This window comes from Sciurus carolinensis, chromosome 17 (assembly GCF_902686445.1).
Source record: "Sciurus carolinensis chromosome 17, mSciCar1.2, whole genome shotgun sequence".
Lineage (NCBI taxonomy): Eukaryota > Metazoa > Chordata > Mammalia > Rodentia > Sciuridae > Sciurus > Sciurus carolinensis.
The window spans coordinates 61,029,034-62,144,359 of record NC_062229.1 but is presented as its reverse complement, the minus strand read 5'-3'; the positions used below and the strand labels follow the sequence as shown (position 1 = coordinate 62,144,359).

At 41.4% G+C, this 1,115,326-nt stretch overlaps 3 protein-coding genes across 21 annotated transcripts in view; 1 reads left to right on the top strand and 2 right to left on the bottom strand.

Moving 5' to 3' along the window:
- Window positions 1-208,003, bottom strand: part of Synpr (synaptoporin) — a 331,674-nt gene extending 123,671 nt beyond the window's left edge. Inside the window, exons 1-3 of one of the 2 annotated variants that reach the window (XM_047531768.1) lie at window positions 207,741-208,003; window positions 207,554-207,619; window positions 13,398-13,522 (exon numbers count right to left, since the gene is read on the bottom strand). In XM_047531768.1, the coding sequence (XP_047387724.1) occupies window positions 13,398-13,522; window positions 207,554-207,619; window positions 207,741-207,758 (209 nt within the window). In that variant the 5' untranslated portion in view covers window positions 207,759-208,003. Of the gene's footprint in view, window positions 1-13,397; window positions 13,523-59,583; window positions 59,711-207,553; window positions 207,620-207,740 lie in introns of those variants that run through there. The other variant, XM_047531769.1, reaches the window with a different exon arrangement.
- A 105,301-nt stretch (window positions 208,004-313,304) lies between these two features.
- LOC124968285 (trafficking protein particle complex subunit 4-like) lies at window positions 313,305-313,976 on the bottom strand. The gene is made up of 2 exons (XM_047530546.1): window positions 313,546-313,976; window positions 313,305-313,431 (listed from the first exon to the last, which is right to left on the bottom strand). The coding sequence occupies exons 1-2, from the start codon at window positions 313,974-313,976 to the stop codon at window positions 313,305-313,307; spliced, it is 558 nt and encodes a 185-aa protein (XP_047386502.1).
- A 311,373-nt stretch (window positions 313,977-625,349) lies between these two features.
- Cadps (calcium dependent secretion activator) lies at window positions 625,350-1,113,501 on the top strand. 18 transcript variants are annotated; one of them, XM_047531253.1, is made up of 33 exons: window positions 625,354-626,272; window positions 729,765-729,878; window positions 743,370-743,702; window positions 837,584-837,664; window positions 850,629-850,862; window positions 854,437-854,558; window positions 906,723-906,834; window positions 915,743-915,882; window positions 929,539-929,605; window positions 941,505-941,613; window positions 949,198-949,410; window positions 953,996-954,007; window positions 962,742-962,878; window positions 966,291-966,478; window positions 979,673-979,774; window positions 981,213-981,276; window positions 981,962-982,085; window positions 984,703-984,771; window positions 995,081-995,176; window positions 998,360-998,466; window positions 999,518-999,526; window positions 1,003,800-1,003,820; window positions 1,005,030-1,005,186; window positions 1,005,966-1,006,107; window positions 1,014,340-1,014,486; window positions 1,017,814-1,017,969; window positions 1,022,341-1,022,488; window positions 1,031,707-1,031,781; window positions 1,032,681-1,032,764; window positions 1,065,184-1,065,216; window positions 1,073,022-1,073,129; window positions 1,108,362-1,108,466; window positions 1,112,269-1,113,501. In XM_047531253.1, exons 1-33 carry the CDS (start codon window positions 625,835-625,837, stop codon window positions 1,112,446-1,112,448), a joined length of 4,227 nt encoding a protein of 1,408 aa, XP_047387209.1. In that variant the 5' UTR covers window positions 625,354-625,834; the 3' UTR covers window positions 1,112,449-1,113,501. The 18 variants fall into 18 exon arrangements, with proteins under 18 accessions (XP_047387223.1, XP_047387225.1, XP_047387226.1 ...); XM_047531254.1 differs by lacking the exon at window positions 995,081-995,176 and adding an exon at window positions 985,640-985,657 and having other exon boundaries at window positions 625,356-626,272; XM_047531256.1 differs by lacking the exons at window positions 995,081-995,176; window positions 1,003,800-1,003,820 and adding an exon at window positions 985,640-985,657 and having other exon boundaries at window positions 625,356-626,272.
- Window positions 1,113,502-1,115,326: the final 1,825 nt, after the last annotated feature.

Sequence of the window (1,115,326 nt, the reverse complement as noted above, 5' to 3'; positions counted from 1 at the left end):
GACACAAAGAGAGTTCTAACACCTGTCCCTTTCCGGAAGAGAAGGAAGTAGAGGTGAAGGTTAATGAGACCGTGGAGTGGGCACCTAACCTTTTCAAGGGACATGATATACCACAGAGATAGGGCCTGATGGCTCCTTCTGACATTCACTGTAGCTGACTTCCGGTGTTCTTTTCTAGGCAACTCAAACTCTCTCTTACTCTAGGAGAGGAAGAAAAAAAAAAGCATGACAGATGTAAGAGAGAACTAGAACTCGTTTTTGCAACTTCAGACAAAGTCCTATTTGTGTTCTTCCAGGCATAAAGCCCCCACCCCATCCCCCACCCTTTCTCTGCAGGCTACACACAGTGAGACCAAGAGCTACATAAAGAGCCCACTCAGCACACGCTGATTTAATCTCTGCCGCTTGTCACCTCCCTGTGGGGGCGCGACAGAAACAACAGCCTTGATTACATAACCTAGAGTCATTTCTGATAAGCGCCCGAATCCTGCTCTTTAAAAGCTTGTTCAGATTTTACCTAAATAGAGCCAGCATCAGAGTCAGCCCTGTGAGCTTGGATGAAAGAAACTGGTATCAAGGAATTTCACAGCCTTTTCCCATCTTCTGCTTTTTCTGCAAGAGAGGTGGCTGGGACGCTACCAGGGTTCCTGGCCAAGGTCAAGTTCTATGGTTCTCCTGCATGAGAGGTCTCCTTCTGTTTTAAGAAGTAGTTGAAGCTAGTCTTCTCATGTAGTACATCAGGAAACTGAGGTTTAGACTCGTCTGTGCTGGTCATTGTCCATGTGTTTTCCATATCCCTGGTGGTCCTCTCCTGCCCAGTTCTGCATCTCAGGGGCTTGATCCTGACCCGCTGGCTTTCGGTGACTTGGTGGGTGCACGAGCAAAGGAAAAGCGAACATATTTCTCCCCCTTTCTCTTGCGTCTTTGGGGAGCATCTCTGGCAATGGATACATTTCTTCCCTGGTTTTTCTTTTTTTGGTGCGGGGTGGTACAGGGGATGGAACTCAGGGGCACTTGACCACTGAGTCACATCCCCAGCCCTTATTTTGTATTTTATTTAGAGACAGATTCTCACTGAATTGCTTAGGGCCTCGCTTTTGCTGAGGCTGGCTTTGAACTCGTGATCCTCCTGCCTCAGCCTCCTGAGTCGCCGGGATTATAGGCATGTGCCATTGCGCATGACTCTCTGGTTTCTCTTCTTGCTGGACACCTCTTCTCATCATGGTCCCAGCTTCTGTCAGACGGACTCCATCCTGTGTGTGAACTAATTGGACCAACCCCTATTTGTGCCTCTTGCCAGGGTCAGTCAATTTTTTCTTTTTTTTAGAGCCAGATATTAAAGACTTTCGGCATTATAGGCCAAGAGGCAAAACAGAAGATATTTGATATAAGCTTATGCAGTATTTAACACACAGTTATTTAAAAATGTAAAAACCATTCTGCAAGCTTAATTCCCTATATTCATTTTAAAAATTGAACACCTGGCGTAAGCTCTTTTTCCCTGAAGGAGCTCTGACTGATACAGCCAATGACCTATTTAAAGCCATGTTCTGTACAATGGGGATATTAACCACTTCATAAATCTCCTAGTGTTTTCTGGTCTTCAGGGATGCATGCACAAACATGTCGCAAGGGAATTGCGTGGACCCACCATTCAAGTCCAGCCAGATGGCTGCCTGTTTGTGTGGACTGTCCAGGTTGATGCTGTCGCACAGTGCTGAAAGACCAGGGGATTCCCACAGACCAATGGGAGAAACCAGAAGCTTCAAATATGGAAGATGTTCCCCGTACTGAGCAGAATTTAGGAACCCAACCTCATTGCCAAAAGTGATGGAAAAATCTGGCAAAAGGGACTGGGTTGTAGATGCACCAGAGGCAAGGCAAGGCAGATCATGCAGAGAGAGATCCATCCACGCCTCACCCTCTCCACCGTCCAGCCTGTTCCAGCTACCACTGTGTCTTTCCCAATGACTGCAATGACCTCCTTACTGACCTCCTTGACATCATCCCTGCTTCAGAATCCCTTATGTCTATTTTTATAGCCAGATTTTTTGTAAAAAAATTATTTTTATTTGTTCTAATTAGTTATACATGACAGCAGAGTGTATCTCGATTTATTGTACACAAACGGAGCACAACTCTTCATTTTTCTGGTTGTACATGATGTAGAGTCATACCATTCGTGCGATCATGTAAGTACCCAGGGTAATGAAGTCCATCTCGTTCCACCATCTTTCCCACTCCCTGCCCCCTTCCCTTTCCTCACTCCCCTCTGCCCAATCCAAAGTTCCTCCATTCATCCTACCCCACCCTATTATGGATAAGTATCAGTTTATCAGAGAAAACATTTGGCCTTTGATTTTTGGGGATTAGCTTATTCCGATTAGCATGATATTCTCCAACTCCATCCATTTACCTGCAAATGCAATATATGTTTATTCTACTTTAGGGCTGAGTAATATTCCATTGTGTATATATAACATATTTTCTTTATCCATTCATCTGTTGAAGGCATCTAGGTTGGTTCCATAGCTTAGCTATTGTGAATTGAGCTGCTATAAGTCCTTTGGGTATAGGCTGAAGAGTGGAATAGCTGGGTCAAATGGTGGTTCCATTCCACATTTTCTAAGAAATCCACACACTGCTTTCCAGCGTGGTTGCACCAATTTGTAGTTCCACCAAGAAGCATGAGCAAACCTTTTCCCCCACATCCTCGCCAACACTTATTGTTGTTTGTATTCTTGATCGCTGCCATTCTCATAGCCAGATCTTTTATAAACATAAATGGCAATGGCCCCTCTGCTCAGACCCTCCGATGACTTCCCATTTCAATCAGTGTAAGATCCAAATTTCTCACGTTAGCCTGCAAGACCCTACTGGATCCAGCCTCTGCCTCTATCTTCAACTTTATCTTCTGCCCACCCCCTTCCTCCTTCCAGTCCAGCAAAAGCATGGCTTCCTTGCTGGTTCTCAGCCCTCCCCATGCTGGGAGGTCAGGCCCTGCACGTGTTCTCCACTCTCTCTGGAGAACAACCCCAGAGATCTGGGAAGTGGTCTTTGTCTCTCATTCCTTTCAGGTCTGCACTCAAATGTCATTTTGTCATCCCGGTGCCCTCCAACCAGCTAATCTAAAATAGAGCAACTTCCCCCTTTATGTTTAGCTTTCTTAACTTCCTTTCAAGACTTGGATTAGCACTTGACACTTGGTCTTCGATCCTACTTTCTGGTCTCCTACCTACTTTCTCTTTCATTCCCTCTTCCTCAAGGATGTGTCCACGCTGTTCTCTCTGCTTAGAATATTCTTTTCTCTTTTACCAGGGATGGCTTAAATATCTCCTCCTGAGGGAGGCCCTTCTGGACCATTCGATCAAAATCAAGATCACATGATCCTCTCCATCCCCACCAGCATTTCTCTGCATAATGCTCATTTTCTTATAGAAGTACAACTGTAAAAACAGTAGACATAAAATTTCTATCAGCAGCCAGGCATGGTGGCACATGCCTGTAATCTCTGGTTTGGGAGGCTGAGGCAGGAGGATTGCGAGTTCAAAGCCGGCCTAAGCAAAAGCGAGGCCCTCAGCAACTCAGTGAGACCCTGTCTCTAAATAAAATACAAAATAGGGCTGGGGATGTGGCTCAGTGATCGAGTGCCCTTGAGTTCAATCCCTGGTACCACCCACAAAAAGTATATGTATACATATATACATATTTACTTATATTTCTTATTTCTTTGTTGTCTCCATGAGCAAGAAGCCTATTTGACCAAACAACGCTTATGAGGTACCTATATGTTCAGGGCCTCATACACCATAGGCGATCAATAAGTATTTATTGAGAGAATGAATAAATGATAGAGGGTGAGTTTATGCATAGATCTAAGAAAATGATTGATGAGTCTCCCCAAGATATAGCAGTGGTTGGGGCACGACCCCTATCTCTCTCTGGTTCTTGCCATTTCTGTATACAACACTGGCTTTCTGAGACCAGCGTCCATGCTCTCTGGCTGAGGACTTTCTTGCACTGCAGGCTCATGCTTGGTCTGCATGCCATGCCAGGGTGATAGCACCTGCAAGGTCAGCTCTTGACCAATGCCCAGCAGGAGCAGTTGGCTCAAGACCCCTGTCTGATGCAGTTACTGTTGAAACACGTTGCCCCCAATTTCCCAGAGACTGGTATGGTTGCCTATGCCTACCCAGTTGCCTATGGTAGAAACTTGCCCCCAAATCCATTCTTCACCTACTTCTTCCCTTTCCTGCATCATGTCTCCATTCCTCAGTGCTACTTCCAGGGATCACCTGCACTCAGATCCTTACTACAGTGACAGAGCCACATCAATGTTTACAGAAGTTCAATTCGCAATAGCTAAACTATGGAACCAACCTAGATGTCCTTCAACAGGTAAATGGATAAAGAAACTGTGGTATATATACATGATGGACTATTACTCAGCCATAAAGGATAATTAAATTATGGCATTTGCAGGTAAATGGATGGAACTGGAGACTATCATGCTAAGTGAAACAAGCCAATCCCTGCGAAAGAAAGGCCAAATGTTTTCTCTGATAAGTAGATACTGATCCACAATGGGAGGGAGGTGGTTAGAGAAAAATGGAGGAACTTTGGATTGGGCTGAGGGGGGTGAGAAGGATGGTGGAATGAGGGGGACATTATTAACCTATGCACATGTACGCTTGCATGACCGGTGTGTGACTTGGTACCACGTACAGCCAGAGGAATGAGCAGTTGTGCTCCATTTGTGTACAATGTGTCAAGGTGCATTCTGCTGTCACTTATATCTAATTAGAAGAAATTAAAAAATGGAATAAAATAAAGAAGGTGTTTTGGGGGAAACCCCGAGACATCCATTACATCCAATCCCTCACTCACCACTCTCCTTTTAGAGAACGTTGCAACCAAAGTATGTCCAACCTGGCATTTGTACAGGCTGGGCGGGGCCAAGTGGGATGGGGTACAGATTAATTTGTCTCTCACTAATTTTTTTATCTTCTTCCAGGCTAATGGTCATTGTGCACATGGGTATCATTTTCTGCGATTCCTACAGATCTTCTCTACCAATGATTATTCCTTTCTTCATTGTAAATAATTCTTGTCCTTGGTCTACAGCTGACCTCTGATGTCCGTTCCTTCTGCTGGACTCTGTTAATAATGACAGCAATGAAGCCATTCAGGGACCTCTTGCTACGTGTGAGATGCTCCTTCCGATGGGCTTGCATTATCTGATAATGGGAAAGGTGCCAAACCAGGAGCCAGATCCCATTACTCTTTCCTTTTCACAGTGACGGAGCCCAGGGAGGTGTTGGGCTCAACGTAGCCGACTGCATAACCCTGCGACCAGGCTGGGAGGTTAGGACTTGTTCACCCTCTGGGTGGCTGGGCTTGGCTCTGACACCAGGCAATTGCTCTTGACCTTGTGACCACACTACTTCCACATCTCCTAAACCCTCCGCTCCCTGAAGCCACCAGGTCTCATCTTCCCCTAAACACTGCTCGGGGCATGACATTAAAATGAGATACTGTAGTTTACAAAGTTGCTGTAATTTTAGCTAAAAAGAAGGAAGTTTTTTTTTTTTTTTTTGGTAATGAGAAACAATAACTGAAGGCTTCAATGTAATTGCAAATGAAGCATTTCCTGAATACAAGATATAAAAAAAAAAAAATCGCAGCTCTTAACACTTTTATTTTCCCCAAACTGGCTCTTTGGGTTAAAAAAAAAAAAATTGCTTATCATAATCACTCTTGGCATGGATTCTTCTACGGCTCCCACCCTGACAGAGGTGGCATTGCTACACAATGACCCCGGGTTCCGCAGCCCTCCTGCCGCTAACGTCCACCTGCCCCAGGGTTCCAAAGAGGAGAGGGCTGGGAAGCCCAGAGCAAGGGTCAACTCAGGAGGAAAGGAAAAGCGCCCAACTGAGGATCCCAGTTTGCCTCACCTCAGTCTGGACGCCCCCTCTTTGAACTTCCTGTTCCAGGGATCAGAAGGGTTAGGCTGAGTCTCATTTCTCCCACCTCACTGATTCCAAGTAACCTCCCAAATATCACATTAGTGTCCCTAAGAGTTCTCCATCTGTCACTTCATTCTCCCCTAAGTCTACAAAGAAGAAAAAAAAAAAATAGGACTGATAATAATACCTCATAGAGCATCCTACATAACATTAGAGAGTTCAAAGCAAGTCAATCCATGTGGAGCGATAAAGTAGGTGCAGATGTTAGTGTCTGTGTATAGGCCCTGCCCACTGTAGGAGCTTCTCTGATTCTGGGTAAAATATAACATAAGAAAAGGGTCAGCCAGATGTGTCGGTGCATGTCTGTCATCCCAGAGGCTCCGGAGGCTGAGGCAGGAGGATTGCAGGTTCAAAGCCAGCCTCAGCAACTTAGTAAGGCCCTGAGCAATTTAGCAAGACCCTGTCTCAAAATACAACATAAAAAGGACTGGAGGGCTGGGGAGATAGCTCAGTTGGTAGAGTGCTTGTCTTGCTTGCATAAAGCCCTGGGTTTGATCCCCAGCACCGCAAAAAAAAAAAAAAAGGACTGGAATGTAACTCATCATTTGTCTGTTAATTAACAAGAATAATTATAATAATAATTATAATAATTAGCTTTCTCATTTATTTTTAATTACTCCTACTTGACTATGAAATAAGAATATACTCAAAGAAAACTTTACCAAATGCCGGGCCTTATTTTAAGCATTTTGCATATGTCTCATTTAATATATGTAACAATACTATGAAAGAGGTAATGCTATGTCTGTTCCACAAAGAACAAGTGATTTTTCCTCAATATTACACAGTTAAACTTTTTGTTTTTTTTGCATATGCAATACTTTGTATCATGATTCATAGAGTAAGTAGGGATCTACTTGATTGATTAATTGATTGGCTGATCAATCTATCCATCTTCTTCAATGACAATAAATTTCTCATGCAATGCTAGTGTCTTAGGTTAAACCTCTTGGAAGCAGACCCTGAGATCAGGATTTGAATGCAACTCATTTGGAGAGGATTCGTCTATGAAAACATCAATAGGGTAATAGCCAGGTAAGACAGAACAGGTAAAGAAGATAGTAAGAGACTGTTAGAAACCAGATTTGCACTGTGGATGGAGCCAGCCTGCTGAGTACCTTTGCAAAGGGTACAGAATATGCCTTAAAGCCACCCAAGGACTGAAGAAGTTGGAATACTTAACCTCTGACTCACACTAGTCATTGCATGAGGGCTGCTGTAGGGGACATTAACTTCCCAGGATTTCTGACCTGCTCTGCCTATTGATCAGTCGAGTTTCTGCAATAAAGAAAAACATTTGCCCTGTGTGGTGGTGCAGGCCTGTAATCCCAGTGACTTAGGAGGCTGAGGCAGGAGGATCGTGAGTTCAAAGCCAGCCTCAGCAAAAGTGAGGCCCTAAGCAATTCAGTGAGACTCTGTCTCTAAATAAAATACAAAATAGGGCTGGGGGTGTGGCTCAGTGGTTGAGTGACCCTAACTTTAATCTTTGACACCCCACCCACCCTCCACCACCAAAAAATGGAAAGCATTCAGTGATCATTGGGGCTTGTATTCTTAGGCAGGGATGGGAAGGGGATAGGGCAGATGGATAATAATGGCGAGATCTGTTTAGCCTGCTTGTATAAAATAAAACAAATCAAAATCATGACATATTATATAGTCTTGTATTCTATGCAGAGTGTATTTCATATATCATTTTTCCCCACATTTTTGTTGATGCATTACATTTGTAGATCATGGTGGGATTTGTTGTTATGTATCCATATGTGCACACAACAGAACACTATAATTTGGTCAATATCACTCCCCAGCACTTCCCCCTCTTTCCCCTCCTCCTACCCTGGTCCCTTCCTCTCTTCTACTGATCTTTCTTTGATATTCACATATCTTTAATTTTTAAAAATTCATTTTTATTTTTACAAACTGCATTTTGATTCATTGTACACAAATGGGGTACAGCTTTTCATTTCTATGGTTGTACACAATGTAGATTCACACCATTCATGTAATCATACAGGTACCCAGGGTAATGATGTCTGTCTCATTCTATTATCTTTCCTTCCCCTGTCTCCTCCCCTCCTCTCATTTCCCTCTACACAATCCAAAGTTCAAGAATACAAGCAATAATACATGTTGGCGAGGATGTGGGGAAAAAGGTACACTCACACACTGCTGGTGGGACTGTAGATTGGTGCAGCCACTCTGGAAAGCAGTACGGAGAGTCCTCAGAAAACTTGGAATGGACCCACCATTTGACCCCCTTAACCCAATCCTTGCTTTACACCCAAAGGACTTAAAATCAGCATACTACAGTAACATATCCATATCAATGTTTATAGCCCCTGAATTCACAATAGCTAGATTGTGGAATGAACCTAGATGCCCTTCAACAGATGAATGGATAAAGAAACTGTGGTATATATATATACACAATGGAATATTACTCAGCCGTAAAGAAGAAATGAAATTATGGCATTTGCAGGTAAATGGATGGAGTTAGAGAATATCATGCTAAGTGAAATAAGGCAATCTGGAAAAACCAAAGGCCAAATGTTTTCTCTGACAAGTAGATGATGATATCTTTGAATATTGAGAAGATGATTTTCAATGGCTGCCTAGCATTTCATTCTATGGATGTAGCACAATTTGGTAATGGGTTCTTTGTTTCTAATTTTGTTCCTGTAGCCCCTGAATGTTACATTTCCTTTATTGTTCAATCCTGTGTTAGCACAAAATATGGACCTCCCTTGGGTAGGTTTTCTACGAATACATTAAGTACCTTGAGATGAGAAATGCTACTTCACACTTAGGCTTAATAAAGAAAGTACTCAGAGTACTAAGTCCAGAGCACCCCACTCCCAATTCATCAAGCAATTGCATACCAGTATGCAATTATATACCAATATGCATATTATAGTAGATCTTACAGTAGATGAGATGAGTTAAACTATGTGTTTTAATCACAAACCAAAAGGAAGGCCAGGTGACAAACGTTTTCTCTCTGTAGCAAAATGATACGTTGCTGAGTGGAAATTCTTTCTGATAAAGGTACAAGTCAAACGTACTCATGTGTGGTGGTAGAAAAGGAAATGCACATTTGGGCAGAGTTATCAAATGCAGTGCAGGAGTATTTGGTGAGTTAGCTAGGATTTTTTTCTAACTGACATTATCTTACATCCCAACCTATTTGTCTGATAACCACTTCAGTAGCTTTCTTTGATCTGTCATTTACATAATAACTGTTTTTGTTCAAAGAACTTGGCATTTGAATTTGTTGTCTTCGTCTTTCCAATGAACTGAATAGATGATGCTGAATGCTCTTATTTCTCGGGTTATGAGCAAATCATTGGCACTGGCTTGTGAAGTTTTAGGAGAAATTGACTTTTTTGCCTTACTGAGAATTGAACCCAGGGGCACTTGACCACTGAGCCACATCGCCAGGCCTTTTTATATTTTATTTAGAGATAGGGTCTTGCTGAGTTGCTTAGGGCCTGGTTAATTTGCTGAGGTTGGCTTTGAATTTGTGATCCTCTGGCCTCAGCCTCCCAAGCTCATGGGATTACAGGTGTGTGCCACTGTGCCCAGCTATCCCCAGCCCTTTTAATTTTGAGACAGGGTCTCACTAAATTGCTGAGGCTGGCCTCACACTTGCTATCCTCCTTTCTCAGCCTCCTGAGTTGCTGGGATTGCAAGAGTGCCAGCTCAACAAACAAACAAACAAACAAACAAACAACTTTTTAATGATTCACATCATCGGCAACTTCCTTCAAAATACATGCCTTCACACTGACCTGGGTAAATGCTAGCTAGCTCTTTATTGAGATCTCCCTCAACAAGATATGGCACAACATTAAAAGTATTCATGTGTAAAACTGAAAATTGCAGCCCTAGGAGAACTGAGTCTCTTTGAAATGTTATGTACATGGGTATGATTATCCTATGTGGACATTACGAGGACAAAAGTGCAAGATGTGCCATGGAAGGTTTAATTCTAGATGTTATGAGTCGTATAGACAGGAAAGAGGACTGATAAAAGGTTTCTTTCTTCCAGAACTATGGATTTTAAATTGCTATTAGGAGACCAGGGGTTCCCAGGAGGTATTGCAGAGTCTTCAGGGTAGGGGATCATGGGGATGGGCCATTCTTGTGGCAGAGAAAGAGAGAGGACCAGCCCAGTGATTCAAGCTCACATCCTCTCACTCTCAACCTTGACTGGTTTTTTGGTGGTGGGGAGGTACTGGGGATTGAACTCAGGGCCATTCAAACACTGAGCCACCTCCCCAGCCCTATTTTGTATTTTATTTAGAGACACGGTCTCGCTGAGTTGCTCAGGGCCTCGCTAAGTTGCTGAGGCTGGCTTGGAACTCACGCTCCTCCTGCCTCAGCCTCCTGAGCTGCTGGGATGACAGGCATCTACCACCTCACCCAGCTCCAACCTTGACTTTCTTAGTGACTCATCTCTGTTTGCACACAGAACTCCTAAGCAAGATAATGTTTGAAAGAAACGCTATGCTACTAAAAAACAATGCTTCAGCATCTCTGTTTCGAACCTAAGTTAAAAAAAAAATAAATCTTTCAAATGAGGGGCTGCTGTATTTATAGATGGCAATCAATGTTTTTATTTAATTTCTCCTTGTCCTTCAACCAGCCAACCCTATGACTATGTAGTCCTGGAGAGAAAAATGGAGAAGCCCATGGAAGTTGCTTGAAGAGTCTTTCCAAACTGTACCCCTCAGCTGGGATTGCATGAAGTGAAGACATTACCCTGCTGTCCATGCCCACCCTAGTTCAGGCACTGGTTTCTGATGCAGAGCGTTTTTTTGATTACTTTCTTTCAGATAGAGGAAAAGATTGGGTCTTCAGTGTTCCAATAACTCAGTGTTTAATGATCTGTTTTCTTCAAATATTAAAGTATTGACCTTGGATTTACCTGCTTATCCCTTGATGGGAAATCACCACGCTACTGAGACCTTAAGAATTCTTTTTTTTTTTTTTCTTCTTATACCAGGATTTAACTGAGGGACTCTTAACCACTGAGCCATATCTCCAGTCATTTTCCATATTTTATTTAGAGATAGGATTTTGCTGAGTTGTGTAGGACCTCCCTAAATTGCTGAGGCTGGCTTTGAACTTGGATCCTCCTGCCTCAGCCTCTCCAGTCTCTGGGATTACAGGTGTGCACCTTATGGATTTTTGACTGAGGTTACTAAACATCCCTTGCCTGTCTCCTGCCCATTGCCAATTCTCCACTCTGACCCTAGAGCATGAATGGTATTCAGTGAGCAGGCATCAGCCTGGCCACTGTCCTCCACAAGCCAAAGGGTTCATCTAGAACCTTCAGGAGTGTTTAGCACCCCCTGGCCCATTTCCACCAACACAGCAGAGCTACTATTACCAAGTTGCCAGGGATGACATGCTTAGTATTTCTGAGTTCTACTCTAATTAATTAAAAGTCTACTGGAGCAAGGGTGTCTGCAAATCTTAAAAACAGTCAGAATATTGGTATAAATGTCCCTTCCCAGGGATTCATTACCTATGAATTGAGACTCCTTTGTTTTAGACTAGGAAAAGTTCAATAGACCAATATTTAAGAGACACATTTCATGATATACAAATCCTCTGAGCTATTCAGTGGAAAAAGGAGTTTCTGTGTATTTGGGGAATAGTGTGTTTGTTTTGGTGATTGCAAAATGCGCATTAGAAATGCAAAGTGCTAGCCAGGCCTGGTGGTGCACACCTGTGACCCCAGTGACCAGGGAGGCTGAGGAAGGAGGATTCCAAGTTTGAGGCCAGTCTCAGCAACTTAGTGAGGTCCCAAGCAACTTAGCAAAACCCTGTATCAAAATAAAAAATTTAAAAAAAGGACCGGGAATGTGACTCAGGGGTAAAGCACCTCTGGTTCAATCCTCAGGACCAAAAAAAATTTTTTTAAAGTGCTAAGGGGTATTTCTTAGATTTATTTGATTCCATTTTAAAAGTCTTCCTCCTGGTGACCCTTTCTTTTTCTCTCCTACCTCTCCTCCCTTCCTCCTTTTTCTTCCTTTCTTTCCTTTTAGTAACATTAGATATCTAGAGGTCCGTGAAAATATTCTTGAAAAACACTGGACTTACCTGTTTGCAAAAAAATGTGTTGGTGCCAATATTTACTCTTTTCTGTAACCCTAGAGCCGGTGCCATGGTTGGTACAAAGTGAATATGAGGAAACATTTGTTAATTGAAAGGAACAGGAGAGTATACTAAGACCATGCCAAAATAATGTGTTGAAGGTTGTTTTTGAAAAACACACCCGTAATTTGATGCCAAGTAGATGGGAGTTTCACATAAACCATATTTGCACTGAGTTAATCCACTTTGGCTATATGGATCAGAATCGAAAGACATGAAGTTTGGAACAGACTGTGGTTGGCATCAGGCCATCATTTTATATACAGGACATCAACATAGATAAGGTACTGTCTTTCATGCTGAATTTATAGAGGTTTACAGAGGGTTTTTTTGGGGGGAGGGTACCAGGGATTGAACTTGGGCACTCAACCATTGAGCCACATCCCCAGCCCTATTTTGTACTTTTTTTAGAGACAGGGTCTCACTGAGTTGCTTAGGGCCTTGCTAAGCTGTTGAGGCTGGCTTTGAATGCATGATCCTCCTGCCTCAGCCTCCTGGGCTGCGGAGATTACAGTGTGCACCACCGTGCCTGGCTAAAGAGTTATTTCTAACAATTTAAGTCTATTGACAGAGATCTGACCTCTGGATTAAGACAGGGGGCTCAAACACTGACTCCATTGCTCACTGGCTAAGGGAATATGAACTAATGTATCTCTGCCTCAGTTTCCTCATTACATATGGTGAGAGTACCAGTGCAGTCTTCAAAGGGCCAGTATGCAGATGTAGTGCAATTATACAGGTAAACAGGTTAAACAGAGCGTCCAGCCCATGGAAAAAGTATTCAGCATAATTAAATTCATTCAATAGCAGAATTGCATAGTCAACAGGATATTAAAGGTGACACAAATCTGGAGAGAATTTGGGAAACCTTAAGGATGGAGAAATGGGATGGAGAGGAACCACGGAACAGGGGTAATAATCCTGGGTAATAAGTTGATTTCGTTGGTGGTGTTTTTGGGTTTTGTTTTATTTCTTTTGTTTTGTTTTGGAGGGCAGTCCATTCTGACCGGAAGGTACAACTCATAAAGTCTCCCAGAGTGGGGAGCTGGGTGGACACTCCTTTGGGAATCTCATGGGTGTGAGCAGAATCCTTCCAGTTGACTGGGAAACCCCTGGGAGAATCCCAGGGAAGAAAGAAGGAATCCCAGGAGAAGGAAGAAAACCCTGTTTTTGTGAAGCTCCGAAGTAAAAACCGCCAGGCCCTACCTGAATGGGTAGGCGAACGCTATGTCGATGCTGAGGTTACTTTCCGTCTTGTTGACACAGTCCACACTTAGCCGTAGGCCGCCCGAGTAGCCACCACATGTTGCAAATGCAAAGATTGCAAAAAGCTGTGGAGAAGAGAGAGCAAAGAGAAGGCGCTGTCAGGACGAGGTTGACTTAAATACACAAATTCAAACAAATAAGGTACGTCTGAAATAAAATCACATATAATATGTAAATACTTATAATATAATTTACATATTATATATTTATTTATATACTTTATGTATTTTATTTTTATATATAATATATATTTAAAATATATGATACATGTTATATTATATATTTTGTTATACATTTTTTCATATTGATTTATTTTATATTTTTATATTTCATTTTATATATTTTATTATACATATTTTATATTTACTATTGTTTTATTTTACATATATTTATTTTATACTTACATATATTTTAAAATTTCATTTTATATATTTTATTATACATATTTTATATTTACTATTGTTTTATTTTACATATATTTATTTTTTACTTACATATATTTTTATATTTCATTTTATATATTTTATTGTACATATTTTATATTTACTATTATTTTATTTTACATATATTTATTTTATACTTACATATATTTTTATATATTTTATTAGACATATTTTATATTTACTATTATGTTTTATTTTACATAATTTATATATGCTTACATATATTTTTATATTTTACATATTTAATTATACATATTTTATATATTTTATATTTAATATCTGTATATCTTTCATCATATATGTATTCATTATATGTAATAATTAAAATTTGGAGCTTAGTATCTGGATCAAGGGCAGTTGTGGTCCCTTCCAAAGAGCAACTTCTTGTTTGATTAAGTCTGGGGCTTGAAACCTGCAATGATGGTGGCATCTAAAGAATAATCTGGTGAGCTAGAGAAAAGTTACTTGAAGAATCATTTGGGACCAGGAAGGCGTCCTGTCTGTGTGTGTAAACAGCTGCCATGCCCCAGAGGAAGAGATGTAGTGTTTGACTAGTCAGAGACCTGGAAAGTCATGGGCTAACGGGTTACCAGTGGTTAATGACAACAGTGCATTTTGAAACCTTCACGGGGAATGTTTTGTGGGCTGTGGGCGGGGATGGAGCGCCCACCTGGAAACCCAGCGACTCAGGAAGCAGAGGCAGTTGGATCGGGAGTTCAAAGCCAACCGTAGCAATTTAGCGAGGCTCTGAGCAGCTCAGTGAGACCCTGTCTCAAAATATAAAATAAAAAGGGCTGGGGATGTGGCTCAGCGGTTAAGGGCCCCTGGGTTCAATTCCTGGTACTAAAACAAAACAAAACAAAACAAAAAAAAACAGCTTGATTAAGCTATATAGTAGAGTAGAAAGTAAAATATATTCATATATGCTAGTGAGTGTGAAGCATTTAGAACATAGCCTCCCGGTGCAGTGTTAGCACTCAAGAAATATTAATGAACATTATTATTGTAAATGCTGGGTGCTCTGATAAGTTGTTCCAGGCCAAAACGTAGGAAATTTAGATTTAATTCCTATCCAAATCCATATAACCCACGGCTCTGAGGAGCCAACATCCTAGCAATTCAAAAAACAGATTTTTTTCATAGTGCTTGCTTTCCTGCCTAGCCTACCTAACCCAAGGGTTTGACAAGGCATTCAGAGACTACTCCAGCACACTCCGTGACCTAGGAAGGAAGTGCAGAACACCAGGGTTGAAGGGAGCCTATCTTTATCCCTGTGGTGCAGATTTGCTTATTTTTTCATGGCCAAATGCTTTTAGTATGGGTAGGAATGAGGAATGAGGAGGAAGTGATTTTAATCGTTCAGTACTTAAATCTATATTTCATCATGTAGTACTGGATATCCCAGCCCTTCATGCCACATCAAGGTAGCATTTTTGGAGGGGCATGGTGGCACATATCTGTAATCCCACTGGCTCTGAAGGCTGGGGAAGGAGGATTGCAAGTTCAAATCCAGCCTCAACAAAAGTGAGGCCCTAAGCAACTCAGTGAGACGCTGTCTCTAAATAAAATACAAAATAGGGCTGGGGATGTGGCTCAGTGGTCGAGTGCCCCTGAGTTCAATCCCTGCTATCCCTACCCCCAAAAAATATAGCATTCTTGGTAAAACTCCTTCTAGAAATTAACATGGAATCTGAAGCCCTGGACTACGGCTATAGAGAGAACTCTTTCTGGCTCTAAGTATCCCCATCTGTAAAATAGGGACATTTCATAAACCTCCCTGAATTGCTGAGATAATTAATTTGCTGAGTCTGGCCTCAAACTTGCAATCCTCCTGCCTCAGTCTCCTGAGTCACTAGGATTACAGGCATGCACCACCATGCCTGTAAAAGAGAGGAATGGGCTGGGGAGATAGCTCAGTTGGTAGAGTGCTTGCCTTGCAAGCACAAGGCCCTGGGTTCAATCCCCAGCACTGCCAAAAAAAAAAAAAAAAAAAGGAATATATACTTAAGTGCTGTCCTTTCCCAATTCATGCAGAGATTTGTGTGATATTTGCACAAATAAGAGCCTTCAGTGTGTAACCAGCAGATGTATACAAAGAAGTACATGAGATGGCATTGTCCATTGTGGCTATTTGATGGGCCAAGTATCATGCCCAACACTTAACACACATGATCCTATTTCCTAATGACAACAATCTTGTGAAGTGTGTGTGTGTGTGTGTGTGTGTGTGTGTGTGTGAAGCTTAATATTCCTATATTAAAATATGGCAGGCCAGGGGTGGTGTTGCACGACAATAATTCCAGCACCTCAGGGGTGGCTGAGGCAGGAGGATCGCAAGTTCAAAGCCAGCCTCCGCAACCTGGGGTGGAACTAAGCAACTCAGTGAGACCCTGTCTCTAAATAAAATATAAAAAGAGCTGGGGATGTGGCTCAGTGGTTAAGCACCCCTGGGTTCAATCCCTGGTACCCCCCCCCACAAAAAAAAGAAAAAAAGGGCTGGGGGGGCAGAATAGAATAATTACTTCACAAATCGCATTTTACAAAGTCCTTGGGGGCATTTAAAACATGTCAAGTTCACATTCAAGAGCCTAAAGACGAATCTTGTTCTTTACAGTGCTTAATAGCCGTATAGAAACTACCTTGACTTTACATCTTATATTAAAGTTGTGCGTATACAGCAAGGTCTGCTGTCACGTGATACACTTAAGATGGAATAATTATGTATTTAACTTGTTCAAAGTGTTAGATGCACGGAAAGGAGGCGTCCGATTATTGAAACCATGTACACCATTATTTTCTCTTGTACCCTTTATTGCACTCTGAGAACACAAAGCATTAGACTCCAGGTAAATATGATACCTCTGGTTTTCAGATTGATTAAAGGGAAATCATACTGTGTGACTGACATGAAATTCACACGGTTTTGGTGAGGATTAAGCGGATAATGTCTGTGTAACCCAGGAAGAGTCAGATCCTGCAGAGTGATTAACTTCTCACAGGGATGATGATTCCACATTTGAGAGAGTGAAATCGGCTCCCTCAGAGAATATCAGACGGGTCCTGGTCCTATAATTAGAATCACCAAGGCAAGTGGAAAGACGCAACAAGAGGCTCCCGGGTGGGGTGTGGAGATTCTCTTAGTGTTGCAGAGCCAATATAAAGTGAGAGGAAACTGGGGCTGTCTTCCCACCAATTCCCAGTGCAGTCCCCATCTAGCACCCGAACACTTCACCCCAGGTGACAGAGCAGAGCAGTTCTGGAGTTAGGCAGATTCGAGCTGGAGCCAATTGCTAGACATGGGACACTGGGCAAATTACTCTACTTCTCCTGTAGTGAGAAATGAGGCTCAGGACACTGAAATCTGGAAGCAACACATTATTAGTGGCACCATGGCCCAGAGGGATAAGTCCCAAAGTCTGAGCCCCGAGCACAGCAGGGCTTTTACTTTGATACATAAGTGAGTTTGGGTGCATCAGGGTCAGGGAGTCAGAGCAATCCTGTTGGAGGGTGCATTCTGCATTCCTATGTGGGTGCAAGCTTGTCAAGAGCCCGGGACCCTTAGCTCATGTGGCTTAGGGACTTTCCCTGCATTAAGTCTAGAGGGGGATCGTCTGTCCCCGTTGCTTTGTTTCCTGCTTCTGCTACTGCGGTTGTCTGTAAGGTCCCATTAGCTGCTTCAAGCCTCTATGGTTAGATTCAGTAAGCAGAGCTGCCGGGTGTCAGCGTGCAAAGCCACAGCCTGTCGCCTGACACTGCTAATGTTCCCATCCTGTCCTGCTGCACATCCAACCCCAGTATCCACATCTGCTAAATCAGGGCTGACCCATTGGTTCATTCAGCAGATGCTTAATGGTCTCCTCAACTGGATTCCAGCTGTTGGGGTACAAAAAGTTCAGAGAAAAGACAAAGATGAAGAAGTTTCCTGGTCATCACAGAGCTTAATGCTGCACAGGGGAGAGAGAACCCAAAAGAATAGACAAACAAAATCATTAAAAATTGTGTCTCCTATTTGGAGGGGAAGCTATCCTAGGACGGGAAGAATGCTATATTTAATCTAAGAACTGGAAGATGAAGAAGAAGAAGCCTGCAAAATGAAGGAGAGAGGTGCTCCAGGCTGAGGGGGCAGCTTATGTGACAGTCCTCAGGGAGAAAAAGTGTGACAAGTTCAAGAAGCCCACGGAACACCAACTTGGCAGTTGGATGGTCAGAGAGGTTGAGATGGCATTGTCTACCTCCAGGATTGTCACCCATATGAACTGAGAAAACACATCAGGCTCATAACCCTCAACAAACAGTAAAATATCTTCTCCTGCCGGGGCCCAGTGGTGCACGCCTGTCATCCCGGCAGCTCGGGAGGCTGAGACAGGAGGATCGAGAGTTCAAAGCCAGCCTCAGCAACTTAGCGAGGTCCTAAGCAACTCAGTGAGACCCTGTCTCTAAATAAAATACAAAAAAGGGCTGGGGATGTGGCTCAGTGGTTAAGCACCCCTGGGTTCAATACCTGGTATCACCCCAAAATATATATGCATGTGTATATATGTATATCTTCTCCTTCACCTTTTTTCTTCTTTCTCTTATACCTCTACTACTGTTAATGCAAGTATGGTTATTAGTGTTATACTACTGAAGAAACTGAGACTAGGGAGGAAAATTCACTGGTCCCAGCTCAGCTAACAGCAAAGTTAGAAGGAGCATCCGGGTCTCCAGATTCCCTGAGTCAGTGTCCATTTAGCTCTAGAAATGCAGGAAGAACAATATTTTTCAAGTTGGGTAGAGTGCACTGTCAAATGGTCCAGTTTTCTTGACCCAGAAATGCACCTTGGGTGCTTTTGTGACCTGAGGTTCTCAGTGATTCTCCTGAGCGTCTCACAAGCACGCACCTGCATGTTCACTACCGAGGTGACAGGGGCTTTGTTCTCTTTCCCTCTTCCTTCCCTTCCTCCATATCTCCTTCCCTCCCATCCTTTATCCTTCATTTCTTCCTCCCGTTGTTCCTGTTGTCACTCCTAGTGGGCGGAGAAATTTAGAAGGCAGTGTAAAAAGACAGAGCCTGCCTCAGCTCAACACCTGATGCTGTGACAGACCTTCCATGGCAGCAAGGGGAAGGTTCCTGCCTCTCGCAGGTGCTTGGTTTTACAGCACTAATGTCAATCAGCGAGGCAGAAAGTACCCCCTCCTGGGAAGTGGGAGACATGGGATGACTTTCAGTTACGTAGCCAGGAGGGAATGAAAACTGGAGGTAGGTCCTGTAAAGCTAAAGAAGGAGAAAACTTGAGAGGACGAGTGAGAGAGAGAGGAAGGAGAAAGAGCGAGCTCCATGGGGAGGCTGACTCTGTAATGGTAGCATAAGTTTGGAGGTGAGGTGTCCCCCAAAACTCACGCATGAAACAATGCAAGGAGGTTCAGAGGAGAAATGAGTGGACTGTGAGAGGCTTAACCCAATCAGTGCATGAATCCCTGATGGGATTAACTGAGTGGTGACTGGAGGCAGGTGGGCACTGGGGCGTGGCTTGGGGGCGTGGCTTGGGGGGCGTGGCTTGGGGGCGTGGCTTTGGGGTACATATTTGTCTCTGGAGAGTGGAGTCTTTTTCTGTTTTCTGATCACCATTTGAGCTGCTTCCCTCCACTACACTCTTCCGCCATGATGTTCAGCCTCATCTTGAGCCCAGAGGAATGGAGCCTGCTCTCTATGGACTGAGACCTCTGAAACTGTGAGTCCCCAGATAAGCTTTTCCTCCCCTACAGTTGTTCTGGTGGGGTCCTTTAGTCATGGCGGCCAAAAAGTTGATTAAAACACATGGCTACAGACAACTTGATGAGGGGCATAAACACACAGTGTGGGGTGTGTATATGTCATTTTCTCCAGTTTCTGGGCTCTGCACACCTGTACCCCCCTTTCTAGTAATACAAGTGTGTAGCTCACCCTTACAGACACCGAGGATATAATCTTAGGGGCAAAAGCCCATTTTCCTAACCAAGGGAATTATCAAATCCTTGTGCTCCCAGCTTTCCTTAAGCTCCAGATTCATTCAAAGCATAACCCTCCTTCTCGAGCACATTCAGAGATAATCAGCATCCTAACCACTAGCCCAATCAGCCACCTCCCTCCGGGTCAGGAGACCAAAATAAATCTCCTGCAAAGAGCTCTCATTTCACCACTGTCTTGGGTGATCTATGACTCTGTTCCTAACAACAAAAAAATTACGCTTGAAATGGACAAAAATGAGCCCACAGAGAGTTCCTTTGTTAGCCTGATTAGAAATACATTCAGGTGAAAGAGAACAGAAGCATAGTCCAGAATTTTCTAGCGTAATAGGCACCCATAAACCACAACTGACCATAGCAGGAATGGTCTTTGCCCAGGTAATGACTCCACAGGTTGTTCCCCTGGGAAGAAGGGCAAGCAGCTCCCGCTTTGGAACAAATTGAAGCAAACGAGACATATCAATGAAAGACGCTATTCATCTTTCTGGTTAATTTGCAAGTCAGGGTTGAAAACAATAGGTTGGAGGAGGACAGAAAATAAGGCTGATTAATGGTCCTTGGAGGGATCCTCATTCTGCATTAGGTCAGATCTAGAATACAACCCCATGCAGGAACGATGCCTTGGACATAACAGGCCTGTTATGGTTCGAGGTGAGGTGTCCCCCAAAAGTTCATGTGTGAGACAATGCAGGAAGGTTCAGAGAGAAATGGTTGGGTTGTGAGAGCCTTAATCCAACCAGTGAATGAATCCCTGATGGGATTAACTGAGTGGTGACTGGAGACAGGTGGGTATGGCTGGAGGAGGTGGGCATTGGGGGCGTGGCTTGGGGCGTGGCTTTGGGGTATATATCTGTATCTGGAGAGTGGAGTCTCTCTCTGCTTCCTGATCACCATGTGAGCTGCTTCCCTCCTCCACACTCTTCCGCCATGATATTCAGCCTCACCTCAAGCCCCAAGGAATGGGGCCAGCTGTCTATGGACTGAGACCTCTGAAACTGTGAGCCCCCAAATAAACCTTTACTTCTAAAATTGTTCTTGTCAGGTCTTTTAGTCATAACAACAAAACAAAGAAACAAAACAAAACAAACAAAAACCTGTCTAAACAAGGCCACAGGGAAGGAAGGTGACTGGGAAGTTGGAACCCAGTCGGGATGCTCCCATTTCCAATAAGCTGTGTGTGAGACAACTGGGCCCCAGGGCTACAACCATGATTTATATAGCATTTGCCAATTTCCATAGTGCAAATATTGATTCCCACCAAAGCTGACTCCAGCTACCAGCACGGTGGCTCCAAACCTGGAGTGAGAAGACATCCGCACGATCTTCAGTCCTCCAGCACAACACTGCCACCAAAGGGGTCCCCTGGGACAAGGACCTGCATTTATCTAGGCTTATTTCTAGCACATACGATGATTCCTCCTTGCATTCATTTATTCCCTTAGTTAGTATCCTAGCAGGGGCTGTGGATGACTTTTCTGCATCCTCCAGGGGCCGCCTGCAGCTTCAGGGAAGGCTTCCTCCCTCCTGTGCCTGCGCCCCTGCATCAATCACGTTCTCGAGCAGCAGAAGGGTGCAGAAGAGCAAGGTAGAAGTCCCCGGAAGTTGGTCCCCTGGCCACTTCCAACCTACATTGCCTGGTGGGTGAAGATGTCAGTGTTCTTGGTCTCTGCAGGACCCGGTGGAGGTGGGTCTGACCATTTCTTGGGTGCTGCCCAGGACGACCTGTTCATGCAATCGCTGTGGCTGACCTTCCTCCCCTCCTGCCCCTTCCTCACTATTGTGGGACATTGGGCTTCCTGCATCACCTCCCTACTTCCTGAGCCACAGTTCCTGTCTCCAGATCTGTTTTGGGAAAGGACAATTCAATGCAGTGGCTGAGTGAGCATCCATTACTTCCCTGCCCCATGGAAGTTAGGACTATATTCAGAAAGGCCACCATCCTTCCCTGGCCACCTTATCTCATGCCTTTCTGTTGCTGGCTGGAGTCTCCCAAAGAGCTGAGCTCCTTCCAGCCACAGTACCTTTGTGCTTTCTGTCTCCTTCCCCTGACATCTCCTTCCTCACCTGCTGTGCATGGAAGGCTCCTTCTCGCCCATCCTTCCATTTCCGTTTGAGACAGGAAGTCTCTGCACCACCTAAATGAGGCGACCTCACCCTTCCCTCATTAATCCATTTTGTTTTTTAACATGAACAGACTTTCAAAAAATCTGTATTTATGATATTATTTATTTATTTTCTTTTTGTTTTACCAGTTCCCTGAAAAAAGGCAATACTCTTTTTTTAATTTCTGAATCTCTACCACCTTGAACAATGTTTGGCATGAATCAGGTGCTCTCCCTGAAATTAAATCAATCAATACAATTAAGATTTATCTTTCCCCCGTCTCCAGGGAAATTTCTATCTCTGAACAGGCACTGAAACAGTGCTTTACTATGTTGGCAGTATTTGGAGCAGGTTGGAAAAAAATTATATTTATATATCTACACATACCAGAAAGACAGGATGAAATGTAGTGAGAAATGAGGGTCAGGACACAGAGAAGATGTGGAAGCAAAACTTGATTAGTGGTGCCATGGCCCAGAGGGATAATTCCCAAAGTCTGAGCCCCGAGCACAACAGGGCTTTTACTTTTATATATAAGTGAGTTTGGGTGCATCAGGACCAGGGAGCTGGTGCAATCCTGTTGGAGGGTGCATTCTGCATTCCTATGTGGGTGCAAGCTTGACAACAGCCTAGGGCCTCTTAGATCATACAGCTTAGGGACTTTCCTTGCACTAAGCCTAGAGGGGGATTGCTCTGTCCCCGTTGCTTTGTTTCCTGCTTTGTTGCTGTGGTTGTCTGTAAGGTCCCGGTAGCCGCTGCAAGCCTCTATAGTTAGATTCAGTAAGCAGAGCTGCCAGGTGTGAGCCTGCAAAAGCAGAAGCTCTCAGCTCTTAAACTCTAGTTTCCATTTATCCTACCACACTAGCTGTCTGGAGGAATGGAGAGCTAAATAGAAACCAGGAAAGCAAGCCTGATTTATCCAGGTGAGAGTGAGAAGAGTGTCTCAGGCAGAGAGAGCAGCAAGTCAAAGGCATACTGGAGAGTAGGGAGACAAATTCAGGTTGGGCACTTGGTATAACCGGAGCAAACACTGTATGAAATATGTGAGGTATGCTCTAGTTAGGATCAGAAACTGCACCCCTGGAGCTGGATCCAGCCACATCTCTGTTTCTACATATCATCTATGGCTGCTTTCCTGCTCTGATGGTAGAGCTGAGTGCTTGCAAACCAGGACCCTGTTCCACAAAGACAGATATACCTGCTCTCTGACCCATATGGAAACCGTTTGTCAACGTGAAGAAACCTAGGTCTAACCAGATTAGGATTTCAGCAGGGAAGGAACATGACCCAACAGTTGTGGTGTGCCAAGTCACACTGATTGCAATATAAAGCATGGACTGGAAGAGGGTGTCTAACTCCCCAGCCAACCTGCAAACCCTCTGGCATCAGGACCATGCCTTGGGCATGTTTGCATGTCTCATGCTGGAATATTGCAGGTGGTTCATAACTTTCATCAAACGAATGATGATGGTGATAATAAAATCAGACTGAATATGGTGATGCATGCCTGTAATCCCAGCAACTTGGAAGGCTGAAGCAGTATTGTGAGTTCAAAGCCAGCCTCAGCAACTTAGGGAGGCCGGCAGTAACCTAGCAAGACCTTATCTCAAAATAAAATATTAAAAGGGCTGGGGATGTAGCTCTGTGATTAAGGGCCCCTGGGTTCAATTTCCAGTACCAAAATAATAATAATAATAATAATAATAAAATCAGTACATTATTTGCAATTATCTGTAATGAGTACTTATTTGCAGTAGCTATTAATCCTCTCAACATCTCATTGAAGTAGAAACCTATTCTGTCATTTTTCAGATGAGGAGACTCAGGCCAAACAACATGACCAAATTCACATGCTTTATTAGTAAGTGACATAGTCATGGTTTGAACTCAGATCTGTCTTTCTCAGTAGTCTATATTCCTTCTTCCCTACTATCCTGGGAGTGTGAGGGTGTCTCTCTCAGCTGGAAAACACCATGCAAAGAATAATGCAGAACCATCAATTATGAGCTCTCTGACGAAGCCAACTGAGCTGGAGAGCTAAATGTAAGCTCTGTAAGACAGTCCGGATCGCCCCAATGAATGCCAGTGGAAGTCCATTCCCCTGCCTCAGCCGCCCACGCCTTTATCTGCAGCACCATAGACTCTGAGGGGTGTGGGGAGGGTGTTCTGATGTGAGGAGATGGTGCCAATTATCCTTGACAAGTCCCTCCTCCTAATTGCCAGCCAACCCCAGCTGGGTGTGTTGGTTTTCTCACACACACTCGGCTCCATCTGTCAACAGCTTACAGGTTCTAGAGACCCAAGCCTGCCCCCTGCATGCCCTCAGCAGGGCCTCTCTTGTCCCTCCTCCTTTGGTGGCTTGTCTTGGACTGAAGGGCCATTTGTCCCTATCATGCCTAAAAAGCAGTTCTGGAAACACAGCTGTTTACAGGAGCTGATTACCTCAATAGTAACCCTGAAAAGTGAGAAATAGAAACTGTCAGGATATTTTCCAGTGCAGAAAGATCTTTTGATGAACTGTGGCTCCTCTCAAGCTCCCGGTGCTGCCCAGGAAAGTCTCAGTTGGCTGAAAAACAGCTTTAAAACTTAATCTTCCATTTCTGCTGATTTTTGTCCAATTCTTCCTTTAGTTTTTCTTTTCCTACTGATGATTGGATTTGTTTAAGGAAATGGACCAAGCATCTTCTCAGCCATCAGTGTATGTTTGGTTACTGCATGGGTATATGATAGTTTGACCCAGAAGGTTCTGGTGAACAACCCTGAAAAGATTCAAATGGGCCAGGCGCAATGGCGCATGCCTGTCATCCCAGCTGCTCGGGAGGCTGAGGCAGGAGGATCGAGAGTTCAAAGCCAGCCTCAGCAACTTAGTGAGGCCCTGAGCAACTCAGTGAGACCCTGTTTCTAAATAAAATACAAAAAAGGGCTGGGGATGTGGCTCAGTGGTTGAGTGCACCTGAGTTCAATCCATAGTATCAAAAAAAAAAAAAAAAAAAGGAAAATTCAAATGGAACCTTCATGTGAAAATAAAAATGTCAGGTTGTCCCTGAAAGATGCAGAATTATATTTAGTAGGACATTGAAGACCACACTGTAAAGCTTTCCCCACAACTGTGTTTGTTTCCTTCTCTATGATATGTAAATATCTGTGTTCTTAGTTGATCTCAATAACCTTCCATATTGTCTTGTATTTCATGCTATCAGAAACCAAATAGCTACTTTGTGATTTGCATTATTTTCCCAGCCAAAAATTCACCTTTATGTGTATCTATAATGCACCAATTAAAAAAAAAAAAAAACTATAAGTAAACAGAAGAAAGTCCAGTGGAGTAGAAAAAAGGGAATTGAGAGAGAAAAGGAAAGCGGAAGAACTGAGCCTGAATTGGGAAAAATTATATTTCATGCTATAAAATAACGTCAAAGTGAACCCCAATATTATGTATACCTATAATACACTAATTTACAAAATATATGGCCTTATTAAATTGGAAATTAGCATCGTCAACTGGGGCATCCAGACCAGGCTCTGTGAAAGGGGAACTCCAACTTACATGACAAAAGAAATTCCATTTTCATTTTCTTATACCTGCAGCCTGGGAACTGGGTCAATTAAAGTATTTGGCTATCAGTAACATAAAGTCTGACCTATAAAGACTTAAACAAATAGGAGTTTTTCACACCCCGAAGGAAGTCCAGAGGTAGACAGTTGAGGGTATTAATGATGTTCTGAGGCAACATTATCTGCAACACTTATGTATTTTTGCCTCATGGTCACAAAATGGCTGCTTGTATCCCTGGGTACATTTAGCTGCCTGGGAGACTAGGAAGTGAGTCTTCTATTTTCCTGAGCCCTGTAGGGAAGAGATCTATAGGCAAGGGGTTGAGGGTGGGGAGTGATTGCTGAGTCAGCCATTCTCTGAGGTCTGCCACAGGAACTGAAGGGAGAAAGCAGAAGTAAAGCAAGCGTTCAAGGCAATTTATAAAAGCATGTCATCACACTCAAGCCCACTCAGCATCTAGTGGCTTCTTTTTCCTTAGTGCCAACAGGGTGCCTCATATAAAACCAGCTAAATGTAACTTTTGCCTGTGGATATAAATTTCAATCTGTGCTTGAATTCTACTTTTCCACATAAAATCTGACACGAGTCTTCAAAAATCAAACACGTCTGAAAGAGTAAAAATAATTTAGAAATAACCTTTAGGCCTATGAAAAATATAGTAATAAACACAGAGTCTTTTAGCCAATGGAATATTATACAACGGTTACAAAGAAGGAATAGCAGTGTAGAAAGCCGAGCATTGTTTAAAATCTCTTACAGAACCAAAGGAATAAAATATAAATTGCCAAGTATGACACAGATGTATCGCATTTTTGTAAAAGAAAATATTTGTATAAATACACATCTACATTTTTGCTGACATTGCAAAGATCTAGAGAGAGAACACTGGAGTAATATTATTACCACTGAGGAATGAAACATGGAGACCGAATCTCAGTTTTTAATTATCTTTGTATTATTTTGATTTAATCCAGTGAGCTATGGCTTTTTTAGCTAAAAAATGATTTTCTGAAGATTGCAAATTTAGACAATCTTTAAGTAACTTGAGCAAAGTAAATTCAGATTGTATGTGACTTCTAACTTAAATTACAATAAAAAATTCTTTAAAGTGAAAAAGAAATCTATCTTTTTGGATTATCTTTAATAACTTTAAAAATATATTTAGAGAGACTAGAAGTGGAAGATCGTTTTGGTCTGTTACTTAATAGGATATTATGCAAAGTCATCCTTTAAAATCAAGATAAACATATTCAAAATGCATATGGCTCAAATAGCATGCCAGACCTTGGTTGAGAAAAATGTGCAACTTTTCTTTCATCAGAATGAGTAAAATTACTTTAAGTGAGTCAACTCCAATTCTCTGGTATCTGTTATATGGAATAATAAAATAAAACTGAACAGTGTTCTCCTCAGAGTTGAAAATGTTCTTTGGACACCTGATTAGACAGTCTTGTGAATTAATTTCTTGCCTATAGTGGTAATTTTGAACTTGACATTTTTCCTAGGTATATTTGAGTTCTCTTGTACACTGCTGTGGTTTAGGTGTGGTTTTGGGATGTGCCTCATGGGTTCATGGGTTGGAGGGTGGAACCTTGAAGTGATGGAGCCCAGCTGGAGGTGATTTGGTCACTGGGGACATCAACCTTGGGAGATGTTATAGTAGTTCTTCTGGGACCCTGGTTAGTTTTTGCAAAAGTATTTTCATAAGAAAGTAAAGCTGACTCTCCACTCTCTGGTGACCCATCTGGCCATATGACCTTTCACAGGCACTCCTGACATGATAGAGACATATCCATCATCTCTAACATCATCAAACACTTTTCTCCTTGGTTCCATGCTGATTGTAATCTCAGCTTCCAAAACTATGATATAAATAAACCTTTTTCCTCTACAAAGTTCTAGGTTTTGAGTATTTTGTCATAGCAATGTACAACAGACTAGTACAACTTCCATAGTCATACATAGCATGTTAAAGAAAATCGTTGATGAAAAATATCTTAACTTTATGCTTCTTTTTGATAGGAATGTGAGCAAGAGAAGTATAGTCACTGTTCTGCAGTTTTAAATAATGTGCATTTGAAGGTACTAGCACGATGTATGCCTTGCTAGAAACCAAACTTTCACAATAATGTGGAATGTTTTTTAATTAAAGGTAAATCATAACCTTTAATTTACCCCTCTCTTTATTTTTTAGAGTCTGCCTCAGATTGCCGTATCTAATATTCTCCAAATAGAATGTAAAAATTCGAGTTGGGATTCAACTCTGGTCGAATTCACTGCATTTGGCATGTCTTCTTTGACACTTAAATATTTCATCAGCTAGAGTTGTATTTATACCCATAAAGCAATTTAGAATACCATAGGGTTATTTTTGGAAAAAAATATCGATCCATAATCAATTGGGTACATTCAATTAATATATATATTCACTAGACAGGAAGAGTCATTAAACAGAAAAGTTTCTCTCATCCCCCTCCTTTTTATAAAGTCCAGCTTTACCTTAATGAAAGCACAGGAACCTATTAATAGGAACTGATTTTAGGGTGAGGACTTTTGTGCATGCTTTCTGGCTATCTTAAATAAAATCCAGGGTTTGTCAACTATAGATCATGAATCTAAACACACATCACACTTAAGCTCAAGATCTAAGGAGGCAGCAACCAAGAATCAGACATGGAACCATTGATTGTCAGATAAAAAAGTTTGAAATATGCAAATAATCATGCATGGAGATTTGAGCCCCTTTCTTTCCACCTTCGCCTTCCTGCGAACACCTTATGGTAAATTGCCTCTCTGTACTCTCACTTGAAGACATTCACGGGGTTGTTTTGATCATTCTGATTCTTGACCTGTTCAGACCTCTCAAATATGATACATACTCATCAAATCACCCTCCCTTATTAGGGAACTTATACAGTGTCCCGAAGTGGCTGTCTAGTGGCAAAGTAGCAAACCTTAGGCCAGTAGTTAAAAGGCAGCATGTGATATCACTCATACTAAAAAATACTCCAAATCTCAGAGCAGAAGTCACAGAGGAGCGGTTGAAGGATAGATTCTAAAGTAGTCATTTGCATCTGTATTTATAATAATTGTAAATGTAGTTTCTATTTGAATCCAGCAAGGCACAAGGTGCTTTGCAGATACTATTCCACAGAACTCTCACTACTCTGGGAGGCAGGTGCCGTGTTATCACCATTGAAAAGTTAGATAAGCCATTGCTTAGAGAGGGTTAGCGATTTGTCCCAAGCCGCACAGACAGAGAATGCTGGTCTAAACCCACGAGTTTATAACCATACTAGAAGGAAACACACAAGCCTACTTGGTCACTGTTAGAGGATCCTAGAGAACAAACCCTTAGTTCAAAACTGCCAAGGAAGAGGAAAGATCAATCATTTATCTTTTTTTTTTTTTTTTGGTACCAGGGTTTGATCCCAGGGGTGCTTCACCACTGAGTCACATCCCCAGCCCTTTTTTATATTTTATTTAGAGACAGGGTCTCCCTGAGTTGTTCAAGTCCTTGCTAAGTTGCTGAGGTTGCTTTGAACTCATGATCCTCCTGCCTCAGCCTCCCAAGCTGCTGGGATTACAGGCAGGCACCAGGCCATCTTATCTTGTCTTTAAGAGTGCTATCCATAGGTGACCAAAGGGTGAAGCAAATATTCTCTTTCTAAAACGACACAGCCTAGAATGAAAAAAAAAAAAAAAAAAAAAAATTTTTTTTTTTTTTTTTTTAAATAAAATGTCTCTGTTTTGTAACCTGTTCGGGAATGTGTGTGTGGCCCACCCAATTCATATGTTGAAGCCTTAAACCCCAGTGTTTGAAGATAGAGCTCCTAAGGAAGTAACTGAGGGTCAACGAAGTCCCAGGGGTGGAGCCCTGATTCAACAGGATCCGTGTCCTTAGGAGAAGAGGTCCCAGAGCACTCAGCAGTCTCTTACTCTCCCTGTGAATTCACAGAGCACACAGTGAGATGGCAGCTGCCCACAGGCTAGAAGAGGCTGCTCTGCATGAAACCTACCCTTCCAGCACCTTAGACCTTGGACTTCCCATTGAGATACATTTATGTTTTTAAAGTCACCCAGTCTATGGTATTTCGTTATAGCATCTCTTGCTAACACACAGCCCTAAATGAGCTAATCAACCTAAGCCACAATGTCTGAGATCACAAAAAAGAAATGACAGAATAACATGTCTTTAAAGGAAGAGTTTCACACTGATTTTGAGATATTCTTGGTAAAAAGCAAAAAGAAAAATCCAACCATGAACTTGAGCAAGTTGTTAGGTACAATGGTCAATTTACAAAAAAATATAGGAGAGTAAATGTGTGAAATAACACTAGAGGGATGAAATTAGTAAAACCCAGATCCCGAAATGCTTTCTAGAGGAAGATAACTTGTTCATCAAGTACAACAGCAAACTAAAAAGTGGAGAGAGAGAGAGAGAAAGAAATGGAGAGAACGGGAAGGAGAATTTACAGATGATGAGGTTTTAGGTAACTATTGATCACAACATGCAGATATTTTTTAATCCAGATCTGTGAAGACTATAAGAAAAATCAGGAGAGTAAGACGTTTAGAAATGTGTAAGTATCTGATGATATTGAATTACTGCTAATTTTAAATATGTGACATGACTTTGTGATATTTTTGCTCTAAATATTTTTGAGAGCTGCATACCAGTGTATTCCTGGGAGAAATGATAATATCCCTCCAGAGAGCGTAAGGATGGAGGTATAAAAGATAAAAGGAGCAACTTTGGCTGTGAGTTGATTACTGTTGGAGCTTGACAATGAGACAGTTGAGGCTCATTATACGACTCTGTTTGCTTTTATACGTTTGAAGTTTTCCATCATTAAAAATTTTTGAAAACTGAGATCCTATTATAAAGCAATCTATGGATGAGTGTATACAAATAGACAAAATTAAATAGTTTTTTCCATTTAACAAGTATATAAACAGTTTTCATGTTTTTAAAAGCATATTCAAAAATAATCTTAATCAAAATCTACGATGCAAACACTTTCAAAGTAAGGAAGTCTAAACCTGTTCTATTATTATTATACTGCAAGCATAGAAGGAGCTATGTTCTCTTTTCTTTAACAAAATTTTTCTTTCTTAATCTTTTATTGATTGTTCTAAGGGCCCATTTAGTTCTGCCTCATTATGAGAAAGCAGATTTCCCTCATTATGTTTTAATGAGACGAAAGATCATCCTAGCTTCAAGGGCTATACGTTCCTTGTAAAGGATGCTATTTCCTTGGCCATGAGGAAAATCCCCACCCCTTTCAATAATGTCTATTGATTAAATCCAAGAGGCAATAAAGTATATCAAATTACTTAAGATTTAATAGATTGGTTTTGGTTTCTGAATACTAACGATAAGTGGAATTCATGTAATCATAGCATGATGAACAGAGCCATAAATATGATCCCAGCAACTCCGGCACTGCAGAAGAGAGGGCACCATTGAGTGATCCCTAACAGAAAGACGGAGTGATCGTTTCTGAAAACGATCGTTTCTGACTCCCAAACGAACCTTATCCCACCTTTGACCCCATCTAGGAAGGCTGAACTACTAGCAGACTCACTTGTTCATGCAGACCAAGGACAATGATGCCAAAAATGGAGACATGATTCTTCAAGAAGGAGATGCACAGGACGGAGAAAATGGAAAGATGCGCAAACAGAAGCATGGAGTGCAAAGAGCCCTGAAAATAGTAGTGGCTCAAAAATATGTGTTCCATGAAGATGCAAGATGATTCTTCCTCCAGGAGACAAGCGAGAGGGATTCAATGGAGCTCTAGGGAGTTAAGCTGCATTGGAAAGGAAGGAAATTGAGGGCATCTTAATCTTCTTAGTAAATGAAGAAGTGGAATCAAATAATGAGTACAGGTGAAGGAGGAAATTAGAAATTTGAGGAACTAGGGGAAAAGTTGGAACATGTATTTCATTAAGTAAAAATCCAAATTAAAACTACATTGAGATTGCATCTCACTCCAGTTAGCATGGCAATTATCAAGAATACAAGCAACAATAAATATTGGTGAGGGTGTGGGAAAAGGTTCATTCAGGCATTGCAAATTGGTGCAACCACTATGGAAAGAACTATGGAGATTTCTCAGAAAACCTGGAATGGAACCATCATTTGACTAGCTATCCTACTCCTTAGTCTATACCCAAAGGACTTAAAATCAGCATACTGTAGTGACACAGCCACATCAATGTTTATAGCAGCTCAATTCACAAAATAGCTAAGCTATGGAACCAACCTAGGTGTCCTTCAACAGATGAATGAATAAAGAAAATGTGGTCTATATACACGATGGAATATTACTCAGTCATAAAGAAGAATGACTTTGTGATTTTGCTGGTAAATAGATGGAACTGGAGACTATCATGCTTCGTGAAATAAACCAATCCCCCAAAAAACCAAAGTCCAAATGTTCTCTCTGATATGTGGATGCTAACATACACCAAAGGGTGGGGGAAGGGAAGAATAGAAGTCCACTGGATTAGACAAAGGGGAATGAAGGAAAGGTGGGGGATGAGAATGGGAAAGACAGTGGAATGAATGGGACATCACTTTCCTATGTTCATATATGAACACATGACCAGTGAAACTCCACACCATGTCCAACCACAAGAATGGGATCCTAATTCTAAGTTATACTCTATGTATATGTATGTATAATATGTCAAAATATACTCTACTATCATGAATATTTACAAAGAACAAATTTAAAAAGTAAAAATGAAACAAGAACTACACATAAGACACAATGATATTACATTCCTTTCCTTGCCTATTCAGGAACCCTTTGACATCAAGTTCATCTCTGTCTAAATTTAATGGCTGTAAATTAGTCTTCTCAATGAGGACAAATACACTTAGAGAAAGTCTCCAGTCAGATAGGTGGCAGAAGTAAGCGAAAAAAAAAAAAAAAAAGTGGTTTAAAATATTGGAGGTGTTCTTTGATGAAACTGAATGCAGATCAACCTAAGAGAAGTACTTTGGAGGCTGAATCAATCAAAATATGTCCCTTCCTCATTCTAAAGAGGAGGAAACTCACAAATGTGTATTAAAGTGGAAGGAGGGGTCCAGCTAATGAGGTTCAAAGGAACAATCTAGAAGGATCAGGTAGAACTGGATGTTAGATAGAAAGGCACTCAGCTAAGACTCACACAGGGACAGGAGGCAGAAACAACTAAAATTAGATAAATACGAGTAACGATAATGGAACAACAGTGTTTCTTGGTGCTAGTTCATGCGGAAGTTGGCATAAATGAACTTGGGGGAAAATTTGACAGCAGTTGTCATGGAAAGCCCTGGTAGGATAACAGGAAGAGTAGCTCTGGGCCGATGCTTTGACTCAGTTTACCCTTTAGGAAACTACTTCTAGCTGTGAGCTTTCTCCATGGAAAGTTTCTCCTCTGCACATAGATTTAAAAATTATTCTACAGATTCAGTGGATTCAGCAATCCCTCAGGGATTGCTAATGGACCAACCCAGAGATCCAAGGACTACAGACTAAGAACCATGACTCTTATTCAGAAAAACACTTGCCAGCTGCCTCAGCTGGTGCTGCACTACAGACTCCTCCTCTTAAGATCCACACCTCACGGCCACTTGCTGCTATGTTTTGGGCAACTGCTGTTTCCAGAATACTGTCCAGGTTTTCTATTCTAACCCCCGCATTTAGATCTCTCTCTCTCTCTCTTTTTTTTTTTTTTTCGGTTCCAGGGATTAAACCCAGGGACACTTAACCACTGAGTCACATCCCCAGCCCTTTTTAAAATATTTTATTTAGAGACAGAGTCTCACTGAGTTGCTTAGGGCCTCACTAAGGTCCTGAGGCTGACCTCAAACTTGCAACCCTCCTACTTCAGCCTTCTGAGCGACTGGGATTATAGGGATGTGCCACCACATCCAATTTCCACATTTAGATGTCTAATTCCAAATTTTCTAGTTTTCTCCAGTATTTACCATAGAAGATTTCCTTTGGCATTCATCATAATTCCTTTTACATTATTCCCATGTGCACCAAAATTCCATGTATTAAGAAAACCCAGATCTCCCTATTTTTTGAGTCAGTCTGCTCCTTCGAAGAGAGATAATGTGCATGAAAATCACTTCACTGTGGAAGTAAAGGATAAAATGTTCCATAGTAAAATGAGTGTCTGCATCTTATTTCGTAGGTCACAGGAGAAGTGGCAAAATCCTCCTGGGAAAACTACCGGCATATGTGAGACCCCAGTGACTATGTGTAGCATCGGATTGATTTCTAATGCAATAACCTGGTCTCTGAAGGATGTGGTGAGCAGTAATCCAGGCATGAACTTTCTGTGACAGCCGATCTGTGTGTCTGCAGAATAGAGATGCCAACGGCATGAGTGGAACACAGACTCCACTCATTTCCCCGACGGCTCTGGTTCTGGATGTGCATACTAGCTTGCTTCCGCCTCACAGGAAACCAAAGCAGTGCCCAAGAGGCTGATAGAAAGCATCAAAGCCTTATGGCATTCTGACTTCCTTAGCAGAGATTGGTTGGGAATGCAGATTTTAATGGAATGCACACTGAAGTATGCAAAGAATAATTTTCCAGTCTAATGTTTTCATTTCTTCCTGGTCCTAACAGATGTAACAGGATATTATCATTTAAACATGATAAGTGTCAGCTCATTAGGGAAAAAAAAAATTGTTTGGTTTTTTTTATTACTGGAGATTGAACCCAGGGATAATATACCACTGAGCTACATTCCAGCCCTTTTTATTTTTATTTTGAGACAGAGTCTTGCTAAGTTACCCACACTGGCCTTGAATTTGCGATCCTCCTGCCTCAGCATCCCAAGTCCCTGGAATTACAGGCATGTGTCACCACAGCCAGCTAACATCAGCTCATTTTATATCAATATACAGTTTAGGAAGGGTGTCTTTCCCTGACCTGTGTTATCAGTGGTTGGGAAACTGGTACTACAAGTTCTGGAAATAAAGTAGAATTCAGTGACCTCAATGAGAGGTTACTGGGTATAAACTTACACACAACTCTGAATTCAAGGTTTTATTTGATATCTGGCTCTTCCTGGGGTAGTCTTTTCCCAATGCATTTCATCTGAGTTATGCAGACTTTCTTTCTTAACATAAAAGTGACTGTCTTCTAAGTGCCAGGTGATGGTGTAGGTGGTGTGTGTGAGAAAGGGCAGTGAATATAAATAGCTGCTGCTTGCTCTCTTTGAGCTTAAAGTCTGAAGCAGTAAATGAATAAACAAATATAAAATCATGATAAAGGAATTTAAGGCACAGCACTGCAGAGCTCCTAAGAGGTATTTAATGGAGAAGAGTGATCAGTGGAGTCTTCTTCAGATACAGTGAATAAGAGAGACTTCTTTGAGGAGAGGACTCAGGCCCATAAGACTAAGGAGGAGCTAGCCATGGCAAGAGTTGGAGATGGACAAAGGAAAAATCCAGATGGACCCATTTGGAGTTATTGCTACTACAGTAGGCAAGGAGAATGCTGTGAGATGAGATTTGAGGCAAGACCAAGTAGGTGCTTATGAGGAATCTGGATATGCCACCCAAACCCTGTTATTTATTTAAGACTCATGCAGTAATTATTAATAGTAAGATACTCATAATCAAAGCCAGGCTCAGTGTTTGAGTCAGCTTTGTCACTGCTGTCACCAAAAGACCTGATAAGAACAATTTTGGAGAAGGAAGAGTTTATTTGGTGCTCCTGGTTTTAGAGGTCTCAGTCCATGGTTGGCCAACTCCATTGCTCTGGGATGAGGTAAGGTAGACATCATGGCAGAAGGGTATGGAAAGCAGCCCAGGACATGGGAATTAGGAAACAGAGTGTTCCTCTCTCACCAGGGAGAAATTATGTACCCTCAAGGCACACCCCCATATCCCACCTCCTCCAGCCACACCCCACCTGCCTACAGTGACCAGCCAGTTTATGCATATCAGAGGATTAATGCACTGATTGGATGAAGGCTCCCCTAATGCAATCATTTCACCTCTAAACTCTTTGCATTGTCTCACACATGAGCTTTGGGGGGACACCTCAGAGTTAAACCATAACGTCCTCTTTCTCTTGAACTTCAACCAGACCTTGAAGCATTCAGAGAGACAAATTCAGAGTTTGCCTTCAGGCGAGAATGTTGAGGGACCTCGCTCCTTTTGATCCTCACCTAGTCTCGCCATAGAATCAGGCAGATGCTGGGATAGGATCCAAATCCCTAACCCAATCAGTGGTACATGGGGAGAGGAAGAGAAGAGATGTTTTGACACAGGTCCAGAAATGCGCTAGAACAAAGATGTAAGAAGGTGTCAGACTCGCTCAGACAAATGGGAGAAGCTGCAGCTTTTGACTTTTATCCGTTGATGTGTTTCTGTTCCCTGGGAAGAACTGGCAGACACAGGCCAGAGGGGAGTAGAAGGAGCTGGGTGATGTGGAGCTCCTCTCATAGGAAGCAGATCTGTTTCGTGATTATTATAATGTACTCGTTTCTTAATGCTTCAAGTTCAATGAAACATTGGCAATGAACAACAGACCCATTTACCAAGCACTATGAGAATTTCTGTCCTGGTACCGCATTAGGGCACTGGGTTTAGTGATCGTGTAAAGGCTGGATCTCCTTTGGGGCATCTCCTAGAAATTCCGGGTGCATCTCACTTGAGACATTCCCAGTCTCCACCTGTGGTTGCTCTTTCTGTCCCATCACCAAAGTAAAAACAAACAAAACAACCTGAGATCCAGCCTGCTTTCCTCAGTCTATCTTCGCATACACCAGCTATGCAACTTTGTTGGTGCTGCATTTTGATATTTAGCATGATTGCACACCTTCTCAATTTACCAACTAGTGCTTGGTCCTGGGCCGCCATCATCTCTTGCCCAGAGAGCGTGGGTGGTTCCCCATCAGCTGTACCTGCTTCCAGCCTTGCCCCAGGACATCCAGACTTCACGTTGCTGCAAGGGCTGTCTTTCCGGAATGCAAGTCTACTTGTGACAACTCTCTTTCCCCACTTGTTCCTGTTCAGTGGCTTTTCATTGCTTTCCTCTGCACGGCATGCAAGCACTTCCATTTTCATTCAGCTCCTTGCGTTCCTCTCTAGACTCATCTCTCATTGTCTTGGGTGAACAACTGATGACTTAGGACTCTTCTCCCTCAACAATTGTGGGCACTCTTCCCACACTGTCTAGCCTTCACCAGAAGCACCTTCCCCCATCTTCGTGCTCAGATTTAAAGTGTACAGATGCATTGCTTTAAGATGTTACAGTTTTGATAATTTTTTACAGCAACAATAAAAAAAAAAAAAACTAATACATGCTGGGTGTGGTGGTGCACATCTATAATCCCAGTGGCTTAGGAGACTGAGGCAGGAGGATCACAAGTTCAAGGCTGGCCTCAGCAATTTAGCAAGGCCCTAAGCAACTCAGTGAGACCCTGTCTCCAAATAAAATATTAAAATGGTCTGGGTATGTGGCTTAGTGGTTAAGTGCCCCTGGGTTCAATCCCTGGTACCAAAAAAAAAAAAAAGAAAGAAATTAATATACATTCCTGTTCGTCCTTCCCTCTACCACAGCAAAATTGGTCTCTTTGTTTTTAAGCTTCAACTGGACCCTCTACATGAAATAATTTGCACATCTGCCTCTCCCAATGAAAATATAAGCTCTCAAGGGCATAAACCATACCTCATACATATCTGTGCATGAGCATAGGTCTGGGATGTAGATGGTCGTTCTTTTCTTCATTCATTGGACATATACATTTCACATACTTATGAGCCAGACACTGCTGTGTTCAGTAACTGCTTTGAAAAAACAGAAGAGACACTTTCTGGCTTCAAGAAGCTTATAGTACAATGGAGGAGACAGATGTTGCTTAAATATAGTCATGAAAATAATTTGAGTTTTACTGAAAGACGTTTAAAAGTAGATGAAGGGCAGCCAGGATAGGTATTCTGACAGAGAGAATGACATATGCAAAGGCCGTGTGGGAGGATGGAGCTGGTGTATTTGAGGGACAGAGCTGGAGGAAGCAGTGACATAATGGACATTCATTATGGCTTGGATGTGAGGTGTCCCCCAAAAGCTCATGTGTGACACAATGCAAGAAGGTTCAGAGGAGAAATGACTGGGTTGTGAGAGTCTTAATCCAATCAGTGAATGAATCCCTGATGGGAATAACTGAGTGGTGACTGGAGGCAGGTGGGCGTGGCTGGAGGAGGTGGGCATTGGGGGTGTGGTTTTGGGGGCGTGGCTTGGGGGTATATATCTGTATCTGGAGAGTGGAGTCTCTGCTTCCTGATCATCATGTGAGCTGCTTCCCTCCACCACACTTCTTCTGCCATGATGTTCAGCTTCACCTCGAACCCTGAGGAATGTAGCCAGCTTTCTATGAACTAAGACCTCTGAAGCCATGAGCCCCCAAATAAACTTTTCATCCTCTACAATTGTTCTAGTTGGGTCCTTTCCTCATAGCAGCAAAAAAAACTGACTAAGAAAGCATTATGGGAAGAGATGATCTGAAGAGACAGGCAGGTTAGAAGCTACAGGGTCTTATTAACCTTGAACCGAAGAGCAAAGGAATTTTACTGGAACATGTTATTTAGGGAAGCTGGGTGAGTGAACTTGAACTTAAAAATAATCCTTTGTGGTCCTATATGAAGCATGACTTGGAGGAAGATGTGGGTGGGGGAAGAGTGAAGAACAGTGAGAATTTTTATGGGAGGTGGCAAAGGAGAGAGAGAGAGGTAAGATGGAGAGTAGTGGACAGATTGGGGGATATTTTGGAGAAAAAAAAATTAATGAGGTTTTGTACTGAATTGGATGGTGGTGGGTGAGGAAGATGTCAAGGGTGACTTTGTTGGAGAGGGCATTCAGAATTTTCCTATAACTTGCATCATGGAAAACATTTGGCAGAATTAAGTGATTATAGAATCTGAATAAAAATTAGTGGATCAGGGCTGGGGATATAGCTCAGCTGGTAGAGTGCTTGCCTCGCATGCACAAGGCCCCGGGTTCAATCCCTAGCACCACAAAAATTACTGGATCAGTCAGTTTAAGGACTATATTTCCCTCCTGGCCCCATAAACATTAGACTTTGTGACTAGATAAACCACATAAATCTTGCTTCTTAAAATGAACAGAGAGGTAGATTAGATGAAATTTAATGAAATTTAATAAATTAATAAATTTCATGAAATGAAATTGAATTTGATGGAATAGTTTTTTTTAATCAAATATCTATTTTGCCCTTGTCCAGTCAAAAGAGAACCAAAGAATCCAAAAGAAGACATGATGAACTTGTTGAGTCTCATGGAGGTTAAAATTTGCTGGAGGAGACACTAGTCAAAGTGAATATGGAGATATTTTTAAGATAAATATAATTCCATGGCAAACTACATAGCACTGTCATCATGGGACATCAGGGGACTGAGAGTTGAGACGTCATCATGATTATCATCCTTCACCTTTGCAGAGGGAGAAGAATTTGGTCTGACTGCTGGAGGTGGATCAGAGTTTCAGAGTCAAAAGAGATGGAGACAAACTGTAAAAATAAAGGCGTCAAAGAAATTGTGGAATGTTTGGGGATTTAAAAGTGCCTCATTATGACTGGGCATTCCTATAATCCCAGTGACTTGGGAGGCTGAGGCAGGAGGATCAGGAGTTCAAAGCCAGCCTCAGCAACTTAGCAAGACCCTAAGCAACTCAGTGAGACCCTGGCTCTAAATAAAATACAAAAAAGGTCTGGGGACGTGACTCAGTGGTTAAGTGCCCCTGGGTTCAATCCCCAGTACCCTCCTCCAAAAAGTGCCTCATTTCACTGATGTGTGAAAATCTACAGTGGTGGACAGTGGGAGTAAATCTAGACAGGTAAGTTGGGACCAAATCAGAAAGTGTGGTTTGGCAGAAGATATTGAGCTTGGTGCAATATCTTGGGGCTTGAGGAGTCATGGAAGTTTCTGTGGCAGGAGAGAGAAGAGATGCTTAAGATTAATGGGGAGAAAGTAAGCTGGCTGGTTTGAATGAGATAACCAGGGACGCGGAGATCTAGGAGAAATCTAAGTGGGAGATGGGAAAAGGGTTTTCTATGAAATTGATGGTTTGGGCTACAAAGGAGGTGGAGAGAGAAGAATGGAAAGTATGCAAGGCTTTCATTTAACAGCATGGAAATGTAAAAGATTTACTGATAGGAATGGCTTATAAGGAAAAAGAGGCAATAGCCAGGCCTGATTGGAAGAGGTCTAAACTTGAGGCTGACATGATGAAATGAGTGAATTCTGGAAGTGAGATAAGAAGATCAGACTTGCAGAGATAGATGGTTCAGTAGTTAAAAAAAAAAAAAAAAAAAAAAAAAACTATAAAAAAATAACTATAGTACTTTGCAGTCACTTCTACCAGGAGGTAGAGTCCATTTCTTCAATCTTCAATCTGAGATGTCCATGTGACTTTCTCTGACCCACAGAACATGATATAAATGATATTTTGCAAGTTCTAAGCCTAAGCCCTAAGAGACACTACAGCTCTGTTACTCACTTGGAACTTAGAGGTTGCCATGAATATATATCCAGCTGGTCCATTGGATAATGAGAAATAAGTGTCTCAGTCATTGCCATTTTCTTATTTGACAGATAAGTAACCCTTGGAAAGAAAGCCACTTTATTCATTGGAAAATGATCATAGACCTATGAGTGAATCCAGTCAGGACTAGTAGAACAGCTAAGTTCAAGTTTAATTGCTAGCCCAAAGAATCATGAGTCACACAAATAGTGTGGTTTCAAGCCATTCAATTTTAGGATGGTTTGTTATGCAGTACAAGCTATCTAATACATAAAGTCCAAGACAGAGTATCAAGAAGTAAATAGAGGGCAGTGCCATCAGAGTAAACCACATAAATTCAAGTAGGAATTAATCTTAGTGGATTTTATGAGTGAACTTTATTTTCTCAGTTGTACCTAAAGCATCAGCCAAGAGTAAGGTTAATTATGCAGACTCACACTCGTAAGTCAGAAACTCAGAAAGGCAGTAGAGTCTTCTCTTTTTCTGAACCAAAACTTGCTGAATATTCAGTGTGTTGATGGTACGATCTGAGTTTGGCGGGTCTGTGTAATTTGTTATGCAATCTTCTTCCTCTTTCATAGGTAACACAAATTGGAATTTGCTTTACTGAAGCTTATCCTTCACAAAGTACAGGAGCTCAGTTACTTTCTTAATCTTCGGGGTCTTTTCATTTTTTCCCCCTGTTTTCTAGGTAATAAAGTCAGTTTGTTAGATGTTGAAGCACTTGAAGATCTCTTCAGTCTTATTTTGACCTAATTTATTTTAGCAGATGCAAGAAACATCACCCAAGAGCTCATTAAAAATGAACCTTCTGTGCTTCTTAGCGCTATGCCTATCACAGAGACACGGATGTCCCAGAAAGTTTTAGGGGAAGTGTGATGGATGTCCCAAAAAGTTTTAGGGGAAAAGTGATGGATGTCCCAGAAAGTTTTAGGGTAAAAGCAATGACCTGTTAAGATTTAAAAAATGAAAACAAGTAAAATAGGCCAAGCCCCCAAAATCCAAAGGCCGAATGTTTTCTCTGATAAGTGGATGATGATATATAATGGGGGGTGGCGGAGTGGGGGGAAGAGAAGAATGAAGGAAGTTTGGATGGTATAGAGCAAAATGGGTTGGGAGGGGATGGGGTATGGAAAGATAGCAGAATGAAACAGACAGTATTACCCTATGTATATGTATGATTACACGAATGGTATGAATCTACATCGTGCACAACCATAGAAATGAAAAGTTGCACCCCATTTGTGTACAATGAATCAAAATGCAGTCTGTAAAATTTAAAAAAAATAATTAAAAAAATGGAAATAAGAACCAACTTTGTAAAGATTTCAGTTCATCCAAAGAATAAAAAAAAAAAAAAATTGAAAAGATGTATAGCAATCTAAATTGAACAGAATGCCGTGACTCGTGTAAAAATCATAACTGGGTGGAATTGGAAGTTGGAGTTTCCTCAAAGGGAAAGTACCAAGGACCCCACCAGAGAGCTGAATCTCTTTGTGGGAGAAGAAGAGCGTCAGGGTTCAGCCCCCCAAGCTTGACAAGCCATTCTCAGCCTAGCTGGGAAGAGGCCCACCAGCAGATCCTTGTTAGCAAAGACGGGAGCCTCTGTGGTTTCACCAGCAGTTTTGTTGGTATTATTTGGGTTTGGTTTCCATTTGACATGGGGTGCTCCAACCATTCACAGGACAAAGAACTTCAAGATTTGAGGACAAAGGACTTCAAGACAGGGAACATAACATAAAATCACAAAGACCCATCCAGGGTCCAAAGTAGGCTTGTCAGGAGGATGGAATAAGCAGCAAGACCTCAGGGAAGGACCCAAGCTCATGAATCAGATCTGCTTCTTTCTCATTTGTACAGAGGGTGAGACCAGGGGCCAAGGATTCAGATTGACCTGGTGGTATACCTTCTACCATTCCTTCCTGGTTCTATGACCTTGAACAAATTATTATTTTTTTTAATTTTTAATTTTTTAAAACACTTTTCAGTTGTAGATGGACACAATACATTTAATTTAATATTTATTGTTATGTGGTGCTGAGGATCGAACCCAGTGCCTCACATGGGCCAGGTAGGCGCTGTACCACAGGAACCACAACCCCAAACCCTGAACAAATTATTTTTTTTTAATATTATTTTTTCGATGTTGATGGACCTTTCATTTTTATTCATTTACTTATATGCGGTGCTGAGAATCGAACCCGGTACCTCACACATGCTAGGCGAGCACTCTACCAGTGAACCACAACCCCAGCCAGGAACAGATTGTTAAACTCATCAATCCTTCAGTTTCCTCTTCTGAAAGGAGCAGATTATACCCAACCTCCCAGGCTTCTGTGAGAATTCATTAGTTAAATGTATTAAAAATATTGTGTATTGAACACATTCTCCTCCTTTCCTGACCCACAGTAAGGACGCACCAGAATGGAAGCTATAATTCTTACTCCAATCCCATTCAATATTCTGACCAATTTCTTCCAACGAATTACTCTTCACCTGGCAGCTCAACCCAAGGAGATTTCAAGGTACTGAAGCAACAACCACCAAAAAATGCTCCTGCCGAAAGTGTAAATCCTGACGGGTTGTCAATTATTCATTCAACAAACATCTACTGAGACTTTAATTCCATGCCAAGTACCATGTGGAGAGTGACAGGGTGGCAGAAGGTCTTGATATTCAAAGTCTATTTTGGAATAAATAATTTAATAGGAACAGGATAAAATAGATGACATTTGAAATTGGGAACATTTGAAGATACACCATACACAACTATATGCAAAGGCCAAATAAGAGAACAATGTTTTCCTCTACTTTTAATAAAACTTATTATATGAGTGAATATATAATTTAACTGGTGGATTCAGTAGGGTTGTTTTTTGTTTGTTTTTGGTTTTTGTACCAGAGATTGAACCCAGGGCCTTGTGCTTGTGAGGCAAGCACTCTACCAACTGAGCTATATCTCCAGCCCCTTATATTTTATTTTGAGACAGAGTCTCACTAAGTGACTTAGGGCCTCAATAACTTGCTGAGGCTGGCTTTGAACTCGAGATCCTCCTGCCTCAGCCTCCTGAGCTTCTGGGATTGTAGGTGTGCGCCACCACACCTGGCTTTAGTAAGGTTTGACAGCACCAACTTTCCATGATTACTTCACATGCTAGGGACATAAGCAAATTTTTTTTTTTAATAGAGGAATGAGGGAACAGTGCTTAATTCAACGAATGCAAAGAGTAGGATTTTTAAAAGCATTTCTCCCATGCTTTGAAATTATAAAATGATATTGCTTCCTAAGTCCAGATTCATCTACTCTTCCATGTTCTTCCTTGTGGCTGTAACCAATCTGTCCACGGCAGACAACAGGGTTAACCCAGAAAAAAAAAAAAAAATACAGTTCAGCTTAACTTTGAGAACCTGGAAGAACGAGGCTAAAGAAAGATGCTTTCAGAATCTTACCATCTTAAAAGTGATGATTAGAAGGGAAACAACCCTTCAATCACGCTGTATTATGTAAGAACTAATTTCCTTTTAACTGACAATCTTAAATTATATGTCAGTTGACAAATCGCGGATAAACATCTGCCCTGCCAGAGCTTTGGGGTTACATTCTTTAGAATTCCACCTGCATTACCTCTTTGGATCTTCGTACTGCTTCCAAGGATCGCTGAACCTCCCAGCTGTTTCTTATTGTTTAATGAATTTCATATTCCTAATGCAATCCTGCAGGTGGAGAGGACACTATAGCTGTGTGTAAAAGAAACAAAGACAGGGGACGGGGTTGTGGCTCAGTGGTGGAGTGCTTGCCTAGCATGTGTGAGGCACTGGGTTCGACTCTCAGCACTGCATATAAATAAATGAATAAAATAAAGGTCCATCGACAACTTAAAAACAATTAAAAAAAAAAAGAAAAAGACATGACCAATGATGACAGTATTAAATGTCATTATTTCATTATATAAATAATACTAGTGGCATTCAAAGAAGGTAATGTGAATTTTAACCTTAATCTCATAAGACTGGACAATTAAGGAGGCCATTTAGAGTTTAGGGTGGACACAGCTTGATTGGTGACCCATTGCCATGTGATTGTGCAGGAAGTGGTGGCTTTTTCATTAGGTATCCTATATTTTTTCTCTTTTAATACGTTGGCTCTAATATTTCCATTATTAGAGCATGGTATTGTTTGTGGACTACCAAGGGAAAGAAGAAGGATCTTACATTTCCGAGTTACACATTGGACGCTTAGCTGGTAGAATTCATAGGGATGTGATTTCCATTTTGAGTCGGTAAATATAAAGCTGTTTCAAAATTTGAGTCAGAATGTATTCAAAGAGAGCTTCTTTGGAGTAAATGCTTTAAAAGCCCATTCTAAAACATAAGTTGAGTTCAGAGAATTGTATAATAACCTAACAGGGATTAAAAATATATCTACAGATCTATATATACATATGTTATATATTACCTATATTTCTGTATCTCTATATATTATATATAACCCACTGGAAACTAATACTCTGTGCTTCCTAATTACCATTTGCTCTTATATCTCTTACTCTGATTTCACACCCTGCAACATCACGATTAAAGTGGAAGAAAAATGCTTTCTGTATGTGACCATCTTAAACAATGATTAGAGCTTTGACACGAAGTGACTTCAACAAGTCCCCAAGATGCGGAGTGAAAACATCTCATAGAGGCCTTCGCTGCCCTGGAACCCTCACCTTTTTTTAAATGGGATAATTTTTTTTTTTTTGGTATGTCCAATAATTAGAGGTCTAAAGTCCATATTGACTTTGGAGAGAGGGACCCGAAGCTCTGTCTGTGCGTTCCTGCTCATCAGGGATGAAACTGTGAATTTTAACCTCAATCTCATAAGACTGGACAATTAAGGAGGCCATTCTAGAGTTTAGGGTGGACACAGCTTGATTGGTGGCCTTTTGGAACTGTAGTTTCCTCCATTGATGGAAAACTCACATACAATGAATCTGTTTGCTCCACGGGGTTCCTGTTAGTATCACAATGACTGATGCATGATCGTGTCAAGTGTGAAGGACCCTGAGGCCCGCAGGAGTCGCACATTCTGTGGGGGAGAATGCTGTTTTAGAGCAAGCTTTGAATCCATTCAAATTTCCAAAGAGGGTGACTCTTCATTTGACAGAAAAATTGACAGAGGAGATCCTAAAACTCACGATGAAAAATCACTTGGTATACATTCGATTTTTTTTTTCTGTAGTTTTCCCCTGATAAATTTACCATTTGGATCAATATATTAAAATACAGATTTGAAAGAATGGCCCATCTTCTCTACCTGATTTATATTTCTCCACAGCTCTTACCACTACCAAACATTTTCCAAAGGTGAGGGGTTGTGGCTTGATGGTAGAGCACTTGCCCAGCATGAGAAGACCCTGGGTTCCAGCCCCAGTACAGTGAAACAATTAAACAAATTTATTTATCATCCTGCCACTCAGGACGCTGAGGCAGGAGGACCATGAATTCAAGGCCAGTCTCAGCAATTTAGCAAGGCCAGGAGGATCACCAGTTAGTTCAAAACCAGCCTCAGTAAAAGCAAGGTGCTAAGCAACTCACTGAGACCCTTTCTCTAAATAAAATATAAAAAGGGCTGGGGATACGGCTCAGTGGTTAAGCACCCCTGGGTTCAATCCCCAGTACCAAAAAGAAAAAAGAAAAAAAATTGTTTATCATCCCCCTTTTCTGCCCCAGTGAGTCACTTGTGACACTACTGCATTCCCAGTGCTCAGAGAAGTTACTGGCACTTAGTAGAACGTTAATAAATATTTGTTGAACGAGTAAGTTATAAAATCTATGTGCTAAATTAAACTACATCTCACTTTGAATAAGTTCTAAAATCTATGTGCTAAATTAAAAAATACATCTCAATTCAAAAGTAATCAAAATAGGTTTTTGTTTATAGCAACTAATCTGTAATTTCATGAGTGTCATGATAATATGAGAGTCATGACTTTGTGAAACGTCATCTGTTTAATAACGAATACTTGTGATTTATTGGGAGCACCATATGCCACATACAGAGGCCCTCAGAACAGCGCCTCCCTCCTTCCCTCATTTCACAGGTGGGACAACGGAGGTTCAAAAATATCAAGTATTCAAGAAAAATTATATACACCATTCAAAAGTCACCCAACTAGTGGGGAATGAGAGTACCAATTTGATCTCCAAGTTTGGTTGGATCCAAAGTACACATTCCACAGTGTTAGTTCTTCCAAAGTGGAAGTCAATGCAATGCAAAAATTAGATCCATTTTAACATTCGTCTGATCATAGAAGTTGCCAGAATCAAAATGGTGGCACCTTAGTTAAGTCCTAACTGAAAAATCAATCAATCAATCAATCAATCAATCATCAGGAGGTTGTGGGGGAGGGGATCTCATGCATATCTGCCTGATAATAAGAATTATCCACCAAAGACTCTGCCAGAACCCTGACCTTACCCTAAAATACTTCTGCAAGGATGTCTGCCCAGCAACTGCACAATCTCAAACTTACATCACCCTAGCTATTAATCCCTGTGGCCAAGGGTTGTTCTTTCAAAATATCTTACATAATCCTCTTCATTTTATTCTTAAAAATATCCCTGTGACTCAACCTCTTTGAATATGTTCATAGGTTACTAATGACACACGTGTTCCCATACGGTGATCTGTTACTGCCCTCAAAATATCATTACTTTTGCCAGAAGCAGTCATCCCAGCAGCTCGGGAGGCTGAGGTAGGAGGATCGCAAGTTCAGAGCCAGCCTCAGCAACTTAGTGAGGCCCTAAGCAACTCAGTGAGAACCTGTCTCTAAATAGAATATATTTAAAAAAAAAAAAAAAAAAAAAAAAAGTCTGGGGATGTGGTTCAGTGGTTAAGTGCCCCAGTACCAAAATAAATAAATACACACACACACACACACACACACACAACTATTATTCTTTGAAAAATGTCTTTCCAAGACAGTGGAATGAATCTGACACAACTTTTCTCTGTACATATGTGAATACACCCCAGTGAATCTCAACATTGTGTGCATTGTGTGCAATTAATTTTAAAAAAATAACTATGGGTAAACAGTAGAAAGATCAATAGAGGTAAGGGAACAGGGGGTGAGGGAGGGGAGGGGAGGGGAGGGGAAGGGAAGGTTCTGGGGACTGAATTAGAACAAGATATATTCCATGTTTTTTAAATTATGTCAAAATGAATTCTTTTGTCATGTATAACTAACAAGAACCAACAAAAATAAATAAGTAAATAAATAAATAGAAAGAAGTGTCCAAAGTACCACAGGAGTGTGAAATATAAGATGCCAATAACAGGAAAAAATGGGTGAGGTGGTATATGGAAACTCTGTGCTATTGTCTCAATTTCCCGTGAATCTAAAATGGTTATCGAAATTAATACCTATTAAAAACGCTTATGGGTTTTTGAATGAAATCACCCAAATTATGTGCTGTGCATGGACAAATGTATCACAGTGAGTTCCATTATTATGTATAATGATAATGCACTAATGAAAATATTTTTTAAAAAAAGAATTTCTTTCCCATTGTTATTTAGGTTGACAGTGTGTTTACTGCACCCTTGTTTTGCATAAAGACTTTAGAAAGTGTATTTAATTCTTGTCTGATCACTATTTTTCTTGCTGTTTCAAAACCTTATTAATAAATACCATATTCTGGCATTGGTTGCTGCTATCTGAGAAATCTGATTTTAATTTAAACATAATTTTTAATAAACTCTCCAGGTGATTTAATATAGGTGGTCCAGGGGCCACACTGATTTCAGAGGTAAATAAGAGATCCTGAGTTTTATAGAATCTTCTTCCCAGTACTTCCAGACTCTTCTGTAGAAGGGTTCTTGGCCCCATCTGTAAGGAAGGCTAAGGTCTTCTCCACAGAAGACACATAGAAAAACACCAAAAAATCTGCACCTGTTAAACAGCTGGCCAGTTAGCATCACAGTGGGCTGCAAGTGGGAGCTTAACTTGTTCTAGATCTGCACTTTCTCCAACTTACCCATGCATGCCAACCACCTGGGGAGCATCTACATACAGATTCTGATAATGGATTGGTCTGGGCTGGAACCTGAGGTTCTGCATGGCTAATGAGCTCTCAGTGAGGCAGGGCTGCTGGTACTCAGTCAGTACTCAGCATGGGAAGCTACTGGAGAAGCTGTTTTGCTTAAAGATGCATAAAGGTTGTGCATGCCTGTAATCCCAGCGGCTTGGGAGGCTGGATCAGGAGGATTGTGTGTTCAAAGCCAGTTTCAGCAACTTATCAGTGAGATCACTATTTATTAAAGGACTGGGGATGTGGCTCAGTGGTTAAGCACCCCTGGGTTCAATCCCCAGTACCAAAATAAATAAATAAATAAATAAAAATAAAGATGTGTAAAGGTGGAGGATTAGAACTCCCAGTTCCTACGAGGTTCCATCTTACTTCCGGGAGGAATCCCTGTGATTCTTACCCCAATACACATTAAAATGATCCTCTTTCAACTTTCTACTAAGTATATGAACTGACTGAGGAATGTTTTATATCAGCTTTTCACAGATTAGTAGCATGGGAAAGAGTCCAGAGTTGGGATCAATTACCTGTACACTGCCACTCAGAGTCCCAATGATGAAATGTGTGAGTTTGGATAAGTGGCTCAGAGTCTCTACATCTTATTTTCCTTATCCTAAAATACTTATAGTTATCCCTGATGATGCTGTTAAGAAAGTACAGGCTCTGTGGGGTCTAGAGCATAGTGCCTGCAGTCAGTCACTTTGCATGAATGGTGACTATATTGTCCCATTGAGTTATCTGCATTCCAGTATTCCTGGATTTACTAAAGGAGTTCATGCCTTTCAGATTTTCTGGGCACTAATCCTTTCCTCCTATAATTCTCTCAAAGAGTTTTTATGAGGATTAAATGCATTAATATGCATAAAACACTTGGAACTGTGCCTGTAATATAATTAGTACCCAAGATGGCTTAGCTTCATTTTTAGCACTTACTACAATGATAATTAAATCACCTTTAGGGATTTTGAAATTGAATGGGTCCCCCCTTTAGATTGTCAGCCTCACAAACCTCACTGGGGACTCTGTCAGTTTTAGTCACCTCCATTTCCTAAACCCCAACACAGACTCTGGCACACACACAGTTGCTTTTCAATAAATACAGCGGAACCAGGAATGGTGATGCACACCTGTAATCCCAGGGGCTCAGGAGACTGAGGCAGGAGGATCACAAGTTCGAAGCCAGCCTCAGCAACTTAGCCAGGCCCTAAGCAACTCAGTGAGACCCTGTCTCTAAATAAAAAATAAAAAGGGCTGGGAATGGGGCTCTGTGGTTAAGCACCCCTGGGTTCAATCTCTGGTACTAAAAACAACACAAAACAAAACAAAAATAACCCAGCTGAATGCATAGTGAATGAATGAAAAAAATGAATGAATGAATAAGAAAACATTCTTCACTTTGTGAAGAGTGTGAGAAACCCTTTCTCTGAGTATAGGAGCATGGAAGAGGGAAAATTTCTATCAAGGAACTGGTCTGGAGGGGGAGAGGTAAGGAATGGGGTTTCTGAATGCCTTAGAGGATAAGGAGTTTATAAATACCAGTCAGAGTGAAGAGGTGAACTGAGGGGAAGGAGCCCATGAGATAATGGTCTTGGAGAAAAATATGAGCCAACTGGTCTTTCTGATCAAATGTGTCAGGAGATGCTTTGGTAAATAAAACATGAGAAATCTCTGAATTTCCTGCAGCAAGGGCTAATGAGGAACCCAGGGCAGGCAGAGAGGCTTTCCCTGAGAAACTGTCCTTGGGAGGAGAAAAATCATGATTTGTTAGTCCCCGTCCCCGAGAAGCTTCTGGAATCTTCCAGAGTCTTTTGGAATCTTCCCTTCCAGAGAGGGGAGGGTCCAAGTCATGTATATTCACATATTATCAGCACATGACAGACAGTGGTCAATCTCCTCTACTGACCACAAGACAAATGGGACATGCAAGAGTTCCTGGAGTCGAAAATTCAGATGTGTTCCCTTTGTTGAGTTGTTCTCTGGGAATGGCTTTATTCACATTGCATTTGGTTTTATTACAGTTATTCCTTAGTGATGATATTCCTTCTCTGCAATTTGTAATATGACATAAATCTCCCCCTTGAGAGAGAATGATCCATCAAAACATCTCCAGATTACTTTAGACCCATCCCATAACTACAATCCCCTTCCTGGTAGACGGGGGAAACCATTTCCCGTAACTTCACAGGCTCACTGAGGACACAGGATGAAAACTGATAGGAAAATGGACTTTGATGAGGAAGAGAAGGAAATAATGGCCACGGCCCAAGCCTCCACCCTCTCGGCAGGGCTTTCCTGTATCATTTATGACAGCGACCATTCGTGAGCTCTGCAGAGGCAGCTCATGACTTCCACCTTACCGATGAAGAGACCCAGGTCCAAAGAGGGTGGAGGCATCATCGGAGGCCATGGATACTCTGAAGTCACAGAGCTGGGATTTGGAACTACTTCCTCTCACTGCAAAGTCTGCGCTCCAAGACGATGCACGCAGAGTAAGGTTTGCCTGTTAGGAATTCTGCCACATCAATACATCTGGAGGACCTTTGAAAATGTGCCAAGGGTCTCCACGGTGACCAGTACCTTTCGATAACTCATTTAACAAATTAAGTCTTTGTGTCCAAGTACAGTGTGAACCCCTCTCCTGGGAAAGCCCCGCTGTTGTCCAAACTCAGGAGCATTTGTGATGATCGCCATTGCAAGCCACCACCTGTCATTACTGTGCTTTCCACGTCTCCATGCTTCTAAGATCCATCCCGGAGTGCTGTGTCTCTGCAGCATTTAGGAGGCTGAGACTTGGTTAAATTAACACCCCCAAGATGGTGAGCAAACCAGAGACCTAACCCCAGCACCTATTCATGGCGTGTGCCCCATCTGCACATTGACCCTCCTCCATTAGAAACTTCATCTCGTTTCGGCAGGAAGCACACTAAGCTCTGCTATTGTCTTTGTATGGAATTCACGATGAGACCTCGGGCAAGTCAGATTACCTCTTGGGGCTTATGTTTTCTGGTCTGGGGAAATTAAGTTTCAGTGTCTGGGGTCACCAGCCAAGGCTGGATAATCGAGGGTAACATCAATTTCCTGTTGGGAAGTCAACCTGTAGAGCAGATCCGTTTCACTTAAGAACTTGTGCTCTATCCACTGTACTAGGCAGATCTCTAAGGCTTCTCGTGGCTTTTGCAATGGATCACTTACGTTCCCAAACTACTGGGGAAAATCAGAATATAAATGGACCACACAAAACCCAGTGAGTAAGTGCTGAGTAAGGCGCCATATCTGTGGACCTCCAATGACCCAGCCTCCATCCACAGCTGTCATTTCCTTTATCGTCCAAAAGAGCAAGTTGATACAACCACTCTGGAAAGCAGTATGGGAATTCCTCAAAACAACTAGGAATGGAACCACCATTTGACCCAGTTATCCCACTCCTCCGTATATACCCCAAGGACTTAAAATTGGCATACTATAGTGATGCAGCCACATCGATGTTCATAGCAGCTCAATTCATAATAGCTAAGCCATGGAACCAACGTAGGTGCCCTTCAAAAGAAAAATGAATAAAGAAAGTGTGATATGTATATACAATGGAATATTACTCAGCCATAAATAAGAATGACTTTATGACTTTGGCCAGTAAATGGATGGAACTGGAGACTCTCATGCTAAGTGAAATAAACCAATCCCAAAATACCAAAGTTGAATGTCTTCTCTGATATGCAGATGCTAACACGCAATAATGGGGGGCAGGGGAGAAGAGAAGATCATTGGATTAGACAAAGGGGAATAAAGGGAAGGGAGGGGGATGGGAATAGGAAAGACCGTGGAATGAAGGGGACGTCACTTTCCTATGTTCATATATGAACACACGACCAGTGAAACTCCACACCATGTCCAACCACAAGAATGGGATCCTAATTAGAATAAGATATACTCCATGTTTATATAAAAATGTCAAAATGTACTCTACTGTCATGTGTATCTTAAAAGAACAAATAAAATTTTAAAAAAGAAAAAAAAAAAAAACATACCCACAAAAGAGTCTCAAAAAGAGAAAATATGCTTTAAACATATCTACCTTTTGCCATTACATATTATGATCTTGGAGAAAAATTCTGGGATTTTAATGAGGACACATGAGCCTAGTCCAGGTTAGATCCATTATTAGCTGTAAGAATCTGGACACATAACCATTCTGAATGCCCACCATTTACTCATGTGGTAAAGGGGGTAGCATTTTCATATGAGGCCATATGATTTCTAGAACCCAGTGAGGTCATGTAGGTGACTTGAAGTGGCAAAGCATTATACAAAGGTAAGGGATAACAATTTAAAAATTTAAAGGTGCCATTGTTGTACCAGTGTATTTGGGGAAAGCAACTTAAAACTCCCAAGGTAAACCATGCTGCAAACTATCTGAAAAGATAAAGAGTGGAAATTCGGTGGGAAGCCTTGGTCCAAGCCAACAGTCCTTTACCAAGTTTCTTGCAGGGATTCTCTTTGCAGATGGGGATGATTTGACAATGTCTGCAGGTAATTGTCACAATTTGGGGTGGAGGTTGCTACTGACATCTAGTGGGTAGAGGCCAAGAATGTTGCTAAACACCTAACAGTCTTTAAAACAGCCCCCTGCAGTAATGAGCTAGTTAGGCAAAAAGAAAAAAAGAAAAAAAAATTTTTTTTGATCCCAGGGATTGAACCCAGTGGTGCTTAACTACTTTGCCACATCCCCAACCTATTTTTTAATTTTTAATTTTGAAACAGAATGTCATTGAGTTGCTTAGGGCCTCACTAAGTTGCTGAGGCTGGTTTTGAATTTGTGATCCTCCTCCTCAGCCACTGGGATGACAGGCCTGCGCCACCATTCCCAGCCAAAAATGTTAATAGAGGCCGAGCGTGCCACGCTGTAATTCCCGTGAATCGGAGGCTGAGGCAAGAGGATCATAAGTTCGAGGCCAGCCTCAGCCATTTAGCAAGGTCCTAAACAACTTGGTGAGATCCTGTTTAAAAAAAAGAAAAAGAAAAAAATGCTGGGAATGTAGCTTAGTAGTAAAACCCATTTGAGTTTGATCCCTAGTACCAACACACAGATACACACACACACACACACACACTCACAGACAGACAGACACACACACACACACACACACACACACACACACACACAGTGCTGAGATTGAGAAACCTTGATCTATTGGAAGTTCAATGCCTTCAGAAACTAGTATACATTTTTTATTCCTGTGCCCTTGAATTTAGCACTAGGTTGGCATAAAGAAGGCTCCCAGCATATCAATCTATTTGTTGAATAAGTGGGTGAGTACAAGAACACCTACAGAAAGCCAGACAATGTGAGTTCCAGCTAATTCCGAGTGTCAGGGAAAATCGTAGCTCCTCTAGGCAGCTTCTTGGTTTATACTCCCATCTTTACTTTTCTGTGCTCTCAAAGACTCACTTTCATTCCTCTCCCAACCCGGGGCAAGAAGGAGAACAGCCCATCAAGTCTGAGAAGGCCCAGGAGCGCTAAATAATGTTTATAAGACACAAGCACTGCAAAACCGCTTCCGGCTCCCCACCCTCCAAGCCACTCCATGTCGGTGGACAGTAATGACATCAGTAAATAAGTGGATTCACTCTTGCTCCTTCGCCGAGCTAGAACAGATAAGACCAGAAGCACAGATTTCCTACAAATGTCTTACCAGAACAGTCCAATTACGCCTTTAAGAAGACACTCTGGGCCAAGAAATAGAAACCAAGTTATATGAGAAAATAGAAAAAATGAAAGCTCTTATCTCTCCTACCATCCGGGAGAACAGATATTGTATCTATTTGTTCATTTCTGTATCTCTACCCCTTGCTCAGCTCCGGGCACATGGCAGGCATCTGTATATATTTGTTAAATGAAAGGATAATGGAGTCAATGCAGCGACCCTTCCCTTAGATCTTCTTCCAATTAAAACATTTATTTTAATTTGGGAAATTTATATGAAGCTAATTTGAATGCTATAGGTTTTGAAAGTAATGTTGAGGGTGGACCAGCATGCCACACTATAATCCCAGTGAATCGGAGGCTGAGAGAGGAGGATCATAAGTTCAAGGCCAGCCTCAGCAACTTAGCAAGGCCCTAAGCAACTTGGTGAGACCCTGTATAAAAACAGAAAAAAACAAAACAAAACAACTGGGAATGTAGCTTTAGCAGTAAGCTGGGTTTGATCCCCACAACCAAAAAAAAAAAAAAAAAAAAAAAAATTAATAGTGCTGAGATTGAGAAAACTTGATCTACTGGAAGTTCAATGCATTCAGAATCTAATATATGTATACTTTTTATCTATTTCACTCCCTTAGAAGATTCAAGGCCTGATAAAGAAACTTGAGTTCATCATTGAGGAGTGGATGTCAATATGAGTACCTAAAATACTGGATACACTTTACTGGAAATAAAACTAAGCCTCAATTATCAGTCATATCTTTGTCAGAAAGTCTACACTGTGACAACACCAGGCAATTGGGGAGGATTTTAGGATTCTATAAGCAAGGCCACAGAAGTCACCTGGGGGCTATGAACAGAAACCTTTTATGTCTAACACACCATTTTCCCAAGGGACTGTGATGACATGATTATTCACTTATGTGGGCTCACTGAAGCTCCGCAGGGATGGGGACTGTGCTTGGAATTTCCAGAAACTACAGTGGGTTGTGTTTGGAGTTGCCCCCAAACATTTTTCCATTAGTACTGTTGGCTAGCATCTGTGTTAAGAAACGATCACTGTACTCTATATTAATTATGCAGTTCCATTAGTCTGCAGAGTGGAGAGACAGAGGTGTCTGCAATTTCAACTCACTCCTTTTTCTTTAAACATTTAAAGACACACACCAATGACCAAGAACCTCTTGCACAGGATTTGATACTTTACATGCTGGTTCAAAAAACTCACTGACTCTATGTTCTTATGCATGTAGGTAATGAGATCAACAGTTCTATTTGCATATCTGTCTAGTGTGTCTGACGATAAATTCAACACTAGCTCAACACTCATTATGTTTTTTTTTTAAATTTGTAGTTGTAGATGGACAGCAGGCCTTTATTTTGTCTGTTTATTTTTATGAGGTGCTGAATATCGAACCCAGTTCCTCACACGCACCCAGCCCTCATGATGTCTAAATGCCAGTCACTTTATCCATACTTAATAGATTATTTTTAAGCCACTTAATGTTCAACGTGTTTCAGTACCTATATCAATAACCAAAGAAAGGACAGAAGGAAACAGAAGTCCAATGGGGTACACTCGTGACTGCTATTTATTTGGGATTTGGTTACCTCTCTGAAAAAGGTAGCATCTTCTATCTCTAAACCAAAAAAGAAACAGGATACACTTTTTAAAACTGTGTCTAAGGTTGATTTTTAAAAGTTAGCCTATATTTGATAAATGCTATGGCTCAACACAACATATTTCATTGTGGGAAAAGTTCTCATTTGATGACTCTCAATATATTTAGAATCCTGAGAAATGCTCTTGCAAAAACCAAATCGATTTAAATTTCCTTGTCGGTCATGGCTCCGATGCCACACTTTTTGATTAAATCACTAATTCCGATAGTTTTTTTTTTCAAGAGCAAGAAAACAAAGTAATACAGTATCAATGAGTTATCAAGCTTGCCTCTGGCAAAAAAAAAAGACTATCAACTTGGAAACATTTTATTGTGTAGTGCACTCTGAACTCTTCATTCAACTAGGTGTCTACACCTGTGGTACCTGGAAACCTGTCACTTATTAGACCCAGTGCATCACACCAAGAATCAATACCGTGTTAACCACTCCAGAAGTTGACTCTTGGTTCTCCCAATTTGTAGTGGGTGGTGATTGTTTGGTTGGTTGTTTATTTTTAAGATCTTTCTGGTTTGGGGTAAAATACAACACAGATATCCTGAGCTGGATTCTGTGTTCCAGCAACATTTTTTAATCATTCATCATTTTCTCATAATTGCTTTCTCATGGGAAGGAAAAAATAAAAAATGCAGCATTTCCCAGACTCACCCAGGATTGACTTGCCCCGCCTCCAGTCCTAAAGCTGCAGCTTGAGGAGAAATTTCAAACATATTGATTCTCAGTTAGTAGCATTTTTTTCCTCCATAAGATCCATCTGAATTTTATTGGCTCAAATGGATTTCAGATGGGCGCTCAGTGCTCAGGTGCAAAGGAATGCATCTGAGGCTTGGAATCGCCACTTTAACACGCTTCTCAGATCCCTCATCGGCAGCTGTGGTCATTTCTTAATTACCCAGGTGGTATAGACTCTCTGCGGTATGCTAGGTGAAGCGCCAGCTCGGCCCTTTAGCCATAGAAAGAAAAACCACGGTGGGGATAAAGCCAAGGGAAGTGAGAATTCCAGAAAGTTCTCCACAAGCACCCCAACTCAGTTGGAATCGTCTTTTGTCCTTTGCCTCCACAACAAACCAGACACCCAGAGATATTGATATTTCTCAGCTCTGGTGGCTTCTTTATTTTGACTTTCTGTTCCAATGATTGCAAGTTCAAGGGATGGGTTTATTTTGGTCAATACAAAAAAACCACCTTAATTTAGCCTCTTCTGGGTGTTATTTCTCCCTAGCTGGCTCACTGGCGTTCCATCCACATGGTGGTAACTGCACAAATGGAGTGGAAATAAAGAACACATTCTTCAGATTTAAACACATAATTAGCTTGGAGTCACAAAGGCACAGTGTGAGAAGAAGGAGATTATGTGGTGTCAGAAGAGGAAAAAGTACTCATGCGAATATGGTGTATTATTATACGTCCCTGCAAATCATTCCAGGCTGAGTCTGTTGCAGGTCGGAGTGATGAAGCGAAACCCTGGAACTGCCACTTAGTTTCGAGTCTCATCTGCACCACCAGCGATGCTCAACAGGCTGGCCCTGTTTCCCGGTGCTCATCTATACAATGGGGAGTTAGTGTGATCTCCCACACAGAGTGGTGGAGAAGCCCAAAGGAGATAAGCCATGGAAAATGCTTAGCACAGTGACAGGTATACAGTAGGTACTTATTAAGTGGAAACAACTATGGCATCTTTCATATTGCTAAAAAGAATCAATGACCTCACGGTGAAAACTTTTTCAAAAACCCCTTCTGTATTTCCCCAACGTGGCACAGGATTTTTTTCCTCAGAAGAGATGACAACAGATTTTCTGGGCATAACATTCTAAAGCTTCTAGAAGTGATGCTTTAAAGAACTATGCATGCCGGGCCTGGTGGTGCACCCCTGGCATCCTGGTGGTTGGGGAGGTTGAGGCAGGAGGATCAAGAGTTCAAAGCCAGCCTCAGTCACTCAGTGAGGCCCTAAGCAACTCAGCGAGACCCTGTCTCTAAAAAAATACAAAATAGGGCTAGGGATGTGGCTCAGTGGTTAAGCACTTCTGGGTTCAATACCCAGTACCCCCCCCCAAAAAAAGGGGGGCATATTTGTTCTAACTCATACTAAAATCCTGAGCTCTTTAAGGATCAGATGCCCTGTTGTCTTTCCTGTCATTGGGTCCTGGCATACCCTTACTCTTCTGGAAACTGGCAACCTGGAGGAAAAGATAGGTATTTGCAAGTTGATGACCCCTCAAACTTCATGAATAGATTAATGAATAGCCGGGGAGGATGATCTCTCCATTAACAGCTGATGACTTTACGTACAACCTGTTACAACCGGCTGTGAATGGAGAAAATCACTGGCGCTATTCAGGGACTTTGGAAACTGGGTGTGTGTGCATGGAGGAGAGGACAGAGATGTCCCTGCTGATGAACTCACTGAGCAGTGACCAGCAATAGCTCAAGCATAAGAGCTGTGCTTGGTTTTTCAACAAACTATCTGCAAAGCCACACTTGGTTACAGTTAGGACTTAAGGCTTCCAAGAGTGTTATTAGAACCAAACTGACAGTGGCCAGTGACAAGATAATAGAAAATTTCAGGTGGGCTTGGGGGATTTTGCATTTTTGAGGGTGAGCTGGATTAATCCAAATTTAGTCTATTCGCCAGAATGAGTAGCCTGATTCCAGTGTGGGAAGGGGGTGTGAGTTTCAGAATGCCCCAAAGACAGCAGAACAGAGGGGTCAGTACATTCCTGGAGACACATTTCCATTGCCATGAGCTGCCCTGAGAGGATTTCAAATCAGAGAAATTGCTCTTCTGAAAAAGAATGCATGCCTAAGAGATCTAGGCACGTGTGAATTTCCCACCTTGACTTTCACAATCTCTGAAAAAATTGTCAGATCTTCTCTTGGTTCACATTCAATGGTGCCTTTAATTTTCATTATGAATATATTCTCTAGCTCATTTCACCGAGGAAAGGGCTATGCAGATTTGTTGATTGTGTAACCAAAAGAGAAGATGAAAGCATCCGTTTGTTTCCATTAGCATAATCAGTTAATCATCTTATCATCTCTGTCTGGGATAATTATATTAATAGACTTTCACCCAGACTTTAGAATTAACAACAAAGAATTCAGACCATCTTTTACTCTTTGGAAAAAAAAAAAAAAAAAAAAAAGAAAACAAAAACACACAGCAGTTAACCAGGTAATGCATTATTTAGAAACCATTGCTAGCAAAAGTGACCAGACAGTCACTGTAAACTAGTTTAAATTTGATAATAACAACTTTTCTCCTGATTAGCTTTGGATATGGAAACACCACAGTAAGGGTTGGGCATTTGACAGACGGTGGTACTAAGACACAGTGCAAAGAAACACAAAAGAGATGCAACAACCACTTGGGATCCAGTTTTTCAAGGAAAGCGAGAAATGGACTTTTAGTGATCTGCCTGGTTTTTGCACAAAAATTCATTTTTTTTTTAAAGGTGTGTGTTCCTGGATCTTAAGAGAAACTCATCATCTCATTCATTCTACCTTGCCTAAGACTTTAGGAGATTAGCACACATCTTTCCGGCACAGGATACGATATTTGGTAGCTATTTATGGAGTTTCACACAGTCTCACTGTGACACTGACGAGGAAACTTTAATTAAAATGGCTAGCAGGTTGTAACACAACGAATGCACCCAGGACATGAAACAATCCAAAGGAAGCTTCGCGTAGAATGACATTACATTTTTATAAAGCCAACTCGAAGTTTGCTTAAATAGTTTCCTTACTATGTTGGAAGCAACCTGGCATAGACTTCAACAGCTAATGAAAAACCTCCTACGGTCACAGAACACAGTCACTTTGGTTTAAACATTAAGAATCCGAGAAAGCAAAGTTAAATTAAAAAAAAAAAAAAAAAAAGAGTATCACAAAAGATTTCAAAAATCATATTTGGAAAGAAAAGTCTATAGCCCAAATGGACCCAGGCAGACACACACACACACACACACACACACACACACACACAGCCAACTGTAAATCAAGAGAGAGATAAACTTACCGGAGCAAATATCACCATACACATTTACAAAAGAATTGATAATCCAACTTCCCTCTCCTGAAAGAAAATAGAGGTTGTCTCATACTAAAAATGAAGCTTCTCTGTCCACAGCAGCAGCCGCCACTAGTCCCTCTTTTTTTTTTTTTTTCTTTTTCTTTCTTTCTTTCTTTTTTTTTTTTTTTGGGAAGCCAAGGAAGAGAACAAGAAAATCAATGCGGAGGGAAAGTGAGAGGCTATACCAATCAGGGGGCAGCTCCTGCTTTATTTGCAGAGAGATGGCAAAACGGTCATATTAGTAGACAGTGACAGCCCACGGCCAGCCGAGTGCAGGAACCTGATACTTCCCTCTGGTGAAATGCCGCCTGCTCTGCAGGGAGGTGGTTGCCACCATGGTGAGCTCCCACACTTGGCTCTTGGCTCACAACTGAAGTGCAGGACCAGCTTTGCACGCGCGCTCTGCATCACCAGGAGAGGCACCGGCTCCCCTGCTACTCCCAGAGCCCCCTCCTCCCTCCACCACGGCGCTTCAAAAACAAACTGGAAGATGCAAAGGAGGGAGGATTTTGCACATGGAGGGTGCAGAGGGGAAGCCATGGTTTTATAAAAAAAAAAAAAAAAAAAAAAAAAAAAAAAAATCCTTATGAATAGATTTGCATAGATTAGGTTAATGTGGGTATGTTGGTTAGAAGGGAATTGCCCTCGTTTTTATGGAAATGCACGAGTATTATGCATGATTCCCATTTGGGAAATTCGTACGCTGTCCATAAATAATCATTAAGATGATGGTGTGGAAGATAGGATTTTTAGGCTCTGGTGACTGTGGAAGGGACCCATCACAACTTGGATGGTACTTAAAACCTTCTGCAAAATCTGGACATTAGAAAGATCTGACTGGTTTAAATGTGACTTGGATTCTTTTTTTTTTTTTTCCTTTGCAAAAAAGGAGTTGCGCTTGACTCTTTCCAGGGGTTGCAATTACGGCACCCCCAAGGAAATGTGTTTTGGGGGAATTGGCACCAAATCCACAGAGGCTGACCCACAGGTTGCATACTCTGCTCCCACCGGCAGTCTGAGGACGATTTCCCCAGGTGACTCACATGGCCACACAGGGAAGACACACGTGCATGCTCCCCCACCCCCCAGTTCAGGGCCCCTCTCAGCACGGGTGTCCTGTCCGGTTGACCCAGGTGTCTGTGCCTCCTAGTTAGTGTCCCTGCACTAACTAGTGATGCAGCTGACACTCAGATTTTCAAGAGGTGGTTATCAGTCCAGAATCTGTCCTCAGTCTGTCTTTGTCTCCAGTTTGTCTGTTTTTGTCCCTCTCTGTCTCCCCATCACACACACACACACACACACACACACCTCTCTTTCCGATTCCGCCTTTCTTCCCTCTCCTTCCTATGCACACAGTAATGACTGGGTGGGTGAGGAGGGAGTTCAGGGACCACACCAGCCATCTGATAAAATCATAACAGGAAGTCAGGCAGCTTGGAGTGGAGTCCTGTTTCCATTCACTGGCCCCGTGACTTGCAAAGTCCCTTCAGGCCTCAGTTTGTCCTCTGTAAAATGGGTACACGAGCGCCTCATAGTGCGCTTGGTGGGGAGGATGTGGGGAAGGAATCAAACAAGAGAGTGCTTGCAACCCACTCTACACACGTGCAGACGGGGCTCAGGACCCACAGCTTCCTTTCTCCTCCTCTTCCTGCTGCTTCTTTGTGCAGAAGCCTGCAGAGTCCTTATAACAGTTCAAACACTATATTCTCCGTGGCCCCTTTGTGATTCGGAGGAGAACATCCCCCACCCGACTTGCCCATGGCCAGCTCTCACCTGTTACTAAGGCACCACATTCCAATGAGCCAGTCAAGGGAGGGAATTAAGCAAATGAATAAAGGTGAAGTAGGAAAAAAAAAAAAGAAAGAAAGAAAGAAAGAAAGAAAAAGCCACAGGGCATTTGAATAAGCACTCAGCAAGGATTGGTGGAATAAACAGATGAAAAACTAACCCAAATAATGATGTCTTTACACTAAGGCCACGGCTCCCGGCTCCCGCCAGGTGTTGGATAAGGAACCACACTGGGACAGAGTTTAGGACAGAGTTTAGGAGGAGGCTGTTCCCAGCAGTGAACCCAGAGGAGAGAGCCACACTTCACAGTTCTTCAGACTGGGTAGGAATTCTCATCGGCTTGGAATATGAAGATCCCCATTTCAAGCAAAAGAAAAAAAAATGTCTTTCACACACGAATAGGGAGCATTTCTTGAATATTTTCTGTGCCAGATATTATAGTGTTTTTTGATGTATCAACTTATTGGGTCTCACAAAATTTTAAAAATTACTATTTTCCTTCTAGTTGATAGATGAGGAAACTAAGACCCAAAGAGTTAAGTGGTTTATCTGGAAGAACATAGTTAATAGCTAACAAAGATTTAAACCTAGTAGGAGGCTCTCTAGCTGATGACCACTCAACTCTCGAGGCCTCATGATGACTTTTGCCATTTTATTTATTTAGCATACAGGGTATGACTGATGCACCTATGGATACAGGAACCCTGTGAGAACTCTTTAGCTGTCCCCACTGAGTGGATTCACACCACAGGGACTGGGAACTCCTGGTGTAGACACAGAGTCTACCAGGCCAGCAAGGTCCATGCCCAGGCCCCACTGGGTTCCAGGTGGACTTGGCATGTTACTTAGAGCCAAGAGGAGAGCAGGTGAGCAGCTCCATCTTGGGGTTGCTAGGGATCTGCTCCATGACCCTGGGGGTGTCCCTGAATTTGTTTGCACTTCAGTTTTGCTCAGGTTTACATGGACGGGTTTCAACTGAGTCACCTCTAAAGAGCCTTCAAGGTCAACCTAAACTAGGTGAGGTTCCGAGGCTGAGTCTGATCTTCTGGTTGGGTTAGCCTTTCTGGCCTCCTGTTTTGTTACAGATGAGGCTATCCTATGCTCTAAGTGTCCCCTGCCGCTACCCACCATCACCTGTCACCATGGTGGATCCCAGTAGGTCTCACGGCTTTGTCCTCTGCCCCCATGAATCACTCTCCATATAGAACCCGTATCCATCCCTTTAAAAAGTCACTCAGATCATGTCACTGGACTGAGAAAAACACTTCATTCATTCCATAGGCTTAAAGGAAAATCCAAACTCTTTGGAGCATCTTCAAAGCCTTTGTATTTGGGCTCCATCTACCTTCTTTGTGAGTGTGTGTGTGTGTGTGTGTGTGTGTGTGTACTGGGAATTGAACCCAGGGACACTCAACCACTGAGCCACATCCCCAGCCCTTTTTGTGTTTTATTTAGAGACAGGGTCTCGCTGAGTTGCTTTGTGCTGAGGCTGGCTTTGAACTCGTGATCCTCCTGCCTCAGCCTCTCAGCCGCTGGGATTCCATCTGCCTTCTTGATGTTATCTAATTAATCCCACCTCTTTCCTTACTCCTCAGCCACATGGGCTTTACCTGCCTTTGCTCTGGCTACTCCTTCAGCCTGGAATGCTCTCTCTTCAGGCCTCTCTCCTTTGTCATTCCATCCTTACCTGGACTTTCTGCTTTTGAGAGGGTCTTTCTTTGCTGACCACCTAACTTGGAGTACTGATTGGAGATGGGACAGCATTTTTTTCCCTGTAGTTGTAACAGTTGTCGTTGTGTATGTATCTGTTATAGTTTTATTTCTTTTTCTGTACTTTCCATCACCTTTTTAAAAATTTTTTTAAAAAATCGTTTTAGTTAGTTATACATGACAGTAGGAAGCACTTTGATACATCATATGTAATGGAGTATAATTTCTCATTCTTCTGGTTATACATGATGTAGAATACCACCAGTTGTATAGTTACATATGTACACGGGGTGATAATGTCTGATTTATCCTGCTGTCCTTCCTACCCCAGTATCCCCTCCCCTACCTTCACTCCCCTCTGCCTAAACTAAAGTACCTCTATTCTTCCCTAGCCCCTTCCACTACTTTTTATGTCCCCCCCCCCCTTTTTTTATTTTGGACCTAGGATTGAACCACTGAGCCCCATCCCCAGCCCTTTCTATTTTTCATTCAGAGACAGGGTCTCACTGAGTTGCTTATGGCCTCACTAAATTCCTGAGGCTGGCTTTGAACATGTGATCCTCCTGTCTCAGCCTCCTGAGCAGCTGGATTATAGGCATGTGCCACCACGCCCAGCCCTATTATACTCGTATTTATATAGTTCTCATTTAATTATTATCTCCTTTCTACAAATGCAGGATACATTTATGAGAGTGTCCCCTCAGTCTGGAGTAGAGTACCTGGCACATAGTAGGTGCTCAGGAGGTCTTTGGTGGAGAAATGAGTGAATGATCAAATCAATGAATCAAGTGAGAGTGAGGGCAGCTTCAGGTGGCAGTGAAGAAACCTGTGTTCTTCAGAGGACCTCAGCCTTGATGCTGGGCAGCGGATTCGTGAGCATTAGTGGATGCAAGACTGTGTCAGCCATCTTGTTCAGGGAACATTCTGGAAGGGTTGTTGATTTCAGTGTCCTCCCAAGTGGGGGCCATGTCAAAAATGGCGGCAAGCTCCTTGTGGACCACACAGATCAGTTGTGTGTGGAAGGCTCGGTTTCCTAAGGATGCTCACCTGGGCTCTCACAGAGCGTCTGATATTTGGGTACTTCCCCACACACCTGTCATTACAGAACAAATAGTCCTGTCAGCAAGCCACTTAAGACTGTCTTCACCTCTGAATTTATCAGACAATTCAGACAGTTGGCTACCACTCTAACGGGGAATGGGAACTGACAAAAATAAAGCAATATGCCATTACTGGATGATTCTGGTTTGAAGAATGATATTAGCATTTGTTGCTACTGCCTTAAAAATAACATGTATCCATTATCAGACTGTTAAAAATAGAAGTACAGTGTCTTCTAAACTGAGTATTTATAGAAAGGTTAAGTAGATTAAAATAATCTGTGATTCTCTGAAAAACTCATTAGCAATGCTAATTTCCAATATGGTCAGATCTCCTACTCTGAGCTTTCAATGGAATGTGGCCTTCAGACCCCTTCAAAAGAATTATTGTCCCCCTCTGACTGGAAAATGGCTGGTCTCCCCTTGGGTGGATGTACCTCCCGGTGAATGAGACAGTGCCTTACCCTTATAATTTCTATTTCTAGACATCTGGTCTCTCCAAAGGGTCTTTTTCCAGCCCATCTGCTTCCGGAGAGTTCTAGCTTTCTAAGCACTTAGCAAACACTGAGTGGAAAATTCCAGAGCCACAAGGCTCTCTCCATTGCAGCGGGGGAAGGGAGATAATCAAAGATAAGACTGCTCCGGCCATACTAATAAATGACCAAGGGAGTTAGCTAAGGTTCTTACATTTTGCTCCAAGACCAATTTCAACTCTTTGAAGCTGCAGCAACGAAAGCACTTACATTGAATCCACTTACGGGGCAACCTTGAAACCTTTAATGGTGCCTGCCTTCCACCGACTGAGCACAACTCCTACCAGAGATAAAACGCAGTTTATTCATATTTGAGCAAGGTACATAGCACTGGGTTTCTTATCTTTTATGTCTTTGGTAGGAGAAAATATTTTTCTCCAATGTTCTTTTTTCCTTTTAAATGCCTAATGTGATAAAATAATATCAACATCACTCAGTCCTGTATTAGATCATTAGCTGTCCTCAGTAGAGTTCAAGGCTAGTTAACAGAAGGTTGTAGAAACAAGAGAAGCTAAGAAATACAGGGGATTGAGGGGATTGACCCATTTCCCCCACTCCTCAGTTTATACCCAAAGGATCTAAAATCAGCATACTACAGTAAGGCAGCCATATCAATGTTTATAGCAACTCAACTCACGGTAGCTAAACTATAGAACTGACCGAGGTGCACGTCAACAGATGCATGGATAAAGAAAATGTGGTACATACACACAGTGAAATACTACTCAGTCATAAAGAAGACTAAGTTATACTCCGTGCATGTATAATTTGTCAGAATACATTCTACTGTCATGTATTTCTAAAAAGAACAACAGCAAGAAAGACTGAGGGGAGGCAGGCTTGGAGTGTTAGGGTGGAAAAGGAGTCATGCCTGGGACATAAAAAGGACAAAATGGTTCTTAGAATGGCAGTTCGTAAGTGTTCCAGAACCTTGGGATAACATGTTCTGCAGCTCTGTGTCCTCAGCCCAGGCAGACTTGCCTCCCAGAGAATATCCAAGCAGCGAGCATTTGCTGAATGAGGGTTGGAGAGACTCATGCAGGGCAGAGTGTGCATGGTAAGCAGACCCTCCTGCAGGCACATGGCATGATGGATGGACAGCTCCTCTTTGTCCCTCTACGGCCACTTTCCCATCCACTCCGCCCAGAAGGCTAACCTGAATGGCCCTCAGCAGGGATCTCCCTTTCTCTGAGGCATCCCCTTGGCAGGTAGAGGCTGAGAGGAGACTGAGGTCAGGCCATTTATTCCCTTGGTCCTTCTGGATGGGTCCCTACGTTGACTCCTCTAGCAAAGGCCACATATGAAGTAGCCTTCTCCATATATCTGTCTTGTGTTTCTCCCCTCCCTCCCTTCTTGCTCTCTCTGGTCTTTCAGACCTAGGGTGGTAACAGATCCTGCGGCTTCCTCCTCTCAAAGTACTGCAACAGCATTATCCTTTCTTGCTTTCCTCACACCTTTTCCATCCCTTTTAAAATTCACTGCCTTTAAAAACTCTCCATCACCCCATTTTATTGTGCCAGCTATTTCCTGCCTGGAGCTTCAGTAATGAAAACAAGTGGCTTTGATTTCCAGCTCTGTCCCTTAGCACTTGTGTGGTCCTGTCACATACCCTCACCTGTAAAACGGAAAACTTGCCAATGAGTGCATTTCAAATGCTAAGTGCACAGCAAACGTTTCCACCCAGAACAGTAGCAATCACGTGATCCCCTCGGCCAGCTTCTTTCTTTTCTCCTCTAGAGAGAAGAGCTTGGTTTGTTTGGGGAGAGGAAAGCCAAGGAAAGTCCATGCCCTGATCAGAAAGATCGAAGACCTGCATTTTGGGGCACCTAGAAATATCACTGAGGCAGGGGGCTTAAGGAAAATAAATATTTGCTGGAAATGGTTTTGAGAATTGGCATTTCTGAGTGTTCATTGTGCACCAGTCAAGCTACGCAGCCCAAGGAACAGGACTGTGGTTAGTGGCTTCCTCCTGACCCTGCAGGGAGAGCAGTTCATGGATTCTCAGATATCCATCCACAGGCTGTGGAGCTGACAATAACTCCAGATCTGTTAAGTACTGATTAAACTTATGCTTTCATTCCTGTTTAATTAAGTGTTTTAAGTCAATGGAGGGGCTATGCTTTATTAGAAAGTCCTTACATGGCCCAAAGAGGCTTTGACCCAGAAGAGATGGGAATATGTTTTATATATTTCGGATAAAGCCTACATGGGCCTCATTCATCAACAGGGAAGAACAACTTTCAATCTAGGAGAACTTTGTTAATGTTCAAAAGTTGAAAAAAAAAAAAGTTGGGCAGTTGGACAGTGCCCATTTTTTTGGAGTATATACTTTATTACCCTAAAAATTTCAGTTCTACAAGTCTTTATGGGGTATGTGCTACATGTCAGGTTCAGGCTACATTCTATGGATATGGGAATGAAAAAGATAAAAATACTACCTTTCAAAAGGAACTGAGAATTAAGTAGTAATTTTTGCATTATCTGCACAATCAAGAAACCTCTAGGACCCGTGATGTAAATAATTCTCATTGTATATTTATTGAATGATTGAATAAATAATGTGGACATTCGCATTACTATAATATTTTTCTTTTTTCTCAGTTATTCATGACAGTAGAATGTATTTTGACACATCATATTTACATGGAATGTAACTTCCCATTCTTGTGGTTGGACATGATATGGAGTTTGACTGGTCATGTATTCACATATGAACATGGGAAAGTCACGTCACACAAATGACCACATTATCTCAGGTTTCTATATAATTATGAGCCTAAACTTTACCATCATACTTTTTAAGTTGCAGGCTAGGAATTCTCAAAGATGCTCCAGGGAACATGTGGGAGATGGGAAGGTGGTGCAAGGGATAGAGAAGGAAGTCAGAGATCCATTCCCCTTCTCTGCGTCAATCACCCCATTCCACCACTGTCTCTTTACATCTCAGGTTTGCAAACATGATTTTTTTTTTTTTTTGGTACCAGGGATTGAACCCAGGGGTGCTTAACCACTGAGCCACATCCCCAGTCCTTTTAATATTTTATTTAGAGACAGGGTCTCACTGAGTTGCTTAGGGCCTTGCTAAGTTGCTGAGGCTGGCTTTGAATTCACGATCCTCCTGCCTCAGCCTCCCGAGCCACTGGAATTGCAGATATGGCCACCATGCCCAGCAACATGACTGCTTCTGAATAAAAAGTTTTATATCTCAAATGAAAGACTGTGAAGAACCACTGATCTAATTAAGGGATTTCACAGTTGTAATTAGCTGCCAGGAGCCCTTCTGATACCAATAATGATACCAATCTTTATTTCTGGGTATTAACTGAAGCACTATTCATGCATTCTTTTTATGTGATTATTACTCAAACCTGTGGAATAGGATCTATTGCTGTCTTTGTTTTATGAACCAGGAAGCAAAGGCTTAGTACAGTTTGGTAAATAGCCCAAGTCTATATAGAGAGTATTATTAGAATGAGGATTTCAACTTGGTTTGCATAATAAAGTCCTTATTGCTGAGCCTTGCTGATGTGAGCAAGTAGACCTTACAAAAATTAGGCAGTTGGCTGGGCACAGTGGTGCACATCTCCGGAGGCTGAGGCAGGAGGATCTCGAGTTCAAAGTCAGCCTCAGCAAAAGCAAGGCCCTAAGCAGCTCAGCAAGACCCTGTCTCTAAATAAAATATAAAAAGGGTTGGGGATGTGGCTCAGTGGTTGAGTGTCCCTGGGTTCAGTCCTCATTACCAGTACCAAAAAAAACAAAACAAAACAAAACAAAAAAAACCAGTTGGGCAGTTGGACAGTACCCATTTTTTTGGAGTATATACTTAATAGGAATCAAAAGTGATGATGAACTTCAGGGGCACAGTCTCTGGTGATGACTCTACTGTTCTTGTGTAGGGGATTAAAAATGGTACCACAACACACCTCGGGACAGTCGATTCATTTGACCTGCAATCTTCCATAGGAAACAGTATCACTCTGTACACAGTAGGTGCCAAATAAATCTCTGCCCAGTTATTACAGAAAATAAATGACTTTCCTTATATTCGCATTCATAAGTCTAATCAGAAATAGCAAGGATCTATCTCCATGTTTTCTTCCAATCGCCTTTTGTAATACAGAGTGTGCTATCAGCAAATGGAGGGCTTAGGGATTGAGCTGTTTCTGACATATATTTCTTGAAACCTGGTGTGGAAGCAGAAGATGAAGAGTTGTTGCTATGATTAAGGATTAAGACTTTATATCAGAAGGAATCCCTGAGGTCTGGTTTTTACATGAGTCTTGTTAGCACTGTAATAAGAACAAGAGAAGGAAAACATGGAGACCGTTTTCAATAATCTCACCCAGTATACTGAGAAAATGAATAGTAAATTAGATCAAGAGTTACGTGAATTTTCACTGAGAATTTCTCCAGGAAGGAAAGGTGTCATTGCCGACTGTGTACACCAGTAAGACTTGCATAGGCTTCTTTAAAAAAAAAAAGAAATACATAAAATTGTAAGCATTTATGGGTTACCTGATATTTTTTGATTTTTTTAAATTGTTCCTTTTAGTTATACAGGACAGTAGAGTGCATTCTGACACATCATACATACATGGAGTGTGACTTCCCATTCTTGTGGTTGGACATGGTGTGGAGTTTCACTGGTCGTGTGTTCATATATGAACATGGGAAAGTGACGTCCCATTTATTCCACTGTCTTTCCATTCCCATCCCTCCCTTCCCTTCATTCCCCTTCGTCTAATCCAATGAACCTCTATTCTCCCCCTGCACCCACCCCCATATTGTGCATTAGCAACCACATACCAGAGAGAACATTTTGCCTTTGGTTTTTTGGGACTGGTTTATTTAACTTTTAGCCTGATAAGTCTCCAGCTCCATTTATTTACTGGCAAATGCCATTGTTTCGTTCTTCTTTATGACTGAGTAACATTCCACTGTGTATATATGCCACATTTTCTTTATCCAGGCATCTGTTGAAGGACACCTAGGTTGGTTCCATAGTTTAGCTATTGTGAGTTGAGCTGCTATAAACATTGATGTAGCTGTGTCACTATAGTATGCTGATTTTAAGTCCTTTGAGTATATATCAAGGAGTAGGATGACTGGGTCAAATGGTGGTTCCATTCCAAGTTTTCTGAGAACACTTCATTGTGTGTGTGTGTGTGTGTGTGTGTGTGTGCATGTGCGTGTAAACATATATATATATATAATATTTGCAATATATATATATATACATATATATATATGTGTATATATATATATATATTGCAAAGTGGTTAAACATAACTAGGTTTCCAGAATATCCAGCACATAGTTATCATTTTTTTACATTTTTAAAGCTTCTATTTGTTCTTTTTAGTTATACATGACAGTAGGGTGTATTTTGACATCTTTATACAAACATGGAGGACGACGTATTCTAATCAGGATCCAGTCTTGAGGTTGCACATGATGGTGAGATTCACTGTGGTGTAGTCATATATGAACACAGGAGAGTTATTTGCAAGGCGAAACCTCTTGCATCTGCTCTTTGCATGTTTGACTAGATTCAACCAGAGTCACCATGTTGTCCAATAGGTCTCTTGAACGTCTTCCTCCCTGCTAACGGGGATCATGTACCTTTTGACCAACACCTCCTTGATCCCTCCTCCTTCCCACTGTCCCCAGCCTCTGGTGACCTCCATCCCAATCTCCACCTCTAGGAGATCTACTTTTCGAGATTCCACACGAGTGACATCATGAAGCACTTGCCTCTCTGTGCCTGGCTTATCTCATTGAGCACAAGGTCTTTCAGGTTCACACGTGCCCCCTGGCCTTTCTAACCATCCTTGAAACGGTAATGGTGACGATGGGTCATAGACGTCACATGCAGAGAAGATGTCTGGGGACTGTGGCCACGCAAGTGGACTGCGTTTCCCTCTCTGGCTCCTGCTTGAGGCGAAATGGATGGGAGAATCCAACACTGGCAAAATGGCCTCCTGGATTTGCTCTCCTTCCCAACAAACTGAGGAACAATCCTGTTATACAAACAAGCCTCCAGATCCCAGGTCAAACTGCAGCTCTTAAGAAAATAAGAGGCAGGTGGGAAAGAGGACCCAGGTCCGTTTCTCTCCATGTGGTTTACAGCTTGTAGGATGTACAACAGGGGGCTTCTCCACGGTCCTGAGCCTGGTCCAGAGCCTGGTCCTGTTCTGCCTGGTGACTCCATCTGCGAGCATCGCCTGGGGATTCCGCTTCCAACCCCTTCCCAGCCGCAGTCTGAAGCACGGGCATGGTTAGGATGCCAAGCAGCAAGGGGTTTGAAATGACCAGAGTGCATCCGGGGCAATATTTTAATGGGAGGGCTTAGGAAATCTTTCTAAAAACTCCTCCCTTTGACTGAGCATGTCTTATGCTGGAGGTTCATTTTTGTTGTTGTTCTTTTTAGTTACACATGGCAGTAGAGTGCATTCTGACACATCATACATACATGGAGTGTGACTTCCCATTCTTGTGGTTGGACATGGTGTGGAGTTTCACTGGTCGTGTGTTCATATATGAACATGGGAAAGTGACGTCCCCTTCATTCCACTGTCTTTCCCATTCCCATCTCCTCCCTTCCTTTCATTACCCTTTGTCTCATCCAGTGGACTTCTATTCTTCCCTCCCCGTTATTGTGTGTGAGCGTCTGCATATCAGAGAACATTTGACCTTTCGTTTTTGGGGGGGATTGGCTTATTTCACTTAGCATGATATTTTCCAGATCCACCCATTTACTGGCAAATGCCATAATTTCATCTTTCTTTAAGGCTGAGTAATATTCCATTGTGTACATATATCATATTTTCTTTATCCATTCATCTGTTGAAGCACACCTAGTTTGGTTCCATAGTTTAGCTATTGTGAATTGAGCTGCTATAAACATGGATGTGGCTGTGTCGCTGTAGTATGCTGATTTTAAGTCCTTTGGGAATAAACTGAGCAGTGGGATAATGGGGTCAAATGGTGATCTGGAGGTTCTTTCAAATTGAGTATGGAGTAATCCATGGGCCAAAAATATTTTCTACAATATTATTAACACCCCCCCCCCCCCCAGAAAAATATCTCCTACCTGGTGGATCCTTCCAGTATTCCTAATTTCCATCTCCCTACATCCTTGGATTCAGGGCTATACGGAGAGATGGCATAGCCCCAGCTATCTCAAAGGGCATCTGGATGTCATGAGACAGTCGACTCATGTGAAATAACTTTGAGAACTGAAATTTGCTATGCCATAGAGAGTTACTGCTAATTTCTGTGCTCAGAGTCTCTCTCCATAGACATAAGATGAAACTCCTTTTCTCCAGTAGCTGATTATTTATCACTGCAGGCCTATTTAGAACAGTTCAAAATGCCACGTGCACGCACAGAGAAAAACCCGTTTTCTCCTTCAGCTGTGCATCTATTTTTAAAATAGAATGTTTTACCAATGTCTTCCTTAAAATGTTAGCTCCTTGTTAAACCCTCCCCAAGCCTTTAAAGGATACAAATTAAGAGAGTCAGTCTGAAGAACAGGACATCCAGATATTTCCAGAATGTCACTTGTCTTAACACCGAGAGTAACATTTTCCTCTCCTTTCTTTGAAAGTGTGAAAACAGAAACTCCCTGTAAAGGTTTGTAATGCCACTTGTTCTGACATTAGCTGCAGTCGAAGGAGAGCCGGTCTTAGATTCTGCTCAGGAAAAAGAAAGAAAGAGAGAAAAAGAAATCCGCCCTTCCTGTTGTGATATCACAAAGTCTTGTGATGTGGATGGTGGGGACCAAGACCACACAGCCACCTAGTCTCAAACCTGGCTGCACATCTGCTGGTGGTTTATAAACAATATGAGTGAACAGTTCCAAACCCAGATCGCCTGAGTCCGATGCCAGAGTGGCAGGAGGCAAGTCTAGAAATCTGGGGTTGACCAACTCTCTCTGTTCCCTCTTCCCAGAAGGAATGTTTCAAGGAGTTTCTGCTCAAAGCATGAAACCAGGGACTCTGTTCAGTTTTCATCAATGAGTTCTATATCCAATGAAGGCTTTAAGTGGGAAGGGAAGTTCCATCTCAGGAGAGAGAAGGTGGCCGAGGGACTTGGTGCCAGGATGGAGTGGAAGCATCATGGATGAACTGCCCAGTGTCCTACTCATACCTCTTTCCTGTCTGAGGCCCTCCTCTTTGGGGGAGGACTCTCTCACACACAGAAACCAGAAGAAGAACTTCTATAAGTGGTTGCTACAGAACCCTCATTATCCGTCGCTCCACTCTCTGAGATTTCAGCTTATTTGCCATTGACCATAGTACAAAAATATTAAGTGGAAAGTTTCAGAAACAATTCTTAAGTTTTGATTCTGAGAACTGAGATGAAATCTTGCCCGGGTCCCACTCAGTCCTGCCTGGGATGTGAATCATCCCTTCATCCAGTGTATCCACGTGGTATATGCTACCAGTCGGTTAGTACTCATCTCAGTTACTGGAATGACGGCTGCAGTCTCACAGTACTTGTGTTCAGTTAATCCTGATTTACTTAATAAAGGCCCCCCAATACAAGAGTGGTGACACAAAGGAAGCACCAGAGCACGTGACATGGAAGGATAAATTAACTGTGGCATTATGTGGCAATGCTGCAGATTTTATAAGAAGCAACACACCATATGGAGATTTTGCTCCTATCCACAGTTTCCAACATTCAGGGTCTTTAAACATATTCCCTCCAGATAAGGGGAGACTACTGAATTTACATTCCAAGTTCTTTTCTAAGTACTTCATAGGAATTAACTCACTTAATCTTCCTTAAGATATAACCAAACAAAATTTCAAAATTCAAAGACCAACATAAAAACTCCTTAAGCCATTTCCTGTAATCAGCTTGGATTCTGCTATCTTGCCTTGGTCACCCTTAGCCTTTGCCCTCTGAGTTCAGCCACGCGGCTGCCCTGAGTGCCACCCAGAGGCTTAAGCAAAGCTGTGTTCTGGAAAGTTCCTCCTGAGACGAGAATATAAATGCAAGCAGTTTATTTGAAAGGCAATTCTGGGAAAAGCAGCCGGCACTTGAGACAGGAAAACAGAGGAAGCTGATAAAGGATGCATGATGGGCAGGGGACTGCGGTAGCCCACCAGGCCCGATGTCACTGGGGTGCTCCGGGAGACAGTCTGGGAGACAGGTGAGCATGTGTCAGAGGTGTTACAGGCAGGGGCAGGGAGCTGGTGCATTTATCCTCGAGGTCCCTTCTTTCACTGCTCCTGCAGGGAATTTATTTCCTGCTTTTTCCACTTGAGAGTCTGTAGCCCTCAGAGACCCTTCTCTGCAGGAGGTGGCGGAAGGCCTGTGCTGAGCTGGGAGGGCTGAGAGTCCGGCTCAGTCTCAGCAGCAAGCGTTGTAATGCCTATAGGTGCCTCAGAAAGGTCTGTGTCACAAATGGAAAAGACAGGACAGAAACCATGATTTTCTAAAAATGATGATGGTGATTTTTTTATGAGGACTTCAAGAAAAAGATGGTGTTGGATCTGGCTGTCCTGAGTTCATTTTTTGCCTGTTTTGATTTTAATGGGCTTGGTGCCTGGTGTCACTAATCAGGCTTCTCCTTCCATCGAGGGGCATTGGGAGCCTCTGCCCTTTGCTTACCTTCTTCTCTGCACAGAAGGTTCTTTGCTCCTGTCCTGGATCAACTCTAACTGCATTTTCAAGAGGCCAGGTAAATGGCTGCCAGCATCGTTGGCCATTTTTTCCTTGTCGATCGCCCTGATTTCACTCTCTGCTAGGGCCCGCCCCTCCCCCACCCCTTAAGGCACTAGTTTGCAAGTGGGGTGCGCTCCCTAAGTGTGCACGGACTGGATGGATAGACCTATTCTAAAGAACAGGAATTCACGCCTCTTATTAGTCCTACCTGGTTTAACTCCAGACCCCGGGGCATGCTGTTGCAGAAGGAATACACTTCCTTGCTCATCTTAAAAATCCTCTGGGTTCACATGGCGTTAGTGGCGTTCAGGGGCTTCTTCTGTCCTTCATATCACGGTAAATGCCACCGTTTGATTGAACTGGGGCTCAACTATGTTTTATAAGTGAGGCGGCACAGGTGAGTGGAGAGAGATACTAGGTCAGGGCACGAATGTCATTAAAGAAAGATAAAAAAAGAGAGAGAGAGAGACAATTTTCACTCTGCAAGGCAGAGAGCAACTGTTTCACGAATCACTTTCCATTTTCAGCAGTAAATTCCTATATCTGGCTTGGCTGAAAAGCCTGACTCCCTGTTGGAGATTTGGTATTTGGTTTGTCGACTCCTACACATCCGTCAAAACCCAGCTCACATTTCACACCCTTTGAAGGGAAAAAGCTGATATTAGTGCAACTCTTATTTTCCCAGACAACTTGTGTGGATAAGGGAGTTATTTCCTTTTATGATCTCAGCAACCCGGCAAAGCAGGTATTGGCCCCATTTTCCAGAAAGGAAAACTGAAGCTAAGCAAAAATCTACCTAATAAGTACTGAAATCAAGATTTGAATCCAGGTCTTTCCCAGAGCAAAGTGCCCATACTTTCTATTAGCCCATATTGTACTCCCCCAACATCCTTTATAGATTATATACCTTTTTTTTCTTTTTTGGTACCAGGGATTGAACCCAGGGGTACTTAACCACCGAGCCATATCTTGAGCCCTTTTTTGTATTTTATTTAGAGAGAGGGTCTCGCTGAGTTGCTTAGGGCCTTGGTAAGTTGCTGAGGCTGGCTTTGAACTTGTGATCCTCCTGCCTCAGCCTCCTGAGCCGCTGGGATGACAGGTGTGCACCCACTGAGCCCAGCACCATATACCTTTTTTGAACACCTATGACCTTATCTACTGTCTTATTACAAATCCTCACATAAAACCTGTGAGTTGGGTATTATGAACAAACTTTACGGAGACACATAGGTCTAGGCGGTCCTCTTCTGCCTCTGTCTCCTGACCTTCGGTAGTAGCTGACCTGTCTCAATTATTGCACTTGACAATATTTTATAATTATGTGCTTAGATTTCTGTCTTCTGAATGAGAAGACAGTTTCCTTGAGGACCAGGCTTCTATCAGTGTGTGCACGTTTGTGTTTGTGTGTGTGCGCATGCGTGCGCTTCTTTCACGTAGGGGTGAATGAACGAAAGCCTAGAATGAATGAATGAATGGGCCAACTCACCCCATGCTCCAAAATAAGGTGGGAAAGCCGGGTGTGGGGGTACTCAGCTGTTATTCCAGCGGCTCGGGAGGCTGAGGCAGGAGGATCACAGGTTCAAAGCCAGCCTCAGCAACTCAGTGAGGCCCTAAGCAACTCAGTGAGACCCTGTCTCTAAATAAAATACAAAATAGGGCTGGGGATGTGGCTCAGTGGTCGAGTGTCCCTGAGTACAATCCCTAGTATTCCCTGCCCCCAAACAAAGATGGAAAAATAAGTCAATGCTTTGCAAAAGGCCATGAATTATCTGAAAAAATGAGCCCTTGACAGTGTAAGTTTATGAACTGCTTATTGCCCTGAGCAGAAGAACTCTCAAATATATTTTATTTATCCATCCAGGCCTCTCCTCTGTCTACCTCCTGAACAACCTGGCTCTTGTGTGTCCCTGTGTACAGAACCAGAAAGAGCCAGCCAAAAGACATGCCACCAATCCTTCCAGGCATGGATGGAATGAATCTGGGAATGAATCTTGCTCAGGTGAGATGACTCTTGGCCCATGCTCAGAACACAATTTCTCTTCCTTTGCAAATAATCCTAATAAGTTTGATTGATCTAATTTGATAGATGATTAGACGAAGCCATGTTAAATGAAGCGGACTGTCAGAGGCGGATATACGTAGAGTCTCGTGGGAAGAAGTCAGAGCACAGAAACAATGAGAAGGATATAAATGAGAACTTGAAAGCAAAGCATCCTCAGAATATTTTATATAAGGGCAAAGAAACCCTGCTTTGCTCCACAGGCTCTGAGGATATCACCGCATTATGGCAAAGAACAATACCGTCAAAATCTCTGGAAATGCTTTCTATCAATTCTATTTTAAAACACAAGGATGTGAACAATTTATATTTTTCAAGGCTAATTTCTGTTCAAAACAGTTACGATCTCTTAAAGCAACTAACATTTTGATTCTTAAATAGGCAAAGCTTCAGCAATCAGAAATCATGGCTATTGAGAGAGGATGGTTCCCTAGAGTTTCCTGAGGCTGCAGAAGTGCTACAGCCCAGCGAAGGTGCCAGCCCTACTAATGTGCAGAGAGTGCAGAGCTGCAAAGAATAATTGGGTATCTCACAGCTGAACGCCACTTGAGATCCAAGGCCACTGAATATATCTTAGAGACCTCCCTGGCTTTGGCAATTTGAAGTTCTTTTCATTGTTACCCATCTGCATGCACAACAGAACAGAAAGCTATATTGGTTTATGACATGCAAATTATTGATACTATCCTTTCCACTTAGTGAGTAAGGAAGTTGATGATTTTATATCCACAGCCATACCTTGCCAACGTATAAATTATTTGCATTTTTATATGCTTTCCAGTTCTTGTTCGTATGTATTTTAGTCAACTATTTTGCAGCTGTGACTAACTGGCCCAACCACAGCAGTTTTAGGGGAGGAAAAGTTTATCTGGGTGCTCATGGTTTCAGAGATCTCAGTCCATAGACAGCAGGCTCCATTCCTCAGGGTTCGAGGTGAGGCTGAACATCATGGCAGAAGAGTGTGGTGGAGGGAAGCAGCTCACATGGTGATCAGAAAGCAGAGAGAGACTCCACTCTCCAGATACAAATATATACCCCAAAGCCACGCCCAAGCCACGCCCCAAGCCACGCCCCCAGTGCCCACCTCCTCCAGCCACACCCACCTGCCTCCAGTCACCACTCAGTTAATCCCATCAGGGATTAATGCACTGACTGGGTTAAGGCTCTCACAACCCAGTCATTTCTCCTCTGAACCTTCTTTCATTGCCTCACACATCAGCTTTTGGGGGACACTTATCATCTAAACCACAACACAGCAGGATCACTTACTCACACCCACCCAAACCAGTGAACCATATTAAATGCCTTTTGTTTTAAGCTCTGTGTTTTATGTGGTTTGTTATGCAGTAACTGTTGATACAATATACATGTGTATACTTGACCTAGTCATAGTCATATTGTAAAGCATGCTTCTAGAAGGTATCTGATGTGACATGCAGATATATAATTTACCTAAATGTTCCTCTCCAGCTGCCATCCATTTCCACTGCCTACAGTGACTTAATACATGCAATGATGCATTGGAATGTGCATGTTTTACCAGTCTTCTAAGAACTCTTTCAAATCCTGAGTTTTCTGAAAGTGAAATCAGTGGCTTTGGGCATCTCAGTTTCCTCATCTATGAAGCAGGAATAATGAGATGTTGAGATATTTTTCAAATACTCAATCTGATTTGTGATAATCCAGTGTCAGAATGCAGTGTGCTTATTGCTGCTGGGACTGCAAATTGGTGCAACCACTCTGGAAGGCAGCGTGGAGATTCCTCAGAAAACTTGGAATGGAACCACCATTTGACCCAGCTATCCCACTCCTCGGACAATACCCAAGGACTTAAAATTAGCATACTACAGAGATACAGCCACATCAATGTTCATAGCTGCTCAATTCACAATAGCCAGATTGTGAAACCAACAAATGAATGGATAAAGAAAATGTGGTATCTATACATAATGAAATATTACTCAGCCTTAAAGAAGAATAAAATTATGCCATTTGCCAGTAAATGGATAGATCTGGAGAATATCATGCTAAGTGAAATAAGACAGTCCCAAAGGCTGGATGTTCTCTGATATGCAGATGCTAACACACAATAAGTGAGGGCAGGGAAAAATAAAAGTTCACTGGATTAGACAAAGGGGAATGAGGAGAAGGGAGGGGGATGGGAATGGGAAAGAGTGGAATGAATGGGACGTCACTTTCCCATGTTCATATATGAACACATGACCAGTGAAACTCCACACCATGTCCAACCACAAGAATGGGAAGTCACACTCCATGTATGTATGATGTGCCAGAATGCACACTACCATCATAGATATCTAAAAAGAACAAATAAGATAAAATAAAAAAGAATGCAGTGTAGTTGATTAATAAACGGAAGACAAAATTTAAAGATCGCAGTGATTCATTTAATTCCCAGGTATGAATTTTTTTTAGTTCAAAGATAAGGACAAAAGAAAAAAATAAAGAAAAATGCTGCTGGATCACATCACTAGGGTGGGCCGTGTGTTCTATAGGTGCCACCAATTAATTTAGGAATGAGGTTAAATTTAAATAAGAGGATGATAATAGATGGGGAAAAACAAAACCTGGCACTTCAAGGTAATCATGGATTTACTTAGAGGTAATCAGCTTTCCTTTCTCAAGGGGCAAGGCATTCAAAGAATCATTGTTCTAGAAAAGGTGACTGGTGCTGGACATTGGAAATCACAGCTGGTCACTCTGGTGGAGCTTATAGATTCTCAAGCCACCTATCCAGGAAATGGAGAACTGAATACTGTGATCCAGAAGTGCTGAGATTTCCTGCAGGCAGACTGACCAGGATAAGTCACTGCCTTATCATTTAGCAAGTGGGAGACCAAGACCAAGGAGGGTTAAGGCAGAAGCGCGAATCTGCCCAGGAGGTCCGTCAGTGTCTGAGTTGGGCTGCGAACCCAGGCCTTTGGCTTGACTTACAACCTGGAGAGTTAGCCTGAGAAACCTGCAGAGGCCCTGCTTCCAAGAACTTCCCTCATCTAGTCGATACATACTTCAGATGCTGGGGAAATGATTAATGTGAACACGTCTTTTATTCTTCACTGAGAACATGTCCTGTGAACTGAAACCAAAGTAACTGATTTTCAGACAAGTTGAAATATACCAAGGAATGCTCTGTCTTGTATATCAATACATAGCCCTGTGTTAACTTTCAAAAAAATAAAAATAAAAAGCGGTAAATAAAATCAAGGTAACGGATTCCTTTAAATTTTGTTGTCTCCTTGGGGCTTTGTAATACATTTTCCTTTTTTAATAAAGAACTTGCTACTTGATGTAACTCATCCTTTCTAACAAATGGCATGAGACTCTTTGATCTTCCAAGTTGGAACTTGGAGAGTACATCTTCTATCAGGTGGCTTCCTAAACAAATGCAGGTTTAGAGATAGATATACCCAGGAAGCATGTTCATTTTGGTAGAACTAGAAGGTTTGATGCAGTTTTAGTTATTTGAAAAATTATTTTAAATTAATTTTGAGGTTGAATCCAAAACCCAAAGCAACTTAAGTTATGTATTGAGGCAGAAAGAAAAATTCTAGGCCAAGTCAACTATGTATAGAATCTTAAGCTTCATGTGGCTTAGCAATAAGTCATACCTGTAATAATCACTAAAACCTTGGTATTTGAGAAGACAGGGATTGATTACTTCTATACTTCCAAACACATGACGTTGGCAAATGATTCAGCTTTTCTAAGCCTTAATATCTCCATCCATGTAATGGGGATAGTCAGAGCAAACATTAGTTGAACACTTACTATCTGCCAAGAATTTTTAAGGGATCTTTTTCCATGGTGTCATTTCTGGTTGTAATAACCCCATGATATATGTTATTTTTATCTCCAATTTATAAATGAGGCTATTGAGACTCAGAGAGGTAAAGTAACGTGCCCAAGGTCACACAGGTAATGAAGAATAAAACACAGATTTGAACCTGAATTTCAACTTATTTCACAAATAAAATATTCTCTGCCAAGAGCTTGAGAATGTTCTTGGCTTACAGTGAGAACTCTGAAATGGTACGTCTAGTACTGTTATTGGCAGACGATCACCTTGAGGCACACACCTACGTAAGGAGCCCTCTGCTGGGACCCTGAGATTCACGTCATTGTTTACCTTTAATGATTTAATGGCACAAAGACCCATAATAACAAATTAACCTACGCCCACCTCATCTCCTTTGATTCTCTTTAAAATCAGGTCTATTATTGTCCGGAAAACATAGAAGTCTAAAGAATAAAACTGACTGAATTCCATCCACCATTGAGGTGACTACTCTTTGGGGGAGAGTTTATTCTTCCAGAGTCTTCTCTGGGAAAATGAGTTATCATTTTCCTAAAATCTATATCATCTGTAAATAGGGTTTAATCCTATCTTTCTCTCTGATAATTATATCATGAGCATTTCCCCATCCCATGTACTATTCTGTGAAAACAGGATGGTATGTTTCATTTTACAGATAGACTGGAGAAGGGAGGAGCTGACCCTGCCTCTTCTAAGCGCTCTCCAAGAAAATGGATCTAACGGGACTGGGGATGGGCATATGCGCTGGGGAGAAGGATCTTTGTGTTCAGTGCACAAGGGGGTCTTGCTACCTCTTCTGAAGTTGGTGCCCTCCCTTACTAGATTCAGAGCGGAAGACGACTGTGGTCCCAACACCTTTCTTTTATGTTGTCTCTTCTCATTGGACGGAGAGTAGTGTCACCATGAGATTTGTGTTTGGACTTGTGAAAAATCAGAGCAAAAATTCTCCTGGCTAGGCATAAGGTTCAGTGTAACTTATGAATAGCTCCTCTCTCCCCCAGAGTGTGCCATGATGTCAAAGGGACAAGGAACATTTTGGGGTTTGTTAAGAATGACTGCAAATCAGGCTGGGGTGATAGCTCAGTTGGTAGAGTGTTTTCCTTGCAAGCACAAGGCCCTGAGTTCAATCCCCAGTACTGCAAAAAAAAAAAAAAAAAAAAAAAAAAAAAGACTGCAAATCTATCCAGGGTCCCTTGGATACAAAAATCAGGCAACGTGAGCTTATTTTTAAAAACTGTTGTTAATGTTTCCTTGTTTGAGTCAATGGGACTTGTGGATACGAGGGTTTTCTTACACATAAGAGGTAATAATGAACAAATAATACACCTAACACAATAGGAATAAGGAATGACCATTGAGCCCACACTGTGTGTTTAATGCTCACACATTCTCTTTTAATGTCCCCTTGACTCTCTAAGGTGGGATTGCCCATATTTTGCAAAAGAGGAAATGAATCTGGGAGTCAATCCATGGGGGGAGGATTTCATGAAAGATTTCAATGCCGATTCGCCTGCCTCCAAAACTGTTTCTGATGGGCAAGAGATCAAACTGGATATTTCTCAGAAGACGACAAACCCATGGCCAACAGGTGGATGAGAAAATGCTCAAAATCACCAACCATCAGGGAAATGCAAATCACAACCACAATGAAACAGCACCTCATTCTGGTAAGAATGGTTATTACCATAAAGACCTAAGATAACAAGTGCCAGAAAGGAGGTGGAGAAAGGGAGCCCCTGAATAATGTTGGTGGTGACGTAAATTAGTGCAGCCATTGTGGAAAACAGTGTGGAGCTTCCTCAAAAAATTAAAACAGAACTAGCCTAGGATCCAGCAATCCCACTCCTGGATACATATACAATGAAAATGAAGTCAACATATTGAAGACACATCTCTACTGCTGGGTTCATTGGAGCATTATTCACATCAGCCAAGAAATGGAAACAACCTAAGGGCCCATCAACTGGATAAATGGATAAAAGAAAAGTGGTCCATATCCACCATGAGCCCATATTCAGCCCTGAAAAGAAGGAAATCCTGTCATCTTTGACCACAGGGATGGAACTGGAGATCATTGTTTTAGTCAGCTTTTTAGCTGCTGTGACTCAAAGGCATCACAAGAACAATTGTAGAGTAGGAAAAGTTTATTTGGGGGCTCATGGTTTCAGAGGTCTCAGTCCATAGATAGCAGGCTCCATTCCTCAGGGCTCAAGGTGAGACAGAACATCATGGCGGAAGGGTGTGGTGGAGGGAAGCTGCTCACATGGTGATCAGAAAGCAGAGAGAGACTCCACTCTCCAGATACAAATATATACCCCAAAGCCACATCCCCAATGCTATGCCCCCAATGCCCTCCTCCTCCAGCCACTCCCACCTGCCTCCAAAGCCACGCCCACCTCCTCCAGCCACTCCCACCTGCCTCCAAAGTTTCGCCCACCTCCTCCAGCCACTCCCACCTGCCTCCAAAGCCACGCCCACCTCCTCCAGCCACTCCCACCTGCCTCCAGTTACCACTCAGTTAATCCCATCAGGGATTCATTCACTGATTGGGTTAAGGCTCTCACAACCCAGTCATTTCTCATCTAAACTGGCTTGGGGACACCTCACATCCAAACCATAACACTGTGAATGAAGAGAGGTAAACCAGACACAGAAAAGCAATGCAGCATGTTCCTACTCATCGATAGAAGCCCAGAAAAGTTGATGACCTGGAAGTTGAGAGAACAGTGATTGACAGGGATTATTATACATTAGAGGCGGGGAGGAGTATGTCCGGGAGGGAGGCATGGAGATGGTTGACCTGTGTGTACTATGTCAGAGAGATGGGAGTAAGAAGCTCTGTGCTCTATCACACAATAGTGTGACTATAAATAGCAGTAAGTACTGCCTATTTCAAAAGAATTGAAGAAAAGATTTTGAACGTTTTCCCCATCATAAAATGAAAAACGCTTGAAGAGACAGATGCAGTTAATCTGATTTGAACATTATTCAATTTACACACATGTTGAAACATTACCTGGTACCCATGTAAGGTAGAACATAACATATGATATGTAACATGTATAATTTAAATTTTTTGTCAGTTAAAAAGTGAATTAATAAACATCTCTCTATGTAACACTGCCAACCTGTTTTCTTGGCGCAGTAGGTGATGGTATTTTTTTTTAAAATACCATATCTACTCTAAAATAAGTATAGCTTTAGATTTGCATAAAAGTTTCAAGGATATTTTGACCGTTTATTTACCTTATACCTACTTTCCCCTTTGGTTGACATACTGTGGCACAATGTGGATATGATTACTAACGAAAGTTCAGACCTTATGCTAATTTCCTTAGGGTTTTGTGTGTGAGTGTGTGTGTGTGTGTGTGTGTGTGTGTGCATGTGCGTGTGTGTTTAGTACCAGGGATTGAACCCAGGGGCACTCAACCACTGAGCCACATCCCCAGCCCTTTTTAATATTTTATTTAGAGTCAGGGTCTCACTAAGTGGCTTAGGGCCTCGCCAAGTTGCTGAGGCTGGCTTTGAACTTGGGATCCTTCTGAGCCCCTGAGGTTACAGGCAGATGCCTCCACACCCAGCTAACTTTTTTCAGTTTTTGATCTACTGTCCTTTTTCTGTTCAGAATAAAACCCACAACTCCACATGGCATTTAACTGTCATGTCTCCTTAGACTATTCTAGACTCTGACAATCTCTCGGATTTTCCTTATTTTCAATGACCCTGACGGTCTGAAGTGAACTAGTATTTTATAGAACGACCCTCCATTTGGATTTTTGTGACTTTTTATGGCTCAACAGAGTTTAAAATGATTACTAATAAAAAAAAAAAAAAGAAACCAAACGAAACCCACTCAATACCCATCACCCAGAATTAACCAACATTACGTTTTCTAGATTTACTTCTGAAATTTTTAAATAAAAAAAGTGATGAAATTTCATTTCTCCCCACCCTCCCCATGGAACCCAGGGACACTCCACGACTGAGCTTTGTTCCCAGCCCTTTTATTATTTCATGTTTTACTTTAAGACAGGGTTCTGCTGTGCTACCCAGGTTGGCCTCCAACTTGTGATCCTCCTGCCTCAGCCTCCCGAGCTGCCAGGATTCCAGGCATGTGCCACCACTCCCAGTTAACCCCTTGGTTCTTCAACTCGATGCACCCTAGACATCGCTCATGTTGTTCTCCCAGACAAATCTGTTTTATTGTGTCTGCATGATGGAACAATAAAAAAGGGGAAAAAATTGCATTTCCATTGTAAAAGGAAAAAAGATTCCACTTAAAAAGGAGGAAATGACTGCAATATAGACAGTAATTAAGAAATGTAGTAAGACAAGAGAGGATCGGTATCTTTCCCTCAACTTCTGACACTGGGTGTATCAAGCAGAATTCTAAGATGATCCTCAAGTCTCTGGCCCCTGGATATGCGCACTCTGTCATCCCTTCTCCTTGGAGGTGGACGGGAGCTTGGAAAATAACGGAACAGCTCTCCAGTGATGAGGTCACATTATGCAGCCAAAGGTGGGGGGCTTGCAAAGGTCATTCATACACTTAACCAGTTGATGTGGATCGAAAGGGAGTTTAACTCAGATGAGCCTGATCTGATCACGTGAGCTCTGTGCAAAAGGTTCTAAAGGTCAGAGTGGAAGCAGATGGTACCCTGGAAGAACCAAGCTAACCTGAGCGAACAGCATCACCCACACTGAATGGTGGCAGCCCGCAGGTGCAGAGGGGTTCCGCCTTGCAGCTGGAAGGAACAACCAAATTCTGCTTATGACTAGAGTGCTTGCAAACAAAATAACCCCAAGCTCAGACGAGAGTGCCCCCTTAAGCAGAGCACCCAGGAATCTGGCCCCGGGAAATAAGAAGGGTACTGTGTTTACGTCTTTAAGCATTCTGTAATTTACCATGCAGCAAAAGAAAACAAGCAATCTCAGCAGCTCGGGAGGCTGAGGCAGGAGGATCTCGAGTTCAAAGCCAGCCTCAGCAACTTAGGGAGGCCCTGAGCAACTCAGTGAGACCCTGTCACTAAATAAAAAATAAAAAGGGCTGGGGATGTGGCTCAGTGGTTAAGCACCTCTGGATTCAATCCCTGGTACAAACAAACAAACAAACAAACAAAAAATTAAAGAAAAAATAGGGTTGAAATGTCTCTGTCCCTTTCACGATTTCATTCCTCTCTGGTCATAGACACAAAATCTATCCTGAAGTTGGTGTATTTCATCTTCATGTCATCTACTATTACACACACAGTGTTTCTGTATATTTCAACTTTTAACTAAGTAATATAACACCATCTAAAAATTTAGCCAGACATTCAATTCTGACTTAAGAGATTTATTCATATTCCTGTTAACATGTGTACCTAAATTAATTCAGTACAACTACTGCATTTCATCATATGACTATGTAACACTATAACCAGTGTCTTGTATGTGGCTATATAAGTTGTTTCTAGGGCAATCATTGCTTCAATTAAAAAAAAAAACTCATATTTTTTGCTATTGTTTGTAAGGAAAAAAACAAAAGAGAAAACAAACATACCAGGCAGAAGCTCTTCTGCTTTCTTAACCATAGATGAGTTTGCTTTTTCCAGACTTTTTAAAAATAAACAGAATCAGATATGATGTATTTTTTGGTCCGCATTTTCTCACTTAACATAATGATTTTCAGGATTATTCCATCTTATTGTACATCGGTTCTTTATTTCTTTTTATTCAAAACATGAATATACTACCTTTTGTGTACATGTTCACTTATTATGGACATTGGGTTTGCAGTCTTTTGGCTATTATAATTAAAACTGTGAGTCTTTGTGTGGATGTGATTTTATTTCTCTTATAATAATTTGAATGTTCCTGATTACTAGTAGGATTAATTATGTTGTCAAATTTTATTGCCTACGTGGATGTTTCTCTTATGAATTGCATCAGTATTTTTTGCCCATTTTTCTATTGAGCTATTTATAATTTTTTCTCAAGGATTTATAGGAGTTCTTTATGTATTATGAATACAAACCCTTGGCTTATTATTATATATGTTTGAAATGTCTTTTCCTAGTTGACTATTCTCTTTAAGATATCGTTTCTCACATAAAAGTTTTTAGGAAGAGTAATTTATCATTAAAAAAAGTTTTTTCTTTTTATTTGATATCCCTCAGAGACCTGAAGTCATAGTTTTGTTTTGGGTTTTTTTGCTGTTTTTGTTTGTTTGTTTGTTTGGTACAGTGATTGAATCAAGGGGCAGTTAACTACTTCATTACCTCCCAGTCAAGTTGCTTAGGGTCTTGCTAAGTTGATAAAGCTGGCCTTGAACTTGCAATTCTCCTGTCTCAATCACCTGCTAGGATTACAGGTATATACCTCTGCACAAGGCTTTCCAAATTTTTTAAATCATAGTTTCAGAAGGTCTTTTTATTGTTGCTATTGTGACATTTAGGTCTTCAGTTCTTTTGGAGTCTATTTTTGCAGGAATATAATTCTTTTTCCTAGCAAGTCAATTTTCTTAATTTTAATATCAAATAGTTTGTGGTTTCCCCACTGACTTTCTATGTCAGACAGCAATTCCAATAATATATGCACGAATCTAGTTTTCAGCTCTGTATTCTGGTGCAATTGTGTATTGATTACTGCCAAACTCAAAACAAGCTGTTTTAATTATAATATCCTGGCCTTAAGCCTCAATAGGTTTCAAGGCATTTTCTCCTCTTTTGTCCTCTATTTCAGAATTATCTTGACCTTTCCTAGATTTTGGTCTTTTAAATAAAATTGAGAACAAATTTATCAGAATATCTGAAAAATATTGGTGTACTTTTTATTAGAATTGTATTGATTATGCCAGGTGCAGTGGTGCATGCCTGTAATCTCATTGGTACAGGAGGATCGAGAGTTCAAAGTCAGCCTCAGTAACTTAGCAAGGCCCTAAGCAACTCAGTGAGACCCTGTCTCTAAATAAAATACAAAATGGGGCTGGGGATGTGGCTCAGTGGTTGAGTGCCCCTGAGTTAAATCCCTGGTACAAAAAAAAAAAAAAAAATTAATAAATATATTGATTAATTGGGGGGAATTTTACATCTTCATAACATTGAGTCTTCTCATCCTTGGGCATATTATAGCTTACAATTTTCCTTGTCTTCTTTTTGATGCTTTAACAACATTTTACATTTTTTTTTCCCTATAAGATCTTGAACTTCCCTTGTTAGATTTATTCCTCTGTAGATATGGTCTTAAATTTTACATAAATCACCATAGCTATTTCTCTCTGAAAGTTTTAATGTGAAAAAATTGGAATCTCACCAAAAGGACTACTTACAATAAAGAAATCTACTTCTAGTATGTGAGTTAATGTCCAAAATGCTATTTTTTTCTGTTTTGTGTTAAGAAAAAAGAGCTCATTGTGTTCTCTCCCATGAGAGCCCCAACTAGGTTTCATGGAAAATCACCTTCTAGAATTTGTATTTAAGAGTTGGAATTTTTACAACTTTCCTGATCCACTGGCTGGGAACAACTGCTACTCAACTCCAGATCATATTAATTGGAAATAGGGGCACTGAGGGTGCTAGAAAGATCTTCGAATGGTTTAAGAAAAGCTGACATCCCTCTTTTTTTTTTTTTTTTTGTACTAGGGATTGAACCCAGGGGCACTTAACCACTGAGTCACATCCTCAGCCTGCTTTTATATTTTATTTAGAGACAGAGTCTCACTGAGTAGCTTTAGGGTCTCGCTAAGTTGCTGAGGCTGACTTTGAACTCTCGATCCTCCTGCCTCAGCCTCCCTAGCCACTGGGATTACAGGTGTGTGCCACCGTACCTGGTTTGACTGTCCAAATTATTATACGACTTTTAAATATTGTCAAAAATTAAAATAAACGTTTACTATTATGGGGACCACACTAAACAGGGCTGAGACCTACATGGCAGGAAGACGGCCAGTTTTCAACCTCTGGGAAAGCTCTGTCACCATCAGCTAGCAGTGTAACTGCTCTTTTTCAGACCACACTCCTGTAACCCATCCAGGAGGGCAGGGCTGGCCCACTACGTGTGGAACGAACATCTTTTCTAGCTTTCAGCACCTGCTATCGCAGAGTGTGAGCTTGCAGAGGCATTAATAGTTATCCTACTTAATTTTCATGGTGATAGCATTTTTGAAGCTGAAATCGGACAGCCACCAGCCCAGGTTCCCACAGAGACCCAGAGGCAAGGTCAGGCTTAGAACTCAGGTGGTCCAAATCCATACCCAGCAGGTGCACCATTAGTTACACTGCCTGATTCGTTGGCAGAGCCCGGGGGGAACAGGCTGCGACTCTTCCCAGAAGGGCTCAGATGCGTAAGTTCATTGGACGAACATGTTATTGAGTTACCGCTTCTCTTGGAAGCCCGTGAAAGAACTGTAGAAACGGTGAGAGGCTATCTAGTCCCATAAATGCTGCGCTCTATAAGACAACTAAAAACACACACACACACATCAACTATTATAGCTCTATTAAACTAAACACTCTTAGTGGTGCAGAACATGAGCATCTGGGACCAGGCTTTGCAGATTAGTGAGTAGGAAGATCGTGCATAGCGATTGCATTTTTTGTGTTAGGCATTTTTGAAACATGGTTTGTATATGGGTACGTTTACTGGCTGCTCATAAACACGCTCCTATAAATAGAATGAAATACAACATAACGCCAAGTTCTTACTACAGGCAGCCATGCGAACTCAAAGGCAGTGCTTAGTGATTTAACAGAAGAGGCTCTCGGTACACTTAAGTGCCCATTCACCCAACCGTTTTGACTTTAGATCACGTACAGGATCAGAGGGTTGAATGATTAGAGGAGTCTTGTCTGTAACCTGCTGTCGCTTTCTGGGAGTTAATCTGTGTGGCTTTCATGAATCAGGCAACTTTAATGGGCTTGAAAACCACAAAGATTCATTTCACAACCACCGGCATGTGGTTGGCCAAAGAGCCTTCAGCGATGGAATTTTCCAGTTAATGGAACTGCAAAAAAGCTGTGTTGCAACTTGCTGCAGAGAAAGGGCATTGATATTTTTAATTCCTTAACAACATTGCTTACATATCAAGATTATTACAATTATTACTTATTGATTAGAAAGACCCTTGTAGAATAAAGAATTATTTCTGCTTATAGCTTATGGCATTGGTTTGAAAACCAGTGTCCTATGGGCCAAATCAGGTCCACCAGTTGTTTGAGTAAATTCTTACTGGAACCCAGCCATGTCTATTGTTTACGTGTTGTCTACAGCTGCTTTTATGCTACAATAGCTGAGTTGTAAGTTGTGATCACAACTCTATGACCCACAAAGTCTAGGAATTTTGTCTTGGTTGTTTTTCGTTGCTATAACAGAACACCTGACACAGGATCATTTATTTATCAAGGAAAGAAGTTTGTTTGGTTCACAGTTCTGGATGCTGGAAGTCCAAAATCAGGTGACTGCATCTGGTGAGGGCCTCATGCTACATCAAAACATGGTGGAAAAGTGAAAGGGCAAGCAGAGACAAAAGAAGGGCAGCCTACTTTTTTTTTAACAACCCATTCTTATGTACTAATCCAGTCCTTCCTGCAGGAACTGCATTCATTAATTCCTCCTCACAGCCTGATCACTTCCTAAAGTTCCCACCATCTTTCAGAGCTATTCCATTGGGGACCAAATTTCAGTATGGGTTCCAGAGGGCACAAATCATCTTAAAACTGTAGCACATTTACTATTAGTTCTTTACAGAAAAAAAAAAAAAGGTTTACTACATATGGCCTGTCATATGTCTGTTATATTTTTCTTCTTCTTTAAAACAAACATTTAACGATGTAAAAAAAAAAAAAAATTCCTATTTCACTGAGACAGGATTTGGCTTTGGGGGACCAGAGTTTGCCAATTTCTGGTTTCGGTCATCAAGACAATAAATCAAAATTCTGATTTGTAGCATTTGCCTACTTACCATGGTGTAAATATTCCCACTGTGATAAATGTCAAACTACCAACCTGCAGGGTTGGAAAGAGAAGTGAGGTAGTGTTATCAGAATCAAATGTCCAGGCTGCCTGCCGGTCACTCACAGTGACCAGTTTGGGAGAGAAGAGTTGGTGGGAAGGAATCAGGTTTAGTCAGCCCTGAAGAAGATAGAAGGGCTAGCTCCTCGAAGCTGTATCTTGGGAATGAGGGAACTCAGGAGTGCAAGAAGCTTTATGGGGAGGGAAAAAAAGAATGGAGAGCAGGAAGGCTCCGCTCTGAATGGGGTCTTCATCATCTGGGACTGGGGAGGGGGAGATCTTCTCTTTTTCTTCTCAGGCAGGAACATGGCAGTGAACTTGAATGTCCTGTAGCTAGTTAAGTGAAATCTAGGGAAGGGATGCTCTTCAGAAGAAAGGATGTAGGAAGGAGCAGAAGGTCAATAGGGACAGGGAGCAAGGGACAATTTCACAGGAGTCTGTAGCGGTAGCAAATTATAGTGTTGTCACGGTACAGATACGATACCCATAAATATCCTCGAGGGCATAGATAATAAATAGTAGTCAAATAATTAGAAGTGAGTTTCAAGTGTTTGTGATTTTTCTAATAGAACTTACTCAATTATATGTTCACATAATTTAATTTCTAACTGTTCAACTTGATTAACAACTGGCTTAGAAAATCCTTGAAAATTTAACAATCGGCTATTGCAAGCCAGTAAAAGCTTGCCGCAGCACAATATTGAGTTTAGGAAATTCTGCACCATTTAGAGATAAAAGAGAAGAACAGGCTGCTGTGTAAGTTAGAAAGAGATTATGTTTCCAAAATATACACGTCCACTTGGGAAAGACTTCAGCATAAACATAGTGACTAATTAACATCGGTGTATGGGCAAAGGATATTGTCTGCAATTATAATCTATCTAAGCTGAAAAAGTCACAGTCTATACCAAAAGTTGGCAATCAGACCCACACGTTCACCACCCTTAAGTACATTTTCTTGCAGCTTCAGGAAAAATAGTAATGGGTGCATTTGATCTTGATTGAAAATCTTTAATAGATACCTGTTAAAATCTTTTCATCAGTGAAGGTTGGTTCTGAAAGTTTCTGTGATCAATCTGAACATTCACAATATTTCTGAATTGCAGTAGACAATATTTCTGAAGAGACAGGGATAGGTTGGTTGCAGGCTGATTGACACCCCCCCTGATTGACACCACAGGGAAGGGTCATTTTTCTGTTGAAGTGCATTTACACTTCTTCAAATTCAACAGAGTTGGGACCCAGGGATGGGGAGACACACTCACAGTCCATTAAAACTCTAAAGAGTAAGGAATCCATCAGCTGGGTCTCTATTCTGTGTGGGTTTTAAAAAAAAGACGTTTAATGTTTTATGTTTTTAAGGAAAAAAAAAAAAGAAAGAAACACAAAACTAATTACTGTCAACTGCATTTTAAGTTTTCAGATATCTAGCCAGCAGAAAGCTGTTATTAAATCACTGTAGGCTCTCTTTGCTTTTCTTCCCACATAAGAAGCATGATTTTATTCACAATATTAGCTTCCAAACAGAGGTTGTCAATCAATACACCCAAGTCACTGCCTGAAACAGAAACCACTAAAGGTCTTTGTTTTTATTTCAGATACATATGAAATTTATAGTCTGGGGAATTTTTCTCACTTCTGATTGTCTTTATTTTCTGAATAAGAAAATAAATGGAGAAAGCTCCCTTATTTAATGATACTGCAGCTCCTAGGTTTTAAAAGATCATTTCCATTGTTAACATGCAACTCCTTCATTATCTTTTCAGGGCAGTGCAAACTAGCATCTGGGCAGCGTAGAAAACATAGTTGGAGGGGCATCTTCCTTCCCAGGCCCTCTTGCCCAAGCAGCTACTACCAGTCAACTTCTAGGTAACAACACAGGATAAGACAATAGCTCATGGTAACTAGAACTCAATAAGTCAAAAGTCTCTGTAGTTTTTTCTAAACAAGAAGAGAGAGCTTACAGAATGGGAGAAAATCTTTGCCTCCTGCACCTCAGATAGAGCATTCATCTCCAGGATACATAAAGAACTCAAAAACCTTAACTCCAAAAAGCAAATAACTCAATCAATAAATGGGCAAAGGAAGTGAACAGACACTTCGCAGAAGAAACATGATCGGTCAACAAATATATGAAGAAAATGTTCGACATCTCTAGCAATGAGAAATGCAAATTAAAACTATGCTGAGATTGCATCTCACTACAGTCAGAATGGCAATTAACAAAAATAAAAGTTACAATAAATGTTGGTGAGGATGTGGGGGAAAAGGTGCACTCATACAGTGCTGGTGGGACTGCAAATTGGTGCAGTCACTCTGGAAAGCAGTATGTAGAGTCCTCAGAAAACTTGGAATGGAACCATCATTTGACCCAGCTATCCCACTCTTTGGAATATACCCAAAGGAATTAAAATGAGCATACTAGTGACACAGCCACATCAATGTTTATAGCACCTATTCAGTTTATAATAGTTAAGCTATGGAACCAACCTAGGGAACCATCAACAGATGAATGAATAAAGAAAATATGGTACCTATACACAATGGAATATTACTTAGCCATATGAAAAATGAAATTAAGGCATTTGCCAGTAAATGGGTAGAACTGGGGACTATCATGCTAAGTGAAATAAGCCAACTCCCCAAAGTCAAAGACTGAATATTCTCTCTGATATGTGGATGCTAACACACAATAAGGGGGAAGGGGAATAGAAGTTCATTGGATTAGACAAAGGAGAATGAAGAGAAAGGAGGGAGGGTAATGGGAAAGACAGTGGAATGAATGGAACATCACTTTCCCATGTTCATATGTGAACACACGACCAGTGAAACTCCACACCATGTCCAATCTCAAGAATGGGAAGTCACACTCCATGTACGTTTGATGTGTCAGAATGCACTCTACTGTCATGCATAACTATAAAGAACAAATGAAAAATATGAAATTAAAGAAATAAAGTTCTAGCTTAGCACAACTGTTTACTACAGTGACATCGGAGAGTCCCTTTGTTCCAAGGGTCTTATGATGATGTTTTTCTCCTCATCACCCATGACAACAAAGGGAAATAAAATAGCTTTAGTCTAACTAGCAAAACTTAATTTCCTTTTTTCCTTTTATGTAGCCCAAATAAACCATTACCTAAACCTTCAGGTATTCTCGAGGATTTGTTCTTGATTATTTACTCATTATTTAAATGAACACCAAACAAGATCAAACTTTTACCTGGATGTTCTCATTGGCTCTGTGAGCTTTTGACGGATTGTGACAAGAAGGTAAGAGACTATCATGGTTGATCAAGACACATAGATTCAAAATATGGTGAGTCATGAAATATTATAGAAAATGATATTTTATTATATATAAATTATAGAATATATATAAAATAAATATATTTTAATATATAAATAAATATATTAATATATAAATAAATATATAAAATAAATATATTAAAGAGATATTGAAGGTACACAATACCTTGTTCCATGTTTGCTTTATTATAGGAAATTGTGAATTTGTGGTTTCCAACAGGTGCGCCAACAAATGTCATTTTGTGATCATTATTTAATTTAATCATGAAAAGAATAAAGTACAATAAGTATACTGATTGTCAAATTTTCTATAAAGCTCTAATAGTAATATGATAAAATAAATAGAAAAAGTCCAGTACAGAACTCCAATATTTACATTTCATTGTTTGTATATTGACCCTTGCATTTCTCTGCTATACTATAAGCTCCTCTTGACTCTGTATCCCCTATGCTCAGAACAAAGTCCGTGCTTGGTAAACCTGCATTTGCATAAAAGGATGCATATTCTAAACTTGGGATTATCTACCTAGATCAGTCAGTTCTAGCTTTAGCAGATCCTGCTTCTTAGTATAAAATGTACCCTGGTCTTATGGTTAGATGTGAGGTGTCCCCCAAAAGTTCACATGTGAGCCAGTGCAAGAAGGTTCAGGGGAGAATCAATTGGGTTGTGAGAGCCTTAACCCAATCAGTGCATTAATCCCTGATTGGATTAACTGAGTGGTGACTGGAGGCAGGTGGGTGTGGCTGGAGGAGTAGGGCACTAGGGCGTGGCTTGGAGCGTGGCTTTGGGTATAAATTTGTATCTGGAGAGTGGCATCTCTCTCTGCTTTCTGATCATCATGTGAGCTGCTTCCCTCCACCACACTCTTCTACCATGATGCTCTGCCTCATGAAAAATGGAGCCTGCTGGCTATGGACTAAGACTTCTGAAACTGTGAGCCCCTAAATAAACTTTTTCTCCTCTAAAATTTTTCTTGTCGTGTCTTTTAGTTACAGCAGTGAAAAAGTCGACTAAAACACCTGGCATTTCAAACTTTCATATCCAAACGTCTACTTACTGTCGTTTCCTACACATTCTTCAAAGATCTCCCAATCTCAGCAAGTACAAGACTGAAGACATTGACCTCACTCTTTGGCTGTCCCATGTGATGTACTTCTAATGGTTATTGCAAAAGTTGTCCAAGTCAGGAAAGCTGGAGTCACCCACATTCTATCTCTAACTCGTTATGAAGTTCCACTGATTTTCTTCCTAAATAATTCTGAAATCACTCTACCCCTCTCCATCTCTCCTGTCAATGATCCAGCCGGATGTAGCAACCAGTTCTTGCCTGGACTATTGCAGTAGCCTCCTAATTCACTTTCTTGTGTACTTTTCACTTGCCTACTCCGACCACTGTCAGCACTATATTCAGCAGGGCCTTTCAGAATGTATACCTGACAGGGTGATCACGAGCTTTAAATCCCCTTGACAGCCACCTACAGATTTTAGGAAAGAGATCAAAAGCCTTAACAAGCCTTCGAGACTCTGCAGGCTCTTTCCTGACTTTGCAGTACTTCTGCAGCCTCATCTGGCTCATTCTTAACGTCAAACTCATCAGCTTTACAATTTTTCGAACATACCAGGTTCACTCCATTGCCGGTGTTTTCAGGCATTCTATGTTCTAGAAGGTTCTTCTCTCTTCTAGATTTTTGTTTTTCTGGTTCTTTAGACTTCAACTCCAAAATCACTTCCTCTGGAAGGCTTCCCTGAGTATGTGATGCACTTAGAATATACATTTTTTATTATTGATTTGTAATTATACATTGAGTCACATGGGATCATGTGACTAAGGTCAGCCTTCCCCTTACATAAAACCATTTGCCACACAGACCTGAGCTTACGCCTGGCTTATCCACCATATTCTCCACCATAGCTTCGCATGGGGCTGGGCAGGGTGTATCTGCTCTGTAAATATTTGTTCAGTGACTGAAGGAACAGCTCAGGAGGACATGAACCAACCGAAGGCTGCTGCCCACACCAGTTTGCTCAAGGTCCATCTGAAGCTCACCTCCTACCCCTTTCAGTCTCAGATTTCCCAGACTCTCAGTTCTCCACCCACACGCCCTCCCACCTTTAGATTAGCCATTTCCTGTTCTCTTTTCCAAGAATCTGGCTTGAATATTTCTGACTCAGCTTCCACCCAGCAGCAGTTAGGGTTCTTACTTGAAGCTGACCGTGGCTGATGAAGCAGAAAACAAGTTCATGAAAGGATACAAGTGGCTTACAGAAGTTAAGAGGTTTGGAGAACTGGGCCTAATGCCACATTTCTAGGAATAATGCCCTAGATCATGTTCCTAAGGGAGCCTGATGAGAAGAATGCTGCTGTCCCCTCCTTTGGTACCACCAAATGATCTCCTCCTGTCAATGCCACAGCCTCCTGGACCAGGTACTCACCCCTGCTGTCACTGGCCTCCCCAAAGCTGGGGTTCTGCTGCCCCTCTGCAGGGAGCCAAATGTCATGTTAAGCCTTATTCCTCTGATTACTTATTTCTGAACTGAACCCTGGAGAGTATGTGAACTTATTGGTGAAGCACAGTGACACGGAGATGTCCCAGCTGCAAAGGAGTTTGGAAGTGAGTCTTCAGGCTTTCACTTTGGGGACCCATCATGGAAAAATCCTACGTGCAGAACAGTGTTTAAAAGATACCAGGTGGCCAGAAAACATGATCCACATTCATTCCATAAATCATGACCAGATTTGGCAACCTGCTCAACCTCTCTTTGATGCTAAGCCTCAAGCAATTTGCTTAGCCTATTTTATGTAGACTGACAGCTCAGAAGGACGGTAGCCTGCTATGCCATCTGACCTAGACCAGACCCAGACCCTGAAAGACTTTCAGAACCCATTGCAAACCATGCTAGAAATTTGTTGAGATAGTAGAAAGTGGTAATTTCAGACCACAGAATTCTGGAATCCAATTATCTGAGCTTGTAATGCAAAAACCATCATTTAAATGCATGACAGGTAGATAAGTCATCAGAGGCTAGACAAATTTCATGACTTACTCTTGCAGTACCTAGTTCACATCTGGCGCACAGTGGTCAATCATTATTTGTTGGATGAGTAACTGCCTGAATGAGTGGCTTCTGTATTAACCAGAGGGAACAAGATTAAACTGTTAACGTGCACAACTCTGTGACTTGGAACAACAAAGTTTTCTTTCTTGTTATTATGTGTCCACTAAGGGGTGGCCGGGGCTGCCTTCCATATCACTTCATTCTGGGATGTTGGAGAATGGAGTTTCTGCTATATAGAACATCATGCAGGCGCAGGGAGAGAGAACATGGTGAATCCTGCATGGGCTCTACTTTGGATGGGACCTGTGTCACTTCCACTCATACTTACTTATCAAAGCAGGTTAGATATGCACAAGCCTGGGAGCCTGGAGTTCTGATGTCTAAGACAGAAGAAGATGACTGACACAGCTCCACAAGAAAGGGAGAGTGGGAAAGAAGGGAAGAACCCAAATTCACCTCTCCTCTCCATTCTGGAAATACCCGCAAAAATAGATCCAGAGCCAGGTGCGGTGGCCCACACCTGCAATCCTGGTGGCTCTGGAGGCTGAGGCAGGAGGATCACAGGTTCAAAGCCGACCTCAGCAACTTAGTGAGATCCTAAGCAACTGAGTGAGACCCTGTCTCTAAATAAAATACAAAACAGGGCTGGTGATGTGGCTCAATGGTTAAGCACCCCTGGGCCCAACCTTGGTACCCAAAAAATATTCAGAAATTGTTGCATTAATTTTTGCATGTTAATTAAATTATTGCATTATTAATTTTTGCCTGTTAATTAAAGCATTATTTAGAAATAATGCTTTATGAGCTATCCGGGTACCCCTTAATCAAGTCCAGTTCACACTTAAAATTAACCATCCGCTGCTCACAGAGTGTCTGTGCAGTCTCCAAGCTGACTCCGCCCTCCCTTCCTCTCCATGATGTCTTTCCTAGCTGCTCCCACCAACCTCCTCCAGGATCTCAAGTCCTCCTATCGCACCAAGCCTCTTCTCTACCCCACTAAGCCAGGTGACCCTTGTCTTGTCTCCCTAGGGATGGATCCATCTTCAGCTTCCTTTCTTCTTGTCCCTCATCCATTTCTCAAAGCTTCTACTCTTTCTCAAAGCCCTTTATTCTCTCAACAACACCCACATTATCAAAAGCCATGGCTTTCAAAGCTCATGTTTCTGATGTGGGCTTCAAGAACATAGTTTGGAATTCAGAAAAACTAAACATTGATTTCTGTTGTTCTCTTTGCATTTCCGGCTCTCTCTGAGGTGTTCTGGTGCCTCCAACTGACAGAAAGGAAGCAGAGTCATATTCAAGGATAGGAGAAAAAGCAAAAAAGACAGATGCTTAGATCATGTCGGGCTGTATTACCTTCATTCACTCTGACTCCACTTCCAAGTCAGGGGGTCGGTTCTTCTGGCTGCCTTATTGCTGACTTGGATCCCTGGGCTCTGCTGTCCTGCGCCCACGAAGATGTAAAGAGCCAACCATGGTGAAGTTCTCTTGAACTTCACACTCTTCTCATCGTTCTTAATCCTAATGAACTTTCCACAATTCCTTAGGTATACGAAGCTCTCTGGCTTTAGGATTCCAGGACTTGTACCAGCAGCCCCCTGGTGCGGGCGGCCATCCGTGACTCGTATGGGAACCCAGCAGAGTTCAAGTCATCACCAGGAATATCTGGCCTCGGATAGTCACCGTTGGAGAATGCCTGAGTCACGTGGCATCCTGCGTTAGCTCACTGCTTGAGTTCAAATACAAGCACCGGAGATGCGAGTGACCCGCTCGATCCATATAGCTTGCTTCCCTCCACTCCCCAGACTGTTTTTCTTGAAGAAGCTCCTACTGGTCCCCTGTGATCTATATCACTATCAATAAAGCAAGCACAGGCTCCTTTCTTTGTTAGAGCCAGACCCTTCTGGATGGCTCAATCAGTCATGGCCCTGCTTCAAAAATATTCTTGCCTTTTTGTCTTTATTTCATATATATATACATATATACATATACATATATGTTCTTAGCTTTTATTTCACAGCTAGCCCATCCCCCAATGGGTGCCCTTACCCTCACCCACGTGGGATGTGAACGAGATCCCATGTTCTAAGGCTTTTAACCTTGAACTTGAGGGTTACTTTATTGACGTCCCTGGCTCTCTGGTTGCAGATTACATATTATAGGGCTCTTTACCATCCATACTTGCATGAGCTGATCCCCATAAGTTCCTTATCTATTATCTACCTATCCAACATCTATCATCTATCAGTCTATCTACCCATCATCAATCCTCTATCACCTATCTAACATCTATCTGTCTATCTATCTACCTATCATCTATCTACCTATCTACGCATCCATCCATCCTATTGATTATCAGTTCTGTTTCTCGGAAGAACCCTGATTAATACAGTGACTAAGAAACCACCCAAGTCAAAGTCTTCAGATGTCCAATGCAATTTGGTGGGCACTATATATCACCATACTAAGAAGCCATACTGGTGTTTTATTCAATAGAAATCTGCTCTTAGACCAGGTACAGTGCTGCACACCTGTGATCCCAGCAGCTCTGGAGTCTGAGGCAGGAGGATCACAAGTACAAAGTCAGTCTCAGCAATTTAGCAAGGCCCTAAGCAATATAGTGAGTCTCAAAATAAAAAATAAAAATGGCTGGGGATGTGGCTCAGTGGTTAAGTGCCCCTGGGTTTAATCCCTGTTACAAAAAAAAAAAAAAAAAAAAAAAAAAACCCTTTGTATGTCTTTAGTATCTTTACTGAGGCCTAAGTGGACATTCTTACTTCCTTCAAATGACCATAGATACTTCCATCTTGTCAAAGACAGGATACTGATATAAACATTAGAGGGAGCATTAAAGGGAGAACCTAGCATGTGTATGTGGGAGAAAAATAGACACTTACTCTGGGTTACAGTCCAAATTCTGAGAACCCCCTCTACTCAACCCGCATTTGTCTTGCTCTCAATAAGATTAGAATGTACCTCTGGATCCACTCTTCAAAGGAATCATTTTTTATGGTATATCCGTATTTTTTGTTGTTGTTGTTGTTGTTGTTTCTGAGCAAAGACATCCATCATTGGGGGATTATTTAAGATTGTAAAATATAAAAAAAGGCATTTTACTTGTAGGCTATTAATGCTGATAAATAACAGCATTATTATAACATAACATAAACAACAGCTGATAAATAAGACTTACTGAGCAGTTACTATAGGCCCTATTAAGCACTTTAAACTGAATATTTTATAACAATATATCTCCACTGTGTATAAAGGAGAAAATTGAAGTCATGAGAACTAAATGTCAAACATGGAGCCAAGATGGTATGAACTGAGAGTATGAGCTCAGTGTCCATAGACTATATTGTCCCTTCTTACACAGAAATAAATTATTCCTGTTACTCTCTTTGCAGCCCTTCATTCATTCATTCGAACAGTTGTTGAGAGTTTTCTATAAATTAGGCACCGTGTTCACCACAGAGATGAAGAAGTCAGTTGGACACAGCACCGCTGCTCTGGACCACTCTTGGTCTGTGGTTCAGTGGTTCATACGACTTCAGTCCTAAACTGTTTGTGTGATTTCTCCATGGAAAATCAAGATGCAAGGGAAATAATCTTATGTAAGCATTACTACCAGGTACATGTGTGACCCTGAGTCAGTAAATAAATCATTTAAACTGCCTGTGCTGTGTTACCTGTTAGGTATTTTCAGTCTTCCAATTATAAGTCCCTGGGACTAGGGCAGGTGGACTGAGTGCAAGGTCTCAGGTATTCTGGGAGAGTTCAGAGGCAAGCTAGCATAACTTTGAGTCCCAATTATTCAACATGGTCCCATCTGTGACAACCCAAAGGGCACCAAATCACTTCTATCAGCAGTAAAAATATCTAGACTGGAACTTATGTTCTGATCCTGACTTCTAATTGTCGTGGAGTTCACTGTGGGCCACTAAAGTTAATAGAACACATTTCTGCTATCCAGGAACTCAGGAAGGATGTGAAGAGAAGAGACCCCTTCTATTATTCTAATGAGACCTGTTTGTAAGATTGCTCGGCTCCAAATTCTAAACTCAATACAGTTTTCCTTGGTCTTTCCTACTTTTCAAATCCTTATTTCTTTCTGCCTGAAGGTGTACCTTCCTGGCATAATTCTGACTGTCTTCCTTTTCCCTACTCTGGAAAGAGATACAGAGACAGGTTCTGAGAATCAGAGAATCAGGCTGGGCTCTGACCTCTCTTAATTAGATGACCTTGCAGATACAACCAGCCCTTTTTCAACCTCAGGTTCTGAATTCAAAATGGCGCCACACTGTCTACTAAGTAGGGTTCTTGGAAGACTAAAAATATTACATCGTCCTGCGCCTAGTGAGGAGTAAAAATAAAGCCTCCAGCAGGGTGAAGAGAAGGTCCTGGATCCCTAGCCCATGTTTGTACTGTTATTTTTTCTCTTTCTCACCACAAGACTATAATTTCTCTATAAGTAAAGGAACACATTGCATTAAAATCATAGGGATAGGGATATTGGTCCATTGGTCCTGGAAAAAAACATAGGGTATAATGATGATGATGATGATGATAACAATAAAACGTATGTTCTCAACCTATTGCCTCAACACTTGACCATTACACTGAACTCATTATTGTTTTCTAATATTCATCATTAGTAAGAGAAAACGTGGGTTCTGCAGCCAGACCCCCAGTACCCAGGTCCCAACTCTGCCACATTCTAATAACATGAGCTGGGTCAAAAGTTCAACTTTTCTGGTCCTCTGTTTTCTCTTTATAAAGTGGGAAGAATAAAATAAGGATGTCTAATTCATGGCATCACTGAAGATTTGAGGTGCACTCTGTACCATGTCAAGGATTAAAAGAAATGTTCTCAACCTTTCCATGATTAGGGATATTAAAGAATTTTGAACCTTAAAAAATTGAGAAGTGCTGATCCAGTACTCATCATAAACACCCAATCTGTGCTATTATTTTGAATGCTGTTACAGTCTTGCTGTTGTTATCAGAGTCAGTACAAATCGAAATGTTCTCCAGTAAAGCAGCCCTTGAACCACAGGGAACCAAGTTTTGTGGATTCTATTACTTAATGTTCTTTTCTAATCTATTTGGGCTCTTTTCTCCCCTAGCACAGGCCACCCCATATCTGACACAGAATCTTGCAATAATCTTCTCTATGTTCTCCCTGCTCCCAACCTTGGGAGCAAACCACAAAATACGTGGGTCTTTCTCAAGGATTGATCTGATCATCTCACTGTCTTTTTCAATGTCCTTTATCTGCTTTGCATTGCTCTGAAGATAAAATCCTTTCTTTACCACAGTCCACAGGCCTGCAATATCTGGACCTTATTCATGTCTACATCCCCACACTAAACCTGGCCTCCTCCATCCTTTATGACTCAGTCATCAGGAACCACTTCCACTTCCTTCAAGAAGTACTGCTCCCCATTGTTTGGTATCTGTTCTTGTTTTACCTCTGTACCTTGTACAGCCTTTCTGGCAGCCTGGAGAACATTTCTTCTGTGAAGGGTTCCTTTACCAGTGTTACATGCTTTCTGTGTGTAAGAGCTTCATTTCTTTCTTCAGTGAGACCATTCAACCCGTAGCCTACCATTTCCTGTTGAATTCTCAACACCTTCTCATGGATGACTAAGGGCAGAAATGGAGCCCATCTTGTTCACTGTATGCCAGTCCACTTGTTTTTCAAGTGGGAAAGGGGAGAGGCAGAGATTACCTATACTGGAGTAGCTGAGATTGGGAGCCATTGATATTGATGGAACTATATCCTGTTCCTTTGGAGTGTCACCAGACAGTAGTGTCGATTACTGTGCCCACTCAGTTCTCATGATGGATGACATACAGAAGGTGATTAACAAATACCTGTCGAATAAGTGACTAAATACATGTTCATCTGCATGACTGATAATGAAGAATTGGTACAGTGCCTTTCCTTTCTGTAGATTTTAAAATTCCAATTTCAGAGTCTAGGTTACTCTTTTCTTACTCCTGAGATTTGTATGAAATGTGTTAAATAATTGAAGCACATTCTTTTAAAAACGAAGTGAGAATTTTTTTAAATAGAGTTCCTTCAATATAAAAACTATGATAAATATCTGATTTAAATCTTGATACCTCATATTGTGAATTATATTTGAAAACTAAATGAATTCGATTAAGACATCTTATGAAGAGGGTGTTCAGACAAGTTACTGCAGACCTGAGGTCCCTGTTGTAGATTAAAAGGACGTAATTAAATTATCAGTAAAAAGATAGGTTTATAAAAACTGCAGTCTGTCCCAGGTCTAAGGAAAATCAGAAAAATACGTGTGGACTAACACATTTCAGTGAAACCTTGAGGCAAAGCCTGAAGATAATAGGTTTCCTTTTAAATAAGGGATCCTATCTGCCTCAAAAATCTTTTTTTATTGGTTCTTCTTAGTTATTTTTGATAGTAGGATCCATTTTGATAAAATTTTACAAACATGGAATATATCTTATTCTAATTAGGACGTAACTGTGGATGGGCGTGGCGTGATGGTGGGATTCACTTAGGTATTTCCGTATGTGTACAGAGGAAAATTATGTTAGATGTATTCTACTATCTTTCCTCTTCCTAGCCCCCTCCCTTTCTTTTGTACCCCTTTGTCTAATCTACCGAAACTTTTTTCATGGTTTTCCTCAATACATATGATATGCTTCATGTGAGAATATTATCATTGTTGCCGTTCTTTGTTAAAAAAATCTATTTTACTATAATTCTATTCACTGTAATTTCCTTAGTAACGAGCTGCTCTCTTTTTCTTTTCAAAACTATTAAAATGTCATTCACATTGCATTCTAGATGTGGATCCAGCTATTCCCAATAGCTATTCAAAAACCATAATCACCATAATTACTGTTGACATCTAATTAACATTCAGCATCCTTTCTACAGCATCTACAGCTGGACAAACCATCTATTCCAGGATCAAAGAACTAATGCTCTGTTGCCTTTCCTTCAAAAAATAAAAATAAAAATAAAACAAACTAGGATCCTGAACACCTGGGCTCTGTGTTTCTGTTCTCCCTGTGAATGGTGACTGGAGGTGGGACAGCTACCATGAACACCTTTCTAAATATTGTCCATGGATCAGCAGGACCTGGTGGTAGGGATCCACCTCCGGTTGCAGGAGTGCTGATGGGCATGCCCAGTGTATGTACTCCCAGCTTGCCAAGGCATGGACTTTGGCCGAGGCTGCCTGGTCCTGGCTACCCTTCCATCGCTCACCGTCCTTTCCTTTGTTCTCTCTGCTAGAAGATGCCTCTTGGGTTTCTTCCAGCGTTCCAACTGCACGTTCTCTCCCACCTCCGGGGCTTTGGCGATGCTACTCCTCTGTCTTCTTCTATTAGTGTGATGGTTAGCAGTGTGGACTCTCACACCAGAACCTCGAGATCCATGTGTCCATTCTGCACACCATCAGCAGGATGACCTAGCTTAGCCTCTGGGTACTCATGTTTCCGTGTCTGCTAAATGATAATGTTCTCCAACAATTGTACCCACTTCACGGGTTGCTTGAGAATTAAACCTGTATACGAGTGGACTGTTATTACTTTTATATTTTGTTCTCTTCTGCCAGGGTCTCCTGGTTTTGCATTTGAAGCCTTTTTTTTTTCTTTCTTTCTAGAAAACCTGCTTTATAATTCTAGGATATTTTCTCTAGAAAAGCTTTCTTATCCAAAGGACTTAACTTCAACATGCTACAGTGACACTACAACATCAATTTTTATAGCCATTCAATTCACAATAGCTAAGCTATGGAATGAACCAAGGTGTCCTTCAAAAAATGAATAGAAAAAGAAACTGTGGTAGATATGCACAATGAAGTATTACTGAGCCATAAAGAAAAAGGAATGACTTTATGGCATCTGCCAGCAAACAGATGGATCTGGACAATTGTGCTAAGTGAAATAAGCCAGATCCTCCCTCGCCAAAAAAAAAAAAAAAAAAAAAAAATCAACAACAAGAACAACAAAAAAAACCAAAGGTCAAATATTCTGATATGTGGAAGCTAATCCACAATAATGAGGGGAGGACAAGCAAGAACAGAAATTCAGTAGATTAGACAATGGGTAATGGAGGGAAGGGAAAAGGGATAAGAAAAGGAAAGATGGTGGAATGAATCTGACATAATTTTCCCAGGTACAGATATGAAAACCACACAGTGAATCCCACCTCCTCTACATCCACAAGAATGGGATCCTAACTAGAAAAAGATATATTCCATGCTTGTATAATTATATCAAAATGGTCTGGGCCCAGTGGCGCACACCTGCAAACCCAGAGACTCAGGAAGCAGAGGCAGTAGGAACGTGAGTTCAAAGTCAGCTTCAGCAACTCAGTGAGACCCTGTTTCTAAATAAAATATAAAAAAGGGTTGGGGATGTGGCTCAGTGGTTAAGCCCTGCTGGGTTCAAGCCCTAGTGCCAAAAATAAATAAATGAATGACACACTTAGTTTTGAGATTGGAACTAGAATTCAGATTGGATTTCTATGATTATTTTTCATCTAAAACTTCCTTACCCATCGTATGCCCTCTCCATGGGAGGACTGTCTGCATTTTGTGGGGGAGCACTACTGGTGTTTGGAGGGTAGGATGCTGCTAAAGATCACACAATGCCCAGGGTGGCCTCGCCTCTATCAACAGGAGTGATCCAGCCCCAAATGACAGCAGTGCCTGAGTTGGAGAGCTGGTCTTCCCACTCTCTGCTTCTGAGTCCTTCTTTAACTAAGAGTCCTTCATCTGCAATAGGAGACAGAGTATTGAATACGTGAAATCAAGGATGATTGGCAGGGGCTCTTTGTCTCCAGGGAGCAGTGTGTGTCTCTTAGGATCAGCACCTTGGAGGTGACTTTGTTCTCTAGGTTGGCCATGGCAGATTGGGTAAATCCATTGCTTTCTTATCTCCTAAGTCCCTCACCTCTTAGAAAGACTGAGCCCAGGGTTGGCATACAGGGTGCACCTGCATAACAACTCTAGAGAGTTGGGTAGCAACTCTTTGGAGCACCATAGTCCCCTAAGAATTCCCAAGACCACATTCAAGTTCTGGAAAAAATAAATTGCACACAATATCCAGATTGGCCTCCTTCAGTCAGTGTTTGCCACCAGGAACACAAGTACCAGGTATGTGCCATCTCTTCATGATAGAATAGCCAAGGCTTTTGTTCTGTCATTAACCTGGTCCCATGGTTACTTTTCTGCTCTGGGCTAGACCCAAGATTCTTTTTTTTTTTTTTTGTGGTGCTGGGGATTGAACCCAGGGCCTGTGCTTGCAAGGCAGGCACTCTACCAACTGAGCTATATCCCCAGCCCTTAGACCCAAGATTCTTTAAAAAGTTTAGCTAATGCTATTTAAAACTACACAGACCACCCAGATGAGCCAGCATGTAGATAATGATGTGCCGGTGGTATTCTCTCTCTCTCTCTCTCTCCCACCCCTTGCTCTTTGTCCTTGGGCTGATTCACCTGCCACAGCAGGGGAGGGAGTAAGGCCTGAACACAGAGGGCCTGTGATTGCAGGAGTACTTTCTCACCACCCCTTGATTCGGTTTTACGGTTCTACTCAGCAGTAAACATCAAGACTCAAATCAAACTACCCTAAGATTTCATCTCACCCCAGTTAGAATGGCAATTATCAAGAACACAAGCAACAATAGGTGTTGGCAAGGATGTGGGGAAAAAGGAACACTCATACATTGCTGGTGGGGTTGCAAATTAGTGCAGCCACTCTGGAAAGCAGTATGGAGATTCCTCAGAAAGCTTGGAATGGAACCACCATTTGACCCAGCTATCCCACTCCTTGGCCTATACCCAAAGGACTTAAAATCAGCATACTACAGAGATACAGCCACATCAATGTTCATTGCTGCTCAATTCACCATAGCCAGATTGTGGAACCAACCTAGATGCCCTTCAGTTGATGAATGGATAAAGAAACTGTGGCATATATATACAATGGAATATTACTCCACCATGAAGAATGATAAAATCATGGCATTTGCAGGCAAATGGATGAAATTGGAGAATATCATGCTAAGTGAGATAAGCCAATCTCAAAAAACTAAAGGACGAATGATCTCGCTGATAAGTGGATGAGGACATATAATGGGGGGTGGGAGGGGTTAGCGTTAGGGTTAGGTTTAGGGTTAGGGATAAGGAGGGTGGTAAGAATGGAGGAAGGAAGGACTGTATAGAGGGAAAAGAGGGGTGGGAGGGGTGGGTGGGGAGGGAAAAAAATAATGAATCAAACATCATTGCCCTATGTAAACGTATGATTACACAAATGGTATGCCTTGACTCCATGTACAAATAGAGAAACAACATGTATCCCATTTGTATACAAAAAAAAAAAAAAATCAAGACCATCACCCTCCTTTTCTTCTCATTGCTAATTGACCGTGGCCACCGCCTGCTCCTGACTGAATGGCTCTTGTCAAGCCTTTATTTGATGCCTGGCTGGTCTGTTGAGTGCACATCACCTGCAGGCCCTCATCAGCAAATCCAAGATCTTTTCCGGTGCTTGCTTTGCCATTTCGATTGTAGCTCTTCTCATAGATTTCTTCCTGATACTTTTATGAGACCACACATTCCATCTCTTTACCTCTCTTCCTTTATCCACTTGCCTTAGAGGCTTCGAATGGCTGTAGGTTTTATAAGTCCTCCCCTTCTCAAACTAGGGCCTCTCCTTCGTCTGCATCAAAATTAAATTTTTTTGTGTGCATTATTTTTGGCCCCTGTGCCCCTGCCTTGCTTCAGTTATAAGTGACCCTCCTGCCAATTTTACTTTCCCTCTGGAGGATCTCAGAGGATCTTCCACAGTGGACAGCAAACCATTCAGTCTTTCCATTGCTCTTAAACACACTGACTCTAAGCCTATTAATCAATTAGACCATTGTGCTTCTCCGCTTTTTTTTCTACAGCAGCCTTATTTTAAGAAATTATCCCCCCTCTTTGGTTCAATTCAATAATCTGATTCCTGCCTGTCAAGGTTTTAACATATGTCTATAAATTCTTTGACATTCCCCCCTTCTGAATCATGGAGCCAAATTACCTCCAAGTGTGGGCTGAACTTACTCTCTTCAAATTAATAGAATGACAGTGACTGATCGACCTCCCAGGTTATCTTGAAAAGGCACTTGTGGCTTCCTCCTTGATCTCGCTCAGGAAATCTCTCACTGTGGGAATATTAGCCGCCATGTTGATGGGACATATAAGCAGCCTATGGAGAAAGTCATGTGGTGAAGAAATGAGGGCTTTGCCAATATCTAGCCCTGATATGCCACACATGTGAGGAAACCATCTTGGAATTAGATCATCTGTCTCTTCAGGTGGCTAGCCAACATCTTGACTGTAGTTTTATGGAAAAACCCCTTTCCAGATAAGTGGCCTCAGGACTCCTGCCTGGAAGAAACTGTGTGGGATGATAAATGATTACTATCGTTTTGAGTCTTTAAGTTATGGAGTAATTTGTCATGTAGTAATAGATTGCTGATACAGCATATCTCACTAAGAAGCCGAAAGGGAATGTATTAGTTAGTTATTGCTGTGTAAAAGCCAGCACCAAATCTTAGCACTGTTTTCCTTACACACCTATACGTCATCATGGATGGCTATTGATCTTGGTTAAGTTTGCTCATTCCTTCACAGGACAGGCTGGGAATTGGCTCACTGATGTGGCTTTGCTTCCTGTGACTCTCATTTCCAGCAGGCTGGCTTAGGCATTTTTATTCTCCTGGAAATGGCCTAAGTTCAAACACAGCAAAAATAGGGGAAGTCCTTTAAGGTCCAGGTGAGGAACTGACACACTTTTATTTCTGTCTCATTCAGTTGGCTCAACCGAGTTACATACTTGAACGCAAAGCAAAGAAGCAAAATTACATATGTTAGTGAGAGGGACTTCAAATCATATGACCAAGACTGTGGATGTATAATTTTCCTTCTTGGGAGAGGATAAAGCATTGGCACCATAATCTAGTCACATAATCTAGTCACCACAAGCCAGATCCCCTTTGTCCTCTGCAACAGTCTAAATATCTGTTTATCTCCAAAATTCATATGTTGAACCCTAATCCTCAGTGTGGTAAGATTAGAAGGTGGGGCCATTAGAGAAGCAATTAGGTCAAGAGGGCAGAGACTTCAGCAATGATATTAGTGCCCTTATTTTTTAAAAAGGCCCCCAGAGAGCTGCCTTTCCCTTCCCACTATGTGAGAATGTAAGAGAAGGCGCCATCTTGAAAACTGGGTCCTTATCAGACACCAGATCTGCAGCACCTAGATCTTGGACTTTTCACTCTTTAGAACTATAGAAATAAATTCAGTTGTTTATGAGTTGCTCAGCTTATGATATTTTGTTATAACAGCCCTGATGATCTAAGATATACTCAGTGTTGTAGGCACTGTGACTCAAGCCAATCTAATCAAATGGTCTCTTCCAGGAACTTGAATCCTAAGTTCAAGTCCAACATTGTGCATCTCATTCATTCTGGCCATTGGTTCTGAGGAAACTTTTTCTACATGAGACTAGCAACATATTTTTGCTTCCTAGCCCAAGAAGTATCTTAGTTTTGTGTACTTCTAAACTTGGGTCTCCATCCTTCCTATAAATTCAGTGACTGCCAGGTCCCTTTTCAATAACTATTCTTCTGTTTAAGTTGGTTTGAATCAATTCAATGGTTTTCAGCAGAAGAATCCAAATAGATGCAATATCTCTTCAGATATCTGAAGGCAGCTATGATCAGGTCTCATGCTCCTTGAGCTCAACATCTGCAAACCCCCTCAAACATTCCTCAGGGGTGTGGCTAATTCCTTCCGTCACCTGAATCACATTCTTAAGAAAGTGTACTCTAAAGTGGCAGATTCAATTCAATTCTTCTTGTGTGTTTGAAGCAGAGACTCAACTGGACACATCTCTGTTCAAATGAACCATGCTTTTATTACCAGAACCTAAGATTCCACATGCTTTTACTACAGACTTGTGATCCTAAAACTTACATTTTTAAAAGTACTGTTGCTAAGAAACATCTTGGATACTCTATATATGCGGTCATTTGTCATCTTTTGGAGAGTCCTTCTTGATTTGGGAGTTGACTCATTTGCCAAAAGTCATGTTACCCAAAGCAAGGTGGTCACTCCAGAGCTTTTGAACTCATGTTTTTCTAAGAAATCTTTCATCCCTCCTCATTACCTTACCCTCCTCAGATCAGTGACCAACTTCCCCTTCCTCCAATCATTTCCAAAAAAAATTTAGGGATTCCATTTTTCTCATTAAATCAGGAGTATGTTACACATCCCCAAGAGATTTCTCTGCCTAGCTATTTCAATGACAGGCTCAGTGTCACTTTTTATTTTCTTCAAAAACAATGCTTTGGGGCACAGAGGAATAGGGAATTCATAGTTCTTGAATGTTCTTTTAGGGGCTATTATCACAATTTTTGAGAAAGCTGCCATCTTCTCCATTATTTCAGATGACAAGAGGGTTTATAGAGAAGGTAACTGACTCATTCAATGGCAGGGCGTAGATTGAAACCTGTCTCCCTAATTCCAAGTCTTTCTCCGACACCATTCTAGATGGTCTAGCCTTGACCTGGATTCTGATATCGCAGGACTTCAGAACTAGCAAGGCCTTTGGACTATAATGGATCCTCTGAGTCTAAGAAGGATGGAAGAGGGATTGGGGAGGGAGAAGGAAGCAAATGAATAAGTGATAAGAAGCCAGGCAGGTAGAACGCTGGGCCCCTCCTTTCTATTTAACTGGAGAACGTCCATCTCTCTGTTTTATAGACTAGAGGACCAAGATTTTTAGGAGCTTCAGTGGGTTTTTCTTTAAACTGATAATTTAAATCAATTTTCTCATTTTCTGGATCCATGATGCTGGAGAGAAGCTAGGTGGTCTCCTCCAGGTCTCAGTAAATAATGCCAAGCTACTTGTCCCTCAGTGGGTGTCTCTTCTTCTCTCCGCCTCCTGAAGCCTCCTGGAACTTTCCACCCACCCCAACAGCCACGTTTTTAATGCCAATATCCTTAAGGCTTTATGCTGTTCCCTCTTAGTTTTCTGAGTATTTGAGAAGCCTGAAGTCATAAGCAGAGGGCTCTCGTAGGAACTAAAACAAAACACAGGTACAAAAGATTTAAATTTGACTGTTTTCCTCTTTGTCAGATTTTGAGTATTGATGGACCCTGAGCTGGAGGGCGAACTTGACTCTCCATCACAGATCTTTTCAAACAAAAAGACCTGACAGCCCAGAGACATACCCAGGAGTGTTCTTGACACATGAAGAAAAGGGATGCTGTCAATCTGGGAACTAAAGAGGTTGGCTGAAAGAGCAGTGAATCCTGAACTCATAATTGTTTCTGAAAGGGATACTGATGGAGGGTGTCTTGGGAAGGAGCGATGGAAAATTCTCCCCTCCTTCCTCCCTCCAAGACACAGACTATTGACTTGCTCAGAGTTGATTTTATCATTTTCTTCCTGGGGTTCCAGTTCTTTCAAACTTATGCTGTCACAAAGGGAGTTCTCGAAATTTCGCTTTCAGGCTAACAGCTTTTCCAAGAAGGAAGATCTTGTGGAGCCTTGTGCTGGGCACAGATGAGTCATTGATGTGAAGGACAATTAGAAGGTCCTTTCACAGAGAGGACAGACCAACTCCAGAATTAATTACTGTGAGCTGACGTCATTGAAGAGCCACCCAGTGCCCAGGTATGTTCATCCCTGGGAGGTGAAGAGAGGTAGCTGCTACTCCGTTCAAATGTGTGTGTGTGTGTGTGTGTGTGTGTGTGTGTGTGTGTGTCTGTGTGTGTGTACCTGCATGCACATGCTTAGGATCTGGTTACTACTCCATAGCTGCTAACACAGGCTGCCCAGTGTGGACCCAGAACTGCTTAGAATGCTGGACATATTCTCACTTATCCTCACAAGAGACGAGAAACTGAGGCAAAGAGAGATTAAGGAAAACAAAGAGCTGGACTTGAGATAGATCCAATGTGTCTGTAGATTTTTAATGATTGGAGCTGCAAAAGAGAAGGGAGGCTCATCTTCACAATTAACACAAAGGAAAAAAAAAAGAATTTAAATGTCAGCGAATCACATAAGAAAATAGGAGAAGCCAGGCATCATGGCACACGCCTGTAATCCCAGCAGCTTGGGAGGCTGAGGCAGAAGGATCGTAAGTTCAAAGCCAGCCTCAGCCACTTAGCGAGGCCCTCAGCAATTAAGCAAGACCCTGCCTCTAAATAAAATATTTTCTAAAAAGAGGGTTGGGGGTGTAGCTTAGTGGTTAAGCACACCTGGGTTCTTAAAGCATGACATACATTGAAGATAAGGTTACAGTGATAAAGCTATATATCTTGAACGAGATAACATGTGTGATATAATCTATATGTGCATAGTACTTGGTATTCTTAAATATGTAATAGTTATTATTGCTAGTTATTATTTCACATGTAATGAGGAGACAGCTCTAGCATATGCAAGCTGTGTTACCTTACATAACTTACATAGCCTGAGTCTCTGGATTTTATCAGCTCCATCTAAAAACATGCATAATCGTGGTGCTTACCTCCTAAGGCTGTTGTGTGGTTCAGATAAGGCAATGTGTATAAAGAGTTGGGCACAGAGTCTGGCACACAACCACCACTACATAAACAAAAGCTAGTATTTTGTTATTGTTGTTATTACTGCACATATTTTGCCAGCAGTGCTGAAAATGTGTGCAAACCTTCTGGAAAAACACTAGGATGATCTGCATATAAAAGAATGGTAAAGAAGCTTCTTTTCAAACTTTGTAAAGTTCATTACAAGGGAATATTTTCATAGAAGTAAGAATCAATCCACAAATTGCATTTGGTATTATTATCTCCAGTAACTTTATAGTTTGGACAATGAAGACCAGACTTTAATAACTCTCTCCCTGAATATCACAGACACTGGGACCACAAACTAGGACCTGATATGTTTTGTCCCCTCAAGCACCGAAGTGGTTTGATGATCAGTGTCCAGTCCCTGAAGCAGTTCTGATTTAGGGTTTTAAAGCCTGCTATAGGTAAGAGTATACTGTTTTTCATATGGTAGAACACTTAATAACTGTATCTTGGTGAATGCATCTAGTTATACTGGTGATTTTTATTAGATAAATTGTGCCCTACAAATTGAAAACTTTATCTGGTGCAAATGCTCAGAATTACTTTAGTGGTTAATATTTGCCATTAGTGTGTGTGTGTGTGTGTGTGTGTGTGTGTGTGTGTGTGTAGTGCTGGGTATAAAATCTAGGTCCTCATGCATGCTAGACAAGTGTTCTACCACTGAGCAACATCCCTAGCCCACTTAAAAAATTATTAAAGCATGATTGCTTAAGGAATTTTTGCCTCTTTAAAAATACTTACATCCTCTCCAAACTTTGGTTTTGGAGAAATGAATCTGAACTGAATGAGACTCAGTGTTCCAGCTTTTTAGTTACAGCTTGACTGTGCAGACTGTAGCAATTTAGCATACTTACTGCCCAGGGAAATCTAGGGAGCACTTATTTTTTCCATGGGAAGAATGCTGAGAAATTTCTCTGGTCCAAAAAGGGTAAGAATTGTTTGCTGAAAAGGTAAGAGGTTTTACCATCTTAAAGAAAGAAAGGGGGGAAAAAACTAATTATATTTAGAATTTCATTTAATGCTGTCCTTAGGGACCAAACCAGAAGATCCTCATTGTGAGAGAAACTTTCTGGTTTTTCTAATAATTATCCCTTGGACAGAATCAAGACCAGATTTAATTTGCACCAAACTCTGGGTTATAATGAGTAGGGTTAAAGTTAGATTCCAAAATCATTTTTTTAAAGGAAGAGTGAGCAGAATATAGATTAACAAAAGATATTGTAGGTAGGTACTCCTAGGTTAAGAGAAGTTAAAAGACTTGTTCAAGATCACCTATGTGGGAAGGGGAAAGAGCTAAGATTTTAATTTAGTTTTGTCTATTCTAAAGCTCCTTTGATCACCAAATGTATAATTTGTACATATTCTGTGCTAAAAACTAGGGAATATGTACTGGCTAAAAGAAACAACTCTGTCCTCATAAAGATTATACTTTTACAGGCAAAATAGATATATACCCGCTTAGAAAGTATTGGTAATACATATAAAAGACAAAAAACTAATAACTATAATATGTAAAGAACTTTTATAAACCAATAAGAAAAAAAAGTTCAGTAAACAACTAAATAAACTATGAAAAGTCTCCATCAACAATGAGACAGCAATAAAATACTATTTATTATTTTTTAAGTTAGAAAACATGAAGTTTGGCAAAAGTTTCAAGATAATGTAGAGAAGAAGTCACATCCTAAAATTAATGAGAGGACTAAATGTAAAATGAGTAGTTACATTGAAAACCTATATAATCTATGACCCAATAATTGTGCTTCTAAATCTTTATGCTAGAATAATGCTGTCATGTACACATAAGGAGATGTGTATGAGACTATTTATTTTAGCCTTGTCTATAATACAGAAATAAGAATAGGAAGCAGCCCACGTATTCATCAGTAGGGGAAGGGGTAAAATGTATTTGGATGCATTCAATCCTGTGTAATACCACATGACTTTTTCAATGAGTAGTTTGTATATGTAAAAAATTAACAAATAAACATTCAATGCATATATTTTAGTGCATATATGTTCCAAGTTGCTGAACAGTGCCTTTGGACTGATATCGAGTTAACGATTCCCAACCATGCCATTTAGTTTTACAAGGCCTGGTGCATGCATGGAAAAACATAAAAATGTATAGAAAAATCACAATACAATCACTATGGTGCTTGCCTCTGAGGAAGGAAGGCAGATGGAATTGGCAGCATGAGTCCAGAAAAAACTGGAAATTTACCTGTGATGTTTTAGTACAATTTTCCCAAGAATAATTGGTGCACAAATTACCTGCATACATAAAAATGTAAGAAAATGGAAGCCTAGTTTATCACTACCCTCCAGAAAAGACCATTTTTCCCTTGGGCTGGGTGTTATGGCTGAACCACCAGGCAGCTGAGTTGTAACTGAGTTCCAGAGGTAATAATGATAATACTGCTTTCAATTTGTCAAGCTCTTTGCAGTTTCCAAATTCTTGCCACATACATTATTTCCAGATTCTCACCATCAGTCTTTTTGAAGATGTAGCTTTATTCCTCAGGATATTGCTCAAGTGGACAAAAAAAGAGAACAGATTTCTAAACTTCCACCAACTGGCAAGCACATACACACGGTATTACTGTTCCAAGGGTCATGAGTAGCTTTTATTTTTGAGGTTCATGTAGGTATATGGTCATCCTTCTGATAGATCTAATATGGAATGGAAAATGGTAATTTGAAGGATTTGGGACAATGATATAACCCAAGACTATTTGATTTTTGTCTCTTTAAACAGATAGCAGTCCCAATTCTGAAAAACGTGACTTCTACTGCCTGGAATTAGACCATCCAATATTCCACTCTGAGTTTACTAAGGAGGGTCTTGAAGGAGGAAAGAGGTGTGGTACCATCTGAGACTCTCCCGTCTTCTCTTTTCCACGATAAATTTCTCATGGCACAGATATTAATTATTAATAGTGCATTTTAGTTAGGCAATAGAGTTGCTAGTCCTAATGGAGTTGAGGATTACTTATAGTAAGAGCTCATACCCAGAAATCTCAGATAAAGAGCTCCAAGGAGCATGGTCATTAGGATCCAAAGTGCTAGCTTGAATCAGACACGTCTGAATTATTATTTTTGTGTCTGTTTTTTACTAGCCATGAGACTTTGAGCACATGCAATTACTTCTATTAATCTCCCATTTCTTCTTCTGTGTAATGGGGTTAGGACAGGAGTTAAGACAACAGAATTCCATCCCAATCATCTGGGTTCATATCTTAACCCTGCCCCTCTTCCTATGTGATCATAAACAAGCTACTTATTCTTATTTTGCCTCAGTTTTCTCATCTGTATGAAAGATAATAATTGCAGCCTGCCCTAAAGGGTTGTCGTATTTATACATTTATACTGTGTATATTTATATATTATATAAATATTGTATATTTACATATTTTGTTATATATATTTTATTGTTATATTTCACATACATAAGTACATATAATATAATACTTATAATATGTAAATATATAATATAAAATAAAATAAATATAAAGACAAACTATATATTAAATATAAAATATAGCACAACAGGCTGGGACTGTAGTTCAGTGGCAGAGCACTTGCCTAGCATATGTGAGCCACTGGGTTTGAGCCTTAGCACTGCATAAAAATAAATAAAATAAAGGCATTCCGTCCATCTACAACTACAAAGAAATTTTTAAATAAATGGCATAATATTGTATATGATACATATTAATTCACTATATACACACATTTATGTATATATATGTATATACATACACACATAACATGTGCAGGGACATAAATTCTTAGGCATGTTAGCATTTATTATTTATATCTTTAACTTGGTAAACAGCATACAGTAAATGTGCAATATATGGTAGTGCATGCTAATAGTGCTATTAATAAAAATGACTTTCAGAAAGAGAATTTTTTTAGACTCAAACCAAGGAAAGACTATATGGCTGCATCTGCAAAGAAGTACAAAATTGATACTCAGAGAATGCCCGTTATTTGTCTGGCAGATAAAAAATGTCCTCGGGAAGGCAAAATAAATGTCTACCTGAAACTCAGAGTCACAGAGACAATCGGTGCAAGTTTTACCAACTGCTCATGTCACAGTGAGGCAGATGCTGCAGTGACCGAGGGAGGGTAGGCCCCAGGGAGGGATGAGGAAGGTCAGGCGGGAGATAGGAGCTCTATGAAACCCTCCTCAGACCTGGCCAGAGCTTTGAATAAAGAGAATTCTAGAAAGAGCTATCCCCAAGTGTCTTTCTCCATGAACAGGCCCAAAGTTAATTATTTGGAAGGAGTTGGGTTGCAGTGACTGCAGACTATCTCACTTGAATGATAATTCATGCTTTAATTAAAAAAACATGGAGAACTCATTATGTCCTGGTACTATCCTGAGCTCGGAGTATACAAATAGGAACACAGGAGGTGTGAGTCTCAGCCTCTTGGGACTGACAGATTAAGGAGAAACACACACAGAAAGGACAGGGGATGGGCTGGGGCTATAGCTCAGTTGGTAGAGTGCTTGCCTCATAAGCACAAGGCCCTGGGTTCTAATCCCCAGCACCTACAAAAGGACATGCTATAAATACAGCATGCCATGGAAACATCATGGAACCCAAAGGAATGGAGACCTTTCAAAGGAGGAGCCCTAAGCTGAGGAGCAGGAAGTTGAAGATGAACATTCCAGGCCCTGAACAATGTGGGAGAAGGCCTTGAAGACAAAGGCATTTTTGAGAGACTTAAAGTCACCACCACAACAAAAAGGGCTGAGGACATAGCTCAGTGGTAGGGCACCTTCCTAGCATGTGTAAGGTGTTGGGTTCAATTCTTAGCACCACCCCAAAAATAAATAAATTAATTAAATTAAATTAAAAAAAAATACCTATTGAACTGGACCCAGAGTCTGCCTGGAAACCCGCAAAGGAGTGAGGAACCTGAAGTCAGGGGCATTAAAGCATTTTGTCCAAGTTCACACAGCAGGATGCAGATTCAAGACTTCTGCTCATAAAACTGAGCCAGCTGTGCTTGCTCTCACATGGAACCGAAGCATTGTGTGCCCACAATAATAAATGAGATGCATGTCCTCAGGAAGCAATGGGAGATGACACCACATCCTCTTTCAGGGGTCAGCCCAAACCCTTTCTTTTAGGTGCACAATCTCATTTTTCTCTAACCTTTCAGTTGCTCACATCAAAAGCCATCACACTTGAATTTCACAGTCATTCATCCTTTCCTGCCTTTGATGTATTTAACAGCCACCTGGGTACCATTTGGAGGTTCTATTCTGCTACTCTGATTTGCTAAATGTACCCTCAAGAGAAAGACCCGATGGAAATTCTACCTACTTCTGCTCAATCTTTTGATTAAGATCCACAATTAGGGCTACAAAGCACATTTGTTTATCGTGCTCTTTAGAGGGAGACCAATTTCCCTGCTCCCCATTTGTGGGCAGGGTTAAAAAAAAAATGCTGAGATATCATGTGATTTTTCTCTTCGTGGTGTTGCAACAATATTAAATATCCTGTGGAAAAGGTTGAAGTCATTAAGGCTTGGTCCAATTTAAAGGCTTTTATAGATCCCTAACTGAAGTGAGACAATACTTTCCTGCACAGATCCGGGACTGTGCCTGCCATTAACTCCAAGGATAGTTCTTAATCAGTGACTTCCTCCTATGATCCAAAGACCTTTCATGTTTCCATTAAACACTATACTCACAACGATCCTGCCAGGTTAGAATGACCAGCTCTGTTTTTTACATGAGAACAGCGAAGGAAAGAGAATGGAAGTAACTAGCCAAATAAAAGTTAGAAGAGGCAGAATTTTGACCATGGTTTGAAAGGATGGGAAAACCTATATGTTTGTGTCTGATTGGCATTCCTTTTCCTATTTGGAGAGTTTGCAGCACAGTTGATTTTCCTTTGGGGGGAATCACCCCCACCAAATTCTCAATCCACATGCATCCAGAGGGCCTTTAAGGGGTAATTCTGCACATAACACCCACCTGGCCAGCAAGGAGAGCCCATTCACCAACCACAGTGATTGGTTCAGGAATTGGCATGTAACCCAAGTGAGCCAATCAGGATCAAAGAGTCCAGTCCCGCAGAGTTGGTAGAAGAAACACCCTTCCTGCTTAGACTTCAGCTGGGATGATGTAATCCCAGAGCTACCAACTGCCATCTTGGGCAGAGCCTACTTTGGAATGGAGCCAATCTAACACGTCATTTGGACTGCCCTGGCACCCGCCCCGTTATATTAAGCCCAACAATTCTCTTTCCCCTTTTGATTTTACACATAAGAGAATTTTCGTCGTGTTTTATGCTTAAGGTAGGTTGGGGTTATTTGACTAAAATGGAGCCCAAACTGGAATTCCATTCATTTAATTTCCTATTTCATAAGGTGCTATGCATAAAAGAGGGAGCCCATAAAAGAGATTTTTTTATTCCTAATTTTTCAACAAAGACCGCCACTTATACTCTTGCTGATCATAATCTGATAAAATTAAAAGCCCAGGTGTACCTGCAATTCTAAATTTCCTCTGCAAAGGCTAAAAAGATCTAATTTTAGAGGTCAGCAAGACTGTTTTATTAAAACATCCTAAAAGCCAATTTTCCCTACCCCCCTCTTTTTTCTACCTTTTGGGAAATTATATTGCAGGAGCCAGCATCATCTAATGGCTTTAAGAGTCTCATGTTTCATTTCTGGGCATAAATCTAATAATCCCTGGGACCACATGTGGCTAGTTTCTGCACAGTCACACTTCAGAAAAGTAATTCCAACCTTGACTTGGGTGTAGGAAAAATATTAAATGAAGTTCAGTTCCTAACCCGCAGGGTAGAGGATGCTGTAATATCCCAACAGGTACTTGCTCAGGAATAAACGGCAGGTTCTCCTAGCTGTAGGTCACCTTCCTGGTAAACAGTCCCTAGTTGTCATATCTCCTTCCAGGATTACCTGGGCTAAAGATGGCATCTTGCCTAAAGTCATTCCCTTTTCCTGGAATAACCCACATTCAATGAGTGAACACAGATGCCAAAGTCAAGGTCCCTCCTCACAGCAGGAAACAGCTCTGAACAGGCCTGTGCCATCAAAACTCCCTCCCAGGTCCAGTAGAAGTCTTCTGTGACTAACCTGTGACTACCCTGTGACTACCCTACCTCTTCTTCCTCTGCCAGATTCTGCCTCCCTCTCCTCATTCTTTCTGGGCATTGACCCAAGTTCTCTGAGAAGATTCTTTGGTTTCCTTTGAGGCTTCAGGAGAATACAGAGTTATCCAAGCACATGGGCTTATAGAGATGCAAAAGTTGTCCTTAGAGAGTGGTAAAGTATTCACAGAGGTGGGGGCTGCAGGGACCGGAGGCATCTAGGGTTCACGTGGACAGGCCAGGGGAAAATTCTAAAGATCAAGAGATGTGAAGTCCGTTTCCAATAGAAGCTCACAGATTTTTACTCTCCCTTCTGAATGTAGTGGAATTCCAATATAATTATATAGTAAAACTTTTACATGTATTTAAATAAAATGGAGTGATTAAAAAAATAATATCCAGAAATAAGATAGTAGGATATGGTAAAAATATCAAAGATGGTATAGAAATAGCTAGAGTCTAGGAAACCTTTTCTTCCAGGACTCTGGGCATCATGTGACATCGTTTTGTATGCACAAATGCTACCTGTAAGTGGAAGGCATTGGTTTAGTTTTTTGAAAATTGTATTATGTTTTAAAGGAGAGTTGTGATTTAAAGAGATGGCCTTTCTCTTAAGAGGACTAACCATGCTAAATATCACCTGACCCCAGAGAGGCAAGATTCTTGAGGGATCCCTGGCATTTGTTTTGAAAAATTCCAATTATCTGCTAAGAAAAGCAGAGGCCACTTAGCAAGGACCTCGTTGTTTGGTCTAGGTCTGCCCCCACCTTCCCCACGCCTGAGCCACACCAGCAGCTCACTGAAGTAGACAGTATTAGCTCACCGACAGCAACACCCCATAGCACCCCACCCTGCAGGATGCATGTCCAGCTCCTGCCAGGTTGACTTGAGTTGGTGGCCCAGCTACAGCCCTGAAGGCTGATCTGGTGTCCTTCACCCAGTCCTGAGGCTGATCCAAACACAATGAGTCAGAGTTCAGATTTGCATGTTGGGGAAGAAAGAAAGGAAGGAAGAAAGGAAGTGAATAGAATCCAGCTTCTGCTCTTACTCTCATGGAAGATAATTACAACCAAACAAGAAAATTAAATGTCAAAGTGCCAGACTATATTATAATTAAACAAACACAAAGCAGGTTTCAGGAACATTACGGTCGCCATCTGAACGATTTGAACAAAGCTCGTTAACAAGGCAGGCAGACACCTTGTCATTACTGGAGAACTCGGCACTGCCCCGGGCCTTCCAAGGTGGCGGGTGGCGTCAGAACATGAGGACTCCTGCAGGGTAGGAGTTTATTTCTTTATTTTTGAGGTAAGGCAATAAAGGCTCAGTAGTTCTGAGGTCATTTGGAGCAGGGAGTTCAAATCTCACTGGACCATTTAGCATGCACATTCTCTGTGCTTTTACTTCCTAAAAAATAAGGATTCTTTAACAGATGGCTTTAGTAGTAGGTAAAGCCACCTACCATGGATCCTCATTTACAGTCAGCACTCTGTATATGTAAGCTGTGCATTCTCAAAATAGTTAGCACTGGTCACAGAACCTGAAGGACTATGGGGACCCAGTACATGATGGGCAAGATGAAATCAAGGTGAACGAATGATGTCCAAAATAAAACTCGGCCCTTTCCAGTAAAGTCTTGACAGGTGTTATGGTTTGGATTTGAGGTGTCCCCAAAAGCGCCCGCCTGAGACAATTCAAGAAGGTTCAGAGGAAAAATGATTGGGTTGTGAGAGCCTTAACCCAGTCAGTGAATGAATCCCTGATGGGATTAACTGGTGACTAGAGGCAGGTGGGTGTGGCTGGAGGAGGCGGGCATTGGGGGCGTGGCTTGGGGGCGTGGCTTTTGGTACATATTTGTGTCTGGAGAGTGGAGCCTCTCTCTGCTTCTTGATCACCATGTGAGAGGCTTCCCTCCACCACACTCTTCCGCCATGATGTTCAACCTCACCTCCAGCCCTGAGGAATGGAGCCAGCTATTTATGGACTGAGACCTCTGAAGCCATGAGCCCCCAAATAAACTTTTCCTCCTCTACAATTTTTCTGGTCGGATCCTTTAGTCACAACAGTGACAAAGCTGACTAAAACAACAGATCTAACACTTGGCTTTGACAATCTTTGCAAGCCTTTTAGTTCTGTGAGGTCAGGACCCATATTTGGTTTCTCTCTGAAGCCATTGACAGCCTCTATTGTTAAAAGGGTAGAGAGCATATCCTATCTTTCCCCAGAGTAGGATCAGAGAGATTTTCATCTACTTGTTCGCATACAAATTCTAACCAAGACCCCTAATCTCAGCCACTACATTGTTTGAAGACACTTCCTGAATGATGTTTGGAAAACTTAAATTAGTAGTCACAGGGAAAAAGAGTCAGAGGTGCTGTCAATGTTATGGCCACATTATGAGTTTATGTTTCTTACAGTACAGAAACAAGAGTTACAAAAGAACATTCTAGTTTCCTGAGTAATTTATGTTTTCACAAAAACATGAAGAGAGTCCAAGCCAGTGATTCTCCAATTGTATGACCCATTCTCAGAATAAAAGGTGATACTGAGTGATAAATAATATCAAGTGAGTCAGGCATAGTAGAGCATACCTGTAATCCAAGCAATTCAGGAGGCTAAGGCAGGAAGATCACAAGTTCAAAGCCAGTCTCAGCAACTTAGAGAGGCTCTAAGCAACTCAACGAGACCCTGTCTTTAAATAAAACATAAAAAAGGGCTGGGGATGTGGCTCAGTGGTTAAGTGTCCCTGAGTATAATCCCTGGTACCAAAAATAAAAATGATAATAATAATACTAAATGACTTTGAATAGCACCATTGAAAATGTACTCTCTTTTCAATTATTTTTCAGTATTTCTTATTGTATCAAGGAGTCTCCATCTGGTGCTCACCTATCCTAGTATCCATAACTCTTAGTAACCTCTTAGAAAAGATGGAAGGAAGGAGGGGAAAGCAGAAAAGAGAGAGACAGAGGTAAGGAAGAGTTGTCATTTTCCAGGCACTGTGTACAGTAATTAGGTTTAATTTAATAATTCAATTTTCATCATTGTATTTATTTTCAGTGTTATCTACTTAAAGAAGAATCAAGTGAATATTAAGTAAATTGTACAGAAGGTATCAGTATCATGCAAAAATTGAGCAAGTGATTTTAGATAGCCCAAGTCTATATTCACAGTTGGCGTTTGGCTATACGATTGATTGTATGTGGGAGAGTTGCGGTCAAGGGGTTCTTTCAAATCAGATATTGATACCACTAAGATCTTCTGCTTGAGCCACATCAGTATTTATAGCTGCCCAATTCACAATAGCTAAGATATGGAGTCAACCTAGATGCCCTTCAACAGGTAAATGGATAGAGAAATTGTGGTACATGTACACAGTGGAATATTAATCATAAAGAAGAATAAATTTATGACATTGTTTGGAAAATGGATGAAACTAGAGACTATCATGCCAAGTGAAAATAAGCCAATCCCCCAAATCCAAAGGGCGAATGTTCTCTCTGATATGTGGATGCTAACAAACAATAAAGAGGGGAGGGGAAGAATAGAAGTTCTTTGGATTAGACGAAGGGAAAGGAGGGGGCATGGGAATGGGAAAGACAGTGGAATGAATGGGACATCACTTTTCTATGTTCATATATGAACACACAACCAGTGAAACTCTATATCATGTACAATCACAAGAATGGGAAGTCATCCTCTATGTATGTATGATATGTCAAAATACACTCTACTGTCATGTCTATCTAAAAATAACCAATTTTAAAAAGTGAACTTCTCTTCAGGAAGCTCTTAAGTGAAATCCAGCTTCGACACCCCAACTCTGCTTCCTTGCATAAGTTACTTAACACTTTTAATCCTCAGTCTCTATGTTTTATAAAATAGGATAATAGTAGCATCTAACTCACAGGATTCTTATGGTAGTCTAATAACAAAAATCAATATAAAACATTTAGCACAGACCCATATGCATAGTAGGGACTCTAAACATCTTCTGAAAACACTGATTGAAATACTTAAAAAATAAGAACTTTGCCAAATCCTGGAACATTCCAGTGTTTTAATAAGTGCAATTTCAAGCATCATGAACTAATCTCTTAGTGAGCATATATCATTCACTCCCTTGCTAAGACAAAGTCTAATGGTGGCTGGGGAATTACAGAACTTGTTCCTAAGACTAGATTGGTTGAGATATAGGGAACAGCCCAAACCTATACACCATGATCATGCAAAATATTGTCACAAAGAGTTGGACTTTGGGGAAAGGAGAAAGTTGAGAAATTGCTCTTATTGAATCTCATTAAAGGATGCGGCTTAGAAGTTTAAAAAATGACATTTTTGCAAGATATATACATATATTAGTATGTAATAAATTTCCAGGAATGTTTATTGAGCTATTACTCTGTGCCATACTTTATACCAGGTGCTGAGAATAAAACACAGGTCCTGCCCTCATCGGCTGCAATAAAATGTTCTAGGGCTGTAGCCTGAGTCACACTATCTTCCCTTCCCTCGTTCCCACCAATAATATCATGTACACCATCATCTCCTCTTGAATTTTCTGAATTATGTTTGATGGTAAAACATTATTGTAGAGAGATGTTAGAAACATCATTTAGTATAGTTCTAAATATTTTGAGAGGAAATATCTAAGACAGTCATGTTATAAAACAGTGAGGGAAAAGGGAGGCAAATGGAGATAAGTTTTGTATACTTCACTTAAAATGATAAAATGTCGACACTAGTGAACCTTGATAAATACACACATGTCAGGAGGAACCCATAGGAGACATACAAAGTTATACACTCAAGAGCATTAGAGACAAATCAAAATGGAACTTTAAATGATGTTTAAGCAGGGGCTGGGGTTGGAACTCAGTGGTAGAGCACTTGCCTAGCATGTGTGAGGTTCTGGATTCAATCCTCAGCACCACATAAAAATAAATAAATAAAATAAAAGCATTGTGTCCACCCATGTACATATATATATAAAGAATGGTAGACTTTAGTATATCAATAACCACTAAATGTAAATGGTATAATTATGTTAATGAAAAGGCAGAGGTTAGAAGAATAGATTTTAAAAATCTGACTATATGCTCACCCTAAGAAATTCACTTCAACAATAAAATCATAGGCATGTTGGAAATAAAGGATGAAAAATATTTATCACAAACAATAATCAAAAGATAGGACTAGAAATATTAACATGAGATAATATAAGTTTTCAGAGCAAAGAAAGTTAAGAAGACAGAGAGGCATATTATGCAATGATAAAAGGGTCAACCTAATAGGAAAATCTAGTAGCCCTAAATGTGCATGTACCAGAAAACAGAGCTACAAACTATTTGAAGCAAAGCTCAGGCAAATTGAGAAAAAGATTGACAAATCTATAATATAGTTAGAGACTTTAGTGTCTCCAATATCTTTTTACAGCAACTGACAGAACACTAGAAAGAAATGGACAAAGATATAGAAAAACTCAACTGCACCAAACAGCAGGAGCTAATTGACATTATAGAACCCTCCACCCATCAACACAGAATGTACCTATCTAACAAGTCTTTATGGAACATATACCAAGGGAGGTCATGTCCTGGGCCATAAGAAAAATCTCAGCACATTTAAAATGAAGTCATACAGATACTTTGTGACCTCACATAAGTCAAACTGGAAATCAATTATAGAAATAGCAGGAGAGTTTCCCAAACATGAACAAACAAAAAATCATATATGTGAATGAAAAATGATGAAAAAGGAAATTTCAAGAGACATTTTTAGAAAATACATCAAATTGAATGAAAATGAAAATACAACAGAAGATTTGACTTGAGAATTCTACCAAATATTAAGGAATAGTGAGCATGAATTCCAGAAATCATAAGCATTTTCCCAGAAAATGCAAGGGACCATTTCTTAATTTACTTTATGAAGTTAATACTATCCTAATAACCAAACCAGATGAGTACAAAGAAACTACAGACCATTACCACTCATGAATATGGTTGTAATAATCCTTACCAAAATATTTGCGGATAGATTTCAGTAACAGGTAGTAAGAGTCATTATACCATGGTCAAGACCATGAGCAAGAATTATCCAGGGATACAGATGTGGTTTAATATTTCAAAACCACTCAATACAATCAATAATAACCCACCACATTACTGGGTTGCAAAAAGAATATCAAATAATCATATACTTTGATGCATTAAAATAAGAGACAAAATTCAGTACCTAGTCATTGATTATAAAACTTTCAGATAAATGGGAAGGGGGTTACTACCTTGACAAAGATCATCTTTAAAAAGTCCACAGTTAGCATTGATACTTGACAATGAAAGTCTGAACTCTTTTCCTAATATCAAGAACTAATCGAGGAGGTCCACTCTCACCATTTTTATATAACATGGTATGGAAAGTTACAGCCAGTGCAAATCAGGAAGCTAAATAAATAAATAAATCAAAGACAGAAAGAGAAGTACAAGAAAACAGAAGAAATACTACGGCCCTTGTCTGCAGACATTGTAATTTTCTGGGTAGGAAATCCCAAGGAATCTACAAAAATGCATAAAGAAGTAGGCTCTAAAAAATCACAGAAGAGTCGAATAAGGTCAAGGATGCAAAATATGCATACAAAAATCAATGGTATTTTTATACATTAGTATTGCATGCATGGAGATAAAACTAAAAAGGAAATACTATTTGCTAGTGCTGAAGAAAATGAAGTACTTAATTGTAACTGATAACAGGTATAAAACTTGAATACCGAAACCTAGGATGTGCTGAGGAAAGAAACTCCAACACATGTAAATTAACAGCAAAGTATAGTAAGCCTATCGATTGCATGAGACAACATAGTTAAAAAAAAAAAAAAATCATTTCTCTCTAAACTGATCTGTAGACTTAATACAATTTCTATCCAGATCCCCAGCATGATTTTATATGGAAAGGCAAGAGAACTCGAATAATCAACAACTTTGGAAAACAGAAGAAAGAAGAATAAATCTGATTTCAAGACTTACATCGTCACAAAGACTGTGTGGTCCAGGCACAGGAGTAGACACATAGATAGTGGGACAGAACAGAGAGATCAGAGACTCAAACAAACACATCCAACTGATTTCTTGATGAAGCCACAAAAAGAATTCACCAAAGGAAGGGCAGCATTTTAAACAATGGTTCTAGAGTAACCGTCTCCCACACACAATGAACCTCAAACTCAAAACTATACTTTCTCATTTTATTCTCTACTTCAGGGTATGTCTGTGAAGCTCCATGATGAAGAATTTTCAAGAGTAAAAGAATTTGAAAGTGAATACCCTTCCCACTGTCTGACTTAGTGTTATTCCATGTTAGGACTTTGGACACTTAAAGCCACATTATGAACTATTCTCCTACATAACCGGTAAGCATCCAATCAATTCTAACACTTGTATAATAACACAGATATGATTTATATACAAGAATACATAGTTATTTGTAGAAATATTCCACTATATTGTACCAGCTTTCTTTCTAAATTGTTTGATTTTTATGACCTTATAACAAATTCAACATGGATCAAGTCCAAAAAAAATAAATAAATAAAAATCCTATCTTGAACTCTTTGACCTTGACTTCTGACTTTTTTTTTGGATACCGGGGATTGATCCCAGGGGTACTTAATCACTGAGCCACATTCCCGGTCCTTTATTATATTTTGTTTAAAGACAGGAACTCACTGAGTTGCTTAGAGCCTCACTAAGCTGTTAAGGCTGGTTTTGATCTCATGATCCTCCTACCTCAGCCTCCAAAGCAGCTGGGATTACAGGTTTGTGCTACCACACTGGCCTGATCTTGACTTTCTAAACCAATACAACTTCTTAATGGACCCAATCTGTTTCATGTTTAATGTCCTGGTGATTTAAAAAGATTACCTTGTGCACACTGATTCTTATAAGCCAAGATTCCTATACTCAAATTTCCATTATACTTGTTTTATAAGAAATTCCACTTGGCAGCAAGGGGGAAAGTAATGAAACAGAACATTTTTTATAACGACTCCACAATGTTCTCCTAAGTATAAAAACCATGTAATTAATGTTTTTATTTAATAACATAGATTCCAATTTTCTGGAGCACTGTGTCTTTGTGAAAGGTTTTGTTTTTTTTTTCTTAACTTCTAAAATGTATCGCACTTGATTTACTTCATCGTTTCTGGTTGATTCTTGCCAAAAAAAATTTTTTTTCATCCTTTATTTTATAGTACACTAAAACAAAGACTTTAACTCAAAGTACATGATTTCATTTAAGATGATGTGTCTGCACTGGTTTCCTGGAATCTGCTATTGTCCCAAAGCTATTTCCAGGCTGTCACTTTCACTTAAACCTCATAATTATGCTCATAAAATATGACTTATTTTCTTACCTTAACATGGCTTCTAACACAGTCACAGGTTGCCTTTTAAATCCAGAGTTATAAATTTCATCTGTTTAAGCCTCTGGAGATTAGAGAACCTTTGACTGAGAAACTAGTAATAAGATGCCACATTTGTTGAGATATTTAGTTAGAAAACACTTTTAGAGTTGCTTTCTTTAATTTTTTTGGTACTGGGTATTGAACCCAGGGGTGCTTAACCACTGAGCCACATCCCCAGCCCTTTTTTGTATTTTCTTTAGAGACAGGGTCTCGCTGAGTTGCTCAGGGCCTTGCTAAATTGCTGAGGCTGGCTTTGAACTAGCGATTCTCCTCCCTCCGCCTTCTGATGGCTGGTGTGGGGTTGCTTTTAATTAAGTTGAGCATCTGCCATAAATAAATGCTCTCTGTTAAATCTTTAAGCCAGTTAACAGCAGATGTGTTTCAGGTTCTATCAGCTCCGTGAAGATAATTTTAGGTTTGGATTTTCTATAAACCATTTTGTTGAAAACTTAAAAAATGAAACCATGTCCCCAGCTTATAGACAGCTAAGTTTGTTGTACTTGACAAAATGGGATGTCGAAGGGAAAATTTTAAGGAGGGAAATTAGTCTTCAAGTAGGATTTTGCTAAGAATGCTACATTAAGAATACAATATTAAGCAGAGCAGTGGTAATGCACACCTGTAATCCCAGTGGCTCTGGAGGCTGAGGCAGGAGGATCACAAGTTTGAGGTCAGCCTCAGCAATTTAGTGAGGCCTTAAGGAACCTAGTAAAACCTGTCTCCAAATAAAACATAAAAAGGGATGGGGATGTGGCACAGTGGTTAAGTGACCTTGGTTTGATCTCTGGCAACCCCCCCTCCCCAAAAAAAAAAAGAATACAATACTGATATGACTCTTTATTTAAGCATTTATTATGGGCTAGAAGCTGTTTTACATTCTATAAATATAATTTGTGAAAAACTTAGATATGGTCCTTTGAAAGCTTACATTAAAGAGGGAGAGTCAATAATCAAATAAAGGAAGAAAAAAAAAGATCAGGCAGTGACGAGTACCCTGGCTCAAATAAAAGGGAAAGGAAGGTAAAAGTGATGTAAGCGGTTATTTTAAATAAGATAGTCAAGAAAGATTCCTCTCAAAAGTTGGTACCAGAACTGAAGCCTCATTAGGAGAAAGACCCCACCCTTATATGGTCTGGGAGGAGGTGCAGAGGGGAATAATTTAAATTCCAATTCAATAGTAGGGTTTGCTGGATATTTTCGGAGCTTCTGAATGCACAATATTTACGTAGGAGTCCTTCAATATTCTAAATGCTTACAGGGCTCTTAACACACAAACTCAAAATTCAACCTGATGGTAAGAAAATATAAAATTCTTCCTTGCTCTCTTCAGTGGACCTGAATAATTTCAAACTTTCTGGGAGGTAGAAGACATGCTTTTTCTGTAATACACAAAACCCCAAGAGATCCATCCTGAAGTTTGGCCAGCCTAGAAATTCCCAACCGTGTCCACAAATCATAGACCAAAGGACGGTGGAGTGAAGGGGAAGTCACTTTCCTATGCTCACATATGAACACACAACCAGGGAAACACCACACCATGTCCAACCACAAGACTGGGATCCTCATAAGTTACATTCCATGTATGTCGAGTATGTCAAAATACACGCCACTGTCATGTATAACTAAAAACAAAAAAGTACATACAAAATCCAACACCACAGTGACCAAGTGCCAGAGTTAAAGAGCTCTGCGATTTTTCAGGTGAGCACAAATTCTGCTCTTGGGACCTCTGCAGAGGGGAGATTATGAAGTTGTATTAAAAGAAAAAAGTAAGGACTGCGGATGTAGCTCAGTTGGTAGAGTGCTCGCCTCACGTGCACAGGGCCCTGGGTTCAATCCCCAGCACACATACACAAAAAAGTTGAAAGTATCCAGTAGATTCTTCGTCTGTGCACTAGACAGCTTGTCAATATGTTTTTTTATTTTTTTTTAAATTCATTTAAAGGACGATCAAAAGATTAAAGAAATCCTGGATGGAGGCACAGCAATCTTTCAGAATGTTCTCAAGGGCATGATTTTCTAAATGAAATCTTGCCAAGTATTTTAAAATATCATTGTTCCCATCTTGGGCGAGACTGGGGGAAGGCTCCTTCCTCCAGGCACAAAGCTGCTTCCCCTAGAGAAGCTTTTAGAGGGTAGAGAGGATTAACACGTCCATATCCTGCCGACATGGACAAATTTATCACTTATTTATGTTCCTTCCTCATCTCTCTAGACACTTGCTGATTAGCTGGACTTTCAGAAATCAGAAATAATGTGGGTGCTTGACAAGGACAAAGCCACTCAGTATTTATTTTATGTATATATGTATGTACCCGGATTGAACCCAGGGGTACTTAACCACTGAGCCACCTCCCCAGCCTCTTTTCCTTAAATTTCATTTTAATACCCATCTTACCAAGTTGGTTAGGGTCTCACTAAATTGTAGAGGCTGACTTTGAACCCGCGATCCTCCTGCCTCAGCCTCCCAAGCCGCTGGGAAGACAGGGGTGCACCACCATGATCTGCTCAGATTTTTACATTTTATTCTGTGCTGTCAATGGCAAGAACTAAAAGGTTTCACTCACAACCCTCTTCAAAAAATGGTCATGGGACAAGAAAAGGACAGCAAGGAGAGCTTTTGAGTTTCTGAATCTTTGCGTTCCCTAGGTGAGCAGGAAAATTCTTCCTCAACCCAAATCGAACTCAGAGTTCTATACAGCAATTAAGAGACAAGGAAGGAGTCTCAAAATGCTTTCAAAAGATAAGTACAGTATGGTGCTAGATGACTGCTGATTATTCTAATTACAATCAAATAAAAAAAAAAAATCGCAGCAGGAGAGTCTGGGAGGAGAACCTCCTCAGCACCTTTACCTTCAGCTCCACCTCCACCCTCCATAGGGACACTAAGTAATGCAAAGAGATTAGATCTTAGGGAGCTTGAACTTCAGCCCCAAGTTTCAAAGACTGCTTTGGGGTATTCACTGGGAGAAAAAAACGATCAATGTTGAAATATGTCAAGGAAAGACAAAGAAACATCAACTAGGCTATTTGGCGGTAGGGAATGGTCTCAGCCTCCAGATTGACTGGAAGTTCCTTCTGCACATGCGCATGTTCTCTGAGGTCTGTTTTCCTCCTTCCACTCTTAGCCCACGCCCACCTGCAGGCTGAGCTGGTTGGTCATAGCAAATTGCCTTTAGCCCTGTTGGTAAATCACCGTCTAGGGGCTCTGGAGGCGGGGAGTCTGAGGTCCAGGTGCGGCAGGGTTGGCTCTTCCTGAAGCCTCTCTCCCTGGCTCGGAGGTTATCATCCTCTTTTCTCTCTGCCTGGCCACCCTCCATCCTGGAGGCCTTGATATCTTTTCTTTTCTATGATTCTGTAAACCAAAAGCTCAGTCCTTGTCCCCGATGCCAATTCAATAACAAGCACACAGTTTTGAGAAAAAGGAAAAAAGTTTTATTGCTTTGCTAGCAAAGGAGAAGCACAGGGGACTCCTGTCCCAGAGGCTGTGATTCTTTCCACCAGTAGGGACAGGGGACTTTTAAAGGAGCTCTTCAAAGGCTGCATTCCAGGTGTGCCCCGACAGGGGGTCCCAGGGCCCTGACGGTGTGTTAGCATTCACGTGTTAATTGGGGAGATATTCACTCCCTAGATCCTCTGGCAGACACCTCCTTCCTGTGGAGCACAGAGAGCTCAGGGTAATGTGTTCCCTGCCCCGGGGTTAGGGAGAGGAGGATAAGGAAAACATGTCCCCTTTAAAAATGAGCCTCAGAGCTATATTCAAAAGGTGACGGGGACCACTGTTACAGTTCTACAATCTTTTTAAAAAATTTTGGTCTAATTATATGTGACGGTAGGATTCATTTTGACACAGCGTACAGAAATGAAGTCTAACTTCTCATTCTTCTGGTTGTACCTGATATATGATTACACAACCAGTGTGACTCTACATGACCTAGGGTAATAATGTCCAAATCATTCCACCAGCCTTCCCCCTCTCATGCCCCCTCCCCTCCCTTCACTCCCCTCTGCCTAATCTAAAGTGCCTCTATTCTTCCCTAGCTTCCCCCACACTTATTGTGAATTAGCATTTGCATATCAGAGAAAACATTCAGCCTTTGGTTCTTTGGTATTGGTTTGTTTCACTTAGCGTGACAGTCTCCAGTTCCATCCATTTACCAGCAAATGCCATGATTTCATTCTTCTTTAAAACTGAGTAATATTCCACTGTGTATATATATCACATTTTCTTTATCCATTCATCTGTTGAAGGGCACCTAGGTTGGTCCTTGATATCTTATAAGACACCAGGCAGACATATCAGAGTAGTTTCCTACTCTGAGGACCTCATTTTAACTTATTACCTATTTAAAGAACTTACTTCCAAATACAGTTACATTCTGAGGTACTGGGGGTTAGGAGGTCAGTGTGTGACACACAATTCAGCACAAAACAGAGACCATAAGCATGATTTGTTTTTCCTTGTCTTGAAAATAACAGCAATGTAGGCGTTGATGAACAGATAAAGAAAATGTGGCATATATATGTATTATATATTCTATATATATGACATGCATGCATACATATATACATGTTCACACGTACTCACACATGGGAACATTATTTCGTATTTAAAAAGAAGGAATTCCTGTCACTTGTGACCATGTGGATGAGACCAGAGAACCCTATGCTAAGGGAAAGAAGTCAGGCACAGAAAGAAGAAAACTGAATGCTCTCAAATAATATGTGGAATCTAGAAAGGCTGAAGTGGTAAGGGACAGTACAATGTATTACCAGAGGCTGGGAGTGGTATGGGGAAGGAGGGATCTGGCAGTTGTGGATTGAAGAATTTAAGTTGTCAGATAGATGGGAGGAATCAGTTTAAGATCTATTGCACAATAAAGTCAAGTCAATAGTAATGTGCTGGGTGTGTAGGTACGCCTGTGATCCCAGCAACTTGGGAGGCTGAGGCAGGAGGATCGCAAGTTTGAGGCCAGCCTCAACAATTTAGTTAGGCCCTTAGCCACTTAGCAAGATCCTGTCTCAAAATAGAATATACATATATATATATGTTATATATATATATATAAGGGCTGGGGATGTGGCCCTAATAATAATAATAATAACAATGTATTATGTTTCATAATAACTAATCAATTTCAAATGTCTCACCCTAAAAAAGGTAGGTTATCAAGGTGACACATATGTTAATTAGTGTGATTAAATTATATATTGCATACATATGTTAAAACATCACATTGTATCCCTTAAATGTATATAACTACGATCTGTCAATTAAAAGAAATCTAAATATTTTTTGAAAAAAAAAATACCATTTTTCATGTAAGATGTTCTGCAAAACTGAGCAACGTTCTGGCTCAAGTCTCTTCGATCCTCTGTGAGCAGTCTTCGTGTATCCCCATGATTCTCTCGTCAGATCTTTGCACTATGACTTGACAAAACATGGTATAAGGTAAACAGCTCCCTCCTGCCAAATCTGTCCATAAACAGCTTTGGCCATATTCAAGAACCATTTCCCATTTTACTTCCCTGCGCTCAGCGGGTGACTCTGGGCACTGTCACTGCTGCCTCCTTTTAGAATGATGTCCCCTCCTTTGTGACCATGATTTCATATTCCATAAAACTTCTTGTCCCTTCTCCAATTTTTGCTCCAATTTTTGCTCCGATTTTTGGGGTCTGGGTTCACTCTCCTGGTCTGCTCTTTTCCCACTCATCTTTAAAAATCCTACCATTTGTGTACAATGAATCAAAATAAAATAATAAAAATAAATAAAAGTTCTACCCTTTTATCCAGGCACAGAGTGGCGCACACCTGCAATTCCAGTGGCTGGGGAGGCTGAGGCAGGAGGATGGTGAGTTCAAAGCCAGCCTCAGCAACTCAATGAGGTCCTAAGCAACTCAGCAAGACCCTGTCTCTAAATATAATATAAAAAGGGACTGGGGATGTGGCTCAGTGGTGAAGCACCCCTGGGTTGCACCCCTGGGTTCAGAAATTTTAAAAATCTGCCCTTTTTACAAATTCAACTTTCACCTCTTGCCGGGGTAAAGCTGTGTAAGAATCTAGAATTGCTTCAGAATGTGGGTGTCCTACATGCAGCTTGAACCCCTTCATTCATTTTCTGAGTTCTAACTTGGCATATGCAAAATCCCACTCCTTTGGCCCTCTGACTTTTCCTGTGCTATTTCTTTGCCTGAATGCAAGACACTTAGGCTCAGAGCCTATAATTAGCTCTGGTCACTTGTGAGTGTGTCATACGGGTATTTATGAGTTCCTGCTAGAAAGCCGCTGCTGAGCCAGGCAGAGTCCAGCCACCAAGCCCAGAGAGTCCTTAGCCTGGCAATTGCTCTTGTCCAGGAAAGCCCTTTCTTTGGTGTCTTCCCATAGCCTGTCACTAAACTCTGCAAATCCTCCCTTCTCAACAACCTGGAGGCTCGTCGCTATCTTTTAAAAAATTCCTCAATGTCAAAACCAACATCTTGCTCCTCACTACGTCAATTTTATCACACACAGATTAATGCAGTAAACTCCAAGCTGATCCCACGTCTCTGATCTCCACTGTACTTCAGCCTCATCACCCAATCTCTCTAGAACATCACTTCGACATCAGCCTTTAACTACCGTTATTACCACTGTCACTCCCAGCAAAAATTTGTCAGTGAGGATCCTGGCTCCCTGAAAATTGTCAGTGAGGATCCTGGCTCCCTGAAAATATAAAAAATTATATTTTTTATATTTCTCCCTGAAAAATCAACTTTTCAGAGCTCGGGAGAGAAGAAGAAAAGTGTAGACTTGAATGCCTGCTTTGCCACTTAGGTGCTTAACATCCTCGGGAAAGTCACTCACCCTCTCTGAACCGGTTGCCTCCACTGAAATATGAGCATTAAAATCAGTAACTGACCCCAGAGGACACTGGCACACACTATGACCATCTCCATCAGCTAGTCTACCAGCTAGAATTCATGAAGCACAGTGCCCGGGCACTGTCATTGTTACCTACCAATCAACTTTACATATTAGCTGTGTGATCTTGGGGCAAGTTTCTGGATCATTCTGTGACTTGGTATTTCTGATTTTTGAAATGGAGTGTTGTAGGGTATGAACAGGATAATGCCTGCAAATTAAAGTACCTCGGCACTGGAGTGTACCACACGGTGTACAGGATGGTACCACGTTGCTATCTGCTGTGCTCATTGTAACGTGGATAGACTGTAAAGCTAAGTGTGGTCTAACTTATCTATCCATCTCCTGCTTCCTAAGCTGGATGGATGAGCTGGCAGTTAAGAGAATCCTGTCTTATATTTACTTTGTTTTACTCACAAGAGCATAGAAATCCTTGCTCAAAGGACGAGAACAAGTGATTTGCCAGGTAAGGGTGAGATCTGTCACAGTGCCCACTCCACCCTACCCTTGGAGGGGTGATACAGAAAGGTCCTGAGTGGTCCATCTCCTTTGGTTTATATCATTCTTTCCCTTTGCCCTTAGAACCGAGAAATGATTCGGGTCTAGCCCTACAGTGAGACTGAGAAAGATCAGCTACCTTTTTCTAAGATCATAAATATCACTGTTCTCCTTTCACTCCAAGACAATCAGCATTTGTAATCCCAGGGGCTCGGGAGGCTGAGTCAGGAGGATCACAAGTTCAAAGCCAGCCTCAGTGACGTAGCGAGGCCCTAAGCAACTCAGCGAGACCCTGTCTCTAAATAAAATACAAAATAGGACTGGGGATGTGGCTCAGTGGTGAAGTACCCCTGGGTTCAATCCCTGGTATCAAAAAAAGAAAACCATCATTTTAATGAGAGAAGAATAAAAAAGAAAAAGGAAAAAGAAACCTATGTGGGAAAAAAAAAATTTCCTTTTTTGTATCAAGGAAGTCTTGAAACAATTTAGATTTTCCCTGAATTCAATACATAATCAGAGATTACATATGGGTTAATGAGTACCAGAAGTAAAGCTAATTAAGATTCTGTCTCTTTTGCAGAAACTAAAATGGATGCAGCATAATTCAGTCTTCCAAATCTTTTATCGGTATAATTACTAAATGCAAATATTTATGAATTGTACACTGTTCAGTATCATTTCAATTAGCAAAGAGCTCTGACTGCAAAAAAAAAAAAAAGGTGGGGGGAGGGGAAATCAGGGAACAGAAAAGCTTCCTAGGGATCATCTGTTCACCTTGTTTATGTGAGAAATAATCAGAATAGGAGGTGTGTCCCCATTAAGAGACCCATCACACTGAAGTGGTAGCAAGGGTCAAAACGTGGGCATTGCTTTTTAGCTCCATAGTGAACAAAACAGCATAATGTTGCCATCTAATTACGCTCACAGGCACACGCACATCCTTCGAATATACATATCCTTTGAATCAACACAGGTCCTCTCTCCCCTGGATAAGAGCTTTGCTCAAATTGATCAAAACAGCACCTCACCTCTTTCTTTTCTTTTTCAGGGTCTTTTTGGGGAAATCCATCCTAGTGATCCTTTTGACTGCAGACTGTAAGCCGGACCTCTTGTTTGAACCCTTGAGCTTTATTTCCCCATGTTAAATTTTAATCCACCAAATTTAAAACGAAATTTCTCATATGGACCTGCGCCTAAATGCAGAATGAATCATAGCCAAACTGCCGCAGGGACAGATTCCCTTGGATGGAAGGACAGACTTCCCTACTACCCTCACATCTAGACTCTGGGTCAGGAAGACTCCCCATGGAAACCTCTCTGGTCTTAGAGGGTCTTATAAATTGTCCCAAGCTCTACCTTGCATTTTCCTATGACATTCCGAGGTCTGCACATGACTTTCAAAGCCGAGGTATCATCCGGTGGAACCCCAACCCTCCCTCCGGCACCCTGTGCTTCAGATCACCTCAGCAGCGTGAGAAGCCACAGCCCTCTGCTGGTACATGTTTACTTTGCAGTCAGCTAACCTCTAAATAATTTTCTCCAATTCCTGTTCATAGACTTTCCCCAAAACTTTATGTACATTCAAATAGATCTATTTGAAATATTTTTCAGATTTTTTGTTTGTTTTTGATACTGAGGATTTAACCCATTTAGTGATACACCCCAGTCCCTTTTTAAAATTTATTTTGAGATAGGGTCTCAAATTGCTGAGGCTGGCCTCGAATTTGTGATCCTCCTGCCTCAGCCTCTGGTGTGGCTGAGATTACAGGTATGTCCTACTGATCCAGGCTAAGCAGGATTTTTCAAAAAGAAGCTTGAAATTCTAGTTTGCTTTCTTCCTTCTCTATTCATCTATTGGCTTACCTATCCTAAATTTGGGCTTTCATGAGCTCCCTAACCTAGAAATTATACTATCCACTTATCTCCCTCCTCCCTTTAGAAAGCATCACCAATATTGAAGTAGATTGAGAAGTTCTCTTAATATAAAGCCCAACAGTGGTGCATACAACTCACAGAACAGGGAGATGGACTCGTTTAGATCTCTGCCACCTCACCTTCCTGAAATTTCTAGAACCTTAGCAGTGGTATGTAGTACATTTCTAGACCAATGGTCACACTCTTGGTTAGCATAAATGGAGAGGAGAACAGGAGCTTTGTGTGAGGAAGCTTCTGCAGGTATGAACTCCGATATGACTGGGATGTGTTCTCCTTTGTTCCCTTTTTCCTGTCTTTCCAAATCAGGGCACCTGCATCTTCAGGGATCCCAGTGACAGTAGCAATCCGGCACGGGTGATAAATTCCCTTTTTATACTTAAAAGACTTCTCCTCATTAATATGTACATTAATGTGTAAGTTTCCTAAAGGATGAAGGCAATGAGTCCATTTAGAAGGTTCTAAGAAGAGTCTGGGCAAAAGAAACTAGTATGTGAGAAATAATCAGAAGAGGAGATGGAAGTGGTACCAAAGGTAAGAATGTGGGCATTGTTTTTCAGCTGAACTGAAGGTGTAATAAAATAACGTTTCTGTCTATCTAATTGTACACACCTTTAACTGATACCTACTAATCTGGATTTTCCATAAGGACAAAGACCATCCTGGGCAGGGCTGGCACTGGGCATACCAATTTCACTAATACCTACTAAACTGAACTTTGCAGAAAGCAAAGACTGTCCAATGCAGGGCTGTGTCCTTAGTATCTGGACATCGCCTGGCACCAAGTGGGGTGTATGAACACTTACATGAATAGCTTAGTAAATGGTCACAGAAATATAGAGCTGCACTCCCCACCCCCCACTGAATCCCTACAATAGCCCCATGATTTAGTTATCGTTCTCTATTTTGCAGATGAGGAAAACTGATACCCAGCTTGGAAATTGGGATTGGGTCCTCATTCTCTGGTGTTAAAGATTAAACACCCGAGAAATGCAGAGGCAAGCGTAGAAAGCAAGTCTGATTTAAGAAAGAGAACAGGCAGCAGACTTCTCTGGAGAGAAGACTGGCTCAGAGCTGAGCAACCCCTGGAGCCGGTGTGTCTTGCTTTCCTACAGATCTCAGATTTCCTCCCACTTCTACCCTGCATACTTGCCCAAGGGCAGGACAGAGGAGCCCAGGGGGTCCTCATTAGCAACTCCTTGTGTTGGGAGGAGCAATTCCCTGGAGGTGTTAGCAACCCATGGGGGTTGGGGGGGAGGGAATGCTCTGGAGGTCTTAGCAAACCATTTCCTTTCCTTTGATAATCAGTCCTCAGGAACTTAGCCAGGCCCTAAGCAACTTAGGAGACCCTATCTGTAAATAAAACATTTTTTATAAAGTGTGTGTGGTGGGGGAGGGGGGGCACTCTCCCGGCTGGAGATGTGGCTCAGTGGTTAGCGTCCCTGGGTTCAACCCCGGGTGCCTCCCCGCCCAGAAAAAAAATCTGATAATAATTCCTATTTTTTCCAGCTGCTCCATAAGGCTACCAATTCCTTATTTTGTAAAACAATGCAATGTTATATATACATATATAGAAAAAATAGCAGAACTTTCAAGTAAATTAGCACACACCCCAAACCCCAGCCACCTTCCATAGGTACCGAGCAGCCTGTTATGAGCATCTCACACTAAGCCTGAGAGGAGGTCAGAGGACATCACCCCTGCTGCTCTGGTTGCTTGGTTTTCTTTCTTGTCCTGCTAAGGTCACCCCAAGCTTCCTTCCAGGAATCACAAGTCCTTCTTGCACTCAGCCTTGCAATGTTATTGAAACAGAACCTTATTTCCCCCTGAACAAGGGATGGGCATAGAGCTTAGGGACCCTTGGGGACAGGAAAATCTGTAAGAGCTGGAATGGCAAAAAATATATCCAGCCTTCCCCAGAACACGCCCCCACAAATATATATATCCCCCAACTCTCAAAAGTGGTGAAACTCTCTAGTTTGGAGAATGTGATCAGAATATCTACCTGATTGTGAAAACCATGGTCCCGGAGTTCTGTAACTTGGTAATGGCTCTTAACATATTCATGCGTTTAGTCCACTATTGATTGATTGCTCCTTATGTGCCTGGAAGCCTCCTGGGATTTCAGCAGTGGCTATGCATTTCTGCCTTCATAGAGGTAAGAAAGTAAGTAATCACACACACACACCCCCACTATCAGGTATGATCTTGGATAGCAGTAATTGATATGAACGAAAATGTAAGGGAATATGAACCATAATGGAAATAGGGCCTATTTTATAGGGTAATCGGTAATGCTTCTTAAGGTGATTCAGGGTCAGAATAGAGTGATGGAGACAACAAGTCCCAAGTCCCCAGGAAGCACATGAACTCTGTCCAAGAGGATCAAACCCAGGCAAGGAGGTGGAAAACCACAGTGAGTTTGGAGATAAAACCAGAATCCAGACAATGTTGTGTCTTGTAGGTAAAGACCCCTGGGTTTCAGTTTTAATATAACAGAAAGTCACTAGAGAGTTTAGGAAGATATATTTTGGTTTTGGGGGAAAAAAAAATACTTGTAGCTGGGTGTGGTGGCTCACACCTGCCATCCCAGTGGCCTGGGAGGCTGAGGCAGGAGGATTGCTAGTTCAGAGCCAGCCTCAGCAACTTAGCGAGGCCCTAACTCAATAAGACCCTGTCTCAAAATAAAAGATAAAGGGGCTGAGGATACAGCTCAGTTGGTAAAGTGCTTGCCTCATATGCACAAGGCATATGGTGGGTTCAATCCCCAGCACCACAAAAAACAAATCAAAATAAAAGATAAAAAGGGCTGGGGAGGTGGCTCCATGGTTTAGCACCCATGGGTTCAATCCCTGGTACTAAAAAAAGAAAAAGAAAAAAAAATTATTTCTCAGGACTGCCACGTGTAGAATAGCACTGGGGTAAGGGCAAGAGTGAAACTGTGGCCCATCACAGCAGTGCAGTTAGGATAGGAGGGCTTCTGTGTCTGCAGGCATGTGTAGGACGTAAAAAGCGGTCAGAGTTGGGATATATATTGAAGAGATAATGGAAAGAACTTGCCATGGAATTGGGGCCAAGTGTGGTGGCATAAGCCTATAATCCCAATGGCTTGGGAGGCTGAGGCAGGAGGATCGTGAGTTCAAAGCCAGCCTCAGTCAGCAATGGTGAGGCCCTAAGCAGCTCAGTGGGACCCTGTCTCTAAATAAAATACAAAATAGGGCTGGGGATGTGGCTCAGTGGTCGAGTGCCCCTGAGTTCAATCCCCGGTACCAATTAAAAAAAGGTGACAACAAAATGGGTATGCTAGAGTCTCCAGAAATAATCAGAAATTTTATTTTTTATATTTATAAATTTATTTCATGATTTAAACTTTTAGATTTATAAATTTTATAATTTAATTTTATTTTAAAAGAATAAAAATATTTTTAAATATTCATTTTGAGGTGCCCAGTATATATTTCCAGGGGAATGTCACTCAGCAATTGGATGTAGGCATCTGGATTTTCAGAAGAGGAGAAGAGGCTGTGATCTATGTTAGAAAATCAGCCAAGCCAGCCTATCAATCGGCACTTCACAAATCCCTTGGGGTGCCCAAGTTTGGCTCTTTCTTTCAATTTTTTGTTGAATCTATGTGCTCACTCGTAATTCTCAAAGAAGTTCTCATCTTGTACCCCTTTGCTTTTACCAAACTAAGTTTCTGTTACATGCCACCAAGGACACTTAATGCATTATGGTCCCCATTCTACAAGTAAAGACACCAGCGACGTTCCAAGAGGTTAAGAAACTTGACTAAGACCACGGAGAAAATAGGGGACAGAACTGGGCCTCGAAGTCAGGTCTGTGCGTAAGTGACTCACCCTCCAAAGTCAGAGCATGAAAGTGCTCTGGGCCTGCTTCACAAGAGGGCTTCAAAGGCCTGCAGCTACGAGGTGCTGTTCCCAGTGACCTTACAGTGGCCAGGAAAGCCAGGAGAGAGGCTGGGAGGACTTCAAACAGAAAAGGGGATCTCTCCAGGAGAGCCAGAGGCATCACGCAGCAACAAGGAGTTTAACTTTTCTTTTGGGGGATACATTCTGATGTGACCTGGAGTCTGTATAATGCACAAAGGATTCAGCTCTTGGTGGGGGGGTCTCCTGACAGCAGAGGGGTTGGGTCCACAAGGAGAAGGTATGAAGGAAAAGGTATAAAGATTAAATTCACATCCAGATACTCAGAGGCTAATACATTCTCTAGTTTGGAGAATCTGACCAGATTATCTACATGACACTAAAGACATGGCCCTGTAGATTAGGGTCAGACTCCCATGGAGTCATTACCTGGGAGAGAGGGGCCTTTCTTATTCACTCTCTCCTTCCCCAGAGCCCAGCAAAGTGCCTGGGACTCAGTCGAAGCTTTCATACATGTTTCAAATAAATACGTGGAAAATATCTGAATGTCTTCACAAAAAATAAAAGATTTTTAAATTTTCGTATTATAAAAATTAATTGACCAAATACATTTTATAGGAATTTTAATTTGAAGAATTATAGTTGATTCTGGGTGTGGTGGTGCACATCTGTCATCCCAGCAGCTCAGGAAACTGAGGCAGCAGGATCACAAGTTCAAAGCCAGCCTCAGCTACTTAGCAAGGTCCCAAGCAACTGAGCAAGACTCTATCTCTAAATAAAATACAAAAAAGGGATGTGGCTCTCAGTGGTTAAGCACCCTGGGTTCAATCCCCAGAACCGTCCCCCAACCCCGCCCCCCCAAAAAAAATCACAGAAGGAGAGGTATATTTTAAAGGTCTATATGTTCAATGCTTCTGATAATAAACAGCCTGGGGTACCATCCCTGAGTCACAGACTAGCTATGCCAGCTTGGGAGAATTTCTTAGTTAGAATTCAGTTTCCTTATCTGTAAATGGAGGATACAAATAGAAGCTAACTTTGGGTCTGTTTTGAGGATTAAATGAGATAATTATGTGAAAAATCTAGAATGGTACATGGTACATACTACATAATTATTAAATTTTAGTTTGGATTAATCTCATGGTCCATTCATGTTCCTGAAAAATGTCCTCATTCCTAGGTATTTTTAAAAAATGTTCTCATTATTAATAGAATAACGGCTCCCTAAAGATGGCCATATTCTAGAGAGGCATCGTGGTGCATGCTTGTAATCCCAGCTGCTTGGGAGACTGAGGAAGGAGACTCACAAGTTCAAGGCCAGTTTCAGCAACCTAGAGAGACCCTGTTTCAAAATAAAAAGTGAAAGACTGAGGCTGTAGCTGAGTGATAGAGCCCCAGGGTTCAATTCCCAGTATAGCAAATAAATAAATGAATGAATAAATAAAATAATAAAGTAAAATAAAAAAAATAAAAGCACTAATACATTCTAATCCTTGAAACCTGTGGACACGTCGTTACCTTACATAGCAAAAGGAACTTTGCAGATACAATTAAGCAATGGATCTTGAGATGGGAGAAGATCATGTCTCATCCAGGTGAACCCAATGTTATCACAAAGGACCTTATAAGATAGAAGCCAGAGGTCAGAGCTGGAGAAGGAATTGAGATGGCCATAGCAGAGCCTGGGATAATGCAGGGAAGGGGCCATGAGCTAGGGAGTGAGTAGCCTCCAGAAACTGGAAAAGACACAGCCATGGATCTCCCCTAGAGCCTCCAGAGGGAGCAAGCCCAGTCGGTCATCAATTGATTTTAGGACTCTGGCCTCTAGAACTGTAAAGTAACAAAATTTGCTGTTCTCAGCTGTTAAGTGTATGGTAAATGGTAGCAGCAGCAATACACAATGAATATTCATGAACCATTTCTTGCTTGTTTCCAAGGTGGACCAGGATGAGTCACACCCAATGCCTGCTTTCAAGGAGCTCATGGTTGAATGTGGTGCCCCCTACTGGGGTGGAGGTGTCACAGCACAGGTTTTCTGCAAATGAATCATTCCACAACCTTCCCCTTGGTATGCCTTGCAAGATAAGATTTTCCTGTACCTTAAATAAAACTTTATCTTTTATTATAAGGTTGCAATCAAAGCAGCTCCTGCCATGGAGTGACAAGGTTAGGTCACAAAGTGAGTGGAGATGTCAGGCTGCTCATAAATTGATTCATATCTGAAGCTCCAAGAAGAGTGTTAATTAAATGTAAGCATAATCCCCTTAGATGCTAATTAAAATGCAGATTCTTCAGCACCAGGTAGAGGAACTGAATCTGAATGTCAAGGTTAAGACTCAGGAATCTGCATTATATCAAAATAAAGTCTACTGACATGTATAACTAAAAAGAACCAATAAAATAAAATAAATTACCAAGAAATACAGTAAAAGCAACAAGAAGCAAACAAACAAAAAACCCAAGCAACCAAACAACAACAAAAACATGTTTCCAGGTGATTTTTATATGCACTTAATAGTTAAATGTCAAATAGTTTAATGTCAGTCTGGGATCCTAGGCATCTCCCACCCCCAACCCTCCACCACAGATCCACGCTCTGTAAGAGAGAAGCCAGCAGGCAGAATCTGGGATTCCTGTGACATGGCAGATGGGTTAAAAGGGATCATGGGTTCTGGAATGGAAAGGAGCTCAGTGGGGAAAGGTATAGTCTTTGTGTCTGGAAGGTCTGACGTGGTGGAGAAAAGCTACATGAAAAGACAAGAGCCCCAGTCAGAAAGAGGAACAAGACCCCTGGCTAGCTGTGGTGGAAGAATCTGGCATCACAGAAAAGACCAAAACCCAGCCCAGTGTCAGGACATGGAATGCTCTTCACAAGAGCCAACAAGACACTCCGGGGCACACAGGGAGATTCTCCTGAGGTTGGTAAGAGGAAGTCTCACATGAGAGGGATCCATGCTAGGGGTGGTGTCAGCACAGCAGGCACAGGGCCACAGGGCAGCGAAGACACAGGTCCTAGAACTGCCAAAGGCCAAAAGCCAAATCCAGTTACACAGACCTGAGAAACGAGGGCAACCGAGGCTTAGCACTCCAGCCAAGTCACAAAGACTGGTAGCAACGATGGTTGCCATTTATGGACTGCACCTTATTTCTTAAGTAAAAATCTCTATTCCAAGCACTTTTTTTTTAAACCCGTTACTTCATTTTAATGTCACAACAACTTTCCAGGAGCACAAACATGGTTAGTATTCTCGCCCCTTTGGTACTGAGGATTGAACCCAAGGGCACTTAACTACTGAGCCCCATCCCCAGCCATTTTTAATTTTTATTTAGAGACAGGGTGTCACTGACTTGCTGAGGGCCTCGCTAAGTTGCTGAGGCTGGCTTTGAACTGCAATCCTCCTGCCTCAGCCTCCTGAGTCACTGGGATTAAATTAATAAATGTAAAATAAAAAAATATAAAAACACCACTTGTACCACATATGTCCATTTTTATTAGACAGAGAATCCAGTGCTTAGGATAGGCAAATAGCTCACTCAAATTCACAGGGCTGTGAGGAGGAGGTAAGATCCAAACTCAGATTCTTTGGTTTTAGGACCAGTCTGCTTAACCTCTGCAGTATGACCTCTGGCTTTAACATTACTGACATCCACCAATTCCATTGCCGTGTTTTATTTGCTGTAATCTATTAGGGAAATTCTCTTTTTCACTTCTAAATCTGCTCATGGGTTTGTATCTGAATGTAATTATTATTTATCAGATATGATATAAGTACCTAATAGGTGCCATGAATGTAGACATAGGGACTAGACAGGTGACAGGTCTTTGACTCTCTTGATCTCAGGGGAAAGGAGCAATAACAGAGGCAATTGCAATAGGTCCTTGTGAAGGAGCCCCTCAAAAGACCCCTACCATAATTCAGCTTCTCTCCTAGTCAAGATCTTTGCGAAGTGTCAGCAGGATTTCTGCAGAGAGCTCTCACTGTGGGTTGAGGTTCCTCTTTCCTGTAAAAGCTAGGTCTATCTAAGCCAGGTGTAGTGGGGCACGCCTGTCATCCCAGCAGCTTGGGAGGCTGAGGCAGGAGGATTGTGAGTTCAAAGCCAGTCTCAGCAACTTAGCGAGGCCCTTAGCAACTCAGTGAGACCCTGTCTCTAAATAAAATCCAAAATAGGGCTGGGCATGTGGCTCAGTGGTTGAGAGCCCCTGGGTTCAATCCCTGGTAACCTCCCTCCCCCGCAAAAAGGCTAGGTCTACAATCAAGCTTGTTGCTGTGCTAAAGATACTGTTTTTTCTTGCTTAGAAACCTGTGAAATCTGTCTATCGTAAAATATTGGACAAAGAGTAACTGTTATGTACCCACCCATGGTCATGTAAATCCCCCACTCACCGGGGGATTTCAAAGAATTTCCATACTTGGGATCCAGAGATTCTTAAGCATGACCCCTCTCTACTGCTGCAGCCTAAACAAACCTCCTTATCCCCATAATTCCTCGGGTGTCCAGCCTCATCTGTCCTACATCACTTGGGAGCACAGTGACCTGGGAAGGGCACTGACCCAGTTTCAGGATTCCGGAACGGTGTCCTTGAGCGATCTGTACAGCCTGTCCTTGTTCTTCCCAACTGTAATGGGGACAATGGTAACAGGACCCTCAGAGGGTTTTGTGAGGGTGAAATGAGAAAACACTCACCAAACAGGTAGGATAGGGTGTCTCACACGTGGTGCGTGTTTAATAAGTGCCATGTCATTGTTGGACCCCTGGGACAAAGTGCCAAAGAACACCAGAGACGTAGTCCAAACAGACCGGAGTAGTTGATGCACTGTTGGTGGCTTGTGATCCCAGCGTTTGGTTAAATGAACTCTAAGCCAGCTTTCACGCTGCGCTAGTTGCTAGGGATACAAGGAACGTAGCCATCATCCCTGGGACTGTGGAGCCCATATACTTCCATAAAATAGGGAAGATAAAGACAAAACTAGTGTGGGGGGGGGGAGGGGAGGAGGATAGAGATATGTCCTACTTCCTGAAGCCTGAAGATGTGGCTCCACAGGGCCCACCCTGACCTCCTAGTTGAACTTTTCTGGCAGAATCTACTTGACAATCTCCTGAGGAGATCCTTTTACACTGTACACTGGCTTCACTGGCATGCTATTCCTACCCCAGGACCTTTGGACTTGCTGCCCCACCGCCTGGAACTCCTGCCGGCTTTTCATTTTGCTGGCTGCTTCTTCCTTCTTTCAGGTTAGCTTGGAAAACCAATGGAGGAAGGGCTTCCAAAGTCCCTTTCCATGTTCAAATGCTACAGTTGTGTGGGACAGAAACAAGCTTGTGTGTTCGTCAGCTTTCTGTGACTGTGACCACAATACCTGACTAGAACAAGTTAGAGGAAAAGTTGATTTTGACTTAGAGTTTTAGAGGTCTAGGTCCACGATCCGTTGACTGCATTGCTCTGGGTCTGAAGTCAAGCAGAACATCATGGTGGAAGGGTATGGTGGAGGAAAGCAACTCAGCTCATGACAGCCAGAAAGCAGAAGTGGGGAGCAAGGTGCAGGGACAGAGACAGTCCAAGGCCATGACCCCCGTGACCTGATTCTTCCAACCACATCTCCTCTGCCCATAGCTACCACCTAGTAGCCCACTCAGCTATCAATGGATCGATCCCACAAGTAGATTAATCCACTGATGATGCAGAGCCCTAATCATCGTCTATGAGCCCCACTTGGGACCCCTCAATTAGAGATCATCCTTTCAACACATGAGCTTTGCAGGGAACATTCCAGGTGCAAGTCTTCATGATTAGCTTCTGCTCATCTCTTGACCACGCTTCACATCCTCTGCTCACCGTACTTCAGTTTCACCGGCATACTTTCCACCCCAGGACCTTTGCACTTGCTGGTCCTCAGGCTGGAACTCCTCCTGCAAGGTCTTCAAGGGGCTGGTTTTGTCTTCCTTCTTTCAGGTCAGCTTCGACATCTTCCTCTGCAGAGAGCAGGGTTCATATCCCTGTCTCATAGTTCCTGGAGACACCTGTCTGTCTCACCCTCTTGGCAGTTGCCACTGTCTGAATCGGCCTCATGCACTGATTTAGCTGCTGATTCTCTCTCTCTCCTCCACTTAGAACGTGACCCCTATGAGGGCAGGGGTCTTTGGGTTACTACTCAGTTTCCAGCCCCTAAAACTTGGTCATATAGCAGGTTTTAGGCAAATATTGAATAAATGGAATCCACGAATATCAGATACTCTTTGAACACTATGCTACGTGTGCTGAGATTAATGAAACCAAATGTCACATTTGCATTTAGGAATTTGTCATCTCAGATAATAATCCACAGGGTAATTACCCCACTATCCCCACATTGGAACTCTGTTACCTGAAAGAGTCTCTTTCAACTTTAAAAAGGAGTCTCAACTTTAAATTTCTTCATCTAAGCAAGAGCTGGCCGAAATTTCCTTAAAACAGCAATGAACCAAGAATTCCTTACTTCTTGGAAACCTGGGAGGAAAGCAAAACCCAGCTGAAACCATCCCGCCCGTCGGCGCCCTCCGACCTGATTGGAAAGGCACTCCCGCCCCCTACTGGGCAGAGGCCGCATGGCAACTTGAACTCAAACTGTCAAACCCATTAGGCACGGAGTGTCAAGTGCCCTGTTACCCTGAAACCAGATGAAGTAAGCAGATGAAAAGAGCAAGACCCACAACAAATAAATGAGCAGAGAGCTCGATTTACTGAGATTCACTGGGCAGATGACTCCCAGCTCTGGCTTTGAGACATGGGGCGCATTTCTTCCTGTTAAGACCAGCGAAGATCAAGGATAACGGTTCGCTCTGGGACAGTTGAAGACATGAACAGGATTAAGCGCAGGAAAAAGCATGCAAGAAAGAACCGAGATTAAGAGGCACACGATCAAGAGACAGGATGTGACCTAAATGCAACCTGACTGGGGTCACATTCTTCACTGGGGAAACAAAGGAGGGGAGGCACCTTGACCAGATGTGAAGAGGTCACCGGCTGATGAGTCCTGGTGCGGATCTGTGCTACACACGTGCGCATGCACACACACACACACACACACACACACACACACACAGCTGTAGCAACGCAGTTTTTCTTTCTCCCTCGATCATGATATAACCTGAAGTTTCCATTTGCCAAAAAACACAAACAAACAGGGCTACTCCATTCCTGGACCCCTGCCCCCAGATGGTGTTAGTAATGGGTCCAGGAGAGTGACATGCTGAGATCTGGTGTTGCCAAGGTCCCTTCGGGTCATCTTCTTCTACCTATGCTGATGTGTAAGGAAAAGTCTCCTCCTTTCCTCAGCAGTTAATCATTGCAGGGTGTGTATGTGTGTGTGTAGAAGATTGAACTACACATATTCCTCCCCCCTTAATATTTCGATATACTAAGTATAATTAACAATAAGAACATTTTCATCCTATCACTGAGATTTCATTCCTCAAATGCAGTAGATGGGACACTAAAATGTAAAATCATGATATGCCCATTGTTCTTACTAGTTTCACTATAAAGCAACCACCAAAGACCTGTGTTGTAGAAATATAATGTTGGGCCAGGCTTGGTGGAGCTCGCCTGTAATCCCAGCATGGAGGCTGAGGCAGGAGGATCATGACTTCAAAGTCAGCCTCAACAAAAGTAAGGCGCTAAGCAACTCAGTGAGACCCTGTCTCTAAATAATATACAAAATAGGGCTGGGGATGTGGCTCAGTGGTCAAGTGACCCCGAGTTCACTCCCCACTACCCACCCTCCAAAAAAAAAAATAGAAATATAATGTTGGGATATTAAGAATGGTTTACATTGATGTTTTGATTAGCTTAAGTGTATTTGGACAAACTCCATGGATTATCTGAACTTTTGGCATCTCATAAGAGAAAAACAAAGAAAGCAAAAGGAAACCAAAAGTCAAAAATCAAAATTAAGTCAAAGCAGTTCTCTCATGCTGCTCTGGATGGGTACAGGGAAAGTTCTAGGCTTTCTCCACGTATTGGGCAAAAGCCCCTACCACTCAAAATGAAGTGGAAGCTCCTTCAATTCCCAAGCTAGCAGACAAGATGAAACATGGGTGTAGACTCAAGGGTCATACACTTACAGAAGGAACAGAGGTGGCTGGTGTGCGATTCAGGCCAAGACCAACTCTCATGGTCCAGACTGCACCTGCTTCCTACCAAATGCACAGAGAAAATGCTAGAATTTCAGTGATGAGATAGAAATGCTTTTCAACTATGGTTGCATTTCATTATCGCCAAATCACACCATTGAAAAATTAACCTATGAGTCAGAATAAAAAAAAAGAGTAATCATCAGTTAGGAAGAGAATTCTTTAAGGAGACAGATGATTAGTGGTCATTCAAAACCCTTATGAGCCAGGCACAGCAGTACACGTCTGTAATTCCAGCGACTCAGGAGGCTGAGGCAGGAGGATAGCGAGTTCAAAGCCAGTCACATCAATTTAGGGAGGTCCTAAGCAACTCAGCGAGACCCTGTTTCTAAATAAAAAACAAAAAGAGGGCTGGGGGCGTGGCTCAGTGGTTAAGCATCCCTGGGTTCAAAGATAATTAAAAATTTTAAAAAACCCTAATAATAATAACCACATAGTTGGATGTGGTGGTGCACACCTGGGATCCCACCTTCTCAGGAGGCTGAGGCACAAGGATCTATGGAGCCTAGGAATTTGAGACCACCTGGGCAGCATAGTGAGTCTCCATCTCAATAAACATAACAAAACCAAACCAACACAATCTAAATGAAGTTGAGCACTTTTTATGCCCCAATGGAATGTTAATTATGTCAAAATTTCTCAGTTCTGAGAAGTAAGCACTTCATAGAAACTGAGGTCTGATAGTTTTAGCATAGTATATGGTTGCCTCTAAAAAATTATTCCTGAAATCAAAAGGAAGATCCTTATATCCATATCATTATAAAGTCTCTCAAGACATAAAGCTATTCTATTATCAAGTGCCTTTTGAGAAATAATACAACATTAATAATTTTTTTTTTTAAGACACAACATTTCTGAAGTGATCTCAGTGGGTCCTATTTTGAATGTTTAGGTAAATTGAAAGAATTGCTAAAAAGAAAAGCCGGGTGCAGTGGCACATGCCTATAATCCCAGCCACTGGGAAGGCTGGAGCAGGAGGATCGAGAGTTCAAAGTCAGCCTCAGCAACTCAGTGAGGCCCTAAGCAACTCAGTGAGATCCTGTCTCTAAATAAAATATAAAAAATGGGGCTGGAATGTGGCTCATGATTAAGGGCCCCTGGGTTCAGTCTCTAGTACAAAAAAAAAAAAAAAAAAAAAAAAAAAAGAAAAGAAAAGAAAAAAGAAAGGCAAAGAAATTTAGAATACATTTCATCACACTTTTCATTCATATGATCTCTCATTGCAAGGAATGATTAAATGATAATTTTTAGAAAGCAAAACAATTAAGTTGTACCTGGATAAACATTTATCTACAAAAAGTTAAAAAATTATCATAATCTATGCATTTATATTTATGACTTGGGTACCAGTAACAGGGCCATAGATGTGAAAGTCCCAGACGTGCATTTTAAAAATTGACAGACTTTCAGAGAAACCAGATACTACAAGTGGGATGTTCCCCCTGTTTTTCTGTCATGAATCTGTAGACTAAGGTACCCACCCATGCCACCCAGTAGCAGTGTTCTCAACCTTGTCCTTTGCAGTATCACTGGTCGTAAATCTGGTCTTTAGACTTTCAGCCTGGATTTGGCAGAGGTAGCTGGTCCCCACCTTACTGCATAGTCAGAGCATGTTCAAAAAAATCCTGTTACTGTGTATAAAGCACAGTAAAGACGGGAGTCTGCCTGGGTGATCCGCATCAATGGGCTCCGTGTTAAAGTTTGCTTTTTGTTTTGGGGGAAGTTTTGTTTGTTTATATGTTTGTTTAGAATCGAGTCCTGCTCAAATTTTTTAAATTGGAAATTTTTAAAAAAATTTTCAAATACTTTTAAATGCCAAATATCCAAATGAATTGCCCATCTTTACGAATATGTGCTCAGTTGGGCAAGATTGAGGGACTTTCTAAAAAAAATGTAAATGTCTTCTCTTTCAGGTTGAGTCCAATAAAATGCAGAAGTCACTAAAAAAAAAAAAAAAGAAGCAAGGGACTCTAACTGTGAGATGATTCAAGAGTGGCTCTAAGGATGAAAACCAAATCAATGTGTACGAATAATTTGAATAAAATAGTTTGGGGAGATGCTGTGGAAGACAGAAGAGGCAACATTTCAAAATGAATGCAATGCATTGTTTTATGGTATGAATTTGTCTCTCCAGATTCTCTTCCCAGCTTCCTCTCCCTGCCTGCTGTCCCCAGGGAGAGGCAGGAGGCTGCCTGGGTAGACCAGTAGGTCCCCTGGGGCTCTGGCTTGGTTGGGGATTTGCCAGTACCCACCCAGCAGGCAAGCAGAGGCTGGGAGGGGTTCCCCAGGATTTACAACTACAAGGTCACTTCAACCACACTCAATGCCTCTTTCTGGAAGACTCCCTTCTTCTCCTGAAGGTTCCCTCCCTCTTTCCTTTCTTCCTTCCAGCTTCTGGCAAAGCTTTCCTCCCTGCCTCCCTAAGGGGTGAAGGGGCGGGGGTGAGAACTGTTCTGCTACCACCAACCCCAGGTACCCCAGGTTATGGTTCTATCCCCTTCCCTCCAGCTGAACTCGATGCTCTGGGTGCAGAGAAGCCATATCTTCTGCATAGGCATCGGTTTCCCTTTGGGATTGTAGTGCATTAAGTAACATTAAGTAACTCGATATTGTAAGTAGACATTTAACGATTTCCTCTACATTCCTAAGAGTTGACACATTTCAGTCCACAAACTTTTCTTTTTGAGGGGGCCGTGGGGGACTTTCACATGGGGAAAAAAATAGCAGCACTTGGGGGAAACTTGAACCCAAAGGCTTTCTGACTTGTGAGTTCGAGGATCTGCCTCCTTATTCATCACAAAATTAGGTAAGGCCGAAGGAAGTGCTGCCGACCAGCGGGTCCACTGGAAAAAGGTGTATTTCATTTCAGAAGAGCTGTCCATACTTTTCTTTCTTTTTTAATGCCAGACTTGTTATAATGGGCACATTCTGTTGAACACGAGAAGTTGGGTTATTCTCTTTTATTAAAAGGTCAGGAGGGCACGTTTTCAACGGGGCTAGACAATAGGAAAGAACATTCTTGCTATCCACGGCGTCTTTGAAATTGATTGCAAATGAATGGCCTCTGAGCAGCCCGGGCGGGCGCACAGGGCAGGGCCGCAGCCGCTCTCCTAATGATGTGCATCTGGGAGGCTGCACTCGGGGTTTGGCTACATTTACATCACTATAAACTGCAATTACAGCTCGAGCCGTTTCCGGGAGAGATACAGAGAATACCAATTGCAACAGCAGCTTTCCTGGGTTGGAGTTCTGCCAGGAGTCGCGGTCCCAGACATCTGTAGCACATTAAGCTGTACCCTTGTTATCGCTGCAGGCTGAACAATGGCCCAAAGCTCTGACAACACAAATGGCCAGACCCTCTGAAGTTAGGCAGCCACTGGTGGACCTGGACAAAACAGCTTCTAGGGTAATTTATACCGTAGAAGAAAAGCCAAAAGAGAGCCGAGGGGGGTTTGGATAGTCTGAACTTAACTTCGTGGACTGAGATGGTCTGGAAAAGACCAGTGAATGGCTGTGTTTTTTTCTTTGTTCTGTTTGGTACTTTTTTTTTTTTTTTTTTAAACCAGGGATTGACTCCAAGGGCACTTAACCACGGAGCCACATCCCCAGCCCATTTTTTTGTATTTATTTAGAGACGGGGTCTCACTGTGTTAGTTAAGGCCTCACTCAGTTGCTGAGGCTGGCTTTGAACTCAAGATCCTCCTGTCTCAGCCTCCTAAACTTCTAGGATTACAGGTATGTGCCACTACGGCGAACCGTGCTCTGTTTTATTTATTTATTTAGTTGTAGATGGACATAGCACCTTTATTGTAAAATTTTTATGTGGTGCTGGGGATCAAACCCAGTGCCTCACACATGCCAGGCAAGTGCTCTACCACTGAGCCACAACCCCAGCCTGTGCTTCATTCTTAACAGACTTCAGACCAGTAGGGCAAACAGGGATAGACGCAGTATTTCCTATCCAAGTCCTCACTGCCTGTTCCTCCAGATCGGGACCACAGTCCCTGAGATCAAAGCCCATGGTCATAGCTTCTCTTATCTGATTCTTGGTTTTCACCCAGTCCATTCTACACAGAGCAAGATTTTGTTATCACTTTTGCTGCTGAGACTAAAAGGACCCAACCAGAACAATTTTAGAGGAGGAAAAGTTTACTTGGGGACTCACAGTTTTAGAAGTCTCAGTCCATAGACAGCTGGCTCCATTCCTTGGGACTCGAGGTGAGGCTGAACATCATGGCGGAAGAGTGTGGTGGAGGGAAGCAGCTCACACGGTGATCAGGAAGCAGAAACTCCACTCTCCAGATACAAATATGTACCCCAAAGCCATGCCCCAAAACCATGCCCCCAAACCACGCCCCCAAAGCCACACCCCCTAGTGCCCACCTCCTCCAGCCACACCCACCTGCCTCCAGTCACCACCCTGTTAATCCCATCAGAGATTCATTCACTGATTGGGTTAAGACTCTCACAACCCAATCATTTCTCCTCTGAACCTTCTTGCTTGTCTCACACGTGAATTTTGGGGGACACTCACATCCCAACTACAACAGAGCAGCTAAAGTGATCTTTCATATTGCTACCTAGCTGGGGCCTTCTAGGAAATAGAAGCAATGTGAAGACCCCCTTTTCACACCCCAATTCTTGAGATCAAGACAGATAGATTTCAGACATGCCTGTCAAAGTACCAGAAGGGATAGGAAAGGGGAAAGGGGACACTCTCAAAGGAGAGAATGGGTCCTCTCAGAGAGGAGAGGGACCATGTGCCTCTCCTACACTCCAGTTTTATTGGGGATCCCAAAGAAGTTTCCAAAGAGTTCCACCCAGGTCCACCTCTTGACTTTTGACTGAGTTTTTGACTGAGCTGCCATGGCAAGGGTCTCGATAGCCCATGCTGACCAGTTCTAATTGACTTCTTAATCATAAATTCCTTATTCCAAGCTATCCTAATCTCCCAAAGTTTCAGGATCTGGGCACAAATGTCTCCCCCCTTAGGGTAACTTGGGTTCCTCTTATCAACATTATCTTGGACCTGAATTTCTCCTACAGTAAACAGGTAGCTTGCTGAGGAATGTGACATATCCTGTCCACTGCAGGTCCACTGCTTCTTGGAAGAGAAAGCATGTGGGGATCAGCACCGTGGGCCCATTTATGGAATATATATATATATCTCCAAGAATGATTTTTTTTTACTGTTTTAAATCACATTGACACTACCACCCAAGCACTTTCCTATGGCCCTAAGGCACTGCAATCTGTGACCTCTGTCCTCCTGAACAGAAAAGAAAGTACAGAGAGTTTCAGATTCTCCCCACCCCAAATATAAAACAGTTTCTTCTATTATTAAATTCTGGTCTTGGTGTTATGGTTTGGATGTGAGGTGTCCCCCAAAAGCTTGCATGTGAAATAAAGCAAGAAAGTTTAGAGGTGAAATGATTGGGTTGTGAGGTTTTAACCGCTTTAATCCCCTGATAGGGATCAGCTGGGTGGTGACTGCAGGCAGGTGGGGTGAGGCTGGAGGAGGTGGGTGGTGGGGGGCGCGCCTTTGGGGTTGACCTTTTGTCCTGGTGATAGGAGAGCCCCCTCTCTCTGCTTCTTGGTGCCATATCCTGAGCTGTTTTCTTCCACACCACTCTTCCGCTTTGTTCTTCATCTCAGGCCCAGAGCAATAGAGTCAGCCATCCGTGAACGGAGACCTCTGAAACCAGGAGCCCCAGATAAACTTTTCTCCTCTAAAATTGTTCTTGTCATGTCTTTTGGTCACAGTAACATGTTCAGTCAACAAATATGCTGACTGAAATACTCGGTGTGGTATATTTGTTCCAAGTGATGAACGAACTTTAAACTGATAAATTGACTGAAGTCCTTAGTTGACATTCAGCTTCACACTCTCTTTTATGAGACTGTGGTTTTGATCAATAGATAATGTCATATATCCACCATTACAGCATCATACCGAGTAGGTTAACCATCCCCCAAATCCCTGGTGCTCCACCTATTCAAGTCCTTCCTTCTTCTCCACTAACCCCCGGCAACTACTAATATCTTATCATCTATTGTTTTTTCTAGAATGTCATATATTTGAAATCATATGGTTTGCAATCTTTTTGAACTGGCTTCCTTCACTTAGCAATATGCCTTCAAGATTCCTCCATGACCTCTATACCTTGACCCGCAACCTCTGTGCCCAGGCTGCCCCTTCGTCTTTATTCATATAATGCTCCACTGTATGATTCATATGATGCTCCATGATTTGTTCATCTACTCTACTGTTGAAGGGTCTTTTGGTTTCTTCCAGTTTGATGCAATTATGAATAAAGTTGCCAGAAATACTGGTAGGAGTTCTTGTGTAGACAACTCACTTGAGTAAATAGAAGCATGGTTGCTGCTTTGTAGGGTAGAGTAGGGTTATCTTTGCTGGAAACTGCTGGACTCCCTTACAGAGTGGCTTTACCATTTTGTGTTCCCACCATCAATGAATGACAGCTCCTGTTGCTCCATATCCTCATGAGCATTTGACATGATTAGTGTATCAGTCAGGGTTCTCTAGGGAAACAGAGTCAACAGGAAGTATGATTATAAAAAGGGGATTTATTAGATTGGCTTACATGACCAGAAGCTGAGTAGTCCACCATGGTCATTTGCAGGTTAGAGATCTGCAAGAACCAGTAGCCGTGGAGTCCAGGAGGAAGCCCCAGAACAAGAGGGATCAACAGGGCTACCCTAGTCTGAGACCAAGGCTTCTCGAAACTCCCTGGAGAATCACTGGCAGAGTCCGCTTTGGAAGAGTGAAGAAGCAAGAGTCCGATATCTTCAGAGGATTGAAGCAGTGATCAAGAACCCGTTCAAGAAGAGCCGAGCTTGCATCTGCATCTGCTTTCTTGTTCTTCCAGCTTTTATTCCATCCTATTGGGTGGTGCTGCCCATGCTTAGGAAGGGTCTCTACTTCAGTTTGCTACCCCACATGCCAATCATTTGTAGACACACCCTCACTGACACACCCAAAAGCCTCTTAATTATCAGCATCTCTTAATCCAATCAGGTTGACAAGTCAAATTAACCATTACGATTAGTGTTTGGCAGTTTTAGTCATTCTAATCAGTATGTAGTTCTTTTCCTTGCTTTAATGTTCAGTTCTCTAACAACATAAGATGTTGAATGTATTTTGATATGCTTATTTTCCATCTGCATATCTTTTTGGCTAGGTGTCTTCACAGTTTTTCATTAGTTTATTTTCTTATTGTTGAATTTTAATCATTCTTTATGTATCATGGATCCCAATGCCTGATTGAATATGTTTTACAAATATTTTCTTGTTTTTCATTCCCTTAACAGCAGCTTTAGAGAAGTTTACAATTTTAATGAAGTCTAACTTTTCAAATTTTCACTTTAATGAATTTGTCCTTTTGATGTTGGGTCTAAAAATCATTACCAAATCCAATATCACCTAGATTTCCTCTATGTTGACTTCTAGAAGTATTATAATTTTTTAATGTTAGCTTTAGGTCTTGAGTTAAAGTTTATGCAAAGCATAAGTCATTGACTAGATTCATGTTCTTATATGTAGATATCTGGCTGTTCCAGTACCATCTGCTGAGAAAAAGATATTTTTTGTATCTATTGGATTGTTTTGAGGTTAGATTTTATAATTTTCTTATATTATAAAATCACACATATTCATAATTAACAAGGCATGACTGCAGTTGACATTTGGTGAACATTTCTCAGTCTTTCATTCATGTTATTTGTGTGGTTGTGTATTTGGGATCCTCTAACGCAAGATCCACACTCTTCTTAGTACTACCCTGGTATCATTTCTGGATTCATCCTAAACAAGAAATTCATAATGGTCACCTTTGGGAAATATTATGCGCACTCTTTTCCAATCCAATTTTTTGCTTAACCAAATATTGAAAACATTTTTCCAAGTGGTTTTCCACATTATGTCACTGAATATGATTGCACAATGCATTTAACTAAATTCTAGTGGTCATTTAGATTGTTTTTATATTCATCACTAAATGAGAGAGAATAAAAAGGTATGTAACCTAGATTTGATTGAATCGGGAAAGTGGTCTTAAAAAATGATTAGGAAAGAGGGAAGAAAAACAGAGAGTATGGGTAGAGCACAGTGGCCCAGGAGATAGGATGGAGCTTTGTGTGTTAAGAAAATGTTGGGAGAAATTCTAGTTCTTGGCTTGCAGCAGTTAATGTCTCATGTGTGTAAACTTGCAGAGAGGAGCATTCTGCTTTGACCACCTAGGAATGTAAACGACTGCCCCAAATTGACCTTGTGTTACCAAGGGAACTTGTATAGGGGCCTGGTGGTCTGAACCCCATGGCACATGGTGATTGGGCAAAAAGTTTATAAAATGTATGGTTTTTCCTGCAATAAAGGAGTTTGCAAGCTGCTCACCACAAGCCAACTCCCGGGGTCTGGGTCCTGACTCTGTGGCTCTTACCTGTGCCTGAGCTAGCCTGGCACCCCTACAGGAAAATACCTTGATTAAGCCTACCAAGGTTGTTTCCCAAAGGCATGACCATTCCCAGGACACTGGCTCAATTGAACTCAAGGAACATGGAAACCTCCCAGGCTTCTGTGCATACTGGTTTCCATTGATCTTCCCACCTTGACCCCCGTTGAGGGTCAAGCTCTGTCTCCACAGTACCATGCTTGACTTAAGGGACCATCATCTCTCTCCTGGACTTTATGCCCCAGAATATGACTCTGTGTACCATATGCATTCCTGATGCTATAAAGTACAGGGTGCCTATGAGGGGCTCAGCCCCCATTCTAGAATTATACCTGCTTCCAGTGGTAGGTTTTCTTTTTTTTTGAGGTACTGGGGATCGAACTCAGGGCCTTGTGTTTGCGAGGCAGGCACTCTACCAGCTGAGCTATCTCCCCAGCCCCCCAGTGGTAGGTTTTGCAAGCATCTGTTAGTGGAACTCAGTTCCACAGTGTTATGGTTTGGATGTGAGGAGTCTCCCCAAAGCTCACGTGTGAGACAATGCAAGGTTTGGAAAATAAATGAAATAAATGACTGGGTTGTGTGAGCCTTAACCCAATCAGTGAGTTAATCCCTGATGGGATTAAGGTAGTGGTGACTGGAGGCAGGTGGGTGTGGCTGGAGGAGGTGGGCATGGGGGGCGTGGCTTTAGGGGCGTGACTTTGGGGCGTGGTTTTGGGGTATATATTTATATCTGGAGAGTGGAGTCTCTCTCTGCTTGCTGATCACCATGTGAGCTGCTTCCCTCCACCACACTCTTCTGCCATGATGTTCAGCTTCACCTCAAGCCCCAAGGAGTGGAGCTGGCCTTCTGTGGACTGAGACCTCTGAAACTGTGAGGCCCTGAATAAACGTTTCCTCCTCTACAGTTCTGGTTGGGTCCTTTTAGTCACAGCAGGGAAAAAGCTGAATAAAACACATAGCTAAAAAAAGAAAGAAAGAAAAAAAAAATCTTCATGGTTCTTGATGAAACCAGCACAGATTATTCTAAAATAATAATAATAACCTTGTTTTAACTCTAGGAAGTATTCCAAGCTCCACCACCAGATGTCACTAATTTCTCTACTGTAGACCATCTCTCCATTCTTCCTACCATTTAAAAAATCTCAGTAAAATATTTCAGCTTCTAATAAATTCCCCTTGCATTAAATGAGAACAGAAGCAGCTCCCTGTTTTAATATAAGTGAATACAAAATGAACTTGATAGGAAAGACAAAATTCAGTAGTAGATTTAATTCTGTAACTATCCTTGGTCTAGTGACAACTGAGAATAAGAAGCACATAAGAAATTTCCCCAGGTGGGCTCAGTGGTGCTCTCTGCAATCCCAGGGTCTTGGGAGGCTGAGGCAGGAGGATAGCAAGTTCAGGTCAGCCTCAGCAACTTAAGGAGGCCTTAAGCAACTCAGTGAGACCCTGTCTCTAAATAAAATACAAAATAGGACTGGGGATGTGGCTCAGTGGTTAAACACCCCTCGGTTGATTCCCCAGTACCGGGAAAAAGAAAAAAAAAAAAAAAAAGAAATTTCCTTCCCTGAAGCCTGAACCTTTACTTTTGTACTTTCCTTATCTTCAAATAGAGACTATTTCTCTCAGTTTTTTAGAGGCAGAGTTTGAGCAACTGGGGCCCTGGCAGATGACACCAGGAGGAGGAGGGTGGAGGGGGTAGAAGGCAGTGGGTAGTAAGAATATATTTGTCAAGACCCTAAAGAATCTAACTGTAGACAAGAATTCACCTGATTTGGAATTTTCCTTAATTTGAATTCAGCAAAGAAAAACCAAGAGAAACTCAAGGATTAGGCAGAAGTCTATTTTGTTTTGTCTGATTGATTGAACCAGGGATCCTTAACCACTGAGCCACATCTGCCACGCTTTTTTATATTTATATGGAGACAGGGTCTCACTGAGTTGCTTAGGGCCTCTCTAAGTTGCTGAGGTTGGCTTTGAACTCTCAGTCCTCCTGCCTCAGCCTCCTGAGCCCCTGGGATTACAGGGATCCACCACTGTGCCTGGCGAAGTTGTCTCTCTTTTTCTGAGCTTTTAAGCATCCAGAATCACTGAGGGCCAGTAAGAATTCACTGAAGCTGGGACCTAGCTCTCATCACTATGACTACATAAAGTCAGACTCTGTGAATATCAGGAAGAACAGTGAAAAAGCAGAGACAGAAATGTGGAACCCCAGTGACCTCACTGGAAGTTTTGGATCCAGCTCTACCTTGAGCAGGAATCTGAGCCTAGATTTTAAGTTTCTTTTGCTGTTCTTTCTCTTCCAAAGTGAATTGGAGCAAAGCTTTTGGTGTTCAGAATTAGAAGCCTCCCAGGTAGAGACCTATCCTGGACTCTCATGTTCCAGAAGGAAGACTTAAAGGAAATGGACTAGTTCAGTCCACAAGGACTCACTGAGCTAGAAGGCTGCACTTTCATTAGTCCATTTACTGGAGAAAAGGCTCCCGAGAGTGTAAGAAGCGCTTCTGTGCCCAGAGAGGGTTCCTGAGCTTCCTGACAACACCAGGCACACGGAGCCTTTGTGCAGTGGAAAACAGGAAAACTCTCAGCCCTGCTGGTTCAAGGTCATGCTAAGATATCTGCACCGAAGCCTGCACCCTGGGAATAAGGGGTTTCATGTCCTCCTGTGTACCATCATATTTCAGAATGCTGGGCCATGACATTTACTTTCCTATTTCAATAAGGGGTGGGCGAGACAGGTGCCTGCTTAGCCAAGGAAGGACCTCTGTGTGGACAAAACCCAGAGATGCCTGGTTGTTCATTTCTATCCAAAGAAGCAACCTGGTCTTGATCATAAAAGTCCCAGGTCAGAGGAAGACATCCTTCTCATCTTTGACTTAGCTTCTGTTCTAGACATCCTAGGGACGATCTGGAGACATTCTAGATAAACTTGAGAAAGGGTGGATGTTTTCTAGCAATGGCAAACATGTTCCTATATGATTTATTATCCAGAGATACTCTGCTCAAATGGAAGGGAAGACGATCGAGTGTTCCAGGGGCCTGATGTAAACAGGGAAGTGTTAAGATATGTGGCTTAACTTACTAGTCAATAGGGAGCATTCCCCTCAAGAAATGTATTGCATGACATTCAGAGATTTTTTCTGATGCAGGATATTTTTTGAGTTAGGAATCATCTCTTTCCAGTTTCTCTAATCATGATTCCCCACATCAAGAGGACTTGGACAAAAGCGAGTGGGCTGTTTGGTTAAAGAACTAGCTTTCGGTTCCTGGGTTCAAATACTGGCTACACTACTAAACAGCTGTACCACTTTGGATAAGTGAGCTATATGGACTTCGGTTTCCTCATCTGTAAAACAGGGCTAGACATGGATTGTTGTGGTCATTCAATTGCACTGGAAGTTAAGTGACAAGCTCAGTGATTCATGTATAATAAACTCTTAATTATTACCTTCTATTCTTTTTAAGATTTCAATAACCCTGGATCATGGGATGAGAGCTCTGGAGTCAGTTTTCTGAATAGTCAAAGTCATTCATTAACTTATTTGAATCAGAAGTATATTTTTCCAGGTGTCTTGACAGGAGTTATTTTGCACCATCTAAGAACTTGAGGGCTGCCCCAATTTTAAGAACTGGCATAGCTGAGATAACCTTCAGGTTTGGATCTGACATATAGACTGTACTTAAATCATTCTAATAACAAATAGATTTTGTAGTTCCTATTGAGCCGTGTCTTTGCCTAGTGCTGAGGCCACAACAGTAAATTGTTTTTTGGTACCGGGGATTGAACTCAGTGGTGTTTAACCACTGAGTCACATCTCCAGACCTTTTTTATGTTTTATTTAGAGACAGGGTCTCACCAGGTTACCTAGTGCCTCGCTAAGTTGCTGAGGCTGGCTTTGAACTCACAATCCTCCCGCCTCAGCCTCCCGAGCTGCTAGGATTACAGGTGTGCGCCACTGCTCCTGGCTCATAGCAGTAAATTTGGGAAGACAGTTTCTGGCCTCTCACGGATATAAAAATAAATAAAAGCTAGAAAAAATAAAGCCACAACCCCTGCTCGGTCATACAACACTGGGGTTTAAACAGAAGCCACTAACAAATGAGGCAAGTTTATTTAACCACTGTAGATTTGGGGATCGTCTCTGAGGCACTTGGAGCTGTCAGGTTGCTTGGGGGTCTCAGCAGTTCTCCAAGTCCATGCTTACTTTACAGGAGCAGAGTGCACAGCCTCTACAGCGTCACTACCAAGCCCCGGAGCGCTGCTTTCTTCCAGGACCGCTGGCTACTATTCTTAGTCACCAGCAATTTGGTTTTTATGTTCATTCCCTTGTCCATTTTAAAAACACATGATTGTGAGTCAAAGCCAGAGTGAACAGGCATGTTAGGGGAATTGGCGCTTGGAGCATCCAACCTAGTGATTAAACTCCTAGGTCACGCTGGTGCGTTATGAATTCCTCCTGTTAAATATAGACCAGTTTCATTTGCTATGAAATAGGCTGACTCAGGCCTATCATGCTAAACAGGTCACCTCATTGTGGTGAAATATGCAGCCTGAATGGAAGATTCTGGAAAGCCTCAAAGAGGGAGATGAGGCTCTGAGCTTCCAGAACTCGGGGATAAAGAAAAAAAAAAAGGGTCGGGGTGCGGGGAGAAACTTTGGTATTGCCGATATCATTATTCCCCAGGGTGTGTGATGTACTTTTAAAAAAATCTTAATATTAAGTGTCTTGAATTATATAACTGGTCCTGTGGCAGATTTGAGATTTGTATAATTTTTTGCTGCTTCTTTTCTTTTCTCTTTTGGTACCAAAGATTGAACCCAGGGCGTTTTTAACCACTAAGCCACATCCCCAGCCCTATTTTGTATTTTATTTAGAGACAGGGTCTCACTGAGTTGCTTAGGCCCTCACTAAGTTGCTGAGGCTGGCTTTGAACTCACGATCCTCCTGCCTCAGCCTCCCAAGCAGCTGGGATTACAGGTGTGCACCTCCATGCCCAGTTAGATTTGTATTGTTTCTTAAAAGGAATGTTAAAACCTAGCAATGGGACCACTAAAATCTATTTTAGATTCAGCGTATGTGATCTTCCTCATTTGAACAACATTTCATAATTTATGCCCAATTAATTTGCCCACAATATTTAGTTTGTCCTGCTTTCCCCATCTGTGCCTTTCTGGATCCTTCTCACACCCTGCCTTTCTTAAAGTGAAAGTCCCGGAATATTCCAGGCACACAGACATCCCGATCAATCTTATCTACTAGATTCCTAGATCAAGAAACAGACCACCATTGGAATACTAGAAACCTCTCCCCACTGAAAAACTAGCTCCTATCCTGATTTCTAAGACCACAAGCTATTTTTAAAAATTTATTTTCAATGAATTGAATTGTATACTATAGTCTCCTTTGTATCTGATTTATTGTGTTCAGTATTTCTGTTGGTGTGCGATTCATCTATGTTGTCGGAACTCAGACTTTGTTCCTTCTTATTGTTGTAAGTAATTCATTATATAACCATACCACAATGTATTGGTCATTATGCTAATTATATATAGACATTCGTCTTTTTTTACATAGTCTGTTACGAACATACTTATCAATGTCTATTGTGAAACATACACTTGAGAATAGCAGTGCTTGGACATAATGTATTTATATTAGATTGCTTGATTGATAGGTCATGTGAACCAAAATTCTCTGGAGAGATCACATCTATATCAAAGATCCTGCAGACTGCTGGACCTCGGCTGACTAGGAAGAGACTGAATGTTACAGATCACCAGCCCAAATCACCATGAGCCACCTTGGCCCTTTCAGTAGTCATTTAGCACCCATCTCTGTATGTGACCTAACATCCTTGTGACTACTAGGTGAAACTCTTGGATTATATGGGCCCACTTAGCAGACCTGTAGCTTTCACCAATCCTAAAGCTAAGAATTGCCATCGGATGGCATCTGAAATCTAAGGAAGAGATTTCTGCACTTTGCCATGGCCCACATACCTGATGTGCCCATTGATTCACTGGTAAATGTACTGATTTGTGACTTGCTTTTGTTCTGTGACTGTAAAATTCATGCAACCTCTTTTGCAGTGGAACATGTCATTCAGGTTAACTTGAATCCATGTTCCTAGACCAGGGTTACTCACATTTGGCTCAGAAGAAACTATTATCCTATGAAACAAGTAACTATTTTATATTGATGATGACGATATTTTATATTGATATGATGATGATTATATATACATATAAGTCATCGCATATTACTTGTCATGTTTATATGATACCTCCATATACTACACATAAACATACATACATTTACTCTTGTTAACAGGTACTACTGAACAATTTTAGTTTTCCTTTCCTTCTTTTTTTTTGTACCAGGGATTGAACCCAGGGGCACTTAACCACTGAGCAACATCCCCAGCCCTTTTTTTATTTTTTATTTAGAGACAGGTCTCAACTGAGTTGCTTAGGGTCTGGCTAATTTGCTGAGGCTGGCTCTGAACTTGCAATCCTCCTACCTCAGCCTCCCAAGTCGCTGGGATGACAGGTGTGAGTCATTGTACCCAGCTTACTGAACAGTTTTCTACAGTCATATCAGTTCACCTGCCCACCAATACTATAGAAAAGTTCTTGTTCTGTATCTTGCCATCTCTTGGTATTATTTTCTTCCCCCTTTCTGGTGCTGGAGATCAAATGTAGGACTTTCCTAGGCAAATGCTCTAACCAATGAGCTGTACCCTGAACCCCTCTTTTTCTTTTCAGTTATTCTGGTAGGCAAAGATTTCCCTTTATAGTGTATACATTTATCTTCATTCTCTATTACACATTCTTCATAGTCAGTATTTTCCCTTCTTGATTTGCATTAATGGCTGCAACTTTAACATAGCTAGCAATTAACATAGTCACCACAAAAAGTAAAACAAAAACCTAAAAATAAAGTGTCAGTGATTCATTTCATTTCTATAAGGAATTTAGTCCTCTAATGGATCGAGAAAAGATTACCATTGAAATTGGTAAAAGTCAGGAGTGGGGAAATGAAGCTGATGGTCGCTGAAATTCAAAAGGTCTTCGTATTACACCTCCCACAGCTAGCTTAATGTAAACTCAATTAACAAAGGTACAGGCAGGGCTGGGGTTGGGGGTCAGAGGTACGGCACTTGCCTCACAAGTGTGAGGCACTGGGTTCAATTCTCAGCACTGCATATAAATCAATAAATAAGATAAAGGTATTGTGTCCATCTAGAACTAAAAAAAAAAAAAAAATGATTAAGAAGAGGTCTAAAAGAGTACAAGCCCAGTTCCTCCATGAGTTCCAGAGTTCAATTTTTTTACCATGAATCTGTCTACCTTCTGAAGATCTCAAAGTTGGTGACAACCTTGAATTCCTTTTTTGGTGCCATTTAACAGAGAGAGGAAACAAGAGATGACGGAGAAGATAAGGGTTCCAGGACATCACTGTACCAAGGTAGAAGACCAAGGACAAGAACCCAGCCTTCCAGACAAGATTGGCCCTGCCATGATCTGAAGGAAAGTGCAGTTCCTCTCTGTAGCCCTCTGGAGTCCCTCTTAGTCCATAAGGAAGGTGGACGCCCGTTGGAATCTCAGCCTCATGCCCTTCATTATAAAGGAGACCTTCGCCATGGATGTGGGTGAAGCATTATCATCAATAACTGGTGATGGAGGAATGAAGTAGACCTGCGGACAGGCACTCTGAATCTCACAATCCTAAACGTGTGCTCCAAGAACGAAATCTCAGTGAGGTCCTCTAACGCAGCCTTGTCCGCCATCTCTAGAGGGAGGGTCAGAGCTCACCCTGCAGAGTCAGACCGAGTGTCCAACTTACCACACACACCACCGCTGCTTCAGCGGACCTGCAACATGTCTCTCGACCTTCCTAAGTCTCGTTTTCCTTATTGATAAAGCCGTCATTTCTACTACCAAGAAGTACTGTGGAGATCTAATGAGGGAGTGTGTGTGTGTAGTCATGAGTTAACAACCACTTACTTTTCTTCTCCCTACCTCACCTCCATTCAGGTAGAGACACATGGGGCCATCATTTGCCCTGGGGCTGGAATTCCACAGAAATGGACCAATGAATAAAAACCACACCATTTGGCTGGGCATGGCGGCACCCTCCTGTAATCCCAGTAGCTCTGGAGGCTGAGGCAGGAGGATCCTAAGTTCAAAATCAGCCTCTGCAACTTAGCAAGGCCCTAAGCAACTCGGCAAGACTCCATCTCTAAATAAAATACATGAAAGAGCTGGGGATGTGGCTCAGTGGTTAAGTGCCCCTGGGTTCCATCCCAGGTACCAGGAAAAAAACAAAAAAAGACACCATTGGCACGTGTGTTCTCTTGGCCATAGACGAGTATAGAAACAAAATGAACCTCCCTTTGTAGCCCCAAGTCTGCCAGAGCTCTGGAGTGCGGTGGAAACAGGGCATCCACAACTTCTTTTTTCTTTAGCAGAATGTGAAAGCCAGTTAGGAAGGAGAGCTGTGTGGAGTCTGCGCAGAGTGCACTTGGGGGAACCAAGAGCTCCAGGTCAGAGGTCAGCCGTGTGGACAGTTTCCACTGGAAGCGATTGGGAGGACAGACTTCACCTTCCCCGGCCACCTGAGCTGGGAATCAGTTAGAGAATGGCAGTTTGTCCAGTCTCTGTTTGCAGGTGCATCAAATTTTGGATTAATTGAATTTGCTTTGAGAGTAGGAGGCTAGCTCAGGGACCACCAAATCCAGACAGAGAAATGGCCACCCCCTCCCTTTTGTTGCCAGGTTGAGTCAGACCATCTGGGCTTGACTTAGTTCTCTTTTCCACTGGATTTTTTCTTCTCCCTACCTCATCCCCATTCGGGTAGAGACACGTGGGACCCCCATTTGTCCTGGGGCTGGGATTCCACAGAAATGGACCAATGGATAAAAATGACACTGTTTTGGACAGGCACAATCACACATGCCTATCATCCCAGCAGCTCGGGAGGCTGAGGCAGGAGGATGTCAAGTTCAAAACCAGTCTGGTGGAAAGGAGAAATAGCTGGACAGGGTGAATAGGACTGAATTCTATACCTGGAGGGACTAATACATTTCTGCATCAGACCTTCCCAGAAGTGTGTAGATGATGTTCTGGTTGCTAGGTAGATTGCAGTTCAAATTACTTTAGTGAGGAAACTTATTAAAATTATGTTCCTTGTACACCCCAAGTGAACGATGCTGAGAACTCATACCTATTACACGTGAAAAAAAAAAAAAAGCCTGGTGTGTGTAAATGGTCATTACAATTATCTGCAAGATCTAATTAATATCCTGTCTCTTGTCACCCAAGAATTAAGTTGTAATTACAGTGGTTATTCTGCCATGCTATAAATAACTCCTTCTAAGACTGTACTAGCAGAGATTTTTTTTTTTTTTTTCAGTTTCTAACCTAATACTTTTTGAGTATCAGGATATACAAGCAGAAATCTCACCAGATAGCCTCATCAAAAAAAAAAAAAAAAAAAAATCTGATCTTTTTGCTGGGTGTGGTCACGCACACCTGGAGTCCCAGAGACTTGGGAGGCTGAGGCAGGAGGATCACAAGTTCAAAGCCAGTCTCAGTAACTTAGTGAGGCCCTAAGCAACTCAGTGAGACCCTGTCTCTAAATAAAATATAAAAAGGGCTGGGCATGTGGCTCAGGGATTAGGCCCCACTGTGTTCAATCCCCTGTACCGAAAAAAAAAAAAAATCTGATTTTTATAAAGTGTTCTTCATCATTATCAACTTAAGTTAACGTATCAGATCATATGAGAGGAATATGGGCTGAGAGAACCACAAACTCACAAAAGCAAGTTTTCTGATGTGTTCGTGGGGAGCCATGGGCCTCTCGCTTGTATATTTGTTGTGCTTTCTCCCGAGGTCCATGGAGAAGAGCCAGTCACCCACCACCATCTGGCCAGGCTAATTCTGGGTGGTTGCAGCTGCAGCCCAGTGTCTGGTAATCACAGCTCCAGGTTCTCTCCATACTAAATAGCTAGCTCAAGTTGCTGCCTGGTGAGAACATTCCAATGCAGGCAGTCTCACTTTCCAGCAAGCGATCCAGGTTCTAGGCACCCAAGCTTGCCCCAGTGATTGGCAGCCCCGTGCCAGGTAATTCTGTCTCTCTCCCACTTTTTTTTTTTTTTTTTTTTTTTTTGGTACTAGGGATTGAACCCAGGGGCACTTAACCACTGAGCCACATCCCCAGCCCCCCTTTCTTTTGTATTTTATTTAGAGATTGGGTCTCACTGAATTGCTTAGGGCCTTGATAAATTGCTGAGGCTGCCTTCAAACTCACGATCCTCCTGCCTCAGCCTCCCCAGCTGCTGGGATTACAGGCATGCGCCACTGTGCCCAGATGTCTCTCCTTTTTGAGGTTCATACTCGGCTCTGAGGACCACTCACTTGGATATATCTTTTTAGATGGGCCACTGGAGAAATTCCGTAATTGGCTCCTCTGTTCTGGTTTGCTGTTCCATATCTATCCAATTCCAGATGAATCCTCCAAAAGCTGAGATCATGCCATGTCACCTCACTTGATGTCACAAACTTTTAGTATTTCCTTGTTGGCTACAGGATAAATGCAATTGCCCTGGGTGTGCATGCAAGACCCTCTATCCTCTGGTCCCAGTCTTGGGACTAAGAGTTCAGGCTGAGGGTACTAGTACTGGTTCATAGTTTATGTGTATTATTTCCTTAATATCCTTTCATGGAGTTAGTTCCTTTCTCAGTTTATTCATTTTAAAATGAGATAAATAATAATAACACCGTTACAGGGATTAAGTTAGATCAAGATAACTTGTCTAGTACCTTTGCGCTGAAAAATACCCACTGGATGCAGGTGATAGCTATAATAATTACAATTACTTTTTTGACATTATTTTTCACTGTTGGCCAGTATTCCATATGTAATTACTTACAAAGGAAGTATAAGTGGTTAAACATTAGGGTTTTGCAATAAGATTGAACTTCAATGCTGACTCTGCAATTTACTGTGTGACTTGGGCAAGTTACTTGATCTCTCGGTTCTCAGTAACATAAAGAGAATAGTACTTTTCTCATAGGGATATTGGGAGCAGTCAGTGAGAGAATGCATGTGAAAACCATAATTCTCAGAAGTAAGAGCCCAGTGGCACACACCTGTAATCCCAGAGGCTCAGGAAGCTGAGGCAGGAGGATCCCGAGTTTCAAACCAGCATCAGAAACTTAGTGAGGCCCTCAGTGACTTAGCAAGACTGTCTCTAAATAAAAATACACAAAAGGGCTGGGGATGTGGTTCAGTGCTTAAGTGCCCCTGGGTTCAATCCCTGGTACAAAAAACAAAAATAAATAAAGTAAGAACTCAGGGAAGGGAGGCATTATTATCTGTCCTATTTTGAAGTTAATTTAATGTACTTCAAATGCACCTTCTTTCATTTGTATCTTCTAATATTTTTTCCTGTTCTAGAATTTTCCATCTTGCTTTTCTCTCTTATTGATAACTTTCCAGATCTGACAGTGTTTGAAAATCAAATCAAATACTCCCATGTTTCCTCCTCTGGGAAGCCTTCCATGGTGTCTCAGCAGGACATTTCTTAAAAATAAGTGACTCTGGGACTCTAAAGGGGAACTTTTCCAACCGAACTAAGACATTTTGGCCTATGTATATTCTGTCTCATCAAGGACATGATCAAGTTCCAGGGTGTCATCTTCCTATCACCTCCAGAGAAAGATCTCCAAGGATGCTCATGGAACTCACTTAGATCCACCTGGTTCCTATCTCATTCACCAAATGACCCAGAAGTTTAGGGACTGAAGTTCTGAAATAAAGAAAACAAAGTGAACAGACCACAGGAAAGTGGAATTGCTAACACATTCTTGTCTGCAGCGTTATTGGGGGTCTTTCTTATTTCCTCCGAAGTCAGTTTTGAGAAAGGACTGTTAATGATTCAACAGCTCTCAAATGAGCAAGAAAGAGATGTTAAAAGCTTTACCCTGGCAAAAGGCTGTCACTCAACAGCTAGAGACCTGGTATTCTGACTTCTAGTGATGCACTTAAACTGGTCCTTCCACTCTGAGTCTTTCCAGGACCTTGGAAAAGAGACCTCTTGAGGACTTAACATCTTACCTTCTACTCTTTCCTTTGTAGTGCCAGCTGGCTGGCAGGGGCTCTCACTGGATAATCCCCCAAAGCTTCCCCTGTCCCTTAAAGGGGTTATTAAGTTAGAGAAATGCCCTATGACACAGATAACCCTGAGAGCCTACTATGGAAGCCAGAATTAAAGACAGGTAGTTAGCGTAGATAGTTAATTGGGTCGAATCAAGAAAATAGAAGTTGATTTGGGTCTTGGAAGTTGGAGACTCCTCCTGGGAGCTGGAAATGTTAATGTCCCCAGAGTCCAGCCTATACTTCCCTCCCAAAGGGAGGGAACCAAAAGGTTGTTAATGAAACAACTCCTACTCAGATGGGGAGCTGTTAATTAATGCACCCTGGGGCTCCTTCCTGCCTGGATCACTCCACCTTGGGAGGAAATAAACAAGATAAGGGGAAATGCAGAACAAAAGGAAACTTCAGATATATAAAAGGGGGAACTTCCTCATCCCAGGGATTCAGTCTTTGGGCCCCTTCTCCCTCCCGGGAGAAGTCTGTTGTACTATCCTTTAAATAAAGTTTCTTACTTTCTACTCTACATGTGCCTCTCTGGTGTTAGACATCAACCTTTGAGGAAGTAGAACTGGTCAAGGTAACCGTAACCGGCCGTATCACTATCCTTGACTTTGCAGTCTCTTCCTTGAAAGTTTTACTGTTCCATCGATTTTCCTGCAGATGACATAATTTCATTCTTCTTTATGGCTGAGTAAAACTTCCTTGTGTTTATAGACCACATTATCTTTATCTGTTCATCCATTGATGGACACCTAGGCTGGTTCCACAGCTTGGCTATTGTGAATTGTGCTGCTATCAAACACGGGTATGCGTCTATCACTCTAGTATGATGACTTTAATTCTTGAGGATAAATACCAAGGAGTGGTGTGGCTGGGTCGTGTCATTCTTATGGGAACCTGGACGATTCTTTGCACCTGTTTGCAGTCATCTAGATGATAATGGGGATGGGGAGCCAGTGAGATTGAGTGGAAGGGGCTTTTGCTCAAATCTAAGCTTTGATACTATACAGTAAAGAGATCACAAGGCCTACAGGACTTTCCTGGCATTGTTGTTTGTCTTCGTTGTTGTTGTTGTTGTTGTTTTGCACTTGTAAAACAGGATGGGACCACCTAACTCCCAGAATCATTGACAACATTAGAGACCTAAAACCTCTGTGGAAAAGCTGCCATATATACTTTAAATGAATTTATACTTGTACCAACATTACAGAGACCAGGGGTCAAGTGCACAGATTTGGGGTACCAAGCAGTTTCAAGTCCTGTCTCATTTGCTTCAAACTGTGTGACTGGGGAGAAGTTTTCACCTCTTGGGTCCTCTGCTTCCTGCCCTGTAAAGTGGAAATAACACCACTGTTTTGAAATCCGTGGTGTAATATAATATAAAGCTGCTCCCCTGCCCTTTCTGGTACAGCCATTTTCCTCACCTCCCAACTACTGTCTGTCTGTGAACATCCTAGCTAGCTATTGGTTCATCAGTCAGCTTGCAAATATCCTTCTCCATTATTGGTCCCCTGTTAGCCTGGCAGAATTCAACTGCTTTAGGGTAGCTACCCTGCCATCTTTTCTCATGCTTTTCTCTCCTCCTGACTCACTTCCTTTCTCCTCCTCGCTTTCCACTCTCTCTAGTGCACGCCCTTTCTCTTTCCTTTCTTTTCCTCTCATTTTCTCTCTTACCCTGCAGGGAGACACTCTGTTTGCTTAATAAACCCTCTTATGTGAGTTCCCATGTCCGGAGTGGTTTCTGGGTTCTTGCATATGCATAATGCTATTGGGTGCATCCACAAAGAGAGAGGTCTAGAAAACCTCTAGCAACGTGTTAATCAGTCCTCCTGATGGGTTGAGTGGGTTTTGATGTGTATTTTATTCTGTATTCTTAGAATTATTAACTATGGCTTATTTCATGCTAACTCTATTTCATATTTGCATGACATGAGAATTTATGTAAGGGTGGAAATTTAGAGAATCACAGAATTCTGGATCTGAAAGGGACCATGTTGTCATAACTACCTTTTCCATTTGAAGATGAGGAAAGGGAGATCCAGAAAGGGAAGATTTCTTTTTAAAAATCTTACAAGCAGGCAAGGTGGTACACACCTGTATTACCAGTGACTTGGGAGGCTGAGGCAGGAGGATTGCCAGTTCAAAGCCAGCCTCAGCAACTTAGTGAGGCACTTAGCAACTCAGCAAGACCCTGTCTCTAATAAAACATAAAAAGGGCTGGGGATGTAGCCCAGTGGTTAAGCACCCCTGGGTTCAATCCCTAGTACAAAAACAAACAAATAAACAAACAAATAAATATATCTTACAAGGACTGAACTTGTAAGATGGGTATTTCCACAGTCTCCTAATTCCTACTCAAATTCCTACTCAAGGTCTTTCTTCTATGTTATACTGAGATCAGACAGAGCATTTGATCAAAATTATACATAGAGATGGTGCTCAACATAGGTACTTTAGAACACATCCTGTTTGATGGCAACCCCCGAATTATTTATGTGTGCTTATTCATATGTAAAAATAAATGCCTACATACAAAACTTCAAGTTCAGATTTCATTATTTAGTTTTTATATATAAAATCAGGTTGCAAATTTCTATAGATGCCCCTTTAAGAATTTCCAAGGAGAAGTTGATGAACTGATTCTTCATCACCAGCATCCTTAATATCAGCCAGTGGTTGTCAGGGGCATAGAGAAAACTTCTCAAACTGACAATTGAGAGTCATAAAGTATAATTACACCTCATGCATTTTCATCTTGATGTGTGAAGAGGAAAACTGAAAGCTAACTAAAAGCATAAAAATGTACAGAGATTTTTTTTTTTAAATGACAGTTTGAAAAATACCTTCTCTTGGTTTGTATTCCCTTGCACTTGTAAAGCAGACCAGGTACCCCCACCAAAGAGACCCCCTACCATATTTGTAACATATAAGTTTCTCCAGGGACCCACTCCCCCAAATTAAGCTTCTCTTCTTGTCAGAGAGATGTTTACACAGGATGTCAGCAGCAGAGAGCTAGTTTAAAACACCCTCTTTCTTGTAAATGTCAGACTTGCAGACAAAACTTGGGAAACCTCCGTCTAGCCTAGGAATGTGGGATAAAGAGTAACTGTTGTGGAGCCAGGCATGGTGGTATTCGCCTGTAATTCCAGTGGCTCGGGAGGCTGAGGCAGGAGGCTGGTGAGTTCAAAGTCAGCCTCAGCAACTTAGTGAGGCCCTAAGCAACTCAGTGAGACCCTGTCTCTAAATAAAACATAAAAGGGCTGGAGATGTGGCTCAGTGGTTGAGTGACCCTGAGTTCAATCCCCAGTACCAAAAAAAAAAAAAGTGTAACTGTTGTGTACCCACCCACTGACATGTAAGTACACCACTAATCAAAAAAAATTTCCAGACTCGGCTCAGAGATTTTTAGGCAATAGCAGCTCTGCACCAAAGCAGCTAAACAAACCAGCTGAAAATTCCTCAGGTGTCCAGCCTCTTCTGTCCTCCATCACCTGCACATTTTCAACTATGCACATCTGATTATTGGATGGGTGCATGGAGAGCTTGCACTATGTGATATCTATGTGTATTCTGGTAGCATCAGGTAGCTAAAGGAATCAATCTCAGGGAGTAGTTCATTAGCATACCCCCAACACATTAGAATGAATGTCTTAACCCAGGCACACAAAGCAAACCTTCTGGTCAGAGCCTGTGTCAGGGGTCTTCTTTTTTATTGGGGGGCAGGGAGGGTACTGGGGATTGAGCTCAGGGGCACTTGACCACTGGGTCACATCCCCAGTCCTATTTTGTACTTTATTTACAGACAGGGTCTCACTGAGTTGCTGAGGGCCTCACCATTGCTGAGGCTGGCTTTGAACTCATGATCCTCCTGCCCCAGCCTCCTGAGCTGCTGGGATTACAGGTATGTGCTGCCATTCCCAGCCCATGGGTCTTCTTTCTGATTTCCTTCTGGGAAAGTTGCCCTCCCGGCTTCATGCCATGCGGTTCAGGTAGGGATTCACAGGTAGGGCTGGAACACAGACCCAGGTCTATTCCAGTCAGTGCCCTAGACTGGTTTTCAGATTGGCATTATGTTGGACACATGAATCCATCAGAGCCAATGGAAAAGTATGAATCTTTAGTTGAGACAGGCCAAATCTTAGAACAAATGCCTGAAAAGCATTTCTGAGCTTGAAAGGATTTAGCTATTTCCAAGTAACTACATTGATTCCAAGAACAAAGCTTAATAATATTTATGGAATTAAAAAATCTAGCATTGAGCAAGGTAAGCTTCACAAAATCTGGCATCCAATCAAAGATGACCAAACATGCAAACAGACAAGAAAATACAACCCATGATAAGGCTAAAAATCAATTGAATACCCTACGTAAACGTATGATTACACAAATGGTATGCCTTGACTCTATGTACAAATAGAGAAACAACATGTATCCCATTTGTATACAATTAAAAAAAAATAAAAAAAAAATAAAATAAAATCACTATGTCTCCAAAAAAAAAAAAAAAAAAAAATCAATTGAATAGAACCAAAAGCAACATAGATGTTAGAATTAACAGACCAGGACATTAAGATAGCTATGACTCTTACAGATTTTCAAGAAGTTGAATAGAGACACTTACTTGAAGAAACAAAAATCCAAATTGAACTTCTAGAGATGAAAATTGCAATGTGTAAAATAAAAAAAAAATGTATTTGATAAGATTAATGACAGGATTGAAGAAAAAAGATTCATGAACTTGAAGACATAGTAGTAGATACTATCCAAAGTGAAAGAAAGGATTTTAAAAATAAACAGACCATCAGTGACCTGTGGGACCAATTTATGAGGCTTTAAATTGGAGATTCCAGAGAAGGAAGTGGAGGACAGACAAGAAAACTAAAAAATAATGGTTGAAATTTTGTGAAAACTATTAAATATATAATTTAATGAAAACTTGCCTTAGATGGAAATTACACTATAAATCCATGGAGCCAAGGAATTTTATGATTCCCCAAACATGGTAAACATGAAGAACACCATACCAAAGTACTATACTATACTATACCAACATAGTAAACATGAAGAACACTATACCAAAGTACATCACAGTAAAATTGTTCAAAACATATGATAAAGAAAAAGTACAGGAAGAAAAGATACATTATGTAGAAACAAAAATGAGAACTACAGAAAATTTCTTGTTCGAAGCAATGCTAACAAAAAGTAGTGAAGCCATAACTTCAGAATGCAAAATGCAAAACCACTCACAATCTAGAATTTTATACCCAGTAAAAATGTCCTTCACAAGCAAAGATGGCATAAAGACTTTTGCAGACATTAAAAAGTTGGAAACATTTACCACCAATAGACATGCAGATTAAAAATATTCAGGAAGGGCTGGGGAGATAGCTAAGTTGGTAGAGTGCTTGCCTCATAAGCATAAGGCCCTGGGTTCAATCCCCACACCACACACACAGACACACACACACACAAAATGTTCAGGATAATCTTGAATGGAAGGAAGACGATACTAGATGAAATAGAGATCTATGCATGGGAATGAAGAACACTGAAAATGTGCTCATGATTGATTATGTGTCAATTATATCTCAATAAAGTTGTTTAAAATCAAATATGTGTAGGTAAATAAAATTTGCTAAAAAACACATTCTGCTATATGTTGGTGTTTTTCTATTCTGAAAATACCAACATTAATTAGATAGATCTCTTATCCTAGAATAGCTTACAGCCCACCTACAATGAATGAAACCACAGTGAAAAGTTTTAATCATTAAAAACCAAAGATAGTAAAGTTTCTCTTATCTCTCAACTGAAATGCCAATCAAAATGAGGCATTTGATTTTAGTATTTCTTATGTTTAATTCATTCTTAGACCCTCTTTCTTCTGCTGCTTCAAATTTCTTATTTAAGGTAATCTTAATCTTCCTTTTCATTTTGTCCTTCAAAGTCCTTAACTTTGGATAAAAAAAATCATTCATTATTTTTTCCATAATATAAAAGCAAGATTAGAGGCCATGAACTATATGTTCTTCTCAAACCAGATATCAGATCTCTATTAGTACCAACTGCAATTAGACTAGAGCCAATGTGTTTTTCTCTGAAGTGAACTTCCTAAGTAGGCTTCCTCCTGAGAATCTTATCAACACAGGATTTCTCACTTCATCTCAATGTGTGACCTCTTTTAACAAAACTTAACATATGAGAATCAAAATTTACGGAACTTGTAAATTGAGGGCTGATTATCTGTAATAGCAAAGGGCTCTCACAAGACTTTCTTCAATTTTAATAATAAAAAAGATTATTTGATGGAAGGCAGAGGTGATAGGCTAGCAAAGAAATGGAAGATACCATAGGCCTGCCTGCCTGCTAGTGTTTTAGGAAGCTGCTAATTAAAGGGCAAAAAGGGAGGACACTGGAACATTCCTGAAACTATGATATAAGTGGATGCTAAAATATGCATGTATTAGTACACAATCGTTGGGGAAATGTATTAAAAACAAGGAAATTATTCCACTATGTATATAGACCACATTTTCTTTATCCAATCACCTGTTGAATGAAGGTCACCTAGGTTGGTTCCAAAGCTTGACTATTGTGAATTGAGCTGCTGTGAACATGGATGTGACTGTGTCATGGTAGTATGCTGATTTTTTGAAAATATATATTTTTAGTTGTCGATGGATCTTTATTTTATATATTGCTGAGAACTGAACACAGCGCTTCACACATGCTAGGCAAGTGTTCTACCACTGAGCTACAACCCCAGCCCCTGATGTGCTAATTTTAAGTCCTCTGTGTAATATACCAAGCATTGGGATAACTGGGTCAAAATATGGTTCCATTTCAAGTTTTCAGAGACATCTCCATATTGTTTTCCAGAGTGGTTGAACCAATTTGCAGTCCCACCAGCAATTACTCAGCCTTAAAGAAGAATGAAATGATGGCATTTGTCAAAAAATGGATGGAACTGGAGACTATCATACTAAGTGAAATAAACCAATCCCAAAAAGCAAAGGTCGAATGTTCTCTCTGATATGTGGATGCTAACACACAGTAAGGCAGGAGGTGGGGAATAAAAGTACTTTGGATTCAAAGGGGAATGAAGGGAAGGGAGAGGGATGGGAATAGGAAAGACAGTGGAATGAATGGGACGTCACTTTCCCATGTTCATATATGAACACACGACCAGTGAAACTCCACACCATGTACAACCACAAGAATGGGAAGTTACACTCCATGTATGTATGATATGTCAGAATGCACTCTACCATAATGTATATTTAAAAGAACAAATAAAAAAAATAAAGGAATTAAACTCAGTGCTTTGTTTAAATTTCAGGACCTCTTTTTTTTTCCTAATTTTTTTTTTTTTGTGCTGGGGATTGAACCCAGGGCCTTGTGCATGTGAGGCAAGCACTCTACCAACTGAGCTATATCCCCAGCTGCCCCCCACCGCTCCCACTGACCACTTTTAAAATGACTTTTCATGAAGAAAATGGGTTTCAACAGACAGTTCTTTTGGAAGACTCTCAGTAAGGCTGGTAGGGAACTTAAGATAGGAGGTAAGAACCTTGGAGTGGAAGTCAGACTGCCTGTTCTGAATCCTGGCCTGCTCCTGCAACTTTGTGTGACCCCAGAAGAATCACCATCTAGTTCTCCTTTCCTCATCTGCAGAAGGCAGACAATAGTAATTCTCCTCCTTTGGATGACCATGGAAACTAAGCTGGACGGTGCAATATCCAACATCGGATAAGGCACAAGGTTAAGTTCAAAACTACATAAAGGGAATATATTGAGAATTCTCTCCTGAGATGCTTTTTCAATGAACATTCATCCTACCACAGACTAAGTATTCAATATAGGAAAACTATTATTATTGCTGTCCCAGAAATTCTTCCTTCACTGTGAAGAGTATACATTTTATAATTTAGGAGAACAAGCATAACAAAAATCATGATCATTGAAGAAACAAAAAGCTCCCTCTTTTTCCTAGGTCAACAAATTTGCCTTTCTTGTGTCTAAACCAAGTCAATGTGAAACCCAAGGTCTAAATCACCTGTGTCCCAAGTGCAAAGCCTTTCACTTGCATGTACTATCTCTGAAATTGGGCAAAGAAAATGTAATCCTTTTCCAGGATGAGGAGGAGCTTTGATTTCTTTGCAGTTTGAAGTCATAATTAAGCACATTGAGTTCCCTGCTACTTAGATCTTTATCATTATAATGAACTCTTTGGAAAATTTTAATGGATCATCTCCAAACTGATTTTGTATTATTTTCCAGCACTGGTAAACCTGATAGGTGGGAGTAGGGTATGTATCTGTCAAAGTTCCTAGGAACCAACGGTGGGGTCTTTTGGTGAAAAATTATCAACTGTCAGAAAAGGAAGCAACTTTGTACTTTTTTTGGGGGGAAGAGAAGAATGAAGGAACTTTGGATGGTGTAGAGGAAAATGGGGTGAAAGGGGATGGGGGACAGAAAGATAGTAGAATGAAACAGACAGCATTACCTTATGTATATATATGGTTACATGAATGGTGTGAATCTACATTGTGCACAATCATAGAAATGAAAAGTTGTACCCCATTTGTGTACAATGAATCAAAATGCAGTCTGTAAAAATTAAAAAAAAATTAATTAAAAATAAAAGAAAGGGCTGGGGATATAGCTTGGTTGGTAGAGTAGTTGTTGCAAGCACAAGGCCCTGGGTTCAATCCCCAGCACCACAAAATAAAATAAAATAAAATAAAATAAAATAATAGATAAATAAAATAAAAAGAAAAGAAAAAAGAAGCAACTACTTTGGTCCAGCCTTCCTAGTGATCATGACCGTCTCTTGAATCTTTCAGCAGTGAAGAGCAGGAGATCGCTTTATATTTAAACAGACTGAAAAGAAGCATATTGAGGAATCTCACTGAAGAGAGATGTTTTCTCGCTCCCCTAAAGGCTGGCTCTTCAGCACTGCACCTGAACTCGAGTTGACACCTGAAATCAAGGAGCCTGACATTCACTCAAGAGATGAATGAGACAGCCGTCCTTGCCCCCAGCGATTTGCAAAGGATAAAGAAGTTACCAGTGTGACTCTTACGAAATGCTGTAAAAGAAAAAGATGCTTTGACAAATCAAAGGCTCTGGGGATGATGGAGATGGATCTGAAAATTGTGAGGGGGCGGAGAAACGGCATCTCCACTGGGCCCCGAATCATGTTAGACACTGGCAGATGGAAATGCAGAGACTGCGGCGGAAGGATTATTTTAGTTGCTCCGACTGCAATGGGCAGCACAACCCTTCCGGTTTGCACAGGACTGGGGTTGTCTAGGGCTCAGGATTTTTAGGAGTAGAGTTGGGAAAGCTCATGGTAAAGCCGGATGAGTTGTCATTCTAGAATCGGCTTGAACAGGGTCTGAGACCAGCTAAGAGCTTCTGTGTGGGTAGGTGACCTACATCTCAAATACCTGAATGCTAATTAAAAATAAAGATACCTGCTTGGGCCCTGCTCCTGACTTACTAAATCAGAATTTCTGGTGGTGGGGCCTATGAGTATGTGTTTTAAGCAAATTCTTCAGATTGTAATTAATCACAGTATAGATTAAAAAATAAGGGTCGTGTAAGGAAAAAGGTCTAAACCACATGTATTACATATGCACCACTTAAATAGTCAACACTCTTTCAATTGTTCAGTGTATAAATGATAAACTATTTTTTTCCTATCATTTTTTGTGGGGGGTACTGGGGATTGAACTCAGGGGCACTCGACCACTGAGCCACATCCCCAGCCCTATTTTGTAGTTTATTGAGAGACAGGGTCTCACTGAGTCGCTTAGGGCCTCGCTTTTGCTGAGGCTGGTTTTGAACTCCCGATCCTCCTGCCTCAGCCTCCTAAGCCACTAGGATTACAGGTGTGTGTCACCACACCCAGCCTATCATGTTTTTGAGTATCAACTACTGTGTGACAAATTAACTCCAAAATTAGCTGATTGAAATAACAAACATCTATTATCTTACATAAAATTTGAAGATCTGGAACCCAGGTGGAGAGGAGCTAGATGGTTCCAGCTCAAAGTATCTCCTGAGCATAAGTATCACTGCTAGCTAGGGCTGCAGTTATCCCTGGGCTCAGTGGAGCTGGAGAATGTACTTTCAAAGACATTTCTGTAGTGGTTTGCAGGCCTCACTGCTTCCCTGGCTGAGACCTGGAAACTTCCATTCCCTGCCTCATGGACTGACCATTTGGGCAGACCCATACAAGTGGAATGCAGGGAGGGTCACATAAAGCTGCCAGCAATGTGAATAGCTGGGGGCCACCTTAGATGCTAGCTAATGCATAATGTCATTCCCAAGTTGTACCCATTCTACAGATCTGGAAAATGAGGCTCAGAGATGAAGTAGCTTTCCCCATTGATCTATGGGTAACATGGCAGGACTAGAACAAAAATCAAGGTCTGTCTGATCCTCAAGTTAGGCAAAATGTTTTCACTACTGCCTACTCTTCTTCATAAAAATAATCATTTAAGAAAAAATATTGTATGAATTTCCATTTACTAAGATACTGATTTGCTTCATCAATCAACAATTAAATTGGATATTTAAGATTAAATTTAACATTAATATTGAAATTAATAAAATTAAATAACATAAATTTAACTTCCAGAGAGGTCAATGATTCATTACAAATCCCTTCCTTTTCTTCCAGTGAGACACATGATTTTTAAAATTTGATTGGTGCCTAAGTATATATAATAGTGGGATTCATTACACTATATTTGCTCATAACATAATTTGATCAATCTTATTCCCCATTTTTGGTGTGGTTTCTTTTTAAATGTCTCTGATACTTACAACCTGAGGAAGAAAATGTTGAGTATTTTGTATGAGTTATTCATGATTCTTACGTGTGATATTTTTATACCATAGAATGACAATCGGGAGGCTTCCAGAAAAAAATCCTTTCACAAGAAATGAAAGGTAGTAGCTTGTCCTGCAATTTAGAAAATCAGTTCCCTTGTAGATTATGCAGTTTATCTGACCTGATCTTTATTTTGCTTGTAGCAATTCAGACATTATTATTAAAAGAGGAAAACTACAAGAAAATGGTCAGTGATTTAAAATTTCCTTCACACACACACACACACACACACACACACTCCTTTTTTTTTTTTCCCCTTACCTGACCCTCAAGGTGATTGAAGGTCTCATTGTTTGGGCAGCTGGACTAGAATCAGTGGCCTTTCCTCTCCCCAAGTTCCTAAGTGCTTTCCCCTATAAGGGAACCCACTTACAGGAAAGGATCTGCTAGCAGCTCTTTATGCCACGTTTTGAAATTAACCCAGCTTGCCAGGCATGGTGGCACACACCTGAAATCCCAGGGACTTGGAAGGCTGAGATGGGAGGATCGCAAGTTCAAGGTCAACTTCAACAAATTATCCAGGCCCTAAGCAAAGTAAATAAAATAAAAGAATAAAAAGGGTTGGGGGATGTGGCTCAGTGGTAAAGTGTCCCTGAGTTCAATTGCCAGCACCAAAACATAAAATTAATTAATTAACCCAGCTTTTATTTTTTTCCAAGAAAATTTGCCATTTACATGGTATCACTAACTGTAGAATAACAGGTTTTTTTGGAATAGTTTTGGACTAAGAATATTTGTAAAGGAAAAGCAAAAACAAGCTTTGGAGAATTCATGTGATGTCTCTGAGGAAGATTTAGAGACTTTTTTTTTTTTTTTTTTTTTTAAATAATGGATCAATTTTACAACCCTTGGTACCAATATGGTTTTGGTCTTCAACTACTTGGAATTACCCACTGGGATGGTTTTATTAATTACATTCTCCAGGTAAAACTGAGAGAGACCACTATGTTTTAGGGGAGAAGATCATGTACACCAAACAATGATGTAACTTTTTTTTTTTTTTTTTTTGCGGTACTGGGGATTGAACCCAGGGCCTTGTGCTTACAAGGCAAGCACTTTACTTACAAGCCAACTGAGCTATATCCCCAGCCCTGATGTAACTTTTAAAAAAAAAAAAATCTCTTTGGGCAGAGTCCAAAAGATTATGCTTATGAAGTGATATCTAATAAAAAAAAATTGAATAGGAGAATTGAAATTCACATTTATTGGTTTTCCTTACGACTTAGGTAGCTATCCCCTGCTGAATGCTTACTGAGAATCTGCCTTCTGTCAAGTATTTTCCGTACATGTTTAAATATCCTGGGCGTGATAAATCTATGAGGAAGTATTTGCATTGCAATTTTACAGATGAGATTATTTAACTTGCCCACACCTGGAAGTGGCTGAACTCTCTTGGAAGTGATTCTCTCTGGTCTCCTAGAATCAAATACCCTCTGTAGATACAATGCACTATCGATTTGCAGACCTGCTTATGCACATGGCTCACATACTATTTGATCTCCAAAACCCAGGTGGTGGGTTGAGCAGGTGTGAATATCTTCATTTTAGAAAAGAACACCCGGCCGCTCAGAGGGGGAGGTGGTTTGCCCAGGATCTCCACAGTTAGTAAGAGGCAGAGTCAGGCCCAGACTGAGGTCTTTTGACAAACTCCCTCAGGCCCCCTTTGTCTACACCACACTGCTCGGAAGGGGTCTTTGCAAAATATGGCACTCTGACCACGGAGGTGATGCTAAGAAGTGAAACGTTCATACAAGGACATTTTATTCTCCTTTTTTTTCTGAGTCCAGGATTGCATGGTAGAATATGTCCAAGACCAGTATGTCTACATGAATACATTGTAATTAAAAAAAATATTCGCAATGCCCCCAGGGCATAATGAATGCTTTGTAAATTTAAAGATCTAAATAACCTGTACCTCTTAAAAGAGAAATATTTCAAAGTCAATTATTGTGGCTGGGAACTGAGCTCAGTGGTAGAGGTCAAGTCTAGCATGTCTGAGACCCTGAGTTCAATCCCTCCTATTGAAAAAAAATGAGTATGATACTATTAATTTTTGTTATGACTGCTATCCATTTTATTTGTATTTAAAAATATTTCTAAAGAAATGAACATTTAAATAAAATCTGATAAATTTTACACATTTATTCAATGCAGCCATTGAACTTATTGGTTGTTCTTTTCAATAATGAAAATAAATACACAAGACATTTTAGTAAGACTTCTTTTGCTGAATAGATTATATGCTGAGATAATGTGAAGACCATTGAAATAGATGAATTAGAAGAGAGATCATACTGAACTTGGAATCAGACCCACTAAAGACTTAAGTCATATTTATACAAATTATTTGCCAAGCGGTATTGGACTTAATATTTCCAAAACTCTGTTTCCTAATCTATTTAAAAAAAAAATAACAACCTCATAGGGTGACTAGAGGATTTAGTGCCCTTCATGTATCCCTTGGCATGAATGAAATGCTTTTAAAAGTTTAGTTTTCTTCCTAAACATCTGTCTGAAGGGTAATAGGCATGGATTCCTACTGCGAAACCTAGTTTGTTAGGAAATGCCAGTCTAATTCATTAGGGCAGACAGGGAAACCATGACTCTCCCACAGCAGAAAGAATCTCTTTTATGAACATTTGCATGAGTAGAGGAATAACCTGGAATTTTTAGATGGTTCTAGAAGGAAGAGTAAAATTTCAATTGGGTAGAAAACGATGAAACAGGAAATCTTTACCTACAGGGCATTCTGAGCGGGAAAACCACTCATTCATTCATTCATCTACTCATTCAGGAAATATCCGGGTACCTACAATGGAGCAGGTACAGTTCTAGGTAATGGAATCACGAAGGTGAAGTGTGGTCACAGTCATCCTCATGCAAACTAAATCCCAGTGAGGCTGGTGTTAACATTCGATAGCAACAGTGAAATTAACTCGTTAGACAACAGGTGAGCCCTTGACCTTTCTGGGCTGAAGAAGAAAGATAGGAACCTAATAAAATCCAGAAGGGTCAAGATGTGACAAGAATTAGCATCATAAGCATCTACTGCTAGTCATTGCTAAGCTTCTACAGAGAATTTTCTAGAAGAGTTAAACTCTTCTCATTAAATCATATGAATTCAAGCTCAAACTTGCTCCAAAGGACCTGGGAGAATTGTATAAACTACAACATGAGATGGAATCTCAGTGTAGTTTTAATTTGCATTTCTCAAAGTGCTAGAGATGTTGAACATTTTAAGATATATTTGTTGACCATTCGTATTTCTTCTTCTGTGAAGTGCCTGTTCAGTTCCTTAGCCAATTCTTGATTGAGTTTTTTTTTTTTTTTTTTTTTTTTTTTTTTGGTGTTAAGTTTTTTGAATTCTTTATAGATCTTGGAGATTAAGATTCATATTACAACCTCAGGATAAAAAATCCTTTTACTTTGGTGAAGGAAATATTAATTACTCAGACAATTCAGTTCAAAACAGATTTCTTAAAATAGTGAATTGTAGCATAGGCATTAGACTCAGATTGTAGATAATGCTTTTCATCTATTTCTTCCATGGCAATCTACCAGAAACAAACAAACAAACAAACAAACAAGAGTTCAATTCTTGCAATGGAAGCCTTTTCTAGATTGTTTTTTTGCTTGAGCTATCTCTTAAGTTAGCCAATAACTTAAATTATAATATATAACTCTTAAGTTATAAATGTTTATCTACCTAAGTATAAATAATTAAAAATACCTGCTCAAAATTCACAACACTTACTGAGAGCCCATCTAATATTAGATGACTCAAAAGTCATCTAAAATATTATCTATCCAGAGCTATTATCCCATCTTATCCCAGTAATACTACTGAAAATAAAGGCTATATCTACAAAATATCAAATTAGTGAAAGATGATAAAAGAAGGATTTGCCTCCTCATTTGTCCAAAACTGAGGCTCAGCAAGTAATTTGCTTATTTCCATGACATAAAGGTAGAAGAAAACTTCAAGTCTCTTTATTTTCAAAATCAGTTCTCTTGGCTAAAGCAAATTTCATCACATTTAGTAGAACTATTTCCAACACTCCACATCTTCCTTTGTCAATGTGCTTTGTAGAAAATAGGGTCTATTTTTTTTTTTTTTTGAATATGGTAACATTCCTATCTTTGTTCAGGCTCTCTGGATGCAGAGCTTGCGACAGAAATTCTAATGCACTTGATTACTGGGGAGTGCTCATGAGGTCATGACCAAGGGATGTAGGAGAGAGCCAGTGAAGGAATTAAGCCAGGATATGATTTATATGGTTTCAATCAGAGGCTTGCTTTTGCTTGACCCACTGTGGGCTCTGTAATGTGGGTTGTGCCAGAGTTGGTCCCACCTTGAGGCAAGGGGATGGGCCTTTTGTACACCAGCGTTAGGTTGGTTTAGGCTGGTACTGGCTGTGGGTTTACCTATGGGGCAAGGTGGAAGCCTGTGTCTGTTTTGCCAAAGGTAATTTTCTGGGGAAGAGGCAGAGACTGTTATGTACTAGTAACAGGATCGAGGCAGGACCCCATTGGTCAGGGTCCACTTAAAAAATCATATTAGGAGTTTGGGCTGGGTATGGTGGTGCACGCCTCTAGTCCCAGGCATTGGGGAGGCTGAGGCAGGAGGATCATGAGTTCAAAGCCAGCCTCAGCAACTTAGCGAGGCCCTAAGCAACTCAGTGAGACCCTGTCTCTAAATAAAATATAAAAAATGGCTGGGGATGTGGCTCAGTGGTCAAGTGCCCCTGGGTTCAATCCCTGGTACCAAAAAAAAGAGAGAAAAAGAAAGTAAGTTAGCACCATCAGCAGGTTGACAAAAACCAACACCATACCACATTTATTTTTTAAGCCAAAGCATTTGAGTTGCTAGTTCCATGATGGCACTACCTTAGAAGAAGATGATAGATAGATACACAGATGATAGATAGACCAACAGAAAGACAGATGAAATGTGCCTTCTAGAATTCACACTCAGAACCACAAGCAGTATTCAGAAAGGGGGTCCTGGGTGATACATTTTTTAAAATATGACTTACCAAAGAATAATTTGCAAGGCATCATTTGGAGGTGAGTTTTGTCCCCCCGCCCTGCCCCCTGCATCTTTCTACCCCCATCAACTCTTCTGTGAAGAGCCCTTCTGAAACTGGCAAGGAAACGTGGAACCATTATCGAAAACATATCCGAATCACTCTTGAGCACCCTAAATGAAAACTGTATCCCGAGGCTGCAATCAGGGACACTCATCATCTGCTGCTGATTTTTAATGCCAAGCACCTCTAATGATTAATGAATTCAACGATGCTATGTTCAAAACATGGAAGTGCCTCATCCTGCTGCTCAGGAGATGGCCTCGAGATGAGTGTCCCCAACGTCTGAATGACTTTCATCACCCCTGGAGACACCTCACTTGTAATAGTTTCTCAATTACAGTGATAATACTACCATCACTCACCTATGATTTTTTTCCTTTTGTGTGGGGTACCGGGACTGAACTCAGGGGCACTGGACCACTGAGCCACATCCCCAGTCCTCTTTTGTATTTTATTTAGAGACAGGGTCTCACTGAGTCGTTTGGGGCCTCCCTAAGTTGCTGAGGCTGGCTTTGAACTCGTGATCCTCCTGCCTCAGCCTCCTGAGTTGCTGGGATTATAGGCATGCATCACTTCTGTGAATTTTTGTGATATATCCTTGATTACCAACCACATGGGACCCTGCTTTCTTATCATTTCTGCATTTTCCCATACTTTAAAAAGTTATCTTTATCACTAATGTAGTGACAGTGATCATTTCCTACTCATCCATCACCCCCTGCCCTTAAAGAGTCCCCTATTCTCAATGCTGAGTGGGCTCCATGCCCATCATTCCCCTTCCTCCCACCAACCCAGCTGGATCAAGCTGTAGGTGAGGCCAAGCAGCCACTTTCTCCTCTTCTGAGAATATGAGGCCAGGAAGCCAGTAGTGTGCATTTGAATTGTGAGGTTAGAATCAGGCTTGGGGCAAGTACAGTCCTCCTTAAATACAAAGAAAGGGAGCAAGGTATTTACAGGAAGAATCAGAGAAATGAAGCAAAGACACAAAGAGAAGCAAAAAGAACACAATGAGGGACCAGCTGCATGATGCCAAAAAACCACTCACTGATTTTCCAGTCCCAGATATTTTTTCCCTCTCCTCCTTCAGGAAACCTGACTGAACATTTTGCCTGGTGATGAACCTGACTCCTTCCAAATTATCCTCCTTTATTCTCATAAGTCAGTTTGAATGGGCTCCTGTTCTTGCAACCAAATGATTGCTGATATGCTAAAGGATCAGAATAATTTTATTTTGTTTATTTTTTATTTCTTTGATACTGGGAATTGAACCCAGGGGCACTTATCCACTGAGCCACATCCTCAACCCTTTTTTGTATTTTATTTAGAGGCAGAGTTGCTTAGGGTCTAGCTAAATTGCTGAGGCTGACTTTGAACTTGCAATCCTCCTGCCTCAACTTCTCAAGCCTCTGGGATTACAGGCGTGTGCCACAGTGCCCAGCTTGGGATACATTACCTTAACAGATGTGTTTGAGTTAGGTTTTGCTCTCAGGAGAATCCAGAGCACAATGATGCATAACTGGGCACTGGGTCATCTCCAAAATCCCATTTTTCCTCCAAAATTTTATTAAAAAAAAAAAGAACAATCAATTCCATTATGTACATGAAATTGTACAATCTCAGGTCTTGTTCACCCAGCCAACACACCACTTGTGATGCCATTAATCTGATTATCATTCTCTCATTCCTCCTAAATGTGCCCTTATGCACTAATGGTAATGCTTATGTGGCTGTTGCCAAAATATTTTTTAACTACCTTGTGAATCAGAATAAATACATATCAACATGATTTTGTGCAATCTTGTTGAAATAGTTTCCATTTTCTGAATCACATAATATTGCATGATCTTGGTAGTTTTTAGTCTGCCTCCCAAATAAAATGTCTAGCTGGGCACAGAGGTGCATGTCTGTAATCCCAGTGGTTCAGGAGGCTGAGGCAGGAGGATCACAAGTTCAAAGTCAGCCTCAGCAACTTAGCGAGGCCCCAAGCAACTAGCAAGACTCTGTCTCTAAATAAGATACAAAAAAGGGCTGGGGACGTGGCTCAGTGGTTGAGTGCCCCTGAGTTCAATCCCTGGTACAAAAAAAAAAAAATGTCTATTTTAAAAATTAATATCCATCATTATGAAATATGCTTGTGCTAAAAATTAGTACAAAATATGACAATTACCATCTTCTTGCATACCAGGGCCAAATAGGAAAGCTTATTAGTTTGTTTTATATTTTTATTTTGACACTTAAAATCGACATATGATCATGTGCCGTATAATGGCGCTCCCTTAACTGACAGACTGTGTGTGTGAATGCAACGGTGTTCTCATGAGGTTATAAAAGAGCTGAAACATTCCTACTGCCTAGTGACATCATGGTGAATCACATCACTCACACGGTGATGCTGATGTAAACAGACCTACTGTGCTCCCAGGCAGATCAAGTATAGCACATAAAATTTTGTACAGTCCCTAACACCTGATGAGGGTTATACACGACCGCGCTCCTGGTTTATGCATTTATGGTACTCTGCATTGTTTTAGAGTATACTGCTTTAGGTTATTTGAAAACTACTTTCTGTAAAATAGTGCAGCACGTTACACCAGCAGCAGCCTCATGTGGCTCATGTTTACTGTCTCTTGATTGTATCATTTCCTTTGTGCTTGATTAACCTCACGTGGCCTTGTTCATCATGGCCCCTGAGCATATGAAATTCACCGTTAATATTGCCAGTAACATTCCATACTGAGTGACTGGCCCAGAAACAGAATTAAAAGTAATGGAGGACTACAGAATCAGTGATGGCTACTGCCTGCCCATCAGGAATGTTCCATTCTACCATAGCAATGACCTTGACGGACAAGAAAGGAAGTAATGGACGCTGTTAACAGATCTGCTTCCCAGAAGGTAATGAGACTAAGAAAAGTTCCAAAAGAGCCACATGAATATGGAGAAACTCTGAATCATCTGGATTGAAGACACAGGACACATTTCTTTTAGCACCATGATGATCACAGCCAAAAGTAAAAGGGTTGTTTTTTCTTTTTCTTTTTTCTAGTTCTGGGCGGTTTAAGTGATTCAAAAATTGTTATTCATTCCATAACGTGAAAGAGAGTTGTGAGTCTGTGTGTGCTGATGTGAAGGCAGCTGAAGGATTTTGGGAACTCTAGATAAGCTGATTGTAGAGGAAAATTACTTGCAAGAGCAAATCTTCAGTATGGATGAAACCTGTTAGCGCAACGATGAAATCACTGAGCGATGCGTTTCTTAGAACATATCCCTGCTGGTAAGCGATGTATGACTATATAAATGTATAAAACCCACAAACATATGTAAATACAGAAAATGCATAAAAAATGAAGAATTGGTAAAGTTTGGAAAAACCAGGACCCAATTAAGTTCTAGAAGTTGGCTTTAAAAACTCAGTGCCATCAACACTGCGTGATGTGTGTTAAACTATAAATGCAGAAGTAAATGACCTTTGCCATGAACATTAACTACCACATCATCTCAGGTACTTGCTGAAGTTGAGCACATTCCTCTTGCAGACCAGATGGATGCCTTGCACGGATGGATTGAACACGTGCCCCGTCCAGTATGGTAATCAGTAGCTACTAAAATTTAAATTAATTGACAGTAGATAAAGATTCAGTTCCTCAGTCACACTAGCCCCATTTCAAGTAAGGTCATATGCAACTACTGATCCTGCAGTGCACAGTAAGATATAGGACACTTCCATTGCTGTGGAATATTCTAATGGGTGGCCCTACTGTATAGACAAATATCAGTAAATTCATTTTTTATTGATTCTTTAGGCCACAAGCAACTACACTGCATTTCATTTATTTTTATTTTTTATTCTCTGTTACCAGGGATTAAAACCAGGGTCACTTAAACATGAGCTATATCCCCCCAATTTTTTTTTTTTTTTTTTTAAATTTTGGGTCAGGGTCTTACTAAGTTGCTGAGCCTGGCTTTGAACTTGTGATCTTCCTGCCTTAGCCTACTGAGTCACTGGGATTACAGGTATTACCACACACAGACAAAGCTGCATATTTAAATAGAAGTAATTCTTTGAGATTACATTGATTGGTTGAGAAATTCACTTCTTGTCTGTGTTATGTAACATTCAGAACAATATTACTTATTACTCTGTATTGTTAACATGAGCAACTGCCTCCTGTCTCACTGAGATTTGGGCCCAAGATAGAATGCCTCTATTTTTTATGCTTCCTAGATGTTGAATGAGAAAATGTTCCAATTTATCTAAAGGAAGGTGAAGGAGACCATTGGAATCACTAACTCAGTCATCTCAACCAAGCTGTGGTTAATTTCTGATTACCAAATTTCTCATTCTTCCATTAGAGAAATGGCACCTGAGAATCTGCTGAGTAAGAACTGGGTCAGGTCCTCAGGGATGCAGAGAGGATGCCTCATGGCAGGGTCAGAATGCTGAGGCACCACAGGAATAAGCTTGAGATTGCTAGCCATTGCTAGGATCCAGTGAACTTTGTTTACTCTGCAAATAATGGGCCTCATGATGTTTAACACGTGGGAAATATTTCTGACATTAAACCCTTGCAGGGGCTAGGGATGTAACTCAGTGGCAGAGCGCTTGCCTAGCATACACAAAGCCCTGGGTTTGATCCCTAGCACACCCAATCAATACAGAACAACAATCCTTCCCCCAACAGAAATAACTACAACCAAAAATCTTGTAATAGTAGCAAAAGTTTTATTTTTGTTCTCCCCAGAGAAGTGGAAATATCTGAATGTCTTAGCCCCATGTTACCGTTGAGCAACAACTAGCCAGGATGGAAGCAGCGACCCCTGCAGGTGGAAACCCATGTTTGTTGTGGTTCACACCTGTGCAGCCTTAGTGACTGCCTGCTTCCTGTTTCTTCATGCATCATCTTGCTGGACTCCTGCTGACTAGTTAGTATTCTGGTCCCTCTGTGCATTGGTCAGATGGCCTGGGCATCTTACCAGGTTCTGAGAAGGCAAACTACCAACATGGAAGAAGAAACTGTCTGCCCAAACAAAGCAATGAAACCGAAGAGTTACAAGTTCAAGAATCTTTGCATTTTCACAAGTAAACAGGGATGGAAGAAAGAGAGGCAGGGAAATTACTGACAGAAAAGTCAGGGAGCATGTAATCCCGTTACTTTTTCTAAATTTTATCCATCATTTTCCTGTACAACTTTGGTCCTGCTTTATATAAATAAAATAAGACCAGATAAAATCGAAACTATCCTTTTGTTTCTTGTTTTATTAAGTATATTCATAAGAAAAAAAAAAAACTTCAAAAAAGGTACCTTGACTTTGAACTGCAAAGAGAACTTTAAGAATTTTGCTCTATTTGCCCCCAACAGAATTCACCACCAAAGGAGAATACTAAGTGAATTTAGTCAAACTACCACCTTGGTTGGTTTTGTCTTCGCAGATACTGGTCCTTTATATTGGAAACCCATCTCTGAAACAGGATCAGAACTTTTCTTCCTCTCTTTCTGCTTGACTAAACACATAGCATTTTTTTTTGAAGCTCTCCGGACCTGGGCTCAAATTTCAGTTCTGCTATTATCAACTGAACACACCACTGCTTATTTTACTAAGCTTCAGATTCCTTTGCTAGAAAGAAAGAACATCCTGGTGCATCCATTTGTGAAAGTTATCAGAATCAAAATGGAGTCACTTGAGTCAATCCTAACAAAAACAAATAAATAAAGCCAGAAAGATACAAAGGAGAGGTTCTCATGCACAGTGCGATGACCTGTGTAACCATCACAAGAGACTCTGCAGAACCACAGTCTTGTGGAACCTTACACACACACAGTTCTGCAAGGACATCTGCCCAGTAACTGTCCATTTATCTTCACACTGGCACCATCTTATTATTAATCTTTGTAGCCAAGATTATTGTTTCAAAGTATCTTATGTAATTTTCTTCATTTGCCTTTAAAAACTTCCCCCATCCTCAACCTCCTTGAAATGCTCTTAATTGACTAGGGCATAGACATCTCCCATTACGATGTTCTGCTCTTCCCAAATACATATCATTATCCTCTGGAGAATCTCTGATTGTCATTTAGGTTGACACATTTTAATAGAGTCGTTAGAATTAAATGGTACAGCATATAGAAAATATTTAGCACAGGACCTGGAGCACATTAAATATACAATAGATATTAACAACTGTTATTTCACAGAGAGGCCAAGGTAGCCCAAAATAACCACACACAAAGCAAAGGCAGAGGGTGTATGTAATGTTATCTCAGCTAATACCAAGTGTGGTCAGAATGTGATCCAAGAAAGAGGCAATGGCCGTGGCATCTGGCAGAGGCTGACTTATTTTATTTGACTACTTTTCTTGCTATTTTATTAATAGGGTCCTTTTCATTCAAAAACTAGATCTTCCCGAGATTTCTCTGATGGTACAGTGGCACCTATACATTGTTTTTCTCTCGAAAGATTTATGAAAATTTCAAGTGCCTCAGATCAATTCCCAAAGTAGGTATGGCATAAATTGGTGGGTATCTGTCTCAACCACACATATGCATGAACTGTGATTTCCGAAAGGTATGGAATAGGTACTAAACTTAAGATTATCAGCGAAAGCAAAATAATATATTAGTAAGATAAATAAAATGAATTCATAACAAAATACACAAACAATGGTAAATTTATCTTTTAAAACTATATTATAAAATATTTTGACATTCAAAAATGTATATCTCTTTCTACATAATGAAGGAAAGACAGGATTTGTCTCTTTGTCTGAGTCAGAGGATAACAGCCTAAATAATTTCCCAATGGTAGAGTAGTACACTGACCTAGAAAGTCTAAGGCAGCAGCTTATATAAAAATTCACATGAGCAGAAGCGTGTGTTGGGCAACTTGGCTATAGTTTTATAAATTCATTCTGCTTATTAACATACTTCCAAATCAAAGTCAGAATACAAATAATTGTTATGAAAAAATGTGAAATCTCATTGCAAAATTAAAGACATATAAGTTCATTCAAGACTTATTTCTTTCAATCAAATGGCAATACATTTAATTGATCATCCCTACACTGGAGGGCAACTTGATAATTCTTTCTAATACCTGAAAATGTATAACTTTTGGAGTAAGCAATTCACACCTAGAAATTATCTAAGTAACTATTTATCTTTAAGGAGGACTTTCTTATAAGTCTTAAAAATATTATAAAGTATATTTGAAAACTACCTAAATTAGGGATTAGTTAATTTCTAGAACAGGCATACAGTGTAACAACGCACAGCCACTGGAATTATGAAGAAAGAGACTTTTTCCTAATGGCATGGAAATACAATTTATAATATCCTGAGAAGAGGAAAGCAGTTGACAAAATACACCCATTCTAAGGAGTCATGTAGTACAGGTTGAATTGTCCCCATCTGTACCTGAGGATTCATATTGAAATCCTAACTCCTAGTACCTCAGAACGTGACCTTATCTGGAAGCAAGGTCATGGAGATATAATTAAGATGAGGTCATACTGGAGCTGGATGGGTCCCTAATTTAATAGAACTGGTGTCATATAAAAAGGGAATTCTGGACACACGCACAGAATGCCACGTGAGGAAGGGGGCAGAGATGGAGTGATACGTCATCTCTACATCAAGGCTAAAGATCCTCAGCAAGCCACCAGAAACTAGGGAAAGGCACAAAACAGACCTTTCCTCATGACCCTCAGAATGAATTAACAGTGCCCTGTGGCAGACCTCTAGCCTCCAGAACTGTGAGAGTTGAAGCCAAGTCAGCTTAGGGTACAGTAATGCATTGCTTAAGGGCAGGGACACATTTTCATAAATGCATCATTACTGTGCAAACATTGTAGGGCTTACGTACACAAACTAAGGCAGTTACATTGTCACTTGCAATATAGTCTAATGTAACCAACATCATTACAGTCTATCACCGCACCCACGATCAACTAAGGTGTCCTTAGGTGGTGCAAGATCATACTTTGTTATATGGTAGAGACCTAGCAGATTAATATATCATCTTGGTGGGGAAAAAGGGTATATGTAAACAAAAATGTCCAAAAATATACTTTTTAAAAATATTAAGCTCAGTTGTCTCTTGGATAATTTTTATTTACTAATTTTTGTGATTTTAATTAATAAACATTATGCATAAAATGGTTCTAAATAACATTTCCAAAATGATGACAATCACCAATTCTCAAATGCAATCATACATATACTTGGTATGTTTGGCTGCATGGCAGGCGAGGGAGAGGGGGAGACTGGACACACCTGGCTTGAAATCCTGCCTTGCTATGTCACTTTGGGCACATGTGTGGCATAAGGTCATTGTAAGATCTGAATGAAAGAACATATAGTAGATAACGTGGACGTAGTGCAGCCTGGTACACAGCAAGTGCTCAGTAGTTCGTAGCCCTGATAAAGTACTTCTATTGCTTATGAGCACCTAGTCCTTTTCTAAAATAAAGAAGTTGTCATTGCCTTAAAAGAGCTTCACAAAATCATGGTCACATTGCCAATGACTGCAGGAAGCCTGGGGTTCCAATGATCTAGGACTCCACACTCTGATCTAACCAATCTTTCTTTGCCAACCACACCTGCCAAATTTTACTGTCCCACTCAAATTCATTCCAGTTATGTAGACTTGCTTTTCAGGACCATAGTACGAAGAATATGCTTGTACACATATATGAATGCACACGCATTCACACAAGAGAACATCTACTGCAGGAAAAGAACTGAGATTTTGCAATTTTTCTTTCCAAACTTTGCAGTAAAAAAAATATGTGGGGGGAAAGAAGAAAAATTAGCATATTTTGAATATTTCTTATGTGCCAGCACTCTTTGCAAATGTTATTTCATTTAATGAACATGGTAATTCTCTCTGGCAATTATCATTATTTCTAGTCTTATAAATAGGAAAGAACCAGAGAAATTAAGGGGTTCAAGGTCAGATATCTTGTCAGTAAGGGAGCTGACAGTCAAACATGATATTCTTTCTAGAATCAAGTGGGAATGTAGTGGATAAAGGCAGATGTGTGTGTGTGTGTGTGTGTGTGTGTGTGTTTTCTCTAAAGAAACCATTTATGTATGTATCTGGAGGGAGCAAAGAGAGAAAGAGAAAGAAAGAAAAAACTCTTTGCATTTAAATTTATACACTGTTGCTAGTAAATGTATCCATTCCCCCCAGAATAGCTAGGCTTAATGGCACTATCAATTTCACAAACTTTTTCTTTTCTTTTCTTTTTTAAACCAATAATACACATTAAAAAAAAATTCAAATGCATACCCTGGGTGATTTTTGCTTTTCTTTCAAATGCTTCATAAGTAGAATCTATGCATCTGACAACAAAATTTTTTGCCTAAATTCCAGTTCATGAAACATGAAAATACACCTTCCCTAATTCCTCAAACAACAATAGTGCAGATGGACATTAAAAGAGGACATACTGGGCATGGCTCTCCTATAGGAAAGATTTTCTAGGTCCCTGATATTTAGTTTTCTAGATTCAGGAACTGTCAACATTTACCGAGTCCTCAGATGGGAAATTTTTTACATGCTATTTTATTCCACAACTTTGTGTTATTGATGTTTATCCCCATTTCACAAACACATCTTTAGGGTAAAATCCCTAAAAAATCTTGTGGCCAATCTGCCTATGAACATATTCCAAGTCTGTGACTAAGCACAAACTTCTGTGGCTCCAAATCCAACACATTCTAAATCACAGTGATAACACTACCCAACCAGTCAACCTCTCTTCCAGTGACAATGTCTTTGGAGCACTCCATGCTTCTCTTGGATCACAGGCTCATGTCTTATAATTTTCTAGTATCATTTTTACCTTCTCAGTTCTTTGGACCCCTACTTCTGGAAAGATCCCAGCAGGAGAGCCAACTATCTATCAAGTGCAGACCAAAGCATCAGGTACACTCATTGCAACCAAGCAGCCTCAAGGTAGACCAGATGGATGTGGGAGTATTTCCTGTTGAAGTTACATGGTATGTCTTCTGACACACAAATCCTCCCAACTTACACATCCAAAGAATTGCAGCTCACCAACACACACACACATACACACAGTATGCAGAGAAAATGAGTTTGCTTCCCCATCATCCATGACGGAACCTGTTTAAGCATTTACTAAGAATCCAAAAGGAATTTAAGTGTTCATGATCTCACTAAATATCCAGATCCCTCCTGAATTCTACAGATGTCTTTGTAGGTGTTGTTGTTTAGATGTGAGGTGTCCCCCAAAACTCACATGTGAAACAATGCAAGAAGGTTTGGAGGAGAAATGATTGGGTTGTGAGAGCCTTAACCCATTCAGTGCATTAATCCCTGATAGGATTAACTGAGTGGTGACTGGAAGCAGGTGGGTGTGGCTGGAGGAGGTGGGCATTGGGGCATGGCTTTGGGGGCGTGGCTTTGGGGCGTGGCTTTGGGTATATATCTGTATCTGGAGAGTGGAGTCTCTCTCTGCTTTCTGATCACCATGTGAGCTGCTTCCCTCCACCACACTCTTCCACCATGATGTTCAGCCTCACCTCCAGCCCTGAGGAATGGAGCCAGCCTTCTATGGAGTAAGACCTCTGAAACTGTAAGCCCTAAATAAACCCTTCCTGTTCTACAGTTGTTCTGGTTGGGTCCTTTTAGTCACAGAAATGAAAAAACTGACTAAAACAGTAGGCATGTGTCAACAACACATTTCTGAATTTGAATTTCTTTGTAAATGGATCAGTAAATGAATATTTTTGTTAGAAAGGATGCATAAGGTCAATAACATTTTCTCAGGGAAGAGGAATATTTTTCAGAAGTAAGAAGTTCCCTCAGAAGGTTTCGACCAATCTGGACATTAGGAGGGCATTTAAATTTTGCTTTGTTCTCTGGTTGTATGAGATGGTAGAAAGGGAACTGACTTTGGAATGAGAAGAACTTTTAAAAATTTTTAAATAAATTAATTAAAACAATTTTTTTTTTTTTTTTTTGCTATGTTGGGGATTGAACCCGGGGCCTTGTGCTTATGAGGCAAGCACTCTACCAACTGAGCTATATCCCAAGTCCAAAACAATTTTTTTTAAATGTGGAAGACATTGTTCTAAATATATATAGTATGTATATATATATATATATCATATATATATATACATTATATGCATATGTATATATAAATACTACATATGTATACTTTCCCCCTGATGTTTTCAGTGGTGAAATCATTCAAAACCAAGACTAGGAATAACTGAAAAATCTGTATTAATGGAAGAAAGGAAACAGTGATTAAGTACACAGGGTCTAGCATCCATTTGCCTTGATTCTGATCCTGGTTCTATGCCATACTAGCTGTATGAATTTAGGGAAATGGTTTAATCACTCTGCTTATAAAGGAAGTCATTGTTTAGTCCTTTGTAAGTCATTCAAAACCAAATGAAATAATCTCTCTATGGCATTTAGTAAACTGCTGGTCTCTGTGCATTAGTATTAATATTAATTGAGTATGGTTTAGGATCCTTTCAAAATCAACATTCTCCTGGTAGGAAGATAATAGAAACAAAACCAATGTAACAATAGAATAATAAGCAATCTTTATGTTTGTAAAGTGCTAGAAACTTTAGGAATGTTAATTCTATTTTAAAATATGTCCTTATCTTGAAAAACCTCTTCTTCAGTAACAAGGAGTGGTATTAGGGACCAGACTTTGCTGGATGTTTTACTAATTTCATCTTACATAACCATCACAAGCAACCACAAGTTGTGACTCTTACAATCTTCATTTGATGACTGTGGATTCCCAAGGATTGGAATAATTATGTAATCTGCTCAACAGCCCATGGCTGGACAAAAATACAGAATCCCTGCATAAGACAGATTCTAAACCCATGCTTCTTCAAGCCCCATGGGGTCTTCCATGTTTTTCAATTTTTTTTTTTCTATCAGTCAATTCATCCTTTCTCCTTCCTCAAACAGTTCTATCTCAGGAAGCAAGCTGATCCCTCTTCCCTGAGTAATCTGTTTTCTACCACATTAATAAACATGTGCACACAAAAGTGAATGCAATAATTAGTGTAGTCTTCTAACCTTAATGGCCAGAGCTGAGTTAACCTAGCAACATACCAATAAAGCTGCAGTACATGGGCCTTAAGGGAACACCTTTTCATTCACAAATGGCCTGTCTTATCACTAGACATTATTTCTTTTAGAACATATTTTCACTGATGAACAAGATGGTGTAGATGCTCATCCACAATAAGAGGAGGAAATAGACATACTTTGGATTAGACAGAGTGTAATGAAGGGAAGTGGGGAATGGGAATAGAAAGACAGTGGAATGAATGGGACATCACTTTCCCATGTTCATATATGAATACATGACCGGTGAAATTCCACACCATGTCCAACCACAAGAAAAGGAAGTAATACACCATGTAGGTTTCATACCTCAAAACATATTCTACTGTCATGTATAACTAAAAAAAAATAATAATAAAAAAATTTTTAAAAAGATGGTGTAAATTGGTGGAGCCAAAGTTCTATCCCTTTGAATATCGCCAGTGTGACTCCAGCACACGACCCCTCAATCAGAGAGTATTTCAGGAATGCCGGTCCCCAGATCCCAGAGCTCTATCAACTTCTTGAAAAAATTGAAGGAAACGTAGGTGAACAAGATCATTTCTTCTTCTACCAGCTATGTGGACCTCCCACTGGCCTGCTACACCCTTCATGAAGAACTGTCTCTCCCCCTGCTCCAGTCCAGAGGGGAATTTTTGAATCTCATGACTCTTTTATTCAGCATACAAGTGATAGGACAGCAGAAGGCAACTGACCTAGGAGCAACCAATGCATAGAGTAGTTTTTGACTTATGATATGGTCTGGGGCTGAAAGTTGTATCCAAACTGAAAGAAATGGTTAGCTGGAGCAATCACGGTCCTTCTGTTAGGATATCAGATAAGAATCATGGAAAGAATGAATGGAAAAAAGAAAGGGAATAAATATACTGAGAGGGCAGCAGACCAGTAGCCAAGACACAATAATGGCGCACCTTCTTCATTGCCTTGAACCCCAAGATACAAGGACTGGGTCTGTTTCAGTGCATGCACTTATTTCAGTGACAATTATCCTCCACAGTGGGTACTGGTACAACAGCCCTCTTCCCTCAACAGCACAGTCAACCTATGTGAGTTAATCTCCTCCATATCCAAGACTAGCAGATAAACAATTATTTCAGTGGGAGTTCTTCCTATTCCTCTTCCCATTGGATTCCATGAAGGGGAATTTAAACCCCATCTAAGGTGTTCTCCAAACTCCTTTATTCAATCTTCATTTTCTTTCTTCATCCCCTCACTTCCTTCAGCCAATACTTACTAAGCATCTATTGGGTATTTTGGTGGGATTTGTAACTCCTGGAGAGAGCCCTTCTAGATGCCAGCTTCTGTGTTAGATACTTAGATTGTGCTGATGAATGATCAAATGAGATCCCTGTCCCCACAGAGCATTTAGTGTGGTTGAGAAGCTAGAAGGTAGATGTATCATTCATGAGTGTTCCCTGGGATCCATCAGGAAGTGATCTCATCTGGCAAGACCCCCTTTTTGGTGCTATCCACATGGATACCTGAAGGGAAGAGAGGAGTTCACCAGCTAAGTGTGATTGGGTGAGAAGCAAGAGGGACAGTGTTCTAAGTAGTAGAAATAGCACGTGCAAAAGTCTATCAGACCAGTGAGAAACCATCGTGGGGACCCCCAAAATTCAAGAAATGTGAAACGTGGACAGAGCAAGAAATTGGCCTTTGGTCAGAGAGTTAAAAGGGTGAAGGCAGACCCCCCTCCCATCTTCAGTTTGGATGACTGATTAGTTTCAACTGGAAGCCTTGTTCATTCATGTAGGTTCCAGAGAACAGAGAGTGTGAGGGAGGATGGAGGGTGGAGAGTGGGTGGGAAGAACTTGCCAACTCAGAGAGTAGAGATTGGGTTCCATACTCACCATACCTTCCATCCAGAAACTATCTTATGCTATTCAGAGGTACTTAAGTTGGGGGGGAAAAAGTAATTCTTTATCATCATTATCACCATGATCACATTTTTTTTTTTTTTTTTTTTGCTTTTGGAGGACCTTTAATAGTTCACCATGTGCCTTTACAGACTGGATCTCTTTTAAAATTCCCAGTGCTATAGGGAAGTAGGCAAGGGGTATTCTTTCCAATTTTCAGATGAGGAGACAGGTTCTTGACAGAAAGCTAAGCTACTAAAATGAACTAAAGTGCAAATGCAGCAAAAGTCAAATACATGCCTGCAGAAGATTAAGATTCAACGGAAGCTCGTGGTTCTAAACACATATTCCTGGGATTTTGTTTTTCTATGAATGCATGACTATTTTTCTTCTGGCCTTATAACTGCATCAGGGAGAGATGAGAATCCTCTTGGCCACAGAGAACTAAGGATGATGTCTCTACTTCAGTATGATTCTGGGGGTTCTTCTCTTGTTTCTATCTAGGACAGTCCCAAAGTCATGGAGCACCTGCTTAGTAGGTACCCATTGCTGACCCCATGAGGACCTTCATCTCCACTCTGGAGAATTCAACTGGACACACTGTAACCCTTTCAAGTATAGGCAATTGCCTATGGACTATGATTTGAGGAAGATCAGGAAAATTTTCTCTCCATACTTCTCCATATTTTCTCTTCATACTTCAAGACTCACTGCCTGGATTTTCTCCTTTAGGTTCAACCCTGGCCCTTCTGGAATGTTCTCTAAAATGTGAATATTCCAAGAAGTAGTTCCTTGGAAAGTCACTTGTCCTGTGGTAAAATAAGTCTAGTAGCACCAAGTCTGTCCATCTGGACTACAGAGACTGAGGGGCTCAGAAGAGATGAGCAAGGGTACATACAGCTTTCCTACTCTAGAGACTCTCAAAGGTCTAACTTGCAAGAAGGTAGCCCAAATGTCCCAAATTACCCTCTGATGAATTTCTCCTTCTGCCTTCTTCATCATCACCACAATTGGAAAAAGCATTTTCACTTTTATAATAATGTATTGAGCAGTTATTTATAGCCGAGGAACTGTGTGAGGTACTTTGAAGGGACTAAGTCATTGAACCATTACAGTAATCTTTAAAAGTAGGAAGTATTTTTACCTATATCTTATAGATAAAAAAACTCTAAATTAAACTACATAACCTGCTCAAGGTAGCCACGCTAGTAAAGGATGATTCAAATCCATAGGAAATGTTCCTGGACCCTTCTCTTTTTTTCTGACTTTTGGGACCAAACACCAATTGCCTTAATAAACTCAGAAAAGCATCAAGTGCAGAAGTCACTCACTCGCTGGGGAGTTACTCTCTTATTGCATATCTGTCAATTCAGAGTCCATCGGCACAAGATTTTTGCCACCAATTGACAGGCTAGAAAGTTATCATTAATGTAGCTTTAAATTACATCAGATCATCAATGGCAGATTGCTGCTTATGATTTGAATTTTTATATTAGAATTCCCTGTCTTGCAGGCATGGTGGCGCATGCCTGTAATCCCAGTGGCTCAGGAGGCTGAGGCAGGAGGATCGCAAGTTGAAAGCCAGCCTCAGCAACTTAGCAAGGCCCTAAGAAATTGAGTGAAAACTTGTCTCTAAATAAAATAAAAATTTAAAAAAGAACTGGGGATGGGGATATTGCTCAGCGGTTAACCCACAGATCTGGGTTTAATCCCTGGTGCCAAAAAAAAAAAAAAAAAAAATCCGCCTTGTTTATACTTGGGGGAATAAAAATCTCATGTACACATGTTTTTAACATAAAGTGAAATTAAATTCTTGGCTTTGTAATCAAAATCTCCTGCACATTCTAAAGGAAAATATACTGGTTTTTAATTGAAATTTACTCTACCTTGGTCAATTAATAGCTGACAAAAAAGAAAGTCAAATACACACAATGATGTCTGTTCAACTTGTCTCTATATGCAAACACTCCTTGGCATTTTCAGTAAAGGCCTCAAATATATAACTTAATGGGTGAAAGAAACCGGAAACATGGGATAACATCTTCCTTTTAAAGTTTCTTTGAGGATTAGGGATAAGATAGAGCAAGAGGCTGCCCTGTGGGAGGGAGAAGAAGATTGTAGCTGGTAAGAGAATATAGTTTAGAGTGAGACTGCTTAAATCTTGGCTTTGACATTTCCTCCAGTTTTGTTCCTGATGAGTTGGTTAACAACCTCAAGCCCCATAGTGAAATGTTAAAATCCCACAGATCCAACATGCTGATGTATGGACGGCATCATAATATAGGACTTCATGTGAAGTCTATGTGAGGAAGGTAGCTACTGTCGCCTCTCATGAGAGGTTTAAAAGGGTGGCTATTATTAAACTGCATTTATGATGACATGTTCCACTTTGTTATCACTAACACAAATCATAAGTGTTACCTCTTAAGATCAAGAAAGCAATGTGGTGCTGCTTGGAAAACAGCTCCGAATTTAGGTGTAAGAATAAAGACAAGAGAACTGCTAGTGCTTCCGTTTAAATGAGGTAGGACTGTATCTCCTATACCAGATGCACTGCATCTCTGGATTAGCTGGTCTCCCTGGAGAGTCACAGAGGCAGCAGGGACAGATAGAATGGAAAGGTGAAGTGCAGAAGACATGGCAGAACAGATACAGCAAAATTAAGGTTGGAGCTGGGTGTGGTGGCGTTCACCTGTAATCCCAGCGATTGGGGAGGCTGAGGCAGGAGCATCTTGGGTTCAAAGCCAGCCTCAGGAAAAGTGAGGTGCTAAGCAATTCAGTGAGACCCTGTCTCTAAACAAAATACAAAAGAGGGCTGGGGATGTGGCTCAGTGGTTGAGTGCCCCTGAGTTCAATCCCTGGTACCAAAAAAAAAAAAAAAAAAATTAGAATTGGACATCAAAGAATTGGAGGAATCAGGCAAATTGACCCAAGCAGCTGCTTCTATAATGGCAGAACCTGGAGCTGAAGCACTGTACTGGAAGATGACTGAGGACATCATTTGGGGGAAGGTTAACCCAATTGCACCGAGGTGGTCCTAAACACTGCAGATGTGATAGGTCCTCCACTTTCCATTTCACACGCACCTACGTGTGCAAATCCAGAAGGAAGAAAGACTATGTTAACATAATTACTTAAAAGAAAAAGAAAAGAAAAAAAAAAAAAAAAGACCAAGGGACCACTGGCCAAACATGGATGAAAATAAGAATGATCTGTACAAAACAAGACTGTGTCTTCGTAGATGTTTGGAGTAAATATGAGAAGAGGATAAATTTGATTTTTTAAACCAATTCTGAAATGATGGTGTAAGAGATGTGCAGGCTTTCTTTTATCATTTGGGAACAAATGGAACAGACCATCGGAGTAAGTGCTATGTCCCGAATTTCTGTTTTGACCCAAAGGCTAGTGAAAACTCCCCTGACCTAATTTAAGTGGAGATTAAGGAGGTGGAATTTTTGCCTGGAAGTCTTCAAAATTGGCTAAAGCTTTTCCCCAAGGCTTGACATTTATAGGTTATTAAGACTTTAAATCTACTGGATCCATCAGCCTTCCTAAGGAAAGAACATATACAGAAAGTACATTTTCCCCCGTAAGACCCTAAATCCAGAAGTAAAGGATGCCTTGAGAGGTAATGCCACTTTCTATGGCCAGTCTATAGGAAATGATTTAAAATGTGCATTATCTTTAAGAAGCACTCATGTGCATAACTGTTGGAAGTGAGAGACCTGTGATTCTGCCTGCAAATTCTGTTTTTCTCCAGCTTCACCCATTCTCTCGCCACTGTACACCAAATAACACCCTTTAAAAAAAATCACTTTTTCTTAGTTCATTGGTATACATCTGTGCTTTCCTCTATGCTCATGAAAATTCCACACATAATACACTCATGCAGAAAACCATACTTCATTTTTGCAAAAATCATATTGTACCCTGTATACTAATTAGAATAAATCACTCTCGTGTTGATTCAAAGAATGATTCGTGCTTTTTTCCTATTGAAAATCTTATCAAGTGCAAAAAATAAAATTCATTTTCTCTTATGTAACAATTTTATCAAATATGTATTGACCTCTAGGTCAATGAGTATTAATTTCATTCATTCTTTTTTTTAAAATTTTTTATTTGTTCTAATTTGTTGTACATGATAGTAGAATGCCCTCATACTTTTTGATAGGTCATACATAAAGGGAGTATAATTTCTTATTTTTCTGATTATACATATTGTAGGATCATATCGATCATGAAATCATATATGTATATGAGGTATCATTCATTCTTTTTAATGGCAGTATAATATCTCATGAGGTACATGAGTTATACTTTAATTACTTTTTTGTAATGGATTTACTAGTTGTTTCAAATTCTTTCCAATTACAGATGATGTTGCAGTAAATATCTTTGAACATATTGCTATGGTCTGAACGTTTCTGTCCTCTCCAAAATTCACATCTTGAAACCTAGTCCCCAAAGTGAAGATATTAGGCAGTGTGCCTTTGGTAGGTGATTTGCTTATATGGATGGAGCCCTTGTAAATGAGGTTAGTTCCTTCATAAGGGGTGATGAGACCAGAGTCCTTCACTTCTGCCATGTGAAGATAGCAAGAAGGCGCTATCTATGAACCAGAAAGTGGGCCCTCACCAGATACTGAATATATACCAGCATCTTGATCCCAGATTTTCAGGCATAAGAATTGTAAGAAATAAATTTCTGTAGTTTACCAGCTACTCAGTTTATGGTGGTTACAACAGACCAAGAGCACTAAGACACAAATATCTTCATGTGCACTTTTATTTCTAGCATAAATTCTGAGAAGAAAAGGATGAGGATCCTTTAGACTTCAATCCTTAAAGACTTTGGAGACTACCAGCTTTCAAGCTACTCTCCATTGCTTTGTAAAACTTCCACAAAAGTAGAGAAACAGGAATGTTTTAAAAGTTGTTATGATCAATTGACAACTTTTGCTGATCATTTACTGCTTTGTTGTCACTATGAAAGGAACTGGAGAGGGAAGAAGAGATAAATGGAACACATTTTGTGGCACTAAGAGATTACATTCAGCAGGGGTGCAGTGGCACATGCTTGTAATTCCAGCAGTTTGGGAGGCTGAGGCAGGAGGATTATGAGTTCAAAGCCAGCCTCAGCAACTTAGTGAGGCCCTAAGCAACTCTGTGAGACCCTGTCTCTCAATAAAATACAAAAAGGGGCTGGGGATGTGGCTCAGTGGTTGAGTACCCCTGGATTCAATCCCTGGTACCAAAAAAAAAAAAAAAAAAAAAAAAAAGAAAAGAAAAGAAAAAGAAAAAAGAAAAAAGATTCCATTCCTTTTCCTTTGTCAATAACTCCTGCAGAGAAAGATAGCTCAGAGAAGCTCCTCATGCACACAGTAAATACTGCCTCTCTCTCTATCCACTTCTTTAAACATTCTAAGCCTCTAACATTTTTTCTTTCTTTCCTCTTATGTCTCAGACATGGGTCTTTTAAAATGTAGATCAATCAACTAATTTATCTGACTTTGAAAGTTTTCTTTGTCCATTATTCATGCTTTCTTGCACAAATGAGTCCAATGATGGATTTACAAGAAAAAAAAATCAGAACCAAAACCCCTTCATCTTAGGGCCTTGGAATCCTAGAGAGGAGAAGAGCTGCAAATATTTTAAATGTAGTAACTTCATTTCTATTACCCCTCCCTCCACACACACACACGCACACACACACATACAAGAAAAATACTCTACTGCAGTATGTCTTGGTGTGATAAATTCTCTGAATGAATGAATGAATAAAATGCAATGGAAGCCCAAATAATGGAATCAATCATTCATTTTGGGGTAGAGTTAAGGGGAAGGAGTATATATGAGAGTGATCATCATCGAGAAGTTAACATTTAAGCTGAGGTAAATGACAAAAATTTTTTCCCCTAGATTTGGGGTACGAGGGCATTCCAAACAGTTTGAAAAAGAAATAGCAAGGACACTGAGCTAAAAAAGAGCTTTTGAGTTTTGGAGGGACCTCCAGGTACTGTTCAAGCTAGTGTTTCGTTAATATTAGTGTGATAAGAATTATCCAGGGGTCTTGCTTAAAATATAGATTGATGGGCAATATTTTGATTTGAGGTCCAGAAATCTGTGATTTAAACCAGCTCAACCAGATTGACCCCACTTTGAAATATACCAGTGGAAAGCTGTGTGCTGAGGTGTAGAAGTATGTGAAAGCAGAATATGAAATAACACAGACTAATATTTCAGGTAAGTGACACGTGAGACAGTCAGACATTATGTCAGAAAATGATGTAAGGTCTTTGAACTTTGTTGTGAGAGAGAATAATGTTGATTCCCAAAGCCACTCTTTCACAGAAAAGGGTGATTGAATGGCCAAGTATTAAGTTTCCTAGGCTGCGAGCTTTGCTTGTTTTATTTAATTTGGTTGCAAGTGAAATATTATCAGAGTAGCGAGCTCAGAATCTGTAGTTCAAGCATTCCAAACACTGGATGGATGTCAAACTGATCTATTTGGATATTTTTATTTAGAGCTACAAACAAGGCACATGTGATTATCTTGTAGATCATACATGTCAACAAGCTTCACAGTTGTGTAGCCAAAGCCAGATACGGAGCTAAGGTCTGGGAGCACAGAGCAGGCTCTTACATAATTTCTCAGCTAGTCACTGTTAAGGCCTGTGATTAATGCTACATGACGGGCTTTGAACTTTCTGTTCAGATAGGTTGGCTTGCCTTTCAGAGCTCCCAGCGAGAAGAAATGTGTGACCTGCAGATTTCACTCTGAATAACTGTCATCTCAGCCAACCACACAGACATTGCTCTGTGGCCCCCCATGAGTAACCATTTCTGTGTCTTATTCCTCCATCCGGAGACAAATTGCCATAGGACTCTCAAGGTGGTTTTTTGAAAGAGGATAAAACAGAAGAGGAATATAACTTCCTACAACCCAGTCACAGAAATGCTTCAGAAAGAAGGCTGGTGGCCTCTTCTTGGAAGTACCCAAAGAGCCGCGCAGGAGTGGCCAGAGCAGAGAAGTTGCACCGGGAGGAAAGGGGTCCCCCTCTTTACACCAACATCTTGAGTAGCATAGCACCTGGGTGCCTCTAGCTGGAGTTCCCTGGGAGCAGCCAACCACAGTCCTGACGAGGAGCTGTCCCAGTGCTGACCAACTTTTCCATCTTGGACATGTCCTCCTAGCTGTAACATCTAAGCCCTGAGACCCCCTGTCCTCCCCACACACCTGCAAAGGTCTAAGTGATTCTCTGGTTTCTGCCAAAGCCCCGTGGCAGCTTTGCCCGCTCCCTCCCCATCTTCCCACAGCCCCTGCGCGTTTGCCAGCTGTGAGGTGAGAGGACACTTCCTCAGGCTTTTGCAAGAAACACATCCACATTCCCGCTTCCAGCCACGGCCCCTCGCTCCTGCTTTGCCACCCCAGAACGGCATCGTGGGAGTGGGCAGGACTCAAGTAAGGGTGTTGAAGACCAGGCTTTGAGCAGAACCGAGCAGAGAGCACCGCTCCTGATCTGTCCTCCCCTGACACTTGGTTGCCACCGTCCCCTCCCCGTGCACATACCGCTACTCACCAATTCCAGGGCTCGCAGGAAGGCAAGGGGCTCCTTTAGCGCCCGGAAGGTGCCCGCTGAGGCCAGCTTTGCATGAAGGAGACAAGAGAGAAAGCAGAAGCGTGAGGAAGGGGCTAAGGGCGCGTCTCCGGAGCCGCGGGGTCCCCTGCCATTCCCGCGACAGTCGCCCTGCCCAGTCCCCTCTTACCTGACTCACAGGGTCCATGACTCGCTCTCGCTGCGTCTTCTCACCCACCCCTTCCCTTTTAGGTGAAGTTCTTTCGACGAATATCAGGGTCAGAAGGGTCTGGGGGATCAGCTGGAGGAGCGAGGCCCAGGAGCTGCCAGGCCAGGGCAGGGGACCTGGGAGAGCCGCTGCCCGGCGCCAGCTCGCTGAGCTCGGCTCCCTTCGCTCTGCGCCCCGGAGCCCAGCGCCCCGGGAGGCCAGCTGAGCCAGCCGAGGGGCGGGGAGGGAAGAGCTGGGGCAGGGTACAGGCAACAGGGGAGGGGAGAGAGCCAAGCCACCAGGGGAAGGCTGTCATTGGCCAGCCGCGCGCTCCGAGGGGAGGGCGAGGAGGTGGGCGAGGCAGAACCCGCAGACATTGGTCCAGGCTGAGGCGCGCGCCGCTGCCCTCGGGCTCCGGGGAAACTTTGGCGCTGCCGTCTGGGAAGAGCGGCTGGCTTCCTAGGCGGGGCGGCTGCCGGCTGGAAGACGGCGTTTCCAGGCGGGAGAGAAACCCCACGCCTTCCCCGGGCATGGCTGTGAGTGCTGGTGACTCCTGACCACCAGAGACTCTCCGCTTATTCGCTAGTCCTTCATGGAACGGCTGTCGTGTATCCAGACACTGCCAGGTGTTGGAGTCGCTCGAAAAAACAGAACCTGCATTCCAGGGGGCGCGGGAGAGGGGGAGGAAACGGCAGCGCGGTCTGGACCAAATGCAGCGAGTGAGCACAGGTGCTATGGGCTCCCGGCAGGTGCACCCGCCTCAGCCTGGAGAGGGAACAGGACTGGGAAAGCCCTGCGAGAGGAGAGGGAGGTGGAAACCAATGAAGCTTGAGGTGGGACCCTGTGCCAGGCAGGCGAGCCGCAGGGCCACCTGTGAGATAGGGTGCACATTTGTGTGTGTGCTTTATTTTATTTTTCAAAGACACCGACAGATTTATTTAGGAAAGAAGATACATGTTCAAGGGAGAATTCGGGTTGGAGAGGGGCGGGGGAGGGAGGGAGGGAGGGAGGGAGAGAGAGAGAGAGAGAGAGAGAGAGAGAGAGAGAGAGAGAGAGAGAGAGAGAGAGATATCTTTGAAATACACAAGAGAGAGAGAGGAGGAGAAGTATTTGAAATACGAGAGAGAGAGAGAGAGAGAGAGAGAGAGAGAGAGAGAGAGAGAGGAGGAGAGGTTTTTGAAATAAGAGAGACAGAGACAGAGAGAGGAGAGGTCTTTGAAATACACAAGAGAGAGAGAGGAGGAGAGGTTTTTGAAATAGAGAGAGAGAGAGAGAGAGGGGGGGGGGGAGGAGGAGAGGTCTTTGAAATATGAGAGAGAGAGGGAAAGAGAGAGAGAGGAGAGAGAGCTCTTTGAAATACACAAGAGAGAGAGAGGAGGAGGAGAGGTTTTTGAAATATGAGAGAGAGAGAGGGAAAGAGAGAGAGAGGAGAGAGAGAGGAGAGGTCTTTGAAATACACGAGAGAGAGAGAGAGAGAGAGAGAGAGAGAGAGAGAGAGGAGGAGAGGTCTTTGAAATATGAGTGAGAGAGAGAGAGAGAGAGAGAGAGAGAGAGAGAGAGAGAGAGAGGGAGGGAGAGGGAGGGAGAGAAAAGAAGAAGAGGTCTTTGAAATACACATTCAAAGGGCTGGAGATGTGGCTCAGTGATAGAGCGCTTGCATGGCATGTGTGAGGCCCTGGGTTCGATCCTCAGCACCACATATGAATAAGTGAAATAAAAGATCTATTGACAACTAAAACTATTTAAAAAAAAAAGAAGAAGAAATACACATTCGAGGGAGAATGGGGCCATCTTGAGGGTGAGAAACTTTGGGCACAAAACAAGGAACACATGTTCAAAAGAGAATGCTGGTCACCTCCGGAGGGAGAGACACCCTGTTATGCCCATTTTAGAAGTAGGAAACAGATTAATGAGTCTGAGTTAGCTCAGGTAGAACAGCTCATGGAGGGCTAAACAGGCACTGAAATTCAGGGATCTTTCAAATCCATACAGGTTCTACTGAGATCCTTTACCGAAGATCCGATCCCCAAATGAGGTTCCCTAAAGTAATCCCAAATAGGACTCCAACTCTCCTCTCCAAAATTACTCAGATTCTTTACTTAGAACTTAGTGAACAGTGATTCATGTATTTTCCCTCTTAGTAGTCTAACATGCACGAATATAATAAATGACAAAAAGAACAACAACTGAGTTCTTTCTATGAGCCAGAAACTGTGCCAAAGGCTTTATGAACATTATTTCTTCAAATAGTCACAATGGGATAGTGGTACTATTATTCCCATTTTAGAGATGAGGAAATTGAGGCTTATCAAAGGGAAGCGGACTGCTCAAGATTGTCAGATAGCAGGTAACAAAGATAGAACTGAGTCAGAGGGAGTCAGAAAAGGAAAAGAGGGAGGAAAAGTAGGTATAATGAGGAGGAGAAGAGCTCTTATCCACTACCCTGAGGAGTTATGTCCCTTCCCTTCTCCCTCTGTTTGGACTGGATTCCATGTATGCAGTGGTCTCCCAGCAACACAGTTAGTCCATCTGTTTACTACAAAGGTTTGCCAAAAAGGTTTGGAGTGTGTATGTCTACGTGGGGGTGGGGTGTGTGCGGTTTTAATACTTAGGAGTGGGGGGAAATATGGAAAGGAAGAGTTTGCAGTCTGGGAGGAGAGACAACAGGCCAAAATTGGGTAAGAAAGAGACCTCCCAGTGCAGATGCCCCCTGCCCATGAATTTTGTTCGAGAAAGACTAGCAATCTGGTGAGCAGGAACTCCAACAGGCCAGTTGCACCATCTGCAGTTGGCAGTGTGGTTCCTCCTGATCTTCCTACATGCAGATAGAGTCTAAAACAATTGGAAACCGTTGTTTCCAAAATAAACCATTATGCAACTCCAGGGGGATGTGGGTGGGGGGACTAGCATCATGAAATGTGTGCCCTGCCATTTTATGTTGATGATCATATGGATGAAGTTACTTAACTCCCTTAGGATCTCAGTTTGTTTGTTTTAATCTATAAAATGGAACCAATAATATTGACCTTAGTTAGTTGTTATGCATACTTGATGAAAGTTTGTAGAGAGCATATCTAGAGCGGAATCTGGCACTTCATAATCTCTCAAAGTGTCACTTCTCAACCAGAAGCAAAGATGAGAACTCCAAAGTCCATGTTGGAGTCAAGGTAGATTGTAACACTGTCCTGTCGTTCTCTCTGGTGCCCCTCCCTTAAACAGATCCTTGCCTCTTTGAATCCAGGAGTAGCCTTGGACTCGAGAAGTAATGAGTGTATTTCTGGGGAGAAGTTTTGAGAACCAGTCATCTTGCTTATTTCCTTCTACTATGATGAATATAAAATAATTTCTGCCTGGAGGCTACTCTGGCAGACTGGGTCCTGATACAAATGTACTGAAGAGCAGAGCTGAACCTAAAACTTGGACATGCAGCTGAGCCGGAAGTACATTTGGAGTATAGGAGATATTGAAGTCTTTTATTACAATTATGCAACATAACTCAAGATGATTGACAACACACAGCTGGGGGCGGTGGTGCATGCCTATAATCCCATCAACTCAGGAGGCTGAGGCAGGAGGATCACAAGTTCAAAGCCAACCTCGGCAACTTAGTGAGGCCCTGCCTCAAAATAAAACATAAAAGGGGCTGGGGACGTGGCTTAGGAGTTAATGACCCTGGGTTCAATCCCTGGTACATGAAAAAAAAAAAAAAAAAAAAAAGGGATTCGTCACACACACAGCTAATAAAGTTGCTGAGTCAAAATTCCACCCTAACTCTCTATGACCTCATTGTTCTGGCATCCTAAGACCTTGTCCTTGCTCTTTGTATTAGTCAATTACTGTACAGGGCCTAACATCTCCTGCACAGGTTTAAACATGATAATTATTTTAATGAGTAATATTAGTTGAGTTTCTGCTACACGCTAAACATTTTATAAATTGCTTCATATACTTCATTTAAGCATCATCTCAGTTTCTCCTTTTATGGATCGTAGTATATCCACAACTTGAAAGGCTAAGTCACTTGCATGAGGTCACCTGTGATTTGTGTCTCTTCAAATAGGCAGAGAGATTTATGTGAAGTATTGCCTACCTACATATCACTGGAGTTGAGAACTTGGCACAGATGAAGTGTGATCACCGAGCCTATTCCCCCAGGTCTCTCTTCACACCCAACATTCCTCCTTGCTAATATGGTAACATATTTTTCCAGTTCTCCAAACACCCTGTGAAGGAAGCCAGCATGGTGACGAATGGCTATGTCATAGTTTAGACAACAATTGCACATTGTCAGAGGATGCTTTTCACGTTCCAGAAATGTATGAGTTTCTCACAGCTGCATCACCAAAATAACCCAGAGTTCCACAGCACGTTTGCAGTGTTAAGTATTTTGTAGACTTTGAGGTTAGAACCTCTATATTCAGACCTGGAAACAATGAAAAGTTTCAAAGGCAATCATTTCTCATTGCAAAGAGGGTTAGTCTTGTAGCCAAACTACAAAATTCAAACTACCTTGCACAAAAGGACTTGGATTATTTGAGCAAATTAAATCTCGTTGTTTTTTTTTTTTTTTTTTTCCTCCTGAAAAACTAAGTTGAGAGAAACAAGAGAGATGATTTAAACACTTCTGTAATATTATCATCATGGCTGAGGGTGACCCCTTCTCATTTGCCCAAGATGATGAAAGACAATTTCCTCATTAGTATAGCAAACCCATTGCAGTGATTCAATGACCATTTTAACTTTGGTGGCCTATGTTAACTGTGTAACTTAAGAATTTCCCAAAGTGCTCTTTTGTTTTAGGCCAGGGACTCAAAAGTTATGAAGACTTTCTTTGACATGCCAAGGCCATCCTGAATCTACTACAGTGGATCTCATTCTCAATAGATGGTGATTTGGCTCCTTCCCTCCTTCAGGAGATATTTTGGGCAATGTTTGGAGGCATTTTTGATCGTCACAACTGGAGTCAGGGGGCGTGTGTTGGCATTCAGGTGTTAAAGACCAGTCATGCTGCACAGCATCTTCCAATGCAGGGACAGCTAGCTGTTCATGACAAAGAATTATCTGGAAAACATCCTTAGTACCGAAGTTGGGAAATTCTGGTGCTCATTCAATAAGTAAAGACTGAGTGCCTATTGGGTACTAGTACTGTTCTAGGTCCTGTAAACAGCTCGCCAAGTTCCTGCCTTCACGAAGCTTACTTGGAATGGGAAAAAAATTAGGCCTCAAGATTTAAAGCTCAGTATTGGTTAAATAAGCAAAATTTAAAAATGAAGTTACAAAAGCAATCATTTTTTTTTTTCATCTCAGAGAGGGTTAGTCTTGAAGCCATAGTACAAACACCAAACTACCCTGCTGCCGAAGGACTTCAATTATTCCAGCAAATTAAATCTTGTTCTCAATTTTTAAAACATGCCTGGGTTTCATCTTTCTGTCTCTTGTGAGAAAGAGGAAGAAAGTAATTTAAAAATTTTATCTTTAGCAACTTAATACAGAAGGAAACGCTACTCATGTTAAAAAATCTAAAATATGGGAATAAGTAATAAGTGAAAGTCTGGTCAAAACGTTGTATGTTTGACTGTGCTGGTGCTGCTAATCCAAATGTTCCAAATCTTTCCTTAGGTCAGTGAATGAATGAGTATGAAAGCAAAGACCAATAGCATGTTAGTATACTTATTTGCATGTTTGGTTTATGTAGGGCCAGTGTTACACAGGATGGGGGATGGTGTGGAAATATTTCCCAGAACTCTAATTTCATAGTAAATGTAGCATTTTCTCTCCTGTTGAAGGTCAAATAGAACCATCTTTATCTTTTGATTTTTGCCTTAAGTGGATGTAATATAACATAGAAGGATATGATTGAAAATGAATCACAGTCAGGCACAGTGGCTCACGCCTGTAATCCCTGAGACTCAGGAGGCTGAGGCAGGAGGATCCAGAGTTCAAAGCCAGCCTCAGCAACTTAGTGAGGCCCTAAGCAACTCAGTGAGACCCTGTCTCTAATAAAACATAAAAAACGGCTGGGGATGTAGTTCAGTGGTTAAGTGCGCCCCTGAGTTTAATACCCAGTACCAAAGGGGGGAAAGAAAAAAAAAAAAAAAAAAAGGAATCACAAAATAAAATCCCATAAACTTCCTGTTGGAATTCCTAGCATTTGAAGGGTGGTTCTTAGATTAATCCTAACAGATATAAAAATTCATATTTGAGTGGCCAGTGTAAACTCACATCATAAAATGTTTTTATTATTTCTGTGATTTGAACAAAAGTGATCTGCATAAATTTGTAAATTTGGACAAGCCTGAATACATGCAGATTAGAGGATCAAAACTAGCATCAAACAATTCACCACTGGCCCCAGGGAAGAAGAGTAGTGCTTGTAAGCATGATAACGACACTTTCAATGCATTCAGTATTAAGTAGAAGTTGAAAAGAAAACTTAGTTAATTTCTTCATCATCCTTCTAATTGGGTACCATTTCTCTCACTATGTAGTCAAGAAACCACAGACTCCAAGAAATTAAAAATCTTAGCTAAGGTTTTATGGGAAGTAAATAGCAGAGTCAGGATTTTCCTCCTACTTGCCTAACTTCCCAGGAAAAAGATGATATAGTTTCCATTGCAAATTCGAACATGTCGCAAGCTTCAGGCAAAAATATTTTTTCCTGCTGAAACGTAAGCAAAATTCTTTTTTTTCCTGGGGAAATGAAGGAATGATGGGTAGCATAATTTTCTAGAACTACTATTATTGCATGAATGTTCTAGAACAATTTTAAAAAACCCTCCTCCTTCTCAAGGACTCATTCTAATTATTTTTGTCTTTCATCATTATCTGTCTTTTCCAAAATACCATGTTGATGTGCTGCTTGGATCACTTCTATGGTTTCATAAACTGGAAGAGCACTCATAACACCAGTGCAATTTTTTTTAAAAAATTTAGATTCTTTTTTATTTATTTGTTCTTTCTAGATATACATGACAGTGGAGTGCATCAGTGACATAGTCACATCAATCTTTATAGAGCTCAATTCGCAATAGCCAAGCTATGAAACCAACCTAGGTGCACTTCAATGGATGAATGGATAAGGAAAATGTGCTACACATATCCACCACAATTTTTTTTTTTTTTTCTGCCGGTGCTGGGGATTGAATCCAGGGCCTTATGCTTGCAAGGTAAGCACTCTACCAACTAAGCTATATTCTCAGTCCCTCCACTGCAATTTTTGAATGAGGCAAACAAAGCCCAAAGAATGGAGGCCTCTTGCCTGACATTTTCTTTGGAAAGAAGCTAGCATAAGAAGTACCGACACAAGTTCTGGAATCAGACTGAATGAACTCATCATAACCTAGTTAGTTCTACCACTTCCCAGTTGCATGACCTTGGGTAAGTCACACCTTGTCCTTCAGTTTCCTCGTCCATGAAATAGAGACAACAATTTTACCACCTGCTTTAACTTGTAAGAAGGAACAGATGAGTTCATACACATAAATCACCCAACAGGATATCTGGCACCACGCAAATCAACGTAGACATCCACTAAAAAATCAGGAAATGAGACCAACAGCAATGGTAAGCTCTATGAATTGCTTTTGCATATATAAATATTTTTTCCCTTAAACAAGGGAAGAAATGGTCTCTGATATCACCCCCATGAGTGGTTACCATATGATTGATACTCACAATAAACCATTTAAAGAAATCATTGACTGTCCATACTTCTATCTTTGCAACATTCTCATTTTTCCCACAACCCCCCAATTTTCTTCTTTCTCCTTGAACCCCTAGCCTGTCAGTTGATCTGGGAATTTTCCTTGGAGGTTAATAATAGTGGTTCTTTCAAAACATTATTTTGGGGAACTTTCAGATACACACCTGCTTCCTAAGATTATATAAATACAATAGATTTTTTTTTCCACAAAATACAGTTATTTAAGAAAAATGGCATAGAAATAAAGTAACCCAGTTTTAACAAACACATATTTTTGTCTTTTTTATTAGCATATTATTATTATACATAGTCATTTTGATATGATTACACAAGCATGCAATATAATTTGCTTCACCCAATTCAGTTCCCCATGCTCTCTACACCCCCAGTTCTCTTTCCTCTACTCTACTGTTCTTTCTTCTATTTAATTTTTTTTTAATTAGTGCATTAGAGATGTACATAAAAGTGAAATTTGCTGTGATATATTTATATAGGTACATAGGATAGTTTGGTCAGTTTCATTCCACTCTTCCTCCCTTTTCTGGTCCCTCCTCCCTCACCCTCAATCCCCTGCTTCTCCTCCACTGATCTCTTCTCTTTCGTGGGATTCTTCCCTCCTTTATTTTTTTATTTTGGTCTAAACACAAATAAGCAAAAACGTTTGACCCTTGGTCTGGCTTATTTCACTTAGCAGGATGTTCTTCACTTCTGTCCATCTACTGATGATTGTCAATAGAGCTCTGCCAGAGATTTTATGAGTTCCTTAAAAATAGTTACACTGACATTGGGGAGATAACTCAGTTGGTAGAGTGCTTGCCTTACAAGCACAAGGCCCTGGGTTCGATCCCCAGCACTACACACACACACACAAAAGTAGTTATTCTTGCCAATATTTGCACCCTTCAATATTTTTTTCTTGTTTTTCTATATTTATATGTGAATCAACCATTTATAAATGATGAAGATTGGAAAGATCTAAAGGATTCTACAAAAGCCTCTGATTATAATTGGTATAACTCTAAAGAAAATTACAACAAATGCATAAAGGGTAAAAGTGACATTATAAATTGGATCATCTCCTAATTTATATACATGAAAGCATATAATTCAAATTGTGCTGGATGTGTTCACTTCATTAAATTCATTAGTTTTCACACCTTGTGCTTCAATATGACAAAACAAGATTTCACATCTGCTCCAAAGGAGGTAAGAGAAAACCCTTACCTGGCTCAGTAATTGTAACAACCCATGCACTTATTCTTTCCTAATCTAACCTTTAAGTAAAAAGCAGATTCAAATGATGTGCAATCCAAGACATTAGAAAATGAACTCCTCTGGCACCCTGCAGTCACAGTCTCACCTGTCTCGTTTCTTTGACACAGCTTGATAACCCTGGAGGAGATGCTCCTGAATCCACTCACACAGAAGCATAAACCCAAAACCTAAAATTAGGATTTTACTAAATTATATGCCACCACAGCATTTTACACTGACTTCACAAAGAAATGTCCAGAAGAAAAGTGCAATTACAAAGGTTTTTTTTTTTTTTTTGCCAGAAATAGAAGGCAGGTTAAAATAATAAACACTTGAAAAGAGAAAAAGAAGGATCCAAGGAAGGAAGGTGGATAGGAAGGAAAGAGAAAGACAGAGAGAGGGAAAACAATCTTCTCCCCAAATCATGGTCAGAGGAGATATCATCAACAACATCACGGGAGTTTACGTCTGAACAGAATTTTCTATGGGTCAGGTACCACAGTAAGTGGCTCAGAACACTATGGATAAGTTATTATGAACCCACATTTTTCAAATAGTGGAGCTATTATAAGATAAATTTATAAGATAAATTACTCAAGTCCATACAACTGGAAACCAAGCCAACTTTGAAGCCAGTAGTTCTAGGAAATTTGAATTAAATCTTAAACCTTCCAATAAAACACACATTTCTTCTATCACAGATAGAACCTGGTCATAAGACTTCCTCAGTGGCCAACCCAACAGCCTAATGAATGGGGAGATTGTGGCACACATCTGATATTCTGTGGTTTCAGTCTAATTGCTCATAGTATTTGCCCCATTATATGATCTTAAGAAAAGTCCTGAGTAGAGTTTCAAGATGGCGGCCTAGAGGGCGGCTGCATTTCATGTTGCTCCAGGACGCAGGATTCAAAAGAGGAGATAGTGAGAGACTTGGGACCAACTCAAAGCCGCCGGGTGAGTCTCTCTTGTTGGGGAGGCGTCCCGGATGGGGCTTTAGCCCCGGAACACAGGGAATTTGTGAAGTGGAGTTGCTCGGCGAGACGCCCCTCCCCCCGCTGGAGCGGTAAACACGGACAACTGGGATCATCGTAGAGGAGGCGGCTCAGCACAGCGCTTGGACTTGAAGCAACCACTGGGGCTCCGGGCGGCTGCCTGAGGAGGAGCTGCGTGGCGAACTGTTTAGACTCAGAGTAATCGCTTCTGAACACCGGGGGGCTGCCTGGAGGAAGAGGAGGAGCGCGGCGGGTCGCTTGGTCTAGGAGTGACTGCATCAGAGCCACAGGCGGTTGCCAGAGGAGAAGCTGCGTGGCAAGCTCTTTGGACTCAGAACAACCGCTTCTGAACACCCGGGGGGTTGCCCGGAGGAAGAGGAGAAGCGTGGTGGGTCGCTTGGTCTAGGAGTGGCTGCATCAGAGCCACAGGCAGTTGCCAGAGGAGGAGGCGAGTGGTGAGTTGATTGCACTCAAAGCGACCGCTCCTGAACACCGGTGGCCTGCCTGGAGGAGGAGCGCGGTGGGTCACTTGGTCTCGGAGCCACCGCCCCTGAACACCCGGGGGGCTACCCCGAGGAGGAGGAGGAGGAACAGGGCGGGTCACTTGGGCTTGGAGTGACTGCCTAGGGCTACGGGAGGTTGGCGGGAGGAGGAGACGCGAAGTGAGTTGTTTGGACTCCTAGTGACTGCATCGGAAACCGGGCGGCTGTTCGGAGGAGGAGGTGTGTGGCGGGTCTCTGGGTCTCGGAGCTATTGTATGGGGCTCCAGGTGGCGGCTCAGAGGAGGGGCCACATAGCCAGGCGATTAGGTGCAGAGCAGGGTCCCAGGAGCTAGGTGGCTTCTTGCTGGAAGAGCCGCACAGAGACACGCCTAGGGGCGGAGCGAAGTTTCCAGGACTGCGGGCAGATTCTCAGAGAGGCAGCCTAAGGAGACTCGCCTGCGGAGGGTGAGGCTCCCAGGCCTAGGAGGTAGGACCGGGCCCCTGGGAACATTGCAGAGGAAGACAGCCCAGCCCAGGCAGTAGTTGTAGATTGAGGGGAACCTCTAGGAGGGAAACTGATCAGCAAGACGTCCCCACCGAGTGAGTCTTCCCTACCGGGAGAGGTTTTCCCACAGGGAGGGTTAAACCAGAGACACAGGCACAAACAGGACTTGCCTCAGCCCGCAGCCTAGTTCCCCGTTGGATGACCATGGGTCAACAAGTGGAGACACCTCTGACCACTAGCAGGGAATATACGCCACCTGAGGGTCACCACCCTAGAGAGGCAGCTTCTTCGTGGAGCTCCGCATTATCAACTTCCTCCAAGACTTCAGGCTACTGAAGGATAAGAGCGGATATACTAGCAATCTTCAGGGACATTATAAGTCGATAGAGGAAATCTGCAATATCTTAATGACCCACTGATTCCTGAACAATATGAGAAAACAAGGGAAGAAAATACCCCAAACAAATCTAGATGTTACATCAATAGAATCCAACGACAGCATGGCAGAAGAAATGACAGAAAGGGAGTTCAGAATGTACATAATTAAAATGATTAGGGAAGCAAACAATGAGATGAAAGAGCAAATGCAGGCATTGAATGATGAGATGAAAGAGCAAATGCAGGCATTGAATGATCGCACCAATCGACAGTTAACAGAGCAAATTCAGGAAGCAAAAGATCATTTCAATAAAGAGTTAGAGATATTGAAAAAAAAACAAACAGAAATCCTTGAAATGAAGGAAACAATAAACCAAATTAAGAACTCCATAGAAAGCATAACCAATAGGATAGAACACCTGGAAGACAGAACTTCAGATATTGAAGACAAAATATTTAACCTCGAAAACAAAGTTGAACAGAGAAGATGGTAAGAAATCATGCACAGAATCTGCAAGAACTATGGCATATCATGAAAAGGCCAAATTTGAGAATTATTGGGATTGAGGAAGGCTTAGAGAAACAAACCAAAGGAATGAACAATCTATTCAATGAAATAATATCAGAAAATTTCCCAAATCTGAAGAATGAAATGGAAAATCAAGTTCAAGAGGCTTATAGGACTCCAAATACACAAAATTACAATAGACCCACACCAAGGCACATTATAATGAAAATACCTAACATACAAAATAAAGACAGAATTTTAAAGGCTGTGAGAGAAAAGAACCAAATTATATTCAGGGGGAAACCAATACAGATATCAGCAGATTTTTCAATCCAGACCCTAAAAGCTAGAAGGGCCTGGAACAACATTTTTCAAGCTCTGAAAGAAAATGGATGCCAACCAAGAATCTTATACCCAGCAAAGCTTACCTTCAAATTTGACAATGAAATAAAATCTTTCCATGATAAACAAAAGCTAAAAGAATTTACAAAAAGAAAGCCAGCATTACAGAACATTCTCGGCAAAATATTTCATGAGGAAGAAATAAAAAACAAAGAAGCAAATCAGCAAAGGGAGGAATTATCCTAAAGGAACTGTCAAATAAAGGAGGAACCAAGATGTGTCAAAAAATAAATAAATAAATAAATAAAATTTTAAATATGAACCAAATGACCAGGAATACAAATCATATCTCAATAATAACCCTGAATGTTAATGGTCTGAATTCATCAATCAAAAGACATAGACTGGCAGATTGGATTAAAAAGAAAGATCCAACAATGTGTTGCCTGCAAGAGACTCACCTCATAGAAAGAGATACCCATAGACTAAAGGTGAAAGGATGGGGAAAAACATACCATGCACATGGACTCAGCAAAAAAGCTGGAGTATCCATCCTCATTTCAGATAATGTGGACTTCAAGCCAATGTTAGTCAGAAGGGATAAGGAAGGACATTTCATACTGCTTAAGGGAAGTATAAATCAGCAAGATATAACAATCATAAACATCTATGCCCCAAACAGTGGCTCATCCATGTATGTTAAACAAATCCTTCTCAATTTTAGAAACCAAATAGACCATAACACAATAATACTAGGTGATTTTAACACGCCTCTCTCACCATTGGACAGATCTTCCAAACAAAAATTGAACAAAGAAACCATAGATCTCAATAACACAATCAATCATTTAGACTTAACAGACATTTATAGAATATACCATCCAACCAAGAGCGAATACACTTTCTTCTCAGCAGCACATGGATCCTTCTCTAAAATAGACCATATATTATGCCACAAAGCTAATGTCAGCAAGTACAAGAAGATAGAGACACTACCTTGTATTCTATCAGATCATAATGGATTGAAGTTAGAAATAAATGAAAGAGTAAAAAACAGAAACTACTCCAACACCTGGAGATTAAACAATATGCTATTATATGATGAATGGATAACAAAAGATATTAGGAAGGAAATTAAAAAATTCTTAGAGGTAAATGAGAGCAAAGAAACATCATATCAAAATCTCTGGGACACTATGAAAGCAGTACTTAGAGGAAGATTTATTTCATGGAGCGCATTTAATCAAAGAAGTAAAACTCAAAAAATAAACGACCTAACACTACAGCTCAAAGCCCTAGAAAAAGAAGAACAGACCAACACCAAAAGTAGTAGAAGACAGGAAATAGTCAAACTCAGAGCTGAAATCAACAAAATTGAAACAAAAGAAACAATACAAAAAATTGACAAAATAAATAGTTGGTTCTTCGAAAAAATAAACAAAATTGATAAACCTTTAGCCACACTAACAAAGAGAAGACGAGAGAAAACTCAAATCACTAAAATTCGGAATGAACAAGGAAATATCACAACAGACACGACTGAAATACAAAACATAATTAGAAGCTATTTTGAAAATCTATACTCCAACAAAATAGAAAATTTCAAAGACATCAACAGGTTTCTAGAGACATATGAATTGCCTAAACTGAACGAGGAGGACATACACAATTTAAATAGACCAATTTCAAGTAATGAAATAGAAGAGGTCATCAAAAGCCTACCAACAAAGAAAAGTCCAGGACCAGATGGGTTCTCAGCCGAGTTCTACAAAACTTTTAAAGAAGAGCTCATTCCAATACTTCTCAAAGTATTCCATAAAATAGAAGAGGAGGGAACCCTCCCAAACTCATTCTATGAAGCCAATATTACCCTGATACCTAAACCAGACAGAGACACATCGAGGAAAGAAAATTTCAGACCAATATCCTTAATGAACATCGACGCAAAAATTCTCAACAAAATTTTAGCAAATCGCATACAAAAACATATTAAAAAGATAGTGCACCATGATCAAGTGGGTTTCATCCCAGGGATGCAAGGTTGGTTCAACATCAGGAAATCAATAAATGTAATTCACCATATCAATAGTCTTAAAGTCAAGAATCACATGATTATTTCGATAGATGCAGAAAAAGCATTTGATAAAATACAGCATCCCTTCATGCTCAAAACACTAGAAAAAATAGGGATAGTGGGAACATTCCTTAACATTGTAAAGGCCATCTACACTAAGCCCATGGCTAATATTATTCTAAATGGTGAAAAACTGAAAGCATTCCCTCTAAAAACTGGAACAAGGCAGGGATGCCCTCTTTCACCACTTCTATTCAATATCGTCCTTGAAACTCTAGCCAGAGCAATTAGACAGACCAAAGAAATTAAAGGGATACGCATAGGAAAAGAAGAACTCAAACTATCCCTATTTGCTGATGATATGATTGTATACTTAGAGGAACCAGGAAATTCCACCAGAAAACTGTTAAATCTCATAAGTGAATTCAGTAAAGTAGCGGGATATAAGATCAATGCACATAAATCTAAGGCATTTCTATACATAAGTGATGAATCTTCAGAAAGAGAAATTAGGAAAACTACCCCATTCACAATAGCTTCGAAAAAAATAAAATACTTGGGAATCAATCTCACAAAAGAGGTGAAAGACCTCTACAATGAGAACTACAGAACACTAAAGAAAGAAATTAAAGAAAACCTCAGAAGATGGAAAGATCTCCCATGTTCTTGGATAGGAAGAATTAATATTGTCAAAATGGCCATACTACCAAAAGTGCTATACAGATTCAATGCAATTCCAATTAAAATCCCAATGATGTACCTTACAGAAATAGAGCAAGAACTTATGAAATTCATCTGGAAGAATAAAAAACCCAGAATAGCTAAAGCAATCCTTGGCAGAAAGAGTGAAGCAGGGGGTATTGCAGTACCAGATCTTCAACTCTACTACAAAGCAATAGTAACAAAAACGGCATGGTATTGGTAACAAAATAGAAAGGTGGATCAATGGTACAGAATAGAGGACACGGACACAAACCCAAATAAATACAATTTTCTCATACTAGACAAAGGGGCCAAAAATATGCAATGGAGAAAAGATAGCCTCTTCAACAAATGGTGCTGGGAGAATTGGAAATCCATATGCAACAGAATGAAACTAAACCCATATCTCTCACCATGCACGAAACTAAACTCAAAATGGATTAAGGATCTCGGAATCAAACCAGAGACCTTGCATCTTATAGAAGAAAAAGTAGGTCCAGAGCTTCAACATGTCGGCTTAGGACCAGACTACCTCAACAGGACTCCAATAGCACAAGAAATAAAAGCAAGAATTAATAACTGGAATAGATTCAAACTAAAAAGCTTTCTCTCAGCAAAGGAAACTATCAGCAATGCGAAGAAAGAGCCTACAGAGTGGGAGAAAATCTTTGCCAATCATACTTCAGATAGAGCACTAATCTCCAGAATCTATAAAGAACTCAAAAAACTCTACACCAAGAATGCAAGTAATCCAATCGACAAATGGGCTAAGGAAATGAATAGACACTTCACAGAAGAAGATCTACAAGCAATCAACAAACATATGGAAAAATGTTCAACATCTCTAGTAATAAGAGAAATGCAAATCAAAACCACCCTAAGATTCCATCTCACCCCAATTAGAATGGCGATTATCAAGAATACAAGCAACAACAGGTGTTGGCGAGGATGTGGGGAGAAAGGTACACTCATACATTGCTGGTGGGGCTGCAAATTAGTGCAGCCACTCTGGAAAGCAGTGTGGAGACTCCTTAGAAAACTTGGAATGGAACCACCATTTGACCCAGCTATCCCACTCCTTGGCCTATACCCAAAGGATTTAAAATCAGCATATTACAGAGATACAGCCACATCAATGTTCATAGCTGCTCAATTCACAATAGCCAGATTGTGGAACCAACCTAGATGTCCTTCAATTGATGAATGGATAAAGAAACTGTGGTATATATATACAATGGAATATTACTCTGCCATAAAGAATGATAAAATTATGGCATTTGCAGGCAAATGGATGAAACTGGAGAATATCATGCTAAGTGAGATAAGCCAATCTCAAAAACCCAAAGGAAGAATGATATCGCTGATAAGTGGATGAGGACACATAATGGGGGGTGGGAAGAGTTAGTGTTAGGGTTAGAGTTAGGTTTAGGGAGGGGGGCAAGAATGGAGGAAGGAAGGACTGTATAGAGGGAAAAGAGGGGTGGGAGGGGTGGGGGGGAAGGGAAAAAAATAACAGAATGAATCAAACATTACCCTATGTAAATTTATGATTACACAAATGGTATGCCTTTACGCCATGTACAAATAGAGAAACGACATGTATCCCATTTGTGTACAATAATTAAAAAAAAAGAAAAAAAAGAAAAGAAAAGTCCTCCCTCGCTCCATTTGTAAAATATCTGAAGGATTTCTTCTTTCATCTTAGTTCTATGGAATGTTAAGTATCAATGAAGTGACAGAAAAAAAGTTAATTTGAAAAAGTTAATCACTAATTAACTCTGCTGTTTCCCTAGCCAGGGACCCATGTTGCTCAATGGCAGAATAAGCAATGGTCCATAATTATGAAATCTTTCATCTGGTGAAATGAATGCTGAATTATTTCTTTAGCGTGATCTACAAATTAACCAGGAGAAAAATGGGATTTTCTTCTGAATGACTTTTATCCCTATATTAAGATCAAACCAAAATAATGTTCTTTGGTTTAATGTGTGCGTTATATGTGTTTGTTTATGGAGAAAACATAATCACACGAAATCCCTGGTATCATTGTTTTTTTAACAGTGATTGAACCCAGGGGTGCTTACCACTGAGCCTCATCCCCAACACTTTTTATATTTTATTTAGAGACAGGGCTTCGCTATGTTGGTTGGGGTCTCTCTAAGTTGCTGAGGCTGTCTTTGAATTCGCTATCCTCCTGCCTCAGCCTCCTGAGTTCCTGGAATTACCCCAGTCCCTCTGGTATCTTTCTTACTCTATTTATTTACTATTATTTAAAATTTCCAAAAATGCAGAACTATAAAAGGTAAAAATAAAAGTCCCTGTTCCTTTGCTTTCTAATTTTATTGCCCAGGAATAAATACTTTTCTATATAGAGATATTTATGTGTATATACATGTGCATATATGTGTTTATCTATATGTAAATATGTGTATATATATGCATATCTGATATGTATAACTATCCCACATATTATTCATTTATTAAATACACATATATTCCAAATGGCATATACATGCATTTTACAGAAATGAGGAAATACCTTATAAATTATTATGCAACCTGTTTTTTTTTTCACTTTGCACTTTATCATGGTTATTTTTCCTTATCATTGAATGAAGATCTACTTCATTATTTCAATGATTGCATTGTGTTTTATTATTTAGGTCCACTAAAATTTATTTCACCAATCCTATGTTGTTGAACTTTAGTATTGTAGCTATTTTTCATGTTGCAAATATAGCATCCTGCATATATAGATATTCCCCTGTTCCTATGAGGTTTTGAATGTCATTTCCTAAAAGTAGAATTACTTGTTCAGGTCAAAAAATATGTTTTGATAGCTAACTTTCTACTCTCTTTATTCCCAGTAAATTTCACAAGTGACTACCGGATGCAGAAAAGGTGTTAATATTCAATGTCATATTTTTCATGGAGTAAGGTTCAATTTTTTTTTTTTCAGTATATGGATTTCTTAAGGAATTCATCATGAAAATGTTAGTCTGCTTGTAGTTAAGAACTCCCTTATGGGTACAAGTGATAGGAGGAATAAGTTTTGATGTCCTATCACAGTAACTAATATAGTTTTGTTAATAATAATATATATTTTTAAATAGTCAAGAGAAGATTTTGAGTGTTATATAAAGAAATGATAAATGTTCGAAGTGATAGATATACTCATTACCTCGATCTGAGGTTTACACAATGCATACACACATGGAAACATCATATCTGTACAATTATGTGTCAATTAAAAATTTAAAACAAAATTGAATGCCCTAGTTTTAGCCAGACACATGGCTACACAGATAAAGACCACGTTCCCAACCTTCCTCAGAACACAGGGTCTACCTACTATGCAATACAAAACCAGAACTTACTTATAACTATAAGTTGTACCCACAGAGGGGTTCTGTTTTTACAAAAGAAGGAGGTTGAGTACAAACAGTAACATTTTCATGACAGATTCCATGAATAGGTGTCCTAGAGCCGGTCAGTTCTGACCAGTGGGCTGTGTCTTCTGGGTTATTGTTTTCAAAGAAAAGAGCTCATATTGTCCTGCCCTTCCTCTCCTCCTTCCAGCTGGGAGCAGGAACAGCTTGTGGGGCCTAAGATGACTGTCAGATCAGGATAGAGTCGTCTGACATCTGACCTGGGACAGACCAGTACTTTGTTCATGTCATTATATTTTGGAATTTGTTTGGTGGTTCAAATACTTTATTTTTCTTTCTTTACTTTTTGATATGAGGTTTTTTTTTTTTTTTTTTTTTTTTTTTTTTTTTTTTTTTTTTTTTAATTGCCCAGGCTGGCCTCCAACTCATGGTCCTCCTGTCTTAGCCTCTAGGGTACCTGGGATTACAGGCACATGCCACTGTGCCTGGCTTTAGACTGTACCTTCATATAAACTCCAATACTCCATTTGAATGGCATATACTTCCTGGAGACATTGAGATTTCTACTCCCTTTAGTCATTTGTCTATCAGAACTAGTCACTTTTATCTCCTTCTCTTTATACTTTGAAATTATTTCTTTTACCATTCATAATCCTCTGGTTTTATTACAGGTGTCTTAATTTCGTGTCTATTTTCAAACCTAGAAGCCTTACCTAATGCTTCAAGTTGCCCTTGTTCTATGCTCCCATGGCACCTGTACTTGTATGGAATATTATGTCTAAATTTTCCTTTTTTAAAAAATTTTAAATTTGTTTTAATTAGTTATACATGACAGAATGCACTTTGACACCTCATATATAATTTCTCATTCTTCTGGTTATACATGATGTAGAATACCACTGGTTGTATAATTATATATGTACATGGGGTAATAATGTCGGATTCATTCCACTATCCCTCCTTCCCTTCACCCCCTCCCCTCACTTTCCTCCCCTCTACCTAATCTAAAGTAACTCTATTCTTCCCTAGGCCCCCACTTATTGTGAATTAACATACGCATATCAGAGAAAATATTTGACTTTTGGTCTTTTGGGATTGGCTCATTTCACTTAGCATTATATTCTCCAGTTCCATCCATTTACCAGCAAATGCCATCATTTCATTTTTTCTTTATGGTTGAGTAATATTCACATATATATATCTCCCATTTTTAAATCCATCCATCTGTTGAAGGGTACCTTAGTTGGTTCTATAGTTTAGCTATTGTGAATTGAGCTGCTATAAATATGGATGTGGCTGCATCAATGTAGTATGCTGATTTTAAGTCCTTCGGGTATAAACCGAGAAGTGAGTTAACTGTGTCAAATGGTGGTTCCATTCCAAGTTTTCTGAGGAGTCTCCATACTGCTTTCCATAGTGGTTGCACCAATTTGCAATCCCACCAGCAACGTATGAGTGTACCTTTTTCCCCGAATCCTCACCAGCATTTATTGTTGTTTGTATTCTTGATAATTGCCATTCTGACTGGGGTTTCAGTGTTTATCTTGCCATGATACTGCCCAAGTTCCATATGGGAAGAATCAGTTTGATTTCAGGTAACTATATCTCCAATTCTTGTAAGCAATATGATGCATATAAATGTTCGTTGGATACTGGGTTTGATGGTGCACGCCTGTAAACCCAGTGACTTGGGAGGCTGAAGCAGGAGGATCACAATTTCAAGAACAGCTTCATCAACCTAACGAGGCCCTAAGCAACTCAGTGAGACCCTGTGTCAAAATAAATAATAAAAAGGTCTGGGGATGTTGCTCAGTGGTTAAGAACCCCTGGGTTCAATCCCCAATATGAAAAAAAAAGTTTGTTGTATGACTAGATGATCCCCTTGAAGTTAGAAAATATAGATGATTCCTATTTGCAGCCATTGATTGCTAAGGTCAATATCTGGCACTCCTGGGCAGCCAGTAATTGCAACAAACTCAATTTGATGGAATGGTTTTAGAGGAAACAAGAGGGAGAGGATCGTGTGCTTAGGATAATGCGTTCTGTGCAGGGGCATTGATGGGTATTTTTGGTACAAAATGTCCCTACAAAAAAGCCTATCTGGAAGTATTTCTATGGGCAAGAATTTTAAAATTCCTTTATATGTGAGAAAGGACTGTCAATCATAACAATAAGTGAGCAAGAAAGGAAGGAATGGCAATTATATAAATCCTAAGATGAACCTTGATATCTTTAAAGAAGTTGTGTGAGTCTTAATGTCAACTTGAGTCCCTACACTTACATTTCCTTGGTCAAGTATTTGTGAGAAATATCCATCACTAGTTAATCTCCTTATTTACAAAGTAATCATGTCCTTAGGTTATTAGGAAAGTAGAATTTATGCTTAGATTATAATGAGGGAAATAAATATATGGGGTACCTAAATGTATAAATGGCTCATCATTCATTTGTTACTATTGTTAAAATCATTTTTAAAAGACTTTTTAAAAATGCTTCATGCAGCTAAAATTTCTTAGAAATGGAAAGAAATGCCTGGGATTGACAGAGTGAAGAAAATTCAAAGAGTAATAAGTTTAGAACATTGACTTGGAGTACTAAATAACTTAATTCAATTCTCTCAGGATAAAACAGACACAATATTAGGCTCTCTAAATTTTCAAAATACTCTATATTTTCTATGAATGTGATGTAAGTAGAAACTATTTTTAAAATATTATATTTTCTATGAATATGTTTTTGTAGAAACTAGCTCAACCTAACACATCTTGTATGTATCAAGAATGATTGATTGTCTCCAGGTAGATTAGCTTCTTTCTTTTCTTTTTCTTTATACACTATACATTTGTCTATCACCCAAGGAGATAGGGACTGAGAGCTCATGGGTCCAGTTGTTTGAACTGGTAAAGGGCACTTGGATGGTCCTCTTCTTGAAACACTCTTGTAGACTTTCCTACAAAACAACCTTTTACAAAAGTAGGCTTCCCCAAGTCACTGGTAAGAGAATTGTCCATGTTTATACCAGGAAGTTTGGGAAAACACCAGAGTCTGCTCATGGTGTAAGCCCAGGTAGACTTTAGGTGTTCACATGGTGAGATTCTTATGAGATTGTCTAAAAGGAAAAACATGGCGGCAGGGCTCATGGTGGTTTCACACGTACTTCAGGTTGGTGGCAGGACAAAGCATGCTTTCCCTGTGGAGGAGCAGAGAACTCTTGCTGAAATATCAAAGGCACAAGCACTGAGTCAAAAAGCTCAACTTAAAAAAATAAAAAATCAAAATTTTATTACTAATAGTGATAATAATAAGCAATAGATTGATTGACTCTGATCGTCAATCCACAATGTGAAATGGTTGTATCCTCACTATCACTCTGGGCTCTTCTTTTGCTGTCTATATGTCATGTGATCAATGACTCTACAATCAAAGCTGTCATTGGGGATGTTGGCCCTCGTTCATGACTTGGCCTGCAAAATCAGGAGCTAATGGATGGAACTGCAGACTATCACGCTAAGTGAAATAAGCCAATCCTCAAAACACAAAAGTTGAATGTATTCTCTGATATGCAGATGCTAACGGATGGGGATGTTAGGGAAGAACAGAAGTACTTTGGTTTAGAAAAAAGGGGAATGAAGGGAGGGGAAGGGGAATGGGAATAGGAAAGATAGTGGAATGAATCAGATATAACTATCTTATGTGCCTATATGATTATATGACCAGTGTAACTCCACATCAAGTACAACCAGAAGAATGAGAAGTTATACTCCATCTAAGCATAATATGTCTAAATGCCTTCTACTATCATGTATAATTAATTAGAACAAATCATGTATAGTTAATTAGAACAAATAAAAATGTAAAAAAAAATCTGTGCTCATTTTATTTGTTTACCTGCAGAGAGATTATTCCTTAGGGCAAAATAATGAATATACAAGTGACAGGAATCTAAATATGTGAAAACTTTGCTAAAGTTATTGACCGTTTCAGAATGTTTTTGCTGAAATTGATGACACTGGGCATTGGATGTGTGTGTATGTGTGTGTGTGTGTGTTTGTCCTGTTTCCTTTAATATTTATTCAGTAGGGTAAAATTTTCCCAGGTCCCTGAAAGAAACATCGGTCATAACTTTGGATTATTCTTTTAATTAAAAGGTATATGGTCATTTAAAATCATCTTGATTCTGAAACTTGTAATTCCTGGTCCAGATGAAAATCAACATTGCAAACCGGATTAAGAGTTAAATGTCCCCCAGGCCAGTGAGAAGTGGGACAGGAGGCTGCGTGTGCAGGTCAGAGGTAGAGGGTGGTGTGGTTACCATCTCTCTCTCTCTTTTTTTTTTTTCCCTGCTCTTCCTCTCCCCCTCACCAACATTTCTGACAGAAAGGGAACAGAGGCAAGGTAGCTGGAAAGCTCTTAGTTGGTCAACACTATTGGAAACTCACTTCCTCCCCTTTTTGCCTGTAAGATTTTTTCTTCTTTAGATTCTCCCAACTCCCCTGCTGGGGACTATTCACTGCCCCTCCTTGACTTGAACAAGGTGTTTCTACCTCTACTGGCTTCTTCTGCAGCTGTCCTGGGACTCCTTTCTGTGGAGGCCCTGTTAACACTTCAGGAAAGTCTTAAGGTAACACCTAAAAGAGCCCATGACAACTCCTTATATGTGGCCTCCAGAAAAACTTGATGAATCCTTTTGTTTTAGTCAGCTTTTTTGTCCTTGTGACCAAAATCCTTGATACAGTGTAGAGAAGGGCAAGTTTATTTGGCGTTCAGGGTTTCAGAGGTCTCAGTTCATGGAAGGCTGACTCCATTGCTCTGGGCCTGAGGTGATGCAGAACATCATGGAAGAAGGGTGTGGAGGAGGAAAGCAGCTCAACACATGACAACAAGGACACAGACTGAGCTCTGCTCACCAGGGACAAAATGTAAACCCCAAAGGCACACTCCCAATGACCTGCCTCATCCTGTCATACCCTACCTGCCTAGTTACCATCCATTAATCCACTGATTTGGTCACAGCTCTTACAATCTAACCAATTCATCTCTGAATGTTCTTCTTTCACTGTCTCATTTGTGATCTTTTGGGGATACCACTAACCCAAACCATAACATCTCTTCCCCAACCAACTTTGAGATTCAGTCACCCAAAGCTTCCAACTCTCCTGTGACTTGTATATACTTAGGGAGCCTGGCACGTTTTCAGAAGGAAGGTAAGATATGAACTCGTATTTTCTAACTGCTGGAATACATGTTGAGCTCCATTTTCATATCCATAGGTTTTTAGTGAGCTCAGTCTACTTCCATAGCTTTGTACATCAGTACTCAAAGTACTTCAGGAGAGCCCAGGGCCACCTATGACTTTCAGGTAAACTATTGCCACAAAATCATATTGAAAATTGCCTTTATGGCTTTGTTGGCATAAAGATGAATATAACCCAAGTTGGATTGCATTCATTCTTTTCTCTTGATTTCTTATCTCCATAAGTCTCTAAAGGTATGCAAGAGACTCTGAGCTCTGAGTGGATCTATTGGAGAAGTCTGCCCTTTCTGGGTCTCCATAAATGTTACCAGTAAGTTGAACAAATAAGACTCTTGTGGCTGCTATAACAACACAACTCTATTGTTTTCCTCTTATTAACAGTTTTCTGAACTCCTTCCTACCAGGTGTAAGGCACTAGAATAATAAGTGCAACAGATTCCTGAGGTTTTCAGCATTGGAATAGAATAAGTCACATCAATGAGGTAAAGATGGTAAAATTACTAATAAGACGATAGGACTAAAAAAAGTGATTGGAATGGATTGTGTTGTAACTTCTCCCCTTCTTTTACCGATTAAGGCCCATTTAGGGAACATGGGCACAATTTGGCATGGTGTGGGGTGGTCATGTTTCCCTTACATGTTAATAGGGAGTACTGAAAAGTCCTGTCTGCTTGGATCAGGAGATACCTGATATGAAACTCTGGAGCACCAGTGAATTTTGTCCAGGTTTGCTAGATTCCATTTTATAAGACTTTTTCTTCCATTATATAAAAGGTCTATTAGAGACCCACTGTTCTAGGATGACTGAAGCCAGTGAAGTAAAACATGTTGCTAAATATTGATGAATTCAATTCAAGTCCATTAAGTGGGCACAGGACATGTGTTTCCAAACAAATGGAAAAAACTCATCCATTCAATAATTGTTTATTGAATATCTGCTCAACACAAATAGTGCTTTAGGTATTGGTGTTGCAATAGTGATATCACTAACCCACAAGGACTGTGAATGTATAGGGAATCAACACATCGTGCTGTTTATCCTTCCTAGGATATTAAACATTATGTAAGAATGTTCTAAGAATGTCATTGGGAACCAAGCCACCGCTATTCACTATACCCAAAACACATTTGAATAATGTTTGTGCTTTTCAATGACTCCTGGGTCTTCCTTCTAGGGAAAAATATTTTGGGTCAACAAGTCTGTAACATACCTTGTACTCTCTGAAAATTACACACTTTCTATATTTTTTTGTAAAAAGAACTGGGTTTCATGTTGAATACATAAGCACCACCAATAGACCAGAAAAAAAAAAATACTAGGCCCTAATTGACATTTAGTTCTGGAAACACCATAAAAGTATACATGTACTTCCTCCACATGCTGATAGGGGTTGGTTAAGCTTATAATATAATTCCTCTTGACCCAGAATACTTTTCCTCTTAGAAGCTCAAGAGTTTCACTGCATGCTCAATGGATATGTGTATCTCTATCTGAAATGATTATTTTCAAAACAGCTTGTTAAGTCAAGAGTGACTTTCTGATAAAATATTACTTTGCTTAAATTTAAGAGTCAACTTGATCACTTGTTTGTTAATTTTCCCTATGTCTTTCACAGGTTACAGAACTCTTTAACTTTTCAACTATTCAATTTCAATTTTTCTCAATTTATGAAGTCCTGTTTTTTTTTTTTTTTACACTGAACAAATTCATGCTATAAATAATGAACTATGTGGAAGATTTATGCACATTAATCCCAAGTAGAGACAAAAAACCAGGGTCACTGTAGTGTGGGCTTTGGAGAGAGAAAGACCTGTTCTCATGTCCTAAATGACATGAACTTCGAGTCCATTAATCTCTGTAATTTCAGTTTTCTTGTGGGATTGGGATATATTAATAGCAAGCCTGCTTCCTATGTTTGTTTGAAGATTTGGCAGTGTGAAAAGATGTCCCTGAAATTCTGACACCTACCCCACCAAGTGGGGCTGTGTCCCTTCCTAATTAACCTGGCTCTGTGACTCCTCACCCAGGCAACACGCAGTGTTAGTTTCTGGCTGCTTCTACTTGCTAGCTCCTGGAGTGTTTGTTCTAGGAATCTAGCCATGCAGCGATGGTGAGGAATTGGGAAAGCTCATGGATGAACCAACATGGAAAAAGCTGTAGCTCCTGGCCCTCAGCCATGGCTGAGCGTCCAGATGGCACTAATTTGCCAGCCACGTAAGTGAGATGTCTTGGAAGAAAACCCCGCAGCTCGGGTCAAGCTGCCCCAACTGACACCACATGGAATAGACATGAGCCTTCTCTGTTAATCACTGTCCAGAATCAATGAATTAAATAAAAGACCGTAGCTATTTTTAAGTCACTAGGTTTTAGAATGGTTTATTATGCAGCGATTTTAGTTGAAACAAAGATTAAATGAGATGATAAACATAAAGCGTCTATATAGGATAGAGCAATCTCCTAAAAATTTATTATCTTGGGAAAAAGAATCAAAAAGGACATTCAACTTTGACCTCAATATTTCCAAGACTGTTAGCATTTGAAAGAATCTTAGAGATCATCTAGGTGAGAGTTACAAGTGACTGACAGGTATGATTTTTTTGACTTACGTGTTATTTTTTTTTAATGAACATATATTTTTAAATATAGACACATCTCATGAAAATTTGAACTTCCAGCTTCTCCCCTTAAAAAATATCATCTATCTGGCAATATTCCCACATGCACCCATAAGCTTTGGCTGTGAGAGGGTGGCCTCCTGATTCAAAACACAGTCCCTCAAGTTCACTCCATCTCTAGCCCAACACTTTCAGAGCAGGCCAATTCATTCATATTTCTTACCTGGCCATATGATCAGGCATTTAGCTTTTCAACATCATACTTACCCCAACTTCTTTATCATACAGATAAAAAGATGAAGACCCAGAGCAATGAGAAAGTGCCTTGGATCAGATCTTCTGACTTGGAACCCAACATGCGTACTATCATTGGAGGTCTCTCATGGTGGTCTCTGTAACTCAGGTAGGCAATCCACACTATTTGTAGTGGAGCCAGGGTCGATGCTTCCCTAATGTCTTTGGGTCCACTTGACCCTATGCCTTGGTTGTTTGGCCATGACTTCCAGGCATGGGTGACTGCCTCTATCTTTTATAAAACTCTGGATGGGCTTTGGCTTGTCCTCCATCACACTGGTTGGAGCGCTGGAGACACCCAGTCAACCCAAGTGGACCCACATTCCCACCACTATGTGGCCCAGATAACACCTTGCCTTGTGGCACGTAAGATCTTCTTTCCTATCAGCTTCCTGGAAGGCTCAAGTATCACAGCCTAGAAGTACAGGTGAGTCAATGTCTTGTGGAACAAATTTTGACCAAGGAAAGAAACCACTAGGTAAGTTCTTCAATTTCCTTTCCCTATTACCTTCTTCCCACCTACTGTTCCTAACGGCAAAGATTTCCTTGTCTCTTAAGTCTGGGCACAGTGGTGCACGCCTATAGTCCCAGCAAGTTGGGAGGCTGAAGTAGGAGGATTGCAAGTTCAAGGCCAGCCTCAGCAACTTAGCAAAACCCTGTCTCAAAAAATAAAAAAATAAAAATAAATAAAAACAGGCTGGGAACGTGGCTCAGTGGTTAAGAACCCCTGGGTTCAATCTCTGGAACCAAAAAACCAAACCAAACCAAACCAAAACAAAACAAACAAACAAACAAACAAAAAAACAGAAAAGAGCTTGCAGGACCAAGCAACCAGCTGTGTTTTCTAGTAAGCTCTGTATTTGCTTCCCTACCACCTGTTTCTTCCTCACCTCCTCTTCCCTCCACTCTTCTTGTCCTTGAATTATATATCCCCGTGTGACATTAGCATATAAATTTTGTCCCAGACTTTGCTTTGTAGGAAACTCAAGTTAAGGCACTTTCTCCATAAAATGTTTATGGATATACTTTTCCTCAAGAAACAACTTTTAAAACATCAACATGGTAATGATAAATCCCTGCACTAAGATCAGAAGTCCTGAGTTCTTAATTTCACCTGTTCTACCAACACAATGAATGTAGCAGGTGGTCATTTAAAAAATTGGTCCACAGTTTGCCCATCTAAACAGCAGAAAGGAAGATCATACATCACACCATCCAACGTTTTACATCACAGCATACACAAAATTTATATTCGTACTTTGGCATAACTGGTTCAAGGCTGGAGGTGACAGGCCCCGGCATTCTATCACTACAGGATATGCGGGTGAAGGATTCATATTTTGGCATTCCCACCATTCAATCATCATTTTCTAGAGTGCTATGGCAGGGTTCAAAGGTGAAGATTTTCAAATTTCTTGACAGCAATACATATTAAGAAATTCAGCCAGGTGCAGTGGCACATCCTTGTAATCCCAGCAGCTGGGGAGGCTGAGGCAAGAGGATCGAAAGTCCAAAGCCAGCCTCAGCAACTTAGTGAGGTCCAAAGCAACTTAATGAGACCCTGTCTCAAAATTAAACATAAAAAGGGCTGGGGATGTGATTCAGTGGTTAAGCATCCCTGGGTTCAATCCCTGGTATAAAAAAAGAAAAGAAAGGACAAACTCGCGTTTACCTTGTTAATACAATCACACACCTCTAAAACAGAGTTTTTAATCAAGGGTGATTTTATTCCCAAGAGAACTTTGGCCGATGTCTGGAGAAAGTTTTGTTTGTCACAATGGGGGAGGGGTTATTATTGTCATTTAGTGGGTAAAAATCAGGTAGTGCTGTTGTAACAATGTACCACAAAATGGGCAACTTGAATCACAATAAACGCAATAAAAGTTCAAATCGAATCCGCTGAGCCATATCCCCAGCCCTTTTTTATATTTTATTTAGACAGGGTCTTGATGAGTTGCTTAGGGTCTTGGTAAGTTACTGAGGCTGGCTTTGAACTCACGATCCTCCTGCCTCAGCCTCCTGAGTCGCTGGGATTATGGGTGTGAGGCACCACACCCAGCTAAGGGAACCGTTCTCAGGTGCACATGTAAGTTCTGTTGACTTCTTCAGCCTTCATTAGCTTCATGCAAGATCACATGCTAGGGAATATAACCACGTGTGACTTTGTCTAGTTCTTCAGATCATATATCCTTGTTCTGGTTATCAACACATTTTCAGTAAAGTTTTCTGTAGCTCTGTGGTGAGAAAGTCTCATGGCTAGCTAATAGCGAATTCTGTGAATGTCCACCTTTACAGAAAGATAGTGGGAAGTTTTCTTTAACAGTAACCTTAACAGTTTTCTTTAATTGTAACCTTCTTTGAAATTGAAAAAGAAAACCAGAGGAATTCTCTCTGGCAGCTTGATGCTATACACCCAAATCATTTAAGTCACCTATGTTCATTCTTTATTCTAAAATTATCAAAATAAGTGCTGCATAAATGGAATTTAAATACAATGAGATGGATCATAAACCATGGCATAAAGACAAAGAGGATATTCTATTATGTATTATAAAAGTAAAACATGTTCTTGGATTGAGTGAAATCTTTATAAAATAAAATGGTATAAAATGAAAAGTCTAGGGTTCCAGAGGAAATCACGGTTAGTTGTGTCATCAATATCCTGGGGACATTTAGAACATATAACATTTTTATGTAAATGTAATGAACACTCTTCAAATTGTTCTTCACCTTGTCTTTAATTTAAAATTTATCTTGCAGATCTTTTTTATTAGAGCATATTTACTTGCCTCATTATTTTTAATAGGTACATAATACTCCATGGTTCATGAAGTGAGAGATTATCTCATTTCTCCACCATACGCATGGAAGACATTTAATTGTCTTTACTCAAATTCATTTTATCCGAGGATTCTATTTTCCTGGATGGTCAAAACTTCATCTCTTAAGCCAATCTCAAAAATCCAAAAGACGAATGATCTCACTGATAAGTGGATGATGACACATAATGGGGGGTGGGAGGGGGGCAAGAATGGAGGAAGGAGGGACTGTATAGAGGGAAAAGAGGGGTGGGGGGGAAGGAAAACATAATGGAATGAATCAAATGTAAATGTATGATTACGCAAATGGTATGCTATTACTCCATGTACAAACAGAGAAACAACATGTATCCCATTTGTTTACAATAAAAATAGATTAAAAAAAGAACTTCATCTCTGCCAAGTGAGTTGTTTTTTTTTGTTTTGTTTTGTTTTTTCCTTTTTCCATGGCATTTGTGTGGATTCCATGAAGCTCATGCAGAAGAGAGGGCCAGGGTAAGGGTAGGTAATACATCTTGTCCTTGATGGTTGTCTTTCCATGCAGGTAGATTCTCCACTTTGACCTCAGTCATGATCCATGGAGATTTCTGTTGATCATCCTTGGCTTCTATTCCAGGCCCTATGGATATTCTTTTGTGTGTGTGTGTGTGTGTGTGTGTGTGTGTGTGTGTGTTTGCCAATAAGTTCTATTTTCTTTTTCTGATAGATACAGGAATGTGGATTTTTTTCTGTGTCCTGAGAAATCCATTATTTTTTTCTGAGATTCCCCAGCCAATTTTATTTTAATCATTTATAATACATACCTGTAGGAACATTGCTTCAAACATATATAGATGCTAATTTAATCCAATGAGCTTTCTATTTTTATTAATCAAGTACAGCTATTTCCCATTTTCCCTTTGGTATCAAATGGAAACTTTTATTGGTCCAACAATCTGGATTACAATATATACTACCCGACAATAGAAGAATTGGGATTAGCATTTTATGAAACATGAAGTGTTTAAAAGATTAGTGTAAAAAGTCATCTTAAAAATTATGAGTTGTAGCTGGGCGCAGTGGTGCACGCCTGTAATCTCAGCAACTCAGGAGGTGGAGGCAGGAGGATCGTGAGTTCAAAGTCAGTCTCAGCAATGGTGAGGTGCTAAGCAACTCAGTGAGACCCTGTCTCTAAACAAAGTGCAAAATAGGGCTGGGGATGTGGCTCAGTGGTTGAGTGTTCCTGAGTTCAATCCCTGGTACCAAAAAAAAAAAAAAGTTATGAGTTGTGAATTGGTTAGTTGTTTCAATAGAACCAATTTTGGGCTTGGTAATCCCATTTCTTTTTAGTGTCTACTTTATTAGTTTCCCAGGGCCTTGTGCATACGAGGCAAGCATCCCACTCCTGAGTTACAGCCTCGATCCTCCCGATCTTCTTAATACATCGTCACTCTCAGACACACAGACTTTCTGTGCCAGGCTGCAATTGGGGGAAAATCCTATGTGTTTTCTTACATTCATGACTTTGTTATACCACACAATTAGGACTGCTCCACTCTTTCACCACTGCGTCAGAACATGGGCTACCTTGGGGTCTTGTCATCTTCCATACCTCTAACTAATTGGCAGGTTTTCTTCTTTCTTAGAATCAGCAAAATAATCATAGGCTTTGTTACCCACTCATTTCCACATACCCCTCTCTGGATTCAGCCTCAAATGGAAGGCTCCTTTTGGGGGACACATACATCCTTCCTTTCAGAGTTCTTCCCAACCTTCCAAGTCAAGGATTTTTAACTACAGGAACAGGTAGAGAAGTTTCTCTCATTCATTGTACAAGTTTCCAAATATTTTGTTTATGTCTAGGCTTTTGAACTTCGAAAACCCAACATTCTCTATTCAGTTCTTATTTGCAAATCAACAAAATAAAAGCTGAAATTACAAAGCATTACCTCATTACATGTGTTTATATCATATTTATGATTCCTTAGAGGTCATCATTTATGTTACTTTCATTTATGTTGCTGTTGTTGTTACAAGCTACAGTAAATCTCCTGGCCCACAGAACTTGAGAATTTATGTTAGAATATTGGCAATAAAACTTTTAGCATTAGAATTCCTGTATAAAGAATGTTTGTCAAATATTGATTGATATCACCACTTTTTTTTTTTTTTTTTTTTTCTGTTACTGGGGATTGAACCCAGGGGCACATCCCCAGCCCTTTTTATATTTTATTTAGAGACAGGGTCTCACTGAGTTGCTTAGGGCCTCCTAAGTTGCTGAGGCTGGCTTTGAACTTGCGATCCTCCTGCCTCAGCCTCCTGAGCTGCTGAGATTACAGGTGTGCGCCACCATCTGTAATATGGATATTACCATCTGGATATTACCACCTTTACCTCTAAAAATGTTATACTATCACCATCATGTATAGGAGTACCAATATCTCCATTCTTCATTCACTTTTCTCACATACTTTTCATTTTTTTTTTCAACCCGACAGCTCAAAATATTCTCTCTCGGTTTTCTGATTTCCCCATGTCTTTAATTATAAGAGGATTGAATATATCCTCACAGATGTTCTAGTCTTTTCCATCTTTTGTTCCCTGAACTGCTTATTGAAATGCAAAAGATTGTGTTGAGTAATCCTAAAGTATGTTCAACAGGATTTCTCACCCCCCAATGGCTGATGTTTCTTTATTTCTTTTTGTATGGAGATTCAGATTATATAGAATTTAAGGCAACTTCCTCTCCAGTCTCCACTTCATTGGATGACAATTGAATAACTATTATGTAGGGAGAGGACAAAAACCAAAGTGAGGATGAAAAACTGAGTCACTAACACAGAATTGGTAATTATGCTTCAGCAATATCTTCATATCTCCAAAGTGCAAGCACAGAAATGGCCTTTGCTTCAATGTCCCTGCATCGCATCATGAGAGACAGCTAACACAATCAGTGAGAGTCCCCTGAGCACGTGTAATTATGCAAAGATGCCGATTGCTAATTAGCACAATGGATTTTGGTCTCAATTCAAATGTCGCAGAGTACCCTTTTCACATGTCCTATGTTGTCACTGCCTCAAAGAGTTTCCACTAGAGTAGGTTTGCTCCCAGGAAGAATTCCACAAAGAGAAGCTAAGACAAGATAGGTAAGAACTTTAAAGAAAATAAATGAGGCCCCAGTAACTTCCAACTGCATGATTAATTTTTGTAATCCCCTAATCATGTAACATCTAAAATAGCGGACTTCTGGGGCTGGGAATGTAGCTTAGTTGGTAGAGTGCTTGCCTTGCAAGCACAGGCCTTGGGTTCAATCCCCAGCACCGGAAGTCTGGAGCTGGGTTGTGGCTCAGTGGCACAGCACTCACTTACCACGAGCGAGGCACTGGGTTTGATCCTCAGCACCACATAAAAAAAATTTTAAAAATGAAATAAAGGTATTGTGTCCATCAAAACTAAAAAAACTTTAAAATAAAATAGCTGACTTCTCATTCTTTGAGCCTTTTCCCTGTCCATGTGTTATATTTTCTATTTCATACTTATATTTTACCCCAGTTAGCATATACTCTTCCAGCTAGAAAGCACCTTGAAATTTCGTTAACTCCTGGGCTTCTTGCGACCATGATGCTTCACTTTTCTCTTGAACATAATTGCTACCATGTCCTCACACCATATGATGGGCAGGCAGCCTGCAGGGTCATTATCATCAGTTCATTTTATAAAGGGAGCCTAACACAAGTTAAAAAAAAAAAGCTTATCCAAAGTCAGTGTCTAGTAAGTTGCAGGATCAGCTTTAATAGGTTCTGGAAGACTGATACATTTTGAAAAAAAGAAAAGAAAAGAAAAAAAAAATGAGGGAGATTTTTAATAGGAACTGTGGCATTTCTTGAAACAGACTTTGCTGGAAATATCACTTAATAAGTCTCAATGCCAAGGTTGCCCGTATGTTACTTCCCCTCTGGGCAGTGGGCTGTCCCTTCAACACTCTGACTGTTCTGTTGAAGACCACTTAAAGATTATAAGGGTAGATGAGGCAGTCTGTGTTGCATAATCCAAAAATGGAAATGTGAGGTATGGACTGGATTCCTGATTTCCTGCTCCATGGCCATATTCTCTCCATACCAGAAAAAGCCCTTGATGGACCACTTCCTGGGCTGCCATTTTTTTTTTTCCATACTGGGGATTGAACCCGGGGCACTGAACCACTGAGCCACATCCCCAGCCCTATTTTGTAGTTTATTGAGAGACAGGGTCTCACTGAGTTGCTTAGCACCTTGCTTTTGCTGAGGCTGGCTTTGAACTCGAGATCCTCCTGCCTCAGCCTCCCGAGCCACTGGGATTACAGGCACCTGCCACTGTGCCTGGCTGCCTTTTCTTTTTTGATAAGCTGCCCGCACATGGTCTTCTGACCCTCATCATTCGGGCTGACTTACCCAGAGAGTCTGGAAAATGCCTTTCTCTCAGGAAGCAGAAAGAGAAGACGAGGGATTTGGAAAGGAAGAGTTGGAAGGAGATTTTAGGAACCAGTGATAGTTCAAGTGTTGGCGTTAGCCCTAGGTGATGGAAATATCTTTGGCAATATCTCAAGACAAGAGTTCAGGGAAAGCAAAGTTCTTGAGGTGCATGTCAATTGGGCAAACTTTCAGGGTAGTACCTTGACCAGATCAGCATACTCCACAGGCAACTTCCTGCTTCCTGCTTCCTGCTTCCTGGAGGGTTGAGCTTGATGGTTGAGTCCCTCATTACCTTTACCAGAAGTACATAGAAAATTTCATCCAGTGATTTTAAAACAGGGAGAGAAGCTCTCATGCTACCAAGAGACTTTAGATGAAAAACCCTCCTATACAAATTTAATTCCTTCACTTTGCAAAAACCTACAACTCACAGAGGGAAATTAGCTTGTTCAAGATCACATTGAAAAATAAACTTTTCTGTTCACATTCTCATTTTCAATGAGTACTTAGAAGACTGTTCCAGTCCAACACTCATGATCTATTTAATATCTGAATGTTGCAGAAAATTCAAGTTTCCCCAAGAAGCATTTTTTTCTTTATAATAGCTAACACTTATTGAACTTAGCACAATACCAAAGAGTACGCTAAACTCTTGGCCTGAACTATGTCACTTACCTTTACAATTCCACTGGAAAAATTGTATAAATCCCCATTCTTTTGGTGCAAAAAAAAAAAAAAAGGCTTAAAGATTTTAAATAATTTATCAATTACTAACACAGTCATATGTCACTTAGTGATAGGGATAAGTTCTCAGAAATGCATTGTTAGGGGGTTTTGTTGCTGGACACACATCGTAGAGTACTTACACCAATATGAGATCTATCAGGCTGTTGCTGGCATAATAAAATTTTACAGTAAACTTAAAAAAATAAGTAGCAAATTCTAAAACAGAATAAAAAGTGGCTGGAAATACTGACTCATGTCTGTAATCCTAGCAATTCAGGAGGCTAAGGCAGGAGGATCACAAGTTGGAGGCCAGCCTCAGCAACTTAGGGAGACCCTATCTCAAAATAAAAAATAAAAAGGGTGGGGATGTAGCTCAGTGGTAAAACACCCCTGAGATTGATTCCCAGTACTTCCCCCCCAAAAAAAACAGAAGTTTAGTATAGTAGATACATAAGCCAGTAGCACAGTTGTTCATTATCAAGTGTGATGTACTGTGCTTAATTGCACATGCTATCCTTCTTTGTGAGTGACAGTGCAGTGTGTTTATGTGGCATCATCACAAATGTGTAAAGCACTGCATTATGATGTTATGGCTGCAACAGCACCAGGAGATAGGAATTTTTCAGTTCCATTATAATCTTATGGGACCATCATCAGGTAGGTAGTCTCTTACTGACCCAAATGTTGTTTTGGGTCGCATGATTTTATACGGGATTGTGCCAAAATTTTTAAGATCAAAAGCAGCTCTCACCTCTGATAGACCAAGCATCTTTATACTGCAGGAAATATTCACAGCAAATCAAGTGCCCTGCCTCAGGGGCTTGCAGGTGCTGTTCTTTCTACCTGGAATGGTCTTTCTCCAACTACCCACACAATTTAAACTCTCCTTCCTTCAGATTTCTGCTCAGATGTCACTTTATCATTGAAGACTTTTCTGACCACTTGGTGTAAAAGGCACCCACCCTCTGTGTTCATTCTGTCTTATTTTTGTACATATAATTTATGATCACATATCATGATATATATATTTGTTTCTGTATTTTATCTGTCTAGAAATGTAATCTCTGTGTGTCATAAAATTGAATCTCTTCCCTGTATCTCCAGTACCTAGAAGAGAGTCTGGCACACAGTAAATATTTCTAGAATCAACCCATCCATCCATCAAGCAAGTGCAATTACATCTCTATCATTAGCCTCAGAAGATGTCTATCACAGGAATATCTGGGGGACTCCAGGAAGCCTGATTTAAAGGGTATCTGATCTTGTGAAGAAGTTTAATTTAATAAAAGCATACAAGGGGATATATATTTTTTTCCTTCAAGAACTGACAGTTGGGAGAAGAACATGCAATTCTATTCTCCTCATCTGCCCTTGGGTTCCCTCCCCCCTCCCTGCATAGCTCTGTTTAAGGGTCACTGGGAACACTCACTCTGAGAAATGCAGGAGAAGCATCTCTTTCCCTTTTCTAAGCCAAACACGTATTTGCAGTGGGTAACATTTAGCAATGAGATGTTTTTGACTCCAGCGCTTATCAGTGTTTCAGAAATATGCAGTATAATTAAATTACTGAGAGGCTGTGCTTTAATCAGGAACAAATTTAATGAATATTCAGATGGTTCATTGTCAGTAAATGGAAAGGATGGTCAGAATGTTTTCATTACAGCCTCAAAGACATCCAGAAGAGGGTGCTAATGTTCTTTATTGAAAAATACCATGCACACACAAACACACACACACACACACACACACACACACACACACACTGCTTAAAAAAACTTTCTTATGTAACTGATTCTGTATGTTGTGAACATTAAGAAGAAAAGAGAAACATGAGCATTTCGCAAAGTCAAAATCAATGACTATTTATAGTGATAAGGTTCTTTGAGAAAATTCTAATTCAGTTCTAGACAGGTTAGCTAACAATTAACCAAACTGCAATGAAAAATCATATACTTTTTTTTGGGGGGGGGGACTGAGAATTGAACCCAGGGGTACTTAACCACTGAGCCACATCCCCAGCCCTTTTTATGTTTTATTTTGAAATAGGGTCTCACTAAGTTGTTTATGGCATTGATAAGTTGCTGAGGCTGGCTTTGAATTAGCGATCCTCCTGCCTCAGGCTCCCAAGTCGCTGGGATTACAGGCTTCTGACACCTGATAGATTTTAAAAGAAAAAAACAAAAACTCCTTTCATTTCATTAGCACATTCTTCATTCAAAAGTTTTTCTTTCGAGGGCAAATAAAGATGATTGCCAAGTATTGCTTAATGTCAGTTCAGGAATATGCATAGTTTAGATTCTGTCCATATACTCAAAATAAAAACAGATTTGAAGTCAGATATCTTTTCCAGTTCACACGGTCACTGTTATGGTTTGGATGTGAAGTGTCTCCCAAAATCTCACGTGTGAGACCATGCAAGAAGGTTCAGAGGAGAAATGATTGAGTTGTAAAAGCCTTAACTGAATCTGTGAATTAATCCCCTGATGGGATTAACTGAGTAGTGGCTGCAGGCGGGTGGGTGTGGCTGGAGGATGTGGGCATTGGGGGCGTGGTTTGGGGCGTGGCTTTGGGGTATATATTTGTCTCTGGAGAGTGGAGTCTCTCTCGGCTTCCTGATCACCATGTGAGCTGCTTCCCTCCACCACATTCTTCCACCGTGATTTTCAGCCTCACCTTGAGCCCTGAGGAATGCAGCTTGCGGTCTATGGACTGAGACCTCTGAAACTGTGAGCCCCCAAATAAACTTTTCCTCCTCTACAGTTGTTCTGGTTGGGTCCTTTTAGTTACAGCAGTGAAAAAACTGAATACCACAATCACAAACAGAATTTTGGAAAGGATGAAATGTCTATGAAATAAGCATTTTGACAATCCTTTTCTACTTGTGCTTTGGAGATATGAGTTGAAGACAGTCATGGTGAAAACATCTTTAATTTATGTTTAAAATGTACCCTAATTTCCCTTCCTTCTCCTAAGTTTTCTGAGTTTCTGTCGTCACACTTTAAGCAATTGACAGGTTGACTGTTTCTTTAAAGCAGAGCAATCATGTGAACTGTACATTTTCTGTGGGCAAAATGAATGCAAATAAGAAGAGCTTTCTGTGTCTGCCTAAGTGATTTTACTTGGAATACAAATAAGAAAAGCCATGCAGACAGCAAAAGCTATTTTTACATCCCACTATTAGCTCCTAGGCATAGCAGATTTGAGAGGACATCTGTATTCTAGAAAGCTCAATAGAAGGATGGTCTTAAATCAGGTTCCATCTGTAGAGCATGCAGTGCGGGGGCTCTTGCTGGAAAGGGCCCATGCCTTCCCACGACAGGGGAGTCAGTTGAGTCACTCAAAAAATGTACTTCTTACAAGTGACACTGTCTACCACAAACTAAAATGGGAACACTCAGGCAATTGGAAGAGGTAGAGAGGAGAGTGAGCATAGCTCAGGTCTCTGACCCTGAAGATGCCTGTGCTTGTACCAGGAGCCTCTGCAGCGATCTCCTGCATCCGTGAGCCTGGAGGAGTTATGTCCTTCACCTCACCATGCTCAGATCTGCTCTCTGTCCTCCTCTGTCTGATTGTGCTTTGCAGGAAACTACATTTCCCAGGCTCCCTTGCCTTTTGCTGCTGGATGGTTTTGGCTAATGGAAATCTCTGAAGGAGGCATGGGGAAGAAAACAACTAATAAAGCCAGGATGTCTACATCCTACTCCTACTCCTACTCTGTTTCAGCAGAAGCTGCCATATCTATGGGGCTCTGGTTCCTGCAAGATGGTACCTTAGCTCCTGAATCTTAGTTCCCACTAGATTGACCCACTAGGCAACCTCCCGTCCTGAGCTCAGCTGTGACCCCCTCCTGACTTTCTCACTCTGGTCCTAGGTAAGTAATGACTTCCTTGCTGCTGCTGAATTTGGAGGCCACCCCCAAAATTAGCAGAAATACTACTGAGCAAATAATGCTGCAATTTCCCCCAGAGGTTCCATCACCTGGACAGGCAATTCTCTATATTAGAGTTCTTTGTTTAAAATACTTAACAGGTTCTCTTCCCTGACAGGGACCACCATTTGTGCTAGGAGAATGTTTAGTAAGGACTCACTGCCCCAGTTTAACCTGAATATTTTAGTTCACAGTGTCAATCAGGGTGGGGAGTGGAAAAAAATTTAAAATATTTGGTTAAGTGGATCTTTCTCCACCAGTTTCTATCCTTCTCACTGGACACACAGAAAGAACCACAAGCCAATTCTTGAGGAGTTCATGACAATATAATACTTCAGTCCATCAAACTTTCTTTGTAGGAGTATATCTTTTAATGTCAGGCAGCCTTACAATTTTTTACTTGTCTTTGATATTCTGCAATTTTAATGACAGATTCTTCTAGATAGGAACTCATTTCTAGTCCTGTTTGGGTCTTGGAATGTTCCTTTAATCTTAGAACTGATGAGTTCCCCCCCCCTCTTCTAGAACATTTTCAGCCATTGTCTTCTAACATTAGGTGTCCTACTCTCAATTGAGTCTCTCTTTCTAGCATTTCTCTCAGACGTATATTAGACCCTCTCTTCCTATCTCCCATGTCTTAACTTCTCTGTTACTGTGTTTTAATTTCTCTGTTCCACATTCTAGGATCTATGCTCTGAAATATACATATTTTTCTTCATCTGTATGTGCCTTTTTATTCAACTGGTTAATCTTTTTTGTTTCTGTTTCTGTGAATTAGATTATTATTTTAAGATTTCCAATATATTCTTTTCCATTTCTCAAGTTTGATCAATTAATAGCTTTGGGCTTGATTTATCTTTTATGTTTTACCTCTTAAAACATTTTAGAGATAATTTTAAAGTCTCTTGTAGGTAATCCTATTATTTTTTTCCCTGGTGTGCCAATTCTTCACACTCCATTCCAGTGATTTCCTTTCTTGCAAGGTTTGAGTCTTTGACTAGGAAATCATTGTCAGTTGAGACTGATTTCTTTGCTCTCTGTCCTTCTCTATCTGATTGTGCTTTGCAGGAGACTACATTTCCCAGGCTTCCTTGCCTTCTGTTGCTGTATGGTGTCCTGGGGGTCCTGGGTCCTCTGAGCTATGGAAGTTGTCCCTGTTGGGAGGTTTTGACTTTGATTCTTCTGAGGTTCTATTTCACTCATTTTTCTTAAAAAAAAATGTAAAAATTATTTATTTATTTGTAAATTTTTTACAGACTGCATTTTGATTCATTGTACACAAATGGGGTACATGGTTTTGTTTCTATGGTTGTACACGATGTAGATTTCGCTCATTTTTGTGTCAGTTTTCACGTTGAGTTCTCAGCTAGGGTTTTCTGCTGTACATTGACGATGTGAATTTGGAGTTACTCATGTATTTGGTGGTGGCTTCGCCTGCCCTAGGATTACAATGTTTCCTAACCTCTTCTTTCTTTGGCAGAGTTCTCCCAGTCCCTAGGACTCCTGGCTGTGGCAGTATCTCAGCTCCAGTTCCCTGTATGAATAACAGTTGGGTCCTGGACTACTTTCTCCGCACAGGCAGCCAAACTCCCAAATCCAGCCATTGGGTCCTGTCTCATACATTTATTCTAGGCTCCAGCCTACCTCTCTGCTTTGGGTTTCCTTCCCACTTCTGAAAAGGGGGCCTCTTGGTTTTGGGTTTGAATTCACATTTCTTTTTTTTTTTTAAACAGTATTTTATGAATTCTGATTCTAATGGGAGGGGTCCTTTTCTCTATTTTATTCCCTGTTTTGACCATGTTGAAAGAAAAAAGCACTTGAAAATTATAGAAAGATTTGTCTATAGTGTATAGTGTCTGCAATCTCAGAAACATCTGGAAAGGGATATACATAGAGTCCATTACCGGAAAGAAAAGTATATTACTATTAGATGATCATGAATCCACAAGGAGTTTGTAAAATGCTGCAAAATATTACTTTGATTTCTCATCAGATTATTGATTTGTTTACTTTACATTTGACTGGGAGTAACCACAAACCCCAACTAAAATTAACTTAAAATTAACTGTTGGCTGGGTGCAGTAGTGCACACCTGTAATCCCAGTGACTGGGAGGCTGAGGCAGGAGGATCACGAGTTCAAAGCCAGCCTCAGCAAAAAGTGAGGCCCTAAGTAAGTCAGTGAGACCCTGTCTCTAAATAAAATAGAAAATAGGGCTGGGGATGTGGCTCAGTGGTTGAGTGCCCCTGAGTTCAATTCCTGGTAACCGCCCCCCCCTCAAAAAATATATCTATTTTCTTATCTTACCAAAACTTAAAATAGAGTTATTTCAGAGTCAGTTAACAGTTATCTCATTATCAAATTCACCATGAACTGTTTGGTTTTCTCCTTACAGTTTTAAGTACAGCGGTTTTCCAGGCATGGCAGTTTCAATATCTATCAGGATGTAGGAAAGAAGGGAAGAGAATTTCTTTCTTTCTTAAACCCCCCCTCTTTTTTATTTTTTTTAAAAGCATGAAAGAAAATTCTAGAATTACCAGTGGTCTTACGTGGTATGTATCACATTGGTTAGAAATGTGTCCGTTGCCCATTCTCAAACCAATCACTGACAAGGGAAATAATGAACACACATGGTGAAGATCAGATTAGACTCAGTCTGGGGTAGCTAGCAAATCCAGCCCTCCCTGAAGTACAGGACTGACGAACAGATGACACCATCAAGAATCTGTTACCCTATGTGCTAAGAAACAATAGTGTTTGCCATTGTCAGCTTTCAGTTTCCTCAGAGACAGCACTAAGAATTCAGAACACAGAATAGCCTCCTTCTTCCTCCACTACCATCACTCTTTTCACCTCTGTCCTTTCTAACTCTTGCCCCTGCTAGCACACTCCAAGGATCTTGGAGACCACCATCATTTGTCTCTATTCTGTATGAGCAAAGATGGATTCTGGCAGTTGGAAATCTTTCTGCCTGTGCAAAACCTGGTTATCTTACCATCTTCAGACTGGACCAGCTACAAAATAAATATGGGTCATACCTTTCACTGTCCTGCATATAAACAATTGGATGCAACATATGCATGGGTAAATTTAAAGTCTCCCAGCTAACCTCCCCATGCCTCCCTGCCTCGAGGGCAAGTGGGGTGGTGGCACAGGTGGAAAAGTCATTGGCAGGAGGATGAGAGCCCACATTCAGCCTTCTGAGTGTGGAAAGCTACTTCCCTCCTTGGTACAGCACTGAGGGAGTGAGGGAGACTGGTGTTTATTGAAGCCTTTATCCTGGGAGGCTTATGGTCTTAGTAACTGAGTTAAAGCCAGATGGGCAGGGCTGGCTCTGAGTCCCAAGGCAGGACTTCCTTGGAGATTCTAAAGCACCAAGAAACTGTCATCCTGGCCCTGGGAGAGGCCTGCAAGGTGGCCTTTCCTATCCACATTCACTGATTCCCCCAGGGACTGGTTTCATTTGGGATTCTCAGGATCAGAATTTTCTGACACTAGACAGGCCTACTGGGTAGGAAGATGAGGGCAGCTACCTCTTTTCAAGTTATATTTTCCCTTAAGTCACACCCAAAAGCATTATTCCCAGACCTTGCAATGGAGAAATGTGTCTGTGAGAGATGCATGCATGGAGGTCATTGGGTGGGGAGAATACCGACTCTCAAGTCATGGTGGGATGCTACTAAAATCATGGAGTTACCTGGTGATGTGGTGACCGGGAATGGGTCAGCGTTTCCTCCTGGAACATACTGGAGTCTTGTCAGGCATAGGTTGCATGGTTTGCATGATGAATAATGGAAAATTCTTACTTACAGGAAGGCTTATGGAGATAAATGGCAATGAGTCCAAGATATGGTGGGTCATGGGCCTTTGGACAATGTCTTTGAAAATGATCCTTCTTACTCCACTTGCTGGGTGTGCTGTTTGTTATGGCATTTGGGATAAGGCCCCTGGGGTGAAGTCATTGTCACTTATAAATTGCCTGAGTTACTTTTCCACTCTGGCATATCTCTAGGACTTCATCCCTTCACATCAAAGACCTGTCTCCTCTTTTGTTTCCTTCTAGATTTCAGAGGTCCATATACTAAGAGCATATACTATAAACCACAGGAAAAGTTCTTTTCCCCTTTCCAAGAATGCCTTTAACAGTTTCCAGATGGTGAGGGGTAACATTTGCTCTTTCTCCTATTGTGTAGGCTACGGGGTGAGTATTCAGTTTAAATAGGATGAGTGCTTCTAATATGGCAGGAAGGACGCTATAAGAGTTAAGTTTTACATTATAGTAGATATACCATTTTTATCCTGTTAAGTCAAGAAATTCTTCTATTTCTGGTATTTATTGCTGTGAGTACTATATCTCTAATGTGCTTTATATTTTTTAAAAGCTCAAATATTTCATCCAGACATCAAACAAATAAAGACTCTTCAGGACTAAAAAAAATACTATTAGTTGAATGGACTTAACAGACATCTATAGAATATTTTATCCAGCAACAACTGAATTCACTTTTTTCTCAGTCACACATAGAACCTTCTCTGAAATCGAGCACATTTTAGGACACAAAGCAAGTTTTAGTAAATACAAAACATAGAGATAAATCCTTGCACACTGTCAGATAATGAAGAAATTAGAACTCATAATGACAAAAAATAAAAAAAAAACTATTTTAATATGTGAAGATTAAATAATACACTTAGCATGAGGAATGGGTCATCCAAGAAATCAGAGGAGGAAAAAAAATCCTTAGAAACAAATGAGAACAGGGGGTGGGGGGGAAGGAAAAAAAAATAATCATCATTGCCCTATGTAAACGTATGATTACACAAATGGTATGCCTTGACTCTATGTACAAATAGAGAAACAACATGTATCCCATTTGTATACAATAAAAAAAAAATGAGAACAGAAATACAACATTTCATTGTGAGACAGTCTGAAGGCACTTCTAAGGGAAAAGTTTATAGCACAAACTGCCTTTATTAAAAAGAAGAAAACAAACCAGAAAGGTTCCAATAAACAATCAGACATTATATCTGAAGGCCCTAAAAACAAAAGAAGAAGAAACACATTCTAAAATCAGTAGAATAATTAAGATCAGAAATAATTAAGATCAGATCCCAAATTAATGAAATTAAGAATAGGAACCAATACCCTGAATCAACACAACAGAGTTGGTTTTTTGAAAAAATAAGCAAGATCAATAAACATTTAGGCAAAGTAATAAAAAGAAATAGAGAAAACCCTAAATAACAAAATTAGAAATGTAAAAGGAGACATCACCACAGACATTTCTGGAATTGAGATCATTAGGAACTATTTAGAAAATTTATAATCCATTAAACTGAAACATCTAGAAGATATCGACAAATTTCTAGACACATATAACATACCCAAATTGAACCAAGAAAACCTAAATATACCAACCTAAATGAGATTGAAGCAGCAATTAAAAGAATTCCAATGAAGAAGTGCCCAGGACCATATGGATTCTTAACTGATAACTTTCAGACTTTTAAAGAAGGGCTAATACCAATCTTTCTCTAATTATTCCATTAAATAAAAAGGAGAGAACACAGACAAATTCATTCTATGAAGTCATTAATAACTGATACCAAAACCAGTCAAAGATTCATCAAGGAAAGAAAACCATAGATCAATATCTCTGATGATCATAGATTAAAAAAAATTCTTAATAATAACAAACCACATTAAAATACATATGAAGAACATAGTACACCAAGTTCAAGTGGGTTTTATCCCAGGGTTGCAAGTTTATTTAAACATATTCAAATCAATAAATGTAGTTCATCCCATAAATAGAATTAAGGAAAAAAATTACACAATCATGTTCTCAATAGATGTCAAGAAAAGACATCAACAAAATCCATTCATGTTAGAAACACTGAAGAAACTAGGGATAGCAGGAACTTACTTCAACATTATAAAGGCTATGTATGATAAACCCAAAGCCAACATCATACTGACTGAGAAAAACTGAAAGCATTTTTTCTAAAATCAGGAACAAGACAAGGCTGTCCACTCTCACCACTTCTTTCAATATAGTGCTTGAAACTGGAGACAGAGCAATCAAGCAAGAGAAGGAAAACAAAATGACACAAATAAGAAGGCAAGAAGGCAAATTATCACTAATTGCTGATGACATGGTCCTTTATGAAGAAGACTCAAATAACTCTACCAGCAGCTTTCTAGAGCTGATAAACAAATTCAGCACAGTACCAGGACACAAGATCAACGTACATAAATAAATAGCTTCCTTATATTCCAATAATGCATCTGCTGAGAAAGAAATCAGGAAAACTTTTCTGTTTACAATAATGTGAAAACAAAACAAAAAAAAAACATAAATAAACAAATAAAAACCTTAAGAATCAATCTGACAAGGAGGCGAAAGACTTCTACCAATGACCTTTATAATCAAAACTACATTGAATTTCATCTCACTTTAGTTAGAATGGCAATCATCAAGAATATAAATAAGAATAGATGCTGGTGAAGTTACTGGGGAAAAAGTCCAATCATACATTGTTTTGGGGACTGCAAATTAGTATAACCACTTAGGAAAGTTGGATGGAGATTGCTCAGAAGACCAATAATGGAACCACCATATGAGTCAGCTAACCCAATCTTTGTTATTTATTCAAAAGAATTAAGATTAGCATGCTATAGTGATACCAGCACATCAATATTTATAGAAGTACAACTCAAAATAGCCATGTTATGGAACTAGACCAGGCCTATCAACAGATGAATCGCTAAAGAAAATGTGGTCTGTATACCTAAAGGAGTTTCACTTGATAATAAAGAAGAATGAAATTACGGCATTTGCTGGTACATGGGTGGAATTGGAGAACATCATGCTAAGTGAAATAAGCCAGATTCAGAAAATCAAAAGTCAAGTGTTTTCTCTCATATGCAGAAACTAGAACAAAATAAGAGGAAAAGATGGGGGGGGGTAGTTTCCATGAAAATAGAAGGGACATCAATGGAGTAGAGAAAGGAGACTGATAGGGAGGGAGAAGGGATGGAAAAAGGGAGAAACTTCAGCATGATATGCACCAGACAGGTTCTGCCATGTCCACACGTGAATATACCTGTATGTCTATCTACAAAGCACCAACTAAAAACAAATAAAAGAAGGAAGACCAATAGAGGTGAGGATAGGAGGGGAGGGTGAAGTACTGGGGATTTAAATGGAGCCCTACACTTATGGGTTTGTCAGAATGAACTCCCCTATCTTGCATGACATTAATGCACTAACGGAAACATTTTTAAAAATCCAAACTAACAAAACTCATGAAGTGTGGCGTGAAAAGTTATATAAGAATGAAAGGAATGCAGATCAGACACATCATTCCCTCTCACCTACTACCCCAACCTAACTTACTAAATTTCTTAACCCTCTAGGGACAGGAAGGAAGGAATAAGATTGTCAAGGTCACATGTCCAACTGATAAGCTATGTCCGTCTTGTAAGTCCTGTTATGGATGAAACAGTTACTTGTCAGTGGTAGGACGTGTGTGAGTGTGACAGATTTGACAGTGACAGAGGGGTATGTTACACCCTTTATAGGGGCAGGGTAGGGGTGTGACATCCTCACTGGTGGAAGGATGGGTGCGTGACATGTCTGACGTGGTAGAATATGTACCTGATAGCTGTCATGCTGAAACATTAAGGGGCATAGAATGTGGATTCTGAAGGAACCGAGGGAGAGTGCTAGGTGAGAGTCCCAGCAAAATCATAGGTTGAGTCCATGTCTGTAAAGAAGGTTATGAAACAACTTCTAAACTTCAGGCTCAGTGGACGAGTGGTTTGCACACTTACAGCCTGACTCATGGTCAGCTCCAAAAGAAGATGGAGTTGGTGATGTTTCATTCTCCAAGATGACATTGTTCAATGGGTTTCGGTCAAGCCTAAAAATCTTCCTAACTCCTTTATTATTTTTTAAAAGAGAAAAAAGACTGAAACCTGATCATTAAAAGTGTAAGGCAGCAATGATAATTTTAGAATCCATCTTTTAAAGATTACACATCCTCTTCCAAGATACAATGATACTTAAACACCCCTGCGACTGTTATGGGACGCAACTTAAGAATAGACCAATCACCACTGAGAAGTCCAAATTTGAGAGTCTTTATTAAGCAGGCCGGCTGACTGTCTCACACAATGCCCCAAAAGTGGCTATTGGGAGAACAGCGCCGACCATAGGGTTGTAGGGGTTCTTATACCAAAAATCACATCAATCATAAGTGTCTGTTGCTATGATTAGAAATTACAAACTAACATCATGTGATCATCAACAGAGGGGGAAGTGGGTCAAAATGACCCTACCTAGGTACAAACTAAAGAATGGTTACTAACATCCACACAATCACTGTTCACTTGGTACACTGTTTAGGAGCAGTAGGAATCAAAAGAGAGCAATTCTTCATCACATGAGAATTGTTATTTTGTATTGCTAAACATGCCATGCTAAGTAACTGATGATGGGTACAGAGGTAGGGTGTTCTCATGGGAGAAGCTTATTTCCTACATAACATGGAGTCTCAGAGCAAATGGAGTCTGTCTGGCCTATTACATTCTCATGGAGCCAGATTTGTCAGCCCATCACACTACTTTAAAAATCGATATTAGGAAATAACATCTTCCCTTCCTAGCTATCTGAACTCACACCTTTAGGGCTGTTTTTTGTTTCCATATTCGATCCATATTAAGCATGAATAGCCCCTAAGAATAGTGAAACATGTAACTTCCATGAGGCATTAAAATGAACTGTATGAACTGTATGAATCATAAGAAAACTGTGTTTTCTTATTTTATATCACAGTTAATTTATAGCACAAAGAAAACCTTAAAAATTGAAGCCTCCCTATCTTACAGCTCCCTTTGTGTTGACATGAAGGCTGTCCTTTTTTATTTGTTTATTTCTGTATTTTCTGCTCTGAGTTTTTCATAGTATAAAAATTAGACCAGGACTGGAGATACAGCTCAGTTGGTAGAGTGCTTGCCTCGACACACAAGGCCTTGAGTTCATTCCCAGCACCACAAAAAAAAAAAAAAAATCAGACCAATGAGCTCTAATGAGGTACCTTAGCAACTGGGAGGGGAGGGTGAGAGGCTGAAGGGAATGGAGTGCGGAGAGTGAGGGACAGACCTGCTGAAAGAAAAGTTGGCCCAAACTAATAAGGACTTCTCCTCTATGGGAGGTGGAATTGAATTTTTTTTTAAAAGTGAGTTTCTTTCATTTGGCTGAAATAGATTAACTCCTGGTCAGAATGAAATATCATAGACAGCTTTCTCCCTGTTCCTCCCCATTAGGCACAACTATAAACCCTGGAAAATGTCAGGAGGTAACCAAAGGAGAAAGCTGAAAGGTGGTGAGAAGGTGAGGTGATCCCAGGCCTCAGGACTTTGGGAACCATACAGCAGCAGAGTGCCATGTCCCTTCACCCAACAGAGGAAGATGAGAGCCCAGATGCATTGCTTCCCTTTCCTGATCTTGTGAGAGAAATCAGTTTAGCTTGGCTCATTCTCTCCCTATATCCAAAAGGAATCCCATTGGGAACACCAGGAAAAGTCCACAGGTAAAAACATCCAGGGATGACATTCTCTTCCCTCTTGGCCTGACACTCTCCATCCCTCGCAGAGAATCCTGAGGCCGGGCCTGGGGAAATGCCTTCTAGGCCCAGACAGCACGTGCAAGAACCAGTGGGGGCTTAACCAAGCAGACAAAAACAATACCCAAAAAAGTTCTAAAAATTAAATGGTCATTGAAATCACAACCAAAAAACAGTAGGTCAATTTGAGTATGCTAAACCTGCAGAGGGGATTGCTTGCTCAAATGGGAGATTTAAGTGGGACCCTGCATCTCCTAACCAATCATAATAATCGTGATTATTATAACTGCTAATCATCATAACAATCATATTAATCATAATAGAAAGTTCATAATGTAATTGGAAATGATTCATCATACTAAGAACCAAGAACAAAACACTTTGAGAGAAGACAATCATACCATGCCAACATCCACCAAGAAATAACTCAGATGTTGGAATTACAAGACTTTTAAAGAAGTCATTATAAAAATGCTACTACAGTCCATTCTAAATTATCTTGAAACAAATACAAAACAGAAAAATTGAGCAAGGAAACAAATTTGGTTGTTAAAAATATAAATTATAGAACTCAGAAACATAATAAAACTTAATACTCATGGGTCAGTCTCAGTAGTAGAGTGGAGATTTCTGTTTTAGTCAGTTTTTGCATCACTGTGACAAAAATATCTGACAATAACAACTTGGAGGGTGAAAGTTTATTTTGGCTCAAGGTTTCAGAGGTCTCAGTCCATGTTTGGCCATCTCCATAGCTCTGGGCCTGAGGTAAAGCAGAACATCATGGTGGAAGGGTGTGGAGGAGGAAGACATCTCAGGATGTGGCAACCAGGAAGAAGACAGAGCTCTACTTACCAGGGACAAAATATAAACCTCAAAGGCATGCCCATGACCTACTTCCTCCAGTTCTACCTGTTTACATTTACCTCCCAGTTAATCCGTATCAGTGTATTGATCCACTGATTAGGTAATGACTCTCACAATTGTTTCACCTCTGAAAATTCTTGCACTGTCTCATACATGAGTTTTGGAACACCTTATATCTAAACCATAACAATGGCAAAAGAGAAAAATCAGTAAATTTGAAGACCCAAGAATAGAATTCACGTAATCTGAACAAGAGAGAAAAGAGACTGAGAACAAAAATGAAAAGACCATCAGGGAACTGTGAGATAATAATGATATTTTTGACATCAACATATCAACCCTGTTAAATCATGATCAGATCAATTGACACAGAAAAAGCACTTGACAAAATCCAACACCCATTCATGATAACCATTCTCACAGAGTTAGGATTACAGGGTGATTTTTAAGGAGCTGCTACAAAAAAAAAAAAATAGTTAACCTCATATTTAATAATGACAAATTGAGTGTTTTCATCTTAGTATGGAGAGCAAGGCTAGAATGTCTACTCTCACCACTCTTATTCTGCAGAGAAACAGAAATTCTAGCCACTGCTATAAGCCCGAGAAATAGAAGGCATATGGTTTGGAAGGAAACAAATAAAACTTTTCCTATTGACAGATGATAGGATTATCTACATCAAAACTCTGAAATAACCTGAAAAAATACTCCTAAAGTATAATATGCAAGTTTAGCAAGCTTTCAGGATCTAATATTCATATAAAAATTAATCACATTTTTAAATGTTAACAATAAACATAGATAAACATCTAAAGCACAATCCCACTAAAATCACTCCAAATAGAATAAAATACCTAGATATATCCTTCACAAAATGTAGAAGATGTCTGTGTTAACTATTACAAATATGCTAATGAAAGAAAGATAAGGAGACCTAATTAAATAGAGAGGCATACCATATTCATGGAGAGACTGAACATAGCAAACATGTCAGTTCTCTCCAAACTGATCTACAGGCTTAATGCCATTCCTATCAAAATCTCAGCAAGTTTTTTGTAGATACAAATATTTTAAAAGTTTATGTAGAAAAGCACAGGCTCTAAAATGACTCAAACACTCTTGAATAAAATATGAAGTAGCAGGAATTACTCTTCCCAATGTTAAAGATTACTGTTTGGCTACAGTAATCACAATGGCATAGAATTAACGAAAAGATGGGTATGTCGATTGATGGAACAGAAAAAGAATCCAGATCTAACTCCATACAGAAACACCCAGCTAATTTTTACAAAAGCAAAATAAATAATTAGAGCAAAAACAGTTCAATGGAGAAAGGTTAGCCTTTCAGCAAAGGGAGTCAGGTAAAATTAAATTAAGAAAAAGGGTCCTCGACTTAATATGTTTTATGCAAAAATTAACATAAAGAAACCATGGGCTTAAATCATAAACTATAAGAATTTTGTGGAAAAATAAGGGACAAGCTTTGGGATCTTGTACTAGGTCTAGCGTTCCTAGATTTAACATCAAAACCACAATCATTACGGAAAAAAAATGCTACTTGGGGTTTCATCAAAATTAAAAACTTTTGCTCTGTGAAAAATCCCACAAAGAGCAATTGAAAAGACAAGTTTCAGAAGGCAAAAAAAAAAAAAAAAAGCAAACATTGTATCCAACAATGGATCACAGTGTTCAGAATATAAGAACCTCCCAAAATAAAATTTTAGGAATAGAGGACAAACTAATGGTTGTCAGGGAAACATGAAATGCCCTTGCTGAGCTGGAAATATTCAGGATCTTGACAGTGGTGGTGCTGAAATTTGTTTTTTTTTTTTTTTTTTTTTCTTTTTGATTGTGTAGTTTGGGGACTTTTTTTTTTAATTGTTGAAATTTGTTTTACTTTGATAAAGAGCATCTAACACAGGCGTTAAAGGGTAAAGAACTTAGGATGTACACACACACACATACACACGAATACAAATAAAACTAGGGAAACATAAAGAAGACCTGTAGATTGCATCAAGTTCAGTGTCCTGGTTGTGATGCTTGAGTAGTGTTTTGCAAACTTCCTCCATTGAGGGAGAGCCTAGGTGAAGTGTACCAGGATTTCTGTATTTGCTTTCTTACAATTATATGCAAATCTGTTATTATCTCAAAAAATGTGTAAAAAATGGAACAGCCTCTTATTTTACTGATAACTGAAGTTTGGACTGGGATGTAGCTCAGTGATGGAGTGCTTGCCCAGTATGTATGAGACCCTGGATTTGATTCTCAGCACAGCAACAAAATAATTGATTCTCTGTTTTGTTGTTGTTGTTGTTGTTTCTGGGTTTTTTTGTTTTTTTTTTTTTTGTTTTTTTTTTTGTTGTTGTTTTACTGCATTTAACTATATTCTCTCCTATCAACATGCACAAAGTTGCATCTTTCATGAGAAACAAGCATCAAATTGTCCACTGAGAACATACTGTATTCTGGTAACAAAAACTCTAGTCACAGGAAAGTCGTCATTCAAATGGATATTGAAAGATATACTTATGAAGCCTACGTCCCTCAACTCTAAATGAGAGAAGGAGGCTTTGTAAGCTCCAAAGTATATCTTGGAACTTACAAAGATATACCAGTACCAGAGGGTCAGGATCAGAATTTTCTACACAGCTGGAGTTTATTAGAGACAATTCTTGTTCATTTTCTAAATTGGGGATTGCTATTCTACTATTCTACTATTCTTTTTTAGAATTCAATCCCTTTATTTCCATCTTGGCCTCCAAAAATGGAAGCCGGGGGTTCTCAGTTAGTGTTCCTGCTCTGTGGTTCTGAACCATTCCTCTGCTGAGTTCCCAAAGATCTAGGGGATGGGAAAGGATATAAGCACATTTTGCCACACACCTAAGTTACCTTCTCCAATCTAGCTTTCTTCAGAATAATGTTGATTTATTTATTTTTATTTATTTATTTATTTATTTATTTATTTATTTATTTATTTATTTAGATACTGGGGATTAAACCCAGGTATGCTTTACCCCTGAGTCACATCTCCAGACCTATTTATTTATTTATTTATTTAGAGATGTGACCTAAGATGCTGAGACTGGCCTTGAACTTGTAATCCTCCTGCCTCAGCCTCCCAAGTGGCTGGGATTATAGGCACTATGCACCACTGTGCCTGGTGACACTTGGATCTTTGCTTATCTTCCACCCAGGTCAGTTTCTCAATTATTCCTAAGCTTAGGTAAAGAAGAATGGAGCTGTGGGTAAGTCATATGACTGGAAGGAGAAAAGCAACTGGTAACATTTTGGTAGGCTCTCTCTGCCTCTGCCTAGCAAGCATATCATTTTTACTTAGCTCGCCCGCCCGGTTACTCAGAATGACTCCAAACGTGGTTTATGGAGATGGAATGGACTAAGTGCGGCCTGGAAGACAACTCTTTGCTGGATCCCATAGAATGACTACAATTTGATATTTCTAATCAAGTTCAAGGTGGGTGAAGGTGTACCCAGGCAGAGTGAATGGCATGCTCAGAGATGCCCCATCAATTGCACAGATTCTTTCAGGGATTTAGAATAACCGTTGGAATGTAGTGGTGGCAGTGATGTCAATATGGGATAGGGACAAAGAGAGTCATGGAGTATTGGGTTCTGGTGGCTGGAAACGCAGAATCTTGTGTGCTATGCTAGGGAGCAGGATCCTTATGATGAGGTTGATGGAGAACAAATTGGGTATTTGCAGGTCACCTGTTTTAAAACTTGACAATGAAGCAAAGGCAATTTCAATTTATATCTCTCCATCTGATTTCTAGATTTCCTTCCTAACTCTACTTTAGATTTATGAAAATGCCTGAATTCACAAGACCTTCCCATGAGCTGGAATACTGGTTTTGCAAATTCTCATGGACTGAAGAATCTGCTGGGTTTCCTGTTATCCACGCAGATTCTTGGGCCTCCCTCTCAAAGAGCCTGGTTTAGCTGGTCTTGAGTGAGCTCTGGGAAGCTCGGTTTTTATGAGTTCTGAGGCCCCAGTTCTGTGGACCACCCTTTGAGATGGACTGTGAATGATTAAAATTTAGAGTGAAACTCTCCTTACCTTTTGGCCTATGGACAAAAATCTGAATGCACTTTCAGATGGAATTTAGTTTCTAGTCACCACTAGAGGGTAGCATATCAAAATTTTGAATTTTGAACATTATTTTAATTGTGTGATTTTAAAAAATAAAGGAAGTAGAAAGCTAAAAGGATCTTTATGTGGCATTTTTACAAGTGAAAAATGTCAAAATGAAAAATATTTTTTGGAAAAATGACCTGGGCATGGTGGTGCATACCTGTAATCCCAGCAGCTTGGGAGGCTGAGGCAGGAGGATCATGAATTCAAAGCCAGCCTCAGCAACTTAGCGAGACCCTGAGCAACTCAGCAAGACCCTGTCTCTAAATCAGATATGAAAAGGGCTGGGATTGTGGCTCAGTGGTTAAGCACCCCTGGATTCAATCCTTGAGACCAAAAAGAAAAAAAAAAGAAAGAAAAAAAGTGACTTCCCCTATTTTTCCTAGTCTAATCAAATTTTACCTCATATTAAAATATTTCCTCATTTGCTGATACTTTATCATACTTTGAGGACAGATAGCAATGATAGGATGTTAGAGATAAGTGAGCCCACCTTCTCCATTTCACAGATGAGAGATATGAACTCAGGAAGTCACTAGCTCAAGCATTTATATTTAGTAGCATAAAAGAGACTAGGTCCCAGGTGCCTGACCATGCATTCAATATCATTTCCCATATTCTATCTTATGAAGGGAGATAACTTTGGAGGTGCCTGGAATGGAAGGGAAAAAAAAAAAAAAACCCTACACAATCATATTTTAGTTCTTTTAGCTGTAGTTCCAATAAAAACTAGAGTCTGAAATATTTATTTGAAGCAGTCCTTGAGAACTGTGGGAAGTAACTCTATTTAATGACTTTATAAATCCCTCTACAGATGAAGAACTCCATATCTCTTTTTCTTTTTTCCATTTTATTAGGCCAACTCTGAATTACAATTCTTTTGATTTCTACCCTTTCATCTTGTAGATATTAGCTTGCTTTGAATGGTGGAAAAACAGTCAATGTGTGTTAATCATCTTTCCGTCACTGTGACAAAATACTGGAGAAAATCAGCTTTAAAGGAGGAAAAGTTTGTGTTAGCTTACAGTTTCAGAGGTTTCAGTTCATGGCTGCTTGATCTATAGTGAGGAAGAACATCAGTGCAAAGAGCAGAGGAAGGGTCATACCTCATGGCAACAGGGGAACAAAACACAGAGAAAGGAAGGAGGGTTCAGGGACACCAGTAACCGCTCCATTCAAGGAGCTGGGAGCTTCAGAACAGGAGGGACAAATGATGAAGCCCCCGTCAAAAAATGAAGCCTTCTGGAGAGTCGCTGGTGCAAGCCCACCTTCAAAAGCCAAAGACTCTGGAGTCTTACATCCATCAGTGACGGAAGCAGCAAAAATCCCTCCTACCCAAGAAGAACTGAGTGTACACATGCATCTGAGGGTCCCCTTTCTGCACCTCTGTACCATCTGGGCCCTCCGCTGACTAGATCATGCTTCCCACTCTCCAGAATCATCTTCTCCACTCAGTTCACTGACCCACATGCCACTCATCTCCGGAAACGCCCTCACAGGCACACCCGCAGTGTGCTCTGCCAGTTTTCTGGGTGTCTATCAATTCTGTCGGGTTGACCATCAAGATCAACCATCACATCAAGTAAAGAAAAAATATACAAAGGGGGAAAGAGAACAGCAGGGCAGTCCTGATCTTTCATCTTGTTCAAATAAGGTCCATCCATCAGTCAGTTTACATTTTAAGTGGTCTTGGCTTTGATAAAGAAATCTGGCATGGTGGTGCACACCTGTCATCCCAGCGACTCAGGAGGCTGAGGCAGGAGGATGGAGAGTTCAGAGCCAGGCTCAGCAACTTATGGAGACCTTAAGCAACTCAGCGAGACCCTGTCCCTAAATAAAATATGAAAAGGACTGGGGATGTAGTTCAGTGGTTAAGTGCCCCTGGGTTCAATCCCTGGTACCAAAAGATAAAAAAAAAAAAAAAAAAAAAAATCCGTGCTCTTTCTTCTTTCCTTATTTATTTCCCTTCCTGACAAGAAGCATTTGTTTTGCTGAAAGGCTTTGCAATGGGTAAAGTCATGTGCTTTAAGACATGGTGCTCTCCCCGAAAGCTGCTGAGAGAGAGAGAGAGAGAGAGAGCCTTTTCTTAGAAGAATGCTGACCATTTTGGTACAAATCCAGGAGTTTGGCAGGTCCAACAATGGTATCATCTCTACAACTAGAAGCAATGACATTACTTCTTTATCTTGATAGCAGTAATTTCCTGAAAAGGGTGGCTTAAGAATTTAATTAGGGTATAAGAGGGAGTCACTAAGCAGTAATCCAGCACTTTCTTCTTTTTGATGGGAAACTATGAATCATTTCATGCCCTTTAAATTGTTATCTCGTGAGTCTCCTACTTATATATATAACCTGGATCATGAAACACCAAATTTCCAAGGTACAAACCATTCTCACTGTGATCATAATAAAATTTGCCAAACTCTTAATAAGTGTCAGGCGCTGGATAGGAAGTTTATCCATCAAATCTTATTTCTTTCTCAGAAGGACCTTATGAAGTAGTTGCTATTATTAGCCCTATTTTAAAGATAATGGTACTGAGACTTGGGTGAGATAAGATGTTAACATCAAAAACCGGAGGTGGTTTTTTGAGATTGGCTTATCTCACTTAGCATGATATTCTCCAATTTCATCTATTTGCCTGCAAATGCCATAATTTTTTTATACTTTATGGCTGAGTAATATTCCTTAAGCAGATGATGATACATAATGGGGGGGTGGAAGGGGGGCAAGAATGGAGAAAGGAGGGAATGTATAGAGGGAAAAGAGGGGTGGGAGGGGTGGGGGGGAAGGGGAAAAATAACAGAATGAGTCAAAAACTATTACCCTATGTAAATGTATGATTACACAAATGGTAGGCCTCTACTTCATGTACAAATGGAGAAACAAGATGTATCCCATTTGTTTACAATAAAAAAAAGTAAAAAAAAAAAAAAAAACAAAAAAAAACAAAACTGGGACTGGAGCCGTAGCTCAGTGGGAGAGCACTTGCCTAGCACAAGTGAGGCACCGGGTTTGATCCTCAGCACCACATGAAAAAAGAAATAAATAAAGGTATGATGTCCATCTACGACTAAAAATATATATATTTAACAAAAACAGAGGTGGAAGAATCTTCACTCAAAGTCAAAGTTCAAGTACAATTCTTAACTGATATACAGAGATATGCATGCAGGGAATGCTTATGAGGAAAACCCCATCCAGATCTGAACAGAAGTACAACATGTATCTCTATTCTCTTGAAAGTTGAGGTCATCCAAGCGAGGGGAGAAGAATTACTTATTCTCTATATCTTAGCTCGAGAAATGCAGCCTGCCAAAGCTGAGGGAGGGTTAATGTCGAGGCTAAAATTCAAGCCAGACCTGATTTTCATGCTCTATTTACTATAGCTCAGAATCCTTCCTTCAGAATCTCTCTAAACAGGAAGAATAAATAGCAAATATATTAAAAGGACCAGAATATAGACAAGCGGTGCATATTCACATTAGAAATGAGAGTGTCGTTTCAGAGACATATTAAATCCCTTCTCTGGAGTATCAAGACACAGTGCCTCAGTTCACAGCAGTTTAAGGCTCCATATTTGCAAGATTGACCCTGAGCACCCACTGAAGCATGCAAGAAGCGAAACAGGACCACAGGGAAGAAAGAGGAATGCTGAGATTCCCACTCCTGAGAGGCAGCCCACGAGAGGGCTGGGTTGTACCATGTGGTTCTTCCTGGCACCTGGCATGATTATCTAGGTGGCTCCTGAATACATTTTATGAAGAATTTTTAATAGCTATGTAGTCATGTAATGAGGATTAGAGAAAAAGACCCCTAGCATCTAAAACCAGTGATTTCATGAACATTATTTCTTAGGACAAAATTAAACATTAAGAAATAAGCAAATTTCATTCTGATTTGAACGAAAGCCTCAAGAGAACAAGGCTAATAGTGAAAAACAGGCGTCGACAAAATTTTGAAGATGATCTATGTAAGAGATTGGAGTTTGGGAAATGTCAGTCCCAAAAGAATGAATCACATGCTATTCATATGTATTTATTACTAATTCTGCCCTAGTTGTAGAATCAATATACAGTGATAACTTCAGATTTTAAATTTTTTGTTATTTATTTATTTATTTATTTAGTGGTGCTCAATTTATTTATTTAGTGGTTCAATCTCAATTGAACCCAGGGCCTTGTGCTTTCAAGGCAAGCACTCTACCAACTGAGCTATATCCCCAGCCCTGATAACTTCAGTTTTGGGGTCCAGTTTCTGGTACTGAAATAGACTAACCATTGGACCTTGGGTAAATCATTTCACACTTCTAATCCAAGTAGCTTGGACTATAAATTAAAAGGCGTAGACCAAATCTGGAGTTATCCCAAAGGATCTCAGAATCCACATAGTTGACAAACAACGATAGAACACCAAATTCATATATCTTACCAATAAACAGATGACAACTTTACAAAAGCGCAGAGATGCTGTCCTGACTAATTGATAACTTAATTAATTTGAATTCATGTGAAAGCTCTACTTCATGCAGAGGTAGCTGTATTTGATAGAAGCCCCCCAAGCCCCAAATAATAAAAGTACAATTGCAGTTCATATTTTTTGATAGCGGCAATCCATACAGATTTTGTTTTTGATATCTGTGCAGATATTCCCTGTTAACCCAGTTTGAAGTTCTACACTGTGAGAAAACTGCTAACGTGTGCATCACAGAAAGGTGTCCTGAGAGATCACGAATGGAAACTAATTAGCTCCCCTGCTCCATGAGAATGCTGAGGGGGGAAATACCCTGATTTGAACTTTTTCCTGACCTAGAATATCTGTACACGCAAGGGACCCACTCATTGTAATAGTGTCACATACCCAAGCTGATCTGAAAACGTAGATTTGTGGTCATCTCTTTTTGATGGAAAGTCTATTAATGATAACAAAGGTAATAATGACACTAGTGACTCCCCTTTATTTAGCAGATAATGTATGAGGGGGTGTGTGGACATCAGCTGCTGTGCTCAGTATTTTATATATCTCTCATCTTTTGGTGTCTCTGAAAATAAAGTATGAGTAATTCTAATTTGTAGTTGATGAAACTGAAGGTCAAGAAGGTGAATATTATTAATTATTATCATTTTTGCCCAAGGCCACAAATTCTTAAGTGGTGATTTCAGGGTTCATATTCAGAATTTTTTTGGTCCTGAAATGTCAGCTATTTCTGCATCCTAACTGGAGAACTTAAACAGACACAGGCAGAGTAGAAAGGGTGGTAAGAAGCAAACTCTACTGACTTCAAGCATAAAGGCTCTGAGGTTAAGAGAAATGAGGATGCAATAAATATAAGACCCATAGACAACATCTTAGCTTTGCGTTCCTGGGACCCAAAGAGCTAACAAGAGCAACTTAGAGCAATAAAATTGATCTTGGGTTCATGGTTTCAGAGGTTCAATCTGTGGTTGGTCAACTCCATGGATCCAGATTTGAGGTAAGGCAGGGCACCATGGCAGGAGGGAGTGGCAAAGGAAAGCTGTTCAGTCATGGCAGCCACGAAGGAGGGGGTCGAGGAAGAAGCCAGGGACAAGATATAGTCTCTAAGGGCATTATCCTCCATGACCTACTTCCTCCAACCACACCTACCTGCCTACAGTTACCACCCAGTAGTCCATTCAAATATTAATCCATTAAGTGGATTGGATTAAACTCTGATAATTCATTTTTGCCTCTGCACAGTGCTGCCTTGCCTAACATGAGAGGTTCATAGGAAATATCCCCAGATCCAAATCACAGTCATTGTTTGGATCAGGATCGAAAGTGAGCATCAAGCTTCCACAGCTAAGGTCCAAATCATACCTGTTGGCAATTACTGAAATACTTTTCTCAAAAGTTGAGCTCTTAGCATAATCGCAGGGTTCTGGTGTCCCCATATTGTAAAATTGCTCAGACTTAATATTTTCTCCAGCATCAATAGGTTCTCATCCACAATTTGGCAGTTCAATGGATTAAACAGATCTAGAAAGCCTATGAATGATAGTTTAAATCAAACATTGTAATTATCATATTTTCGTAGTTGTTTACCTATATCAAAGTACCTATAAAATAAGACCAGTGGAAAAGAAATATGGGCAACAACAGTTTACACAGTGGCCAAGACATGACTTTTAAAAAAAAAATAATTAATTTATTTATTTTTATTCAGCTACTTTGCAGGGAAAAGGAAAAAAAAAACTCATGCATTCATTTATTAAAATACCACTTGATAAATTCCTATCACGTGGCGTGGCAGGAGAATGTCACTAACCTATATAGGAATCAGGGTTAGAGAAGCCTCAGGTAGTAATTTAGGTATTTTCCACCACTTGTCATAGAGACTGACTTAATGGAAGACAATGATCAATCCCTGATTTTCCTATTTAACAGCTTGTAGGACCTTGAATAAGCAAAGGAAACTGGCAATGGAAGCTATCTTGAACTCAGTGTCCCTAACAGAAAATGGGTACAGGAACATGTCAAATCAGAATAAAGATCCAAAGCAATGATCCTTTGCCTTTGCTTTTCCTCCCCATTTCCCACAAAAGGATCCCAGAGCTTTGAGAAGCTCATGACACAGCGTCACTTTAAGATGGCAGCCAGCAATTTATATTATCTAGTTTTCTATCAGATGGCCAGGAAGTCAAAGTAGTTTGACTTTTTCCTCTGCAATTCCTGAAGTAGCCACTTGGTGGTGCTAGATAGCTAATTCCATTTTTTTGTTTACATATAAGGAAAAAAAAATCCAGAAATGAGTACATTCTCTACATCAGACTGCCAGGGAATTCTCCCCTCTTTGCTATTTGTAAATATTTGCAGCTTCGTCTTAACTCATAAAGAGTTGGTGGAGCGAGGTGTGGTGCACGCCTGTAATCCTCGCGGTTCTGGAAGCTGAGGCAGGAGGATCAAAAGTTCAAAGCCAGCCTCAGCAACTTAGTCAGACCCTGTCTCAAAATAAAACTAAAAATGGCTAAGCCATAAGTACTGCCTGGGTTCAGTCCCTGGTACCAAAAGAAAAAAACAAAAAACAAAAAAATAAGAAGAAAGAAAAAGGAAACAAACAAAAAAACAAAGTGTTGGAAGGAAGTCTAGAAATCTTGAGAGTGTGGTACATTGAGGAGAAAATAAAGAAGTTGGGAAATTAAAGAGAAAGGCACAGATATCTGGATTGAAGAAGGAAACAAATACACCAAGAAAGTTTCACAAATGTGAGTTGGTTATTAGATTCAGAAATAAATTCAATTAATTCTTTAATTATCAATAATACATTGACCTAGTGGCTTTCCTTCAACTGGTTCATAAAATAAAAATGACCATTCTTTAACAACCCCAAAGCAAGAATGCCATGTTCACTTAGGCCAGCTTCCTGCTCCCAGGCACCACGGAGTCTGCAGAATGACGGATCCAATTGATACCACATTTAGATATCAGTGTCCTCTCCATCCTTGAGCAGAATGGGTTTATCCAGGTGGGGTGGCAGTTCTACATTAAATATCAGGGAGTCCCCACACACCCCATGCCTTCTGCTATCCCGTTCACCAGCTGTCCCTTCTCTCTTGTCCTCCTACAGTGGCCTCCTCCATGACCTCACTTCTTCCTGTCTGCCTCTCTATAACCCACTCAGCATTCCCCTGCCTGTGTAAATTAAATTACACCACTCTCCTCCTGAGAATCCCTCCATGGTTGTTCACTGCATTTAGAATAAAGCCCAAAGTCTTTTCTGTGTCTTACAAGGCCCTACACGATCCGGCCTTGGCCTGCCTGTGGCAGATGCTGATGGCCAACTACCAACTCGCATGTCAATTTTTCCTCCTTTCTTATGAACAGAACCCCCATTGTGTCTGTGGCAGCATGAACTCAGTGGCAGACTCAACTCTCAGAGACCCTTCTGGAGTGAGGAGTAGCCTTTGACCCATTTCTAGCTAATGAAATGTAAGTGGAAGACTTCTGGTAGGGGTCTCCTCTGGGAAAGCTCTTCCCCCCCCCCCCCCCCCCCCCCCCCGTCATTTTAGAAAAGGACAGGCTCAGCATGCCAGGGCTTTTGCCCTTCACCCTTCACCCTTTTTTCTTCCTGCCTTGAACAGGAAGGTGGGACCTGCGGATAGAGCAGTTATTTCGTGACAATGAAGACAAAGCCTGCGTGCTAAATATAGAGAAGCAGAAAGTTCAAGGAAGCTGAGACCCTGATAGCATGAAATGTGATACTGTCTGGATTTTTTTTTTTTCTAATGTGATAAAAATACATCTCTATTTGATTAAGTGACGGTAGTCTGGTTTTTGTTTCAAATTCCCAGAAGGGATCTTATGTAATGTACTCTCTTTCTGATTTTGTCGTCTGCATTTCCCCTCATTCATCCACGTGCTGTGGATGGGCTGGGCTGTATATCCCAGATCCTCTCCTTAAAACTGAAAGGACTTCTTGTGCTTTAGAAATCTTTAATGGGAAGTCTTTAACAGGAAGTCAGTTTTCAGTTTTCTGTGAAGATGGTTAACTGACAGCTCTTAACTCTTAAACTTCTTGGGGGATTATTGTCTCAGGTGAAGAGACCCATCTTCAAAGTAATACTTCCTTTCAGGGCAACCCATGTGTGATCACTGTTTTAGTCAGCCTTTTCCTTGCTGTGACTAATAGATCTGACAAGAACAACCGTGGAGGAGGAAAAGTTTTATTTGGGGGCTCACGGTTTCAAAGGTCTCAGTCCAGGGACAGCAGGCTCCATTTCTCGGGGCTCAAGGTGAGGCAGAACATCAAGGTGGAAGAGTGTGGTGGAGGGAAGCAGCTCACATGGTGATCAGGAAGCAGAGAGACTCCACTCTCCAGATACAAATATATACCCCAAAGCCACGCCCCAAAGCCACGCCCCAAGCCACGCCCCCAAAGCCCACCTCCTCCAGCCACACCCACCTGCCTCCATTACCACTTGGTTAATTCCATCAAAGGAATTAATTCATGGATTGAGTTAAGGCTCTCATAACCCAATCATTTCTCCTCCAAACCTTACATTGTCTCCCACGTGAGCTTTTGGGGGACACCTCATATCCAAACCATAAGGACCACTAAGAGACTGGGATGTACACAGCCCTACCCACTTTCCAAAGGGAATAATCAGGAAGGACTAACTCCATGTCAGAGTCCCCTGAGAGGTTGAATGAGGCCTTTATTAAGGCTGTGTCCTGCTCCAGCTGCTCTTTCTTCCCCAGCCTGCTTCTCTCCCTTCCTTTTCATGCCCTCTCATTTAGAAGATATGCATCTCTAAAGCATTTTCTAATAAGCTTCCTGCCTGCCAATCTCCATCTCAGAGTCTTCTTCTGAGTGAGCCCAGTGGGCGAGGATTGGTGCCAGGATGGTTTGGAAAAAAAAAATCCATGCTAAGATGGGATTCTGGAGCTGGGTCACCCACCAGCCTCAAGGTAAAGAGAATCCCACCACTGTTGGTAAGTGTTACACAGGGAACCTGTTGGCCATATCACTGGACAGAGCAGCGGAAGGGCCAGTAGGAGGCAGAGAAGGTAGCTGGGAGACCGCACTTGCAGTGGTGGGCACCATCTTCCCAGTCTCAGTGCACACTCTGAGTCAATGACACTCATTGATACTGTGTCAACAACACACGGGGAAATACATGGGCTCCCTGCTTCACTCATACCCACGACATACTGGGTTAAATTATGCTTCACATCCCCACCATGGTGGGTTTTGCAGGTTTGCAGTTAGTTTCCCCATGTGGAATTCTCTACCCAGGAACTTCAGTGAAAGTTATGGCTGTAATATGGGAACATCAAAATCCTTATGCCAAGGGACCCCTAGCAAGAAAGAGGATATCCCTATCCTGGTGGGCAGTTCACTCTGCTCCCAGGAAGAGACAGGGCTGTGACGTAGGGGAGACACTGTGTGGTGTCTTCTTGGTGCTCCATTGGTCAGTCAGGTCTCAAGGTCAAGGACAGCAGACATGGCCTGAGGAGCATCAGCATTGGGAGCTCAGACTGCTAAGTCATGCCACTCCATCATCCTTCCCTCCACAGTTTCTTCTGTGTTCTTTATTGTTTAGACAACAGCAAACAAACTTGTTGGCCTGGTCTTCAAGGAACCCCATTGTGTTGTCCCTGATTCTGCCTCTGTGCTATAGACATGCCGGGCAACCTGAGTTTCTTCAACTTTCCACTAACTTCTGGGCCTCCCTTTAAAAATTCAGCTCCTCCTTGATTCTACTTTTTCTGCCTAAGAAATGAGCACTTGGCTCAGCGATACTGATGGAACTTCCCCCACCCCATTTCCCTCTCCAGATACAAATCAGTCTCATCTTCTATCACACTCTTACAATCGAGGATACTCCTTTCTTTTGGTTTTGAACCATAGCTGATTTCCAGGCCTAGCTTCCCTAAAAGACTGTAAACTCTCTGAGGGCAAGGACTATGTCTTATTTACCGAACTAAAGAAAATTAATGTACTCAACAGAAATCTAGGGATCACCTACCACGGCCACAGCACTGTGATAGGTATCAGAGGGTGTGCAGAGACCAGCAAATTCAGGCAAGATTTCTGCTCTCACAGGACTCAGTCTACAGTCTCGCAGAGGAGGGACATGTATATGCAAAAAGCCACAACGGAATGTAGAAAAAGTTAAATGACAAAGAGGGAAAATAAAATTCTCCGGGAATATGGAAAAGGAATCATTTTTTTATTGCTTCAGAGTCTCTGTCTGCATAGACCTATTAGATGGTTGAAGGATATGGAAATGACAATCCCCGAACAGTGTGGCCTGGGACGAGGGAGGGAGGAAGAAGGCAACACATGGACAACATTGATCCTTTCCCAAAACATCCTTTCCCAGTGACAAGACTATCCCTGGGAAAAGGGCAAGCATTGATCCTTTCCCGATAGATCCTTTCTCAGGGACAGTACAAAGGACCCTGGAGGAGGAGATAAGCCAGGGACTCGGACCTCTGGACCCTCTATCCTGGCCCTGTAAAAACACTGCCCAGTAAAAGCAAATTTCTAATTTTTGCAAACTTTTTTCTGAAATACCCCTGTGATTCATTCTGGTCCATGAATGGAAAGGAGGAGACCTGTTGTCTCTTCCAGACTGGATCAGTGAAACCCTCTTATGTAATTCTCGAGCCTCTCTCTCTCCCTTCTGTGAGGAGGGTGGAGCCTGTATGTTGAGATGATGGAGAACCAAGATCCCTGAGTCACTGCATGGAATAGAGTAGCCTGGGAACTTTCCCAATCACAATACGTCCTGTTAATGTCCTCAATGGCTAAGTCACCTCCCAGGGTGTGATCTATAAAAACCCAGATCCCTCCTATCATCAGTTACCATTTTCTATCCAGAAAGTGTCCCCATCCCACTGCCTGGCTCTGCTGCTGAATGAAGGCTCTGGTGCATTTGTGAGGTCTGCAGCCATCTCGGTCATTTTGCGCTTACGATGGCTGTGTTAGGCTCTTCCAGCTCTCAGTGAGTTCAGTTTTGAAAAGGAATGTTTAAAAAGGATATTGAGGGCTGGGGAGATAGCTCAGTTGGTAGAGTGCTTGTCTCGCAAGCACAAGGCCCTGGGTTCAATCCCCAGCACTGCAAAAAAAAAAAAAAAAAAAAAAGGATATTGACTGAAAGTCAGAATTCCCAGGAAAAGTGAAAAACAAGGGTTAGAAGAGAGAGTAAAATGGAGGTCAGAGCCTCTGCCCACACCACAGCAGCTCTCTGGTGAGAAGAGCATTGTGGCCTCCACATCGCATGAGATGCCACCGCTGGTGCCACCCCACCTCCCACCAAGGTTCATCAGATGGCAAACTCCAAACATGGAAGAGATCCCAAGAGTAACCAAAATGGCACCACCATCCAGAGCAGCTTAACCACAAATGTTAGATAAATTGAACAAATAAGATCTACATACTGGGAACTGATACCCCAAATCATCCCAAGCAAACATGCCTAGGGTTCACTCATGTTTTTGAGTTCTTGTCCTTTTGGGGCATAGTAGCATGTACTTCCCAATCACTAGGCATGAGGTGATTCATTCTGGTCCATGAATGGAAAGGAGGAGACCTGTTGTCTCTTCCAGGCTGGATCAGTGAAACCCTCTTATGTAACTCTCGAGCCTCTCTGTCTCCCTTCTGTGAGGAGGGTGGAGCCTGTATGTTGAGATGATGGAGAACCAAGATCCCTGAGTCACTGCATGGAATAGAGTAGCCTGGGAACTTTCCCAGTCACAGCCGATTGAGAGTTGTTTCAAAAATGCATGGGTATGTGTCAAACTGTTGAGTTGTGGGGACTGTTACTGAAGTCTAACTCTAACCCATCCTGCCCTGATAGAACACATGAGAACAATAAGGACTTTCTTGGCACTTATTTTTGAAATGCTTTAGCTCATCCAGATAAAAATAATGTGCCTTTTCTCATTACTGCCCCTTATATACTTCCCATTGGACCTTGAGTTAAAAATTAAAACAGGAGGCAATTTTTAAAAAATGAAAAAAATCATTCTAAAAATTTTAAGTGTATCATTTTATTCAAACTCAAGGTATAACACCAAGTCTTAACTTCCTCTGATCCATCCTTCTAAATTCTTGTGATATTATTCTATTCTTAGGTTCTATCATTTACATTCTCTCTGTCAGAGTTTGGCCAAGCCATGAATCATTTGGAAACTTTGCAGTACACTGTATCATGAGTTGACCTCTTTCATCCAAGGCCTTCCCCAGAGCAGCTCATTGCTCTTCTCCATCAGGAAGAATATGTTGCTTTAAGTCTTCTCCAGAATGGCAGGGTCCTGACACATGACCTGCTGCTAAACATGAAGTTTATATTAAGCAGTGACTGTCTTCATAACGCTTTGCAAGAAACAATCAAGCAGAGTCTTTTCCACAGTGTTAGGGGACAGACGGATGAGGATGGTGGGAACATGAGGTTAAGAGAATAATTTCATAAAATGGACCTCTAGTGCTACCCCCACATTCTTTCATTTTCAAGAAGCAATGTGCCTGCAGCCCTGTCTGGCCTCAGTGGACAGGATATGTCACATTGCTCAGCACGCTACCTGTTCACTGCAGGAGAAACGCAGGTCCGAGATAATGCTGATGAGAGGAACCCAGGTTACCCTGAGGGGGGAGATTTTTTGCCCAGATCCTGAAACTCTGGAGATAAGAGTAGTTCTTTCTAACCATAAAATCTGTAAGAATGTATGGTTGAGAATCCATTTATGGGCTGGGGAGATAGCTCAGTTGGTAGAGTGCTTGCCTCGCAAGCACAAGGTCCTGGGTTCAATTCCTAGCACTACAAAAACAAACTAAAAAAACAAACAAACAAACAAACTAAAAAAAAAACTCCAATTAGAACTGGTCAGCATGGGCCAAGGTGACCTAGAGTTCCCACGAGAATGGGAACTTGAAAGTCCCATGTCACTTGCTGTCAGTCAAAAGTCAAGAGGAGGAGCTATAGGTGAGACTCTCTGGAAACTTCTTTGGAATTCCCAATAAAACTGTAGTTCAGGAGAGGCATCTGGTCCCTCTCCTCTCTGAGAGGACCCAGTCTCTCCTTTGAGAGTGTCCCCTTTCCTTTTTCCTAGCCCTTCAATAAACTCATTCCTGTTCCTCTGAGCGAAATGTCTGAAATCTTTCTGACTTGGTTGTGGAATTGGGATTTGAAGGGGGAATCTTTGTGCTGCCTCAGTTTCTCAGAAGTTCCCAGCTCTCTAACAACAGAAATCTGTAAGTTACTCTTCTGCTGTATTGATGGTGACAAAAACTACCTTCAGCTTGGGTTTCGTGACTGCCAGTGATGTGTGCGGCCCTACGCTCAACGCCCTGAAGACATTTAATTTGGCTATCCCAATGTCCCTACATGGAACAAACTCTCACACCTATTTTACAAGTAGGTAACTGAAGCTTGCCAAAGTGAAGCTGTTCTGAAATGATCCAGCTGGACAGTATTAATGCCAGGGTTCAAACCGGGTTTTGCTGACTGAGCAGCCTATGCATTTAACCACAGAACTCTGCTCACTTGCAACGAAGGAACTAGGACAGTCACAAACAGTGCTGAAAGAGTCTTCCCCTCAGTCAGGTCTGTGTGTCTCCCGACTGCTTATCACTTCACTTAGGGACATATAAGGTCCTACAGCAGATAATTGGGTCAAATATATGTTTCCTATTCTTGACTGGGGAATGTATCCTTACCTCTTATCTATTTTCTTTTCTTTTCTTTCTTTCTTTTTTTTTTTTTTGGTACCAGGAATTGAACCCAGGAGGGCTTAAATACTGAGCCACATCCTCACCTTTTTTATATTTTATTTAGAGACAGGGTCTCACTGAGTTGCTTAGGGCCTCACTAAGTTGCTGAGGCTGGCTTTGATCCTCCTGCCTCAGCATCCCAAGTCACTGGGATTGCAGGCATGGGCCACTGTGGCCATCTTCTTTTCTCTTTCCTATACTACACATAGAACACCACATTTTCTCTTTGTCCTCAAAGATTAGAGCAGAGTTTCCATAACAATTACCAATTCATAGTGAATATAGGCATATCGAGTTGCTATTCAACCCTAAGGTAGTTTTCTTCTTTCCCTAGATGAAATCCCTTTTAATCTCCTTACAGTCTCTCCCTTCAAGGAATCATCCAGCCTTGTGACTTTAGATAGCATCTAAATTGTTGAATTCCCCAATTATATTTCAAGTTTAACCCTTTCCTTGGAATACAAAATTTATTACCTGCTTGACATCCCTCCCCACACTTATCACTGTGATGGGCTGACAGATCTGGCTCCATGAGAATGTTATAGGTCAGACAGACTCCATTTTGCTCTGAGACTCCATGTTATGTAGGAAATAAGCTTCTCCCATGGGAACACCCCACCTCTGTACCCATCATCAGTTACTTAGCATGACATGTTTAGCAATACAAAATGACAATTCTTATGTATTGAAAAATTGCTCTCTTTTGATTCTTATTGCTCCTAAACAATGTACCATGTGAACAGTGATTGTATGGATGTTAGCATCCATTCTTTAGTTTGTACCTAGGTAAGGGTCATTTTGACCCACTTCCCCCTCTGTCGATGATCTCATGATGTTAGTTTATAGTTTCGAATCATAGCAACAGACACTTATGATTGATGTGATTTTTGGTATAAGAACCCCTACAACCCTGAGGTCGGGGCTGTTCTCCCAATAGCCATTTTTTGGGGCATTGTGTGAGACAGTCAGCCGGCCGACTTAATAAAGACTCTCAAATTTGGACTTCTCAGTGGTGATCGGTCTGTTCTTAAGTTGCGCCCCATAACAATCACAAGCATCTCAAACTTGATATTCAAATCCAAATTCTTCATTTCTTCCCTCACTGGGATTGATCTGGGTCTCCCTCACTCTTTCCCACATCCGAGCAGTCAAATTGGAATGCTGGGGCATGGATCAGGGTCTCACGGAGGCAGAGAAACCACACTCCGTATTGGAACATAGTTAACACAACCAGGTTTCAAGTTATTAACTAGGTAATTGAGAAAACCAAAGAAGAGTCAGTGATGGTAGAAGCAGCAATTGAGGGAGTGGCCAGAAGTCCTGAAGGACACAGGACAAGGTCGAGGTTTATTAAAATTCAAAACTTAAAGGACCGAGGCGATAGAGGTGACAGGCAGGTGGCTGGGGTCGGAGCACCAGCTGGTGCTGGCACCTGGGAGAGGAAAGTAACGGGGCTGTTTCTGAGAGGGGTGGATAAACAGCAGACCGGCTTGAACCTCCGCTCTGGGACGGAAGTGCCTCTGTGGGTGTGGAGAGGGCTGGGAGCAGAAAGCCCACCCAGAGCCACCAGAAGGCCAGAGTTCTGCCTCTGTGTCTGGCGTTCCCTATTGGCAGAGTGTAAAAGAGTCACAGCAGGAAAAAACACCTTTGCAGAGTCCCAGACCCAGCAATGCATAGCCAAGGGTACAAGTCTGGACGTCCAACCCAGAGCTGATAACCTAGAAATCAGCACATCCCTTACGAACCACTTAATAACTGCGTTCTCTCTGGTTCTTTATTCTTGTTTGATTCCTGCCTCAAATCCAGCAGAAAGTCCTAATATCACTCTCTCAATATTTATTTATTTATTTATTTACCTTTGCTTTTTTTTTCTTCTTTCCTGCAATAAATTTGAGTCCAAAGCTCTGTTACTTTTAACCTGCACGACAGCAATGTCACCTCACTGGACTTCCTCATGTCACTCCTGTTCTCTTCGAAATCAAGCATGCCTTCAACACATGTTTAATTGAGCACCTGCTATGCTCCAGGCACTGACCCAGGAAAGTGGACCAAATGAAAGGGTCGGCTGGCAGAGCTTCCATTTTAGCCATCTCCTCTTCTGCAAAGCGGCGAGGGAGCTTTTTCAAATATACCTTTTATTTTTATTTTATTTTTTTTTTTCGGTGCTGGGGATTTGAACCCAGGGCCTTGTGCTTGTGAGGCAAGCACTCTACCAGCTGAGCTATATCCCCAGCCCTCAAATATACATTTTAAATGGTCTATCTGTGTGAAACTCTTCGGAGGCTCCTCAGTCCACGTAGGACAGAAGCCACATTCCCCATGTCTGTCCAGACCAGTGGGACCTGAGGTCCTTCTCTCCACACTCAGTGCTGGCTCTCTCCTCCTCTGCACTGAGCACATACTGGCCACCTTTCAGTTTCTGGGGCTTGTGATCTTTTCCTACTCGAAGCCTTCTTCTATGGTGTCTCCTCTGACTAGAAAGACCTTCATGTCACTCTTGGTAAGTGTTCGTGCCACTCTCAGGTCTCTGCCAAAATATCAGTTCCTGTTTCTGACTTCCATCCACAGTAGTCCTCCCTCGCCCATAGAGCTTGTGGGCCAAGAACCCCCATAAATGCTTGAAACCATGGAGAGTCCTGAATTCTCCATACACTCCATGCTGTCTCTTATCTGCCTTCTCATTGTTACAGGGCTAGGCCTTTCTGGGAAACTGAGGCAGGACAAAGACCCGCCCTCCCTTCCAACCCCAATTCTACAACCAACTCAGAAAGATTTCAGACATGTCACTCAGAGTAACAGGAATGAGTTTATTGAAGGGCTAGGAAAAGGGAAAGGGGACACTCTCAAGGGAGAGAGTGGGTCTTCTCAGAGAGGAGAGGGGCCCTATGCTTCTTTTGCATTCTAGTTTTATTGGAATCATGGAGAAGTTGCCAGAGAGTCCCACCCAGGTCCTCCTCTTGACTTTTGACTGACAGCAGGATGACATCAGACTCTCAAATCCCAACTGCCAACTCTAGGTCACCTTGGCCCATGCTGACAGGTACAAGTTGAAACCTATTTTTACAGATTCTATGGACAGGGGCAATTATCCTTATCTCCCTGGGTTCTGGGATCCGGTCTGTGTAAGGGTCACCAAAATTCCCCCTTCAGGCTACTTTGTGTTCTTCTTCTTGACATGTTGGGGCCTGAATTTCTCTTGTAGAAAACAGGTACTTTGCGGAGGAATTGTAGCATGGCCTGTTGACTTAGGCCAGGCAGTGCTGCAGGTAAATGGCTCTTCAAGGACAGAAAGCCTGTGGGGGTCAGCACAGTGGGTCTGGCTTCTAGAATTATTCCCTGAACCTCATATTCACACCACTCACGTCTCTCTGCCCCTGCCACCATGTTTTATGTCCTGAGGCGTCTCTGTGTCACAACTCCAGCACTTTGGGGCCATGAGGAAGCAAAATAAGGATGATGTGAGCCCAGGAGCTGCAGTACGGTAAGAGTCAGTCCAGTAACTGTGGCGGCTGCTAAGTTACCAAGGCGAAGTCGGTGTTTAAATGGTGACTATGCTGGGCAAAGAACGTCTTGCGTCCAGCAGGACGGAGCCAGACAACGCACATTTCACCACTGGTACCCCGTTTGGATGTTGTGACTCGTTTAACTCGGGAACTTTTCATTTAATATTTTCACTTGGCCACGGGAACTGAAATCACAAAAAATAAAAGTAGAGGAAAGAGGTCCTCTGTATGTTCCAGAAGCTGCTTTTCTTATCTGGCTTCATCGCTTCTTTCTCTTCAATTGTTCTTGGAACTTGTGAAACAATATTATTTTGGCGAATCAGTTATGTATCTTTTAAAGAAATGAATCTCGCATTGCGAACAGCATGTGCATAGAGTACGGAGCCCAGTGCTTCATAAATATGTGCAGGATGAATGAATGAATCAAAAGCACCAAGAAGTCAGTTTGATGTTCTTTAAATCAGCAATACCCAAATTTATTTGATATGAACAACTTAGATTCTATTAAAAATGCCAAAAAACCCCAAATAGCCCAATCAATAAATGAATAAAGGAACTAAACAGACATTTCTCAAAAGAAGAAATACAAATGGTCAACAAATATATGAAAAAATAGTCAACATCTCTAGCAATTAGAGAAATGCAAATTAAAACTACACTGAGATTTCACCTCACTCCAGTCAGAATGGCAATTATCAAGAATACAAGAAACAATAAGTGTTGGTGAGGATGTGGGGGAAAAGGTGCACTCATACATTGCTGGTGGGACTGCAAATTGGTATAATCATTATGGGAAGCAATATGGAGATTCCTCAAAAAACTTGGAATGGAATCACCATTTGATCCAGTTACCCCACTCCTCAGTCTGTAAGGGACTTAAAATCAGCATACTACAGAGATGCAGCTGCATCAATGTTTATAATAGCTCCATTCACAATAGCTAAGCTATGCAACCAACCTAGATTCCTACCAACAGATGAATGGATAAAGAAATTGTGGTATATGTACACAATGGAATATTTCTCAGGCATAAAGAAGAGTGACATTTGCTGGTCAATGGATGGATCTGGATCTGGAGACCATCATGAAACCAAAGGTCGAATGTTCTCTCTGATATGTGGATGCTACCCCACCACAAAGTTGGGAGGGGAATAGAAATTCATTAGATTGACAAAGGGAAATAAAGGAAAGGGAGCAGGGATAGGCATAGGAGAGAGAGTGGAATGAATCTGGCATAACTTTCCTATGTACACATATGAATGCACCATACCACAGTGAATCTTGTCATCACCTATATCCACAAGACTGGGGTCCCAATTAGAATAAGATAAAGTCCATGCATATACAAATATATCAAAATAGATTCTACTGTCGTGTGTAACTAAAAGGACAAATAAAAATTAAAATATGTTAGGGAACACAGACTTTCAGTTGAGACAGACTCCCTTGGCCCTGGGTATTGCTCTAGGAAAAACACCTTCCAAGCAGAAGGTACATAGAGTCAAGATGTACTTTCTCAAAGAACCAAGAGTAGAGAAGTTACAGGTAATTTTTATTAGACCCTGAGAGGCATTCCAGGTGAGAAGCAAAGGTAGACTCATAGAGATCGGATTCTAATCCTGACTCTCTTATGTAAAGTGAAGATTGTAATTCTGACATCACAGGATTGTTGAGAGGATATAATGAAATAAATCATCCAGAACCCCTAGTGCTATGTGTATAATAGGACTTCAATAAATATTAGCTTTTGACACTTTCCCCTATTTCCAGTGTCTGTGGATTGGAGGAATAAATTAGCAATATTCTTCCAGAGAATAAAGGAGAAACAGCCCTGCCTCATGGATTACATAACTGGTGGTGGACAGGGTTATCCCTTATTATTTTTCATCTCTAGAATTTGCTTGATCCTCCAATAAATATTAGACCTGGCCCTGCCCTTGGGAATCTTAAAACCAAATAGTAGAAAAACAATAAATTCAAAGGAAATCATCAGAGGGAAAAAAATAGGATACTACTAGGCTATAAGAGTTTTAATAAAGCAGGTATAAGGACTGAAGTCTCTGAGGTTTCTCTTTACAAGAGAGAGTAGGAAACACAGATATATAAGTCTTCTCAGGCAGCCTCAGATACTGAGCAACTTAACAAATGTTTTTGGGGGAGGAGTTTGGGAAATCCACCAGAAATTAAATGAAATTCTGATTTAACCATGTGCCCTTCTAAGATCCCAGTGCATTTTAAGGAGTCTGTCCACATCAATCCCAACTAAAAAAAGATCTAAGCTACTTTCTAAAACCTGACTTCTCAGCAGAGTGCTTCATTATAGACCCTGGGAAACTCAAATGGCAGGCCAATTTTTCTTCTTCCCCCAAATTGAAAACAGCTTGAGCTCTCTAAAATCCTTGTCATCTACCAAGGCAGACGGAAGCTAAAGAAGAGAACAACCTCATAACAAAATAACAGCAGGATTAGCCCGGGGAGAGATAGCTGGGACTTGAAGGGATTCAACAGACCGCTATTTCTGCAAAAGACTGTAACCTTGAGTCTCCTTGCTCTGTCTGCTACCCTTGTGCTAAGGGAGGAAGAAAGATGTGAAGGAAAGGAGGGTATTCTGACACCTTCCCCACCAGCCTCATTTTTGAAAACGAATCTAGTTAGAATCTGGGGAACAGGATGGGCCGTGGCAGCTCAAGTTCATTTATCTCACATGAAGTTCCACCTTCCAGCAAAGCTTGCGTGGAGATGTCCGGGATGAAGGCAGATGGCCCAAAGTGACATTCAACTACAATAAAACACAATAAATCGATGGTTTGTGAGGCTGGGTTCTGCTGAACTTCCTCATTTATTGAGGGGACAGATGGAGGCAGAGAATCAACAACCCAAACAGCCCAAGTGGTCATTTTAATATTGTTTCTGAAGAATGGGTTCCAATGCTCGAAAAATCAGAGTTTCATAGTACGATGTGATTTATGTTATGTGATTAATGTTCAATTTTAAAGGAAATCTGAAACTGCAAGACATTGCAATGCAAAGAAAAAACCATGCCTGGGGTTCTTACCTAAGAGTGCCAACATCTGAAATTACAGGTTCCTTCTAGTATCGGGGGGTCTTTTTCCTCTTTGCATATAGCTCCCTGATAACCCATGGACTTCACAACAGCTTTTGATATTAGAAAGGTGAAAATTTCTATACTAAGAAGATAGCATTAATGGAGAGAGAAAATGTTACAAGTAACCAAATATAAAGAGAAAATCTTAATTTGTTTGCTAATGATCCATTTTTAACATTCAGTTTTTGGCAAGAATAGATCTTGAGCATAGAGGCACTTGAGAATCTACAGAACACTATTCATATTGTTGACGAATGTGGTATCAGTTACCAGTAGATACCAATAGACACACCTGGGTCTCTACAAAGAAGATCGAAAAGATCGAAGTGTAGCAAGACAGAAGGAAAGGAGAAACAGAAGACAAGAAAGTTAGAGAGAAATAGGAAAAAAAGAAAGTAAGAAAAAGAAAGGGAGGAAGGAAGGAAAAAAGAAGAGAGACAGGAAATCAATATCAGCAAGTTACGGTGGTACTCACTTGTAATTCCAGCTACTGAGGAAGCTGAGGAAGGAGGACTGGAAGTTTGAGGCCAGCCTCAGCAACTTAGTGTTATGGTTTGGATGTGAGGTGTACCCCAAAAAGCTCACATGTGAGACAATGCAAGAAGGTTCAGAGGATAAATGATTGGGTTATAGCTTTAATCAGTGAATGAATCCCTGATGGGATTAACTGAGTGGTGACTGGAGACAGGTGGGGTGTGGCTGGAGGAGGTGGGCATTGAGGGCCTGGCTTTGGGGGCGTGGCTTTGGGGTATATATTTGTCTCTGGAGAGTGGAGTCTCTCTGCTTCCTGATCACAATGTGAACTGCTTCCCTCCACCACACTCTTCTACCATGATGTTCAGCCTCACCTCAAGCCCCAAGGAATGGAGCCTGCTGTCTATGGACTGTGACCTCTGAAACTGTGAGCCCCCAAATAAACTTTTCCTCCTCTACAATTGTTCTGGTTGGGTCTCGTTGTTGTGGCAGCAGCGAAAAAGCTAAGACACCTTGTCTCAAAATTAAAAAGGGCTGGAGATGGAGCTCAGTGGTAATGCACCCCTGGGTTCAATTTCTAATACCAAGAAGAGAAAAAGAAAAAGAAAACCTCAATGGACAACACAATTTTTCTTACTGATGGCTGTAAGTGTTTTAGTCTTCCCTTCTCCATTACCTCCCTTGTTGCTCTATTTTCTGAACCATAGTGGTGACAGTGAGAATGACTAAAAATAGAAAGTTGAGAGAATGGAAAATAAGTAAGATTTGTGAGAAAACAGCAGGCAAATCTACTCTGTTTGCTGCAAATGTGACTTAGAGCAAAGGTGAACGATTCTGAGATTGGGTAAAGGCGTTCCATAAAATCACTTGTATCCACCATTTATTTCAGTGAGACATTTCTTCCAGGCCCTGGTTAGTCCTGATTTCCATGAGGATTCTGTCAACTTTCTACCAATGACACACTTCTTGAGGGGAAAAACAAAACAAAACTACTGAAATGAACCTTTTCATGGTTCTCATCTGAATTAAATAAATGTAGTTAACAACTAATCTTGGCCAGGTATATAAGAATTATTCTCATTAATGAGTAAGAGGCACACAGTGAATGAAATCTATTTTAATTACACAAAACTAACAGTCTTAATTTAGTTAAATACTTGGATGGTTTCCACAGGTATATTTATTTGACTGATCTCTTTTAGTAAGCATAATGTCCTTTTATGGGGAAAAATTATTAGTGAATATGGGCTCTATGAAATTTCCTAAACCTTATTTAACTGAAAAATAAAGTCCAGAATGGTGTGGTGGCACATGCCTGTAATCCCAGTGGTTTGGGAGGCCAAGGTAGGAAGATCATAAGTTCAAATCCAGCCTCAGGAACTTAGTGAGGCCCTCAGCAACTCAGTGAGACACTGTCTCTAAATAAAATATAAAAAAGGCTGAGGATGTGGCTCAGTGGTTAAGTTTCCCTGAGTGCAATCCCAAAAAAGAAATTCTAATTTATCCAACAAATATTTATCAAGCACCATCAAGCATAGAGTTTTAGACTGCACTGAATAAGACTAACACCTCATCATGTCTCATAGAGCTTCCAGTTTATAAAAGAGAGACAGGTGTTAAGCAACTAATTACCCAATCAATCATCTGAATTAAATTGTGAAGAATGCTGGCTACAGTTTGGATAGGGTTTGTTTCCTTCAAGGGTTCATGTCCTGAAATTTAATACTCATTGTGAGGTATTAAGACAGTAGAACTTAGTCCAACTCTGGTGTTTAGAGGTGGGGCTATTAGAGGTGATTGGCATTAGACAAGGTTATCAGGGTGGAGTACCAATGATCCATTACTGGTGAGTTTGTAAGAAGAGAAAGACCAGACAGGACACACTCCCTGTCTGTGGCCATGGGATGCCCTACACAGCCAGGGCTTCTGCCAGCATGAAGGCCATGAGTCAGATGTTGGAGTCCAGAACCACAAATTCAAACAAACCTCCATTCTTTATAGATTGCCCAGTCTAGGGTATTTGGGTATGAACAACAGAGAATGGACTAACATCATGCTACTGTGTCCAAGTTTAGAAAGCCATGAGACAGAACCAGCAAGAGACCTGAGGAATCTTCCCTGAGAAAAGATTATGATTGAACCACATGTGGAGGTTAAGAAAAAATGAACTCTGTGAATAAGGCAGAGGGAGAAGAGCTTGCAGGAAGTTTATCTCAAGTCCCTGCAGGGAAAAGAGCAGAAAAAAAAGGAAGGCTGTATGGCCAACAGCAAGGGAGATGCAGTTTGAGGAGGGCCCAAGAAGATGGCAGAGAGTTATGGGACTGTGCAGGGCTTCTTCATGTTTTCAACTGAACAACTGAATTATTCAGAAAAAACATTTAGTACATGAAAATTATCAAAGTCCTGAATATGCAACATGGCTGATGGTAGGATATAAGTACTTATCCTCTTAAAATTTGATTCCCCCAAACTCATCTTCTTTTTTGGTTGGGGGGGAGTGGAACTGGGGATTGAACTCAGGGGCACTGGATCACTGAGCCACATCCCCAGCCCTATTTTCTATTTTATTACAGACAGGGTCTGCAAGAGAGAAACATCAGGTCACATTTAGAGGCAAATCCATCAGGCTCACTTTTGTCTTCTCAACACAGACACTAAAAGCAAGGAGGGCCTGGAATGAGATACTCCAAGCTCCAAAAGGAAACAACTGCCTACCAAGATTTCTATACCTGGGAAAACTGTCTTTCATATTTGATGGGGAAATAAAATTTTTCCATAAAAAGGATAAACTAAAAGAATTCATGACAACCAAGCCAGCACTATGAAGAATTATCAAAGTAAACTGTACACAGAGGAACTCAAAAACAATCTCAAAACTCCCAAATAGATGACTATCAATGGAAGATGAATCATTTATATCAGAATCAAGACAGATCTAAACATAACAAAAAATTAAAATGGTGTTAAACCACAAACACATATCCATACCCACTCTGAATATAAATGGTCTCAACTCCCCAATTAAAAAACATAGATTAGCAGAAGGTATCAAAAAACAATCCAACTATATGCTGTTGTCAAGAGACTCATCTCATAGGCAAAGACACTCACAGGCTGAAGGTAAAAGAATGGAAAAAAATATTGCATTCAAATGGAATCTGTAAACAAGCCAGATTAATTTTCCTTATATCTGACAAAGTTTATTTCAAGCATACACTGATCAAAAGAGACAAAGGCTATTACATCAAGGTATAGGGAACAATCCAACAAGAAGATACAACAATAGTAAATACATATGCCCTAAATGTCAGAATACCCAATTACATTAAAAGATAACCCTGGACATTAAATCCCAGATAGACCCAAATACAATCATACTGGGTACTTTCAACACACCTTTATCCCCAATAGGTCACCGAAGCATAAAATCAATAAAGATATATACAATCTAAATAATACTACAAATCAAATGAACATAATAGACATATACAGAATATTTCACCCCAAACGGTTGAATTTACCTTCTTCTCAGCTCATGGAACCTTTTCTAAAACAGACCTAGTCTAGGTCAAAATGTAAGTCTTGGCAAATACAGAAAAAAAAATTAATATAATCCCATTCATCCTATTGGACCATAATGGAATGAAACTATAAATCAGCAGCAAGGAGAATAGAAATCACATTAGAACATGGAGAGTGAACAAACACCTTTGAATGAAGAATGGATCAAAGAAGAAGTGAGAAAAGAAATCAAGAAATTTTTAGAAATAAATGAAAATGAAGATACAACACATCAAAATCTCTGCAATGATACAAAAGCAGTAATAAAATTCATTGCATTGAGGGTCTACATAAAAAAAAATAGAGATCCCAACTAAATAAACTTATGCTTCATCTCAAGGCCTTAGAAAAATAAACCCCCAAATCAGAAAAGAGAGGAAATAATAAAAATCAAGCCAAAATTCATGAAATAGAAAATTAAAAAAATTAATGCACAGGATCAATGCAACAAAGAGTTGGTTCTTTGAAAAGATAAATATGATTGATAAACCCCTAGCCAAACTAACCAAAAGAAAGAGAAAAGTTCAAAATCAACAAAATTAGAGATGAAAAAGGAAATATCATCATAGGCACTTCTAAAATCCATAGAATCATTGGAAACTATTTTGAAAATTTATGTTCCAATAAACTGAAAACTATAGGAGACATTGACAAATTTCTAAGCACACATGAACTACCAAAATTGAAGCAGGAAGATATAGAAAACCTAAGCAGACCAATATTAAGTAATGAAATCAAAACAGCAATTAAAAGCCTTCCAACAAAGAAAAGCACAGGACCAGATGGAGTCTCAGCTGAGTTCTACCAGACCTTTAAAGAATAACTAGCACCTGTCTTTCTCAAATTATTCCATGAAGTTGAAAGGGAAGGAACACTCCCAAATGCATTCTATGAAGCCAGTACAACCCTGATACCAAAACCAGACAAAGCCAAATCAAGGAAAAAAACTATAAGCCAATATTCCTCATGAACATAGATATAAAAATACTTAATAAAATATTAGCAAAATGCATTCAAAAACACATCAAGAAGATAATACACTATGCCAAAGTGGGCCTTATCATAGGGATGCAAGTTTGGTTCAATATAGGAAAATCACATCCATTCCATTACCCTAAATGTAATTCACCATGTAAACAGAATTAAGTATTTGAACATTATGATGATCTCCATAGATGCAGAAATAGTCTTTGATAAAATCAAGCCCTGCTTTATGTTAAAAATGCTGGAGAAACCAGGGCTAGAAGGAACTTACCTCAACATTATAAAGGCTATATATGACAAACCCAAAGCCAATATCAGATTTCATGCATGAAATAAGTAACAAGACAAGGATGTCCACTCTCACCACTTCTATTCAATAAAGTTCTCAAAACTCTAGCCAGAGCAATCAGGCCATAAAAGGAAATTAAAGTGATACAAATAGGAAAAGAATAAGTCAAACTATCTTTCTTTGCTGATGATATGATAACTATGTCTAGGAGACCAAAAAATACTACCAGAAAACTCCTAGAGCTGCTAAATGAATTTAGCAAAATAGCAGGATGTAACATCAACACACTCAAATCAATAGATTTCTATACTCCCACAGCAATCAGCTGAGAAATTGAAAGACTACTCCCCTTTCCAATATCCTCAAAATTTTAAAAATATCTGAGAATTAATCTAACCTAGGAAGTGAAATCTCTACAATGAAAACTTTAGAATACTGAAGAGAGAAATTGATGAAGACCTCAAAAGATGGAAAAAACTCCCATGTTCTTGGATATGCAAAATTAATATGGTCAAAATGGCCATCTACCAAAAGCAGTATACAGATTCAATGCAATCCACATCAAAATGCTAATGACATTCTTCATGGAACTAGTAAAACCCACTCTTAAATTCATTTGGAAGAATAAGAGACCCAGAAGAGTCAAAGCAATTCTGAATAAGAGAAGCAATGCAGGGAGACATCACAATACCCAATCAGAAACTATACTACAAAGCTATCATAGCCAAAACAGCCTGGTATTGGCATCATAGTAGACATGAAGATGAATGGAATATAATAGAAGACACAGAAATAAATCCACATGCTTACAGGCATCTGATACTTGACAAAGATGCTAAAAATATCTGAGGGAGAAAAGACAGTCTTTTTCACAAACGGTGCTGGGAAATCTGGATATCTGTATGTAGATGAATGAAATTTGATTTCTATCATTCACCCGGCACAAGAGGCAAATATCAAAATGGATCAAAGACTTAGGAATTAGACTAGAAACCTTGCAACTGCTGGAAGAAAACACAGGGTCAACATTCCATTATGTAGGTTCAGGCATTGGCTTCTTCAACAAGACTTCTGAAGCTTAAGAAATAAATCCAAACTTCAATAAGTGGGATGCCATCATACCAAAATGCTTCTGCATCACAAAGGAAACTATTAAGAGAGTGAAGAGAGAGCCTACAGAATGGGGGAAAAAATCTTTACCAACTACACCTCTGACAGGGGATCAATACCCAGAATATATAAAGAACTAAAAAAAATAAAATAAAAATAAGTGCCAGAAACCAAAGAACCCAATCAAAAAATGGGCAAAAGAATTAAACAGAAATTTCTCAAAAAAAGAAACACAAATGGTCAAGAAATATATGACAAATGTTCTGTGCCTCTAGCAATCAGGGAAATGCAAATCCAAAGCACACTAAGATTTCATCTTACTGTAGTCAGAATGACAAATATTAAGAACAGAAATAATAATAAATGCTGGAGAGGGTGTGGAGAAAAAAGGTATACTCTTGTTGGTGGGACTGCAAATTAGGACAAGCACTTTGGAAAGCAGTGCAGAGATTTCTAAAAAAAAAAAAAAAAAAAAAATCTAGGAATGGAACCACCATAAGACCCAGCTATCCCATTCCTCAGTATCTATCTGAAAGAACAAAAATCAGCATGCTAGAGTGATACAGCCACAGTAATGTTTATAGTAACCTAATTTACAGTAGTCAAATTATGGAATCAGCCCAGATGCTTATCGATAAATGAATGGATCGAGAATTTGTGGTATATATACACAATGAAGTTTACTCAACCATGGAGAAGAATGAAATGATGTCATTTGCTGCTAAATGGATGGAATTGGAAAGTGTTGTGCTAAGTGAAATAAGCCAGACTCAGAAAATCAAGGTTCAAATGTTTTCTCTCATATGTGGAAGTTAAGGCAAAGTAAGGGGAAAAAAGTCACTGAAGGAGGGGATCAGATATCATAAAGATATAGGAAAGCTCAGTAGAGTACAGGAAGGAGAATGAGAAGGAGAGAGGAAGAAAGGAAAAGGGAAAGAACTATGGAATAAATCTAACTAATCATCTTATATGCACATATGTATATATGGAAAGTACCAATCAAAAATAAATAAATAGACTGGGCATGGTGGTGCATGCCTGTCATCCAAGTGACTTGGGAGGCTGAGGCAGGAGGATCTCAAGTTCAAAGCCAGCCTTGGCAACTTAGTGAGACTCTGAGCAACCCAGCAAAACCCTGTCTCTAAATAAAATACAAAGAGGGCCGGGGATATAGCTCAGTGGTTAAGCACCCTGGATTCAATCTGTGGTACCAAACATTATAAATAAATACATTAATTAATTAATAACTAATGGATGGAAAGTAAAACTTAGTAGAGGAGGGAAAATGGGGGGTGGGAAGATGGAAAGGGAGGAGAAATGGGGATTGAAATCAAATTTCTTCTATGTATAATTTTTTCAAAAGGAACCCAAATAGTATGCATAATTATAATGCTCTAATTAAAAAAAATGAAAAGAAAAAAAACCCCACAAATGAGTATTATAGTCAGACCTATGGGAAAAATAGCAAACTCAGTCCAAGTAAATAGGTTTCCTTACTGAGACTACTATTCTATGGAATCAATGCCTCTTACTCACCTACTCTGCTAATTTTGTGCTGGCATGGGGATCTAGAAAGACTGGAAACTCATGGTCTCTGAGCTGGTGAGGCTTACGGTCCATGCCACGTGGGTTGTGATCTTCCAAGAGAGAAACAGTCTGCAGGCCTTCCCAAGCTTATGGGTGAACAGAATATTTTTTTCCAGCAGAGCATCTCACAAAACAATACTTGAGAAACGGTCACGAGTCCTATCTGGAAGAGTCCATAATAGGCACCTCTCAAGCGTTCAGATTGAGTTATGTGGAAAAGTACTTTTAAAAATGCCAGAGGAGGCCTTGTTTCCTAGAGGACAAACCAGATGACATATGGTAGGACAGCCTTTGAAATTACACGGAGAAGCAGAGACATGAAGACACCATATGCGCCCAGAGCAGGAAGTGCTGGCTCACTCTGTGCTGAGCTTGATGGCAGCATTGGGGAGATCTCAGAATGAGCATTAGAAAGTCACATTTTCCTGCATCCTGACTCTGGAGATAGACCAGTTCATTTTTCCCAAGTAATTTAAACCTCATGCCAATTACACGATAATTGGATCTGGTGTTGGTGTCTATTTGGATGCAATTTTGAAAGAAAGGCATCACTCCAGGTGTGAGACTAGTTAGAGACATTCATCTCTTCATTCAGAAAACAAATGCATATTTTGGAAGTTGTTGTCTCTGAGTCTGTGTGTGTGCAGGACTGTAAAACTAATGACAGCTTTCTTTTATCCTCTGGCCGTCTCTAAGCCCAGATCCTCTCTGAAGTTCTCACCCAGAAAAACAAATATCAACTTGGCACGATTCAAAAAAACTGAAGACAGTGGTTCCCTGGCTGGGATGAGAGCAATAGAAACAGCTTCTTGGGTTTTATATTATTTTAGGTTCATTAATGTTCATCATTGATGCTGGGATTTGAATAGGAAAGTCTTTCTTTCATTTTTCTTTCCTAAAATGCAGCAGTCAGTAATTAGGAGACTTGCAGATATTGAGAAAAGCAGAGACCAGAAGACAGCTTGTCTTTCATTTGAGTTTTGCAGAGTTTTTCCTCCTGATGAATTACTTTACTTTCAAGAATTCTACTCATGAACCCTCGTGATTCACACTATATTGAGTTACAGGTATTGTGTTGTGATTTTATTTGGAAGGACACTTGTTTCAGCTAAAAGCATAAAAAGAAGCTTTCTGAGTACATACAAGGGACTGGGAATGTTAATTAAATTGTTTAATCTTGTTAGTGACAAATGTTTCCTATGAGTCATCTTCCCTTTGGTGACAAGGCCTTCTTGAGTTAGTTAAGTCGAAGACTAAATCCACCTGTTCTGAGTCCAGATTTCAAATCCACTTTGAGGGGAGCTAGCATCATCAGAAAACATAACGGGAGAAATCAGGATCAGAACACATATATACTGAGTCAGACCACTTACATATACGGCAGGCTGATGCGGGTCTTGCCACATGTCCCTGAGGGAAAGTACTCAATGAAATTTGTTGATTCTCCAACTTTCTTGCCTCATGGAGTGCCCAGTAAATTCTGCACCTTGCTTTTTTATTAATAACCTTGGTTCCAAGAATACAAAATCAAAGTCATTCCTTTACCAAAAAGTGCTTCACATTGGGAATTGGACCTCGAACGTGGATCTGGAAAATTTGAAGCTAGACTTCCTCTCTTCTTGCTGAGAGTTTAGTGCTTCTATTTATGCCTGCATATTGACTTCATCCTGTACTCTTCTGCAGAATAGTTTTCTCTTTCTCCATGAAGTTAGAACAAGACAAGAAGAATCCTAACCCTAATCCCAGGCATAGTCCCAGATCTGTAGGACCAATCATTCCTCACCTCAACCTAATTTGCATCTTCCAGAATAGAGAATCTGATGGGTCCAGCCCAGGCATCTGCTTCTAGTGGTGAGGATCAATGACTTGTGTGTTGTGTGTCCACTCAAGCAGAGATGAAGTGTGCAAAGTGATTGACATGTCCACTGCACATTCCCTCTCCTGTCTATGTTTAAGAACAACCTTATGTCACATTCGAAAAGATTTATCTCCAAGAATGCAAAATTTAAATAAATAATATAAACCCACATAAAACCTAAATGTTTGATGATTTCTCTATCAGGAAATATTTATAAAGGTCCACTAGAGAAATTTTATAATTATTTTTCTAAACTCATAATTCTATGCAAGTGGGTTCTTAAATTTTAGAGTACCTAACAATACCTCATAGATGTAATTCTGCACTTTTATTAATAATAAAAATGAGACTAATTCTTCCTTGTTTCACAAAGTCTCGGTAACTCTGGGGAGAACATCAGGAATAAAGACTTTTTCTTTTTGCATGTTTTCCATGCAATTCAGTTGTAAGTGGGTAACAGTTTGAGAAACACAAGAATAGATTAATTAAATACAAGGCCAAAAAAGGAGCAAAGGAAGGGCTAAGAATTTGAGCGAACGTGTTCTGCAGAAGGGAGAACTAAATAAAACAGACCATTTACTATTCCTGGAGAATCCTTTCCTAGGTATAAACTTTCTCAATAATTAGAACTGCCAAGCCCTCATTCCTAGACCAAAGGTCCTTCCGTAGACTTGCATCATGGTATTTAACATGCTGCAAGATCAGTGGCCAGAACCATCCAGTTATTCCCAAGAGAGGATGTGGGACTCTCATTTCGGATGAGAGCATTTTCTAGCTGAGGGAGGCAACACATCAGGCACACCTGTCTGGCAGGCAGTAGACTGAGATAGCTGTTGCTCCCAGAGTTAGGACTAGCAGGGCAGCTTTCCAGACAGCGAGAGCTCAACTATCCTCAGGGACCAGCTGCATGTTACAGGTTCTCTTTCTAAACACCTGATAAAGGAGGAACACAAGCATCCCACAAAGGGCTTTGTAAGCAAGCTTGCACCTAACAACATGATAATTTCATTCTGCTCGATGTGAGCCAGCTTTAACAACACTGGGAGGTTAACAAGTTGGGAGTTTGTTCTGGTTTGGAGGTGAGGTGTCCTCCAAAAGCTTATGTGTGAGAAATGCAAGAAGGTTCAGAGGGGAAATGACTGGATTGTGAGAGCCTTAACCCAGTCAGTGAATGAATCCCTGATGGGATTAACTGAGTGGTGACTGGAGGCAGGTGGGTGTGGCTGGAGGAGGTGGGCACTGGGGGCGTGGCTTTGGGAGCGTGGAGTCTCTCTGCTTCCTGATCACCATGTGAGCTGTTTCTCTTCACCACACTCTTCCACCATGATGTTCAGCCTCACTCTGAGCCTTGAGGAACGGAACCTGCTGTCTATGGACTGAAACCTCTGAAACTGTGAGCCTCCAAATGAATGCTTCCTCCCCTACAATTGTGCTGGTTGGATCATTGAGTCACAGCAGTGATAAAAGCTTACTAAAACAGAGTTTAACTCCAAATTTTAAATGCACCCCCTGTGCATTTGTGTGTGTGTGTTGTGTGTGAGGTGGGGGAGGGGTGCTGGGAATGGAACCCAGGGACTCACACCTGCTGGGGAAGTGCTCTGCCACTGAGCTACATCCCCAGCCCTCACCGGGACATGCTGGAGCCAAACCTAAACTAGAAAAAGGTGGGAACACCTGTCAACATTCTGAAGACTTCACTTTTGAAAATTTAGAGTGGAGAGGTTATTAAAAATAATCTTTTCATTCGTTTACTCAACTTTTGGAACCAGGAAGTTCTAACCAAGAGTTATTTTAAGTCTTGCTGTACAATTTCTTTCTTGTGTTCCTAGTCCACTGGGGGAGAGCTGCTTACGATCTGTGAAGGGATCATGATTTTGAAGCTCAAATCTCCCTTCTTTTTCTTCTTCCATTTGACTCTTCTTTGAGAGACACTTCCTCAAGCAATTCTACAAAGAATGTGGAGAAAACACTTATGAAACACTTTTAAAAGCATGGCATGTGTTCAAATGTAATTTGAAACCCATTGCCTCAGATTTCAAAAAGGTGGCCTTCATGCCAATACAGAGAGTGCTATACAATCTAGAAAGGTACCCAGGAGTCATATAGTACAAAATACTCATTTTGATCCTGAATCAACTAAGACCCAGAAAACCAGAGCCTACACCAAAGCCACACCACCACTGGAACATGCAGTGGACAGAGACCTGAAGTGTCTCTTCCAGTCCTACGTTCTTTTGAAATATATCTTCTTGGGCTTTAAAAAAAACATTCAAATGGAAGTCTGACAGCATTTAACTCCAGCCACTTCTAGTTACTATATAAAAAGTCACTTAAAAGGTAATCTAATGAACTTAGATATCTCACAGCATATACCTTCTTTGCGAGTGAAAATAACCAATTCAACCTTAAAAGGAGAAAATTGCAAGTAGTAAAAATAATGCCCTGTAATTCGAGACCTGAATTATAGTTTAATTATCCATGTGCCCAAAAAACAATTTCCTTTAAGGTTGCCAAAACCCTTTGCCACTTTTATGTATTTGTTATAAGCACCCCATTGTTGGGGGAGGAGTTTTAAACAAGAAAATGACTGAAAAATATCTCCTTTGGCTCTTCTATTCTCTCTCCTTTCCTTCCACCCAATTTCTCTGGTGGCCAGTGGAAAGACAGCCCCCAGCCAGGATCACACAGGTGAGTCAGGACACTTTTATTTTGCCGTCTCTGCTCTTCTTATAATCCAGGCTGCTTAAGATACTTCTCAGTGTTTTTGGAAGTTGAGTTTGGCTTGCTCTGTCATGGCCACCCCACAGAGATAAATGTTTCTGCAAACACGATTCTGCACCTAAGCACTAGCCTTGTGGACAAAGGGATAGGACCACAATGGCAACGGTGCAGATGGCTGTCCTGAGTGAGCCTGGGCTGGGAGATACCCATGTGATTCTCCTGGGGTGCCCATCTCAAAGACACAGCTAGAAAATCAGTGTGCACACAACACGGCCCTTTCAACCAGGCTGCTGCCTTTACCTTGGAAACAACTGTTTTAATATTGGGGCCTAAAAAGGCTAAGGAACCTCTTGAGACAATTCTTCAGTTGCCATTTCTTCTTCCTGAGGTATTTTGAAGGTAACTTTGGCCCTATAAGATATTTTACTTAAGTAGAGCACGGTGGCACACGCCTGTCATCCCAGTGGCTCAGGAGGCTGAGGCAAGAGGATGGCGAGTTCAAAGCCAGCCTCAGCAAAAGTGAGGCATTAAGCAACTCAGTGAGACCCTGTCTCTAAATAAAATACAAAATAGGGCTGGGGATGTGGCTTAGTGGTCGAGTGCCCCTGAGTTCAATTCCCAACATCCCATCCCACAAAAAAATTTTTTTTCCTTAGAAGTCAATTTTAGAATGTAAACTATACATAAAGTATTAAAAAGGATTGGTGATACTGCCCAGAGTGATCTGGACTTACTGACCCCACCCAGCTCTCAGCAGCCTGTTTTGCTTCCTCTGTTGAGCCAGCACATGGATATCATTCCACCTGGGCCAAACTGAAAGCACCATTGTTCCTGCATCCCCGCATCCGGAAATCCTTTCTCTAATTCAGGAAGCAGTTCAATACTGAGAAATTAAAAGAAGAGGGACTGGGGATGTGGCTCAGTGGTGGAGTGCGTGCTTGGCACGTGTGATGCCCTGGGTTCCATTCTCAGCACTGCCTATAAATAAATATATAAATATAATAAAGGCCCATGGACAACTAAAAAAAATATTAGGTGAACTTGGATAGGGTTCTTCTTCTTTTCCAGCTTGTTTCCCAACTGTCATGCAGCAGTGACGGCCTGTTTACTTGAAATGTGGCTGGGGAAAGCCACCGAGGTTTTACACACTCTCTTCATCCTTGCCGGCACATCAAAGCGCCCAGCTTGTCCACTGGCCCTCCCCTCTGCCCACCTTTGAACTTCAGTATCCTATTCGTGGTAGCCTCAGAATTCAAATGCCAGCTGTATGTCTCAAGGAGAGTTCTCGGTGTCAGTTTAACCTGAAAGAATCTGTCATCCAGGATCTGTCCAATGGCCAGGGCTGGATAGAAAGCCATTGAAGTAAAGCACTGAAGAAAACAGATCAAAGATGAACTCCTCAGAATGTCAGAGGGGGAGCCGAGTCCCTGAGTAGGAGCTTCAGATAAAATCAAAATGACGCGGTAGCGTACAGGTGAGGCCAAATCCCCTGTTACCAACAGATACCCGGCAAACCCGAGAGGCAATTAAATGTGGTTCGGAGCTCGAGTTTGAAGTCAAATACAATTTTAAGTTTATTCCCAGTTGTTTGGTTTGGAGGTGAGGTGTCCCCCAAAAGCTCACTCACATGTGAGACCATGCAAGAAGGTTCAGTGGATAAATGATCCGGTTGTGACAGCCTTAACCCAATCAGTGAATGAATCCCTGATGGCATTAACTGAGTGGTAACTGGAGGCAGATGGGTGTGGCTGGAGGAGGTGGGCACTGGGGGCGTGGCTTGGGGTATATATTTGTATCTGGAGAGTGGAGTCTCTCTGCTTCCTGATCACCAAGTGAGCTGCTTCCCTCCACCACACTCTTCCTCCATGATGTTCAGCCTCACCTCAAGCCCTGAGGAATGGAGCCTGCTGTCTATGGACTGAGACCTCTGAAACCATGAGCCCTTAAATGAACTTTTCCTCCCCTAAAATCGTCCTGGATGACTCTTATAGTCACAGCGGCAGAAAAAAATTGACTGAAACACCAGCTCTGCCATATACCAGCTGAGCCATCTCTGAGAGCTTCAATTTTCTTATCTGTAAAAAAGAGGATAATATTATAGTATCAAATTTTTAGGGTTGTTCTTGAAAGTAATAAATCCTGTAATAAATACACAGTGCTTTGCACAACATCAGCCAAGCTGCAAGTCTTCCATAAACGGTATCAATTATCATTGCTCTTCTTCTTGTTTTTCCCTAGGCACTTAAGGTCAAGTCTGATTCACTCCTAAATCACAGAGTTCCTGCCTTCTGAGACTGTAAAATGCCTAAGAGGAACCCAGCACTTGTGTGTGGAAACAAACAAAAGAAGACAGTTCTCATCTCTAATGAATCCTCCTCCTCCATGAAGTAGTCAGGAAATAATCCGGTGGGCATTGGTAGGATGGAAGAAATCGGAACAACTCTTTCCATCAGGTGGAGTCATTTGGAAACCATGTACCCTTCACACATGAGGGAAGGGTTTTGGAAAACTTGCTTGTTTTAGTTTATCAGTTTCCTTCCTGAGTAAAATGAAGATACATAGCCATGTCACTTTGGAGCAGCCACTGGCTGACCCCACCATGGAAATAATAGCACTCTTCAATGTCATCCTTTTGAGATGTCTAGAAAAGATAGGATGCCTGGATTTGTGTTAAGTGGCAAGTATTTAAAGCAAAATCCAGCAGATGTGCCAATAGTTTCCTGGGTAAAAATTAAGTCATTTTTTTCAGAGGATACTCAGTTTTTTTTTTTTCCTCTTGGGAACATGGACAGGAAACTGTCAATCATCAAGTTGCCAGAAATTCAAACGGTCAGTCAGCTGTTGCTGATCTTGGACAAGATATTCCACTGGCCAATGACAAAAAACATTTTAATAATTTCACTTTAGTTTTTAGTAGTCAGATATAGATAAACATGTCACTTAAATATTATGTGTGTACTTTTGTGTCTGTGTACGTAATTTGCCACATCGGGGAGGTCAGCATAACCTGTAATGGAAGTATTGTGAAATTATGCGATTTGCAAATATGAAATCATAATGCTTCTGGGTTTTGCACATGAATGGTTACATCTGCTTTATTTGTAATCACCAACAACTATAACCAACCCAGGTCGCTGAGAGCTATTGATAAACAAAATGTGGCACATCCATACAGTGGATTATTACACAGCTATGAAAAGGAATTCATTAGTAGTTCACACAATCACATGGATGAGTCTCAAAAGCATGAGACTGTGTGAATGGCACCATGAGTCAGACTTTCTGGAAGGGGCCAACTTACAGGGTCAGAAAAGTGAACAGTGTTTGCCAGGGGCCAGGGCTGAGGGTCGGGATTGCTCTAAAGGAGAGTGAAAATTTGGGGAGGAGAAGTTATGAATCTTTTAAAAATATTTTTATTTGTTTATTTAGATATAAATGACAGTAGAATATATTTTGACATATCTATACAAACATGGATTACATCTTATTCTAATTTGGATCCCAGTCTTGTGCATGTATATGATATGGAGATTTACTGTAGTATATTCATATGTGCACACAGGAAAGTTATGTCCAATTCATTTTACTCTTTTCTATTCCCTTCCCCACCCTCCCTTTGATTCCCCTTTGTCTAATCCACTGAACTTCTATTCTTCCCTCCCACTTGTTGTGTGTTAGCATCCACATATTAGAGAGAACATTCAACCTTAGTTTTGGGGGGATTGGCTTATTTTACTTATCTTGATAGTCTCTGGTTCCACTCATTTACTGACAAAAGTCATAAAGTCATTCTTCTTTAATGCTGAGTAATATTCCATTGTGTATATATACCACATTGTCTTTATCCATTCATCTGTTGAAGGGCACCTAGGTTGGTTCCATAGCTTAGCTATTGTGAATTGAGCTGCTGTAAACATTGATGTGGGTGCATCACTGTAATAGGCTGACTTTAACTCCTTTGGATATATACCAAGGAGTGGTATGAATCTTGATTGTGATATTGGTTACCAGAGTTCATGGAACTGTACACTCAAAAGGAGGACTCGTACTGCATGTGAATCATATCTCAATAAAATACCATTTGTGTACAATGAATCAATATGCAGTCTGTAAAAATTAAAATTAAAGAAGTACATTAAAAAGCAAGAAAAAGAAACATGTCTGAGCTCATTGTAATTGCACAAAAGAATGCAGCTTCTCAAACATTGCTTTAAAAAGCAGAGTTCCTTCTAGAGGCAAGCTCATGGCCTAAGCCAGGCCTTGGTAAGTGCGGCTGACAGGCCCCTATTATTGATCTCAAAGCAAACCACTACCTCAGTGAAAGCAGCAACTGTCCACTTGAGATGCCTGCCCACTCTCTCCCACTTCTGTTTTGAGACCTGCTCACTCTGGGCCCTGCTGGGTAAGTCTGATCACGGATTCTGCCCAGCCTCATCTGGTAAGTCTCACGATTCAGACGCTATACAGATTCCCGGGCACCTCTTCCTTGAGACTTCTCTTTGCATCCTTATTTTGGAAATTTCTGGCAGGACAATGCAGAATCCCAGGTCTACCTGCGCCACAGACTCTGTAGCGTTCCTTGTCTGGTAGAAAATTTCTTGCAAAAGATCAAGGTCTTTGCTGGAACTCTTCCAGAAGAAATCAAAGGAAGAAAAGGAGACCCGGATGAGAGATTAGGCATATGAGAAAGAGAATTCCCTTAGGCCTCCCCATGAACAGTGTTTTAATTAGGACTCAGTTAAGTAACAGATACCACTTGGAGGTAGAATGGTCCTGTTCTGTCCCAGGGTTATTTGTGCTTTCTGGACATGTCACTCCCCTCAGGAATGCCACGGCCATCGTCTTCTCCCCTAGTCCCTACAGAAGCAAAAATAAAATAAAATTTAATTTAATTAAAAAAATCTGCTGGCCTAAGCATAATGCAGAACTCTTCAAATGCATATTTTCATTCTCAATAGTGACTATTCCACCTTGAGAAAAATTATACACTGTAGTTTGAAGTCTTGGTACAAAACAAATGTAAGCTATCTCCTTAATTTTTTACATTGATTGCCATGTAGGAATGGTCACCCTTGTGACACATTTGGGTTTAGAAATATTTAAAAATTAATTTCATCTGTTTCTTTTTATCATTTAGTGTGGCTCTGGAAAATTTTAAATGACCTATATGATCTGAGTTATGTTTCTATTGGCTGGTGTGTCTCTAAAACCTTGGCAAGTAGCTGAAGTTCAATTTCTTCATCTGTAAACTGTTCTTAAGGATTAAAACTAAGGAAGTAACCCTAATCCCAGAGGCTTGGGAGGCTGAGGTGGGAGACTTGAGAGTTCAAAGTCGGCCTCTTAGCAAGGTCCTAAGCAACTTAGCAAGATCCTGTTCCAAAATAAAATATAAAAAGGGCTGGGGATGTGACTTAGTGGTTAAGCACCCTTGGGTTCAGTACAGAAAAAAGGAAAAAGAAAAAGAAAAAGAAAAAGAAAAAAAAATCCAAGGGAGGTTAAGAAAGTTCCTCTCTTGCCTTCTTGAATGACAGCAACATGCACAAGGATGGATTTTGTGGTAAGTGACTGAATTAGCTTAGAAAAGTAAATACAATGTCCTTGAACCTCAAGTTCTGTGTTACAAATTCATGGTAGATTCACATGGATAATTTTGTACACTTGTGGGCAAATTTTTTGGAATAACATATCTTTTTTTAATTTTTTTTATTTTGAGACTGGGTCTTGCTTAGTTACTAAGGCCAGTCTTTATATATATATTAGTTGTCAAAAGATCTTTTATTTTATTTATTTATACGTGGTGCTGAGTATCCAACCCAGGGCCTCAGCCATGCCAGGCAAGTGCTTTACCACTGAGCCACAACTGCAGCCGGGAATAACTTATCTTAAGTGTTATCTTTTGTTGTTTTGTTTCTTGTGATGAGATAAAAATCAGGGAAGTGTTCAGTTCCATAGGATTGAAGGACAATGCTTTTATAATAATATGTTGCCATTTGTGGAAAAGGTGCTTTAATAATAACAATAATAATAATAATGATATGTTGTTATTTGGAAAAGTGCCTTTACAATGATAATAAATTACCATATGAGAAGCCCACAGGAAAAAAAAAATGTTGAAATTGTCATTAAGGCTTCAGGACCTTCCAGACATAGATAAGGGCCCGTTTGTTATTTGCTTGAGGGCTCTAGGAATGTGCACCCAGGTATCTGGCCTCTGGCCACATCCTGAGTGGCCCCTTTGCTCAGGGCATTATCTTTTGAGAGCTGTTCTGGAATGGGAGGGGCTGGGCCATCAGTGTCCTCATTTGTTCCTTAGGGCACAGGGTAAGTGCGCTGGAACCTAGTTCTCCTTTCAGTTAGCTGTTCAAATTGCTCATGGTGGGGCCATCTTCCCAGGAGATCTTTCCAGGAAGAGCCTGCAGGAGGAAGTTCACCTTTCTGCTGTGTCACGCTGTACCTCCCGCCATCTTGGTTTAGAGCCAGAAAGCTGATTCCAAGCAGGGCACTCAAATTGTGTTGCCCCCAAACTTGTAACTTTAATGAAGAGAATGTTGGTCCCAGAGAGCATCTGCAGTCTCAGACAAGGTGAATTAGAACTTGGAGGCACCAGAGAAAACTTGGAAAGAGGCAGCAAAGGATCAGAGGAAGCTCAGAGAGAATGGTGGAGGAACAAGGTTAATCCTAATGGCAGATCTCTGCTGATTGGAGCATATAATTGGACATGAGTGACTCCATGCTGCCAGACCAATCTGACTGTGTAATTTTTCTTTTCTCTCTGTCCTTCCTTCCTTTCTGTGTGAGCCATACTGATATGCTAATTAGGAAACCCTAAGGTGTGCAGTGATATGCTAATGAGTAAACCCTAAGGTTTTACAGTATGATAAGGAATGTGTGCTGTGCCAAAAAAACTATGTGTGCTCAGATAGTTATGCAAATTATGTAACCCTAAGGTTTTAGAGTGTGATAAAGTGTGTGCTGTGATTTTTGCTGATTTTAAAAATGTATAAAAACCCAACGTTGTAACTGGACCGGTGGCAGTCCTCCTTGCTTGCCTCCCGGAGCACGACTGCCCCGTCGGTACCAGCCACCATTGGTCATTGCCTCGCCATCCTCCGAGACTGTTTTGCTGTATGAGAGAACCGTCAATAAAGAGCTACACGTTGGACCCAACTTCTTGGTAAGAGTCAATTCTTGTTTCCTCTGATCTGTACCTCAGGTGAAGGTTCCTAGGTGCACTTCAAGAAGAAGACGCAAGCCGGGTGCTCGCGTCATCTGCTCAATTCTAGTCCTTGCCCAAGGGAAGGTGGTTTTGGGGTTAGATGAAAAATATCTCCACTTTGTGATAATTTCCTGCCTTTTTTTCTCAAGTCATGTCTAGCTGGTTTCAGCTGCTTACAATCAAAGGGTCTTAAGAAATGTAGGTTAAAAATAGCTACTTACACAGATTACTCACTTGGGAGGGTCTACAATTCATTGGCATTATTCGTCTCAGCCTTCTCATCTATAATTAGAGGGAATCATGATATTTTTTTCTTCCCTGCCAATGTTATGGCTTTTTAGAAAAGACCAAGGCTAATAAAAGATTTGCTAGAGAACTTTGTCAAGCAGTATGATTGTTACTATGTTCTGACAATCCTATGTAGGCCATACAGGCCACCCCAGCACTATCCCACCTTCATACATGGCTTACAAAAAAATAATTACCTTTGAGTTTTCTGCCTCAAGTAAGAATAATCTATACTCTCAGGAAACAGAAGGGGGCGCTCTAGGAATATTTAAGTAATGGCACATAGCCACAGCAACACACCTTTATATACTACAATGAATGCTTTCAAGCCCAGAAAAGAAAAACAGGGTACATTTTACAACTAAAATCATTCTGTGGAGCCACATGACTAAGGAATGAAAATCCAGAGTGCCTAAGTCCACTTCCAAGAAAAAGGCAAAAATTAGAATAAAACTTAAAATCTGCCCAACATAGGCTATACCCCCACCCCACCAAATAATTTGATTGTCACAATGGTTTAGGGAAAAATTATGTCAGAAATTTTTGTTATTTCATGATTATTAGTAGAGATTAGAGGAAGGAAATAATAAAATTAACATTATTTTTTTTTCAGCTTTTTCTGTTTGTTTTAAATTTGATGCCATCCCATTTATCAACTCTTGGCTTCAGGGGTCTTTTTTTTTTTTTTTTTTTTTTTTTTTTTTGATACCTGGGATTTAACCCAGGGGTGTTTAACCACTGAGCCACATCCCCAGCCCCTTTTTTGTTGTTGTTCTAATTGGTTATGCATGACAGGAGAATGACACATTGTACACAAATGGAGCACAACTTCTCATTCCTTTGGCTGTACTTGGGGTAGAGTCACATAGTCCTTTTTTTTTTTTTTTTTTCCTGCATTTTATTTAGAATCTGGGTCTCGCTGAGTTGCTGAGGCTGGCTTCGAACTCACAATCCTACTGCCTCAGCCTCCCAGGTTGCTGGGATTACAGGTATGCACCACCACAAAAAGTTCACTTCACAGGAGCAATTCCTACAGGTCAAACATTATGTTTAATGAACATTATTTAATATTCTACAACAATCCTAAGAAAGGGGTACCCCAAATTTCCCCCAAACCTCTAGTAACAAAGGTGGCCTCTGTCCCATTTTTACCTAGCACTTCTTTCCATTGACCCACATCATCTTCTCAATAATGAGCAACCTGGAATAAACAGGCAGATCATTCCAAAAGTCTTTATTAAATGAAGCAGATTACAAGAAAGAGGTAGGGGAGATGAAGATAAACCGAAAGAGGGCTAGGTAGAGGATGCAAGGGATTGGGGAGAGAGGGACAGAGAGTGAGGAGATTGAGATCAGCAACAAAGAGAAAGGAGGGCAGAGGCAGAGGGAGAGTTTCCCCTGGACCTGCGGAAGGACCTTCATGGGTCTGAGGGGCTGGTCTCTCCTTGCTTTCCATACACACCCACAGTGTAAACATACGCATTTCAGAGGCGACACAGGGCATCAGATGTTAACTCGGGCTTCCAGGGCCTCACCTAGGAGTGCTGGTTTCACAGGAAGCTGGGGAGGCTCTTTGATGGCGGAACCATCAAAGGAGGGATGTTGACTTAGCAAGCTCTGAAATCAGCCTTCCCGGAAAGGCTGTGCCGTCCCCAGCTGTTCATTAGTTAATGAATATGAAATATTGACTCAAGGGTGTCCCCGAAGGTGGTCAGGAAAGCAATCTCATTTCAAACCTGTCAATAGCACAGAGCTGCCAGGGTGGCGGGAGGGGGAGAGAGCGAGTCCTGTGCCTCCCTCAGAGCTCAGGCCAGGTGGAGCTCGGATCTGGATGCTCCTCACGGAGGGCAGAGGTCCTGAAATAGGGACAAAGGGGACACAGCGGCCTCGTCTCTTTCTAACTAGGTTAGGACAGGAGTAAGTGGAGTCTCAAGTTTGGGTAACTTATTGGTAACTTGGTAATTTGTTTTAAATAAAATCTATTTTTATTTTTTAGCATAAAATAAAATACTATAAAAATATAAATACTATTAAAATTTTTAGAAATTTTGTTTTAAAATTAAAAAAATTTTAAATTTATAAAATAAAATTTATTTCATACCATATATTATATTTATATTTATAAATATATAAATATATAATTAAATATAATTATATATAAAATATATAAATATATAGTTAAACATATAAAATATAGAAATATATAATTAAATATATAAATATTAAATATATGATATTTATATAATATATTTAAATAATATATGAAATATAAATGTTATATTTATATTTTATATATTTATATATTTAAATAATATATGAAAGTATAAATATATTATACTTATATAATATATTTATATATTTAATATTTATATATTAATATATATTAATATATATTTATATATTGTATTTTATAGTATGAAATAAATTTTATTTAAAATTCTTTTAAAATAATATTTTTACTTCTATACTATAAAATAAATTTTTTATTTAAAAAATTTTTAAATGATTTTTAAATTTTCTGTAGCATAAACAAATTTATTTTATACTATATTTCAAATTTTATTTCATACCATAAAATAAATTCAAGTTAAAAAAAATAACATGCACATAGTACTCTGGATTTCCCAAATATTGGAGCACAAGCCAAAGGAGGCATTTGTTTTTAAAGCCAAGTAATTATTTTAAAAGATTATAATCAGGCAATAACTCTTGAGACTAGGGAGAATTCAGTGTTTCAGAAATACTAAATTAAGGCATAGCACAGTTCAGCCCAGAACTAGTTCTTTGTAAGATGATAGGTGGATGGTAAACTGTTGGTCGAGTGGGTGGGATAAACCATGATACCTTGGGAAAGTGGGTGTGTGTGTTAAAAGACAAAATTACATTGCATCTCATTTTTTAGGTGTTCATTTGCATTATTCCAGCATCAGACAGCAGTATGGACCAAAAATGGTTCAGAATGCCTTAACCCACCACAGAAACAGGTTTTATTTGTAGCCATAAAAAAGGAAATGATATACAGAAAATGGAAGTGAGGTCTCAAGATACCCAATTGGTTATAGCTTGTGTCTGTCTTACTTGAATCTTGTCTCAACAATTGGTGGCGTGTGTTTAGTTGAGACTCAACTATTTGTTACAAGAATAGGGAACAGACTGTTTACGCATCAAGATAGGGTGCAGTTTACTATGCACAGGGACACCTTAGGTCTAAAAGTTCAATTTAACAAGTGGATGGATGGATGGCTACGTAAATGGATGGTGGGACATTAAATGTGTGATAAATCAGGAATGGCCATGAGAGATGTACCCTTAGCTTAATTATTTGCTAGTACAAAGTAGGTACCATTGGGTTGAAGAAAAATGGAAGTTGAAAGGCTGGTCCTCATAAATAGAGAGGCACTAAATAGGGGTAAGGCAATCCCTTCATAGGTGAGCTGGTAGCCTATGGTTAAAAGTTTATTTTTCTTATGATCTCAAAACATTTATCAGGACCATGTGCTTTGCAGTCAAATTTTCTATGTTGAAATTCCAGTTCTTCCAATTACTTGCTGTTGACGCTGGGCAGGTTGCCCTACCACTCTGTGCCTCTGTCCTCTCACTGACAGAATGAGGCCAGAGGACCTATCCTCAAGGGTTGCTGTGAGGTTTACAAAGAAAGGTAACCAAAAATGATCAGCCGAGGCAATCTAAATGATTATGATTGGCAGATGATTTTGTGTTGCTGCAATTAAAACGGATGTTGATAAAAAGATATTTGTGGGTTTTAAGTTTCACCTGTCAGTTTGGATATTTCAGTTTCAAGTTAGCATTATTATCAGTTATGTCATTTTTCCATTTTAACAATGAAGTTATTTTTTAACTCTAACCATTATGTTCCTGAAGCATTCAATTGAATAATTGACCCCAAAAATATGATATTTAATTTTTGTGACTTTTTTAGTTCAAATTTACTTTTAACTGCTACATGAAAAAAATTAAAAAATTATCCTTATTAAGAAATCTCATGATTTTTTGGGGGGTGGGGAGCGGTACAGGGGATTGAACTCAGGTACACTCGATCCATGAGCCACATCCCTAGCCCTATTTTGTATTTTATTTAGAGACAGGGTCTCACTGAGGTGCTTAGCACCTTGCTGTTGCTGAGGCTGGCTTTGAACTCACCATCCTCCTGCCTCAGCCTCCCCAGCTGCTGTGATTGCAGGCGTGCATCATGGTGCCCAGTGCATGATGTTTTGATACATGTAGACACTGCATAATGTTTAAACCAGGTGAAGCCCATCTATCTCTCCAAATATTGCTCATTTCCTTATGGTGATATCTTTCAAAATCCTTTCTTTTAGCTTTCTGAAATGAACCACACAATTGTTATCTATATTCACCCTACCACGCAATACCACACCAGAAGTTCTTGCTCATATCGAACTAACTTAGTAGCTATTGATCAGTCTTTGCCCATTTCCCCCTATCCCCTGGTCTCCCCAGCCTCTGGTACCCACCATTCTGCTCTCAACTTCTACATAATCAATTTTTCAGATTCCATCTTTGAATGGGATCATGCAGCACTTATGCCTGTACCCTCTATTCTTTATCTGTCCATTGGTTTATGGGCACTTAGGTGGTTTCCATTTCTTGGTGCTACTCATGCCTCAAAGGACCAGGGGGTACAGATGTTTCTTTGACACACTGATTTCATTTCTTTGGATATAAGCCCAGGAGTAAAAATGCTAGATCTTATGGTAGTTCTGTTTTTAATTTTGAGGGCAGCCTCCATTCTGTCTTCCATTATGACTAGAATAATTCACATGCCCACCAACAGTCTCCACATACTTGCTAGAACTTGTCATCTTTAGTCCTTGTTCTGGTTTGGATGTGAGGTGTCCCCCCAGATCTCTTGGGATAATGCACGAATGTTCAGAGGTAGAGTGACTGGATTGTGAGAGCTGTAATCTAATCAGGTGATTAGGTGGTAAATATAGGCAGGTGGGGCTTGACAGGAGGAGGAGGATCACGGGGGATGTGCCTTGGAAGGGTTCACCTTTCCTATAGCTCCCTTCCCCACAACCTGCTGCCAGCAGAACAGCGTTCCTCCACTGGGTCTTAACCCATGATGTTCTGCCTCACCTGGGGCCCAGAGCCATGGAGTCAGCCATCTATGGACTGAGACCTCTAAAACTGTGAGCCCCAAATAAACTTCTCCTCCCCTAAGTTGTACTTGCTGGGTATTTTAATTATAGCAATGAAGACCTGACTAAAACAATCCTTTTGATAATAGTCCTTCTTACAGGGGTGAGATGATATCTCATTGTGATTTTAATTTGCCTTTGCCTAATGATTAGTTATATTGATCATTTAATTACATGTTCTTGTTTGCTATTTGTATGTCTTCTTTTGAGAAATGTCTACAAAATCTGGTTTTCATTTTTAATAAGATTTTTTTTTTTTTTTTTTTTGCTATTGAGCTTTTGGAGTTCCTTACATATTATGGATATCAATTCATCAGAGGCAGACATTGAAAATGTTTCCATTCCATAGGATGTATCTTCACTCTTTGCAGGAGATTCTTAGTTTGATGTAATCACATCTGCATCTGCTATTTTGATTTTAGTTTCCTATACTGTTGGGGTCTTCTCCAAAACTTTTTTTCCTATTCCAGTGTCCTGAAGCATTTCTCCTATGTCCTCTTCAAATTGTCTCATAATTTGAGATCTTACATTTTAGTCTTTAGTCCATTTTTAGCTAATTTTGTAAACAGAGAAATAGGGGGTCTAGTGTCATTTTTCTTCATGGGAACATACAATATCCCACTACTATTTATCGAAAAGACTGTCCTTTCTCCAGCGAGCATTCTTGCCACCTAGGGATTACATTGTTTCTGTAAAATGCTTTGAGTATTGTGCACATTTGAACAATACTGATTCTTCCAATCCATGAACATGGGCTATATTTCCATTTTTTATGTCCTCTTTAATTTCTTTCTTCAATATTTCATTTTTATTATAGAGATCTTTTCTTTCTTTGATTAAATTTATTCCTAGGTTTTTTGGTTGCTATTATAAATGGGAATGCTTTTGTGATTTCTATTGCAAATATTTGTTGTCATTTATCAGTACTACTGATTTTTTTAATGTTGATTTTGTATCCTGCAACTTGACTAAATTTATTTACTGGTAGTTTTTGGTGGAGACTTTGGGGTTTTCTATATATAAGGTCATGTCATAGGCAAATAGTGATAATTTGACTTCTTTTTTGGTTTGGCTGCTCTTTATTTCTTTCTCTTGCTTACTAGCTCTACTTAGGACTTTTAAAATCATGTTGAGTAAATTTGGTTAAAATATGCATTCTTGTCTTGTTCCAGATCTTACAGACAAAGCTTTCAGCTACCCCCCATTGAGTACAATGTGAGCTGTTTGCTTGTTATAAATGACTTTTGTTATGGTGAGGTACTTTGCTTCTATACATAACTTGTCCAGTGTGTTTTTTTCAAACTATGAAGGGATACTGAATGTTATCAAATGACTTTTTTGCATCTATTAAGGTGATCATATGCTTTTTGTGCTTTGTTCTGATAATGTGGTGTATCACACTTATTAATTCATATATGTTGAACTATTCTTGTACCTCGGGGACGAATCTCATTTTATCAAGGTGCATAATCTTTTTAATGTGATATTGCATTCTATTTACTAGTATTTTGTTGAGGATTTTTGCATCTCTATTCATCAAAGATATTGACCTGGAGTTTTCTTTCTTCAATTTTTTTTTATTATGTTCTTATCTGGTTTGGGAACCAGGGTAATACTGACCTAATAGAAATTATTTGGAAGAATTCCTTCCCATTCTTTTTTTTTTTTTTAATAAATTATGGAGAATTGGAATTAGTTCTTTAAATGTTTGGTGAAACTTATCCATGAAGCTGTCTGGTCCTGGCCATTTATTTGATGGGAACCTTTTAATTACTGACTCTGTCTTGTTATTTGTCTATTATTTTTTGTTTTCAAGTTTCAGTTCCAGTAAGGTGTGTATCCAGAGATGGATGTTTCTCTATGTTTTCAAATTTTTTGGTGCATTATTGCTCCTACCAATCTCTAATGATCCTTTGCATTTTGTGGTACCTGTTGTAGTGTCTCCCTTTTCACTCTGATTTTATTTATTGGAGTTTTCTCTGTATTTTTCCTAGTCTAGCCAAGAGTTCTTTTGTTATCCTTTATTTTTACCTTGAAACATTGGAAATTGAACCCTCAGGCACTGTACCACCGAGCATTACAGCCATGGCCTTTTGAAAAAAATTTCTGTCTTGAGAAAGAGGCTCCCTAAGTTACAGAAACTGGCCTCTAACTTGTGATCCTCCTGCCTTAGCCATCTGGTATTACAGGCATGTACTACCTTAGTTTACCTTTTTGAAGAGCTGTCTCTTTGCTTTGCTTACCTTTAGGCATTTTCGTTTTGTTGTTGTTGTTGTCTCTAATTCATTTATTTTTGCTCCAACCTTTTTTGTGCTCCAATTTTTTAGTTGTTAATGGACCTTTATTTTTACTTCTTCATCTGCAGTGCTGAGAATCAAACCCAGTGCCTCACACATGCTAGGCAAGTGCTCTACCACTGAGCTACAACCCCAGCCCCAATCTCGATTACATTTTTTCCTCGTACTGATTTTGGGATTGGTTTGTGCCTGTTTTTCCACTTCCTATATTTGTGGCTCTATAGTTGTTTGAGATCTTTCTGCTTCTTGCTTCATTGATGGTTATAAACTTAACCTCCTAGTGCTGCTTTTGTGGTATGCCCTATGTTCTCTGTCTCCTTTTTCATTTGTTTCAATTTTTTAATTTTTAATTTTAACTTTTAATTTTTGTTAAATTTTTTTGTTTTGATTTTTTAAAAGTCTTTAATCGATCCATTTGTTATTCAAATATAAGTTGTTTAATTTCCATGTATTTGTATAGTTTCTCAAGTTTATTTATTATTAACTTCTAATTTCAAAGGATGTGGTTGTAAAAGATACTTGATATGACTTCAGTTTTTGTTTTTTTAATTTATTGCACTTTGTTGTTTGGCCTATCATCTATCTTGAAGAATGTTCTATGTACTGGTGTGTTCAGTAGCCATTGGATGGAATTTTCTGCAGATGTCTGTTAGATCCCTTTGGTCTAGGGTACTAGATAACTCTGCTGTTTCTTTATTGGTTTTCTTTCCATTGCTGAGAATGGAATGTTGAAGTCTTCAACTATTATTGTAGTGGAGTCTGCCTTTTCCTTTAAGTCTGTTAATATTTTCTTTATATACTTGGATGATCCAGTATTGGGTGTGTGTATGTATGTGTTGTGTGTAATACACACATAATACATATGTAAGATTATTTCCTCTTGCTAAGTTGACATTTTAATAATTACATGATGACCTTCTTGTCTCTTTTTAATATGTATGGCTTCTCCTATATTCTTTTGGATTCCATTTTCCTGGAATATTTTATTCCATCCCTTTTAGTCTGTGAGTGTCAATAAAGATGAAGTAAGTTTTTTGTAAGTAACATATAAATAGGTCTTTTTTACAATATTTTTTAATTGTAGAGGGGCAAAATGCCTTTATTTTATTTATTTATTTATTTTTTTATGTGATGCTGCAGATCAAACCCATGCCTCACATGTGCTAGGCAAGTGCTTTACCTCTGAGCTACAACCTCAGCCCCTAATTGGATCTTATTTATTGATTTTCAGCCACTAGTGTCTTATAATCAGAGAATTTAATCTATTTACATTGAAGGTAATTAAAGATAAGCAAGGTCTTATTATAGCCATTTTGTAACTTGTTTTCTAATTTTATTGTAGTTCCTATAGTTTTTCCTCACTTCTTAGTACTTAACCTTTGTGGTTAAATTATTTACTCTAGTGGTGTGTTTTTATTCCTTGCCTATTGTTTTGAAGTTAGTATTAAATAACTCATCATTAATGTGGTGAACCATTCATTTGCATCATGTACCCCCAAATATAATATCAACTTTAAAAATAAATGCTTAATAAGAATGTTACTTTGATATATATTTCTGAAACATTCTTTTTTGGTAGGTACTTTTTAACCTTCTAAAATTGTTTCTGGTCCTCACTCTTTATATTCATGCCTTTATATAATGACACACTCCACTTGATGTGAATTGGACAGAGTGATTCAGATCCAATGAATAGAATATGGCAAAAGTTCTCTCTCTGTCTGTCTGTCTCTCTCCCTCTCCATCTTTCTCCCTCTTTCTGTCATTATCACTTCGAGTTCTGGTTGTGGAAGAAGTAAGTGGCCATGTCTTGAGTAGCCCTATAGAGAGGTTCCCTTGACAAGGGACTGATGTACCTGGGCAGAAGCCCATGGGGACTGGAGATTGCCCACAGTGAATGAGCAATTGAGGACGTGTCCTCTTCCCTGGTGGAGGCTCCAGCTAACTATAGCCCAGCTGATGCTGAGATGACAGTCTGGTGAGAGAGTGAGTCAGGGGCCACACCTCAGCGAGATTATGAAATGGTAAATATTTCTTGTTTCAAGTTTCTAAGTTTTGGGATGACTTGTTATTCAGCAATAGATAATAATATGTCATTAAAATTTAAGAAATCCTAGAGAAATTTTTTCCCACATTTTGAATTTTTTTATTTGCTTTAATTAGTTATACATGTTTGTAGAATGCACTTTGATAGATCCCACATAAATGGAGTACAACTTCTCACTCTTCTGGTTGTACATGATGTAGAATAACACCAGTCATGTGATCATATATGCACACAGGGTGATAATGTCTGATTCATTCCATCTTCCTCCCCTCCCTTTACTCCCTTTTACCTTATCTAAAGTAACTCTATTCTTCCCTAGTGCCCCCTCCCTTATTGTGAATTAGCATCCACATATCAGAGAAAACATTTGGCCTTTGGTTTTATGGGATTGGCTTATTTCACTTAGCATGATATTCTCCAGCTCCCTCCATTTACTGGCAAATGCCATCATTTCATTCTTCTTTAAGGCTGAGTAATATTCACATACACACACACACACACACACACACACACACACACACACACCATATTTTCTTTATCTATTCATCTGCTGAAGGACACCTAGGCTGGTTCCATACTTTAGCTATTGTGAGTTGAGCTGCTATAAACATAGATGTGGCTGCGTCACTTTTGAGAAACTCTTTAGAGAACTTCTCTATCTACTGTGCATATGAGCTTTGACAATTAACTTACTTAACCTCTCCGATTTCCATTTTCTCATCCATAACAGGTATAATAATAAATCCTACATTCTGCATAATTTTTAATTTATTGAATCTCAGCTATGAACTTGTGAGAGGGCTTTGTGTTCACGAAGTGCTTAGTGTGTGCATAGGCTAGCACTCTCTTGGATCTGCTTTACGTAGGTAGAAAAGATGGTCTTTTGTGAGGGTGAAGAACTTGCATGCCAGTTTTATAAATGGGGATTTCATCTTGGGAAGACTAAACTTAAACCAAATTGTTCACTTGAATTTGAGTTCAAGTAAGAGTTCAAGTTCAAATGTGTATGTTGAAGCCTTAGTCAACTGTCACCTCCACAGAGAGGTCTATGTAGCCTGGGGAAGAGTAGCTTGTCCCTCCCCTATCCACATTCCTCTTTTACTCTCTTCATTGCACTTAGAAGTACTGTAATTGGGACTGGGTTGTGGCTCAGTGGTAGAGCACTTGCCTAGCATGTGTGAGGCACTGGGTTTGATTCTCAGCACCACATATAAATAAAGGTCCATCAACAAACAACTAAAAAATGTGTTTAAAAAAATTAATGAAATTGATTGTGTTAATTTGTTTCTTTTCTACTTCCTCTTTTGAGAAAATTAAAATTTTAAGAATACGGATCCCTCCATCTCAATCATGACTGGGTATCACCAGGATGCAATAGGAGCTCAATGCATGTATTTCCTGCCTCCCATGGAAAGCTAAGTGCAGGTATTGCCTGTTGTATCTGTTTGATCTGCTGTAACACAGTACTATATACTGAGCAGCTTGTAAACAAACAACAGATTTTTTTCCCTCCTAGTTCTAGAAACTGGGAAGTATGAGAAAATCTGTGGGCTGGAGAGAGCCTACTTTCTGGTTCATCCATGGTGGTCTTCTTGCTGTGTCCCCACATGGCAAAAGGGATGAGAGAACTCTCTGGAGCTTCTTTTACCAGGGCACTAATCTTAGATGGAAGGGCTCTGGCCCCATAAGCTAATCACTTCCCAAAGACCCTACCTCTTCATTCTATTATTCTGAAGGTTAGGATTTCCATGGATAAATTGGGGATAGGAGAGGATGCCCACGTTCAGGCCGTCGCACATTGGCAATGTGTTTTTTGTTTTCTGGATCAAAGGAATGTTAGATTGGACTACCTCCTCCATAAATAAATCTGTACAGAGCTGGGAAGTAGGACCATGACATATACAGAAAGGAAGAGAGCATACCATTGAGGCTTAGGGGTCAGTACAAGACATCAGCATGCTCCCATTTTCAAGTACACTAACAAGGCTGCTGGGACCTCTGTTGGAGCGGAAACAATGGAACCCATGCCATAGGATCTCTCAGAATTTGGGGGGGTCCATTGTAGGTTTAACGTATGACCCAGGTCCAAAAATCCCAGCTTTCTCTGCCACTTCCAAAGCAAGCTTCAGGTTCTGGTCAAACAACTCACACCCGATGGGCATTTCCAGGGAGGAGAATGGATTCTTGAGGGCAAAGTCTGAGTAAATTTCATAAATTTTTCAAAGAAGAGAATCTCTTCCAGCTTGCCTAGGATCTGCCAGCACCACAAACTTGATCTCTGTCAGTGTCTGGAAGCAGTGCCGTTTGCATGTGTCTGTCTCCAGGATCTCAGTGCCTGAGCTGCCCTGTTCAGGAGATAGCTGGGAGCCAATGGAAGCCAGCATGAGCTTCTCACTGGAGGTGCGGCGGGGTCGACCAAACCGAAAGGACTCGGGGTAATTAGCAGGGTTACTCTGATACTCCAGCACCTCTTTCCCGTCGGCCATGTACTTGCAGTTCACGTCCACGCCATTGATGGCCAACACTGCGTGGCCCACCCGGATGCCATCGCACTGTCCGAAGGCGCCCAGGACACACTCGGCACGTAGCTTGAGCAGCAGATCCAGCGGGTAACTGAACCTTTTCTCAGCCTCAGCCCGTGGTGCGTAGCTGTCCAACTGGTAAATCAGGCCGCCAGCTTCGTTCACCACATACACGCTAAAAATGGACATTGCAGCCCCCCGCCGCTCAGAAACTCGGGTCGGCAATGTGTTTTCTGCCTCATCTTTTTGCCAAGGAAAAGTCACGGAGTCTTTCAGATAAAGTAACTCATTAAGAAGAGAGAATCCCTATATTCAATTTAGAGCAAAATTGACTAGGGTGGGGGGCTCTGGATTGAAATCGATGTGGAGTTATGAAAATCATTGTAAAACTCTAAGCCCCAGAAGGTTCAGAAATTTGAGAAGTGGACCAAAGAACCTGAGGGCTATTCTGCCTGCTACCAATACCATTTGGAACATCTAAGTTCAAGGGGTGCAATGATCTTGTTCTCTCTGTCTTTGTTGATATTTGTCTTGGAAATAGTGAGATCCATATGATCAGCTCATTGGTGGTTGAGTACAAATTTTCAGAATCTTCAACTGAGAGAGCGACAGCCTCACTTTTGAGACTCTTATTTGGCAGACATTTTCTTCTATTGAATCTCCATTTATCTTCCTCCTATTATAATGCATCCTCTGTTGAGTGTGTATGTATGTGTGTGCGTGTGTGAGTGTGTTTGTGTGTGCATGTGCGTGTGTGTGCACGCGCGTACGTTTGTGCGTGTGTGTACGTGCGTGTGTGTGTGTGTGTGTGTGTGTGTATGTGTGCGCGCGTAGTGGGGACTCCAGGAAACTGTGGAGGGAAGAGCAAAGAGAAACCTGCCTGTATTAATACTTCCTTAAAAAAAAGTGCAACACACCACAGTTAAGATGTGTTTTCGTGTAATATTCTGGGCAAAGTACAACAATTATTTCACTTCACTTGAGGTTCTAAAAGGATAACATGTAGTTATGTTGTATAAATTGCTTTGGAAAAAAAATGGTTTAAAAAATAATCTCAGACCTTCTCAGATCAGGGACTTTATGGAACCTGTAGCCTGAAAAAAATAAAATAAAATGAAAAGAGGGCTAATCTTTTCATTGATTTTGACTTCTAAAGTAAACATTGCAAGATGAAAACTTCATTCCAAGTTTTCATAGAGGTGGGAAAAGAGGGGGAGGATCTATTTTGCTTCTTACTTAACCCTTCTTCCTTCAGACATGATGAGGGAACCGACTGAGGACAATATGTTCCAGATTGCCAACCCCAGCAGTCTCCGCGTGGGCTGCTTAAGACATGCAAATGACTCTGAGAAACGTCTCTCATCCTAGCAAGATAGAGGGAGGCGCACCTCTCCATCCATCTCAAGGGAAGTCACAGGAGGACGGAAGGCGCTGTCACATGAGGAAACTTTGCCTTTCCCCATGGACAAGCGCTCTGGGTGGAAATACACGTGTTGATGGATGGTGTCGGGAGACGGTTTGCTCACCCACCTGTACTGGCTGCCTCCTTCCTCAGCCTGCCAGACCAACCTCGCAGCCGGATCACGTCCCGTTTCGGCTCAGACACCTTCAGGGACTCTTCATTAGGTGATGATGAAAGTCCCAGCTTCTCATCGTGGAGTTCAAGGCTCCTATCAACTTTTCCGTCCTTGTTTGTCACCACGGGCTGATAGCATCTGTCTAGCTTCTGTTCCCACCGGAGTCAACTTCAAGGGGTCTTGATTGCCTGTTTATGATCAGAGTGATCTCTGATAGGGTGTTGCTTCTCTCCTAAGGAGTCTCCTTTCATAACCCAAGCGAAGATGTTCAAAAGGAAGTCGAAGCTGGAGTGGTAGGACAGAAGGTTTACCAATGAAGAGAATTCTTAAAAGCTTAGGACTTCTTCTGACACCTCTGCTCTTGGGTCTGTCTTTTGGTTTACTGATAATGGTGAGATGCTTCAGCATACACAACGATGCCGCGTGAGTTGATCTCAAATTTAATTGTCAACACCATAAAAGATACAGCATTTGTGAGGTTGATAAAAATGATAGAGGAGAAATTAAAGGGACTCTCTAAATATTTCTGGTCTATCTATGAAGGCTGAACACAGTGACAGTCTTCATCGCTTACGAGTGTTTCCTACACACATCCCTGATCCTTGCTTATTTAAGACTTAGCATATGACTGGGCGTGGTGACGCATGCCTATAATCCCAGGAGCTTGGGAGGCTGAGGTAGGAGGATCTCGAGTTCAAGGCCAGCCTCAGCCACTTAGCGAGGCCCTAAGCAACTCAGCGAGACCCTGTCTCTAAATAAAATATAAAAAAGGACTGGGGATGTGGCGCAGGGGTTAAGTGCGCCGAGGGTTCAATCCCCAGCACAAAAAAATATATAAAAAATAAAACAATAACAACAAAAAAAACTTAGCATATGACTATGATTATAATTGACAAGTAATAAAATCTAATATCATTTAAATTTATTTTAGTAAGTTTTAAAAAATTTTTTTGAAGTGACATTTCCAATGAAATTTCCCTACATTACTTACTATGAAATTTTGATTCCCACTCTGAGTGAATTCCCTTTAACGAGACAGCAATTTCCTTCTGTCCTTGCCTGCATCTCAAAATATTCTGCAATCTTCCATTCCTGCTGATTTGCGCATCTTCCTGTTGTGACTCTCCTTATCCTTCCAGGTGCAGCTCAAATACCATTTCCTCTAAAAACCCTTCTCTCGTAAAAAGAAATCCTTTTCCTCAAAACACCCAGCAGACTTTGTTTATAGCAAATATAAACAGATGCTGCCTTGAATTATAGAAGCTTGGAGTATGTAGTTCAGACTCAAGGGCAACTTCTATATAGTTTTTATTTGTTCATTCAGCTAATATTTTGATGTGTGAATCCATGCTCTGGGATCAATGGGGGAGGGGACAAGAAGGTCGCCTCTGTAAAACATGTCTGTATGGTGAATTCTATTTATCCAACAAACAGCAAAGAAGAAAAGGAAGATTTACATTTCTTTTCTACTGGGTTTCTAAAAGTGAAAGGAACACTTGCAAACTTTTGAATTACTTATATAGAGGTAGATCGATTACTTTCCACTGTGCACCACTATTCCAGAGGAATAGGTTCCCCATGGGAGATGGGTTCCCTTTGCAAAGAACCAGGACCTTGGATGACAATTTCTTTTCCTCTTTCTTCTTTTATTCTTTCCTCTTAGTTGTTTATGATCTACTGCTGTGTGTGGCCAAAAATGGAACTCGACAGCTGGTACTTATAGGGTGGTGTCAGATGGAATTACAGGTCCTGTCCCCGCTGAATCCTATAATTTGTTTGGGTTGGTAGCTGCAGAATTGGAAAGCTGTTTCTCAGAGCGGCAGTGGCCAGTAATTCACAAGTTGGTTGAGGCTTGTGTCTAAGCTTCTTCAAGGACAGGACAAAGAAACTGGTTCAGGGCTACAAATCTCTGCAACACTGATTCGTGTTTCATGTCACTCTTGGTAGAGAAACCTGAATTTAAAATACCAAGGAACAGCTGAGGGGTGATGCGTGCCTGTCATCCCAGCAGCTCTGGAGGCTGAGGCAGGAGGATCAAGAGTCCAAAGCCAGCCTCAGCCACTTAGCGAGGCCCTAAGCAACTCAGCAAGACCCTGTCTCTAAATAAAATACAAAATAGGGCTGGGGATGTGGCTCAGTGGTCGAGTGCCCGTGAGTTCAATCCCCAGTACCAAAAACACCAAGGAGCAGAGTTTGGTGTTCAGTGATCTGAACCATGAGATGCAGATGTGCCCAGAGTTCTCTGTGTGGTAGCGAGGGAGGGGGTGAGCTGAGGCTGCACACCTCCTTTAAAGGGACTGAGTCATGTCTTTTTGTAAACACTCTGTGTGCTGACCTTAATTCAATGTGGCCCATAATGGGACCCAGGGATGCCACTTTGTCTATTAAAACTTAGAGCAACCATGAAACTCTTAAATTATTTAGTGCGTTTTATGTATTCATTCATTTTGTTGCTGGGTCATCTTTGTACTGATACCAAAGCCATTTCCCCTCCTAACAAAGGTTCAAATTTTGCCCTGAGGCGAATCAAAATCCTGGAGCCGGCAGAGTAGTGCATGCCTATAATCCCCGCAACTTGGGAGGCTGAGGCAGGAGGATGGAGAGTTCAGAGCCAGCCTCACCAATTTAGTGAGGCCTGAAGGAACTTATCCAGAGTCTGTCTCAAAATAAAATATAAAAAAGAAAGGGTTGGGGATGTGACTCAGTGGTTGAGAACCCCTGGGTTCAATCTCTGGTACCAAAAAAAAAAAAAAAAAAAAAAAAAAAGAAAAGAAAAGAAAAGAAATCAGTCCTGCAGTGTTGAGCTCCAGTCCGTGTGAGTGCCTGGGTCCAGCCTTGGGACTATGAGCTAACTGATCCTTGCAAACCTAAAGCAACAGGGAATGCGCAGACTGCTGATCAGTGATGTTGTAACCTCACCCACAGGCTGAAGCTTGAACCTTGGCTGAACCCTAGCATGTGTCTCTAGCTGCCTTTATGGAGAGGACTATTAAGCGAGGTCCCTTCCCAGTCCCCTGTCCACCATGAGGGAGCTTCGCTAGCATGGTGACCCCAGAAAATCCACACTCTGATCTCCTCTAGGACCAAAATTTGCTACAAAGTCAAGCAGCTCTTTCCTGATGAGCTCAGTAGTGTTTCAAAACTCTACTCAGAGGATAATAGGATGGAGGGAAAAGAGAAATGAGAGATTCTGTGAGGGCTGGGGAGATAGCTCAGCTGGTAGAGTACTTACCTTGCAAGCACAAGGCCCTGAGTTCGATCCCCAGCACCGCAAAAAAAAAAAAAAAAAAAAAAAAAACACAGAGAGATTCTGTGACCTGATTACTCTCCTCCACGTACCGTACCCTTGGTACTGTCTTTAATCAGGCTCTCAAACTTGGCTGCACATTGATGTCACCTAGAGAGCTCAAAACAACAACAACAGAGCCCTAATGTCTGGGTCCTGACTTGGTGCAGCTGAAGTCGGGGTTGGGAAGCCGAGACCCTTCCATGTGTGGATGCGGTAGGGCGAGGGTAGCAGGGTGGTCTCTGGGAATTGTTCCCTCTCCGACCTCGTTCCTTCCTTTTCCTTTGTTTTCTTTAAACCCTTTGCTTTGCTCTCTGGTTTATGTCCCCCTCTCCTATATAAAAGTCAACATCCAGTTTCTTGTTTAGATATCTTGTGGATGGTTAGCCAGTTTAGCAGCCTTCGGTGTTCCTGGAATACTAAAGCTTTCACCTTGGTGTTGGATTGTGCAAGATTTTCTCCTTGGCTGCTAAACATTTGCTCTGACCACATTGTACCGTCTGTATAACACGTTGCATGCATACGTGGTCATTTATTAAAACAGCTCCCTATAGTTACGCATTTTGGTTATTTTTCACGTTTTGTGAAATATTCTGCAGTACACGAAATCCCTTCATTAAATGTTAAGAGGGTCCCACTTCTCTATTTCCTTAGGGAAGTTTCTTAAGCAGTGAAAATTGTTGGTGCAAAGATAAAATTTTTTTTTTCTTTTGGTACTGGGGATTGAACTCAGGGGTGCTCAATCACTGAGCCACGTCCTCAGCCCTTTTTATATTTTATTTAGAGACAGGGTCTCGCTGAGTTGCTTAGGGCCTCGCTTTTGCTGAGGCTGACCTTGAACTTGCAATCCTCTTGCCTCAGCCTCCCCAGCTGCTGAGATTACAGTTGTGCACCACTGTGCCCAGCAAGATAAACATTTTTAAGGCCATTGGTATACATGGCCAAACTACTTTTCAAAGCACCTATACTGATTTACAAAACCAAGTATGACATTTTATAAGTAGCTCTTAGCTGCTGAGATGGGTGCATTTTTCAACTGTCAGGCATAATGTAAACAGAATTCAATTAGGTCCTATGTTGCAGGGTAGACCTTCCAATAATAACTCTTAACATGGGATACTAACATCTACTGTATATTCCAAAGAGAGCTTCATTTCATTGGTTTGCTTCTCCTTTTAAAATCAGTACAAAGCCTTAATTTATTTTCACTTTCAATCATTCCCTTTATACACATAAAAAACAGAATTTACCTGTGAATTATAAACCAGGGCTGTGGATCTCCTGATATGGCAGAGAATCATCTGAACTATGCAGCTTTTGAATTGCTTCCACAGGAGACTCACAGTGATCAGATTTGATGTAGAGACTGAGAGTCTCTATTTTAGCAGAGGCTGCCCAGGTGCGGTCAGCTGGTGGTCAGTCATGAGAACCACGGTCCTGTGTTATTAGAAGAATGTCTTTATGCCTCTTATATGAATACATATCACCATTCCTTCTTGGACTTCACACCTCTTACCCATAACCAACAATTCAAGAATCATTCGACCTTAGATCTCCTAAAATTGGATTGGTGTAGCAAAATGCTTATTAATTAAAATTTATGGTAAGATTAAAGTAAAACACACTTGCAGATGATATCACTGTGGCAAGATACAAACAACATTTTATTATTCTCTTTAATGTAAAATAAATATTGACAAATATCAAAAATATGTTAACATAAAGGCATAAAGAGACATAACATCCAGGAGATCACCTATAGGGAGATACACCACTGTAGAGAGAGATGGTAAGTCTCAAGATCAGGGTACGTGTATAGGCATGTGCCGTGGTGCACGCCTGTAATCCCAGTGGCTTGGGAGGCTGAGGCAGGAGGATCTCTAGTTCAAAGTCAGCCTCAGAAACTTAGTGAGACCCTGTCTCAAAAAAAATTAAAAAGTTAAAAAAATGGGGATGTGTCTTAGTGAGTAAGCACTCCTGGGTTCAATCTCCAGTATATATATATATATATATATATATATATATATATAAAGGATCAGTGTACACATTAATATTATGCATTGGTGAATTAGGTTCAGCCTCTTATTTCCTTTTGGTGTCAGGAATACCCCACTATTTCCTTAGTTTCCTCTGTTTATTTTATGATATACATATGCATGTTTGTGTGTGCACACACATCTTAGAAAACCTAGGGAAAAATGTCAATGCTGATATCTTTTTAAAAATTTTGTTTTTAATTGTAATTTGACAAATTATGGTGGTATATATTCATGGGGCATCAAAGCAATGCAGTGATTTATGAATACAATGTTAATTGATTTTAATTGCTAACTCAATCCAGCTATTTAACATATCCATCACCTCAAATACTTATATTTGTGTGTTGAGAATATTTGGAATTTGAAATGTATAATACATTACATTTTACTCCACTTGTCACACTCAGCAATATAAATCAAAGGAAAATACCTTATTCCTCAAAATTTAGACTTTGTCCCCTTTGACTGGCATCTATTTCTTCCACCTGCTTCAGCCTCTGCTAATTACCTATTTATTCTCTGCTTCTTTGACTTCAATTGGTTTATGTTCCACAATTCAGTGACAATGTGCCACATTTGTGTTTCATGCCCGCCTTATTTTACTTAGCATAATATTCTTCAATTCTATCTGTGTTGCTGCAAATGACAAAATGTCTTTCTTTTTCAAGGCTGAATAGTATTCCATCAGATGTATATATTTGTATTCATTGATCTGTTGATGAACACTTAAGTTGATTCCATAACTTGGCTATTGGGAATAATGCTGCCATGAAAATGATACCACACACTTCTTCAATGTAGTGATTTCAAATCATTTGGGGTAAACAAGCAAAAGTAGGATTGTTGGATCATATGATAATTCTATATTTAGTTTTTTGAGGAAACTCTATACCATTTTCCATAATGGGTATACTCATGTACATCCCCCCAACTATGTGCAAAACTTTCTTCTTTCCCACATGTTCACCAACGATTGTTATCATTCATCTTTTTGATAACAATTCTTGCAGGTATTAGATGATATCTTGCTGTGATTTTAGTCTGCATTTCCCTAATGATTGCTGATGTTGGGCCTTAGCAATATCTATTGGTCATCTGCATTTCTTCTTTTGAGAAATGTCTATTCAGGTCTCTTGCCCTTTTTAAAATTTGTTTTCTTTTCATATAGTTGTCTGAGTTTCTTATCTATTTTTGGCACTAATCCTCTATCAGGTGTTTGGCTTGCAAATATTCTCTACCAATCTTGGGTTGTTTCTTTGTTCTATTTTTTTTTATTGTTCTGCTGTCTGCAGAAGCCTTTTATTTCTATGCAATTTCATTTCTCTATTTTTGCTTTTACTGCCTGAGCATTTGGGGGTCAAATCAGTGTCTTCTTGTTCCTGAATCTTCTCGAGGAGGATTATTCTGAATTCTTTGTTATTTCACGGATCTCTCTTTCTTTAGGTTCCATCTTTGGAGCTTGGCTGGATTCTTTTGGGGGTGTCATGGTTTTCTCGGTCTTTGCCATCCCGGGGTCTGTGTGTTTGAGTTGACAGCCACCTTTTCAGTTTGTACAGGTGTTTTCTGGAAGGGACAGGCCTTTGTTATTTGGTCTAGCTTTTGATTCAAGATGGGTCAGATGGAATTGATCTGGATAGGTAGAGCTTTTCTTGAGTTCTCTAGCTGCTTTTGTTCTGAGTTTGAGTGGGGCAGCTGACCAGGCTCAGCTATCTACTAAGACCACTGACTGAACCCTGCGGTCATGCTGAGCTGCTAGATCGGCACTGTGTCACCTCACATCAGGTTAGGCCACAAGATATATTCAGGGGCCAACTACTGTTTGAGTTCAGTAGCTGGACAGCGCTGGAAAGGAGACTCTGAGGTTAAAGAGGTCGCTGATTGCTATGGATGAGACCCGTTGCTTTGCTCAGTAAAAATGCACAATTGATGTTCCTATAATTCCTTGCCAATGTGAGTCCTTGAGATGAGCTTTGAGCCTGGGTTGAGTATGGTTAAAATCTCCCCGGGGCCACACTAGGCCACGCTCCTATCCAAAATTCACTGCAGTGAGGTCTACGGGTGTGCTTCAAGGTCATGCTGAGCACTGTTCAATTGTGTGGATAACTAGACTCTGCTCTTTGCCAAAGTTTCCTAAAGCTGTTATCTTTCTATAGAATACCTAGAGACACTACAGAAAGCACCAGCCCTGAGAAATGACATTTGGAAATTGCTGACCATTTAAATTATGACCAATATATTGTGACAACAGGAAATCTAGTCAAACTAACTCATGCCACAAAGCAGTTTTAAAACAATACAAGAACAGTTCATCCAGTTTTTTTTTTTTTTTTTTTTTTTTTTTGCGGTGCTGGGGATCGAACCCAGGGCCTTATGCTTGCAAGGCAAGCACTCTACCGACTGAGCTATCTCCCCAGCCCCATCCAGTTTTTTTTTATGAACATCAATTTTCCTTTTACATTTTTGCTATTACAAATATCTGTGTAATAAATTCCAGTGCACACACATTAACTCATTATTTCCTTGGATAATTCCTAAATGTGGAATTGCTGGATTGATTGGGTCAGCGGTTGTGTGAGAAGCAGCATAATGTACCCCTCCACCCAACCATATTCATGTCCCAATTCCCAGAGTTGTGCAGATGTTAGGTTCTATGGCAAAGAGAAATTAAGATTGCTAATCAGATACTTTAAAAGTAAGGAAATTGCCTTGGATTATCTGAGAAGGACCAGTGTTATCATAAGGATCCTTAAAAGTAGAATAGAAAGGCAAAGAGAGAGTCAGGGGAAGATGTAGCTCCAGAGGAAAGGCACAGAGAGGTGCAGTGTTGTTGACTTTAAAGATGCAGGAAAGAGCCACAAGCCAAGGAATGTGGGCAGCCTGTGGAAACAGGAAAGGGCAAAGCAAGAAATTCTCCCCTAGAGCTTCCAGACGGGAACACAGCCTTGTCAGTATTTTGATTTTAGACCATTGAGACCCATGTCAGATGCCTAACCTACTTGGAACTGTGAGATGATAAATTTGTGTAGTTTCAGTCTCTTAATTTGTGCAAATTTGTTATAGCAGCAATGCAAAGCTAATACGGCCCACTCCCAGATTAACAGAGTCAGAGTCAGCATTGCTCTCAGCTGATTTTTATTTTATGTTCTGCTTTATGGTGAGAGGATAGCCTGAGAGGTCGTCTCATGCCATGGATTGTAATCCACCTCAAAAGAGCTCTTAAATATAACAAAAGCATCATCTATGGGAGGCTCATAGATATTATGATTTCCTAAAGATCTGTTTTTCCCTAGCTGTTCTCCTTATCATATCTCCCCAGTTCCCAGATAGGAAAGACTGTAGGTGACTGCTAAGCCAGAAGAGCCCTTTGTCCTTGAGTTCTCATACTAAGGGCTATAAAAGCCCTCATGCTTCCTGGCATGTGCCATGATAAGCGACTGTTCTTGCCATGAATGGAAGTCTGCTAACACCCCTCTTCCTGTTTTTCATCTGCCTTGATTGACGACATGAGCATTAGATCTCAGATATCCAAATTCCAGCAATCAGAGAAGGACCACAAGAAAGTCAGAGACATTGACCCTGATGTCCCCGAATCCCTGACCCACTGTCAGGATTCTCTTTATGAGAGAAAGATAAGCATTTATTTATTGAAGTTACTGATAATTATTTGTTCTATCATTTGCACCAAAGTACTCCTTACAGAGAATCTCCATTCTATTCTTCCTCAGACGCTAACCCCTTTCTTCTCTAGTCCAAGCCTGCCCATCCTTAGTCCACCTTCTTCATGAAGCTTCATTCGCTGTGTGACCCATGGAATCTCCTTCTCTCAACCCCTCCAGCACATCTGAGCCAATCAGATGGTACTGTATGTTGCATATTCCTCTGGCTCTCTTCTGGGTATCTGCTCTGGTTATTCACTGGAGCAGCACTGTCCAGTAGAACTTTCTGTGATGAGAAATTTTTTTTATCTGTACAGTGCAATATGGCGGCCAATAGCTACAGGCAGCCATTGGGCACCTGAAATGTGCCTAGTGCAACATACATTTTAACTTTAAATTTCATTTTAAATAAGCACATGTGGTAAGTGGCTACCATATTAGCCAGCACAGCACGAGAGTATCCATTCCTTCAAGGAAACAGGGAAAATTGATACAATTCTTTGTCTCCAGAAGAGAGGTGGGCAACAAGTACATAATAACTCTTAAATAACCTTTCATTACTCCACTAGCCCACAGTCATCATTGACAGTCTTCATGTCTACAGGAAATCAATAGGTAATATGAAGGAAATGATTTTCCTGAGTGTCATAACATAAAAAGTGTGTGTGAGGTGGAACTGCAGCAAGGTGGCTTATGGTGGGGGGTAGCTCTTCAGCCCCAGATGATCTCATCTTGTCAAAGCATGGCCAAATACAGAATGACATTGACCAAATTATGCTATGAGCATATATGAATTGATCAAAATAAATGTCACCATCCACTTATCAGGGAAAACATTTGACCTTTGGTTTATTGGACTTGGCTTATTTCATTTAGCATGATATTCTCCAATTCCATCCATTTATCTGCAAATGCCATAATATTATTATTCTTTATGACTGAATAATATTCCACTGTGTATATATACCACAGTTTCTTTATCCCTTCATTGGTTGAAGGGCATCTAGGTTGGTTCCACAATCTAGCTATTGTGAATTGAGCTGCTATAAACATTGATGTGACTGTGGTACTGTAGCATGCTAGTTTTAAGTCCTTTGGGTATAAACCAAGGAGTGGGATCACTAGGTCAAAAGGTGGGTCCATTCCAAATTTTCTGAGGATGATACATCATAGGGGTGGGTGTGATTGGGTGTAAAAAAAGAATGGAAAAACTTTACATTACATACAGGGAAATGAGAGGGAGGAGGGGGTGGGGGTATGAAAGATGGTGGACTGAGACAGACTTAATTTGTACATGTATGATTACATGAATGGTGTGAATCTACATCATGCACAACCATAGAAATGAAAAATTGTATCCCATTTGTGTACAATGACTCTCAATGCAGTCTGCAAAAAATAAAATATAAATTAATTAATTAAAAAATAAAAAATTTCACTTTTATATATAATGATCATATACCAATTAAAAAATTAATAGAAGGAAGACCAATAGAGTAAGGAAGTAGAGGAAGATGAACAGGGTAAAGTACTAAGGACCGAAATGGAGCAAATTATGTTATACGCATTTATAAACATGACAAAATGAACCCCACTCTGGTGCATGACTACAATGCACTAATAAAATATGAAAAAGCATATCTAAAAATTGGTACATTTAGATAAAAGTAGCAGATTTTAAAATAGTGATAAGTAATTCGAATTGTCAAAGGAAAGAAATTTGGGTAGCTTAAATAAAAGATACGGTGGCCAGATGTGGCCAGAGGGCCACCACTTTGAGACCTGTGGCCCACAAGACGAATTTTAGATTCTTCCCGACTAGCCCTGCCTGGGAGACTGGCAGATATCCCAGGCTGGTCGCCTGCTGTTCCTCCCTGATGTACTCTGTGCTAGCGACCTGGGACCACCTGCAGTTCCCCAAACTGTCCTGTCCTCTTGTGACTCTATTTTTGCTTCTGGCGGTGTGCTTCTCTAGTATCCAACCTTACACAGACCTTGACCTTCTTGTTCTCATAGGAATATCCTTATTATTCTGCAGGTGTCAGCTCAAAAGACCAGCCCAGCCCCTCTGTACAGAAAGCTACGCTGTACTTCTCTTGTGGTGTTAGAATAAGTTGCTTACCAACCAGCTTCGGTAACAATCGTTGCTAGCTTCCAAGCAAAGTGCTAGGTAATTTGTATAACTAACTGCGCTAAGGGACTGATTTCGCCTACTACCTATTCTCCCTAGGATTCCATTAATAAGTCCCTGATGCCATTTCTCCTCTGCAAACGATGAGTAATGACTAGCCACCTCCAGGGATGGAGAAGAGTGAAAGATGTACTACATAGAAAGAGCTCAGTACAGTGTGTGGAGCATAGTAAATGCTCAGTAAATATTTCTCCCATGGTCACTTCTTAGCCAGGAACATGTCATGTAGAGGTGCCCATATGTGAAGCAACAAGATCACAAAATCAGTATCTGCTTTCAGGAGAGTCTGCCCTGGAGAATTGGATTCAGAGGGACTCATGGATACTCCACCATTCTTTGGTATTGTTCTTGCTTTCTGATTCGGCATAATTTTGCTTCCCAAGACATGTCCTCAGACTCAACAGTTTCATGCCCTTCTCGATCCTTAATTTCAGATGCGTGGGAAGATCGGGAATTTTCTCTTTGAGTTGCTCATTAGCACTTTCCAAAATGAATTTTGCAGGTGCCATATAGCTTAAATTTAAAATCGATTATCCAGTTAAATTTGGTGGAAGATCTATGCAGTGGTTGAACCAGTGAGTAGACAAGCAATTTTGTTCATACAGAATTCCCCCTTAGGATAGTATGCTTTAACTTCATATTAGGAATTTTTTCTTACACATTCAAAATACTGAGACACATACAAGTTGAACAGTCTGCCCAAAGATGTGGGCATTGGAGTGGGGTTTTAAAGTCAGGTCTGTTTAAAATCTAAGCACAGTGGTGCTAAAGTACAGTCCTAACTCTCATCTTCATTCCCAGATGGGGAAACTGGTTCAAGTGGCATTGGTTGTATGACTTGCTGAGGGTTATGTTGTCAGGGCAGGGACCCAAGTCCAGGTCTCCTGACTCAAGGGGCTTCTCCTATTCTAGCCTGCTGCCTCTCCCTGTCTGAAGAAGCAGTTTGCATTCAGGGTCACCTGAAGGAGAGACAGAGCAAAGCAGGGCTATCAAGAACCTTTGAAGTCTGGGCATTTCCTTAAGTCTGCTGGAGCAGACTCCACCTGCATCCCACACAGCACTGGGATTCTTATAGATGTCACAGGAAAGCAGTACAAGAGGGCAGAGCTACCCCCCAACACCAGCCAGGCCAAAGTGCAAGCGGTATGTGCTTCCTTCAGAGATGACCCCCTGGCTCTTTCTTTTCATGACCCTCCAAGAAACCTAGATGATCCAGAAAGATACACTTAATAATCTTCAAGTTAGCAGGCCCTCACTTCCCTGAGGAATACCTGTATTTTTTTTTTTTGAATAATACTGTGAAGTTTATGGCTTCTGATTTTTAATTGTTATTAATTTATTTATTGCCATACTGGAGATCAAACCCAGGGGTTCAACCACTGACCTACATCCCCAACCCCTTTAAAATTTTGTTTTCTTATGTCAGGGTTTCACTAAATTGCTGAGGCTGGCCTCAAACTTGCAATCCTGCCTCAGCCTCCCGAGTCGCTGGGATTACAGGTGGGTGCCAACACACCCAGCTGCAGAAGCTTTGTATTCTTGGTATTGTTTCCCAACTTTTAGGAGTCCTAATGAAGAAGTCATTGCCTGTGCCTGTATGTTGGACTGCTATCCCTGTGCCTTCTCTTAGCAGTTGCAGTTTCTGGTCTAATTCCTAGGTCTTTGATCCATTTTGAGATGATGCCTTTCATGGAAGGTGAGAGATAGGAATCTGTTTTATTCTTCTACATATGGATAACCAGTTTTTCCAGCACCACTTGTGTTATGGTTTAGATGTGGTGTCCCCCAAAAGCTCACGTGTGAGACCATGCAGGAAGGTTCAGAGGAGAAATGATTGGATTGTGAGAGTCTTAACCCAATCAGTGAATGAATCTCTGATGGGATTAACTGAGTGGTGACTGGAGGCAGGTGGGTTTGGCTGGAGGAGGTGGGCACTGGGGGCGTGGCTTTGGGGCGTGGCTTTGGGGTATATATTTGATTCTGGAGAGTGGAGTCTCTCTGCTTCCTGATCACCATGTAAGCTGCTTCTCTTCACCACACCCTTCCACCATGATTTTCTGCCTCACTTGAGCCCCAAGGAATGGAGCCTGCTGTTTATGGACTCAGATCTCTGAAACCGTGAGCCCCAGATAAACTTTTCCTCCTCTATGATTGTACTTGTTAGGTCTTTTAGTCACAGCAGTGAAAAAGCTGAGTAAAACAACTTCTTTAAAAGGTTGTCTTTTCTCCAAATATATTTTGGTGCCTCTGTCAAGGATCAGGTGACTGTAGCTTAGTGGATTTGTCTCTGTGTCTTTCCTTCCATTGGTCTGTGTGTCTGTTTCTGTGCCAATGCCTTACAGTTCTGGTTATTATAACTCTGCACTATAATTTGAAATTCAGTATTGTGATGCCTCCAATATGACCTTTTCACTCAGCATTGCTTTGACTTTTGTGGGTCTTTTATTCTGCCACATGAATTTTAGAATCATTTTTCCTAGTTCCATGAAGAATGTCACTGGTATTTTGATGGGGATTACATTTGATCTATAGTTCACTTTTGATAGGATCATTTTCAAAATATTAATGCTGCCATCTATGAAAATGGCCAGTCTTACCATCTTCTAGTGTTGTCTTGAATTCCTTTCTTCAGTGCTCTGTAATTTTCATTGTACAAGTATTTCCCATATCTTGGTTAGATTTATTCTTAGGTATATTTTTTGAGGCTTGTGGTTGGAATTGTTTTCCTGATTTTCTTTTTCTTTTTTTTTGCAGTTCTGGGGATCGAACCCAGGGCCTTGTGCTTGCCAGGCAAGCACTCTACCAACTGAGCTATCTCCCCAGCCCTGTTTTCCTGATTTTCAATGGGTTCATTATTAGTGCATAGATTTTGTATGTTGATTTTGTATCCTGCTATTTTGCTGAATTTATCATCTCTAGAGTGGTGGAGTTTTTTTGGATCCTCTAAGTATAGGTCAGATCCTCTGTAAGTAGTGATAATCTGAAAATTTCCTTTTTGATTTGTCTGTATTTATTTTATTTTATTTTTCTCTTGGTTAATTGCTCAGGTCAAAATTTCAAGTACTGTATTAAATAGGAGTGGGAAGAATGGACATCCTTGTCTTGTTCCTGATTTTAAAGGAAATGCTTTTAATTTTTCCCCATTCAATATGATGTTGACTTTGGGTTTGTAATATATATCCTTTATGGTGTTGGGGTAAATTCTTTCTCTCCCTGGTTTCTCCAGTGTTTTTAGCATGAATGAGTGATGAATTTTATGGAAGGCTTTTTCTGCATCTATTGAAGTGATCATGTGACTTTTGTCCTGAATTCTATTTATGTGCTGAATTATATTTTTTGATTTACATGTTGAACCACCTTGAACCTCTGTAATGAAACCAGCTTGATCATGATGTACAATTTCCTTAATGTGTTGTTGAGACATTTTGCTATGAGTCTTCAAAAATTTTTATAATCAGCAAAATGAGAGATTACACTCCATTTATTTATGATCTATCAAAATGTGAAGATGCATTCTACTGTCATGTACAACTAATTAGAATAAATAAAATTTAAAAATTAAAATTAAAAAATGTAAATATTAAAATTTTTTAAATTCCTGTTCTTAACATTAGGCATTTTAATTATAAGGTATTGTGGAGGTACTTTCTTTTATTAAAATTTGGGGTTCTGAATAACTCCTGTAAATGGACATCCTTCTCATTCCCAAGATTTGGGAAATTTTTTGAAATTATTTCACTGAAAATTTATTCATTCCCTTATTATTGCATCTCATGTCCTTCTTTGATGTGAATGATTCTTAGATTTGGTCTCTTAATGTTGTCCTAGATTTATTGCACATTTCTTGTATGGTTTCTTAATACCTCTATTAAGATTTCAAGTTTATATATTTTGTCTTCAATGCCATGAGTTCTGCCTTCTATGTGATTTAATCTACTGGTAAAATTTTCAACTGAATTTGTAATTTGATTTAGTCCATCTTTCATTTCCAGCATTTCCATTTGGTTCTTTTTCCGACTCTGTCTTTATTAAAATGCTCTTTTGTATCCTGCATTTTCTCCCTTAGTTAATTCCTCCATCTTCTTTTAGTTCCTTGATCACTTTAACCATCTGCTTTCTGAATTCCTTATCTGGCATTTCCTGTATTTCCGTGTCTATGAGTTCTTGTTAGAGTGTTGGGGGGCATCTCACTCCTTTGCTTTGTCATAATACCTGTGTTTCTCCAGTGATTTTTTGCACCTCTGCTGGGATGATTATCTCCACCACTGTTAAACCAGGGAATTTTTAGTGAGCTTCTTTCTCTTTACAAAGTGCCTCTGGCGTGGTGCATATCTAACTGTTGGTACTCCCACTCGTAATCCTGCTGCTCTGTTCTGTCTCTAGCACTGCTTGGAGAGAATATAACCATTACCAGTAACTGCAACCACTTCAGAACAAACCTTTAAAACGTACTGAAAATTTTCTCCACAAGTCCACTAATTCGAGTGGAAAATGGGAGTAATTTTCTGGAATAGGCTAAGAAATTAGGTATTAAAGGAAGCAAGATTACTATTAACCCATGTCATATATGAAAAGGAAAAGGGAAAGAAAGAATGAGGAAAAATTTAAAAAATGGGGGAAAGGAAGATAGAGAAAGAAGCAGATAATGCAGGAGAGAGACAGAAGATAGCATATAAACATGACCAAGGAGAACAAAGATATAATAATTCCAATTAATGCATTAAAACATTAAAAGAAATACTTTAAATTGAAGGAAGGGATGCAATATCAACTAAGAGAAAAACCTATCAAATCCATACAGAAGATGTCTGTCAAATAAAAACCAGGGTTGATTTATGTTATTCCAGGCTGAGCCATTTGAGATGGGGAGAGATGTCGATTAGCATAGTGTTAGTTGGCTTTTTCATTGCTGTGACCAAAAAACATGACAAGAACAACTTAGAGGAGGGGAAGTTTATTTTGGCTCATGGTTTCAGAAGTTCAGTACGTGGTTGGCTGATCCACAGCTCTGGTCCCAAATTGAGGCAGAACATCATGGCGGAAAGGTAAGGGACAGGAAAGCTGCTCAGGACATGACAGCTTGGGAACACAGAAAGAGAGAGCTCCACTCACCAGGGACCAAACATAAACCCCAAATTTGTGTCCCCAGTGACTTACTTCTTCCAGCCACACCCATCTGCCCAAAGTTACCACCCAGTTAATCTATATCAGTGGATTCATCTGTTGAGCCAGAGACCATGATCAATGCAAGCAACAAAAAGTCATTTATTAGCAAGCTCGAGCCTGGTCCTCCGCGCACTCGGTAACTGGTGACGTTAAGAGGCCCCGAGCCCTTGTTTAGCAGGGTTTTTATAATGAAAGGCAAGCAGTTTTACAGTGCTCTTTTTAATTGGTTAATATATAAAATTGTATACAAAGCATGTTAGTTTAAGTTCTGGGTCTCCCTGACCTCCGAGAGGAGGGTTGTCATTATCTTTAAGTTTGCTTTTTGGGTCAGCCACTTGGCCTTTACAGATAAGATAAGAGACGAGATGTAAATTCTTTGCGGCTTTTATGAGGGGTTTAGGGCAGTTTGGGAAGAGCCTCGTATTTACACAGGTGCAAGCTTTTTCTATCTTTTCACATCCACTGATGAGGTTAAAATTCTCATCATCTGATCATTTCACCTCTGCTGTTTTGCCTTGTATCTCACATGAGCTTTTGGGGGGGCACCTCATATGTAAATGTTAACACATGGCCACCATTATTATCCTTCCATCCAGATTTCATTTGGCTCCAGAAGCAGAGGTACGTGGGAACAAAAAGTGTAGGAAGCAGATCAGGTGAGAAGATGGACATCCCTGACCCCATTCCAGACTAATGTTCTTGTGTGTGCCAGCCTGTCTCCCCTTTCTGGAGGATGAGCCATGTGTGTACATTCCTGCATCCCCAGCATCTTGTAGAGTACCCAGAACATACCAGATGCTCCATGAAGGTTTGTGGAATGAATGAAGCAACAATTCTGGGGAGGGGGGATTTAAAGATGCCCACTCACTGACACATCTGCACTTTCGTTCTCTTTATTTTTATACCCTCCATCAAATGCTTAGATGAATCTGAGCATGATCACAACACCACTTAAGCAATTTAGTTGTTTCTAAGTAAGCACCATTGACTCACAACTTCCCTGTCCTTCCAATGGGTTGGACTCACACTGATCCAGGTTCTCAGGCTGACAAGCTCTTTAAGGACGGAGCTGCATACATTGGTGCAGCAGCTTGCTCCATAAGCAGGAGCTGAGAAGGACCCTAGGGCCTCTGCTTGGAGGTCCAAATGCTGTTTGGAGTTATACCTGGAGACATGCCAAAGGTGACCACAGTCCCCGGGAGCTGCAAGTCCAAAGTCTGGGGGGAAAAAAAAAAAAAACCCTCAGAAAAGTAGTCATCTGACAAGAATTGTGAAGTCTGCAAATCTCACTTCAGACTACCTAGAAGGTAAATTTAGGATCCTACATTGAGCTGGAATGACTTTGAGGAGGAATCCAAGGGTCTGGCAGGAACAGAGAGAGATACATGGCAGCCCATGGTGAGTTGGGTTCAACTCAGCTTCCCAACACAGCTCAGATCCTGAGGGACGTCTCCTGCTTCCACTGGGAGCCACAGCACATCACGGCTAAAGGGAATTCAGATGGTCACACCCGACCCTCTCATTTCACAGATGAGCAAGCTAAGGACAGAGGGGAGCACTCTGCAGGCAAGACCCAGCACTGATACATTGCTGATACAGATGCACAAACATCTGCCTGACAGTGAGTGGGAACCTTAATGCCCTTATCAAGTTGTGCAACTCACTTCTCTCACCTTTGGTGATATTGGGAGGTTGTTGACCTGGGAACTCAAACACTACAAATGGCTTGACTTGCAAAAAGTCTGATCAGCTCTCCTAAGTTTTTCTCCTAAGGAAAAACTGTTCTCCTGGAAGCATTCAGTTTCCACATAGTATCTTCCATCCATCTTTCTTAATCCACCATTAGTGTAAGTATATTCATTCGCCCATTCATATCGATCTAAACTCTGAACTTGGAGGAAGCAGGTATATTTTAGTTTATATGTTCAAGTCACAGAGACATGTGTTCTCTCAGAAATGCTGTGCTCCTCTATGGGGGCTCCAGCACCCCTACTCTCTAGAATGCTTGCATCTTATCACTGTTTCCCTGCTCACGGTTCAGTGGACCAGGGATGGTACCTGACTCAAGCTGGACCAACCAGATTGCTTTACTATGGATTTTGAAATCTGAGAGACTTAGGGAATTAGCCAGACATCTGAGCTAGTTTCTAACATGGAAGAAATATTCTAGAAAGTTATAAGGATGGGTTTTCCTTGAATATGTAAAAGTAAACAAAGCCAGGTGAAAGGGGATAATGAGAGAGGGGAGGGTGGGGGAGACTGCTAAAGACAGAGAGAAACTGGCAGATGAGAGAAAAAGGAATAAGAGTGTTCTGATTTGGAGATGAGGTGTCCCCCAAAAGCTCACGTGGGAGACAATGCAAGAAGGTTCAGAGGAGAAATGATTGGGTTGTGAGAGGCTTAACCCAATGAGTGAATGAATCCCTGATGGGATTAACTGAGTGGTGACTGGAGGCAGGTGGGCGTGGCTGGAGGAGGTGGGCATTGGGGGCGTGGCTTGGGGCGTGGCTTTGGGTACATATTTGTATCTGGAGAGTGGAGTCTCTCTCTGTTTCCTGGTCACCATGTGAGCTGTTTCCCTCCAACACACTCTTCCACCATGATGTTCAGCCTCACATCCAGCCCAGAGGAATGGAGCCAGCTGTCTATGGACTATGAAACCATGAACCCCCAAATAAACATTTCCTCCTTCATAATTGTTCTGGTCAGGTCTTTTAGTCACAGCAGTGAAAAAGTTGACTAAAACAAAGAGAGAAAGAAAGAAAGAGTGAGAAGCAAGTATTAAAGGAGGGCTAGGGGCAGGTAGAGAGACGGAGAGAGGAGAGAGAGGAGATCAAAGATTGTATGGGTTTCACATTTCTGTTTCAAATCACTTGAGAGGCCCAGCTGCTTTGGATTCTATGGATAACACGATGTTCTTCCAATACTTCCCCCTCTTGTAATTTGAGCTTTTGCTGTTTTCTGTTAATTGCAACTACAAGTTTAAACAGCTTGGCACTTCAAAAAGCAGGGCTAGTTAAAAAGAAAGAAAAAGGAATGTCCGTCATAAGGCGACACATCACGGATTTCAACATCTTTGGAGATCACCTGGGCCTCTCCCTCTCCAATTATACATAGTTAATCATTTTAGTTCGTGAAACCTTCACCATCAAAAGAGATTTAGCTCAGCTCCATGACAGGGAGTGTCAACTGAAAATTCTTTAGATAGAACCCTGTGAAGGGGGTGGAGGGCAAGTTCATGTTATTCAGGCTTGAAGGCAAGAGCACAGAGATTGCCAGAAACTGCTGGGTTAGTTGACATATCAGCCAAAGGTGCTGAGTCTGGCCTGGGAAAGTGTCTTTGAAAACCAAGGCGGGAGCAGATGAATGGGGATTGACAGGCGGTACTGGAGCTTCTCCTTGCCACATCACATATTGTTCAGTCACTTCCGTCCACTGTCCTCTTACTCCAGGGTCTTACCAAACCCACCCTGGGCAGAGCTGCTCACTTCCCTGACGCCTCCGTTACTTTTGGCACTGATACCTTTTATCCACTGGGCACCTCCCTAAGTATTGGAAACAGCAATAAAGCAAGAACCTTGGCTTCGCTGGTATTTCCATCCTGGGAGACAGACAATGGACACATAAGCAAAAAAATGATTTTCACTTCTGAGGAGTACTGTGAAAAAAAATCATGCTGTGTAAGATCAGGATGGATGGGGAAGAGAAGGGGGTCTGATTCTGGTAGTTGCCCATTTAAGATCCATTCGCCCAACTGTGAGCTCTGAGAGGGATCTTTTCCTGGCACATGGCAATTGCTTGATACATTGGCATCAGAACCACACATTTCAGTGTTTCACAGTCAAAGGAAGCTCTCCCAGGTTGAGCAGAAAGAAGGTGAACTAGAGAGTTAACCAATTACCCAGAAAATGACTGAAAATTATTGTGTTCTCTGAAAAATGTAAGTATCACATTTTCCTCTGATTTCACCTAGGGATGTAATTAACCGGCAAGCTCTCAGTATTGGTAGGTGCCAAACATCGATATTCCATTTCTCAGTTTCACAAATGGCTGCGTAGTCTCACCCCACCCCCAATCCATTTTCACTGGTTTCAATTATTTAATACCATGATCTCCCAAAGTGTACTGCTTATTATCTGTGCTCCTCACATTATTTTTCTAGACACCAGTACAGCTACGTTATAATTTCCAATCCAGTGCACTGAGGTTTGTTATATGATTTCCACTCCAAATACTGCTTAATTTGACTATGAGGAATCTTGAGGAGCTGAGCTCCTGGCTGGGGTAGGGTACCATTTGTTGAGCAGAGCATATTCCACTCATTTCTGATTACAGGCATGAGGGGGGAGGCAGAGCCATGATCAGTAAGCTGGAGAATAGCATTGCGGAAGGCAGGTCCTTAAAGCGGGAAGACAGCAAAGGACATAGGTTTTGGGATCCCCTGGAGATGGGTTTGAATTTCTCTTTTGCAACTTATTTAGATATTTTGGGAAAATTGCCTGTTTTGCAAAGTTGCTATAACAATCAAGTATAGAGTCTGCAAATCATCTCGCAGAGCATCTGACATGTAGTAGGCACCTATGGAATATAGTCAGTAAGACCTTGACCAAAGTAGTCATTGCTGTTAGAAGGAAATTTATGGTCAATTGATTTCACCTCTACATCAGTTATTTCAAAACCCTCTGGCCACAGCATGGTATCAGTCACTGCTTCCTTGTTTTACATCATGGTAGAGATTTGAGTTCAAGAACACAAGACGGGACTAAGGAGCCTGGGTTTTTCTACCTCTTCTAATTGTATGAACTTGGGCACCTTCATCTTACGGTGCCTCTTTCACCCATAAAGTGGAAATAGTGCCAACTTCATAAGATCATCATGAGGGTAACTGAGATAAGTTTCCTTTCAACTGATCTGTCTGAGCTTAGATACACTCCTTTTAAATTTTTTTTTTTAATTTTAATTTTTATTTATTTTTTTGGTACCAGGGATTTAACTCAGGGACACTTAACCCTTGAACCACATCCCCAGTCCTTATTTTTTTTTTTTTTTGTATTTTATTTAGAGACAGAATCTCATTGAGTTGCTTAGGGCAACTAAGTTGGGGAGGCTGGCCTTGAACTCACAATCCTCCTGCTTCAGCCTCCTGAGCTGCTGGGATTGCAGGCATGTGCCACTGCACCCTGCAGGTACACTCTTTTTTATTTTTGGAGAGTATATTTTTTTATATGTTCAAATTAAACATACACTCATTTTTCAAGGAGATTTTATATGTCTGTAAATGGAAAACGCTGATCATTAAAAAGAAGCACACGACAAAATCTAAGCAGTGTTACAGGAAGATGAGCTGCATGCTATTGCCTGGAACCCTCAAGCCAGAGAGAGACCTGCGACCTCTTGGTTCAAAGGGAATTTCCCATGTGCGATAGGAGGGTCAAGTCAACCCAGCACTAGGCTGGGACTTCCTGCCCGGAATCAAACAGTGCTTTCACTGTGACTTTTTCTTAATTTGTTCTTTTTAGATATACATGTCTCACTGTGCTGTGGTCAGAGGCCTGCGTACCTCCTAAGAGCAGCTCCCGTAGGTCTAGATGCAAACACTGTGGAAATGGAAATCAGGATGCAATCAGAGCTGAGGCCTCCGACAACGTTGCCTGGCCTCCCTCTACCTATTTCCTGTGTGGAAGGAAAGAACTGGGCTCTACAGATGCCTTGGATCTCTGGAATGCCTGAATTAAGTGTTACTGCATCCCTGTGCTTAGCACCCTCAGATTGGAGCGACTCATTCATTCTCTGTTCAATGGAAATGACCACTTGGAATATGTCACTTTCCCTGGGTGGGTGAGGTCCTCATCTCAGCTAGACAGGCAGCTAGGAACAGGCAGGGTTGGAGCTCATTTGCTCTTTGCTCGAGTGCCAGGCTGTGGAAAGACTGGATGATTTTATCTGCTTGATCTAGATGGGATGCTCAACCATCGTTATTTTCTGTTAGAATAGGAGAGAGTCAGAGGAGGGGCATCGCTGACCGAGTGAAGTCTCGTCCCTCTAGAAGAACAGACTCAGAGTCTCCTGGGGCCTCAGGTTCAAAGCAGCAGCACAAGGTTGGCACAGAAATAAGAACTTCCCATGTGAAAGGTCAGGTTTCCTAGGATTAGGAACCCGTATCACAAGGAAGCCCTTTTTATATAAACCAAACCAAACCAAACCAAACCAAAACAAAACAAAAAACCCACACTTTAAACATGTCTCTTGGTCATTTAAAACATCTCCTTGGAATATTTACTAAAACAACATTAGAAATTTACCATTTCTTTTTTTGTGTGTGGGGATGGTACTAGGGATTGACCTCAGGGACACTTGACCATTCAGCCACATCCCCAGCCCTATTTGTGTTTTATTTAGAGACAGGGTCTCACTGAGTTGCTTAGTACCTCACTTTTGCTGAGGCTGGCTTTGAACTCCTGACCCTCCTGCCTCAGTCTCCTGAGCTGTTGGGATTACAGGCGTGCCTCACCATGCCCCACCCATTTCTTATTTAATTACAAAAGACTCATTCAAATCATAGAATTGAGCCACTTCAAAATTCAACCTTTTATTTTTCAGTGTATTCTAAATATTTATCTAAGCACCAGGATCCTTTTTGGTAGATTCTTTGCTTTGTTTCGGCTTAAAGCACCAGGCCTAGTCATTTGTTCCTAAACACTGTTTTCTCAACAGCTTATTTCATGTACTAGTAGGAGGAATCAAGAGAAAGCTTGGTTGGTATGTGGATATATAGGAGCTGAGCTAGATTCACCCCATGGCCAAGAGACTCACTCTCCATCAGAGTTCCTTGATGACAACCAGGAGAAATGAACTCTGATGACATTAAACATAAGAAAGAATTAACTTAGAAGGATAAATGGGGAACTCAGAGAAGAAGGCAACTTGAAAAACTGTTTAGTGAAAAACAAGAACTAAAGCAACTGAATTTCTGGTGTCCAAATCATGAGTCAAGGGTAAATCTAGCCTCCTGATTTTTTTTTTTTTTGTACCAAGGATTTAACCCAGGGACCCTTAACCAACACCAAGCCACATCCCCAGCCCTTTTTATATTTTATTTTGAGACAGGATCTCACTGAGTTGCTCAGGGCCTCTCTAAGTTGTCGAGACTGGTTTTGATCTTGTGATCCTCCTGCCTCAGCCTCCCAAGCTGCTGGGATCACAGGCATGTGCCACTGTACCCAGCTGCCTCCGATATATCTGTTGTTTAATAAATAGAGTTTCTTAGAACACAGACACACCCACTTGCTTGTACATCATGTACATCTGATCTCCCTTAACAACAACAACAGCAGACTCACACAGCACAGGCAGGGACCTTAAAGTCCCAAGGTCTAATATAATTACAGTCTATGTTTTTTAGCAGAAAAATCTTAGCCACCTCTGCTGAAAATAAAAATACGAAAAGGACTCAGTGGTTAAGCGCCCCTGGGTTCAACCCCTAGTACCAAAAACAAAAAACAAAAAAACCTGATTAAAATTCCAAATAGGAGGGCTAGGGTTTAGCTCACTGACCGAGTGACCACGTAGAATGTGTGAGGTACTGGGTTCCTGCTCCATACCTCCAGAAAAAAAAAAAAAAAAGTATTTTATAACAGAGTTTACCATTGAGTATAATATGCTACAGTTCCCAAAGGACTCTTTGCATGTGTACCATTTCTTTCTTTAGCCTGTTAACACTAGAATTCTTCTCTTTCCTTCTCTTTCCAACCTCATCTCCAATGGGTACAGAATCTCTGTAGCCATGCTGGTAACATGGTAAACTTGGACACCAGTCCAGCTTGTAAGATCCTAGGGAATAATACTGACTTCAAGATCCTGGTGCCATCTTGGAATCACATAACTTCTCAACCTCAGTTCATTGGAGGAAGTTTTCAAAAACTTTGTACAGATGAAATTCCTCTGAATGTCACAGCCTCTTCCCTGTGCCCTCCCAGGTCAGCATGACTCCCACACCATAGCAAACCACTGGCCTGTCGTTCAGATATGACTGTGCACCTGGTGCTCCTAATGTCCTGGCATAGGCAACCCCAAGGCTAATCAGTGCTTTAGGTCCTGTCCAATGATAATAATGACCATAAACTCCTAACACTGTGCCAGGAATTAAGTGCCAACCACCTATATCTTACTTCCTTAGTCAAGGTACTCAGCACTGATACTGGTGATGACGAATTCTGTTTCCCTCCCCTTTGGGAGGAACAGTTCCCTGTAGGTGGTAACCAGAGGAGGAAGAGGGGGAAGGACCCGGAAGTATTAGCATTTCAATCCCCCAGAGGCAGCCTCCATCTTCCCAGTCCCCAATCGGCTTCCATCTTCCCAGTTCCACCCAATTATTTATTATCTACATTGACTGCCTTTCATTCCCGGGGCCTCAGCAGCACTTCACAAATGGGGAAACTAAACTCCAGGTCACAGAGCTTGGAAGTGCTAGAGCTTAGATTCAAACTGACCTTGGCTGATAAGGGAGCTCTTTCAAGGACAAAGCTCAGTCCCTTAAATCCTCAGCAGTGTTGAATAGTGGAGAGGACCAATGTGACCTGGACCATCAGAAAGCAAGTAAATATGGGAAACTATAAAATGTTCCAAATCAAACTTGCTTCCTTGGATTTCATCATAAAGTAAGATTAGAAAGAGGAATGCACGCCCTTACCAGGCCGTACCTAAAGAGAAAGGTAGGAAGTTAGAATGATTTACCACTCCAAGATGGAGACTCCACAGGCCAATGAGTGAATGCCTTCACACTGATCAGTAGAGCTCACCCTTGACTTCCATAACTAGCCACCGTTTTTACCACTTATGAACACATGGTGTCCTAGGGTAAGGAAGAAGGGAAGGAAAGGAGACGCTCCACCATTTGCCTTCTTCATAAATAGTCAATACTGCATCTGTCTGGAAACTGTCCTAAAATCAGGTCAATGGTATATGCATGGAGCTGGCAATTTGGACAGGGACATTGGGGAGAAAATGGAAAAGGTTAGATAGTGGCCTGAAAAGAAAAACACTCACCCAGACAGTCAATCACATACAGCATCAAAATGGGTTCATGGCTTTTGACCCAATCCATGCCAGTGAGCATTTGAAAGTATGAATCTGCACTCATATAAATTTGCTATTTCTCTAGCCTCTACCTTGATTCTCCAGCCATCTGTCTTCTTGATAGTACCATTTGGATATCAAATTCAATGTGCTACAATGGAGGATTTTTATTTTGCTTCCAAACTCCTTTTGGCATCCCTGTTTCTAAAAATAGCAGAAACACCTTCCTAGTTGCTTAAACCAGAGATCTTGGAATGGCATTTTTTTCTTTCCCATTTATAATTATTCAGTTGGGTGCAGTGGCACATGCCTGCAATCCCAAAGGTTCAAGGAGGCTGAGACGGGAGGATCAAAATTTCGAAGCCAGCCTCAGCAACTGAGTGAGGCCCTAAGCAACTCAGTGAGACTTTGTTGCAAAATAAAATATAAAAAGGACTGGAGGTGTGGTTCAGTGGTTAAATACCCCTGGGTTCAATACCTCAGTACCAAAATAAAAACAAAATAATTATAATAATTCTATCAACTATTCCTGTCCATCCTATCTCTCAAATATATCTCGAATCAATCTCATCTCCACTACTTCTGCTAGGCCACTCAGAGCCATTTTGGGTACTCTCTTGGTCCTCTGCCGTAGATTCTCTTTCCATTCTTGACCATCACAAGCCAAGAGTAAAAGGGACTTGGTCTTTTTTTTTTTTTAATGCCAGGGATGATTGACCTTAAGACTACTTAACCACTGAGACACATCCCCAGTCCTTTTTTATATTTTATTAGAGTCAGGGTCTCACTAAATTGCTTTAGGCTTACTAAGTTGCTGAGGTAGCTTTGAACTTGTGATCCTCCTGCCTCAGCCTCCAGAGTTGCCAGGATTGCAGGTGTGTGCCACCATGCCTGGCTGTAAAAGGGACTTTTAAAGCACAGCCTAAGATCCCATTACTCCCTTGCTTAAAAGCCTGCATTCACCTCTCATGACACTTAGAAGCAAAGCCAGCCTCTGTCACAGCAGGCACGTATCTTGTGCGTGACTGAGCTCTTGCTCTCTCCATGTCTGTTTTCCTTGAGATGCTTTGCTGTGGTCCATTCTGCATGCTCCTGTATCTGCTGCTCTGACTCCATCCCAGCCTACAGGCTTAGTTCCCATACCAAGAAGGGTTATCAAGTGAGCTCTCTTATTTCTTTGTCTCATAATGTCCTGTTCTTTTCCTCTCTTGCTCTTACTTTAGGGCTGTTAGCTATTGGCTGACCTGCTTAATTGATTTCTCCCCTGTGGGGCGGCAGAGGTCTAGTGGGCCAGGCTCATTTATCTTGTTCACCTCTAATCTCCACGTCTCCACACAGTGCCTAGCATATACAAGACACTCAATAAATATTACATGACTAAATAAATGAATGTCCAAACCTGCCTTTGATTCTTTATATTGTCTACGGTCTCATTGATTGCTCCATAATTCCTTTCCTCCCATCTGCTTTGAGATTTATAGTTCACAAAGCCCTTGCATTATCTTTTTCTCATCAGTGAAAAAAAGCAGAGATGCTGAGCCGATTCCTTCCTGCCACGAAAGCAAATAAGGTTCAGGGCGTTTTAAGCGATTTGTTTAAGGCTTATGAACAGCTGGAAAGTGGCAGAACCGAACCTGGAACCCAAGATTTCAGATTTCTTCTCTGTTTCTCTTAAGCCTCACACAAAGGCTCAACTCTTTTGTTCAAGTGATTAATTGTTGCTAATAAGGAATTAAAAATGCATTGAAATATGAGGAAAATGAAGATAGGGAAAGGCATAAGTACTACTTAGTCTTATTTTATTTGCATTGTTTGTCTTATCAGGCAAGAAGCTAATAAAGCTCGTTTATGCATTCCGCTTCTAGCAAGGCTAGGCAGAAAAGCCTGTCACTGACATTTCAGAAATAGACTCTTTCCAGGTTTTATGAAGATTTATTACAAGAGAGGCATTATAGTGGGTAATAAAGCTGGCTTCATTGACTGAGGCAATGATGGAAAGTAATTAAAAAGCTGTGGCCATACTAGATTTTAATTAGTGTAATGGACATGTCTGAGATGCAGGTATATCTATTCATTATTCAGTAAGTGCTCCCTATTTTCTAAAACATTAACATGTAAATGTACGTCCCAGGTAAAATGGCTATGTATAAGGGGTTATTTTGAATGTGGACATTATTTTAAATTTTAGTTGAAGACAATCTTTTCTGAAAGTTCACCCATGCAGCTTTTTTTCATGAGAAGTTTCTGCTATCATTGAACCACCTTGGTCCCTTCTTCCTCCATTAGCATTTTACAGAAGCAATTTCTCTGCTTAACATTTTTAGGGAAGTGGATCAGTCCATGTTTGAGGATGTTTACTCAAACATCCTGATTGATTAATTTCATTTGTTTTTTGGTGGGGAAAGGTACCAGCGATTGAACCCAGAGGCACTTAACCACTGAGCCACATCCCCAGCCCTTTTTTATATTTTATTTAGAGACAGGGTCTCACTGAGTTGCTTAGGGCCTTGCTAAGTTGCTGAGGCTGGTTTTGAACTCAGGATCCCCCTACCTCAGCCTCCTGAGCTGCTAGAATTACAGGCATGTACCACCATACCTGGCTGTTTTCATCTTTGAAATGAAAATGAATTAGATAGAATAAGGTGTCTCCTTCCTAATCACTCATTGAATGATAATCTAATCTACACTATAGTTAAAATATAGTTAAAACTGTCATGAGCGGGGCTGGGCACCTAGCTCACTGGTAGAGCAGTTGCCTAGCAGTTGTGAGGTCCTGAATTTGAGCCATGACTTCAGTGAAAAATTAAATAAAACAAATAAATCTTAAAAATAAAAAAATAAAATGTAATAATGGAATTAACGGATTTAGCTATACAAAATGATTGAATGAACTAGCACATACTGGTTGTTTGTCAAGAATGATGCCAACAGTTTCTCCCATACTTGAATGTACCTGTTCCGACTCCTGGTAAGAGGTGAGACCATTCCCTACCCCTTGAATCTGGTTGGTCCCAGGAATTGCTTTGAAATCAAGAGTGAGACAGAAGTGACCCTATACATGCTGAAAGGAATTTGCAAAGATCTTAGTTCCTTTTTGTTGTCCTTGTTCTCTTGGGATCTAATCCCCATACAAGGAACTCAGATGCTGCTGCTCAATGCTGAGACAGAGAGAGAGAAAGGCCAGCTGGCCCTGCCATTTCTGCCAGCCCAGCAGAGATGGCAGACACAGAAGCAAAATGTCTTAGATGTTACAGCTCCAGCTGAATCCCCTGCTCAGTGAAACCACATGTGTGACCACGAGATCTTAGAACAGAGGAGAGTAGCAAGCCATACCTGTTGGGCATGCCCAAATTGCAGAATTATAAGAGAATAGATGGTTACTGTTTCAAACCATTCTATTCAGGGGTAGTTTTTTATGCTTAAATATCAAATGATGACCTTTATCTTTGCTGCATGTAGGCAAAGCTAAGTTGGTCAGGTCAATGCACCTAAGAGTAGCAGGGGTGTAAAGATGATTGATGTACAGTTAGCATCTTTAAGGAGCTTCTTGTCTCAAGGAAGATATGGAAATAGTGTTACACGGGGTTATACTACAATGTTTTAAGTGCTAAGACAGAACTGTGCATTTAAGGACTCCTCAGACAAACCCACTAAATCAGAGAAGGCTGAGGGAGGGGACAATTTAACAGAATTTTGAAGAATCATCCAAGCATAAAATGAAGAGAGTTTGCAAATCATGGAGAGGAGTTTACAAATCTGGGAGAGTGGGGGTGGGCACTTTGGTGTGACTAGAGAGTGCCCTCAGGCTAGGAATGAAGCAGTAACCTAAAGAGGATGCCAGAATATACTGGCCTTATGCCATAATAAGGATCTTTGTTCTTACAATATATAGTACAGGCAATACATTGGCTGTACTACATATTGGGTCTGGGCCTGGGTACTAATTTCTTTAAAGGAATCATGACAATAGATATATTAAAACAGGGCATGGTGGTGCACACCTGTAATCCCAGCGACTTCGGAGGCTGAGGCAGGAGGATCACCAGTCTCAGCAACTTAGTAAGACACTGTCTCAAAATAAAAAATAAAAGGAACTGGGGATGTGGTTCAATGGTTATGCACACATGGGTTGCATTTCTGATACCAAAAAATATATATATTAATGGAATCTGCTGCTATCATGATAATTTCAATTCACAGTGGATTAAGTAAAAGAGAATTTTCTTGGGACCATGTGGCAGGGAAGGACACTGAAGCAGCTCATAGAATTGGAAGGGGACCTGGGGAAATCTGGGACTCAACAGGATCAGAAAACCAAAATAACTAAGCCACTCAAATTCCCCAAGACACCTCCACTAATTCTCTCTTGATCTTCCCCGGGGCAACAACTTTAATCTCCAGATGTTCCTCCGGTTATTACCTTGTATTTCTTAAAGAAAAAAAAAACAAAACAAAACTAAACTTCATTTCCTAAAATGTAGACACTGTCCACTTATTTCTTTAGAGAGATGAAGATTTTACTTCTACTACATTCCATTTCTTTTACCTCTCCCCCTTTCCATATAATTATATAGCAATATTTGGTTAACTACGCATCAATGCTTTTATTATTATAATTATGTAAATATTTCTCACTGTTCAAATAGTGTACCATCATTACATTTAATTTCTTATATGGCTTTGGTTTCACCTGCAGTTTAAACTGATTTCTTTTTATTGCCCAGTTTTATGGAAATCAGTGAACTCCTTCCACACATCCAAATAATTCTTCAAAATGCTTTTTGATGCAATTTTTTCTAATGCCAAATCTGTGATATTTTGGTTTCAATATTTTCTTCAAAACATTTTCCCCATGAGTCCACTCCGTTCTCATCTGGACCACCATGTCTGTACCCCAACTTTAACCCTGGGATTCCTCTTAGCCGCCATTGTGGGAATTCCCTTAATCTGAGCTGAAGGTCCTCTTTCCTGGAATCCATTCTTCTGTCTTATTTGATTCTGGAATTTGTTGAAACAAAGAAAAAAGGGTGCATTGAAGGTCATCATTTTGAGATATGGAAGTCCAAAAAAGGTTTCTTCCTGTTCTTCTACTTGATCAATAGTTTGAAAGACATAAAACTGTAGTCTAAAAATCATTTTCCCATAGAATGTTGGACTATTACTTAATTTTTAATGTGGTTATTGAGAGGTCCAATTTCATTCTGATATCTGGTATGTATCTAATGTATGGAATGTGTGCAAATGTGTGCATGTGTGTGTTTGTATGTATGTGAATGTGTTTGTATGTATTTGTGTGTGTGTGTGTGTGTGTGTGTGTGTGTGTACCATCTCTTCATTCACTTAGAAGAATATTATGTTCTTTATCCCTGGTTTTGGGAAATTTGCTGATGGTATACTTTCGTGGAGATCTATTTTCCTCTATCATGATACATGCTGAGCTCTTTAAACCTGGAGACTTGTGTTTTTAAGAACTTGACAACTGCCTTACATTATTCTTAGATGAATTTTGTAGCAGATGTATCTTCCCATCAGCTCAGCATTCACCTCCATGCACAAGGCTCCTCTAGTGAGTTGAATAAGTGTCCTCTCAAAATTCATGTCCCCTAGGAACTCAGTGTGACTTTGGTTGGAAATAGGGTCTTTGCAGATATAAATAACTAAGGATCGAGCTGAGACCATATCAAATTAAGGTGAGCCCTAAATATAATCATTGGTGTCCTTATTTTTTAAAAATGAGCCGGCACCCAGAGACGTACAGAGAAGGCAATGTGACATCGGAGGCAGAGATTGGAGTGATGTGTCTCTAAAGGCAAAGAAGCTAGGGGAGGGCATGGAATGATTTTTCCCTCAAAGCCTTCAGGTGGAACCAGTCCTGCTGACTTATTGATTTTAGCCTTCTGGCCTCTTGAATTAAGACAAAATAAGTATCAGTTGCTTTAAGTCACCCAGTTTGTGGTAATTCGTCACAGCAGTTATAAGAAACCTATACAGGTACTGATTGTGAACTCCCTTGTTTCTGCATGCATGAGGGATAAGAATGGACGAGATGTCGCTAGAGGCCACCCTCACACAGTGATAGGTGAAGTAGCGTATAAGCATCACACTTCCTTTGTTCTGATAATTCTCATGTGTATTGTACACTACCTTCTAGACCCCTCTATGCATTGATCTCAAGTTGTCTAACAATATTTGGTTTGATGACACATTTTATTGGATTTTTTTCCTTCTGTGTTAGTTTTTCATTACTGTACCAAAATACCCGAGATAATCAATAACTGGGATGGTATTAAATTAAAAGCATCTGCACAGCAAAGAAAACAATTAAGGGTGTGAAAAGAGTCCACAGAATGGAATAAAATGTCTTCTGACAGAGGATTAATATCCAGCATGTATATAAAGAACTCAAGGCCGGTTGTGGTGGTGCACGCCTGTAATCCCTGTGGTTTGGGAGGCTGAGGCAGGAGGATGGCGAGTTCAAAGCCAGCCTCAGCAAAAGCAAGGTGCTAAGCAACTCTGGGAGACTCTGTCTCTAAATAAAATACAAAAACATAGGGCTTGGTGGTTGAGTGCCCCTGAGTTCAATCCCCAGTACCTGCTCTCCCCCCACAAAAAAAGAACTAAAAAAAGCCCAGAAAACCAAAAACCTAACACAAACTCCCCTCCAACCTTCCCCCAACAAATAACCCAATGAATAAATGGGCAAATGAACTAAAGAGACATTTCTTAAAAGAAAATGCAAATGACCAACAAATATAAGAAAATGTTCAACATCCTTAGCAACCAGGCAAATGCAAACCAAAACTACATTGTGGTTTCATCTCATCGTGGTTAGAATGGCAAACATCAAGAATATAAATATTTTTAAAATGATGGTGAGGATGTGGGGAGAAAAGAATATTGAATACTGTTGTTGGAACTGCAAATCAGTATGACTACTATGTAAGGAATTATGGTGGTTCTTCAAAAGACTGGGAAGGAAACCATCATGTGACCCTGTCATACCACTCCTTGGAGTTGATCCAGAAGAGCTGAAATTAGCATACAATAGTGATACTTCCATTCCAGTATTTACAGGACCACAGTTCACAATAGCCAAGTCATGGACCAGGCTAGGTGTCCATCAACAGATGAACGAATGAAAAAAAGAAGTGTGTTCTAGATACACAATGGAGTTCTACTCAGCCATAAAGAAGAATAAAATTATGTCCTTTGTTGGCAAATGGAACTGGAGAATATCATGCTAAGTAAAATAAGTCAGATACCCAAAGTCAAGGATCCAGTGTTTTCTCTCATATGTGGAAACTAGACAGAAATAAGGAATAAAAAAAGTACAGGGGGTATCTCATGAGAATCGGAGGGAGAACAATAGAAGAGAGGAAGGAAATCGAGGAAAGAAAGAAGGGTGGAAAAGGGGAAGAACTAAAGAATGACATTGACTAAATTATGTAATGTGCTTGTACGAATCTATCACAATTAATTCCATGTTTATGTATAATTCTAATGTGATAATTTTTGAAAAGTAAATAAATAAAAGAAATACCAGTACAGTAGGGGAAGGGAATCAGGGACACATGTGGAAGAGGAAAGGGAAAGTACTAGTAAATAAATGGAAAAAATTGTGTTACATCCTTGTGTGAATATGACATAATGAATTGCACTATTATGTATGACTGTAATGCTCTCCTTTACAAAAGAGAAAATGAACTTAAAAAGAGGAAAGGTGAGCTGGGGGCTGTAATCGCAGCAGCTCGGGAGGCTGAGGCAGGAGGATTGCTAGTTCAAAGCCAGCCTCAGTGACTTATCAAGGCCCTAAGCAACTTAGCAAGACCCTGTATTAAGATCAATCTATGAAGAAATAAATAAAAAGGACTGGGGATGTGGCTCAGTGGTTAAGTGACCCTGGGTTCAATCCTTGGTACCAAAAATTAAAAAAAAAAAAAAAAAAAAAAAAACGGGAAATGTTTATTTAGGCTCATGAATCCATTGGCCCTGTTGCTTTTGGCTGTGGTAAGGTAGCACATCATGGTAAGGCAAAGCTACCTAACTTCATGGAAGTTGGGAAGCAAAAAAAAAAAAAACAAAAAAAACCAAAACAAAACAAAAAAAAAACAAAACAAAAGAAAACAGAAAGAGAACAAAAGAAAGAGGAAGAGCGGGGTCCCATATTCCCTTCAAAGCCACACCCCCAGTGACTTAAGACATCCCACTAGGTCACACCTCTTAAAGGATCCCCACCTCCCAGTAGTGCCAAGCTGAGAAACAAACATCCAGTACATGGGCCTTTGAGGACATTTAAGATCCCAGCAATGGCCTTTTCCCATCTCACTGTTCTATATCCCAACATCATTCCTGGGATCACCTTCCCAAAATAATTTGAGCTTAAATCCATGTCTGTGAGTCACTTTCTTAGGAAACTCAGACCAAGACATTGTCTCTCCACTCTATTCTTAATTCTCTTTTTCTGGAATTCCAAATAATCAAAAAGTAGAGCTACCTAATATTCTTATTGGTCACCTTCAGAGGTCTACTTGTTTTTTTTTTTCCTTTGGATACGGGGGATTGAACTCAGGAGCACTCAACCACTGAGCCACAATCCCCAGCCCTTTTTTGTATTTTATTTAGAGACAGGGTCTCACTGAGTTGCTTAAGGCCTCCCCATTGCTGAGGCTGGCTTTGAACACACCATCCTCCTATCTCAGCCTCCTGAGCCCCTGGGATTACAGTCATGTGCTACCATGCCTGGCTTAGATGTCTGCTTTTTATTGTTTATTTCTGTTGTTTTGTGCGAGTGGAAGATTTGCACACACACACACACACACACACACACGTGCCTTTTATTTTTTCTACTCTCCTAGTTTTTATTTCCAAGAAATGTTTTTAAAAGTTACTTCTTGCTTCAGGAACATACTACTTTGTTTTTAAAAGGTGTTTCTTGTTTCTGGAATATTCTATTTTCTTTTATTCTTTAAATATATTTTTCAGAGTTTTATTTAAGTTTTCTTTTCATTGACTTTTTTTGAGTGTTTATTTCTCTCTCTCTCTCTCTCTCTCTCTCTCTCTCTCTTAGTAATGGATTTAGTGGCTTCTTTCAAACATTTGGTGACCCTTGACTTCCATTTTTTTTTTTTTGGATCACTTACTAAAAAGTTGAATGGAACTTTGTGTGCATGAATGGAACTCGTCACCTGGTAGTCTAATTTTAGATTTCACAGGTGGATGGGTATGTAGGATTCCCCAAGCAGATCTTTCTGGAGGGTAGTTTGGTTTTTCCAGATAAGGATCCCTCAACATGATGCTGGGGGTGAATGAAAGTAGGTATTAGGTGCTAGTAAGAGCTTTGGACTGGGCAGTGGTATGAAGCAGGCTTCCACCTGACTCCATTTTCTGTTCACACTAACCCTCATCGGAGCCTGGACTCTCAAGTCTGAAGCCTCTTGGGTTCAGTTTCATAAAGGACCATTCCTTCCATCTTGTTGAGGGGTCATGGAAGTCAGAGTCTAGAGAACAGCAGATGCAATTGCTCCTTACACTGACTTTCAAAGCATCTTGGTTTCAGTCATGACCTGACTACAATTACCTGCAAAACCAGGTGCCTTCAGTTCTTCAGTTTTTCTGAAGTTCTTCAGGGCAAGGTGACACCTGAGTCCATAGTTATTCTGCTTAGTCACTTACCATCACTACGTCTGCCTTCTGTCCTCTGCCTTAGGATTTGGTTGGATCCAAGATGGAGTTTGGATTTCTGTATTCCTTGATGACTGTCAAAAGGAGGAGGTTGACTTTCCATCATTATCTCAAAGCTGGAAGTCTAGAAAAGGAGTTTTCATTGGAAAATGCAACTGATCTCTAAGCAGATAATTTAAATTTTGACATGAAGTATAAATACACCCAAACCAAAAATAGGGACATTGCAATTAAAGGCTTAGTCCTATCTGATTGTTTTTTGCAACCTTAGAATCACAAGGTCTTTGGGGGCAGAAAACACACACTCCCATTATTTTCCATGCTACCTTTAGCATGAAGCTGAATATGAGAAATGTTCGATAAATATATAAAGTCAGATGAGGATGGATAAAAGAAACCATGCATGCCTGCAATTTTCCTTCGTGGTTATATGTTCCCAGGCCGTCATTCATATTTGCAAGCTTTGCAAACCCATTTTTCCTATTGGTTTCCTTTTTGATTTGCAAGAAACAGAACATAATTCTCTCTGCTCAGAACAAAGCTCTTTATCTTCTAAGGGAACAGACAACCAGTGCTTCAAATGTTAAGTCCAAACTACTAGTGACTCAACTCTCTATAAAAAGCAATTCACACTTGGTTCTACCCCTCTGAGTCGACAAACATGAAGAGCTTCTGGGAAAGAGAAAAACTTTATGTTTTTTAAAGATAATCAGGAAGCCTATGAACACAGTGAATGAGCTCTGCTTCACAAGGGAGTCAGCCAACGAGTCAGCTGGCATAGACGGGCAGGATTCCCCAAAGAGATATCCAACGAAGAAATCAGACTATGATAGATGCATTTGGCAGTCACTGGGTAAATGTCCCCTGGAGATTCACAGGCTATTAGCATATTAAAGAATTGCTTGAGATTAATTGAGAATCATTATAACCAGATCAACTTGGTTCCTCCCTCCCAGGTTTATTGAGATACGATGAACAATTAAAAATTTTAGGTTGTAAAGCATATGGTGATTTTTCTTTTTTGGTACTGGGAATTGACCCCAGGGGTGCTTAACCACTGAGCCACATCCCTAGTCCTTTTTATATTTTACTTTGAGACAGGGTCTCACTAAGTTGCTTAGGACCTCACTAAATTGCTGAGGCTGGCTTTGAACTTGAGATCCTCCTGCCTCAGCCTCCCGAGCTGCTGGGATGACAGATGTGTACCACCTTCCTGTCTTACCTTGCGATTTTGTTAGACACACACATTGTGGAACGATTAGTACAATGAAAGGAATTAACATACCTGTCACCTCACATAGCTACAATTGGTGTATGTGTTGTGATAACACTTAAGATCTACTCTCTTCAAAAATTTCAAATATACATTTTGTTAGCTGCCATTCCCACGCTGAGCATTTGGTTTCCAGAATTCATTAATCTTATAACTGCATTTTTGTACCCTTTGACCAACATTTATTTCCCCACTACTGCTTCTCCAACTCCCAGTCCTTGGAAACCAAAGTTCTCTTCTTTCTATCTTTTTGACTTCCACAGGTAAGTGAGATCATGATACATTTGTCTTTATGAGCCTGGTGGATTTCACTTTGCATAATGTTCTTTCATCTATGTTATTGGGAATTTTAAGGTTTCTTTCTTTCTTTCTTTCTTTCTTTCTTTCTTTCTTTCTTTCTTTCTTTCTTTCTTTCGGCACCAGGAATTGAACTTGAACTCAGGGGCATTTGACCACTGAGCCACATCCCCAGCCCTATTTTTGTATTTTATTTAGAGACAGGGTCTCACTGAGTTGCTTAGGGCCTCACTTTTGCTGAGGCTGACTTTGAACTCGAGATCCTCTTGCCTCAGCCTCCCAAGACACTGGGAAGGGTTTCTTTTTTTCTATAAGGCTAAATAAAGTTTCCTTTATGTGTGTTGACATTTTCTTTATTCACTCATCTATCCATGGACACTAGCTCCTTTCCACATCTTAGCCAACTTGCAGTGAACACCGGAGTACAGTTTCATCTTCTAGGTGGTCATTTTATTTCCTTTGCAGCAGATAAGGGTCCATATTCTCCACACCTTGCTGACCTTGTTATTATTTGACTGTTTAATAATGGCCAGTCTAAAAGGTATGAGGTGATCATCTCATGGTGGCTTTGATTTTCATTTCCCTGACGATGAATAACGATGACAGTCCTTTTTGTTTTTATATCACCTCTGGGTCATTTGTTTGTTCTCTTAGGGAAAAAGTCTATTCACATCCTTTCTTTGTTTTAAATTCAATTATTTGGCATTTGGCTGATTCAAGTGAGCGCCTTATACATTTTAGATATTAATCCCTTCTTGGATCTATGGTGTGCACATATTTTCTCCTGTTCTGTTGGATACCTTTTCATTTTGTTATTATTTTCTTTGATGTACAGAAACCATCTTGATGTGAGGGTGGGGAGGAACTTAGGAATAAATTTAACCAAGTTGTAAATGGGAGTCTTCTTTGTTTCATTTTTGTTAGTTGGTTTCTGGAGTATAAACACATAACTGATCTTGGTATATTGATCTTGAATCCTAAAACTGTGTGTTCAATTGATATTATTATTATTATTATTATTACCACCAGAGATTAACCCAAGGGTGCTTAACCACTGAGCCACATTTCCAGCCCTTTTTAATATTTTATTTAGAGACAGGGTCTCACTGAGTGGCTTAGGGCCTTGCTAAGTTGCTGAGGCTGGCTTTGAACTCTTGATCCTCCTGCCTCAGCCTCCCGAGCTGCTGGGATTATAGACGGGTGCCACGAGGCTGGACCGAAGTGTTAGTTCTAACAGGTTTGTGTATGTGTATGTATTTGAGAAGCCTTATTTGTTTTCTCTCACAGCTGGCTGAATATCTTTAAAACAATTATTTTGAATTATTTGCAAGCACTTTACAGATCCCTTTTTTTGGGGGGGGTTCTGTTCTTGTGGCCTTATTAGTTTCCCAGGGGACATCACGTTCACCTGCCTCTTCACCACCCATGCTAATGTCTGTGCATTTGAAGGGGCAGATACCTCTCCCTAGCCTTACAGAATGAGTTTGACAAATAAACATGTTCTTCTGCTAAGTCCCCAGCCTGACAGACTGCCTCATGGATCACAGTCAAGTGGGGCGGGAGCCAGGTCATGTGGATCTGCAGTTGGCAGTTCTGTTACTGCAGGCCTGGTTTCTGCAAGCTTCCTAGGTAGACAGGACCAATGTGGGACCATGGTGGAGCAGGGCTGGAACTAAGTCTCTGGGTCACCTCCGGGTTCACAGCTGGGTCAGAATTCAGGGTCCACAACTGGAACTGAGGTTGATGGACCTGCTACCGGGGCAGAGAGAGACTTTCCTAGGTCCCTGGTTGGGTAGGACTGAGAGCAGGGTTGGAGCTAGGTCACAGCTGGGACCAAGGTCAACAGGACTGTAACCAAGGGCATGGACAGGCATGACTCTCATCAGGGCCATGTGCATGTGGGACTAACTCTGAACTGGCAGTAGGGCAGGGTTGGAGCTGGGATCCATAGTCAGGTCCACTGCCAATGGGCCTGGTCCCAGAGCCACAGACAGGCATGTCTCTCAACAGGTCCCTGGGCAGGCAGGAGAGTAGGGCTGCTGTGGTCGGGTCTTTAGCCAGTGGGCACATAACTAGGGAGTGGACAGACATGTCTTCTCCTGGACCTTCTGGAGGATGGAGCTGACTGAAGGACCATGATCAAGTGGGGCTGGAGCCACGTCCATAGGGATAGGCTGCATTTGGTCTGTGGTCAGGACCCTGCACGGCAAGCCTAGGCCCCTGGCATGGATCTGCCTCCCCAGACCAGTTCTTCTTTAGTTCTAGGCTTCATTAGGCTTTTACATCCTCTTTCCTGGATCTGAAAGCGCCCACAGACGTTCTTTTGCTTATGGATGGTTGTCAGATCATTGTGTAGGAAATGTGAGCTAGGAAGCTCCTATTTTATCAGCTGCCATACAGTCCTCAACTTGGCTTCATTCAATGGCTCCAAAACATATTTGAGAATTTTTCTCTTAATAACAACTACCCCTCCAAGAGTTTTTTTCTTCTTATATAAAATGAAGATAATAGTGCCGGGCCTGGTAGCATACTCCTATAACCCCAGCACTCGGGAGGCTGAGGCAGGAGGATCACAAGTTCAAAGCCAGCCTCAGCAACTTAGTGAGACCCTGTCTCTAAATAAATAATTAAATGGGATGTGGATGCGGCTCGGTGGTTAAGTGCTCCTGGGTTCAATCCTGGGTACCAAAAAACAAAACATAAAAATCCCAATAGGATCTATATCGAAACAGCATTTTAAATGTTTAATAAGATGGTCAATTTAAATCCTTTAATCAGTGTCTGGCTTATAGGAAGCCCTCTGCAAATTTTAATTGTGTTAGTTTGATCAAGTGTAGTTTAATTATAATAATTCTTGTTCTTGTGAATAATGTATAATATCTTATGGGATATACCTTGGGAGAAGTCCTATGGTAAAAATCTCAGTGTCTGTATACTATAATCAACAAAACCTAGTAAGTAAGCAATTCTAAGACTGTTGTAAGACACACTATGAACCAAAGCTTCCCAAGAGTTCATTAGTGGCTTAAGCACATTTTTCATGCTATTGAATCATTTTTAGTGTCTGAGTTAATCTGACTCTCAGGTCATGAAATGATTGAACCAGAACTTCAGCCATACCATGTGAATGAGAGAAAAGAGCATCAATTTGGAGCCAGTACCCATTTGTGTTCAGATCCAAGGTCTATTCTTGGCTTTCTATGTGAGGTTGGGTAGTTTACTTAACCTCTCTGGGCCTCCACTAGAAAGTGAGGGAAATGGTTTATCTTTTACAAAGTTGGGAAGATTCAGAAAGGTTTTTGTGTGGAACCTAGGTGAATTAGTGCCTGGCACCTGGAGGTTAATCCTGGTTAGTTCTTTGTATACTCAGGTCTTTATGTTACTAGTGCTGATGGTTTATGTGCTAATGTTGGAATCCTGAAGCCGAGTCCTTCCTGTTACACAGAAGGACATCCCTTGTCAGCTCACCTCACCCTCTTCCTACCCTCTCACCACCCACCCTGTGTGTACGGAGCTCAACCTCATGAGGTATTGCCCATGAATTGACGGTACTAGAATTCCATCACTTTAACTCAACTGGTGTGAATGTACCATCCACTGAGGCCAAAATGGAGACAGGGATTCTGGGGCCTATTAGCACAACTATGAAAACTGCCATTCTCATTGACTTGAAAGCAAGATTTTTATATACCGGCATTGTCTCATTTGGCATGCACAACAGACCCATAAAGTACCAATCAGCTGTCATTATCCTCTTTGAACGAGAGGAAGAACAACCTCAGAATCGGTTCAGGATGTCCCCCAGGTCATATTATATAATGCAGTCAGCACTAGAATCCGCCTTTGAGCTCAAATAATGTATTCCCATAATACATAACACCTACCGTGACAAGGATGTCTGACTCTGTTCAAACACCTCACCTGCAAATCACATTGAATCCTAGAAAGATCTGAGAGGCAGGTACCACTCTCTCCCTTCCATAGACAAGGAAACAGGGACAACTGAAAAATGACAGAGTCAGGTAAGATCTGTGTGACCCCAAAGTCCCTGTCCTGTCCACTAGATTATACCTAACCTGCATGGAACCTTGGGTCTCTTTTTTGGTGTTGTTTTTTTGGTACTGGGGATTGAACCCTGGGGCACTTAAACACATTCCCTGCCCTATTTTGTATTTTATTTAGAGACAGGGTCTCACTGATTTGCTCAGGGCCTCTCTGAGTTGCTGAGGCTGGCTTTGAACTCACGATCCTCCTGCCTCAGCCTCCTGAGCCGCTGGGATTAAGGCATGTGCCACTGCGCCCGGCCCTTGGGTCTCTTCATGGCAAGAAGATCTCAGTAAGATGGGTTCCTGTAATCCAGCCTCCAGGGCTACAGATAATTTTAGTGATTACTTATTGCACACAAACACCTAGTTGACTGTTCTTCAGACACAGACTTGGAGATGTCTGGAAAGACTGGCAGAGTGAGCTCATCAGAACTGAGTCAGCCGCACTGCAGAGATCTGCCAGAGGGAGCAGGTGTTTGCCCACTGGGCTCCCCCTCAGCCTCTGATCATCCTGCTGTGCCTGTTCTCAGAGGACACTCAGCGCTTTCTGTCCTCCTTTCCCTTTAGGTCAGAATGGTTAATAGCAAAAGAGTTACTCTTCCCAGGGAATTGACCACAGGTGCCTTGTAAAATTCCTTTACCTTCATTATAGTGGTTAAGTTTCTTAAGTCTTCTAGGTGGTGGTACTTTTATTTAACAGCCCCATTTTGCCAATGGGAGAGTGTTTTGGGGACGTCCGGTATGTATACAATGTTACCACCTTGTAAGCACTATTTAACCCTTGTCAGTCTCATTCCACAATACAGACCCTTTTCCATTTTTGACAGACTGCCCCTCCTTTAGAATGGAAAAGACAATACAATATTGCAGAACAACTCCCAAGAAATGCTAGCTGCTTGGTCATTTATCCACAAATATCCACAAACACTGACCCCAGAAAACCAAGTGGGAGATCAAGAGTAGTAAAGATGACTTCGGAAGCCTATACTAGAAAGTGAGGTTGGTGATGCTTGTTTTAACCAACTTTTATTTCTAAAAATTTCATCTTAGTGTCTCTAGAAATGTATCCATCACACATGTCTTAGGGCCTTTTTTTTTTTTTTTTTCCCCCTGGGGATTGAACTCAGGGGCCCTTGAACACTGAATCACATCCCCAGCCCTATTTTGTGTTTTACTTAGAGACAGGGTCTCACTGAGTTGCTTAGGGCCTCCCTATTACTGAGGCTGGCTTTGAACTTGTGATCCTCCTACCTCAGCCTCCCAAGTCGCTGGGATCACAGGCATGCGCCACCATGCCTGGTTATGTCTTAGCTTCTTAAACAGCTCATCCCCAGGCTGCTAAGAGGGACCTCAGGACACTCTGTCTCCTAACAAGGATGGTTTCACCTCTTATGATAATCCTATGTATATTTCTTGTGCATTATTTTGGTTATAAAATGTCTCTACTTTCTATATGCTGCTTTAACAAATTATCACAAAATTGGTGAAGAAACAACACACACACGTACACACACACACACACACACACACACACACACATGCACAGAGCATACAGGCATATTTTGGTAATGGGGATTGAACCCAGGGGTGATTCACTACATCCCCAGACCTTTTTATTCTTTATTTTGACATGGTTCCAAGCAGCCAAGGCTGGCCTTGAACTTGCGATCCTCCTGCCTCAGCCTCCTAAGTCACTGGAATGACAGGCATGCACCACTGCACCCAGCTAAGAAACACTTTTATTACAGTTCTGGAGGTCAGAAGTGTGGCGTGGTCCTCACTGGGCCAGTCTGCTGTCCTCTCTGAACACTCGAAGGGAGAATCCCTTCCTAACCTTTCTGCTTTTAGTCTGCCTGCATTCCTTGGCTGGGGCCCTCTCCTCCAACTTCAAAGCCAACAATGTTCTGTCCTATTGTTCTCATGTGGCATCACCCTGACCTTAACCCTTCTGCTCCCTCTTCCACATGTAGAGATCCTTCTTAAGGTCAGCAGGTTACCAGCTTTAATTACACCACAACTTTACGTCTCCTGGACCACAGAGCAAAACATCATCACTGGTATTAGGGTGGAGGACAGGAGCATCTTTGAGGGACCATTATTCTACCCACTGCACAGAGTTATTTATAAATTCTTAGTCTTTGGAACTCGTCCTTTAGAAGCATGCCTAGTTAAAAACAGAAATGAGATTTTAAGTCAGAAAAGTGTTGATTTTAAGAAGATGGGATTAAAAAATGACCATTGCCACATCCATCATATTCTGGAACATTCCAGCATAACAATGCATCATCATTGTGTGCTAGCTGGCGCATGAATCTGCACTGGAAACCCAAGGCCCAGAGGTAACACAGGAGTTAGTGGCTGAGCGAGGTGCAAACCTCAGACGTCTGTCTCTGTGATCTGCACTGGATGTGCCTCCCAGAGCCACTCCGAACAAAGGATCCACCTTGCAAGGCACATTTATTGACCAAAGCCACCACCTGCTAAGACTAAGAGTAATGATTCACCAAAGCATGTCTTATAGGCCGAAGGCATCTGGGGACAAATATTCAGGGCATGGTCAACACTGGAATATCCAGTCTTCCAAACTCATTCTGTAGATGAACTACAAAATCAACCAGGCTTCTCCTGGCTTCTTATGCTCTTTGAATCCTAGAGTGGGGGGAACAACACTCTTCTCCCTGGTGATAGAGTAGTGAGGAGTCTCTCTAGGCTCTGATTGCTTATTATTCTCTATCAGGCAAGGTCAGATATCCAAATTCTCTCCTCGGTCACTGCCTGCAGAACCAGCCTTATATGTGACCCTGTTGAAGCCCCATGGTCTAGGCTAACAGAAATGTCATGACCCCAGAACACAATCCAGCACTTGAAAGAGTAGCTTCAGATTTGAGTCCCAGCACTGCAAAATTAAAAGTCACAGTAATTTGAAAATAATGAGTCACTTACTTGTTGGTTACACTGAGAGGTGGTTTAATTATTGACAGAGCATGTCAGTTTGGGCACTCAGGAAACAGGTTTGTGAGAATTTGAAATTTGTTTTTACTGGGCAATATTTTTACTTGGAGAAGATGGGTCTGGGGTCAGCGTCCAGTGCTTCTCTCTTTCCCTTCAGGGTCCCATTGTACCATCACTGTGAAAGAATTTGGGGAAGGATCAATGCTTCAGCTTCCTCCCAGAGACTGCCATTTTTGGCTTGATGGATATCTCCTTCCCAGGGATTGTCATTGTCCTGACCCTGGGAAGGGATGAATTGGGAAAGGATCAATGTTATCAATGTGTGGCCTTCTTCCTTCCTCCCTCTTCACTATTTTGGGGTTTGTTATTTTCCATATCTTACACAAAGCATGGGAGGAAACAAGTTCTTCTGCCATTCTTCCATTGAGGGTCTGCAATGCCCCCAATCCTCTCATCCTGCTCTCTTCCCCAATGCTCCTCCCTTATATATGCTTGGATTCATGATCAGACCCTCTGGAGACAGTGAGGAAAGAGGAAACTGCGTGTGCAAGTCCAGAACCCTCTTGGGTGTGCAGGAGGAAAGCAGGGCAGGGAGATCTCGTGTGCCATCTGTTTTGACCCGTCATCCCCATGACAGATTGGGTTCTCCTGAAGCAGACCCCAGAACAGGATTTGACATGTAGGGTAACAATTAAGGATAGTACTTTGGGGAAAATACCTAGGGAAGGGAAGGGAAGTCAGAGGGGAGAAGACAGTCTGCTCTGAAGGTTGAAGGACCACCTTGGTTAACCTTGTGTGGTAGTTTGGAGGTGAGGTGTCCCCCAAAAGCTCATGTGGGAGACAATGCAAGAAGGTTCAGAGGAGAAATGACTGGGTTGTGAGAGCCTTAACTCAATCAGTGCATTAATCCCTGATGGGATTAACTGAGTGGTGACTGGAGGCAGGTGGGCGTGGCTGGAGGAGGTGGGCACTGGGGAATGTGGTTTTGGGGGCGTGGCTTGGAGCGTGGCTTTGGGTATATATCTGTATCTGGAGAGTGGAGTCTCTCTCTGCTTTCTGATCACCATGTGAGCTGCTTCCCTCCACCACACTCTTCCACCATGATGTTCAGCCTCACCTTGAGCCCTGAGGAATGGAGCCTGCTGTCTATGGACTGAGACCTCTGAATCTGTGAGCCACCAAATAAACTTTTCCTCCTCTACAATTGTTCTTGTCAGATCTTTTAGTTACAGGGGCAAAAAAAACTGATTATAATCCCTTGTAAGGAGCTCTGGAGTCAAAATAGCCCATCAAAGCTGTCCTGAAATGGGCTGAAATGGACTGAATTTCATAGAGTCACTTCAGCGGGTGAGTGGTGGTAAGTCACCCAGGGGAGGGCATGACCCTGGGGAAGACAGCTCTCTGCAGCTGGAACAAGACCTGAAGGGACTAAGGACAAAAAGCTGCCTTCCAACAGGGGTCCTGGCAGCTTCAGGCAGGGCTTGAAGGAGTCTGTGAGAGGCGCATTACTGTACTCGCCACAGTGACATATGGGACAGCGCATGTCCCTGGTACCTCATAGGCAATAAATAAATCATAGCCGCTTGCCGGCTCTGACTGCAGGCCTCTCTCCATAGCATTCCTGGGAGCTCTCTTCCTATAACCACCAGAGAACTTCACTATCTGCTCCTCAAACTGCAGAGAACCCAGACCAAAACCAGTAGACATGGAGGGAACCTTGGGAAACACAGGCAATTAGGCCAGGCGCTCCAATTTTAATATTGTAATGTTTTCTGGGAAGAGAGACTTGTCCTTAATGGGCTATTTCCAGGAGTTCTAGATCATGCAGAGATTTTCCTGGAATGCCCAGGATCTGGCCCAGCCCAGGAGGAAGGGTGTGCTGCCCAGCACTCTGCTTCCTCCGTTAGCTTTGTGAACTTGGCATTCACAGTGAGCACACAGCTCTCATACTGGCTGCATGTGACTTGGCCAGCGATGGGCACTCTGTACACTCAGAACCCATAAACTGGGTTGGCATTCGCGCTGAAGGTAGGACTCCCCAGAAGGACAGTCTTAGCAGCTCCTCAGACGCAGGCAAGGGCAAGTCTAGTAATCATCCCTTGCAACACTACATGAGAAATCAGGTCAAATGAATATCACAGGCAGCTTTGAAGGAAAAGAGAAATGAGCAGAGCGGAACCTCAGGGAAACAGGAAAGGAGGGAGGTCAGCTTGACTTCCTTTCCTTAGGAACGAAGGGATTTTGGGTTTATGGGCTGATTACACATAGGAGCTCATTAGTGTTTCTCTCTCTCTCTCTGTCTCTCTCTCTCTATCTTTCTCTCTCTCTCTTTCTCTCTTTCTCCTTCCAGTTTTCCTCTTTTTCTCTGCCATTCTCAAGCATTGCCAGGAACTTATGGATAAAACCAGAACAATCATCATATAGCAATACCTGAGGGACACTTTGGCCATGCCACCCTAGCTGGAACCTTCTCTCATTCAGCAAGTATTTATTAGAGTTCCAGGTGCTGCTCTATGCCTGGGGTTAGGGCAAGAAGCAGACAAGAGCCCATATTCTTAGCCTTTAGGATGTTATATTATTGGACATATGTCTAGCAATTGGAATTGGAACCCCAAGTTATGAACACAACACTTTCATTTCAGCACTTGGGAGGCTGAGGCAGGAGGATCTGAGTTCAAAGCCAGGCTCAGCAACTTAGTGAGACCCTGTCTCAAAATTAAAAAAAAAAAAAAAAAAAAAAAAAAATATATATATATATATATACACACACACACATACACACACACACACACACACACACACACACACACACATACACACACACAGGGCCGTGGATGTGGCTCAGTGTTTAAGCACCCCTGGACTCAGTCCCTGGTACCAAAGGAAAAAAATAAAGAGCACTACACTTAGTTTCATATTTTAATCACCATACCACACTATCCATGTCCCTCTGCTTCCATAATATATTCCCTCCCTTCTTACTATTTGATTGATTGAGTCTTGGCTACAACATCCAAAACTCCAAGATTCATGGCATATAAAATTCAACATAGGAAGATAAGCAACTCTCGAATTTCCAAGAAATTAAAATGGCTACCTGGGGTATTTGTTGGAAGAATGGAATTGCAGACCTTCCACTTTGGAAGATGTCACAGGTTCTCTGATCCAGTCCCCCCTTCTGTCTGCCCCACATCCCACGCTTGGTTTCTTTAACGAAGGCTCTCTTCAGGGGTCATCCAGCTTCTACTTAGACACCACAGTTCTTTAGGAACTGCCTCCATTTTTTGACCAATCTGTATGGTGAAATTCTATTATTCAAAATTTGACTAAAATCAGTGTGCTCTCTCCCTCCGTGGTCTGGCTCCTGCTTATTCCAATCTCTTCTCTCGAATCTCCTCTGCTGCCTCAGCTACTTGCTTCCTTTCAGATCTTTCCATGTACCAGGCTCTTTTCCACCTCTCCTGGTCTCTCTGCTCAGAATGCTTGTCCCCCTGGGCTCCATCCAGCTGTGAGGAAAACCCCCTTCAGGGCACTCCTAGAGGAAAGCCTTTAATAAACCCTGAAGTTAAGCTACCAATCATCCTGACTGCCTTCTTCTCTTTCAGAGTTTATTGGGTGGATGGATGAGTGGAAAGCTAAGGTAAAGCCATTTCTACTCATCGACCGGGTTCCAGTTTCTAGGCTTTACCACACAGGCTTGGTTCTGCTTCTTCATCAGATCCTTCCCACTGTTTGCAGAATGAGATCATTATTTTTGTTGGGTGGTGGGTACCAGGGATTGAACTCAGGGACACTCAACCACTGAATCTTATCCCCAGTCCTTTTATATTTTATTCAGAGACAGTGTCTCATTGAGTTGCTTAGTAGCCTTGCTTTTGTTGAGGCTGGCTTTGAACTTGCCATCCTTCTGCCTCAGCCTCCCGAGCCACTGGGATTACAGGCGTGTGCCACCATGCCTGGCTCAGAATGAGTATTTACTCTGTGATCTAAACATTCTCAATTCCTTCTGTGCTCCATTGCAAACCAAAGCATGACCATGAACCAAAAGGCACCTCTTTTAGTTATATTTGATTCAATTGATTCTGAACAGAATAAAATTTAATGCATGGAAAGAAAAGGGTCCTTGACAGAGGCCAGCTGCAAAGGAAAGGAGCAACGAGTGCAAACAATGACAGAAAATCAATATGGTGACATTGGCAGGAGCAGCTAAGTATAGAAAAGACCCACACAGGTGTTATTTATACCATTATTGCAAACACCTATAGACATTTGACCTGCTGGTTCAATCCCAGCAGGACCAGGGTTCCTCTTGAAATGGGGATGAGTCTACACGTATGGCTAACTTTCTCTAAATAACAATGGCCTGGAGCCATTCCCATTCTCTGTGCGGTTAGTACTTGTAAAAGTGTTGAAGTTCCTTCTGCCTGGGTCCTCTTCCTGGCCTTACCCTTCTCACATCTAGAATCTCACTCAGGGGAGTCACTTGGAGAGTCTCAGAGTTGAGGTCGACCATTTATTCAGCCTCTTTTGAGAAATGTCTATTCAGACCATCTGCCCCATCTCTAAGTCACATTATCTTGTTGTGGTGCTGGTTTTGGCATTTCTTGTATATTCTGGATATCCATCCTCTGTTGGATGACTCATTGACAAATATCTTCCTCCATTCTGCAGATTGGGTCTTCACCCCGTCGTTCCCTTTGCTGGGCGGAAGCTTCTTAGTTTGCCAGAATGCCACTTGTCTGTTTTTGCTTTTGTTGTCTGTGCTTTCGAGGTCTCATCCCCCCAAAATCATTGCCTATACTGATGTTGTAAAGGGTTTTCCCTATGTTTTCTTCTAACAGTTATGTAGTTTCAAGACTTATATTTATTTATTTTTAATTTTTCATTTGTTCTTTTTAGATAGACATTGGAGTGTATTTTGACATATTATCCACACATGGACTCTTGTGGTTGGACATGGTGTGGAGTTTCACTGGTCGTGTGTTCATATATGAACATAGGAAAGTGACGTCCCATTCATTCCACTGTCTTTCCCATTCCCATCCCCCTCCCTTCCCTTCATTCCCCTTTGTCCAATCCAATGAGCTTCTATTCTTCCCTCCCCCCACTTACTGTGTGTTAACATCCGCCTATCAGAAAGAACATTCGGTCTTTGGTTTTTGGGGATTGGCTTATTTTAATTAGTATAAATTTGATAAATTTTGAGTTTTTTATGCTAATAGAGCTGATAGTATGGGTCCTTTGATTCTTCTGCATATGGATGTCCAGTTTTCTCCACACCATATTTTAAAGAGGTGTGTCCTTTCTCCATTTCTCCAATGTATGATCTGGTGCCTTTTTCCAAAAAAAAAAAAAAAAAAAAAGAAAAGAAAAGAAAAACCCTTAGTCTTATAGAAGAAAAGGGCATAATAGTGATTACTAGGGGTGGGTAGGTAGGTAGGATAGACAGTGTTTGGATAACAAATACCAAAATACAGTTAGATTGAAGGAATCAATTCTAGGGTTCTTCATTACAGTAGGGTTGATTATAGTTTTAATAACTATATGCTTAATAGTCTTGCTTTCATCCCAGGTGTAATACAAATCCCTTCCCATGGCCCACGAAGTCAGCATGATCTTCCCGTCTCTCCAAAATCAGCCCGTGCTTGGTTCCCCCTTCTCACTGTGTTCCAGCCCACCAGGAGTATAGCCACACTTCAGCTCAAACTCAGGGGTCCCCTCTACCTGGAGCGCCCCTGTTCTCCCACATCTACCCCAATCCCACAATTCAGGTCTCTCTTCCAATGTTCCTCGCTTCAGTGAGGCTTTCTCTGATGACCCTCCCTAAAATAGATCCCAATCCCTTTACTTTCTAGCATGACACTTTGTGTTCTTCTGAAACATTCGTTACACATGGTAGTTACTGTATGTATTTATACAAGCACTGGGTTTTGGTCTATGTCCCCTCACGAAAATACAAGTTCCATGAAACACGGGAAGCAGCTGGGTACAGTGACTCATGCCTATCATCCCAGCGGTTCAGGAGGCTGAGGCAGGAGGATTGTGAGTTCAAAGCCAACCTCATCAGAAGTGAAGCCCTAAGCAACTCAGTGAGACCCTGTCTCTAAATAAAATATAAAATAGGCCTGGGGATGTGGCTCAGTGGTTGAGTGCCGCTGGGTTCAATCCCCTGTATCCAAAACAAACAAACAAACAAACCAAAAAAAAAAAAAAACAGGAAGCAATCTTATCACCCAAACACGGAACATTACTTTGTATTTGACACTCAGAGGAGCCCTTAATGAAAATTGTTGTTGTGTCTAATGCAGTGAATAAATCCAAGTTTCACCTGTTTTTCCTAAATGTTAGGTCCCTGAAGACCTGGCTGGCAGACTGATCACAGCCTTGGTGGAGTTCAATCACTCAGTGTTTATTCACTTGAGAAAAAACACTTGCACATCACAGTCAAACGTCCTTAAAATAAATTTTTTTTAAAGAAGTTGTGCATGTGGCTCATGAATTGTTACTGGAAATTCTCAAGGTTGACTCTGGTGCTGTCTGATGAATTTCCTCCATCCCTGACTCAGCCATGAATCCAAAGGACAAGGCAGATCTACATTTGGGGTGTGAGTGTAGAGAGGTGGGTGGCCAGGGTGGTGTGCCATTAAAGTCTCCCTTTAAGAGAAAATGCTGTGGAGCCTGGCACAGTGGTGTACATCTGCAATCCCAGCAGCTCAGGAGGCTAAGGCAGGAGGATCGTGAGTTCAAAACCAGCCTCAGCAATGGTGAGGCCCTAAGCAAATCAGTGAGTCCCTGTCTTAAATAAAATACAAAATAGGGCTGGGGGTGTGGCTCAGTGGTTGAGTGCCCCTGGGTTCAATTCCTGGTACTCACCCCACCAAAGATAAATGATATGCTGCAGGGATGGAGAGAGCTGACAGTGACCAGCTGCAGCACCACCAACCTCACTGTGACATCCTCTGTGGCTGAGCGTCCTCTAGCTGTTTTAACCAATGACTGGTCACAGGAGAATTTCATAGCTGCCCTGCTAGTTCTTGATGGAGCGGTGCTAGTCAGCCTTGTTCAGGAACCCCTGACCTCGGTCAACTCCTCCAAGCCTTTCTTAAAGCTTCATTATGGTCTGATGCTCGTACCACCTAACCCCAATTCTTCCTTATTTCTCTTCCTTCCCATGTGTCAAACCTGCATGGCCATCTAAATGCTCTCCCTACCTCATCCTGCTCTCTCTCCTCAACAAACCTTTCATACATCCAATTTCCTCTTGGTGTCAGCTTCCACCAGGACTCCAACTAACACAAGGGACCTCCTTGGAGATAAATAGATCACAAGCACCGATGCTGTTTGAAAATCAGCTTTTTCACTGCTGTGACTAAAGGACCCGACCAGAACAATTGTAGAGGAAGAAATGTTTATTTAAGGGTTCACAGTTTCAGAGGTCTCAGTCCATAGACAGCAGGCTCCATTCCTCGGGACTTGAAGTGAGACTGAACATCATGGTGGAAGAGTGTGGTGGAGAGAAACAGCTCCCATGGTGATCAGGAAGCAGGGAGAGACTCCACTCTCCAGATACAGATATGTACCCCAAAGCCACACCCCAAGCCACGCCCAAGCCACGCCCCAAGCCACGCCCCAAAGTCCTCCTCCTCCAGCCACGCCCACGTGCCTCCAGTCACCAGTCAGTTAATCCCATCAGGGATTCATTCACTGATTGGGTTAAGGCTCTCACAACCCAATCATTTCTCCTTTGAACCTTCTTGCACTGTCTCACACATGAGCTTCTGGGGACACCTCACATCCAAGCCATAAGAGGTGCAAATTTAAATAGATGTCCTTCTAAGCAATTCATGGGAAAATGAAGTTCCCTAAAACTTATGCGCCACTAGCTTCGCAGTAAACCCACCCATGGCAGATGCTCTCCACCCAGGATTCCCCCTGTTGAAATCACTCCAGGGGCTTTAAAAAACAAAAACAAAAACGAAAACAAAAAACCTTGATGCCTATTTCCTACCTGGATCTGGAGTGTGACTGGGCATCAAGATTTTCCACAGTTCCCATGGTGATTCTGTTGTTATCCATGGCTGAGAACCACAGATCTTTGTGGATGGCTGGCAAGGCAGCCACCTTCAAAATTCTGAGTTATTTGTGATTCTTGGTCTTCCATATTTTGAAGACATACATGGGTTTCAGAGTTTCTTCCAGCAAGCAGCTTGATTATGGCCAGCAAACCCCCATACTACTTCTAAGGTTTCCTATCTAGATCTGAAAAATAGGGATCCATGACCTATATCACAAAACCAAATGAAAGAATGAATATGAAACACTTTGAAGAATTACTGTATGGTCATTAATGATGGTTATGCAGTGTGTTCCTTACAAGATACAAGAGTGTGAGGTGGAAGCAAGGACCATGGGTAGAGGCATAGAACATTGCCTATCCCTTAACTTACTGAGAATATAAACTGAGGTAGGTGCTACCTTATCTTGTCTATGTGTTTAATGGTATTAGCAGCAGGCAATGGCATACATTATAGGAAGGCAATTTGTTTTGACCCAAATCAGCTAGACTGGCATTTAAGGGCTCACAGTTTCAGAGGTCTCAGTCCATAGACAGCAGGCTCCATTCCTCAGGGCTCAAGGTGAGGCTGAGCATCATGGTGGAAGAGTGTGGTGGAGGGAAGCAGCTCACATGGTGATCAGGAAGCAGAGAGAGGCTCCACTCTCCAGATACAGATATATACCCCAAAGCCACGCCCCCAATGCCCACCTCCTTCAACCACACCCCATCTGCCTGAAATTGGGCATTTCATCTGCATCAGAATCTCCTGGAGATACTGGTTAAAAATGCAGATGTCTTGATCTCAATTAAGGCCCAGGAAAAAAATTGATAGAAGGATAGGGCAAGAGTCCACATTTTTGATAATCATCTCAGGTAATTCTTATGCAAGCCCACAGTGCCTTCTCAAACTCTGGATCCAGAGTTTTTTCCTAGTGACAATGACAATACCCTCCATTTCCTTGTGAAGATTCCACTTTCACAAAGTCTATTTTAGCATCGAATCTATCCCCCTTTGAACTCACCACTTGATGGTAAATTATTGATCAAGAGCAGATTCTGCACATTGCTGTGAAAATAATTTTAAAAGGGATTTTAAGAATGCAGGAGAAACAAAAATAAACACTCAGAAAATGCATTGTGTTATGAAGAAAGTTGAATCCAAAATTCATTACTCTTGTAGCATCCCTTCAGACAGAAGGAAAGCAAAGGAATAACTCTTCTTCCTGCTTCCTAACACTCCAAGTTGGCAATAGATGTAACTCCTGTCTTCGTTATTTCTCACACAGATCTTAAAACATCTTCCTAACTGTTCTCATGCCATAATTCTTAGGCATTTCCTATGTCTAATAGGACCATCCTACTACAGTGAGATGGTCCTTCTGCAACACTACATTAAGTCCTTCAGGGTTCCATCTCTTAACGACTTTTAACCCAAAGTATGGTGGTCTTAGGCTGGAAGCATTCTGGCAGGCAGTTTGTTGGAAGTGAAACATATCAGAGTTCACTCTGGACCTACTGAATCAGAATCTGTCATTTAGCAAGATCCCCAGATGATTTGCATCTTATTACAGGGTGCAAAGCTTTAGTCTATAGCTTAAGGTATAAGACTTTGATCTGGTCCACAAAGGTCCTTGGAATATGGTCCCTACCCCCTCCACACCTCACTCCCTTCCATTTCTAGCAAGTGCAAACTACCCACAGTACTGGAAACACATGACACTATTCCACTCACCCTTTCTATTACACATGCTCTTCCTCCTGCCTGGAATTTATTTGGGCATCCTTCCTCATGAAACCTCCTTGATCCTTCCTGAGGGAATCGTTTATTGTCCCCTCTGAAATTCTTCCTCGTCACCTTTATCAATTTATGCTCTAGACATTTTGTGTCAGTCTGTTTTCCTACATTGGGACCATGTGGAGGGTAGGGCCTGTTTTTATTTTTAATATTTGTATCCTGTGCCTAGTACAATCTCAGGAATAGAGCTGATTGAGCAAAATAGGTCCTCAGTCAGGACTTGATGATTTGGGCTGCATACTTGGGGAATATGTGGCTCAAGGACTCAAAGACTGCTCTCATTTTGATCTTGAATATCCCCCAAAAGCAGGTGTGATAAAGGCTTTGTCCCCTGGGTGGTGCTGTTGGGAGGAGGGGAAACCTTTAAGAGGCGGGGCCCACTGGGAGGTCAGTGGGGTCATGACCTTGAAGGGAGTAGCGGTACCCTGACGCCTTCCTCTTCCTCCCTTCTGGGCCATGTCAGGAGCAGTTATAGTGACACCATGATGTGCTGCCTTGATCAAAGTAACAGGGACAACCAATCATAGACTGAAGCTTCCAAAACTGGGAGCCAAGATAAAGCTTCTCTCTTCATAAGTTGATTTTTCTCTTGTATTTTATTATAGTGACAGAAAGCTGACTAAAACAATGATCGTAAAGATCAGGGTCACTGTGTATAATTTTCAAACACTGCCATGACTCTTTCCCCATTTCTCAAGGCCATTTCCAGATGGAGATCAGTATTTTCTTACTCAATGCAGACAGGCTTTCTTTGTTCCTCGTCACATCGAAATTTATGATCATCCCATTTTCTCCATGTTTAAGTATTATTGGTTTAACCACTTGCAAGGCAGAGATAGTTTCCAAAATTCCCAGGTAATTAATTTGATTGGTCCAGCTCAGGTATTGCTGACCCAGCCTGGGATTCAACTATGCAATTCAAACAGGACTTCTGAGGCCATATCTCTGTGGATATGTGGCTGGAAGTGTCCCCTGAAAGATGGCTAGTGATTGGAAACGAACACCAAATAAGACATTGCTAATTATAGTGTGATTGTTTAATAGGCATTACCTACTTAATACTAATGCTGATAAGAGAGAGGTCATAGGACGTTCCTTCCTCATGTTATCTAGAGAGATTGGTTCTTTTCCAAACAGCACATTGAGCTGTTTATCTCAACAATGATTTGGATAGGAGTCTTCCTCCATTTCTTCCCTGGTCTGGCATCCATAAACTATAGAGAAGAAGTGAACAACAAAGAGTTAGAGATTGCAAGAAAATAAAGACTAAAATCCCCTGATAGATTGACTTCATTAGGGGCAGGAAATGTATCTTTTTTTTTTTGGCAGGGACTGGGGGTATCAGGGATTGAACTCAGGGACATCTGACCACTGAGCAACATCCCCAGCCCTATTTTGTATTTTATTCAGAGACAGGGTCTCACTGAGACCTCACTTTTGCTGAGGCTGGCTTTGAACTAGAGATCCTCTTGCCTCAGCCTCCCGAGCTGCTGGAATGAGAGGCACACACCACCATGCCTGGCAGGAAGTACATCGTATTTATCCTTATCTTCTTTTTTTCTCCCTAGAAACTAAAACATTGCATGGGCTTTATGAATCTTCCAGAGTATTGAATTAAAATGGACTAGAGCAGGGCATTTTAAATTGCAGACAGAGAGGCAGATCAGAACGGCATTGGGAGTATAGAAACAAGATGTAATGAGTTGCTAAATGTGGAATAATTATCAATTTTTGGTGGTTTCTAAATAAATGGAATTTTACTTTATTATGAATGAGGTGGGTGGCATAATGAGGCTCAATATTGACTTTTCCACGTATCATTTATGTGCATCTCAGGGAAATGATGTAACCCACCCAAATCTCATTTTGCTCATATGCAAAATGAAAGGGATGGTGATACCTATATTGTGGGATGTTTGTGAGGATTAAGTAGAAAAAAATGTATAGCAAGTATTGGGCACAGTGGTCATTACATAGTGAGCACCCCATAATCATTAACTCTTACTATTTATGTTTTTATTTCAAACGTTGGCTAGCTAAGGGAACTTTGAGAGATGCCAGGCACCTAGATGAGGGAGTTCATATTTCTGAGTTACATCCTAAACCCCCCAAATACAGAATGACTTGGATGGAATAATAAATCTTCAAACCTAGCTAACTTGGAATCAGGAAGCATAGAAAGATAACACTTAATGGGAAAAAGTACAACCAATCGGTATGTGTTCTTTTTAGAGCTTGTCCAACTCCCAAGGGATAAAAAGCTTAACTCAATATGAAAGTGTTTAGGGAAGCTAAAAACACTGCAGAATGAAATCTAATGGCAAAATAATTTTCTCCCTGTGATGTGGCTCAAGCATCCAACTCTCTCTCTTACTTCCTCCATCACTTGAATAAAATCTTGCCACTGTTCAAGTCAGTAGGAAAGAAATACCCTCTCTTGTCATTAAAACTCTAGCAATTCCAGAAAACTTGACCCATCTACCTTAGCTTCTTTTTTAGGGACTCTAGTCTTTTCAATGACATTTCCAGAATAGATGCTTCACTTGCCAACGGGATTGTCTGAAACTAGGAACCTGCAGTCTGAATGGTTTTCTTAATAAAGAAGGAGGAGTCAGAAGAGAAAACCCTTTGAACTGAAAGAAAGCCTAGTGAGAACTGGCGGTCCAATATTTTGTCAACAAGTCTACCCAAAGATCCAGAGTAAACTTGCTTGGGTCGTTTTACTGAAGGCATACTATATCTTAACCAACCACAAACATGAACTAAGGAGCTTCGAATTCATGCATCTCTTCTGTTCATTTATTTTTTGTGTGTGTTTTGTCTGTGAGAACTTAAGGGCCACTGGAGAGAAACCACAGGTGTATCATTTTACCATCATGATCCCATGACCTGGCATAGTAAGTGGTGTCTAGTAGGCACTCAAAATGTATCAAATAAATATGGATTATGTAATGTTTAAGGGAACATAAAGTTCTTATTTATTTATTTATTTATTTATTTATTTTTTGGTACCAGAGATTGAACCCAGGGGTGCTTAACCACTGCACCACATCCCCAGTCCTTTTAATATTTTATTTAGAGACAGGGTCTTGCTAAATTGCTGAGGCTGGCTTTGAACTCGTGATCCTCCTGCCTCAGCCTCCTGAGTGGCTGGGATGACAGGCATGTGCCCCTGTGCCAGGCTGTAAGGAAAGATAAAGTCCTTGATCTCTCTATTAGGGAATCAGTACCCTCAAAGGAAAAGGAGAGGATTAGGCTTGGGCAGAGAAAAAGCTGAACTATGATACAGTCCCTCTGGGGCTTTAGCCAACCTGATGGAGAAACTGGAGCAAATATCACCTATTGGAGTGTTTCCCATCGCCTTCATGGTTGACCGTTTAAATCTCCGCTTTCCTCAGTCACTGGACACAGGCCTCCCCAGAAAATGTGTGACCTTGATGGGAAGGCTCTCTGCAGCTAAGGGAAACCTTGAAAGAGCTCACAGCTAGAGGCTGTCCGCTCCCCTTTTTTTCCCTCTGCAGGGTAGCCCGCCCTCCCTGAAGAGGTAGCTGCTTGGTGCATTTTCACATATACTATGACCTCTGCACTCCTCATCTCTCTGGTGGACATGGACAAAGGGTGGGTGAAACGGAAAGGCGGCTCTTTGTTGGCTGAGCACAGTCATGAATCTCCGCAGGTGCAAAGAGAGACTGGACACTGACTTAGAGGTAGCCAAGAGAAAGATGAAATGCAATTGAACATCAAAAGGGATGTTTATTTGTTGTCAATTTGCTAAGGGAAAGTTAGAGAATGGATAAAAACAGTGAGGAACAGGAACCTGAGCTGGTGCCTGGTGCCTACATAGGCACAATGGCTAGGATATTTTGTAAGGCCCAATAAGAGAGGCAATTCATTATAATTACCTGCTTACAAACCTTCTGCATCACTTCCCACACCTAGCACCTATTAAATCTTTTCCTTTGGTAAATATAGGCCTTGAATCTACACATATCTTGTTGATCTGCTGGAATACATTCAAAAATTCAAGCTTTACACATATTAGTTTGAGAAGACACACAATACACGTTGTGTTAAGATGTGAAGCAGAGATGTAGCCAGACAACATGGAGAAAGTATTCAATCAACAGAAACTCTTACAGATCTATGAAAATGAATCTATCAAGATAGCAAAACTGAGCCAGGAATGCTGGTGTAGGCCTGTAATCCCAGTGACTGAAGAGGCTGAGGCAGGAGGATTGCAGGTACGAGGCCAGCTTCAGCAATTTAGTGAGGCTGTTAGCAACCAACTGAGAGCCTGTCTCAAAATACAAAATGAAAAGGGCTGGGGATGTGGCTCAGTGGTTGAGTGCCCTTGGGTTCAATCCCTGGTACCAAAAAAAAAAAGCAAAACTGGAATGTCCCCAACTGACGCTGTCAATCATCTAATCTGCCCAGACATTTTTTTTAATACTTCCTTCCCAGAGTGTATTGATCAATGTGCTTGTTTTATGTGAACCAAATCAACCAGCCAAGATGCACACCCATCACTGATAATACATAAGCACACATAGCCTGTTTCTATCTTTTATCGATGGTGCCTTGTAGGTTTCCTAGTTCATACATGCCCTTCCCACCCACGGAGCACCCAAAATTGACTGCATGCAGCTGGGGAATGAGAACAGAGTTTCATAATGTGGGTCACATGGCCAGGACAGATGAAAGATACACACGAAGGATGTGAAAGAACCATGGAGAGCCAGAAATGGGAACATAGAACATTTTTTTTAAAAAGCAACATGCCAATGCCCAGAAGACTGGGAGACACCATCGAAGGTGGGTTTTGAGATAACATTTATGTTTTAATAATCTCCAAAGCAAAAGGATCCAGACTCCATTCACTTTCAGAGCCAAATCTCCAAGATAATCTCCTTGATTAGTGTTACTGGTTTCTAAGAGAAATCATTTGAATCTAATAGTTTTAGTAATACACACAATTACCTAACACATACAGCACTCGTTAAAATAGTTTGGTCACCGAGACCCATAAACACAATTCAAACTGGTAGAAACTCTGGAGGGCTTGTTCTTTTTTTTTTTAATTTTTAATTTTATTTGTTCTACTTAGTTGTACATGACAGTAGAATGCATTTATACATTTTGAGAGATCATACATAAATGGAGTGTAATCTCTCATTTTTCTGATTATACATATTGCAGGATCACATCGGTTCAGCAGTCATATATGTACATAAAGTAATGTCTGTTTCACTCCACTATTATTCCTTCTTCTACACCCCTTCCCCTCCCTTCACTCCCCTACACCTAATATAAAGTAATCCTATTCTTCCCCATCACCACGCCCCTTATTGTGGATTAGCATCCAGATATCAGAGAAAACATTCGGCCTTTGGTTTTTTGGGGTTGGCTTATTTTGCTTAGCATGATACCCTCTAACTCCATCCATTTACCAGCAAATGCCAAAATTTCATTCTTCTTTAAAGCTGAGTAATATTTCATTGTGTGTGTGTGTGTGTATGTGTGTGTGTGTGTGTGTGTGTATACATACATATATATGTGTGTGTATATATATATATATATATATCCATATTTATATATATATCACATTTTCTTTATCCATTCATCTGTTGAAGGGTTTCTAGGTTGGTTCCATAGTTTTGCTATTGTGACTTGAGCTGCTATAAACATTGATGTGGCCGTGTCACTATAGTATGCTGATTTTAAGTCCTTTGGGTATAGGCTGAGGAGGGGGATAGCTGGGTCAAATGGTGATTCCATTCCAAGTTTTCTAAGGAATCTCCACACTGCTTTCCAGAGTGGCTGCACCAATTTGCAGTCCCACCAGTAATGTATGAGAGTACCTTTTCTCCTGACATCCTCGTCAACACTCTTTGTTGCTTGTGTTCTTGATGATTGCCATTCTGACTGAAGTGAGATGGAATCTTAGAGTAGTTTTGATTTGCATTTCTCTCCTTGCTTGAGATGTTGAACAACATTCTTAAGGACAGGTGATTTCACCCCTAGGGACATTTGACCTTGTCTGAAGAGACTGAGGGGTTGGCTGGTAGCTGGCAGGTACTAGGCAAGTTGTTTACAGCCTATAAAGCACAGGACAACTCTCCACAACAACAACAACAACAAAATCACCTGCTTAAAAATGTCAGTAGTGCTGAGGTTGAGAAATTCTGCTCTGAAATAAATCAACTGGGATAAGAGGGCTGGATCCAGAAGATTCCAAGGATATCATGGAGGACCTGGGTCCTCTCTGCCTTTCGTCCTGCTTGTATGCTTGTTGGTTTGATCCCATGCTGTCACCTCCCACCTGCCAGCTTCAGTAGAGTCCCCTCACTCTCCTGAAATGGCTACAGAAGTTCCATCTTCACCCCAGTTACTCAGGCCTTTGAAGGGAAGTCTTTTCTGGTAGCACTCGCCCAGATCCTGGGTTGCTTTTGGTCATCTGTAGAATAGGTGAAGAAACACAGTGGCCGGAGGATTGGCTTCCCAATCCAATGATTCTCAAACTTTAGCTTGCATCAGAGTCGCCAGAAGGGTTTGCTAAAGGCAGACTACTGAGTGACACTTCAGAAGGTCTGGGCCATTTGTTCTACAAAGGGCAGGAAAGCAAAATTTTAAGTTTTGTAGACTGCACACAGACTCTTTTTCTTCCCTTTTTCCCCAATTCATCAACCATCCTTTGCTGTCGGCACTACCACCAATTTCTCCCCCTCTTCCTCCTCCCCCTCTTCCTCCTCCTCCTCTTCTTCTTCCTCCTCCAACTTCTTCTATCATCTCTTCCTTTACCCCCTTTCCTCTGCCTCTTCCTCTCCCTCCTCCTCCTCATTCTCATTCTTGTGCCTCCTTGTTTTTAGCCAACCCTTTTAAAATGGAACAGACACTTTTAGACCATAGGCTATATAAAAAGCCCAGCCCTCTGCCTGAATGTGGCCTTAGGATTGTATTCTGGTTGACCTTGAACTTCTCCTTTTTAATTCACTGGGGTGTTTATGAGAAAAGCTTGCTAAAGTTTATGACAAAAGAATCACTGCAGGACATAAGAGAACTCTATGTGGTCAGAGGGCTAGGGGAGTGTTCTGGTTTGGAGGTGAGGTGTCCTCCAAAAGCTCAAGTGGGAGACAATGCAAGAAGGTTCAGAGGAGAAATGATTGGGTTGTGAGAGCCTTAACCCAATCAGTGAATGAATCCCTGATGGGATTAAGGAGTGGTGACTGGAGGCAAGTTGGCGTGGCTGGAGGAGGTGGGCACTGGAAGTGTGGCTTTGGGGGGCGTGGCTTGGGGCGTGGCTTGGGGCGTGGCTTTGGGGTATATATTTGTATCTGGAGAGTGGAGTCTCTCTCTGCTTCCTGATCACCATGTGAGCTGCTTCCCTCCACCACACTCTTCCGCCATGACGTTCTACCTCACCTCGAGCCCCAAGGAATGGAACCTGCTGTCTATGGACTGAGACCTCCGAAACTGTGAACCCCCAAATAAACTTTTCCTCCTCTTCAGTTGTTCTGTTTGTGTCTTTAAGTCAGAGCAGTGAAAAAGCTGACTAAAATAGGGAGAGTACACAGCAAAGAACAATCTTGGAAGGAAGCCCCCTTCCCCAAAACTGGGGTTCAGACTTCATTGGAGAAGATGTAATGGTCTCACTGGGTGGGAGAGAAAATGCCTTTAGCTGCACCAGAGCTGGTCCACAGTTGCTGGAAAGCAGAGAGCAACCCTTAGGGCATAGGCAGGGTAATGCTGGTACCTGGGCATGTAGGCTATAGCAGAACTGAAGAGGTGTGGGCAGAGTAAACCAGGGTCCTCTGTGGAGAGGACCATGAGAAGGTGAGGCCTGCCAGGGATACTAGATCATGGAGGGAACATTCTTGTTTTCAATGGGGACAGAGTGCTGCGGATGTGTTCCTACCCATACAAATGACAGGGCAGCCTCTGGAACCAGACGGAAAGCCCCTTTCTTCCTTTAGTCCTCCTGAGCCATCTACCAAGAAAGCTTAACTCTGTGCACATGGCAAAGGAGAAATGCTTAAAAGAAACCACCATTCCCAGTGTAGAAGAGCAGGGTTTTGTTTTTGGTATCAGGGATTGAACCCAGGGCTGCTTAACCATTAAGCCACATCCCCAGCCCTTTTTATATTTTATTTAGAGACAGGGTCCCTTTCAGTTACTGAGGGCCTCGCTAAGTTGGTGAGGTTGGTCTTGAACTTCCAATTCTCCTGCCTCAGCCTCCTAAGCTGCTGGGATTACAGGTGTGCACCACTGAACTCGGTGAAGAGCAGGTACTGAAGGATGAATCTGGAGATGGGAGGCAACAGATAGATAACTTGCACATATGTAATTTTTTTATAATCATCATAAAAGTCACTCATATTTTATAACTGAGACTCAGAAAGGTTATATAATTTGCCTGATGTCATATATATAGTGACTGGGGATGGGGGTGTAGGATTCAGACCCAAGAACTGGTATGTATGCTTCATATCTATACATGAGTGTTTTGTGTGTGTGCAGCATGTTATTTGTTAACCTATAACCAGTTGAAGAATTGCCTTTTTTTTTTTGGTACTAGGGATTGAACACAGGGGCACTTAACCACTGAGCCACATCCCCAGCCCTTTTTATATTTTATTTAGAGACAGGGTCTCACTGAGTTGCTTAGGGCCTCGCTAAGTTCCTGAGGCTGGCTTTGAACTTGCTATTCTCCTGCCTCAGCCTCCTTTTTTTATGGGGGATTTTTTCTTGTAACCATAAAGTCCTAAAAACTATTTCCAAACTGCAACAAAGTAGTGTGAACCTGGCCAGCCAAGTTAGCACCAGCCTCACTACCCCAAGACTCTGCTTCCTTCTTTGGCAGTTTGGTGTCCTCAGAGCTAGTAAAATTCTAGACGGTAGCTGGAGATCAGGGTGGAAGGTCACACCGTTATTCCCTTCTTTGGCACTCAAGAAACCTTCATTGTTCCTTAGTCAGAAACATAAAGATACTGAACATAAAATATATTCCCTCTTTGCAAATCTTTAGCCTCCTAGAACTTCAAGGGGAAACAACAAAAGGACATTTGAAAAATTCTGATCACAGACACATCTATATTTTTACCCAATTTTATCGTTTTCACAAATGTGAAAAGCATCAGAGAACACAAGATAGCTTTCCTGGGATTTTTAGCATCTCTGAGTTTTGGTTGAAATTTTTATCTACCACTTAATATTTATCACTCCGTCCTTGGACATTTGTATCCTGCTTTGCAAAACCTCATGAAATGATCATTTCCTTGCTTGCTAAGTTCCTTTCCCCCATGAACCTAGCTTTATAAATATCAATGGAAGCTAAAAGTGGCCCTGGAGAAATGTCATTTATGGGGAAAATGAAGTGAGTATCCGTTCCCTCAATTCCACTTCTTGGCTTTGACGTTTGTACCAGATAAACATTTGCAGACTTTGGGTTTCTGTTTCTGAATTTGTTGGCACTGGATCCTCTTACTTACTTTAACTTTACAAATATCAATTGCTTTTAAGTCAGAAACTTCTAAATAAAGCTTACTAGGTCAAAGTTTTTTTATAAATGTACTACATGCACATGAGAGAAAACTCAGACAATGCAGGAAACTATAAAAATAAATCCAACCATGGTTCCACCACCCAGAGGCAGCCGAGGTTAACATTTTGGAGAGTTTCCTTTTGGGTTTATTCTTTCTAGGTGTTGTCAAAGTTTAGCACATTTGCGATAAATCCATCAGTGTAATTTCAGATGGTGATTTTTCTGTACATGACTCATTTTATCACCGCTGAGTATTTATACTCCATTTAACAGGCATACGGAAACATTCTCAGTTCACAAGTATACAAGCTAATGAGTCGCCACAAACAGAACATGCCCGTGTGAGAAGCATGCATAGCAGGGACAGAACATCACCCGCACCTGGGAGGTACAACCTGTGTCCTGCAGTCCCACCCAACCACCATCCTGACTTCCATCTCCATGGATTCCTTTGCTTTTTTCAGAATTTCATATAAATGGAACTATGTAGCATGTGCTCATGTTTGACTTTTCTCATGCAACACTGTGTGTGAGATTTTTCATGATGCTGTATGCAGTACCAGATAGTCCATACTCATTGCTATATACAGACAACTTTTTAAAAAAATATCAGGTGAGCCAGGTATGGTGGCACACAACTATAATCCTGGCCACTCAGGAGGCTGAGGCAGGAGGATCACAAATTCAAGGCTGGCCTCTGCAACTTAGTGAAACCCCCATTTCAAAGTATAAAAAGGGCTGGGAATATAGCTCATTGGTAGAGTACCCCTGGGTTCAATTGCCAGTTCCACCAAAATATACTTATAAATAAATATATGTGTGTGTGTATATTATGTACATATACATAATAAACGTGTATATATAACATGCATGTGTATACACACGTTTATAGATATGTATCTGTATGTACACATACACACATATGCTCACATACACACACATATATGTTGGGTGAGAGGAGAGAAGATCATGTACATTCTAGAAATCAGAGAACTGATGTCTGTCATCTCCTACTAGAGCAAAATTATTTAAAATTATTTAAATTATTTCTTTTTTTTTATTTGTACCAGGAATTGGACCACTGAGCCACACCCCTTTCCTTTCTTCCTTCCTTCCTTCCTTCCTTCCTTCCTTCCTCTCTCTCTCTTTCTTCCTTTTTTTTTTGAGTTACTTCTTGCTAAGTCGGTTAGGGCCTCTCTAAGTCTCTGAAACTGGCTTTAAAATAGCAATCCTCCTGCCTCAGCCTCCTGAGACACTGGGATTATAGGCTTGTGCCACCAAACCCAGCTTCAAAATTATTTCTGTTTAGCAACAAAGTGGGTTTTTTTTATTTTTAGTAGAGTTAAAAGTGCTTAAGATCACTCCCTTGCTGACCTCTGAAGATTATGCATGTATCTGGGACTTCTAAGAGTCCCTCAAACTATAAATATCCTAAGTTATAGGAAAGCATTTTCTTTCTGAGAAGACTTGTTAAAAGCAAACTAAAGAAAACATTGATTAGACAAAGCAATAAGTAAACTCATAATATCTTCTTATTCTGGTTATTTCTGGGGTATACTACAATTCAGAGAAGTTATTCATTCATGAGAAGGTTAGCTTCTTTATATTGACAAATAATAATTGTACATATTTATGGGGTGCAATGTGATGTTTTAATTTACATATGTTTTGTAATGATCAAATCAGGATAATTAGCAAATCTATAACATCAAACCTTTAAAATATTTTATGATGAGAATACTCAGAATCTTCTCTTCCAGCTATTTTGAAATACACATTATTAACTGTATTAATGCCACCGTGCAATAACCCCACGTTATCCTGCTAAATAATTATAACTTTGTACCAACGGACCAACATCTCCCCTTTCTCTGTACATTCCCTCCTCATCCTCAGCAGTCAGTAACCAGCATTTTATACAATATTTCTAGGAGGTATTTCTATGACTTTTGGAATCCATGTATAAGTGAGACCATATAGTATTTGTCTCACTGTACCTGGCTTATTTCACTTAATACAATGTCCTCCATGTTCCTTCACTTGGTTCCATTAGTTTTCCCAACACCATTCATTGAAGAAATTGCCCTTCCTCCATTGTGTGTTTTTGGCATCTTCATTGAAAATCTGTTGGTTGTAAATGCATGAATTTGTCTCTGGGCTCTCTCTTTTGTTCCATTGGTCTGTGTATCTGTTTCTCTGCCAGTACCATTATGTTTTGCTTCTTATAGCTTGGTAGTACATTTTCATGTCAGGTGGTGTAATGACTTCAGTTTTATTACTTTTTTGCTCACCATTGTTTTGACTATTCAAGATATTTTGTGGTTCCATATGAATTTTAGGATTGTGAAAAATATCATTAGTATTTAGTAGGGATTGCTTGGAATAGTATGAACATTTTAACTGTATTTTTCCCATCTTTGAACACAAATTATTGTTCCTTTTATTTATGTCTTCTTCAGTTTTTTCACCAATATTATACAATTTTCAGTGTAGAAATCTTTCACTTCTTTGGTTAAATTTATTCCTGAGAATTTTAGTTTTTAATTTTTTTGGTGGTTAATTTAAATGGGATTGATTTCTTGGTTTCCTTTTCAGATAATTCACTCTTAGTGTATAAACACGCTACTAATTTTGTATGTTGGTTTTTGTATTCTGCAACATTACTGAATTCATTGTATTAAGTCTAATGGTTTTGTTGGTGGAATCTTGAGGATTTTCTGTGATAAAATCATGTAATCTGCAAACAGGGACAATTTAATTCTTTCCTTCCCATCAAGGACACAACCACAAAACTATAGAACGATGTCCTTAAGGAACACAGATGCGAAAATTGCCAACAAAATACTAGCAAACTGAATTCATTAAAATGATTATTCACCATGAGTGCATGGGATTCCTTCCAAGAATGCAAGGATGGTTCAATGTATGTGAATCAATTAAAGTGATGTATCACGTTAGCATAATGAAAGATGAAACTCATATGGTCATCTCAGTAAATGTAGAAAAAAATTAGGCAAAATTCTACATCTCTTCTTTATAAAAACTCAATCAATTAGGCATAGAAGAAGAATGTACCTCAAAAAAACAAAGGCTATGCTCGACAAACATGCAGCTAACATCATACTGAACAGAGAAAAGTTGAAAGATTTTCCCTGAGATGGAGGAATAGACTAAGGAAAGGATATTGTTATAGTTTGGATCTGGAATGTCCCCCAAAGCCTCGTGTACTGAAGGCTTGGTCCCCACCAACTGGCACCATTGGGAAGTAGTGGAAATTTTAAGAGGTGGGCCTACTTCAGGTCACTATGGGTATGTCCTTGAAAGTTATAGCTTGTCCTCTTCCTTCCCCTACTTCCTTCTATCATGTAAGCAGCTGGGCTCTTCCCCATCCTCCCTGTCATTAAGTTTTGCCTTACTATATATAAATTCACAGGGTCAGGTGACTATGGAGTGAAACCTCTGAAACTGAGCCAAAATAAACCTTTCTCCCTTTTATGTTGTTTATGTTGGGCGTTTTGTCATGGCAATGGAAAGCTGACCAGCACAGATGTGCACTTTTGATATTTCTACTCAACCTAGTGCCACAAATCCTAGCCAGAGCTATTAGGCAAGAGAAAGAAAAGGAAAAAAAAAAAAAAAGACCAACTTCTTGATCCTTAACAGCAGTGCCACTCATAGTGTGGTCCCTGGACCAGCACCGTCAGTTTCTCACTAAGTTTGTTAGAGAAATACAAATTCTCAAGCTCCATCCCTACATGGACACCATTAGTATTTCTGTGCCTAGGCCCCAGCAGTAACCTGGATTTTAATGAGCCCTTTAAGTTATTCTGATGCCGTAGAACTTGAGAAGTCCTGTTGTAGAGCAGAAGAGGGTAGTAGTAAAACCATAGATTTTAAAAAATAAAGAAAGTCCAGTTTAAAGTTCCCTTCTGCCATTTACAATCAAGTGACCTGAGAAAATTGCTGAACCTCTTTGAGATTCTACTTCGTTACATATAAAATAAGATCATAATACCTGTCTCCTAGGCTTTCAGTGAATTTCAGACAAGGACTGTGCCCGTGAAGGGCTCACCATGATGCTCAGTAAAGGGTTCTTTTTTCTTGGAATCTCTATTTGTTCTTTAGGGTTTTCATGAATACCTGATTGGCCCACATGTGTAGAAATTTGGCCCAACTGGGTTCATCAGAGACATTTTCTTTGGAAACTTGGAGGTATATATGAGAGTCTCAGTCTTCAGTCATTGCTGGATATGTGAATGTCAAGGACACGTGAATGAGCAAGCCCAGGGTAGTTATCTTCTGCCATATGTGCAGAGATGGAGATTCAGAAGAAGTGTCAAAAAGAGAAGAATGAAGCTGAGGTGCAGAAATAAGGAGGAATGAGTGAACATTTGACCTCAGAGAGATACAGGAGAGACAGAAAGACAGGAGGAGACAGAACACCTACTCAGTTTTTCAACCCACTCCCTTTCATGGATGGGACTCCAATGAACAACCCTGAGTACCACAAAGGTTCTTTTGTCCTGATAAAAGTCCTTTTCATTTCAACTCATGGGAGGGAAACTTCTAATTGCAAAAGAAAATGAATCTTGACTAAGGCAAAGTACAAGTTCAACATTATTCCAACCAAAGCTGTGTTGCTAACACCATCTGAACCAGGACCCTGGCAGCCAGGACACTCTTACCCCATGCAGCATGCCTGATGTTCCTAACTTCTTGCATCAGTGTCTTTAAAACAGAGCCCCTCTGGCCAGTGCACCAATAATAACAACAGGGGGATGTTTACATGATCAGCATCAGCAGCTGGAAGAATGAAGACAAAGATAAGGTTTCTATGGGTCACATAGATGACTCCAGGACTCCCTCCTTATAATAATGAGAGACATTTACTCCCCGGAGTTTAATAATATCAAAGTGGCAGATAAGTCTGATCATTAAACTGTCTTTTGATGAATTTATTTTGCTGGTTCCTTAAAATATTAAAAGTAGCAGATCATTTAAAGAGGTAGTAAGTATTCCTCATGAGTCTATCTCCTATGTCTAGCCTCCCTACCTTGATTGACAGATGACCAAATGGAATGCGTGGGTTCCAATCTGGGCCTGCTTATGCCAAGGTTAGTTTTTAGCTAGTCCTATAGGAAGATAACAATAGCACATGTATCCTGTACATTGAGCAGATGATGAGGAACCCTGTATCCCACTACCCATGAGACTCTCAAGAACAAGGATCCAGGCTCTGTTCTCATGTCATTCTCAGGCTTTCAAAACAATGGTGTTCTCATCAGAGAGCACACAAGGTAGTACCATAATATCTATATGATGATTTTCATTGTTTTTCACATTCTCTGTTCTCATTCAGAAGAGTATCTGGATTATTCAAGGAGACCCTCCACAATCCTGCTGACATTCAACGTAACAGAGGTGGGAATGAAATATGACCATCAGACTCCGTGGATGCCACTAAAGAAGTTATATGACAATGAAAAAGGAATGAATATGTGTAATATCTGCAAAAATTTCCTCCAGAAGCATTCTCTCTGTTCAGAAGTCATGCCCATTTGCTGTCTCATGCTTTTACTTAGTGGGAAACTTGCCCAAATGTCTCAAATGAGACCTAAGAGTGATAATTCAATACCAACATTGCATATTTCTTCTTCTCTTGAGAAAATGATAAAAACGGGAGCCACTGGTTGGGCAACCTGTTAACCCTGTGTGCCTTCTAGTTTGTCCAAGTGACCCATGGCGTAGGAAGGGAGTTGCAAGCAGAGGGGGCATCTAAGGATGCTCAGGCATTCAAAACAATCATGTCCTCATCAGAGGGCACAAGGGAGTAGCCATAATATCTCAAAGATTATTTTCATGATTTTGGAGGCTGTATTACTCAGCTTTTTCACTGCTGCCACTAAAGGACCTGACCAGAACAATTGTAGAGGAGGAAAAGTTTATTTAGGGGCTCACGGTTTCAGAGGTCTCAGTCCATAGACAGCAGACTCCATTCCTTGGGGCTCGCAAGGTGAGGCTGAACATCATGGCGGAAGAGTGTGGTGGAGGGAAGCAGCTCACATGGTGATCAGGAAGCAGAGAGAGACTCCACTCTCCAGACAAATATATACCCAAAGTCATACCCCCAATGCCCACCTCCCTCAGCCACACCCTAACTACCACTCAGTTTCCACTCAGTTACCACTCGGTTAATCCCTATCAGGGGATTAATTTGCTGATTGGGTTAAGGGTCTCATAACCCAATCATTTCTCCTCTGAACCTTCTTGCATTGTCTCACACATGAGCTTTTGGGGGACACCTTATCTAAACCATAACAGAGACTGAACAAAGATGCAATTAAAATAAATTTAAAATGTTCCATTGATGTCTGACTTTCCATTTCTGTATGTCCTGAAACTATATTTTAAGGAATCAAAGTAAAATTCCTCCATGGAGTGGAGTTAGGCTTTATTAATTTTTAAAACATTTATTCATTTTTTACATTTACTTGTTCTACTTCAATAGAATCTAGTTCAAAATCTACCCTACATAGCTAAAGCTTGAGGACCAGGAGAATAAAGCATCTGTGTCCAGACTAGGACAGGTAAGGAACCCAGATCTGGTCTTCCTGATCCTCAGGCAACTGTACTTTCTCCCTGGGTCACAGTTTTACTTTAACAGAACTCTGGCTCAGACCAAGATATGATTAATAACATTTTGTTTAAAGTCCTGAAAACAAGATTTCCCAAGTTATTGAAGTTCTCAGTAAGGTCTAAGATATTATCACTGGGAATCCTATCTGAGTCATTCTCTAGATATAGTTTAGACCTAGAACACCAAGTATTCTTCCTTTGAACACTTCCAAGGTCATATCTCACAAAGAAAATCTTGAGGTGACTCTAAAGGCCTTGATCATCCTCCCTTAGTCTGAAGTTGCACTAAATAACACATTTCAAATTGAGGAACTTTCTAGAACTTTCTAGAAAGTTAAGAATCAGGTATCTTAAATAGAACTTCCTCTTGAAACACGATTTATCTTGTTTTAAACAGGCAAAATGCATTTATTTCATGTGTATTTTGTCTTTCTCTTTCCTCAGTGTCCTTTAGGAATTTGACTCTGACTCTGAACCCATGTGATTCTAGAGAGATGACCATCATGGAGTTCAGAGTTTCTGACCTGAGTGTAGGTGGAGGATCCAAGATATGACTTGATTAAAATCATGTTCTCCCTGTAGGAATCTGAATCTTGGCAATCATGCATGAGGTTCTGAGGTAGAATGATCTAACGGCATAATCCTAGAGAAACTACTTATGAGTTCCCGTCACCATGCCCATTGATGATGTTTGACTCTCCCTCTCTCAACACCTGTGTCTCCATCTCTTCCTTCAATTCCATGAGTCATCTAGTGTCCTTCTTCCCTATTCTTTTTAAAAATATTTTTAGATGTTGACAGACCTTTATTTTATTCATTTATTTTTATGTGGTGCTGAGAAGCGAACCCAGTGCCTCACATATGCTAGGCAAGCGCTCTACCACTGAGCCACAACCCCAACCCCTTACTTATTCTTACTCACCTATTTGTCTATTATTTAAGTTGCTGCATGGAATAACTGTTGCTTCAATCAGACCCCTCCAGTCTTACTCAACTTTTGACAATGGATGTGATCCTGAGAAGTTTCCTTCCTCTGCTTGGACCTCAATATTTTTATCTATAAAAAAGACATGATGCATTGGATCAATGTTCTCTTTACATAAACAAAGAAGTATAAATGAGATAGTGAACACACTTATAAAAACAAATAATTGTTATTTCCGACTTTGTGCTAAAAACCCAGAGGACTAGAAAAATAAATGAGACAGTGTTAAACTTCCACTCCCTTGATTCTGGTCATCTACATTTTTATGTAATTAACTTAGTAGAGTCAGTATTTGCAAACCTTCCATATTGGAATAGGTCATCTTTCTCCACCTTTGGACAGAAATGGTAGAGAACTACCAAAGAGATCCTAGAGGGAGATACTGTGAATATGAATATTTGCTGCAATGGTCACTTAGTTCTATGAACCCTCCTGGTGTCCCTGATGGAAGGATAGGCACACTGGTACTGACCTGCCACCTCCGCAGTCAGTGATTGTCTTACCCCAGAGCAGTGCCCAGGATGCATCTCAAAGCATTGAACCTTAATGGATCAATGCCTGACGGAACCACAGCAGCAGTTGTTTGGCACTGTTTTAATTCCTGGTATTGCCAACGATGATCTTGAGGATTTTAAAGCTCCTACTTGGCCTGAATTCAGGAAGGAAAGACTGTAAGACATACCACTTCCTTGCCTACCTCCAAATTCACCTTTTCTATTTCTCTGAGACTCGCAGTGATAGCAGGATGGGTGGATGGTTGAAAGTAGTAAAATGGATGGAGCCTCATCGAAAATGTGGTTTATGGCCCAGAATCACCCCATCCTACACCTGATTTTTCATGCATATTCAGCCTTAAGTGGGAGAATGTATGTGCTGAAGATTTCAGAATTTATTAAAAAAGTTGACTTATTGAGAAAAATGTTGTCCATACCTTATCTTCTTTTAACGCATAAGAATATGGCAATGTTAACTTGCTACTCATTTGCAGTTGAGGAAGCTGAGGCTTAGCATTTCCAAAAAGGCAAAGCAAAAATTCAAAATCACACAATCTGCCTCCAGTCTCTTGGCTTATCTTAATTAATAGATTGCATGCTTATCTCCCTTTTGTCATGGAAAGAGGGGTAAGGAAATGATGAAATAAGCAGAGACAAGACGGATGGCTACTTGTGTTCTCTGCTTTATTGTTATGTAGGATCCATTCTGAGCATCTCCTGACAACATTCGTACCTGAATACAGGCGTAAACATCAAATTCGGTGACTGAGATCTTGGTGTGGCTAGCCGAAGAAATACCGTGTCTTCCAGATCCCACACCTTCAGGCATTCCGCTCCAGTTATCCACAAGAACACTTTGAATTCCCAGTGGCTTTGCTTCAACACCCAAGGAAGTTTGGAGCTTAATTTCCCTCTTCCTCAGGCACAAATTCTATTTAATATCGAACTGTGCAAACCCTAAACAGAATAGCCAACAAGACACTCCTGCTAAATCCTATCACACATAACAAGGTTAAGTAAGCAGATTTGGAGCAAATGATTCTCTGCTAGTCGATGGTACCAGCAGAAATTATCCAAGCAGACCTCCAGGCTAGAATAAAATAAGTATACAAGTACAACTAGAGAAAGTCCCTGAGAGTTATTGCTATAGTTGTTATTGGGTTCTCTTAAAGTGTTCTAGTTTCCATCTATTATATCCCTTAGTAAGAACTAAATATGTGCCAGGTTCTGTATAAAATACACACACACACAAACATATATATATATATACACACACACACACACACACACATATATATATATATATATATATATATATATATATATACAGGAAGTTTAGAGCTTTATATATATTTAAATAACCAAATATATAACCACATATATATAACTATGTATATAATAACCACATATATATAAAACTATATATAACCACATATATAACCACATATATATGACCACATATATATAACCCACATATATATATAAAACCATATATAACCATATGTATAACCACATATATAAACCACACATATATATACATAAAACTACATGTATATAACCACATGTATATATAACCACATATATATAACCATACACACACATATATACAACCACATATACATAAAACCACATATATAATCACATGTATGTGTATATATACATATATATATATATAAAACCACACTTAATTGAAATTATAACAAGAAGCATCTAATAGATGTCTTTATTATGCCCAAAAAATTGAGGCATAGAAATTTTCCCAAATAAATGGTTCAGGACTCAGATCCCCAAAGCCTACATTCCTCAGCCCTAAGCTCAATGACTTCTACTCTTTCCAGAAAGGCAGTGTTGCTAATTTCATAAATCATCCCACCTATGGGTTCAATGTCATGTACTTTACAAATATTCAGATAAATTCCACCTCCCTCACTCCTACTTATCAGAAAATAGAGAAAACGTATAAAAATATCCAGCTACATTTGTCAAACATGATCTGTTTTTTATGAAGGCAGCAGAGACTCAGTAGATTTCCACTGATACCAGCTGAGGAAATAATCGATTCTGCTGCAAACTCACCTTGCACTTAATGTCATTCATTTGCCCTTGTCGATGATTTAATAGACTTTCTGGGAACTGAAGTGTTCATACTAAAAAAGGCCAATGTTGAGAGATGTGAGAAAAAGCTAAGAAGGCCAGACTTTTTGAAAGTCAGTAGAATCTCTTCATGGCTGGGTGATTTAATTAAAGGGCTTTTGTATTAGGGACTTACATTAGGCCCAGGATACTGAGGGACATGAGCTCTTGAGTAAGCAAGAGGCCGTTAGTTATTTCCTAAAAGGCTAAGAGCTCACTCAAGGGTCTATCCTCCATTTCTCTAGAATATAATACATTTCTCTGGAATATGATATAATATTTAATATAAATAGAAAGGTTTTTTTGCTCGCTCCCTCCCCTGTGTATTAATATAGCAGCAAATCCAAAGTTACTATGGATCTAGTGTAAAAATCCAGCAGGGACACTGTCTCACATCTAATCTAACTTCAATATATTTGATCAAAATTGCCTCCTTAGGATGTAGTTTAAATTTTCCACCAATGAATTTACTGAAAGTAAAAGTAACCACTCAATTATCTGTAAGGTAAGGAAGACATTTTTGTACTAAAGAATTCCACAACAAACATTGTGCAGGCAGGAAGGAAGGACTTCATGGTATACTCCAGAAGTTAGTTGTGTTATTAATTGAGTTTATTATTCAACCATCAAAGGGAACCAAATGAAGAAGTAATGAGACAGTTTCGATTGTACAAATGTGTGATGCCCGCCTTGTTTCCAACAATGAATTCAGAGTTTCAATCCATTTGGAATTAAAAGCTACTGTTCAAAACTCACCTGAAGGACTTTCTTCCAATTAGGACCTAGAAGACCATCATCCTCAGCCTGAGAAGAACACATTGGATATGGTATTGAATGCTGAGAGGCAAGGAAACCTGAGGAACTAAATTCCAGAAAACAGTATCTTCTTAAGAGAAGATAATCAGATTCTTCTGTGGTCCACAAAGCCCTAGGAGATTTTTTTTTTTTTTTTTTTTTTGGTGTTCTTAGAAATCAACATACTACAGTGATGTGGTCACATCAATGTTTATAGCAACCCATCTCACGATAGCTAAGCTATGGAACCAACCTAGGTGCCCTTCAACAGATGAATGGATAAAGAAAATGTGGTATATACACAATGAACTATTACTCAGTCTTAAAGAAGAATGAAATGATGGCATTTGCCAGTAAATAGATGGAACTGGAGACTATTATGGTAAAATAAGCCAGTTCTCAAAAACCAAAGGCTGAATGTTCTCTCTGATATGCTATTGCTGACTCACATTAAAGGGAGGAGGGACAAAGAGAAGTTCTTTGGATTAGACAAAGAGGAATGAGAGAAAGGGAAATGGGATGAGAATAGGAAAGATAAGGACTGGGACGTCACTTTCCCATGTTCATATATGAACACACGACCAGTGAAATTCCACACCATGTCCAACCACAAGAATGGGAAGTCACACTCTATGTATGTATGATACGTCAAAATGCACACTACTGTTACATATATCTAATAAGAACAAATTTGTTAAAAAACAAAAGGAGTAGCCAATCAATTATTTCAACCCTCATAGAACTGTGGCAGGGGGAAAAAAATCCGCTAAAACAGAGATGCAGATGAACCAGCCCAACTTTTAACAAACATTTCATTGCCATATGTGAGCCTGCATGGGGGATTAGAATTCTAAAGCACCTCAGGCACAAAGTATCTCTGCACCCATTCACAAACTCCTGCCCACAAGCTTTCTCTGGGGCTTGGGGTGTTATGCTGAGGAAAAGGATCGGTGCAGGGGATGCCCAGCATTCAATAGGATGTACTTCAGTGATTCTTCAAAGACTGAGAGGGTGTGTCATAGGACTAAAAAAAAACTCCCCAAGGTATACATATACAGTATTGGAGAACAAAGAGAACTTTCCAGAGAGTCAAAATGTCAGGAGAGGCTGAAACTCAGAAGTCTCACTGGTTCTGAAACTTCATGTTGTTCTGAGGGGGATATCCTTCAGGTAATCTGACTCTGCCTAACCCTTCATCGAGCACAGCTAAAAGTGGATTAGATTTGGATCCTAACACCATGAACCTCACAGAATAAGGAACATGCCATTTTCTGGAAGTAGATGATGTTCTCTTTATGTCTCCACTGATGTTTTGCCCAAGGTAAGTAGGGCACAACAGAAAGTAAGACATTGAAGAAGAAAGAACAGGACCCATCCTCAGGATAAGAACTGGTCCAAAGTGAGAGACCCAGCGATAAGGCAAATGTTCGTGGTATAAATAGAGGGAATTTAAATAATAATGAAAGGTCAGTGAAGGATCTAGAAGAAAGGGTGAGCAACATGTATGATAGATGGGAAATTTCAGCAGAGTAATAGAAACTATAAAAAAAGAATCAAATCCAATTCCACTATTTTTAGGTAAAGAAACTGATGCTCAATTGTGAAGTAATTTGCCTGCGGTCACATAACTAATCACAAGGAACACAGCAAGGACGTTAAAAATTCAATTCCCCTGCCTCCTTTCACACCTGAGAACAAAGTAAATAAACCTCTGCTCTTCTGTCTATACTACCTGTGAGGTTTTAAATTCTCCCTCTAGAGGACCATGTTCCTTCTTGGAATGGTCAGTGGCACCCAGTCCACCATCTTTGGGGGCTGAGGAAACTGGGCTTTCTGCAGTCACCTGGGATTCTGATCTGGCTTACAGATTCTTTCAGCTGACATGCTGTCACTACTAAGTCTGGAAGTGGGAGTCTGGCAGTAGGTCTTAAACCAGAGTCCATAGGGGAAGAGCTCCATTTTCTTTGCTTCTGGTAATTTCATTCATGCTAAGGCTACTGGTGACCCAGAATGGAAACCAGGAACTTTACCCAGCTGTTCAGGCTCAAAACCCAGCAAAGCAGTTCCAAGCTGCAATGGGGAAATCTGTAGGACTTCTCTTCTGAGGGAACCCCCTCCCCATGTTTTTTCTCAAAAATGTCTCCCTCATCCCATTTAGAGTCCACAATGCTCATGTAGTTTTGGGTTGATTTCATCTGTAGCTTCTAGGTTAGGCAAGTTCTTAAGTCTAGCCTATCTGAGCATTACCTCTCTGTGCTCACTGCGGGTGAACCAAGACATGTTTCTTAATGGTTCATACTCATCAGGTATTGAAGCCATAGAGACACATAGCCATATGAGTCTTTGAGACACTGGGGTTGGTTGGTAAGACTTGTGTTGTGTTTAAAGACAGAGACATAGTTCCTCTTTTTACTAAGCCTGGAGATTGAAAAATGAAAGCTTATGAGATGGAGGTGTAGCTCAGCGATGGAGCACTTGTCTTGAATGCACAAAACCCTGGGTTCAATCCTCAGCACCACAAAAAGATTAAATATCAAGAAATTCAAGAAAAACAGAAGCTCTCGGTTTCCACAGTTAGTATGAGCTATGTGCAAGAGATTTACCCAAGAATGACATTCACAGAAAGAAAGAAGAGCGTTGGTCCTTGATCATACTGCTGAGGTTCTGACTCAAGCAAAGACATTTCCCTTTTATTTTTAAACTGCAAGAGTCCCAGTGGATGAGGATGAGGTTTTACAGCCATGTAAACATGATAGGAAATTAAATCAAATTTTAAAATAGAGTTTTCACCCAAAGTCTAAACAGGCACAAACCAGTTTTATTCTAAGAACAGGGAATGCCCTGCCCAAACCCTAGTGGGGTGGATCTGGGTTAGGAATGGATGTAGGAGTCAACACAGGCATCATGACCTGGTCTACCGACTAGACTAACTGGATCCTTGCTCTAAAAAATTTGAATTAGAAAATTCAAAAAGAAGTTAAATATTTGGCAACAAAAACTGAAGCTTCAATTATTAAATAGATGTTCTGAAAGGACAGGACACAAGGTAGATTTAGTCCTCCAATCTAAGGACTAAAGAGGTCATGATAACTCCTAGTGATGAAGAAGCAGAATCTGTAACAAAGCAGATGTCACGGTCAGAATAGGAAATTCAGTCAGAGAAGAGGGGAGGAATAGGTAAATCGGGAGTAAGGGAAGACCCAGCAGATCAGGAGGCTGAGGCAGGAGCATCGTGGGTTCAAATCCAGCCTCAGCAACTCAGCAAGACCTGTCTCTAAATAAGACATAAAAATGGACTAGGGATGTGGCTCAGTGGTTAAGTGCCCCAGGGTTCAATCTCTGGTTCCAGAAAAAAAAGAAAAAAGGAGTAAGGGAAGAGAAGATAATTAGTGGAAATGTCAGAGAACCGTATATATGATGAGAAATAATCTCTGATCTAATATTGAGTGTCTTTGAAATTCCTTGCGACCTGGCTTGTTACCAGCAGGGCTTCTTTTGGATTCTTGTAGTGGTTAAGAACACCACCTTCCCTATCTAAAGATCTATATTTCCATCTCAGCTCCTGGACACACAGGCTTTGTAATATTGAGCTAGTCATTTAATTCACCAATATGTCATTTCCTTCTCTGGAAAAAGGAATGTGATGGTTTTATCTTCATGGGGTGGTTATGAAGATCAACTTGTCCTAGTAAGGGGTCTTAGCATCATGAAGGACACATGGCAAGACCTCAGTAAACGGTTGCTATTTTCACTCAGACTCTTCTCCCGACTCTTCATGCAAATACATGCTGACATTCTAATATGGACAGTTAGTCTTACATACAGTAGGGATACAACAGTAAATGAAAAAAATATCCCATCACCAAACAAAGCAACTGACCAACAAGACACATGTTTTCTGCCTTATTGAGTACACCCACCAAAATCTTTATGACAGTGCTCACTGACCTTTTCTGAATTGTCTTAACTAAGAATCTATTCCTTGTGTCCAAAAGTGTGTGGTCAAAACCAACAGCCTGGTAGAGTGTGGAAGATTAAGAATCTGGAGATTTGCCTCTGGATCTAAAATGTCTCCTTTTGAAAAATGTCTCCCTCTCCAGACCTTAATTTTCTCACCTGGGAAGTGAACAAAGCACACGAAAAATAGCACAGGTCCTGGGAGCCTTTCTGGGATCTCATCAGAGGGAAAATACCACCCAGAGTCCTCAAGGCATCCTAGCTACCTGACCATGCAAATTTTAGGGTTGTTTCTGTTATCACTGATTAAAAATTCCAAAGCACATGCATTTAAGAAAATCATATGGCACCGTTATGCTCAGAGCTCAAAAAGATTATTTTCTTAAGAGCCTTAATAAAGATGTCAGACACCCAAGAGTTGACATATCAGGAGAAGATATTCCAAGTCAGGAATTGAGATAGAGAAATCAAATCCTTCACGTTTTCAAAATTCATTTTCCTCTGCTTCTTTTTTATTTTATTTAATATTTGGAATTGAACTCAGGGGCACTCAACCACTGAGTCCCATCCCTAGCCCTATATTGTATTTTATTTAAAAACAGGGTCTTATGCATTTGCTTAGGACCCTGCTAAGTTGCTGAGGCTGGCTTTGAACTCAGGATCCTCCTGCCTCAGTCTCCCAAGCTGCCGGGATCACAGGCGTGCGCCACCGTGCTCAGCTTTGCTTCTTATTTTTTGATGAAAATCATGGGTCATTTCTCTGCCATTTTTCAGTCCCTGAAAAATTATGACTCTGGGATTTCAAGAGCCAGAGAGAATTGTGCTTATGGTGACCTTTAGCCTTATATTCCATCTCATTAACTTATGTCTGCAAAGAATAAATGAGAAATCAACAGCAAAGGTGCGACTGAGTACCAACAGCAGTCATAATTGTGGAAACTAATGTGCCTGACTGTTCCTGTTTTATAACCATGCATCAGCACAGCTCAAAATGGGCATGTGCCTCACCAAGTTCACTAGATGGAGGGGTGTTGCTGAGGCTCCCGGGGTGCAGACAATGCCCTATGCTCATTAAGCTACACGGCACCATTGCTCAGTGGAGACAAGCTTCAGACGTTGGATCAGAACTCAGTTCGAGCCTGCTGTTCATGGCTATGTGTAAGTCACATCACCCACGGAGCCTCTATCCCTCTCTCCTTTGTAGGTTAAGTGATACCTTCCTTGTTGTGAGGATAAAATTCAAAATGAGAATCAAAACACAGCTAAAAAAATTATAATGTCATATGTGTGTGTTCTGTTTGGATATGAGGTGAGGTACATGTGTGAGACAATGCAAGAACATCCAGAGGTGCGTTGATTGGGTTAGAAGAGCTTTAACCTGATCAATGCATTAATTCACTGGTATGGATTAACGGGTGGTAACTATAGGCAGATAGGGTGTGACTGGAGATGACAGGTGACTGAGGGCGTGCCTTGGGGGTTTATGTTTCGTCCCTGGTAAGCAGAGCTCTCACTGCTTCCTGGTACCATGTTCTGAGCTGCTTCCCTCCACCACACCCTTCCGCCATGATGTTCTGCCTCACCTCGGGCCCAGAGCTATGGAGTCAGCCATCTAAGGACTGAGACCTCTGAAACTATGAGCCAAAACAAACTTTTCCTCCTCTACCTTGTTCTTGTCAGGTCTTTGGGTCACAGTGATATCAGGTCTTTGGGTCACAGCTGACTAAAAAACAATGTTGAATGGGGTAAGATATAAATGAATTGAAAAATACCATTAAATGGACAGATATTTGAGTGAGCTAAGTAATTTCTATAAGAGATTAAATATGTCTACATTTCAAGGAGGGAATTAATTTCCTTCTGGGATTTATACAAATTTACCTATCATGTTGCCTCAACTTCCCACATGGATAATAGATAAAAATGGCCCATTTCACTTATACTATCCATACACAGAGACAATATCACCACCTGAGAGCTAATTTCAGTTGAAGTGCCCATATTCAGTCAATTAACTGAAACATCCAATACATATTTAACCTCCACTCTGTGCCCAGCTTATGCCAGTTACAAGGGGCAAAATAAGAACAGGACCCAGTGTCTGCCTTTCTTGGAATTTACATTGTAATGTATTTGAACAAATCATTTGAAGACCTGTGATGGCTGGCGACAGGGGAAATACAAAAGTTGTGCAAAATTGTAGAAAGAGCCTGCTATTGTTTGGTTCCTGCATGTCCCCTCAAGGTCCTTGTGTTAAAGGCTTGGTCTCCCCAGGTGCCATGGCACATGTCTGTAATGCCAGCAGTTCAGGAGGCTGAGACAGGAGGATTATGAGTTCAAAGCCAGCCTCAGCAACTTAGCGAGGCCTAAGCAAGTCAGTGAGACCCTGTCTCTAAATAAAATATAAAAGGGCTGGGATGTGGCTCAGTGGTTAAGTGCCCCTGGGTTCAATCCCCGGTACCAAAAAAACAAAAAACAAAAAACAACAAAACAAAGAAAGGCTTGGTTTCTAGCTTGGCACTGCTGGGAGGTGGTAGAAACTTTAAAAAGTGGGGTCTGAAGGGGCAGCTTCATGTCATTGTGGACATGTCCTTGAAGGCGATGGGGGACCCTGGTGTTTTCTTCCTCTCTTTTGCTTCCTGGTCATGACATGAGTGATTTTATTCCACCACCTGCTCCTAACCATGTTAAGCTCCCTCCTCACAGTTCCAAAAGCAAGAGGGTCAACTGCTTATGGACCAAAACCTCTAAAACTATAGTCCAAATAAACCTTTTCTCTTTTTAAGTTGACGATCTCAGGTATTTATTACAGTAATGGAAAGCTGACTGACACAGAGCCCTCACCAGGTGCCCCGTATCACCAGGGAAATCTCACAAACCCAAACATTTCAGAGCTCTGGCTTTTCTAGGCAAGAGTTAATAGCATCACCAGAGCCTGGCAGGCTCCTCGAGCTCAGCTGTCTGCCGTGAATGAGAGTCAGAAGTGACATCTGTCACCGCAGATGACACCGGCTGTCACAAACAATTGGGTCTTTAAGAAAGGATGAAGAAAATTCTCCCTCATAGTCCCAAGTGAGTGTGCCAGGTGTAATTGTTATGCAAGAGGGGACTTTTCAAATCAGCAGCTAAAGCAGAGCTCAGCACAGCCGGGAGAGCAGCAGCCCCATCCATCAGGTACCTGGCAATCCTCCTTTTGGGAAGAAGGCATATTCTTCTCCAACGAGGAAAGGCACCTTATTTGTATCCAGGAATGCATAGATCTTTCTAAAGAAAAGATATCTGTGTAGGAGTCTGTTGCCTTTTCCTGCCTACAACTGTCAACCCTCATCTTTAGCAAAAAGTACTTCAATTGTCTTTAGGAAGCCAATTCTCCCTGGTGCTGACCTGACATGATTTTCACAGGAGCGAGGCACAGACCTGGAACACTCCACCCCATCTTCACCCTGGTGACTGGTGGGGAAATAGGGATAGAACAAGGGCCAATGCAATATGTTCAATCCAGCACTTTATCTCGAAAAGACAAGAAACCCAGCATTCTGGTTCTGTGCTTGAAACGCAATCCAAGCCATCTTGCCACATAATGAAGAGAGTCCATGGAAGAAGGGAAGCAATGGAAAAAAGATGAGCCAAGGGAAGGAGAGAGGTCACCTGGATTTCAAAACATAATTTTCAGCTTGGAACTCAGCACAGCCCAAAGCAGAACCAATTTTTAAAATGAGTTTGAATGAATTTCCTGTTGATTGCGTTTGAGAACATTATGATGGATACAGATGGTACATACTTATTCATGAATAGGATGAGGACTTTGACTAACTGGGTGGCCTGTTTCATATAGCTTCTGTTTACCCCAGTCCCCACTGATGAGATAGCTGAATAGTCAGAGCTGTGTGATTCCACAGTTCAGATATGTAACCATTCTTTTAGACCTATCAATCAACTTTGTTAGTCATCCCACCCAAGGACATAGGAATGTTTTGTAATTTTTTTATTGTTTTTAGATATACAAGACATTAGGGTATATTTTGAAGTATTGTACATACATGGAGTACAACCCATTCCAATCAGGATTCCATTCTTGTGATTGTACATGATGTGTAGTTACATTGGTCGTATGTTCATATGTGAACATAGGAAAGTGATGTCCCATTCATTCCACTGTCTTTCCTATCCCTATCCCCGCTCCTTTCCCTTCATTCCCCTTTGCCTAATCCAACAAACTTCTATTCTTCCCTTCCCCCTTTATTGTGCATTAGCATCTGCATATTAGAGAGAACATCTGGCCTTTGTTTTTTGGGATTGGCTTATTCTACTTAGCATGAGATTCTCCAGTTCTATCCATTTACCAGCAAATGCCATGATTTCATTCTTCTTTATGGCTGAGTAATATTCCATTGTGTATATGTACCACATTTTCTTTATCCATTCATCTGTTGAAGGGCACCTAGGTTGGTTCCATAGTTTAGCTGTTGTGAATTGAGCTGCTGTAAACATTGATGTGGCTGCGTCACTGTAGTATGTTGAATTTAAATCCTTTGGAAATAAACTGAGGAGTGGAGGACATCAAATTTTAAAAAGTGACACTTGGTTAGGAACTAATATTCTAAACAGGTTGCATGATTGAAATATGTTTGAAATAACTTCCCTTCCTCTTTCCTTATTTTTATTATTAAATTGAAGTACAATTTAAAATAATTTAAAAAGAAACATTGTAAAACAGCTTTCCAAGTTTTACTACATTTGACACTTCTTATCTCCTGTTTTACTTCCGGCCAAACATTTCCAAATGTCTGACTGTCTAGCAAATAATAAAGAATCTTATTAGTAAATGAACATTCCCTTTTAATTTAATGTGAATGAGTTTTTAAGAAAGACGATAATACTGAAATGTACAGTGGGATGTAGAAATTCCTGATGGTACCTGGGCTGCCTGAAGTCCTCTCTGTGCCTATGACAGTCAAGAAATCAGTCGTTGATGCTGGGTGTGGGAGGCCCATGCCTGTAATCCCAGTGGCTCAGGAGGCTGAGGCAGGAGGATCTCGAGTTCAAAGCCAGCCTCAGCAACTTAGTGAGGCCCTAAGAAACTCAGTGAGACCCTGTCTCTAAATAAAATACAAAATAGGGCTGGGGATGTGGTTTAGTAGCCAAGTGCCCCTGAGTTCAATCCTTGGTATAACCGCCCCCCAAAAGAGCATTAATTAATAATTAATAGTGGAAGTTTGGATGAGTTACTTAACCCTTCTAAGCCTCAGTATCCTCATTAGTAAAATGCATATAATCCTATTGTTCATAACACAAGCCTGTTGGGAAGATTAAATGAGATGATTTAGGTAAAGATCACAGGAACAAAAGAAGGGCTCAGTCAACTTTAGCCATCATTAAAATATGCAAATTATGCTTCCCAGAATCCTGGTTCACCCCAGTTGCACATTTTCACTGTTTGACTCTTCAGGAGAGAGAGAAAGGCTCAAGGAATCAACTTCCGTGGCCCATTTGTGTGAACCTGGGCCTGGAACCTTCTTTTTAACCTCAGTGTTGGTTTTTCCTCTGCCCTGAAGCAGCTCATCAATAAGGCTGGCTCCTCTGCAGCCAAGGATGGACTCCTTCAGTGGCTGGATGTTCTCAGTATGTGAATATCAATATACGATTTCAAGACGTAGTTTTGTGCACAGAAATGTGTGTGTGTGTGTGTATACTATATATATATATATATATATATATTTTTTTTTTTTTTTTTTTTTTTTTGTACCAGGGATTGAGTTCATGGATGCTTAACCACTGAGCAACATCCCCAACCCTTTTATTTTTTTTATTTGGAGACAGTATCTCCTTAAGTTACTTAGAGCCTTGCTAAGTTGCTGCAGCTGGCCTCAAACTACAACAACCTCCCAAACCCCTGGGATTACAGGTGTGAGTCAGCATGCTTGGCATATATCATTTTTCACATTAATAATTTACAGTGTGTATTCAACAGTGTGGTCCAGTGATAGGACAGCAGCCCCAAATTGAAAGACTGGACTTTCTTTTAATCTTTGTCACTATTTCTCAATGACTATGATCATCTTATTTGCACAAAATCTAAAATGTCCATGTGTTAGGTCCTTCATGAATACAACTCTCAGACACAATGATTCCCCACAGTCTTCTCCCCTACTCACCCATGCTTGGTCCATAGCAGCAGGAATGAACTTGGGTATTAAAAATATCAATCTCCTAGCCTCATTCATTATCCATTTATTAGTCATAAATGCAAAAAGCCATGCATCTTTCTTCTTCCTTCCCTTTTAAAATATGTTGCACATGGCTCGGGAGACTGAGGCAGGAGGATTGCAAGCTCAAAGCCAGCCTCAGCAACTAAGTGAGACCCTAAGCAACTCAGTGAGATTCTGTCTCTAAATAAAACACAAAAAAGGGTTGGGGATGTGGCTCAGTGGTCAAGAGCCCCTGGGTTCAATCCCTGGAACCCCCTAATATATATATAGATAGATAGATAGATAGATAGATCTATATATATATATATATTGCACAACATTTAAGATATACACAAGGTATGAAAGAGACCACAGGGAAAATTACTCATCAATACCAGAGATTGAACCCAGGGGTGCTTAACCACTGAGCCACATCCCCAGCCATTTTTTGTATTTTATTTAGAGACAGGGTCTCACTGAGTTGCTTAGGGCCTTGCTGAGTTGCTGAGCCTGGCTTTGAACTTGAGATCCTCCTGCCTAAGAGGCATAAGAAATTAGACAGAGTTAAGTTTCATTTTACTCTACTTTTTAAAGTGTAATCTTCCTGAATTGCAGAGAAGCAGGAGGCATGTTATACAGGACATTTCACTGGGTCCCCGATAATTACCTAATCCACAGAGAGCCCATCTGAATGTGAAGGTAGAAACACATTTTCTGAGGCTGGAAGGCTTCCTAGCTCTCCAGATCGCACCCCTCTTTCCCAGACCTCCTTCCCTTCCCTGGAGCTGAACAAATACCCTGGGCCTCCCCCACCCTGACTGCTGAGTCCGCAGCCCGAAATCCTGCATATGAGGTATTGATCCTGTGGCAGTCTCTCAAGCCAAGGCAGATCCTAGTGGGACTGAGTGGACATGGCAAATCATCAAACAATAGGATGGAACTAGAATTTAGGTGCCATGTGAATCTGAGCTTCTCCCCATAAATCCCCTAAGTCTGCCTCAGACTTATCAAAAAGCCCAGCGTGTCAGCTACTACTACAAAAACAACTTTGACCTGGGAGATTAACTTGAAAAAGTGTATCTTGAGGCTGGATTAGTCATGATCCCCGACTCTGGCTTTGAGGAATGACTGTAAGTCATTAGATATCAGAGTTGTCTGATGATTCCTTAGTCACACTCTTAAGCCTTTGTCTTAGCTACAGGATGAGAAATGAGTAGAGACCTAGGGTTTAGTGAGTGTTTAAATCAGGGAAAGCACACTGTTTTTCAAGATGCCATTAGGAGCCGGAGTCTCTAGATCTGGTGGGTGGACAACATATTCACTGAGAACATTTAGCACTCTCTGATGTCAGAAGAGATGGAAGACCTTGATATGCGCTCTCTCTCTCTCTCTTTCTCAAACTCTCTTTTGATACCAGAGATTGAAACCAGGGGTGCTTAACCACTGAGCCACATTCCCAGCCATTTTTTGTATTTTATTTAGAGACAGGGTCTCACTGAGTTGCTTAGGGCCTGGCTGAGTTGCTGAGGCTGGCTTTGAACTTGAGATCCTCCTGCCTCAGCCTCCCAAGCTGCTGGGATTACAGGTATGTGTCGCTGTGCCCAGCTACCCTCTTTTCTGAACCACATTTCCCACCACTGGGTTGACATTTGCATGTGCATAAATAACATCTATGAATTCACTTACTAAAACCAACAGGTCTATCGATGCCAATGCTAGGATTTTCATTGCTATCAAAAGCAGTTTTTGTTGACCTGTATGTGACTGACCATCTCTGATCATTCTATGCGAATGTCTTATGCCAATAGAACCTAAGGGGGTGGTCAGATTTGTGAGCCCCAGAGAAGCTACTAAGGCATAAATCTGTCTCCTGGGACCTAAATTTCCATTAAGACCACCTCAAATACAATTATGTATGTCTGTGCCTTGCTGAAATTCTCCAAGGGCAACAGAACCTGCTAGAAGATGTAGTTAATTGCTTGGGGGGATGATCTGCCTACTAATTAGTTTCTTTTTGGTAAACAACTGGTTCCTGGTAAAGTTGCTTGAGATGGTCACTCTTCTTAGCATCTGGCACCTCAGTTCAATTCAACACTTGTTTATTAATATTATGTCCTTGTGATTGTATTAGGCACATAGGGGAAGCAACTATGTAAGAGACACATTCCTCAGATTCAGTGAGTTACATCGTAATAGCTGTATTCCAAACCAAGAATACAAATGACTATAATTCAAAAAGATAAGTTCCAAATGGTGTTAGGGATTCAAAGGACACAGAGATGCATCATGCAGTGAGGGTATCAGAAAAAAAAATCTAATGAGGGACATTTACCTAATATGCACATTGAAGGGTGGGAAGAATATTGGCAGGTTTGAATGTTTTCAATCAGAGATTTCAATCAATTCGACAGAATGACACAAGCAAAATTTGGAGATTTGAGGTGTGGGATTCTTTCAGGAAAAAACAAGTAACTTATTTTAATTATATTGTGGGATATTCCCTGGAAAGAAATGGAAGATGGTGACAACATGAAGAAAACAACAATAATAGATAAATAACCACAGTGACCCCAGTCATTAACATTGATGGGACTGAGCATGGGTCTAAGTTTTTTCCTTGTATTTAATAATGTGCAATCACAGAATATATGAGAAAATAAGGATATTTTTATGCCATGTAGAGATATAACTTTAGGGGGTCAATTAGTCAGTATGAATCACTAGACATGTTTTTAAAAGGTACTTCCGGGTACAGTATCAAATGCCTGTAATCCCAGTAGATGGGCAGGCTGAGGCAGGCAGATCTCGAGTTCAAAGCACACTCAGCAACTTGGTGAGGCCCTGTCTCAAAATAAAAAAAGTAAAAGGGCTGGAGATGTGGCTCAGGGGTTAAGTGTCCTCTGAGTTCACTTCTGGTTACCACAAATAAAATAAAATAAAATTTAGACTCATCAGTCCCATAAATTCAAGAAAATAATCATAGAAGTACAGGGAGAAATAGCACAAGAATGTTCCTGTGGCTCTTGTACAAAACCAAAGAAGAGGAGTCATCATTGCCCAATAGGTAACAGACACCGGAATACCATTCAGACATTAAAAATATACAGTGCATACACAGAACATTAAAGAACCTCCAAAATCCATGCTGAGTGGAACCAATTTATTCATCGGTTTATTAAACATAATCCCAGCTTATAATAGACATATTTCTATTTATGTATTAAATAGAAAAAAATCTGGAAGGATATAAGACAAACTTATAAAATAATTGCATATGGATATTTTGTATAAGTTAAATATTGTCTTGTCTTTATTTCCTCCTTTTTCTACCAGAATCGCCCATTGGTTTTATAAATGCAGCATAATGTAAGTTTCAAAGTTTGAAATAAAAAAGAAAAGAACTGGCACTTTCGAGCAGCTAGATCTCGCTCCACATTTCAACGATGTCACTGGGACTTCATCTAAATGATCTCAGGTCTTCAGGGGCTTTCTGATCTCAGTCACAAGGGATAAAGCAGTACTGGGACCTTTAATGTAGCAGCAGGAATCTGAATCAGTAGCTCAGGTCAACTACATCTTTTCACGTTCTTAAAGCTCTGTGATTTCTATGGGAAGCCAGTGCACAGATTAAATGAGGTGGGAAGAGTGGACACTAAATAATTCTGCTGGAATCTGAGAACTGGACGGGATTCTGAAGGAAGACAGATTAACCAAAAGACTTTCAGATTGGTGAGAAAAATGGTCATCTACAGAAGAAAACGGATAAAAAGACCTAGGAATGCTGGATTGTTTGGGTTTATTTCTTACCTCCGGCTATGTGAACAAGATGCTGCTATTACAGTCTCACAGGGGAGGAAACTGACTTGTTACTTAACCACTTTCTCAAGGTCACCTTGGATAGTAAGCCATGGGGCAGGGCTTAGAGAGACAGATTTCAGTTCAGCACTGGGACTAAGAAGTTTAAAATGAACCTTGGTTGTACATATTGAGTTCTGTGCCACGGGTGTCAATCAAGCACAGCTTAGATTTCTATGAGGTGATGATCCAGAAGAACCTTTATCCTTGCTGGTCCTTTGGCCATACAGTCCCTTGTAATCCTAAGAGTTCTATTGAACATTCTTCCCAAGAATAGAAATAGGTCTCTGCATCTTAACATTTTGAGACAAAAGCATTTAGAACCTGCCTCAGTGGTCTGAGATTCTAGGAATTGACAAAGGAACATTTTTCCACACATTTCTCCTTCCATCCCTACTAATACATTGTACTGAATTGTTCTTTCTTTATTTTTCCTTTTCTTTGCCTTTTTTTTTTCTTTGTTCTTTTTCTTTTTCTTTTTTTTTTTTTTTTTGCACCAGGGATTGAACTCAGGGGTGCTTAACCACTAAGCCCTATCCCTGGCCCTTTTTATTTTTTATTTAGAGACAGGGCTTGCTAAGTTGCTTAGGGTTTCACTAAGTTGCTGAGGCTGGCTTTGAATTTGTGATCCTCCTGCTTCAGCCTCCTGAACCACTAGGATTACAGGTATGTGCCACCACACCTGGCTCTTTGTTTTTCTTTTTTTCTCTCCCTGATTGTCTCTGGTTCAAACTGCTTTATTCCATATCTGATTACCTTTGTTCCTTTCCAATGCTCTGTCTTGTGTTCTTTAAGAGACATAACCTAGGATGATTTCACTTTTCTCACTACTTTTTTTAGACACTTTCAATCAATACATATCAGCACAGATACAGGAAATAGTGTCCAATGAAAGAAATAAAGTCCTCAAAGACCGTTAGCATGCTCTCAGAGTGCTTTTCTTCATGCAAGTCAAAGTCAAGTTCTATCATATTCTCGCAGCCAGCGCCCTGGAAACGGTTCTTACAGTGTTAAAACGGGAATGATGATCAGAGACCTGCTGTGATCTCAGTGGAAAAAAAGTAGACAAAAGGGTAAGTGATACTCATACAGAAACCCTATGGTGTGCAACCCCTTATTAAATCTCCTGTGCAAACCAGAGTCCAGAACAGACCTTGCTTCACGCACCCTTTCATTCATTCATTTATTCATCAAGCATCCATGGACCATCTATCATGTCCAAAAAGATTCTTCACCAAAGAACCCCAGCAGAGCAAAGGACGTGTGTAATCTTAGCCACTGGGAAGGCTGAGGCAGGAGGATAGCAAATTCAAGGTCAGTCTCAGCAACTTAGCAAGACCCTGTCTCAAAATAAAATTTAAAAATGAGTTTGGGTTTTATTTCAATAGTGTAGTGCCTCTGAGTTAAATCCCCAGTATCACACACACACGCACACACACACACACACACACACACATACATGCACACACCCTGCCAAAGAAGCAGAGGTAAATAAGACTTGAAGTTGGAGGACTAGAATGGCCTTCAGCAACAAATTCATAAATCTCTCAAGACAAGCCATTGTAGCAAAGGCAGCACTAGCAACTTTTGAACACTGATGAATAGAGTCAGGGCATGAAACAATGCAACATTTTAAGGATAATTTTATGAATCCCCTTTTATAGATAAATGAGATTCTAAGAGGTTTTTTTTTTTTTGTTGTTGTTGTTTGTTTGTCTGTTGAATACTCACGAGGTCACACAGCCCAGAAGGGGAAGGCTCTGGGTTACAATCTGTCTCCACATTTTATGCATTTTGCCTTAGAGGTGAGGTGAAATGAAAGAGAATATATCTCTACACTTTAGGGAAATTGAGTTTCTTTCACCAGTTCTGAAAGGTAAATTCCATGAATAATGTCCCCTGTTGGATGACTTGAGGAAGCAGAGAGGCAAGATGAAGAGAAAGGATGGGGTGAAGAGTTAAGGAAAAGGAGAACAAATCACTGCTGTGTTTCCTTCTCTAACACCCTTCTCTAACCCTCGCAGGCGTGCACATCCGTGAGGACACACCAAGCTCACCACCTCTCCTGCTTATGGCAACCTTTTTGTACTTCCTGGAATACACTTCCTGGTCACATGTATCCTGTCAATGCAGGCAAATTCAGATCAAATCTCCTATTTTATACCCTCCTTGATTTACTTCATTAGTGACACCATTTACTGAACCATATTTCTAAGAGATCCTCTTCAGTTCTGCCAATCACACCACCTTGAACTTATTCACAGATCCAGCATGTCTCAACAACTCCATCTGAAAAACCCATAAAGCAGAGACCTTGGTTTCCCATCCTTAATTATTTTCTGTTTTATAACACAGTCCTGGGCACCAAGGGAGATTGAAAAATTAATATTTGCTGAAAGATATGATTGAAAATAATTGGAAACAATTGTTAATGGGAGGTGAGTGGAAGCCAGGTGGCAGTTCAGGATCGTTGACCAAGACATAACAATTTATGGGATCATATCAGCCTTGTTCAATCAAAGCCTGTCTCTGGGGGCACTTGATATGATGGGTTGTATCTCCAATCTGGAAGAAATTTGACTGACAGCAGGGATGGGAAATCATCCAAGTCACTACTGCCAATGTCAGTGTTCAGCTGTGTCAGACACAGCCTATTAGGCTGTAATAGGGACTGAAGCCTTAGCCAAGGATGAGTGAAATGGAGAAGAGGCCAGTCTGTAGCTGATCGAAATTTCTTACTAGGTGTTTTGTTTTATTCTAAAGTAACCCAGAGAATTTTGAACTTGGAGGAGTTAGTGTCTGGGAGTACAAAAGAAAATATTGATGACTTCATTCATAGAAAACACTGAATTGGATAATAGTTTTTAGAATAATGAAAGAATATGTTCTCAACTTTTGGGGGGGTTGTACCAGGGATTGAACTCAGGGCGCTTCACCACTGAGCCACATCCCCAGTCCTATTTTGTATTTTATTTAGAGACAGGGTCTCACTCGGTTGCTTAGCACTTTGCTTTTGCTAAGGCTGACTTTGAATTGGATATCCTCCTGCCTCAGCCTCCTGAGCCACTGGGATTACAGGCATGTGCCATCAACATTTTATGCTAAACAATATGTAACCCCTACCAGTGTGACCTACTTTTAAGCTTCATTTGCTTTATCTATATTTTCTCCATAACTTACTTAAGTTCAGACAAACAACAAAATAATAGATATGCAGCATTTACCAGTTTCTGTGGTGCATATACTCCCATGATGGCTACTTCAAGTTACCAAGGGGACATTACTGAAGGTAGAGTTGGGAGGATATAAACCTTCCACTATATGGTAATCCATCATACGGGAACAATAGACCAGTGGACAATTTTAATGAACAAATTAGGAAACTCTATGCTTTGAATTCTATTACCCTTGTTTTTTTCTTACAGCTAATTAACATTTGTTTGTTATATAATTGTAAGCTTATATAATTTATATGTTTTTATTTAATTGCAAGTTTATATAATTTAAATTTTAATAATGGCTCTATTTAACTATCAGCTTGTATGTTACCACCCAGGATAGTCCTTTCAAATTGTGAATCCATCAAATTGGTAAATCCACCGATTAGGATACAGCTTTCAAAATTTGATCCTATCACCTCTTTACACCCCTGCATTGTCTTACACGAGTTATTGGGGAACACATCCTAGTCAAACTGTAACAGCTTGCAACACTCCTGAAAACTTAACATCGCTGTCAAGGAGTTGCTGCCAGCCAGCTCAGCACACCAGCTCTGCCCTCCTGCACTAGTATGGCTCTATGTCACCATGTCAGGAAATTTTTTTTTTCGGTACTAATCAAAATCTAGTATTAAAGTGTTTTTTTTTTTTTTTTTTTTTTTTTTTTTTTTTTTTTTTTTTTTTTTTGTACTTTAGTATCTCTTTCCTACAAACCAATGACCTAGATACTCCTGAGAAAAACAGCCCTGCTATTTTCTGCTGTTTTCTTTCCAGTTCCTGGAATAGCCCCTGGCACCATGGAACAGGCTCAATAAATACCTACTAGATGCCAAATGCACACAGAATATAGAACACCTGCCGATTTATGTGAAAAACCATGGATTGGTTGACAGAAACGAGTCTGAGGAAGTAGCAGGCATTTTGCAGCTGAAGAAATCAGAAGGTCAGGAAATGTATGAGAAGACAATCAGCCTTGGCTAGAATGATGAAAAACGTCTATCACAATTACTAAGCACCTTCCCCTACCCTGATCACAGGGAGGGACTTCTCACCTCATCTCCTCATGTGAAGGAGTGATCCACCAAGGTGGGTGTCCATACCAAGCATCTTAGATGGCTCTGATTCTGTCAACCCAAGGATCTCCTCTGGTGAAACACAATGAACTGATACAGAGTTCTGGGGTTGAATCTCGGCTCTGACCCCGGCTGGCTTTGGGACCTTGAGTGGGTTTTATAATCCCTATGCTGCAGTTTCCCACAGTGTCCTTGTGAGCATCAAGTGAGCGGGTACATGCGAAGTCCTTAGAATAGGCCCTGGCAGGCAATGAGATCTGTTCATATTGCTGTTCTCTCAGCAACTATCAGGTTGGCCATAACCTAAAAATACCCAGGAAAGAGCCTTAGTGAAGAAGGAGAATCAAATGATGATTTGTTAAAAACAGCAAGAGTCCCACTCATGCCTACTATACCCTTGGTAGTGTCATAATGGCCACCATTTAATATTTATATAAATTACATGATGTGTTATCAGGAGTCTCAGCTTGTCTCCAAAATAATGAGATGCTCTTTAGGTCTTCCAGTGAGATGAAGTTTGGGTGATCTTTTATCATGCTGGAACCAGTAAAGAAAATTTCAAGTGGTAGCCATCTGCCAATTGACTTTTCAGACATGGGGAAAATTATACCATTTTATGCCTTAAGTTCTTTTCCAGTGAAGTGAAGCCAATTCTCAAAAGGGAAGCAGGGTCACTAGCAGAAAAATTCTAAAGGCCATTTAATATGGCACTGCTGTGAAGATCTTGGAGACAATTGATCAAATTCTCCATGTTCTCTCAAAGCCTCAGGGTTTTGATAATTAAGTTCACAAAGTAAAATACCAGCATAGCATATCCTAAACAACAGTGTTTGGATGCACATCATTTTTGTACTTTATATAAATTGAATTATATTGGATATATTTGTTACTTGTTTTCTTGCCCAAAATTATATTTTTGAGATTTGCCCATGTTGCCCATTATTGTCTATTTCATTCATGTCTAGTTTTCCTTTGTCTGAATTGACTGTAACTCATTGGTCATTTTGTCTTTGATAAACATTTGGGCTATGGCCAGATTTTTGTTATTGCAGACAATATTGGTATAATGTGTCTTGTGTATACACATTTTAAAAATGTAAAGAAGTCAGGTGTGGTTACACACACCTGTAATCCCAGCTGCTTGGGAGGCTGAGGCAGGAGGATCTCGAGTTCAAAATCAGTCTCAGCAAAAGCAAGGTGCTAAGCAACTCAGTGAGACCCTGTCTCTAAATAAAATACAAAAAAGGGCTGGGGGTATGGCTCAGTGTTTGAGCACCCCTGGGTTCAACCCCTGGTACCAATAAATAAATAAGTGAACAAACAAACAAACAAATAAATAAAATTGTAAAGAAAAGTAAGAGAATGATGAACCCAAGATTCAGCATGGTAGCTTTTCTTGGATGTAAGCAGGGAGAAACTGGCATTAGAGAGAGGGCCATCAAAGATCATGTTCTGTTTTATTTTCTTATTTTTTTAATAACTATTTTTTAAAATGTATTATGTGATACTGAGGATCAAACCCAGTAGCTCATACAGACTAGGTAAGTGCTTTACCACTGACAGAGCCCCAGCCCCAGCCTGTGTTTCATTTTCTTAAGGTGAGTGAATAGCTAGGATTTTAGTGTGTGTACAAGCAGATGCACACATACATATACAAATGTATACTTATGAATTTTTTAAATGTTAAGGTGATTTCCATATGCTCATGCAGTTGTGAAGTGTGACAGAGATCATGTATCTCCTGTCCCAAGTTTCTCCCAGTAGAAATCACTTATGTTATAATATAGGACAACATCACAATCAGGAAATTGATTTTGATATAGTCTATGGACTTGACTTAGACTTCACCAGTTTTGCATATACTCATTTATGGGTGTATGTACTTCTATGCAATTTTATCATGTAGATTTCCATTACTACTACCTGAGTCAGGATGAAGAATAGTTCATCATAAAAAAACCCTTGTGTTAGTCTTTCTAGTCTGAGCCATCTTCCTCTCTTCTTTTCCTAACTCCTGGCAGCATCTAATATGGTCTCCATTCCTTTACTTTTGTCATTTCAAGAAGGCTTTGCATATAGCATTTACTCATATAGCATATAACCTTGGCAGACTGACTTTTTAAACTCAGCATAATTCCCTTTGGATCCAGCCAAGCTGTTGTGTGCATCAATAGTCAAGTTCTTTTTATTTCTGAGTAGTATTCCATATATATACTTTAAAATGTACCACTAAGCCGGGCATAGAGGCACATGTCTGTAATTCCAGGGGCTCAGGAGGCTGAGGCAGGAGGATCGCAAGTTTGAGGTCACCTTCAGCAACTTAGTGAGGCTCTAAGCAACTCAGTGAGGCACTGTCTCTAAATAAAATACAAAAAGGGATGGAGGTGTGGCTCAGTGGTTAAATACCCCTGAGTTAAATCCCTGGTAGGAAAAAAAAATGTAGCACTATAGTAAAGGAAAATGTTATAGTTTTCTTGAACAGAAGAGTTTAAGGGTTGAAATAAACCAAAACAATGAGATTTCTAATAAGTCTTGCCTTCTGAATCACCCATTCTGAAGCAACAAAACAAAACAAAAAGACCATAATTTGTCACCTGGGAATATGTGAACAAAGAAGAATGTGATGCCACCATAGAAGGTGACATCTAATTAGTTATAATTAGACTTTGACATTTTGATTTCTGTTAACATGTGATCAGGTCACTATGACTAATAATCCTCTACTTCTATCATTGGGGGAAAAAAACCCAGATCCTCCAAGTAAATTAAAAGATAGTGTTGATCTGACTTACTATCTGAAGATTCTCTAGAAGTGTGAACTAGTGTGAACTAGCATAGTCAAGACTAGTAACTCTACTACAGTTTGAACATCTTGATAAGATACATAAGCCAAGGGAAGAAAAAAGTCACCCATGGCACCTGGCATCCCATTTTTATTCATTCATGCAACAACCCATCCGTTCATTCAAAAACCACATCTTACGTGCCCACCATTGGCCAGCACCAGGACCTAGTTCTTCCATCAGTATCTAAGGGCCTCACACGGGAGAGAGACCAAAATAATTGTGATTCCCTCTCACCAAGTCATGCACTCTACCATCATCAACAGTTTTCTCCAGTTTCCAGAAGAGAAAACCTCCCTGGCACAAAGAAAAGCAGCATATTCGATACAGTCGATCAAGAAAGATATGAAAAAGTGTTCAACATCTCTAGCAATTAAAGAAATGCAAATTAAAGCTACACGGAGATCCCATCTCTCTCCAGTCAGAATGGCAATCAAGAATACAAGTAACAATAAATATTGGCGAGGATGTGGGGGAAAGATACACTCATTGCAGGTGAGACTGCAAACTGGTGCAACCACTCTGGAAAGCAGTATGGAGATTCCTTAGAAAATTCAGTGGAATCGTCATCTGACCTAGTTATCCCACTCCTAGGTTTATCACCAAAGGACTTAATATCAGCCTACTACAGCGACACAGCCACATCAATGTTTATAACAGCTCAATTCACAATTGCTAAGCTATGGAACCAATCTAGGTGCCCTTCAACAGATGAGTGAATTAAAAAAAAAAAAAACTGTGGTATATATATACACAATGGAATATTAACCAGCCTTAAGGAAGAATGAAATTATGGCATAATTGGAACTGGAGAATATTATGCTAAGTGAAATAAGCCAATTCCAAAGAACCAAAGGCTAAATGTTTCTCTGATATATGGGTGCTAATTCACAATAAGGGTTGGGGGAGAATGGAGGTATTTTGGACTAGAAAGAGAGAAGTGAAGGGAGGGGAGGGAGCATGGGTGTAGGAATGGTAGTAGAATGAATTGGACATTGTTACCCTATGTACATATATGATTACATGGCCTGTGTAACTCTACAGCATGTACAACCAGACCAATGAGAAGTTCTACTCCATTTATGTATGATGTATCAAAATGCATTCTACTGTCATGTATAACTAATCAGAACAAATACAAAATATATTTAAAAAGAAGCATGTTCAAGGAAGCTATGGGTTACTTAAAACACCATTGTAATATCATAATGGCAACATTAAGACTTTCGTAGAGAATGGGTTTGCAAGATGCAATTCTCAAACCCAGGCCTCAGAAAACTTTAGGTACTTGTTAAAACTGAATTTCTGGGGAAGACTGATTCTTCCCCATTTTTACAAACTTCCCAGGAGAGTCTCATGCACTGAGTTTGGGTTCTGCCTCTGGAGAGTTTCTTTTGACTATTCAGATATTGAAATCAATTTCTTCCTGGGGCGGTGTCACACACCTGTAATCCCAGTGACTCGGGAGGCTGAGGCAGGAGGATTGTGAGTTCAAAGCCAGCCTCAGCAACAGCGAGGCCCTAAGCAATTCAGTGAGACTATGTCTCTAAATAAAATACAAAGTAAGGTTAGGGATGTGGCTCCGTGGTCAAGTGCCCCTGAGTTCAATCCCTCGTACCTGTCCCCCCGCAAAAAAAAATCAATTTCCTTTTATGGTATAGGAAAATTAACCCAGGATATTCTTTTACTTAAAGGGAAACAGTGTGAACCCTGATAGGATTTCCCTTACTCTATTTTTTTTTTCCTCTTTCATTTTTCTGTCTTCTTTCTCAAGAGCATGATGAGAAGTTTCCTTTTTATTCCTTTGTCTGGGCATTCCCTCATGACAGCTGAGTTTCTAACAGGGTCATCCTGACAAGGAAGAACTGAGGGCAGCAGATCAATGATAAGAACTCTCAGGTTGCTTAGAGCAAGACCTTCTGGGCCTTTTATAAATCAAGGTATGGGCTGGGTGCCATGGCACATACCTGTAATCCCAGGAGGCTGAGGCAGGAGGATCATGAGTTCAAGGCCAGCCTCAGCAAAAGCAATCCACTAAGAAACTCAGCAAGACCCTGTCTCCAAATAAAGTACAAAATAGGGCTGGGGATGTGGCTCAGTGGTTGAGTGTCCCTGGTTTAAATCCCTGGTTAATCCCCACTCCCCCCAAAAAGAAAGAAATCAAGATGTGATACCTCTGCCACCTGTTTCTCTAAGATTTCTGTCGGATGGCTAATCCAGGGTCTAACTCTTACCCTGCCCAGAATGACATCTTCAAGTAGAGTGTAGGCCCAGCTAGAATGCCTCCAGAAGAAGTTTTGACTGTTTTTGTGGGGTTTTTAAAATCAACTCAAAGCCTCCTGGGTGGCATAGTACCAGCTATAATGGTGCCTACAGCAAGCTGATGCAGGCGGAGATAAATGGACCAGACTACCTGCTTTGTAATTCAGCTGACTGCAGAATCTTAATGGAGGAGCAAGAAGGCTTCACCTTATTTGCACTTTCTTGGTCAGAAAATGCTCTCTTCCAGTCATTCAGTTGTCTACCAACAACAGTATTTCCTTCCAGTTGCAGATTAAAATCTCAAGGCACCAAAAGGATAAGCCACTTATCCAGGGTCATTATTAGACAGAAGTGATACATCATTTCAAATCCAATGGGTTAATACAAGGAGTTTACCTGTAAACGTGAGTCAGAAAATGAAAGCCGCATCTAATCCAGCACCTTATTTTAGAAAGGAGGAAACTGCAGTCGCTAAAGGTTGAAGATATTGTCCAAGATCCAATGGCATCTGGAAATCCTGATCTGTAGACTACTAATGTGTTCCACTACCTCAGCAGCTCCCCGCTCTGACTGCATCTTAATATTATCAGGAGGAGCTTAAGATCAGAACAATCAAAGAAAAACATAGGATTCCAGATCTCCTCATCTGGAACGAGGTTTGCCATCAGTGTTTCTTAAAGACTACGGTGGGTGATTTTAACTTGAAGTCCAAGTTCAAGTGCAATGGTAGTTCTCAAATGTTAGTGCGTCTGGGAATCATTCAGAGTTGGGTCCTACCCTCAGAATTTCTTTCTTCTTCTTTTTTTATTTTTTTTTGGTACTGGGGATTGAACCCAGGAGCACTTAACCACTGAACCAATTCCCAGTCCTATTTTGTACTTTCTTTAGAGACAGGGTCTCACTAAGTTGCTGAGGGCCTCACTAAATTGCTGAGGCTGGCTTTGAACTTGCAATCCTCCTGCCTCAACCTCCTGAGCTGCTGGGATTACAGGTGTCTGTGACTAAGCCCAGCATACCCTCAGAATTTCTAAATCAGTATGTTTGGGGTAGGACCCAAGAATTTCCATTTCCGGCAAGTTACCATGTGATGCTTGTGTTACTGGTCTCAGGATCACAATGCACTGAATGAGAATGTATTGCAGATAATAGTTTAAACGGCTGGATTACATTCCTACTTCTGCCTCTTATTGCCTGAGAGAAGATGGAAGAAGTTACATATCCTTCACAATGGAGGTTATTCTACCCTCTCTCCTTCTCTTGACCCTGGGGATCATTTGGTACTATGTGGAGATGGTTTTTGTCTTCCCAGAACACAGTCTGTCATAACCTGCCATCCTGTGGGTAGAGCCATGGTTGCTTCTAAACATCCCCAGTGCACAGTACAGACCCTACGGTAAAGATCTAGCCCTACATGTCCGCAGCACTAAGGTTGAGAAACTCAGCTCTACAGTTTTAGTTTCCTTTTCTGGAAAATGAAGATTATAAATGATCTGTCTTATAAAATGAGTATGAAGATTGAACAAAAGACAGCATATAAAGAAATCAGAACTGTGCTCGGCCCATGTGTAAGGAGTATTATTGAAGAAAATCCTTTTACTCGAGGTTACTAGCCTATAATTTAAATGTCAAAGATTTTGATAAGAAATAAGGGTCAAATCACTTCTAAATGGAGAGATGATCCTAACAAACTAGGTGGGAGGGAAGATGAGGCAGGTACCTGGGTGCAAGAATTGAGAGGGCACATTGTCTCTGGGTAGTTTTAAAACAACAATAAACCAGACTAGAATTGGTTTATTTTTCTTAAGGATCAGAAGTTCTGAACAATAGTATTCAGCAAGCGCCTCTCCTGGGGCCTTTTGCTTCCACAGTCTTACCGATCGTCCATCCCACTGTGTACAAAAGCTTAACCAGGCACTTTCCTAAGTACTTCGCGTATTTTAGTTCATTTATTAATTTTAGCAACACCCTCCGAGGAAGGAGTCATTGTTATCCCCATTTTATCAACAAGAACACTAAGGGAAAAAAAGGTTATTAATATGCTCACAAGCACAACCAGCAGGTGGTTAGAGGGAGACTGGAACCCAGCAAACTCCCCGAGTTCCAGCCACAAAACCAGGCAGCCTTGAGTGACAAGCCACTGGACGTTCCAAATTACCCTCAAGGAAACCTTTTAAAGAAGCATAGCTCAATTCTCCTTCTTCCTATCAGAAAATAGAAGACAAGCACTAAAGAGTAAATTTCCCTGTAATATTAACAACGAGAGCCTCTTGCGACATGGTCAGCTCTTGGGAGTTCAGTCCCATAGTCTTAGAAACCAGAGCCATGATTGGGTTCACCCCATTTCCCCAGCAGAATACACCAGAATACATGCCTGTTGATTGGATTAATGTTTACCGATGCCAAGTAGAGAAACGTTCAAAGTTCTGGCTCCCACAGATGTTCTTGCCTGTTGGTGGGCAGGACGCAACATCTGCCACTCAGATCCCGGACTTTTCTCAGATGTTTTGGAGGCCTCTTGTCTGGGGTTTGTTGGCCTCAGTACAAGCAACCGCGTGCTCTGCCTTCTTTTGTGCTGAATAATGGTCTCATAGAGTCTAATTTCACAGATAAAAAGCAGTATCGATCATTCTATTTTAAGATTCGGGACAGAGGTATTGGAGCAGGAATTGCCGAAAATGCAGCTCTAGGGGAAAATAATTCAGTTTCCCATGGAAATATTTCTGCTTCTAAATTTGCTCCTAAGGACAACGTAGGGAAATCACATGCATCAGTTGGGCAAGACTGGAATCATCAAATTTAAGCCATCTAAATGACAAAGAAGGTTATAAAGAAAAGGGTTAAGTTGGGGGCACTCGATCTCCAAGGGCTAATCTCAGATGACCCTCCCCCTGCACACACAGAGAGCCCCACAAATGACATTTAATAGCATTCCCCCTGAAGGTGGGATAAAGTGAGAGCAGTTTGAAAGGGCTAACCTCTTTACCCAGGGAGAGGTAGAAAATAAATCTTGGCTAATATTTCCAAAAGATGAGCAGCCCTGTCAAAGTATATTTTGGAAGAGCGAAGAAAAGTGAATACCATACCTTACAAATCCTTTAGAAAATTCTTTAAAATACGTTGCCCATTTTCCTACCATCTTCAAAAGAAGCACACAGCCTGACTGTGTTGATCTGAAGCTTAATGAATGATCGTTACTTACAGAACTGTCTATAGTAAGACACTACTCTCCCGGGTTACCAAGGGTCACTTATGCTAAATGGCTAAATGCTAAAAGCTCTGCTCAGTGTTATGCCCTGAGCTCTCCTAGTTTTATTATTTCTATTGCCTTCACTGTTTCTGCTGCCTGTGCTTTATCTCTGGTGGTCTTACCTTCTTTTGTATTCTTCTTGTCTCTTCTATTTGATTGAGGTCTGGAAATCCAGCTAACTGAGCTAGTTAGAATTGTTCGGAACATAAGCATAACTTGTCCTACACAAAACTGCTGGGGGTTCTTCTATGAGTAAGGAAAAGCATCAAATAATCTTTGTGACTTTTTGACTTTTTTTTTTCCTGGTACAAATGATTGAACCCAGGGGTGCTTAACCACTTAGCCACATCCCCAGACCCCCTTTTTTCTATTTTTGATTTTGATATGGGGTTTTACTAATTTGCTTAGGGCCTTCCTAAGTTGTTGAGGCTGGCTCTGAACCTCCGATTCTCCTACCTCAGCCTCCCGAGTAGCTGGGATTACAGGTGTATGCCACAGCACCCTGTGGTGACTAATATTTTTGCTATTAAGAATCCTAGACCTGGGACTGGGGAGATAGCTCAGTCAGTAGAGTGCTTGCGTTGCAAGCACGAGTCCCTGGGTTTGATCCCCAGCACCACAAAAAAAAAAAAAAAAAAAAAGAATCCTAGACCTTAGGCTAATGCGATCAGATCAACTTCAGATGAGTGGTTTTATTGTGTTTAGTAGTAACTATGGCTTGAAAGTGCCCTTCAAGATTTGTGTGCTGAAAACTTCATCTCCAAATTCAAATGTTAGTGTGTTTGGAGGTGGGCCTTCAGAAGGTATTTAGGCTGAGATAAAGTCAGGAAGGCAGGGCCCTCAGGATGGCATTAGTGACTTTTTAAGCAGAAGACAGACTTACCGCTCTGTCTCACCACGCGATGCCCGACACCATGTTTTGATGCAACACAAAGGCCCTCACCAGATTACAAACTGATGTTGGCACGTTGCTATTGTACATCCCAGTTCTACGAACCTCTATTCTTTATAAGTCATCTTGTCTATGGTATTTAGTTAAAGCAACTGAAAGTGAATTAAGATAATCATTTCCCCTTAAAAATAAAACACCTGTTGTGGCTGGAAAACTTTGTTCTTTGCATTTTTCTGGTTCCTGTAATGCACATATTAACTTTAAAAAAAAAAAAAGTAAAAAATCTAAATCAAATTACTGTGCCTCTGCATTTTACAACTTGGTGTCAAATTTAAAATAGAATATTCTCGAACTCATGAAGTACGTATCCTAATATTGTTTTTTTTTCATATGATGAAATGATGATGCCAGGGATTAACTGATTTGCCTAAAGCTAATGAAGAGTTAAATCTAGAGCAAAACTTGGCTGTGTATTTTAATACAGAAGGGGTGGGGCCTCGTCTCATACTAGTAATATCAGAATATCTACCATGTGACCTTCATACTGGCATTTTTAAAAGCGACCCAGGTCCCGTTTTCAGTGGTATGAACATGCATCAAATAACAAAGAGTAATTCTAACAACTATTGTGTAAGATCATTTGGCACAGAAAACTACAAAGCATTACATAAGAAAACCTAAGAAAATATGCCATGTCCATGAGTAGGAAGACAATATGCTAAAGTTGTCACTTCTCCCCAAACTGATCTATGTATTCAATGTAATCCAAGTCAAAATCTCAGTACATTATTTTTAGTAATAATTGACAAGCTAAAATTATAATGCAGTGCAAAAAGCCAAGCATAACCAAGCCTGTCTTGAAGAGGAACAAACTTGTAGGACTTGCCATTATATAACAAAACTACTATAAACTTACAATAGTCGAGGCAGTGTGGTATTGGTGCAAGAATACCCAGAACAGAACACAGAATCCAAACAAAACCACAAATGAATCCTCACCTGAGCTGTGACAAAGGAAAGCTGTAGTGCAATTGGCAAAGATAAACAAAGTTGGGTCAATTGGATGGTGAATGGAAAAAAATTGTATCTTGACCCCAACTTCACTCTATACCCAAATGCCAATCCCAAACAGGTTGCATATCTAAATGAAGAAGGAAGAATAATAAAGTTTTTAAAAGAAGAAAATAAGATCATCTATTCAAGATCTTAGAGTAGGTAAGAATGTCATTTTATGGCACTACCATAGATAAAATTGATAAGTCACACTATACTAAGTTCATCAAACACAGCATTAGGTGAAAAAGCAAACCCTAGCATAGAAGATTTTTATTTTACAAATGTTTAGTAAGGACTCATATCCAGAATGCATTAAGAACTTTTATAAATCAAGAAAAAAAAATCAACAGAAAATTAGGCAAGACTAAAGCAATAACTTTGAAACACTGGTAAAACAAGTGAGCAGTATGCACAGAGAAAGGTATTCAACTTTATTAATCATCAGGGAAATGCACCTTAAAACCACAAAGCAATACTACCACATACCTACCAAAATGGTGAAAATTAAAGACACAGAATACCAAGTGTGGTGAGGCTGTGGAGCAACTGGAGCTTTTACACACTTACAAGTGGGCATGCACAATGGTTGTTATGGTTTGTATGTGATTTGTCCCCCAAAGGTTCATGTGTGATACAATGCAAGAAGACTTAGAGGTGAAACGACTGGGTTGTGAGAGCCTTAACCCAATCAGTGCATTAATCCCTGACGTGAGTAACTGAGTGGTGACTGGAGGTAGGTGGGGTGTGACTGGAGGAGGTGGGCATTGGGGGCGTGGCTTTGGGGTATATATTTTGTATCTGGAGAGTGGAGTCTCTCTCTGCTTTCTGATCACCATGTGAGCTGCTTCTCTCCACCACTCTTTTGCCATTTTGTTAAGCCTACATTGAGCCCTGAGGAATGGAGCTGACTGTCTATGGTCTGAGACCTCTGAAACTGTGAGCCCCCAAATAAACTTTTCCTTCTATAAACTTGTTCTTGTCAGGTCTTTTAGTCACAGTAGCAAAAAAGTTAACAATGGTACAACTACTTTAGAAAACTAATGGGTAACACAGCAGAAAATATCCCAGTTCTACAGCTGAAGAATTACACTCCCAAGAGAAATGTTCCTATGCCCATTAAAAGACATATTCTAAAGTGTTTCCATTAGCACTCTTGAAGATGATAGTTAAAAAATGGAAAAGGAACCAATCACCTGTCAATCAGTAGTAAGATGGATTCATTTTTTATTAGCAAATAGGGACACTATAAACATTGAGAATAAATAGTATAATGCTAATATTATACAATAACATGGACAGATCTCAAACATAATGTTGGTGAAAGAAGCCAGAAACCAAAGAATCATTCTGATTATTGCAATTATATAATGTGCAAACACAGCCAAAACTTATCCATAGAGTTGGAAGTCCAAATAATTATTGCCCTCGGCTGGGGTTAAGGCCTGGAAAGAAACACACAAGGAGCCTCTAAAATGTTCATGATATTCTGTTTTATTGAGATGTGTCCATCAAACTGTATGCTGATGATGTGGATGCTTATCTTTGTGTGTGTGTGTGTGTGTGTGTGTGTGTGTGTGTGTGTGTGTGTTACACTCTAAAATTGAATGGAAAACTCCCTAGGTGATTCTAGTGTGGAGCTAGAATTGAGAACTATCTGACTAGGGCTCGGATTAGATTTCTTACCTCCCTTCCATTCCTGCTTATCCCATTCACCATGCCTCCCTCTCTCATTCTCTGCCCACAAAGTTCTAGTCACTGTTCTGGGTACATAGGACACAGAAGAAAAAGCTGTTATTCTGCTTTCAAGAAGCTAGATGTTTTCCTTCCAATTAACATAAGCCTGTGTTTTAGTCAGCTTTTTTTCTCACTGTGGCCAAAATACTGAACAGGAACAACTTGGAAGAGGAAATGTTTATTTGGACTCACATTTTCAGAGGTTCAGTCCAGAGTTGACCAACTCCATAGCTCTGGGTCCAAGGTGAGGTAGAACATCATGATGGAAGGAGTGGCTAAGGAAAGTCACTCAGACAAGGCATCCAGGAAACAATGAAAGAGAGCTCTGCTCACCAGAGACAAAATATAAACTCCAAAGTAAGGCCCCCAGTGACCTGCTTCCTCCAGCCACACCCTACCTGCCTCCAGTGACCACCCTGTTAATCCACATCCCTCCACCACGTAACTGATTGGGTTAGGGCTCTCACAATCTCATCATTTCACCTCTGAACCTTCCTGCACTGTCTCACACTTGAATTTTGGGAGGATATCTCATATTGAAACCATATCAGCCTGCCTCCTGACAAGACTTACCTGTGTATACTGTTGTGATTACAAAGTTATCTCTAATTGGAGCTGCAAATTCCCTAATGACCTTCATGAATAATTGAAGTACAGGTGCATAGGACATGTCCATACTATGGGCAAACTCCACTGCAACAGGTACAAATTACCTAGGACTGTGTTGGGTTCCATTTGACCCCAGGTGTAACAGTATATGCAAGAATGAACTGGCACCAGATCTTAAAGTGTAAGTTGCATCTGGCATAGGACAATTTCATTCCTAATCCTACTCTCTGACAATATCACATGCTTTCCTGAGCATAAATCACTATAATCCTCTTTTTCCTTGGCTGTCTTTTGCAAGCAGTGTGTAAAAATTAGGCTTTCTTCTCTCTTCTTTATTGTTTCCTCTGCCTTTGTCTCAATGCTCTTGCTCTGAAAGAAAGCAACATCTCTGCAGAACCTACCCTTGGTGGATGTCTAGAACACGTGTCCTTGCTCATATCTTTGTCCCCAGGCATTTCTGATAACCAAGGCACTGGCTGACATGGAAAGTCAAAGCAAATCATCTTTATCTTTCACAGCACACTCTGCCTCTTAAGAACATGGTCATTGATTATCTGACCATGGCTGCTATGGTAAGGCTTGCCTTCATAAACAACAAAAAGATGCACTCACCTTGACCTGAATCCTGCCTTTAATTTACACTCCCTCTGCTGTTACCAGAAACTCTAAATGCTCAGGTGGGGAAGGGCCTTGAGAAATTACAATGGCTTTCTTTGGAGCATAAATTCCTTTCTACTTATACCTTCATGAGTACCCTGTTAAGGATACTTTTAAGAAAAAGGAAAAAGACATTAATTAGTTCACTGATTCCAACCCACCCTTTGGATCCCAGACAAAATATTGCTTTTCAAGGCAGTCCTTCCCTAACCCTTCCAGAATAGCTTCAGCCCCATATTATAAAATTTCATTGAACTGGGTAATTGCCCTTTATGGTGCTATTTGCATCTAATAAGTTATTGTGATTATCATATTTCATCAATATATCTCTGGCACATAGGATGATGCCTGCTTTAGTCAACCTTTGCATGGTTGTGACCAAAATACCCAACAAGAACAACTTAGAGGAGGAAAAGTTTATTTTGGCTCATGGTTTCAGAGGTCTCAATCCATAGACTCCATTGTTCTGTGTCTAAGGTGAGGTAGAACATCATGGAAGGGCATGGCAGAAGAAGAAAGCTTCTCCATTCATGACAGCAAGGAAGCAGGGGTGAGGGCACCAGGAAGGGGTCATAGAGAAGATGCACCCTTCCAGGGCATGCCCCTGGTGACCCACCTCCTGCAGCCATACCCCACCTGCCAACAAATGGGGATGGCCCCACCTGCCAATGTTTACCACCTAGTTGTTCAAATTAGGATGGACTGATTAGGTTCACCTTACCTGTGAACATTCCTGCATTGACACTGGAACATTTTGGGAGACATATCTACACCAAAGCAATACCTCCCACATTGTAGATATTCAGTAAAAATCACTGAGTGAATAAGTAAATGAATGAATGAATGAATTAATTAATTAATTAAGCTCTTTAATTAAGAGCTTGTTACTGTTTTCGTTGTTGGAAGATGTGTTTTTCTTCACTAGGATTATTTTCTTCTACTATAAGTCAAGTACAGTACCTCTTGTGCTTAGTACAGATGGGTAGTAAACAGTGGACCAGAAATCCACTTTTGTTTCATCCCTTTGAATGCCTGGCAATGTTTTTCCTCTTACAGCTGCTTCTTCAATCTTACTGGCAACACTTAATAAGATCTTCCTAAGGTGAGGTTTTCATTGGCACTGCCTATATAATATATAAATAGATGATTCTGTAAATATTTGTTGAATAGATGAACACATAAGTTTAGCCCAAGACCTGCAAAAGTAATCATGGCATTAAGCTAAAGATAATGCACCTTGTTCCTCTGTGACTGAATTATCACACCTCCTCCAAAGGCTCACTCCAAAATAGTCGCCAATAAAGGAGCTGTACAAAACCCTATTTATCTCAATGCCATTTAAAAACACAGGGGAGGAAGAGGGCACTGTCTGCTCCGCATAGGCATCTTTCAATTCTTACTGTGGTCAAAGATCTATGCCATCTAGTTACAGTCAAAATCCATGGGAAGTCACCTTAGCCTCATCTTCAGGTGTCACCAGAAGCTCATCTCTTTTAGGACCCCACCCTTCTGCTAGTGAACCTTCAGGACGATTGTAATTCTCTGTGAATAAATTGTACTCCATGTATGTATAGTATGTCAAAATATACTCTACTGTGTCACATATCTAAAAAGAACAAATATTAAAAAATAAATAAAACTACCTAGTGACATTCTGTGACTTATAAAACCCAAGCTCCTCACTGTAACCTAAAAGATTCCACATGATGTGGGTCCTGCCTCCCGTCTTGCTCTGCTATGGTTTCCTCAGAGAACCATCTCCTCCCATGCAAACAACCCCCACTGGACACTCTTCCTTCCTGAAGACAGAGGTTAGATGAAGATTTAGGTGGTCAACCCATAAAGCTTTGGGGGCCACACAATCTCTGTCATAACTCCTCGACTCTGCCATTGTGTATGAAAGCAGCCAGAGAAAACCTATTGAATAGATGAGATTTGTCGTGGTCCAATAAAGTTTTATTGACAAAAATAGGCAACACACTGTATTTGCTAACCTTGAGTTTACTAGCGCCTCCCCTAGGAGAAGACCCCTTCCATCACGCTCTTTCCCCACATCCTGCTTCAGTTGCTGTCACGTTTTTTGACGCTTGTTACTTATCTGATTTGGAGCCTCATGGGGACAAGATGTTAGTTTTGTTGTTTACCCATGACTTCAGAACCTTGGATAGCTCCTAGCGTTCAAGGTCTCTTCCGAGACGGTTGAGTGAATGACCTCATTACCCATCAGTTTTCTGTCACTCCCTTGCCTGGACCTTTCTTCAGTTCCCAGAACACTCCAGAGTCATCCTTACCTCCTGGTTGTCGCACCAGTCTTTGCCCTGTGCCTGCAGCTTCTTTACATGTCTGCCTCTTCCTTTCATTGAGGTCTCAGATCAAAGGACAGCTCTTTAGATAAGCCTTTTTTTTTTTTTTTTTTTTTTGTATCGGGGAATAAACCCAGGGATTCCTAACCACTGAGCCACATCCCCAGCCCTTTTTATTTTTTATTTTGAGACAGGGTCTCACAGTTGAGTTGCTTAGGGCCTGGCTAAGTTGCTGAGACTGGCTTTGAACTTGGGATCCTCCTGCCTCAGCCTCCCGAGTCACTGGAATGACAGGAGGTGCAGGACTTGGACAAGTCTTTCCTGATGATGCTGAGCACAGCGTTCCAGGAGCCTCGGCCAACCTTACTTATTTTCTCCTTCTTGGGAACTGCAATTGTTTTTTCACTTGATTCTTGTACATCCTCCCCCAGGACTCCAGCAAGTTTCTCCACCTCCTTAAAACCTAGAAGGATATATGACACATAAGCCTTCAATAAATATTTGTCTAGAGCAGTTCTTTTCAAACTTTAATGTGCCTATGAATCACCCCAGGATCTTGTTAAAATGCAAATTCTGAACCAGTGGGTGGGGGCAGGGCCCTGCCACTCTGCATGTCTAAGAAGTCCCCAGGAGATGCTGCCACCGCTGATCCACAGACCACATTTTCAGGAGTGAGGGTCTTGAATATGCTTAGCTGCCTGGCAAAAGCACGGAACTACAGAACAGGAAATGGAATGTAGGTTGAGGATCCTTCAAAAGCCATCTGAGGCAGCCTGAGCCAAAGATCAAAGTGAGAGAACAATCCCATCTTTAAAAGGCACAGCCAACGCAAAATGATCAGAACAGATTTTCCTGAGTCATTTAAGTGGTTTTGGCCCCAGGCACCAGGTCTTCAATGAACAGGAACTGGCAACATTTTCTATATTAAATTTCCCTTGAAAATGCTGACTCATCCGTGAGGAACCAAAGCGAACCTGTGCTTACCCTGTGTTCCCTTACGTCCCCCTTTCTTTTGACCACTTCATCGCAGACATTTAGAGAATCCCCTGTTCTACACCTTAGTGTGGGAACCCTGAAGGAACTCACGTTTCTGCAGAGTCATGGACCATGCAGCCATTGCGATTTCCTGCTGACTTGACCTTAAAGAAGCCTCTCTACCTCCCAACAGAGTGGGAAAGGATCCAACAGAGAAACACAATATGGCAGAGTGATTAAGAGCTATGGCTCTGGAGTCTGATTACCACTTAATCTCTGGGTGACCTTGAAGGCGGCACCTACCCTTTTAATGCTTCAGGTTTTTTTTCCCCTCTTAAATGGAATAATAACGGTACCTGACTCATAAAGTTGTGATAATTAATACTTCTCATAAAGAGGGTGACACTGGGCACGGTACACGTAAGCATTCCTAGATATTAGAACTCGTGATTCTGCTGTATCATAGAATATTGTTATTTACTGAAAGTTATCTCACATCCTAGAATGTGCAGAGTTGCTGTGAATATAAAATTAAAAAAGTAACAGAATTATTTAACATAAGAATTAAAATATGGAATGCTTAGTACGTTTTAGGCCACATATTAAGTGTTGTTTTGTCTCATTTAATCTTGGAAATGAATCTTATATACAAAATGAATCTAGGGCTGGGGTTGCAGCTCAGTGGTAGAGCGCTTGCCTAGCACATGTGAGGCACTGGGTTCCATCCTCAGAACCACATGAAAAATAAATAAATAAATAAAGGTACAGTGTCCATCTACAACTAAAAAGGAAAAAGGAAAAGAAAAAAGAAAATGAATCTATAAAGTAGATACTGGTGTCTCCATTTTGCGGATGGGAAAATAGGGTCTTAGGTGGCTGAAGAGATTTTTTTTAAGAGGTTACTTGGTTAGTAGGATTGGAGGAAAGATTGGAACCCAGGGCTATCTAACCTGAGGGTCTCAGATCTTTATTACCTTGCTGCCCCACCTTGCTAGTCATTTTAATAGTCTAAGTATAGATTTAGGAGTTCTGGCTTCAAAACATGAGCCCTTTCTATCCCACCACCAATCCTTTGGGTAGTTTTCTCTCCTATAAGAGAGAGAGTTCTGGTGGATGGTCATTAAGCCTATTTCCAAGTCAGGTGACATAAGGTTCTCAGTTTTAGTCTGATGACTGAGTGAGTGAGTTAGCTAATTAACTGGCTTCTTTGCTTTTTCCCTCTGTAGAAATGCTCAACCTCAGAAGTCACATGACGTCACTTTGATAATGCTCTACCTACAAATAATAATGATTCCCGGATTCCAGGGAGGAGTGTTAAACTGTACTTTTTCCTCCACTTTAATTGGTTCATTTTAGTTATACATAATATTAGGATCCATTTTGATGTAATTATAAAAGCATGGAATATAATTTGCTCTAATTTAGTCCCCAATATTTCCCTTTCCCTCTTTTCCTCCCTCACCCTATTTTCTTCTTTCTAATGATCTTTCCTGATTTCTCTGCTATTTACTTGTAGATTTTTTTCCTTTTCTTTTTCTTTTTGTTAGTGTCTTCTTGGTACCCCATGGGTAAACAAGGTTGCAGTGTTAAAAAGTGAGAGATCATTGTGCCAATCTGTGGGAAATTCATCAGACATATTTCATCACATTAAATATCAAGTACCTTGAAGAGGCCCAAAGTGTCTCTACCAACCTCCAATGTTATGACAACGAGGAAAAGAAGAACTTCATCAATGTCTCGAACACCCTCAGAAACCATTACTCCTTGGTAGGTAGAGTGTCTTCGAGTCATGAAAAATAGTGTTTAATGGAGGCTTTGGGAATTTCCATATGGTTGAAGCAACCATATGGAAGAGCTAAAGAGAAAAATTAAACTAAAGGGACCTTGCTGAACAGGTCCACCGTTTATAAGTGCCTGAAAGGTCTTCTCTTTACAACTATATAATCTTCACAACCCAATAAGATAAGTAGTATTCTAAGTTCATTGGATAAGAAACAAAGTGAGGATTAGAAACCCTAGGTAGAAAGTCAAGTTTTGTCCAGACAGGAAGTAGTAGAACAAGGATTCAGGCCCAATTGCTTCAGACAACCATAGCTATTCAGCAATCACCTAGTGACCTTCCTTGAAGCTTAGTTAGCCTCAAACTCCACTTATCAATCAGGACTATTTGTTTTAGGTGACCACAAGCAAACAAGCAAAAAATAATAAAAGAAAAAAAATGAAGTTGGCTTATTTAAATGGCAAGTCATATCAGTTACAGGAGCTTCAGGGATGGCTGGTTCTAAGAGCTCCAAAAATATCAGCTTGAAGCTATGTTTTCCCATCCCTTGGGTCTCTTTCTTCTTCTTCAGTTTCATTCTTTAATAAGCCCTCCCCATGTGGAGACAGAGATGGCCCCTGCCATCTGCTAGGTCTGTGCCTTCCCGCTTGAGCCAAGGCAACAGATAGTTGGCTTCCTCTTTCTATAAATTCAAGGAAGTATCTCTTTTAATTTTTCATCTGTACTAAATTAGTTGTCCTCAGTTGAGTCTCAGCCCATTCCATTCACATCAATCACATGTGATCAGGGAGATGAAATAAAGTGATTGGCATGTCTAAGCCAGGTCTTCCCAATCAGCTTAATCATATGGCAGGGAGGAATGGTTTCCAGAAGGAATCTCAGGGTAAAGTAGACAATGGCAAAATGATGGACACTCAACCAGAAAAAAAAAAATCAGGTGTTGATTATATCTTTATTTTGCAGATGGATAATCTCATAGCTGGCAAGACGGATTCTCATTCCATTTTTATCCGTTCCTTCCCTCTGGCTCCCAGTATTCTATTCTTGCATCTGTTCCTCCTTCCTTAGAGGAAAAGAGTTGACAAAATTATTCACACTAAAGTGTGAGTCACTCAATCACCAAGAATCCTTGCATTCTAGTTTCTATAAAGAGCATTCACTCTTTTGACTGCTGTCTATTGAGCTCTCCCTATGTGACAGGCTTGCTCTGGGTTAACACTGAAGATACAGAGGTGAACTCAGACAGCCATGTTGTACAGAGATTTGAGTTTGTATGAGTATTCTCATGGGGAAAAAAATGAACTACTTTCACTTAAGAGACATTTTAAGGTCATCAGAGAGAAAAGAAATACTCAAGTATTTCCAAATGGGAGGAGTTCATGAAAATTGCTTGGAGCTGGTTTCTGTCCCCCAACCCCAACCCCAGGGCTCTGACTCAGCAGGGCTAGAGTAAGACTCAGGAAACTGATTTTATAAAGCGACCCCATGTTGTTTGGATGAAGATGGTTCCAGGATGGTGCTTAGATTCTTGTTGACTCAACCTAAGGGAATTATTCTGTCATGGTCACATTTCTGGGATCATTGAATCTTGCTGGATAAAGAAAAGTCTTGGAGCAAGATGCTTTCCCCTTCAAAACATGTTGCATGAGTAGGATTTGCTCTGGTCTCTTCTAAAGGTCCCTTCGTTCTGACCCCACTCTATTTCCTACTTGTTGGGATTTGCAAGGTGGATGCGTGATTCCTATGGTCATGTGACATTCTGCAGTCAGGGTGGATGAGTGATTCCTATGGTCATGTGACATTCTGCAGTCAGGATGGATGGGTGATTCCTATGGTCATGTGACATTCTGCAGTCAGGGTGGATGGGTGATTCCTATGGTCATGTGACATTCTGCAGTCAGGGTGGATGAGTGATTCCTATGGTCATGTGACATTCTGCAGTCAGGGTGGATGGGTGATTCCTATGGTCACGTGACATTCTGCAGTCAGGGTGGATGAATGATTCCTGATGGCCATGTGACATTCTACAGCAGAGGCTGTCAGTGCCTGGCCCACCGCCCCTTGGTACCAGCAGGTACCAAGGCTGCACTGGGAACCCCTGCACATGCCTAAGGGCATTTGGTCTGGCTAAGGGATTCACAAGGCCAGTGCCAGAGCAGGTGGGAGGCTGGAGAGCAAAGCTCCCAGGGCAGCCCTCAGCCGATGTCTGATGGGGAGTTGGTAAACACACACCCAGCTGCCTTCCTCTCACCAGATGCTCCGTCACATTCTCCACTGTCGCTCAGAGTGCCCCAAAGGTGTTATGGTTCAGATGTCCACAGCGGTGCTTGTGACGGTCCCCTCCATTGGCCCTCTTCCCCACCCCGCCCCACCCCCACCCTTCTACAAGTGTGTCTGGGGAGTCCTTCCCATACAAGTGACTGGCACCTTAATCCTCATTCCCAAGTGAGCGCCCAGGCGTGTCTATTTGTAAAAGCCCCATGCTGTGCTTAACACTGTTCTTAGAGACATTGAAAGCTGACCATTGCCATGAGATTAAATCACCAATGAAGAGGTTCTGGAAGAGAATCTACAGAATTAAGTCAGGGCTTACAATTAGAATGAAATCCCCAATATCTGTGACACCAACTAGTTCACATGTTCTCATCGGTCAAGCTGAAGGTGGAAACCTTACTAACACTATTATTATTATTATTATTACCATTAACTCTAAAAACCTGCTCAGTCCAAATCATACTAAGTAACTATTCCAAAGAAGGTTACAGGAAGGGAACAGACTGGTATTAAAATGTTATTATACTCAAGTAGTCCTAGAAAGTGCAAAGAGTATGTCTATCATGCAGAATCAAGGAGCATCCTAAGATATGTGGCAGAATAGAAATAAGGAAGGAGTGGAAAAAGCCCGGTAGAACCCAGCCAGACCCAAAGATTTACTGCCAAGAAGAATGAACAGAAAACTGCTTCTCGGGATTTTGATGCTGCTGCTAACTGCACCCGTCTTCAGCTACGTTCAAATAGTAACAAATCATTCTGATGATAATTGCAGGATGGGTCTATTTATGAGTATGGGATGGCTGTGGAGATCATCCCATTCTATATTCTATTGATTCCCCTCCAAACTGGGCTTCATAGGAGCCCAGAGAATAAATAGCAACTTCAGGGCTTTCTTCCCTGATGTGAAAAGAAAAAGAAAAGAAAAATACTTGTTGAATGAACACATGAGAAAGGAGATCAAATCAAAACCAGTATTCAAGAGAAGGCTGAAAGATGTGTGTGTGTGTGTGTGTGTGTGTGTGTGTGTGTTAGAGAGACAGACAGACAGACAGACACCAGGAGAACTTTTTCAGGCCGATGCTCAGAATTTCTCTTCTCTGTTCCTTCTATAACCACCAGGGAGGGATCACTTTAAAAATTTGTTCTCAGTTCTACAATTCAGGCTGCCATCTTGTCGTAGAAGAAACCACACAGTGGAGAAGCTCCTGGAAATAATCTTGCTGTGGGTTTTTAAAAGTTGTTTTGTTTTTGTTTGTTTGTTTTTGTTTTGTTTGTTTTGGTGAGAACTTCAGATGGGCGCTGTTCCTCTGCAACTATTTATTGGATATGTTCAGAAATTATATCGTAAAATCCATTCTTCCAATCGTCACAAAACCATGGATTTCAGTTAGGATTCTAAGTTTGCAAGCAGGAGAAAATTTGAGGCCAGCTAATTAAATACAAAGTCATTCATTGGTAGGACAAAAAAAGAAAAAAAACAAAAAACTCTGATACAAATGATGCTCTTGCAATCCTGGCAACAGGAGAGTATTGACAAACTCATCAGCCACCACAGCTGGGCTGAGCCGGTTACAACTCTTCCTTGCCCTCATGTCACTCTGCATAGGTTAGGAATGCTGGGGAGGTCTTACCTGTCCATCTTGGACACAAGCTGACCACATGTCGAGGGGACATCAGAGTATCTGGAATGATAGTCTCACCGAGATGACAGGCAATGGAGGAGAAACCACTTCCCCCAAGAAAATGAGGAGCTGCAACCAGAAGAAGGGGAAGGAGCCTGAGGACCAGGCTGCAGGTCTCCACAGATGTTACTGATGGCTGAAGTGTCAGATGTGTGAAGGAAGGACCTGCCTGAGACCCTTCTATGGTCTTGCTATTTTGCTGCCATGTTTAAACTACTTTATTTATCATCTTTACAACCATGATACCAACATTAAAATTTTTGTGCCGAGGGGTCGCTTTGAGAGAGTGTTCTCCTGCCTCCTCTCTCCCTGCTCCCTGGTTTCTGCTCCCAAGCATGGAAGCTCTGCAGTCCGTCCTTGTTTGTTCTTCAAACACAGGGGCAGCCCTGCCGGCTTCTCTGGTACCTTAAGGATTCAAATTTTAGGATAAAAGTGTGACCCTCCAGGTTCTAATAGGGGAACAATTACATGTGTGTTGGCAATCAGATGCTTCAGGCCCCGTGGTAGGTATGTCACCTCTCTGTTCACCAATGTGCCGTACAAAATAATAATAATAATAATGCAATGGTACTTTTGAGCTCAGGCGATTATCTTCCAAGGTCTTTGAAAAACACCAAACACCCAAGCATAGCTCTTCAAATTATATTTTTCCCTACAAAATTAAGGAAAGCATAACTGAGAAACTATGAATTATCCCCTCAGTCTTTAATGATTCTATAAATATGAGACAAAAGTCATTGACAAAGCCATGAGCATAAATACTGGCCAGAGCACTCACTATGCTTGTGTGTTGGTGTGTGTGTGTTTTCATAGCAGAGAGAGCAGAGATTCGGCTCACTGCTGATGAGAACATTCTCCATCTTTATGTCTCCAACACATGTCATTTCCAGATAAGAACTCCCAGTTTTATAAACTGCTCTGTGTCCCCCATCGATGCTGGGGGTGGGGTCAGGGCCCAGTCACGAAGTGGGCTTTGGAGTTAGACTTCCCAAATTCAAATCCTGGATTCAGTGCTTGGTACTGTGTGAATCTGACAAGGCCTTATTGTCATCCGACAAATAGTGTAATGACATTATCTCCATGTCTTCTGGATTATCACAAATGCTCAACATCCAGTAATTGTTACTTTTTTTTTCCCCCTGTGGCATGAGGGATGGAACCCAGGGCCTTGTGCATGCTGGACAAGTGTTCTACCATTGAACTACACCCCCAGCCCCAGCTGTTATTTCATTTTAAAAAAAGTTTTTAAAATAATCATATTAGGAAACTAATTGCATCCACCAGAAGGCCTAGAAACATCAAAGCACCTTGAAATATAAGTACCAGGTGCTCAGGCAAGCCCACTCACTCGTGAGGGGACTCATTCTCCACGCTAATTCACAGTGACGTCTTAGAAAAATTAAAAATTTCTTTATGGCAGCATCAACCTTCAGGGTCACTTTCACATCAAGAACTGAAATAGTGACTCCATATGCAACAAGGATCTACTGCAGAATTGCCAAAGAATTGGGGAATAAAGTAGTAAACTTTTAGTAGGAAGGTCCCTGAAATGCCACCTTGCTTTGTGACAGAACACACACACACACACACACACACACACACACACACACACACATATGAAAGCCTGTAATAAAGTAATTCAGACATCACTGAGCTGCAGAATGTTGTATAAAAAATTGTGTAGTCAGCTGGGCACAGGAGCGCATGCCTGTCATCCCAGTGGCTCTGCAGGCTGAGGCAGGAGGATCGCAAGTTCAAAGCCAGCCTCAGCAACTTAGCGAGGCCCTAAGCAACTCAGCGAGACCCTGTCTCTAAATAAAAAATAAAAATGGGTGGGGATGGGGCTTAGTGGTTGAGTACCCCTGGGTTCAATCCCTGGTACAAAACAAAAAAAGAAAAAAAAAAAAAAAAGAAGCTGTGTAATTTTCCAAGTGACTTATTAGAACTTCAGGGTTAATACCCAGTACCAACAAGTTGAGATCACTGAAGTGGTCATCCCATAATAATAAGGTGGTGTTTCCTTATTATTAAAATGGAGGAATTGGGTGAAAATAAAACCCCACAATCATCTTGTCTCATTGGAGTTGGTTTTAACACATCATCAGAAACACATTTGTGGTGAAGTCTATACTCATAGTACTCGTTAACAGCACAGTAAAACTAACTGAGGACAGTGAATTTAGTGTCAAGAATTTCCCATTAATTTTCATGGGAAATATTCTCCCAAGTTCATTATGAAAAGTTTATAGATGCTAACTCCAACATGGAGCTCATAGAGGTACGGATCTTGGATGCGGTAAAAATGTGGTACAGATCATATGTGGACTCGGGGAAGATATGTGAGCTCAATTAAATAAAGAACCAGCGGACGTCAAATAAATATTCCTCTCAAGGACTCCTCTCTGCCCAAGAGGCCCTAGAGATGCAGCTAGAGGGAAATTTACTAGTGAGCATTCGCGTCCTTGGCAACACCACAGAGGAATGCCTTTCTAACAGTTTGTTTGATCTCCTACCGACTCCTTCCACACCACCCGGGTTTTGTTAATGAGGGTGACGATCAGCATTCTGCCTGCCCCTACACTCAGGTGTCACCGCACCAAGACAGATAGGCATTCATTACTCATTTGATCCTCAGAGTTCCCCCTTCTCCTTACAACCTGAATTTATTTCAAATATAAATACTCCCAGGATGAGGTGACACATTATTACTATTGCCTTCGTGTGAATTAATTCCAGGCAACCCAAAGCATGCAGAAAAGATTTACAGCTCTTTCGTGCTATGGGGGATGATGCTGTGAAATAAAACGAAATGCAGCCAAGATTGTTGGGTAGGGGTTATGGTTTAGATATGAGGTGTCCCCCGAGAGCTCACATCGGGAATGAAATGATTAGGTTATGACAGTCTTGATCTAATAGGCGGGCAAATCCACTGATATGGATTAGCAGGCAGGTTGTGGTTGGGGGCATAGGTCACTGGGGGCATGACTTGGGTTTATATCTTGTCCCTGGTGAGCAGAGCTCTTACTATCACTACTTCCTGGTTGCCATGTCCTGAGCTGCTGTCCTGCACCACACCTTTCCGCCATGATGTTCTGCCTCACCTTGGGCCCAGAGCTATGGAGTTGGTAGACTGTGGACTGAACCTCTGAAACCATGAGCCCAAGATAAACTTTTCCTCCTTTAAGCTGTTCCTGTCAGGTCTTTTGGTCACAGTGATGAAAAACTGAGTAAAACAGTAGACATAAAGAAAATGTCCGATTTGGATGCTGCATATTAAAATTATAATAAGTGAGATTATTTTCACCAAATATTAATTTCTTTCCTTTCATTCCACTTTGAAAGAAATACTTCTCTATCCCACTGTTATGGTTTGGATGTGAGGTGTTCCCCAAAAGCTCACAGGTGAGACAATGCAAGAAGGATCAGAGGAGAAATGACTGGGTTGTGAGAGCCTTAACCCAATCAGTGAATGAATCCCTGATGGGATTAACAGTGGTAACTGGAGGCAGGTGGGCGTGGCTGGAGGAGGCGGGCTTTGGGGGCGTGGCTTGGGGGCGTGGCTTTGGGGTATATATCTCTATCTGGAGAGTGGAGTCTCTCTCTGCTTCCTGATCACCATGTGAGCTGCTTCCCTCCACCACACTCTTCAACCATGATGCTCAGCCTCACCTCAAGCCCTGAGGAATGGAGCCTGCTGTCTGTGGACTGACACCTCTGAAACCATAAGCCCCCAAATAAACTTTTCCTCCTTTAAAATTGTTCTGGCTGGGTCTTTAAGTCACAGCAGTGAAAAAAGCTGATTAAAACACCCACTGACTTTGGAACTGGCCATATGATTCACTTCAATCAGTAAAATGTAGCCAAGAAGTAAGTAGAGGACTCGCTTGTGTTTGCATCTTCCGTCTTGGTCCTTTGCTCTACTGGCATTCATCAGAAGAGGAACATTCCCAGGGAGGCACTGATCCAAAGAGAATGAGCAGAACTGAACCCCGCCCATAGCAGCGACCGAATCAAGCCAAGCCAACGTGCATCATGATGCAAGACCATTCCAACTTACCCTCAGACCCATAGCAGGAAAAACACATGTTCTCCTCGTAAGCCACTGTGTTGTGGGGTAACTTGGTATGCAGCATATTGAGCAATAATTGTTAACAATAGAACACAAAGATTAATAACTATATCTCAGATCAGTTGAATGCTTATCTTATGCCAGGCACTAAGGATTTACACTAATGATTATTTCATTTCTTAAACATTTTGGAGGGATGGGTCTTATTCTCCTGTCAAAAAGGTTAGGTGATTGGTCTAAAGTCACACAATTAGAAAGCATCAGAGCTAAAATTCAAACCCCAGGGCAACCTGACTCTAAGGCCCAGTTATTTTTCACTGTGCTGTATACCTCTCTAAGTGTTCCTTTAAATTATGTGAACAGTGGAGTATTATTCAACCCTAAAGAGGAAAAAAGTCATGTTATTTGCAGAAAAATAGAATAATAATGTCCAATTCATTCTACTTTCTTACCCCCATACCTCCTACCCTCCCTTCACTCCCTGCTGCCTAATCCAAAGTAATTCTATTCTTCCCTAACCCCCACCCTTATTGTGAATTAGCAATTGCATACCATAGCAAACATTCAGCCTTTGGTTTTTTGGATTTGGTTTATTTTACTTAGCATGATATTCTCTAGCTCCATCCATTTACCATCATTTCATTCTTCTTTAAGGCTGAGTAACATTCCATTGTGTATATGTACCACATTTTATTTATCCAATCATCTGTTGAAGGACCCATAGGTTCATTCCGTAGTTTAGATATTGTGAGTAGAACTGCTATAAACATTGATGTGGTTGTATCACTCTAGCATACTGATTTTCAGTCCTTTGGGCATAAATCAAGGAGTGAGATAGCTGGATCAAATGTTGGTTCCATTCCAAGTTTTCTGAGGAATCTCCATACCACTTTCCATAATAGTTGCACCAATTACAGTCCCACCAGCAATGTACAAGTGTACATTTTTCCCCACATCACAACATCTATTGTTGCTTGTTATTCTTGATGTTATGGTTTGGATGTGAGGTGACTCCCCAAAGTTCATGGTGAGACAATGCAAGAAGGTTGAGAGGAAAAACAATTAGGTTGTGAGAGCCTTAACCCAATCAGTGAATTAATCCTTGATGGGATTAACTGAGTGATAACCCGAGGCAGGGGGGTGTGGCTGGAGGAGGTGGGCATTAGGGGCGTGGCTTTGGGGTATATATTTGATTCTGGAGAGTGGAGTCTCTCTCTGCTTTCTGATCACCATGTGAGCTGCTTCCCGATCACCATGTGAGCTGCTTCCCTCCACCACACTCGTCCACCATGATGTTCACCCTCACCTTGAGCCCCAAGGAATGGAGCCTGGTGTCTATGGACTGAGACCTCAGAAACCATGAGCATCCAAATAAATTTTCCTCCTCTATAGTTATGCTGGCCAAATCCTTTTAGTCATAGCAGCAAAAAAAAAAAAAAAAACCTTACTCAAACCCTTGGTAATTGCCATTCTGACTAGAGTGAGATGAAATCTTAGTTTTGATTTGCATGTCTCTAATTGCTAGAGATGTTGAACATTTCTTCATGTATTTGTTAATTCATTGTATTTCTTCTGTGAAGTGCTGGTTCAGTACCTTTGACCATTTATTGATGGGGTTATTTGTTTCTTTTTTTTTTTTTTTTTTTTTTTTTTAAGATTTGCATCCTTTATATATCCTGGAGATGAATGCTCTCTCTGAGATACAGGTGACAAACATTTTCTCCCATTCTGTAGACTCTCTCTTCATGTTATCGATTGTCTCCTTTGCTGAGGAGAAGCTTTTTAGTTTGAATCCATCCCATTTATTTATGCACGTATTTGACTACACAACCGGTGTGCTTCTACATTTTGTACAACCAGAAGAATGAGAAGTTATACTCCATGTGTGTATGATGGGTCAAAGTGCATTCTATTGTCATGTATAACTGATTAGAACAAATAAAAAATATAATAAAAAAAGAAAAGGGACAGAGGAAAGACCATGATGTTAAGTGAAGCCAGTCGAACTCAGAAAGACAATTGCCACGTTTTCTCTCAAACGTGAAATGCAGAGGGAAAAAGACAGCATGAAAGTGGAAGGGAGACTATTGGGGAAGAGGAAAGTAAGAGAGAGTATGGGTGTTTATGACCAAAGTCTGCTGTGCATATATGGATAGGTGACAGTGAAACCCATAATTCTGTAGAATTAATATGCACTAACAATAAATAGAAAGAAAAGAAAAAAATCAGCATGCAAAGGGCAGAGTTTACTTATTTTTTACCCATCTTGCGTTAATAATGATTACATTAGTAACTACTTAGTGCCAGGCACGAGGGTACACACCTGTAATCCTAGTGGCTCGGAAGGCTGAGACAGGAGGATGGTGAATTCAAAGTCAGCCTCAGCAATTTAGCAAGGCCCTAAGCAACTCAGCAAGACCCTGTCTCTAAATAAAGTACCAAAAAGGGCTGGGGATGAGGCTCTGTTATTAAGCACCCCTGGGTTTCATCCCTGGTATCAAAAAATAAAACTATTTACTATTATTTTAAAAATTTATTACACGCTATTTATTGAGTTTGGCCCACAATAAGTCCTGATTGCTTGGCTTAAGGTAGCTACCACTGTTTAGGTTTTAGCACATTGATATATGGGAAAAAATGAGACAAAATGAGATCTTAAAATTAAAAAGAGAAAAATCACACAGTTCCATGAATAACCTATTTGATCGAAGTGAAGGAGGTGGTCACTTGGAAATGTTTATGTCAAATAATTGATGGCCACCAAATAAAATCTCCAAGGCTTAGTTTCATTAATCAGAGCACATAAATTCATTTGAGGCCTAGGGGGAAAAATCTATTTTAATTCTATCATTTTTCTCACCCGCAGCTTTCACAGTCTAAATTTTATCTTGTTCCCAAAGTTTGTTTTAAAAACAAAACCAAAAGACTCCCACTAAATACAGCAGGTAGCTCCCTCTCACCCTCCCTCCCCCTTTCTCTCTGATGCTTAAAATGTGAAAGTGATTTAAATGAATGCCAGAAAGATTCTAGATAGAAAAGAAAATGCCTACACCTGTTTCAGAGGGTACAACGAAGACATTCTCTTTTCATAAACTATTTTTCAAGGCTTTTAATAGTTAGAAGGGGGAAAACATTTCTTGAACAACTACTAGAAATCAGATATTAATGAAAGTTCTAGGAATCTTAGCATCCAATAAAACACCTTCGTTTTTTGTTTCAGGACATCACAGAAGGTACTTATAATGTCCCTGGTCACACAGTGAGCAGTGTCCTTTGGAGATGTACAATCAAGGTTCTCCTGCTCTAATAAATGTGGTGCTTTGGTTTAAGTTCATGGGTTGAAACCTTAATTCCTTAACCCCCAAAAGTTCATGGGTTGAAACCTTAATTCCTCTGTGCACCCGTGTGGGGAGGTAGGGCCTAGTTGGAGGAGTTTGGCTCAAGGAAGCAGAGCCCTCCTGAGTGGATTGATGTCTTTCTCACACAGGTGAGTTTTTGCTTCCACAAGACTTGAACTGGTTTCTGCCAGAGAATTGTTTTGAAGACAAGTTTGGCCTCCTCAGCTTTTTCTTGTTTTCTCTCTTGCCATGTAATCCCTTATCTTTCCTGCCATGAATTAAAGCATCATGAGGCACTTGCCAGCCCCTTGCTTTTGAACTTCCCAGCCTTCAGAGTCATAAGTCCTTTTTTCTTCATAAATGACCCAGTCTCAGGTATTCTGTTATAGCAACAGAAAATGAAGTAAGATACTTGGACATCTTGTTTTGAGAACCAGACCAGAACCAGGAAAGTGATAAAGGTTGCTCTGGGTCTAGAATCATGAGCACCTATAATGACCATGTAGGTGACGTGAATGAATGAAAGTGACTGGGATAGGACATAGGAAATGAGGGGACCTGTGGGAGAATGGAGAGCACATGACAGGCACTGTGGATTACCACCTCCGTGTCAATCCTGACTTAATAATTGAACCCTGGTCCAAGGGTGATAAATCAGTCCCAGGTGATAAATCAGAACTGATATAAGCAAATCATGGGAATCCCATTATCCTTTGTTAGTAGCCAGGTTGGTCATGTGACCCAGCTCTGGCCAATGAGAGCCAAGGAAAGACTCCAGGTGGCTTCTGGGAAAGATTTCTCTTTCTGATCAAAAGAGAGAGAAGGATGGGCACAGAGCACTTCTTTGAGGGAATGTTATCACTCTTCCATAATGGAGGTAGGGGAGTGAACAGACTTAGGATGGGAGCAAAAAATGAAGATATCCCTGTCAAGCTCCTGAGGGAAGCCTGGGCAAACGCACCTCCAAATTCAGACTCCGTTTTTTCTTTTATTTATTTATTTATTTTCAGTGCTGGGGATTGAACCCAGGGTGCTTAACCACTGAGCTACATCCTCAGTCCTTTTTTATTTTTTGAGACAAGATCTCAGTAGTTTGCTTACGGCCTCACTAAGTTGCTGAGGCTGGACTCAGACTTACCATCCTCCTGTCTCAGCCTCCAGAGTTACAGGTAAGCGCCACGGCACCTGGCTCCACACTCCTTCTTAAGGAAGCACTAAATGCCCCTATGATTTCAACCTCAATTATTTACAACAAAAATATGTTCCTAACTGCTCTGTGTCCCAGCTAAGGGAGCAGCTGCCACCGAGCTCCCACTGATGCGAAAGTGGTCATGGAAGTCTGGTGTTGCCACATCTCCCAAAGCTAGAAATCTGGATCTTAAAAACACTGGGAAATCATCTGTTTTTAGAATACAGCTCACTAAATCCAATTATTAAAACATTGCAGATACCCAATAAAACCTACCCGCAGGCCAATTCCGAGAGCTACAAATCTTGGAGAGTCATGTTTTAAAACGGGCCCTAAATTAACTACCCCTTGTGCAGCCTGGTCTTAGAGAAAACCCACAAAAGGCCGATCAAAAGGCAATTATGATGTGAGTGCTGAATCCTGCGGACATAAAAAGCCAGATTTACCTTCCTAACCTCCAGAAGAAAAGCCGTGGCTGAGACTGAAAAAGAGAGTTGAACCATTTGGTCACAGAGAGGATGGGATCTGCGCAGACGTTTCAATAGGTCTGTTTTCCAAATTGATCTGTCAGGCTCTGGATAAGATCTCAGAAACTGATTGCAGAGCTTTGTCAGCTCAGGATTCATGCAGCTCTCTGCAAAAGAGGAAGAAAATAAGACCCCTTCTATGTCCATAATCCAAACAGAGACCTGCTGCTAATCTTGGGTTTATTATGGGGCTTCTGATGCTGTCCCAGAGCGGAGTAAAAATAGCGACTGTGATAGTGACAGCTACAGTCAACAGCAATGTCCTCCATCCAGTCTAGGCCTTGAAATATGGTACTCTGTTGTTTTTATGTTGCTTTTAGAACATCGCAGTGCCCTAGCTCTTATGGTGTCAGGGGAAGCGTAAATCCCAGGGACCTGCCTCCCTTATCCATGCCGAGGACAGTACATGACCCAGGCCTGGCCCTTTACCTGCTCGTGTGATTGACTGGAGAGATGAGCATGTGACAGAAGCGGGGAACATCAGAGACCCTTGATGAAAGCTGATATATGGACAGAAAGATGTCGTTTCTTGCCACCTCTCTCACCCTAAACTATAAAGAAGAACTCTCTGCAATGCCAGGCTCCATCTCGCTATCAATGCTAAAACCTGTCTGTGAAACAGCCAAGTGTGTAGCCAACAGCTGAGGACAGAGTCAGAGCCCAGAAAATAGTACTTCAATTCCTGGATCCAATGGTACCTGAAAGAACTCTGTCTACTCTCTGGATGTTCCAATTAAGAAGGCCAATAAACCTCCACAGAAATACTGCTAAGGAGTCTAAGCAAAAGGTACCAGTGTGTTGAGGATACAGCCCAACTACATGTAAACAATAATTGAAGGGCAATTATAATCCATATCCTTATTAGAAACATTTAAGGGAAGGAGAAAGTGTGAGAAACCAAACAAACAAAAGTAACAAAACACACAGAGATGACATGATAATTCTTAAACTACTTTACTCCTTACTGTTAGAAGTAACTTTTTTTCTTTTTGGAACCAGGAATTGAACCCAGGAATGCTCAGCCACTTCCCGAGCACTTTAAAAAAATTTTTTTTAAAAATTTTGAAACAAGGTCTCACTAAGTTGCTTAGGGCCTTGCTAAATTGCTGAGGCTGCTTTTTTTTTTAAATTGTTCTTATTAGTTATGCATGATTGTACAATGTATTTTGACACATTATACATATATGGAATGTAACTTCCCATTCTTCTGGTTGTACATGATGTAGAATTACATTGGTCATGTAATCATACATGCATATGAGGCTGGCTTTGAACTCTCGATCCTCTGCTGGGGTTACAGGTGTGAGCTAAGTAACCCTATCTTGAAAGGGGTGTCTTGTTTTTACTCCTTTTTTCTTGTCCTCCTCCTCCAAACAAGGTGTGCATTCTGCAGACACGCAGGGCATGACCTCCTAAGACAGATGCCTTATAGGCCAGGAAACACCTATCTCTTTCTTAAGTCCATTTCCTTTCTCATTATTAACAAATTATGTTACTTCACAAACAAGGGAGAATTGACATTCATTCTGAACACAGGCTTCAGGCTTGGGCTGCTTTTGTTTGCAATCTCATCTCTGCCCACATCCAGCTGCGATAGATCAGTTATTCAAATTGCATGAGCCTCAATTTTCTCGGGATGCACTGTGGCTTTTGGTGAGCATTACACCAGGTGAATGGACAGGTACCCAGCAGAGTACCACGCACCATGCATAAGCTCAACCCAGAGGTGTCTGACCCTTAGTCCTTTGTTCCTCCTCTGTCTCTTTCTTGCTCGTAATCTCTTGTTTTTCATTTCCTATTAGTTCTTTGTTTCTCAAAGTTTCTTCTGATCCTAGCTTGTTTCCCTCCCAGAACAGAGCAAGATGAACGCTACTCCCCAAGGCCTATGCCTTGAGCTCCCACATTGAGTCTCCAATGCTTCCTTGACATTTCTACGTAGCAACTTTAACACAGACACAATGGAGCTCTTGATTTCCTCCATCTGCAAGTTCATTCCTTCCTCCGTCTTTCCCATCTGAGAAAATGGCACCACCACGCACCCAATGCCCAAGCTATTTTGTTGCATTGCTCATTTTCCGTATCCAAGACCTCAGCAAGTCCTGGTGAGTGGGTCTCTTATTTATCATGCACCCCAGATTCTTTGCTTACTACCAATGCATCATGCCAGCTCAAGACCTCTGCACCCCTTTCCTGGCTCCTAGATCCCACCTAGCTCATTACTGAGTGTGGAGCAGCTGGCCCCAACTCTTTACCACGGGGTGTTCTGATCAAAACCACACCGAGCTCCAGCATCATGACAGTTTTCCCCTTGAACTCCTTCAAGATTATACTCAGCCAAGAAGGATTTGCTGCAAGCCAGGAAAATCAATGCACAGTGTCATGAATTGTCTCAGTGCAGGACAGAGCCCAAGAATTCCTGAGAATGAGGACTCTTGAGTGTCATGCTGGAAGAAAGGGAGTTGGCACCACCTGGCAGCAGTGACATTTTCTTTCAAGCATGGCCAGTTTTTCAAGGGTTATTTGCCCGCCCCTATAACCCTGGGAGGGAAAGCAGGCTTCTTAAGCTCATGAGAAGTTTAAGGTGAATTAATTGGAGGCTTGTGAAATTCAATCAATCACTGCCTGTAGCCCTGAGAAGAAGGTAGCAATTAGTTTCAGGTTTCTGCTGCTCAAACAAAATAAAAGCATCTAGGCTACTGGGTTACTAGACACAGAATTTTGATGCAATTATAGGCTACTCTTGAGGAACTACCATATTCCGTTGAGCCATATGAACTTGTCATTTTTCCAGGTCAAAGGGGTAGAATAATAGCAACTTCTAGTATTAAACTTATTAACATTTACGCATTACTGACGTTTATGCATTACCTACTATGTGTTAGAAAAGGTACTAAATGCTTTACATGAAAGCACTATCCATATAAAAGTGCTTAGCCATATTAAAAACATTAGTAACTGGATGTGGTGGTGCACATTTATAATCCCAGCTGCTCAGGAAGCTGAGGCAGGAGGATCGAAATTTCAAAGCCAACCTCAGCAATGTAGGGAGGCCCAAAGCAACTTAGCAAGGCCCTGTCACAGAATAAAAAATTAAAAGGGTTGGGGATGTGGCTCAGTGGTTAAGGGTCCCTGGGTTCAATTCCCAGTATCAAAAACAAAAGAAAACAAAACACATTAATAATTACTGGCTATAATTATAGTAGCCAATAATGCATCACTCATTTAAACCCACAATTATCCCAGAATATTATTAGCTTATTTTATAGATGAGGAAATTGAGAGTGAAATTGGCTCAGTTACTTGACTAAATCCAATCTACTTATAAATGTCTGTCTCAAGTAATAATGGTTCTCTCACATTCTACATGCTACCAGTCTTTGCTTTATGAGTCCCTACTATGTATGGGGCATTTAAAGAATATTATTTCTAACTTTCACAAAAGGTTATGAAAGGCAAGGATTATTTATGTATTTATTTATTTTTTAATTTATTTATTGGCACTAGGATTGAACCCAGGGGTGCTTAATCACTGAGCCACATCCCCAACCCTTTTTATATTTTATTTAGAGATGGTCTCACTGAGTTGCTGAGGCTGGCTTTGAACTTGGGATCCTCCTGCCTCAGCCTCCCGAGTCACTGGGATTACAGGTGTGCGCCACCACATTCAGCAAGATTATCCGTATTTTGTAGAGGAGGAAACAGCCTATGAGAGGTTAAGTGACCTAAAGGCAGATAACACATGGCATAGCTGTAGATCAAACCCAGAGCTGATGCCATAGCACTGTGTGTGTGTGTGGGGGGGGTGCAGGGTTCTAGGTTGTTCAGCTGGAGTTTTAAGAGAACCCTATGTTCTTTGATTCCAGAGGATCCTATATTGTATATCATTCTCCCAAGTGTGCAGGGTCCATGCCCATCAGCACAAAGCTCAGGAATGAAAGCCAGGACCCTCAGCTCCAAATTAGTTCTGGATAAAAATGCTACTCATGGATCCCTGTTCCCCAGTGAATTTCCAAGCCCTTCATGAGCCCAGCAAAACCTTCCTCCTCCTCCTGACTCCCCTCAGGAAACCAGGGCCAGTAGTGTGTATGGATGACTCACTGAAACATTGTAAAAATGAACAGATCATTTCGAGGCTGTCGGCCAACACTGAGAAATTTGGTACAGACTGTCAACCAAATGGAACTCATTCCATCTACATTAGGGTAGGGGAATGAGTCAACTCTCTGGAGCCCTGAACCTTTCATTTCAATTAGTCCAAATAATGTAAAGCAAATGCTTTTAAACCACTAAGATTCAACAAACTGCCCACATCTTCCCATAAATACTCTGCCTCTACCCTCCCACCCCTTTTTTTACCTTTTCACAGACAGAAGAAATTGCCAAAGTCCAAGGTAAGCATTTGGGATCATTTTCTCTCTGCTCCTCTATGGACTGAGGACTATAGCTGCCAACCTTCTAAATCTGGTAGCTATAGTCTACTCCAGTGAGGCCACTCTAGATGAAGAATTCAGGAGATTAGAATTTGGAATCAGCCCTAAACTGATAAAGGATGTGGTTTGGAGTCATTCTGAATAACTTGGATAAGCACAAGGAATCCCAAGTATCTATCCCATTATGTGAAGGCATTTGCTCCGGTTTAGTGATCCCAATGTGGAGATAAAGAACACAAACTCTGAAATCAGACAGACTTGGGTTCAAATCCTGGCCCTATCACTTATCAGTGGTGAGGACCCTGCCAGATTTCTTTTTTTTAATTTTTTATATTTTTAATTTATTTTTATTGTAAACAAATGGGATACATGTTGTTTCTGTTTGTACATGGAGTAACACCATACCATTTGCGTAAACATACATTTACATAGGGTAATGTTGTTTGATTCATTCTGTTATTTTTTCCTTTCCCCCTCACCTCCCACCCCTCTTTTCCCTCCCTACAGTCCCTCCTTTCTCCATTCTTGCCCCTCCCACCCTCCATTATGTGTCATCATCCGCTTATCAGCAAGATCATTCGCCCTTTGTTTTTCTGAGATTGGCTTATCTCACTTAGCATGATATTCTCCAATTTCATCCATTTGCCTGCAAATGCCATAATTTTATTATTCTTTATAGCTGAGTAATATTCCATTGTATATATATACCACAGTTTCTTTATCCATTCATCAATTGAAGGACATCTAGGTTGGTTCCACACTCTGGCTATTGTGAATTGAGCAGCTATGAACATTGATGTGGCTGTATCTCTGTAGTATGCTGATTTTAAGTCCTTTGGGTATAGGCCGAGGAGGGGGATAGCTGGGTCAAATGGTGGTTCCATTCCAAGTTTTCTAAGAAATCTCCACACTGCTTTCCAGAGTGACTGCACTAATTTGCAACCCCACCAGCAATGTATGAGTGTACCTTTTCCCCACATCCTCGCCAACACCTATTGTTGCTTGTATTCTTGATAATAGCCATTCTAATTGGGGTGAGATGGAATCTTAGTGTAGTTTTGATTTGCATTTCTCTTATTACTAAAGATGGTGAACATTTTTTCATGTTTGTTGATTGCTTGTAGATCTTCTTCTGTGAAGCGTCTGTTCATATCCTTAGCCCATTTGTTGATTGGATTATTTGTATTCTTGGTGTAGAGTTTTTATATATTCTGGAAATCAGTGCTCTATCTGAAGTATGAGTGGCAAAGATATTCTCCCACTCTGTAGGCTCTCTCTTCACATTGCTGATAGTTTCCTTTGCTGAGAAAAACCTATTTAGTTTGAATCTGTCCCAGTTGTTGATTCTTGTTTTATTTCTTGTGCTATGGGAATCCTGTTAAGGAAGTCTGATCCTAAGCCAACAAGTTGAAGATTTGGACCCACTTTTTCTTCTATAAGATGCAGGGTCTCTGGTCTCATCCAAGGTCCTTGATCCATTATGAGTTGATTTTTGTGCAGGGTGAGAGATAGGGGTTTAGTTTCATTCTGTTGCATATGGATTTCCAGTTTTCCCAGCACCATTTGTTGAAGAGGCTATCTTTTCTCCATTGCATATTTTTGGCATCTTTGTCTAGTATGAGAAAATTGTATTTATTCGGGTTTGTGTCCATGTCCTCTATTCTGTACCATTGATGTACCTGTCTATTTTGGTGCCCATACCATGACGTTTTTGTTACTATTGTTTTGTAGTATAGTTGAAGTTCTGGTATTGCGATACCCCCTGCTTCACTCTTCCTGCTAAGGATTGCTTTAGCTATTCTGGGTTTCTTATTCTTCCAGATGAATTTCATGATTGCTTGTTCTATTTCTGCATTGAATCTGTATAGCACTTTTGGTAGTATGGTCATTTTGACAATATTAATTCTTCCTATCCAAGAACATGGGAGATCTTTCCATCTTCTAAGGTCTTCCTCAATTTCTTTCTTTAATGTTTTGTAGTTTTCATTGTACAGATCTTTTACCTCTTTGGTTAGATTGATTCCCAAGTATTTTATTTTTTTTTTTGAGGCTATTGCAAATGGAGTTGTTTTCCTCATTTCCCTTTCAGATGTTCCATTGCTTGCATATAAAAATGCTTTAGATTTATGTGTGTTGATTTTATAGCCTGCTATTTTGCTGAATTCATTGATGAGGTCTAGAAGTTTTCTGGAGGAGTTTTTTGGATACTCTAAATATAGAATCATGTCATCAGCAAATAGTGACAGCTTAAGTTCCTCTTTTCCTATTCATTTCCCTTTAATTTCTTTAGTCTGTCTAATTGCTCTGGCTAGAGTTTTGAGGACAATGTTGAATAGAAGTGGTGAAAGAGAACATCCCTGTCTTGTTCCTGTTTTTAAAGGGAATGATTTCAGTTTTTCTCCATTAAGAATGATGTTGGCCATGGGCTTAGCATAAATAGCCTTTACAATGTTCAGGTATGTTCCTACTATCCCTATTTTTTCTAGTGTTTTGAGCATGAAGGGGTATTGTATTTTGTCGAATGCTTTTTCTGCATCAATTGAAATAACCATATGATTCTTATCCTTAAGTCTATTGACATGATGGTTTACGTTTATTGATTTACGGATGTTAAACCATCCTTGCATTCCAGGGATGAACCCCACTTGATCTTGGTGCTCAATTTTCTTAATATGTTTTTGGATATGGTTTGCCAATATTTTGTTAAGGATCTTTGCATTTATATTCATCAAGGATATTGGTCTAAAATTTTCTTTCCTTGATGTGTCTTTGCCTGGTTTGGGTATGAGGGTGATATTAGCTTCAGAGAATGAGTTTGGTAGGGTATCCTCCTTTTCTATTTCCTGGAATACTTTGAGAAGTAGTGGAATGAGTTCTTCTTTGAAGGTCTTATAGAACTCAGCTGAGAATCTGTCTGGTCCTGGGCTTTTCTTGAATGGTAGGTTTTTAATGGCTTCTTCTATTCCATTGCTTGATATTGATCTGTTTAAATTGTGTGTGTTCTCCTAGTTCAGTTTGGGAGGAGCATATGTCTCTAGAAATTTGTCAATGTCTTTGGTAGTTTCTATTTTGTTGGAATACAGATTTTCAAAGTAGCTTCTCATTATGTTCTGTATCTCAGTGGTGCCTGTCATGATATTTCATTTTTCATCACGTATTTTAGTAATTTGAGTTTTCTCTGTCCTTCTCTTTGTTAGTGTGGCTAAGGGTTTGTCTGTTTTGTTTACTTTTTCAAAGAACCAACTTTTTGTTTTGTCAATTTTTTGAATTGTTTCTTTTGTTTCAATTTCATTGATTTCAGCTCTGATTTTAATTATTTCCTGCTTTGTGGCACAACATATAGTCTATTTTCAAGAAGGTGCCATGTGCTGCTGAGAAGAAAGTGAATCTGCTCATTGATGGATGGAATATTCTATTATATGTCTATTAAGTCTAGGTTATTGATTGTGTTATTGAGTTCTATGGTTTCTTTGTTTGGTTTTTGTTTGGAAGATCTATCTAGTTGTGACAGTGGTGTGTTAAAGTCACCCAGAATTATTGTGTTGTGGTCTATTTTATTCCTGAAATTGAGAAGAATTTGTTTGATGTACAGGGATGCACCATTGTTTGGGGCATAAATATTTACTATTGTTATGTCTTCCTGATTTGAAGTGCACTTTATCTGATATAAGGATGGAAACCCCTGCTTTTTTACTGAGTCCATGTGCATGGTAGGTTTTTTCCCATCCTTTCACCTTTACTCTATGGATGTCTTTTTCTATGAGATGAGTCTCTTGCAGGCAGCATATTGTTGGGTCTTTCTTTTTAATCCATTCTGCCAGTCTGTCTTTTGATTGGTGAGTTTAGGCCATTAACATTCAGGGTTATTATTGAGATATGATTTGTATTCCCAGTCATTTGGGCTTATTTTTGGTTTTTAACTTGACTCAGTTTCTCTTTTGAGTAGTTTTGATCTAAGGTAGTTCCTCCCTTTGTTGACCTTCATTGTTGTTTTTCATTTCCTCCTCATGGAATATTTTGTTGAGAACATTCTGTAGTGCAGGTTTTCTATTTGTAAATTCTTTTAACTTTTGTTTATCATGGAAGGATTTTATTTCGTCCTCAAATCTGAAGGTTAGTTTTGCTGGGTATAGGATTCTTGGTCAGCAATCATGTTCTTTCAGAGCTTGAAATATGTTGTTCTAGGCCCTTCTACCTTTTAGAGTCTGTGTTGAGAAGTCTGCTGCTATCCATATTGGTTTCCCCCAATCTGATGCTTTTCTCTCATGGCCTTCAAAATCCTATCTTTATTTTGAATGTTAGGCATTTTCATTATAATGTACCTTGGTGTGGATCTGTTGTGATTTTTGTGCATGTGGTGTTCTGTAAGCCTCTTGTATTTGATTGTCCATTTCATTCTTCAGGTTTGGGAAATTTTCTGATATTGTTTCATTGAATAGGTTGTTCATTCCTTTGGTTTGTATCTATGTGCCTTCCTCAATCCCAATAATTCTTAAATTTGGTCTTTTCATGATGTCCCATAGTTCTTGGAGATTCTGTTCATGATTTCTTACCATCTTCTCTGTTTGGGCAACTTTATTTTCAAGATTAAATATTTTGTCTTCATTCCTGTTTTTTTTTTTTTTTTTTTTTTTTGAATCCCTATCTCTTTGTTGAAATGATCTTTTGCTTCCTGTAGTTGCTCTTTCAGCTTATTGGTATTATCATTCATTGCCTGCATTTGCTTTCTTAACTCATCCTTTGCTTTGGGAATCATCTTAATCATGTAAAATCTGAAGTCCTTTTCTGACATTTCTTCTAACATACTGTCATTGGATTCTATTAATATAGAATCTAGATTTGTTTGGATCATTTTCTTCCCTTGTTTTTTCATGTTGTTCATGTATCTTCCCCTCTAGCAGTGCAGATCTGGGGTATTGCAGATTTCCCCCTATAGGCTTATAGTGGCCCTATAGGTTTCCAAAACCTTTTCTTTAAGGGGAGATCAATATTAGCAGTACCCAATTCAAGCACTATGCAATCCTAGACCAAATAGCCCCTATGAGGACAATAACAAAATTGTCATAATAACCAGAATGTGTTCAACTATTATCTTCAGTATAACAAACATATTTGCAATATGATCTGCAGTTTCTAATGGAGGACAAAGAGGATGCAGAGGGATGTAGGATGTAGCTGTTAATGGGATAAGAAAAGAATATACAGAAGTTCTAGATAATAGAAAGGGTGAGAGTGTAATCAAAAGAAATTGGATGTTAGAATGCAAAAAGGGAGAAAGAGACTCTGAGGGAAGAGGTAAACAAAAGAAAAAGAGAGCAAGAAAAGTAAAGAAATAAAAACTTAAAATTGTTCAATAAGGAGAAGAAAGAAAATCTACAGTTTAACAGTCATATAGTAATGAAACCTCCCAGTCTTCAGTAGCCTGATGCATGAGAGGTACCTGACAATGAGCTTCAAGCCTCCAGCAGGCATCGCAGGATGGGATTTGCCCCACCTAAAGATCAGAGCTATGGCTTCCAGGATTATCCAAGATGGCCGCTCTGGCTTCCAAATGTGTTGGCAAATGGGGAGCTGCAGCTCAGGGTGTGGACGTGGTCAGCTGGAGGTCCTGGAGGCGGGATGTTGTTGGTCAGGCAGGGGTTCTGGAGGTCAGGTGTGTTTGGTGTGGTTGTGGGATCCTGGAGGCCGGGTGTAATCAGTTGGTCTGGGGTCCCAGTGATAGGGCGCATTCAGTTGGACTGGGGGTCCTGACGGCAGGGAGCAGTCAGTTGATGTGAGGGTCCCAGAGGCAGGGAGTGATCAGTCGGGCTGAGGGATCCTGGAAATGGGGCTCAGTCAGTCCGGCCAGCAGTCCTACGGGGCCTGGCTGTTGTCTGAAAATGGCGGCAGCCATGTGTAACCAAACCTGCAGGTACTGTGATGGAGAACTTCCAGGCAACAGCAGGCAGCTGGCGCTCCACTGGCGGTCTGCGGTCAGTCTGCTGGCAGCTGTCGGACGATCGGGTGGTGAACCTCAGGTGGTGGGTGATGGGTAGGTGAAAGGCAGACAATGGACAGGCAAGAGGCAGGCAAATGGCGGATGATAGGCACCTGACAGTGAGCAATCTGCACTCAAAAAAAGGCGTGGATATACTGGCAGACTGCAGGTGGTCACAGCAGACAAATGGGGTAAACAGCAGGGGATCGATAAGCAGCAAAAACTGCCTCACCAAGAAACAGATATCCTCTGCTCAAAACTGGAGTTACCGAGCTACAAGGAACGCGACCTCCCTCTAGTCCACCATCTTGGATCCCAGGTTTCTTAAAATCATCTGGCCTCAATTCTCTACAAAATGGGATGAATATGAGTTTCTAGTTCGCAAGATTGAGATAGGAAGCTTGTTACATGTTTAGAATAATAGGCAGCACATCATAAGCTCTCAACAAAGAGGGCAAGAGATCTGTTCTCATCCAAATATTGGATAAGAATCTTTTGGTTGTAAGCAAGAGAAACCTAATTGAAATAGGTTTCTTGGGGAAAAATAAAATAATACAAAACTAAAAATAATGACAGAGAAATTTGACACAAATAAACATGTAGGGAGTTATCGGGCTCAGGCAAAGCTCTACCTAGATCATTAAGAATCTGAGTATTCATGCCAGGTGTGGTGGTGCACACCTGTAATCCCAGAGGCTCTGGAGGCTGAGGCAGGAGGATCCTGAGTTCAAAGCCAGCCTCAGCAACTTAGTGAGGCCCTAAGCAACTCAACGAGACACTGTCTCTAAATAAAATAGAAAACCGACTGGGGATGTGACTCAGTGGTTTAGTGCCCCTGGGTTAAGGAAGGAAGGGAGGGCAGGCAGATTGATTCTGAGTATTGTCAACTGACATTTTACCCTTGGGAAGAGAATCTTCCTTTCCCAATAGATCTGTAACATCCATAGGCATGTAACATTCTGGGCTAAGAATCTTATCTACTCATTTCTCTAATAATTGCTGTGGGCCATCTCACATCCTATTGACGATGTGTAATAGAACAAAGCCCACTGGAATCCCGTGGTCCAAGAGCAGGGGAGAAATGAGTTCCCAAAATAAAACTAAATTCCATTTCCTGGACAAGGAGGAACGGGGGCCAGATAAACAGGTAGCTCTCCAAGTCCCAGAGTCTTGAGATGTAAAATGCAAGACAGGCCAAGTTTTCCTGTGATTCTTCATGTAGAAGCCAGAAACTTCTGGAGATGATATGAAAAGCCTCTTCTAAAAGTCATTCTCCATTCTGAACTCATTCTTAATACAGTGAGTCAAGTCAATACTCTCCAGACTACTTTACTTTCCTTCTGAGGTGGGTACAGTCTGACTAGCCACCACCATGATGGCATGTCACAGTTTAGTTAAAATTTCTTCTAAATGTATACAATTCTGAAGGGACAGCTTTTCCTCGTGTGAAGGAAGGTTCTTGTCTGCTTCTCTATGCACCTTCTTTCTTTAATTTTCAGTCCCAAAAAGTAGGTGTTGCCATTTGACAGATGAGGAAACCAAGGCTCAGCAAATGTAAGTGACATACTAAAGCCATGTAGCTATGAGTGTGTTCCAATTGTGTTCTAACCCAAATCTATCCAACTTCAAACATTATGCTCTTCCTATAAAGGGCCATTGCTTTTTTCTCAGCAAAAGCCATGAATAGTTTTCTTTTTCTTTTCTTTTCTTTCTTTTTTTGCTACTTTTTCCATATTTGAAATGCTTTGTAAAGGACAGAAAGCAGTCCTGAATGACTCTGAGTCTCCACAGATGTGCAAGTAGTCCTTTGTGATGTTCCTGAGTACAGGCAAAAAAGCACCTTGAAAAGTGGAGGAAATGCCATTTCTAAGAAGCCACCCTCTCCAAACTGCAGTGTCGCCTCATCCTCTCTCTGCTGAAGAGTGGCTGCTTTCAAAACACCTGAGAAAATCCCTTCAGCCATTTGTGTCCTGTGACGAGCAGACACAAAGAGCCAGCCGGATGTTTTCACATTTCACTGTGGAAATTCCAACTCTTGAGACAGTGTGTGTGAGGTGAGCGGAGACGGTGAAGAAAGGACCTATGTCAGGCTGCTAGAATCTTTTGGGGGTTGCTGTGGAGGGCTTTTATAGCTAGGTATTTTGTTTTTAGTTTATAACCATGATAGTCATGGGCACTTATTTATTTTTTGTTTTTTTGCAGAGCTTTAACCCAGGGGTATTTAACCACTGAGCCACATCCCCAGTCCTTTTTCATATTTTATTCAGAGACAGGGTCTCACTGAGTTCCTTAGGGCCTCCCTAAGTTGCTGAGGCTGGCTTTGAACTCTTGATCCTCCTGCCTCAGCCTTCCAAGCTGCTGGGATGACAGGCATTGGCCTGTGTGCACTTCTTAAACAAATTATTCCAAGTGGCATATTTCTGGGAAATTTATCAGATTAGAGAAAATGGCCTGTTTTATAGGTTACCTGTCTGAAATGAGAGTTTATGTGCAACAACTACTTTCCCTGAAATGTGGCTCCAATTATAGCCTTATGAAGATTTTTCACCACTTAATTGCTCACACACATCCTCAGTTGAGATGTAGAATTTAATTTTGGATTTCTTCCTTCCAGAAGAGCTCAGTAATGTTCCCATTGCCATTAGGGGGCCAGACTGGGCAGAAAGACTGGGCATGGTGTTCCCAGTGGTTATCTCAATGGCTTCTTCCTGTCATCTTTTCAGAGGCAGAAGAGATTACACCTGGGGAGTATATTTATATATAGAAGCTGAGATTGTCAAATTGATCCTAAAAATTGGTACTTTTTTTTGGGTACTGGGGATCAAAACCAGGGGCACTTGACCACTGAGCCACATCCCTAGCCCTACTGACAAAGTAGGGCTTTGTCTCTTATTTAGAGACAGGGTCTCACTGAGTTGCTTAGGGCCTTGCTATTGCTGAGGCTGGTTTTGAACTGGTGATCCTCCTGCCTCAGCCTCCTGAGTCTCTGGAATCACAGGCATGCACCACTGCGTCCAGAAGTACTTGATCTTTATTATATAGTTAATTTACTGTTTTTTTCTTTTAAATGTGTTCAATGCTGGCTACACGTATGTCCTTCAAAATGTGTGCTACAAGGCCCAAAGATACACTCATACACAGACACAACCATACATCTCCAATAACTAGGTACATACATCTACAGCTTACTAGTCTACAAAGTTAGAACTAATAATACTATAAAATAGGATTGGCCTATAGCTATTTTCCACCAGGACTACAACCAACATGAGGAATAAGAATAAGTAAAATATTTTTTTTTCTTTCCTCAGCACAGCCCATGAAATACAGAAGTTGACTTTTTAAAATGTTGGATATGTGGTGCATAGGAGTAGATTTGCATGTGGTAGTTGCTTGATCAATAATTGTTATGGTTTCAATGTGAGTTGTCTACCAAAAGCTTATGTGGGAGACAACAAAGGAATGTTCTGAGGTGAAATGATTAGATTATGAGAGTGTGAACTCAGCAGGGGAATAGTCCATTTGATGGATTCGTAATCTGAATGGATTAATGGGTAGTAACTGTAGGTAGGTAGATAGGGCCTGACTGGAGGAGGTAGCTTCCTGGGGGAGTGCCCTTTGGGATGACATCATTCTGCTTTCTAGCACTCAGTTCTCTCTGCTTCCTGGGTTGCCATGTGCTGAGACACTTTCCTGCACCATACCCTTCTGTCATGATGTTCTGCCCCATCTCTGACCCAGAGCAATGGAACCAGCCAAACATGGACTGAACCCCTGAAACCATGAGCCCAAACAAACTTTTCCTCCTCTAAGTTGTTCTTGTCAGGTCTTTGGATCACAGCAATGAGAAGCTGGCTAAAGTCATTGTCCGTGAAATAAAGAACAACTTCCACAATTGGGTTATTCCTTGGAGTCTGGCAATTTCTTCAGGCATTGCTGCAATGTGGAAGAGAGGTTCAGCGTTTAATCTCTTAGTTTCCTCATAAGCCGTACTGAGATAAAGATTAAATACTCCGGGAGGCAATTCCAGGAAGCACCAGTAGAGAGAGAACAGGAAATGTGGTCTAGCAGGAAACTATAAAGGGGGCTATCACCAAGAGGTTACCATGGTGGGCACCAGGAGCTCAGTGCCCCCAGGGACACTGGGAGGCTGTGTAGATCACACCTCAGAACCACAGGGCTCGAATCACCCCGGCTTTACTGATTGACCCCCGTTCCTCAATGTGTTAAGCATTTCTGGCCTGTCTGGTCTGTGAGCCAGACATAGTCCTGTGGTCAGAGAAAACCCTCAGGGTTACAAGTTCTTTGTTGTTGTTGTTGTTCTAATTAGTTATACGTGACAGTATAATGCACTCTGACATCATACACAAATGGAGTAGAACTTCTCATTCTCCTGGTTACATGATGTAGGATCACACTGGTTATTAGTCAAATATGTACATAGAGTAATAATGTCTGTTCATTCTACTATCATCCCTTTTACTCCACTTTGGCTAATCCAAAGTACCTCTGTTCTTTCCTAGCCACCCACTCCCTTATTGTGAACTAACATCCATAGATTAGAGAAAACATTCAGCTTTGGTTTGGGGGGACTGGCTTATTTCACTTAGCATGATATTCTCCAGCTCCATCCATTTACTGGCAAAAGTCATAATTTCATTCTCTTTGAAGGCTGAGTAATATTCCATTGTGTATATATACCACATTTTCTTGATCCATTCATCTGTTGAAGGGCACCTAGGTTGGTTCCATAGTTTAGCTATTGTGAGTTGAGCTGCTATAAACACTGATGTGACTGTGTCGTTATAGTGGGCTGATTTGAAGTCAAGTTATAGGTTCTTGATGTAGGATAGAATCACGTGTTCTAAATTAGACATGTAAGATATACCTATATGCATGTTGTAAGGGACAGCCCCTCAAATAGCCCCAGTGGTCCCCATATCCAGGTATTCATGGTCATGATCTTTGCCCTTTTATTATAGGCTGGACCTAGTGACTTTCTTCTGCAATTAGGTTACAAAAAGTTGACTGTCTTGGTCACTCTTTCAAGCTAGCCGCCCTGTGAGGTGTACTATGGAGAAGCCCCCATAACATGGTGAGGAACTCAGACAACAGCAGCAGGGACCAAAGCCTGCCAGCAACTAAGATATGTGGTGATGGATGCACCTGTTTTGAGCACCTCCTGTTTACTCTGTTAGGGAGGGAATCCCATTTTAGGGTCATGAGATGGCCAAGCACAAGCCACCTGATACTTGACGGGGAAGATTGACAGCAATTTATTAGTCACCTACACTCATAGTCCTGCAGAGAGGAACACCACATACCTCACAGGGACACATGTGGGTTTCATTGAGGAGCAGAGTGAACAGTCAGAGGCCTTGGGAAGCAGGCTTCGTAGCTTCAGGGTGGGCGCCCCCTTGGTTCCCGTGGGAAGGCGAAGCTGGCTTGTCTGATGATCCCGGGATGTGGTAGGGAACTGAAACCCACTTAGCAGGACCTGCATCTGGCCCCTTTAAAGAGAAGATCTGTTTGTCTACGGAATGTTTATCTGTGAGAGAAGAACAGGGAGGATAACTTACACTAAGACCCTCTGAGGTCCTCCTGACTCTACCAGAGGTCAAGGTAACTTTTCTTGTTAGTTTTATGGCTTACGTTACCATACAAGAGGCTCAGGAGTCTCTGTTCACAGTTCACTAGATGTTAATGTCATAAATAGACCATGTAGACTCTCATATTTAAGCCAGACATAATAAAATTTAAGATAGACCTGGTACCTACAGAAGGATATATCTGTTGCTTTTGAAAATTCCCCAGAGTTCTTTGTGAACTTATACTTGCTTGATTTTTGCAATTTTACAAAAGAAAATTGTGGCACATGCCTGTAATCCCAATGGCTTAGGAGGCTGAGGCAGGAGGATCATGAGTTCAAAGCCAGCCTCAGCAACTTAGTGAGGCTCTAAGCAACTCAGTGAGACCCTGTCTCTAAATAAAATATGAAATAGGGCTGGGGATGTGGCTCAGTGGTTAAGTGCCCTTGGGTTCAATCCCCGGTATCCCCGCCCCCAGAAAAAGAAAGGAGATATCCTTTTCTGGGGTAAAACACATTTTGTTTATAGAGCCACAGTCAATGGAACAGAGACCCTGAGGCGTTAAAGAAGATCTCATAACTGACTAGTGGCTTAAAAATGTGTTCAGAACCTTTGGTGGTGAGGTCAATTTAATCTGAACTTGAATTCCAGTTCTTCACCAAGAGTATCACCATGAGCTAGTGATTTGAAGTCCTGACTCCCAGCTTCCCCTTTGGTGTGAAAGGTTTGACTAAATGTATTGTACGTATTCATACATATGCTTCTATTTTTACCATCATGGCGGCAAACTTGGTAATAGTATAATGTATATGACCAACATAGTTGAGACAGAACTCAATTGCCTGGTGTCTAGGACTCTAAATTCACTATGCACATAGATTCTCATTTAGGAGCATCTATGCCACTGATAAAACCCTTTAGAAAGGTCTAGTGTACAATTCTCAGATAAAGATGCCTCAATAGAGAAACATACTGGATACATATTAGGACTTGAAATTAGTACTCGATTCCCCAATAACACTGACTCGCTCTCTTTCTCTCTGCATCTCTTGGGGGTATACTCACAAGGAAGTATAATGCCTACTTCTTTGATTTGAATTATTTTGATTCTAATTGTGTCTAGAGCTAGGAAGCAAAAATAGATGATAGGTGGATGGATGAATAGACAGATGGCAACAGCTGGAATCATCAGAGTTCAGTCATCTCCTGCACCTGTATAGCACTTTACAGTATGCAATGCCTCTTCATGGGCACTTTAAAAATTCAGCCAGTGAATAATTAGTGCATAGCACCGTGTTGACAATGTCCCAGGCACTGTTCCAGATACTGAGACTGTAGATTAAACAAAAGAAATTCATTCAGATGCCCTCATTTAGTTTAAATCTCAGTGCATAGGCAAAGAGGCTTCAAGAATGAGAAAACAATTCTCTTATAAAACAGATGGTGGGTAATAATTGCTACGGAGAAAAGGCAGAGAAAGAGGGTTGCTGCTGGGAAGTGGGTTCCAATTTAAAATATGGTGGTCTGGGGAGCCTGCTCTGAGAAGGGGACATTTAAGCAAAGGCCTGATAAAGCAAAGAGATCAGGAGTACTGTAGTTATAGGTGTCAGTAAGTGCAAAGGCCCTGGGGCAGAAGCTCAACTGGGATGTTTTGTTCCATAAAGAGCAAGGAGGTCAATGTGGTTGAGGGAAGGGAGCAGAGGATAGTGACAGAAGAGGTGAGAGATGTATGTCAGGGGCAGATTGTGAAGGATCTGCCCCTTGCTGGGTTGAAAATAGATGAGGAATGTGGGATCAAAGGAGGGAGAATCAGATGGGACTACAGCAGAACTCAAGGGAGAAGGTCATGTTGGCTGGCCCCATGGTGGTCATAGTGAGAAGGCACAGGATTCTGCAAATATTTTAAAGACAGAACAGGAAAATATGCTTAAATGGATGGCAGGACTAAGCAACAGGAAGAGGTAGGGTAACTCTCAAGGTTTTTGACTGAAGTCAATAGAAAGAGGGAGATCTGCATGAAGTCCCCAAGGGACAGCTGTTCAGGACCCTGGATTTCAGGGCAGAGGGTCAGAACAGGGCCTGAGCCCTGAGATTTGCAGGATTTATGGGGAAATGAGGACAGATCGACACCGACACTCACCTACGTGTGCTTTATGGTCCACAGAGACATAGAGTCTATATTTTCCCCATAACATGTCCTCTCCTGAGCTGCACTGATTTCTCTGCAGGGTAAGGAAAGGCCCCTGAGGGAATCTTGTAAAAGGCTGAGTAGGCGCCTGTGTGAACTGTCTGCAGCCTGCATCCAAGCTACCTGTGACCCGGGTCCCCTGAACCTCGGACATAGCAGAGGGAAGAGCACCTGCTTCTGGGGACTCAGGGGACAAGACGGAAGCAGCACCCGTCACCTCGGCCCCCATTTTCCCCCCACCTGCACTCAGGTCGGATGTGAGGAGCCCTGGGTATTTTTCCATAGAGAGCTGCTTATGTGGATGCAGTAAAAGCTCCTCCTTCAGGATGACTCAGCTTCTCTGGTCTCCTGCCAAAGTCCTGATCAAGAGGGACTGAAGGAGGCTCCAGGCAGCCGGAAGGGCTCTGTGGTCTGGATGCCACTTTCGCCCTCCTGAGAGTGGCTCATGTTTCCTTAGCACACCGTGATGTGCACACCAGACATGCAAAAATGCTGTCTGCTGGGTGAGTTTAGAAGGCACGGGACAGCGACACAGGTGACCTGGGATCCTTCTGAGCCTGTGTTCTTTTTTGGAGGGAAGTACCCGGGATTGAACACAGGGGCACTCAACCGCTGAGCCACATCCTCAGTCCTTTTTTTATATTTTATTTCAAGACAGGGTCTCACTGAGTTGCTTAGGGCCTCACTAAGTTGCTGAGGCTGGCTTTGAACTCACAATCCTCCTGCCTCAGCCTCCCGAGCCGCTGGGATTACAGGTGTGCACCATGGCACCAGGCTTGAGCTTGTACTCTTGATTGCTACAGATGATTACACCTTTGGTCCTTCTGAGTAATACCAGATTCTTCCAGGTGCTTCTGGGAAAGAAGGTCTTGACATGGGAAACTCAGCACTCCTTATTTGTCTCGCTTTCTTCTTAGACCTTGATAGAGAGAGAGGGAAAGGCTCAGAGTAATAACTATACAGCACTCTTATATAAGGGCACATGTTCCAGAAGAGGAAAGCAAAGTTTATTTCTGGATAAGTCCTTTTCCCTTTCCAAAACTACCTTTTATGTGTAATAAAGTTGGAGCCACAAACCAGCCACGAACAAAGCATGACTTTGCTTCTTTTCCTAGAAAAGAGAGACCTGGATAAGAAAATCCCTCTGTTTAGCTTGACAAATGTTTTACCATTATATCTCAACTATGTATACCCTTGCTGTCAGAAATAGAGATTCTCCCAGGTGAGGTCATCTGCCATTGGAAGCGGCAGGGAATAGACCAGGCAAGCCACCTTCTCTGTCACCACCAGGGCCCTGAGCCAAAGTCTTCCCACATCCACACTCAAGAAATGATCCTCACCCCAGACAGGAACAATGTTTCTGTATTTATAAATCCAAGAGATTCAGACACATCTGCTCATATTTACCCCATTCTGTCGTGGCTGTAAAATTGCATATGCTCTTTTGCTGAAACTTTATCTTAATTTCATTACCAGCATGAGTAATCATGTGATAATTGCCTGATTTCCAAGTAACCAGGCAAAAGTGATAGCAGGCTTGGTTTTTTTTTTTTTTTTTTTTTTTTTTGACTCATGACTTCAATAAAAATACCATGCTATTTATCTTCCTAGATGGAAACCAAAGTAATATATTTTCAAGCCACTTGGGTGTCAGTACTGAAAGAGAAAATGGTTGACTTTACCTTAAAATGGAGGTCATTGAAGGTCATGGGTGATGATGGTCTAACCCAGGCATGAAGAGCCAAATGAAATTGCACTTGGGGTGAGAAACATGCTCTAGAAGAAAGAACTCAGTAGTTGACATCAGACAGCATTGAGTTAGCCTGTGTGAATTTAAGCAAATCATATAACATCTCTGAGCCTTAGCTTCTTGTCCATTTGCCAGCTGTGTTCCAAACGAGTAATTGTCAACCCTAAGCAATCCTCATAGTCACCCAAGGACAGGTATAGAACTTCAAATGCCTGCTACTACTTCACTGAAAAGTGCATTCAGTAGCATTCAGGTCAGCCTGGGAATCTGTTGGGGTGAAGCCTTCCAGAGAATTCTAATGTTGAGACAGGTTTGGGGACAGTAGACCAGGTGATTTCCAAGGTGATTTCCAATGATATTATTTTGAGCTTTGTCCTTAATATGACACTTGACTAAATGATGACAATATCCTCTACTCCCAAGGAATCCCAGGCAAGGGTGCATACGAATCTGCAGATAAATCTCCCACAGTACTTTGCCTAATCTAGGATTCTCCTATAACATACCTCTTCGGGTATGCACTAAGCCAGAAAGAAAAGATCCTTTGAGGCATTCAGAGAAAGCAGGACTCAAGGAAAGAAAATTTAACTGGATTAATTTCTGGAGGTCTAAACTATGGATCCCTCCCTGAAAAACTTCATGTATGGTTAAGAGGAGACATCCACATGTGAGTGTCCTACCAGTGAACTAGCGGGTGAGATAAATACAGTTACCTGTAATGTAGCCTTCCCAATTAGAATACTGAAACCTACCAGAAAACTAATAAAAATATTGAATAACTAACACTTATGAAGGGTCTGCTTTGTGCCAGTCAGGGGGCTAAGCCTTCCCTGCCTAATTTCACTTCTCAATAGCCCAATGAGATGGGTGCTTATATTATCCCCATTTAATAGGTAAGTGGATCCAGAGGCATATGTAGACTTGGTGAGGGTTACCTAACTAGTGAGTGGCAGAGCCAGCCAGGGCACATATAGAATCCACACCCACTAGTGTGCCTTTTAACCTTTTGATGATGCAGATGATGCAAAGGAAGGATAAGCTAGTTCCAGAAAGATATTCTTCTAAGACACATTAACTGTGATAGAATGTTAAATCAAATTCATAACCATGCAAAGAAAATGAAGTGCCAGTCAGGTACAGTGGCGCATGCCTGTAAACCCAGTAGCTTGGGAGACCAAGGCAGGAGGATCACAAGTTCAAAACCAGCCTCAGTAACTTAGTAAGGCCCTAAGCAACTCAACGAGACCCTGTCTCTAAATAAAATATAAAAAAGGACTGGGGATATAGCTCAATGGTTAAGCGTCCCTGGGTTCAATCCTAAGCACCAAAACAAAAGAAAGAAAGAAAATGAGGTTCTAGTTCCCTTTACATTTTCTCATCAAAAGTCACAATCGTATTATGTTTACTGCCCCCTTCATTCCAGTTCCTTCTTAACAGGGAGTTTTGATTGACAGCTTCTTGGAAGTCATCATCATTTAATCATGATCTTTACTTTCTCTTTCATTGTTTTGCTAAGTTCCCTCTCTTCACTATTTCTCTACAAAGGAAAAAAAATCCCTTTTCCTTTGCTTTTTTTTTTTTTTTTTTTTTTTGCATATTTCTGTTTGAGAGAGTTTGAAAAGTTTTATATCTTCGTTTTTTCTAAATTCACCATTCTCAGGAAGAAATTCACATTCAAAAGAAAGAAAAACAGGAGCACTTGACTTCCATTAATTTTCAAAATGAGAATGGAGAAAAGATCACCAAAGGTGACAGGGTTTGGAGATGAGGTGTTCTGAAGATCCTGCGTTAATGCAGGAACATTCACCTTCTGCCCAGAGCTAGGGACTCAGTCAACCATGGATTGAACCTCCAAAACCATGAACCAAAATGAACTTTGCTTCCTCTAAGTTGTTGGTCTTTGGGTCATGGCTGACCAAAAGTTAACTAACACAGTGGCAGACTATTTCCATCCATCCATGCATTTGACACATATTTATTGAGTAAAACAGGCTTTGGCAGGTTGATTAGAACTTTCACGTTAGTGGAGGAGAGAAACGTCCATCAGATAATCACATTGCTGAATGCATAGTTGCTTTGAGAGCCCAGGAGAGGACACCTCCTGGGTCTAGGGAACACTGAAAAACAGGAGTTGACCTCATCAGAAAGAGAAAGCTTTTACGGAAGGGGCACTTCAGTTAACTAGAAGAAGGGGAACTGAAGAATCCAGAAGGCAAGATCTGCATGTGCAAGTCCTGTGGATAAGACTTAAAAGACCAGTGTGGCTAGAGCAGATGAGGAAGAGTGACATGCTCTGACTGAAAGAGACCAGGATCAGGCCATGCAGGACCATGCGGGCCATGATGTGGGGTTTTAATTTTATCTCCAGGTAATGAACACGTTGATATTAATCAAGAGGGTGGTCCATGCAGATGAAGATTGGGGGTCACTCCAGCTGTTGTAACTTATAAAACGCTTTTCCAGAGAAAGGCCATGTTCATGTCTTGACTTTTTGGCAATACTAATCAAGTCTCAAGATATTTTCTTTTTCCCAGTAGGCAGATTTTAGGTTTAGACTTAGGTCCTTGCCATTGAGTTGAGTAATAAAGAAATCTCCCCAAATACTCCCTCATGAACAAAGAAGACATAGTTTCTTATTCCCAAGAGCTAAGATCACCTTAGCAGGGATTTGTGTCTCTATGTCTTGCCACAACTGGGTTCCTTTGGGAAAGATCGGCAATAGCAGCTCTATACTTAAATAGCTCTTCTAAGGGGGATGGAACACTTTCTTAAACATTATTTGAAATTAATAACAATAAGTACTCAAAACCTTGCTAATTTAACCCTTCATCACCCCATAGATGGGTAGGGAAAAATTGTGCTTGTTTTTTAAAAAGGAATCAGAAGGGCAGAGAGATACAGCGAGCAATTGAAGGTAGCTCAACCTGTTAGTGACCAAGCTAGAGCTGGCACCCAGGCCTGCTGACTGCAAATCTAGAATCTTGCAACAGTCTTTCCTTCAGGCTGCCTGAACTTAATTCTTGGCTTTCCCACTTACCAACCATGTGAACTTGGATGGGTTTTTAACTTTTCTGAGGCTCAGTTTCCTAATCTATAAATATCATCACACTACTCAAAAGAGTTCTAAAAATAAAATTAATACACATCATACCCGGTAAAGTCTCATTAAGTTAGGTATTATTATGATTAATATTGTCATTATTTTTACAGGTTAAATATCCCAAATCCAGAAATCCAAAGGACTTTGGAGAAACCTGGAATGACTGAAAAAATCAGAAAATGACTGAAAACTCTTAAATGACTTAAGCGCCAACCTGACACCACCAGTGGAAAATTTCACGCAGAACTTTGTGTGACAGGTATCAGTAAGAACCCAGGCTTTCCAAAAACACTGTTTAAAATTACTTCAGACTCCATGCATGATGTGTATTAGAAACGCACATGGTGTAGGATCACCAGCCAGCCTCAAAAACTCCGTGAGGCCCAAAGCAACTTAGCGAGACCCTGTCTTGAAATGAAAAATTAAAAGGGTCCTGGGGATGTGGCCCAGTGGTTAAGCATCCTTGGGTTCAGTCTCTGGTATAAAAAATAAATAAATAAACAAAAAGAAAAAAAGAAAGCTTAAATTTGACAGGCAGGTATTCTTAGTGTCCTAACAATTTTACAATAAAGTAGGCATTATTAATATTTTCTTTTCTACTGAGGAAGAAATTAAAGCCCAGAGATTGAAGCGACTTGTCCAGAGTCCCCAGGCCAAAATGCCTCATCTTCCTGAAATCACTAGATCATTCCCTCAAAGATCAGCAAAGTGAGAAGTCCCAGATACCAACATAACTGGAGCCACTAGGAACTTAGGGTTTGAGAGCAAGAAGCTTTGGGGGAATGCATTTCTTTTGACTGGTGGAATGTCCTGGCAAGGGATTTTAAGGACTGAGAATATTAAGATTGCAAACATAATCACAGACATCTGGAGAGGGTTTTAGTGGAAGCTTAAAATGTTTTTGTTAATGAGAGGTTAGACATCATTAGATAAAAAATACTATAAAGTGAGACTTGGAAATAAAGGTCTACCTAGCTAAGAAAAAGAAAAGTAGAATATGTTTCAATTGAAGGGATTACCCAATGATTTAATATGGAATTTTATTTTCTTTTCAATGAATATTTTTCATGTTTTTTCTGCTTAAAACACTTCCATCCAGTTTCACTCCAGACTTCAAGTGAAAGAGTAATTATCAAATTATAATTACATGTGCAGCCAGGCACAGTGGCACATGCCTGTAATCCCAGCAGCTCGGAGGCTGAGGCAGGAGGATCATGAGTTCCAAGCCAGCCTCAGCATCTCAGCGAAGCCCTAAGCAACTCAGCGAGACCCTGTCTCTAAATAAAAAAAAATAAAAAGGGCTGGGGATGTGGCTCAGTGGTTAAATGCCCCGGGATCAATCCCTTGTACCAAAAATAAATAAATAGATAAATTATAATTTATAATATATATAATATAGCTTTTTTCCCCTAGTTTAACTATAGTCAACAAAGCTAGTCCCGATCTTTTAAATGGATAGGTAACATAAAATCTTCTTCAAGAGTCAAAAACCTACCCATTTCATTGGAGGAGAAAACCTGATCCTGGCAGTCTAAAGCTAAGATGGTCTTGTGTGGGGGAACTCCCCTTGACACCCCTCAATTTTAGAGTTATTTCTAACCTGCATCTGCATGATACCACCAAATTTAAAAATTTTCCCCAGATAGATACACCTCTGTCTGTGGTGGGAAATGATCACTGTCTATACTCTAAAATCATGAGATTAGAATGGAAATAACAACAACTGGCCCTACTACAAGAAAAGTATTTATTAATTTTTAATGTAACAATATGTCCATATGGTCAAGATTCATTCATTTAAAAATGCATTAGGATTAGAATACAAATAGAGATCACATATTGCATATTGTTCCACTTAGAGATTTCACAAGGACCATAGTATATGCTGTCAATATTATGATGCCCCACTTATTTCCTTTATTTGATTACATAATTGTATTGTCACTTTTAAATCCTATTTGATTTTACTGTGAAGTACAAATGACAAACAAATGAGGAGGCAGTTCATAAAACCCACTAAGTAATTCTAAATGAAGCTGTTCCTGTAGCAGGAAAAGCTTGGTTCTTTCAATAAGCTCTTATTATATATGTCTGAGCCTGAGTTCATTTACCATCCATTTGATCTGATCTGATAGCTCAGTAATAGAATGCAGAATCATCTCAGTTTCACCTAAAGTATGTGGACCTTCCTTCATAAAGAGTAAAGTTATAGACGCATTAGTGTCACTGAAATATGTGCATTGGATTTTCTCCCACTCATAGTTACAGGTCACAAAAACATTTAAAAATTGTGAAGGTCATTTAACCATCCAATGCCATGACAATTGAATGGTTTTCAAGATGATGGAAAAAAGCTTATGGGGGCAGTGAGTGACCTAAAGGACTTACTTTTTGTTCTATGTAGATCTCATCAACAGTGCAAAGTGTCAAGTTCAAGTTTAAACCAGACTAAAATTCATCAGCCAAGAACATAATTCTGTAGATGAGGCCTTTCTTGCAATCTAGGAAAAACCCTGGATGTCTCTTATTCTACCCAGTAATTACAGTTGCTAAGTTGGTTTGAATGCATGTTGAAATTTTAAAAAGGGTTAGTTTGAGTGGGGTTAAATATAGAAGCCATGATCCAGATTCCATTGTATTAGACTCCTACATGACTCAACCAATTCCCATAGGTTGATAAGCAGTCTAATTTTAAATCACAATTCTTCGTAGCCATAAAAAGAATTTCCTAATTAGGTAAGGCACTTGCCTGTCATTCCCCACTCTCGTTAGTTATCATGAGAAAGTAATTTATGCTTTTGAGCTGAACATTTTCAAAGATCTCAATTTTGTTCCAAGCCCTACTCAACTTCCAAGAAATGGCCTAATTGCTTTACTTGTGGAATAATCACTAAACCATTGTGGGAGCTGAGTTGGAATTCCAGTAAGCAGAGTCTTCCTTACAATGGCCAGTATTTTACCGTCCTTCACACTGACCAAATCTCAAAGGCATGAAAAATGACAGAACCTCATTTAATTACCATTTGTTCTTCATGACAGTAAAATTATTATAAATTATGCAGATAAGTAATTCATCATGGGAAATAAGGCAAAAATCTAAGTCTGTGATATTAAATAATGTTGACTCAAGGCTTTGTGCAAATTAAAATTATATAGCAAGTGGATAACATTTGCCCTAATACTTGGAACAAATAAAATCTCTCTTCTTGTTTGAATTTTTCTAGTGCTATCAGTTCTTCAATCACTGTTCAATTATGCAGTACAAAGACATACCAAAATATTTCAGAAAAGTTGACTTCAAACAAATTAGGTATTTATTCAGTGTCTACTATGTACAAAACTGTGCATCAAACTGTAGTTCACAGGGACATATCGGTCCCATTGAACTTCAAAATAGCTGTGCTGGTCCATTTCCAAGAGTAGTGAAACGGGGCAAAGGTCAGTCCCTCTTTTATCTTAACAAAATGTCTTCTAAATTCTTGAAACTTCCGCTTTCCAAAACTGGAAGAATTTGCTGAAATTTTTTTTTCCTATATCAAAATCTGAAGTTCCAATTTGTGTGTTGGTGAATGGGATGTTCAACTTTAAGTTCAGGTAGTTTTCCCTTCTACAAGATGTCCTCTTCTAGAGTTTACAAATGGTATGTCAGTGAGCACCAATGCTGTAACAGCCAGGCATAGTACAAGCAAGCTCTGGTAAGGGGTAACTGGGATTTATGGGAGAGTGGGTATTTAGGTGTGCAGGACCACCATTGAGAACCATGAGACCCTAGAACTCCCAAGAGCTGTGAGACTCCTTCAAGGGAAGGAGAAAAAAAATCTAATAACAGTAATGACCAATACTACTATTATTTTTGAACATATGCTGTCCCAGGAACTATAACCAAATACTTTACACACATTATGTCATTAAATCCTCACAATAAGAGCTACTTTGTTCTGCTCAATTTTGAGTTCAGAAAACTATTAGGGTTGGAAAACGTTCTAAAGGATACTCAAAGTTGAGAAGTGGCAGAGTTAGGAACCAAATGTAGGTCTGCCTCCAGAAATCAAGTTCTTTTTTTTTTTAATTTTTAAATTCATTCTTTGTAGATATACATGACAGTAGAATGTATTTGGACATACATACATGGAGTGCGACTTATTCTAATTAGGATTCCTTTCTTGTGGTTGGACATGGTGTGGAGTCTCAATGGTCATGTATTCATATATGAGCATAGGAAAGTGACGTCCCATTCATTCCACTGTCTTTCCTATTCCTATTCCCCACTCTTCCCTTCATCCCCCTTTGTCTAATCCAATGAACTTCTGTTCTTCCCTCCCCTCTTTATTGTGAGTCAACATCCACATATCAGAGAGAACATTCATCCTTTGGTTTTTGGGAATTGGCTTATTTCACTTAGCATAATAGTCTCCAGTTCATCCATTTATGGGAAAATGCCATAATTATTAATCACTACATTTTAATAGATTTCATAAATCTGAAAGTTGGTCCTGCAAGTTGGTACTGGTTGACTCGGGACATTACAGGTGTATGAAATTAATCTGTTCTCCATAAATGGCAATTCAACTGATTAAATCTTAAAAAACAAAAACAAAAACAAAAACAAAAACAAAAACCAGCTAACTAGCAGTAATTCCCAACACTTTCTGGCCATTTACTCCCAACTTCTGATCCACCACGTCAGTTCCTCATATGGGCACATATGGCCACCATGCCTCAGTTCCACCACATTGTCCTGAATCCCAAAGCTATCATCTCTTAAACAAGACCTCTACAGTGCTCTCTAGATGGTCTTCTGGCTTCCATTCTTGCATTCCCTACTCCTTCTCCATGCTGCAAGAATGAACTTTAGTAGAAAAAATAAATCAAATGATAACGCCACCCTGTTTAGAACTCCCCGTTAGCTTCTGAACACTTTTAGAATAAAATCCAATATGCCTTCCATGGTGTGTTAGTCATCCTTTTTGTTGGTGCCACCAAAATAATTAACCAGAACAATTTCAGATGTTCTGAAATTTATTTGATGCTCATGGTTTCAGACGACCCATAGTCATGGTTTCAGTCCACAGATGACCCAACTCCATTGCTCTGGACCTCAAGTGAGGAAGAACATCATGGCAGAGGAGTGTGGAGGAGGGAAGCAGCTAAGGACATGACAATAAGGAAGCAGAGAAAGAAGTCCAGTCACCAGGGACAAAATATATACCCCAATGGCACACCCCCAGTGACCCACCTCCTCTATTTACCACCCAGCTAATCCAAGTGAATTAATCCACTCAAGTGGATTAATCCACTGACGGGGTTAAGGCTCTCATAACCCAATGATTTTTCCTTTGAACCTTCTTGCATTGTCTCACACGTGCTTTTAGGAGACACCTCACATCCAAACCATAACGTACAGGGTACTATCCATTAGCACCTATTCTGTGTGTCTCTTCCGATTTACCAGTAGAGTCTATCTCATAGAACTTGCACATGATCATTCTGGACTTTGTTTCTTGAACAAGATAGGTACTGTCCTGGGCCATTGCTCCTTCCCTCCTGGGAGTGCTGTTCCTCCAGATTTTTTCAAGACAGCCTCTTCTATTTCAGATCCAATCAAAGTCATCATTGCCTCCATGATTCACAATTTGAACTCCCATCACCTGGTCCCCAATCCCAAGACCACATCTCTTTTTCTTCATAACATCCATCAATACCCGATCGCACATGATTCATTGTTAATTTATTATCCACCTTTCCCAATCAAAATACAATTTCTGAATGCAGGACCCTAGCCTGTCTTTTGCCTTCATGTTCCACCCCTCAGAAGAACCACCTAGCACACATTTAGTTGCTCACAAAATACTGACGAGCATGTGACTGAAAGAATAAATGATTGGAGAGATGAAGGCTCTGAGAAATTGAGAGAGACTTCATCCTTAGTTATGTGCCAGTGGAAGGATCAATCAGCAAGGAGCCAGGAGGTGCTGAGATCTCCCAGCGCAAGGGAACAAGCACTCAAGGGGTCAAAGGATTTGAGCTAAGTTCTAACGAGAGGAGGATGTTGACATGCTGATACGGAGACCAGGGCAATCCAAGAGAGTGTGCAGCGTGGGTAAAAGTGGATGATGGAGAAGTTCAGGGCAAGCGTGTTCCCCTACAGGAACGAAATATCAAATTGGCAGAGATAAGCAAAGAGGAGGAGAGCTTGACACATTAGCCTCCCACACTGCAGCCTCCACGCTTGTGGGAGAGTTTTGCAACTGACACCAGAGTTAAGAGTTTCTCATTGCACCTTTTTATTTTTTTTTTAGCTAAGCGGTTGCAATACCTAGCCTAATTCGACTGTACCTCCGTTACAAAGCTTTCACACTGCTCAAATTTAATGACCCCTAGGTTGCCTCAGACTCTGATAATACAGTTACCTGCAAAATTTGATGGTGGGTGGGAAGAAGCAGGAGTCAGGAGGCTGGGATCATTTGGGACCTGGGGGTTGACAATTTCACTTCTCTGTAGCTCAGTTTACTCACTTGGTCAGATCCAGCTGGGACGCTGCATTTCTAAAATCCCACGGTTCAGCCTAGAGAATAGGTTATCACTCACTGTGTCTTCAAGGAATTCACTCTGCTGTTCAATCATGCAGGTTTTTAAAAATTGTTTTATTTGTTCTTTTTAGTCATACATGACAGTAGCATGTACTTTGATGTATTTTACATCCATCATGCAGTTTTTATTGTTTTCTGTATGATAAGGTATGGATTCATTTCCTAGACCTGCTATCACAAAGTACCTGAAGTCGGTGACTTTATTTATTTTTTCCATCATAGTTCTGGAGTCCAGAAGTCCAAAATCAAGGTTTTAGTAGGGACATGCTCCCCCTAGGGTTCTAAAGGTAGAGACTCTTCCCTTGCCTCTTCCAGATTCTGATGGCCCTGGACATTTCTTGGCTTGTGGTAGCGTAATTGATCTCCATGTCTGCCTCCCATGACCTCTGCTCTATATGCTTCTCTTCACCTGAGTCGTGGGATTTAGGATTCACCCGAAGTTCAGAATAATGTTATCTTGAGATCCTTAAACTAATGACGGCTGCAAAAGCCCTGTTTCCAAATAAGGTCATAGTCACAGATATTAGAACTTAGACCTTGACTTGTATTTTGGGGATGACATAGTTTAACCGACTATAGGAAACTGCACAGGGTAAAGGGCTGTCCCAGAGTCACAGTTTTGGCTGAAAACTCACTTCTACCACTTCTTCCATGTGTGACCTTGAACATCGTAAATGAAATCATCTAGGATTGTCCAGAGGACTAGGTGAGAATATATGTTGGCATATGACTATCCAATAAATGTTATACTTGCTCTACCTATTGTTCTCCTTAGCAAAGTATTTCCAGTAATGGAACTGGAATGTTCATCCAGAAGACAAACCTGTATCCACACCATTATGAAGGAGAGCAGGGGTAGTTGACTGCAAAATTAAAACCAAGGAAATTAACCATAAAAAGCATAGGCCTGAGCGGAGGGTAGGCACACACCTATAACCCCAGCAGCTTGGGAGACTGAAGTAGGAGGATCTCTAGTTCAAAGCCAGCCTCTGCAACTTAGTGAGGCCCTAAGCAATTCAGCGAGACCCTGTCTCTAAATAAAATATAAAAAGGGCTGCAGATGTGGCTCAGTGGTTAAGTACCCCTGGGTTCAATCCCTGGTACCAAAAAATAAATAAAAAATAAAAAACCAAAAAGGAAATGTACTTTCTCCATTGATTACATTACCCAAATAAATGTTCATTTGGTAGCTTAATGACATCCAAATAGACAAAGGCTGGATTTAAGGTTCATTCAATACTTTTTACTTTCTAATGGACATTTCATCTTTGCCCGGTACTCTTGAAATGATGGTGAATATAGTAGATTTCATGGTGCAAGGAGCACGTTGAAACGATCACTTTTACTTTTGAAATCTTAAAATCAGAACAAAAATACCATTTGTAGAGATGTCTGCATTGCTTCTGTAGCTCATATAGGATGCACGTACACCTCAAAGAATTCCCACCTGTATGGCAGTGGCCTGGGGCTTTGCTGTGTGGTGAAACAGCTGTTTCCAGGACACACAGCTTGGTCTGTGCTTGCCTCTCTAGCTTCATCGTTCATCCACTGATTTAGGAAAGGTTTTGGAGTGACAAGGATCACATACCGTGCACCATGCAGTCACACGCTCTTTTAGATGCAAAGTAAGTCATTAAATTTATCAAAGGTAGATCTTCCTAGGATTTTTGAGTTCTGGCACAGGATTCCAAGGAGCCTGACCACCACGCCCTCTTCTTTGTTATTAAAGGACACATTATCAGCTCTTCGGACACAGGGAAAATATCACAGCAATGTTCTCTCTCTTCTGGAAAATTACATTGATGATATTGCATTGAGAGTGGACTGGGATGGCTGAGTAAACTGGCAGAAGTTGTTCTAGAGCTTCTTGGTGCTTCTCTCTGGTGTTCAGGTTTGACCTGTGTTGTGGTTTAGATATTGGGTGTATATTAGGTGCCCCCCAAAAGCTCACAGGAGAGACAATGCAAAAACATTCGGGGTGAAATGATTGGGTTGTGAGAGCCTTAACCCCATCAGTGAGTTAATCCCTGATGGGATTAGCTGAGTGGTAACTGGAGGCAGGTGGGTGTGGCTGAGGAGGTGGGCGCTGGGGGCGTGGCTTTGGAGTATATATTTGTCTCTGGAGAGTGGAGTCTTTCTCTGCTTCCTGATCACCATGTGAGCTGCTTCCCTCCACCACACTCTTCCGCCATGATGCCCCAAGGAATGGAACCTGCTGTCTATGGACTGAGACCTCTGAAACCATGAGCCCCCAAATAAACTTTTCCTCCTCTATAATTGTTCTGGTTGGGTCTTTTTAGTCACAGCAGCGAAAAAGCTGACAAAAACAGTCTGTATGAGCACCTAAGCTGTGTGCGCTCAGCTCGTGCCATTTGAGCATCGATGCAGTAGTTTTTGTTCTCCCATAGCTCTGGAGATGAAAGTCAGGGCAAGGTCCCAGTCCTGTCCGTCACCTTTGATTGACTTACACCTGTGGTCCACAAATGTATCCATCTTGTTTATCACTGTATGTAGTAAGCCATCAATAAATATGTGTGAGAAGAAGGGAGGGAGGGAGGGAGGGAAGGAAAAAGGAGAAAGATAAGGGAAAGGGAAGGAGGAGAGGATACTTGGGAGCCAGGTACTTCCAACTGAGCTGCAAGGCATCCTCAACTACCACTTCCTAACTCTGCCCTGTTGGCGCTACCTATTTCTTACAGCTCGTATTATTCATGAGTTTCTATTGCTCCTTTCCAAACACAATTTACTATGGTCTAACCCTAGCAGCGCTTCTCCATTAGACTTTTCATCCAGACTCCTACTAACAGCCTCCTTCTCTGACTGCTTCCCAGTTCAAAGTCCCAAAAGATGGAAAATACTATTGGCCCATTTTCTCTTTTCCATGTGTTAACCCTGCCACATCACAGATCATCAATGGCTTGACCGACTTCATGTCGGAGTCTCACGCTTAGTCCAGTTAGCTTGGTTTAGATTTAGTAGGGACAAGATATTTACTTTGTAAACATTTTTTTAGAGCTTTTGAGATGAGCTCATCCAAGGACATACCATTTTTTTTTTTTTTTTTAGCAGCAACATCTCATTATCATAGTGGTCAATATATTTTAAAAAGACAGATATAGCTGGGACCAAAATCATCTTATTAGGATGACAGAGAAGCCAATACAACGCACCATCCATACAGTGTAGGAGACCAAGCCTGACTCATTCCCAGAAAACCATCTCAGTGGGAGTACCTATAAAATCCTCCCTTGTTTCCACTCTCCACTCCGCATCATCTCCGACTCAGTGAATTATTTTCACACAATGAAAGCGCCCAGAGAGGAAGTGTTTCCAGATGCAAGTATGTCAGTTCCCATTTGCAAAGAGCTTTATTTGCTTGCTTATTTCACAAGGTACAACTTATACCAGTCTCCCTGTTGCATTGGACATCGACACCAGTGGAAAGAAACAGGCATGAAAGAAATTGCTAGTTTCCAAAGATGTCACAGTCCTTTGCTAGGGCAATAAAGAGGCTTTGTGTGTTGGGCCAAAATTGGAGAAAATAATAGTAATAATAAAACAACAACAACAACAGTTTCTTTCTAATCGCTCAGTGCTAGAGTGTTTAAGTGAAGGATTTTTCCAGGGACACACAAAGCTAAGAGAACACAATGACTGTGTTCCTCTTGTGATAATACTAGTCACAGCAGCCAGACCACCAAGCCTCCTTTAAGCTTACTAATAATATTCCATTCATCTTAAATCAATCAAATGTCCCTAGAGGATTTCACCAGAAACCCAAATATAATTACATAAACACACAGGCTTCCTAACTACGCATGTGTTATGCTCAGTTATAAAAAAAAAAAAAAAAAAATCTTTTCAGTGTGATAGGGAGAGAGAAAGGTTTAGAAAATGCATCCGAGTTATTTAAGAATAACAATTTTGGAATTAGAGTTGGATGCATATGCCTTATCAAAAAGAAAACAATAATTAAGTATAGAAGATGTTAGAAGACCCTGACTGTGGTTAGAATTACCCCACAGTGGCCTCTCCTCATTTAAATGAAGTTAGACTTGGCTTCAGTCTTCATTTCAGTAGCATACTTATTCAAATCCTAGAAAATTGCTAACTTCATCAGCACTAGGCATTGCAAAGGCCTGAGGGTATGAGCTGGTCTTTTATTTATTCATTAGATTTCTATAACATCTCTTTTCCAAAGAGCTCTAAAAAAAAAAAGAATGCTTAACTCATGTTCAACCAAGGTTTCAAGAAAATAAGAAGTGGAATTGTGTCTAGGGATGTAAGTTCTTTACTCGTTTATTTTGTGGAACTGGGAGTGGAACCCAGGCCCTCACCCATGCTAGGCAATTACTCTACCCCTGAGCTGCATCCCTGGCATGTCTGAGAGGACGTGGGAGAAGCAGGAAAACAGAGGAAGAGAGTAAGAAGAAATGGAGAGCTCAGGGTGGGAGAGACAGGAGCAACCTTAACATTTCAACAGACACAAAGTGAAGTCCCAGGGCTAGCTCTCTGTCCTCAACAGACAACAGTAGGGTGACAGACTTGCTTCTATAAAGGAACACAGTTTCCAAACTTCTAGGTTTCTTTTTTTCCTGGTACTGGGGATTGAACCCAGGGCCACATCCCCAGCCTTTTTGAAAAATATTTTATTTAGAGACAGGATCTCACTGAGTTGCTTTAGGGTCTCCCAACATTGCTGAGGTTGTCTTTGAACTGACAATCCTCCTGCCTCAGCCTCCCAAGCTGCTGGGATTACAGGCATGTTTCTTCCGAGACTGAGGTGACCGAGTTTTGCTTTTTGTTTTTTGTAGTCCACACCATTTGGAAAGTTCTGGAAGCCACAAAAGAGGATGGGTGGAAGGTGGTGAGGTTTGTGGGTATTAGACTGCAATAGCCTGCAGTTAACTGGAAGCTCTGCTGTGGTCTGCTTCCCTCTTGCCTGGCCACAGGGGCAGGGAGTCAGCGGGAGCTCTTCAGACACACTAGTTGTTGGAATCCTTCTGTGACAATCTCTACAAATCTCATTCAGTTGTGAACCGAGCCAGGTTCATGACAGTTCCAACATTAACAGTAAAAACTAGAGCAGTGTGTTATGATGATACCCTGGGCTACAATAGATGGCATTTTTAAAACTTCCTTTGGGGAGGAAAACGGAAGATTAAACAGTTTATACATTTTAGTCCCTTGTTGCTATTAAACATCGTTATTTATTAAAACACTGATCATCACTCACTTTAAAAACTGAACACTGACATACCCACAAATTGCCTGTAAATAATTAAGTCTAGGCTGATGGAGAGAAACAGACAGATTTTGGAAACTGTAGCCATGGCAGTCTGAATGGTGGAAGATGAACCAGAGGATTAGTTTGATCTCAGATAAATGTGTCTTTCAGAATCACATTGTTTTTCTCCTAGTGCCGCATTTTAGATCAGCTTAATTTAGCACAATTCACTATTTGTTGGACAGCAGCGTTATAATTGAGGTAAGATATGTCTCCAGCCTCCTCCTCCACCAATCCATCATGAGTGGACCCTGAAATGCCATATTATAAAAATATATTTTTGTTCTTATTATTTTTTTGGTACTGAGTATTGAACCCAGGTTGCTTAACCACTGAGCCACATCCCCAGCCCTTTTTATATTTCATTTCCAGACAGAGTCTCCCTAAGTTGCTGAGGTTGGCCTCAAACTTGCCATCCTCCTGCCTCAGTCTCCCCAGTCACAGGGATTACAGGCCTGCACCACTGCACCTGGTTTTTCGAATTTTCAAACCAACTTTCTATCAGAAGATTATGAGGAACCACTTGAAAGAAAAAAAAGAAAAGAAAAGAATTTTTATTATCAAGTATTTTTTTTTAAATGGTTGAAAAATTTATAAAGGGTGACAAATTTTTATTCGTATTCTTTTAGAAAAAGAATTCTCTCTTCAGTGGCTCTCTGGAGAAAATTCTTGTTTGACTTCAAGGATCAATAAGTGAATTCTAAATCAGGAGGATTAATTAGTAATGGTTTATTTATTGCTGTTGGATACACAAGGTTTCAATTCAGTATCTGCAAACAAACATCTTGACGAAACAAAATGAATGTTTAAGAATATCGATGGTGCATAGAGCGCAGAAATGAAAATTAAATGAAATAAATGAAATAAAAATGAAACTTGAGCTCTTGCCTGTTCTTTGAAAAAAAAGAACTTATATGTGGTCTTACAGCCATAGAGTCCATTGGAAAGGCAGACTGAGCTGAAGGTGCTTGTCAGACTGCCTATACTCAGATATTTGGGCTTTCTGTGCAAATGGAGTTTGAATCCTGAGTGACAGAAAATCAGAAGGAATGGTTGACAGGACTGTCCCAGCTCTAGCAAGGGTCCTGACTTTCTGGGGCTGCCTTTGAGCCTCTCTGTGCCCCCAGGCAGTTCCAGGAACCCCAGAAGGCTCTCTGGGATATTTTTGTCTGCCTGTGATAAGAGCTTCAGGGCTGGTTTGGTTACAGCACTCCAGTCTGCTTGCTCGCTGCTCCAAGCCGGGCTCAATGAACGCAGGGAAGCCGTTGGAGTGAAGAGAGGGGTTTAAATGGGAAGCCAGCGAAGCCAGGAAGGTGCAGAACTAACACCCCGACAAGACCACCGTCACTCAGCAGAAGTTTCACGCTCCTTTTATCTTTAGGCAAAAGAGTGAGGAGGGACTGGGTTAGCTAGGGACTGGTGGCTGGAGGCTTCCAGGCGCAGCTCTGGTGATCTGGAACAGGACAAGATACAGTGACACTGGGGGGCGGGGGGGGGGGGGTGGTTATGACACACAGAATCAGGAGGTCAGGATGCCCTGTAAATCCTGGAAGCATCTCTGTTGTCTCATCTTGACATTGTCAGGCCGCTTCTGTGCCTCATTGTACGCCTGCCCAGGCCCAAGTGGACAGTCAGTGGTTTGGGGAAAAATGTGGCCTTCAAGTCCCTAACACACAACCTAGCCACCGTGGTCATGCCCTCCACGTCCCAGGTGTCACCTGCTGCAAAGTCAGAGGGAGACCAACAGTAGATGGTGTCCTCCAAAATTAGTGGACTCAAAGCAAGTGAAGCTGGAGGCTCCATTTAGATTTTCTGAATAAACTTAAACCCAAGAAACCTGCTCCTACAAAAACTTGTGAAAAACAGTAGTTACCAGACTGTCGCTTTCCAGAGGATGAGATGGTACGAGCAGGGAGGTTTTTATTTTTGAGTTCCCATGTCGTGCTTCCTGGGGACATTTTTTCACCTGCAGCTGTGAGCGTCAGAAGAGAAGACAAGCTTATGTATTTACAGATAAGTGTTTTCCTGGTGACCGGTCATTGAAAGAAATGGAAACTTCTAGATGTCCTTCAGCTGTCCTTCTCCTCTGAGATGGTGAGCCGACCTGTCTCTCACTCCAACTTGCTCTCAGGAAACTGAAATACATGATAAAGGATTACAGAGATCAAGACCTACTGCTTAGCCAGGTGCAGTGGTGCACACCTACGATCTCAGTGGCTCGGGAGGCTGAGGCAGGAGGATGGCAAGTTCAAAGCCAACCTCAGCAACTTGGTGAGACCCTGCCTCAAAATAAAATATAAAAGGGCTGGGGATGTGGCTCAGTGGTTAAGTGCCCCTGGGTTCAACCCCTGATACCAAAAAACAAACAAACAATATGTACTTCTCAAAGGCATTTGCTCAGGGAAGTCAAATCCAGGGTACCAGGGAGGCTGAACACCAAGGGATGGAGCTTTCTGATTTTGTCCATCAAATTCTCAAGACAGAAGTGACAAAATAGCAGCCCTTAAATATAAGTGTGATGCTTCCTGACAGTGAAAAATAGTGTCATTTTACACTTTGGTGGTGCCCGAAAAAAGATATAATGTCAAATTACATAAGAAATATTTAACTCTGGTAAAATGGTTGGTGCATCTCTGGGGATTTAAAGGCATTTTACACACATGTTTTATAAAAGCGATCCTCAGGGTGTTTTCAGACTGTGTACTGATGCAACCATTTCAACAGGCAACAGATTCTATTTTTAATTTCAACAACATTTTTTCCCTGGGGGGGTTTCCTTTTTTTAATTTATTAGTCTCTCTCTCTCTCTCCCTCTCTCTCTCTCTCTCTCTCTCTCTCTCTCTCTCTCTCTCTCTTATTCTTATCTAGAATTCCTCCCAGAGTTTTCTTTCTCTTGGAGCAGAGTCCATTTCAAAGGTGAACACTACTTTCATATTTCTAAGTGATTCTCTGTTGCTTCTTACCTGTAATTGATCTCAATAGAGGCTTAATTAGCCATTAACGAGCTAACATGCCAAGACTTCTAATTGATGGTGGCTTGCCTATCAAGGTAATGTCCTGGCAAATTATCTCCTAAAGATTATTACAATTTGCAGATGGAAATCTGCTATTTATTACAGAGAGGTCTTAGCAGCACTAACTTTAAATACAAAGCAGGAGAGTGTCCCTTACCATGAGAAACTGCTTCTGAAGTTAGTGTGCAAGGTGAAGAACGTGTGCAAAATCAGCCCCTGGACAAGCCCTTTAGTGGCACTGCATGAGACATTGATAGCCTGGGGTCTGGTTGTCCAGCCCAGGCGACCCCTTCTTCAATTGACCGTCTGATCCTTCTCACTTAGGGACATGTCGAATGAAAATTAGTTACATTTAAATGCTAGAATCATATAAGCCTGGCATGATCCCCATGCTGTCATATAAGCATAGAAAGGTAGATTCCCATAATATCTCAAGCTCCCCCAAGAGAGTCACTCTGAAGGAATATGCCTGAATTTCCTGCATTATTTAAATTGCTCACTCTCTCTGTCACCTCCTTCTCACCTTCCTGCTTCTTTTCTTTCTTTCTTTTTTTAAACCAAAGATATGCAGGTGAATTTAAGTGAAATGAATAGAGTAGACCATAGACCTTGGTCCTTTTTTGTTGTACCAGGGTTGAACCCAGGGGCACTCGACCACTGAGCCACATCCCCAGCCCTTTTTTTGTATTTTATTTAGACACAGGTTCTCACTATGTTGCTTAGGGCCTCACTAAGTTGCTGAGGCTGGCTTTGAACTCTTGATCCTCCTGCCTCAGCCTCCTGAGCTGCTGAGATTACAGGCATGCGCCACTGCGCCCGGCTCACAGTAGCACTGATAATATTTCCTGGCTCAGTTCTGGCTCTTGTATGTTTCCATATTGTTATATTTGCATTGTTTCTGGACTAACAAAATCCACACTCTAATTTCAAATTCCCCAGCAAGAACCTCTAGGTCAGTTTCCGGAGAAACCAAAGAACTGGAGTTGAAATCAATAGGGATGAGCCCTCAGTGGATTGTCCAGGATCTGGGGTAGAGTGAGTACTCACTCAAAACTCCAGGGTTGGTCTAGAAAATTGTTTTCAAGACTGGTAGGTCATCTGCATCTGGACAGGGTTCCTCTTTTTATTCCAGAGATGAACCAGATACCAGCTTTTGGAAGTTTTTCATAAAATGCTTGTTGAGAGAAAAGGAAAGAAAGGGAGGATGGGAGATAAAGAACAAATAGAGGGTGGAGAAAAGAGAGAAAGAATGAGGGAGGAAAGGAGAGAAGGAAGGGAAGAAGGAAATAAGGGGAACAGAGAAAGGTAGTGTTGTGCCCAAAAGCTCAAGACCCCACAAGGACCACCAGAGACCACGATCAATGCAAGCAGCAAAGAGTCATTTATTAGCAAGTTCGAACCTGGTCCTCTGCGTCCTTAACCAGTGACGCTAAGAGAGGCCCTGAACCCTCGTTAGCAGGGTTTTTATAATGAAAGGCAAGCAGTTTTACAGTGTTCTTTTAATTGGTTAACATTCGAACAGCTAAACATCAGTCCTCCTCTGGTTGGGTCCGGCCAATCTATTTGATTCTCATTGGGTCCTGCCAGAACTGAACGGTCCTAGTGGAAGAAGGGAGGAGGGAAGGGGTGAACTATGCAGGAGATGAGTCGGGGTTAAGCCCCGCTCCCATCCTTGACAGATAAGGTCTCCAGGCAACCGCACATTCCTCGGACAAATATCTCTTAACAACCTTGGTAAGCACAGGGGCCCAGCAGTCCTGTTTGTCCTTGAGACAGTTAGCAGCCCAGATACCACCCTGCTCTCAACAGTAGGAAGGAAAGGAATTGACCGGACAGAAGTCTGAGTTTGAAGGCTGGTTCCACATATGGGAACTGTTTTACATACGGGAACTCATAACTTGGGTGAGTCCATTTCCTGTGTGATTCTCATCAGCTTCTTGGTTTTCTCAGCTCAATGAATGGACAGCAATAAAATGTGTGGCATGTGATGAATGGTTCAGTAAATGCGAGCTATACCTGCCAGGACCTGGGAGGCTGAGGCAGGAGGATCATGAATTCAAAGCCAGCCTCTGCAACTTAGCGAGGCCCTCAGCAACTCAGTGAGACCCTGTCTCCAAATAAAATACAAAAAAGGGCTGAGGATGTGACTCAGTGGTTAAGCACCCTTGAGGTCAATCCTCAGTAACTCTCCCCTCCACCCCCCAAAAAAGAGAGATGAAGTTGGTATTAGGACAAAAGCAATCTGACTCCTGTGAGATTTTAAGGGTTGACAAGGAGAAGGAACCAGGACTTAGAAGGATGTTGATGTAGATATTAGCAAATGTGGGATGAGGTAACCAAACCAGACCACATGGGTCTGAATCCTGGCTGTACAATTTGGTAGCTATGTGATCTTGCAAAAATTAACTAATCTACATATGCCTTTGTTTCCTTATCTGTAACATGAAGATCATAATAAGTTGTTGACAGCATTATATGCTCAGTGGCTGGGGTCTAGGAAGTCCACGGTAACATGAGCCACCCCTGATCCTGCACTGGAGGATTTGTACATTTAGGAATGGAGAACCAACATTATTTCCTATATCAAGAAAACTTCGATCTGCAGTACTGGTGGTCTCCATTGTGCTTGATGGTATGTAGCTTTTCCCCAAATAACCTGAGCCTGAGAAACATTGAAAGAAATTGCATGAGAAGGAACACAGAAAGGTCTTACAAAGATGGCTGTTTCACCAAATGTGATGGTGGACTTTGGAGTTTCCTCTGTGGCATGCAGTCAGGCATTCTGCTACTTGAGTGACTGAGGGAGGTTCAAGGCAAGTTCAAGGCCAGCCTCAGCCATGTAGTGAGATGCTATCTGAAAATTAAAAATAATTCTAGCTGAGCCTGCAATTCACTGGCAGTTCAGGAGGCTGAGGCAGGAGGATCGAGCGTTCAAAGCCAGCCTCAGCAACTTAGTGAGGCCTTAAGCAACTCAGTGAGACCCTGTCTCTGAATAAAATATTTTCAAAAGGGCTGGGGATGTGGCTCAGTGGTTAAGCACCCCTGGGTTCATCCCTGGTACCTAAATAAAAATAAAATAAAATAAAATATGATTTTAAAAGGAACTGGGGATGTTGCTCAGTGGTAGAAGCACTTGCCTGGCGTGGGTGAGGCCCTCGGTTCAATTCCCAGTACTACACACACACAAGGAAGATGGACTTTCATCTGCCTTTTGCTTTGTTGCCTGAACAAAACAAAACACTCCTCTGTTGCCTGATGTGGGCAGTCTTGAGATTCAACCCAGCTTATGTTAAGATGTTTTCAGAGTTCTTCTTGATGATTCAGGGAGGTGATGGCGGCCTCTGAGATTCCCAAATGCACAAGAAGTTATTAGGAGGCTATTAGAAGTGCCAGAGCAACCGGATATCATGAGGAAAGACAGGAGAAAAGAGAAAAGGAAATCTTAAACACGGTAGCCCAACTTTCCCTCCTTTAGATAGAGCCCCCCAGATTTCATAGTGAATCACCCCCCGACTCACAGGCAACGGGGTTCGAGTAGAGCTGACAACCCTCACCACTTCCTCCCTGATGGAGGGATGAAGTTAACCAGGGCAGATCACTGAGCCCATGCCAGCCTCCTGGTGATGGGGTCTAGTTCAGGGGTGGGCATTTGAACCAAGTTAGAACAATGTGAATCAACTCTAGGACATTTGTTGATGAAATTAGGAATGAAATGGCATTCTCATTTCTATCACCAGAAGGGTGGAATAGAATGTTCTAGAGTGCGGCAGCCATCATGCCACCATTAACAGGCAACCTCATTGAAAACAGAGCACATGAGAGGGAGATGGAATCAGGCGTAGTGGCACACGCCTGTCGTCCCAGCTGCTCGGGAGGCTGAGGCAGGAAGATCACAAGTTCAAATTCAGCCTCAGCAACTTAGTGAGGCCCTAAGCAACTCAGCAAGACCCTGCTTCTAAATAAAATATTAAAAGGGCTGGGGATGTGGATTAGTGGTTAAATGCCCCTGGGTTCAACCCCTAGTACCAAAAAAAATTAAGACTTCAATACAATTGGAGAGAAACTGACGGGTCAAGAAGAATGTCAGTTTTCTGGGGAAATTCATTCTTCAAATGAATAAAAAAAATGTCCATGTTGACAGTGTGGAACACAAACTCATTTTCCCAGATTGATAGATACCAAACCATGAGAAGATCTTTGTGAAGCTGTGGTCTGAAGGGGTGAAGGAGACGCCCGCCTATCTGATCAGCACTCGTGGGCCCTGGTTCCCACGCATGGCTTTGGAGGTGATCCGAGGACCACGGAGGGCATCAGAGATGTGAGAGGACAACTGGAGATTCTCTACAAATCAGTTCACTATTGGGGCAGAAACAGGAAAACCACGAACCAAGTGTTCATTGGCTCCGTCCTGCATTTTGAATGAAGAATCCAGAACAAATGATCTGAAAAATGGTCGAATCTCCTATGTTCTTAGAGGACAGAAGAAACTACCATGACTTCCAGAGACTCAGCGTCCTGTTGAGAATTCCTAAGGAAACACTCCAGCTGCTGGGTAACATGTCTCATCGTGACCCACAGAGAAGTCTAGTTCTCTTCTGCATCTCTGTCGACTGCTTTTAGAGTTCTGGAGCAGTCGGGACACAATTGCAAATGAAGAAAGAAAGAGAGGAATCAGGTGCGGTGGCACATGCCTGTAATCCCAGTGTCTCAGGAGGCTGAGGCAGGAGGCTCGCAAGTTTGAGTCCAGCCTCAGCAACTTAGTGAGGCTGTAAGCAAACTACTGAGCTCCTGTCTCAAAATAAAAAATAAAAAGGGCTGGGGGTGTGGTTCAATGGTTAAGCGCCCTTGGGTTCAATCCCTGGTACCAAAAAAAAAAGGTAAGGAAAGGTTGTTGTTGGAAAATTGTGGAATTTGGAGCCTCCTCTTTTGCCTGCTGTCAGGCATGAATTTCATTTGTACATACTGAGTGTATGTTCCCCTGTCACCTACAACTGCATTTTCCACAGTAGGCCAGATGTCAACACAGTCAAGGCCACTGTCCACACGGAGTTTGCTTTCTGGTGAGAGACACATTCAAAAGAGCTAAGTACCAAAAATAATCACAAATGAATGTATAAGGTCACCTGAGAGAAGGGAAGGGCTTTGAAAGTATGGAAGGAGTGTGAGGAGTGAGCCTCTGGTAGGGACAGCAGCTTCAGATGAGTGATTTAGGGAGGCGTTGTCCAGGAAGGGAGAAAAGAGGGTCCCAGGCCAATGAAGTGCAGTATAAGGTTCCCAGGGTAGGAGACAAAAATATAGGACTCCCAGTTCAAGGTGAAATGCGGATAAACAATGAACAGTGTTCATAGCCCGGGTAACAAAACAGCTTCTGAAATCTAGCAATCGAGGTCAACATTGGGGTTTACTCTTTTTTTTGGTACTGGGGATTGAACTCAGGGGCACTCAACTACTGAGCCACATCCCCAGCCCTTTTTATATTTTTTCTAGAGACAGGGTCTCACTGAGTTGCTTAGGGCCTCGCTAAGTTGCTGAGCTGGCTTTGAACTCGCGATCCTCCTGCCTCAGCCTCCTGAGCCACTAGGATTGCAGGTGTGCACCACCATGCTTGGCTAGTCTTTTTAAAAAATTTGTCCTAGTGAGTTCTGCATAACAGTAGCATGCACTTTGACACATCTCACATAAATGGAGTATAACTTCCCGTTCCTCTGGTGGTACATGATGGAGAACCACCAGTTGTCTAATCACATATGCACACAGAGTCATAATGTCCAATTCATTCTACTATCCTTCCTACCTCCATATCCCTCCCTCTCTTTGTTCCCTTCTGCCTAATCCAAAGTACCTTTATTTTTCCCTAGCACCCACCCCCTTATTCTGAATTAGCATCCACATATCAGAGAGAATGTTTGGCCTTTGTTTTGGGGGGACTGTCTTATTTCACTCAGCATGATCGTCTCCAGCTCCATCCATTTACTAGCAAATGCCATCATTTCATTCTTCTTTAAGACTGAGTAATATTCCAAAACTATATATATAATGTATATTTATCACACACATATATATACATATATATCACATTTTCTTTATCTGCTCATCTGTTGAAGGGCACCTAGGTTGGTTCCATAGTTTAGCTATTGTGAATTAAGCTGCTATAAATATTGATGTGGCTGCATCTCTGTAGTCTGCTGATTTTAAGCCCTTTGGGTATAAACCAAGGATGGGATAACTGGATCAAATGGAGGTTCTATTCCAAGTTTCCTGAGGAATCTCCATACTGCTTTCCAGAGTGGTTGCACCAATTTGCAGTCCCACCAGCCATGTCTAAGTGGACCTTTTCCCCACATCCTGGACAGCACTCATTGTTGCTTGTGTTCTCGATGATTGCCATTCTGACTGGAGTGAGATGGAATCTTCTAGTAGTTTTGCTTTGCATTTCTCTAACTACTAGATGTTGAACATTTTTTCATCTATTTGTTGATTGATGTATTTCTTCTGTGAAGTGTCTAAAGCCATGCAGACGAGAGACCCAACCTGACTGGCCCTTTTAAGGAGTGACAGAGGCCTGCGGGGCGTGGAGTCGGGAGGCAGGCAGAGGCCTTGCGCTGATCCAGCCTTGACCCGGTGGGCCTCGCTCCAGGGTGAGAGCCATGGAGGACGAGAGACAGAACCTGCGTCATGCTGAGCATGGAGTGGCGTGCTTCAGGCCCAGGGGGTGTTGAGGAAGTGCACCTAGAAACTGAGGAACACGAGTCTGAAGGAGAGCAGGGTGAAGGGAACGCAGGCCGCAGGAGCCTGCCGAGCTTGCGCCAGGGTAGCCGCACAGGTGCCAGCGCCGCACCTCCAGAGCGCCACCGCCCACCTGGCCGCCTCCTGGGAGTGTCCCTACACCTCCCTCGCATCCTCACATAGAGATGGGGAGCCCAAGACGGGGTCATCAGGAAGGCCAGTCCCCACCACAGGCCCGTCCCTGGGCTGCAAGGGAGCAGGGACTCCAGGTCCCACCATGATTCAGACCAAGAAGAGTTTACCCCGGGAGGAGCCGCGCTCACACTGGGTAATGCAAGAAAATGGTCCATAGCCACTCCCGGAGGTTTGCTGTTCCAGAAGAGGAAAGTAAACAAAGCGAGCTATTTCGTGGAACCATCTATAATTTTTTTTCCCTTTGGGTTACTAGGGATTGAACCCCGAGGTGCTTAACCACTGAGCCACATTCCCAGCCCTTTTTGGTATTTTATTTAGAGACAGGGTCTCACTGAGTTGCTTAGGGCCTCACTAAGTTGCTGAGGCTGGCAATTCACCATCCTCTGGCCTCAGCCTCCTGAGCTACTGGGATTACAGGCATGAGTCACCAAAAAAAGACTCGAACAATTACATGGATATTCTTAATAAACTTCAGCACCAGTGTCCAAAAGTGCCACCTGTGGGCCTAGAGAAAGAAGCAAATAGTGATTGTCCATAGCTTGGGTACACAAGGCTGGGGATTCTAGTGTGGAGAAACATCATTTGAGTCAACAGCAGGTTCTGGCTGACAAAATATCATAAACCCCATGGAAACTAAAACCAGCAGGGATTTAGAGAAGGGGAAGTGAGGAGAGAATGCACTTGAACCTGATTCTCAGCAGACCCAGGTACTTTTCCAGAGTTTTATGACTGGTTTGGAAGGTCATAATGTTCTGGCCATTACTGAGCAACAGCCCTCTCTGCTGTTATAATAATGCTCTCTGGTTGCCATGAAACTGAAGCATGAAATTGTAGCCATGCACAGAAGAAAAATCTTAGGCTATACCCTCAGACAGACCAAGGTTGAGCCAGGGATTCAACCTACACCTTAGGTGAAAGGCAGATGATAAAAGAACCAAATTGATGCTTTTATTATAAGAATTAAATGAGATGATACATGGAAAGTGCTAGTGCCTGGCATGTATCAAATGTTCAATGAATAGTAGATATTGTTTTCACAAAGGTTTCGCAGCTTCTAAGAGTAGCCACTTGTATCTCAGAAACAGACAGTCACAGAAAAAGAATAACACTGCATACTTGTCAAGGTGAAATATCTGCACAAAATTGACCACAGAGAATAAAGAGAAGGGAGGGGGATGGGAATGGGAAAGACAGTGGAATGAAGGGGACCTCACTTTCCTATGTTCATATATGAACACACGACCAGTGAAACTCCACACCATGTCCAACCACAAGAATGGGAAGTTATACTCCATGTATGTATGATACATGTAAGTCATGTCATGCATACCTAAAAAGAACAAATAAAAAAATTTAAAATAAGAATCGCCCGCAGAGCCAAGCATGATGGCACACGCCTATAATCCCAGCAGTTCAGGAGGCTGAGGTAGGAGGATCGCAAGTTCAAAGCCAGCCTCAGCAACTTAGTGAGGCCCTAAGCAACTCAGGGAGACCCTGTCTCTAAATTAAAAAAAAAAAAAAAAAAATTTAAAAGGGTTGGGGATGTGGCTTGGTGGTTAAGTGCCCCTCAGTTCAATGCCTGGTACACCCTCACCCCCCAGAAAGTTGTCCACAGAAAGGATTAAGAAAACAAAGAAAAGAACTTGATTGAAAGACCCAGTATGAGTCATTTCTCAACTCAGAACAGGGAGTCTCTTTTTATTAACAGGGAGCTATTAAAAATTCCTACTTGTGGGGTGCGGGCATCATTGGCAGGAACTTCCTAGTATAAACTGGATGTGGCCACAATCAGCATGGAGGTCTTACAGGTGCATTGACCATGACTCTGGGCCACACCCTGTTCCTCTCCACTGAGTCACCACCTGACCTTTGCAACCAGTTACCTAGAAACCAAGATAGAATCATCATAAGTAAAATCTACAACCTTCCTTTATAGGTGCTGCTCGGTGCTCATTTTATGAGACGGTTACAAGACAAAATGGAAAAGTGGTTGTTAAAATTTTATGCAACGAGGAATATTTTATAAGCAGAAAATGCACCGCTGTTACATCAAAACAGAACATTGATGGCATAATTTATCATCTTCATTTCCTGTCGTGCGTATGGTTTAGATATTCTGCTTCGTACTTTATAAAAATATTTCAAATACTTCCTTAGCTTTTTTGGGTGGACAATACTTATTCATCTGACATTTTAATTTTTCATAGAAAAGAAAAATTCATCAGTAGACTAACGGGAGATGAAGTCAGTAGACAAGCTTTTTGAGCTTAGGAGCAGACAGTATTCATGGAGGGAGGTAAAAACAACCTGCATTCAAGTCTAAGCCAGAGATCCATAAAGTATACACATTTTCCTGGAAAAAAAAAAGGTTTGTGGGCAGGCATGGTGGTGCACACCTGTAATCCCTGTGGTTCGGGAGGCCGAGGCAGGAGGATCACGAGTTCAAAGTCAGCCTCACCAAAAAGCGAGGCCCTAGCCATCTCAGTGAGACCCTGTCTCTAAATAAAATACAAAATAGGGCTGGGGAACTCAGTGACTCAGTGGTTGAGTGCCCCTGAGTTCAATCCCCTGTGCCAAAAAAAAAAAAAAAATTGGTTTTTAATGAGCACAATGAGGACATGCTTGACTTGACTGTATTTTCTGTGGACTATCAAGTACACCATCTTTAATATTGAACTTCTTTTTATCTCTTAGGTTCAGCCTGGGCCTATATTCTTTTCTGCAGGGCACTTTGATGGAGCCAATAAATTGAATTTCCAACATTAGTAAGGAGCAATCAGAACTAAGAAAGACTTCCTATTTCATTCTAAGTCAGAGATCTAACAGGAAGGAGTTAAATTTTGTTTTGCTTTAATGTGGTTTCTAGTGGACAACAGGCAATTGACATGAATTTGGCTTATTTAGCTTAAACTACAGTTCTCTGTATTATTTTGGCCAGGAGTTATTTTTTAATTTTTGAAAATTTTATTGATAATGTTTATACATTTTTGCAGGGTACTTTATGATAATCTGACACATGTATACAGTGTGTAATAAATAATCATATCAAAGTAATAAACATTTCTATTCCAACATTAGTTTTATGTGCTGGGAATTTCATATTCTTCTAGTGATTCTGAAATATGTCATAGATTGCTTGCACTAATACACAGCTGTGCTATAGAAAACCACAACCAACTCCTCCTCTGTTGCCCCTCTCCCTTTCACTTCCCAGTCTTTAGTGACTGCTCTTCCATTTCATTATTCTCCACAATTGAGGTTTTTGGTTTCTTTGTTTGTTTGGTCCCAGGGATTGAACCCAGGAGTGCTTAACCACTGAGCCACATCCCCAGTCCGTTTTACTTTTGATTTAGAGACAGGGCCTCACTAAGTTGCGGAGGCTGGCTTTGAACTCACGATCCTCCTGCCTCAGCCTCCCCAGTCACTGGGATTACAGGCCTGTGACACCACACCCAGCTCAATTGAGTTTTTATTTTCCTCAAATGAGTGAGAATATGTGATGTTTGTCTTTCTGTTCCTGACTTATTTCACCGAAGATAACGTCCTCCAGTTCCATTCATGTTCTGTTGCGGTAAATGAGAGGATTTCTTTTCTTTTTGGGGGGTGTGCGTGTGTGAGGAATACTAGGGATTGAACTCAGGGACATTCGACCACTGAGCCGTATTCCCAGCCTTTTTCTGTATTTTATTTAGGGACAGGTTCTCGCTGAGTTGCTTAGGGCCTTGCTTTTTGCTGAGATTGGCTTTGAACTCGCAATCCTGTTGCCTCCGACTCCCAAGGGGCTGGGATTACAAGCATGTGCAGTAGAATTTCATTTTTTTAAAAGTATTTTTATAGATGTTGATAAACCTTTATTTTATTCATTTATTTGTGTATGGTGCTGAGAATCAAACCCAGTGCCTCATACATACAAGGCAAGCACTCTGCCACTGAGCCACAACCCCAGTCCCCAGGATTTCATTTTTAACAGCTGAATAATATTCCATTATTTATCTAACATTTTCTTTATCCTTTTATCCACTCGTGGGTTTCAGGGTAAATTCTGTATTTTAGCTCTTGTGAATAGTGCTGCAATAAATATGGGTGTGCAAGTATTTTTGGGGCATAATGATTTCCTTTCCTTTGGATGTATAACCAGTAGTGGAGTTGCTGGATCATTTGGTAGTTATGTTTCCACTTTTTGAGGAATGTCCATATTGTTTTCCATAATGGCTACACGAATTAGCATTCCCACCAATGGTGTATATACAGAGAGCTTCTTTCTCCACATCTCCATCAACATTTGCTATTTTTTGTGCTTTTGATGCCAACAGTTCTCACTGGGATGAGATGACACCTCATCCCAGTTTCAAATTTGCATTTCCCAGATAGTTAGTGAAGTTGAGGATTTTTTTCAAATACTTGTCCCTTGGTCTGTCTTCTTTTGAGAATTGTCTATTTATATCTTTTGGTATTGAGTTGTTGAGTTCCTTATATATCCCAGATGTTCTCTCTCAACTCTATTATTTCCTTTGCTATGCAGAAGTTTCTTAGTGTCATATAATCTCATTGCTGTATTTTTTTATTTTTTGGTTGCCTGCACCTCTGAGGTCCTATCTAGAAGAGCTTTGCTATATCAGTGTCAAGTGTTTCCCCTATGTTTTGTAGTAGAAATTTCAATTTCAGGCTTACATTTAGGCTTTTGATCCATTTTGAGTTGATTTCCATAAATAGTGAAAGGAGATTTAGTTCCATTCTTATGAATAGGCAGATCCGGTTTTGCACCATTTATTGAACACACTGTCCTTTCTCTGCTGTATGTTCTTGTATCTTTGCCAAAAGCCCATCAGCTGGATGCATTGGATTCATTTCTGGTTCCTCTCTTTTGTTCCGCTGGTCTGTGTGTCCATTTCTATGACGTTATCATGCATTTTGCATGCTATAGCTTTGTAGTCTGTTTTTGTTTTGTTTTGTTTTGTTTTGTTTTTGCGATGCCAGGGATTGAACCCAGGGCTCTGTGCTTGCAAGGCAAGCACTTTACCAACTGAGCTATCTCCCCAGCCCTGTAGTCTGTTTTGAAGTCAGGTGTTGTGATATTTGGGTGCTTCGTTTTGTTTTGTTATTTGGATTTCTTTTTCTCAGGTTTGTTTGGGTCATTTGTGATTCTATATGGATTTGAGGATGGTTTTTCTATTGCATTGATTTCTGCAGTGGGTGATATAACCACAATAACAATATTATTTCTTCCAATCCATGAACATGGGATCTCTTTCCATATTTTTCTGTCTTTTATAAGTTTTATCAGTGTTTTATGATTTTCATTGTACAGGATTGACTTCCTTGGTTAAATTTATTCTTAAATAGTTTCTGTTTGTTGTAAATGGGATTGCTTTCTTAATTTCTGTTTCAGTAAGTTCATGATTAGAGCATTGAAAGATGTTTTTCTGTGTGGTTGATTTTGTATTCTGCAAGTTAACTGAATTCATTTATCAGCTCTAACAGTGTTTTGATGGAGTATTTAGTTTTTTCTATGTGTAAAATCATGTCAACTCTAAACACAGATACATTAATTACTCTTTTCCAATTTGGATACCCTGAATTTCTTTCTCTTGACTATTGCTCTTGCTAAGACTTCCAGTACTATATTAGATAAGAGTGTGAAACTAGACATCTTTGTCTTATTCTTGATCTTAGAAGATACACATTTTAAGCTTTTCCCCATTCAGTATGATATTGACTGTGGGTTGCTCATTGATTACTTGGAAGTATTTTGAAGTATGCTACCTCTCCACTTAATTTGCTGAGAATTTTAATCATAAAGGGATATTGGATTTTATTAAATGCTTTTTCGTTCCATCTACTGAGATGCTCATATGGATTTTGTCCTTCATTCTGTCTGTGTGTTATATCACATTTATTGATTAGCATATATATGTGTGTATATACATGCATATATATTTATATGTAAATATATATTATATATTCTTTATATTATAATATATTTACATATTATTTATATACAATTATGTCATATATATTTTTATTTATAATATATTCATATATAACAATAACATAAAGAGTATATTTATATATAATTTACATATAATGCATTATATACATGCACATATATTGTCAGACTGGGGATATGTACATACATATAGCTCCATACAGTGGTGCACGCCTGTAATCCCAGCAACTCAGGAGGCTGAGGCAGGAGGATCACAAATTCAAGGCCAGCCTCAGCAATTTAGTGAGGTCCTAGGCAACTTAGCAAGACCCTGTCTCAAAATAAAAAATATAAAAGGGTTAGGGATGTGGATCAGTGGTTAAGCACCCCTGGGTTTAATCTCTGGTACAAAAAAAAAAGTAAAACTTCTGTAATGAGAAATTGAGGTCAAGGTCGTGAGCTTCTCCTCATGATCTGACCTATTAAAAATTACTATCATCATTTTCACCTAGACATAAATTCTAGGGGCGCAGAGGAAGCACTGAGTGCTGTATCCATGGGCGATGAGCCCTGTTTCCAGTGTGGGTTGGCAGTACCTTTCCCTGAGGACCTCAGACAAATCAGTGAGACTGTCTACGCTCAACATCGTTATCTCAAAAGTAAGCAGACTTGACGCGATATTCTCTAAACTTCCGATCCATTTAGGTTCCTTATGTAAATCACCTCTGTAGATGAAGGCTTGTTCAAGTCCTCCCCAGCAAGTGAGTAGAAAGTAGGAATTGAAATCTAAGCCAAGGACCATTCCTGCCAAACCAGAAGCAATGTCCTGGGTAGGGGATTGACTCAATGCAGCCCAGAGAGGTGAGTTTTGGGTGAGGAAATAGTTAGGATTGCTTGTTGACACATTTAGTTGATTTAAGTGACAGTATTTAAACACTGGGAAATTTCATAAAACATGGATTCTTGACTCATCTTGCAAAAGAGGAGACTTTAGGAACACGGAGTTACATTCCCACATGTGAATCATTGGCTGGAAATTTTTAGGGAAGTTCAAGTGGTCAGCTCAGTCAAGTTGCCACAGTCCTCACTACTCCCTATTGCCCTGTATAGAGCTATCTTAGTCTTACTTGCTTTGTCTTTTAGGACAATGAGTTTGTGAACCCTATACTAAACCATAAATTAAAACATAAGTTTTGTGTGTGTATGCATGAGTATGTAGAAGCCGAGAAGAAGAGAAAATATTTTCTTATAAAATCAACAACTGCTGAGGTTGAGAAAGTGATTCAATGTTACAGCATGTACTTCACATGTGGGAGAATCTGGATTTGATTCTCAGCTCTTAAACAATAAATAAATACATCTTTATCTAAAAAAAGATAGAAACTAGGCAAAAATCACTATTACATTTTACCCTCCATTAATAGGTTATTAAAACTTTGGATTTAATCTCTATATGTCTCCACGGGGAAAACCGAAAAGGAAATGCCATTCAAAACTTAGTTATCATTTAAATCACTCGTCAGCATTAGGTCTGTATATATTTTCCCTTTGTTTTGTCCAATGTAATAACGACTGTGTGTATAGAGGTACTTGCGCATAAAACCCATACTGCAAGAGTAGAAAGCTTGTCACCAGAAACGATAGGTTGTTCTCCACATCTGGCTGTGTGAGAAGGATCCCTTAGCTAAGAGAGGTCATTTCTAATCTCCAGAAGTACTCCGAACTCAGCTTATCTTCTTTCATTAAAGAAGAAAGTAAGCAATTTTTCTTTAAGGTAGCCAGGGGATTGAATTCAAGGAGGGCACTCGACCACCAAGTCACATCCCAGCCCTTTTTAATATTTTATTTAGAAACAGGGTCTCACTGAGTTGCTTAGTGCCTTGCTTTTGCTGAGGCTGGTCTTGAACTCCTGTCTCAGCCTCCCAAGCCTCTGGGATTACAGGTCAGTGTCATGCAACCAACTTCCTTCAACATATTTTTGGCCTCTTCCAAGGAATATTACTTCTTTCCACAACTATTTTCCCAGTGGTATTTATTTATCCTTTCCTGTCCTTGAGTGTACTAAGTTAAGATCAAAAAATTAAAATATTATCACTTTACCATAGTTTTTTTTTTTCTTTTTAAGAAGCTATTTGAAGCAAGAACCCAGAAAAGGCCTGACATGAGCAGAGTTACTTATTCCAAGAAAGATTTTTCATTAAGGAAACAGTGTTCCTGGGTCTAGCAACCACGAGGCATTTGAATTCTGTGAAACCTTGCTCAGGGTCATGACTTCGCTGATGGGAGAATTTCGACAAATGTCCCTGAAATATCTTTCCTGGGATGGCTTGTCATTCTCTATCATTTACCACTTTCAAACAATGTCTTTGAAAGGGGTGGCAGTTTTTCAGAGGAAAAAGGACCGTATATGTAAGCATTTCCCTCACCCATAGCTAAGAAAGGTGCAAATTTGAGATTGAGTTTCTTTCCTCTATTATCTGAAAGATGAGTTTGCCCATAAAATACAATTATGTGGCTCAAGAAAAATAATTTCACAGATAGAGCAGTTACAGACTGGCGGGAGAAAAGATATGGATGACATTTCATGAAATGGTACAAGAGGCCTAATTTAAGAAGCATAAAGACATCAGAAAGAAATCTAGAAAGTATGACTACTTCTATCCAACCTTATTCAAGCAATCTTTTGGTGCCTATATATTGGTTTATTTGTTCTTTCCTTCATCATTATGAAGAAAAAATTCTGGAGCAGATTGAGATCTGATAATGGAATTTAAAAAAATGTGTTCTCAGGTTTTATACATTGTATCCATTTTTGTCTATTCTGGGATTTTAATTCAAGGGTTGGAAAATCTAGAAGCACAAAGAAAGGGAATTATAGTACCAAAAACAATTAAAAATAATAAAAGTTGATTAAGATAATGTTAGTGAATCAATACAAACACAGTGATTAAAAAGAATAAATACACAAGCAAAATCAGTGTGAGTTCCAGAATATTGGTAGTATAGAGTTTTATTTGCTATAAAGGAACTATGTTCAGTCCTTTCCCAAAGGAATATCAAAAATTATTTTAATATGATTTTTTTGTTGTTGTTTTGTACCAGGGAATAAACCCAGGGGTGCTTAACCACTGAGCCACATCCCCAGCCCTTTTTAATATTTACTTAGAGACAGAGTTTGGCTGAGTTGCTTAGGGCCTCACTAAGTTGCTGAGGCTGGCTTTGAACTTACAATCTTCCTGCCTCAGCCTCCCTAGCCGCTGGGATCACAGGCATGTGCCATCAGGCCCAGCTGGTGGTGTTTCTCATCACTAAGTGTTGTTAACGTTTTTCATATATTATTCAACAAGTTAGACATGCATGTGAATATTTATTAAAATTATGTGCTTATTAAATTCTACTATCCCTGTTGTTTCTATTCCCAAAGCCATCAAATGTTTCTGATTTTAATAGGTGCATATTTTATTTAGATTTTTATTGCCTAGCCATGAACATTTGGGAACAATCTTGGGGATCTGATGAATAAAGACCATCCAATGGATCAACCCACACCATGCAAACAGTCTATTCTGATTCTAGGTGACTGAATAACAAGCAAGTCCCTAGGGCAGTTGGCTCCTGCTTTTCTGACCCTCCGGTCTCTGGGTTGCTCTATATCCACTTTCCTTCCTTCCTTTTAACTCATATTTGTTGGGCACCTTCTATGGGCCAGGGTGTAAACCAATCAAAATCCTTAGACTTATGAAGTTTATAGTCCAGTATAAATACAGAAAATGAATAAACACTCACAAGATACAGTGTAGAGAGTGTGATTTTAAGAAAGCAGAGTTTGGTGATGAGGGATAGGGGATACTAAGAAAGTTCGTGGGAAACATCATGGTGTCCTTTATAAAAAAGAGAGAGAGAAAAAAAATAGAGTTTGATATCAGGAAATTCAAAAGTATGACTTTTGAAAAGGACAATAATTTCTCAACTGTATAGAAAGGTCAAGATGAAGGAGAATATTTTAATAGAATGCCATTTATAACAATATTTCAAGTCATTTTTGTTTTTGTTTTTGTTTTTTTGGTACCAGGGATTGAACTCGGGGGCACTTGACCACTGAGCCACAGCTCAGCCCTATTTTGTATTTTATTTAGAGACACGGTCTCACTGAATTGCTTAGCACCTTGTTTTTGCTGAGGCTGGCTGTGAACTTGAGATCCTCCTGCCTCAGCCTCCTGAGTCGCTGGGATACAGGTGTGCATCTCCGGGCCCAGCTCAAGTCATCTTTTTTATTATTATAGATCTAGACAAAATTCATCTAACAAACATTATTGAGCACCTACTTTGTGTCAGACACCGTTCAAGGCTCTGGCGATACAGCAGTGAACAAAACTAAACCCTTTGCTTGCAAGCAGGCTGACCACAGCAGCTGCTCAGGCTGTGCCCTGCACAACTCTCAGAAGCACTTTCACATAAACAGGATGCCTATGCCCTGGGACAGGACACTGTAGCAGCTCTGCTCTAATTCCATATATGTTGTGGTGAGGGAAAGACAGGTCATAAACAAACCAGAATATCACATATCCAAGTGCCTTGGGAAAAAAATAAAACAAGAGAGAGAAGTTAGAAAAGCGATTTCAGATTTTGTAGTCAGAGCAAGTGTCCCCGATAGGGTAATACTGTATGATTTGATCTGATTCACGTTCTGTAGGAAGCATTCTGGCTTCTGCTTTAACAATAAACCGTGTGGGCAAGGTCAGAAGCTGGAAGACATGCTTCCAAGAGCAGCCCCTCTGCAATCATTTCAGTGAGAGGTCACCTGGCTTGGGTTAGGTGATACCAGGAGGATGGTCCCAAAGTTTGAAGGTACAGTAGAATTTGCTAATGGAATACATGGAACACAAGAGAAAGGGAGAGTCAGGAATGAGTAGGATTTTGGTGCTGAGCAACTGGTTACTGAGACAGGGAGAAGCAGTTTGTAGAGCTGTCAGTTTTGATTAATGTGTGAGATGTCTGAGAGACTGGTTAGGAATCCCAAAGAAAATGTCAAGTGAACATTTGGAGAGAGGAATATGAAATTCAAGGTCAATATGGGGTGGTAGATGTAATTGCTAGTTGTTGCTGTAGAGGAGACAGAAAAAGAGCAGACAGTAATTATCTGGCGTAAGATTCACGGTTCCTGAGTTCAAAGCCAGCCTCAGCAACTCAGAGAGGCCTTAAGCAACTCAGTGAGACCCTGTCTCTAAATAAAATAGATGAAAGGGCTGGGGATGTGGCTCAGTGGCTAAGTGACCCTGGTTTCAATCCCCAGAACCACAAAATTAAAAAAAAAAAAAAAAAGATTCCTAGTTCCATCTGTGTATGGTCACCACCTGGACAGCTTTCAAAAAGTACTGAGGACCAAGGCCTAAGCCGGATTATTTAAATGTGAATCTCGGGAGTGACTCCAAGGCACCCATAGTGTTTCTAAAGGTCCCAAGTGATTCTTACGAGCAGCTGGTGTTGAAAATCATTGACCCAGGGTTGCAGTTGTAGCTCAGTGGTAGAACATTTGCCTAATACGGGTGAGACCCTGAGTTTGATCCTCAGCACCACATATAAATAAAGATATTGTGTTCATCTATAACTAAGAAAAATTTTTAAAAAGAAAAAAAATCATTGACCCATGAAGTGAAAGAGAGAGAGAAAGAGAGAGAGAGAGAGAGAGAGAGAGAAAGGGTTGGATGGTGAAATATCTAGGAATGAAGTCCTAGAAGATTCTATAGCTCATAAATCAAAAAGATGGGCAGAACCAGCAAAGGAGACTGGCTGAGAGAATCAGATGTGGTGTTACTTGTAACAGGAAGACAGTGAACATGTTGGTTTTGCAGGCCATAGAAGACTCCGTTGTCACTACTGAACTCTGCTGTCATAGCCAGAAAGCAGCTTTCCACAGTGTGTGCAAAAGTGGATGTGGCTGTGTTCCAATAAAACTTTATTTACACAAACAAGTCAGATGGGGCTCCTGGACTATAGCTAGCTGGTCACTGCAGTAAAGTGTCTCAGGAGAGTCTTGGAGACCTCCTAGTCAGATCATGCTGGTGTGCACCTGAGGTAGGAATAAACAAGGAGCCCAAGAGTGGCATGGGTTCCCTTTTCAGTAACAAACATGAAGCCATCAGAGTCATTGGGCACAGGAGTAACTGGAGCATGTGGGCACCCTTTACCCAACTATTTAAAAATTTTCTAGTTGAATTTATCCTGCCTACTATAATTCTTTATGTAGGGATTCAGTAATAGGCAATGATATTTTTATTTATTTTATTTTATTTGTTCTAATTAGTTGTGCATGACAGTAGAATACATTTATACCTTTTGATAGATCATACATAAATGGAGTTGTAATCTCTCATTTTTCAGATTGTACATATTGTAGGATCACATGGGTCACGCAGTCAGAAATGCATAGGAGGTAATGATGTCTGTTTCACTCTGCTGGTTTTTATACTTCACGAAAGCCCTTTTCAAATGAAATACAACTAAATCCCACTCAGAATGAATCCCTGAAGCAATCCGGTAGCATTTTTTCCTGTCATGTGAACATGCTGCTGCTTGCTTTCAAGATGGGGTGCTCTCTCTGTCTCCTGTCTGGTCTTATCCTGCAGAATTTAATTATTCTTTGCACTACTCTTATAAAAATAAGGAATATCAGGTTCAATCTTCTGAGTTATCCTGGTCACACAGGGGTAAAGGATATGACTCATGGTGAAACCGGAAGCCTCTGGAAAGTGGAAGGGGATCTATTGAAAATGCAGCTTCCCACACCAGGAAGAAAAAGTCACAGAGGAAGCAATTCTCTGGGGACCCAGACTGTGCTTCCAGTTGGTTAACAGCTAAATCATGATGATTACCATGGTCATTTACAGTTTCAGAGAACCATGAACTCAAATGCCTCAAAGGGTTTTGGAAACTCAAACCAACCCCATTCTTCTTTGGTGGCCACAAAGCATATAATTATAGGCAAAAAGGAAATGGAAGCAAGGTTAAAGTATGTAATTGTTCTACGTGGTCAGAGAGGAGAGAAGATAGAAGCAAAGCCTAGTAGCAGAATTCCAAAAACCTGGCCAGCCTAGCCCTAATGGAGGTACCATTACTATTTGGAAATAAACTTCAATAAATCGCCTAAAGACATCTATCTGCTCAGGACCATGGGAAGAATTGCCACCCAGTAGGACTACAACAGGAATTGACAAGTTGAAAGTTCAGAAAGAAGATAATCAAGTGAGCGCTCTTCAACAATGTATAGGCAGGTCTAAGGGAACAACTTGGATTCCAGATTGGCTGGTATGTATGAACACCTACTAAGTGCTAGCTTTCAATTGAGCTGTACTATAAAATGTTGATATGAAAACAGAATGAAGTAGAAGATTTTTGGTTCTACAAAAGATGGAGTAATCCCACTCTACCCAGGTCCTCTCTTTTAAAACTGAAAATTCACGGATGTAACATGATACCCAACAAAGGAAGATTCTGGAAAGAGGAAAGAAGCCAGCAATCCAGGATCCCTGGGAACTGAGGAATGACCTGGTTGGGAGTTGCCTGGGCTTCTGTCGTGCCTCCTAAATATCAATCAGAGGATGTCACATAAGCCTTCAGCTCTGAACCACCAAGCAGCCCAAACGAGAAGCTCCAAGAAGACCCTATTGTCCCCCAAAAGACCAGGAAAAGAGAAGACAAACAACAGAAAACCTTTCTGGTATTGTCCACCCTCCACCAGTCAAACACCGTCAGAACAACTAAACCCAAGTATACCCCACTGTCATGAGTGAGCTACACCATTAACATAGACCAGAGGTGTCTGTGTCTTTCCACAATGTCAGAATGTATTAACCAGCAGTGAATTCACATGCTACGCCATTTTCATGGGGGTACTTGGGAATCCATGAGCTCACCAAGTAGTACTCGTGGGTCATCTGAGAGTCATGAGCCAAGCAATCACCGTTCTTCTCTATCCATTTTAGTTAGTAATACCTATAACATCGGAAACATTCAAATCACACATCAGATGTGGACAATGACATGTTACAGAAAGAGTACGAGGGTTCAGGTGGCCACAAGGTTATAGGATGCTATGGCATGACCAATGACAGAGGGCAGACATGAATGCAAGGAGTCACTGTAGGTGGCCAGATAAGATCATGAAGCAGCCGAAGAACCTGCTGAGGGTGCAGAGCTATCAGAGGGTGAGGCTTACTGTGGGCCAGGAGCTGGATGGCAGGCAGTTTCAAAATCGGCCACACCGAGCAGGGAGTTTAAGCTGAGCTGAAGGCTGGAGACAGAGCTGGGGTTTATCCCCTGTTCACCTTGGAACCCACACACCAGATGGTCCGATGATGAGCTGGCATGGGGTCCCATGTCCAGTCTTGGGGTGGTAGTTCTCCTTTTATGGGTCTCAGATCTCAGGTAAGGAGTTGATTCATTCAGAGGGTTAACCCAGGGGTGCTTAACCACTGAGCCACACCCCCAGCCCTTTTTATTTCTTATTTTGAGACAGGGTCTCACTGAGTTGCTCAGGGCCTCGCTAAGTTACTGAGGCTGGATTTGAACTCTCAATCCTCCTGCCTCAGCCTCCCGAGCTGCTGAGGTCACAGGTGTGCGCCACCACACCTAGCCTAGTCTGGTGTTTGATAAACTCGTGGTCTTGGTTTTTCTGATATGGGATTGATAGACCCGTGCATCTATTTGCTACTGATTTCATTGGAGAAGTTCACCAGTGGTCATTTTTATTAGTATAACAAATTGATCAATTTGAGCCTGGTGACTCTGCCAGGCAGAAAGTGGTTATGTACTTGGATAAACAAGGTGTAGAATCATTGTCCCTTGGCACCTAATGTTCAAAAGGAGGAACTCATGGACTACTGCTTCATAAAATGGAATAATTGGGCTAAGCACAGCCTCCGGTCATCATGGAGTAACTCAGAGCAACCTGCACTTCACACACCCGAGGGCTTAGCAGGATCAAGGGAACTGATCTTACACTCTATACAAACCACACTCTGACTCCCCCACCTGAAGGTGTCAGTCGGGTCACGTGGGAAGCAGCTCTCCCATCCCTGAGTGGCCCTTATGGACTGGTTCCGACTGCTCTTAAATTCCATATACATGAAAACATACACTGTTCATTCACTTATACTGGATTCTTTTGTGTCACAAATCATTTTTGAGATTCATCAAAGTGGTTGCCTATATATCAAGATTCTTTTTTTTTTAATTAATGAGTAGCAGTCTATTTTGCATATGTACACAATTTGTTTATTCTCCTATTGATGGATATTTGCAGCGTTTCCTGTTTGGAGCCATTATTGGTAGAGCTACTGTGAACATTCTTGTAGTCTAGATGGAGACGTAATTGATTTCAATTTGATCCACACAGACAAAATTCCACTCTCCATCTCTTGGGTGTGGTTGTCTATTTTAGCCATCTCCTCTAACTAAATTAACCAGATACTTGTTATCTTTTATCTCACTCCATGCCGTTGAAAATCAGCCTCCATAACAAGAAAAAGAATGGGAGAATCTTGCGGCGTAAACCCAGCACGGTGAAAAGATGATATTTCAGTTCAAACTAATGGTATAAAATAGAGATTTATATTTCATGTACTCAACCCACTTGCTGAATTTAACTAAGTAGCAACATTAAGATGAATGGAGTGTCACCCTGCAGCTCAGGAGCTCACAGCCAGGTTATTTGATAGCTACACTTAATTTGAGGGAGTTTTGGAAAGGGAGGGCATCTTATTGAATTCCCAGCGTTGGAATACTATTTTTGTAGGAGCCCTTCCTGAATTGGAAGTGATGGGATTTCATACTGAGCAAGGCCACTGATAAGCCTTAAGATAAGCAAATGAGAGGAAATGTAAGAATACAAATCCATTCCCATCCCTGAGAACACAGGGCCATGGTCTACGATGGGCAGAATGCTAATTCATCTTCATACTGGAAATCCCTAAACTATGCTGTACTACTCTCCCTGGGAAAATTTTGAAAAGAGACAAAGAAGGTGGGTATTTTTTCTTTTGTTTTGTTTGTTTGTTTTGATACCAGGGATTGAACCCAGGGGGTGCTTAACCACTGAGCCACATCCCCAGTCCTTTTTTTTTATATTATTTAGAGACAGGGTCTCACTGAGTTGCTTAGGGCCTTACTGAGTGGCTGAGGCTGGCTTTGAACTCACGATCCTCCTGCCCCAGCTTCCTGAGCTGCTGGGATTACAGGTGGGCGCCCCCATGCCAGGCACCGGTGAGACAGTTTTGAAACAGACCCCATGCAGAGGTCTATTCTTCTTAACAATTTAGAAATCTACTATACATTGCCCAATTTAACCAAGGCCACCCACTGTGGTTACATTTATCCCTAAATACCAAAGCTAGCATGACCATTCCAGCCTGGAAGAATCTTCTACTCACTTATAACACCTGCTGTGACTTGAAAGTGGTTTGTCTCTTAAACATTCATGTGTTGGAAACTTGATCTCCAATATGGCAGTATTAAGAGGCAGTAGAGCCAGGTGCGGTGGTCCTAGCAGTTTGGGAGGCTGAGGCAGGAGGATCTCGAGTTCAAAGCCAGCCTCAGCAACTTAGTGAGGTCCTAAGCAACTCAGTGAGACCCTGTCTCTAAATAAAATACAAAATAGGGCTGGAGATGTGTCTTAGTGGTTCAGTGTCCCTGAGTTCAATCCCTAGAACCCCCTCCAAAAAAAAAGGCAATAGAATCTTTAAGAGGCGGGCCTATGGGAGCTCATTAGGGTATTGGGACTTTGCTTTCAAAAGGAATACGTGGACCTGTGATCCAAAAAAGAAAAGTGACTTACATAAAAGCATATTAGAAATTGATCCCATTAGTAGCACCACCCCGATCTTCAGTTCCATCTCTACCTCTGCCTCTTCCCTGGGGACGGATCGTGCTTCTAGAGGGGCTAATGCACTGGTTTCAGAGTTCACCTGGCATTTCTCTACGAGGCTCAGTACACATTTCCATCTACAGGGGTGACAAAGGTCCTGCCAAAGAAATGAAAGACCCCTTCTTAGACACCACTAAGTGGTCTGCTCATCATTTTCATTAAGAGAGACGAGATTCTGCGCTAAGAGTCCTACACAAAGCAGCCCAAACACAACGGCAGCATTTCTAAAGCCTTTAGCCTGATTAGGCTGATTCTCAAGGGAATGCCAAAGGAGAAACTTAAGTGATCTTGTTTCCGAGAAACTCCATGGGCTCGAGCCCTCAATGCTTTGTCCTGTCCTTTATGGTGTGCTTTTCCAGGGACACTACGAATCTGTGTTGTAAATCCGCTTGAACCACAGTAAAGTCTTGATCAACTGAGTTAAAAACAGAGGTTGCTTCCCTCCCGTGCATTCTGCAAATTGCCTTTGGCCCATTGGCTCTTAATGGTCTCCCCTTCAATTTGTGTAACTTCGCATTTTTCAGGGATCTCCCTAAAGGCTCTCTGTACCCTACTTCTGTGTTCTGCTTTTGATCTGTAATTTCCACAGGGTTTTTGTTAATTTGGTGAGAAAAAAAAAATAATTTTCCAATTGTCACTGTAGAAAAATTATCCTATTTCGGACAGGAAATGTGGGTGCTGTTTACCTCCTGCGTAAAGCCAGTAAGTACCATTCAGTCACAACACCTGAGAACCTTCGTAGTTCTTTTTGCTTATGTAATCCAACCATTGAGGAGTGACACAGTAGTGAGTTCCCAGGTGAATCACAGATGCGATCACTGATCCTGTCTTTGGAACTTCATGTACCTATTATGTTTCCATTTACTCAGGTAGGACACCCGAGCCTCTTTTTAAAACCAAATGGAGTTTAAATGTCACTAGCTTGGCATCTCCAAATGCCAAAGCCAGAGTAATCATTCCAGGCTGGTAGAATCTCCTCCTGACTTATAATATCTGCTTGGAAGTGGTTTGTCCCCCAAAGATTCATGGATTGGAAACTTGGTCTCCAATGTGAAAGTATTAAAAGGTGGCAGAACCTTTAAGAGGCGGGGCTTCACGGGAGATAATTAAGTCATTGGAATATTGCCCTAAAAAGGGATTAATGTTGGTCTCCTGGAGTGAATTAGTTTCCACAAGAACAGGTTAAGTTTTAAATTTATTTTTATTTTTTTAGATGTCAATGGACCTTTATTTATTTATTCATTTATCTTATTTATTTTTATTTCTTTATATGCTGTGCTGAGGATTGAATCCAAGGCCTCATACATGCCAGGCAGGTGCTCTACCACTGAACCACAACCCAAGTCCCCAGATTTTTTTAAAAAGGGCAAGACTGGGCCCTCTGGTCTCTGGCTTCCTGTCCCACCATCAGATTTCTCCCTCCTACATATGGTTCCATCCTGATGTCACTCACCACACGCTAATGCAGCCAAGGGGGACTTCACCAGAGGTCAGACTGATGGGTCCACCTGATCTTCAACTTTCAGCCTCCACAACTATGAGCTAAATAAACCTGTTTCACTTATAAATGACTCAGCCTTGGGTGGTTTGTTATAACAACAGAAAATGAATGAATACAATATCTACCAATGAATGCGTTGCTATAAAACTCGAACCTGAACCTAGAATTTAGAGGGTACCACAATACTGCTCTTATGCTTTAAGCTGAGCCTGTGTGACTTATGAAGCCTAATCCGTGACCACGCGCTTGAATCGAAGCCTTTCTGACCAGGCCTGAGTTGGTGACTAGTTTGGTTACACCTCTGTCTCCCCACAGAGAAATATAATTCATTCTTTGACTTTATGTCCACCATGTATCAGTTATTGTTGAACAACTAACAAAATAAACAGGATACCTTCTCAAATAGAGCTTACGTTCTAGTGGAAGAGAAAAACTATAAAGCAGATAAAAAAATTAATAAAAGACTTATGGATTAGGATAAACACTGTGGGAAAAGTAGAATATGATGGCTGACAGATCTGGCTCCATGGGAATGTTCTAGGCCAGACAGACTCCATTTTGCTCTGAGACTCCATGTTATGTAGGAAATAAGCTTCTCCCATGGGAACACCCTGCCTGTGTACCCATCAACAATTGCTTAGCTTCTCCCATGGGAACACCCTGCCTGTCCCCATCATCAGTTACTTAGCGTGACATGTTTAACAATATAAAATGACAATTCCTATATAATGAAAAATTGCTCACTTTTGATTTCTATTGCTCATAACCAATGTACCATGTGAACGGTGATTGTGTGGATGTTAGTAGCCATTCTTTAGTTTGTACCTAGGTAAGGGTCATTTTGACCCACTTCCCCCTCTGCTGATGATCTCATGATGTTAGTTTGTAATTTTGAATCATAGCAACAAACACTTATGATTGATGTGATTTTTGGTATAAGAACCCCTACAACCCTGAGGTCGGGGCTGTTCTCCCAATAGCCATTTTTGGGGGCATTGTGTGAGACAGTCAGCCGGCCAGCTTAATAAAGACTCTCAAATTTGGACTTCTCAGTGGTGATCGGTCTGTTCTTAAGTTGTGCCCCACAACATAAACAACAGCCTGATAGATGAGACTGGTGAGGTTCTTACTGAAAGTAGAGACAAGCTGGAATGTTTTGAGGAGCAAAAATTTGGGCAAAATCTGTACAAATAGAATATGTTTTATTATTATTTTGTTTTCCTAGTCTTGATCTTGGAGCATGTGGGAAACAGAATTCCTAGGAGAGAGAAGGAGCATACTTACATGGGGTGTTGCAGAGGGCAGGATTCAATGGGGCAGGATTAAGGGAAACCACAAAGGGGTCGTGGTGCCCTCTGCCACATCTAGGCATGAAGAGAGGAATTTCTGGAACTGGGAGAGGTCACAAGAGTTGTAAAGGAGATGTTCACCAGGAGCTGTGACAACTGCCTCCTGTCTTGGCAAGTGTGAGCCAGGGGAATAAGGACCCTGAATTCACTCTCCTCTTGTTTTGCATCCTGTCCCAGCATCCCACGAATAGTGAAACCCAGCCAGAAGTCAAAGGGCAAGGGATTGTGGATACGGCAGCCCACAGAGATCAGCCTCCCAGGACAGAGAGGGAAGAAGAACAGGCTGGAGATGCACATGGAGGACCAGGGGAAAATAGACATATTCTGGTTTGGATGTGAGGTGTCTCCCAAAGCCCATGTGTGAGATGATGCAAGAAGGTTCAGAGGAGAAATGATTGGGTTGTGAGAGCATGAATCCAAGATGGGATTAACTAGTGACCGGAGGCAGGTGGGTGTGGCTGGAGGAGGTGGGCATTGGGGGTGTGGCTTTGGGGGCGTGGCTTGGGGTATATATTTGTCTCTGGAGAGTGGAGTCTCTCTCTGCTTCCTGATCACCATGTGAGCTGCTTCCCTCCACCACACTCTTCCGCCATGATGTTCAGCCTCACCTCAAGCCCCAAGGAATGGAGCCAGCTGTCTATGAACTGAGACTTCTGAAACCGTGATAAATAAACTTTTATTTATAAATAAAAATAAACTTTTCCTCCATTACAGTTGTTCTGGTTGGGTCTTTTAATCACAGCAGTGAAAAAGCTGACTAAAACAGTCATCATAAAATAGCATGAGCCAGGCTCTAACTATGCTAACCTGCACTCCACACTTGAAACACTAATTAAGACAAATATTCAACTGAAGGGTGAAGAAAATCAATATATGACTAATGCTTCACCATAAACTATCCTAGTTTAAGGGGTGGGACCACCAAGATTGCTTAAGAATTGATACAGCCATCTTTGCAACTAAAGTCTTCCCATCCACATCATTCTACAGTAACTCCTGTTATCCTAAGAGTGTACCGTGTGATAGTTTAGAAAAATCGAGAGAGCCTGACAATTGTAGTAACAAAATTTCCAAACAGGAGTGCACCAACAATTTGAGTGACTGCTTGAGACATTCAAGATGACAAGCTTTGGTAGCTTAAGCTCTGGTTTATCCAGGATAAAATAAAAATTGCCTTCTGGCTGGTCTTGCATAAATTTGGATTGCAGGTAATAAGTGACAAGATGAATTTTCCTTTCCAATCAAGTCACTTGTCACCCTTCAGGCCACCTTCAATTACTTGTGCTATCTTTAGCATTCAAGATATATATATATGTCAAATTATAGGAAACTATTTAAGGGCCAGAAAGAAATTTTCTGTTCCTGATTTTTTTTTGCATTTCCTCAATTTCCTAGTTCATACATTTGTGGTTTATTTTAATTCAAATAAGCTTCACAACTTAGCAAACATTTATTGAATGCCTCTTCTGTACCAGGTTTAGATATAGACTGTATAGACTAAAATTACCTTCAAGATATTCCAGACTTTCCAATGCATTTCAACATATATGTGTGATTTTTGTGTCTGCAGTGTTACATCAATTTACCTTTCTTTGTTTCTTTTGCTTTGCTTTGTTTGGTTTGGTACTGAGAATTGAACCCAGGGGCTCTTAACCACTGAGCCACATCCCCATCCCTATTTTGTTGTTGTTGTTGTTGTTGTTGTTGTCGTTGTTTTTTATTTAGAGGCAGGGTCTCACTGAGTTGCTTAGAGCCTTGCTAAGCTGCTGAGGCTGGCTTTGAACTTGTGATCCTCCTGCCTCAGCCTCCTGTGACACTGGGATTACTGGGCCTGGTTCAGTCTACCTTTCTTAATTACCTTATGATTTACAATGAATGCTTGAATTTCCTTCCTGAAGATAGTGATGTAGTATCACTACCTGTTTGCCTGGCCACTTGGCCAACATTCGGTAGCCCTTGGTCACAGGTTGGAACTCCTCAGCGTCATCCCACATGTTTGCATAGGTTTTGCCAACATGCATTGAGTGGCAGGCCCGGGTGCATGCTGGCAAGGAATGTCACAGAGGCTTTGTAAGGTAGCTCGGGTGAGACTTTCATAAGGTTGTGACTGCACTGTGTCATGCCATGCTCCATGGAGACACACAGATGAGGACTGTGACGTTTCCACGCTCAAGGAGACCCCAGTCTTAGGCAGACAGGAGATGATGGAGAATAACTAACACACAAGGGAAAAGATTGTGTCTGTCTTAAGTAGAGGAAAGAAGCGGGTTACAACTGAGGCCTATCACAAGGGATAAAGGGGAAGTAGCACCCGGGCCTGAAAATATCTTTTCAGTAGAATTGTAAGAGGCATCTTCAGTGGCAAAGGAGAGCCCAAGCAGAGTGGGCATAAGCATGCTCAGCCACAGGAAGGTGCTCAGGGAACGTAAAAATTCTCCAAGTGTCACGGTCAGGCAAGGAGATGGGAGCAACATGCAGAGTCAGAGCAAGGCCACCAGAACAACCCAAAGAGATGGGAATCCCCACTCTACCCCTATGTGACCTTGGACGTGTTACTCAATTTCACAATGACTCTGTGGCCTCCTCTTTTGGAGTAGGAAGCAACACTGTCTCATAGGGTTCTGCCCCTTGTGACCTTGGACTTGTTACTCAGTCTCACAATGACTCCGTGGCCCCCTCTTTTGGATGAGGAAGCAATGCTGTCTCATCGGGTAGTCATGAGGGTTGGATGAGCTGAGGCACTCATTCACATCTTATTTTTCTTCTGAAATCATTCTACCACCCAGGAAGCAAAAGACGGGGTTGAATGCTGATTTTTTTTTTAATATAGTAACTGTTAATATCTGCTGAATTTTCTATCCATGCCAGACACAAGGCTAAGCCCTCCATCAGAACACCCTCCACGGATCACATGGAGATTATCGTACCCACTTTACAGATGAGAAAACTGATCTTTGATCCATCCTGAGTTTCTTTTTGTGCAGCGTGAGAAAGAGGGATCAAGCTGCCTGGGGATATTCAGTTTGCTCAGCACCATGTATTGAAGAGGTTGTCCTCTCTCTGGTATTATGTTTCTGTCACCATTTTGGGGAATCAGTTGCTGTAGACGTAATGGGTTTATTTCTGTTCCCTTGGTCCCTCTGTTTTTATGCTGGTTCCATGCTGTTTTGGTTTTGTAGCTTACATGGTGGAGCTATTCACTTCCTCTTTATCCCTAGGTATCTTAATTATTTATTGTAGCTATTGTGAATGGGATCGCTTTCATGATGTCTTCCTCAGCAAATTCATTATTGGTATGTAGAAAAGTTACTGATTTCTAGATGGAGATTTTGTCTCCTGCTACTTCACCAAACTTCTTTATCAGTTCTAATAATCTTATGGTGCAGTCTTTAAGTTTTTCTTTATTTGCTTTTTTGAGGGGTTAGGGGACCACCAGTGATTGAACCCAGGTGTGCTTAATCCCTGAACCACAGCTCCAGTCCTTTTAAATATTTTATTTAGAGAGAGGGTTTCGCTAAATTGCTGAGGCTGGCTTTGAACTTGCAATCCTCCTGCCTCAGCCTCCTGAGCCTCTGGGACTGCAGGCACGTGCTACTGCTTTCAGCTTGATCTAGTCTGTTGTTGAGGCTTTTAACTATATTCTTTATTTGACTTACTGAGCATTCACATCTAATATTTCTGTTCAGTTCTTTTTTAAAATTTGTATTTCTTTCCTGAATTCCTCATTCATATCCTGCATTATCTGGCTAATTGCATTTAACCATTCATCAGCATTCTCTGAAACCTCATTGAGTCCTTTACAATCATTCTTTTGAATTCTTTATCAGGTGTTTCATCCATATCAATTTCTTTGGGATCTGTTGCTAGAGAATTATCATGTTCTTTTGGACACATAGTATCACCTTGGTTTTTCATAGTTCTTATGCTCATGGGTTGAGACTTATGCAACTGGAGAATCAAATATATCTACCAGTTTTATGGGATGACTTTCTTGGTCAGTGGCTTTCTCCTGAAGATGTGAATTGGAGTAGTGGTTTGTTGTGCAACGTTGGCATTATTTCCAACTGGACTACCATAGTGTAGTCTGCTATGGCTTCTTTGACGGAGCTGAGTGACTTTGGATGTAGTGCCTGCTGTGGAGACTTGGAGAGATCCCAGTGAATCTGCAGACCATACAAAAGTGGGTCAGCAGTGGGTGTGGCTAGTCCTTCAATAATAATATTGGCACCCATTGGGTGACGGGGGTTTTCCCAGGTACTAGGGTGCTATCCATGTAACTATCAAGGGTGACACGCATTTGCAGCCCCAGCCCTGGTGAGGGGCCTGAAGCACCAGTTCTCTGACCTGTTGGTGGCATGTGCCCAGCTGCTGCAGAAGAAGAGGCAGGGGCAGGAACTGCAGCCCCTCCATGCCACTCAAACCCAGTCCCGACACCAGCGGGTAATCACACAAGGTGCAGCGGTGGGCAAGCAGGAATCCTGCAGGTGGGGTGGCAACAGCAACCTTGGTAAGCCTCTCTGTTGGTGGCAGTACACACCTAGGAGGGGGACTCCAGCCAGCCTCAGGAAAAGCTTCTGTAACTCTTCTTGGGCCATTTGGACCAGATATAGGGCAAAATCTGGAACCAGGGCTGTTCTCCTCCATCCCTGCCTAGCTGCCAGATCCTTCAGCTAGAGCATAAGCTCAGGAATGGAGCGACAGCCCAAGACACAGACCACCAGCAGGAATCTTGCCACTTCCTCCCCATCCTATGAGCACATGGCAGGGAGGAGCGTCAGGAACCACATAGGCACCTATGTTCAGTCCTGATGCTAGCAAACCTCCATTCACAACTGGCCACGCCCTTGGTCTCAGAGGCTAGCACTCTGATCTCCCAGTTCTTGAAGGTGGCATCCTCTGATCACCTGTGTCACCACACCCATCCCCTACCAGGCAGGTATGCAGCAGGCTTTGGTCGTAGTCACTGTGCCAATTCAGGTCCACACAGCAGATATACCCCAGTGTCTGTGAAATCCCAGAGACGGGCATACGTGAGGGTTTCTTACCCCGAGAGCAGACTGAACCCAGGAAGTGGCTCAGTTCTGAAGATGGTTCCTGACTACAGCACCTTGGCTGTTCTGATCATTTTCCAAAGATGAAGATTTCGGGTGACTTATCTAAGTGGGCTGAAAACCTATGGGGATTGGGGAGCTTTCCATAGCTAGGTTGCCCACATCCACACTGGCAGAGTGTGCTAGGACTCTCTCTTCCACCCATGTCCCTGCAAAAGGGAGACTCTTCCTCTCCCTTCCTCCACAGGGTAGGGTAGCTGATGCCATGGTATTTTCTTTCTCTTACTATACTGTTGTCCCAGGTCTCTGAAACTTACGAGGTTCCGGTCTCTCTTCAGTTTATCTCCAGTGTTCTCCCATGTCACATCAAAATGCAGCTATATGCTTGTTACCTGGGTTTTTTTGGTTTTTGTTTTTTTTTTTTTTTGTACTGGGGATTGAACTCAGGGTTGCTCTACTACTAAGCCACATCCCCTGCCCTATTTTTAAAATTTTTTTTCTTGTTTGTTCTATTTAGTTATACATGGCAGTACAATGCATTTTGATCAATTGTACACAAATGGAGTAAAACTTTTCATTTCTCTGCACCCAATGTAGAGTCACATCATTTGTGTAATCATACATGTACATAGGGTAATGTTCGTCTCATTCCACCATCTTTCCTTTCCCCTGCCCCATCTTGCCCCTCATTTCCCTCTACACAATCCATCCTTCCTCATTCTTCCCTTACCACCCGCCCCTCCTGTTATGTATCGTCATCCACTTATCAGAGAAAACATTTGGCCTTTGGTTTTTTGGGATTGGCTTATTTCACTTAGCATGATATTCTCCAACTCCCTCTATTACCTGCAAATGCCACAATTTTATTATTCTTTATGGCTGAGTAATACTCCATTTTGTGTGTGTGTGTGTGTGTGTGTGTGTGTATGTGTATCACAGTTTCTTTATCCATTCATCTATTAAAGGGTATCTAGGTTGGTTCCACAATCTAGCTATTGTGAATTGAGCTGCTATAAACACTGATGTGGCTGCATCACTGTAGTATGCTGATTTTAAGTCCTTTGGGTATAGGTCAAGGAGTGGGATAGCTGGGTCAAATGGTGGTTCCATTCCAAGTTTTCTGAGGAATCTCCACACTGCTTTCCAGAGTGGTTGCACTAATTTGCATCCCCACCAGCAATGTGTGAGTGTGCCTGTTTCCCCACATCCTCACCAACACCTGCTGTTGCTTGTATTCTTGATAATCGCCATTCTAATTGGGGTGAGGTGAAATCTTAGGGTAGTTTTGATTTGCATTTCTCTGGTTACTAGAGATGTTGAACATTTTTTCATATATCTGTTGATTGATTATATATCTTCTTCCATGAAGTGTCTGCTCAGTTCCTTAGCCCGTTTATTGTTTGGATTATTTGCATTTTTGGTGTTAAGTTTTTGGAGCTCTTTATAATTTCTGGAGATTAGTGCTCTATCTGAAGGGCATGTGGTAAAGATTTTCTCCCACTATGTATCCAGCCCTATTTTGCATTTTATTTAGAGACAGGGTCTCACTGAGTTGCTTAGGGCCTTGCTTTTGCTGAGGCTGGCTTTGAACTCACGATTCTCCTGCCTCAGCCTCTTGAGCCACTGGGACTACAGGCATGCGGCACCGTGCCTAGCTACTTTGGTTCTTTCTATTTTGGTTCTTTCTCATGGAAGAGGAGAAGGTTGGGCACCTTTTTCAGCCATCTTGGATTTCCAAATTGGAGACCTTTTCATATTTTGAAAGGAGATAAGTGCTATAAAACAACCACCACCACCTAGATCAGAATGCGCAGTAGGGCGTGCAGGGCATAATGAGGCTCAGATCTGGTGTCTAGGGAAGATGGCATAGCAGAGGTAACACGAAGGGAAGTTGAAGAAAGAAGGGAGAGCCCCGCGAGGGTATCTGGGTAAGAGCTTTCCCACGGGCAGGACAGCAGATGACAGGACCCTGAGGCGGAATGAGGTTGTGTCTGCTGGAGAAGCAGCAAGGCCACTGTGCCTGGAGGGAGGTGGGCGAGGAGGAGAGTGACCACTAACGACCAGGGCGACAGGGATGAAATCAGGGACATAACCCAAAGTCACACGCTGTAAGTCACACCTTGTGGTCCCGGGAAGGACTCGGGCTTCTCTAAGAACGACAGAGGCGTCAGGGATCAGCTCTGAGCCTAAGAATGACACCATCTCATCCTGTACCAACATCTCTCCCCCACACATTGGAAGCAGGGGACCCGTTTGCAGGCGACCGCAACCACCCTGGCAAAATGCAGCGTAGACGGTGGTCACAGTGGAAGAGCTGACAGGCAGGGGATTGTGGATACGCGATGAAGGTTGAGCGGGTGGATTACACGTGACGGGAGAGAAAAGCAGAGCCCGCGACGGAGCCAGGGTTTGATGCAGCCTCCAAAACAAGATCCTTCAGGGCATGGCGTTCCTCAACTTAATGCGCTGCAAAGAGGAAATCTGTTGTCCTAGGACTCTTGTATTCAGAGAAATGATCTCGGGACAGAGAAAACGAGGAACAGAGGAACACAGGCAGGCCGGTGTGGAGCACTGATAGCGGCTGTGGGGACTTTCTGTGACTGCATGGGCCCTAATAGAACAATAGACCTCTTCCCAGGCTCCCAAGCACGTGCCGAGCTCTTCAGTCAGAGGGTTAGTGGGAGTTGCTGGCAGAACATGAAATATCTACCTTGGGAGATTTGCTACCACTTTGCCTTCATGACTCTGCATTTTTATGCTGTGGAAAACAGAAAGGCTTACACATCTTGCCCAGTTTTTCCCCTGTGTCTGATGTGAAGCGTTTTCCTCCCTCCTAATCTCTCCCTCTCTCACCACAGTGCATGCATTCTCTCCTGCAAGAGACTCTTCAGTCTCTGGATCCACAAGCAAATGGCTCTAAACCCAAGTGAAGCCTTAGTACCCGGCACAGATCAAAGGAAGAGTGATCCATTGTGGACCAGGTCATATTAAATGAAGATGTGTAGATAATGACCTTGTCTCCCAAGTTCCTGCCATGTGATGTAGACCCAGTTTAGACCCAGTTACTGAACCTGGAAAGCTTCTTTCCTTTTCTGTGTCACAGAGGGCATGGATAACATCCATCTCTTGGGGGGTTTTATGAAGCATGTAAATAAACATTGTTTGGGAATTTATCATGACTTTTTAAAATTATATTTTAATTTGTTCTAATTAGTTGTACATGAGAGCAGAATGCATTTATCATGACTTATTAATAAGCTTCATGAAGTACCTAGAATAAAGTAGATAATCAATAAGTGTGGCTGCCTCTTCTCTGCAAAATTTGATCCAGAATCTTCCAAAACTGGAGCAAATTATAATGATACTTGAGAGAGCAGGGCACAGTCATATGGAACCACATGAGAAGTTTCTAAAAATGAAGACTGGGATAAGGGTACAATGGGGGAGGTGAGGAGAGGGGATGGATTAGAGAGACTTATAACACATAGGGTAAGTCCTGATGACTGATCAGAAAAGAAAGAGCCTCATTTCTTCCTCTTTCTGCCAAACTAAGTTTCTGTGCACATTGCATCAGTTATCGATTGCCTTAATAATGCTGAGTAACAAGCAGTCACAAAACCTCATATCATAGGAATTTTTGCTCATGATTTTACTGATTAGTCAGCAAGCATTGCTGATCTAAGAGAGGCTTATTTGACCTCTACTACACCCATCTGAAGTCAGTTGACACATCTCTAGGTACCACCTGGCTGGGGATGATTACCTATTGCCTGGAGCAGTGGAGTGACTGGGCCTCTCTGCCATTATCCAGCAAACTCAATGGGCTTGTTCACACAGGGTTAACAGAGTTCTGAGAAAATCAAAGCAGATAGACCTCCTGAGCCCTGTTCTAGGTCCTGACACACATTCCTTTCTACCTCATTCTATTGACCAGAGCAACTCATTGACAGTTATTTTTTGTGCAATGGCATGCATTGGGGGGACAAGGGATAGGAAGATTGAGAATATTTTGAAATAAATTTATCACATACATCAATTTATTGAAGTCAATATTTGCATGGGGAGGAAAGGGTGTCAGCCCATAACCTGAGTCTCCTCTTGCTGTCAGCAGGGTCACCTGGGACAAATTTGTTGCAGACAATCCATCTTGAGAGTTATTCATATCCTTGGTAATGACTGAAATACTGAGTTTTCAGACACCTGAATACAAGGTCCCTGCCTAACCTCGTCCTCCATATCAGAGAGCCCAGTTTTGCAGAAGCCACCTGGAAAAATTGTATTCAGGTCCCAGTTTTGCAACAGATCCTATTTCCCCAGAGACCTGTTATCTTTGTTCTCATCATTTCTGATGGATCTTGGCAGCATCTGTGAGTCTGCTATTCTCTAACCCTTAGCTCCCAAATTTCTCTGACAAGCTGATTTATAATAATTTGTAAACAAACACTTCCATTTACCAGACGTGTTTTGTTGTGAGGCCATTCAGTGACAAATCCTTCTTTAAGTCACTTGTCTACTTTGAAAAATGGGATTTTTTTTTTCATAATGGAGGAACCCCTAGACTCTTCATTGGTGGACACAGAAATCAGAACACTAGCCTGAGCAGTGCTTTTCCTGAGGTTTTTAGTTAGAAGAATCAAAAGTGTCATCTTTAAACCAATTTACCATTGCTCACTGATGAAGGAGCTGATAGAATAGTCCCTTCAGTGAATGTGCACAAACCACCTTCCAGGTGGACTAGGGAGGCGCCATCCTTACAGGCTGGAATTCTAAGGCTGGGTAAAATGCATTGATCCATCTGCAATCAATGATAGCTGAAATATTGCATGAAGTCTCATATTGCATAAGTAAAATTAAGACTTTAAGTTGCAAGTATTCCTATTGGCTCTAACACAGGGACTTGATTTATAGGAATGATACAATATGATTAGATGCAAAGATGATAGATGGACAGACTGAGAGTCAATCCTGCATTTATTAATTCATTCCTTTATTCATTTATTCATCAAATATAGTCTGAGTATTTACCTGTGTCTCCAGTTCCTTTTCTTCCTCCTTCCTTTTCTTTTCTTTCCTTTCTTTCTTTTTTCTTTTTCTTTCTTTTTTTTCCTTTTCTTTTTCTTTTCTTTTTTTTCCTTCCCCCTCCCTCCCTTCCTCCCTCCCTTCCTCCCTCCCTTCTTTCCTTCCTCCCTCCCTCCCTCCCTTGCTTCCTCCCTCCCTCCCTTCCTTCCTTCCTTCTTTCCTTCCTTCCTTCCGTTCTTCTTTTCTTTCTTCTTTTCTTCCTTTCATTTTTACTTCTCGATCCAAAGTAATATTACAAAGTTAGCTCTGAACCTCGAGGCAGAGCTCTTATCAGCTGGAAAGGGCCAAGCACAAATGTCATCCCTGAGCTAGTTTTAGGCCTAAATATTATGCATGCCTTTTTGATCTGATGCATTGATATCATGGGACTTTGCTGACACTGGATGGGACTGCTAGCTCATTCCTAGAGGGGACAGACAACTTAGGGCTGCACTTTCCATATGCAAGTCAACCAATCCAAACCCCCAAATCTCACTACCTCCTCTCTTAAGCTGTTATATTCCAGACCAATATCTATCTGCCCTAAACAACCTAGGGTTCAGAACCAGATTATTAAGTAACTCCAGTTCCCCGAGGCCCACAGAAATTATGCAGTGAGTCAGTCCTTAGCCTGTCTGCTCTGTCTGGCATAATTCTTTCTGCAAAACCCACAGCAAGCACACGTGCCACTTTCCCCCTTACTTCCTCTGCCTTCTGGTTCTTCCCTGTGTGGCCGTGCATGGAGTCCTCTGCTTCCTGTTTCTAGGTATGTGTGAAGGTAAAAGCTTCTCCCTTTGGGACAGTCATTTCCATGGCTGCATGCCTTATCATAATGAATGGAAACAAATCCCAGGCATATTTTAAAGCACGTGCTGTGTTAGCATTTTTGCTACTTGGACTACAAGAACCAATCAGCACGATTGTAGAGGAGGAAAAATGTATTTGAGGGCTAAAGTTTCAGAGGTCTAAGTCCATGAACAGCAGGCTCCATTCCTGGGGGCTTGAGGTGAGGAAGCACATCATGGCCAAAGAGTGTGGTGGAGGGAAGCAGCTCACATGGTGATCAGGAAGCAGAGAGAGACTCCACTCTCCAGATACAGATATATACCCCAAAGCCACGCCGCCCAAAGCCACGCCCCCAATGCCCACCTCCTCCAGCCACACCCACCTGCCTCCAGTCACCACTCAGTTAATCCCATCAGGGATTCATTCACTGATTGGGTTAAGGCTCTCACAACCCAGTCATTTCTCCTCCGAACCTTCTTGCATGGTCTCCCACATGAGCTTTTGGGGGACACCTCACCTCCAAACTATAAAACCTGAATAACTAGAACCAAACGGGAGGCAAGAAGTATCTGTTTGTCCAGATAAGTTAAATCTAACATCTAGAATATGAAGAAACTGAATGCCTGCCAGTGACAAGGAAAACAGCCAAAGCAAGAGATGGTTTAGAAGATCCTGGGAGTCCAGCTCCTGGGCTACCACGGCTTCCTGCCCTGCAGGAGGAGGGAGCCTGCATCTCCATGCCAGGTAGGAAGCAAGGAGGTGCTGTGTCGGTTCACGTTGTCTTCAGTAAAATGTTTGGAGACAGCGAGTTGAACTGAGTACATCCCTGCCCTGAAGGGAGTTATCTGCGGGGGATGGAGAAATGCATTGCATGAAATCTCAGCTGTAAACACACTAAAGCTCTCCTAAAGCTCTCAGTGTGTCTCTCAGGAAAGGCTTCCGGTTCAGGTGCCATTTGCATTGGGTCTTGAAGGATGAGCAGAAGTTTACTTGAAGGTCAGTTACTTGAGGACTTCAACAGAGGGACATTAATCAGTTTTTTGCATGAATAAAAAGTGCATTGAAGGATATGTAGAGCCTGTTTTTAGAAATCTGATAATGCTTCCACGCTGTGGAATTTTTTCCTTAGTTTGTGTTTTCTTCGCAGGCCGTTCTACCAACTCAGCAAATTCTGAGAGTAGAACAGAATCAGAGTTGCATTCGGTCAGTCTCAGGAGATAAATCATCCCTGGGGATTGCTAATTTGCAGGCACAGAGGAAGATCCTCCCTTCTTTTCAAAACTCAGACCCCGCTTCCAGAGTTTGGTGGCCAGCAAGGAGAAAGCACTTGAGTTCACGTGCGCTTGGCCCTTTACAAGCCATTTGAAATAAAACCAGAGAAAGTAAAAGGAACCAGTGAGTTCAATTTTTAGTAATGAATTCCACTATCATTAGTGTACATGACTCCTTGCCAACCAACCCAAAACGTGGGAAAATGAGGGTGGAATGTAGGGGTTACCATTCTCAAGATGCTGATTGTTAACGTCAATCATCATGTTTGCACAGTAGCCCGGATTTTTTGTTGTTGTCATCTTCAAGTAGCTCTCTATTCTCTTTTAAAAACTTTTTAATTTGTTCTTTTTGTTATTCATAGCAGTACATTGTACTTTGACATATTAAACATACATGGAGTATAACTTCCCATTCTTGTGGCTGTACATGGTGTGGAGTTACACTGGTCGTGTGTTCATATATGAACATAGGAAAGTGACGTCCCATCCATTCCACTGTCTTTCCTATTCCCATCCCGCTCCCTTCCCTTCATTCCCCTTTGTCTAATCCAATGAACTTCTGTTCTTTCCTCCACTTTCCTATTGTGAGTTAGCATCCACATATCAGAGAGAACATTCAACCTTTGGTTTGGGGGGATTGTCTTATTTCACTTAGCATGATAGTCTCCAGCTTCATCTGTTTACTGGCAAATGCCATCATTTCATTCTTTATGACTGAGTAGTATTCCATTGCATATATATACCACATTTTCTTTATCTGTCCATCTGTTGAAGGGCACCTAGTTTGGTTCAATAGCTTAGCTGTTGTGAATTGAGCTGCTATAAACATTGATACAGTCACATTGTAAGTGCTTTGGGTGTATACCAAGGAATGGATAACTGGGTCAAACTGGAGGTGCCCAGATTTCCGATAGTCACTGATGCTCATTGAGTTCCCAAACTCCAAAGGTTTGCACAATGTAGTCCTTAAAAAAGAAAGATTTAAGGTTCTCCATTAATTTCAAATTGCTCTAATCTGCCCAGACCCAAACTGTCTTTATTTCCAAAGGAAAAAAAACTCTTGAGAATCTGAAGGGTCTCGATTTTTCTAAACCATTCTGCAAGGCAAGCACAAAATTAATTGGAACTCCAATGTGAGCATGTTTGGTTTCAACCAGGTGTACCTCAGAGTATGCCATCAATTAAAACACCAAGCCTAGCTGTCAGTCAAACCCTCAGGAAACTTGGTTTTCAATTGGGCAAAATAAAGTCACATCAACCTGTTTAACACATTCGTCTGTGTGGGGAAAAAAAAAACACTGGAAAATGACTCAAATAAATAGATACAGTCATGTTAGCAAAGAGTTCCTTCTTTACTATTAACCCACTAGCAGAAACACCTGCTTCTTTTATTTTTTGGGGGATGGGGGTGTGTACCAAGGTTTGACTCAGGGGCACTCAACCACTGAGCCACATCCCCAGTCCTATTTTATATTTTCTTTAGAGACAGGGTCTCACTGAGTTGCTTAGGGCCTTGCTAAGTTGCAGAGGCTGACTTTGAACTCACCATCCTCCTGCCTCAGCCTCCGAGCCACTGGAATGACAGGCGTGCGCCATTACTCTTGGCCTGACTTATTTTCTTAAGATGTTAACTAATTATCCTTATTCCAGATAGGGGGTTAGCTGCCTAGAATATTGCACATGGACATGACTATTGAGGCTACTGAAAACCCTTGGGTCTTTTTCCGATCTTCTGACACTTACTTGATGTTTTAAATTCTGAGGATGCTATAAATAAAAAAGATCTTAGAGATAGCCATTGCAGAGGAAATAGGTGTGAAACCAAACACTCTGAAGATAAATCATCACTATCATTTACCAAGCTTTCATTGTGTTTGAGGCACTATTATAAAAGGTTTATATGACAACTCTGAAATTCTCACAACCATCTTATGGGGGAGAGCTTTTTATTAGCTCTATTTTATATCTTGGAAGCCTAGGAAAGCCAAGTAAGCTGTCTAAAATGCCCTGACTGGAGAAGAGAGGAGCAGAACCAGGCCATGTTCCACTGGATAGCAGACCCTGGCTCCCAGCAGCTTGGGAGGCTGAGGCCAGAGGATCATAAGTTCAAAGCCAGCCTCAGCACATAAATAGCGAGGCCAGAATGAGGATCCGGGCTTTCCATGCCCCTTAGTTATCCTCATACCTAATGGTGGCTGATGTAGCCACAGGAGATGGATAGAAATCCTTCACTTTTCAGTCCACCCCAGGATTACAAGCTGCTTGGGTTGTCTATATTTCTTTCATTAATTGTATCCCCAACTGGATATGATCAGACCTTTGCTTATGAATTGATCAGTGATCCCTGGATAAGGGAATGAATGAGTTCAGTGGAAAGTCAAGTTCCCTTGCAAAGTTTTCAAGTTTTAAGTAAACTGCACCATGGTACTGATTTCTAGAGAGATCAAAAGCCCCAAAGGCAAACGATTCTCCAAAATTCCTGTGTTCACTTCAAAGGAAGGACCAATCTAAATGTTCATCCATGTTCCAAACTCGTTCACAGCTACACCACACAGCAGGTGGGCAAGTGGTAAGTAATTATGGGGTTGTTCCAGAGAAAATGCTTGAACTGAAAAGAGACTCAATCCACTAGTGACAGATTCCTGGCCTTCATCTTGAGTATAATTTGACTGAAGGATAAAAGGGAAAACTACAGCTGAAAAAATGTATGCAATAACAAGAGAATGTATACAAAGAAGTTTCTTATTTCCCAAGGAAAAGTACATGTAAAAATTAGGTAAGATGTAATCGGGTGCGATGGTGCATGCCTGTAATCCCAGCGGCTCGGGAGGCTGAGGCAGGAGGATTGTGAGTTCAAAGCCAGCCTCAGCAAATTAGCAAGGCCCTAAGCAACTCAGTGAGACCCTGTCTCTAAATAAAATACAAAATAAGACTGTGAATGTAGCTCAGTGGTTGAGTGCCTTTGGGTTCAATCCCCAGTATCAAAAAAAAATGTATTAAAATGTAAAGTTGGTTATTCAATATGTAGAATTCTAAAGTAATTCCAAAATTTGTAGGAATTCCCAGGAATTTCATGTGATCTGTCCATTTGCTTTTCTCAAACTCATAACCATTTGGTTCCTTAGTGCATGCTATCGGACTCATTAAGAATCATGTCCTTTACCAAGATTTGTAGATGTGCCGCTGTGGGCTGCTCAAAGACATTTCAGTCAGGAATAGACTGAATATATGGCAGTGGTCCCATGAGATGATAATGGGACCGAAAACTTCCTATTGCCAGTGACATGGTAGTCATCCGAACATCATAGCACAATCCATTGCTCACATGTCTATGGTGGTGTTGGTGCAAACCAACCAACCCGTGGTGCTGCCAATCAAAAGTATAGTACATGCAATCATCCATAGTACTTCATACTTGATGGTAATGAACAACTAAATATATGACTGACTTATGAATTTACTACACTGTGCTTTTTGTCATTATTTTAGAATACACTCCTCTACTTATTAAAAAGTTTATTTTAAAACATTATGCATGTTAGCCAAGAGAAGCCTCACATATCTTGTGTTTAATGTGTCTCTCTTTTTTATTTTTTATTTGTTCCTTTTAGTTACACATGACAGTAGAGTGTATTCTGACACATCATACCTACATGGAGTATAACTTCCCATTCTTGTGGTTGGACATGGTGTGGAGTTTCACTGGTCATGTGTTCACATATGAGCATGGGAAAGTGACGTCCCATTCATTCCACTGTCTTTCCTATTCCCATCCCTCCCTTCCCTTCATTCCCCTTTGTCTAATCTGATGGACTTCTATTCTCCCCCTGCCCCTTATTGTGTGTTAGCATCCACATATCAGAAGGAACATTCAATCTTTGGTTCATTGGTATTGGCTTATTTTACTTAGCATGATAGTCTCCAGTTCCATCCATTTACTGGCAAATGCCATAATTTCATTCTTCTTTATGACTGAGTAATATTCCATTTGTGTGTGTATGTGCACATATATATACATATATATAATTTTCTTTATCCATTAATCTGTTGAAGGACACCTAAATTGGTTCCATAGCTTAACCATTGTAAATTGAACTGCTGTGAATATTGATGTGACTGTGTCACTATAGTGTGCTGATTTTAAGTCCTTTGGGAATATACCAGGGAATGGGTAACTGGGTCAAATTGTGGTTCCACTCCATTTTTCTGAGGAATTTTCATTGCTTTCCAGAGTGGCTGCACCAATTTGCAGTCTCACCAGCAATGTATGAGTGAATCTTTTTCCCCATTAATGTCCAGATTATACAAAGAACTCACAAAAAACCCAAAACAAAAACAAAACAAAAAACGAATAACTGAGCAAAGAAACTAAACCAATACTTCACAGAGGAAGAAATAGAAATGGTCAACAAATACATGAAAAAATGTTCAACATCTCTAGCAATGAGAGAAATGAAAATTAAAACTACACTGAGATTCCGTCTCACTCCCGTCGGAATGGCAATTATCAAGTATACAAGTTACCGAGTCCCTTGATTACATGTCATTTTCTCTGGTACTTGATTTAATCTCATTGTTTTGTTCCTCAGGACTTTAAAGGCAGTAGGATCAACTGATGTAGACACTATACATCCTAAGTGTGCAGTAGGCTATACTGTCTTGCTTTGAGTTAAAAAATGCCCACACAATGTCAAAATCCCCTGATGAAACATTTCTCTGAATGGAGCCCACTCATTCAGTGACTCATAACTGTCTTTATATCGGCCTGGTTTCTAGAAGAAAGTGATGGGGTCGTTTGGACTGAGAACAGAACCCCTAGAATGAGGCTGCCTGAGTTCTAGTCTCTGCCTGGCCATGTCCCAACTGGGACTTGGCCAAGTTATTTAGTATCTTTGTCCTTATGTTCTTGAGTTATAAAATGAAGATATTAAGTGCCACCCAATACCATGGGGGTGCTCTAGGGATTGAACGAAGTCACACACAGAGCTTATAAAGCAGTGCCTGGGTCATGCAAATACTTAAGAGTGATTAAATAAGTTTTTATTATTATTGGTTTACATTTTGTCTTTAGATCTCATTTGGAATACTCGAGTTCAGGAGGGGCTACCACTCTAAAGACAGTTTTGTGCTGAGCCGTGTGGCGAGTGCCTATAATCCCAGTGGCACAGGATCAGGAGTTCAAAGCCAGCCTCAGCAACTTGAAGAGGTCCTCAACAACTTAGCGAGATCCTTTCTCAAAGTAAAAACACAAAAAGGGCCGGGGATGTGGCTCAGTGGTAAGGTGCCCCACCACCATCCCAGGTTCAATCCCTGGTACCAAAAAAAAAAAAAAAAAAAAAGGCAGTTTTGATCATAATACTGTCACCTTACATAACAATTTGATCACTTAGTGAAACAACTTCCATTTCCACAGCCTAGATAAGATGCTGTCCCAGGACTTGTGAAGTGGATATACCAACATTGTTTGGAACAGAATTGAAGAACACGAAATTATTCAACCTCAATAGAAAGATGATGAAAGAGATGGACTATGTGTTGAAAATTCCTATACTTTCTAATCTTTACCACTAAGGAAGACATTATCAACCTATTTCATAAATGTGAACCCAGATCACACAGCTAGAAAGGGATATATATATATATATACACACACACACATATGCATATATATATAATTGTATATATAATCATATTGTAAAAGGAAGGAACAGTATACATATGTATGTATATTGTTCTAAGTCCTAATGGAACATTATGATTGCATGGGGAGCTTTAAAAACTCTTGGTGCCCAAGACCCAGTCCAAACAACTGACTCAGAACTTCAGGGCATGAAGTGAAAACCCCGTTAAGTTTCTAGTCAGTGTTGAGAACAACTCAGCTCGATTCTGCTGTCTTCCTAAGATGTGTGGTTAATTCACCTTACAGATTATCCGTTCTTTAACTGTTTAAAGGAGCTTAAATGGAGACTGATTTGCATAATTGATTCAGTGAACTGATTTCCCTTCTTAGAAAGCCATCCCTACAAATTTTGTTGAAGAATTTCATGTTTCTTACTTTGTTTTTGAATTAGGGACCATCGATTTTTCCTAGAGATTCCTTTATTGAATTTGAGAATTATTTTTGAAATCCTGTCTTTGTAATCTTCTTTATGTCTCTCCTATTATATTTGTTTATTTGTATTATACTATATTATTATTTATAGTATACTCTATTACATAATATAATAATATATATCATTATAATATTATTTATATTATATTATTATTTTTTTATATCCTCCTTTTGTAACCTTATTGCTAGTTAGGAGAGACATAAATACAAATGACCACTTTCATTATGATGATGATGTCACTATGGGAGACTCTGCAATCTTTATTATAACACAAATCCACTGGGTTATTTCATTCACAATGGGAAACCATTAGGTATACAGTGGCAAACAATGAGCAGGTAACTCTTGTCCTCTTGGAAATTAATATATAATCCCAAACTACAGTAAAGGACAGAAAGAAATAAACAATGAGCGTCTCCCTTAGATTCGGTGGTTAAGAACAAAGATATTTTCATGAAACAACTTCAGAATCATGAGACTTTGAGAGCTGTCTGGTTTATTCAAAACAATTAATTTCATAACAATGGATATGTTCAGCATTCATCCTTGAGTTTAACTTTTCTCTCAGTTTTCTGTGTTTCAGATGAACCCATATCATCTTATGTATCCACAGTTAATCCATTATTAATGCTAAATAGAATGTCATTGTATAAATATACTTTCCGTGATTTGTCTGCAGTTAAAAATTTAAGAATCACTGTTTTAGATTGCTAATTCTTCAAGGGTATAGACAAGGACTGATACATTTGTTTTATTTTCCAAAATTTGGACCATAGTATTATACTTGGTAGGTATTCGATACATATTAGTTAATTATATAATTTTGAAGTTCACAGATAATATCTATTATTCTCTCTCCATAATATCATGAGACTGTTTTGAAAAATTTAAAGCATGCATTAATTTGAGCCAACAGGAGATTGGAGCAAGTGATTAAATATTTCCACACAAGGCAAATAATTCATTTGCATTGAGGACAAGGAATCAGGTCAACAACACTGAACCTTTTATCCTTGGAACCCTTCAAAACGAAGCGTGTCTAATGCAAGCAGATCTTTCTTTATTCATGAACATGTCCATAGTTGGGTCTTACTCTCCAGCAGTGAGGCTAATTAATTATCTCAAACATAGATGCTTTAGGAGCATGCTTTAGGATCAAATGTAGATCCTACTACATCAGGATCCTAGGAAAACCTGGCTTGACTTTATTCATTTCTCTCCCACTGGAGCCTGAGTCACAGCATGTGAATTTAGTAGGTGCTCAATAAATGTTTCAATTGAACTAAACGTAGACAAATTGCTTTCATGCATAGTGCAGATGCTTACTCTGGGCTTATCCACCATGAGTAGTTTGGCAAATGTAAGAGAAACCCTTACCCAGCCTGAATTTTTATGCAGGGCACATTTCTGAGCTAAGATTGATGTTCTCCTTAATGTCTCCCATGAAACCAGACTAACATTTAAAACAGTTAGTATGCCAAAAGCAGGCTGGGAAATGTCAGTGTGGTTTGCAATTATGAGCTGGTCTAAATGAAGACTACAAGCTTCCCTTAATAAACTGAGATTTTATACAGGCTGCACCAGCCTATTAAAATGAAGGGAGACTGATTTGACTAAATCAAAAGGTTTAGACATAATATTGCCTATTAAAATTTATTCACTAATTATAGAATGAAGCCATTAAGAGTGATTCCATTTTGATGGGAGGCAGTTAGAAATCGTTACCGAGCTTTCAGACTCTGGAGTCAGAATTACGTCTGCCTCTTCCTACCTGAGACCAGGGCAACCTACCTAAATTCTCTGAGCCTTAGTTTCATTATCTGTAAGAGGTAACAGTATTAACAACCTCCCTGAGTGACACTCTGTTAAATTATATAATACATTATGTAGTGTCATGCTAGACAAACTGTGGATGGACATGTGGCTGTCAGCACCATCTGAGGGACCCTTAGAACTGCAGAATCCATAGCTCCACCCCAGACCTACTGAAGCTGAAAGTTCATGCAGCAATATGCCCAGGTGAGAATTTTTTTTTTTTTTTTTTTGGTACCAGAGATTGAACCCAGGGGTGCTTAAGCACCGAACCACACCCCCAGCCCTTTTTTCTATTTTATTTACAGACAGGGTCTCACTCAGTGTCTGAGACTGGCTTTGAACTTGTGATCCTCCTGTCTCAGCCTTCGGAGATGCTGGGATTACAGGCGTGCACCACTGTGCCCCACAAGAAATGTGGATCTTAAGCATCTTTCAGATGCCAGACTCAAAACAAATGCTTGAAAATTATTAGCTATTATTATTCCATTAAAACTGCTTCAAAATATAAATACAAAATCGTTCATCCTCTCCCGAGGGATCGTTGCATGCACTTCTTTACCTCGTTATGCTTGTCTTTCAAGTCTTATCTCTTTCACCACTGCAATAATCCACGATCCTTTATTATATATACAGCATTAAATATAAACACAACTCTCTTATTTCTAAGGCTTATTTGCAAAACTGGGGTTCGATAGCAGGCATTCTACACCTACAAATGCAGCTCAGACTTCTTCATGGACCACAACCTTACAGCTTTATCAAAATTGGCAGGCGAATGTTAAAATGAAATTATTAATTGGCCTTTCGCTCGCCCCACAGCCGTGAACAGTATATATTGGTTTTAAATGGATTCTTCACAGTCTGGCAGCTTGAGCACTCCTAGCCACACCTAAAAGAGACAGAAAGGATGAAACAGAAGGAAATAGCAGAAAATCGAAGAGGTGATCATTTCTAGTTCCCTTGAGCCTATTTTAACAAAGACCGGAGACAGAATACATTGGGTAGGGGACAACAGTTCTGTCTTCATGGAGTGTCCCCTCTTTTCCCCTCTGTGTCAGCATACTGTGTATTTCCTGAAAATCTCTTAGAAAAATAAGTAGTTCAGGGTCTGGCATGGAGAATTCCCCGGGAATGTAACAAAAGGCCATGCATTTTTCTTTTCTTTTCTTTTTTCTTTTTGGTACTGGTGATTGAACCCAGGGCACTTAACCACTGAGCCACATCCCCAGCCCTTTTTTATGTTTTATTTAGAGACAGGGTCTTGCTGAGGTACTTAGGGTCTCACTAAGTTGCTGAGGCTGACTTTGAACTGGAGATCTTCCTGCCTCAGCCTCCCGAACCCCTGGGATGACAGGCATGTGCCCCTGCACCTGGCTGGTCATGCATTTCTAATGAGCTTCCAATGGAAAGTACAAACCATCCAAATGCTTCCCAGCAGCCTGCTGTCCCCAGAGCAAATGGACTGGAGACAGCATCAGTCTGTAAAAAGTTAAATTTCCTGGAATCTCTTCTAAGAACAGTCAAACCGTTTTAAATTTGAATGCAACCCCTCTTTCCTAACAGAAAGGAGACCAAAGACAGGAGACATTTACAAAAGAAGCTTTCAAAAGAATCAGAAGATGGTCCTCCTGTTTGCTTGCTACAGTGAGTTGTTATTCCTCTCTGTCTTCCTTGATTCCTTATTCCGATCTCCTAAGAATTGCCGAGACCCCAATGTGGAGATTAGATCTCCCTGCGCACAGGCCTATCAACGTGATCTGACATCAAATTTGGGAATATTCAGGTTGTCTTCAGCCACCACTTGCTACCTCAGCCCCCAAACACAGGCTTCCTTCGTGGGTCCTTTAGCTCCACCTGTAACAAATTTGCCTTCACAGGAGTCTCCAGGTACCATGAGCATCTCTTATTATAGATCGTGAACCCAAGAAATGAATGCACATCACAATATCAGTGTCCAATCACACTTCTCCATTCTTGAGCTGATTATAAAATGTTGAAGGCATATAAAAGGCACAAAGAATAGGGCTTTTATTTGCAATACCCTTCAAAGACTTCCTCTCTCATAGAGCATAAAAGCCAAATTCCTGGCCCTACCAGTACAACCCTATGGAACCTGTTGTCCCTACTCTCCCCTCTCCTCCTCCTGGTCATTCCTGTTTCCCAGGGCCAGCACTGTATGTCACGCCATGCTTCCTTTGCCTTCAGGAAACTGCTCCTAATATCCATTTGATTCCTTTCCCCAAATGCTTCAGGCCTCTGAAATGTCTCTTTATCAGAAAGGCATTTCCTGACACCACTAACTAACTAAAATAGCTATCTCCCCACTCCCACCATGTGATCTCCTTATCCTGCTTGGTTTTCTCCATAACACTGATGGCAGCCTACAGAGCAGGTATTTTGTTAGGTATGTCTTTATGATCTGATTCCCCGGATTAAAATGTTAGTTGCATGAGACAGAGATCGTGTCTGTTCTTTTTCCTGGCTGTATCCCCAGAACCTAGAAAAGAACCCTTGACAAAGATAGGGACTCAATAAATGATGGGAATGAATGAATGAGTTCAGCTTTATCTGTGCTCACCATCCAGCTTTTAAAAAATTATTGAAATAGACCTAAAATTCAAAATTATGTATGTATGTGTGTTGAAGTCACGCCTGTATCCATTCTCTCCTGGAAGTATACACTACCTTGAATTCGGTGTTTGTTATTTCCATGCATTTCTTTATTTTTGCTTATATATTCTGAAGCATTATGTACCTTGAGGAAGCTGTGTACCATACTATATCATAGTGAGCTGCAGCAGCCCATGGAAACGTAACAATGTAGAATAAGCCCACCATGAAGCATGTGGTTCTCCAACTGGGAAGCATGCCAGAATCACCAGGGGACCTTGAAAAAAAATTCCCAGCATCCTGGCACTGTATGAATTCTATCTCTGGAAGTGGGACCCCAATATTGCTTCTCTCAACCCCCGCCCAAGTGCTTCTGGTGGGAAGCCAGGATTGAGCAACAGTGGTATTGCCTGTAACCGAGTGCAGTAGTCAGCAGCCAGGCTCAGGAGCCAGCCACTGGGCTTTGAATCCTGCCTCCAAATCTCTCCATCATCTCTAGTGCTCCCCAGATGTTCCATTCAGCCTCCCCGGATGGAGCAGCACACAGAATCTCCTCTCAGAGGTCCAGAGCAGAATCCAGTGCTACCTCTTCAAATAACCTCCCGTGGGTATTATTATTTTTCTGAAATATTCAACTCTCAGGCATTTCCGTGTGACTTTCCATCGATGTCCTTTAAACAATAATGAAGTCAATTCCTTGCTTCATTAACTCTTCAGAATTTGCAAGACTTCATTGGAAGACATACTGATGAATGGACCAATCATAATTATAAAGCTGGTTGAATTTTCACAGGCTAGATCCACTCATGTAACCAGCACTGAGATCAAAAAACAGAGTATTACCAGTCCCCAGAGGCCCTCTCAGGCTTTATAATATTTCCTCTCTGCAAGGGAAAGTACCTTATTATATTTTTTTAGATTTTTTCCCAATTTCTAATTGGTTTATATTAGTGATACACAATATTCAGATTCACTTTCACACAATTAGCAATATATGGAATATGATTTGCTTTGATTTAGTCCTTGTTCCCTACCTTTATATTTCCCCCTTTGCCTTCCCCCTGTTCCTTACCTCCGCCAATCTTTCGGGCTCTATTGATCTTCCCAGCAACTTTCTTATTAACGTGTAGTAACAGATGAATTTTGCCTATTTTACAATTTCACATAATTAAAATGAAGAAATACATCTTATTTTGTTTAGGTCTTTCATTTGATATAGTTACAACACATTGCTTTTAAAATATGCTTTTGATTTTTAGAAAAGTATAAAAATTTTTAAAAATATGCAGAAAGGAATTTAAGAGGTACTAATTATAGTTAATGTATTTGATTCATTGCCTAGAAAAATCAGAGAAACAGTAAAGTGTTCTTTAACTTCGTTTTGTAAGACCTTTACTTATTTTTCATCAAAGATAAAAGAAACTTAGATTGTACCAACTCATCTATAGACTGGTCAGCAACTTCTTGGGTAATGTGTATTGCTTAGAAAACAGCATGAATATAGCTTATTTGAAAAGGTGTTATCAGAAAGCCACCCAAGACCAATGCTGTGTGCTGTTAGTAGATTAGAAGAGTCCCTAATCTAAAATTCAACAGAAATATGCAATATGTACTTAGATTTCATACATTTACAGTTGAAAAAGAAAACTCACATACCTACTTTAAAAGCTTCCTAATATCTGAACTGAGTATTCATTTTTCCAAATTTTAATTTAAATGAATATTAAACAAAATTAAAATCTCAGCTCCTCAGTCCCAGAAGCCACATTTCAAGTGCTCTGTAACTGAATGTGATTGACAACTAGCATATCAGACAGCACAGCACCAGAGTCCAGGCCCTGACCACTACTCCACTCTGCCTCCTTATTACCACACTAACCCAACCACAGGGCTAAAGGCAAGAACACCGTAAAGCCATGTGCATAGCTATAAAGCTATGTGCATAGAAGTCAGGAAAATAAGAATGGTACTCTACACCGTGGGTCACCCAGAGCCACCTCATGCATCTCGGCATCTGAGCTAGCTGAGGTTTGGGGTGGATCCATGAACCTCAGGAACACACATTTAGAAAGGGTCTAAATGGTGAAGTCAGTGAAGTCAGTGACAATAGTCTCAGGGGACACAAAGGAAGAAAATGTGCTATTGAAAGGAATCATTTTACAAGGGACTTCTGAAGCAGAGAGCAGAATATAGAAGAGTCACAGTTTTCTCTGGGGTTTAAGGGCAATTATGGGTCACCTCTCATCTTTTGAGTTAAGAACATGTTTAATGGGTTAGAAATGTTAGGGCCAGTCATTCCAATGAAAAAATTCCATCATGGGGTGGAAGTGGGGGAAGAGATCTGGAAAGGTAGATATTCCTCAGAGCATCTCACTCGTCACACGAGTTATCTAAAATCTTAGAGTATTCCTTCTTTAAATGGTTTACGTATTCAGCCTCTTTTATTTATTTTTCACTCAATGAACATTGAGAAGTCACCATATATTAAACACTTTGCAGATATTATCTCATGGAAATCATTACAACTGCCCTCTGGGGAATATGTTATTATTATTTCCAATTTACAGATGATGAAACTGAGGTTATCTTTCTCTAGACCTGACACTATGCTTTACAGACATACACAAAGTGTATAGGCAAGAAAAATGTGACAATATCAGGTAGTGAAGGAGAACAAAGAAACTGGATCTTCCCAGAGAGAAGGTATATATAGGCATATGGTGGAAGCTGAAAATAAGGATAAAGATTTGATCTTATGCTTAAGCTGTGAGTTGAATTTATCCTAGGAAACTTTTTAAAAGGAGACTGATTCTTGATGGTATTGGTATTTATAACATCTCTGTACAGTCATTTTCTTAAAAAAAATACAAGAAATCAAATTCAATTGAAAACGTTAAAAAATACATATGGTTCAGGTGGTTAAAAAAAGCAACAGGTGTGCTTTCATGCAGTTTCAAAAACTGTAGCCAGCTGGGCACAGGGTGCATGCTGTAATCCCAGTGGCTCAGGAGAGTGAGGCAGGAGGATCATGAGTTCAAAGTCAGCCTCAGCAACTCAGCGAGATGCAAAGCAACTCAGTGAGAGCCTGTCTCTAATAAAATATTTAAAATGGCTGGGGATGTGGCCCGTGGTTAAGGGCCCCTGGGTTCAATTCCTGGTACCAAACAGAAACAAAAACAAAACAAAACAAAAAAAATTGTCACCGGCACTCAGCTTCTCTTTCCACTTCTTAACTCTGGGTCCTCATGGCTGGATGATTTGACAGCTTCAGTCCACATCCTCCCAAGATAAATGTCAACAGGTTTTTGGTTTGTTTGTTTCATTTTGTACTGTGGATTGAATCCAGTAGGTGCTTAACTTTTGAACCACATCCTCAGTCCTTGTTTTGGGTTTTTTTTTTTTTTTCTGGTTGTTCTTTAAGTTTTATTTAGAGATAGGATCTTGCTGAGTTGCTTAGGGCCTCACTAAGTTTCTGAGGCTGGCTTTGAACTTGTGATCCTCCTGCCTCAGCCTCCCAAGCCTCTGAGATTACAGGTGTGCACCACCACATCAGGCAGATGTCAACAATGTTGAGAATACATGATTATTTGCTTATGTCCAGTGGAAAAGAGAGAGAGCCTGCTTTCCTGAGAACATACAGGAAGTGCTTTTCAATGAACCTCTGACTGACCAGATTTGATAATGTATCCATTTTTTATAGATGAAATAGGCAAGAGGAATACAATTCTTTGCTGGATGGCTTCAGGTCTGGCTCACAAGATCTGTACCTGGAACTGGTGTGGAATTGGCTTCACCCAGATCACTCAGCTGAGAGTGAGGCGGTATCTCAAAGGAAATTCAGTCATTTGTGCCCTTAAATCTAGAGAGGTTGGCCACTCCACGCCCCCTAACTGTCCCAGGCAAAGAGAGTGAGGCTACCTCCACATGCCTGATACCATCATTAAACATTCAAGTTTCAATGGGACTTAAAAGAATTTTTAGAAGTAGTTAGTGTGCCATATGACACTGTGGTTATTGAGACCGTTGTCCCCCCAAAAGGGGGGCACATGGAAGGGTACAAGTGGGAGAAGGCAAAGGAAGGATTAAGCTGGATGTGGGTTTTCATTTATACTAGTCAGAAGAAAAACCTTCATTACTCTTCCCTCAAAATTGTAGCCATGGCCTAAGGAGATATTCCATCACTTTCCATCACCATAATTGCTTGGCCATTTTCTATAGTGACCATGCTGGGAACTTAGAGCAAAAAGAACAGTCATTCTCGGCTTTTATAAGGGGCAATACATTTCAACAGGAATTAAAAAAAAAAAAAAAAAATTTTTTTTTTTCTGTGAAATAAACCCAGCCTACGTCTCTAACTGAGAAAGTTAGCTTTGAGAGAAATAAACCAAAATTGAAATTTGAGTTTCAGGCTAGGTATTACATGTTTTATTTGCTATTGATTTTTTTTTTTTTTTTTTTTTTAGTGGCAGTGCTAGGGATCAGCTATGATTGATTTTGGCCAGTTAATTAGAGTGATTCCTGATTACATCAAACATTTTCCCCCCAGGGGGATGCTGTAAATCCTTCCTGTACCTTTTTATTTTTCTTGGCAAATAGATTATATTTCCATGTGGTTTTGTTTTTACTTGTACATCTTAACATTTTTCTGAGAAAATGCTTATAGAAACCGGTAGTTAAAACAAGCTAAAATGAAACAATGAAATATTTAAAGAAAAGCTTCTAGTAGGATCCCATTCCAACAGACTGAGAGGTGATAAAGGAAAAAAAATAAAGCTTAAAAATGTACTTTATCCTAGTTTTGCTATTATATTTTAGTTTCTGTCCTCTTGCAAAGCAAAATGGGAAAAAAATTAAAGACCCAAGGGGAAAATATACAAATAGGCCACATTTTATTTCACCTTGATGCTAAGAACATCTGCTTGATGAGGCTGTAAAATTCATAATTGAAATCCCACTAGACTAGAACATTACCTCCATGAGGAAAGGGACAGTTCTGTTTATTTCCACCAGATCCTTGTATTTTCCATAATAAGAGTTCTAGAAAATTGCTAGACAAAAACATTTAGGGTGAAGAAACTGATGTTCTCAGGGTCAACTGAGCATGCGCTTCTTACAGCTATGAGAGAATCAGAATATGGCATGGGTCTCCTGATTGACCTTGACCTGATAGCTCTTTGGCTAGAATGATAATAGTAAGCAACGACACACCTAGACATAGTGCTTCCATCCTTATGATCGGGTCTTCGCTGCCATCCCATCAGCTCACAGATTTCACTACCCATCCACAGATCTTAAAATATTTGACTATAGCTGGGCACAGTGGTGCATGCCTGTAATCTCAGTGACTCAGGAGGCTGAGTCAGGAGGATTGTGAGTTCAAAGCCAATCTCAGCCACTTAGCGAGGCCCTAAGTAACTCAGTGAGACCCTTTCTCTAAATAAAATATAAAACATGGCTGGGGATGTGGCTCAGTGGTCAAGTGCCCCTGAATTCAATCCCTGGTACCCTCCCCTCTCAAAAAAAAAAAAAAAAAATGTGTATGTCCAACCCCAGAGCTCCTGAGGAAAGTAAAACCAAAACATCTGTCTTCTGCCTGCAGTGACCTAAGGCAGGCATAAGACCTAGCCTATCAGAATGGCTCTCACAATGTCTGCAGGCACTGTTCTTAGCTGAGTTTTCTCTGGATAGAGTGGGTTGCGAGTGGGGAGGCTGGAACATCTACGGGCCCGTGCAGAGGACCGCCCATGGAAGACTCGGTTATCCTTGTCACACTGGGGAGCCAGTGAGATGGAAATGCTGATCCCCCCAGAGAACACAACTGAGAGAAGAAGAGGGCTCGACCCAGAATTGGCTGTAAACCTCTGGGCCAAGCCCTCCACTAAAAGCTTGTCCTATCTTTATTGTTTTGCTTGAGTTTCTTGAAGAAAACAAGTCATGGCCGACCTAAGGACACTTGTAGAGTGGGCAAATAGGGTGATAGCCACTGAACCCACACGATATTTCATGTTGTCTCCACAACATCCATAGAAGGTAGTCATTAATTATATTATCACATTTTTACAGATGGAAGCCTGGAGGCCCCGAAGGAATACAGGTCTATTATGGGTTATTCTCTAGCTACAGAGTCCACACAATGCACCCCTGTATTATAGCCCCTAAGGGGACATGGCCACCTCTTAGACTCTCGAAAACTGCAGGAACTAGCCTTTTGATTTGTATTTTCCTCTTCCTCAAAGGCTCTTCTGGTTATTCGTGTCTCAGGTCAATGAGCACCTCTTAATTGGCTTGGTTTGAACCAACTTATCTAAAATAGGACACTCGCAAGAACTTCTTATTCCGTTCCTTGTTTCCTACATGATACCCTTCTCATTCTGTGTTTATTCCCTACTAGAATGTCAACTCCAGGAGGGCGGAAACCTTAAATGTTCTTGTGCCCTGTATGGTCAGTGCCTCGCCTAGAGCTTCACATGGGGCAGGCCCTCAATAAACTGGATATTTTTGGAATACATGGATATCTAAATTAATTAGACATGATTATTCAGCTCATAATCGTATGCCCATTGGTGTGTGCTAATAAAGCAGTGGTGAAGAAAAATGAAATAAATAATGTGGCAATGTCCCTGGCCTGGTGGCACATGCCTGTAATCCCAGCAGCTCGGAAGGATGAGGCAGGAGGATCATGAGTTCGAAGCCAGCCTCGGCAACTTAGCGAGGCCCTAAGCAACTCAGGGAGACCCTGTCTTAAAAAAAATAGAAAATAAGACTGGAAATGTGGCTCAATGGTCAAGTGCCCCTGAGATCAATCCCTGGTATCCCCCCCCCAAGAAAAAATAACAATGCAGCCATGGAGGGAAAACAAGATACTTGTGAGCCCTGGGGGCCACCATCCCTGGTAGGCTTGTTCTGTGGAGGCACCTAAGCATTTTGATGAGTCAGCAATTCCGCATTATCTCTGAATAGTCATGCTATCATTTTAAATGTCCTCTGGATCCAGTCACATGGATGGCTACCCAGACAGCTATTTAAGGCAATAGGGAAAGGAATTGACTGTATGATTCATTGGCACAAGGAGATGAAAAGCAGGGGAAGTGGAAAGCAGTCAAGTGACTGAAAAAGATCAGTCCTTGGGCAAGTCTGTGTAAATCCAGGACCCTCCCATGCCCATTCCCCCACCCACTTTTTCTGGGACATTCTGCAAAACTCTCAGCCCAGAGCTGCCCTGGAACCCATCCCATGAACCTGCCTAATTTCAGAACTACACCAATGGACAGTTCTATGTACAGTGCCAATGGTCCATCCCCAAAGCAAGCCTGGGGAAATCTATCCACGTTTTTGCCTCAGAAGGCAACCAGGCCCTAAAATGTGGTATGATTTGTTTCTTGGGGGCATTCCTCTATCAGTGACGGATAACATAGCCTCCCATTCTGTGATCAGTAATTAACTTAGTCTGTTTTGTATTGCTATAAAAAAATATTTGAGGCTAAGTTTTTTATAATGTAAAAAGGTTTGTTTAGCTCATGATTTGATAAAAGGGTGGTCCTCATGGCTGGCATTCTGGAGGAGTTCCCTAGCTGTGTCACAACATGGCAAAGGAAGAGAAAGGGAACCAGCCACATGCAGAAGCAGTCAAACAGCAGGTGGCCTCACTTTCTAACAACTTGCTCTTGCAAGAACTAACTTACTCTGGGAGATCAGTGTCCATTCCTTCATTAGTATGGAGCCCCCAGGACCCAATTACCTCCCACTCGTCCCCACCTCTTAAAGGTTCCACCATTTCTCAACACTCCTACACTGGGAACCAAGCTCTAGCCCATGAATCTTTGGGGGACAAATTCAAGCCATATGCATATCATAGCACCAACTTCTCCAAATTTTCCTTGGAGAGTCCACAGTAGGATTGAGCTTTTAGTTGCCCTAGGTGGGAACCATTTTAACAAGGAGACCTTTATTGACTTCTACCCCCAACCTCTTTCCTCCTCCTCCTCCCTCTCCTTCTCCTTCTTTCTCCTTCTTCTTCTCCTCCTTCTCCTCCTCCTCCTCCTTCTCCTTCTCTTCCTTCTTTCTTCTCCTTCTCCTTCCCCTCCTCCTTCTTTCTTCTCCTTCTCCTTCTCTTTTTCCTTCTTTTCCTCCTCCTTCTCCTCCTCCTTCTCTTCCTCCTCCTCCTCCCCCCTCCTCCTTCCCCCTCCTCCTCCTCCTTCTTCCTTCTTCTTTCTTCTCCTTCTCCTCCTTCTTGTCCTCCTTGCTTTCTGGCATCTCCTTGCAAACAAACTACCTATACCCAAGTCCTTGTCTCAAGATTTGCTTTCTAGGGATCCTTTGAGAAAATTATGAAAAGATTCTCCCAGATTTGTGAGGATAAACGGAAACCCTCTCTAGTGACTCCAGAAAGGAAAAGGGGAACTCTTCCTTTAGACCAACAGAGGTCCCCTTGAGCCCCATAGCTTGTATTCCAACCCATCTCCCCTGCTCCCTGGTCCGGGTGATTTCATGCAGCCCCAAAGTGCACCAAGGTACCTGACCTTCCTGTTCTGGGTCCTTTTTGGCATCTCCTCAGATGCAGAAAATCATTTCTAAGGTTGATCCACTGCCTCAAATCCCTAAGTGACCCATCCCCCAAAACTCCCTTTTGCTCCACAGTAGTGGTGGTATTTAAGTAACTGTATGTCTTAATCAGCTTTTTCACTGCTGTGAACTAAAGGATCTGATTAGAACAATTTTGGGGGAAAATAGTTTATTTGAGGGTCCACAGTTTCAGATGTCCTAGTCCGTAGACAGCAGGCTCCATTCCTCAGGGCTCAGGGTGAGGCTGAACATCATGGCAGAAGAGTGTGGTGGAGGGAAGCAGCTCACATGGTGATCAGGAAGCAGAGAGAGACTCCACTCTCCAGAGACAAATATGTACCCCAAAGCCACGCCCCAAAGCCACGCCCCCAAAGCCACGCCCCCAGTGCCCACCTCCTCCTGCCACACCCACCTACCTCCAGTCACCATTCAGCTAATCCTATCAGGGATCCTTTCACTGATTGGATTAAGGCTCTCATAACCTGATCATTTCTCCTCTGAACCTTCCTGCAGTGGCTCACACTTGAGCTTTGGGGGACACCTCACATCCTAACCATAACAATGTATATAGTTAAACTCTTCTTATATTACCAAAGTGATTATAATGAAGGCTATAAATGTTTAGACTTTGTTTCCAAATAGCTACCATTCATTTCATTACCTCTCCTGTGGCTATTACTCCCATCTTATAGATGACAGCATTGAGACTCAGAAAGGATAACTAAATTGCCCAAAAAGAAAAACAAGCCATTAAGCTAGAAAATGATTAATCCAGTATGTAAACAGGGATCTTGTGATTCCAAATTTTAGAATCATTCCAGAATCTCAGGCAGCCTCCCTGAGCAGCCCAGGAGAAAACCAGACATTTTTGGAAACTGGATATTCTTTCTCTTACTCTATTGAGTTCTGTAAATATCCTACTGATGTGCAAAGTAATTTAGAGGAACAATATACTCAATATGTATATATTTTTTCACTAACTGGATGAATGACTGAAAAATGAGCACAGAGGAAATGGAATTGCTTCCTCATTCTTTCCCTAATACTGAAACTTAGAACTCTAACTTCTGACAATGGTGGCCATTATACCAAAGTGACTTGTATGTGTAAAGAAACAGTGAGGGATGTGAGACCTGGCTGGATTCTTGTCCTTGAGGAGCTCTGAGACTTTGAGCAAACATCTCATGGGTTGCTTAGAGGATCAAATGAGAGAGTTTTTCTGGTGTCAAGGACAATTTCATGATTATAGTGTTTTTTTGTTTTGTTTTGTTTTGTTTTAAGTACAAGAGATAATTGAACCTAGGGGTGCTTAGTCACTGAGTCACATCCACAGCCCCTTTTTATATTTTTTTAGAGACAGGTTCTCACTGAGTTGCTTAGGGCCTCGCTTAGTTGCTGAGGCAGGTTTGAACTCACCATCCTCCTGCCTCAGCCTCCAGAGTCACTGGGATTATAGTGTGTGCCACTGCACTCAGTCAGAGTAGGCTTTTAAAATGAGTTGTTTTATTAATTAACGTAGATGAAGTGCCTGCTCTATTGATAATTATTGTACAAGCCACAGGGGGGAACCAATCAAAGATGGTGCCAGCCCTCAGCCATCAGCCTGTCGGGGAGATGGGTTTTTAAATCAGACGGTAGATTTGAAATGCTCCCGAGTTCTGACTAACCTCTGGTCATTCCACGGTAAATGTGCCCTTTGTTGCCACATAGCTCTCTTAGGAGTTCCAGGAAAATCACTCAGCGCAGCTTTGTTGAGGCTCCTGTGTGAATCATGGGCTGTACTGGGTTTCTCTGTCCCTTTCTCATTTTGGATCTGTCTGCATTTGTCAAAGCTGAATGACTCAGGAAAGTGCTAGAACACAGAATGAAATGGGCAGGGAATTTCCCACACTTAAGCTGTGGAGTCTCAGAGAAGGAGTGTGGGTTCACTGAATAGACCCAGAAATCCTGAATTTTGACTAATTCCTCTCTAGTAGCTAAGGCAACAGTTAGGACTCTCAGCTCATGAGCTTAGATGGGCGGTGGGAGTAGCAGGGAAATATCTGCATTTCCTCATCTCTTTTGAAACTGCTCAGATCCAACCCCAAGTCCACACCTCCTGGATGACTGGTGAGGGGGATCGGTTCCAGTCTCAGGGGATTCTGTTTCCCTGTGACAATCAGTGGCCTGGAGGTTATGTAGATTCACAGCCTCAGGGAAACTTCTCTGGTCATTAACTGAAACCCACTCTGAGTGACACCAAGGGGTCACACGCATCCTCTAGTTCTGGTGGTGCTGCTGCCTCGGGCCACGCTGGGATCTGGGAGTAACAGGAAGGCTGCAGTCTCTGGTGTCCGCAGGGACTGCAAATAGTGCTTCCCGTTGGAGGCCTGGACATCTCTCTGAGCTGTTTTCGGAGAGGACAGCATAAGTCCCTGCAACTTAGGACACACGCACAGCTGTGTCTGTCTGTCTGTCTCTCCTGTCTCTTCTCAGTTTCTAAAAGTCCCTTTTTAGTCTAGGTTAAATTCTCTCTGCTCTTACTTCCGTCAGAGCCTCTGCTGTCTCTTCTCTCCCTACCAGAAGAGTCTAGCATCCTCTCCTCAGACTTTGGGAAATCCAGAGCTCACAAGGGGACTGTCTAGTTTGCTGCCAGCCTCCCCTGAGGCAAAAGAGTGAGGCTTGCTCCCTGCTTGAGAAGGGAAGGGAAAGGAGACACACGTGGGAGAAAGAGGTGAATGAATGTCCATCCATAGTGATTCTGCCACGGTTCTCTGCGGCTCAGATTTCAAAGCAGCCAGAAGGGGGGTGTCGAGTAGGAGCTGAGTAGCTAAATGTCTGATACAGCACATCAGAAGATCTGCACCATTTCCTAAAATCATGTGTTTGTAACTAATTAGAAGTTAGACATAAAAGAGAATTGCTTTGCAATGTTTGCATTTGAGCGGAATGGAGGACAATGAGGTGGGGGGAAGAGAGACGGCAAGACAGCACCAGGAGCTGCCCAGCACCCCTCCCTAGAGAGCCCGCTTGGGCATCCGACAGCAGGAGAGGGAAAGCGACAGGTCAGCTGCCTTTGTCATTCACTGGGCACTTACTGTGTGCCAATAACTGCCCTGCTCATGTTTAAGCTTCGTATAAAGGTGGAATGTGAGTTTCATGCAGGAGGGGACTGCTTCTTGCTCTGCCACATCAGACAGCCATGAACTGGGCTGGCACCCTGGGTATCCTGTACGAATTTGTTAATAGGGTGAATAGACAGGGTGGGGATCACAGTGACAGGAATATGGCAAATGTGACTTCTAGTCTCCTTTACCCGAGAGCCGTCAGCATATTCATGTGTGCTCTCCAACACTAAAAAGGGAACACAGGACAGAGCAGGTCCTGAACTTAATTCATCATGGCTCCCTGTTTTCAGTAGCCATCTCCAAGGAACTAGAACTCTGGCTTCCGGTTTCCGGCTCTGCAACCCACATCTCCTGTCTGTTGAAGAAAATCATGCTGCTTCATATTCAGGTTCTTAGCCATGGTTATCTTGTTAGAATTTAGTCATCCACGTAAATGGCATTTGATACCGAGTTGCATTGTAAGATGACTTCTGCTTTTAAATAAACTTATGGTTTAAAAATGACTTTAATAACAACTATGGTGTGCATTAGTAAATGAAGGAATAAAAATATTGTCAGAATAAAATGCCTTTAAAGACAAAAACAACCAAGCAAAAACAATGAAGCCGAACATGGTGATGCACACCTGTAATCCCGGTGGCTCTGGAGGCTGAGGCAGGAGGATCATGAGTTCAAAGCCAGCCTCAGTAACTTAGCAAGACCCCAAGCAACTCAGTGAAACCCTGTCTTTAAATAAAAAATTAAAAAGGACTGGGGATGTGGCTCAGTGTTTAAGCACCCCTGGGTTCAATCCCTGGTACCAAAAGAAAAAAAAAAAAGAATAAAACAATGGATAGATTTGAATTATCTGTTTTCTACATTGGTAAGGCCACCACATAGTGAAAGAGGTAGGACATGGACCTAGATCACTTTAGTGCCTACGATCCTACTAATTATAACCCAAATTTTGGGAACTGAACAAGATAAAAAAGAAAGAAGTTTCAAGTTATGAAAATCAGGAATGAAACATGCAATATCTCTATCTTTCAGAAATAAAATAGTAAGAAAAAAAAAGCAATTAAAAACACTCTGTCAACAAATTAATTTGGATGAAATGAACAAATTCCTAGAAAGACACAAACTACTGAAATTGATTCACTCTAAAGGAAATAACAAATCTGAGTCGATCTATCACCAGTACAGAGATTGAGCCAATCATTTAAAAATATCCCACAAAATGAAGCTCAGGCCAACATGGCGAATTCTTCTGATACTTAAAGAAAAAATTAGTAATTATTCTTTACAAACTCTTCCAAGGAATAGAAGAGGAGGGAACACTTTTTGACTTTTTCTGTGAGGCCAGTGTTACCTTGATACGAAATCTAGATGAAGGCATTACAGGAAAAAGAAATTGTAGATCAGTATCTCTGATGATTATAGACAAAAATTCTCAACAAAACATGAGAAAACTGAATTTTAAAAAAAGTGATTCACCATGACCAAGTGGAATTTATCTCAGGGGTACAAGGTTATTTAACATCCAAAATCAATGCCACACACTGTATCAATAGAATAGAAAACAAAACCATATGGTTATCTCAATAAATACAGAAGTAGCAGTTGACAGAATCCAATACCCTTTCATCATAAAAATGCACAACCACCAAGGAATGAAAAGAAATTTCCTCAGCCTGATAAAGTACATCTGTGAAAAACCCTCAGCCAACATCATTCTTACTGATGAAAGACTGAATGTTTCTCCCTAAAATCAGGAATGAGACAAAGATATGGCCACTTCTCTTCCATGTTGTGCTGGTGGTTCTAGCCGGGTTAATCCTACAAGAAAATAAAACCAGAGTCATCCTGATTAGAAAGGAATAAGTAAAATTCTCTTTGCAGATGGTAAGATGATGTGTATGGATAATCCTAAGAAAGACATGAATCACCATTTGACCCAGCTATCCCACTCCTCCGTTTATACCCAAAGGACTTAAAATCAGCATACTATAGTGACACAGCCACATCAATGTTCATAGCAGCTCAATTCACAATAGCTAAGCTGTGGAACCAACCTAGGTGCCCTTCAACAGATGAATGGATAAAGGAAAATGTGATGTGTGTGTATGTGTGTGTGTGTGTGTGTATATGTGTGTGTGTGATATATTATACATATATAGTGGAATATTTTATTTATACACACACACACACACACACACACACACACACACACATATATAATGGAATATCACTCAGCCTTAAAGAAGAATGAAATGATGGCATTTGCCAGTTAATGGATGGAACTGGAGAACATCATGGTAAGTGAAATAAACCAATCCCATAAAAACAAAGGTCGAATGTTTTCTCTGACATGAAGATGTTAATTTACAATAAGGGAGCAGGGGAGGCTAGGGAAAAATAGATACTTTGGATTAGGCAGAGGGAAGTGAAGGGAGAGGATTCGGCATGCGGGGGTAGGATAGTTAGTAGAATGAATTGGACATTATTATCCTATGTGTATATATGTCTACATGACCAGTGTGATTCTATACCGTACAACCAGAAGAATGAGAAGTTACACTCCGTTTATGTGGGATGTGTCAAAGTGCACTCTCAGTCAGGTATAACTAATTAGAACAATTTTTTTAAAAAGAAAAAAAATTAAGTGTATCAAGATTGCAGTGTACAAAATTCTATTGCATTTCTCTATACTAAGTTACAGAGTGAATGTGTCTCCCTAGAATTTGCATGTGGAAGCCCTGACTTCTAGTGTGTGGAATTTGGAGATGGGATCACTAGTTAGGTTTAGATGAGGTCATGGGGTGGGGTCATTATGATGGGATTAGCAATCTTATAGGAAGAGACTAGAGTGAGTGTTCTGACTCTCTCTCTCTCTCTCTCTCTTTTTCTCCTCTCCTCTCCTCTCTGCCACGTAGAACTACAGGAAGAAGAAAACCTCCTACAAGCAAAAAAGAATGCCCTCTCACTGACACCCTGACTTGCCCACAATAATGACAACCTGACCTGGGACTTCCCAGCCTCCAGAACTATGAGAAGTAAATGTCTATTATTTAAGCTATCCAGTCAGCAATATTTTAAAATTTTATATTGATTTTATTAACTTTTACCTTTATTCTACCATTGCATGCAAAAGCAATTCCATTTCTTTTTAAAAATTTTTAAATTTTATTTATTCTATTTAGTTGTACATGACAGTAGAATGCATTTATATGTTTTTATAGACCATATATCAATAGAGTGTAATCTTGTTATCTCTCATTTTTCTGATTATACATCTTGCAGGATCACTTTGGTCATGACATGAGTCATTACACTAGGTGATAAAGTCTGTTTCACTTTGTTGCACTAAATTAAGAGAACTATCAGTGAACAATCAAAAATGAAATTAAGAAAGCAATTGCTTTTAAAAGCATGCAAATTAATAAAATACTTATCAAAAAATTAACAAAAGCAGGAGAAAACATGTGCTTTAAAACTACCAAACAGCGTTGAAAGAAATTAGAGAAGACCCAGATAAATAGACATCCTTTGGGTCATGAGTCCAGAAACAGTATTGCTAAAATGGAAATAGTCTTCAATGTGATCTACAAATCCCACCCAATCCTTATCAAAATTGCAATTTTCTTCTTTGCAGAAATTGACAAGCTGATTCTAAAATTTATATGCAAATTTAAGGAACCCAAAATAACCCAAACCATCTTTAAAAAGAACAAAATTGGAAGATTCACATAGCCCAATTTCAAAATTGAATACAAAGTTACAGTAATACTACAGTGGGGTACCAGCATGGGAGAGAAATACAGATGGGGCAGAAATAAACCCTTACATTCAGAGTGAAGTGATTTCTCCCAAGGATGCTGAAAGAGTACACTGGCAAAAAAAAAAAAAAAAAAAAAAAAAAAACGGAAAAGAAAACTGTCTTTTCAACAAATAATGTGACAAGAACTGGACATTCACATAAAAGTGTTAAGAAAGTGTTAAGTTGAACCCCTTTCTCATGCCCTCTATGATATTTATCTCAAAATAAATCATTGATCTAAATATAGAAGCTAAAATTTTAAGACATAGAAGACAAGAAAAAGTAAATCTTTGTAACCTTGAGCTAGAATATTCGGGATTTCTGTATTTGCATGTGGCCAAGCAAGATTATGGAAGCATGTCTGTCCTGCAAACTTGGTCCATACTGGGTATCTCAGCACCCATTCTCCATGTTACCACTCAATGTTTAGCTCCACCCCTTTTTGAGACCCTGGCTTTCCAACTACTGGGTGAAATGCCCTCCTCCCCAACACACACACACACACACACACACACACACACACACACACATGCTCACACAACAGTGATTGTTGTAAGCTGTATGCCTGACCCCACAGATCCAAACCATCATTGACGCAAACTCCAAGTTAGTGCAAACTCCAGGAAAAAGAAAAATGAGTTTATTTCATAATCTGAATTACAGAGAATAGGGCAAATAAACACAGATGATCCATTCAGATGCCTCATTATTGTCCAAGTGGGTGGACCTAAAATTGGAATTCTGAATATTGACACTTAGATGGTAAGTGGCAGATTTTGTGTACCTATCCACCCATCTGTGTGCCACTATCATAAGTGCTTACTGTGACAGGTCATAAATTGAGCCTCTGAGAGACCCATAGTAGAATCTTACAGCAGCAAGTATCAGTGCCAGCAGACAGGTTCTAGGAGAACTAGAGCCATAGTCCTGATGGGCGGTGAGGTATGAGAATCACATCCACATTAGATCAGGCCTGGCTGGGGATCCAGGCCAGGGAGTCTTGGAGTCTGTGGAAGGGGCAGAACACTGGGGGAGGGAAGAGTGAGTGGTGGACCCTGGGTTGGCTCCTAGATGCCCCTCTAGTGAAGGTCTCTTCACCTCCACTGCCAACAGTGCTCTCAGGAGAAGCCTTCAGCATCAACCCTTTCAAGGATGCTCTTGGTTATAGGGATCATATTTTCTTCTTGAGGCAGCTCACATCCAATGGTTGATATAAAGGAGATGGCCAGGAGTATAAAGATCTGGCTCTCTAAGCCATAATTGAGAAGTTAAATGAAACTTACTAACTCTTGGTAGGGTTGGCCAAAACTGTCGCTGGGCCTTGGACCCTGCTAAATTACTCTGTCCAGTTCTACTTCCTTCTCTTTTCTTCCCCAAATATAGATCCCAAGGATACCTCTAGGACAAACCTGGCATGATCAATTCCACCTCACTGACTACTTCCCCAAGAACTGAACCCTTGATGCTCTGACATTCAACATTTTTGTCCTTAAAACGCATGCTCTGATCACTTTTGCATCCTCCCTTACATCACCTCTTCACTGTTGTCTCTGATTATCTAATATAGCTTCAGGTATGGTGTTAATATGGGAAAAATTACAAACTAAACATGGAGAAGTAGGAGGAATTAGAACCTGAGTCAGTTTTTCATCTCTATGACCAAAATACTTGACACGAATAACTGACAGGAGGAAAGATTTATTTTCACTCATGGTATCGGTGGTTTCAGTCCATGGTCAACCAATTCCATTGCTCTGGGCCTGAGGTGAGGCAGAACATCATGGCGGAAGGGTTTGGTGGAGGAAAGCTGCAATGGAGAAGGAGAGGGGGGAAGAGAGAGAGAGAGAAGGGAAGGAGGAGAGGGAAGAAGTAGCTGGAAAGAAGATAAAGAAAATGAACCCTTCCAGGGCACACCCTCAGTGAACTTGCCACCTCAAACTCAGCCCCACCTTCCAGTAGTTCATTCGGTCACCCCTGGACTAATCCACCCGTGGGGGCCAATCCCTCCTGATCCAGTCATTTTCTAAAAACCCCACCTCTGAATAGCAGAGAGGACATTCCAGATCCAAACTATAACAGAACCTCAGTTCATTTGTATCATTAGCTTGTCATCTTCTATCTAGAATATCAGGGCAATTTATTCTTTGTCTTCACAAATCGCTCTGTTTAATGAAGTATTCCATGACGTCCTTTTTTCCCCACAAAAGATGAAATTTCATTAAGCAGTTTCGATCCTGTCCTCTTTCCTTATTCTGGCTTTCATGTTTAGATTCCTCCACAACAGGATGACCAACACTTGTGAAGCACCTAGTCTGTACATATTTCAGCGATGGGAAGTAGAAAGAGCTAAGTCTTCCAACTGTTCTGAGGGTCCGCAGGCCTTCCCAGTTCAATGTATTCTGACTTCTTGTAATGGACAGTGGGTACCTGTCTTTAATCAGAAATGCCAGAAAATCCACATCGACCTCTCCAAGAGCCTTTGGCCAATGATAAATGGTGGTACTTGGTATATAATTACTCTAGCACCCTCAGGCCCGGTGGGATTCACATCGTTCCCAAACATCTATTAGTAAGATTCAGCTCCAGCAACACTCTTGTGGCACCTCTATGCCACCAATCTAGGGACAGTACACCTGAATCTCCAAGCCTGCACTGCCCTGTCTCATTCCCTACCCCCCCAGCCCACCGCCTCAATTTGCTTCATAAATAGACTGTTTACACTTGAATCTTTGCCTCAAGGTCTGCTTCTTAGGAACTGAAATGAAAAGCCTACGCCATTCCTGACCATGAAGAATATACGGACTTTTAAAGATCTATATAGATACAAAAGGACACTAAAAAAAAAAAAAAAAAAAAGCAGGCTTCTAATGACCCCAAAGAGAATTTTCTGTTTCTTCCAGCCTTTGAAATTGAGTAAATAGTGAATTAAGCATTCATCTCAGCTGTTTAGCATAATGGCTGTCGGTGGTGGCCCTGGGGAGTTGTTAGTTAATCTCATCAAAGGCTGTCCCCCCTTGCTGAGAGAGTAAGGTCCCCTCTCATCTCCTCACCCTCCCCTACCAGGAGCCATGTCACCATTGGTACCTCCCTGATGAAAGATGGAGCCACTAGAGAAACACAGAAAGACTCATTTTAGGAAATAGAAACACTGTTCTGCTTTGGTCCTTGAATCAAAGAAAGGTTTCGATGTCAGCAGCTATGAGTGAATTGTTAAACCTTTATTCTGATGTTGAAGGAAAAGTCACCTTCAACTTCAGTCTTCTGAATAACCAGGAAGGGAGTAAAAGTATTTATACACCCGCTTCATGTGTACACACGCACACACACACACACACAAACACAATCACCGTGTGTGAAAAAGCTTCTCATTATCCCAAAATCTGAAAAGAAAGATAATAAAAAAGTTAAGTAACAGATAATCTTTATTTTCATGCTTTCCAGGTGCCTAGACTTCTCCTTGCAACAACCCTAAGAGTAGGTATTTTACCCTCACTTTACAGAGGAGTAAACTGAGGTTTAGAGAATGCAGTCACTTGCATGAATACTGAGAAAGAAAACAAATACAAGTTCCATGAAAGCAGAGATTGTATTTTGTTCACAATAGCATCCTCTAGCACAATGTTCGATGTGTAGCATCCATGTTGGATCGATGTTGAAAATCTGTCTTAAATAGCAAGTATTTGCTACCAAAGGAATCATTTAGGGCAGAAGCAGGAAATGTTTTCTGTAAAGGGCCAGGTAGTAAATATTGGAGGTTTTGCAGGTCATAAGGTCTTTGTGGTCTATATACACAACGGAATATTTCTCAGCCACAAAGACAAATGAAATGATAGCATTTGCTGGTAAATGGGTGGAACTGGAGACTATCATGCTAAGTGAAATAAGTCCCAAAACACCCAAGGTCAAATATTCTCTCTGATAAGTGGATGCTAACTCACAATAAAGCGGTTGGGAGTGGGGAGAGAACAGAAGTTCACTGGATTAGACAAAGGGGAATGAAGGGAAGGGAGGGGGAGGGGAATAGGAAAGACAGTGGAATGAATGGGACGTCACTTTCCCATGTTCATATGTGAACACACGACCAGTGAAACTCCACACTATGTACAACCACAAGAATGGGAAGTCATACTCCATGTATGTAGGGTGTGTCCCAATACACTCTACTGTCCTGTATATTTAAAAAGAATAAATTATATTTAAAAAAAACTACTTGGCTCTGATAGCACACAGGAAAATAGACCTTGAAAATATATTACCCTCATTATTACCCTATGCACATGTATGATTGCACAAATGTTGTGACTCTGCTTTGTGTACAGCCAGAGAAACGAGAAGTTGTGCTCCATTTGGGTACAATGAGTTGAAATGCATTCTCCTGTCATGTATAACTAATTAGAACAAATTTAGAAATTAAAAAAAATATATTATCCAATGGTCATATCTGTGTTCCAATAAAACTTTATTTACACAATAGGTAGATAGCAGGATTTGATTCACAGGCTATATATACTTTGCTGACCCCTGATCTAGGACCCTGTTACTCAAAGTGGAGTCTGTGGACTTGCCCATTAGCATCACCTGGGGCACAAGTATAGCATCTCAGTGCTGTGTTATAGGTATTAAATTAGAATCTTCATTTTAATAAGAACTGCAGGGATTTATATGCAGACTGGCATTTGAGAAGCTCTGCTCGGAGACTTGGGTAATGTTGGCTGTCAATCAGGATCATTATATGGGTTTTAAAATAAACTTTTATTTCCAAGGAACACAGCAAGAGTGTGATGATAGCAAAATTTGCTTGGTTTTATGTGATCATCCAGGTCCCTACTGGTTCTTCTTCCTTACTGATGAACAGAGGAATAAAAAAAGTCCACAGAATTGGAACAGATCACCAAACCTGGACCACGCAATTCAGTACAGCTCACAGGTAATCACACCACACCAAGGGACCAAGAAGCCCCATGCCTCCCACAGGGAAGAAACAGCTTCTACTGAACCAGAACAATCAGCCCCGAATCTGATTGCTCAGATACGTGCACAAATAACTTAGATGTCTTTGCCATCACGGGTCATTAAATGTCCCACAAAGTGCAAGCTGTTCAAAGAAATGTCAGGCTCAGAGCCTTGGAAAAAAATGAGTGCCTCTCCAAGGGCTTGAAATGCCTGATTGTTAAACTCACTAATGAGTCTGTGTTTTTTCAAGATGAATCCATAGCAAAAAGGACCAAGAAGGGAGAGTGTGGGGCCGAGGGGGCAGTTGACTGTCCTCATCATTGAGTTCCGTATCCCCAGATTCAATCCGTTACAGTCCACAGGCCTATGATGGTGGCATCCATGTTGGTCACTACAGACTTTTTTCTTGTCATTGTTCTCTGAACAACGCAGTATGACAACTATTATCCAGCATTGACCTTGTCTTAGGTATTATAAGTAATCTTAAAGAATACAGAAAGATGTGTACAGATTGTATGCAAATACCACCATTTTACATAAGGGATCTGAGCAAGCTTGGATTTTGATATCCATGGGGAATCCTGAAACCCATCCCTCTTAGGTAGTGAGAAATGACTGTATGTCCCAGAGTGAGAAAATCTGGGCCACTTGCTCTGCCTCTCATTAACCACATGAGCCTGAGCAAGTCAACTGAGTTCATAAGTCACCTGAGTACTCTCTTGTGGAAAGTACTGGAAATGAGGAATAAGAATAAAGCACTGAGTCACATCCCCAGTTCTTTTTACATTTTATTTTGCGACAGGGTCTTGCTAAGTTGCTGAGGCTGGCTTTGAACTTGGGGTTCTCATGCTACAGTCTCTTAAGCCACTGGGATTACTAACATAGACTACCACGCCCAGCTCCTGGATGTTTCTTGAAACCCTGATGTAAATCAGAATGTGACTTGTTTATGCATAGTGTCCAGATGTTACCCAATTCAGAAGCAAGAATTACTTTCTAATGGGTATATGTAAATTAAAGTCCTTCAAGCTCAAAAAAAGAAAAAAAAAATAGAATACCAGCCCCTAATTTCTTTGTGTCTGTAAAAATTCTACTGGTTCACAGGCTGGGGTTGTGCTCAGTGGTAGAGCGCTTGCCTAGCATGGGTGAGGCACTGGGTTGGATCCTCAGCACCCCATAAAAATAAAAATAAATTAATTAATTAAATAAAGGTGTGGTGTCCATCTACAACTGAAAATTTTTTTTTTAAATTTCTACTGGTTCATAATATTTTGCCCTTATAATTTTAGTAATAGGTTTTCTAAACTTTTCACATATGTAATTTCAAAGTTCGTAGCAAAATATATTCACTTAGTGCTATTTTAATGGTAAATTTGGAAGCAACCTGAATGTGCAACAATATGAGAGTGGCTAAATAAATTGTGGGACAGCTAAATATGCTAAAATATGTAGCGGTTTGAAAACAAATGGATCTATTTGCACTGAAGTGAAAATATATCCATGCTGTACTGCTATATGGGGGGAAAAGATACAAAACAATGACAGAGTTCACTGTTTCCAAGATGTTCATTTCTTGTATTTTCACAATATCGTAAGTCTTATAATTGTTGGTGTCTTATAATTGTCATTGACCAGACAACAGATTCAATGCCATAGCAAAAAAAATATAATGACATATTGTATAATCAGTGGCATCTATGATTTAACACATTATGCAAAAAGAACCACATACATATGTGAATAGATTTGTTCATCTGTTTCTCTTACACTGTGTATATCTATACATATAAACACACACACACACACACACACACACACACACACTAGTTTACAGTCTCCAACGTACAATGGTTTGACTTGCAATTTTTTTGCTTTACAACGATGCAGAGACAAGACACATTCGGTAGGGATTATACTTCAGATTTTGAATTTGATCTTTGGCAGAACAGTAAGCTATTTTCTCAAGATGCTGGGTGGCAGCAGCTTCCAGTCACCTACACCATCAATCACGAGTAGGAAGAACTGGTATCCGACCGTACATTATGCTGCTGAGTAGCGGTGGCCTATCAAAAGCATTTGTGACTTATGATATTTTCCAGTTATGATAGACTGATCAGGAGGATCTCCCATGGTAGCTCAAGGAATATCTGGATATGAAAATGGGAAAATATCCAGCAATATACTACCCGAGGAACAATAATCCCTTCCAAGGAGAAAGTTAAATAAATAGAGCTGGAGACTGGGATCAGAGACATCGTCTTTCAAGTTAGATTTTATACTTTTCACAGTTTTCCTATTGTGTTGACAGCAAGCATATTTTACTTTTAAAATTGAAAACAGAATGGTATGATAACAATGCTGTGTCTTTATCCTTGTCCCGCAGGATGCAAGTGAAAATGTTACTTTCTGCTGGTAAGTCCGTAGAGTTTTCTCATCACCAGAGACTGTGCATAAGACATTGAAACTGCGGACATTCAAGACTGCCACCATTTTTACTTTGCCTCAAGTGCAACATTTATTCTGTGAGAAAATAGGATGGCCTATGGCGACAGGGAAAGCCAGTCTCCTCCTGTTGGCTCGCTGGGATATCACTTTGATGGGGAAAGTGTCGTGAGGCACTCATTCACCAGGCAGATCAGCAAGGAAATGTCAAAACATCGGCAAATTGTGAGTAAATAGACTCAGACGTTTTGGTGCAAACTTGCTGAGAACAGAGACTGTGGTTCCCATATGCCCCAGCAGACTCCACGGGGTAGAAGCCTTCATGAATATTAACCAGGGATGCATTTCAGGGTGAGTGGTGGGGTACAGCGCACATGAGCCCAGCCCAGGGTGAGTGGTGGGGTACAGTGCACATGCCAGCCCAGCCCAGCCCATGAGGAGCCTGGCCCTCGGGTGGGAGAGAATCAAGGGACAAGCGTCCAGTCTGGTTCCTTAAAGGCAGTCTCTCGGAGCCAGAAAAGCACGCCCTAAGCAAAGGAGTCAATGGAACATTCCATCAAATCTGATGAAACCTAAGGTTGGTTTGCAAACTCTCCAGCATCCCGTTTATTCTCTGTGTGGGTTTATATGTACATTTCATGGAAGTGTCTGCATCCTTAGCTCCTGGAACTCCATTCCTCCCCTCAGACTTGTGCATTGTTAGACATGGTACAGCCCAGTATAATAGGCAGCAGGTACACAATTAAGCAAAATTAATGTTGCAACTTAACCTCTCTGAAAGCACTGGAATACTTCACGTTCACCCCTGAGGATCTGCAAGGTAAGTTATTCCCAATATGTATATGGACAGGGAGGTTCACATGGAAAATTGAAGACAAAGAAGATAAGCAAAACTCGGATCGGTTTAGCAGTGAAACAAGATCATCGTTGAAGCTGGGAGGTGGGCACCTCTGGGGTGATGAGGCTTTTCGCCCTACTTTTGTGTAAGTTTGAGTTTTCATACTCAGAAATTAATGGAAAGACGATTGGGAGACTCTTAATGAGAAGTGCTAAATTTCTGTATTAGCAGAGAGATGCTCATTATTATGCTTATAGAGAGAGAGAAAGAGAGGGAGAGAGAGAGAGAGAGAAGGGAAGAGAAAGAGAGAAATGGAGATACTACTACCAAACAAAAATGGAGATAATAGCAAGGTACAGTGGTGCCCGCCTGTAATCCCAGCAGCTTGGGAGGCTGAGGCAGGAGGATCATGAGTTCAAGGTCAGCCTCAGCCACTTAGAGAAGCCCTGAACAACTGAAAAGACCCTGTCTCTAAATAAAATACAAAACAGGGCTGGGGATATGGCTCAGAGTTTGTTAAGTGTCCCTGGGTTCAAGCCCTGGTACCAAAAAAAAAAAAAAAAAAAAAAATGGAGAGAATATCAACTTACGGGGGGTATGATAATTATGGGAAAAAAATGAAAGTAAAATTCTCAGCACTGGGTCTGAAGGTATGCTATTACTAAAATAAAATCAGAAAAAGATTACAGTTTTAGATATCTGTATATCAACAACTATATTTTAATGGTGGGATTATTTGTATTTATTATTTTTCATCTTTCTTATTGTGTCCATAGAGCAAACACATCATTTATAATAATTTTTGTTTGAAATTAATGGAGATGCATTTTTACCCATAAATGGATGGGTCTGAAAAACCCATCTTACAAAAAGATTAAGGAACGTTTCTAATCTTGTAACTATAATTCCTCCCTGAGTTTAAAGGCTTTTGGAACAATGACTTTGGTTGCATGCTCCCTGCAAGAGCATTTTTTTGAAAAATAAAAGTCGAATTTGCCAGGTGCAGTGGTGTATGCCTGTAATCCCAGCAGCTCGGGAGGTTGAGGCAGGAGGATGGAGAGTTCAAAGCCAGCCTCAGCAACTTAACCAGGCTCTAAGAAACTCAGGGAGACCCTGTCTCTAAATAAAATACAAAATAGGGCTGGGGATGTGGCTCAGTGGTTAAGTGCCCCTGAGTTCAACCCTGATATCCACCCACCCCAAAAAAAGCCAATTTGCAATGTATCCGTATCTTCAACCTGGTGATTCCAATAGTGTTTAAATTAGCCGCTGGTTAAAATGAGAGTAAAATTAATTTGTGGTTTTATTTGATAAGTGACGGGTTATAGTAACTCACCCTGTAGTTCCCTCAGGGATAAACATGAAATATCCTAGTACTATTAGAAGGCTATTATTTGAGTTTTGTGTTTGTTTTGCCTAAAAGCACGCCTTATGTGCCTGTTGCCTCTGCTTTTATCAGGAGCCTAAAATAAATAGAGCTCCCTGATCTCCAAGAGCTGGTGACGTGGATGCTGGTGTGAAATGACGGTATCTACCGTACCTGTCGCCTGTCGCCACCACAAGGATGCGTGAGTAGGCAACATCAACACAGCCAAGTGGCTTCCTTGAGAAGAGTGGAATATTTCACGGTTTCCCCTGGATAATGGCAAGGTCAGTCACTGTCACCCTCAAACTATCTGGAGGTAGAGAAAATGCACATGGAAAATTCAGCAACCTCTCATGATGAGCATTGATTTCGCTTGTGAGTCTCGGGGTGCAGTTGATTAAGAGTGACTTGACCAGCAGGGCTGGACATGGTGTCACAATTCTAAGGATCCCTGACTGTGAGCTCCTTCAGGGTGGCACTGCTGAAAGGAAGAAGTCAGAGCTCTTTTTGGTTCCCTACTGTTCATTCTCCAGCAGCAGATTCTAGATTTATTTTCCTGATGGCAGAAGAGAAAGCACAGACAAAAACACTCCAGTGATTTTTCCTCGCTCAACACTTCCTTCAAAATGTGTCTGATATTTTTTTCCCTTACTTTGTCACCCAAGTTGCCTTTTTAAGTTTCTGTTTGTGTTGTATCTGCTAAAATCCCCTTGGCCAAGCCAGTCATACAGGCAGCCCAGATTCCAGGGTGAGGGAGCAGACTTCTCCTCCATAGGGAAAGGGATTGCAGAGTCATGTTGCAACAATTGGGAAGAGAGGATAGGGGATCAAGGTCATCCATGCAAACAAGGTGCCACACAGACTCAGATAATAAGCACTCCTATTTCTCTGGGATGCAGAGTAGTTTGCAAAGTATTGACATGTAGCTCCATCTTTCTAGATAGATCCCTACAGAGAAAAGAGAGCTGGGAGTTGTTTCAATGCTGAAATGCATTTTAACTCGTAGCACCCCGTCCTCTAGATTGCACCTACTGGCTGTCAGAGTTTGAAGTGAAGACTCCATTTGGAATGAGTAGAGATGCTTCTTCCCTTTTTTTTCGTACATGTGGTTTGTGGTCAACTGATACACTCTGGTGGTAAACCGATAAACACCCATTCATTTTCAAACCCCATATTATGTCAGTTCTTCCTGAAAGTTCCTTTGGTCTCTCTAGATAGAATTAATCAGGTCTTCCTCTGATCAACCTCTGCACCTTGCTCCTAATCCAGCTTTTGCCCTTGTCTAAACCCTGATCTACCTTGCTAGTGTCTGAACCAACTGAGAAAAGTAAAGAGCATACATTATGGGGTCGGGAGCCAGGGTTCAAATCCATCCTCTATAGGTGGGACCTTCAACAAGCCTTTATGTACCTTCATCTTCTCTTCTGTATAATGGGAATAATAATGGCACTGGCTTAAAACAGATGCTGGAAGAATTAAATTGAGCATTGAACAGTAAAGTACCTAAATATGCTCAAATGAACTGTTCTTAAGTATAACCTTTTTATCTTGAATGTTATTTAACTGACTTCATACTGCCTTGGAGTAAATTTATAACACTTGGGTCTAGACTTCCAAAGAACACGTAGATCCTGACAGCTCAATAAGGTCCTTTTAATTTGATTGCTGAGATCCAAATTATTAACAATGCCACCATCAGGCCCTGAACAGAAAGGGGCAGAAAATTAATAGCAGGGTAGCCTCCAAAGACCACTTCGTCCTGACCCCAATGCACAATTCCATGAAGAGAAAGAAAATACAGGAGGATCAAAATGTACCCAATTAATATTTATCTTTACGGGTCTCATTTCTAGATATCGTATTTTTATTCCTCTGAGCAGAAGGTTCACTGAAGTCATTTCGATAAACTCCCTTTGCCAAAAAAAAATAATAATAATAATAATAAGATAAGGCAGGGACAATGGAAAATTAAATGAAAGGGCATAGCCCATCCTGGAGGCTAGGGCAGGCAACCAAATAAAATTACATAAGCCGCCCTAAGTCCTCAATTTGAATGATGCATTACTTTGACGCTTCTCGTCTTCAAAATGGGTGAGCTGAGGATTAGAGGAACTGAGCAGATGGCATCTTGATAGATTGAATTAATACTCTGAAAATGAGGGAGGAGACACATTGTCTACAGAATTCAGAAAGCATTTCCAGTAGAATAGAGCTGAAGCTATATCTTGAAGTTTCTGAAACTTTGTGTCATCATCATTAATTTTAACAGTTTGGGGGGATCTGAACAAATAGAGGTACTCTACATGCTACCTACCATGTATGAGGTTCAAAAGATGAGCCTTCATTGTGAATAAAAATTATGCTAGTGCTTATCAAAGAAGTTGTCTTTGTAGAAAATTTAATTTGGATTTTTAAGAGATAAAATGCCTACATAATAAAGATTAAAAGCTCAAAAAGGACAAAAAGGCCTACAGTAAAAACTGAACTCCCCACTCCTAGTTCCCATTCCTCATGGGAAATGCTATTACTAATTTCTTACATGTCCTTTTTTGATTTTTGTTATATGTTTTTACATTCTGACAATTGTGCTACAAGTTGAAAGAACTAGAATTTTTGATTACCATATTCTGCATACATCTTTTTTAAAATGAAAACTTTGCAGTATAGAGAATTTAGATGATTTGGTCCAAGTTGTTCAGTGCATCCGTGAATCAATTAGGATTTGATCTTCAGTAAGCAAAAAAAAAAAAAAAGTCAGCATACTACAGTGACACAGCCACATTCATATTTACAGCAGCTCCATTCACAATAGCCAAGCTATGGAAACAACTGAGGGGCCCTTCAACAGATGAATTTAAAAAATGTGGTATATACACACAATGGAATATTACTTGGCCATAAAAAAGAAAATTATAGCATTTTCTGGTAAATGGATGGAACTAGAGACTATTATGCTAAGTGAAATAAGCCAATCCTCTCCCCCCCAAAAATGGTCAAATGTGGTCAAATGTTCTCACTGATGTGCAGATGCTAACACACACAATAAGAGTTGGGGGAAGAACAGAAGTTCTTTGGATTAGACAAAGGGGAATGAAGGGAAGGGAGGGGGATGGGAATAGGAAAGACAGTGGAATGAAGGGGACATCACTTTCCTATGTTCATATATGAACACACGACCAGTGAAACTCCACACCATGTCCAACCACAAGAATGGGAAGTTGTATTCCATGTATGTATGTCAAAACACACTCTACTGTCATGTGTAACTAAAAAGAACAAGCAAAAAAAATGATTGAAGAAATGTGTGTGTGTGTGTGTATATTTCAGTTCATAGGAAAAGGATAGATCTGACAGCTTCAAACACAACTTGCAGTCTTAGCAACTTCCTCCTCTTACGGTTTTCCTCTGTTTTTCGTATGTCGCCTCCATTTTTAGATTTGTCAGAATGACAAAATGGTCAGTAGTTCTTTTCTTCTTCTCTTTTTATTTTTTATTTTATTTTATTTTATTTATTTTATTTTATTTTCTGGTACCAGGGATTGGATCCAGGGCTGCTTAACCACTGAGCCACATCCCCAGCACTTCTTACTTTTTACTTAGAGACAGATTCTTGCTAAGTTACTTAGGGTCTCACTAAGTTGCTGAGGCTGGCTTTGAATGCAAGATCCTCCTGCCTCAGCCTCCTGAACTGCTGGGATTCCAGATGTGCGCCACTGTGCCCAGCAATAGTTCATACTTCACATTCCTCCTTCCTTCAAATACAGCAAAATGAAAATGAGTTGTTCTCCAGTCATTCAACAGAAGCCTGAAGCTTTATTCTTACTAGTCCCCCTTGTCTTATGCCCATCCAGAGCAAATCACTGTGCCCACAGGAAAGTCCTCCCAACTCTCCCATTTCAAAAGTTCAAGAGGAAGGGAGATTGTATCACCAAGGGGGAAGCTGAAGTGCCATTAGCAGAAGATGAATTTGTAGATAGATGGAAATCACAAAAGTTCATTGCACACATACAACTAGGAGAAAGATAGAGTTAGAATGTCTAGTTGTGCGTCAGAAACTAGTGAGACCTAGGATTGGGGAGGAAACCTCTATTCTACTCTTACAATAACACATAATTGTCTATTTTCATGTCTTATTTCTTATTGGAGGACAAGCCTCAGTTGGCTCAGTTATATAAGTTATCTGTATAAAATCCAATCCAATGTTTCCATTTTCTATAATAGTAACTTGAATTCAATAGTACAATAATTCAGATCTTGGTCTCTTTCCAAATGCTTTTCAAAATAATTCCCAGCAAACACATGGTGGTGGCTTTATATTTTTTCATCCTTTTAGAAAGCCAATTACTGGAATGTTCTTAGCCATGAAAACTGGCAGTTAGATTTTTCCATCACCCAGATAACATGAACATGCACACTAGATCCTCTCTTAAATAGAAACAATAAAATAATATTCAGATGACTTGCATCAAATTCAGAAAACTGCAGGTAATCCTCAAATAGAAAAAGTAAAACAACAAGGCAAAATAGCTTTTCTAAAGAGGCACATTTCAAGTGATACCGTGTATTTACTGATATTACATATTCACTAAATGTGTTGACTAATATGGAAAACAGTCCTTTAAATATCAGGATTGCAAGGGATTTAGACTGAAATAAAGATCACCAAGCCTCGTGATGTGAATGTCTGATGGACTAGACCATTGGGAACTCAGGGGCTGGATTAATACATGCACATTGCTACATATGACCTTTATGTACAAAGCTAATGGATCTGAAAACCAGTATGTTAATGATCCTTGTTGGAAATGGTTTTGTAGCCTGCACTCAAAGAAGCTCAAACCCCTTATTTGATAAACAGTGATACTGAAATACAGAAAAGGAAAATACTGGGGCTGAACCCATGTTTAAAACCACACTGGTCTCCAGATTCTTTTACCTCTTCCTTTTATACATCCATTCCTATAGGGTCATTGAGAATGAATCTGGTTGACCAGATAGTCCAAGCTGGTGGGAAATTCTATTAGGAAGATGGATGGGCTTTAACTGCTCCTTACAAAATTCTTTTTCTTGACTGTACAAAGTATCTCTCTGGTTTAATGCTTACTTGGTTCTTAAGTAAAAGTGTTCTGGGTAAGAAATGGTATTTCCTGTAGTCAAAGAGCCAGATTCAGAAGATCAAAATCAACCCCAAGAGACTCTTACAAGTTCAAGATGAACTGCACTTGAAATGGATTCACTTCACAAAACAACTGGTTCCTATTGTTCTCTATCATAAAAGTGAAGACAGAGGAGTTTAATACAACGAAAACTTCCAGCTCATATTTTTTCCTGGGTAACTGAAGTCTTATTTCCCTATATATAAAATTGTACTTCTACATTTTATTTATTTTTGTTTTGTTTTTATGATGCTAGGGATGGAACCCAGGGCCTCATGCTAGGCAAGGACTCTACAAATGAACTACATTCCCAGCCCTGGATAATTTATTTAAAGTGATGTTTCAAACTGGAATTATACAACCTCCACAATCCTCCAGTTTCCAGTAGGTGAGATTTCCTCTTCCATATATATATATTATATATTTTTCTTTTTTTCTTTAGAGACAGGGTTTTACTGAGTTTTTTGGTGCCTTGCTTTTATGGAGGCCGGCTTTGCACTCATGATCCTCCTGAGCTGCTGGGGTTATAGGCATGTGCCACAGCATCCAGCTCTTCCTTATTTTTAATGTAATTCAACTTTGTATCTTCTGCATCTAGCATTATGCTTGTACATAATATTAGAGTATTAGGTGGAAGTTATATCCATGGCAGTTAAGACAAGGTGTCACTGTTGTACCCATAATTCCCAATTTAAAAACTCATTAAGTCCCAAGTTTTCAATTTTATATAGAAGGGTGGGATAAAATGAGACAATAAGACTCACTCTTCAGGTTCAAAAAGTCCTGGCTTGTAGCACTTTCTGATTTCCATGGCAAAAATAGTCAACCATGACCAACTTCAAACTATTGACATGCTATTACTGAATATAGGTTTTTAAAGAAAAGTGCCATAGCATATCATTAGCTAGTAGTTTTGCCACAGAGAAGCAATCAATGGAAACAGCTTCTAAATATGAACAAAGTTGAATGTAGTGAAATAATTAGAAAGTAATGAGTTTAACTATTTCTTTTCATTTAAATATAATTTAATTTGGGGTGGGGAGGTACCAGGGATTGAACTCAGGGATACTCAACCACTGAGCCACATCCCCAGCACTATTTTGTATTTTATTTAGAGACAGGGTCTCGCTGAGTTGCTTAGCACCTCACTTTTGCTGAGGCTGGCTTTGAACTTGTGATCCTCCTGCCTCAGCCTCCCAAACTGCTGGGATTACAGGCTTGCACCACTGTGCCTGGAAATAATTTAATTTTTGATAATGATTGTATTTAACAACTGATATTCAAAATAAATGAACATTAACAGTTGTTTCTTGGAAGCCAATCTGATCTGACTTTGTTGCCCCTGGAAAGGGCCATAGCACCAAAAAGATGTGGGTTTGGCCATGGCTTCTCCAACTACTAGCTCTGAGACAGAGCAAATCTATTTCACCTGTGTCTAACTTTCTTTATATATAATCAAATAATGGTAGTAAATGTCTCACAGTTTAGGTTAAGAATAAAATTAGCAGCATTTTTTTTAGAGCTTAGCAAATGTTAGTCTTAAGGAATAACAATAATAAGAATACTCAATGAATGTTCCCTGATTGACTGATGAGGAATGGATACAGGTATGGTTGTTTGTATGGATGAACAGAAAGATGGATGTTTCTCCCGTGGGAGCATAAAAGACTTTTTGATTGAAAAACATTCGAAGAAAAATGAGCCGTGTTCACCCAGAAAAATGTCCCTATGGAATAAATGACACCTTCTACTCTAAAATGCAGGGTAGATTTAAACAAGTGCTCTGCTCTCTGTGGAGTCCCAGGCCCGGGTTATATACAGAGAGACACAACACAACTTGCCATTAGTAGCATCAGCTGCCACTAAAGAAGCAGGGAGAGAAGTGTCTGTGACTCACTCCTCAATACAGTAGGCCTCCCCAGGGAGCACAGGTGTTAAAATTCCCTCTTTCAGTCATTATTGGAGAGCATCTACAGCTATTTTCTTTGGAGAAGGACCGAGTCTGCCTTTTTCAGAATCACACCTCAGCTATTCACAAGAGCCCCTGTTTAATGGTTAACTTGACTTGTCATCTTGATTGGATTAAGAGATACAGATGATTAAGAGGCTTCTGGGTGTGTCCATGAGGGCATTTTAGAAATGATTGGCATGTGTGGATGGTGGACTAAAGTGGAGACTCTCCCTAAGCATGGACAGCACTGCCCAATAGGATGGTGGCTTGGATGGAATAAAAGTCGGAAGAACAAGGAAGCAGATGCAGATGCAAGCTCACCTCTTCTTGAACAAGTTCTTCATTGCTGCTTCAATAGTCTGAGGATATTGGACTCTTGCTTCTTCACTCTTCCAAAGCAGACTCTGCCAGTGATTCTCCAGGTAGTTTCCAGAAGCCTTGGTCTCAGACTAGGGAAGCCCTGTTGATCCTTGTCCTGGGGCTTCCGCTTCTTCGATTGCACAGCTGCTGGTTCTTCCAGCTCTCCAGCTGCATCCAGTCATTGTGAACTATTCAGTTTCTGGTCATATCCACTCTCTTCCCTCCAGCCACATTCTCCTCTCCTAGGACCAGCAGAGGAGACATGTCTTTCATACTCACAGTGGATCAATCCCAGCACAGCCAGCAGCACCCTGGGGATTGTCTTTGTGCCCAGGCCGGAAGTCTGACCTAGCAGGAGCTACCCTTCCTCCAAACTAGGTGGAGCCCTTGCTTCAGAATTGCCTTTTCTTCCTGATTCCACTTAGGGCTTTGCTTCATGTTCATGTGCCAGGAAAGAAGAGGGAAAAAAATGTCTCCTGACAGTTGTGGGTCCTAGGTCTTCTGTGCAGTGATGTCTCAGAAGAAAAGCAGAAGTGGAAACTCATTTGCCATCACACGCAGCTTTGTAAAACTTCAGACAAAATCTCAAATGGTGATGCCACCCAAAGGAGGACAGGTGACCCACACAGAGGTCTAGAACTTTCTTCATGGAGTCATGCAATCTTTCTCCCACCATGGAGGATGGGGGAGTCTTTGACACATAATGAGTTTATATATGCTTCTTCCAAAAACTAACCTCTGAGAGTGTTTGAGGACGCAAATCTACCAGGTTCTTCTATCCTCAATATTTCAAAAGGAAGATGAGGGTATTTTGAAATATCTATAATAGCCCTGGTAAACAAAGAAAAAGTTCCATCAAAGGACAATAGAACATAATGGATAGAGAAGAGCATCTTCAACCTGGTAAATAAAATTATCAGTCAAAAGCCCAGAGAAAGCCCTGCATGTTTTATATTCATGGTGAAGCATCCCTCTTGAGATCAAGGAAAACACACTTCCTCTCTTTCTACTCACCTGGAGGTGACAGTGATGGCAGTAAGACAAGGAAAGGAAATGGAAAGTCTGAGGACTGGGGGGAACACATGAAGCCACCACCCTCAAAGGACAAAAAAATACAGAGCTCAGAAGAATCTTCAAGTTATTACAGTTAATGAGACCGTGTAAAAAAGGTTCTTGTATTATAAAATCAATGTGCAAAAATAAATCTCCCTACTAGCATGAAATATTTAGAGAATTGACTTTTTTAAAAGTCTTCATTTATATGCAGCAAATAAACTTTAAGAATGTGGCACCTCATTAATGGACAGGAAAAGTCTACATCATAAAGTGGTTGCTTCTCACCAAAGTACATGGTAAATTAAGAACAATGCCAGTTGAAATCCTTGTAGATTTTTTTTTGAAGTGATCTAAAAACTAATTCTAAAGTTTATACGAAAAGGGGAAGAATGAGCCATGATGCTGTTAAAGAAAAAGTTGGGAGAGAGACGTGCTTTCCAGATATCCAGACATCGTATAAATCTATGGTAATTATGACAGTGTGATTTGTTTTAGTTGCATACCAAAAATGTAACAGAATAACAACATCAGAAATATAAATAGAGATTTTTGTGGGTTGAATTGTGTTCCCTCCTTTCCCCCCAAAAGAATTTTGATTCACTGATACCTGGTGAATGTGACTTTCTTTTGGAAATAGGGTCTTTGCAGGTGCAGTCAAATCAAGATGGGGTCATCATGGATTAAGGTGGGTCCTAATTCAATCATGGGTGTCCTTCTAAGAAGAGTCACAGAGGTGTGGATATGTGAAGGAGAAAGCAGAGACTGCAATTATGCTGCCACAAAGCAAAGCCCAGGAAGAGTGATCTGGGGCCACCAGAAGGACAGAGAAGCCAGGAAGAAGAGAAGCTAAGCTTGAAAGGGAGCATGGCCCTGCTGACACCTTGAGTTTGAACTTGAAGTCTCCAGAACTGCAAGTAATGCATTTCTATTGTTTTAAGCCTCATGGTTTGAGATATTTTGTCCTGGCACCCTGAGGAAACAGCTACAGGGATATATGAAAAAAAGTCATAAAGTCACAACCCATACAGAGAAGTGTTCACAAGGTCTATGAATGATTTAAAAGTGAGAAGGAATTCTTTAAAAAATTTCAGAGACAATATAAAGGCCTGTCTCTATTTCCTCATGGGAATTCTTTATATACTTTGAATACTAATCCATTATCAGGTCTATGCATCTGATTTATTATTACTAAGTCTTCCCCCTTTGAGTTAGTGACCCACCAGTTATTAAAGCTACAAACCTAGGAGATCTCAATTCCTCTTTTTGTCTTGCAATGATTTCTCCAGGAAACACTTGACTGTGCCACCAAATATATCTAACTTCCATTAATTCACATAATTTTTTTCTACTTCTTAAATCAAAGCTACCATCCTTTACCTCTGGGCCACTGAAATACACCTCCACCACTCTGAGACCTTTATGCCTCCTGAACAGATAATTCTCCACCAAACCACTTGGTGTAGACTGAATAATTAGTTCCAACCTCCAAATTTACATGTTGAAGCTCTAATCCTCAATGTGATGGCATTTGAAGATGGGACCTGTGCAAAGTAATTAAGAAGCATGCTAAAAGCAAAAAATTAATGACCATGAAAATAATAATAAATCTATACTTTCCTTTCCAGGTGATATTTTCTGGATTTATACATTGATCTATGGACCAGAGTTTTCAAAGCACCCACCCTCATGTCCCTATCACCTCAAATTCCATTGTTAAATGACATTCAGTGGCTATTATAGTTAATTTGGCTTTTGATTTACTGAAGATAATAAGAACTATCCACATGATGTGTTATTTAGAGAAAGTTGCTGCAAAAGAAATAGAAGCTCTGAAGATTTTTTTATTATTATTAACTTCTCGTTTGGAAACAAAACACAAAAACATTAAAAATAAACCCGCTAGGTTTAAAGTGAAAAAAAAAACCTAAGCACTACAAGTAATCAAGTCCTGAAGTCGTTTTTAAAAATCTATTTCTGAAACTATAACACCCTTTGAATCCCAATCTCTATTTTAATAACCATTCAATCCCCAAACTAAATAAGATAACATGCCCTTTAAAATTTATTTTTGTATGGAATGATTTCAAGTTAATTAACATGTGCTCTCTTTAAAAGGAAAGAGATCGCCTTTTTTTTTTTTTTAGATACACAGTGGCTATTGATGATCATTTTGAAATTTATTTTATTATGCCATATAGATCTAAAGGTTTTTATTGGTGCATATTTTTTTGTGAGCACAAAATGACCAGGCAGGACACAAACCTCACGAGTCATCTCAGCTGTTTATTCAGCGGGGTGCAGGGATGAAATGGCACCTAGGGACCCACTTTTTTGTCCCCTCAACAAAAAAAGGGACTGGGTTTATATAGGTTATTTTGAGGGGTGGTCTAGTGTGTGTGTCAGTTTTCTTGGGCACTCAGGAATTTGAGGCTTTTTGTTCACAGGTGTGTGGGTAGTGTCTGGAAAGGACTTGCCTTGGAGAGATTACGGCCTCCTCGAGACTGTTACTTTAGGGGTGATAAAACACCCCCCTGTCTGCAGCCAGCACCTGGAAAGCACTTGTCTTGGGAGATGAAAGCTGTTAGTGCCTTCATTTTTACTTCTTTTTCTCAGACCTCATTATCTTGGGAATTTCTCACTCTTCATATCTATTCATAGTGGGATTCATTTTGATGTATTTATAAATGCACAGAGTATAATTTGCTTCATTTCAGTCACTAGTATTTCCCCTTTCCCCCTCCTCCACCCTCCCTGTTGAACCCCTTCCTCTATGCTACTGGTTTTCCTTCTATGAACTTATTAACTTTTAAAATCGACACAATATAGTTATACATAAATGAGGAATCCATTGTGATATATTCATACATGCACATAGCATAATTTGGCAAATTTTGCTCTGCACTTCCTCTCCTTTCGTATCTCTCCCTCCCTCCCTCCTGGATTCCCTTCCTTTACTCCACTGTTCTTCCTTCTATTTTCCTGGGATTCCCTTTTTTATATGCCTTGTATCTCTCTAGCTTCTGCATAAGAGAGAGAACATTCAACCCTTGACTTTCAGTGTCTGGCTTATTTCACTTAGCACGATGCTCTCCAGTTCTATTTCTTTACCAGCAAATGTCATAATTTCATTTTTCTTCATGACTGAGTAAATTTCCATTGTGTATAAAAACTGCATTTTCTTTATCCATTTGTCAGTTGATAGTCTCCTGGGTTGGTTCCATATCTTGTCTATTGTGAATGGCACTGCTATAGCCATTGGTGTGCATGTATCTAAGTCTAGAGGTTATAAAAAAAAAAAAAGTGAGTTTTCACTTTTTATGATATGCCATGAAAGACATGATGAAGCTATTTAGTAACCTGACAAGGGATTCAAGGACTGTTGATGTGTGCAGAAGTTTTTGGTTTTGTCTATTTAGCAACATTTCCCTTCCTGTGCGCAACAATGGCTTTGGTTGCTAATTCTCCCAGCTATGGTTTAATTGAAGCTGATCGGACTTCCTGTCTTGGTAATACACATCTTGACCCAGACCAGGAAAACCAGAATGTGGAAGGAATGCCTTTTGTCAGTGTTCAAGAACTGGATCATGACCCAAACTGGGTTAATGAGTTTTATGGAACCAGTAGGATAAAGAAACTCACTTTGGGTTGAAACCACCATGATAGAAAGACAGAAGACTAAATTTAGCTTGGCACCGAATGTGATGACTCTTAGCATTTTCCTGATGAGAAGCAATAGAGAAAATAGAGTCAAGTAACGGAAAGACACAGACTCCTGATGACATGTCTGAGCACCTGTTATTACCTCTGTTGGATTATGCCGCTAGACTTCTCAGTTACTTCTCGGGTCACACCAGATAATAAATGACCTTGAGTAAATCAGTGCTCTCATCTGTAAAATAAAGGTTTGAGACAAGATGACTTCCTAAGATCTCATTTAAATCTTATACTTTTAAAAAAGTATTGTGATTGACCATTCCTTAGTGGCTCTGTGGATAAAATTCTTAAAGGGACTCAATTTTGTCAATTTTCAGTTGACAAAATTAAAGATGCTGACCATCTTTGCTCTTTTTGTGTATAACAAAAGGTGAGTCTTAACTGTATTCATAATAGAAGAAGCTGTGAAAGTTTATCTAGTCTCATTCTGAGTCTCTGACCCTCAACGAAAAAATATATGAGGATTGTTTTATACATGGCATCTTCAATTTGGTGGCACCCAAGAACAAATATCTAAGTTAACTTGATCAAAGATGTCAGTTTCAACCTATGTCATGATCTTCAGTATCCTTTCTTCCTCATTTGCAGTTTTCTAATTTCACATGTATTTGATGAAATTCTGCTTGTACTACTTAGCAAATGCAAAGAAAAAGCCCTTTCATGTAATCCTTCATAGTTTAATAATTATTTGACAGACAGCATCCATATCCCCTGCTAATTATTTCCTCCATAAGGCAGGGTATTGTATTTCCCAGAAGATGTTTCACAGCTAGGAGAGATTTTGAAAATATATAATATTTTGACCCTTTAAGATAAAAGATTTGTTGTGAAACTAGTTCTTTTTATTACTAAGGTGTCATTCAAAATCAAATAATACGTTTAGACATGTTACAGCAATTTACTCCCTATTACTCAAATCTTACCCTCTAATTACAAGGAGAAATATGAAACCTCATCAGTGCATAATTTAACAAACTCAGTGTCGGGAATTACCATATTTTATTCTTGCTTATCACCAAAATTTGTGGGTATGAAGGAAAAAAGTTTCACTTCTAAAATGCAAGATGTGACTTATAATAAATGAGTGCTTGAGAGGTGAGGGTGTGAGCTCAGGCTAATCAAAGGTTTTGGATAAGTTCCAGAAGGCGGATTCTAAAATACGACTCAATCTCCAAGTCCCCATCTGCTTTGGGTTGCAGTGGGGGAAAAATGAAGTCATTTGGGGAGAGAGAAAACTGTGAAAACCAGAACTTTTTAAAGCTTTGAAGGAAGTGATTTTGAAGCAATGGAGATCCTAGGAAGAATTCTCACATTTGAGAACCACATTCTCAAGTAAGTAGCAGAGACATCCCTAAGCTGGAATCTGAAGTTAATTTGCTTTATCCTATCTGTACCCACCAGCAATCTATTCAGCCTATTCAGATAGGTTAAAGACTTAGGTGATCGTACACTGAGAAAGATATGACCAAATCAAGGTTATTTTTCATCCCTATCATATTCCAATATGTGTGTTCCTGGTCTAGCAGGCTTCTAGGTGTTCTTTCTATCTGTGACTCCGCCTTCCCCGAGGTCTTGGGGGGTCCTCTTCATTCAGACAGAAGGTTGGGAGAATAAGACACAGGGAAGGTACGCCTACATCTTGACGGCTTGGGCCTTGAGGAGATAGAAATCCACTCCCCTTTGCTTTCCACGGGCCAAAAGTCAGTCATTGTCCACACCCAGATGCACAGGAGGCAGGAATGTATGATCTAACCATGTGCCAGGAGGGAAGGGAAGCAAGTGCTGGTGAACGTGCCCCTCTACTATCAAACCTGCAGAAGTAATGCTGCAAAATAATTAGGACGAGAGTAAAATATGCCCTAGGGTCAGGCCATCAGATCCCAGTGTGAAATCTACTCTTAGTAGTAGCTACACCATGGTGAACAGTTGTGTGAGCTTTCTGTGTTTACTCTTCTGTGAAATGGGAATAAGGAAAGCAATTTACCATAGCATTATTGTGAATTTTGCATAAATATGAAATGAATATTTAATATTAAATATTAAAGAAAAATTTAAAATAAACATTTAATAACTAATATTAAATGTATACTTAATGTTAAATATTTATTTAAATACTTAATACTAAATAAATACTAAACAATTAAATATTAAATAAATTTAAAAAATTTAAAATAAATAGTAAAGGTTTTATATTAAATAATATCAAATAAAAATTTCAAGACAAATGTCAAATAGATATTTAACATTTAATAGATTATATTTGATATTAAGCACTTAATATTAAATGTGTTTAATGTTAAATAAGCATGTAATACATATATACTTAATATTAATAATAAGCATATATTTAATATTAAATGTATATTTAATTTTAAATAAATATTTAATATTAAATAGATATTAAACAAAACTTTTTTAAATGAATAGGTATTAAAGATTTAATATTAAATGTACATTTAATAAACATTTAAATTATAAATATTCACTACTAAATATATATTTAAGGTTAAATACTTAATAAGTATATATATTTAATACTAATAATAAACATACTTAATATTAAATGTATATTTAATGTTAGATATTTCATATTAAATAAATTAATGCCCATAAAGAGCTTATAATATGCATGGAACTTAGTTACTTCTCAATATCTTTTGTTTTCAGTTAGATTTCTAGTTTGTGAGAGAAATACTCTTGCTGAATTAAGCAAAAGAGAATTTATGGGGGGATCAAGGAAGACAACAGAAACAGGCTTAGAAAATAAACAAAGAGCAAGCACCCAGTGAGTTCTTCCAGGAGCTGAGATTCATTCACGGGTCCCTAATTCCCTTCTGCTGCTTCATTCCACCAGATGCCACCACACCTAGAACACTCAACTCCACGTGCTAGAATAGACTGCCTGGTTGGCCAAGCTAACGTCAGTCGCCTGCCCATGAGCTTGCTAGAGTATCCAGAAAGGGTATTTGGCTCCACTTGCTTTCTGGTTCCCAAGAATGCACCCATTCCTAAAAGGATAAAGTTACACTAGTCATGGTACCTTGCCGTGATTAGACACTGAACAAACAAAAAATCCTGTGCATTATACGATCCATCTCCCCATGCACGCACCCATTCAGCCATCCATCTGTCCATTCATCTCCCATCTATCCATCCATCCATCACCTATCCATTCATCCATCCACATAGACATAGATTCATGTCTATTTGCCAATAAAAACACATCACTAGATTTCAGTCACGTTCTTTATATCCAAGTGCCCATAAAAAATGAGTCTTTCAAAGGCAGCTTTTATGGACCTAATTCTCCCCAAGGCTCATGTCTCCCTGAGCAGCAGATGAAAAATATCACAGCCTGAAAAGAATTGACTTGAAAGAATTAGGACCCCTGCCTAAATGCCTAAGAGTACAAAGGAGAGAATCCAGCAGCAGAGTGAAGGGAATCTTATGTTGCATTAGGCAAGATATTTGTTACGATGGCGAGACAAAATAACCTTGGTCAAATCTTAAATCCAGGATGCATCTAAAGCCAGAATACCACTTTCAAATCCAGATAACAAATGTACTTTAAAGGCAAAGAGTGTGTACAAATTCTGTTTAAAATTCTCTTTATAGAGCCAGATTAGGGTTGCCATTGATACCACACTTCTCTTTTCTTCCCAAGGTATATATAACTCTTTGAGCAGAGTTTCAGTCTTTTCTTCTGGACCCAGTAACCTCATTTAATTTTACAATTGCTATGTTAGAATTGACATATTCAAAATAAAAGAAAAAAAGTACATTATTCATCGATGGAATTCTAAATCAGCCTTTCAAATCTCCAACAATGACAGCCCCACAAAAGATTCTGTATTATAAGGGACTTAATAGTTTGGGCATTTTGATGCCATGGTTTCTGGAGAATTAAAATTCAGTTGCCAATAAGTGATACGAGTCATAATAGACACCTTGTTTCATTTGCCTGCCACCCTTACTGACTGGGTGCAAGGTACCACACATACGAAGGTATGTTCAGTTAATCCTCATGACAATCCATGAAATAACTTTATTTTGTCCATTTGATCTCTGGGGAAATTGAAAGATATTTCTCACTTATCTTCATCTCAAGTACATGATAAAACTGGAAGCCAATCTGGTAGTCCTATTCTAGAACCTATATTTAAGCATATGTAACTTTGCAGATCCACTTACCTGTCTCTCTTGTTGACAGGGTTGGCTCACTGCTGGCTGGCTGATTGAACCCAGAGTTGCTTAACCACATCCCCAGCCTTATTTATTTCTCTTTCTCTCTCTCTCTCTCTCTCTCTCTCTCTCTCTCTCTCTCTCTCTCTCTTTTATTTAGAGACAGGGTCTCACTGAGTTGCTGAGGCTGACTTTGAACTGGCAATCCTCCTGCATCAGACTCCTAAATCAGTGGGATTAAAGGTGTGTGTCACTGTACCTGGCCTGGCTGGCTATTCTTGGTGTATGTAATTCTACTTGTATGAGTGATAGTATACGATTAGATACCCTGTGCCAAAACCAACTGGGTTAGTTCTACCAGAAATCTGGAACTGGGATTAAAGTAGTGCTATTTACTCTTTGTTCGCTTCAGAAAATGAGAGAGAGATATAACCTGAGAATTGTTTGGGTGCACATATCAGTCATATAAAGTGGGCTGAGTAGCAGAAAAGTATGGGCAACAGAGGGCAGAAGAATTAAGAGGACGTACCAAGAGAAGCTCTGCATGTTTCTTAAACCTTGTTTGGTTTATTTGCTTCTTTGGGAACTGCGGATTAAACCCAGAGGCATTTAACCACCCAGTCACATTTTTATTTTTAATTTTGAAGACAATCTTGCTAAATTACTTAGGACCTCCCTAAGTCGTTGAGGCTGGCTTTGAACTTGCGATCCTCCTGCCTCAGCCTCCCGAGCTTTTGGGATTATGGGTGTGCACCCCCACGTCAGACTCTTAAACTATTTTTTTAATTAGCATTTGGTGCAATAAGAATTTAATGGCAACCTCAGTAAGGAGAGCAATGTTGAAGACATGCTTTCCCAGATGTGTATTATTTCAACCCTGAAGAAAATCAGTAGAATCTCACAAATTAGACAAAATGAGCAGTATGTGTACCTGTTAGTTGCTTCACTACTGTACTCGTAATTGATATTTCTTAGCACTTTCTAAAACTTGTATGAGAAGTCCCCCAAATTTATTTACTTGTAGGTAATTATTCAGAATTATATCCTGATAGTTAATATATCCTTTTCACTTCAGGTCCCCTTTAAAAATAAGACGACTTGTCTTACATTATAGAACTTTGTTAATAGCTTTGAAGTCTCTATAAAACATGTTTAAATATTACAAACATTAAATCATTCTACTGCTTTTCCTATTCCCATCCCCTTTCCCTTCATTCCCCTTTGTCTAATCCAATGAAATTCTGTTCTTCCCTGCCCCACCACCTTATTGTGTGTTAGCGTTCGCATATCAGAGAGAACATTCAGCCTTTGTTTTGGGGAATTGGCTTATTTTACTCAGCACAATAGTTTCCAGTTTCAGCAAATGCCATAATTTCATTCTTCTTTATGGCTGAGTAATATTTCATTGTGTATATATACCACAAAACTTTCCTTTGTTCATATCTGAATATATGACCAGTGTAACTACGCATCATGTTCAATCACAAGAATGGGATCTTATTAAGTTATACTCCATGTATGTATAATATGTCAAAATACATTCTACTGTCATGTATCTAAAAAGAAAAAAAAATTTAAATACCTGAAAAAAAAATTAAATCGACTAAATACTGCACATGTTCTTGTTGTCTTTCCTGTGAAGTCCAGATCTCTAAAAAACCCAGTTCTGTCCCATCCTAAAAATTCTGCCCCTGTGTCTACACAGTATGTTTCCCAATGTGTTTAGGATAATTGGAGTTGTTTCTATTGCTACAACTCAAAATAACCTAATTCCTGTAATCCCAGTGGCTCAGGAGGCTGAGGCAGGAGGATTGCAAGTTCAAAGCCAGCCTCAGCAATGGCAAGACATGAGGCAATTCAGTGAGACCATGTCTTTAAATAAAATACAAAATAGGACTGGGGATGTGGCTCAGTGGTGGAGTGCCCCTGAGTTCAATCCCTGGTACCCCCACTGAAAAAGGAACAGATCCAATATTTATTAAAAGTTGCCTGCATGATAGGAAATTTCCAGTAGCTTACTAATTCAATCCTCAGGCTATTCCTCACTAGGAGTATTAAGTTTAAAGCATTCAAGTGATTTGGCGATGTCAGAATTTCAGCTCTGGTTTCCTGAGTTCCAGATCCTAGGCTCTTTCTCCTACAGCAGGCAATTTATCTCAGAAATAAGAACAACAAAGAAAAGTTGGAAATGCGGGCATGTTGCACACAGGCTAAATGTTGACGCCTGTGAGTTATGACAGTACAAATACAATGTGGTACAAGCTGCTTGCTTCTAAAATACATCACTGCCCCTCTGTAGCACTGAATAATGACTAGTTCCTTATGATCCTGAGCACCTGAGAATTTAAAAAGCCAGCAGAGTTACTATCATAACATGCTCAAAGCAGAACAAAGAGCAAGGCCCATCATTTTGAAAAATGTAGAGAAAGAGCAATAAATGAACAAAGAACAAAGAAGACAGTACATGCACAACTAGTTATAACTGGTGTTTGCTTTGCTTCAGCTTTTTGATGATGAGGAGGAGACTCCACCCAAGTTAAGAAAGGAAAACTTACAGTTGTTCAGAGAAGCAGGGATCTCAGGACCAATCTTGGTGTGACCAAGCCTAACGTAAGAGGACAGAAAGATGAGCATGATGGGAACATGTGGTTAAGAGAATAATTCTATAAAATGGGTCTACCATGCTGACCCCCACCCACATGCTTTCCTGGCTAGAAAGCAATCTGCATCCAGCCCTATCTGGTCTCAGTGGAAGGATATGTCACATTCCCCAGCAAACTGAGGCAGGGACAAAGGTCAGGCTGTCAGTGTAGGTAATGGATGATGGGGGTCCAGAGAGGATGAGGTCTGGTTGTCAAAGAGAACCAGAGAACCAGGGGTCGCGAACCTCTGTCATCCTGCCCCTGGACTCTCTGGGTTGCTAATGATTAATTTCTTCATCCCTGCCCATGGTCACCTATATGGGCAAGAAAGAGAAGACAATAATTAAAGAGAGGTGTTCTGGGGTCTAAAAAAGAGCAAGACACATCCCCTCCTGTGGACACCCAGGTCTGAGGCTCCTTTTCTTTGGAGAAGTCTGTCTGTCTCTACCCTTTCTTAAGTAAAACTTGTTTTCTACGCTTTCCTGGATATTTCTCAGGTGTTTAATCTTCAAAACGGGAACAAGGACTGTTTTAGTCAGCTTTTTCACTGCTGTGACTAAAAGGATCTGACCAGAACAATTTTAGAAAGAAAAGCTTGGAAAGGTTTAGAAGGAAAAGAGGTCTCAGTCCATAGACAGCTGGCTCCATTGCTCAGGGCTCAAGGTGAGGCAAAACATCATGGTGGAAGAGTGTGGTGGAGGGAAGCAGCTCACAAGGTGATCAGGAAGCAGAGAGACTCCACTCTCCAGAGACAAATATATACCCCAAAGCCACACCCCAAAGCCACACCCAAAGCCACGCCCCCAGTGCCCACCTCCTCCAGCCACACCCACCTGCCTCCAGTCACCACTCAGTTAATCCCATTAGGGATTCATTCACTGATTAGGTTAAGGCTCCCACAACCCAATCATTTCTCCTCTGAACCTTCCTGCATGTCTCACACATGAGCTTTTGGGGGACACCTCACCTCCAAACCATAGCAAAGACTCATTCCTCATCTCCAAGATGGGTGTCACTGAGAGGCAGAAACAGAAGCCCCAAACAACTAGAGGAATCTCAACAGTGGATGTGTGCAGATCTTCCTACCAGTGCTCCATCCCAAAGGTGATCTGGTTACTTTTGTCCCTTCTGTGTATATGTTTGCTTCTCTCGTTGCCACGGAGTCATGCTTTTCTCGCCCTCCTTGCTCCTGTTCCTCATGACTTCTGTTTCTTTCTACTTCTACATCACTACACATCTGTGGAGTTACACATTCTCCCACGTGCTTCTGCTCCTCATGAACCCAGCTGTTCTGTTGTTGTTAGTTGTGGTGGTTGGCACCAGGGATTGAACCCAGGGACGCTTCACCACTGAGCCACATCCCCAGACCTGTTTTATATTTTATTTAGAGACAGGGTCTCACTGAGTTGCTTAGGGCCTTGCATTTGCTGAGGCTGGCTTTGAACTTGGGATCCTCCTGCCTCAGCCTCCTGAGGCAATGGGATTAAAGGTGTGGGCCACTACACCCAGCTGAGCTCAACTGTTCTTAATGGGAACTTTGAATTTCACCTGGACTTTGAGCAACCTAGATGGTGCCATGCCTCCCAGTACAGATTTCCCCAGCTATAATCTGGCTTCCCGAGTCCCTCATCACCTGGGAAGAAGCCTGTTTGCTTATTTGTAAATTATTTGCCAGGCCCTTTTAAGCAGAGCTGCTGGACCAGGGATTAGCTACCCAGCATCAGGTGCTCATCTCTGCTCCGAATCACTCCAGCTGAGTTGTGTTGGGGGTCAGGGAGCAGGGGGATGAGTAGGCAGGAGGAGTCAAGTCCAGTCAGAGCATGCAAATCGCGTTGGCCTCAGGCTGCTCTTCTCACCAAAGGAAGTCAGAAAAAGCTGTGGCAGCCACAGAATGGACATGCTTAGCTCAGGTTTTGCCTCAAGTCTTTGCCTATGAATAAAACATCAGTTAATAGATATTATCCCTCTCCTCTGTGCTTGGAAATATTCTAATTGCTTTATGGACATGATCCTGCCTGCTGCTAATAGTGATGTCAATCAAGTAGGTTCCCATTTTGGAGTACTTTATGAAGTAGACTCCTATTACAAAGTAGTATTCCCATTTTAGAGACGAAGAAGATGCTAAAGCACAGAGGCAGTCTTTACCACACCAGAGATGATAAGTTCTTAGGAGCTGGGTTGGGGAGTTTTTTTTGAAGGAAAAAAGAGACGACACCATCCAGAAAATGAAATTGGGGGGGACGTTTTTGCTTGTCTTTGGGATTTGCAATCCCTGCCTGTAAACAAACAGACCACAGTTGGAGGATGGTTCTCAGTGCACTGGAATGAGCAGTGCTCACAGCATGACATTTAAGATTCACATAAAGCACCTGACCCTGGGGAGATCTACAGAGGGCCCTTTCAAGCGGAGTTTGGAGAAATGGACTCTCAGCAAAGTACGGAAGAAGTGGACAAGAACAACTAGATGTCTGTCTCTTCTGATCTGGATCTTTGTCAAACAGCTGAGGTCAATCAAGAATCCACCCAGGCTTAACATATGAGAAGTTTCTCCTCCAAGAAGACCTCCTCAAGTATTCCAGAATCTCTCCTACCCTGGTATATTTATTAGATTTGCTTACGCAACCAGAATGGCCACAATGGCCATCCGCAGGCTGGAGAGCTGGAGGAACCGGTAGCTGCGCAGCCCAAGAGGCTGAAGTCTCAGAACAAGAGGGACCAACAATGCTACCCCAGTCTGAGACTAAAGACTTCTGGAAGCTCCCTGGAGCATCATTGTCAGAGTCTGCTTTGGAAGAGGAAAGGAGTTGGAGTTTGACATTCTCAGGCAATCGCAGCAGCAATCAAGAACCTGTTCAAGAATAACTGAGGGCTGAGGTTGTGGCTCAGTGGTAGAGCATGTGTGAGGCACTGGGTTCAAACCTCAGCACCACATAAAAAGAAATAAATAAAATAAAGGTATTGTGTCCTTCTACAACTAAAAATATTTTTAAAAGGGAATGCAGCTTATATCTGCAGTTGCTTCTTTGTTCTTCCAACTTTTATTCCATCCAAGCCTCCAACCTCTCGGACGGTGCTACCCACACTTTAGGGAGGGACTCTACTTCAGTTTGCTATTCCACATGCCAATCATTCCTTGACACACCCAGGGGCTTCTTAATCTTAGGCAGATCTTAATCCAATCAAGTTGACAGTTCAGATCAACCATTATACCTGGACTTCCTCTTGCATTTATTTGGTGGCTAAACACCCAAGTGCTGTGTGCAAAATAAAAATAAAATAATAGAAAAATTATAAATAATTGTGGGTTCTGATGTCTGAGCCACTTGGTTGCAGCTTCAACTGTGCAAGCAGCCAGGGCCAAAATGGCTGCCAGAATACTAACATGAGCAATTGGGGCAGATGCCAAAAATCCAAGAGTAGCCATGGATGCAGGGCTTTTGAAGTCCTAGCTGTGGGGCTGCTGTGTGGCCGCTCCCACCTCTTTTCTCTTTGGAAAGTCCGATCCCAAGTCCTGAGAAAGCAGAGGAATCTGTGCAGCCTGGTCACAGGCTGGGTGACCTGGGTAAATCCATGGAGCACTGGGAGGGAAGGGAGGCAAATAAGCTGTCCAGGGAACTGCAGTGAAACAGAACACCATAAAGAGACTGCCATGGTCGCCCTGCACTTGGACCCAAACTGAGGAGGAAGAATTAAAGGGGACCGTCTTCCTCTTAGCCTCAGCAAAAAAGACCTGTGGAGAACGGTGCCATCTTTGCTTTCTGATTTGATAAGGAGAAATGCGCAATGATGGTCAAGTTCATCCCCAACCCTCGCCAGCAAAGACTTACCAATCTATTTGTACCAACTGCAATTCTTCTGGAAGTGAAGTGGACACGAGTTTTTTTTTTTTTTTTTTTTTTTTAATTTCTTACTCTTTCAAACACCAAAGTATTTTGTTTATATTTATAAGTCTAAGTTTCTAAGAAACAAATTTCCTGCAGAAGCAGGGGCTCTCCCACCTCAGCACATCACTCTGAATGCTTGTCCGTCCATGGTAGAATGAGAAAATGCAGACGGGACTGTGGAGAGAGATGCAGCGTGGTTCGAGACAGCCAAGTTAGGGCACCAGCCTAGATGCCCCTCGTTAGATGAACAGATGAGGAAAATGTATATATTCAGAATGGAGTTTTACTGAGACATAAAGAAAAATGAAAGTAAAGGGATGGAGAGAATCATGCTAAGTGAAATAAGCCAGACTCAGAAAGTCAAACGTCAAATATTTTCTTTTATATGCATGAGCTAGAGAGAAATAAGGATAATAAAGAGAAAGGAGAACAGTAAAACTACAGGGAGGGAATCAAAGGAGCATGAGTAGGAAAGGGAGGAAGTGCAGAATGAAAGAGACTAAATTATGTGCATGTAGAATATATCACAAGGAATTGCACTTTTATGTGTAGTTGTAATGAATCCACGGGGGTGGGGTGTACCAGGGATTGAACTCAGGGACACTTGACCACTGAGTCACATCCTCAGTCCTGTTTTGAATTTTATTTAGAGACAAGGTCTCGCTGAGTTGCTTAGCCCTTTGCTTTTGCTGAGGCTGGCTTTGAACTTGCGATCCTCCTGCCTCAGCCTCCCAGGCTTCTGGGATTACAGGCATGGGACACTGTCCCCAGTTGTAATGCATCTACTGAAAGATAAATTAATAGAAGGAAGACCAATAGAGTGGAAGAAGAGGGTCAGGGAAGGGAGGAGGAGAAGGAAAGAGGTGGTACTGGAAATTGAAATAGAGCAAATTATGTTATGTGCATTTATGCACATGTCACAATGAACCCCACTATGATGTATAACTATGATGCACTAGTAAAACAAATTTTAAAAGTTAAAAAAAGATAAATTATCTTTCTTTAACCAGAGTTTGTCTCTCTTTTAGAAAAGAACCACCAGGACACTGTAAGATAGTTTCTTTCTTTCTTTCTTTCTTTCTTTCTTTCTTTCTTTCTTTCTTTCTAATGCCACAGTAGTATTCTCATTGGGGAATTTTCTTCTTTTTCTTAAAAAAAATAGGCACAACAAAAAAACATATTCTTATTTAAGAGTTTCTCACCAGGTTGTTAGCACATGCCTATAATCTCAGTGACTTGGGAGCTGAGGCAGGAGGATTGTGAATTCAAATCCAGCCTCAGCAACTTAGGGAGGCCCTAAGCAATTTAGCAAGACCTTGTCTCAAAATAAAATACAAAAAAGGACTGGGGATGTGGCTCAGTGTTTAAGTGCTCCTGAGTTCAATTGGTATCAAAAAAAAGTTTCTCGCCTTGGCAATATTAATGTTTGCAGTTAAATAATTCTTTGTTAAAAGAGACTTTCCTATACCTTGAAGGAGATTCAATAGCATCTGGAACTCAAATTTCCCCACGCCCCACCCCTGAAAACAAAGGGCATCTCCAGAAGTTGCCAGATGTCCTCAATGTGGCAAAAGCACCCGGGTCGAGACCTAGTGATCAGGCACAGGGCTCTTATGCAATTGCCACCCACGATGTGGGTTCAAGGGTAAACAGTATTTCTGCTATACCTAAGAAAGGGGCTCGGCATGCAAACTTGACCTTGACGGCAAACATGGACTGCCACAGTTCATTGGTCAGCGCAGCTCTCAATTCGCATGTCCTCTGCTTTCTGCTATAGCCACGTTCCCTGTGTGATGGGCTGACAGATTTAGTTCCTTGGAAATGTTACAGGTCAGTCTCTATGGGCAATGACCAAACAGACTCCATTTTGCTCTGAGATTCCATGTTATGTAGGAAATCAGCTTCTCCCATGGGAACGCCCCGCCTCTGTCCCTATCATCAGTTACTTAGGATGACATGTTTGGCAATACAAAATGACAATTCTTATGTAATGAAAAATTGCTCTCTTTTGATTCCTATTGCTCCTAAACAATGTACCATGTGAACAGTGATTGTGTGGATGTTAGCAGCCATTCTTTAGTTTGTACCTGGGTAAAGGTCATTTTGACCCACTTCCCCCTCTGCTGATGATCTCATGATGTCAGTTTGTAATTTCGAATCATAACAACAGACACTTATGATTGATGTGACTTTTGGTATAAGAACCCCTACAACCCTGTGGTCGGGGCTGTTCTCCCAAAAGCCATTTTTGGGGCATTGTGTGAGACAGTCAGCCGGCCGGCTTAATAAAGACTCTCAAATTTGGACTTCTCAGTGGTGATCGGTCTGTTCTTAAGTTGCTCCCCAAAACAGCTGCTGCTATGGTTCAGAGCAACCTGTGCCTCCCTGTGAAATCACCTTCTCTCCCCTCCTGGCAGATCAGATCCTGTTTCTCCTGCTCAGCTCACACATATGGCACTTCCCTAGGGAAGTGACAATGAGCACCTTCCTTGGTGGGTTCACCTCTTATTACTGCAACCCTCCACACTTCATGTCTCTATTCAGCTCGTCTCAGGTGGAAGTTGACAGCTGTCTGTGAATTTTTAATAAATGTCTCTCTCGCCCTCATCAGGCTGTAAATTCCATGAGGGTAGGGAATGAGACCAAATTTGTTTTGTTCTCTGATTCTTTTTTTTTTTTTTTTTTTTTTGGTACTGGGGATTGATCCCAGGGATGTTTCACCACTGAGCCACATCCCCAGCCCTTTTTTAACTTTTCATTTAAAGGCAGGGTCTCACTGAGTTGCTTAGGGCCTTGCTAAGTTGCTGAGGCTGGCTTTGAACTTGTGATCCTCCTGCCTCAGCCTCCCAAGTCGCTGGGATGACAGGCATGTGCCACCATGCCCATTTCTGTCTTCTGATTCCTGTTCTTTACCTTTGTTGCCCAGCACTGGGCCTGGATCACCCTGGATAAAAGGTATTTGAATAAATGAATATATGAATAAGTGACTCAAAGGACTATCAGGTAAGGCCTGATAATTTGCATTTTTAGAAAGCTCCCAGGTGATGCTACTAATGCTGGTTGGGGTACTACATTTTGAAAACTTTTGTCCAAGAACACACAGAACCACAGAAAGCCTGTGGAAGTCAAGTCTTCTCTCAGTGGTGCCTTATCTGGGATAAGCTACTCTAATAACCAAACTGAGGTTCAGGATGGTGAACCAGAAGAGTGAAGCCCTAACTACTGAGCTCACTAGTAAGCAGTAGAATCAGGAATCAGATCCAGCCCTGATTACTCTTCAGCCACCATGCCCATGGGTGCCTACCCAGCCTAATGACAAGAATTGCTAGAAGCAGCTGTTATACATATAGCGAGTCTCCTGATGAATCAGATTTGAGAAACACTTCATTGGCTTCACTTCCTGTTTCCAGTTCAGAGACCCAGCCCTTAGGCCGGAATGCCACCGGACCCGTCTTCTTCCTGAATCACCCCAGGCTGTTCAGTTACTGAACGATGACACGAAGCTATGTCTTCACTTGGCATCTCCCTAGAGTCAAATAGTAGTGTGCCGGAGCCAGGCAAAGCTGCAGAGTAGAAGGGGCTCTTTTTATTACTATTATTATTATTACTCCTCAGTGAGCAACTTTTAAATTTTTAATTAAGAGCCAGACTAGTATAGACTGGAAGAGTAACTGTATGTGTGTTTAAGGGAAAATGCACGCTTCAAATGAACCTGAGGCTTGAGATGAGTGAATCACTCCCCACCTTGAACATCCCAAATGTACATGTCATCTTTTCTGCAGTTGGAGCAACATGGTGACAAGTTGTAATTGCTTTCTGGCTCAATACATGTGGGAATTCTCTTATCAGCCAGGGACACGGGGAGGACATCCAAGGAGATTCTACTGTCTAAGCAGGGGTCCGGAGGCTGCTTTCGTTTCCCCAAGCCAAATAAAGAGGTGAGTCACACATATAGCACCTGCCTCTATGAAATGACAATCCCGTGGGAATTGGGTTGCCAGGAAAAAAATACAGGCTGCCTGGTTGCATTGGAATATTGGACAAGAACATTCCACGCAATATTTGACAGGTACTAAAAAAGTTTTTGGTCTGTGTTGGTGATACTGGGTTTCAATCCCAGGGTCTCCAGGATGCTAAGCACACACTCTACCATGGAGCTACATCCCAAACCCATGTTATTTCTTATCCACCTGAAATTCAAATTTAACTCGGTGGGCTACTTCTCCATAGCTCCAGTCCTAGGTGCAGCAAGGAACCCCATATCCATGGAATTATAAATGACCCAGAAGAGGCAGAAGTCACACCTGTTGAGAAACTATGAAGGAAGATGATGTGGAAGGTGAGCCCAGAAGGAGAAGCAAGATTTGGAAGAAGCCATAGATGCGACAAATTTCACACAGGAGGAAAAGGAAAGGAGTCAGGAGAATATGGAGTAGGTTTGGTTCACCAAAACATAGATTTTGTGAAGTCATGCAGCTGGCAAAGGGGTGACAAAGCCAGTGTATGGGGACAAAAGCATTTGTGATTAATCAATGCCAGTGGTTCTGGAAAAACTCTTGTTTCACAGGATCTGGTATTCAAAGATTAATCTGGTAGGAGTCTATAGAATAGTCGAGAAGGGGAAGATCAGAGGGCTGTTCTAATAGACTGTGTCAGTCTTCTCTCAACTATGGGTTATGGCTTACTAGTGGATTGAGAAATCAATTTAATTGGTCATTAAATAGAATAAAGAAATTAAGAAAATCAACACATCGCAGCAATCATCACATCTAAGCTTTGCTTTAATAAATACTCTGTTTTACGTGGGGGACAGGATGGTATGAGTAAGTGAAGGGTCATGACTGAAAATGTGCTTCTTAAAGAGTCACAATTTGGAATGTTGCTCGGTGTGGTTGACGGGCCAATTGGATTCTTTGATTTGTCCACATCACCTCAAGGAATCAGTTCTCTCCCACTCTCTTTGGCAGGGGACACTGGATGTGTAATGCCTGAATCAACCAAAGCCATTTATTTACATCAGGGTGAACTTCTGACCCAAAAGGAACTGATGTACTGAAGGGAGCTGAGCAGATCATTCCATGCCTAGGAGAGGTCTTGAGAGTCTTGGTCTACATGAGGCCATTGACAAACTGAAGGCATCAGTTAAGAGGAGAGAAGTAGCCAAGCATGGTGGCACATGTCTGTAATCCCAGCGGCTCGGAAGGCTGAGGCAGGAGGATGACGAGTTCAGAGCCAGCCTCAGCAACTTAGCGACATCCAAAGCAACTTAGTGCGATCAGGTAACTCAAAAAAATACAAAGGGCTGGGGATGTGGCTCAGTGGTTAAGCACCCCTGGGTTCAATCCCTGGTTCCAAATAAATAAATAAAAGGAAAGAAGTGATCATGAAAGAGACAGCGCAGTGCCCAAGAGAGGAAGGTGAGACCCAGTGATGTCACTGATGGACAGAGAGCGCATTCTGTGTTCCCCATCTCCAGCACAGCCCCTGTGATTGGTGCCAGCCGTGGTGTCTGCGAGATCGTCTCGGGCAGCTCCATGTTTTTACTGGCAAGCTGGAGCAGGTTCAGTTATTTATTACCAATGGTCTCAAACTGGAGCAGACCATTTGAGCAGTGAGGATGTTAATGAATATTTATTATAAAGTAGATAATGATAACTATTGCATGGCCCTGTATTCCCAGAAACAAGGTAGATAGTCCCCTGGACGTGGCCACCATCCATGTGAATTCTTACCCTATGAGTGCTGGACATTTTACAGGTGTAGACATGGAGTCTATAATCGATTAAAGAAATCGCCCTGGGTTTCCTTACTAGTAAGTGGTAGTAGGGACTTGCTCGGGCTCATCATCTTCCACTCTTTGTGGTTTTTCCACCACAGCGCTTGATGGGGCCAGTGAAGAGCAAAAGCCTAGATGACAACATCTCCAGCACCAGTGACTATAGAAGTAGTCTAGACTCAGGCTGTGTGGCTCTTTCCCCTCTAATTTCTCTTTTAAATTTCCATTCTAACAGCCGTCAATCATCTTGAACGTGAGACTAATATAGGCCCTGAATGAAGTGGAAATGACTACTCTATAGTTAATTTGATCAACTGTCAGGTTTATCCCCCAACCCCGCCCCCCCAAAAAAAACTCCAGAATGATTAGTCTTCTCTGATTGCTGGGCTCAGTCCTGCCCTATCGCCATGAATAGCATCAACAAGGCCTGTTGAGTCCATCAGCAAATGCACAATGGCCCAGTCCTAAACCCTGGCCTTTTTCCTTAGTCTGGTTAGTACTGTATCTGGCCCCTCTTTATCCCTCGATTGTCAATCAAGGACAATTGATTGTCCTTAGCATGCAGGGCTGCTGCAAGCTATCTTCTGGTTCCAGATCTTTAATGATTCTCTTCTTTGAGGATATAATTCCTATTCTTAGTATGATATTCAGATCCCTCCAAAACCTGCAACTGATCTGAAATAGAAGAGCTCTCCATTTACTTTCCACAGCTCATTCTTCCACTCATGCATGTATGTTCTTATGGTTTGGGTGTGAGGTCCCCCCAAGAGCTCATGTGTGAGCAGTGCAAAAAGGTTAAGAGGTGAGATGATTGAGTTATGAGAGCCTTAACCCAATCAGTGCATTAATCCCATAATGGGATTAACTGATGATAACTGGAGGAGGTGGGCATTGGGGGCGTGGCTTTGGGGTACATTTTGTCTCTGGAGAGTGGAGCCTCTCTCTGCTTCCTGATCACCATGTGAGCTGCTTTCCTCCACCACACTCTTCCACCATGGTGCTCAACCTCACCTCCAATCCTGATAAATGGAGTCTGCTGTCTATGAACTGAGACCTCTGAAATGGTGAGCCCCCAAATAAACTTTTCCTCCCCTAAAATTGTTCTGGTTGGGTCTTTTTGTCACAGCAGCAAAAAAACTGACTAAAACACATGTCTACATACATGTTTTGTGCAAAGAACATTTATTGTGTTCCTACCACATACCAGGCCTGTTCTAGACATTGGGCATTCAAAAATTAATAATAATAATAATAACAATGGGCATATATTAAGTGCCTAGCACAAACCAAGTTCTAGGCTGAACAACTTATTTGTGCTAACTCATGTTATGTTCATTGTAAGTGCAGGGGATGGGTACTACTGTTTAATTTCCATTTGCCATAACAGAACCAGTCTCAACTTGGCTTACCTGCTATTCCCAAGCACCAGGGCCTTATGTCTCCTCTCTGCCTCCCCTACCCCTGCTACATTTCTCTTATCCATAGTTCCCAACCATGAACTTGTCTAATCATATTCTGGAGGAATGAGGCAGGAAGGTGAACCTCCCATGGGCAGAAGGAAAGGAGGAAAGAACAACATTATGCCATCCCAGAAGGAGAGACCAGGTCTGGAGAACATCCTGGTACTTGCTGCTCCTGACCACCTCGAACACAATGGTCTTTTTTTTTGAACCAGGGATTGAACCCAGGGAGTCCTAACCACTGAGCCACATCCCCAGCCCTTTTATGTATTTTATTTAGAGACAGGGTCTCGCCGAGTTGCTTAGGGCCTCACTAAGTTGCTGAGGCTGACTTTGAACTTGCAATCCTCCTGTCTCAGCCTCCTGAGCCGCTGGGATTACAGGTGTGCACCACCGTGCCCGCAACCACAAGGGCTTCTTAATACCTATTACTGTCCCTAACGGCTTCAACCATAGTGTTTCTTCCTTAGATACCCTCTCCCCTACCAATAGCAACAGGCGACTAGCAACTCTGCTCTTATCTGAAGTGCTGCTCCTCCCCAACAGAGGTGCCAAACCACCAGGTTGGACCCATCCTCTTAATTAGGTAAACAAGGGATTGAAATTATGCGCTTCTGATTGGCTCATTAAACTCAGAGCTTAAAGAGCTTGATTGGTCCATACTAGCATCCCTCATTAACATAGTCCCCACCAATAACCTGCGCTGGGCCATCAGACACGCCTTTACTAACCCCTGGACAACAGACGCCAGTTGGCACCCCTCCCCTGGGACCCCTCCCCCTTTGGGAGCTCTGTCTTCTTTCTATTACTCTAATAAATCCTGTCGCTTTGCTCTCACCCTTGTGTCTATGGATTTCCTTCTTCAGTTCCCAAGACAAAGAACCCATCCAAGCTCAGCATGGCACTACTTCAAGTCACATGTGGCTCCACGTGTAGACAGAGCCCCACCCATGGCAGACATAGCTCATCAAGCAGGATGCTCTTTAGTGCCTCAGCTGGATTTGCTGCAGAATCCTTCTCACCACTTTCTTCAAAGCATCCACTGTTAATTAACTATTAATTTGCACATCAGATAAGCACGACTCATCTCTGGAGCTAAATCTTTTTTTTTTTTTTTTTTTTGGCACCAGGGATTGAACTCAGGGGCCCTTAACTACTGAGCCACATCCCCAGCCCTTTTTGTATTTTATTTAGAGACAGGGTCTCACTGAGTTGCTTAGGGCCTCTCTAAATCGATGAGGCTGGCTTATGAGCTCGTGATCCTCCTGCCTCAGCCTCCCAAGCTGCTGGGATTACAGGCTTGTGCAACTGCGCCCGTAGGGCTGGGAGCTAATCTTCCTCAATTCACTTTATGAATGAGGACGTTGAGGCCTAGAGAGCTGAAATAACTCCTGAGGTCACAGGGTTAGTAAGAGGCCAAATCAGGTGTAGGTAGAAACCCCCTTTTTCTGTTCCAGGGTTCTTTCTCCTGCCCTACCCTCACCCCATCCTTATCTTTCCGGTGTCATCTCTTGCCAATCAGGAGAAATGCTAATCCATGAAATCCAAGTAAGCAGAGAGAGAAGAGCGACGTCAAACGCCAGTTACTCACTCCCGACTGGGTGCCCGTTTGCTAGCTGGTACGGATACACCTACAGGAAATGTCTTTAATTAGAGACGGATTCCAACGAAAGGTTGGCAGAAGCTCTGATATTCTTGTTTGCATGTAAATCAGGGAACACGATGCATTTATACCATCCCCATGCCATATTTGAGTTGAAGAATATTAAATATTTATTCTTCATCAGTTACTGAGTAACATGCTGCTCAACTTTCCTATTTTCTCACCCAAATGATTTATTTAGTCCAAAGCTACATTTTAATGTGGATAGTTGGAATGTTGCTTTAAACCGATTCTTAGGTATTTAATCAAAATTCAAATTGACAAACAAAGGCATCGTAATTATAAGCCTGTAAGATAATATACTGACCTATTCAGGGTCCTTCAATCTTACAGTGTAGTAGAAAGAGCTTTGAGAACCAAGAAAATAGGGGTTTGTGCCCGATTCTGTTCTTACCAACTGTGTGGCCGTGGAGAATTTAATCAACCTCTCTGAATTTGGCTCCTCTTCTCAGGGATGCAAGGTTGGTATTAGACAAGAGGGTTAATCTGGCTCTAAAAATGGCTGCTCTCATGCTCATTCATCCCACCTACTGTACTTCGGCATATGCTATGCTATGTTTGAAGGGAGCTGCCCGGATTCTTCAATTCTGCATTTCCGCCAGGTCCATTTTAAGTTCTTCCTCAGTGAAACTTGCCCTGATCCCTCTAAGCCCACAGTCATCACTCCACCCTCTGAATTTCCAGGCTGCTTATAATTGCACCCAGTAATTTGGTATTTAACGTACACAGTCTTAAATTAATATCGAACCTTTTTTTGTTTTTGGTACCCAGGATTGAACCCAGGAGCACTTAACCACTGAGCCACATCCCCAGCCCTCTTTTTTATTTTATTTAGAGACAGGGTCTAACTGAGTTACTTAGGGCTGAGGCTGGCTTTGAACTCTCAATCCTCCTACCTCAGCCTCCTGAGTCGCTGGGATCACAGATATGCACCACTGGCCTGGATTGTTATTTAACTTTTAATGCATATTCGTTTTCTTGATAAAGTATGTTACCTTTTTGTTCACTTTATGCTAAGGTGATAATAGCCAATGGGAAGTGTTTCCTACATTCCAGGCTACATAGACCTCTTCACAGGGTCTCTGTCCATGTGCTAGTCTGGACTTCCTCACTACATGGTAGCAGTGTACTTGGAGTTCACAGGGAATCCCCTCTACCACAGCCACTCACAGGAGCAACCATAAGGCCACCCAGGTACAAGAGGAGAGGGAATGAAGGTTCGGGAAGAACAGGACCAGAAATACCACTTGTTTGGGGGAAATGCAATCTGTCACAAGGAACATAAGTTTCCACAAGGACAAGAAATTATGTCTGTTTTGCTCCTCATTGGTTCTCTACTCTAGGCAGAATGGAACCTCAGGTGTGTACAGTTCATCTTTATAGAATGAATCAAATTCTGGCAGCGAGCAGCACCTGTGACTGGTCAAATGCCTTGTTTTATGGGAAATGAAACCAAGACCCACTGCAGAAAATGAATCTGTCCAAAAGGCAGACCTGGGCTAAATCCTGGTACTCCTGCTTCCAGATTCATGTTCTTTCTACACCCCAATTTTTCATCTCTTGGATGAAGTTACTGGGAAAAGAGTAAAAACCAGGTTGTGATTCAATGTCTGGCAAAAATGACCAACATTGGAACTCCCAGAGAGCTTCATCCTCCCGACAAAGTGTCAGGACTAGAAACTGCTAGATGTTAAGAAACGTGGAGGAGTATACCATGTTCATAGAAAGAGCTGGAAACCTAGAGAATAATTTTTAAAGAATAGATTGCCTATAGCTCAACCCAAGGAATTTCACATTTTCTGATGTTACCAAGTCCCAGGGAACCAAGGGCTGTGATATTTTGGATTGCCCTTTGAATAGGAATTCAGGCCATTTAAGCCAAGAAGGAATCCTGCATGGGACTTCTATGGAATCTTATGTAGTCCCTGTGCAATATGTGATTTAAAACATGCTCATCTGGTTGCTATGGTTTAGTAGTCTGGTTCAGAAGACTACACAGGGCTTATGCCATCCAATGAAATCAGGTTACTAGCAGGTTCATATTAGATGATATTGTTCCATATCATCTGGAGCTGAAAGAATAAACCAAAGGTCAGAGCCAAGTCACCACATTTCCTAGTTAGAATACTGATAAAATCAAAATGTGTGAGCCACCATAGGATCATGGACCCTCCTGCCTCTCTTTAATAAAGAGGATTCATTACTCCTGTTCCCATTCCTCGTAGTGGCTGGATTGATAATTCTCTTTGCATTTGCCTCATAATCTCCATCAAGACAGACAAACAGAAGCCCGTCTTCCCTGATGTCTTTGGCAAATCTTCCTTTATGTAGGTTAGCCGTAGCGAGATCTACTGCAGCTTCTGGTCACTTCTCACAGAATCCCTTCCAGAGTGGGGGAAGGGTGACATGAAGCCTGGACTCTGAACAGAAATCTGAGTTTCCAGACCCACATCACTTGATGTAAAATTGTATTGTGCTTTCCTATGTGCTAAGTGCTCCCAATAGCAACCCTGTGTGGTAAGTAGGCACTCTCACTGTACCCATTTTATGGATGAGGAAACAATGGCTCAGAGAAGGTAAATAACATGCCCAAAGTAGCATGAGAAGAACAGAGCTGAGAGTTCACGATCTCCCTGGATCCAAAGCGGGTTCATCAGCCATCTGCATGGAACTGTCCATAGTAGAGAATCTACACGGTGGACTGCAGGGTTTCCTCTCTGAACTCCTGTCTCATGCCATTTTAACCACACTGACCTCCTTCATGATCCTTAAAGATGACAGCCACAGCCTTGTGCTCTATCTGTTCCCTCCATTTGGAACATTCTTTTCCCCAAATTTCTGTAGCTTTTTTGCCAATGTGACTAAGAGATCCAACCAGCACAACTGTAGAAGAGGAGGAGTTTATTTGAGGGTTCAGAGTTTCAGAGGTCTCAGTGCACAGACGGCAGGTTCCATTCCTCAGGGCTCAAGGTGAGGAAGGACATCATGGTGGAAGAGTGTGGTAGAGGGAAGCAGCTCACATGGTGATCAGGAAGAAGAGAGAGACTCCACTCTCCAGCGACAAATATATACCCCAAAGCCACGCCCCAAAGCCACGCCCCCAGTGCCCACCTCCTCCAGCCACACCCACCTGCCTCCAGTCACCACTCAGTTAATCCCATCAGGGATTCATTCACTGACTGGGTTAAGGCTCTCACAACCCAGTCATTTCTCTTCTGAACCTTCTTGTGCTGTCTCAGACGTGAGCTTTTAGGGGACACCTCACCTCCAAACCATAACAATAACCTTTGACTCACTCTCACCTCAGGTCTTCTCAGGTCTTCACTCATGTCTCACCTTCTCTATGAGGCTTTTTCTGAACTGTCTCATATTGAAATCAGTCTCTTTACTCCCCAATTCCTTTGGTCATTTTGATTTCTCTTCTCTAAAATATTTATAATTTTCTTGCAGACTATATGATTTTCTTATTATCAGACTTCTTGTCTAGCGGTCTCTCCCATTAAAATATATGCCAGCCAGACATAGTGGCACTTGCCTGTAATCCCAGACACTGGGGAGGCTGAGGTAGGAGGTTGGCAAATTTGAGGCCAGTCTCAACAATGTAACAGGACCCTGTCTCAAAAAAAAAAAAAAGAATTGGGGTGTAATTCAGTGGCAGAGCATCCCTGAGTTCAATCCCCAGTTCAAAAAGAGAAAAAAAACCTAAATTCAATTTTAAATTAAATGTATGCCCAGTGAGAAGAAGTTACTTTGTTGCATGCACTGATGGATTCCAAGCATCTATTATAGGACCTGGTACATAAAGTGCTCAACAAATGGTCATCAAATAGGAATGGATAATACCCCTAGATGTACTTTTGCAGTTCTTCAACCTTTCTCTCTTCTTATCCTTACAGGTTTTTCCATGCCTGAATTAACTCCCATACAACCTCCCTAATATCTCTGAGTATTCATTTGGAATTTAGTTATGTTGTATTTATATTTATATACCACATCTTTTCATCACAATCCACAGTTCCTTCTGGCCGTTTTCCTTTTAAGTTTTGCTGGGTCACTCACCATATGCCTGACACCAGTTTCTGGGAATGAAAAGATGAAAAATTCATGATCTTTGACCTCTGTGAGATCACGTACTGTCTTAGACTCTCTAGAAGAGGTCCTTGAGACCAGGATTCATTAGCTGGTGATTTATTCAGTGCTTTTAGGAGGAATAAGTGAAGGATTTGAGAAATTGGGACAGAGGAGAGGTTAAAAGCTGATCAGAGGTGCCGTCTCAGGCAAAATCTCAGCCCCAGGTGGATCCTGCCAGGGAAACCTGAAGCCTAAATTACCACTCAGAATTTGTCCCCACAAACAAAGGCAGAGGGGTGGCTGGGTTTTCACACGCCTTACAGGTCAGTCCTGAGCTAAGGGGTGCCCTGGGGCTGAAATAATCTCCAGTCCCTTCCATGCCTCTCCTGAATTTCTGCTAGGTAGCTTCAAGTCTGGGAGAGCCACAGACGCTGCCTGGTAGAAGCAGCAGCACACAGGAAATAGGAAGGGGCCCATGTAAGGGGAGGCCTAAGGGACCTGAGTGGCACGCACAGCGTTCCCTCCACTTAACTGTCTGTAACATTCTGCTAGGAACTTTTGTTCTCAGTACTGTCTTTTTCCCATCCCTGCGACTTGCAAATTTCTTCCTTCCTCCCTGCCGGAGCACACGTCAATCACTTGTAGTGGACCAATCACTGTGCCCGGTTGAACATCAGGCCTCTGTTCTCATGGAGACCACGGCCTCCATGAAGCTTGCCATTGATGGTATAGTCTAAAGCACCCCCGTTGGGTATTTATTCTGTTGAGTATTTTAACCACTTGGAACAGTTTCCATTACCTTCCTTTAAAATCTATTTTATTCCTCTTTCTTGGGTACCCAGTGTTTATGAGGATGTTTAGAATTCCTCCCAGTTTAATGTAATCTACACATTTGCTCAATAACAAGTCTTTGATGGAATGTACTGAAGACATAAGTCTGTAGATGAATTTCTAGGTGGCCCAAGTGTATAAGAAGCTAGCAATTTTGGAAACATGTGCTATTGAGCTCAACTTTCCTGTATTTTTGTTTTCCTTTTGGGGATTTTGTGGTGAATTACGTTACATTCATTTAATATAATTAAGTTGTGCTGAATCTGTGATATTCCCTTGAATTTCAGAGAGCTTCACGGAAGAAATGCCTTAGAGTCAGAAAGCCTTGGTTTAGATCCTGGATCTATCACGTTACCTGAGACAAAACACCAAATTTCACTTTTTGTGTTTATAACGTAGGGGAAGTAAAACTACCTGTCTCATGAGTACCTGTTAGGGGAAAAAAAAGTGATCAATAAATCATATTTCTAAGCCTTTTCTCATTATAAAAAGGAAAAGTTATATTTTAGCATCTTTGTCCATAAAGAACCATGGATGTCAGTTACCTGTTATCACATTAATGCCAAATGGCAAACAACCCCCCAAACCTGTTATATGATTTACATTCATTCATGCTCCTAAGTCTGTGGGTCAGCTGGGTGATTCTGCTGATCTGGGCTCTGGGCTATGCTCAGCTGATCTAACTTGGGTTCCTGCATAGGTCGGAGGTCAGCAGGTGAATTAGCATCAGGCTGGCTGTTTGGAGCTCAGCTGGTTGGTCTCTCTTCCAGGAGATCTCCCATCCTCCAGCGGGCTAGCCCGAGCTCATTTCAAGGCATGTAAAGAGTCCTAGAGAGACAGTAACAACTGTGAAGTGTCTTGAGAGGTCCAGCCTCACAAATGGCATTGCATCTATTCTGACACACCTATTAGTCCTAGCAAGCGGCGGGACTACTTGTGTTCAAGGGGATTACTTGTGCTCAGTGCTGGAAGTTACATTGCAAAGCAAGAGATAAGGAGCCCATTAATGGAAGTCCTCATGCAATCAACCCACCACAGATGCACTCATTTTTCCTTCATAAGCATCCTCTTCTTGGCTTCTATGACCTTCACCACTCGGTCTTCATCTTGCTAACCTGATGCTATTTTCCTTTATTCTCCAATTTGATTATTCCACCCTAGGTAGTTCAAGCTCAGTCACTTAACTCTGTGGCTTCCCCGTCTCAGCTCCGGGTAGCAGAACAGCCTTCTTCCCTGGTATCCCTTCGAGCTCTGCTCATCCTCCTGGTCTTGACTCAGGTCTTCCTCTAGCCATTCAGACTTCTCCTAATTCATCCTTTCCTGAGTACTCTTAACACTGGTTATTACTGCAAGTCATTTCAGGTCAAGTATGTTTCTAAATCTCAGGGTTAAACAAAAGTTAAAAGGTATCAGGGATTTTTTTAAACTCACCAGACATACTGAGGCAAAGATTGCAGAGAAATAAAGACCACCAGAGTAAGGGGTATATAATGCTTTGGCAAACTCTAGGCAATCTGACCCACCAGGGTTTGAATCCCTGCACACATGTGTAAATTCACACATTATTCAAACTCTTTGAACCTAGAATCTATTAAATAAAATGCTCTTTTATGGAGTCCTCTCGTAGATTAAACAAAAAATATAGACATAAAGCTATCAGTACTGTGCCCTACACTCAGCATTCCATAATTACTAGCCACAATTAATAATGCCACTGTGAACAGCATTCTGATAATACTTCATTCATTAGTCAAGCTCAGCAAATCATTATGTGACCTTCTTTTTTTAAATATTTTTTTTTAGTTTTCAATGGACCTTTCTTATATTTACTTACATGTGGTGCTGAGGCTCGAACCCAGGGCCTCACTCATGCCAGGCAAGTGCTCCACCACTGAGCCACAACCCCAGCCCTTTGGCCTACCCTGATAGGTTGCCCTTAGAAACTGAGTCCTTTGCTTAAATGTTTAAAGAGCTATTCAACATGTAAAGATTTACTAGTTGGAAATGGGGAAGTCAAATTGGTTTTGTAGGAGTGTTACATTTACTTATCTTGGCTTATTTAGTCACATTTAACTAGGTGCTAACCTCAGGTCTAACCTTAGTTATTTGACCAACTAAGCCATGGTGAGTCTTGGGTCTTCCAATTAGCTCCTAATTTGAGCTTAATTTTTCCCAGGATCATAGATTCCTCTCAAAATATTGCCATATTCAGATGATTCAAAGCATATGAATGTCCAGAACCAAGGGAACTTGTTTCAAACTTTACCATAGGATAATCTTAAACCTGAGACATCTCAAATTTCTCTTCACCAAGAATGGAAAGAACTGGATTGGAGTGTATATTTCAATGGGGCAAGGACCAGGAACATGTTATTAACAGATATGTACTCAACAACACAGTACCTGGTATAAAGTAGACTATTGATAAATATGTGTGGGATGAATGAATAAAGGAATGAACTACATTAGAATAAATTCAAAAATTTTGAATGAGAACAATATTGCGGGTCTTAAACCACTTGGAGTTTTTTAAGAATCAAAGCTAGATATTAATTAATTTGCTAAAATCCCCAGTTTACCAATGTAGTGACTGTCTCAAAAAAAGGAAATCAGATTAGATTACAAATAATTAATGATCTTTCAGTAGGGATATGTTTTCCTCTAAACCATACAACAAATCACTGCCAAATTAATCTTCTTGAAATTTAATCTTCTATTAATTTATTTCTGATTTTACCTATCATATATTTTCTCTGCTACTTCTTCAAGTAATTTCATCAAGTATTTAAATTAGACAATAATAACATTCTCATAAAGCATAATGTTTACATTTCAGTGGGCATAGTTGGCTGTTGTGATTGTTCATGCTAAAAGAAATATCTTTAAAATGTACTATTTCACCAGAATGACACTTTGTTTTTTGTTTTGGTTTTTTTTTTTTTGGTACCCAGGATTGAACCTTGGGGGTCACTTAACCACTGAACCACATCCCCAGCCCATTTGTGTACTTTATTTAGAGACAGGGTCTCAGTAAGTTACTGAGGTTGGCTTTGAACAAATCCTCATGCCTCAGCCTCCTGAGCCACGGGTATTATTGCTGTGTGCCACTGCACCCAACAACAAATATGCTTATAAAAATTATCTTTCACTCTCTTTTAAGTTTCAAGCTATTTAAAGAATCAGGAGGAGAATGGAGAATCCTGGAAGCAAATTTCCCAATCAGGGCTGTGAAAATTCTCTTCCTGAGTGGAGATGTTTAGAGGGATAACATCATTCAATATATTGAAAGCCTCCTATGAAATGTGGTGAGCAAATAGATATTTGCAGTTATTTCAGAAATAGAAAATTGAGACAAAGATAACCATCATGGAGAGCCAAACTTTTTTTACAACCTTCTTAGAGTACTTATTCTATGACTAACACTTCTGAGTAACCATTTCCCAGAAGGCAATGCTTATAATAATGATAATAACACCTGCCATTCATACATTACTTGCTTCTTGGACAACCACTACATTGAAGGTTCTGTATCTTTCAGTTTAGATAATCCTCGCCTCTCTAGAATATAGTTACTATTATAATCTCAGTTTCATAGATGAGGAATCTAAAACTCAGAAATAGTAAGTGATTTGCCCAAGGTTGGCCAGATAGCAAGAAGCAGAATGGGATTCAAAAAGTAGCTGTCTGACACAACAGCCTGTTTTCCTAATTCCTGGTTATATTGACCCCATCTATTTTCTATAAAGACCAGAAGCATGGAAAGAGGAATCTCATTCCTGTGTGCTTAGTAGGAATATTTCAGTTCTTTGATTTCATTCTATAAATATTGCAAGTGTCTCACTGGACACTTTTAATTTCTCCAATCAACAGAGCAATTGGTAAAGCAGGAGGGAAGTGAAGACCAAAAAGAAAAAGAAAAGAAAAAGAAAGAAAGAAAATTTAGCCAGGAACCGTGGCACATGCCTGTAATCCCGGTGGCTTGGGAAGCTGAGGCAGGAGGATCACGAGTTCAAAGCCAGCCTCGGCAACTTAGCAAGGCCATAAGCAACTTAGCAAGGTCCTGTCTCTAAATAAAATACAAAATAGGGCTGGGGATGTGGCTCAGTGGTCGAGTGTCCCTGAGTTCAATCCCCAGTACCCTACAAACAATAAATAAAAAAATAAAAAATTAGCATCAAGTGCTATAGTAGGTGCTTCCATAATTATTCTTTCTAATCAAACACTAGCACTACCAGTAATACAGGGCCTTCCACTGAGTAAGTACTCAATAAATATGGGCTGAGATCAACACTCAAGTTAGTACTATAGAGAAAAATATCAGGTGATGGATTGGGAGCCCCCCACCCCCTCAAGGAACTTACTCTGTTACTTTCTCAAAATTTTGATGACTCAGTTTCCCAATCAGGTCTGTGAAAATTCTCTTCCCAAGTGGAGATTTTTAGAGGGGAGAAACGATAACATAAAAATTTGAATGTAATTTTCAGTGTATAGATTGAAGCTTAAGTTTACTTCTATAACCCACCAGCAATAATGACCACAAATACATTAAAATGTTAAATATGAGTGAAACAGGGTCTGGAGACTAATTTGATAGCACCCAAGAATACAGAGAAGTTGGCTGGGTGGTCTCACAGACACAAAGAGATGAAGGGAGCCCACTCTCAAGAGAGAATCTGAGCACAAAGACCAGACTCTCATGGTCACTTCCAATTCCACATCTATCCCAGTGATAATGGATTAAACACATAATGCACATTTCCACAGGATGAGCAGATCCTCTGACCACTTCCTCCCACATTACCTGCAGAAGGCTCCTCCCACCTGTACCTTTCCAGGTGCCGTGTAGAGCCATCCTTTGCAAACCCTGAGCTAACAGACTTATATTCTTCTTACCCCTCCACCTTGTGAGAACCCAAAGTAGCTTTCTTTATTTTTAGCTTGCTCCATCCCTGGCTAGCCTTGGGGTACTAGCAAATAGCTACAAAAAGGAAAGTCATAAAATATTAAGGACTTGGAAAATCAAATCCAGGAGAGCAACTGTCTCTTCCATTTCGCACATGAGCAAACGGAGACTGGGGGAAGGTAAGAAACCTCCCTGAAGTCACAGAGTGGGTTGCAGAGTTGGATCTGAGCTCGGATGGCTTTGCCTTCTACAGGTGTATATAATTTTATTCAATGAGAAGATAAAAAAGGTTTCCAAACTATATTTTTAATTCAGAATTCAAACAAGTCATATGGAGAGGGGATGACAAAAATCCAGCAGTATGATGGATCATGGATTTGGACACGGTGGCACACGCCTATAATCCCAACAGCTCTGGAGGCTGAGACAGGAGGATCGTGAGTTCAAAGCCAGCCTCAGCAACTTAGTGAGTCCCTAAGCAACACAGTGAGACCTTATCTCTAAATAAAATATAAAAAAGGCTGGGGATGTGGCTCAGTGGTTGAGTGCCCTTGGGTTCAATCCCCAGTGCCCCCCTCAAAAATAAAGTTGGGTCATGGACATTGTGCTTCAACAAGGATTTGGACACCTAAACAGTTGGGAACCAAGATAACAAATGGAGGTGTAGAGCTGGTGGAGGGCACCCAACAGATTGTTTGAAGAACCTTGCTCAAAGAATCTACTATCTATTTGGAGAACACTGAAGGTGGAGAGGGAAACAGAACCAAAAAAATGTAGGTCACACAGATTTTAAACCAGGGTTTAAACACAGAATTCAAGCCACGGTGGTTTAAACTGAATGTTTTGGAGTTGGAGGTTTATATTCATTAGAAAATTCTTTAAACCAGAACTGAGGTTGATCACTGAGTGTGATCAACCAAAACTACCCCTAGCTTGAGGAGGACAAGATGGTGGATTAGAGAGGAAGCGCAGCCCAGCAGCGCCTCAGCACCAGCCCTATAAAGTGGGGAGACAGCGCCTCAGAGGGGTAACACAGGAACCTAGCTGAAACTTAATCCAGAACTGTAAAAAAATATTCATAGAGCTACAGAAAGTCGGGAACTTGAGCGTGAGAAACGATTCCTCAGAGACCCACAGAGCAGGGAGCAGGCACAAGAGAGACGCATGGCTGGTGAATAAAGAAATTTTAAAATTTTAAAAGTCAACTTAGGGAAACTGTGGTTTTCAGAGGAAGGCTGATTTTAAGGGACACAGAGTTGGTGGGGTAAGTGTGTCTGTGAAAACAAACCCAAAGCAGTCAACTGGGGTGAAAGTGGTCTGTGGGCATGGAACATGCTGGAAGGTGGGGGAAATGTTTCCAGGCACTGAAAACTGTCCCTAGGCAGCTTGCAAAGCTGTGAACAGAGACAGAGGGGGAGATGGCTCCTAAAGGAAGTTACTAGCAGTCAGTAAAAACATTCCCAGAGGATGCCTGAACCAGAGAGACTGAAAGAGGCACAAAGAACATTTCTCCCATATTACGCAGCCTTAAAGAAGAATGGAATTTTATGGCATTTGCAGGAAAATGGATGGAGCTGGAGACTATCATGCTAAATGAAATAAGCCAATCCCCAAAAAACAAGGGCAGAATGTTTTCTCTGGTATTGGGATGCTAATTCACAATGGGTGGGGGTAGGGAAGAATAGAGGCACCTGGGGTTAGACTGAGGGAAGTGAAGGGAGGGGAGCAGATATGAGGGTAGGAAGGATAGTGGAATGAATCAGACATTATTACCTTGTGTGCATGTATGATTACATGAATAGTGTGATTCTACATCCTGGACAACCAGAAGAATGAGAAGATATACTCCATATAAATATGACATATAAAGTATGATATGTCAAAGTGCATTCTACTGTCATGTATAACTAATTAGAAAAAATTTTTAAAAGACACAATATTTAAAATAAAAAAAATTTTTTTTTTCTGGACCATTGGGCTTCTGGATCCCAAGAGAGAAAAATCCCATAATACCTGGCACCCCTGAAGAGCTATTGCAAAGACACTCCCTGTAGCCACGCAAGCGTGTCTACTCTCCATAAGCCACATCCATAGTGGTGAAGGTGAAACCCGAGATGCTTAGTCTCTGTGTCCTCAAGGTGGATTTTTTGGAAGCCCCAGAGATCCACAAGCCCAGAGAGATAGGGAGCACCACACCAAGAGGTGGAGCAGACCAAAACTCAAATACCCACCAATAAAATTCCAAAACTTACAAATATAAACCCCAACAACTGGAGACTCCAGGCTGGAACTCTGTGTGACCCCCACTACAGGATCACACAATTCATCAGCACCCCCAGCCTATCCCGCCCAATACTGGGAAATCGGAAGGGGAGCGCTCCTACACCCAACTGGCAGGCTGGTGAGGAACACAGGACAGTGGCCAAACGTAGAGTCACAAGTCAACATGAAGACTGAAAATCCATCCCTGCCAACAGATTTTTTTTTATATTTCACATCATTTTCTTTCTTTTTTATTTTAATTTATTTTTATTGAAACAAATGGGATACATGTTGTTTCTGTTTGTACATGGAGTAACAGCATACCATTTGTGTAAACATACACTTACATAGGGTAATGTTGTTTGATTCATTCTGTTATTTTTTCCCTTCCCCCATCCCTCCCACCCCTCTTTTCCCTCTATACAGTCCTTCCTTCCTCCATTCTTACCCCCCTCCTTAACCCTAACCCTAAACCTGACCCTAACCCTAACACTAACCCCTCCCACCCCCCCATTATGTGTCAACATCCGCTTATCAGCGAGATCATTCGTCCTTTGGTTTTTTGAGATTGGCTTTTCTCACTTAGCATGATATTCTCCAATTTCATCCATTTGTCTGCAAATGCCATAATTTTATTATTCTTTATAGCTGAGTAATATTCCATTGTATATATATACCACAGTTTCTTTATCCATTCATCAATTGAAGGACATCTAGGTTGGTTCCACAGTCTGGCTATTGTGAATTGAGCAGCTATGAACATTGATGTGGCTGTATCTCTGTAGTATGCTGATTTTAAGTCCTTTGGGTATAGGCCAAGGAGTGGGATAGCTGGGTCAAATGGTGGTTCCATTCCAAGTTTTCTAAGGAGTCTCCACACTGCTTTCCAGAGTGGCTGCACTAATTTACAGCCCCACCAGCAATGTATGAGTGTACCTTTTTCCCCACATCCTCGCCAACACCTGTTGTTGCTTGTATTCTTGATAATCACCATTCTAATTGGGGTGAGATGGAATCTTAGTGTAGTTTTGATTTGTATTTCTCTTATTACTAAAGATGTTGAACATTTTTTCATATGTTTGTTGATTGCTTATAGATCTTCTTCTGTGAAGTGTCTGTTCATATCCTTAGCCCATTTGTTGATTGGGTTATTTGTATTCTTGGTGTAGAGTTTTTTGAGTTCTTTATATATTCTGGAAACTAGTGCTCTATCTGAAGTATGAGTGGCAAAGATTTTCTCCCACTCTGTAGGCTCTCTCTTCACATTTCTGATAGTTTCCTTTGCTGAGAGAAAGCTTTTTAGTTTGAATCTATCCCAGTTATTGATTCTTGCTTTTATTTCTTGTGCTATGGGAGTCCTGTTGAGGAAGTCTGATCCTAAGCCATAAGTTGAAGATTTGGACCTACTTTTTCTTCTATAAGATGCAGGATCTCTGGTCTGATTTCAAGGTCTGCCAACAGATTTGACCACCTCAGCAGAAACAAGCTTTCTCTCATGAAGATTTTTTTCTTTATTCTTATTTTTCCCTATAATTCCATTAATTTTCACTATTTAAATTTTAACATTTTTATGAATTTTTTCACACATTTCATCATATTGTATTTTTCTTCACCATTTTATCATTATGCATGATTTTGTGTGTATGTGAGTGTGTCTGTGTATGCGTTTGCGTCGTGTATGCTCTCAATGCATGGGGTGGTTTGAAATATATGTATAGATTCATACAACTTTGTACATTAATAGCTCCTCCTGCAGATAGCCTAGATTAGACTTAGGTGTGGGTAGAGTTATATGAGGTTTCCAGTTGTTTTCGTCTCCTATGTGCTACTTCATTTCTACCTAAGTTCTGGGCCCTCCTATCTCCTTTTCTTCACTCTCTTCCTCCAGTAACGGCCAAAAGGTCCTGTTCCTTCCTTCTCTATATCTTTTTATCATTACTTTCAGTTAACTTTCTATTTTTCTTCTTCTTTACAGCTGATTCTCTCCTTTCCTTCCTCTGATCACTGTTTCAACACTTCAAACTTTCGACACTATTTTCTTTTACGTAAGAAATTTTAATCCCACTAAATAATAGAAAGTATATACTTTATGTAATTTTCTACCTCATTCAAGTTGTTGGAATTATTAATACAATGGACATCAGAATAGACACCTACTGTCAAATGGCTGTTCGGGTTCATAGTTTTTATCTCTTATTCTTCCAAATGAATTTCATGATTGCTTTCTCTCCTTCGGTGAGGAACATCATTGGGATTTTAATTGGAATTGCATTGAATCTGTATAGCACTTTTGGTAGTATGGCCATTTTGACAATATTAATTCTGCCAGTCCAAGAACATGGGAGATCTTTCCATCTTCTAAGATTTTCTTTAATTTATTTCTTTAGTGTCCTGTTGTTTTCATTATAGAGGTCTTTCACCTCTTTTGTTAGATTGATTTCCAAGTTTTTTTGAGGCTATTGTGAATGGGGTAATTTTCCTAATTTCTCTTTCAGAGAATTCATCACGTTTGAATAAAATGAATTAGATTTATGAGTGTCAATTTTATATCCTGCGGTTTGCAGTTTTTAATAGTTGGTACTGTTGTTAAATGCTGACCCTACCATTCCTATATAGGTGGCAATCAGTGTTAAAAGTGTCCAAGTAGACAAGGGACATTTATCTTAAGGTTGTGCATCTGTTGTGACATTAGTGCCATTCCTGACACCCCCCCTCCCTCTAAGAGGGCCTGGGAAAAGACTGAGACATGTCAAGATCACAGAGTAGAGATCCTGCTGCTGGGAAGTACATCTCAAGTGAGTAACAGAGAATCTCACCCCACACAGTTTAGCCCCAACTGCACCTTAACATTACTGCAACTCAGAATTGAGGAGACAAAAGTCCCAAACCAACAACCACAACCCAAGGAGGAACTATCAGTGAGAAACCTCAGGTCCCACCCCTTGACATCTACTCAAGTCAAAAGCAGAGAAAAATCCCAGAACAAATAAAGCAATTACACACAAAAGCACACACTAAAAAAAGAGGAAGGAAGAAGATCTAAGGAATAAATTAAGAGCACAAATATGAGACTATTCGATAAAGAAATAAACAGTGAAAAGAAATCAATTCAAACTCCTGGAAATGAAAGACACAATCAAATTTAAACTTTACTTCAAAGCATTACTAACAGATTAGATTGTGTAGAAAATAGAACATCAGCCCTTGAATGCAGAACTTCAAGTCTTGAAGACAGGCTATATGATCTTGAGTATATGGAATGCAATAAAGGAATAAGTGATGGAACATGATAAGAATATAAAGAACTCAGGGACAACATCGAGAGACCAAACCCAGGAATCATTGGAATTGCAGAGAACATGGAGATATAAGCTAAAAGCGTTAAGAACATTTTCAATGAAATAGTCAGAGAAAACTTTTCCCATATCAGAAACAAAATAGACATCCACATACAGGAGATTTATAGGACCCCAAACAGACTTAGTCAAATTAAAAGTTCTCTAAGAAACATCGAAATCAAAATGCCTAACAGAAAATAAGGAAAGAATATAAAAAGCTGCAAGAGAGAAACATCACATCACATTTAGAGGTAAACCAATAAGGCTCATGTCTGATTTATCAATCCAGACCCTAAAATCAAGGAGGGCCTGGAATGGGATATTCCAAACTCTAAAAGTAAACAAGTTTCAGCCAAGGTTGGTATAACCAGCAAAATTAAGTTTCAAGTTCAAGGAGGAAATAAAAACTTTCTATGACAAGAAAAAAACTGAAAGAATTAATGACCATCAAGCAGGCACTACAAAGAATACTCATGGATAAACTGCACACATAGGAACTCAACAACAAATCCCAAAGCTCCCACATAAAGAACAATCAACAGAAGAGTAATCTACTAAATGAGAATCAAGACAGTATTGAATATAGAAAAATAATCAAAATGGCAGGAAACCACAAACACATATTCATACTAACACTGAATGTTAATGTTCTCAGCTCCCCAATTAAATTAAACAGATTAGTAGGATAGATCAAGAAGCAAGATTCAACTATATGCTGTTTATAAGAGACTCGTTTAATAGGCAAAGACACCCATGGGTTGAAAGTAAAGGTATGGGGAACAAATTCACACATGTGGACTCCAAGAAACAAGTAGGAATTTCTAGTCTCATCTAACAAAGCAGATTTCAATCAAAAATAATCAGAAGAGACAAAGAAGGTCATTACATTCTGGTAAAAGGGACAGTCCAAAAAGTTGATAAAATGATAGTAAATATTTATGCCTCAAATGTCAGCTTATCCACTCACATAAAACAATATTCCATAATATTAAATCTCAAGTAGATTCCAACACAATAATACTGGGCAATTCCAACACACCTTTATCACCAATAGTCAGATCATCAAAACAAAAACAATAAGGAGATTTCCAAACTAAATAAAACTATAAATCAAATGCATTTAACAAGCATCAACATAATATCTCATTCAAAATCAACTGAACTTATCTTCTTCTCAGCAGCTCATGGAATCTTTTCCAAAGCAGACTTTATTCTAGGTCACAAAGTAAATCTTAGCAAATACAAAAAAAATCAATATAATTTCATGCATCCTATCAGACCATAATGGAATGAAACTAGAAATGAACAGCAAGAAAGGATCAAAGAAGAAATGATAGTAGAAATCAAGAAATTCTTAGAAATGAACAAGAACAAAAATAGAATATATCAAAATCTCTGGAACAGTATGAAAAGAGTCATAGGAAAAAAATTCATAGCACTGAATGCCTACGTTGAAGTAAATAGATTTCAAATAAATAAGCTTATGCTCCACCTCAAGGACTTAGAAGAGGAACAACAAACTCACTCAAAACCTGTAGAAGACCAGAAATAAGTAAGATCAGAGCCAAAATTAATGAAATTGAGAATAAAAAAATACACAGGATCAATGCATGAAGATTGGTTCTTTGGAAAGATAAATAAGGTTGATAAAACCTTAGCCAATCTAACCAAAAGAAAGAGAGAAAAGACTCAAATCAATAAAATTGGAGATAAAAAGGAAATATGACAGACCCTTCTGAAAGTTTCAGCAACATAGAGACCCTTTTTCAAAAAAAAATTAAAAACAGGCTGAGGATGTGACTCTGTGGTTCGGTGCCCCCTGGGTTTAATCCCTGATACAAAAAATAAAAAAGATAATACACCATGATCAAGTGGGTTTCATTCCAGGAATGCAAGGTTGGTTCAACATACACCAATGTATGTAAATAAATAAATGTAATTCATCAGTTAAACAGAATTAAGGATAAGAATCATAGGATCATCTTAATAGAAGCAGAAAAGATCTTTGATAAAATTCAGTCCACATTCATGTTAAAAACACTGGAGAAGCTAGCGATACAGCCACCACAATGTTTACAACTGCACAATTCACAATAGCTAAAATACAGAATCCATAGATGAATGAATTAAGATATTGTATGGCATTTGCTGGTGCATGGATGGAAATATACAATATCGTACTAAGTGAAATAAACTCAGAAACTCAAAATTTGAATGTTTTCTCTCATATGTGGAATCTACGGTAAATTAAAGAAAAGAAGGAGGGAAGCATAAAGATATAGGGAAGATCAGTAATGCAGAAGAAGGAGATCCAGAGGCAGAGTAGAGGGATGTGAAGGGGAGGCAATGCAGGATGAATTCTTAAAAATCATGTTATGTGCATCTATAAATATACTGCAGGGGATTTCATGTTTCTGTGCAAGTAAAAAGAACCAATCAAAAATAAATGAATAAATGGGCAAAAGGAAGTCCAGCAGAGTAGAGGAACAATGGGGGAAGGGAGGGAAGACAGGAGGGAAAAGGAAGGGATGGTGAACTGAAGTCAATTTCCATGCATGTATGATTTTGTCAGAATGAACCCAACTACTATGTGTAACTATAAAGCTCTAAAAGCAGTATGGAGAGTCCTCAGAAAACTTGGAATGGAATCACCATTTGCACCAGTTATCCCACTCCTCGGTTTATATCCAAAGGACTCAAAATCAACATACAACAGTAACACAGTCAACCTAAGTGCCCTTCAACAGAAGAACAGATAAAGAAAATGTGGTATAAATGTAGGATGGAATATTACTCAGCTTTAAAGAAGAGTGAAATTATGGCATTTGCTGGATGGAGTTAGAGAATATCATGCTAAGTAAAATAAGCCAAACCCAAAAAACCAAAGGCCAAGAATTTTCTGTGATAGTGGATGCTAATTCACAATGGTGGGGGGGCGATTAGGGAAGAATAGAGTTAGTTTATATTAGATAGAGGTGAGTGAAGGTAGGGGATGTGGCATAGGGATAGGAAGGATAGTGGAGTGAAACAGACATTATTACCTCATGTACGTGTATGCCTGCATGACCTGTGTGATCCTACAATTTATATAATCAGAAAAAAGAGAGATTATACTTCATTTATGTATGATCTATCAAAATGTATAAATACACTGTACTTTCATGTACAACTAATTAGAACAAAAACTTTAAAAAAAATTTTTTTTAAATAGTATGTATTCCTTTCTTTAATACTCATGTCAATGCAAAACCAAAAGAATTAAGATGCCGGGCCCTCCATGGTGTGTACCTGTAATCCCAATAACTGGGGAGGCTGAGGCAGGAGAATCGCAAGTTCAAAGCCAGTCTCCGCAATTTAGTGAAGTCCTAAGCAACTCAGCGAGACCCTGTCTCTAAATAAAATATAGAAAGGGCTGGGGATGTGGCTCAGTGGTTAAGTGCCCCTGGGTTCAATCCCCAGTACCCACCTCCCCCCAAAAAAGAATATGAAGAGGACAAAAGCTAGAAACACTTTGCCAAGACATAACAGTTCTAAGAGACATTTCATCCTTGTAAGAACCACTTCAACACAAAAGAAGTCAACCTACCACAACTTGGGCCCAGTTCAAAGGAGCAAACTTTGATCAAATTCTGTGTACATTCCATGTCAATGAAGACCCTGCCTCAAGCAGAGAGGGACGGAGAAATTATGTTATTATGTTATTATATGATATATATAATATACATTATATCTATATCTATATTATAATATATATATTATAATATATTTTATATATATATAATATATTAGATACTATATCATAACTTTTACTATAAATCAAGGAGGGAAATAATTCAAATGACTAACCTGCCCAATTCTTCACCCGCAAGCCAAAGAGTTAACTCAATTAATTTCATATTGTCTCAGCCTGAAATAGTAATTAAAGAAAATTGTTTAGGGAAAAGAAAAAAGGCAAGAAAACAAGAAAGAGAGAGGGATACAGGAAGAGGGAGAGAAGGCAGAGAGAAGGGTAGGAGAAAAGAACAGATAAAAATAGATACCTCCAGGGGCTTCGTGTAACTTGCACCCGCATTTTTTTTTCCCACTCAAAATGCTTAAAAGTGTTCCTCTTCCAGGAAGATTGAGCTGGGGAAACACTGCCACAGTCTGTGACTTTCTAAGAGGGTAAAGCATCGTAGATGCGTCTCTTTGGTTCTTGTTAGACATATCCATCCTACTTGTCACCCGGGGGAAACGCCATGGAAAGGAGAGCGTTAGCAGACAGTACCTCACACCCTTCCTTTCCCTGGGGTCTGCTGGTCTGTTCAGTCATAAGATTTTGGTTCTTAAGACTGGGAGAAGGGCTGGGGTTGTGGCTCAGTGGTAGAGCGCTGGCCCAGCATGTGGGAGGCTCTGGGTTCAATCCCCAGCATCGCATATAAATAAATAAAATAAAGGTCCCTCAACAACTTTAAAAAGAGACAGGAAGAGGCCCAGCCGTCCTAGTGGTGCTCCTCTCTGAGATCATTCTGGTCAGGAGCAAGCTGGGCACAGTCTTTGCCTAAAACCTACTCCCCCACCCTACCCCAGCCTATATTGTTAAATTTATTCAGGGGTATTCTTTAGAGTATAGATGGAATATGTACTTATAACAAAGAGTCAAACAAAAAAATCAGTAATATTCCTTTCCCTCCAAGCACCCCTCCCCTGCATCCTCCTGGTAACCAATTGAGTGTTAATAGGTTAGTGAATATGGTTCTACTTGGTTACTATGCTCCAACACACAAAACCCTAAAATCTCACAAAGAAACTTTGACACAATATTTAACAAAATGGGACCATTTTCATCTACTCTGCTGCTTGTTTTTCATTTGACAATTTTATCATAAGTGTCCCTTCGGACCAACACAATACAGATCTAACTTACTCTTTTGGGTTCATAGCCATGTGATACAACATGATCTAAAAGTGTCATCATTAAATCAACCATCCCTCCACTGGCGAACTTTATTTCTCCCTTTGTTTTCCACTACAATTTTACAAAAATGATGTATATCTTTCTCTGTGTATTAGAAGTCTACATTTGTGCCCAGCACAGTGGCATATGCCTGTAATCCCAGTGGCTTGGGAGGCTGAGGCAGGAGGATCTCAAGTTCAAAGCCAGTCTTAGCAACTCAGTGAGACCCTGTCTCTAAATAAAATACAAAATAGGACTGGGGGTGTGGCACCCCTCAAAGAGTCTACATTTACATGTAAATATGGATGGATAATGCTTTGTTTTTAAGAGAGATACCAAAAATGAGACTACTACCTCAAGTGAGTAGTAATCCACATTACAATCCAGGTGTAGATGTAATCACAACTACAAACAGTCCCTTTTCCCTCTTGTTATTTGGGACCTCTATATATGTTACATAGTAACATAAAAAGATAATGGTGAGTCGGCTCTGGAGTACATTTATTGGCAAAACACCCTCCACATCATGGGACCAAAGACCCAATTAATCTGAATGGAAAGAGTTTCCTACAGATTTCATGAAGCAACTTCTTAGGTCCTTCCCCATCATATCTCACTGTGGTCTCCATGACAATGTCTTAGCCAAGGGGTTAGGGAAAGGTAGTGCAGTTCTTCTCCTTTGGAATATCAAGATTTTCCCATCACCCATCATTGTTATCATGAAGAATCAAGGCAGGTATCTAAATGCTCTTGAAAACAAGTGAAGCAGACCCTTCTTTTGAGGGTGGCGGCTTTTGCAAAGAGTAGTCGTTTTCTCAACAATTAGTTGGGGCAATATGAATAATTAAAGGAATCTCACCTCTCATCTACATGGCCAAGGTGACCCTCTTTGACCTCAAGATGCCTAGCTAGAGAAAAGGGAGAAAGTCCTTCCCTTAAATGGGAGACACATTGAGATATTCAATTCCTTATAATAAATGCAAATTCCTGTATGATTATTAATGGCATACCTCAACCAAAGCCTTGAAACAGAGATGGCTATGAAAATAGATCAGCCCCCTGAGAGCTTTCCAAATACCCACTAGACAGGAATGTTTATGATGGAAACTCTCTTTGGGATCATAGCTCAGTCACTTGCTCCTCAATATTGTGGAAACCAGTTTGGAGTGGCACTCGGGAGAGCCAGACCACATAGACACTCTGAGCTACAGAGCTTCATTCTGAGCTTGCTTGCAGAAGGGGACTCCTTGCTGTCTTGACCTCACAGTGGTCAATGGAATCAAATACCTGGAAAAACAGAAGCCAAAATAAAGAGGAAGACTGAGAAGACAGATTTGAGTCAAGCCAGGCTCAGACTGACTTTACTGGTTACCATCTGGATCATCCTGATCCTGTTATTTATGCTGTGAACTTCAGCTTCCCAAAGCAGAATCATGCAGCTACTATGATGACTGACTGACGAACAAGCTGGGATCGTGGCTTCAGAAGTGTTAGCACAGCGTCCTGAATACAGCAGGACCTCAGTAAAGAAGCATTATTATTTGTAAAGTGCCACTCGGATATGATCGTTCTTTCTGAAAGCTACAGCTCTTCTCCAAAGTCATTTACACTTTTCCTTCCCATTCAGTAGTTACTTGCTTACCTCTCTTGAGCCCTCTGTTCTTGCTAAGGTCCATTTGTCCTGTCTCTGAGAGATAAATAAGGGCCTCAGTGTTAGAATGAAGGCTGCAGAAAAGGGTTGAGAACATGAGACCCAGCTTGTGGTTTGATGGATACCAAGTCCTCAGGAGCCCCCAGGCCACAGCATGAACAACACATAAATTCTGATTGCTCAGCGACCAGGAGAAACCAAAAGATCAAAGCACAGCAAATAGGGCCAGATGCAGGTAGAGAAATTTCCTTCAATCTATTTGAGACAAAGGAAGGAAGGAATCAGCAACATAGATCCCCTGGCTTTAGCCTTTTACCAGTTGCCCCGTCCTTAAGACCAGGTAGTAGAGATTACATTCATTTGTCACTTAACAATAGGGATGCATCCTTAGGCAATTTCATCATTGTGCAAACATCAAATTGAAACTGTACAAACTCGGCTGGCTATGATATTCATCACTCAGTGATATCATTGTACGAGACCGCCATTGTCTATGAAGTTCACTATTGGCAGAAGTTACGTGGCACATGATGGGACTCCTGTACGTTAGTCATGCCAGTGCAAGAACGGAAGTCAGCGTGTGTTTGACTGGGATGGGGCGGGACCATTCTCTACTACCTCTATGTGAGGCGTGGCTCTGGCATTGGATCATTGTCAAAAGAATCCTCATATGAAGGAGATGGGCTGACCCATGTAACATGGTAAGAGATCAGCGGGTTGGGAGAACCCTCCAGATGCTACAAAAGTAATAGATATTATCCAATGTTAAGTTTTCCTTCTCTGTGTTGTGATTTCCTTTCTCTAAACCTCAAGCCTCCTGCTAAGTCTGTTGAATACCACAGCCTGGTTGCCACTGTGCTTTGAAGGGCTCAGGGAAGGGTTCATGGTCATGCTTGGGGTGAAGAAAAGATTACAAGTGACTAAAATCTTGCAAGTGGCTAAAACTCCTATTGTTCTGAAGATACAGTCCAGAGATAAGTGGGATTTGGGGAATGCATGCCATGAAGTCTTCAAGAAAGATTTCAAAGTGGATACTCTGAAAAATCCCAGATATCACCTAGGGAAGAGATCATAGTCTACTGAGAATTGCCTCAGGGTGTTGCCTTCTGGATTTTAGACAGAAGGGTGATTCCCACAAGGTAGGAGAGCCATGAGCCACCTGAGTTATGTAATCATCAGAATAGTGACTCAGCAGCTGCTGATTCCTAAAGGTCAGGAATATGCCAAGGGCATCTATGGCAATACAAGATGGGTGAATGGTCACAGCGCTGTTTTGCAGGTAAGGATCAGGAACTTGAGCCACTTACCTGAGGTCCTGTCATGAGCATATGGCAATCCAGGAGGCAGACTCCAGGTCTGTATGTCTCTGAGACTGGATTGTTCTCTGTACATATGGTTTCTTATAGGATATCACACTCAGTTTGTGTCTCACCCTGTCTTTGCCAGAGGATCCTGCCAATCATGCAGTCAGATTTCCTGGCTTGAAAGTTCCAGTAGGAACTGGGGAGAAGTAACAGTTGTGAGTTGTTGACTCCTGCCTGGTGTGAGGGGAAGAGGTGCCCCAAGCAGACAGCATGTAACAGCAGAGGGGCATGGAAGGACTTGGGCTGTGTTAGGGTTTGGATATGTGGCGTCCCCGCCAAAGCTCATGTGCAAGGCAAGGCAAGATTGTTGAGAGGTGAAATGATTAGATTTTGAGAGCTGCAACCTGATCAGCAGATTAATTCACCTGAATGAATTACCTGGGTGGTAACTGTAGGCAGGTAGGGTATGGCTGGAGGAGGTCGGTCACTGGGGTTTATATTTTATCCCTGGTGAGGAGACCTCTCTCTCTCTCTCTCTCTCTCTCTCTCTCTCCCCCTCTCTCTCTCTGCTTCCTGGTTGCCTTGTCCTGAGCTGCTTCCCTCCACCACAATCTTCCACCATGATGTTCAGCCTCACCTTGGGCCCCGAGGAATGGAGCCAACTGTCTATGGACTGAGACCTCTGAAACCATGAGCCCAAATAAACTTTTCTTCCTCTACATTATTCTTGGCTGGCATTTCAGTCAAGAAATGAAAAAACTAACTAAACTAATTAAAATAGGCTGCTCCTCTTGAGGGCAGAGCAGAGTGCATATAGGAATGGGTAACCAGCCTGCTTGGCAAGGTGGGTTTGTCTGGGGACACTCTTTGGAAAACAGTCAGGTCCCATTTCCCATATCATGACTGGAAATGACATTTGGGATTCATCTACCATTGTCATCCAAGGGAACGTTCTAGAAGGAGGTGCGGGAAGCCATTCATGACTAGCAAAATCAGGCTTGGCTGAGCCATGGGACACGGAAGTCTGACTCCCAGGAACTGGTGGTCACGAGAGACTGTTTCAGATAGCCTGGGGTGTGTGACTCTGTGCAGAGTGACCCACCGCCTGAGGAAATGCTAATTCTACTGGGATGACCTGCTAAAGCAAATGGCTTCCCTAACTCCACCCCTAACTCCACCCCATCCTCTTCCTCACAAAAGCAGTTCCTCCTGGTCCACCTTTACCTGTACACTATAAACAAAGGGGAGGGTGTGGTGGAGGAAGGCAGCTCAGGACAAGGCAACCAGGAAGCTGAGAAAGAGGGAGAGAGAAAGAGAGAGAGAGAGAGAGAGAGGTCTCCTCACCAGGGACAAAATATAAACCCCATGTTGTTAAAGGCCAGATCTTGGCATGACTCAATCTGTCACACTCCCTTCAATTTAAAAATATAATTGTCTCCCATGTTTATTCTAGTAAATAAATTTCTTAGTGATTCATGAATCGCCAGCACCTTCCTCTTACAGCAGCCCTTTCCCTCGCCCACGCTGGACGGGGGCAGAATCCCCTACAAGGAGGGACTTGTCCTATCTCAGCATTAGCCACATGTGGCTAGTGAGTACTTGAAATGTGAATGAGGTACCAAAGGAATGAACTTTAAATTTCATTTCATTTCAATGTATTTTCATTTAAATAATCACATGGGGCCAGTAACATATTGGACAGCGAAGGTCTAGACCATCCTTCTGCTACCCAGCATGACATTCTCAAGGCTAGACAGCGAGACCCAACTTCCATGACTGCTTCCACGAGAATGAGTATAGACTGTAGTGTAGGAGAGGCTCTGAAGTCCCACAGCCTGGGCTTGCATGCCAGCTCTTCCATTTACCACCTGTGGGATGCTTTTGCATCCCAGTTTCCCCATCCAGAAAATGGAGATTAAAATGGTATTTACTTCACTGGGCTGTAAGAGTTGGCAAACTACTTTTGTCACATCCAGACTATAGTAAAAACTGCATAGATATTGCTGGACATGCATTTGTTCAGTTAACATTTGAGTCTCCATGACTCGTCTGACCCTGCACTCAGTTCCATGATAAGGATACAAAAAGAAGGACTGCTGCCTTGCCTTTAGGCTTTTTACTTATTCTATTTCCCCTAATTCCAATAGTTCAGTGAATGCTAATTCATGGCCCAGCAATATCTGAAGGGTAGGAGCACCAGCCATAGCATTTGGCACACGGCAGGCATTCACTAAATGACTCTGATTTTTCTCTTGCCATTGAGACTCTATTATTTGCAAAGCCAGACCTGGCCAGACTTGGGTGACAGTCAGGGCCTCCTGCACCCTGGATGCTCACACAGAATAAGCAGGTGGTATCAACACAGGGTTTGTTTTGTACTTCTCTTTCTGTGGTCATATTTCAGAGGCTGCATGAGATTTGGGGATATGAGGGTACTGAGGACAGTGGGGGTCTCTTCTATGTCCAGAAGTCCAGCAAGATACTCACAGTCAGCATTTATTTTATCTGATCAAAGAATCTGCAGGTTTTTGTTTCCTGACAACATCCATTGATCTTTCTTTACAGGGTGCTATGGTTTGATTGTATCTGCCCAAGTTCATGTGTTAAAACTTTTTAATTATTGAAGAGGAAGGGCTTAGTAGGAGGTGTTTGAGTCACGGGGAAGGAGCCTTTATGACTAGATTAATGCCCTCTTGTAGGAGTGAACTCCCAGGAGGGAAGTCTTGCTTTTACAAGACTGGATTAGTTACCACTAGAGTGTTTTTTATTAAGCAAGTTTACCTCTCTTGTTTTCTCTGCTTCCCTTTCCACCATGAGTTGACGTATTAAAAAGCCCTCATCAGATTTGCTGCTTGTTTGTTGAACTTCCCAGCCACCAGAACCATGCGCTAAATAAACCTCTTTTCTTTATAAGTTACCTAGTCTCAGGTATTTGGTTATACGAACTGAAAATGGACAAAGACAGAGGACCAAGCCTATATTTTCAGGAGACTCACTCCTTCTCTATTCCAGTTCAAGCTCTTCAGATGGATAATTCTGGGCTAAGACTGGAATGTGATTTCGTGTCCTTAATGAAACCGTCAAGCAAAATGGCATTTGGCCCAACTAAATCCAATCAGGTTCAAATCAAAACTTTTGGGGAACTCTTGGGAAGAAAGAATATTTCTTTCTAAAGGACAAACAGAAGGAATGTTGTCTGGAGTTGCTGGGAGGTTTTACATGGAGAACACCTGACCTGGGGTAAAGTTAGCACAAAGCAAGGCAGAACCAAAAGAAAAGGGACCACTTGTGACTTGTTCTGAGCCCTGGGCCCAACTGTGCCAAAGCTCTATTGCTGTAATTTAGTTTTATGAGCTGATACATTACCTCCCTTGCTGTGGCCAGTTTGTTTTAGGGTTCTGTTTCTTATAACCAGTGCAGGACATTCCCTCTGCCTCTTTCTCCAGTAGGGCTCTGCCCAGCAACTCTGTGAGGAGTAGAGAGGCAGATGACCTGCCCTCTCGTTCCCATGGTAACAGGCTCAGGAGCCCTAATCAGAAAAGACCAAATGGCAAAGCTGTTCACATGCTCATGGAAGCAATATTAAGGATGTCCTGTGTGGGACTGACCCTAAGAAGAGATTCTAAAAAGAGCCTTGCTTATATAATTTCAATTCTTAAAATAACTACAGATGGAGTCTGAGAATTCCTCTGGGGCTCATGACTGCCTAACCTGGGATGGAGAGGTCAGAGATTCTCAGTGAATGAAAAATAGGCTAAGAACAAAATCATCTCCCATCCTCAGCAAAGGATAAGAGTGGGTCAGGACTCCAAGCAGTAAATTAGTGACTGCGTTTATTTAACAACTTCTCACAAATGCCTTTAGCAGCACAGGAGGAGAGCTGACCCATTTTTGGATCTGGAATCAATAGACTAATAAAAGTAATCCTTAAAAATAGCTTTGCCTTCTTAAAATATACTTCCCATTAAGCAACAACAAGAATAATTTTTTTTTCTTTGGGCTCTGACTCATTTTTTTACAGATTGCAACAGTTAGATAAAATCCTAGCTATACCTGGTGGTCATTTGCCTGGATGCTGTGCACAGGGTTCCTGCTCCTGGTGGAAATCCAGCCCAGGTTTTGTAGCTGGGCTTGGTGGGCTGCTCCTCCCCCATTGAATGCAGAAAGTGGGCGGGCCGTGTAGACTCCCGGGCCATGAACCATCCTTTTGCCAAGAGAGATGCATGTGGTGTTCACATCCTGTTTCTACCAAACTAGAACCTGAAGCTGAGCATAAAAAGCAATGAGTGACTGCTTGGAACATGGCCGAGCATCTGTTGGATGGACAGTCCCTTCGATTATCCCTGGGTAGAGCAGAGGGAGGAAACTATTTGAAGAGAAAGGCAGACCCTTTAGGATTGGATGTGATTTGGAGTGTGTTTTCTTGAGGTTAGATATCTCCTCCTTCTGGCTGCCTTAGAATGATATTGTCATTAAGACCCAATTTGTTGTTTTTATTTTCTCCAAGGATTCTTTTTCCTATAGGTGTAGAGGACAATAACTTTCAGATTCTCTCCATCATTCCTGTATCAGCAAAATTTGATGTCTATATTCCATCTCCTTCCATGTGTCAAGGGAATGAAATTTACCCAATGAACATTCCTTTAAGTGGGGACTAAGGCTATCTGCACCAATCTCCCCTAGGACACTTGACCCAAAATACATTCTAGAAAACTACTGCAGACTTATTACTTCCACATCTCAGGAAATAGAACCCAGAAATTTCCATTTTAAAGATTTTCCTAGGTATCTTGTATTTATATGAAAATTTGAAAACCATGGTCTAGTGGTAAAAGCAACTAATGTTTTGTGTTGCCCTGGGCAGATAGCAAAGTAGAGTTTCTTATTGCATGTGTATAAGGAGAAGTCCCCTGTGAAGGTGTGCTGGGCAAACTTGATGGAGAGGGCAAATTTTAAAGAGAGGAGCTGGGCAGCAGCAGCAAATGCCTATAATCCCAGAAACTCAGGAGGTTGAGGCAGGCAAGGTTCAGGCCAGCTGGGCAATTTAGTGAGACTGTATCAAAATTTTAAAAGGATTTAATTATAAAGTGCCCCTGGGCTCAATCCCCAGTATCATGGTAGATAGATACATAGATACATATATACATACATACTGGAATTGAGCAGCTGTAATTTTGTATTTTCCTTCCCACTTCATTGTCCAAGCATAGGGTCCTGTTTCTTTCAAAATCCTGGTGTTTTAGTCAGGGTTCTCTAGAGGAACAGAATCAACAGGAAGTATGATTATAAAAGGGGCTTTATTAGCTTGGCTTACACGACCAGAAGCTGGATAGTCCACCATGGCCGTCTGCAGCTGGAGAGCTGGAAGAACCAGCAACTGCACAGTCCAAGACGCAGAAGCCCCAAAACAAGAAAGATCAACAGGGCTACCCTAGTCTGAGACCAAGGCTTCTGGAAACTCCCTGTAGAATCACTGGCAGAGTCCACTTTGGAAAAGTGAAGAAGTGAGAGTCCTCAGTCCAATATCCTCAGACAATTGAAGCAGCAATCAAGAACCCGTTCAAGAAGAGCCAAGCTTCCATCTGCAACTGCTTCCTTCTTCTTCCAACTTTTATTCCATCCAAGCCACAATCTTATTGGACGGTGCTGCCCACGCCTAGGGAGAGTCTCCACCTCAGTTCAGTATCCCACATTCCACTCATTCCTAGACATGCCTCATGGACACACCCAGGAGCCTTTTAATCATAGGCATCTCTTAATCCAATCAAGTTGACAATTCAAATTAACCATTACACCTGGAAAGAGAATCACCTTGAAAATCCCAGAAGTTCCATATTTCTTCATAAATCCAACTCAGCCATTTTTATGAAACATGTGGTTAATGTTGTTTTGTGGACTTTGGAGTTTTGACTGTACCTCCTGCCACCAGATGGTAATGTGATGTGAAAATTATTTTCTTAGGGACCATAATCTGCATTTTTTGTAATGGGGGCAGTGACTATTTTGCAGCCATGCCTTTTGAACTCTGAGGCTCAATAATATCCCTCAGGAGGAACAAAGTAAAAATGAAAAACTTGTTTCAAGATTTTTTAATTGGAATGTAGAAAGGATGAGAGAGAGTAGAGATTGTCCATGGGATATAGAGTCCAATAGAGGATGATTGACAGATGCAACTTGAATCAAAAGGGGCTTTGGGGGAGTAGAAAGAGTAAAAATTGTCCATGATGTCTTTTGAATGGTGTCTCCTGAGAGCAAAGGTGGTAAAATTAATGGCAAAACCCATGAAATTAAATAAATTCCCTCAAGAGCCCTCCACAAAAGTGAGAAGTTTGAAAATTAAAATCAAGGAGAAATCCTAGTTGTACCCTTATTGGTGGTAGCCATGTCCATGAGGAGTATGGAGAAAACTGGGAGATGGTTATAACGAGCACTCTAGCAGTTACATTTCTTGAGCCAGACTTCATCCTTGAACAGAGGTGAGGACTGTCACAGGATAACTTGGGTTCTGAAACACTCGCCTGAGACCCATGTGTGGAACGTGCAATTTGACCAGAATCTGAATCCAGGTTCCTTGTGGCAAAGGATTCAAATCTTTTAATGATGATGTTTACAATGGCCCAAATCAAACTACAAGCTACAAGTGATCCTACAGAATACTGAGATATCTAAGCATACAGGCTCAAATCAAGACTCTGGAGTGCATGTTGAAGAAGAAAATGAAAGAAGATATTTAAAGCTCTAAACTAATTGGGGTTCTCAAATGGGACAGACTCAATAGGGTATTATATCTATGTGTGTGTGTGTGTGTGTGTGTGTGTGTGAGAGAGAGAGAGAGAGAGAGAGAGAGAAACTTAAGAGTAATCAATTCTGAAATTGACTGAAATCTCAAGATCTGCAGTCAGTAAGCTAGAGCCACAGTAGATCCAAAGAGGAAGTTCCAGTCCAAGGGCAAGAGAAGCCAATGTCTCAGTGTGACCAGTCTGGCAGGAAAAATTCTCTCAGCAACCTTTGCTGTGTTCAGGTCTTCTGTTGGTCCATTGAGGGTTACCCACACAAGAGAGGTTAATCTGCTTTACTGGGTCTATCAATTCAAATGTTAGTTAATCTTATCTAAAACGCCCTTATAGATGCATCCAAAAAAAATGTTTAACCCAAATGTCTGGGCACCCCATGTCCCAGGGAAGTTGACACCTAAAATTCACCTTTGCGAACACTGGGTATCTGCCTAGCTAATGCAAGCACCCTAGATGAGCCTGGTGTGAGCCCATCAGCAGTTGTATTAGCATCATCAGCAACATTGGGCATTATTATCATTACCATGATTTTCTAAATAGGGGAAATCTTAAAGGTTCCTTAACCTCAGGTTTGCCAAAGCTAATAATAAAAGTCTAAATTAAAAATAACTGCGTGCGGTGGTTCATGCCTGTAATCTCAGCAGCTTGGGAGACTGAGGCAGGAGGATCTCAAGTTTAAGAAAGCCTCAGCAACTTTTTGAGACCCTAAGCAATTAAATGAGACCCTGTCTCTAAACAAAATATAAATCAGGGCTTGGGATAGGCTCAGTGGTTAAGAGCCCCTGGGTTCAATCCCCAGTAGCTCCCCCCAAAAAGTCAAAGTTAAAATAGAAGGATAAAGCTGAGTATGAGGGGAAAGTTGTGACTTGGACTCAGCAACTGTCTACTTCCAAGATCCAGGAAAGCCTTCCCTGTACCACGCTGTTCTTTGCCCTGAATCTGGGCTCACTCACCTGGTTTTTCCCAGACACTAAAACCCTTCTGATCCCCTTCTCCTTTAGGAAAGCTATCACCTTAATATGTTTCTGGCACTATCACAGAGGCTAGTTCAGCAGAGACAAATTCCCCAGAGCCCTCCTTGGGTACAGTTTCCGTCTTTCACACATATTGGCCCATCGCCCCTTATCATTCTTACCATTCTTCTAGGGGATCCCACAACACCCACAGCATAGCTCCGTCATGGGACGTTTTCAGAGAGCATTATCTTTTCTTCCCTTTTATTGCCTGTGTTCCAATCAGACTGTGATCTTGGAAGCAGACAACTTGGCCCATTTCACTTGGCATTTTCAGGATGTAGCACAGAAGGTGGTACATAATAGGGGTTCAACATGTGTGTGTTAAATCAATGAAAAAAAAAATGAATTGAACTCTAGGTCAAGGGTTAACAAGTGCCCATACACTTGTCCTAAGTGGTAAGGATTATCAGTGCTCCTACTCCCAAAGTCTAACTGTCAGGGACAGGCGATGCTACTAACTATCCACATTTCAATTAGCAGAATCGAATGCATCTGAGGTCCCGGAATTCACTTTGAAGGTGCATACTCCAGAACTGTTGGCTCACTGTATGGTTTCTCATATAATTCTTGTCACTTATCATGCGCAGGCTTAAAATTGGCATGCTGAAGGAATCTCTGGGTAGGAGAAAATCCTGATTCCCGATATGTTCCAACAGGGACAGAAGGATTGCAGTTTCATTTCCTGCCAATTTTAAATTATGAATATTTTGCTATCATTATAAGTAAGCAAGACAAGCTACCAGGGAATCAAATAATCCCAGAACTATGAAAACATAGATTATTGTTTTCCTTCCCTCTTCCTCTCAAGTTGATTTGTTTTGCTGTTGTAAAAGAAAATAAGGTCAGGTGGCAGAAAAAAAAAAATACATGGAGAAATTTAAATCTACAAAACCAAAGCAATAGGAACTTTGCTGTCTTTTACTCAGTCAAATCATTCAAACGCATAGCTGTCCTCTGGTTTCCTTGGAATAATGAACAAATTATCTCATTAATTTAGGTTTCTTTCAATGAACAGATTATTTGATTAATTTACCTTTCTTTAGGTTTAAAGAGGCATCATGATTGACAGTTTCTTTCCCCTATCAAATCCCTCTTCGGATTGGGTAAATCCTTTGGGAACCACCTCTTGGAGATATTGGTAGTAAAATACAGACAGTTTAAAAGAATTCCTAATTCAGAACAATAATAGAGGTGAGAGCTGACTTCCTTTTAAGTTTCTGGAGTGAAATAAAAAGCTTAGACTTTATGGCGTATTTCTGTAGTAATCTGAAGCAAGGTTTTTGTTATGTTAATGAAACGAGCTCTGCTATTTGAAGACTCACTATATTTCCTTTCATATGAAAGCACTTTCAGAATCCAGACAGATTAGGTTAGAGCAAGACTACCTTTCTCATCACCACTTTATAAGCAAATCTTCCAACATCAGCATATGTTAGTTAGCTGAATTAATGAGAGCGATAAACAAAGAAGCCAAGATTAGCAATGAACATACTCAATGGAAAACTTCATCGTACTCCAAATTGTCTCTTTTTCTTGTCATTTGAATGTCATTGCTAAATATGAGACTGCTTTCTTATATACTTCCCTTATATAACTAAGTCTCGTTCACAGACTTTCTGACTCACCCCTATTCATGATCAAACACACGTTTCACAAAAGGCTTAATTGCATCTAGACTTTAATAAATATTCCACTTGGAATTTGCAAATAAAACTATAGGAAGGTGGGGGAATCTTTTTGTTATGCAAATACTAGCTAGTGGAAGTTCTTTATGAAGGCTATTTAGCTGAGCCCTCAAAAAGCAATGTTTGAATGGCCTTTTCTTTCTTACTTTTTTTTTTCTTCCAAGAATGTCAACCTCATTACCAGTCTGGTTATAACATCTTATTTTGTGGTCAATTGGCAAATAAGTTCTTCCTGAGATGAATTTTGATAAAATATAGAATGATAACTTCATGTATTTTTATAAGCTTTCTCTAATGAAACTCTTTATGCAGAGATGGAAAATTGAATTCTTGATAACAAAGTGGAATTTTTGCAGAAGCTTCTTCAATAGGATCTGACCTCTCTGCAGAAGGCAAATGCAGGATATACCTCTTCTTCTAGTTCTACTATTCAGTGGGACATAAATTTATGCATAATATTGATAATAGCCTCCATTTCCTGGACATATTGCAGACATTGTCCTGGGTATTTGAGACGCATTAACTTGATTCATCTTCTCAAAAACCATATACGTTTTATTGTCCATTTCAAGATTAAAGAACTGAGAATCAAAGAATCTACTATATTTTCTAAGGTCATATGGCTGGGGGTCATTCAGCTCCAGACCAATATGTGAATCCAAATCTGTCTGATTCCAAAGGTACAGTTTATACCTTTTACAGAAAATTGAGTGTTTTCTTAGATTCTTTTTTTGTTGTTGTTCTAATTTGTTGTACGTGACAGTAGAATGCATTTATACATTTGGATAGATCATACATAAATGGAGTGTAATCTCCCATTTTTCTGATTATACATATTGCAAGATCACATCAGTCATATACATGAGGTAATAATGTCTGTTTCACTCTACTATCATTCCTACCCTCTTACCCCTTCCCCTCTCTTTGTTCTACTGATCTTTTTCTTTCTAGAAACAACTACATGAATACAACAGGAGTTACGTGGACAAGTGTATCCGGTGAGCTATGGCTCTAAAAATTAAAAATCAATACATAAAGCAGGGCAATAGCAAGGGTAATTATGGGAACAAACAAGTCAGGTATTTGACTTTGGGACAGTGTGAGCAATTGTGGAATAAAAACATGTGGTGGGGATGTCAGGGGTGTCCTTTATCACCTACAGGCGAGTCCCCCTGAGCAAATTTAGGGGAAAACCTAAAATCCTAACAAGTTACAATGTCTCTTCTATTTTGCAATGAGTGACTCCGTTAGGAAATCAATTTTAAAATCACATATTTTGTATCAAGTTTGGGCACAATTGAACATTCACTTTTTATTACCCAATTTATAAAATGTCAGTAAGATACTGAAGACTCAGATGCCCCAAATGCCCTGCATACATGGGATGGAGTATTTCTAGGATGAGGTCATCCCCACCACCCATGATGTCACCAGAGGTTATGCATGTGTATACAGGAGGGAAAGGGCTTACTCTGTTTTGTGTGATGATACAACCAGTTGCCTGCAGGAATCATGGCACAGGTCATGTTTTCCATTTTCCACACATTTTTTTTCTGTGATAATCAAATGGGTTATGACCACTGTATGGTAAATGTGCTGCTTAAATGCTTGGCAAGGTCTCACAGGACTCTTAAGTTGTTGGGCAGTATCAATAATAATGGAAGGAAAGATAAGACCATATGATTTAGGTCTAACTTTTGCAGATTCTCCACTGTGAGTTGACTCTGATCACAGAATATTCTCTACTGTTCATTGCTTTTCCTGTGATGACCTGATTGAAATAGAGATTGGTTTTCACCAGTCCAAGGAGAATCTATATCTTATATCTTATGATATAAGTAGTGCGCTGCAAGAAAGATGTGGAAAGATCTCTATGGCAGTTGATGAACCTGTCCAAATAAACTTTTTTAGGGAGTGGGGTACCAGGGAGTGCACTTAGGGGCACTTGACCACTGAGTCACATCCCCAGCCCTTTTTTGTATTTTATTTAGAGACAGGGTCTCACTGAGTTGCTTAGCACCTCAGTTGAGGCTGGCTTTGAACTTTTGATTCTCCTGCCTCAACCTCTTGAGCTGTTGGGATTATAGGCATGCAACACTGAACCCAGCCTCAAATACAGTTCTGTTCAATTCTTCCTGTCTAACTACTTGTGGTTGTTCTTTATTTCGGTCTCCTTGTTCTGCTGGTACCTTCTAAAAATGTAGGAGTAGGATAGCACATCAGAGTGAGTGAAGAAAAAACAGGTATTAAATCTCTACAGCAGGGATGCAACACCCATCCCTTCCAAGACTTCTATTGTAGCCATTACATTGATCTTCATAGCCTATAGCAGATTGCAAGTCCTAAGTGGCCTTTCTCATAAGGGTCAAAATTTCCTCCTTAGTAAACAATGTACTCATCCCCTGTTCCAAAAAATGGGTCTCAGTCTTGTTATTGGGAATAAAAGATTGTTGTCCACAGCATCTCCATCTCCACTGGCATTAACCAGAAGTTTGCTATGGGTTAGGCTTCTTGTGATGACGTACATTAGCTTTCTATCTCATTCAATGATATTGCCAAAATAGCACCAGCATTGCAAACCACCACCAACGATGGAGAGAAATCCACATTTGAGTGATTGGTACAGGGGATCTTCTATGTTCTTGGTTGCACAACAATAAGGAGTGGAAGAGGCTGAGTCATTTGGTGAGAAGTGGTAATGTGTTGTGATGTTAAAGGGAGAAAAGTGAAGGAGTTCATGATACATGATACATGATACAAGGTGCCAAATTTGGCACCTTGGTATTTGAAAAAACAGCAGGAGTAGGGAGGTCAAGTTCACCTTCCCCCACTCTTCTCCTATATAGCAGGCCATGAAGGCATCCTCTTGACTTCCTCTAAAGCAAGTCATAAGACCTCAACTGAGAGGTTTACACTGTATGCCTGGAGGAAAGGAATATCCTTGTCTCTCAAGGACATGGGGACACAGAAAACAATCTGGACCAAGAGGTTATGCTGAATTCCCCCCAGTATACTACTGTAAGCTCAGACTCCCTTTGTCCCATTTTACTTTTCTATGTCTAACACTTCATCGAACCTAGGGATAAACATATATGGCTTCCTATGTTTCTTTGGGTCTTCATTTCTGAAGGCTCTTGTGTCATGTAAAATTTACATTTAATAAATGTGCATATTTTTCTCTTGTTATTCTCTCTTATTTTAGAGGACAACCTAGAGTTGGGTGAGGAAAAATAAATATCCCTTTCCAAGGCAGGCTCCTGGCTTTCTGCCAACCCATTTTTCCACCCTCTTCTATCACCTGCTCAAGAAGAAGGAAGAGTAATCATATCTATCGGGTGACTTCTCTAATTGAGGCATGTTTACTAGTGTGTAGGTATTTGAGCATTAAAAATTTCATCACTCAGGGGGTTTGGGATATAGCTCAGTTGGTAGAGTGCTTGCCTTGCAAGCATAAGGCCCTGGGTTCAATCCCCAGCACCACACACACACAAAAAAAAATTCGTCGCTCACATTCTATTTTTGTGTGTGTGTGGTTTAGATATGAGGTGCTCCCAAAGCTCATGTGTGAGAAAAAGCAAGAAAACTTAGAAGCGAAATAATTGGGTTATAACAATCTTAACCTAATCAGTGCATTTGGATAAAGGGTGGTAACTGTAGGCAGGTGGGGTAAAACTGGAGAATGTAGTCACTGGGGGCATGACTTTGGCCTATGTATTTTGTTCCTGGTGATTCTCTCCCCCTCCCTCTCTCTCTTTCCCCCTCCCTCTCTTTCTCTCTACTTCCTGGTGCCATGTCCTGAGCTGCTTTCCTCCACCACGCTCTTCTATCATGATATTCTGCCTCAATTCAGGCCCAGAATAATAGAGTCAGCCATCTGTAGACTGATATTTCTGAAACCTTGTTCTTGTTGGTCTTTTGGTCACAAGGGTCAAAAAGCTGACTAAAACATATTCTCTTCTTCTGCATGAGTGGGGTGAATAGATTCAAGATCTGCTATCTTGGAACAGACCATTTTGTTCCTTTTGTCAGGTTTGCTGGATTGTACTAATTATTTCAGTTTCTACACCCTGCAGTGGATCAGAGGACAGTATAATAGGAAGATATGAATTCTGGCTGATGAAGGTAGAGATTCTGCTTACATGTAAGACCTAAGATAGGTGATCCACTCTAGCTTTATCCAAGTTCTGGGTTAAGGGAATATGGAGCCCTGTTCCAACTATCATCATAATGGCATTGTGATTTGTATATGCAACTGTTTTTTTTTTTTTTAACTCTCAAGATGTACTTTGGATGAAGGACAATGAAAAATAAGTTTTATATACTCCTAAGTACCTGGTTGAAAAATACAAATTCCATCATAATGCAACCCCAAGTTCTTACAGAAGTCTTGGCTTCTTGTGGTCAGTCATGAGGTATGTCTTCTACGTATGGGCAAAATAGCAAGATGTCAGCATCTCCTTAAACATTCTTTTGGAACCAAATTGGAACTGAAAGTTGTTGTTAATGAGAAGAACAAGAGGAGAATAGGATTTCTCCCACACAATGGGCTGGAAGAGTGAACTCTCCTATGGAAGAAGGGTCAGCAATCACCCTAAGAAGAAGAGTATTTTGCTCAGAGCTGAGGTCTTAATCTATGGCCCCTGTCCTGGATTGGTTGGGCATATAGATAACTAAAGCTAGTTTAGAATATTTGCCCCAATGAGCTTTCCATGTCCACCCATAACCCAGGTGACAGTGTCTATTCCCTGATAGGCACCTGTACTTACTTTATTATTTCCCTTCATTCATTAAGGCCTCTTTCAATTTCCTTTTCCTACCCGGTTTCTTTCTCCAAAACTTTAAGTAACATCTATATATTTTAGGGTAGCCTAAATTAAGGAATTCCCCTTTTTCAGTTAAATGAAATTGAAATGTGTTCATATGAAAACACCCTCATTTTATTCATTCCTATGTAAAATCTGTAGAAAGGCCTCCAGTCTAAAACCTGTGGACCTTTGAGGTTGTAGTTGTAAAAGCAATTAAATAGAACCCAACCAACTCAGAGAATTCTTTTGAAAAGTCAGAGATAAAATCTTCCCAGTATTTATCAAGGCAAAACTAATTGGAAAATTATTGGGGTTAATTGGGGAAATTATCTGCCTAATATCTTATCATATGGAAACAGTTATTTGGGTATTTTTCCCATAATATCTGCTGTCATGTCACTCTATGCCAGTCAATACAAAATGACAAACTCCTTCATCTTGTCCATGTAAATACTGCATAACTGCATAAACTGCATTTCAGCCCAAACCACATCTAGCTCCCACTTCTATTAAAAGAAATTGTATACCCAAGAAACATGATTACCCTTGTGAACAGTCTTCAGAATTCAAGTTAAATATTTATTATACAGTTTGTTGTTCCATTTTTCTTTTTCATCTTGTTAAGTAATAAGAGTGGTTTTTCAGGACCAATTCTTACAAGTAGTATTATTTATCATTCCAAAACATGTTTTGTTGCCTGAAGTGAAAGATGTTTTCTTGTGGTTTGATTCTATTATTTTTCAGTCTTATGATTATCCTTTAATTCCATTCTAACCTACTTCACTTCACTATAGAAAGAATCATTGTATGATAAAGAGTAATGATAAAAAGTAGGCTTCTAAAACAAAACAGATCATTTTCTAAGCCTCCGGAAAAACTATCAAAAACAAGAGAGGGTCAATTAAATAAATAAGCAAATGTCCTGTTATTTAGGAATGACTATTTCTGGATTGTTTGATGCTTTACTTTGTGTTTGCCTTCCATTTATTTGTGTTCAATTTTCTCATCACTTTTATTACAAATTCCTCTCCCATCATTTGAAAAGCATATTTAAAGCTAAAAATCTGTTCAATATTACTTTTTATGCCATCTAACTTAATTCTTTTGCATTCCAAGACAAGGAAGTACTACTGCCTTCCATTTTACAGATGAGAACATTGAGTCTGAGTCCTTACATCATTTGCTCAGCATGACTGCTATTAGGTGGCTCAGGCAGAACTGCCTGAGTTGAGATTCAAGCACTTTACTTGATGCACTCTGGCATTAACTTGAACCATAAGGTTCAAGTAAATCCTTTTTGAATCTCATGAGCTATTCTTATAATTTAAATATCTTAGAAAATATTAGATGATTATGTCTAGAGTATGAAATAGATTAAGATTTTTTAAAGAACATTGAACTTGGACAAAGTCTGTCTTCTAGTAACAAACCCACAAAAACATTAAAATGGAGACCAATGCAGTTGTTTGAAACATGTTTTGTGAGAGTGGTGACCCCTTTCCACTAAAATGTCTATCAATCGCCCATAAGTCTGCTAGTCCCTCAAACGTGTGGCCTTTTACAGAGTCATGACAAACTTGTCAGAGGAAAATGGAGATCATCCAGGTTTACCTGTGAAACTCCTGGTTTCATGTCACTATAATTCCCATTTCTTCTAGATTTCATTTTCAGGGGAAGAGGATTAGCAAATTCAGTGTGACAACTTCTACCTTTATGATATAGTCTCCACGTGGGTGGCTAAAATTTATTCCATCACCTTGGGGTTGTCCACATTTCCCACAAAGACAAAACAGATGTGGGGGGCTGAAGCGCAGTACCGAAATAGTGTGTTTGAGGAGATGAATGCGTAACTGTATTGTAATTCCTGGTAGAATTGTACGTTTTATAAGAACATGGATATTAACAAGAGGCATATGAAAGTTAGGAGCCTTTGGATGTGTTGTGGGATTATATTCTTCTTTATTTATCAGAATGTGCATTTGGAGAGGCCGTGACTCCCGATTTAGTTGCTTATGATGTTATGGTTGGCATTTCCTATCTTCAGCACTAACAAAGATTTACAATATCTACAAGAACATCAAATTACTTTTGGCTAAAGTAAGAAATACCTTTGAAAGGGTGTATACTTAAAAGAGCAGTGCATATCATTTGAAAAGAATGTTATAAAAGTATTTCTGATAAAATCTGGTTAAACCTCTTTGATACTCTTAGGGGGGTGGAGAAGATTATTAGATTTATCTAAACAATGTTATATATAATGTCCAAATTGTAGGTTTATATGAGTAACAAGTGGTGGAGTTTGAGCTTCTATATTAATGACTCTAATTAGAAAAAACATATAACCACAAACAAATTTGTTAAGATACAAAACCAAGCAAAATTTTATTACAGCACTTGAAAAATTCTGAATGGTTCTACAGACAGAATTCATGGTCACTCTGCCACCATTTGAGAATATTTAAATACCTAAAATTGCTTAAGGATGGAATATTTAATCATTAAATGGCTTTTGGCCTTCAGTAGCACCTCCTCCCCAAATCATCATATATTCTCTGGCTAACTGAATTTATTTATTTATTATAAGAACATAAATACCACTGTCCCTCTGTTTGGCCAAATGAATTATATTTCAACTCACTCTTTTCTATTCGGCTCACCCTTACTTACCCTTACCCCGTTTCTACAGAATTCCATACTTTACATAGCCCCTTGTTGGATCACAATGGCTTTGCAAACCACCTCTTCCCTTTGTAACATTTTCTCTTTTTATCACTCATTCATATGGTTCTTTCCTTTATGATTTCACTCTGTTTTTTGGAGAAAGAAGAATGATTCCCTTCCATTCCACGTTGCTTTATCCATGCAATCTTTTGTCAGGTTGCTAGCCTGGATTTGTTGATATGTTGACTTAAAATAATGCTGTCAATCTTTTCCACATGTTTATGTTGCTTCTCCCAAAGGAGATTACAGACTCTTGAAGAGACTGTTTCCTAAGAATTCCATCTATGCCAAGCATCTAAAACAATGTTCCTTAAAAAAAAATGCCAAATAAGGCTGTTGATGATTGATTGGCCTACTCATCACTATTAAAATATAGTAATAGTCTGTTCCAGAGAAACCAATAAAACATTATTTGAGCATCTTTTACTTCTTTAGAACGATTAAAAAGCAAGGACTGCTAAATTTTAGAAATTGCCATTTTTCAATTTTCAAAAATATTTTAAGTTGATACAAAATGTGTAATGGATGTAAAACTTATGTCCTTGAAGTGAGAGGATAGTGAAGTCAAATATAAATCATCTGTATATTACTTAATTTAAAAAAAATCAAACAATTTTGGAGTGTATGTGAAATTGGATGTTATTTAGAGTTTGTTTTCAGGTCCCAAATAGGTTAGCCAGAAATTTCATTTGACTATCAAAGTTTATGGTAAAACTTATGGTGAATTGGAAAACACATAGACTGTTGTGTTGTAAACATAACTAATGCTATACGTTTACAGTACCTCCCAGGAGCATCCACAGATAATTAGAAAACACAGGTAGAGGGTATTGGTTTGTTTTCTATTCATCTGCAGGTCACTGATTAGATTCAGCACGCTGGTCAGCTCCCCTGTGCAGGGTTTATAGGCCTAAATGAAAGGAATCAGGGGAAGGAGAGACCATCCGCAGCTCCGTATTAACATTACCCCACAGAAAAGGGCGAAGACAGTGCAATGGAGTCGGTGCATTAGGATGCAAACGCTTCTGAATTCTTGGAGTGTGTTTTTCTCATCTGGGGAGCCCACTCCTTGGCTTACTCACTCCAGCGAGCCAAAAGGGATGAAGAAAGGGTTGAATGACAAGAAACCTTGCTTTTTCTCTGGTATAGGTTCATCACAGCATAAAGTAATCTCAGTTCTTAGGAACTGAAGAATGTTCATCATAGCTTTAGGGAGGTCGGCAAAAGCAGGGGTTCCACTTAAGAAGTTGAACTGCATGTTCGATTCACCAAAACACTCAAAATTTGATTCCCTTGTATTTTAATTAGAGTGGGCGTATGCGTAGTAAATTGCTGGAATCAGAGTTTTCACGGGTGGGGACAAACTTGCTGCCCAGCCCCCACAGCCCAGGCGTGAAGACTGGGGCTAGAAGAACGACCCTTTCTTTCCCGCATGAAATTTCGCACACTTCCTAAGTGACAGACACCTCTTGATTTGGCCTCTCCAGACAGCCTGTTCTCCGCTGGTAAAAGTCACCCCTGGTTTCTCTATTGTTCCCTCCCCCAAGAACTTTTTGTCCCCTAGAGGGGAAGAGAGGTCAAGGCAAAGAGAAGTGGGGATCAAGGAGAAAAATATCCTCGAAAGGGAGGGGGCAAGAAAGACGTGAAGGCGTTAGGGTCAGAAGCGCAGCGACTCTGAGACTTTGGGGACGCTCCGCGCTCTACCCGCCTCCAAGCCCTTTGCAGGCGCCCTTTACGCCGCGGACACGGGAGAGTTAAGCCAATAAACACGTAAGCGCCGCTCCCTCCCCAATCGGCAAGATGCCTCTCCGGCTCTTGGCTGCATCGACAGCTTGCAACACTCGGCATCTTTTCTGGAGGCGCCTCCTTCAGCGGCTGCAGATGGCATCCGGCTGCGGGCTTGGGGCTCGCAATTGATTCTCGCCCTTGCCCACCTCCGATCCACGGACGCACCTCTCCCTTCTCCTCCTCCCTCGCGCTCCTGGGTCTAAGCCCAGCTCGCGATCGCCAGGCGGTGGAAGCAGTCGCGGCGGCCGAGGCTGAGCAGCAGCGCGCTAGCTCCCTGACCTGGGGAGAAGCGCCCACCCGCGAGAGCCGACCTCCGGCTGCCTCCAGCGCCCCCCACCTTTTGCACCCCAAACCGGGGGCTCCCGGGACCCCCCTTCCCAGGCGCCACCATGCTGGACCCTTCGTCCAGCGAAGAGGAATCGGATGAGATCGTGGAGGAGGAGAGCGGCAAGGAGGTGCTCAGCTCGGCCGCGTCCGGAGCGCGCCTGTCTCCCAGCCGCACCAGCGAAGGCTCGGCCGGGAGCGCCGGGATGGGGGGCGGCGGCGGCTCTGGGGCCGGGGTGGGCGCAGGCGGCGGCGGGAGCGGCGGCTCGAGCAGCGGCGGCGGGGCCGGGGGGCTGCAGCCCAGCAGCCGAGCAGGCGGCGGCCGGCCCTCCAGCCCCAGCCCGTCGGTGGTGAGCGAGAAGGAGAAGGAAGAGTTAGAGCGGCTGCAGAAGGAGGAGGAGGAGAGGAAGAAGAGGCTGCAGCTCTATGTGTTCGTGATGCGCTGTATCGCCTACCCCTTCAACGCCAAACAGCCCACCGACATGGCTCGGCGGCAGCAGAAGGTAGGTGCGCCTGGGAGGCCCAGGGAGCAGCCCCGGACGTCGCCAGGCGGGCGGGGCGAACAATGGGAACTGGCGGCGCAGCTGGCGAGGAGGAGTCGAAGCAGGTGGAGACCGCGCCCTGGGAGTGAGGGGCTGTGAGGCTCTCTCCCTGAGGCCCAGTCCAGCCAGGAGTTGCTGAGACCGGCGAGGGGCCTGAAGCGCAGCGCAGCGCCCTGTGCCCGGGCCTCCCTGCAAGAGGTCCCGCTGTCTAACCCCGTAGCCTCGGGAATGACTTGCAGCCCGCGGCGCCCAGAGAGGCCTTGCTAGCTTGCAGGGCTCCCAGCGCTCTCCAGCGGCCGGCGGCTGCGCTCAGCTCCGGCCCGCCCTCCTGGGCGTGCGCTAGGCGGGCGGGGGCACCCGGCAGGTGGGGGCGCCGGTGTGCCGGGAGGAAAGCACCTCCGAGCCGCGCTTGGCTCCGGAGGATACGAAGTAGCTTCAGGGACAAGCGGGAGAAAGCAAGCCGGAAAGGCGAAGCTTCCCGAGACTCTGCGTAAGACACCCTCCTCCCAGCTAGGTCAGCTGATCACCAACTAGGGTCGCCAAAGGGCCCTCGGGCACCGCTCCTCTCTGGCCGCTGTTCTTTCCAATCACCCTTGCCCTTTCACACTGACCCCAGAGTAGGGGCGCGCCTTGTGGGCCTTCTGCCCGGGTCAGTACCTCCACCTTCTTCCCTTTGACCCTTCTCTCTTCCCAAGGTGACTTCGCCGCCACCTTCCGGCTCGCCGAGGCCCTCCAAACCCTGCTGCTTCACAAAGTGCAGCTGCAAAAAAACCTCGCAATTATAGGCATCAAAAAAGCTTTTTGTGTCTGAGGCTGGGGCAAGGCTGAAGCAGTTCCGAGCTGCCTTTGATGTGGGGAGGAAAAAAGCGCCTATTTCTATCAGCTATTCTCCAAAGAAAGGAGGGGAGCGGTGCATATTGCAGGGTGAGGGGCAGTGGCAGGGGACCTGCAGAGAAGCAATCAGGAACCCAGGTGGAGTTAGTGAAGAAAGTCAACAGTAGAGCTAGCAAGAAAGCCTGTCAAGTTCCCCAGGGGCGATGTGAGCCGGCGGCTCTAACCCCTTCAAAAGGGTTAGTTTCTTCCAAGAGAGTAGTGTCTTAAAATAGTGCATTTCTCCGTTGCTGTCTTTTAAGTCTGAATTATATGTTTCTGTAGTAGAGTGCTAGATTTTTCCATATTTCTCTTACATCGTTATCTTGAGTTAGCACAGATTCCTCTGTTTGTTTTGCTTACGTATGTACATACATTACCCAACCCTGCCGATTTATTTCAGTCATCACAAGTTTGGATATCAGTTTTACTAAGAAATAGTAAGTTTCTGGGTAACTGACAGAGGTGGGATCTCCACCCCACTCCCAAAGTGGCCCCATACTTTTTCAACTGTATTTTGGAGTATCACAGAGCTAAAATATTCTCGGAGCAGTGAAAGTTTTTTGTATTTGTTTAAGGTTAGATGTTGGGTCCACAGGGCCTGACATTTCAAATTTCAGCTTGGAATTACTGCAGTAATTGTGTCTTTATAGCACGAAACAAATTCATCTCCAATGTATCCCATTAATGACAGCACCAACCAAAGATGTCCTATACTTTCACAATGAAAATTAAAAAGAAGAAAAAAACCCCTTTCATTTAATAAAGTCGCAGTAACAGACTTTTCTCCGACCCAGCACTGTAACAGAGAAAAAAAATCCCACAAAGACCCAGTTCTTCCAAACAGAACCTTCAGTCATCTGACAAAGGTCATCATGTCACATTTTTCTGATCTGATTATATATTTTACCTGAATGCTTTCAAAGCTGTGGTTTTAAGGAGCAAGCTGACTCTGTTTTAACCCATGACCTTAATGTCAGAGAGACTCCAGGACAGATTGATAACATTGCCCTTTGGTCAGACTATTTTTAGTTTATTGCTAAATATATAGCCCAGCAAAGCTACCCCAGGGGCTGTTGGCTCTACTGGGAAGCTGCATATATATCTTCTCATTTATAAAAGAAAATAAGCTTTTCCCCTTGTTCTATTTTGAAGTTTTTTGTGGGTGTCTGGAAAAGGGTGTTTTGCTCATTCTCCAAATAAAAGTCCTGAAACTCTGATTTTTTTCTTTAATGAATGATCTGCAGAAGTAATTGAAAAGTTTCCATAATCATTGCATTAAGATTATGGCCAGCAAGTGGAATTGATGAACTGAAATAAGCGTTGGAGAAATATAAACTACTTGTAAACTAAACATGAGTTTATAATAGAAAGGAAATAAACTGGAAAAACCTGGAGAGAAGTAAAATGATGTAGGCGACATGAAAGGCAAAGATATAGAACTATGAAAAGGAATTGCTGAACTGAGGAAAAGAAAAGATCACATTGTAAAAATATAATGCACCTTATAAAACTAAATTGTATATCATGCTGACTACCAATTTTTAAGCACCTATTACTATGTACAAGATACTTATATCATTTTTTAAAAATAAACTTCATATTATAGTAATAGTTTTAGATTATCTGAAAATTAGAAAAAAAAGTACAGAGAGTTTCCATTTCCCCACACCCAGTTTCCCCTATTATTAATATCTTACAGTAGTATGGTATAAGTGTTACAATTGAAGGAGCCTCTATCAATACATTGCTATTATATCTGAAGTCCATAGTTTATTCAGATTCCCTTGGTTTTCATCTAAATTCCTTTTTCTATTATTTTAAAATCATTTTTAATTCTCTTAAAACCCTAACAATATGTGAATTACCAAGAGAAAACTGAAATTCAAAGAGTTTTGTGGTTTACCTAAAACACTATACAGATAGGTAAATGAATGAGAATTAAGACAGAGGGCATTCTGATTCCAAAACCTATCTTTTCAACAGGAGAAACTAGCCAGAACTATTCTAGTATAAGAACAGAAGCACCCTGATAATATGTCAAGTGTACCTCTCTATCCAGGATTATTTCTACTTGGTTTTATGTCTACCCCTCTTTCTCTGGGAACCAAATAGTCAACATGCACATGTAGGTACTAACCTCCTAAGGAATATGAGGAGAGAACTGGGCAGTTAGCTGGTAAATGTGAACACAAGACTTTTATCAGTTTTGCTATGTGATTCTAACTGAAGAAAGGAAGTATTTAGCTTAAAAGAACAATTGGGACGTGATCCTGCAATATGTATAATCAGAAGAATGGAAGATTACACTTGATTGATATATGATCTATCAAAATGTATAAATGCATTCTATTGTCATGTACAACTAATTAGAACAAATAAAATTTTTAAAAATTAAGAAAAAAATGAAGAACAATTGGAACTGAGCCAGGGGAAAAGATGTCATTATTTGGATAATTTTGATAGTTAATTACTTAGGTTTCACTTTTACCGGAGAAAAAAGGTATCCAGGCATTCCAACAGTCTTTTTCACTATAAGACAAGGCTCTGAACAGATTATTTGCAAGACCTATTTTATCATTTATAGGTATATTTTGCTTGCATTTCTGTGAATCTAAATATAACTTGGTGGTGTTCATCATTTATGACCTGAAACAAAAATATTCCCACCATACAGTCACAATTTATATCTCAGCAACTCACAAATGACAACAGTTCTTTGCTTCCCCCCCTCCTTCTCCCCTTCTTTTGTCAGAATGGTAGAGTGAATACCTAGAAGTTGGCATGGCAAAGCTACACCATCTGTTTCTAAACTGTATAGTAACGGTGATGGGTGGCTACCTCGTGTGAACCAGCTACTTATAGATGTTACTGAGGGCGGGTACAAGCAGGCATTGTAAACAATTCTGTGTAATATTTGGATTGACAGGGCCATTAATTTTAATTGGGAATTATTCATTATGCCTGGATTATAAACAATCTGAAATGAGCCGCCTTCTCCTTGCATAGTAGGTGTGCGCGCCTATACCTCTCTGTGCGGGTATTTATATGATGGTAGAAAGGAGTAATCCCAAAATTATATCTACTTTACGACAACTCCTATTTCATTCAGGAGGACTCGATGACTGAACTGAATGTGTTATAAATTCAAGCTACTCATTTCCATGTGATTCAGCTTATAACCTTCCCATGAAAGTACAGCTAATGTTGAGTCATAGAGAGTCCATGTTTACTCATTTACTTATTTAACTTTATTTGGACACCAGTCAAGAGCTGGACTTTTCATAAAATTTAAGATCTGGTACTGGTTAACTCTATGTGTGTGTATGTGAGTGTATTTAAATCAATAAGAGTGGTTCATTTATTCTGATATGCTTTGAGGCCCTTGGTTTGCTCCACTATTCAAAAGTCATAGGGTTTGCTTTGTCAATGCAAAATATGATTTGCATTCAAAAAATAAAATATTCTAACCTTTTGAGAGAACCAAATAACTGTTAAACCAGATTTCCTTCCAACAGAATTACATGTTTCTCTTTTCATCAGAAGGAGAATTGAATTATTTAAATATGTTTTTTGACATTTTCCCCTCTATCTCTTTGGTGCAGCGAGAAGAAACTGTTATGCCCTGGTACTAGCAGAGACTTTCTGAAGATGCAGAATATAGAAAAAGTAATAAAAGAGGTTCTTGCCTCATTACACACCTGAAATAGCCTTATGCTTCCCTAAAACTGGACTGAAGGACAAAGGAAATTAAATCTTTCATTCCTGAAGAATTGCACTGTGTAAAGTAATAAAAGTCAAATGATTCAGAGATCTTTCCCCGGCAAAAGCAAATTCAATACACAATCATAGGCTATCACTTTGAAATATTACCAGTATTTGATTTGGGGCCAGGTATCTATAAAACTGAAGCTGAGAAGATGAGGAGAGTTCTAATGTACAACTAAGCCTTAAATAAGTGACCAGAGCCCAAGCACTCTTCCAAGCTTGGTGGCAAAATATGTCTGAGAGATCAGGTTCCTGATTTAGGGGAGTTTATGGTTCAGTTTGGAAGAGAATATATGTATGTGTCTAATAAGTTGGGAGAAGGAAAGTATTTAATGGTAAAGAGGCTGATTAGAAGCACTATACTAGGGAAGGGGGAAAGAGTGTATGCATATATACATAAAGATTGGAGGTGATACTGGGGAAATCATGAAGGAAACAGGCTCATTCAGGCCTTTAAGAATCAGCACAGTTTGTGTAAGCAGGAGGGACGGGTACTCTAGTCTGGAAAAGAGTGGAAGGCAGCAAGCATGTGGAGTGGAGTCCCTATTGGATTGGAAATGTTAGATTATTTTGGTTCCAAGTGGCAGAAACCTAACTCAAGTGGCCCAATCAGAAAGAAAAGAATGGGGGGTGAGGCAGTTTCTTGGTGTGTATAATTAAAAAGCCCCACACGGAGTGGACTGCTAGCATGGCTGGGTCTACAAGTTCAAATGACTACAGAATTTTAAAAAGCTAGGTGATGAGGAAAAGCAAGAACATTGGAACCTGCATTGGAGCGCCAACACTATCACTAAAGAATGCTGGTTGTAGGCACTTTGTCGCTGGGGTAACTGCTTTACCATTCGAAGATGGGGGTGTTCCCCACCTCCAGGAGATTTCTAAGGTCCCTTCCAATGTCATAGCTCATTGTTCTTTCTGCACAATGAGCTCACTCTTGACTAAGACTTATCAGTTCTTTAAACTTGGATTTGGTATTTTTTTTTCAATATTCTTTTTAGATGTTGATCGACCTTTATTTTTATTCACTTATTTATATGCGGTGCTGAGAATTGAACCCAGTACCTCGTATATGCTAGGCAAGCGTTCTACCACTGAGCCACAACCCCAGCCCTGGATTTGGTATGTTTTTACAAGATAAGGCAAGGTCTTCAAAGAATCTCTGCTGGTTACAGATGAAGTTAGAATCCGTCTAATCTAACTACCTAAATTTTCAGATGAGGAGATCAGATCTCAAAAGGTTAGAAGAAGGCAAATCTCATAGGAGAGGGTGAACCCTAGCCTATGGGCTCAAACTGAGTCATAGAGGTTATTTGTCTGCAGAACACTTTTCAAAATCTTGAACTAGTTCTCAACATTTAAAGCTATCAAGATATTCCATTTTTTTAAAATTGTGGATTTCTGGCTTCTCTTAAAATTGGAAGATGTTGTAGGACCAGGGTCAAGTTTTCATTGATTTGCAAAAAGTAATAGAAATAAGGTTACCCAGCCATCACTTAAATAGTGGAATCTTTATTACATTTAACTAAATTATACTGTTCCAAGAGGAAAATCATATAGTATACATATACATATCATCATATAAATACACAAATAGATAGATCATATATATTCTAATTACATATGTGTGTGTGTGTGTGTATATATATATGGCAGCAGCTTGTGGTTTTTGTCAACACCATTTCTTCTTACCATTGCTTAAGAAGTATCAATGATCAAGTCTTGGCCCCTGTAAAGTCTCCTAGAAAATGATCTGGATTTGGAACTCTGCTGTTTCTGGCTACTATAATAGTTTCCTTGTTAAGGATCACATTTATTGTTTCAGCACAGTTGAAGCAGCGAGGGTCAGAATTACCTTGTTATTTCTTTATCTGTCGGTCCAAGCAAGTGATGGAATTATTTTTCTTTTCTTTAACAGGAAATAAAGGGCAAGGAGGGCAACCAATAGTTTGAGTCCGGTTGTTGCTATGGATAATCTTGACAGACAGTGAAGAAGAGAAGTTAAGATGTTAGACTCTGAATCTAGAAGGCCTGGGTTTGCTTCCTAACTGTACCAGCCCATTAGAGACTCTGTGATCTTGGGCAATTTATTTGACCTGTGTGATATTCAGCTGACTTACCCTCCCATAAAATGGAGAGAGCAGTGGTACCTCTATGATTGGGTTCCTGTGAAATTGAGATAATAAATCAGAGCTCTTAGAAACAGGTCTGGTGTGTGGTATGTGCATTGGAAGTATTAGCTCTTGTTATGGCTAAGTTGATACATGTAGTTGTGTATTATTTTTATCTGTAAAAGGATTGAGTAAATTAATATATATATGAAGTACTGGCCATAGAAACCTGATATTCATCATTGCTGTCATGATCATCCTCATCAACATGATAAGCAGGCCCAGGAGGCAGGTGGTTTTGATTGTAGCATCCTTTACAAGCCAGCTGGGGTCAAGGATAGAGGATGTCCCTGCCTTCCTCTTCTGATGAGCTGCTTCACTAGTATTACTTCAGACAAAGAACAGGCCATTTCTCTGGTTTTAAAAACCCACTTTGAACAAAAGTAGCAAGGATAGGAATGCCAGCCAGGCAACTTGTCCAATGGTGGATGCCAATCCCACTTCAAGGGGAAGAAGACTCCAGGGAAGGGTCTTGGGTTCCACGGCATTGCTTGCTCTCTCTGCGGCCTTTCTTATTCCTGCTATTACGGAGTAGGTCTCCTACCTCTTCAAGTCTTGACATTTTGGTCCTGATTCAGATATCTTTTTTTAAAATGCTAGTTTATGGGCTCAGTGGTGCATGCCTGTAATTCCAGCAGCTTGGGAGGCTGAGGCAGGAGGATCGTAAGTTCAAAGCCAGCCTCAGCAACAGCAAGGCGCTAAGCAACTCAGTGAGACCCTGTTTCTAAATCAAATACAAAATAGGGCTGGGGATGTGGCTCAGTGGTTGAGTGTCCCTGAGTTCAATCTCCAGTACCCTCCCAACTCACAAAAAAAATAGCTTATATGTGTGTATCTCTCTCACCAGACTTTTAAGAACCCCAGAGATGGGCTGGGGTTGTGACTCAGTGGCAGAGCACTTGGCTAGCACATGTGAGGCACTGGGTTTGATCCTCAGCACCACATAAAAATAAATTAATTAATTAAATAAAGGTATTGTGTTCATCTAAAACTAAAATAAATAAATAAATAAAAAAGAACCCCAAAGACAGGGTCATTGTATTCCATTTGGTTCCCCATCCCCTAAATAGTGTCTGCGCACATAGTAGGTGCTCAGCAAATGTTCAGTCTCCACACTGATGCTTTATTTCCTATAAAGTTTTGAAGAAGAGGAGGTGAGGGAGTTTTAAACACAAACTGCTTGTACTATAGAGACACAACTTACTTACTTTAATAAAATCTTCTCAGAACATTAAACATGAAGGGTGAAGCAATTACCAAATGATTTCAAGATAACTTGTGCCACGGAAACATGCTATCAATTACCTCCAGACTTGACTTGTTCACACCAAGAACTGACAAACTTCTAGTTCTAATATAGACAAAAACCTTTTAAAAGTCATGCACAATTGCAAATCACCTGTGATAACTAAAGCTGAACTGAACCATAGTGCAGGTCTAAATGGGCAAACATTAAAACAAAAATGAGCCGTAGTGAGAACTAAGTTTCTTTGTTGGGTATGTGTTCTATTGTATTTACATTGGCTTTATCTGGGAGAAAGAAAAAGGCAGTCAAGAGCAGTATACTGAAAGTTAAGCTGCTTTTTATTTATACAGTAGTGATTATTTGAAGCAGCCTTTGGTCCTCTTGCCCAGATGGGTTCCTTGTATGTATATACATATTACTATGGTACTATGGTACCACCCAGGGGCACTTAACCACTGAGCCACATCCCCAGCCCTTTTTATATTTTATTCTGACACAGGCTCTCACTAAGTTGCTTAGGGTCTCTATAAATAGCTGAGGCTGGCTTTGAACCTGTGATCCTCCTGCCTCAGTCTCCAGATTGACTGGGATTACAGGCATGCACCACCTCGACTGGCTACTTAAAATATCATCAATCACAATATTGTCAAAGTTAAGTCACAGAGCCTGTAAGTTCTATGTGTTTAGACATAAATATGCTTCTTTTCTCTACTTTTATTCTTTTATGAGATTTTGGCATTATTTTCTGTTCTTTTATTGTAAGCTGTCTAAGGTCTCTTCTGGATGGAGTTAGAATATAAATATAACTATAGGATTACTGCATATTGAACATGATAAGAAGAATGTAATATTATGAAATATCTATTTTGAAAAAGGACAATTACCTCTTAGGTATGGCCTTTTCTTGATACCTTCTACTACTCAAAGGGAAAATTCCCCTTTATTGTATCATTCCTTTCATTTTAACAAGTGGGAGAAAGGTTCGAAAAAATGCATTGAATTATCAAATCTTCAAGTGTTCCCATCTGCCGGCTGGTATTGTAAAGCTGAGAGATATGGAGAAAATTGATAACATACTGCTGGCTTTTCAGCAGACTATGAGAGGAAACTATCAACTCATCTTTGGTAGTTCTCAAAATCACTTCTGTACAGTAGTAAAGTTCTGAGATACTCTGAAATTAAGTTTTGTTTTTGTTTTTTTTTTAATCCCCAAGTGTTCCAGGAGCACATGCTAAACTGTAAACCCCCGAGGGACTGTATCATTTTCAAAAGACAATGGGATTTTGGCAAACATGCAGAGAATCCACTGTGCCGCTTCAGAAAGCAAAGGGAAAACATTGAAAAATTCTTGCAAATAATTACGCCTTCTGCAGAAAAACAGCCTTTTGGTATGGATGGTAGGCACGGAGCTGTTTAAGCAAATGAGTTGAAATATATCTCGAACATCTACTTTGGCGATTTTTTTCTGACAAGCGTAGCAACTGTTGTCTATAAGACAACGTGTCATAACATACTGTGTTCAAAACATTTCTTGGGGACTTTTCCATATTCAGTGTTTGTTTGTTATACATCATCAGACAATGTTATACGTTGTTTAGAGACACTTCTACATGCGAGAAACTTACTAGATCCTAGAGGCACAACACACAAAGATGTTTTAGACAGCCCTCCTGACCTCTGGGAATCTACCCGTCTAGTTGGGGAATTGAGGAGCGCCTATAGTGTAAGGTAGAATGGGGTGAGTGTCCCAATCGTACATAGGAGTGTCCTCCAGGCCTCCATCATTGGCCCTTGTTAGGAGTGGTGATGTGCCCCCCAAATTCATATGCCAAAGTACAAATCCTGGTACTTCATGAGGTGACCTTGTTTGGAAATAGGGTCTTTGAGGATTCAGATCCATCATGGCTGGTGTCCTTATCAAAAGGGGACATTTGGACACAGAGACATGCACACAGGAGAACACTGGGTGGAGAAGAAGGCAGAGAGTCGGCGATGGGCCTACAGCCAGGAACACCAAAGATGGCGGGAAAATGCAGGAAGTGAGGGGAGAGGCGGGAATGAGTTTCTTCCTTACCCTCCTCAGGAACCAAGTCACTGCCACTCTGACTGCAGACTCCTCACCTTGCACAGTATGTTTCTGTTGTGGAGACACCGCCTGTTGTAGCACTTCGGTAGGGCAGCCCTCTTCTCATCTCTGTACTTTCTCTCTGGGCAACCTCACCACTCAATATGACTGTTACTGCTAATATTGGAGAGTTTGAGAATTCTCCAATCTCTGTCTCTGGCCTAGGGGTCTTCCAAAGACCACGGATCCCTTATGCCTGGTCATATCTGCCTTAGTGCTGCTTAAGGAGTGGCTGTCCATGGTGCTGAAAGTCAGTGAACGCCTTGTTCTGATCTATGGTGAGACTAGGAACTTGGACCGGACTATGAATCAACCACCTACTTGGTCCTGCGAGGAAGTTTTGGTGCCAAGATATTGTCAGTTGACTTGAACGGGATGAAGTAGACTTGAACAGGAGGAAGTTTTATGATGAAGTTGATGTAACTTCTGGTACAAGTGCTTTCCCATGATGAGGGCCAGTAGCAAGAAATTTACAGAAAGCAACGACCAGCAGGTGACATTTGAAACAATATTGACCTTCAGGATATCTCCCCAGATGGCCTCAGACCACTCAACAGCAACATGCATCTTCTTACCCATATTCTTTTTTTTTTTATTGGATATGTTTTTTATTGGTTATTTTTAGATATATATGACAGTAGAGTGAATTTTGACATATCATACATACATAGAGTATAACTTATTCTCATTAGGATCCCATTATTGTGGTTGTACATGATGTGGAGTTTCACTGGTCATGTATTCATATATGTACATAGGAAAGTTATGTTTAATTCATTCCACTGTCTTTCCTATTTCCTGTCCCCCTCCCTTTATTTCAGTCCCCTTTGTCTAATCCAATGAACTTCTATCCACCCCCACCCCCCTTGTGTGTTAGCATCCACATATCAGAGAGAACATTCAGCCTTTTGTTTTTTGGGTTTGGCTTATTTCACTTAGCATGATCGTCTCCAGTTCCATTCATTTTTCCAGCAAATTCCATGATTTCATTCTTATTTATGGTTGAGTAGTATTCCATTGTGTCTACATACCACACTTTCTTTATCCATTCATCTGTTGACCGGCACCTAGGTTGGTTCCATAGCTTAACTATTGTGAATGGAGCTGCTATAAATATTGATGTGGCTGCATCACTGTACTATGCTGATTTTAAGTCCTTTGAATATAAACCAAGGAGTGGGATAACTGGGTCAAATGGTGGTTCCATCCCAATTTTTCTGAGAAATTTCCACACTGCTTTCCAGAGTGGTTGCACCAATTTGCAGTCCCACCAGCAATGTATGAGTGAACCTTTCTCCCCACATCCTCGCCAACATTTATTGTTACTTGTATTCTTGGTAATTGCCATTCTGATTGTGGTGAGATGGATTCTCGTTGTAGTTTTATTTTGCATTTGTCTAATGACTAGAGATGTTGAACCCCCATTCTTCTCTCCTTTATTTCCTAACTCTATGAACGGCTCAGTGGCACTCCTATATAACTAAGTTGCTCAAAGCCAAATCATGCAGTTCATCTTTAAATCTCTAACATTGCTCATCCTTACCATGAAATGACATGCCAGACCTGAAGCTGCTCCTCTTAAGAAAACTATCATCTCCTCCTCACTCTTCGCCTTCATCACTGATGTCCTTCTTTGGGCCCTCATGCTTGCTTGCACTAACTTTTACAGCAACATTCCAACTCTACTTTCTTCCTCATAATCCACCCAGTTATCAGAGTGATCTTTCCAAAACACAAATCCAGTCTTGACCTGTTGTTCAGAGTTCCTCTATGACTTTCTGTTACCACCACAGGGTAAAATCCAAACTTGTTTGCATGGTATGATTCCTGCCCCCCAACCAGCCTCAGCTCCATAGTTCTCTTATCCTAGCTTCAGCCCACTGAGCCATTGAACATCCCCTGTGCCATGCATGCACTCTTGTGCCTCAGGGTCTTTGCACTGCCACTTGAAAAGTCCTCCTCATCTTGCTTCCATTCTCTCCTAGGTCAAAGACGGCACTCAGTTATTACAAAGAACAAGAAGACAAAGTGGCATTTTTTTTAGATGTTTACTCTGGATAGTCATTGCTCTAGGTACTTGCAAGCCTAATGTCAAGTAATAACTAACCTTGCAAGATAGTGACTAATCATTCCACTCCTACAACTAAAAGCAAATAAATAAAGAGGCAAAGTAGTTAATAAACTTGTCTCAGGTCTCACATCCAGTGAACAGTAGAGCTGGGTTGGGAACCAAGCATGCTGACCCCAGCTTACGCTCCTTTTTATTATTGTGCTTTTTAGATATGCATGAGGGTGTATGTTGACATGTCATACATACATGGAGTGTGACTTCCCATTCTTGCGGTGGGACATGGTGTGGAGTTTCACTGGTCGTGTGTTCAGATATGAACATGGGAAAGTGATGTCCCATTCATTCCAGTGTCTTTCCCATTCCCATCCCTCCTTCCTTCCCTTCTTTTCCCTTTGTCTAATCCAAGGAGCTTCTCTTCTCCCCACCCCCCTTATTGTGTGTTAGTATCTGCTTATCAGAGAAAACATTCGGCCTTTGTTTTTGGGGATCGGCTTATTTCACTTCATCTGATGGTCTCCAGTTGCATCCATTTACTCTCAAATGCCATCATTTCATTCTTCTTTATGGCCAGCCTATGCATTGACCGTGTGCATATTAACTGCACTGGAGGACCCAGTCTCAACTCCACTGAGCTGTCTTTCAGTATTCCCACTGGCACTGGACACTGCATACCCACAACAGGTGCTCAATAGACACAGGAGCTGCAAGAATTCATGATTGTTCAGGGAAGAATCATATCCCTTGCCAGTTATTAGCATATCCATTGAGAAGACCTCATTTCTCAACTCTTTTAACCTTTTTGAGTAGATAGGACATGTTTTAGAAATCCTCATTTTGTAATATGAAACAAAAAGTGAATTTCAGAGAGGTTCTGTTGGTTGGCAAGAACTGCAGAGTAGCCTCCCGAGGTTCCTACCTATATGTAGGACTCTCTCCACTGCCCTGTTGCTCTTGGACTCACAGACAGTGACCTGGACCATTGGACTTTTGAAGGATAGAGAGTGAGTCACATTTTGTAGGGTCTACCCCACTTAATAACAGATACATTAAACTATGCCTCATTTTCCACATTTCTCTTTCCAGTTTTAAATTGGAATGCATTTCTTCCCATCTTCTTGCTTTTGAAATTACTTGTCTATATAAATTGGTTAGTAAATGACCATTATTTCTCAGGGGTCGTGCTGCATGCACAGCAATCCTTGCCAGTGGAAAAACTCAATTTCACCACTGGTTTTCAATTGTGGTGATGTTTGAGGGGGACGGAATTTAACAGTGGAATTGACATGTATTCAGAAGTCATTTAATGGAACACTTACTAATTTAGAGTTTGGGGTTTATGTGTACATTTGGACAATAATGCATGCTATTTAGGATCTCAGCTTTGGTTTTTCAGGCCCCTGAAGAGTGCTAAACCTCCAGGCCTTTGTTGCCTGTCAAATCAAATAGCCTTTAGCCAGACTTGGTTTTGAAAGAAGTGACATTTGAATGAAGCCTTGAGCTGACTGAGAAGATCAAATGCTAGGGGTGGGACTTAGTTGGAAGGGAAGAAAGATACTTTCAACTATTCAGAGATGAGAAAAGGTAAAGCAAGGTGGAGAGTCTCTGAGAAGATAACTACAACCATGTAAGATTCCAATGTGGGAGAGAAAAGAAGAGCAAGCAAAGGTTGGCTCATGGCTGTGGATGCCCTTGAACGCAGGGTAAGGTGCCTGCCCCTTAAGTTGTATTTAGTTCCGCAGTCCGACATTCTAAAATCTCCCTGTGCAGGTGCAAAAATGCTCCCCCATAACATTGTAGAAGCTGGGTGCAGTGGCCCACGCCTGACATCCCAGCAACCTGGGAGTCTGAAGCAGGAGGATCGCAAGTGCAAGGCCAGCCTCAGCAACTTTGCAAAGCCCTAAGCCACTAAGACCCTGTCTCTAAATAAAAAATAAAAAGGGCTGGGAATGTGGCTCAGTGGTTAAGTGCCCCTGCGTTTAATCCCCAGGACAAACAAACAAAAAAGATGCAGTAGAGCTTCATCCAGTCCCAAGAAAGCAGGAGTCCCACAGTAAGCCTCGTTTTAAATCAAACCTATAAAAGAACAGAGGAAGAAGCCATATCTGGGTGCAGGTATGGGATCCAGAGAGAAAATTTCTAAGAATGCCCACGCAGGTGAAAGGGAATCTAGGATTTGTCCCACCCCTAAATGCACTTGTCCCCAGGTGGAATGAATAGGCCCCTGGAGAACGGGATACAGTGGAGCTTCCTTGTTGCTCCTCACTACTTCCCAAGTGGAAAGATTTGCACTTTGGTGCTAAGAGTCCAGAAAACTTAGTTGGGCCACGTTTCTTAACGTTTCTTAAAAAGGAAGCATAGATTCCCAGTCATCTGTCCCTTCTCGTACATTCTGGAATACCATCATCTTTTCTGTCTTTTATGTGTTAATAGACTCGGTATGATTCGGACCTGGGCAGAGGGGTAGGAACAAAGGTACGTGCTCCAGCCCAGCCTTCCAGAGTTCTCCTAATCATGACTTCATCTTCCAGTTGTCATCGTTATCTGTGGGTAGAGCTCTCCTGAGAGGACAGGATGCTCTGATCCGAGATAAGATCCAGGTGTCCTTGAATCACCGGGTCACTGCACTATTCTGTAGGCCTCAGAACACCACATCGGCTGTCAGAGGGTCTCAGTTTCCTGGGAGAGGTTGCATTTGCAGCTGACGGAACAGGTCGGATTTGAACATGAGGAGGCAGGAAATTAGGTATTTTAGGGAAAACAGCCCATAAAAGTGTGTGGTTGGAAAAGTAAGTTAGGAGCAGATAATGGTGCCCATTGAACCTAAGGGCTTCGTCAGTTCTTTACTTGGTAAGGACTCGGGGGTGGGGGGGCCTTGCAAAATGATATGCACCCCTGAGTCGCTCCATTGGAAATAACACTGGATATGCAAATTGATGCAGACACCTGGGTGATTGCCAAATGAAGGGTGATTGGCCTTGACTTTGTCTCAGAGTGATTTGTCTGCCCACAAAACGTTTTGAGGCTTCAACTTTCCCAAAGAATATGGTCATTGTGAACAGAACGTCTTATTTGCAAAGGGCATTATTTGCTCCAGCATTTTTCCCTGACCAGGTTAGAAACAAGTTCCCATAATTTTTTTTTTTTTTTCTTTTCTTACTGGGAATTAAACCCAGGGCTGCTTAACCACTGAGCCACATCCCCAGCCCTTTTTAGTATTTTATTTAGAGACAGGGTGTGGCTGAGTTGCTTAGTCCCTCGCTGAGCAGCTGAGGCTGGCTTGGAACTCGAGATCCTCCTGCCTCAGCCTCTGGAGCCGCTGGGATGACAGGCCTGCGCTACCACACCTGGCTCCTACAAAAGCCACACAATGTTTGCCAGCCTTCTGGGGAAAAAGAAAAGGATTTCTTTCCACTGCTCACTTTTCGGAGGCAGCCCGTGAATGGCTGTGCATTGTGATTCAGCATGATCAACCTCCAGAGTGAGGAGACATGGTCAAGGTCTTTAATTAATTAGAAGGATGTCCCCCTCCTGCCCTGACCCCTGGCAGCAGTTCTAAACAATTGTGGATCTGCTATTTACTCCAAAGAGCTTTTCCTATGCCCCCCACTCTGTTTCTAGGAGGACAGCCCAAAGCCATCTTTCAGTCAATATTCAATTAGGATTGGAGCTGCATTAAACTCCTGCAGAGCTTCGTCACTGGGCCGCTTGGATTTTCCACACACCTCCATTAGCTCTTGGAAGGAAAACAGTCCATCATTTTTTTCACTCCAGAAATGTGATTCCGCTGCAGTCTCATTTCAATATTATGCCAAATTAACAGCATCTGCTTACTTCCTTATGACCTGGCAATAAATGATGGCTAGAATCATTGGAAAGGAAAAACAAAATTCCCCGTTATTCATATTGCATCTGCCCACGTGGAGGGAGATTTATGATCCAGAACACTTCCCCCTCCGTTCACAGCAAGAACTCTGTGCACTTCCTTTTCTGTGGACTCATCCAAAGGCTTTTATGTAAGTCTCACCCTAATTGCTCTCCTTTGGCATATTTTTTGTTTCCAGAACAATCCAATACTCAATACCTTCTTTGTCACTGAACTGTGGTTTCAGAACAAGAACCATTTACTCCTAGGATTAGGAGATCTCAATATTATATATGCTTATATATGCTTTTATATAAAACTAGTATTTATATATATGTTATTTTGTAATTTTTTTTGCACATCGTTAGATAAAGGAAATCCTACCATGTCAGTGAATATAAAAATATGTCCTCCTTCTAACTGACTTATGTAATCAAACTTTTTATGAATGTATCATCGTTTATTTAATCTATTATCATGATCTAGTATCATAATATTTTTGCAAATATTATGGCAATGAAGATAGCTAGAGAATACAATAATTTTTTTGATTTTATTTATACCAACTTAACCTGTCTACTTGGAAAGCCAGATCTTTGGAGAAAATTGCCACATGAGGCATTTACAAGAAGTTGAATGTGAATTTTAAACTTGTTCCATAACTCTAGACTCAGCTAAGCAGCATCTATCATTGAAGTGATGTGGATAATCTGCAAATTTACCCAGTGAAATTAATCCATATGAACAACTAATAAAGATGATTCAAATGAAATTTTGATTGTACTTTGTAAATATAATAAAATCTGTAGATCCTATTGGACATGATTGGGTATCTACTTGTTGTTCACCCCTAAGTTTCAAACAAATTTTTCAGATTCCTTCTCATTCCTAACTTCAGAAAGAGACACAGATTGCTTTAAGTTCATCAGCACATGGTACTATACTTGAAATGCAATTGGTTGGTGAATGACGAAGTGACTGAAATTGATCTAATCAGACTGAAAGGAAGGGCTTGTATGCTGTGCTTGGGAGAGAAGTCCTGTTCCTCCTCCTCTGACCAATATAACCCAGGAAGTGTGTGCTATGACTACTGCTGGCAGCCATCTTAGCACTAGGCGGAGACTCAACCTAGGCCACAGGTAGGGCTAAAGTGAGATGTGGAAATAACTTGAACTCTTGGGCCATAAAAACAGACCAGGCCTGGAGTCGGCCTTTCATCTGCACTTCCAACAATATTGTCAATTCTCTTGCTCTGAAAGTCAGTATGAATCCAGTTCTCCCTATATTTATGGCCTAAACTATTCCATTCTGTGGTTCTCTTTAAAACAGGAACTCTGGACCTTGAACTGTTAGACCTTAACACTCTAGTTTGTATATTTAGATTCACATGTAGGTAGAAACATAATCCTGTTTACCACGTTGGGGGGAAAAGTTTCTCCTAATTCTATACATAATTGGGTAAAAAAAAGTTTAATTAGATGTAAATCATTTTTTTATATAATTAAAAAAATAAATAAAATGAATTCAATGAAAAGTTCCTCAGTCTGCTGGGTGCAGTGGCGCACGCCTGTAATCCCAGCGACTTGGGAGGCTGAGCCAGCCTCAGTAAGTCTTAAGCCAAAGCCAGCCTCAGCAACTTAGCAAGGCCCTAAGCGACTCAGTGAGACCCTGTCTCTTAATAAAAAATAAAAAGGCTGGGGATGTGGCTCAGTGTTTTAGTGCCCCTGGATTCAATTCCTGTTAAAAAAGAAAAAGTAAAGAAAAGAAATAGTCCTCGCTCTGACTTTAACTATTTTATGTATTTTTCTGTGAACAAAAATAAAACATATTGGTTATAGAAAAACAAAATAATATGGGAATATATAAAATAGAAATTATAAATAATCCCTTAACCCTACCACATTCACTCTATCTGTAAAATACATTTATGCATCCACGTGATACATACATATCTCAGATACATACAGCATATTATATATGCTTTTATATAAAGCTAGTATTTATTTATATGTTATTTGTAACCATTTTTGCACATCATTAGATGAAGGAAATCCTACCATGTCAGTGAATATAAAAATAAGTCCTCCTTCTAACTGACTTACATAGCCAAACTTTTTATGAATGTATCATCATTTTTTTAGTCCATTATCAATTGACTTATCTTCCACTGTTCTGCAGTGAGCATGTTTGTCCCTGTCTTTCTATACCTTTTTATTGCTTGTTTGTATTTCATCTTTCACCAGCTCCCTCCTCTACCCAGTCATTGTTTATTTGTTGTTTGTTTCTAAGAGCTCATTCTATTTTAATGCTGTTAACACAGTCATATTTGTGCAATTAAGGTTCTGTCTTTTGTTATTGGATCTTTTCTGTGTTTGTTGTTTTGTAGGGTCTATGTATGTTTAGGTGAGCAGGATTCTTTCAGTGAGGTGAAGTGTACACACTTTTCTCTTTGGTGGTTTCTGAGTTTCATGCAATGAAAGTCTTTCTCCAGCAAAAGATTGTAGAACTGCTCAGACATATTTTCTTCTATTACATTTTTTAATTTGTACAAGGGATTGAACCCAGGAATGCTTAACCACTGAGCCACATCCCTACCCCCCCCCCTTTTTTTATATTTTATTTAAAGACAGGATCTCACTGAGTTGCTTAGGGCCTCGCTAAGTTGCTGAGGCTGGCATTGAACTCACCATCCTCCTGCCTCAGCCTCCCAAGCCCTGTGTGCCACCATGCGTGGCTTCTTCTATTACTTTTATTATTTCATTTTTTACCTTTATATCTCAGAGTTATGTGAAATTCATATTGATATACTAAGTGAATCATCAAACCAACTTGCTTTTTCTTAAATTTTTATCCAAATGAATGGTCAGTTTTCTCAACATCATGGACTTTGAAATAATCTGTTTGTGCTCCAGTTAATTTAAAGGCCTCCTTAATCAAAACCACTAAAGTCTTTTTTTTTTTTTTTTTTTTTTTTTTTTTTTGGTACTGGGGATTGAACTCAGGCACATTCAAGCACTGAACCAGTCCCCTACCCTTTTTTGTATTTTATGAACAGACAGGGTCTCACTTAGTTGCCTAGTACCTTGATTTTGCTGAGGTTGGTTTGGAACTTGAGATCCTTCTGCCTTGGCTTCCCAAGCAGCTGGGATTACAGGCATGTGCCACCACCCCAGCTGAAAACACTAAATTCTTATTAATGATTGAGGTTTGTCCTTTTGTTTTTGTTTAGCTTTGTATAGAAAGCCATTGATACATGTGATAGTTTGAATGTGAGGTGTCCCCTAAAAGCTCCCGTGTGAGATAATGCAGGAAGGTTCAGAGGAGAAATGATTGGGTTGTGAGAGCCTTAACCCAATCAGTGAATGAATCCCTGATGGGATTAACTGAGTGGTGGCTGGAGGCAGGTGGGCGTGGCTGGAGGAGGTGGGCATTGGGGCGTGGCTTTGGGGGCGTGGCTTTGGGTATATATTTGTATCTGGAGAGTGGAGTCTCTCTCTGCTTCCTGATCACCATGTGAGCTGCTTCCCTCCACCACACTCTTCCACCATGAGGTTCTGCCTCACCTGGAGCCCCGAGCCCCAAGGACTGAGACCTCTGAAACTGTGATTCACCAGATGAACTTTTCCTCCCCTAAAATTGTCTGGTCAGATCTTTCAGTCACAGCAGTGAAAAAGCTGACTAAAACAATATAACTTTCACCTTGGGTTGGGCATCATAATCACAATGATTTCACTACCATAGCTTTATGGCAGATTTCAGGATATGTGAATACTGAAGTTCTTTGTATCACACTTCAGAATATCATTGCTTTTGTTTTTTTTAAACATAACAAACATTTATTGGTGTCACTTATGGTAGAAAAATGTTCCTGTACCAGATGTGCATGATCCCATTGCTACATAGAACATTTCTGAGGTGAACACACATCCTGACCCATGTTTTTATATCCAGTTTTTAAGATAGCTGATTCTTCCTCTCCCCCCACCCCAAAACATGTGAGCAACTGTTAATGAAAAGCAGGAAACAGTCACTTGGGCTATTGCATTTTCAACTCCACTCTGAGGTGAAGATTCCAATTACATTTGAGATTTCAGTTCTCTCAATTTCCTCCTAATGAAAGACACTGATCTGCTAGTGCTGTTATAGAGTCAGTACTGGACTCATTGCTTCTTTTTGCGATATTTTACTTTCGGGGAAAATTTTTTGGATGCTTCTGTCCATTTTAAAATAAAATTTCATTCTGATTTTGATTAAAATTCCATTTTATCTGTAGATTAATATAAGGAAAACTAACGTCTTTATGATAGTGAGTCCTTCTATGTAAGAACTACAGTTAATTGCATTAAATAAAAGTTTTTTGATGTATTTCATTTTAGTTTTTGTAATTTTAACATATAAGGTCCTAAATATTATTGTTAAATTTATTCTTAAGCAAGTGATAATATTTATTAGTCGATCGCTCTTAACCGATTTCATGCATTCACCAAAACTCTCCATACTCTCTGTAAAACATAGGTGCTTTGGGCTAATGGACTACTCTCTAATATATCAAGGTTCTTGTCCTACTTTCCCCTCATTAACTGATATATATGCTTATAATAATTATGCTTCTCAGATCTGTTCAAGTCAATTTTTGTAGTTAGTGTAATTCTATAATTCAGTTAAATTTTGCATAACTTAATGACATATGATGTTGAAAACAAAGAATAGTCTTTGTTTAAGTTGATCGCTGTGGAAAGATTCAATTACATCTAAAAATTGTCATTAAATTGTAGTTGGGCAAAACTACAGTACAATTTGGTGGAAAAAGTGAGACATCTAAAGGATTTTGGGTCTTATTACCTACTAAGTTTCTTAATTCTTTCTCCACCTTAAGAAAGCAAAAATTGGAACTCATAGACCATATATGATGAGTACTAAGAAAGACAAAGGATGTCAGTTCATGATCCCATCTAATACAGGTGGCTGCCTATGGGTACCCTATGGGTACCCTGCATCAAAAATCTACAAATGAATACATTTTAAGTAAAATTAGACATTTGTTACTTTATGTTTGTGATTACCCTGCTTAACTAAATTTTGTAAAATTAATACCCTCCTGATTACTTTGGATAAGAGAAATTTGGATAAGAAAAATTCTATAATGCTTTATATTTTATTGGAATATACAAAAAATAGAGATTTAAAAATACTTCTTACTTATAATTCCCAATAGTTTTAAGCTATTTTGGTGTTTCCTTTTCATCAATTATGACAAAGGAAAAACTTTACTTCTTCTCCAACACCTGTACCTTTTCTTTTAATTTCATTGGCTAACATGGCAAGATAATATCATACATAAAATTTGAAAAATTTTAAATTGGGACAACTAATTTTGTTACAGTTATAGTTTTGTAGGTCCTTCAAAAACAATTGTCACTTATATCTAGTAAAAATCAAGGTTTCCCCAATAGAGGGGGAATTCAGTTTCTAACTTGCTGTCTCAATAGTTCATCCTTAACCAAAGGTTGAAAATATGTTGAATAAACATTTTCAAATATGAATCTTTGAAATAAGAATATATCAAATACAAGGGGCAGCTAACTTTTTTTTTTTTATATAATGGGGATTGAACCCAGGGGCACTCAACCACTAAACCACATCCCCAGCCCTTTTTGCATTTTATTTAGAGACAGTGTCCCTGTTAAGTTGCTTAGGGACTCACTAAGTTGCTGAGGCTGGCTTTGAACTCTCGATCCTCCTGCCTCAGCCTCCCAAGCCTCTGCGATTACAGGCATGCACCACTGCACCTGGCTTATAGCAAATTTTTTTAAGAATACAAAAAAAAAAAAAAAACTAACACTCTAGCTTCATTTTAATTTAATTATTTGCCTTTTTAATGAATCTATGTTCAAAAGGGAAATACTTTTAGAACCAATGTAGGATCTACATATTGGAAAGGAGAAAAGGAAAGCAGAATTCCACATTATTTAGGATGACAAAGTTTCGACCCAACAAAAGTTATACACAATCTTTTGCAATCTAGACTTCTCGGAACCTAGTGGTATTTTCCACACATGTCAACATGGGAAAGCGATATATAAAACCACTAATGCTCTCTTCTTATTGGTCTCCATATTCCCTGACAGCAGAGAATATTCAATCCTATAGGTTTTTCCCAGTATCCCCTTTATCACTAATAAGATTGTTCTCGGGCTGGGAGATAGCTCAGCTGGTAGAGTGCTTGCCTTGCAAGCATAAAGCCCTGAGTTCGATCCCCAGTACCGAAAAAAAAAAAAAAAAAAAAAAAGATTGTTCTCTCTCAGAAAGGTATGACTTGAAGCTTAAAATTACACACTTTATATTCAGGAACTCTGGAAGAGAATTTTGAATGTTCCAGAAAAGAACATGTTCCTGCCAGCAGAGACACTGTCTACCATGGTGTTTATGGGACACAACCACTAAGAGAGCATGCTGTGAGGACCCTGTCACAGTAACAGGGAGATTAGCAATTCCATTCCATTCTGACCACACACCCTGAGTCTCTCAATTTGTGTAATTTAGGAAGTGTTGGGATTGTGGGTGAGAGTTGTTGACAAGCACATCATTTTCATCCTTTCCTGAGCAGATCCTTCTGCGTTCTCATTCATTCATTCATGTACACGTTCCTTTTTTAACCGGCCTTGACAATGCTCTGTGCATGCCAATAGCACAGCCGTAGGTTGAGCATCACATGTCACCGGGAGCAGAGAAGCAGGTCTTTCTTCCTACTTACTTTCCTGTATCTATTTTAGAGGCTTTCTCACAATTTATCACTGTATTCTGGCCATAAATACTGAAAACAGTGTGATGTGATGACTTGACCTGATAGGATTATATTTTATTTCTGGGAGGTTCTTTTATTTACTTATTTATTTTTTCATTCCCCTTCAGTAAGCGAGGAGAGAAGGGGCAGGAATCACAGGGACCATGTTCCTCTGTTTGAACTGCCGTTCATTCGGAAGTTCAGTTCACAAAATCAACACGTCAAGTGCAAGATTAAGCATTTGAACCTTGATGGAGGTAGGTCTTCTGGGGCTTGCCGCTCTCTTAGATCTCACAGGCAGTGGGATCCAGAAGTGGGTTCCAGAAGATGTTATCAGATCAAGACCTTTTACATTTTTTTTTTAAACAAAAGAATGATCAAATATTGGAAATATTCAGTAATAGGTCTCTGATCTGAGTTTGGAGTTATTCATTCAGTGTGAGGTAGACATGTGAGTAGGTGACTCAGATCTGAAGTGCCAAGTGAAAAATTTCAGAGGGAAAAGGCAAAGGGAGGTGGTTCATGGCTTGTGGAAGCATCTGGAAGGAGATGGCTTCTGATCCCAGCCCTGGAATATTCCCGGAATTGCCAAAAGTGAAAATAGGGGATGGGCTTCAGTAAAGTCATTGAGGCAGAGAAATGCAGAACATTTGCAAAGATTTTGAGTGATAGATTTTGATTGGAGCCTGGGTTATGCTCCTGGAAATTCCAAGTTAATGGGGGCCAGATGGGTCTGGGTCATGGTGAATTTCAAAAGTCACATCGCTGAGCTTGTGTTCATTTTGTATACAAGGAGAAAAGTGTTAGCACTGATCTTTTAGTCAGGGAAAGCTCTGCTTACATGATTTTTTTTTTCTTTTTGATAAGCCTCTGTGGTGAGGGTTAAGAGAAAAGATGAGAAGAAGGTCAACAAAGAAAGAAATGTTAACAGTCTCATGATGAGGCCGTCAGGACCTGAACTTGACTCCTGGCCAAGGAGAAAGAAACGAGAGAGAGACGCAAAAGTGGTCTCAAAGGAAATGCGATTTTGTAACTAAGCAGCGAGACAGGAACGTTTTGTCGTATCAAAAGCGAAGATGTTATCAAGAAAATAGTCGGAGCCACTAGGATCACATCAAAAGGACTCAAGAGCCTACTAGAATAGGCTCTCCCTGGCCCAAGAGTATTAAGAAAGAAATAGTGGAAATGACCCGAAACCCATGACATTTATTCATGTCTACACATTGATAATAATGATAATAATAGTAAGAGGAGAAGACTCATTTCATTGATCTCTTTTGGAAGATGCTAGAAAAACCTTGTCAAAACCTAGCGAATCCAGGGAAGGACCTGAGCGTTTATTCTCTTTCCTCAGAACAGGAGTTCAGGCCAACCAGATGGGGGAGTTTCTCCTTTGAGAGCACATGGAGTCATATATAAAGAAGAAGGAATGACAGAGTTGCACGCAGTGGCACACGCCTGTTATCCCAGCAGCCCTGGAGGCTGAGGCAGGAGGATTGTGAGTTCAAAGCCAGCCTCAGCAACTTAGTGAGGCCCTAAGCAACTCAGGAGACCCTGTCTCTAAATGAAATACAAAAAAGGGCTGGGGATGCAGCTCAGTTAAGCACCCCCGGGTTCAATCCCAGGTATCAAAAGATAAAACAGAAGGAGGAGGAATGACAGAATCAGACCATCACCCTTTGGCAACTCCTAATGAATTCATCGAGGGATCTAGGTAGGATGTGTAGCTCATGGTCTGGCAAGTAGTCCTGCTAGAAATTTGAACCTAACTCTAACCGTTCATCTGATCAATCAGAGAACAGGAACTATATGGAGAGCAGTTAATTTGCTGAGGCTGGCCTCAAACTTGTGATCCTCATGCCTCAGCCTCCCAAGTGACTAGAATTATAGTTGTATGCCATCTTGCCTGGTTGGAAACTCTTTAAAATAAAACCAGGCCACTTCAACAATATAAAAAAAAAAATACCTCCACAGGAAGAAATAGAAAAGAGGGAGGGGAAGAGGAAAAGAAATGGATATATTAAAAGAAATTTAAAGGACCCATCAACTAATCGCATGGCAAATACTTCAGGGCAAGAGAGTTTAAATGGAGTTTGCTGTTTAATCCCAATTCTTGAAGTCCACTCTTGATAATTATAATAATAACAGTGATGTCAATCATTATCACATTCACGTTGACAGAACCAAGCACATTTCCTGTGTTTTCTTACAACAGCATTTTAGGCCAAAATATGGGAATGTTTGTGCTGGGCCTCATAACTTATATTTACTTGTATAATCTCATTTCTTCCTCAGACAGCTCCCTGAGATCTGTTTTCACTACCTCGTTTTCAGAGATCATGAAATTGAGACAGTTTGCTCAAGGTCACAACATCTGGTAAATTGCAAATTCTATGCAAAGGGCTACGTTTTTGGCTTCTCAACATCTGGACACTTCTACTTGGAGGAAGTTGGTGTGAGTCTTGGGATATGTAGTTTAGTCTTCTCTCACAGAGAATGGCTCGAAATGGTCACGTACTTGCTGTCAGCTCTATGAGTCTAAAAGTCTGACCCAAGATTGGCGCATCTGATGAACATTTCCTCCTGAGATGAAGAACACAGAACAGTTGAAGTGAAGTGAAAAGAACCATTTAGGATTTACTCCACCCACGGGGATACTATCCAGTGTCCAGTGGGGCTCAAGGTAGCAGAGCTGAGGGTCCCACCTGGGATGGAGTGTGCTCATGACTGTTGCTGAGTATGAGAAGGATCTTTTTCTTAAAACCCAGTTTTAGTTTCTATTTTCCAAACCTTTCTGCCTTCCTGAAGATCCTGTGGCTTACTCAATATCTTTCCAGTAAGATTCTTTTTTTTTTTTTTTTTTTTTTTAAATTATGTTAGCCGGAATAAGTTTCTTGGCACACACCTGTAACCCCAGTGGCTCGGGAGGCTGAGGCAGGAGGGTCACAAATTCAAAGCCAGCCTCAGCAGAAGTGAGACCTTAAGCAACTCAGTGAGACCCTGACTCTAAATAAAATATAAAATAGGGCTGAGGATGTGGCTCAGTGGTCGAGAGACCCTGAGTTCAATTCCTGGTACAAAAAAAAAAAAAAAGTTTCATTTGAACCCAAGGATCCTGATTAGCATGGCCAGGGTTGAACCACAAGCTCATCTGAACTTGATACTATCATTTTTCCAAATCAAAAACTTAGAGAGTAGTTTCCACCTTTTCCAGTTTGTCTACTGAGAATCCTATGTCATTAGCATGTGGAATCATCTACCCTGTTGAGATGTTGACATCTTTAGTTACTGTTTTCGAATAGTTTAGAAGTCATGTTAGCTAAGAATCGAATGACTTCCTTAAGTTGGTTTCATACTTTGATTAGTTGCTGTTCCTCTCTCAATACCGATGCTCCTTATTCTTGGCATTTGAAGGCATTCATAAGGGGTGGGGATACTTCTCAGTAGAACACAGTAAGGAAAGAGAAAGGGAGAAAGGACAGGAAAATCTACACATGGACTGAACTTGAAAAGAATTTTTTTTTTTTTTTTAACTAGCGCATAGGAACAGGCAGTGATGTCCAAAGGTGGGTGTTACCAACCTCAGTGGGATTTTCCTATGTGCACTTTCTAGTTTGGACTCCTATTTTCAATCAGGTAGTTGTACTATTTTCCTCTCCTTACAGTTGAGTGAAGTCCAAGGTTTCTGTTGTCAACCCAGTGTTTCCAGCCCAATGAACCCAAGGTCGTACTAACGAATGACATTCATGTTTCTTAAGTTCATCAGAAGTGGTAATGACCGAATTTCATGATTTAGCTCTATGCCACTTTGGTTTCCTTTCCTGACAAGGGCAACGTAGGCTCAATGAAATGTCCTTTGGGAAGAGCTAAACAACGATAATATTTATCCCTATACACAAGTATCTTTAGCTCTGGATTATGAAATGTCAATTAAGTCTTTAGATTTTTATGTAATTGCCAACAGTTTAGATTTTGACCGAAGGGTATCTGCAAAGCCCTAGGATAGTATCTTATTTTTAAAGGAAAAGAGTATTGATGTTTTTACATTCTTGAGTTCTAGTAAGGCTTTTAGTTATCTTCTAACAATCCATTTTCCTCTTCTTCCTAAAAATAGAATCTGATTTTTTTTTTTTTAAAGCTGGAAACAAAACAAAGATGATTTTTTTCCCCCCTCAGCCCTTCTCTTGTATTTAGATGTTATACTAAGACTAAGTTCTGGTCAATTGATGAAGTCAGTGACTTCTAGGAAGTGTCATTTAAGGAAGTGACTTCTCCCTTCCTCCTTATATCCTCTTTCCTGCTGGGTAGAAAGACCCGATGGCTGGAACTTGAGCAGCTACTTTGGACCATGAGACAGAAGTTTGGTTATGAAAATGGTGGAAGAAAAAAAATGGAAGTGTTTTGGGGCTGAGACAAGGTTTAGTCCATCTCTGTACTTCTTTGCTGCAACTTTGGTTTCTTGCATACACACACACACCCAGACGCACACACACACACCAGGTACTGTCTTGTTTTTAATGACTGTTATTTCGGAGTATATTATAATTCAATTTTATTTCTGTTAGAAATACAAACATAAGATACTGCCTTTCATACGAAAATCTGCCTTTATTATAGATATTCCTTTTTCATGTCTGTGAGTCTTTGTTATTCAGTAACTTTGCTAATAATGTGAAAACACATGTGTTTTTAGTCAAAAGAAATAGTAAGGAAATAGCATGAGGCATCATTTTCTGTTTAATATTGATTAACAATCACCGAAATGGTTGGGTGTTTGCCTCTAATGCTTGGATGATTAATTCACTTTAATTTAAAACCACATCATTTTTCTCCTGGGAAAGATCATTCCGGATAGAATTACCTGGGGTTTTTTTTGTTTGTTTGTTTTGTTTTGTTTGCAGTTCAGGAAAAAATTGGAAATTAATTTGTCCAATGGAACAATATAAGAAAAAATTTCATTATACCAGAGCCTGATATGTCACTAAACTTAGTGATGAATTGACATTTTTATTTTAAACACATTTGTCATACTCTTTACAAAATGCCAGCCCTTCCAGCAGTTTGGAAGTAACCCAACTCCCCACCAGGCATCTTGGGTTTAATTCTAAGAACTTTCAAAATGAACCTTGGTTAAAGAGCGCAGATATGTTTGCGTAGGTATGATGATGACAGGGAGTATAAAACTTTTGAATTATCATAATTTGAAGCAAAGCCTATGTCTATAGAGTGAGATTAAATCAGGGTCTCCTAGTCAGAGGGCATGCGCGTGAAGACCAGATCTGGCGCCTTATGTTTGATCTTGGCAAAGACGCTTAAACCTCTGAGCCTCAATTTTTCTCATCTCCAAAAATGAAGCAAATTGCTGCTTTGTAGAATTTTTTAAGGATTCAATTAAGTGAAATAATCCAGGTACTTATGGCTCTAATAATGCCAGGCACATTACTGACATACAATAAGAAAACACTTATAATTCTCATTGTTAATGAGTCAAATGATCTGATCATGTGGAAAGTAAAATACATAGTTGATGTGAAATGAAAAACAGAATTAGCTTGATTGGCTGTACAGTAGTAGATGGATTTACAGAAGAAAAGTTCTCATTCAACGATGGTTAGAAGTCCAGACTCTGGAAACTGATTCTCTGGGTTCCAATCCCATCCCTACCATTTACCAGCTGTGGGACTTTGGGCAAATTCCTTAACCTTCCTGGACTTTAGTTTCCTCATCTGTAAAACAGGGATGTTTCTACCTCACTGGGTTCTTGTGAAGCTTAAGCAAGATGTATTATGCTCTTAAAATAATGTCTTTGTGGGGGGTGTGGGGTACCAGGGATTGAACTCAGAGGCACTCGATCACTGAGTCACATCCCCAGCCCTATTTTGTATTTTATTTAGAAACAGAGTCTCACTGAGTTGTTTAGGGCCTTTCTACATTGCTGAGGCTGGCCTTGAACTTGTGAGCCTCCTGCCTCAGCCTCTGGAGATGCCGGGATTATAGGTGTGCGCCACTGTGCCCAGCTAGAATAATAATGTCTTGATGCTGGTGATTGTTCTATCAGTATTAGTTCTTTTTATTGCCAGATATACATGAGAACACTAGTCCCTTTTGATCCATGATGAATAAGGTCTACATAGATTTTTGTCTTATGTATATAAACTATTCCAAATATGGTAGCTTATTTCAAATAGGAATACATGCCTCTTAGATGTGGTTTAAATCATTTTTTTCACACTTGGATTCGATCTGAAGATATATGTTGTATAAATCTACCCTCATGGCTAAAGTCCAAGAACAGGAGAGCTGCCAGGTGCCATTTTCAATACATGAACCATGGCTTTTGCTTAAAGGAAATGAATCATTTTTTCCCTCCACTCCCATTTGTAAGGGGAGAGAACCACAGGGAGAGGGAAATCATATGTTGACATATTTAGAGAAGAAAATTACAGTTGGCAGGCTTAGTTTCTAATTGCTTGCTTAGGGAAGTCCCCTTATTAGAAGGGAATGCCTGGTGACCACAGGATTTTCCATCTTATTTCCTTTTGATTCTGTATCTTGTAGATCCCCGTGTCCAAAAAGAGTCACCTGGGGCGAAAGTTTGCTTCTTCTGAGAGCAGATAGTCTCGAGGCCTGCCCACCCAGCGTGGGAATGTGCCACGGGTCTTCCATGCATGTCACTGGGAGGAAGACAGGAGGAGGATCTGGGTCAGTGGGCTGCCTCTTATTTGTTTTGGATGAAACAATTTCTCTTCTCTTGCTGACTAGTGGATAAGTTTTTCCTCTCAACATATCTCGTGCTGGTTGGTGCCCAGCAATGGATTTAGATGAGACTCAGAGGAGATATTTGCCCGCAATAAGGACTATTAAAGAAGAGACTATGTTACAGGGATAAATTTACAAATCTCGTTTGCTGCCTGGAGAGAGGGAATGGAGTTCACGAGCTCCCATTTGCTCTAAAGGGAGGGGATTTTTAGGTAAATAAATACAAAGACTGTCTGGTTCTTGGAGGTACCAAGATCATTGGAAGGGCACACTGGATTTTAAATAACGAATTCTATTGCAATTTTCTGCCTTGGTCAATAGATCACAAAGGATCAGCAGTAACCCAGAAAAATACATATGCAAACCTTCGGAATTCAAATGGGTTTCTCCAAATACCTGGGGAAATTATTGTCCTTAATTTGACCTTTTCTGGGGGGAAGGAGTGCCGGGATTGAACCCAAGGGTGCTTAACCACTGAGCCTCATCCCTAACCCTTTTTAATATTTTATTTAGAGACAGGGTCTTGCTGAGTCACTTAGGGCTTCACTAAGATGCTGAGGCTGGCTTTGAACTTGTGATCCTCCTGCCTCAGCCTCCCCAGCCACTGGAATTACAGGTGTGCGCCACTGCGCCTGGTCTTAATTTGAACTTTTTATTATTTCCTATGATCCAGTTCTGCTGGTTAGGATATCAAGTGTTTATGGTAAAGTGTGAAAATTTTTTACAAAAAGCATCGTTGCCCTAGCTTTGGTTTACCAATAAGTCCAGGGACTCAGTCTTATTACTAGGTTATTTTCTCTCTGTACAAGTGAGGGTATACACTCTTCCAGAGAGACAGACACACACGCACAAAACAAGTTTCTATATGTACACATACAAAAACATAAGCACTATTTTTGTCTTCTGGGAAAGAGTCCTCAAAAGTAGATATAGGAGAGTTAGCATTTAATCATATCATTGATATGATTTAAAATATCATGGTGATATGGCTTTCATATTAAACTATGCATTTCAGAGCTATAATTGCCTTCTCGTTATTAAATATTGAGGAAATGATTGTTGTAAACTGTCTCATCTCTGAATTTAATGCCATTTAATAATATTACATCGGATTTCTGTATTTTTCCTACAAAGAACTGGATAGTTCATAGACAATTTCATTTTCCGCCCAAACCTCCGTATGAAATAGAGATAAGGGGTGATGATTATCCCCATGGAAGTGAATGGAAAATTCAAGGCTGCAAGAGTTTAAATAAGAACTCTGAGGCTCATACTGTAAGCTAATGGCAATAATAATGAGGATAATTAGGTTTTTTTTGTGGCTTCTGAAGTTGTCCATGTGCATTATCTAATGTAATCTTTATTAGAAGCCTATTCTGGATTCACTCAATATGTCCTACTCAATTTAATTGAACTCAATATATCCTTTGCTGACTTCATCCTCCCCTGTCCCTGTCCCTCCAAAATCATACTTCAACTCCTCCTCACCCTCCTAATCCAAAGGATGGGATCATCATGCACCTAGTTACTCCAGATAGAAGTCTCAGCCATGGTACTTAAACAAGTCTACTTTGTTTTTTTTTCTTTCTCTTTTTTTGTACCAGGATTGAACCCAAGGGCAGTTAACCACTGAGCCACATCCCCAGCCCTTTTTATGTTTTATTTTGAGACAGAGTCTTGCTCAGTTGCTGAGGGCCTTGCTAAGTTGCTGAGGCTGGCTTCGAACTCGCAATCCTCCTGCTTTAGCTTTTTAAGCCACTGGGATTACAGGTGTGCTCTACTATTCCCACCTGAACATGCCTACCTCTTATCCCACCTGTGATCCATCAGCAAGTCATCCCATGTTTATCTGCTAAATGCTCCCTGCATCTGTCTCAGTGTATGGTTTGACCTTCTTGCCATTCCTCCTTCTCTGTATCAACTTCAAAGACCTCTCTAATCTCCCCCACCTCAGTCTTGGCCTCCTCCAACCCTTTCTTCACTCCATGCCAGCTTTATCCCTCTCTGTAAACCCTATAAGGAAGTCTTTGCTCCTCAAAGAAGCATCTAGGCCTTTAGTGGTCTAGCTGCATCTGACTGTTGTTCTATGGACTTCTATAACATGAACCCATGATGGTCCTTCCCATCTGAAGCAGAGCTTCTGATCTCAGGGTCTTTGCATATATTTTCTGCTTGAAAGACTCAGACCAGTCCCTCCCCCCGCAATGCTATCTCTTTAAACAAAGCTTTCCTGGACAAATCTGGAAGGTCATGCCTTCCCATAGCTGAATTAGCATTTGTCATCTATGTCCCCCTAATCCTCTGAATATATTTGTTGTTGGACTTGACAGTTAATTATGATTATCTGTTTATGTTTATTTTGCCACTTATCTGCCCACCCCAGATGATGGGTTTCTTCAGGGAAGGGGTATTCTCATATTCACATTTATAATTAGAGGGTCCAGAGCCAAGAAGGTATTCAAAGATAAATGAGCAGGGAGGCATCTTATTTCATATATGGAATATCTAATGCATGGATCCCTCAAGTGACTTACTTTTTTAATTTTAGGACAAGGTTAGTCCAGGCCCCAGAAATCTAGGGACCATGCCATTCCTTCTAGATCCGAGATGATAATTATCAATGAACACCATGTCCCAGGTGCTTTTCCTAGCTGCTTTATGAACATTAATTCATTTAATTATAACTGTGGTGGGAGATAAGCTTTATTATTCTTCCCAAAAAAGGTTATGCAACTTTCCTAACAATCACATAGAAAGTAGCAGAGTCAGGCTCTGATTCTGGAGTCTGCTCTTAACCCTTCTGACCATACAAAGAATGTAGACTTTCTGCTCAAAAATGCACATACCCACAGAGTTTGCACAGGGTTTTAGGGGTTTGGTGGATTCCTTAATGTCCATAGAGGGATCCCTTCTTCAGAAATCCCACGTAAATGGCCCCAGAACCGGAGTTGCCTTCCTCTCTAGACTCAAAAGCTTTGACCTTCAAAGCTGGTTTATGCTCAGTCCTTTCTGCCTTAGACTTCTTCATTTATCTTCTACAAACCAAGCGTCATCTCTCCATTATTTTAAGTTGTGTTGCCTGCCTCTGTCACAGGAGGAAACCCACACACTCCTGAGACATCCGCGGGTCTTGTCATCTACTGAACCATTCCTCAGTAAGACCAGAGGCACCCAAAGGTGGATTCAGCCTCCGGGGTGGAGCTCCACCCCGCATGCGCAGCCGCCTCCCTCCGCATGCGCAGATGCAGCTCTCTCCCAGGGGCCCTGGAGACCCACTTAGAGAGCAGGTGGACTCTTCACCTGCACAAGAGAATGGCATGTTTCAAAAAAAAAAAAAAGAAAAGAAAAAAAAAAAAAGCTGGTGCTTTCATGTGGAACCAGTGTCGTGTCCACTATAGCACGCGTGTTCTAGAGACTGATTCACTAAGGCATAGTTGATCATTTTTAATCACCTCCGAAGAAGGGAATTCTACATTTATTGAAGAGCTCGGTGTGCGACTGGACTTGGACTTTGGTGTGCAATCTCCTTCTTCTCCACTGAGCTTCCCTTTATCATTATAATATTCAAACCCTCTGCCTTTTTCCCTCCCTTATTTTGCTCTAGTGTCTGCATAGGAGAGCAAACATCTGACCCTTGATTTGCTGAGTCTGACTCATTTCACTTAGCCTGATGTTCTCAGTTCCATCCATTCACCAGCAAATGCCTTCCTTTCATTCTCTATGGCTGAGTCAAACTCCAGCGTGTATGTATACACCACATTTTTCTTAATCCGTTCATCCGTTGGTGGGCTGGTTCCATAACTTGGTTTTTGTGAATTGTGCTGCTATAAACATTGATGTGCCTGTATTCCTATAGTAGGATAACTAATTCTGTAGGATGTATACCAAGGAGGGGTGTAGCTGGGTCCTAGTCTTTTGAAGAACTTCCATTCTGATTTCCATGGTGGCTGTACCAGTTTACAGTCCCCAGCAACAGTGGGGCTCAGAACTGCTCATGGGGCTCTGTCAACGTAACTGGGAGAAACTGGCTGCATTTGTTTTTTTTGGACTGTCTTCATAGGGCTGTTGTAGTGCTTGGCAAATCATTGGTGCCGTAGTTCTCTCCTTTATGATTTTGCATGTGCAGTTCCCTGTGACACCCTGGATATTAAATTTACACACATATGTAGACATACACACACATATCGGCTAACCCAAACTCAACCTTGAAAATTCTGGTCACATATCAGAAAGGAAATTTGGCCTTAACTTTCCTCCTGACAGGCCAACAGGATTCCAACTGGTATCCTTTTGAATTGGGTGACTTAACTTCCTCCCATCTTCTCCCCAACCCCCAAGCAGATTGAATCCTGAGGTGCTTAACCACTGAGCTACATCCCCAGCCCTTTTTTTATATTTATTTATTTATTTATTTATTTATTTATTTATTTATTTATTTATTTATTTTGAGACAGGGTCCGGTTAAATTCCTAAGTTGTTTATGGCCTCACTAATTTGCTGAGGCTGGTCTTGAACTTGCAATTCTCCAGTCTCAGCCTCCCAAGTTTCTGGGATTACAAGTGTGCACCACTACACCCTGCTCTATCTTCTTTTATCACCTATGTCCCCCACCAACTTGCACTTGGTCAGGAACACTGTTTTTCTTGTCTTGGTTTTGTTACTTAATGAAATAGGAAAAAGGGAGGAAGGAGGAAGGAGAAGGAAGAAATAGCTCCAGCAATGTTTTATCTTAGTTTTATTTAGGTCTGAATTAGTTTGATAATTTAGTAAGTTCCTAGAGAATAAAGAAATATCTGGTCTATCCTTGAAACACATGTATTTATACCAATGATTTTTTTTTTTTTTTTTTTTTTTTTTGGTACCAGGGATTAAACCCAGGGGTGCTGAACCACTGAGCCACCTCCCCAGTCCTTTTTATATTTTATTTAGAGAATAAGTTGCTTAGGGCCTTGCAAAGTTGCTGAGACTGGCTTTGAACTTGTGATCCTCCTGCCTCAGCCTGCAGAGCTGCTGGGATTACAGGCGTGTACCATCATACCGGCTTATAGCAGTGATTTTTCACCCTAAATTGCACATGGGATCCACCCAGGAACAGTTAAAAGATTCAGAAGCCCAGGCATCGGTAGGATTTAAGATGTCCCCAGATGATCCTAATGTATGTGCAAGATGAAGCAAATGGATTCACCAGGAAGTGCTGAACCAACGCACAGTGACAAACTCATTCAATCAGCAAGTCTCACCTGGGCAGGGTGCCTATGTAGATGCAGTTGTGAATCAATGAGGATAGGAGAAGAGGGAAGACAGAAGAAAGTTACCGTTAGCTTTTGATGGAGTCACCTAATGAGTCTCACTCTCTTGGTGATACACAATGGTGTTCCAAAATAGTTGGATGGATGGGGTACCAGGTTTTGCCTTCTCTTGACATTTTTTATCTGTTGAGCATAGTCAGGTGTAGGTTGGGCTGGGAAGCTGTGTTTCCATGAAGTGTTGTGGGTAGATCTCTCTAAGCATCAGGGCAAACATGCCGGCCGATGCTTCCTGTGGCCCACACGGCAAGGCTAGTTTTGCCCTTTCCTGAGACTTGCCATGCCCCCTTTGTAGGACTCTCGCAGCTGCTTGCTCCCATAATAAGACAACGAACACCAGCTTGCATAAGTCATGGATAAGAGGTGTTTAATTTACATGGCCCCATGTTTTCTTATGAAGAGCCAAGAACAGACTCATAATGAAGAACAATAAAGAAAATGGGTCCGGTTGTCATTTTACAAACATGACAGCAAGAGAATTGAATTTGGCAGAGTACTGGGGATCAAACCCTGGGGCACTGAGCCACTGAACCACATCTCCAGCCCTTTTATTTTTTTACTTTGAGACAGTGTCTTGCTAAATTGTTGAGACTGGCCTTGAACTTACAATCCTCCTGCCTCGGCCTCCCAAGCCACTTGGATTAAAGGCATGCATCACCAGGTTTAGAGAGAGAATTAAATTTGAAGATTACAGGAACACCTGGATGAAAACAGGGTTTATTTTTTGAAAATCAACTGAAATATGGCATTTGACATGAAATTTTATGGGTTTGACATAACAATCTCCCTACCATTTCTTCATTATCTTAATTTAACCTAAGTAGATAGCCTGCAATGTCGGTTCTTTATGTTTTTATTTCAAGATAGTACTTAGTGGTGAAAGGTAACTTTATTATCTGATCATCCCTTATTGACAGGAAACTTCAATAAGTCCCTTAATTTACATTTTTCCAATTCAGTAGGCATCACTGAAACCTTGTTTCTTCAAGAAATCAATGGATATTTTGCCAAAATTTAGAAAACCTTCAAATTAAATCATGTAAAAATCTCTGTTTCATCATACTTTATGTTCTAAACAATGAACCATGATTCTCCAAGCAAATGGAAAAAGGAAGTAGAATTCTGTATTGGAACTCTGATAACAGCAGGATTATGATGCTACTCACTGTTGCATATTTGTCTAAGAGAATTACAACTGGGCGAACAATACAGTCTGTCACCTGAGTTTCCTCACATGCTAAGGAAACCCCTTCTCTGCACCATCAAATTATTTTCTAATATTTGACTGGGCTTAAAATTAAATACAACCAGGTAGTGCACGCTTGTAATCCCAGGGCCTCAGGAGGCTGAGGCAGGAGGATCATGAATTCAAAGCCAGCCTCAGCAACTTAGTGAGACCCTGACCAACTCAGTGAGACCCTGTCTCTAAATAAAGTATCAAAGAGGGTTGGGGATGTTGCTCAGTGGTTAAGTGCCCCTGGGTTCAATCCCTGGTATCTGGGAAAAACACTTAAATACAACTTCGATGCTTCCAGGGAAATCAGACGGATGGAAGGTACAAAGAAAATTGGATAATAATATTACTAGCGAATACTTCTGAGCTCAGACAGGGTTCTGTCCCATGTGACCTGATATGCATGAGATTAGGATCTAAGCCTCATGGTAACTCCAAAGAGTAATATTATACCCCAGTGTTCCAGGCAAGGAAGGTGGGAGTTGGAGGGAGTAGGTGGCTTGCCCTTGGTTGCAAGGGTACATCCTTGCAGGGGGTAGATCCTAGGCTCTGCCAGATAGATGTCTGACCCCAAAGTTGGTAAACTCGACCACTCTGCCCTTGCCTCAGTGTGCTGCTGAAGAAGGACCAACCTCCAGTGGACACAAGGAACTCGGGAGACCACAGATCTAGTCCTGCTTCTCTATAACCAGTATGTGGTAGGCATCTGCAATTAGATCCCCTTTGTGTAGCATCTGCTCCTGCGTGCTAGACCATCCTTTAAGTCTGAGCTGCCTGTTACTGGGTATCCCATCGTCACCGTCCAGTTGACAATGGCAAATGATCCTTGTTGGAATGGTGAGTGGGGTCATTGGAAAGTCGATCCCTCGTCTCCTGTACAGATGTGTAAACTCTGAGATGCCTCAAAGCGGGGTCTTCTGTTACGGAGCTGGGGGCCTGCTGGGTCTTTGGGTGCCAGTCCTTGAGACTTCACCAGAAAGAATTCAAGCAAAATACAGAGTAATAGAGAGAGTGACAGGAGAGGGTTACGTACCGTAGAGGGACTATACAGACTCCTTGAAGAGGGGACGGTGTGGTGCTCACTGGTGTGGGCTGGAATTTTTAAGTGCTTTGTTCTTGCCTTGATTTCCCTGTCCCCCCTCAATTGGTTTATTTATTACCCTTTGGAGAGCCCTTAGCAACTTCCTCTGTGGGACCTGGATATTCAGTTGACAGAGTGGTTGTGACATAGTTGGTTGCAAGAGATAGTGATGGCACTTATCTGGAAACGACAGTGCCCCTTGAAGGGTTATAATTGGCTGTAGTTGGGGGTCTGGAAGTACCAGGCCCCACTTTTCTGATACTTACCTATCTTAGGGTCCCAGGATTTTAAGTAATAATTCCTGTTATGATTTGAATGTGAGGTGTCCCCCAAAGCTCCCATGTGAGACAATGCAAGAAGGTTCAGAGGAGAAATGACTGGGTTGTAGAGCCTTAACCCAGTCAGTGCATGAATCCCTGATGGGATTAACTGAGTGGTGACTGGAGGCAGGTGGGTGTGGCTGGAGGAGGTGGGCACTGGGGGAGTGGTTTTGGGGGAGTGGCTTTGGGCCTGGCTTTGGGCGTGGCTTCAGAGTATATATCTGTATCTGGAGAGTGGAGTCTCTCTGCTTCCTGATCACCCTGTGAACTGCTTCCCTCCACCACACTCTACTGCCATGATATTCAGCCTTATCTCGACCCCTGAGGAATGTAGCCTGCTGTCTATGGACTGAGACCTCTAAAACGATGAGCCCCAAATAAACTTTTCCTCCTCCATAATTGTTCTTGTTGGGTCTTTTAGTCATAGCAGTGAAAAAGCTGAGTAAAACAATTCCCTCAAGGGATTATAGCTCTCTGCAGCCTGAGGAAGGTTAGGCCTTCCGGATCTCATTTCCCAGTGCTTGCCTGCTCAGATAGGGTTCCCCACAGTTTCAGTTTCATGGCTCCTGGATGCTTCTTGGTGCATAGGCCTAATGTCTGTCCCTCATTGCCCTTTCCCTCTCCCCACCTGTTCATGGCTAACCTACCTAACACTTCCACCTAGAAGCAAGGCTGTACCTTCAACCCGCACATCTTAGCAGAGCACCTCTGTACACGCAGACCGCTCCACGCCTTCACGTTGACTGTCCTCAAAAGTCTACATTGGCTGAAAATGTAATTTTTTTTCTTTTGATGTACACTTGTGATTTCTTCCCCCACAAATTCATGCCATAGTACTTAGAAATTACAAATAAGGAAGATAGCAAAAATACGTATTACCACCAAAATGAAATCAGTAAAAGATAAGTTGGGCCAGCTTAATGGCACATGCCTTTAATCCCACCTACTCAGGAGGCTAATGCAGGAGGATCTCCAGTTTGAGGCCAGCCTCAGCAACTTAGCAAGATCCTGTCTCAAAATTTAAAAATAGGAAAGAAAGGGCTGGGGATGTAGTTCAGTAGTAGAGTGCTTGCCTAGCATGCACAAAGGCCCTGGCTTCAATCCCCAACATCCCTCCACTCCAAGAAAGTACAAAAATAATAAGTCGCTGCACATATTTTTAGTACCTTCCTCCAGTGCATTGTAGATAATAGATATTAATATATATATATATATATATACATATTTAAAACAAGGTTGTAGTATACTCATGGTTCACGATCTAATTTTACTGCAATTAGTTTGTTCTATCAACTCAGTTTTCTCAAATGCAGCCTTAGACAGAACCTCATCAGGTAAGCAGATAAAGATGCTCTTTATTTTGGATAGGGGTGCAGAGAGAGAAGAGTATCCCCAGGTTGTGTCCCCGTGTCTCCCTGTCTCTGTGAAGTCCTAGAGGCTTCTCAGAGTTGCCTTTAAAAACCCTCATCTTAATATCAACTGAGATTCCATTTTACATTATACCAATGAAAATTCCAGAATTTTGATAATGACTATCTCCTCCAGGATAAGATGGGGTTAAAAGATACCAGCAACCACGATAGTTGAAATGATCATTTGTTAAAAAATCAAGGATTGTAGAGAATTCAATGCTATATTTACCCATCTATAAAAAGTAACGTAGACTCTCCCTAACACCAGGCGTTAAAAGAGAGTTGGAGCCAAAGAGAAGGCACCTTGTAGATTTCTCACTCTTTCCTAATTTTAGACATACAAATATGTTTCTGATGCTCCCTACCTAGAGGAAGCAGTTCCTTCAAAAAGTGAACAAGAAAGATTTGTTGGTTGTTGTTGTTTTTCAGCAGAAGTGGAGGGAGGCTTTCTTCTATCCAAGCAGAGATGAATCTGTAGCCAGCACTGAGCAGATGGCCCGCTTCTTCTCTGCCTTTTAGTTTTATAACTGCACGATTGGGAGATTTTTCAGCAGTTGCAATAGCTGGTTCCATCCGTCATAGGAGGGGACGCCTCAGCGGCTGCAGCTTGGCACCTTACATTTGGGATCATAGCTACGGACTGAGCAAAGCCTCATGGTTTCACGTCAGAAGCTGATGAGGAGCGATGTGTGGAGAGATGGAGGTAAATAGATCCCACTCTCCCTTTCTCAGTCCCACCGGTCACAAGTGCGCTTTGTGAGGAAATTTACTGTGCTAGGTCAAAACTCTGTTCCAGAGGTGAAATTTATCCTCCTCTGCTGGAAGGAAACTAGGTTCCTGGGCATATTTCATGCTGACTGAGGTAGTGGCCGTGTCTTTATCTCACAAATGTTCCCTAAGATCTAAACCCAGGGTGTCTGGATTCTGTATGCACTTTGACATTATTGAGCTATGGAGACTTGATCAAACCCTCTGAGATCATAATGCCACTCACCCCGTAAAGCTTAATTCAAAGCCCTTCTTTGAGAACTATGCATGCATTAGTGGCCCATGACCTCAGCTGCATGTGATAAGATCACTGGGGTCATTTTTAAAACAGTATCAAGTCCCCGTGATTCTAAAACATAGCCAGGGTTTAGAAACACAGGCCTCCACACACTCAAGGAGAATCACGCTCACCTCCCTGGGTGCGTTCTGTTTTTCTTTTATGATGCTTCACCCAGCAGGTCTCGCTGTGTTATTTCCGTGCACACTTAACTATTGACAGTAAGTGGTCATTTTCTTTGGGAAAAAGACAGACTTGTAATTCCTCTTTGTCTCCGCACCATCTTGACTAGAGGGAACCTGGGGTGAAAAATCAGCTTTCCTTTTTGTGAGTCAGGAGATCTTGGGCAAGACATGCAGTTCATCTGCATCTTTGTTTCTCACCTGTCCAAAATGCAAACAGGAACATCTACACTGCAGGTATTAAGGCTTCTAGAAATTGTTCATGTGAGGTTGGTGGCACCCAGCGGGCAGTCTATTCAGATACAGCAAATGTTGACCGAATATAAAGGCTTTTATGCAGTGATCATTCACTCAGTGACTATTTTCTTAGCACTTCCAACTATGGTTGTAGGTATTTAGGATACTGTAAAGACTCTATGTTCATGGCATTTACATTTTAAAAGATCATATCCTCAACCTCATTTAATTTTTATAAACTCCCCTGTTTCCTTATGCTTGAATCAAATGAGAGCCTCAATCAAGGGTAAGAGAGATGAAGTATTTTTCTTTTTTTTTTTAATTTGGGTACCAGGGATTGAACTCAAGGGCGCTTAACCACTGAGCCACATCCCCAGCCCTATTTTGTATTTGATTTAGAGACAGAGTCTCACTGAGTTGCTTAGGGCCTTGCTAAGTTGCTGAGGCTGGCTTTGAACTCGCGACCCTCCTGCCTCAGCCTCCTGAGCTGCTAGGATTACAGGCATGTGCCACCACACCCGGCTGAAGTATTTTTCTTAAGGCCTCACTATAATTTGGTGATGGAACCTTGCCTGCAATCTAGATTTTAGTACTCATTCCGAAGGACAAAACCACCATTGTGTCTCTTTAATCAGTGATTGGGATTGTTGCCACAGTGGCAGCATCATATAAGGTCTAAGAGTATGAATTCTGCAGCTTTACTCCTAAATGTGGCAGTGACTAAGCTACTCATCTGTGTGACTCTGGGAACATGACTTTACCTCTCTGTGCTTTAGTTGCTTCATCTGGAAGGTGATGATAACAATCACTTCAGAGTTTTGTGAGAAATATATGTCAAATGCTGCCTAGCATCTGGCACATAGCACAAAATAGATGATAGCGCTTACTATGCTATTATAATAATGAATAAGAATGGTTAATGGTTAGGCAGTCAGGGTAATGGGCCCCAATTAAGGTGGTTTATATGCAAAGACTATGAAGCTTACCTGTGGGAATATTCCAGCCAACTTCTTTGTCCCAGAGGTGGGGAAATCGAAGGATGGGAGGTGAACCAGGAAGGGAGTGACAGGATGGGTTAAAACTTAAAGGCTAAAGGATTCAGTCAACCGCCCTAAAACTTGTTCAATACTTACTTGACATAGATTTTGGTCAGTGCTCATACCCCAAAACCATATAAGCCCCTAGGCTAGCACACCCAAACTGGTTTTCCTGATATCAGGTTCCCTCCCGCATTGTGAGAGCTCCCTCTCTTCTCTTCTCTCTTCAATAAATCATGCTTTCTTGACTCTTCCCTTGCATCCATGGATTTTATTCTTCAAATCTGTGAGACAAGAACCCAGCAGGAAATCAGTGAAGTGGGAAAGCTAGTCTCATCTCGAAACTCTGGTTTCAATAATTCTAATACTATAATAATGCGAATGCATGTTATGTGTAATACATATTATTATTATTATTATTATTATTATTATTATTATTATGTGGTATATAATTAACTAGTCATTAATAATATTATATATATATGGTTTAAAATGAGTAGTCTTTCTTTAAAAACTGCCAAGACATTAAGGAGGACCTTGCACACTGTCCTCCTTAAAATATTGGGCGTTTGTTATTAAGCAAATATCCTAGCTTATAATCTTTTAAATGTACCCACTGTCTATAACTCTAGGTCTAAAAGATGAAATAAATTTTTTTGTGTGAGAGTGGGGATTGAACGCAGGGATGCTTTACCACTCAGCTGCATCCCCAGTCTTTTTGTGTGTGGGATGGGGTACCAGGGACTGAATTCAGGGGCACTCAACCACCAAGCCACATCCCCAGCCCTATTTTGTATTTTATTTAGAGACAGGGTCTCGCTGAGTTGCTCAGGGTCTTGTTGTTGCTGAGGCTGGCTTTGAACTCGCCATCCTCCTGCCTCAGCCTCCTGAGCCACTAGGATTACAGGTATGTACCACCACACCTAGTCCCCAATCCTTTTTTACTGTATTTTGAGACAGGATCTTGCTAAGTTGCCCAGGCTGGCTTCCGACCTGAATTCCTCCTACTTTAACCTCCTGAGTCAGTGCCCCTGAACTCAGGGACACCACGGAGCCACCTCCCCAGCTCTGTTTTGTATTTTATTTAGAGACAGGGTCTCACTGAGTTGCTTAGGGCCTCACCTTTGCTGAGGCTGGCTTTGAACTCACGATCCTCCTGCCTCAGCCTCCCCAGCCACTAGGATAACAGGTGTGCACCACCATGCCCAACCTTGGAAAAGCAATGATTTGACATTTGTGTGTATGAAGGAATAAATCCTCCTGAGAAAATTTGAATTGCTCCATGGCCCACTGTGGGTCAAGTTCACAGTTTTCATGAGAATATGAGACAATGTTACACATCCATTTTGTTAAAAGACTGGATGATAGCAATACCCTCTAGATGATAGAAATACCCTCTGGAGTCTACTCCCTAAGCTTGGGGGAGATGATCTGCGTGTGCTTACGCACGGGCATGCTTTCCCGAGGCGAGGGTAATCTAATTGCTCCCTGCTGAGCACATGGGATCTTATCTTAGGAGAGAAATATCCAGGCCTCGTACACCCCATCCATCAGTGTGATATAGCTTTAAGATGGTAGGAAAAGGCCATGTGTCAAAAGGTTTCTTACATCATGTCTGTTCAGCTATCACATCAATTTCCTGTAAGGAGACTTTGTTGATTAACTGAGCGGAGTTGTGAGGTTTCTAATTAATTTAGCCTTTGTCCCTTTCACCTTGCTTTTCCTGTATTTACTCTTCTAAGATAAAATGGGGAGAAGGAAACAAAGACTAGACATTTCCCTCGCTTATTGTTCCAATTTGGCAGATAAGTGTATCCGAGGGGGGGAAAAGAGATTGTTAGCAGATGATAGTGATTAAAGTGGCCGAGGAAGAAGCTTTTAACTCAGATGGGGGTAAATGTTCTCTTTAATGTCAACGAAGATCCTGATTTGTAAAAATGTCAAAACCCAGAACAACAACTTGGGTGGCTTGCTGGGGGCTAGCAGGGGGAGGGAACGATTTTGAAAGATAAGCAATTGTTGAATCTGTTGAAAGATGAGGACCCACAAATTGCCATGCCTCCCCACTGGGGCTGAGATGGTCTTAGGATGCTCATGATCTCCTGCAGGGACTCGCTGCTGTAATGCAGTGTGTTCAGCACCTTAATGGGGCTAAGCACAGGGTGGGTAGGAGCAAAGAGAGGGAACCCAGCCATCTGTCGGCAGGGCCCCGAAGAGAGGGAAGAAATGTCACCACAGCCATGCCCCTTGATTGACATCTGGTTGACTGCAGGGCAGGGAGAGCTCCCCAGGGCTCTCATCAGGTGGGAGGCTGAAACTCAGCACCTTCTTCAACTTCTCTTGTCTCCCTTTTGCATTCTTCTTATCCTATATCAAAGAGCTGGCTGTCAGGAGCAAGTGAAGTGTTCATTAACGTTGAATGCAAACCCTGCAGACCTAACAATAGCTCCATGAAGCCTTGACTTGTTCATTATTCTTGGCCCAGAACCCAGAAGTGTCTAGTCAATGCTAAGGCCTGTGAATGAGCAGCTGCTGCAATTCAAGTGTATCAAAATGTTTCCCCTTTTATCCATTCATCCAGTTTACGCAATGGCGCCTGGCATGAGTGAGCAAACAATTTCAACCTCATTTTTTTTTGGAGGCGGGTACCAGGGATAAACCCAGGGGTATTTAACCACTAAGCCACATCCCCAGCCCCACCTTTTAAAAAAATCTTTTATTTAGAGACAAGGTCTCACTGAGCTGCTTAGGGCCTCACTAAGTTGCTGAGGCTGGCTTTGAACTTGTGATCCTCCTGCCCCAGCCTCCCAAGTTGCTGGGATTACAGGTGAGCCCCCGCACTGGGCTCTTCTACCTTCATTGTCTTTATGCTGGAAAACCAAGTCCTCAGAAGGGGGGAAATCTGCTGCTCTTTTAAACCATTCTCCATCAGATCCTTAAGATCTTAATATGCTTAATCTTCAATTTTTTTAAAAAAATAATAAGCACCAGACTAAAGTACTTTTACATGGCCATCTGACTCACTTGCCTACAGGGACCATACACATATGGTTAAAAAAAGCAATGAACAGAAAGTCAGCATAGTACAACTGGGAATGGTAGAGACAGTGACGAAATGGAACGTGCATATCTCTACTTCAGGAAATCACAATCAGTTTCTTCAAATAAAAACACAGCCCAAAGGAAAGACTCCCCATTATCAGTAGGATTGGGTCCATCAGCTGCCAATTTGCAGCTTGAACTGGAAAATTGAAATATAAAATATACCCTAAGCCGAATGAGGAGAAGAGAGAACTTGAAAAAAAAAATCTCTCAGTACACATATTTACATGTTATTAAAACATTCTTAAAGATGTCATTTGGCTTAGGAACTGTAAACATATAATTAGATAGACTATTAAAAGTTTACTGATATGCAAACTAAATGCAGTCCTAATCCTTGTGTTATGGAAGGGTCATTGGTGTCTGTTGGCCTGGGTACAGATTCTAGTAATATATGTTTAGAAAAAATAAGCAGAAAGTTATGACCAAAGCTATAGTCTCAATAACCGATTGGTCATTTGCCCCAGTAATCCCACCCTTTGTGCCCACTTATTTTATAGCATGCTCGCTGATGACTGACGTGAGGGGAACCACTCTACAGAGCCCACACAACCCTGATTAGGCTACTCTACAACTGATGGCTTAAAATACTGACATGGCAGAAAGAACACCAGCATTGTTCTCCAGAGCTGTGATCCTATGACTTGAAGGAGTGCGACTTGCTGTCCCCACCCAGTCCACATATCAGTGGCTCTCCAGGGAACGTCAAGGGTTCTGTTCTCCCAGGGCACACTAGAAAATGCTGTTGAAGCCAGGTACAGTGACACATGCCTGTCATCCCATGGGCTGAGGAGGCTGAGGCAGGAGAATGGCAAGTTCAAAGCCAGCCTCAGCGACTTAGCAAGGCCCTCAGCAACTCAGCGAGACCCTGTCTCTAAATAAAATACAAACAAAGGACTGGGGAATGGGGTTCAGTGGCTAAGGGCCCCTGAGTTCAATTCTTAGGAAGGAAGGAAGGGAGGGAGGGAAAACATTGTTGAATGGACCCTTGACAGTGACCATGACCAGGCAGAGCTCAGCTGGTTCTCCCTAGGAGAAATGGCACTCTGGGTGATTTATTTATCCTCTGTGAACTTCATTTTCCTCATTTGTAAAATGTCCCACTAAGTTTATAGGATTATGATGAAGATCAAATGAGATAATATATGCAAAAGTGCTTTCTAAGCCCTAAAGCACTGTATACATGTGAGGTACCAAAATGATTACTCTAAGTGGCAAAGAGAGGGAAAGCTCTTTATAACAAATGGTGACTTGTACAGATCTGTAATCGCCTTTTTTTTTTTTTTTTTTTTTTTTTTTTTTTAACATAGCTTAATCTGGACCATCTGGGCCAGGATGGTTGATTTGATTCATTAAGGGCTTCTGGATTTCACTGTTCTTAGGAAGCCTCTCAGTCACTAGATGCATGTATTTTTGAAAATGTCAGCTACATCATCATTTACCAGTATCTGATTTACTGTCAAAGTTACTCAAAAGTTGAGTCTCCAACTGGGTGTAGTGACGCAGGCCTGTAATCCCAGCAGCTCAGGAAGCTGAGGCAGGAGGATCGAGAGTTTAAAGACAGCCTCAGCAACTTAGTGAGGCCTTAAGCAACTTAGTGAGTCCCTGTTTCTAAATACGATATAAAAAGTGCTGGAAATGTAGCTCGGTGATTGAGCAACCCTGGGTTCAATTCTTAATAACAAAAAAAAAAAAAAAAAAAAGAAAAGAAAAGAAAAGAAAAAAGAAAAATGACAATGAAGTACAGTTTCCTAATGATTCATAGAGTCTGAGAACAATCTAGGCTTGGAAAAGTCTACACAACAGACACACATACCTGCTAGAAGTCTGAATGTAGACATCAAAGCATCTAAATTGAAACCAGACCCTGCCACTTCTTTACTAGCTATAGGGACCTTGGACAAATGCATTCACTTTGTAGCCCTCAGTTATCTCTAAAATGGGTGCTGGGAGGGTTTAAATGACTGTGTTTAGCATAGTGAATGTTTCCAATAAAAAGTATGCTTTGATTTGTCCAGCCCAGCTTGACAAGTGACCATCCTGACTTGGTGTCCACACTTCACCACCCAGGGAAGAAGTATGCTTCCCCTTTTCTGACTTCTTGGAAAGATGTGATAGGAACTCCATTATATTCCCAGTTACAGAATAGAGAAATTCCTCTACACAGCTGGGAGTAGGGAATCAAAAAATAGCCTCCCTTACTCCGCAGTGTATTGTCTGATCTTGTCTGCAATCAAATTATCTGCTGGGATGCGGTTTGTCACATCAAGCCTCCCATCAAAACCATTCACAGGCAGTCAGTTGATGTAAAATTCTTGGCACCAGCAACAGCTTAGGTGTATTTTTAAATATTCCGTCTGGCAGCTCAGGGAGAGGGAAAAAAAAAAAAAAAAAAAAGAATAAGTAGCAACCAGCAGATTTCTTTCCAACAAAGATTTCTTCCCCACAACCTGTCCACCCCTTTCGAGGAAGAACAGGTTGAGAGATGCTGCACCAGAATAGCAGAGCGGTCATGTTACCTAGCAACCACACCCCAGGGTGGGTACCAGCCATGCCCACTGATTAACCAGAGCAGGGAGTGTCACCTGAACTGAGCAGGAGCATCTGCGTTCTGGCAACTTTGGTGAAAGGTTAAGGGTGATATGAATTTCCTCCTCTGTCTCTGAGTTCCCTTTCAGCTGCTCAGAAGCAGTGGACACTTCCGGGCCCCAACAGGGGCGACCTTTAAAGCCATAAAATAGCATAGTGCCAGGTTACTTTTTTCTTAGCTCTCTTTCTGCCCTTCTTTCTGTGACATCACTTTTTTTTTTTTAAACTTTTGATTTTTGAGATAATATATTCACATACAGCTAGGAGAGATAATATGGCCACACCTGTCATCCCAGGGATTCGGGAAGCTGTGGCAGGAGAATCGTGAGTTCAAAGCCAGCCTCAGTCACTTGGGAGACCCTAAGCAACTCAGCAAGACCCTGTCTCTTAATAAAAGAAAAAAAGAACTGTGGATGTGGCTCAGTGATTAAATGCCCCCAGGGTTTAATTAATTAATAATAATAATGATAATAATAATACAAAGAGATCACATACACCCTTTACCCAATTTCTACTACTGGTGACATATTGCATAGCTATCAGTCCACAACATTGCCCAGAAAATGACATGGATATAATTTATCAACCTGATTCAAGTTGACTCTACTTTCTATGTCCCTTCTTATTTTTACATCTCCTTTTTTATACCACCTCTCAGAAAAATATAAACCTCCTCTCCTAGTGAAGCAAACCCCTGGCTTAACTTCTACAAGGAACCTCTTTCTCTTTCTGGGTCACTCTGATCTGTTGATTACATGACCAGGGCAAAAATCCTAATGTCCCAACATTCTATAGCTCCATAAGAATCTGCTTCTCTCATTCTCTTTCCACCTCCATTATCTATTTCAATCTCCTGACTTGGAATTTTTGAGATGGGACAAGATTCAATAAAGATTTAGACTCAGTCGGGCACAGTGTGCATGCCTGTAACCCCAGCAGCTCCAGAGGCTGAGGCAGGAGGATCGCAAGTTCAAAGCCGGTCTCAGCAATTTATCAAGGCCCTAAGCAATTCAGTGAGACCCTGTCTCTAAATAAAATATAAAAAGGGCTGGGAATGTGGCTCAGTGGTCAAGTGCCCCTAAGTTCAATCCCCAGTACCACAAAAAAAAAAAAAAAGGATTAGGCTCAGGCACAGCATCCCATGTTTCAGTTACTTTCAGTTTATTATTATTATTATTATTATTATTATTATGTTTATATTTTGGTACTGGGGATCAAACCCAGGGGTGCTTAACCACTGAGCCACATCCACAGCCCTTTTTATATTTTATTTAGAGACAGGGTCTTGCTGAGTTGCTTAGGGCCTCCTTAAATTGCTGAGTCTGGCTTTGAACTCACAATCCATCTGCCTCAGCCTCCCAGGCCACTGGGATTACAGGCATGCGCCACCATGCTTGACCTCAGTTATTTTTAAGTTCATGCCCTGTAGGCAGTCAGACGCTGAAGTCTAAGTTCTTTGAAGCCAAGGAATTTGAAGATCTTGTTGTCACCCTGAGCTATACCCCCGAGGCCTTAACTGCAACCTCCCAGCTCAACTATATGATCCTGTCTCCCTCAGAAGGAGGGCTGAGGTAGAAGAGAAGGTTTGACTGGCAGCTGAGACAGAAAGATCGTTGCAGTTGCTTTGCTTCTGCATAAGACCAGGCGGAGCTGTTTTCAAAGTTGGAAGCTATTTTTTGTGGCCAGTAGTAACCATGTGAAATACTGCACTTTCAGGTTAGAAGGATAACCAACTAGAGGGTAATTCCCAGCCCCCTTAGTGCCCAGCATGGTGACAACATACCTTATGTTTCCAAAGCACATTCACTTCATCTATGAAAGGTTGCAGATGGTCACAACAATTCATCTTCATAAGGCATTGGTGAGGTTTAAATGATATAAGGCAAGGAATCTCAGATTTGATCATGCATCAGAAACACCTGGAAGATTTGCTAGACCTCATCCTTAGAGCTTTTGGATTCATTTTGTCTCTGGTGAGGGCTAATAATTTGCATTTCTTTTCTTTATTCTTTTTTTTTTTTTTTTTGTACTAGGAATTGAATCCAATAATGCTTTATCACTGAGCTACATCCCCAGTTCTTTTTATTTTCTGAGAGCAGGTCTTGCTAAGTTGCTGAGGGTTTTACTAAGTTGCTGAGGCTGGCCTCAAACTTGCAATCCTTCGGTCTCAACCTCCGGAGTTCTGGAGAGTACACGTGTGCACCACCTGGCACCTGGCTACAGTTTGCATTTCTTAATGAATTTGCAGGTGCTGCCCCTGGTTAGGGGAATCACACTTTGGAGACCCCCATCATCCCTTTTTGAGTCACATTGTGTTCAATAACATATATGACTTTGGGTATTCACAAAAAGAAAGTTAGTTATCCTCTGAGATAATAAGTATTGACACCCCCTACCGCCACCCAGCAAAATTGCCAAAGTTTTGTGACTTTCTAGAAACTAATTTCCTGGTTGACATAAAACCAACCATGTCTGAACACACAAGGTAAAACAAAAGACTGTAAAATTATCAAGCATGTTTAAAATAGGTACACAGTTAGTTTTTTTATTTCTCAGTTTAAAAGTGATTTTCCAACCAGGCATGGTGGCACAACCCTGTATTCCCAGAGATTTGGGAGGCTGAGTCAAGAGGATCACAAGTTCAAGACCAGCCTCAGCAACTTAGCAAGCCCCTAAGCAACTCAGTGAGACCCTGTCTCTAAATAAAATATAAAAAGGGCTGGGGATGTGGCTCAGTGTTGGGCACCCCGGGGTTCAATCCCCAGTACCACAAAAAAAAAAAAAAAAAAAAATTTTCTACCTAAAAGCAAATTTAGGGGTGGGGATTTATGCAAGATTTATGTTCATGCACATATGTACACACACTTCTTTGCTTTTTATGAGCCAGCTGCACCCTGACACATAATATCTTATCCAGGCAGGGCTATTATATATGCTGTTTTTTAGCATGTGTATGTGGGAGAGAATGTGGGAGAAGAAAGCTTGAGAAAACAAGTGTTCTTAGAAGAACTGCAAAGAACCTCTCATTAAAGAGGCGAATTAAAATATTTCAGTCCCTGGGCTGTTCTCTTTAAATACACCAAATTACTTCAGATCTTGATAAAAGAATAAGATGCAGACTTTGTAGAATGATCTTCTTTTAAAAAGAAAAAGAACTCACGTGCTTCACTTGTGCTATGTGCAATATAAAGGGATCACCCTACATGCTTCTTTCTTTATCACTATGGATTTATTTTTTGCAAGAGGAGGAACCTCAGCATCAACCTGAGGGATTATTTTTAATCATTTTTGGGGTTCTGGGCCCCCTGGCATTGCATGCAACCCTTGATTCCTTTTTGTTAGCTCTCTCTAGGCTCATTACATGCTCTGACTTCCAACATTGGCGAGAACATGGCAACTTACGGTAAAACTAACTTATCACCATAGCCTCAAACTTCACTTCCAGGTTCACCATGCTGGTGAATTCATGCTGCAAATGGTATAATTGACTCCATTTTTAGCAGATAACTGTTGAATATTCATGCATCAGACAAACATCAGTAGCTTTATTTTTCTGTGAGATAAGTGGCTTGGCTTTGAAATGTATCTATAAAGATACACCAGGGATTTTGTTTTCTTTTCTTGGTTTTTTGAGGTTGTACCAACAGGTAGCAAAACACAAAACTGCAAAGTGTTTCAGCATCAGGAGATATGAATGATGGTGACTATCTCAGGCTTGGATAGTAGTTTCCATTTGGCTCTTTGCTCAAATCCTCCTAAACTAACATCATTTCAAACCATTTCCCTCCTTGTGCATTATGTAATATCTGCAAAGAGGAAAGTCAAATGGAAAATCAGGGCTGAAACCTGATCAGCTTTACCGGGCAGCTTGTATACCAGCATCCCCCTATGGCCCAGGGAGATGCAGTTGACCAGATCCCAATCAGTTAATTCCTAGGAAAGGCAACCAGTAGGAATTGAAAGTGTAATTGCTTTTCTTTATTCAAAAAAATCATGGCTGAGACCATGAAACAGATTGAGGCTTACCTCCCTCAGTGCACAGAAAATTATATAGTTTGCTTTTCTGATTGGACTGTAACTGTCATTCAAAGGGACAGGCCTCTGGTGGTCCTGGTGGGGAGAAGGGATAGAAGAGATGGCCTTAGAATGTATTTAAATTTGCAAACTACAGCTGTGGATTTTAATTCTAGAGATACACATCGACTTGTCCCTTCTTTGAAGTCTGCTGTTGTATTAGCTACAGGCTATTTGCCCCTGACTGCTTTTCTTACATTTTTTTAAAGTATATTTTAAAAATTCATTTAAAAATCAAATTGCATTGAATCACCCAAAGGCAAAATATTAATGAAGGTAACCATTCATATTATCCTCAATCAGGAGAAACTTCGGAATTGTGATTAATTTGGAATACTATAAGGGTCTGATTGTTTCATTGGAAATGCAGCATTGTTTTATCTAAAAATACTTTTTCCCCCAGCAGGTTGGCAGTTTTGTACTTACAAGAGCCTGTTTATCCATTTAGCAATTCAGCTGAGGACTAAGTGTAGGTTTTAATCTTGGCAGCATGCATATGTCTGTTGGTTTAAGTTGAACCAGAGAAGTAAGCACAGCCCCCAAAATGCATACTGTGCTCTCATTAGCTGTCACACAATTGTCTGCACCTATTAATTTCTTGAAAAGGGAATAGCTATCCCTGGAGAAAGCAAGAAAAAAATGACAGAATAAATGGCAGGTCATTTCTCCTGTGGTGACAGAACTTCAGCACTTGCGACTTTCTGACCTTCATCAGTCAAAGTCCTGGGTTCATTATCTCAACTTTGACATCTGGGTGCCTCATCTGCAAACTCAGTTTCGTTCCGTCATTTCTGTGCCTGGAGGGAAAAGAAAAGGTCTGGTCAGTTAAGATCATGCTTCTTAATGTCTCCATGTCTAATGAGCACACTAATGGATCAGCACCACTAATCAACTAAGAGAAATCCATCCATCTGTCCACCCATGCATCCCCGTGTCCATTCATTGATTCATCATTGAAGTGCCTACTGGGTCTCCTTCTTGGTGCTCAAGAGTCCAGATCGAAATAACTAGCGTTTATTTCTTCCCCTCATGGGGCTTACAATCTAACATGGATGGCAAATGTTCAATAAGTAATTACAAGTTTGAAGAAAGGTACCAAAGAGGACTGGGGAGATAGCTCAGCTGGTAGAGTGCTTGCCTTGCAAGCACAAGGCCCTGAGTTCGATCCCCAGCACCGCAAAAAAAAAAAAAAAAAAAAAAAGATACCAAAGAGACTGGAAGGGGTGATGTGGTGGAGAGAATTACAAAAGCGAGCCCCACTGGCCTTGGCCTCTGGTTTGCGTGTGTATAGAACCTTGACTGTACCGCTTCCTTGATTGTGTTGTTTTATGCAAAGGAGAAATGATCCCAGTAGTCCTGATCTCATTATGTGAGCCCTTTCAAAGCACAGCTCTTTCTCCAGCTGGTGAGCACAGGGAAAGTCAGAGGGATTTCAAGAGTAAGAAGGATTTGATGAGCCATACCAACTTGAGGAGGGAGGAAGTCACATGATAAGGGATGCTGGGGGTCCTTAGAAGCTGAAACCATCCCTGGCTGACAGAGTTCTCCTTCCTAAAGCACCAGGAATTGAGCCTTGCTAACAGACTGAATGAGCTTGAAAGTGAATTCTTCCCCACACCTTTGAGATTCAAGTCCAGCCCAGATAACACAGTGCATTCAGCCTGTGGAGCTGTTATGGGTTGAACTGTATCCATCAAGAAATATGCCTTTTCAGACAGGCACAGTGGCACACGCCTGTGTAATCCCAGAGGCTCAAGAGGCTGAGGCAGGAGGATCGTGAGTTCAAAGCCTGCCTCAGCAACTTAGCCCTGAGCAACTCAGTGAGACCCTGTCTCAAAATAAAATATAAAAAAGGACTGGGGATGTGGCTCAGTGGTTAAGCACCCCAGGTTCAATTCCCAGAATGAAAACATGTCACTTGCAGGAAAATTGTTGGAACTGGATCCCCATGTTAAGCAAGATAAGCCAGACTCAGAAAGACAGGAATCACATGTTTTCTCTCATATGTGGAAACGAGCAGGATCAAAAGGTGATGCAAATGTAAAAGGGAGACTATTGGTGAAGAGGAAGGAGATGGGGGAGGGGGAGGGGGGCTAAGGATTGGTGAAAATGATCTAAATATGTTATATGCATGTGCAAATTTGCCAAAATGAAGTCCACTGTTGTGTATGATTAATACACACTAATTTTAAAGAGCAGATAACACCTGTAAGCCCAGTGGCTTGGGAGGCTGAGGCAGGAGGATCACAAGTTAAAAGTCAGCCTCACCCAAAGCAAGGCCCTAAGCAGCTCAATGAGACCCTGTCTCTAAATAAAAGACAAGATAGGACTGGGGATGTGGCTCAGTGGTCCAGTGTCCCTGAGTTCAATCCTTAGTATTCTCCAACCCCCAAAATTAAATAGATAGATAGATAGATAAAGTGCTAAGCCCCAGTCTCTGTGAATGTGTCATTTGTAAGAAGGCAAGTTTTTTGCAGATTTAATGAAGTTAAGAGGAGGTCATCTGGAGGGGCCTTATTCCAGTATGACTCCTATTTTGATAGGAAATTTTGATACAGACACAATGACAAGGGTTGTATGAAGTACACACAGACACACGGGGAAAACAGTCACATGAAGATGGAGGATATGTTTGGAGTGATGCTGCTACAAGCCCAGTGTTCATGGTTGCCGGGAACCAGGAGAGATGAGGGACCTTGCAGGGAGGGTGGCCCGGCCCTGCAGCACTTTGAGCTTTGACTTCCAGCCTCCAGAATGGAGCATAGTGAATTGGTTGTTGAAAGTGAATTCTTCCCCACAGCTTCGAGATTCAAGTCCAGCCCAGATAACACAGTGGGTTCAGCCTGTGGAGCTGTTATGGGTTGAAAGGTATCCATCAAAAAATATGCTTTTTCAGTCAGGCATGATGGCACACGCCTGTGTAATCCCAGAGACTCAGGAGGCTGAGGCAGGAGGATCATGAGTTCAAAACCAGCCCCAGCAACTTAGCAAGACCCTGAGTAACTCAGGGTTCTGTTAGAAGTGCCCCAGGAAGCCAAGGTGGAGGTTCTAAAGCAAAGAACCCGGGTGAGCTTGCTCAGACTCTTGAGCTACAGAGCTGTGAGAGATGAACGAGTGTTACTTTACGCCACTAAGTTGAAGACAATTTGTTGTGTAGTGGTAGAAAATTAATACGGAAGAGTATCTAAATCTACCAAATGGAAGGGTTGTTGTCTGAGGGATGTTTAAGATGAGGAAAGAAGAAAGGAGGAAGGGAAGATTGTTCCTCACAGAGGAAATGACGTGCAAAAGCCCTGAGACAGAAAAGAGCCAGCTGTACGCAAGGAACCATCCATTCTGACCTTCCCTCTTCAAATAACCTTGCTATCAAGGCCAGGCTGAGTCTAGGCACTGGAGTTACAGGAGGACCTACAAAGAGAACCCTTGTCCTTAAAGAGCACCTGTTTTAATAAGTGACATGAAAAACACCGAATCAGACTGAGAAATAATAATTGCATCTTAGAAGATGGACCGTGAAGGGAAATGGGTGGCACAGAGACAGAGAACAAGAGCGTGTTGAAAGGAATACTGAAAATGAGGGAGAGTTGGTGCTATACATCCGGAGAGAGTTTGCTGCAATTGTGTGTTTCTGCTGGTAGAAGATTTTGCGAAGCCCTGCCTCCCTTATAAAAATATATAGTAGCTGTACTGTTAGGATAGTCTCAGCCCCTGTATAGTAGCCACCTATACCTTCTCAGATTGAAGCCAGCATGGAAAATTCTAGACCAGTTTTTTAACCTAAGGCAGGATTATTCTCCAAGGGTCATAATTATAACCTCTTAGCATTGGGTTTGGGTTTTTTCTTTTTTTTTTAACTGCCACCAAAACTCCTAGAACCCATTTGTGCCATAGACTATCATTATTTCTTTAATTCCAATTTACTTGAATTGTGTGTGTGCACATGTGTGGGCGTGTGCGTGTGCATGTGTGTACCTGTGTGTGCACGTGTGTGTGTGTGTGTGTGTGTATGCATATGTGCCTGAGCAGTTTCCAAGACCATCCTTGGTTCAATGATCCTCTTAAGAGACACCCAGAAGCCAGAAAAGCCATTGTATCTTCAATTTATCATAGTAAGGCAACAGATTAAAATCAACAAAGAAAAAAGGCATCCAGATCAGAGTCCAGGAGAGACCCTGCATAAGCTTCAGTTGTCCCCTCCCAGTGGGGTCACATGGACAGCATGGACTCCTCCTGGCAACCGTGGGTGACCACATGTGCGGAATACTGCCAAGCAGGGAAGCCCACTCACACCTTGGGGTCCTGGGTTTTGTTCGGGAGTTGGTTATGTAGTGATGCTCACGTGGTTGACCTGGTCATGCCCAGTCTCTGGTTCCAGGACTCCGCCGTTAATCCCACTGTTAGGATAAACTATCGGCATGGCCCAAGGCTCCAGGAATGAAGATGTGCCTTCAGCAAGACAATTCTCCACCCCAAGTCTGCAGAAGGTGGCTGCACCTTTCTTTGGAATGGGCAGAATCTGAACATTACAGATCTGCTGAATCAAGCCTTCCCTGTAACACACACACACACACACACACACACACACACACACACACACGCATACCCACGCATGCGCGCACAAACATGCACAGGTTGTTATGCCTTCAACCCTGACCCTAAACTTTGCTTTCCCAGCATGTTGAGAGCACCATCCCCAATATTGGAGTTGTAGCAAAAAGTAAAAATTATTTGGCAATGCTCCTCATTGCTATCTCTCGATGCCGTGGTTTAGGAAACACAGATTTACACTGTAAAGAGGAAAACGTGCCTGCTCACTCCTCTCCACACAGTCTTACTTACTAAGGGATAATGTACATCCGTTCAAATGAACAGGACTGACCTGCAGAGGTCACTGAGTTTTGACAAACACATACACCCTCCTAACTCCCCATATTTCTTTCAAAATAGAGACCATTTCCATCTCTCTGATGAGTTCCCTCTTGCCCCTTCATGGTCAATCCCTGCTCATCCATCCCACCTCCATCCTCCGGAGCTAGATGGTCACTCACAGTTCTTACCACTTCTCCTCCTCCTCCTCCTCCTCCTCCTCCTCCTCCTCCTTTTTTTTGGGGGGGGGGCCTGGGGGTTGAACTTAGGGTTTTGCACATGCTAGGCAAGCACTCTACCACCAAGGTTCGTTTCCAGTCCACTGTTCTTCTTTCACCTTTGCTTGTTCTCAAACTTCATGCAAATAGAACTAGGCCATGCATGGTCTTTCATATCTGTTTCTTTTTTCCACACAAGACAATAATCCTGAGGTTTAGCCATGGTGTGCGCAGCAATGATTTTTTCCTCTTTATTGCTGAATAGCTTTCCATTGTGTGGCTATAACACAATTTATCTATCCGTTCTTTTTTTTTTTTTTTTCCTTTTGGTACTAGGGATTAATCCCAGGGGCAGGCAACCACTGAGTCACATCCCCAGCCCTTTTTGTATTTTATTTAGAGACAGGGTCTCACTGAGTTGCTTAGGGCTTCACCAAGTTGCTGAGGCTGACTTTGAACTCAGGATCTTCCTGCCTCAGCCTCCCAAGTCACTGGGATGACAAGCAGGCGCCACCACGCCCTGCTCTCCATTCTTCTTTTGATGGACATTTGAATTGCTTTCAGGTTTTAGCTGTGAGGGATACCATTGCTGTACATGTTCCCATATAAAATTTTTTGTGGACATATGCTTTTATTTCTCTTGGGTAGACAGGAGAGAAGGTGCTATTTTGTAAGGAAGATTTCAGTAAATCCACCAAATCTTATGCAGAGTGACCATACCATTTGTACATGTACTAGCAACATCTAAGAGTTATATTTGTTCTGCATCCCCAACATTGGTCACCCATCTTCATTTTAGCTTTTCCTACGGGTGTGTAGCAGGATTTCACGGGAGTTTCATTTGCATCTTCCTGATGACAATGATGTTGAGCACTTCGTCATACACCTATGAAGCCTCCGCACCTCTCCCATTGTGAAATATCTCTTTATGTCTTTTGCATGTTTTCACTTTGGCTTGTTGGACTTTTTGTGATTGAGTTGTGGTTATGCCTCCCCTGAGATTTCAATATGGTAGATCTGTACCTCTGTGACTTGGAAGTACAGACAAGTTTAAGGGTGACTGTGTTCATTGGCATCTTGTCAATTTGCTAAGACTTCTTCTCTATTGGCAGCCAAAACATGAGATTTTCCCCTCCAAATGTCCACACAGTGATTATTTTATATCGTCATTTTACTCTAGAAAAATGGTTTCCAGAGGGTGATTTCCTTCTTACCCTGAACTTGCCGCTGAATTTTAGCATCCAACCTCAACTACAGAAATCCCCAGGGCTGGACACAGTCACTTAAACCAAGTGCACACAAGGAATTACAGAGCTATTAAAGGACTTTCCAGTGGATTAGGAGCACACATCCTATTTCTCTTCCCTCACAGGGAAATGTGGGAAGTAGAGAGTTGAACTTGGAAGCCCACATGCAATTTGCATTCTTTGCTTGGAAACTACTTGAACCTTGTGTTACTGTTTACCGTGTACCAATTGATGCAGCAGGCAGGTAACCTTCCTGATCCAAAATGTTGGCTTCTTCTCCATAATTCCTAGCACCTGTGTACTGATGTTCTTAGGGACCTCTGTTATCCTCAAAAGAAGAGATTTAATAAGCAATTCCATCTATCTATTTAATAAACTCCAAATGTATTTTTTTTTCCTTTAAAGTAAACTCCCAGTGTAGAAATTGTCCGAACTTATAGTTCATGGCTCTAGAGGGTTAAAGGGCTACAGAATCAGAGTATTCAAGGAATCAGAAAGTTTGTACAAGCTTATGCATTTACAAATGATCCAGTGGATCTTTGCCCGGGAGGCCTGATGCGTTAGCCAAAATGGCATGTAGACTTCATCTCCTATGAAAATGCTGGTTGGTTTGACTCCCTTGAAGGATCATATAGAGATTCTTCTCTGTTACCTAGGAAAGTTGATTTGTGATGCCCACTGCCCCTCAGCAAGAATGTACCCTTTTCAACACGGTGTATTTGACCTTTCGCGATATGAGATTCTGAAGTTAGCCAGAAAGCAAACTCAAACAAACGGCACAGGGTCTATCAAATACTCTCTTATCCCGATATTTAGAAAGTCTCCTCAGTCAAGTTTTTGGATTCTCCATGCATATGAGAGGAATCATTTAAATCCTAGGAAGGAAGGTGTTCAAATCCAAATGACCTTTTGCTGTAGTTTGGATCTGAATTGTCCCCAGAGGTCCATATGGTAATGGCTTGCTTCCCAGGATGGCATTATTGGCAGATGGTGGAACCTCTTGGAGGTGGAGTCTGGCGGGAGGTCTTTAGGTCATTAGCGATGTGCCATTGAAAGGGATATGGGACCCCATCTCGTTCCTCTTTTTTCACTTCTCAGTCATGCACTGAAAAGTTTTGTTCTCCCATGTGTTCTCGTGCCACCACAGGCCCAAAGCAGTGGGGCCAACCGGTCATGGACTGAAATCTCTAAAACTGTGAATCCAAATAAATCTTTTGTCTTTATAAGTCACCTCAGGTATTTGTTATAGTGATGGAAAGTGGACATATCTTTTCTCCAGGATCCTCACTTGCCTTTGCTTTTACTTCCTGGCCTGAGATCATTTCATGGTACTCCCACTTGGTTGAGATTGAAAAAGCCCAAGAAAACTTCCATGTAGAGCGTTCCCTTAATCTACAACTGTGGCTAGAACATTTTATAGGCAAAGGTGAAAAAAAGCCTGGACTTTGATTCAGCTTCTGGGTCACTAGTAGATTTCTGTTATCTTTGTTACCATGGACCAAGGAGATTTAAGAATGGGGAGGTTTAGCACAAGGTGCTGAAACGTGAGAGGAGAGATGACTATGTGTTAGCTCTGTTTTATTTACTCTGGGAGAAAGTGCATTCTTAAAACTCTCCTGTGGGAAAAGTGAAGCTTCCTAAATACACGACTTCTTCCCATTCAGCACTGAGTCAGATTTCTGCAAAGATGGTCAGTCATCCTTACCCAGCAGGGCCAGGAGGGCTGCATTTAGCCATGCCTGACTTTTATTTATTTTTTTTTTTTTTTGAAAGTTACCATCGAGGGGAAATTTCTGCCTTTTTCTCATCCTGGAGTAATATACTTACTCTAAATGATAGTCCTAAGCTGCAAATTTTTTTTTCTTTTGAAATCTTCTGTAATTTCCATATGATACTTTGAAATGAAGGTCATTTTTAACACAAGTTGCATTACTGGCAGGCAGAGACTAATAAAATACCCATTGTTGTAAACAGATTTATTTGGGGATGGGTGTGGGTGGCAGGTGGGAAATCACTTCTAAGCCCAGAATGTGACCAGTTCCTGGGGACCACATCCACAGCCTACAAGTGGCTTATCTTCTTACTGCAGAGGCCTAGTGGAGATGGGAAAGAGTTTTCTCCATCACATATAGGCTGTGGCACATGCAGCATGTGTTTTCAAACTTTGGGCCATATAGATATATTTCTTATAAAAGATGCAAAGTGTTCATAGCACAGGAGAGTCAAAGTATCTATAATGCCATTGTTAATTTAAAACTTTATAAAAATTTATCCATTCCTCACAGTCACTCCCCATGGGAGTTGGGTGTGTAGAGAAACATTGATCTGTCCTCCAACCAAAAATGGAAATTAAAATGATCAAACAACAATAAATATTTTAACTATTCAAGTGCCCAAGCACAGCAAAAAAAGATTAACTGGAACACTTCAGAGGCTAGTGTGTCCTCTTTCTCTCTCTCTCTCTCTCTCTCTCTCTCTCTCTCTCTCTCTCTCTCTCATAAATGTACTTACTTGATTAAGAGAAAGGCTTGGACTTAGGAGTCTGGGCAGAGGCACAAGCTGGCAAGAAGGAGACCGGAGGAAAGTCACAGACATACACAGAGAATAAAGTGCCTTTCACTTAAAAGCCATAGCAGTTATTTTTATCTCATTTTAGTAAGAAATTCAAAAGGGCAGAAGCCAGAGGCAGCATCGTGAGGTACCTCCAGCAGAAACGTGAGCCAGGAGTGCGACACCAAGCTCCTGATGGCCTCCTGCGTCCATTCATTTTTAGGTAAATGGCATTAAAGAATAATGAACATACAGAAAATTGAACAAATCATGAAATCTGCACCCAGAGCAGGGGACAGGATGCGACCTGTGCCTGAGGAGACCCCTCCTGCCTCCTCCCCAACACATGCCCCTACCAAAGGTCACTACTCTCCTGACTTCAGGAACCATCAGTTCCTTTTGCTGGTTTCAAACTTTATATAAATGAAATTATAGTGTGGTGTCCCTCTTTCCAGCTTCTGTCACTCTCTAGTTTGTAAGTTTCATCCATGGTCTTGTAGGTAGTGGTAGCTGATTTTCATTCTGTGTAGTATCCCTGACAATAACACACTTTTTCACCCATTCTTTTTGTGGTGGGGGAAGTACTGGGGACTGAACTCAGGGGCACTCAACCACTAAGCCACATCCCCAGCCCTATTTTGTATTTCATTTAGAGACGGGGTCTCACTGAGTTGCTTAGGGCCTCGCTAAGTTGCTGAGGCTGACTTTGAACACTCCATCCTCCTGCCTCAGCCTCCCGAGTTGTGGGATGACAGGCATGCCCCACCATGTCCGGTACTTTTTCACCCCTTCTATGGTGGATGGACATTTTGGTTGTTTCTGGTGTCGAACTATTAGTATTTGTATCACCAGGATCAGATTTGTACATATATATCGGTGAATACTTATCTATAAATCTCATCTCCCCTCATCTTATAAACTCTTGTCTCACAGAAGTCAAAGAAACAAGTTCCATTTGTTTATAAAGAAAACTAAATAAAACAACTATAGACATGTTAAAGTGAAGGATGGAACAATTTCTAAATGGTCGCCTGGCTCCACTAAAGGAAGAATCCAAAAGAAGACAGAAGTAAAGCGAGATCTGTTTTGTGAAGCTTATGTCTCTGCAGAGCCCTTGAAATTGAGTTAAATGTTCAAATGTGGTTAGTGATTCATGCCATTGACTAATTGCTTTGATCTTCAAAGTCATGAAAACAGTTGAAAGAGGCAGAGAGTGGGAACTCCCTGTGCTCAACAATTGAGTTTCTTGGAGGCCATAGCTGATGACGGCAGAGCGGGCACTCTTGTTTGAAAAATGTTCTTGCCAGAACAAGTCCAGGTTGCAATCTGCAGACTGGGGCTTGCCAGTTTCAAGGGAATCGCATGTATTGAGAACTATGATAATGTGGGTTCCCTTACTGTGGAACTCCTTCGTGGAATTTGATTGGACATTTTGGAAAGTCACAGACCCATGCTGAGACCTGTCACGTGTGAAATTCGCACATATTTACAATGATCATTTTTTAAAAGTGAAGATCACACGTAGCTTGATTCTATTTTCAAATGAGAACGTTGTGAATATTTTGGGTTTGATGTATTATTGCAATTAATCTCATCTGTTTCATTTTTGTTTTATGAAGGCAACTACAAAAAATTTACAATTATGTCTGTGGCTCATATTATGTCTCTGTTGTGTGTTTACACCCTTGCTTCACCTTGCAGACTGGTAGTTCAGGAAGCAATAAGTTTGACAGAATGAGGGAATAATTTTTTCAAATGATATAAGTTCTTGCTTTATGCATCTACTGTTGATTTCATGGCATATGTAGTCTTAGTTCAAATGCAACTTTATTATTATTATTATCATCATCATTAATTGGTACTGGGGATTGAACCCAGTTAACCCCTGAGTCACATCTCCAGCCCAATTTTATATATTTTATTTAGAGACAGGATCTCACTGAGTTGTTTAGGGCCTTGCTAAGATGTTGAGGCTGGCTTTGAACTCTCAATCCTCCTGCCTCAGCCTCCCGAGCTGCTGGAATTACAGAAATGCGCCACCAAGACCAGTAGTTGCAACTATCTTTTACTTTTTCTTTGGTCATAGTTTTTATCATAAGGTTAATAGATATTTATTAAGTTTCAACAATTCACAGAGATGAGAGAGGCTTGTCATATGGCCATGGCTTCTGGTTGAAGTGAAAAACCCCATGTATTTCATTCATTCATTCAATAAAAATGTATTGAGCTTCTATGTGCTGGCAGCAAGACAAAGCTCAGGGGGTTTGGTGATAAACAAAGCACTCCTGCAATTGTTTTCTCCTGAAACAAGGCATTTAATCTCTACCAGGAAGTCAGAGGGTCAGGATTGTGGCTGAGAGGGTCCTATACATACACACAGAGTCCTGTGGTCTGAGGAACCACGCCCCTGGTCTGAGGCTGGAGATGCTCTCCCGGAAGGAGTGGTGAAGAATTCACTCGCTCTCTTCTAACTGGAAGGAATTCAATATCTGTTTCCTAAAAGAGCTTGCATATGTTGTTTCAGATGATGATGGAGAGGATGCATTTTGAACCACTTAGCTGTCCCTGTGATTTGCATAAGGCCTAAGGAGCCATCCAGACAGCTTGTGTGGCCTATAACAGCACATACCAGTTTTGTCTGCTGCCTCTAAAATAAGGTTGCACACATATGAAGTGAAACAACACTGTATGTGGGATTACACCTTGACACTGCTTCAGAATGTAAAAGATGGCTTTTCATGAACTCATTTTCTCTCTCTCTCTCTCTTCCTTTTTTTTTTTTTTTTTTTTTTTTTGTACCAGATATTGAACCCAGGGTCACTTAAGTACTGAGCCACATCATCCCTGGAACTTTTTTGTATTTTATTTTGCAGTCTCGCTGCTGAGTTGCCTGGCACCTCACTAAGTTGCTGAGGCTGGCTTTGAACTCCCGATCCTCCTGCCTCAGCCTCCCAAGCAGCTGGGATGACAGGCATGTGCCACCATGTCCAGCTTGATTTGACTTTTTTAAGAGTGTAAATTAATTTCTTTAAGTCATGGTGCTCAGAGAAAGCAAATGTCCTCATTTTGGGGAGAAATCTACTTTCTAGCAAAAATCAACTGAGCACTTAATAAACACTCATCTTTGGCCATGTGTGAAAGAGTCGTGAGTAGCCCATTACAGTACTGATGCAATTGTTCAGTTGTCTGAGCCAACCATGGATGTGGGAGGCGGCGGAGGAGGTTTGAGAGCAAGTTGGTCAGTCTTAAACTGAGTTTGAAGGGTGGACTAAGATTGAAATAAACCCTCATGATGCAGAACTTTTGATAGTCACGTGGCATACCCCCGAATTTATACATTTTGACTTTTGCAATTGTTTTAGAACAACAGACGTAAATCCATAGAGCCAAATGCATACACATGCATTATTATTATTTTTTTTTTTTTGTACTGGGGATTGAACCCAGGGACACTTAACAGCTAAACCACCTCCCTAACCCTTTTTTGTATTTTATTTAGAAACAGGAACTTGCTGAGTTGCTTAGGGCCTTACTAAGTTGCTGAGGCTGGCTTTGAACTTGAGATCCTCCTGCCTCAGCCTCCCGAGCCACAAGGATTACAGGCGTGTGCAACTGCACTTGGCTGCATGCATTTTGTTGAAACTTGCGGTGTAGACAGTGTGTGCTTCTGAGAGGTGGAAACGCCTAGCAGATAACTCTAGTGGTGAGGACCAGGGTGCAGCTCTGAAACCTGCATATTTTTTTTTTCTTTAAACAAGATTGCCTGGTAGGAGGAGTGGGTGGAATATATGGAAAGAAAAGAAGAGAACAATTCGGTAAAAATGTTAGGCCACTCTCTTGGTTCAATATTAGCAATATTATGGAGAGTTTGAATTGATTCATCCAAATGCACTTTGTGTCCACCACTCTCTGCAATTTGCATCTCTGACTCTGAGCTTTGGTGAAGGTATCCACCTTTTTGAAAGCTCGAAAGCTGCAGACTTACTTTTCACTTTCCAAAAAGAGGTTGCGTGCATTTTGTATCTTAAACTTTTTACTTGTAATACCTGGGTCTCGGGTAAAGAAGGATGAATCTACAAAAAGATTCTGGTTACAGGCTCCCTTTTCTAGTTTATTTTACACACACACACACACACACACACACACACACACAATTGCTTTGGATCTGGTGTCAGGCTTATCTGAATTGGAAGGGGAGAAGGAAGCTCAGCCTAACCTTAGCTGAACCCCTCTCTGCCGCTCATGCTGGACACCAAACACACACCAGATTCCCCTCACAGTGGCCCCAACTGGAGTGGAGTGTGTCCAGGGAAGTCCTCAGAACAGGAAGCTCACAGGGACCCAAATCCTCAGAATTAAGCTGTGGCATCGGAAGACACTTGCATGACTCTTGCTGCCACGTGTCATGTAACATCACAGGTTACTTCTGCTCCCGAACTTCATTTTGACTGAATAACGGAAATCGTCATTTCATTTGCTCTATGACTTTTGGAAATGAGGGGCTGGAGAACAGGTCATCGATAAGAGCCAACCAGAGGAATCAAGAAGTTCATCAGATACTACTAATCAGAATTTTTCCCAAAGATTTTACTATTCGGTGGACAGATGTTGTGACCAGCGTGACCAAACTCTCAGGATCCGTGAGGGGCTAAGGGGGATTGGAAAATAAAGATCCACAGACACAGATTTTGAAGATTAAGCTGGGATCAGGTGGAGCCTGCTCTCTGATGGAGATGCAGATCTGAAGAGTTCCACCAGTAATCTTTATTTATATATATCTCATTAGCAGGTTAAAGACTATGCAACCATTATTCTTTGTATTCAGGAAAGTTACAGAAACTAGGACATCTGTGTAGCTTTTCCATAGTTGCAATCCACAGTTGCAAAGTGCAATGTTAGGGGCTTTGTGTAGCTCACGAGAAAGTCCATTGTTTAAAGTTACTGTAAAGCGGGCAGGAACTGGAGAAGCAGAGCTGGTGAAACATCATGGTTGTCCAACATAAGAATTCCTTCCTTCCCAGGAGCTGTGTGCCCAAGATCAAGGTCAGAGCAGATAGGACTCTTGCACAGAACCTCCTCATGCAGGGCATTGCCACAGCAGCTAGACATCCTGTGCCCTTGCACAGGAACATTCCCAGGCACTGGGCATGTCACAGCCATGAGGTCACCAGAGACCCCCAGTCTCAGTCATTTCTCTCCCAATCTCTGTCACCACTCTCCATAGACAGGCATTTGAAAAACTGCTTCTTAGTAGCTGAATTTCATGTGTGATATTGAAATTAATAGTAATAATAAGATAAGCCCAGCTTCTTATGCTTTATGTGCTCAATAGAACCTAGTAGTTACATTAAGTGCTTATGAATAAAATTATTCAATTATTTAACTGTAGATAGTATTGCTATTCTTCCTTTTAGAGGGAAAACTGAGACCTAAAGAAGTCAAGAAATTTGCCCATGGTCATCCAGGTAGAAAATGGTATGAATCCTGATGCATGTGGCCCCCCAAACCATGCTTTTGACTGTTACTCCCTGTTGCCTGTTTAGAGGTGGAAGGGATTGTAGATGAGGTCATTTCACAAATTAGGAAACAGGCCAGTTAAGGTGGAGACTTGACCAGCATCACACAGTTCCTTAGCAGCAGGGAGAGACTTCCACTTAGGTCTGTAGGCCAGTGCAACCACTTGACAATATTCCTGGTATTCAAAGATTATTTGTGGATGATACAACTAGATTGTGGCAAAATTACAAAGCAGTGTTTCATGCCAATTGCATATGTCCAAAATGAAGGAGCCAAAAGGTGATTAAAGAAATACCCAGTGTGTCTCTACTCTGATGTGCACAGTGTTGCTGCACACTTAGTCACGTCATAGTGTGATTTGGATGTAAGGTGTCCCCCAAAAGCTCACATGGGAGACAATACAAGAAGGTTTGAAGGAGAAATAACTGGATAGTGAGAACCTTAATCCAATCAGTGAATGGAAAATCCCTGATGGGATTAACTGAGTGGTGACTGGAGGCAGGTGGGCGTGGCTGGAGGAGGTGGGCATTGGGGCATGGCGTTGGGGGCGTGGCTTTGGGGTATATATTTGTCTCTGGAGAGTGGAGTCTCTGCTTTCTGATCACTACGTGAGCTGCTTCTCTCCATCACATTCTTCCACCATGATTCTCAGTCTCACCTGGAGCTGTCTATGTACTGAGACCTCTGAAACTGTGAGCCCCCATATAAACTTTTCCTCCTCTCCATTTGTTCTGGTCAGATCTTTTAGTCCCAGCAGTGAAAAAGCAGGCTAAAACAACAGGTACTATGCACCATCTACTACATGGCTGTGCCAGGTGGGGGGAACGGAACAGCAGGTAAGAGGGACCTCATCCCTCTTGTCATGGGCTGGCATCTTAGTGGGGTTAGACAGATGACAGTTCCACTGATGAATCACAAGGAAAAGATCAGACTGTGATAGGCGCTTGGCACAGTGCTAGGGCTGGTTGGTGTAATGGTTAGTTCCTTGGGGACTGAGATTGGACAGTTGGGAGAGGTGATGTTTAAGGCGACATCTAAACCACAACAGGAGACAGTCACAGGAGGCAGAAATAAAATTTAATGCACTGAAAAAACTCTGGGGCAGGACAGGCTCTGAGATTGGCACGTCTGGGGAAAGATCCTGCCACCCCACAGAATGAAAGTGGGTGAGGATGGTAACACTGCAGAGATGATCAGAAGTTGGATCCGGTGGGGTTTTTTGAGCCAGAAGATGTTTGGTTGCTCTTGTAAGTGCCGTGGGAAGTCATTGAACATTTTTAGCAGGCAAAGTGAAATGATTTGATTTTCTTTTTTCACAAGATCACTGGCAACTGGGACATATGGGCAGAATGGAAGCCAGAGTATCAGTGGAAAAAAAAACCAGAGCAATTGACCAGCAAGAGAGGGTGGCAAGGACTCGAGCGACAGCAGCATAGAGGGAGAGAAGTAGACGGATCGCTTGGTGATAAATGCAACGGAATTTGACAATGGATTAAATGAGAGAAAAAGAAACTCAGAATTCAGAATAAGGCCAGCATCTTTTGGTTTGTGCAGTGGAGTCCGTGGTGGTATAGTTTATGGACAGGAGGGAGGAAGATGTTGAGGATAGGAAAGTCCCTCATTTTGTTTGGGCCGTGTTTGGTTTAAGATGCACGTTGGACTCAGGAAGCTGAGGCAGGAGGATTGCATGTTCAAAGCCAGTCACTTGGCTAGGCCCTAAGCAACTAGTGAGACCCTGTCTCTAAATAGAATATTTTTTTAAAGGTTGGGGAGCCCCTGGGTTCAATCCCTGGTATCAAAAGAAAAAAAAAAAAAAAAAGCATGTTGAACTCCACCATTCAGATGGAGGCCTCCTTCAAGCATTGGGTCTCTAAGAATATTGCTTAGTGGGGTGCAAGCCTAGAGAGATAATTTGGGGTGTCATCTGCATAGGAGGGGGCACTTGGAGCTGCCAGATTGGACCGAGAACCCCTAAAAAAGAGGAGATGGATCAAAGGAGACCCTGGGCAGGACCTGGATCTCCCCAGCATTTTACATCCAAGGAAGAAGAAGAAAAAGTGGTGCATGCTGGGAAGGAAGACCAGGGCACTCAGGGGACAGCCAGGAGAGTATCGGACTTTGGGAGCTAAGAGGAGTTGTATCAGACAAGACTGGGAGCTACCAAGTCAGGTGAAGTACAGAAATCAACACGGACCTGAAACAGGGCTTTTGACCCGCTTAGAGACTCGGGATTGGTTATCAGGCCGCTAGGGACCCCTGGGGCTCCTTCCCTTTCTCTTGCTTTCAACTCTTCTTCCTTCTGTCCTCTCAGCTTCTCCAGCAGTCACTTCTTTTGAGAGTCCGATGCTTGGTTTTTTTCTCATGGGACTCTCCGTCTTTTATCTCATTTATGATTCTGATGGTATTTAGGAATACTCAGTATGGAGTTCAAGTGAGGGGACCACAAAGCACACATGGCCAAACCTGCTATGTATGGCCTTTAAAAATGAAGGGAAAGAACATCTTCTTGACAAAAATCTCATTTGCAAAAGTGGACCCAGGAAATGACGCTTGACAGAATAATGGTTAGTGGGAAAAAAAAATCACAGTGAAAAAAATTTAAAAATAATCTTTGAAATTCTCGTACATAAAATCTAATGGATGATGCAAATATTTATTAAAGGTTTTTCTTTTGGAAAGGAATGAGTTCACCCCCATGAAAGTCTTTTTGATAAAATAAAAAGGGAAATGGGAAATATTGGGAATGATTCAATTGTGCTGGGTAGAAATTTTATTAAGGAATTAAATTGGCTTAATGACATTTACCCAAGAAACAGTTGTCTTGATGAAGATTGCCCAGGGTTAAGTCTGATTAATATTTACAGTCAAAACATTTGTGGCATCCAGATGACAGAGTCAAATCCTGGGATCTAAAAGTTGTATTCCACTCAGTGTGGTGGTTCATGCTTGGGAGGCGGAGGAAGGAGGATCGCAAGTTTAAAGCCAGCCTCAGCAACTTAGTCTTTAACGATAATACAAAAAGGGCTGGGGACATGACTTAGTTGTTAAGAGCCCCTGGGTTTAGTCCCTGGCACCAAAAAAAAAAAAAAAAAAAAAAAAAGTTGTATTTCCTGATAGACCCATTTTATGCAATTATACATCATGAATAAGGTCTTATTGGCTCTTTCAGAAGGTGAAGGCCCACTGAAGCCATCCCTGATTTCAAAGCCTTTGATTTGAAAAAGTGATCACTCTAGACTTAAGCCTTTTCCATCTCCATTAAGCCTGTGAGTGTTGGAGACCAAATAATTATTCCAGCATCGCATCCAGCCAAGTTGCGGACGCCTTGCCTGAGCAATTACAATTTCTGAATTAGTGTCATCTGAATTAGTGCCTTTTCAACTGGAAACCGTTCTCTCTAAAATACTTATTTGTTTCTATGCTTGTTTTCTTCTTCTTTTTTTTTAATGCATTTGATTGCAAGTGAGGTTAATATTAGTTAGATTCAATTCCACTTTGATCACTTAATTCAGTAACAGGCTCCGGCAGTCAGTTGGTAGCTGTGTGGGTCTTAAACAGGTTACTTAATCTCTCTAATCTTCTTTCCTCAGCTCTAAGTGGGAAGAGGGACACACTCTCCACAGGGTTATTGTGAGGATTAAGTGAGGGAAAGACTTTCCATGTCCTGGTTTTAGGTAAATGCTCAATAAATCCTAGCCTTTACTATTGCTGCCGTTACCAGAGTAGTACACATTGTCTTTGCACCTGATATACTTGCATGGGCTGTTCTGTTTGAATGATTTGTCCCCCAGTTAGAAATTTCTCAAGATAAGGGGTATCTCATTCTTCTCTATCATTCATAGCAGAAAACAGCTGACCCAGCCAGTCTGGGTAATTGAGGAGTGCTTTATTATTTAACAAGTGACCAGGAGAGTAAGGAAAATCTATAAGGGATGGAGGAGACTCATGGGACTACCAATAATGGAGCCCTTCACTTTAAAAGGCAGGGGAGCCACGCACAGTGGGGCATACCTATAATCCCAGCGCTTGGGAGGCTGAGGCAGGAGGATCATGAATTCAAAGCCAGCCTCAGCAAAAGCAAGGGACTAAACAACTCAGTGAGGCCCCGTCTCTAATAAAATATAAAAAAGGGCTGGGGATGTGGCTCGGTGGTCAAGTGCCCCTGAGTTCAATCCTCGGTACCAAAAAAAAAAAAAAAAAAAAAAAAAGGCAGGAGAGGAAACTCTTAGTGGAAGATTAAAGATTGCAGCCATGGAAGAAGGTCACAGGACCAGGACTAAGGGACTTAGGTAGAAAAATACCAGACAGCAACCCACCCAATAGAATACTCCAACCTCTCTTCCTGCCTCTGATTTCCTGCTGCTGTTCCTTATTGGCTGAATTCAGCAGAAGGGCTGCAGGCAAGACCAGTTAAGAAAATCAGCACACCTGTAATCCCAGCAACCCTGGAGGCTGAGGCAGGAGGATCACAAGTTCAAGGTCAGCCTCAGCAACTTAGTGAGGCCCTGTCTCAGAAGGAGGTGTGGCTTAGTGATAATCTCCAGTATCTTAAAAAAAAAAAAAAAAAAAAAAAAAAGATCATCTATAGAAACATCCCTGAACACAGAGCAGGACAGGAACAGAGGAAAAGAACGGAGCTGGGGAAGTAAAATAAATGCTAAGGCCACTTGGGGCCTACTTCACAAATACAGTTGCTTTCTATAGAGTTGGTGCTGATCAATGTTTGCAGAAAGAAAAGAAAGGAAAACAGGTTGAGTAGAGCAGGATCATCTTAAAATGTAGACCAAGAAAATTTCCACTCAGTAGCACAGTGGTTTAAAGGTAAGATTTGGAAATAGAACAACCTCAGTTCCAAGCATTCCTCTTTCTCTTCCTGTGTGGTGAAGGGCAGTTACTAAATGGGTCTGTCTAAGCCGGGCACAATGGTGCATGTGGATAATTCCAGTGACTCAGGAGGCTGAGGCAGGAGGATCAAAAGTTGGAGGCCAGCCTCAGCAACTTAGGTGAGGTCCTAAGCAATTAGGTGAGTCCCTGTCTCTAAATAAAATACAAAAAAGGGCTGGGGATGTGGCTCAGTGGTTAAGTGCCCCTGAGTTTAATCCTCAGTACCAAATAAGGAAAAAAAAAGAGTCCATCTGTTCTCTGTTCAGAGAGGGCAAGATTGTTAATACCCACGTGATGGGAGTGAATGAGATGGTGTATAGTGTAACCTGGTGCAGGAAGAAATGCTTAAGAGATCTGAGCAAATTAATTCTCCATACCAGTGGGTCTTGGCATGGGGCGGCTTTGACGCCCCTCCTCCCCCACCTCCCTTGGGAGATCCTTCTGCAGTGTCAGGGAATAACTGTGAATTACAGCTGGCATCTAATGGGTAGAAGCCAGGGATCCAACTAAACATCCACTGTGCCCAGGACAAGCCCTCATCACAAAAATTATCTGGCCCAAATGTCAATAGTACCAAGGTGGAGAAATCCGGCCCTACTGTCCTCCCTGGATTGCTGTCCACTGACCTCTGTTTCTCCAAGTTGGCTCTGAACCCCCACAAAGAGCAGACCTTTGTTTACTCTCAGGAAATGTGAGACTGTTTCTGTCTCTCTTGCCTAGTAAGATGAGGACACCTGACATCTACAGTCCTTCAACACTGTAACTTTGTCCTTCCCCTTTTTAAAATAAATAAACACAAAATAGAAATCACAGCCAGCGATAGGTTTCACATTGGGCTGCGTGCGGTTACCCCACATGAAAGCACTTTGTGTCAAATACACCTTACATCCTATAGATTGGCGAGGTTGCAAAAATACAGGGCTATTTCTAGGGGCATTTCAAACCTCCAGGGAGCTATGTATCGGAGCAAGTTGTTATTTCTGCATCTGAAATCTCCAGCGAGGCTCTTTCCTATAGGAAACAAAAGCCACACATTTGTGACACTAATGAGTCTGAACTAGGTCCGTGGAATTAAGCAGGACTTTAAATAAGAACTGTCCTTCAAAATAGTTTGAACGTGTCTTTTCCTCTCCATCACTCTTCCCTGTCCCCTGCAGCTCAGTCCCAATTTACCCAGAGTCATTGCCCCTGGCAACAGTATCCTGTCCTGTGAAGAATGTAGAAGTCATCGAAGCAGGATGCTCCCCAGGCTCAAAACAACCACAAAACAATGTTTTAACCAAAGCCAAGTGAGATGAGGGATACCTGCAGGACTGCATCCAACAAAATAAATCACTGGAAAGAGAGAAAAATCAGGATTCAGGAAAATCTACAGACTGGATGATCAAGACCAGAAGTTTTGTCACTTGGAGGAAAAACAAATTTTGAGTTGTTCTCCAAAAATAGAAATTTAGAATGAGTCTGTGTAGGCACTATCCTTTAACTCACAAGATATCAAGGGAGGTAGCTTCATATGTGAGCATGTTGCATGTATTAGTCAGCTATCTGTTGCTGTAACAAATACCTGCAATGATCAATTTATAAAGACAAAAGATATATCTTGCCTCACAGTTTTAGAGATTTAAGACTCCAGTCGTTTGGGTCCATCGCTTTGGACCTATGACAGTACAAGATGGCCAAAGCATTTGATGGAACAAAACAACTCACCTCATGATGACTGGGAAGAAAACCAAAAGAAGAGACCAGAGTCTCAAAAATCCAGGGACACACACCCCTAACAACCCACCACCTCCCAACAGCACTAAGCTGTGAACCAAGCCTTTAATATGTGTGCTGGTTGGGGACTTTCCAGATGAACTCTAGCGCTGGAGGGTATTTGATAACCCAGATCTGTATTGAGGAATTCTGCTCCAGAGCTGGGATCCTTCTCCAACACTGGCCATACTGGTCCCTTTATTTGGCTCTTTAGCTTTCTATTTAAGAAACCCAGAGTTCCTCCGAGTGCCTGCAGGTCAGCAACTATGTACTTTCTACAAAGCACTGTCTTCCTCCAGGAGGTCCTGGGCTCCCTCAGTGGCTGTCCACAGAAAGACCACTGCAGCCACCAGAGGCTGGGAAATGGCCATCCACTGAAGCCTGGATATGCAGTTTTATAGGGTGACACCAGAAGGCGAGGTGAAGTTAATGCCAAAATATTGGCCAGTGTCTCAAACCCACAGCAGAGGGTTCTCCATCCGAATCTGGAAAGTTCTGATGCCGAAGGAACCAGGACAGCTCGTTCATCCATTCGCTCCAGGAGTTCTTCATGTCTGCGACGTCTGAGATCCTTGTTCACCATCTGGTCTAAGTACTGACAAGGAAGTCTGCTATTAGGATCCAGAATGAGGCACAGGGAGCTATGTAGATAGAATGAGTGAAAAGAGGTAGGGAAAAAAAAATACCCTGTCTATCTGAGGGACTTTGGGGAAGCTGTACGTGAGAAATACTCGAGCTGAGTTTTCAAAGATGAGTAGAAATTCCATCTCCTCCTCCACCTGGACAGTTTAATTTGCTTAATGCTTACAGGTATGTCCTCGATCTCCTCTGCCTCCCATACCTACTCTCATATTCAAAGACACACCTGTAGTGCCTAGAACACAGTAATGCTCAGTGTTTTCGTTGGATGAATGAATGTCAAACATTGAGTTTTGTTTGTATCCTTCATGATCATTTTGTGTACATGCGTGTGTGTTACAGTTTACAGTCTCAGAAGATTTGGAGAGTCCTCAGAAAGCTTGGCATGCACCCACCTTTTGGCCCAGTTATCCCACTCCTCGGTTTATATCCAAAGGACTTAAAATTAGCATGCTACAGTAAAGCTGTCACATCAGTGTTTACAGCAGCTCAATTCACAATAGCTAGATTGTGGAATCAATCTAGATGCTCTAGATGAATGGATAAAGAAACTGTGGTATATATACACAATGGACTATTACTCAGTCATAAAGAAAAATAAAATTATGGCATTTGCAGGCAAATGGATGAAATTGGAGAATATCATGTTAAATGAAACAAGCCAATCCCAAAAAATCAAAGGCCAAATGTTTTCCCTAATAAGTGGATGATGACACATAATGGGGGTGGGAGGGTGGGCGGTAAAAGAAGCAAGGAGGAACTTTAGACAGAGGGAAATGAGAGGCAGGGAAGGGACAGGGCTATGAAAGATGGTGGAATGAGACAGACATCATTCCCTATGTACATGTATGATTACACGAATGGTATGAATCCACATCGTGCACAACCACAGAAATGAAAAGTTATACCCCATTTGTGTACAATGAATCAAAAGGCAGTCTGTAAAAATAAAAATAAATAAGAAGATTGTCTTGTTAGAGGGCACTTTCAGAACCTTGTCACCTTTTATGATGATACAGTATCTATCTTCTATACCAGACAGGAGGCAAAGTGGACTGAAATTTGATTGACTGATGCATTTCATTATTCATTAAATATTTTTGGATTATCTACTCCATGAACAGTGCTGGAGGTGAAACAGTCACATGGACGCCAAAGACATGATCCCCCCCATGAAGAACCCAAGCGGGATGAGTGCAGCGGTGCACACCTGTAACATCCCAGAGACTCAGGAGGCTGAGGCGGGAGGATCACAAATTCAAGGCCAGTCTCAGCAACTTAGTGAGGCCCCAAGCAGCTTAGCGAGATCCTGTCTCAAAATTAAAAAATAAAAAGGGTTGGGGATGTGGTTCAGTGGTTAAGCACCCCTGGGTTCATTCCCCGATACCAAACAAAACAAAACAACCTCAGGACAGAATGTCCGAGCATGCTTTATAAGAAAGAATCAAACTAACAGAAAACTATCACTACCACCAACAAAAACCAAACCAAACCAAAGAATGGAGAGGTACAGTACAATTCCATGCATATTTCCCAAGCAAAACCCAAACAGTAACTTAAACTGATCCTTCTGGGAGTCAAGTAATTGGACTGAGTAATACAGATTAACTCTGTGAATTGCTTAATTTCTCCAAATTGTCTCTCCCTCCACCTGACTTCCCCCACCCCTCAGAAAATTTTGCAGTTGGTGAAATTGTAAAAATAAACATACTTACAGTTTTAAGAAAAATGAGCTATGCTTAGAAATATCCTATTTATTTAATTAACAGGTGATTACTAAATATTAATAAGGTCTAGTGTTTTCACAATGATTAATATATCCAAAGAGTTTCTGTGACAATTTTTTTAATCCCAACATTCCCTACATTTATTCAAATTTCATTTTATTTTCCCTCTCTGCAGCACTAAAGCCCACAAGTTTTTAAAGTAGTCTTGCTCATCCTCAAATATGCTGATCCTGAATGGTCATAAAATATTTATGCAGGTCATTTAAGTCGAATCAGAAATGGTTTCCAATCAGAGTGAAATCATCGCTTAGTTTAAGCAAATGTTGTCAGTAGAAAAAAGAATTGCAATTATACCCAGGCCTGGACTCTCTCTGCTGTATGCTTTCACCAGAAAAAAAATTAATGTCATTTTTCTTCTTATATATCTCCTTTATGGACCTTCTCATTATTTTTTATTTTTTAACTTGGCCAAGTGCAAACTGCTGTCCTGAGACACTCAAGGCAAAGGAGCTTTAAGGTTGCTTCTTAAAAATACAAATAGGACTGGGGTTGTGGCTACGTAGTGGAGCGCTTGCCTAGCATGTGTGAGACCCTCGGTTCGATCCTCAGCACCACGTATAAATGAAAAAAAGGTATCAAATCCATCTACAGCTAAGAAAAGTTATTTTTAGATAAATAAAAATATGAATAGCTTCATACCTGCTCTGAAGATTTTCTTCTCCTGGATACGACCCTCGGGGATGCCCAGGGCTCGCAGGATAGAGGTTTGGACTCTGAGCACGTGATTGGAGGCCAGGGCCACGCCCACACCACGCCCCCCCTCACACTGAACCTTCTGCTCTTGGCAACACTCGGAGTTCTCCACTCTCAGGAGTTCTGCACTTGACCTCCTCCTGATCATCCCTCAGGAATCAGCTCCTCTGTCACCTCCCTGGGAAGCTCTGCCACCGCCCAGGTGTGGCTAGGAACCCTCTAATCCACAGCACCAACCACAGGCAGAACGTTCTCTTTTTCTATTTGAATCATCTGTCCGGAGCAGCCTTGCCCAGTAAACCGAAGGTCTCACGGAGGCCAGAATGGGTTTATCCATCTTTGAGCCCTGATATTTGACATTTGCTGGGTAACCAATAAATACTTGTTGAGTGAACCAATGAAGGAATGGCAACCCGTGAGGAGAACCTGAAACAGAGTTGATGAGGTAGGAAAGGTGTTAAAAATTCAAGTTTAGGGAAACAAAAGTCTGAGGTTCTCAGCTAATGTAAGAGAAGCAGATTTATACACACACACAAACACACACACACATTCTTTTTGGTTATACATGACAGTAGAGTGCATTCTGACACATCATACATGGAGTGTAACTTCCCATTCTTGTGGTTGGACATGGTGTGTTCATATATGAACATGGGAAAGTGATGTCCCCTTCATTCCACTGCCTTTCCTATTCCCATCCCCCTCCCTTCCCTTCATTCCCCTTTGTCTCATCCAATGAAAGTCTATCCCCCTCCAATTGTATGTTAGCATCCACATATCAGAGAATTTTCAGCCTTTGAGTTGGGGGATTGGCTTATTTCACTTAGCATGATAGTCTCCAGTTCCATCCATTAAAAAGCAAGAGTCATAAAGTCATTCTTCTTTATGGCTGAGTAATATTCCATTGTGTATATTTACCACATTTTCTTGATCCATTCATCTGTTGAAGGGCATCTAGGTTGGTTCCATAGCTTAGCTGTTGTGAATTGAGCTGCTATAAACATTGATGTGGCTGTGTCACTATAGTATGCTGAAAGGTTAAGATAGGGAGTGCAAAGGTGAACAAGATAAACAAGGCCTCACTTTATGGGGCTTACATCTAGGGTACATGCTAAAAAGATTATTATTTTTATATGGTAAGTGCTACAAGGAAATAAATAAGATAGGGATAATAAAAAGACCCTAGGATTGAATGGTTAGAGGGACTCCGTGAGGAGGTAATTTTGCACACGATACTGGAAGAGTGAGGCAAGAGGGAGCTGGCTTTACCAAGCATTGGTGTGACAGCATTCCAGCATGTGCAAAGGCCCTGAGGTAGGACTGATTTCAAGAGTTGGGGGGAAAGAAAACCTGTTGTTATATAGAAATCTTCAATCATGTAACCATCTTCCCTTTAAGGGGAAAGTGATCAGTAAAAATAAGGGTAACTCGTGGGTGACCCTGAGACTTGAAGAACTCAGCTGGCTACAGATAACCTCTGAAGCTTTGGTGAAGAAGCAGTGATCGGCAGGACAGCCTGCCACAAGAGGACGACTGGTCTCTACATTCCTAAACTGATGTGCAGGGGAAGGGAGAAATTCAGTTTTGGAAAATTTCTTACCTGAACGTCTAAGATGAGATCATCCACTAGGAAGGGCACCTGCATTCTTTATCACTTTTCCCCATCTTTTAAATGTGAACCACAGAGTATTCTAGCCCTCACAAAAGGATCAGCAAGGACTCTCTTCCTCAGGGAAGGGCAGGTGTCGGGATGAGTGCTCTTCGCGATGGTTGCTGTTCTGTTGTTCATTACATTTCATCAGAAGCACAAATGACATGACATAAGAGCAGTTATCAATGTTGACGTACCAAGTGCCAGAGCCCGGGCCAGCATCTCCTCGCACAGGGGGACTCTGGAGTCGGGCTCCTTGCCTTCAGACACTGCCCCATCTGTAAAATGGAGGGATGGTGGAAATAACAGCATCTATCCTGTGGATCATTGGAGAATATGCAGGAAGTACTTAAAATAGCACTTTCCATATACTAATGTGAATGCAAGCTTCTGTGACCAACTTATTTCATTGTGGCAACAACCTTCTGGTTGGTTCTGTTGTTCTCCCCATTAAACAGCCCAGGGAATTTTAGCAGCTTTATGTAATAAGCCAGAGTTGTTCATGGTCAATGGGAGAGCTGAGAATTAAACTCAGACTGATTGCAGAACCCAAGTGCATGCTCGCTCGCTCTCTCTCTCTCTCTCTCCGCCCGCTCCCCTTTTTTCCCCCAATACCAGGGATTCAACCCAGGGGTCCTTAACCACTGAGCCACATTCCCAGCCCTTTTTATATTTTATTTAGAGACAGGGTCTCACTGAGTTACTTAAGGCTTCACCAAGTTGCTGAGGCTGACTTTGAACTCATGATCCTCCTGCCTCAGCCTCCGAGTAGCTGGGATGACAGGCGTGTGTCACCGTGCCCGGCTCAAACTCTGATAATCAACATTCTCTCCTATTTCTTTCTTTAAATTAGAGCTACCTGGGTTGGAAACCAGCCCACTTATTCACAGTTTATCTTGTCAGAGTTGGATTGTGCATTTTCTTTGTTTACTCATTTGTCATAGGGGCTTAAGAGAAGAAGGGTGTCTTGAGATGGAAATCCCAGGGGTTTTGGGGTCATGCCAGGACTTCAGCTCTGCAACACAGCCAGAGAGTTCCACAGGCCCATATCGCAAATTGGATACTAATTGGAGTTATAGCTTTTCAGTGGCTTTTCCGCAGAGTCTACAATTTTTCATGATGATTTTCAGGAACAAAATCATCAAACACACATGCAAATACACACAGCCTTGTGCTCAGGGTGGGTTTCAGGTGTTCAAATGTTTTTCTCTGAAAATCAGAAATCCTTCAACATATCTATTGAAATTCTCTTACAAACCAGATTACATTCTGAAAATGATCCCACTTCCAATCAGCGTGGGGACATTAGGTTTTCTATGGCTAGGGTCAGTGTGATCCTGGGGAAAGGACCCCTGTTGTTTGATGTAGTGATTTTCTAGCAATGACTGATGTCAAGAGGCCTATGTTCTGGGTTAACAGCGATGCTGGAAAAAGAGAAAGATGTTTCATGGGTTGGTCTCCTTCACAAATGAGCTCACATGCTGAATTTGGTCCTTTAACCTCTTCTACGTTTTTTTTTAATTCAATCCCTGGATAAATTTGATCGGCATTACCACTGAAATGAATTCTGTCAACTCAGCTCTATGTCAAAACTCTTTCCAGAAGACTCCAGTTACAGAGAATGCCAAAAGGAACCTGCTTCAAATAAATAGTGATTCTCTACCCTATGAAGTTGTGTTAGGTTTCACATTATAATTGCTCTTTGTCACTTGGCATCCAGAAGTTCTTGCAACAACTGAACACTAAGCAAAGTAGCAGTTAATTTGTAAAGAATGCTCTGAGACACTTTCTTAGGTTGATAACCTTTAGGCAGTTTTTTTTTTAAATTTACTCTGCTACTGAGTTGAAGTTTCTTGTTTATTTAAGGTACAAATATGTTGTATTTTGCTTGCTGTTGATATCTTTCTAGTTTATTTTTACAGAGCTGCCAAGTACTTGACACTCTACCAAGTACTTTAAATAAATCAGCTCATTTAATGTCTCAGAGTCCTGCAGCTTGATGCTAATGTCATTCTGATTTTACAGATGCAGAGACTGAGGGTCAGGGAGATATTTTGAAAAGAATATTGCTAGTAGGGAACATCAGTTGGGTTTCCAATCCAGGTTGTGTAGTTCTATGATTCATACGTCAACCTCTAAACTGTCCTGCTTCCTCAAACTCTGTTTGCAAGAACTATTTGTGAAATAAGTGAATGATCAGGTAGACTGTAATTGAGGAGTATATACCAAGGTCCTGTGGCAGGCAACGTGGCCTTTAAAAATCAAACAGAAGCACTTATGGGGCAGCCACATGAGTTGATTACCTTATAATATCTTATTTCATGAAGAATGACTCCATGTCATGAATGATTCTGCCTTCCCACATGCTCAGTCTGGTAAAAGTGACATTTCCCTAAGAATGAAGACTCCTGAGATTCAGCATCTTTGCACAATAGGCTATAGTTAGACCTTTCTCTCCTGCAATGGTCTATCTCCACAACAGGCTTGAGAGCATGAATCTCCTGCAGCTTCATTCTAAGAACCTAGATAAGTAAAAAAAACAGCAAAAATGACTATTCCTTGGGTAATTATTGCATGCCAGGCAAGTGGTAGGCATTTAGTTTGCATGAGCTCATTTACAAACTGTTTCTGTTTAAAAGAAGTAGAGAGATCCTCAAAGGAGGTGAATTAGCTTGCTTGAAAAGATGCATTTAGAAAAGGGCGTTTCAGGAGGGGTTGATCCCAAGTTCATTCTCTCACCCATTCTCTTGCTCTTCTGGCTGGTGTCCATTCAGAACCCCTCCTGTTTTCCTTGTGGTGCCTTTTCCAGGACCCGGCTCCATGGGCAGACATTGACCTGCTTCCTGAGTGAAAGATGGGTTGGTACTTGATTGACAGATCCAACAAAATGGAAAACTGAATGGTTTTCTCTAGAGTGATTCTTCTCATGCATTAGTTTTCATACGAATCACCCGGGGATGTTGTTAAAATGCAGATTCTAGTTCAGGAGTTTCCAATAGGGAATGAAATTCTGCATTTATAACAATTTTGCATTTCTAATAATTTCCGCATAATGCTAATGCTGCCATCCATGGACCATACTTTGTACACTAAGGCTCTATGCTGAGCTATCCAATGTGGCAGCCGGTAGCTCCAAGTGACTGTCTAGACTTAAGTTAAGTGAAATTAAATAGAATTAACATTCAGTTCTTCACTCACACTAGGTACATTTTGAGTGCTCAGAAGCACCCGTGGTTATTGTCCGCCATATTGGACAATGCAGATCTAGAGCTCTTCCATCGCCTCATGAAGTCCTGTTGGATTGCACTGCTGTAGAATATTCAATTAGCAGGGAACCTGCTTTATATTACCAAAGATTTACATGCTTCATTTCATCAACCTGGGAAATGGCCTCCCCTATCTCCATCTCTTCTGTTGACCTCTCTGCACATAAGACACTTTAACAAGGAATTGAAATATTGCACAAAAAATAAAAATATGCATAGTTTTGCTGAGGGCCCAACACATGCTTGAGGAGAAAAGACTGTTTTATTCAAACTTTTTTTATTGGTGCATTATAATTGTATATAATGGTGGGACTCACTGTTTCACATGCACACATGCACACAGTATAACACGATTTGGCGAGTATCATTCCCCAGTATTTCTCCTTTCCCTCCCTGCCTCTCTCCCCCAGGCTCCTTAAAATAACACACAGTAGGATTGTCAACAACTCTGACAAATGCAACAGAGCTTTATTGAAAATATTCTAATTAGACTCAGAAAAAGCTGGAAGTACATCTGCAAACCTAGAACATTCCAGTTCCTTTTAATCCAGGTGCCATCGTTTTGTCAAAGACAACTTCCATGAATGCCCTGGGGCCTGGAGGCCAAGTTCACTGACAACAGAGTGAGGAAAATCATTGTTGATGACTGACAGTATCCCTAAAAGAGCATTCACCCATTATACAGGTGGGTAAATGAAGGCTTGATGCGCAGCTGTCATTTGCAGGGAGTTCCTGGTAGGTAGAACTGGTACTGGGTACACAGTGGTGTTTGTTGAACTGATATGAATCTAGATCTGTTTCCTCATGGCACTATCTGCCACTGAGTGGCTTCGTGATCACTGAGCTGAAACGCTTCTTGCTTCCATTTCTTTGCATGGTTTCAAAATATGTGGTTATTAGATTCTGAAACATATGGCAATGGAAGACTCAGAACTAGTTGTCTGGGTGGGAAACAAATAGGACTATAACATTTATAAAGTAAATTCTTTTTGTATCTGTAGGGGTTGTTTGTTATAAAAATTTAGAAAAATATGAATCAAAGGATAAAATTTACATCACCCATAATCCAGCTAGTCAGAGATATTGCTATAAATTTGGTGATTACTTAGCCTTCTTGCGTTTTCAGTGTGTGTAATTTACAAAAATGTCTGACACCCACTTTTCTGCAATACCATCAACATTTCCCTCGATCGATTTACAAAATTTGAAATCATTTCTGGTAACCGATGTAACATTCCATTGCATGGAAGTTTCCAAGTTAATCCATTCTAATAACAGTTGTTCAGCATGTGTAGTATCACCTACTTTTATTTACTACAAGCACCCCTGTGGTGAGCACCACTGTAGGAAAAAAATTTGATGTAACTCTCTTTAGGATAAATTCCTAAAGCAGAATAGCTCAGTCACATATTTTAAAAGGATTTAAAATTTTCAGTACAAACTTTCAAATTTTACTCCAAAAAGCTTTTATTTGTATATCCAAACATTTCTGTTTTAGTCAAACTTTTTGCTGCTGTGACTCAAAGACCTGACCACAACAATTTTAGAGGAGGAAAAGTTTATTTTGTGGCTCATGGTTTCTGAGGTCTCAGTCCATAGACAGCTGGCTCCATTGCTCAGGGCTCGAGGTGAGGTTGAACATCATGGTGGAAGAGTGTGGTGGAGGGAAGCAGCTCACATGGTGATCAGAAAGCAGAGAGAGACTCCACTCTCCAGAGACAAATATATACCCAAAGCCACGCCCCCAATGTCCACCTCCTCCAGCCACACCCACCTGCCTCCAGTCACCACTCAGTTAAATCCCATCAGGGATTCATTCACTGACTGGGTTAAGGCTATGACCCAATCATTTCTCCTCTGAACCTTCTTGCATTGTCTCCCACATGATCTTTTGGGTGACACCTCACATCCAATCATAACATTCTGTATAGAAATAAACTCCCTAAGGACATGAACGATGGCTCTTTTATTCATTGAGGTATCTGCAGCACTCTTAACTACCTAGCATATATATTAGACACTCAATATATATTAGACACTCAACCCCCAAGGGGCAAATTAACCTGATCAAAAGACTATTAAATTTATGAGAAACAAAGAAAACAAAAACAGGCTTGCCATCTCTAATATAAGTGTTTTTGAATGAGCTGGTTGGACTTCCTCTCCTACTCCCTCTCCAAAATGCAGTGGATTGTTGAAAACAGTGCCTTTCGGTTGGCGTTTGCCATTCTGGTTGGGTGACATTGGAGATGCCATTTAGCTTCTCTAAGTCTTTCCCAGTTGTGGGAACAGTGCCTGTTCCTCAGAGTTCTCAAGAGGAGCCCCTAAGACAGTTCAATGTAGCTCTTGCCACCAAGTGCAGCTCAAACAGTGACCAAAGACATGAGGACTTCATCAACACCAGTGACTGGAAACTGAATATGTGTATCATTTCATGTTCCCCTGGTTTGATTTTGTGGACTTGACCTTTGTTTCTAAATTCCAACAGACAAGTACATTCAGTTTTGCTGAACTGACACTTGGGGAAAAACCTTCAGCAGGTTTTATTGAATCCATTTTCCACTTGGAGAAAATGAGACCTGCCGGCACAGCCAATGCACCTGGTACACCAGAGACCCAAAAACAAAATGGCAGAATTGGAACTTGCACCAGAGTGCCTCCATTTCCATGTCGAAGTATCAGATAGTGGCCTGATAATCCTGTAATTAGTGTCCATCAATAATGACCATCATGATAGAGTTCATAGAAGCTGGCAAAAAAATGGGTGTTGTGTTGGGATGGGTTGGCTTATGCACTTAGACACATCATCTCATTTAATCCTCAGAAACATCCACAGACATAGGTGTCCTTATTCTCAGAAGTTGTGTTCATTTACCAAGGATCACAAAGGTGGGACTATAAAGATAAAACAGAAAACAATTCCAGTCGACACCAGTGCTTTTAACCACCACAAACTGCCCAATACAACTCAGTTGTTCAGAAACTAGTACCTGCTCTTAGCAAACTCCAGGAAGAATATTCTTTATGATTACTGAATGTCTGCCAAATCACCAGGATTGAATTTGTAGCCAGATCAGTATCAGAACCTAACCTCTGCTTCCTGTTTACAGTCTGCTTTAAAATCAGTGAAATATACCCTAAGCCTCTAGCTAGCCTTTCAAATTAGAAGTTTAGTGGAATTTATTTTCAAAGTCTTCTTGGAAAAGCATCTGTGTTAAATCCTGCTTCTCTCTCTCTCTCTCCCTTTTTTTATTTTTCTTGGTACTAAGGATTGAACTCAGGGGCACTTCACCACTGAGCCACATCCCCAGCCCTTTTTTCATATTTTATTAGAGACAGGGTCTCACTGAATTGCTTAGGGCTTCACTAAGTTGCTGAGGCTGGCTGTGAACCCTCGATCCTCCTGCCTTAGCCTCCAGAGCTGCTGGGATTACCAGCGTGCGCCCCCGTGTCTGGCACGCCTGCTTACCTTTTTAAAGAGATACTTGTTTTTGCCTGCATTCATTAGCTCTCTGGTTAAGCACACCCAAGAGGACCAAGACAGAAGCTTATTCAAATAAATAAGTCATATGATTAAAAGTCCACTGATAACCCTGCAATTTAGGAGAGACCCTGCCTCTGGGAAATCTCCACCAAAAATAGTGTCACTGAATCAGAATCTAAAGCAGGCATTGAAGTGCACATGAAATAACTCTGCAGAATTAAACAGTGCAATAGCGTTGGTCCTCCAGGTCTTTCTGATTGGTCTCTAAGACACGGGGATGGAAGGCATGCATCTTATTTAAATGGTCACTGGAAAGTGAATAACTTGTCATGAGTCATGACCTCCCAGCTATCCCATAGTAAAGTGTGTGCTCATTTTAACGTCTTGATTCAATTTTTCCTCATCTAAGGAAATCTAGGGACTCTGTCCCCCACACACAAGCAGAACCAAAGAAGCTAAAGAGAGGATTTGTATGGTAAGATGAGCCGAGCACCATATCCTATCTGATTTCTTCCAAGAGTCTCTTATATCTCGTGTGCATACTTGGAAAACAAATTAAGAGCGATAACTAGTGAGAAAAGTTATTGCACTCTCTGCCCTTCAGTTATTTCCGATTCCACTATGTGTGCTCCACACCATGTGGAGCTTGCCTTGAGGGACACCTGACCTGGGGAGCAGTCATGCTGAAGTACGTTATAGGATTCATTATACACCTAGGGGCTCACTGTCTCTCTTTTTAATTTGCTCTTTTTAAATATACTTGGCAGTAGAGTGCTTTTTGACATGCCATACATACATGCAGCATAGCTTATTCTAATTAGGACCCCATTCTTGTGGTTGGACATGGTGTGGAGTTTCACTGGTCGTGTGTTCATATATGAGCATAGGAAAGTGACGTCCCATTCATTCCACTCTTTCCTATTCCCATCCCCCTCCCTTCCCTTCATTCCCCTTTGTCTAATGCAATGAGCTTCTATTCTCCACCCCCATTACTGTGTGTGAGCATCTGCATATCAGAGAACATCTGGCCTTTGATTTTGGGGGATTGACTTATTTAACGTAGAATGATAGTCTCCAGTTCCATCCATTTACCGGCAAATGCCATTATTTCCTTCTTAAGACTGAGTAATATTCCATTGTGTGTATAAACCACATTTTCTTTATCCATGCATCTATTGAAGGACTCCTAGGTTGATTCCATAGCTTAGCTATTGTGGATTGAGCTGCTATAAACACTGATGTGGCTGCATCACTGTAGTTTGCTGATTTTAAGTCCTTTGGTTATAGACCGAGGAGTGGGATAGCTGGGTCAAATGGTGGTTCCATTCCAAGTTTTCTGAGGAATCTCCACACTGCTTTCCATAGTGGTTGCACCAATTTGCAGTCCCACCAGCAATCTATGAGTGTATCTTTTTCCCCACATCCTCACCAACATTTATTGTTAACGAAAGTTGGGCTGCTATGCCAAGGTCACATTGCTAGTGCATAATGGATCCAGAATTCAAACTGAGACATTCCGAGTTCAAAATGGAGAACTTTAACAACTGTTATGTCCATGGTCTCTGAATTTTTTTGAGCACACACTTCATGAGTCAAATATTTTGAGGACACCCCATGCTTGCATTTACTGATACTATGCCAATATTCTATGCAAATAAAAGTACACCTAAAATGTGTAAATGAAGCCAAACTTGGTGGTGCATATCTATAATCCCAGCCACTCAGGAGGCTGAGGCAGGAGTATTGCAAGTTCAAGGCCATCCTGAGCAACTTAGCAAGAGTCCATCTCGAAATAATTAAAAAAAAAAAAAGAACTAGGAATGTAGCTCAGGGGTAGAACCCTCACCAACCATGCATCAGACCCTGGGTGCAGTTCCTAGTACTTCAAAACATAAAAAGGATGAAAGCAAAAATGAACTGATGTTTCAATTTTATTATATTTACCAATAGTATGAAAATGTTTTTACACTAATGAAAATATAGCACTAATTTTTGAGTGAAAGAAATGTACTCGAATGCTTTAGAATTTTTAAATGCTTTAGAATTTTTGAAAATTTTGGTCTTAATGTGTTGTGACTTAGTCACTCAAAGGCCCAGTTCTAAATTTTTTTAATACTTGATCATACTGATAAAAAGATGTTTCAAGCTAATCCTTAGATCCAAATGGGAAATGGATGTCATTGGCTCCACCTTTGAGAGCAAGATCTCCGTGTTTCAATTGTGCCCAGCAATTTTGCTAAGAGTTTTTAAAATCCAATCATAAATTGAATCTCTTCCAGTGTCAATCTATGGTTGTTATTCGACAAATGTGCACCTATGTTTTTTTTTAAAACAAATTATTTGAAACTTACTAAAACTTTTCATTCAAACTCTTAGTTCAGACTTATAAAAATCATTTCTTTTAAAAGAATAGTCAAATCAAATATAGGGGTTGAATCATGCCCCAGAACTATTTCTGCTTCCAAATTGCTCTGTGCCCAACATCAGTTCTTTGAAAAGAGTTGTTTTTGTGTCCTAGATAATTTTTTTTTAGTGTTTCGGAAATTGCGATGACTTCAAGCCAAGACACGGCTCGGTGGTGCACGTCTATCATCCATGCATGCAGAAGACATGGTTCAGATCCATTTATCAAACATTGTTCCTCATAGGTTTGCATTTGGGAAAGGCTGACTGACTTTGTGATGGAGTCAAAGATTTTTATGTTATTTATTTATTTATTTATTTATTTATTTATTTATTTATTTATTTTTGGTACCAGAGGTTGAACCCAGGGGTACTTAACCACTGAACCACATTCCCAGTCCTTTTTTATATTTTATTGAGAGACAGGGTCTTGCTGAGTTGCTGAGGGCCTCCCTAAGTTGCTGAGGCTGACTTTGAACATGCGATCCTCCTGCCTCAGCCTCCGGGGTGGCTGGGATTATGGGCGTGCACCACCACATCTGGCAGAATTGATTTTTCTTTTCAACCTCGTAATGTGACCGGCAGTGAATAAGATCAAAGTGTTGACTGCCATTTTTGTCCTCACTTGTGTTTCACGTATGATCACCCTAACCACCCTGAGCAGGGACAGACAGAGGAGGGAAGTCACTGGGTGTTCAATATGATCACACGGCATTTCATTGGTCCTCTCAGTTTGTGGCATGGTCAGAGATCTTACCTTTGTGAGCTGGGTGAATACTACCTTTCTATAAGACTCCTTTGTTATCAACTTAAAAAAAAAAAAAAAAAAAAAAGAAACAGGATAGCAAAAGTAAGGCCCAAAATATTATAGTTTGTCTCTTGTACCAGGCTAGCTCATACATCAGGTAAGGACGCAGAGTCAAGATCCAGACTCCAGGAGTTGGGTGGAAGCAGGCTTGTGGCGAGCAACCTGCACACTCATTTATTGTGGGAACAGGTATACATTTTATAGGTTTCTTGCCCAATCACAATGTGCCACGGGGGATCAGACCACCAGGTTCCTATATGGGTTCCCTTGGTAACCCCGAGTCAACTTGGGGCAGTTGTTTACTTTCCTAGGTGGCCGAAGCGGAACGCTCCTCCCTGCAAGTTTTCCTTAAGCACTTGAGACGTTCACTGCTGCCAGCCAAGAACTAGGATTTCTCCCAACAAAGTATGGCATTCAAAAAGAAGTTTTTCAAAATATTTCAAGGATAGTACAAAAAAATGGGACTCCATGGTGTTAGGAGGTTGAGACTCAGGACGATGTGGTAGGGAAGTTAAGTTGTTATTGATAAACTTGGGAACCAGCTTTCCTTGCCTCTGACCATTCATCACTGCCAGCAAAATTAGGTCACTCACTAGCTTCTAAAATAACTGTGTCCAGGTTATGGAAATACCAACACTATGTATAAAATAGAGAAGTTTTTTTTTTTTTTTTTTTTTTTTTGCTGTGCTGGAGATCGAACCCAGGGCCTTGTGCTTGCAAGGCAAGCACTCTACCGACTGAGCTATCTCCCCAGTCCTAAAATAGAGAAGTTAGAATAACATGTACCTCAAATACCAACACTATGTATAAAATAGAGAATAACATGTACCTCATGTACCTGTCACCCAGCTAATTGAGGATCATGTCATGCTCAATCTGTTTTCTGTATGTACTTGGGCCCCTCCACTGAATTAAATAATTAAATCCTAGAAATAATATCATTACATTCATTTGCATTTTAATATGACTCTCCAAAGTATAAGAACGTGTTTCTAAAACATAATTCATGGTGCCATGTTTACATCTGGAAAGTTAGTAACTTCTTAATATTAAACATCCATTCAATTTCCAGCTTCCCTGAAGATCTCACGTTTTCTGGTTAATTGGCTTAAATTAGATTCCAAAAGAGGTGTAAACATTGTAATTTATTGAGAAGGCTCTATGTATCTTTTGGGGAGGGATATGGGTGCGTAACCACTGAATCACATCCCCAGCCCCAGGATTTTCTTTAAAGACAGAGTCTTGCTGAGTTGCTTAGGGCCTCACTAAGTTGCTGAGGTTAGCTTTGAACTTGAGATCCTCCTGCCTCAGCCTCCCAAAACTGAGGGATTACAGGCGTGTGACACCTCATCAGGCTATGTTCTTTTGCTTCTTGTTGTTGTTCTCTTTTGTGTAACTAATGACTTAAATATATTTGCCACCACATCCTGTATAGTCATTATTTGTATGGATTCTCAAACTATCTATACTCATAGGAGGCTCCTCTAATGGGTATCCCAGACCTTTTCACAAGATCCCAGTACTCTTTGATAGTTTCCTTAATTTCTGATAAGACAAGGGCTATTGTTTATGTTTCACACTTCAGATAAGGCATCAACCATTGCTCCAAAAAACCTGACCAGTTCTCTGAGATTTGATAATTCAGAGATCAGTCTAGAAATCATTTTCATTTTAAGCTTTGGTTTATCATCCATTTTTAAATATAAGCATGTGTGTGTGTATGTGTGTGTATGTTTTTTGGTACCAGGGATTGAACCCAGGGATGCTTAACCACTGAGCCACATCCCCAGCCCTTTTTAATTTTTATTTTGAGACAGAGTCTTGCTAAGTTGTTTAGGGCCTCGCTAACTTGCAGAGGCTGACTTTGAACTTGTGATCCTCCTCCCTCAGTCTCCCGAGCTGCCAAGATTACAAGTGTGGGCCACTGTGCCTGACTTGTTCATATATTTTTAACTCACCTCATGTAACTGTAAGTGTGTGGGGGGTTAAGTAAATTGTCAAAGGTCACGTGACTGATAAGTGCCAAGATGGGACTGAAACCCCACATTGTTGCCTCAATCCAGAGTCCAGGATTATATCTGCTGTCTCTTTATTATTGCAGAGCACCTTAAGCATGGGGCCAGAACTATGTTAATTCTTTGTAAAGCTATGACTGATCTAGGGTCAAATTAAAGTTTACCCTTCCTTTGATGAATGCAAATAAGGCATAGTCTTTGTTGATGGTTACTTGGTGAATGCAGAGTTTTAGGAAAAAGACAACGTTCAAAGTTTGGGTCTTTGAGAGGAAAAGCATAGAATTCTTGGTAGTGAATCTGTTCCCAGCTGTCTGGCCTTGTACCAGGGCCAAACAGAAGCGTAGGTCACTGAGATGGCACGCCCAGCTCTCAGAGACTGATCAGAGTTCTCCTTTGTACAAGGCAAGCTGCGCATTGTTTTGGGAACAATGGGGACAATTCTGGGAAGAGAGAAGATGGTATGATTAGGAAGAGAGTCTCACTGTATTCCAACCTGCCAGAATCCAGTGCTCATGCATCCAAGACTATTTCTGAGTCTTTATTTCCTCTAGTCCAAGATTTGGCCTGCAGGTCATCTAATATTTCTGTTCTTTGGACTCTGCATCCTTCTAGAGAAACATATCTGAGCATCAACATTCATAGCCAGATCTGACCCATGAAACCATCTTCCCCTTCTTTGAGATTTGCAGATCAGAATTGACCTCTTCTTTGATTGTACACTAAGTCAAGTACTGGATGTGTACTCCTATCATGCATTGGACATTGTGAGTGTGAACTGGACAGAATTTTTTTTTTTTTTTGGTACTGGGGATTGAACCCAGGGGAGCTTAACCACTGAGTCACATCCCCTGTCCTTTTTTGTATTTTATTAAGGGACAGGGTCTCACTGAGTTGCTTAGGGCCTCGCTGAGTTGCTGAGGTTGGCTTTGAACTTACCATCCTCCTGCCTCAGTCTCCCAAGGCGCTGAAGGAAGGAGAGGATTTTTTTTTTTTAATTACCAGTGACTGCTCAGTGTCTAATAAAGTGCTCAGTACATGGTGATGCTCAATAAATAGCTGAATGGGTACATGGGCAGAGGGATGGATGAATTTGAACTCCAGAAGCTTGAAGGGTAAATGCTGACCTTAAACCTGCCCTTCTGTCTGCGGATATTATCAAGAAAGGGACATGCCTTCTCTCGTTTCTCTCTTCTGTCTCTTCTTTCTCCAGAAATTCTCTGCTAGTGCTCCAGCAGAGCACTTCTTCTGCCCCTGTGTCCTCCTAGTAGAATCTAATTTGCCATTTTAGAGGATTTGTCCCACACCGTCCCCTTTTTTATTTCCGCTCCAGGATTCATGCTGGGTGTCAAGTATGTCATTCTCCCTCTGTCCAGGTCGGTGCCCAGGAGGCTGGCTCTGCTCCTCTTCTCTGCCCCGGGCCTCCACGCCCCACTTCAAAGCCGCTTGTTCATAGGAGGAAGCTCCCGTGGGCGTGGCTTCTGCATTGCCCAATGGGAGTGTGTCATGACAGCATGTCCTGACTTAGCTTCAAGTGTCTCCTGCCAGCAGATCTCCTGCTGTCACTCAGCAGCAAAAGGGCAGGTGACTTTGTTTGTGGGGAGCCCTCCGGGCGCAAGCATTCCTGAGAGAGGTGTGCATCTGCCCTGGGACAAGCCGCCTCCTGCTGTTTTGTGTAAAAGGAATCCTGCATGTCTTCTCACCTCCCGAAAAACATACCTGCCATGCAAGGTCTGTGCCAGTCATTGATCAGAAAGCTGATTCACCCTCAATAAGCATCAGTCTCATCTTTGTGTCAAACTGTAGAAACTGCCTCTTGAGAGATGGATAAGGACTAATGCTTACTGACGACTAGCACTCAACGACCAAGCCCTATTGTAAGTTCTTTATGTATCTGCAAAGTACCTTTACTTCAGAGTTAAAAGCATGACTTTTCTATGTATGCATAATGAGTGTTTATCAGAAATTTATTTCACTCATTAATAAAGGAACTAGAAGTGTGGAAAAGCTGGTTGAGAGAGCAATAAAGGAGGGAAAGATTTAGATTGTCAACCAGTGATGGAATGCTAAAATAAGTTTGCTAATATTCACATGTCCTTTAGGTCAATACAACCTTTGGGGTTTTTGTTGTGGTTGTTTTCGTTTGTTTGTTTGTTTGTTTGTTTGTTTGTTTGGTTTGGTTTGGTTTTGGTTTTTTTCCTTCCAGACAAAGATAGCTTGCAATTTATCAAAATTCTTCAAGTTATCTTGCTTACATTGGCTGAAACACTGTAACCCCATGTTCCATCTGCTTGATGTTTTTTCCTTAATAAACTCCCCAAAAATAACCATTAGGCACTTCATTCTAGTACACCACTTTAGGTGCCTAGCATGGTCATTGCTGGTCAGTTGAAAAAAGGCTTCTTTGGTTTTACGTGAACCACTTGGATGAGTTTTTGATTCTCCTTGGGTACAACAATCTTCCAGCTTAGAATCTGTATCCTAATCAATAAAGTAAGTCAAACAGTGTTCATCTACAACAAGATGGCTTGTGACTTTTTTTTTTTTTTTGGTACCAGGGATGGAACCCAAGGGCACTTAACCACTAAACCACATCCCCAGACCCCTTTATTTTATTTTTTATTTTGAGACTCTCTTGATAAATTGCTTAGGGCCTTGCTAAGTTGCTGAGGCCAGTTTTGAATTTGTGATCCTCCTGCCTCAGCTTCCTGGGATTACAGGAATGCAGCTACATAGTCAACTTTTTATTTCTGTCTTCAAATTTTTGATATTTTTTCTTAATGAATCTCAAAGTCCTAGGATAAATACTGATGTCCCCATTTTTAAGAAAATGTAGAAAAGTTAGGGAATAAGCCCAAAGTGTCATATATATATATATGTCCAATATTGAAAAGCAGAGACCAGATAGTCATCTTAACTCCTCAACTATGGACTTGTTCAAAAATGTATTCATTTGTGTTTTGTGATATGTTCATTTATTTAACAGATATTGAAGACATGACAGCTGTGTCTCAGGCACTTTGCTAGTGCAAGAGATTCCATAGTGAGGTTAACAGACTCAGAACTAGACTTTCTGGGCACACTCTAACAGCATCTGAATTCACTTTCAGCATGTGAATACAAGGGTGGGAGGTATTTCAAACTTAGGGAGCCATGGATGTATAGAAACTCCTCTGGATGTTCAGAGGAGGTTTCCCACAGTATCATTTTATTTGATTTTGGTATTAAACTTAGGGTGAGAGACAGGAGGCAAAGCATTGCCAACATTACTAAAGTTCTACATTAAAACAGAGTTTGTACCTGGATGATTATTACCCACCTGCTAGATTCAAATAAGAATTCTAGATTTTAAATAGGTGAGATGATTGTTCTTGGTATTTCAACTACTACTGCACAGTCCTCACTTAAGTGGAATACCCATGAAAGAGAAGAGGGAAGAGATGAGGGAAGTTCAGGACAGCAGGATGAAAGGGGATCAGTTTTCCAGAGTCACTGGATCACAAGGAAAGTATGTTCAATTTTCAGGAATTTTGTAAGCCACACAATGTCACAGTGGTAGCTTGAAACCCACTGTAAGGAATCCCACAGAAACCACGCTGGACACAGGAAATCACATAAGGGAGTTTATTAAGCAAACAGAGTGTCTCCCTGCAGGGTAAGAGAGAAAATGAGAGGAAAAGAAAGAGAATGAGAAAGGGCCAGCACAAGAGAGAGTGTGAAAGTGAGGAGGATAGAGAAAGTGAGGAGAGACAGAAGGATGAGAAAAGATGGCGGGGTAGCTACAGTAAACAGTTGAATTCTGCCTGGCTAACAGGGGACCAATAACAGAGAAGGATACTTGCAAGCTGACTGATGAACCAATAGCTAGCCAGGATGTTCACAGATTGACAAGTGGTTGGGAGGCGGGGAAAATGGCTGCAATAGAAAGGGCGGGGAGAACAGCTTTATACATTACACCCACCGTGGTGGGAATATTTAGATCATGGACATCCTCGAAGGTTATAAACCAGGGATTTTTTTTCCTCCTCTCAGAGATCAAGTTCCTAAGCCTTTACCAGCACATCATGAAGTTTTCCTCAATGGAAAATTCAAAACCATGAGTTTAGTTTTCATTTTTAGAGCATATAACTAACTGCTTCTCATCTCCACTAATAAAGTTTTAAAGTAGAAATTCCCTATAGAATAAAGCACCCTAAACTCTAGGCACAAGGGGCTGTGGTAGCTGGATATTCTCATCCTCAGTTCTGTGGTGACTCCCTTCTATACAGAGAATATTCACAAAGGCAGGAAACTGCATCTAATGGCAACTGGATCCACTTTTAGAGTTCCAAATGATAGAAACTTCATCTTCTGTCACCCCTAAATAGACTTGCCTTTATTTTCTCCTTAGTCCTAGTTAGTCTTCTGAAACTGTGGGAAAATCTGGTCTTTATTTGATCTGATGTTGTAGGATATTCAATTCATGCTAAAGAGAATAGGAAATATCTTAAATCTGTACTTAAATACACCATAGTTCAGTTCATTTGGTCAGCATTTCTTGCACTGGCTCTCAACTTGGTCTATCAGAATGCTTGGGAGGATTCTAGGGCTAGGGTACCGTGGTATAGCATATGCTCAGGATGCCTGAGGCCCTGGGTTCAATCCTCAGCATACACACACACAATTTTTTTTTCTTAAACCTGTACCTGGGTTCCTGCCTCTAGACATCCTGAGTGAGTGATCTATGGTGGGGACAGGGACATCAATATTTTGGTTAATGCTGATGCAAGATAGATGATAAAGATCATGCTTTATACCCATAGTATACATATACAGGACTAAGAGCCCAGGAATAAGAGTTGAGACAAAAATGTCAGTGATTTAACCCTGGAAGGAACAATCAGAGGGGAGGAACCTTAACAACATTTTGATAGACAAGTAAGGTTTAGCTAAAGGAAGGGAGAAGAGAAAGGAAGGCTTAGAAATGGTGCAAATAGCCACAAAGCCGGCAGTCCTTTGGTAGGGTGTGGATTTACTGAACTGCTGCTAATCAAGCAAAGGACCAGTATTCTAGATACAGCACAGAAAAGTCATTGCTTCCTGATTTCAGACCATTGTACAGGGGGACGAAAAGGAGTGTCCCTTACAGAGACTTCCATGATATTCTGGAGAGCACTCAGGAGTACTTGCTTGGGCAGGACATAAATACTGCTTGTCCTCTGTTGAGACCAGTGATGTCTGATCTCAAAGGAGGTCCCCCTTCCCCACTGCTTCCAAGAAGGAACCAAAGCAATTATAAAACCAACACCTTCAAAATATGAATGATACAAAATCACAGGGGAGAGAGTTAAATCAACAATCAATATCATTTTAACATTCCAGAACTCATTCATTCAGAGGGTCCCTGAAACCACTGCCCATTCCACCTGGTCCATATTGCTATGTGACATGGGGTAGTGGAACTCAAAAACATGCATGACTTTTACTCTTTCCTGCTTCCGAATTTCAGGGCAATCTTTAGTGACAGGATTTTCTGTATTTTCCCTTGGCAGTGTTTGTACTGCTCTGCTTGGGTCCCTTTACAGAAGATTGCTAGAAGGGTGTGTGTGTGTGTGTGTATGTGTAATTAATACATTTTACTTTTAAAGCAGTTTTAGCTTCACAGAAAATTTGAGCACAAGGTACAGAATTCCCATATAGTCACTCTGCCCCTCCCCCAACATAGTTTCTCCCATTGTTAATATCTTGCTTTAGTGTGAGCTTTAGCTACAGCTGATGAAGCAGCAGCAATCCATCACCAGCTAAAGACCCCAGTTTACACGAACACTTGTGTTTTTTTTAGTTGTTTCCAGTTTCAGAGTACCGTCAAGCCTGGCCCCATTTCTTCTCTCTGTCTTTCTAGATCCTGAATGGAGACTACTAGAATAACCACTTAAGGTGTCCACATTCTTCCAAATAGCCCAGTCTCCTGAAGAGGGATTCCAATCCATTGCACCTGTTGTCACTGTGCATGACTGACAAGGTTCTTATCTAAATCAATTTCAATGAAGTTCATGGTGGTGGTTTGAAGGGTATAGCATTCAAGAATCTTAGACAGTCTACCACATTCAGGTGTTTTCACCTTTACTTCGGAAATCATTGCAACTGCTAAGTTCACTATTAAGCCTCCTAAGACCCACGATGGTGTTTAGTGATTCGTGACTTCATGTATTGCTGCATTGGTCCTTTTAATCTGGGCTCCAGCCAGAAACTACCCACCTTTCCATTTCCAGCAACTGTGACTTTTAGTTTTGGATTACCCTGTTATGCATGCTTACGTCGAGAGCTGCCTCTTAGCCTGTTTTCAGGTCAACAGAGTCTGAATTATAAATTGACAAAAGAAATTTTTGATGTATCCTTCCAATAGACCCCCACACGTGCTTTCTTTCTGTGCTCATTTTGCACCCCCATCCTGGAATGACCGTCTCCTGCCTCCTCCCAGCTTTTCCCGCTCCTTCCTCTTCTCCCAGCTATTCCTGTCTTGGTAAACGAAGATTCTATTCTATGCAAGACCCTCCTCTCCTCATATGCCACAGCTTGCTTGGAACGTTTTCCTTATTGCATGCTGGCCCTGAGAACTCCTTCCTATGCCCCAATCCCTCGCCCTGTCAAATCAGCTTCTGTACAGAACACATGAGGGGCTTCTCCTTGCATTGACCCTCAATCCTAACACCCCGCTTTGGCATCCAAAGCCTGACACCAGGCTCTATTCTCTGCCTACTCTGTTCCCACACTCTGTTCCCCATGATCCTCTCCTCCTAACTACCTTGGAACATTAAAAACCTGGATAATGGGTGTTATTTAGGTTAACCTGTGATGAGTTTAACATGGTTATTTTTAGTTCATTAATAAATATTTAAGATCCCATTTATTTTTTTAAATTTTTTTTATTAGCGTGTTATCGTTATACATAATAGTGAGGTTCATTTTGGGGTGGCAGTAAAGGTGATTCTCTTCTCATCTCGCCCTTTCTCGGTATTTCCTCCTCTCCTCCCATCTTCAATCCGCCTATTAGCCTGACGCACTCTCTAGGTTCATTCTTCCTATTTCATTCCTCTTCGGCTAGATGGTTGTTTTCTGAGAGAATCCCATCCTCGCCATGTGCTCATTCTGCCTCCATTGTGATCTCTTCCCTTCAGAACTCTTTGTGGGAAAGAGCATCACATTGGCTGTCTTATGTCTCTTTCTTCTTTCATTCAAACCCAAATAGGTCTTTAGAAATAACATAACTGATAGGTCTTTCTATTACTTGTTTTTTTTTTTTTTTTCTTTTTTTGGTACCAGGGATGGAACCAAGGGCACATAACCACTGAACCACATTCCCAACCCCCCACCCTTTTTTTTTTCCTTTTTAAATATTTTATTTAGAGACAGGGTCTCGCTAAGCTGCTGAGGCTGGCTTTGAAATATACCTCCAGTTACAACCCCATTAATGCTACCAAGGATTAATGCACTGATTGGGTTAAGTCTTTCATAACACAATCACTTCACCTCTAAACCTTCTTGCCTTGTCTCTCACATGAGCTTTTGGGGGACACCTCATATCTAGGCCATCTGAGCATATATATATATATATATATATATATATATATATATGTATGTATATATATATATATATGCATGAAAAGAAAACAAATGATGAAGGAAAGGGAAAAAGAAAAACTAAACAAAATAATACTTTAATATGTTTTATTATAGAGTCTTTATGTATGTCAGGTACTAGTCTTTGTACCTTGCATATATTATCTTTTTTAATTATTGCAACCAGATAACACATAGCACCATTCCCTGTTTTCAACCAAGAAAACCAGTTAACTACTTGCCCAAGGTCTTGTAGTAAAGCCAAGATTCTTCCTCACTCTGAATTTGACTTTCTTTCCTGAGACCAGCACTTAGAACATGTGGTTTTCTCACTATAGGTCCATGTTTTAGTCAGCTTTTTTGCCACTATGACCTAAAGACCTGATGAGAACAATTAGAGGAGGAAAAGTTTAGTGGGGGGCCCAGGATTTCAGAGGTCTCAGCCCATAGGTGGCCAACTCCATTCCTCAGGGCATGAGATGAGGCAGAACAACATGGCGGAAGGGTGTGGTGGAGGAAAGCAGCTGGGGACATGGCACCAGGAAGCAGAGAGAGCTCTGCTGAACAAGGGCCAAATACATACCCCAAAGACACGACACGCCCCTAGTGATGCACCTCCTCTAGCCACAACCTACCTACCTACAGTTACAACCCCATTAATGCTACCAAGGATTAATGCACTGATTGGGTTAAGGCTCTCATAACACAATCACTTCACCTCTAAACCTTCTTGCCTTGTCTCTCACATGAGCTTTTGGGGGACACCTCATGTCTAGGCCATAACAGTCCATTTGACACTCCTCCTCTGTGTTGCAGTGAATTACAAATGTCCCAAAATGCAGTGGGAATTTCCAGCCCTTGGTTAATGAGTTAGATTGAAGCGAGGATGCTTGAATCATTCTAGCAAAATCTGCAACCACAGATTTTGCAATAATTACCTTTCATCTTTTCAGGTTTTCTACTCTTGGAACTCATTACTGCAATTCCCCCTTCTGGCCTTGATGCACAAGTGGATTCTATCCATATTAAATACTGTCCGTTGGACTTTTGTTTCAGGAGCATTCTCTCTGTATGCAGCTCACAGAAACCTGTTTGTTTATCTAGAGTTTCACATGCCGTGTCCACTGCTCTGGGTCAAGTATTTTAGTTTGTTCACGTAAGGTCACCTTCTGGGTTCAATCCTATCTAGGTTGCCCAGAGATCAACTCTACCTCACAGATTGATTCTCAGACTTACTCTTTTTAAGAACTGCTAGGTAAGATTTTCATTCACTCCTGCAATTGGCAAAGAGTGCTGGAAAGTCAAAGATGAACTGTGATCTCAGACTTAAGAGTTAAGATTATTCCTTGACCATTTTAAATCTCCAAGGCCTGGTAGGCAGTAAGCATGGAGTGAGTTAATGCATGCATTCAGCAAATCCTTGGTTGGTCTATGATGTGCCAGACAGTAGAAGAATAGCAGAGTGCAAGATGGGTGTGGTTCTTGTGCTTCTCTTGCAGAGAGGTGCACACTGAAAAGTCAGCACAGTTTGAAAATAAAGAAAGTCCTGATAGCCTTAAGTATGAAATGGGTCAGTTATGGTTAGAGTCCTACATTGGAAAATCATGTCGCAATGAGTTGGAGCAAATTTGGATGAATCTCGTAATGTATGGTGCACTGGCAGAGAGTTGAAAACCAGGCAAAACTAACCCAGGATGATAGAAGTCAGGCTTATAGTCAGCTTTGGAATGAGGCAGTGACTGGGGACCCTCAGGTGCTTCTGGGGTCTGGGTAACATTCTTTATTTTGATATCAGAGTTGGAATTTTTTTATTTCAATTTTTTTATTTGTTCTTTTTAGATATCCATGAGAGTAGAGTGCATTCTGACACATCATACATGGAGTGTGACTTCCCATTCTTGTGGTTGGACATGGTGTGGAGTTTCACTGGTCGTGTGTTCATATATGAACATAGGAAAGTGATGTCCCCTTCATTCCACTGTCTTTCCTATTCCCATCCCCCACTTCCCTTCATTCCCCTTTGTCTAATCCAGTGAACTTCTGTTCTACCCCTGCCAAACCCCTTATGGTGTGTTAGCATCCACATATCAGAGAGAACATTCAGCCTTTGGTTTTGGGGGATGAGCTTATTTTACTTAGCATGATAGTGTCCAGTTCCATCCATTTACAGGCAAATGCCATCATTTCATTCTTCCTTATGGCTGAGTAGTATTCCATTGTGTATTCATACCACATTTTCTTTATCTATTCATCTGTTGAAGGACACCTAGGAGGGTTCCATACGGTAGCTGTTGTGAATGGAGCTGTGTTATGGTCTGGATGTGAGGTGTCCCACAAAACTCAAGTGTGAGACATGCAAGAAAGTTCAGAGGAGAAATGATTGGGTTAGAGAGCCTTAACCTAATCAGTGAATGAATCCCTGATGGGATTAACTGAGTGGTGACTGGAGGCAGGTGGGTGTGGCTGGAGGAAGTGGTTCATTGGGGGCGTGGCTTTGGGGGCGTGGCTTTGGTGTATATATTTGTATCTGGCAAGTGGAGACTTATCTCTCTCTGCTTCCTGGTTACCATGTGAGCTGCTTCCCTCCTCCATTCTCTTCCGCCATGATGTTCAATCTCACCTCAAGCCCTGAGGAATGGAGCCAGCTGTCTATGGACTGAGACCTCTGAAACTGTGTGCCCTTAAGTAAACTTTTTCTCCTCTATAATTGTTCTGGTCAGGTCTTTAAGTCACAGCAGTGGAAAAAGTTGACTAAAATAAGCCGCTATAGACATTAGTGTGGCTGCATCACTATAGTATGATTTTACATCTGTGAGGTATAATACTGAAGTGTGGGATAACTCTGTGCCAGTTTTTCTGCTGATTATTTTACTTTTCCTAGTTAGTCATCATGAGCATTCCATAAGGTCAGTGCTGGCCCATTATACGGATGAAGCAGTTGAGGTTTGCCCAGTGACACACACCTAGAGAGCCAACCAAATAAACTCAACGTTTGTTTAATTAGTGGTGAAAAATTAGTAAAAGTGGATGGGCAGGTGGCAAGACAGTTCTGCCAATCAAACTCCTACCCCTAACTCCCCTTGCTGCTGGGAGCTGATATGGTGAGGGAAGTGTGAGATGTTTTGTGTGGATTTGAGATGTGTTCTCTGACCTTGATTGAAATTAATGTTCCTGAAGATTCTTTCTCTTTTGAAAGTTCAATATACTTTAATTTCTCCTCTGAATTCCTAAAAAACAAACAAAAAAATTGTGCATTCTTTGTATGCTTTTTCTTCTCCATCTGAACTGCAGAATCCCTGAGGACAAACCCGTATTCGTTTTGATTTCCAGCGCCTGGTCCTGGCCAGTGAGATCAAGGGTTGAATGTGTCTTATTAAACACTAAAGCCTGGGTCCTGGTACAGGGCTGGGCAGATGGTGGTTGCTTTGTAAATATTTGTGAATGAGTGAGCATTGTGCATATTGAATGAAAGTTTAGGCAGGTAAATGGATTTGGCCTGGGTCGACAAGCAATCATCGTCATTCAGATGATGGTGCATGGGTTTATTTCAATTAAGCATTTAATGTGGTGTATATACACCATGGAGTATTACTCAGTCATAAAAAGAATGACTTTATGGCATTTGCTGGTAAATGGATGGATCTAGAGACTATCATGCTAAGTGAAATAAGCCAATTCCAAAAAACATCAAAGGTCAAAAGTTTTCTCTGATTTGTGGAAGTTAACCCACAATAAGGGGAAAAAGGGAAGAATAGAAGTTCAGTAGATTAGACAAAAGGGAATGAAGGGAAGGGAGGAAGGATAGGAAAAATAACACAGTGGAATAAATGTGATATAATTTGCCTATGAACATATATGAATGCACAGTGAATCCCACCATTGTGTACAGCCACAAAAATGGGGTCCTAATTAGAACAGGATATATTCCATGCCTATATATCAAAATGGATTCTACTGTCATGTATAATTAAAAAGAACCAATAAGAAAATAAATAAAAGAAAAAAGAGAAATGAAGTATTTAAGACAAAAGCAAAATTTATTGCTCTCTCTTGCTCCATCACCCCAACCCATCCCCAAAATCTTACAGAGCTGGGCCTGACCCTGTTTGGAAGGAATTCTGCGCAAGAAATTCTGTGAATGGCCTTGGTTTGTTCTATTCTGTAAGGATTTGTGATTGAAGTCAGTTATGTTCGACCTTCATAAAAGAAATTCATGTTATGGTGTCATTTTTATGAGCAAATGAATTGCTGCCTCATATTTTAGCTCAAATGGTTTCAAGCACATTTCAAAATAACTATGATTTTCTCTTCATCTCCTCTTACACCAGTATCCCTGGGTCAGAAATAGGAAAGCTTAAACAAAGTGAGTTAGAAGTGAATTCACTGCATGCTGAAGAGCCACAGCATCCAGTACAGTCGCCAGTAGCCATGGGGCTGTTAAACACTACCCCTTGGTCACTCAGCACTGAGATGTGGTTCAAGGGTAAAATACACCTGATTTCCCAAACATGACATTGAAAGTGTAAAATGTCTCATAAATTTGCATAGTGATCACAGGTTAGAAATGGTAATACTTTGGACACATTGGATTAAATAAATATATTAAAATTCATTTCACTTTTTCTTTCCTTTTTATTTTTTTTGGGGGGTTGGGGGGGTTGGAGTGCTTGGATTGAACCCAGGACCTTGTGCACATTCTCCTGTTCCTTTTAATATTTTTGAAATGTGGCTTCTAGAAAATTGAAAATTACAAATGTAGCCACCGTTGAACAGCAGCTCTCCAGAATGCAATGACTGTGAATCTGCCTAGTACTGAACCCCTCTTTATCTACCCCTGAGTCCACGGTGCCCCCAATTCTCCCAGAGTGACAAAATGTAACTAAAGCACCCCAGCTACCATCAGTGCCCATTCTCAAAACTCTGGTTTGATGTCTTTTATTTGGTTTCCTGATTAAGTCAAAGCTCAGTTTAGGCTTGAGAGTCCTTTAGCTTTTAAACTTTATTTTCTGAGCCACATCCCCAACCCTTTTTATGTTTTCTTTTGAGACAGTGTCTCGCTGAGTTGCTTAGGGCCTCGCTAAATTGCTGAGGCTGGCTTTGAACTCTCCATCCTCCTGCCTCAGCCTCCCAAGCCACTGGGATTATAGGCATGCACCACTGTGCCTGGTTCACTGAGAATTCTTAAGATCCACTCTCTGTATTTCTCAAGAATACAGTATATCATCATTAACTATAGTCACCATGCTGTGTAATAAATCAGAAACTCATAATTGTTTTTAAAAAAGCACTCATATTATGTCATAAAAGAGCTATAATTATCCTGAGGCAGTGACTAATTAGTATTTATCACCATTTTCCAAGTGAGAAAACTGAGGGCAAGATAAAATGTATTTATTGAAACCCAACTCTGTTCCAGAATGCCAACCCAGAATATAAGTGGCTTTTCTGAGATGACACAGTGGCCTGACAGAACTGGTACTGGAAAGATCTTTCTTTTTCTACTAACACGGGGTTCTCAGACAGCATCCCAGTCTTAATTTTGAAGTATGACCTTTTACAAACTGTTAACCCTTTGGAAAAGTTAAAACTTTTTAACTTTTAAAAGATCAGTTTTAGCTGACATTTGACAATTTTTTTTGTAAATGAGAGCTGTGTCAAGGATATAAAAAATTATTTATCTTTCCTATACTTCCTTCATTCATTCATTCATGTATCTGGCCCTACTTATTGGGTGCTGCTGTGTGTAAGACACGAAACTAGCTTCAGACTTTGCTAGCAAAGTCGAACTAGTTAACAATTTATCACAAACAAGGTGTTGATGTCAACTGCAGACTATGGACTCACATACAGGAAGACCCACCAGGCTGGGGGTGGAGAAGACCCAGTTAGTGATGCTCATGTAGAGGCTGAGGATAGTGGGATACAACCAGACCAGGTGGAGGTAGAAAAATTGGTAGGAATTTTGCAGGGGTACTTTCCTAAGAGGGAAATAAAGGTAGGATTGGTAAGGAAAGGAATTGCAAAGAACCTACCTGCCCAAATTATGGTATTTCCTGGAAGTGCCCAGATGTTTCTCATGTGGCCGTGGATATATCAACACCAATGTATTCTGAAAGTCTCTGCATAGTGCCAGACTTCAAGACATTTCAGTGGAGTGTTTTGCTCTGACAAGTTTAACAGACAAAATTCTTGGAGTAGGGCAAACTGCTTTGTAGCCTTTGCCTAGTTCCATGGTTTAAATATTCCCATCCTGGCTGATAGCCAACAACCAGAGAGACATCACTGAACTTGAAATTGGGAAGAATGTGAGGTAGCACCCCATTTCCATATCACAAATACCATAGATAGAAGTAACCACAAAAGCACAGATAAAAGGAAAATATGTGAAAATGTAAGCAATTAATATTGAGTCTGATACATATATTAGATCTTAGTTTTGCTTCTAACTCAGTATATTTAACTGGAATTTGTATAACTTTTTTGTTGTTTGGTATTGGGGATTGAACCCCGGGGTGCTTAACCACTGAGCCTCAGCCCCAGCTCTATTTTGTATTTGATTTAGAGACAGGGTGTCTCTGAGTTGCTTAGGGCCTCACTAAGTTGCTGAGGCTGGCTTTGAACTCATGACCCTCCTGCCTCAGCCTCCTGAGCCTGCAGGATTACACCGTGCCCGGCTTGTATGACTTTTTAATGATAACCATGTTTCTGCCCCCACACACTAATGACTGGCATTTTGGTGGAAAATAACCTTTGGCCTCATCCGGAACAAGTTCTCAGTGTCTCCTTTCTCTGTTTCTTGCAGATCAGCAAACAGCAGCTGCAGACAGTCAAGGACCGGTTTCAGGCCTTCCTCAATGGGGAAACGCAGATTGTGGCTGATGAAGCCTTCATGAACGCAGTGCAGAGTTACTATGAGGTAAGAACCACCAAGTAACACAAGACCCAGGCACCAGGCACAGGAATTCTGAGTTACTGGAGACAAGGAACAAGAGCCTGGGGCTTCTATGGGGTCCTCCCTCCTGAGGCAAAGGGGTTGGTGATTTGTTACAATGCTAAGGAATAATAGCATTTTGCTTTAAGGAATGCTGCAAATACAAATGACTGTGTTTTTATTGTTATTTCTGAGTTTTGCTTCTAACTCAGTATATTTAACTGGAATTTGTACAACTTTTTTCTGATACTGGAGATTGAACCCAGGGGAGCTTTACCACTGACCCACATCCCCAGTCCTTTTTATTTTTTATTCTGAGCAAGAACCTTGATAAGTTACTGAGGCTGATCTCAAACATGAGATCCTCCTGCCTCAGCCTCCCAAATTGTTAGGATTACAGGTGTGCACCACCATGCTCAGTCAAACTACTATTTTCTAACTGATTTTTAGGTGGAGTGTTTTCAATAGGATTTGTAAGATCCTGATGAGTTAGATCCTGCTTAGTTTCTATTTTACTGATGAAGAAACAGAGACTCAAAGAAGTTAAATCAGTTAGTCAAGATCATGCAGCTTTTAAAATGTTGGAAGCTAAGACTTTGTGTCCAGACCATTTTTCTACCATTTAAACCATTTCTACTGGAGCTGGGCATAGTGGTGCACATCTGTAATCCCAGTGACTCTAGAGGCTGAGGCAAGAGGATTGTAAGTTCAAGGCCCATCTCAGCAATGTAGTGAGGCCCTCAGTAATATAACAAGACCCTGCTTCAAAATTTCAAGAAAATTTGTTTTAAAAAAAAAGAGCTGGGAAACAAGTTTTTAAAACAATTTTTTTTAAGGCAGGGAATATAGCTCAGTGATAAAGCATCCCAATTCAATTCAATTCCTAGAGCCAGAAAAAAAAAAAAAGAAAGAAGAAAAAGAAGAAAGGAAATCAAAACATTTCTAAGGACTCTTAGTGCCTCCCAAGGATGATGCCTTAACCATCTCCCTTATGCTTTCTATTAAAATACTGCCATGTGTGGGTTCTTTTCTAGAGATTAGAATTCTGTCCAAAATGTAGTACTTACCTGGAGAAAAAACCTACAATGGAGAGAACACAGGCTGAGTACACATCTCAGGTTAATTTTCACCACTGACCTGCTAAGGTTTATTTATCAATAAAGTAGTTTTTATATTATTTTTTTTTCTTTTGGTACTGGGGATGGAACCCAGGGGTGCTTAACCACTGAGCCACATCCCCAGCCCTTTTTTGTATTTTATTTAGAGACAGGGTCTCACTGAGTTGCTTAGGGACTTGCTAAGTTGCTGAGGCTGGTTTTGAATGCAAGATCCTCCTGCCTCAGCCTCCCGAGCTGCTGGGCTTACAGGTGTGCACCACCATATCCATCTGCACAATTATTTTTAAGTTTTATAAATATTCTTTCTCATTGTGGATATTTTCTGTCACTTGTCCATCATTAAAGAAATAGGCATGCCATTTGCTGGAAAATGGATGGAACTTGAGAGCATTATGTTAAGCAAAATAAGCCAAACTCAGAAAGTCAAGGGTTGTATGCTTTCTTCCAGAAGTCGAAAGTAGAGAAGAAAAAGGGGGGAAAATGGCAGCGAGGTGGTGGCCTCATGAAAATAGAAGTAGTCTAATAGAGTAAAAGAAGGGGAGCAAGAGCGGGGGACGGGGAGGTACTGGGAAATGAAATTGACCCAATTATATGGTTGTACTGTGTGCATGCACAAATATGTAACAATGCAGCCCCCCACTAATATATAAAATTAAAAAGCACCAACTATAAAGAGTTTTTTAAAAATAGCAGCAGATATACCCTACCTTCCCATTGGCAATGTTTTCCTGCCATTCATATTGTCAGAAATGATTGCTTCATCGTCAAAAGACATTTTACTTAATGTACTAATCTATGTTAATGTGAACCAGATAAATATTATCTGTATTTGGAATGCTGTGCCCCAGATTTCTTATCCACTGTCAAGTCGAGATTAAAACTATTAGATATGAACTCCTAAACACCAAAAGCTTATGGCATCCTGCCATTTGCAAATCAAAATAATAATGATAAGTTGTGAAACAAGTGTTAAGAAAATCCAACACAATCTGATCCCGCCCCAGTAGAATTGCTTCATTAATTTTCTTCTTTCTTTCCTCCCTCTAGTTCTCCCTCCCTTCCTCACTCCTTTCCTTCTTTCTATTATTAGAAAATTATTTCAAAACAAATATGGTGGTGCTCCTGCTTCTTGGGTACTCTAAGTACACCATGATCTTCCCACTGCCCAAATCCACAGTTGCTTTCCACATGGTTGTTGATTGACACCCTAGTGGAGAAATCCTGATTTGGTAAAACCCGCCTTCCCACTGATTGTGGAAGTATTTGATTCCTTCATGGAGCATGATTGCAATTAGATCTTGGGAAAATATTATCAACTGGTTTGCTACATAGCATTTAATAGTAAACAACCATTTTTTCTGTGATATTTGTTGGTACCAACCACAGACCCGTTTTACACAGTATTTCCTTCATGGGGATTTCTATATGAAGCTTTTTTAGAAGTTGAGGTCATTTTTTAGCTAGGGAAAATGCATGCCTGTAATTCCATCAACTGGGAAGGCTGAGGCAGGAGGATCTCAAGTTCAAAGTCAGTCTCAGCAACTTAGCAAGGCCCTCAGCAACTCAGTGACACCCTGTTTCTAAATAAAATATAGAAAAGGGTTGGGGATGTGGCTCAGTGGCTAAGCACCCCTGAGTTCAATCCCTGGTATCAAAAGAGAAAAAAAAAAAAAAAAGTCGATCATTTTTACACCTGTCCAAATTTAAATCTTTTCTTACTTTTGCAAATAGCATTCATGATTGCCAGTGAGCATTGGACTTGCTGCTTTATCTGATGTCATGCAGTTCTTCAGCTGAGTAGAAATGGAATTTGGAATTACAGTGATGCATGGCAGTGAATTATTTGAGTATATCTAACAGAAGATTGTGTATAGAAAATGCCTGGTAATGAAATTAATCCCCTCCCCCAGCTTTTTCAAGTTCTGAAAGCCAGTGGGGAGAGAAATGTGAGAACCCTTGTTGAAACAGACCCTTATCAATGGTTCTCCATGTTTAGAGTCGTTCAGCAGAGTTTATAAATTTGTAGATTGCACATCTTAATTAGAAAGCTCATTTGACTAATGACATAAATTAAAAGAAAGTGCCATTTCTGTTAATTAAATTTGAAAATTAATAGTTGTCACTGTGCTAATGAGTCTCTGGGAATTGTCATGATATCTATACGGATCCCGATATTTTCCTCCATAGTGTCTGGTTTATTGGAAAGAGCTTCTTTTGGGTCTGGTGAGAAGGCGGGCCAACAAGAAATGACTGAATATTTAATGTTAGGATTTGAGTAACATAGGAAAGAATGTGGGGCATGAATGATCTAACTGCTGTCTTCATTAGTAAAGCTTTAGAGAGTCTGAGATTCACTTTTCTAGGGAAGTCTAATCCTCTGAAGCAGAGGTCCTCAATCCAGGGATCAGGATTAATATTTAGCTTGGCAGAGCTCCAGGTGGATTACCCCTCCTCTCTCCCTCCTCCATCACTCCTGGGCTGTGGAAAAGCTAGTACCTTTCCTCCACCTGACTCTGGGATCTGAGTGTACCCCTAGTCAACCTGTTTGGGCCAGGACTCTTTGAACTCCAAATGACAGACACTTACCTCAAATTGGCTTTAGCCTAAAAAGAGATACGTTTGTTCAAGTAACTGAATAGTTCAGGACTAGGCCCAGCTTCAGCCATGGCAGAGCTAGAGACTCCAGAGCCGCCAGCCAGCAAGATGGCCATCTTCCCCCACTTCTTTTTTTTTTTTTTGGTACCAGGGATTGAACCCAGAGGCACTTAACCACTGAGCCACATCCCCAGCTCTCTTTTATATTTTATTTAGAAACAGAGTCTCACTGAGTTGCTTAGGGCCTCGCTAAATTGCGGAGGCTGGCTTTGAACTTGTGATCCTCCTGCCTCAGCCTCCCCAGCCACTGGAATAACAGGTGTGTGCCTCTATGCCCAGCCCTTTCCCCCTTCTTCTCCTGTATCGCCTCATGCGTGAACTTCTCTCTTGGGCAGGTACTCTCCACGTAGAAGACACTAGGCCCCTGCTACCAGTTTTGCAACCCCAGCAGCAAAGAGAACACCTCTTTGCTGAAAGTCCCAGCAAAGACCAGAGGCGACTTGCTAGGATAGACATGGGTCAACTGTTCCTTCTTGAATCGGTCACAATGGATGGAGTCGAAAAACCACCTTGGGACACAGTCAGGGATGGTACCACCTCTGAAGCCTGAAGTCAGGCTCAGTCCCCCTCCAGTCATTGCAGTGACACAACATGGTCTCCTAATAAGAAACCAGGGTGCTTGATGCTGGAGGAGGTGAATGTATGCTCAGAAGATGAGATCAGCAGACATCCTCCTTCCAAATGGATTCCATTTCCTCCTCCTTTCTTCCTCCCCACCTTCCTCTCTCTCACACACACCATACACTCCATCCTACCACCCTACACCACACCTTCACATACTAGTTGACCAGCAACCATGGCAGTTTAAAAATATATATGGAAACTTTTCCTTTAAAACTTTTGAGATTACTGTACTAGAAAAGCTCAGTTTAGATAAGCCAGGCATGGCAGTGCATGCCTGTAATCCCAACAGTTTGGGAGGCTGAAGCAAGAGGATCACAAGTTCAAAGCCAGCCTCAGCAATTTAGTGAGGCCCTAAGAACTCAGGGAGACCCTGTCTCTAAATAAAATATTAAAAGGGCTGGGGATGTGGCTCAGTGGTTAAGCGCCCCTGGATTTAATCCCTGGTACACACACACACACACACACACACACACACATACACACACAAAAACTCAGTTTAGGCATAAGAATTTTTTTGCTACGGCAATGATTTGTCAACATGCTAGAATAATCCAGAGCCATTTTTTCAGAAATAAAAGTAGTGGGGAGAAGCTGGGGATATAGCTCAGTTGGTAGAGTGCTTGCCTCACAAGCACGAGACCGTGGGTTCGATCCCCAGCACTGCCAAACAGTAGTGGGGAGGTACTGTTCTTTTCCATGCCTGAGCCCATCCAACCGAGTCTGAACCACACTGACCACCATTAAAGCTAGCTCCTGTCACCTAGCACCTGAGCTGGAGGGCAATGAAGGGAGATTGAGGTTCCCATGTCTCTCAAGAGTACATGGGTTACTCTGTCCTTTCCTGGTGGCCCTGATGGTCAGAGCGGATTAAGCAAGGCAGCAGAATAAGCCTTTAATCCCTTTGTTTATGGCCCTGAGTGCTGAGGGCTGGAGTGGATGCTCTGAAATCTTGCTCAGCAACTCCATCCTGTCCCCATGTCCATAGTCCTGAGATGGTCCAGGCTCTCAGATCTTAATATAAACATCTTGGCCAGGTGCAGTGGTGCACGCCTGTAATCCCAGTGGCTCTGGAGGCTGAGGCAGGAGGATCGAGAGTTCAAAGCCAGTCTCAGCAACTGAGTGAGACCCTAAGCAACTCAGCGAGACCCTGTCTCTAAATAAAATACAAAAAAGGGTTGGGGATGTGGCTCAGTGGTTAAGCTGGGTTCAATCCCTGGTTAAAAAAAAAAAAAAAAAAAAAAAAAAACAGAACTTATCACTGCCCCAAGCACTCCAACTGGCAACAGGAATCTGTGTCAATATCTACAGACTCAAAATATGCCTTCACCACTCTTCAGGTTCGTGGGGTGACTGGACACCGGAAGAACTATCAGGAAGCAGGTTTATTTAAGCAGCCGTGGTTCAGAGGGGATAATGTCTAAAAATCTCTGGACCCTGGGTCTGGAAAGTCTTTGAAACTTATCCCCAGCTTAGGGTACGGGGTGGTTAACATAACAGTGGGTAGTTACATGCCGGGTAACCTTGTAACCACTCTTAGGCTACACAGAGGTTTCACACGTTTTTACCAAGGAAAAAGAAATACTAACTTTTGTACAATGACCTCTCTCTTTTATTTTGTCTTCTTGTTTTGTTTTTTGTTTGTTTGTTTGTTTGGTACCAGGGATTGAACCCAGGAGAGCTTAACCACTGAGCCACATCCCCAGTCCTATTGTAATATTTCATTTAGAGAACGAACAGGATCTGGCTGAGTTGCTCAGGGCCTCACTAAGTTGCTGAGACTGGCTTTGAACTTGCAATCCCCTTGCCTCAGCCTCTGAAGCTGCTGGGATTACAGGCATGCGCCACCGCACCTGGCAACAATGAGCTCTCTTGAGACAGAGTCTATCATTACCTTTTGCTTGCAAACCTGACAGGTACAAGAAAGAGGAAGCTTCACACCACATTAAGCTCTCAGTGTGCATATATATATGTGTAAATATGTATATATACACATACCCACATATACTGTGCATGTCCTGGAAAGTTACATTATTAATGTATTAAGGTTAGAAGGGGAGAAAGGTGGCGTGGTGCCCATGTGCTTCATGAAATACAGTCGCATGTATTTCTGTGCATGTGCTGCCTAGAAATAATACAAGAGAAATGGAAGTTAATCAGTCCACTGCTTGGTTTTGGGGACCTGGGCAAGGAAGGGCAAGGGAGGTGCAAGGGAGACAGGGAGAAGATTTGGAAGGAGGAAGGGTGATGCTTTTGCTTCTAGTCTTTTTCCACCTACCACATGTCTTGGCCCCAGGTCTGCTTCTGAAATCTGACCCAGGATCCTTTACCTTTTGGTGGGGAATATCTTCCACCCATTAGGTCTCAAGTTCTCCATTCTGCAAGCATTTCAATGACCTTGACACAGGTGCATGAATATAGGCTGGAAATCACAATCTGGAGTTTATTATATAATTTATGATCATTGATATCATCAGTGACATCATTGCTGTTAATGAATAGTATTGCTAATCATTCACCTCTTAATTTTCTCAAAAGAAAAGACCTCTAAAAACAAAGATCTAGGGGCTGGGGTCGTGGCTCAGTGGTAGAGCGCTTGCCTAGCACCAGGTGAAGCACTGGGTTCGATTCTCAGCACCACATATAAATAAATGAATAAAATAAAGGTCTGTCAACATCTTAAAAATATTTTTTAAAATGATCTCTTTCAAAGTTACCGTAAGTGGTATGCATTTTGCTCAATTTAAGTTTTTAGGTATCCCATAAATGGGATCATGTGATGTAAGACATTAAGAGTAGAAGTGCATTTTATTTTAGAAATTAACATGCACCTAGCCTCAAAGAAGGTATAATCTTGTATTTTTTTTTTTTTTTTCAGTTAGAGAGTGGTGTTTCAAAAGATGACCAAAGTAAGAGATTCCAGTTATAAAATAACCAGACAATATAGGGGGCGGGGGGAAATCTCAGAATTTAGATGGTTAAAAATACCTCTAATTCCACCATCCTAGACAACCGCTCTTAAGTTTTTTGTATGTATGTTTCCAGGTATTTTTGCATACAGATAACTATCAGACTCCCATTGTAAAGTGGGACATCATGACAAAATGTTAGGACTCATCTCTCTTATCTAGAGCAGTTCTTTTCAGCCTCCTTCCTAACTGCACAAAAGTCAAACATATGACCTATTATCGTTAGTCCAATGTCATATAGCTATGGTTCTCCATTCAGGATCATACACTTATGCCCAACCTCATCCTAAAGCTCTCTGGCTTACAGTATATCTTAGATAAGTTTAGATGCTAGTGAAATAAATTATACACACACACACACATACACACACACACACATACACACACATAATTTTCATGGCTTCATGTTAGTCTATTAAAGTAACTATAACTTTTAGTGCATTCTGACCCTGTAGAGGGCAATGTGCTAATGAAATGGAGGTATGATCTCATTGGATGCTTATCAAAATCCTAGTCAAAGTTTTGTTTTGATCCTCATTTTACTTCCTTTATTTATTTATTTATTTATTTAGGTACTAGGATTGAGCCCAGGGGCGCATAACCATTGAGCCACATCCCCAGCCCTTTTTAATCATGTTTTCATTTTGACATAGGGTTTTGCTAAGTTGCTGAGGCTGGCCTCAAACTTGAGATCCTCCTGCCTCAGCCTCCTGAGCCACTGGGATTGCAGGTATGCATCACCACTACGCCAAGCATACGATCTCCATTTTAAAGGGGAGGCAAATTAAACTCAGGACGATTATGTTGCTCAGGTGACAAAGCTAGTAAGCAGAAGATTCCAGATTTGAACCCATGGGGTGTGATCCCAGAGTCCTGCCCCTCGACACAATGTCTACTCCTGCCATTATTCACATGCCCTTAACGAAAGACAACCAGGTCTTCCTTGTTGGTATGTGGGGTTTTCTTCATCTCATTTACTCTTTCTTATTCGTGATGGAATGATACACGTGTTCAAAGCAGGAAAGACTCTGTCCTGGCTTCTCAGTCTATCAGCAAGTAGGTGGGAGTTGGACCAGCCTCACCCTGTAACATACAGTCACTCAGAGCAGGTATGTTAGCGTGTTTCTTAAACAGCTTTGGTTGCTAGGCCGAGGGGTGAAGGGAAGGACTGATACAGGGGACGAGCTTCCAGATTGACTACCCTTGGCGACTCCATCGTTCTTTATCTCCCATCTCTCACTACGACCTGTCTGGAAGTTGGCAGAAGAGTGGAGAGGAGTTACAGATGGGCTACCCAGAACGGCTCCTGAGGTCAAAGTCTCCTGCAACAGCCACTAACGCACCCACCCGCAAAGGAAGGACAGGAATGCGGATAGAGCTCCCAGCACAAATGAGTTCCCATGGTTGTGTTAGACACACAAGCACATCCGTACTTGGTGTGTGTGTTGGTTAGGAGAGGAGCCCAGCCCCGGCCCTGCTTGCTTTTTGATGGATGGAGAAGCCAAGACAGATGATGTGCCTGGGAAATTAATTTCCTGCTGTCACCTTTTCTCCCCGAGGCTGTCTGGCCTCCTTTTGGCACTTCATCTTCCCTTGTCCCCTCAGACTTCGGCTTCCTTTGTCCATCCTCTTGACAGAGCTCACTGCCCCTTTCTGGGTCCTGGAAGTCATCTCTCTCCTCTGGACAGGTAGATCCTTCCACTTTTCAAAGTCCTCTCCGTTTGATCCTTGTCAAAGAAGAAGGGGCGGATTAGCCTCAAGTGACCGAGAAGGAGAATGAGGTTGACAGAGGTTAAGTGACGACCAAGGACACCACTAGTGGGTCAGCAAATATGTACCAGTTGTACTCTGTACAAAGGAAGTGGCTGGGAAGCAGGGGCTGTGGGATTCAGGGGTCTCCCAGCAGGGACCAGAGTGTGAACATCCTTCTCTCTTAACTCCTTGTGTCAGGCCCCTGGGAAAAATCTAGTCTAACGAATCTGTTTGGAAAGACCCATATAGCCAGGCGTGGTGATGCATGCGGCTCAGGAGACTGAGGCAGGAGGATCGTGAGCTCAAAGCCAGCCTCAGCAACTCAGCAAGGCCCTAAGCAACTCAGTGAGACCCTGTCTCTAAATAAAATATCAAAAAAGGGCTGGGGATGTGGCTCTGTGGTTAAGCATCCCTGGGTTCAATCCCCAGTACCAAAAAAAAAAAAAAAAAAAGAGAGCCCATATACCCTGCATATGGGTTAGGGTTAGGGTTATGGTTAGGGTTAGGGTTTCCTCTTTACCTTCTTGCCCCACCCAAAGTCGCAGTGTGGTCTCTGCCAGAGAAGTCGGCTTTGTTCTTAGCATTCACGTACTCCTTCAACAAACACTGAAAGCCAGCTGTGTGCTGGTGCTACTAAGAAGAGGCGATCAGATAAAAACACTATGACCTTGCCTTCCTGAGCTTGCAGTCTAACTGGGGGTTCAGACCTCTACCAGACACCCACAAAACCGATGGCAGCTAGGGAAGGGCTTTGAGGAAAACCTATGTGGTGAAGAAAACTGACAACCAGGCTCAGCCAGGTTTGTGGGACACTGTGTGGACAAGGCAGGTAGGGGGGTGTGGTTTTGCCATTGACTGACTGTTTGCAAGTCACCTCCGATGTTGATTGGAGCTGACCTCAAAGAATTAGCCCTTTGTGTCTCCATTATTGCATACCTGCCCTTCCACAAAGTACCTCTCGACTGGCCTCCCTGCCTATTCCCTTTGCCCCTTCCAGTCCTGGGTCATGTCCCCGCTTGAAACCCTCAATGGCTTTTCAGCGCCCCCCCCCCTTTATGGATTAGCAATAAATGGTTGGAAACTGACATTTTTAAAAATTTTGCTCTAATTAGTTATACATGACAGCAGAATGCATTTTGACTCATTGTACACAAATGGAACACAACTTCTCATTCCTCTGGCTGTACATGGTACAGAGTCACACTGTGCAATCATACATGTACATAGGGTAATAATGTGCATCTCATTCTACCATTTTTCCACCTCCACACCCCCTCCCCTCCCCTCACTTCTCTCTGCCCAATCCAAAGTTCCACCATTCTTCCCTAGCCTCCCCATCACCTGCTTATCAGAGAAAATTTTTGGCCTTTGGTTCTTTGGGATTGGCTTATTTCACTTAGCATGATATTCTCTAGCTCCATCTATTTACTGGCAAATGCCATCATTTCATTCTTCTTTAAGCCTGAGTAATATTCCATCATATATATATATATACCAATTTTCTTTGTCCTTTCATCTGTTGAAGGGCACCTAGGTTGGTTCCACAGCTTGGCTACTGTGAATTGAGCTGCTATAAACACTGATGTGGCTGCATCACTGTAGTATGCTGATTTTAAGTCCTTTGGGTATAAGCTGAGGAGTGGGATAACTGAGTCAAATGGTGGTTCCATTCCAAGTTTTCTGAGGCATCTCCATACTGCTTTCCAGAGTGGATGCACCAATTTGCAGTCCCACCAGCAGTGCCCTTAAATTATAGACCAATAGCCCTGATGCCTGCCTTACCCAGCAAGCTAGTGGCAGAACTGGCATGGGACTGTGGTTTGCAGTCCCTGCCACACCAATATACGGCCTTTCCAGAGACTTCTTTAGGTGCCTCAAAACTGTGGTGGTCTTTGAGATCTAGGCCTGTAGCTGAGGCTCACAATGGGTTAGATGGAGAAACCATCTGCATGTAACATTACAGATCTTCAGGTGAATCATTTAGTCCATTAAGGCTCCTAAGGCCGGAGGACTCATTTGGAACTTTTCCTCCGTAATTGATTTTCAGAGGACTTCCAAGGTCTCAACCGAGGACCAGCGTCCAGGGAGGGGGAGCTGGCCACTGTCTTTATGCTGTTCAATGAGCCCTCAGCCCTCCTTTTTAAACTAACTAACTTTGCTAAGTCAACAATAAACAGAAGCCACCTTTGTGACATCTCTCCACCCAAAGAAAGCCTTGTGAGGAAGCAGGGGGCAGTGTGGTGCCCACCAAGCCACCCAGGTAACACCACCTCCTGGGTAGCAAGGTCATTTCCTCCAGTCTCACAGCGGAACATACCTTGGCTCTGCCTCTCGAGGGGTCTTTATGCTCTAAACGCTGATGTGACTGCGTCACTGTAGTACGCTGATTTTAAGTCCTTTGGGTATAAACTGAGGAGCGTGCTAACTGAAGTGGGTCTGAAGTGTGACCAGGACACAGCTCAAAGGTGCCTGTTGTTCCCTCTCTGAACAGGAGCCGCAGCTTCCCCACCTTGCATTACATCCCAGAACCATGTAGCTTGTGTCAGTTTGGAGTGGTGGACGGTGGAGCAGAAGCAAAATGCTCTTAATAGGTGGCATGGGGCCAGAACTCAGGCACCTCAGCCAAACTACTAAGGGTTCTCCAGGTGGGGACAGTTCCCACTGGGTCAGAGCGCCCCAGAAGGAAGGAATCGGGTTGTAGCAAAAAGACCAGATGTTGGTCATCAGATGGTTTTAGTGACCAATTATGCTTCCCTTCCCCTCTTGGTTTTTCTGTCTACAAAGCAGACAGAATAGAACACCATGGTTCATTGCTCATTTACTAAGTGTCAGGTTCTGTACTAGAGGAAATAGATATCCTGGGGAACGAGGACACACAGTCCCTGGGTATGGGGGCTCCTACCTGTAATCCCAGTGACTTGGGAGGCTGAGACAGGAGGACTGCAAGTTCAAAGCCAGCCTCAGCCACTTAATGAGACCCTAAGCAACTTAGACCCTGTCCCAAAATAAAAAATAAAAAAAGGGCTGGGGATGTGGCTCAATGGTAAAGTACCCCTGGGTTCAATCCCTGGTACCAAAAAGTGGGGCAGGTGGGGGTTGGGAATATGGCTCAGTGGTAGAGTGTTCCTGGGTTTAATCCAGTACCAATAAAAATAAATAAATAGGAAAAAAAGGACCTAGACCTTGCCTGTGTGGAATTTACATTCAGGAAGGTAATGCAAAATTAAACTTATGATCATCTAATACTTATTTAATTCCACTTATGATGAGCATCATTGAGGGAATAAAATGAGGTGCAAATACTGGCTCAGGAGTGCCAGGTCACACATCATGCCAGCTGCTTTACATATAAAGACAATAACAGCAACTCACATGGCATTTAGTGAGCCAGGCACTATCTTAAGTGCACTTCATTTAATCCTCATTTTAAAATACCTATATGGGGACCATTACCCCCAATTTATAGTTAAGAACACCGAAGTGCTAAGAGGTTAACTTACCAAAATTCATGCTGGCACTAAGGAGCAGAGACACAGGACCTACACCGTCCGAGCAGAGAGTAATATACTCCCTGCTGCATCTTATCAGATCGTCTCATTCAATCCTTGCAACACCTGGGAAGCACTGTCCTCCTCTCCTTATCTGGGGCTTTGCTTTCTGCCATTGCATGTACCTGGAGTCAAGTGCAATCTGAAAATATGAAATAGAATATTCCAGAAATGAGCAACTTGTAAGTTTTAAATAACTTTTATTACAATGCATTGTTATAATTGTTCTAGTGTGTTGGTATTATTGCTAATCTCTCACTGGGTCTGAGATGTAAATGAAGTTTTATCATAGGTATGTAGGTAAAGGGGAAAAAAGCATGGTATACATAGGATTTAGTACTATTCCTGACTTCAGGCATCCACTGGGTCCTTGAAAGATAACTGCTTCAGTTGTGCACAGTGACCCACGCCTGTAATCCCAGCAGCTCTGGAGGCTGAGGCAGGAGGATCATGAGTTCGAAGCCAGCCTCAGCAAAAGTGAATTGCTAAGCATCTCAATGAGACTCTGTCTCTAAATAAAATATAAAATAGGGCTGGAGATGTGGCCAGTGGTCGAGTGCCCGAGTTTAATCCCTGGTACTCCCCCCACAGAAAGAAACCCCCTTCATACAAGGGGAGACTACTGTACTATTGTTAGTCCCGTTTTGCAATATGGACACAGATGCAAAGTGTGGTTCCACTGAGTTGGCACCGTGAGGAGGTGGTGGGGCTGGATGTGACCCACACGGCTGCCTTTCGGGGTAACTTGAGAGTGGGTCCCAGGTGCACCTCCATTGTTCACACTCTCTCTTCCCTGGCCCTCTTCTTACTCAGGTGTTCCTGAAGAGCGACCGTGTGGCCCGCATGGTGCAGAGTGGGGGCTGCTCGGCCAATGACTCCCGGGAGGTCTTCAAGAAGCACATTGAGAAGAGGGTGCGGAGCCTGCCCGAGATCGACGGCCTCAGCAAGGAGACCGTGCTGAGCTCCTGGATGGCCAAGTTTGATGCCATCTACCGTGGGGAAGAGGACCCCAGGAAACAGCAGGCCCGGATGACGGCTAGCGCAGCCTCGGAGCTGATTCTGAGCAAGGAGCAACTCTACGAGATGTTCCAGAACATTCTCGGGATCAAGAAGTTCGAACATCAGCTCCTGTACAATGCCTGTCAGGTAAGATGTCTCTCACCTGGGCCCAGAGCCCCTGGGTAAGCAGAGCTATGTTATGACTTTCGTGGGCTCCTTCCTGATAAGAAAACATTAAAATTTAACATCGTAGATAATAGAGACTAGATTATATTCATAGATTTTTTTATTAACCACTTAATATGTTTTATTTTTTATTGGTTCTTTTTAGTTAATGCATTGCAGTATAATCCATTTTGAAATAATTTTACAAGCATGGAGTATATCTTCTTCTAATTAGGACCCATTCTTATGGATGTGCACGTAGATTTTTTTTCTGATTTTATAACAAACTGAAATATAATTTTTCTGAACTGCTGGAAGTCCCTAGGATTGAGCTCATTGTGTGGAAGGGGTAAATTGTCCCGATGAGTAAGACCTGCTTTTCATGTGTCAAAAATGTCCAAAATCAAAACAATGACTCTTAAAAGATAGTTCTGCCTATGAAATAGGGGCTGTTTATCAGTTGAGTTTGTACTTCTTCAACTGAGAAGATGTAACACCTGGTCATCCAGAGCGATTATTAAAAAGAGAAAACTTGTAGAGATCTGAGTTTAATCATAGCCCTGTGTCAATCACATCATGAGTTTCTAAGTGTGACTAAGAAGAGACCAGAGACTTTGCTTGAACCCACATAAAATAGGTCTATCTTCTTTCTGGTTGGAGGGTTGGAAGCAAGTTGTCCTAGATCTTAATTTCCTGCATGACCGCACCATTATATTCATTCATTCAACAAACACTTATTGCGTCTACCTGGTACTACTTTGAAAATTTTAGTGCATTTCACTCGAGCATTTTTTACATGCACATTCCCAGTCCATAAACCTTAGAGATTCTTGTTCTGCAAGCCAGAGTAGAGTTCAGGAATCCACATTGGAAAATAAGGGCCCATTCCCATTCCCTTCTAAGAACTCTTAGGGAAACAGTTTGCTCTGATTTCCCTGGGCCAATTCAACCCCAACAGCAGGTTAAATTAAGACACTTAAGGGTATTAGCTAAGAGTTGCTCTCTGCTCAGAGTCAGACAGACCTCGGTAAATCCTAGCATGACCCCTTGCTAGCTTTGTGGCCTTGGGGTCTAGTTAACTTTCCTACACGAGTCTGCATTTATAATCAATTAAATATTGATTTAACCATATAAGGGAACACATGTAATCCAATAAAAGAGTTGTTGAAGAATAAAGCACTCAGGTGAGAAATTTTTCATTTGATACTAATAATTGAAAAAAAAATCTGACTATGAAACAGAATATACAGGTATAGCCCCACTTTTTTGGGGAAAAATAAAGAATAGAAAAAGTACTGATGGGCAGAAATGAAAATGTGAACTGTGTTTATCTTAACAGGATAGTATTATGGCTGATTTTTGTGATTTTCATTTGTGTTGTGTCTCAAATGTTCTGCCTTAAACTTAAGGTTATTTTTTAAATGGAAGTAAGTACCAAAATCTCTGCAGAGAAACAATCACAACAATGGGATAAGGAAAAAATAATCTTCTGAATAGTTTTGTAGACTTTTGACTATCAACATCCTACCTGTGTGATTTCTGAGTACCATCTGCCCAGTCATTGAATTTTTTTTTTCTTGTACACTGGATTGAACCCAGGGATGCTTAACCACTAAGCCACATCCCCAACCCTTTTTATATTTTATTTAGAGACAGGGTCTCACTGAGTTGCTTAAGTCTTTACTAAGTTGCTGAGGCTGGCTTTGAACTTGCGTTCCTCCTGCCTCAGCCTCCTGAGCTGCTGGCAGTACAGGCCAGACATACGACCATTGAATATTTTTTTGTTCAGTCAATTGCCAACTCACTTTTTACCCTGTCTGTATCTTAAGAAGTAATGCATATGAAATCACAACTTCAAAGTACTCATTTTTCTCTTTTTCAAAAAATATGCATTAAAATAAAACAGAACTATTAAAATAGAAGCTCTTCATAGTCGGTCCTTTTAGATCATCTCACAGCGTCAGTGAGATTTGGCCAGTGCCCTGATGTACAGAAGGTGGTGGGGCAGAGTTCTCTGCTGCTGTATCCCAAAATAGCCCGTGTTGATCAGAGCAGCTCTTATGTGAAACCTGTACAACCAGACAGCAAAGCATAGGTATAATTTGCCTCCCTTCTCTTCCCCCAGTGGCAACCTGTATATGGATGGGCAGGGGGACCTACTGCATGTCTCACATCCTATAATCAGATATCAGAAATTAGAGATTTATGGGCTTGCTTTTTCCTAGATGTCACTCAGATCTGTCACACCCCTGTCAACTCGCATGAGCAAGAATAAGAAAATGACATCATATTGCTTTCATCCTCACCCTGACTCCTCAATTATTTCTTATTTTTGTGTTTTCTGCTCTCCCCTTCTCTCTCCTCTCTTCCTACCCCCTCTCCTCCCTCCCTCCTTACAAGACAAAGTAATTCCTAGGCACTTCCAAAAATGTGCATAAAGTGTGCCTTTTAGGCATGTCACATCTGAGGGGAAGCCATAATCTCATTTCTGCTGTTGCTTTGGAAAGTTCCCATGATCTCTCTTTATGGGGACCTGCCAGTAGCTGCCATTTTCATCTCAAATGAAGAATGACACTTATCAAAGAGTGATTATATCAGTTACACATCCTTTGTCTATTGGAACATGAATTGTGTCTATCAAAACATAAAACCTAGAAACCTTAGCAAATGTCTCCCTGTTTGCACATGGAATTTTTTTTAAGTGTGTTTTATTTGAGAATGTGTGGATCAACCTTCCAGAACCAGTCGCTCATGTTCAACATAATATCCAATGTAAAATAATTGGCAACTCATTAGGAAATCAGGGTTGTTTTCATTTTTCATAGACCTTTGGGAGGAAGCAGTTCATTATGGAACTCTTTGAGCTAAAGCTAACTCAAAAAAAAAATAGAAAGTCATCTCTGAGATGGATTGGATCATCTGAAAAATCAGGCCAAGGCAGGACTGCTTTCCACCTTCACAAAATGCAGAACTGATGCTATTGACAACAATGATGTGACATTTAAAAGTTTTCCTAAGATGTACTATCCATCCCCTTCCCCTTAAGTGACCTCCAAATTTGCTGTTGGTTCAATGCCACGTGTCTACTCTCTGCCTGCTATCTGCTACTTCCTCTTCCTCTGCTCAATGACACCAGTTATCCTTAATTGCCTCTTTCTGAAATGTATGGACATTTCCCTTGAAAAACACCTTGGAGGTACATGTCATGAAGAGGCAAGCATAGCTTGTCACATTTTTAAGCCCTTAGCAAAGCCCCTTAGCTGATGTTGAAGGGTGGTGAACGAACCTGACCTAAAGAAATCAGTGATCCCCTTGAGCTTCATTTCTGTCCTTTGAACATGCCCTTCCTGGTTGGGTCTACTGATCACACTTAGTTCCTGGAACCATCAGCTGGAGGCTTCCAGCCTGCTCTGTGGCCACCACTCAGGCCCAATGGCCAGCAGAGATGACATGCATGTTCCAACTCTTAGGATGCGACAGTGTTCTTCTCCCTTCTGAATCTCTAAGAGATTTCAGATAAATCTAAAAGATGGGGCACATGATAGAGCTGCTAATTTTCTTAACACTTCATTTCCTTTCCCTCCAAACCATCAACAACATCAATGTGGCCTTTGATGATGTGGTTATCTCATTACAGTACTGTCTTCCTTGGACTTGATTAGCACTTGGCAGGTTTTCAGATAGTTTTATTAGGCTCTGAAGAGAAATTTCAAATTACCAGGCTTTCAGCTGTGACCCAGATTGCTGGGTGGTATCATACCTCATTACAGAGTCCTTAATCTCCATATAACTACATAACTTTTTTCCTGGTTCAGAAGTTCCCAAAAGATCTGTTGGCTGAAAATTTGCTTCTTGGGCCAAACTCTATTTCTTAAATCACTTTTTTTTGGCTCTAAGACAATGATATAGTCTTTGTATAATGATCGTCTTTCAATAAATAACTGTTGAAGACATATTTTAAAATCTGGGAATGGGTTGGTGGTCACGGCTATCTAATATTAAATACTTATTTAGAAACATACTCTCATTACTCATTCATTCAACAGCTATTTTAAGCATTTCCTGTGCAGTTGGTATCATGTGTAGTATGCCAGAGACTGCTATATGTCTTAATTTGTTTGGGTAAAGTCCCTGGTGTGGCTTCTGGCTCTCTTCTTCTTTGCCTGCCTCTTACCTTTGGATGAATTTTTTATGTGTTGTCCTGCTTGGAGCAACATATTTATTTTTGTTGTTTTGCTGCATAACTAATTACTACACATTTAGTGACTGTAAAGAATATCCGTTTATTATCTCCCATTATTAAACCTCCAAGTTTTTCTAGATAGGAAGTACAGATGGGACGTAGCTGAGTTTTGGGCTCAGGGTCTCACACAACTGGGATTAAGGTACTGCAGAGGCTGTGTTCACATGGAAGTGTTACAGGAAGTGACCCACCTCTGAGCTCCTTCTTTAGCCCCTCTTTGTCTTGCAGCTATGGAATTACTCAGTTTTGGCAACAGAGACTATAGTGGGAAATGAGGCTCAGGACACTGAAATCTGGAAGCAACACTTTATTAGTGGCGCCATGGCCCAGAGGGATGATTCCCAAAGTCTGAGCCCCGAGCACAGCAGGGCTTTTACTTTTATACATAAGTGAGTTTGGGTACATCAGGGCCAGGGACTCAGAGCAATCCTGTTGGAGGGTGCATTCTGCATTCCTATGTGGGTGCAGGCTTGTCAACAGCCCGGGACCCTTAGCTCATATGGCTTAGGGACTTTCCCTGCACTAAGCCTAAAGAGGGATCATCTGTCCCCATTGCTTTGTTTCCTGCTTCTGCTACTGTGGTTGTCTGTAAGGTCCCGTTAGCCACTGCAAGCCTCTATGGTTAGATTTAGTAAGCAGAGCTGCCATGTGTCAGCGTGCAAAGCCACAGCCTGTCACCTGACACTACTAACGTTCCCATTTTGCTCTACCCATGAGACAGAATGCTTGTTTAGATCTTTGATTTCCCGACTGAATCTTAACAGGATCACCTGGTGAAGTCAGGTCACTAGGATAATCTCCCTGTAGATTCATTTAAATTCAGGTGACTAAGAACTTTACATCTGCAAAATCTTGTGTTCATTCTTATCATGTACTGTTGACTGGAATCAGGTTGTAAGTTCTGCCCATACTCAAGGGAGGGGCCATACTAGGGCATAACTCACTGGTGGTCATGCTAAGGTTGTCTTAAGGTGCCCAGGTGACTTGTTCCTTCCGGTATCAATTTAAATGTGAACTTTTTAGGGAAACTCCTTATTCTCTTTTGTTTGTTTGCTTTTCTGAAACAGATCCCTGTTTATTACTATGATAGCACTTGACACAATCTGAAATTACTTACTTCCTTACTGTTGATCTCTATCCCTAGTCTATTTTTTTTCCTTTCTTGTTTTGTCCATGCATATTAATGAGATAGGATAATGGACTTTGTCGTGGAGTATTTGTACATGCAAAACTATTTCTTTAAGTGCAAGAACCATATCTATTGTATTCACCACTATATTGACCAGCACTCAGTACAATGGCTGGCACAAAATAGATGCCCAATTAAATATTTACTAAGCCTGTAAGTGCAGAGGCCCAACCATTTGTGACCTCCTAGGATTAAATGCCCACAATGCACAAAGATGTGTCTTTGGTCATTTTTTTCCCCCAGTGATGCAAAGTATAACAGTGTAACAGGCCTGTCAGTCTGTGACCTCAATCCACCTGCCAGTCACTCCTATTTTATAATGTGGATATCACCTGAGGGTCACACTGTTCTTCTGGGGATAAACTTGCCCTCTGGTTACACTTAACTTGTCCCTTTCATCATATGTTTGACCAAAAGGGGACAGAAATTCAATCTTGTCTTTGCAAAGTCATGCACCACCTTTAAGAGTTCTTAACTATTTGATGGACTTCCAGTTTTGAATAACTTGGCATGCCAGATGTACTAATTTCAGCATTCTTCGAGTGTAAAAAGAGCTCAAATTGTGTATACCACAGGGACGTGACCTGTTCAATTAGTAGAGACAAAACTGAAGTCATGGATGATGTAGGGAGCGTAGGGCCTGACAGCTATATTTAATTTCCCAGAGCATTAATTTTCTGATGATCCCATTGTGATTTTTTTTTCCTAGCTCTCTATCAGTGGTTACTAGAAACATAGTGAGATGTTTCTGATTGTGCCTGCTGTTACTGAGAGACGAACAGCAACAGAGAACTGAAATTGAAAGACAGTGGGTATCCTGCATCCGAGGAGTAGGGAATTGGGCATTTTCGCTGCAGTCTTCAAAACTGCTATAGACATTTCAGCAATTCGATCTTTTCCCTTCCCTTTGTTGCCAAAAATGGAATCACAAATATGCTTGTTTACTCACAACGCTTTCATACGTATGGAAGCTCGGAATCGTAATCAGAGGTGTTAAAGAAGTGTCCTTTCCGAAAAGGACATTTCAGAAAGAGTATTTTCTCCTTTTCCACCTTTTGCCACATGAAAGCTATTATAAGTCATCTAGCGCAACCTTGCAAATAGATATATTTCACCAGCCTTCTGACATGTTTCACCAGCCCGGACTCCCCACGGTGGTGACTTAAATATCCTCCGTCTTCCAGTGAGAAGCCTTCTGCTTTTTAATAACTGAGACCTAGAAGGAGCAGAAGGTTGGGAAATACAGTGTAGTAGACTGGTTTAATTTTGTTTCCCTTTTTGCTTCAATTCTTCCTGAACATGTGAGTAAAATGCATTATTTTTCTTCCTTTTGTGGCGGATTCAGTCAGTGGAGGTCGTATGAGCTATGTTCTGACCTTCAGCATGAACCATAATAACACATCCAATATTAAGCATTTACTGTGTGCCAGGCAATACGTCTAGTACCACACACACACACACAAACATACACACACATATACACAATCATGTAAAATCCTCACAAGAAGTCTGTAAGGTAGACGTTTCACCCATGCATTAGTCAGCTTTTCATCATTGTGACCAAAATACCTGACAAGAACAATTTCGAGGAGGAAAAGTTTATTTTGGCTCATGGTTCCAGAGGTTTAGTCCATGGTAGGCTGACTCCATTGCATTGGGCCCGAGGTGAGGCAAAACATCATGGCAGATGGGCATGACAGAGGGGCACTGCTCTGTTCATGTGACCAGGAAGCAAAGAGAGGAAGCAGAAACGACTCACCCACGGGGAAGATGTGCCCTTTCAGGGTAGGCCTCCAGTGACCCACCTCTGCCCACCAAGCTCCACCTGCCCGCGGTCACCACCCAGTCAGTCCATTCAAACTAGGATGTGCTGATGAGGTGACAGCTTCCACAATTCAGTCATTTCACCTCTGAACATTCCCGCATTAACCCAAGCGCTTTTGTGGGACACCTCATATCCAAATCATAACAATCCATGTTTTAATAAAGATGCTAAAAAGAAACTAGAGAGCGAGAAATGGTGAACAGTGTTTCTGAGGTCAAATAGTCATTCATCAGCAGAGCAGGGATTCGAATTCAAAACATGATTCCAAAGACAACTCTTAAACTCAACTGCTGAAAACAGTGTTACATCATCTTTTCTAAATCTTCACAAGTAGTTGAACTTTTCTGTAGATATGAAAGTTTTGGGAGATTTATTGATCCTCTCTCTACCCTAAGAAGATAGGGATATGAGTGTCTGACTAAATCTTTTGAGTCTCTTCTTAAATAGCCTGCTCATTTTTTTTCCCCCTAAAATTTACTGAAGGAAAAGAAAGGCCAGTTGAGGACCTATTTCTGTGCTAATTTTAATGGATGCGGTATGTGTTCAATAGAAACTGGTTACATATGTTTGCTTCACTCACTGGGGCTCTACCATATTGATACATGTATTTCCTGTTTTCATTTTGAAACATACTTCACAAAAGATGGTTGAAGAATAGGAAATGCTTCTCTTTCTTGCCATGTCATTGCTTATGTGATCCAGTACTGAATGACCTGAATAAAATGGCTACTTTGTGTTTCACAATATACTTGTAGCTGGGCCCAGTGACCTCAGAAATTCAAAAGCCTGTAATCCCAGTGGCTCCAGAGGCTGAGGCAGGAGGATTGCAAATTCAAAGCCAGTCTCAGCAATGGTGAGGCACTAAGTAATTCAGTGAGACCCTGAATATGAAGGATGGGGATGTGGCTCAGTGGTTAAGTACCCCTGACTTCAATCCTTGGTACCAAAAAAGAAAAAAGAAAAAAAAAATGCAATTGCTCTTCAGAGGAAAAATACCTAGAAAAGCATACAAGAAAACTGAAACTATGAAGTTTTTAAATGAAGAATTAAATCAGGGGTTAGTAAATGTTTTCAGCTTTGTGGGCCCTGTAGTCTTTGTACCAACAACTTAACCTGTTGTTAAAACAAAACAAAAAAAAGCAACCATAAACAATATAAAAACATATGGACATGGTTTTGTTCCCATAAAACTTTATAAAAACAGGCATTTAGCAGATTTGACCCAAATACTGCCATTTGTCAACCCCTGAACTAAACAATTATCACATAATAGCAAAAATTATTCATTTTCCAAAAAATTATTCTATAAATAAAAGATTTTATCTTTTCAACCCAAAAAAGTTTTAACATAAAACTTAGCCCATGCAGTCTGTGAGAGGAAGAAAGGGATGGTTTTATTTATAATCTTGGAATTGAAGACGGAGTCATTGTGCAACACAGAAGCCAAGCATGTTTTGTTAGCTTTTTATTATTTTAGACTTGTTATGGGCTGTGCTCCCTACCATCATTAATCTAGGATAAGCATCAGTGTGCTTGTACATAAAGTGGAGATAATAACAGAATGTGCCTTGCTGCCTTCATTATGATGCTGTGATAAAGTAATGAATAAATTAATATCAAGCTTGGCATATATACATTTTTAAAAATATAAACTATCAGTATCATTTTTTATTATTGCCTCTTGAGCCAAGACTTGTCCCATGTTTGGGGATTTACCAAGAGGTGATCTCTAGATCTCTGGGTGATCTCTAGATATGCGAAGACTTCAAAATAGTTATGATTCAATAACAGAATTGTGCAAACTTTAAACATGGAACATCAGTGATTATAAAGAGACTCCAATGTAAACCAATGAAAAGATGTGTGAGTCAGCTTTTCATTTTTATGACCAAAAGACCTGAAAAGAACAACTTAAAAAAATTTAACTTGGCTCATGATTTCACAGGTTCAGTCCATGGTTGGCTGAATCCATTGCTCTGGGCTCAAGAGGAAGTAAAACATCATGGCAGAAGGAGGTAGCAGAGAAATCTGCTCAGTTTGTGACAGCCAGGAAGCAGAGAGAGCTGAGTGCAAGGAGCTAGGTATAAATCTGACATGTCCCCAGTGACCTACCTCCTCCAGCCACATCCTACCTACCTATAGTTACCATTCAAATTATTACCCATTAACCTATTCAGATTATTAGTGCATCAAATGGAGACTCCACTCATTTGGCTGCTGCTCTCATGAGCTGATCATTTCACCTCTGAACATTCCAGCATCGTCTCACACATGGGCTTTTAGGGGCTCCTCCTGTCTAAACCATAAGAAGAGGAGGTGGAAATGATTGCCCAGATTTGATCAGTACATATCGTGTACATGTATTGAAATATCATACTGTATCCCTTGATTATGTACAATTGTTAGGCATTAATTTAAAATAAAATAAAGATTAAAGACTCAACAAAATAACTGGAGTTACAGAGCTTTTGGCTTATATTCTAGCTCTGCTGCTTAGTGTGTGAGCATGAGTCAGTCAGCTAACTTCACCAAGCCTCATTTTCTGCACATGTAAAATGGGAATAATAGCCACCTTATAAGGTAAACAGTGCTAGTTATTATTATCTGGCATCCATTCATCGAATTCCTATGTCTTGGGAAAATTCCATTCTGATAAGTAATGATTGGACCAACCAGGGTTGGACTGGTTCTCTGGTGTGGGTTGTTGAAATCAAATAATCCCAGTGTGCCAGGGGAAAATGTGAAAACTGGACACAAGGCTCTTGCCTTCAAGAGGTGGACAATGTTGTTTGAAGGAACAAACTCACATGTAAGCACAATTACCCAGAATACAGAGTCGATATGGGAAAAAATAGATGATTAGAATCCACAGTGGCTGTGTGACTCTAAACTCAGCAATTTCTTATATAGGTAACATTTATCAATTAGTTTCTCCATAAAATAGTTATTAATAACTACCAGGTAGAAGTGAGGTATATAAAGATCCTGCCACTTGATAGCAACTCAGTAAATGGTAGTTTGGGTTGGCCATGGTAGTTAGTGGCAATGTTAACAGAAGTGGTAGAGATGGAAGCATAAGTAAGATTCAGCAGCTGGAGGGCTTCGGAGAGCTCATAAAATGGTGAGGTTTGGTGGGTCATTGGCTGCTCCACAGAGGCACGAGTTAAATTGGGGTTAAATGATGAGAAGACGGTTTGCACTAAAGAGAGATTCTATGAGATGTCTGCAATCCTTTGTTCCCAGTGATGGACTAGAGCAGAAAATAAATTCTCTCTTGAATATAAGTGGTGATTAAATAATCGGTCTCAATTCTTCAGTCCTCTGAATTAAAGAATTAAAGTTGAACCAGCAGCCAGGGCCTTTGGAGCATTTGGTAGACTTCTTCACCTCTCGACTTAGAGCCTCTCTATGGCATTTGCTTTGTCAAAGGGTTGTCAGCAGTCAGAGAGCAGAGTGCTTGACAAATGTGGGTACCCGTAGTCTCGCTGCCACCTCACTTTGGTGATCTTGCAAGAGAAGATCAGACCACAGGCATTTGTTACCCCTCTCACCTGGGTCTCAGCATGATACACATGGAACAAACCTAACTCAATGTGCAGACTGGAAGAAGGTCCTACCAGGCCACTGGCTAAAACCTTCAGCCATGCTCAGTCTAGATCAGCAGAAACACAGCTAGGTCATAGAACCCTGAGCATGATAATAAGCATGAGTTAGTATTAGTCAGAGTTTGAGGGTGGTTTGTTATCCAGCATTATTGTGGCACTAGCTGACTGATACATACAACAAGTACACATTTTGAATAGCAGATGATTAGTAAGATACAGATGCAATCATAATGGTACCAGGGGCTGGTAATGTTAACTACGAACCTCTCTTTATTATGGCAACTATTCTAATCCAGAATCTCTTCCTTGCCTCCCGTTCTCTTCTTGCCTCCCGTTCTCTGCATTCAGCCTGAATTGTCTGCTTCTCTGGACTGTGCTGGTGCACTTGCTTCCTGGCAGCAGTGCCGATCAATATTGACTTTAAAAGGCTCCTTTTGTGAAATTGGAAGGAAGGAGAAAGTAGGTTGGTCGAGGCCAACATTTGAAAACTCAAGTTCAATGACGTTCTTCCTTGTTTGAGATCAGGAAGTCTGAAATCCATATTCTTAGGGATAATTTAAGTTTCCAAGGAAACTTAAGACATCATTAGAAACCTGCAAGGCCCTTACCTTTATAAGGGGTGTGTATTTTGGACTGTTATGACTATGTGTATTGGCTCGTTGTTTCTTGATAACGAACTACCTCAAACTCAGTAGGCTAAAACAAGAAGCATTTGTTACTGCTCATGAGGTGACAAATGAACCAAATGGTTCTTCAGGTCTGGGCAGGGCTCACTCATGTGTTTTCTGTCAGCTCCGGGTTTGATAGGAAGCTGTGTTCTGCTTGGGGATCAGATCGCTACAGACTGAAGTGGGATAAATTCAGCTGTGCTAAAGCAGCCACCCAACAGTGTTCTAAGTACGCAGACAGAAGAGTGCAAAGGTTCTAGAAGAATCCATGCAAAACAATTGCACCATTGCTTCTGGTGTATTCTACCAGCATAGGGACCCACAAAGTCAGCTAAGGTGCAAGAGGAGGCGCAGCAGACTCCATCAGGTTCAGGATGCCCATGGTAGGGCTACCATCAGAGTGCAGGGTCACGGGAACTGCTAAATCTACCCCAGTCCCATGATGGTTGTTGACTGCCCTATTACACAGCTGTTTAAAGCCAGTACTGTTGTCAGCAGGGGATGGGTTCCAAGGGCCTCTGTGAATACCAAAATCCAAGGTGCTCCAGTTCCTTGTAAAAAATAGTGCAGTATTTGCGGATAATTGGCACATCTCCACATGCTTTAAATCATCTCTGGATTACTTATACCAAACACAATGTGAATGCTATGTGAGGAGTCATTATTCTGTATTGTTTAGGGAATAATGATAAGAAAAAAAAGTCGGTACATGTTCAGCACAGATACTATTTTTCCTCTAATATTTTAATCCATAGTTGGTTGAGTCCTCAGTTTTTGAACTTGTGGATACAGGGAGTCAACTAAACATATTCAATTTATTTTACCGATTTCTTTTAGAAAACAAGCAATGTTTCATTAGGAAACTCATAATAATAGTTTTATATATATGTATATAAATAATACAAATATATATATAATTTATATATATTTTTTTTGGTACCAGGGATTGAACCTAAAGGTGCTTTACCACTGAGCCATATCCCCAGCCCTTTTTTATATACCTGTTTTGTTTAGAAGGTCTCACTGAGTTGCTTAGGGCCTCACTAACTTGCTGAGGCTGGCTTCGAACTTGCAATCCTCCTGCCTCAGCCTCCCGAGCCGCTGGGATTATAGACATGCGCCTGCATGCCCAGCAGGGAACTATTTTTACTGATAACCTAGGGGGAAAAAAAAAAAACAAACTAAAGATAAGAAAGAAACAACACTGTAACAAAGATTTAGGGTTTAAAGTTCATTGCTGTCTGTTAATGAAAAGAGAACCAAAATTTTTAAATAGGAAACTATTTTTGTTCCTAGGAAACTATTAGGAATTGTAGAAAAAAATAAATCCAGTATTGTTTTAAATAGTCAGTTTGAACAGTCATCAGCTTGTTCTCATGGTTTCAAAAGACTTTCAGAGAAAAGAACATATTTTCTCCCTAATCTGTTTGTCACTGAGAAGCATTAGCCACTTCAGTATGTCACTGTGAGAGGGGCAGGCATTGCTTTTCTGACTCAAAGTATTGTCTCGGTTACAATAAAAGCAGAAAAAAAACTCAAAGAAAGGGGAAGCGAGGAGGAAATTAGGTGTATACAGCTGTATGCACCCTTTGTGATAAAACAGCATTCAATCATGCATTATTCAATATGAACTGAGTCTATCATATGTCAGGCAGTGTCCTGGGAACTGGGGATCCAGCAGCAGATGTGACAGCAAGATCTCCGCTCTCCTGAAGCTGAAGCTTAATGGGCGAAACAAGCAAGAGCATAAACAAATATACCAAGTCCTATCAAGAGAGATTAGGGCTGTAAAGAAAACACAGCAACGCGAGAGGGGCAGAGGACAGCGGTGATAGTTTAGATAACGTGGATGGAAAAGAGAAGTCTCTCTGGGAGACAGCGGCTCCTAAGCTCAGGCCCAACAGAAGTGAGGGAAGCAATTCAAGACACGAGGGAAAGGGAAGTGCTTATTATTATTATTATTTGATTCATTGTACACAAATGGGGTACAACTTTTCATTTCTCGGGTTGTACACAAAATAGAATCACACCTTTTTGTGTAATCATACATGTACATAGGGTCCTAATGTTTTCTCATTCCATTATCTTTCCTTCCCCCGTCCCCTCCCCACCCCTCATTTTCCTCTACACAATCCATCCTTCCTCCATTCTTCCCCTCCTCCCCCATTATGTATCATCATCCACTTATCAGAGAAAACATTCAGTTTGGTTTTTGGGGGGATTGGCTTATTTCACTTAGCCTGATATTGTCCAACTCCATCCATTTACCTGCAAATGCCATAATTTTATTCTTCTTTATGGCTGAATAATATTCCATTGTCTATATATCCCACAGTATCTCTAGTAACAAGAGCAATGCAAATTAAAACTATCCTAAGATTTCATCTCACCCTAATTAGAATGGGTATTATCAAGAATATGGCAGCAATAGGTGTTGGCGAGGATGTGGAGAAAAAGGTACACATTGCTGGTGGGAATGCAAATTGGTGCAACCACTCTGGAAAGCAGTATGGAGATTCCTCAAAAAACCTGGAATGGAACCACCATTTGTCCCAGCTACCCCACTTCTCAGTTTATACCCAAAGGACTTAAAATCAGCATACTACAGTGACACAGCTACATCAGTGTTTATAGCAGCTCAACTTACAATACCTAAATAGAACCAACCCAGATGCCCTTCAACAGATGAATGGATAAAAAAACTGTGTGAAGTGGCTTTGATAAAAGAAGACAATGAGCTAGGTTTAAAGGACACTGGCCCATATAAGTAGGTTGCCATGGTTGCAGCACAGAGACAAGTAGAACCTGCTAAGAACTACGTTCAGAAGGATGGACCGAGGACAGATCACCCAGGATATGGTTAGGAGCTGGGATTTATCCCAAGGAGGAGGAAAGCTCATTGAAGGCTGATGAGTGAGAGGCTGACAAGATCTGGTAGAATAAAAGACACAAGCAAGGTCTCTGGAAACTTGTGTGACTAGCTTACTTAGCTGGATTTTAAAAGCTTAGTAAGTCTATACTTTGCAAACAGAATTGTTTGCCCTGGTCCTTGGATTTCTGCAATTGTCTAGGAATGCAATGTATCACCAGGAATGAACTAGAAAGAAGTGAAGTCCTCCTTTGGTTCCCCACTCCTCTTAATTCAGTGTAACTTCTTTTAAGGAAAAAGAAACTGGCCATTTAATTTATCCTGTGTAATTTTTTTCAACACCTTTATTTATTTATTTTGTACCAGGGATTGAACCCAGGGGTGTTTAACCACTGAGCCACATCCCCAACCCTATTTTGTATTTTATTTAGACATAGGGGCCCGCTGAGTTACTTAGGGCCTCGCCAAGTTGCTGAGGCTGGCTTTGAACTCTCGATCCTCCTGCCTCAGCCTCCCGAGTTCCTGAGATCACAGGTGTGTGCCACCAAGCCTGGTGGTTTTACTCTTAGTATCGTTTCTTCCATGGAATGAGATGAGAAGTCATAGAACTAAGGTATCAGGAATGCTTATGCAGGAAATGATAAAATGGTTTACTTCAGAAATTGTTTTTCCCAGGTGAATACACCTATAAACTACTCCAGATGGCTGGTTTTGTGTACAAGTTTTACTCTGTTGGTTATCTTACCTAGTAGATAGTCTTTTAGGTCATTTGTTCGTGCTATTTATCTATAAGCTTTATTGGGATGAGCCATATTTTTTAAAAATTCTGTTGGAAAGTAAGGTGCTGTGGAATATCAGATCACACAATTCTCTTGGTGCTGACACTTCCCTTCATTTCAAGTTAGGTAGTTGGCGCCACTGTATTTGATCTTCACAGTTCCCAGTGGGGCAAGAGGGGTTTTTCCTATTGCCCCTGGCAGATAAGGGAAATGGTACCCAGATAAGTGAAGGACTGGGTTCAAGGTCACACTGGTGGCAGACTTAGAGCTAGAACCTGTCACATCAACCTCCACATCTGAATCCTTGCTGTCTTACGTTGCTTCTGATGCTGCGTCAATGGAGCCAGTTCCCCTTCAAAGCAAGCAGGCCCTGCTGACTGTGTTAGTTGGGTATAGCCTAAGATGCCGGAGCTGAGACCCAACGTGCTTTATGTTTTTCTGATGTAAAAGTCTGAGCCAGTACTTCTCCAATTTTGTGATGTCATCATCTGCACCAGTATTACCATCTCCACCTCCACAGCCAGCCCCTAAGAAGAGAGAAGGAGACTATGAAAAAACTTCTACTTTTGAAGGTTATAATGTGGAAGTTGTTCTCATTGCTGTAACTCTGTTCCACAACCACATCTCTTTACCACAAAGCCTGAGAAGTGTGGGCCTCAAGCGGGTCAACCATCTGACCAGTGTCTTAGTCAGCTTTTTGTCCCCGTGAACAAAATGCCTGATAAGAACAACTTAGAGGAGGAAAGACTTATTTTGGCTCTTGATTTGAGATGTTAGTCCAGAGTTGACTGGCTCTAAGGCAGAAACATCATGGCGGAAGGGAATGGTACAGTTCATGGCAGCCAGGAACCAGAGAGACAGACAGACAGATGTGCATACATACAGAGAGAGAGGGGGGGGGGGAGAAGGAAACCAGGACAAGAAAGAATGCTCAATGGCATATCCCTTGTGACCCACCTCTTCCAACCATGCTCAGCTGCCTACAGTTACCACCCAGTAATTCATTCAGTTGCTAATCTATAAATGAATTAATCCACTATTGAGGTTACAGCCCTCTTGATCCAATCATTGCCTAAAAGCTCTGCTTAGGAACCTTGGCGCATTGGAAACCATGCTTTCAACACATGTGCTTATTCAGGGACATTCCAGATCCATACCATAACCCCCTGCTAAAATTTGGGGGGAATCAAGGAATCCCTAGTTGCCTCTACCACTTTTACAGAATCTTTCATGATTATTAAGTAATATTAAAGATGCTTGAAATAGTACAAAGGATAATAGCTTCAACACCTTCACACTCACTACCTAGGTTAATAAATACACATTAGAATCCCTGCAACTCGGGAGGCCGAGGCAGGAGGATCACGAGTTCAAAGCCAGCCTCAGCAACTTAGTGAGACCCTGTCTCTAAATAAAACATAAAAAGGACTGGGGATGTGACTTGGTGTTTAAACACCCCCTGGGTTTACTCCCCAGTGTCAATCAATCAATTAATGCACATAGTGATGTCTGAAGTCTCACTCCCTCACCCTTTCTCAAGCATACAGTACCCTCATACTATTTCTCAAAGACAGCACTTTCATTACCGATCTATGTACCCTGAATAGGCCTATAGCAGTGCTTTGACTATTTTCAAACTTCTTATACATTATATTGAACAATGGGTCTCTGCCGCTGCTTTTTAGAACTCATCATATTACAGAGGTCCATTCATATTGATATTTGTAGCTCTATCCATTTTCTAAGTGATTCATCATTATGGAAAAACTGTCATTTATTTACTCAATAAAATATTCCAACTAGGTTTTCTACTGGAAAAAAAAAAGGCCATTATAAATAGTCTTATACATGTTTCCTTGTATGCATGTCCAAGAATTTCTCCAGGGAAAGAAAAATTACAGGGACATGAGGTTATTGTATCTTAAAATTATTAGATATTACCGCTCAGTATATGTTAATGATGCTTTGCCTCGAATAGAACATAAGCATTAAAATGTTGACAGAGAATTGTGGTTCAATGTAAAATTGTTTGATGAAGCAGCTGGATCTCTCCTACAGAGCTGTGCAGAGGAAAAGACCCAGCAATAACATACCTTGGTACATGTCCAAGGGAAATTTGTGCCTTTTTTCACAAAAAGATATGCACAAGAATATTTTTAGCAGTGCCATTCCTAATAACTCCCAAACAGAAAATCCTTAATATTCACCAACAGTCAAATGGATATATTGTGGCATATTCCTAAGAAATTATTGCTACATTCAATAAAAAGGATGAATCTCACAGATGTTCTATCAGCAGAAAAGAGCCAACTGGGTGTGTTGGCTCACTCCTGTAATCCCAGAGGCTTGGGAGGCCGAGACAGGAGGATCGCAAGTTCAAAGTCAGCCTCAGCAACTTAGTGAGGCTCTGAACCACTTAGACCCTGTCTCAATAAGAGGGGTGGGGCAGGGACTGTGGATGTGACTCAGTGGTCCAGTGCCCTTGGGTTCCATTCCTCGTGCCAAGACAACAACAACAAAATAGTCAAAAGTCAACAAGAAGATACTCTATGATTTTATGCCAATGAAATTCAGGATTAGAAAAAAAAATTAATCCATGTTGATAAAATGAGAATAATGGTCCCTTGAACTGGGAAAGAAAGGAGGGACTTGGTAGGTACCAATTTAAAGGTATACCAGAGAGCTTCTGGGATGATAAAACTGTTCTTTGCCATGTCCAAAGTGGTACCCTCATTGAATAAGATTCAGTGCCTCGATTGCACCAGCCACATTCTTTTGTAACTAAATTTATTTATTGGTATATTTAATGTGTAAGATCATCTGTTAAGATGGTTCACTCAAATGCTATCTTCTAAAGTCAGCTGAAATAATCTTCTGTACCATTACAGTATCAAAATTATTTACAATTAGATGCACTGTTTTATAGTTTGTTTTCTCTTCCTAGACGTGCCTTTTTACATATTTATTTATTTTTAAAATTTATTTATTTTTATTTAATTCTTTTTTAATGTCAAAATACCAGTCACGTTTTTTACACTCAGTAGCCTCACATGGCTTGTGGTTGGAATATTTCCACTCACACGATGCCCCAGTGAGATTATGGTAACTTGGGTGTGAACATGTGGACAAATTCAGCAAGCTGTACCCTTCAAATTTATACCGTACGTGTGCCTTGAAAATAAAATACACTTCAAAATAAACAGGTGTGCTTTATAAAATGGAAAGGAAGGAGAGCAAGAAAAGAAAGAGGAAAAAGAAACAAATCTTTCAGGGCCTTTCTACTTGATTTGTGATATGAGATCTAGCACAAACTTAAGAGAAAAGAGGCACAAAAGTAGCATATTAATGTGACTTTTTAGATGGAGACTATTTCTCTTTAATTTTAGTTAGTCCCCTTCTAAATTTGCAGGTTGGGCAAATGATCAAACCCAAATAAAAACTCATCTCTCAGGCAAGTGGCCTCAAATCCTCAAATGTCCTTGGATGCTGTCTTGATACCTTTGCCTTTGCAATATTTCTATGTAACTAATTTTTGTTGCTAATTTGATTCCGTCCTGAAGTGTGGCTTCAATCATTTTCTCTCCAGCACTTGCATCTTTGTTTGTGGAGAGATGTGTGACCCTCACAGAGCAATACCCTAGATTAAAGTGGTTTTTGCAAGTTAATTAGACAAGGAAGTTTCATCTTTGTCACCCAAACCTGATTAACCTATAGCTTATCTTACATTCGCAATAAAGAATGCATTTTGGTTCCTGTTCATTTTTAGATTATCAAGACACCTAAGAGAGAAGCTGTCAAGTAGTGTCGATGAAAAGAGACATCTTACACTGGAGATAAACACATGCCTTCTATCATAGTTGAGCAGAACAGAATGACTCAGAAAAGCGGTGTGACCTTGGGCAACATCTTACCCTCCTTGAGCCTCAGTTTCCTCAGTTCCTGTCCTCCCAGACTCTGGGAGGCAAAGTTACTATCTCTTCTATTTGTTCCACCATGAGGTATTGCAATCCCTGGAAAAGTGCAGTGGTCAGTCATTTGGTCCCATGCACATCATTCCCCTCTATGAGTCTGTGAGCATCAGGAGACTACAGAGTCTCTGTGTCTTTCCTTAGCATCCAGGCTGTTACCTGACCTGCAGAAATCTCACATTTTTTGAATAACTGATCAGTGAGTAAGTGAATGGATGTTATGTTATCTATTGCTGTTTAACACGTTATGCCAGAACTTAGTAGATTCAAAACAACACAGACTTTTTATTTCTAAGTTTCTGAGGGTCAGGAATCTTGGTCTTTTGTTTGAGAATCCTAGGGCTTTAGGCTATGAGGAAAATGTCAGCTGGAGTCACAATCCTGGCCAGGGCTGGGTCTGCATTCCAGGTCTTTCTCTCTCTCTCTTTCTCTCTGGTTGGTGAAAGGATTCAGTTCCTTGTGGGCTGCTGGACTGAGATTTGAACTTCTTTGTCATATAGGACTTTCCAACATGGCAGACTGTACCAGCAAGAGGGGGTGAGCGGGCAGGAGAGGGCCATGTTCTTCTATAACTTAATCTCAGAAGGCACATACCATGGCAGTGGCTGCGCCTATTTGTTAGAAGCAAGTCACTAGGTCCAGACTTCACTCAAAGGGAAGGGATCACACAGACATGAATGCTGAGGTGGAGCTCCAGGCCATGTCAGAAGTGTTCCACCACAAGCACCTACTTCACAAGACTGTGTGAGGGAGTCCAAAAGGGGACCGGGTCTACCAATGGTACAGCATGCCTGCAATTTGCTCTTTCTAGATCGTTCCTTCCCCTTTGATGCATTACATCCTTCTCATTTTTGGCATTTCAACTTCAATGCCTCCACCTCCAAAGGATTTTCACTGATCCTTGCAGTATAAGCCCTCTACTTAGTTCCTTTTGAGAACAAATTATCATCCTTAATTACTATACTTGCTTATGGTCAGTCTTCTCCAGTAAGAAGTGAGCTCTCTGAGGATGGGAGCCAGCCCGTCTGATTTATTCTTTTCTTACCGGTGACTGACACATGGCAGATCTCAAGAAATAGGTGTTGGAAAATTTTACATCTCTATTACCCTGCTGTAAACTTAGTGCCAGAATGGAAAGAGAGTTCTCCGGAATTCTAGAATGAAAAGCGTAGACATTCAGAATCATGAAAGCTGTCCCAGGGTGGAGGACTCTTTCTGTGTGTAGATTTGATAATATACATTCCAACAAAGAAAACCAATTTGGAGTCCAAGTTGTTAATAAATGGCAGTGACAAACTTGAATGATCTAAGTGTGGAAGGTAAGAAGTACACATCACACAATTGATATAGACATTTGTGTTTAGTTGTTTGTCATCATTCCTCCCTCCCTTCCCCTTTAGCCTTCCATGCCTCTAAGGTAGCCAGCTTGGCACCCCTCTGGGCCATCCCTCTCAGCTCTGACTCCCTACCCCAAAAGCAAGGGCTGAATTTTCCAATGCTATAATAGCCACCATTTAGTGAGTAGTCACTTCATGCCAGGCATTATGATAAAAATGTTACATATGATCTTCCCAATTCTCATCATAAGCACAGAAGTACAAATAAGTCAAAATTTAAAAACTCAGGGCCACCAGAATTGGAAGACTGAGCTAATTCCAACATGTCACTATATTTACAACCCTTTTGCCAAGCTGGCTCCCCTCTCCAACATATTTCAAAAAGCTAAAGACTTGGGAGACAGTAGATCTTAGTCTGGGCATGGTTATTCCATTCATCCTGTTACCTTGAAGACATTATTTTTTTGTTCTGTTTTTCTTTATTTGTTCTTTTTAGATATACATGACAGATTATATTTTGACATATTATTCATATGTGGAGTATAATTTCCCATTCTTGTGATTATACATGATATGGAATTTCACTGGTCGTGTATTCATATATAAATATAGGAAAGATATTTCTGATTCTTTCCACTGCTAAAGACATTATTTTTAAACCTCTGTCAGATGTGCTAGTTAATCTCTTTGAAGGATATCTGTTAGAATTCCAGTCTAAGCCAGGTCTACAGATGTTGGACTATCAGAAACCTGGACCCACATGGCCATCCCATTACCTATGCCAAACTCCCTGCCCTTGTGAGCCTTGAAATCAAAACACCCAGGATCTGGCTTATCTTTTGTCTCACCAAAAGACACCAGGGGACTGTGTACCTCAGAGGCAAAGAAGCAGTTTTCCATGGAAGAACAGAAAGAGTCCTCTTGAGGAGAAAGAGGGTTCCTTTCTTCAAGTTTGGCTCAGCCTCCAGGGTATCCTTTGCAGGGGTCATCTGCAGAATACTCGTGGCAGAATGTTGACTGGATCCACCATATCTCCTAGTGTCCCAGGTAACCAGGCATCTGAGAACTGTATACATATGCTGATCACAGGCAGTGGATTGTGGGGGGGCTTAAGAGAGGGAGAAGTATGGGGGGCTGTGGGAAGTTGAGTAAGGGACTAGAGGGCTATTAACATTCCCTTTTGTGGAGGCTATTCTATTCCTAGATTCTAATATCATAAGGTCCCCTCCATTTGTAACCCTCAATGTCCCCAGACATTGCCAAATGACCCCTGATGTTAGAAGGAGGGTCTCCACCACCATCACTGTCTGTGGGTAGGAATAGGTTAGATGTGCTATGATAACCAGCATCCTCAACAACTTAATGGCCAAAAGGACAAGAATCTGTTTATTGCTCATTGGCTGACCATTGTCGAGTGACAGAAGGACTCTACTTCACAGTGGTTCAGAGGTTTAGACCAATGCAGTAGCCAGCAATTTTCCTACATCACGATTTGTCGTGATGGACAAATCACGACATACTCTGGTGGTAGGGAGGACATACTCTGGGGTGTTTAAAATCAGCAAGTAAAGGCTTCATCTCAGAAGCTTCCCATCACTGGCTCTCACAAGTCATTGATCAAAAGAAGACCCACCAGGCCACAAGGAGACCAGGAACTGAGCTAGCAGTAGAGCGAATAGCCAGCACTGTCTCAAAGAAGGACTCGCTTCCCTGTCCATGTAGAATGAGAAAGTGTTAAAGTCGGGATGCGCCTCCAGAAAACAACAGCGATAATAGTATCAAGGTAATAGTGACTGCAATTTAGATCATGTTTATTACATGTCACATAACTTAGCTGTCACACAACACTCCAAGAGGGTAAATCTTTTTATTCTTTTCATTTTTACAGATTGGTCAACTGAGTAACTTGCCTTGAATCACACAGCTAGGAAGTAGCAGATCTGAGTCCCCTGGACATGAAGGACTGAGCTCTTAAACCTCACTTTATAAATCACTTTACACTCATGTGCAAAACTGCTTTCTCTCCTTATGGGATGAGTGAAGAAGTTGTCTCCCCCATAACCTGCTCTGTACCCCTGTGGGTGTGTGTTTTCTGTTAGAAGCTTGGCTACTATCTTGTGTGCAAATTCCTTCCATTCTTCCATTCCCTCATGATTTTTCTTAATGATTTTCACCATTCTTAGAGTGTTTGGAAGGGTACCTTTAGTCACTCTATCAGAGGGTGATTGTGCTCAGAGAAACATATAGAGTCTGTCTCCAGACATTTAGAGATAGCACTGAGCTCCGCTTCAGTTGTGTGCTGAGAAAATAGGTTCCAATATCAAAATCAGGTAGCGGATTTAGCAATATGAATGCTCTGGGATGCTCTGACCACCATATTTGAAGTAGGCCTGGATACAAATGTAGAGTGTTTCTACATCCCAGATGTTAAGGCCAGGGGGTTAATTAATAAAGCGAGCAGTAATAAAAATGACTAACACTTATGCTAGGTGTGGTTAAAACAGTGCATTATCTCATGCCTATAACTACTATGGATATCACTATTTTAGAGATGAGATCACCGAAGTTGAAGGAGGTTAAGTAGCTAAGGTTACACGTTAGGGATTTGGAGGAATTCCAGATTTGGCTCCGAATCGTAAGCATTTATCCACACTCCTGGATGCATTAAGTTGCTTAAAGTTTCAAACATACACACACGTCTCTTTCACATTTCCTTCTCACTCCAAGTCAAGTTTATAAGTTTTATTACAAGAAGATTTATTTCACTTTCCTCTGCCTGTGGTCCCTAGAGTTTACCTGAGCGATGCTAAACTTGCCATATCTACACACAGGCGTCAGTCTCCTCAAGCAGCCTTTAAAATGAGATGACAATAAGCTGTACCTACTGAGAGGACATGTGCATTTGGATATGAAATAATAGTGGGCCCTACATCTTTCTCCAAGTTCCAATTCCAATTCCACACCATATCTGCAGGATTGTTGAAGATCTTTGGTAATAATTAGTTTAATGGCAGGAGGTAAAGACACGAGGATATCGTAAGACAAGAGAAAACTTCTGAGATGGGGTTCTGAATCTTTCAAAGCATTGAAATGAATGTATTTTAGGAAAAATGAGCTGAGTGTTAGATTTCAGAGGGACTCCCCTAAGAATCGTAAACAGATTGTTAGAGGTCAAGAGGAACATCGAACCTTTGCCTTCCTGCAGAAGTCTGGGAAGGGGTCACCCTTGCCAAGTGGAAAGGGCTGGTGTGTTAGCAAGTACAGGCACTCTGCAGACTCCGTCTCTGGACTGGGATTCCAGCAGTCACTCAGCACATGGACCTTGGGCAGGATGGACTTCAGCTTGATGGACTTCAGCTCCCTCACTTGCAAAAGGCAAACAGTAAAAATGCTCTGCTTGACTTAAAAGGTTATATACCTAATCAAAGGACACACCTGCTTGTGTTTGAATTGATAAGAGCTACCCAAGTTCAAGTTGAACCAAAGTTGAGTTTATGCCAGTCCCTCAAACCCACTTCTGCTCCTGAACTTATAGAAAAAGAACAAGTCAGATGTTTTCATTTGAGTTTCTCACTCAAGGTATAAGGGAACTTGGGGTTGGGGCTGGGAAGAGGTCCATCCCGATTTCTCTTTTCTGTAATCCAGTTCCCACCAGATGAATCGCAGATATCCAGAACAGAAATGAATGAATGTCCATCCTGTCCCTGACATTCGTGACATGGTGGCTACCAAAGGCCTCCATGGTGCCCTCATTCAGTATTGGGCATTGCCAGGATTGCCAAGCCTTCTTCTAATGGGAAAAAGCAGGGCAAGCCCCACGTCTCTGCAGGTGCCTCTTCATCAGGCCATTAGCCACTCTCCCAGGCTGCTGTCGAGACTGACCATGTGTCTTTGGGGGCAGAGGCTACACATTTTAGATCATGTGACTGTTTATATAGAGACAATAGTCTACGTGATTTCAGAGAAAAGATGGGTACTGGGCCTTTGAAACCAACCTGTTCCCTAGATTGCCCCCCTCCCCCCCGCACTGAACCTGTTCCTATAGGTTAGTTTTGCTAATTTTGGACTTCATATAAGTGACCTTATGAGACCGATGTGCTACCTAGTGCCCTAATGAGGCACCGTATTTAAATGAAATTCTAAAGCCGTCTCTTGCTAACTGCATGTCTCTGAGGCTTATTTATGTTTTGCAGTAAACAGCAGTTCATTCTCACTCATTACTATTCTAGTACATGAATAGAAACAAATTTATCTATCCATCCTACTGTTAATGAGCATGTGGGTTGTTTCCAGTCTGGGGCTCCTATCTGTAAAGCTTCTCTGAACCCTTCTATGCATGCCATTTGATGTACGTTAGCATTCATTTTTTATTTCTTTTGGTAGTTACCCAGGAGTAGAGTTCTGGATCATGAGGTACATATGTGTCCAGCGTCAATAGATAGTGCCACTTTTCCAAAGTGATTTTTTTTTTTACCAGTAAAAATGGTTCCCAGCAAGGTAAGAGTTTAGATATTTCTCATTTTCATTTACAAAATAAACTTGGCTTATGTTGTCCTGAAAGAAATGGCATGAAGAAAGAAAGAAAGAAAGAAAGAAAGAAAGAAAGAAAGAAAGAGAAAGAAAGAAAGAAAAGGAAGAAAGAAGGAAAGAAAGAAAGAAAAGAAAGAAAGAAGGAAAGAGAAAGAAACAAAGAAAAGGAGGGAGAGAAGGAGGGAGGGAAAAAGGAAGAACCTGTGAATAAATATATAACCTATAAATATGTAAGTCTACATAACTCTCCCAATGCTTACCATTGCCAGGTAGACCCATGAATAGAACAGGAACTCAACTCTCTGATGTTTTGGGGGTTTTGTTTTGTTTTGTTTTGTTTTGTCTTACTATGACATTAAGGAAAAAGGAGAATTTCTGTCCAACATGATGACACTTGCCTGTAATCCCAGTAGCTCAGGAGGCTGAGGCAGGAGGACCACAATTTTGAGACCAGCCTCAGCAACTTAGTGAGGCCCTAAGCAACTTAGGGACACCCTGTCTCAAAATAAAAAAAATAAAAAGGACTGTGGATGTAGCTCAGTGGTAAAGACCCCTGGGTTCCATCCCCAGTACTGGAAGAAGTAAAAGGAGAATTTTTATTTGAGTTTTTATGAGTTTATAGGAAAGAGATAAAATAAGCAAAAGGGTTAATTACTTTGGGCTAGCTATTGCTTTTACTTCTGGCTAGAATCTGGTATTATTTGTCATTAGTCATTAATCAATATGCCTAATGGCTCACTTAAAGATAGTGCATATCCTCTATATCCTCTGCATAATTAGAAACAGAAAAGATCTTGGATCCCTGTAATTAAAGATACAGTAAATTAGCCTTCCTAGTAGAGTGTGGCTCACATCCTGTGATCATCGGGTGACTCCCCTAGTGAAGGCTGGGTCCATGATTCCTGATTGCAAGGGGCAAATTCTCTGTCCCTCTGATATTTGTGGGGAAGGCCTGTTCCACCAAGAACCTCATGATTACTTTTGTTTATTTGGAGGAATATGATCTTCTGGAACCATAGTTTTATTTCACATTTCAATATAGAAAAGTCAAGGGTTTCCATCCAGGAAAAGAGGTCTAAATGCATTACTGATGCGGTAAAGAACGATAAAGGACAGCAGTGTAATTATTTTTCCAACTGAGTGAGTGAATTCCAAAGTCCCCTGATGGAGCTGGGCATGGTGGTACATGCCTGTACTGCCAGCAGCTCAGGAGGCTGAGGCAGGAGGATCAAAAGTTCACAGCCAGCCTCAGCAACGTAGTGAGGCGCTAAGCAACTCAGTGAGACCCTGTCTCTAAATAAAATACGAAAAAGGGCTGGGGATGTGGCTCAGTGGTTAAGCACCCTGGTTTCAAAGCCAGCCCCCCACACACACACACTGCAAAAAAAAAAAAAAAAAGTCTCCCAATGGACCCAAAGTGGCCCCTATCAGGGTTCCATCTGTACTAGGCCAATATTACCAAAAAATAGCCAATGGACATTAAAAGCCTAACCACTCCATCAAGGTTATCAAGGGTGGAGCTCTGCAAATACCACTCTGTGTCCCCTTTAGCCTGCTGCCCGCCCCCACCTGCTCCTTCCTCTGTACCTTTAGTCAGAGTGGCATTCTGCATCACAACTGTATCACAGAGTAGGCAGTGTGGCACCATGTCAAGGGTCCGGTGTCTGAATCCAGATTCCGCAAGTTCCACATGCAGTTGGGGAAGATGTTTATGCCTCTGTGCCTCCATTTCTGTGGTGATAATACCCCCTGGTTGAGCAGTGATATCAAGTGAGATCCTGTAGAAAGCATCAGTGAACATGTGCTTCTGTCACTACTGCTGTCAATCATGTGGTCTCTCTCTGGAAGAGAGACCCTGATTGAGGACCAGGGCTGGTAACCTGACTTTGGCCTTTAGTCCACATGTAATCATGGACTTCACTTATGGTATGATCTAAGTAAAGAATAAAGTTGGGCACATCAGTGCTTCCTGTATGCCCGGCAGTGTCTAAATATTTTACACATATTAATTCATGGAGTCATCGTCCAATGCTATATGTGAGTGGGGTACTATTAGCATTCTTCTTTCAACAGTAGAGAACAGTGAGGCACCCTGTGAAGTCACCTGTGCAAGATGATATAGCTAACTTAGTGCTACCAGAGGGTCTGCCTCAGAAATACTGTATTTTTCATTTGACCATTTATGGGATCTTGTGTCTGAATTCACAATCAGTGTTAAGAATGGAACTCACAGAGCAAGGTCTAGACCTGTCCACTCTCAGAGTCGCTGGTCACGTGCCATTATTTAACTTCAATTAAAATGTACTCAAACTTGACATTCGGTTCATTGGTCATGCTAGTCACTTTTCACATGCCCACTGACCACATTGGGCTGTTGGCTACCATCTTGGACAGCGTGGATACAGAACATTCCCGTCACTGCACACTGTTCCATTAGAGTTTAGCTTTTGAATAAAGGAAGCTTGGGGAGAAAGATTGAGAATTCCAAGGTTGGTAGTGCACAGAGCTGGGAAAGGAACAAAGGCCCATGGGTGGCTTTCTTCCAACTGGACAGGAATGCACAGCCTACTGGACACCCACAGTGTCTCTGCAGTCTAATGTCCTCCCCGTTCAAACTCAGACTCAGTCAAGAACTATCGGAGCCACCTGGGCAAGTCATGCAGCTTCTCATTTCCCCAAGGGTGTTTCACCTCATCCTAACACAGTGGAGGGTCAGCTGGTGGATTTTCAGCAGTAGACAGCAATGATAACCTTTTAGGAAGCTGTCTTAGGAAAGTTCCAGGCAGAAAAATAGAAGAATGAGAGTCAGGAAAATGAGTCAGGATGCTGGTCCCTGCATACAGGTCCTCAGACTGGTGACAGCCCTTGGAGGAATTTTCACGAATCCATTGCAAAATAAGGAAGGTAATGTACGTGTCTGGATGTGTATCACAATATCGCCATGTCTGTAAGAATTCCAAGGTTCCAGTTGTACTCTTCTGGGAATGCCTAATCATTTGCAAACTACTATTTTTCTACTTTTTTGGGCATTAAGTGTGTTTCATTTGGGAAATAATGTTTATAGAAGAATACTGTGTATCAATAGGAAGGCTAGGAAATTGTAGGAATTCTTTATGTCCTTACCTGGCAAAAATAAAACATGTCTGTACCTCAGTTTGCTTGTTTTGTTCTGTTTTTGTGGTCTGGCGATAGAACCCAGGGTTTTGCGCATACTAGGCAAGCACTCTTACCACGGAGCTACATCCCCAGCCCTAAATTATTTCTTAATGCATAAAATCCCAGATCTGAGAACTTCTGAGTTAGGCACCTTTGCAAATGGTGTCCAGGCAAGAGCCACTGGAATAAACCAGAAGGTATGTAGATGGGAAAACTCTCAAGGAGGTGGGAATAAAGGAAAGGACACAGAGTCCCCATAGTCCTGGCAATGACCAGCAGAGGGGAGAGTGAGGATTCCAACCCCCCCTGCACTGTCTTCCCTTTCTCTCTCCCTCCCCAGTTCACAAAGCAGCTGAGCATCCATCCTGAGCACACATACATCAAGGTTAAGTAGATGCAGGGAAACAGTGCCAGAAAACCACAGCGACAAGAGTTTCTCAGGCACTGTGGTCCCTACTTAAGACTGCCTGACCAGGGCCACACTGCTCCGCTCCCCCTATTGCCCTTCCTCTGTCCTGTCCTGGAAACATGGTCCCCCAAGGCAAAAAGCTCTCCAGAGCTTCTAGGTGAATTCTGCAGCAAATTCTGCACCTCTCTCAAACAAAAGCTCCCACAGTGCCTCTCAGTCACAACCTGCAGAGGCAGGAAAGGAAACCAGCCAGGCGCCAGCCTGCAGGGAACTGCCCTGACCAGAACAGCAGGCTTCTCGCATTTTAAGCAGCATATGCAAATTAAATTAGCAAGAGTTCCACTTCATCTCCTGAGTGGCTCAGTCAAGCTCCCCAATAATTCCCAAGCCAAACTGACCCAGTTTGAAATTAAAATCAGGTTTATTTTTAGAGGGATATATTTTCCCTTGTCTCAGTCTCAGTGGATTTTTTTTTTTTTTCTGTTTGTCTTGATAAACATCCAAGTACATTATCTCCAGACCTGCGGAGTCCTGCTGACAGCCGCTTGATAGACCAAAGGCATAGTACAGTCTGCCTCGTGTGTACTCCAAGGGCAAGGTGAGCCTACATGCTCTCTTGGTCCAAAAGAAGGCTGTCTATGCTCTGTCCATTTTCCTCCTCCTGTCTGCCAACCTTCAGGCCGGTGCCAGGGTCCCTTGAGCTGGAAGAAACCTCCATTTAAGGTGATTAAGAGCCTGGTCACACTCGGGTTCAACAGAATCTCCTGACATCCACTGGAGACCTATAACATCTTCTCTTGATAAAAATCTAGTCGATATGAATTGTCTCCTTGTAGCCAGGTCTGGGAACATTTTTCTTCCCAGCTGAAGGACGCTATGCTTGTCCTTGGAAATTCTGCCTAGAATTCTGTGGTTATCATCAGTCTCTCATCTGCTAACTGTGAGCTCCCTGAAGGTCCAGCCACCTTTGGATTGAGCCCCTCACCATTCTAAGAGACTAATATTGTTAGGCAGTTGGGGCCTTCTAGAAACTGAGGCAGCGTGAAGACACCCAATTTTTGCCATCAAGTCAAAGATTTCAGACATGTCATTCAGAGTAACAGGATAAGGGATAAGGAAAAAAGGAAAAGGAAAATTCTCAAGGGAGAGAGTGGGTCCTCTCAGAGAGGAGAGGGATCATGTGCCTCTCCTGTACTCCAGCTTTTCTGGTGATCTCAGAGAAGTTTCCAGAGAGTTCCACCCACGTCCACCTCTTGACTTTTGACTGACAGCAGGGTGACATCAGACTTTCAAGTCCCCACAGTCATGGCAACTCTAGGTCACCTTGGCCCATGCTGACTGGCTCTAATTGGATTCCTAACCATGCATTCTTACAGATTTCATGGTCAGGAGGAACTACCCTAATCTCCCCAGAATTTCAGGATCTGCTCACAAAAATCTCCTGGGCTCCTCCCATGGATATTATCTCGGGCCTGCGTTTCTCCTGCAGTGAACAGCAGCTTGCTGAGAAATGTGACATATCCTGTCCACAGAAGCCAGGCAGGGTTGCAGGTAAATAGCTTCTTGGAAAAGAAAGCATGTGGGGGTCAGCAGCGTGGGCCCGTTTTATAGAATTATTTTCTTAACCTCATGTTCCCACCATTCACATCTGTCTGTCCCCTAAAAATATGACATTAAGTCCTCAACATATAAGTAAAATTAGATGCTAGGCCAGTGGTTCTCGACTGGGGGGCAATTTTGACACCACCCCCTGTTTCCCCCAAACATTTGTCAATTTTTGGTTCAACTAGGGAAGAGGGGTGTTGCACTGGCATCTAGTGGAGAATAAAGACCCGGATGCTAAATGTCACACAGGACACAGAACAGTCCCTCACAACCAAGAATTGCCCAACCCTAACGCCAGTATTGCTAAGGTCAGAAACCCAGTGCTGGATAAATCCTTTCCTGTGTGGTCATGCTCTCCCACTTGAGGAAACTGTGAGGTGCTCACTTTTAGTTTAGAGTTGGACATATCATCACTGTCACCAGAAGAGAAGCTGTTTATGTTAGAGAGATTTTTTTTCCTCCATTTAATGAGGACAGGAGTTAACTTACCTGAAGGCAAAAGAATCTATTGAAGAATTAAAACAGCTCACTTTCTGGCTGCAGTTGCCTACCTGTGTGACACAGATCTCAGCCAACCCTGCAATCTCCCCCTGCTTGCTTCTAGGATGTTCACCCGCTGGGCACAGTGGCACACACCTGTAATCCCAGTGGCTCCGGAGGCTGAAGCAGGAGGATTGCGTGTTTAAAGCCAACCTCAGTAAAAGTGAGGCTGGTAAGCAACCAGTGAGACCCTGTCTCTAAATGAAATACAAAAAAGGGCTGGGGATATGACTCAGTGACTCAGTGGTCAAGTGTCCCTGAGTTCAATTCCCGGTACCCCCCACCAAAATAAAAGGTGTTCACCAGTGTTCAGACCCTTATTTGTGAAACCTCTTCCAGGTGACACTTCACTCTATCACCTCTTCAGCTGTTCTCCTTCAAGGCACTGGCTCCCTCTTGGAACCCTGTGTCCAGGGGCTGCCATGTCTGCAGAACCTTGGAGACGTCCTGCAGCCCTGGTCTCACCCAGGAGGCAATACCATTTTCCACACAGAGGTAGAAAGAAGCAAATCCCTGTTCCCAACTCCATGTGGAATCCTGACACAGGATAGAGTGGGCATTCTAGAACTGTACTTACTGGGTGTAAATCTGGGTGCTGCAATATACTAATTTTTAAATGCTTTTTTTTAATGCATTATCATTCTACCTAATAGCTGGGTTCATTTTGACATAATCATAGGTGCATGGGATTTAATTTGTTCCATTTCAGTCCCCCATGCCTCCTCTTTTCTTCCCCTTCTCCCTTCTCTTGTTCCCCACCCTCTATGCTAACGGTCTTTCTTCTATTTATTTATTGCATTTTTAATTGGTGCTTTATTGATATACATGAAGGTGGAATTCACTATGGTATATTTATGCATATACATAGCGTCATTTTGTCAGTTTCATTCTGCATTTCCTCCCCTTTCCCATCCCTCCTCCCTCCCCCACGATCTCCTTCTTCCACTCCACTGATCTTCCCTTCATCATTATTATATCAACCCTCCCCTTTTTCTCCTCCCTCATTTTACTCTAGTTTCTGCATATGAAAGAAAAATTTCCACCCTTGATTTTCTGAGGCTGGCTTATTTCAGTTAGCATGATGTTCTCCAGGTCTATCCATTCACCAGCAAATTCCATAATTTCCTTCATTATGGCTGAGTCAAACTCCCGTATGTATAGTTACCACATTTTCTGAATCCATTCATCTGTTGGTGGGCACCTGGGCTGGTTCCATAACTTGACTATTGTGAATTGAGCTGCTATAAACATTGATGTGCCTGTATCACTGTAGGATGCTGATTTTAGTACTTTTGAATAAATACCAAAGAGTGGGATAGCTGGGTCATATGGTGGTTCTATTCCTATTCTTTTGAGGAATCTCCATACTGCTTTCCAAAGTGGTTGTTCTAATTTGCATTCTCACCAACAATGTATGAGTGGACCTTTTTCTCTACATCCTTGCCAGAATTTATGATGATTTGTATTCTTGATGACTGCCATTCTAACTGGAGTAGTAGCCTTAGAATTTTGGACAGGATGCTTCGCCTCTCCAAGCCTCAGCTTTCTGTTTGGGTTAATGACAGTACCAACCCCACCAGCAGGTCAAGAGCACTAAATGAGATGATGCGTGCACCCTTAGAGTCTCCCACACTGCATAGCCAATACTTGTTGAGTTCTTTCTATTACTGTGTTATTGTTGTGATCAATGGTGGGAGTTTAGCATTGCATTTTAAAGCCAGACTGGGACCCTGTTATGGTTTACATGTGAGGTGTCCCCCAAAAGCTCACATGTGATACAATGCGGAAGGTGCAGAGCAGAAATGATTGGGTTGTGAGAGTCTTAACCCAATCAGTGAATTAATCCCTAGTGGGATTAATTGAAGTGGTAACTGGAGGCAGGTGGGTGTGGCTGGAGGAGGTGGGCATTGGGGGCGTGGCTTGGGGCGTGGCTTGGGGCGTGGCTTGGGGATATATATTTGTATCTGGAGAGTGGAGTCTCTCTCTGCTTTCTGATCATCATGAGAACTACTACCCACTGCCACACTTTTCCACCATGATGTTCAGCCTCACCTCCAGCTCTGAGGAATGGAGCCAGCCTTCTGTGGACTAAGACCTCTGAAACCATGAGCCTGCAAATAAATCTTGCCTCCTTTACATTTGTGTTGGTTGGATCATTTAGTCACAGCATTGAAAAAGCTGACTAAAACAGACCCCCACCCCAGATCTGATGCTACTGTCTCTGTGAGGTTGCATGATGACTAAACCTTCCCCTACCTCAGTTTCCTTATTTGCAAAATGGAAATGAAGAATAGTACCTGTTTCACGAGGTACATTGCACACTAGATAAATTAAATAAAATAATTTTCATAAAGCTCTTAGAGTAGTGCCTGGCACACAGTAAGTGCTAATAATAATTATTATCACATAAAATTATTATTTAAATAATTATTATTAAATAAAAATAAGGTGGTGGTTGTTGTTATTGTGTTTTGCAGTACTGGGGATTAAACCTGGCCAGGCTGCACCTGTGATAAGCAATGCCCTACCTCTGAGCTGTACCCTTAACCTACATGTCATGTTTTGCTCTGTTTCTCTTTTGAATCTGAATTGGAAAGTTTCCTCTGTGAGTAGATACTGATAATGCTGTCAACTAGCAGAACACTCCAGAAACTAAAGTTTTTTCTAGAAGCTTCAAAGCAGACCAAGGAAAGGTTTGCTGAGTCTTTTTAGGACGGAGTGACGTGATGATCTCTGAATCTATTTGCTCACCTACCCAAAGCAGACTGAGCTTGAATTTTCTAAGTTCCCATGATTGGTTAGGCACAAGGAAAATTCTCCTCCCAAATAGAGTAAATTCATCCATAAAATCTGCTCCTGTTTCAGTTCTAGCGAAAATACTCCAGGGTGAACAGTATGGCCAAACATTTGCATTTAAGGGGCTCCCTGGCTCTCTTACCAGCAAAAAAACTCTTGCAGGGAAACTGTCCCTCTATCCCAAGATCCCTGACCTTTTGAAGAGCAGAGCATTTTATGTCTTCTCCCCACACATGGAATTCTGAGTGCTTCCTTCCTTCTTTCCCTCCCTTTCTCCCTGCCGTCTTCCTCATCCTCCTCCACCTCTTCCTCTTCCTTCTTCCTAACAATCCAACACATGTTATAGAATTAAATTAACAACATGCAGGCTTTGAAGTAAAGCAGAATCAGGCTCTCTCTCTTACAAACAAGCTGACTTTGCACCATTGGCATGAACTTTAAGAGACTAATTTCTCTATTTGTATACTGAAATTTAAAATATCTCCCCTTTATACCATTCTAACCATTCTCAACACATAGTAACCTGTCAACAAATATTCATTATGGTTGTTGCCATTCTTACAATGGCTGGTCTTACTTTTTGGGCAGGAAAGTTTAGAATCAACTCTTTCATCAGTCAGCATAAGCTTCATTATGCTGTGATAACAAGTAATCCCAAATCTCAGTGACTTATAAGAAAAGGGTTTGTTTTTCTTTTGTGTTATGTGACTGGACACATAACAAGGGAACAAGGAGTTTTGTTCACAATGGTTACTTAACAATTCAGGCTGACGGTGGGGTCCCCATTTCAATTCATCTTCCCATCATGCCAGAGCAAAACAAACCTCCAGAGAGTCCTGCACCTGGAAATAAAGGTTCTAACTTAGAAGGAACCCATAGTGGTTTTGCTCACAACTCAATGGCCCAAACAAGTCATATAATCCTGCCCAGTCCAAGATTATAGTCAATCAAATCCTACCCTATTTGTACAAGTAGAGAGTTGGAAATGTTTTCCTAAAAATAAAAATAAAAAGTGATGAATGACCCTCACAAATGCTTAGCACAATAGTAGGATGAATCTTTTCATTTGCCAGTAGCTATATTTTTCAGACGGTGTGTTTTCCAGGAATGCGTCACCCTTTTTTGCAAATAACCTAGTTATTTACATTTAATAATTGCTTGCTGAGTGTGGGCATAGGCTAGGACTGGGCATATAATGGTAAATCAGGACAGACACATTTCTTGCACCGGCACACTGTAGAGATCACTGAAGGAAACCAAAGTTGGTCTGAAGATGATAGGAATGAGTTTATAGTTATACATGGAGATTAAAGTTCCAAAGGAAAAAACAAGAACTCCATAGGGAAGAGGATATAGATTTGGGGACCAGAAGTAATTTTTCTTTACTGATGCTTGGGTTCAATGTGTAAAGGATGCATAACTGGTCCTGGGGCTGGGGTTGCTCAGTGGTAGGGTACTTGCCTAGCATGTGTGAGGCACTGGGTTCGATTCTCAGATCCACATATAAATAAACAAAATAAAGGTCCTTCAACAACTAAAAGAAATTAATAAAAAAAGATATTTTTTTTAAAAACAGATGCATAACTGTTACCCAGGTGAAGTAGGAAGGGAGTGAGAAACATTTAGGATGGCAGGGGCAGGATGTGCAAAGGCCCTGGGTCATGAGAATCTAGAAGTCTGAGGGGTTAAAGGTCTGCATAACCAGAGCAGGACCAAGGAGGGGCATGGTGGAAGAAGAGCTAGACAGACAGGCAGGGACCTGGTGTGCAGATCCCAGGTCAGGTCCAGACGGGATCTGGGTCTTTCTCTCCAGCATTAGCGGAAGACTTTGGAGGACTTATAGCAGGAGCCGTCACTCAAACCCTCCTGTCCTTACCATGACCTCTGAACTTTCCTGGGAGTTTCATGTTGGGTAGGCTCCTCATTCCTTTCCCTCATCAGAAATGTTTTGAAATCATGACTCTGCATATCAAGCTGCCACATTTGAAAGCAAACACCTGAGCCCCAGAGCCAGTTTTTGTGCAACAAATATACTCCCTTCAGCTTGCACTTCTCTCGCTTGGGGAGGCCACCCACGGACTCCGAGAAGGAAATGTGATATCCACGCATCGCAGAGCGACCGCCTGCAGAGAGCAAAATGCTCCTGGTAAGACTGACAATATGTTTTCCCTCCTGAGAACGTGGGCTGCGCTCTGTCTTCCAGAAATTTAGGGTGGGAATATGTCGCCCCACCTCTCCCCCAAGCCCTGGAGGATCCGGGAGGATTGGAGTCTCCAGATCTGCCAAAGCTGGCTTGACTCACTGAGCCCACCCGGCCTCGCATTTGCGCCCTCGTAATTAACAGTGACTCAACTGGCAGGCATTGAAAATCCCCCACCGGGCACTCGAGGAACTCCACTGGCTTTGCCGGAGGAGAGAAAGAGCTGGATTTTGCTCTTTTAGACCTTTCCAGAAAAGCAGCCAATTCCTGATCATTTCCTGTAGGTTGAAAGAGAATCGTCTGCAAACCCGCAAACGATGGAAATTGTTTCACCTTTGTACACTCCGCAGGGAAAATAGTGCCTGGTTCAACGTGGGTGTGCAGACACTTAAATGGGCGGGGTTTTTAAAAATGCATTCATTTGCCAGGTGCAGTGGGGCTCGCCTGTAATCCCAGTGGCTCCGGAGGCTGAGGCAGGAGGATCGTGAGTTCAAAGCCAGCCTCAGCAACTTAGCGAGGCCCTAAGCAACTCAGTGAGACCCTGTCTCTAAATAAGAAATAAAAAGGGCTGGGGGTGTGGCTCAGTGGTTGAGTGCTCCTAAATTCAAATCCTGGTTAAAAAAAAAAAAATGCATTCATTTGCTTGTTAATGGACATTATTTATTGCACACCTACGATGCTTCAGCCACTGAGCTGGATGCTGGGTATGTAACAGATATTAACAAGATAGATGGTTCTGTGGTGCTTTAATTCTAGTGAAAGAAGACAGATGATAAACATGTAACTGATGAAATGTGATAATTGTCACTGGTAGTAAGCGCCACAGAGAAAATAAAAGATAATCAGAGAATGTACAGGAGAAAAGGAGCAATTTTTTTAGCTGTAGTCATCAGCAAGACAGAAAAAAGATCACGAAGTGAGAAGGAGATAGGCATGAGCTACATGGGAGGCAGGAGGATAAGCAAGGAGAAAATGAGTGTGACATTTTGTAGGGACACATGGGACAGGTTGGAAGGCAATGAGAAATTAAGTCAGGATGCTGGAAACGATGCAGATCTTACGAGGTCTCATCGGCCAGGATGGTGAGCATGGATTTTATCCTATCTGGAGCAGGACAGGATTGGTGGATCTAAACAGAATACTAATAAGATTTCATTTGTACCTACAGAAGAGCACCCTGGGCTGTTTCGTGGAAACCGGCCTGAATGGTGGATGAGTGTGGTATAGGAATCTGTCCTGTGGTCAAGTGCTTTAGAAAGATACTGAATCTCTTAGATTCAACAGAAAACAAGGGCTAACAAGAGTGACTGCTAGACTAGATATGGAATTTGAGAGCAAAGTGGACACACCGATGATTTCCGGATTTTTAAATATGAGCACTGGGATGGATTTGGGGGTTATTTATTTATTTATATTTTAGATTCAACATGTAATTCTTTTCTTTCTGGGTTTGATTTATTTAATTTACCACAGTGCCTTCCATGCTCATCTACTATTAATAGCAACTGGTGGGATCTCATACTTTTTAGGGCTGCATAGTATTTCCTTATTTGTATGTATCACAGTTTTTCTTTATTAATTAGTCCATCAGTGAACACATAACATTGTTCCCATGTCTTGACTGTGGTGCATAGTGCTGCAATTGGTATGAAAGTGTAGATATCTTTACAAGGGAGTTGTTTCATTTTGGGGGGTATATACCCAGAAGGAGGATTGGTGGGTTTTTGAAGACCATAGAGGAATAAGATTGGGAAGGGGTAGAGTCAAGATTTCTCTGTTGTGCAATTGGTTTTGATACTTCTGAGTGAAAATGTTTAGGATGCATACCTAATACAGATGAAGCTCAGGACCGGGGATGTGATAGGGGTATTCTGTTGTACACAAAAATGCTAAATACCACAGGATTCATTTGCATTGTTGCCAGAACATTTGGCATTTATCTGTTCTTTCATTCCACACATATGTGTTTAATACAACAGTGTGCGAGATTATGTACGGAACTCTGGCAGATCTCATCACGTCTTGGTGGGTGATGAATAAGTAATCTAGCTCTTCCTTGGTTGTTTTATCTGTGTTGTTTTCGAGGTAGTGGATCTGTTGAATGAAAGGTGAATTAAGTGAAGATATTTGCATGCAGAAAAGGAAAACATGAAATCAATCAGTTGCAGTGTGTAGTTATTCTGTGAGTGTTGCTGAAAAGAGAAAATTGCCCTACTGCTGACAAATGCTGAGACAGCCTGAGAGAGAAGGGTCGGCTTGGGTGGTCTACACCTTGTATCTCACTGGTCTTTAATTTTCTTCTCCCTAAGGTTGGTCTTACGAACCATTACATTTCTAGAATTTGCATTTGTACCACTAGGAAATTTTATCGCTTGAAACATAAACAGTATATTTTCAAAACTTTGTAATGCTTTGACTCTCTCCAAAATATCCACTATTTAGTCAGAAAAGACAATCAAGCTACAAGACAGATGTTAGATACTCAAAAGGATCAGATGATGGGGGAATGAATGTACTCTTTGGTTAATTGTTCTGATACCCATAAGTCTAAACTAAAAGATAAAGAGCAGGTTATCTCGAAACATTTGGTTTCAAACCAGGCACAGTGGTGCACACCTGTAATCCCAGAGGCTCCCGATGCTAAGGAAGGAGGATTTCGAGTTCAAAGCCAGCCTCAGCAACATAGCAAGGCCCTAAGCAACTCAGTGAGACCCTGTCTCTAAATAAAATACAAAATAGGGCTGGGGATGTGGCTAAGCACCCCTGGGTTCAATCCCTGGTACCAAAAAAAAAAAAAAAAAATAGACATTCAATGAAAGTTGAACAAATAAATTCCTCAAAATATTTCATATCCATTATTAATAATCATAATACTAGTAGTAACAGAACATTAATAATAGAATATCAATTGAGATTTTATAATATTTCTTAGACGGGGCTTCATGCTTTATTGGGATTTTTAGTTTAAAGTTCACAAAAATTCTATGAGGTAAGCTTTATTATTATCTCCGTTTTAAAGATGGAGTTACAAAGAGTTAAAATAACTTGTCTAAGTCCTGACATTTGAAATACTTGTTATGAGACTCATACAAAGCACAGTCAAAACCTAATAAATATTGCAGACTTTGGCTAAATTGAAAAAATTAATGACACAGGTCTATCCTATAGACAAAATAGTATATATAATATATAGAGTTTAAAGAATCATAAATAATAAAATGAATGCCTACTTTCTAGCTTAAGAAACATTTTTTAAAAAAATTTTTTTAGTTGTAGGTGCACACGTTTATTTTTATGTATTTATTTTGATGTGGTGCTGAGGATTGAACCCTGTGCCTTGCACACACTAGGTGAGCACTCGACCACTGAGCCACAACCCCAACCCCAAGAAACAAATTTTTGCTGATTTTATTTAACTTTTTATTGTGGAAATCTACACTATCAGCTAAAGTGAAAATAATAGTGTAATGAGCCCCCATGCAGCTACCATCCAGATTTTATCACCTGTCACCTGATAGGTCACTATGATCCTTGTTATGTCTTCGCCCCCCACCCAACCCCCACCCTCAGATTATTTTGAAGCACAATTCAGACGTTATGCTGTGTATTTACTTCAGTATGTGTCTTGAAAAGATAAGGACTTTTAAAAAAAGCAACATGTAATCATAACCATGAAACTATCATTATACCTAAAAAACATTTAAAATAGACCCTGTCATTTACCACCAAATATGGTCACATTTCCATATTTTTTTCTTACATGTGGAATTTTTAATACTCTGCTTAAACTAGGGTCCAGCATTTAGACCCACGTGAGGCCCATTAGCTGTGACTGGTACTATATTTCTCATCTCTTTTCATCTATAAATAGAAACTTTCTCTTTCTAAATAACGGTTTTCCTGGCCCCAGGAAATGTTAGTGTCATACCTGGCCAGAAATTTTGTACCAGCAAAAACTTAAAATGACAGGAATATTTTGCTCCCGGAAATCTTTTCTTTAGGACTCTAGCCCAATCACATCTTGTTTATATCTGTGAATTTGACCAGATATTTTTATTTCCTAACTTACTTTCTTTGCTCACCTAAGGAGGTACCTAATATTTTGCAAGCAGACATCTTTTCTCTTAGAAGTTTCTTGTTTTGTACAAAGTGACATCTTTTCCCCCTTCCCCTCTATTTCTTTCCTCTGCCCTTGAAATCACAGCCCTGCAGTGATTGACTTTCTTACGACTCTTCTGACATTCCATTCAGAATAGCTGAACAGCAGTTCCAAAGAAATAACCACAAAGGCAAAGTCTCCCTCCCCTTATTAGGACCCCAAAACTGAACTAACGGGGATGCCGTTTCTCTAAATCATCTCTCCAAAATTAGGAACTTAGTATCAGATAGCAAAATGAGTATATATATTAATGAGCTTATAATTAATCATGTTATAAAGCTATTTAATGTTGCAACACTATTCCCTCATTATGTAAAGGACTTTTTAATTGAATTGTTTGTTGCAGGGAGGTTTCCAAAGTTCATTGACATGCATACTTGCCCCTCTCTGTACTAGCTTGCCTTTGACCTTGTTACTTATCTGTGCATGCCAGCTTTTTGGTAATGACAGATTATGGGTAGTTTTACCTCTGTAACCTGCTAGCCAAGGAAACCTCAATTACTTCATCTGTAAGATGGGTCTGATAAGAATGTATACAAACTGATGGACTCCACCCCAGGAGAAGGTATTGAAAGGATATGTAGAATTCAGAAAATTAAAAATAAAAACAGATGCAAAACAGTTTTAGAAAATTCAGCAAGTCAGGTACCTCTAGGATCTAAGCAGCAAGGACTAATGAAATAGTCCCCCTCCCCCAAACCAGGGCATAACCGCATCATAAGGATCAGCTCCGACAGGATGGATTTGAAGTACTGGAGGACACTGGGAGTTCTGGGTTACAGTGTCACTTCTTGACAAGGCTCCCTAATTGACAGATTCTACCAAGACTCAATATAGTGAAGAAGAGGTCATCCCTCTCAAAGAAGGGGTAGGTAGCCTTTTACTAGGAATGATCTGGCAAAACCAAAACAAACCAACAAAATAAATACCCATCACATTATCTCACAGAGTTGTATGAGGGTGAAAGAAAATAATGCATATACAATTCAGTGTCTGGCATTTGACAAAAGCTATTCACTAGCTTTTCCAGGGTCGCTATTCCAGGATAAGGTCAAAACGAGCAATGATTCAGCCATAATGCAAGGTTATACAGCCATTAGCCATCCCTTTGCTATGAGAAGGACCCAAAGTTATAATTCCTCTGAAATTCTCAGACAGGTTTGAGGCTGGCTCATTTGCATCCATTAACTTCATGACCTTGAGTCTTCACCCTTCTGGCCAGTGCCTCCTTGCATGAAATAGTAGTGATCATACTGAACTCTGTCAGAGGACCTCCGTAGGGCCTGATTTATGACCAGTTGTCAAGGACTCAGGAAAAGAGAGAGAGATGTTAGTGCCCAGCGTCTCTGGGAGAGTTGAAGGGAAGATCTGAGGCGAGTTGCATAGAATCGTATTTTACATACTTTAAAAAGTGTACTTAATTTATCACCCTAGCTCATTCCAAAAGGATTTTTGGCTGCTCATATTTTATACAAGTAGCAATGATTCAACTCCTAGCTAATCACATTCAGGAGGAAAGCTGAAGAAATGAAATTCAGAGGTGAAAAATATGGCTTTATTTATCCATTCATCATTGAAGAAACATGTCTATAACCTAAACAGGAAATTGAGCAAAGGTCATAAACAACAAATAAATACGAAGATGCGGTAAGCATATGGAAGAAGTTTCAGCATTGCTAATAATCAAAGAAATGCAAGCTTGGCAGCATTGTCAAAATTTTCACTTCATTGGCAAGGATTAAAAATAAAGACTACTAATACCTTGTATTTGCAGGAGAGCAGGGAACCGTCACCCTCACAGCTTGCTATGGGGAATATAAATAGGTACCACCTTCTGGAGACAAATAAGATGATATCTTCCAACTTAAGTAAAATTCCATCTACCCCAATAATTTCACTTCTAGTCATCTGCCTTACAGAAGTATCCATATATGAGAATAAAGAAATATATGCATGAATATGCATTGAAATTTTTTTAAAAAAAATTAATTGAGACCAGTGCAGTGGCATACACCTATAACAGCAGCTCAGGAGGCTGAGGCAGGAGGATGGCGAGTTCAAAGCCAGCCTCAGCAAAAGCAAGGTGCTAAGCAACTCAGTGAGTCCCTGTCTCTAAATAAAATACAAAATAGGGCTGAGGATGTGGCTCCGTGGTTGAGTGCCCTGGGTTCAATTCCCAGTACCAAAAAAAAAAAAAATTTATACATTGTTATTGAAAACATTTATGGGTACAGTGTGATATTTTAATACCTGCATGTGTAAAGATCAAGTCAGGTTTACTGGTACCTCAAACATTGATCATTTCTTTGTGCTAGGAATATTCAAAATGCTATTAGCTATTTTGAATTATGCAATTAATTGTGGGCAACCATAGTTATCCTGATATGCTATAGAACATTTGGAATTACTCCTCTCTATCCATTTGTACCCCTCTAGCCACCAACCTTTCTCCAACCTTTCTTTTTCCCATCCTTCCCAGGCCCTGATGACCAATCTTCTACTTGCTACTTCTATGAGATCAACATCGATTTGAATAGGAAAGAAATCAGAAATGATGGAAAGGTCACCAGTTGAGGAATTATTTAAAATTTCGATACAACCATACAACTGAAATTCTGTGTACTTGTTCAAGCAAGAAGTGTAGCTATTGAGATGAAAAACCAATGTCAAACAATACATTTTAAAGTGCCAACTAAGATGCAGAGAATTGGTAGTATGATCCTATTTTGTAAATAAGTGTTTCCAGACATTTTAGGAGGACTGAAAAGCTCTTAAGAATGACTTGTCTTGTTTTGTTTTGGTTTTTCAGTTGTCATTGAGTAGCTGCCAATAGGACAGTGAGGTCACAAAAGAGGAATGAATTCTGCAGTCCTGCATCTTGCTGTTAGAATATAAAGCAACACTGTGAATAATAAACACGCAAAGCAAACCTGGTACAAATGAAGGGAATAATCAGTTCATACCAACCTGCTGGGAGTGTTGACCTGGGGGATTCTGCTTCCCCTGCCTGCTGTTGATTTCCTGCAGTTACTTCAGCCCTTTCTATCTTAGCTTCTTTGTAGGGAAAAAATCACCAAGTTCATTACCCTCAACCAACTTGTGAGCTAGAAAGTCTGACCCAGGAGATTCAGGAGGTATTTTAGAGGCAGAATACAAATTGCATTTAGGAGGCCCATGGAGTCAATGGGAGGGAAAGAAATTTCATCTTTGTATCGACTGACCTTTACCTGAAACTTAGCATTTCACTCTATTATGAATGTTGGCCACAAATTACGATCATATTAACAAATACTTGCCTATCACATTGGCGGTTGTTACCAATTGTTTGAAATATTGTTTATCCTCGTGATTACATAAAAATTACTATAGATTTTAGATCTGTTGCCAGATCTCATGAGTGAGTTCATAAGTAAGCACAGAATTAAAATTGTGTTTCAAATTTTTTATGTCTATATATCAATGAAATTGGTTTTGCCATTCTACAAGTCTTACTTTATGCCTTAAAAACATTATGCTAAGCTGGATGTGATGGCTGACGCCTATCATCCCAGCAGCTCGGGAAGCTGAGGCAGGAGGATTGAGAGTTCAAAGCCAGTCTCAGCAACTTAACAAGGCCCTAAGCAACTGTCTCTAAATAAAATATTTCTTAAAAGGGCTGGGGATGTGGTTCAGTGGTTAAGTGCCCCTGGGTTCAAACCCTGGTACCAAAAAAAAAAAAGTAGAAAATATGCTACAATGAGGTGTAGGCTTCACCAGTCTGTACCAAGGAGTTCTTGGCACAAAAGAAATGAGGAACCTCCACCTTTTTTCTCATTGATCTCTCTGCTGCAAATGAAAGCAGCGACCGGCTTCAAGTGGAGGGGCAGGGACACAGACCTCAGAAAGGTAGCAATTCGCCAGACGATCATGAAGAAATAGGCACAGAGGAAATCATAAGTCAGAAATGAAATGAGCAAGTCTAGGCAGCAATGATTAGCTTGGGTTAGAGGATTCAATTTCCTCTTTGCCTGGATAATTAACTTAATTAAGATTCATCCCCTTATTTCCTGTTCTCCATCACCTCATAAAGAAATTGCCCAAAGACTAGTTCACAGATATGGTGGGAGGTGACAGAAGTGCAAAGTCCCTGCTCTAGAATCTAAATCAGGGCTTCACAGCTCTAGCTGTACGTTAGAATCATCACGGGGAGGACCCAAAATTGTATCCATGGATCCCATGTGTCACTGGTTGGAAGAGGCAGGAGGAAACTTTCCAGAGGGCTGGAAATAGCTCCTGGCTTCCTTGATCTGGAGGGTGGTTCAATGTGTATATCCACATATTAAAAATCAGTGAGCTGGATGTTTAAGATTTGTGCACTTTAAAAACCTCCATTTTTTTTTAAAAATAGCAATTCCCAGGTCCCACATGGCAGCGTGTGTTATACTTGTGCCAGGGTGTGCCCAGGAATCAGTATTCCTTAAATGTCCTGCTCTTCCCTCCTCCTGGATTCTAATGGGCAGCCACAATCTAGAACCACCTAGAAACTTCAGAGAATGGAACCATTCACTCAGCCATTACGTCTGCCAGTATTCGAGTGCTGAGAAGTAGTGGTGATGGTAGAAAGACCATCTCTCCTCTTTATTAATGAAATGAATTAATAGTACCAGTATTGAGGTATTCGCTTATAACCTGGGAATTCTCCGACTTCAGTCTTCATCCTTGAATGAGGACTCATCTGGGGAGCATATTGTAATGGATTCCCAGACTCCACCCTAGGAAATCTGAGTCCAGAAGTCTGAGCTGGGGCCTAAGGAATCTATAAAGAATGATATGTAACAGGACTGGCACGAGTCTAGCCCATAAGAGAGCAAGAGAGAGCTGTTGGGTGTGTGAGTGACTGGGTCAAGTATTTCCTATGCAGGTTATAATTTAATAGTAAATAACAATTTCATGAGGGTATATACTAAAGAAAACTCCCTTTAACAGAGGAGGAAAGTGCTGATTGGATTTGTCCAAGGGCTATCAGCTAATAAGCTGAGGGACTGGATTCAAGCACATGCCTTCGTTGTTCATTTGTAAAGCAGACCTCTGTGCTAGACTGCTATGCAGTCTGCATAAACTTTTTCAAAATCAGATCACGTTTTGGGGGAAAATGTAGTTTTGTTTTATTTGCTTCCTGAGGGAAGTTGGTATAAGGAGAAGTGAAGAGGAGGAAGCCATCCAATTGTTCAAGTTACTGCTGGACACACCCCTCTGAGTAGAAGAGATTCTCTCATTGAAGAGTATTAACCATAAGATACAGGAAGAAGGATCTGGAAACCCTTGTTCGAGTTAGCTCTTACAAGTGCCTTTAAACGCCTTTGTAGTGAAAAGGAAGGTGTTCTGGTCTCTGAGCTCATTTCCTCACATCCCACAGAGCCTTTGCTGGGGCGGAGCCCTAGCAGACAGAGAGTCCGCCATAGCTAATTGTTCTGTATCTGCCATTGCTTTTGGCTTGACTTCCAGTCCCTGGAGCTTCCCTGAAAATTGAATCATGCTTACTACACCTCTGCCCCTTTCCTCTTGAGCTACTGCAGATACCACAGCTGCTCCACTTTCTGCTTCATTATTGATTCAACAATGGAAGCAATTATAGAAGAGTGGCCAGTGACTCAACTGGATTTCTTCATTGTGTCTGATTAGGCTGAGTCCTGATCAGACTGGGGAGGAGGTTGGATTTTCTTTCCCACGGGGTTCTACATTACCTAACTCAACTGTTAGCTCCTCTCAGTAATTTTACCCTTTCCATATAGTAATCCTCTCTTGAAAAGGAAGCAGGGCACAGGGAAGGGGTTCTGGAGATAGAATGCCTGGGTTTAAATCATCACCAATTGGGCAAATAACCTTGTTACCATCTAGGGTTGCCGGGTTCATCATCTCCGTTCAGCAAATAATTGAAGAACAGGACGCAGAGATAGCAAGCAAGCAGCAGGTTTATTGCAAAAGCAAAAGAGACAGACTTCTCCAAGGAGAAGGGGTCCCAGAACTGGGAACAGAGACAGACTTCTCCAAGAAAAAGGGGCCCCAGAGCTAAGAACCTGGAGGGGGAGTTTTGATCTGTTCTTTTTTTGGTCTCTGGAATTTTCTCCTTTCCCTATCTCTTCCCTTGTCTACATGCTCCTCTCTATTATTGGTTGGTGTCCTCTCTGTTCACCTGTCTGTTTTAGTTTTTCTATTGGGTCGCCTGCTTAGAAGCATGAGTATGGACGTGTCTGTCTGATTGGGTCCCCAGGATGTAACCAGGAGCACTTTTGACAAGCAGGAAGTTGACCTCATCGGAAGACCCTCCCATGCTCCTCGGTTCTCACCCTGCCCCCAACTTCCTCACTGGCCTCCTTGCTCTGGCTTCCTAGGCCCCTCTACATCTCCCTCAGGGAGACCTCCTGCTACTTCACTTTCCTCACCCGTGAAATGAGGACAGTAGTAATAACAATAATACACATTAATTGCATCAGATCATAAGGATTAAAATAAGATTTTGCCTATGGAGTAACCACCCCTCAGTATCCAGAGGGAATTCACTGCTAGACCCCATAGGTACCAAAATCTGTATATGCTCATGTTCCTTATACAAATGGTGTGATAGTTGCATAAAACCTATGAACATCCTCCCATACCATATTCTTTAAAACCTCTTTAGATTACTCATAAGACCCAATGAGAATGTAAGTGCCTCATAGATAGTTATTATATGGTATTGTTTAGGAAATAAGAATGAGAAAAACATCTGTACACATTCAGTACAGAAACGTTTGCTTTTAGTCTGCAGATATGGAATTCCTGGGTATGGAGGGCCAATTTTACTTAGCATGATGCACAGATACACATATTCCTATAATGGAAGCAATTTTAGGAGGGTGGCCAGTGACTCAACTGGGTTTCTTCATTGTGTCTGATGAGGCTGAAATATTTCAGTAACTTGTGCACATACATCCCAGGACACACGCAAATACAATGACTGCTATCCCCAAGCTTCTTTCTCCTTCTTCTCCCCACTTCCAACTCTTTCTCTATGTTCCAAACACATCTTATCAGTACCGATCAATACAAATAAATGCATGCCATTTAATATTTCCTAACAACAACATCTCGTACAAATAAGCAGGCACAGTGCATTTCAATAATACATTTTAGTCTCACCTAATATATCCAAAACCATATCAGTTCAACATATAAACAATTGAAAAAGTAAGAATATATTTTATGTTTGGAGTTTATATATATATATATGCATTTTTAAGTCAGAAAGCTGGTGTGTAGTTTGCAGTGATAACCCAACTCAACTTGAATTAGCTATGTTTCAAGTGTTCCCTAGCCACATGGAGTTAGTGGTTATAAATGGACAACAAAGCCTTAATCCATCACCCCCTTTATGAAAATTTACCCATCCAGTACTTCCCTTCAGTCCTATATCAGTTTTTGATTCTTTTATTTATTCAGAAAGTTTTTATCAAGAGCCTGCTACATGTCAGGTAGGTGCTTTGTTGAGTGATGGACGAATGCTATGTAGACCTTGATTTTCAAACAAACTCATGCATTGGATTTCTAACTATCACTAAATATAACTTTATTGGGAGATAACGGTTGGGTTTTCTTTTTAATTATTTCACCATTTTATTTTTTCCCATATTTTTAATTGGTGGATCATAGTTATAATGGTGGGATTTGTTGTTACACATTCGTGCCTGCACATAATATAACAGTATAACTTGGTCCATATCATCCCCCAGTATTTCCCCTTTCCCTTCCCTCTTCCCTCCTCATGGTCCCTTTCCTTGGTTCTACTGATCTTCTTTCGATTTTCACAAGATTCCACACATCTTCCTCCCCTCCTTTCCTTTCCTTTTTTCTAGCTTCCACTTATGAGAGAACACTGATGACCCTTGACCTTCCAAGTTTGGTTTCTTCTGTTTAAGACAATGGTCTCAAGTTCCATCCATTTTCCTGCCAATGCCATAATTTCATTATTCTTTATGACTGTATAAAATTCCACTAGTGTGTAAGGTGTGCGGTGTGTGTGTGTGTGTGTGTGTACCACACTCTATCCATTCATCCATTGATGGGCACTTAGGCTGGTTCCATGGTTTGGCTATGGTGAGTCTTTACAGAGGTGAGCAACTTAAAATGAGGCCAGTAGGGTAAACTCTAACCCATTGGGATAGTGTCCATGTAAAGTAAAGAGGGGAACTTTAGGCAGACACACAGGAAGACATGAAGACATACAACAAGGAGGTCATAGTAGGCTTCATTGGGGAGGTGCCATTCCAGTGCAATATCATAAAGTGCAGGCAGAAACTGCCTCATAAGCAAGCAGAAACACATGGAGCATCCTTCCCTCAGGGTCCTCAGAAGGAACCTACCCTGCCAACACCTTGATTTCAGACCTCCAACCTCCAGAACAGTGAAACGACACCTTCCTGTTGTTTGAACCACCCAATTTACGGTACTTTGTTATAACAACTCAGCCAAACGGATATTCTTCTCACCCCTACTGGAAGGTAGGAAGACCTCCACAAACAGTGAAGGATCCCACTGCAGCCCCTGTGAGCAAAGCAAGAAAGAAAACAAGATGAACAAAAATACTAGGGGGAAAGACAATACACTTGCAAATATGTACATAGGATTACAAATAGGATAATGAGTTACAGTGACTGAGAAGACTATGAGAGGAGGAAAAACTCACCATGATCATGGGGTCATGGCGGGTGTTGTGAGGGAGGTGCCATTCAAGTCTCTATTTAAAGGAATTCCAAGGGATCTTGGGAATTCCAAAGAAAAGATAGCTTGGAAAGCCCCTGAGGTAGATAATACCTGGGTCCTCTAGAAATTCTTGGAAGGCTGTTGGGTCAGAGGGTGGCAACCAGGTAGAGGAACCAGAAAATGAAGGCGAGTAAGGAGACAGAAGCCAATCAGGGACCATCACTGACAAAGCGGGTTTTATTCTAAGTGGAAGTGGTCACAGTCCTTAGTCAAAAGCATAGCTCCAGCCAGGCATGGTGGCGCATACCTATAATCCCAGTGGCTGGAGAGGCTGAGGTAGGAGTATTATGAGTTCAAAGCCCGCCTCAGCAACTTGGTGAGGCCCTAAGCAATTCAGACCCTGTCTCTAACTAAAACAGGAAATGGGATGGGGATGTGGCTCAGTGGTTAAGTGCCCCTGGGTTCAATCCCTGGTACAAAAAAAAGTTTTTTTAAATACAACAGGTGAATGATGTAATGTGATACGTGTTTTTAAAAGATCACTGTAGCTGCTGAGAGTAGAGTAGAATGGAGGAGAGCCAGGGAGACCTGGGGTGATGCTTCCCTCTCTCTCTCTCATGGGAAATGAGGAGCAACTGGGGGAGAAGGATCTGTAGGCAAAGGAGAAGAGTTCCTACAGTACAGTGGAAACTGATTTTACCCATTTTCTCCTCTAGCTAACCCTCCCTTCTTCACAGGATTATGTTTTTTGTCATCAATTATTCTTAATAACGAGCTGGAATTGCAAAATCATCCAAGTCCAGGGATTCTGAGCTTAATGAACTGATGTGAATAATTTTTTTTGTGTTCTGAGTCTTTCTACATTAGTGATCCCATTGGGGGCATTCCGCCATATTGGACTTTCCAGAAGTGTTACCATGAAGAGAGGAAGGAGATCTTTCCTTGCTGTGGTGTGTTAATTGATCAAAATGTCAGGTGTTTAACAGAACACCTGCAAAATTTCTATAAAAGCAGAAATTATCAGGTGCTATTTAGTGCTGAATCCTCCCAGCTAAATGTTGATGGTACATTTTTATAGATTCAGGGGTGCCACGTCTGACAGATGTTTTCTACCTTGTACAAGAGGACTAGGTCATCAAAATGTCAATGATGATAACTTAAATTTAAACATGGCAAATCCAATGTCATTAGCATGAAACCCAGAGTGGGTAGATGAAAAGAAGTCTTCCAGGCTAAATTAGGGATCCTACTTGGGAGCAAAAGGGTAAAGAAATAAAAAGTCAGTTAAAATAAATGGAAATTCAAAGGAGACCAGCAACCCTTCCTTGAAATTAAATCACACATGAGCCCTGGAATAAGTAAAATGAAAGTCTAATTTATAATCACCTGAATGGAGCATAGACAGGCACCTCACGTTTCCAATCTGAGAGGATTGTGGCAAAACACATGTAGAAGGCAGGGAAAGAATATTCTCTGAGAGTAAAGAATGAGGTTACGTTTTATCACTCGGACCAGGAGAAACCTCCCTGTATTACCAAAGTACTCTATTACTTTTGGCAGCCCAGGTATAATTATTCCAAATTATCTTTCTTGTTTAATGTTCCTGTTTAGAGCAAGAACGTTCTCTTGCTTTTTCCTGCTAGAACATAAGCTTTTAGTGAGGACCTCGTTTGACTCATTTGTTCCTATGTCCTCTGTATCTAAAATCTTGCCTGACATGGAGTATCTGGGACCCCATAAATGGGTGGAAGGAAGGAAGGAATTCAGAACTGAGTCCTAAAGCAGGATGGTCTAAGGTCATTCAACTAGAAATTTCTTCTACTCTCAGGAATTCACCCCCATGTGAACACCCTCTGCTAGGTGCAGGAACTTTTGGAGGAACCAAAGTTTGTGTGTAACCTTCACAATAGGCTGACTGAGTTGAACACTGCGTTTTATAGACCAACTGCCTCATTGGGAGTCTACACATCTTTCAAAATCGAACCTTTTGCAACCAAACATTGCATCTCAGTATGATTTGCCTGCCTTTCATCCTAAAGTAACACATTCTATGACTTTTGCCAATCTCCCAGAGCTCTGCCATATGACCCTAGGAACCTCTGGTTCACATCTATCTGAGCCTGTCATTCATTGTGACTCCTTCCCTAGGATATGCCACTTTAAGGCTTCTCTCTTCCAGTTACCATTAATCCTACTGAAGAAAACACCACATTAGAATTCAATTTCAGCTTTCTGGCAGGACAGACCAAATGTTTGCAATCTTTGAGGACTGTAGAAAGATGTTCCCAGGAGCTTTCTCCAATCCATACAACTAAGTCCCAGCTGTGAGCTCTAATGCCAACTCTCTACCCTGAAGGTAAAAAATATTTTAAAAAAAATGCCCATTGATTTTATTTGATTAACTACAGGATTATTCTCTATCCTATCATAAAGTTCTTCCCTGGATTAAGTGACGTCAAGAAATGGGTTTGGGCCAGGCACAGTGGCACATGCCTGTAATCCTAATGGCTCATGAGGCTGAGGCAGGAGGATCACAAGTTCAAAGCCAGCCTCAGTAACAGTGAGACCTGAAGCAACTCAGTGAGACCCTGTCTCTAAATAAAATACAAGAAAGGACTGGGGATGTGGCTCAGTGGTCAAGTGCCCCTGAGTTCAATGCCTGGTACCACCCCCCAAACAAACAAACAAACAAAAAAGAAATGAGTTTGGAGTCCCTTAAACAGTTTTCCAGAATTCATTAAGCACTGTCATTTGGTTGGAGATCTGAACCATCCTTAGAAAATGTTCATGAATTTTTCCAAACAGTTGAATCACGATGTTCACACTTGGATTCAAAGAGAAAGCAACCTTAATTCTTTGTAAATAATTCTACTATCAAAAATCTCACAAGCTTTTAATACCAAGTTTGTTACTTAATGGTACTCATCTCAAAAAGATGTGTAGGTACAGAGTACTGACATACTGATGGGCAGTGGAGATTATGAGCTCAGGGACCAGGGTGTCTCAGCTCAGATCCTACTTACTAGCTACGTCATCCTGGGCAAATGACTTCACGTCACTGTGCCTTAGCTTCCCTATCCATGAAATGGAGCTCATGAGGGTACTTACTGAATGGGATCATTGTGATAATCACATCATCCATATAAAGTGCTTAACGATAGCAATGTGCTATCCAATATGGTAGCCCCTCCAATATGGTAGCCACTAACCACAGTGAGGCTAACTGATTTAAATTTAAATTAAAGTTATACACAAATTTACTTCCTCAGTTACACTAGCCACATTGCAAGCATTCAGTAACTCTTTGTGGCTAGAAGCTTCCATACTAAACAAAGCAGATAAACATTTCCATCATGGCAGAAAGTTCTGCTGGAGAAAATATGGCCAGCAACTACCCAACGTACAATCATCCCAGTGACTCCTGCATTTTCTTTGTTTCCATGCACCCAGGTATTCCTGAGCCCATCGTTCCCATGTTCCCTTTTCTCTACTCTCACCATCACAAATTCACTTGTTCCTTGTTGATGGCATTCCTTCCACTGGTCTTCCTCCATCTGCCCTCCTCTTAGCATCCTCTGGAATTTCCCAGGCTGAGACCCAGGGCTCTTTATCATTCCTCCTCTGTGCAGCTCAGTTCCCAGCATCATGAGCCTGGTAGACCTTGGTCTTCATGCTGCTTGAAAGCAGAGACCCCACTTTACTTATTTTTGTGTCTCCCACCGTTCTCTTCTAATAAGTGTCTAAATAGTTGCATGAATGAATAGATCTAGGAATAAATAAGCCATCCAGGAAACTGGAGACTGTGCCTCGTTCTTCATCTGGGACGCTTCTCTGAACCACACCTGTGCCCTGAGCAGTGCTCACAGGTGGAGCCTGAAGGGGTCTTTTCCAGGCATCGCTTTGCTCTTTGGCTTTGGAAGAGGTCCATGTTGGCTTTTGAAGAGACTCTCCAGTGGTTTCAGGATCCCCTGTCACCCAGCATCTGCGATCCTGTCCACTTTCTTGTGTGTATGTGTTTCTCTCTGTCAGCTCTTGTTCTTTTTTTTTATTTGTTCTCATTAGTTACATATGACAGTAGAATGCATTTTGTCACATGATAACTTCTCATTCTTCTGGTTGTCCACTTTCTTATTTGTGCCACTAAGCAGGGTGACCTCAGGCCTCCAACTAGGTCTTCTAGTCCTGGACTTCTACTCTGGTACCAATAAAAATAATTCATCCCCCAAATTAGCTGTCCTTCCCCCCTTCCTCTTTCGACAGAAATGTGGGCGAGACCACAGTTTCTGGGATCCAACTAGAAGGGTTCCTATGTTGAAATGCTCATCCCCAATATGATGGTATTTAGAGATGGGGTTTTTGGCTGATAATTAGGGTGTGAAGGTATAACCCATGGTAAATGGGATCAGTACCCTTCTAGAAGAGACCCCAGAGCACAGAGCATTCTGTCCCTCCACGCCCACCTCTCTGCTCTCTCCACCATGTGATTACACAAGATGTCAGGTCTCTGCAACCCCTGCAGAACCTGACCATGCTGGCACCCCGATCTTGGACATTCCATCTCCAGAACGATGAGAAGTAAACATCTCTGCTCATTCTGCTCATAAGCCACCCATGGTATAGGGTTCTGTTATTATAGCCTCAACCAATTAAGAGTTCTCATGCCGCCTCTGTCTCTCACTATGTAACTTAGGGACTTAAAAGTTCTCTGCTCTTTCCATAACCATATACTGAGGATCATAATGGCACGTCCCTCACAGCTATTATGATTAAAGGAGATGCAGCATGTGAAGGGCAGGCAGAGTATTGGACTTGGAATTCTGAATGTAATGACGTTCAGAAAGAGTCATAGGATTAGGTCCCCAATCCCTTTCTTTAAAATGCAAAAAGCTTCCCTAATAAGGTGACCCACTATCAGGGGCTGATCATTAGAGTATGAGAAGTAATATTTACTTAAGGATTTACTATGCACCAGACACTATGCTAAATGCCTGGCCTGCATTATTTAATTTAATCTCCTGAGTAAGACATGAGAGAGAGCAACAAAAATGAAAACCACAGCGCTTTTTAATGACCTAGTCTCTAAAGTCACTATTCATCACTTCTACTAAAATATTCTATTCCTTACGAGCATTCCACCAAGTCCAACCCATGCTCCAGGGAAGAATGGGCTCTGCCTCCTGTAGGGAAGGCTCCTGTAAAGATTTGTAAACACATTTTTAAACCTACTGCAGATGTGTGACATATTTCTTATGATAGGTTGGGGTCTAAATATGTTTGCAAGCCACTTCTGTGGGTCGTATATATTATCTACACTATCAGATAAAAATCATGTGTCTGTACTGTGGTATAGGTAGAAGATCCCGGAAGTTCCTAGAGACTTCTAGAAGGATTGGTAAGCTTTTTCTAATGGGTTTAGTTAGCAAATATTCTTATGTTTAGTAAAGACAGAGGTTAGTAAATATTTTAGGCTTTGTGGGGCATGTGGTCTGTGGCAATTACACAATTTTGCTCATGGAGCACAAAAGCAGTGCTAGACAGTATGTACACAAGTAGGATGGCTGTGTTCCAATAAAACTTTATTTATGCCAGACCTGGTGATGCACACCTGTAATCCCAGCAGCTTGGGAGACTGAGGCAGGAGGATCGGGAGTTCAAAGCCAGCTTCAGCCATTTAGTGAGGCCCTAAGCAACTTAGAAAGACCCTGTATCAAAATTTAAATAAAAAGTGGGGGAGGAATGTACCAATGCCTTGGATTCAATCCCTGATACAAAAAAAGAAAAAAAAAATCACTTTATTTACAAAAACAGACCTTTGCCAGATTGACCCATGGGCTAAATTTGTTGATACTGATCTAGAACAATATTTACATACCCTGGCCTTACAGTAGACTCCAGAGGTTGTGTCTGTGCATATTTATTTCTTAATGACTCATGTTTAGGCCACACACCTTAGTTTAAATTAATCAGAACCTCTGGGGATGTGAACCCAGATATCAGTATTTTTTGTTTGTTTGGTTTTTGACAGTACTGGGGATTGAACCCAGGGATGCTCTACCACTGAGCTACATCCCTAACCCTCTTTTTTAAAGACAGGGCCTTGCTAAATTGCCCAGGCTAACCTCAAACTAGTGATCCTCCTGCCTCAGGCTCCCAAGTCTCTGGGATTACAGGTATGTACCACCACACCTAGCTTAGACATCAGTATTTTTTTGAAAAAGTACCCAGGAAATGCCAAGTGCCCCTAGAGTTAGGAAAAATCATTGATGTAAGAGGTATTCCCTCTATTTAGACATTGAGAGTCTGCGGGGTGGAAAAAAGAACCCTGAATTATACCTGTGTTGGGTGGAAGTACCTGATTAGCTAATGTTTAACGGCAAAAAAGGGGTCATAGAAGATACATTTGCTCAGGTGTTCACACATCAGAAACTAGGGTGAGGTATTACCTGTGCAGCACATACCTGGGCATCCAGGGTTCTGGCCCTCTCACCGAGGGTCTTCTAGAAGATTTGAGCTACTAATGAGAAAGTGCAAAGGCACATGAATGTAAATAGGAGAGGGAACCATGCATTCAGCACTTGGTGGCTTTGGGCAAAAAAAGTCCCCTCTCCAGTTTCCTGTTTTCTCACTCATAAAATAATAGCAGACATTTATCATAGGAAGCGACGTGCCAAGGGCTTTATGTACTTTCTCTGCACATCGAAACAGACAGATGAGGTAGTCCGTGCTCTGGAGTCCACCTTGAAGAAAAGGACAACAAGGAAAGCAGCACCCTACAAGTCTTTTATTGAAAACATCTACGGCATCTTGTAAGAAAGACCCTCCGTTACTGTCTAGGGGTGCTGGGTTCATTGTCTCCATTCAGCAAAGAATTGAAGGACAGGAGCCAGAGATAGCAAGCAAGAAGGGAGCTGATTGCAAAAGCAATGGAGATACAGAGACAGACTCCTCTGCGGAGCTGAGGGTTCGGTGGGGGAGTTGGGCCTGTTCTTTCTGTGGTCTCTGGATTTCCTCCTTTCCTGTCTCCTCGCCTGTCCACACGCTCCTCACTGTTATTGATTGGCGCCCCCTCTGTCCACATCTCTGTTGGGTCCCCCACTTAGGAGCAAGAGTATGGAAGCATCTGTCTGATTGGGTCCCCTGCTGTGTCCTGAGCACTTTCATCAGGCAGGAAGTTGGCCTCATCAGAAAACCCTCTCCATGCTCCTTTGCTCTGGCCCTGTCCCGACCCCCTCCCTTGCCGTATTGCCCTGGCTGCCTGGGCCCTTCTATATTTCCCTCACCTTGTTTCTTTAAGGTGCTCTCTCCTAGCCAGCAAAATAACTGAGTCTTCAGTATACCATTCAGTCTCTAATCTAGATTAGTTCCTGCTGGATGATGTTTAGGTGAGAATGTTCCAGCTGTGGGCAGGAGCCCATTGCTACACTCATGAAACGAGTCCCTTGATCCGACACGATGGTAGATGGGGCATTCTGTGAGTCCCCAGAAGGTATGCTTCCAAATGGACTATGGACCAAGAAGGCAAATCCATACCCAGAATATGTCAATTAGGACTGATTTCTGTGCCCTCCATGGTGGAGCAAGCCTAATGTAATCAGTGAGCCACTAGCTCACTGGCTGCTTCCCCAGAACACAGTTCTATATAAAGATTCAGGGTTGATCTTGGCTATTGCCAGATCAGCATGGGTGCAGGGAAGTCCATGTTAAGCCAGCCCACGTGGACCTTCTATCCCTGCCACCACTGCCTCCTCATATGGGAGCCCATGGAGCCAGTGCTGGGGTGGCCAGGAAAGAAGCTGGCTGACATCAATAGAACATGTCATTATGTCCACCTAATGCAACATAATTCCCACTACCTTCACATGTTCTAAAGATATTAGAACAAATCAACATAAACTTAGAAGATAGGTTCGTAAAGTGACAAACGATAAAGCTCAGGAATTCTATTCTTAGCTCATCCTGGAAATGGAGGAAAATGGAATTTTGGATATTTATCCCATTCATTCATTCACCAACAATATATTGAGAATCTGCTCTGTGCCCTGCAAGACACTAGGTCTTGGAAATTCAATTAATAACCATAAGAGATCTGGTCTTTTCTTCTCATAGAATGTAGCATCTAAGCCAGGGTGAGAAACAAACAATTAAAGAGTAAAGAAATGAATATGCAGAGTAATGGTGACTTGTCAGCAGGACTGGAAGGTAATGTACCCATTGATGTGAAAAAGAGCAACAGGGTCAAGGCAAACTACTTCAGCTACGGTGGCTGGGAAGGACCCCTCTAAGAAGCAGATGCAAGCTGAGACCTGAAGGGTAGAAAAAAACCAGATGGAGATGGGGAGGGATTGAGCATTCCTAACAGAGGGAAGATTAATTGTGGGGACTGTCAGATGGGGAAGAACTTGATGTTCAAGATGTGGGGGAAAAATAGAAGTTCAATGAGGGGAGTGACTTGAGATGAGAGATGTTATATAGAGAGGTTAGAGGAGACCAAACCATCTGCTCAGAAGCAAATGAGGACAGACATGGATGGTTTTAGGAATCAGTATGACATGATCTCCTTTACATAATAAAGATGTCAACTCTGTCTAAATTAGTCTAGAAATTCAATGTAATGCTAAAAAAAAAAAAAGAGAACAACAGATCTATTGTTTAAAAAAAGAAAAGAAAATTCTCACTTGGGCTTGTGTGACTGCTGTATTACAGAAGGTAAGGTGTCAAAGCAGTGCCACCAGGTAGATGTAGATGCTACTAGATGCTACTGCAACTGTCCTGATGAGCAAAGATGGTACCTTGGACTACAACGATGGAAAAGAAATGAATGGGATCCTTCACCATATGGTTACAGAGTCAGATTATTTTCCAAGAGCCAACAGGATATGGGCTTATGCAGTTCAACTCTTTAAAGAAGACTAGAATATGATGTTTTTTTTTTTTTTTTCCCTCCTGAACCAACTCTAATTAAGTAGTAGTTGTGGTGAGCAATTTGAGGTTTAGTGTGAAAGAATGCAGAGATGAATTAGTAATGTCTGCTACAAGGCATGGTAGGAAGTGTGCCAGGTGTTTGCCTTCTATGGATCAAATGGTTCCTTTGTCCGCAGTGATTCTTACCCAGTGGTTCTTAATTAACTGGGAAATCTAATCCCAGGTTTAGGGTGAGCTGTGAGCATCTATAGTTTTTTTTAATAAATTCTGTTGCAATCCTGATATAAACCAGAGTTTGGGGACCTAATTCACCCTCATTTATTTTCGTTGGCAGATTTGGTAAACACAGCAGTGGTGTTACAAATCTCAGGTGATGGGTGCTAAGTGGAAGAGAATGTGAATTTTAAAAAAAATCACTTGCATCTGGAGTTTTAAATGCATTTTGTAAGAGAAGATTACATTATCCAAAGGATCATGCTGTCTTTCATTCATTGTTTGTAGCTTTCCATCAGCATGCCAGAGTAGCTGAGATAAGCAACCTGTAAGGAGGAAAGTTTATTTTGGATCACAGTTTCAGAGGTACATGCCCAGGGTCACTTGGCCCTACTGCTTTGGGCCTGTGGTGGCACAGGACAGCATGGCAGGAGCACATGGCACAGAAGACTTGTTTACCTCACAGTGACCACGAAGTAACAAGAGAGAGAGAACACAGCAGGGTTCCAATATTTCCTTCAAGTGTACATCCCCAATAATCTAACTTCCTTCCTCTAAGACCACCCTTGTAAAGGTTCCATCACCTCCTGGCAGTACCACAAGCTGGTGACCAACCCTTCAACACATAGGCCTTTGAGGGACACTTCCAAACCAAAGCACTATCTGAACCCAAGGACTACAAGGAGAGGAAGTATCATGGCTAACTACTGTCAGAAGAATCATTTTTAAATACAACTTATTTTTAGAGCATTTTTAGGTTTATATCAAAATTGAGTGGGAAGTAGAGATTTCCTATACATCCCTTGAGCCCACACAAGTACAACCCCCCCACCATCAACATTTCCCACAAAGTGGAACATTTTATAACAATTGATGAGCCTATATTGACACATCATTATCACCCAAATCCATGTCTTGTATTAGAATTCAGTTTTTTGCTGTAGAACATTCTAGGGCTTGGGACAAATTTATAGTACCATATCTACCGTTATAGAAATCCTAGAAAGTAGTTTCACTGCCTGAAAACTCCTACATGCTCTCCCAATGCACCCCTTCCTCGCTGCTAAGCTCTGGCAATCACTGACCTTGGTTCCTTCTCCATAATTTTCCCTTTTCCAGAATGTCCTACTGTGTGTGCTGTGGGCGCTGGCTTTCAGATGGTCTTTCTTCACTTAGTAATATGTGTTTAAATGTCCTTCATGTCCATTCATGGCTTGATAGCTCAATTTTTTTTTTTTTTTGGTGCTAAATAATTTTATCATTTAGGGTTTATTTATACATTTACCTACTGAAAGATACCATGGTTGCTTCCAAGTTTTGATAGTTATGAATAAGGATGTTATAAACACCCATATGAGGAGTTTTGTTTGTTTTTGTTTTCACTTTTGTTTTACGGATCTAAGTTTTTGACTCCTTTGGGGAAATTACCAAGGAGTAGATAGAATCATTTCTGAGATGTGCTTTTCTCTGGGTTCTAATGAATGTACCTTTAAGAAATTCTGTGACTAGGCAAGTTAGTGTCTCTATCTGTCTGTCTATTCATCTATGTATTACCTATCTACTTATCAATCTATCATCTATCTCAGACTCATGCAAAAATCCAGCTTAACCATTAATTTAGGTTTCTAAACTGAAGCCCTAAGATCCAAGAGGGGAGTTTGCCAGGGACTGAGTAGAATTTGGTGGTTGAAAAATTTGTTCTCCAAAATGCTGCAGTGAACAGAGAGATACCCATTTTTTAAATTTATACTGAGAGATAAGAATGGTCCAGGGAGCTGATGCATTTTATTACTAAGTCAGGCATTGTCTTCCCCTGTGGCCTTGGAAAGTTATTTAGCCCATAAAGAAAGAAGCTTGCTGTTCACCTTGGAGGAATTTTACAAAGGAAGAAAATGTAAAGTTCCGTATGGCAGCCATGCTGGCAATGAGGATGTACTCCCGTGCCTCATCACTCTTCCGTTTAATGAGCACCTACTGTGTGCCAGCTTCTCTTCTAACTACAAGAACTACCGTCCTTAAGAGCAGACACTGGTCTGGCTCCCCTGAAGACAATAGAAAGTTTCCTGAAGGAAGATTTGTGATTGATTGCAGGGTTAATGGCACTGTGTCCAGATGACCCTTGTAATTAACCACACCATCTCCAGGTCACTCATCTTGAGCTCCAGCATCACATCATCAGTAAAATTCACCTACAGTGTCTCCTGGAACACATGCATAGCAGTGTGCACACTTATGTAACAAGCACCCTAAACTGATGTCAACCAATTTAATGTATTTTTTTAAAAAAGAAATAGTTGAGTAACAGACCTGGGACAGAACATCTCTGAGGGTAACAGCAGCAGATAATTTGGGGCAGTGTCCACCACATGAGTGACCCAACTTCAGCTTCATTCTGTCCTTCTACTCCCCTACTTATAATTAAGATGCCCTGGAAAATGTCTGATTGACTTGTTGGATATCATGTCCACGTTTGCCTTGGGTAAATGGTGGGGATGGTGGGCAGGAAGGTCATCTCTTGCAACATGATGGAAATAGGGGTAGTTCACTAAAAGAAAAGCCATGAGGCAGTGCACTGTTGCCCCCTCCCCAAAACAATCCTCCTTTAGGATAGCAAAATCCAGCAGAATTCTACATCCTGCAGATGTGTGTGACTGATTTGAGGATGTCCAATAATTAATGACAAAATGGCGGCATGGGTTTATAAAACCAAAAGCCATATATTCCTATACAGCCTCACACAAGTTTTCTCAATTTTAAAAACACGATGTGGGCAGTGCCTCATTTCAAACCATGAAAAAGACCTATTATGCTCTAGAATCATATGCTAGTCAATAACAGATTATTTAAAACAAACCCTATCATTTTTGTCTCTGTGCTTGTTTTTGCTTCCTATCCTCTCATATTCAGAAACCCTGGTGATTAAACCTTAAGTTCCTTAATAGATTCATTACTATAGATTATTCTTCAACTCTGTCCTTTATTCCCTGAAGCGGGGACTTGCCCCAGAAGAATCCTCTAAATTCAGTGACTCCACCTCAGGCCACAGCTTTGACCCAGCTGGCCACATCCTTTAATCTCCACCCACCCTCTTCCCAGATTCCCATCATGCTTTGTTCTCTCTGACTCCCCCATGGCCTCCTCCTGAATCCTGGTGTGGCTCTTCCCAGGATTCTCACATGGACTTCTACCAATTCTGCCTATGGTCCCTCAGCCTCAGTGACCTAGATTCGCCAGATGTCAGCTGCCTTTTCTATGCAGCTGACTTCCACTTTCCTGTCCTCTGCTGCAGTCTTTCCTTTATGTCCTGACCTCACATTTTCAATTTATCCACATCCTTAACCCATTATGTACCATCATCCTATGTATAGGACACTGTTAGGTCTGGATGTGAGGTGTCCCCTATAAGCTCATGTGTGAGACAATGTAAGATGGTTTAGAGGAGAAATGATTGGATTGTGAGAGCCTTTACCAAACCAGTGAATTAATCATATGATGGGATTAACTGAGTGGGAACTGAATGTGGGTAGGGTGTGGCTGGAGGAGCTGGGCATTGGGACCTGGCTTTGGGGTATATATTCGTATCTGAAGAATGGCATCTCTCTGCTTTCTGATCACCATGTGAGCTGCTTCCCTCCACCACACTCTTCCGCCATGATGTTCAGCCTCACCTCGATCCCTGAGGAATGGAGCCTGCTGTCTGTGGACTGAGACCTCTGAAACCATGAAATAAACTTTTCCTCCTCTACAGTGGTTCTAGTCAGGCCTTTAGTCACAGCAGCAAAAAAGCTGACTAATACAGACACCTATAAAAATAAATTGAGCAATTATAGAGGTGTTCCATAAAATAATATAGGCTTTTATAAGTTCTGTAGATAGGATAATGGGAAATAATGGGATCTTGAACACATCCAAAAGTAATTTATCATCTCAGTTCCTTCTTCTAGTTCTCCAATTTCTGATGTCATATATTCAGAAAGCCAGAATAAAAATTCTCAGAATTCTCCTTCCTTCCTACCTCTGAGCCTAGTCCATTGCTCTTGCTCCTACCATGGGTCACACCCTGGTGATCTTCTGCTTCCTGTACTACAGTCACCTGTTCATTGGACTTACTTTCCTTGAGCACCTTTCTTTCATCTTCATCTGGTGTGATTTCTCTTGCCCACACTGAGATATAATTTTCCTGCCATCATTCACTTCCCTCAAAACCTTTTAAAATCTTCCCCTCTCTGAGCAGGTGTCATGATCTCAAATGCTAACCTTCACAGAAACGACTGAAGTGAGCTCGCTGTAAGAAAAGTCCACTTCACTTTGCATGACCGAAAGTACAAGAACACAACGCAGCACAAACCGTGCATCTTCTGGGAGGTTATGATTCTCTACCATAAGAAAAACCTTACGCTCAATTGCAACTACCTTTTTTCTCAGTGCTAGGGATGATGGGGATTGTGGTTAGCTAGAGAATAACCTTTTTAACAGGGGCAACGGCTAATCAGTCAAAACTCCATCTCTGATAGATCTCCCAGAATGCCAAGAGATGCCAAGATGCCATTATTAAAAAATACACACACACACACAAACACACACACATATATATTATATGTGTATATACATATATGTATGTATATACATACATACACACATACATATGTGTATATATTTCACAAAACAATGAAAGCATATCTGCACTCCAAGATACCTTTTGGTGTAGACAAGAACCTGTACTCTTTCCAGCAAAAATGTTTGTTATTTCTCTCTTGTCTAAACCAGGCTACTCATCATCCTTGTAAACTAGCTTTGGCTTCCCTCCGACATACGTTGTTGTTTCCCCCAGTTAGAATGCCCCCTCACCTCATCCGTCATGGTCAGCTTTTGAAGTCTTATCCGTTATCCCCCTGCTTCTTTACAGAAGCTCTTCCAATTATTAAAAGATGAATGCAACTCCTGGGGGGAAAAAGTGACTCAAGAAGCTATTTGCACCTTCGGGTGAATTGATTTCTCAAACCAGAAGCAAAACCCAAGGTTTTGAAAGGTTAGGATGAGGTTCTGATCAATTTTGACAACTTGACAGAAAACAAATTCTATAAACTCAGATATACTCCTGTCCAAAGGATATTACAAACACATCGTCCAAACACAAATTAATGTTTTATGCCCTGCAGCCCTCTCCTGAGAATGATGGAGAACTGAGTACATTTTATAAAGCAATAAATCAGTTATCACTCCCAAAACCCCAGGGCCCTAGCATTCCAGTGAAAGTCTTGGCTGACACCCAACCTGTATGTCTGAACATTAGTTTCCTTCTCCTTCTACACTTTTGCAGAAATTGGAGGTCACTGTCTCAAGGCGACATTCTATTCTCGGCATTATCTCTTAATTATGTTTACATTATGATTTTAAAGTTCATTGCACAGAGAGACTCTCTCTAAGTTCATGTTTCCTATTACAGGGAAAGTATTCCTAAGCCACCTAAGGTAATAATGGGAGAAAAAAATGGAATAGAGGAATGCTTTTTTTTTTTTTTTCTAGCTCAGGTGCAACTTGGAAAAATTAATTGTACTGTTTTGCCTAGAGAAAACACTTTAAGGCTGGAGGGAAATCAAATGTCAGCTCTTTCTCATTCAAGATGCATTCATTCTTAGAACTAGGAAATTTTCCTACAAATAAATATCTCTAAAATTCTTGAAAGCCTTCACATCATAGACTAATAATACAGGAAGTCAAAAGAAGATCTTTTGTCACAGTTTTACTCACATTCTGGAAAGATATTTAGTGTTCCTGGAACTTGAGCTAACAATATTGACTTGGATTCTCATCTCTTCCCACATCACCTCCCTGTGCTACCAGGGACACACCATGGACGGCAAGTTACACTATCCCCAGTCCCTTCTGCCCTCACACATTTAGGGATTGTGCTCTCTTGTGTGGGTTGTTCTTGAAAAGGAACAGCAAGTGACAGACAACCTCCAGGTATGGCAATTTCTTAAATGTCAGCCTGAGCAAAGCCTTTGTAAGAATATTTTCATTTGTTCTTTTTAGGTATACATGATAGTAGAGTGCATTCTGACACATCATACATACATGGAGTATAACTTCCCATTCTTGTGGTTGTACACAGTGTGGAGTTTCACTGTTGGTGTATTCATATTTGAATATAGGAAAGTGATGTCCCCTTCATTCTGTTGTCTTTCCTATTCTATCCCTCCCCCTTCCCTTCATTCCCCTTTGTCTAATCCACTGAACTTCTGTCCCCCCCACCCACCCATTATGTGTTAGCATCAGCATATCAAAGAGAACATTTGACTTTTGGCTTTTGGGGACTGGCTTATTTAACTAAGCATGATATTCTCCAGTTCTTAACTTCTGTAAGATTGAGTAATATTCCATTGTGTATATGTACTACATTTTCTTTATCCATTCTTCTGTTGAAGGGCACCTAGTTTGTTTCCATAGCTTAGCTATTGTGCATTGAGCTGCTATAAACATTGATGTGACTGCATCACTGTAGTATGCTGATTGTAAGTCCTTTGCATATAAACTGAGGAGTGGGATAGCTGGGTCAAATGGTGGTTCCATTCCAACTTTTCTGAGAAATCTCCACACTGCTTTTCAGAGTGGTTGCACCAGTTTGCAGTCCCACCAGCAATCTATGAGTGTACCTTCTCCCCCACATCCTCGCCAACATTTATTGTTGCTTGTATTCTTGATAACTGCCTTTCTTACTGCAGCGAGATAAAATCTCAGTGCAGTTTTAATTCGCCTTTCTCCAATTGCTAGAGATGTAGAACATTTTTTCATGTATTTGTTGATTCTTCATATTTCTTCTTCAGGGAAGTGCCTGTTCAGTTCTTAGGAAAGCCTTTTCAAAACCTGAAAGTTTCCTTCTGACCTGGGTGATCAGAGTTGATGACAGACTGACACAGGAAGATATTTACAGATGACAAGAACAAAATGGGTCTTTGGGCTCCATGGGAGGGTTAGAAGACCTGCCAGCTGCCAGAGCAGATGGAGTGCTTCACCTGGAAGTTGGAACTTGAGTCCTCCTTGCAGTGGCACACAGTAGGCACTCCATCAATATCCAGTGACCTGAGTAAGAATAATAACACGGCCATCGCATCTCCCACGTGTTGACCACTTCCGGCTAAGTCAAAACCTACAACGATGCTGTCAGGTACAAACTGTTGTACCCATTCTAAAAAATGAGAAACTGAGGCTTACAAAATTCAGTTATCTCAGTGGTGCTCAATTAAGGTAATTTTACCCCACCCCCGCAGGGGCATTTGACATGTCTAGAAAGATTTCAGATTATTGCAGCTGGAGAAGGAAGCATCCATTGGGTGGAGGCCAACTACGCTGCTGACCTACCATGAACAGGACAGGCCCTACAACAAAGAACTATCCATTCCAATTTTTTTTTAATTTATAGGTTATTGTTAGTTATGCTTGATAGCAGAACCCATTTTGATATAATAATACAAGCATGGAGTGTGTCTTCTACTAATTAGGGTCTCGTTCTTATGGATGTATGTAATGGTGGGATGCACTGTGTAGTTTTCACATATATACATGGGAAATTACGTCAGATTCATTCCACTGTCTTTCCTTTTCCTATCCCCTCTCCTTTCCCTCCATTCTTCTTTGTCTAATCTACTGCACTTCTATTCTTCTGCTCTCTCCCCACTTATTGTGGGTTAGCATTCACACATCAGAGAAAACATTTGAGCTTTGTTTTGGGGGGACTGGCCTCTTTCACTTAGCATGATAGTCTTCAGATCCATACATTTGCTGGCAAATGTCAAAAAGTTATGCTTCTTAATGGCTAAGTAATACTCCATTGTACATATCTAGCACATTTTCTTTATTCATTCATCTGTTGAAGGGCACCTAGGTTGATTCCATAGCTTAGCTATTGTGAATAGAGATGCTATAAACATTGATGTGGCTGCATCACTGTAGTATGCTGATTCTAAGTCCTTTGGGTATATGCCGAGGAGTGGGATAACTGGGCAAAATAGTGGGTGAGACTCCATCTGAGTCCAGTCAAAATGGCAATTATCAAGAATATATGTAACAATACATGTTGGCAGCTATGTGGGGGGAAAGGTGCTCTCGTACATTGCTGGTGGGACTGCAAGTTGGTGCAACCATTCCAAAATATAAGTAATGCTGCAACTGAGAAGCCTCCATTGAAGGTTTTTATTAAGTTGCTTCCAAACACATTCTAACCCCAGTGGGATGTGATTGCATACTGAGCAAAGAGTGCTCAGCTCAATACATAGTTACTGAATGAATGAATGAATGAATGGATAATGGGATTCAATGAATGATTTATTTTAGGAATTTCCCTTTACCTTTCTGGGTCTTGATTTCCTCAACTGCAAAACTGAATCTGGCTTATTTCAGCTCTGCCTGCTTCACAGTGCCCTAGAGAAGTACAGATAGGATACTGTCTTTGAAAGTTATAAATTAAAAAATAATAAGAAGAAAGAAAATGTATAAAAGTACAATAATAATAATAATAGTGGATTTTTACCATAAGTGTGTTGAGGTGGAAGCAAAATCAAACAAAAAAAAAAGTGAATTGATAACCAGAAAGCAACATTTAAAAAACTCAGTACATAATATTGAAATATAAAGACAAGATTTAAAATTACACAATAGAAAATATTAACAGAAATTTAAAGTAGTTATGATAATCACCTTGAAAATTGAAAATATTGCTGGGAGTGGTGGTATATACTGGTAATCCCAGTGGCTTGAGAGGCTGAGACAGGAGGATCACAAGTTCGAGGTCAGCCTTAGCAACTTAGTGAAGCCCTGAGCAACTATCTCAAAATAAAACATAAAAAGAACTTGGATGTAGCTCAGTGGTTAAGCACCGCTGGGTTCAATTCTAAGTACAAAAAAAAAAAAAAAGAAAGAAAGAAAGAAAGAAAAGAAAAGAAAAAAAGAAAGAAAATTGAAATTATTGAATCCAATCCTTTCCTGGTCCTAAAGTTCTGGCACCCTGGGGTCTCCGAGGCCTCCCTTTTGATTGTCACCTTCTTGCCATTTAATTAGAAACAGGAAGAAATTCCTTCTGTTAGAATCAGTCAAGTGCTTTCTCTTAGAACCTATTGAGTCACCCAGTGAAATTCCCCAGCTATTGACAGAAGTCATTTCTATTTGAATCAGATGCACTTTGCTGTATTTCCGGCCCCGTGTGAAACCTGTTCACAGATTCCCCGAGAAGGTCAGCGTGAACTTATGGACCTACAACCTGATATCAAGGGTAGTGTTTTTTCCCCTCCTTTTGGGTGGTGAATTTTTAGCCATTTTAAATTATTGCCTGACATCAGCCCTTTTGAAAAACAAGAACAGATGGGAGGGATTTGCCACCCCCCTTCTGGTCCCCCTCAACCCTAATCTACGCAAACAAGACTGTTGATCTCTCTTCTCTGCTATAAGCAAAGCTGCTCGTGATGTTCTGATCTGCAAGCCTGTGGCCATAAAGGAAGAAACCCGTCCCTGATGGCAGTTCCCAGGCTGTTGTGACAGATGCTGCAGCTGTCCTACTTGGTGGCAGCTCTCAGCCATCACCATCATCACAATTATATCATTAGGAACGAGCATGAGACCCACAGCTCTTGGTCATTACCGTATGGGCAGAAGCACAAGACCAAAAGGTTTTTAGAAATGATGACAAATTCTCTAGGTCCCTGAGGGCTTCAAAACACACTCCTGCCTAATTGCCCAGTGCATTCTGGGAAACTCCCTAAGCAAAAGATGCTCAAAGTGCAGAATGCTAAATAAGTGGTCATCTTGAAATACAAATGCGTTGAAATGCTACTTATGATGAACCACCAATGCAAGATAGGCAAAGTATCACCATGAAGCAGAGTACATAAACAAGGCATTTTAAAATGCACAAACAGAAAGAATGGAAATGACTCATCTTTAAATATATGCTCTTATGAAATCTAGGGATTTTATTTGCCTCTGCTTGTCTACAGATCAGCAACAATTCTTTTATTTTATGGCATGATATATAGTGTACTTTGACTTCCCCATCTCCCCCAAAATAAAAAATTCAAGAGAGCAGCTCTCAGGTTGATAGTTATAAATGTATTTCTCTTGCTGGGGACAAAAGACACCTCCCTATCCAATGCTCTCCAGGGATCAGTCCATTGACTTCCTCCCCCACCTGACTTTCTGAAATAAATGTAAATTTTTTTTCTGTTTTCCCTCCATAGAAAGGCATAGACATTTTAGGCTTCTGAAATGTTACATGAAAAAAAAAAAAAACGATCTTCTGTTTACCCAAACATGTAGGGATTTCTTTTTTCATTTATTGGAATATAGTTAAAGTACTTCTGCTTTGTTCTTCCTTTTGAGTCATCTGACTGCTGTTTCCACACTCTGGACTTTAGTTCACTAATCTCTAAACTGAAATATTAGGATCAAACTATTTTTAAGCAGCATCCCTTTTCTTCTTAACATTAACATCACTCTCAGGACCTCTTGGATTTTCATGTGCTTATTCTTCACCCAACTGCTTATACATAAGCTCTATTAATTGCTTGTTTCTTTGATTTTGCATTCCTTTCATCTTGATTGACTTGCACCAGGTCTGTGTGTATGTGTGTATGTGTTTATGTGTGTGTGTGTGTGTTAGCAGGTCAAGCTAGGAACTCAAAGTCCTGCTTCTGCTCCATTCAAGTAAGTTTTCTTTGACAACGTTTTTGGTTTAAATTGCTACTCCTGGTTTTCAGTTAATTCATATACTTTTTAACCTTGTTTGCTGGAGGGGTTTGTGGTACCCATACCATTTTGGAACCCACCTAATGCTTCCCTGAGCTAGATTATTAATCATAAGTAAGTGAACAGGTGGGAGACACACGGTCTGTAAATGGTAGTGGAATTTCCACCTCTATTTGGTCTCACTTTGCCTGACAGTCTTTAAGTTCAGAGACAATTTTTTTCTCACAATGTGCTTCATAGTCTTAACATATAATGGGGTTCCCTTACAGTTCCTTTCACATTGACCAAGAACAGAGAATTTTCCCTCATGGGACCCAGAACACTTAGGATACTTGGGAAAAACCTAAGAGGTTCAAATAAATTATGGACTTTAGTTAAGAATGACATATTGATATGTGAGTCACTAATTTTGACAAGTGAATCATGTGAATGTAAGATATCAAGAAGAGGGGAAGTTGAGTGGGGGATATACTGGAACTCTGCACAGTATTTCAGAAGAGTGAGAAAGCCTCTTGCTCAGAAATTCATAGAAAATGTCATTTTGCATCTGATTGGTACAAGTACAAAGTACAAGATGACAAAGTACCATGACCCTAAAAAAAAAAAAAAAAAAAACAGTCACTGGTGCATGAAATCTGCTTAATGGCTTAAAGCCAGGGAAGTCCCTCACCTGAAACTGGGGATGGGGTCAGCTTCCCCCAGTGTGCATGGGTCACCTGAGACAATGATGGATATGGAGTTCTTAGGAAAATGGAGGAAAGTTGTTTGGTTGAATCTCAGTTATCCTCTTTCCTTAAGCAAGTCCCTTCATCTTTTTAAGCATCAATGTTCTCATCTAAAATAAAGATAAAAATTCTTCTTTCCACAATAACAATGGGCACATGCAGTTCCCAGGTCTTTATTTCCAATACTCCTCTCCCATAAAAAGAACCAGGGATCCTTGGAGAAATGACTGATTTTAGGACTGAGGTAAGCAGGAACTAAGTTGTCTGGAGCATCATATTAGAGCCAAAAAGGAAAGAACTTTAAAATTTTTTCAAAATGATGGGTGCATTGTAAATGGACATGGGAATCCACAGACAGAATTGCCAAAGGCCAAATTCAAGCAACAAATTAAATAATAGAGTGTTGGATTAAGCTCAAGATATGAAATAAATATCCCTAAGTCCATTCTGTAATTAATAGATAGATTGATAGATTGATAGATAGGGGATAAGAAACAAGTAGAAGATAAATCTCCCATACAGAATAATTCCAAATAATTTATGTGGACATATTAAAAGAAGTAGAACATAACTTGCCCATAAGTTTTGATTATAGGTAGTGACTTGGTGACAAGTTACACTGCTAGTGTAGACATTCCTTCCTGTGGTCTTCCTCTTCCAAACTCATACGTTTATTGTGTCCAAGAGAAAAACACTAGGCAAACCTACATTCTACAAATCACCTGACCGGTACCCCTCACAACTGTCAAGATCATCAAAAACAAAAAGTTAAAGAAACCATTGCAGCCTAAGAATCAAATACACGCTGGCAACGTAATATGGCATCCTTGGTAGGACTCAGAGCACAAAAGAGACCCAAGGAGAAAAGTAAGGAGGTACAAATAAATTATGGAGTTTAATTTATAATTATATGTTGATATTTGATTTACTCCTTTTGACAAATTTAACATGGTACTATAAGATGTCAAGACTAGGGAAAGTTGGGTGGAAATATACTGGAACTCTCCATACTACCTTTCTAACTTTTCTGTAAATCGACAACTATTCTAAAATAAAAATGTCTTCAAATATTTAAGCATGCTTCTTTACTAAACTGTAATCACAAATAAACTGGCATACTCTATGAGCACCTAGCCTATACTAGGAGACAATGAGTATATTTGATCAACCCCCATCAAGAATCAGATTCTCATCTAACCCTTCCAGTTCATTCTTCACATAAACCAGAATGATGTTTATGAAATTCTAACTTGAACTTCTCTTCTTTGCTCCCTACATTCCCCACTCTAACCTCCCGATTGAAATCTTCCAGTGACTTCCTACTGTGAATAGGATAAAAATGCAGAGTTCTCTCAAAACCTATGAGACCCCATGCATGATTGACCCCTGCCTATCACCCCAACCTTATCCCTTATGACTCTCCCTTTCACCCTCTATTTTAGCCACCTGACAGCTTCTGCCCTCTTTCCTGCCATGAACCCTGGACACATTATCCTCCTGTCTGAAATCCTCTTCCTCACTCCGCCAGGTTCATCTCTACCTATCTTTAGTTCTCACATCAAGAGATGCTAGGTCAGACTTCTTACATAAAATCCTTTTCTCATTCTTTGGAGCCATTATCTCTTTGCAAGTTGACATTAACGTGTGCGGTTATTTGATTAAGATTTTTATTCTTCACTAGATTATGAACTCCAGGATGAGAGACCAGTTCATCAATATGCATCAATTTATGCTCAGCACCTAGTACATTGCTGGGCACAGTCTATGTCTAATAAATATTAGAGGGGAGATGGGAAAGAAAGAAGAAAAGAATAAACTGCCTCTGATACCTTTCCTTTTCGAAAGTGGTTGTGTTTTGTTCCCTCCCCCAGGAATACAAATATCTTTTTTTTAATATTTTTTTGCTTATTTATTCACAGGTACCCACCTGTTGTGTATCTTTATTCCTTTATTTGTGGTGCTAGGGTTCAAACCCAGGACTTCACGCAAGCCAGGCAGACACTCTACCACTGAGCCACATCCCTGGCCCAATACAGATCTCTTCAGTAAAATTTTGGAAATGTTAAACTAGCTTCCTGACCCCTCAGCTTCCAACTCCATTGAGGAGTTAAGTGAAGGAGAGCATTCAAAATGGACTGTTTTGAAAGTCCTGTACCTCGATGGACACTGGCAACTTCTAGGGATGATTTTTGAAGCATTAACGCGTAGGATAGCACTTCCAGAACTTTTGCAAAAGGCACTGTGAATAGCTAGTTTCTGGTGTTTGGGGTTTCCCTGCAAGGGTTCTCCATTAAGCTGTTGTCCATTCTGGCATCTTCTGGTCATTTAGTGATCCATTGCCTCCTCGGGGTATAGATTGACTATACCAAAGTAGAATAAGCAATGAAAAAGAAAATAGCTTATGAACACACTCTTATGTCATGTCAAAAGGACGAGGGGTTCGAAGCAGCAGCAGCAACAGCAGGAGAGTTCTTCCTTGATTCTAGAAATACTGTTATTGTGGTATCAGGACACAGCCATAGAATCTGTAGAGTGTGAAATGGGATTTCAATTATTAAAGAACGAGGCCTCCGCCTTCCCAAACTGTCTCTGTCCCTTGTGCTGCCAAAAATAGTTCACTTTTATTCCTTCTGATTATTTCCCGACGGCCTTTGAATTCGTTAGTTAATGAGACGGTCCTGCAAGAAATGCTTTGTGATTCACCTGCCAGGTGCAGGCACCACGTATCTCTGTTGATACGCATAAGGCCCAAATGAGTTTCCCTGGAGAACAAAGGGTCCGAGTGGCTCATTCTTCCTCCCTTGGCAGCCATACTTACCATCCTCCTGCCTCCCCACTTATTATAGACAGCACTCCGGAACCAAATTTAGAATAAAGAGGAGGAATCCTAGAGATAATGAAAATGTCCTGAAGCCATCAAGTCAATGTCCCAAGCTCTTCAAAACAAGGCTCTATGACAAGGACTCACAGGGGAAGCTTGGAAGGAGAATCCAGTGTGGATTTTTGCTCATGTGGTTTTGCCAACCAGCAAAAAAAATCTTTCCCATTCATTTATTTCTTCAAAGTCCTGCCAGGGAATAGGATAGGAACCAGTCACAGTTACTGTCCTCAGTAGGACATTAGAGATGTTGCAGGCAGTACTAAGATGAGGGTGGAAGGAGGCAGGTACTATGGGAGGGACGCCGGGGGCAGAAGATGGAAGCTTCATTTCCTTCTTCCTTCCCATGGGTGTTTGTTAAACCCCTAGCACAAGCCAGGCTTGTCTCTAAGGCTCTCATGCTGAGCGAAAACCATAGAACTCATATTTCAATGGCAGAACAGATGTCAATCAAGCAACCACACCAATGAGTGTGCACTTACCAAGCTACCCTGTTTGTCTGATGGAGACAGCAGGAACCCAGGGTCACTTCTGCAATAGAGTGCCAATTGGGATTCTTCCTGACACTTGGGAAATGGAGGCACACACTTTTACTGGGTCATTCACACCCTCAGGAATCACCTAGAAACACAGATCTCTTCAGTACAATTTTTGGAAATGTTAAACTAGCTTCCTGACCCCTCAGCTTTCAACTTCATTGAAGAGTAAAGTAAAAGAGAGTATGAAAACGAACTGTTTTGAAAGTTCTGTACTTCAGTGGATGCTCCAAAACCCTGAGGGGCTCCCCATGACCTATAGATAGAGATTTCAATTTTTAAAAAGACAGCTGATGCTTTTTTTTAATAGGAAAGTTTCTTGAAGGCTCTTGGTATAATTCTTAACTACTCATGTATTCCTCTGAACCTGGTAGGGGACAGTCATGAGACACCTTTATTTTTTTTCCCACTTGTTCCCTTCAGTCTTGCTGTGTTAGAAATCCCTCTCCCAACTCTTCATGACTCCAGATGTAGAACTCTCAGACTTCCAGTCCCCTTCAAAAGCCCAGTGTGGTTTCAAGTATCCATTTCATTTCCTATTTCAAACTCACCACCTTCCTTCCTCTCCTGTGACTAGTTTCTCCAGGGTCAGTGCAGGGGGTCCAGAGGCGTGTGGCAGTGCTGGGGGAGAGGCCAACTTATCTTTACTTCATTGAGCTGGAGACCGCTGCATCCCTGGTTATTGTACTGCCTCTCCATTGGCCCTGTGGCGTGTTGGCAGCTCAGAGCTAGAGCACTCAGGAGAGGCAAGCATTGGGTTCTTCTGCAACTTCCTGTCTTCCCACCACATATCAGCTGCCATCTTTGAGGTTCCATTTCATTTTGCCATGGTTCCCAATGTCTGCCTCTAGGCTAAGAGTCTAGCAAGATGGCTATCCCCCTGCTACCTGATTCAGTCGGCATTTGGCCCATCAGAATCCCAGGCACCTTAGCCACCCAGACAGTGGTAGTAGAGCTAGTGCCTCAGATGTCCAGAACAACCTCCTGTCTCTCTCTGGTTCTCTGTGTCTCAGACCTGCCCAAATAGACACAGAGGGCAGGTCGACCAGTTGGCTGCAAAACAGACATCCGGCAAACAGTAAAATTGAGATCCTGCTCTTTCTCTTAGACATCCTAGTCTATTGAAGTGATTTTCTCAGAGAGGAAGCAGTAGGAAACCCTGCAGGGAGGATAAAGAAACACAGCAGTTTCTTAAGCTAATGCTGCAGAAACCCTGGTGGTTTTCTCATTCTTTCTAATCAGTCCCTCTCCTCTCCTTTCCCAGCTTGGTTTGTTTATACTTGGTGGGGAGGGTCACTGGAATGAGGATCCCAGGGCTAGGCTACATACCATTTTAAAAAAATGATTCTTTTCAGTTATGCATAACATTAAGATTCATTTTGACATAATTATAAAAGCATGGAATATAATTTGTTCTAATTCAGTCCCCAGTACTTCCCCTTTCCTTCCCCTTCTCCCCCCCACTCCCTTTCTTCTACTCTACTGATCTTTCTGCTATTTACTTATAGTTCTTTTTTAAAATTAGTGTCTTGTGGATGTACATGATGGTGAGATTCACTGTGGTATATTCATATATGTACATAGGAAAGCTAGGTCAGATTCATTCCACTATCCCATCCCTCCTCCTTTCCCTTCATTCCCCTTCATCTACTCCACTGATCTCTCTTCTATTTTTTTCTATCCCCAACTCCTTATTTTGATTTATCAGCTTCTGCACATCAGAGAAATCATTCAACCTTTGGTTTCTTGAGACTGGCTTATTTTATTTTAGCATGATAGTCTCTAGTTCCATCTATTTACTAACATATGACACACAGGCTTTCTTCTTTATGGCTGAGTAATAGTCCGTTGTGTATATATACCACATTTTCTTTATCCATTCACCTGTTCAGGGCACCTAGGTTGGCTCCACAGCTTAGCTGTTGTGAATTGAGCTGCTATAAACATTGATGTGGCTGTGTCACTGTAGTATGCTGATTTTAAGTTTTTTGGACATATACCGAGGAGTGGGATAGCTGGGTCATAAGGTGGTTCTATTCCTAGTATTTTGGAGAATCTCCACACTGCTCAGCTATTGTGAATTGAATGCTATAAACATTGACGGGCCATATACCTCTTAATAAGCCCTAGAGAGTGTGAATATCCCAGTAAAGTTCGTGCCTCCAATTCCTGAACATCAGGAGAGTCCTATTGGACACCTGTTCATTTTAGTCAGCTTTTTCAGTGCTGTGACTACAGGAGCCAACCAGAGCAACTGTAGAGGAGGAAAGGTTCACTTAGGGCTCAAGGTTTCTTAGTCCATAGAAGGCTGGTTCCATTTCTTGGAGCTCAAGGTGAGGCAGAACATCATGGCGGAAGAGTGCGGTGGAGGGAAGCAGCTCACATGGTGATCAGGAAGCAGAGAGACTCCACTCTCCAGATACAAATATATACCCAAAGCCACGCCCCAAAGCCACACCCCCAGTGCCACGCCCCCAGTGCCCACCTCCTCCAGTCACATACCACTTCAATTACCGCTCAGTTAATAGGTTAAGGCTATAGCACAATCATTTCTCCTCCAAACCTTCTTACATTGTGTCACATGTGAGCTCTTGGGGGACACCTCACATCCAAAGCATAACCCTGTTGTAGAAGTGATTTTGGCTCCACCAGAATTTCACCTCTGCATCTTTGTGCATGTAAAACTTACATATAATAATGTGTCCAATGTTGCTAAAAATATTTTAGCAATATGTGAATGATGTATATATCCTGGGCCTGGAAATCTTAACTTCACCCTCACTGTAAAGAACTTCTTTCAGGGAAGAGAAACTGGCTTAAGAGATTTTTATAAAATGAACTCATTGTAGGCATGTGGTGTCGCGCACCTGTAATCCCAGCAGCTCAGGCGGCTGAAGCAGAAGGATCACAAGTTCAAAGCCAGCCTCAGCAACTTAACCAGCCCCTAAGCAACTCAATGAGACCCTGTCTCTAAACAAAATATAAAAAAGGTTGGGGGTGTAGCTCACTGGCTAAGGCCCCTGGGTTCAATCCCTGGTACAAAAAAAAAAAAAAAAAACATTGCAAGATTTTTCTTCTCCACAAGATTAGTGTGGTTTTTCACTTCACAAAAAGAATCCCCAGAAACCCAGATGCTGGAATCAAGCTTTATTTTTTTTCTCTCTCTCTTTTTATGCTCTAGGGGCATTGGCAAACTCAAAAACCTAACTGAAAATGGAATTTAGCAAGGAAGAGAAGCAGTATATTTTTCCTTACTGGGAAAAAAAAAAAAAAAAAAAAAAAAAGATTAGGGTTCTCTACTTTCATCTGAACGTGAACTCAGGGAAGGGCAGTGTGATCGCCCGCCCAGATGTCCTGCCCCTTGCCGCTTTTCCTACCCACCCTCAGCTTTTCTTTGTTCTGATTTGGTCCCAGGTATTTAAATGAAAGAGAGATAGTTGGGTGTTTGCTGCAGACTTTCTCTCTGAGCGACAGGTTGGGGCCGGTGGCGCATCTCCATCAGCAGGTGATCCGCAGGCGTTTGGCAGAACGTGAGAGACAGAGGCGCAGGGGTGCTTCCGGAGAGTCTGCAGCAGCTTTCACTGAACAAGGCAGCTGCAGCAGGGACATGCGCACAGCCTAGAGGCATGGATCTGCCCAGAGGCCTCCCAGCAAAACCCCAGTAGTTGAACCTGTGTCTTACACACCTCAGTGAAATCAACCCCAAAGCAAGTTCCTCAGATACCTGTCTGAATGATCCTTGCAAACCTGGCACCTTCCCGAAGAAATTTCTTAACCACACTATCAACTGTCAAAATTCCCTTTTTTTTTTTTTCTTTTGGTACTGGGGATGGAACCCAGGGGTGCTTTAACCCTGAGCCACATCCCCAGTCTTTTTTATATTTTATTTAGAGACAAAGTCTCCCTGACTTAGTTAGGGCCTCGCCAAGTTGCCCAGGCTGGTCTTGAATTTGCCATCCTCCTGCCTCAGCCTCCTGAGCTGCTGGGATGACAAGCATGCACCCCCGTGCCTGGCTGCAAAATTCCCACTTACCTCTTTCCTTACTCAAATTATTTTAGCTCTCAGTCCAGCTGGCAATATTAGAAAGGGTTTAACAGCTAGAGGATTAACACTACGGAGTTAAGCCTCCGTGTCAGTGTAACAAGTTTTTCTTCGCCTCCGTAATCACATGTTGTCAGGGCAAACATCTTGCTTCCCTGAGGTCAGCATCAACAGCAGGGCACTCACCTCAGCCCCGGTGACATTTTGGACTGGATAATTCCTTGTCACGGTGAGCTGGCCTGCACATTACAGGATGCTGAGCTGCATCCCTGGCCTCTACCTACTAGATGCCAGTAGCATCTTTTATCTCCCTCATGACACCCTGGCAGATGCCCCTGGAGGATTGTTCTAGTGAGAGCCCACTGACCCACCCATAGAGATTCTAGAATTTTCTCAGAAAGAAATCTTAATTTGGGCTGAGGTTGTGACTCAGTGGTAGAGCACTTGCCTAGCACATGTGAGATCCTGGGTTGGATCCTCAGCACCACATAAAAATAAATAAAATAAAAGTTTTTTAAAAAAAAAAGAAAAAGAAAAGCAGATGTATAAAAATAAAAAGAAAGAAATCTGAGCTTGTCGGGTGCAGTGGCGCACACCTGTAATCCCAGCAGCTCAGGAGGCTGAGGCAGGAGGATCACAAGTTCAAAGCCAGCCTAAGCAACTGAGCGAGGCCTTAAACAACTCAGCCAGACCCTGTCTCTAAATAAAATACAAAAAAGGGCTGGGGATGTGGCTCAGCGGTTAAGTGCTCCTGGTTCAATCCCTGGTACCCCCAAGAAAAGAAAAAGAAATCTCAGTTTGAGTTAGTATTGAACCTAAACCTCTTTTTGTGTGTGTGTGGGGGGGGGGGGGCAGGTCAGGGAGGAGATGGGAAGACTGTAGTTAGGGGGAGACGTGACGCCTTCATCTTATAAATTACGATGGCAAATGTCACCGCTCATGTTGAAGACGGTCTCCTGGATTTCTGCAGCCTCTGCTCTACTGATAAGAAACCAAAGGTTGCTGTGAAATTAATCACTCAGGAGGGTTTGCAGAGGGAGGTAGCTCCAATTCCTGGCTGCTCTCCAGAGTTGGTCAGTATAAATTGCTAGTGCTTGTTGACTTAGAGATTAATAATTAATGATTAGGAAGCATATGAATTTTTCAGAATTTTCTGCTCTTCGGATGCATGTCTGCCTTCCTATCAGGAGTGTAAGATCCTTTCCAACCACCCTACATCAAAGCCACAGGCTGTCACCCAGGGCATTATCTTGCTCTGTACAGGTTGGCTGCATATGTTGACTCTCAATCTTTTCATCAGATGTTTTCCAACTCAACTGCACATGTCGGTCTGTGGAGACAGAATCCATGAAACACCGTCGGAAACCAGTGGGGGCCTTGTGGCATCCTGATTTGATATCTCTATGGCAGAATTTCCCAATGAGAAATTATAGGAGTACACATTTGGTAGAAATGTCAACAAAATGCCTGCGGGCTTTAAAAGGAGTCGCAACACCATTAAGAATAATGATAATCTCTGCATATTCCTTTCACCTTTTTGAAGAATTGCTGTGTGTGTTTAGGTATCTCATTTTCTTTGAACCATATGCTTCTAGATCATTCTCTTATTTTTACTGGGTCAAATGAATAGGCAGCTGAAACAATCATCCCTTAATCAGATTTGACGATGATGGTTGTTATGTGTTGGATGATAAAGTAGAGAGGATAATTTTTCAATTAGAAAAAATAAAAAATAAAAACTGCCACATGTGGTGGTGGCTCAGGAGGCTGAGACAGGAGGATCAAGTTCAAGGCCAGCCTCAGCAACTTAGTGAGACCCTGTCTTAAAATAAAAAATAAAAAGGGATGGGATGTGGCTCAGTGGTTAAGCACCCCTGAGTTCAATCCCTAGTACCAGAAAAAAAAAAAAAAAAAAACAGAAAAGAAAAAGGAATGGGGGTATAACTCAGTAATAGTGTTCAATCCCTGATACAAAACACACACACACACACACACACACACACACACACACACAGAGATCAGTTTAGAATACTGAGGGTTCCCTGATACATGAAGGATAAAATGTTTATAGACAATCACCCAACAATTATATATTGAGTCACTATTTTGTACCAGTCACTAGCTGAGCTATTAACCTAAATATCAATTGGGTTCACTTCATGTTAAAACCGTTTCTCAGAAATGTATTTTTCCCTACCCCACCCCCAAGATGGACATTATTACCCTATGTACATGCATGATTATGCTATGGGCCTGACTCTGCACCATGTACAGCCAGAGGAATGAGAGGTTGTGCTTCATTTGTGTACAATGTGTCAAAATGCATTCTACCGTCATATATAACTAATTAGAGCAAATTTAAAAACAAAAAATAAATTTTAAAAACGTATTTTTTTCTGCTCTCCTAACCTAGAATACAACAAGGATTTGCTGAAAGTTATCATTTTGCAAGTCAATTCTACATCTAGTGCTATTGCATAAAAGGGACCAGGGTACTGACCTGACACATATATTTGGTATTGCTTTTAAAAACATAATCCCCATTGTGAACTTACTTTCGGTGTAAGTACTTTTTCATAAAGGTAAGTTCCTGTTTTAAAGATGGTTAATTGAGGTTGTCAGATAATTTTTTTTTTCCTTTTGAGATTTGATAGTAATTTATGGGGAGAGGGGATTTGCTACAATCACCACAAAGAGTTTTCTCTAAAAACATTCCCTTGGCTAAGAAAATCAACTTAAGAGCTTTTGCAAGTCTTAAAGGGCAACATCAGCAAATGAACTAATTAATCCCAAAACCAGTTTCACAGAGCATTCGTCTGGTGTCTAAATTACAAATAAAATTTCAAGAGATGAGAGGTCATCTGTCTGGATGGTAGTCTACCACTCAAGTTTTTCTCAGTCTGGAATTTATCGGCACATTAAGAAGAAATGAGGCTGTAAGACCTTGTGATGTGAGAGCCATCTTAATTTGAACTTCCCAAGTGCTGGGCATGTGTATTTCTGTCAATATTGTTTAATTTATACTGGTTAAAAATACTGCTTATTCTCAGGTTTCTCATCCAGAAAAGAGGACTGCTTTCTTCTACATCCTTCCTCTAAGCCAAGGTCATATTTGCCTTTCTCGATGCAAATTTAATTATGTTACATCATGTTCACTTGAATTAATTTGAATTGATGTAGAATTGTCCACATGGGCCAAGTAAAATAGAGAATCGAGCAATTCCCAGATACTTAAGACAGATTCTACATGTTTCTTTAACCAGAATCCATAAGAGTGTGTATGCACACATGTGTCAGAGACAAATCATGCTTATGAAATATTTTGTGTGTTTTTGCACATTTTCTAGTTTGTTTTCCAGTTAGGTTAGGACTATACCATTAGTTCTATAACAAATGGGCTATGAATTCTCCATATTCTATGTCCTCCTGTTCCTCTAAGCCTGGAGGTCACATGTTCAGAGAGCGAGACGCAAAAAGGGGTGCTTCCATCTGCCTGGATCCCTGAGTGTTTATGTGGAAGACAGACCTCTATAACCAGCAATGGACAGGTAGATTAGGCAAGAAACAAACTGTTGCATTAAGCCACTGAGATTTCAGTGTTAAATCTCAGTGGACTAAATTAATTCATCTCCTCTTTTTAATTTGCTTTCTCAATATTTACTTATGTTTTCAGTATTATACATGATTACCCTTGATTATAATTGATGTGGGATTATTGACCTCAACGTCATTAAAAATACAAAATCTTTCAACTTGTTGAATAGAGCAAGAGTTAGGCCTTGATATATTCTAACAAATTACAAACTGGCACATGTAATAGAAGAAATGATATCCTGATGCTTTTGTTCTCCCGCGGCACACAGTGCAGTATATTGTAAACAGGAGGCACTTAATAAATGCTAATGATATAGCTTTGGATTTTTTAGTCACTCTTTTTTCCCTCCATCTATTGGAGAATCTGGGACCTCCTCCTTCTTTTTTTTTTTTTTTTTTTGGTACCAGGGATTGAACCCAGGGGCACTCAATAACTGAGCCACATCCCTGGCAATCTGTGTGTGTGTGTGTGTGTGTGTGTGTGTGTGTGTGTGTGTTTCTTCATTCAGTTTTTTTTTTATTTATTTTTATTGTACACAAATGGGATACATACTGTTTCTCTGTTTGTACATGAGGTAAAGGCATACCATTTGTGTAGTCACACTTTTACATAGGATAATAGTGCTTGATTCATTCCATTATTTTTTCCTCCCCCCCACCTCTCCCCCCCCTTTTCCCTCTACACAGTTCCTCTTTCCTCCTTTCTTACCTCCTTCCCACCCCCCACTATGTGTCATCATCCACTGATCAGGGAAATCATTCACCTTTGGATTTTTGAGATTGGCTTATCTCACTTAGCATGATATTCTCCAATTTCATCCATTTGCCTGCAAATGCCATAATTTTATTTTTCTTTATGACTGAGTAATAGTCTATTGAATATATATACCACAGTTTCTTTATCCATTCATCAATTGAAGTGCATCTAGGTTGGTTCCACAATCTGGCTATTGTGAATTGAGTAGCTATGAACATTGATGTGGCTGCATCTCTGTAGTATGCTGATTTTAAGTCCTTTGTGTATAGACCAAGGAGTGGGATAGCTGGGTCAAATGGTGATTCCATTTCAAATTTTCTAAGGAATCTCCACACTGCTTTCCAGAGTGGCTGCACTAATTTGCAACCCCACCAGCAAAGTATGAGTATACCTTTTTCCCCCACATCCTGGCCAACACCTGTTGCTTGTATTCTTGATAATCACCATTCTAATTGGGGTGAGATGGAATCTTAGGGTGGTTTTGATTTGCATTTCTCTTATTACTAGAGATGTTGAACATTTTTTCATATGTCTGTTGATTGTTTGTAGATCTTCTGTGAAGTGTCTGTTCATTTCCTTAGCCCATTTGTTGATTGGGTTATTTGTATTCTTGGTGTAGAGTTTTTTGATTTCTTTATAGATTCTGGAGATTAGTGCTCTATGTGAAGTATGATTGGCAAAGATTTTCTCCCACTCTGTAGTCTCTTTCTTCACATTGCTGATAGTTTCCTTTGCTGAGAGAAAGCTTTTTAGTTTGAATCTATCCCAGTTATTGATTCTTGCTTTTATTTCTTGTGCTATGGGAGTCCTGTTGAGGAAGTCTGATCCTAAGCCGACATGTTGAAGATTTGGACCTACTTTTTCTTCTATAATCTGCAGGGTCTCTGGTCTGATTCCGAGGTCCTTAATCCATTTTGAGTTGAGTTTTGTGCATGATGAGAGATAGGCAATTTTTATATTTTATTTAGAGATAGGGTCTCTCTAAGTTGCTGAGGCTGGCTTTGAACTCACGATCCTCCTGTCCCAGCCTCCAGAGCCACTGAGATCACAGACATGCACTGCCAAGCATATTAAAAAAGCCACCTCCTTTTTAATACTACCTCTTCCTCTTGCCCACAGATAACTTTTAAAAGAACCAGTTTAAAAAAATACATCTCCTTGGTTATGGACTTAATACCAAGAACTGATTGTACTTTTGACAGGTCTTCATCAAGGCAAAATCCACTCTTTATAAATATTTTTTACTTTGAACAATGGGGACAGCATGGTAGACAGACTCTCAGGGCAAGTCAAATGAGCTAATGATATACGTGGGTAGACTTTATGAATAGACCTAATTGCTACCAGGTACTTGTGTAATGATCAGCCTGGGACTGGAAATGAAGCACGTCTTGTATTTGTGACATACTGCTCAAAGGAAACAGCAGTGTGTGTTACAATTCTCATATGCCCTGGAAATGACACTTCCTCACCTCAACTTTAATTGGCATGGGTAACTCTATGACTTGTAGATTCGAATGCTTGCTACTGCTTAAGATCTCTTACACACTCACCCAAATGTGCATGCTTGCATGCACATGCCCACACACACGCACTCACCTGCATGCACGTGCACATTCACTGAAGCCCTAATTGCAGAAACCAGAAACCTCGATTTCATTTTGATCTTGCAACTAACTTCTATGCTACATTACCAATATCTGAAAATGAAGTCCACTTCCCCTTAAAATAAAGAGCAATTATCTTTAGTTAAAGCATTTAATTTTCTTACAGATATTATAGATATCATTGGATTTTTTTGGACCTTTCTGTTGAGAGCATTTATTTTGCCATTTATAATTTTTTTAATGAAGACTTCATACTACTGAAAGGGCAAAATTATTCAATGTACCAAACATGATTTTCCCCATAATGTTTCAAAATCTCCAGAGAATAAAATCCACATTGACTCATCTTGAAAAAGTGATTATTTTCCATCAAATTGGCTGCTTGTACAGAATTTTCAAAGTTAGTAAAAACTAAAATCAGGGCTGGGGGACTGGTTCAGTGGTAGAGTGCTTGCCCAGCGTATGCATGGGCCTACATGTGACTCCCAGCACTGCAAAAAACATGAAATAAATTCAAAAAATAATGACTCGGCGACTCCAGAGGCTGAGGCAGGAGGATCGCAAGTTCAAAGCCAGCCTCAGCAACTTAGGGAGGCCCTAAGTAATTCAGCAAGACCCTGTCTCTATATAAAATATTTTAAAAAGGACTGGGGATATGACTCAGGGCTTAAGTCCCCTGGGTTCAATCCCTGGTACAAAAAGGAATGAGCAGGCTAAAAATGTAGATCAGAGAGTGTTTAGCATGCATGAGGCCCTGGGTCCAGTCCCCAGCACCAAATCGTCATCATCTAGTAACAGTGAAAATCCTTGACATTTGTACAATACTTGATTGATTTTGAAAAATACTTGATTGATTTTGAAAGTTGTGAAGTTCTGTGCTTACCCTACTCTGTCAGCTCATAGCCTGATCCCTATATGCTAATGAAAAAGGAAGGGTTTAGTGAACATTTTCTACATGGTGAGCAGAGTACTTATCACTCTAATTTCCAGATAGAGAAACCGAGGCACCTCTATTATTCATACCACTTTCGTCAGCCATTTCCTGTCCCTGCTGCAGCACTTAGTTGCTTTCATTTATTCAGTCCACAAGGATTTAGCTGGGTGTGGTGGTGCACGCCTGTCATCCCAGTGAATTGGGAGGCTGAGGCAGGAGGATCATGAGTTCAAAGCCAGCCTCAGCAACTTAGCGAGGCCCTAAGCAACTCAGTGAGACCCTGTCTCTAAATAAAATATAAAAAGGACTGGGGATGTGGCTCAGTGGTTAGGCACCCCTGGGTTCAATCCCTGGTACCAAAAAATAAAAATAGAAAAGAAAGAAAGAGAGAGAGAGAGAGAGACAGGGAGAGAGAGAGAGAGAGAGAGAGAGAGAGAGAGAGAGAGAGAGAGAAAGGAAGAAAGGAAGAAAGAAAAGAAAAGAAAAGAAAAGGAGAATTTGAACCATTTACCATTTGCATTAAGAATTCTATTAAGCCTGGGGACATAGCTCAGTGGTAGAGTGCCTAACATGCACAAAGGCCTAGGTTCTATCCCCAGCAGCGCTCTCTCTCTCTCTCTCTCTCTCTCTCTCTCTCTCTCTCTCTCTCTCTCTCTCTCTCACACACACACACACACATACACACACACACACACACACACACATACACACACACACACAATTCTATTTCAGTAATGATTTGATCACCAACTGTCAGCTATACACTAATTGCCTGGACCCTCATCTCAATTAACTCATGCAACAACCCCTCAGTAGGTATTATTGCCTGTACCTCAAATTTAAGTGTGCACATATTTCTTGCTTATCTACCATGCATGCATCAGTTACTATGCTCTTTAGTGTGAACCATATAGACTAGGTCTTTGCCCTCAAGGCACTTGCAGTCTTTGAGAGTAGGACAAAAAAGTCTATCCTGCATTTGGGATTGGGGTGGTAATGAGGAGGTTCAGGATGCTAGGGGAGTCTAGAAAAAGTGACCTTGGCTGAGACCAAGAAGAAGCCTAAGGAAGCAGCATCAAGACTGAAACTTGGGTTAAGGATAGGTGACAGAGAAGGGGAGAGGAGGCACAGGGACCAGGGGGCCAGGCAAGGATATGTTATGCTGGAGAACCAGGAGGAAGAAGTCCAGAATAGCTGGAGCTTAGAAAACAAGACCGAGTGGGGGGAAATGAGGTTGAAACGCTGTGCAGGAGCCAGATGGTGACAGCTCCCTCAGCTTTGATAAGGATCGCAGACTCCTACTGCCAGGGAAAATGGAAAGTTACTAAGGAGTGTGGAGCAGCTGAGGAACAGAAGCAAATGCATGTTGGAAAAAGATGAGCAGACTGCTGTGCAGGGGACAGAGTTAGCCCAGAGCAACGGTGTCACCCAGAAGCTCAGAAGAAGGGTGAATTCCCAGGGCTCACCCCAGACCTACTAAACCCAAACTCTCCAGGGATGAGGCCCAGGACTCTTCTTTATTTTCTTTCAATTTTTTTTTTTTTTTGCAGGGGTACAGGGAATACAGGGTCATTCGACCACTGAACCACATCCCCAGCCCTGTTTTGTATTTTATTTAGAGACAGGGTCTCGCAGAGTTGCTTAGCATCTTGCCATTGCTGAAGCTGGCTTTGAACTTGCAATCCTCCTGCCTCAGCCTCCTGAGCCACTGGGATTACAGGCATGCACCACTAGCGCCCAACTTTTCTTTTGATTTTTAAATTTTTTTTTCAGTGCATTGTAATTATACATAAGAGTGGGATTCATTATGCCACATTTGCGTGCACATAATTTGATCAATCTCATTCCCCAGTACCTTCCCTTTCCCTCTCCTCCTCCCTCCCCCTGTTCTGCTTTTCTGCTCTTCTGATCTCCTTTCTATTACTTTCCCTTATTCAACACTCTGTCTTTGAACAAGTTCTCTGGTTGATGGTTATGTGCAGCGAAGGTTGAGAACCACTGGATTTGGGTAGAGGTTTCCAATCTTTGCTGCATTGGGATGTCTTAGAGTTAAAATTACGCTTGCACATATACTGGTACCTGAACCCCAGCCCATAATGTCTAACTTAGTTACGTGCAACCTGGGCATTGCTACTGCCTTATAACTCATATGCAATCAGGATGGAGAACTGCTGTATCAAAGAGAAGCAAGAGAGGATGCAGGTGATGCCATTGGTCCAGGCCAGAGATGATGGCGGCCTAGCCCAGGAAACTGGGCAAACAGAATAGCTGGATTCCAGAGAGATTAGGAAGTGACTGCACAGCCATGAAGGGTTAGACCAGACTGAATCCCCTTGCCCTTTCTTTACAAAACCACCCACCTACTTCTTCTCTTCCCTGGTCTTTGGCTGCTCCCACCCAAAAGACAATACCCATTCTCTTCTTTAATGGCTTCGGTTTCTTGCGTTTCACAATAGTGCAGGTGACCTGAGCTGTCTGTCCATCTAGACTGTGAAGATCATTAGGTGATTCATTAAAAAGTTATAAAAAAAGAAAGAAAGGAAACAGCAATATCCTCCATGCTGGATTAGAACCAGAGTCTCTGGCCTCGATTATAGCTGCAATAAATCCTCTTCCTATTGGCAAGATCGGGCTAAGTGGTGCTTTCTGAGTAGCTGTGTCTTTCGTTGGCATAACAAGCCTCTGCTATTGGTGTTGCTACTCTTTGAGCTTCTGCTTGGCAAATGAGGCTGCAGATAGAGCTCAGTATTTTCGTCCATTGTTACAGAGTGGGTAAGGGGCATTGAAGGCATTTAAGTGGACATTTAAGGTGATATCTGACTGTTTCCAACTCTTGGGTGCCTGACTACAAATCCCCATAGCAGCTCTGGTTGGAAGGGAAACACAGGATCCCTCCATGGCTTAGATAGGAGACCAGCCAGCCATGCCTATTAAAGCAAGCGGATGCATGGCTAGTCATGAAAAGGGCCTTCCTGAAGAAAGGCGACGTGAAGTCACACTCTGAATGCGATATCCGATTTGCAATTATAGGAAGGGGAGGGGAGGTCATTCCAGGACTGTGGCAGCACAGGGAAGGGACTGGATGATTACTGTAAGATCAGAAAGGAGTGGACTGACTTGTGTTTGCGGGGTATTTTTATGTATTTATTTGCTGCTTGCTCTGAGAATTGCTGCATTTGGAGCTCCAATGTTATATTTACTGCATCGCCAGAAGCCAGCGAAGACATAAAGTCGGTGACTCAAACGCAGGCGGTCTTCCCATTGGCTGGCAAAAGCTGGGAGCTCAACCCTGCATTTGGCAATCGAGTTGAAGTGCATCCTTCAGAATAGAAACTTTGACCTGCTCAAGGTCTTGTCTGGAAGAGGGAAGAAGGCCTGGTCCAGAAAGAGGCAAATGGTCTTATTTTAACTCTCCTGCAGATGAGGTAGTATCTCCTTGGGTGATTTTTCTAAAAACAGAATGTAACTGAATGTGCACAGGATACCTAATTCCAGGCTCTCTCTACAAATAACCCTGGAATAGAGGCCTAGGTACAGACTCAGGTGGGAGTCGAGTCTGCATATTTCATCAGAGTCTCCTCCGCTGATAATAATAGAGTCATATATCCCGACCAGGTGTGGCACCCCCCCTGTGAGGAAATGTTTATTGTCATCACCGTTGCATTTGTCCTCTGAGGTTATGATTTTGGAGCTTACAGGCACAGATTCTCAGAGAGGTCAAGGGCTCAGGCTGGGATCACACCATAAAAATGAGGTTGAACTGTGTTAGATCTCAAGATTTCTGATCCTAAATCTCTGCTCTTTCTTTTTTTGTTGGGGCTGGGTATTGAACCCAGGGACACTTAACCACTGAGCCACATCTCCAGTCCTTTGTATGCTTAATTTAGAGACGGGGTCTTGCTAAGTTGCTGAGGCCCTCACTAAATTGCTGAGGCTGGCTTTGAACTTGCAATCCTCCTGCCTCAGGCTCCCCAGCCACTGGGATTATAGGCATGTACCACCATGCCAGGTCTCTGCTATTTTTTTTTAATAATTTTAATAATAATCCCCTCTAGACAGGGCCAATTATCCCTTGAACTACAGGTAAACTACTTAAGCTTCTAAAGTTTGGTCCTGAAAGGAGGCACCCTGATCTGTCACTTTAAGTGTTGCTCAAATCATAATCTGTGTAAGGGTGAACGTGGGCAGTCTGCGGAATGCCAAGGACTGATGGATGCTCAATTTCACCCTACGCGTCTGCATGCCCAACTCTCTGCTAATCATCATACACATGCCATCTCACTTAAGCTCGGATCAACCCCATAAAATGGATATTATGATTCTTATTCCCACATTAAAGTTAAAGGAGTTGAAAAACATTAAAATCTAAGGCTGAGAGGTCCAATAACTTGCCCAAGGTCATTCAGCTTTGAAGTGCAAAGGCAAAGATATGAACCTGGGTGGTGGAAAGGGGCACTTGCGAACCACGTGCCACAGCTGCAATATTGAAAGTGGATAAACCGGGGTCAGGAAGAAAGAAACTGGAGGGGACAACCAGGCATGGAAGGCTAGCGTCCAGCCATAATCCAAACCTTGGTACATTCTAGAGACAGAGTCACCTGCGTCTCCTGGTTAGACACCGACACTGTCCCGGCTGTAACTTTCCAGACTACAGTGCACCAGAAAGACGGCAGTCGCAGGAACAGTTTGCTTTAAAGGACGATTAAAAAAAAAAAAAATGGGGCTATGGAGGAAAGGCGGGCTTTGCCAGCTGAGGGAGAGGTTTATGAGGAGGCACCTCTGCCCTCCTCCGCAGTGCTGTTTGGCAGCCTCCCTCTCAAACCTGAAGCCCTGGGACTGCAAAGCACAGAAGCAACAGAGTGAACGGATTGAGCTAAACCCAGACCAGCAGGTGGCTAGCATCACAACAGCTTAAAGATAACCCCGCATCCATCCCTGAAAGCCCACGTGCTTTACCAGGCACGTGACTGGCTACAGGCCAGCAAGAGTTCACTCTTCACCTGGCACAGAACGGCACCTTCTTGCCACTCAGCAGCAAAGCCTGGCGCACTAGAAGTTAGCGGACTGGGAATTTGCTCCCAGCTCTCTCAGTGATCATTATGCGACTCTGGGCAGGGAGCTCTGGGTCACCGTTGATTAACTCAGTCCTGAATCAACCAGGTAGTCGTTTTATTCAGATGCCAGTTATTTACTCAAAGCCGAGTTTGTCCTTGCTTCTGCATTAGGTGCTGGGGATGCAGAGGTGAGCAAAATCCCTCCTCGGGAATATCCAATAATCACAAGAGAGCCTGGAAAGTTATGATCGTGACAAATGCCAGGAAGGAAAAGGGCATCGTCCTTGGAGAGCACGCGATGGGGCAGATCCACTGAGTCTGGAGGGGTCGCAGAAGTATTTGCTGCAAAGCTGAAGGATGAAGGATAAGATGTTGGTAGTCAAGGAGGAAGGAGACAAAGAGGCACGTCCCATGGGTGAGAAACAGCACGTGCAAGGAAAGTCCTGTAAAAAGGCCTAGGAGGTCCAGGCAGGGTGGTGCATGCCAGTAATCCCAGTGGCTCGGGAGGCTGAGGCAGGAGGATCACATGTTCAAGGCCAGCCTCAGCAACTTAGCAAGCCTCTGAGCAACTCAGTAAGACCCTGTCTCTAAATAAAATATTTTAAAAAGGTTGGGGATGTGGCTCAGTGGTTAAGCACCCCTGGGTTCAATCTCTGGTACCCAAAATATAAAATAAATAAATAAATAAATAAATAAATAAATAAATAAATAAATTTGAAAAGGGGCCCAGGAGGCTGCTAATCCTTCCAAAGATCTCTGCTGAGGTGAGCATGGTGTCTGATGAGGTCACAGAGCTCAACAGACCAATGGCTAGCCCAAGGTTACTGCATCATGTCTAAAGCTCCTACTGGTCGCAGTTCTAGGTCATTTTCATTTCAGTTCCGAAGTCCGAACTGAATTCCACTGTTTTTTTTTTTTTTTTTTTTTTTTTTTTTGGCAAGCAGAGCAATGATTCGAATAATGCATTAAGTTATCTGCCTATCTCTGCTTATATTTCCTGCATATTGCAATCATCTTTCTCTCTGTGACTGAAGCAAAAAAAAATAAGGTTGACCTTGGAAACGTCCATAGTTAGCCTTACCTCCTTATGGCTGTCACCTGGGAACCCCAGAGAGTTCAGGCATCCCCGAGGAGAGCTGGTACCCACAGATGCCTCCTAGGCACAACTGTGAAAGTCAATTCCCCGGGGGGCTCTAAGGCTAATGAGGAGGGAGACTCCAATTCCAGGCCCCCTGATGATTTCTCCATCACCCCAGAGGTCAGATAAAGCATCCCAGGGTAGGCCTTTCTTTCTTTTTCTTTCTTTCTTTCTTTCTTTCTTTCTTTCTTTCTTTCTTTCTTTCTTTCTTCTTTCTTTCTTTCTTTCTTTCTTTCTCTTTCGTTTTTGTGATAGGGACCTATTTACATAGTGAAATGACTTCCTCTCTCTGTCCCCCCTTCCAAAGTTTCGGTTCACAGACATGAGAAAAGTGGTAAGACACACACGTGGTAAACTGCCTAGGCAAAACTATTCCAACATGTGCTTCCGGGGTGCTCAAATGCGTTGCGCATGCGATCAGATAAGTTGGGGAAATTCAGGTCTGCAGCAGGTCGGGCTGGTGTGGGATTTCTTGCTTCTGTGCCTTGTGCCCCTTTGAGGAGAGAATCAAGGGAGCGGCCTTTCCAGACTTGACCTGACTTTCGATCTTGTCCTCATGGAGAATCTAGAGAAGTCGAAGGACAACTGTGCCCCAGAACACAACTTTGAGAAATGCTAGGAAGACTTTTCAGAGACTCCTGGGACATGATCGCTTATAACTTTTCTCATTTAGAAGGGGCTGTGACTTTGAACCAAGGTCCAACAGTAGGAGCCAAATCCAGGACCAGAACACAGTCTCCTAACTTCCATTCTAGGACTCCCTGCCCTAGGACGGGTTCTTTCAAAAATCCCAACGGGAGGGAGGAGAGTTTACATCAATGAGTGCCCACTCTAAAATGGGGTAACTCTAGAAACTATATGCTAAACTGCAGGACCTACTGTGTGACAGTTCCATGCTGGGAACTTTGTACACATATCATCCGACCCAGTCATAAGATGCTGCTGGGGGCGGGGAGGTTACCTTATCCCATGTTTACAAATGAGGAAACTGAGGCTTAGTTGAGCAGCTACTCAATCCCTTTCAATAAGGACAAAACCAAGATTTAGACCTGGACCTGATTAGGTCTGACTTCCCTTGCATAATTCCTTACATGATGTCATTTCTTCCTTTCAGTGTCCATCCAAGATAAAAAGGTCTCCATTTTACAGATGAGGAAACCGAGGTTTGGCAACACTAAGAGACCTGACAAGGTCTCCCACCCAGGAGTGGGTGGGTGCTGCTCCATTTGGCCAGACCTCAAGTCTGTGTCCACATTGGCTCTACAGAGATGCTGGTCTGAGTCCTTCTCTCTGCATTGACTAACAGGGCATGAAAGTGAGCAGGGAGTGCCACGGGCCTTTGACCACTTGAACTTGAGACCTTCCTATCTGCATTTATGCAACGCTAGGCTCAGTTTCCCATCTCTTGAAAAGAAAGGCCCAAGGAAATCGTTCCCTTTGCTTGACAGACAAGTCAAAACAGCCACACTGCCTCTGCCTGACCCCTGCTAGTAGGAAGATGATTTTTCTAATTAGCTAAAGAGCCTTCATGCCCATGTACATTTTGAACCCTAATGAGCTGTTGAAGTGAAAGGTTTGCCCTTGGCCTGGTTCTCCAGCTGATCTCCCCTGTCCTCGGTGGAAAAGACCAGCGCAGTAAACAGAACCTCGTTTCCATGGAAGCTCCCTCTCTGCCTTTTCCTTTTCGGCACTTGAAAGGGTAATTACTTGATTCCTCTTTATATGTTTGGATTTCATACGCTAGAGCCGTCAAACTCGTGATAGAGGAACGGCCTTCTTGATCACGCCCGGCTATTTTCGGGGACTTCAGTCACATTTCCCTTTTCTTCCTCTCTTTGGATCATTAGCTGTCAGGCAGATGTATCCGCCCTCTGGTCACTCCTGCTAATTAGAGTCTAACAGAGGAAAGGGACTCGACCCGGAGAAAGTGAGAGACACTGAGAAGCCAGGGAAATACGTCAGGAGATCAGAGCCTCTGAGGCACATCCCCATCTGAGGGGGACACTGTCCCATCTGGTGCACTCTCGTCTGAACCTCTGCCACCCCCTGGTGGCCCATGTCAGGAATGCAGCCAGTGTGGGCTGCTCTATTAACAGCATAGATAGGTCCAGCCACCATTTCCTGAGGGTTCACTGCCTGTCAAGCACTGGGTTGAGCACTTTTATAACTGTAGTTAATTTTCATGGCACCCTTAGGCAGAGTTATTATGAATATTTAGATGAGGAGACCCAAAGCACAAAGAAGGTAAGTAACTTGCCCAAGGTCACACAGCTACCCAGTGGCAGAGTCAGGATAAGAACACAGCCATTGCTGTCATTTCTTAGGATTCTGGCACTGCTGAAGCCTCCCCTGAAGAAATCAGTGTATTACAACGAGTGACGGAGGGTGGCTCTGTATGGTAAATTGACTCATGTCTACAAAGGGAAGATGTTGAGTTAGTTAACCACCAGGACCAATTAGAAAATCAAAACAAGGCACTTAAGAAGGAAAACAACAGAATGCTAGGCAAGAATTTCAGTTTGAGGCAGAGCAAAGGCAGGTGCAAATGCCTAGCTCCAGCTGTGCCGACCGGGGTGTGTTCCTCCACATAAGTGAGGCTCGGTTTCCTCATCTGTAAAATGGAGACTAATGGTACCTACCTCTTAAGGTTGCTATTTTGCCGTTGGGACCTGTGAAATTTCCCAAACTATTCTGTGGAATGTTTGTTTTCCATGAACTAATTGTGTAAAAGACAAAGTTAAATGCAGTTAAGTAAAGAACTTTCTCAAAGTCTTGATTGTGTTATCGTGTATGATGCTCAGTGGTAGAGCACCCTTGGACTCAGTCACTGGGTGCAAGGAGAGAAAACAAGAAAAAAAAGAAAGAAGTAATCATGATGCTTCAGAAGTATGGCCATAAATTTTCTAGCAACATCGTTTGCATCAGATTGGAGGTGACTATTTCGTATACCATTGCATAGCATAAGGAAGAAGCAGGAAGCTTCAGACTTCTGAATAAAAATGTCTTTTAGAACAAAAGGCCTTAGGAATCTCATCTATCCAGCAACTTTTTATTATGAATTGAAAAGTACTAAAAAGAGGAATAACGCCCGTCCTATTACAATACCACCGTTTCTTATTAAAATTTTCTGTGAATAAAATAAGTCATGTCTTACCAGAAAAGGCAGACTCAATTACAGTTTGAAAGATAATGGTAGACTGACTTGGAAATAGAGAACTTCAATTCATAGCGCAGGCATCCGCGTGCCACCTGTTGTAAATAAAATTTTATTTGGGGAATGCGGCGACACTCATTCATTTACAGTCGTCTCTGGCTGTTTTCACAGTGTAATGAAGGAGTTGATTCATGGCAGCAGCGATCTGCTGGTACTCAAAGCATCAAGTCTTAATTATATGGCCTTTTCCATAAATGTTTATCAACCTCTTTCATAGATTTATGGGAACGAGGATTACAGAAGTAAACCTTTCCTTCTATGGATGGAAAAACTAAAATCAGAGACACGAAGGAATTGCCCGGGTTTATTTATGCATGGGTGTTCTGACCTTGATATCCCCATACCTGTCATCAACGAGGAAGACCAACATGGAGTTCACCTTAGATACCAGCAGTGATGGGAAGTAGCTCCCTGCAGGTTCGGTTGAGAAGGTTTTGGGACTCAATAACAAGGAATGCAGTGACTCGTTGGTTTTCCATGGTCCAGGGATGGAGGAGCTGTACCTGAGCCAGAGATGCATGTGGACATCCTGCTTGTCTGCTCCCGGCATCCGTAATAGTGACTTTGCCATCTCCCTCCTTGAAAGTCTGTTGTATGAGCACTTTCTCAACTGGGCCCAAACAGGGGTGTTTCGTGGAGCCTCCATTAGAAAAACTGACGCAGACCACTTCAAAAGTGATCGATGATTCCTACAAGGTCATTCAAGTGTCTCTCTTGGCAACCGCCTACCCCCTGAGGCTCCACTCCAAAGAATGTAACTTGGGGTTTCACTCAAACTGGATTTGTTGGTGGCAAGATTCTTCTTCTAGTGAGCTGTGTCCATGGATCCCCAAACGGGCATGTAAAATGAAACATGGTAAGTTGGTTGGCTTTTGTGACCCAAACTGAAAGTCTGTATGTTTGTGCTTTTGTGCAGCTGGACAATCCAGATGAACAGGCAGCCCAGATCCGAAGAGAGCTGGATGGACGTCTCCAGATGGCAGACCAAATAGCCAGGGTGAGGACACCTGGGGAACATCTGCTGGGAACCAGGCTGAAAGTCCAACCCAGGAAGCGCACTGATCATTAATAACCTTCAAAAGATCAAGTTGAGGGGCTGGGGAGATAGCTCAGTTGGTAGAGTGTTTGCCTTGCAAGCACAAGGCCCTGGGTTCAATCCCCAGCACCACAAAAAAAAAAGATCAAGTTGAGCTGGGCACGGTGGTGCATGCCGGTAATCTCAGTGACTCAGGAGCCTGGGGCAGGAGGATCGCAAGTTTGAGGGCAGCCTGGCCAACTTAGTGAGAACCTGTTCAAAAAAATAAATAAATAAAGAGGGCTCAGTGGTAGAGAGCCCTGGGGTTCATTCCCCAGTTCTGATTGGGCCTTTAGCCCACTTCTACGCACCCAGAGGTACCACATTCTCCAGTGAATACCCAAACTCAGATTCCACCTTTCTCCTAAGTCCTAGGCTGATATTTCCCATCACCTGCTAACGCTGCCACTTAGACATTCCCCTGGCACTTCAAGTTGAATGTGTTGGAAACCTGCCTCCTTTCTTCTTCCCCCCAACCCCATGCACACACCTGCATTTCCTGCTATTTAGGTATCTCTATCCAGTTACTATGGATGAAGCTTCCCAGTCACTATCGACCTCTTCTTCCTCCTGCCAACACCCCACACGAGCAGCTGCCCAGCCTCATGGACTCTAAATGTGGGCTGGAGATCTCCTGTCTCCCTGCACCACCGCTGCTGTGACCCAGCCCCCATCTGCAGCACTTGGAAGCTACCACAGAGTCGTCACAGGTCCCTGGCTGTGGTCCTCCCCAGACTGTCCATCCCGCTTGTAGTTGCGGGATGAGCATCTCACAACAGAACTTCAGAGCCTTCACTAGATCTCCCATGGATCCCAGAACAAAATCTAACATCTTTCATGTGGTATTCAAGGTTCCCTTCTGGGCCTTATTTCCTATAACTCTCTCACCAGGCCTCCCAGTTCCAGCTGCAGAAAGTCTCCCTCCAACCAGGTGCGGTGGCGCACACCTGTAATCCCAGTGGCTCAGGAGGCTGAGGCAGGAGGATCCCAAGTTCGAAAGCCAGACTCAGCAGCTTAATGAGGCTCTAAGCAACTTAGCAAGATCCTGTCTCTAAATAAATTATTAAAAAGGACTGGGGATGCAACTCAGTGGTTAAGTACCCCTATGTTTAATCCCTGGTGCCAAAAAAAGAAGAATGTAATAGAGTCCCAGAAACACATTAATCAAAATAAAAAAATATTTTAATGAATCTTTTTAAAAGTCCTAAAGAATGTCAAAAATCCATGAAGAATAAAATATCAAAAAAATTAAATAGCTACCAGTTCTTGCTGGTTCCTACTGAAACCACAGGTCCTGTGTGCATGTAAGCGTGGAGCGCTGTCAGAAAAGACAGGGAGATAGGAGAGGCAGTAGAAAGAACTGGACATCATTTTCCCATGTTCACACGTGAATTCACAACCAGGAAATTCCACAACATGTACAACCACAAGAATGGGAAGTTATACTCCATGTATGTAGGATAAGTCAAAATACACTCTCCTGTCATGGATATCTAAAAGTAAATAAATAAATAACAGGGGGGAATGCGCATGGAATAGAGCTTAGCACTGGACCTTTCTCTCCATGTGAGAAGTGTTCCAGGATTTGGACATAGAGAAAAGAATTTTACTGGATCAGAAACCAAAGAGAGATTCCAGGAGGCAGAAGAAGCCCTCTGTTTTTCGCTCAAGCAGTTTTACTGAAACATTTTGCAATTTGTTTTTGGACACCTTTGAAGTTTGTAGTCAAGTCAGTCTGGTGGCTAAAAACAGTATGCAGTTATAGATCTGGCTAAAGGTAGTGTAGAAGGCGCTTATGTTTTTAAAATCCTGCTTAAAATGTGGAGTAAACATCAGAAAGCCTTTAGAATTGACTCCTCCTGTAAACTCATTGTCTCCCTGTTTTAGTCAGCTTTTATGCTGCTGGAATTTAAAGACCCAACCAGAACAATTGTAGAGGAGGAAAGGTTTTATTTGGGGGCTCACAGTTTCAGAGGTCTCAGTCCATAGACAGCAGGCTCCACTCCTCGGGACTCAAGGTGAGGCTGAACATCATGGCGGAAGAGTGTGGCAGAGGGAAGCAGCTCACATGGTGATCAGGTAGAAGAGAGAGAGACTGAACCCAGTTCACTAAATATATACCCCAAAGGCACACAACCAGGGACCCACCTCTTCCAGCCACAACCTACCCATCATGAGGGGATTAATTCACTGATTGGGTTAAAGCTCTCATAACTCAATCATTTCACCTCTGAATGTTCTTGCATTGTCTCACACATGAGCTTTTTGAGTCACCTCATCCAGTCCATAACATTCCCATTAGCAAATGAGCTAGAAAATGGAGACCATTCAGTCTATTCCCCTGCCTCTTAGGCAACCGTACACACCAACTAATAAGTATGCATCCCATCTACATAAAATTACACACACACTTCAAAAACAAGCTCAAGGCACCTCTAATTATTTTTTCATTTGAGACTTGACATGATTGACATGATAATTTAAAAAACTGATGTTGGGCTAATTTTAATTTGTTAAAGGGCATTGATGAACAAATGGTATACAGTGAATCATGATGCTCATCCCTGAACTGATCAAAGAACTCCCCTAGCCCACACCCTCAGTATTCCAATGCTATATAGGATATTATTAACAACTTAGAACTAAGATTTCTTTAATGAAATGTGCAATTAAAATAAAATCTTGGTTAGCATTTGCAGAAAATGGAGAATAATTTCCGAATACATGGGGAGGCCCCCAAACATTTAGGGTATTGCACATTTCTATAAGGTAGTCTTCCCACTACTATCTTTTTCTCCTAGCAATTGGCTTCCTTCTGCAATACTGTTTTCATGCCAAAGACCCCTTTGCCCTGGGGTCTTTGCTCTTGGAGCGAGATAAGCTCTTCACATATGGAGAACATATCAGGGTCCTCAGCCTTCCCTGGCCATTGGTGATTGGTTCAAAATTGAATGTTTGGTGGAAACTAGGCCAATGAATCGCCTCTCTGGGACTGTGCACTACCAAGCCAACAGGACTATATCTTCTAGTGATAAAAAGATGTCTGCAGTCATATTTGATTCTTACATGTAGGTGAGAACAGTTGAAAGGATAAAGCCAACACAGAGAAACAGAATCCACAGAGATGCTAAGGAGTCCTCAAGGATGTTCACATACCTGTTTCGTTTCCAGTTATGTTTGTGTTTTGGTTGTTTTAGCTATAGAAACAGAAAAATCAATTCTGCCTTCACTTAAGCCCACCAGACTCATACTGGGGAAAATTGAAAAATATCTCATCTACCAAAATATAAGTAAAATATCAAGATCTCATATATTGGCTAGTTCATGAAGAGATATTAAAACAAAGCACCTTGCCTCTCTTAACATGTCCTGATTTTCTATTTCCAGCCCCACAGTGAATTTTTAGTGAAGATGTGCAATTCAATCCATATGGCTGAATGTTGGTTCCTGTACATATTATAACCAGAAATCCTGCCTTTAGGTGTTACCATCGTGTATAATTCACTCTGTTCTCTTATGTAAAAGATGGGTTGAGCCCTTTTGATTGCAACTGGGAGGCACCAATTCGAGGAAGCTAATGGAAAACAGGGAAAGATTTTAGAAATCAAGAAACCCAAGGTCAAAGTAGAGCAGGACTCCGGGAAAGAACTAGAATCAGGGGCCACAAAGGGATCAGGGCTTTCTGTTTAGATCCCATCTCTGTGTGTCACATTGATGATCCTTTCTCTGTAAAACCAGCTTTCCTAGTGGGGAGCGTGGTTGTCCCATAGCTCTGCTTGTTTCTGCAATGTACACATAGGGAATCGTTCAGCCATTCAGTCTCCCTCTCACCTCCTTCTCCTTAGTTCCCCTTCCTCGATCTTACTCCCTCCTTGAAATTCACAATTCTAGGAATCAATCTCCAATTGACCCAGTTCAAGGACCAACCCTGGGTACAAACAACCGATCCACAATGGAAAAATGGTGAGGGTCTCCCTTGTCTCAGGGATGCTGGAGATGTATCACCTAGGGTGAAGGTGGTACCTTAGAGGTAGGGTTGTAGGTAGGGTGTCATTATGAATTTGAGATGCCCCAGATGTGCCTAATTGTATTAACTATCACCTAGACAGCATTTGCTATGTACTAGAGTCTCTTCTAAGTATTTTACACTCCATGACCTACCTAACCTCCAATGACCTCATGAGAAAGGTACTATCACTGTTGCCGCTTCTTAGTTGAGTAGGCTGAAGCAGAGGCATCAGAGAACTTGAACAAGGTTAGAAACTGCTTTCTTAACTAATATGCATACTATAATGACAAAATACCTTTTCAAATACAGGCCATCCTGTTCCTCTTCACCCCAGTCTGAGAATCCAGTATTTCCCTCATGTATTCTTTCACCTTCCCTTATCCTGGCTATCTCTGCTCAGCAACCCTTTATTAAATGGGTCAAACTTTGACTCTTTAATTTCACATCAACTCTTATTGAGATCTTTGTGAGGCAGTCCTTGGTGTGATTATTAGGTTGACTTACACAACCAGAAGTTGAATAGTCCCACGATGGCTGTCTGCAGGCCAGAGAGCTGTTCAGTTCAAGATGCTGATACCTTACAACAAAGGGGATCAATGATACTACCCCAGTCTAGGAAATAAGGCTTCTGGAAATTCTTGGATAATCACTGACAGAACCTACTTTGGAAGAGTGAAAGTGCTGGAGATAAATGGAGCTTGCATCTGCTGCTGCTTCTTTGTCCTTCCAACTTATATTCCATCCAAGCCTCCAATCTATTGGATGGTACTGCCCACACGTAGTGAGGGTCTCCACTCTAGTTTGTTATCCCACATGCCAATCATTCCTAGACACACCCTCATCTACATACCCAGAAGCCTCTTAATCTTAGGCATCTCTTAATCCGATCAAGTTGACAATTCAGATTAAACATTACACTTGGAATTATGAAATTCCCCACAGTTTGGGCAAATCAAAGCTGAGGAAGTAAGAGCAAGTAGATAAAGAAGCTCATCTAAAACACCATGCCTGAGTTCCAAATGCCTTCTAACATGTTGCTGGTTTTAACGAATTATGACCAAGACCTTTGTTTCTCTCCTTTAATATGTCTGCCCCTTCCTCATCACTCCCTGCACTTTACCCCCACATTGTCTATGTTGACTGGGGAATGCTAGAGCAGTCATTGCTGAAGAGGACTCAGCTATCACCAACCTTCTGCTGAGTGTAAATGACAGGTCCAAGTTATAACCTGAGTCCTCTTGTTTTCGTCAGCTTTTCCACCACTGTGACCAAAAGACATGACAAGAAAAAAATATAGGAGTAAAAGTTTATTTGGGCTCATAATTTAAGAAGTCTCTGCCTGCAGATGGCCAACTTCATAGCTCTGGGCCCAAGGCAAGCCAGAACATTACAGTGGAAGGGCCTGGTGGAGGAAAGCAGCTCAGGACATGGCACCAAGAAACATAGAGAGCTCTGCGCACCAAGAAACTTAGAGAGCTCTGCTCACCAAGGACAAAATATAGACCCCAATGTTACACTACCACCCCCAGTGATCCACCTCTTCCAGTCATACCCTACCTACCTACAGTTACCACCTAGTTAATTCGTATCAGTGGATTAATCCACTGATTGGACTATACCACATAATCTAATCATTTTACCTCTAAAAATCCTTACATTGTCTCACTTGTGAGCTTTTGGGAGATACCCCATATTTAAACCATAACAGCTCTAATTCTAAATTTCTTGCATTTTCTTTTGAATAATCAGGTGCGAGGTAGTAAATTACTCCAGGACCCGAGGGTTTGCCTTTCCTCTCTCCCTGATACTTGCCCCTCTAGGAACCAACTTTCTTCCACTAGAATTTGCTGTATATTCCCTTCAGCTTCCCTGGAAGCCCATACAGGTAGCAGCATTAGGCAGAACTGGCTTGTGGAATTCAGAATGCTCTCTGCTTTGATTTCTTTGCCATCTTGAGAAGAGGTTGTAGGAACCCTGGGGTTTCTGCCAGTCATGTTCTTAGCATCAGACACTGCCACTGCCAGGCGTGTGTTTGTCCTCTCCTCCTAGGACAGGAGAGAGGGAAGATCATCTTTCCCTTATCCACAGCCCTGAACCGTGTGACCTTCCAGTTCCATCACACCAGCATCCCACAAGCCATCAGACAGAGACGGCGACACAAGAACATCAGACAGGGATAGTGCCCTTGTGAACATCAGTCGCGCTGCCTTAAAAGTTCCAGGAAGAGATCGGAGTGCATTTTTTTCTTTTAATCTGGTAGAAAAGACTTCTTAATCCCTGTTCAAACATTTTCCCAAATCCTCTCATGTTAATATTAAAGTGTCCCCACATTTCACCCAGAAATTAAGTCTAAGTTATTTAAATTGTGTGATTAGAAGTTGACATTGAAGCTTAAATAGGCAGATTGTGGCATTAGTGCTGGTGTGATATTTACCAGTTCTTTTGGCCACATTTTTGGGATAAAATCCCAAAATTCTCAAGCTAATTGTATCATACAAATAGGACTGCTTTTGTGGTCTCAGTGGCAGAAGTCAGAGTGAAATACCATTGGTTTTTCAAGTCATCATTTAAATATGAAATTGCCAGTTAGACCCCTTTTCTAGGCAAAGCAAAATTACCCTCTTCTACCCTGGCCCTGTTGCAAATACCAATGAAAAATAATATCCAAACAACCCTCAATGGAAAAGTTCCTTTCTATACATTGCCATAAATCAGATGAAAGTATAATCATCTCCTATTAGTGAAAGATACTAATACCCCAGTTTACAAACTAATATTGCACCTGGCATTCATCCCATGTCATGAAGTAACACAAGTGTCCAAGCACATGAGAGGACTCTAGTTTGATTTATTGCCTGAAAAAAAAAATGCATGTAAAGGCATCTCCCTGATTCTGGCTTTGGACAGATAGTTAAGAACCCAGGGAAATAGGAGTTCAATGAAAAAAAACTAAATTTCAGGAAGTTTCTCTAAGGAAGTCCATCCAAATTGTAAAATCTAAGGAAATAAGAGCAAAGAAGTAAGGGTAAGGGAGCTAATCTAGGAAATTATGCCTGAGCCCAGGTACCTTCTCATGTCTGTAAATGCCAATTTTGACAAACTACTACCAAGGCTTTCTTTTACTCATTGGAAGTACCACCCCTTCCTCATCCTTCCCTACACTTGACCCCCACACTGTTCATGCTGGGGAAATGCTGGAGTGGTCATTTTTGTTGGCATTACTCATCAGCCCTCTGCTGAGTGATTGCTGCAAAGTAAGGTGCTGCATTCAGGGTATACCATGTCCAGCGACCCACAGCATCATTATCTAAGCCCTGTTGACATATGGGGCCAGATAGTTCTGCTCTGCTGTATTGTAGCTAGTTTGAAACTTGTACTCATTAAGTTTCAAACTCAACTCATTATCACCTTAACATTTTTGCCTCATTTCCTTCCTGGAAATGGGGGTTCAAGAGCAGCACTTGCTTCTGTGGGTCATTAGAAGGATTTAAAAAGGTAAGGTGTGTAAAACATTTAGACTGGTGACTAGTTTATAGTTAGCACTCAGTAAATGCCAATGAGCCTCCTTTTGTTTTCTTAGACACTGTCATTATTACTAGTGTTGTGGTGGTTGGTGGTGTTGGTGGTAAGGTAGCACCCGTGTGTGTGTGTGTGTGTGTGTGTGTGTGTGTGTGTGTTTAGAAGCAGAAAGAGAGTCAATGGTCACCACAAAGAATTCTCCCTTGTGATCTCATACTCTTCACAATAATTCTATGAGGCTTATTATTACCATTTCCAATGTGGAAACCAAACTTCAGATGAGTGAAGGTATCTACATAACATCAAAAAGCTATACACGTAGACCTAGGGCTCAGGGTTCAATCTGTTTCACTAACACGAACTACACAAGGTGCCTCTGGTGCCTCTTTGTGCTCTGTGCCTGCCTCTGTGAACTCCTGTGTCTAATTGGTGGCCTTCTGGCTTGCCTCCACTCTACCATCACTCACCTCTCTCCCGACTCCTTTCTTCCCAGTGACACACATACCAGAGGACACATGATAGGAGCCCAGAGTGTTTGAGGGATTGAGAAAAAAAAGTTGCCACACTCTTAGTGAGCTCCTGTGTCTAAAAAGCATTCTTTGGTCACATTCCTCCTTTTTGACACATTCCAACATATGTCATTTGAGCCTTTAGGTACCAGCATCCTCTGTCTGAGCAAGGGTAGCATTATCAGTTTTTACCTGTAACCCCTTCATTCTCTCTAGGTTAAAAAAAAAAAAAATCCAGAAACAGCAAAGAAAAGCCAATGGCTAAAGGAGCTGTTAGGACCTTCAAATGCTATTTTTCAAGATGTTCCAAAAATCCCTCCGTGTGGCCAAGCATAAATAACCATGGTGAGGATTGTCCTTGAGAGGCTGTCCCCATTGAGGAGTGTTATCATCCCCAAACAAAAACAAATAGCCAGCAGAGATTTTCTTTGGAGGACTCTGTCCACCCATATGCTGTGTCTTTTGTGAAGCAATATGAATAAATGGTTCTTTTGTCAAGGTTAATTTATTTTTATGCTTGGAAAAGTAGCACTAGAGATGGAAGGCTGTGTTTTCCTTATTATGGCACAACTGCAACTTTGAAATGTGTGTGTAATGGACCTGCCACTGACAGGTGCTCTCAAGAACCTCAGCATAGATTGACAGAATGCTATTTCTTTTCAAGGCTTAAGTACTCAGAGCAGGAAAAAAAGAAAATGACCCTGTTTCCCCTTGCAGACTTCAGTTTTATTTGCTTCTTTTTTATGATGTCATTAGAAACTGTCCAAGTTTCAGAAGGAGTAGTCATTCTTTGGATTTTCCAATATCCTGCTGCCTAGAGTTGGGTGAAAACTAACTCTGTGCCAGAATGGTGTTGCTTGTAACTGCTGAATCTTCTTCTAAAGTGTCCAGACTGTGGAAATCCTCTAGAGAGTTCCCAGGAAGGGTGAGATGAGGGACTGCACTCCATACAGTCTCTGCTCATTAGCAGGAAAGAAACCATATCATGAATACTATTTTTTCCCTTCCATCCCCCTGACAACCACAAAGCCAGAAACTGGTGGCAAAAATCAAAGATACCATTTACCCAGTCCTCCCCAAATTGCCTGTAGCTCTTTAAGGTTTGAGTTCCAAAATGAGGATAAAAGAGGTACATCAGTCTATACTTCGGGCTCTTGGGATGCAATCCTTATTGTTTGGCTACCTTTAACATAGCCAAAGAACTATCTCAGACCATGAGTCAACCTACTTCATTCTTCCTTCACTTTGCAGAAGGACCATGATCTAAAGGACATGGGGAGATATTCTGTGGATTATGTATGGTTAAATGGACCTTCTTGGATTCATACTTACCTATAATATTTTCCACGGGAAGGAGCAGATACCAATGACCCTGTCTCAGTCAACTTGCCCTGGTAGAAAACTCCTCTCCTTCCACCAGACCCACTCCATATCCCTCAGGAAGAATTCATACCTTGTGTACTTCCATTACAGTCAATGTTGTACTTTGGTGTTCCCTTCTAGATCTTTCTCCTCACTGGCTGTAAGTTCCAGGAAGACAATTCATACCCTCTTACCAGCATCCCCCTAAAGCTAACACTGCTCCAGGCAAGTCCCCACATCTTCTTGGCCTTCTACAAAAAGAGACCCAAGTTCTAAGGCTAATGACTCCCCCCTGAGCAAGTTTAAGAATGAGAAAAATCAAACCTGCTTTGCAGATGTCTTAGAGAAATAAGATTTTGGGGATTCTCTTACATTGAATCATCACCAGCTGCTCTCATAAACCTATTGTTTCATTTCAGAAATGTTCATCTGAATTCTCCTCCCACACTCACCCAACATGTTCAGAAGGCACCACACAGGGCTGAGCCCAACCCTCAAGCAGGAAGCGATTTGAACAGAGGTTCCAGAAGGAACTGGTCCTCTGAACGACAGATTTCAGACCCCCATACTCATTTACATTGAAAAATAGAATCGCATCTCAGTGTTCTTCCAGAACTTGATCATCACCTCTCACCTCATAGCTGAGTTTTACCTACATTGATATTTAATACAGACATTTCGACAAACCAAGGATCCATCCACACAACTCAAGTACTGAATGTTTATTATGTGCCAAACTGCATGTTAGATACCAAGAATTTAGCAGAAGTATCTAGATAGTTATAGTCCTGATTCATGGACCAACAGGAAAGACAGATATTAAACAATAAATTTCAACAAATAGTCTATTAGTTACAGTAGTTGTTTTATTCTATTCAGGCTACCATAACAGAATACTATAGATGGCTGATAAACAACAGAGATTTGCTTCTCACAGCTCTGGAGGTTGGGAAGACCAAGACCAAGTCACCAGCAGACTCAGTGTCTGAGGAGGACCCACTTCATGGTTTATAGACAGCTATATTTATGCTATGACCTCATGTGATAGAAAGAGGAAATGAACTTTCTGGGGCTCTTTGAAGGGCACTAATCCCATTCATAAGGGTTGTGTCCATTCATAAGCCCTCATCACCAATCAGAGACCTTATCTCCAGATGTCAGCACATGGGGGAGTAGGTTTCAATGCATGAACTTGGGAAGAACACAAACCTTCAGTTTGCTTCAAAAACATTACCGGAAAGGTGAGCTAGTGTCATAAGCAACCAGGGGATCCAACATAGGAAGTGTCATGTTGAAGCTGCAATGTGGAAGATGAGAGTGACCTTGGGAGGAAGAGGAAAGAGAAAGAACCCTAATGACAGCCTCCAATTAGGCAGAAGACTGGCACAGCACCAGGCATCTCCAGACTCTATGCAGAGGCACCAACATGGGCATTTGAGTGAAGGTGCTGCAGGTTCAAGAAACACTCTTGTAGCTAACTAAGGGTTAGGAGAACTGCTGATAGAAAAATAAGGGATTCCTAAGGAACTGAAATGCAGGAGATAAAATAGGCTTTGCAAAATGAGGAAACCAGTACCAGTTGAAGCTCCTTTCCTGAGTCTAGACAGCCTCTTCTCTTGCTCATCTTTTCTCCCCCTCCTTTCTTCATCCATACATGCCACTCCTTGCTTCTCTGTCTATATGCTACCTCTTTCTCTCTCGCTTGTCAAGTGTCTTATTCAGCCTTATACTGGTCCAATATGGCAGCCAACCCCAAGTTAACACAACTGTACTGTTTCAACTCCACCAACCAACTGTAATCTCAGTATTACAATTCAATTGCTTAAAGAAGTTAATCATCTGATGGACTATTAGCCATATAATAAAGTCACCTCCCCAGCCATAAGGATGGAAGATAGAACCCTTGCCTAAGCCAATCAGCACAGGGTATTTTTTATTTATCTTTTACTTGTTCTTTTTACTTATACATGACTATAGAGTATATTCTGACATATTTATACAAACATGGAGTACATCTTATTCTAAGGAGGATCCCAGTCTTGTGGTTGTACATGATGTGGAGATTCATTGTGGCATATTCTACATGTGCAGCACAGTGCACAGAAATGACTTCAGAGAATGTGCATCAGACTCTGGGTGGGAATTCTGGGATGAAAGATTCTCCACCTTTTGTGGATATTATGAGAGGAAATATTCATTCTTCCTGTAGATTCTGAGATGGGATGTAGTAAATTCCAGATCATAAGCAACATTTTTGTGACATTAACCCATTTTGTCCCAGCATCTCAGGCAGAACACTTATAAAAACTTAAATTTAGAATACACTATGTAACCATATAATAATAAGAATATAATTATATAATAACATTAATATAATATATAAACTCAGTATTATTATCTCCAACCTGTTTTAGCACACCTATGATTTTTGTTGAATATTCACAGCCTTGTGAACGTGGGACTTAATGGGTTAAGGGGAATCAGACTGAACATGGAGCCATCCCAGAGGAGCCAAAACCAAGGTTATAAAGGTGACATCATCTGAGCTGTGATTCCAGCTTTTCTTGAAGCTGAGTCTACCCATGACATTTCCAAGCCAAGCCAATCAGTTCCTTTTGTTGTTTAAGCCAGTTGTAGTTGTATTTTGCTGTCCCTTGCAAAAAAATTAAAAAAGTCAACTGTTGGCTTGCTCCTTACCCCCCATTGTTTGTGGAAAGGGACTTGGGAGTGCAATTTCATGTTCTACCTGAGAAATGGTTCTTTGACAAATGATTGATCCAAATGATATCCAAGGTACCCAGACAACTTCGAATTATGGGCAAACAAATGGTAAAGCTCGGGTATGTTGCCTTGAGAGCTGAATTCATAAGTATGGAAGGGAAAAAGCAGGTCATTCTGATACTGAATTGCTCTCTCTCCTTTTCTAAAGAATTTTAATCACGTTTTTCATCACTTCATTAATTTTTTCAATTTTTCTTGAAAACGGTAAGTATTCTTCTTAGAAATAGCCACGGGCTATGTTTGAAACATCTCAAATGAATTCTTTTTGAATTATTCATGTGAGAAAATCTCTATAGATACCAGAAATAGGGTGTCTTTCTGTTTCCATAACTTAAAAACAACTTGAGTGTTTGGCTAAAAAGAATACCATTTGAACGGAAACCAGATTTAAAAAAAAAAAAAAAATCACCCCATTTTGCTTTCCACAAATCAAATTTGTAGGAGGAAAAATATAGAACTTTAATAAGACACTTAACTCTTTCTCACTCTATGTGGATGTGTGTGTCTGACACACACCATAAGCAACCAGAAGGCAGGCTGCGGTCTAGGTATCAAGGCTGAGCATTTTCCAGCAGAATACCATGATTCCTGGGCAGATTTCATTAATGGTAGATGAATCATAACTCAGAACCATGATAGAAGATCTTTCTATGTAAGTCAGGACTCTGTTTACTCCTGTGTTCATATTTTGCTTTTTCATTTTAAGGAACGCAAATTTCCCAAGTTCGTATCCAAAGAAATGGAGAACATGTACATCGAGGAGTTGAAGTCCTCCGTCAACCTGCTCATGGCCAACCTGGAAAGCATGCCAGTGTCCAAAGGTGGAGAGTTCAAGCTGCAGAAACTCAAACGCAGCCACAACGCTTCCATCATCGACATGGGCGAGGAGAGTGAGAACCAACTCTCCAAGTCAGATGTCGTGCTGTCTTTCTCCTTGGAGGTAAAAAGCCCTAGACCCTTGAAAACTTCCTTGCAGAGCAAGCCAGATACGGGTGATTAGCTACAGCCCAATCAGCCTATTTTCCCCATTGCACCCTGGGAGCAGTTATTAAAATAACAGCTTGCCAAGCATAGGTCAGCTAATCAGCAAGCGATTCTCCCCTCTCCAGGAGCACACTTTTTCTTGAGGAAATGCAATCTTAAGAACCACCTACTGAATGTGATCTTCCCTGTCTTCAAACACTGCTGAAGGATTTCATAAGATCTTATGCAATTCCATTTAGAAGCCTAAAAAAATTTGGCAACCTCTATTATAGTTATAAGAGAGACAATCTTGCATCGTTTCATGGTGCAAGATTCACTTTCCCATCTTCTTTCCTGTTGTATATCAGAGTTACCTGGGAAGTTGGATTGCGATGCGGATTCCTGGGTACCACACAGACCTGCAGAACCAGTCATTAGGCAATGGGAACAAGTCTTAGGCAATAGATAACTACCCAAGAAATGAAAACACACATTCCCCACAAAGACTTGAGAGCAAATATTACAGCCTAAATGCCAATCAACTGGTACACGGATAGGCAAAATGTGGTATGTCCATTCAGCAGACTATGACTCAGCAAGTAAAAGCAACAACCCACTGATTCTGATACCATGACATGGGTGAACCTCATAAATACTATGCCTAGTGCAAGCAGTCAGACACAAGAGAGCCCAGGCTGCATGACTTCATGGATATGACATTTCCCAAAAGCAAATCTACAGAAATAGAAAGTAGATTAGTGTTGTTTGGGGTAGAGAGTTAAAATGGGCATAAGGAATCTTATTCAGGGAGATTAAAAAAAAAAAAAAGTCTGATATTAACTTTAAAAAAAATCACCCCATTGTCCCCTTTCATGATATATAAAATATGCCTCCTTGAAATTGTCAGAAAACAGAACAAACTCCAGGTGGGTGTTGTTAGACCAGATGTTAGGGGCAGTTTTGGTTCGTTGATAACTCCCAGAAAAACGCTCTGCAGACACAGGTCCCACACGAGGAACTTTTTATTTTAGGCAGACGAATCAGGGGAAAGGGGAAAGGAAAAGAAGAAGATGGCGCAGGGTTTCTTTTTAGTTATCAGGAATTTCGCGGGCTGGGAGGAACCAATCGCGGAGGAGAATTATTACAGACTGACTGATGGACCAATGACATAGTAGAACGTAATGTGGGAGGCAGGAAGGTTATGGCAACATAAGCTGGAAATTCCTGTAACGGGAGAGGCAGGAGTAGCGCAGATTGACAGGTGGGTTGGGAGGCTGGGTTCCTGTAACAGGAGAGGCAGGCTTAACGCAGATTGACGGGTGGTTGGGAGGCCAGATTCCTTACAGGTATAGCCCTGGAATCTGTGTTTTCAACAAGCTACTCAGATACTTCAAAATGAGATGACTTCAGGGGTCAAGCCGTTTTCCCACCATCACATGAGTAGTACAGTTGTTCTCCTGGGTCAGCAACATCAGCATCACCAAGTAAATTGTTGAAGATGGAAAGTCCTAGGCTCCATCCAACCTACTGATCAGAAACTCTGGGTGTGGAACCCAGAAATCTGTGGGTGTTGTTGTTGTTGTTGATGATGATGTTATTCTTTTTATTTTTTAATTAATATTTTTATTCTTGTTGTTAGATATACATGTTAGTAGAGTGCATTCTGACATATCATACCTACATGGGGTGTGACTTCCCATTCTTGTGGTTGGACATGGTGTGGAGTTTCACTGGTTGTGTGTTCATATATGAACATGGGAAAGTGACGTCCCATTCATTCCACTGTCTTTCCTATTCCCATCCCCCTCCCTTCCCTTCATTCCCCTTTGTCTAATCCAATGAGCTTCTATTCTCTTATTGTGTGTTAGCATCCGCATATCAGAGAGAACATTTGACCTTTGGTATTTTCGGGATTAGCTTATTTCACTTAGCATGATAGTCTCCAGTTCCACCCATTTACTGGCAGGTGCTATAATTCCATTCTTTGTTATGCTGAGCAATATTCCATTGTGTATACATACCACATTTTCTTTATCCATGCATCTGTTGAGGGGCACCTAGGTTGGTTCCATAGCTTAGCTATTGTGAATTGAGCTGCTATAAACAATGATGTGGTTGTGTCACTGTAGTATGATGTTATTCTTTTTAGTTGTACATGACAGTAGAATCTATTTTGACATATTTATACAACATGTAATATATTTTATTCTAATGAGGATCCCAGTTTTATGGATGCACAAAATGGTGAGATTCACTGTGGTGTATTCATATATGAACACAGGAAAGTGACGTCCCATTCATTCCACTGTCTTTCCTGTTCCCATGCCGTCATCCCCTTTTGTCTGATCCAATGAGCTTCCCTTCTCCCCTCCCCCACTCATTGGGTAGCATCTGCACATCAGAGGGAAGCGTCTGGTTTTACAAGCCCTCTGAACGAGTCTGATGATTCTGATTCATACCACGTTTGAGAACTGTGTGCTATTACATGGCAAAGGTCACATCCCTATTGTTCTTCCTTGAATTAAGCCAGTAAGAAAGTTCATATTTCTTGCATATCTGCATAGCTCTCCTTGTGTAACGATGTTATGTCTTTCAGAGTACAATTGAGAGATTTTTTTCACACATATTCCTCACGGTAGCTGGCTGAACTAGGTGATTTGGTTCTGATTCTTCAATCAGTACCTCTCCTTTCCCCCTCATTTCTCCTTTCTGTCTCCTCTCTCATGACAGAGCCAGCCCCCAAATCACTAAATATCAGTATAGCTGGTGATTGAGTAGAGCATAGGGCAGCGATGGAAGGTACCAGAAATAGCCAATGATACATCTTGGTCCAAGAGGACACCAGTCTCTTCCCTCAGTCTAGACCAGAGACGCTGTAGCTCTAGATATGTTTTTGTTTTGACTCAACAATGTTGGTCTGTAGAGTTCTCATATTTTATTCCCATATGGATGACCAGCACCATTTCAAAATCAAATTTCTGACTGCAATTCTGATTCAGATTTTCATTTTCTGGTAGGAAAATTGGAGTATCTGGTAACTCTGCACTGGGGAAGGAAACCATCAGCTGCTCCCTTTAGAGAGAGGGAGCCTCTGTTCTCCAGTGTGTCACAGACCCCACTACTCACTACTGCACCTCTGACTGTAACGTTGAATGGCACTTGCCTTTATCATAGTTTATTTGCACTATCGCTTACCTTTTTGTAAGGAGAAGAGTGAATTTGCAAGTTGTGTATCCGCCAAGAGGTGAATCAAAGGCTAGAGTATTTTTTAAGAAAACAGGCAAGAGTCTATTTCTTGGTAAAAAATGGTGGCGGCCCTGAGAGCAGCTGAATCAGTCATTGTGTCTTTCCACCTGGGAGACGATCGGCTATGCTCTGAGGAATAGCAGCTGCATTCTACACTGGTCCCAGCACCCTGGGTGGAAACCCGATAGGGGCCATCAGATACCTGCTGGTTTTCTTTCTGATGACGTCTCTGTTTCTTCTCCTCTGAGATGCCATCTGGGGACATTGAGAGTAACGTCATCCTTCACGTGTGATTCTCTTTCCAGGTGGTGATCATGGAAGTCCAAGGCCTTAAGTCCTTGGCTCCAAATCGCATCGTCTACTGCACCATGGAGGTGGAAGGAGGAGAGAAGCTTCAGACTGACCAGGCCGAGGCTTCCAAACCAACGTAAGTGGGGTGTCTCTGTGATGCGTCTCATCGAGGGCTGGCGCCCTTGGTTCCATCTTGGCCAACACCAAGATCAAAGTCGGTTTCCCCCAGGAGGACCTAGAAGACATATGCCTGCTCATTTATCCAATGAGATGACTTGACCTCACTCTTATTGGGCAGCCACAACAAAGTTTCCAGTCCCTTCTAAACTGAGAACACAGGGAATGGAAGAGAGGGTCTCTTTTCCTGGATCTGTAGGTATTCTCCTGAGATTGCTTCGTCTCTGCTTCTGTCCTTCAAGGCAATGTGCAGGACAGCTTGGCATAAATTGGTTTTGATTTCTTTTCTTTTCTTTGTTTTTGGGGGAAGGAGGTACGAGGGATTGAACCCAGGGGCACTTACCCACTGAACCACATCCCCAGCCCTATTTTGTATTTTATTTAGAGACAGGGCCTCACTGAGTTGCTCAGGGCCTCGCTCAGTTGCTGAGGCTGGCTTTGAGCTTGCGATCCTCCTGCCTCAGCCTCCCCAGCCACTGGGATGACAGGTATGCACTACCACCATGCCTTGTCATCCTCTCTAAACACTATTTGGTTTACAGCATTAATTTTTTTTCCGAAATCTTTACGTGTCATGAGATGAATTAGCCAGGCAGTACATTACACGGGACACAGGACATTAATTCATTAGGTCAACACGGTTTCATGCAACGTGCTCTGTGTACAGGTGTCATGGCAGAGTGGGAAGGAGACTGGTCTCTGTTGTACCCCTGCAGACTTCACAGGTTAGGGCAGCATCAGAAAATAGAGAATTATAAATACAGTCAGTCCTCTGGCTCCTTGGGTTCCACATTTTCAATGTTTGCGAAATGTTTGAGAAAATGAAAAAAAAAGATTATATTTGAACCAAACATGTACAGATCTATTTTTTTTTAACTTTTTCTTATTAGTTGCACATGACAGTAGAATGCACTTGGACACATCATACATAAATGGAGTGGAACTTCTCATTCGTCTGGTTGTACATGGTGTAGCGTTACACGGGTCGTGTAGTCACATGTGCACATGGGTAATAATGTCCAACTCATTCCACTGTCCTTCCCACCCTCTGTGCCCCTCCATTCACTCCCCTCTGTCTAATCCAAAGTACCTCTATTCTTCCCTAGGCCCCCCTTATTGTGAATTTGCATCTGCATATCAGAGAAAGCATTCAGCCTTTGGTTCTTTGGGACTGGCTTATTTTGCTTAGCACGATAGCCTGTAGCTTCATCCCTTTACCAGCAAATGCCATCATTTCATTCTTCTTTATAGCTGAGTAGTATTTCATTGTGTATATAGACCACATTTTCTTTATCCATGCATCTGTTGAAGGGCACCTAGGTTGAACCAATAGCTTAGCTATTGTGAGTTGAGCTGCTTTTGTTCTTTTTCTTATACCCTTACCTATACAGTATAACAACTATTTCCATAGCACTTACACTGAGGTATTATAAGTAATCTAGAGATAATTTAAAGTACCCAGGCAGATACGCAAAGGCTATCTGCAAATACTAGGCCATATTTGTAAGGGACTTGAGGATCCATGGATTTTTATATCTACAGGGAGAAAAGGAGAGACCTGGGATCAATCACCCTTGGATACCAAGGGTCAACTATAATTATAAATGCTGAGAAAAAAGTGCTTTGAAAGGAGAGAGTGGGTGCACTTGAACCAGCTTGTGGGCACACAGAATAAGCTATCCTTAGAATGTCTGAAATGTTTGACGTAATACTATAAAATTCGAGGAATAGCAGTGGAGTGAAGACCAACCCAGGTGGTGTGACTAGCTTGTGCAAAGGTCCTGTGGTCAGTCAAGGCCTGTGGCAAGGAAGAAGTCAAATAAGGCCAGTGGTACTGGAGTTTGGAGAACATTGAGTTCCCTAAGCCACTGGAGAGGCAGGCAGTGGCCATCCCCCAGGGCCATGTAAGCCCACAGAGGGGAAGCATAGAGATACAGGATTGGATATGTGTTTTGAAAAGATCGCTCTGGTGGCAGCAGAAGAGGTCAGAGCTGGTGCCAGAGATCAGTTAGGATCCTGGGGCTACGGTCAACAGGAAGTGTGATGGTTACTTCACTTGAGTCAATAGGATCTCAGGCCTCAAAGATTCGTGAGAGATCACTGTTCTGTTCCCTCCCTACCCCCTGCCTCGGTCCCTTCCTTTCCTGCCTCTGTTAAGCCAGCCTAGACGAATGAGCATCTTTTTCTCTTGGTGTTGGCGGTAAATCCCAAGAGAGTCATCAAAGGAGTCACCTCTAACAGCAGCTCGCTCCCTCGCCTCCCCCAGAGCAGTCTGAGCTGTTTGGCGGAACATGAATAACTCACCAGGATGTTCAAACAAAATAGTTCAAAGAAAACACTGGTTTTCCGGATGGGAGGAGAGCTGAGGGCATCGTAGGCCATCAAGTGATTCTTCACATGAACAGGCAAAGCCCAGGATGCCATTCATGAGAGGGGCCCCAGGAAACAGAAGCCACCTGGCTCAGCACAGCCACCCCTGTCTTCAGCTTGGATCCACACCGACCCTGGACGCTGTCTCCTTCCTACTCTCATTGATCAAATCCCAGTTTTGCCTCAAGTGACCTGCTCATTATGGATGCAGTGATGTTATGATGACTATAGGTTGGTTTTTTTTTTTTTTTAAATGTGAGACATTCAGGGGAAGAAAAACATATGTGGTGTTTCAGATAAAGGAGGAGGGGGGACATCTCTGACTCCTCTAACAGGCTGTTCCTTCCTATGGTACATTTTGACTCGAGTCAAAATCATTTTATTGAGTGCGATAGTTTCCGTTGGCAGAGGAAAGGTTGAGTAGGTCTTCATGCATTTATGAGCATTTCAAACCGTTTCGTATCATAAACACATGGAGGATGCTTGGGTGGCCCCACCAAAATGTTCATCTCTCACAGACCTGTTTATTCAGGTCCTGACAGGAATTTTATCTCGTCCTTACCCACCAGCTTCTCACACTGGAACAGAAATGTGCTTTTTCTTAAATTCCTCTTTCATCAATGAGAATTATTAAAATCCACAGTGGGTTTGTTAACTTTTTTTTTTTTTTTTTTTTTTTTGGTACCAGGAATTGAACCCAGGGGCACTTAATCACTAAGCCACATCCCCAAACCTTTTAATATTTTATTTAGAGACAGGGTCTCACTGAGTTGCTGAGGCTGGCCTCAAACTTTCGATCCTCCTGCCTCAGACTCCTGAGTCTCTGGGATTACAGGTGTGTGCCATCACGCCCAACTAGTTTGGTTTTTAGTGTGATAAAAATGAAAACTTTTTAAAAACGTTTTTATTTGTTCTTTTTAGATATCCATGACAGTAGAGTGTATGTTGACATATCATACATACATGGAATATGACTTCCCATGCTTGTGGTTGGACATGATGTGGAGTTTCATATATGAGCATAGGAAAGTGATGTCCGATTCATTCCACTGTCTTTCCTATTCCCATCCTCCTCCCTTCCCTTCATTCTCCTTTGTCTAATACAATGAACTTCTATTCTTCCCTCCCCTTCACCCTTATTGTGTGTTACCATCTGCTTATCAGAGAGAACATTTGGCCTTTGGTTTTTTGGGGATTGGCTTATTTCAATTAGCATGATAATCTCCAGTTCTGTCCATTTACTGGCAAATGCCATAATATTATTCTTCTTTATGGCTGAGTAATATTCCATTGTATATAGATACCACATTTTCTTCATCCATTCATCTGTTGAAGGGCATCTAGGTTGGTTCCATGCTATCTATTGTGAATTGCTGCTATAAACATGGATGTGGCCACATCACTATAGTATGCTGATTTTAAGTCCTTTGGGTGTATGCCAAGGAGTGGGATAACTGGGTGGTTTCAAGAATACAAGCTTTTTGACCAGGATCAAGTCCAATTTGCTGGTAAGAGTTACCTAGCATTCACAAGTATTGTGAGCCAAATCTATTCAAAGAAAGAAAGTGCCATAATCATCTCATGATGTCTGCGGAGGGAGAGGAAGAGGTACAAGTACCCCAAATTTTCCAGACCTATGGTGTCAAAGACATAGACCCAGAGTTTGAAATCTAGTAGCACTGATGTTTCTTTGTGTCTTCCTTTCTGCTCTTTTGATTGTCCTTAAAAACCTTTGTTCGCCTGCCTTCCGAATGTTTTTCTTCACCTTTTCCTTGGTCACAGCTCAGTTCTGGTGGTCTTCTCCACCTACCCTTTTACCCAGGAGCACAACCACGCTGTTAGTCCATATTCATTTCCTTCTGCCTCCCTAGTTTGGATTTGCTTAGAATCCTACATTTCTTTTCTTGGAGTCTTTTTTTTTTTTTTCTGTTTCTTTTTCTCCCTCTCCACCCACCTTCTCTTACAGTTTCTTCCATTACTAATCTCCAGCTCTCACCTCTGCTGCTTGATTTGATTATCCCCAAAGAGTCTCCTTTGGGAGGTTCTCTTTCCTCGGTCCTGATAACTTTATCTCATCATCTGATGAGATTGCCCTTTTCCTGCCTCCTTCATCTTTTTTAAAAATACACACACACATATATATATATATGTTAGTTGTAGGTGCACACAGTATCCTTATTTTATTTTTATGCGGTGCTGAGAATTGAACCTGGGGCCTCACACATGCTAGGCAAGAGCTCTATCACTGAGCCACAACCCCAGCCTCTTGTTCATCTTTTGAATCTTATTTCTCACTCTTTTTGCAGCTTTACAGGGTATGCCCGGGCTTTATGATATATTCTAAAACAAAATGCCATCCAACCCTGCTTTGTTGATCACTCAGAAATTATTACCGCTAAGTATGAATTGGTACCTGCATCCAGAGCCATCTTATCTATTGCTGGTCTATAAGGAATTTGGCTTTTGTCTTTTTATTAAAAAAAACATTGTCACAAATTCAGGAGTGTATTAGACAACCAGGTTGTCTAAGAGTATGCTCTTAAAAACTGCAATCTATAGAACACTGAAGAAAAACAAGGGCAGAGAGTTAATACCATGGTCAATTGAGTTTGGGAAATTCAAGACATTAGATCTAAGTTATCCATGGTGTACAATGGCGTTTTAAAAGCTTTGAAAATTCCAAAAGTAAATAACCCTGTTAAATTTTATGTAAAGTTAAATGATTTCCCCAAACTTCCTTGAACTAATACCTCCAAACATCCGTCGGAAAATACTGGTCTGTACTGTCAAACCTGGTCATGGAGAAATCTGCACTATATCCTCCCCTGCTTTTTCTCAATGACATTTCTTCCTTGGCCACCAGAGCCCTGCCCAGCATGGTTATATTGGATCAGTTGCAAAATATAAGAATTCTGTGTCTGTGAATTAAATATATTTTGTAGTTAAAGAAACACTGTGCGAGGCGGGTAGATGGGGCCATCTTTTATACTCAGCTAAATTGCCACCTCTCCCCACATTTCCTTTATCAATCCACCTGCTACCTCTGGGCTCTTTTCAAGCGCACAGAGCCTCTCGTCTGTTTTCCTCTCCTCCTAGTTTTTCCTTTTTTTTTTCAAAATGCCTTTATTTTATGTATTTATTTTTCTGTGGTGCTGAGGATGGAACCCAGTGCCTCACACGTGCTAGGCAAGCGCTCTACCACTGAGCTACAGCCCCAGCCCCTCTCCTGGGTTTTTAATGTGAAGAACCAAGAGAATATATGATCAAAAGTTTCCACCAGCTATACTTATTCGAAATAATGGTCTTCATTTGCAACTTGCTGTATCTGCTTCTGGTGAGAAACCAATGGGGGTAACTGAGGCAGAAGGAATCAAAATCCTGTTATTAGGTGAGGAATCTCAGGAAGGCACAGGAATGAAGAAGGGAAATTCTTTGCAGATTCAGGAACCAGGTACCTTTGTCCACATCCTGTCAGGTAGAGCAGTGGAGCTCTCCCTGACGTATTGAGAAGTTTTTCAAAAGGCGATACTCTTTTATTTTAATTTTTTCTTTTCTTTTCTTTTCTTTTTTTTTTTTTTTTTTTTTTTTTTTTGGTACCAAGGATTTAACCCAAGTGCTTAACCAGTGAGCCACATCCCCAGCCCTTTTTGTATTTTATTTAGAAACAGGGTCTCTCTGAGTTGCTTAGGTTCTCACTAAGTTGCTGAGGCTGACCTCAAACTTTCAATCCTCCTGCCTCAGCCTCCCAAGTCGCAGCAATACTCTTACCTCTGTTGATGAGAGGTTATTTTAGGTGTTACCCAGTCACAACACCGGGTAACATCAAAAAGGGTGAAGAGGAAGTTTCTCCTTTTCCACTTGACTTTAAGTTCTTCCTATTCAACTAAGAAAAGCATTTTAATTTGGTGTCAGAGGCTGCTTGACACCTCCTCCGGCCTCAGGCTGGGGCGGGGGGCGGCTTCTATAAGCACCAGCATCCAGCCAGGATTTACATAAACTCCGTGTGGACCCCATTGTGCTTACCTGTCATCTGTGGCTGGTGGGAATATTTTGTCCTTTTGTGGCAGTGACATAAGTTTTCCTTTTTAAAGAAATATGTTAACATTTAAAAAGTGAATTCATTTAAATAAGCTATATTGAGTAAATAATAGCACAAATTTAATGAAAAGTAATCCTGAAAATATCTCGGGTTGAAAGGTGAAATGGCAGAGTTGGGAAGATGATAAGCAAATCACTTTAATTTGGAAAAATTGGTGTAAAGCAACCTGACGTATTCCCTGATCAGAAGATGGACCCCAAAATTATTGTCTTTCTTGGTGGTTGGGTGCCTGGTAAGTCACTTTCTAAATGAAGCAGGCCCTGAGGATTAAATTACACAACAAATTTCATTGCAGGATCTACAAAAAACTGTGCCTTAATCTTTTCAATCCCAGGTGATTTTCAAGGGGTTGGAGCAAAGGATGTTTTTGAGCCTGACTTACCCGTGTTACCATTATCACAATGCCATCGACTTTAAATGAGTTCCCCACTGTCAGTTGTATCCAGAGGCTCCTTTGGGTCTTTCTTACACTAGGCATATTGATACGCCATGGAGCAAGCCCTCTCCACCCTTTTCTTTAGGCTTCCTTGAAGATCCCTTTGCAGAGGCAGCCTACCAAACACAGGTTGGCCTTAGTTTCTGTCTTTTTCTTTTCCGGGTGCAATTGTTTATTCTGCCAGCCTCCCCATGCACTTAGTTTGATGGGGTACTGTCATAACAACAACTGCTTCGCCCCAGTGATGGCTATCCCCTGGCCAGAGGGTGGGTCCAATCAGGTCTTAAAAGGGGAGACTATTCCTGCCCCAGGTCATAAACTGACAATGCTAGCACCTACTACCACAGGCCCAGAGGATTAAATACCAAAATATTTAAATAGTGTTGCTGAAAAGAAAGGAAGGACCACCCATGGACTCCAAGACATATGGATTCCATTATTGCCAGGAATGAGAAAAGAAACACACACACACACAATCAGGCTGTATCCTGCCATTTTCCCGGGGAACAAGAACATAAAATGCCTTAACTGGGAAATCTTGCTACAGCCCCAGCATTGTTTTCCAACAGCACTTCATCTGATGAGACCACATGAAAGCAAAAGACACACACCAAACGCAGCCACGTTCTATAATTTTCTTCTGTGAAATGAATTTGTCCAAAATGGTGTAATACAGAACGGGCCAGACTTATTATGCCCAAATTATTCATAGAAATGGAATTCTGTTAAATCGCCCCCACATTGAGTTACAAAGTCAGAAAAGGAAGTTACTCCTTCCGATTGCTTTGCCTCATGTATCATCTCCTTAATGGGAGTACTTCCTTTCTCAATTTAACTCAAAATATTTTCTGCATACCAGGCCCTTGGAACAGTTTAAATGGAAGCAGAGTATCTTCTCTGAATGGAGCCTTTGAAATGTGGATGCAAATGAATAATATGAAAGGGTAGGCTTTCACAGTCCTTCCGCAAACGTGAATGGATTTTTTTTTTCCCCATGGTGTCCAGCTAGGGCTGGAGCTAGAGCTGTGAATGATCTATATCACGCCTTGACCTTGGGTCATGAACATCCTGATAAAGGACATGCGCACTCAACAAAGGAGCTAATAAATATATACGGTAATACCGGATTGCAATCTGTGTTCTGAAAGAAATGGCCAGGCTGCTGAGATAGACAGTAATGGAGCATAGGCCACTCCAGGGGTCACGGAAGCCCCCGGGAGCATGTGAAGCTTGATTTGATACCTGCAAGATGAGAAGGAGCTGGAGAAATAGTATTCCTAGCAGAGGAATAGCAGGGGAAAAGGCTTGGAGGTAGGAAGGGATGTTGTGGTTTGGAGGTGAGGTGTCCCCCAAAAGCTCAGTGGGAGATGATAAAAGAAGGTTCAGAGGAGAAATGATGGGGTTGTGAGAGCCTTAACCCAGTCAGTGAATGAATCCCTGATGGGATTAACTGAGTGGTGACTGGAGGCAGGTGGGCGTGGCTGGAGGAGGTGGGCACTGGGGGCGTAGTTTGGGGCGTGGCTTTGGGACGTGGCTTTGGGGTATATATCTGTATCTGGAGAGTGGAATCTCTCTCTGCTTCCTGATCACCATGTGAGCTGCTTCCCTCCACCACACTCTTCCACCATGATGTTCAGCCTCACCTCCAGCCCTGAGGAATGGAGCCTGCTGTCTATGGACTGAGACCTCTGAAACTGTGAGCCCCCAAATAAACCTTTCGTTCTCTACCACTGTTCTGATTCAGTCTTTTAGTCACAGCAGGGGAAAAGATGACTAAAACACAGGACTTGATGTGTTTCCAGACCAGAAAGGAGAATAATGTAGCCAGAGATAAGTCAGTGGTGGGGAGCATTTACAGGAAGACCCTAAAGTATATGGCAGACCCAAAAACTCCAGGCCATGGGTGACCAGAAGGCTTTGAGTTTTATTCCAAGACCTCAGAGAAGCCACTGGAAGATTTTAAGCCAGGGTGGGTATGACTGGATTTCCATCTAGAAACCTGAAACATTTTTAAGGACCGCAGTAAATTTAGAGTTACAGGTATGTTGGTCAGCAAATATATATTGCTCACATACTATTTGCTAGCTGTTAGTGTCCAAGTGAGGGACAATACAGATATAACCTTTGAAATTGCAGAGCCATGGAGAATCATTGATTGGAAAAATCCAAGCAATTGGGCACGAAATGATAAATTATCCAGGAGCCACCGTAGCTTCTGAGAATTTGAAAAGCTACTGCACAGAATAGGGGATGAGGTCTCCTGAGAGCCACCTCCTTTCCTGTGGACCTTCATCAACACTCCCTGCTCAAGTTCACAGTCCAGAAGTCATTTGTGTAGGAGACCCCATGTAATGGGAACTCAGATGCAATTTCTCTTGTTTTTCCTTCCTGAGAAAAGGCTTAAGTTTCCTTCAGAGTTAATTAAATCAGAAATGGTAAAAAGCCAACACTGACCCAGAAATTCAATTCTGCTGGGCTCCCAGAAGATGTGTAGGTTGGGAGGAAGTAAAATCATAATCACAGTTTGAGCTGCTTAGAGACAGTCCCTGCCTCTCAAGCCAGAAAGTTTGGTCCAGAAACCCCAACTTGTACTGAAGACCAATTTGTCAGCATAGAGGGGAAAGTTGACACCCTGGCAAGATAACAGGCAGTAAGGCAGACGGTGGAAAGGACTCGGGTGCTAAGGAGCCAGCTTGGGAGAGTGAGCTCTGAGTTCCACACTGGACCCCATCATAAATTTGCCAACCTGTCTTAAATAAGTTACTGAGTTTTCCAGACTCCTCAAGCCCTGATAAGGGGGATCCCATATCCCTTCTACCTCAATCTGTTGGTCTCTCATCTAGCTGGGAGAGGAGCCATCATAACAGAACTTAAGCCAGTGTTTTCAGATATTGCAACTAACTCTGAGATGGTGAGATTTCCAGAATAGGTGGGAGTTCCAGAATTGGATGATCAAGTGGTAACTGAAGTTGGATATTGAAATTCCAGATCATAAGTGTGAGAAGTCCAAGAAATCTCTGATTTCATGAGTCATTGAATCTTAGGTTGATAGGAAACCAGGATGTACTTTTAAAAAATAGGTCTTTAAGGACGGAGTGACTATATACCCTCTCCTTTCTGAATGCCTTGCTTGAGAAGATCACCTGCCCCGCTTGAACTACGGAGTCATCTAAGAATTGGTGTGGTGATCCATTCATGTACATGTAGGTAATGGATGTACAGATGGGAACTGGCATTATCAGTTCTCTAGTTCTCTGTACCAAATTTGTTCTTGCTCCATGTGAGTAAAGATGTCTTTTTTTTTTTTTTTTGGTACCAGGGATTGAACCTGGGGCGCTGAACCACCGAGCCACATCCCCAGCCCTTTTTTATAATTTATTTAGAGACAGAATCTCACTGAGTTGCTTAGAACCTTGCTAAGTTGCTGAGGTTGGCTTTGAACTCCTGATCTTCCTTCCTCAGCCTCCCAAGCCATTGGGATTACAGGCATGCCCCAATGCACCTGGCTAGAGTTGTGTCCTTTACAGAACGCTGCATTCTGACATCAGAGTGACATCAACACCAAACCAAAAGAGAAAATTAACACATTCACTTCTCCTCCTGGTTTCATTTCCTACTTGGTTTTTAAGGCAGATTATACTGTGTTAGTGGGAAAACTTGCTGCTGATAAAGGTATTAATGAGAAAAGATTTCAAGAAATTACCCTCAGTGAGTTCAATCCCACTGAGCAAATGAGCTGCTTTCTCCAGATAATGTCAGTACTGGGTCCTTGAAGTCTTTTCGTGAGGATAAATTTTAATTACATGTAAATAAATCAGGCTCGACTCCAACTCCACGGTGGAATTTTGGACCCAGGACACTCCTGACAGATGCAGCTGAAATATCTGGTGGAAAATGCAGAATTTGTGCAAACGCTTCAAATAATATTTATGACTCCTCTGTATAAGGTACTGGGCTCCATCTTATTATGGAGCTAATTTTTAAAATAAGATGTGATACTCTTCTGACCAAAGAATTAATGTGTTAATTGCAAAAATATAGAGGGAAAATAGAAAGAAAAGTTCAATATCACTCATGAACCCCACACCCAGAAATCCTCCCTGCAAATGTTTTGGGGCTTGCTTTACTCTTTCTACAGGTGCATCCACACCCACCCATAGACAGATGCACCCGATAATCTTGTATGGAAATCCTTACCTTCAACTATGATGGGGACTTTTGGATAAATTCATAGAAGTGGTATTATTAGTTCATAGCAGGTTATTCCTTCCATGTTGGGGAGTGGGGTGACCAACTCAGCCCTATTTACTTAGGGTTTTCCAGCCTTGGCACTGAGAGTCCTGCATCCTGGGCTAAACTGGGACAGTTGGTCCCATTATTTGATTGAAGACCTGTACTCATTCTCCATCATCCTGTATTCTTGCTCTTACTGATTAGGAGAGATGCTTACATGTTATCATTACGGTGGGGGTCTCTTTGGTGGAGGTACCTGGTAGCTGCATCCTCCCAGGGGACAGTATAGGACTGGAAGTTGCTTGCTGAATTTGTTTGGGGGAGACCTCTCTCTTTTCAGCTTCCACCATAAGAAAGCTGTCTTTGTCTCTGGCAGCCTCAGACAAGTCCTTGCAGCCTTCAAATTGGAGCCTGGAATTAAGATGCGGTTCAGCTGTTTGTATACAAACAGCAAGCAAATCTTTGTGCTTGAATGAAGGTCACTCCCAGCCTCACTGAGCAATCTCAATTTGCTCCATTTGTCTGGATACATAAAAAACTGCATGATGAGAATTATAATATCAACAACAGAGTGATAACTTCATGTGACTAAGCAAGCAGATTACATCGTGGTGTTTGTATATGGAGGTGAACGCAATTAATGTCTTAGTTATATTTGTGCAAGATCCTGGGTTTAAGCAGCAAGAGAAAACAAAATTGTGGATTCAAATGTATTGGGAGAGACATACCCAAGAAGCAAACTCAGGTCACTGTAGGAGACTTCTGAGTCTCACAATAACTATCAATGGTATGTCCTTTCTAAAATAGAATTTTTGTTCATGTTTTCTCCATTTTTTTAACTTATTAGTGATCAAGACACTAAATTCTTATGGTACATGTTAAGTCAAGTGAAAATGGGTGTGTCTTGCTAAACAGGTTTCGGAACCAAGGTTTATTTAATTGGGTTTAGTTACTACAAACTAAGATGGCCTACCAATTTCATTACCTAACAACTAAACTTTTTTTTTCTCTACATACTAAAGGAAAAAAATATGTATTGTATATACATGTGTATATATTATATATATATATGTATATATATATATATATCTTTTTCAATATCTATCTGAAAAAGATATAGATAGATGGATAGATTGAAAAAATATAGAGATAGGTCAAAAAAGATATATATAAAATTTAGAAAAAGAACTCTCTTTTCCTTTGGGTTTTATTTTATTTTATTTATGTTTTGTTATTGTTATTGTTTATACAGAACCCAGCGGTTCTTAATGTGCTGATCCATATTCCCAGCACATTTTTTTTATTTTGAAATGGGTCTCACTAGTTGCTTAGAGCATCACCAACTTGCTGAGGCTGGCCTCTAACTTGTGATCCTCCTGCCTCAGTCTTCAGCACCTCTGGGATAAGAGACCTGTGCCACCATGTCCAGTTTATTACCTTTTTTTTGAAAAAGCAAACCAAGAAAAATATTTGTCCTGAATTCAAAATGGAAAATAGTTAGACACTTGAGAAATAACCTTGAGAACATTCTAAACAGAGAGGTGGTTAACAGGAGAAGTGATTAGCAGGTCTTAATCCTAAACCCAAATTAGTAGGTGACTGAAACCAGAGTCTCTTTACACCAAACACCTTATTTAAAAATGGGGGTAGCGAGGCATGGTGGCCCATGACTGTAATCCCAGTGACTCAGAGGCTAAGGCAGGAGGATCTGGAGTTCAAAGTCAGCTTCAGCAATGGCAAGATCCTAAGCAATTCAGTGACACCCTGTCTCTATTGAAAAAAAGGGGGGGGCTGGGGATGTGGTTCAGTAATCGAGTGCTCTTGAGTTCAATCCCTGGTATACTCCCCCCCCAAAAAAAAGTGGGGGTAAATCACATAAAACTCCAAAACAGCAGTATGACATGTTGTTTACACTGACTTTTTTTAGTCCCCAAGTGTTGACCCCGTGTATGAATGTTCTCTGCATGAGCTTAAACCAGTCAAGGAATAAGACATGCTTTGTTTTTTCATAAGAATATTTAAAAAGAAAATGAGGAAGTATAGATCCAAAAGTTCCAAAGATTTAACCAAAGGATATGTTTTGATGTGGAACTACTTTCTATTTGCTTCAAATCTCCAGATGCACTTTGCATCCTGATTTAACTTATTTTTATCCACTCAATAAATGCTTTCATACAAATATGTGTTAGATACTGCTCTGAGCACCAGGGATACAACAATGAACAAAACAGACAGTCCCTACCCTTGGCAGCCCTGTGTTCTGAAGAAAGGATACCTAAAATAATTCTATAAACAAATAAGATAATTTTTTAAAGGTGTGAACGATAATAATCAGGGTGATCTGATACAAATGATTGCTGGGAGAATCTCCCTTGAGACTGGCTGGCCAGGAAGTATCTCCCAAAGACATGCTGTTGGAGTTGACAAATCCATGTCAAGGACCCAGACAACTGAAGAGCAAGAGAAATAACAACCAAGGAAGAGAAGAGTCAGTTTAAAAGGAGCAGTGGTACACATCTATGATCCCAGTGACTCGGGAGACTGAGACAGGAGAATTGCAAGTTGGAGGCCAGCCTCAGCAGTTGAATGAGTCTCAAAATAAAAATAAATAAATAAATGAAGACTGGGTGTGGTGGTGCTCACCTGTAACCCCAGCAGCTTGGGAGCCTGAGGCAGTAGGATCACAAGTTCCAAGTCAGCCTCAGCAACTTAGTGAGACCCTGCCTCAAAAAGTAAAAAAAAAAAAAATTAAGTAAAACAGATTAAGTTTGTAGTCAGTGTGTGCATTTCAATAAAGCAGTTTTTTTTTTAATCAACCAAAAAAATTTCATGCATCTTACATGGGGTCTGGGAATGTAACTCCATGGTAAAAATATCTCTGGAGTCAATCCCCAGTATCAAAAAAAAAAGAAAGAGAAAAAAAAATCCCCAAGGTAGAAATTAGCTTGTGATACCCGAGGACAGAAATTCTAATATTGTGTCCAGAGTCTGTGAGTAAGGGGTAAAGTAGTAAGAGGTAGACAAGAGCCCCATGGTGGAGAGCCTGTGGACAATGGAAAGACTTTGGTTTTTATCTTAAGGGCAATAGGAAGCCCTGTTGCTTCTCACTCAAAGGATCGCAGGATGCCTCTTACTTTGTAGACCATGGATGGTAGGGAGAAGCTGATTACTAAATAGCTTTGCAAAATTCTAGTTCAAAGTTGAATGGTGGGTGACCTTCTGGGAGGTTTTTTTTTTTTTTTTAAACTATCATGCTTTGAAAATTCATGTCTAAGGGTATACTACTTAACATCAAAAAGAATTGCAATCCTGATTCATGCTACAACACTGATAAGCCTCAAAAAAGTTATGCTAAGTAAAAGAAGTCAACTGCAAAGGACTACTGTTTTAATCAGCTTTTCGCTGCTGGGGCTAAAAGACCTGACAAGAATGATTTTAGAAGAGGAAAAGTTTATTTGGGGGCTCATAGTTTCAGAGGTCTCAGTCCATAGACAGCTGGCTCCACTCCTCAGGGCTCAAGGTGAGGCTGAACATCATGGAGGAAGAGTGTGGTGGAGGGAAGCAGCTCACATGGTGACCAGGAAGCAGAGAGAGACTCCACTCTCCAGATACAAATATATACCCCAAAGCCACGCCCCCAAAACCACGCCCCCAGTGCCCACCTCCTCCAGCCACACCCACCTGCCTCCAGTCACCACTCAGTTAATCCCATCAGGAATTAATCCACTGATTGAGTTTAGGCTCTCACAACCCAATCATTCCTTCTCTGAATGTTCTTGCATTGTCTCATGCATGAGCTTTTGAAGGAACACCTCACATCCAAACCGTAACAAGCACATATTATAAGATTCCATTTATTTAAAATTCAAGAAAATGCAAATCTATGGCGACAACAGATTCATAGTTGCCTGTGAGGGTGAGTGGGAGAATAATTAGCTACAAACAGGTGCAGGGGACCTCAGTGGAGTGATAGTTGTTTTCTAAAATTGGAATACAGAAAGGGTTTCGGTGTGCTGTAAATGCCCCCCCCTCAAAAGAGTATACTTAAAACAGATTGATTTTGTAGTGAGTGTGTGCATTTCAATAAAGCAGTCATTTTTTTAAATCAAGCACAAAATTTCGTGCTTATTACATATGTTCTTTTTTAAAGAAAGTAGACATAAATCTTTGAGTAAAGAGCATCTCCCTGTTATCCAAGAGGATGATGATAGCTTGGATCATAATGACAATGAAGAAAAACAGATGTGATTTGAAGAATGATATAAAAAGACTAGTGCTTGAGTTAGAGATATAATGTGTGTGTGTGTGTGTGTGTGTGTGTGTGTGTGTGTGCGCGCGCATCCACACACCCAAGTGTAATAGGAATAGTAAGGACAAGAGAAGAACCAGGTACAGCATCTGGGTTTGGGGAGTTGAGCCATCAATTAGCCACAGTTGGATTTTCTGGGTTGTAGAAGAGCAGGTTATTCATTTTTTATCACACCTGGTAAGTCAACCTCAGTGCTAAGCATATTGCTGGTGATTAGTTACTAGATTTTGCAAACAAAAAAAGATGTTTTTAAATTAAATACTGAAGATTCAGAGTCATCCCTGTGTTAACAACTTTTTAATTCCCTTGTACTTTGATATGCTTGTTTGGGATGTGGAAGACAAGGGCTGTGGGATAGCTAATGTGTACAGAGAATCTCACTGAATCCGTATCCCACCTTGACTGCATCATGACACTGAGCCAGTGATGGCGGCTAAGGCAGCATTTGCTGCTGTAGATACTGACCTAGCACTTTTTGCCTCTGCCACATCAGAGAGCACTTCTTTCCAATCTGGCTCTGCCCACAGAAGCAAGTCACACAGCAGAACACCCTCCTGAATTTTTCCTTCTAATTTGTAAATCTGAACCAAGGAAAAGGAACCCTCTCCCTCACCTACCATAGAGAGGACATTGTCACTGTGAAAAATTCACCTGCAGGGCCAGGAATGGATTGAGTGATTTATGAGCAAGTTGTTTACCCTGAAGTTTCTCAGAGTTTCATAGGACAGCTTGAGATTGGATAGGTTCGAAATCCCCCAAATCATGGTTTTTTGAGGAAAAATGAATCCTGTTTCTTCCCATTGACTTTTTAAATATTGATGGTACTCAGACGAGAAAGGGTGGAACATAAATGTATGCTCAAGTGATCCTTGATGATCAAAATTAAATTGCAAAAAAAAATTCACAAGTATGGTCTTCTGACTCTATAGATTGCTTAAACAGCTGCATTGCTGCATAGGTGTTGTGCATAGCTGCATAGGTGTTGTGCATAGCTAATGTGTATACAAACGTTTGTTAAATTCTGTATCACCATATAATCTAAAAGAAAAACATCAAATAATGGTTTGTTTTAAAGATCCTCATATTATCCTGAGAGCATTATTCTGTTTAGTAATTTCTATACTTATAGCTTCAATATAGTTGGTGTCTTTTAGATTGCTAAGTTTGAGATTTTCAGTTTAGTAAACAGACCATAAAGTAGGTCTTATTTGCTTTCTAACAAATAAGGCAGAACAGCTTGCCCATGGGGGATTTAAATCATAATTTACATTTAAGTTTATTTTTATAGACAGGCCATAAGCACAATTTGCAAAGCTGGATAAAACTAAAGCACTAGAAAATTAAAAAGAGAGATTTATTTTTCCCCTTAAAATTGTGCTCAGTTGTAATTTAAAACTAACTGCTTTAATTATACAGAATAATTGGATTAGGTAGAGGTTTGCATAATTTGTCAGAATCAGAATGTGACAGTTAATGTTTGTTCTTCTGTTGAAAGCAGGATGCACAGAGAGAGAGAGAGAGAGAGAGAGAGAGCCAAAAGGAAAATAAAGTGTAACACAGAGCTGAATCAGAGGAATTAAGAACTTAACATTATATAAGAGTAAATCCTCATATGTACATATTAATGATGAGGCTTTGTAGAAAAATCTATTCCAAATATGCCTTTGCAAAGCATTAGGACATCATATCTACTTGGAAGACACCCTCCCTTTTTCAAATCCCACATAACTTCAGCATCCATTCATTCTAGTTGCACAGGGCAACTCTAGCTACATGGCTCCAAAACCTGTACCCTTCCTGTCCACTCTCGCAGCGTGCCTGTTCACAGCTGCCACTGGTATTGGTTTCATAGTTCTCTTTCAATTCATGCTCATTTTTTAAGTTGACTGTTAAATGAGACCTTGTTCTGATTATCAATAGAGAGTAGAATGATCATAAGAGCGATTTCAGTGAATACAGACAATGGTTGTACACTCTAGACTGAGTCTGTCCCCCGCAGAACAGAACGAGGCTCGGAATGCCAACATAACTACCCTCTTTGTCAAAGAAAAAGGCCCAGCCAGTTTAAGACATTAGAGGTAGCAGCGGGGCTCTCTCTATCTGTTGAATAGACTAACTACACTCTGTGAATTTCCCTGCTTTATGCTCATCCTCTTGGGTGTTTTTTTCTAGAACATTCCATGGTTTCTTTTCTTCTTAGTAAACCTATGCCCGCTTGCAAAGTGAAGTGAATGAGAAAGACATAGTGACTTTTTTGAATGTTGTCAGTCAAGAAGAACGAGAGAAAATACTTTCCTTGCCATTGGCTTTGACTTCTAATTGCTTAAATAAAATATTAAATGCCAAGTGTTAGCTCACGAAGCAAATAGCAAAAAAAAAAGCTTTGTGGGGAAGAAAACACTTGACAGAGGCTCTTACTTTTCTCTGAATTTTATCTGGATATACATTAGCATCTTATTACAGCCTTGAAAAATGCTGAGATCAAAACTGAGACCAAGAAGTTTCTGGGCTAGAAAATAAAATAAAATAAAATGAATAATTTTATTTGGTAAATTTCAATTATCTACCATATGCAAAGCACTACTTAATGCCAAAAATAAAAGAAAAGGAAAAGAAAAGCAAAAACCTTCTCCTTTAAGAGGCATGCTCTCAAGGAGAAAGGTATAACTAAAATGAACCAAATAAAGCAAAGTAATTCCTGTAAATTAAGAATGAATATCAAATAGTATTCCATTCTGGGGAGAAATGCAGATTCCTCCTTATTGGGAAAAGCCAAAGAATTCTTGTTATGGGGCGCAACTTAAGAACAGACCGATCACCACTGAGAAGTCCAAATTTGAGAGTCTTTATTAAGCTGGCCGGCTGACTGTCTCACACAATGCCCCCAAAAATGACTGTTGGGACAACAGCCCCAACCATAGGGTTGTAGGGGTTCTTATACCAAAAATCACATTAAATCCTAAGTGCCTGTTGCTATGATTCAAAATTACAAACTAACATCATGAGATCATCAACAGAGGGGGAAGTGGGTCAAAATGACACTTACCTAGGTACAAACTAAAGAATGGATGCTAACATCTACACAATCACTGTTCACATGGTACATTGGCTAAGAGCAATAGAGATCAAAAGAGAGCAATTTTTCATTACATAAGAATTGTCATTTTGTATTGCTAAACATGTCACGCTAAGTAACTGATGATGGGCACAGAGACGGGGTGTTCCCATGGGAGAAGCTTATTTCCTACATAACATGGAGTCTCAGAGCAAAATGGAGTCTGTTTAATCATTTCCCTTAGAGTCTGGCCTATAACATTCTGATGGAGTCAGATCTGTCAGCCCATCACATTCTGACCTAGAGTCTTGAAAGTGGCAGGCTGTGTAGGGAAAACAGGCTCAAAAAAGGTATAAAAGGAGGAAGAGAAGAAAGTGCCCCTGGGTTCAATCCCCAGTACAAGGAGGAGGAGGAGGAGGAGAATCAATCAATCAAGGGGGAGTGGGGAAAACCTAGAAAATTAAACAAAGGGAGGAAACTTAAAGGAACAGATACATTTAGAGGGAACAAGGTGAAATCTGCAGAAAGCAAGGCTGTGAACTGCCATGTATGGAACCCAGCCCCCATGGTTACCTGTTTCCATGTCTCCCCATCCTGAGTGTCAAATTTCAGAATAAAGGACTCTGACTGGCTCATCCTGGGTCAGGTGCTCATCCATGGATACAGCAGCAGTAGCCAGGAAGACAAGGTCACTTACACAGACCAGGCCACTGGAGACCCAAACCAGTGCATGGAGGTGAAAGGTCAGAGAGAAAAAATTGTCCTTAGCTGGATGCTAGTGTCCACCTCACCTCAGAACAGTCTGTGAAGCAGGTCCTGATGTCCCCATCCCATAAAGAGGAAAAGCCAGGACTAAGTACCATTAGATGACCTCTCCTGTGGAATGGAAAGAGACTTGGAATGTACTCAGGAAAGAAAATAGACCAGTCTGTGTCTGAGAATTTCCGAATTCTCAGTAAAGCAGGAGAAAATTTCATCTGCAAAGAGATGGGCATCTCTCAGCCAGAGATTTTCTTTTTAAGAGACTCTAAGAGAATGGAGAAGTTTTAGAATAGTTTCCTCATGTAAGAAATATTACCAGTACTGGTATAGACGGTTCTTTGCAAAGAACTGTACTTAGCAGGAAACAAGTCATTTGCATTTTTGGAAAAAAATTTTTTTTTTCCTGGAGACAGATGGAAGTCTGATGCAACACCAACCGCTGGAACTGGGAAGGGTATGAAAAGACACTGGGATGGAAATGGGGAGAGACAGAATGGAAGGACAGAGACTTAGGGTCCAAGCCTTATATCCCACCCAAATGGACAGAGACAAACAACCACATCATTCTTCTCACTGAGCTGTGCAACACCTAGATCCACCCAAAATATCCCTACCACTGCATGAAAGTGAACGATATGGCCAAGGTTTCTGTCTCAGCATTACTGACATTTGGGGCCAGTTCATTCTTGGTGGCAGAGAGCTCTCCTGTGGGCTATACTAATGCTTAGCAGCATCCTTGGATTCTAAGTTTTAAAAGACTGCAAAGTTATAAAAGGAAGAAGAGAAACAAGTCTATAAATACAGACAGAGTGGATGCCAATAACACCTACACCCCCGTGGTAACAACCAAAAGATGTCAACCGATATTGCCAAATGTCCCCAGAGAGGGAAAGGGCAAGGTCACCTTGGGTTGAGAAGCACCAATTTATCCAATGAGTCCTTTAATCTGTGATGTCAAACCATTTTAATGCTTTTTTTTATTGACCGAAACAGTGGTTTGAGAAAAGTATTGTTTAGCAGCAGGAAGTCACAGTTCCTGTCCATTGTTCTTATTGGCCACATCTTGAGTGAGAAGCTATATGGAAGAGTCTAGAGCCTGGCGCTTAACTCAGAGAAATCATCAATTCAGGATCTAACATGTCTCACGCTGTTAACAAACAGTGAACAAAGTGCCAGTAGCAAGGAAGAAGGCTAGAAATTATTGGAAATCTATTTAAGGCATGATTCTTGGATCATATTATCTTCTCTCATGCCAAAAGTAAGTAAAAAATTTACTTAGGTCCTAGTCCATTTCCTTAGGGTATCCAGGGATGGAACCTGATTAAAATGAATGGATGAGAAGGAATGGAGGGATTGTTTCAGTATTAATTAAATAAGGGAGTTATCAGCCACTAATAAAGTATAATCCAGAGGTACTTTCCATTCAAAAGCTCATTTCCCTGGCTTTTTGTCTCCCTGGTCTAAGTGTCAGGTTCCTTTTAGAATAAGACCTGGAGTTGGGTGTGGTAGAGCATACCTGTAATCCTAGCAAGTCAGGAGGCTGGGGCAGGAGGATCTCCAGTTCAAAGTCAGCCTCAGCAACTTAGCGAGGCCCTAAGCAACTCAGTGAGACCTTGTCTCTAAATAAAATATAAAAAAGGGCTGGGATGTGACTCAGTGGTTGAGTGCTCTTGGATTCAATGTCTAGTACCAAAAACAAAAAAGAGAAAAAGAAAGAGAGAGAGAGAGAGAGAGAAAGAGAGAGAGAGAGAGACCTGGAATTATTTTGCTTCAGTTTAGCAGTTTAGTGTCTATCCCTGCAGGGTCAGCTCTGGATTAGGATCAGCTTTGTGGCATAGATACAAGCCCTGAGCCCACCTTCACTCCCACATACTTGTTCCCAGAGAAGGAACATGGAATTTTCTTGAGCTATTCTTTTATTTCATATAACCGTCATGCTTTTATATAAGGCAGGATCAGGATTTATTGAAAAGAAAAATAGCCAAAGTATATTTTTAAATTACATTTGATTGTTAACCATAACTACAACTCCTCTACTAGTCAATTAACTCTAGATGGTTGAAATTAAAAGGGAGTTAAAGATACAAAAGTCGTAGCCTGTTCTTAAACATTACCAAACCAGCTGAAAAATGTTTTGGAGCTAAAATGTTTCTGCAGTCAATGGAAATATACTTGCAAACTAGAATTTAAATGCACCATGACTGAATTTTAGCAATGCTCTTTGGAAGTTGACTGGGGACAAAATCAGGGATGCATTTGCAGCCTGCGAGTGCCATCTAGTGGCTAAATCCTATCACAACCTACAAATCCCCTGCATCTCCCCCCACTTCAATCCCTAGTATCAAAAAAAAAAAAAAAAAAAAAAAAAAAAAAAAAAAAAAACCAGCACCTAATGTTTGTTTGACCCTTTCCATTGTGAGATTTTTTTTTAATATTTCTTATTTAATCAAGGGTGGCTGCCTACCTTAAAAATTCTTAGCTAAAACAGGAATGCCTAGAATCACCATGTTCTGGAAAATAAATTAGATGCACATATGCATGTGACCCCAATTGTTCAGTTTTGGGGAGAAGTGTGGTTAACTCAGGAAAAATAAATAAATGAATGAATAAACCAAAGATCTGGTACACAAGTAACAATGCTATGTTGGTCCTGCTGTCTGTGGTGTCCCTGGTACCAGGCACTCCACATCGTAGCAATACAACAAATATGTGTAATCAAAAGTGGGGGTCCAAAAGTCAGAGACTTTTTATTGCATTCCATTTCCAGCCAGCACCACACACACACACACACACACACACACACACCAGCCCTGGGGCTGAGACCAAACCCAAAGCCTTGTGCATGCTAGACAAATGCTCCACCATTACCCTGTGTCTGCAGCCCTTCCATTTTTTCTCCACACCCAAACCCTCTGAGATATGGGGAGGGCCTACTCGGCATTCAGCCCCAGACCAGACTCCCTGGGGATCCAGTCCAGCTGTAGGCCAAACGGCACAAGGGAATCAATTATAGGCAACAGAGACATAAACTCTACTAGATATCAATAATTACAAGAGAAGAGAACAAGGACTGGAATTTTCCAGAAGAGAGCAGGGAGAGTTGTGAAGAGCCATAACTAGTGGAAAAGAAAGCAGTCTCAGGAAAGGTTGGAAATGGAGTGGGATTGTGGGGCCGGGGGACAACACGGTCAATATTAAGAGTGAGAAAAAGGGAAGTTGGGAGATTGGGATTCTGCCAAGCTTTGAAAGCTGGAGTTCTGATGTGCCTTGGTGGCACCTACCGCTCAACTCCCTGTCAGCCAATTTGGGCACCGGTGCTTTCTCTTGGCTCCTCTCCCCATCCTGCATCCACCCATCCAGGTAACAGTCTTCTGAACACAGGAAATTACCCCATGGAAGTTTCCCAGCATGCAGCACTCAAAGTTCACTCCCCAGGGCCACCTGTGGTTCTCCCACACCCAGAGATTTATCTATACTTGATTCACACAGCCTGCCCTGGAAACCCTTCAACAGCCTGGACAGGGACTAAATGGCAGAAACAGAGAGGCTGGGACCCAGAAGGGAGTGTTGAGTTCATCCAGTGCAACTCGGGTTCCTGCTCAATGGCGGGCCACAGAGAAGGCGAGCACTTAGGCTTTTAGGAATGCAGCTAGGACCTGGGCCTTCACCAGCAGCCAGAGTCTGCTCTCCAATCCCTGCTAGGAGTGACAGATTTAGGCCAGGCCCTCAGTCAGAAGGGCAGGTCCAGAGGCAGGCTCGGGCTGCTGGTGAAGACCTGGTCTAACCTGAGAGCCAGGACCACTGCTGACTGCTTCCAAAGGGTGCTGAATTTGTTGGATGCGGGTTCTACTTCCAACAGGTAGGCACATCTATACTAGCTGGGGTTTTAAAAACCTGACTCTGATGTCTGTCTGGCCTTGAATCCCATCTCTACTCCTCTGACCACCTGGAATGGGTTCCCTGATTTCTTTGAACCCCAGTTTCTTGCTCTATGGCATAGTTAAGACTACAATACCACAGTTAGTTGTGAAAATTAAATAGCATACTGTGTTTAAAATGCTACCTAGCATGTTGAATGCTGCATAAGTGTTAAATTGTTTATTACTATTAATTCAGTTATTGTTTAGCTGAATGATCTTGATCAAGTTTCTTCAAGCCTAAATTTTAATGTCTTCATCTGTAAGATGGGAGTTAAAGCTCTCCCTTGCAGTGATCATGGTGCTTATTTAACAAGATCATACAGCAGAAATACTTAGCACAGCACTGAACACATAATCGGACCCCAATCTATATCTTTAACAAGCGAACTCCAAGCAGTCCCTAAGTGAGAACAGCCCTTCAGTCCTACCTGACATCCCTGCCCTGGCAAGAAGAGGGTCTGCACCTGTTTGGTTAAGTGATTTTCTTTTCAATAGGGTTAAATCAAACCAAGTCATATAAACATATCCCAATTCCCCTACAGTTAAAAAAAAATCAATAACACCCAATATATAATGTATGTTTTTTTGTACTTCAATAAATGCAATGCTGTAGCCACGCAGAACAGTCTTTCTACTGCCAAACAAATAAAGGCAGCAGAATAATCTATAATCAGAACCTCAAACGAAGACATGCATCTCAAAGCAGCCTCTGTACACAAATATTGATGAGTTCCAACAAGGCTCTCAAAGAGAGGTCACCAGGGGCAAAGGGAGTAAAACAGGACATCGATCAACGGGAAAATATCTGCTCTCGTTAGGAAAACTGCAACACTTCAAAAAACCCAAACAAGTAGTAGATCAAAAATGTGTTTCTGACCCTGGTGAATTTCAATTCTCCCAATGAGTCAAAGGATGAGATATGAAGACCAAAAATTAGCTAAAACAATGATCTTTCCTGATTGTTGTCTTAGCCAGTTTTCTGCTACTATCACACTTTAACTGAGATTGCATTGTTTATAAAACACAGAAGTTTATTTGATGGTTCTGAAGGCTGGGAAGTTCAAGAGCATGGCATGGCATCTGGTAAGGGCCTTCTTACTATATCATAAAATGATAGAAGTCATCGCATGGTGAGACACAGAAAACACACCAGCTCAGGTTTTCTTTTCTTAAAAAACCATTAATGCCATCCTGGGAGCCCCACCCTCATGATTTCATGTAATCCTAACTACTTCCCAAAGGCCCCACATGAATTTAGGGATGAAGTTTCCAACACAGGAACTTTTGGGGGAACACAAAAAAAGCTATCATCTTTTTGATGGGAGACAAAAGGATTGCAGATACTAGAGAAAGCTCCTCTCTAAGCTACTGCTTAAGAGGTCCCACACTCAAGACACATTTTTCCAATGCAGACCATGATTCTCAAACTAAAGTAGTCATGGAACCCAGGGTCCCATAGCTCAATAGGGAGCATCTTCCTGTCACATGAACTTACAGGTAGAATTTAAAACATCATTTTTGTATTGAAACAGCAGCCACGTTCTGGAGTGAAATGCAAAATTTATAGGTTTTTCTTCAATCCAAATACTTCTAATCAATGTACTGGCAAGTGGAACTTCAGAGGGTACCACGGAGCTCCTAAGGGTTCACCTTTGCCCTTTACTCACTCTACCATCAATGGTAGAACCACAGAGGCTATGTAAATGAATGGGCATGAATGTGCCAATCAAATATTATCTACAAATCCAGGCGTAGGCTGGACTTGACCCACAGGCCTTAGTTTTACTGATCCCTGGATTAGATCATCCTCGGTCATCAATACCTCAGTAAGATTAGATGATTGTACAGAAATGTTGAATATTAGCTCTGTGAAGTCAGGGACCTTTCCTATCCAGCTACTTGAAGTATCTAGTAGGAGAGTGGATCGAATAGACACTAGTAAATGAACTGAATGACTATATAAGAGAAATTTTAGGTTCTTAAACTACTCAGTGTTCTGAGAGTCTCAGGAAATGGAACTTAGGACAGATAAGATTTAAGAGTTCTTAAGAAATGTTCAAGTAATGGAGTGATGACAGCCCACTTGGGAGAGCAATATGTCCAGCTCTGAGCCTGTGATTGAGCAGCAGAAGGGAAGGACTGCATGGAAGACGAGGAGAACATGGAAAAGGAGGAGGAGGGGATGAATTATTGATAGGAAGAGCTCTGCTTTACTAAACAGAACTAAAGTTCTGTTGCTTTTAATAGAACCCTAATTCTATCTTGCTTAGACTAAGGATTTCATCATTCCGTGTAACTGAAGAGCAGGGCTGCAGGCACGGCTGAATCCAGATACTCAAATGAAATGATGTCACCAACAGTTTCCCTTCTCTCAGCTGTTCTCCTCTGGGTTGTCTTCATTTTTCAGGCAGCTCTTTCCTTGGGGAGGCAAGTGGGTTACTGCTAGTCAGTCTTGAGTTACTTTCTGATATAAAAACCCCAATAGAAATAGGATCTCTTTCCCTGTAGTTTCAGCTAAATGTTGTGGTTGAATTCACCTGAGTCTGGTATCTGGTCCTGAACCAGTCAGCATGACTTAGAATGCAGTAGCAAGAATCCCACCTCTCATTTCAGGGGTGGGGACAGCTTCACCTAAATCACATGAACCAAGGTCGGAAAGCAGTGATTCCCAAGTGTTTTAGTCAACTTTTTCACCACCGTGAATAAAATGATCCAACCAGAACAACTGTAGAGGAGGAAAAGTTATATTCAGGCCCAAGGTTTCAGAGGTCTCAGTCCATGGACGGTCTCAGTCCATGGACAGTCGGGTCCATTCTTCAGGGCTCAAGGTGAGGCAGAAGAACATCATGGCGGAAGAGTGTGGTGGAGGGAAGCAGCTCACATGGTGATCAGGAAGCACAGAGAGACTCCACTCTCCAGAGATAAATATATACCCCAAAGCCACGCCCCCAAAGCCATGCCCCCAGTGCCCACCTCCTCCAGCCACACCCACCTGCTTCCAGTCACCACTCAGCTAATACCATCAGGGATTCATTCACTGATTGGGTTAAGGCTCTCACAACCCAATCATTTTTCCTCTGAACCTTCCTGCATTGTCTCACACGTGAGCTTTTGGGGGACACCTCATATCCAAACCATAACACCAAGCAAAAGTTGGAATGTTAAAACCGAAAACAGAGGCAGGGATGCTGAGCAGGCAAAACAACCCACGTCCATGAACTTCTCCTGCTTCACCCATTTCCCCCAGGCAAGTCTTCCTGCCCTCTGACAGCTCATTCATCACTCCAAACCTACAGATTGCTGCCCTTGATCCAGCAGCCTGGGTCAGCCCCGCCCCCACCATAGCTGCTAACACTCCCCCATAGAAGTGAAGAACTGATCCCCGCCCCATGTATGAGACATTATTACAAGGACACAGAGCAGCCTCTCCCTCTCTCATCCCCATGTTACACAAGCTCCCACATTATACCATCCTTTAGCTTCTCTTCTTTCCCCTTCATTCATTTCTCCATATATGTCCAGTTCCCTCTCAGTTTCTCCACCAACCTATGAAGGGAGGGACCGGTCTTTAAGAACCAAGCACAGCAGGTGCTTAGTAAATATTTACTGATCAAAGAAATGCAAGCTTGAACTTTACCCTGAGCATGAAAGGCAAGTACTGAAAGATGTTCAGTAATTACTGATTCCAACTTCCCCTTCCTGGGATACTTTCTTTGCCCACCCATATTTTATGACCCTTTCTGGCTGACCCCCGAATGACAAATTCCCAATCCACTCATACCACAGTGTCTCATTCTCCGAAAAACCATAGTATTCAATCACCTCTGTCAATTATTTATAGGCTCATGGTATGCAGCTTTGGGACATTTCTTAAATTAAACTGTTTAGGTCCTCTGTGTGGTTATTCAATTGTCCAGACACTGACTCGATTGTTTTCAATGAACTAGGAGAGAAACTAGATGCTAGACATCTTTGTAACACCCCCCCGCAAACTTAACATTGTGATTTATGGAAATTTAGATTATTTTTACAGTTTGGATGTGAGGTGTTCCCCAAAAGCTCACGTGGGAGACAATGCAAGAAGGTTCAGTGGTGAAAGGACTGGGTTGTGAGAGCCTTAACCCAATCAGTGCATTAATCCCTTGATAGGGACTGACTGGGTGGTAACTGAAGGTGGGGTGTGGCTGGAGGAGGTGGGTCACTGAGGGTGTACCTTTGGGTCTTATATTTTATACTTGTTGAGTGAAGCAGTCTCTCTCTCACCCTCTCTCTCTGCTTCCTGGTGCCATGCATGGAGCCACTTCCCTCCACCCACTTCCGCCATGATGTTCTGTCTCACCAAGGGCACAGAGCAATGGAGCCTGCTGTCTGTGGACTGAGGCCTCCAAAACTAAGAGCACCAAATAAACTTTTCCTCCTCTAAAATTGTTCTTATCAGGTATTTCGGTCACAGCAGTGAAAAAGCTGACTGAAACAATTATCAGAGGATGTTTATTGAGAGCATAATCATACATCTTTTCTCAGGGTACCAGGGTATCACAAAATCATAAAACCTAAGATGTCTGATTTTTTTTGCAAGTTTTTTTTAATAGGGTTAGAGGAACATTTGAATAAAATCAATTATTATTTTATAAAAGTGTGTCTAAATTCCATTAACAATATAGTAGACCATGTGTTCTAGTCAGCTTTTTCGCTTCTGTGAATAAAAGATCTGACCAGAACAATCACAGAGGAGAAAAGGTTTATTCAGGGGCTCGTGATTTTAGAGGTCTTAGTCCATAGGAGGCTGGCTCCATTCCTCAGGGCTCAAGGTGAGGCAGAACATCATGGTGGAAGAGTGGTGGAGGGAAGCAGCTCACATGGTGATCAGAAAGCAGAGAGAGACTCCACTCTCCAGATACAAATATATACCTCAAAGCCACGCCCCCAAGGCCACACCCCCAATGCCCACCTCCTCCAGCCATACCCACCTGCCTCCAGTTACTACTCAATTAATCCCATCATGGGATCAATTCACTGATTAGGTTAATACTCTTACAACCCAATCATTTCTCCCCTGAACCTTCTTGCACTGTCTCAGATGTGAGCTTTTGGGAGACACCTCACATCCAAACCATAACACCATGTCTTAGGATAAATATATGTGGTCTTGGAAATTCAAAAATATCCCTCAGCCTTGTGAGTCTCTAGGACAGTCATGAAATAGAAGTAGTCAGATCTTTATCTGTCGCAAGGGCTGTTGCAAAAATCCAGAGAGGTGATGAATACACAGTGCTGACATCATGTTTAGGACACATTTAATGTCACTGTTGTTTAGAGTATACACAAATGTGGAATTAAAAGCCGGAGTGCTACAATATGATCCATTATTACATAAAAAGCATTAACTAAGCCAAAGTCATTGAAGAGACAATCAGATTGCAGTCTAACTCCTGATGTAAGATATGAATAAAAACATTCACACTGTCCCTCCACACCCCTGCTCTAGGAAGACTAAACTACATGTCAATCACTCGCTTGTGTCACTTGTCTGATTTTCTTTTTTTTTTTTTAGCATTTCTTTTTTCTCTCACCTGCCCCTCCTTCCACAGAACATATCTTTGTTTTCTGCCACCCTCTAATACAGAAGAAAACATTTCAACACCCTAAACACCACAATATTTGTGCCCAACTCCAAACAGAAAGAGGAGGAAAAAAAAAAAAAAAAAGTCTGAGCCAAACAGCTCTGAATTTTCATGTGCGACACATGTTGAATTTTTAATGATGCAAATAATTCATCCAAATGTTTGTGCAATCATAATAGATAATAAAATTATCATTCCCCACTTAAAGTGATGAAATTAGTAACCACAATGCTATGAATTTCCTCAGATGATTGATGGAGGGAATAAACTTGATCTGCTTGTGCTCATAATGCACTGCCAGAGACTAAGCTTCGGGTGGTGGGTGGGAGAAAGGGAGGGCACTTGCAGGCCAAGAAAAACGATGCAGAGACGTCTTTAGGGGAACGGAGGCTGGTCTTGGATTGGACAGTGGTGCCGAGTTCTTCTGGTCTTCCTCGTGGTGAGAAAGAAGCAAAGCTAGGCAACCGTGGTCAGAAGGTGGTGGCACCGTCTGGCTATCTGTGCATCCAAAGCTGGGAGCCTAGCATCTAAATCTCTAATGGTTGCTGAATTCTGATAAGCAACCAATTTATTTATCAGAACATTTTGCTCTGAGAGGAATGACTTTTTCTGTCACTTCTCCATTCTCTTCTGTCATCATCCTCTCCTCTCTCCCCTCCTTTTCTATTTTCCCTCCACCTCCTCCCTCTCTCTCCCCATCCCTGTCTCTCACTCTATCTCTGTCTCTCAGGTTGGCCTCCTACCTGTTGGATCCTCAATACTCCCGCCATATTGCAAAATGGGAAAAGTCTCCTTCCCCCAGAGCCCTCTTTTCTTCTGGCTCTGTTCTCTAGAACTGGAGTGGAAGGTTCTCCGAAGTGCTCGTGAGTCAAACCTTCTTGAGTTGGACTGACCTTGACCGATGGAGACCTGTACTAACCAATATCCTCCATTCAGCTCAGGTTCAGTGCTTCATTTACTAAGTGAGGTGATTCCTGTAAGGCATGTCACTCAGCCGCCGGCTCCCGGTGAGCACTCCGTCGCCTGCCAGATGTGAGAGAGACTGCTAACGTCTGACTCAGAGTCGCTCTTGAGGGAACTCCTCTAGGGTGGGCATTCCGCTAGCCATTGTTTCTCTAGCCTAGTAGACAGTCTGATAAAACTCCCTTTTTTAAAACTTTTTAAATTTGTTCCAATTAGTTATACATAACAGTAGAATGCAGTTTGATGCCGCATACATAAATGAAGTATCACTTCTCTCTCATCTGGTTGTACATGATGTAGAATCACACCACTCATGCAGTCATATATATACATAGGGTAATAATGTCTGATTCACTCTACTACTCTTTCTACCCCCATACCCGCTCCCCTACCCACGGCCTAATGCAAAGTACCTCTATTTTTCCCTAGCTGCACCACCCCCCTTATTGTGAATGAGCATCCACATATCAGAGAAAACTTTTGGCCTTTGGCTTTTTAGGTTTGGCTTATTTCACTTAGCATGATATTCTCCAGCTCGATTCATTTGCCTGCAAATCCCATAATTTCATTCTTCTTTAAGGCTGAGTAATATTCCATTATGTCTGTATGTATGTGTATATATATATATGTGTGTGTGTGTGTGTATCACAATTTCTTTATCCATTCATCTGTTGAAGGGCGTTTAAGTTGGTTCCATAATTTGACTATTATGAATTGAGCTGCTATAAACATTGATGTGACTGCATCACTGTAGTATGTTGATTTTAAGTCCTTTGTGTGTAAACCAAAGAGTGGGATAGCTGGGTCAAATGGTGGTTCCATTCCAAGTTTTCTAAGGAATCTCCACACTGCTTTCCAGAGTGGCTGCACCAATTTGCAGCCCCACCAGCAATGTATGAGTGGACCTTTTTCCCCACATCCTCACCAATATTTATTGTTGCTTATATTCTTGATAATTGCCATCTGACTGGAGTGAGATGAAATCTTAGAGTAGTTTTGATTTGTATTTCTCTAATTGCTAGAGATGTTGAACATTTTTTCATATATTTGTTAATCAATTAATTGTATTTCTTCTGTGAAGTGTCTGTTTAGTTCCTTAGCCCATTTATTGATTGGGTTATTTGAGTTTTTATGGTGTTAAGTTTTTCGAGTTCTTTATATATCCTGGAGATTAGTGCTCTATCTGAGGTGCAGGTGGCAAAGATCTTCTCCCATTCTGTAGGCTCTCTCTTCACCTTATTGGGAAATCTCCCTTTTGAGGCCACATTCATCTCCATGCAAACCCTGATCTTGCAACCTTTCTTGTCCCAGCTAAACAATTACATGCTCCCTGGCCTCACCTTGCTCTGCTCTGTCCTGTACATTCTTAACCAGTTATCATCCTTCATTGCTTACAACTGATACCCATTGAGGATTTTCAGGGGTAACTGGCACTACACTGAGCCCTTAAAGATTTTACCAAGCCCTGTGGCAGACAGAGAGTTGGAGGTGGATGTAGGGGTACTCACTTGTGGTCGTTTAGATTGGCAATAACTCAGATTTCATGCATTCGCTTAGCAAATGTTCTCAGTATGCAACCATAAAAGGTAGACATTGTATGTGCCCATTAACAACAAGAAATTTGAGGTTTGGAGAATCACATGACTGTTAGCAGTTTATCTATACCAGTATCTGACATAGGAAACCTAGGTGTGTCTGATTTCAGAGACCCCAGTCCTAACTGTTATGTACCAGTGGTGATAACATGTGACAATGTGTCCATACACATACCTACACAGTAATCATTCCATCCCTCCCTACCACGGGTGCCCTCCAGGACATATCATAAATGCTCACAAGGGCCAGGCAGCAGAAATGGAATCCAGATGCCTGGGGCCAGGAAGGGCCAGCTAGGGGAAGCTTGTTCTTTCAGTCAACAAACTTCTTGCTGCCCAGGAACAATGATTTGTCAAACACAGTGGCCAGGTCCTGGGCTCTTTGCTTTCAGGCAATCCTCATCAACATATTCAAGAAGTATCACCAACTGATGTACTGATCTTTATTGATCTTTTCTAGAGCTTTGCTTCTTCTTGTTTGTTTGTTTTTGGTTTTGTTTTTGGTGCCAGGGATTGAACCCAGGGGCACTGAGCCACATCCCCAGCCATTTTTTATATTTTATTAGAGACAGGGTCTCACTGAGTTGCTTAGGGCCTCGCTAAGTTGCTAGAGCTTTGCTTCGTAATCAAGACAATTTCTATGTGGCATGTGGGCACTGACTTTGCTAATGGGAGTCAAAAGTTTCATTTTGGGAAAAGAGGAAGTCTAAAGGTCCAGGGACTCACAAAGCTCAGCTTAGCTTGGGTGTTCTTCTTATCTACCACGGCCCCCCTGCCCAGGTCTAATAGAATTCTTGAGTATTCTAACACCACCCTAAGATCCTACAGTCAATTAATTAAAGTGACCAAGAATGGGACCAGAACATAAGGAAGAGGAATCACATCTACCTTTTAGCAAACGAGTGGCTTATTTTCAATCTTCATATTTGTAAGCTTCAGTCTCTTTGTCTATAAAATGGGGCTAACAACTAACACCCCTCACCACCCCATGGCATGACTGTGGAGATTAAATGAGATAATACGTGGAAAGCACTTGAAATAGAGCCTGGCTTATAGCACATGCTCTATAGACAGTGCCTGGTAGGTTGAATGGATGGCCGTAGTGATGATGATAATTGAAACAATTAAATCACCCATCCTAGAGTAAAACAGCAATCTAAGATTGTACCAAGCCTTGTGGAAGACACAGTCAGAGGTGGATATGGGGACACTCACTCATGGTCATTCAGATTGGCAGTAAATCAGAGAGTTCATTCACTCACTTAGCAAACGTTCTCAGGATGCTGGGCACCAGAGACGAACTGGGGACCAGAAGTTTAGATCCCTCCCTTCCGATGATGTGTTAGTCAACTTTACATTGCCGTGACCAAGATACCAAACAAGAGCAACTTAGAGGACAAAAAGCTTCTTTTGTCTCGTGATTTCAGAGGTTCAGTTCATGATGAGTCAGGTCCATTGCTTTGGACCTAAAGTGAGGCAGAACATCACAGAGGAAGGGCTTGATGGAGAAGCACTGCTGCACTCATAGTGGCTGGGAAGCAGACAGGGAGGGGCCACAGAGAAGATGCGCCCTTCCAGGGCAGGCCCCCAGGGACCCACCACCTCCAGCCACGCCCCACCTGCCTACAGTTACCACCTTTCAGATAGGATGAGCTGGCTGCTCAGGTTACAGCTCTTAGGATCCAGTCCTTTCACCTCTCAATACTCCTGCATGAACCCCGGAGCTTGGTAGGGACCTCTCACCTCTGAAGCTTACTGGATGGGTGTGAAGTGATGCTCTCCTGCCCCATTCTCCCTTTACCTCACTAAAAGAGGGGCTAGAGAAAGAGGTTAGCAGCTTGATGGGGACCCTTCCTCTGTGTGGGCTCCATTCAAGCACCAGGTCCTCACAGAGGATGCGCTCTGACCACCACCCTGCCTAATGTCCTCCTGCCCTAGCCCTACTCTGCATCACGACCCTGTTCTCCTGTCTTCATAGCGACGATCATTCTCAAAAAGCATCTCTATTTATTTGGTTAGTATCTGTCTTGCCCAAACTAGATGAAATTTTTCCTGAGTTCAAGGACGTTTTCTCTTATCCATCAAGTCTCCTTCCAAGCCCAGCACAGTGGCCTGGGGTTCTCAGGAGAGATGGGACAGGCAGGTGGACTGGTGACTAGATGAACCATCACAGAGACAGAGGACTACCAAAGCTCGACCAGGAGGCGCGCCCTCCTCTGCTGGAAAGCTCCAAGAGCGTGGCACCGTCGGCGTCCCTTCAATTCCTTGTCGTCTGCAATTCTACGCTAATGCTCCAGTTTCTTGTCTTGCACACCTCACAAGTCCAGTTTAGCAGTCATTTCTTTGGCCTCTCCTGGCTCATCTTCATTAGAAACCTAACAGCTCCATCCAGCAAAGAGTCCCTTATTTAATTCATTTACCTGGATTAAAATGGATGAAATCTGAGGACTCAAGACCCTGAGGCACCACACACTCTACCTAGTGGAAATATGGCAAATACGCACAATTGAGGAAAGGAGGTCTCCAAATGTCAGAGACTTTTTACTCCATTCCCTCTCCCCAGCCCTGGAGCTGAGATCAAACCCAAAGCCTTGTGGGTGCTAGACAAATGCTCCACCTTTACCCTGTGTCTGCAGCCCTTCCATCTTTCCTCCACACCCAAACCCTCTGAGAGATGCAGAGGGTCTACTCCGAAACTAGCCTAGGAAACCCAGCAAGGGAGCATAGGAAAGACGCAGGTGCAAACGCCCTGGGAGTCTTGAAATTGGACAACTACAGAGGATATTTTTCCTGAGCCCCTGCACAGATTGAGGAAAATCCCCGTGTCCGGCACCATTATGATCGCAGCAGCTGGTACCATGAATCCAGTCTTTTGTATGTTGTAGGCACGGTGACAAATGCTTTTTGTGTTCTATTTTGTGTTCTTTCTGTGTTCATTTGACCTTGTAGGGACTCTGAGGAGTTTCCAGATGAGAAAACCGAAGCCCAGAGATGTTAGGGTTCTCATGGTAACAGAGCACATAAGCACCAAAGAAGAGATTCCCGGATGGACTAGAACATTAGGAGTGTGTTCTTTATACTGAGCAAAAGTCATTCAGACATCATGACTCTTCCGTAGCACTATTTCAAAATAGATTATTCAGTTAACAACTATTTGTTACGTGTCTTGAAGGTGTAAGGCATTGATCCAGATCCAGACTTGACAGAACAAAGCAGATGAGAACCCTGCCGGTCACAGAGCGTGGCTACTGGTGGGAGGAGACACACAAACAGAAGCCAGAGTGAAATCGATATCAGGTGGTGGTAGATACTAAGTAGGAAGAGTAAGAAAGAAACCGAGGAGTGCAGGGGGGAAATTTGTCTCCCTGATGAAACTTCATAAAATAACATCCTCAGTGCAAAAGCTAAGACAGGGATTCGTGCAGACAGCTGGGAAAAGAACATTCCAGACATAGGGAGCAGCAAAGACAAAGGCCCTGTGCTGGAAGCACACTTGGCATTTTGGAGGAACACTGAAGAGACCAGTGTGGCTGGAACTGAGTGAACTACAGTTCAAGAGGTTGCTTGAGAGATCCAAGACAATGACAGCCCAGCTCACCAGGACCTCATAGGCTGCACTGAAAACTCTTGTCATTCCTTCATTATGAGATTGGGTTTGGACAAGAGGCGTGATCAGAAGTGACTTACATTTTGAAGGACCTCTCTGACATCTGAGGGTTGGGGAAGACATAGCAAATTCAGAAAACATCCTTAAAGGCCATTGCTATCATTAAGGGGAGAGATGATGGCAGCTAGGACCAGGGCAGTAGCCATGGAAGTGGTGACAAGTGGTTGGATTCTGTCTATGGGCTTTGTTGTTGTTGTTGTTGTTGTTGTTTGTTGTTTGTTTGGTTGTTTTTTGTTTGGTTTTGGTTTTGTTTGCTACTGGGGATTGAATCCAGGGGCACTTAGTCACTGAGCCACATCCCCAGCCCTTTTTTGTATTTTATTTTAAGAGTTGCTTAGGGCCTCACTAAGTTGCTGAGGCTGGCTTTGAACTCAAGATCCTCCTGCCTCAGTCTCCCAAACTGCTAGGATTACAGACGTGCACCACCACGCCTGGAAGATAGGACCAAACAGATTTGTCAAAGTACTAGGTGTGGAATATAAGCACCAAAGGGGCCTTGAAGACAGCTCAGGTTTTGTCCTGAGCCAACCAGGCTGTCTAACTACAGAGCCCACATTTCTAACCACGGGATCTTAAGATTTCACCATAGGCTGCACCTGGCTTTGCTTTCAGCCACTCAATTTTCCAAAACATTGGGCCTCAATGTGGTGGAAGCTTTAAAAAAGTAACACTGAGCCTCTGACAGACACAGCGACGGGAATGCAGAGGTACCCGGAAGCCGATGGGCTCCAAATGGCTCTAATTGCATATCTTGTGTCCATCTGTAAACAAGGAAGAGGAGGATGCTGGGAAAAAAGGAAGCTGGCAGGCTTGCTGTGTCGTAAAAAAATAAAGTCTCCACCGTAAAAAGATCAACTAAAATGTGCAAGGGCCCTAGAAGCATTAAAAGGTTTTTATAATCATTATCTACTCAGGGGGTTAAAAAAAGTTTCACTATAGCCAAATCCAGAGCAAGTGAGAAAAGCTCCAGAGCTGATTTGGTCCTTGCACTAGGCATTCCAGGGACGGTCCTTGAGTCTGCCCTCCCTGAAGGTCATGTTCCTCCAGCTACCCAGCAACAAAAAGTGCAAATACCTGTCAGCAGGCAACGAGTGGCAGATACATTTGCTCACTTACTGCACCAGGACAAAGGGCGCAAGGGTCGTTTTTGTTGGAAGGAGGTATATAGTTGGCATCAGAAGAAATTAAAACTAATTCTGGCTCTTATCACTTGGTAAGCGTTAAATTTATCATTTTAAAATGAAACTTGAATAACAGTCATAAAGTTTTGGTTATATCTGGGCCTAAGACAGTTTGACCAGCAGGGCCCTATGTTTGTCAAGAGCCTTGGAAATGATCTAAACTTTAGAAGGAACTGTATTAACTCTGAATTATATAAAGATAACTTATAAAAATCAAAAATAATATTTCATTAAATATCATGGTTATATTAGAGGTTCTAAATAGGTTAAAAATGTATACATGGATAACCTATTGATAACCCATGGCATAGGTTAGAAATGTAACCTGTGTCAACTAGTCACTTGCAACTCAATTCAACTTTGATAAGGTTTTTTTGTTTGTTCGTTTTGATCACTTTTTCTCACAGATGCTCCGGGGTACCTTTTAGTATTTTTAATATTTTGTAGGGGTTAGGGTCCAAAGTAAGAGTACCTAGGCCTGGTGGAGAACTTAAAATGACCCAGTGGTCAATGTAAAGAGATCCAGATCTGGCTGGGGACGTAGGTAGTATTTTGGCTCTGGAGGGGTGGTGTCGGTCTCTCTGGGTCTGTTGAGTGGTGTTAATGTTACTCCACAACTGAGATCCATGGCTTTTGAAGAACCACCCTCTGCTTCCAGATGGGACCCGTGCCATGCTCTCACCCTCCAGGGAGAGCTCTTTCCCGACACCTGAGGACAACAATCCAGCCTTACAGAAAGGCATTTGTCCAGCGGGCCCCATTCCTCATCTCCCTTTGCGACTTCTGGCATTCACGACCACTCCTAGTGGTTTCTTATAAACGTCGAAGAGAGAAAACAAAGAACAAGCCTACGTGCCAGGCCCTGGGGAAGGAGATGCATGCGTTTCATAGCAGAGTCCTCAGGGATCCCTCTCTGGGATGATGGGAACTTGGCCCATGAAAGCGGTCAACCTTTTCCTAGTGCAAACCAGACGTAGCTCCCATAATTCCCTCTGTCAAAGGCAACTTGGGGGTCTCACAGGCTGGGGCTGACTGTTTGGAAGGCAGTCAAAGCCCTGAAAGACCAGCCTTGAACTTCTCCAGTGCTACCCCTGTGTGCCACCATAGTGTGGGTCCCCGCTGGGACAGAGCCTTAATATCGGGGGCACTCAGGGCTGCATGAAGTTGACTTTGTGGTTATTGGATCCGTGCGAGGACTTTAGTCAGAGCACTGTGATGTAGTTACGGCTTCCCCTGGCAGCTCTGGACCACTAGAGGCTTGAGAGTCGTTGGCTGCCTTCCTCAGCCCTGGGAGATGTTGACACCCTTGCTCGTTAGGAAACCTAGACAGTGGCTGGGACAGCCTTCACCAGCACAAGCCAGTTCTCACACTGCCAGTGAACTCTGCTTCACTTGACGGAGGAAGGTCAACGGGGAGGTTACGTTCAACCCAGCAAATTCATTAGGCAGATATTTCTTGAGAGGCTACCACAGACTTTATATAGTATGAAAGGATGTTAAGATCTATCCAGCTCTGCATGATGTAATATTCTAACTGAGGACTCCAGACCAATGTATGGAACATAGGGTAAAACAGATGGTGCAATTAAGTACCAGACAACAAGGCTGTATTGGTTAGCTATTTCTGCATAACAAACCACCCCAAAAGTCAATGACATAAAACCACAGTCATTTATTCTCATTCAAGTGGTTTGAATGAGAATGTGCAAATTGGTTTGAGGTTGATAAATCCATGTCACACTCAGCTGGATGGCTATACTTCAAGCTATGGGTCTGACTGACCTTGACTCTTGGCTGTAGGTCGGGATCTGGTCTGCTCCATGTAGTTCACTCTGGGATCCAGACTGAAGGGACAGCAGCTAACTAGAGGAGACTCTGATCCTTGATCATGGTGGCAACAAAGGTGCAGGAAGACAAGTCCGACCACTCAAAACTGTGCTTCACATCTGCAGATGGGCCTGTTGACCAAGAAAGACAAAATGGAAGATTTCAAAATGAAGTTGTCGGGATGTATACTCTGCCCAGAAAGCCAGCAGTCACGGGGACAAACCCATTATCCAAGGGGGCAGGAAGATAATGCTGTCTTCGGAGAAGTCAGGAGAGAGTGGATCTCATTGAACAACAATCTGATTACCTCTCATGTCAGTGAAGTCCAGTGAAGGAGCATGAGAGAATTGGAAGTGAGATATAGTGTTCCAGGCACTTGTAGAAGGGAAGTCAGAGAACCTAGGAATGAGTTCTTAGTTCTTACTCTTTGGTCATAGCTGCCCCCAAAAAATCAAATCCAAATTCAAGCTCCAATCTTGTTTTGACTAAACTGAAACACACAAACACACACACACACACACACACACACACACACACACACACACACACCAGTGTTCATATTTATGGAGGGACTTTTTGAGAATCAAATTGAGAAGCATTTTCTCATCTAACGTAAGAGAGATCAGAAAGAGGTATTATAAACCTTCCCATCTTACAGGTAAGAAAATAGAGGCTTTGAGGGATTCAGACAGAGATGTGAGTCACATCAGTAGAAAATGGTACAGCCAAGTGTGTATCCAAGCTGGAGACTCCCAAACCTGCACTCTGAATCCTGTGCTCTGTAGAAAATGCTAGTTACCCTTGACCTTGAGCTTGCAGCTGTACTGAAATACACAAAAGCTTACATGGCACTAAGTGCTTCTCTCAGTTACTTGGGGGTCAAGCCGATAGGAAGCCCTGTGAGGTAGAAGCTATCAATGTGTCCATTATACAGACATGAAAACCAAGATCTGAGAGGCTAATAAATTTGTCTGAGTTGATAATGCTCTTTGATGATAGAAGAGTGGGCAGCACAATCCATTCCCACTGCACCAGCTTCTCATTTGTTGATGAGGGGTATGGCCCAAATGAACTTCAGGACATTTTTCAACTCAGAGTTTGGGTCTCCATCTCTCCCAGTTGCTTTGCCTCATTTGGATCAAGCTCTCAGTGGGACCGGTTGGAAGGCCTTGGGATCTGTGGTGCGTTTTATAATTCCCCTGGCCCAGGCCTCCTGAAAGCCTTGGCCAGCTGTCTGCAGCGTGGCTTCCGCACCCCCTTGTGTCAGCTGGGAAGCAGCAGGTGTCCTGAGGCTGATTCCACTGCCAAAGACACAGTACCTTAGTGAGACAGCCTCCCAGGCTTTTATGGGAATCACAGGTTGCAACTATAATAACCAGCTCAAGTTACAAAAGATATTATAAGAAAACAGGCAGGGTTGAGAATTAAAGAGGAGTTGGTTGGCTGAGTCACTGACAGGAGAAAATGAATGAAATACTTTTCCTGCTCTTCAGAGAGCAGTTCATTTTCTCTGAAGAGTCTCAGAAACTGGAAAAAGCAGATCCTTGGAGGAAGTCAGCTAGGAGATGCAGAATTCTTTTTTTTTTTTTTTTTTTTTTTTTTTTGTCACCAGGGATTGAACTCAGGGGCCCTTGACCACTGAGCCACATCCCCAGCCCTATTTTGTATTTTATTTAGAGACAGGGTCTCGCTGAGTTGCTTAGGGTCTCACTAAGTTGCTGAAGCTGTCTTAGAACTTGCGATCCTCCTGCCTCAGCCTCCGGAGCCACTGGGATTACAGGCGTGTGCCAACGCACCCCGCAAGATACAGAATTCTCAATGGGGAAGTCAGAGCCATCATGTCCAATGACAACAGCTCACCTCCTTCCACAAGGACAAGGGATATTTGGGGGCCTCACTGTAAGTTCTGCTTCAGAGAAAGAGATACGAACAATTAAACCCTGTGATGAACCCTTATCTCTGTGACTTTAGCTTCTGGCAGGTCCTCCCCACACTACCCTGTTACTTAGCTGGAAATCTTTGATTTTCCTGTTGACCACCTGTATTTTTTTTCTTATGAGTCAACCTTCAATGAATAATGCATGCTAAACTCTCTCAAAATATCCAGGCTCTGTTCTCTCTTGGACTTTCAGTTTCCATCTAGCATCTGAGGAACTCGGAAGTCCTCATTCCCCTCCCCGCAACCCAAGAAAGAGCCAAACAAACTGAAAATCGGCATCTCTTAGATTCATTAGAGAACTGAGTTCACAGGACAAGACACTGCCAAACTGGGAGTCAGACAGGTAAATACAGAGAATCTCTGCTGACTGGAGCTGAGGCCGCTTCCAAGCCATGACCAGGTTGCTTTTACCCAGGATGTTAGCACAAATTTGCTTTCTGCAAAAATTAGAAGGCATACTAAGGGACAAAATAATGCAATTTCAAGAGACAGAGAAATCATCAGAGAAGGCAGAAGTGTTGGAATGATCAGATAAGGAATTTATAACAAATATGATTAACACACTAAGAGCTCTACTACCGTCCCTAAATTGGGTCAGTTCAACTGACAGTTTTTCACCTTTACAAGGTGTGAAAGTGATACACATTCAGTAGAAACTATACTTTGAATTTGGAGTTTTGATCCTCTACCAAGCAAATGATAGGAAGTACGATACCCCTGGCCAGACTGCGTAAGCGCAGGGAATCGCAGCTCCCTGCCAGCACCGCCATCCAGAGGAGAAATAGCCGCGCTCTGCAGCACACTCTGCGGTTCAGCGAGGGTGTTTAGTAGGAAAGGGGCATCACATGCATTTTCAACTTAGGTTCGTTTCAGTATTATTATATTGTACATACTTTATTATATTATATATATTTATTTATATTTATATATTTTTTTATATTTATATAATATATAATATGTATTATATAAATGCATATATATTTCACTTCTAGTATTTCCTTTGGATTATTTTTTGGAGTTTCCATCTCTCTGCTTATACTGTCATCTCTTCCTGTGTATTGTCAACTTTTTTCCATTATGGATGCTACTTGATTTAGAATGTGTTATGTCTCAACAAATCTACCAAAAGTTGAAATGAACCTAAGTTGAAAATGCATATATATATATATATATAATATATATGAAATATATATGTATGTGTATATATAGTGTGTGTTTATATATTGTGTGTATATATATATAGTGTGTGTATATACATATAGTGTGTATATATATATATAATATATATGAAATATATATGTATGTGTATATATATATATACACACTATATGTATATACACACACTATATATATATACACACAATATATAAACACACTATATATATACACACACACTATATATATATACACACACTATATATATACACACACACTATATATATATATACACACACACACTATATACACACACTATATATATACACACACTATATATATATATATACACACACTATATATACATATATATATATACACACTATATATATATACACAGAGAGAGAGAGAGTAAGCAAACAGACTCTGCCAATGCTTTGACCAAGCTCACACAGTTGGTGAGAAAATGATTGACATGCAGGTCTCTGATATCTGCATGATATAGCATATGTATTATTCCCTCCGGCCTTGATTCAGCAGATACCTATTGAATGATTCCTCTGCACCAGGCACTGAGCTAAAGACAACAGTGAGCAAGGTGGACCCTTGCCCTTTAGGAGGCTTATGGTATAGATGTTTTCTTATTTCTTCTGTCACTGTGTCAAAAACTAACAATGCTCTTGTATAACCAAATATTGTTAAGTTTCACCTTCAACTTGAATCTCAGCTCCACTTATGTGCATGTGGAGGAACTCACAACCCAGTGACTCCATCCCTTCAGCATGTGCCTGTTGAGTGTGCCTGTGTACTAGGTTCTGTGCTAGGTGCTATGCTAGGTGCTGTGCTAGGTGCTGGGGATCCAGTGATGAATTAAATAGATACAGATCCTTGCTCTCATCTTAGCCAAGGGGGACAAAAAGAAGAAGTCAATCCTACATCCTGCAGGGTTTGCTGGTGGTGGGATTTTTTGTTGGTTTGTTTTGTTTTTTGGTACTGGAGATTGAACCCAGGGATGCTTAACCACTGAGCCACATCTCCAACCCTTTTTAATTTTTATTTTGAAACAGGGTTTCTCTCTAAGTTGCTTAGGGCTTCACTAATTTGCTGAGGCTAGCCTCAAACTCATGATCCTCCTGCCTCAGCCTCCCTAGCCTCTGGGATTACAGGCATGCACCACCATGCCTGGCTCCTGCACATTGTTATTGCTTCTCAGTGTGGTTTTTCCTGGCCACCCAATTCAGCATCCCCCAACCTCATCCCAGTCCTCTCAACCTCTCTTTTCCCCTTTATTATCCTCCATAGCAATGATCATATTTATGATATAGGTACAGCACCTGAAGGATCTGGTGACAAGGGGCACCTGGGGCCCAGAGAGGAACACAAGAATGAGGTCTGGGTGGCCACAGATGCTTCGATGGAAGCTGAGGAAGCCTTAGAGGAACAGAGGCCAGGGAGAAAAGTTCCAGCTGAGGTTTGGACATGGTCTATTTCAGATTCTTGGAGAGGAGATATTCCTGTGGAAATGTCAAGGAGGCCAACAGAGGTCTTCATCTTTCTGCCTCTCAGACAACCAATTTCTGTGCAGCAAATGCCTCACTTACACAGCTAAGCTGTAGCTTAGCTTTACTAGTACACTGAAGACCCCAAATTACAACAGATCAACTGCCACCCCCCAATGGATTTGTTGGGAGTAGGAGATTGTGCAGTCCAGCTGAAAAGCAAGCCAAAAGATTTTAATGCAGTTGCCTCCAGGTGATGATTAACTTTTTCTGTTAGTGCCAAGACCACAGAATTTTCATTCCTTGAAATGCCATCTCCCTCTCTCTCTCTCTCTCTCTCTCTCTCTCTCTCTCTCTCTCTCTCGTCGGGTGTGGTGGTGTGTGCCTATAATCCCCGCGGCTCGGGAGGCTGAGGCAGGAGGATCACAAGTTCAAAGCCAGCCTCAGCAACTTAGCAACTCAGTGAGACCCTGTCTCTAAATAATTTACAAAAAAAGAGCTGGGGATGGGGCTCAGTGGTCAAGTGTCCCTGAGTTCAATTCCGGGTACCAAAAAAATAAAGGAATGCCATCGCTCTCGCTCTTGAAAGCCCACAGTTCATTTCATGATACTGCTCCAAATTCACATCCCGCTCACGTGAGCCATTTACCTTGAATACATGCAAATCCAGTCTGTGGCATGAATTATGGCCTGAGTTGAGCATCGCCATGGCAACTAATGACATCACTCCCCCAACCCCCCAGGACCAACCTGCACAGAATCCAATTCTCTAAGGGTCCTGATGGGCCTAAGGTGGATGTGTTCCTGGCTCACACAGGCATTTGTCAATATCACTCTGTTGTCAAAGGTTTGTGGTGGCTGTTTACTGTCATTTTGGGAGGTATATTCCCTTTGTGGCAAATGCTTTTTGTTCCTGGGGGGGAAATTCTAATGAAAATTACTGTGTGTATTTGATTAGCAACATTTGTTGATAACATATGGTCCGAGGAGGCTTCCGCAAATAAGAGGCTTTAAATAGTAAACAGAAATGCGGCTGCCGTGGAGCAGATGCTCTCTGCAAACACGCAGTACGAGGTTGCTTTACCGTGGATTCCGGCTTCGCTTTTCCCTCATTTTCTCAGCACATCAAAGTGCTTCCTTTCAAAGCAGTGGCCCTGATCGGTAGATTTGCAGAAATAATGTGCTGTGACTTTAAAAGGCATCCCCCCACCCCGCCTCCACGCTGCGTCAGAATATGAATTATCTGCTACTCACGTTTATTATTTGATATTAATAATGATGTAGTGTGACTAAATGAGTCAGCTGGCTAGAGTCGATCTTGAAGCAGCATTTGGACACCACGTGTCTGGAACATTCTAATAGCCAAGCCCAAATTTATTAATATGCCAGGATTGCTGGAAGGAATTCCATGAAGAATTAAGAGCAGCACATGCGATCCCTCTAAGGGGAGCTGTCCTTCTAAGTACAGGTTGATATCTGATCTTTGCAGATATGCTGGGGTGAGCATACTTCTAATCTGCTAATGAAAAGTTTCGTTAGTCCAAGCAGCTGATTTTACTGGTTTTTGTTTTTTTTTTTTTTTTGTGGGGGGGGGCATTACTGTAGATTAAAGTCAGGGGCACTCGACCACTGAGTCACCTCCCCAGCCTTATTTTGTATTTTACTTAGAGACAGGGTCTCAGTGAGTTGCTTAGGGCCTCACTTTTGCTGAGGCTGGCTTTGAACTCGTGATCCTCCTGCCTTAGCCTCCCAAGCCGCTGGGAGTGCAGGCATATGCCCCTATACAGATGGCAATTATCAAGAATACAAGGAACAATAAATGTTGGCAAGGATGTGGGGGGAAAGGTACACTCAGACATTGCTGGTGGGACTGCAAATTGGTGCAACCACTCTGGATAGCAGTATGGAGACTCCTCAGAAAACTTGGAATGGAACCACCATTTGACCCAGCTATCCTACTCCTTGGTTTATACCCAAAGGATTTAACATCAGCATACTACAGTGACACAACCACATCAATGTTTATAGCAGCTCAATTCACAGTAGCAAAACTGTGGAACCAACCTAGATGCCCTTCAACAGATGAATGAATAAAGAAAATGTGGTATATATACACAATGGAATATTACTCAGCCTTAAAGAAAAATTAAATTATGGAATTTGCCAGTAAATGGATAGAACTGGAGAACATCATGCTAAGCAAAATAAGCCAATTCCCCAAAACCAAATGTGGAATGTTTTCTCTGATATGCAGATGCTAATTCACAATAACGGGGGTTGATAGCTAGGGAAGACTAGAGGTCCTTTGGATTAGATAGAGGGGAGTGAAGGGAGGGGGATATGAGGGTAGGAGAGATAGTAGAATGAATTGGACACCGCCCATGTGATTCTACATCATGTACAACCAGAAGAATATAAAATTATGCTCCATTTATATATGATGTGTCAAAATGCCTTTTATTGTCAGGTATAACGAATTAAAACTAAATAAATAAATAAATAGAAATTATTTATTTATTTTTTTAAAATGTAAGAACTGAGGCTCACTGTCTTTTAAGCATTATCGTATCTGCATCTCCCCAAGAAGAATGCAATAGATATGAGGCCTTTGCTTATATTTCACTGACTTTGGGACCTGCAGGAGTACCTCATATAGTAAATTGCTCATGGTAGACATTCAGGAAAGATTTCTTCAATAAAGAGTTCATCAGAGGTTTAACCCCTAGTCAGTAGAAATTAGAGCATCATCCAAAGCCATGTGGTGCTTGTCGTCAGCTGTGCTATTCATCTATTTAGTCTCCATCTCCAAATTTTGCAAAAATTATTTATTTGGGAGAGACACACATCTTAATATGCATGCCTTCATATTTGGAGGTACCACTGTGTGTGGGCATATCCATAGTCTGCTTCCATTCTTGTGTCCGAAAAGACCAAATATCAGAACAATAGCTCCTTGTATGACCTGGTAGCATTTCCTAGCATTGGAGCCATGGGTACCCACAGAGCTGCCGACCTTTGACCTCATGAGACAACCATTGTTTGAGCTCAAAGGCCCATCCCTGACGCTCCAGAGAGCGGTCACATTCAGTGTCCACATCATGCACTCCAAAGAGTTGGACTACTCCTAACAAATATCAAATATTCAAGTAGATAGAATTTCTCAGTTGAAGAAAGTGGTCACATCCCTGGTGATTCCTTGTCTCCTCTCTCTACAGCCCCCTGAATTTAGTGACATGGGTATTCTGAATTTATTACTAAATAAATATGTATTGCATGCCAGACCCTGTACAGGGTAAAGGAGACAGGTTTTTAAGAAAATTATCCCTGGCCTGAGTATTCACCCTGGAGAGGAGACAGATGCATATACAGATCATTGTCAAATCATACTTGAATATTTTGTGAGGAGTTAATTAGAGGCATAAAAGGTCCTATGGTCCAATGCATAGACTTTGAGATTAGAAATTCTGAGTTCAAAGCACAGCATGGTAGCCTGATATCCTGGCCCAGTTATTTAACCTCAAACCCAAGCTTTTCTATTTATAAAGCAGGGATAAAAAGGAATGTACTTTGTAGACCTGTCAGAAAGATTAAATGAGATAATCCATGATAAACCCTAATCCTAGGGCCTGGGAAACCATAAGCACTCAATAATTGGTGGCCATTTTTAATATTTAAATAAGCTACCTGTACAGAGGCAGATAGGATGGAGACATAGGAAAAGGAAACCATTTTACATCATCTACCTTGTGCTCAGAGAAGTTAATCAGCTAACCTTTCCAACCTGGGCCTGCAATAAATATTATCAACCACTGATCTTTCCAAATCAAAATGCAATTGTATAGCAGGCATGGTGGCACATGCCTGTAATCCCAGCAGCTCAGGAGGCTGAGGCAGGAACGTCATGAGTTCAAAGCCAGCCTCAGCAACTTAATGAAGCCCTAAGCAACTTGGTGAGACTCTATCTCTAAGTAAAATACAAAATAGGGCTGGGGATGTGGCTCAGTGGTTAAGCACCCCTGGGTTCAACCCCTCAGACCAAAAAAGGAAAAAAGCAATTGTATTCCAGTCCTGTGAAACTTTCACTAAGAGAGAAATTCATCTTAGTAGGTACAGCAAGGGGAAAGAGGTGGGCAGAGAAACGTGCAGTATTGAGAAATAGATTCATTTATCCCTGTGGTCCTACCAAAAGTCCAAGGATTCTCATGCTTCCTCTCCTGATTAATTTGTCTATGATCAGTATCACACTCTATAAGTCATATTGAACATGTGAAATAAATCCCAGGTTAGAAGTCACAGTGGCCCAGAGTTCCAGCAATCTTGAAACAGAAACTGCCCTTTGAATTTCAGAGATCATTTATGGTCATTGGATCAAGATCCAAAAGACTGAGCGTGGCAGTGTGGTGACAGGCTTAGAATGTGGAATCAGGCTACCATTCACTCCCTGTGTGTGACCTGGGGCTCACTACTTAACCTCTCTGAGACTCAGTTTCCTCATCTATAACTATGGGGATAATAATCATGGACATCTTGCAGAATTGTGGAGAGGGTTTCAAAAGACATAAGGTACATGAGTGTCCATGGTCATGGACACTTGAGATAGGTATTTTTGCCTTGAAAGAGTAATCTGAATGAATCTTTGCTGTTTCGTTATTTAAAAAACAAAAAAAAAATCCAGGTCTCTCTGTGGCTAGAAAAGACAAAGAGTGGACCTTTCTATGACTTTTTTCCTCTAAAGGGAAAGGGACAGGAAAGGATAATTAAACCTGGCAGATTCTCATATGAATATGAACCATTGACACAAAGGAGCCAGGAGTGGCTTTCACAGAAGCCAATGACAAGGTAGGGGCAAACGTTTCCCGTCAACTTCATGGCTGTTGTTGGTCCATGTTAACCAGCCTGGGGTGGCATCAGGCATGTGACAATACAGCTGCATAAGCCCATAATTATAAGCTGCATAATTATAAGGGAACCCCATTGGGTTTGATGCCATCTTGCAATTCTTTTTTTTTTTTTTCTTTCCAACTTGCAATTCTTGATAATGGTATCTTTGAAAGTGTGTTCATAAGTAATGTCCAGTGACGATGGAGCATACATTTGAACAGAGGAAAAGGAAAAAAAAACTTTGTATTTCGGTACCTTTAAATGACATTTTTTTTATGCTTTTTGAACAAGGAGCCCTGCATTTTTACTTTGCACTGAGCACCAAAGATGACGTAGTTGTCCTGATTAGACTAGAATGTCTTTTTTTGTCTATTTCTCTGAGCCAGCTTAGTATTTGAAAATCGGATAGATAAGTCAGGGTGAGCCGAGGCTCACAGTAGAAAGACGAAAATATTGCTGCAGACCTGGTGGAAAGGAAAAGTGACTTGGTGTTCAGTTGCAGGGGACTGTCAGGGAAACTTCCAGTGGCTTGAATTCTGTCCAGCTGGCAGGGTCTCAGAAGCCTTGCATTGCCCTGGAGTTTGAGTCACGTTTCATTTACCTGCTTTAGGAACAGAGCATGCTGTGGTGGCAGCAGGGATTTAGACAAAGTGCTTAACAGACCAGGACATCCCTAACCAGGCCAAAGAGAGTATCATGAGGATACAGTGTGGAGTGCCCCTGGGGCACTGGACTTATGTCCTCTTTATGGTATCGTGTTAAGACTTCTCATTCCAGAACCCCTGTGGTTTCTAGTTGCACTTTTTCTCATCCCCAGGACCCAGCATGATGAAGGCGCAAAGAGATCTATAGTCTAATTAATCACAAATAATAAATGAATGGTCACTTTTTCACCAATATTGCTCATCACTTGTAATGCTTATCACTGGTGATTATGAAAATAATACCAGTAAGAACTATATCTTCGGACTTAAGAGATTTGCATTCTTATCCATTGAGTCACAATTCACTGGAATAAAACAGATATTGAGTTTCTCTTTAGTTCTCTCACCTCCATATGGCAACTGTAGTAACTGCATTTACCTTGTGTAGTACGAGTGGCAATGTCCATCTTGCTTTTTTTGCATGGGGTCAGACACTTAAGAGGTGCTTGACAAATGTGTTAGATGACACAAATCCAAGCAACACACCTTATCAATTTGGGAAGAGAAGGTAGCCAAATGTGTTTCCCATCTTGTTCCAAGCCTTTACAACTACCCTGTGAAATGAGCTTATTTTTATAGTTGAGGAACTTGAAGTATAGGGATGTTAATTAACTTGCCTCAAATCCCAAGTTTATTATATAACTAAGCCAAGGTTTGAGCTAAAGATTTCTGGCTCAAAATTGGTCATATGGTCTTGGCTAGAACAGAGATTGCCCTCTCTTAGGGACATGCTGCAGATGCTGATAAACCATAAGTAGGAATTTCTGTCTGTACTTATACTACTCTGCTGCTGTGTTTGAAACCTGTCTCTGTTCAGTCTCATGCCTGCTCCCTGTTGCTGTTGTGACTGTTGTGGTTTCTCATTGGTGCACTTGGATCCCCACTCATCTGACGCTGTTTGATGACTCCTCAGAGACACTCTGTGTCTTCGAGTTCAGTCAATGGAAGCAACTTGGTGGAGTACACCAGTGAGACTAGAAGTTAGGTTTCCACAATTCACAAAAGAAGAGATGCAAGTGACTGACAAGCATAGGGTAAAATATCAAGCACACTAGTAGTCAGAGAAATACCGTGACCACTACAATGACAAAAGAGTCCAGAAGAAAAGGTGAATAATGACACCAGTGCAGGCCAGGAGGAGACCCTTTCAATTAGTACTCTCAAGCCCAGATGGAGGAAGATAATCGCTGCCTTCATGGAAAGGTTTTTGGAAATAGATATCGCAGGTCTTGAAAGTGTCTATGAATGTGCACATTTCCTGCAACATTGTCAGAGTTCTAAATGTTTGCTCATGAATGAAGAGATGTCTTCCATCCGGGGCTCTGTACCCCAAGGAAATAATCGGAGATATAACCAAAAACTAATGTCCAACTCAGTTTCAATGAAAGAACCACAGTTAAATAAACTATAATGCATCCATAGGTGTAATATTATGAAGTCATTTAAATCAGATTTTAATAAATATTTTACAATATTGAAATTGGCTTTATAAGGGGAAATGAAAAAATCCATATACGGTCTAGGTCTACTATTTCCTAATTCTGTAAAAGAATATATATTTTGCATCATTTATTCATCCAACAAATATTTATTACATCTACGTGTCAGACACTGTGCTGAGCTCTGGGTGTTCAAAATGCACAAAACCTACATGGTCCCTGCAGTCATAGAGTTGACAGAGTGTGAGAGGGGAAAAGTGAAAAGGCGCCCAGACAAACCACTCCAGACGCGGGAACTCACACAAGAGATTTTGTTAGGCAGAGGAACAGTGTCTGCCCCGAAGAGAGAGAGAGCACAGCCAGAGAGAGAGCACAGTGGAGGAGCTTCGCTTAAGTAGTTGAATTTCCCGCGCTAAGGACCATCGGGCCAATTGCTGAGCAGTTAAGATTCGCGGGCTACGGATTAACCAATGGCTGCCGAGCACAAGCTGACAGGTGGGCCAATGGCTAGCTAGGATGGCAGACTGACAGCTGGGGTGCTGTCACGCCCCCTTGCTTTCCCCCACAGGCGTGTCCTGCACCCAAGCGCCCAGGAAGGAGCCCCAGGAGGTCGTAGGGTGTGCTGGTCGTAGGCAGCCCAAGCCTGAAGTGAGACCCAGACTGCAGGGTAAACCCAACGCCCACCTGCTGCCTGCCACAGCCAGGTGACACCTGGAGGGTTCACGCCGGCAGAGCACTGCATCGGCAGCTGCGGACCCGCCACCCTGTGTCCGCTGGCCGGGCAGCCCACTGAGCACTACATGAGGATTCTGCTCTTAAACTATCACACAAGTAAATCAACAATTATAGACCTGATGGTGGCTAGAATGTGAAAGTGGAAATTGTTATGGAAAATTATGGCACTGGAAAGAGACAAATGGCACTTACAGATGCAAAAGAGCAAGGTGTATTCTGCACCAGGGCGGGCTCAGTGGAGTCTTCTCCAAAGGCCGAGCCCGGCCCTTTGGTCTCTGTATCTTTTATATAGGACGGACATCCGGGTTTCAAGACTTTCCCCTGCAAGGAGCCTTGATGCCTCCGCCCTTCTCCAAGCAGCCCTGGTTCCAGCCACAGCTACTGTGCAAACATGATTCCAGAAGCAGAAATCAGCAGGTTGCAGCTATTAACAAAGATTAAAAGACACATCTTAGGAAGGAACTGACCCCTCAAAATGAAACAATATGCTAAAGAGTTTAAATCCAGAACCCAGTTTAGATTGAAAGATCAAGGGGACATGCTGTCTAGAAAGGTGGCATTTTGGCTGAGCCCCAGAGAGGTAGCCAAGTGAAGATGTGGGGTGGGGAGACACCTTCCCAACTGAGGGAGCTGAACGTGTCATGGGCCTGAGGTGACAGAATCAGGAGCCCATAAAAATGGAGCAGATGGCTGGGAGATCAAGCAAAAGGCCTGGATTATAAACCGTGTGACTCGGCATGGGAACCCTGGAAGGGTTCAGAGCAAGGGCTCCATGATCTCCAGTTATCACTTCCAGAAAGTCTCGCTAATTCCAGGTACAGAGTGAATGGAGGTGAATTCTCTGTAAGATAAGATAGGAAATGAAGAGGCCACCTAGAGGAGCCCATCAGAGGGTCACGGGAACCAAGCCCTGCTCTCTATCCCATTTCTTGGTAAACCAGACTGAGACTCAGATACCCGCACACGTGAGCAGGGACTGGCAGTTCCACATTCTTATCCTCGAACTTTCAATCTCTTTCAAATTAATGGGATGGAGCACCACTCATTGCATTTGGTGGCAGGGAAAGGGGTACTATTGGGAATTGAACCTAGGGGTGCTCTACCACTAAATCCCCAGCTCTTTTTATTTTTTATTTTAAGACAGTCTCATTAAGTTGCTGAGGCTGGCCTCAAACCTGGGATCCTCCTGCCTCAGCCTCCCCAGTGACTGGAATTACAGGTTGTGTCGCCATACCCAGTCACTCATTCCTTTTTTTTAAACTCATCTCCGAGTACCAGTGGCAACGGGGCTCCCACCTCCGCACCACTTCAGCTAAAGTCTCATTGTCTCATTTTAAAGTCAGATGTTGGCTTCAACCAAATGAAACCTCATCTCAAAATTAAGAACTTTAGCTTCCAAGGACTAGAGATTCAAAAGAGGAAAGAAATTATTAAAAAAAAGATGCCCTGGAATAATTTGTTGCTAGAGCAAATATATGGGGGAAAGTTCTCACCAACTTGATTTCATGCTTATTCCAGGTGATTCCTTACAGTGCTCAGTGAAGAGCCTGGCGACTTTCTAAGCATCTGTCTTTGCCTTGGCCTAAGAAGATAACTAGCACTTGGTGTCATTCTGGCACCAAGAGGATGGGAGAAGGTTGTGACCGGTCGCCTGGGGTGAAACCTGCATTCACTCAACCTGGAGAAGGAAGGAAGAGTCCACACTGATCTCTCTGATTCTTTGTCCACAGCTGGGGCACCCAGGGTGACTTCTCTACAACCCATGCTCTGCCCGCTGTGAAGGTGAAGCTGTTCACAGAGAGCACAGGTGTCCTGGCCTTGGAGGACAAGGAGCTCGGGCGGGTAAGTGCTCCCTATTATAAAAGGTACCCAAGAGAGCTCCTCCGAATGGGTGTCCTGGCTGTGTATCCAATACACAGGTCACCCAGAAGCAGCACTGCCAAGTTCTAAGAGGCCCAGCTTTGGGGTTGAAAATCCTGGGTTCCACTCTACAAAAGCTGTGTAACCTTGGGCAGGTCCCTCAACCTCACTGAACTTCCGGTTCTCTTCCATGAACCTGAATTAATAAGAGTGAGCACTGCAGAAGATACAGAAGGGATTCTCAGCACCATCAGACCCAGACATCCTCTATCGCAAAGATTTGTAATGCCCTTGACTCTCTCACCAAATAGAATTCTTAGGTTCTAACTACATACCCACTTAGCAATGTTAACATCGACACATAGCGTAAAAGGTGGTGAGAAACTAAATAGTAGTAAACAAAAACTCAAAGTGAAATCAGGTGTGGTGGGGCACGCCTATAATCCCAGAGGCTCAGGAGGCTGAGGCAGGAGGATGGCGAGTTCAAAGCCAGCCTCAGCAACTCAGCAAGGCCCTACGCAACTCAGTGAGACCCTGTCTCTAAATAAAATACAAAATAGGGCTGGGGATGTGGCTCAGTGGTTAAGTGTCCCTGGGTTCAATCCCCAGTACAAAAAAAAAAAAAAAAATTCAAAATAAAAATACTCCAAGTCCTCAAGAAGCTTGACTCCACCTGGAGAGCCACTGTGAAGGTGACAGCTACAAAGTCCACTGTGTGGAGGAGTGGCTGAGTGCCAGTAAACTGATTGACTGAACTGGTAAGCAACTCCAGGCAAAATTTCCTTGATTTCCCTGGAAATGAGCCACACATACTTTGATTTTAAGTTTCAGAGTTAGGATGTAGACTGAGTTTGTTGTAAGCAGGTTTTTCCATCTCCATTAATATCTGATGGGAATATTCAAAAGTCAGGTGGGACACAGGACAGCTCCTCACCTGGGAGGAACATTGCACTCCTTCTTGGATGTTGAACATCCCTAACCCCGCCCATTCAATGCCAGCTCCATTTTGTCAACCAAAATGTCCTCATCGTTTCTGTAACGTCCCCAAGGGGTTGGTACCAACCCCCTTGGGAACCACTGAGACCACAGAGACATTTCTCTTCGTGTCTCAGCTTTTGGTCGGCACCAAGCAGCCAATAATACTTCCAGATGTTGGATTCGTCACTGACTGGCTTAATTTGCTTCCATCACCCCAAACTGCTTATATACAATTTCTGCTCTTTAAAAGGGCCTAAAAATATTTGCGTGGCCCATCTTCACCCACCTCATCAGCCTCACCTGTTGCCATGATTCCTTCATCCAACAAGCTCCCACATCCTGGGCCAAATTCCAGTTGCTCGGATGAACCAGATTCTTTTCCTGCCCAGGGGACTTGCTCTCTGCCTAGAGCTTCCTCCCCACCTTCCAAGTCTTCCAAAGGCATAAATGTCTTCCCTGAGTAAGTGCAAGTCTTGGGGGAACAGTCTCCTGACCGCCACCTGCACCATGCCACCCCTCTGCTCATATCCTCCACTGGTGAGACAGAGAAGAGGAACTGGCAGAAATCTTGGCTTCTGTCTTCCTCACCAGATTCCAAAACCTCCATGGTGGTGGTTGTTAATGCTGTTGTTGTTTTGGTCTGTATTATAGACAGGTGCCTTCTCCTTGTGTGTGTGGGAGATGGGACACATCTTCTTCTTATAAGGCTACCAATCCTATCAGCTTGTGGCCTCACTTAGTTTTTTTGTTTGTTTGTTTCTGGGTTTTGTTTGTTTGTTTGTTTGTTTGTTTTGGTACCAGGGATTGAACCCAGAGGTGCTCAACCACTGAGCCACATCCCTAAACCTTTTCTTTTTATATTTTATTTGAAGACAGTGTCTCACTGAATTGCTTAGGGCCTCACTAAGTTGCAGAGGCTGGCTTTGAACTTGGGATCCTCCCGCCTCAGCTTCCCGAGCCACGGGGATTACAACTGTGCACCTCTGTGCCTGGCCTCATTTGGCTTTCATTACCTCCTGAGGCCCTCTCTCCAGATACAGTCATGTTGGCGGTTATGTAGCTTCAACATGTGGAATTTGGCAAGAAACCATTTAGAGTTCATTCATGTCATTTAGAGTTCGTTTGCATGATCCCTCCTAGAGGCATGTGCTCTGTGCCTCTGGTCCACCATCTAGAGAAACGTGGGACACGCCCCAGACACCTGGTGCACACACCCAGCAGGGAGACCTCACTTCCTGCACTTTCCTTTTTCCTTTTTCCTGCGTTTGTGCTTTTTCTTCCTTTCATCTAGAGCTTTGTCCTGGAATCATATTTCTAAAACATGGACCACAGATGGAGGACATAGAAACATTTAAAAAGGCTGAGAGCAAAAACAGTGTTCCTCCCCAGAAACGGGGGGACTGAAAGAAAAGTCTTCTCTGTTTTCTTACAGAAGTGACCGGTAGTCATTTCTGTCCCTAGGGAAGGTCTGATACACAGAGGGGGAGAAGGCAGGCTGTCTTTGTCATTTTCTTTCTTCATGAAGGCAGATGTCAGAAATCACGAGTCTCAGGACCCAGCACATCAGTGTTAGCAGAGACACACGTAACTGACCAGCCCAGGAATGGGCTCCCTGGATCCCCAGATGGGCTACGCAGAACCCAGGATGCCCAGGAAATTGTCTACAAACGTAGCAGGGGTGGTATTAGAGGCATTTCCCTGCTTCTCCCTGATTTCCACTCAGGAGAGTTTAAACCCATGAGTTCTTCAAATTCTTTGTTGTGTAGACCAGAGAACTGACTCCGGTGGAAGACCAGAAACTACCCCAGAGCCCACAGGTCAGTAGGGGACTGTGCGTCCTCCACTTAACGTAGGCCAGCCTCCTGACCTGAGGTCATGATGCTCAGCCCCTCAGGGATCCTTCACAAGTGTGCCCCCTGAGGCAGGGAGTCCTTCCCTGTCTCATGGTACAGAGAAGCACGCTGAGTCCCGGGGGCGGTAAATAACTGACCAGGAATGGAGGCAGCTCAGCTCCAGGGGTACCTTGAGTCATCACTGCTCTGCAGTGATGAAAACCCTAGGCTCTGTGGTGGCAGAGGCCAAGAGCTTGCCCCAGTCCACACGGCCACCGGTTTCTAGATGATTTGACACTAGCTTTACACCTAAGAAACTGCCACCACCTGCAGAGGGGCTGGCCTGCCGGCCTTCTGCTGCCCCCTCTGCTGCCAGCACCTTCACGGGTTGACCAAATTCCAGTCGATCAGATGAACTAAATTCTTTTCCTCCCCAGGGGACTTGCTCTCTGCCTGTAAAACTCTTCCCCACCTCCCAGGGCTTCCAAAGGCATAAGTACCCTCTATGTAAATGCCAATCCCAACCACCATCAAACTTCTGCAGCATAGCGGCCCTCTGCTCACATCCACCATCGAACTGATCGCCAGTGAGACAGGGAGGGAGAGCTGACCGCCATCTTGGTTTCTGTCTTCCCCACTGGACTGATAAATCTCCATGGGGACAGAGCAGTGCTGCCTTTTGTTAAGTGAAGCTGTTCTGGGGACCCTATAGGAGCGTGTTTCTGTGTGCTGATTCTGTCAAGCATAGCAGAGCCACATTCCAAACCCTAGTGATCCATTCTGCCACTTTTAGTTTGTCACATGTATAGTATGTTTCTTCTTTGCTATTTCAATTAAAAAAAATAATTCATGCAGATGGTTAAAAAATAATACAAATGGATATTTAGTGGAAACTAATGATCCCTGTTTTAGTCAGCTTTTTTGCTGCTGTGACTGAAGGACCTGACCAGAACAATTTTAGAGGAAGGAAAGTTTATTTGGGGGCTCACGGTTTCATGGGTCTCAGTCCATAGACAGCAAGCTCCATTCCTCGGTGCTCAAGGTGAGGCAGAACATCATGGTGGAAGAGTGTGGTGGAGGGAAGCAACTCACATGGTGATCAGGAAGCAGAGAGAGACTCCACTCTCCAGATACAAATATATACCCAAAGCCATGCCCCAAGCCACGCCCCCAATGCCCACCTCCTCCAGCCACGCCCACCTGCCTTCAGTCACAATTCAGTTAATCCCATCAGGGATTCATTCTCTGATTGGGTTAAGGCTCTCACAACCCAATCATTTCTCCTCTGAACCTTCTTGTCTTATCTCACACGTGAGCTTTCGGGGGACACCTCACATCCAAACCATAACAATCCCTTTCACCTTGACCTGATATCACAATGAAAATCTTTTTTTGCAATGAAAAGGAAAATCTTTTTTTTGCAATTTATGGCCAATCCTTCCCAAAATATTCTATACACACACAACCATAGTGTGTGTGTGTGTGTGTGTGTGTGTGTGTGTGCAACCCTCTTTAAAACAAAAAACAAAGCACAATTAGAAGTTACTTTATAAATACTACTCTATGCATTGGTTGAAACATCAGCATATTTGGAAATTAGTCCATTGCAACCTGTACTGGCCCAGTTCCTTTTTTACATGACTACATAGTATTCCATTGTGCAGATATATTTTATTCAACACATCTTCTGTTGAAAATATTTTAGATTATTTCATCTTTGGCTGTATAAACAATACTTTGGTATATAACCTCATTTATTTCTTTGCATATGCCTATAGGATAAATTTCAAAAAAAAATTCTGCTGACCAAAATTTGAACTTTGACAGTTATTAGCAAACTGTCCATATGCCATTTTATACCTCCACAACAGATATAAGAGAGTGCCTGTTTCCCCACCCCCACACCAACACTGCAATGTTATCAAACTTTTTTCCCACGAAGATGATTACAGGCCTGCTGTGCCTAATCGTTAGTGCTGCGTGCAGTATAAACAGGGATAAAAGCAAGCAAAGATCATTAACCGGGCTGGGGAGATAGCTCAGTCGGTAGAGTGCTTGCCTTGCAAGCACAAGGCCCTGGGTTCGATCCCCAGCACCCCCCCCCAAAAAAAAAAAAAAAAAAGATCATTAACCTCTCCAAGCTGACAGGGCACAGGCATAAAAGCCAGAAATTTCCGTGCAATGTGGTAAGTGTTCAGCTGGAGAAAGGACACCTGGGGAGAAGCACCCAACAAGAGGACAGAAGCCAGTCTGTGGAGCAGGGATGCCTTCCCTGGGGGTTGGGGTGTTAACAGGTAGGGAGAGAGATCCAGGCTCAGCCAGGTGAAGGCCAGGATAAAGCAGTCCCCAGCAGATCCCACCACATGCCCAGGTAAGGAGGAGAAGCTGCGGCTGCCGAGAGTGCAGCCTCCTGCAGGGGGCTGTGGTTGCCATATCAGCGTCCCCACATCAAAGCACAGCGCACATGGGTCTTGGCTGAGATGACAGTTTTTGATTAGCAGCCTGGAATGTGCAGATGAGGTGTCTGATCTGCCCAGGGCTCACCCAGGAGGACCCTCATCACTCAACAGGGCTGACACTTCCAGAGGAGCGGTCAGCCCATCCAGGCGCATGGGAGGGTGGGGACCCAGATGCAAGAGAACCACGGTGACCTCATCTCTCCACCCACTCTGCAGAAGAGGTTTCCCCCCCGAGAGTGACCACAGGGAGGGGAAGGAGGTCTTTGTGGAGCGACCGGAAATGAGCTGCAGCCATTTGCATCGTGAATGGACGCCACATTGCCAGTGGGACACGCGCCCAGAATCCACATGGTGGGAGGCTTGTTAATGAGCTCCGGGTTCCCAGAGCGCTGCTCCTGTCTTGACTTTGCCAAGCGGGCAGGAGCAGAAGCAAACCGAGGACCTTCCCTGCTGCCTGGCTCAGTGTCTCCCCGCAAGCCTTCCCTGCTGCTCCGTACAACCCAACCTGTCCATTCCTGGGCCAGACTAGCTCAGCACAGAGGGCCGGCTTCACTGGGACCAGCAGCTCCCTCCTCCCGTCTCCAAAAGATTCAGTCCTCCAGACCAGAATGCAATCTAGGGTGACAGGTACGCATTCTTGAGGAAAGGGAGAAGTCTTCCCGACCCAGGGACACCCCGACTTCCTCTTTTACTTCCACCATTTGCCCTATTGGCACTTGGGGGGTTGATAAGTACCAGTTATGCAAATCTATACACTTATAACAGTACATCCCCAAATTAACTCTCACAGAATGATCCAAAGGCCTAAAAAGATTACAGAGGGTAGAGGGTTCCGATTTGAAGATTAACACTAGTAATGCAAGTTTGGAAAAAAAAAAAAGATGCTGGAGTTACCATCCAGATTCAGGATGTGACTAGGCAGGATGAGGTGTCAGTCAGGATGGTAGGACAGTATTTAGAAGACTCCTGGAACTATCTGGATTTACTATATCGGATTTACACCCAATGTCATCAACAATGCATCTTGCCCTAAATATATGATACCTTAAAATATAGCACATCATAAATTTACCCTATTGATGTGCTATATTTTAAGGTATCATATATTTAGGGCAAGAATAAAAAAAAAAAGAATTCAAAAAAAAAAAAAAAAACAAAACAAACAAACAAAAAAAAAATGACACTACAGGGATTGTGATTAGCAAAATCCAGACTGGGAAACTATGGGATGTAAAATCTAGTAAAAGAAAAAGATGTACAGGGAAATTCTATAAAGAAAAGAATCATATTTACCAGCCACAGTGTGTCAATCTTATTTGAATCTCAAATCAAATAAATGATAGCATTCTTGGTTAAAAAAAAAATATATATATATATAGCACATCATAGTACATGGGCACAATGACCAGCAATGATCACTCAGTACCCATGGGGACTGGTTCCAGAACCCCCTGCAGATGCCAAAATCTTCAGATGCTCAGGTCCCTTATATAAAATGATGTGCTGCTTCCATATCACCTAGCTTTCATCTACTTTAAATCATCTATTACTTATATTACCTAATAGGCTGTAAATGCTGTTGTTCTATAATGTTTAGGGGAAGAATGATCAGAAAAGGTCTGTACAAGTTCTGTAAACATTTATTGCCCAAACAATTTCAATCTTTATTTGATTGAATCCATCAAAGTGGAACCTATGGATACAGAGAGCTCAGTGCACTAGAAAATAGGGAATTTTTTTCTTGATCTCTATCCCATCATTTTAAAATTTCTAGTTGTGTCTATCTTTGATATACATAATAAGGTAGTATGTGAATACAAAATAAGCAAATATAATATTACGTGTCGGCACCTGGGTATTGAGCTCATTGCTCACAAAATATTTTCCTGAAGTAGAACTTGATCAAAAATCTTTGGCAGCCACTGATCTGGAAATCCAGGCCTTCTTCTGTTTCAACCACATCATAAAACACTGGGAAGACTGGAATTTTGTGTTTTGCAAGAAGATATCAATTTTCTTTCAGTGTAGAGAGGGAAGTTAATGGGAAAAAGGGTCAGGCCTGGAAGGGTGGAAATACCAGCACAAAGGAAGCATGTTAAAGTGTTTCTGCCACAGTCCCCAGGTCTTCTCAAAGCTTTTATTCAGGCCATTAGGAAGGCCATACACATCTCCCCTCCAAGTATGGGCCACTCTGGCATGACTGGAGGAGCTGATGCAGGATCAGGAAGGCCAAGAAGCGTCCACTGCTGAGCCTTCGAGTCTCTTCCCACCCTCTCCACAGGGGCAAAGGAGCCCAGGAAAGGAAGCTGCTTTCCCTGCTCCTGGAGAAGATAATCTGCTTTGAAAACAGCCAAAGCCACCTGCTGGGTGTGCCACCCAGCTTCTGTTGTGCCCTTGTTTCCTTAGCGCAGATCTTCCAACTACTCCACTCCTCCCCGACAGCAGGTTCTGCAGACTCGGCAAACTCAATGCACAACGAGAAAGGGGATTGCCTGACTTGTCCACTTCTCCATCACCTCCAGCCTTAGACAATGACAACTGAGGAAGGAGACCCGGACCTAAGAGCCATCTCTTGCACACCTCTTGAAATCATTTTCCCAGAGCTGATCCCTCTTCAAGCTACCTGTGCCTCCTTCCCTGCCAAGGCAAAGCTAGCTGCTGTGTGATAAGATTGCCAGTCCAGCTGCCTTGGACTGATTTGTGACCCTAAGAACATCCTTCTCTACATTCTATATCTTCTTTTTTTTTTTTTTTGGCTACCAGGAATTGAACCCAGGAGTGCTTAACCACTGAGCCACATCCCCAGTCCTGTTTTCTGTTTTATTTAGAGACAGGCTCTCACTGAGCTGCTTAGGGTCTCGCTATTGCTGAGGCTGACTTTGAACTCATGATCCTCCTGCCCCAGCCTCCTGAGCCTCTGGGATTACAGGTGTGTACTACTGCACCTGGCTTCCTTCTCTCCATCTTAACATTTTTTATCTTTCCATTTTCCTCTGCAGGTTTTGAGGAATTTCTCTTCTTGCAATAGTAAAAGGCATCCTAAAGAATAGGGGGAAGAGGGCTGGGGTCATGGCTCATTGGTAGAGCGCTTGCCTACCCCATGTGAGGCACTGGGTTCGATCCACAGCACCACATAAAAATGAATAAGTAAAATAAAGGTATTATGTCCTTGTACAACTAAAAATATATGTATAGAAAAAGAATAGAGGGAATAAAGGAGTGGACTAGAAGGGGTCTCTAGCATGTGAGGGGGTATCTTCCTTTAATACATCTCTATTATTGGGTGATGATAAAAATACTGTTCTCTGATCTCGGTTTCCTTTGTATTTTTCAACTTTGGGGAAAAGGCAAAAAAAAGTCACAAAAATCATGATCCTTACTTTTTTTTTTTTTTTTTAACAAACCTAGCCAGTAAAGAGAGCAGGGAGCAAGAGACATGGCCCCAGACATGGCCGCATGGAGTGAGCCAGCCACAGTGAATAGATGATACCTTGGCCATGGGACCTGGACAAATCACTACACATCTCAGCCTCAAACTCTCTAGTCCAAAAACCATGCCCAGGGCGATGCTCCTGTTGTCTGACTAACAGTCTGTTGTTTGTCCCTTTGTTCCCCCTACAGGTTATTCTCCATCCCACCCCCAACAGCCCCAAACAGTCCGAGTGGCACAAAATGACGGTCTCCAAAAACTGCCCCGATCAAGATCTTAAAATCAAACTTGCTGTCCGGATGGATAAGCCCCAAAACATGAAGCACTCTGGGTAAGTGTCTCGTCCCCGCGTGGTCACGTGGGACCCGTGTCCACTCATTTCCCAAGACAGAAGGAAAACGAGGGTCAGGCCTGTAGCTCAGCAGTAGAGCAGGTGTGGAGCCCTGGAGGGTTCAGTCCCCAGCACTGCAAAAAAATAAAATTAATCAATCGAAAATGAGACCAATCTTTACAGAATCACGTGGAAGGAAGTTGGAAAGATTCGTGAGAGGTTATTAAAATATTTGACTGTGAAGCCAGGCAAGGTGGTGCATGCCTGTAATCCCAGCAAGCAGCTTGGGAGGCTGAGGCAGGAAGATCTTGAGTTCAAAGCCAGCCTCAGCAACATAGCGAGGCCCTGAGCAACTCAGTGAGACCCTGTCTCAAACTTAAATAAAATAAAATAAGGACTGGGGATGTGGCTCAGTGGTTAAGTGCTCCTGAGTTGAACCAAAAACAAATTTTTTGACTGTGAAAGTTACTATGAGCATCCTCAGTTCTGATGACTACCGAATTTGCTTTTGCACCATCAATAGAGAACAATTTCCTTCTCTTTCTCTAAGAGGACTTTCTCTAAGAACCATGCTAGGTGTTCTGGTGTGGGGAGTCTTAATGGGTCCATGCACCTTGTCAGAGGCCTTGAGTTCATCCAGACTATAAATCAGCTGGGAGCAGCTGCCATAGCCATCTGCAGGAGATCAGTTCACACTGGAACTTTCTGAGGGTGTGCTGCAGCATAGAAATGAATGAGCAAAAAAAAAAAAAGAAAGAAAGAAAAAAGAAAATTTGTGATTATCTTCATTATCTTAGAGGTTGAAAAACTAAGTAATTTTAAGGAGGGCAAAAAGAATAGGTAAAGTGTGGTTTTATTTTACAGATGAAACCACCAGTTTGTGTAGGAAGTGTTTCTCGATGACTGGGCCTATGTTGAGACTTGGCCTATTAAACTCAATTAGGAGCAGTTGTGCTGTGTAATGCTGATCTAGGGAACGGACATCAAGTGCTCTACAGGTGCCATTTGCCAATTAGCTATCATTTTGCTTAGCCCTTCCGGTCACCAGAAATGTCCTCTTAATTCTTTTCTTTTCTTTTTTTTTTTTTTTTTTTTTTTTTTTTTTGGTGAATTTGTTTAGATTAGGGCTTGAAGTGGTAACCCCACCATGAAAACTGAGGATTAACTGTACATAGTAGAGGTTTAGGGAATTCAGACACCTGATATCAAGGCCTAACCATGGATTAAAGCAAGTTTAAATAGAAGCTCATGAGATGTGTGGGAGACTGTGACCAGAACAGGAAGAGAATATCCCAGTGTAGGAGGGCATCACTGCAGAACACAGAGAGGAGAAAGCAGGGCTCTACCCATGGGGTCCCCAAGTCCTTGGGAGCCAATTAAGGCACAAGAGGCCAGGGAAAGAGAGATGCCTGCCAATCAGGGCATAGAAGGATTCAGGCAGAGAAGACTCCAGAGAGAGCAGAGCCACGTGTAAGCTGGAGACCTGGTATAGAACAGAACCCAGGCTTCAGTTTGGCCTTGGAGAATTTGCACTGACCTTCCTTGAGACCAAATCATTCCTAGAACCTGAGATGGGATTATGTCAGAGAAGACTGCGGGGGAGTGAACCAGGCCGTAAGTGCACAGTTGGTCCTTCGTGAGGAAGTTCAACCAGCTTTTCCTCCACTGAATTGGCATCTCAGGACACTTTCTTGAGGTCAGCTCTTCTTCTCCCCTGTCACTCTCCTGGCATATACACCAGAAACATTAATGACATTTCTCCTTAGTACTGCTTCCCTCTCAATAGTAAATATCCTAGTTTCAAGACAAAGGATTTGAGTATTCTGTTAGCTTCCTATAGTACCCATTTCCTGCATCTTTAGCAAAACACTGGTTCATAAAGATTCTCTTATGGTTTAGATATGAGGTGTCCCCCAAAAACTCATGTGTGAAATAATGCAAGAATGTTTAGAGGCAAGATGATTAGATTATGAGAGATGTAACCCAATCATTGGATGAATCCCCTCACAGGTATTAACTAGGTGGTAACTGAAGTCAGGTAGGGAGTGGCTGGATGAAGTGGGTCATTGGGGTATATATTTTGTCCCTGGTGAGTAAATCAGCCTCTCTCTCTCTCTCTCTCTCTCTCTCTCTTTCTCTCCTCTCTTCTCTCTTCTCTCTTCCCTGCCCCTTCCTGGTGATCATGTCCTGAATGTTCTGAGCTGCTTTCCTCCACCATACCCTTCCACTCTGATGTTCTGCCTCACTTAGTCCCAGAGATGTGGAGTTGGCCATCCGTGAGACCCAAATAAACTTCCTCTCCTCTACTTGTTCATCTTAAGTCTTTTGGTTAAAGCGACGAAAACACTAACCAAAACAGACTTTGTAAATATTTTCTAAAGGAACCAGAGCATGAGTGAGCAGGATGGAGTGGGGAAGAGAAAAATAAGGAGGAAATGGCAGATGGAAGAGAGAATGGTAGAAAAGAGAATAAGAACATGGATGAGTAGTATATCCATCCTCCAAACTGAATCAGGACCTCAACCCACAGGCCCCTTGAAACTCTGTACTAAATTTCACACTCATTCTCCACAGTGACCCTTGTCATGAGTACTATTGTCCCCCTTGGACAAATCCCACTTCCACATTCTCTTTCTTCACTACGTTGAAAACCGAACTAATCGATCTGGACTTAGAAATTCTTCTGTTGATTCATTTGTAAAAATTATTAGCATCATTCAGGCTACCTTGACATTATAAGCCACTGAAAAAATACGCAGCTGACTTCTGACCGGTGCCAGAACTATTTGGTCTGACGAGACCACCATTTTAAAATGACTCCCACTGAGAAATATACCAAGAGAACCCAAAAGAGCTCTAAAGAGTGAGCAGTGAGGGGCTGGGGAGATAGCTCAATTGGTAGAGTGCTTGCCATGCAAGCACAAGGCCGCAGGTTCTATCCCCAGCACCAAAAAAAAAAAAAAAAGAGTGAGCAGTGAGTTCCTTAAAAACACGTTCAGACCCAAGGTGGCCTAAATCAGCGGTGAGCAGCCTGAGCTGCGCAAGGAAGGAATGATTCAGGGAAAATAAAAATGTGCAAGGCCAATTTTTTTTTATGTTTAAAATAGTTTTATTGAGTCCTATTATGTGGGGAAGGATGACAAAAATATCAGAGCAACATCACAGCTTAGAAAATGAGAGGTGGGGGAATTTTTAAGAAGCATGGCTACTTTTATATATATAAATTGTATCCTCTTTAACACATAAGGTGAAAATCGGAATTCCTGGGAATTGCTCCCTGATGAAGTGAAACAGATCCTTGAATGAACCATGGAACCATCCAGAATAACTTTATTAAATAGAAAAATGCCAATGGGAAAAATCAACACTGCTTTTTTTTTTTTTTTTTTTTTTTTTTGTCTTAGAACATTGGTATCCGGGCACATTTGAGAATTAACAACTCCAGAATGGCTTTCTAATTTTTCATCTTTTACCTCCAGATGGTGCTTTCCAGTTCCAGAAGTGTCTTCACAGCCATTTTCTCATTTCATCCTCGAGACAGCCTTACAGGAACTGGGAATGATTGCCCCCCTCTTAAGAAATGGCCCCTCCCTTCGCCCAGATGCTCAGACCCACCACCTTGGAGTCCTCTTTGACAGTTCTCACTCTTTCTCACCACGAATCTCATGCATCATCCAGTTCTTTTCACTCCACCTTCAGGATCAGTCTAGAACACCATACCCCATCCCCACCTCCTCCTCTCCACCAGCGCTGAGCCTCCCTCCCCTCTCCCCTTCACTTGTTGCTCGTGCCTTCTTCCCCTGTTCCTTACTTTGCCTTCCTGCAGTCTGCTTCTTACTCTGAAGCCAGGGTGGTTTTTAAAAAATTTGAGCCCAATCCTGGCACTCGAATGCTAGTCCCCCTCTCATTCAGAGTAAGGACCAGTGCTGTTGCCGTGACTACAGGTCCTACATCACTGACCTTGATCACTAGTGCAGCCACTGGCCTCCGTGAGCTTCCCCAGAGAGGGAGCCCTCAGGACCCCTGCTCCTACTGTTTCCCCTGCCTTGGATGGCCCCTCTTCCCCATTCAGATGTCCATATGGCTCACCTGGATGTCCATGTGGCTCACCTGGATGACCATGTAGCTCACCTGGATGATCATATGGCTCAACTGGATATCTATATGGCTCACCTGGATTTCCATGAGGCTCACCTGGATTTCCATGAGGCTCACCTGGATGTCCGTGTGGCTCACCTGGATGTCTGCATATCTCTGCACCTTATCAGAATGTCTCACTTGGCCGACCTGTGTCAGGTCTCCCCTCTCTCCCTCCCTTTCTTCCTTTGCTTTTACCAGAACTCTTATCCCATCCTATCACATGTATTTCTTTGTTCATTAATTCATTGACTTTCTTCCTTATAAGACTGTGAGCTCCTTGTCAGAAGGGACCTTTGTCTCCTTTGGCCACAATACCTCGTACAGGGCCTGCTATCTTGCAAAAGTCTAATTCATTATAGGTTGCACAGAAAAAGAAGTGAGTGCATGAATCCCCAACTTTACAGACAAACAGAGGGTTAACATGGTGAAAAGACTCACCCAAGTTAAGAATGAGCTTCAGTGCTGGGTCTCCACTGTTTATTCCTTTCAGTTCAGTCTTAACTGAGAATCTGAAGTGTGCCTAAAATGCAGCGTTCCATGTGGTTCCGCTTTGGATTCATTCAATGAACTCAGTCCACCGAGTCGTTCACAGCAATTCTGATTTTCCTTCTATGTGTTAGCAAACCTCAAAGGAAATATAGGTTAGAGCCCTCTGTCATTAAAATCCCCCTTTCCTCTTCTGTTTCCTAACTGTGCCTCTGCTCTAGACTTCTTGTCCTTCAAAACCATCACAGTCCTGTGTCCTTCCAATGGGTCTCCAGGACACCAGCCCTGCTGGCACAGACACCCAAACCGGACTGCCTGGAGTGGACTAATTAATACTTTTAGGATTTGATTTTACCTCCCCCAATGACTTAATAACTATAAACGCCGCATCAAGTTGTTTGATCTTGTTGCTCAAACATTCGATATTCTTTCTGTTTTTTAGCAATTATTGAAAGAAGGCTCTCAAATTCTCTGACTGTAATTGTGGATTTGCTTCTCTTTGTCCCTCTGTTCACTTTTGTTCCGTGCATTTTGGGGCTTTGCTCTTTGATGCATGAACATTTAAGATTCTTATTTCTTCTTGATGAATTGATCTCTTCATCATCACAAAATGGTCTTCTTTATCCTGGCAACACTCTCCCTGAAATTTACTTTAGGTGACAGTTATAAGGTGACTTTAGGTTTTCACAAAAACAAATGTGAGCATGGGAAATCTTTTTTTATCCTTTGCTTTTTGTCTTCAGTCTTTATAGCTAAAATGTGTCTCTCGTAGGCAGTGTAGAGTTGGGTCTAGCCTTTTAAATCTCATCTGAATCTCCCTCTCTTATAACTGATATATTTAGCCTATTTATATTGAATGCGATTACTGAGAGGGTTTAAATTTATCAGTTTGCTGCTTCTCATCTTGCTATTCGCTTTCTCTCTCTCCCATCTGATCTTCTTTTTTTCCTCTTTTTCTACTTCCTTTTGAAATAAATGAATATTTTCCAGATTCCATTTTACTTTCTTTCTTGTGCTATTACTTCTCAATGCCAGTCAGGTCACGGTGCCCAGAATGGAATCTCTGGCAGCAACACTTCCTAGCTGTAGGCGAGCTGCTGAACTCCTCTGAACTTCCTTTTGCTCCGCCTAATATGGAAGTAGCCGTGGTGCTTATCTCATGGGGTTGTGGCGAGGATTAAATGAGTTACTCCATATTGGGCATCCTGAGCAAGGGTGGATGCCTGGTAGGAGCTGGAGCTACACAAGAGTCATTGTTGATGTGATGGAAATTGTCATCAGTGTTGTTTGTCCCATCCCTTTGTTCTCTTCCCCAACCCATGCTGCTTCCTACTGGGCAGCTACCCCAGGGGCAAGGCACCTGCAGCCTCCCTACCCTCCCTGTTCTCCTTCACTCCATAAATGAGCAGGAAGCATCCCAGTCAGAACCATGGTTCCTGTCTCACTGCGACTTCTCTTCTTAAAAGAAATTCTTACAAGCAATGTCTAACAAGGAACAAGTTCAAGAGCTCTCTTACACAACATGGCGACCATGGTTAATAAGCACATATGGTACCCTTGAAAATCACTAAGTATGTTTTAAGTATTCTCACTATTCAAAAATGATGCGTATGTGAAATAATCACAAGTTAATCTAACTTCGCCATTCCACAATGTGGACAACTTTCAAACCATCCTGGCATATACCATAAATATGTATAATTTGTAGACGTCAAATGAAAATAAATATAAAAGATTAAATCATGAGATCCTAAAAAAGAAAAGAAAAATAAAAGACCCTGCCTCATAAGCCCCTTTGATGCTCCAGGCACTGAGGTGGCTCAGGGACACAGAGACAGCAGGTACGGTAATTCCTCCCTCAGGGCCAGGCCAGACTCTCCGCTGAGACCAGAGCAGCACCTTTTGACTTCAAGCAGTCAGCGACTTTTGACTCCATGTCCCCTTAAGATGAAATGCTGGTCTGTCTCTGGTTTCCACGTCCCCTTCAGCAATCCTTACTTCCATTAAGTTCCAGGAGCAGATGATTCTGGAAAATGTCTTTTCCCTGCACTTGATGATGCTCATGCCGAGGTGTCCTGAAAGAAGCCACAGGATAAAACGTTTTCTCCATGAGTAGTTACTAAGCATCCACCACATGCAAGTCTGGTGCTAAGCCTAGTAGATGCCTAATGAGCAAAGCTATGCTACCATATTGGATTCACAGATGCCACACAAGGGAAGACTGTCCTTCTTTTGTGTGTGTATACAAATAAAAAGTCATAAGCATTGCCATGGTGCTTCCCTAGCGAGTCATTCCAGGGCAAGGGGCCACTGAGGACAGGGCAGTCCTTCATGACTCAGTGACTTTTGGGGATTCAAAATTCTATGATAGCGGTTCAACCCAAACCCATCTTGCTCTTCTCTTTTTAGTCCTTCCTAGCTCTCTCTCACATAGCTCATATACCCTCAGCAAATGACAGAGTTGCCAGGGACACATTGGCATGGCTTTTATAAAATGTTACAAGAAAGGATAGATTGAAATTGGGATGTAAAATATGACTCAGAGCTCTAAAACCAAACCTTGTTTTATTTCCCAACAGATGTACACCCAAAAGCCAAATATAAATTCAAATAAGGAATCCCAAAGTGAACCCTTTGTAAAATCGGTAGCTCTATGCTCTTTCCACCAGGGCTGCCATTTCTGCTGCTGTTAACAGAAGCATAACAACAGGAAGGACTAACATCTCTTGGAGGCTTGAGGTGCTAAATACTGGACTTGCATCATCTCCATAAATCCTCTCAACAACCCTATGATAGTATGTGTTACGTTATTCCCATTTTACAGATGAGCAAATTGAGGCGTGCATCAGCTAAGCCAAAGGAGAGTTAATGACAAGAACAGAATTCCCACTTAGGGGCTGGGATTGTGGCTCAGCAGTTAAAGCATTTACGTAGCATATATGAAGCACTGGGCTTGATCCTCAGCACCACATAAAAATAAATAAATAAAATAAAGGTATTGTGTCCATCTACAAACAAACAAACAAACAAAAAAAAAAAGAATTCACACTTAGGTATGTCCCTACTAATGTGAGATATAACCATTGGGGTAAACAGCCTCTTGCTGTACTGGACTGGTAAATTCAGATTTCCACATCTCCAGACAGCGCAGAGATTTGAGGGTACCAGTGCCCACACAGACAGATCAGGCTGTAGTGAGAGGAGCTCAAAGGGGGAGCCACCTGTGTATCTGCAACCACAGTACTTCCATCTGCTCCAGGTACCACACATTCTGTTCAACAAACACGTTTCAACCCGAGACAACACAGAGCCAGCCCTGACTAGACAGAAACCGTGCATTGCAGCCCTCGGTTCTTGGTTTTGACACCTTCTGGCATGTGCCACTTTAGCAATGAATCCTGAGGAAAACCTGAGAGGGAAAGCCCCACTTCACCCAGAGTGAGTGGTACTTTCCACAGGAGAATTTTTAGAGTTTCTCTGATCCCCCTCAGCGCTTCCTTTCAGAAGCTCTTAATCTGAAAAAAATGAATAACCGAATTTTTTAAATTTGAATTTATTTTTAACTGATCCATAAAAACATGAAATTGTACATATTTACAGAATACCACATGATGCTTCAGTGCTGGTAGACATTGTATGTGTTAGTCAGCTTTTTGTCATTGTGACCAAAATATCTGACAAGAACAACTTTTAGGAGGAAAGATTTATTTTGGTTCACTGTTTTGGAAGCTTCAATCCATGATTGGTTGACTCCATTGTTTTGGGCTGGAGATGAGGCAGGATATCATGACAGAAGGGTATGACGGAGGAAAGATCTTCCACTCATGGCAGCCAGAAACCAGAGAAAGAGAGAGAGAGAGGAGAGGAAGGGTCCAGGGAGAAATGAGAAAATTGAGGCGTGCATCAGCTAAGCCAAAGGACTATACTAAAGAGATAGTCCTCGATGTCCCACCCCCACAGTGACTTACTTCCTCCAACCATACCCACTTGCCTACAGTTTCCATCTTCTCTCAACAATCCAGTCAAACCATTAATCTATCAAATGGATTAATCCACTAATGTGGTTAAAGTCCTCATGATTCAGTCACCTCCCAAAAACCCCACCTGCAGGATCCGGATGTTGCTGCACTGGGGACCAAGTCTTCTACACATGCTCTTGGGGAATATTCTAGATGCAAACTATCACATTGTCTAATATTTAAAGGAAGGTAAACATGTCCATCTCCTCAAATGCTTATCACTTCTTTATGATGAAAATATTCAAAATTCTTTCTTCTAGCTCTTTGAAGTGTACCTATACAATTATTATAGTAGTCATCCTACTAAGCAATAGCACCCCAGAGCTTCTTGCTTCTACCTGTTACTTGGTCCCTACAGGTCAACTTCTCCCACCCACCTCCACATTCTTATTGCAGTGAAGAAACCTAAGTTTGTCACCTAGAAGGGGAAGAGGAAGATGATGGAGAAGAGGCTGCTTCCAAATCAGATGGCTCTAGTTGTATCACTCACCATCCCTGCAGAGTGACTTAACTTTCTCAACCTCAGTTTCCTCAACTGTGAAACAGAATAGTAGCATAGCAATGTAGTTAGTAGTAACTCTTTGATTTGGGGGAGGTATTACTCCAAGAATTTTTTATTTGTGCTTTAATCCTTACCACCTTTCAAATAGGTACCATGGTTACCATGATGCATGACAACAATACAGTATTATTACTATAATTATCATAATGAGGTACTCTCATTACCCCCATTGTATGGGTGAAAGACTGAAGCAGGATAAGTCTCCTAATTTGTTCAAGGCTGCACATGTGCCCATGTAATATGGTTCCATCTTTCAGCTCTGAACCCCTCCTGTGGCCATAATAAATTTATAAAAAGTGCTGGGATGAAGGAAAAGGTAATGATCCAATATGAATTCTATCCTACGGTTTCTAGTGAACTCCTGTTTCCTACTTCCATTCTCACAAATTAAATCTATAAACCCATCCATTTGGTGTTGTAGCTTGTGAACACTCTTATGTGGACATAGATAAGTGGAAAGGGAAAATAGTAGCTACAGGAGAAAATTCCAGAAAAGGAGAGACTCTTACGATCTTATCAGCCATTTATTAATCAAAATACAAAATATTTTTCTTTTTTTTTTTTCTAAGGAGCTGGAGATCCAACCCAGGGCCTCACCTATACTAGGCAAGTGCTCTACCACTGAGCTATTGCCCCTCAACCCCCACTTTCTTAATTCGATATTTATTTCACCTACTTCCCTGTGTATAAACATCTGAAGAAATACTTTCAACCTATTTAATTATTGTTTACTGTAAATGATACATTTTTCTTGGGACCCAGATATTTTATACTAAAGTGACATTTATGGTGCATCTACCTGTTACCATGACTCATGCTTGTACTTCACAAGTGCTATCTCATTGAATCCTCACAACAACCATGTAAGCAAGGAGCCAGTGCTTCCCTTGTTCTACAGAGCATCAAGGGGTGAAACATCCTGCCCCCCACGCCATCTCAGAGTAATGGCAGAGCTAGAACCAGAAGACTTACTGCTCTTAATGATGATATGGGAATAACCCTCTCTCCCTAGCCCTGTGTTTTAGTTTTTTGTTGTTCTGTTTTGTTTTGTTTTTTCACTGCTATGACCAAAAGACCTGACTGAAACAATTTTAGAGGAGGAAATATTTATTTGGCTCATGCTTTCAGAGGTCTCAGTCCATTACTTGGGGCTCCAGGTGAGGCAAAACATCATGGCAGAAGAGTGTGGAAGAGGAAAACAGCTCAGTCCATGATCAGGAAGCAGACAGAGAGAATCCACTCACCAGATACAAAATATAAGCTCCAAAGACCCACCTCCTGTGACCCTCCTCCTCCAGCTACACACTCCCTGCCTACAACCACCACCCAGTTAATCCATATCACTGGATCAACCTGTCGCTCTGGTTACAACTCCCACAATTCAGCCATTCACCTCCCAGTGTTTTTGCATCATCTCACACATGACACATCCAAACCCTAACATCTGGGCTGAGCCTCTCTTTTATGTCCATTTCTGCCCTGAAGACATTATTATTTCAAAAAGGCTAAGAACACTGACCAGAACAGCCATGTGCTCCTCGCAACGACATTGGAAGTTGACCTCGGCAGCAGCTTGGGGCTGGTAAACTTTCCGGCCCTCCAGCCAGGCCGGATGGCTTGCTCCAGCAAGCCTTGCTCCAGCCCCCATCTGCTCTTGCCTGCCACTGTCTCATCTGTGGTTTCCCCATTTTCTGTCTTACCCTGTCCACCTTCAGTGCATTCTCTACCCAGCAGCTGATGTGATCATCTGACACAGAAATATCATTGTGTCACACACCCCTGTTTAAAACCCTTCCACCCTTACCTGAAATGAGTGTATTGATTTATCCTTTTAGAAAAATCAGTCCAGCTACTATGTAATGAATGGAGCATAGGGGCAAGATTAAGAGAAAAGAAAGGAGGCTTATGTTGTGGTCCAGATGGGGACGGTGGTGGCTTGACTGGGAATAGCACTGGGGATAGAAAGAGGTGGGATATGCTTGGAAGGAAAACTCAAAAAACATGGTGTTTATAGGCAATGTTTTAAAATCTCATCAAAATATTTATAAAAATTGTTCTGCTTTCTCAAAAGCATGGCACTCAAAACCAACTGAAATAGAACAAACAGCCAATCAGCCACGTACCTGATATCAGGAACCAATAGATTTTAGAAAGAAAGACAAGCTTCTATGCCAGGAGTTCAGAAAGAAGAAACAGGCTTCCTGCCCTCAAAGAGCTAGCAGTCCCAGAGGAACAGTAAATATGATGGAAATCTTAGCAGTGGGATAACTATAACAGCAGAATTACCCACAAGCCCTGGAAGGTGATAACATGGGGGTGAGGGCTCAAATTGAGGAAGAATATAAGCTCTAAAATGAGGAGCAGCAAGAAGGCAAAGTTACCCAGGTGTGAAACATTATTGTGTGGTCCAGAATCACAGATAATACTGCATGTGCAAGTGAGTCTGGTGAGAAACAAGGTACAAAATGTGTACCAGGGCAAGATGCTGGACTTTGTCCCTCTAAGCTAAAGTGCCCCAAGTATTCATGCCACCAACAATACATAAGACCATTTCAGTGATATGCAGACAAGCAGGCACTAGATAAGAACTCGTGAATTCTCATGTATGCTATGTAGTGTGTCAAGTCTGTACTATATGTTTTCTTTCAAAATAAATCAGTTCATGTTAGGTAAGTCAATTTAAAGAAAAGTATCAAGTAAGTCATATAATAGGTAGACAAATGTGGGTCAAATCATGAGAGTGAAAAGTAAGAGGCCATAATTTGGGGTCCTTGCATGTGGACAGGGGAGACCCACTGAGGAAGTTTTCACAGGGAAAAGGTGTAAGAGAATTTGCAGATGGTGGACTCTGTCTAATGGCCAGGAGCTGGATGGAAATCATTCCTGTGTACCTGAAACCAATTAAGAGGATCATCTTATTGTCCATGGAAGCAAAAAGTGTGGGTTGGGAGTAGAATAGTAGATGTGTAAAATGGAAGACTGAGTAGGGGAGGAGCTTCCCAGGAGGGAGAACTTTCCAGAAAGTAGAAAATCCATTGCACTTGGAAACTGAGGAGTATGCATGAGGAAACATGAGGTCCCAGGATGACTCGCAAATTTCTGTCTTTGAAGTTCTGAGTACAATTTTTTTTTCAATTAAGAACCCCTAAAATAGGTCAAACCCTCAAATTTTTATTTAGGAGCATTCTTCCATATGTTCCAAAATGGAAATTCAGTCTGCTTCTAGGTGAATGAAAATTTGGAAGTTGTCTAGTTGGTGTGTGTTAGCAGGTGATGCTAGCTGAGAAACTTGAGAATTTGGTTGTATCTAAGTATCACCAGATCGCTCTCCTCCCTTCAATCTGGAGAGTCTGCCTAGGGCCAGGCTCACCTCCACCATCACTTCCAGGTCCAAGTGCAGTGGTCCACATGCCCCATGGGTTCGTTCTCAAAGGAATTAGTAACAGATTTTAAAATCTCCAGAGTACTATGGCATTTGCCAGTAAATGGATATAACTGGAGACTCTCCTCTAACTGAAATAAGCCAATCCCAAAGAACCAAAGACCAAATGTTCTGATATGCAGATGTTAATACTCAATAAGGGTGGCTGGGAGAATAGAAGTTCATTGGATAAGATAAAGGGGAATGAAGGGAAGGGAGGGGGAGGGGAATAGGAAAGACAGTGGAATGAATGGGACGTCATTTTCCTATGTTCATATATGAACACACGACCAGTGAAACTCCACACCATGTCCAACCACAAGAATGGGATCCTAATTAGAATAAGCTATACTCCATGTATGTATAATATGTCAAAAATACATTCTACTGTCATGTATAACTAAAAAGAACAAATAAAATAAATTTTTTAAAAAAATCTCCAGAGTGCTTTGAGCTATGCCTCTGTAGTTTTTAACACTCCTTTTACTTTTCTAAATAATGACAAATTTCCATCAATAGAAGAGCATTTGGAGAAGGGTGGAAAGAGTAGGGAGAAGCCCTTTGTTGGTATGGAATTCCTTCCTGCAATATGCTTTTCTTGCATTTGCCAAAGGATAACAAGGGAAGGTTTTCCTGAAGGACACCTGGCAAGAGGTGAAAAAGGTAGAGTTGTGAGATTTTACATTCCCCCCGCACCTAGACCCCTACCAGGTACAACATCTTTCAGGAAATTCCCTAAATAAAAGACTTCTAGCATGTCAACACATTAAGTTACCAGATGATTTTCAAGGGTGCTTTCTGGAATCAGTCAAGGAATCTGAGTCAAGTCTGATGATGGACCACAGTTCCTCCCATACCTAGAAGCGAACCAGGCCCATTACTCCTTGTTCTCACGCCAGAGCTCCCAAATCTGCATTCTGCTCCTGCATTCCCGGTGAAGGAGTGAGTGCCAGCCTTCCTGGTCAAGTGTGTTCCCCTGTGTACTCAGCCAAACATTAATGCAGCTCTGGTCTTTCTCTTTCCCTTAGGTATTTATGGGCCATCGGTAAGAATGTCTGGAAGAGATGGAAGAAAAGGTTTTTTGTGTTGGTGCAGGTAACTCTTTAATTCAGTCTTAAGAGCTATCCACGATAAAGATGTGCTAGGAAGAAGGAATGCGTTTTCACTGAGGTATAGCTTACACACTGGACACAAAGCTCAAACATTTAGCTGGATGAATTTTTACAGATTATATATCCATATAAACACCATTCAAAGAAGGAAACAGAACATTTCCAATGCCCAGGAGGCTCCCGCTTGCTCTTTTTCCTTTTTGATATCACTTTAACATTTTTAAAAAATCAATGCAAGCCTGTTAGTTTTACATTCTAACAATACAGACGTAATAAAATAAATAGGGGAGAGAAGATCCTACTCTGCTCAGTTCTCTGCCAGGGATGGAGGACCCCAGGAAGGAGCAAGTATATGTCTGATTAAGAGAGCAGGGACACTGACATTGTCTTCAAATAATTTGGTATTTCTAAAACCTCAGAGGTAAGCATGATGAGAAAAATCAGAATTTAGCTGGATTTTGAAACAGATATTTCATTATTTAATACATTTGATTTGGAATTACCTGCAGGGGAACACTTCACTCTCTTAAGTGCTGGGGCTTCCAAAAATCTTCAGCACCACCTCCCATAACTATGTTTGATAGACTATTTCTTTCCAGATCAAAGCAAAACAGAAGTCTTCCTGTGTCTCTACACCTTATTCACACAACCTATTATAGAAATTTTTCCACATTTGTGCACATAGCTCTGGCTCCATCCCTTGTAGAATCGTCCCCTTTAGAGGGACAAATGTGGGTTATTATTAGCAATGCTGTCCTGTAATCCCAGCATTTCAGGAGGCTGAGGCAGGAGGATCGTGAGTTCAAAGCCAGCCTCAGTAACTTAGCAAGACCCTAAGCAACTTGGCAAGACCCTGTCTCAAAATAAAATATAAAGAAGGGCTGGGGATGTGGCTCAGTGTTTAAGTGCCCCTGGGTTCAATCCCCAGTACCAAAAAAGGACAATGTGAAGAACATCTGTGCATTTGTAGATAGAGATACAGATGCAGTTGCAGCTATTGATATTAGTGATACAAGGTAATATAGAAAGACTATCTTGGTTCTCTTGAGTGTTTTTAAGACAGAAGTTTTCCAGAAATAGTAATAGTGTATCCTTAAAAAGTCCTTTTTAAAATTTATTTTTTGCATCAGTATTTTTTAGTTACAAAAGAATTTGCCATTATTTCTTTCTCATTTTCAGACTCCCCCAGAGTATTTACATTATACTTTGGTTTGCAAAATTTTTACGTAAGCTGTACTTTGAAAGATGTCACAAAGTGAGCCAACTTGTAATTTAGTGATAAGTGTGGCTTACTGGGTCACTTGACTGGTATTGAGAGTACTACCAATCATGAACTCTCACTAGAAAGCAGCCCCCTTCTTAGTCTAAATGACCTTGAAAGGTCCACCAACCCTGAATTTCCACTCCTGCTACTACTCAAGTATCTGCTATTCTGCTAAAGCAAAATGAAGCTCTCAGCTTATAAGTAAGAGGCAGTCAGTCTTTGCTTTCGTAATTGCTACAGGGTAAAGCAAAACCTTAAAGCAAATTAGCCAGAAAGAAAATTTTGGAATGATGCGCATCCCCCAAAATGACCCTTGATTAAGCCATGGAAGACATTCCATTCTGAGATGCCCTTTGTCAATCGGTCAATTCACCAATACTTACCAAGCACCTGCTTTGCACAGGGCACATTGAGAGGACATGGAAGATAATGACGAAGTCTGGTCTCCCTTCCAGCAAGGCATCCGTTAGGGTTCTTTTTATACAAACAGCAGAAATAAACTCAACTAATTAAGTTCAAAACAAAAAGAAAGAAAAAAAAATGAATGTACTGGAAGGCTTGGAGGTGGCATGTAGGATTCTTGGAAAGGCCAAAGTCCAGGTATCACCAGTGTGGTCCTAGGACAAATTGGTTTTGACCATTTTCTATCCTGCCTCACTCCGCTGGAGAGTCAAATTTCAGAGGTGATAAGATTGAACCAGGTCTGGGGTTGTGGCTCAGTGGTAGAGCGCTTGCCTAGCATATATGAGGTACTGGGTTCAATCCTCAGCACCACAGAAAAATAAAGAAATGAAACAAAGGCATTTCATCCATACAAAAAATTAAAATTAAAAAAAAAAAGATCAATCCAATGTGAGTTATGCACCCAACCTTTAGCAAGGGGAAGCTTTAGCATTTTGACTGATGGTCCCCATGGGCTGTTTCTGGTGCAAAATAAGGATGACTGGGCAGGCCAAAGCAGCCAATGTCCACTTTAAAGAGAGCTCAGTGTAAACGGGGAGACGAGCACATGAAAAGAAGCGATGCTGAATCAGGGTGATTCTTGCCCCTCGGCGCATCCCAAGCTTTTGGCATAGTACCTCCTCTTAGAATCGCTTGGGAGGGTGCCTGACCTTCCAGAACAGGCTTTGTGCAGTTTCAAGACCAGTTCTGTTTCTGATTCATCTTCCCTCTTTTGCCACCATACCTCTATACACTTCCTAGTCCAGTGGCTGGTACGGGCATCCAGGAACTGGTGAAAGACAAAGGAAGAGAAAGAAGAAGCCAGGCAATGCCAGGCTGGTTCTGAGAAAGGAGAGAGCATGTGACCTGGACAGAGGGTGAGCTATCTTGTCCCAGAGAAAGTGGACGAGTGGCCCTTGCCCCATGACATGGATCTCCCCTCCATCCTGAGGCCACTGGACATGTGACTTTCCACCCAGAATCTTCGCAATGACAAAGTGCCTAGAAGACATCGCCGATCTCTTACTTTGGAAGAGACTTTAGAAGGGGAAACTCTTTAGGAAAACAGCAAGAGGAAATGGGCCAAAACTCTCAGCAAAGCCGTGTCTGTGCAATCTGTGCTGGACCAAGAAGGAGAGAATGATTTTCTTTTTTTTTAGGCTGTGCAACTGGAACACAGATGTTTTAGGGCCTTCACACTGAGCCTTCCTCCAAGAGAAGATGAGAATCACACAGTAGCTCAAAAGCAAGCTGTGTGCTCACTTCTGAAAATCATAAAAGGGCATCTAAGGCTCGGCGGTTTTCCTAGAAAGGCGGAAGAGACGAATTTCAGGATTTTGTGAGGTTTTTTTTCATGCAAAGTCTGACTCTGATTCATTTTAAAGAGCTATTGAGGTGCATTGGGTGGCTCTATCCCCCAGATTAAATATTCCATTTCAACCTAAATCAAATTCCTCCCTGACAGCCTCTGTGACCTGTAGAGGTGTCATGACAGCCCCATCATCTCCAAGCTAATGGGGAGCCAGTATGAGAACTCAGGTCTTCCGTTTCCATCCCTGTCCAATTTATTTGTTGCAACAATGCCTAAATGTAATTCTGGTGGCCTACCTTAAAAATACTATGTTATTTTGGGAAATTTTCCCTTTTTTTCTTCTCCCCAATTTATGTGACCCACCATTCAAAAGCACCCTATCAAAATGATAAAGAGAAGAAAAAAAAAAACAAAAAACCCACTCCCTTTGAAACACCTCAGTTGCCAACACTGCTACAGGAGACAAGTTCAAGGTCACCAATCCTGGCCCAAATCAGAGGAAGGAAAAATGGGTCAGGTTGTTTGAAAAATGAATGGCAGTCCAGGCAGGGAAGATAGGTACCCAATAATTGCATGCAGGGAAGAATATCATTAGTTGGACATAACAATGATTTCTAGTTTTTTGTTTGTTTGTTTGTTTGTTGTTTTTTGTTTTTGTTGTTGTTTTTGTTTTTGTTTTTTTAGCCACATCCAGACACTGACACTCAAAATGCTAAAGTGAAACTAGAAGACCCAGTCTGGTCAAATCTGAGAGAAAGTGTGGAAGCGGGGAAGGGAGCAGACTCCCCTAAATCTGCTCTCACCTCCCCAGGCAGCCTTGGCAGGATTTCTGTTGGCGGGACACTATTAAAAAAACTATGAAACAGAAAGGATATTGACCCAAGTGACTTTCTGCATTTTTGTTCCTCTTAATTCAGATGTTCAGTCTTATGGAATCTATTTTATAGAGTTAGCAACCCATATTATCCAAAATACTTATGACTTTATACATGAAATTTGATACAAGGGAAATTGTTTGAAAACCCTAAAAGAAAAAGAAGACATCCAATATCAGTATCCCCCAATGTCATCCTCCATCCCCCCTGCAACACACACAACACACACATAGTCTACGTTAGTGTTTGTTACATACAACTATTTAAATTCTCCCTATGTGAGATCTCCTCCTATTGCTACTACTAGGGGAAGGAAATGATGGATGGTAAGGGGGGATCCCTCTAGCCAGGGAAAAAGGACATCTTCAGAGGGGTGTTGAACCCAAGCAGTAATTCTCATTTTGAAGGACAGGGATAAAAATTATTTTGGAGTAGTCTGAAAAGAATGGGACCCTTCCTTTTAAATGGGACAAGAAATTGCTGGGGACACATTCTGAATCTGCAGGGGTGTGGCAAGGGTCAAACACATTGATTATCGTTGCTATTAACACTAATGTGACCAAATCATTGGTAATAATAAAACTGCTAATTCTATGGAGCTACACTTGATAGCTGGATGTGGAAGAGGTGAAACACAGGCCAGAAAGTCTCACCTCTTACCTCTATATTTTTTTACTGTTTTTCTTCTCTGTTCAAAAGATTTCTGATGAATATCAGTTTTTTGTTGGTCTCCAAAGCATTTCTGGGACATTTTTTCCCCCATGATAGCACTATCAAACCATAATGTTCTAAGTTTCTTCTAATAATCACTTACATTTATCTGCTCCCTCATGGTTTACAAAGCATTCAATGAGCTGGTCTTCACACATTTTCTGTACTATAGTGAGGACAAGATTTCCCTGATTTCACATTAGGGGAGACTGAGGGTCAAGTGGTCAAGTGGTCCTCTAACACAGGTCCTCTAAGAGCCAGTGCCTTCCATAATTAAGGCTTAAGATGGGGCTGGTGCCCAAAGAGATTTATGCATGTACAGTGTTCTCGACTCCCTACTTTGCATCACATAAAGCAGTGTGGCCCCTAAATCCACATCCTCTCTTTCTGATTTCCTACAGGGTAGATGACTAAAAACACTTGACTATTCCAGCTTTCGGAAAAGATGCTAGATTTGAATGAGATAAAATATGGTTGGATGATTTTACATACCTGGGAATACAGCAGAGTTTTGATATTATATGGAGAATACAGTATTAAAATAAGCTAGCCACAAAAATGTATTATAAGACACATAAGCAGCTGAGGGATTTCTAACTCTGAATGAATGCTTATTTTTTGGCTACTCAACTTCACAACTGCCCTAAACAGCATTTATATTTATATTCTGGTTGCCAATGTCAAAAATCACTGACATCAGGGCTGGTGATGTAGATCAGTGGTAGAGAGCTTTCCTCGTGTGGGCCAGGCCCTAGGTTCTCTCCCCAGCACCATCCAAGGTGAAAGAAAAAAAGAAAAGGAGAAAACCTGTATTAATTAACAGTCGACCAGTCTTCTGGCTTGTCTAGGTCCAGGGATCAGATAATGACATCAAGACTCGGTCTATCTATAAAAGCAGTCCTAGAATAAGGAAAGCTTCTCTTGCCTAGAAAGCCTACACACAGCCCTGAATGAACTCTCATTGGCCCAGGTGTGATCATGAGCCCATCCCTGCACCAATCACTGCAACCAAGGAGATAAGGATGCTGATTGGCCAGGCCTTGGCCACATGACCCACCCACTCTGCCTGACCCTAGAGGTATAGTTTGCCCCACACGAATCACTTGGACTGAAAGTAGGAAAAAAGGGTGGTTTACCAAGAAAACTCAGGATTCAGTTGCCAAAGAGAAATGCACAGTCTCTCTGTGCGCTCCTAAAAGTTAAGAAGTGGCCCATAGAGGCCTGGGGGTGAAGCTCAGTGGTAGAGCACTTGCCCAGCATGCACAAGGCCCTGGATTTGATCTCCAACACCACCAAAAAGTGGTATCCATTTAAAGATCATGAAACTGTGTCCCAGCAAAATTATGTGGACTGTCTGGGGTTACACAGCTATAGAAAGTTAATGGGTCTGAAAATCAAATCCAGTCTGTATAATTCCAAAAATATGCTTCCTCTACCACACCAGATGGCCTTCTTGACGTCAGTCAGGAGTCTGGGATTGAGATATCATAATCTTTTGTTCACAACCACCTCACATTACAAATGGTCCTTAGTCCCCAGCAGTTGGGTGCTTCATACCCTCAAAATTTGTCCATCCTCAAATCTTGGCTCAGTCAATCAGCTTCCTCATGAGTACCCTGTCCACCCACCAAGTAGGTGGTACCAGGTCTCACAGTACCATGGGCCTCTCTTGTTATTACTTGCCACTATTAAAATAACACATGTCTGAAAGAATGTGATTAGCATCTGTACTTGACATAAGAACTGGAATCCTGTCTGGTTTTTTGCATCTTTATTTTCCCGCATCAAACTGAATACCTAAGTATTTACTTTTCTAAAATATATGTATGTGAACTTTGGGCAAACTAGTAACCAGAGTCAGTAAAAGCAACAGCAGATTAATTTTCAAAGAATAGTGGAAAAAACAAGGAAAGGGAATTGAGAAAACATGTACTCTATTGTTAGGTTGTATACCCAAGCATTTCAGTCTTATCTAGATGGTAGGAGGAAAGGGAAGGGACAGTCAGAGACAAGAAAGGGCCAATCTTCTTGTCTCACAACTGGACTGTATTTGATAAATACACTTGAAACTCTGAGGCAACCTCAAAGGTTTTGAATAGATCCTGTGTGTTAGAACAGTGAATCTCAAATAGAAGTATACATTAAGAAACATCTGAGATGTAATCCCAGCAGCTCAGGAGGCTGAGACAGGAAGATCTAAGTTCAAAGTCAGCCTCAGCAACTTAGTAAGGCCCTCAGTAACTTAGCAAGACCCTGTTTCAAAGTAAAAAATAAAAAGGACTGAGGATGTGGCTCAGTGTAGTTAAGCACCCTTGGGTTCAATCCCCAGTACAAAAAGAAAAGAAAAGAAATGTGTGAGATAGTGATGAAAAATGTAGCATCTTAAAACCCACCCTGACCTGAATTTGTTTTGCTTTTTATTCATTCATTTGTTCATTTATTTGATGGGGCAACCAAGCATGCTCACGCACTCTACCCTGAGGCAGGACCCAGCCTCCTCACCTGGGAAGCTGATTCAACTGGTCTGACTTAAAGACTACCTATTCGTAACTTTCCCCGACCCCAGGCGCCTAGTAAAGAGCCAAAGGGTTTCCTGTGTATCAGAGGTCCAGCCACCTTTACATTAAACCTTCATGACCATTCCCTCAGAAGTCCCAACAGCCAGCCAGGTGCAGTGGGACACATCTGTAATCCCAATGGCTTAGGAGACTGAGGCAGGAGGACCGCAAGTTTGAGGTCAGCCTCAGCAATTTAGTGAGGCCCTAAGCAACTCAGCTAGACCTTATCTCAAAATTTAAAAAATAATAAAGAGATGTGCTTCCTTGAGAGTCACTGTGGTTTCTGGCTTCAGCAGTGCGTGGACAGAACCTGGTGCTCAATCACACCCCCTCCAGTTGCTCAGAGTCAGCAGCCTTTTGCCACCTCTGCTCAGCACCCTTGAAATAGCCCCTAAGGCGCGTGCTGCCAGCCAGGACCACCTTGCAGGTGTTGCCAGACCTGCCACTGGGACCCAGAGGCCACCGTCAACTTCCAGATCCACCTGGAGCTCTAAGCCTCCTACTCGTCCATGTTGTACTACTCAGACTCTGATGATGTGGCTTTGAAGAACTTTGCCATATATTTCACATGCTGATGGAGCTGCCAAACCAAGGAGGGAACCCACCAGGTGGTCGACTCTGCCTTCGGGATGTCAAGAAACCAGGTTGTGATGCCTGGGAGAGTCGGCTGAATGCAAGGGAATGTGCTTTACCCTTGGAAAGACGTGTCGACCAGTTGCTGCCGGGGCTGCACAAACTGACCACTGACAAAAATGACCCCCACTTTTTGTGACTTCATTGAGATGCCTTACCTGAATGAGCAGGTGACATCCATCAAAGAAAGGGGTTGACCACGTAACCCGCTTGTGCGAGATGGGCGCCCCAGAATCTGGCGTGGCAGGATATCTCTTTGACAAGCTCGTTTTAATCAGCTTTTTTGCTGCTGCGACCCAACAAAACCTCACAAGAACAATCATAAGGAGGAAAAGTTTATTTCGGGGGTTCACAACGGTTTCAGAGGTCTCAGTGCATAGACTGCAGGCTCCATTCCTCCGGGCTCGAGGTGAGGCTGAACATCATGGCGGAAGAGTGTGGTGGAGGGAAGCAGCTCACATGGTGATCAGAAAGCAGAGAAGAGACTCCACTCTCCAGAGACAGATATATACCCAAAGCCACGCCCCAAGCCACGCCCCCAATGCCCACCTCCTCCAGCCACACCCCATCTGCCTCCAGTCACCACTCAGTTAATCCCCACTAGGACTTAACTCGATCTCATACCACCTCATATCTAGACTAACACAAGCACACCCTGGGAGACAGTGATACTGAGCGCTAAGCCTTAGACTGACTTCCCTATAGCCACAGAATAACCTCCCTGGTCATCAAGGCAGTGTATGCCTATTGGTGTTACCTTTACCTTTTCTACAAGCTGTACCAAAACATCCACTTAAGTGCTGTAATTTGTACCATTCCTTCAAATAAAGAAACCTGGATGCATCTTAGAAGTCAGAAAGTCAGCCACCCATGTCCAAGAGGCTGACAGGGAGAGTAAGGGAGCTCCTCCCCCCCAAAATAATAAAAAATAAAAAGGACTGGGGATGTAATTCAGTGGTGGAACACCCCTCAGTGATTCAATCCCCAGTACCAAAAAGATTAAAGAAAGATTACACATGCCTATAATCCCAGCGGCTTGGGAGACTGAGGCAGGAGGATCAAAGCCAGCCTCAGCAAATTAGTGAGGCCCTAAGCAACTCAGTGAGACCCTGTCTTTAAATAAAATGCAAAAACAGGGCTGGGGACGTGTCTCCGTTGTTAAGTGTCCCTGAGTTCAATCCCCCCCACAAAAGAGAAGGTCCTAACACCCCCATCCTTGATTCCATGAGAAGTAATATACAGCTGAAAATCCCAGTGGTGTGTCAAAAGCCTCGTCCTTTAAGCCCTCTCTCTAAGGGGCCCTGTCAGACAGTTTGCTCACCTCTGAGCTCCCTCGCTCTCCCTGTCAGCCTCTTGGACAGGGATGGCTGACTTTCCGACTTCTAAGATGCATTCTAGGCTCTGCCGTGCCACCGGCGCTGTCCTGTTAACCTTTCATCAAAATACAATTTTTAAAACTTGTACTGTGACAGAAAAGTATGCCCTTCACTGGAAATAGCTTCCACTTAGTGGGGTCTTATAGAAGTTTGAAAAGCAGAAGTTCCCAAGTCTTTGTTATGCCCCCCCTTCAAGTACTCTAGAAAGAAAGAAGGTTCCCCCAAACTTGTGACAATTAGAATTAGTCAAAGAACATTCTCCCCTCCTTTATTTCCTAAATTGCCAGATCCTCAGTTTAAAAAAAAAAAAAAAAAGTTTTTAGTAAGCCAACTCATATTTCTAAAGAAATCAAACCCAGTTGGCCAGGCGTGACTTCTCAGCATAGCCAGAAGAGGGCAGCAGCAGATAGCAGGACAAGAAGCCAGCCACGAAAACCAAAGAGGAATCAGCCCAAGCAGTGCAGCAATAGTAAATGCAGGAATTTTGTAATAACATCCTTCTGTTGTGATATTTTTTCTGATCTCAAGTGAATATCAGCACCTCCCTGACTAATCACATTAATGATCTATATCATCTCTCATGTCACCTGATGAAATACCAGGCAAAAATCCCCACTGAACCATCCAGCAGCATCTACAATCACCAGCCTGCCGGTAATCCATCAGTCTGCTCTCCAGAGGACCAGTCACAGGTTGGACTCCCCAGGGACTGTGCTTGGAGTGACATGTAACTTCAGGGGAAACTTCATCGGATTGCCCATACCTCTCTAGAACCAATCGGATGTAATTGGGAATGCCCAATATATGGCAAACTTTGCTCATGGGGTGTAAAGAGAACCAAGAGGCATGACTCCAGGGTCCCTCCCACCTTGAAAGCACTTTTAATCTACTAGGCAAATACACCTGCTGAGCTACACAATATTAGAACATTCATGCAAAACTCAAGCAAACTGCTTACATAAATGCTTATGTTGAGCGTGCAGAAAGCTCCCTACTTCTCAAGAAATAAGAAGATACAGATACAGATCCCTAGGGAACTCGGGGGCTGCGAGGAGGGACAGGTCATGGAGCTGGGCAGGGAGTCCAGTCCTGCGTGCTTTGCATTTTAGGAGCAGGGGATATTGTCGGTCGTTCTGTTTATTACAGAAAATTAATACAGATTCCCTTACGAAACAACTCTTCAGGATCTGACCTTCTATTGCCCATAGGACCCAGCAAAGTCTTGACAATGTCAGGAACCGATTCTGCGAATCATACACAGTATAAGCAAAGTTGAAGGGGAAGGTAAAGTTTTCATCAGGAACCAACAGAGGGCAGCAACGGACAAACCAACCCACCGGAACGGCCTTTTGAGACACCTTTCCTCTTGCACCGTGAACTTTAAGAACCGACAGCCTGGGAGATGCTTATAGTTCTTGAGAGTCATTTAAAAATATTTTTTTTTAATTTTTTTAAATAAAAGACTAACCTCACCATAGAGGAGACTAAAATTGTCCCCAGCTGGGATCAAAGTTCACTTAGAAAATGTCTTTTTGAATAAAGGGGTGACATCTGACATCCGTGGCTGGTAACAGTGCCTGCGAGCTTACCCTCCAGCTGGGGGGTGCTTGTTTTCCCGTGAGCCAGAGGGAGAGACGCCAAGTATCCAGGCTGGGTCTGGATGCACCGTGACATGACCACGGGGTCCTGAAGGTGGGCCCGCAGCCTGGCGCGCCCACCCTGCGCTGGCAGGGATGCTGCCCCCGTTGGTAGAGTGAGTGCTGCCACTTAAGGCACCAGTGACAGCGGCCGTGCCGTCGGGGGCTGGGGATTGCTCCACTGTGACCGGCACCTAGCGATGGAGCGCTCATTGCTTGTGACAGCATGTCACAACCGTGCTTGTCTGAGATGAAGGGAAGACTGTCCAAAGCAGCCCAGAGAGCTCCTCCAGTGAGAGCGCGAGCAGAAAAAGACCCGCAGAGCTCGATGCCGAGGACAGTCCTGCACACATAAAATGCTTTCTAATAAGACGTAAACCAATGTTTTACCTTACGTCTGCAAGCGTGGCAGCCTCAGACAGGGCCATGATCATCTTAGGGAGAAGCTACAGATCACCTCCATCCGACCAGCTTTGCTCCACAAAATGGCAATTACGATAACCAGGTGTGGTGGCCCACACCTGTGATCCCAGCGGCTCAGGAGGCTGAGGCAGGAGGATCGTGAGTTCAAAGCCAGCCTCAGCAAAAGTGAGGCACTAAGTAACTCAGTGAGACCCTGTCTCTAAATAAAATACAAAAGAGGGCTGGGGATGTGGCTCAGTGGTCGAGTGCCCCTGAGTTCAATCCTCGATATCACCCCTCTTCAAAAAACAAAGGCAATTGCATGTATCTTAATTCAGGCATAATTAGAACAGCAATAATGATAACAGTGTACTCTTCTGAAATACTTTCTAAGTGCCAAGAACAGATTCTAAAGCATGTGTGAACCCATTTGATCCTCACCATAAGCCAGTGTAGTAGATGCTAAGATTAGAACCAATCTACAGGTGAGGTTACAGGGGACAAGAGAGGTTAAGGAACTTGCTCAAAATCACCAAAAGGTGGCCAAAGTCGATCTGAGCCTAGCTACTGAGTTCCAGAGCCTCAGGGGAGAGGCTGTGGTCAAATGGGGAGGGTTCCTCTGGGGCAGGTGGGCTTTAAAGGGACAACCTCACAATCTGCTTTTCCTTCCCAGGTTAGTCAGTACACGTTTGCCATGTGCAGTTATCGGGAGAAGAAAGCTGAGCCTCAGGAACTGCTACAACTGGATGGCTACACTGTGGATTACACCGACCCCCAGCCAGGTACCTGCCCACCCTCAGGGCCATGAAACCACACACTTGCTCTTCTTAAATCAACATTTGCCAGGCACTTACTCCTTGGTGGGCACAAATCCAGTTTATAGAGGGTTTCACAGGTGACCCTGGTGGCTTCAGTCCTCACTTTAGAGTTCACATCCTGGTAGATCAAATGCCATCCCCAGCTAGGACATTGTTTTCTTTTGTTTTTGTTTTTTGGGTACCAGGGATTCAACTCAGGGCACTCAACCACTGAGCCGCATTCCACCCCCCCTTTTTTTTTTGTATTTTATTTAGAGACAGGGTCGGTCTCACTGAGTTGCTTAGGTCCTCACTAAGTTGCTGAGGCTGGCTTTGAACTCACGATCCTCCTGCCTCAACCTCCTGAGCAACTGGGATGACAGGCTTGCATCACCACACCCAGCTAGGATGTTGGGTTTTACCCTAGGGATTCTGTGGTTGAAAACCCAAAAGAAAACAGAGGCATTTGTATGTTCTGTCCCTGTAACTCTATCAAATATAGACTATGCCATTCTATGCTAAAAAGTATTCCTGAGAAAGAAGTTCTACATGAGAACCACAAACTGCACTCGTGTGTATGTTGGTGTGTGTTGATTTTCACAGATAGTATGTCTTTGTGACCCAGAGAACCTGCCCCCCATACATCCACATAGCCCCAACTAGAATTCAGGTAACCATTCAGGTTAGCAAATAGGAAGAAAAACCTCCCTAAAGGTCTGTTTTCCTAAGACACCAATCGATAATCACAGACACGGATGCTCCCAAGCCTCACATAATTAAGAGAGCCATAGAAATGGTAGGCTTTCTTGTAAGTTCTACATTGCACAAGTTCTATATCCTGCCCCCTCACACCTCTCCCCCTACCCATTTTAACTTTTTCTCAGAAAAAAAAAAAAAAAATGAATAGAAATCAGCCTCAAAGAACCTTCAAAATGGGGGGGGGGGGTGCGAAATCATTTCAGCATATTAATGAACAACAAGCACCAACAGGCCTCTCCCAGAGTTTATTTTTATGCCAAATCTGCACAAGCATTTCCAACCATACTGCATTATTTGGCCCAAAACCTTTTTTTCTACTCCCATATTGCTCTTCCACATGCAATGAAATACACATAAAAGAAAAAATAGAGTTTGTAAGAACATGGGGGTGTTAACCTGAAAAGGTGTGGATGGGAAGGCCTGGCCCCGCCCACTTCGAGACCTGAGCTCCAATTGGCCATGGACTTGGACCCGCCCAACCCCTTTGGACTTCCATTGGTCACTTGCCTCCGGCCAGAGCCTGGAGCAGAGCTGACCACATAAGCAGTGAATTAAAAGTTCTGCATGGAAAGACTTCATAACCAACGTGATCTAGAGTTGGAAAGGGAACAATTTCACGCAGCCTGCCATTGAAGGGACGGGGTCCTAGGTTAAGAAATCACCCATCCGGGCGTTCCCTGATGATTTGGGTTCTTCTTCAGTCATTGGGTTCTCTTCAGGGATTGGGTGGTTTCTCAGACCCGCAGCTTCAAGCAGGAAGCTAAAGGGTCAGTATGAGAAAGAAAACCAAAACCGTCCAATGACAGTAATTCCTTTTAATTCCTTTAATTCTTTTCCTCTATTTCTTGAGTCCTAACTACAATCCCACAGAGTGGATGGGCCCTGGATCACTACTCCATGTTGCTGCTGAAAAGAGCTAAGATTCTGAGAACTCAAAGACCTCTTGATGACAGAGCTTGAACTTGGGGTCCAACCCATGTCACCCCATGGCACTTTCTATGTGCAAAGCCCTAGGTGTTATTTATCAGACGAAAGCGAACTTGTCCTCCTTCGGGGGCGGGGCGGGGCAGGCAGAGCAGGGAGAAAGCTGTTCTGTGGACATGGAGGAAGAAGAATTGTGCGAGTGTATTTTTAAAGCTTCTTTTATTTTTTCTTAACATTATCCCATGAGATATAGTTTATAAATTCCTTTACGAAAGTGGAAAGTAAATTGATTATGTTCCTGAGGATAATAAGCAGCCTCTTCTCCCTGCCTCTCCCTGTGCCAAGTCCTATTTATTCCCCAAGTACTGTATTTCACCGCCTTACCGTCGCCACCGCATTAACGCATATTCACGAGTATTCCATATATCCTCATCTGCAGCAAAGTTAAATAATAAATGATTTTTTTTTAAAGTAACACCAGAACAATTTTAAAAGAAAGCTTCACAGAACGGTCTCACCCCATTATTTTTTTATAATCCTGGGAATTGAACCCAGGGGTGCTTTACCACTGAGTCACATCCCCAGCCCATTTTTGCTTTTTGTTTTGCAAAAGGGTCTAACAAAGTTGGTTAGGGCCTTGCTGAGTTGCTGAGGCTGACCTCAAACTTGCAATCGTCCTGCCCCAGCCTCCTGAGTCGCTGAGATTACAGGCATGCACCACCACTCATGACTTGCACCCCAGTTTGCAAAACAAAAATGGCATAAATTTTGCAATGATCATGCAGGGAAATACAATACTGTCTGATAGAAAATGGAGATTGTAATATCCCCAACTGTTATTTTTTTAAAAATTTAAATCAGAATTTTTATTATTATTATTATTATTATTATTATTATTATTAGGCAGTGCTAGGGATTGAACCCAGTGCCTTGTGCATGCTAGGCAAGTCCTCCATCACTGAGCTGCATCCTCAGCCCCTTAATCAAGAATTTCTTATAAAGTACTATCAGGCACAGTGGCGCCTGCCTGTAATCCCTGCAGCTCAGGAGGCCCAGGCAGGAGGATCACAAGTTCAAAGCCAGCCTCAGTAACTTAGTGAGGCCCTAAGCAACTCAGGAAGACCCTATCTCTAGATAAACTACAAAAAAGGGCTGTGAATGTGGCTCAGTAGTTAAGTACCCTGGGTTCAACTCCTGGTACCAAAAGAAAAAAAAAAAATTCTGCTAAATAAATGAGTGCTGTTAAATGAGTGTAGGTGAGTTTCACTGAGAAGTTCCTCCTTTTAAACTAAAAATGAAAATGCTTTACCTTTCCCTGAGCATAATTTGAAGAGCACATAACAATTGCTCACTTCCCCAAGCTCTTTAGTCATCAAATGTAAAGATATTCACTTAGAATAAATAATTCCATGGCACAGTACATTAGAGAACTAAAATAATCTTAGACAACTCATAGAGACGCCGTTCACTACTATCAATAGACTACAATGAAAATTTATTTAATGCAAGTTATTGGGAAGGAGCTCCCCTGACCCCCAAGGAGCTGGCCAACATTCCCTCCCTGGCTGCCTCCCTCCATTCCCAGCTGTGTCTCTTGGGTCCTGTCCAGTCAGCATCTGTGGGACTGTGCTCCGCATTCTCCATGGAGAAGTCATGAAATGTTCCACATCATCATTTATGGTGTCAGTGCCCAGGAATCGTCGTCACTTTGACTGATCCTCCATCCACTGTGGCACATCCTCTTGTTCCCTTGGCGTTCTCCACTCTTGGTTCTCATTCAACCCTGTTGCTCTTTTCTCTCCTTGCTGGTTCCATTGGTATGTCCTTGGTGTCTTAGAGCTCAGCAGTTACTTCCATCAGCTCTGCAGCCAAATAGTCAGGGTTAGAAGCCCAGCTCTGCTGCTTCCAGGCTAACTTTGGGTTCACAGGGTAATTATCACCTTCTGCATGACTCACTTTTCTCATCTGTAAAATGGGAACACCAGTACTACTTACATCTTAGGGTTGTTTGGAGAATTTAAATTTTTTTCTTTTTCCTTTTTTTTTTGGTACCAGGGATTGAACCCAGGGGTGCTTAACCACTCAGTCACATCCCCAACCCTTTTTTATATTTTATTTAGAAACGGGGTCTCACTGAGTTGCTTAGGGTCTCACTAAGTGGCTGAAGCTGGCTTTGAACTTGCGATCCTCCTGCCTCAGCCTCCCGAGCTGCTGGGATCACAAGCATGCGCCACCACACCTGGCTAGAGAATTAAATTAAAATCTGAAAATTTAGCAGTTTTCTTTATCTCTGAGTGACAAGCATCATGGAGAGGGCTCTCTACTTCCCAAGGTGACCCTGATTGTCTTTCTGACAGTAGCATCAGGAACACTGTTTCCATCCCCAGCAACAGGCCCTGGGGAAGGGAAAAGGCACTCTTCCAATGAAATCTAGCCTGACATTTCCTGACTGCAGCAAGGTAGCTTATCCTGAGACCACACTACAGTCTGCTGACCCACTCTTCCTTTTAAATATTTGGTATTAATTTTTCCGGGCTGACAGTACCCCTCAAAACACTCCTTCCTCCCTCACTTCAAGAATCTTCCTTCTCATTATACCATCCATTAAGTTCATTGGGTTTCCCCAGCTTGTTAACTATGTACCATCCTCCCCAAATTATACATGTTTATACCCTTCATAAGAAATTAGGCAAGCCTGGAGTGGTGGCACACATCTGTAATCCCAGCAACTCAGGAGACTGAGGCAGAAGAATAGCAAGTTCAAGGCCGGCTTTGGCAACTTAGCGAGACCCTAAGCAACTCAGTGAGACCCTGTCTCTAAATAAAAAATAAAAAGGGCTGGGGAGGTGGCTCAGTGGTTAAGTGCCTCTGGGTTCAATCCCCCGCAAAAAAGAAATTAAGCAAAATATCCTTCATAATCTTAACCATCAAAATCCTTTTATTAAAATTTGATATTGTATCACTAGACTCCCCATATAAAGAAACAGCTGTAGTAAACAATGTCCCCAATCCCTGGTCATTCTAAGTGAGAAATTTGTGGAATTAAGATTGGCAGCACAAGGGAGGTCATAATATCACCAGAAATCTTTTCCAATGCCAATGTCAGACAGTACTGGACCCCACTAGGAATTTGAAGATGCCAGTCACTCATTCAGACTCCTTTGAACTTTTAAGAAATAATCGGGGTGATGAGGAGAAACCTGATGAAGTTTTATTCTGGCTAGAAAATACCAACAGACCTAAAATACACGCAGGGTTCTGGAAAGAGATGCTTCCACCTACCTCTCTAAATTTCAACCTTGAAGACCAACTATAGAAAAAGATGGGTTTAAGGCATATAATATGCATTCAGTGCATATTTGTTGAGCACCTACTGTGTGCCATGTGCTCTTCTACTTACCAAGGATACAGAAAACACTCCCGTCCTCATGAAGCAAACTAAGTTATGCAATTTGCTAGAAGGTGCTAAGAACAAGAGGAAAAACTTAAGCAAGATAAAGAGAAATGGTAATGAGAGGTAGAGGCCAGAGAAGGACTTGTCAAGAATGTGAATTTAAGCAAAAAAACTCTAGGGAAATGAGGGTGGGAATCATTTTTTATAATACTTTTTTAGTTGTCAATGGACCTTTATTTGTCTATATGTGGTGCTGAGATTCAAACCCAGTGCCTCACACATGCTAGGCAAGCACTCTACCACTGAACCACAACCCCATCCCTGAGAATCATTCTGATATTGAGGAAAAGAATACTCTAGACTCAGAAGATAGCAGATGCAAAGGCCCTGAGGTGAGAACATGCCTGGGTATTCCAGAAACAGCAAGAGATCATTGGTTTTGCAATGAATTGAGAATAGAGATGCACAAGACAGGGGTGGGAGTAGAAAGTACTAGAAGAGGAGTCTAGAGGTGGTGCAGATCAATGTAGGTGGCAGGCCATGTCAGAAACTAGGCTTTTGTCTCAGTGGAATGTGGAAACTGGCATGTTTTGAGCAGAGGAATAACATGATCCAATTCTCATACTAAATCTGCGAATGGTTGGCTGCCATATTGAGAATCAACCATCCAGAGGGAGACTGGAATCAGACAGATCTGATAGGAAGTCATTAAAATAATCCTTAGGAGAGGTTCATAGTGAAATTCAGCACTGGAGGTGGAAGAAGCCACTTTCTGGTAATGTCTTGAAGGTAGAAGCATGAGAACATCAATACCCCTTGGTAGAAACCAGAGAGAAAATGAAGAGTGACTCCTGGGTTGTAGACTTGAACATCTGGAGAGGTAAGCCCCATTCGCTCAGATGGAGAGGAGGTTAAGGAGAAAGACGAGGAGTTCGATGTTGGATAAGACGGGTTTGGGATGGCTATCAGATGCCTACATGGAGAAGTCAAGAAAGCCACTACCACTTGAGTGTGGAGTTTGAGGGAAGGGTTCCAGGTTCAGGAAGAAATATGAGGACCCTCAGCGTACTCATGGCACCAAAAGTTTAGATAACATCATGAGAATGCTGTAGATAAAGAGGAGAAAGGATGCAAGGACAGAACTTCAGGATGCTCCCACTTTTGAAGGTCAGGATGAGAAGGAGCAAGGTAAGCAAGACAGAAGCAGCAGTCAGGAATAAGAGGAAAATCAATTTTCCTGGCAGTCAAGTAAAGAGAGTGTTTAAAAGAGAAGGAAGTAACAATTCACAATAGCTAAGCCCTGGAACCAACCTTGGTGCCCTTCCACAGATGAATGAATAAAGAAAATGTGGTCTATATACACAAGGGAATATTACTCAACCATAAAGATGAGTGGAATTATGGCATTTGCAGGTAGATGGATGGAACTGGAGAATATCACGCTAAGTGAAATAAGCCAATCCCAAAAAACCAAAGGCCAAATGTTTTCTCTAATAAGCAGATGCTAGCTCACAATAAACTGGGGAGGCTGGGGAGAACAGAAGTTCATTGGATTAGACAAAGGGGAATGAAGGGAAGGGAGTGGATAGGACTAGAAAAGACAGTGGAATGAATGGGACGTCACTTTCTATGTTTATAAATGAATACATGACCAGTGAAACTCCACACCATGTCCAACCACAAGAATGGGATCCTAATGAGAATAAGTTATACTCCAAAATGCACCCTACCAACGTGTAAACCTAAGAAGAACAAAATTTTTAAAAAGAGAAGGGTGAGAGTGTAAAATGCCACTCATCAGGTAACAGAACGATATTAGATCTTTGACAGTCAGACTCAGGGATGTGCAGGTCATTGGTGGCCTTGAAAAGAAAATTACAGTCAAGCAGCAGCCTAGTTGGAGGAACTTGAAGCCCCAACAGGAGGAGAGAGACCCCCTCGCCGCCCTAAGTGTGGTCTTCAGACCAGCACATCTGCATCCTCTGGAGCTCGTTAGCAATGCAGAATCCCAGGCTCATTCCAGAACCTACCAAGTCAGAAGCATCCTGTTAAGAAAATGCCCAGGGCATTCTAACGTGTACCAGAATTTGAGAAGCCTGGATAGAGATGCCCCTTTCCTCTTCGTTGTAAAGAAACTAAGACAGTCGCCGAAGGGAGAACAAGGGTCAAGACAGGTGTTGGTGGTGATGGTTTATTTGTTTTTCAATCTGAGGGGAAAATAGTATGACAGATGTTTGGCCACGCTGCAGGCAGCCTGCTGCTTGACAGTCCTGTCCCCAGCAAGACTAAGGAAGGGACACGAGCCAGGCTCTGTAACACCATGGTCCCACTCAGTGGCCAAGTGGTTCCCAGACTCCCCATCACAGAGTCAGATAAATCGCTCCTCCCCTCCTCTGGCCCAAGGAAAAGCGGCAGAAGCTGCTTCCTGAGGGCTGAGTCCTGCCGAGAACATCTCAGCTCCGCTTACAAGTTGTATTTCCCTCCTCTTCCAGGTTTGGAAGGTGGCCGAGCCTTCTTCAATGCAGTCAAAGAAGGAGACACGGTGATATTTGCAAGTGATGATGAGCAGGATCGCATCCTGTGGGTCCAGGCTATGTACCGGGCCACTGGACAGTCACACAAACCTGTGCCCCCAACCCAAGTCCAGAAGCTCAACGCCAAGGGTGGGAACGTACCTCAGCTGGATGCCCCCATCTCGCAATTCTGTAAGTAAATATGCCATTTCTTAAAAACATAGCTCTGTACAGGAAAGTGAATCTTCCAAAGTGGAATGCAAACAGAAAAAAACTAGTTGCTTTTATATTTAGGATTCATGAAAAAAAATTATGTTTACTGAAAGCGTATAGGTGGATTCAGGGCAAAAGTTGGGAGAAAATGTTAGTCGAAAATAATTTTAAAGTGCAATACTTGACCTTCTCCACCAAGGACTGAGCAAAGCAAAGTCTATTTCCTGTGTATTTTTATCTCTTTGTTGTGGTGAGAGTTTGGAATTTGCAAACAGGTATTTGTTCACGTTCTTCTTCAAATAGAGTAGATTATGTATGTCCTTGCTTCATTTCTTCCCATTAAAAGCAATTCAAAAATAGGGGTGATTTGAAATAAACTTAAATCTGCAATTTAGAACCATTTAAAAATAAATGATGACATTTTCACATGCAGTGGGAAGACAGAAAAAAAAACAAGCCATGGTACCTAAAATCCCATTCTGAGCTAAAATATCAGAGACTCACAAATGAAACCATCTCCTTAAACAGCCCCTGTTCAAGTTCCAGTGTGGTCTCCTCTTACCTCTGTCCATGTTTACCTGCTTCCCCTTCGCCCCTCCCTTTTGCTACATGAACCCCCAACACTTCTGATACACAGGGGAAGGTGAAAGCCAGCCTAGGCTTGGAGATATTTATTAAAACTAAAATGGAGACAGAAAGCATGCAATCAAGTTATTCCTTTCGGTCATAAATGTTGACCCCACAATGTGCCCTACCCTGAATATCAAGTCGAGTAGGGCACAAGTCCTTTATAGAGGTGGCCATGGTGACTCCCTATGCTAGCATGGAGCCTAGCCACTCAGTCAGGTTCACTGAACAACCATCTAGAGATGAGACACGAGCGAGAAAGACGCACGAGCTCCCTGCATGAGCATCCACATCCCAGTGGGTACCAAACCAGTCCACCAATAAGTAAGGAGGTTCCAGACATTGATAAATACCATGGAGAAGGTCCTGTCTTGGTGACTGATGGGAAACGGGACATTAGACCAGCAGACGACCAAGAAAATCTTCTCTGAGTCCAAGTCCCATTTCTAGGGTGTGGGCCCCACAAATCCCTGAGAATCAAGAATTGCAACAGAAAGAAAAGCAGGTGCCAAGACTCCCAAAGCAGATACGTCCCCTTCAGCAGTCCTTTCTGTCTTTCCCCTGTCGGTCTTAAGCAAAAATGGAGATGGATGGAATAATCTTGCAGCTCTGATGAGTGTAAATAGAGGTAAATTCTCTTTTTCATGAATTCCACTTCCGTGTCCATTTTTGCCAGACAGGACTCTGTTCTTGCCATAAAATTGAGAAATAGACACCTACCTCTTTTTGAATGGCAAACTCTGCCCATCAGGTGTTCCCAGGAAGTCCTGTTCAGTATTAGTTGTTTCTTAAAAGAAGATGCATTTCCAGGGTGGAACCAGATAATCCCAACAGTGTTCCACACAGAAGGTCACGAAAGAGTAAGAAAGACACGGAGGTGGGATGGGGGAGACAAGGGTGGCCCTCCTGCCCTCCTGCCATGACCACTGCCAAGCTCCCGCTCTCTTCCTATTTTCTCTGATATCTTCTGGCACCTGGGTTTATTGATAATACTAAAGAGAGCAACAACAGTCGTTGGTTGAGTTGAAGCATACCCGATGTTCGTTTAATTTTTCTAAACAAAAAGCAACTGTGTGCTCCTCAATGCTGCCTGATAGGCTCATTTTTAATACATTTGGGAAGAACACCTCCTGTCCTATCCACCTGAAATGGAATCATCCTTGTATGAGAAAAAAAAAAAAACATTGTAATTATAATCACCATCCAGAGCAACCTCATAAAACATACATCTCGGAATATTTGGAAAATACGGGTCTTATTTCCAAATAATCTCCAGTTCTTCAGAGATCATTTCACTTTGTATTCAGTGTGTCCGTCCTCTCATCTGCCCAGTTTAGGAAACTCATCTCTGTTAATGCCACATAGTTTGTGGTTGGCCCCACTCTTTCCCTGGCATAGGAAAGATGAAGGGCATTCAGAAGGAAAATTGAATGGCGGAGGCCCGGAGGCCTAACTCAGTGGTAGAGCCCATGCTTAGCACGGATAAGGCTCTGGGTTCAATTGCTGACAACCCCCACCACACACCACAAAAAAAAAAAAAAAGGACTGGTGACAATAGCTTCTGCAAAAGAGTGACTTCTCAGGGAAACACACAGGGGCTCTTGACTGAGATTTCTGCCTGTGAATAGGATTGACTTGGTTATGAAACTGAGGTGCTAGCTGTTTGGTTATTGAATATGCACAGCAGGATCCACATCACTACCCTGTTTGAAAATAGGGAAGTTTTAGTAAAGGCACATCTAGCAATATCCTAAAGATTCGATTTTAGAGGGGTAAATAATATCATCCCTTGAGAGTACCTTGAAAGATGCAGGGGAAGTCAGATCCATTGAGAGATGGAGGGGAAGGTCAGATCCATTGAGAGATGGAGGGGAAGGTCAGACATCTGGGATTTATCAGAACCTGGTTGTAGGGTCACTTGCTTCTCAAATGACTCCCTAAACTCTGCCCAGGAAATGAAGTTCTCCAAAGAGCATGAGGCCCCACCCCACGTCCCTGGTCTACAGGAACAAGGCCACCACATTCAGCCACATGAACGGTGTCCTCTCAGAGATGCCCTTCTCATAGACAAAACTGTGAATGGCACCCATTGAGTTGAGCGGTGCCCGATCTGGGTACCCATACACAGAGGCCTTGTAATAAATGGCAACACTTACCTTGAACTTCAATCCAGTGACATTGATCTCAATAGCCCCACGACTACTCTCTTACCCCTGAAACAGAACCTGGACACTGCTTCAAATTCTGCCTATTGGTAGTTTATTACTTAATACAATTTCAACTAGAGTACCAGCAAGTCTGGCTCCTGTTCCCATAACTCAGAAACCAGCAGGGTAGTTCACAATTATTTCATAGCTGCTTTTATTTGTTACATTCAAAGCATAACCATCAAACATATCAAGCTTTCTCCATGGGGAACTCAGTCAGACCCAATGTCAATTCATATACTCCAGGCAACCAGTGCATCCTGATTTGCCCAGGTCTGCCCTGCTGTTTAGCACAGAAAGTCCTATATCCCAAGAAGCCCCCAGACCTGGGCAAACTTGGATGTGTTGGTCACTGGAACAACAAAGCATAAAAAATTAAAAAACACAATCATCACATAGTTCTAAGTAGTACTGATCCTTCATTTACATTTGGTTGACTTGTTTAAGTTATATCACGAAAATTAAGTTGATCACAGATTCTCAAGGTAGCAAACAGAGTGAAAAAAAAGAAAAATCAAGTATTGCATTTTAAAAAAAAGTTTCCTTGACTTCCAGAAGGTAAGGGTCGTTGTTAAACATTTACACACATCTCATTTAATCCTGTTTCTGAATATTTGTTCAAAGGACTTGCCATTCTTGCTAGTGAATAATTTTTAACAACTTTTCAATGACTTAACTTGGTGATCGCTTTATTAGCATCTATTCTGGAAAAGGAAGCTATATAGAAATGTTTTGAGGGCTAGAAAGAAGAAAAAAAAAAAACCACTCCAATCTTGTCATATCACTATCTGTTCACCAGAGAAACTTGAAAATGGGACATTTTCTAGCTGGGGAAACTTGGAAGTAATTGTGAGTTTATCTGGGTTTCTCTAAAATTCAGTTCAACGGACTTCTTGTTGCAGTTTGTATATTTTATGATTTCAAAATGAAAAGACATGTCTAAGAAAGAGTGGAGTGGAGTGTTGATATGAAATTATAAAAGACAAAACAAAACAAAAATAGATCCTGCTATTCATTAAGTCTGTGTGTGACTCTACAAAGATTCTGGGAGGGTTCCATCAACCTTTAACACTTTTTTGTTCTTTTGTGGTTTTTTTGTGTCTGTTGTTGATTTATTTTTTTTCCTTTTTAGTTAAAATTTTAAAAAAAAATTAAGTTGGTATCTAGTTACCCAACTTTTTAAAATAAATACTTGCAATTCTCTAGTTCTTAAGGCCAATGATGCTCCCATGGGAAATATCCAGATCAAAAATCCCATGATGCCATCACTCCTTACGCCAGGTGGCCACTCATCAAAGACACCCGTTATGTGTCAGGGGCACAGTGAAAATCAGAACCCCAGTTCTCATTTGGAGCCGGGTGGGCGGGAGGGGGTACTTTAAGCTTTGACATTGGGTCAATGATTATTTGATATGTGACTTGCCATGAGTTACTGTAATGTCTGTTTCTCAGCCAATAAATGTTAACTACATCCGGGATCCCCAAAGATGCTGGTTTCTACAAGTAGTTTGGTTTTTTTGGCCAACCCTTGAATAGTCTTTGAAGGTTATAGGGGTTTGGGGGAGGTCAATTTCATTTTCGTTTTTGTTTTGTTGAAGTTTTCCTGTTCAATCTTTGCTCAAACCCAAGAACGTTAGCTGCTAGGTTAGAACTCCTGTCTGCTTTCCTGAGCCTTGTTGCTAGTCTTTATGTTATTCTGGTTTGTTCCTTCTTACCCTGCTAACTTCTAGCTGGACTAAAGGGTAAGTGCTCGTCTGTAGCTAGCACAGCTCAGATAATCCGACTAGATTATCTGACACCTGCAATGTGCTTCTCCCCCTCTCCTCTTCAATCTTCCTCATGTCTAGACCTCCTAGTCAAATTTTCATGTTATTTTCCTGACCTTAGGTTTGAAATGTAAGCTTCCATACTGAAACTGGATGCATGTGACGTGTGCATAATTGCCTCCTCTCCTGGCTTTCATATTGGCATCAAGTGATCCTCTGGGTAAAGCCAACCATGAGCATCTCCTAATTCTTTGTCATTCCAAGAATATTAATTGACATCACAATTAAATGGCAAATAAGGCCTTTGCTTCATGGAATTCACAGCTACCTGACTGCTTAATGCCTGAAAACAGATCATTTTGCACTCGGAGAATGTGTTCTTGTTGTTGTTGTTCCTGTCCAGTTCTAAAAATGAGAATGGTCAGCGCCCCCAGGGTGTGGTAACTATGGAAACCCTAACCATAGAAAGGTAGAGTAGGAGAACTGAAGACCTTAAGGGAGCAAGACTTTTTTAAAAATGAAAAATCCGATTAATCTAGTAAACTCAAAAATGCAAAACGCAATTCATCGAGTCAAATTTTAAAATGTTAAATCTCAAAAACGAAAAATGCAATTCGTAAAGTCAGTTTTGAATTTTAAAAATACGAAATAGAATTCCTAAAAGGAAAAGCATCATTTGAACACTAAAGAATTTATTTCACCTGGCTAAAGGCTTGATTTTGAAAGGAAGAACTGTAATAAGTAGGAGGGCCACACACAAAAACAGCAAATTAAGTATGCAGTGAAGCATGTTTCTTAGTCACAATTGCTTTGGATTTACAGTCTCACAGTGCCAGAGAGGGTTTTGACCTCTGGTCTCAAAACGTCATCCTGCTCCTCCCCCAAGAACAATGACAACAATAACTTTTTCAAGGTCATTTGTATGACCTTGAAACTTCATCTCTAAGAGGATAAAAAAAGATACCTTAAAACTTTAGAAAAATCTTTCTCTTCGCTCTTTAAAAAGAGCGTATAATTCCTTCATGCATATAGGAAAAAAACTATCCACCAAAAAGGTGTTGACTGAAGACTTGACATTAGAGGAAACTAGAAAAATTGGTCAAGAGAGCAGGCAAATATGTATTTGAATATTCTGAATGCTGACTTAGAAGAAGTAGGTCATATCATTCCTCCTGACCATTCGATAAAAGTCCTTTGTTCTAATTCTTTTGGTTTCTTTGATTTGCTTTATCTCCCTTTCTTTTTCTTTTTTTTTTTTTTCTTTTATTTTGCATAAATGTACCCCTGGCTAGCAGACAGACTTTTTTCACCACGCCAAGCGGATACTTAATTTCACTTTACTTTCTTTTGAATGTCTGATGAGGCATTTTTTTAAAAGCTTACCATAGAATGTGAACTTAGTGGGAATTTAGGAGTTTTGCTATTTTTTTTTTAAGAATGAAAGGATGGATGAATAGATGACTGAATGAATTCTGTTCTGAGAATTTGCACAATGCATTGCTATCCTCGTAGATTTTCAAATAGTTGTTTGCCTTCATTCCTTTCTATAATTTATCTTTTGAGATTTTTGCTGTATCTTCTTGTATTGTCAACTTGCAGTTGCTATGTTGCAGAAAAGCAATAAAGAATTAATTCAATATTAACTTAATTTGCATGGCCCAAAACCACACTGTAAATCACATTTCTTCTCAGTGTTAAAGTAAATGACTTTTTAAAAGGATAGTCTCCTACAATCAGGTCCAAAATTTTTCAAACATCATGATATGATCTAAATAGACCATATTAAATGAAGGTTCGTTTCTTTGTTAACTACTTCAGACCCATTGAATGTGCAATTCATTAATCAGTGGAGCATTTTCAAGTCATAGAGTGATTTACAGTATGATCCGTTACTAATTAGTCAAGTTAAAAAAATTACTTTTGTTCATGTTGTAAAGAGCATAAAGATGGTTTGCAAATGTAATAATTACAGCAGGGAAATTACTTGAAAAAGTAACAATTATAGCCGGGGTGGGGGGAAAAATACAAATCACTAATTTATTTGTGTTGAGATCACTAACAAAATCTCTGTTACAATTTTTACTCCAAGAGACTGTCTTACAATGAATTCTAAAAATTAGCATTGAAAGAAACATCACATGTTTATCCCCTGGGTTGTATTCCCATGGTAGTTTTAAAATTGAGAATTCTGCAAAATGCAATGTGGCCCTTGGTAGCTTCCAAAAAAGCCATCCCTTCTCAGCCATTCATGTTAGCTTGGTTTTATCAGAAAGTCTGCAAAAAAACGAAGTTGTTTCTCAATTAAGTGGTCCACCTCGTGCCTCACTCGGGGCAGTGGACATGGAAGGGCCAGTCTTCCGTTTGCTGTGCAGAGCTCAGGCAGGGCACAACATCCCCTGATTACTTGACTCTGCCAAGGAAAACTCTTCTAGAAAAATCTGTAAACAGCCAGCTGCCATCAATCATTGTCATTTCTTTATTTCATGTCTTCTGATGAAGCTGACTACTGTCATTGTTCGTTATTGTCCAAACCATACATTCACTCTTGTACTGTCAAGCAGATATGACAAGCACACATTTTTTCATATAAGAAAGATACAAAGTCACCTTTTAATTTGCAGTTTGGGTTCACAGATGACTTTAAAGTTACATTAGTTATTCTCTTGCCTCTAGCATCTATCTGGAGTAGCAATAGCCCTAACCGTGCTCTAAATTGCGATGATAAAACAGCTACTTCTAGCTAACTATGGAAGGGATTCATTCACAAGATAACAGAGTTCCTTTCAGACAGTTTGCTAACAGTATAGTTATAATTGTTTTCAACTGCTGAATTGCTTGTTCACCAGCCCATGAAATTTTCCAAAATGTAATATTACAAAATAAAAAGGGAGATTTGACTTTTTGTTTTTAAGCTGTCCGAATAATAGAGAAGTCTCAATAAAATAAAAATCTGAGAGCTATTTTATTCCTCCAGGCAAAGTGCAGGTATTTGGTAAGCATTATTGCAGCCCTATCTAAAAATGTATTTATCTGAAACAAGATTTCATAAATATACTTGCTATTAAGAGATCATGAAAAATATTACACATTTTTCCAGTTGTGAGGGAAGAGAAAAGGAAAAGAATATCAAACACAAAATGAACCCAAATGTCATAATTAATTAAAGAACAACATAAATGGCAGGATGGTCTGTTAGGGACCTTTCACTTGAATTTTAATAAGCAGACTAAATGGGAGTATAAATATATATAATGGTATCACTGTAGGAGTCAGTTTTCCCCCAAATTTTCTTAAATATGAATCCAAACTTGTTTCTAGGCAAACTTGGGGTAAAGGTTGTAATAAGCTTCCACTTGAAAGTGTACCTGCTCCCCATAAGTCTGCCTGTCCATCAGTCTGATTCTGGATCCTAGATGCCATTGACAGGGTTTAAGGTTCTTAATGTAGTTTAGAGACCAATATGAGCTCTACTCGCTTTAGTTACAGTCAGTCTCCTATCTTGTAAAAGACTTAAACATGCAATTAAACCTCAGAAATGAAACTGGCAGCCTTGTTTGGCAAGTGTGTTGATTATGCCCTGGCTGCAGAGTCCACTTTCAGATCACTCAGAACCCTTGCAGACAGAGCAGGACTTGGGGACTACTTCCTAAGGCCAGGACTGGAAAAGGTAAAAGTAAAAATTGGTTCTTAAAGTGCAATCGATCCTTGATTTCTCTCTTTTTTTTTTTAAATCATGTTAATGAAAAAGAACATTAGTATGTATCTCCCAAAGCAAGAGACAATCCAAACATCACTGGGATTTTAAACAGCCACTTGATCCTCCTAATTCTATTTTGCTCAACCTAACGTTCAAATTCATTTTCATTCTCTTGACACATGCCAAATATTGGCAAAGGAAGTGATCCCTGTGTCCTGAATTCAGGAATTGACTCTCTCATGCTTTTGCTCTGGGCTGTTTTCTCCCCTGATAATGTCAACATTGGAGTTTTCTTTTTACCCTGAGTCCACCGATTCCAATTATTTGTACAGGGGGAAATGAAGTTTCAAAGAGCATTTGCTTTTTCATGTTGGGCACTGTAGAAGAACAGACTGGGACAGTGCAGAAGTGACTATATGGTGTTGCTTGGGAAGCGCCCACAAGTTCTTTGAAACAGAATTTGGAACAGCTGGACCACTGCAGTGTTTTATTTTAAAATAGACAACATATGCAATGCATATGGTCCTAGACATGTATGGAGACACAGGCAGACAATCTGAATGGTATCCAAAGACACCTGCACCTAGAATTCTGTTTCCTTCTATAAGATTTTTTTTTCCCCCTAAGAGCACATGTTCCCACTTTTGGATTTACAAGATACCATCTGAATCCCCATGTGTGTGGCTCCTTAATAAAGCCAATGAGAAGTTGTCTGCAACAGAGGTGTCGGAGTCAGTGAGTTAATAACCACCTCCTGAGGACTCTCTCTTCTAGAAGTTCGCAGGGGAATCCCCAGGTGGGAAACGGCCCTCGAGGAACCTATGATCTACCAAGGTGTTCGGCTGTGTGCCCCTGCCTTCATCCCAGAGAAACTGGAACACAACCCAGCAACAACTCAGAGGCAGGACATGGGCTTAGGTTATGCAGGGGCAGAGCACAACCACAAAGCAGAGAGATTGGAAAGACATCAGCTTCCCAGAAATGACTCAAGTAAGGAAAGATGGAACAGTAGCCATAAAGGCAGAGTCATCCTTGGCTCGTGAGCAACTTAACAAAGTGACTTGCAAGCACTGAGAAGCCTGCCTGTTTACTCCTAACTAACATTCCTTGAGCAGCTAGTACCAGGCACTTCTTATGAGAGCCCATCAACAACTCTCCACAGTAGGCTTGAACACTGTCTTCCACTTACCCACGAGGACAAGGAGGCTCAGAAACACTAAGCACCTGCCTCACATCACATACCGGTAATGGCAGAGTGAGCCTCCAGCTCCAGTCTTTGTGATGTGCTCTCCCACTTAACTCCTTGCTATCTGACTCCTAGCAAATACACTGCTCCCAAAGAAAGTTAATATAGCAATATTCCATAAAATCATGAGATGGAAAACATCTACTGATAGGGTGAATTTGTTTATTTTGATGAAATAAATTCCCTGTTTTAACAAATATCTATCAAGGACCTACTACTAGTAATCCCAGCAGTTTGGGAGACTGAGGCAGGAGGATCACCAGTTCAAAGCCAGCCTCAGCAACTTAGCGAGGCCCTAAGCAACTCAGTGAGACCCTGTCTCTAAATAAAATACAAAAAAAGGGCTGGGGATATGGCTCAGTGGCTAAGCACTCCTGGATTCAATCCGGTACCAAAAACAAAAACAAAAGTACCTACTATGTGCTGAGTATGACGCTAGGTGCTAAGAATATAGTGGAGAAAAAAAAAATACTGAAATCCCTGCTTAGCAATAACAATCAGATCCCTTTCACTGATACTTTAAAATAGCATTCCTGGCCTTCCCGTCCTTTTTTTTTTTTTAAGATTATAATAAGCTCAGAGAAATCTTCAAGATGTCACAGGAACCAGTCACCCTTTAAATACTCTTGAGTTACTGGAACAATTAAGATAATAAGCCTAAGTCTGAGTAAATGATAGTTTTGTGAAAGCAAAAATTCAGGGGCTGCTCGTTTTGCTTCCTGGAAATTCTGCTGCATTCAGCTCCCCCACATGCCCAGGTATGCGAAGTATCTTGAGGATCATTAAACTACAGTCTGCGACAGCAGAAGGAGAACTGAAAGGTCAACTCCTCTTACACACAAGGAAACCGAGGTTGAGAAGAAGAACGGTTCAACCAGCACCTGACAGCTATTTAAAAACGGAGCTCAAATTGGAACCCAGACCTCCTCGATTCAGGTTCATTTTCCACGTGAATCTGGAGGAAAAAAGAAAGAAGGATGGGAAAAGGAAGTTTTCTTTCTTTTCTTTTCTTTTTCTTTTTCTTTTTTTTTTTTAAATACTTGGGATTGAACCCGGGGGTACTAAACCACGGAGCTACCTCCACAACCCTTTTTATTTTGATATGGGGGTCTCACTAAGTTACCTAGGGTCTCACTAAATTTCTGAGGCTGGCTTTGAACTTATGATCCTCCTGCCTCAGCCTCCCAAATTGCTGGGATTACAGACATGCGCCATGGCATCCGGCAGGAAGTTTTATTTCAACAGTCATTATCTGAAAAAAACAACATGCAGATTTGAGACATATTTTTCTGTAAGCCTGTTTGAAACATTAATAGAAAAGAAAATCGTGTTTTAGTCTTAGGCAAGTATTAGCGTGGCGAGGCTGTATTCATGGAGTCCTTAGGGTGGGCAGAGTGGGTTGTATCCAGGTCTCCCTACAAGAGCCAAATTGTCTTCTCAGATCTATTTCCTGAGTGGTCAGAAAGGCAAAATAGGTCACCAGCAAAGTTTTCAAGAGGTTTAACAGATAGACAAAGAGCAAGACACTTGAAACGTGTGCCATATTTTTAACAGCTACAGAAGAGGCTCCTTCTCTCTGAGCTAAATGACCAGTTGTACCATCATCATTGAAGAGCGATAAATTAGCCGAGCCAAACTGGCAAAGTGAGGCCCCGGTGGATTTGTCAGCTTGCAGCCTCTTCCGTGAAATCCGAGAGCAAGAAGCCGCTGCTAGCCAAACTGCCTGATCTGTCTGTTAAAACGGGGAGGCAGGGGGTGGAGGAGGACGTAGCAGGATGAGCAATGTATGCACACCCCACGCTGAGTTTCTTTCCTGAATTAAGTTGCCCTGGGACACACAGGATAGAGGGGAGAGGGCAGAAGACAGAATCTGTCAGAAGAGATGGAGAAGAGCCACCTAGATGGCAGCAGGGTCCTCATGCCGGGTGAGACCTCAGGTTGGAGCAGGGTTAAGAAGCTTGCACATCCAGGCACCAGAAGCAACTAGATGGCCCCCAGCCCAGCCCCGCCCAGCACCACCTTCCTGGCCATTCTGACTCAAAGGAGAAATGTTTCCAGACCAAGCAACACACAAAACGGGAGGGATCCTCCCAGATAGAGCACCCAACCTCCGTTGGAAAGCCTTTTCCTGAGATCAAATCTAAGGCAGTTAACACAGCAAAGACGATTCTCGCAGATTCTCTAATATAATTCCTGCACATGCGATATCTCTTCCAAAAGCATTTTAATGGAGCGATTTGGCTGTTAAAATACACATTCTTCAACTTGCCTTCTGGAAACCGTGGCTTTTGTGTGTCTTGGGCATAAACAACACATCTTGTTCAAACACTGACCACTGCCGCTTCTCTGAAATATGACAGACGATCTTAAAAATCTAACAATAAGAGGGTGTAAATTTCACACACCATGCACTTAGGTTTGAACAATACCCCAAATCAGTAAGTGGAGAAATCATGTTAGAGGCACGCTGTCACTGTCACCCAGCTTATAGCCATACCCCAAGCATGGGAGAGAGAGATAGAAATAAAAAAATAAATAAATAAAAAAAAAAAAAAGGAAAACAATTGCCTGAAGCAGAGGCCACTCATGAAAATATTTTTCAAACACCCTTCCAAGTCAGAAATTGATTTTCCCCTTGCCCTGATAATATTGCTAGTTCCTGGCAGGTCCCCATCCGTATTCCAGTAAAATGTTGCATCCCAGGAGATGAATAAAAATCTTGCTCCGTTTGATATAAGATTATTTTTCTTCGTAGTCTGCATATCAGGAGACCGAGTAAAGATGAGGTGGAACGAGCCGATTTCCTCTAACGTAAAAGACCTTCATTCCCACCTCCTTACGAGTTGCTTGGTGGCCCTCCAGTTGAATTCTCCGAGTTACTTTGCCAGTTTAGGGTAGTATATTTTAGTTCCATGTGTTGGGATTAATTAGTTAGCCCTTAGGAGGTTTTGCCTACAGCCCTGTGAGGAAAAGTGTGAATACATTGAGACGATTAATTCACAATAAACGGCAGATCATAGCCCTCGCTGAGTAAATTTCTGTTTGTCTCTTTCATAAGCTTTGCTCACAGACTAAGCACACTATAAAGTAATGCCCTTGGCTGTCTCAAACTAAATTCCCATTTAGCTTACCCTCCAGGTTTCAATGAGAAATCTTTTCTTTTTTCTTTTTTCTTTTTCTTTTAATTATTTTAGTTTTTAATTTTGGAGGGCGGGGACTCAAACCTTTTTTGCTACACCAAATTGGCAATGGGGATTTGGAAGGGGAGGACCCAAATCTTGTCACTTTGCTGAAAATCAGCATAAACCCCCTTTTTTTTTTTTTTCCAGAGAAACCCAATAATTGTAGAGAAATTGCTGTAGACATAACCGCTGGAATGGCAGAATCTATTCAAAACCTACACAGCTAAATAGGCTATTTTAGCAAAGATCCGATCTGCTTTCAGTGTTTGGTGGAATGCAGGCGAAGTTCCAGTCTCGTGTTTAGTTTTTAAAGAACATGAATGCACTGGCATTGTGATCATTTGATAAACATGTTGATGCCAATATCTATTTGCCTAAATGCAGTAAACTTAACCAGTAAGTGATGCAAGTTGACAATGGGAGGTAAATAGATATATATATATATCTCTTGGGATGTTGGTGGGAGGTAACGGGGAAGCAGCTAATGTTTGTAATGCCTAGTGAATTCCTGTGTATTTGAAATGTCAAAGAAAATGTGATGTGTTTCTCTAAATTGTGTCTCTCTCTACATGTATAAATGAACAGACGCAGATAGAGCCCAAAAGCATGGCATGGATGAATTTATCTCTTCCAACCCCTGTAACTTTGACCACGCTTCCCTCTTTGAGATGGTACAGCGCCTTACTTTGGATCACAGACTTAATGATTCCTATTCTTGCCTGGCAAGTATCTTCTTTGGTCTACAGCACTTTAAACATAGCTTTTTTTTTTTTTTTTTTTTTTCTCTTCTGAAATGAAATCTTTCTCTACCTTTATGTCAGAAGCTCTTTTCTCCACAAGGAATGGCTTTAACAATTGCAAATGTGTTCTCCATTTCCCCCGGGGTGGAGATAGTTTAACTTACCAAAGAAACAAGACTGAGCGGGAGGAAGTTCTCAGAGGAGACACGTCCAAGTCCCCTGCCTCCCCATCTTAGCGTCCCCCCCTATTCAGCTGCTACATGAGAAATATTCCGGAGGGGGTAATCGAGTTTGGCACCTGCTACTGGAGAACTTGCAGAAATTGCCTCCCTGTTTTAGAGTTTAAGATGTCCCTCCCTTCTTATAGCCCAGACCTGGTGCTCCTATCTCGAAAAGAAACAGACTCTTAACTGTGTCTCTTTTAAAAATTGAAAGGATTCATAAATACACTCCACTCTCCATAAGCCTAATTGATTTGGGTTTGTTTGTTTGGGTGTCTTTCCTTGTTTTTTTTTTTTTTTCTTCATAATATTCAGAGTCTTTTTATTTTTCCACTCTTTGAGGGAATTTTTTATGGTGCATTAGAAATTTGGAAATCCAGCTAACCAGCAGGAGTCTCAACATTTTCTAAAATCCTATTTTAAACCTAGGTTTAAATTAGTTAAATTCAAGGGAATGCTATTATGTCTCTTTTGGATTTCTGGAGATACATTTTTGGCTTTCAACTATCAAATTCAAAAGCCTAAAAAAGACTCGGTTTACTTCCTTCTGCAAACCCTCAATTATTACTTCGTTTCTTAAAGGTAAATGCTATGAATCCCACTTTATAGATGGGAAAGATGAGGGGGAAATGACATGAATGACTTTATACATAGGAAAATTCTCAACCCTAAATCCAAACACCGAAGTCAACGTATCTTCATAGTATTAATATTATATAATTAACTAAGCAAGCGAACACACTATTGATATTAATAGATATGTAATAAAATTACATATCTAAATTTCTGAATTATATGCCTATATCTTAACTGTATGTTGAATAATTTATATTTCAAATTCCATTTTTTTGGTATCAGAAGCCAAAATATAAAAAAAATAGAGGATAAAATAATCTTAAAAATAGAAATGGAATTCTGTGGAATAATTTATTAATCTATGTCTCATAAATGATACATTGATTATCTCAGGTTTAGAATCCCTTCATCAGAAGACACTGAACTTTGCCAAATTGGAAAAGAACACATCAATTTACTGAAAGGAAAAAAAAAAAAAAAGTTTACCTAGCATTGCAAGGCAATTTTTCTCAAATGTGTTTCCTACCATTATGTAGCTTATAAATTATAAACTGCAATTATGTAATTATAAATTGCACTTATGAAACTTGTAAGAATGTGTCTCTGAACTTAAATCATTTCTGTTATGTATAATTCCCATTCTCTTGAGGGATTTTTTTTGAAGTGTATAATTTTCCAGTTTTTTTTTCCCACACTGCCACGATTTAAAACAATTTTCTTTTGTTTGGAAATTTACCACGAAGGAGAATTAGCAAATGCCCTTTAAAAATAAAATTAAACCAGAAATGAAAGCTTGTTTCCATTTGTCATTATCAGCTTAAAAAACAGGGTCGAAAATCTGAGATCATTTATGAATAGAGTAAAAGAGTCTCCTTCCCCCGTGTGTATACCTGTATCTATTAATCATCGTTCCAGAGTTTCAGAAAATAACAGAAATTAAAAGGACTTTATCTCCCGCTTCTATATATTCCATTTTCTCATTATTACAGTCTTTTTTTCAGTTGGTTTTGGAGACCGACCAGCAGGGATACATAAATTTTTCTGTGTCTTCGACTCAGTTCCTAATTGATATTTCTTCAACTCTTTTCAAAGCAGCTATTTTGGCATCTACAAAAGACTTGGTGTCATCTGAGTCGTAGAAAATATATTTTAATCTTTCACAGCAGTGTTGTTTCTAAGATTTAGCATTTGGGGTAGCAGATGGAGTGGCAAAGAAGTTGCCTATAGGGGCAGCTCACTGCCTCGACTACTCTCCCGCCCTCTGCAGTAACTTATAATTTGAAGTAGGAAAGATGCTGTCTTTCGTTGGATGCATCCCTAAGCTGCATGTTGTCAATCGAAGATTCCCTAGATCCCTAATACAAGCCTGGAGTGTGGCAAAGGCCCCCTTCGCCACACTTCTCTGTCCTCTCCCCGTCCCCTAGTCTCTTTCTCCTCTTGCCCTTCCTCTCCCAAGATGGAGCAACATTCAAAATACAACCCAGAGAAGACCTTCAAAGTAAAATGAAGTTCAGATTTAAAACAGTCCTAAATCCCCAACTTACAAAGTTCCCCCTGAGTTGCTTTATTTCTTGCTACGGACAGCACCGAAATCAGAAAATGTGATTTCATTCAGGCTCAGCCCCAAGGATGACCTTGAACCACATGTTTTTGTCCTTTCTGAGTACGTGTTTCCTTAAACCCATGACAGAGGTAGTCATTTCTATCCCATCATGCCACCATGTCTAAATCAGAGACTGCATCTGGATTTTCTTTGATAGCAGAGTTTCAACTGGTCTTAGAGCAAATAAATTATAAGAAAACAATTACCAAGAGAAAAAACCAAAAAGAAAAAAAAAAAAACACTGTAAACCAGGATACAGGAAGTTCCTCTCAGTTTAACTGAATCATTTCTGATTTACAACTGCAAAACTTAGTCATACTATCTCTTTAGAGAATTGGGTTATTAACTTCATTTGAAATTTTTAAAAAATTCTTCTAAAGTGCAAGGATTAATGAGGCCCCCAAGATATATGTGGGGCAACTCTAATATTCCTTCATGTTGCAGAGCGGAGAAGCAGAAGACTTGGAATAAGATAGAACTAGGTTTGTGTCCTGTTTGCTTTGTATTATCTATATGAGTTACTTGACCAGAATTTCCATTGCATTACCTTTAAAATGAAAATTAGCATGCCATATATACTTCACATGGTTGCTAGAGAGCTCAACAGAAAAGCATAAAGCACTAACTAATTTAAGGCATTCATGTTATGATTTTCTCTTACTGGTCATCAAGATTTTGCTCAGCCCATTCGAGGTGCATGGTCTGGTGTTAGAGTCCTGGGCTATGATCTGCTAATACAGCTCTACTGCTTACCAGGAAATCCCATATCCTCTCTGATCTCAACTTCCCTGTCCAAGTACGAGGGACAACAGAATCCATGTTATAGGTCTTTGGGGAGAATTAAAACTCACAGCACACATGACGTGTGTAGCACAGCAGTCATAAGCAATCAGAAAGCTGGTTTAGATCCCCTTCCCCAACCCCTGGCAACTCTGTCAGTTCTCTAGGAAACAACCTGTATTTAAAAGAAAGTCTTCCCTTTATTCCCCCACAGGGCTGGTTCAGTCCTGGCCAGGTGTTCGTATTAGACGAGTATTGCGCCCGAAATGGAGTGCGAGGGTGTCACCGGCATCTCTGCTACCTCAGAGACCTGCTTGAACGGGCGGAAAATGGCGCCATGATTGACCCCACCCTTCTTCACTACAGCTTTGCCTTCTGTGCATCCCATGTCCACGGGAACAGGTAAGCGTGACATCGATCAAAAAGCAGAAGAAAAGAGGAACTGGCCGTGATTTGTGGCTGGTCTTGCTTTTGCAACCATCCCTAATTCTCTGCCCATCCCCACTCCTTCAGTGGCAAACAGACACACACACACACACACACACACACACACACGCACACACACCACGTGCACACCCAAGACACACAGAACACAAAGATCTAACTTAGTTTCTTCTTCCTTGGAAAACCTGTAAGAAATGGCTAACAGGACTTCTTGGGTGACCTCCCAAGTAAGACCAATTTGAGGGCTGGGGTTGTGGCTCAGTGGTAGAGCGCTTGCCTGGCATGTGTGAGACCTTGTGTTCGATCCTCAGCCCACATATAGACAAAATAAATGTACATTGACAACTAAAAAAATTTTTAAAAACAAAAGACCAATTTGAGTTCAAATCATGGCTCCTCTTTTCACTAGCAATGACCCTCGTGGATAATAACCCCTCAGTAGTTCAGTTTTCTCATCTGTGAAATGGAAATGATAGCATCCTCATAGAGTTGTTGAGAGGGCACGAGAGGATCTAAAAAGCTCAGCAATTTGCCCAGAATTTGGCGAGAGCTTAACAAATGTTTGCCTTTGTTGTTACCACTGTCCCTTCTTTCTGGGTGTGTTGGGTGATTACTTAGTGTCAGACTCTGTGGAACACATTCGGGATCAATGAGTAAAAATGAAGCACCCAACAAGGGCAGAGTTCCATTAAGAAGGGTCCTCAGGAGAAAAAAGGAAATTCCACAGTCGAATCGAATCAGGAACATGACTCAGATGGGGTGGCAGGATGGTGGGGGGAGGGAACCTCCCTGAGGAAATGATGCTGGAGCTGAGAACTGCAGCATGTGTAGGAGTTGAGTGGTTCCAGACAAAAGGAACAGCATGTACAACTGTCCCGGGCAAGGAGGGAGACGAGCACATTGCAGGAGCTGAAGCGAGCTAGGTAAAGCCGGAAGACTGAGATGCCGACACACTTACCACGTACCGGCGGAGGTGGGAAGAGCTTTAGAGATCACAGTCACATTATAGATTTTACAGATGAGACCAGAACGTCAAGTCTCCTGACTCCGTACTAAGTACTCTCTTTCTTTAGACCTTGCCCAGCTCCTGGAAGGAAAGATCCATGTTCTGAAAAATGCAAAGAAGCAAATAATTTAAGAACATTGCCATTTGGCTCTGGAGACATGGAATAAATTTCCACGCTGCCACAGCCAGTTTAACATCCCAATGTACATAGCGTCACATTAGTATAAAGAAAAGCCTACTGTATCCCAAAGCACCCCAACCAATAGCCAGGGGAGGTGCACCCAGGGGAGAGCAAGTGGATTTGGGAAAACAGCCTTAGAGGAAAAATACATTGCTTCAGGGAAATCCAGCCTGGGGGAGAATCCAGAATTGACTACCTTTCTTTTAAAGCAGATCTGAGTCTGTGCTCATCTTTGCAAGCAATACAACTCTGAATTATCAGTTGGATTTGTTTTCTGCTTTTCCTTTCTCCAGAGCTGGTAGATTTTTATGAAACATAACTTCAACATTTAGAACTGGATAACAATAGCTTTGGAGGTTTGAATATTTAACAGGCAACAGGGGTGCCTTCAACTCCTGTTGTTAAAAGATTCCATAGCACCGCCAGTGACCTTTTATTTGCATAAAAGATACTCATGAAAACTCTGATACCTGGGGTGTATCTGTGCATAATTCTGCTTTTTATAAATATGTACACTTTGATGACTATCTGTTACAGCCTCTTGGACTGAATTCTTTAAAAAGAGAGAGAGAGAGAGAGAAGTTGCATTATATTCTCTGGGTTGTCACACTGTATTCTACATATGTTACTGAATAAGAAAGTGTTATAAAATAATGAAGTGTTTTTGTAAACTCCCTGGTAAACATCATCATGAATTATGATACACATTGTCTGGATTTCATATTGTAAGACTGCCACTTGATTCACAGTTAGGTTTATACATCTTGTCATGGAAACAGTTTTGGATTTCTTATTTTCTTTTCAGTTCTGATTTTCCTTATGCAAGTTTGCATCTTTTTTTTTTTTTGCTTATTATTTTAGTTTGAATGCATTTGCTTTTGCTTTTTGATGCATCCTTCTTTTTCTTTCTTTTGTTGGTGCATGTTTGCGTGCTCTTGATTCTCCTATGGCTGGCCACACTGCATGCCTCATTATTCAACCACCCCTTCACAAAAGTCAACAAATGCATGGGTACCTTAGTGGGCTGCTGTCAAATACAGACTCTGCAGGAAGCAAAACTCCCTCCCAACCCGAACCAGAGACTAAAAAAGATACCAAAAGAGAATCCAAAAGGAGAAAAGAGTCCAAAATCCAGTCGAGTCAGGAGGCCAAAAGGTAAGAAGTTACATGTGCTGTGGCTTGGGCTTTGCCTTGTCTGTGACCTTTCTCATCCTTCTATCCATGATACCACTTCTGCCCTGCAAACAGCAAGCTTTCTGTATTCCTGAAATCTGTGTTGCTTTAAGGGTTTTCAATGGTGTGTTTAAAAAAAAAAAAGACTCTAGCAATGAGCAAGAACATTGTGCATTGGGACTGAATTTGAGTCAGGTGCTCAGTGACTTTTAAAACATGTTCATATTGAAAAGACTAATTGAGCAATATGTAAACAGAATTATGAGTTGGATTGCTTTTTTAGTGGCATCTAGTTAGGGACCTGGTACCTTACCAAGTCATTCATAATAGGCACCCGTGCTTGTAATTTTGAAATTATGTTGAAGGAGCAAATAAAATGGATTGGCATCAAATAGGCCTGTATGTTTATATCTTCTCCATCATTTTCACCAAACCCTCCTCAATTCCAAAATCATCTCCCGAAAATGAAACCTGTCTCAAATAATGATTTTTTTTATTATTTACTCACAGGTACCTACACAAAGCAGGAAGCAGTGTTGTATATCTTTATTTATTTATTTGCGGTGCTAGGGATCAAACCCAGGGCTTTGAGCATAAGAGGCAGACACTTTTTCACTGAGACCCATCCTCAGTCTTCAATAATGATTTGTAACAATGACACAAAATAAAGCCCATCCCTAAATTCATGGTTGTTAGTAGAATCATTTATATATATTGAGGCACTTCCAAGTTCTAAAAGTTTGTTTACCTTAGTCCCATTTCCAGTGTCTTTCAGGGATTCTTTCCTTCTTAACTGATAAACTGGCAAATTGGCAACCTTTTTTTTCCTTTTTAGACAACACTTATTATTTCCAGTGTGACCCAAGTGTCCTTTACCTTCCCCATCCTCGCCCCAAATGAATATTGACACTTTAATGTTTTGTTGTGGTGGTTTTAGAACTAATGATTCTGCTCCTAGCACTGCCAAGCTGCCCTAAATTCACCGACACATATTCTTATGCTTCAGTATAAATGTAGTCACTGCATTTAAGCCCTGAAAACATACAGTTCACTTGTAGCAGAGCAAATGAAAATGCAAACTTTTGTTTTTAAAGGCACATAACACAGTGTCAATCAGTGCGAGCAGGTCCAATGGCGGAGGTCCAAGAAAACCCCAATTCCATGTGATCACCCATTTCCTTCATGACCATTTAAAGGGACGTGGGTGATGTGCACTTTCTGTTTGTGTCTCCCTGTGAGAGTCAGACTGCAAGGCAACAGTAACTTGCAGTCAGTAAGAGAATGTTATAGGTGCCTGAGGTCAGGAGTCCTCAGAGGAAACTGACCTGGCTGCTGTCCAAGGTACTGCTTTTCGAAGGCTCAACATCTAGGCAGAGCAAGAGAGCAAATGGCCAGTGTTGAAAAGCAACACTTGCTCAAGCCTGGTCACTATTTGCCAGGCCATGAAAAACTATCCAAACTATCCCTAGTACTTTGACAGGCTTATATGTATTTCAGGATCCATGTTTGCATTGCATTTTTTTAAGTGAAGAAATCATAATATTCAGTATCAGTTCTGTGACCTCCTTACAGTTTACAGAGTACGTTCAAACATTCTCTCACTTGCTATCAAATTCCCAGGCTAGGCATTTTCACATTAATTTTGCAGATGATGCCACTAAGCATCTGTAAACTTAAATGATGACCCAGATATCCTAAGTTCAATGATCTTCCTCCTTGTGTTATATCAGCACAAAAATTCTGAAGACCTGTATGTCAGAGGCTGTTCTTTTTTTTTTTTTTTTTGGTACTGTGGCTTAGGACGCTGAGGCAGAAGGATCAAGAGTCCAAAGCAACTAAGCAAGACCCTAAGCAAGTTAAAGAGACCCTATTTCTAAATAAAGCATAAAAAGTGATGGGGATGTGGCTCTGTGGTGAAGCACCCATGTGGTCAATTTCTGGTATAAAAAAAAAAAATTCAACTCCCAGGTGATGAGCTAAATTTTTTCCTTTTTCCTTTCATGATTTTCTTTCATCTGAAAGTGTAATAGATCCCCTATTTATATTCCGTTTATGCAGTGGTTCTTGCATCCTAGCATGCACACCAATCACAAGGAGTTTGTTAAAATGCGAAGTATTGGGCTCTATCCTCAAATAATTGGATTCAGTTGGTTTCAGATGGAGCCAGGAATCTGTACTTTTAATACGGCCCCATGATTCTAAGACATTTGGTCTTCAGATGACATCTCTTTGAGGACTTGGTTGTTAAATTGGACTGTATATTTAAATCACCTGTTTTGGGGGTGGTGGTGGTAAAAAATGCAGATGCCTGGGCCCCATCTGCAGAGATTCTGATTTCGTTAATCTGGAATACGGCCTACGCATCATGAATTTAAAATTGCAGATGATCCTAATAGATAACAAAGTTTAAAACTCGTTGATTAAGGGAATGTTCGTTTGGGCCAATTCTTTAAACCCATTTTCTCAAAAGAGAGAGGGACAGAAAAGCAACATGTGCGCATGTTCAGCCGGTTGCATTTGGCGATCATCGAATCCACAGATGTAAATTGCTCTATCTCCTCATTTTGAAATCAGCTCCTAAGGTTGCAGTACTTAATTTTCACCATAATATTTTTAGTATTCTTTCTAGATGACATTTAGATTAGCATCTCTTTGGTCACTATCCCACAGTGACAAGGCAATCAAACAGCTCCGAGGACTGCACGGTGCGTCAATGTTCCTTGGATCCCTTTATTATTGGGATTGGAAATTTTTCTCATTTACATTATTATTTAACATTTTCTTGAATGCCAGTGCTGCTCTTCACATATGGCCTGCGTAGAAAGTACATTGTATCAGCAATTAACAAATCCATAATGCCAACCGCCCCAATCCAAAGTAAGCTGCATAGATTAATGAGTCTGCAAGCAGATGTAAGAGGGCACACATTCTAAAAAATCTTTCTCAAAAATCTCTGCAAATGTGTCCAAAGCTTCTTTGGAGAGATGCTTTTGGAGCCACAGTGCTGCCCGTGATCAGAAACCAAGCGAACCCTATGGGTCAGGGTTTAAGTAACCAAACCGTCACACAGAACCTGCTTCACCCCTCTGTCACTCCGGCAGGGTCCATAAGTAAATAAGTGGTTCCATCTACCCACTTGCCCAATACAGAAACTCAGAAGCCACCTTGGGCTCCTCCTTTCTCTGCACAGGTCACTTTCAATCCCCACACCATCAACATTCTTGCGTACCTCACAGGTCCCTCCATTTCTTCCTGTCTCCTTTGCCAGGACCATAGTTTAGGTCTCTATCTTCTCTCCCCTGCACCACTACACTTGATTTATTTGCTGTGTCCCTACTCCAGCCTTTGGCCCTCACTCAGTTCATGTCACATAATGGCTCTTTTTGTTTTTTCTTTCTTGCGGATGTTTATTTAACAGTAAATGAATATATATATATATATATATATGTATATATATATGTATAATATATATATATATATATGTATATATATATGTATAATATATATATATATATATGTATATGTATTCCATTCTCTCTCTCTCTCTCTCTCTCTCTCTCTCTCTCTCACTCACACACACACACACACACACACACACACAGGTCAGAGGTATTGTGTCTGGTACCTTTTAACTTTGCTTACCCTGGAGAGAAAAGCAAAAACTGCTAAGAAGAACCAATAAAATTAAATTTTTAAAAAAATCTTTGTGGCAGGGATAACTGTGTTTTAGCCATCTCTAAATGCAGCACATTCTATACCAGGCAGGCACAGGTGGGGCATAATAATGAAGCCCCACATTCCAGCCTCATGTTCCATGCCACCGCAAGGCATTCCTGTCCTGTGAACATGAGCACATCTCTGGTTGGCCCTCCGGCTCTGGACAGATATTGGTGTTGGTCATGGTGATTCTTGCTGTCTAGATTCTGAAGAACCAACTTCACCTAATAGGAAGTTTGTGCAAGAAAAAGAAGGAAAACTTCCAAACACATTTCAAATGAAAGTAGGCATTTCAGATATCCTCAGGGAAGTTCCCTTCGGAGCATGTCTCCTTTTAAACCATGTGACTCTTTTCCTGGAGGAAACTTCCCCCTATGAGAACAGCAGGTTTTCCAACTCAGACATGAAATCTTGTGAAATTATGCTGAATTATCACTCCCATTTGCTCAGTCTTTCTGGTCCATAGTCATGTGCATCTTTCATCTAAAATTCCACCAATGTGTCTTCAACCCGTGGTCATTGAAATCATTGGTACGAAAGTGTATTTTTAGAGGTCCCACCAATTTAAGCATGGATGTGATACCAGAAAGCAAAACATATTACTGTTCTTACCACTCTGTCCAACAGAGGGTCTTCAGAGTGAAAAGTAAAGCCCAATTATATATGTTTATCTAGGAATAAAGAAATCCATCCCTTCTCCTTTTGTTCCCCAAACGGAAAAATCTTTGATAGTACCAATTTTGGAAATCGATCCAAATCGATCCATGCAATTTTGGAAATTGCATGCTTTCCTGTATTTTATATTATTTCTCAAATCATCTGTTGGGTTCTCACTTCATTCAGTATCTGGACCAACCCTGAGTCCCTCTGATTAATGTTTTTGCACCAACAGCATCTATATTCTTTATGACTGTTCACTAGGGAGAAACTTCTCAACTGCTCTGGTCTAATAACAGGGTGAATGAACCCTCTCCTGCTGTTGGGTCATAACTGCATATTTGGCTAAATTGTGAACAGGTTAGAACAAACCTCACCAGTTGAATTTTGGTCCCTCCAAGACTCTTTCTAAAAATTGACTAATAGCCAACCCCAAAGAGCTACAACGAACACTCATAATGGTGTAGAAATTTCCTGTTGTTGCTTCCTGTCTTACTCTTCGTGATACAAACACTTTGATATATTTGTTTTAGCAGCGTGTCTGAGCCCCAGGGCGTCAGGGCATAATTAGAAAAGGGCACAGACTGGAAGGAAAGGAGAGGGTAGGGGTGAGGCTGGCTTTCATAATGAAGTGGTGACTCTGGGATGTGCGAGCCCTAATTATAATTTATAATTAACCTAGGATTATACAAACCATCCAGATGAGCAAGCAGGAATGTCTCCTTTTGAGAGGATAAAGCTTTGGTGTTAACTTGAATTTGTAGTTATTAACCGCTTGAAAGAAACAAAGAGAAATATTCCATGATGGGATTAAATTCAATTGTAGTTCTCTGAAAAAAATGTCAGGATAAAGAGTTGCCAAGAGAAGTAAATGTTTAAAAAAAAAAAAAAGTCAAAGTTTAAGAATGTTTGATGTAAATGTCCTGTTTAAAGAACCTTGAGAGGAATATGTAAGCTATTCTGTTCCACTCTGGCCCTTTAAGCTCTCGTGTTTCTGGAACAATTTAGTAGCAAGTAGGATTCAGTTATCATGCTTGTTTAAGGACATTTTCATGGATCCATAATGCGGTCTGCAGGCATGCATCCATTTGGAGAGAGAGAATATATCATGTTTACAGTGCCTCACCAACATATGTGGACATTTGCATTTGGAAATGAAAGTACATTCCCTCTTCAGCTGGAGTTTTACCCCTCGTTGGGAGCGATCAGAGGCTTAAAGCTGGTTGTATGCAGAGCAGCGGGCCAGACGCTCCTTCCTCTTCTGTTGAATTCCAGCATTTCTTTTCACACCTGGAATTTGTGCCTCATCACCAAATAGATGCAATATCAGAAGACGACAATCATTGTAAGCTTGGAATTAATTTTGCATCCCGACCTTCTCGAAAAGACACCTGACCTTTCAAAAGAAGTTTCTGTGACCTGGATTTCAGCATGATGTCAAACAAAACCCATGCTAGCAGGAAAATCCAATGCTAGGAACCCTGTGTACTCATCTGGGTGTGCAGCCGCCATCTAATGAACCAGAGAAGTCAAATCGTTTTTAAAACACACTGCAGCCAGAATTCCTTGTTAGTGCTTAATTTTGAATATCAAAATCAAAATGTTTTGCATTCAGAGCTTCAGATTTAGCTAGATTGAATTGATCTCCCACAATAGGCATTAATTAGGAAGCTCAACTCAGAAGCATTCAGGGGAAAGGGAAAATAGTTTGCAAAACCAGTAACCTAGGGAATGGGGAACTGGGTTCTGATAATTTCAGTTTGACAAAAAAAAAAGAAAAGAAAGAAAGAAAGAAAACTGCAACTCCAGATGTATTATCATTTGTGACATGGCTCAAGATGGGGGACTGTGAGGAGAGTGAAGATGACAGAACTGGTGCTAACCACGGTGACAAGAACTTGAAGAGCAGCCGACGTGACATCTTTCCTATCATGCTGCCGAAAATGTCAACTTTGTGAAGGACAGTGAGAAAATGGTTTGCCGAAAACTTGAAAGGTGGATTCCAGAGATGCCTGCCGTGTCAGATGCGATATAATCTGCTGTGGCCCGAGAGACCCACTTTGGGCTCTAGAGATGGCCTGCAGGTGGGAGACCTTCCCATCCTCAGCCAGGCTCCAAAAATGACTGCGCTTGACCTGCATATTGTCTCGAGTTTGCAGGATCATGATATACAAGAAGTGAGTTGTTAGCCAGTGTGCAGTTAGGTGGAACCAGAGACCAGCGGCTGTGTTGGCGTGGCGTGGGTGCTTGTTCCTAAAGCGAGGTTTCAAAGGCATCCATGGTTCTAGTAAAATCGGGAGCCTGGGGAAGGAGGGAATATGTGCTTTATGAACTTACATCAATAATAGAAACTAATTCTGGATAATCTAAGCAAAAGAGAGTTGATTGGGATGATTGCCAAGTATCTCAAAGAAAAGGAGCGGAAAACTGGAATTAAGGCAAATACAGAAGAGCAGGAGGCAGGACCAAAGCAGTGGTTCTGCATTTGAACAACCTGGGAATCCACTACAGAGAGACTGAATCGGAACTTTGAGGGGGACCTTTCCTCATTCTAAGGTACAGTTAGGGGTCAAAAACTACTGACCTCTGAGGACAGTGTGGTCAAGGCCCAGCTACAGGTCACACAAATTCTACCTGTTTCGTCTGGGTTTGCATCACTCAGTGTAAAAATTCAAAAGAAGGTCTAGGTGGCTGAGCTGGGGTCAGAGTCCAGCTCAGGTGGATAGTAACCATAAAAGGGAAGAGCTGAGCTGGTACACGCCTGTAATGCCAGCAGCTTGGGAGGCTGAGGCAGGAGGATCACAAGTTCAAAACCAGCCTCAGCAACTTAGCAAGACCCTGTCTCTAAATAAAATATTTAAAAGGGCTGGGGATGTGGCTAAGGGGTTAAGCACCTCTGGGTTTAATACCTGGTACCAAAAAAAAAAAAAAAATAGGTAAATGAAGAAGAAGAAGAAGAAGAGGAGATGGAGGAGGAGGAAGAGGAGGAGGAGGAGGAGGAGGAAGAGCTGGCCTCCTAGGAAGTCTTTCAGTATTAGTAATTAGACAACAGTTTCTTAGGGTACCCACAGTGTGGCTGAGGGCGTTCCTCTAAAATTAGGAGCTGTTAGAAAGTAGCAATGGATGCTAAGAAGCCAAAACCTAGAGGACAGGCTCAGGGTCATGCACACTCAGCCATGAGAGAGGAGACCTTCAGACCCCGAGTGTTCTGCATAAAGACACTTCTCAGCCTGGTGTTTTCTAGCTAGAAGTTTAAAATCCAGCTTCATCCCTCCTCTTCTCTCGTTTTTGTGACTCCATGAGTGTTAAAAATATTGAAAAAGGAACAACACACAGAACCAGTTTTATGACAATTATAGAAACACCCCCAAATGTTTCCAGGAAGAAAACAAAAACCAAAAAATACAAAAGCCTGACTCCTGAGAGACACCCATACAGTTCTACCAGTGCCATTTATTTCGCAGCCGGCACTGCTTGGATGATACTTGGGGAACAGTGCAGATGCCAATTTTGCAAGGGATGAATAAGTGGACCATGTACCTCTGGTGGAAGATTCCGGTCCCAAGTTCATTCCAGTCTTAGGGAAGTTCAGGACCCTGAAACCAATGTACCCTTTCAGCTGCTGGAAGAGCCTCCTCTGAGTTTGTTTTTTCCTCTAGAACTGTGGTTCTCAGTGTGTGGTCTTGGAACTGTAATGCCAGAGAAGCTGCTGGCAATGCACATTCTCAGGCCCTGGCCCAAGTCCACTGATTCGGAAACTCTGGGGTGGGGCCAAGGGTGATGGGAGCTGTCACAAGCCCTCCAGGGGATGTCAAGACCTGCTTTCACTAGAGAACAACTGTTCTAGAAAAACTTATTGCTTCCACGGCAAACGGTGTTCCCCAAAATATTTTTCCAGGTTTTTCCAGTAAGTAGTTTTATCAAGGTCTAGCCAAACCTGCACAATGAACATTGACTAAGGATAAGAGGTCAATGGAAAAGAAATGGGTGTCTGATGGAATTTTTAAAAGAATTACATGAAATCAGACAAAACAGGGAAAGTTTTGCTTTTAAACTGATATGGTTACAACCTGTGGTCTTTGACCAATTAATTTCCTAGGGGGAGGGGGACTCTTCCTCGGTTTGTGAAATGGCATTGCCCTTCCAAATACCATTTCAGAGCAATGCTGGCAATTACAAACAAATTTGCATTTGATGTCAGAATCACGATTTGTTTTATCACCTATTTTTGCGGGCAAACCCTATACAACATTCTTTACAGACTTAATGAGATTGGTTGTTTTATTTATGTTAAAATAAAACTATTCACACCGACATAGGTGATCAAGGAGCAAATTAAGGAGACTACAACAGTAAATTGGTAGTTGTTTACTTTTTTGCAGTAGTGACATGAAGGGTGTAGAGAAAGAAGTCCACAGAGAGGTGATAGGGGAAGCAGAAGCTGCTGATACCTTAGTAATTAAAAATGTGATCATAACAACAAAAGGCAGAAGACGCAATCAAATTTTACATTTGCAATAATATCCTTTGTAGTGAGAACGAGCTGAGAAGGTGAGGTACATGTAAATGTTCAGTTTTTATCATCTCACATACAAATGAAATAGCCGCCTGCCTCAGAAGGCCTGTTGGGTAATGAATGATTTGATTCACAGTTTTCTCTCCTAATAATGGCTCCAGACATCCCTAGGCTGTCCATCAAAAATGGTTCCCATGCTTTGGTGGTGGTCTAGAAGCCTCTTCCTGAACTATAAATTAATAGCATTTTTCTCTTGAGTTAATCATTGCAAATGAAATTATTTGAGTGGCCCCTTTTTCCCCAGTTGAGTATATGTGTGTACATGTCAATAATAGGGATGTTCAATGCACTACCAAACTGAATTTTGTGTAAGCAAAACTCAAAGGTCAGAGCTAAAGGAAATTCTGACTTAGAAACATGAGATGTTACCAAGGAGAATGTCACATGCATTTTGCAAGGGCTAACGGGGTCCCCCTGAGATTTAGGTGCAGATTCATGGACCTTTCGTGTGAAACAAAAACTTTTTAAATCAACTTTGTAACAGCACATTTGAAATTTTTTCAGAAAATTTGAAGATAAGGGCTCGCACCCAGATTCCGTAGACTACTTGATATTTTGCATTTTGTTCTTTCTTTCCATGAGTTTGGAAAAGTAGGAAGAAATAGACTGAAGAGTATTAAACTGTTTTGTTGTTGTTGTTGTTGTTGTTGTTGTTGTTGTTGCTGTTGTTGTTCATGCAGTGGGAACAGGAAAATTTTCTCATTATTCAAATAGGCATTTTTCTTACTTAGACAGAAAGGAAGCTGACCAATTTACCCATGACAAGAGGTAGTTTGCCATCGATTGCCAAGCCTTGTGCCATCAGACTGGTGTGATAGAAAGGATTTCCCCAGCTTATGCTGGATCCTTGAGAAGGCCTATAAATAAGACCATTTGGTCTCAAGACAACTCACATTTGCAAACTGAGGAATGATCCAATGGATGTTCCATGGTGACATACTCATCTGCACACTGGTTCAGCCTCTAGTCAAAGCAAGTCACTATAAGATCCGGAAGCCAAAGGCTTTCAGTGGGTCAGATTATCCTGAGTCTAATTTGGCACAGATAAATTTGGGCTATAGATATGCACTCTCTTTATGTTTTCAACTTGAAGTGTCCATAACCAACACAGAAACCTGAGAATACTGTGATTCAACTGAAATCACTTATTTATCCCAGGGCCTTTCTTGTTACTGCAATAAGCCATTGTCCCCTAAGATTGGAAAACACGTGGTTCTTCATTGAACATGTGAGTGCTTCAATTAATCTGAACATGTACTACTATTAACTGAATTTGAGCTATTTAAGAACCTTGAACACTGGGCAAGACAGACGTTCACAAGCCACCTGGTTTTCACAGGAATTCATGTGCATGGTTCAGGGGTCCCAAATCCAAGTTCCTACAGGAGAGACAGATAATACAAATTCAAGATGTGGACAGGTGAGCACCCACCCCAGCTGAGGAAGAAGCTGTTTGTTGATGCTGTTCTGAATTTTCAAGAGAAACCAGAAATCAGAATAGAATTTAAGAAAATAACGACAACTAGTTTCAATTTTTAAAGAAGCTGTGAGCCAAATAGAATAAGTCTAGGAGCTGGACTTCATCTGCGAGCACTCACTTGGTACATTTCACCATTTCATAAGAAAATGAGCTGTGGTTCTGCAGATGTCCCCAAAATGACAACCCCACAAAACAACCCATCCTCTTTAAAGCCTTGCCTGAATAGCAGGGCTTCTCTCCTGCAGTCACAGCGATCATTGTAATTGTTGCTTCTAAAATGGACAGTTGCCTCCTGCTAGAGATTTGGTTTTATGGTGTCAGCCTACGAGGTAGCCGTCACTTCATAACATGTCTTCCTTCAGGCCTGATGGAATCGGAACTGTGACTGTTGAAGAAAAGGAGCGCTTTGAAGAAATCAAAGAGAGACTCCGAGTTCTGCTGGAAAATCAGATCACACACTTTAGGTAAGGACCAATAAGGAGGTTTGGTTCCCTGGTTCCCCCAAACCATCAATCTATCTGAGATATGTTGCATCTTTCAAAATAACTGAATGTTAAAAATCAGCCATTGGACATGGTATTCAGCTGTAGCTGGCTGATTTCAAATTAAGTTCATTTTCTTTCTACTCAAAGAATGAAGCCTTCCTTTTATGAATTGATACTGGTCATCAGCCTATTATAAAAAGTTTAATGTGAAACTTCTTTAAGTTTCCTGAATGAAAGAGTTTTAAGAAAAAAAAAAACTTTAATGAATCAGATCATAATCCACAGGGGGGAAAGATAGCAGTACCCAGAAGTTTCCACCTTGCCCACACCCTCAGAAGTAGGACTGGCTGGGCTCTGCAGAGCAGGAAAGAAATTTGGATCCACCAGGAGGACTGGATCTTCCCCACACACTGCAGACAAATCCAGTTCAGGACACTTCCGCCACATAGCCCATTTCTCCCTGGGAGTAAATCGGGCATTTCCAATCCTGTACCAGTGCTTCTGGGCCAGAGATCTTGGAATAGTAATTCAGAAATAGTAATAGTATTTGTAATAGTTCCAGTTTATTAAACATTACCCATGTGCCAGTCACAGGACTGGAAATCTATTTACTTATGTTTTTAAAATGGGAACAACTTTGTAAGGTAGTTTATATACTCTCCATTTAGGTATAAATTGAGGGCAGAAGAGGTTAAGAACTTGGCCAAGGCCACCCAGGATAGACTGAGTTGAAGTCGCCCGTGATGCTTTTGGTATGAAGAACCGTGTTTTAAAGAGCTCATGACAGCCTGAAATAGTTAATGGGGCTTGTAGTGATACCTGCCAGAGTTCTATCTATGCCACCAAAGTCCTCTGCTTGAGGGAGCAAGATTTTGATGGAGGGTTCTTTGTTGATCATACACTGCAGTGAACTGCATGATCTATATAACCAAAGGTCCTGCAATAAGGAAAAACCTCAAGCAAGCAAAGAGAGCAGAGTCAGGAATTCACTCTGAGCTCACTCTTCTATTTTATGCATTATGCTTTGGGGATTTAAAGCGTGTTTGAATTTCAGCCTGTGTCAAGGAATTTTTGTTAAGTGCTGGTCTCTAGAACAATATGTAAGGTCACAGTCGAGCAAACTAATGGTTTTCCTTCACAATAGAAATCTAAACACAGCCTTAAGTCATCACTTTAGATATTCTTTTCTGCCGCAGACATTTGCAGAGTCCCTCTTTAGTCATTATTCACACATACACATATATACATTATATACACACATATATGGTGTGAATTCAGATTAACATAACACAATGTGACAAAATAAAAAGCATTTTCCGTTCCTCAGAGAGAGTTGCTATAGGAATCAAATCGCAGCATATTTCCTGCTAAAATGTAATCGATCTGGGCAACCTGAAGAATTTTGTGTCTTTTTTAGGTATTGCTTTCCATTTGGTCGGCCTGAAGGTGCTTTAAAAGCTACTCTCTCACTCTTGGAAAGGGTAAGAACGAAAGTGAAAGACTTATAAGGAGATGTGCACCAAATGGCAACGAAGTAGCGTTGGTTGAATGACCCATTTTGTCGTTTCCTAAGAATTTCTTTACCACTCATCAAATATCAGAACAAAAGTAACCCCTTCATCAAATATCAGAATAAAAATGAGGAAGCTGCCAAATTGCTAGAAATTTTATCTCCAGACCCCCAAATAGTTAGGATATGTTGAAAAGATGTTCCTGGCCCTTTCCTGATGGATGGGCAGGCTTTGGCCTCCTAATTGTGTTTTACCATTCTATTTTGTTTTGGGGTGGATTTTTTGCGGGGAGTACTGGGGATTGAATCTGGGGGTGCCTTACCACTGGGCTATCTCCCCAGCCCTTTATTTATGTAAATATTTATTTATTTATTTACTTACTTACTTACTAATTGAGACAGGATCTCACTAAGTTGCTGAGGCTGGCCTCAAACTTGAGATCCTCCTGTCTCAGCCTCCCACGTTGCTGAGGTTTCAGGCATGTGCCCCACACCATCCAGTCATTCTTGTGTTCTCTCTTTAACTGCCAATCTCCATCATTGCTAAGTGACCAGGAGGTAATCACAACTTATTTTAAACTCGAAGCCTTGGAACAGCGTAAAGAAGTAAGCCTGGTTCGGACCTTCTTAATAACCCCTTTTCTTTCTGCCTAAAGGTTTTGATGAAAGATATTGTTACCCCAGTGCCACAAGAGGAGGTAAAAACAGTCATCCGTAAATGTCTAGAGCAGGCAGCTCTAGTCAACTACTCGCGCCTGTCTGAATATGCCAAAATTGAAGGTAAGGTTCCCTTCTGTCCCCAGTTTTGAATTTAATTATACTGTGTCTCCCTTGGGAAATTTTTTTCTTTTTCTTTTTCTTTTTTTTTTTGTGGGTACCAGAAAACAGTGATCCGTCTGAGTACATTAAGCTGAAACCTGAAAGCACTTGAAATCTAGAAGCTTCTTTGTTATGATCCAGTAAATGAATAAAAGAGAGGCTCCTGGGAGACAGCCTTTGCAGGGAAAGACAGTGAATGGAGGATGTAATGAGATCACTAAGGTCCTTATGGGAGATTGTGTTGGCCCTATAAATGTCTGTTCTGCTGCTAATATTCTCCTATCAAAGAATTTGGTAGGATTGCTGCCAGCCTTTCCTTCTTTAAACAGAGGGAAAGGGGGCAGTCTCTTATCCCCTGCCAATGGCATTAGAAGTAAAACAAAAACTGAATAATGCAATGTTGAGGTTTAGCCTCGCTCCTTGCAAGTATCTTGTGCTAGCTGGGCCTTGTGGCGCATGCCTGTCATCCCAGCGGCTTGGGAGGCTGAGGCAAGAGGATCACAAATTCCAAGTCACCCTTAGCACCTTAGCAAGGCCCTGAGCAACTTAGCAAGACCCTGTCTCAAAATAAAAAGTAAAAAATGGCCAGGGATGTGGCTCAGTGGTTAAGTACCCTGGGTTCAATCTCTGGTACCAAAAAAAAAAAAAAAATCTTGTCTTGGGAGCACCTTGAACTTGATGACCAGTTAGTGTGAAGCCCTAGATGACTCAGGTTAGCTTTAGATCTCATTTGTTGCCACTACAGACCTGGGTTTATTGCTACCACTGCCCTCTCAAGGTTTAGGAAAGTGGTCACTGATGATCATACGATCACCCCAAAGGCATTTTGAGTAAACTGGAGTTGAGAAAGGTATGGTTCTCTGGGACCTGTTTCTTCGCAAAGGTATTAATCACTTTTCATTGTTACCCCGTTGGCTGCTATAGGGTGATTTGAAAACCACACCCAACTTGACCAGTGGTGTAAGTGTATAAATGTGGGAGTTTTGTGTGCAAAACTTGATGTGTCCGCATTCTGGAATCTGATGTTCTGTCACACACGAAACACACGACACTAACCAAGTCCAGAAAAGGCACAATGTCTACCTCAGGACACGACTGGGGAAGAAAAAAAGAAAGAAAGAAAGAAAGAAACTAACCTACCACCCAGACCCTGCCACTTACCCTACCAAAGTCCTTGTTTCCTTAGAGAATTAGGTCAAGGTCCTGTCAAATTTGCAGCATTCCGTACATCACATATTCTCCCTCTCTCAATTTTGTCTGTCTGACGATGCAAATTGTGTACCAGTGGTAATGAATTCATTGTTATGCATCCAGGGAGAAACACTTAAGAATTGGGCACTAAAAGGATGTTTATCAACTCTTGACTTGGTAATGAGTGATAAAAATAGAGGAACAAGAAGATCGATGGCAAAAGGGCTATATTAGCAAATAATTGTTTCAGCTTTGACCGTCCCAGGACATAATGATTGCAACCAATGATTGCATTTGGTCAAGTCCACCAGGTACCAAAGAATTCTAGGCAAGGCCAGAGATGGGATGGGATCAGAAAACGTTCGGTTGCCACAGCTGCTCCCTCGTAGATCTTGGTCTAGCTATTACTAGTCTTTTGGTAAGATCTGCTCTCTTCTTTCAGATCAATAAATCCAAAAACAAACTTTAAGATCTGTAAGTAAAAATGCATTCATTTCCAAAGTAGATCAGCTGGTCTGTAATTTCCTTTTGTGCCTCAATTCTTCTCGGTTGTGTTAATTATCTTTTGCACTGTGACTTTTAGGTCTGGGGATTCTTTGAAGAAACCAATCCTTTTTTTCCAACTCTCTTTTCAGAGAAGTACCTCATTCCACACTACCCGCTCTCTTCTGCTTCTCTCCTTCCTTGTCCGTGATTGGCTCAGCCACTTTTTGACGTGACCCTCTGCAAAAGTGGCTGAGACCCCAATTTCAAAGCATGCTGGGATTGTTAATTCAGACAACCCAACATCCTCTGGCTGCATGTATCAGGTTTTCTTTCATGAACATAGTCCACCATGGGCTGGGACGTTGCAGCTTCAAAGATATTACTACCTGACAGCTTTCTTTCACAAGGTTCTGATCCTATCTTCAGAAAAGAAATCTTCCATTTTTGCATTTGAGCTCCCTCTGTGAGCATTAACAGCTTCGTTACCTGCGAAATCTGGAAAGAAGTTGTAGTAATATTGCTGGAGACTATGTTTATGAAGAAATACCTCAAGAGCCTTAGATACTAAAGTCTTAAATCCTTAGTATCTTGGAGCCGTAAATCAATGAAATTCTGTTTCCCCTTGACTCATGATGTTATTTGGTCATTGTATTCTTGCCAACAACTCTAAAGAGACGTGTAAAATCATGGTCACAATCTCTCTCGTGACTCACGGCATGCTGAATGGTTAATCCAGTAGATCTCTAATTTTGAAACTCCTTTTTCTTTTATCCTGTGTTGATCCCAAAATACTCTGTGGCTATTTTCCTTTGAGCTAATGTAACGTTTTCCTCTAACCTGTGACCTTTGACCTCTTTACCTCTGACCTAAGCCTCTTGCATGCCCAAATCCTCTTTTATAGGGAAAAAGAGAGAAATGTATGAGCATCCTGTCTTCTGCTTGGCCTCCCAAGTGATGGATTTAACCATTCGTGAGTACCTACCACCTCCTCACCACGCTGTCTTCACTCTTTCTGTTTTCATTATTTCAAGAAAATCCAGATCCAAACCAACTCACTCTCCTTGCTTCAAGTTTTTTAGCATTGGCTTGTCTGTTGGTTCTGTCTGTGAAACCCAGTGTGAGAAGTCCAGTCACTTTTTATCAACCTAAAACAGGTTAGACAATTAAGCCATTTGTTTGTGATAAACTCAGACTTGTCTGTAAGTTTTTCAGTTCTTCTCTGTCTGTGACCTGAATGCATTTTTACTTTGCTTGTGTGTGACCCTAATCTGTAAAGTGCTTGTCACTGGTACACAATCCAAAGGTAGCAGCGAGGCTGGGGAGCAATGCCTTAGGTGTCAGATAAAGGACATTTGGGGGCTAAGTAATGCCTTCTCCACATTTGAGGGGTCCAACCACTATGGGTATGAGATCACACGAGGTGGTCCGCTCTGTAAAAATTAGATCTTATTTGCCTCCTGTCTGCTCTCTCTCAAACTGGGAAGCTTTTCCTTGTTCTCTCTGGAGATTTTGACCTGTCCTTGTCCTCTAAGCTCTGGCTAGAACATATGACTTAATTGTCATTTGGAGAGTTCATGTATGTTTCATAGCTTGATTTCACATTAAACTTAATTTGACTAATTTTCTATTTGTGCAGCATTTTCCACCTCTGTGAAGGAGCCTTTTTTTGCTGGCCCCCACACTTCGGGGCAGTGGGAACGCAAGGGCAACCTTTTCTTTCCGATATCATGTATCACACATAAGTGGGGGGCATTTGGGTCCACTTGCTCATTAATCTTGCATATGTGTTCTTGTTTCTCTCTCTCTTCTCTCCTCGTTGTGCTCTCTCTTTCAAATAGAGAATCAAAAGGACGCAGGTGAACCAATTGTATATGCATTATCGATTATCAGGACTGTTGAGTTATATTCAGTTTTTGTTTTCGTTTTCATTTTTGTTTTTACTAGCTCCTTAAGGTATGTACTCCCAGGAGTGATGTGGAGTTGCCATAATACTTAAGGAGTTAATTTGTGCTGTCTAAATACATCTCATGCCCATTTGATGTTGAACCTTTATAGAGCAGAATTTCCATAAAGGCATAAGCTTTGAAGGAAAGAATTCTGGTTTTGCTGCAGAGATTGATTTCATTCTTTGGTTTCAGGATACAGTGATTTGGCCTCATGCGCGTTTAAAAATAACCCCAAAGTTACTGAACCAAACGAATCTTCCTGTTTGCTTTTCATTTCTTTCTCTTTTTCTTTTTGTTCTTGTTTTTGGTTTCGTTTTCTGTTTTCTGCCCTATGGAGAAGTTGTGTTCTTTGATGAATGTTTATTGGCCAAGACAGACGGAAGTGTGTCCGTGTTGTTCTTGTATGTATCACGTGATGATGTAGGAAGAACAGACAGGTGAATGGAGCCTGCTGAGGGTCATTGCTGGAAGTTTCACAAGGGGACAGCTCCTACCAAGTCCTCTGAATTGGAAATTTTCTTCTTGTTTGGTCCCCAAACTTCTAAGCCTGTTTTGAGGAGAGCTCTGGCTTAAAATGTTAATAAATGTATAGGATTAGTCATAATTTTTAAGACCTAAAAGAGTCTCAAAAAATAATAATTGTCAGATCAAAAGTTAAAAAAGTTGAGCATATTTCTGGGCAATTCAGAAAGCATCTTTTGAGCACACGCCAATCCGTATGTTAGCAATAAATATTAGACAACTTCCAAAACTATGTTAAAGACACATGAGCCTCTCTCTCTGGTGGGGAAGGTATTCATTCATTCATTCACTCATTCAGTCACTGGACAGATGTTTAGTGGAAGCCTGACTTGTCTCAGCACAGTGTTAATAGCCAGGGACTAGGTAAACAAGAGGGAGATCGCTGTTAGCCGTGTGGAACATACATGCATATGTGTAATTGACAGATTCAGTACACTGCCACACCTGTTGGTTGAGCTGTGTGTGAGAGGGTCTAGGTGCTGTCAGAAAACCACAGAAGTCTTCTCAAGTTGGTAAGGCTTGCATTGCATCTTGGCAGAGATGAATTAGGATCCGTTAAGGGCAGCTGGAAGTGAAGATTTAGAAGTCCTTCTTGATAGGGCAAAATCTGCAAATAAGTAAAACCAAATAGCTAATAGAAACAACTGAGACTTACTTAATGCTTATCATATGCCAAGTATGATCCTACATGCTTTGTATTAACTCATTTAATCTTCAGAACCCCTTGTGGGAGATAGTCTGTTGTTGCTCCCATTTTACAGACGAACAGACTGAGGCACAGAGAACCTAAACATGCACTCCTAGAAGCATAAGTGGTAGAGCCAGAATCTGAACCCAGCAGGAGCACGCTCTTGATTACTCTGTAGTTTAATGTTCTGCAAGCAAGGTGGATGATGACAATGGCGGATGTTGATGGCCAAGTTAGGCATGGGGGCAAGATCTCAAAGGCCTTAATATACCATAATCAGACAGAGCTCTGACTGTATCTCATGGTCCAAAGGTTCTCAGCCTGGACTTTATGCCCACTTTTGCATGTATCAGAGTTTCTCAGAAGAAAGATTTCCCAGGTCTCACCCCTGAAAATGACAGAGAGCCACTAGAGATTCCCTAAGCAAAAGGCAGCTTGGCAGTTTGCACTACAGAAAAATCACACAAGTAGCAATGCAGAAAAAGAACCAAAGTGCAGAAATAGAGTAAAACTGAATTTAGAAGGCAAGGTCAAACCGGAGATGGGTTTAAGGTTTGGTCCACTGAGGCTGTTCTGAGTACACCAGGTCTCAGTCACGCTTTTGGTCGTAACTGCTTTGCTGACCTTTACAGTTTTGTTATTATCATCCTCCTCTCTTTCAATGTCCTCAAGGAGTAGAGCACAAATACATGGGTGGATATGGAGGTGGCAGGACCCTGCCAGAGTTCCATATGCAAATTGGGCAAGTTGGAATGCTGGGACGAGAATGTGGTCCTGCGTCCTTTAGTCAGGCTGTGCTTTAAAAGCAACAGAAATCTGCCTAAAGGACTTAAAATCAGCATACTACAGTGACGCAGCCACGTCGATTTTTAAAGCAGCTCAATTCACAATAGTCTGCAGGTGACTTTTTGGAGGACTTGTGTTTTCTGTGTGGTGGCATTATTAGAAATTAAGTGTTTAATCCCAGTATCCCAAGGCAGGGGGAAAGACGTAAAGGACTGCTAGTCTGTGGAAAGAAAAATTGTGAGTCCTGCAAATGAATTCTATTATTTTAAATTCTTATCTACTTGAACCGTCACACGTTCTGAACCAAGCAAGCTCTAAGAAAGTCGACACTACTATTGCTGTTTTGCCTCAGTTCTTGGCTAAATACTTGCATAATTTTCAGAGCATCATGACGACTCCACTGGAATTTGAAATAAAGTAACTTTTTCCTTCACATATGCCAAGGATTTTGCAAAATTGGACAGCAAGTGACTTATAGAGATAGATCTATGATAGAGCTAGAAATAGGTGAGTAGGTGGATGGATAAATGGGTATATACAAACAGAAAGTTATAGCTAGTTAAGTAGGTGGATGGATACACGGATGGGTATGGTGGGTAGATGGATGGTGGGTGGATGGGTACTTGGATGAATGGACAGAGAGATGGATAGATGGAAGGAAGGAAGGCTGGCAGCCCACCTCAAGCCCAGGCACTGTGCTAAGGACTTCACATGGAGGATCTGATTGACTCCTTCTTTATCTTACTCCCATAAAGAAGACTTAATTATTGTTCCATGAACAGATGAGGGAGCTGAGATTCAGGAAGACTAGTGAGTTTCTCAAGCAGAATTTGACCTCAGATCTAACTCAATGCAAACACTATAGTTTTTGTCTCTTTCCACCACTCAGATTTTCTGACTAAAATGGTAAACATTTTCAATAATGCATTCATCCAGTGAATAAGGCCCAAAGTACCCACAACCTGTAACACAGGAAGATTACAAAATAATAAAACGATCCCAAACCATTGCCAAGTTTCTTTTCATCATGAAGTCTTCCTGAGGGCAATTGAGATTCCCTGAGATCACCCAAGAACTAAGGACTTTTATCTTGTCTTGGTGACAGAAACTTTCTAGAGTGAGTCATATCCACCCAAAGAACTTCCAAGCAGATTCTGTGGTATGGAGGTTCTGTGCCTTTTCCTGTATCCCAGCAAATTTCCCACAAGTCTAAGGCCTGTTCATCCAGAGAAGGGACCAAGCTCACAATTCCCAATAGCACACAATCCAAAGTCACCATCCTGCTTTTTCCCAAGGGACCCCTGAGGAGAAGTCCGTGCCTGCAAGAACCAGGCAGTCCTAAGAGGAGAGTCCCTGCTTCAGGTCTCACACATGAGGAGTTAAATGTTTCTCTTTTCACCCTTTTTGTTTCAGTGATATGTAAATCAGAGTGTTTCCAAACTCAAGTTATTCTGTTCACTAGCACCACATTTATACTTTATAAAAAGTAATAGGGGGTGGGAAAAGAGAAACATATTTCAAAGACTGTCATCAAGAAGGATTCTGGAGGAAGAGAGGATGTATTAAGAATAATTTGTTGTCCCTCAACAAATGTGAGATCCAAATCTATTCTACCCACAAAAAAGATATGATGCTACAGATAATAACTCTCATATATTGAGAATTCTTTGTGTGCTAAGTAGTTAAATTCATATCTCATTTAATACTTGGAAGAATCCCCTAAGTTTTTTTTTTTTTATTGCCATGTTTCATTGACTCTACAAGGCCATCAGTCATACTATGCACTACCAATGTACTAAGAGTGAAATAATGCTGTCAACTAAATTGTGACATGCCACCAAGTAAGATGCATCCAGATTTCAGAAATGTTAAAATGTGCTTTGTATACTCAATTAAATAAGAAGCTATTCTCTTGTACATGGAAGTCTTGATGTACAAAGTTAAGTAACTTTCTGATTAGTTGCAGCTGAATCTGAACATGAGCCTTTCTAATTCCAAACCTACATTTTCGACTTCTACACTAGGAAATGCTTCAACTTTCCTAGCAACAAGATCCCAAGCCCATAAAAGCTTCTCAAATAGTAACAAATAAAATGTAGATTTATTAGATAATCCCAAACCCTCATTTAACAGATCGGAAAAGAACCCAGATTAAAAATAAACTGAGTGACTCTCTAGTCTGCCATCTTTTGTACTGTTGGAAGCCATCTGCATTCCGCCAGACTCCCTTCCCATTCATAAGATTATAGTGCTATCCTCAAGTCATTACTTGGCCTGAGCATCCCATTGGACAATTGATGACATCCAGTGCCCACATGTTAGAACACAGTTGTGCAGATCCAAGGAATCAGCCCGAACACTCAGATATTTATGATACCAAAACTTGAACTCACTTGGCTCCACTGGGTTTTCTCATTTCTGTATCCTCACTTTTATTTTCCATGAAAGGTGCTAAGAATGATTGCTCCCCCAGAAGGCCATTTTGGAAAATTAAGACACATATTCCAAATAAAGCTCTTATCACAGTGTCTGGCACATAATAAGCACTTGCTATATATGTGTATATATAGACTATCATTATTTGTTCATTATTATTTAAAAGGATACTCTTCCAAATCCAAATCTGTAGTGCAGACATAGTTTTTTTATTTCCAGAAGGGAACATAAGAAAGTGCTTTCAAAATTTAAAGTCCAGAGGAATCCCTGGGTGTCTTAGTGAAATGTGGATTCTGATTTACTAGGTGTGTGATGGAGACTGGAAATCTGCATTTCTAACAATGCAGGTGATACTGAATCCAAGTGATGAATCCAAGGTGAATCCAAGGATGGCTCTTCTGGTGTCAGGGAATATAGCAGGAGTTGAATTTATCTTTTCATCATACATTTCAAATAAAACATTGCAATCTAGTTCTACATATCTTTGGAATATTAAACTAAGTTCCAGGAACTATCCCAGGTACCAGGGGAGGATTCAGTGAGCAAGAGCAATCATGATTCCCGCCCTTATGGAACTACTGTAAAAGTAGGCATGAAATAAGCAAATACAATGATCATGATAAAGTAGAAATGCAAGATGCCAAAGGAATACAGTGAAAGAGGAGTTTGTCCAGGCCAGTGTCTTTGCTGTATTGCATATTGGGGACTAGGGTCAAAGGAGGACATCATGGAGATCTAGGGCTGAGCCCCCAATAACTGACAGGAGTTTTCTCTGACCACGTTGCTTATCTGCTTCTATTAACTATTCCTCCAGATGCTCCAAGATCCTGTCCAAGAGAGACCATGTTTATGTACATAAATGATTACTGAATCCTTTTCAAAAAAAAATTTTTTTATAGTTGTAGATGGACCGGCATGCCTTTATTTTGTTTGTTTATTTTTTTAGGCAGTGCTAAGGATTGAACCTGCCTCACACATGTTAGGCAAGTGCTCTGCCACTGAGCTACAGTTCAGCCCTGAATGGATCCTTAATAGTGTTATCAAATCAGTATTCTTGCTATAGCAAGTAACTATTAAAGAAAAACTCAAATAACTTAAGCAAGAAAAGGGCATATTTTTAGCTGGGAACTTCCATGGAGGAATTGGACTCAGGGATGAAGAAATTTAGTTTGTTTTCATATCTCCAACTGCTAGAAGGCTTCTTTAACATGGCTGGGAGTAATATAAAGTATTTGGGCAGCAAATGGCCACAGTAATCTCCAGGCTTTTATCCAAGATAATGACCCTAGGAGAAAAAGAACTTTCTTCTCTCAGCAACTGTGTAAATTTTTAGAGAAGAATCTCATTGACCTTCCTGGATCACATGAGAATTTATGATCCAATCATAATATCCAGTGTTGGTGCGGAGCACTCTGATTGGCTAGGCTGAGCTCACATGACAGCCTCTGTAAGATATGTTATTTGACTTTCCTACTATCACTTCATGGGGTAGTGGAAAGGCAATTCCATGAGGAAGATTCCTGCATGGACAAGGACAACAGATCCACTACAGCATCCATCCAAAATTAAGCTCTCTTGTCTTAGGTGCAACAGCTTAGCCCTCAGGACAAAGCCTAACTTTGAATACAAAAGCACCAAACTAGAGAAGAATAATAACACCCATAAATGTCATTTTTCCCTTATGGATACACTTTATTTGAATTTAGATAAAAATATTTAGGTACTGGGATTGTGGCTTAACATTAGAGACACTTGCCAACAAATAAATAATAAATTAATTAAAAATTATAAATAAGAAATATTTCTGATAATCTTAAATCCTTTTTAATGGCATTAAGACACCCAGAGTTGCTCTCTGGCTTGGAAATTGCAGTTATGTTGATTTTTTACTCAACATTTCAGCATAATACATGCATTAAGTAACCAGGGACAGGCGTTGCTCCAGGCCCTAGGAATACAGGATTCACTGGCTAGAGGGGAAGACAGACATGTCTGCATAATCCGCTCTTACAAAAGACCATGAGTGCTAAGTAGAGCTATAGATCAAGGAATTGGGTCCTTGTCAGGAAGGCCCTGCCTTATTGTGGCATATGAAGGCATAACTCTTGCTAAGAAGGACTCTCTCAAAGGTTTTTGAGGAGTGTGATCAGTTCAGATGTGTGCTTTGCAAAGATCACCACGATACTCCATGAAAGAGAACCACAGAGGAAGAAAGGGACTAAAGGCTGGCGTGGGGGGTTTAGCAACAGAAGAGGTGGAAATAATGAGACCTGAGTCTCGTGCCCATCCACCCTGACAGGAGTGTGGGCCTGTGAGGCCGTGTGGTGGGAGAACAGATCAAGAGACATTTTGGAGGTAAAATAGACAGACTATCCCATCCCACTTAGGTTCTTATGGAGAGGAGAGAAGATGGTTCTTATGGAAAAGAGTAAAGAAGAGGATCCGTAATTCATCCATCAATCTTTCCTAACACACTCTTCACACTGTCCAGGAGATGGACTCTCCTGAAGCAGATTCATGGAGATTCAAGGGGATCGAGCATATATCATGGGCAGTCTCACTGATGAAACTATGTTGAATGTCAACCCTGAAGGCTTTGGTCCTTGCAGCCATCATTGTAGGGAAGCCGGGTGTTCTGGAAAGCATGACGCGTCTGCTTGGCTGTCTGTTCCTCCTGGGGCTTTTATCCACCCCACCCCCAAATCATAGCAAATTTTAGAGGCTAGTTATTTTCAGCAATAGTATAGTACAAACACTGGCATCTTCACCGGTACATCAATAGCTGGAACTTGGTAATAAGTGGGCTATCCATCTCTCGTGATATTTCAGGGACTGGCAGTTCGCTTGCTGGAAGCAGAGATGGTCAGGTTATTTAAGGGCTAATTGGAGTGTCTCTGGCTTCTGGATGCTTCTCTTCCTTGGCTTAGCCGAGCATGCAGAGGAATTCTCTTTTTGTTATTCTGCAGTCACATTTAACTCTCTCTCTGGAAGCCAAGCAGATTTAATTGTGTAAACATGAGCAATGGTAATTGGGTAAATGAAGTTGGAAACCAAGGTATGATGTTTTTGTTTTGCTCTGTGAGGGAAAAAAAATAGGGAGCTTGTTTTTCTAGGGTGGCAAACCTCACTGTCAGAATTCTGGACAGACATTTGGCAGGAAGGAATCCGTTTATGAATTTCTCATCAAGACCCACTGAGCTGAAATACATATCTGCTGCTTCTTGGGTTATGGATCAACCCCAGGGGTGGTTCATTGTTTCATTAACCACCGGATCAAGTATTTTGATACACCCATTCCTTTACCTGGCTGAAAATGGATAGGAAGTTTCCATGAGAATTACACACTCGATTAACAAGCATTTATTGCAAAGACCATGAGAATGTGTGACAGAGATGTGCCTAACTTTAAGGCAGTGCTGTCAACGAAATATAAAATATGAACTACTTTCTCTTTTAACAATGAAAGGACCAGTCTTGCCTGCCTTGCAATAGCTATCATTTAAAATCGACTTTTTCCAAATTCTACTGACATACCATTTTTCCCCAAATAATTTAAGTAAGAAGAAACTGGCAAAGATACTTTTTTGTCCTATATTCAAAACACTCAGGTGGTCCAGCAAGAAAAGGATCCCATCAAGTCTTGCTTTTCAATGGATGGTGCTGCCAGAATATTATATTTATCCACATTAATGTCACTAGAATTCCACTTCCTATACGCCTGCAGTGAAATTCATTTTCCCAATTGAAAATTCACGCAAACCAAGAAGCAAACTTGGCAACGGAGTATGTCCCCCTCGCTGTACAGATTGCTTTGTAAACCACAACTAGCAGAAAGGAGCAGGTCCAAGGTTAATGAGACACTCATTATGGAGAGAGAAGAGTGGAGGCCATCGGTGCACCGTGCCTATGTGGAGGGAGAGGCTATTGTTACAGGATGTTTGCAGTGCCGATATCATAAACCACATGACAGATGGGTCAAGAGCTGATTACGGTATTCTAACATTTGGAATAGCAAGTAACATATTTGATAAGCTGGCAAGTTTTTATATATGATTCAACCCACAATATAAAAGCCATGAGAATTCCAAATTGAAAATAATTAAATGAGCTGGAAACAATCAGATACCACACATTTTCCCCCCAAATGACAGATTTTGACATGTTGAAATTCCACAAAGGGAGCAAGAATATTTCCTAGCTCACTTGAACTAATAACAGCCCTTCGTCTGCTTTTGCAAAGCAATTAATTCCAGCCTTCTCACAACGCGGAGGTAGCCAATCAACATTTGTAGGCACCTTAGACTTTACCAGGATCTCTCCCAAGGTTTGTTTTATTTGCTCTCGTCAGCAAGAGACACAGAAAAGACCTGAACACTTGAAATTGACAGGTGAGGAAACTAAACTAAGTACCAGGTGTAAGGTTGCATAGAAATTAGGTAGCCTAGTGGGGACGAGAAATCAAATCCTCCAACTACTCCTATGTCGTGTCCTGTTCCTGGTCACCTGAACAGAAGCAGCAGCTATTGATACATAAGTGTTCTTCATGGTACAAAAACGTATCTTCTGTTGGTCAATGACGTTGCCATCATCATTCATGAACATCCATCTAGGTGAAACATCCAGTGTTTGCATTCAGCCTCTGAGTGTCTCGGTAGGGGTGGTGCTGGAGACGCTGGTAAGAGTCTGTTAAATAATGTCACACACCTCTGTCACATTCGAGTAACGCCAAGAAAGCAGCAGCTCTCCATTTGTGTTTTATCATTTTTGCTTGTTGGGTTGTTCTTTTCAGAGTTTGTCACCCTTTGTTAAAGTCACTTTGTCTCTTTTACTTTTTGTTTGTTTGTTTGTTGTTTTGTTTGTTTGTTTGTTTTTTTATCATCTCTCTTCACCTACCTGAGCAGGTCCCCCGCCACCTCCTGGGCCTCCTCCTCCACCCACCCAAACGCAGACCAGCATGTTATATCAGAGGCTCAAAGGCATGCCTAAGCCGACATCAAGTACTGTAAACTTCTATCGTTCCTTTACTCAGCAGCTTTCTAGTTTAGTCGGCTTCTCTGTTCACTTTTCCTCTTGAAATTTTGTTTCACTTTGGAATACTAAGCTGAGGCTTGGGCTCTCCGAGTTTAATGCTGTAGGTTTTTGAGATACTCAAAAGAGAGCATTTATTTCCAAATGTCCACATTTTTTTTTTGTCTAGCTATGTCTGACATATGCAACATTTTCAAATCTCAATGTCAGCACAAAATAACATTGTTGTTGCATAACATTTTGCATGACAATTTTTTTATATGTTATGAGCTTCGATTCTGTTGTATGAAATGTTTCCTAAGTATACTGTATTTTTAGTTCCCTTTTGTCAGTGCTCCAGCTAGTGCAAGATTGGGGGACAGGAATATTGCAGTACATTTCAAGACAGCAGAAGTGATGCAAAAAAAAAAAAAAAATCATTTCTAAGCACAAACTTTCTCCTTGACCTCCGGTGGGTGGGGGTGGGGGGAAGCGCTGAAGGATTTTACACAATATTTTCTTTAAAGACAACATCTCAGAGAAATCATGTCTAGTACATTTTTTTTTTTTTGCCATTTAGCTAGTAAATCAGCTGTGCCAATGAACAGGAAAATAGCGCTGTGTCTCACTCAAGTGTCTTGATCTACAGATAATAGAACCACAATGAATTGATGGTAAATGCAAGTCTGGCTAAATGGGTGAATTGGCAGATCAGGTGTTCTAGATTAAAGGATTCTTAACCTGTTCACTTTAATGGTTGCATGTTAAAGTAAAATTGGAAAAAGAAAAAGGTTTTATTAAACATACTGTCTGTATATATACATCAGGCATACACATATCTGGTACCTGTGCACACACTCTTAGAACGCCTGTGTGCACACGCACACTTTATGTGTATCTATTGATCTCTATATCGTAGTCCATCTGAAAGTACTGCATATTAAAACAAATCTTCAGGTGGTTCCATCTTAAGCATCTTGGATTTCTCCAAACATATAAATCATTCACACTCTTTTAAATTTTTTTTTCATTTCTGTATTGTATGTTAGGTACAACAAGAATTCCCTTAGATTTGGTGAGTGTTCCATCCAAAAGGACAATACTCTCTGTTTTTAAAGTGAGAGATTTCAAAGATGTGCCCCAAATGGGATTTCCTGCAGATTTGTATTAATGTGCAGGCTTGTCTGGTTTCTAGAAAATGTATGTAAGTGTGTGATGTATGTATGTGGGTGTATGTGTCAAGTGGGTAATAAGCATAGGATGAGGAATTTGCAAATTGATGTGTAAATGTGAACATCAACTAATAAATAATAGTAGCCTATGCATATTTACTATCAAAATGCAAATACCTCACTCTACACCTATTACCCAAACATATATACGCAGTATGTTTGTAGAAATGCCTGAAAGTCTATTAATGAAATATGATGGTCTACTTATAAAATTATGAACAGATCAGGGGCTCCAGAAGCACAAGTCAATCTTTCTCCAAGTGTTTAATGCTCTGGACCAGGCAGTGAGCTGTCAACATTAAACTTCCACATCTCCTTCCTGGGTGTTGCCTCTTCTCCATCTGACATGTGTTCTGATGTTCCCCCCAAACTCCCCTTTTCATGCTCCAACCAGATCCAGCCACATTTCCACCTGGGCCTGGCAGAGACCATGGAGATTCCAGAGCCCTGAATCCAGAAACCCCATTTCACACTAGCCACCAGGCCAGGTGGGACTGAAATCTTCAACACCTGGATAATCTTACCCAATCCCCTTCTTCAGTCTCCACCCGCCATTGGCTCAAACATTCTTTTTTGCATTGTGTTTCACAGAATTTATTTTTCATTACTAAATCCTAACTTAGTAATGATCTGCTATGTTCATCCCCTGGGAAATACACAAAGGGAAATTATGAGGCCTTTTACTATAAATTAGTCATCTAGAATTTTGTTTTAATTACCTTCCCCCCAAAAAAGAATCTTCCTCTCAAAAATTCAGAAAATTTTTTTTTAATTTTTTAAAATTTTTTGCATTTATGCAGTCTCAGTGGCTAAGAGGATCCTTTGATGTTTCAAAGATTACGCTTTTCTCCCATGAAAATATTGATAATTTTTGGCAGTTACCATGGCCTTGCCAAACATTCCCAAGCTCAGCTGTCTGAAGGCTGCAACAGAAAGCCAGAGTTTGGTTTCCTCCTGGGCTGGATGCGAACCCAAGAGAAACTAAAAATGAAAGGAAACCAAAAAAAAATGAGGACACTGTTGCAACCTAACTGATAAAACTTCAATTAGAGGAATCAATGGTACAAACTACCACCACCTCATGTAATAATCTACCCCCTAAAATTCTTCTAAGAATTCTTTTCACCGGGCGTGGTGGTGCACACCTATAATCCCAGCAGCTGTGGAGGCTGAAGCAGGAGGATGGTGAGTTCAAAGTCAACCTCAGCAACTAAGCGAGGCCCTATGCAACTCAGAGAAACCCTGTCTCTAAATAAAATACAAAACATGGCTGGGGTTGTGGCTCAGTGGTTGAGTGCCCCTGAGTTCAAACCCCAGTACCCCCACTCAAAAAAATTCTTTTCTGCCATCATCATCAGGACCCAGAAAGGTCTGTATTTTTCTTTTCAGTCTCCTCCCTAGACAACGTGAAGCAGACAGAACTTTGAATCTGCTTTTTCAAAATGAATATCCCAAGACCTGCTCAACATACATACCTAGAATTTTCAAACAATGCTGTAGTATTGAATGCCCGATGGTCATTCTAGAAAACAGACATAGCAACAATCAAGAGTAAGCTTCTGTTACATCTTCCCACCTCAGGTAGCCTGAACACAGACTAGAGAGTGATAGAGGATAGTGCATTTATGCTGTCTTTAAAGAACATGTGTACCAAACGTCACTAAATTTGAAATGGGCTGTCGTAGACTTACTATAGCTTCATGTGCAAATTTGAAGCTGGAGCACTGGGCTTTTTTCCTAATACCTATTATAACGATGGTGATAATAATAAAAAATGGCTTTATGGTTTGCTCACTACTAATTACATGGCACTTAACATTTGCATGAAACTTTTTTTTTTAAATCGATAACTATTCCAAAATTTCTTATCCACTAGTTCTAATGGCCACGCAACTAGCCTGCCACGTTCTCTGAATTTTAACACAAATTCTTGTACTACAGAAAATGTAGGCCGGTTAATCACTCCTGCCAAAAAGCTCGAAGACACAATACGTCTGGCTGAACTAGTCATTGAAGTCCTTCAACAAAATGAGGAACACCACGCAGAGGTGAGCAGGCTTGGTGGGAAATGTCCCTGAGCGTCCCTTAGCTGAGGTCACAGAGCTGGCTCAACCAACCAGGTCCTGAATCAGATGCCTTAACTGCCATTTTCTTTTAACTGGGTTTGCAAAGAGAATCAAAGTGGACGTTTTGGAAGAAGAGTCTGGAAAGTTGCTTAAAGCAACCACACAGTGGTTGTGGGTTGTACATTTCAACCTTAAGTTTTCAGATGTTTCTAGCAACGAGCTAATGAGGTGAGTTCATCTTAAAGTTAATTATTCAAGCAACATCTGGTTACCATTTTCCAGAATACACAAATTATTATTATTATTATTATTATTATTATTATTATTTTGGTCTTTCGTGGTTGTTTTTGTTGCCACCACTGTTGTTTCGAGGGGTTCTTTGGTGTGTGAATCACGGGTCATCTTTTTGAATTTATCTCTGTAATTTATTCTTGTACTAGAGTCTTTTTTTTTTTTTTTTTTTAGCTTTAGATCACCTGGGTTGTTGAACTCAGTGATGGAAGCAGATTATTCTGTGTCGTTCAACTTGTCAGTTCTCTTAACACACACCTAAATAAATACAAATTCACTTTTTTTTTCCCCAAACCACTATCAATAGGATGATTTTGATAAGAATGATAAACAAAGAGCTTTCAAGACCAACTAAATCCCAAACCTATATGGACTTAATCAACCCTTCCAAGGAATGACTCCTAGATTTCATGATGATGAACTGTGATAGCAGTGCTCACTTAAAATTGGAACTTTAAAAGCATGCCTCTTAAAATAACCTCTTTGAAAATGATACCAATTCTCCCTCTGCATTCAGATTTACAGAGAAAAAAAAAAAAAAGGAGAGGAGAAGACGTTCCATAAAAGTAATTTCTTAAGCAACTAAAGTGATCATTCCCCATGACTAAATGAAAACTGACAGACTAGTTAAGTGATACATAATACACCCCAAATCCAACCAGCCCGACTAATGCCTGATTGCATATTTAAATTTCCTCCCTGTTTCTCTACTGTTCCATTCAATCTTGGCTGATCGTGGCAGGGAAAAGAGGTATGTGACTAAACCCAACGAACCGGCCACCTGCTGTCATATTCTGTGCATGCCCTTCTAGTACCATGTCTTCTAATGGGACTCCCTCCCCCACCCCGCCGGTGCTCCTGCTTTCTAACACTGATCCAAGGAATGTAACAGCAACTTCCAGTGGACTGCTTGTGACATGGGTGGCCCTCCACGGCAGGGTAAATGTGGGGTGATTCTCTCGTGCGTGCATGAAGCGATTGGTATACCTTCAGTGACTGCAGTTACATCCCGACACACACCGCCCACCTGCCTTGATCTTGTCCTTAGCCTGTGGTAGTTTCCTATGTCCGTCTGTACTTCCCTTTATTACAGCAAACGAGTCCCCAAGCTTAGTAACTAGAAGCTCGTCGGAGTGATACTAATCTCCCTCTAGACTGTCTGTATGTGAGTCATATATACAGTATTTATATATAGAGAGAGTGCCGAAGAATCATGATCACCCTGAAAGCTCTCCGAGGACGGGACTGTTGTCCCCTTGGGTGGGAATCAGGAACTCAGACCTCCCCTACCTAGCGAGGCCCCAGAGCTGTGAGCGAGATGGGAAGCCAGATCAAGGACCTCCCACCACACACACCTAACACTGACTTCCTGACACACGGGTTGAGTTAGGATTTGTCGCTGTCACCCGCGATGTTCTTTTTAGATCAGGGGCATCCAGGGTTCCAGAGGTGGTGTTTTCATTTCTGGGTGTTTTCAAAATCATCTCCAGAAGCATGGGGGTGCTCCCACCTGCCTTCCCCAGATCTGAGTGGTCCAGACTTGACCGAACCATACCTCTGTGAAGACGTGGACACGAGTTTGTCCCAGCCCCAGCTGTGCTTTTACGTGAAGCATAGAAGATCAACAACAGATAAACTTGATTTACGATCAAGTTATTATCTGAGGCTACTACAGGCTAAGAAATGATGTTTTTTTGTTTTTTTTTTTCTTTCTAAATTTCTCCAAGGGGCACCAAAGGCGAGCTTATATTCTAAGGACGGTCTTTTTCACATTTCCAAAAATGGGCCTTATCACTAATTACTAACCATTATCCCACATAGCCTCTCTAACCTTCACCACAAAATATTTTAACCTTACCTATTTAAAAGTCATTTAGGGCTGGATGTGGTGGTACTCACCTGTAATCCCAGCAGCTTGGGAGGCTGAGGCAGGAGGTTACAGAGTTCAAAGCCAGCCTCAGCAATTTAGCAAGTCCCTAAGCAACTTAGCAAGACCCTGTCTCTAAATAAAATATTAAACAGGGCTGGGGATGTGGCTCAGTGGTTAACCACCCCTGGGTTCAATCCCCAGTACCAAAAATAAATGAATAAATAAAAATCATTCAGAGACACAAGCCCAAAGAGACACAATAAATTTGAATAAATTTAAAGAGACATAAATTCGATTCATTTTAATTACTACCTTTAGAAGTTAGTGAAGAGAACTTCAGCACACTTTGGAGTTCCAGAGACCAAACTTTCTTTTAGATAAATGCACTGGTTTATTTCCCAAATTAGTCATTTCTCCCCATCACAGAATCTTATACTCAGTCAGAAGCTACCCACAGAGCATTTCTATCTGCTGAGGCAAGTACCCTAGTGCTTTGTGAAGGCCAGCAGGAGCCTTGGTCTTCAAGGGAGAGAATGTAGGGTGGCAGGAACTCAGGCTATACACCTGAGAAGCCGGGCTGTGAATTCCTGCTGAGCCTCCTCCTTGCTTTGTGACCTTGACCTAGTTACTCAACCTCTCTTATCCTATAAATTGGAGATGACCAGGGTCCTTGTTAGGATAGAAGTCCACCTTAAGCAAGGTATCTGGTCTTTGCGCCTGGCACACAACAAGCAAAGCTTGGCTATTGTGGTATTAGGAAAAAACTTCTAAGGGAATAAGATATGCTTGTCCCATCATGCGAAGGCCAAAACCTTGTGGAAAGTGCCAGATGAGTGAGAACAGACGGAAAGTGTTGAGAGTGGATTCCTTTCACGGTGGAGTGGTCCGGAAAGGTCCCCCTACCTATTTATTCTCAACGTCCCCTTATTGATTGCCATCACCTGAGAGGCTTGAGGAGCATCTTATTTCCAGATCTCACCCCAGCTCAGTTAACTGGCCTCAGCTGAGGAGCATCGGTAACTTGTAAAAGCTGCTCAAGTGATTCCAGCATTCAGCCCAGGTGTAGAGAGTGATGGGTTCAGCACACCTCAGATAGGGTTTTTCCTCAGATAGAGTTTTTTTCTTTTGCCATTTTCTCTGAGTGCTCAGTCAACTCCTTAAAAGATCACTAAGTCCTAAGCATGGGGCTTGACCATGAGGCCATGCTGTTTGGTGATACCACACAAATGAAATTAACCTGCCCCCATTCAAAAGCACATAAAAATTAGCGATCTTTAAAGCCATATTGAATTCCAAGATAAAGTAATTAAACGTCCCAAGAGAAAAAATTCCCATCAGCTAAGAACACATTCTATACTGTGCGCACATGCAATATATGGTAGCAATTGTCGCCTTTCTCTCATTCTCGCAGTTAAATTCTGTTCCAAGAGCCTAACACCTTTGAATTATGCCTTCATGTATTGTTGCTTTCTCTTCCTGATCTCTCTCTATGTATACGTATGTATATGTATATATGTATTGTGGTACACAGAGGGGTACATATATACATGTTAGTTTGTGTGCAGGATATGAAGTGTGTTCAGTGTGGTGAACTGTACCCCTAAAGCACACGGCTTTGTCTTTGAATAGGGAAAAGCACTGGGTAAGTATTTAGAAGCCTATATGTGACTCTAAATATCTTTGGAAGAGGTTTATTGAGACTTCAAATACCCTTGAACCTTGCAAATTCGCTCATAGGCAAAAACAGCATTCACCCATAGGAGCAGGCAAGAAATAAATAAATACATATCTTTTTTTTGAAGCCTTCCCCCAAACCAGTCACATATCCTCTGTTCATTGAATAGGTATTGCACTTTGACCTTTTTGGTTATTACTGCCCTTGTGAAGATCTTTATCTCTTACTTGAGAATCAGATTTGATGATATGGCTTTTAAAAGAATTACCTTACAGAAATAACTCTGTTTTTCACTTCTGCTGCAAGTCACAAATCTAAATCCTCTTGGTTCACTCAAATCTTAAATTCCTCCACCAGCCTCCATAATGACAACTCATACCACAGTACTTATTGTTCTTTTTAAGGTTGCCAGTCGATATGATTATTATTTCAAGGACTGTAGACACTTGCTTAGTATTATATTAAATTATAACAAGTGATCGAGTTCATTATAGGTGGTAAAAGTGGTGTTTCTGATGGTCTCTGGTTTGTAACTTTTAAATAAAAGCTGGTAAGAACCAGATATGAGGTTGGGTTAAGAAATTTTTAATTTCAGGTATTTATAGTTGGTTTTTGTTTTGGTTTGTTTTTTCTTGCCATTGTGTCTGGGAAAGCAACAGGGTCTACCCAGGTTTGCTTGGCTCACTCTGAAGACGTAGTTGATTAATTAAAGAAAGAATACTAACCTTTATTACTACCCTGGTTCAGGTTTGATGGGAGTCGGTCCTCCATATAGGGTTAGGGGTGGGGATGGGAGTCCAGCAAGTTCCAGTATTTAGAGTCTCTGCCTAAGAGGCAGAAGACTGGGGTTGGGCAGAGGATTTCTTCCTCTGCAAGATTTAGCCAGTAGTAAGAAGAGCAATCCCCAGACTCCAGGGTTCTCACCCCAGATGGTCAAATTACAATAAAACCTCATCAGTTCAGACCCAAATGCTTGGAATCTGTGACAATACTCTTGCAGATGCAGCTCTTTTGATTTCTCCGAAGTAAAATTTTTGGCATGATCTCAACTTGCCCTGGAAATTCTAACTGCTCTTCTTACAAGTTAGAGGCTTTCTTTATTTTTTCCATCCCATGACCTATGAAATTAAATCTTCCACTTTATACATTTCAATTATAAGTCCACAATTATTAGAAGATTTTTTTAATGTATGCATTTGTGATACATGGATATGATAACCAATGTCGACTTTATGAATATCATTTACTCTGGTGCCCAATTACAAACTATGTTCCAAGGCTGTAAAATGATATCTCTATTTAGAAATCCCAACTATTTAGGCTTTTTGGGTGACAGACCAGCATTTCTCTTTCCCATGACTCTGAATCAGTGAGGTTTTACTGTACATTAAAATGGAAACAGCAGGTGTCTATTTCCAGCCAAGCCAACCTTGCAGAACGGTCCATGACTTGATTTTTTCCATTTAATTTGCAAACCAGCCACATGTTGATAAAGGAGAAGTAAGTAAAGAGAAATCTCACAGAAGAAGAGAGGTGGATCCCTATTCTGCCTCCTAGTGGCTGTTAGATTATCCCTCCAATAACTACTAGATCACAGAAGAGCTTGGCCATTGAACAAACCCTTCCATGTATGGAATTATTTCCATAATCATCTTTCATGTTTTCAAATGCCTTCCCATCTTTTTTTTTTTTTTTTTTTCTTTTTGGAGGGGGGGTGAATGCTCCAGAAAGTGTTTCCAATGTAAATACTTTATGGCATTGAGTGGGGAGCTGGGGACAAGAGGGGCTGGCAATTTGTTTTTGTTTTTCTGCTCTCTTTGAAATCAGCAAAACAGGGCCTGTTGATACCACCACTCATTCTGCATGCTCCCTGCCAGAAATGACTAGCCAACATGCATGCATGCCTTTGAATTGCATTCACATCTGGCCGAGTCTGATGTGAATGTCTGCCCTAAGACCCTGCACAATGATTTCCAAGGGCCCGTGTGCATGAAAATGAGTTACTTCACTGATATTTTTTGGTTTTCAATGTACATACGTGTCCAACTCCCAGAGAAGTTAAGTCCTGATTTTACTCAGTGTTTCCTAGCATAAGCCTGATCTTTCCTCCAGACCGGATGCAAAACCAAAAACCTCCCAGCTGAAAGAGATTTCAACTCCCACTTTCTGCGAATAATTGCAATAATGGTTTCCTTGGACTTAGCCTGAAATAGAAGTAAGATTCTCAATGTGTAGGAAAACACGAGCCCCTGAGTTTATATGAAGCCACAGACAAATTAAGCCCCAGACATGTAGATAAAAGTGAACGATAATGACCAATTTTCAAGTTAGACCAGCAGAAAAACCATAAACACAGTGAAGAAACTCCCCTATTCTAATATTTTAGAGCAAGAACTAGCCAACAACAGTGATTTAGAGCATGACTCAAAACCTACTGAGTTATTGTAAATTGAACAGAAGTTCCACATCTGTCCTTCCTACAGCTGCTCCCTCTGACCTACAGGTCAGAGAAGGGGCTCTCGGTGGCAGACCTGGGACCCCGAGAGCCCCCATTCGTTTCCAAAATGCTGTTCTCTTTACAATAAAATGACCAAACCCTGCTGGATGCACAATCAATCTTGAACAGAGAGGGCTACAGATTATATCTTGTATCTGAGAGAGAGAGACTCATCGCCTCTTTATCTATTGTTTTTCTGCCACATTTCAAAGGCCTTTGCATGGTGGTCGGACTTAATGGTGGAGCATGCGGAGACGTTCCTGTCCCTCTTTGCGGTGGACATGGATGCAGCGTTAGAAGTGCAACCCCCAGACACATGGGACAGTTTTCCGCTGTTTCAGCTACTGAATGATTTTCTCCGGACAGACTGTATGTATCATCTTTGACTGACTTTCTGGAGTAGTATGCAGATAAACAGGTTGCTCAGATATCTTTATCCCAAAGAAACTGTGGGTTGGATGGAGTGTTTCATGGTGTAACCACGACTAAACACGCCCCACACACCTTACAGCTCACAGGCCTTCCTTTTCTTCCAAAAAGTTTCTGGTTGCAGGGAAGCCCTCTCTTAACTGCAGAAGAACCCAAGAGCAATGTGAGAAGAGGTGTCCATGCCTTGTGATTTGTTTGTTTTCAAACAAATGAATTAGCTTAACCTTTTCACATTGGACACTGTTTATCAGAAGATGCTTTCTCAATAAGAAACAATTTCTGTTTCAGTAGCATTGCAAGCAATTACAATGTGCCTTGTGGAAATAATAGCCATAAAATAGACTTTCTTTACCTAGGGAGGGTTGGGTAGGAAGGGAGGGAGTAAAGAATGTTCTTTCTTCTTGGTAACTGAATGGGAGCAAGGTAAACATAAAAGATGGTGTACGTTGCTATTGTGTTGTTTCTTAAAGGAGCATCACTGTTTTTCCTTGATTAAGAGTGACACAAATAAGTAAAGTATTTTTGAAGGTCATTTTTCTTCCAAGGAAACTGAAGCATTAATGTTCTTTTTCTTCTCCTCTTTTTTTCGGGGGGAGGGGTAAGGGGAGGGTTTCCTTAAAAGCAGGTATTTAATATAGAACACCTTCTTCTCTGTGTGTACTCTGTACTTCGATGAAGTGACTGTGGGTTCTTACCAAGCTTTTGCTTATCTGTTCTAGATAATTTGTGCAATGGAAAATTCCACAAACACCTGCAAGACCTGTTTGCCCCTCTTGTTGTTAGATATGTGGATTTGATGGAGTCCTCAATTGCACAATCCATTCACAGGGGCTTTGAGCGGGAGTCATGGGAACCAGTCAAGTAAGGAAACCTCTTTTGATACCATCGGAGTTTGGGTGCAAATGGCTGGCAAGTCATGCAGAAATGGATTTATGGTGTCACATGACATTTTCATTGTTAGCTTGGATAGAAATCAAGCATCATATTTATTTCCTACTATGGAACTCGTACTTTTCTTGCCCAAATGGGGGGAAGAGGTTGAGAAATGTTTTATAAAGTGAAACTTTTGTTTTATTGCACAAAGTTGATAAGGATGAAGGGATATGAAACTGGATGTGATATTTGTACTGTGTATCTTCCTCAAATGGTGTTATCCCAGGGAATTAATGTTTCCCAAAGTGTGTTCCATAAGGTATCCAGAGGGTCAGCAAGCTTTTTCTATAAAAGGTCAGATAATCCTTTCATCCCAGTGGCTCTGGAGGCTGAGGCAGGAAGATCTTGAGTTCAAAGCCAACCTCAGCAATTTAGTGAGGCCTTAAGCAACCTAGTGACACCCTCTCTCAAAATAAAAAGTAAAAAGGGCTGGGGATGTGGCTCAGTGGTTAAGCACTCCTGGGTTCAATCCCTAGTACAAAAAAAAAAAAAAAAGTCAGATAGTAAACATTTAGCCTTCTCGAGTCACATTATCTTCATCACAAAATGAATCTTCTATCCTGAAGGACAAATCACAGGGCACCCTGTGTGTTGTGAGTTTGCTCATGTTCGCCACTATCCAGCAAATCTTAGGTCCTATTTGATCACATTTGGTAGAATCTGTGTCACCTCCATCCTGGGCTGTGGCTATAGGATGCCAGAGGGTCAGTCCCGGCCTTCTTCCCTGTCTAGAAAACTAGAGGTTCCTGTATGAGAATATTGTGATGTGGTTTGAAAAACCCTAGTCAAGTCTATTATTAGCCTTTCTCTATTAGATTCCTGTTTTTTTTTTCTTTTCTTTTACACCTTTGGGTTGTAGCAACCCATATAGAACAAAGTGGAGCTGTGTACAAGTGACCTAAAGGAAGTCCAGATCATATTCAAGAAGATGGTCCTCAATTTGGAAGCTTTGCCAGATTTTAAGAGCTTTCTGAATGAAGACCATCCCTCTAATCTTTTACTGTATATTACTGACTGATAGAGCCTTCTCTGCCTCTTCCATAGCTGAGCCACGAGGAATGATTTCTGGCTTGCTCTACTGAGGGCAGGTTACTCTTCATGTGCAAGTGCCAAGAACTCTAAATTTTAACTTGTCATTCTCAGGTTGATAACAGTCTCTTAACATTGCCTTTTTAACTCACGAGGTTGAAAAACTGGGTCCCTTGATGGGAAGGCATTAATGAGAGGCTCCTAATTTTTTTTTTTTTTTTTTTTTTTTTTTTTTTTTTTTTTTTTTTGTGTGTGTGTGTGTGTGTGTGCCAGGGATTAAACCCAGGGGTGTTTAGCCACTGAGCCAAGCCACATCCCAAGTCCTTTTTTTTTTTTTTTTTTTTTTTTTTTGAGATAGGGTCCCGTTAAGTTGCTCAGGCCTTGCTAAGTTTCTGGGGCTAGCTTTGAACTTAAAATTCTCCTGCCTCAGCTTCCAAAACCACTGGAATTACAGGCATGTGCCATTGCACCCAGCCCTAATTTTTTTTAATCCCTCACTATAATCAATACAATTGTGCTTTGGAGAATAGCTGTGAAAAGAAAAAAAATTAAATGAGTAATGTCTGCATTTTAAAAACAAAATGGTCTTAAAATAGCATGCACTTACTTGGGTTTAAATGTACAAATGCCAACAGGCCTTGGAGAGAATAATCGGTACCCTTCACTGTTCCTTAAAAGGCCCTAGATTGAGGGCTTCATCCTCCACTGCCTAGCCAGAAGGCAAGCACTTGAACAAAACTCTAGCAATTTGTTTTCTCATCTGCAAAACCGATTTTTTAAGAAGTCCCTATCCAGGGTCTGAGAATTGTCATGAAGCTCTGTGATAATGTCACTGAAGTCATTTTATAATCTGTTAAATTCTTCAAAAGCCAAACATATGACTGTTATTCCTTTGGAAGCATTAAATATTTTTAGTACTATCAGAAGTAAAGATAGAATTGAAATCCTTTTCACAATTGGAAGTCTTAGTCGGGGAATGTTTTGTTGGGGATGTTTTTTACTGAGAAAAAGAAACAGAATTTATAGGTCGATGATTTAAAGATCCAAAGCGTTATAAAGGAATAAGAGTTGTGAATAATCACCTGGAAATTATGCAGATGTGTGTGTGTATTTTCAGTAGTCTTTTGCCGTCCAATGTTGGCGAGTGAGTGTGATTTCAGTTTGTTCAATATGTGCTAAATTTGTACTAAACCGTACGTACCTTTCAGAAGATGTGGAGATATTTCAAAGGGCCAACTAAAACACAGGCTAAATTAAAATAATTTTAAACCACACATGTTTTATTAGCTGATTTGTAAACAAAATGTGGATGTCATGGGACAGCTTTGCAGAATGGCAAAGAATGAAGGATAAAAATGATTTCTATTTGGAATCCTTTTCATCAGGCTCACCCAAAAAACAAGAAACTGACTTGGGTAAATTTAGATTTGCTCAGTCCTTTCGATTTGGGACACACACACACACACACACACACACACACACAGAGACACCTTTCTCTCAAGCAATTGCTATCCTCAAGTAGTTCTGTTCTCCCATGTTTCAAAAGTCATGATTATAGGCACCTGATTACAGGTAAAATGAGAAAGGCATTGTAAAAGCTGTCTTGGAAATCACCAGTATTCAAAAATATTAAAGAAAAACAGCACTCTGACAAGAAAATGCTACCAATGTGTTGAGTTTGCTAAAAACAGCATTAAAAGTATTATTTTTCCTTCCAATTTCCTCATTTCAAAATAGGGCCCTGTAAGAAGAAAGTGGAGATAAAATGATCTGACTTAATGCAACCAATGTTATTTGATGGAAAGAGTAAAATGGCCAAGTCCTATGGTCATCTTTCCCCTGAAAGTCCAGTGACTGTCTTTCCATCACTGTGAGGAGAGAAAAGAGAGGCTATATCTATTTTCATTGGGCCAGATGCAGTCCTGGCTGGAATCTCTGCACCTTGGTGCAAAATGCCCCCTCATAGCTTCTCGCCACAGCTGAAGAGAGCCCTCTGGGGTGTCTGTCCATCAGAATGTGTCACGGGACCACCACCCACAGTTGGGCAGGTGGTTTGCACCCCTCATGGCAGCCCACTGACAAGCAGGTTCATAGTATTTCCACAGCTCTTGACCATTGGCTCATTGCTGATAGGTCACAGTGGCCTTGAATGTAGACGAAATTCCAGAACTCATCTCATCCAAAGTCCGGCCAAATCTAGCACCTCCCCTAACCCATCCTCAGTGCCTTTTCCTGACACGTGGTCACTAAGTCTCTCCTTGGACACCTCCAAGCACAGCAATCTTTGACTTCATAGTTACCATTTTAGGTTTGGATGATCCTAATTATAAAACTAAGTGCTGCTTCTTGATTTTTGCACACAGTAAAGTCTGGGTTTCTCTTTTCTCAAAATGCACTGTCTTCCTTTTGGCCTGAGATATGCATATGAAAAATTTAAAAATTAATGTCCGTTTCCAGATTACTACTGATGTCAATACCTTAATCATAATAAACATCAGACCAGAGACATTTAATGATGTGTAGGTGGCCTATTGTCAAATAGACAAGTATCAGACTGTCACTTGCTGGTTAACCTTGGGCCACCAAGATCCTCCTTCAGTTGACCCTGCTGAAACTCATGTAGTCCTTTAAAAAACAAGGACTGAATAACCAAGCTCTTCTGATGCTAACATTCCTGGAATATGACTCTTCATATCTGCATACATCTACATGTTAGATTGTCACTGTCTCCTTAGCAGCTAGAACAGGGTCTGGGACATAACCCGTTCTCAGTGATTCCTCATGATTGACATATTTATGAAGGAAGCTACACAGGCTGAAGATTGTAAAGACACAATAGGAAAGCTATGAGACTGGGAAAGAGGAAAAGATATATTCCCCTGATTGGAGATTTCAATCTACTTGAGTCTGAGCAACATCCACACAAAAAGAATGACTAAATATTTACCAGTGTACAAATACCATATGGAAGAATTGCAAGATCATAGATTAGAGGGGAATGAACTGTGAGATCATGGAGGAAATGGCTTGGAGAATAAATTTCCAAAGAGGTAGGGGTGTTGGGAAAGAGCATGAAACAGAAACAGGTATAGAAGCAGAGTTTGCAAAGGGAACCGAGAATGTTCAGTTTGGCCATCACGGACTTGAGAGGAGGAGGCAAGCCTTGGAGACATGTTGGAAAGATTCTAAAATCCCATGAAGTTTGGACATTAATTCTGTAGGTAATGCATCCTCAGTGGAGGCTTTACAATCCTGAAGGTGGTGAAAATTGGCATTTTACAGAGCACAGTAAAATAGGTTAGTCTTTTAATATATTTAGCTTACCTTCTCTTGATCATTCCCACAAGACTGCCTTTTAGTCCCAAGTAGTGATGCTTAATGGGCTTTCCCAAAAATGAAAAGTGTAAAGGATGAATCTGAGACACCTGTTTCTTTTACGTGCAATACATAAGTAGATAAACAGTATATCTGTGGTATTAAACCCCAGTGGAAAAGTTAGTAGAAGGGGGAACGAAGGTCGCTATGGACTCTTAAAAGGATATCAAAGGGTGCCCATGCCCCAAAGTAGGGATTAAACCTAAGAACACCGAGAAAGGCTTTGATACCCAGTGCACCAAGACAAGACAAGATACACCCCTATATTCATGCAACAAATTCACAAAAGTAGAATGTGTTCCATATGTAAAATATACCCTGTCCATAAATCTGAAGCAGGAATCTCAGAGAGAAGACACACTGTGCCCCTCTGCATGCGAATGTAGTCTTGAGTAGAACTGACTCTAGGAACTGACTCCTCCTCTGGTCATTCCCATAAGTAGAAATGATGACACATGCACACATCTGTAACATTCATCCACATGAGAGAGTAGATGAGAACCTTTTTAAATCCAGTACTTCACAGATGGGAACGGAATGAAAGTTATCCTTTTCCAGCAGGGTCCCCAAAATGAATGAATGTGACTTTTAACAGGTATCAGTTTTTAGAATTGCAGTTCACACATCTTGTACTATCCAGTAACACATAGTTAAGATTCTTAACAGAGAAGCATGACTAACTGGTTCTTAGATTATTGATAAAGGGCCCTCTTTAAAAATAATAATTCATTACAACCATCAACAGCTTCAGGAGCCTAATCTTCAGAACTGAGTGGGACTAGAAAACCCTCCCCCTTCCCCACATATAATAGTGAAATATTATGCTTGTGATTCGTCTCTTTGATTATTAATATGTTTTAATATCCAATATTAGTAACATTATCGATACCCTCTATTATTTTGCTAAAGCAGAAATATCAAGCATGTTTTATCATTTAAAAAAAAATAGACCATTAGAATATGTCCCTGAAGGAAATGTTTTTATATGAGCCCAGGGCAGTAGTGTAGCCAAACTGTCATATTTTACAAATACAATATGCTTTGATTAATATAAGTATTTTTTTTATTTTTGTGTGCAACATGAAGCTCGCTTCTAATTTGTGTACCCACCATCCGCTAATATGTTCAAATTCAGTTGCTTTTGCATACATTTGTATGTTATTCATTCCTAGCTACTTTTAATTTGCTCAGAATTGACATTTTAACTTTCCAGGCTGCCATCTCTAGGATCTCCTAATTCCTTGATCATTATTCAGTGTGTGTATCATTTAATGATCACATTTGCTTATATAGGCTTACACATGTCTCAGTGGAAATCGCTAACGGATTTGTTACATGGCAGTGTTTAAGACTGAGAACCACCAGGGACTGAATTCAAAGGCAAATTCCTGAGTTAAACAGAGCCACACGGAGGGAAGAGTTCCATTTTTCCTTCTCCTTAGTACTCATATTTAGTTCACCTTCTCTAGGCCATCCCCACAAAAACTACCTTTTAGTTCCAAGTAGCGACATTTAATGGGCTTTCCCCAAAATGAGAAATATAAAAGATAAATCTGCGAGACACCTGTTTCTCTGACTTAAGAAGAGGATGCCAGGTTGGCAATTTTGCCTTCTAGAGTTTTCGTTCTACAGCTGGGGCTATGTCACCGTTGTGAAAGAGTAACTTGTTTCTAGGAGGTGAAAGGCGTCCAGCCGATCTCCAAGGTCCAGAATTTCTGACTTAGAAAAGAGGCTTGCCCTGCCGAGCACGCCCAGAGGCAGCTCCAGCCCTCCAGGAGTCCTGTTAGTCAAACACAGCTCGCCCAGGGCACAGCTTCACTGGCAAACCCTGCTCTTCTCCTGCAAGATCCAAAACAGAGAGCCTCAATTCCTTTGCCAAAGTGCTGTCAACTCCACTTAAACAGGAAGGCTCCTCTCAGATGCAGAGCTGGGCCGGGCTCTACCGTGCCAGTGACTTTGGCTGGATAGCACACCCTTACGATGCCACTGCTAGACATGCGGGACCAGCTTGTAGAGCAGTCCGTGACACGGACCCTCCAGAGAGGTAGTTGATTTGAGTCGAGGGTTTTGTCTTGTCTTATTTCCTCTCTTTACTCACAAAACCACTCATCTCTCTTCCATCACATCAGTGATCCGTCTTTGTTCCAAAAAAAAAAGTGAGAAAAGCTGGCATTGTTAATATTTCAAGCATGACTTTTTTTTTTTTTTTTTTTTTTTTGTACCAGGGATTGAACCCAGGGGTTTTAACCACTGAGCCACATCCCCAGCCCTTTTTTTTTTTTTTTTTTTTTTAAACTCGTTGAGTTGCTTAGGGTCCAGCCTAATTGCTGAAGCCAGCTTTGAACTTATGATCCTTCTGCCTCAGCCTCCAGAGCTGCCAGGATTATAGATGTGTGCTGTGCATCTGTTTTCTACATTTTAGGCTGATTTTAACTTTTTATAGAAAAATACATAGCTTGATTAATTTTCACACACTGAACAAACCCATGTAATAATCACTCATATAAAGAAATAAAACATCCCCAACCTGGGGTCCTGGTCACTCTTCCTTCCCAGCTAAATCCCAAATCCAAGGGCACCTACTATGACATGAAGTCACATTTGAAGTCACTTTTGGGCCAAGAGCTTGATATGAGTCCTGAATGTGAAATTCTCTTCTTTTCCTATTTTTGTGTACAAACATTTCCGGGTTGTACTTGATCTTTGTTTGGGGAGGGTGAAAAGTTTGGATTTTAAATTTTCTATGAAATTACCCAAAGCTGATCCTTCTTGATACAATTTCTTCATCTTTGCCATCAACTCTGTCACCCCATTGCACATACTCCCCACTTTAGAAATAGCAGTTGGAAAGAATTCAACTTCTGCATATCACCATTCTGTGTACATCCAAGGGGTTGAGCTTTCTATCCCATCTTGTATCTAATCTGTCACCCAAAAAGTGTGCCTCTGTGGACAATACCTTATAAATGAGACAAAGAAAGTTAACATACTCCATCATTTGTTTTAAATTTATCATTTATTTTTTGATTGACACATACTATTTATACATACCTGCGAGGTGCAATATGATATTTTGATTCATGTACACTTGGGGTAGCGATGAACCGGGGGTTAGCATATCTATCCCTTTAGACTTTATTTCCTATGGTGAATACATTCAAATTCCTCTCCTCTAATTATTTTGAGATATTAATACATTGTTATTAATTACGCTCGCCCTACTGTGAACATGAGAGCTCATTCCTCCCATCAGACCATAACCCAGCACCTGTCAATCAACCTCTCCCCTGCCCCCTCCACGGTTCCTCCACCATTTCTGGGGATTCTACCTAATTCACAGCAGCCCCAGCCCGGTCCCCAGACCAGGCCAAGAATTAATTCCTTGAACTTCAAGTGCTTAGGATGAGACAAGTTCTCCACTCTCTTGACAATGGATCTGGAAACGGAAGGCCTCTCCCGAAGACATTTAAACAATGTGATCATTGCGCATGGGCGCTCCACGAGGACCCTGCCCTTCTGAGTCACTCCGTGGTCGATTTTTTTTTTTTTTTCTCCATGAACGTACGTCATTTCTCTCTGCATACCGAGCCACATCCCAGCTGCCCGTCCGTAAGCTGCTTCCTGAAGTGTGTCGCTTGAGTTGTTACCGTTGTCTTGCTGTGGACTTAGCTGATTTCTTTACAACAGTCGTGCTTCTGCCACATCTGCATTGTCACTGTGATGGTATTTTTTTCTTTCTGTCTGTTTCTTCCACAGGAGTTTAACCAGTAACCTACCCAATGTGAACCTACCCAATGTGAACCTTCCCAAAGTACCAAATCTACCAGTTAACATCCCTCTAGGCATCCCACAAATGCCTACTTTTTCGGCACCGTCATGGATGGCTGCTATATATGATGCTGAGTGTGTATTCAGTTCACATTAGATCTAATTTAAATTTAAGTGATCTTGGCATGGATATGTATTGTTTATTTCTATACATCCTATATAACAGAGATGGAGACGGATAATTAGACATATTTTGCTGATCGTGCAGAGACAATATTGTTTATTTCTGGCATACATCATGTTTGTAAGACGTTTGCTCTATATACAGCACTAACAATTTGTCTTACGCCCACTGAACACTTGAGGACTATGTTTCACTTCCTGAATTATTTTGCAAAAGGATTCTATCCCCCCCCCCTTTTTTTTCATGCAGGTGACATGACTCCAGGAGTTAGTCGTTCAAAAAATCGTCCAGGAAACCTATTTGACGGGCTGGCCAGTCATCTCTGGCCTGATCCAAGTCTAAGAGGGAAGCATACCTACCTAGAAGCTGGGTTTTGATTTTTTTAATAACAATAATAATAATAATAATAAATTCCTAGAGACTGTTTAAGCCATAAAGCATATTTCCAGTGTCAGCAAATGGCAGGATGTAGTAACAGTTTACATAAGGCTAAATGAAAATTTCTGAATGGATCAAGCCCTAGTAATATAAATACTATGTAAAGATACTTTCCTAGGTCAAATTACAGTAAGGATCTTTGAGATCGAGGTACCAAGAAGGGCTCTAAATGTGAAAAATGCAAGATTCAGACCAGGCAACATTAAATTTTGGGTAGCTATGTCACCTGTGGTCTGAGAGGTAGGGTCATTCTTTGCCTTCGTCTCTACTAATATCAGGGTTATAAGTGGTGATTTTTCTTGGTGCCTGTGTCACTTCTTCAAAGCCAGCAGTTCAGGGGAGTAAGAATTGAGTAGCCATTTCTTCTAGCTTAGAAAATGAATCCTCTCCCCTTTCTTCCCTAGCAAGAAGATCAGGCACCCCTAAATTCTACCTCAGGGAAATTAAATTAGAACCACGTGCATGATTTAATAAGTGAAATAAGGTTTAGCAATTCTATACCCTCCTTTGATCCTTTTCTTCGACCACAGCTAATTATAGGCCAGATAAGCTTTTTCTTGAAAGAATAAATTGGCACGTTTTCAAAGGGAAGTGTTATTATCAAAGGAATAAAAAATGATCTGAAACTGGCAGTGATGTTTTGAAATCTCGAAATCACGTTCGTCAGGACGGCTGTCAGCATTTTTATTTTCATAGACTCCAGGTAGAGAACAGGACGTTAAAATGGCTTCTCGCTTGGCTTCTCCAAAGCTACCTCACATTTTTTAAAAACCTCTAATTGCTCTCAAGTTCACAATGAAATCATATGTTCAACAAATTAAAACCTTCAAAAAAATGTATATCTCAGGAAAAAATCGTCTACGAAAAACATATCATATTCATGCTAAGATGACTATTAAAAGTTAGATTAGGTAGCATCTGTTTAAAATTTAGAAGTAAATATCTTAAAGCTTCTCTTACCTTCTCTGCATGCTCTGTGATACTGTTTTTGAAAAGATATGAATCAAGACATTGTAATAAAGCAGATAATGGTCTCCGTTCAATTAATTAAGGCATGAGTGGGAACACATTTTGGTAACTGCTTAGCAATCAAAATAATCTTGGTGCTATTGCCTTAACATTAGCAGTTTATCTTAAAAATAAAAAGAAAATATTCTTTTCCTCATGTCAAAACTTAATAATAAGCTCTTCAAAGGAAAAAAAAAAAAAAACCCCTACGAGAATTTTCTGAAACTCTGAAACCAGATGGGTGTCAAAATGTTGTTGTAATAAATACCAATTATTGCATTCATATGTACTTAATGATTTAAAACATAAACCATGCAGTTCCAAAACGGGGCTTAGACTAGACAAAGTTGGGGTTTCTTTTTTTCCCCAGGCCTAGGATGGGACAGGGGGAAGGCTGAACTTCCGCAGAGAGACAAAAGCATCTCTTTTGCACGATGCTTACGGCAGTATCTGAAAAGGAGGCGTGGATGCTCCATCACCCACCAGGAAATGCCTGATTCTATATCTTTTCATAATTCCAGTTTCCTTCTTTGCCACCTTTCATTTTAAGGACGTGTTTCCATGTTACCTGCTCCTTCGTGTCAGATACATCTACGTACTGACCTCAGACTGGTCTGTCCTGAAAACATTATCCTGTCGGTCCAGGCCGTAGGCTCCCTCCCGGCATGTTGGGAGTGTGCCCCCTCCCCACCCCGCAGTAGCTGTGTATGCATTTATGCACTAGCTATATTTCTCTCTGAAGCATTAATTCAATGCAGCTGGCATCTGTCACAATAGAAACACCCACTCTCATCTGTTTCTATAGACGATGTCGGAACAAGTGATAATGCATGGTGTGTTGGGCATTTTATAAATTACTGTGTTAGCATTAGTGGTATGCGAGGAAGGGGGGTAGGGGGTGGCCACCCCTCAGAGCTCCAAAAGGGACTGTTACAAAAGAGAAAGCCAGCCAGAGAAGGGCAAGATGAGAGTGGATCATTTCCTATACACAGGCTTTTTGTGGATGCCCCAGGTAAAAGTTCCTTAGACGTCATTGGACAGAAAGGAATCACCTCCCATTTCCCCATCTGTACAGAGGACTGGGTAAGATGGTACAGCGGAAAAAGAGCTCAGGTTCTGAGCCCTAGAGCATTGCAAATCTCCCCGGTCCACTGCCCTGCCCTGTCCCCACTCCCCAACTCCTGGGGCTGCCTGTGCAACAGGCTGGTCTGTGAAAATTGGAATGAGAATCAAACTGAACATGAATTTTGGGTTCGAGGTACCCCGGTGTCCCCCGTCTTGATCTGAGTCACCCCAGTTTCTTTCCAGCTCTTCAAGAGAGAAAGCAGGTCCTCGCTCACCACTTTGTTAGCACTGAAACCGAAAAGTCTTGTGCAATCTCCAAGAGGCCTCCACTCCGGAGGGCAGCTGGGGAAATGCATGAAACCCAGAATTTTAATAACTGCATGTTGTCATGTAGTTATTATCCGTGGAAACTTACTTCTCCCCCTGGTGCGTGGCCTTCATCTGAATCATCACATGTGTTAATGTGGTTATTGAAGGAAGGCTGATTTTTACCATACGCCATTCTCCTAGTTGTTATGGAACAAACCCTTCTTCAGACTTCTCACGGGTCTGGAGTAATTGGCAGAGCAAAGCTGACTAGGTCCTGTATGGTAAAACTCAAAAGCTGCGGCGGAGATTGCCCCCACCTCCACCGCCAACACACGTCGTTTTGTATGTGGAAGCCACTGTTTGCCTTAAGCCTCCTAGCCCACAGTTGTCTCTGTGTTCATTTCTTCAGAACCTGGGGCTACTGGGTGACTCTGGTCTTCTAATTTTTCTCCTGCCAGTAATGGATCAGGCACCTCGGAAGATCTGTTCTGGAAACTCGATGCACTTCAGACCTTCATCCGGGACCTGCACTGGCCCGAGGAAGAATTTGGAAAGCATCTAGAACAGCGACTGAAATTGATGGCAAGTGACATGATTGAGTCCTGTGTCAAAAGGTAAGCACAGGGGTCTGGACAGATCTGGCACCCCTCTTCCACTGTCCGCTAGCACCAGGATGATGTCTTCTCTTTCACTGTGATTTAGAGTTTTATGGAGACAGTGATTGTTTGTAAAAGCCAGCTGAAGTGATAACTGTCCGCGTCTAGCTTGTATTCACCTGCCACCCATCTGTCCCAAACCCAAAATACTTTGGCTGCCAATTTTCTCATAGTTATCGGCTCCATGAAGGGAAAGATCCACATGTTCATTTTTTTTTTTTTTTTGGGGTATCAGGAATTGAACCTAAGTGCATCAAACAACCCCAGTCCCCAGTCCTTTTTTAAATTTTTTTATTTAAATTTTTAGTTTTAAAGAGATAGGACCTCCCTAAGTTGCTAAGTTTGGCTTTGAACTTACGATCCTCCTGCCTCAGCCTCCTGAGTCTCTGGGATTGCAGGCATGCGCCGCTGTGCCCAGCACTACGTTCATTCTTGTTCATCTCTGTATCCCCAATATCTAGCAGTTTCTGGCACAAGAAAATACTTACCTCATAACTATTTGTTAAATGCATGAATGTGCATGGATAGGCGGAGAGTTGGGAGGGGAAAAAAAGAGATGAACAAGCAGGGTGTAGTGGTGCGCGCCTGTTAACCCAGCCGCTCAGGAGGCTGAGGCAGGAGGATCACAAGTTCAAAGCCAGCCTTAGCAATGGCGAGGCCCTAAGCAACTCAGCGAGACCCTGTCTCTAAATAAAATACAAAATAGAGCTGGGGATGTGGCTCAGTGGTTAAGTGCCTCTGGGTTCAATCCCTGGTACTAAAAAAAAAAAAAAAAAAAAAGGAGAAGAAGAAGAAGAGATGAGCATGCAGTTCTAGTGTATTCAGTATATTTGGTATTTGGTTCAGGTGATTTTCTCACAAAGTTAGACTGGACCCAGTCCCATCAATCATTCTGTGTATGTGAACTAAGCACCTACAGGGTGACAACTATTAATTTTCCCCGTCAGAATCTGATTGGATATCAAGAAAGGTGCAGGAGACATTAAACATGCACTTTGCCTTCCTACAAATTGCCCATTTTGTCCCTGTGGCTTGTAGGATTAGGATAGAACTTGGAACACGGCACTTGAAGTTCCAAGAAGGTAAGGGGACGAGAAGGAGGACGACATGCATCCATCCAACAAAAACTGAGCCCCTCCCGCAGGGCAGGCCCAGTGCTGAGTTCTCAGCAGGCAATGTAGAAAGAAGGGCCACCTCCCTTCCCCCACGGAGCGCCCATAACTGAAGATCAAGTACAGACATGAAATCCACTGGCTTGACACCATCATCATCATCACCCTGCCTGCCCCAGGCACAGACCCAAGTTCTTTTTCCAACTCATAACTGTCCCATTATTTTTCCTCATTCAAAATTTTTTTTAAAAAAAAATCCACTACAATACAAGCTGCATAGGCCACTCCAGATCTCCAGATGTTGTGTAGTTTAGTTGATGGATCAGTTGTGGGTGATGGGGGCAGGGTTTGCCTGGAAGTGTTCTGAATTCATCATCTTCTGTCTTGAAAGAAGAAAAGAGAAGTCATAGCCTCAGCACTGGAAACCCAAAAGGCAAAAGAACATCATCACCCCAGGTAGGTGGACAGCCTCTCAGAGGGAACCGGAGAATCTGGGCAGATGCTCAATGTTGCTTCCAGAAGCTTAAAGTCCTGGTGATCCAGATCCTGGACTTTGCCCTTTTCTTCTCACTTTTAGAACCAAGGACAGGCCTATTTCTCAAACCCATGGTGAAACCCTTTTGTTGGGGTTTTGAATTCCACCATCTCCTATATAATCTTTATCTGTTTTAAGAAAAGCCATGCTTTTCTGATAGCCAAACCCATCCACCAAAAAATTTCTTGCAGACAGTTCTTTACATCCAAAAGTCCTAGCCCAATCTGTCCTAGGGACTGAAAAGCATTCAAATTGAGCCTTACCAGTTCCTGATCGATGCACTTATAATTGTGCAGAAAGACATTTATGTCCTCTGCTGAGTAGCTGGTCCTTTATGCCCTTTGCTCAGAGAAAAGGGGAAGATATGAGGATATCAAAGGTAGATAGGACTGTTTTATTCCTTATCACATTGCAATCATCTTTATGGTGCAGAAGCCTGAAGAGAATGATAGTTTCACAGAGGCAGGACACAGACCTGGTTCTGTCAATACTCACCCTCTCCGGGACCTAGCAGCATGCTAGGAGTATAGGAGTTAAGTCACCTTTTATTGGCAGAAGCTGGGCCACTGCACTTGTATGACTCCTGGACTCCTGAAATTTCCTTCCATTCAAGCCCTGGACACAGGTGCAAAGCAGCCAAGAGCAAAAGCAGGTGGAAATATCCTCCCTTGACCTCCAGCTTCAGAGGAAGACCTGGAGAAGCCCTAGGGTGTTTTAACCCATAACATCTACATTAGAAGAACCTAGAACCACCGTGTTCCTCTTTGGGAAGGAATAAATAACTCCTGCTCTAGGACAACGTAGTGAGGATATTGTTTCACAGATGTAAATGGGCAATGCCAAAAAGTCAGGCAGGCACTCCTCAGGTCGGAGCTTCCAAGATATCGAAGGCATCCGTCTGACATTTACAGAGCCTTGGGGCCTAGTCTGTGTCAGGTCTGCGCTGAACACAAAGCCAGCTGGGTTAAGGGAACTCTGCACGCCTAGCTTTCGGGTCCCAGAGAGCCCTCTCAGTCATATTAATTCTACATTCATCTTGCTGTTCTCACAGCCCCACACTCCAAGGGCTATGAACAGTTCTCTTGTGAAAACAGAAGACGATTACTTCACTGGAAGGGAGAGATTTAGCATTTCCATCTCTCAAATTGGGCCGGAACTGGCACACAAGCCTCCGAAGATCAGCACAGGGACCTGTCCAACTCAGCTCCCATCAGCCCTCCTTTTTCCCAAAACTAGAAGATGATGTATTTTCAGCAGAGCTTAAAATGATCATCATGATTAGAAAGCTACTTCAGTGCACTGAGTCTTTAGAAGCCAAAATGCATTTTATCTTTAACATGATCATATAATCTATAGGGGTGTTTGGAGGGTTGGGTTTTAAAGATTTTTTTTTTAACCCCCCCTTAAGAACTGGGCTTCCAACCTTCGAAATTATACTTGGCTTCCCTGCATGCACCCGGGGTATGTTAGCAAGCTGGCATCCTTTCCTGAGCTAACTAGCTGTGTGGTCCTCGGATGCACAGTTAGAAAACTGCGACAGATCCCTCTTAAAGCAGTACCTACTTGGTGGCTCCGTGAGCTCAGGAACCCGCCAGTGAACCATGCTGAAAAGGGGCCTTCCATGAAAGGGCCTTTCCTAAAGCCACTCACTAACCACTTGCTTTCCTTTAAAGACAGGCGGCAGTGCGACACAGTTCCCAGGAACCTTTTAAAATATAGCTGGGCCTTTTTACAATGCCCGATATCAGGGATTAGATCTCACGCCTGCAGTACCAACCAGCCATGTGGAGCTAGGTTTTTTTCCCTATGGACAATTAGCATGTTGCCGGTGTCATAACTGGATCTACATCAGAATTAGGTTACATTAGAGGATACGGTTCTCGAAGTGTGTATTATGTCCATCTTACAAGTTAAATAGATATAACATTGGTATTTTAAATATATTGCTTTAATTATAAAAATACATTCTTATTGACAATAATACACTGACATTGAAAATAAGGCAAAACAAAACAGCAGAAGTTTCCAAGTACCACACCTTTCTAATCTCACTCTCCTCCCCAAAGGTAGCCATCTCTAACAGCTTGATCCATCTCCTTTTTATGACCCTTTAACAAGCAAAAACTGTTTTGTTTTGTTTTGTTTCAGTCTTTAAAGCAATGCAATAAATTTGCTGGATTTTTTTTTCTCCCCCTTTCAGTCTCTTTCAAAAGCAGCAAGAAAGAAAACAATAAATGTCACTTAAGATTTCTCTCCACCATGAGGTGTTAAAGATTAGAAACTGCTTTTTTGTGTTGTGTTTTTTTAATGAAGTGATTCAAGGTAGGCCGTTGCCAATGTGAGAGAACTTACATATGCTATAATGCTATAATCGGGTTTTTGTTAATTCATTCATTCTCCTGCAATTAGGGTTCTCCGTAGCATGTAAACTATAGACAGAAATACGCTGAGCTACAGGTGTTCCGTGGACTGCCGAGAAAGGAAGGGTGTGCGTGGCTGTCTCCATGAATAGGCCCTTCCTTAGATGGGGAAGTCATTTAAAAGAGAACACATGTGAAGTCATTGTCGATTGAAACTGATTACAGCCTTCAATTTTCTTTTTCACTGGCCTCTCAGAAAATGTCTCTTCCACCTGCTGCCATCTGAACACTGAATTGGTCTTTTCCTACTTTGTTTTAATAGAACCAGGATTGCATTTGAAGTTAAGCTGCAAAAAACCAGTCGATCAACAGATTTTCGAGTCCCACAGTCAATATGCACCATGTTTAATGTTATGGTTGATGCCAAAGCTCAATCAACAAAACTTTGCAGCATGGAAATGGGCCAAGAGGTAAAAAAAAAAAAAAAAAAAAAAAAAAAAAAAGATTTTTTTTTTCTGTCTCCATTGATCATGTAGAAGAAAACTTCACAAATTCCTTCCATCCACCCTAGCCTGCTAGTTTTAGAAATATACTCTTCACATTTGTAGATGAAGTCGCGGATGAGTGTTCGGTATCTGTCAAGTAAATTTCCAAGGCATGTGCTGATGAGATTGTCAGTTGTTTGGAAGTGATTCTTGGCTGGAATCGGGGTGGTCGTAAGGTTCCTTTAAGCTAAATGATGTTTGATGACCTTATTTATTAGGCTGGTATCTCCAACAGATCTGAGTTTGCCAGAATGCAAGTCATTTTCACATTCGAAGTGCAGGTTATCACTTGGAACATCTGGACGCCAGAACTCTTGCTTGTATCGAGCTACTTCCAAGGTGTACAACGTTAGATCAGGCTGCTAATCCAATCCCCAGCCGGCAGGTTCTGAACGTCCAAAACAATTGCAGGCTTTCCATTTTCTATAGATTCGCATGGATTGTGAATCTTCCCTGACCAAAAGTTTTCATCCTTTGCTGAGTTTCCAACTCCAAAGTGGTATTTAAAATGTAAAGGCGAAGGAAACAGCAACTCGGGCTTGATTAGAGATATCATGATCATTTTTCTCTGATGGCCTTAAGCCAGCTAGATATTCATATACCAATTTAGAATTAATTCAGAAACATTTCTGGCAACTCTATGTTGTTGCCAATTGGCATAAATTGCTCCTAAATCAGATCTTTCGATACCAGCCTTATATGCTCAGAATTTTTACTAAATTATATTTGCTCCTTATTCGTTATTTATTTTCTCTTTCGGCACCTTCCATTTTTAAATGTGGGTTGGTGGTATTCTCTTCCTGGCAAGATCTTCTTCAACCTTGTATCCCCGACAAGTGTGCTTCCTCAGCCACCCCCTGCTAACTTCTGCTCCTGTCTGATTTTCCTGAGCCTTTCCCGGGGAGTAGGTTCTAGACCCTGGAGTCAAAGGCAGAGGACTTGAGTTCTCTTCCCCAGCTCCACATGCTTCATGTGAATGATCTCCAGCTGTGGTTCTCAAATTCCAAGGGACATCACACTCAGCCAGAGAGCTTCTTAAGACTCAGATTGTTAGATCCCACCTGGAGCATTTCTGCGAGGTCTGGGGTGTGAGCTGAGAATTCATGCTCCTGATATCAGGGCATGCTGATCCTGCAGTCCCAGAGACCACATTTTGAGAACCACTGGTCTAGAGACTCAGTTTCCAAAATTGAGTTCACATGAAGGATTGAAGGCACTTAGAATAGCTCCCCCCGGGGAAAGGCCTGTGTTGGGTGTCCAACCACCCGGATCCTTGCCCTGGTTGTTCTGCCAACTGGAGTTGGACTAGTCAGTCTGCTACTTTGGGTCTCAGTTTCCTCATCTGTAAAACAATAGCACTATTCTAGTTTTATCCTTTAGCTTGCTTTTAGCTGCAGAATCGGCTTTTTCAAACCTTATGGAGACAGCCAGCCTCTGAAGCTAAAAATAGAACTGCTTTGGATGATGAGGAAAGAGAGATGGGAAGAGAAGAGGGCACCCAAGCCGGCGAGCCCTCTCTACCTCCGCACCTCTTCATCCCCCACCACCCACCTGAGCTTTTCCGGGGGACTCTCAACACTCTCAGGCTTCACAGAGCCTTGTTTCAGGAGATCTCTAAATTCACCAAAGATCCCTTTGAGTTGATACTTTCCAGAATATTATTCCTCCTGACCTTTTCTCTCCTTGAAACTGCTGCTGCTTTTTATTTAATTGAGATATGATCCCCATCCTCATAAAATTTGCCCTTTTAAAGTGTACAGCTCAACAGTTTCAGTATATTCAAAGTTATACAGCCATCACCACCATCAATTTTAGGAACATTTTATCATTCCAGAAATAAGCCAAGTACCCCCTGGTGACTGTACCCACTCACTTCCCTGTCTGATATAATCACCAGTCTACTTTCTGTAGATGTGCTTGTTTCAAAGGATTTTCCTATTCTGGACATTTCTTGTGGCCGTGGGTGCCAGACTTCTTTCACTTAGCGTAAAGTTTGCAAAATTCATGTTGTAGCATGTATTGGTCCTTCCTGTTTATGGCTAAGTAATACTCCATTGAATAGATATACTATATTTGTTTATCTATTCATCAGCCGATGGACATTGTTTCTACTTTTAGCTATTATGAATAATTCTGCTATGAAGATTCATTTGCAAGTGTTTCTGTGGACCTAAGTTTTCAGTTGCCTTGGGTATATATCTAGGAAGAGAATCACTGGATCATAAGGACAATGTATGTTTAACTCTGTGTGTGTGTGTGTGTTTGTGTGTGTGTGTGTTTGTGTATGTGTGGTATTGGGGCTTGAACCCAGGGGCACACTACTGCAAGTGACAGCCCCAGTCCAAGGTCTTACTAAGTTGCTAAGGCTGGCCTCAAACTTGTGATCCTCCTGCCTCAGCCTCCCAAGTTGCTGGGATTACAAGTATGTGCCACTGAGCCCAGCTTATGTTTCACTTTGAGAGGAAGAACCAAACTATTTTCTAAAGTGCCTATACCATTTCACATTTCCACAAGGAATATACAAGAAATTTAGCTTCTCCGCATCTTAATAAAGATAGCCATTCTAATGAGTGTCTCATGATGTCTCTTGTGGTTTTGACTTTCAGTAATATTTGACATCTTTTCACGTGTTTATTGGCGATTTGTATATTTTCTTTGAAGAAATGGCTATTCCAGGACTGAAACTGTGGCTCAGTGGTAAAGCGCTTGCCTGGCATGTGTGAGGCCCTGGGTTCGATACTCGACACCACATATAAATAAATAAAATAAACAATGCACTGACGACTAAAAAAAATATTTATAAAAGGAGATGGCTGTCCAGATCCTTTGCCCAATTTTTAAACTGGATTATTTGTGTTTTTTTATTGTTGAGTGATCAGAGTTCTTCATATAGTCTGGATACGAGACTATTATATATGTGATTTATAGCTATTTTCTCCCATTTTGTGGATTTTTTTTTTCACTTTCTTGGTAGATTCCTTTAAAGCAAAAAGAAAAAAGGGGGTAAAGTTTTTTCTTTTAAATTTAATGAAGTCTAATATATATGTTTCCCCTCGGAACTTCCTGGGGGAAGCATTTCACACGGACGACACCGTTCCAGGTTAGGAAAGACGTGATACCCTAAGACTGGCCTCCCGTTACCCTCAGTGACTGCTACAGTCCCTCTCCAGGTTGATTTAATTATGGCCTTCCTGAAGGAGCTCCCACATTTCAGGCCAGATGGCAGAACAGTTCTTTCCAACAAGCCAAGTGACTTTGATCTTAACTTTTTTTCTTTTTGCGCTGGGAGCTTGGGAAGAGCAGTAGGTATAGCGGATAAGTTTGAGTTCCACTGAGAATCTGGTGAAAGTTAAGGAGCCATTTCTCAAGAAAGCAGTTCTTACATACAAGGTTGCTGTGCCACTTCAGGGGAGCTGTGACCCTCCTGAGACCAGACCACATCCCGATTGGAGATACCTGATGAGAAATAAGAAGTCACTTTCTCTCATTTTTACCACTAATCACTTCTATGCTAAAGTTGAATGACCTTGGCTTAACCTTGGAATCTGGTTTTTAGGGGAAAAAAATTGTCTAGTGATTTAATCTCTATGTCCTGTGAACCCTCATCTTAACTACCAAACAATATAACCTTGAGCAAGTTATTCACTTTTCTTTTTTTTTTTTAAGGGATTGAACTGAAGGGCATTTGACCCCTGAGCCACATCCCCAGCCCTGTTTTGTATTTTATTTAGACAGGGTCTCGCTGAGTTGCTTAGGGCCTTGCTTGCCATTGCTGAGGCTGGCTTTGAACTTGTGATCCTCCTGCCTCAGCCTCCTGAGTCACTGGGATTACAGGCGTGTACCATGATGCCTTGCCCAGAAAGACACACACTCTTGTAGCCTACTGCCACCATCTGTCAAATGAAAGATATAGCAGGTGCCAGGCCCAGTGACATACACCTGTAATCACAGCAACTCAGGAGGCCGAGACAGGAGGATCCCAAGTTCAAGGGCAGCCTTAGCAACTTAGCGAGACCTTAAGCAATTTAGGGAGTCCCTGTCTCAAAATTAAAAAACAAAAATGGCTGGGGATATAGCTCAAGGGTAGAGTGCCCCTGGGTTAAATCCCCAGTATCCTTCCCCCAAATTGGGGTACATCTTAACTTCTGGATATAAGATTAGAAAGTCGTCTTGGGTTTATCCAAATAGGAACATGGTGAAGCTAAACAGCAGTGCCTCTTTCTAGACATGGTTCTGTTTGATACTATAGAAAGGATTATGCGTGTTTCCCCCCAAACGACTCAACATTTTTTAATGAAAACAATAACTGAGGTTTGGACACATTTTTTGGTTTTTTCCCCAGTATACTACACAGGGAGAGGTGGGAGAGAGAGATAGACTAAATATCTCTATTAAAGGTCCATCCAATACTGCAATCTAGTCTATGATTCATATCCAAAGGACGTGGGTTTTCCCAAGCCATGTTGGAAAGCCATGACATTTCTCCTGAGTATAAAGAAATCAAAGAGACCTAAATGACCAACTTGTAGGAACAAGGCCCCTTCTGAGCTTAAGAAAGCAAGTGTCTGAGAATACTCAGGATGAAACCAGAAGAGATTGTACTTCCTCTGAGTAGCCTGGTGCCATAGCTGTGACCTTGAGTAGACTTTCGATGCAAAATCCCATGAAAATGGTCCCTCCTGTCTTTTCTCATTTCATAGAATGGAGATATTCGTCTCCAAAGTAAAGCTGATTTTTTTTTTTTAAATCAGTTGACCAAGGATGATGGGAAGCATCCTAAAATTGGGATTAAGAATAGAGGAAAATCCAATTGTTTTAAGTAGTTTGCCTTTTGTGAGCACTGGATATTAATCGCATATTATAGATCTAGTTTCTGATACTGGATTCCACCACCTGGATTCCACCTCCTTCCACCTGTTTTGGACTAGATGCTGTCAAGGTGATGTATTCTCCGATTTTAAGATCCCTTCCTGAATTTCTGCTTGGGGATAATGTCTCCTCTAAAGGCAGCTGCTGTGACATTTGTTAACCATACTTTTCCATCTTAAATATTTATTTTTCCATTAAAATTTGTGAAGTACCAATAGAGAGGAAATTGTGTATTAAATAGTTTCTCACTTGGTCTAGTGTGTTTTCATCTCGTTTCCGAGGTCAGATGGTCTTAACAGAAAGACAACATACACACAATCTGTTCCATGACAAGGCAAAATGTGCAGCGCAGGAAGTCAAGTGGAATGTTTTTCATGTCGTGATTGTGAATTTGCAGCAACTTAGCCCAACGGAAGCAAAAGTGAACTCCATAAACTTTCCACACCATTGAAAACTCACAGTTCCCATGGTAGCTACCGCCATGATAGAGGACCCCAGTGTATAATTCAGGGTTATAGGTCAAGTGAGTCCAAGAGGGCTAGCAGAGATAGCTGGAAAATGAGAAAATGGGCTAGATACAGTGGTGCATGCCTGTAATCCCAGCAGCTCAGGAGGCTGAGGCAGGAGGATCACAAGTTCAGAGCCAGCCTCAGCACTCAGTGAGGCCCTAAGCAACTCAGAGAGACCCTGTCTCTAAATAAGAGATAAAAAAGGTTGGAGATGTGGCTCAATGGTTAAGTGCCCCTGAGTTCAATCCCCAGTACCAATAAAAAAAAAAGGGGGGGTGAGAAAGTGCCTTCTTGTACCCATATCAGAATGCAGATAGAACTGGATAGTCAATCAAATTGCAAGGGTTTGGTGACAAGAGAATTTGGTATCAGCGATGGTAACTAGAAGATGCCCCAGTGGTATATATATCCCTTTATGCTAGAACAGTATATCTCCCCAGAAAGAGCAGACTGAAGGCAGAGTCTTGTTGCTCTGGAAAAGCAAACCAACCAAACATGTCTCATATATCAGGAAAAATCTGGCAGAAGGAATTCATGTATTTTGTAATCACTCCAGTAGGAATGGAAGCTGCTTTGATACTTATCCCTTTGCTACCTGATTAGCAAAGTAATTAATACCCTGCCCCACTATCTTCCCAAGGTAGATTTTTACTTTAATTAAAGCATAATTTACATACAATGAAATCTACAGATTTTAGGTGAGTTTAGAGACGTGTGCATACCCAGATAACCACCCTGCTAACTAGTAGTGATTGTACCTGGGTGATGATACAGCCACACAGCACTTGAAAGTTTCTAAACCAGATTTCTGTGTGTTGCTTGATGACTTGGTTAGGTGACTCTGATTTCTACATCCACCACAGTGACCATTCAAGTTCCATAGCAGAGAGGAGAAGATAGAGCCGGCAGTGATTGCCACGTTCAAGTTGCCAGTGGAAATAAGAGACAGAATAACCAGATCAAAACACTTCTGAAACAGAAAAACAAAGAGAGAAATATTCAGTTTAACAGGAGAAAAGTGAAGATCATAATATTTGTAGAGTGAAAGGAAGAGATGGTGGGACTTCTTGGAGAGAAATTAGAGCCAAGTGTGGTATGGAAAAAACTGAAGGTAGGAGAGGTTCCCATAACCACAGTGTCCCAACCCTGCCTCCATATGAAAGGAGTTGAGGTCCCCCAGCTCCTGAAGAGAAAGCGTGATTCTCTTGGGTTAAAGAATGACTTCATTAACTCCTCATACCAAGACCCATCATCTTTCTCTTGACTGTGTTTATCACTTCAGCCAAGTTTCTCAAGAGAATATTTTGACTCTCAATGATGTTCTCTGCTTGGTTAGAAACCCCTCAGTTAGTATTTCATAATGTATCATTTTGCACACAGCTAGCTTTTCTGGCTTACTTTAATCCCATAATTAATTTAATAAATGTGACTCATTTCTAGCAATGCAAAGAAAACCTAGCAGAGGGAAACAGTCACAGGAAGAAGGAAAGTCAAGATGTGATTCTGGATCTTATCTCAAGACCTAAAAATGAATTTGGAGCCCTGTCAGTATTCCTGAATTCTTTTGCTCTGACATCTTTCTTTGTGTTTCTAGCACAGAATTCTGCAGATCAGTTTTCTGCATTTAGCTTCAGGTTTATACCACCGACAAGTAAATCCTTTCTTGAATCTAGCAATCTAGCAACCTCGGTTCTGAATCACCAGGAATGTGCAACAGGGACTCTGGCGTTGGTTTTTCCTCTAATCAACTCAAACAAGGAGGAGGATGAATAAGTGATAAAATCCTCACCCCATCAGCTACTTCATAATGAACAGAACAAATAATAACATTTGAACTGAAATTATAGTTAACAATATGTTTTCACATCTAGAACCTCACCAGATCTTCAAAGCAGTCCTATGTGTTAGAGAACCTGAGTACCAGGAAAGGGCTTGGGCACTGTTTGTTGTTGTTGTTGTTGTTGTTGTTGTTGTTTTTAAATAATAGGACTGACTGGCTAAGAATCTTCTTAAGTTTTATTTTATTCTTGATTGATTGGCACCTACTGTACATATTTATGGGGCACATGGGAAATTTCAATAGGAGTATATACCTTGTAAGGATCAAATCAGGGTATTTAACATAGCCATTGCCTTAAGTGTGTGTGTGTGTCTGTGTGTCTGTGTGTGATGAAAACATTCAAAATACTCTCTCCAAGTTTGAAATATCTATCTAAAAATCTATATCCAATGTCTTCTCATTCCCTTTCCAAAATCAGTAAGAAGAGGCTCGTTGGTCCAAGGTCATGATATCATCTGCTTTGCTTTGTTTTTTACAGATAAGGAAACTGAGCTAGATTTTTGTAGGAAACACGACTTCTCAACTTTGTCCTGGGACTTTATCCAGGTCTTCCTCTTACAAACGAACCTCACATACCTCTGTTCATTCTCAACAATTCTGACTGCCAGTTATCAGAATATTAAATCCCGTTCCTATGGCTTATGTCTGTATGTTTTCATAGCTTTTTTGGGATGGTTTAATTATTTTCGTTTTCTCATCTTGTCCTAATTTTCATTTGCACTGTTCCTTTTTTTTCTGTTCCTAATTAATCATCCTTCTGAAAGTTTGCTAAAGAGTGGGTAAGTGCGTTTTCCTTTCCAAATAACAATGTTTTGCATTGTTTTTTTGTTTTTTTTTTTGGTTAAGGAAATACAGAATAATTCAAATGGATACTAAATTGATCTAATAAATGTCAAGAAGCTGGCATCTAATATTTTGTGTTGAAATCACTTTTCCTTTTTCCCTGGCATTTATAGCAGATTTTTTTTTGTTTGTGTGTGGGTTTGTTTTCACATTGCTATTTAAATTTAATCGACAGCCACGGTTAGAGAAATTGAAAAAAAAAAAAAAACTTAGCTGTTATCTCAGAAGTGCTCAGCCTGGATCTGCCTAGGCAAGAATGGAGGAAATGGGTCACTTGTCACAGGGTTCACTGATACTTTGCCACAACTCCAAGTTCACGCCTGTATTTAAAAGTGGGCAGCTCCATGGCATGAAACCCTAAAACCTCAAGGTTTCAGGACAATTTTTGCAAAATCAGTGTGTTGGTCAAATTCCCTTTGGATTGATCCAGTTACATAAGCCACATTTCCCCCAGCAGCTTCCCAGAGATAATTTTTCATCTCCTTTATTAGATTATTATGGCATCTGGCTTTGGAAAATCCAGATCAACACGCTACCAGGCTATTAAGCCACCTATGCACATTATTCGTAATTCTGTGTATGTGTCTACATATATTAGAGACATCTAAAGCCTTAGGTAAGGCCTAATGAGCCTGGTCATTTTTTTAAAGAGTTTCAGATCTCTCTTCATCAAAGACCTAGAGTCAGAATCTTATAGATGCTTCTGGAACTATGGCAGTACCCTGGTTCTGCAGTTCAGGCTTTATTTATAATGTATAGCTGGTCTAAAAATTACGGGTGACCAGCCTTGGTGGCCCACGTCTGTAATCCCAGGGGATCAGGAGGCTGAGGCAGGAGGATTGCAAGTTCAAAGCCAGCCTCAGCAACTTAGCAAGGCCCTAAGCAACTCAGACAGACCCTTCATCTAAATTAAAAAATATATATATTTTAAAAATCAGGGCTAGGGATGTGGCTCAGTGGTTAAGTGCCTCCGGGTTTAAGCCCCAGTATCCCAAAAATAAATAAATAAGTAAATATTATGGGTAGAAGTCGTGCCGTCACCTCTCAAACATGCTAATATTTTTTCTCTCTGTGTTCTTTAGCATCAATACCATTCAAAAATAGACGAACTAATCGAAGAAACAGTTAAGGAAATGATAACACTCTTGGTCGCAAAGGTAATCAGCCTCTGGAGAAATGCTTCATGGGAGATCAGGCTTTGTCATACCTTCCTCTCCATCAAAATGTCACACGTTCAAAAAAAAAAGAGAGAGTTGAACCGGAGACTTGTATCTCTCAGGAAACAAGATGGTACATCACGCAGCCGCAGCTCCAAATGATTATCCGATGATTGCAAGCCCTGTGAAGATAAATTGATAAAGCGGCATATGTTCACTTAATAAGAATTTGTCCCCAAACGTTGCACGAGGTTATGCGGGAAATGTTTGTTTTGTTTTCGCAGCCCTGACAAAGTTAGATCTTTAAATACAGAAAGTTAAACGGTAATAAGGAATTCTGCCATCACGGAAACCCCTTTTTCTCTAGTTTCACATGCAGTGAGAGTCATAATAAAACATAAAAGTCAGATAAAGCTATTTCAGTCACCCTCATGAATTATAGAATTTTAACTAAGTAATGCTGAATGGGAAGACATTTATATTTGCCAGTGCTAAACTTCTGTTTCCCCCAAATTACTGATAAAATACAAATAAAAATAGACTGGATTAAATGTAGTGCTAATATGTAACGTAAAAACTGCTTTGCGCAGTTTGGGATTTTGAAAAGTGCATTTAATATTATCGCACGCTATACGCAACTCAATAATATTTTGTCACTTTGCACTTCTGTAACCCTCTATATTTGCAATCACATAATAATGAAGAGAAAGCCGGATAAGTCAAATATTTCTGTGTAAAGGCAGCCTCTTCTTTTCTCCGAAGGTGGGAATCAAGTCAGAATTCAAAAATGAGCAGAGGACTCAGTCCCAGCCTCTACGTGGTAGGAAAAGATTGCTCTTTGTCATGAACAATTATGGTTTGAAATAATGACTTTTTTTTCTTTTCTGCTGTCTTACTAGTTCGTTACTATCTTGGAAGGAGTCCTGGCAAAATTATCCAGATACGATGAAGGGACTTTGTTTTCTTCTTTTCTGTCATTTACCGTAAGTCAAGAGCTTCTTTCTTTCCTGGGTTTGGTTTTAGTTGGGGTTTGGGTTTGCAGGTGGAAAGCGGCTGCACCTCTGTGTTTGGGGGATGTGCATGTATATGCTCATTGAGATCAACTATTAATATGTAATAGTAACATTAAGAGAATCATCTGAATGTTTCGTAACGGCAGTTAACTGGACGTGGTTGCTGTTTCTTTCTTTCCTTTTTTTTTTTTTTTTTTTTTTGGTACCAGGAATTGAACCCAGGGGTACTTAACCACTGAGCCACATCCCCAGCTCTTTTTATTTATTTTTTTATTTAGAAACAGGGTCTCACTGAGTTGCTTAGGGCCTCGCCAAGTTGCTGAGGCTGGCCTTGAACTCGCTATACTCCTGCCTCAGCCTCCCCAGCTGCTGGGATGACAGGCGTGTACCACCAGGCCCCGCCCATTGTTGCTATTTCATTTGTGAATGTGCAATGTGGGCATGAATACACACACACACACACACAGAAACCTCTGTATGTCTGCATCCACAGAGTGGCCTGAGGACACCCACCTGAGCTATCTCAGGCAAATGGTTTTCTGTGGGCCACGGTTTCCTCACCTGTAAATGAGGAAAATTCACTTTAGAGATTGTACTGTGAAGAGCTGCAGGTCTTACAGAGCTGCAAGTACGTTTTATGTGGTCCTTCCCGTGTCACAAATGTTTTCCTCGACTGAATTCGTTTGTGGGCATGTAAAAACCAAGAGGCTTCACGAAGAAGTCTGCATTTCAGGGCAGACCTGCCCACGTGGAGCCTCAGTGGTCTCTACAGATCCGACGTGTTCTGCTGACCTGGCGTCGACCCCTCTGGGCGGATTCACGCGTTCATACCTGCTTCGGACTGGGACCCATTTGCATTGACAACCTCTGGGGCAGATGACTGGGTCCTTTATACATGCTGAGAGGCTCCGATTGTGCCAGAATCGGGCTAGGGCAAATCCGAGTAGAAAAGGCAGCTTATGTCCTGTAGATAGGAGATCACTGAACAGGGCTGCTACAAAGGCTGCTTTGGAGACCCAGTTCTCTACTCTTCCTGGTGTCGGGCACATAGCACAGCTGTTTGCACCCCTATTATTTTTGATAGCAGGATTTTGCTGGCTCTGAGATATTTTCTTTTGACAGTAAGAAAGACAGTCAACTAAGGACCCACTGTCTGTGGGTCTTTAATACAGTCTTAATGTAGAAAGAATCTCCCAGATGGGTATCGAATCCAAGACAAAGCCCAGCACTTAGTAGTGGGTAGCATGCCCCCATCTTTGGAAACCAACACAACTGGGTTCAAATTCTTTTACCAATATTAACCAGCTGTGTGATCTTGAGCAAGGGTCTCACCCTCTCTGAGCCTGTCATCTCTAAGGGAGTGAGAAGTGGATAAGATCTATAGAACCAGCCTATAACAGAGCTTAATAAGTGGCAGCTATTATTAATAGCAGCTAACTAATATGATTATTATAACATGCATACAACCTCCAAATATATTCTACTTTGCTCTTTTACCAACCCATACTTAAGTCTTCCCAGGAATTAAGGGAAGTGTTGACAGAAGACAATTAAAAGAGTTTCTAGACAGCATCCAGTGCCAAACCTTCCTAGCCCTGACCTTCCTAGGCATACGACTTTAATCCCAGGAGTGTGAAGACCCCGTCCCTAGAGTTTATTGGTGAAGGTAGGGTAGGACAGAGATAGTGACAATAGAAATTCCATCCATTTTTACTCTGTAGAACCACCTATAATGTGTCACAGCTAAAAGGAAACCTATCCATCACACTCCTTTGACCAAGAAACCAGAGAGGGGGAGTAATTTTTCTGAGGTCACACAGCAATGGGCACAGTGGGGACAGGAACCCACGTCTCCTGCCAGCTTTCCCCCACCACTGAACAGCTTCCTGGAGAGAGTGGGATTCAGCTGGCAATTGCCTGGCACTAGAAGGCAGATGGGCAAATGAGTGGGGAAGATTCATAAAGAAGGATTCAGGGCACATGAGTGGGAAATATTAGACAGTGTTTCATTTCTCGGTGAAATCGTGGAAATGGAGTAAAGGGATTCCAAGTGCATGCAACATTTCTGGAAAATGTCACCCTGACCCCTACAGAAGACCTTGCTTTTTTTTTTTTTTTTCTTGAGTCTTCATTTTGAACAAATGCATTTACTGCACTAATCTTGAACTCAGTGCAATAGGTCTCTGTTGGCCTTTCTGTCAATCCACCAAGGGCCCCATCCTCATTACCCACTTAGCAGGAAGATGGTCCAGCAGTAGGGGACCCAGGACAGTCTCTCCCAGGAGGTTTAGAGACAAAGACCCAGAGTGTCCTGTGCAGGAGTCCTCGCCCGAAACTCCCATCCTCTCCTCTCCCTTCTTCTGAGTCATTTTGCAGTCTCACAGCATGCCTAGCGAAGGCTCGGTAATGCCGAACACTTTGGTGCCTATTGCTGGGCCTGTAACTTCCCTTCTTAGTGACACTTCTCCCACACACTTGGCCACCTCGAGGCCAAAAGCACCCACTTCTCATTTGCAGCCGATGTTCCCATCTCCTGCCAGTATTCCAGTATTAGAGAGGCGAGCTGTGCTCAGAGGTGGCAGGAATATCTCCCCACATGGAGTCTGAGCTCCTGCCCAAATTTCAGGGGGCCTTTCAAGGATGCCCACAGCCCAGGGGTGTTAACTTCCCAGGAGGGGGGCAGAGGTCAAAAGAACTGGGCAGACGCGGCAGGGAGGGCAGAAAGCGTCTGAAACCCACGCAAGAATCAGTTGGGGGTCCTGAGACCCCAGATGAGCGCCGCAGAGACCCAGCGCACCTGCCCACCCACAGTCGGCATGATTCTCTTCATTTCGCTCCCATCTCTGATGCCGTTCTTCAAGGATTACTGTGCACTTACCACGTCCCCACCTCAGCAGGGCTGCCAAGTATGAGCCATGTGCTCTGCCCCCCAGAAAGCTGACGCGCCTCGACAAATATGCCACCCTTTCCCCCTCTTTCTCCTGCTGAGCGCCTCCTTTCCTGGGCGGGCTTGATTTCATGGTCCAAGCCAGACATTTTGGAAAACGTCTGCAGTGGCACCGAGCAGGCAGGAATATTTATTTCTCGTCTCCATCTGCATTGCTTCCTCTCTTGGAGAGGAGTTGGGGGAGGAGGGAGGATGAGATGTGGCTTCGTCGTGCCAGCCCGAGAAGCGCCCAAGCGCACCCTCCTCTCCTCCCTCAGCAGCCTCGGCAGCGGTAGCAGTCTGGGATTTAGGGAGGCAGGCGCCTCTCGAACTTTTCAAAGATCAGCCCAGTTGGAAGACGCGATTAGCAACTATCCACCCATTTCCGTTGAGTGCAAGATGTGCTTTTGTGTGGGAAGTTCGTTTGGAAAGGTCCGTGTCTTGTGGATAACCTCGCGCTGTTCTTTTAGGAGGCCAAGAAGGGGGACAAGCAGGTGCACAGGTGTCTTTCCCAGCAAGTTCAAATGCTTTCCTCCGTCCTGTCCAGCTGTTAACCAAAAGCCAGTTCTGGGATTGACACTGATTCATCCAGTCAATTGATCACTCATTCCCCCGGAGTAGGTTTACTGAACACCCCTGTGTCCCGTTCCGTGCCAGGCACTGGGGACACAGCAATGAGCAGAAAAGATGTTCTCTGTCCTTCTAGAGCTTGCAGTTAGTAAAGGAGGCAGGCAAAAGGAAAGGATGGAGTGGAGAGAAGTGTAGCAGCAGGAGAACAAGGGAGAGTGGGGAGGGATGTTACCTGAACTAGGAAACTCATCCAGGATCCCTCCGCAGAGGAGCCCTGAGCTTTAGGAGTCAACCACGGATAAAGAGAAAGGGAGAGTCTTCTAGAAAGAGCAGCAGCTGCAGCCTCCAGAAGACAGGCAGGCAGGCAGCATTTTTGCAGGATATTTTGCCGGTCACAACGGGCACTTGGGGCCAAGACCCCGGCAGAGAAGGCAAAGGTGAAAGACCGATAGCTGCTATTTATTGCAGTGCTCCCGGGAGCCACCTGAAGACCTAGAGGAAGTCAGGAAAGACAGCCTCCAGTCCAGAGAGGTCTGGACAGGAACCGCAGCCTCGCCCCTTATCATGGAACTACGTGACCTAGAAGACAGGACAGTCCCTTGGCTTATGATTTCCCTCATGGAGAAACGATGACAGTTATATTAGATAAGTTGGGAAGTCTAAAATAACTTCAAGAGTACAGCTCCCATTGCTTAAGTACTTGCTAGGAACCTGGCACAGAGCTGAGTGCTTTAAATGTACGTCTTCTGTGGAATCCTCGGAACAATTCCATTCCAACAGTGCTCCTCGGTGAAGAGGAAGCTGAGGCTCAGAGAGGCTAAGCCCCCCAGCTCCCCACCTGAGTGTTCCTTCCACTCAGCTGCCGAGCCTCCTCCGCAGAGGGATGAGGATGTAGGAGAGTCTGGCTTCCACCCCAAAGCCAAGATGGAACAGCTGTGTGAGATCTTCCACAGCCCCGAGAATTGAGCTAAGATCTCCCATCAAGCAAATCCATTCCAGGAGGTCACAACATCACATGAAAGCCACTCAGGACCTGGAGAATAAAGTCCATTTTAGGACAGTCAGGAGACCACAACCTACCCTATAGTCAATCCTTTTTTTTTGAGGGGTGGGGGTTAGGGATGCCCCAGGGATGGAACTCAGGGGCACTGAACCACTGAACCACATCCCCAGCCCTATTTTGTATTTTATTTAGAGACAGGATCTCACTGAGTTGCTTAGCAGCCTCGATTTTGCCAAGGCTGGCTTTGAACTCTTCATCCTCCTGCCTCAGCCTCCGAGCCACAGGGATTACAGGTGTGCACCACCCGCCTGGCCAATCTTAAATCTCAAATTCTCATTTATCTTTTTTCTCTCTCTCTCTTTTGCCAGCAGTGTAGCTTCTTTGTCACTTAGAAATCAAAAACAAAGAAAAAACAAAGTAAACGTGCCCCTACCCCTAGAATCAGTAACAAAGGCTGAATTTGATTTGGTGTAAATCAGCAGCACTGGATGCTGTTGTCGAGAGTTTTGGATGTTATACTTTCCAAAAAACACCATCACCTCCATCAATGTCAGAACGGGATCAAAGGAGTTCACCTCTGTCCCCAGAACATGCCGATCAGGAAGCACATGTGGGTTTTAGAGTAGTGTGAATGTCCCGCAGAGTTTGTTAGTGTTTACTCAGATGGTATTCTGTTGGGCTTGTCTTTGGGGTATGTCCAGGCTAGGAAACAGTGTGGGTTGGCAATGGGTGACAAAGATTCAGAAGTGCTGGTCTAACCTCTCTGTAAATAACATCATCAAACTATCAGCTGCTGCATTCATGTTATTCCAGTCAGTTGCTGGAACATTTCAGACTGGAGGTGCCTGCCTTGGACACAGCGCCCAGCATACTGATAATGGCTGACCCTTGTGGGATACTGTGCTAAGTGAGTGACTTGCATTTTCCTCAGTTTCACTCTGTGCAATAGTTTCCATTATTATCCCCATTTTCCAGATGAGAGATGTTGAATAATACATCCAAAGTCACACAGTTACTAAGAAATTGACCAAATTATATTATATTGTGTGCGTGCATGAGACTATAACAACAAATCCCACTATGCATAATTATAATGCACCAATAAAAACAGACATAAGAAAAAAAAAAGTGTTCACCTTAAATTTATTCCTTTATCATGGCCAGAATGATAGTCCCCACAAATCCACAGAAACTCGTAAATGTAATCCCTTGGTGACTCTTCTATGGACTGTCCACTAACTGCTATCATTCCGGGAAGGAATTATCTCTTTTTCACATCTGCCCCTCAAAATTATTTCATAAATATTTTATCCACCAGCCAGTCTGTTCTGTGATAACACCAAAGTAATGAACTCACAATATTCCCTACTTCCTTCATGCCTTCCACAAAGTCTTCAGTTTTATGTTAGCTTTTCATCCCATGCTTGTTTAATGAGTGCCTACTATGTGCTAGATACTGGGGACTTAGCAATAAATAAGGGAGACAATGCCTTAATTGTGCATTTGGGTGAGAGAGATCTGTTTCCAACAAGTAATTGTGTGATGATATTGGAGAGAGAGAGACATGCCATTGTAATGGGATTACAGACCAAGAGGGACCCAATCTCATCTGGAAGGCCATTGAAGGAAATGACATTTAAGCTGAGACCCACAGGATAAGTAGAACTTTGCTTATCAAAGAAGGAAACTAAGAGTGTTCCAAGGTACCAAGGCCTAGAGGAGAAAGGGAAGGCCTAGTACATTCTGGGAACTCAGAGTGCCTTGGGACTCAGGGACAGGCCACAGCAGAAGAAGAGAAATGACAGTCACCGGGTTCAAGAGCTACGCAGGACTTTGTTTATGAAGGAGCTTGCCTATGGTTTGGAGTTTAAGGTTTTAAGCAGTAATATTACCAAAATCGATTCAGCTGGAGAAGTTCAAAGATGTCACAGAGAAACCAGCTCCCCATAACAAGCCAATGCCAGGCTGCTGGGCTTCTGATACTGAAGCTATGAGCCACCATTGGAAGGTGGCTGAGGAGTCACCATGTTTTTCTTCTAATATATTTTGTTCACAATGGACCAACCAAAAACCCCGTGCCCTAGAAAGTTCGAGCCATAAAACATGTCTTCTAGTGACTTCTTTCATCAGCCACTCTCCAATGTTGTAGAATTTGACATTCACTTTGGGATCTGTGACAGATCATTTTATCACCTAGTAGGACATCCTCATTTCCAGTTGCCGCCTTGAAGATGCACTTGACAATTATCATACCTGCTGTCCAGAGCAACCCCACCGAAACCTTACGGAAGGAAAAAAAAGATAAACAACCAAAGTTAACCATTTCCCTTAATATTCTTTTGCAGACCACAGAACATCTTTCAAAGCAAACATAAGATAGACGCAGTATTTCGTTCAGACTGTGAGGTGCTGAACAACCAGGTCACAGAAATGCCAGCCACTAGAGAAAGACCTAATGAAGACGTACATAGCTTCAAACAGGCAATAATTGTTGTGAAATTAAAAGTTAGAGATTCTGCCCTGATTCTGACCCACAGGCAGTGGGAAGCTTATCACCATAAAGTTAGAGAGAGAGAGAGACAGAGAGTCGTAAAAGTGAAAATAAGACCTTCAGAAATGTAGGGAGGTGGTCATTTCAGAGCCTCAGTTTCCTCATCTGTGAAGTGGGAATGCTGCTACTTCTGAGCTGTCCTTACATGACACCAAATAGTAATAAGCATTCTATGCATGTTTATTGAGTGCCTACTATGTGCTGTATACTGGGGACTTGGCAATAAACTATCCATTGTAGTTAGGATTCAAAGAGGAAATGTTAGCTGCTCTATAAATAGTCATCTAAACTTGACCATCAACTTTTCTCAAAACTGTAAGGTTACATAACCTCCATAACCCCACTTTATTTTTTGTTCGGTTGGTAGGAATTTTTGGTACTGGGGATTGAAGCCAGGGGTGCTTAACCACTAAGCCAAATCCCCAACCCTTTTTTATATTTTATTTAGAGACAGGGTCTCACCGAGTTGCTTACAGGCTCACTAAGTTGCTGAGACTGCCTTTGAACTTGCCAACCTCCTACCTCAGCCTCCTCAGTCACTGGGATTACAGGTGTATACAACCATACCTGGCTACCCTACACTTTTAATGAAGCATGTTCCTGATTAAAGCATATTTAGCTTTAACATACCCATTGTTTCTCCTATAAATAAATGCTATGGATTACTCTATGTAACAATAGCAATCCAAATCATTATGACTTTTGCATTTCAGCATATTCTTATATTCAGAATTTTGATTGACCGAAGAAAGATATTTTCCGTTGTGGTTAGTATAGGGTTAGCTGTTTGGGTTTCATTTAAATTTTTCAAGAATTTTTCATTCATACCTTATCTCTAGAATCTCTCTTTATTATTAATCAAACTATTGGTTGGGGCTGGGGATGTAGTTCAGTGGAGGAGTGCTTTCCCCGCATGCACAGGGTCCTGGGTTTGATTCCCCCATTCCAAAACATATTGTATACATTGGCTTAACCAAAATTGAATCTCCCATACTACAAGCATGTTTTGTGTTAGATTGGGTTTATATCATTGTACCCTGAGGCTTTCTGTGTGTCCAGTTTTTCCCCTTTCTAAAGTATAATCTTGGACAGATTAGTTTACCTCTGACCCTCATTTAGTGATCTGTAAAATGGGAATAATGAGATATACATTATGGATTATGCTTAGAATTAAAAGATAAAATACTGCCAGGTGCAGTGGTACACACCTATATACTCCCAGTGACTTGAGGCAGGAGGATTGCAAGTTCAAGACCAGCCTCGGCAACTTAGTGAGGCCCTAAGCAATTCAGCGAGACCCTGTCTCTAAATAAAATACAAAATAGGACTGGGGATGTGTCTCAGAGGTGAAGCAGCCCTGGATTCAATCCCTGATGCAAAAAAAAAAAAAAAGATAAAGTACTACATATATGGATTGGGGTGAGCATTCAATACTTGCTAGATATTATTATGGTAGCCAACAGTGTGATTCCACCACTAGGTAGTAAATATTAGAATCAGTTACCCCATCAGCCACCATGCTTCAAATGAGTGCCTTAGTTAAATTACTGAACCAGGAGTTGTAGAGACAGGAAGATCTTTAAACAAATTAAAAGGCATCTGGGTTGTCTGGAAGGTACTATCTAGGGCTCATACTTTAGAAGGAACCCTGGAGATTTTCTGTCTAGTGTTCCAGTGGTGCTGGAGCCTACTAGGCTCCTACCTGCTGGAGAGATCCCATTCTCACTTCCTGTCCCTGCACCTACGATGTCACATTGTTAACCTAACATTTACCATGTTGGAAGTATTGGCACCATAGAGATTAGCAAATACTACCAAATAGGGCTTTCATGTGTCTGTGTGTGTGTGTGTGTGTGTGTGTGTGTGCGCGCGCGTCCCTTTCACCATTATTCTACCTTGTACTTCCAAAGCATAGGTCATATACCAACTAGTCCTGAGACCATATCCATGACAGACGCTACAAAAACTCAGCACTAAATAATACCAGCCACATGGTGAGAGGCTTATTCCCTATGGATTCTTTTATGGTACGCTTCCATTTAGTATTTCATGCTTCCCTAAAATTTCCGAATTGTTATGCGTGTCAGAGAGAGAGGGGTACCTCAGCTCGTCATCCTCAGGAGGCAGCCGTGTCTAGCTAGAACTGAATCGCTTTATTTTATTTAGATAGTATTTATTTTTACCCTTCATGTCTCTTATTGAGCAAGACAACTGATCTTCCATTTATAGTAGTAATATAAGTTTCCTTTTATAAAAATATTATTAAATAAATATGCTACAGATGGCACATGGGCCGTGGCCAAAATCAAGAAGGTGGTATTGATGCGGGAAGTTTGGGGAAGCTCAGAGAATTCCTACCCACCCCATTTTGCAGATGTGGAAACTGAGGCCAGAGGAGGAAAAATGACCTGCAGAGCTAGTTTGGTTCCAGAACATTGGGCCCCTAGCTCCTCTATGTGTTCCTTTTTCCACTCTTTACCCAAGAGGAGAAAAATAAGGAAAAAATCTCCTCTGTGTCACAGAACTGGCTGACCATGACTGCTGCATTGTCCTTGACAGTGGCAATGTAAACAATTCATACCTTCAAGTTCAGGTCTGGGGGTGAGGGAGGCATCGGAGGTGACAAGTGACCAAATGTTACTATTTGGTCACAACAATACAGCCCTCCCCTGCTCGGCACCAAGTCCATGCAGGAACCAGGGACAGGAGCCTGGCCTGGCCTTGGTCCTCTCTGAACTTGCCTCGCACTGGACTTCTCAGTGTTGAGAGATGCTCAAGAGGCAAAGCCAGACCTGAGAGATGCCAGAGGCCGGCAAAGCCACCCACTTCCTGTCAACAAAAAAATTAAGACTTCATGCCTGCTTGCAGATTCTACAAAATTAAAAATTTCCAATTTGCTCTTCTGAGCGTCTCCTAAAATAACAGCATGTCCTACACATAGACAAAATGGGACAGCCATCCAGCACGGCCCCAAAGAGGGCAAAGCTGGAGGCCAAGGGACCCATGTTCAAACACCAGCTTTGTAATGCCATTAGCTGTGGGGCTTTTAGGAAGTCACTTAACCTCTCTGAGTCTCCATTTCCTCATGCGTAAGAGATGATCATCACCATGCCCACCACTGCCAGGGTTAATCACTTAGAAATCCCTTAGCCTTCTGCTGGGCAAAGAATAAGCGTGTGAGCATTGTCTAGTCTTGGCAGCGATACGAGGGCGGGTTTGAAGGACCCCTAGAGTCTTGCAAAAAAAAAAAAAAAAATCCTCTCTGGGAATGAAGGATTGGGACAGAAATGAGGGAAACTGGAAGGAAAAACAGGTCTACTTGAATCGGGCATCTGTTCCGAAGCCCCGGGGGGGAAGAGAGATGAGAACATACACTTCCTGGATCTAGTCTCAGAGCACAGTACCCTGAGCAACAGGAGATGAGAACAATTCTCCTGGTTAATGAGGCTGCCGCTCCTAATCGGGGGGCACATGGAACAGAATGCTTTTGCTTAATAGAGATCTTTTCCCTGCCTCTTGCCCAACTCCCTGGCACAGCCAGCAGCCCTTTGTTTAATGAAAGGTAGGGACTTTGAGAGGTAGGGTGGGATGGGCTGAAGGACGCGTTATTACCCTTATTATTATGCTAATAGTTTAATCACAATCAATATTTATGAACATGCACAGAAACGGCACAGTCCCCAACAGTCCCCAGCCGCCCTGTAACCAGGGTTTTATGTCCTCATCTAAGGACATGTGTGGGGAAACCTGGGATCTCCTCCACAAGTCCTTGGCCTCTCTGGAGTTCTGCCGGGGTTCCCAGAGGTCATTTCAGAATATTTGTCAAGGTTGCATCATTATTTATGAGGTTTTCTTTGTGGTAGGTGAATACTTAAATACCTTTTGCTTTTCGAAGTATTTCCAGTCTATTTGACTTTTACCTTTAGACTTTGGTAAATTTTCATGTAGAAAAGATGGCAGTGACCAGAGGCAGTGACGCACACCTGTAATCCCAGGGACTTGGGAGGCTGAGGCAGGAGGATCGGGAGTTCAAAGCCAGCCTCAGCAGCTTAGCGAGGCCCTAAGCAACTCAGTGAGACCCTGTCTCTAAATAAAACACACACACACAAAAAATGACTAGGGATGTGGCTCAGTGGTTAAGTGCCACTGGGTTCAATCCCCAGTACAAAAAAAAAAAAGGAAAGAAAGAAAAGATAGCAGAGGGCATGATGAATATCAACTGCAGATGAGGAAACTGAGGCTCAGAGAAGCAGTCTGGGGGACAGTGCCATCCTTTGAAGTCAGACCCACATAATCCCAGTTCTACCACTTCTTAGCTGTGTGCCCTGGGGAAAGCAGAGTCTTCGTTTGCAAAATGAAAAGATAGGTTCTTAGAAGAATTGAATAAGATAGGGGCTGGAGCCTTGGCTCTGTGGTGAGCATTTGCCTGGCATGCAGACGGCTCTGGATTTGATCCGCAGCATCACTAAAAAAAATTTAAAAAATGGAATTGAATAAGACAGTGTATATTAGGATTCCATTATTGATAAAAACATCCATGTTTTTATATCTGACTACCTGTGAGATATAAAGGAGTTATTTCAACATCATTTATGAGAAAACCACAGTGAATTGCTTTTCCTAAGGACACAGCCAATAATTCAAAGGCAGGAGTTAAGAGTGGAGAAATTTTTTTGAAATTTTTTTTAGGCAATTTAGGGAAACCTGATTAAAAAAAAAAAAAAAAAAAAAACTCAATGTTTAATTCTTTTCTTTCAATTGCAATTGAAATTTCTGAAGCCATTAATCATTTTTCTGAATTATGAAGCTACTCAGGAGGAATTTGGGGTGTGACAGTTCCCATGCCAGCATTTGGAAAGTCTGGCCCTCCGAGAGAGAGAGAGAGAGAGAGAGAGAGAGAGAGAGAGAGAGAGACAGACAGACAGACAGACAGACAGGAAGGATACACACAGACAGAGAGAGAATGGCCTTACAGTTTGTGCGTGGATTTAATGTTGGCATTTTTATTTTACTTTTTTTTTTTTTTGTACCAGGGATTGAACCCAGGGGTGTTCACCCACTGAGCCACATCCCCAGCCCTTTTTTGTGTTTTACTTAGAGACAGGGTCTCGCTGAGTTACTTAGGGCCTGGCGAAATTGCTGAGGCTGACTTTGAACTCGGGATCCTCCTGCCTCAGCCTCCCAAGTCGCTGGGATGACAGGCCTGGGCCCAGCGCCATCTTACCTCTATTCAAGTGTACAGTTTGGTGGTACTAAGGACATTCGCAAAGTCTTGCAACCATCACCACTGCCCATCCTCAGAGCCCTGTCCCTCTTACAGAACTAAGCTCTGAACCCATTTATATAGTGGTTCATTCCATGCTCACAAGGACACAGCCCTGCACAATTGGCCACACTGAAGATATGGCAGCCCCTCCGGTGACTGAGCTCTGGGGCTCCATTATGCTATTTATGATTCCACATTTGCTTCAAGGGTTGTGTTTCTCTCCCGTCCTCAGCACTGGAAGGGGCTTCCACTGCGACTGTCACTTGGCCCCAGGCAGGAGCCACCGAGGTTTGCACAACTGCTCACCCGCACAAACAGTCCCAGTACATCCCACCCACTCGAACATTCTGCTCACCCAAGCAGTCGGTCCCTTCCTTGGCACAGAGAATGTGTTCATCTTCCCAAGACGCACGAGGAGACTCCAGACTGGGGGGAAGGGCTGTCAGGTTTCTCTTTCGCCTTTGGAGAGGCTGCACCTCGAAACCAGGAATCCATCCGCGGAGACCTCGAGGAAATGGCCCCGGGAAGGGGTGGGACCTTCCACCCCAGGCTGTTTCTCCATTAGAAGGCTGAACATTCCACCACCCAGTTGCTCTTTTATCTGTCTCTCATCGGAACAGTAACATGAGCACGAGTTTACAGGAGGACATGGTACAGGAACTCCAAAATCTTAAAAAGCAACCATTCGGCCTGGGGTTGTGGCTCAGTGGTACCTGCCTATCCCTGTGAGGCCCTGGGTTCCATCCTCAGCACCACATAAAGGCAAAAAATAGAGGTATCCTGTCCATAGAAAACTAAAAAAGATTCTTTTTAAAAAGGCAAAAAATAGAGGTATCCTGTCCATAGAAAACTAAAAAAGATTAAAAAAAAAAAAAAAAAAAAGCAACAGTTCTCTGACCTACTCTTTTCTACCTGCAATCTTTTCCATTAGAAGCGACCCTCAAACTCATTTCATAGCTGGACCCTCATAGGTATAGGTACTATTTTTAGATAACTTCTTTTTTTTTTTTTTTTGGTACTGGGCAATTGAACTCAGGGGCATCTAACCACTGAGCCACATCCCCAGCCCTTTTTTATATTTTATTTAGAGACAGGGTCTTGCTGAGTTGCTTAGGGCCCCAGTCTGAGGTCTTCCAGCAGAAAAGACGATAATGACTGACTTCTGAGAACTCAGTTAATAACAACTTTATAAAGGACTCTATTCCCATTTTACAGTTGGGGAAAATGAGTCATGGAAAGATCGAGTAACTTGTCCAGTGACTGGCGGAGCTAGACTCTGAGCCAGTGTGTTCAATTCCAAAGCCTCTGCTCTCAGCCACTTCCCTATATTAATCTAATCTCATCCTGGTTAGAAATCTGCACATCCTTTCTCCAGATACATCCCACTCTCGATGATGGTCACAGCTTTTCCCTGTTATGACTGAGCAGTGTTCATCACGGGTTTTGTGTGGGCAGGTTAAGTGTCAGCCCTGCCTCTTCCATATCTGTTATAGTGGCGCAGGTCTGTCATCCCAGCAGCTCAGGAGGCTGAGGCAGGAGGATGGCGAGTTCAAAGTCAGCCTCAGCAGCATAGTGAGGCCCTAGGCAACTCAGGGAGACCCCGTCTCTAAATAAAAATAAAAAGGGCTGGGGATGTGGCTCAGTGGTTATGTACCCCTGGTTCAATCCCGGGTACCAAAACTAAATAAGTAAATAAAAGTAAAAGGAGAGCATAAAACCTGGAGGTGGGGGAGGGGTATGGACAAGTATATGGACTGCAGGGAAATCAACCTAGGGGCTCACTGCCCAGTCACAGAGAGGTTGCTCCTTTGGCCTGGCCCGCCCCACTATTATGGAACTTTATGGGTCCATAGAGGAACAGATGAAGCTAGAGGGTTGCTGGGAATAGTAAATGAGGTGACTCCTGAGAAATACCCAGAACACTTACTGGCCCAGGGAAATGCTCAACGATGCTGTCTATTTGCAGTCCCTTTATGTCTGTGCCAAATCTCCCACGCTTTGTTATCTGTTACCTATGCAAAAGTCTTTTTCTTTATTTTATTTTTTTTTTTTGTACTGGGAATTGGATTCGGGGACATTCGACCACAGAGCCACATCCCCAGCCCTATTTCGTATTTTATTTAGAGACAGGGGGCAGGGTTAGTGAGTTGCTTAGCACCTTGCTTTTGCTGAGGCTGGCTTTGAACTCACGATCATCCTGACTCAGCCTCCCCAGTCGTTGGGATTACAGGTGTGTACCACCTTGCCCAGCAAAAATCTTCATCTCTAATTTTTTTTTAGAGATGCTAGAAAATTACAATAATGAAAATTTAAAATTAGTATAATAAAAATTATGGTAGTTTTTTTCTGGAGTCTTATTTCCAGAACTTCTATTAATGTTAAAACATTAATAGCCTTTTGCTTTACTACTAGAGCATTGATAACCTTCTCAAGTAATGGGAAATGTTCCCTTGTCCACATTCTCCATAGAACCTGCTTCATTGACCCTCTGAGAGTCACAGACTTTTTTTTTTTTTAAATCTGGAAGGAATCTAAGGAGAAAACAATTAATCCACCCTCATTATAATAGATAAGAAAATGAGTCCAGCAGTGTAGTCAACTGGTCAAAATAGGATCAGAAATTCACATTTTCTGATTCTTTCCCCACACACCACTGTCTCCCATTAAGTCATGTCCTCATTCAAAGGCGAACAAACATCTTCTATAAAGGGTCAGATAGTGAATATTTTGGACTTTGTGAGTCACAAAGTCCCCATCACAACTCAACTCTACCCTCATAGCACAAAAGCACCCATAGACAATATGTAAATAAATGGGCATGGCCATGTGCCAATAAAACTTTATTTGTGGACACTGAAATATCGATTTCATGTCATTTTCACCTTTCAGGAATATTATGCTTTTTATTTTCTTTCAACCACTTAAAAATGTGGAAATCAGCCCATGGCACACACCCAGTGGTTGTAATCCCAGCAGCTCAGGAGGCTGAGGTGGGAGAATCAAGAGTTCAAAGTCAGCCTCAGCAAGTTAGCGAGGCCCTGTCTCTAAATAAATATAAAAAAGGGCTGGGGGATGTGGCTCAGTGGTTAAGCACCCCTTGATTCAATCTCTGGTACAAGAAAGAAAGAAAGAGAGAGAGAGAGAGGGAGGGAGGGAGGGAGGGAGGGAGGGAAGGAAGGAAGGAAGAAAGGAGAAGAAAGAAAGGAAGGAAGGAGAAAGGAGGGAAGGAAGGAAGAAAGGAAGGAAGGAGAGAAGGAAGGAAGGAAGAAAGGAAGGAGAAAGAAAGAAGGAAGGAAGGGAGGGAGGAAGGAAGGAAGGAAGGAAAGAAAGAAAGAAAGATGAAGAAAGAAAGAAAGAAAGAAAGAAAGAAAGAAAGAAAGAAAGAAAGAAAGAAAGAAAAGAAGAAAGAATCAGAACTGTCATGCAGTTGCTCCATTATGCTCCACTGGTCAAAGCAGTCACAGGCCAGCCCAGACTCAAGGGGAATGGAGAAATAGATTCCATGTCTCCAGGAGGGAACAGAAAAGTATCGGTGGCAGATATCTTGGGAAACAACTTTTCCCAATGAGAACTGGGCTTCCAGTCTGTGTCCCAATGCAGACAACTCCAAGGAGCCACACTGATCTCCAGGGATGTCTTTCCAAGAGGTCTTACCTAGAAGTCAGGGAGAAATAAAATCAGAGAATTTAGACCATGATGCGTAATATTGCAGCAAAAATGAGTAAAAGTCAGCTGGCCAGGCCTCTTGCCCCTGGATGTCTTCCTCCCAGAAGCATTCTCACCAGGGGACTTCTGAACATACCCAAGTGTGTGGTGTTTTAAGTTAATGACCCCACCCACCAGCAAACATAGCCAATAGTCTTAACAAATGAACTCAGCTTCTTTGGAGACAGGAGAAAGGGATGGTTAAATAATAGCCAAGACTAATTGAACACATACTATGTGCCAGGCCCTGCATGAGAGTTAACTCTCCTTAACTCTTCACAGGCACTAAGTGAATTAATACAGGTAAAATGCTTTGAAGGGGGACCTGCATGTGGTTAACCCGCAAGAAGTCCTTCTTTTTAAATTAACCTACACATCCACCCTAATAGGTGATGCTATGGTTACTATTGTCATTATCTCTATTTTCCAAAGCAGAAGCCGATACCTAGGTTACTTACCTGACACCCTGCTGGTGGGCAATAGAACCAGATGCAAGCCCAGGCCCTGACTCCTGATCCCGAGCTCTTACCATTCCACTGTCCTACTCAGAGAACAGGAACAAGAGACCCTTTAAGTTCTTCTCAGAGAAGCCACAATTACCATTCCCTTTGAACTCCTAGTGCCCAGTCATGCTTTTCTTAATTATTCCTTCAGAGGGCAATAGCTCCAACAACAAAAAGAAAGCTCTAGAAACCTCTGTCCGAGGTACTGAATCGAGTATCACAGTTCAGAGTTCATTTGGTTCACAAATTTTGTTGAGCCACTACTATACACCTGGTAGTGCAAACAGCGAGGAGAGAGAGATGTTCTTATTCCTCATTGAATCTATATTCTAGTTATGAAGATGGCAATAGATAAAAATTGAACTCAAAAGAGATAAAATTATTTTAGGGATGGTAGCAGCACCAAGTAGTAATTTTACATACTGAAGTGCCACAAGTCTTAAAAAAAAAAAAAAAAAATCCACATCTCTAAGATTGCCTGGGTTTAGAAAGTGAAGAAAGAAGCAAAATAGCATTCTTTAGTCTTATCCCAGAAATGTCAAAGGCCAGACATTGAAGTGAATGCCACTTGGTCCTTCGAAGCAGTAGCGTGTTCTGCAGTTTGCAGGCAAAGGCAGAGAAACCAACTCCAAGTTCTTATGAACGGGGTGGAGTCTGTGCATGCAGAGAATAAATAATTTTCTTGATTTTTTTTTTTAAGACCATGGGGAAAAGGAAAGCTCAGGGCGTTACTAATGCAGTGGTATCTGTTCAGATTTTTTTTTTTCTTCCATCTTTGAGTTTTGCCCAGCAGATTTCTGTTGGCAGAAAGGACCTAATCCACATTTTTTTTTTTTTTTGGTCTGTGCATTGATTTAATAGTATCAAACCCTGAGGTCCTCGTGGTCTGCACCTGGGTTGCTTTTTCCCCTAATGAAGCAAGAGAAGTGGTTTAAGCCCCTGCCGTGCTCCCTATCAAAGCCACACAATGATTAACTCAGGTCCCCTTATTAGGACCAGGCAGAAGAAAATCCCTTAGTCATCAGCATTGTGAAAATCCCAGGATGGGGAGTGTTCAATGAAAAGATTACCTTGGGCACCTGAAAATAATGGAAGAGCTCAATAGAGAAACCATTAAGCCTGTCTACACACGCTAAGTCAGGTGGAGGGTCGAGGTAATTAGCTGCGACATTCAGGCCAGAGAATCCATTTTGGAACTTCTGCCCTGACTGGGTCAGTGCGGATAATTATTCAAATCCCTCATACATTTTTCCTGGAGAAACCATTTTAGGTTGTGTCTACACACACACACACACACACACACACACACACACACCTACACAAACAATACTAAATATGACTAGTCAGTAAAAGTGGTTGGATAGATATTTTTTTAAATTGAATAATAAGTCACTTGGGGAATGAGAGGTCCAAAGCCATAACTTATTTTTGTTGTTGTTTTCTTTTTTTAAAAAATTTGCTCTTTTTAGTTATGCATGAAAGTGGAACATATTTTGACATATCATACATGTGAGACTTTCTTGTGGTTGGACATGGTGTGGAGTTTCACTGTCATGTGTTCATGTATGAACACAGGAAAGTGATGTCCCCTTCATTCCACTGTCTTTCCTATTCCCACCCCCTCCCTTCCCTTCATTCCCTTTTGTCTAATCCAGTGAACTTCCATTCTCCCCTCACCACCCCATTGTGTGTTAGCATCCACATATCAGAGAGAACATTTGGCCTTTGGTGTTTGGGATTGACTTATTTCACTTATCATGAGAGTCTCCAGTTCCATTCATTTACCAGCAAATGCCATAATTTCATTCTTCTTTATGGCTGAATAATATTCCACTGTGTGTATATAGACCACATTTTCTTTATCTATTCATCGGTGGAAGGGCGCCCAGGTTGGTTCCATCCAAAGTTGTAACTTATGAGTTGTGTGACTTCAAGCCACATTGTTTCATTTCACTCAGCCTCAGTTGCTTCAACTGTAAAATGGGAATGTTAATAGCCCCACCATGTTAATATTTAATACGCAATATTGCATTGATATAAAATGCAGTATTTCTAGCTTATATCCTGATAAGTAGTAAGCACTTTTAAAATGTGATGTGTTTGACTATTTGTTGGAGGGACTAGTTTGTGTTTGGAGAGATCAGATATTGGGGTGTCATTCAACAAGGGGGTCAGTAGTCTCAGAGCAAACGCCTTCACTCTCCAGCCCCTAGTGTGGCCCCTTCGTAGGTAATATGTGTCCTTGGTCTCAAGTGTGTGTAAACATGAAGAAGCTGCTCGCTGATAGCACATCTTCCTGCCTTCAACCTCGGCCTCCACCAGTCTCTCAATCTGTGTTTCCTTTTCCCTCCTCCCTTCCCAGAACTGGCTCTACCTGGGGGTGGGCAGTGGTCTGGTAAGCCCTGCTAGAGAAGAGGTACTTGTTCCAGAAAGTGGGAGTCCTGAGAAACAAAGTCCAGCCAAAGTCCCAGTTCTTGCCTCTCTTTTGAGGCCATGGAATCCCTCAGAAGGGATACTGGACCAGGACTTGTGGCAAACTTCTTGCCCTAACCCTTGTCCCTTGCACCTGGGCACATGGCTTGGTCCCAGAGAGGACTCGATTGCATTCGTGAGGGCTCTGGCCTGGGGAAGTGTCCTGTCACACGTGCCTAGACTCAGCCATCCTGGGAGGGGAGGGGGAGAGTGGATCTCTGACTTCAGCCTCCATGTTTTGAAGGCAAGCTGTCCAGAGCATGGCGTGTCGCTGAAATGACAGCAAGCCTCCCAGCCAATGAATCCACTCAGATTCTTGCTGGTAATCTGGAAAGATTCCAGCCTCCTTTTTATAGCCAAAAAATTACCAGTGGGCTAGGAGTATGAAGTGAAACTGATACCGCCGTTTACCGGTGATGAGTTCTGCTTCTTCTAATGTTGAAGATTAAGCACTAGAGAAGCACGCCAAGGCAAGCATATTAAGCAGGTTTATTTAAAGGGAATAATACAGACTTCTCCCGGCAGGGAGAAGGGGGCCATGGCTGATGTTCTAAAGTCCCAAGAAGTGAGCACACCCTGCATCTTTTATAGGTTAAAGTCTCTTTTGTTCTCCAAGAGTTCTCTCCCCCCTTATCTCTCTCTCCTTCCTGCCTACATGACTAGGCCTGGTTTTGCTTTAAGTGAGAAGCCATGGGCAGGGGGAGGGCCAAGGTGATTCAGGCAGATAAGGGCCAGGGGGCATTAATTAGCATCTCCTTGTTTGCAGTCCTTGATAAAGGCAGGTAAATTTGGTAATCAATGGGCTCCGGAGATCTTTGACATTCCATTCTTCCAGGGGCAGTCTCCAACTTCCAAAGGCAGATGGCTTCATGGCTTCATTTCCTCGAATTGACCCAATTTTCTATTTCTACACTAACTACCTATCCTTAATTCTGGCTTCATTCCCCCCTTTAGCTATAGGAACTCCTAACTGCTTTAAGGAAAAGGGGGCGTCGGTCGTTCCGGCTGCTTCGAAGCTGAAAGGGGGCAGCGAGGGGTAAAGCAGTTTGGAGTTCCTTTTTTAAAAATCGGGTCAATCGAGGGGTCCAAGGTAGAAGTCTGGTTGGGGAAGAGCAGGTTGTAAAGTCATCTGGGGGTGGGTGCTTCTATGATAGAAGAACAAAAAGACATGGGTACTGAAATGAGATTAGTACAAAGTAAATGTTGCAGCATCTGGAACATGCCACTGAGTATCATGAAAATGACAGAAGTCAATCTTTCACCAGGCGGGTGGAAGAATTGAGAAATTGTTCCCATAACTAGGCCTAGCAAAGGCTGGAAAGGACAAGGCCTTTATTTGGGAACTTTAACATTGTCCAGGTTATCAGGAATGTAAACACAACATTTAACTCTTAATGTCATAGATGTCCCAAAAAAAACATAGTTAAGCTATACTTAATGTTATCTGATTTTTGTAAAATATCCCTTTATTGGTATAACCTGTGTTTAGTAGAGAGCTCTATACTTCTGTTACTTAGGGATAGCTAATCATATGAGCAAACATAGGTTAAGTCTACCTGTGTAGCTTAGGAAGGTCTGCAGGCCTTAAACTGACTAAAAACTTCTGACTGGCAGTTTCTCTTGATAGTTATCAGGCACATTTGCTGAAGAATCTTTCTTTCATTTGTAGCTTCCAGTCTTTATTCTAGTGGGCTAATACAAGTGTACATCTTAAGTTACATTTAACTATTAATTTTTTAAATGCCCAAGAATGGCTATATTTTGGTTTTAACTGTTTTGCTGGGTGTCTAAGATCAAGCTGGTCAAATTGACCTGGTTCCTGTCTTGTTAAAGAGTCAGCTGATTTCCCACAGGGGCCACTTGTAGAGAACTTAAGAGCAGCTTCTTAGCTCCACCAGTGCCATTGGTTAGGTAGGGTCTCCTTGATGAGGTGACTTCCTTTGGAAGCATTAAGGGATGTCTCCCTTTTTCCATGACCCTCCTCTGCAGCAGATGCACTGAGTGATTTTTCATCCTCTAGTCTCAACAATCTCCTTGATCAGGAGGTTGTGCGACCCAGAGTTGCAGCACTCCTTAGAGAAGTCCTCTTATTCCCTGGGTTCAGGCTGACTGAGAGCAAAAGATCCAAATACTGGTCTATCTTGCCTTCTGTATTTAATTCCAATCTCTAAGTTTGATCTTAATCATCCAGCAAGCCAGTCTCACCAGTCATAAAGTAAGAGTACTGGGCTTTAACTTTAATGTCCATAACTTTACAGTTATTTACCCTTTTATCTAACTGGAGTCTGCATTAGTACTGGAAGTTACCACTATCTGTTCTGGTATCTGTTACCACTATCTGTTAGGTGATGGCTTATTATCACAAGTTACCTAGGTTGCGTGTTCTTGAAGCAGCTACTTCTGCAAAACATTAACAGGTAACAGTTTTACAAAATGAAATTAGCAAGAGTAAAAATATATTCAGCTTGTATAATAGCTATGTTGAATTTTGACTGAGAACCACATTATATTCCCTATTTGAGATCATAGTAATTTTACAACAAAAAAATAATCTTTTGACTATAACTTTAAAAAATAAGCTGAAGTCTGACTAACAAATAAATAAGCTGGAGTCACTCTAACATGCAGTAAGGTGGGAGGCAGAGCCTTATCTCAGGTAAGGCATGGCTCTTTACAGACCTTAAGTGTTCTTATTCTGATGTTGATTTTTGTTTCTTCCTTAAATATCATTAAGTAGTTCACATATACTGTTTCCTGAGTCTATATAAACTTTATAATTAACACAATTTAACATTGTATCTAAAACATGAATCAAAGAAAGGCTGAGAGAGCTTTTAACTTTCCTTTTGTGTGTCAAAGTGGCAAAATATTTTCATGTTTCACAAAATTAACCTTTAAACAAGTCAGGCTCTAATGTTTAGAAATACATTTACATTTGAAATTCTTTTTCTCAGTGTAAAAAGTAACCAATTTTGCATATACCCTATTGATAACAGGTCCTATAATAGAACATTAAATGATAGAAATTAATCCCCAATAAAATTTACTCTTTATAAGTTTAAAATTACCATTACAGACAAGTTTAATCTGGAGAATAGCAGCTGGATAAATTCCCTGCTTTAAAACTTGTATACCTGAAAAATATGAACACATTTAATATACAACTAGTAACCATTTCACAATTACCTTGACACTTTTATCTTACCAAATTTAGTTTTTAAAGAAAAATGTAGACTCTGTAACATAGTACAATACTCTAACAGTTGTTTAACCATAATTGTATACACCAAAATTTTTAAGACTAATTGTTCAGAACATTAGTATTTCACCTTAGGAAAAACCTTAAATAGCTTTAGCTGTTTCACATACATACAACCAACTTAGTTACATGCAAACTTGTTGAAACTTGCCCTTTACTTACACAGACTTTCTTAGCACTTACTTAGACCCTCATGTATTTCATCACACAAGCACTTTCTTACCCAGAAACATTTCCTTTTTCCTTTTACTAAATATATTTCCATACCCAGAACCTTTTATTTTCTCTTTCCTATTTGTTGACCCCTTTTTGTCCACATTCTGAAACAACTCTTATGAGATTTCTGAATTTAGATAAATTGCTCTATTTTAATAAGATTAAATATTTTGTTGTTTATAGTACTCTAATTGAAACACAGTTGAAACTTTTGGGACCCTTTGTATATAGAATTGCACTTGTTAGGACATAACTCTTAATAACCTTGTTTTTAGTTTAGTGATGACACAAAGCAAGTTTAAACCCTTTTATTTACCAACCTATGAAAACACCAATAATGTTTAAGTATGATACCCCATGGAATTTAAGGAGTTAAGAGTACTTGATGTTATTTAACAATTAGCATTTTAACTTTGAAAATTAATCAGATGTCTCTACAAACACATTTGAATATTCCCATACATGTTAACTCTAATTCACTTATTCTGTAAAAACCAAGAAATCAGACAAGTGTCCTGAACAGTATTTGCTGTCTCTTTCCTGTTGAAGAAAAGTCTTAGAAACAATTGATATTAGACATTTTATTAACATCAATATTTTATTAGCTTGACCACCTAGAGACTTGCGAGTTATTTTCAAAGACATTTTACTTTCATTAGTTTACCCAATTTGAATTGAACCTTTAAATCACGTGAATTAAAAGTATTTGGATCCATTTTTAAATTTTAATTTTAGGAGCGCTCAGTTTTGATACAGACAACACCAGACAGCACGACATACAAATAACACAAAATCAAAGGCCTTGTAACTTTATAGGTGAATCTCCATTGCAATGTAACAGATGTTCAAAAGCTGTAGTTGAATAAAAAAATAGAACTTATCAAAAAAATCATGAGCTCAAAAAATATATAGAATTAAAAAAAAACAAGAGTCCTGGAAAAATGATACGGCCGTTAATTACTTTAGTAAAGCACCATAAAATTTACTTTTGCTGGAGTTTAGGTAAGGCTCTTTTTTTACCTTTTTTTTTTTTCTTGGGTTTGAGACCGGTCTCCTACTGAGCCTTTGGGCTTCTTTTATTTACATTTCAATGTAAGCCTTGACTGAGATCTGGAAGGACCTAACAGATTTGAATAGAAACCTTGTGCCTAAGGCACTTTAGCCATCTCATCAGTACAGGTTGGATGTCAAAGAAAATTATGAGACCTTATTTTCCATTTCTTTTGAGAATGAAGCTACTTTGCTAAGTTCCTCACTGAGATATGCCATTGGTTATTGAGTTGCCTATGGCTGCCTATCCAGGATTTATTTTCCCCTTTTGTGACAAACAGGTTAAATCTTGCTTCATAGGTAAGCTGAGGACAGGAGCTTGAAGTAAGGCCCCTTCCTGGGGCAGAATATTGTCCTATAGTGGTTATTTTCTGTAGTATTGAACCTGTTGATGACATAATTAAGCTTTATTTTTTGAGATCTTTTAATTCCTATTAGCTAAGAAGTTTAGGAGTTCTGCAATGGCCTTTTGATATTCCTCCTGGGTGGAGGCACATAAAGGATGTACTTTACTTACTGGAGAACAATCACAGAATGTTTTATCTCTGAATTTTGTTAAGTCCTTAGCTAAGGTTTGTCCGGAACAGGTGAGGGCCATCTAAATCCTGAGGCAATACTGTCTAGGTTAGTTGAGATACAGTATCTGGTTCCTCAAAGGCAAACAAATTGTTATTCAGAGTCTAGCATAAACAGGAAAAACCATCTTTTAAATCTAACAGTAAACCAAGCAGCAGTTGGAATCCAAGATAAAAGTGTATGGATTAAGAACTACAGGATGGGGGAAATTACTGCTTCATTATTCTAAGGTCTTAGACTAGGCAGTTTGCTTTTTAACTCCTAAAATGGGCAAATTGCATGGACTATTGCAAGGCATTAAAAGTTTCTATCAGTTTGAATGATCTTTAATAAGTCCTTTTTCTTGCCTATATGTTCCCTTTTCTTTCCTTTGATGTCTATTAAAAATGGAAGATGCAAGTTGGAGAAGATCATCTGAGGATTGATCAGGGCCACGTGCCAATTTTGAAATTTCCTCTAAATATTTGGGGCTGACTAAATGATAAATTTATACTTTAAAAGTAGGTGGCCCTTTATGGATTCAGGATTCAGAGTGGTGTGCTTTCTTATTGCTTTCCTAAGTCTCTCCATGAAAATAGCAGGACTTTCCTGAAGGCTGCATAATAGTTTTTTTACGCATCCTACTCATTATTGGATGGTTTCTGGGAACTGCCTGTGCTCTAGATGGTTAATAGCATAATTTTCCAGGTGAGGTCAAATACCTGGCATAAGTTTTGAAACATCTCAATATTTATTAGGATCCTCCAAAAGCCTCCTTAAATTTATTTTTGCCTATCTTAAGTTGGGAGGGTTCCCTCAATTTTCCTCCCTTAGTGGGCGATTCCTCAAGACTTTCTCCTCTCATGGTAGAGATTATTGCTGTCAAGCATGGTAACATATGAAAGGCACTTTTCTTGATCATTTGCAATTTAGCAGTATGCAGGCTAGTGGTGAACCTGGCAATACTGTTGAGAGTGAAGCTCCCATCTAAGTGGAAGAAAAGAAAAATAGACCTCAGTCGCCCGCGCCGGCGACTATGTGCAGGGACGTCTCCCTAAGTTTGAGCTTCAATCCGGTCCAGAAAACCCGTCTCTCACTACCTGGCTTTGCCAAAGTATTTCTGGCCTCCTTCGGCAAAGTGCTGGGGCTCTAGTTTGCCCTGTGCTAGAGACCCTTGGAGGATTCAGACTTAAGGGCATTACTGCTTTCCTCCCTGCCACTATAAACTCCTAATTATGAAAAACGATGACAAAAGTAAAAAGTGTGCCTTTTGCCTATCTTCTTGCCCTGTAGACGAAAGGAATCTCCGGAGGGTGAGGGGACATCTATTGGTTGTTAGGCGTATAACGCCCTTTGCTTGGAGGGTCTCATGGGAGGGGTTTTTAAATGCCTCCCTCTTGCAGCTTAAAGAGAACACCATGAGTACATTTAAGCATGGAAACAGTAATGGGGAGACTCTAGATAGGCTAGTGAAGGCTAACTATGTGAACAAAGGGAACCTGGGCATTTTCATACTAATCATCCCAGGCCTTAATCCTACAGCTTGAATTCCTAATGTCTGACCGGCAAGGGAAGGGGAGCATCCAGGAGGGAGTGGATTTGCGGGAGTGTTGTGCACTGTGCGGCCCATACGGAGGCAAAGGTGATTGACGCTTTCCCTCAGTGCCATTGTCTACCGATCAGCCTGGATACCCTTCAGGGCTGTCGGGAGGGGGAGTCTGGAGAAGGAACCTTTGGGGTCCACCCGAGAGTAGCCCGGGCCGAGAACCCCGCAGTTGCTCCAACCCTTCCTCCACCTCCACGCATCCTGGGCAGATCAGGACTAGGGACACTGTGTACTGGCGGCAATTGCGCTCCGGGCCTGGACAGAAAAGTAGGAAACGGCTTCAGCACAGTCCAACATGCCTACAGAGCAGGTGATTGGAAACTTGCCTGGGCCGGGAAACCTCTCACCCGAGTCTTAAGGATGGCGGCTGCACTAACTGCATTTAAGTAGCCGACGGGTGCCCATTTTGCCCTCCAAAAATAAAGAGACAGAAAGAAAGATGCACCTCAAACAGATGTGGGGTGTGTGGAGAGAGAAGCTTACTTACCTTGGCGTAAATCTCGCTGGGGCCTCCAAATCTGATACCGCCGTTTACCGGTGACGAGTTCTGCTTCTTCTAATGTTGAAGATTAAGCACTAGAGAAGCACGCCAAGGCAAGCATATTAAGCAGGTTTATTTAAAGGGAATAATACAGACTTCTCCCGGCAGGGAGAAGGGGGCCATGGCTGATGTTCTAAAGTCCCAAGAAGTGAGCACACCCTGCATCTTTTATAGGTTAAAGTCTCTTTTGTTCTCCAAGAGTTCTCTCCCCCCTTATCTCTCTCTCCTTCCTGCCTACATGACTAGGCCTGGTTTTGCTTTAAGTGAGAAGCCATGGGCAGGGGGAGGGCCAAGGTGATTCAGGCAGATAAGGGCCAGGGGGCATTAATTAGCATCTCCTTGTTTGCAGTCCTTGATAAAGGCAGGTAAATTTGGTAATCAATGGGCTCCGGAGATCTTTGACATTCCATTCTTCCAGGGGCAGTCTCCAACTTCCAAAGGCAGATGGCTTCATGGCTTCATTTCCTCGAATTGACCCAATTTTCTATTTCTACACTAACTACCTATCCTTAATTCTGGCTTCAAAACCTACTCCTGTCCCCAGGATGGGGACAAACACTCCATCTATGCCAATTGAGCCCAGTATTTCCGGAAGCCCTGGTAAGACTTTAGCACATTTAATCCTCTTTGTCATGGTCATGCCCATTTAGGATGTGAGGATTACCTCACTCAGGTCTTCCAGTATCCCTTTGAGTGACATTATGCTGGTTCCATTTACAGAGAAGTAATTGGTTCAAAGTCACCATTTAGAAGATGGCAAAGGCAGACTTCCAACCCAGCCAGCCTGGACTCATCCTCTAAGCCACTTTTCTGGGAAGATCTCTTTTAAAGTTAAAATAAATGAAATAAATAAATAAAACCGGGAGCAGTGGTGTACTCCCATAATCCCAGTGGCTCCAGAGGCTGAGGAGGGGAGATTGCAAGTTCAAAGCCAGCCTCAGCAACTTAGCGAGGCCCTAAGCAACTCAGCGAGACCCTGTCTCCAAATAAAAAATTTCAAAAAGGGCTCAGGATGTGGCTCAGTAGTGAAGCACCCCTGACTTTAATGCCTGGCACTCCAAGAAAAGAAAATGAAAAAGAAAAAAAAATTGGGTGCACATGACATTTTTGACAGTCATTGATAAAAAAAAAAAATACAAAAGACAAAATATCCTTGTAAAATATTGCATGTCGAAGAAATGTGTTTTATCCATGAAAAGAATATCAACATATCATGACAATGGTCTTGTGTAAATTAGGAGGGCCATGATTTATTGGATGTAGACACTGTGTCTGGTGCACATTTAGATTTTCTGGCAATAATTTCAGAGCTCTAGTGCATCGGGAGGATCTGGTCACTCTTTTCTACTTAGAATGTAGCTGGCAAAAAGTTATAACATAGGGACTGGGGATACAGCTCAGCTGGTAGAGAGTTTGCTTCCCATGCCCAAGGCCCTGGGTTCAGTCCCCAACATAGATGATGCTTAAATGTGGTGCTGCTGGCATTATGTAGGAAAGGGTTTAAGGGAACACAGTTCTGTCCTTTCTTTTAACTCTGCTATATCTCAATTTGCCTACTGTAAAAAAATAAAAATAAAAATAACAACAAAAAGTAGAACTGTTGACCACTTCCTACCTCAGAAGGAGGCTAGAATCAGAAACAGGAGACAGACTGAGAGGTACCCTCTCACATAGGTTAAGAACCACATTAGAAGCCAGTGCAGTGCTACACACCTGTAATCCCAGCAGCTCGGGAGGCTGAGGCAGGAGGATGGTAAGTTCAAAGTCAGCCTCAGCAACTCAGCGAGACCCTGTCTCTAAATAAAACACAAAATAGGGCTGGGGATGTGGCTTAGTGGTTGAGTGCCCCAAGTTCAATTCCAGGTGCGCACCCCCCAAAAAAGAACCACATTGGAGCCTCCATCCTCAATGGGAGGGAGAGGGCTGTACCACCCGAGATGGCCAGTTCCTGCCAAAACTGTGTGTGGCTGTTTGCATCCTCTTCTGGGGTCCTGTCATTTTATTCCCTGTTCCTGATTCAGTGCTCGGGAACCACCATGACTTCAGTGTAGTTCCATCCTACCTTGAATCTCTTTCTTCAGCTACAAAAGATTATGACTTTTTCTGCCATTAACTCTTCCTTTTCCAGACAAGATGGCTGCCCCTTCACTGTCCTTATAGAACACACTAGAACACACTTCCAGAATATTATTTATTTATTTATTTATTTATTTATTTATTTATTTTTGTACTGGGCATTGAACCCAGGGGTGGCTAACCACTGAGCCACATCCCCAACTCTTTTTTTTTTTATTTTGAGACAGGGTCTTGCTAAGTTGCTTAGGGCCTCGCTAAGTTGCCAAGGATGACTTTGAACTTGCAATCCTCCTGCCTCAGTCTCCCAAGCCGCTGGGATTACAGGTGTGTGCCACTGCACCTGGTTCAAAATATTCTCTTTTTAAAATATATTTTTTTTAGTTGTATGTGGACACAATGCCTTTATTTTGTTTATTTATTTTTATCTGAGAATCTAACCCAGTGCCTCATACGTGCTAGGCAAGTGCTCTCACTGAGTGCCTGGGCCCTCAGAATATTCTTTATCCTCCTCATCAGTATCCTTCCTAAAATTCAATGACCAGAACCAAAAATGATGTACTACACCTGTTCCTAAATAACAACAGGGTTATAGGGCCTGGCACAGTGGCGTAAGCCTATAATCCCAGTGGCTCAAGAGGCTGAGGCAGGAGGATCTCAAATTCGAGGCCAGCCTCAGCAACTTATCAAGGCCCTAAGCAACTCTTAGAGACCCTGTCTTTAAATAAAATATAAAAGAAAGGACTCAGTGGGTTAAGCACCCCTGGGTTCAATGCCCAGTAAAAAAAAATAAAAAGTAATAATAATAATAATAACAGGGTCACAATTTACCCTGCTCTGGGGAGGTGAGGAAGATCATTAAGATTAAGTACGAGTCAGTTGCTGTCAAATAAAAAATGAGCCTGAGGGACTGAAGGCTGGTCCCGGTGGCAGAGCACAGGTTTATGTTCCTGACCAGAGCTTGCCTCCTCTCCCCTGCCTGCCTCCAGAGGAAAAGAATTTGACTGGTATCATTCTCTGGATTGGAACTGCATGTGAGTGGTAAGAGGAGAGTAGGCGTATTTAAAGGTTGATCATTTCAACTGTAGCAAAACTCCCACCAACTGCCAAGCATCAACTTGACAGAGCAAAGGAGGGAGTTTCTAGCTGAGAACAACTCTTGCCAGCGCCCGCTCTGACCACCGATGCTTGACTTCCCCGGGCTTTTCCATCGGCAAAGAGGCGATCGGGGAGATCCCAGGGAGGAATTTGGGCTCAGATGATCCCATAGGAGTCCTGACTTGTTTGCCTTTTGGCAGAGAGCCTGAGCAAACAGAACTTCCTCCTTAAATTCTAGGCATTTTCATCGCTTCCCTTGTAAATGGATCTGATTGCTAGCCCCTGTCTCGCACGGTGGCTTAAGAAGAAACTCCGGTCAAATAGTTCTGTGCAGTGAAAAGCATCACCTCGTTGATGGTATGGATAATCCCAGTGGCTTGGGAGGCTGAGGCAGGAGGATCAAGAGTTCAGAGCCAGCCTCAGCAACTTAGCGAGGCCCTAAGCAACTTAGTGAGACCCCGTCTCTAAATAAAATATAAAAAGGACTGGGGATGTGGCTCAGTGGCTGAGTGCCACTGAGTTCAATCCCCTGTACCAAAAATACAAACAAACAAACAAACAAACAAGCCACATTCTTGCCTGAACTTGATTCTGAACTTGATTTTGGAACAGTCATAGAGAGGACAGATTTGGGTGAGAAATCGTTTAGTAGAAATGGTAATCACACCAAATCTGGAAAGTTTTCCTCAAATCCCTCTAAAGGCCACGAGGCTGGTTCCTTCTCCCACCAGCCCCTTCAGAGAGCCAGCTTTCCATACAGCTAGGCTGGTTTTCAGGTTGACCAATCTGGTCTTCTCCTTTGCTTATTTTGCAAGCACCTTGAAGTCAGAACTGGCCACAAGCTTTCTCTCAGTCCCCAGATTTTCCCTGAGTTTCCTTTCGAAGTCAGGTAGCCGATGAGTCATTGGAGAGACAGCTATGAGCAAGACTGGTACAACCTTTGCTCCCATGACATTTTGTGGGAGGTAGACATGCACCAAAAGGAACTGAATTGCGATGGCAGTTGATGCTACAAAGAACAAGGATAGAACCGGGCACAGTGGCGTACACCTTGAATCCCATCGGCTCAGAAGGCTGAGGCTGGAGGCTCTTGAGTTCAAAGCCAGCCTCAGCCAGCCTCAGCAACTTAATGAGACTGTGTCTCTAAATAAAATAAACACCAAAAAAAAAAGGACTGGGGATGTGGGTCAGTGGTTAAGCACCCCTGGGTTCAATCCCTGGTACAAAAAGAAAGAAAGAAAAAGGATAGGTGTCTCAGAGAATCTGAAACCAGAGAAAACAGGAATCAGCTGGGTACTAACAAGAAGTCTCTTGCCACCAACTTTAAAGTTTACCAAGCACTTCCTCCCATGTTCTCTCACTTGATTGGGTTATAAGTCCTGCAAAATACAGCTTTGTCACCCTATTCTAGAATAGAGGTTAAGGAACTTGACATGGTTTCCCCAGGGTCAACTGGTTCAGGTTTTGACTCTGAGTTTTGGACTCTTTCCTGGGGCTTCATTGTCTGCCTTCGGGGGCGGGAGGGGTTTAGAGTTTGGAAAGATGCAATGGGAAAAGGAGAAAAGAGGAAACGACTCCTGGGGTACCTCTCTGGAAGACTTTCGGGTGAGGGCTATGATAACTGATATTGATCTCAGCCAAACGGTAAAAGAAAACCTACCTGAAATGTCAACAGGTATTCTAACTGCCTTCTGCGCATGGCAGTCTTTGCAGTTTGGAAACGCCCTCCAACCAGAAATACAGTCTCACCAGTGCCTTGAGAAGGAGACACAAAGATACTCACAGACTATCACACACACTCCTGTAGTTTTTATTACTCAAACCCAGCAGTTTCTCGGCTTCTCTGATGTCGCCCAGGTGTGTTTATAAATCCTTAGCTACAGATTGTTCCAGGCACCATATCCCAGGATTTTATATGCATTCACCTTTTCCATCCACCCACTGAAAGAGGTAATTATTAGTGTCTCCATTTTGCAGATGAGGACAATGAGAGATGAAGTAACCTGCCCAAGGTCACACAGTTTGCAGTAGAGCTGGATTTGAACCCAAGTCTGACTTCAAATTGTATCCAAACATGACCCTCTACCTCATGTACTCCCCCTGAAAATGAATTTCATAGCCACTTCCTGCTCTTCCCACCTGATTTTTGTTTTGTTTTGTTTTGTTTTAGCACCTAAAGTCATCATACGGCATAATAGCAGCCTTGGGACAGTTTTGAAAGGCTCTGATACCCAGCCCTCAGACACCATGTCCCTCTAGGTGGAGGACACCCACCCCACTGTGTTCCCTCCTCTGGAAGATCTGAGTTAACAGACACTGAGAACTGACAGATTCAATCAGGCAACCTGCAGCCAAACTACACAAAGGCCCAAGGAGTAAGAAGGGCCAGTGGTCTAAGTCGCTTCTCTAGACTAGTGAACCCTCTATCAATCAATTTTTATTTAGCTAGAGTCACTTTTCTTTTTTTAAAAGATAGGTGGTACACACTTATAATCTCAGCAACCTGGGAGGCTGAGGCAGGAGGATTGCAAGTTGGAGGCCAGCCTCCACAACTTAGGGAGGTCCTAAGCAACTTAGCAAGACCCTGTCTCAAAATGAAAAATGCAGAAAGGGCTGGGGATGTGGCTCAGTGGTAAAGGGCCCCTGGGTTCAATCTCCAGTACCAACCACAAAAAGAAAGAAAGAAAACAATTGGAAACTAAAGATAGGGGAAAAAAAGGCAAATCTCCCATAGCAGCTCAAGAATCTGGCTCAGTAACATCGTGTGCTTTTTCTCTCTCTCTCTCCTTTTCTCTTTCTCTTTACCCACCTCCAAAGCAGTGGCTATGGATTGAAGGAAAAAAAAAAAAAAAATAGCAAACTTTTTTTATCTTCTCGTATCTTCTTGTTTTCCCCGGTCAGTGCTGCCTGCCAGCATGTCATCTGAACTTGAGCTGTGAACAAAACATTAAACACAAACACCTGCCTCACCTCTATCTTCTCTTTTCCTCCTTAGGTGAAAGCAGCTTCCAAATATGTGGACGTACCTGTGAGTATTTGAAAATTGCTTTTTGTGGGTTTGTGGTTTTTGTCTCTCTCTCTTTTTTGGCTTGGCTTTGTTAGTGCTGTTCATTACTTGCTGCTAAACTGTATGTTCCTCACTTGATCAGAAAGAGCAAAGTCAAGACCATTTTGTTAGTAGGATCTTTCTCAGACCAGAGGGTATGGTTGCCTTCACCAGGAGAAAGTTCCAGCTGGAGAGTACAGCCAGCTCACTTTCACTTTCCTTTGTCTCCATTTCTTTTCTTTCTGTTTCCATCCTCTTCCCCCCACCCCTTGCATGAACTTCTTAGGAGTAGAGCCCTGAACTGGAAATTTGCACAAGAGTACCAGTGTCTTTTTTTGTGGGGGTAGGGGGTGGGGTACCCAGGATTGAACTCAGGGGTGCTGGACCACTGAGCCACACCCCCAGTCCTATTTTGTATTTTGCTTAGAAACAGCGTCTTGCTGAGTTGCTCAGGGCCTCGCTTTTGCTGAGGCTGGCTTTGAACTCTCGATCCTCCTGCCTCAGCCTCCCGAGCTGCTAGGCATGCACTATCACGCCCAGTGACACAATACCTTTTCGATATATTCATTTTTATGTGGTGCTGAGGATGGAACCCAGTGCCTCACACATACTAGGCAAGCACTCTACCACTGAGCCACAACCCCGGCCCAACAAGTATCTTTTTTTAAAGCAAATAAATTCTGAATGTGTTCATTTGGGGGTCAATTCTGCAATTGTTTTAAGGAAACCTTACAAAAACTGCTTATAATTAGTGCAGGCCTCATTAATGACGAGAGCCCTCAAAGTGCACAGATAAAGCACTCGAAGTTGCCCAAAATTTACATTTAAATTGAGGTTAAGTACTATACATGAATGCTAGAGTATGGGATTACCTGTGATAAACCAGGGTACATTTATAGACAGACTTTGCCCTGCCTATTAGCAAAATAAAATTGGAGAGATTTAAATATATTCCAATAAAGGGGGGAAGAAAATGATTCTGTTTCTCCATTTCTAACAAAAGAGGTGTGAGTCTATTATAAAATATTAAATTTAGAGAGCTTATCTCAACAGCCACCAAGGGTCTTATACTGAGCATTTCTCATTCTGAACGTGGTTAAGTACCCTCCTTGTTCAAATACTTATTTGTTAAAATTTGTTTTTTTCTAAAAGGATTTATATTAACATTTAAATTCATTTCCCCAGGAAGCTAAGTGTGTAATGGTTTATTGGCTTATTTCTCTAAGGAAGACAAAATGGAAAATTGGAGTGAATTTAGCATTAGCATATATTTTGTTTGTTTAATGAAAGAATGTGCAATCAATAATTATGCTTTGAATTCATATAATACTTCTCATCAAGGGACCTCAGACTCCTTCGTGTAGGCAGAAGAATGGAGAATAGAAAAGGCTTACAAAACTGCAGCAGAGAAGTTAAGCAATTTGCTTTGTCGAGCCCTCAAGTATAAACTTTGGCTTCATGGGGAGTCTCTGGCCCTGGTTCTCCATCTTTAAAATGGAGATAATAATACCACACTCGTGGGTTTGCTGTGCAAATTCAGCGTGGAACAGGCAGCACCAGATCTGACACTCAGCAGACATGTCATCAGAGAAGGGCACAGAGTGGCATCAAGATTGAAATTCTCAGCAACCACCACAAAGATCTGGCATCTCAGTCTGTTTTCCGTAGGCCTCAAAGCAGAGAGGAGATCTCAACTTCCAGGTTTGGTTGGGTGACCCCATAGACAAGGTCCAGACATGGAGAAATTTAATCGAGCCGTGGGTATTACCAAGCTGTTAGCTTGAACCACATGAGAATGGCATTTTGGAGAAGTCAAAGGAAGACCAAGATCAGCAATTTTTTATGGTCCAAACTAATAATTCTTGTTTTTTTTTTTGTTTTTTTTTTTTTAATTTTGGTACCAGGGATTGAACCCAGGGGCAATTAACCACTGAGCCACATCCCCAGCCCTTTATTATTTTTTATTTTTATTTTATTTATTTATTTATTTTTATTTTTTTGGGTGCTGGGGTATTATTTTTTATTTTGAGGCAGGGTCTCACTGAGTGGCTGAAGCTCATCTTCAACTTGCAATCCTCCTGCCTCAGCCTCCTGAGCCACTGGGATTACAGATGTGCACCTGGTTTAACCTAGTAATTCTTGCAAGTCAGATTCAGGTTTATTGTGAAGAAGGGGCAAAATGAACCCTATATTAATATGAAAGTATCCAGCTCTGTAGTCATTCAGTCATTCAAGGATTAATTATGCTATATTCAAAGTCTTGTTAGGATATGAAAAATCAAAAGAGAATTAGCAGGGGACTGGGGTCGTGGCTCAGTGGTAGAGCCTAGCATGCGTGAGGTACTGGGTTCAATCCTTAGCACCACATAAAAATAAATAAATAAAATAAGGGTATTGTGTCCATCTAAAACTAATACACACACAAACATACATACACACACTCGCACACATTTTAAAAAAAAAGAGAATTATCAGTTTCTGCCCTCTAGGGAAGCAGAAAAAAGTGACTCACTCAGCATGTCCCCAAATGTCATATATTTGCCATTGAAGATGGACAAGGTAATTAAGGTAACTAAAACTACTACTGCTATATATGCCAGGCACCGTTTTAAGCCCTTTACCTTTAGGCTTTACAAGTGCCCCCACTTTAAAGATGAGGAAACTGAGGCACAGAAGTTAAGTTGCTCAGAGCAGCACCACTGGTAAATGACAGAGGTAAGATTTAATTAAAGCAATGTTCTTAAATACTCTGCCGGGCTGCAAGATGATCTCATCTTTATTTGCATAGTTGAGTCATGATTTTAGTATTAGAAAATATGATTAGCACATCTGACCCAGGACTGCACCAGTTATTACTGGCTTAGGAACAATGTTAAAGTTTAAAATTAAGTTCAAGAGTGTGCACTTTTTATAACTCATCATATTTTAATGTGCCTGATGAACAAATAATAATTTTATGGAAAACAATAGTATACAATGCACATATGTATGATATGTCCATTGTTTACATGTAGTAAATAATAATAATCATTGATTTCTGAAAACAATCCTATGGGGGTATTAATTTCATCCTGTTTTATGGATGAGGAAACTGAGACAGAGAGGTTAAGTAGCATGCCCAAGTTCACCTGGCGAGTAAGGTAGAGAGTGGAGATCCAGGAACAGGACTGTGAGTGTAGCTCAGTTGGTACAATAGCTTGCCTTGCATGCACAGGGCTCTGGGTTTAATCCCAGCACCAGGAGAACAACAACAACAAAAAGACCCAGGCCTCGGTTTGACTGTAGAGCCAGCACTTGCCATGATATGGTCAAGTCTTCAGCACTAGCTCTCAAGAGACAATTGTGTGTGTCTCACTCCAACTCAGCCTTCAGTGACAGCAGTCTGATAGTTCCTAATCAGCATGGAGCATTTACACCATGGGAATTGGCAGACCCTACAAATTGGAGCTTGTTTTTCTAATTTTGTTGTTGTTTGGTTCTTTCTGAGAGCTGGTTCACCAGCACACCACTGGCTATCACCAGCAGCCCCCAAACCAGAATGGCAGCAGTTAAACTTGCAAAGCTTTTTTTAGTTTGTTTGCTCATTTTTTAATTGGGATTCCCAGCCCTCACCTCTAGAGATTCTGATTCAGTAGTTCTGGAGGGGAGCCTGGAAATCTCTTTCTAAAAAGATCTTCACGTTCATCTGATACATGATACAAATTTGGAAGCCAATGGATAAATCAATGATATTTTTACCTTGGCTATGTCATGGAAACATCTGGAGAGCTTTTACAAGTATTACTGCCCAGGTTCCTTGCCAGACTTATTAAAACAGATTCTCTGGGCAGGGCTTGTTGGGGGGTGGGGCATAGGCATCAGGGTTTATAAAGCTTCCTAGATCCTTCTTGTTTGCAGCCAGGTTTAAGAACCATTGGATACAGGGCCAGGCATGGTGGTACATGCGTGTAATCCCAGCAGCCTGGGAGGCTGAGGTAGGAGGATTGCAAGCTTGTTCAGGCCAGCCTCAACAACTTAGCAAGACCCTAAGCAATTTAGCAAGACCCTGTCTCAAAACAAAACAAAAAACGGGCTGGGGATGTGACTCAGTAGTTACATGCCCCTGGGTTCAATCCCCAGTACCAAAAAAAAAAAAAAAAATGGAAGAGAGACAGAGGGAGAACTATTGGATATGATCATTTCTCAAGTCATTTCTCCAAAGTCTGAGTTCATCTGTGTCACCCTATGAAGCTTCTGGCACACCATTTATTAGTTTAGCTCCATGTAGGGACTAGTAGTTACTTTAGAGATTTTTCTCTTAATTATCCCCTTTAATGGAAAGAAGCACTGCTACTAGTCATTCCAACCATTGCATAATCCCCAAAGCATCCCTATTTGTCTGAGATATAAGATTCAACCCTTTGGTATATGTAGCAGATTGGCATTCATCATCAGGGCTTGCTTAGGACACTGAAAATTTGAGTTTGTCTTCCTCCAGCTCAGAAGCATCCTGATAGGGGCTAGCTAAAATTGAAATGTCTCATTTTTCCTAAGCTACAGAATGATTTATTCATGAATTATGTCTTCTGCACTTGGTGGTGTTAACTGTACAGATATATATTTATTTGTGTCTAGATCTTTTCAAAAACCTATGTCTTTTCTAAACTCTTTGAGTCTGTCCAAGTCACATTTATAAGCTGTCCCTTAAAAGTTGATCCCACTGTGTGTGAACAGCAATGTAATGTGAAGCCAACTTTATCTAATGGTATCAGTTATTCAGTCAAGTATATTTTTCAGCTATAACTGCCAGTTAGCTTATTTGTGTGTCAATAGTTTAGATTTTGTTTTGATTAGAAATCTGCTTAAAATGCATTTTATATTGTTCTGCATTTGTATCCCTGTGTGGTGTTTTGTGTTGTTTTTATTTTGGGGGTTTTTTGTTTGTTTGTTCTTTTTTAGAGTTTGGAGGGGCTTTTTGGTACCAGGGATTGAACTTAACCACTGAGCCACATCCCCAGCCCTTTTTATTTTTTATTAAGAAACAGGGTCTCACTGAGTTGCTTAGGGCCTCCCTAAGTGGCTGAGGCTGGCTTTGAACTTGCAATTCTCCTGCCTCAGCCTTCTGAGTTGCTGGGATGATAGGCGTGGGCACACCACACCCGGCCTATCCAGGAACTATCATTCAATCTTTCCTCAGCAGCCTAGGTTCACCCCTGTACGTCTTTCCCTATTGGCTGCATAGCAACCCACTCCCCCAAAGCCTCCCAAAGTGCAGGACCAGCTCACCCCATCCCCTATAGTTCCAGATCCCAGCAGTTAGTGAGTCTGTGTGTCTCAGGGTGCAGTCTGGCAGCCTGGTCCTCATGCTCGGCACACCACGGCAAATGACAGGCCCTTATTACCAGCACACTCAGGTTCCTATTGCCCATTCCTGGTCCATCGAGGGATGAAAACCAAAACTTTTTGGAATTGAATGTGAAGCTGGCTTAAAAGGAAGGTAGTTGGCAATGAGAGTCTGAGGACCATTATGAGAGAAGTACACATTTTTGTGCAGAAACTTTATTATTTTCATCCTGACGCGGGCTCCACAGACGACCCTTTTTACTTCTCGGGTCTCAAGTAGATTGAAAAGGTAGCTAAGGCTATGGCGTGATAAAATATTAGGAGGGGGAGTCAGTGGCTGATGTTTACATTGCAGTTTCTGGCCTTCAAGACAATCTCATGTACGTTATTTTAGCTGATGATCATAACAATCCTTGAAGGTAAGTCGGGGAGCTGTTATTAGTCCCATTTTACAGGTGGCATAACTGAGACCCAGAGAAGTCTAAATGACTTGCAGAAATTTCAGTTTGTGAGGGGACCCAGTAATAACTCATGCAGTGTGCCTGAAGAGCTTTTAAAAAGGATGTTGGAGGTAGGACTGCTCATTCATTCATTCATAGATTTGTTTACTCTGCAAATATTTACTGAGTACCTACTATGTGCCAAGCACCATCCTGTGAGCTGGAGGTACGATAGGAATCAGACCAAAATTCCTGTATTCATGGATCTTATGTTCTGGTGGGAGAAGACAGACAAAAACCAAATAAATATACAGTACAATGTTAAACTATTGGTAAAATATATATACATATGAAAAAAAAATAATGAGTCAAAAGAGAATCTTAACTACCTGGGTGAGATGAACCAAACTAAAAATTTTTTAAAACTTAAAGGAAATGCCCCTCGGAGAACAGTAAGCCTTGTTGAAAGAAGAAGGGATGATGCAAATAGCATCCTTGTAGATGTGGGTTTCTAACATCACTGGTTCCTGATTGATCAGCTGAACTTGGCTTTGGATCTTAGCTCTAAGATGGCTGCGTGCACCCAGGAAAAGGCTGTATCTGCCACAAGTATCACGAGGGAAGAAATGGAAACAATAATAATAAGTTTCTCAAGTCCCCCAGGTAGGGGTCCCCATCCCTACTGAGAATGTCCTTTGATGTGCGGCTGCCAAAGAGAGAGGAGAGAGGTGCCAGTTTGGAACTGATAGCTGACACATCTCATTGGAGAACCGCTATTGTTTCGTATCATCAAACTGCAACAATTATAGGACCATCATGGACCCTGCTCAATCCATTTGCTGAAAATTGCTTGAAAGTGTAACACTTGACTACTGTGGCTTTGGGTTGTCCTCATTGTTTTTCAAATTAATACCTTGTCATTGTTTCCGCGGGTGTTAAGAAACGTTACTCGCATCCCAGGGGCCAAGCATTGGCCCTTTGCTTGATAATTGTTTGCTTTGTATGAGGGGGAAAAAAAATATACAGTCCTACTGTTTCCAAACCTTCCTCATTTTCACCCTGGAAATTACACAGAAGTGTTAACTAACTTCAATTTGCAGTGCCTGACAGTCACGTCTTGTAGAGAAATGATACTTTGTGATCTAAGGTAAATCACAGTAATGAAAACTCATCTTTTTAGTTATTAGCAAACGTACATATCTATTGTGGAAATTTAAGGGGTTTGTGGCAGTTCTGCTAATGACCCATATTACAGTGTTTTAATAGGTTTCTTTGGAGATAACTTTGATTTTTGACATCTCAAACGGTGTATATTCTGAGATTTTTTTTTTTTTCTTTTACTTCCTTACAATAAATCATTGCCTAAGTACTGGATGAACCACCTGCTTACCTTTCCAGAAAATCTAATTTATTTAAAAATCAAATCCTCCCCTCCTCCCCCAGCTTATTTTGTCCTTGTTGTGGTTCTTAGGATTTTTTTTTTTTTAATCTTAAGACTTTCAGGCTGTATTAGAAAGGAAAAACAAATAGCTGAATGTCTCCACTAAGTAAACTAATTAGCAAATTCTCACTCTATACACTCAGGTTAAACTATCCCCCAAAATGGGACTTGGGTGGGAAGAGTTACAGTTTTTTTTAAAGGGGCAAAGGAGACAGATAGCAGAATATCCATATGCATAATGGGGGTTTCAATCCAAAGGAAAGCCAGAGAATGTCTCTGGTGAAGAAGAGTTATCCATTAGATAAACTTGCCGGAAAACAATAAAAAAAAAGAATTAACAGTAGAAAAAAAATCTGCAGTTAAGACTCCTTTGCCTGGCTCGATTTCTAAAAAGAACAGGAAGTTCTAATATCAGCTCCTACCAGTCCAGGCTGTGTGCATCTATGCCGTGGCTGCAAAGGTGGCCCCGTTAAAAACCGTACAGAGTAGCAGAGGGGCTGCGGGTGGGAGCCAGGACAAATGGGTCATCCGTGAAGAGTCACTGTCTGAAAATTCCATTTTCATGTTTTCCTGTTTCTTTGCAGAAACCTGGAATGGATGTGGCCGACGCCTACGTGACTTTCGTCCGCCACTCTCAGGATGTCCTGCGTGATAAGGTCAATGAGGAGATGTATATAGAAAGGTTATTTGATGTAAGTAAATGCCTTCTCCTCCTTGAAGACCAAGGAGGAGACCCTCCAAAATGTGACAAAATAAGAGACAGGAGGATAAGTCACATTTTGAGAAAATGGATTGGTCCTGATTCAAGCAAAATCTTTTCCTCTCCCTCTGCCGTAGGCTCCTATCTGTTGTGTGTCTGTTCCGAACCCACTCCTGGTGTGGCAGTGTCTCAGTCCCAGGCTGTGTGTGACACGTAGGATGGCGAGAAGGCGTGTGCCCGCACAGAGCTTGCGAGGCAGCATTCTGTAACTGGCAAAGTCCTTCCCTGGTCATGCTTCTCCTCCTTGCAATCTGGCCTCACATTAGGGAGATGCTCTCGATGGGGAGGCTGAGGGGAGCTACCGCCCCAACCCCAGCAGTGGTCGGGTGTGCAGATGTGCAGTGAATATCACATTGTTATGGATTCAAAGATGATTTCATTTCTGGAAGACCAGAAATCCTTAGCCCCGGGTTTCGGCAAACACATGAGTTACTCTACCAAGTGTCTGTCCAAACTATGGTACCCCCACCTACCCACCTGAAAATTTACAAGGAGAAGCAGGTATTCAAAAGAGAGTATGCTGGACCGCCAGACCCAAATCAAGGGTTAATAGTTCTCAAGCAATCTTATTTCCACTGTGACTACATCTGCACTGCAAAGCAAGCCACTGAGGCAAAAAGAAAAAAAGAAGAAAGAAAGAAAGAACTAAACCTGCTTTGGTCTCAAATTGCCTGCCTCTTTCAGGCCAAAGCAGATGGGGTTGCTTAATATAGTCAGGTATTTTGCTTCAGGTTTCCCCTGAATTTGCCAGTGTAGACCCGGCCAGAGTGCATGGAAGCCGAAGTCCTTGTCTCTGTGTGGCTCTAATTGTGCAGACTACTTCTGTCTCGTGAAACGTGAGTTCCTCCTGTCCAGGTTTCTGTATTTTTTAGTGCCAGCCTGAACATTAATGTTTTGGTCTATTCTGGAATCCTTGTTTCTATATTTTTTCTGTGATTGTGTTCACCAATTTACACTGAGTTTTTTCGTGTGTGCGTGTGTGTGCGCGTGTGTGTTTTTGTTCCATAGCTAAGTGAGCTCATTGTTGGCACCGCTTTCGGATTCTGCAGCTTCTGACTTTTAAATGCTTTGTCTTCCAGCTCATTTGCTTTCCTAGTGTGTTGAAAAGGCTTCTCTCTCTCTCTTTCTCTCTCTTTTTTTCTTTTCCCAATCGTCCCCTCTCTGTGTTCCATACCCCTCTCCCCCGCATCACCTTCCCGCGGCAAAACCCTCCTTACTTTTTAATTCCCACTCGTCCTCTCTTGGATTAAAATGGAACTTATCTCTCATGTCAAATGTTTTATCACATTATATCAAGTGGCATGAATTAGAATCAAATAATCTTCCTGTGTACATCTTCTAGCATGACCCACATCCACTGAGAATGCCTCATACATTCATAAAGCTCACCAGCGGGTCCTCCCCCTTCTCTGCATGTGCGCCTTTATCTAAGTCCTGAGCCTAGTATATCTGGGGCACAATCCCCCCTCCAATGGGCATTGAAAACAGACAGGCAGCACCCTCGGGTCTGCAGTTAAGAGTGCGGACACTCTTCCCCTCTCCGCTGAATTCAATTCCAAACCACAAATTTTCAAGAAGCCTGTGGATTGTTCTTTTCAATGCCTAGGTTAGCTTTTTTTTTTTTTTTTTTTTTTTTTTTTCTTTCCTCTTCCTTTGATCGGTTATCTTCTGATTCTCGGTTTTGTGTGGCCCGTGTAGGCGTGCGCGCCTGTGTGTGCGTGTGTGTGCACACGCGTGTGTCTGCGCGTGCGCGCATGTCCCCGCTCGAGCGTGTGTGTGTGTGTGTGTGTGTGCGCGCGCGCACGCACCATGATCTCGCAGGAACCTAAACAACACCTAGTCCTGAATTGAATGTTTCATCTGCAGTTTAGCCTGTCGCTTCATGGATATGAAATGATCCACCTTCCCCTCTTTTTTTTTTTTTTTTTTTCCTCTTTAATTTAGAAGTACAAAAGGGGGGAAATTTTTTTAAAGGTAGTCTTGCAAAAAGCCAACCAAGGCAAATGGTCTCTTTCAGGGCTCTTTTTAAGGGAAAGGTGCAACCAGCTTTTGATGGAAAAAGAGTCCGGCCTTGGCAGATACAGATGGTAAAAGTGGATTTGCCTAACAGTGGATACATGCGGGCACGTTCACATCCTGTAGGCATGAATGTGAACTGACAACTCAAAGAAATATTACTAAGAATATGCTTTTCAGAGAGCCAGTTATGTTTAGGGTCATTCAGGAATTCACAGGTGTCTCTGATTCCTTTTTGTATTCCACTGGCCAGCATCAGATGGCATGAGCCACATCCTGGGAATAACTAACCTTCATATTGTCCCAATTTTGTTTTCCCAGTGGAGTCCTGAGTGATTTTAAAGGCTTAGTCAATCTAACCATTCACTGCATATCACTTCGAACCTCACGGAGCCGTCCAATTTTTTTTTTTTCAGGAGTTTATTTAGACATGAATTTCTTGGGCATTTGCTTTCTTACTTTCCAAATAATAACCTGATCCCCTAATTTACAGAATATATTGGTGCTAGGCAACCTAACTGATGTCGTGCAAAAAAAGTTATTGAATCTGTCAGGGTTTTAAAACATTTGTCATTTTCAAAACCCAGAGCTTCTCAAAAAGCTTCATTACCATGCAGCCTCGGTAATTTAATTCAGTACTTACTGTTTTTCTATAATCTAGCAGCAAAACATCAGATTACCAACATGTTTGATTATTTTCGGCTTCTGTTTCCTCAAGCATCGTGTTTATTTCTTTGCATAGATGCTCTGTGAGACTCGGGTCCACTGAGCTAAACAAGGGGGTAGGACTATCAAGGCAGAAGTGTCCACGAAAGCCAACATCCTACGTTTCTGGCTGCAATGAACTTATTCTTTAAACTTCATGATGGTGGTCCTGGGGCATGTAATCTAAACAATTGGCAGAAACCCTTTGAGAAAGACTTGTTGATCTGGGTGGTTTTGCTTCCAAATTGTTGCATTTTGATAAATGGCAAAAATGAATAATAGCAAATTAACATTTTGAATGAAGAAAAAAATATATATATATATCTTCTCTCTCTGAGATTGCTGTTGGGAGTGCTGGTTCTGTGGTGTCATTCCTGGTTTTTTTATTCTGCTGGCATCTGTCATTCAGAGGCATGTTCTAAGAGTTCCTGTTGTGTTTTGAACTGTATTTCAAGTCTCAGTTTTACTTACCTGGTCAATCCCTTAAGTTCTTGCTATTTAGTATTATGCCCTTTTTTGCCCTATTGAGTGTGCCCTTAGAGAAAAGACTGGCTGGTTTTAGTGTGTGTTTGTATCTGGGAATATTCTGAATAATAGCTGGTCACTTAACGGTGCATATTCTCCATCCAGTGACCTTGGAGTCATTTCCTTTCTGCCTCGTCTTTGTACTTGTGGCTGGAAGTGGGTGCTTATGGGAGATTATCGGCATAGCATTTGGGGCTCTATATTTGACGTTCGGCATTTTTATCTATTTTATTATGTAACTTAAGAACGGGCTTTCCAAATTCATCTTTATTGTTAAAACCAAGCATGCTCTAGGTTTATTGGAGAAAATACATTTGAACATAATGCATTATCAGATTATTTTTCTGCAATAAAAGTTTCCCCATTTATTAATCTAATTGGTTGCTATAGTCTTTCTATAAAACACTAACAAGACTTTTTTGATAATGTACCTTTAAAAGGTACCTAACCAATCCCAAATAAAGGGCTGATTAGAAAAAAATTTCCAAACTGTTTCCCACGATATTTTAGATGTATAGCTGTACATTTTTTAACCTATATTTTTTTCTAAAAATAATAAATGAAGAACAGTTGTATATTGTTCTCACTGGCTGCAAAGGAAGTTTCTTATATTTAGAAGCAAAATATTCAGAGATTTAAATCAAGAGAATATTTCAATATGTACAATAACAATGAATTGAAATTATATTAAAGTGGTGAATTTTTAAAAGGAAATCAGATTGCTATCAGTCTCAAGGGGAAGCTTGGCCTCCTTGGCAATTATTGCTGATTTTTAAAGAAAATATAAAACATGGATATGAAATAATCTCCCTGTTCCTGCAGCGGCAGCTAAGGAGAAAAATCACAAGCTCAAGAAATAACTCGAAGATAGCGATTTAAAGTTGGAGTGTCCATAAATCATGCAGATGGCTCCCCCGCTTCTCTAGTGATTAATTCAACATCTTCCCCAAAACAAAAACATGCTTTTTAAAATGAGAGATCAGATCATCAATAGAAGCACCTAAGATTTCAAGGTCTAAACAAAAATTAATTTATTTTCTTTCCTCCTTGTACTTCTTGAAGACACAGACTGAGAAGAAAATCGGGATTAAAAGAGATGTGCTTAGGGTGAATTCATCTGCTTAAACCTCACAGGCTCTGAGAGGAGTGATTAAAAAGCCATCTCGAACTTGGATGGAATCCACACTAGTGGTAATGCTGCCTGGCGCTGGCTTTCTGCAGGCCCCGTGTCATTGTGAACTGGGCCCAGGGAACATTTGACTGGAGATGATACATGGATTATCTAGGTCAATTATACACTTAATCTGCCTTCTGGAGGATTAAGTATTTGCAGATTGACTTCGCATTTGGCTTCTTCCTGGCAGTTATCAGATCAGGAAAGGGCCCCTTACCAACCTGCCTTTAAGAACTTAATCAGGCAGTGCGGTCAGATTCAGATGGAGCTGCTGCTACTCAGTAATTCTTTGCTTTGCACAGACTTTAATTTGCTGTTCCATTCTCGAATCCTATGTTTCTCCACTTTATGTGGCAGCACGATAATGGAGTGTGAATATTTCCCTTTAAAGAGGTAATTTGAAAAAATGAAATCTGCCTATTGAAACATACTCGCTGTATTTGTATATGAAATCACAGATCACCTTATTTTAAGAACCTTATTGACTGACAAGAGACCCATGTGAGCATATGTCAATCAAAGCAGGCGTCATCTTGCTCCAGGAAGTACTGAAGAACAGGCTTCAAGGAGAACGTTATGGTATAGCCATAATGTCCATTACCTGTTGTCCAGGTGAGAGAAGCGACTTCCAAAAAATGAAGTGGGGCTTATCGTAGGTTGCAGTTCTGGGGTGCTGATTAAAGAAAATCCAGGCAAATGGCGTTGTCGACACCGAAGTAGTGAGTTATTCCCTCTGTCAGTGATAAAAAAACTTGAGTGTCCTAAATGGGAGTTCCTGTGTGACAGTCATGGACCTTGCAAGCTAGGTGACCTTGGATGAGGTATTTAATCTCTCAGAGCCTCTGCTGATTCATCTAGATAATAGACAGAACCTTTTCTGTGGGGTTGCTATGAGATTGGAGTGCCATGCCCAGCTGCCCAGGGGTTCAGAGGAAGCATTTGGTAAGTGTGAGCCAATGCCACCCCCCTAGCCACCACCATCATCTTCATCAGCATGGTCATTAATTGAAAGGGAAATGCTTCCCACCCGACACCCAGCCCTATTTTCCTTTTCTCTTTTTCTTTTTTTTCTTTTTTTGGTGTGGGGAAGGGGAATGGGGTACCGGGGATTGAACTCAGGGCACTTGACCACTGAGTCACATCCCCAGCCCTCTTGTGTATTTTATTTGGACACAGGGTCAAAAGACAGGCTTAGAGCCTTGCTTTTGCTGAGGCTGGCTTTAAACTCGCCATCCTCCTGCCTCAGCCTCCCGAGTTGCTGGAATTATAGGCCCGTACCATGGCACCTGACAGAAACTGATTTCTTATAGTTATTATATTAATAATGTAATTAATACAGACTGGCATGGTTAAAAATTCAGCAAGCCTTTTATCATTATCCACATCATCTCTTAGAACTATTCGTTTGTTCAAGGGATTTTTGAAATGACCTGTTTCTGTTCCCCTTAGTAAAACTGCAACAAATTAGCAAATAAATCAATTGACCTTCTGAAGTTTGGGGTAGGAGGGGAACCAAGGGAAGGGATGGTTAATACCTTTTATGATGATGATAAGGATTATAGACATTTAGAAAGGAGAGCTGAGGAAAAATAAAATTAAAATTTTGCATTTCCAGAACTGGGAGATGATTACCTAAATATTTATTCTCTCAGATCTTTTTCTATGTGCTTTTTTTTTTTTTTAATACACCTTTTTCCCAGAATGAGCAAGCAGAAGATATTGCTTTCTCAAAGTTAATGATGTCTACTTCCCAGGATGGTAAATGTTCAAAATTCCCATTTTTTTCCCTAAATTCTCACTGTAGCTGGCTTGTGCAACCAAGATCCGATGCAAAGTTACAAGTGCAGGGCAGGGTTGTGATGCCACATAAATCTCTTTTTAACCAGCACTGGCCCTTTTTCCATGATCCTGACTTGTTAAAGGGACCGCCGTGCCAGTTGTTCTACAGACTGGAGGAGTTTATTACTATCTAAACATAGAACCAATTTGTTGAGGGAAAAAAAAAATCATGCTGAATTCAACCAAGTACTTCTTTTAAACATAATTAGTAACTTAGCAGAATTCAACCAGGATTTTTTTTTTTTCAAAGCTGTTCTCTGAATGTAAGGAGAATTTCTGAAGCCAGTTTAAAAAAAAAAAAAAAGAAAAGAAAATAGCAAAACTGGAAGAAACCCACAGAGGCCAGGATACAAGTTGGCCATGGGAAGAACTGCAAGGATTTTATTTCATGTAATAAGACACACATTTCTGAGCTGAATGGATCAATCTGAGGCTCATGTGTCGATATATATATATATATTTTTTTCTTGTGTCAATATATATATATATATTTTTTTGGGGGGTAGGGTTACTGGGGATTGAAACCAGGGGTGCTTAACCACTGAGCCACATCCCAGGCACTTTTTTGCATTTTATAGAGAGACAGGGTCTCACTGAGTTGCTTACAATCTCACTAAGTTGCTGAGGCTGGCTTTGAACTTTGGCTCCTGCCTCAGCCTCCCAAGCCACTGGGATTATAGGTGTGCACCACTGCTCACTGTAACTATTTTGGTGAAGTCTTGGTCTAGTGACTTTGATGCACACAACCATACCATTAGGAAGGTTTCTTTGTTAATTCTAAGTTTTTCCCCCCCTGGGGTTATCCATCTGAAATGAAGCCTTCCAAATCAGTTTGATGCTTAGCTTTTTCATATTCTTCAGATCAAATGTTAATTGAACTGTAACCTCGTCTCTATCAGCCTCAATTATAAGTCTAGAGAGCATATTGCCAGGCTGACAGGACCTCCTTCAGAATCTGTGCAATGATAGATATTGAAATTGGAAACAAATCCAAAATACAGTTAGGAAAAGCAGAGATAATTGATTGTTTGACCCAGTTTGAGTCCTGCAGTAAATACCTGCAGAGGAGTGTCATTCCCCAAGAATTCAGAAACTGGGCAAGAGTCAGGGGAAATGAGAAGTGGATAGCCCATCCCTCTCACCTTGACAGGTAACGTTACCTGTTATATATACAGAACAGGCAAGTGTGTATACATACGTGGGGGAGAGGGGTATATGCTATATGAAGACCAGGATGTGTTTCAGGGATTAAGCTGAGCTCCCTTAGCTAAAGTAAACCATATACCCAGTTCCATTATAAACTCTTTGGATTCTTGCAAGTCCACCTCAAGATTTTTCTAATCTTGAATTGCAAAACAAACCAAGTTTGTCTTCAAGTGTGTTAAAGTGCCATTCAAAGACCCTACCATCCGAATCTGCTTTTCATGGATTTAATCATTTTCATTGCCTTTCTTGGTAATTGCAAGTTTAACATAGTTTTTTGTTTTTTGTTTGTTTTTGTTTTTGTTTTGTTTTTTGAGGGGGGTGGTTTTGGTTTCATTTTTTGTTTCTTTTGTTTTTGTACTGGGGATTGAACCCAGGGGCACTTAACCACTGAGCCACATCCCCAGCCCTTTTTAATTTTTATTTTGATTCAGAGTCTTGCTCAATTGCTAAGGTCCTCACTAAATTGTTGAGACTGGCCTCAAACTTGCAATCCTCCTGCCTCAGCCTCCCAAGTTGCTGGGATTATAGGTGTAGCCCACCACACCTAGCCTTAACAAAGTATTTAGCCAAAGAAAGAAAGGATTTTCTCTCTGTGTCTCTTTAGGATGCTAGAAGTAAGCTCTATTAGAATGAGAGAGGAGATGATATGGTGTTTTGATGCTTCTGATTGCCCATTCCTATGACTCTTATTCAAATCCTCTTACTCCACGGCCTCCACAAGTAAATGATCATGATTAATTCCATTGATCTTGGAGTCTTAGATATGGAGATACATTTCCCATGGATATGGGAATGCTTCTTTCCATACCAAGAAGTTTCAGCATACAGAAGTTTCTGCATACAGAAAAGATAAGGGGCATTAATAGATTTGGATGAATCATGTACAATGGATTGAAAGGAATTGAGTGTTCATTATTTTTGTGGCTGTTGTCTTCACGGGTAGGCACTCTAGTATAGCAAAACATCAAATAGTTCTCCTGTTAATCAAGCTACTTCCTTCCAAAGTCATTCACATAAATAGATCTCATTTACTTTAGGGCAAACCTTACATAAAACGAGTCGTGAATTTTCTCTCGAGCTGGGGTACCATGGAGAGTTTTGCTAAGTGTCTTTATCAGAACAGCTTTCTGTGTTCCAGGAGACATTTGGTGAAGACAGTTAATTTGTTTTCTTTTCCAGAGGAGAATGTTCCATTAATCATTGTAAGAAGCCAGGCTGATTGCTCTGTTACGTTAAGGTCACAGTATTCTTGTTAACATGACCCACGCACTACTTTTGTGTCTCAGAAAAGAATTTCGTTTTTTGTTTTCTGGGGTTATTTCCCCCCCCCTTACGACAGACTCATGGCATAGAAGCAGAAAGTGACAGACTCTTACATACGCTACGCATGTGGGCACACACACACACACACACACACACACACACACAAACGCAGTAGCCAACGCATGTTGTGTAGAACAAATATTATCACATCGTGTTGCAAGAAACAAGATGTACTAAATCCTCAGATACTTCCCATTAATTAACCAGTCTCTAGAAGCTATGGCTTTTATCAAAAGGTTTCACTGTCAGTATCTAGACTCATAACCAATCGCTCAATTTTTTCCTACATGAATGAATTTAAAACATCACTTATACGTCATCACTCAGAGTGTGATCCATGGGCTCTCAAGCCCAGTATCACCTGGGTGTTCATAAAAGATCCATGATCTCAGCCCCAGCCCAGCTCCAAATGAGTCAGAATCTGCATTTGAATAAGATCCTCTGGCATTTCAAATGCCCACTAATATTTGAGAAATGCAGGTAAGATCAGTGACTTTCAAATTTGTTTGCCCCTAACTCAACGTAAGAAACAAATTTTAGAGTGAGATATATAGCTCAGTGGTAGAATATTTGCCTAGCATGCAGAATGCCCGGGGTTCAATCCCTAGCATCACGGGGGGGGGGGGGGAGATTAAATAAAAATTTACTTTGCAGCCCAGTGTATGGATACATGCGCACCTATATACACAAGTAAAGAAAAAAAACTTGTGAAACAGTATTTACCCTTTACTACATATAATATACTCCGATAATGTTCTCTTCCATCTTTTAAAGAACATTGGTGATAGCAAATGGAATTATTTCACTGTATGCTAATAGGTTACAACCCTCAACTTTAAAAATGCATTTGGGCGGGCATAGTGACACACCCCTGTCATCGCAGTGGCTCAGGAGGCTGAGGCAGGAGGATGGTGAGTTCAAAGCCAGCCTTAGCAGCTTAGTGAGACCCTAAGCAACTCAGCAAGACCCTGTCTCAAAACAACAAATAAAAAGGGCTGGGGGTGTGGCTTAGGGGTAAAGTGCCATTGGGTTAAATCCCCGGGACCTGCCCGCCCCCACAAAAAAAGCACACTTGTCAACCCAAGGACTTAGCTTGAGACCTACTGCCAGTCTGCAAAGTACATAATGTTCAGCGGACTTCATGCAGTGACAGAAAAGCGTATGAGACATCTCAGACTCTCTTCACCCCTCTCACTGGATCTTGCCCAGAAAGTTCAACCAGGCGGGGAGGAAATGAAGCGGTGCGTTCGATCAGCAATGTAGATTCTCCCTTCATCCTTCTCTTTTCTCTCCTTTTTGGCAATTATATCAGGATCTTGATTTTTAAAACACAGAGAGGGAGAGAAAACAAAGTGGAAAAGAAGTTGCTGCTTCTATTACAACTGCAAGTAAATTTTTATGTGTGTCCAAAAACCTGAAAAGAAGGCTCAACTTAAATATTTCATTCATTCCAAATTCCTAATTCAGAAGAGTTAATAGCTTCCGGCTCTTCTGTTCGACTCCTGCGGAGTAGACTAAAAGTCCAGTTAATGGAGCCTTATGATCCGCCTAAAGTATGAAGGTTCCTGAATCCAAAGGCTCCCGAGGATAGTGTCACCTGCTACACTGGGTTGTCTCCAGTGTCTTTGGCAGAGATTTTCACTCTGACCATCCCTGGACCGATGCCAGTAATATCAACAAATCTCCAGGTCTTACCCAAGATAAGTTCTTATTAATTACCAGATCTGTGTGCCAACCAGGGCAGAAAAAGCCCCTCTCATTAATTTTGTAAAAGGAAAAAAAAAAAAAAAAAAAACAGTTTGAGAAAAGAACAAACAATACGTAAAATAAGCAACGTGATTCATGACTTGTTTTCTAATGAAACTCTTTAAATCACTTTTAAAGGAAAAGAAATCTCACCCCCTTTGGTTCAGAAAATTTGTCCTGTGATCTAGGAAAGCTTTCTGTGAAAGGAATGAGACTTGGTGATTAGCTGCTCCCCTAGATTGGGAAGCTCTAGAACTAAAGAAAAGAAAAAGAAGTTGTTGCTTCTTTTCCAACCTGGGGTGACCTGTGTTCTGCACAGGACATTTGACCATATTGGGACATTATTGGTTATCACAGTTTGGAGGTTGGGGGCATATTATTGGCATGTGGTAGGCAGAGGTTAGAGATGCTGCTAAAAACTAGAATACTCTCAGACTGGTGTGTGAAGCTCAGTGATAGAGCACTTGCCTAGCATGTGCGAGGCACTGGGTTGTATCCTCAGCACCACATATAAATAAATAAAATAAAGGTCCATCCACGACTAAAAATAAATAATTTTTAAAAAAAAAATCCTGAACTACCCAGCACAGCCCTTCCCCACAACAATGAATGACCTGCTCGAATTACATAGAGATTAAGGGGGATATGTTCTAAGTAACACCACCACGTCCACAATTTTTTTTTGGGGGGGTGGTTTTCTGGAACTGGATCCAAGGTTGCTTAACCTCTGAACCACATCCCCAGCACCACCCCCCTTTTTTTTAAGGGACAGGTTCTTACTAAGTTGCTTTGGGTCTCTCTTAATTGCTGAGGCTAGCTTTGAACTCATGATCCTCCTGCCTCAGCCTCCTGACTGCTGGGATTACCTTTGTCTTCAGTGATATGAACTGTTTGAGTTTTGACTTTAGGAACCCCTTAGCATTATTATCCTGTGGGTCCTTTTTTACCAAGGAATTCTGGTGACTGCCTCTGAAGAATACTGTACCCAGCAGATAGCTCAGAAACGGATCTCAAAGTCCTTTTGATAAGCTTCCTCCAAAAACATCCTTTTAGGGTCTAAGAGATAAAACCCAAAGAATCATTAACACCTAACTCTCTCAGCTTGAACTTAAAGCTCACCCACTTGTAGTTCCCATGGAGCTTCAGTAAGTACTTCAACAAAATCTCAGATCTTGGTTAAAGGAATCACTGCAGGTTTTCTCCTAGAAGATGCACCTTGAATCTTTAAAGGACCAGTCCTTCACATCACGTTAAGCGCACAGGCTTGGCATTCAGACATCTCTGAGTTCAATTTCTGGGTCTGACACTCACTAACCGTGTGATTTCAGGTAAGTTACTTTATCCTCCCTGGGCTTTAATTTTCTCCTCTGTAAAAATGTGGATTAGAAATAGTTCCCAGCTCTTTGGATTCAGATGACTAAACTGAGGCAGTACCTGTAAAGCACAAACCATAGTGCGTGGCTCGCAGAAATTGAAATATTTTTCCTCCTCTTCCTCATTTTCTCTTTTTCTCCTCCTCCTCTTCCTCCCCTCTTTTTTCCTTCTTCTCTTACCAGTGGTTGTACAAAAATCAGCCTATATCTTCACCTAATGCTAAGGTAGCCTTGGCAGCAGAGAGAGTAAAGCTTATGATAAATTCCACATCAATAGGATTTTAAATGCCAGAGGATATGATATTAAGCAGCAAAGAGCCCAGTTGTGCCACAGAATCCCTAAAGGAAATCTGTTCTAAAGTCAAGCAAGTTCCCAGTGGAAGTACTAGGGGTGCAGCTCAGGGGTAGAGCAGTTGCCTAGCAGGAGGCATTGGGTTCCATCCCCAGCACCAAAAGAGAATGAGAAAAAGTAAAAAGACCCCAATAAGATGGAGACCCCAAAGAAAGGGCGTGTGGAGGCAGAACTGGGCTGGATCTGTACTTGTCTAGGACTGGCGGGGAGGGACCAGGTAGGAGTTTATACTTGGACACTAAGCAGGGGGACATTTTGGCTTCTTCTGAAAGCATCCTTGCCTCATGAAGGCTATCTTCCTTAGCATTGGAGAGGCTTTTTTTTTTGGAGACTTGTTGCAGAACATAAACACTGGACTTATGAGGTCTCCCATTTAGGTGTCTAAATATCTGCTTCGTAGGCATTTGCTGTTCCATCATCTCGGGGGCTGCATTTTTATATTACTGTATGTGATGTGCTTTCAATATGTGCTTCTTCTCCAGAGATGTGCATTAGAACTACTTACGTATTTTTTATTTTATTTTAACAATGTATTCATCCCAACTCTCCAGCAAAATTCTGAGTCTGTAGATCTAAAGTAGAGTTCAGACATCTGTTTGTTTAAGTCAGTTCCAAGAGTCTAATCTGGTCCAAAATGACTGTGTTTAAAGAGGTTCTCCACTGTGAGTGATTCTGTGCACCAGTGGTGTGTGTGTGTGTGTGTGTGTGTGTGTGTGTGTGTGTTTGTAAATATCCAGAGACTTTTTGGACTATCATAGTTGGCTGGTAGGTTGGGAGTAGAAATGCTATGGCCCTCTAATGGGTAGATAACTGCAGACATCCCACAATGCACAGAGACATCCCCCGCCCCACAACAATTACCTGTCAGAATGTCAATAGTGCTGAGGTAGACCAATCCTGATTTAGAGAATAAAAGATACTAAAAGACACTTCATGAACAAACATGAGCCCCATCTCCTGAAACTATGGATGTTCCCTCCCCATCCCTGAAAGCATCAATTTTGCTGATTTTATTCGCCATTACATTAGAGTCTGGCATATATAAGCCCTCAAGAACTATTTGTTAGGGCTGGGGAGATAGCTCAGTCAGTAGAGTGCTTGCCTTGCAAGCACAAGGCACAAGGGTTTGATCCCTAGCACTGCAAAAAAAAAAAAAAAAAAAAAAAAAAAAAAAAAAAACAAAACTATTTGTTAAACAGGTATTGGCAGCTTTGTCAAGTATATTTTCAATTTTATTTCCAATCCTAACTTGAAAATAGTAATTAAGCCCTTTCAGTATCTCACTGTGAATGTTTTCATCATCACTTGAATTTTTTGGAGGCTTTCAAAATACAGTGTTCTGGTTAATTTAATGGGGAATGAATTGTTGGGGGCCAAACTCTCTAGTTAACTTGAAGATTCATTGGAAAACATTTACTCTTTCATCTGCTTTTGAAACAATTTCTAAAAGGTCTTAGTTCTGATGCAGAAGATGCAGTGCTTAGAGTCCAAAGCACATTCTTGGAAGCTGTTTTTTGTTGTTGTTCTTTTGGGTTCTTTTTTTTTTTTTTTTGGACCAGGGATAGAACCCAGGGGTGCTGAACCACTGAGCCACATCCCCAGCCCTTTCTTATGTTTTATTCAGAGACAGGGTCTCACTGAGTTGCTTAGGGCCTCGATAAGTTGTTGAGGCTGACTTTGAACTTGCAATCCTCCTGATTCAGCCTCCTAAGTTTCTGGGATTATAGGCATGCACCACCTCACCCAGCTGAAAGCTGCTCTTTTGATTTAATCCCTAAGATGAATTTTGCGGGGAGGAAAAGGGGCAGCTTTCTCCTAAAAGGTCAAGTGCAAACAGGGAGATTCCAGTTAATTAAAAGTTCTAATAAATGACTGTTTAATAATGACAACATGATAACATTTATTTATTTATTATTTATTTATTTATGTCTGTTTAACTGTACATTGCAGACAATAGCACCATCGTATTAAAGATGTTACTTCTTTTCAATCCCCCTGGCAACCCTAGGAGGGAGGGACTTTCACGTTCTCCATTTTGCAGTTACTTTACATTTGATTGGGGCTGATGACAGTCAATATTTGCTGGGTACTACCTGTGTACCAGGTCCTATTCTGGGCAATTAAATCAGAATGCAGGTCATTCTTACAACTTCCTTGATAGGTAGGTAGGTTTTTGCAAATGAAGATTTTCAGAGCCAGAAGTGGTGGAGCACACCTGTAATCCCAGTGGTTCAGGAGGCTGAGGCAGAAGGATCGGGAGTTCAAAGCCAGCCTCAGCAAGAGCGAGGTGCTAAGCAACTCAGTGAGATCCTGTCTCTAAATAAAATACAAAATAGGGCTGGGGATGTGACTCCTCAGTGGTTAAGTGCCCCTGGGTTCAATCCCTGGTATCAAAAAATAAAATAAAAAAAAGGTTTTCAGTCACTGACTGGTAAATTGACTTCACCAAATTTAGAAGCCTGAAAAGTGGTCTGTCCTAGACTCAAGTCCTTTCTTTCTGACCCAAAGAGTGGACACCTGACCCTACCATCTCAGGACAGGGGAGAAGCTATGCTATTCAAATATGTGCTTCTCGCCTCCAGAAGCCCCCACTCTCCTGAGTGCTCTGCATCCCAACCCATCCCTGGGGTTCTTACTATTTCCTATGTGGTATTTCAGCAATATACGAGACAGAAATTGTCATTCAGTGATCCTCAGAACGTGACTTATTAGTTGCGCCTTGTCCACTAACAATAACAGGAATTGCAGAGCCAATCAGAGATATCCCCTTAATAAAAAACTCACCACCCCCTGGAGCAGATCTCCTCCTGAACATGAGGATATGGTCATTGGTGTCAAAGTCCGTGAATGCCAGCAGAACTTAGGCCTAAAGATGGGGAATAGGAAAAAGCACCAAGGTAGCGTGCTCCAGGGAGAAACCCCATCTTGAGCTGAGGGGGACTAGATCACAGCAGGAAATCTTACATACCACATGTACTGCAAGAGTCCCGTCTACCTAGGCCCAACGAAAGAGTTTCAGCTTTCAGTCTCCATCTCCCTCTGTTCTGTCTGAGATCTTTTATCCCCTAAGAACCAAGTTTAGTGATTTATTTGGGAGGGAGAATATGACAGTAACACAATGCCATTTACATCCCAGACAGCTGATAAATGGTTTAAGGTAGCAGCTTAAGTTCCTTAAGCAAAGCTTGACACAGTGGTATTATTAAACAACAATGCCCAAGATTTTCCTACGAGGCCCTGTTGATTCTTTGAACATAGCTAAGTTTTGAATGGCACGATGAGGTTTCACAGATCAGTTGTGCTTCACAGGGGAGGAAAAAAGTAATCCAAAATTACAGAATAACATGGTCATACAATCTGTGCATAATACAATCGGAGTCGCAACTAAATCATTACGTGATCATTATCCAATAATGCCTAAGATGTCAGCAGTGTGAAAATTTGAGATCGGGTATCGCCCAAGTCCTTCCTTGATTTATTTCCAGCCGAAGCTTACAATAAACAATGTGACAAGGTGCAAAAAAGAGGGAAAAGGGAAGGAAGGAGGGAAGAAAAAAGCAGGAAGAAAGAGAGAAGAAAGGGTGTTGTCCCCACCCCCTTGAAGGTTTAAAGAGCCAACTCTCAAATGTAGCAAATCCTTTGGGCAGTGGAAAGTAGTGTAGAATGCATTGTTTCTAAAGAGTCTGTTTATTCAAAATATGTCTGGTTGGAGCATTCAGGGTTCTAAGGGAGTGGGGCTCCAGGGTAGTGGCTGAGGTCAGCGTCGTGCAATGGTTAATGAAGTTCACTCCTGGTGGTTTCCAAATACCACCAAATAGTGGTGACTGAGCCCCAGGGAGACCTGCATGGGGGACGTGGATGTGGACATGAGGGAATTCTTCCTGAGGCTCCCTGCCTCCCCGTGGGCCTACGCGGAATTAGACCAACCCAGGCCTGTGTCATTTGTTGGGTGCCGATTAGAAATAAATGTGGGCATTCAGCTTAGGGAACTCTGCCGGCAACCTGCCCAAAGCAATGTCATTGTGTATTTAAGCACAATCTTTGTAAACTTGGCCAGGCAAGGAGGTTTATCAAAAGAAATATGTAAACTTGCTTTCTAAAGGAAAAGAGAATCAAATGGAGCCACGACATTGGTGGAACACTACTTTCTGCATCCAGCGATTCCTTTTATAACTTGAGACACACAGTCTCACAATGGCTTACACCAAAAAAATTAAAAAAAAAAAAAAAAGACCCAGGACATCCCTCAGTCCTTACGAAAGAACTCCAAATGAGTCTTCAGCCTAATGCACAATAGTTAGATTATTAAATCTAACATTGTCCTAGCCAAAGTTGGCTTGGTCAAAGTTCCCCCCACATCCCCCTGCTCTTTGGGGGGGAGGGGGGGGCAGGGGGAAAGTATTGGGAGAGGCGGAGGAACCAAGCCAATCAAAGTTAAAATAAAGTCTCTTTCTAGCAAGACTACTGTCTATAACATGTTGTTCCTTATAGAAAGTGGGATATGGTGGCATTTGCTTGATTAACTTGCTCGACAAAAGTGACAGCTGCTGTGGGTGCCTGCGGATAAGCTGCACGGCGTAGTTCCGCCTTTGTACATCTGTCAGCAAAAAGGGAAGAATAAAGAGTGAAAAGAGACAAATTGGTCCCCAAAGACACTCCATTCAACTTAGGAGGTTTGCCCCATTCAAGCGCTCGCTGTGCGCCTCAAGTACTAAGAGCTTATTCAATTTCATTCACTCGTTCGAATGAACCCACAAGTGTTTAATTTCTTATTCTGTCGCCTCAGAAAAGGGGGGGTGGGTGGAGAGGAAGGGGGAGGGAGCCTTGGGGGAGGGAAGCATTGACCGCAGGCAGGGCGATCCGGGCGCGCGTATTAACTCATGGCGAAACTCCCTGTGCGCAGGCCTGGACCCGGCTGAATGCTTCCAGGGGGGACCTCGCGCAGGCTTCTTACCCTCCTGGCTGATGGATCCAAAAACCATCTGTGGATATGGGGACAACCAGCAAAACTGAATGTGTATCTCGTGTCAGGACAGTGGTCTGAAATATGTGCCTTTTACAGAAATGGGAGGCTGGTTCCCCAGGGGGGGAAGGTTTGGGTAAGTGAGCTGGCAAATGTGTGGATTTTTTTTTTTCCCCCTTTCCGTGAGGGGGAAAAAAAAAAAAAAAAAGAGTCACACACAGTGAGAAGTAGCAAGAGGGGAATATGGTTTCCTGAGATTAAAAATAAAGCAAGAGGAAAGGGCGCCATTGGAGGCAGGGCCCAGCTGCACGTGGTGGAAACACATGTTAGCTTAAAAAGCAACATTTTGTCTCTTTCCCCCATGCCTGAGCCCCAGCATCAGAACCTGTTTTCTGGCCTCCTTTAAACAGGAAGTGCCATGGACTCCCAAAGGGCTTTGAGATACCTCCTCCAGGCCACCTGGACACCCACTCGCCTACTCAGCCAGGTCCGCTGCCATCTTTTCTCCTGCCTTCTCTTTTGAAACTCAGCACTCCTTCCAGCCCCTGGACCACCATCCGAGTATTGTCCCAGCCCCTCAATCCGCCTTTGTTGACTGCTTTTTGGAAACTACTCAAAGCCATCTCTGGCTCCTAAAAGATCATGTTCATTCTGATGAGAAATCATTCCCCAAACAGTTCACGTTCCCTAAGTTGACATAGATCTAGTCCAAAAAGCATTTGGAAGATTTTGGAAAAGCGTTCTGGACCCAGGGATAGTTTTGAGGTTTTGTTGTCTGAATTCTGAGACTCTGGACAGCACCTTTAGGAGGTATATTAGTGCTCTTTCATTATCTGCTTGGAAATTAGCTGTATGGTTTGACCTGACCTATGTGGTTTGTCCATTAACCCCCCTTACCTGAACACTGTGTAATAGCACAGAAATTATGAGTATTCAGACCATGTTTTTGCATAGTGAAAGTATTGATTAAAACCACCTCAGCCCAGAAAAACAGCTTTCTAAAGTCAGTGTGAATTTTCCTAAGAACTCCAACTTGGGCTCACAAAACTAATGATTCATTGTTATACAGAAAGTTTAATATGTGCAAATTATGAAATTTGCCCTAATGTGATTAACCAACTCTGTTTTTTTGTTTTTTTTGTTTTTTAAAAAGACAAAGTTGGCACTTGGCTTCTCTTTCCGTTCTGTATATGAGTTGCAATCCTTATTTTAGAGTATGATTTCTATAATCATTTCTATATGGTATGCAAATTTCTTTTTCAGTTGCTTACGTCAATCTGCTTGCGAATTAATGCAGTTAACTCTAAATGCAGTTCCCATACCTAAGAAGCTATCAGAGGAGTGGGCAGATGATGCTGGAGAATAATCTGAATTCAATTCATACTGAATCCTTCTCCTACCTCTTAAATCCTTGTGTGCATATTAGAGAATAGTTTTCAGATAAATTATTCCAACTTCTCACATGGTTAATAGGCAGTAGGTTGTACCACCAAAACTAGAATTTCGTTTTTGACATAATTGAGCTTTAAATGATTGAGCTGACTTGAAAGTGTGAATTTAGATTATAACTATACATTTTCTTAAAACAGTGGGTTCCTTTGAGAGGACAGAGGCTAAAGGCAAAGGGGTCCCTTTTCTCAATGCCCAGTGAGGCCTAGGACTGAATCCTTGACATATCCAGAGAAAAATAGACTGGGGGTGGGGTGGGCGAGAGATATTGTTAAGGGTGGTCAGTTTGTTAATGCCCAAACTGCACACCTGCCCTGGGAGACCCAGGTGGCAGACAAGGGCTGGTTAGACGCTGATTGGGGCTTAATCACATTGGCTTCATTATTTGTGTCTCTTGGAGAGAGAAATGGTCTGAGCTGAGAGATTTCCAGGCACCTAAGAGAGCAGTTCCTTTCCTCTTGAACACTATAATTCCCTGGTCCCTTCACCAAAAGTGACACTGGTCCACTTCTGACATTTTGCAACACGAGCTGGTCTGTTTCACAGAAGTCCTGGTTTTTCTGTGCTGGGTTCTTGCTAATCAGCAGGGGGTGTTAAAAACAGCTGGTGTAGGGCCCAGGTTGCTTCTTGCATTCAGAAGTGACCACTGGTTACATTTTTATTCAATTACTTAGACGCTCAGCGGTTTCAGAAGTCATGTTGTGTCCAGGCAAGCACAGATCTCATTTTGATATCTAAATTGGATTCTTTCTTTCAGGACAGCAGGGCTTTGGGGGCTAATCAAAAGAGACAGAGGGGGAAGGTGTATTTCGCTATTTGGATAGCAAGAGTTCAGCAGTGGAAGGATTTTGAAGGAGTTTGCCTCGCTTGAATTAAACAAGGCAGGAGTTTGAGTTCTAGAAAACAAAATTATCTAAGAAACCCAGGGGCTCCAGGTTCTCTGAGGTCAGAAGCAGGAAAAATATAATAAAAATTAAAAGCCACTTTATTACATATGGCTAATTACATTTCTTTTTCTTCCTTTGTCATAGAAAACAAATACGAATCAATATTATGTGTCACAGAAATGTAAACTGAGGTTTAAAAAGTCATTACTTCTTTAGGTTGTTAGGGGAATTAAGTGTGTTTAATTCATATAAACCACTTAGAATAGTCCCTGACTCCTAGCAAGTGCTCACTAAGTGTTTGCTGTCATTATTTTTATTGAAATTGCTAATTACTGTTATTCTTAATGTCACTCTAGAACTTCTTTCTGAAGTGAGTTCCTTGTAACATAAATCCCCTGAGAAATAAAGTAAGTGGCCCGTGAAAGTGGCTCTTTAGTCAAATACATCTGGAAAAACACAAAGTTAAATGGATTTCTTTATTGCAGAACTTCTCAGAGCATTTAAGAAGTTGATGCCATGCGTCAGATCTAAATGGCCAGGCAGGCACAGTGGCGCACGTCTGTAATTCCAGCGGCTCGGAAGGCTGAGGCAGGAGGGTTACAAGTTCAAAGCCAGCCTCAGCAATTTAGGGAGGCCATAAGCAACTCAGCAAGACCCTATCTCAAAATTTAAAAAATTAAATTAAAAGGGCTGGGGATGTGGCTCAGTGGTTGAGTGCCCCTGGATTCAATCCTGGGTACCAAAAAAATAAAGGTCTAAATTGCCAATAGCACTCAGTTGGAATATACAGCATACACATGTGTATTCACATAACATGTTCACAGGTCAGTGGAAAATGCAAAACTAGAAAAGTGTATGCTGATATTTCTTTTATTTTCTTTTTAAAACTTACAATTAAATCCCTCGGGGTAATGTCCTGTAGGCATTTAGGCCCGTCAATATAGGAACTGCAACAGTTCCTCCCAAAGAGCTTCCCATGTTCCCTCTCCCAGGTTTTGCAGATGATACCAGGAGATCTGAGTGGGAAAGGGGACAGATCCCACAACTGGGGAGCCTACTGTCCTTTGAGGCATCCGTATTCATTTCTTTTTAGCGGGCATCGTTCTGTATCTTCATGATGTTTTTGGAAGGCATGGTACAACCCCAAATCCACTAACTTCAGCAGCACCTTGGATTCCAAAGGTGAAAGACCCTTCGATAAGTACTCCTCCTAGACAAAGAGAGGAGTAGCTTTGCTTTGGAGGGTTCCAGTCCAAGTATATGTCACCATTTAAATAAATAAAAAAGACACAAACTCTTTGGATTGATAGAGTTGGGCTGGGAGCCCTGCGATAAGAGGTCACTGGTGTGAGTTACTATGGTAATTGAGTAGTATCAGCAATAGTTTTGCTCTCATGAGCATTAAAGCACATAATAATAGGCAAACAAGAGTGGTTAAAGCAAGCAGGTAGGATTACTATGTTCTTTTGTCAGAAGTATATAATGTCTTGTAGTCAGTTTTAAAGACTTCTCAACCCCCAAACCCAACCCCCCCGTCACCTGCTGAGTGATTTTGCGTGCTTAATCTCCTACCCTCAACTCCAAGCTCTCCGCTAATTTGAGGCAAATGGGTATTTCTGACATTAGATAGGGCAGCAAGGAAGCTCTGACCTAGAAAACCCGCCTTCCGAAGCACCGAGAGCAAAGGAAAAATATTCTTTCGACAATTTTGTTAAGACTCTCTTGAATGACAAGGGGTGGGGGCTGGCGGGTATAGCTTGCACTGAAACCGAGGTTACAGCCTCCCCAAGGAAGGGGTGGTTTTTTTGTTTTGTTTTGTTTTGTTTTGCAGAACAAGAAAGAAGGAAAGAAAAAAAAAAAAAAAGAGGAACTCGCAGAGCATCCCCACTCCCAACTTCCCCCATAAAACTTGTCACTTCGCATTGCCATCGCCACCCCAACAATAATCGCTCCGTGCCTATTGCTAATTGCAAGCACAGCTGAGGCCCAGCAGGGAGCCCTTGCACAGTCTCAGGCCTTTATACGAGGCTCAATCTGTTGTATGGCACTTGTTCACACACAAAAAAACTACCAGCAAAGGCAGAAAGAGGCAGAGTCACAGGTTTCTTGTAATCCCTCTGCCTCCCTGCTGACAGCCCAGCCCTAGAAGCATTCCTGGTTTTGTCCTCCTCTTTACAAAATCTGAAGTGACCTTAAGCTACTAGCATGTCAACTTTTGAATGTGGAGCTGCCGGCTCCTTCAGGTGCATTAAGGAGCAGGGGGGGCTACATCTGGCTTCTGCGTGTCTGTTTGCAGCACCCCTAGGGCGAGCTGTGGCTTCCTGTAACATGTAAAATATGAGTGTGAACTCAGGGTTCATGGCAAGGAACAGGAGGTCATGCCTGCATTCAGTTCTAAGTAAAGAAACCGGGAGTTTGCAGATGTTTTTCTGTATGTGTAATGACACCAACCCCCCTCCCCAGCCACCGAGCAACCGAGCGCCGTTTTTTGATAAAATGTGCCACAATCAGTGTGCTACTTGCAGATTTATTCATATCAATTTTTGCGATTTATATATTCAGAGACAAGATTGCTATTTCGGCAACTTTATGTTGGATGTTGTGCGTTTGCGTCTAGAGAAAGAGGGAAGAAAGAAGTATGGGGCGGGGAGGGTGGGCAGAGAAAGAAAAGAAATTAAGTCTGTTCCCTGGGCCACCGGCTGGGGTGTTGTCAAGGAGACAAAGCATCAGACTGGAGGGTCTGTGTCCCCCTTTTGCCCAGCGGTCACTTCCTGCCCAGGCTGGAAGCTGGGACTTCTATTCTGGCCCAGAAGTGGTTCCTGGGAGGGGAAAGCGGGTTTTGGGGGGCAGGGAACAATCTCTTCAGTACATGAGGCCCCAGGCCACTTGAAGAAAGGTCAAGAACAGGGAGGCCCAAGAACCTCCTTGGCGTGGTCTCCTTGTGGGCCTGGCAGGGGACACTCGGTGCTTCCTTTCTGCCTAAGCCTCCTGCGAAATTCCTGCTTGCAGAAACGTCTGTTCCCGGCCCCAAGCCTCACGGTGTATTTTCAGGGAAGGAAGACATTGGTGCAGCGAGCAGAGATTAATCCTCCCAGGCCTGGGGAGTAAACGCTCCGCAGTGGGGCCGTGCTAATTGCCGAGCTTGGTGCAAAGATCATTTTGAGGCATTTAAGAAATACATGATTTTTATTAGTATGACTGTTCCACGTAGGAGTTATTTCTCGGCAAAGGGCAAAAGCTTTGCCCGCCTCGCATTATTAGCCTAATTCTACTTAATTGTTTCCTAAAATACGGGCTTCCTGAACACACATTCCAAACCGTAATAAGTCTGTTGTGGAGGGAATGATTCTGGATGGGGAGCTGCTGCCCTTTTGGGTAACCAGGATCTCTGAGAGCCTTTTGATGAAACCCCTGCTTGGAAAATTGGGGGGGAGTCAGTATGGGGACAAGGCCTATGGAAACATACAAAGTGACGTGGCAGGCACTGCGGAAAAAAAATTAAAATGGATCCGTTTTTGGTGGTTTGGATCCAGTCCTCTTTGAGGAATCTCAGTTCTCATCTCTGGGCTTCATTTAATTCTATTTCACAGATTTAGAAATGTTGGCCCCGTGGCATGTTTTAAATAAACCAAATAAATGACTGAGCAAATGCTAACAGATTTGTTCTTTGTTCTTCACAGTCTCAAATCTCGACCTTGAGAAACTGTCTCCATCCTGGGATTAAAATGCCCACATTTATCCCATAAAGAATTTTTTTTTTCTCTCTCTCTTTTGGGAAAGCAGGATTGAGTGTTTTCAGATTAGAATCTATACGCTGATACCCGTCAGAGCTTTCCTAAGTAAAGTTTTCAGTATGGAAAATGATTTTTATTTCCCATTTTATTTTCTTATAGTGGTAAAAAGAATGTCACGTAAAAGGTACCATATTCACTGTTTCAAAATATACGGTTCCATAGCATTAGGTAGAGTCACAATATTGTCCAGCTGATCTCTAGAGCTCTTTGCATCTTGAAAAACTGAAACTCTATACCCACTAAAACACAACTTTCCATTTCTCCTCCCTTCTCCCCCATCAACACCATTTCTGTTTCTGTGAAATTGACTTTTTTTTTTATTTGTTCTTTTTAGTTATACATGATAGTATATTTTGACATATTATACAGACATGGAATATGACTTCCCATTCTTGTGGTTGTACATGGTGTGGAGTTTCACTGGTCGTGTGTTCATATACAAACATAGGAAAGTGATGTCCCATTCATTCCACTGTCTTTCCCATCCATCCCTCCATTCCCCTTTGTCTAATCCAGTGAATTCCTCACCACCACCCCATTGTCTATTAGCATCTGCATATCAGCAAGAACATTTGGCCTTTGGTTTTGGGGGAATTGACTTATTTCACTTAGCATGATATCTCCAGTTCCATCCATTTACCAGCAAATACTATAATTTCATCTTCTTTATGACTGAGTAATATTCCATTGTGTATATATACCACATTTTATTGATCCATTCATCTGTTGAAGGGCACCTAGGTTGGTTCCATAGCTTAGCTATTGTGATTGAGCTGCTATAAACATTGATGTGGCTGTGAGAATTTGACTTCTCCTGATAACTCATATAAGTGAAATCATACTCTAGCTGTTTTTTTGTGATCGATTTATTTCACTTGACAAGATGTCCTAATCATGCACCCATTTTGGGGCATATGACAGGATTTCCTTGATTTTTAAGGTTAACTAATATTCCATTCTATGTCCTATGACATTTTGGTTTTCTATCCATCCCTGGATGGACACTGCTTCCTCTTCTTGGCTATTGTGGATGATGCAGCTCTGAGCACGTGTGTGCAAATCTCTTTGACATCCCACTGTCAATTTTTTTGTGTGCCAATTCCCAGAAGTGAAACTGCTGGATCACCCAGCTTTCAATAGTGTCACTCACTCAGATTGTGGCAATGGTAGAAGTGTGGCATTTGCATTTGGTTTGAGGTAGTATTCGCAACTGAAAATCATATTTAAGGTTCTGTCTTCCTGTCATTGACATCCCTCTCTTAAAGTAGACATCCCTGAGTTGATCTTTGACTTCGTTTTCTCATTCCAAGGTGGTGAACCGTTTCCAGCAGTATTATGATTATTAGGAAAGAAAGTCTTTCAGAGACCGTCACGTCTCCTTGTAGGTGACCATCCGACTTATGGAGACAGGAGTTTGGGTAGCATAAAAGGAGATTGTGTGGAAGCCGGGCACCGTGGCACACGTCTATAATCCCTGCAGTTCAGGAGGCTGAGGCAGGAGGATCGTGAGTTCAAAGCCAGCCTCAGCCAAAGCAAGGCCCTAAGCAACTCTAAATAAAATACAAAATAGGGCTGGGGATGTGGCTCAGTGGTCGAGTGCCCCTGAGTTCGATCCCTGGTACCCACCAAAAAGGGGACTTCTGTTATTTGTGGGATTTCGTACAGTCTGGTTGATTCGGCAGCAGCAAAATCATTAACAGTCTGGCTTTGGCTAGCTTGTGTAGCTTGTTGTGACTGCCAACTGGTTAACCAAACCATTAAAAAAACACAGAATTTATCTTCCTGAGAGAGATACATGTAAGGCCCATGTAAGCTTCGAATTAAACTTACCTGCTTGATTGCTTTCTGGAAGGATCCTTCTAGACTCTTACCTCTCCTCATATTTTGTCCATGCAATGAATACTGATAGGACTGTAATGCATAAAGTCAGTCAAGAATTCATGTTTGGATTCACTATTTGGATCATTCACTTGAAATTTGGATACGGAAGATCTTATTGTTGGATATTTCTCCACATTTCAGGTTTAAAGAGATGAACTTCACTCTTGAATAAATAACCATTTATTTGAATAAAAGAATATCATGGGCTGGGGTTGTAGCTCAGAGGTACGGGGCTTTCCTAGAGTGTGTGAGGTGCTGGGTTTGATCCTCAGCACCACATAAAAAAATAATAATAATAAAAAAATAAAAACAAAGACATTTTAAAAAAGAATATTGTGATATTCTTTAGGCCCTTTCTCAGGGAATTAAAATAAAATCGTTCCCAAATGCTAAATTCCATATCCATGTTCCTACAGGAGAAATAAGCATTTTCAGCAGTGATCATTTAAATCCATTTTTTTAAAAATTTCTTTTGCACTGTCCCCCCATTAGGCAAAAGAAGAGCAGGATCGTCTCGGGTCCAGGTTTTAGGTAACTAGAGTCTGAGACTGCCAAGGTGCCCGGTCCTGCTCCCACAGGTGAGCCCCCAGACAGGTGCCATCTGGCTTGGGCTGCGTGGAGAACCAAGCTTTGCAAAGACTTCGAACCCAAAGATGAATGTTGACCCGCCTAAAGAATGACAGGGGTAGGAAAAAAAAATCCATCTTCAGCTAAAGAGGACATTTGGGGCAGCTGGGAAGGTCACTGGGTCTCTCCGTGTCCTCTGTTTTGGATGACTGGTGGTGGCTTTGTGCTTTGAGCAGAGCGTCCTGAAGCTGTGGCTGGGAAATACCCATTTCTAATGGGTTTCAGAGGATCAAATCCTCAACCACAACAGCACTCACGAGGGGCAGGAGATCATGCCCCCAAAGCCTCCCCCTTTCCAGAAAGCATTTGGATGAGGTGCCCTTGAGAAAGAGTTTACGTGGCCCTGGGCCACGCTGACGAATCCTGAAACCTGAAGTCCTTTGCCTACTTGGCAGAGGTGGCTTGAACAAGCCAGGGGTTTTTCGGTCATACCCTCCCTGAATCTTCGAGGAGAACACTGGACACAGCCAGAGCCCCGAGAGACTCATGGGGCTGTGGCATTGCGGCTTAGGTTAATGAGGAGGTTACAGGTACTTTGGTGGATACGTAAAGAGACCCTAGATGATATTGTTCACAGGTCCTTAAATTACCCGAATTGTAAGGTAGAAAGATGCATTGAAAGCTTCAAACGTTAAATATTTCATTACAGTATTTCAATGCAGCCCTTTAAATCAGTGGTGGGAATATTTTTTTTCCCCCTAACTAATAATAACCCACTTTTGTCCCTAAAAACAAAGCGAAGAGCTTAGTCACATGGGTGTGGTCAAAGGATTATCTTCCTCTTGGACTCCTTGCCAATACACACAGTGTCATTTCTTCATTAGACAGGACGCTGAGCCAGTTTCTCTGATGGCTGACTGTGTTGGGTTGGAAAAACGGTACTTTCCAGAAAAAAGATAAAAATCCTCCAGCATTCACTGTGTCTCTTTAGTCCCCAGGCACAGGTCGGTTACCACTCTGTTACCAAATTACCAGTTTGCTCAGGCATTTTTAGAAGAATGGAGAATGCTCAGAATGTTTTATACAATTCGAAACAGCTTGTCCTTGGGGCGATTTGATTTTTTTCCCTGTGAAGCATGGTGGGATAATAATGGCTAATGCTTTGTAGGTGCCTGGCCTATTGTAAAGACTCAAGATCTATTTACTCATGCAATCTCATCAACCTTAAGTGGGTTTTATTATAATCCCACTTACCAGATGAGAAAACCAAGGCACAAAGAGGTTAAAAGGGATGGATCAGGATTCACACTGGCTGGGTCAGGTGCATTCTGGTAGCCACTAGGATACTCTGCCTCACAGAATTTTGAGTCCCTACTCATCTCTTGCTAGCTACTACCAGTTTACCTCCCTGAGCCTCGGTTTCCTCATCTGTAAAGTAAAACTATGGGTGATCCAACTCCGCTATGGCACTGTTTAGAGTTAAGCTAATGAACCACCCAGGCATATGTGGTTCAAAATGCCAGTTTAAAAGGAAATGCATTTTTTTGTTGGGCGGGGGAGGGTCTCAACCACTGAGCCACATCCCCAACCCTATTTTGTATTTTATTTAGGAACACGGTCTCGATGAGTTGCTTAGCATCTCGCTTTTCCCGAGGCTGGCTTTGAACTCACCGTCCTCCTGCCTCAGCCTTCTTAGCCGCTGGGATTACAGGTGGGCGCCACGGTGCCCAGCGGAAATGCATATTTAGAATAAATACAGTACCTGGTGAGTTTTAGCTATCATTCAGGCTGAGGGTATGTCCAACAGAGTCACAAGTTTTAAAGAGATTGCAGTGACACATGCCTGTAATCCCTGTGACTCAGGAAGTGGAGGCAAGAGGATTCCAAGTTCAAGACCAGACTCAGCAACCTAATGAGACTGCCTCAAAATAAAAATATTTAAAAAGTTAGGAATGTAACTCAGTGGTGGAGCACCCCTGGGTTACATCTCCATATCACACACAAAAAAGAGCTTATTTTAACAATACACATCTAAATATTATCCTCAGTTACAGGCACAGGGCTGCGTGCCTTAGTGTGTGTGTGTGTGTGTGTGTGTGTGTGTGTGTGTGTGTGAATGCCATATGTGACCATGTTTTGCCAGAAGTGATATACCTATAATATACATGTTATACATCAGTAAAAAATTTTCTTTAGAAAAAAAGAAAAGCAACAAGAAAAACTTGAGTTTTTTGCAATGGACAATTTGCACTTTGTTTGCTTATCTCCCTGAAATTGTTTCTGTTACAGCTCTGCCCTGTGACATTTTTAATTTTATGAGACAAAAACTCTTCCCCTGACATGAAAACTCTCAACTGTTTCGCTCTCCATTTTCACTGAAACTTTGACAGTATGTATGATTTTTCAGGACTGAAATTTTGATCAATGTCATGCCTCTTTCATCTCTAACACTCTGTTAGGAAAATCCCAGGCATTGTGACAGAGGCAGCTTTTTGAGTTGTGTTTTTGCTTGAACCCAAACTGCCCATGGTGAGAAATCTCTCCCACTAACAATTGCAGAGATCAATATAAATAAAATAAGGAGAAAAGGTAGGACTATGAAAAAAAAAAAGAAATACATTAATTTTTAGCTAAGAAAGAATAACTGTCATCCCTTTCCAACTCTTCCTAATCATTTCTCTCAAGAGGAAGCAGTGAGACCAGCACAGTGGCATATGCCTCTAATCCCAGTGGCTTGGGAGGCTGAGGTGGGAGGATCAAGAGTTCAAAGCCAGCCTCAGCTACTTGGTGAGGCCCTAAGCAACTCAGTGAGAACCTGTCTCTAAATAAATACAAAATAGGGCTGGGGATGTGGCTCAGTGTTTAAGCACACCTGGGTTCAATCCCTGGTCCAAAAACAAAAAAAAAAAAAAAAAGAAAGAAGAAAAGCAATGGCTGTCTTTCAGTCTCTCATGCACCAACTTTTAAGGTCATTGAGTGGCTTTCCATGGGAAGGCCTTCCCATGGAAAGCCCTTGAGCCACCACACTCTGCTTAGCCACTTTCTAAACCCTTAAAATGTAAATTCGCTTCCACTCCAGAACCTGGACTCTGAGGGAAATAGATTCAGCAGCATTCTCCTTCCCACATACGTGTCCTTGGAGAACTTCAGAACTGTACAACTTTGCCATAAAGACAACTAGAACTAGAGCCGCTTCTATATAGCCAACCCCGTATATTTTTATTTTTATTTTATTATTATTAATAGTAGCAGTAGTACTAGGGATTGAATCCAGGGGTACTCTACCACTGAGCTGAACTTTTTTATTTTTTATTCTGAGACAGGATCTTGCTAAGTTGCAGAGGCTGGCCTTGAACTTGGAATCCTCCTACCTCGACCTCTAAAGTAACTGGAATTACAGGTGTGCACCACTGTGCCTGGCCTCCAATCCTTTGACTTTAAAAAAAAAAAAAATACTGTGTTGAATGCAAACAGCTTATACAGAATTAGCAGTAAAGCCCCAACTTCAAACCCATCCCACCACTTACTAGTTGTGTGCCCTTTTTTCTTATCTACAAAACAGGGCTGTTCTTCGTGACAACCTCTGATGAGTTCAATTTAATGGTTATATCATGCTGTAATATGTTCTGTGCAGGCACGTATATTTTAAGAGACCCATGCTTGATGATTAAGTAATTGTGCCCATGCTTGTGTGTGTGTGTGTGTGTGTGTGTGTGTGTGTGTGCGTGTGCACATGAATGCGTGCACGCGCATACATGGGGTCAAGTATCAGGAATCCTGGAGGAAATAGTACTTGATTGAAAATGGAGACTCTAAAGTCTTGTAGAATGGTCTGACGGGGTTTGCATAAGTTCAAGAGCTAAATTGCCCCTGTGATGTGTGCATATGGAATACAGTGCACGGTCCCATCTCCCGTCTGTTCTTTGTTTCCATTGTCACTCATCTGTGAGATGTGTTTTGTTCTGAAAACAAATGTCCCCATTAACAGTAATGTCTCTTCAGGACATCAAATTAATATCCAGATGTCAGGGGTCAAGAATTAAGACTTATTAAGTGAGGGTGGCAGAAAAGACAGCCAGAGCAGCAATCACTGTAACAGTGATGTCAACATCACTGATTGACATCGCTGATTGGAGATTACCCAGATTTAAGCAGAAACCCTACACTGGGTCCTGTGAACCCTACATTGTCCAATAAGGTGCTAATTATTCATCTTATCTCTCAATCCTGCATTTTTCCGGGGAATAAAGTTTCCAGTCAATCAAAGAGCAAAGGCTAGGGAGAAGCGAAGGAGTCATTCCCAATTGCAAAATTGATGGAAAACCCCAACAAAGGTAATAATCAAGATCAATTCATATTTTGATCCCATGTTTTGAAAATTACAATGCAAAAAAAATTCATGGCGAATGAAATATCAAAATTGTAATTAAAGTCAGTATTCAATCCTGCTCTGGCACAATCCCATTTCACTGCCTCACCCTAATCCTGGGGGTAGTGAAGCCTGAAGCTACAAAGAGAGGACTCATGTGTAAGGACTTCCCCATATGAAGTCAGGATGTTTGCAGCAGTACATGTGACCCACGTATGTCTGCCTGTTACTGATCTTAGCTTCCATTAGAAATGGATCAAGAAAAAAAAACATTGGGTTGCAAACTCGAAAGTCCGTGTTATGTTTCTGAGAGTCATATGATGGCTAAATTTTAATTGAGTGCTTATTATGTAGTAGTCACTGTACTAGGCACTTTACATAAATTATCTCTTTTAATGCTCACAGTAATCCTATGAAGTAGTTACGGCATTAACCCCAAGAGAAGAACGAGGGTCAGAGAGTTAAGCAGTTTGCTTGAGGATATCCAGATAATAAGTCGCCAACCCTGGTGGAATCTGTACTTATCGCCATGGGGTTTGAGAAGTCACTCATTCTTTGAATCCTTTTAACCCAAGACTTTTATCCAGAACAGAATCATTCAAAATGTGCCTTATGCACCCAAGATAGCTTTATCGGTTTGGGCGATGATCTACCCCGGCATGATTTTTCAACAGAATTGCATTGCTAAGAGCTACTCATGTGTTCGATAAGGCTTATGCTTGGTATCCTAGAGATATTCCAATAGGAATAATGCCTCTGCCACATGGCTTCCCTGGAAACTTGGTCTGCTTTTTCCCTTGTTTTCTTGGTATCTTAGATTGAGAGTCAGAAAAAATGAAATGAGAAATGACGGTGGCGACAGTTGCAGTGGAGGAGGGGACAGTAACAGTGACGATGGTGGTAGGGGCTAACACTAATTGCAGCCCTGCTTATGCCAGCTTCCATGATGCATGAGCATTATTTTATCTACTCATTAGAAAAAGACTAGAAAAAATCTATTCAACTCCCATTTCCAGGAAACTGAGTCACTGAGACTGTAAGTAACTTGCTCTAGATCACAAACCCAGGTGTGTTTTAGGGCCTGTGTTTTTAACCACCAAGCTCTAGAAAGTAGGAAAGAAGAATTAAGTGACAAGGATTTTGATCAGCTTTTTTTTTTTTTTTTTTTTTTTTTGGTACCAGGTATTGAACCCAGGGTTGCTTAACCACTGAGCCACATCCCCAGCCCTTTTTATACTTTATTTAGGGACAGCATCTCACTGAGTTACTTAGGGCCTTGCTAAGTGGCTGAGGCTGGCTTTGAACTCTTGATCCTCCTGCCTCAGCCTCCTGAGTCACTGGGATTACAGGCGTGCGCCACCGCACCTGGCCCAGCTCCTTTTAAATAGAGCCTTCGGACGGAGTTGCAGCTATTGGAGAAGATCCAGCTTGCCAAGAGCCCTGAAACCTGTGATGGACATCCCTTTGAGTTCCAAGTGGAAAACCTTCACAGACTTATCCCCCAGGGACATATTTTAAGAAGCTCAGGCTACTGCAGATTTTATTTCTCTACTGCATTTTTAGGATGAAAATAACCTTACTTAGAAAGTTTTGAATTAATATACCTGAATTTAGGGAAGGCAACCAAGAAGTCGTGACGCTACTTAAATACTTAGTGCACATCGCTGGTTCTCAATTCTTTTTTCTCTCTGTTTAATTTAGAGTAGATTTTATCAAAAATTGTGTGCCCAGGTGTTAGGATAGCTCCAGAAAAGGCATATCCGAACCAAAGACAAAACAAAATGGGGAGAACTTAAAATGTTTTATGAATTTTGTCTTTTGAAGAATCATAACAAATCTGCTGCATTAGCATTGATCTCAAATAAAGCAACCCTGATTAATAAGCACTGGGAGTCCCCTGAGGGAGAGTCGGAATCACTCAGACACCCAGGAAGGCGCTGATCAGTGTTTAACAATCAGCTTTCGAGGAGGGAGAAAGCCCTGGTCCGTGGCTTTGCCCATGTCTGTGGTGTAAAAACCTCCACCGTGGCCTGTTTCTAGCTATCCGCATGGCGTCCCTGAGTACGGAGTTGGGAGGGGACGCATGGTGTCAGCTCTCAGGACCAGCAGGTGACAGTATCTGCTGGCAGGAAGAGGGAGCAATGGCAGACGATCTGCTATTTCCGTCCACTGGAGAACTGCCACTTTCTGGTGTCACTAACTGTGTGTCCTTGGGCCAGTCACTTGTCCTTACCTCCTCTCGGAAGGGGACCATGGAAGATCCCTTTCACCTCTAACATTTTAAAGTTCTAGAAGGCAGTGCCTCCTGCTTTCTCCGACTTCCAAATGCCTTTAAGCGCCTTTCTGGAAAAACCAAGTTAGCTCTGTGCTGATTCCAAAAGCGCCTCCAATTTCATCTACTGAGCATAAGGTTTGGAAAGGAGTGACTTACTCCCTTTTGCCTCTTTAAATGTGCAGCCAATGGGGCATCATACATTTTTTACACTTCTTTTGCTAGATGTGAGATCCAGGAGGAAAAGCATGGATGTTCCAGGGTTTTCTTGTTCTCCTGGGGTGGGAATCGGCGTGTGAGGCGCTGATCCCTTGCTGTATACGTTCCCTACCCCCCTTCCCCTCCAGCAGCAGAGCAAGATGCTTGAGAGCATGCTACCTTTTTATTTGTATTTTTATTTATGTTGTTTTTAAACTATTTTAAAACCACTTACCAGAGTGGGAACTGCTGATATAAAATGACAGTGGGGGGGGGTGCTTTTTTTTTTTTTTTTTTAATTTCCTGAAAGGTGGCACGTCTCTCAGTGAAGACAAAAAGGCATGTTGCACAGGCTTGCTGGCAGTGATATAAGCCAGTGCCGGTTTGCCTGTTGTCACAGCCAAAGCAAAATGCCACCTCTGCCTAGAAGCCAGAGTGCCACACTCCTCTTTTGTGTCCCAGAGATGTACCCATCGCTAGGCCCTAGGCTTGTAGGTTTGGCCAGGAAGTCACGAGGGTTGCTTTGAAGGTCATCTTCCAACCCAAGAGGCCAAGTTCAAAGGCAGGTTTTCACCGTGGCTTTCAAAATCATCAGGTGCAGCCAGCAAAGGTGGAATTTGAGGCCTGGGGTGAGCACAGAAGAGCCCCCAGCTGCCTAGAGTAAGGTAGGCTGCACAAACACCCAGTGACCGGGTGACAATCCTCTCTCCAGACCCCTTCTTAACAAACCCAGATGCAGTGGAAGCAAATGCTCCAGAATCCCAAGGCAGGAGGTGCCAAAAACATTCCCCCCCTACCAACTACCACCAAAATTAAAAAAAAAAAAAAAAAGTTTCAGTAAAATATTCTCACCCCTAGAGGGGAAAACCTGTCAGTGCCTGAAGAAACTTGACCCTAGCCCTCTCTCCCGTCTCCATGGGGTGAACTGTACATCTCACGAAAAAAAACCAAAAAAAATCCCCAACTCGCCTGCTCCCTGGGGAGGGACAGAAGGTTCCTAAAACTGACAGTTTCGCCTCCATGATCTTTAAAAGAGCAGGAGCTGGCTGTGAGGCTGCAGGGCTGCCTCGATTGGGGTAGTGTGGTCTCTGTTGCGGCTGGGCTCCAAAGAGAGCCACAATTGGCTCTCACGAGCAAGGATCCTAGATAGGAGAGAGATTGCAAAGAGGGCTTCTGTGTGCCATGGCTGAGACTGTGTCGTTTCTTTTAAGGTGAAACTTGGCAGTTCTACCTTGCAAGTAAAAACCCAAATTAATTTTTTTTTTTTTTTTTAAGAAATTAAGTCAGAAACAAGGCTTCGGAAAAACTGTGAGTGTTAGGCATAAACTGATTTTGGATGATCTTTAGGTGAGAAAGGGTGGAGTTACCATCGGAAACATGTTTTTATTTATGCTTTCCGAGTCCCCACTGCTGTGCGATGTGAGTGTGGTGTGTGTGTATTGGTGAGCGTGCGAATACGCCTCCTCTCAATTCTCTAACCACTCTTTCTTTCTTTCTTTCCTTTTTTTTTTTTTTTTTGCCTCTTTTCTGTGCACAGTTTATATAGATGCCCTATAAATAAATATATAGGTCCGTCCACACCTTTTCATTTTATTTGTAAATTGTTTGGTATAAGCAGCAGAGCGTAATGAAACCTGGTGAAGTTTAAAAGATTAGATTTTTTTTTTCATATTGACACTTCATAACACTGTTCATATGTCTCCGAGTGAGATTTATGAATATATGAGCAGTACTGCAAAATTATACTGCACCAGAGACTTCCTGCACCACAGGGGTGGCAGTCTAAAGTGACACAGCTTCAAGCATTTTTCACAGACAAGAAGCAAAATTTAACCCCCTTAAGGGGAAGTATGATTTCAACAGCTTGAAATGAGCTCATTTGTAGATGGGTTTTTCCCCCCCTCTTTTTCCATAATTTTTTGGTGTTAATATTAAAACAGATTGCACAGCCAATATAAGGGCACATGGGCTGCCCAGAGTAGAGTTTGGCCTTTAAAGAGAAATAATCATTCATTGTCTTTATCAGGAACGCCCCAATCGGGTAAATGGAGGTAAACATCTCCCCCAGTTCCTAAGGCCTCTCAGCCTGATTCCCAGAATTGTACTTAGCGGACAAAGGTCCAGGATTTTCCAAAGGTAAGTTGCAAGGCGCATCAGTTAGTTCAGTGGAGAAGCCCCCATGTCTCTGGACATCAGAGACGATAGCATTAGGAAATCAGCGGTGCTTTGAATCAACCCTGAATACAATGAACCAATTCATAAGGGAATCAGAAGAGCAAAACATGGACTAGGTATGGGATGTCTAGTGTCATGGAGTTCTACCTTAGCTTCCAAGTCCACACGGTTCTCATTTAGACCCATCCAGCACCTTAAATTAATGTTCACGATCTCTGTGCTTGCAAACTCTCTTTAACCATTTTGTCTCCTCCTGGAACAGAACAGGATGCTCAAACGTGGTCTGTTCCCTCTCTGCCCTGTCAATGCTCCACGATGCGTTGGCTGGAGAACTTCTGTCTCTTTTTCAGCAATGGTACAACAGCTCCATGAACGTCATCTGCACCTGGTTGACGGATCGGATGGACCTACAGCTTCACATATATCAGTTGAAAACACTAATTAGGATGGTAAAGGTAAAAGAAAAAAAAAAACAATTATTCTCCTTTGCAAATAGCTTACTGAAATACATTTCATGGGCAAGCTGCAGAACTTCCTTAACACAAAGAATATCTGTATACCTATAAATCACATACAGGATGATTTCTAAAACAGTTATCTCCCATGGGAAAAAAATCAATGGAATCACTTTGTGATGCCTGGTTAATTTCTTATTTGGACACCAAAGGAAACTTTAAATAAAAAGGAACTTGATATCTTTTTCCAGGTAGAAAAAATACTTTATGTATTTGCCATATAAAAATACTACAGAGAATGAATGACTAAATCTCAAAAAATTATATCAAATGAAAGAAAACAAACAAATCAAGTGCATATTGTAAGAACCAGTAAAAGCAATCTATAGAATTATAGGGATTAACTAAGTAGGATTGTAGCAATATTCTATGTTTTGTTTAAGGTGTTGGGTGTCTGGACATATATGTATGTCAAAACTCATAGAACTGCACATCTAAGAATTGTGCATTTTATTATATGTAATTATACTTCAATGAATATTTTAAAATTAAAAAAAACATACTACAGAGACCATCTCCCTTGCATTAGACCTTCAGAAGCTGACTTTTGGTCCCATTGATGCTAATCACATAAATTACCAACTTCACTTATGGTTTAATTAAATAAAATTTTGCCACAATTAATTTAATGGAAATATTTACCTCCAGCTATTTCTAAAGATGTCCTGTGATCATTATCAGAATGCAAATCAATATTGTTCTCATAGCTAATTGAAGTAGTGTCTCTTCCAAGGCGTGTATACAATCAAATGTAAAGGATCACAAAGGTGAGATAACATACCCTCAAAGTAGCTTTCTTCCCTGTTCTTGTGCGTGTGCCTTGAACTAATGATAATTATTTCAGCGTGAAATCTCAGTGGTTTACATGAAATAATAAGATCACAGAAGGGGGTAAATACGTTTTTGATCATTTCAGTTTCCATTTGATGCTTCACCGTGGAGGGCTTTAAAACATTCGTATGCAAAACTCCCATTCAAAGCACAAAGTCTCCTTTAAAATATTTGAAGGCTGGATTTCTGGTTTTTAACAGTGTGCCAAAAGTCTTCCCCACACTCACCCCCACCCCATTTCCTGGTCTCTTTTGGATTTGCTCCACCCCCGTGAAGGTACTCCTCTACCCCAGTGCTGACATACAACCAATTACTGTTCCATTGTGTGTAATTAAGGCACGTTATCATCATCTGCATTTGATCTCACAGAGCGTCTGCCCAGGAAAGGTTACAGGCAGCAGAGTACAGGAGCTATTTAAGAAGAAATGTATGCACTTGAACTATAGGCCTATCTAATTTTCCTTTTTTTTTTTTTTTTACTTCATTTCTTTAAGGCAAGCTCACTAGCCACTTGAATTCCATTTTCGGAGTATAAATACACCTTGGCAGGAATGGGGTCAGATTTTCTGTTTGACCTGAAGAGAAGACATAATTTATAATACCTTAAAACGGTCTCCCCAGAACTGATATTTCCAGATCTTTGTTGAGAATTCACCATATTTAATTAAGAAAAGATGTCAGAGAGAAGCTTTAATCTTCACTGTCTGCCAAACATACACACACACACACACACACACACACAGAGACACACACAAACCACAATAGAGGTAACATGCCACAGGAATCCCTTCACTTTCACCAAAACTGGGCTCAGCTGAACTAAGGCCACCACACAGAGGTATGAAACAGCATTACGACTTCTGTTGCTAAGTCCATGACCCAGAGGTCTCCTTCTCCAGGGCAAATTTCCAAAGATATTTGGCTTTCTTTCCTACCTCAACAGACACCCCCTTTATTCTTCCATTCATTCATTATTCAGCAAGCATGTATTCATTCATCCAACACTGGGTAGAGATGAGGCAAGCCCCTTCTCTTCCATCACCAGATGGAGGATTCAAAAGTGACTAAACATGGCGCCTGCCCTTAGGCACTTAAGAGTCCAGTTAGGGTGTGCACTGCTGTGGAATTTGAATAGAGAGGAGAATACTCAAGCTTTATTTTAGCTTTATTTTTCCTCTCCTATTCTGGCAACAATTCTGCTATTCTAAGTAGTCACAGAACAACTGATCAAAAGGTTCAAAAACTCCAGTTGATCCTGGTTATTTGGTCTGTACCATGACTCAGACTCCCACTTCTCGAAGTCAAGGTGCAGACACGATTCAGGCACCTACCTGGCTTCTTCCTCCTCCTCAGAAGGCCTGCAGCTTGATCCATGATTTGGGTTGACCTTATAACTCAGTGTCTAAATCGGATTCATTTTAAGAAGGAAAGAAGGCTCTATGAATAATCCTGCTGGAGCATTGGGCATAAAGTAGCAAAGGGGGAACGTGGCCCTCTTGCCCATAATCTTACGTTATGAGGCTTCCCTAAGCCAAGCTGTGTTCACTCATTGACTCTATGGTCATCATATTGTAAGACCTTCAGAGGAGGTTGACCTTGTGATTATTAACACCATGACTGCATTAGATGAACTATTAAAAATAGAAAGAATGGCCGGGTACAGGGGCGCACCTGTAATCCCAGCGGCTTGGGAGGCTGAGGCAGGAGGATGGAGAGTTCAAAGCCAACCTCAGCAACTTAGTGAGGCCCTAAGCAACTCAGTGAGACCCTATCTCTGAATAAAATACAAAAAAGGGCTGGGGAATGTGACTCAGTGGTCACGTGCCCCTGAGTTCAATCCCCGGTACCCCCCCAAAAAATGATAATAATAATAATAATAATAATAATAATAATAATAATAATAATAATGGCAGGAGTGATCCCAAAACAGGTTAGCATTCCTTCTCTGGCCCCTTTAGCAAGTTTCCTGTATCAAAAGGAGAAGCAAACAGCAGAATTGGTAGCTAAAATGATATGCAGTGTGATGAGAAGAATTGTAGTTAGACAGAGACCTTTAAAAAAAAAAAATTGTGAAGTAGACAACAGCCAGATGCTTCTGGTCATGTTCAATTAACACTAAGGGATTTCTAGAAAAACAGTCCTTAGGATACCTAAGGAAATCCGAAAGAAATCGCCTGAAGGAACAAAGAAAGAACTGGTGGTACAGTAATACCAAACCATTGTTCTTGAAAAAGAGCCAAATTTCTTCCCTGAGAGCATAAAGTTGTGAACGGAATCGATAGAGTTCTTTCCCAAGGAGATGAGAAATGAGTCACGTGTCTGCACCATATTGATGAAGCATTAGCGCTCCATCTTGCCCATAATTTTCGCTGCCCGTAATAGGTTTCTTATACCAATATACATATGTCTATCTTGTGAATGAGACAGAGGGATATGGCTCATGCAATTATAAGACTCAAAAATTCTAAAGACCAGACTGTAACTGAAATAACAAAATACCATAATCACTGGATCCGTTATTGATACATGATCGCCCCTTACACTGTCGATCGTATTATTTTATACAAACCTAAGAGAAAGAACCAGACCCCCATACTCCCCCCCACACACACACACCGGAAAAAAAAAATCAAAACAATTATGGAACATTTCCCTTTATGGAATTGAATAAACACAAGCTTATGTTCTTTGCTTTGTCTCATCTAATACAGTTTATCCTGTCACAGTTTCTCATTTTCTGTCATTTAATGAATCTCAGTTTTCAGTACAAGTGCAATCTGAGCATGGTGGCTTTTTATTTGGCAGTGCATAAAGAGTGACATTTAGCAGAAGGTCACACCTGCTTTGCACCCTCTCCCTGCCCACCTTGGAAATGAGCGCTCCCTTATCATTTCATCTTTTCCCTCCTTAGAAAACCTATAGAGATTTCCGATTGCAAGGGGTCCTGGATTCCACCTTAAACAGCAAGACCTATGAGACCATCCGGAACCGACTCACCGTGGAGGAAGCCACGGCATCCGTGAGCGAGGGTGGGGGCCTGCAAGGGATCAGCATGAAGGACAGCGATGAGGAAGATGAAGAAGATGATTAGACCTTTGGTCCTCGATTCCACTGGGACAGAGTCCTGTAATCAATGCATGTCCTTAGTCTGTTAGTTAACTCCATTAGGGAATTTTCTGTCAACTACCATGCCCATGAGATGTTTACCAATACAACTGCCATTTTAGCTACGTGGTACCGAGATTAGCAAATGACCTTTGAATCCATTGGTTTCCTTATTTCCACGTCTATATGTTTACAAGCAATATGGCGCACCATTCTGGAAAAACCGTTCATGGAGAATACATAGTCCAACTGCTAAGTGGGTCTCTGTTATCAGCGAAATGAAACGAAGCTTCATTCACGAACTGTAGATATTGACAATAAATGGAGATGAGGGTGAGGATGCTGGGGACTTTCATTTCTTTGTTTCATGTATGTAGAGGTTGGTTATTTAAATGAGTACATGAATAATTTAAGCACATAGATCTGCTTTGTTTTTTTTGGTTCTGTTTTTGTTTTTAAATAAACCAAAGGCCAGGTCCCAATAGCCAACTTTTGGTTCTTTCTGTTCCCCTAAAACTAAAAAAAAAAAAAAAAGTTTTTTTAAAAAAATGGAATCCTAGCATCCTTGTTGGCCATAAAAGGCGACGAACCGGCAGATTAATTCTCTCAATTGCCACGGCAAGGGGGCAATCCCATCATGACTTAGCATCAAGCACAGTTCAGAGCAACTGTCTTCTGTCAAGGTTTATCATCCTAAATGTTAACTTTTGGCTTTTATGTTTCAATAATTGTGTATGTAAAAAAAAAAAAAAAGAATATTTAAATTCCAACCCTAGACTATAAATGTGTTTATAATAAGATGTGGATATTTCCCTCTGTAGACTGTAACCATAATTTAAATTATTTTGTTCCACGCTGTTTTTTATATCCGTCATGTACATTGCGTTTCGATCTGTAACTGCACGACCCTGAGGTCTGCGGCAGACCTCCCTCTTCCTGTGTAAAGTAGTGGATCCATCTTGCTTTTGCCTTATCTAAAGCCTACAGTTAGGAAAGTGTGGGAAACTGTGGTTTCTCAATAAATAACTACTCAAATGTCCTGAGACTGTACATGGGAGTCTGTCTTCCTCCGTCTCCTCGGAAAGCCATTTAAGAAGCAGGAAGAGGGAGGAAAGGGGAGGGAAGAGGTGATTTTTCTAGAGTGTGCTTGACACTTTGGAGTGGGTTGTTTTCAGATGCTTGTCGTTCTCCATGAGAGACTGCCTCGCATTCCATTAATTCAGACTCCACTAATTCAGGATCTGTGGGCATTTGGACATGTTGGGCAGATTACGCTTGCATTATAGGATAAATAAGGGTTTGCTAAGCAAGTGAGTAGTGTAAACGAGAGAAATGTTTCTCCTGTACGAAGAGAAGGCCAACAAACTGTTTTTAAGCACCACTTCAACAGCAGTGTTTGCATTCAAACAAAGTGTGTGCCAATTATATATGATTCTTATATATTTGTTAAAGCATCTCACAAGCTTCTGTAAGCTATGGAGTATTCTTCTCACTCCCCGGCCCCTCTGAGCCATATAATCACCTACATTTGAAAGAAATCAAACACATGCAGCCCCGTTGACTTTATTTGGATGTCGCTAAACCAGGTTGACCTCTCCTGGGGCTGTCTAAGGTGTTAGGGAAATCACTGCTTCTCTGAGAGGGACAGGTGAAATGGTCACCAGCTATTCTCTGCCGATTAGCTCTCCAGAGAGCACATCCCACACCGCTTGGTGCCTAAGGTCTGCAAGTGCAAATCAGCAGTACTTTTGCCCTATTTATTGAGCAACTGTTCTATGCCAGGCATTCTGCATGTATTATCTCACTTAAATCTCCTGACAAGAGGAGAGAGCTGGCATTGTCTTCATTATAAATGAGGACATTATAAAGATTAAACCAGCTTGCCCAATGGTTACACAAATCCAAGCAGAAGCATTAATCTGGAGATAACAGCATAAAACTGGTAATACAAATAGTGGGAATATATCATTCAAGCGTGAGAGAGCTTTGACACCCAATGGCACATAGTTAAGTCAGAGTAGCAAAGCCAGGATTTTTTAAAAAATATATTTCATGATATTTTGAGTTGTGAAACTAAAGCATATTTCCTGCAATAATTACAAACAATTCAAAAATGTGCAAAGTAAAGAGGGAGCATCTGCCCAGTGCATAAGTGTTAGAAGAGAGAAGAATAGGCTCAGGATCCCTAAAGGGGAAGTAAATGAGCAGGCTATATACATAACCAAAGGGCACGAGCCAAAGGCAAAAAGAGAACCAAGTCAGAAAAGAACATGTCTCTAAAATCAAAGTTTTTAAAAAAGAAGAAGCCAGGCATGGTGGCGTATGCCTATAATCTCAGTGACTATGGAGGCTGAGGCAGGAGGATCACAAGTTAGAGACCAGCCTCAGCAACTTAGTGAGGTCCTGAGCAACTTAGCAAGACCTAGACTCAAAATAAAAAATAAAAACTAAAGGGCTGGAGATGTGGCTCAGTGGTTAAGCACCCTGGGTTTAATTGTCAGTACTAAATAAATAAATGAACCATATTCATTCAGAAGGAGAATTCACCATCCCCTAGCCCCTGAAGATCCTTTCAAAGAGCATCCCCTTGTGTGGTGACATGGTAGAAGGGCCAGGGGGAAGGAAATGACATCAGAAGAGAGCAGAAAGGAAGCACTGATCAAGTTTAACCCTTAGGTTATTCTTGCCACAAACACAAAGATAAGACGGTGGCTTTGACATCTTGAGCTTTCTTCTTTATTTCTTTGGTATCTTGAACTTTCTGTGTTTTTCCTTTTTAATCTGCATTATTAAAATATGCATGCAGAAGAGCAGACAAATCTGCATACAGCTCAATTAATTTATCATAAAGTGAACATGTCCGT

Bases quoted from the DNA above. Each gene is read 5' to 3' on its own strand.
- LOC124968285 (XM_047530546.1), bottom strand. From the start codon at position 313,976: ATGTCCATTTTTAGCGTGTATGTGGTGAACGAAGCTGGCGGCCTGATT. The intron at 313,432-313,545 runs AGAGATCAAGTT...ATTCTCCTCCCT, and splicing joins CACTGCTTCCAGACACTGAC to GGAAATGCCCATCGGGTGTG.
- Cadps (XM_047531253.1), top strand. From the start codon at position 625,835: ATGCTGGACCCTTCGTCCAGCGAAGAGGAATCGGATGAGATCGTGGAG. The intron at 966,479-979,672 runs GTAAGCGTGACA...GTCTTCCTTCAG, and splicing joins TCCCATGTCCACGGGAACAG to GCCTGATGGAATCGGAACTG. The intron at 1,031,782-1,032,680 runs GTAATCAGCCTC...CTGTCTTACTAG, and splicing joins TAACACTCTTGGTCGCAAAG to TTCGTTACTATCTTGGAAGG.